Source organism: Opisthocomus hoazin, chromosome 1 (assembly GCF_030867145.1).
Source record: "Opisthocomus hoazin isolate bOpiHoa1 chromosome 1, bOpiHoa1.hap1, whole genome shotgun sequence".
In the NCBI taxonomy this organism is placed as follows: domain Eukaryota; kingdom Metazoa; phylum Chordata; class Aves; order Opisthocomiformes; family Opisthocomidae; genus Opisthocomus; species Opisthocomus hoazin.
This window is the reverse complement of record NC_134414.1, coordinates 95,638,450-96,725,569: the sequence shown is the minus strand read 5'-3', so window position 1 is coordinate 96,725,569 and position 1,087,120 is coordinate 95,638,450. Positions and strand designations below refer to the sequence as shown.

The following is a 1,087,120-nucleotide window of genomic DNA, read 5'->3' as shown; positions in this document are numbered from 1 at the left end:
TCTCCTCTCCTCTCCTCTCCTCTCCTCTCCTCTCCTCTCCTCTCCTCTCCTCTCCTCTCCTCTCCTCTCCTCTCCTCTCCTCTCCTCTCCTCTCCTCTCCTCTCCTCTCCTCTCCTCTCCTCTCCTCTCCTCTCCTCTCCTCTCCTCTCCTCTCCTCTCCTCTCCTCTCCTCTTAATGAGTATTTCAAAAACAAAAGCAAAGTGGTAAACATGTCAGTTTATTCTACTGTTGCTGTCTTTCCAGAGATTACTGGGATAGCTGACTATATTTCCCTGGTTGTGCAATGAAGGAGTATCCAAAAAACAATTAAGAACCTTTGATATTTGAATCCAGAGACTGTACGTGTGTTGTCATAGCAGCCTACACAAATAATATTATTCATTCAAGACAGATAATTCCTAGTGTATAATATTTCTAAAATGTGATCAAATGAAATTTGCAAATAGGAGAAAATGCTATTTTTAAGAGAAAATAACATTAGTGGTAATGTATAGGCACACATGTGTTCTGCATGCAAAATCCATTACCAATGGATCTCTCGAATCTTTTGAAACACTCCCAGAATAAAAAGATACACTAGAATCTATGAAAATGGCTTGAAGAGGACAGCAAAATTGTTCAAATATAGAAATTTTTATGTCCTACATAAACAGATTCAGGCTTTTCAAAACATGGGGGGTTTTGTGCATGCCTATTGACATTCACATCACTGAATTTTAGTAGCAAAAGATGTAGTAGAAAGTGACTTGCAGAGTTGAATGCATAAATCAATACTCTTGCTGAAAGTTCTGGCAGCTTCATCAGAGAACGTGATTGATCCTTACCCTCAACTCTACCCATTCCACAGACCGTGCACTGTGCGAACAAATCAGCATTTTATCATCTGTTGCTCAGAAACCCCGATCTTGATTTCCCCCCCAGCTGGCAGGCAGGGCTGTGGCCGAGAGCCGCAGGGAGCAGCCGCTTGCCACGGCCTCGCTTCTTGGAACTGGTGCAGGAAATGGCCTGGGCAGCTGGAGAACAGGGGCCCAGAGGTCTGCCCATGTAGGGACCCAGAGGATTGCCCATGCAGGGCACAGAGGTCTGCCCATGTGGGGGCCAAGAGGTCTACCCATGCCCATGGGGAAACCTCCTTTTCACGGGTCTCACACCATAGCTGCCGTGTTCGAGGGCTGCAGCCAGGGCTAGGGGTCAGCACTTGGAGGATGGTGCTGTTACAGCAACGCTCTGCAGAGCTGTGGAGAAGAAAGACCAGTCTCAAATGTACAAAAGCCTGGCTGGTGCATATAGAGGGCATATTTGATACCTATATCTGGTTAGTCAATCAACTACAAATCATTCCATTCTCATGCAGCTTTCTTACAAGCAAATTGCTTAATATAATCACACCTACTTTTGAGCAAAGGTCTTATTTTGTATTGTGAGACTGATATTTGTGAATTTTATTCATGGTAGGGTCATAATCATTGCAGAAGCTGATTTATTCTGCTGATTTATTGCAGAAAGACAGCATCAACTACTTCCTCCCCACATATGTGTTATTTTCTTCTCCCTGCCTAAATATAAATCCCCATTTCATTTAGAGCCCTGTAGTGTACCTGCTTCTCACATGAATTACATACCAGCCACATCCCATTATCTGAAGCAGTAGCAAGTAGCTCTTGGATTTAAGGCAGTTTCTACGTAAACAAACAACTATTTCTTACTTTCCACTGTGCTCAGCTGAAAGTTCATTTATATCTCTGTCCTTCCTCCATTTAAAACTAATTTCCCTCTGCACAGGCACCTCTCTGGGTGTGGCTGTTTCATGCTAAATGCACTTGGATAGCAATTACGCTGATATTACCATGAGTCAGGTTGTTATCTAAAGGGATTATCATATTTTCTCTCCTTCTCCCTCCCCTCCTCTTCTGCCTCAGGGTCAAACATTTAAAGAGAGAGATCCCAATTTTTTAGTAGCTCTGTTTAATAACTAACTCTTAGCCAGGAGTGCATCATTTCTTGACACAAGCTAATCAAAATGCTGACAGAGCCCCAGTGACTGGGGAGTGTGTGCTAGAAAGGAGGGTTTGAGTTCTGCCCTCACAATACTTCCTAATAATATGGCTATTTTAATATGAATAAGATCACTTCAGAAGGCAAAGGAAATTGCAATGAAGATTTCAGTAACTGTTTGATTGGTATTTTAATCAACTGTCACGAAACTAACCTCAGAAGGATAGTTTATAACCACCTTCAGCATACTCTAGCAGCTTCCTCTGGTGTTTTTTGCAGAACATCTTACTCATTGTCACTAACATGATTATAGCACCTAGAAGTTTTGTTGTTTATATGTAGCATGACTGTGCCCCCAGGAGTCTGAGCCCATTGCTGTGGCAGATGACCACTACCTGTGTGCCTCCAGGAAGGCTGGGTGTGCAACATGATGAGAAAAAGCCTTGGCAGGGAGGAGGAAAAAGAGGGCAAAGGAGGGTGTCAGATTTGTTGCAACCTGTAGCTCCTCCACTTGGGTTTAATCCCTTTGCTGACTCCGATTTCTTGTCCGTACCAAGAAGTGGTCGGGGGAAGAAAAAGGGATATAAAGTACAGGATGGGCTTTATGCTGAGTGTGAAAGTGAGCATTTCTTGCTCCGATTGCTGTGTTCAGGTGAAGGCAAAAAGCTAAGCACCTAAAACTGAAATAAATAAAGCTCTGCAGTGCTGACTTGAGCTGGGCATATTGCTGGGGTTTCACCTAGGGGAAGCTGCTACAGGGCAGGAGAAGGCTGGGGCCTCCTGGCACCAGTGGGTTTGATGGTGCACCCTGAGTTTCACCTCATTCCTCTTCTACTGTCCCTTCAAGGGATGAAACAATGGGGAGTTATTTAGGACGATCCCTTCCCTCAGCTTCTTTCTACCGTAGCTTTCTCTTGGGGACAGGACTGGCTGAACATGTAACTGGCTGCCAGTATAAATGGCTTGGGCAAGAGGATGGTAAAGGGACTACAGGTTTTATTACTATGTTCATCGATCAGCATTGCTGTAAAATACCTTTGTTACCAGTGTAGACAGGGGAGGCATCCCTTGTTCTCACAGATTCAGGAGGGGTAGTTACCGATTTAGGGAGATCACCAAGTTACAGTGATGACTTACTACAGATTTTAAACCAGTATCAATATATGAAAGGCCTGCTGCACTTTTGCTGATTGCTGCAGTTAGTAACTTCCCACGCACCTAGTTAAATGCAGCCCGCCGGACTCAGGCAGGCAGCTGTGTGCCTGCGACAGCTGGTGGGCGTCTGCTTGGTGTCTCTGTGTTCACAGAGGCAAACCGTGTCTGACAGACTGATGCGATGGCTGCAGACAGTGCTCAGAAAGGGCAGGAATTTCTCCAGTTGCTTTAATTGCACACAGCAAGGACGCGACAGGTGGTTTAAATCGGTGTATTGACATCCACCGGTCCAAATCGGCAGGGCTGACCTCTGGCTGGTGGAGCCATGGTGTTGTGAATGAGCGATTAGGTCACTTAAATGATCACTCAAAGGTCTCGTAAGAAAAGATTTTACTGAAAATTTAGAAAATGTGATTTTACAGAGCTCATTGTCAAGGTTCACTCTATTACTTACCAAATGAATAAGAAATCAAAGAGTCTTTTGAGTAGAAAATGATTTATACAGAGTGGAAAAAAAGTGTAAGTGGGTAGGGAGACCCTCCCATTGAGCCACCAGGTTCGGACTGGACCCCCTTGCTTTCTAAACTCCTTCTCAGAGAGGAGCCTAGGTGCGGCTGGACCCAGACCTGGCCTTAGACCACAACGGCTTATGGCTAAGGAATATGCTTAGTGTCAGTTCAGGGTGTGTTCACAGTTTAAAGAGAGAGAGAGAATCACAGGAATTTAGCAGCTATTAATCACTGTTTAACTTAGCATTTACTGAGTGATTTAAAAGAATTTGCTGTTACAATGACAGTAATAGAATATTGTGTTTTCAATTGATTCACACAGGCACGCACACACGCAATCATAAAAATTCCTCTCGAGTTCAGTGAAATGCTCACTTCTAATCGAATGATTTCTCAGTGGGTGAAGGTTGAGTCTGGAGGAAATCAGCTGAAATAGTTTACGAGCTACTCTGAGAGGTGTCCCACACAGACGCAGTTACTGGGTGCAGCCCACTGTGGACCAGAAGAGCTCAGAGGGCCTTCCTTGGTACCGCTGTTCATAGGGTCTCAAGATGATTGACTTTAGATACCAGTAATTTTCCATCCTGGTCACAATCCACGTGATGCAATCCTGATATTTAGACAGCAGCTATAAAATTCCAGTACTACCTGGACTGTACAGTTCTGACGTTTACCAGGCAGGCCCGACCCCAGGCAGCAGGGGTTCCTGGTGCAGTCAGGGGGTGTCTGATGGGCCCAGCTCACTTTCCTTGCACAAAGAGCAGGGAAAGTGCCAAGTTGTCCCGACTCAATGCACACCAGCTAACTGTTCTTGCAGTGTAAGCAAGAATGCAATGTTGGCTGATTCTGGGATTGCCAGGCGTGAGGGGGGGCTGCACCACCATGCATGGCAGCTAACACGGACTGAGACCCAGCTCCTGAGCTGTATTGTGCTGCGTAAAACCATCACTGTCTTAGAAGACCATTTACAGTTTAGAAATGTATAGCAAAAAATTATGAACAATGTAAAGGAACAGAATTTTATAGGTCAAAACAGAATTATTCTGTGCTTTGCAGCGTTACTTCTGCTTCTGTTGTGCTAGGAAGAGCTGGCTTGCCATCTCCCCTGCATTAATGCCAACAGGATTAGGGTGACTTTTCGGAATATTAAGCAGGCTTTCTAAGGGCTGAAGGGCACAATGTTCCTGAGGCTCATTCTCAGACCTTCTTACATCTCTGTCAAAGCAAATGTTGGATGAACTACCTTGCCTGAAGTGGAAATCCCCTCAAGAAATATTAGCATTGCCTCATTTTGAATTAACATCTGATTATCACTGAAGTCTGTGCCGTTGTTCCTCCCAGCATTACCCTCCTGCTTTATCTTTCCACGAGGCTAGACACTGCAGGCTCCTGTACTTCTGCCATGTCAAAGCCTCCAGGACTCCGCTGAGGTTTCCATCCCTGTTCGTGCCGTGCTACCTCCTGTTAATGGTTTTACACGCCGCCCTGGGCCAGCTGCCGTGCTCGCTAACCTCCTTTGCCTCTATAGCCCCCCTTGCAGAAGGTGACACCGGCTCCCCTGACAACCAGGAGGAGGACTGGTGAGATGGCACAGCTGGGTGCAGAGCATCTGGAGGGAAGCACCGACGAAGGGTGAGGGTGACGGGGAGACGTCGGGAAGGCTGGAGGTTGCTGCAGAGTCCCTTTGGCAGAGGCAAGGGACCCCTGTGGAGGCAGAGGAAGCCCTGGCAGAGCGAGGTTTGTGAGACGTGCTCAGAGATGGCGGGGGGCTAAGCGAAGAGGTTTCACAATGCTCCCGGTGAAGACAGGTCTGATGGTCGGCAGTGTTTCCAGCCAGCCCCTGCCTGGAAAGAGAACCTCTGTCCTTACAAGACAGCAGTATCTCACAAGTTCCACCCATGGCATTTTTCAAGCTTAAAGGGTTGTAGTGTGCGACATGGGGTTTCATTCACTCCCTCTGCAGCAATGGCCAAGCGGGAGAGATGAGGGACCTGCGGCCAGACCGGTGCCAGCACAGGCTCCCGCTCCCCGGGGGTGCAGCAGCACCAGGGCCGGGGGAGCTGCTGCCCCTGCAGCCCCAGCAGCAGCCGCCTCGTCCCTCCGCAGCCCCCCACCAGACCCCCGTGCCGGCCAGCTCAGTGCTGACCGCCAAATATTCCGCTCCTTTGCTGGACTTTGCTCACAAAGCATGAAGTGGAATAGGGAATAGGAGAGCTGTCTTAAGAGCAAACAGTGGGAATGGGAGAGGCGTGAGGCACAGAGCCAGGCTGCGCAGCAGCAGCTTTTTTGCAGATTAATTTTTGTGTGACGGGAGGTAGAACTATGAGAATAAAATTGTAGGAGACAGAGCTGACTTAGGTATTTTTATTGATGCAGTTCTCCAGTTTTCATCTCTGCATGTGAGCTCTCTTGCCTGAAAGTGGATCCTGCTTGGAGGGTAGGGGTAGAACAGAAAAAAAACAGTAATCATTTGAACATTCTAACACAGGTGACAAATTCCAATGTGTTTTTAAATGGAAAAGATTTATCAAAAGAAAGAAACATATTAAACATGTTAGAGATATGCTTAGCAACAGCAGGATCACCAGTTTTAAGAAAGAGAGGTTAGAGGTTGTCAGTTCTGGCACTTTAAACCAATTAATCTGAAGGTGTTATTGACCTATTTAGCAAAAGCTGGCTGAAGTGTCACTTCAGAAGCACAATGCTTCACTGGAGAGGCACAAATGAGAAGTTAAGAAAAGATGAAATCTATGGATCCATCAGTTTTTTCCATTAATAAGGTTGTATTAAAAATGCACAGCCATGTTCTTTAAAGTCTGAAGAATTCAAGCAGAAATTTGATTATTTGGTTATGTACACCTAGAATTTTTTTTTTTAAAAACCCAAATCTAACAAGTAAGGAAAGGTTAGTCTGTGAAAAGACATTTTCCAAAAATCAGCCCAGAAAGGACCAACAACTGATCCTGAGAGGGTCTAGGCAATCACAAATCATTGTGAATTAAGTGTTGAGCATCAGAAAGTGCATAGCATAGTTTCAGAAAGTGGCCCCTGCTTTTGCATCCAACTCTGAGGGAGAAAAATGAATCAGGAGTTGCTGCAGGGGGGTAACAGCTCTTACCGTGCCTCAGAGTTTGATTTTTGCTCCTTCACAGATGAGAAACATCTAAACTGTACATCTAGAAACATCCACCCCTAACTTCTCACTACTTTAAGAAATGAAAGATTCCTTACTCAGGCAGCGTGTGGCAGCAAACATTGCTTTGGTGTTCACAGACCTCAGCCAGGTTCTGGTACAAAGCCCCTGCACCGCTGGCTCCCTCAAGCATGCCTGGCAGAGAGGCCTCCTGGGGTGCTGTGTCCTGCCTTGTCTGTGTGCATCCCTGGAAGTCCTCACGGAGACCCTCCTGCTCCATTCATTCTCCCCTCATGTACCATCCTTTGTCCCGGCTACCGTGCCCCGTGCGCACGGCCCCTTTCCCTCACTGTGCTTTGCCGCCTTGGCAGTCCCAGGCATTGGGGAATATTGATGGCTGCGGTTTTCAGTTCCAGCAATCCTGACCCTTTCTAAAATAACCCATCGATCGCCACAAGACTGATGGTGTATTCCTAAGAAGCGGCATCACGCTTGTTGTCTCTGGCTCCCAACCTGAGGGGTGGGTTTAATGATAAATAGGGAAGGAACGGTTCACGAGAGATGGCTAGGAGACTAAGTCTGGATGGAATGGTAGAGGGTTATTTATTAGTAGAGAAAAGAACTGGGGGAGGTTATTTTTTAATTCACACAACTACTTTTGTTTTGCTTCAAACCATGTTCCAAAACCCACAGCGACACACTTGTAGTTTGAAATCCAGTAAGGCTACCAGCTCTTAGTAAACATTTGCTTGATCAACTTTTCTTAGCAGCTTTGATCTGTGAGCGCTTATTTAATTTCCTTTTATCCCCTCTTGCCATTTTCTTCTTTGTTTACTTTGCCCTTTGGATATACCCTTTTGGCCTTGGCAACTTTTAATGTGCTCGTCTTTGAAATAAGGATATCACAAGTATTTTAGACAATTGAATCAATGATGATATACGGAGAAGCCCTAAGGTAGCTTTCTTTTTCTTCTTCCTTCTTTTAATGCAGGCCTTGGCCAGCTAAACTTAGAAAAGAAGCTAGAGATTTAGTCAATGGAAAACCTATTAAAATGAATTGATTAGAACAACATGCAGTTCTTAGAAGACATAGAGTGAAGTAAAGTTTCTTTATTTCTGTTAGCCTATTGTATATTGCAAAAAAAAATTTCCAGACTGGACACATAGTCCAGAAGACCCTTATGGACAACAGAAATTCTGATTATAAATATGCTTCTGAAGACTGGAGCAAAGGATCACATTCATTAAAATAATGGCTTCATACTTTTGTAAAATAATACATTACCTTTCAGGCAGGAACATGATTATTTCCTAATGATTTCATCATATATCTAAGGTACTTGTAAAAAAGTCAATTAATCTAACGTCAGTTGTCCTTACATACACTGTAAGGGTTCTTGAACCATTTATATATACAAAATATTCTATTGTGTTTAAAGAACAAAGGCAATTGTAAGGAGATAAACCAGTTTGAGATTACATATAGTGTGCATGCCAGTTCTTGTGTACTGTGAAATGAAGTTCATTAGTGACCTGTTTCTTTATTCTGCTCACGACATGATCAGCAGCATATTGGAAAAATTTGTGACACACTTTCTTTTATCTAATGAAGTCATACAGCCTCTGATCCTTGTCTATTAGATGTGATCAGCATATTTTAAACACCAGTAAAGCAAACAAAGAGGGAAAAGAATGTGCGATCTTTCAAACATAAATTAAAATAAAAAAATCTAAAAGACAAGTTCTGTTATAGCCAAGTTGTATCATCCTTACTCCAATTAAACAGCACTTTTCTTTGCAAGTCATTACCTCAACGGACTGAGTCATGAAACAAAGCATTATCAGTTTAAGTAAGGGCATCAAATGCAAGCCTTTAGTAAACAAAGAAAGCAAATTTCTCCAAAATCCACACACAGTAATTTCAGTGATGTGATTGTAACTTGGAGAGAAGCTACGTGTTCAGGTGCTCCTACTTACATTGAAGTTCCCAACATGAGACATTCAAACCTGATCATTCTGGAGATAGCATGTTTCCATGCATCTGCTGTTGTTGTTGTTATAATTGTTTACTTATTTACTGATTTGTTTTGCTTTTGATAGATGGGATAGGGTTAGGCTGTGAGGAGATGTAACCCTGTGTATTTTTATTCATGTTTTATGACGTGGAGATGGGATAGCAATGGAGGAATGAAGACACAAGAATGTCGTGGTCAAACCGAGGAATATGTAAAACAGCCTTTGTAGAAGGGTGAGGAAGGCAGGACTCAATTCGTCAGCAATGTTGTAGTGCTTGAGAATGCAGAAGCTGAGAACTTGGACAAGAGCCATCTGTATCTGTTGATGGACAGCAATTGTAAATGACATGAGAATAAACATAAGGTAAAAGAAGAAGCAAAAGATGTAGCTGTTGGGAAAACAAATAGAATTGAAGGGTTTTTTTGTTGTTGTTTAGACAGAAAAGAATAAAATGTCTTTGTACTGTGAAGGTAAAGATGCAGAGGAGTTCAGGAGAAATGCAAAAGGAATTATATTGGGAATGTGAAGCCATGGAGACAAACAGAAGAGATCTAATCAAAAAGAGGAAAAATTGAAGGACAACAGTGAGAGCAAGAAAAGGTATAGTGTCCTGGAATTTAAAGGTTGGAATGTAATTTTAATTTGGGGTGCTCAGCAGTTTTTGTATAAAGAAAAAAATGGAGGGGTAAATAGGAAAAAGTGTGATGGCAAGTAAAAGATGTGAAGGGGTCTGAAGCTATATTCTGTTGAGTTGCAAAAGTAGAGTCATTGAGCTAGGCAGACTGAAGAGTCATGACTGAGGCACAGGGAAAATCAACAACTACGCTCATAGCAGAAAGGAAAGAGAGGGTAGGAAGGAGATATTTAAGATGAAAAAATGTCATTGAACTGGAAGAACTGGGTGGCCATGGAAAAGGTTGTGGTGCTGTTGGCTAGGGACAAGTGGGAAAGAAGCCCAGGCAAAGACTGGATTGGAAAAACACAAACAGTCAGAGGTTAGAGGAGGCTCCGTGTTTGGTATAAACAGCTCAGGAGAGCTGACCAGGGCTGCCAAATGGTGTGGTGAAACGTACAGCAGAGGGGTTGCATAAATAATTACCATGGCAGCTGTAGGCATAGATGAGACTGCAGAGAGGAAAAAATGAAACTAGAATGAAATTAGAGAAGACCAATCAGTTCAGGTCACAGGGGTCGGGAGGTATGAGGAGAGAAAAGCTTAAAAAGTTGCATTCAGATGAGGAGAAAGAGTGCAAAGAGAGAGACTCGAAGGGTTGAATAAAAGAGTAAAGCCCGAGAAGCCCAGGAAATGCTTTGATCTAGGATGCACAATGTAAATCTGCAGGAAAAGGCAGCTACACGAATAGTACCAATTGAAAAGACATAATTCCTTGAGACAGTAAAAAGCTGAAGGAAATGTGTAGAGGCTCCAGATGCATACTAACTTTTAAAAATGGAGTGATCATTCAACTGATGGTAAGAAAATGGGACGAAATAGATATGAAGAGATGTGATGGTTCTGATGTAACTTGTCATTCCTCACATACAGCTTCCTCTTTTTGGCTAAAATGCAGAGTACCACCTTTCAGTATTTCCTGTAGAGATTTCTCTAGAGATTTTCCTACTGTGAAAGTCCAAATACCAGGCACACTTATAGCAAATAGAGTAAAGAAGTCATGATACTGTGCCAAGATTCTCCTGAGCTACCTAGGACATAAAGTCATACTTTCGATTTCATATTAGTATTACAATTTTGTTTTACAGAGTGAAATAATAATAAAGAGAAAGGAATGCAGTTGGGAAGTATAATAATCTTATGTGGAAAAAACTTGATATTCTGGGATGGGGATTTTCTGCAAAGTTTAAATGGACTTTTGGATCTGAGCAATGGTTTGACGATGGAAATGTGCCTAGCCCTGATAGCTGACTCACAGCTCCTGGGTGGACAGAGAGAACCGGCAACTTTCCTGCCAACCTCCCTTTTCTCTTCCTCTTGAAAATGAAGATGGAGAAGAGAACAGAAATGGCTAGTCATTTCTCATTCCTTACTCGTACTTAAAAGAGAGCAGTCACGCTGATGGGAAAGCTTTTTCTAGGCAGAATGCCCTGGAGACTGTTTTTAACAACTTGGAATTAGTTAAATTTCTTTTAAGTGTACTACATACCATTCCTGACTTCTCTGCGTCTCAATTATCTCACTTTGGCCGGGGTGACCCAACTTGTCCCACATCAACACAGCTGCAACATTGCTTTCATCTGCTCTAGTGAGAGCCAGAAACATGAATGCTTTTGAAAACCAGGCCTCTAGATTTCAGCTGGCTGTGGCAGTGGGACACGGGGAAAAAAACAACCAAATAAAAACGCAAAGGCTCGCTACCGCAGGGGCCTTGGTATCCGATCTCATGGAACCTAATCCAGCACATGCACGGTCCTTACAGCCTGCTGTGACTGCATGCTGTTTTGCAGCCTTTGAAGGAACCGCTTTATTCAAAGCGTAGATTTTGTATTTCTCTTCATTTCTACTTTATAAACCACTGTAGCAATGCAGTCTGGACGCAACAAAATGAAAGACACTATGTCCAGATCTATTTGCAGAAGGAAGAATTGAATTTGCTTGTGGGGTAGAGAGAGCTGAAGACTGCTTGACACTATACTCTTTCATTGCTCAGACTGAGTGAAGAGTTAACCTAATTTTGAGATTTCACAGCACTTGATAAATAAAAATCAGTATCTTTCTCAGAAAAAAAAGGTCATAATTTTGGTGTTCCTATTATGGCAAGCATTGTAAGTGGAACAGATATTCTGCTGAGTACTTCTGAATTTTAATAAAACTAGAAGCCATGGTTGCCCCCCTAACTTGACAAATAGTTTACACAGATAGCTTATACTGAAGAAGGAAAACGAGACAGTTCAGTGCCTTTGAGCTGTGAGCTCTAAGGGCAAAGGATAGGTATGCAGCACTGTAGGCAGAAAGCATGCAGAAGTTACTGAATCTTGCCTTTTTTTTTTTTCTCCCTGATCTGAATCTGTAGCTGGATGCATTTTTATATAAGCTTCAGAGAAGCTGTGTAATATGAACAGTATTTTGAAGCCACATGTAGTACTGTTCCTTCTCCATGTCTTGACCTAAGGCTTAATTTTGAAGTCTTCCTGACACACATCGTTACAACTAATTTCAATCAATTTTATATCCTCATTCAATATGTCTGTAAATTAACAGAAGAAAGGCCTACTACATCTAGTACAACATATTTTGATGAATGTAAAATGTCACCTGGAAAGCTTCTCATTTATTCCAAGTGGAGTTAACTGTTCAAAAATACTCTCTAGAAACAGAAGACCTATTAAAGTGTCTACAGAAATGAGTAGGAACTCGGACTGATCCCAAACACCTTGGGTAATAAAAAGACTTTGGATCACTGAATTGTCATGTCTTAATTGCATATTCCTATTCCAGATATCCCTATGAAAATAAGAATAGATAACTCCTCATTAAAAAAATAATGATTTTAGCAGTATCAATTAATTTCTTCATGCAAGCGAGATACAAGATGGCATGGGAATGGAAGAGCACTTTGACAGCTTTCCATTCTGTTAAGCAATTCTTCAGAAGTGTGTTGCAGTAGGGAAAAGTAGATAATATAAAATGTCTAGCATCCATATTTTTTTCTGCCTCTCGTTAAATTTAGTCATGATGCAGTATTGTTTTACAAGAAATAAGGAGGGACAACAATCTAAAAAATATTATTATAAGGTGAAGACTGTAGGTGGGCAATAACCACTAAGTATTTTTTGTGCCTAATCACAGAAGTGAAAACAGGCTCAAATCCTCAAATGAAACTAAAAGCGGGTGATATTTAAGTCATGCAAAGGAAACACAGTTGGAAAAAACCCCTAGTAAGTTGCCATCAGAACCCCCTCACACGCAGATTAAGCAAAAAATTTCTTCTTGAACTTTTCAGTCTTACATGTTGAATCTTCCATTCCTAAGAGGGAAAATATAGACTTTACTGTTATTTACAAATAGCTGGACTAATTGTTGATGTGTAAGGGGTGCTTGAAAGCATGAGAAACATTTTATTTGATTATGATTATTTATTCACAGATGAGACTATACAATAAAGTGTGTGTATACCTTGCATAGCTTTTGATTCAAACCCAAGCGAATTTTGAAACAAATATTGCAACTGAAAAGAGAGACAGAAGCTGAATTTTATATCTACTGCAAATGTACAAGCAAGGAGTAAAATAACCTGTGAAGACTAGACCTTCAAATTGTATTATCTGAGTAAAGAGCTTTCAGAGAAGTATAGTCACATTTTCGTTGACAGTATTCAGTATCTGAACCAATAAAAATGTATCACATAATCACCATAAATGACTAACTTGAAGATTTCTGCTTCTGTTCATGGTTGCAGAAAATCCAGGGAGGATAATGTTACTTTCTTGCATTTATTCCTTTGAAAATATACCTTAATGAATTCCTCTTGGCCTTTTATTTCTTTGTGAATCAGATCCAAACATCTCGCTGTGAGTATTCATCTGAAATTCAAGCTGTTCATGCCAATTGGCCATATAAATGGAGTCAGATAGCATTAATTTCTTGCCCTGATTAGAGGCTTTCCATAATCAACCAGGACATCAAATCACTCAGAAAGAGATAGCAGCTAGATTGGATTAGGCAAATTTAGAAAATTTAAAACCTCTCCTGGCCACACAAGCCATGTGTGAAGCATCTTGCCTAGAAAGAAAACAGTTAGAGTCAAGATTTATTGGTTGTATGCGGAGTTTAGGTTTAAATTTCCTCTACCCCTTCCATCCAAAGGAAAGGAATTCCTGTAGCTGTGGCTGGGCTGCGCTGGGAGCAGATATTTCCCCCTCTGTGCTCTCAGCTTCAGCACCACCTTAAACTCAACGAGCCTACTCAACATCTTCAGTGATACAGGCATGGGAGGCTGGAATAAATGGAGTGTAATTTAACTGTCCAGGGCTTTGGGGGGTTTGAAACTGTCCTAAGCAATGTACCGTGTCATACCAGTTTTTTTTCTTTCTTATGGGAATGCTTGAACATAGGAACACACAGCTTGCTTTCTTCAAATATTTGTGTGAATAAAACAGTGATGTTTACAGAAAACTAAAATAAAAAAGATCAAGCACAGCCAGTTTAAGGTAATTTTAAAGCCGAGCAAATAGCTTTTCATTAGTTTCTCATCTTCTAATAGCTAGATATTAGCCCTGAAATAAACAAATTCTCAGTAAAAGCTTTATTTTCATGAAAATTTTCATTACTAGTGAGCAACTATATGTTCAGAAGTCAATGAATGGAAAATATGGTGCTAAGTATGAAGTCATGGTGCAGAAGCTAAACAGCATGAATGAACTTTGAAAGAGTGGTAGGTCCGATGGACACATATCATTTGCTCAACCTCTTCTGCTTCCTTTTCATTGCATTTGGTATCTATAATCTGTAGAGCGAGTCTTTGCCTGCTATACACCTGCTTCACCTGAAACTATAAAAAGCTCTAATTTGCATAAAAAAGCTAGTTTTGGGTCAAGTTTTAATTCAATATACATACTGTTGCAATGTTAGAGGTATCATTGCACACAAGACATGAAGTAACTAAGTTCTGTGTAAAAATCTAAATAACAATCATTAAAAGAAGTACAAAAAAAAAATAGCTGAAGTTATTTATCTTTTCCATTTTGTGAGTGACTGGAGAACTAACGAACATTTAGTCTGTGAAAGACTGAAGGTTGAGAAAAGGAAAATGAAAGTCTTTTCATCAGAGTATTTAAAACAGTTTGGTTTTATTCAGGTTTGAGGGATTTCTGTGTTTGATCTTTTAACTTTTGTGTCTAGTGAAGACGTTTATCAAAGGTCATTAACATTAATAAGAAGCAGAAGTATCTGGGTACTTCTCAGAAATGGAAAAAATGCATTTAAGGGATTTTAGCATTAATATATGCAACAGCCACAATTGAATTTGAGAGCCAAATGACTAATTCTGAGGAAATATGTAAATAAGCTTCCGAACATTAACAGTTTGATTTAATATTGTGGTTATATTTAGGGTAGTGAAAATTTATCTCATTGCATAGCTAAAAATGTATTAGTTTCATGGTTCAGGCAATGTAGTTTTAAATTCTTTTCATACGATTTAAGCCATAATGCATTTAGGAACATGTTAGGTAAATTGCCCTGTGCAGTGGTAATGTTAGTCCACAGCTTCTGTAATTGAAACACATTGCATAACATGGTTTTAAAGATGGAATATTTCTTGGTTTAGACGTGTCCTGATTGTAAGATCGGATTCAAAGCAATTTCCTTCAGAAGCGTTAGTCTCAGATGGATCACAGTTTTAAATCAAACCTCCCAAAGAGCCACGTGAATTTGACATATCTTCTCATTACGCTCGAGTTTGTAAAGTACAGGAATGGGCATGATGCTGTGATTTATTTATTGATTAATGTGCAAGTTTGAGGCTAAAATAAATATTTGAAAATAAGCAGTGAGTGGTTGAAGTGAACATAGAGCTAGAGACACAGGAAAACGTCTTAGCCTCTGATGTGATCATGCAAGGATTACAGCTAGCTAGCTGAAAAAGTGATTTTTTGTACAAAATGGTTGTGAAGGAAAGTTTGCACTGGATGTGATCATAACCAATATTTTCTTATCTGTGTCTGCAGAGAGTCAGAAACAGCTCCGAGCAAAGAAGCCAGCATTATACTTGCCAAATGTAAGCCATTTTCAAAACTTGTTTTTGATGTGTAGAACAGAAGAAGAGAAGGAGAAAGAGACTGGCAAAACCAAATCTCCTCTGTTGCCGTTTCAAACCTGGAGAAGCCAGCCCAGCTTCGGTGCTGCAGACGCTACGTGGGGGTTCAGGCAGTACCTCCACCAGCTGCACCAGTCCACATTTCCCATCTCTTCAGCAACGTACCCCTTTCGCTTCTTACTCATTTCACCTCAGCAAGGGCCGAGTGACTCACGATATTACTTGGTGCACCACCAGCAGAAGGGTGTTCAACCAGCACGTGCTCTGTGGTCGGCTTGGTGTGTCAGGCAAGGCGAGCGCGTGAACAGGAATGACTGTCTGAATGTAAGGGTGTGGAAATGGAGGAGAAAAAAAGTGCTTGTTACGTTTTGAACAATTTCTCTGTCCCACTTCAAGATGGGAAATCTGAGCCCATGCCATCTGGCTACCTGCCAGATGCTAATTCCACCCAGGATAATTTTCCAGAGCTTTTCCTGTGGCTGTATTTTGATGGGGGGACTTCTGAGCTCTAGCAGCAGTTAATTCTAGTTCAAATATTAGCACCAGGCAGCCCATGGAGAGGAATGATCTCATTATTTTTCTTTAGGATTCCACACTTGGCAGAAGCTGTAGCAAATGAATTCAAAAAGGCTGGTAAAAGGGCACATCACCGTCCTGACAAGCAGTTCACACGTTGCTTATGTTAAAATGCTATTACTTCTCAAAGAGGTTTTACTAGGCAGACAGATTTTGGAGGCTTTCTGAGCAGATGACGCACAGTCTCACTGATGCCTGAAGCTTTCAGCTTCCAGCTATTTCCAAAACCAGACCTCCCTGAACCCTGGTTTATGTGGTGGATTGCTACCCTCAGGACTGAAGTGCCTGCAGATCGAGAGATAGGTAACACAAGGAAGCAAAATGTCAGAAGAAACAGAGGGATTTGGGTACTTCTCTGAAATGGGAAAAAAAAAATATTGAAGTGATTTTAGAAGAGTCAAGATTTCTTTATCTACTCTTCTTTCTAAGGTGGTAAAACATTAAAAATACCACAGATGTAGTTCACAGTAGGGCCAAAAGGAGGCTAGATTAAGCTCTGGACTCACAACAGGGACAGCTAATTCTCGTTTGTGAGCTGTGGAAGTGCCATTTTATTCATTCCTAGGATGTTACAAGAAGAAGGTGAGAACAAAGGAACAAAGGAAGACTCATTTTTTTTTTTTTCTAATGTAGAAACCGATGTTCATAAGCTCACTTTCTCTAATTACTCATGGAGACAGCAAGAAAGTAAAAGCATCTCATTTGCTCTGCAGATCAGTACATAAATAGTCTGTCTCCATGCCACTGTAAGAAAGAGGCATTGCACATCTCTTTTTTGGAGTTGCCTGGCTGCTTTATTGTGCATAAGCATAATAACTGTTATTTTCTGTCATTTTCCAGCATTTTTGTGTTCTCTTAAACACAGGCGTTCAGGGAGTTGAGCTCCGTTGTTTCTACTCTAAGTGCAAACCCAGAAATCTTCACTGAAGTCAGTGACCTGGTGTAAACCAAGAGGAATACAGAACTTACACAACTTAAACACCCAAGATGTTTACAGTGCTACAAAATAGTGATAAAGCACATGTATGATGGAAAAACTCTCCTGCCTGTGGGCTTCATAGTACTGCTGGATTCAAGAAATATTCCAGCACCCGGGTGAGCTGGGATGCAGGTGGAGTGAGAGTGGGCATAAATAGGAGGGAGGTGAGAAGAACCTTGGCTGTGATGAGCTTGCTCTTGGCTCTTCTGCACCTACACAAGAGCTACCAAAACAGGGATATAACTGAGAGCTGGTTTAGTCTCTATCTGTGAGGCAATTGTACAGGGACTGAAAACAGGAGGTGTAAATTGTCACATCTTTGCCCCACTGACCAGCAGTACCGCTCCTATCAGACAAGGAATCTCCCGGCAACACTCTGCCTACTGGCTCCATGCTGAAGATTAGGTGTAGGATGCCTGGTGGCGGGCTATGAAGTTTGAAAGGTGGGAGACATGGCTGAGCACATGCCAAGGCCTGCACTGCGGTCCTGAGCACCGCACGAGGATGGTATTTTTGGGTTAATCTGTGTTAGACAAGCTCTGTGGTTTTTTGGATGTACACTGCCCACAGCAGCAATCACTTAATGCATCATTAGATTTTGCAATAATTGGCTAGTACGGGCTCCTTTACAAGAGGAGAAGTGATTTTCCTGGCATCCCATTTTATATAAGTGCACTATTAGTCATATGCCATTGGTGGTGTATTTGACTTGTTTGTTGTTTAATGTTTGAGGTGAATACTATTTAAGATTTATTTTGTAATTTTCACTATGCCAATGTAAAACATATAGTTTGTTGCCACCAGGTTGGAAAAAAATCACCTCTTTATGCAAAAAGAGTGTCAAGATATTAAACTTCCCAGTGATAAATGACAGAGACACCAAATATACCTTGTTCCTGTATATCACTTCTTTGACTATGATGTGCTCTTTATGTAATATTGTGGGTTTCATTCTTGTCCTCAGAATACCCTTAGAACTGAGGAGTGCTGTCCCAGAAATCTTATTTTGCTGACAAAAAGATTTTAATTTTTAGACAGTTATCAAATATATAGATGCAGGTATAATGTTTTAGTTGCATAATATAATAGGTCACTAGACATCTGAATCAGATCATCATTCACTCAAAATCCCAATAATTTGCAGTATATCTTGTCTAAATGGAGGTCAGAGAAGACACTGATAAGGTCAGCAATTAGTGCTGATACTGAAAGCTGGCACTCAGTAGAGAGGACAGTAATTATGAACTGTATAAAACTTGAACTAATTTACGTAAGAGGCTGCTACAGTCTTGGGGTCTTTTTTGGTTCCCGTGAATTATCATCCACATACACTTGTTAATGCTTTCTGATCTGAAGAGATCCCCAAATTAAAGGAAGAACGGTCTTCAAATCATTAGCTCTCTGGTGGTTTTCAGTTGATACAGTTAATATAAAGTCACTGTTTTCAAACCTTCCAAAATTTGATCAGAGCTCTAAAATGACGCTGCACTACATCTGTTCCTATCAGTTATGCCCACTAAAATAATTATAATAGAAAGTCCTCCTTGCTGGGAGAACTCTGGACAGCTGGAGTCTTCCCTTTAACCTGCATAAAACTAACAGACATCATATCTTTCTTGTTAGCAGTTCTGCATAACATTTTTCCTGCCAGTGCAATTTAAAGTAAGATCAGGAAGGCTGAAAAGATGAACAACTATGCTGTGTGCTTTTTTAATAATATGAATGTATCAGGTAAGTGAAAACATTTATTTTCTCACTGCAAGAATAATTACAGAACTATCTTGGAGATTTGTTATGTCCCTGAATAACAATTGCCTAAATTATTCCCGTAATTGGAAAGATGCTTACAGACATTGTAAACATCAAGAAAAATTTTAGGTTAAAGATCTAAGAAAAAAACTGGTAGCTGAAAACTTAGCTTATTAATAACTCAAAATAGTTCTGGGGAATGTAATCTATTTATTGGCAATGCTTTATCTAAAACTGTGGCTGTATGGATTTGATTGCTCTTCTGTGCCACAAGATGTCATTGTTCTACCGTTGTCAGCTTTTTTAATCCACACTGTAGGAAAATATGCAAAAATTCCTTTGCCTGGTGTTTTAAGAACTTGGAAGCATACACAGATAATTATCTAGGTTTTAGCTGCTTGAGGGATGTAGAAAATGGCAACCTGTCAAAGACTAAATCCGAAAGATCTCCTTGACACCTATTAATGCACTAGCAAGCTTTCAAGGTCTTTGGGCTGGTTTGCTTTTCCCTTCCTTGTGTAAAGGCATGCCGTGCAGCCATTCCATTCCCTTACTTTGATACGTGGCAAGGAATTTTATTTTAATTCTGTTTTGATGTCTTGGAGGATGACACATGGCATTTTGACAAACCCAGGTTGCTGTCCCCCCTCAGGCAAAGGGCAGGTTCAGGGCCTCTGGCTTCATCCCCGCCTGGCTGCTCGCCCTGGGAGGGCTGCCCCGCCGCTTGCTTCACGCCAGCCCTGTGTAGTTGCACTGGTATTATTAACGCAGCGCTTCGTACGACACTGAGCCTGTTACATAGGTGTCAGGTAGGATACCGTAAAGAAGAAATTCGACTATTAAGCACATATAGGAAACAAATGGGTGCAAGCACTAAATATTTTTTTCAATTGCATCAGCCAAATAAAACCCCAAGAATATTTATCCATTCAGGAGATTTTCCAGATAGATGCCTGATTGGCAAAACATGGCTGAATTTCTTAGAGAAAGCCTTGGGGGGGTGAAGAGGGGGGTACCATCACTTCTACAGGGCTTGTCTTGTGCAGGGCGGGGAGCTGGCTGCTGAGCCAGGGTTTCCCCTCTGTTCTGAATGGGAACCACAAAGGGAGCTGCCTGGCCATTGCGTTATTTGCTCTGTGCTAAAATGCAGCCAGAAACCCTATTTCAAAATGAGTTCATTGTGCAAAAAGCTTCAGGAAAGCTATGGGATGAAAGAGAGAGGGAAAAGGAGGGGGCAGATGGGTTTGTTCAGAGATGCAGCAAGAGAGACCTGGCATTTACCTGCAAGGCTGGAAGAAGCGCTGGGAAAGGGAGTGTAGCAAGGGAGTTGTAAGGGAATGTTGTGCAGCGGATGAGTAGGTATTACTTCAGGTTTTCTGCCCAGGTGCTAATGACCTTGGAGAGGACATAAGAGTTTCCTGACATGAGATGGCTGAATAGGAGACTTTGATGTGTTAATAGGAACCTGCTGGTATATTAGACAGGTATTCACTGTTGAGACCAGAGTCTCAACTCATTCTCTGTGACTAAAGAAAGCCAAATACAGCCATCCTGTGTGCATCTATAGATTATAAAGCTAACAACCTATTGCTGTAATAAAAAGAAGTAAAATAAAATAAAATAAAATAAAACAAAACAAAACAAAACAAAACAAAACAAAACAAAACAAAACAAAATAAAATAAAATAAAATAAAATAAAATAAAATAACAGATATCCTAGGCATTCAATCATATCACTGTCAGCAGAAAATGGGTATTGAAGATGTTGAGTAGATCCTTCTTTTTGTAATCTGTCTTGGAAGTCTCAGTGGACCTTCCAAAACTTCAAAACCAACGGAAGTGTTTCTTCATCCTGGGATGAAGCATACTGACAGAATGGCAGGTGAGAAGCTTGCTGGAAATTGCTGTCTAAATCACTACCTTCTCTGTGCATAAATAGTGACACTCTCTGAAGACCGTTCAAGTATAGAAAAGAGGGAGTTTACCCACAGGAGTTTGCTGGACTATAGAAAGTCATTAGACCATGTATTTGATATCAGTCAGATTGCTGTAGGGAGAGGAAAATGTGGCTCTGTTGCCTCAACTTTCCTTGTGAATTTTAGCACTGGTTAGTTAGAGATATGTTTTTTGAGCAGCCAGAAAATTCAGCTCTTGCTGAGGATCCTTTCTGCAATTCAGTACTGATATTAAAAAAGTCAGCAGTAACAAAACGCACAGATTCTTCTCTCTGGGACTCCTGCTTTGCTTTTCTTCAGTGAATGTACCAAGCATATTTTTTGTCTTTGATTTCATACACAAAGCAAAGCACACCTCTTTACGAGGTCTCTTACCAGGAGCTTCTGCAGGTGTCATCACACGGTGTTTGCTGGCAGCAGCGGCGAGCAGCGTGGCATCCATAGCACTGGTGCTGGTGTCTCACTGGGTCCTGCTGTCAGCTCACCCAGGTGCACATCTTCTCAGGCAGGTTTCTGTGTGTTTCGCTGTTTCACCCTGCTTTTATTTTGTTTCATTAGCCAACTTCTGTATATTTTTCAGTATTTAAATTGAAAATCACTCTTTGCAAAACTGGTGTTTACAGTAGCGACAGTTAAATCTCATACTGGCAGACAGAGCGTGACTCATGTCTCTGGGACGGAAGGTAACGTAGGGCCTTTATGAGCTGTGTAAAATCTTTTCCTCAGGCTGTCAAGGTACCTATCACCTTTGCTAATGATTCTCTAGATGTCACTGTGTTAATGATCTCTTTTCAGCTCAAACCATAACCCCTGGCTGTCTGTTTCCCATGAGATAGCTAGCTTGCTTTGTGTGTAAACTGCACCTCAAACCAAATGGAAAATAATAAATAGCAATAACATTTCTGATGGAAACTGCCTTCCACAGAAGGGCTCAAAATGCCATGTGAAAATTACAAAGATAATGTCTCATCCATTACTAAAAAACCACCAAACCAAGAGCTTTTACTGGGCGCTTTATTTGTTCAGCCTGGGGAGGGGTGACACGTCAGCCTCTCTTTTGCCTCCCCGTGTGCCAGTGCAGATGCAGCAGTGGTGGCTCTGGACACCATTTGCAGTTGTGGCTGTGATGGCGTGGTTGGGATTTGCGGAGTGCGACCTTAAAGAGAGCCACACAGTCACACCCTTCCCGGCGACACCGACACCGACACCATCTGCTGCTGCCCGCGGGTCACAGAACGGCCCTTCTTCCTCTGCAAGACCTGGGGACAACCACCCCAGGGCTTGGGTGCTGCTCCAGCCTCACTGGAAACATTTCTCTGGTGTTCAGAGCAGCAAGGCAAAGAAATGCTCGTATTCCTTTCCGGGCTTGACAAGCCTCATCTCATAAAGGCTTTTGGCGTTTTCCAGGTTTACAGTAGCTGATCAGGAGCTGTTTATGCAGGCACAGCTTGTTTCCTGAATACCTTCCAGGCAGTGTGCTATCATGTACTCGGTTTGCTTTTTGCACAGTGGGTATTCAGTAGATTCACTGAGTATACTCAAGCTGTCACGCATCAAAGAAAGGGACAAAAAATCAAAGTGTTATTTGTCTTTTCAGAGTCCTTCGAGGCTGAATGGTCTGCCCCCAGTAGCACCCAACGACAACACTCAATGCTCAGTCAGATCTTGCTCTTGAAATATGTGTCCATGCACAATTAGCACTCACCATGGCGAGGGATGGCATGAGTCACGGTGACACGACGCCAGAACTATTGGGGCAGTCAGTCTGCCTGGTTTTGGTACTCCCTTCATCACGTAGTGCAAAACATTAGAAGAGAGCTGTGTGGACACTGAATGCAGAAACAGATGGGACACAAGTTAACTTCAATATGAGGAAGAGAAAGTCAGTGAGATTAGAGGGCACTGCCCTAACAGTCAAGTTTTGCACTCTAGGTTTAACCTGCTTTTTCAGCTCCATCCAGACTGCATTGATTAACTGGACAGGTGAGTCAAGTGGATGATTTTAATCTGTGGAAAAGACAAAGAGAAAATGAGGTGACCCCTTAGAATAACTCATCTCGGTGTAAAGAGGCTGTTAAACGAAGACCACTTAAAAAACAGGTACCTAGTGACCAAATAGTTTTTCGTTCTTTCTCACTGTCATTATGTTAATCAAAAGAGATACAGATGCTCATCTACCAACTTCTCACTAATGTTCAAAGGCACTTAATTCCTATTTTTGCCTTTGAAAATCTCCCCCCTTGATACCTAATACATTTCCAGCAGTCCTTCATGCTCAGCATTTATCACATATCCAGTAATCCCTATCTTCTCCAGCTTCTGTGCTGACAAATGTTAGCCCTGTATTTCAAAAAATTAATAACCACAGGGACACATTTCAGCTTAACAGAAGCTCAGGGTTGTCTTGGTTTCCCACAGCAACCATCAGGAATCCTGGAAGAAAATGGGTCAAATGAAAGCATTGTATGTCAAAATATTAGGCAGAACTATCATAGTCTTATTTCTGGAAGATGGCTGCGTGGTTGTTAAAGTGGGATGTACTTTACACACCAACTCCTCTAAATTATTCTAATTTAAAAAATGCATACTGTAGGAATACTTGACCATTTTGTGTAGAGAGCAAAATTAATGGGCTGAAGGAAAGCAACATGTACTTTCACTTTTGCATGGCATTTTAGCAAAGCATTTTCTAGAAACTTATGCACAAAACTAATTCTGTTTTTCCTGATCGGGGCATTGTCATAAAGATTATAAATTCAACAGTTAAAACAATCTATGGTGTAGATAACAGCAAAAAGTTGATCTAGGAACAACATGAATTTTATTTTAGGCCAGCTTTCTTTAACACTACCCTTCGCCAGTAAAGTGTGAATACCTTACAGTCTTCTATTGTTTTTCTTGCTGCTATTTGTTATTTCATCACAGAAGCATTTAGGATAATCTGTGATGCTCTAGAGAACTACTGTATAGAACACAGAGAGCAGAGAAGATTTTTTAAGATACTTATGGTCTTTCCCCAAAGACAATCTGTTCTTTGCAAGAGATAAGGTAAATATGTTAGTGAATGATGCTAACTTTTGGGAAAGTGTGAAACAAAACAAGCAGGGTTTAAATAGATCAGATACTTGGACAAAAAATAAACTAGGACTAAATTTAGAAATACTTGGTTAATAAGACAAAAGAAAATCCCAAATTTTAAATCAAGTAGATCAAGCTTCAGAAAATATACAGGTTTAACCCTGCCACCTTCTTTTGAGTAGGAATTGATTGCAATCTATTGAATTCAATGAGGAGAGTAAGTGTTCCTTTTGATAAGATGACAAATTGAATTTCAGAACATAGGTGCTATCTTTATAAGCTCAAGAGAGCAAAACTCTTCTCTCCATATAGTATACTGCTTTGGTTTTCCTCAATACACTTCCCCAGGGGAGAACACAACCAAATGCTCTCTGTAGAGTCTCTGTAGAGTTTCTTATTTCTGATACATTAGCTGCCTCTGCAAGCACTGGACCGAATAATGTGAAGCATTACTGAAGAATGGTTTTCTTTTGTTTCTTTTTTTTTTTTTTTTCCTGGATGGTATCATAATACTCAAGTCTTTTATTTCCAGTTACCTGCATTATGAAACAAAGCCAAAGATGATCTGTTTCTTCTGCTGAATCTGTTCAATTTTGTTGCAGGAGAAACGTGGCAATGCAATTTTATATTTGTTTATTTTGTTTTTGCTAAATGCTTCCTTCAGCCTTTCTACACTTTTCTGTCCTCCGGTGACAAACGCTAGTTACTGTCTACAGAGTTCTTCCTCTTCTTCTTTGGCCAGGTCTTGGCTTAAAACTTGTTTCCCACCAGGGAGCAGTCTGGGCTGAACGGTCCTCTCTTACAGCACTGAGTAATTCATGCCAAAAGGCCACGTCCCTCTCCATCAGGGGGACCTGCTCAGCCACCATCTCAACTCCATGGAAATATTGCCATAGGTCTGGGTGGAGGCAGTGAAGCCTCTTGCTTCTCACAGACTTTCATCCAGACTCTCATATCCTGTATCACAAACAGGGATCTTAGCTCTGATCCGTGTCTTAAAGGCATATGAACTTGAGATTATTGTCTATGCCTAATTTAATACAAAGAACATGGTATACTGCTTTTACGAATAAACAGGAAAGAAATTAAGCATTAGATACCAGCTGTTGAGCTTACCATCACCTATTTTTGGAACGAACTGTGACTAAAACTATGTAACAAGGCGACTTGCATAATAGAATTTACTTTATTCTGCATTACAAAGTAAATCTCTATGTCCTATGACTCTGCCACAGTATTTTATATCAAAACAGCTGATGATGCAAACCAGATTTCACTGCTGCTGAGACCTTGCTCTCTGACCTTTCTTCCATTCATTTGGGGAAAAAAACCACAATTTCCGTCCAAATGTCTCCCCCAAAAGCTTTTAAGAGATAAACATTTCTCCCCTCCTTTATTCTAATGTAAACTTGAACCCATAAAGTTTCGTTAAAAGAGTGTAAATCTTTCCCCTCCAGAAGTTATCTGCCATGTTTCTTCTTATCCTTTGGATGACTGCAGTAATTTTTACACTGTGCTGTCGAGAGTGTAATGTTAAGTGCTTCATTAATGATGATTTGTGCCATTGAAAAGTTTAAAATGGGCAGATCCTGGCAAGGGCTTGACATTATTTATTTTCGTTCTCCATATTAAACTCTGCAAAGAACATTTTAAGAGCAGTTTTGCTTCTACTTGGGAATTCTATAAGCAATATTTCACATGTCATTGCCTCAGAGACAGCATTAGTCAGAAGAACAATAATAATGGCTGCACATATTGCTAATAAATATTTGCATTTATTTGTAATAAAAGGGATACATTTTGCTATGTGAAATGAAGGAGAGAAGTAGAGAGATGCTTGTCTGCATTTGGAAATAATGATGATTCCAGAGATTTGCTGCTTGAAGGGTTAAGAAATAATAATTGGACCTCAAGGACCCAGGCCCTCCAGAGCATGGTACAGCAGTGCATCTGAAAGAAAATATAAGTGGAAGCTGGGGATTATCCTCGAGGACAGGCTGGGGCTCCCTGGGGTACCTCACTTCAAAAGAAAACCAAGGGATTACACTTTACTTTGGAAGTGGGGAGGGACAGGGAGGAGCAGGACGTGGGAGGGGATGCCTCGATGCTCTGACGTGCTGATGGGTTTAGCTCCTGACCTGGCTCCTGGCTTGGGACCTAGTCCTGGATTTGGGGGTGTCCACGTTGTTACTTGCCTGGAGTGTGAACCAGGGGGCAGAACTCATGCTAAAATACAGACGGGATAAAATAGCCACAGGACAACTTCATGTAGCAAAAATCAAAGACATTTTTTAACATTTGACTGTCTATTCAAAATTTAACTTTTTCTTTTTTTATCCTCACAGTATATTATAAGAGGAAACAGAGGCTCATTTGCCAAGCAAAGTTCTTTGTACTAAGACCAATACAAAGTTGTATAAAATGCATATGGTTTTGTTCCTTAACTACATTTTTTGCAAGATGTTGTAAAAACATGAAACTTACTGCAAACAAATCGGAAGGAAATGTAATTTTTTGTCTATCTGATATATATATAGACATTTTACTACAGCTTAAATTTCACATGACCTCGTTTAAACACCAGGCATAGGGAATGCCAAATGGTAGGTAGTTTCATTTGTTTGCTTTACTTCACTCTGACTATATTTCTCTAGGCAGACTGGAGCTTAAGTATGTACATTAGTAAACTGGAGAGAATTACTTCTAAAGATTTGAGGTTCTTGTCTGTGAACTCTAAGATGGCTTCTGGAAACAAAGAATGAGAAATAGCTGCCTTTCACAGTCAGAAAAAAAAATTAAAAGTGCTGTGCCCAAAAATCAGTTTTAGGAGCAGTATTAAATAACTTTGCAGGAAAGGAAAGGTCAAATACAATACTAAAAGGCTCTGAATTAAATACCCTAGAGAAATTAAATTGTTAATAAAGTCTCTTACAGCCCTTGTATGATTAGTGTTTCTTGGAGCTTTGAAAAGATCAGATTGCCTGTGCAATGTAAAATGTCACTGGAAAAATATTTATTTAATCAGCATGCATTAAAATATATGAATCTCTGTGTGGCTCAACTCAGCTGCAATAATTTTCCAGCACACATCTGCAGCAGTCAGATACCAGCCTAGCTGGGTTTGTGGTTCATAGTTCAGTCATTCATTAGTTTCCCCTGTACTGGAAAAATCCAGCAATCTGTTTTAGAGAGTGAAATTCTGCAGAAATTACAGCTCCCACAATAGAAATAACACAAAGCTAGATGTAAGGGGCCCTCACTGATTTCAGTGGCCAGACTGCTATTTATTTCAGTATGACTGGGAAAAAAAACCCCACACAGCTGGGCTAAAGACAGAGGAATTATTTACTACAGATTGCATTTCATTTTACACTTAATCAACAAGCAGAATTTAATTTAGTGGGAGAGAAACGAAGCAGACAAGGAAATAGTTGCTGCAGGGGGAGGAATCGGCCCCGGGTGGAGAGGAATCTGCAGGAGGGAAGAGGAAGGAGGGAAGTTCAGCTAGAAGAGCTTACCAGCGCTGGTGCCCATGAAGGGGATAAAAGCCCAGATCCTTCACAGCTACCACACTTCTCCTGACAAGAAATAGATTAACTTCTCACTCTCTGCAGGACGCAGCAACCTTGACATGCTGCTAGTCCGTGGGATGATATGAAAGACAACAAAAGAAAGGAATGCATTCACTCTAATTGTCAGGGAAAAAATTAACAGAGAAGAAGCAAGGAGATTTTTGTGAACTAAAGTATGTCAGGAGACAGGCCCACCTTAAGAGTTGTCCTGGCAGTGCTCTTCCCAACAAATCCAATTAATATGAAGTGTTGACATTTATATCCAGGATTATGATGCCCAAACATCAGTGACAATTTGCTGGCAGCGTTAACAATGACAGAATCTGTACTCAGAAACTCCCAAAATGTTTAAAGTCACACGGATGTCATGTGTCTACTCCCAGTTAGCAGTACAAGACATTAACAAGCTCAATGATCAGTTTAAAAAAGTTTTATAAAACTTATGTAGGTCCATTTGCCTTTTGACTAATGAAAATGCCTTGCAGGTTCATTTTTCCTTCCTATTTTCTCCACCTAAAAGTAACAGTTTAGGAGTCTCATTTCCATTACAGCTTCTGTTGGTGCGTAAAAGCAGAGTACCTGTGGAGAAAGCTCTGGATTAGATGGGCTCCCTGTGGAGTGCTCAAAAACCATTTCTGATAAGAGATGCTGTTTGAGTTATTTTTCTTTCACAAAGAATCTTACGCAAAACTGTGCTGCAGTTTGGTCACAGTATACGAGGTCTGCAGTGCCCAGTGCTTGGTGTACGAAGAGAAGTTACAGTAGTGCTGGGTAGCGGCCTGAGTATGGGGTCTGCTCAGGAAACTGCACAATCACGAGCAGAACTATATGGAATTTTTCAAATTAATAAATTACTCTCTTGAAATGTATCTATAGTTAATCCAAATGATTTGTCAGTGTACTGAATTTCATAAGCAGTTTAGCCTTCCACACCTTCTCTCCTCCCTAAATAATATGATAAACTACAATTTTTTAAAACCTACTTTAACCTGGTTCTTCTCCCACCACACACCTGAAACTGTTTGCACATTTGAGATTGACCATGCCGTTGAAATCTCAGTCGCTACATTTTAACATGTTAGGGAGCTGGGCACATAAGGAAAATCCTGTACAGGCCACTTTGAAAAAAGGCTGAAGTAAATATTAAGTTCGTATAAGGTGTCTGAGACTCTATGCACAGAGAAAACAGAATGCGTGTCCCAAAGGCAGGAAACATTTCAGGGGGAGCTAATGCCTCATCACCTTAGTCATCAGAGACTCAACTATAAGAAACGAATCCTTTGGAAACCAAATTTCATTAGTTCCAGTCCTCACGGCACTGGAATCTAAATAAAACTTCTTGAATTTTGTGAGTCAAACGATTGTTTAGGATTAAACGGATCTCTTCCTCTCTCTCACTGCCCTGCCCCCCCCCCCCCCATATGCATCACAGGTAAATACCTTGAAAATTAAAGAAAATGTTTAACCTTAAATGCAGTCTTCCTAACTTTAAGAAGAACAGTGAAGAATATTTCTTTAGGGTCACCAAAATCTATTTTTTTCCATTCTTTATTTCTTTACCATGATTTAACATATTTTATTTTCACAGTTTCAGTAGAAACTGGAGTGCTGTGTGCTTTGCCATGGTTAGCACAGAACAGCATGAGTGGTAAAATTTGTCTTTTGTTTTGTGTAGTGTCTGTTAATACCTGCTTCCTCCCATGACACCAGACCAGAACTGCTCCTTCTTTCCAAATCCTGTTATCCAGAAGACATGGGGAGCACAGCATTCCTTCACATGCAGTCTCCAAACTGGGGGCAGGACTGGGACTGATTAAAGCTGTTCTGCCAGATCTTCCTCCTGTCGCCTGGCAGAGGAGGTGATACACTTCAAAACTGTGCTGTGTAACCAGGCAAATAGACAGGGGCTGAAGGGAGACAGAAAACTCTTGCCTTAAACTCTGATATGAAAAAGAGAAAGGAAAGAACAAATAGTATTCATGATGTGCTGTTTTAAATCCCTTCAAAGGCTCGTGACAGAGAAATAATGGGGCCTTTTGATTCTTATATTTTTTGCAGGTAGCACGTCGTGGCCTTCTACAGGTAGACATAAGGTTGCTCTGAAAATGTTCTCTGTTGTCTGGGAAATGTGTGGATACAGCACGTCCACCAGCGCCCTTAAACTACCAAGCATGCCGGCTGGAAGGGTCACTGCCACACTGACAGCTGTGTGAAGGTGACAGATGATACAGCTTTTGGCTTATGACAAAAAATGGGCAAAGTAACATCACACCTGTCTGCAAAAGCTGTGTCCTTTGTCACCTTCATGCAGGCATTGTTCATTGATCTTAATTCTTGGAAATAATGAGGTGGTTTTGTCCCTATCAACAATGGGAACGTTACTCCAGGGTCTCACCACTCTGGAAAAGTGGCAGGAAAGCGAGTAGCAAACAGGTAAAGCATTAAAAAAATGGAAGTAATCATGAAAACAAAGATGGGGGGGGGGCAACATCATGTTCATCTGAGAACTTGGAGAAACTGAGAAAGGGACTAAAGCATGAAACAGCGCTGAATGGTGGGCAAATGCAGATATAGGTGTTTATCCTGCACAAGGAGAAAATTGAGGAGGTGACCTTTATCTCACAAAGTTGTTTAGAAGGGACAAGGCGATAAAGAAATGAAAAGGACTGTGTGGTAGTTGGGTATCCTTTTTTTTTTTTAAGGTATTTATGAATTTTTATTTCCTCATCATGGAATGATGTGGTTCCCTGGCAAATCCATGAAATACGGGTTTGTCAAGATCAGTGATGATTTGGATAGATAGACTGAAAGCTTTTTAGTCATACATTAAAGAAGGGAATGACGTCTGTTAAAGGAATTTTTCTTCCAACTTTTTTACTTAGTCAACAGAAATTCACTGTTTTGTGGCAGTTTGAATAAAAAAGCCATATACTGTATGAATCAAACTCATTTTATCTTTCAAACACTGAGTGTTTTTCTTATGAAAAGTATCTATATCTCTGAAGCCTGAATGCTTTTCCATACTTTGACTAGAGAAAATGCAGAAAGACATGCAGATCCAGTATATCAACATGCCACACTCCTGAAATGACCATGTGTCTGCTTTAGTGTTTGTTTAAGCCAGGGTTACGTTTTTGTCTCCACTTACTGCGCCTCACATCGGAGAATTTTCTTGGAGGGCACGAACTAGATTCCTTGACGAAAGTCAACTGGCAGATACTGCCCTGGTGAGTACATAAGGCACTTCAGCTGCTAATGAGCAATTAGTCCATAAAGCCAGAGTAAAGCTAGTGTGCCATAACCCTCTCCGAAATGCTTACGGTACGTATGGCAGGTGCTCGGCATCAGCTGCCTCGGTCAGCAGATCTGCTCCCGTTGGTTTGCATTACTTGCTAATGTAGACACAGCTTACAAGTGCCAGCACCCACTGCTGGAGGGGACATCTAACGCACTGGGCTGAGGTGCGTTTACTGGTTCCCAGCTCTGTATGCCCGCCCTGGCCCTGTTTGGTCTCTGTGTCACAATGAGAACTCAGAGTGCAGCGTAGCGGGGAGATCGGGACCCACAGCCGGGGGCTGACGTGCCGTGTGCCTCGACAAGAACCTGGGCTGGAAAACTCAGGAGTCAAGACGGTTGGGTATGCTCTGCTAACAGAGACCACCTGGCCAGCATCGTAGCCCCGGCTGGTGAGAAGTAACTGCTCCTGCACCGAGCTGGAGGCACAGAGGATGAGTTTTTTGGGGCCAGGAGGTTTGCCTTTATGTGAGAATGTTTCTTCCGAGAGTCCCACATGTTGTTCTGCATGGTTTCTGTCTGGCAAATGCAAAGCTCTGCCTGCTGCTTTTCAGAAGTCACAGCTGCCTGAGGCAAATAGAATATCTGTTCTGAACCTACATTAACCATTCCTATAGACACTGCTTTAAATTCAAATTAGACGGAGAATGTATGAGAAGCCATAAGTTACTGGACATGTGTACAAGACCATTGTACTTTCATCAGCGTAACTGCAAAATTAAGGAAAAACACAACAGAGAATACAGGGAAGACCCCAATTTACTAAAATAATCTTTTCTTTTTTTCTCTTAAAAAAAATATCTGCCTACTCAGGTGTAAGGCCGCATTCCAAGGGCTGTAATTTTAATGAAAACAAAGCACCTCAAGGTTAGCCTTGAAAAAACACATAGTAGTATATAAACATACTAGACAGACAGCTTTGTTAAATGATTTTTTCCTTCATAGATTTCTCAGGCTTCTTAGACTGTGTGTGTGAGCAATATAGCACATACAGAAAACAATTTCATCTGGACACAGAAAAAGAGGTAGGAACACATTTCACCATACAGATATTTGTACTCGCTTGTAAACATACATGTATATTCACATATATTGCCACATAATCTTAAGCACCTGTCTTTTGCAATTCTGGTGTGCGTACAGCTACAGAAGTATCTGCACCTATATAATTTTGCCCACCTATACTTCTTTCTATGAATGATAAATAATTAGTGGTGTAGCTATAAAGCTTATGTATTTCTAGCCAATGACACCTTCAAGGTCCCTCTGCTGCCTACTGCTTGACCTTGGTTTAAAAGCACACGAAATGGAAACCTTGAAACCAAGATCAGCAGGATTCATTCTGACAGAAAACAGATGCAGCACAATAGAGAAAAATACACATTTAATTTTAATCTCTTTTTAAACAGCCTGACAATTACCAGTTCTAAAAAAAATCCCAAGGTACAGACTGTCCTTCACACAAGTAGCATACATTTTAATACTCCAGTTACGTTTGGACTGGATAGAGTTGTAACTACAATAACTACAGCACTGTCTATATTATTCCTCCCTTTAGACATGGTAGCAGGAGAACACATATGTACCTGCAGAAGTCAAATAACAAAGGGCTATGGCCTTAGGATGAGGCTTCTTAATGAAAGATTCCCACCTTCATAAAAGTACAATAAGAAGCATTTTATTTCATAATATTTGGACAGGGAGGTTACGAGGCTCCAGTACAGACAGATGATACACAATGATGTAACCTTAAAGATACTGCTTTTGTCTTACGTTGCTTTTCAATTTTATATTCTGTCTCAAGCCAGCTACTACTCTTAGTTAGGGCTTAATAGGCTTCTTACTCGTTTTCTGAAAGGGAATGAAAACACTATCTTTACGAAGTGGGGAACAGAATTTGAGATCATGTCACATAACACCAGCGCGGGTCCATACGAAGTGAACAAAACCATGCCTGGCTCTCCAGCTGTCTTTGTCCATGGGAAATGGTCACTGGATAGAAGTCTGTCTCAAGTCTTCCCACTAGGATGACTGCTTTGTTGGGAAGAAAATATAAACCTTTGCTGATATTGTTTGTCAATGTCACAAGGATAAAAGTGGTGCTTAAATAATATAAAGAGGCAGATCACCCATACAAAGCTGCCTGGATTGCTTACACTACTCGTGACCACAGAAGGAATGTCTTAATACTGCTAGAGCATAGGAACAAAGAATATAGGACAATGTTTATGAGGTTATCCTGGAAAGAAGCAACACTTAAAAGAATTAACTTAGAATAATGGTAAAAAGGACTAGCATTATATTTGGATGAAAAAGAGGGACATTCTAAAAGAGCAGAAAAATTTACTTACAATGGCATCTGTAGGAATGATACTGGAAGACAGTGTACATATAGAAAGTCTATTCTTAATAAGAGTATGTGGAGATGGTTTGTAAAGGCAGGAAGGTCCTGAAGACCTTTCTAATGATTTGGGTAGTTTAAAGAATCATCATTTGAGCATCTGGTTTTTGGAGGCACATGAGAAGTAACTACATTCCACAAACAGTTGAAGACTCATTACAATGACAATTATTGATCCTACTTAGACAAAGTAAAAGACTGCTAACAAATTTAAAAAGTAGGTGGAATGGAATGCTATGACCATTGAATCTTTCTTACTGTCATGCCAAAAGACCTTTCTGCAACAGAAAGGACTATTCCTTCCTTCTACATGGCTGAGCATTATAGAATCTGGTAATCCATGAATAAACCTTTCTCAATTGGTGGATATATAACCATTTTTCAGTACACATGCACAACCTTTTAGAAATTTCACGTATGCAGATGTTTACAGAATTTCTGAACTTATTCCTGTCTGTGAATTATGTAGAAGCATCACACAGGCTTCCAGAGGTTTCTTCGTCACACATTAAATATCACACCATTCTCTTTTCTGTAGTGGACATCTTTATGGTCCTCAAATCATCGATGTAGTCTCTTTCCAAACTCTCTGTTAATTTTTCATTTTATCCAATTCAATCCTATCCTGATGACAGTCTTAGCCCTATAATTCAGCCCAATACTTGCAAATGCAAGAATCACCTGATCTTTCATGCTTCCTTCTGGTGTTTTCAGGCATCACGGTGTCACGGTTTGTCTCCCAGTTTAGCACAGAACTAACTTCTCTTTTTGCCTTCAAGAGGAAAACAGAAAGTTTAATTCTCCGTTTTCTTAGGGATCAGTGTATTCAGGTGCAGCCAGTGAATCTTTGTCTCACCTATTTTAGTAAGCTGGTTTTCGTCTTTGTTTCTGTTCCTGCATACACAGATACTTGACATACATTCACATACATATCTGGATATTTCTGAAGCTCAAAAAAGTTTGATTGTAAAGCTAAGTAAAATTTAGGAAAGAAAGAGCTTAATTTATTCTAGGAATATGGCTATGCATAGCTGAGTAGGAGGCCTGTCTGCTACATTACTATACTCAGCCTTTTTTTCTTTCTATTTTCTTCTTTATAAATTGAATTTTTCTGTGGGAAAAAGTGCAGAAAATAATGAGAGCTTTAAGCACAAAATGTCTGATAATGACAAGAACAATGAGAAAAGAAGAAAGATGGATAAAAGGATAAAGACACTGGAAGAAAGGCGGAAAAAATCCTGGAGATCTGCACACAGGCCTGGGAGCGTATTATTGAATCTGAACCATAAACTGTATTTAATGTAATTTTATCCATTACCCCTAACTAGAAGGGTGAATGCAGGCAGAGGTAGGAAATGTTTCTATGAATTGTTATACTTACTGTTTCTCTCTTCTATTTCTTTTTAGTGTTAACCACTTTAAATTAATTTTTAGTTAAGAACATTTTGTCTATAAAACTATAAATGCCCTATAGCAAGTATTTGAAGGCAAATAAGCTCCTAACCTGAGAGATGAGTAAGAGGAGCCTGAGGTCTTTTTATCAAAGCAGCCTAAGAAATGGTGCATTGCGGACTTCAGCCAAGATAGTGCAGTTAAAGGGAAAGTCAGTTGCTCACAGCAAGAGAAGAATAAAGATCAACATTTTTTATAAATTAGATTTCCAAATTATTGTGTGAGATTCACAGTTTTGAGAAAAGGTTATGCAAGAACAAATATCTCTTGGGAAATTCGTTGCTGTTTAAAAGAACCTCTGACCTGTTTTCCACCGTTAGATTGCTGGAACAAAGCCTGGGGACCAGTCTCCCCACCAGTGGTTACTGTCGTGCTGGTTAGGATATGTCATTACTTCTGCCTGTAATAAAGCAACTTAGTCACAAATACAAATTTCCCCTTGGAAGCTGCTTATGCGGTTTTAGAAGAACTATTCATGAATGGGGCAGGTGTCAACTTCTTATCCTTTGAAGTGGTGCATCTCAGGGAGTCTGTTTCAGCTTTGCATTAACCTACAGCTCTTGTAGGCAAACTCAGAGCACTGACAACTCTATAAATAAAGACAACTCTATAAATAAAGAGACACCAACTTTTCATACACTCCAAAATATATAGTGGTCACTGAGAAATAAGAAATGGACCTTGGAATATTGAAATACAGAGGAGACACTGTCTTAATTGGATTCCTGTATCAATTTAGGACTTGGAAGAACATTCTCAAAAGACTTTATTTGAAAGGCAAAAAACAATACCTCTGATTTTCTAAGTAACAGCTGACTATTTCATTTTACTGACATCTTCTAGATTATAATCTAGTAACAGGTTGTTTTTTCTTTTTAAATAATACAATTTATGTAATACCTGAAAATATGGAGCAGAGCATGAGACCTCTGTTTGTCAGCTGAGTTAAGCTGTTCAGTGAGTTAGACTTGAAGCATTTAGAAATTTTTAAGAAATTCACAACTCGAATCTCTACTTCCCAGTCAACACGTATATATGGACTTTGCCACACCTCTTCACTGATAGTGCAACTGTGTTGAAACCATAACGGCAGCTGAGTTAGAAACTGCACAGAGGCTGGCTGAAAGGTACCGAGCGGGCTTGTTGCAGAGAATAGAGTTCCCTTCCTTCCCTCCTTCTCTCTGCCTGGCTTGTGGTGGCATCTCTGCTGGTCTTTGTCACCCAGATCCTGGGACTACAGCATGCGAGTCGTACTGTGGAGCCATTGCACTGCTGGAGAGCTTTATTGGTTGCGTCCCCAGTAAGGTTTATTACGGTGTAAGACATGCCTCTGGACATCCCTCGCCATGAAACACTGCCAATTCAGTTTCCAAAGCTGTTCTGTGTAATAATGGCCAGAGACAGAGCCAGCATTACAGACCTTCAGAGACCTCAGGCAGCTGCCTCCCTTGTCGCTGCTTACCTGCAACCAGGTAATGAAGTGACTTGATACCTGATAATCCATAATTAACCGTAGCATTACATTTGTTCTATGTTTATAAAATATAAGTCACTTTGGGCAGTCCGTTTTCAGGAGACGACTGCCTTTCTCCCCAAACTGAAATCTCTTTCTCTCAGCCTTGTGACTCATAATGCACCTTTAGTCATATTTTATCCTTCAGCACTGTACTCTCTGTTGCATTTATTGCTTAATACATGCTGTCGAGCACAGCAACACCACAGCACCAGATAAACCTCAGTGACTTCTGTATGGAAAGCAAGTTCACTTGCCTGGTTCTTAATAAGCGTTCCCTTTAACATGAATGCTTAATATGAATGTTCCCCTTTAATGTGAATGTTGTATGCATGCCATTGACATACTTGCTAAATAATAATAACAATAACGTCTATGTACACAAGGGTAAAACTGGGTATTTTTTGCAATATTATAACTATGTTGGTTTACTGGGTTTTATGTCATCAGAGTTAATAATTCTTTCAAAGTCAATTGAGCTATAAAACACAATATACTTGAGGATGTTTCAGGAATAACTTTAACCTGTTTACATTCGGAAAAACCTTCCCTACCTTCTATTTATTTTAAATGGAATCTAGTGAAATAACAGTAGCTGTGGAGAGGTAAAGAAGCCCTGAAATGCAGCTGGTATTTCAGATGTACCGTTTATTCTACGGCTTTACAGACCACATAGCTTTACAAAACCATATTCTATGGCAAACAAAAAGTTCCTACGCTATTGCAAAAAAAAAAAAAAGCTACTGAGGAATATGATAAGGGGTTGCTAATCCTCACCAGTCAAACATAACATTAATAAAAAGATAATGGGAATTTAACCTATATAATCATTAAAGGCAATTTTTTCCAATTTGCCTTTTGGTTGTTTTCACACTTCTCAAGGAACCTATTTGTTTTCAGAAGGTATAAAAGTCCTGGGATCACTATTCAGATTCTACATTGCACAGGAAATAGAGACTTCTCTGTTTATTACTCTGTGAGATCTCCCTTTTCTTTCTCTGTTCCCTGGTGTGTGAGGAGCTGTGATTTTCGTTACCTGCTGTCCCTCTGGCCAGGATGCAGAGACGACCTGTTCTCAGCTTTTCATATGAGATCTTGTTTTCCCACATACCTTGCTGCTACTTTTGCTTGTGACCATCCCAGTGCTGTCAGGGAGCTTCCAGCTCCCACCAGCTCCTTCATGCCAGTGGCTGCTGCTCACGGTCCCTGGCAAGACCTGCCCATCTCTGCTCATTCCCCATCTTGCACAGCCCTGCTATGGATGCCTCCAAATTCCTCTGACCCCCGCCCATTTCACTCTCATGTGGTCACCAAGAGGGTTTTCACACCAATCGACTTCAGGCATCTAATGTGGCATGCTCTCCCTAGGCTCCTCTGATTTCGGCTGCCGCCTCACCTACAGAAATTAGGGAGCTGTGCCTCCGGTGCAGCTGGGTGGAGCAGCTGCCTAAAACTAATTAGAAGGAACAGTTGTCTCTACTTGTTTCTGAGATCTTAGACAACATCATAAGATATGAACATTGCTCCTATTGCTATTATGGCTGCAATCATATTGGCCATAATAACTGTATAATTGTAATTATTGAAATAGTAAGATAGTCTATACAAATAACAACAATATTAGCTATTTTATCCATTTCAGTGAAAGACTTAATATTTTGAGTATGGCAACATTTACTTTTTTACCACAGATGAATGGATTGCTTTCAATATAGGCCAAGATTTTTTCCTAAAGCCCCTCTAGTTAAACCCCTCAATCCAATTTTAGGAAGCCAATTACAGATTCTTGCTACTCTTAACTTTTGACAATGGATTCACTTATGTACTTACAGGGAGAAAAAATTTCTAAATCTTGGTTTTCATTTTTAATTAAGGTGTAAATATCTCAGATTCATCATAGACATTTAAAACATAATTTTTTGTTTAGAAAATGTAAGCTGTGCGTTTTCCTCAAATGAACAATGAAGATATTGCAGTTTTTACTGAAATGTGACAGAATGCAACTCTACAGTAAACAGTAACAGTAACCAGTTAAAAGTTAATAGAGTCTGCCCTGCCCCTTTTTAAATACTTAGGTTTAGGCATTTCTAATGGAGAATAAAAATATCTGTTGTATTTGTTTTATCTATTTTATGCTGGAGAGGCTGTGGCAAGACTGGTAATTTGTGAGGGATATTCAGTGACAAACACAGCCCTAGCCGGCGGCCAGTGCAGTCCACCTTTCAGCTGTTTGGAATATAACGGTAGGGCCAAATTATCTACACTCTCCCATATTATCTCAGAGAAGACAATGCTTTGTTCAGTGTTCACCTCAAGTGTAATTCCATTCAGATTTCAGAGCCTGCTCAGAAGGATTTAGGGAAAGCCACTGGAAAACCTTCTCCTTGAGTGTTTATGGCAGTGATGACTTCACCGAGCTGATAAGCTTTACTCGTATCCTACTGAGAGACAATGAGAGGCTGAGTGGGATATTAGCAAGCACAGACTTATCTCTGCAACTGCAGCCAAGGAAAAGCATCTTTAAATTCTCTAGCTTTTGCTTCGTTAGTAGGTAGTACTTGTTATGGCCTCGTTTTCTCACCACAGTAACCAGGAATGGGAGTTGGGCCAAACCTCTGTAGAAGTGGGCTGCGGCGTGGGAGGCACGGATCACATTGCTGCTCCCTGGGTTACCAGGCAGCTGCTGCTCCCTCAGTGGCCTTTTGTTTCAGAGGTGTCTCCTGCAAGTCCAAGAGGAAAATGCTGATCGGGGCAAAGAACTGATTTCTTGCTACCTCACACAAGTTGTATCTTGGCTGGAACCACAGTCCCCAGCCATTAAAGGGAAAGCCAGGTGGCTGGCAGATACGGCTCCTTCCCTTTTAATATGGGCTACAGCACGATTACATAGGCCTAAACTGAGTTACTATAGCCTTTTTAGTAGCCCTTCGATTAAACAGAAGATTTGCAAATACCTTTCTTACCTTTAATCTGCTTGCTTTTATCCTTTTCCTGCTGCTTTGGTGGATTGCCCAGAGAAGATAAGCAAGTGACAACAGAAGCACTTTCAGAGGTGGGAAAGTAACAAGTTCACAGCGCAGAAAATGCACGTCCTCTAGTGCTGCAGTATAAAATTTAATTTAGGAACTCTTATTTGTGGGAAAGAGCAAAAGAATGTCACCTTTTATCTGGCCTACTGGGTGTGTTAAAATTAGCATTTTAATTTGGATCTTGAGCAAACTTTTGAAGCAACTATCTCAACCCTTCTCACTTGTGGTGCTCTGATGTGCACTATGGGGCAGTCTTAGAGTGTGGGGACTGGATTTCCTTCAGCTGAAACCAAACCCAGAGGAATGATCTCGGAGAACACCTACTGCGCTCCAAGCACTAATGGGCATTAATGGGCTCGACTACAGTTAGTCTGAAAAAAGCATGTTCTGCACTCAGAGGGTGAACACCAAGTCTCCAGCTGCAACGGTTTCATTCTGTGGATTGGCTCTTGTTGCGCTCTTTGACTTGCTATGTGGTTGTAAGCAGATGTAATGATTGTGAACTGTTCCAAGCTCAGAGTCAGCAGTTCTTATTTATGCTGCAATAGAGCTGTCATGCTGCTAAGGTGTACGTATACAGCATGAATACACAGAGGTACCCCAGGCTGGAGCTGCTTCTATCAACGACAAACTTCTATAAGACAAAAAAATTCTGAAACAGGAAAGTCAAGATTCCTGCAAAGGGAAGAGCAAATCTACTTCGCCTTTCATGTTTGAAAGCCAGCAGCACTATTATCAGTGAGACAGACAGACCTATGCTATTTTCTAGGTATGTCCAAAGACTCCATATAGTCACCAACAAAAAGATCATATTGTTATGTGAAATCTGCAGCAGCAGATGGGATCACTTTCTAGCAAACAGAAAGTCAGAGTGAAGATGTAGAGCTCAGAACCATATGAAGGCATATGAAGGCAAATGCAGAACCATTACAAAGGCAAATGCAGGGTCCTGCACCTGGGGAGGAACAACCCCATGCACCAGTACAGGGTTGGGGTGGACCTGCTGGAGAGCAGCTCTGTGGAGAGGGACCTGGGTGTCCTGGTGGACGACAGGTTAACCATGAGCCAGCAGTGTGCCCTGGCTGCCAAGAAAGCCAATGGAATCCTGGGGTGCATCAAGAAGAGTGTGGCCAGCAGGTCGAGGGAGGTTCTCCTTCCCCTCTACACTGCCCTGGTGAGGCCTCATCTGGAGTACTCTGTCCAGTTCTGGGCTCCCCAGTTCAAGAAAGATGAAGAGCTACTGGAGAGAGTCCAGCGGAGGGCTACGAGGATGGTGAGGGGACTGGAGCATCTCCCCTACAAGGAGAGGCTGAGGGAGCTGGGCTTGTTCAGCCTGAAGAAAAGAAGGCTGCGAGGGGACCTAATAAATGCTTATAAATATCTGAAGGGTGGGTGTCAGGAGGATGGGGCCAGACTCTTTTCAGTGGTGCCCAGTGACAGGACAAGGGGCAATGGGCACAAACTGAGGCACAGGAAGTTCCGTCTGAACATGAGGAAGAACTTCTTCCCTCTGAGGGTGACGGAGCCCTGGAACAGGCTGCCCAGGGAGGTGGTGGAATCTCCTTCTCTGGAGATATTCAAGACCCGCCTGGACAAGGTCCTGTGCAGTCTGCTGTAGGTGACCCTGCTTCGGCAGGAGGGTTGGACTAGATGACCCACAGAGGTCCCTTCCAACTCCTACTATTCTGTGATTCTGTGATTCTGTGATTCTGTGAAGTGTGGAGCAACTGAGGATGCAGTTGAAAGTGGAAGTTCAATGGCTTACGAGGGTAAGACTTCTACATGGAGAAACAGAACACTGTGAGGCTGAGGCACGCCAGAGCTACAGGGCCTTGAGAAGCAATCAGGGAGGCATAGAAAAATATTGACAGATGAAGAGATGATCAGGGTTCCTGCAATTGTCTCTGGTACCCGTAACGTTGCTCAGACTAGGAGAAGGAATAATGTCACAAGCGGACACTCGTTTCTCTGACTGGTAATGACAAGAGTAGCGTCTATCTGCTTACCAATCTTGGGAAACTCCTGGGTGAAATCTGAGATAATTCTGGGCTGCCTGTTTTTTTACCTTGAGCCAAAATGATGGAAAGAAACGTGGAGGAGAAACTACAAAGTATCACCTTCCTCTGAATATGATTAATGGAGCAAATGGCCACTGTATGCAAAAATTTTATTTACGTGCTTCCTGAGAAGGTGGTGACAAGATCAGCCTGCATGTCTTGAGCCATCAAAGAAGAAAATGTGCAAAGTATGTCCAGCTCCTCTTTAGATCCACAAGATGAGTGTTCAGCACCTTTGTGAAGTCTGGAGGGGATGACACAACCTGCAGTAGACGTCCGGTGATTAAACAAAAATACAAAAAGTAACTCTAAAATGCTTTTGAAAATCTACTTTTACAGCCCTAATAATTCTATTCAAAGCTGAAAATAATTTTTGTTCTTTCATCTGAAATTCATTAAGATGTTAATTAACAAATCAAGCGTAGCTCATTAAACAAGGACATAGTAAATGTTATTTTATTTGAAGTTTCACCTTGGAAAAAACGAAAAAACCAACAATATTTCATCAAATCACACAGGGCTTGAAAGATCAGAGAATACAGTAAGAAAGAACTTGTGAAAATCATGCAGGTATACTGTTTCACCACATGACTTCACTAATTGGGAAACAGAGGGTAGAAATGAAGAATCCTGTTTTCTCTGCTAGTATTAAACAAAGACTGATGACAAATATTATTGAACTGGATAATAAATAATACTCTCGGTAATCTTAAAAATATCTGCTACAGTGTTATAGTACATTGTAGCTCTGTTAAAGAATTACTTGAAAAAAGCACTTATTTTCTTTTAATTCTATAGGATTTTTCTAAAAGATGAAACTATTTTGTCCCTAGGTAATACACTTCAGTGAAAAATTATTCTTTCTCAATAGAAGTTTCAGGGGAGTAAAAGCTATCCAAACGTTAATCTTTCATATCATGCATGATTAGCAAAACTAAAGCCTCTCATATTCTACAAGGTTTTGGAGCACCATTGTAGAATACCCAGAGTACACCTTTCAGTGGCAGAAATTAAGCAAGTGGTTGCATGGTTTCAGACAGATCTCAGGTCTATTATTCAAAAGGTTGCTTACTGGAGCAGAAATTTCATCCTTTTTGTTCCAGGCATCAGCAAATCAGGTAAGCTGGTAACACTCACTTTAAATCCGTACTTACATTGTTTGCTGGATCAGGACCGTGCTTGCGGCTCTTGATCTTCAGGAGAGGACTGTTGCTCAGAGGCACATGGAGATTCAGACGGGAAGGCTGGTGCTGTGAAAGCCTGGCCCAGTCAGAAGAGGTTTCAGAGGAACTGGCTTCAGAAACACGGCGATGAGAGAATCAGTGGAGGACTGCACACCATCTCCAACTCAGCTAGTTGTGCTTTGGTAATGGTTGCAAGCCCAGGTTACTATGGATTGAGAAAAAACAAGAAAAAGCAAGGAGCAATGTACACAACATGCAAACTCTCTTCACTGAGCTTAAAAGTTTAACAAAATCCCACAAATGATAAAAAAGCAAGCCCACATTTTGCACTACTTATCAGAAGACAATATTATCCTTTCCTAATGAAGAGTTATTTCTAAATTTATCTCATTTGGAGAGATGATGAACTTCCCAAACAAAACCATATTTTAATAAATGATACAGTTCCTGGAATCAGCAAAGACATGAAAATAACAACTACTAATTTTAAATTGTAGTTTGACAAAGTATGATAGGATACAGCTCACTATTTTAAAGATAGAAGGTCTGTTTTCAGCACAATGTCGGGTTTTATTCATAGTAATCCTCTTTTCTGTAAGTAACTCTCTTTCTGAAAGTCGTGTGTATTTCTGCAGTCGGTAAGGAGAATAGCGCACCTAAAGCTTTACACACAGGGCATAGCACTGTCAGAACAGTGCTGTTGCTACGAAGATAGCTTGAAACAAGAGCATGATGCTATGCTTTTCAAATATAAAGCAGTAAACTGTTTATTTAGCTTCATAAAAGTTTTATAAAATTGTTTACTACAGCACAAGTAGCTCTGAGGGGTTCAGCCCTCGGGAAAGGTGTTGTTCCGAGATGCCTGCAGTGAAACACTGCAGGAGCAGTACGACTCTCCACAATCCCATTAAGCTACAGCGTATCACTTAGACAGTAAGTCTTGCTTTCGCATTTCTGTGGAAAACCACAGCAAATAGGAATTAGTGCTAATTCCTATTTCTGCTGTGCTGCCCTTAATATCTCACCCACTGCAGCACAACTGGATGCCTCTCAAGGCCACAACCATAGTGTTACACAGAAGAAAAGTAGTGTAAATTAAAATGGAAAACCTTTTGATGTCATAAATAACAACAAAACTATCTGCAGTTATAAGATGAGGTGGGTACCAGTGAAGTAGTATTGAATTTGCAGCAGCTGTATTTATTAAAAAAAAGCTGTTAAAGTCTTTTGCGATCTTTGAAAAAAACACCCCCCCCCCAAGAGCCTTTTTCTTGGTAGCTCCGAGGGCTGTGATTTGAAATATGGCTTCAGTAATGTACTCAGCATGGAAAATTCTGAGTATTCCACTGGGCATAAATAAAAAGCCTTAAAGGTTACTGCTAAACAAAGATATTTTTAAAGATAGGAAGAGCATTCAGGACTTGTTTATGAAGTTGAGGAAGAAATATGTGAAGCAAAATGCTTACTATGTAGCTGCTTTTTTATAGGTCAGAATAATCTCCTGAGCCTTAAACAATTGCTTGCACATCGGTGTATCCTACTTACAGTGGAGGAGAGGGGGAGAAGAGGGAACTAGCTAATTCCCTCTTTCTTTCTCCAGAACTGGCTCACTACACAGTCCTAAAATGAACTAAAGTGCAAGGGGCCTCTAGAGGCCACCTGGTCCAAACTGCTGCTTAAAGCAGACTAATTATTTGTGTTAGATCAGGTTTCTCAAGCCTTGTCCAGTCCAGTTGTGAGTACCTATATCACCGCGTCCCTGGCAGCTGCCTTCCAGCAGCACCAGAGAAAGGGCCACCACTCAGCCCCTCTTAACCGCAGCCCCACGCTGCCTTCCGAAGGAGTGTCTCAGGAAATGTTTATCCCCTTTGCTTAAAGAGTCAGAGATGTTTAAGTCCAGTTCTCCATCCTTTACAGCTCTGCACAGGATATTTCCTCTGCCTTCTCTGGCTATGTGAAACTGAGAGATTGGAGCTCGTCATCCTCTTCCCGTCTGATACAGCGGAGGACCCTGCCCGGCTGCTCGCACACAGATACTTTCTTGCTAGCACAGGTAGCACAGTTTGAACTGGTAAAAAATGTGATCTCCAATGCAGTCATGCCAGCAGGACTTTCTAAAGAGTTATTCTTATACTGCCAAAACTGCAGTTTAAAAATATAGCGTTACTCAAAATTCATGGCTTTACTGTGCTGGCTGCTCCAATAGAAAAAATCCACAGACCTACTAGTATAACTGCAACTGTTTTCTGCCAGGGAAAGCAGCTCATAAGACAGATTCCCTAAGATAAACAAGACAATTTATTCTAGGAAAAGAGCGCCTACACTGAAAATTACAGTGATGTAACCGTACAGATGGAGCAGTAAGTTTTCTCAAGATTGATTCTTCACTGTACTTTCAAGACTGGTTGCCTGAAGTCAGATCCCTAAATCTATTTTCTGGCACATAGACAAGTGACCTGATTTTCAGGAGAGCTCAGTGCTCGGCAGATTCCCTTAGAAACAGTTTACTTTTTAGTTGCTACTGCTACTTTCAGAAAGATTGCAAGACTGACAAATCTGGGTTGCAGGGTTTCTTCCAACTATTTACATATGGTAATTTTTTTTTCTGCTCATCTTGCCTAAAAACAGAATAAATGCTACCAATTTCATTATTTTTCATTCCCTTAATTAAAAAAAACAACCCACACTTTAATGAACAGCATCTCACATTGCGACTCTTCTCTAGCATTTGGGAAATGGTACAATCAAAATGACCTTCATATCCCAAGTGACATATTATTCCTCCAGGGAAAGAAATTCAAGACCACAGATAATACATTCTCCCTTTCTAGCTATTACGGACATTATTTAGTACTGCATACAACTTTTTGTTCAAGTATTTATAAATGTCTTCAATGAACTTTGACCCAGAAGGCTTTAAAATGAAAGATACAATCATTATGGCTAGGTAATGGAGAAAAGATTAATAGTCACAGATGAAGAAAAACATGATTTATGATTTGTTGGTTGTTAACTAACTGCTACACACGCTCTCTTGGGAAGCGTGGCCCAGGAGTGGCGGTGGTGTGGGAAGTGCTGCCTTCGGGTTTGCTTCCCGCTGCGGGGCACCAGTCAGATCAGGGAAATTGCTGTGGGAAGGGGGGTATTTGGGAAGCTCAGACTGTGTTCCCAGAGGAGCAGTGGGTGATGCTGGGGCTGCTTTGGCTTGGTTGGGGTGGCCGATTCGCTCTTCAATTCCTAACAGAACAGTGCTAATACAGGTTGCTCTTCATTTAGGATTTTTGGCACAGTCACAGCCTAGTCCTAATAAAACATGAAACAGTGCATTGTAGATTGTTATTGCCTTGAGATTTTTGGAATGGTACATTCATATCTTTTTATATAGTTTTACTTGCTGCTATTTGAACACAATGAAGTCTGTCTGCTTGCTCTAGTTAGCATTTGTTGTGGTGGCTTTTTTAAAGTCATGTCTGACCTTGTTCATGTTGTTTTGTTTTGTGTCCTTGAGCTTAGCTTTAATCTTAAATAAAAGCACAAGAAATGCTACATTTTCAAAGACAGAGCTGAAAAGCCATTGACAACAAATATTGTAATATTTTTATTCCACTTTACTAAACTCTTCTACTTGTTAGGAGCTCTGATTCAACCAAGCTAACAAGGTTATCAGATTATATGTCTATTGTCTTGTTATGACTTCCTTGGCTGAGTTTCTGCAGTAAACAATGCTGCTGTGATGCTTTGTTCAAGTAGCAGAACTGGAGGGAGCCGACAGGAGGGAACGGTGTGGGGACAAGGGTCAGGGAGCTGTCAAGGCCTCCACAACGCTGGTGCGGCGGGGAGCACTACCTGCGGTCAATATTAATCAGTCTCTTGCTACGCGTGCTCTGGGTAGTCTGTGGCAGCCCGGGAGCCAGGTCTGGAAACCTGCAAAACATCCTCGCAGGGTAACAGAGACGCAAGCAAGCAGGACATTGCAGACATTATTTACTCACCCTGACACATGCCAAAAATCTGTAAAGAGAGGTAATTAAAACCATTTAAAGGCATTAAACCTATGCATTAGCTTAAAAATGCATTTCCACTCACCTCATTGTATGTCAGAGTGCCCAGGTTACAAGAGTATGTTTAAATTACCAGTAAAAAGGAGACATGATTGCACACTACCTTTTCTGCTGTTCTGTGTAAATGCCATGTGCATTTGGGCTTCCCCTAAGCACTGTCATAAACTTGCAATCTCCCTGCTGAAGTAATTAATATATGCACCTATTTCTATCTAAATAACAGAGGATGCTAGGGCAGCAGCTGCACAGTTGGAGAACCCACATTAGCATCATGCCAGTTGGCTGGCAATTCTGGGCACTTTTTGGACTGTCACGATACTTTAAGAACCAAAAAAAATATTAACTCTTTGTACAGTATCCATTGGTAATGTGTAAGTAGCAGGAGTACCTCATGGGACTATGGCAGCATTTACAACATTCAATATTTAACTTTTTCTGGAATGGTGTACGTGGAAGCACATGAGATGTTATGGAAACTCTTGATCCTCTTTCCCCTTCTCCTTCCTGCTCCCAGCAACTTTCAAGCAGCTAATGTTGTTCTTCATATTCTCGCCAATAATTAGTAATTAGTTGAAGACTCCAGTGGGTCTCTTTGCGGATACCAAACAGAGATAGCAGACCTTGAAAAATTTTAGGGATCTTATTCAACACCGATAAATGCTAAAATCTGGGGTATTTCTTTGAACTTTTTATGACTGAATGATGAGAAAACTCACTGTGTTCAGCTCTATGATGACAATTAAGTTGTGGCCATCATCCTGCTTCTGGAGAGGATTGTTCAAAAATTGTATTCAAACATGATTACAGCTTTAACACACCCACATTACTGCTGCCTGTGGGAAAAATATATGCTGACTAGGACCAACGGCACTGTCACTTGAACTGTGTGTGAAGCTTTTGCCTTCAGTGCGATTTTAGCAGGTGAGAGGACACTGCCTGGCCCTGTGCCTTGTCCTGTAAAAACGTGTGCCTTGGGCCATGTCCCCAGCTCTGTCACCTCCACCCACCTTCCCCGTTCCCCATTTCTCCTCCTCGCCATGGCTGTCTGCCTGGCCCCCTTTGCTCCTCAGTGGGCACCAGCAACCCCTGCGGGCCTTGGAGATGTCTGGAACCAGCTGGAAGCAGCTGGGACCAGCACAGGGCGGCTCATGGCTGTGTCCTGCCCAGCCACCCCACAGTCCCCCGGCCCGCCCTGCTGCCCTGTGGGCACATGCAAACTGTGCCAGGTGCCTTATCGTTTTAGCTCTTCTTTCCACTTTCTTCTTAGGTATGTGCTGATTTCCTGTCTCTTCTCCCAGGTAACTAGTGATAGGACGAGAGGCAATGGCCTCAAGTTGTGTCAGAGGAGATTTAGATTGGATATTAGCAAAAATTTCTTTACTGAAAGAGTGGTCAGACATTGGAACAGGCTGCCCAGGGAGGTGGTGGAGTCCCCATCCCTGGAGGTTTTCAAAAAATGTGTAGATGTGGCACTTCGGGATACGGTTTAGCAGGCATGGTGGTGGGTTGGCGGTTGGACCTGATGATCTTAGAGGTCTTTTCCAACCTTAGTGATTCTATGATTCTAAGTTACCAGCATATTTCTTCACTGGCCTCATTTTCTAAACAATCTCTATCCCTTTTGTAAATGATTTTTCCAGGGGACACTGCCTCTGAGCTTGTGACTACTTAAGTTTTTATGTCTGCTGGGTACGCTGTTCCCCGCTCTTTTAATTAAATCGTGGCTCAGACCCCGCTCAGCCTCTCACATCACTGCAGCTCTTGGCTTCATTTAAAAAAACACAACTAACAAACAAAAACCTGCAGTTTTGTTTTGGTTGGGTGCCTTGAGGGGGAGCATTACCCGGGAGAGGCAGGGAGCATGGGACAGCCCCGCCGCGGGCTGCCCACAGGCCTCTGCCTGTGCCAACGCGCCTCACAGCTCCCGTTGGAGTGCCCAGAATCGAAAACCGAAATAAATCACTCGAGTGCCTCCAAAACCCGGGGCAGACCAGTGTATTCCACACCGTTTCCACTTCTCTGCTGCATGGTGATGTTGGAGGCCGAAGGCAGAGAGAAGCCAAGGGAAAAGACAGGTGATTCCTGCCGTCCTTCCACGTGCAGGTAGTCCTCCTGGGCTGGCACCCAGCCATCTCCTTGCCTCTCCCAGATGGGACCTGTCTCCTGCCCGTGACCTTCTCTCCCCGTGCCTGGGAAAGGGTCAGCCGTGCCGAAATGGTCCACGTCCGTGCCCAGGCATGCCCCTTGTTAGGACAAGAGTTTCTCCAGTTAGTATTTAAAGAAAGCCTGCTGTAAAATGCTAACGAGGGTGCTTCCAGATGGGTTTTTTGAGGAGCAAGGTTCTCACACTGTGTGCGTACTGTGCACAAGAATAACTTTCTAATTTAAAAGAAATCCTCTGGCTCTTGACAAAGCCTTGCTGGGTCACATTCAATTCAGGCCATTGCAGCAAGGTATTTAACTCTCAGGCTGTTTGATGTTCCTTGCTTCCTAACACTTCAAAATTTATTTTACTTTCAGGTCAAATACAAACAGGGCACTTACTATTCATTTCAACTGGGCATGTGGGCACTCATTCACAGTGAGTCAAATGTGACTCTTTCAAAGGGAAAGTCAGAGGATCCAGAAGGTTTTTTGTATGCTGGTTTTCATCTGACCTTCAGCTTTGATAATTCTCTTTGTGTCATTAAAGTTTCAGTGAATAGAGCTGAAAACAACTCACATGGGGACTTCACCAAAATGGCTTACCCCTATAAGAGCAGATAACTGAGTCCAATCTTTGTGATTCAGGAAATGGTGATCTCCACAAAGGGCACCAAACACTTCAGCAGAGCCTTTGAGTCTTCAGACCTTTTGAAAATTTTATTTTCAAAACACAGGAAAATTGTGGTGTGAGAGAGGCATTACAATTACAGAGAGCTGGGTGAGTAATTCATAACTGTCGAGTACAGAGGCCTCTTAGTAATATGGGTTCCACAGCCTGAATTCCCTCTTGAAGAACTGCATCTCTAACATTTCAAAACAAACATGGCATTCCCTGCAACCACCCGTGAGACACCTGCACCCTGTCCACCCAAGAATATCCCCCAAATGGAGAGACAGAGAGGGACAAAGAGAGAAAAGACCATGTCTCACACGGGGACACCTGGCTAGTAGCAGTCCTTCAAAAATCATCTGGGGACTACAGTAGGTGACAAATTGAATGTGAGTCAGCAATGTTCTGTTGTTATGAAAAAGGCATACTACAAATTAGGATGCATAAACAAGGCTATTGTTTTTATAGTATGTCAAAGACTTTTTCCTCTTTGCTCAGCATAGTGGAGACTTGGCTGTATCCAGCTCTGGACACTGTGCTAAAAGTTTAGAGTGTGTGCAGAAGAGTAACAGGACGATCAAAGTGGTTCTTACATTGCTGGTAAGGAAAACCAAAGCAAGTGCATGCATTATTCTCCATTCTGGAAATGACAGGAAGTCACAAGCTTAAATTGTCACAAAAAAGGTGAAAACACAAGATAGAGAACCGTGCAGCAGTAAAGCAAATTGCCTTGGGAAGCCAAGGGAATTCTGTCCATGCAGGTTTTTAAGAACAGGATAGACACACCTCTGGTCAGAGTGACATATACAGCTTTGGTTTCCTCAGACAGAAGAGGAAAACTAATCTATGTAACTTCCATTTTACATGAGACTTTTAATCACCAGTCTTCCTAGTGAAAGGAAATGAGCTGTGTTCTGTGAAGCCTACTTCACATACTCAGTTTGGTCTGGAAAGGGAGGCACTTGGGAAGTTATTTGTTTGTTGAAGTGAGTTTTTAGTTTTCTACTTGGCACTGTCCAAACTAGGTTTTTTTTCAACCTATCCTGAAGTGGCTTCTATGTTCCTGTGAATAAGTATTCATGAAAACTGGTAGTTTTAAATGCCCTCAGAGGTAAGTTGAAAGCAAGCAGGAATTTTGGAGATCTGAACTTTGGATGTGGATACTTAGCATCTTTTGGTCTCCCTACACCCTTTAGACCAAAGATTGTCTTGGAAAGATGGTGGGCAAGAAGGATGATCCAGGGAACTACAGGCTGCTCAGCCTGACCTCAGTCCTCAGAAAGCTTGGGGAACCAATCTTCCTGGAAGTAATTTCCAGCTATGTGAAGGACAAGAAGATGACTGCGAGCAGCCAGTACAGATTTACTCAGCGCGGATTGTGCCTGACCAACCTGATTGCCTTCTGTGAGGAGATAACTGACAGTGTGGATGAGGAGTGGATGTTGTTTAACTTCCCTTAAGCAAGGCCTTTGACATGGTCTTCTATAGTATCCTTATCGGTCAATTGGTGAGTTAGAGACTGGATGGTAAGGTGAGCTGAAAATTGTCTGGACTGTTGGATTTAAAAGATTGTGATCAGCAATATAAAGTCCAATTGATTGCAGGTTATTAGGTGCTGCTGTCAGGGTTTGTAATGGAGGCAATACTGTACAATGTCTTTATTAATGATCTGGACATCTGACTGTAGGAGCACTCAGTGTGAAGGAGCAGGGCAGGTTCATTCAGAGGAACCTGCTGGGGAACAGGCTGGGAAACTTCATGAAGTCCAGCAAAGGCAAAAACAATGTGCTGCACCTGGCGTGGAATAACCCTATGCAGCAGTACAGGCTGTGGGCTGACCGACTGAACAAAAGCTGGTCGGAGAGGACCTCGCAGACAAGTTGAACATGAACCAGCAGCAGGCCCCTGAAGCGAAGAAGAGCAACAGCATCCTGGGATGCAGCAAGCAGCTCTAGGGAGATGATCCCTCTCCTCTCTCTGGGCACTACTGAGACCACAGCTGGAGTGCTGTGGACAGTTTTGTGAAGTACAAGTGCAAGAAGGCCCCAGTACAAGATAGACGCTGGCACCAGTCCAGCTCAGAGCTACTGTGATAGAATGGAGTTGAAGGACACAGTGTATGAGGAGTGGCTGAGAGAGGTGTGTTTGTCCAGTCTGGAGAAGAGACGGCTCAGGGCAGATCTCACTGCTACCTACACCTACTTGATCAGAAAAGATGGAGCCAGTCGCTCCTCAGAAGGGCAGAGTGGGAGCATGAAATGGTGCAAAGGGAAATTCTGATGCGATGTGAGAACATTTCCATTATAAGGGCAGTCAGACAGTGGAACAGGGGCCCAGGCAGGTTCTGAAATCTCCATCTTCAGAGAGATTCCAAACACGGCAGGACACAGCCCTGATCTACCTGCTATAACCAGACCTCCTTCGAGCAGCAGGTTGGGCCAGATGGCCTCCAGCAGTCCCTTCCAGCCCACAGGGTCCTGTTGTTCTATGAAAAACACCGGACTGCGGTTTCCTTAGTTTACTTGACACAGGGTTTTGTTTTGTAGGTTAGGGTGAGTAGAGGACAGCAATATCCATGTAATCCTTCTGCCTGAAACTAATATTGAAATGAAAACTAAATAGTCAGGCAATTGGGGATTAAGATGCTTTTCCAGTATTGAGGCTGCTACTGTGCTATAAACGAGCAGAGACTCCACCAGCAAACCCTGACGGTGCGTCGATCTTAATGACGGTTCACGCTCCTGTCTGCTCCCTAGCTGTTCACCTGAGAGGTGTGAGGAAAGACAAAAGATCTCTTTGACATTAGATGTTTTCTTTTGATGTTTGATTAGGCATTCTTGAATTTCTGAGCCTTTTCTACGCTGGGAGCATATTGGTGTGCATCCTGTTTGGCAGGAGGGAACATATGCCTGCTAAACCTGTATCTGCTCCCCTGCCTCCCTTCCCTCCCTCACTTCTATTACAGAGTCAGGAATACACAGCATGAATCCTGTATTTTATTTAATATTATTGCATATGTTTCACAACAAAATCTGGCTGGGTTGTCATAGCTAAACTACCGATCTTCAGGTTTCAGCAACAATAAAGTCTGTCTTTTACTTGAAACAAGTTTTAATTTGAATCACAAATTCTTTCATCCCGATATATCAGCAGTGTGTTGTATGGTAAGGGTATCCAGGAGTGAATCACTTTCCAATTCAACCTCTACAATACTTCCAGCTTATTGAAATTATGTATATCATACCCTTTAGACATTTCAAGTGCACTGCTAAAATTTCAGTAGACAATTCCACAGCATGCAATATTATTAAGATGAGCTGGTGCTTTATTTGAAGTTCATGCCTATCAGCTATAAGGCTGTGCCTGGACATGGCTCTGAATGCAAACAGATTTTTAAAATAGTCTTTTTTAAAGTGTTTGAAGGATGACTACCAGACTGAGTCATTTGCAGCTGGACATGGATGACATGCCAGGACCTGATCAGTGGAGGTAACTTCATATATGCACTGTAAAGCCCAACAGAATCTCAGCTGGGATAAGCAAACCCTTAGGAGACGTCCCATGCAGGGCTTATAAACTGATTTGGAATATGCGAATAGACTCAGGTGAGATTTGAGCTCCTGTCACATCTTAATTCAAAACTCAAACCAAAGGAAAAATAACCATCTTTCATGACACTGGAGTCTGGTACATTTTTCAAATTCTCCAGCATAGTTTCTTAGCAAAATGAAGCTTTTGTGAGTCTGCCATCTGTCTGTTAGCCCCCCTTAAACATTTTTTAAATGTTGGACAGTTTCAGTAACAGTGACAGACATATAATGGCCTCAAAGATGTTGCATTTCTGTCTCTGGCCCACACATTTTATTGTTCCAAGCTACTGTTTCTGACTGGCCTCATGCAGGAGGTGCTTCCTGGGCCAAGAAATGAAAGCGCAGGGTTTTCGTAAGAAAATGGCATTCCTATAACATTTCTTTCTGGAATGAGACAGAAAAAAAAGTCCCTCACATATGGTATTCTGTAAGACTATCAGCATAATTTTTTAGATTGCAGACATTCATACACACAAAAACACACACAGACACATATTTTAGTTATTTTCAGTGTTCGGTGAAATGTAAAATATAAGTTTTAGTTATTACTGTTCCTGATTTTAGATCAGAGCTGTTGTTGGGATTAGATACCAATACAGCAATTAAACACTGTAAAAATTTTTGCAAAACTCTGGGCAAATAAGTCTTTATTGGCAGAACTCCCATTCCAATTCCTGTCTTGTTTACATAAATTTTGAGCTTTTCAAGAAAGGGGCTGTCTCAAAATACATTTTTGGACAACCCTTAGCATCTTGAGCTTGGTACTCTTGGCATTAAACAATAACGAAAAACCCTCAATTTTATTTTTTTTTTCAGACTGTTATGTGGAAAAAAAGACAAATCGCTTATACAGGTAGGATTAATGTTCTCTTAGGGTGGTAGACTCATAGTTCTATGTTGTGTGTGGCTAACTTGAATAATGTGTTTTCTCTACTGAACATAAATAGACCTTTGTAAAATGAACAAAATAGAAACCTTAATTTTTTTAAATCTTAAAAATTTTAAAATTTAAAGTCTTAATTTAAACGTCAGAAAAAAATAGGTTCTTATTTCACCCATTTATTCTACCATATTATTATAATTCAAGTCTTTAGGAAAGCCAAAATATTTCTAGGCAGTCCAGACCCACAAATCTATGGGCCCTGATAGGATGCACCCACGAGTGCTGAGGGAGCTGGCAGATGTCTTTGATGAGCCACTCTCCATCATCTTTGAAAGGTCCTGGAGGACAGGAGAGGTGCGCAAGGACTGGAGGAAAGCCAGTGTCACTCCAATCTTCAAAAAGGGCATGAAGGAACACCCAGGGAATTACAGGCCGGTCAGCCTCACCTCCATCGCTGAAGAGGTGATGGAACAGCTTATTCTGGAGGTCATCTCCAAGCAAATGGAGGAAAAGAAGGTTATCAGGAGTAGTCAGCATGGATTCACCAAGGGGAAATAATTCTTGACGAATCTGATTGCTAGCCTTCTATGATGGCGTGACTGACTGGGTAGATGAAGAGAGAGCAGTGGATGTTGTCTGCCTCGACTTCAGCAAGGCTTTCGACCCTGTCTCCCATAGCATCCTCCTAGAGAAGCTCAGGAAGTGTGGGCTGGATGAGTGGTCAGTGAAGTGGATAGTGAACTGGCTGAATGGCAGAACTCAGAGGGTTGTCATCAGTGGTGCTGAGTCTAGTTGGAGGCTGGTAACTAGTGGTGTCCCCCACGGGTCAGTACTGAGCCCAGTCTTGTTTAACTTCTTCATAAATGACCTGGATGAAGAGTTGGAGTGTACCCTCAGCAAGTTTGCTGATGATACAAAACTGGGAGGAGTGGCGGATACACTGGCAGGCTGTGCTGCCATTCAGCGAGACCTGGACAGGCTGGAGAGTTGCGTGGAGGGGAACCTGATGGAGTTCAACAAGGGCAAGTGCAGGGTCCTGCACCTGGGGAGGAACAACCCCATGCACCAGTACAGGCTTGGGGCAGACCTGCTGAACAGCAGCTCTGTGGAGAGGGACCTGGGTGTCCTGATGGATGACAGGTTAACCATGAGCCAGCAGTGTGCCCTTGTTGCCAAGAAGGCCAATGGCATCCTGGGGTGCCTTAAGAGGAGTGTGGCCAGCAGGATGAGGGAGGTTCTCCTTCCCCTCTACACTGCCCTGGTGAGGCCCCATCTGGAGTACTTTGTCCAGTTCTGGGCTCCCCAGTTCAAGAAAGTTGAGGAGCTACTGGAGAGAGTCCAGTGGAGGGCTACGAGAATGATGAGGGGACTGGAGCATCTCTCCTATGAGGAAAGGCTGAGGGAGCTGGGATTGTTTGGCCTGGAGAAGGCTGAGAGGAGACTTTATAAATGTTTATAAATGTCTCAAGGGTGTGTGTCAAGAGGATGGGGCCAGACTCTTTTCAGTGGTGCCCAGTGACAGGACAAGGGGCAATGGGCACAAACTGAAGCACAGGACGTTCCATCTGAACATGAGGAAGAACTTCTTCCCTCTGAGGGTGACGGAGCACTGGAACAGGTTGCCCAGGGGGGTTGTGGATTCTCCTTCTCTGGAGATATGCAAAACCTGCCTGGATGAGCTCCTGTGCAGCCTTCTCTAGGTGATCTGGCATCAGCAGGAGGGTTGGACTAGATGACCCACAGAGGTCCCTTCCAATCCCTACCATTCTGCGATTCTGTGATTATTTTGCTTAGTGCTATTACAAAAAAAAGGACATGTAGAAACAAGGAAAGTAAGAAGAAAATAATTTATTGAGGATTGTCTCTAAGAAATTGAAGTGCTTTAATGAACATATTTAAAACTTTTCAGTCATTACCTTTAAGAGAGGCATGCCTTTATTGAGAACTACTAATTTTAATTATAGGGACGTGACACATACAGGTTTGACCCAATCATCTTGTGTTTTTTTTTATAAATGACTGGCTCTTAGTCTGCAAATTCTTGAGGACGAGAAGTGTTTTGAAGTCCAGTGTTTGCAGAGCCTAGCAATAAGCTATATAAATAATCAGAATTTAGCCTATTCTGTGCAGTTATAAATAAAGGTTATAGTTGGCTCTTCCTGTCCCAGAAACATTTTTCTTACCGGTACTGATATGAAGTACTACTTATTTTTTTTCTGTTTTTGTTGGGAGTCATTAGCCAGGGAGAAATTTCTTGATGCTTGACTGCTGAGCATTGAGAATGACTTCTTTATCCTATCAGGTAGGTAAAGGAATGGGACAACATGATTTCACACCCTCTCTGTTCTGTGGAACCAGGGCTTGGAAGTGCAATAATTGGGTGTTGGCAAGTTAGGAAACAACAATATGCTTTTTCACCCTCTGTAGTTCCCAAGAAATTAAATAGGTTCCCTAACTTTGTGTAAATTATTAAGATATCTTTGGCAGCTGTGATGGATTAAAATGTAGTACCCATGTGTACATTCTGACTTTGGCTTTTTTTCTTTAGAATTTAACATGCTGGACCATGACTCAGACAGAGTCTGAGGCACAAATTAAGGTTGTTGTACTTCAGCCCCTTTGTCCTCACTGAGAAATGTTTAATTAACATGCTCCAGTGCAAAGACTAGTTTAGTTGCGGATCGGGAGGTGTCTCCTGCAGCCTTCTGGAAAATAAATCTCTGAAGTGCTTCTCTGACTTCAAGGTATATCCAACAACAACAACAACAAAAGTACCGAAGTACCCCAGGAAGTGGCACATTTTTACATTTGTCTGTCTGCTGAGTTAAATCTCCTTCATTGCAGCACACAAAGTCGAAGGTCAGAGGATCTGTGTACATTTCAAAAGGTGTTGAAAATGCCCCTGATGTCACTGCGCAAGTGGGATGCGTTCTTCTGAGATAACATGCTATGGGTCATGCTGCACTGTTAAGACTCTCGTAGACATGTGTTCTCGTAATGTCCTATCTTGTCCTTTGTCCCTCTGATTAACATGTAGGCCAGTAGAGGCAGGTGGGAGACTAGGTGTATAGTTAGATAAAAATGAAATGTTCTTTTTAATTTTTCAGCAAGTTCAGTATATTTCTGGTGATGGAAATATGGTGATGAATTAAGTTGTTTGTGGTTTCCTCTTTTCTCTTTTCTTTTCTTTTCTTTTCTTTTCTTTTCTTTTCTTTTCTTTTCTTTTCTTTTCTTTCCTTTTCTTTCCTTTTCTTTCCTTTTCTTTCCTTTTCTTTTCTTTTCTTTTCTTTTCTTTTCTTTTCTTTTCTTTTCTTTTCTTTTCTTTTCTTTTCTTTTCTTTTCTTTTCTTTTCTTTTCTTTTCTTTTCTTTTCTTTTCTTTTCTTTTCTTTTTTTTCTTTTCTTTTCTTTTCTTTTTTCTTTTCTTTCCTTTTCTATTTTCTTTTCTTTTCTTTTCTTTTCTTTTCTTTTCTTTTCTTTTCTTTTCTTTTCTTTTCTTTTCTTTTCTCTTTTCTTTTCTTTTCTTTTCTTTTCTTTTCTTTTCTTTTCTTTTCTTTTCTTTTCTTTTCTTTTCTTTTCTTTTCTTTTCTTTTCTTTTCTTTTCTTTTCTTTTCTTTTCTTTTCTTTTCTTTTCTTTTCTTTTCTTTTCTTTTCTTTTCTTTTCTTTTCTTTCCTTTCCTTTCCTTTTCTTTCCTTTTCTTTCCTTTTCTTTCCTTTTCTTTTTTCCTCTCCCCTTCCCTCCCCTCCCCTCCCCTCACCCCCAAAACAACATTATTAATCAGTATTCTTTTTTGTTTGTTCTGCTTCACAATTTTTACTCGTCTTAAGAAAGGATGAAAAATCATACAGATACAAATGTTTAAGGCACCAGGCTAGCCTCTGATTTGGAGACTCATTCAGTTGCTTGCTCTGGAAGACACTTCTTGTATGACCTTAGGCTCTTGTAAAATGAAGATAAAAGCACTCTATAGCTCACAGAATGTTGTGAGAGTGAATGCACTGAATATTTTGAGATGCTTCAAATGGATGGGGATTAAATGGGTAATGTAGGTAAACTGGCAGGTGAATTTATATCTTGTTTCCTAAGGAACAAAATAACTCTTTAAAAGCACTGAGGTGATTACCTAATAAATCAGCAAATCTCAGTTTCACATTTTCATGTTCATGTAAAGAAATTGGGATCAGCACAAATTCTGTAAAAAGACAGCAGGTTGAAGTTTTCAAATCTGTGGGAAAATACACTTTATTTTTCCCTTGTCCCTATAAAATGTGAAAGCTGGTTTTATTGCAATGTAAAAATAAGTATCAATATATAGAAGGAGCTTAATACAATTTCAGTTTTCTCAAGTAAGATTTTCTGTAACACCACAGGCAATTTAAAATGCATTTGAACTTGTTTCCTGATAAAATAGACTTGTGCATATTAGAATGTAAACCCTGGGTTGGATGTCTGTGCAGAATGGAATACAAAAATCAGTTTATTTGTTCCTTCAAGTACTAAATAGCAAAGTTTGAAATGTCAGAGGAGGCTAATGAACAACATATTACATAAAAATGGGACCTCAGTGCAGAAGAACAGAACAAATGACACAAGGTACTGAAGAATCACGATTTGTTTTAAAGACTGTTTCATTTGAAGGAGTTGTGTTAGTACTTGTAATTGATTAAGTATGGCCTTAGCATATTTTTCAGGAGGGAAAAATAATAAGCTTGCTTTTGTGGTATCTAGGTGAACAAGGTCAAATCAAAGCATGAAATAAGATAATACCAATCCTAGCATAAATATGAGAACACTTTAGATGCTAGTTCCTATGAGAAGTTTGAATTATATTTCTATGCTGTCTTTAAGGCTATGTGTTATCCAAAGTAAAACCATGAAATTGTCCATAATAAACCCACAATGTTGTAGTTCTAAGAATAATAAGTATTTCTTATTTAAGCAATCAAACCTAATTGCTCTTCCTTGGAAAGGAGAAGCGCTGTTTATTTCAAACACTTCAAATTCTTTATTAAGCAATGCTGTTGCTGATACTGTTGCAGAATGTGCCTACCGTTGTTAACAAACAAAGTAAGAAAGGAGATGGTGTTTCCTATGATTTACTATTGAGTACTGCTGTCGATTAGGATGGCAGCTGAAATTCGGGAATTGCAAATCGTGGCAATGTGCAGCTCTCCTCTTCATTACCAGTATGCTGGCTCTGATGATAGCTCACTCCAGAAGGGCTTCAGGTGAAGGTCCAGTGCTTTATTCTGCAATAGGGCTAATGTCAGCCTATAACGTATCATAGTGAGGAAACTGACTTTTTGGATCATGGCAATTAGTTTATTTTCCAAAGCATTAAGATGAATAGTTACGGTAATTGCTGTCTCAGCTATGGCAATCGCAAATGCTGTTGTTTGTATGCTGGAGCCTTTTAAAAATTTAAGTCATTTGCCTCAAGTATTTTCTATTTTCTGTTTCTTACCTTGTGTTTTCATAAAGTGCCCTCTTGTCCTTCAAAACAGGAAGACTCTGTCAGCCCTTTCTGTTCTCGTCATTCTGTTGTATAACTGGCTCATATCTTTTTTGTGCTTTCTTTTCCCAAACTGAATAATTAATCTTTTTTATCATGCTTTAAATGGGAAAACATGTCCCCTTCATTTCTCTTCATCATCCCACAGTCTCATTTTGCTTTTCTTTTTTTTTTTTTTTAAGCTTAGTTGCCTAAGGCTTACATGTGCATTCTCTTTCTCTGTAGATATCTGTATACCCTTATACGTCACTTTATAATGGCATTCAATTCACTGACCAATATTATCTAAATTTGTCAGGGGAGAGAGGTCTCAAAGACAATTAGTTTCCTATAAATAACTTTTAAACAAGTAGTTAAGAAAAGGTAGCAATGTGACCTCACTTTAGCAGACATCAGAGAATTCACACCTGACAGGGCTTGAGAGCGCTCCTGGGGAAAGTCTCGTCCAGAGGAGCTCAGATGCCTGCCTTCAGACAGTCACCAGGACTTCATGGAAGTACCTGTTTGCAATGAGGGGCCTCACTGAGAAAGAATGAGAAGCTGCCAGCATGTACTGGAAAAATACTTGTATTTTCCCCTCTTCTCATCCTTAAATAACTTTTGAAGTTTTGTCTTTCAGCTCTCTGCTGTGCAGTAAGGGGCCAAATCCACCCATCGTCCAGTTCCTCATGAATTCCTTTAATCTAGCAAGATGACCCAGCTGTAACAGCCCCACGCAGCCAACTTCCTTGCCTCTAGCAGAAGGTGAGAGCAGAGCGGCTCTCAGGGCCGTGGATACCTCTGTGGCCCAGCACAGTAATGGTGACAGTCGGGAGATATTCACAGGCATGCAGGCACCCTTCGTCACTGTGCCTGCCACTGAATTTGCTCCGTGTTAGTGCCAGAAGCAGAAACCTGCTGAGTCCTACGAAACCTCGCAGCTGCGATGGGGACAGCGTCAGTGCAGCAGAAGCACCGTGTTATGAGTGTTTGCGTAATGTGTAAGTGTTCGGAGGTTTTATATCATCTCTGGAAATGAGTGCTACCTCATAAGCATATGCTTATTTTAGATGAAACCAGATCACATTTTTCATTTTTACAGTCAATATATTCTACTCTGTTCATTCTGTAATAATAATATTAATTCTATTCTGTGTGTACAGGAGAGTAAAAAGGGTCCAAATGGAGACTTCTATATTGTTCAACAACAGCCAAACCAGAAATATTAAAGGAGGTCAAAGAGGATGATAATGGTCTCTGTGTTGCTTATATGCATCCTTAAAGAATATTTTGCACTTCTTTTATATTCTTTTCATCTTTTGCCTGTTATTCTTACTACCACGAAATTTCAGCTGAGGGAATATTCTTGATTATTCCTGGTACTGCTACATGCTTCTTTGTGTTAACCTTCTACAAGAGATGACTCTAGTAAAAAATAGTGCAAGGACAGGGCCTGTGAAACTGAATAATCCTTACTCATGAGAGCAGTCTCAGTAGAGAGAATTTTTCTAAGACCTGACTATTCAAGTACTTTTTGTTTTGTATTAAAATAAACTGTTTTGTTTGCTTACTCTTTTTTTCATACAAAACCTCTTCTAACTGCTCATGCTGTTTGACAGGTAACTTGATGCTTATTGAGAGAGGCTAACCACAATACAAGCTGATCGTCATAAAGAAGATTATATTTTCATTTACTTGGGAAAAATGTTGCCTATTTCCACTTGAAACACACAAACTACTTTCACCTTTCCAGTCACTAATATTCCTAAGGTGATATTATCAGTTACTAAGGTAACATGGATTAGGAAACCTATTTACTTATCTTTCAAGGTCCAAAGGTTTTGTCATAGTTACGAGACACTGTTACATTAACCTAAAACTTCTGCTGTGCAGAACAGGAAACAATCTGAACTATGTTTTGAATTTTCACTATTAATTATACAAATCAATACAACTTTTATTCTAATGACATCAGCTGTGATGAGGACTTGTGTGTTGGCTGTGCTTAAAACTATTCCACCCATTTGTACATATTTATGATTGATTTTTCTTAAACATTAAATGGCTTTTAATTACACATAATTCTGCTGTGCATTCTATTCATGCTGTGCAAAATTTGCCAAATGGGCCCCTCCTCAAATGCCGAGGGAGGTTTAAGACTGGTCTGGCAGGCCCTGAAAATGGGTAGGGCAGAGCTGTCAGCTGCGGCGCCAGTTTACTGATAATCTGCAATCTGCAGGGGCTCTGCTGAATACGCGAAGAAGTCAGTCTTATCAGCCTGTTTAAGTAGGTAAGACTAAACCCTGCTAGGAAAAAGATGACAGGTTTGAATCCTCTAGCAGTAGATTCGAAACAATTTTCAACATAATTTTTTTATTTTGACGACTGCAATAAATGTCTTACCTTGCTCACAGAGAAGCTTCTGGAGCAGCTTTCCTCTGAAGAACCATTAGAATGACTATATCGATCAGAGTACTGTGTAAATCTTCTCAAAAGAAAGTAACATTTATAGGAATAAATATAATTATCATGTCAACATCTTTACAGGGCTCAACAAAACAAAGGCATTTTCTTTGGAAAATAACATTAGGGTCATATATGCAACAGAAGCAATATTTTCACAACTGGAGAAATTTTGATGTGGGCTTTTTTCTGTAACTCCAACTATTTGAATGATTTTGCCTTATCTCTGCAGAATTTAGAAGAGAGTTGCATACAAAAACCATCATACAGCAACAGATTTCTCTGAGTCTGTTTCTTTAACTTGTCTTCATATAATGTAGTTTTGTAGAGACAAATGCCCTGTTGCTAAAATGTCATACTTCTCCTAAAGACAGTGCTTCTGCAGTTGACTCCAGTTGAAGAAATACTTCATAGCAGAAGATTCTGAGCATCTTCTACACACAGGTAGTAGCTGTCTATCTGTAGTCCAAGAGGCATGCAGTCCTGTAGCTTTCCCATGAAAACGAAAACCATTTGTCTGAAGCCAGTACTAAATGAATCAGACATTCAGAGTGAGTAGGAAGAGCTTCTATTTCAAAATGTGGCCATGTGCTTTTTTTAAAGTATGTGAATTCAGCATAATTTTCTAATGATTTAATTATTTGTATTCCATAAATTTTGCTTCAAAAATAATAACAGTTTAAAAGTTGCTGTAACAGAAAGACTGTCCCTTCCCAACAACTCAGTGGCAATGCTCATCTGGCCATTGAGTCAACTTTTCTCCCAGCAAGTTAGAAATTTCTGTATTAGTCAAAGGTCTAGGGAAGTAGAACAGGGAAGAACAGCGGAGTGGTGATCCTGTTCAGAATGTCAATAACCGAACAACCGAGTGAATGGGTCATCTGGAAGAAACTCCAGCAAGGACTGGGACTGCAAGCCTCCTGTTCCTAGAACAAGGTCTAGGCCCACCAGAAGCAACATGGCTCCAAGAATAACATTGCAAGACTCTTGTATCAGTAGGGGGAAGCCTGTCCAAGTCACCAGACAAGCTGCAGAAAGAAGGTGGTGAAATATCTAGAAAAGACAATTCTTGATCCAAAGGCTAGAAAGTCTCTGTCTTTAGGAATCTGTGATCATTATAAAATTTTGTTGGTTTATGAGACGAGGCAAAGTCTGGGATGCTCCATGGACCAACACTCTGAAGTTGTGCTTAGCAGTGCCTGAAAACCACTGTTGGTGTTGGATGCACTTGTTTAACTGGATATGTGATTTTTCCCTCTGAAGTTTGGAATGTGACACTTTGGGAGCATTATGGGACAACATGTTGTGAAGCACACCTGGACGAAGGTCTGTAAACGCAGAGGCTGAATACATATGTGTTGCTCAGAGTAAATGGATATTCTTTATTCAATGCACATAAGAACTGTATTTTTTAAAAAGGATAAAAAGTCACACAGGTGATTCACAGAGCCACACAAAGATTTCTTCCTCTCTTTCAGGGCTTCCTGTGAGCACAGCGACAGGAGCCTGCACTCTGGAGCACTTTTTGGGGATGAGTGACAGCCCTCAATTACCTGTGAAATGTGCATGGCAGTCAGCCTGCCATCCCACCTCGCGTGGTCTCAGGTCTGTCACGGTTGGTTCCTGAAGTAGAAGGGTAAATTGAGATTTGGTATTACCTCACCCATTCTGCTTCTGACACTTGAACTGGCTTAATATCGCCATGCACAGTGGGCTGCACAGTGCATGCCCACCCTCAGGTACAGAGTTCAGACTTTGGCTTACGGGACAGAAACATCTTTCTCCATGAAGAAGGCAGCAGCTAGAGTGTTCATGCTCATGATTCTGCTAGCCACGGCCTTCAGGAGTGTGTCATAGCATATTAAATACTCTCTGTCCTCCAGGAAAAGCTAGCGTAAAACAAATGGCTCTGGTGTCCTACGTGCCAGTGAATATGATCTCCTTCTTGCCTATCCTCAGGAAAATTTTGGGGGATGGATGTGCTACATGAAGTACTAAGCACAAAACCTGTGTCTCAAATTTGCTCTTCAAGCAATGTCCTCATAAACTAAAAAACTCCATGTTTTCTCTGGAGAACTTGAGCTCATCCATAAATGGCTTCCACTCTCACTGCTTTTTTGACTACAATTACATCTAAGTTTTGATTTCTAATTCCTTTATTATTATTTTAGTGTAGAATTTATTGAAATTCAGCTGTGATTACACCTGAAGGGATACCATTTTTTTTCTGACTACCTACATCCTGTTTCACACAAGTTGCCAACAGGAAATTGAGAGTGCTCAGTATGGGGAGCACAGAGAGAAAATCTACAGGACATGTTGTGTAAGAGCTTACTCTAGGAGACTACAGTGGTTCCTTTTAGCTTCTGTGAACATAGAGAGCTAATACTTACAGTTGTAGTACTTGGTAAAACAGCCTTATATTTTATCTCACTAGCTGTTTTTTAGTAAGTGTCAATGGTTTCATGATAGATGTTAACCACTTGAGGAAGTAACCACTAGATTTTTCAGTTTCAGTACAAAAGTCAGGGAAGAGAAAAAACATACTGTTGTGCTTATATTAAAATACTTTTACAGCTGTTTACTTGAGAAGATTTATTGTTTGGGTCTTAGAACAGTGACTTTAAATGGGGTTGGAGGGCAACTCTGCTGTCAAAGCTCTGCCTACCATGCATTCCCCAATATGGATAAGTTTAAACAAAAAAGAAATCACATGTGTATATGTTTCAAAGATGTGTTAGCCAAACTGAATTTGTTAGACATTGTAAGAGTCTGTAAATGAAATTTTTTTGAGGTTTCTTTGCACATGGGACACTCTGCTGCCCAGAGATCAGAGCACAAGCCTTCCTGATAGTGCTTGCCTCTGGCTTCAAGCATCCCTCTGCTCTGGATAACAAAACTGGAAAGAAGGTGCATATCTCCATTACGTGCTCATACTTCTCCTTGGCAGAACTCAAGCAATATGGAGGAAAAGAAAGAAGAAGCAATTCCTCATTTTGCATTGTTTGACTTTGACTTCTAAAAATAGTAAGTGCTAACATTTAAAGTAAGGACCACAGGAAAGGCTTAAAGTTACAAAAGGTAAGCTAGCACCATTCCTTCTTTTGTTTTTGTCTTTTACCAGAAAGCACTAGCAAAATGCTTCTTGGTTGATGATATTGCTCATCAATCGCTATTGAAAGTCTGATCAGATGGTGAAGACACCCTTCAGCCTGCAAGAAGGATTACAGTGACAATGACTGCTTTTGGGACACAAAGTAAAATTAACTTCTAGGTTATCCCCGTCAAGGACCATTAAGTCCTGAACTATGAGGGACATTGTGAACAAGTCATATTTTAACCTCCCATGAGCACAAAAGCAGACAGGTTCTTCTCCTCCCCCCAACAAATCTGACCTTCGCTGAAATTTATGTGAAAAAGAAAAAATAAAAGAAGGCTATAGCCCTGACAAACTCTGATGATGTGACTCATTTTAATTACTGGTATTTGGAAATTAAATGGCCTGAGTTTCATTCGGTAGTTTGTTTCAGGAAGAATGATTTAAACAAGCTCCAGGGTTGCAGCACCTTTTACAGCAGGTGTGAAGCAAGGCATTCATTTTTCTTTTAACAGTGTCCTTGCAAGCGTAATAACAATTAGGAAGCTAGGTCTCCACATCAGAATCTCCTGTGCACTCTGACATTACCTCCTTGGGCTACTTCATCACTTCTAATTTTCTCAACAGGTTTCTCAAAGACCAGTTTCCGTACAATGATATTGAACAACATTAGACGTACATGATTTCTCTAAAAGCAGAACATGTAAGAGACACAGACATCTACAACACATGCACTGTTAATGTGAGACCCTTAATTAACTGCTTTCCTTTTGAATGCTTTCCTCTTATCAGCTTCATTCAGCCAGAATATTCACTACACTGTAATAGTAATTCTTCATTCTATGTACACAAGAGCTGAGCAAACAAGAGCTGTCTTGTGAGAGCATTGGTGGGTTTCCTTGCTATTGCTTTTTTCATGTAGTTTTCTTCAAACAGATAGGAAAACAGAGAAAATAGGATCAGAAGAATATATAGTAGCAATAGTAACACTATCAACTAATTCTTATAGAAGCCACAATACATTTGCTCTTTTTACAGCTAATCTGGCTGTATTTCAGGAGTGTCTTTTCATACGTTTAGTCTTGTCTTTAAAAGAGCACAAATTGGCTTCAAAAGATATATGAGTTTGCAGTGCTATCTCAAAGAGAGACAATGCACTCTCTTGAAGAGAATTTTTCAGTAGTTTAGTGTTTCTGATAATTTTTTTTGCAGAAAGATAGATTCACATTCACATTTTTGTGGTGTACAGTATGAACTTTTGGGAAGATTAGCAGATAAGCACAGAGGAATACACCAATGAAATTAGGTGAGTCTATTCTATGGTAGATGTTATGTTGGGCTGATGGCTCTTGACTCTCAGTGAGCACCTGGTCTGCTCCCCATCACTATTGGGCTTTGGAAAAAACCCAGAGGAGGCTTTTACTTCATAATCCCTTGGGATGGAGATTAAGTAGGAGCTCCATTTCCTTTATACAAAAGGTAGCTTAGTTATTGTTCTAATGACTCTGCTTTGACAGCTACATGCTCCATTGATCCGTGTTTTACCTGTATTCTTTGGCAGAAAGAATTTGATACTCAGTTTTGATTGAAACTATCGTGTGGAAAAAGAGTACTGAGCGAAGTCTGATAATTTTGTTCAGCTAGAGATTCATTAGTGTCACGGGTCTTGTGATGCACACACCTGTCCTCTAAAGCTGTAACTCTGCTCTCAAACTGAATAACTGCATAATTCAAGAAAAGCCACTAATGCAAGTATCGATGTAGACGCTGACACAGAAATTAAGGTGACACAGGAATTTGGTGAAACAGAAATTAAGGTATCCTATTAAAAATCATGCCACCATGTATCCTAGCACTTGGAATGCCAAAAGGCTGACAAATTTAGCTTTTTCCACATTTTCTGTACTTTTGAAAAATACCTAATTCAGTTCTTGTAATGCAGATTGTATCAGGAAGAAAAAGTAGGGGACTGGCCTGTGTTTACTGACATAGTGCTATGATGAGATACAGCCTGTCAATGTTAGGTGCATACTTATGTGGCCATTCTTATGACATGCACATGAGAAGAATGATTTTTCACATGCGGTAATCGCCTTGAATTATTCAAAGTGCAGCTTCTTCCTTCCATATCTATCATATATTACTGCTGGGTCAGATAAGTCGGTGTTAGATGGTGGTGACATATTTCAGTCCAAAGTGGGCTTTTAAAGATGAATTATAAACCCCTAAAAATAAAATAAGAGTTTATCATGGGACCTTCAACTATGGAAGCACTAGTAAGCATAATTAATACTGAGCTCAAGAATGGGCAATCTGCTGCAGTCTGCCACTGGAGAAGGAACATTACATGAATTAGAATGCCTGAAGTAATGAAGAGAGAGATCTATTATTACCATAAACTCTTTCTCATTCCATTATCTTCACCTCCAAATCTGTATCAACTACCATAGTGGTATCTATGGAAGGAATACAGTAGTTGCCTCAGGAATTCTGAGAGAAATACAATCTGTGCTAAAGCTACCATATGTAGTGAGATACCAGCCTTTAGTTAATGGTAAAAAAGGATACAAGCATCAGAAATTAATGAAAGGTTAACATCAAGGATGAAATTGGGATAATTCTGCCTGTGCTATATCTTTATGGAGGGATAAAATTGGACTGGCCTTGCCACTAAAGCTACAAGGACCCTGATTAGACACACTGAGAGCAGGTAACAGGAGCAGTGCACTTAAGACCAGGCTGAATCATACCTCTTTGGAAAAAGCTTTTTTAACAATGAAGAACTCTGTAGAGGGGGATTTATAAGAGGGCCATCTTTTGTTTAGCAACAGCGAAACACTGGATGTCAAACCTACCTTGATCCTCATCCATGGATTCCTGAACAGTGGATTCCACTCATACTTGACCTATCAAAACACACATCTGAGTTTTTCACACAGCTTGTGTAATTCTTGTATTCATATCTGTAGTTCTGTGTGTGCTGTCACATACATTAGTTACAAAAGACAGTGGTAACATTTTGCTATGTTTCTAAATAAGCAGAAACAGAGGTAAATTTTACTGCCCATTGTATTTAAGCAAACTGTAGAATTTTATTACCATTCAGAAATATCAGCATGAAATATTGAAATATCTGCCTAAAATGTGGGTCATTTTTCTTTGAAAAATAGCAGATACAAAATATAAAATATTTATTTTTTAACATGCCTACAAATTTTTCCTCTTTTCTTCTAAATTGTCTTTAAAAATTAAGCATGAGAAGAGGGAATAGTAAATCTTACTGTTTGGGAAAAGTGATAATATAAAAAATGTTTTCAGATCGTCATCAGCCTCTTCTTGCTTATTCTGAAATCTCTACATTACAGAGAACAAGTGGTGCAACTATCCCTCACTTTCATGTATTTGTCTGTTTTAAGCATCCTTCATCCTCTTTCTTTTTAGTTCTCACTTATACTTTCCCTGGGCACAAAACACCAGGATTCTCTCCACTGCACCGTATAAAATGATACAGCTTTCTTTGTGTGTATTTTTTTTGCTGCAGTTGATAGCTGTGAGTCTTAACTTTTGAAGTACATCTTGTTTTGCTATACTCCCATAGCAGACAAGGGGCAAGGTTTACAGGGAGAGGGAATATTTTTACTAGATCAGCTGGAAAAAGTGCATGGATTTTCAAACATACAATTCTCATATGTAACATAATTGCAGAAAATTTCCTTGGATCATTACAGCCGCAGCAACATGACAACTGCAAAATTGCAAACATGGAAGTAGAAGAACATGCATAAAGAACAAAGAATCTGAATTAAGTATCTTATTTCTGAAGGACACTTTTTATATCTATGTTCTACTGGTTGACAGGACAGTGTACCTAAAAGCCTATTTATTTTTCCATACATCCCAGTTGGTTTTAGTAGAAAATTTTCCTTTAGTACTTATACTATGCCTTGCTTTTATCCATCGTGGCTGTAACAATGCTACTACTTTTTGAATATAGCCTTCACCTTGACTAAGCTTCATTTCATTGTTCCTCTTGTTTTCTGTATTCTGTATCTCTTACTATACCAGTAACTTTGTAATATGTTACTGCTATTTCATCTTGCTAAAGCAACTACCTTTTTTTTTTTCTCTCTTTGTTAAGCCACCCAGCACTTGAATGTATACAAGCTGAAGCTTGAATTTTGGTAGTTTGGTACAGTGTTCTTTCATCAGACAAGCATAACCTAGCTATAGGCATATGCAACAATATTATTGCTGTAATAATTCCTATTTATGCACAAATACACTGAAATCTCTGCAGATTAGTGCAAAAAGACTGAATGCCAAAGGATGACTTTGAACATGTAAACATTTTGATACATTTAAAAGCTCCATTCATTTCATTAAACATTTTGAAATGTTTAAAAGCTCCATTCAGCAGTCTTGCTCACCTTGCAACTTGGAGAGGAGGAACTGGAGACAGAATTTTCTTATTTTAGATCTATTTTACCTCCTAAAATGTCTTAAAAGTTTTATTAAAAAAAAAAATAAAAAGAAGTCTCAAGCCTATTATTCTTCTTGTGTTTTATCATGTCAGGTTGCCTTATTGCAGGCCTTAGAAACAAACAAGGAAGAAAAAACAGATACATGTTCATTCTATACGCCATATCATGTCAAACAACTCCAAGAAAAGCATTAGCATCTCTTCTCTGTAGATAACATGATCACTGAGATCTCAGCCACTGTGGAACTTCTATGCTGGCCAGAAATTTCATCTGCCTTGGGGAGTTTTAATAAGACGGTCACCAAGTCCCTAGAACTGCCACTCTGCAACACCTCTGTTAACATCAGCAGCAAACTGAGTTTGTGCAAAGCCTACTGGGGACACCACGCTGAGAGAGGTGCTGCTCCAGATGCTCCACTGTAAGACAGTTTAGCCAAAACCTATTCTGTTTCCAGAACAGGTTCTATAAATCTCCTCTACTGAAAAAATGTCTTTTTACCTGCTTTTAAAAACAGTTGAAGTCTGTCTGCTTTTTCAAAACAGTTTAAGTCAATTATTAAATTGCTGCACCAGAAACTTAAAAATATCTTCTCCTCGATGAGATACATGAAGCAGTTGGTCATGTCCTGTTACTGTCAGTCAGATGAGAACTCCATAAGTGAGGCTGGAAACTGCAGTAGCACCCATACCAGCTCAGTTGCCACTGTGAAACAAAAGACGTTACTCCTTTGGCCATCACATCCTTCTCAGAGGCAGTACAGAAATATAGGGAACAAAAATACTTATGGAATGAGGGAATAGTCAGCTCAACAGGAAAAGAGAACACACACTTGTAGTATGGCAAGGAGAGCTGAGTAAACATGGGACTAGGAAGTGCATCCAGTTTGACAGGGAAGAGGGAAGGGACTTGAATTCTTATAACAGAAGGGAGGTACGAGCTTTCTTTTAACCTGCACATCTCTGAGGTTATGAATCTCTGTGGTTGGAGACACAGCATGTTCTTTAAAGACGCAACTGTACAAAGCCCCAAAAAGCCTGGTCTGAACACAGTGTCGAACCTGATTTGAACAAGCGATTGGAGCAGATGCGTCTCAAGGCTCTTTCCCAAAAGAGTGTTGCTATGAGTTGATGACAGCTGTACGTGTGCGGATCTGTAGCGGGGGTGCTGCGGCACCAGTGGGCCCGGGCAGGCTGGACTGACTGGGCAGATTAATCTGTTAAAGCAGATGGCGTCCTATCCTTACCACAATCGTCAAGATGCTAGTGAGACTGCCTACACAGTTAGGAAGGAGATTGTTGTGGCACAGGAAACTGAGTATTCAACATGCACTGTATGTATACAAGGCATTTAACCTATAGAAGCAACAGAATACACCATTTTCCACTTAGAAACACACATATAATTTGTGATCTTGGAGAGATTCTGCCCTTTGCTTCCTATCTCCCTCTGCTGCCTGAGTTTGAGAGGCACTGGACTGACAGCCCACCCGCTGCATCTCTGACAGGCACCTACTTGTTGCCGACGAGCTTATGTATGTTACTGCTCCATGGACCCAGCTGTAGACCATTTTCCTATTATCTACTGCTTATCACAACATTTTTGTGCTGAAGCTACTTGTACCCTTTTCTTTGATACTGTGTTTATGTTTGTCCGCACATTTTTCTACTTCTATTCCATTCTCCCTACCCAACCCATTCTTTCCTCCGCCAACTGATGTGTTAGTTAGTATTCACTTTGCTTGTATGTTTCCCCTCGCCAACACATGATTGCTATTTTGGATCAGTTGAAGTTTGTTCAGCTTTCTTTCAAGGATTTGCTCTCTCTCTTCCACCTTTTCTCAGCACTTTTTCAATCACATCAGGGTGTCTCAAAGCCAGTTGCGTCTAAGGGTTACAAATGTAAGCAAGCTGTTTAACTTGTCACCCATCTGAAAGCACATTGCCACCTGTGAGAACATATTGTGTAGACCATATATGGCTGCATTATTGTTCAGATTTTATCATATTACAGGTAAGATACTGTAGGCCACAGCCTTGACTAGACCATTCATAATGAAATGTGAGGGAGAAGATGGAGAACCTTGTCATCCTTGTATCCTATATTACATACTTTCATCTTGTCAAGTCAAATCTAATATAAATGAATCACATTAATCTGAAAATGTGAATTTCTATTTGATAAGCTAAAGGACCATAACATCTTCAATTAGACTAGCTACCTAAAATTAGCTACTGACACAAACAAGTACACATGGTCAATTTGCCTGCCTGAAACTGAAAATCAAGTAAGACATATTAGATAACAGATAGACCCCAAGTGAATGCAAGCCTGTAACTCATCCAATGGGCCATGCTGACGTCACATGAAACCAAAATTGATTTGGCTATATATTTAGTTTGGGGTCATCTGTAGATGTATGATTTATAGTACATATTTTAACCTTAAATGCTTCAGGCTCTGTTCATCAATAATTCAGTTCTTTGGTTAGAAAAGATTGTAGAAGCTGAGCTCCATCTTGCACGTGTATTCGTAAATCCTGTGCTGCTCTGGGATCCCAACTATGGAGAAGTGACAACAGGCTGGATAGACCTTCTGTTTTTGTCGGTTCAGTGCACAGTTAAAACCTATTTTCCACAAGTTTATTAGGATTAAATAAAGGGAGGAAAGAAAAATAGGGAGAATATACTGCAGATACACATGAGCAAGGGCATAAGAGGCCTGAGTGTAGAGCAGAGAAGGAAGGATGGTTTCTAGATGTACTCACCCTGAATCTGAGGCTAGAAATTGCTGAGAACCTCATAAGGTAGGGTGCTAGCTCATAATCAGATGATTGCCCTGTGGTTGCCAAGTATTCTTCGGAGCCCTGTCCTTCGAGAGCTGTGGTTATGTGTTCCCTTTTCAAATGGGCAATAGAAGACCTGTTCTTGGCACCCCTGTGCTCCACGGCTATCAGCGTTTAGACTATCATTAGCCAATTACTGGCTTAATACAAAATATATGAGGCTAAAAGTCTTTAATGTTTCCAGGTTTGAAAAATAATCTATTTTCCTTCCATAAAGACCAGGACTATAATAATTGTAGAAATAATAATTGTAGAAACAATAACTTTCAATTGCAAACAAAATAATAGCCTAGCACTCACAGCGTCAGCTTCCTTTAGGCTTGTGCAGCCATGATTGTGTCTGATGGACACAGAAGGCTCTGTACCACAGCTAAATAAATACCTGCTCTCTCACTTTTCCAATATGTTTTCTTGTCAGACTTTTCCTTCTCCTTCACATATTCCTGGTGGCTCACTTTTTTTCACATATTTCTTCTGTTTCTTTCTGAGAGTAAATTCCCCAAAGCTGTCTCAATCACTTTGATCTAATATAGGCTACTTTCATTTCCATGAGCAGCTCAAACTCTTTGATTAACCTAAACCTCAATTAGTCTGGCAGCTTAATCACTTCTAGAGAAATCCACTTCCAATAGAGAAGAATAAGCAGAATAAAGACATGTAGATTTTGAGACCCGAAGGGACCACGATGATCATGTAGTTTGACCTTCCGCACAATGTAAAACATAATCTACTGATTGCTACATCAGGTTCTTCATCAAGCTTTAAATCTCACACTGTAGTCATGTGCTACAGAGTGAAGAGTTTTCTCTCTAGTTAGCTTTCCTAATATGTCAATGCCTCTTCTCACTGTGTGAATAGCTACTCATCTTCACTTTAAAAGGGAGGTTGATAAATATCAGAGCTTGTCCTGTGACTTTTCCACAATGGTCCTGCTAATACCTAAAAGAATGGTCACAGGCGAAGCTGAAATACTTTGGGTGTAAGGTGGGCTTGCAAAATATTGTTACCCTTAGTGTAACTGCACAAAGGGATCAGTCGAGAGATAGAAGTTGAATACATGATGAGACAGTACATGTGTATTGAGCAGATAAACATCCCCTTTCAAATGTCTGGCTTCATCTACTGTATGACAGAAGTGCAAGAATTTTGGTCACATAACAGGGTAGACGACACCAGGAAATAACCTCAGATGCCAGAAATAACACATTAAGCTGCCTCTGTCCACTTCAATAAAATGCGGAAGGGACACTTGAAGAACAGAGCATCAGACCAGTTATATGACAGAACAGTTGTTCTGCTGGGATTTCTCCATCCTGCAGGCTGAAGATCAGTTTGAAGAACTGTTTCAGGGTTCAGGCTCATGAATGACATACAGTAGCCCACCATGAAATTTTCCACATTGAGTTCATCGTGCTTATCCTAGGACTGCAGTCTAGGATGAGATGAATGACAGCAAGAATGCCTCTCTCTGCACTGACTCTCTCTGAAGGGAGCCTAAATTACTTTGATTAAGTCTGCCTTTTATTTGAGACTAATTTCACCTCATGCTCACATGAGGTGTGAGCTCATCCCTGTTGTACTGCTCAACTGAAGTATCAGAGGCTTGCCCTGAATAAAGGAAGGGTATCATGCAGTTACACTGACCCACATGATGAACAGTAATATAATAGGAGCTACTGTCTGACTGTCAGATCCTTACAAAATGAAGTTCTTACAACCCTTTGAGAAGAATTTGAACCTTTGTCTGTCATGTCATCTTTGCTTTGAGAACAGCAGTTTTTTGTAGATAGCACTTTCAGCCATAATTCATTTGAACAGCATACTAGCAAAACAAATAATGAGCTTCAAAACTATATTTGTTATCTAAAACCAGAAAAAGATGTCTAGTAACAACATCATCTATTCTTTTCTTGCCAGGGCTATGCAGTACCTTTGGTAAGCTCCAGAAAATCCCACAACTATGGGAAGAGTTTGACCTAGCTTGGATCTCATAGTTAAATCATTCAGTGGGATTCAGAGGAGACTGAAACTCTTACTGGAAAGTTTGCTTTAATCATGGGGAATATTTTTTTTCATGTACTTGACTGAGAAACAAAGATTAATTGTTTACATAAAAAGGAGCACTTACATTTTTTAATCAAATACCTCCAGCATCTTTGGTTCATTTTGTTAATGGTTTTTAACTAGATAACTGAAAACAGAAACATGCTTAAACAATTTTTTTACTCCTTTAGACTTTATCTTTTTTATTTTCTTCTCTCTATATTTCTCATAAAGATAGTACTATTATTATGAACTTCTTATTTCTAGTGCTTCCTTGGCAGATTGCTCCCCTCTTAGTTTCACTAGAGTTGTAAGAAACCCTATGTGGAAATGCAGAAGGAGATGCCAGAAAGCTAACACAACTTATTTGTGAGCGATGCCATTTACTTGTGTGTTATACAGCAGCTCACTTGAAAAGTAGGCTGTTCAGGAGTTCACTGTTGTATCCTATTCTACCACAAAAAATCAGTTCTGGCCAAAACTCTGGGACATTGTCCAGAATCTTAATTACCTACATTATTAGAAACTAAAAGGGATTTCTACTGGTTTTATATTAATTTCTGTAAGTAGCAGAAGAACTTTGTCATGCTTATTTTCTGACTGACAATGTAATAGTCAGTCATAAATATTTGCAACTGTATACTGTTTGCAGCTGTCAAATGATTGCACCTAATTGCATTTATGTGCTTCCCTGAAAATGGGATAATATATATGGTAATGTAAATAGGATGCTTTACAAGTTCTCTTGCACTCTTCACACACCCATTTTATAATTCATTAAAAGAAAACAGACATAACTGTTGTCATAATGTTGGTTCCTAATTTTATTTTTCATATTTCTTAGACTGACAGTGCAATTAAAATTATATGAAGAAAAGGAGCCATTAATATGAAACAAAGGCAAATGACATTTGGGGATCAGTTGTTTGATTGTTATTATACATAGAAAAGAGAGGATACTGTCTATGCAATAATTCATGTTATTATTAGCATTAGATCATTAAAATATACATTCATCACCCATTCCTCACAAACTTAACTTCCATCAACAACAAGAATTCCCCACAGCAAAGTCAAAATAACATCACCACAACACTGGCAAAGGTGGTGTTTGGTTTTTTTTTTGGCAAGTTGACTTCTCCATGACAGAAAAGACAAATATGTTTACAGAATCACAGAATGGTTTGCGTTGGAAGGGACTTTATAGATCATCTATCTCCAAACCCCCCTGCCATGGGCAGGGACACCTTCCACTAGACCAGGTTGCTCATAGCCCCATCCTACCTGGCCTTGAACACTGTCAGGGAGGGGGCAGCCACAGCTTCTCTGGGCAACCTGTTCCAGTGCCTCACCACCCTCATAGGAAAGAATTTATATATCTAATTTAAATCTGCCCTATTTTATCTTAAAGACATTGCCCCTTGTCCTATCACAACAGGCCTTGCTAAAAAGTCCCTCTCCAGCTTTCTTGTAGGCCACCTTCAGTTACTCCAAGGCTGCAATGAAGTCTCCCTGGAGCCTTATCTTCTCTGAGCTCAACAGTCCCAATTCTTTCAGCCTTTCCTCAAAGGAGAAGTGTTTTGTCCCTCTGATCATTTTTGTGGCCCTCCTCTGGACCCACTCGTCACTGGTCTCCACTTGGACATTGAGCCATTGACCACAACTGTTTGAGTGCACCCATCCAGCTAGTTCCTTATCCACAGACTGGTCCATCCATCAAATCCATATCTCTCCAATTTAGAGACAAGGACATCATGTGGGACAGTGTCAAATTGTTTCTGCAAGTCCAGGCAGATGACATCAGATTCTCTTCCCTTATCCACCAACGCAGTAACCCTGTCATAGAAGGTCACCAAATTTGTCAGGCACGATTTGCCCTTAGTGAAGCCATGTTGGCTGTCATCAGTCACCTTGTTTTCCATGTGCCTTAGCATAGCTTCCAAGAGGATCTGCTCCATGATCTTGCTGGGCACAGAGGTGAGACTAACTGGCCTGTGGTTCCCCAGGTCTTCCTTTTTACCCTTCTTAAAAATATGGCTTATGTCTCCTCTTTTCCAATCAGTGGGAACTTCACCAGACTGCCATGACTTCTCAAATATGATCGACAGTAGCTTAGCAACTTCATCTGCCAATTCCCTCAGGACCCACAGATGCACCTCATCAGGTCTCATGGACTTGTGCAGCTTCAGGTTCCTTAGGTGGTCTCGAAGCTGATCTTCTTCTATGGTGTGTGGTTCTTCATTCTCCCAGTCCCTGCTTTTGCTGTCTGTGACTTCAGCAGTGCAGCTGGAGCACTTGCTGGTGAAGACTGAGGCAAAAAAGTCATTGAGTCCCTCATCCTTCTCTATATTCTGGGTACCCAGGTCTCCCATTACCTTCCAGAGAGGCACCACATTTTCCCTAACCTTCCTTTTATCACCGATTTACCTATAGAAGCTTTTCTTGTTGCCCTTGACATCCCTGGCCAGATTTAATTCTGTCAGAGTTTTAGCTTTCCTAATGTGGGCCATGGATGCTTGGACAACTTCTCTGTATTCCTCCTGGGCTATCTATCCTTGCTTTCACCCTCTGTAGGCTTCCCTTTTGTGTTTGAGTTTGTCCGGGAGCGGCTTGTTCATCCATGCAGGCCACCTGGCGTATTCACCTGACTTATTCTTTGTTGGGGTGCATTGCTTTCTTGGACCCCTCTTCCCTCCAGGGCTTTATCCCATGGTACTCTACAGAGCAGGTTCCTGAAGAGGCCAAAGTCTGCTCTCCTGAAGTCCAAGATAGTGAGTTTGCTGTGCGCCCTCCTCTCTGCCCTAAGGATCTTGAACTCCACTATTTCATGGTCACTGCAGCCAAGGCTGCCCTGGAGCTTCACATTCCCCACCAGTCCCTCCTTGTTGGCAAGAAGAAGGTAAGCATAGCACCTCTTCTTGTGGGGTCCTCTGTCACTTGGAGAAGGAAGTTATCATCAACATAGTCAAGCAACTACCTGGATTGCTTATACCCTGCTGCACTGTCCCTCCAACAGATATCGGCTGATTGAAGTTGCCCATGAGGAGGAGGGCTTGTGAATGAGAGGCTGCTTCTATATGCCTATAGAGCACGTCATCCGCTTGGTCTTCCTGGTTGAGTGGCCTGTAGCAGACCCCCACTATAATGTCACCTATCCCTGCCCTCCCTTTAATCCTGACCCATAAACTCTCAGTCGGCTCCTCATCCATCTGTGGGCGGAGCTCCATGCACTCCAACTGGTCACTACATAGAGGGCGACACCGCCTCCTTGTCTCCCCTGCCTGCCCTTCCTAAAGAGCCTGCATCCTTCCATTCCAACACTCCAGTCATAAGAGTCATCCCACCACGTCTCTGTGGTGCCAATAAGATCACAGCCCTGAAGGCATGCGCACATCTCTAACTCCTCTTGTTTATTCCCCATGCTGTGTGTGTTTGCACAGAGGCGTTTAAGTTGGGCCTCCAATGAAGCTGACTTACTGGCTGGAGTTCCTTTGTGCTGCCCTTCCGGTGCTCTCCTGTTGACCTGTGCTCCTTCTCCAGGCTCTGGGCACCTACTGCTGGCACTGGCATCAAACTGCCAGCAGTGGGATGGACTGAGATTCCCCTCCCCTGGCATCTTTAGTTTAAAGACCTCTTCACCAGCTTGGCAAGCCTATGACCAAAGATACTTTTCCCCTCCTCTGACAGAAGCACCACATCAGCCCCCAGTAGACCAGGTTTCTCAAAGCGATTCACATGGTCTAAGTAATCAAACCCCTGGCTGTGACACCAGTCCTTTAACCATTTGTTGATTTGCCAGATTTGACCGGCCCTTTCAAACCACTTCCCTTTGACTGGGAGGACTGATGAAAAAAATACAGCTGTGCTCCAGAGTCCCTCGCTGCTGCTCTCAGGGCTCTGTAATCCTTCCTGATACACATAAGCAATATTCATAAGCTAGTAAATAATAAGAAAATCATAAATTCTCTTGCAATAGAGATCTTCAGATTTTCAGCATCATTGGATTTATCCATTTCTAATACTTCACAGAACTGCCAATAATGAGAAGGAAAGACGATGTAATATTAATTCCAAGTATCTAAAGTGAACATTGGAAAAAAAAATCACAAAATATTATTTTGAGGATATAACTTATCCATGGTATCATTTCACATAGTTGCTAGAGCTACAATGAAGACTGGGCAATGGGTCTGTAGAATATAACACTAAACAATAAAAATCTCCATAGAATTTCAGCCTCTTAAGTGATATAATAATATCTGCACACAGTGTGGAGGATCTACTACTTTTGCTGAAATCAACAGGAAGGCATGAGCACCTTGCCACATAAAGCCTCCAAGTCTATACCTTGTTTGCTCATGAGGAGAAATGGGCAGGCCTGCCCTATTCCAGTTCCCTACAATTTTAGCTCATGTTTTAGAAACCTCCCTCTCCTTGAGTCTGTTTGGAACGACTGCTCTTCTGTGCATAGCCTAGGTTTCAGAACACTAGGCTTATGTTGTAATAAAAATTGGATTTTCCACCGTATTATGACAGCTGTTAACATTCAGCTTTCTCTTCACAAGTTTGGGTTTTTATAGCCTTGAGAATAAACACAGACTGGAAACAATTAGAACTTAAACTTACATTCTTTTAAATTGGTAATGACCGTACTGCTCAGAAAGAAAAAAAAAAAAGCACTTTAACTGCCTTTATGCCAATTACGGTTTTGAGAAAGAAATAAATACATGAAAAAATATATTCACTTGACTGGTATTATCAGGCACTGAGGAAAAAGGAGATTTATAGGCTCATTCCAGGATAAGACCAGTTTGTTTGATTCCGAGTGCATGGTATTGTGCCAGCATCTGGTCTGAATGAGAGACAAAACACCCATAAAACACATTTATTGGAGAAGTCTGAGGGAGTCAAGAAAATCTCATGTCTATAGAGTGCTTTTATCATAATAAATGAAATATCTTTAAGTGTATTGAAACACTATGCTTTCGTTCTCCCTTTTTCTTCTGGAAATTCATCCCCTCTGGATCTCAAATTCCAGGGTTGAAGGAAAAAAAAAAAATGTTTGGAGAGGAGAACTCAATATATTCTTTCCCCAGAGTTTTCTGATAAGAGAGAAGAGGTAATTCTTAATCAGATACAGTCTCTGGTTTTAATCACAAAGTTCAAAAGATGAGCCTGAATATTTTCAATGGCCAAAAAAAAAAAGTAATTCCAGTAAGGCACTACAAAAAAAGATTTTAAGTCATTTTCTTTCTTCCACTTAGGTACCAAGTGTGCCCCAGACTTTCACAGCTGTTTTGGATACCCTCAGCTGAAGAAGGAAACACCTAAGGGAAGTGCTGGGCAGCCCTCCAGATCAGCCGTTTTTCCTGTGTCCTGGGTGTTGTCATTCCATTCATACTCTTTTTTACTCCCATCCAACTAAGAAACCTATGTTTCAATTGCTTCAATTCAAAGGGATTTCCATTACAGCTGTAGGCATCTGAGGATCTTCAGTTCTCACGAAAACTCTGGAATCCATTGTCAATGACCGCAAGGATTCAGCAAAGAAAAACACTGACTGACATACCAAAAAGCAAATCAGCAACAGCCACCCATATGCAAGTAAACTGTCACACGAAGGAATTGCAAGCCTCTGAGCTGGAGCCCACAAAAAGCTTCAGAGCTCATATTGAACTGAAAAAATTAAAAAACTCTGTGGATATTTCAAAAAGAACGATCCAGTTTTCACCTGTGTAAGACATCTGTGACTTTAATGATGTGACTATTGGTTTTATCTTCATTACTGATGGATCTCTGATTACATGTAGCCCATAAACCCAGGAAATATTCTGATGCCTAGTTCTGTTCCACAACTGTAAAAAGTTTCAGCCTCCTTGGCCTCAGTTCCTTGATTGTGTGGTTCCAGCTGTGACCCATTCACTGATGACTGCAGCTTTGCTCTCAGCCTTTACACTTTGGCAATAAATTCTGTTATGCAATTTTTGCCTTTTTTCAGGAACCTTTTGTACCTGTTTAACTAGGCTTATAACAGGGCAAGGGTTGGAGGGCCAAAGTTAAAAGCAGGCATAAAAACCTGTCCAAAGTCACAGGAAACCTGGAACACTGCATACTGATGAAAGATTACAAAGTGAGCTGCACAGACTGGATGCATCTCAGCCACTGATAATGCAGAAAAGATACTGTGCCTGTTTGCTGAATAAACATCACATGGAAGTCATAGGAAACCCTGATATGGCTTATGCAAACATATTTATTTAGTTCACCTTGCCCAGGGATTTTCCACAGTGGGTTTGACAGGAAATAGATTCATTTAATGAGCTTTCCATTCATCTACAATGTGATTATTAAGGGCAAATAAATGTTTCATTTTCTCAGTTTATGTACTTCAGGTAATTTTTCTCACAATAGCTGTCAGCTCCACTTAGAATATAATCTTTAATTTATAGGAGAACAAATAACGGAGGAAAGGTGTAGATAACAGGTAGAAACTTATTTTTGCAGCTGACAGTTTGTCTCTCAGGCACTGCAACTTCTCTCACCTCTTCACCCCCACAAAACCCACATATTCTTTGGTCTAGCCTCAGTTTTCTCTTGCTACCTTTCAGAACAGAGGGCTGCTCAGTAATGGTTCTCGATAGCATGTCAGTCCTTTCTGCAGCTGCACTGCTGCTTACTCAGACTGTGGTTTCACTCATCTTCAAAATTTCTAATAAAATCTCTCTTGTTCACAGGATCTACAAGAGGAGAAGCTAAACAATTCTGATTTTGATTTTCTTTGCTTTGGGGGAATTCTTGCAAAATGTAGAATTGCTGAAGCGCAACTTCTGATTTCACTCTGATTAAAGCACTAAGTCAGTGGTCTTTCCTAATGGAAAGGCTATTATTAAAAATCACAGGAGAACTTTTTACATGAAGGCATTTTATTTACCTGCAGATTAATGGGAATTTTTTTGGCAGCTGCTCTCTTCCTTCTCTCCAATGGCTATGAATGCCTATACAAATAGTTTTGATGTTGATAGAATTTATTCAGTCCTGCAAGAGTGAAGCAATAAAGTTAAACCAACCTGGTTAAAACATATCCTTTCTTCTAACCATGGCACATGGTTTATCTTAGAAAATAATAATCTACATGTAGTCTTATTTCTCCTTACTCAGCCTTCTCATCCTACTATCCTTAGCAAGCTATTCTCACCAGTTGCTGAGGAATCTGGCACAGAAGGTTGCTGACCTAAGAGAAGACCAAATGGGAGAGGAAATGACAAAAATTTAGTAGTCATATTAAGACTAGTATCGGTGTATGAAGAAAACATGTTCTCACAAGACTTGGATATTGTGGCTCTTTGCAGGTAGTTTTTATGTCAGTCATTTTGAAAACTTTAAAACACAGATTTTCATACATCAATTTTCACATGTTTTTAATGCTTTGTAAAGACTTCAGACCTACTGATGTGAATGGATAAAGCAGATGTTGTAAGTAGCTTGGAAAAAGCAATGGCTGTCTGGAGATATATGGACCAACAAGAGTTGCATATGAAGTCTCTGTGAAGTACTTAAAATACTGTTCTGCTATTTCTATCCAATGCCATAATTCTGTGTGAAAATTCACAATAAAGGTTTTTCAAGAAAAGAGCTGGATTTATGTCTCACAGAAAGCCTATTCTGAAGTGCAACCTTAGCTGTAGAATCATTCTCAGACCATATTGATACCTACATATCTTTGTCAGTCATCCTCCTCAGCATATTGAAGAATGCATGCTCAGTCCCTTTATTTTAAATAGAACTGTACAAGTGCTTACCTCTTGTCTCCTTCCTTTGCAGAAGTTTGGTTCAGAGAAGACAGCAGAGGCTCAGTTGTCTTCTCAGAGGAAGTTACACAAAGAAATTTAATACTTACATTTTACTTCTCTCCACCATCATTAGGTCTGGCTCTGACAATAAAATATGCACTCTATTGAGAATATAAGAACTTTAGTTTTCAGATACCGCAGTGTAAAGGAAAGATCCTTATTTGTTTGTAAACTGATGTACCTATACCAAAATTAATGAAGCTGTGTTAGCTTCCTGTTGACCCTAAAGAGTTTTTAACTGAAATTTAGAATGAAATGCGATTACAAATCGGAAAAAATAGCGTGGCGTTATTTCTTTCAAATAAATAGTATTACCTATCCTTAAAACGGAAGGTAATCTGCTTTTATATCTTACCACAGCAGAGAAAGAACTATTTTAAGGTCATTAACAACAGGCATTGCCTGATATAATACAAACTAATCAGGCTAGCTCTGTGAGAATGGTATGACCCTGGCAAAATGCATCCTATAATGTTTGCTGACATTATATATGTGAGTAACAGAAGTAGGGCCAGGTGACTTTTGAAGGACACTGCTGCTCGCAGGAATAGTTTATCATATATATCATATATATATCACATAAAACCTATTGAAAGATAAGAATATGCAGCCCCTCACAGGAATATATAGGAGCTATTTTGATTAAAGTCTGGGCAAAGTAAAATTACTTCATTATTTACTCATTGAAAGAAAATAAATTGCTGCAACATAATCCTATTGACAGAACCTGCGTAGACGCATGGCCTATCAACAACATAATTACGACACTAAAATAAACAAGCATTCAGACCTTGAAAAAGACAAACTAGCCATTTTGGTTTTAGCTTTTAAACTATCACACTCCCATGCCAAACAGTCACCAGGTTAACAAGCATTTATTTCAATTAATTCATGACTACGAAAAGAATTTTAATTCATCTCTGCTGTCCTTCAGGTATACTCCAACCTGTGACCAAAGGACTCTTAACACTGGTTTCTCCTAAAAGGAATACTATTGTTGTTATCACTAGTATGTAGCACAGAAAACAGACAAGGATATTTTTACTTGGTGCATGCTGAAATAATTAGCACTTTCAACATTAGGGCTGTCATGATCAGCTTCTAGAGTGGATGATCTAAACCAGCTTGGCAGTACACAAATTTTTTAAGCAGCATAGGATTGGACGTTGCAAGTCAGCTCCATGAGCTTATACAGTAACATGCTTTAAAGTAGAATAATTTGGGCTATTAACTAGAGACAGATATGTGAAATATTTGATATCCTTTATCAGCTGTCACTCCATCTGCATTTTAACCTGCTTCCATAAGGAAAAAAATAATAATTAGGCAATCACCCTAACTTTGCTCATCAGTCTGCTTGGCAGTACCCCATCTCAGTAACTTCTATCTGTTTGTCCAATTTCAATCAAAGTTGACACAAGTCACAAAACCACTACATTCCTGTAATAAGTGAAGTAAGTGGGAGCAGTGGGAAGGAACTCTGTTAATGGTCCTGCTTCAAAAAAGGCTAGTTTACATGTTTTTCTCTCTTTAAACATCAGAAAAATCTGTACTGGCACTCCTGAGACCCAAAGGCAGACCTTGTTTTATTTTTAGCTCACCCTGAGAACACTGTGTGAGAGACATGCTTGTGCCACAACAGGAAGTATTTAAACACTTATTCTTTGGGCTTTTGCCTCTCTGAACACTTCAGAAATGCTTCACTGATAATCCTGAAAATGCCTTTGCAGTATCTGGATGTCTTCCAAGAAACTCTTTGGGCAGTCTTTGAAGAAGTCATCCAGAATTTCATTTTGCAAGACAGATTCATTATGCTACTGAATACATTTTTTAATGCATTCATTTAGCAATTCCCAAGAACAGCAATTTCAGAACTAAACCCACAGTATTAGAGGAGCTAAGAGGCAACACTGTAACCCTCTCCTCAGAAGTATAAGATGACTGGAGCAGCACTTTTGGCACTCATCATCACAGGCCCCTGCAACACATTTGCACTGTACAGCACCTATACAATGATCAGTCGTGTACAGATTTCAAAACTGTCTTCACTTCAGAATTCTTGTTCGAATCCTTGATCACAGTTAAAATATTTCTTGCCTTCAATACAAAGATCACAATTCTTTGTAAGACTTTACTGTTCTCTTTAAAGGCTTTTGAAAGAGCTAGTTTTAGTCATGTAAAAATTAAGAAAAAAATCAGTAGAAGTCCATCAACATTTGGACAAATGTGAAGGAATCAGAAACTCAATCAGCTGTGACAGATTCTTCAAAAGCCTCCTGAGCCATTAAGTGCTATCACAAAGGCAAATTTCTTAAAAACAGTAGATTCTGAGCATAATTAGGACAAATTACAGAATTTACTGTAAGTCTAATACTCATTCTCTCATTTCCTTGTAGTACCTATTCAATAACTACATTTCCCAGAGAATTCAAGAAAGCTAAGTACCTCTATATTTTTCACACCATAAAGGGTTTTTGGAATATCATGCATATGTTCATCTTGCCATAAAATAACAGCTAAGAGAATTGTACTTAAATAGAAATTGGAAGTTGTTGTTGCATTCATCAGGGATCTCTACAGCATCAGTAAGAAATATAGGAAGATGAATGGGACAACTGAGAACGCATGAGCACATATGCAGTGTTGGATACCAGAAGTTTCAAAGAACTAGCGGTGTGGGCAGTGTGAGGGTGACTTCAAGAGTTAACTTTCTCATTAACTTTTAAAACTAAGCTCTGCTAAACTGATTAATGGAAAAGCTTTTAATGGCTCACAAGTTTAACTAAATTACTTTAACATGCTGTAATACCAATTTACTTTGTTGTGATCTATTTCACATAAGAAGCATCTATAGCAAAGACTGTCAGTGTCTGTCGATCGATCATTGGAAGAACAATATAATTTACAGGAAGAATCCATTTATAGCAAATACTAAGTGACATGAAAATCAATGCTTCAGACTTTTAAAGGTGTTCTGAGTTTTGAATGCAGTGAGTCGCAACTGCTCCTCCTCTCTCCAGAGCTGAACCTAAACTTGCATGCTACCCAAATAAAGAGAAAAGAATGATGTAGATGAAATTTAGGAAAAATAAAAAGAAATTATAAGCTGCACACTATGGTTGGAATTCTTTAAACCATCTAGCACTGAGCTATTTCTGTTCTCTTCATTATAAGGAATGCTGGGGATAATGACTGGAAGGGATTACTCAGGCAGTGGGCTCTGTCCACTGCTGTTGCAGACAACATTTTTATACAGCCCCATATGTATCTGCTAATGGATGCAGAGTTACAACAAAGCAAATGTCAAGAAAACCATTCCTAATGCAGATTTTGTATGAATCTTAAGGGAAAAAATTATGCATGTGATTGCTCTGGTTCTTCACAGATTTGCTAAAATTAGAATTTTGTTATGGCTTTTCACAGTGTCAATGTCTTTTCTTGAGTCCTTACATTACAGTTGTCACACAGCTATACAATTCAGTAAACTACTCAAGAAACAGTATAAGTCCGATATACGTGTTTGCCATTCTGTGCAGAACTCTTATGAATGAGCAGTAACTGTTCATCTTCTCTATATTTGTGTAAAATGTGGTTTCAGTAGATGGATTACAAATTATTAGATAAATATGTGGCAGCTGAAAAAGATTAGTTCTCAGGTCAGGAGCAGAAAGAATTTTACTTGCAGAAGATACTTTTATTTCCAGTAGTCCAAATTAGAAAAAAATTACTTCTTTCACTAGCATCAAGTAACAGTGCATTTACTAGCTACTGTGTTTAATTGAGTATGCCTAGAAGAAAAAAGCATTTCAAAGTTATTTTTATGTAACAGACATCCCCAGTATTACAGGACAAAGGAACTGAGACATGAGTTGACGACCTGAAGAAATCAGTTATCAGATTTAAATAAAGTGAAGTCTTTAGTTGTAAATTTGTCTTAAAAAGACCCTCTCAAGAAAGGGATACTGTAAAGACTCCACATCATGTCCTTTCAGGAAATAAAATCCGAAGACCAGGTCCCAAGTCTGAGGCTATGTGAACTCTCCTTTGTCAGGAGAATTTAAGAGCCTGCAAGATGAGTGGAACAAATACATCACCCTGAAGACAAACCAAACTGAAAGAGAACTGTATGATATGTTAATCCACTCTCTGTAACTTTATTTCTTCCCAGGCATAATGACTAATTTCTCAAGCTTGCATTTTGATAAAATAAATTCCCATTCACTTTACCTTTTTCTCGTCCTGGTTTTAATGACTTCAGAATAGCTAGCAAATCTCAGCCATCCCGTTCTGCAAGTTGCTTTCACGAAATACACTATATAAAGCTTAATGAGGGAGGATTTTATACATTTTCAGGATTTTCTACCATTAAACACCAGCCTCTTATTTCCCTCTGGTAAGATATAAGTGCATCACCCAAGCAGAAACAAGTCAATCCTCTTTCACCTGGCCCCCAAGAAAAATATTATTTAGCTCCTAAGTCAAGAAAAAGGCAATCCTTAAGCCAGGAGTTGAACAAGATGGAAACGGCAACACCTGGGATGATACGAAGTGGGTTCTGGGGAACATGCTGGATGTTTGAGTGAGAAGCAAGTTACCTGACACAGAAAATCCTAGGAAGGGACCTTTTCTGTGTCATTCAACAACACATATCTCTAGATTTTACCACAGTATTAAGCGAAACCTAATTCTCTACAGTGAAGCCAGCCAAATTCCTTTCCACTTTCCCTTCCCACTAAGGTATCAACAGCACGGCTCAGCTTGGTGTCTTGTAACTTGGTAAGGGTGCACTCAATCCCACTATGTCATTAAAAAAGTTGCTGAATAGTATTGGTCCCAGTATGGATCCTTGAGGGACATCACTCATTACTGGTTTCCACTTGGACAATGAGCTGCTGACTGTGTGTCTCTGGATCCATCCAGCCAACTCCTTATCTATTTAACAGTCCATCCGTCAAATCCATCTTTCTCCAAATTAGAGGCAAGAATGATGTGGTGGACCAAAGGCCATTTAAAAAGAAATGCTCCATTCACATAGTTCCAAAACATCATTAGCTTCATCTATGAACAGGAGCACTACCAAAAAGAGTAATCTTCATATTGATCATTCCGTATCTTCAAAATTTACTGCACTTACCACAGAAACATTCAAAGAGAAGTGTTAGGTTTCACACTGCAGTCAGTTGATGATACTGTGAAGGTCTTGGTGATGATGGCTTTGCTCTCCTGGAGAACTGTTCCGTGTTTGTTTTTGTCTTGAGGGTCCTCAAATCCATGGCCCCGATGGAATGGACCCATGAGTGCTGAGGGAGCTGGCGGATGTCATTGCTGAGCCACTCTCCATCATCTTTGAGAGGTCCTGGAGAAAAGGAGAGGTGCTCGAGGACTGGAGAAAGGCCAATGTCACTCCAGTCTTCAAAGAGGGCAAGAAGGAGGACCCAGGGAATTACAAGCCCGTCAGTCTCACCTCTATCCCGGGAAAGATGATGGAGCAGCTCATCCTGGAGGTCATCATCAAGCAAGTGGAGGAAAAGAAGGTTATCAGGAGTAGTCAGCATGGATTCACCAAGGGGTAATCATGCTTGACTAATTTGATAGCTTTCTACAATGGCATGACCAGATGGGTAGATGAGGGGAGAGCCGTGGATGATGTCTACCTAGACTTCAGCAAGGCTTTCGACACTGTGTCCCGTAACATCCCCCTAGGGAAGCTGAGGAAGTGTGGGCTGGGTGTGTGGTCGGTGACGTGGATTGAGAACCGGCTGAATGGCAGAACTCAGAGGGTTGTCATCAGCAGCACTGAGTCTAGTTGGAGGCCTGTAAATAGTGGTACCCCCCAGAGGTCAGTACTTGAATCAGTCTTGTTCCACTTATTCATCAATGACTTGGATGAAGAGACACAGTGTCCCCTCAGCAAGTTTGCTGATGATACAAAACTGGGAGGAGTGGTGGATACACCAGAAAGCTAATGGGATCCTGGGATGCATCAAGAAGAGTGTGGCCAGCAGGTTGAGGGAGGTTGTCCTGCCCCTCTACACTGCCCTACTGAGGCCCCATCTAGATTACTGCATCCAGTTCTGGGCTCCCCAGCTCAAGAAAGATGAGGAACTACTGGAGACAGTCCAGCAGAGGACTACAAAGATGATGAGGGGACTGGAGCATCTCTCCTACGAGGAAAGGCTGAGCGAGCTGGGCTTGTTCAGCCTGAAGAAGAGAAGGCTGAGAGGGGACCTAATAAATGCCTATAAATATCTGAAGGGCGGGTCTCAAGAGGATGGGACCAGAGTCTTTTCAGTGGTGCCCAGTCACAGGACAAGGGGCAACGGGCACAAACTGAAGCACAGGAAGTTCTGTCTGAACATGAGGAAGAACTTCTTCCCTCTGAGGGTGACGGAGCACTGGAACAGGCTGCCCAGGCAGGGTGTGGATTCTCCTTCTCTGGAGATATTCAAGACCTGCCTGGACAAGGTCCTGTGCAGCCTGCTGTAGGTGACCCTGCTTCGGCAGGGGGGTTGGACTAGATGACCCACAGAGGTCCCTTCCAACCTCAAACATTCTGTGATTCTGTGATTCTGTGTGATTCTGTGAAAAGTGCCCTGTGACTGGGCTACAAGCATTTCAGCATATGTCATACCTGTGTCCTGGCAGGTTATCACACTGACTGACTCTGTGTCTGTATCTACAAATGGCAATACTTATGTCCTAGCTTTCAATTAAAAATCTTGCTCAACACAAAGTGAGTTATTTTTAACACACTCTGAAGAAATACATAAGAAACTATGCATGATGATTGGTGCCACTGAAAAAAATTGCGTGCAGAGGAAGAAGCAGTGGCCTTCTATGACTGTCTTTTTCCTCTAAAAACTTCATTCTTTTCAAAATCAAAAAAAGAAAATATTGGAGAAAGGAAAGACGTGGTCAGCTTCTGCCTGCATCTACATTTTTTCTGCTCAACTAGTGTCTGAACCCTGGCCTGGCCACATAAAAATGCTCTTTTTCCAAAGAGTTGTCTCCTACTCCTGATTCATTTCTCTTCTAGGAATCCATTTTACTCTCTTTTTCTTCCTGGGTTCTCTATGTAACAGCGTTCCAAGTGCATCCTCTCCAGTGAACAATTTTAGTTGTTGAAATATAGCCTTAACCCTCCTTCCTCTGGAAGAATTTTTTTTCTCGTCTACCTCATACTGGGATTTGCTACAACAGCTCTCAGGCAGCAGCTGTGTGAGGGATCCACATTATATAAGGCAGGAATAGAATGATGCTGTACGTACACTAGCAAGTACTGCAGTGCAGCACAGTGGGAGCCAATGCGTGGAACAACACAGTGCTGAGGATTCAATACCATATGTATCTCAGGGGTTTACTTTGGGCTAGCTCCAGTTTGGTCTGTAGAACCAATCCCATTAGCAGCTGGAGAGCATCCGCTACATTTCTGGGGAGAAAGTTTGGCTTCACCCAGCAGAATCTTGTTTGCACAATCCAAACCCACTGTGCAATGCAAACTAAAACACACTCTGTGGGGATATTGAGGAGATGTATTTTGAAAATGTTCTTCAGAACTAAACTAAAATACTGACTAGACTGCTGTATTAAGTTCCTTCCCTGAACTTTTCTTCTTCCTTCCCCCCTGCTTTGTATTCTTCAAAACTGAGTGTCAAGCAAGCACTCCAAGATAAATCAGTACAGCGTCCTTTTTAATAATAGCATCTGTGATGGTGGAAGGAAGAGATGAGGTAATATTATTTTCAGCTCTATTATACTTTTCTTCTCTTGATTTTCTGCTTAATATTTGCAGAAGCCCATAGTACATTACAGTCTTGAAGAACATTTTCTTAAAAAGTATCACACAAAGACATCACGAAAGGTTAGAAGAAAACAGCTAAATGACTGTGAAAGCATGTGAAAGAAACAGGAAAGCAAGATATATTTCAATACTATTGTTAAATCTGACATTTATTGTGCCTTTCTGAGCTGTTAGGGATGGATTGTTCATTAGTATCAGAGAATTAGCTGTTTCTTAAGAAATCTGATAATAAATTCAAGTAAACTAGCACAGCTGTCTAAGTTAAAAACAAGGGAAAATAGCCAACCCATAACTGTCATCAAAATTAAGTTAGGAAGAAATGGAATAGCATCAGCTATTAAACAAAGTTAGATTTTTTAAGCAGGAAAGCAAGACAAAGATAGTAGATATGTATTCATACCTGTTTGCTACCCTGGGCAAGGCAAATGAGGCAAAAATTGCATTTTAGCTGACGTGTATGGTAAAAAGAAAGTAGAAAAGTGACTGTGACTTGAAACTTGTCACTCAGAAGTTCCAGAAACTAGGTATGCCAATTAATAAACAGACAAAGGTGATTTTTAAAGTAACAGTCTGTAGACATGTAGGAAAACAGTTTCCCTTTACAGAATCACAGAGTGTTAGGGGTTAGAAGGGACCTCTGGGTATCATCTAGCCCAACCACCCTGTTGAAGCCAGGTCACGTAGAGCAGGCTGCACAGGAGCTCATCCAGGCAGGTTTTGCATATCTCCACAATCCTCTGGGCAACTTGTTCCAGTGCTCTGTCACCCTCAAAGTAATGAAGTTCTTCTTCATGTTCAGCTGGAACTTCCTGTGCTTCAGTTTGTGCCCATTGCCCCTTGTCCTGTCGCTGAGCACCACTGAAAAGAGTCTGGTCCCATCCTCTCGACACACACCCTTGAGATATTTATAGGCATCCACCCTCAGCCTTCTCTTCTTCAGGCTGAACAAGCCCAGTTCCCTCAGCCTTTCCTCGTAGGACAGATGCTCCAGTCCCCTCATCGCCTTTGTAGCCCTCCACTGGACTCTCTCCAGTAGCTCCTCATCTTTCTTGAGCTGGTGAGCCCAGAACTGGACACAGTACTCCAGATGGGGCCTCAGTAGGGCAGAGTAGAGGGGGAGGAGAACCTCCCTCAACCTGCTGGCCACACTCATCCTAATGCACCCCAGAATGCCATTGGCCTTCTTGGAAGCAAGGGCACACTGCTGGCTCATGGTTAACCTGTCATCCATCAGGACACCCAGGTGCCTCTCCGCAGAGCTGCACTCCAGCAGGTCAGCCCCAAGCCTGTACTGGTGCATGGGGTTGTTTCTCCCCAGGTGCAGGACCCTGCACTTGCCCTTGTTGAACTCCATCAGGTTGTCTCCACCCAACTCTCCAGCCTGTCCAGGTCTCGCTGAATGGCAGCACAGCCTTCTGGTGTTATCAGCCACTCCTCCCAGTTTTGTGTCATCAGCAAACTTGCTGAGGGGACACTGTGTCTCTTCATCCAAGTCATTGATGAATAAGTGGAACAAGACTGGTTCAAGTGCTGACCCGTGGGGGACACCTCTAGTTACCGGCCTCCAACTAGACTCTGCTCTGCTGATGACAACCCTGTGAGTTCTGCCATTCAACCAGTTCTCAATCCACCCCACTGACCACTCATCCAGCCTACACTTCCCGAGCTTCCTTATGAGTATGTTATGGGAGACAGTGTCAAAAGCCTTGCTGAAGTCAAGGTAGACAACATCCACAGCTCTCCCCTCATCTACCCATCTGGTCATGCCATTGTAGAAAGCTATCAAATTGGTCAAGCATGATTTCCCCTTGGTGAATCCATGCTGACTACTCCTGATAACCTTCTTTTCCTCCACTTGCTTGATGATGATCTCCAGAATGAGGAGGTGCTCCATCATCTTTCCCGGGATAGAGGTGAGGCTGACCAGGATGTAGATCCCTGGGTCCTTCTTCTTGCCTTTTTTGAAGATTGGAGTGACACTGGCTTTCCTCCAGTCCTCAGACACTTCTCCTTTTCTCCAGAACCTTTCAAAGTTGATGAAGAGTGGCTCAGCAGTGACATCTGCCAGCTCCCTCAGTACTCGTGGATGCATTCCATTGGGGCCCATGGATTTGTGGGTGTCCAGATTGCTTAAATGGTCTCTCGCACAATCTTCCTCAACCAAGGTAAGCTCGTCCTTTCTGCGGCTTCCTCTCTTACCTCCAGGGCCTGGGATTCCTGAGGACTGGACTTAACCCTAAAGACTGAAGCAAAGAAGGCATTCAGTAACTCCACCTTCTCTGCATCCTCCATCAGCAGGGAACCCACCTCGTTCAGCAGCGGCCCCATACTTTCCCTAGTCTTCCATTTGCTTTTGATGTACTTGAAGAAGCCCTTCTTGTTGTCTTTGATATCCCTTGCCAGATTTAATTCCAGGTCTTTCTCTTCCATCTGAGTTCCACTAGAAGCTCCTTGCTCATCCATGTGAGTCTCTGGCCTCCTTTGTTAGATTTCTTGCTCAGGGGGATGCACCGATCCTGAGCATGGAGGAAATGATGCTTAAACAGCAACCAGCTCTCTTGGAATCCCCTAACTTCTAGAGCCCTGACCCACGGGATTCCTCCAAGCAGCTCCTTGAAGAGGGCAAAGTTAGCTCTCCTGAAGTGCAAGGTTTTGATCTTACTTATTGCGCTGCTTCCTCCATGCAGGATCCTGAACTTCACCATTTCAAGGCCACTGCAGCCGAGGCTGCCCTCAACCTTGACATCCTCAACCAGTCCCTCTTTGTTCGCCAGTACAAGGTGCAGCAGCACGACTCTTCTCTTTGGCTCCTCCACCACTTGCGTCAGAAATTTATCATCGATGCTCTGCAGGAACCTCCTGCACTGTGTGTACCTGGCTGTGCGATCTTCCCTGCTGATGTCAGGGTGGTTGAAGTCCCCCATGAGAACAAGGGCCTACGACTGTGAGGCTACTTTCAGCTGTCTGTAGAAGGTCTCATCAACTTCCTCTTCCTGGTCAGGTGGCCTGTATTACACACCCACCGTAACATCACCCATATGAGCCTGTCCTTTAATTCTTACCCATAAGCTCTCGACTCATTCTTCATCCACCCCAGGCAGAGCTCAGTACGTTCCAGTTGCTCCCTCACATACAGAGCAACTCCACCAACTCGCCTTGTTGTCCTGTCTTTCCTAAAGAGTGTGTAGCCATCCATCACAGCATTCCAGTCACGCGAGCTGCCCAACCACGTCTCTATAATTGCAATGAGATCGTGGCCCTGCGGCTGCACCCAGATCTCTAATTCTTCCTGCTTTTTGCTCATGCTGCGTGCATTGGTGTACAGACATTTTGGGGAGAAACTCAAGCATGCTGATTTCCCTTGAGGGGTGCAAGAGGATCTGCCGTGCCCATGCCCACCCTTAAGGTTGTTGGTCTTTTGCTTCTCAGCTTGAGGCACAGCTGAGGAACATTTGTCACTGCTCTGACTGGCCACAATTAATCCCCAGCCGGATGGGATGGCTTGAGCATTGTGACTTTGTCCCTCAACCCCCCGAGTCCTTCAGTTTAAAGCCCTCCACATCAGGTTGGCTAGCCTGTTGCCAGAGATCCCCTTGTCTTTTCTAGACAGGTGGGTCCCATCCCTCTCTAACAGGTTATAATCACTGAAGAAAGTCTCATTGTCATAAAAACCAAAACCCTCATAGCGGCACCAGGCACAGAGTGCGTCTGTTTCTAGCTGATGGTAAGACCATACAGCTAGGCAGGCGCAATCCAGGAGGTTCCTACAGAGCATCGATGATAACTTTCTGATGCAAGTGGTGGAGGAACCAACAAGGAAAGGCGCGCTGCTGGACCTCGTGTTAACAAACAAGGAGGGACTGGTGGAGGACGTGAAGGTTGGAGGTAGACTCGGCTGCAGTGACCATGAAATGGTCGAGTTCAGGATCCTGCGTGGAGGAAGCAGGGCGATAAGCAGGATCAAAACCCTGGACCTCAGGAGGGCTGACTTTGCCCTCTTCAAGGAGCTACTGGGAGGAATCCCGTGGGCCAGGGCTCTCGAAGGCAGGGGGGTCCATGAGTGCTGGTCGCTCTTTAAACAACACTTCTTCCATGCACAGGAGCAATGCATCCCCCTGAGAAAGAAATTTAGCAAAGGAGGCAGGAGACCTGCATGGTTAAACAAGGAGCTTCTAGCGGAGATCAGGCAGAAGAGAAAGGTGCATGGCATGTGGAAAGAGGGACAGGCCACTTGGGAAGAGTACAGAAACGTAGTGAGAGCATGCAGGGATGCGACGAGGAAGGCCAAGGCTCACCTGGCATTGAAGCTGGCAAGGGATGTCAAAAACAACAAGAAGGGCTTCTTCAACTACATCAGCAGCAAAAGGAAGGCTAGGGACAACGTGGGGCCGCAGCTGAATGAGGCGGGTGTCCTGGTGACGGAGGATGCGGAGAAGGCAGAGCTACTGAATGCCTTCTTTGCTTCAGTCTTCAGTGCTAAGACTGGCCCTCAGGAATCCCAGGCCCCGGAGGTAAGAGAAGAAGCCTACAGAGAGGACGACTTTCCCTTGGTCGAGGAGGACTGTGTGAGGGATCGCTTAAGCGATCTGGATGTCCACAAATCCATGGGCCCCGACGGAATGCACCCACGAGTGCTGAGGGAGCTGGCGGATGTCATTGCTGAGCCACTCTCCATCATCTTTGAGAGGTCCTGGAGGACTGGAGAGGTGCCCGAGGACTGGAGAAAGGCCAATGTCACTCCAATCTTCAAAAAGGGCAAGAAAGAGGACCCAGGGAACTACAGGCCGGTCAGCCTCACCTCCATCCCGGGAAAGGTGATGGAGCAGCTTATCCTGGAGGCCATCATCAAGCAAGTGGAAGAAAAGAAGGTTATCAGGAGTAGTCAGCATGGATTCACCAAGGGGAAATCATGCCTGACCAATCTGATAGCTTTCTATGATGACATGACTGGCTGGGTAGACGAAGGGAGAGCTGTGGATGTTATCTACCTCGACTTCAGTAAGGCTTTCGACACAGTCTCCCATGATATCCTCCTGGGGAAGCTGAGGAAGTGTGGGCTGGATGAGTGGTCGGTGAAGTGGATAGAGAACTGGCTGAATGGCAGAACTCAGAGGGTTGTCATCAGCGGCGCTGAGTCTAGTTGGAGGCTGGTGACAAGTGGTGTCCCTCAGGGGTCAGTACTGGGCCCAGTCTTGTTTAACTTCTTCATCAACGACCTGGATGAAGAGTTAGAATGTACCCTCAGCAAGTTTGCTGACGACACCAAACTGGGAGGTGTGGTAGATACACCGGAAGGCTGTGCTGCCATTCAGCGTGACCTGGATAGGCTGGAGAGCTGGGCAGAGAGGAACCTGATGAGGTTCAACAAGGGCAAGTGCAGGGTCCTGCACCTGGGGAGGAACAACCTCATGCACCAGTACAGGCTTGGGGTGGACCTGCTGGAGAGCAGCTCTGCGGAGAGGGACCTGGGTGTCCTGGTGGACGACAGGTTAACTATGAGCCAGCAGTGTGCCCTGGCTGCCAAGAAGGCCAATGGGATCCTGGGGTGCATCAAGAAGAGTGTGGCCAGCAGGACAAGGGAGGTTCTCCTTCCCCTCTACACTACCCTGGTGAGGCCTCATCTGGAGTACTGTGTCCAGTTCTGGGCTCCCCAGTTCAAGAAGGATGAAGAGCTACTGGAGAGAGTCCAGCGGAGGGCTACAAGGATGGTGAGGGGACTGGAGCATCTCCACTACGAGGAGAGGTTGAGGGAACTGGGCTTGTTCAGCCTGAAGAAGAGAAGGCTGCGAGGGGACCTTATAAATGCCTACAAATATCTGAAGGGTGGGTGTCAGGAGGATGGGGCCAAGCTCTTTTCAGTGGTGCCCAGTGACAGGACAAGGGGTAATGGGCACAAACTGAGGCACAGGAAGTTCCGTCTGAACATGAGGAGGAACTTCTTCTCTCTGAGGGTGACCGAGCACTGGAACAGGCTGCCCAGGGGGGTTGTGGAGTCTCCTTCTCTGGAGATATTCAAGACCCGCCTGGACAAGGTCCTGTGCAGCCTGCTGTAGGTGACCCTGCTTCGGCGGGGGGGTTGGACTAGATGACCCACAGAGGTCCCTTCCAACCCCTACTATTCTGTGATTCTGTGATTCTGTGATTCTGTGATCCCCTTCCTCCAACTGGTAAAATGGAGGAAAATAAACAGATTAAAAATGGACTGATATGTAGCCTCAAAAAGGGGCCTCAAAACTCACCCCTGGAAGGAGTTTGCTGTTCTTACTGGAACTTTTACTCCTTTTACTTTCATGTCACCTGCACTCAACCACTGATGAACCCAATAGGCAGAGTGCCATAAGAAAATCCCAGGACACACTACAACTAAAGTGGCCATTTTTCACCTCAAGTCACTGGAAGAAATTATGAACAAACCAACCAACTAAAAATGAAGTTGATGACTTTTTCTCCTCATAAATGTCACTGGCTTTTTACAATGTTACATTTTTTTTAATTGATAACACTATTTATTGCAGATAGCTTTGAGAAAAAAAAATCAAAACTAAACCAAAATGACCTGCACTCTGACCAACTCTACCAGCTAGGCATTAAAGAGATAGGTTTTATAATACCTATAATGAGTCTGCTGCAGGAGGAGAACAAAAAGGCAGAAGCATTTTCCATAGGGAAAAATAACCCTTTTCACAGATCTGTCTGCAACTATGTGAGCTGCCTGCTGTTGCTTGCTCCTTCTTTCAGAGGTTATTGCCCCCACTAGCCTGGGGGCTCAGCCACTTATCCAAGCCCTCCTTCCACGATTTTAGTCAAGCTGAGCTGAAGCAGTAAGGATCACACATCTGTATTTTATGGGGGAAATAACACATCACAAGGCTGTACTGCAGTAAACTGCCTTGTCCTGGTGATCCAGTTTGCAACCCCCTGCCTCTTCTCTCCAAAAAAACATGGACATTCAGTGCAAGACCTCCTTTGGATCATGTAGAAGGTGTGTCAGAAGAGATAAATTATCGAATGCATGCATGATATCTAAACCTGTATGAAGTCAGTAGAGCTTCACAGTTCAGAAGATTTGATAATTCCCTTACGATTTTTCTGCCTTCCATTACCTTTCCTTTTTAAAATCCATACAAAATCCACGATTTCCAAGTGAAAGTTTAGAATATAAAAATTACGTGGTATCATGGTTTAAACATATAAAAAGACAATTCAGATTTCAGAATTTCGAAAACCTCATTAAAGCTCTAAATGCGTGTTTACTGGTACACTTTTTTGCATGCATAAATACAGGCTGAGATCAGCATACCCATGACAGGCTGTGCTAAGGAAGTAAAGGAATTCAAAACACAGACACTGGAAAAAAGGCAAAATCAGATTCACAATGCATCAACACACATGCACTTCTCAAATGGATAAAAAGTATAAATCAGCAACAAGTTTTCATAAGAAAGATGAGGTCACCTTGCCCTCGGGTGCTATTGAAAGCTTTCAGTCATGTAAAGCTAAGAATACTCTAATAGGCTGAACTTGTTGCTTGAAAAACTTTTTCCCTTGGCGAATCCAAATTAAGATTTTCCTGGCCTTGACAGAAAGAAGCAATTAACTAAGAGTTTTTGCTCATCTACAGCCAAATTAAGATTGGTCAGCATGCTATTATAGTATCTCTGTGAAACAAACATAGCAACAGTAAAATGACTCTTGAAGAAAAGATTTATTGAATGCTGGGAGACTGGCTGTGTGATTCCAAGACCTAGGCCTCCCCACAGTGAATTTTTTTTGTCTGCGTAAAATTTCATAGTTAAAACCAAAAGATCCCACAACTGTATTTGGCCCAAATAAGGTCAAGTTCTTTTCATGTATATCAATTTGCTCTGCAAATTCCCTAAAGAAACTAAGATTTCATATTCCTAATCTTTCATAATTACTTTTGAAATGGAGAGAATTAAACTAACCACAACCAAGAAAAATTTTAGAAAACATAACTCCTTATCTACAAAAGACTTCAGCTATTTACTAATTTAATCAGCTAAAAAGTAATTTCCCTCAGCAGTTTTTAGACATTTTCACTAACACAGACCTTAATCTGTATGTCCATATATTTTGAGGAAAAGTGTGGGCAAACTCTTTAGAAATGCTGCTGCACAGGAGAAGGAAGTGCTATGCACAGATACACTCCAAACAGCTCTAAATGAACTACCTTATACAGTGAAATTGGTAACAGTTTTGGTACTGTGTCTTTTGCACTATTGGGGAGACTCTATCTGGATTTTCAGTAAAATCTTATTCACTCCATTGTCTTCATTGCCTTGTATTTTGCTCAAAGCCTGGTACCTCCTGCTAATCTTTTTTTTTAAATTATCATTTTTTACTTAGATCTATACCTTTTTTTATGAAACAATGATATTTTTGATGCTGCCACACAACAATTTGCTGTGCAAATACTGCTGTCTTTAAACAGGTTTCGCTGGGAGTCAAAAGGTGTGAATTATGAGACTGATAGCAAGAATTTAGGGAATGCCTAGGGCTATTAAAGTAGTAGTAGATCTCATTGTCTCTGACAGGTATGCAATTCTGAAAGCACTCTTAGGAGCGAAAGGGCGTGCTGGATTGAGGTTAGTACTCAGCTCTGCAGCTGTGACTAAATGCACATAGAATTGAGTGTTGAGTGCACTTATTTTTAATGTAGTCTTTCCTTATAGCAGACTTTCACCTTGAACTGTGCTTCCTCCAGAAAGTCTACTGAAGGGTTTTCTCATCATAAGCACACAGTGTAAAGGGAAAATACCGATATGTTCTATCTAGTCACAGTATGCAAATATTAAATGGTAGAAATTCTTAACGTAACCACTTAAAATATCTCAGTCCAACCTCTTTCTATGTCCTACTGGCAGCTCATGAGCAATACAAATCATGGATATCACAGTGACCCATGACATCTTTTGCCTAACTACTGATGAAAGAAAACTGTGGCTTACTGATGTAAGCAAAATTTACGATAATAAAAAAGCGATGAAGAAAGGGATCTGGTGAGGTTATCCGTTGTCAGCTACATTCAAGGGATCTGAGCACATTATCTTTTACCTTCGTCTATCACAAGATATGAACTATTCCCATATTTTCTTGTAATGCTTAAAAAGAAAAGTTAATGAAAAACAGAGATTTATAGATATCAGTAGCTGAATTTTCTGTAATTAATGAATCTTTTTCTTTAGAGATTACTAGCTCATAGTTTGGAATCATACTTCCAGTTAAGAATCCTCTATGAAACCTGTGAATTGCAGCCTTCAGACAAAGTCCCAGCTGCAAACAAACTTTCTATTTCTTAGTCTCAAACACTGGAGAGAAAAGACTGCAACTGTTTATATCTAACATCAATAAAGTGGAAAATACCTTGAAAAAGATGCATCTCCTTCCTTCCCTCTTTCTATTGGATGTCATTTCTGACCCATACTGACAGACCAGCATGTAGTCACTCTTAGTAGTAAGAGATGATTCTTCAGCACTGTTTGGAGGTACTCCTTAACCGAGCACAAAGTATAACACTTTGCAGTTCCTGTCTGGAGTGTACTCTACAAAGACATACTTTTATATTTTGAAGTCTGCACATGATCTGTTGTCACAAGAAGCTGTTAATAGTTGCCCTTTTATGTTCTTTTAAATATAATGCAAATCCTTATCCTATTTGGGATTATTTTGGTAATTAGGAGCTAGTAACACAGCCTGAAAATAGACTTTTGAAGTACCGTCTAATTCTGCAGTGTGGTAATATTTAGGATTAAATTAATTTCTGTAATTAGTCTTTGTATGGAACACCTGTTTTGGTTGGTGTGGTACCAGTTGAGGCCTATATTAGTATGACTATTTACTTTTTATACACCACTGCAACTTTCTTCGTGCCATCAACAGCATCTCTCATCCTCTTGCAGCTCTTGTCTACAAGATGCTGGTCACACAAAACATGAGCAAAAGCAAACAGAGCTGCCAGAAGATGGATTCTGCATAGCAGTTAAAAACTTTGGGATGCCTAGAGAACTGCTCTGAAAATGAAAGACAAATCCTGCTTGTTAAACAAGCCATCGTGTTCAGAGATGAAAACTGTTGACTGATGCCTTAAAAAGGCAGAGGAATACCTATTCCAAAGTTTATTTTTAGTCACTTGCCTTAGCCACCACTGTTTTTTACATATTACAGAAGCTGAATGTGAATTAGTGTCAAAGCCCAGTACTGTCTGACCTGGTTCTTTTTGGTATTCCACACATGGAGGGTGTAATGTTTTATATCAGACTTACTTATTTCAAAGTTATATTAGATTGGATTTCTGATTTAGCAGAGTGACACAAAATACATCGCATAACACAATACAAATGTAAGTTACACTTAGCAAAATGCATATGTAGCAATTGCCATGCACAATTCAATCACAATACCAACGTGATTCCCATTACTGGCCTCTGTAATATGCTCACCATCATGATGCTGGGTATCCCCACTTGCCAGGAAAGTATATGTCGGTTGAAGGCAGCTCAAGTCCACTGCTCCCTTGAAAATTCTTTTATTAGTTGTTCAGGTCTTATACTCTATGTTGGGCTGAGCCAGGTGTTCACTCTCCCCCATAGTGGTCTGGCTAACTCAGGGAGACATTCACACTCTTCTATAAATCTTGGGGAGGAACATTTATATCACCAATTGATCCACTCAACTGTTGATTGCAGTTTACCTAAAATCAAGGCCACCCTCTGCTCTCCTTGGTGTTGAGGTAAGTCATCTTCTTTGCAACAGCTGAGATTAGTCAAACACTACATTATTCCCTGAGCTTCATGGGCACATCTTCTTGCCCATCTCCTCTGACCCTTCTTCCATCGTAGGGCTCTATTGGTCAGTCACAATTAGTCTTAATTTGTAGACTTAAACAAAATCATCACGGAGAGAAATTCAAATACAACTGAAAAACACGAACCAGAAAGTGCTAGAGTCAGTGGATATGAAAAAAAAAAATAGTATGACTATGAAGTTGATAAAGCTGGAATTTAGCCATGCTCTGAGGTGCTGTACAGCAGCAACCTGTTCTAGTAGGTGGAATACCTCCTTCCTAGGCACGCTATTCACAACCTGTGTCACTGCCTGGCATTAGAGCTGGTGAAACTACCAAGTACCTCTATAAACCTCACTGAGTAACTGCCTTACTGTCACGAACAGACATTATTTTCAAAACATGCCTCTGTGGTAGGAAGATATTAGTCCGCTTTCACAGACGGGAAATTGAAGTCTGAGACAGACTGTTTTATCCAAGGTCGGTCACAGTATCTGCTGTCCAAGCTGGGAAATGAACAGAGATCTCCACTATCCTACACCAGTACTCTTCCAACATCCCATCTAATGCTATCATTATGTTTATATTGAATATGACCTTAATTTAGACTTGATGTTGGCTTAAAATAAGCTGCTGCTTGGAAGCCTCCTTGCAAGATTGTAAGGAGTTAACAGAGTTGAAGCTAAAATTTTCATTACGTGCGAGTTCTTTTAATTACAGCCCGCAACAGTACGATACCTTTTTCTCCAAATAACAAGGACATAAGTCTCTACACAATAACTTTTTCAAATAATTAAAGAGAAGAATAGGTTAATATCAAGGATTAAGTGGTACTGCAACACAAAGTTCATCAAAGTTAATATTTAATTCACCAGGAGAATAATCCTGTTTTGTTGTGTTCCAGACTATAATTTTAAATAAAGTGCTGAAATGGAAATAGAATAGTGTTTCCCTTTATTTCTTTTCAATTCTTGACAATTCTAACATAATCTATGTAACATCACATATTCTATTGCTGTTAAAGCATGTAATACACAGGGGTCCATGATTCCAATAGCACAGAAGAATGTGTTAAATATAAAATCTGAAATTTATAGTGTCAAATCCATTTCATTAAATCAACATCTATAATCAAGGACCTTTATAATCAAGGTAACAGTTATAATGCTTTCAGTTTGTACATCCCCAATTTTCATTTTCTTTGCATGAAGAGAAAACTTCAGAAATAGAGAAACCCTCAGAAATAGAGAAAACCTCCTGCTTTATGCTTTAAGATGGTGATTATCTAAAGAACCACTAACACATGGGAAAAAAATACAGCATGTAATGGCGAGCAGGAGGATGAAACAGGTGGTAAACATAAATAAACAAATATACTGTTAGGAAAGCACAATAGGTAAATTTAATTCACTATTATATCATTGTGAATTTCTTGAATTCCTTCAACGCACTGCCAGCATTTTTGTTAAGCTGTGCCTTTTTTTTTTTCCTCTCTGAGGAACACTATATTTCCACTGTCCTTGGTATCTCTTCAGATTTTGTTATTATGAAATTATTTCAGAAGAGTGTTTCTAGTGAAAAGAACACTCAGTTTGTGACTGTTCTTTGCTTTCTGAATAATGTACATGGTGTTTTTAAAGATCATAGATGGAAATTTTAATAAACAAACTTTTCTTCAGACAAAATCCCCTTACTTAGGTGTACAAAGTTGTAAACATTTTTGGGTTTAATTTTTGTTTACCAGACAGTCCAAACACAGACACTGATACAAAAGCAGAGCTATTCTGCTTATGTTTTTGAGCTCAGCATGACCATTTTAAACCTCAGAAAAATAAACTCAAAAAACTCTCAATACAGTCAATAAGTCAAGGAAATAAAGGAAACTGAACAATAAAAGAAGTGGATACAAGATACCTTTTTTCATTGCTGAGTTACAGCAGGAAAAACAGGAAAAAGGCAAATCACAATATTACCAACAAAGCCCTAGTCTCTGTTGTCACTATATGCTATGATGATGTAGCTAAAGTCGTAAGAACTGTTATGGATAATATCCAAGCAAAGCTCTGTTAATGCTAATGGAGCTCAGAGTAGCCTGAGACACGTGTAACAGACACTATAAACTCCTCTGGACAGTGGCCTACGCTTTTAAATTCTGTGAATTACCACAGAAATTCATAACATATTACAAATTATCGGTATCATCTTTTAAATATAAAACGCCTCTGCTTTGAGTGATTGCTTTTCCATAAAGAAAACATATGAGCCTATTGTGTACTTTAAATCTCTGGACCTTTGCTTTTTTACCTTCACAGCACATCACAGTATAACTACATATGACAGTATGTGTCTGTGTGGTATACTTGAAACAGACCGACAACTATGTACCATAAACTGCAGTCTAAAAGTATCACTGTTAATGTGCTGAAACATTATCTTTATGAGGTAATTCAGAGTTATGACACGTTTTGCTTCACCTTCCCCGTCTCTATGCTCTGTGGTGCAGTTCTCAAGCACTGTCCTTCCATTGCCCAACGGTCATCACAAAAGTGGGTATACAAAAAGGTGAACTGCAAGTAAACAGAAATGAAAAATTCACTCAAAAAAAGAACTGTGTCATAAATACAGTGGATGTGGTGCAATAGACGTGTATGTGATTCAACAAGGAGCTGTGCAAGCTAATCAGAAAAAAACAGTGATTTTATGCACAGTTCATGCAGTATGGACAGACATAAAATTGAAGAAGTGGCTCTGACATGTAATGAGAGTTTACTTGTCTATTCTATTGCTTAAATTCTGATTCCTGAGCTGGTGGGTAAATTTGATTTTAATGCCATTCTACAGCAGATATGGTTAAACTATCTGCCATTATTTTCCAAAGCCAAAAGAGACTATAGTCTTAGCAGTGTAGGGTTTGGCATACTTAAGACCTCAATGATCTACTCTGAAACAGTATTTGTGAGTGTCTGGAGGCTTTATGTACTGAGAAACATGAAACTACTGTATCCTTAACTCTGTTGATGACTTGCTTGGAATAGTAGATAAACCACACGTACCTATTTCTCTTTCTGTAATTTGTTATAAACAATAACGAAAAGGACAGGCTTTGTATGTCCCTAATTTACAACACGTAAATAGGAATCGCAAGCAATTAGCAAAATAAGGCTCTGATTTACAGTAAAAACAAACAAACAAACAAACAAAAACCCAATACAAAAACAGCGGAGTAGAATTCCAGGATATCTTGTTTTGAGTAAGGAGAGATTGATTTCTAAACAACCCCAGCTCCCTCAGCCTTTCACAGAATCACAGAATCACAGCATGGTAGGGGTTGGAAGGGACCTCTGTGGGTCATCTAGTCCAACCCCCCTGCCGAAGCAGGGTCACCTACAGCAGGCTGCACAGGACCTTGTCCAGGCGGGTCTTGAAAATCTCCAGAGAGTGAGACTTCACAACCTCCTTGGGCAGCCTGTTCCAGTGCTCCGTCACCCTCAGAGGGAAGAAGTTCTTCCTCATGTTCAGACGGAACTTCTTATGCTTCAGTTATGTGCCCGTTTCCCCCTGCCCTGTGACTGGGCACCACTGAAAAGAGTCTGGCCCCATCCTCTTGACACCCACGCTTGAGATATTTATAAGTATTTATTAGGTCCCTTCTCAGCCTTCTGTTCTTCAGGCTAAACAAGCCCAGCTCCCTCGGCCTTTCCTCATAGGAGAGATGCTCCAGTCCCCTCATCATCTTTGCAGCCCTCCTCTGGACTGTCTCCAGTAGTTCCTCATCTTTCTTGAACTGGGGAGCCCAGAATTGGACACAGCACTCCAGATGGGGCAGAGTAGAGGGGGAGGACAACCTCCCTCAACCTGCTGGCCACACTCTTCTTAATGCACCCCAGGATACCATTGGCCTTCTTGGCAACAAGGGCGCACCGGAATAGACGTCCCAGAAGGGTTATGGATTCTCCTTCTCTGGAGATATTCAAAATCTGCCTGGATGATGTCCTGTGCAGCCTGCTTTAGGTGACCCTGCTTTGGCAGGGGGGTTGGACTGTATGACCCACAGAGGTCCCTTCCAATCCCCGTGATTCTGTGATTTTATTTTGCCTTTACACAGATACTAAGCTATTTATCCTTTACTGGCTATGCTGGATATTTTTTCTAAATATTACTAGCCTCATCACTAAGACCACAAGTTGCTCATTGTATTTTTGGAGGCATATTATCCTCTAATGAATCAGCTGCAGCTTTCATTGGGAGTATGGACAAATTCTTCTCTACAAATGGAATTTCAACAGGCAACTTACAGACAATAGGTATAGAAGACTGGGTACTCAGAAAAGGTGTCAGCCACCTAGTTGCCTATATGCTAGCACCATGCAGTTTGGTAGTATTGTTCTTGCACTTACATGCATAGAATTTGCCTTTCCTTTGTTGATGTTGTGAGAAAAGCCTCATAGGCTTGTAGGAAAAGTAAGAGAAAGCCAGAACAGCTTCATAATGTGCTGCTGATAACAACGTCTGAACTATTACAGTCTGTTTGAAAATGTCCTTGGAGCTTTAACTTCAGCTTCTCTAGGGGGAAGATAAGTCCTAATAGATCATTCTTCTAATAGTAATGATAGCAAATAAAACCAGTATCAGTCAGCTGTTGTATATCAGGAAAAATAGCCTCCTGTTTGTTTTAAAACGACACAGTCAAACCACATCTGCACTGTTTCATGTCACACATTTTCTAGAGAAAGGGCTTCTCCTGCTCATTATTTAGTAATGGAATAATAAAAAATAAAAAGTCAGTGGAAAATGGGCACTAGAAGCCTTGCTGAAATAACGTGGAGATTCATAGTCTCTCTACCTATGACAACGCAAAGTTTTTTCAGACAGTAAGTGAAACACACACTGTAGTCCCGCTTCAACAGTGATGCATGATGCAGTCTGCATTTCTCTTTACCCCGTAATGACAGGAACATATTACTCTCTACTAACCGAAAAAAGGCCCAGGCATTTTTTGTTTACTGATGACATTTTTTTGAAGGAGTGAAGAAAATTCTCCGTATTGTGGTAATACAAATCATGTTGAGTTAGGCCTGGCTGGAACAAAGTAGGGAAATGCAAGCTTGAATAGTGAAAGTTACAGGGACCCCTGAACAAGGAATCATAAGGGAAGAGAAGTCTGAAGATAGGGTTACTGTCTTGCCTTGTTTTCTGATTATCACTAGATATTTCAGGTCAAAATCCAGGAAGCAAATGTGTCTGACACAAAAAAAAGTGTGGCTTTTTAACAATACTTTCTGCAAAGACTATAAAGAATATTTGTGACATGTGTCATTCTTGTTGATACAGTAAAAATTAAGAATCTTAATTCCACTACAGGTGTTCCAACAAAACAACTGCATTAACCGTAGGAAAGAGGAGTCAGACTTCTTTTTTATTTGTTTGAGCATGTAGAGAAGACTTGCCTTAAATACAAGCAAAAGATTTAACATATGAAGTATAGAAGAGCTTCAAAGGAAAAGAAATCCTCTAGGCTTCTATTAAATCCATGAGAAAAATTATCAACTACATCACTAACACAATAGTCCCTGCTCAGAACAGAATTTTGGGACAGGTTCAAATTCTTCGTTGTGTGGAGACATGGAGGAAAATAAATACTCTTTGTTATTAAAAAATCACATAGCTATGTCTATATTTTTGGCCAATGACATGCAACAATCTTGCCAAGAGATTTATATCCAGTGAGAACAAAGAGGAGTTATTTCATTTGCTCTTTGCATGCAGACTAACTAAACTATATGGCCTTTATCCTCCCCAAATCTGAATGCACGAACAATCTAGTTTTACTGTCTACACACTTCATGGCAAAGTCTTGTTCATTTCAGTAAACATTTTGTTTCAGAGGAAAGGCTAAAACAAGAAAAAAAAAACCCACAAGAGGACAAAAAAAACCACTAATTTTCCTCATGAATCCTCTTGGTACAATTTCACCATTGGGTGATCAAGACTAATTGTATGTGTAGACATAAAAGCACAACACTAATGATACAGTATGAAACTGCATAAACAGATTCTGGGATACCTTCTGCCTCCTTTATGTCCGTATCAGTACAAGTAGTATTACAGATTTGAGAGGAAAGACACAGAGCACGGGTTACAAGATGTGACAAAATTCGGCCTTAAAAAAGAGAGGAAAATAAAGTTTTTGAAATATGAGAATTCTGCAGGACAAAAAGTACACTCAAATGGAATGGATTTAATCTATACCCATTTACAAAAAATGTATATCTCTATATCTCTCTGTACATAATTATGTACAAAATATATGAACATATTTCAGAAAACTGAAAATAAAGTCCAGTCAACAAGTCATCTAAGAAGAGTGCTGTGAAGACAGAATGAGAGCAGGAGAAACAAGACTGAACCCTGAAGTGTACAAAATATGCAAATAAGACAAGTACATTGCCTTTAATAACCCTAAAATGTAACAGCAAAAAACATTGACAAGAAACTTGTAGGCTTTGTCATCTGAACTTGAGATGCCAAGAGTATTTTCAAGGTCCTCAGTGTGGATGCATACTCCAGCTGCAACCTGAATCCAAGACATGGTGTGGTTGTACCAAGACACCTTTCAATCCTAAATCATCCCCTCATCTCCAGTGGCTAGGCTCGGTGCTCTGTGGCACCAGGACTTGAGGATATAGAGAAGTTCATGCTTGCTGCTCAACATAGCTATGGAAGCTGTCATCATGTTCTTATTTCTAATCCATCCGACATGTGGCAGAACCAAGGCAATTTGTGTGCCAGTCTCTCTGTAACTGCAGGTCTGAACAGTACATTCTTTCAATTTACTAAATTACCCTTTCTTTAAAAATTAACTTAATACTCTGGTCAGGGTAAAGATGAACATGGATTATTTAGTATACACTAGACACAGCCTAGTGCCACATAAATATGGAGTGGGGGAGAAAGCAAAATTGATTAGATCTCCATCTTACCTATTAGTGATCTTGGATTTTTTTCATACACAACATATTTTGGTGTTTCTACATTTCTGAATTGTAAGTAACAGAACAGTCTAACGTTGTAAAGAATATGCAACCTATGCGGAATGCGCCTTCTGCATTCTTTTGCTCTAAGATCCTCTTTCTGTCACTCCCATCTGTTCCCAGTGAATGAAACCAGGGCAGAAAAAGCCCAATAAGAGAGGTAGATTTTCTCTACTTCACTAGTGAAAATGTCTGTTAGCAGAAGTGCAGCCAAGAAATTAGGAATAAAGCAAGCCAGATATACAAATCTGTTTCAGTCATTTGGTTTGAATTTAGGTATTACAGGACTAAATTCCAACGCTATGATAAAGAGGTAAACTGAGACAAAGAGGCTTAATTCAATTTAATGAAGTCACAAAGGCACGTTCTCTAACATTCTAAATTTATAAACATTATGCTAAAAACAGATTTATTGAATTATTGGAAAATAATCATATGTCTGAAGTTAAGCACTGACACAACTTTCCACGGGTTTGGGCCTTAAGTAATGCAGTTACCAATCGTGATAACATACAGAATGTGAAATGCAAAACTAGGGACTAACTTGACTTCATAAAGGTAGGATGCAATTTATTTGAACACTCGTCAAGTTTCTGCTGCCCCTGATTAATGGCTGAGCACCTTTTAGGACTTGGCTCACCTATAACCTTTTTGTACTGTACAGACTCTGAATAAATGAACAAAACACTCATCATAACTAGAGGATTAAGTAGAAACAAATTCAAAGACAACAAAAATATTAGCCATAAAATAAAATAATAGTTACTGAGGGAAAGGAATGGATGGATGGATGGATGCATGCATGCATGGATGGATGAATGGATTGCTCTCAGAGTCAAAATAAAATGAGATAGAGGGCAAATCAAGGTGTTCACAACCTCTCAGAACAACTTTCTGATACAACTATTTGTCATAATCCCACTGAAGGTCATAAATGTTTTTTTTAGTCACTCTTGTAATCCTGATGTTTTTTTCCATCACTTCTTAAAATAATCTATTTTCTGAGGCTTCAGGTTTGGTTTGGTTTGATTTTGGGGGTTTTATTTTGTTTTTCTTCCCCTCCCCCCATTAATTTCCAAATCAGTGGATTTGATTCAGTGTTCTTATTTTTTAACCAAAAGATTTATGGCATTCCCAGACTAGTAAATTGAACATTGAGCTACAGGTTCAAAGGATTTACCTATTCATTTTCAAAAATACTACTCCTGTAACCACTGGGAAATGGATTTGTATTCTTATTACACACTTCTATGGTCTAAATAAAAAAGAAAACCAAAGCTGGCACAGAAAGTTCTATCAAAATCTTAAAATCTGATAGTGAATCATATGAATCTGTGTTGCTCTGTGATCTTCACTCTAATTGATTAGACTGTTTTAAGTAAGCAATCAACTTTTCAGCAGGAATCAGATATTGAACTTTTCTATTCATTAACATAGTCATGATCTGCTTCAGAAACACCAGCATTGTTTCAGAATGGATAATGTACGTCCATATGGTGATACATATGAATAAATATTTCTGAAGCAAATTTAATATAATCCCTGGCACATAAATCTCAAATTTATGGAAATTGGTTCTTTTCTCTTAGCATAAGAAGAAAAAAAGGCTGGTTTGCTTCTTGAACTAGATTTTCTCCATTGTCCTGAGTTAAGTACTTCGTTCTCAGCACCAGAAAAAAGGACTAAGCGTGTAAATCCGTATGACCATAGAGGTAATAAAGCTACTTACAGTAGAGCATAACTGTACCAGTTTATGGAAAAAAGTCAAGAAAAGAATTCAGTCAGTAGCTCTCATTTAAGGGTGAATTTAACAGAAACAAAAAATCACACACATTTTTCTCCCTATTCAGTGTTTAATTAAAAAAATAATTCACATATCTCTTACATACAATTAAGTACCAAATAAATCTTTCAATTTTCAGCAAAACAGTCTTATCTACTGAGAAACTGTAGACAGGCTTTGACTATACAAATTTTTCTCTGCCTACTTAATCTGCCAATCTTCTGGAGTCCTGGGTCAAGCTCTGGAGCCCTCAGCACAGAAAAGACATGGACCTGTTGGAGCAGGTCCAGAGGAGAGCCACAAAAATGATCAGAGGGCTGGAACACCTCTTCTGTGAGGAAAGGCTGAGTGAGTTGGGGTTGTTCAGCCTGGAGAAGAGAAGGCTGCAGGGAGACCTTATTGAGGCCTTTCAGTACTTCAAGGTGGCTTATAAGACAGAGAGGGACTTTTTAGCAGGGCCTGTTGTGATAGAACGAGGGGTAATGGTCTTAATCTAAAAGAGGGCAGATTTAGACTGGATATAAGGAAGAAATTTTTTACCATGAGGGTGGTGAAACACTGGAACACTTTGCCCAGAGAGGTGGTAGATGCCCCAACCCTGGAAACATTCAAGGCCAGGTTGGATGGGGCTTTTAGCAACCTGGTCTGGTTGAAGATGTCCCTGCTCACTGCAGGGGGGTTGGACTAGATAACCTTCCAACCTGAACTATTCTATATCTTCTTTCTCTTCCTTTCTGCATGGCTCTCGGCCTGCAATGAAGAAGCTAAACAAATGCAAAGTTGCTAAAGCAAGCAGCAATGTGTTTCTCTACACATAGTTCATTATTTTTATACCTGTTTTCATCAGTTCACTATGGGACTGTTAAGCTTTACTGTTTCACTGACCAAAATCGCTGGGCTGAGCAGAGTTATGTGCTCTGATAGTAGATATGCAATATGCAACAAGGTTATCATGCAGGTACTGCTTTAAATTGGGAAAATTAAGCCATTTCTTCATTATCCCACTATTTATCACTGAATTAAAACACTGAAGTTCTCACTTGTTTTTAACAGTTAAATTAAGGCTAATAGCATGCAAATTGTGTGTATTAAGTCGGAGCATCACAATGTTGGCTTTTTTTTCCAGATAGTATCCTTGAGGATATTAAGCATATGCTTAATTTCAGCATAATGCTAGGTTTCTGCATTGGAAAATCTCTGTCGCTTCATCTTCTTCCTGTTTGTTTGTTTATGTTTTCATTTAACATAAGCAATTTAACACAAAGAACTAAAACACCACTCTGACAGCTTTAGATGATTATGAGAGAACAAGCCCTCCTGTCCAGATTTTCTAGCCATATTTTCTTTGTCCCAGGCCTCCTTCCCCAGAAACAGTGAATGTTTTCAAGAAACATGATACGGATGTGAGACACTATCTTCTATGTTTTGCAGAAAACTACTACAGATACGACTGGATCCTGAAATTAGGGGCCCTGTAATGGCTACACAAGCATTTTCAGAGAAAAACTCAGGCTTTAGAGAAAGAATTTCTGCATGAAACAACCATACAAGGAAACAAGGAAGATTAAAGAAAGTGGAAGGGGAAGATTTGCAGAATTTAATCTGCCCTGGAATATTTACTGGGTGGAAAGGGCTCTGGCACATCATCAGCAGAGGACAAATAGGCCAATGATCCCAATGGTGGTACTAGAAATGCAGATTAATCCATTGACGTTAACTTTCACTATTTCTCTGAAAGTGGCACTTTGTTCCAGAACATTTAATAGCCAGCATGATTCAGACCATTGTGAATAGTGCTCACATTTCTCACTGCTTCCGTGATGAGGAAATTGGCTGACCTCTGTTTCCTTTGATTAGAGAACCAAGTTTCCAATCTATTTTTGTATGTTCAGCCAAATGAACATACTGTATTGAATATGGCCTGCGATATTTTAAAATTAAGGTGCATGCTAGACCTGGTGTGGAATCAGGAATGAAGCAGGGAAGCCATAATATGTGGGATGAATCTTAGCCTCATTGAATCTAGGGGAAAAATTTGCTGCTGGTTTAAACAAAGCCATAATTCCACTGGTAATTAGCTTCCCAGTTCTGGTTTTGATTTGCTAAATAGCCTCAGGCAAATAATTTCACCTTTTTGTTTCTTGTCCTCTCTAGCTTTGATCCTATCCAATCAATTGTGATAGTCCCCATGCCGAACTGTTAACAGTGTCTTACTACTACCTGCAGAGCTCCTAAGCACAATGATACTCTTATGGCAGTCTTTAGTTATCATCATCCTACCTAAATGACAATATAAAGGCAGGCTGTATCAGGAAATCCATGAGCACTCTGTATTTTCACTGGGGCCCGTTGCAGAATTGCTGGGGATAATGATGAGAACTTACACATGAACCCCCACTGAAGAGAATCTTTTGATAGTTACAGACAACAACAAGCACCTAACACAGAAAACTGCAGTACTCTGAGACACATGGCATTGAAAACAGTGTATTGATACAGACTACCTATAAACCAGACAAGGTGAGAGAATTTAGAGTAGGCTCTCTCATTACGTTCTTTCCCTTGCACTTATAGCACAGATTACAGATGATATGTCTGGTTTTGTGTCACAAAGCCTACTGCATGTCAACACTTACACAGAGCAGGGCAATTTAGGGTGACAAGTGCTACTTGAAATATGTCCTTTAACCTTCCTTAATTGTCAAACTTTAAGAGTTATCTTAAATTTAATTTTGTTGCATTTAAGTTCCAGCTTTACAATGATATAATTTATTTTGAACATTACCAGTGACATTGTTCTGCCTGTCAATTGAAACATGAAAGAATATCATTGTAATGAATATCCATGAACTCACATAAATCACTGAAAATACTTCAGATATTCATGGAGATTTTCCATTGACCCTGCAATGACTTTAATAAAACTGTTTTAACATGAGCTGTGTCAGCAACAGAGACATGAAATTATGGTGTTTCACCAACATCACTGCAGCTTTTAAATATTTTTGAAAAATACTTGGTTTTTAGTAGTGTATCATCCTTCCCAAATTGTAGTCTCGCGGTACAGCATAGACACCATATGCCAGGAACACATGGGTTTTCCTTTTTTGGCTGCTTCATAACATCAGGGAGCTGTAGTTATTACTTGGATCAAATCAAAGATATTAGGAGTATGTCTACTCATCAAACTGAAGATGTGAAACCACTGTAGCTTTAATTTAGCCATAGGAATGAAGGTGGTATAACTGACAGCCTGAAGTACTTGGACGGTGACTGTCATTTCCATCATGTCATTGCTACTCCTTCTAGACTTACTAAAACTAGTCTTGTTTAATATTGTGGAGTGGAGAAAACCTTAGAGGACTTTCTTTGAACAGTTGGAGGCACCGCTATTTTACATCAACCCCAACACTGGTGTAATTCCAGTAATCAGAGGAGAATGCCATGAATCAGAATGGAGTTAAGCATCTGCCACGACAGGGAATCAAACTCTTCATACACTTTGGTAAGCAAGACCTTGGAAAAAAAACCCCAGTCACACAGTTTCAGTTGTAGTAAGGTAATTTTTGTCTCTCTTCTTTCAATATTTTTAATTATAGTCTGAGCTGCTTCAAAGTGAACTGCTCTTTGCTTACCAGAAAAGACTGGCAAAGATTCATGCTGGCTATGATACAGAAACTTTTAAGACCTGAACTGCTATGGGATTTGGAGGTGGAAGGGAAGAAGACTGTTAAGAGGAAAAGGAGGTTTCCAGGGAAATTCTGGGATTTGTGTGCGTAGAGGACTAACCCTTGTCAAGTCTGGTAAAGAAAAGCACACAAGTTTGCTTTAGGAGAAATAAAAAGCTACAAAATATCAGATTAAGTTTTCTGTGCTTTATGAGGGAACTATTATTGAAAGGAGAGAACACAGATAATCAAAAGTAAGAAGTCATACTTCAAATCAAAAGTAAACATGGCTGTTTTACTCCAAACTGTCCCTCATGTAATTGCTAAAAGTTTTAGATATTAACATCTACAATCAGCAACATCCTCATTTCTCATTTTCAGATCATGGACCTGAAATTCTGAGATTAAAAGTACAAGGTAATGATGTGATTTACTGCGTCACACGTGGATGGAGGAAAACTTGTCCTTGAAAAGAGTGAAAGATTTAAACTGAACATGTTTCTGGGTGCAAGGAAGAGACAATGAAGTGTCAACGATGACACCTTGTAACTAATTAAAAAGTATCATGAACAAGCCAAGACTTATTGACATATCTATCACTCTTCAAGAAGATACTGCAGTGTAATTAAAAATGGCAAAGTTTTTGAAAGACTAAAAAGATGACAAAATGAAAAGATTTTAAAGTATCAGTGCATTACTCCTAATGTTTAATTAATACAAAACAGTAGACAAAAGAGGGTGTATGTAGTCCAACATGTAAACAGGACATGAATAAACAAAGACTTCTAAGTCCTGTCATTTTCTCCTGCCTTTATTTTGCAGCTAGTGATAATGAGAAGCAAAATTATCTGTCCACGACTCTGATGACCTGGCTAATATTTTTCTCCTCAGAAATGCTGCTTATCATGTTCTCTAATAATGCAAGGTCACAGAGTAAGCATTGCAGGGTAGTGTCAGCGCAAAGCTTGGGATGCACACCTGAGATGGAAGTGCCGGGTGCAGTAGTATCTACAACCACACACACTAGAAGCTACACAGTAGAAGACCTGCAACATGTCTTAACAACTCTGGAGAGGCAAGCGAAATTATACTAAAATCTATGTACTACTGGAAAAGCGAAAGAGGGCATCTGAGAAAAAGCACATCTAGAAATATTGCCAAGAGGTGTTGTGAAGGGGGTGATAATAGCTAAAAAAAGAATAAAGTATGTCAGACAATTAAAGGATTTGAGATAATGAAAGGAAGTTACTGTAAAAGAAGGCTACATTTGACTACTGTAGCAAGTCACTGTGTGTAGCAACACTATAAAAGTATTTTTAAAAATCATTGGCAAGTGTGGAATCAATGTTAATAGTTTTTCCAATACTATCCACAGTATCTTAATACATATCACTTGTTTAACAGTTGCTGATTACCACTTTATGGTTGTGAAATAGCTTGAGTATCCACATCTTCATACCCAGCACAAAGCGGGAAGAAGTTTGCAGCTTTGCCTGCATTCTTTACCAACCAAGTCTGATTTACAATTCAAGTGCTTCACTATAGGCTTGAAATTCTGCTTATCATTACATTTCTTAGTTACACTCTACCTGCAAGTCTACCCAACTGCATCGTTGTTTAGCTAATTCTGAGAATGCCTCGATTGTCAGAGCCAAGAGTACTTCCGAGCTCTTTGCCCAGCAATGTCCAGCTCTTGATTTGGGTGAACCCCAAGCATGCAGCACTTCTTCCTCTTCCCTTCTTACTCCTGCACCTTGGTGTCCATGGGAAGTAGCCTTGAGTCGGGAAGAAGCAGGAGCAGCCTTCTCTGCCAGGGAAGCTGAGCCAGAGGCTGAAGATCACAACAAGGCAGACAGGGTTTGTTTCCTCATTGGTAACGTGTGCATTCTCACAGTACCTCAACAGGCAGAGCAGAGCAGGTCCAGTGATGATGCCCAGGGTCAGCCATAGTCCAGTGATCAGCAGGCAAACCTGTAGCAGGTCCAAGGTCAAGCCAGGAAGTCAAGGCAGAGGGGTCAAAGTCAGGATGAGCAAAGTACAGGGCCAGGCACACGCATATCTACAACATAGCTCAGACAAGGAGCAAGGGTCTGAGCATGAAAGCAATTCCTGAACAAAGTGAAAGAGACCTCCCACGAGGCTTCTCACAGCTCTGTCCCACATAGCTCCAACCTAAGGTTACACAACTGCATGTACCAGAGCTGGCTTTGAGCACAGACAGCTAAACCCTAAGGGTGGGGGAAAAGATGTTGCAGAACCTCTGCACACCACTTAGGGCCATGGCACCCTGGGTGCATGGATTAAAAAGAAAGTACAGGGTGTTGTGGCCAAGTCCCTGATCTGGACGATGTAAACAAGGGGATCATGGAGCATGCCATAACATACTGCTTTGTCTAGGTCCAGCCAAAAGTAACCCCTCGGAAACACCATTCTTTAGGTTTTCGTAAAGCATTTTCCTGAGTGACATTACATGCCATTTAAAACAGCACTGTGCGGTACCAACAAAGGACTTAACAAATTTATAAATTAAATGGACAAAACACACTTATTGAGAAGAATATTTCTATCTCTAACTCAAAGGATGTCTGGGCATTCTTGGATGATGACGGTCAGTGATGATGAAGAGAAGTAATCCTAGGCCACAAAAGCTCTCCTTTTGGATTGCTGGACCTCTTTATATGAAATGCATTATAATGCAAAACTGAACAAGAAAGGCATCCTACCTCTGTTAATAAACAGCTCTGTTGTGGAAAGAAGGAGATCAGAAAATTATACGGGGAGTCACAGCAGTCAAGCAATGAGTTCTCAGTGCAACAATGACTCAAAAAGGCTAATATGATCCTTTAAAGTATGAGGTTTAGAGTAATGAATGTGAGTTGGGGAATGACTATATCTCTATAGCACTGGTGAGAACAGTGTAATTGGAATACTCTGTGCAATTCTGATGTCCGCACTTCAAAGAGTGTTAGAAATTTGCAAAAGTGTTGCAATGGCCACAAAGAGTATCAATGGAATAGGTCTTAAGAGAAAACAGAATCTTCAAAGTGTTAGTTTGCAAGCTCTGTCCATAAGCTAAAATCTTTTTTGCTTATTAAAAAATGAATTACTATTGACAGGGATAATTTCCATGCTCTTAAATTAGTAGGGAAAGGTATACCAGCAGTCTAGAAGTTATAAACTGAATCTGGAAAGCAGTAGCACAGTGTTAATTTTGCAAGAGTGATAAAATCCTGTATAAACAACCAGCGGAGTGGTCTGCTTTTATGTCTTGGACTGAGTTTTCAAATCGAGATTGAATGGTTTCCTGCAGAGGCATAGAGATGAGCACTTCATCTATATGAACTATCAACTGAGAGCTGCACTTCAGTCAGCAAAAGCTTGGTGTTTTACCGTGCCTTCAGGAAGTCATAGAATCATAGAATGCTTTGGGTTGGAAGGGACCTTTAGAGGTCATCTAGCCCAACCCCCAACAAGGGGAGCTGATGGTTCCAGCCAGCCTTAAATTCTCTGAATCTCAGACCAGCCAAGGATGTCGTCTGGCTGCAGCTGAGCTAGATTAAGCTGTTAGCACGTCTCACTGTACTTTGGGATATCAATGACTGCAAGTACACCAGATGTACCAACAGAACTGCCGGGTCACACCCTAATCCAGTTTTGCTGAAAAGATGTAGGTTAGCAAAATCCTGTCTTTAAAAAGGGTAAGCTAACCTGATTATTTTGACAAAACTGAAGATGTAGACCATCCCATCTGCCAGCGGAACAGAATGCCAAATGATTTTCCTGTTAGCAATAAAATGTGTACAGATTTAGAAACCTGGTGGATTGTGATTGAAGCAAAGAATGTAGCCAAAGAACTGGAGAAGTTATTTGAAGATCATAAACATTTGAGATACAGATTTTAGATTTTGGAATGAACCTATAAATCATTTATGCATTTGTCAAATTCATGTATGAAGAATAGTAGAAACGAAATGAATTCATTTTCTAATACTGTAACATGAACCTGATTTAATGAGAAAATGTATCACTCATTTACCAGAAGGATGGTATTTTTAAATATCCATCTTGGGTGAAATACGTCTGAATTAAACCCGATGGAAAGATGTATGGATTTCAAAAGCCTTCACATTGATTTTCAGATAAAATGCATGCTAATTTATAAGCCTATTTAAATGTAAATTTTTTATTAGCAGAATATCCTATGATATTGCTTACAAATGAAAGTATGTCTGTGAACTTGTCAGTCTCAGACAATCAGCTGCAATAACATATGCATTTATACAGAAATTTCAACTGAAGAATTGGTATAATTGATACATAGTGTCCTATTGCCACAGTAGTGCTAGAATGTGTTCTATTCTTTGTGCCACAATCTTGAATAGCATATTAAAGAGCTCAATTTGCCAGCTTTTTGCCTGTTTTTCATCTGATGCTCTGTATCAGCAATGTATTCCTCGAGGCAAATATATGTAATAAGCTCAGTAATTGAAAGTTATTTCTACACAAATATTTTACACAATTCCCTTATTCAAGCACCATTAGCAAGAGTACAGATCAATTTCAGATGGTATTTAAAAGATTCATTTAAAAGCAAAGATTACAAGCCCTCTCTCTCCTACCCCTAATTTTTTTGCTCTCAAGTTTTAGGGTTTTACCCCCTTGAGGGAGAGGTTCCACACGGCGGTGGCTGAGTGGAATAACGGCTTGCAACAGTGGTCACGCTCTTTCCTTCTTCTCCTCCCACCCCTGGAAGGGAGGTCAGGCCACTCCTTTCCACCTGCTCTGGCACTCATCTGATCCCTAGCTGAATGAGTTTAGCTCAACAAACTGGCAGAAAACTACATATTTTTTCTTGATGTTTTTTTTTTTTTGCTGATGCAGCCAAGCAGAATTGTGCCACATCACAGGAGTGTTACAGCTTGTCAGGTTGGGCAGAAACTTCAAAAGCATCACTGGGGAAAACAATTTGAACATTTGAAGGTCTCTCAGTTCTCTGCTACCTTTCATGTAATGACAGTTACAAAAATGCTGCCAGCATTGTAAAAGGATTTGGCTCACCAAGGAGTCAGGCGAGTGCCACAGCTGGCACAAGGAAAGCAGTGGCAGCAAGCACGTACGTGGGAGCCCCCTCTTTCAGCTCCAGTGAGTTACCAGATTGGCTCAGCCGGTCTTACGGGACTGCACGCTTAAGCATGCCACGTTAGCAGATGTTTGGGAGCAGCATGAACTCACCATGGACAAAAAAATATATTATTACTTACATTTAAACATGGAAATGGCCAACCTCCAACAACATACCTAAATGTACAGTTTTCAGTTGCTGGGACCCACAGCCATTTACAGAGCCCAAAGATCAATTAATCTTTTTTAATGGGAATGAGCTGAGTGCCTTTAACTGGGAAAAGCTTACAGTGTTGCTTCTCTTCACCTAACTTTGCCTTCCCCAAAACCTAGTTGCATTAGCTACGGTGAATTAGCGTATGGGTGCAAGAAAAAAAGGTCTGGGATGTGTGAAGGCCTCCTTAAAATATCAGTGGAAATACGACAGTGAAGTGCATAGTCTAGTAGCAGTAAATTTAAATTCAGGATTTGTACCCCTGTATTCAAAATGCCATTGTCACATGATGCAAAGCACTGATACGACAAATAAAATAAAATACAAAACAGTCTCTTTTGCAGGTTCAGCTTGTTTAAGGTATGTTGAAAGGTTGATTTTGCATCATTGCTTGTACCAGATTATGTATCACCTACTTTCAAGCAGCTGGCATAAAGGTCTAAATCTGGTATAAACTCTTTTTTATGTATGCTGGCTAATTCCACAAAAATGTCACCATATGCTCATCTTGATCCAGAACAAACACATACTGCTAAGTGAGCTGGTGGTGGGATACAGTAACACAGTCAAATCACAGCCTTAGGGCAGCTGCAATAGCTCTGTAATGTCAGGTCAGCATCCCTTGACCCATCAGATCCCAGACACAGCACCTGTCTTTGGCTCAGGCAGCACCAATCAGTGTGCTCCGCCCAAGGAATCCATTGCCCATCAAGGAAGAAGGCAACAGTGCCATCAGGAATACATGGCACAGTGTATGGGTATTACATTGCTTGTGGCAATACTTATCCCTTAATGCTTGCTTATTTTCAAGTAAACACCCCAGTAAAATAGGGGAACTATGGTCAATCTAACGAATCACAGTCACAATGAGAAACACGTGAAATACAACAATATACTTAAATTCCAAAACCTTATTTTAATGGAGTATTTCTCTTATACAAAAGACATCTTGCTAATCATCTCCTCATAACAATGTTCCACACTCAACTCTTTTTTCCAGAGAAAAAGTTGACTTTTGTGCTAATCACCAAATTGAGCCTCAGTTTTACATCTGATCTTAAGAACAAATTTTACTTTTCAGCACTTACACTGGGAGGAATAGTAGGTATTTAGAGGGTATCAGGATCCAGTTCTCCACTGGAAAAAAGCTCTCCCTCAAGCTAATGGTACACTAAAGCACAAACAGCATAAAAACAAATGCTTGTTTGGTCTTGTTCTGAAACTGAAGTCTTGCCCTCTGGCCAAGAACCAAATGTGCTACCAGATGAGTGATACAGAGACACCGAAGAGCAACATGAGAGAGGAAGACTGCCAAGACTGCACTGTATCACCTTCATATCCAAGGCTTTTGTCTGACTTCTTAAAAAAAAAAAAAACAACCCCAAAAAACCCCCAAACAAAACAACCAAAAAAGCCACAAACAAGTAATCCTTTGTCTGGAAGCATGCAAATCTATTCACGACTGTACCACAAGGAGCTGGGTAACACTCATGTTACATTAGATCGTTCAACAAAAACCGGACCCAGCTACTTTTTGCTAAAAGTGTTTTCATGCATTTTCCATCAAAATACAGTTACCTGGCTGTGAGGATTTTTGTTTTCTTTTTGGTTTCAAATACAAAGTTCAGTTGTCTTTAGTTTGAATGCCATGGACAAGCAGAACTGAGACTTCAAAATAAGACTGTTTTCAAATTGTGAAGTATCAATGTGAAAAACAAACCCACTAATAAATATTTCTAGGGCATTCTTGATGTTTTAGCTGGGGAAGAGATGATCTACCCTGAATAAAGTGCCCTATACATTAGGATACATTAAGATACATTAAGAGTTAGAGAGAAATGAGTGCTTATGTGCACTTATGAGAGAAGAAGGTATACTTATAACTACAGTAATGCAATTTCTGGCACTGCATAGGAAATCAAGTTTCAGTTTCAGTATGGGATACCCATTTTGTCATAGTTATCAAAGACAAAGACTTTCTGTATAAATTGGTGTAGAAAATTAACTATGTCAGCAAAATCATTACACGACAGTACAACTACATCTACATTTGAGACTTGATTGAAAGAGAAATGCCTTGAAAAATTAAACAGCTGCAACCAAGATGGCTACATCAGGAAAAATTTCTGTTGTAGACCTGGTATAAAAGTGAAACAGTGCCTTTGTCTATGGCCCTGTGTAAGCAGCATTCTCCCATAAGAAGCAGAACATTCCCACAGCTGGACTCCAAGGTCAGAACTGTACCTCATGGGAGAAGTGCTACTGAAGCAAACCACAAGCTTAGGGATGGTCATTTTCTAAAACTTGGCAAGATTTATCTCTGAATCTGGTGGAACCCCACCCCCCCCCCCAAAAAAAACCCCAAAACACAAAAAAATAGTAAGGAAAAAGATTAAAAAGGCAAAAAAATGCACTTCTAAAATCCTAACATAACAGTATTGAGAAAACACTGATTTGTATAACAGGACCCAATCTGGAATGGCAAGGAGTGTTCTAGACAAATAAATGAGTGGTTTCCCGTTACCAGTGATACTATTCAAATGACAAATTTGGTAACATCAGATATTATTAAATTTGTTCTGGAATCCTAAGCAATTTTTTTTTGTTAAAGGCTGTTTAGTGAAACATCAATGTTTCCTACTCCAGGGATCCAAATCACCTGTCTGCAAACTGTAGACATCAGTTGACTGGTGCAAAGTAACATTTCTCCGCTACTGCAAAGCCAATAAAGGGCTTTATCACATCTGGGTCTGTGGAAAAAAATGCATTTCATAGGTAAAACCAAAGACACAGTAATCTAGATTTTGGTCAACCTGCATTTGGAAAACAAGGTTTATTTGAGGCAGATAACCCACCGGTGCTTTATACAAAAGTGCCTTTTGTGCCGTTTGTAAAGAATAGGCCTTCCGAGTCCAACTGCAAAAAAATACTTTGTGAGAAATGCCTGTATAACTCTATACCTATGTAAACTGATAGGGTAGGACTGACTTCACAGGGGAAAGAAACTGCTGAGATCCAGCCTAAAGTTATTTTGTTCCTAAGAAACCTGACGCACTCTATGGTGTTTGCTTATAAACCATGCCTACTTCTATTGAAACAAAAGGCAGCTTTCCAGGGGTGATACAGACACCCCTTGGCAGCAGATATTGATGGAGCAGGTACAGAAGGTTGCTTGCAACGGGCTACTTTCTCTAAATCTGTGTCAAGATTCTTCCAGAAAGTGTTTCTCATTTAGCCCCTATGCACCACACAGAAGTAACTCTTCACAGCGAGCAATTACTTCTCTCTGCTGCGCCCACTTTTACTTAGCCCAAGTCAGAAAGCAAATGAGTTTATTTTTCATGCAAGAGTAAAATCACTTTTGGACAATCCCTATTCCCCTATCCCCCCCGTATAAACACCAAGGCCTGGAAGGGCTATTTCCTTGCTTTGGAGTCCATAGCAGCAGCTGGGTCTCAGAAAAGCGGGTATCTAAGCCGAGGAGGAAAGATTCACTTCAGGACAATCGGAGCCCGAAAGGAAGGTGGAAATGCGTTAAACTGATGGGATGGAACTTCAACAACGGGAGATCAGAAAGAAGGGCCCCGCATGGCAAAGCGGCGGGAGGGACCGATTCACAGAGGGGTGGTTTCACAGGGGACCCGCTCGGATGCCGCAGGGCCCCAGCCCCAGGGCACCCCGATGGAGCCCCGCCCGCGCTCCAGCCTGGCAGAGCCGCCCTCCTTCGGGCAGGAACATGTCCGCCTCCCCCTCCCCGCACAGCCGCACCCAGGTGTTCACGGGGAGCGCCTCCTATTTTCCCTCCTGCGGGAATTTTATTCTCTGGACCAGTTCCGTCCCCCAGGGCACCCTGTCTCTCTCCTGCCGCACACGGTGACGGCAGCGGGGCCGCTCGCCATTTTGCGACGGGGCCCCGCGGGGGTCTCCGGGGGCGGCGGCGGGAGCTCCCCGCACGGCGCCGCCGCACGGCGCGGGCGAAACGAGGGGGCGGCCAGAGCTGCCTTCCTGCTCCGGCCCGGCCCTGCCCTGCCCGGCTCGGCTCGACGGGGCCCGGGACACACGAACCGGGCAGAGGGGCAGCGAAGGGGCGTCCCGCCGCCCCGCACCGGGCGAGGCGGACGGCGTCCGGCCGATCATCCCGCCGCAGCCGCCAGGCAGGGCCGGCCGGCTCACCAGCTCCCTCTAGGCATCGCTGTCTCGGGAAAGGAGGAGAAGGAGGAGGAGGAGGAGGCTTTTGATTTTTTTTCTACTTTTTTTCCCCTCCTCTCTCTCTCTTTTCCAGCCAGTAAAGAGTGCCTGCCCCTTTGAACTGCCTCACGCACAGCCGCCGGCTATAAATACGCCCGGAGCCGGGCAGAGGGCGAGCGGTGCGCGTCTCCCGGCGGGCCGAGGCGGCGGGGCCCGCCGCGCCTCCCGGGCGGCCCGGCCCTGCCCTGCCCCTGGGCGCCGTCCTGCCGCGCCGGTGCGATGGCGTGCTCGGGGCGCTGCCGCTGCTGCGCGGGCGGCCGGCGGCACGGCAGCATCCTCTACAGCATCCTGCGGAGCGAGGAGCGGGCGGCGGCGCCGGCGGGGCAGGGACGAGGGCCGCGGCGGGGCCCGGCGCCCGGCGGCGGCTGCCCGTGCGGGCCGCGGCGGCGGGTGTCCCTGAGGAGCCCGCAGGCGGCCGGCAAGGCGGCCTCGGCCGTGCTGGTGAAGACGCTGCGCTTCGTGCGGAACGTGCCCTGCTTCCAGGAGCTGCCCCTGGACGAGCAGCTCCTGCTGGTCCGCAGCTGCTGGGCGCCGCTGCTGGTGCTGGGGCTGGCGCAGGACCGGGTGCACCTGGAGACGGTGGAGAGCGCGGAGCCCAGCATGCTGCAGCGCATCCTCACCACCCGCCGGCAGGGCGAGCAGGCCCCGGCGCCGGGCCGGCCGCACCACGGCCCCGCCGGCGGCCCGCGCCTGCCCCCGGCCGGCGAGATTCAGGCCATCCAGGGCTTCCTGGCCAAGTGCTGGAGCCTGGACATCAGCACCAAAGAGTACGCCTACCTCAAGGGGACCGTGCTCTTCAACCCGGGTGAGCGCCCGGGCGCGGCGGGCTGCGGGCTGACGGGGGCATCCCGCCGGCGTCCCCAGCGAAGGGGGGCGGCCCGGGACGCTTCCTCAGGGGGGAACGGGTGGCGGAGGAGCGGGGTGTTACCACCTGGGGGGCAGGCGTGAGGTTCCGGCCGCGGCGAGGTCAGGGGTGCCGGGGGCTGGCGACTTCCCCGGCCCCTGGGCCGTCTCCTGGGGGGAAGCCGGGAGCCAGCAGCGGTTCCCTGCTCGTTTCGGAGCGGGGCGCCCGGCGGCGTCTCCTCAGGGGGGGACGGCCGGAGCCGGGGGGGCCCTCCCCGCCGCCGCGGGTCTGCGGCCGCCGGAGCCGCCGAAGGGCCGCCGGGCAAGGCCCGGGGCTCCCGGGAACCGAGCGCTGTCTCGGCCCGGCGTGCAGCATTCGCGGTGTGTTGGGTTTTTTTGCCATGTCTCTCTGGGGAGACTTCCGTAGATGCAGCTGTACCAAGTGATCGGTTGTCAGTCATGTCGGTGGCGGGCAGGTGGCTGGCAGGCTGGGCACGGCACTTCCCAAATACGCTCCCGCCGTGTGGCAGCGGGGCACGGCCAGGCTGTCCCTTAGAGTGAGAGGAGGAAATTCTGCGGTCTGGGTCCGGCCGCGTCCCGGCAGTGGTTCGCCGGGAGACCCCCTGCCCTGCGCGGGCGTCGGGGCTTCTGGCCGCCTGCAGTCTGGAGCTACGCGGAAACAGTTGTCAAAAGATGCCTTAAACGTGAATAATGCATTTCGTAGGAGTGAACAAGTTATTCTTATCTTCCCCGCCATTTACAGATTGCATTTGTCCCTCTGAAGGTGTTTTGGAGAGCGTTCTTCAATCAAAGTTTTGTTTTGTCAGCTAATTTATTTAACACTCAAATGAATGTTGGCAAACATTGTACTGCAGGTTTGTGTAGTGACGAAGAGTGTTGAATGTCCAGAACACTGACATGATAAGGATTTGAACTGCCCTGTGGAATCTGGCATGTTGATTCTGCATGCAAGAGGTCTTCTAGCAATTTCATTTGCTTCATTTCTTGAGTGACAAATACAATCTGTAAGCTGTTAGCAGTTGTTCTGTAAGAAGAATATTGTTTTATAGACAAAACCTATGCAAACAATGATTTGTTTTTCTTTTCAGATCTACCTGGACTGCAGTGTACACAGTACATTGAAGGACTGCAACGGGAAGCGCAACAAGCTTTAAACGAACATGTCAGACTCATTCACAGAGGTGATGAAGCCAGATTTGCCAAGCTGAATGTTGTTCTATCACTGTTAAGATCCATTAATGCTAATGTGATTGCCGAACTATTCTTTAGGCCCATCATTGGAGCAGTGAACATGGATGACATGCTTTTGGAAATGCTTTGTGCAAAATTATAAAGACGTGTAAAATAATGAAAATAAATCCAATGCAAAGGAATCCCTAGAGCAGAATAGTGTAAAGTACTGTAAATAAACTTAACTTATTGTTTTTACATAGATAGTATTTTTGTATTCCATAATAAAATATTCTTCAAGTTCTGAAATCAATTTTTATTAAACACAGTGGTTTTGGAATAAGATTACAGTCATCAAAACAAGCTTTAGGGTGGTGGAGAATGTTCATACCTAAAGTCGACTGGCTGTTCTTTTACCGTGTCTCTGAATAAAGATGATGCATACTATATTGTACTTTCAAGGTGAGTAATCCCTGCTTTTTCAAAATGAGCAGCAGTCTAGGTTTGCGTTTTTAAAGGCATACAGAATGGGGAATGAACAAGCCATTTTAGTTCATGTATTTTAGTAATATTAAAATAGCGTGTTGTAGTAAATTCTGCTCATAATTCAAATACTGGCTCAATCAAAGGCTTACTGCAGTTCGTGAACTACTTCTATTGACTTCAACAGATTGGAAGTCTGTAAAGGACATTAAAGAAAATATTCACCTAAGGTTTTCTTCCGTAGGGGAAAAATGTGTTAGGAATATTTTGAGACATAAAGTAGTTTGGCCAACTCTTAACACTTGCGGTAAAAAATTCCAAAGTAACTCTCTTCTCCAAAATAACAAGGAAACAAAAACACCTCTAAAAATATCCAAACAGCAAATATTGAGTAGGTTCAGGAGAACTACTGCTGTGCACTCCACACTTTGCTTTTCATCTAGGTAATTGCTAGCTAGGATTTAAAAAGCCAGATTCTTCAGACTACTTATTCCTATAGAAATACAAAATTATTGTGCTGAACCATAGTGTACTACTAGTACATCCATCAGAATTTGTCAGCATGAAGATGTCTTAATTAAGCATCAAACTTACACTTCTTTTTTTGTCTTGGACTTGATGCTTTCTCCCAAAGCAGTTGGGTTTTTTGCAAAAAAAAAAAAAAAATCCTCTTTAAAAGGGAAAATCAGTGATTAAAGGGGGTTTGTTTCTTGATTTTGCTTTCTCTGTGCAGTTTTTTAGTCTTTGCCCTGGGGAATATTGCTAGAAAATGGAGAGAGAAGTGCAATAGTGTTCCCAAAGTAAAAGATACCGGTAACTCTGTGTATCATTCAGAAATATATTAACCACTAGCAATAAGAGTTTTTTTTAAAACACGGTTAGGAAAGTTGAGGCAGTGACTGTCCTTACCAGGAGGTGTGCAGAACAGAGAGGAGCAAATTTGAAGAGCTTTCTTTTGCTGCGACCTCGCACAAAGGATATTCACAGCTCCTACACTCAGGTAAGGAGCAGGGGGGGACTTGTCGTCTTGTACCTACCTTACCTTTGGAGAGGCATCCAAACATTTCTAGGGGGACAACTTAATGCATAAGTAGTATCTCAGAGATCTGTATTGCCATGGCAGTAAGAATCTCATCATGGACTGGCATACTGTCACTGAGCAAACAAAACAAAGCAAGAAACACAACCTCATCCTGAAAAGCGATGGGGTAGCTTGAATGCACACTCTTGTGGTGCTCACGTAACTCTGGGTAAGGTTGTGTGCCCTGAGGAGCTCCTCAATAACTCCAAAGAACAAAAACTACACAAGTAAAATGCTCTTCACTACCAGTTCAGACTTCAGACCTGTTCAGACCATAATAGAGCAGGCTTAGTCTTTATGTTAGGTTGATGCTTTTATATGTACACACACATGCATGTAAACAAATATAGCAAGTATATACATATGGAGATTATTTACTGTGCATGTATGACTGTTCTGTGAGTTTACAATAGCTTCTGAGCTTATCTAACATCTCTGTAACATAAATATATGTATATGTTTCCATCTATCTTTGTAAACATCATATGAGCTTACAATAGTTAGCTTTCATGGGTGCCTGACGAAGAAATCTCTGCACAAAAACACAAAGCATGATGATAAAACACTTAAATAGTTGTTAGTGGTGGAAGATGAATCTTGGGTAAGGACTAAAAAGAATTCGACAGCCTCAGATTAAAACAATGTCATCGCCACTGAATTTGTTAATGTGCACGCTAGTGCTCAGACTTTTCTGCTGAGTGGCAGCAGAGGCTTGTAGGCAGTGCTGCTAACAATGAGTTGTAGTAGCTGAACCTTGGTCACAGGCAAGGATTTTCAGCTGAACAGTCACCTTGAGACAGTTTGGATCTATTGTGCCACTAAACACAAAAGCTTTCGTGACTCGGGTGGACATGCTTACACCTCCGGGTTTGATAAGCAGGAATATCCCCCTCCAAACAAATTCTGCATTCTGCTCAATTTTCTGAAGTTGTCATGAAAAATATTGCTTCTGTGCACAATGAATCCACCTTGAACTCACTGCACTCTGTCATATTTCTCTTGGACCAGCAATACTGTTAGTCATTTAGCTGTTGTCTATTCAAATGGAAGCATCTGGGAGCAGTAAGTAGGAAATCAAATTTATCAAGGCTTTCTGCAGAGAACTAGCAAAAAAACGTCTCTTCATAGGTCAGAGGAACAGGAATGACAAAGCAAGAAACCAGAAATAAGGCTTTTAGGAGGAACCAAGCTGAAAACTTGGAGATCCACGCAGGAATGGGAGAGAAGGAACTAGTATGGTTCTGGCACAGAGTGGGGAAGGGTCTGATACTAGTGTGGGGACAGTCGAGAGCTGACTGGAAGCAGGTGGAGAGAGACTGTAACTCAAAAGACAAGCCAGAGCCTTAGCAAAAGGGTGCCTGTGGGTGTGCCCTGTGTCAAGTCCAGAAAATACTGCAGAGCAGGGAAGAACCTACCCTGGAAGGTGACACAGAGGAGGACACGGGCATCGGCACCAACCTGGCAAGACTGGATGGCTTGTTCTCTCCTCCACTGGTCCCTCTGCTGAAGAAGGGGCCATAGTGGCAGCTGTGCAGGCATGAAGAGCAAGCTGCTCAGCCCCTGTGAGCATTCGGTGCTCGTGGAAGTAAGCAAAACTACTCTGTTGCCCCAGACCTTTGGCTCTGGGTGCTCTACAGCACAGTTTTTCACTGGGTAGGAGAAGTACTGGGCTAGATCCTTCTCTGCCCCAGCTCTGTGCTGTGCGGGGTGGGTGAACTCCGAACTGAATAGCCTACATGGCCATGGCCGCAGCTGTGAGACAAGAGGTGATCTCTCTGGATATCCCTGGCAGCAGGGTAGGACAGCCTGCTGGAGGCCTCGGGAGGGCAGGGGAGAAGGGAAGGCTGGGCGTAGGAGAGGGATGCTCCCATGATCATGTAGCCTCTACCAGAAGGAGCGGGCGTCAAGACCCTCCCACAGCTTTAGGTGCCCGAGGGGGTAGCAGATGAGACCTCTGTTTGTCAGCTGCCTGGGACTCCTGCGGGGGTGAGAGCCTGCCTCCAGCCCCGTTTTCTGCTGAGCAGTGCTGTGCTGCACTGTGAGCTCTGGCTGTTTCTCCTCATGCTCTTAAACGTACCCATAAAGACTACTTCCCTGTTCGGATATTAACATCACTTCTGAGGAATTGTAAGCACAGTAGACTCTCTTTGTACCTGGCATTTTGGACACGAATCTTCTCATGAGCACATTTTTTTTTTTCAGCCCTCCAGGACATTAGAGACTTTTTAACTAAGAGCAGCCTCCCAGGCAATTTAATCCCGCAGTCCCCGCTGTGACTGTCTCAGCTAGATACAAGCAGTGCTGTACGAAAAGCCATTTCTGCCCACCTCAGCATAGATGCCCACCGCTTGTGTTCAGGACTGCGACACCAGCAGTCCAGACTCCGGCTTCTAATCACAAAGCACCATTCGGCAGAGGCTACTGCTGCTCAGTATCCTTTTCTCTGAAGAGATCTGAGAAAGGATAATTTAGAAACCAACTTGCATTTTTAGTTAATACGGTTACAAGTGTTTCTTTTAGATAAGAAAGAGCATGGCATTTATTTATAAGCTTACTTTTCCAAGTTTAATATATAACCTTTATTTGGGTAGTCTTTCTAATAGCTTGTTTTAAACTTCGCAGCAATTTGCTGTTGTGGATAGACTATGAATGCTGTTAATGCCTATTAAACAGCAACTTTTCTCCCAAAGGCATGGTTCTGCAACTCAAATTTTCTTGTTTTGAAGCAGCCTCATGTACTGGCTTGAATTTATTACACTGTCAGTCATTTTCATTTCTGTTCAAAGACAGAACTCATTTCTCTGGTGGACCTTGTGGCCATTGCAATATATGGCAAAAATTAAAATAAAATGCATTAAAACAGATTAAAATAAAATGTCATAAAACCAGCTGATGATCTGGTTTTGCTTCACTGGTAAAAAGTCCCAAACAGTGTAAGCAAATATTGTATCAAGGCATTTTGAAAATTCGAGATGCAGCTTGAGATCTGCATGCCCATATTGCCTTAGCACTCTTAACATTTATTTTAAATTATGGTAGTCTAGTATTCTAAATCTGAAATGTACACAAGTAAGATTCAATAGGTGAAACCACTGAAGACAGGCAGAGGAACTTTGACAAAAATGTCCTTAAATCAACAAGCACTGTGAGGACACAGGGATATAACATGTTTGATGGCACTGTGTGCAAATCCACAAATCGTTCATGCTGTTGATATAAATCAGTAGTTGTTTCACTGCTGAAGTCAGCAATCAGATTGGCCCAGCTTCTTTTAGATATTCACACCATGTCTAGATGTGGGTAAATAACCACACAAGTGTTTATACAAGCACACATGCTATACAGACACCTTTTCTTCTGTATATACTTGTGTTATTTACTTCGTGTAAGGAAAATTACACTAGTTTCAGGTTCAGAAGAAAGAATCTGTCCTTTCATTTTATATTACCACTCAGTTTTTTGTCACATAGGATGAATTTCATGTTGCTTAAATTGGGCTGTCTGAAAATCCAGTCTAGTCGGGACATCTTGGCTCTGTCTGGAGCGAATGGAGAGGCACAAAGACCTCCAGATGGTGTTTGAGCCCAGCATACCTACTTCAGAGTGGAGTTACTGGTTCCTACGTGGCAAGAATATGGCTGGACTCAGGTTATACACTGAACTGTCAAGTCACTGCAGTTCGGCAAAGAGAGACTTGGAGCCTTTGGAGTCACCCTCCCTTCTGGAAAAGCATTAGCCATCTTCTTTCAGCTGAGACTGTAGTCCGGCTTCTCACATATACGTGTGTCCTTACCTGCAGACACATGCATAGCAAAATATAGCAGGACAAGTCATATCTGCTTTTCCTAGCGGGGCTGGGATAAGAGAAATAACAAAAGAGTCAGTAAAGCCTTCAAGAGTGGAAGAGAGAGGTATTTCGAAAGGAAATGTTCCTGCATTTAACCACGTTCATGCCGGGAGCTAGCAGGCCTACTGTTCTAGGTTTTAAGTACACAGCTAGGGTCTGCCAACTTTAAATAAGAATTAGCTAAAGAAAATTAATCAATTTTTCAAAGAAAGAGAGAATCCAGTTCATTTTGTCTCAGTTAACAGATCTTTTTCTTATTTCTGAAACAGACAAATCTAAGCAGTGAGGACTGAGTGACCAAATGACCAAGATGAACAGTACTGGAGTGAGGATGCTCCATTTTTCTTTTCCTTTTTTTTTCTTTTCCTATCTTACCTTTACCAGGCCAGGAAGCCATAGGAACAGATAGGAGTCTGTGTTCAAAAGGTCACTACTTAGGAGGCATCAGTCATTCAGTGTGCTACTCCTTTGTCAAGGACTCTAGTGTCCTAATGAAGCAGAGCTGGAGGTGATCTTTAGGGAGGACTTCCAGGAAGCTGAGGAGCAGTGTTGCATTTGTAACATCTGGAATGATTAGATTAGAACTCAATCAGTTGACTCTCAAATAAGGTTATGGAAGTACAATCCTGTTGCAGGTGGGATCTGAGCTGATCTGAGTTGGGAACACCAGCTGTTTGCAAACAAGGTGAAATGAGTGAGGAAGCATTTATGACCTGAACTGTGTAACTCATTTCTATCTAATTTCCAAACAAGCTAAACTGTGCAGAAATTGAAGTATGTGAGAGTGATGGCTGAGTGGGTCTGATGAAGTCCCAAAGCTCAAGAAGTTGCCACTTTTAAGCTGATCTGCAACAGCTTGTTTCTATCACTGCTGTGATATCTGAGTCGTGAATAAAAAGCTTTCCCTGTCATTTCCTATGGACAAATTATCATAGTTCAGTTAACATGCAGTATCTCTTTACATTAAGGCAAGCTGATTGTACAGCTGAACTTTAAGACCCTTAAAGGGAATCAGTTGGAACTAGTTATTCTGCTAGAAATTCTGCTCAGAAACAGCTCAGACATTAAGACTCCAGCTCAGTCAGAAGAGCTGGGAATATTTCTGGGCTACCGTGCTCGAGGGCACACCATGGCTACAGCCCAGCTCTGCTCTGGGGTGAAACCACAGCGTGTGTGCCAGCAGTTTCCTCTCTCAGTTCTCCCTGTCTTCCTCCCTACCTCACAGTGCTTTGGCTTTTGTAGGAGGGACATCAGATGGGTGGGCTGAAATTATGTTGTGACTCCTTCCAATTAGGTTGTTGAGCTGGACAACCAGGAAACCAGACCCTGGGAGCATGGTGCAGCCTGCGCCGCCTGTGCAAGACATGTCATGGAAGTGGCAGATGACTGCTCCTTTCAGCATCGAGCAATGCACGACTCTGTATCTTTTGCTTTCTGTCACTTCTTCACAGCTGGGACAAACCTTTGGAAGTATTTTCTGCCTTGTTTATGGGACGGACCTGGAGACTTTGTAAGTGTGAAGCACTTACCGACAGCATGAAGTAGGCACTTAAAGTTTTGCCTGGCTCCCGGAAAATTCAGTATGCTTGGACTTGGTATGCTCTCAATGTTTCCTTAATATAAACCATAGAAGGGTAATTCAACAAAGAAACCTTTTTCTACCCGTTATTTTATTATAGAACAGTAAAGGTGACAAGAAAAAAAATGAAGAGAAGCAGTAAAGCTGAAACAGGTTATAAATTATAGTGGGTATATATTCTGTGCTTCTAAATAGTCATATGGCTGGAAGGTATTTCAGGTCATCATCTAATCCATCCTCCTCTCCTGACAGGATGAATTATATACCATGTCATACCTCCCACAAGCTTGTCTAACCTGTCTTTAAAAGTTTCAGTGATAGGGTCTCTAAGACACCCCCATACAGTCTCTTTCTGTGCCACTACCGTTAAAATTCGAAAGTTGTCCAGGCATCTAAGATGATTCTTCTGTATTGTAACATAATCCTGTGTTTTCTTAACTTATTCACCAACCACATGGATAAACTTTATGGCGGACGATCTTTGTGTATTTGAAGGCTGTGAATCTTAAACATAATATTGTGGAAAGCTACTTGCCTGGATTCTTTCAACCACCCGTGTTTCCTAGACCTCTCACCTCCTCTGGACACCCATTTGACCAACGTCAATCCTGAACTGCAACTTCTAGATTTTCTATTGGAATGAAAAAAAAAACACAGCCCAACAATTTATGAATTATGTTCCAATCCATTTACACTATTCTGTTGTAATTTTTCAAAACACTACAGTGAATCCTTTATAGGTAACATTTTATACTCATTTCTTTTGCATCAGTCTAGCACTTTCTAATAGTCAGTAACCAGGGTTAAAATATATTTTCCAGCTGCAGTTCTAAACATTCTGCATAGGTATACATTACATTTTGGTAAATCAGAACACCTTTCTAACCTCATGGCTGTAATATTTGATGTTAAAGGCAGATATAATCTCTTGGATATTCTTTTTTTGAGGTGGTCTTGACAGTTGTGAAATTTAAAAACTAGACTTGTCAAAACAGTTGGAAATACCCTAGAGGGACTGTTCATACACTGTCAGTGTGGGTGGGTGCCTAATTGCCTTGAGTCTGTGAAATGCAGTGCGTTACATAAGTTCATTACAATATCAGCATGTGCCATTGTCTCAATGACCATTATTATGTTTTCCTGAGAGAAACAGGTTCCACTTAACAGTGGATTTTAATTTACTTTTTTAAACAGTCTTAAAGAATAGGAGCAAAAGAAAAGGAGAAAAGGAACCAAGTTCTTGTGTAACCTAGCCATTCTGCTGGAATTAGTATGCAGCGAATATGAAAGGAAAACAGCTAATCTCGCTTGCAGCATGCCCAAAGAAGAATGCTTGACATCACAAGTTAAACACTATCATTACTGCAGACCTTTTACTTCACAAATAACATGGGCTTTTATACATCAGAAATTTTGCTAGAGAAGAGGAAAAATGAAATAAAATAAAAAGAAAGTGGAAAGATTAAAGCAGCATATGACGGCTGCTATAAAGCCTGGCAAAATATGCAACACAGCAGGTCTCTCTGTGTCTGCTATGCCATACTCTGTCAAAATCAGCTCCCAAATGTGGTGAAGGAAACGTTAACATTTCTAATCTTGGAAACATTCAATGGTGCCATCCCAGTTTCATCAAAAGCCTGCAATAAAAAGCATCCAAAACGCTTTATCTCGTGAGAGCTCAGTGAAACACAGATGTTGCCGCTCCATATTTTCCCAGAGACCCTCACTGACTCCTTTCACAGAGAGCCTGGGCTTCCCATAACCCATCAGAGCCTCTAACAGCAGCCTGCCATTTCCATCAACATTGTACTCTGCAAAGTTGCTGACATTGTGCAACACCGTGCTTTTCTGCACATCAAACTGGTTAAAACTGAGGCAGTAGTAACATATCATTGCTGTTGCTGGGGAATAAAGCAGATACTGTTCGTATGCATCCTAAGAAATGAGAAGACAAAAACCCAGCTGAAGCCTGTTTCAGAACTTCCTCACAGAAATGTGAAAAAAGCACAGCCCAAAAGGCAAGGAAGTTACTCTAATCAATATTCACCTTAAGCCCATGAAAGAGCGATTGGGATCCATGCTGACATTATCAAAAGCTTTCTTTCTTCCTCATGTACTTTTCAAAAGCAGGCTTATTTTCCCTCTCTCTTGAGAATGGAATAGCCAATAAGGTTTTTAAACATCTATGGATTTTTCCAGTAATCGGCACAGTGAATATTAATCATCTTCTGTATCTTACAGTGCTGCTTCATGAAAGTCAGCGTTTTTAGCTATTTTGTTCTATGACATCCGTCAGTTTTTCTTGAAATCTGATTTTTTTTTTTAATCTCTATTGTAGTATTATGTTTTTCTTAGTTTAGTTTTCTCCCTCAAAATATTTTGCATAGGTTTGTTGGTATAAGGCAGTGATTTCTGTTGAACACTTCCCAATGCTATCATATCCACATGCAATCACACAGATCTTGTGTATCTGAGAAAGTCCCCATTAATGTGCCTTGTTACTCATTTAGAAGAGCAAGCACTGCTTACACACAGACTGTTGAAAGGTAGACATACAAGGCAGTCTTTGTACTTTGAAGAACCTTCTTCCATTTGTAACTCAGCTCTGTCTGACCTTTCATGATCGCACACTTCAGTGGCAGGAACTACTAAGATGTATTGTTGTATTTGCACAGTTTTAAGGGGAATGTAAAATCTGCACATTATGGTTGCCAGCACTGATTGAGGATCTCATGGCTATCATGGTGACCAGTGGACTCTTGGGGCAGACATTACTTCCGAAAAGTGAAATAAACCTGTCCTGTCAAAGCAAAGAACTGCATTTGGGAAGCTCAGCAGCAGACCTGCTCAGACTTGTTAAAAAACTGGTGTTTGTTCTGTTAGAGGAATTTGGAATTGGAAAATCCAGATATATCTATATAGCACGGGGACATACGAGCTCCCAAGCCTGCTGGCACCACAGATACCCCGACAGGCAGACACAAACACACATACACAGAGGGTGAAGAGTCGCTTACTGGAAAGCAGTTGAAGATGGACTTTAATAAGCAGATAGGCAGACTGTGATGATCAAGTGCAGGGCAGGGCCAGATAACTGCACTGAGGAGCCCTTGCTTACATGCAAACGGACCCTTTTACTCCCTTATCTCTCCATTTGTTCCTCTTCAAATTGCCTAAATCCCTTCCTTTTTCTTGCCTTTGAGTTCTCCCTTTAACACCCGGTAGTAAAACCTGTGCAGTCCTAAAAATGTTCTTGCCCTGCATCCCATAATGTGTCCCATCCCAAGACAGCAGCCATCCTTAGTCCAAAAGGTGACCCAGAGAGCTGCTCCCCATGACCAATGGTGGCAGGTTTCACACCTGGACACAGGGGCTGAGGCTTTGCTGGTGCAGCCCTGGTAGGAGCCCGGACAGGGTGCCCTTCCCTTTGAGCCTTCATTGTGGGTTCCCCCCTGCCTTCTGTTGTGCCCTTGTGCTTCTCTGGGCTTTGGTGGGCTAATGGTTCCTGGGCTGGGTATTATTTGGACTACCCACATCCGTTGTCTCTCTGAGCTCCTTTGTGGTTATGCAGACAAGCTTTTATCAGATAAACTAACACATTAAGTTTGTCTTGCAACTACAGTGACCAAAAATTCAGTAAGACTGAAAAAATAGCTCGAGAGAATGAAAGAGACAGCCCATCCTAACCACCTGCCTTCTGAGACAAGCTTGATATCCCATGTGCTTTTGTTTTAGTGACATGTGGTAGCTATGGCCATTCTATTACATATATAATTTGCATGTTAGACTGCTGTCTTTCAAAATGCACTCCCATCACTACAGAAAGTATTTTTTTGTGTTTATCTGAAAGATTGCGGGATGACAACATCTCTTGAATAAATTTTGGTAGATCATAGATAATTTCATCACCAAAATTACATCAGTTATCATCCTGTCTACATTTGTTAGTTTTGGGGGCGAGTTACTGGGGAGATGTGATGATGGTGTGTCAATGTGTGCAAAGGCAGCTTTCGATTCCTAAGCACTTCATAAAAGTAATGTTCCTCCGTGTAACTTCACAGTGTCATTCCTACCTCCTCCAACATACTTTGTCCAACCCATTTTACCTGCAAACAATGTGAAGCAGAAAAAATTCGATGAACCACTGTTCAAAGCAATGTTAGTAGGTCAGCAAATTCAGGCTAAGGTGAGACCCTTAGTTAGTGTATGTTCATGGAATTCCATTGGTTTTTCTGCAGGCAGGAGAAGTAACTTGAGCAGAACTTGGCCCACAGCATGACTGACATTTCAAACAGCCATGGTGCTACATCGCCCACCCCCCCATCCCCAGTGGAATTTCAACATAGCTTCTGAGCATCAGACTGGCTTTCCAGCTTCCATGCACAGTTGTCGTGTGAGAGAACTCAGTGAAAACCTCCTTCATATTTGAAGAGCTTAACAGAGTTTCCTAAGCGGCAAATGTGTTAGAAGTAGATCTGAGAGATACCTATCCTGGATTGCAAAGTAGTGTTAAGACCAATGGGTAAGACATGCTGTCAAGCACCTGAAAAATGGCCTTTTCTACTCTGCCTCAGAGCAGTCCATATTAGTTTTTGTTCAATATTGTGTCTAGTGGCTGTGCAAGTGCTTCATCGGGCAGTAAACTGTAAGTCACATTATATTTACCTACATAACATGCTGAAAGTATTCCCAACTACAGTGCATCTTGAACTTGTAGCTGAGGTCCTCTAGCATAACTGCAGTCATAGTTTGAAAAATAAAGCTTGACTTGAGATGTAACATTTCGGATAATTTGAAGAGATCAAGGAGATTATACTAACAAAGTAGCAGTCCTGAAGTTGAGTTTCTCAACAGATGTGTACAAAAGTGAGCTTTTGCAGTTTGTCATGACTAGCACCCAGAAAAAAAACCCCTTTCTTCTAATACAGATAGCCTCCACTAATTGTCTGCAAAACAGCAGTTCTAATTTGCTCCTTTTGAAAATGAAATGGGAAAAAGCAGACAGAATATAATGGAGTTGCTTGAGCTGGAAGCTATACATAATATCAAGGCTAGTACTGGAGAACATATAATAGGACTTTCAACTGATAAGGAACTTCATCTTATCTGTTATCTTCAAAGGAAATACCTCTAGCAAGCTGGCATTTGCTACCATGGTGAAAGGCACGGATGTAAGGAGCAGACCTGAGGGAAGCATACTGCCTAGTGAGTTACCAACACCTACACATTGCAGCATTTAGATTTTTTTGGAAGCTTCTCACCCAGATACTATCCAGCCCCATCTGTGCTCAGCTTGAGAGGTCTGCTCTAGCCAGAGCTCAAAGCTGCAGGCCAAATTGTAGATGCATGAACTGATCAAAATTTCCTCTTATCCTACTTCAAGAATAAGTGACTGAAATGAATGCCATCAGCTCTATACATTTGCAGCAGTACCCCTGGTGCATTCAAGCTGATTGGCTTACTGCTGTAACGGTTTCAGAAATATACTGCACTATAAATGCATGAGTTATCACAGTAGCGCATTACAATCAAAATTCCTACACATCTACACCTACTATAATTTAAATTGCTCACTGCAACACATTGAACATGGCACTTTATTACAATGGATGCTTAGCAAGAAAATCAAGTAGGAGAGGACGAAGGGATAAAATCGCAAGAAAGTGAGCACACATAATCGTGAAAAAAAATCTAAAATGCTTTGGGATCTCCACTTTTATCCTCACAATATTAAATCATTCTCTTCTAGTCTGTAGGGGAGAATCTGAATGACTAAACAGGCGAAATGCAAGTTTGCAATGCTGAAATAGACACTAACGGATGAAAGAAATCATGACTACTTAAAATCATGATGGAGCCTCCCAGCAAATTCAGCATGTCTATGATTTCATCCCAAGTGACTAAAAGCATCCAAAAAGAATTCCAAATAAGTTTAATACATTTTCTTACTCATAACTTGCAGCACTATGTAAGTCATACCCTGCCTCTAGAGAGGCAGAATAGATTCAAAAATATGATGTATATCTACTGTATTTTTCAGGGCTACACAGAGTAAAATGTCTCTAGGGGGACCATTCAGAAATCCAGCTGCATGAATTCTTCTGTATCTCTACATAGCACAAGCCTGTGACTCAAATGGTACTTTTATTTTTTCCTAATATATGCGCCCTCATGGCTACCTTTCTTAAGATGGAGCTTCTCAGTCAGAAGAGTTAAATCCTCTGAGAACGTGCAGTTCTATCAATATTAAAGTTTCAAGAATTGTGTGCATTTGACAGTAATCTTCTTTGAAAAGAAATCCACGAATTTTTTTGGTAGTAAAGCATCCTTCTCAATATCACTGAAACAAGAGAGATCCATTTCTGTTTTTAAATTGCTTGTCTAGTTTTCTCTTTAACTTTGTATTTTAGCTTTGATGAGCACCAATATGAAGTAGCAAGTAGGTATGATTGACAGACAGCATCCTTCCCCTCCCCCCTCAGTGAGCTCTTTTGCAGATTGTGTAAAAAAGCACTGTGTTTCATTTCAATTAAAAACAAAGAAAATTCTGAAATTCTCTATGAAACAGAATTTCTATATTCTGTGTAGCTTTGTCATTAGACTTCTCTTTCACTAAGGGCAGGTGAAATGTTTGGACACATTTGGAAAATATTTTCCATTAGATATTCTTTCCTGGCTAATGATTCTCCAGTTAGTCAATATAGTACCTTGCCTTGGCCTCACTCAGGCTTTCTGATCTTGGAAGAGACTCCTCAAAGTCCCTTAGCAAGAGGAATTATTTAGTTTACAACCCATGATGATAAGGTTTCCTATGGCACAGTCATACTTAAATAATAATAATAAGCATCTTCATATTATTTCTTCATAGTCCATCTGACTGTGCTATTTTCCATTTAATTATTGAGTTAATTTATTAAAAAAAAAAGTTAGTGAAATCTAAATTCTCTAAATATCTAATTTCAGTGCTTCCCTTACACCGACTAGTAGAGAACTGCATGGCTGTGTAATAACCTACAGTATGCCTCTTCCTTTGCTAGATTCATCCTCCTTTTTTAGGAATCCATCCATATTCTCCGATATATAACAGGAACTTATCCGTTTCTTGATATCTTTGTCACTATTACATTTCCATGCCATTTGCATTGCTGATTGTTCTTGAAGACTGAAGGCCCAAAATCGGTTTGTGCCTGTATTATAATTCTTAGGCTGAAAGGACTAAAGCTCAAGATTTTGTATGTTAAGAAAAATATTTTGTTCCTATCCGGATATCAAATCCAAATAGCAGAATAAGTCAGCCTCTTTCTCAATTACTAAATATAATCTCTTTCTATACCATATACAAACTGCTCTATATCTCAAGCCTTTCCAACTCTTTCTCTGTAGACAATCTGTATGATATTGTTTTTCACAGCTTGGATTGCAGGCATTTATGTCTCAATAATGTTCAAGTAATCAACTTCAAAACTGGAATACTTCTCAGCTGTAGTATAAGTCTCTCTCCAGGAGCTGAAGTTATGCTGAAGTTATATTGAAAAACAAAACAAAAAAAAAGTGAAAAGTTGCTCTGTTGTCTTTGTATTCAGTAAAATTTTTGCTATATTAATTTCCCCACAGACCTGCACCCCCATCTGTAAAGCACTCGTGGGTGGATGAAATACTTGATATCTGAATTGTTTAAACTTTACCATGAAAAAAAGTGATATTATTACTTGAACAAATATACTTTGTGACTTGGCAATAAAAAAGGGCTATAACTGAGATCCATGAATTACTAAGCATTATTTGAATTATGCATGCAAACTTTATGGAACAGCCTACCAACTGATCATCTCCTTTTTGTCATTTGATGCACATTAATTTTATGCTCTACTGCTTCAGCTGCTATTTCATTAGAATGTTTACTGCTGTTTAAGGTATATTACTTCATAACAGAAATAAAAGCTGTTGTTACATGCACATATTCTTCTCCCCTTTCAGCATTGTAACCTGTGTACAATTTATTTCCTTCAAAATTAAATACAAGAAGATAATGACAACAGTGTTGTAACTTTTGTGATTATGCAGGTATATTGTTTTCTTTTCTTCCAAGGGTTCTTAAATTAATTTAAAAATCAACAATGGAGAAAATCCAGGACCTCTTCCTTAGGTTATGCTCTGAATATTTTTTTTTTAAGATGGGAGTTAATGTGAAAGTTGGGAACCAACAGGATTGACTGAAGCCAAGCAACACATAGACAGATGTCATAGATATTTCACTCAGAGCTCCTGGATTTTTTAGCCCTAAAGGAGAGTTAAATTAGATATGTGGAATTCGTATATGTATAGATATACCCTACCCAAACCAAGTCTGTCCTCAATCCATCCTCAGACTAATTTAAAATAGCTGCAGTTTTCGAAGTGATATTGCGAGAAACAAGTAATCTTGCATTTCATCTAAAAATCTCTTATTCCTCTCAATATGGTGCTGGGTGTCAGTCCTATTTTCAAAAAAAGACTTTTTCTAAGTGTCCCTGTGCCTTCACACAGCAAAAGAGTGGTTAACATTAGCGGTTTCTTTTGGATTGGGAGTGTACTTTTGAAGTGAATTTTCCAATCACTCCCATTTACCACGCCTTGGCTCACACTGTGGGCAGGTCTTGAAGTGCAGGAGCTGTATTCCCAAGCCAGGAGGTGAGCTCCAGCTGCTTGCAGGCATCCAGTTTATGGGACTAGGCTAGAGCTGGTTCAAAGTAAAACACCTTTAAGGCCTATAGTGTGAATAATAGCTCTTCAGCACAGTGTTTCACTCTACAGGTTGTCCTGTGCTGCTCTACTTCTCGTGTAGGCTTGGTCTTTGACCCTGCTGTACCTTAGCCTCTACCACAAGCAGGCTTTGCTGCAGTCCTGAGGTTCTCACCTGACACACTCTTGTGTCATCACCAAGAATAGTTCTAGAGAGATGGTGGAGAAAACCAAACAAAACCAAACCTGATTATAATTGCTTAGGTTAATGCTTTACTAAATCTGTTATGGAAAAGCCAATGGTTCATGTACTCATTGGTTGTAGAGATTGGTTCCCTCCCTCAGCTCTGATTCTGATGCTATACCAAGGAAAAGGAGAATGAAAGATCCTTTGATTTTGTTATGCCCGTTTTCTAAAAAAGGGAAGACACTATTTGTCCCTCTCTTTTCCTATTGCAGTGTGCGTGCACTAAACAGTCCTCGCGGTTGATACCTTAAATAATCTTCATGATCTTACCCTCCATCTGGCTTTATAAACAGGCTGGGTCAAAGCACTTGCACATTTCCTCTGTTACTGTAAGTATGGTCTCCTCCATTTTTTTATCTCAGCCTGATGGATGGAAGCTGACGTTTCCATCTAACAAATCTACACGTCCACAGAAATGCAATTACAAAGCCTGCATAAAGAGGTGACATATACATTGGCACAATTGCCATAAGAAACTGAAAGACATAATTGTAGCCTACAGAAAATACATAAATAAGGTATGTAACCTGGAAAGCTGAGATGTCTTGGTGAAAGGAGAGAATGGAACACAGCTTTCAGTAGTTGAGCACCCCCCGTTCTGGCGGTTACAGGGCAGGGTGAATGTGGACCAGGTCAGTGGTCACCTGCAGGTCACCCCACATTGGCCAGGGTGGCTAGGTCACAGTGGTTGCCTCCCCAGGAGGTCCACTGAAGGTCACACAGGCTCCCAGACCAACAGAAGGTGACTTTTGTATAGCACGCTGGGGCTAAAGGTCCTAGCAGAAGTAAAAAAAAAAAAAAACCCTTTTGAAAACCATTTTGTTTTGATAGTTATGCATAAAACTAACAGTTCCCTATACTGCATATACTTCTCTTAGAATATTAGGCATATTCCTGCAAGTGAAAGGAGATATGCTGCTGCCATCAAAAGATACAGAAGCAACGAGGAGCATCTTGTTAAACACAATCACTACCCTCAGAGGAAATCTGTGGTATTTTGCTGTCAGGGTTTAAACCAGTAAGAACACGGCTTCTGCTCAAGCAGTGCAATTTGTCACAAGGGAGTTTAACTTTTTATTTTGTTTTCTTGCACAGTATTTCATCACTGCTGTTTCCCTTACTTCAGTGGATCACTAAATTTCATGGAAGTGTGCCTTTTCCAGCTGAAATATTAGGTAATGCGCATCAGTCTGTTTCAGAAAAATAAGCAAACCAAAAAGCCTGGAAAACACGTTTAAATATGATACTTTCCATTTTTGAAGAAAAAAAAATGTGTTTTTAATTTCTGAAGGAATAAGGTATCTGAATTTTCTGTTGTGATGAAAAGTCTTCTTGAAATGTTTTTATTCCAATAATGTTAATGCAAATGAGGACCACAAAAAGCATGAAAGACAGAGTGAATCAAGCTGCATACCTGAATTAGGAATAGTTCTGTTTTAACCCTCTGTCCTACTGTAAATTGCCCACATGATCAAGCCTGACATGAAATATTTCCATCAAGTCTGCTTCTAATACAGGGAAATACCTCAAATCCAATTCATTAGAGGAGCGTCCTATGGAGTTTTATAAAGTATATGGAAAACGTAGCTCTGAAATTTCAATCAGTTATTTCGAGATGAGCATCTATATTTGTATGCTTATATTTACTTTTTATAAATACTAATGTGTAGTGCATTTATGTAAATATAGCTGTATTAAATTTATATAAATTTTCATGGTCCCATATATTTACATTTATGTGATACTCTTGCAGTTACTTTTTATTGCAGACTCAATTTGGACTCTAATACTGTATAAATAGCAACTGACAGGGACAGTGAAATAGCTGAGCTTCTTGTTTTGGCCTTTGCAGCCCTGACCACATGCTGATGAGAAGGTATGGCCCCTCACAGAAGTACAGCTGCAGCACATCACATGCGCCTCTTTTAATTGCTAAGCGTATGCCAGGTCCTGTCTACTCACTTTTTAAGATCTGAGACCTCTGTTTTAGCTGCTGTGTAAACTTGGCTTTGATTTCTTACGGGAGCATCATATGTATTTTAGCTCTGTAAAACAGTGATGAAGGCTAAGGTCACTGAACACTTACTCTGCAAGTAAAACTAGAACAAAACTTTTCTCCTGCTTTGGGAAACTGAAGGCACACATTTTGTGCACCCACATCTGAAATTTTGATTCATGTCTTGCTCTGAATAAAGGAGTTACCTTACACAGCCAGCTGGGTCCCACAAAAATGTAGAAATGAGCTGACTGTATACAGGTGTTTGCTGTTTAAGTTTACCTGAAGGGCAGAATAACATGGCTTTTTAACACAATTTTACTACATAGTTTTGGTAAGGATCTGTCAGACGGCACCTCCCTGCAGACAAGCTGCTGAGGAGCAGGGTACTTTAGTGTGCGTGCATGGGAAGGGGTTAGAGGAGGTGGTTGGAGGATGCATTTGAAATCTGTGTCTAAACTGCCTGAGGACTCTTTCTTGTTTGGCATCCATTTATTATCATTATCAAAGCCTCCCTGCTTATGAGACACTGTGCTCTCAAGCCCTAGATTTAAATTCCATTGTCTTGCCCTCTTGCCACATTTCAGACACCAATATACCACTAAGTCACATTTAAGACACTAATTTTCTTGTAAGCTCTCTGTAGCCTACTGAGAAAGTGCAATGATCTTTGCTGCACTTCTAGTAAAGAAAATAAAAATGCATTAAGAAGGTGGCAGGGGAGAGAACAGATCACTGCTTTTGGGAAGCACAATTAAACAGATTTTCTTATTTTTTGGTTCAATGTGGCAGATGTGAAATGTGAAACGTGAAACTGGTAGAAAGCAGGTTTTGTACCTTAGGCAGTGCTTTGAAAACTAAGCAGCTGAAAGAGTCAACGGGATGCTGTTAAAATATTGGAATGCAGGGCAAGAAGCAGGAGGATTTGCGGTACCAACTTTGACCATACTTAATGGCCCTGCAAGTACAATTTTGATATAAACAAATAAACAAATATATCATTAAATGAGAAATTTACTGGGGACTGACAAGAAATAATCATTAGCATGTGGAAATCAGAATTTTGCAGACACATGGGAACAACAGCGGCAGTAAATGGTGTTAAATGGGTTGTTTATCCATCACCTCATCTCCTGTTCACCGTCCTCAACGTTTTCAGATGGCTCAATATAGTAATAAATAAGAGTTCTATATGCTCAGAAGGATACAAAACGTCTCTTTGACTTCCCAGTCTTAAGACTTAAGGATGTTATTTAGTATATGCAATAGTATTCAGGTGCTATTATTTGTCAAGCATCAGTAAAATATCGGACTCCTCACAGATAACTCTCCAGATTTTATGCTTAGTACTGGCTTTAATCTATTTTATAGGGCAAGCAGGACAATTTTTGCTTTGTTTTAGCTTCCTAAATCCTCAATATTTTTTTTTCCATTTGATTAATTATTCTTATAATCTTTTACAGACTTTCTAAGAAACAGTTACTGCAAATTATTACATGTTATTTTTTTGTCTTCCTTATCATTTTGTTAGGGTAGCTGAATACTTATATTGCTTTACCTCAAAGCCATCCTGTTTAGACTAGTAAGTTCTCCTCCCCCGGAGGTAATATTGTTTCCATATCTACTTTCTAAGTCTATAATTTTCATTATTTTCTAAAAACACAGACTTTGCACATACAGGGAACATTTTCAGAATGCAGTAAGCAAGTGTTTCAGAGCAGTGAGGGAAAATCTCAAAATGTAACAGAAATTTGAAAATAGCTTACTGTTTAGAAGCAAAGAGAAGCAACCCAACCTACAGCAACCACACAGGGCAATCACCTTGCTGACTCCTAGATTTAAAAGACAGCAATGATAAAGGCACGCTGGGAAAATTCCTATCAGAATACAAAACCATACTGAAACTTTCAGTGATAGCTGCAGGGAAAGCTAATAAAAGAGATATTACTGGGGCAGAGACAATCTAAGTTTGGCAAATTGAAAAATTTGAGATGATTATGTCACTTTGCTTCTAGGTGCTATTATGATTGTATGGTAATAAAATCTAGATTATTTTAAACAACTTTTTTGTACTTAAAATTGAGTAGCATAGTAAGTCTCTTGCTTTAATATATGAAATTTTCATTTAAATACAAAACATATCGAAGTCTTTATCTGCTCCAAAATCATAGAATCATAGAATCATAGAATCATAGAATCATAGAATCATAGAATGGTTTGGGTTGGAAGGGACCTTAAAGATCATCTGGTTCCAACTCCCACACCATCAGCAGGGACATCTTCCACTAGACCAGGTTGCTCAGAGCTCCAGGCAACCTGGCCTTGAACACTGCCAGGGAGGGGGCATCCACAGCTTCTCTGGGCAACCTGTTCCAATGTTTCACCACATTCATGGTGAAGAATTTCTTCCTAATATCTAATCTAAATCTGCTCACTTTGTCAAATTACTGTCAAATACCTAATCTTCTGGCAAAAAACATAAACAGCCTGCATTGTATATATGATTATCATAACAAGACTTCTATTTGCCAGTTGATCTGTTATGCAGGCTTACAAGATTCATGGAGAAGTCTTTTCATACAGTAAATTACAAAAAAAAGAAAAAAAAAGAAAGATAACAACAATGTAAATTTCTTGCAGGTTGAAAAAATATAAATTATAGCCCACTAAGCTATCCAGAAATAGTTCTGTGTAAGAATATGTAATTTAACAATAAAGATGTGCAAGAATAAGGATATTAATAGTGAGGGGAAGTGCTGTCTCTATGACCCGGTACCTTTTTAATTTTATGTTCAGTCAATTCCTTATGTATATCTCGTTAGTGCCTTCAAAACCTCTTTGTGACTGGCAAGAGTTCACACTGCTTTCTGTTCAGCGGCCCAGATTCTAGCCTCTGAACCACAATCAGCTTAAGAAACTGCACCCTTTAACTCCTATGTAGTTTCAGATCTCAAGGGATGTATAAACACACATCAGCAAATAATTATCCATCACTCAGGTGGCACCTAAAACCTACTTTTTGAACAACCTCCATTCCTGAGCTCTAGAAGTACAGGGTTTGGTTAAAGAAGGCACCACCATACCCGTACGAGAAACAAGGATGATCATCATGTGAGTCTGGATGCATTCCTAAAAATGTTCACAGTAGTTGTAGTTCCTAATAGTTCATACTAGGTGTACTTCCTAAAAATGGCACCTAGTTCCTACTAGGTGTAGGCAATTACTGAGAAATAACATCAGCTTGTATAACCCAGAATGCACAGTATGCCTTGTAAAATACAAATAGTTGTTTGTTCAGTCTTTCATATCTTTACGTTTCCAGCACAAGGAGGGCCAAATCCTGATGCTGTTGAAGCCAAATAGCTGGTTTGCTTTTGCTGCAGCAGGGCCAGCTGTTATGCTCCCTATTTCCACTAGGGATGCAGGTGCATTCCTGCCTAGAACCAAAGGGCAGATTTTCAGTTTAACTTTGAGCTAAAATTTTAGAAAGAACATGCATTCACCCACCCACCCGCGGCAGACACCCCCACAAAACTACTGTATATTAAACATTATAGTGGTGTCATTTATTTCTGGATAATGAACAATATTCTAAAGATGGAGATTTTCTGCTGTAAAAATGGGATTATAATAATGACAGGGGAATGGAAGGAAAAATTGATGACTAGTCAGCAGCATATTTGGGTGCGGTGAAAAGATATTCAAGGTTAAACTATCAAATGTTCAAATATGTCTGCAAATCAACAGCATTGTAGAAGAATGCTGTTGATTTGCAGACCCCCCAGGGGTCAGTACTGGGCCCAGCCTTGTTTAACATCTTCATCAACGACCTGGATGAAGAGTTAGAATGTACCCTCAGCAAGTTTGCTGATGACACCAAACTGGGAGGTGTGGTAGATACACCAGAAGGCTGTGCTGCCATTCAGCATGACCTAGACAGGCTGGAAAGCTGGGCAGAGAGGAAGCTGATGAGGTTCAACAAAGCCAAATGCAGGGTCCTGCACCTGGGGAGGAACAACCCCATGCATCAGTACAGGCTTGGGGTGGACCTGCTGGAGAGCAGCTCTGCGGAGAGGGACCTGGGTGTCCTGGTGGACGACAGTTTAACCATGAGCCAGCAGTGTGCCCTGGCTGCCAAGAAAGCCAATGGGATCCTGGGGTGCATCGAGAAGAGTGTGGCCAGCAGGACGAGGGAGGTTCTCCTTCCCCTCTACACTGCCCTAGTGAGGCCTCATCTAGAGTACTGTGTCCAGTTCTGGGCTCCCCAGTTCAAGAAAGATGAAGAGCTACTGGAGAGAGTCCAGCGGAGGGCTACAAGGATGATGAGGGGACTGGAGCATCTCTCCTACGAGGAGAGGTTGAGGGAACTGGGCCTGTTCAGCCTGAAGAAGAGAAGGCTGCGAGGGGACCTTATAAATGCCTACAAATATCTGAAGGGTGGGTGTCAGGAGGATCACAGAATCACAGAATCACAGAATAGTAGGGGTTGGAAGGGACCTCTGTGGGTCATCTAGTCCAACCCCCCTGCCGAAGCAGGGTCACCTACAGTAGGCTGCACAGGATCTTGTCCAGGCGGGTCTTGAATATCTCCAGAGAAGGAGACTCCACAACCTCCCTGGGCAGCCTGTTCCAGTGCTCCGTCACCCTCAGAGGGAAGAAGTTCTTCCTCATGTTCAGACGGAACTTCCTGTGCCTCAGTTTGTGCCCATTGCCCCTTGTCCTGTCGCTGGGCACCACTGAAAAGAGCTTGGCCCCATCCTCCTGACACCCACCCTTCAGATATTTGTAGGCATTTATTAGGTCCCCTCGCAGCCTTCTCTTCTTCAGGCTGAACAAGCCCAGCTCCCTCAGCCTCTCCTTGTAGGGGAGATGCTCCAGTCCCCTCACCATCCTCGTAGCCCTCCGCTGGACTCTCTCCAGTAGCTCCTCATCTTTCTTGAACTGGGGAGCCCAGAACTGGACACAGTACTCCAGATGAGGCCTCACCAGGGCAGTGTAGAGGGGAAGGAGAACCTCCCTCATCCTGCTGGCCACACTCTTCCTGATGCACCGCAGGATCCCATTGGCCTTCCTGGCAGCCAGGGCACACTGCTGGCTCATGGTTAACCTGTCGTCCACCAGGACACCCAGGTCCCTCTCCGCAGAGCTGCTCTCCAGCAGGTCCACCCCAAGCCTGTACTGGTGCATGAGGTTGTTCCTCCCCAGGTGCAGGACCCTGCACTTGCCCTTGTTGAACCTCATCAGGTTCCTCTCTACCCAGCTTTCCAGCCTATCCAGGTCACGCTGAATGGCAGCACAGCCTTCCGGTGTATCTACCACTCCTCCCAGTTTGGTGTCGTCAGCAAACTTGCTGAGGGTACATTCTAACTCTTCATCCAGGTCGTTGATGAAGAAATTAAACAAGGCTGGGCCCAGTACTGACCCCTGAGGGACACCACTTGTCACCAGCCTCCAACTAGACTCAGCGCCGCTGATGACAACCCTCTGAGTTCTGCCATTCAGCCAGTTCTCTATCCACTTCACCGACCACTCATCCAGCCCACACTTCCTCAGCTTCCCTAGGAGGATATCATGGGAGACTGTGTCGAAAGCCTTGCTGAAGTCAAGGTAGATAACATCCACGGCTCTCCCTTTGTCTACCCAGCCAGTCATGTCATCGTAGAAAGCTATTAGATTGGTCAGGCATGATTTCTGCTTGGTGAATCCATGCTGACTACTCCCGATAACCTTCTTTTCTTCCACTTGCTTGATGATGGCCTCCAGGATAAGCTGCTCCATCACCTTACCCGGGATGGAGGTGAGGCTGACCGGCCTGTAGTTCCCTGGGTCCTCCTTCTTGCCCTTTTTGAAGATTGGAGTGACATTGGCCTTTCTCCAGTCCTCGGGCACCTCTCCTGTCCTCCAGGACCTCTCAAAGATGATGGAGAGTGGCTCAGCAATGACATCCGCCAGCTCCCTCAGCACTCGTGGGTGCATTCCATCGGGGCCCATGGATTTGTGGACATCCAGATCACTTAAGCGATCCCTCACACTGTCCTCCTCGACCAAGGGAAAGTCGTCCTCTTTGTAGGCTTCTTCTCTTACCTCCGAGGCCTGGGATTCCTGAGGGCCAGTCTTAGCACTGAAGACTGAAGCAAAGAAGGCATTCAGTAGCTCTGCCTTCTCCGCATCCTCCGTCACCAGGACACCTGCCTCATTCAGCAGCGGCCCCACGTTGTCCCTAGCCTTCCTTTTGCTGCTGATGTAGTTGAAGAAGCCCTTCTTGTTGTTTTTGACATCCCTTGCCAGCTTCAATTCCAGGTGAGCCTTGGCCTTCCTCGTCGCATCCCTGCATGCTCTCACTACGTTTCTGTACTCTTCCCAAGTGGCCTGTCCCTCTTTCCACATTCCATGGACCTTTCTCTTCTGCCTGGTCTCCGCTAGAAGCTCCTTGTTTAACCATGCAGGTCTCCTTCCTCCTTTGCTAAATTTCTTTCTCAGGGGGATGCATTGCTCCTGTGCATGGAAGAAGTGTTGTTTAAAGAGCGACCAGCACTCATGGACCCCACTGCCTTCGAGAGCCCTGGCCCACGGGATTCCTCCCAGTAGCTCCTTGAAGAGGGCAAAGTCAGCCCTCCTGAGGTCCAGGGTTTTGATCCTGCTTATCGCCCTGCTTCCTCCACGCAGGATCCTGAACTCGACCATTTCATGGTCACTGCAGCCGAGTCTACCTCCAACCTTCACACCCTCCACCAGTCCCTCCTTGTTTGTTAGTACAAGGTCCAGCAGCGCGCCTTTCCTTGTTGGTTCCTCCACCACTTGCATCAGAAAGTTATCATCGATGCTCTGCAGGAACCTCCTGGATTGTGCCTGCCTAGCTGTATGGTCTTCCCAGCTGATGTCAGGGTAGTTGAAGTCCCCCATGAGAACCAGGACCTGTGACTGTGAGGCTGCTTGCAGCTGCCTGTAGAAGGCCTCATCAACCTCTTCCTCCTGGTCAGGTGGCCTGTAGTATACACCCACCGTAATGTCACCCGTGTGAGCCTGTCCCTTAATTCTAACCCACAAGCTTTCAACTCCTTCTTCACTTGCCCCCAGGCCAAGCTCAATGCATTCCAGTTGCTCCCTCACATATAGAGCAACTCCCCCACCTCTCCTTGTTGGCCTGTCTTTCCTAAAGAGTCTGTAGCCATCTATGACAGCATGCCAGTCATGCGAGTTGTCCCACCACGTTTCTGTGATGGCGACCAAGTCATAGCCGTCCTGCTGTATAATGGCTTCCAGCTCCTCCTGTTTATTGCCCATGCTACGTGCATTGGTGTAAACACACTTGAGCTGGGCTGTCAATCTCACCCCTGGCCTTGGCACTCCAAGCCTAGGCTCATCCCTAGTGAGCTGGGCAATATCCCCTTCCCTCTTTGAACGTAGTTTAAAGCCCTCTCAATGAGCCCCGCCAGCTCGTGGCCAAGAATTCTTTTTCCCCTTTGTGATAGCTGAGCTCCACTTGTTGCCAGCAGGCCCGGTGCTGTGTATACCTCCCCATGATCAAAGAAGCCAAAATTTGACCGATGGCACCAGTCCCTGAGCCACCTGTTAACCAGGTGAGTTTTCCTGCCCCTTTCAGTGCTGTCCCCTGCCACTGATGGGATGGAGGAAAACACCACCTGCGCCCCTGATCCCTCAACCAGTCGCCCCAGTGCCCTGAAGTCCCTTTTGATGGCCTTGGGACTTCTTTCTGCTACCTCGTCCCCGCCAACCTGCATTACCAAGAGGGGGTAGTAATCAGAAGGCCGCACCAGACCAGGGAGTTTCTTAGCAACATCCCTAACCCGGGCCCCAGGGAGGCAGCAGACTTCCCTGTGGGATGGGTCCGGTCGGCAGATCGGGCCCTCTGTTCCCCTCAGAAGGGAATCACCTATGACAATGACCCTCCTTTTTTTCTTAGTTGAGGCAGTTGTAATACGTGGGGCTGTCTGACTCGTTCTAGGCAACCCCCTGGATGGAGCTTCACCTTCACCCACATCCTCTGTGGCCAGTCCCTCACATTCCAGAGCCCCATTTCTGTTGCTTAAGGGCAACTGGGCAGGTGAGGGAGGCCGGGGGGAAATTCGCTTGCCACCCCGAGCAGGGACCCGTTTCCAGTCCCCCCCATCTCTTAGGCCCCCTCTTTCTGCTCGGTGGCAAGAGGGTTGGGGGTGCTCTGCTTTCTGTGGAGCCGCCTCCTGCTGCCGCTGCCTCAGGGAGGGCAGGGTGCGGCTCCACCAGTCGATCTCCCTCTCACACTCCCGGATGCTCCTCAGCCTCTCCACTTCCTCCTTCAGCTCTGCCACCAGGCTGAGCAGGTCATTCACCTGCTCGCACTGAACACAGCCGTTGTCTCTGCTGTCCTCCGGTACGAGCGCCAGGCTCAGGCACTCCCTGCAGCCAGAGACCTGGACACCCGCGTTCTTGCGTGGGGTCTCCGTCTGGGTCCCCACACTCCTTCGAGCAAGAGCTTTACCACGGGTGGTAACCATGGCTAGAATATCTCCTGGAAGAGCGATGCCCACTACTTGAGTTGCCAGAAGGGGCGGCTGTACCCTGCCTGTCGCCTTCCCCGCTCGCCCTGCCCACGCGAACTGCTGCGCAAACAGCTGCGCAAACTGCTGCGCCGCCTCCGTTTGCCGGCTCTGTTTGCCGGCTCTGTTTGTTTGCCGGCTCTGTTTGCCGGCTCTGTTTGCCGGCTCTGTTTGCCGGCTCTGTTCGCCCGCGCTCCTGGTCGCTCGCGCTCCCTGGGAGCTGCTCTTATCCCTGAGGGGGTTTGGCCGCTGTCACACTCGACTCCGCCCCCGCTGAGTCAGAGCTGCTGCTCGTTGGCACTTCCCGCTTTCCCGCTGAGGGGGGGGGCTGGGGTCTCCTCTCTCTCTCTCTCTCGGCGCTTTTTGCCGCCTCACCGCTGCGGTTTTGCCACCGGAGAAAGGGTCCCTCGGCGCGAGCCTCTGCTCCAGAACCCTTCACCTTCAGTAGCTTCGCCGAAAAAATGGATTGGGGCCAAGCTCTTTTCAGTGGTGCCCAGTGAGAGGACAAGGGGCAATGGGCACAAACGGAAGCATAGGAAGTTCCGTCTGAACATGAGGAAGAACTTCTTCACTCTGAGGGTGACGGAGCACTGGAACAGGCTGCCCAGGGAGGTGGTGGAGTCTTCTTCTCTGGAGATATTCAAGACCCGCCTGGACAAGGTCCTGTGCAGTTTGCTGTAGGTGACCCTGCTTCGGCAGGGGGGTTGGACTAGATGACCCACAGAGGTCCCTTTCAACCCCTACTATTCTGTGATTCTGTGATTCTGTAATAGACACTGTGTGATCAGAATACATATTATCCCTACAGAGACAGCCCAGGAGGAATGATGCTCTCAAGCATGCCCCAATTAAGAGAGTGCCAGAAAGACTTAAAATAAAGATTCACAACAATGTAAAAGTGCATTTTTCTAAATATTTTATTGAAAAGGCCATATTGTATTTGCAAGCATAAAAGATTATACAAAAGTCAAGGATTTCAGGTTCTGCTTCTTGTTCTCACAAAGCATCTGTCTAAATTACAGCACCAAGCTGGTATTTCAGGACAGAAAACAGGCCTCAAAACAACTTAAATAGTCCTGCAATGGAGTGATTATTCTCACTCTTCCCCCACTCTTCCACTCGTTCCAAGGGAGGTTCAGGAGGAGGCTTTGCAAGGCTTTTTCGGTTGACTGTATGCAGCTTCCATTCGCTTGGGTTTTCTTTCAGTCCAACCTTCCCTGAATCACACCTTATGCTGCAAAGGCTTAAAAGGGGCAGAATGAACTTCTAAATTTTCATGTTTTCTGAGGCAGATTCAATAATATTATCTCTAGCCTGACAGAGTATAAAATGAAAAATTTATGAGTAGGGTAATTTTGGCTAGTGTTAGCTTGTCTGAGAAGTGCAGCAGGAGGAATGTAAACTCTGTAAATTTTCTATGATTTTTTCCATTAATTTTCTCTCTGTTATAGTCCAGTGTCTCATAGTTCACTCATGCAAATTTTACATAAACCAGTACGACATTACAGTTAATTTGTTAGGAAAACAAAAAATTAAATGGACCAGTCAAAGGAAAGGTACTAGACAGATGAAAATGACCAGAGCAAAATCACCAGAGCATCAGTGGATTTATAAACTCATCTTCGGATTACATTTGTGTTCAGTGTCTGAGCTCTGGGCCTCACATATCAAATACCTTTGCCCCATTCCAGTTTGGATTCAGTTGTGAATGCAACTGTTTTAGTTTCAGTTCTAGTACAAACCCACCAGAACTTTGAAATAGGCTTTGATTTTTTGTTCTGGTTTCAGCCAATTTATTTTTTTTTTTTTTTTGTAAAGACTGCTGTTTGTTCAACTCCCTGTTACCCATTTCTCTGAAATGTGACTTTGCAAAATGTCTGTATTTTTAGGTGGACTAGGTGGTAGGGATCTCTACTTCTGACAAAGTTACTTTAAAATTTGAGTCTGTGTATTGTGTATTTCCAAAGAATACTTTGAGTGAGAATCAATGCGTCCCAGCATGGACGAGATGAGTAGATCAGTAAAAGCCTCTTCCTTAAAGGAGGTTTTATCATATTTGAAAGCAGCTGGCGTATTTGTCAACTTGAAGATAATGGAAGATTCATTCACAGCTCCCATTTATATCTCAGATTTTTATTCCTGCAGTACACTGAAACACATCCCTGATTCATCAACAAAAAGTTGAGTTTACACAAGTTATTTACTGGCAGTTCTAATATTAGGGATTTATGTTTGCATAATACTACTTTTAGTGGTACAAATATTACTGTGAGCATGGAAGGGTGTAAGTAATACTGAAGAAAAACACTGAGCTTTACTTTGATTAAGTCCAGTAGACTATCAATCATCTACTTCTGCCCCCACAAAAAAGTTCCTAGCATTTGTCTGATTTCTGAATAGTCGATTCTCTTGCATATCTCCATGTTTTAGCTGTCTTCACTTAGCATTCCCATCCATAACGGTTGCTATGCTTTCAATCATAGCAGCTAGAGAATATGTGAACAACATTAAGGGCAGCAGCAGGAAATGCAGAAGTGGTCCTAAATAGAATATAGGCAGAACACCTTCCTTGGAAAGCAGCATTATTTTTTGAGTAACCAGAAACATGCGTCAAGGATTGAAGAAGTCCATACACAGCAAACAATGTGGCACGGCATCTTTATTGATTACCACATTCAGACCAGATATGTGTAGTTCATGATAGCAAACATACTCTGCATTAAATTTCAATTTGTTCTTAAAGTCCCTAGCAGGGGCAAAATGGTTAGGGAAAAGGATATGTAATGTCTTTGCAATAAAAAAGGTCATTCAGTACTACTACTGTGCGATCTAATGATAATGTTGAGTCAAACATAAACATTATCAGTGATGATGATAATGAGGGTGGGAAATAGGGTAGCATCTTATCAACAGTGTAATGCTATAAAATATTTCTGTCCTGGAAGAACAAGCTTAGCATAACCCCTGTCCTTAGGTCGTAATCAGTCCTGCTGATGCCAAACCCAGACAGGGCAGTAAAATTTGCATTCTTTTGATTAAGAGAACTGAGATTAGCATTGGAAGCCTCCTCTGATTATATCTGAGAAGACGGGAAGTCATATGAGAATGCTAGAGGAAATGTGATAGCCTTTAAATGAACACATTTTAAATGGAAACTATCAGGTCTCTCATTCCTTTGAAGGCAAAAACAAAGAATAGCTTCAGACTGCTACCATGAGAATCTCGTGTAGCTTATCTGATGTTCACTACCCACTTCAGGGCTGCTGCCATTCTAAGAGCCAAAGGAAAACATGACAGTAAGAAGCAAAAGAAAGTGGAAAACACTGGTGGTGGGCAGCAAACCTGTGTCTGCTCAGAGTATGGAGGAATCTTGACCAGAATAAGAGAAAAATATAAAATTACTTTTATGATTAGTTGTGCTGATGTATTTCACGAGTAACAATGAGAATTTACTTTTAGGCATGAAATGAAATGAAGGAAAATACATAAATCCTATCCAAAAACTTTTGACGAGAGGGAGTATCTACATTTCTGTCTCTTATAAAGCCGTTTATAGACTCCTCACAACTTTAAAGGGTTGGGATAAATGTAGGAAGACATCTATGTGGGGTCCCAAAAAAAGACATAATAGACTTGCTCATGCCACCACTTTCAGAAGTTCCTTTTATCACCATGCAATATAAATTCAGAGTGACAAAATATCTTTCCTCATATTCTGGTATTTTCTGTTTCAGCAGTCTTCTCAACCTCCAAGCCTGCACGTCTATGTTTGGGGCTTTCTTTGGGAAACATCTAGCAAGAGAAACTGTTTCTTTCTGCACATGTTACAGTGGAGAATATTCCATGCATAGCCCATTATTTTGCTTAACAATAATTATGGTTTACTAGGCATTTATTGGATTTTTTTATTCCTTTGCATGCGAGATTTTAGTATTTTATTAGGGTTAGTTCCTGCAAGCACACTCGGCTTTTTCTACAACTAGAAGTGTAAGGGATGCACAGTCAGGAGAAAGTCTTGGTTATCATGGCCCCATTAGCAGCGAATACAGATGTCTAGAGAATAAGTACAAACAACAGTGCCACAAGAACTCACAAAGGAACTCAGAAATTTGGAGATTTTCTTGAAAATATTGCATCGAGACTACTCTTTAATAGCATTTAAGGAGCAGATGTGCCCATCTGTGGAGTGGTTTAACTCCTGTCTGAACCCATTCAACCCTGGCTCCACAGCAATCTTTGGCAGCAAGCTCCACAAATCAGTTGTGACGTTTGCTTGTTTAAATGTTCTTCAGAATCACTGAATATTTTTCATAATCATTGCTTTGGTGCCTACCAAGGACATTTTTTCTCCTGGTAGGAGATCATGCATACGTGTTACTGAGTTGACATCTCCTCACCGCTGAAGATTTTTTTTTTAATTTCTTTTATGGAAATAATTATTTTCCTTTCAACATTGAAAACTCTTGCTTTCAGGACACTGTGCAGCCCTTCAGAGGTTTCAATCCAAAAAAGCAAAATAAAATCCGCTTTCTTCTTCAGAGAAACTCTCTAATTGGTGGGCATGCTAGAAAGAGCCCATAGCCAGAAGAAATAATGGAAAATGCAAAATTTACTCTGCATAACCCCAACAGGTATTCAGATACATACTGCGGACTGCTGAGAGACATGGTTTTAGCTACACACGACTGTGCCTGGCGGAGACGGCCATGATCACCAGCCCTGTGCGGGGACACGGGGACGGAGCCTGCAGATGGCACTGCTCCCTCACTAGTTCTCTTCTCAAGCCATCGGTGACTCACAGTTTGTACAGAAGACATTATTTTTTCTCCTAGGGACATGTTTACTTTGTACATCCTGAGCCGCAAACAGAAAAATGAGCTCTCCTTCAATGTGATATTAGAAATGAAAATCCCGTTAAACCTTCACAGATCGGTATAGGCCATGTTTCACTTACCTTTTGCATCAGACTGCTCATACAGTTTTAATAAAATTGCTCTTCCTGGTTCAGTGGACTAAAGCCCTTGCTTTCTGTCCAATTTAGTGTGGAATTTCTTTGTTTCTAAAAAAAAAGAAGGCTTGCAGGAGCCCATTTAAAAAACTTACAGAACTTGCGGTAACATGAAGACTTGAGTCTTTAAGCAAAATAATCTTTCAACTGATGAATTAATGAAGGAATAAATTTACACACCCAAAACAAGAAAGAAAAGTAAACAAATGTGTCCTATTTCAAGCAGCAACCTATGTTTGATCAGGCTTTCACTGGAGATACAAATCTAGCAAGTAAATTGGACAAGGAAGAGTTTTCTTCTCTATCCTCTGCAGTAAAAAATGCTGGGTAAAATTTAGTACTAGACTGTGACAAGGCAAGCAGCATACTGTAGTAATTTGGTGGCTGCATGCTGTCCTTTTATTTGTCATAAGGAGAGATAGCAGCAATGCTTGCAGTTAACGTTTCATAATGTTTTCAAAACTAAAGTTAGATAAAGAGATGATTTGCCTAAATTACAGCATCTCCAGTTGTTCCTTCAAAGAGCCCTATTGCCTCTTTTTTTAGACAGTGGATTTTAATTTTTGCAGGGGACTAATCTTGAGGACATAAAGGTGGCCATTACTTCCACTTGATTATTTACACTGATTTGACCGGCTTATAAAGCCTTTCAAAAACCGTGTTCTTACATGCTTAGCAGAACCCTTTAGAGACTTGCTGTAAAAATCTTGCAGCATTCAATTTGTACTAGGCGTACACTCAACTCTACAACAGGCTCTGCAAGTCATCTGTCTTGAGCACATCTTAAAAAACAGGACTGAAGCTCGTCTCTGAAAGTACAGCTCCTAGTGCTGTGCAGACAGAGCTGCAAAGTCTGCCTGCCTGAAGTGACCGTGCGTGGGGCAGGATGCCAGCAAGGGATTTCCATGCCACATCCAGAACCCAAGGGGCTGATATGAACAGTCGCGTTTAAGGGCTCCTACTAAGGCAGTGATGGATAACCCGTTTTATAAGGAGACATAACTGGACAGATATGTGCTCTTTTTGGTCCCCATATGCGCAGTACTCAGTACTGAAGCTGTAGCCACTTTACCATGCTGCTGATCACAAGGAGCTTGCCACATCCAGACAAATCCATCAACTATTCCACTCCTTCAGGTACGCAGAAGAAGAAGGGGAACCCCAAATTCTTTAGTCGCCACATTTCTTTCACATCCAGTAAATTGTAAACTGCTGGCAAACTGGGTCATGTCTCCTGTTGAAGACAGAAGAAACTCTAATCATTAGTCTGCCCAGACCTTAGCTAGCTGCAGCTATCGCTGAAGTTAGCTGGCAGACTAAAGCCAAAAGCAGATTGAATCTAAGATATTCCTGAGGAGTTGCTGAATGTTTCCATCCTTTGCCTTTTCTCCTCACACTCTTACTACTCTTTTTCTGCTCGCTGCTTGATTTCCTTTTTCCCTGTGTTTGCTTGATGATGGCTGCCGTTTCGCCTCTCCCCGCTCCTCACCATGAACAAACAAGCTTACCATTTTCTTTAATGTTCCTATTTGAATTATCTCTGTGTAAATTCACCAGGATGACAGAAGTGTTATTTTGCTATCTACCCCAGCTGTGAGTCTTGCTGATTTAAACTCAAATACATTAAAATGTGTTTTAGAGGATGATTCTTTGTTCTATTGTCTCCACAGAATTACTGTTCTAAATGTGTTACTTTGGGAAGGAAAAAAAAGTAATATTCTGTGCTTGAGGCACTCTTGGAAAAAGGCAGTGCCCCATGCATGTAACAGGGAGATACTAATCTGAACAAAAATATGTCTGTTAGACATATGAAGATATTCTCTATGCATTCTCCTTTGAAAAGCTGTCCTGGTCTCCCCCACCGCACCTCGTTTCACTCTGGCTCATTCTAATCCGATTTCTCTGAAGTTTCCTTGACTGTCCCTTACTATGCTCTCTGGACTTTACTATTTCATGTCTTTATATATGATAGAAGAACAGTTTTCTTTGTACCTCTGACAGCTTTTTTTATAGCCACCCCTGTGGTTTTGAACAGCATTTATCTCTGGGAAAAATGGCTTTTAACTGGATTATTTAAAAACAGATAAACAACAAACCAATTTATATGATGTTCCAAACCAAGGTTTTAAGCAAGAAGGAAAAGGAAAATATTTAGCAGGGCTGAAAGGTAAGCAATTCAGATAATGAAAGCTGATTGACAATTACTGTTGTCTTTTAAAGGGAACAATTAGACTGAAGTATTAGAAAAAAACTATTGTATTGACTGATACAAGGAAGAGAAAAACTTAACTTACTGATGCACTAACTAAAGTAAGTGCTTATTGCCTTTTAAAATGAGTAGGTTTTAGTACTGGGCAAAGGAAAGCTGACAGAGGACAAACTATGACACATGCAGAACTATGTACATTGTTTTGTCAATGGTATATCTAGGGTTGGCTTCAAGCATACAGAAAAAAGACAATAGAGGGGGTTAGCAGAGTAGGAGTAGGGAAAAAAGAGAACTGCAAAGTAGCCACACCTGACTGACTACTCTGCCTTGGTCAAGGTCCTGCAAAGACAAACTGGCTTCTGCTGTGACTGAGAAAATTTGGGGGCTGTAGGGCAGTGAGTACGGCTGTGAAGATGTAAAACTCCTCTTGGAAGTATCAGTTGTTCTTTCCATCTCTCCTGCCCTACCTCTGGTTGCAGCAGGAGAAGAATACCTGGTTCTCCAGGATCCATTCAAATCTGATGCTTCCAGAAAGGAAAACATTTTTCTTTAAACCCTCCTCTGAGACTACCCTCATATCTGTGCCTGCTCTTCCAGCTTCTTCTGACCCTGTGGCAAAGCAGCCCTGGCTTGGCTCTGCCACCTTGCAGAAGCAAACTACCAATTCAGCTTGACTCTGGATTTATATCTTAGCAACTGCTGTGAATACATTACGCACTGTGTAGAAGCAGATTATCAAAACTAGCAAGTCAAAGGCTGTCAAATGACATAATGGAAAATATTAGCAATTTTTTGACATGAATCATTCTATGTTAAAGTCCAAAGCTTTCTGCAAAATGGAGTTTGATTCCTTCTCATCTCAGCCACCACTGTGATGATGTGAACATAACAACTATCAAGCGCTGAGATACTATAATGCAGATAGCTATAGAAAACCCTGTGAGGAAATTAATAATGCTTTATTTTCACAGCAGGGATTTAGTAACACACAGTAAACAAGACACAAGGCCACTGTTAAACAGAGAAGATAAGTACATAATATATAAATACATAGAAATGCACACACAGCACACGTAAATAAGTACATAAATGCATCTATAAAATAGTTGGTTCAGTTAAAGAATTATCTGTTGCTATTAGTGGAGTTGGGTTCCTGTGGAAAAAAAGAAATAGTGTGCAACATGTAAATAACTATAACCATATCTGCAACATCCACAACTAGCAGTAGGCAAATTAAAATCATATATGGTACCCAATTCTTACCCAACCATTAGCAATGATCTTTTGGATTTTTAGTTAGTTGAGTTGAAATAGTCATTTTATAAAAAGAAGCAAAAAAGAAAAATAATTGTCTGGCTATTGCAGTCTGTATCTGTGTTCCAGAGACCTAGGCTCTCTGAGCTGACAGAATTTCAGATAGAAGAGTTACCCTACCCCCTCCCCGGCAGAGCAACACTGGGCTAGGAGCAAGATGCTTTACAGCGGGTTTCACACTTATCAGCTGATAACAGAGAAACCTAAAACTGGAGTCCTGCTTTCTGTTCCAAGTTCTGGGCATATGTTCTGCTGGGTATGTATTTTTCCCTTAATATCATTGCCTCTCCCCTGCCTTCTTCAAAATTTCACAGAATCACAGAATCACAGAATCACAGAATGGTAGGGATTGCAAGGGACCTCTGTGGGTCATCTAGTCCAACCCTCCTGCCGAAGCAGGGTCACCTACAGCAGGCTGCACAGGACCTTGTCCAGGCGGGTCTTGAATATCTCCAGAGAAGGAGACTCCACCACCTCCCTGGGCAGCCTGTTCCAGTGCTCCGTCACCCTCAGAGGGAAGAAGTTCTTCCTCATGTTCAGACGGAACTTCCTGTGCCTCAGTTTGTGCCCATTGCCCCTTGTCCTGTCACTGGGCACCACTGAAAAGAGTCTGGCCCCATCCTCCTGACACCCACCCTTCAGATATTTATAAGCATTTATTAGGTCCCCTCGCAGCCTTTTCTTCTTCAGGCTAAACAAGTCCAGCTCCCTCAGCCTCTCCTCGTAGGACAGATGCTCCAGTCCCCTCACCATCCTCGTAGCCCTCCGCTGGACTCTCTCCAGTAGCTCTTTGTCTTTCTTGAACTGGGGAGCCCAGAACTGGACACAGTACTCCAGATGAGGCCTCACCAGGGCAGTGTAGAGGGGAAGGAGAACCTCCCTCGACCTGCTGGCACACTGGTCTTGATGCACCCCAGGATTCCATTGGCCTTCTTGGCAGCCAGGGCACACTGCTGGCTCATGGTTAACCTGTCGTCCACTAGGACACCCAGGTCCCTCTCCACAGAGCTGCTCTCCAGCAGGTCCACCCCAAGCCTGTACTGATGCATGAGGTTGTTCCTCCCCAGGTGCAGGACCCTGCATTTGGCTTTGTTGAACCTCATCAGGTTCCTCTGTGCCCAACTTTCCAGCCTATCCAGGCCACGCTGAATGGCAGCACAGCCTTCCGGTGTGTCTACCACACCTCCCAGTTTGGTGTCATCAGCAAACTTGCTGAGGGTACATTCTAACTCTTCATCCAGGTCGTTGATGAAGAAGTTAAACAAGACTGGGCCCAGTACTGACCCCTGAGGGACATCAATTGTCACCAGCCTCCAACTAGACTCAGCGCCGCTGATGACAACCCTCTGAGTTCTGCCATTCAGCCAGTTCTCTATCCACTTCACCGACCACTCATCCAGCCCACACTTCCTCAGCTTCCCTAGGAGGATATCATGGGAGACTGTGTCGAAAGCCTTGCTGAAGTCGAGGTAGACAACATCCACGGCTCTCCCTTTGTCTACCCAGCCAGTCATGTCATTGTAGAAAGCTATTAGATTGGTCAGGCATGATTTCTGCTTGGTGAATCCATGCTGACTACTCCCGATAACCTTCTTTTCTTCCACTTGCTTGATGATGGCCTCCAGGATAAGCTGCTCCATCACCTTTCCCGGGATGGAGGTGAGGCTGACCCACCTGTGGTTCCCTGGATCCTCCTTCTTGCCCTTTTTGAAGACTGGAGTGACACTGGCCTTTCTCCAGTCCTCGGGCACCTCTCCTGTCCTCCAGGACCTCTCAAAGATGATGGAGAGTGGCTCAGCAATGACATCCGCCAGCTCCCTCAGCACTCGTGGGTGCATTCCATCGGGGCCCATGGATTTGTGGACATCCAGATCACTTAAGCGATCCCTCACACTGTCCTCCTCGACCAAGGGAAAGTCGTCCTCTTTGTAGGCTTCTTCTCTTACCTCCGAGGCCTGGGATTCCTGAGGGCCAGTCTTAGCACTGAAGACTGAAGCAAAGAAGGCATTCAGTAGCTCTGCCTTCTCCGCATCCTCCGTCACCAGGACACCCGCCTCATTCAGCATCGGCCCCACATTGTCCCTAGCCTTCCTTTTGCTGCTGATGTAGTTGAAGAAGCCCTTCTTGTTGTTTTTGACATCCCTTGCCAGCTTCAGTTCCAGGTGGGCTTTGGCCTTCCTCATCGCATCTCTGCATGCTCTGACCACATTCCTGTACTCTTCCCAAGTGGCCTGCCCCTCTTTCCACATTCTATGAACCTTTCTCTTCTGCCTGGTGTCCGCTAGAAGCTCCTTGTTTAACCAAGCAGGTCTCCTGCCTCCTTTGCTCGATTTCTTTCTCAGGGGGATGCATTGATCCTGAGCATGGAGGAAGTGTCGTTTCAAGAGTGACCAGCACTCATGGACCCCACTGCCTTCGAGAGCCCTGGCCCACGGGATTCTTCCCAGTAGCTCCTTGAAGAGGGCAAAGTCAGTCCTCCTGAGGTCCAAGGTTTTGATCCTGCTTATCACCCTGCTTCCTCCACACAGGATCCTGAACTCGACCATTTCATGGTCACTGCAGCTGAGTCTACCTCCGACCTTCATATCCTCCACCAGTCCCTCCTGGTTTGTTAACACGAGGTCCAGCAGCGCGCCTTTCCTTGTTGGTTCCTCCACCACTTGCATCAGAAAGTTATCATCGATGCTCTGTAGGAACCTCCTGGATTGCGCCTGCCTAGCTGTATGGTCTTCCCAGCTGATGTCAGGGTGGTTGAAGTCCCCCATGAGAACCAGGACCTGTGACTGTGAGGGTGCTTGCAGCTGCCTGTAGAAGGCCTCATCAACCTCCTCCTCCTGGTCAGGTGGCCTGTAGTACACACCCACCGTAATGTCACCCGTGTGAGCCTGTCCCTTAATTCTAACCCACAAGCTTTCAACTTGTTCCTCATTTGCCCCCAGGCCAAGCTCAATGCATTCCAGTTGCTCCCTCACATATAGAGCAACTCCACCACCTCTCCTTGTTGGCCTGTCTTTCCTAAAGAGTGTGTAGCCATCATGACAGCATGCCAGTCATGCGAGTTGTCCCACCACGTTTCTGTGATGGTGACCAAGTCGTAGCCGTCCTGCTGTATAATGGCTTCCAGCTCCTCCTATTTATTGCCCATGCTACGTGCTATGTGCATTGCGTATTGCCCATGCTACGTGCGTTGGTATAGACACACTTGAGCTGGGCTGTCAATCTCACCCCTGGCCTTGGCACGCCAAGCCTAGGCTCATCCCTAGTGAGCTGGGCAATATCCCCTTCCCCCTTTGAACGTAGTTTAAAGCCCTCTCAATGAGCCCCGCCAGCTCATGGCCAAGAATTCTTTTTCCCCTTTGAGATAGCTGAGTTCCACCTGTCGCGAGCAGGCCCGGTGTTGTGTACACCTCCCCCAGTTCTGTCTCCTGATATACCCCAGCCTCCTCCTCCAAGCAGTGCTCACTTTCCCCCTGCCGCCCTGGGCTTCCTCCGTCCCCCATCCTTTGGGACCTTTCCTTGGTCCAGCCTTCGTCTGCTCCCTCCTTCCCACGTGAGACCTTTCTGCGTTTGGCTTTGCCACACTACTTGCCAGACAAGAGAAGGTTTAGGGCAAGAAAGTGTAGGTTTTTAAATCACTCTCACAAAGTCTCAGAGCTAGACGAGAGGGTACGTTTTCCACATTTAATTTCATTACTTGACTTTCCTGCAGCAGACGTGGGAACAGTCCCTGCAGGAAAGTTATCCTCAAATCCTCGTAGTCCTTTGCTGCAAGCTGCTTCCCTTCCTGCAGAGAGGGTGCACTCACTGTTTTGTTATCCATGTGGGTTGAGAGGGGACAAAGTTATTTCCAGCTGACCAACCTAAGTAATTCTTCAGATTTTCAAAAGGTTCTGTTAGTCCTGATGTCAGCATATTTTCAGGAGAAGGCTCATACATATCACAAAAGCCATTCCTGATATTGCCAAGTAGGAAATGGAAGCATAGCCACAGCATTTCAAATAAAATATTTCCATATTTTTTTAATATTTGCTAAATAGTGTGTTTGCCCTAGCTGGGAATAGACCAAATTTAGAAAGAATATCACAAGCACCTGCAAAAGGACATTTTTATAGGAAATACTGGACAAGTTTAACAGCACAAGTTTCCACCTCCTCTATGTATGTTAACTAAATGATGGAGTATCAATTATCTTAGCCTGCATATCCTTTAACTTTTTCTCTGGAGCTGGAAGACATAGTTCTAAGCACAGCTTGAAAGCTATGCACTAATGCTGTCTCATGGAAAAAAGAGGATAGCTTTGTAGGTAAAGAACTGGAAAGGAGCACAGGAGATTCAGTTTATGGAGCTCCCACAAATATAAACTTAAGGGTGTCCTTTAATATTTACAATCTTTGCTTGCCAAAATACAAACATTCTTCTATTTACAGCTTACACTATTCTAAAATAAATGCCCCACCGATAAAGTAAAGGCAAGTCATTAAAAACTGATCTTACTAGCCACAGTTAGATGTTAGGCACCTCGTTCCTTGTGAATTTATAAATCTAACTTGCAAGCTTTCAACAGGTGTTGTTTTTTGTATTTATTTGTATTTATTTATTTGGTTTTATTGTCTGATACTTTTCACATTCATTGTAGTAGAGGGATGCTAAGCTAAGCTTAGACTGACTTCTATTGCAAAATAAACAATAGACAACTTGTAAGTTCAAATGGGCATTTTGATGTATGCCCATGTAAAATCTGCCTAAAAATGAAAATATATACTTCCTGACAAGAATATGTATATCTTCAAAATGTTGTCACAGTTTTAGACATTCTGCTTGCAGTTAATGTCCTCAATATCTCAGGTCTTTCAGTCTTCCATATGTGTTTCCTATCTTAAATTACAGTATTGAAGCCAACTGTACAGCACACCAACTAAGAAGGCAATTTTGCAAAATTATTACAAATCAAATTACAATCTGACAAGACTGTAGGATTTAAACTACCTGATTTCTGTATTTATCCACCTGTCATTTTGTATGCCCCACTAGGTAATATCTGAGTTCCAAGAAAAGCAAAACATTTCTATCATCTATTCAGTCAATTACACAATGTCCAATACAGTGATGTTGTCCTCTGTAGTTGTATTTCTGTATTATCTGCAAATTACTTTCTTTGCTATGCCTTTAATAAACCCTGCACCAATAATGACACATACTGTTTCTCCGAGACAGGCTGAGGCTGAGAAATATGCAGAGCATGATTAATTAGCCAAGTGAAAGAAACTACCCAGCTGAAAAAAGTAATCATTGGCCCAAATGACCTTTGATGTCTCAGTGCTTTTGGCCAGAGGGTTTGGCAACAGCATGAGGGGGAATGCTAAAATAATCTACAGCTAATGCACATATTAACATTCTGATGATAGACTATTTTCACTGCGGAAACAATGTGTTTTAAGAGAAGCTAGTTCAGTTGTTATAAAGCCTGGTGGATTTAGTATTCTGGTGAAAGAAAGCAGAATCAGTACCTTAGTTTTTAATAGTCTCTTCTCCATTTCTACAGTAAAAAAGAAGCTCCTAGACTTTTTAGTACAGTTAATATATTTTCAGGGTCTGATGCAATGTTAAGACTGTGTAATGGTAAATCCCACTATATGGCCATCAGCTATGAGAGGGATAGTTTAAAACAATGATAAACCAGTTTTCATGGAACTGAAATACCATGCACTTCTAGAAACAAGACAACTGAAAGGCAGGAGCTTTGAAAACTTATTTAGTCAAGACAGGGATCATTAGCCTCCATGGTTAATGAAAGAAAAATGCATTTCTAAAGGATGTTTTGGTATACCTGTCTTAGACACACGTTTGAGAATGGACTGAACAGATTTCTGGTGGTGTATGTTTTCCTCTCCACTGCTATGGGGAGACTAGATGGCTCATCAAGACTAGCTACCTGACTTCGTAGGAGTTAATTTTGGTGATATGAATCCATCCACAAATACGCTGGTGCAGTGATCTGTAATGTATACACTTATGTGTGTACATACACATATTATATATAATTAGGATATTGAATCAGTATTGCACAAGGCCCTATACAATGGGGTCATGATTATTAGTTGGATCTCTTGTCACCAAATCACAAAGGAACAGAACAAAAATACCTAGTATGTAGAGGAGCTAATGTTTTGCCAGAATGTCTTAAAGGAGTTTGCAGGAATAGTGCTGGGAAACTGCTGGAGAATCATGATGGTTGCTATTACTTTTGCAGGCATCTCAAACCACTACTGGGTACTTCCCACTGGAGTTCAGTTTTGGTTTGGGAGTGTGCTTTTGACTTGAATCTTGTGACCATTCCCACCCAGTGTGCTTTGGTTTATATCACTGAGCTGTCTCATCACATGAACTGGGTTGCTTTGGAGTCAAATTAAACAGAAAGATGTGCTCCAGGAGCACACCTAGCATGCTCCAGCCATTACAGGGTGTTTATTCCACAGGGCTGGAGTACAGCTAGCCTAAAGTAAAACTGCAAAGCACATCCCGTGTGGACACCATCCAGCTGCTTTTGCTCTTTTGCTCAATAGATCTGCTCTTGTAGGGCTGAGTAAGCTGATAATGCAGGCACAGCCATTATTACATACTGTATAGATCATGCCTGTTCAGTCATGCTGATCCACACAGTTTTAGTCAGCACATCATGTGTCACTTAAGCTTCTTTTATTGGAGGAAGCATGGTGAGTAGGAAGGTTATTATTCCAGTGATCAAAATAGACCCAGTTTGTACAGCTGAACCAGTCACTTGGCTGCAAATATCCTGCTTGCCTATAGAAGCATACCTGATTATTTCAATTTAATCCTGACATGCATTCAGCACTTGGCTATCACCTCGTCTCAAGTATTGGTAATGTATTTCTTAATAATGTATTTACTCGGTGATTTTCTTAGCATGCAGTCTAACTAACATGATGTGACTGGTCACGCACGTGCCATGTTGCTCTGAACGACACACTTCAGTCATTCCCGGGGCTGCACATCCCCCTTTGAGCCCTACTCTTTTTGTGGCTGAAAAAAGACATTACAGGTATCCTGATGTGATTGGTACCGACTCAACAGTTTGCTGTGGTCAGTGCCTTTCCTACTCTGTCACTCAGCTGTAAGCAGTTAGCCGCATACATGACTTAAATCCTTTTCCACTCAGTGTGTAAATCTCATCTCCTTTCTGCCAGTTCTCTGTTAAATCACAGTTGTGAGAGTAAAGTGCCCTGGGCTGCTGTGAGTCTGGTTAGCTCACCCACTGTATTAAATGAGACTCTTGGCTTTTATGTTGCTACTGGCCTTTGCCTTCTAGCCTGTACGGTGTAATAGAGCGACATCCTAATCTGTAAGTACTGAAAGATGGGAAAATGGTATCGTTTGTGTCAAGTGAGATAAAGAGTGCATCTAGCTTAGATTCGGACTGTGAGAAACATGTGGCCACTGTTCACACTCCAGCAACTCCTCCTGTATAAAATTGGTCCAGGAATGCACATACCTGAGTGTATACATAGCAACATATGTAAAGTTCAACAGATGTAACCTCGTATTTCTTAGGAATGACTGACTTACAAAGTGCAGCTTGGCCTCATCCTTCTCTGTCACAGCTTAGAAATATTTCTGCTAAAATAAAATTTGTCCAAGCATCTAAATTGAGTCTCGATGAGGCAAATGGCAGACTTTCGGAGAAGACAGGCTGTATTTTTACCTTAAAGACTATAACAAGAATCATCTTTAATCTTTGCATAATGTACTGATGGACTGTATCACTGCAGTGTCTCCATTTGAGAGTCTACTGCTGCAGTTATGTACCCTTTGTATGTACCCTGTGTATATACCCTGTGCCATCTTTGTTTTACCTTCCCCAAGGATATCGATACAGTCTCAAGGCCAGCAGGTCCTGAAGATATGCAATGAAGGAAATGGTGCCCATTAGCATTCAGCATAGAGCAACAACTCTTTTACTTGAGTTGCTGCAAAAGTCATGAATCTTTAAGACTGCAAATGTAAATGTTGTGTTAGAGATTTGCTAATCAACACAACATATATTGTCACTAAAATCCTAAGTACACCTGCAGGTATAAGAAACGGATGGCATGAGTTGTAGATGTTTTGATAAATCATGACTTGAGAAATTTTGGCTTTTCTTAACATCTTTAAGTGACAATTTGTCTAAGGAGGATTTTTAATTAGGAAATTAAAAATGCAGTGCACAAACTATTGCTGTCTGACACAAACATCTCTGATTCTCTGGAAGCTGACCTTTTCGGATGACTTAACACCTCTCATTTTCTAGCAGAACGACATAGTGACATCCTTAGTATTTAGATAAAGACAAAGCATTTAAGTTTATATTTGGAGATAGTCTTCTCAAAACTATAACAGTTTCATAAATACTTTTGAAACTTCTGGCATAGCTGACAGATCAGCACTGTTAAGCTAATGAAGCTATCCTCCCAGCTTTTGCTGTCTTAGAACCGCAGCCATTTTATGCTGCCCAGTTGCCTTGCTCCTTTTTTCTTTTTTAGAAAATACCTGAAATTCTTTAAATATTGAGGGTCAGAGAAAGGTCATTATCTCACCATTATTATGTCTCTTAATATCTATTAATAATTGCTTCCCTAAACAAACTGACCCACCCCAAAATACTCCTCAGATTTTATTTATTTTTTTTAATTGTGAGAAGGTTCTGCAGAACATTTGAAGTTTTGCTAGTTAACCAGAGCAATACTTTGGACATTCTTCATAATATACCTACAAAGTATCTACCTTGTGAAGCAAGTGAAAGAGCAGAAGGATAATTAGGGTATAAAGAATTCCACTATGCTGGTATTATTCCAGACAGCAATGTCTAATGAATGAGAACACAAAGGCATGCAGCAGCTGTCAGTTGAATGCATGCCACAGTGCAGAGCAGCTCTATAAATGCTTCTGAAAGATTTATAGACTTCTATTTCTATTCCGGTATTCCGTGAGCGTATTTTATTTGGAGGATAATGTAGGGGGAGATGGGATAAGGGTGGAAGAAAATGAGATGCCAAATTAGATCACAGATTAAGATGAGGGGTAGAACTGCTCATGAATTATCATGGGTTCATAATAGAGCTACTGTACATTCCGCAACCCAGAAAAGCTCTTAATACCTTCTACTCAGTGCCAGGGTGATTTTGGCTAAAAAAATAAAAATCAGATGGAATTCTGCTCGCCTTAGCTAAGTACACATTCAGTAATTAATGCATATTTGGAAGTGTTGTTCAGGGGTTCATTACACTTATGAAGCTGTTGGGCTGTTGTTCTGGAGGCCCACATACCGGGGTGCACATACATGTTGCAGGATGCGCTCTCAAAGATCAGAACAGGTTTCTGTGCATGAAGCCATGTCTGCAGGATGATTCAGGCAGTGACTATGGTTGGAGCATATGGCTATAGCAGATATATTTGCTGCTTTTGAATTTTCTTTCTGCTCATTTCTGTCTGGTGTTCTCTGTCAAGTTTCCATGCTTAGCTTTGTCAGTCTTCATTTCCTTACTGAGCCTTGCTGGGAGGAATTCAGCTCTGGAAATCACTCACTAAAACTTGCTAAATTAGAGCTCAACTAAGCCATGTTGACCTGTACTTGTCTTTTTCATGACAATCACTGAAATAGTAGCTTAGGAAAGGTTACCAGGATTTATTTATTTTATCACCCTGCACTAGGGCAGGATTTGCACTCAGTATTAAACCTGTACGTGATTTATCTAGTCTACTCTGGAGTATTCCTAGTGGTGGTCCCACAATTACCCCTCTGAGCAAATCTTTCCATTGTCTAATTGTCCTTGCTTTTAGCATTTTTATTCCTTACGTCTCACCTAAATTAATTTTCTTTCTTCAAGTTCCAGCCCATCACTCCTTATTATTTTACCCTTAATCACATGAAGTAATTCCTCCGCATATTTTATGTTACTTCTCTTGAAGTAGTTACAGTTATCATATCTGCTCTTTGCCATTTTTTCTCTCAGTTGTACATGTTACGTTCCTTTCCTGTCTCTTCATAGATCTTGTCTGCTAAACTATTCATTGTTTTTTCCTACCCTTCTTGCCATTTTCTCTATTTTATTCTTTTGATAGCCAGGAAGCCCACCATACACTGCCAAAATAAAACCTGTTAAATAAAGGAAAAGTAGATATGGAATTTCATTTTGTAGCAGCCATTTTAAGAAAGTGTTTTGAAGGGTTATCAAGATATTACATTCCTAATTAGTCAGTTTTATGAGTACTGAGTCACTATGTTTTGTGTCAGCATAATTATTTTACATTGATGAATCTGATAGGTAGTCTGAATATTCAACCATCTAAAATTAAGCATATCATTTAGTACAAATTTTTTATTTGGTGTGCTTGCAGAATCATTTGTTAACTAATTTAATCTTATGAACTTTCCTGGATTTCTAATTATTCTGCGTTACACAAATAGTCTTGGAAAGAACAGAAATATCTGAATTAAGACTGTAGGTGATGTTTGTAGAATCATAGAATCATAGAATGGTTTGGTTTGGAAGGAACCTTATAGATCATCTCATTCCAACGCCCCTGCCATGGGCAGCAACACCTTCCACTAGACTGGGTTGATCAAAGCCCCATCCAACCTGGAAGAGACCAAATTCACAGGTGACAAAAGTCAGCAGATGCCAGTAGAGATAACTGCACATAAGGCAGTGAAGAAGCAACCCTCATTTATGTTGAGAGTGTCTTTGGTACAGCTTCAACCTGAGAAAGAGTCACGTCAGAGAAGTCTTTATTCAAAAAATAAATGTTATATAAAAGTAAAGGTTTGATAAGCTTTTTTTGTATGACCTTATTATGTCCTCAGACAGGCAATTTCAGAAACCCACTTTGTATTTCAGAATGGGTAGTTGTGTTTTAAAACCACATTAGAACTCTGGTCAACAAGGTATCTGATCAGCAGCAGCCTAGATGAGGCCCACAGCAGCACAGAAAGGCTCCAGAGATCAGGCATTTTTGTCTTATGCTTTTCGAGCAGTTTCATGTAATCCAGAGTGAACTTGGGAGAGCTTGATCAGGAAATCTGCAGCAATTAGGAGCCCTTTGATGTTATCACTGGACACTAACATCAGGACATTCTCTTCACTGAAGAGTTTATAACCTAAATATAAGACAAGGGACGATGCTCAGGAGGACATTTGAAGACAATGCTGGTTACATCTACCGTGTGTTCCCAGGTTCCCGTGTGTGCTGGATAATGCCTCCGTGATAGTGGAGGAAAGACAGGCGGGTGCACATCTCTTCCACTTATAATTCTGGTTTCTACTGTCAGAAAGGAGCTATGGTATACTCACAGCATCCTTGTGACAGAGCACAACAGAGCTCAGCCAGAGCAGGAGGTGTGGCCTGTCATCTAGGAGAGTTCAGAAATGCCGCTGAGCTACTGCAAACACATTTGCTAAATTATTCTTCACTTTGTGTAAATTGCAGTGAATTTTGTTAAGAGACTTCAGGGATTGCTTTTGCTTGCATTCAAAGAACAAGAATGATAAGAAGATTGAATCACAGCTTTACCCCAAACTGTTACTTCCAGTGACAGGCTCCAGGATGCTTCGTTACATGGTTTCGATCAGAAGAATGACTTTGTTTTATGTTTTTAAGAAATAAAACCAGCAAGACATACTAAAGTCTGATGGAGTTTTATGAATTTGCATTTTAACAAAAATAGATTGTGTTCTCATAAAAAATATTTACAATGGAAGTGGCTTTTGTTTTGGGTGTTTTGGTTTGGGGGATTTTGGGGTTTTTTTGAGAGCTAGTGCATATGAAGACTCCCACATCACTTTTCTTTCAGTGGAGTCATGCCCTAAACAACATCCCTTAAATAGGCACCTCTTACAGAGCGGTGTAATTACATGGTCAGTCTTGCAGCTCACAGAATTTGTACATCCTCATTAGAAAAGAAATTGTAGCTTTAATCTCAGGACCGTTTAATACTGCATTAGTTACATTGCCCAACCCTTGGAAGGTGCCAACTGTGTGTGACAATATGCAATTTCATAATTGAAATCTAGAGTACAGTATATGCAAATGCTATGCATGGCATTGTAGCACACTAACCATTTCACTCCCGCTGAAGCAATTCATTCAGGAGACACGTGCCTTTTTGGCGCTTGCTGGAGCTGGCCTGACCTGAAGCATATGCTATGTGGACGAGGGAAACAGGATGAGAATGCGTGGGTGGGAGACCAGACTGAAATTTTCCCAGATTCAGGTCCTTCAGAAAAGGAGGGAGACCATTTCATCTAATTTAATGGCAGCATACCATGCTGGCAGCTTGCAGTCATTTTAGAAAACACAGTTGCGAGAAATGAAAAATCAACAAATATTATTGTCCATTTGAAAGCAACTATAATTCAGACAGTGCTCAGCAAATGGATTGCTATTATTTAGGATCTGGGGAGAGGTGCTCATAATGCAGAGCTGAGCTATAAAGGTGGTTATTCTACAACAGCTGATGTGTTTCACACCTGTCCTTATCCAGATTTACTTTCCAGAACAGATAATTTTATCTAGAACCATAAGTCTGACTCTTCTTGCACATATGCCATTAAAAAAGTGTATTTTGTCTTGCCGCTTGGAAAACCTTCTGATTCAACTCAGAAGTTTAGGTCACAATAATGCCCTAAGAGCACGCCATTTGCCTGACAGTCAAAGTGAGCATTCCCAATTAGTGTGAAAGAGAAAAGCTTAAAAGAGGAGCAAGAACTCCAATATTCAGCAAACAGCATAAATCAAATTTTAATCCACACTAAAGTCAAGTTTCAGTAGGGCTGCTGAAATGGGACTTCTGGCTAGAAAAAAAATCACTATGCCATCACACTGTGTTGAAAAAAAATTCTCTACATTTTGCTTTACATGTGAGTCTGAGATAGCCTACATTATGGAAGAGTCTGAAGGAAAAACTGGAGTGGAGAGGATCTGAACATGATGCGTGTTTCACCAAGAAATACAGACAATATTTGGCCTCCTGCCTGTTAAAAACAACTCACTTGGATAACTGCTTCATAAACGCAATGCAGAAGAAAGTTTTTAATAAAACATTTTTGTAGATTCAGAATTGATGTAAATAATTTTACATGAAAGAACTGACAGTAATTTCTGGATTAAGAAAAAGAAAGGAAGCAGGTCTTGCTGGATAATGTTCTCAAAACTTCTCTAATTATTACTGTTAGTTCCTTTTGTCATTGTGATCTGGCAACCTGTTTACAGTGTTTTATTGTATAATTTCTATGGCATTAGCCAATGTGTATTTGAAACATATCAAGCATATATCCAAAATTTGTATTTGGTAATGCTTTTAAAATTAATTTACTGCCGATCGTGCTGCAATTTTTTGCAAAATTTGTCCTGTTTGGAGCTACAACCTCAAAGTAATTAGTGCTTGGATATTTGAAAGTTTAGAATGGTGCTGTCTTTTCAGTGGTATTAGTAAAGCCACACTGGAATTGGCTTCTTCCAAATTTTTGTGCATAGATTTGTTTACCTTGTAGTCAACTGCTATAGTTCTGATAAGTAACTAAATTTAAGTTTAAAATATCCTTGCTGAAGGCCTTGGTTTGGCAAATGCTTTTTATTTAAATAACAACAGCTTCAGTTTAGGTTTTCATTATTTCTGGTGGAAAAAAACTAGTAATACACAGGAACTATGATAATGCAAATTGAACAGATGGAATTGGATGAAAATGGTATAAAATTCTGTTTAATTATATTTATTCCTTTTTTTTGTTTTACATGGAAACAGCTTAGTGTTTGTTCTTTAACTGAAAACAATGAAGAGGATTTTGTAGGAGATAATAAAATTTAATCATATTTAATATGAAATAGTGCATTGCAAGATAACTCAATTATTATCGAGAATAACTTCATAGGGAAGTCCTCCAAAGTACTCTCCCTCAAGAATAGATAGGGTACAAAAGAAGCAGCTTGTATTCTTGCAAAGTGTTTTGATATTTCCACAATAAATATTAATGTTTTTGTCAGTCTCGGAATGAAGTATCTCCTGTTTTCTTTTTCATGTTCCACAAACTTGAAAACAGCAATAAACAAAATAATATTTAGATAGTAAACTCTTTCAGAATAATTAAGTCTTGATTGTGCTCACATTTATGCCTTTATAACAGGAAATTTATAAATCCAGATATTCCAGTGTGCATTATTCCCAGTTTACATTACAGAGGAAAAATTAAAAAGATCATTTACAGCTTTTCTTTTTCATACCGCACTAAGTAGAAGCCTTAATGATCTATTCCACGGTAACATCTGGAAGCCTTAGCTAGATAAAATGCTGTTGTGTTAGGTCCCCTACAAACATATGGTTGGAAGAAGTCCAACTCTGAAAGAGCTCTCACTCTCAGAAGTGCTTGAGGAAGGAAAAATAATGATCCACTTTTTGTAGCTGCAGACATGAATAACAGAAAGGTGATGTGACTTGCCCAGGGATATACATGCAACCTCTGGCAGAGCTGGGATTCACACTTTCATCTTGCTTCTCAGTGCCTTAATCAGCAAACTTTTATTCCTCTTACAGCCTGAAAGTGGCCCAGCTTTGCTGCAAAGTATTTCTGGTTTTGAGGAAATTATATTGTCGAGCCCTTCTGAGCCCTGGTGTTCCTTGCAATCTGCATGAGCTCCCAGTCTCAAAATGTCCTAAGATGAAATGGACAGAATTTAAATTTGAGGGTTGGTTTGCAGGATTCACAATACACATTATTAGAGACTGAAGGGCTTTAACACAACTGTGAGAATATATTTACAGCTACCACCACATACATTAGCTGTAGGCACTGTCTGAGATCTCTCAATCATTAAATTAGAAAAAGTGACCGAGTTTGTTTTTAAAACATTTCTTTGTTTATACACACTCACATAGCTCTTACACTGTGTTCTTGGCAAGCTGTCCTGTTCTTTTGTAATTAATAAATTTGTATTCTACAGAATATAACAGCTGGGTTTGGTTCTTGTTATTATAGCATTTCCTTTGATTACCAGCCATCACCATACAATGAGGTTTGATATTATGTTGTGGCGAGGTGGCTGAACTTCTCTATGGTTGACATGCAAAGCTTGAAAGGGCAGATTTTTAAAACAGTGAGCAAAATGATTAACATGAGACTGAAGGGCAAAGTAATAAAACTTTAAAAACACTAACGAAGCCTGGAGGCCATGTAAGAACATTGTAGTAGAGACACAGATGGTATGCATACCGATGAGCAGGAAAACATAAAAGAGAGAGCAAAACTCTATGGCTAAATGGAGAATTACATAACTTTTACTGGGGCAACAGATGCATTATTTTCTAAGGCAAAACCCCACTGCAGACAGCAAAGAGAAACTCAGATTGAAAGCTATAGTAGATTCACTATCAAAAGAAAATCAGAGAGTGTAGCTGTGGAAAGAACAAATAACAAAAGACGGAAAAAAATGAGGTGGCAAAGGGAGATTTTGAGACACAGAAAGGAGTTATGCACCCAGTTAGCACTTTTGGGAGCCTGCCTCTGAGATTTCGTAATCTGCATTGACGGTGTTGAACCTCAAAGAGTCTACATTCATCTTATTGGGTTGTCTTGGATGAATGCTGAAGTACTGCAGACATCAGCCCATGACCTCTTTTCTTCTCGTCTTCTGAAGCTAGTCAGCTTCTTGTCTGCTGTTTTTGGCTCTGAATTATATGTGTTGATCAAACTACATATAGGGAGACCCACATGGATGAGCAAGGAGCTTCTAGTGGAACTCAGACGGAAGAGAAAGGTCCATGGAATGTGGAAAGAGGGACAGGCCACTTGAGAAGAGTACAGGAATGTTGTCAGAGCATGCAGGCATGCAACAAGGAAGGTTAAGACCCACCTGGAACTGAAGCTGGCAAGGCATATCAAAGACAACAAGAAGGGCTTCTTCAGGTACATCAGAAGCAAATGGAAGACTAGGGAAAATGTGAGGCTGCTGCTGAACAAGATGGGTCTCCTGGTGACGGAGGACGCAGAGAAGGTGAAGTTACTGAATGCCTTCTTTGCTTCAGTCTTTAGGGCTAAGTCCGGCCCTCAGGAATCCCAGGCCGTGGAGGTAAGAGAGGAAGCCTTCAGATAGGATGACCTTCTCTTGGTCGAGGAGGACTGTGTGAGAGATCGTTTAAGCAATCTGGACGCCCACAAATCCATGGGTCTCAATGGAATGCACCCACGAGTGCTGAGGGAGCTGGCGGATGTCATTGCTGAGCCACTCTCCATCATCTCTGAGAGGTCCTGGAGGACAGGAGAGGTGCCCGAGGACTGGAGGAAAGCCATTGTCACTCCAATCTTCAAAAACGGCATGAAGGAACACCCAGGGAATTACAGGCCGGTCAGCCTCACCTCCATCCCGGGTAAGGTGATGGAGCAGCTTATCCTGGAGGCCATCATCAAGCAAGTGGAAGAAAAGAAGGTTATCAGGAGTAGTCAGCATGGATTCACCAAGCAGAAATCATGCTTGACCAATCTGATAGCTTTCTACGAAGGCATGACTGGCTGGGTAGATGAGGTGAGAGCAGTGGATGTTGTCTACCTCGACTTCAGCAAGGCTTTCGACACAGTCTCCCATGATATCCTCCTGGGGAAGCTGAGGAAGTGTGGGCTGGATGAGTGATCGGTGAAGTGGATTGAGAACTGGCTGAATGGCCAAACTCAGAGGGTTGTCATCAGTGGTGCTGAGTCTAGTTGGAGGCTGGTAACAAGTGGTGTCCCCCAGGGGTCAGTACTGGGCCCAGTCTTGTTTAACTTCTTCATCAACGACCTGGATGAAGAGTTAGAATGTACCCTCAGCAAGTTTGCTGATGACACCAAACTGGGAGGAGTGGCTGATAACACCAGAAGGCTGTGCTGCCATTCAGTGAGACCTGGACAGGCTGGAGAGTTGGGCACAGAGGAACCTGATGAAATTCAACAAGGGCAAGTGCAGGCTTCTGCATGTGGGGAGGAACAACCCCATGCACCAGTACAGGCTTGGGGTGGACAAGCTGGAGTGCAGCTCTATGGAGAGGCACCTGGGAGTGCTGGTAGATGACAGGTTGACTATGAGCCAGCAGTGTGCCCTGGTTGCCAAGAAGGCCAATGGGATTCTGGGGTGCATTAAGAGGAGTGTGACCAGCAGGTGGAGGGAGGTTCTTCTCCCCCTCTACTCTGCCCTAGTGAAGCCCCATCTGGAGTACAGTGTCCAGTTCTGGGCTCCCCAGTTCAAGGAAGATGAAGAGCTACTGGAGAGAGTCCAGCGGAGGGCTACGAGGATGGTGAGGGGACTGGAACATCTGTCCTATGAGGAAAGGCTGAGGGAGCTGGGCTTGTTTAGCCTGAAGAAGAGAAGGCTGAGAGGGGATGCCTACAAATATCTTAAGGTGGATGTGAAGAGGATGGGGCCAGACTCTTTTCGGTGGTGCCCAGCGACAGGACAAGTGGCAACGGGCACAAATTGAAGCATAGGAAGTTCCGTCTGAACATGAGGAAGAATTTCTTGCCTCTGAGCGTGACGGAGCACTGGAACAGGTTGCCCAGGGAGGTTGTGGATTCTCCTTCTCAGGAAGTATTCAAGACCCGCCTGGACAAAGTCCTGTGCAACCTGCTCTAGGTGACCCGGCTTCATCAGGGGGTTTGGACTAGATGATGCCCAGAGGTCCCTTCCAACCCCTACCATTCTGTGATTCTGTGATTTTGTATTGACACACACAGTAATCACTCTGGAGGTAAATTTCTAAATCATTGCTTTATTTTTAGACACACTAAAGAACGGATGACTACATCCATGTTTTAAGAGTAACAAAACATTCTGCCTTCCTGTTCTCCTAGTAGTGATATCTTTTCTATTTTAAGGTGATAGCTCTTGCCATCTACAGAGATGAAGCGAAGTACAGCAGGTAAAGATGTAATTTTTCTGTAATTGCCTTGGGATAACAACTGTTGAACCAGAATTTTCATTCTAAAGATCATGGATGCCTGCAACATTTGCCATCATAAATACTCCCAGGTGATTAATAAAATGGTATTTATTCTGAATCATTGCTGCTGGAAAGTCCAGAGACCCACATTATTATGTGGCATCCTTTTCTACTTGAAAGGCTTAGGTCTGGATGGGAATACACCCCTGGGAGTGTCAGCTGGACATATGGAGAGCAGAGCAAGGGGGAAGGTCAGACAATCACAGAGGTTGCTGATACAACATTTCCCTTGTTTTCAGCAGATCTTCTGAAGAATCTTAAAAGTCTCTACTCATTGGTTAAACTCTTAAATGGGTACTGTCTCCAGGGAGCACCATCAACAGATGCTAATTACAACTCTTGTGTTGTTATTACTTAATTTAGCCTATCAAAAGCGCTGCTTCACAGCAATAGAAAAAGATTCTCCACAGAAACTAAGAAAGTATTCCCACTCCTTCTGCACAACTTTTTAGATGCAGTGTGGCTTGCTTCATTGTCTTTCTTTGAGGCATCTCATTCTTGTTGCCAGCTGTGTTCAAAACCTCAAAGTCAGTTCCGAAGTTTCCTTTATTTTTAAGCTTATTGTTATTCTGCCAAAATTTAGTCAGTTCTTTTATCCCCCTCTATGCTGTTCAGTGCCTACACGTGTAGATCTCTTTTTGTGTCTCCAATTTAGAAAACAGTAAAAACATTAGCTGTATCACTCCTTCTGTTCTCCAGCTGATACAGTTAGTACTCCTTGACCCTTGGGTATTTTCTGATATTCTCAGCTCTGCATCTGAACTCAGCAAGAGGATGTTCCAAGCACAATGGGAGAAGCAAGGAAAGGTGAAATTAATTCCATTTCACGTTCTTCTAGTATTATACTGATAGTAATTGACCTGTCTCCTTGTGGATGATGCACTCGGGATCTGCAGCTGGATTGTTACTTTATAAAGAATACTCCCATTTTGTTATCCCTTAACTATCTATGTCTGCAAAATAAATTGTCTAAGTATCTGTATGCAATAAAGAGTACTGCTGAAATGATGCAAAAGCTTTAGAGATACTGCAGTCTGTGTTAATGGACATGTTTTCAGTAGATTTTTATTTTTATGTGTGGCTTCAAATTTCACAGCACTTTAAAACAGATTAACAATGTTAGAAACATGGGTGAAACCTACTTAACAAGGCTATTCTGTGCCAAAATTAAATCTCTGCCCATAATTCAGTGGCTGTAACTTCTACATCCTTTCCATATTTTAAGCAGTAGTGATGAGACTCAGTGCCACGACTTGGCCAGTGGCATTTATTGAACTTTCTACTATTGTGAAGATGGGTGCTAGTGTCTGAAGCCTGAACATGCTCTCTAATCCCTGTGTTGAGAAAGTCCAGTTATCTATAGTCCTCTACCTTCCACATATAGTGGAGATACAGCTCATCTGACCACGGCATCAGTACCTCCCTGGACATTGTGGAGGGCTTTCATCAAAACCAGGGCACGTTACCAGAAGCCCGCTATGAGATGTGGTAGACACCAGCACGAGTTTGGCTTTGAATAGCTGAGATACTTCTTAAAATGATGAACATAACTGCATAACTTGCTTGGCCCTTCCATGTAACATCTCTGAATTCACTAAACTATACTCCTTAGGTGCCTTTTAGTAGGTAAAAAATTTCTATTCATAAGCACTTAGTTCTAATAGGAAATACAGAAAGCTTTCTTAGGAGACAAAAGCAGTAACAGTATATCTGAATGATAGCTGGGTGAATCACTCCTCTACCATAATATTGACAGCAGTCTCTTCATGTGTTTCTCCACCTTGCAAACGGGCTCTTTATCACAGTCTTTCTCTGTTCCATTTGCAAATCATTACATGCAAGTCTATCTCCAGACATCTATCATCCCAGCACCTAGCAATGCATTTGGGCAATCCCGTTGTGTCAGAGCTCGCTTGGCTCTGCGGTTGCAGTGTACAGCTTCGCGTAAGAGCCTCCTCCCCGCCATCCTCTGACAGACTGTGCTCTCGCTGCTGCAGGGCCTTTAACGCAGGGAAAGGGCAGTGAGCAGGATACTTGGAGTTACTAGAGTAGCTTTCTTGCTGCCTCATTTTTTCCTTCTCAATGCATTTCTACTCTGACCAGTATTCGGTCATTTACATTGACTCCTGAAGTGGTTTTGAGAAATCCTGGCTAGGATTTCACTCCTGTATGCACTGATACATGGAAGTAGTTCTTCATGTGGCCTGTAACTATCTCTGTCCCAGCCCTGCTCCTCACAGAGGGACAAGGCTGCTGGAGAAAGTCCCTGCCCTGATCTGTCCCGTGGCACCCACTGCTACCCACCCCGGCCATGCTGCACCCTGACAGCAGACTCATGGGTTGCAGGCGGGAATCCAGAATGGATGCTGGTAGCTCTGTGCCACCCACGGACCATGAGGCTTCATTCATAGTGAATCAGAAGAATACCTTCTGACACAGTCACATAGATTTTCTTTGTCTTAGCCTTCCTTTCAGAGTTGCTTCTTATGGTGACAGGATGATCTAAACAGGATAGCGATCATAAATACCACACAGAAATAAGAGAAAATCATAGAGGATATGGATGCTAGTGATATTTATGGCAAAGGAATGGCTTAGTTCATCCAGCTCTTAGCCTTCTTTCCCTGCCTATCTTTCCCAAGAGCTCCTCAAAAACCATCTGCAGGCTTGACAAACTGCTCTGCTGGCACTGACATCTCGTTCCCTGCCTTTAACTTTTCCTGTGGGCCTTGTGATTGCTCTTGATCGTATGACATGCCCAGACAGGTAGTCATAAAGGAGAAAGGAATAAAGGGCCTTTAGAAAGATAAAGTCTAGGAAGGAGTTGACTCTGTCATTGCCAAAGCAATTATTCTGGGTCTTCCCTACATTGTGTCTCTCAGTACTTGTCAGGACAGAGGGGGCTTGATGCAGATCATGTGGATTGCTCTGCTGGCTGCAGCTAATTTTTGGTTGCTTTCAGCTCTGGTACACCTCAGGCATAGGCAGGGATGAATATCAAGATGAATGGAATTTGCATGGAAACTGTGGAGATGCTATGGGGTCCCTGTATGCAGGATTCTCCACAGAAAATAGTCCATAGCTCTTTCACATGAGAATTGAGCACCACTTGCCTCTAGCAGCCCCTAAGAGCTATCTTTTGTTTAGCTTCCCACAGTGTCAGGTCCCAAAGACACAGCCCCAGTTCAGCATTTCCTCAGTTTGTGAGGGGTCTGCTAAATACTTCATGTTGAATTCCCTAGCTGGAAAGAAACTCCACCCTGAAATGTTTTGCTTCCATAAGTTACTTCTGATTGTTTAACTATTTCTATGAAAACAACTACGTTCCCACCAGTTTGGGGTGTTTCACTTTTATTGTGCAGTGGTGATTACTTGGCTTTCATAGACTGGCTAAATATTGATCCTTACTTGTTAATACAGGTGTTATTTTCCATGCATAAAAATAAATTCAGTGTAACAACTACAGCAAAAGCTGTATCTTGCTGGAGTGTCTGTGTCTTATGTATGCCTCTTGTTATCTTACAGCAGGTTGTATGGTTTGACATGTTGATACTTTACAGAGGTATCATATTCATGGTTTTCATTTTAAAAAGAAATTAATGAGACATATAAAAATGATTCTAAACACATACTGTAATACAACTCAACAAAACAGGTTTTCATGACTAGAGGTGACGAAGATACAGGACTGTATTGCTTTGGGACAAAGAAAAAAAAAGAAAGACTCCGAGCGAAAAATATTCCTGGATCAGAAAAAAAGGCACAAGGAAACATGCTGATTGAAAAATGAAGTGTGCTTGCATTTTGATTGTTCCAAATTCTTCATAAGCAAAAAAAAATTTTAGATGCCTAAAAATTCTAAATATTCAGCATTAGATAATATTGTCTTCTGCAGAACACAGCTACTGTTTCCAACTGGGTTCATACCACGAAATCCTAGATGTTCAGCTGCCCACATCTTCATTTTGTCCCTTGATGAAGTCTAGTGAATAAATAGAGCTAATATTTCAGATATTTTAAGCTAAGAGAACTAATTACCTTTGCTTAGTTAGAGTCAGGATATCTATACCTAAAGCTATAACAGTTGGAGACAATATGAATAGTGGTGCCAGGTGGTATACCTTGGAAAGCACTTTGCTTAAACTTTATATGTGACATTAATGAATTGCTTACTGAATGTTACAATTACTTAAAATTTCTGCAGCTCTAGAATCGAGAGCCTGAGCCTCCTCAGTTCTTGTGTTCCTTTGACCAGTGTATCTTGTAAAATATTCTAAGATTTTGAAAAAGCAGAATAAAATATTCAGTAAGAAAAAATCTTGAGAAATATTGGTTTATGATAACAATAATAATAATTCCAATACTAAACCAGATATTTTCATCTCTTTATAAAGAATTTATAGATGAAAGCAACCTTTTTGATTATGCAGTAGTTCTTAGTCCTGCCAATGAAAATTCAGTTTGTACTTTCATGTTTTTACAAGATACATGCTGTGTATCCAAATATTTGAATACATCTCTTCATCTTTTATCTGCATCGATCTTATCTTTATATTTATTTTAAACTTTCACTTGGCACTCCTTTTTATATTTTAAACATTGGGGAACTAATGAAAAACAGTAGCTTCTCCTATATGTTTAAGGACTTTAATGCAATTCATAAAATCTTCAGCATTTTGCCAAGAAGTGGATTTTTTAATTAATTCAGAAGTATTCACAGAAGAGGAATTGCTTTTCTTTGAATGTTGTTGCAGAATTTCAAGCTCCATTTGCAAAAAGTTGATCATAGTTGTCTAAAATTTTTCATTATCCCTACCGTCAAATCTCGTAATTAGAAAAATCAAACTCTTCTCCCACTTCACAAGCCAAAATATAATTATCTTCTGTTTTTGTAATTATTGTGAAAAGTGTCTTCGATCCACTTCAAAATGATGAAATACAGCCACAGCAGGACTATTGAACACCTCAAAAGTCTTGGACACTTATCCTGCAAAGGGGAAAAATATAATTTACATCAACATCTTTATTCACTTTCAGTTGCAGAGATAGCAATCCATTTTTATATTCTTCAAGCTGCAGGGGGTCTGGTTTGTAGCGGTTAACGAAGCTGTGGGGATCGGGGAAGGAGTACTTACTGCCACAATTCCTCTCAGCTGATGGGAGCGACGCAGAAGACTGGCTCAAACCTGGCCCATCTATGTGTACCACTCAGCTACAGCTAGCAACCTCCCAGCAATGGTTTCAGTGGTGGGAGGTTGGAAACACTGCCCACAATGGACTTGTTTTCATTGAAGGTTTGACACAACAAAAGGATGGGCTTGGTGAGGTTACATCCTACTGGACCACACCATTTAGACTCTCTCTTGGTCGGTGTATCTTCCAACAGCTGAAAGACATGTTCCAGTGCTGACTGAAGATGGAAACTGATATTGTATCCTGGGTTACAGACTTAATAGACTATTATTATTTTTGCAGATGCTTCCACCTGGGGATGGGGACAGTACCAGGTGACAGAGCCCATACTGTTACTTGAAATGACCTATCGCATATGAAGTTTTGTCAGCACTCAACCTGCCAGCGGCTAAGGCAGGAGTTGAGTAGCGTGGCTGGCTGAGGGGGTGTAGCAGGAAAACGCATCAGCTGGGAGTCTTGACAGATACATCTGGGAGCATCCAGTCTTTCTCTCCTTTGGAAGTGTGGGCCTCCTGAGGTAGGATTGTCACCAGTCCATGCCTCACAAAATCGCAGAGTGCATACAGGTTGGAAGGTACGTCTGCAGGTCATCTAATCCAAATACCCTGCTCAAAGCATGCCTCAGGATAGACCTCGTATAGTCACATGACTACAGCTAAAATAGCTTGTATGCTGAGACCCCTAAGGAATACCTTCTCTTGTATTTTGTTATACACTATGAGTTTCAAAACAATTTTTACCCTACCTATGGGTGTCTTGGAGATGGTAACTGGCATGACACCATGCCAGGGAGTGGACTAAGAAATAGATCCCATGTCATAATTAAATTGGAAGCTATTTCTTCTTGACAGCAAAAGTCAAGCAATACATCCTTGTATACACACGGTGTCCCAAGCAATACATCCATGCTGATCACGGATTTTGCAAGAGGTTGGTGGCTGGATTCAACGAAAGATGTGAATGACAGAATTATGAGCCAGCATGTTAATTTACGGTCTAACAGCAGGCAGGGCAGGCAAACCAGCACTCCTATTACAGCAATTTTTCATTGGAAGAGTTAACCTTACCACCACCCCTGAGCTGAGAGTCTGAGTCTTCATGAAACAAGCCACACAACTCCATGCTGCTGGTTCAAAAGCTGCTAGATGCACAGCAACTCAGGCTGCAGGTGGTGGGCTGAGAAGGCGGCAGGCGACCCTGCCTATAGCATGCGCCAGCCAGGGTGGAACAGCTTCCGCCTGCAATGGACTGAGCAGGTCCAGAGCAGGGAGAGGGCTGTTGGACTAAAAGGAGAAGTTATCCTAGTTTTTCTGACAGTTCTGGTAAAATGATCTGTACCAAGATACTGGTTTTCAAGTTCTTGTTTAGTTTTGCCAGTATGCCCATTGTGTTCTTTTTTCATGACCTGTGGAAAACTAGGTTGAGATTTTCTTCTTAAAAGCCAGCACTAAAGTATGTCAAATAGCTTTCTTTCCAGATTTCTGTAGCATCTCTTCTGCATTCTCACAGTTTAAATCTGAAAAGTAAATAAATCAAACAAACATGCTTCTCTCGCAGAAGGATAGCACCTGGGTAGGTAAGCTGATGCAAAATATCTAAACATGAGTTGAAACAACATCTAGGAGTGGGGTGTGTTTCATCACCCAAACTGTCCCAAACTTCTTGCATAGCATACAGAATTAGTATGCTTATGTCTACACTTTCAACATTAGACTGAGGTCTTTCAACACTCTTCTGATGCAGGTAAAATCTTTTCTTTTTTGTATGTTAAGACCAAGTATGACAGAGTTTTGAGGTGAGTCCATGCAGATCTTTCCCATACAGGGAGCTATTTTATCTTCTAATAGAATATGGTATTTTCCTTTAGGCTTAAACTAGAATGACTATCTTTCTAAATAAAGGAAACTAAAATTAACTGGTGAGCAGTGAGAAATGTCTTAAACACAATTCTATCTGTATCCATTTCGTCTTTGCTTCTAGTCTTATTTTCACTCACCTCATTGTCTTGCTGACTTTTGAAGGGCTTGACATACACACGCTTCCTCTTGTGCCTAGAGAAATTTGACCTTAAGACCTGATTTGTTTACTCCTCGCCGAGATTTTTATTCTCCTGCCACACTCCGCAGCATCTAGAACAGTTTCTCTCCTGAGCAAGTTCATCTACCCTCCAGGGTATACCAGCTGCTGGTATACATTTTTTTTCTTTCCTGTAAGGAAACCAAGAGCAAACAATCCAGATCCTGTTCATCCCAGTCACACTTTTTTGGAACAAAATTAATTATATGGTGACTGCGGAGTTTATTTATGTTGCACTACATCCAAGTGACTTCTCTACAAAACCCCCAAATATTCCTTTTTCATTTAAGTCAAAAACTACCAAAACAAAGGTTCAGCAATTAAGATTCCAGTAAATTATCGCATTAGGGTTTATCTGTGTTGTACTGAAAAGGTAATAATAAACTGACAAACATACAACCAGGAGTCCAAGCAAGGCCCACTCCCTCAAAATCACTTACAAAGAGCTGCAGAAGAAAGAGCAAATGAAACAAAGCAAAACCCTCATTACAACACCCTCAGTCTGAATACAAGCATAAAACCCAATCATCCTGCTTTTTAAATCTGTAGATTTTGGTATCATGCCAAGATAATCAAGATAATTGCCAGCTCATTTTTTTCTAACATTAAAATAACATCGTTCAGCAAGCTTCTTCATGGTAATCAGGAACACCTCACATCTGTACTATGAAATGGACAATTTAAAACACTTAGCTTAAAGCCACAATGCAAGACAAATAGCATCCACTATTTCACTCATCAAAACAACAGGAAACCTGACTGAAGAAAAAAAAAGAGATCATCATATCAAATAGGACAGCTGACTATCTTACTCTCACATTTGAATTGCAGATACGCTTCTCAGCTTCAGTTTTTTCAGGTAAAGTCAGGAATGCCTTCTCTTCCTTGCTCTTGTTTTGGAAATCAGAAGGCTTTGTCTAAGTTTCTGAGGAGAAATACTTCTTGAGATCCCCTTTAGGGACTGCTTCAGGACAGCATGTTCTTGTGGCTGTGTGAAGGCAGAGGGTGTCTGAAAGTGTAAGCTCTCCAGATGCGGGCACTTCCTCCCACTTGGAAACCATCATCCCCAGCTGAGATGAAATATCTAACCTTCTCCTGGCCAGAGAGACATTCCTTGGTACTATCAGACAATGTTAGCTCTTGCTGAGACATTGCCCCAGTCCTGTTTCTGGAGTTGGAGAGGGATGTCTGGGATTTTGTGCTCATCCAGATCCCTTGTAACTAAAGCATGGAAGAAAGCTCCACCTGCACGCAGAAAGACTGTAGAGTGCTTTTGGCACTTTTCCGTGCTGCCTAAATGCCTAATTATTTCTTGGGTTTGAGAGGAGCTGTCGCCTACTCACTCCATACACTGATATAAAAAATAACCTCTGGGTGTGGATGATCTGTGTTCAAATCGGCATTCCAGACCAGAAAGAAGGGATCAGTCCCAGCCCCAGTCTTTTACATGAAAGAGTGGGGGCCACTTGTCAGCCACGCTGGAGCTGCCAGAAGGCTTTTGACAAACACAAACACAAGTTCATCACACTTGTAACTTTCTCATGGAAAGACTTAACTGCTAAATTTTTCAGTGTCCAAGGGACTGTCATGGTGCAGCATGGCTGGGGCAGGCAGTGGCGGGGTAGTGGAGCAGGGACCTCCTGCAGTGGCCCCTTCCCACTGGAGGTGGCAAGGGGAGCTGGGCCCGGCATGGTGACCAGGGCAGGTGAGGCAGAGGCAGGCAAGAGACCGGGCTGGGTATGGGGCTGCCAGTGACATTGCTCAGGCTGGGACCAGGTAAATGCCTGAGCTTAGAGGCAGCTCCTGCGCAAACAGGATGAGGGCGTGTGAGAAGAGGCCACCGGTGAGGCTGGTCAGGGTCATCAAGACCGATTAGTGCGCTCAGGACCCTGACAATAAACTTGGTTCAGAAATACTCATTAAAGTCAGCAACAGCCTAAATATCCTGTCTTCTACCGAAGGGTGATGGTCGTAGACAAAGCAAGAGTGCAGAAGAAAGACTGAAACCTTGTGAAAGACACAAATACAAATTAAAATATGTTCAAAGCAAAACATGTGCATTAATAAAACATATCCTACTGAGATAATACAGCATATGAGATTATCCATACAAGAATGCAGCTAACAATGTCTTCTTCATTTTCACGTAAAATGAAATAAACTAAAATCTTTTCAGACCAGTATGTAAATCAAAACCTACATAAAATCATGCAATTGTTCACCATCTGCTTGCAGAGAGCATTTTTGACTGTGATAAGCTGTGTAATGATGTTGCCCACACTAACAATGCCTATGAATTAGAAGAATCGTGTGCCTTGCAACGATTTGTTCTGGTGTGTTTTTTCCTAAATGCCTTTATTGTCGTTGCTAGACCCTGACACTGGAATTTATCCAAAGTAGAGTGTGATTAAAGCTGGCTGAGAGCTTGGTTCTCAGAGCAGAATATGGAGCTCGGTCAGATGAATGCTCTTTCAAGCTTGACCAAAGACCACTGACTGATATTTCAGCAAAAGGCAACATTTAAAGTAATATAATGTATCTGTCATGTTTTGCAGTCCTGTCCATAGCTTATAAATTCTTACTTGAACCCAATGTGATTTACTTTATCCTCTGTCACATAAAGTTTGATTATCCAGCTTATCATGCGCAACTGCAAACATTGCTCGTGAGATTACCCACTTGTATTTAAACTCAATTGTAGCACAGTTTGAAGGCTTGAGCTCCTCTAGCAGTGGACTGTGGAAAGCCTATCTTAAAATCATAAATTGTATTCACTTTAAATACACACACTTGTTATTAAATGTATAGCATGACTTACATAATTGCAAGAGAAACTGAATAAGAGATTTTGAGTTTTCATTTCAGGATGCAACATGAAAGAAGGTGATATTACTGCCAACACACGGTGGTAGCTGAAGCGAGCCCTAGGCTCAGGGACCTAACTCCCTGGGAAAAAGAGGAGTGTTGACTATGTCTAGGAGGATTTCTGAACTTGTGGATAGCGCGTAGGATGAAATACTCCAGACTTCTCTCGGATCTTCCTGGGATACTTGGTTTTATACCTGTAGAAGTCAGATTAGTGGGATTTGTGAAAGGGCTGGTTCAGTCACCACATTACTAACGAAGGGGAAATCAAACAAAAATGAAGGATCCAGCAAAACTCATCTGAGGCAAGGTTCTGGGGCTAACACCATCTCATGCGCACTAGAGTCAGGTCCTTCAGTTGTTAATTACCTGTTTGGCTTGCAGTAGAGCTGAAGAAGATGTTCCCAGCAATACTCCAAGTAGCGCGAAACGAATTGGTATTTAGAGCAAAAACATTGAAAAAATGCTAGTCTTGGCCATTCTGATGTAAAAGACAGTAAAACTCGCCCGAGTTTTATTTTGTATTCTCTGATCCTTATGATGAAGTTCAGGAGTTATAAACATAGGTGGAAAAATGAAACATGAGACTTTAAATGATAACTTATCACATATCACCTTGCTTTATTCCTACTACTTATAGCTAAATTAGTAAGTGAAGAGAATTAACTCATTAAAGGGGTGGAGATGACGTCTTGCAGAACTTGAAAAATCTCATTACTAGCATGCAAGATTAAGTGGGCCTAATTTGCATTTATGTAAATCCACTAGAAGAAATGCAATTGTACTAGCATAACTTAATGTGAAGATGAATCAAATTTATAGCTGTGGGGAAAAAAAGCTGGGTTTCATGAAGACCCTTTAAGGTGAAATTTAGGTTTTCTAGCTGATGGGTTATTTCAATGTTTCTGCCTCAAGAAAACAATTTAAAAATCCTATTTATTTTACTTTTTTTAAAGGTAAAGTGGGGGATTTACTGGGAGTTACTTTTAGGTTATGTGCATATTAATCATGTATGCTTTGTAACTGAGCTAGGTGGTCAGCAAGCCTCAGGTTTGGCTGGGCTACCCTGCAAATTCTGCCCTTTGCAGCTAGTGACATCAGGCTCTTTTAGCAGGGACTCAGAAATGCCTGGCCTGCCTGATATCCACCGCATGGTGTCACCTCAAAGTCCGGTCAGAGAATGGACAGTGCTGGGACTCATACCCCCAGCAAAGCAGTGTGCCATGCACACATAAAGCAGAGATCACCACCACAGTTTCCCTCATATATTACCTACAGCTTAACTGGACCAAACATCAGCTCTGAAGGGAAATAACCAGGATCCGAGTCTGCCCTTGGGCTGCAGCCTTTTGTGGGGACGACACTGCCTGGAAGACAGGGCAGCGCTGGGCCAGCACGGGGACCATGAACCAAGGCCCTCAGCTGCAGGCTGTGTGCTGCAGAGCCTTTCCCTCTGCTGCCTTGTTTCCCACAGCAGATCACATAAGAAAAGCAGTCAAGGTTTTGGGAGGCTGAGGGAGGGAGAAAGCGGTACTAGCTAGTATGCAATTAGTGGGTAGATACATGTGCTCACCCGATACTAGAGTCCCTGTTTGACAGACTCACTCACTAGGAGTAGGCAAAGATGGACAGATGCTGTGTGCTACCTCAAATGCCCTTGATCCCTCACCCAGCACTGCCTCGCTCTTTATGGTCCTATTTGTCCCCCTGCTCAGAGCACCTTGCCTGTTGGGCTCTCCGAGCACCCTTCCTGAAGCTGTTTGGATTCATTTCTGCCATTCTGCTTATCCGATCACTGCTTTTCTCACCCCTCTCCATGCACAAGGCTTTCTGGTGGTCTCCTGGCCCAACTCAGTGACTAACCCACATAACATTTCACAAGATAAGCCCTTCTATCCTGGAGGACATTATAAAAGTCAGAACACAGATACTTATGTGAGGTCTTCACAGATAAGGCAAGAAAAGAAGAGGTCCCATTCACCATCATCAGTGATTATATCAGCGCATGGGTGAACAACCATACATGCCATTTTTTTTTCACAAGTAAAAATCCATATTTTATATGCTTAAAATAATTTTTTTTCAGGAACAAGTGTTTGAAAACAGTTATCTATGGAGATGCCTCTCTCCCCTAAATTGTCATTGTCAGGGAACAAAACTCTCAAAACCTTCGTCCCTCCCTGTTCACTGGTCTGAATCTCATAGAGGACTATTTTTTTAAAAGAGGAGCTCTTCAGGACATTACTCCATATTTTATGCTTTCTGGAGTTATTATATCATGTTCTTTGTTACAGCCAGTTCTCTGGGGAATTTTTGAGATGGGGGCAGAATCGAAAGAGCTGTCACTCACTGAAATGACTCCTTAGAGCCAGCAAGGAAGTAGTTATCTGGAGCTATATTGTTTTCTGCATTTCAGACCAGATTTCTAAACCATCATTTTACAAAACAACTATGTATCACTCAATGTCAGAAGCAAACATTTCACTAAGAAAATTGGACATATTGTATTCTAGAAATAAGGGTCAGAAAAGGAATCTGTTGTTTCCAAAAGAGCTAACCTGAACAGACACTGATGTGGCTGCCTTTTTAATATATATAATATATATAATATATATAATATATATAATATATATAATATATATAATATATATAATATATATTTATATATGATATTTATATTAAAGTTATATATTCATATATAAGCATATATAAAAAGAAAGATCTATCAGCATTTATCAACAATTAAATATATCATCATTTATGTATATGTTCCCATATCAGTCTAGCAACAGAGTTACAATAGCGTAAGTGAGAACAGAATCAACTTCTTGGAGTTGGTTATTTTACCCAAATGGCAATTCTAATGTTTCGCTGATTTTAAGACCAGAAAGAAAGGCCATTAAACGACCTCCAGCATAACACAAGAACATTCAGACACCACCAGTGGGGCTCAGAAAGCATGATTACAACAAGCACCAAGAGGCTATGTCTGTATTTCAGTGTAGTCAGCTTTATATTAGCTTAGCTCAGGTATCAGGAACAACGTCATTGTAAGATACCGAGCACATTTTGAGGCTTCCTCAGGGTGTGTGTGGCTGAAGATACACTGCTTTTATGACTCATATTAGTGTGTTTATAACTAGCTCAGCTGTCTCTAGGTGAGGGTTAGGCATAGACACATTCCACCCTTCGATACGCTTGGTTTAATGCGTTAATCTAAGAAAAAGAAAACCTCATGGGCATTCCATCCCAATTGCCACGACACTGTAACAGCATCCTTGAAGGCACTGTAGAATCCAACAGGATTCAAATAGGAGGTTTTTTGTCTATGTTATTAATTCAGCCCCATTTTTTTGGCAGGAAAATTGTAACAGGTAACCCTGTACGTGATTTGTATTTAATGTCAGAGATTTAATAATGTATATAAACATAACTAGAAGAGTACTGTAGTTTGTTGCAGTCTGAGAACTAAACAGGAATTAAATTCAGTAACAGTACAAAGATCAACATTAGGAATGTACAGGTCGCCTGATCGTAAATTGATTTTCTTGCTACGTTATCTCTCAACATAATCCCATACACAAAATGCCAGATTTAGTAAAATTACACTAGTTTAAAGCATCTATCAATATTATATGTCCTCAACTCACGTACCACTCAAATATAGCAGACATGATTATGAACTTTTCATCGAGACATTCGTGTATTGCTGTGTACATTGTGTCATTGTTTTGACTTGTGAAGTAAGAAAATGCAATGCAGAAATCATGGTGGGAGAATAAATGTAGTATCCCGCAATGCCATTTTTACTGCCACTTTTCTATTACTTAGCTTTAAAGATACCCTGGTTTTGATCTGTGACGGAAGAACTGTTTTAAAACCCAAATTTCTTTCCCCAATGAAATTAGTGGGTTTAGGCAATTCTTCTTTGGCTACCATGCTGGCTGTCCATACGTAATAATATGTGATTAAGGTAACCTGGGAAAACTGTATTAGCAGATGTCTAAGTCTACTGTTTTTCTTCTTTTCCCATTTCTTGTTTTATCTCATCTCAGCTGTTGAAATGGTACAGAACACAATTCTTGCTATTGAACCAACAAATATGAAGATGTTATAATACTCAGGCTGCTGGGGTAGGAAGGTTCCTTGTCCAGGTGTGCAGAGAAGATATGAAATGCACTGGGTATTCAGAACACACACATCTATACAGCTGTCTCAGGAGCGAAGAGGGAAGTTGTTTTTAGGATAGCTGCAATCAATCATGGTTTCAGCTACAAATAAAATGCTGAAATCAGGGAACAGAAAATGATTTTATGTAGTTGTACTACAAAAGACTGAGTATAGGCTCATTAGTTTGATCATTACACCCTAAACTTGTGCATGGGTGAAAATACGTTCCTGTTGATACAAAGGCAAGACTCTGCAGTGTGCAAGATAAGAGCTGACCAGAACATTAGTTCATATACAACGGGTCTTTTCTAAATAGCTCTACCAAGTTGCTGTGGTCAAAGAACCAACTTGGAAGTTTGATTGGAAGACTTCTTGCTTTCAAGGGGAGGTGGAGGGAAGGGAAACTGACAAATCTACTGTTCCCTCACTCCTCGCAGAAGGCGTTGTTCAAGAGAGGTTATAAATAGCTTCCAATTTCTGACTTGTCCTCTCTTAGTAACAGCGTATGTGCAGAAGGAAAGTTGCATGTCCCATAATAAGATTTCTCTGGAAGCCACTGCATCTCCATAGATGACTAGTGTCTCTGTATTTCTACTTAGCACAATAATTACTGTACAACCAGGTGCTGAAAACTTACAGCTCAATCTCAAGAGCGCACTGAACAATCGCCTTTGCAAACAGATATTTTTAGTAAAGTTACTGTTTGAAACTGCCTGTTCAGTCTTCACTTTGAACCAGTGATAAGTATGGGATATTAGCTAACACATTAATAAGAAGTTGACCAATATTGGCTCCAAAACTTAACACAAAATTAAGTTAAATATAATAAAGAAAGAGAAACATGAAATTTTCTAGAAGTATATATAATTTTCAAAGTGTATCTGATATCTGTGGCATTGTGTTACTTTTTTTCCCAGTATAATTTGTTGCAAATTTGAGTATTTTTGAGTGGGTGTGCAAGAATTATATAGAATTTCATTGAATTATCCAGGCTTACTACAGTATAGTTCTTGCTACATGTAATTTCCTAGTGACAAAGAATACATACTACTTCTCAAGGCAATAGGAAAGATTCATATATTCTATTGTCATAGTTTAACCCAGCAGCCAACAGCTGAGCACCAGACAGCCACTCACTCACTTCCCCCCCACTCCAGTGGACAACAGGTAAAAATTGCGGGTCAAGATAAAGACGTTTAAATAAGACAACAAAGGAAGGAACAATAATAATTATAACCATCATCATCATCACCATCATCAAAGCAAGTGATACACAATAAAATTTTTCTCACCACCTGATGACTAATTGTGCAGTCTGTCCCTGAGCAGTGATCGCGGGACTCGTGGAACTCACAGAACTCACAGAGCTTGTTGAACTCATGGAACTTACAGATCCCTGTCCCCTGGCCAACCCCCATTTATGAACTGAACATGATGTCAATGGCATGGAATATTTCCGTTGGCCAGCTTGGGCTGGCTGCCTGGCTGTGCTCCCTCCCAGCTCCTGTACACCTACTCATTATCTGAACATGGGAAACTGAAAAAAGGTCCTTGATTTCTTAGGAACAACTGAAAACATGTATGGTCAACATGCTTCTCATACTAAATCCAAAACATTTCAGCTGCTGGGAAGAAAATTAACTCTCTCCTAGGTAAAACCAGGACACCTATCTATGGCCATGATCCTGTATGGATTTGACCTCTCAGAAATCCCTACAGTCTTGTCAACTTCTTAGAGTCAAGCACCACTGAGACTGAAATTTATAATTAAGCATGTGCATTCCAGTAGTATCTTTTGTCTGAGTTCTATCGTACCAAACACTGTACAAACAGAACTTGAAACAATTCATAGAATAGGTAAAATAAATATATAATGATGGAGTGTGAACTCAATGATAACATGGTGGGTTTGAGGGCTTCATCTTCTGTGTTGTCTGTCTTTCAAGTATCCCTTTCTACCAGGGATTCCCCGAGCTCTGCCACTAGCCCAAGTATGAACCTTTCCTGAGTTCAGTGTTAGTTGTGGATGTTTATTCCATTTTATATGCCTCCTTCCTTCACTCACCCATTGTCTGGATGATTTAAAGAGCTCATTCTCCCTTGCTAAAGTTTACATTTCTCCTGTTGCCACCTAATCTCCTAAGCTTGTCTTCCCTCCTACAACTTTAGTCTTAGAAGTATGAAGCACCCATAGCTGATGAACACAGAAAGTGAAAATGGAGACGGGAAACACTAATTTAGTATCACCTTTTGTCAACTTCATCCTGTTAGAAACTTGTCAGAGAAAATCAGAGAAAATTCCTTGGACAGAGTTTAACATAATTTTCAAAGTACCCTAGCACAACTGAACTGCATGATATATTCTAATACCTCCAGAGCCAGAAAGGATCTAGAAAAATTAAAGGCCCAGATGGAGATCATGACTTGGTCTTGAGCAGACTGTGAATTGAAACGTGGAACTTTACAAATTTTGGATCTTTTCTTCAGCCTGAAACTTGAAATGAAGGACACCCACCAGCATACTGTTCATATGCCAGAAAAGATTTGAACTTTCTTTGCATTCCACCAGGAAGCTGCTCTGGATTCCCAAGGTTTTCAGTTCACCTTAGGAGAATACACTAGTCAAATACAAGGGAGAAATTAAGTTCATATAACCGTGCAATACAAACCCCTGGTGCCTTCAAGTTAAGAGTATGACCACAAACATCTGTCACTCTATCCCTATAGAGTTTACCAGTGCGATTTGTTAGATGAATGAGAGATAGCACAGGCAGAAAGCTACAGCGCTCATGGAACTTCTTCACAGGAAGAACAAATGGCTCGCACTGGGGCTTGTTGCTGCAAAGGAGGATGAAATTGTCCTGTTTCTGTTCCTCTGGAAATCAAATACAGGAGACTCATGCTCAGCAGAGCACCAGAGGGTTTCTTTTTTGCAGTAAGCAAAGGAGCTGCACCAAACAATGAAGTACCATTGGTGTAGTTTATTTGACAAGGCAAAAATCCCCTATGGAACTTGGGGAACCTCGTGGTACAGTACGAGAAGACAAGCGGGAATGAGCTTCAGAATAACTTTCTCGGTCCCCCATCTCAAAAAACCCCACCCCACAACCCAGTAAGAGGAGACTGTGGGAGGAAAGAAAGGTCTGACTCACAGTAGAAATGAAAAAATAATGCAAGAAGAACAGCCTCCATACGCCATAATAAAGAGACCTCATATGTCTTTAATTAGCTCATTATAGAAGGGTGTAAAGCAGACAAAGCAACCCAGTATGGAATTATTAAATCAAAAGGTATTAAAAAAGAAAGCAGGGCGGAAAGAAATTGCTCATGAGACAAGTTGTTCTGTCAGTGTTTTGTTCTAGGCAGAAGGGAAAAAGCAGGGATCTGTAAAGGGTAAGAAAGAAGAAGGATGAAATGGAAAAAAAATGTTTGGACATAATTTGTTGTACTGTAAGTGTCCATAGGAAGTGAATGGGGAGATTATATTACTGCCACCATCATTCTGCATATGTGTCTGTATGCTTGAAGAGGACTTCTCTTTCTGTATCCATATTCACTTTCAGCTCTCCAAACACCATAATACTCCAGGTTAAAGAAATGTTAAAAAATGATATGGTGTAGCAAGATGTGTCAAAATGTAGACATCAAGTGTAACATTATACTGACATTTGTAGATGAATGGCACCAATTTCACTCTATATCTACCTAGCCTCTGCTGCTATAAGATCTGCAATTTTATAGCAAATGGAAGGAGATGAGCACTTTAGTTACTGTAAGTGTTCTGGCTGCAGCACGCCACCAGCAGAAGTTTTACTTTTCAGCTCTACTCTTACAGAAATGACCTGCTAAATACTTTGGCACATGCATGTTGCATGCTTCTTTATATTCCTTTGAGTTGCCAACACAAAGCAAAAAAGGCAAATAGGCTTTAGAGACCGTGGCATAATGCATTTAAACATTCAGCATCTTTTGGCAAAACAAACAATCACAGAACGGTATAAGAAACACAAAGAGCTGCCTTTTAACTTACTCATCTCAGTGCAAATGGAGTGGAAGGGTGTAACCTCCTCTGTGCTTCTTGATATGAGCTATGCTAGGTAGTATTTCTCATGACCTGGATCCTAGATGGTAGTTGTTTACTACTTTGGTCCTTTTGTGGCTACACAAGGGATTGCAAGAGTTGTACTCTTTTACTCCTTTGGCCTGCTGAGCTCTTGTGCAGGGGAGAAATGCAGTCGTTCCTTCTTCCATGCAGGAGGTGTCCCACTTGTGAGTAGATATAGGACTTCTTCCAATACCTCTACTATACAGTACTCTCTACTGTCTTCATTAGCAATGGGAGTAGCTGAAATTATGAATTATACCGAAAAAATGATATAAAAAGGAGAAGAAGTAAAGTCTCAGTCTACGGTGATGGAGAGCAGGGGAAAAATTACGGTTCTTCTCTGCTGACAACATAGCCCTGGGTGCACAAGATCAAGATGGATGATGCAATGCTAATCTATCTCTATTGTAGCCTTTAATAGTTAAACTATGAAGGTAGCATTTTCCTGGAAGGAAAGATGGAGCTTGTCATTCATTTTGGCTGTGCACTTTAAAATACATAAATACTGAGAATACTAATATCTCAGAGACTGACTTGTGAGGGCTATCTCCTACCTTTTAGCATCTTTCACTCTGTCCCTACGATGCATCTCATTTTGCAGAGGGGCAATTTCTCGTTAGCTATTGAAAGAGTAGACTATATGTGAGCCAAGTGGTTTCATATGAACATATGGTATCCACAAGAGCAGTGCAGGGACTTGGTATACAGTTTATGCGAAGCCACATAGATCTGCAAGTACGTGACAGCCTAGCACTTCACATGTATCTCCAAGTACCCTACAAGCTAACCCTTCACATTTGCTCTGCACTGACTGGTAGGAGCTGCGTACTGAATAGGCAGTTGTTGAGAAATGGTGAACTCTATGTTACCTGTACATGAATAAGTGAAGTGATGCAATGCAGATGAGAACAGGATTTCACAGTCCACAATCAGGACTTGTGAATCTTTTGCAATTCTCTTCACATTGCATAGCTAAACAATTGAGATAGGTGAAGCACCACTTACCTCTTAGCTTCAGTTCTATTTTGATGTTTCTCTTCCCATACTCCCTAGTCTCATTAGGCAATTTACCCAACTGTAAGAAGTCTCAAAAGAGGAAAATTCACTCTTAACATAAAAGATAAAAATTTCACACAGCACATAAAGCTGTTATTCAAATTGTATGTGCAGCAAAAGCATTTAAAAGCAACTCCAGTTGTGAATTCAAAGTGTTACAGTTAAAAATAACAGAGGTATTATATTCCAGAATTAGAATATCATCAATTTGACTTCTGCTAATTTGCTAAAATTTTAGATCACTGTATTTTGAATACTGAATTTGAAGGTTGTTATATATGAAAAATACCGTCTTTGTTTATTGGGATAATTTTTTCTGATATTGCCTGAATAAGCCTGGCATTTTTATTCATTCCTCTCATAAGCAATTTTATTTTGCTTTTAACTAAACCGGTTATGCATACTTTATGACACTCAAGAGAGAAGCAACTCTTCAAACAGGAAAACATAATCTGTGAAGCTGTGTATGAATATGACTCTTTGCTCCCTTCTTATGCTCCACTCTTAAAGCTGTTATAAAATGGAGACAAATGGGACTCTTCCAGTTTGTTCTGCCACTAGGAACTAGTGTTTAACAGGTGTCCAGCCACGGCTGAGAGTTTCTGGTGGTTTCACATCTAATTATTAGATTGGCCTATCACCCCGCAATTTCCCCCATTCATCTTAGTGCAGTCAAAACTACCAACCTTTCTTATATACATCATAAATAATTGCACCCAGTTCTTGCAGCTATAGGACTTGATAAACATAGATGTATTTATACAGTTCAGTGCCAACAGTGACGACCCAGCTTTGCTGCAGCCCGAAGCATGGGCAATGAGCCAGCCCCATTTTCAGACCCCACTGAATCAGTCAAGGCACAGCCCCATGCCTACACATCTGAATGGTGCTAAATTGCATCCTCTTCGTTTGGAGCCTGATTGAAACTCTCTGTACATGCCTTTTGGGAAGAAGCTTGTTACACTTCAGTGGCTCTTACCCATACTCATGGCTTATTCTCCCTCCTGTCAAACAGCATCACAAACCTCAAGGTCAGAGGAGCCTGCAGGAGGGTACCTTGCTCACTTCTCACCTGTCCCAGGCTCTAAGGCAATATCTCATTTACCTTAAAAAAAATAAAAAGGGAAAGAGGGAAAGAAGCATAGCTGCTGGTCTAGAAAAAAGAAAACACCGAGATGTTTTTAGACATTCAGAGAAAAAAAAGAAAAAACATGCTATGGTATGTCAACTTCTAAAAGAGCTCTTCTTTAAAAATGTGCATTTCCTGGGGAAATGCTAGGAATTTGTGGTGTCTTTTGAAACCACAGCACACAGCTATCCTATTTAACTATCTGTGACATTCAGTACAGCAATATGGAAAATGTGAGATAAATATCTAGGGCTCGATCTTGCCCTTTCGTACAGCAGTTGAACATCATTTCCAGTTGTTGAAAATCAGCTTCTGACTGCACATGCCCTCAAAATGTGGGAGGCAAAACAGGAAAATCTCCTTTGGCTGTGCATATCTCAGCACAAAAGGTGATCAGTTCTGTTTGGGAATTGCTGCAAGTGATTTTACCTTATTTTGTTATGTGAGAAATGTGGTGTTCAGTTTTAATTTACCCTGCCAACACAGAGCAATAATGCCACCACAGCAAAAATGTAAGAACAGGCCTTGTAAAGAAAACAAATCCAACCAGCCAAATGAACAGTGCCCACACAAAAAAGTACCTCTCAAAACCACTGGGGTTGTACTTATTTTGTCCCCAGCATTTTTCAGAGATGTTCGTTAGGCTTTTTTTTTTTCACACGATGTCCATTCCTTGCACCACTGAATTTCACAGAGATCCATACTTTCAGAAAAATAGTTTAAAAATAACTCATAAGTGTAGTTTGGAGGCAAAACAGATTTTTTTATATGCCTGAAGATTCTTTCTGCGTCTATTCACCAAAAAAACCCCGGAAAATTACACTTTTCCTGCATGTGGCCTAGAATCCATACTATCTGCTCTAATAGCAAAAATAAAGAGGGAGGGAGGGAGGAAAAAGGAATGAGTAAAAGCAGAAGTGAGCCAGGACAGATTCAGACAAGTAACATCAATAACTAAAGAATATTAAGGGGAGCAGGATGACCAGCATAGAGAGCAGAACAAACAATATACTGAAACAAGCTAAGCAAAGAAGTTAAAAATCTGATAAAGGAACAGAGATGGCAGAAATATGAAAGAAAAAGGAAAGAATTAAGTAAAAAAAAATCTCAGAGGAGAAGCAGAAATCCAAGTGCCTGTTCCTTCATTTGTGACACAAGCACAGTTTTTCCTCTTTGATAAGAAAGAGATAAGGCTGTTAATGAAAAGTAGAGAAATAGAAAGTTTTCTCGGAGATGAAGGAAAGGCAAGAAGAAAATTCTCCTAGAGAAAAATAATACCAATTAATTCATTACTTTGAAGATGAAAAGTACTCTAAACCTGAGATATGTTATTACTGGGAATTGTAAAACTCACAGAAATTGGGAAACAGAATTTATCACTCTATTTTAACACTTTACAGTGGTTTTTCATTCTGTCATAGAAAAAGGTCTCTGAAGAAGCACTGAAGTGAAAGAATTGCAGCTTACAGTTCTGCCTCCTGTAAAGTTTTTGCCTTTTGTCTCTTTCCTCCATCTCTCCTCAATAAGATCAACTGAAAATGGTGATCGCTTTATGGAGTTCACCTGGTACACTGATTAACAGGGTATGTGGCATTTTGATGCTCCGAAAGTATGCTCAGAAGGCACAGGAGAAATACCTGCCAGTTAAAGCTGCTTGTCTGTAACAAATCTGGAACAAAAATCATTCCTTGACATACCTCTGGGGCTGAAAATTTTATTTTTATGATTACTCTCCTATATAACAATGCAGCATGTAAACGTGAGGAGGGAAAGGTGTTTTGTTGCTGTCATTGTAAGGGCACCCCAAGTCTCAGTGGTCCAAACAGAAGGGACAGTGTAAGGATCGGAGAGGAAAGAAGTAAAGAGTTATATCCATTTCAGTGGTGAAGTTCAAAATGCACCCCAGCACAACCCTCCCACTGACTCTTGGATGTATTTGTATACGTAGATTCATTTATATTTTTATATTTAATACATTTATATATATATGTTCTTATACATATGTGTTCTTATACATATATGAAACTTCTGTCCTCTCCTTCCCACTGAATTTACCTCTCCATAATCCCCATTGCCTCTTTTTTCCTCTTTTGTAACTACTTTATTTCCTTCATAAAGGGTGACAGACCCCAAAAAGCAATGGGGGATATAGCTAGCTGACCACACTGGGGAAAACATAATAATCTGAGAATCCCTGCAGGATTGCCTTAGGAGGGGAGGAAAGCAATGGACATCAGCTGAAAAGGCAGAAGCATGGAAGGCAGCAGGATCTGAGTTGCAGAAGGAGGCAGATAAGACAAAAAGGAGTTTGGATCAAATCCCTTTGCTGAGAGGAATGAGTGTGAAGTGGGTTTAATGACAGCACTATTAAGTGAAGTGTTTCTGCCATAGTGAAGAAGCAAAATGTTGTGGGAACACACGTTTTGCTGGTGGGGACAGAGAAGAATGACTGGTTTTCTCAAATACAGAAGAAATAGCAGCAGAATGTAATGGCAATAGAGGGGAAAAGACATGAAGAGAGAAGCTGAAAAAAACCCACCAACTTTGTGTCACTGATGACTACAGGAGATGAGAGAGTTGCCAGTGGTGACAAACAAAGCAGAGGATTTAAGTGAAAAATGTGTAAGTTAACCTGCAGCAAAATGTGAAATATCAGCAACATCTGGGAAAGGAGGTCTTCATTGGATGATTTATCTTGCCGAAAATCATCTAGTTGTTTTGGCAATTTACTTCCAAAGTCCTCAGCTTCAAAACATTTTAGACACCTGCATTCCCGAGTTTTGCATTATTCCTGGATTAACCAACAAAACGGTAACTTGACTAATTTTGGTTTTGTCTGTGTGACTGCCTGGGAGCTGAGTGAATTGATGAAAGGAAAACAACATCACATAAGGTTGAACTTGAGAAAGTTCAATTTCTTAGTGAAAGCAACCACTTTAAAATAACTGATACAGTTTTCAGTACATTTTAATCTAACTGCTGGTTAAAAGTCAGCCTCTCCTCAGTGACTCAGTTTTGCTGCGTTTCAAGTGCTTCTTGTTGGCTTCCAGCTATCTTTATTTCTGTATGAACTGCGGTCTCATGATAGGAGAGAAAAGCAGTTACGAGGAAAGCAGTCTCAACATGGTGTTCACCTTTCTTCAAGATGCATTTGGGAGAGGGACTTTGTGTTAGGTTTGGGTAAATATGGTCTCATGTAACAAAAAGATCTCGGATGTGATTGGAGCTTGGGCCTCTAGTCCCTAGTTTGCAGTGCTGGAGAGGCGGGAAAGCAGTCTAAAATATTATATTCCTTCCTGGGGAAGATCCTTGTAGAGCAGAAAGTGTGGAAACAGTCAGCTACTCTGTGGAATTAGAAGTTTTAATGACTCCTTCTGCCTCAGTTTGCCATGTGAAAAAAATTAATACTAATTTACAGAGGTACTGGGGAAAAGTGACCTACTTAAAGTTTGCAAACCACTTTCTTTTATGGTTTTTATACAATGTTATTTAACTAGAATGAGAGCACTTGTGAACCACTGTAGCCATCAGTTTGAATTCATAACTGTGAGGCATCGTTTGTTTAATAAAGTCACACTGAGAAGGCTTCTATCACCTTCACTGGTTTCAAGCACCTTAGTGAAGGCCCCAAGCCAAATATATGCCCCCATCTCAGAGAAGGATAATCCTCTCATTGTTAGCTTACAGTCTACATGATGATAATAATAGTACTAGTAATAACAACAACAGTGGCAATAATAAACGTCATCATAATTATGAAGCACCCTGGTTTTTGTGACTAAGAATCTTCCCATTGATTTCAATGGGTACTAGATATAAGGTCAAGTTATACAAACTTAACTTCCTTGACTGGATCTTTGTATAAGACTTTGTGTAGAACTGTTGATGTCACTGTTGTAGCAGGAATTCATAAAATATAGCTGTCACCGTCTAATGACCTCCAAAGATACTAAAAGCCATAGACTCAATTGAGATATTGGTTTTGTGCAGTTTTCCCAAGCCGTTTCCCAATAGCTCAGTGTTGCATAGGTGATAATTACTAATTTCTCTTTTCATCCCGCAGGAGATGATGACCTTATCATCCTTTCCTTTTCTAACATCTCCTTTTTCCTGACTGGTGCCATCCACATTTTTCTCTCAGGTTGTCTAATTGAGTAGCATAATTAAATTAAACTCAGAGCAGTTATTTCCAGTCCAGCACTAATTTGAAATTGCTGCTTTTATTTCAGACCTAAAAAATATCTATTATTTTCTTCTGTGTTTTTCTACAAATTTCACATATGGTAGTTCAAAAACAGTTATTACCTTTCCTAAAAATTTTGACTCACCAAAATTATTATTACCCTAAGTGTATAAAAGAAAAAGAAAAAAAAAGAGGTCAAGATTCTATGTTTTAGACTGTATTCTGAATTTTTGGAATGTTTTCTATAGTCCCATTTGCAGTCTGAGCAATGTTATTCCAGAGAAGGATAGGTAGGCCCTGTTCTGTAAATGGTCGGACTTTATATAATGCTGACAAAACATGGAAAATAGAAATGCCTGCAGATGGGTAGTCAGGGCATCAAGTTTCTGCTAAAACCTTCAAAACTCTGTATCTGAATGTAGGTTTTTTTCCTCTATAGACAAGTACAGTTGTAGAAAGAAAAAAAAATAGAATATATATCTAACCCAAAAATGGAACTATGCCCAACTTAAATCCAGTGAGCACTTCTGATAGAAGTCTATGTGTATAATTGTAGGTATCATCTTATTATGCTCTATTATGTTACTCATTGTTACCTGAAATCAGCATTTGTGAAACTGTCTACTCTGACTCAAGGAGAAGATCAGAAACAACAGAGAGTGGGGAAATGTAAGTCTTGTAACAGATAACCATGTTTTGGGCTAGCAACTATTCAACTATTTGCTTCCTTGTCTGTTTGTTTTCTCTAAAACACACGGCTTGCTTTTTTTTTTTCCTTGCTACTATCATGTATCAAATACTGAGTTAGTAAATGATCTGGTTCCCAAACGATTACATTTATGTTATTGGTCATCTTGGTTTCCAGGAAGTATTCTGTTTCTACTGTTCCTCAGGGAAATCAAAGAACAGCAAAAAGAGAAGCTGCAGTTACACTCTCTTACACCAGAGCCCATCCCTCAAGCTGGTGGAAAGAGCCTGAGTTGAAGTCAATCTGTGGGAGCAGCACTGGGCCCCAGGGGAGGCCTGGGCTTGGTGGTGGTTCATGGCAGCTCGGCACTGTTGCCATCCTGGCAGTTTCTGCTGTCAAAAGATCTCTCAGGGCTGAAATCCAGCTCTGCAATTACTCTCATTATACCTATTATCCCAGATCAAACCAGCTCAACACATGAACAGAAGAAAAAAATTATGCTAATTACTCCCTAGTTTTGACTGTTGTGGGGTAACAAACTCTTTCATATAAGAAGCCATATAAGGAAAGTCGGTGAAAATTTAAGATAATATAAATAAAGTGGTGACTTCCTTAACAAAAAGATGTGTCTCATTCACCTTTTTAAGGAGCAAAATTAGCAAGAGCAGAGAATCCTTCCTGTGTGTTTGCATGCCAACTCCATTTGTTTACTTTTCTGGGGTGACTGAATATCCACTAGCCCTGCTTCTGAAAGTTGTTTTATTTTTGCATCCCAGATCACAGACATCGTAATAATTTTTGTGGTGTACTATGAATGACGAGTATGGGCTTGATGTGCTAACAGGTAATTCAGATACTGGTAATCCCATCTATATCAGCTAGGTAATGCTTCCCTTATCCTTTTTAATTTTATTATATTGACATAAGAAACTGTAATGTAGAGGCATGGGCATGTGCAAAACGTACTACAGTGTACGAGTTTACACACAAGCAATTCATCTGTAGTAACTGCTCTGGGCGGACTCCTCACCCACAACATATTTTGGGGTAGCAAACTCTTTTTTCACTCAAAGGCGAGTAATTTAACAAAAATTTGCATTTACCAATGAATAATTGTGCAAACAACCTGACTCTGTAAATTCACTCTCTAGCTCACTTTGTGGTAGGTTGTTTGTAATTTTATATATTAAAGCCTGATCACAAATGAACTTCCACATCTTCGTCTCTTAGCAACACGAAAAGCTGCTTATGTTGGGAAAGTTTGTATGAGAAAGTGGGTAGGTTATATCAGTAGGAAGCACTACTACACTTGTAGAACTACATTTACACTGGAATTGTAGAACTATATTACTAGCCCTTTTCATGCTGCAATCAACGCAGGCTAATGCAAAACTTGTGCATAGATTAGATCTAATATATATGCTAATGTACAGTAGAAAACTGTCCCTCCTCTGCTTGAAATGATGGAATAATATGCACACAGATCACCTTTCTAAGCAAAAAACCCAGCATTTGGCTTTTGAGTGGCCCCATGACTACTAGAACAAAGACAGATCAAAGTTAATTTGTACTTTGTCACCTTCATAGAATTGACTGCTTGTATTTTGCATATGTCAAATTTTTTTGTAGATTGAAATGCAGACTAATTTCTTAAAAATTGATCTACATTATACAACAGTAAATGAACAAACAACTAATGAGAAGGTCATTTTTCCTCACTGAAAGGCAAACAAATACAAAATAAATTATTTTCTTTATTATTTGAAGGATAGCTAACGAGCCGGCTCTTTTCAGATTATTTGAAAAGCAAACAAACAGTTTTACTTTACATGCTCCAAGTACCAGCAATTTAATGGTAGACATCACCCTAATTTCAGCCCTGCTGTTTCGCCCGTCTAGCACAATGTTCTCCAGTGGAGGATTATAACCTTTTTGGGCATTATGAAAAAATGCAGAGAGCTGCAAAATGTTAGAAAAAGCAGTACTTTTCTATTTGCCTAACGCCTACTTATACCAAGAAAAGGAGATGCTGCTATTGTCATTACTAGCTACAAATATTTATATAGATATATGTCAAGGGTAAAGCAAAGTGCCTTGGAGCACTGCCCTTAGTATAGCTCCCACAGGGCAGAGGAATGAGCACTTACATCCACACTAAATAACTGTAGAGATTTCTCACTTCCCTGCCCTGAAGAAGCTGGTCTCCAGCCATCCCAGAGATTAGCTGAGCAGGGGATGCTTTTTGTGAGAAGTTGGAGATGCTTTAGTACATCCAGCGTAGCCTGATACTCAAAAAAGCCCAGTGCACATAAGAGCAAAAAGTCAATGGCAGTGGCAGGTGCTTAGCACCCTGGGCAATGAGGCCAGAAGGCATCCTCTTCATCTTCCCACAGGTGGATCAAGTGGGACAGAGGCCATGAATAGTTCAAAGCTCTCAGAGAAATGGCTGTACTTTGTCACTTTTTCAGCTCTGAACTCTCTCTCATCTTGCATTTCTGAATTATTTTCTAACTAAAACAGGAAGAAAACCACCCTGCCCTGTATCTGGTCTCTAGTTTAATTAAAAGCTTTATTTCAGCTTTATACAGATTGTGTGTACTTACTGCCAGCAGCTTCAGCAAAAAAGTATACTGTCTTCAGTCCCACCGGTCATCTCCAGGTCAACAGCAGAGGTAGGGTCCAGCGGAGGAACAAGGACAATTGAGATTACTTTCCAGCTCCAGTCACTCACATTCCTCTGTTTCACCTTCATCTTTCTTTCGCTTCTTCCTTCTGCCTTTCTAGAGAGTAAAATCTTTTGCTCTGCATTTTTTTTTGACATGTGTAGGGCTTTCTAAATAAATAAGCACTCATTTCCCTTGTCACTGCCCAACGACATGCTCCTCTTAGGACGAAAATGATGCAGTGATTAAGCAGAATTACTTCTACAAATTCTCCCAAACGGCTTGGAGTGGCTACAGTCTTTGATGACTCTACAGCTGTTTCATACTCACCATAACTCTATCATGCAAAGGTGACTCTTGCTCTTCTGCATCTCTGAAGGTTTAAAAATAAATTTACCAGGAGCAAGTATATATATGTAAAAACTCGGTTTTCTTAGCATCCTAAATGCTGGTCAATCTTAATGGATTCTAACTGGCATGAGACAATGCCCCACGTGGACTGCATATGTCAAGAATACCTGAAATATGTGTAACAATAATATCACAAATGCCAATGGCAGTTCCACATTTCAGCCCCTCACCTTCAATCCATTGCTCCAGTACAGCTCCATTTGTTTCTGGGCCATGCCAAAGTGCTCATTTTGCCATTCCTAAAGCAGGATGCCTAGTATCATGGACTAGCATTCTGCTTGGATTTGATATTTTCTCTCTCATAAGAACTCAGTGTTCACTGCTAGGTTTTGAGTACTAAGCTCAGTATAAAATGATTCTTTTTTTTGTCCCAGGTCTGTTTACTTTCTTAGTTTTACATATGCAAATTTGGTCTCAATCCCACAGATTAGTTTGAGTAGCATTTCTCTTCAGCTGAAGCTTTCAATACGCAAAAACTTTAGTCTTTTGCTGTATGTAATAGAATTTATAACAGGTTCAAGTAGATTAAAATTTTTTTTTCTGCTGGACTAAAAATAAAATCAATAATATGCTAGTCATGCAAGTCTTTCTGTTTTGTAATCCATTCAAAAGCCATCTAGACATGGTCCTGGGTAACCAGCTCTAGGTGACCTTCCTTCAGCAGGGAGTTTGACCAGATGACCTCCAGAGGTCCCTTCCAACCTCAACCAGTCTGTGATTCTGTGATTCTTCAGGATTAAAAGGCAGCACAAGAAATGAAGGGAACATCTCCATATTCTGAGGATTTTTTAAAAGAAGTTGGCAAGACCACAAATATATTTCATTATTATAATGTAAAGACACTTTTTGTTGGTTGGACCCAGATACTGATTGGCTTTGGGAAGAAGAATGATGTCAAAAACTGGAGTATTAGGGTACTTTTTGTATTCAATGAGCATTTTTAACATCAAGGCTGTTCCTGTCCTTCTCTCAAAAAAAAATCTTTTAAAGATTTTCTTCCAGACAACCAGAGAGAGAAAGACAAAGTAAAGGTCCTACCGCTTAGGATTTTCAGCTGACATATGAGTGTGTGTAAATTCTATGCCTTATTAAGACTTCACAACTTTCTTATAACTTGATATACTGAGGCCTTCTTTTGGATTAGCCGTTTCTTTTGCACAAGGCTGCAGAGTACACCTAAGTGGCTGCTTTCCTGTGATGCAAGGTTAACTGCAGATAATGGTTCGTCCTGTTCTGTTGCCTGGATTCCTTTCTTTCCAGTGAAGACCTACGGCTGATGTACAATGAGATCCAGCCAAGAAAGTCTTTGATTTTTGTCTTCTGAAAAAATGAATGGGATTCCTCACTAGCAAAATTATGTCTTGCCCCTGAAGGCATTGCATACATGGGGCACTTTATTGTATAAACTCATGAGCTAAAGGCTGCTCCTGGATCAAGCTAGGTTAAACAGCATGGATGGAGGACACCAAGATTCAAGACCTTGGTCTGAATGACAGAATTAATTGGGAATGTCAGACTGTAGGTTTCCACTTTTACCACTAACCTACTGACTACTATGGAGGTGTTTACCCATGAGTGGTTGGGTGGACAGGAATTCCAGGAGTTCAAACACCAAATTGGAATATTTTCCAAGCACTTTGGAAACAGCTATGTTGTTTATGACACATCAGCCTTTTCCGATTAAACTTTTATTCAACATTTTCTAATTGCTTCTAAAACTAAACAGTTGAGATATATGGGTTAATCATATTAGGAGGTTTTTACAGTGATCACCAGTGTTAATTACTATTCTGAAAATTAAAAGTATGCAATTACAGTTAAAAACTCAAACAGGGTATTTTCTACCACTACATGGTATTTATTTAAGACACCAAACAGGTTAATTTTGAAAGATATTTGAAAGGATGTTCTTTCTAATGACAAATTCTGCAGTAATCAAGAACAAAGAAAAGAATTCTCTGTCAAAGAATAGATCTTAGGGCAGCTGCAAAATCACTAAGGACAGATGTAGACACACGTTACAAAATTAAAGAATTAACGGTAATTCTTTAGAATAATTTTGGAGTATCCATTAGTGATTTTGCCTGAAAAAAAAGCAGGTAATGGCTTGAATACTTGCTGCCAAAACAGGAGAGACACACAGATGCCATAAGGAGTTGCATCTTATTGGCGTCTTCTTTAATGCAACTGCTATGGCTGAAAGCCTGAAGTGCAACAGATCAGCAATCCTATCCATTTAGTCCTACTGGCAATAGCTGAAGAAAATTCATGGTGAATACCTCACACAAGGACATCTCCTGTGCTTTTGATGAGCTTGTTTATCCAAGTCTTACCTACACTGAATAACAATTTATGTTAACTACGTCAGGAGAATTCCTGCTGAACACCCAGACAGTGCTGGTACATGTAGTAGAATATGGCTGTGTCCGTATGTGAAGCTTCTTGCAGAGCACAGAGACCATAAAGGCAGACTCTGCCTTAACTAAGAAAAAAAGTAATGGCTGCAGACGCATATGAAAAGCAGACAGGTTTCTTAGGTACCAGAGTGAAGAGCAAAGCAATATAAAAATATATTGGTGACTGAGACTGTACCTAACCTCAACAAATTTAGTGACAAATGTATAGATGTGTTTCAGAGAAGTCAGGAAACTAAAAGCTGACATTACAGCTTGTTCTCTCTCCCAGTCACCGGTCTGTCCTCAGCCCTGGTTTCTGCTGAAGTCTTGTTGTCAGGCCCCGTTTTGCCACTTGAGCTGTGATAATCTGTTTCAGTTCTACAGCCACGACAGTGTTATTCCTTCAGTTTCAATATTTCCAGGTGAGCAAATTCCTGTTTCCTCTCCTACTTATTGTTCATCTGTCCATAACACTAATTGCAAGCTACCTTGATAGCAGTTTTCATCCAGGGCTTGGAAAGCATTTCTGCCAACATACAGGCCTCCGCAGGGTCACAAGCAGTGTAACTGTGAGAGTCTTTCACCTCCCATTGGCTTTTTCTCCCTAACGAAGTCCCAATAACATTTATATGTCATCCCAGAATGACGTACATTTCATGAGATGGGTGGAGGTGAGGAAACTATTGAAGTTGTCTTTTGTCTGTTCCTGCTCTGCATTCCTGGCATAATCAGATGGTCGTGGTCACAAGTTCACTCTCTGCCTCTCTACAGCACATTTGCTCCCAACATCCCTCTGTCTTCTGGGGGAAAGGTTTAGTAAATGGAGGATCTGCTCCTGGAAGAAGAGCAGCGTGGAGACGGTCCTCAGCCGAACCCGTGGAAGCCAGCCGGAGAACGGGGAAGGAAGGTGGCAAGACTGGTGGCCTCAATGCATCGTTCCCAGGGAAGTCCATGTGGGGACACTCTCATTCTGTGAACACACAGATGCTGATGTAATCGGTGACAAATGAAGGCTGGTAATATCTTTTGTAATTGCTTTCAGTACTATTTTGCTCAGGTGCAGTATCTCTTAATTTCCCAAAACTATTACAAATGACTGTATTTAATTAAATGATTAAAAAAGTCCCTGAAAGACCTGCACATAATATGAAGCTGTGTGCAGTGTGTGCTGTGTTCAGAGTCCTGCCTGCAACCACGGACAGGTTCAGTCCAAGACAAATCGTACTGAAAAATCATTCTGATGGCATCTGATACTTCTCACGGTGTTTGGGGAGGCAGAAATTATTTTTGACACTGAAATAAACATTTTTTTTCTCCCTTTGCAACCTGTTATTCTCAGCACATAATAAATCTAAAGCTTGTTTGAATACAGGGAGACGTGCCATTGCTCTGCATCAGGAAAGATTCCTTATTCTAAAACATTCCCACTTGCTACTGTCCTGCCTGAAGGAAAAAGTGGATAAAGCAGCCTTCTCTGTGCCTGCTTTCTCTCTCTCCAGCCAATTATGTCACATAAACCTGCAGACAAAAGTTCTGTCTCTTTTTTGTCCTCTCCTTTCCTCCATTTGTTTTCAGTCTGGACTGTGATTGGGACCTGAATTACACAGAGCCCTAGGATGGGAGAGGAAACACATCTGGCTGTGGGCTGCCTCAGACAATGTCCTGGTTCTCCTCTCATCATAGGTGTGAACTCTGTGCACCATGTGAGCTCCAAAAGGAAATTAGCTTCAGGAGTGGCAATGAACCAGTCAAGTCAAAATGGTACTGCACTGGAGCTGGTGAGCCCTACTGACTGGGACAGGGTTTTTTATCTCATGGTTATGCTGCTTCTCTGACACCAACTAGTATCTCTGCTGGAGTACCAACAAAGGCTGCCCTTAATCTGTGCTGATATGCAAATGTTCTTAGTGTTCATCATCGTGATTACTGCAAATATACGTGTGTAGTATATGCATGAATTCACACACATCTATATGTACTCTTGTATGTACACACATATGTGTATACCCACACACTCATACGCACATCCACACTCACATCCTCTCTGTCGGCTGTGATGACACAAACAAACCAACTTTCTGGTCAGCGAGACAGATTAACAATATATAGGATGAACAGGGGCATTTGCCTGATCAAGTGGAACAAGGAACAAAAGCAAATTTGCTGATTCAAGGAGATTGTCTTACTGCATTTAGTGTATTAAATAGGCATTTTGTTCCACCATGTCTTCTATACTGCAGCTATATTGATTTGTACTTGGAAGTGTCAGAGTTCGTTTAATTAATGGTATGGAAAGGGGGAAAAACTTTTCAGAGTTGGGATTTTATAGTATTTGCAGGATTGAATCGAGGAGGGATTGTTAGTGAACAGAATCTTCTACAAGGAACAGTAATTTCAGTTCACGCAACACCTCCCATAACTGTGGAAAGAGAACACTTTGCAGAGGGAAAGCTCTTCTACAGTCCACAAAATCGGTTTTTAAAATTGAATCTAAAAGTTAAGTGTTTTGGTCCGGGAAAGTTGCTTGGTAATGTTTGAGGTTTCCCTGACCTTTACTTGCCTAAGGGAAACTTTAACTGTAACAAGCACCAGCTGTGCATGTGTGCATCACCATATATCATGAAATAAAAGCCTCCTTTTATTCTTTTATTTCGTGTTTGTGAAGTAAACATTTATGAAAAAATATACTACTTGATCTGACATGTGATTTGTGTTTTGTTTCATGAAAGAGACTGCAGCTCAATTCATCGTCTATAAAGCTGCCAGATTTGTTAATAGAATCAGCAAATATAAGACCCTGGTACATGCCAGCAGATATTTTTTACAGTGACAGAGGAATTTGAAAGATAAATCCAGAAGAAATCCTCCTGTCCTTCAGATTGATATTACAAACAAGCTCCTTAAATATGAAGACCTGTTTCTCCCAGAACCAGTAGAGTCTCCAGTGCTCGACCCATGCCAGACATGGTCAGCAAAACACCGGAAAAGGTTGTAGGGTAGGGAACAAGGCTGCACAGGCCAAAGAACAGACTGGTGGACTGAATAGTCTTTACCAACTCTTCTTTGATTAGATACCATAAAAAAATCTACTGCAGAAATCATAATGAAGCTGGCACCAAAATACAATTTTAAAGAAGTTTTAGTGAAGAAAAATGTAACAATGGAGTCCTTAAATACTCTTTATATTCTTGGCCTATGGATGAAAATTCAGTGTGACAAATTAAAGTCTTCCATTGGACAAGAAGTATCTTTGAGAAGCATGATCTTGGGAAAAGAAAAACAAATTCCAATTCTGTCTTTGATTTGAGATGTATACCTAGAGTTGCATCTAATGACTATTGAAGCCTAAAGGAACAGTTTTATTCCATAATGTTTAGTCAGTCTGGAAGCTGTATGTTAAAGTTTCAATATTTTATAGTTCAGGCTGTATATTGTATCACTTAATTTCTATGAAGATAATGAGTTTTTTTCCACTTCTCATAACTTGGTGAAGGAAAGAGAGGGGTGAAGTTCATGTGCAAGTGCATGATGAAATTAAGAATATACACATGAAAAATAGTTACTGAGATGCAGAAATGTTCATGATGACTGCTGTTACTAGAATTTTATGAAAGTGTGACTAACGTTAACAGCTACCCAAACTCACAGGCAGAATCACAGTTGGAGGAACCACGTTTCCAAGAGGAAGGACAAAAGGTCTCAGGAACAGGTAGGGTATAGGAACATAAGTCTGATAGTGGAGGAAAGGGGAAGAGTGTCCTACGGTGTTTGCCCAGTTAACATACTCAGGCAGGAGTGGGAACGCTCCTTTTGCCCCAGAGGAACCTCTGTTCCTGCATCCAGCCTGCCACCTTCTATTGCCTCGAAAGCCCATAATCCTTTCCAAATCACCCTAGACTGGCACGCCTTTCCCTGGGGAGACTTTCTGCATGATCTGAGCTCGGTCATACCCTTACAGTGCCAGACCACCCCTCACACACCGCCCTGCCCTCTTCCCCAGATCCCTCATGCTTTCTGTGCCAGTGTCACCATCTGGGGTCTGTACTTGTGGTCTGCATCAGATCTCAGCGCAACACATATGGCATGGGCGGGTGTTGTTACGTATTTTATAATGACACACATAGATACAGGTACTTTATGGGGTGAACTGGAGGCTGGAAAAAAGAAGCAGTGTGGGTAATAGAGGATGTGTGCTAGCCGTGCTCTCACTGGTGCTACAAGGCTGCAGATGGAACTGTCTTTTACTGTGCCTAGTGTCAAGGCTTTTAATATTCCTTTATGGTTTTGAAAACTTTCAATCGTGAAGAATATTAGTCTGCATTTTCTAGGAATTTCCTAGAGTCCACTGCAGTTAGACCGATAGGAGGGAGAGGAGGGGAATGGTGAGGCATCAGACATAGTCAGTCATTGTGTAGTGCGTGACACAGTCCACTGGAGAGGGAACAAGTTACAGCTCTGTGAGCATCTCCGCACCTCATGGTAAGTTTGTGCCTGCTTCTTGAAGAACTGGCACAGAGACTTTGTACCAGGCTTGCAAAACGAATGTGACCTACTCACAGGGAATTTTTCTCCATAATCCAGAAGACTTTTCATATAAATTCTACTGTAAGGGCAGGCCTTATATCCTCATATAATGTGATCCTTTTCCTTTGGGGTTCCACACTGAAAGTATGTTAAATATTTTCTAGTAATACTTTTCAAAATAGAAGTAAAATTTTCTTAAAAGAAGTTTACTTTTCTAAAAAGCAGGGCAGAACATGCTGGAAGAAAACAGCCAAAAAGGCTTATTTTTTCTCTGTTTTAAATCTTTGTACTCCAACACTTCTAATTCTTCATCTTTTGAAATGACAGGAAAATAAGTAAAATAAAGGCACAGGAAAATAAATAAATAAATAAATAAATAAAAATCAGGAAATAATGAGTTGAAAAATCTTGAATTAAGCAGTGTTGAAGCATTATTTTTTGTTTGCTTCATTGCTGTTAGGAAATCAATGTAAAGTCTTTCTGCTTTAAAGGGAAAATCACTACAAATACTGACATTTGGAGCATGTTCGAAAAATTATTTTCTGGCAAAAAAATAATTGATGGAAAAACTTTGAACAACATGAATTTTGCAGATAAGCTATAAACTTTCTAAAATAAACATTTCCTTTCATCAGTTCAGAATCTGACGCTTCGCAGTTGTGTAAGCTGGAATAAAAAAGAGTTTCAGAATGATTTGTTTTATTCACTAACTACACACATTTTTATCTTGTTCAGTTCATTTCCACAATAAACACTCCTAATCTTTTAAATTAATCTCTGTGAGATTATTTTTATGCTTATAATAATTCTTACTCCTTATCACTGAACAGTCTGAATTTCTATAATGTTATATTTAGGTTGGAAAATCAGAGCCAAATACAGTATTCAATCTGTGGTTGTGCAAGTTTATCTGAAGACTTGATAGTTTCAGGATTATTTCTATACCACTATGTATACTTCTTGCAGATTTCCATGAGTATGCATGTGCTTTTACTGCCACAGCCACAACTGGACTGAGGTTTATTTTGAAAGTGAAATGGTCCTTTACATTTAGCTAAAAGTTAGTTATCTTAGACCCCACCAAATGTACTGGGGTATGTCCAATTATTGTCTTGCTTTCATCAGCATTGAACTACAGCTGTCTCCATCCTCTGTACGAGATCTAGCCAAGCAGCTTAGGGGTGTCCCTAGGCTTGAGGGGGGTGCTTGCTCTCTGGTCCCTTCTTTAACACACAAGCCTTGCCACACATCTGTCTATGATCACACCCCACTGTGACCCTTTTGCCCTACTGAAAATTGACCATTTTTTCTACTTTGTTTTCTGCCTTTAGCTTTTCCTAATTCCTGACTACTGCATCTTTCATATCATGACATTTTACGTTCCTTAATGGCTTCTTGTAATGTACGTTTTCAGAAGCTTATGAATAATATCTGATGAATCACATATTCAAACTGCTCTCTGAATGTGCAGGGACTAGGAAACAAAAACGGAATCAGTAGATGAAAGTAACTTTGAATTATGTCAGTAAATCCAAAACTGACTGACTTACAGAAATACACTGCCCGCTGTAGAAAAGACACAGGCTCTGAAACATGAGATGGAGTCTGAGGATTTTATTTTGACATGGGCACTAAGGCACCAAATTGTTGATCTCTTTAAGAGCCAGTTGAAAAATACTCCACCTAAATGTCTAAGCTGGGTCTCTGTTTTTAAGGTTACAGATCTAGGTCTGTGTGTCTGATGGGTAGTGCTGTGAATGGCACAAAAGCAGCAGGGGAAACTGAAGAAGGGATATTAAGCACAGTCCGCATTTTGTCTAAGGCTTAACTCCTTTGACAGGAGAAGATTTGTAGAAATACAATGGGAAACATGATTACTGCTAAGGGCAGGCTGTACCTGACTGCCATGGGATGAACTGTTAATATTTACGTTATTGTAGTGCTTGAGGGGTCCAGTTAGAAGCAAAGTCTGTATTTCACTGTGTGCCTGTACACAGAAAGCAGTTGTCTTGAGGAATGTTTCAGCCATCTGAAAGCTGGAGCCATACCTGCTGTTTCCTTCTCCTCCGGCACAGAGGTGGGAGCTATGCACACTGTCAGGTTCAGCAGGAAGCTGAGGGTCACCAGAAACCAGAGTGAAAAATTGGACTGATTAGGAAACAGTTCTCTCCTTCCCTCATCCTCTTCTCTCACATGTCAGAGAAACTTTGGCATTTTGCTAAAAAACCAAATGCTTAACAAATCCATGAGGAAGCAAAGTATATTTTACCATGAGATGATATCACCATGTCATCTGAAAGTTGTAGTTCATGGACATGAAAACTTAGGTGTCCCTCAGCTGAATATTAAGCTATCTTTTACCAAATCCTCTGTAGTTTCCTTACTGTGGTGGCTTCTGAGGCATTGTTAGCCCTGGGGTCCTACAACCAGCATGTGTGAAGGAGAGGGAAACCCAGCCCAGAACAATTTGTACTGGGAATATGCTTGACTGTCTTCTATTTATCGCTCAGGGCAATTTAAAATTTCTTTTAAGCTTTGAAAATGGTATTCATCTCTCTTCCACTGTTCCTTCTCTTTTTAATGCTAATTCTGTAATGAGATATTTTAATGCTCCAGCTCTCCTAGACTTTTTCCCCTGGTTTCCCTAGTATTTATCAATGCAAACTACTAAATGAGAAAAATACAGAGAAGTCTGCCAAAATAATGTCTGCAGCGGAGAACCTATAGTAGCTGCAGAGTACGTAGCTGTACCCAAAGTAGCTCTGAATTTTGCAAGTTTGGATGGTAATAACAGCTGCCTCAGCCACTGAGACTTACTGTGCAGTGATTATAACCCCTACAGAGTCCTTCGCTGCTGCAGACTCACCCTTGTCCGGTACTAAAACCATAACCAGTATTCAGTTGGCCACAGTGACTGCATTTCTAGGACGTGCAATGGTACCTTTGACTACAGTGTAGCCACAAGCAACAGAGAGGGTAAATCTCCACAAGTAGTATAATTGTCCATAAGTTAAGAATACAGAATGAAGTTGTTCTCACCTGCAAATTTCTATTACGAGGATGAGACCTTTTCAGAACAGAATATTCTTGAAGGATAAAAAGACAGTGGTTCCCATGGTGATGAGAAGAAGGATATTGGAATGAAAATGTGGAGGTCTCTTGGAATAACTAGCAAACAAATGATCAGTAATGTTGATGAAATGGTGAGAACTACGGAAATTTATATCTCAATCTAAAGAAAGGCACAAGATATGAGCTGGTCTGAGGGTCAGGAAACAATTGATTTTGTGGTGGTTAGATACATATGAATTTTATGTGGAAGAACTATGTTCACTTTAAAATGAAAAGCATAGAAGTTGTTTTTATGGCTAGATATGGTTATATATATTTTCACTTGAAGTATATTTCTCCTGAATTGTTTTTTTTTAAAGAAAAAAAATCATAATTTTACATGAAAATGGTTTATATTATGATATCAAAGTTCTATTTTAATAACCTTTCAGAAATTGACAGAATTATATTGCCTTTTTGAAGGTCAAGGTCATCAAATATATTAAGTCTGAATTTACACGTCTAGGATTTCTAGAGATTATAATAATGGTATAAAGTTTAAGATCAATCTTGAATTCTTGAATCTACTAAAATTTTCAATTTAGCACATCCAGACTAAATGTCTGTAAGCAGACAGGTTGTTAACAGAATATTTCTATAACATTTCTCTCTGCTGCTACCCCCCTCAAGGCTTTAGTGCACATTAGAGGCTGTATGTATTTGGACTTTTAAATCATGTGGCTGCAGCATGGTAAATCACCAGCTAATTTTCAACTTTGAAGACATGTTCAATCACCAGATTTCAGGCATAATGAAAGAATGAAAAATCATTCTGTGATTTTGCCAAAGAAATCTGGCAAATCAATTACAGATAAAAATTATTAGCTAGAAGAACAAAATGTCTTTTAAAGGAAATGTAAAATCCCTTCCAATGTAAGTGAGAATGTGACTGAGAAAAAACCCAAGGAGATGGAAAAGAAGAGCAACCAGAGATCAGATATCAAGATCCCTAACTGATCAAAAACTTCGTGGATTAAACTAGTTTTTGACAGCATGAAAGAGAATTGTTAAAAACTCACTTCCCTTCTTTGAGACTCCAACAACCTGGGGAGAGCACCGCAGGGATTTACGTTAGCATGGGTGCTGTATTATGCCTTTTAACCGAAGCTGCATCACACTGCAGCTTCTTTAAAATATTAGCAGCTTCCTTGCTTGCCTTATTGTTACCCTCATAAAAAATCCACCTGACGGTCTCGGACTCTTGTTAGCTGCTGATGGATTTAACCAAACCAGACTTACTCACATCTTCCTGCTTGTCTGTTCTCCAGCTTTTAGGATCTCATGCAATTCCTGAAAGAGAGCATTTAGAACTAAATCTATCAAATGACCTCACACAGGAAATAATCCATTTTATTCAATTTCTTTTGCCATGGATTTAGCTTGCAGACTTGATATACAGAATCCTCATTTTGGTGTACTAAACAAGATCAAAGGTGACTCTGACTATTTCAAATTCCTTTGAAAAGCTAATCTGAATCATTATGCTTTAGATAACATCTCTCCTAGGAGGCTTCTCTTTAATGAACCATTATTCTACATAGCACAGGATCTGCTCAACTAAAATAAACCCAAGCGTCTCAGAATTTTACAGCTGCTGCAGTTAAAGGGACCTTGTCAGGCCAAACTTGTCTAAAACCATGCAGCAGAATACTTTTTTGTTAGACTTTATGTATATATATATATATACACTAAATTTGGTGGATCTTCAAGACATTTTCAGAAACATTTTAAATCTAGACATCATTGTTCCTTGCCAATATGTAAAAAACTGAACAGGGAACCTAATACAGTGTTCATTATGACTAAAAGCACTTTTGAGTTCATTGCTTTGTTCAAGCAGAAGGCAAGAAACGATCTTATGAAATGATAGGGCCTGATCCAGCAGAACTGAATTAAGTAGAACTGAAAATTAAAGTGAATTGAAATCTTTAAGCTCTTTGTCTTTCAGCGTGTGATGTTGCAGCTAGTAGTAGCATTAAGAGCATCTGATTTCTTCTGAAAATATCTCTGGGCAAGAATATCTCTTCAGTACTCCAAACATGTTAGCTGTAGGTACTAAAGCATTCAAAGTATTGTCACGAAAATATTCATAAGACTAGTGCTTGAAAAGATAAGAATCCATTTTCTATAAGAGAGACTGATTCCATTATCTGATTTCCTTGAAGAAAATACGTGGGTAAGGTTTCATGTTTATTTATAGCTGCAGCTTTCATTATATCTTGCTTTCTTACATGCCATTTCATGCATTATGCAGGAGCAAAAATGAAAGCAGACCCAGTGAAAATCTGGCTACAGAACAGCCCTGAATTTCACCAACTCAAATCTCCCGAAGTCTTTGAAAAAGGGTATGCTTTCTGCTGCTGGTGAGAGAGGCATGGGCTGAGCCAGGGTGGTATCCAGGAGCAGTCTGGGCTCCGCATCGGCTGAGGAGGAGGAGGAGAGCAGTGCCCATCCTCTGGGGAGTGCTCTGAAGAGGCCCCACCTGCAGGTTTCACCCACAGCAAACCCACGGCTCTGCAGCAAGAAATGGAGAGCCATGTCTGAAATATTGCCATTTTTACATACACAAGGAAAGAAAGCACAGTGGCTTTCACTCTCGTTTTCCAGACAATCTTAAAATATTACCACATCTAATCTGACTTACAGAATTTCCAATTGCAGGTAAATGATGCCTCCTCGGGCATACCATTGATGCAGTGCTGTTGATAGGATGCCTTTGCAGATTAACAGCACTAGATATAATTGATCAACTCTTGCATCCCCTTTAAAAATCTAGGGACATCCTTTTTTTTACACATCTTTTAAAATACAAATTTTCTCTTTGTTCTTTGCCAGACTTCCAGGAATTTTTTAAAAAATAAAATAAAATTGCACACCCTAAATCACATGACTATTTCTAGTCCTTTTTAATTCAGTCAGACTTCTACCATGAGAAAGACAATTTTATTCTTTTGACATTTGATTTCACCAGTCTTCTGTAACTTTTCTCTTAGCTGAGAAAGCTGCATAAAGCATTTTACTACAGGTGTTAATATGACACCTGATTAATACAGTCACTATTATAATTAAAAACCCCTTGTTCCAAGAAGATAATTACATTTCATTTCCTTTTGATTCAATTATATTAGTATATTACACTTGCATTTAAATTTTCCATTTTTAAAGGGTCACATTATGATCGGAAAGTTTGATTTCTTTGCTATTTTGAATGTTTTTAAATATTATATTTGGTCTCAATAATTAGATAATCAGCAGAAAACATATAGCTGCATATATATAAACCTGCTGTTATCAATATTAATATATTTTTTTCTGTAATTTGTTACGTCTAGACTTTGGTCAAAATCCATGAAAGTAAATGAAGCGCTCAATAACATGTTAAAAACGAGTCACTGTCTACTATGTGGCAACCAGTGCTGGGCTGGCCATGAGAGACTGTCTGAGGACACAGCAACCTTCGGTGTAGATTACGTGAACAGAGTGGGTCTAAATATTCATTTGGGCCAGATTCTGGTAAATTAAAAAACATCATCATTAACATTTTAACTTAAGCAAAGTGATAAATTTACTAGGAATGATCTAATGTCTTATCTTCAGATGACATATTCCCATCATAGTTACCTGTCTTGACAATCTAACATGACAGTCTTGACATCTGACAATCTTGACATCTAACAATGATGCTAAGCCTTCGAAAGGCATATGCACACACAAGAAATTTGGGGACATTCCTTAACAGAAATAACCTCCCGTGAAAAACGTCACACATGCAGCCTGCACTTAAATCTCACTTTCAAGCCACTTCTGACTGTGGCAAAGCTTTAAAAGCCAGAAATCTCATGAGACCTGAATTTTTCTGGGCAGAATTAATGATGTCAAGATTTATCTAAAGTAGCACTATAGTTAGATGATTGATGAAATCAAGGTTGTAAGCATCATACACAAGTTAGATTTTTTTTTTAACTTGAAGATTTTTCCTTTTCCCTCCTGCCCACACAATAATTTTTGTTAAAACCCTTCCACAGGGTGTTCTGTAAAAACACCAGTCTGACATTTGTGAGACATTACGGTCTCTGCATGTGCACAGAATGAGGAACAGCCCAGAAACAAAAGTACAAATATCAATGTACTGCCCCAGAAATTAAGTGTCAGTCTGACTCTGAGCATTTATATATCAAAGGACTGCGAGATTACTATCCACTTGGAGTTTTCCCCTCTGGGGTACCCAAAAGCATGCCAATTAGTGCCAGTTGTGCTGACAGCTATTCATTATGTCTATCAGGAAACTGCTCTGAGATTTAGGGGTTTCATTAATTCCTGTAAAAGCATCAGAGCTGGTGCTTTATCCATAGTGAGAAAACCGAATGCTTCCTTTTAAGATCACTTGTGTATGCTTCAGTGTAGCCAACAATAGTTTTGCTCAGGGTCATAAATGGCAGAATGCACTGCTTGCTTTGCTCTTGCCTGCTAAAGTAAAGCAACTGGCACTTACCGGGAGTTTTGGCCCTGACAGTGAGTCCTCTCTTTTTCTGCACATCATAGGAGAACCTCACCATGCACACACTGCACTCAAGCACGTGACACAATCTGTAATTTTCAGGGTAAGCTCAGATCATACAGGCAAGCAAGAAGAATGTCAGGAAGGAAAATTCCATGCTCAAGGGTTTTCTTACACCTTGGGGAAAAGCAGCTGGGATTTTCCTCCCTCCCTCCTCCCCAAATGGGTGCCCTTAGCACCAGCTGGCTCACCCTACAGAGCCTCTTCTCTCATGAGGCAGTATCTATCAGTGCAGACCTCAACTATTTTGTGTTCTGGGATTCAGTTGGCTACATTATCCCTAGCAACAGAAATTAATATGGATGATTTTCCTCTTTAGTTTATGCCATAATGGATGAAAGTTAAACGCTTGATACATTTTCCTGACTAACACAGTATGGGTGCTATTATTATCCACGTAAAGTTCAAAGTTTCTTGTATGCCAAATTTTTGAGCTTGGAGTCCCAGTGATTGCATTTTCCTCTGGAAAGAAAGGAACTCTGAACTCTGCATCCAATGTTTGCTTAATATCTTTCCATTTTTTGTCACCACTTACTCTGTTTTGTGCAATGTGTAAATTTGCAATGGCATCTGCTATTTTATGTATCTCTATCATTATGTATGCCTTGTACATATCTCTATCATACAGTCTTTGTCTCATAAACACATTAAATGTGTGGCCATTGCAGTTCTTCACATACAAAGGTTTCCATTTTAAAAATAATTTTTATTTCTTTTCTCTTAATATTATTATTTCTTTTTAGTGTTATAACTTAAGGCAGGATGGCAGAACTGAAAATACTACTGGTACTAGGAAATCAGTGATTATTGATGTGATCTAAACATCCCCATCTAAGCTCATCTCTACTTTTCTTCTTTCTTTCTTCATGCTTGTAGAACATTGAGTTTAAGACTTGAGATACAGAGAATGAAATTTGCCTCAATGTAAACAATGTATGTATGTCAATATTTTTTCTTCAGATTTTTCTCCTTTTTAACAAAGGCATTTCAGTTTTCTTTTATTCATTCAAAACTCAAGAAGGGTTTATTAAACAAAGGAGTCCTCCTATTCTGGTTTTGAAATCTCATCTTTCAAATCTTTCTAAAAGAGACCTGCATATTTATTATTAATAACCCCAATGTCACAGCCCCCCCATTTCCACATTGCTATGATCCTACATAGTTTTAACCAAAATGTGTGTGTATACACAGAGACATACGGATTACATGAAACCAGGAACTACTTAATAAAGTTTTATTTTCGCCACTAAAGCATTAAATATAATTTTCAACCTTCATGTCATAGTTTCAAAAATCATCGTGTAACTTGTCAGGATATGCTGTGAAATTCCAATGAACACTAATGGGAGCAGAATTAGTTTCATAAACCAAATACTTCTGAAAACTTTGTGAAGGCTCCATGTGTACAAATGTTTGCAGGAACTCATGAAGGGACTTATGGCTTTTATTTTCTCTGATAACAATTTGCTAATGCATTAGGCTGTATCAGCTTTGAAATTTTTTTCTCATTCTTGATGTTTATAACTGATTTTTCTATCACTTTCCTCCAGCTGGAAAAATAGAAGACTTGAGAAAACATTTTACCATTCATATGAGTGTAATTGATATCTCTTTTTGTCTAGAATTTAATAAAGCTTTGAATTGAGATGCTCAGCTCCTTCCTCCTTTTCTTTGTTATTTTTCAATTGTTTATGCCTTTATTTCTTTTAAGTCATTCAGAAGGTGACCTTGAAAATTTAGACAATCAGGATTTTGAAAGAAATAATAGCCATGTATGAGCACTAAAGCTTTGTATTACTATTTTTGAGCTGTGTAACTTCCTTGCTGTCACAGACTTAGATAGGGCCCTGGGTAGCCTGGATGCCAGGGAGGGCTCAGCCAGCCTCATGGGTGTGTTCCCCCTCCAGGGACCACTGCTTTCGCTGTGTATTACTTCTGAATTATGTTGTCCACACAGGCTGCAAATAAGGTGGCTCACCATGTAACCCCAGGCCAACATCTTAGACTTTTGCTATGTCTAAAGCCAATTTGGTTCTGTCACTGGCATTTCATACCTTCTGGTCTCCCTCCCCAAATGTGTTATAGAAGTGTAAAGTTAGGGACAGTTACTCGCAAAATTTATCCATTGCTTCTTTGTTTTTTGAGCTCATTCTGGATTAACCTGCCCAGTAAGACCCAACTAGATGCAATCGAGGCCCCGCTTTCCTGACTGGTGCTTTTGGGTAGGCTTTTCCACATGGGGAATGCCTATAAGGTTTCAGCATGGGACTGCGGCCATTTCTATCCCACTAGAGGTAACTTTTTTCCATTTCTTGATGGTGTTTGTTCAATTGTATCTGTGTACTCAGGTGACAGGATGTATCCACAAAAGAATTTTTAATTCTTAGAGGAAAACTGCCTTCTTACTGAGAAATGTAAAAGCAAGAACTAGCCCTGAGACTGGTAATATTATGTTAAAAACCCATTGCTTTCCACTGTAGAAGAGTGAATTTCAGCTGATCAATTTATCTGTGAAATGCTTCCTTATGGCATAAGTACCATAGGGGAGGATAGAATTTTTTCAAAGTATGCATTGGAACTGCTGCCAAAATGTCTTTTACTTAAATAGAATTGGAGTTCACATTTAATGATAAAAATGCTTACATGTGACAAAAGGGCTTTGATAGTCGCACTGCCTTTCTGATTAACACTTCCCAGCCAGAAACCTAACTAACCAAAAGTGATGAATTTAATTTAACAGCTCCAAAATTATGACAGAGGATAAGATTTACAGTGCTGTAAATCTTCCTCCTTCTCCTAAAAGAATGAAATGCTTTGTCTAAAATACTAAATGCAATAATTTCTTAAGTTTGGTTGATAGTGGGCACTTGAACAAAATATAGCCAGGAAAAAAAAATAAAAAAAAGGGGGAGGGGAGTTCCCATGAGAGACATAGGTTTCCACTCTGTTAGGAACCACAGCCCTTGGTCAGCTCTGTGTCCTAAGGCTTCCTTGCCACAAAGGGCAAAGGAATGAGCAGACCTGTCCAAGGCAGCGGATAAGAGATTCTGAAAAGCAGGCACCTCATTCTGACCGAGTTCCCTCCTCTAGAATCCGTTTTGAGGTTATGAGCTTATGTTGGTCCTGTCTTACAGTACGTGGAGACGTGTGTATCTTTTGAGGTAGAGAGAGCAGAAGTGGAGGCAGGCAGAGCAATAGCGAGCTTAGGAACCCACAATACCTTGGTGCTGTTTGCTCAAGCAGGGACCCTCTGCCTGCCTATGTGTATGCCCTTGACCATCAAATAACAACAGCTGAAGTCATAGCCCCTTCATAGCCTATGGGAGTTTATGCACCTACTTTAATGGAAATGAGTCTTCAGTCAGAACTATGGAAATTTTTTCATGAGGACATTTATGAGAAGGGAATATAGACCCCCATAGGAAATGTCGAAGGTAATAACATTAATTCACTTCAAAAGGTTTTTTCCATTGAATTTCTGTTATCCTATAAATATTTTGGTTTCCATTTCAGTTACACTAATTTATTTCTAACTCCGGTTTTAAGACTAAGAAATTACAGATGTTGTATGTCTTATTTGGAGAGACTCTTCCTGACTAAATGTCACATATTTCACCAGATTAAATGAAACAACATTTTGTTTAATAGTCATGAGAATAATGAGAAACTGAGTAGTGTATATGTTTAAATATATAGCCAGAACATTAGACCCAACTGACCGGAGAAAGTGGTAAAAAGGCATTTACATGCTCAGTCTTCCAGGGAATCATTGTGACATTTCTGAATAGAACAACATTAAATGAAGGATTTCAATTTACAACACCCCCCCCCCCCCCCCCAATTTTCTGTAGAGGAAGTAATAGGTCCAATTTTCTGACTAACACTACTTCAGAAAACTTCAATTATGAAGACCATTAGTCTGACCTCATTTACCACCACAGAATTCACTTAAAACTGATTATAGTAGCAACTTATCTGTCATGCTCTTTTTAAATACAAAGAACAAGAAAAATCGGAACACTGTAGTAATTATACTAAAATATCTTCATTTTTCATATTTTTTTTATGTTAACAAGAAATAACAATGTAACCAAAGGAGTAATTTTGTCTGTCTGATGCTTATTTTTGTAAGAAAAAAAATTAAAACCCCAAACTAATTATTTTAACACTCTTCTTTTACCCTGCCTTACTTTTTATGTCCTAGAGACCAAAATCTGATGTGTTTAGTGAAGTCATTAACCTAACTACTTCTGTTTTCTGTGCATACTTATATAATGTGTGCCGAAGAGAGGAAACAACAAATAAGTCAACGAACTATGCACTATTGCATTTTCTTAATATGTAAGAGGTCTGTGATCAATCGCTTAGGCCTAAACACTCAAATAGATTTTAAAATGTTACCATTCAGCAGACCAGCCTGTAATTACTCTGGGGATATGGGTTTAAAAGTTCTCATTTAGTTAATAGTAACACATTATGATGTAATCAATACACAGAAGCAATTGTTTACTGTTTGTGATAGCTAAAGATGTTTAATTCTGAGAACTAATGACCTGGATAAAATGAAGAGAAAAAGCAGAAACTTGATTTGTGAGTAAGGCAAGTTTCAGTTTCATCAAACTGCAAAGTGTTCAGAGACTGAATGACAAGAAAATGCCACTTCAATCACTACAAATACATAATTTCAAATTAGAGGGCATTTTTTAAGTACTGCAATAAGCAACAAAGAACGGTTAAAGGAAAAATATTTAGCCAAAGCAGAAACCAGGTTTTTACCAAAGTGTGACAAAGTCTTACAGAAGCCACTGAAAGGTTGTCTAAAATGTGCAGTTTTGGTTAGTGAAATTTGAAGCTCTCAAGAAAATTTATTTTAAAGGATTTCATGTGACTTACAAGTCATCTAGCCAGACATTGTCCACCACGAAATTTGAAGTATTAGCATCTTTACCAGTTAATATTGGAGATAGAATCATGGCTTTTATCTTCAAGCCCCTGGGTTTTTGTGGTGTTTTTTTTGTTTTTTTCTGCATTGGGAAGACATGCTGAACAGACCATAACCTCAAATGAAGAAGCAAATAATGTTATTATTTTTATAGCTGCTAAATGATACTTGCTGCTCCTCCCATGTCAACTTCCATTTTCTCTTCCACAACTTACTGCTTTCACTTGTAATTTGCTATGACCTTGGTTAGCTATCAAGATAAATCAAATGTGATAACTTATTGGCACTAGATTGTCATTGTAAATATCAGTTGAAAGTGTGCTATTTTTAATTTTAAAGGGTAAGTCAATAAAAGCCAACTTCATATGCTACAGAGTGTCCAGAAAAATAGGCAAACCAACAGATTTTTTTCTCTAAGGCAGAAGAAAAATGTGAAGTGCCATTCTGGTTAGTGATCTTCTGATACACATTATGCCTGCGCTTTTCAGGAACTGATAGACCTGAATCGTTTTGCTATTTTAGATTTAAGCCTTGGAAGAATAAAATCTGAGGGAACATAATCAAACACTGAAGGTAACAGGATTCTGATTCACAGTCTCCTTAATAAAGACGTCAGCAACTCTTTGCAACAAATGCACCTTTTACCAGGGTATATTCTCAGTATCACTCATTGCATCTAGGTGCTGTCCATGTCCTTTGTAATGTGGATGGTCATAAATATCAAACTCCACTGGAAGTTGCCTCCCGGATGGGGTAGGTTGCAGAAGAGGATGGGTAGCTGCAGGCAGCCCCAGCCATGACTGCCAGTCTTGTTGAGATGCAAACAGGGATTTCTTTAGAGTCCTCAGATTTTACACAATACCCGAGGGCTGGAAATACGTATCTCTCAAATTCACTGTGTTCTAAGAAATTAAGGAAGGTTGCTGTCCATCTACACATATCTGCCCTACAGAACTAGCTATACAAAATCTGCCCTACAGAACTAGCTATACAAAATCTAGTAATGAGAACACTTTTTTCCAAAGCCTTACATGTAAATATAATGTGTTTACATGTAAAAGCTATATAACTATTCCCCATCACAGTTTTGTCTTTAAGAGGAAGAATGAAGTTGTAAAAATGAGTAAGCAATCACATAACCACACGATTTCTTTCATGATGACCAGGTTATTCATGTTTTTACACATTCATTGTACTACAGTTAATGCAAATCTAAGCTGAAGAGGACTGTGGAGAAGAGCAGAGGAGGGTAGGGGAGAGTCACGCTGTCCCCACTGCTCTTTCCGGCTGCTGCCCACATCAGGGAGTGACAGAAACAGACGGATACGCACTGCCTTGGCATACAGAAAGAGCATCCAGGCTGCAAGATCTTCTTCAGGGGTTGCAAGGCAATCCATGCAGTCTTCTGTGCTTTCAGATTTGGATGCTCCTGCTCTAGTTCATAAGGGTGAAGGCAAAGGGTTAAACACACCTTTCCTGTAACTGCTTTGAGGCAGAAGTAAATCCTTAGCCAAGGATTTGAAATGACAAAGATTTGTCCTTTATTCATAGTTGAAGTTCCTCCAAAAATTTGGTAAGGTATTTTTTACTAAAGATTAAAATGCAGCTAGTCCTGAAGACAAAAATCCAGAGGAGGCGGACAGAAAGGAGCAAAAGAAATGAAGACTGGCATGGAGCTGGGGCTTCCATCCTCAGCAAGCTGTATTTGTGCCTCAGCTATTTTTTTTTTTCCCATTACTAGTGTAGATGTTCCTGTTACTCCTTCAAAAACCAGAAATACTACCTTTGTCTCAGCTTTGTCCTTGTCGTTAAGAACTCTTTAAGGATAATTCTCTCTCTGAGTTCTCCGTAGTATATAAATGGTAGGCCTCTGCCACTGAAGTTGAATTATCTTTTATTTAAAAAGTCACTTATATTTAATCCAATTATATCCATGATATACTAGGATACATATATTAACCAGCTATATGTATAGACTGGTTTGCAAAGAGATTAAAAAAAGTACTGATGTATGCCCACTGTTGTTGGGAATGTTCCCCAAAAGACCTGTCGCATTAAATCATTTGTTCATGGCATGCAGTCCGAGTTCAGCTGAGCTCCAGCTGCTGACAGGCCCGATGTTGCTGCAGCCAATATCAGGGGATTTCTAGGAAATGCTACGACAGTCTTCTGTATCAGTGCCATCACTGCAAGGGCATTTCGAGGTTTCACAGAGTGCCAGGAAAATCCATTTGGTAAGCATGTGCTGGAAAACAATACACTGAAGGTTTTCCCAAGGAGGTACTAGCATGGGTCACTCCAGAATGTGACCCAAGAGTATTTTTGAAGTTATGTAGAAATACAGCAAACCTGGTGGATAGCCTGACTGCAAGGCAATTCACAACTTTTCCAAAGTAGGACAGTGAAAACAATAATAATCACCCCCCACCCCCCACATGAGAGTGCTCCATTTTAGAATCCATGTTATTCCATTTCACCTAATCCAGTAGTAATGCCTTATGTGGAAACCGTAGGCAAAACATGATAGAAAAATTAGTCCATGGAATTACGTATGCATTTCACCTGAACCATACTCTGTTAATTCACCTGCACATAAGGCTGGACTCTGAATGGCTGCATAAGCAGTAAGGTGGTTAAAAATCAGACCCACTCTATTTCATAGTTAGTATAATTTTTGTTGTCGTTACATGTAACACAGCAGGTGCATCTGGTGCTGACAAGCAGGGAAAGAGCTAGTCTGTTAAAATTGTTGGCAATTTCCATACAGCTCTTTTAAAAATTGTGTGGAATTAAGTCAATAAAAAGCAGAAGTTTCAGAAACTTGGTGGTGGGCAGAGCCTCATACAGAGGCTGACTTTCCATTCAGATCTTTGAGTGCTTCTGGGCATGGCCCATAACCAGGCTGCTCACAGCCCTTCCTGTATTTCTCCCAAACTCAGATTACAGTTTTTTAATCTAGATGCTGACATGGTTTATGGTAATAGTCTATCACAACATTCATTGCTTTTTTGGCTGTCATCAAAGTTGTGCCATTATGCTCTAGTGAATGTATGCCACATTTCCTAGTAAGGATTGAGTATTATAGTGACAATAAAGGATGGGAATGCCTACTCTGTTGCCTCTCTCTGGATGCAAACCAGACAACAGCCGCAAAGTATAGTTTAGTTTGTTGCTGTTTTTTAAAGGAATATATGCACATAAATAGATAACGTCTAATACCCCTGGCCACTTAAAGTAACAATTTTGAGAGATATGATATGTTAGTAATCTTTAAACACAGTCTGGCTTCAGTTACATTTTCTGCACTGCTCAGCTGAAGTTCCGACTCTTTATTGTTGAAAACAGATACAAACTCTGATAGAAAGAGATTAAGATGTATGTTTGGGGTAATTTAACATTTTGGAATTTTAGAAGGTTTGTGTTTTAAATAGCTATAACAACTTCAGTTCTTCTTAAAGTTAGTAAATACTTTTGCATTCAGACTTCCACTAACGTTTAAGTTTCAAATTATAAAAGTAATTAAGTTTTATTAATTTAATAAAAGTGATTAAATCTTACACTTTAAAAAATAATCTTCTAAGTAAACTCTAAAAACACAAAGTTTGCTGTTCAGTGAAGTGGGACTACCGAAAATTTCTTAGGTCACATATGCATTTTAATTTGTTAATTGCTGCAAAATCAGTTTGAGACATTGTATTAAAGACGGTCCAGAAACACAATTCACTGCTCATTCCTGTGAACACAGGAATGATCACAGAAAAAACATATAACTTTCTTACTTCTGCTCATGAGGATGCTGGGTTAGGTTATGCTTTAAGGTAGCCTGAGAATTAATCTCCCTCTGTTACCAAAACAGATTTTTTTCTTATGGGAAAGCAGATGACATTGACAGATATGGAATAGGGAGGGGGGAACGAAGGACAGACAGTATTATACAAAGAATCACCCATCTTAAAAAGGAATGAATGTGGTTCTCAACAATAGCCTCCTCTGAATTACCTTCAAAATACATAGTCTCTTGTGAGATTTCACTCTGACCATCCTAATTGGCAGACTCCAATGCCAAGCGTGCTCCCAGGAGGTGTGTTCATATTCATTACATCTGGAGCCAGAACCATCAGACAGCAGAGAGAAAGAGGATGCTGAGGATGAATGTGCACCTTGAAGACTAAGAAAGAAAATCATTTAAATATCTGTATGCATACATTTTTTGATTTAATTTTGTTGCTTATTTCATCTGACAAGAAATTATATGTCCCTATATAATGTTACTTAGAGCTATATTAGAGGTCCTTATATTATTTAGACACTTACCAAATGGTCAGTTCATGCTTATAATGCTTTAGGTTGCTGTTGCATTTGCGCAAATCAGGGTCTGTTCTTTTATTCCTTTGGACTTTGTCTTTCTTTTTGTGAATCTTTCATATATGTGCGACAATAAGCTACTTCTTTACAAGATATGGCATGTATTCTCCACCCAATAGATTCTAGAAAGCTCCAGGTGAAGGATACTATGCTTGGTGTAAGCAATTGCTGAAATCACTGTGCCTTAGTCATGCTAGATAGCTGCCAGATCTGAGCTTGCTCAAGACCATGGAGCTTGGGCAGAGTATGTTTACAAGGCTGTGTACAAAATATGTGCAAAACCTAGCATGAACAACTTCAGTCTGAATGTAGACTTTACTTGATTTTCAGTTCTTTGCTTGTGGGACCAGTACAGCAGTCATGATTGGCGTCAGTACAGTTCTATCTAAGAAAACAAGAAGCTAAGGATATTAAAAATTAGGGTTTTTCTGAAGACAAACATTAAGTCAGAAGCCTATGCTGTCTGTGTCATGGTAAGGATTAATAAGTTATGATTGCTGTGTTTTCTCCGTGTATCTGAACCTAATAACAATGAAAAGCCCATTATAATTCACATCTGACTCACAATCAATTACAAATTATTATGTAGTCATCTTCACACGCTTTAATGTATCAGTTCTTGTGTTTGTTTGCATTATTAATCCTGTCATATTGTTATAAATTCTTTGTTCTTTGTTCCTGTTAGGCATACTTTTTGCCCTTTAATATTTCAGGAAATTCAGGAAAGGAAAAACCCTATTAAAACCAACTTGCTTTTCTTCCATGCAAAGAAAAGAGGCAGCAAGAGATTCTGAGGCATTAAAGGCAAAAGGCAGGTATGTCAGGCAAAGAAAGAATGGAAGAAGATTTTTAATAATGTGTATGAAACATTCTTAAAGGTAATGTCTCAGTGTTTTCCTTTTAATGCATGAACATCTACAGATTTTCTCAACTGCAAGGCCAGTAAATTAATAAATAAGTACATTTGTTAGGCTTTTATGAAAACGCTCTATATTTTCATAGCAACAAATAAATTCAGTGGAGGAAAGCACAATCAAGTAGCATGAGCAAAGGAGAAGGACTCCTGGGAGATTCTAACCTTTAATCAAGGTTGTAAGAAATCCCTCCTGTTTGATACAGATTCTCAGACATGCTTCCTGGGAAGTAAAAAATCCCACCTATGGGATTTTCTGGGTCCTTGCCCCCTCATGAAATCTTTGGATGTTTAAGTATCTTTTCTCAGGTATTAATCTTGCAGTTTATACCATTCAGGCATATATTGCATGGATTTACAATGGAGCCATGAGGGACTTCTGGAAACTCAGAAATTATCTGGTGTCAAATCATTAAAGAAGCTGTGTCTAGGTTTCTTAATCTCCAAATAGAAACAAACTGAAAAAAATATCAGCAGTATGTATTATCTTGTTTTACAGAGCTAAAATTTACTGTTACTGTTTTACTTAATTGTTTTGGAAAAGTGCATCTTTCCCTGTGAAACAATAACCAATCGAAACAAAGAACATTGCAAAAAAATACAGCCACAAAACAAATGGAAGACTAAATTCTCTGATAAAAAATATGCTCTGGGATCCAATGCCTTTGGCTGTCCCACATTGCTGGGGGAAAAATAATAGTTAATTGGCTGGAGAACGTGAACCTGTAAACTTTAAGCGAAGTGCGAATGGAATGAAGGGAGAAGGGATGTGTATTTAGATATCCTCTTCATAAAGAATCTCCTGACCCATAGGCTACAAAGTAATTTTTCCTATGCTCTCTTTGGACTATCGAGTATTTAATTGCTGTACGTGAAGTGCAACAGCTTCAGTGGAAGGAGTTTAACTTCCTGCTTCAAAAAATCTTACCTGATAATGCTTAAATCAGTCCCACCACCCTGGGCAGGAACAGAGGAGGAACAATGAAGCCTTCACAACCATGTTACCAGTATGAGTCTGAGAGGGAGTTTTCATAGATGCTTAGCTCAGGGACTGAACTTCTGCTGGGGACAGACAACCTGTGTTGGCCTGAAGGGAAATGTCTAGCTCTGAGAGAAAGGTACACTTTATTATGTGTTTGTTCTCATCGTTTTGTATCCTCTGGCGTAGATGTTCATTACTCTATGTGCCATTTTCTGTGATTTGCCTTCTTAAACACAGTGTTTTCTTCCTGCATGGCACAAACAACATAAACCCTTAGGAAGACCTCTGAACATCTCTACGTAACCATGTACTATGAAGATGGGCAGTGCATTGTTAGTTTGCACTCTGAGACTAACTTCTCTTGAGCAGTATCAAATTCCTTCTTAAGGATGCAACATACATCTGTGTTTTGACAGGTGGCAGTGAACCTGGTGCTGAAAGATCCAGTGGTGGGCAGAACATGCTAACAGAATTATATTTTTTTTTCCTTCTCCATCCACCATGACTTATCAAAATCAGTCTCCTCCTACCTTCCTCTTCATTCTTTTAGTAAATATTCTCCAGGTCAAATCATACTCCAGTGTATATTTTTGCAACCCTGCTGAATTCCCCATTCCCTTGGTGACAGCTGTGTAGTCACATTACTTTCATTTTATGTCAGTGTGGCACCTGGGCGACCCGAGGACATCAGTAAATTGGATCATTGCCTCACATCACCTTAGACTGCAGTCAGAGTTACTTTGTTTTTTTCTGTGGAGAAACCTCCAGTTTTACTCAGCTGTAGTTGGCTCTGCAGTATTGATAACAGCAGAAGCAATAAAATCTTACATTTGTTACCAGATTTGCAGGTATTACTCTAAGTAAGTACCAGAAATGATGCTGCTTCATAGGAAAAAAGAAACTTTCAATTTAGGAAATTTGCAAAGCCACCTCCCTGTTGTCTGCCCCAGTACCTTTCAAGAATTTGATTTAAGTTGACAGAAGATAAGAAGATTTAAAATAATGCCTGACACTTCATCCATAATCCTCACTGTGGTGCCATCTTCTTGCCCTCTTTTTATTTAGTTTAATACGGTGGCAGGTGGCAAGGACATGTTAGGTGCCTTCACTTTAGATTTCGTAATTCTGTCAGACTGCTGAGGTAATTTGTATGTCATTGGTACATTTCATAACAAGAAACATACTTCCTCCTTTGTGGAAAGACAAGAAACATAACCACAAAGAACAAAGAAATTGATTATAAACTTTGAGTATGGGGTTAAGTAGAATATTAGATAATTGAAGGTGCTTCAGCCAGCTGAAGCTGACCAAGATAAAGTTTAATGATCTGTGCCCAGATTTTGTAAGGAAAGTACTGAAGAGTAAAAGTTCAGTTAAAAATACCTTAATGAAGTGTTTTTTGGGGTTTTTTGGCTGTGATTATTTGGTCAATATAAAACCTAGATAACTAGAGTAGGCACATTTTTTTATTTCTAGAGAACAGCAATCGTCTTTCAACACAATGTTGAAATATATAACTGCTGAACCTCTGTAAATTGGCATTATTTTCCTTGGTAATACACAAAATGATAATTTACAAAACAATCAGAAAAGCTTCCAAACAAATGATCAGACGGTCTCATTGCAGATCACACTAATGGAATGTACTGGGTTTAGGTGGCAAGGATTTGGAAGTGGCGGGGAATGCAGGGGTAGTTTCTGTGAGAAGATGCCACAAGCTTCCCCCATGTCTGACAGAGCCAGTACCAGCCAACTCCAAGATGGGCTCACCACTGGCCGGAGCTGAGCCCATCAGTGATGGAGGTAGCGCCTCTGTGATAGCATATTTAAGAAGGGGTTAAAAGCCATTGCACAACAGCAGCTGGGAGAGAGGAGTGAGACTATGTGAGAGAATCAACTCTGCAGACACCAAGGTCAGTGAAGAAGGAGGAGGAGGAGGTACTCCAGGTGCCGGAGCAGAGGTACCCCTGCAGCCCAGAGTGAAGACCATGGTGAGGCAGGCTGTCCCCCTGCAGCCCGTGGAGGTCCACAGTAGAGCAAATATCCACCCTGCAGCCCAAGGAGGACCCCACACTGGAGCAGGCTGATGTGCCCTGAAGGAGGCAGTGACCCCATGGAGACCCAGTGCTGGAGCAGGCTCCTGGTAGCACTGGTGGCCTCGTGAACAGGACCCCAAGCTGAAGCAGGTCTTCTGGCAGGACCTGTGACCCCACAGGGGCCCATGTTGGGGCAGTCCATTCCTGAAGGACCGCACCTTATGAAAAGAATCCATGCTGGAGCAGTTCATGAAGAACTGCAGCCCATAGGAAAGACCCACATTTGAGACATTTGTGAAGAACTGTATTCGGTGGGTGGGACCCCATGCTGGAGCAGATGAAGAGTGTAAGAAAGAAGGAGTGGTAGATATGAAGCCTTATAGACTGATCGCTACCCCCATTCCCTGTTTCCCTGGGCTGCTCAAGGAGCGGAGGTAGAGAAGTTGGGAATGAAGTTGAGCCCAAGAAGCAGGGAGAGGTCAGAGCAGGTGTTTTTAGTTTTTTTCTTATTTCTAATTATCTGTCCTACGCTTATTTTGGTTGGCAATAAATTCAGCTGATTTCCTGAGTGGAGTCTGTTTTGCCTGTGATGGTAATTGCTGAGTGATCTCCCTGTCCTTATCTTGACTCACAAGCCTTTCATCATATTTTCTACCTTTGTCCTGTTGAGGAGGGTGAGTGATAGAGTGGCTTGATGGCCAGCTAAAGTCAGCCCACCAGATGAAAATATAAAGAAAATCCAAAATTCTATAGGAACAGCTCCACAATAAATAAAAAAATGAATGAATGAATGAATAAATAAATAAAATCTCCATAGTAGCATGGATAAAGACATGTGAAATAAGAGAATTATTCAGCAATCCAGCAAATCCAGCTAAAATCAGAGGCAAATAACTACAGTAATCTGTCCTGAAAACTTGTCTCGAAAGCTATTGGTATTGGCAACAGTTGCATGAAATAGCGTCTCAGTAGCTCCACTGCAGAGGAATGCCTCAGGGAAAAAAAAACAAAAAAATATAACAAAACAAAGGGATAGCTTCATTTTTTGGAAATTCTTTATGTTTTAATCCAGATCAGGAACTTTCTTCAGATACTCAAAATTCTTTTCAACTGAATCAAACAGTGGTGACCAGAAAAACACTTTTTTTTTTTTATATATAATGGGAAGCAGGAAAGCCTAAATCATGTCTTGGAAAAGCTTGTTGGATAGAACAAAAAAAAAACAAAAACAAAAAACCCCAACCCATAAAAACACTGACTGATGTTTCAAATACAAAGTGCAAGATTTACTAACATGTACTAGCTTTTTAACTCTTTTTTCTCATGTTACACTACTCATATGTCTGCTTCAATCTGTGAATTAGCTGAGTCTCATTTTTAGATGGCACACAAGAAATCTCACGCTTTGCTTTTGACTTTTTTGCTTGTATTTGGCTGTTCTTTCAAACCCATGAAAAGCACGTTTCCAGATATTACTTACGTTATAGTTTTCTGCTTTCAGTTAATTCATAACCTATCACAGTCTGATATTTCACATCAGAAGACATTGCAGACTTTGAGAAGAATATGTGCTGATTCATGTCCCAGCTCAGTTTTATCTGGAAAAAGCTGAAGATTATAGTTAAATTAGGTCAGCGGTTGGACTAAAAATGCAGAAGAAATCACTGAAAAAGACTTTCTTATTTCTATGGTCTTGATTAAGTCTACAGGTATAGAAATGAGGAGAAAACAATGATCAGAGTTCAGAATACCATTCATGGAAATTCTGTGTGTATGTAGCAAGTAATCGTTTTTCTTTCTCCATTGGTAAATTAAAAAAAAACAGCCTATCAATGATATCATACTATTGAGCTGAAGGCAGCTACTTTCTACGTACTTTTGAATATAATAGAAAAATAATCCTTTCCATTATATCAAAATACATCAAAATTTTATTACGAGTTCAACTTCTGAGGACAAAGACAGTACCAAGAGTCTCTAGGCTATTCCAAATTCATTGTTACCTGTTTTACAATGGAAAATACTATGATATTCATACTTGTTCCTAAATGCAGAAGCAGGTTGACTGTCTAAGAACTCATTCGACATCCGTTTGGTTGAAAGCCACATGATGCTTAACAATGTCTTAACAATGAAGTCTGTAGTCTCAAATGGTCTGCAGTGTCAAGTATTCAAAACTGTAAATTAGGCCCCTCTCATCAAATTCACAAGACATTTAGTATTAAATAGGGAAGTATATCAGATCTCTCAACCTTTAGTATGTTCATACTTTGTGTTTTCCAGATGGTTTTTGAAATCATGAACACTGGGTATTTTTTTTCTAAAAAAGATGGTAAAATTAACCCAAAATATTACTTTCTGAGTGTTTAAGTTTTAAGATATACTCAAAAATGTGTGAAACTCATTATAAGATTGTGAGAATTAACAACTTTCTGACCTTGTTTTCAGTGAACATGAAGGAAGAGCTCGGAACACAGTGACTCATCTACATGAATTAATTAAACATTGCCTGTAGTGCTCTATTATCTCATTCTCACATTTTTAAAAGGGTCTCTCTCACGATTTCGCTCTGGGCCACCAAGAGCGCTCCTATTTAGTGCCTGAGCAAGTCTGCGTGACTGTTCCTAATAGACAATTTGGACAAGGTACCTCTTTTGGATGCCAAATAACTTAATAGTATCAATGCTCCAGTTGGCCTCAAGGCCGAAGAATGGACAGAGTCACTGTTCAATTTGCTAGTTGCAAGGTGACCAGCGTGATGAAGACTTGTGAAAACATATGTGGAAAAAGTAAAGGGAAGAGCAGTAGACTCATTAGGAAAATCCCTTCCTCAAAAAAAAGCAAAAACTTCTCTAAGAAATGGAAAAAAGAGATACACGCTTGCAAAGTAAACTTAGGGGTGTCTATGATCAGGTAAAATAAACACTGGCAAATGTCAAGCTGAGTTAGAACTCGTGAATGAACTTCTGCCATAAAAAAAATCATATAAATAAACAAGAACAAGAAAAGATATCCCACATCCACCCCCGACCCTGCTACACGATAAGGATGGAGCAAAGAATAAAGGTAGTGGTGACACAAATCTAAAGGTAAATCAAAGCTTAGCTTTTTTTCTGGTATGATTGATGAAGGTGAGTAGCCAGCTATCCCAAAAGATAATCGGAAAGATGGTAGAAAAAGGGAATTACTAAATCCAAGACTCATGTAAAACTCAGTTTGGAGGTATCCATCCCAGAAGTCTAAAAAACCAGCACATTAAATCTAGGCCAAATAGTAAGAATTGTTAGCACATTTATGAAGTTGATAATTGTACCTGTTGGCTAAAGATTTAGAATTACAGTACCTACATTTAAGAAATGGAGAAAAAGTTACAACTAAGTACAGACTCCTTTATCTGACTTCAGCAGTATGCAGGATTTTGGAATATTTTAGAAGAGACCACTGGAAGTTGTGGAGGCAAATAAAAAGGAAGTAGAATAGTGTGGATCTATCATTTATGTATCATGCAAAACCATCCATGTAAGGCCTCTGGTTTTCTAGAAAATGGAAATAAAATAAATCTAATCAACCCAGATTTCAGTAAAACATTTAACATGATGCTGCATGGGAAATTATTAGTCAATAAAGATAAATAATAAAGATGAATTTATAAAAGAATAGATAAAGGACATTATGTTGGATTGTGTTGAAAAAAACTCTTTAGGCAGGAGAGACAGATAATGGAGCTCTTCTTAGATCAGTCTTGTGGACAGTCTTATAATCAGTGCCTTTGCTCTTAGCTGTATGAAGGAAAAGTTCTGATTCACAACTTTGGAATGCACTGTCAGTAAATAAGTCTAAGAATCATATATGCAAACATCAGAAGACCTTAAAACTTAACTAAAGTCTCAAAATCAATGACGGATTACAACAACGGCCTCCAAAAAACAACAACCGAAAATAACCTCCAACCCCAAATCTTTATGTACAGAGTTCGTAGTTCATCTTGAGGCAATTCACAGAATCACAGAATCACAGAATCACAGAATAGTAGGGGTTGGAAGGGACCTCTGTGGGTCATCTAGTCCAACCCTACAATTCCAAGCAATTGTTCTAGACATCCATAAAAAAAGATAATTGTAATCAGGAAAAATATCTTCAAAATAGAGATAGATGTATCCATGACATTTTACAAAGCCTTGGTGAAAGATTTCTTGCAGATCATTAACAGATTACCTCAGGCTCAATCATATTCAAGAAAGAAGTTTTCAAACCAGAAACATCATGGAGAAACTTTAATTATACTAAGCATGAAGACTGTTATGGGAAGGCTAGACTCACTTGTCTTGTTTATCTTAATAAGAAAAAAGGCTTAGAAGATCATAGGTGGTACCTAATATTCTGCTATTTTTTGTGTAAACACAGAATGAGATAATTTTTTGAGCATAGGAAACATATTAGCACAGAAACACTGTATTTAGGATAAATGTTTAATGACTTCTGAACAGTAGAAAGTGATGGCCTGGAACAACATGTCTAAGAGAGAAATAAGAAAAAATTTTTTGGATTTTAGCTTAATAAAAGTACCTTATTGGGTACTAATAGTAAGAACTGGAATTGACAGCCAGTAGTGTTTGTCCTAGTGCAACACTTTTAGGACTGTCCTTTATTTCTACTCAGTGGCACCTTCTAAGAGCTGTCTTTTTTGGACTTGTCTGGACTTCTTTCTGCTGTGTCTTTTTCATAACTAAAAGAGGAGATTTACTCTTCTACCCCACAGCTTTGCAGCTTATTTTCTACAATGGCCACATTCTACAAGGTATTTTAATACAACAAGGACCTCAAGAGAGAAAATATTTTCCCAAAAATAATTTCCCAGTTGAAGGAAGGGTGGGAAAATTACTTCACACCCACTGTAAATTCATTCATTGTACTCGGAAGAGGATGAAGCTCACTCCCTACTACGGTTAAGTCACCTAAAAGTAGGAGTCAGGAGGAAAATCAAATGATTTTCTGCTGTTTCTGATTGGACATTTTTTTATCAAGACCAATATGCGGATGAATGGTTACATAAATTCCTGATCCGTGAGCCTAATCTCTCCAGGAACAGAACTGTCTATTTCTACTTTGAAATAAAAGCTCCATAACACTATCACTTGTTCTCCAGATTCTGCTGATGTATAAAGCATATGAGACAGTAAATCTTCAAAAGTAGCTACTTAAAGTTAATTCAGCTTCAGATCACAATAGTTTTTCTAAATTGGTCCATGTAAGTTTGAAGGCCAGACCTCATTTCTCAGCCCCACAGGACAAGCTCTGAAGGGAACCTGCAGCTACTAGCATTTTATTTTATGAAGAAAACAGAAATCAAGGATGGAATATTGTTCTGTATTTTAAGTCTGACAGCTTTTATCACTTGATAGTATTTAAATATTTGTTTAAAAGAATTTCCATTTCTCTGATTTTTAATGAAAAGTTATAAAATACATTATTTACCCAGGAGATTAGATCAGAGCCATTCCATCCTATTTAAAACAAAGAGAGCCTGTAGTAAGTCCTTGAAACCCCTTCTAATCTGCTATATAAATATTTATTTAATCAGCTTAAAAATGCTAATTATTTACCAGAGAGACTGAGGCAACTTCTGCAAAGTTACTATGGATGAAAACATAGTTTTTGAGAGTTTTTTGAAAGTATGGTGTACTGAATAGCTTGAAACAGTTCCTTTACAAGATGCTCAAATCTTTTTAGCAAATGCATATTTAGGTTGCCATCTTTTCATTGCATTTCAGTTAGCTATAATTTAATGAGACTTTTTTCCAAGGCACCTATTGATTCCATTAATTGCTAAGTAACTATTTACTTAGAAGTGTATGTTCTGTGATTTAAACTACTAGAAGAAATGCTGCTCTTCACTGTCACTTAATATTTCAAACTAGTGTCTGCTTTCACACCACCACTTCCTCCCTTTTGTATACCCAGACACACAGTCCTTAATTTTACAACCAATTTTCCATAATGAGAAAGTCCTTTTAGATGTATGAAAACAAGTAGGTTATCAAAAGCAAGAACTGTCTTCCCAGAAGACAGCAAAATAATGTAATGTATTGATAGTACATGAAATGCTATGGCCAAGTAGAGCAGATCATTAGTCGTTACATCTAGATGAGTTTTGGAAGTTAACTTGGAAGAAATCACCTCTTGCAGTAGCGAGTGTAGAGGTGGCTGAGCTAGCACTGCAAGGAGGTATTCAAACAGCATGGCTCAGCATTGTTTATCTATCTATCTATCTTATCTGTCTGGGGCCAGAAACTGGGACCAAGAAAGGCCTGGTGGAGGCAACAAAGAGTTTATCATGTGCATGAGATAGCAACCAGCACAGGGGAAATAGTTTTTTCCTGCATCCTCTTTCATCGCGTATTCCTCCTTTAGTGCTTTCGTACTCTTTCCATTCACTCCAGTGCATGTGGTGCTACTATGGAGTGCAGGATGACTCTCACTGAAGAGCCAAAAATCTTGTGGTTGTTGCTGGCAGCATATCCAGCGCTGCTGACAGGGAAGCCATGGTACGTTCCCACATCAAATATTTGGGCTATGTTGCTTCTGACAGCTGTCTTCACCATAGCCAGTACAAAATCTGATGATAGTCAACACCTAATTTCTCAAGGCAGAAATGAGAGTGCCATATAAAGTTATCGTAAAGGGCACAGGCTTTGTCCTAGCTTTACCTTGCTCAGTGCATATTCCTCTGCAATATAAATATGGAGAACACACTAAATTAGTTATGTTTCATCAGCGTTCATGGCTTAGAAGAATAGTTACCTGATTTTGAGGCATGCATATTGGTTTAGAAGAATGAACCCATTCTGAATGCTACTGGAAAGTAAAGCACTTTAAAGATCTCTGACTAATTTTCTGGAGCCTATTTTTTAATCTCTAGACAATGCATTTAAGCATCACTTCTATGTTACTGTTTTATCTCCTCTGTCTGGATGTTAGCACTATTCTCAGTACTGTAGTTCCTGTTCTGCTGAAAAATATGCTTACGGTTCATTTTACTTTTGACATTTGCTTGCACTGAGCGTTGAAACTAAACTGTGTGTAATCCGTGAGCCTATGTCAGATGAAGATGTGTTTCTCAGACCTTTTGGAGAGACTTTGAAAACTTAAACTGCAATTACAGGTCTATCTTGCATTGTAATGTCTCCTCTTCTTATTCTCATCATCATCTTTTGTAGTGTCTGACTGTCAGGGTGTCTTTCATGACTCTTAGCAGGTTGTTTAACAGAAGACCTTGTAAATAGTCCTCCAGTAGAAAGAAAATATCTCTTTGCTTACAAACAATATATCTTTGTTTGCACCTCAGTGGATACCGTAAATACCTGAGCATTTGATTTTTAGTAATATATATATCAGTCAAAATGACATTCTGAGCTCCCTGATGCAGTAATTAACATATAGGCTCACAAGCGAACGAATGGTTGCGTATCACAGCTCTGTTCAAGAACCTATTTTCAAATACAGATACCACAGTGACTTCCTAAGAAGGCAAACCTAGTACTTAAGAGATGGCATTTTTTTCATAAATTATCAATCATCTGTGCAAAATAAAGTAAATATGAATAAAAGAACAAATAAAAATAGCACGTTGGGAAAAACACAAAGGGGAAAGAAGTATTCATAAAGGAGAGAGAAAATCTATAATCTAATCAATGAATGAATTTTATTATAATACTAACATGCTGATCCAAAAGACCCTCAAAAGCAGAGGATTTCTGCACTCAGAAACTTTGTTGCCAGGCATGTAAATTACAACATGCTGAAGGGGTGGGCCATGTGGGGATAAGAGCTCACAGCAGAAGAAAACAAGAATGATTCTGTGGCTTTGTCAGGAAACAGGCATCATGAAGAGTTCCAGATAACCACTCTATGTGGTGCAGGTCAGGAGTCTCCAGCAAAGCTTTCCAGATGTACTCTTAAGTATTTTCATTAGTACTGGAGATTATTGGTGTTTTTTCTCCATCTTTCTGTTTGTCTGCCTCTGTCTCTGTCTTTCTCTTTGTTTATTTATTGTTTGGAAGCAGAACTTGAGTGCCCTTCCAACCAATCTTCTTGTTTACTTACTTTTCTTGTGGTTGTCTCACTTCAGTTATGCAGCCCTAAGTGGCTTCTCAGTCTGCTTACACATGCATAGTTTTGGGAAGGAATAACAACAATTAAAATTTCTACTTTTGTACTTGTCTCAGTCATGAGCCTAAGAAATGCAAGGAATTCAGAGTACTGCAGTAAAGAATAGAGCATTACGTTATGTTTTTAAATAATACCTGTTTAATAGCAATATTTAAAAATGTGACTAAATATACATAAATATTTTTTTAATTTGAAGTGGATACCATATTTCTGTGCACTTGACATGATGGTAGTCGAGTAATCATAACTCTTATGGTGTTATGTCTCTTCTGGAGTTATGCGTTGTGGGGAGTTGGGCTAGATGGTCCCTTCCAACCCAAAGCATTCTATGATTCTATGATTCTAACAGAATGCTAAATGAATTTCCTGCCACCATACCAGGCCAATGAATTGTATTAATATTGGTGAAATAATGATAATTTCATCAGATGATCTTAATGATATGTTGTACAGCAAAAATAAAAATCTCATGAGAAGTAGATGCAGCAGACAACCTCAAAGTTCAAAAAGGTGACTGACTGCAGAAACAGTATTTTGTCATGTAGGTCTTCTTGACTCCAGGCTTCAGACTGCAGGTGCAAAAGACAGTGGTTATATTGAAAAAAAGTATTTAAATATGAGGTGGTGCAGTTGAATTGATCCAACTGTAACGTCTTAAAAGTCTGGTGATACTAATGAGCTACAAAGACACAGATTCGTCTATGGCACGTGCCTCTGGAGCAAGAAGATCATTAGCTCTTTTGCCAAATTAAGCTGTAGCTCTAGCTACATCATATGATTAGCCTGTGTAAGAGCTGCTGTGCCCTGATGCCAGTCTTGTATTGCAAGACCCCAAATTCTTGTGTCACAGAAGTTCAAATCTGGAGCAATTCCCCTCGAATCTGAACGGAAACAGAACTTAAAAAAAACAATGAAAGAATTGAAAGAAGCTAAGTGTTTCTTGTGTCTTTCAAAGAGTTGAGGAGATAAGGGTCTTGATAGAAAAGCCAAAAATAAGGTGATTTCAGTTCATGCGACTGGTATAACACAGGTATAAAGCCACTGCCATAGATAATGACACTCCTGACTTCTGCCACTGCAGATGAGAAGAGAACCACAGAGCTCACAGCCTGTTCAGAAAACCAAGGCTGGAATTTGTCCTGACCCAGGCATGATATTATATTCAACAAACTTAAAAAAGAAAAGCATTCATCCAGGTTTTCATAATGCCTCTTTGGACATTTTCTTGTTAGCTTTCATTTGTACAATGATGACATTGCTGTGATTTGAGCTACTTCTGTTCCACTACAGCTCCCGTATCTGCCAGGGTCTTCCATTCTGCTGACACACGCCACACACATACACTGTTAAAGAAATTATTCACTACCATGTTACTCTATTCCCCTGTCACACTGTGGTTCCAGTGGAGCTAAACAGTCATAAAACTGGAGCAGTGCAGTAGTAAATCAAACACGTAGGCGTGCACCCACACATGCACACAAAAACATTCCCTCAGGGAGTTATGAGACTGCTCTACTTACTTTACTATGAGTAAATCCATAACCCTTCATGTTTTTAAGAAAAAATAAGATGCATAGAATATATATATATCCTAAAGAAATATCATTAAGAAATAAAACTGCAGAACAAGAGGAAATTACAAGAAAGAAAATAATAGCAGAGGGATGTTTACTGTTAAAAGTATCCTTAATCAAAAGGTCAAGTTCTCAGCTGGTGTAAGCTGGAGCAGCTCCATTGCCTCCAGTGGAGCTGTGCCAGTTTATCCCATGCGTATGCTCTGGCCCAGTATGTCCTGCAAATCAAATCACTGAACCGGAATCTTCAAAGCCTTCCGTATCATGCTGTTAAATTTGTATTACAATTAGCAACAACTTCTTTTAAAAAAAGTTTGCATACATAAATTATTCACATTGCTTTATTTTTTCTTTATCAGTTCACAAAAAAAGTATTTCAAGTTGTCATAACCTTGTATTTAGCCAGTGAAAGAGTAATCTTGAAAGGAGAACATTTTTTTACAAACTGGACACATATCCTGTTAAATTTTCTCTAAAATTTGCACTCCATAAAGCAAGTAGGGTTTTTTGTATTGTTTTAAAACCTTCTTCAGATACTATTTTACAAAAATATTCATATGCAAATAATAAAGATCTTTTTTAAACATCCAACTTTTTTAAACCTAAAGCAAAGTCACATCAAAAGGTTTTTTTGTTTGTTTTTTTTGTGGGTTTTTTTTTAGTCTAGACAAAGTACACCTTGTGCTTTAACAAACCTATGGCATCATGTGCTCTTTACAAGGATTCCAGTGAATATGCTCGTGTGTTGCTATTCATTAAATAATGCAAAACTTGCCTACTTTTGTGGATTTTATTTCCCTTAATCTATTTTTTCCCCTCTGTGTCTTATTTGTGTTTGTATATACCTGTGTAGAAGTTAAGGCAAGTGCAATCAAAGTTACAAAAATCAGTATTTCTATTGCTAACATGTGCAGCATTCATATTTAGTGAGTGATGTCTTTTCTCCTGCAAGAATAAAAATTGATGAAAATACAAAAATGTTTAATATGTTATAGCTGTTACAATAAGCTGTTCAGTTTTATATATCAGACTTGGTGAATTTTCCAAAGGTTAGGATAACATAAAACATGTTCTTTTTAAAACAACATACACAGAAACTATGTAACATGTTGTTCACAACTCTCTTGCTTCTCCGTATTGTGTATAGTATTACTACAAAAATGTAGTTGCTTTTAGCTATGACCCATCTATTTTTTTAAAAAAATAAATATAAGTTAATATCTTTAGGTAGAATATTTAATATACATTAGGCATAAATATAGGTTGATGCATCTCTACACAACTTTAGTGCTTCTATTTTAACTTCAGTGATTTTGAACAAAGTGTAGAAAGGAAGAAGCATATTTTCCAGTTTTCAGTCTAATCTGTAGCCTTAAAGAAAGCCTTGATAAGAATGCTTATGTTAATCTATGGTTTATATGGCAATAGTAATGAGAATTTGGAAAAGACAATGATGCTGAATCATAAATTAAATTGTAGAACGACCAGAAATCCATATTCACAAAGTCTGGGCCTGATTCTGTTCTTTTTTGCACCAGTTATACACAGCATTAATTCTACTGACTTGAGTAGATTTTTTTTTTTTAATTTCACCAACCTTTAAGCAAATTAAGAAGAATGATCTCAAAGCCTAGCGTGACACTTTCTTGTTTCATCCCATCAATGCAAAATGTTCGTAAGTACACATTAATATCTTCAATGTATGCGCATGTATTCAATAGGAGTTACAGAGCATTTCAGCTATGGCTCCCAGGATTACAGAAGGTCAGCTGAGAGCTTTTGTAACAAAGTGCTTTATTGAGATGCTTATCCAGCTATTAACTTTGAATAGTGCGCTCCCAAGAAGAGACTGAAACTGCTTGAGTTGTGTTGTGCACTCTGCTCATGGACAGCCAGTCCCTTCTAAGTTGAGTAAAGTAAGGGAATAAAAGTAAAGAAGTGAAATGCCCTAGACAAATTGTGGCTGGCAAAAAGATGCCGTAGTTGACATTAGAATCAAACAATTCTCTACAGACTTTTATTTCCTCCTTTGGGTTACGTTTGCAGCTTTTTTGTAGAAGCGAGGGTGGTGAAAGTTTTCTTTTACTACTGCAACTAGACACATGTTCTTTCTTCACTTTATTTTCTTATCTTGTAAAGAAAGTGCACTTCTGTACAATATGTTAATAAAAATATTTACCTATGAAATGGTGCATGTGCTTAAGTTTGTATATTATAGTCACATGACACTTAACTGCACAGACATAGTAGTGTGCTGTTCTTGCAAAATTCATACGTGACTCAGAACTGCTGTGAGTGACAGCAGTGGATATTCAGATCTAGCAATGGGGAGATAATTTAATTACATTTTATTGTAAGAGCCAAGATGAGTATTTTGTCTTTTAGCACCCTCAACTCACTAATTGTGTAGGCTGCTTCACCACTGCCCAGTACTGGGCAGCTGTCTACCTTATTCGTTGCTGAACAGATATTAAATAAAAAAGATTAACAAACCTGCAAACATTTATGATGAAACTAAGATGTTATATTAAACTATTTATGAGTTTGCTAACTCATATAACAATAAAAAACCCTAGATCATATTTTTAAAAGACATGTAAAATAAGTTAGAGCCAGTCACTAAAGGAGGAGAACAGGAAGAACTATGGGAAGAATGGACAGATATGACTGCATTCTAGTCAGCTGTTTGAAAAAAATCAATGATGGTATTATACATTTCTATTGATTCACTTGAAATATCTGATTTTATTTTATTTTTTGAGTCTTAGGAGAACCTTAGCAAGCCAACAGATGACAATCACAAGGCCCAAATGAAAGTCTCTTTTGTTTAGAAGAGTGAAAATGTAAGTGGCGAAAATAGGTGTTGAACCATAATGACACTAATTATTACTTACAATTGTAGGAACTCTGGCAGATATTCCTCTTATTCAGGTAAATCCTATCATCTAGAACAAACATTTCCTACCTCTAACGAGGTTATATAAATGGCTTCAGATAGCATCCAGGAGGAGAAGGAAGTACCTGGTGAATTTGGTTATCTAGAGTCCTACAGGCAAAGAACGTCTGTAATCTCCTGTGGCAGCAGGGCCAGAAGAGATGCTAGTCATGTACCACCTACCTGGTTATGACATGACCAGGAAACATCCTTACTATACTTGTCCCACCCCTTGTCACCCCTAGCTAAGCATCTGTGTCACAGTGCCATCTAGCAATGGCCTGGTGACAATTTTGTCATCTTGCAGCACATCATAGAAAATGTCATCGTGTGAACAAACCCAGTTTTTTGCGACTTTCTTGAATTTCTATGAGACCAGTCCTTATTGTATTTTGTTGTACTGTACTATGATTAAATGATGACAAGCTGAAATACGTATGTACAGACATAAAAATGTATAAAGTGTTTTTTGTGATGTAACTAAGATTTGAGAGTGCTTATTGCAACAATTTTTCCTCAGATATCTGCACATTTTATAGATTCAGGTGTTTTGCTGAGGTAGGCATAGGTTAGTGATCTCAAAGAAGGACCCTGATGTTGCTGAACTATTTTGCTAAGATAGATGGAGAGACAGTTGTGTTGCTGTTTTCCTCTCTGCTTTGTCTTTACGTAATTGTTCCATTTCAAGTTGCCTGGGTTTTAACAGGACAAATGTACAAGATTCTAATGTGATGCTGAAAGTACACGTACAATACTAATTGTTTAAATTTTCTGCTGAAATGTCGCTAAGAACTTAATTAGGGCTGCAGTGAGCTGTTCACCAGAGAATATAAACTATGGCAAACAATTTCTTCTAAGTCTGTAAGTTCATTGCCACCTGTGTTTTAAACTTACAATGAAGAATGAGACTTTCTAGAAAACAAATATTATCTCCCTGTGATTTTCCTGTCATGCAAAAAATGAAAATTTAAAACAGCCTTTTGCATAGCTTCCTAAAAAAACAGCAAGAGAAAATAACCTTCCCTGACAAAAACAAAGCCCTAAATCCCAGATTTAAATAGGGTTTGCTCAGTAATTGCATTGCTATTTTGCTTTTCTTTGTTTATTTTTGTTTTTCTAGTGTGTGTGCAGACCCAGTAGCTTAATGGTGGTTGCATGGGTGAAAATATTTTGAGCCCATGACCAATCTTTTCTTTCTACTTCATAGAAGGTTTATTAGAGTGTCAGGATGTTGCTTCACATGAGCACTCTACAGGGATGTGAAAAATGTTGTGGGAACAGAGAATAAAAACAAAAACCTTTTACAAATCAAAGCTTTACTCCTGTAAGTGTTTTCTCAGGAGAGGAGACAACTGCTCACCCTAAACATCTCTGCAAAGAGTTTTCACATGTATCCCAACCTGAGGGCTCATGGGAAGGTTTATATGCTTGTACTCTAATGCAGCCTGCAAGGTAAATGGAGAGGCGAGGATGGGACGGGATGGGACTGGGTGGGATGGGATGGGATGGGATGGGATGGGATGGGATGGGATGGGATGGGATGGGATGGGATGGGATGGGATGGGATGGGCGTTGCTGCAAAAGAGCTCAGGTGCAGTGCTAGCTGACTAAGATGGCAATTTCCTGTAATTGTCATTGAGGGGATTGCACACTAACCCTGTAAGCTAACCTCTTTCTGTGCTCAGTCTTTTACTTTGCACACTGAACAAATGAGAAACACTGTCAGCTTTTTCTACTCTTCTGGCTGCTCTGCAACAGCTGATGGCACTCACATTTGCTGTCACTAACATCAAGGCTTACCAACATCTCTGTGTGTTCCCTATAGCGGATAGAAGAGTGGTGATGCATTGAGCCTATAGTTCCTTCTGCACCCACCTGACATGGGAGTAACTAAATGTGACAGCCAAGGGGCCCTGTGCTCTCCCTCTCCCTGTGTGGGTGCAGTCTCCCTGCTGTAGAGCTTCTCTGTCTCAGCCATGTGGTGCAGCCCCTTACTCTGGCTTGCATTTCTTCATCCACCTCCAAATGTGTTTGAGAGTATGGGCTTGGTAGGTATTCAGTTTTCTTGGACGATTTTGTATTTTTGAGGGTGGCAAAGAGAGATCTGATATTTGATAAACGGAGAAAGAGAAGGTTAAAAAGCACATCCATCTTATTTTTAGAGTAAGTTTTTTGTGTTTGTTCTGTCGAGCCTTGATGGTTAAGAGAGATGTCTTTATAAAAAAATCAAGAATATCTCCATCAAATTCTTCGCTCTCAAATTTTGCTTCAAATTGTTTTCTTAATACTAGTGATCCAGAAAATAGATGTTTGTACTTTCTGTATGCCCAGTACTAGATAAAGGTTATCTATCTTATTTAATATTTAGATTCTATAAGGGTACGTTATTCTTAATCCATGAAAAGAAAAATATTTTAATTGACTTTGGAATGTTTCTGAAATTACATTATCTAGGATATTGGCTATTTAATGTAAGAATGCTGATCAGCTTTTGGAATGAGGCTGGCTGTATAACAGACAGAATACTTTCCTTCAGCAACCCTCAGTTTCAATGTATTCATTTTTTTGTAGTATCTGAGCTGCTTCAGAATTTATGCATTTTACAAATAAGGTATCAGGCCTGCCTTTGTAATTTCTGCTCTAATTCATGACTCTGTGAATTCTTGATCTCCCACCCGCAGAGCTTATTAATCCAGAGCAGAGTTCAAATTTTGTCTTAAACAGAATTTAAACAAATAAAAAACACAGGAAAACTCTTAATAGCTGAAACATTTATATTAGTTTCACTCCACAGGGCAACAACTCTGAGTTCTGGAACATCAACCCAAGGCCAGCTAGAGAACTGCAATGTTGCCAACTCGCATTCTTGGAGGATATAACCGGAGTTGACGAGAAATAGCCCAGCAAAATTACATCACAAATGACAGGTCAGTATCAATGATAAATTCCGTGAAACCCAAATGAAAGACACAATGGTGTTCTCCAGCCTCCACTCAGTGGGCTATCTAGGAGGTGAAGAATTGTGATTACACAGAACAAATGCAAGGGAACTTGCAGCATTGTTTGTAAAAGAAGACTCATTGTTATGAAATTGCTTGCGTTTTTTCTGGTGCCAGACACCGTATTCTGTTGCTCAGCCGAGAAATGGATTAAAAAAGTATTCTAATGACTGCAAATCAGATAAGGGGTGGGTGTGAAGGAATGCAGTTATTCTGGATAATAAACTAAGCCTGTTACAGAGATTTTTTTAGCACTGACATATTTCTACCATCCCCTGTATCATAACAATAGAAGACACACCAAAAACTCTGCGCTAGAGTACCAACAAGCACAAAATCATGCAGAACTGTATTAGACATACAGGGACATACTTGTGTTGCTGATCTGTCTGGATGGGCCCCAAAAAGCCAGTTGTTTTATGTAAGTCAGCCAGAGTACAGAATGTTGCATGACAAAAAAAGACACACTACAGTCAAAAAACAGGAGAGTATTTTGACCTTTCTTCTCTGTTGGTCTTTATCTTATTTTTGAACTTGCTTTACTGCTGTTAGTTTTTTTTTCTTCTTTGGATTTTTATTAAACTCTCCTTAGGCTTGCAAGCTTGGCATTTTCTTCTTTTTTCTTTTCAGTTTAAGAATGAAGAAAACCTGTTTACCAGGCCAGTTTTCCTGAAATCTCACTGGTTTATCTATAATTTAAATATGTCATTAATGCACAATATCCCAGTAAAACTTTGTGAATTTTAATCAGGTGGGTGTAACAAGCTTTCCAATTATTTTGGAGCTGATTATCACCCATTATGTAACATAGATACAGTTTTCACAGCTGTGCAGTAATAGAAAAATCAAAGTTTGCATCTAAGCCTAACAGCACTTAGCTCTGAACCAGATCATATTGAAAGTGTTTGATGTTGGCTGCCAGGTGAGAACTGGGTCCCTTATAAAATTCAGAAGACATTTTGCTGCTGCTTTTCTTGAAGCCAAGATTTCAGCTTGTCACAGACTGCAAATATGAATTCCTTTTCACTTTGCTTTTCCAATTTTCTCTCCCACACAAATCAATCTTACTCTCACTCAACTTTATTAGATTTACTCTGAAACCATACTGCTGCAACTGAGAACAGAATCAGACCCAACAATGCACTTTGCCTTCAAAATAATTAGCTGCATACTGTACAGTCCCCCATTTCTGTCCAGCTATATGTGCTGTCTGGAGAACCTGTATACTGAATTTCCACAGGTTGTGCAACAGAGTCCTTTTAGTTTATATTAAGGACTATCCTGGGTAGAGAACACCTTATAAAGACGAAACACCGCACTTGGATAATTCATGTGCATAGAATCCACATACAGACCCAAAGTTATTGACCAGGCAGAGTAAGTTTTTCTGATCATGACATTGTGCAGTTTTTAGAATAAAGTGCTATTTGTTTATGGCTAAACCTTATATGCGGCTATTGCATGCACACTTCTGGCTGCATTGTCAAAAACTGGAACACCTTCAACAAAGAAGGATGAAGCCTAAGCACTAGGGCAATGAAAGGTTTGGTTGTGGTTTTTTTTTTCGTTTTATTTTGCGTTCCAACAGAACTTTTGTCAAACATAAAGCACGTGAACACACAACAGTTTCCTTCACTCTTTCCCACACAGAGCTGTTCATAGAGGAGGAATACTAAGGAGGAATGTTCCTAAAGCCATAGACATCTTCTCCATTTATTTCAGGTTTTGTTCCGTGGTTTGCTTCTCTTTTTTTTGTTTGTTTTTCTTTTTCTTAACATTACGACAAAACATTATAAGAAAAAAAATTTGGAGTAGTGTCAATATAAAATAGTATCCATCAATCCCTGAATCATGCTATTCAAAGTGCTTAAATCTACACTAAAAATAGAACAACAGAAAAGTACTCCTCATGTGGCTAAGGAAATGCCTACTGATCGTCTAAACGTGACTGCGGTCAGATAGTTACATTCTACATTTATTCCACATCCCAGTCTTTACCCCAGGGCATATAAAGGGGAAGGAAAGGGCAAAAAATAATGCATTGCTTTCAGAGGATACTGGGGTATTTGGCATCCAGATAAATGAAGGAAAATGCCGTCAGTGCCTGACAGGTGTCTGTAAGGGCAGATAAATAATGGCTTTCTTACACTATAAAAATAACCAAACGTGCAAATTTCTCTTAAAATTGTGTCTTGCCTGGAAGCTTCATTTCCATTTTGTGGATGCTTGGCATATGTCCAGAGGGAGACACCATAGTAAAGAACATACTGTAGAAAGGGACTTGAGCAAACTGTCAGAGAAATAAACATTTTTAAGCAAATAAAAATCAGTGCACATCCCGAAGCTCTATTAGCTTATTATGCAGATCCCAAGATTTCTTGACTTTCACAACAGGAGCATAGTCATTTCTTCCCACACTGTCAGTTCTGGATTACTCCCACAAATGTCCCCAAACTGCAGTTTACCTGCTCTCTACCCATCTCTTCTCGTTAAGAAGACCAAATTATTATAAACTGTTCTTTTCTCATTGTGACAATCAGGATGAACAAATCCCACACATCCATTACATTGGTCAATATCATTCAGCTACCATAAAAATACCTAAAGCTAATTAATTATATAAATAGACTATCAATCAGGTCTGTTTGCAAAGATATTAGTTACATTTCTGCCAGGGTAAATCAAACCCGTGACTATATGACAGTATGCAGCAACCAGTAACTTTAGTCCAGCTCCTCTGCTGCTGCTAGCAGAGACTAGCAGAGAACTTGGCCTGAATATGCAGTAGAGCTAAGCTACCACTCCTCTTTCTTTCTAAAATCAGAAAGTACTTTTCCATTATTTAAAAAATGAGTAAGATGCTTATTTCATTTGTCTCAAAGTTGTCCAGATGTAAACGCAGTGGGTTTTTTTTTCTTCCTTGGCAGCCGTGGAACACGCATTGTTTGCAACTCCTCAAAGATAGAATCATACATAAAAAATAAAACTAATTTATTTATTCATTAAAGTGAATAAATTGTTTTTAATACTTGCAGGTCTGATTTAAATAATAATTTTGTATAAATAAAGTTTATTCTGAAAACAATGATATTTGTTGGTATTCATGTCATTTTTTTCTGCCTGAGTTCTTACTGAAATCATGTTGAAATTAATAGTTTTACTTATTGTTACAAGATAAAATCAAATGAAAGAAGATTTCTTAGTCCTGAATATATCATTTTAAAGCAAATACAGTTCTTGGAACATTAAAATACAAGGGGACTCTGTAATCCACAGCAAAATAATATTTTGCTCTTACTTTTTTAGAAAATAACACTTTCTATAATACAAAGTGACAAACCATCTACAATTCTGTCTTTTTATTCCCCTTTGGTTTGGAAGTCATCACTGTAAATATCAGCAGGACTCTCTGCACTTCAGTGCCTATTGCCTCACTTGTCTTACCTGCCTGACAATTGCAAATGATCTTATTTGCATGATTTTGAAAGAGGGAAAAGAAAAAGTTAAATGCTTAAAAATAAAATCCACAACCACATTAATACTTTTCCAGGAAATGTTAAAAATAGGGTTTGCTTTTATATTTATAAAAGGGATACAATCAATTCATTCTTAAAATAATAACTAAAAAAAACAAACCCAAGAAAGCAAAAAAACCACCATCTCTAGTTTCTACACACTCTGTAGTAACTAGTGTGAAGCAACCATACAGATTGGGTATATTCTGTTGTTTGACGGGTATCTACTGAGTTACATATCAGATGATCAGACCATAGTGTTACCCCGAATGGGGTCATTGTAAGGGCAGGGAAGGAGCGGTGCACATTACAGGAGTAGAAATGAAACTGGAGCTCTCAGTGAGGGATGGGGTCCTTCTAAGAACAAATATTCTTCAAAAGAGATTAACTGCAGCAGGCATGGCCTTCAGGAATCAGGCTAGGCAGGCCAACAAAATGGATGGTGCCTCTGATATCAACATAGCTTTGTCCAAACATTCCCAAGAGAGGTTAAAAACAAAAAAACAAAAGGTCTAAAACTATACTAATGAAGCAAAAAAAAAGTTTCCTATCTATACAGCAGTCTCTTCATTTAAAAAAATGTAAATATACAAATTCCAATGACATATAAAACAAGGTCGAAAATGTGAATGGGAAGAGACATGGGTAAAACAGGAAGACTGATGCTACAAAGAAATTGCAAAAAACATATGTACAAGACCCTGTTTTTCCTCGTATTTTATCGATTGTAATGCATGTTTGACAGCAGCAGTCGAGGATGTAGTTCCAGGCACCAGACTGCAGACTCAGCTGTTACTCAAGGGGATTGACAGCCCCTTGCATTTCGGTCACCAAATGACACTTGATATACTGGTCTCCCGTGGCAAGAGGGGCAGTATCGAACTGTTTGTGTGAGCCTCTTCTGGATTCTGCTCCCTGTTAGTTTTTGTCTGCGGCCGCTGCCCGTTTATAAGTGTCATAGGGATGTTGCAGTAGGTATGCTGGTTACCTATTGAGGTAAGCGGCAGGGTGCCTGTAGGAGGTACATCATATTCATAGCTTCGATAATAGTGTTTCTGGCGCATCTGTGAATGATATGTGTTATGAAAGGTGGAGCGCAGGTCTGGATGGGCAGTGGCAAGAGCAGTGGATGTGGCAGCAGCCATGGAAATTGCGGAGACTGTCTGCAGTTCCCCAAAGGGCCCCTGCTCACTGACATCTAAAACCTGCTCATGTGTGATGGGTTCAATCCTCTTAAAAGGCATTTCGTACTGTAAACGTTTCCAGAACTTGGAATTCAACTTGTTGCATTTTGGTCCGTGCCATTTAATGACAGTGAGGAGCTTGATAGTATGTTTCAGGGCCTCGACTTCCTGGTAGTTCATAACTCCTCGTAGTTCACTGCATTCAATCAGTATCACTTTGATTTCCCCTGTGACTAACATGTTTCGAAGTCTTGTTTCCAGTTCAAAGATGCTCCAGCCTCTTCTTACCACGTAATTTGGAGTCATGACGATGATCAGTCGCTTGCTTTGGTCTACACATCTTGCCACGTCTTCAATGTAGGCTACAAAATAAGACAATTGCTCAAAAAACGATCTTAGAAAACACTCTGCTCCCATAGACTTAGAAACATAGACAGAGAAACAACAGAGGCAAATCCTGCTTCCAGAAGTGCTCACTGAAATATGTAAAAACTTCATTTGCAAATGTGCCCTGTTTGCTTGTCAGGTCATGGTCCTGGGAAACCTGCTCTAGACGGCCCTTCTTGACCAGGGTGCTTGGACAAGATGACCTCCAGAGGTCCCTTCTAACCTCAACCATTCTGTGATCCTGTGAAACATCTATTCCTCCATGTGCTATGGATTGTGAGTATTTGTTCATGAGCCGTAGTTTTGTTTCAATATCTGCATCTTTATTGGAACAAGTGTGTCCATCACCATTTTTTCCTTTAAAAAGGCAAAGTCACCCAGGTAGGCAATAGAGCAGCAACTATGTGCTTCAGGGGCTCAGTCTCAAACCCAAATGATACTCTAAAGTGTAGTGTAGATTTAAATTCTTACATTCCTTTCATGCCCCACCACACACATTCACAAAAACAGTGTTGTCTCCTGCGAATTAATGATTTGTTTGATGCAGATTTCAAAAACAACCTTGTGATTATGTTTGATGTTGTGCTTTGTCTATACCAAGCATTCTTTCTCACCTTCTGTAAAAGATATTGAACTTAGCTGTCTATATCGTTACACTGAACTTAGGAAGAATACTACAGCAACTTACAAAAAAAAATACTGTATGTAGCTTGGAATATGTGAAAGAAACATTAAAAAATCTGCTTGTACCAGCTGGAATCAATTCTAATTTTCAGTCTCTGAGAATGATACAGTACCTCCACTACAGATTTATCTGTAGCAAACACTAACAGAATTCACTGTTTTCTCTACTGTAGATGTTATTAATCAACCCTTGCCTTAGTCCAACTTTTTCCTTACTGTCTGATTTTCTGTAATAAATACTTAGAATCATGGACATCTTTCCAGGCAACCTTTAAGGAATAGAAAACAATGACATCTGTATTTATTCCTAGATATGCAAGCTCTCAAAATTCTGTAAAAAAATGTTAGTCTCATTCATCCCCTTTACTTATGCACGCCCTTTCTGCACTGTCTCAACTTCAATCAATATAATACAAATGCTAAAAATAATCCTCTTATCTGGGAAATACTCATTAAGTGTGTTTGGTGGCTTATCTTCATCATTCCCTAAGACAAGGAAGGAAAGATGACATTCTGAAGGAATAGGCATAGAAGTGATATCAAAACAATCACTGCAACCACTGCATTTGCTGTTTAGGAAACACATAAGCAGAAAGACATGGCTTACTTCCTGTGGGAATCAAATCTCTGTCTGGTATGAACAACTTGTATCCATAATGCTTTTCAAGCATATCTGGTAGGATCTCAAGAGCAAATCTTTCTTCTTCTCCAGTTTCTTGATTCCACTGGTCAGGATCCACTTTGGTATAGGATAGATATGCATCATAGTCTTTGTTGTCTAAGGAAAGAGAAGAAGTAAGTCAGTTCATTCATTATTCTTGCAGGTTTCCTAGATAATTCCCCAGGAATTATTTCTGGAAGAATTCCCCAGGAATAAGAAATTGTTTAGATAAAACAGCAAGCTTTCACCCATTCTCCAGATATGAATCCATTCACCTTTCCTGTTTCACCTGGTAGAGGTAATCCTTATTTAAATAGATGCAAGGGGGAATGGATCCATATCCATAGACTGAATTCAGTTTGTGCATAAACGTTTGTGTAAGGCTCTGTATGAAGGAAATCCACTCAATTATGGGGTGACAGCTTGTGAACACAGAAGAAAAAAGTCTCTAAAAAGAAATTGAATTCTCCTCTAGCTTTAAAAAGGAAAAGCATGTAAATACCTAAGCTAATGTTCAATTGTCTCTGTTCTATAGTAAAACATTTCAGTCTTGCCAGATTAGTACTATAAATTTAGGGACTGGGGCTGAAATTTTCTAAGCGTATGTGTATCTTTACTTGTAAAACTCATTGGCTTTCCAGGTCTGAAATTATGGCCGAGTTTAAATCCTTGCAGCATCAGCTCCTAATAATGCAGCTTAAATGTCTCAAATTCTATGTGCTTAAATTTGCAAATTTAATGTTGCATTAATATACATTTCATTACTTAACAGTGTGTTATGTCATTTAGATATGAGAAATAAATGTGCCTGTTTCTTCAATGTGCTCAGTGTGCCCACTTGAAAGACTGAATCAAAAGAGTCATCATTAATTTTCATTAGGAGGTCAATAATGCCAAGTGCTCTGGAACTAACTCTGTGGAATAGGAGGTCACGTTTTGACGATTGTTGTGAAGAAAGCAGAAAAAAATCAATGGCATGAGTAATGAAATGTTAACATCCTTCTAACTCTCTCAACAACATTATGCACAGGCTATAGAGAATATCAATTGCTTGTAAAAGAGACCTGATTAAACACTTGACTGTGTGTCAGAAGTAACGTTATATTCAGTCAATGCTGACTTCAATTATTTACTGAACAACTGTTTCCCTCATTTTACACCTTTTTGTACTCTGGTAGCATTATTTAGAAAAGCCTGGCAAATGTAAGGTGGGTGCAAAGTGTATAAATGAAATTAATGAAATGTTGCTGATCTTGAACAGTCCACTTTTCCTTCTGAGGAACCATTCATACTATGCTCATTAACATTTACAGATGACAAAATTAAAATTACTTATACTGCAACTACTTTCAGACTTTGCAGACCTGTGAAATGACTGTGTGCTCGTTCTCTGCCTTGCACACTTTTTCTGTGATATTATCTATTGGACTGTTACATCCACAGAAAACAAAACAAGCAAACAAAACCAACAACAACAAAGAAAAATAAGAAAAAGAGAAGCACTGCCTTCTATGGTTCACTTTTTCCATTATTTTTCTTCAGAATATTTGCAAAACCATCATGCTTAACAACAGACAAGCACCTAATACCTTTGTCAATTCCTTGAAAATGCACTAAGTGGATCAAATATGAGGTAGAGAGAGATTATGTAACAGGTTTTTGTTTCTACAGTGGGACAGTGTTACCCCAGGAACAGAGTTAACACACAAAAAGGTCAAGAAATACAGTGAAATTACGACAACTGACAAAATGATGATGCGGTAAAGTCATTTTCTGTTGTCACGAGACAACAGAATGGTCTAATGGTCAGACAACAGAATAACAGAATGGTCTAATGGTCATAACTACGGTACATGCTCAAGAGCAGGGTTGCTCTGCTGAAAGTTTTTGAGTGAAAATGTGAATGTATCATTTCTAGAAGGGATAAGTAATAAGAAATAATGCAGTATTCAAACTGTTTTAAAGGCTTAGGGTATTGTCTGTTAATACAGTTTGCACGTTCTTACTTAGAGGAAAAATTATTCATGCTATGTCACTGTTTTCTTCCATATGTAACTATTGCACTTATGCATTTATTTGAAATACACATTTTTCATACCGTGGAGGCTCCAGCATTTCCACTGACTATGCTGCATTATGCTGTATTGCAGGGAACATTTCTTTCCACCCTAGATCTCTAGTTTTAACAGCATTTAAGGGGAACAGAATGGCCAGGATCTAGGGTATGTCTAGACAGATGCATTCAGGTGATCACAAGTTTGTTCAAACTCCAGTCCAGTGCGATGCGTAGTTCAGTTTGGGAAACCGTTGGATGCATTAGCACAGTAGTTTCCCTGAGCTATTATACTCCCCATCTGTCAGGGTTCTTTTTTTACTTTGTTTGATGAAAAGTAAAAAGTCCATTTTACAGCAGAATTACCTTATGTGGTAATTTTGTTATCTGATGGTCTGACATACTGGCATGAACAGACAATTCGCAAAATGTGAAATGCCTGGGATACACAGGGGATGATCACATATGCCTTTGTTTTACTTCTATGCTATTTATGTATTAGTCTGCTTTTAGTTAATTAAAATTATTTGTGTTACATTGCCAACTCTGTGAAACATATTAAGAACTACAGCAGGCAGATAGCTACGCAGCCATCAGACACTATCTTTCCTGTAATGTGATCAAAGAGCTATGGCATTATTTACAATTTTCTCTAATTGTTGTGGATTGTAAAAAATGTATAATTTCAGCAGTAATGAAAAATTGGAGAATGAAAATTATTGAAATGTCCCATCTCCTGGACAGTATTTAAACACACTAGATAGCATCTCTGCCTGTGGTTCTTCTCAGTTAAACGGTCCCACCTGCCCCTTCTTGTAATGGATGGGACTGATGCCTACATTTTAAAGAACATTTCTGATCTTAATTCATGTTTTTGAATGTGCTGTCCCAATGGACTAAGAGGGAGAGATGGGAGCCTGCAGACATCCACATCTAATGCCTGAGTCAAACTGTGGGAGCTGGGGTTTGCATCTTTCCAGTCTTTTGGCCATGTTACACAGAAGCAGGAGGCTCTCAGCTATGCTCTCAAGCCCTTTGCTCTTGGGCTGTTTTCCATGTAAGCCTTCCATTAAGCAGCACATACAGGAGTCTCCAGACTACCAGCAAGCATGCAGGAAGTCCATCGCAGTTTTGTGTTTCTTGACCATTCACTGGAACAGGTATTTTACCCATGAAAATATTTGGTGTCAGGACACCTGCCTTTTTGCGAGAAAAAAAACCACCAGAAAACTTCTAATCTGCTTCTATTCACAAATCAAGACATAAAGTACATATTGCTACTTATACTATTATGTGGTGTGATAATTACAGATTTTGCTATGCAATAAGTTCAAATACTGGCTGGATCTAATATCCAGTGTCAGAAAAAATGTGCAAAAATCCAAATTCAAAGCAAACAAATCTGATGGCAAACTAAGCTTTGCTTTAAAATAAGAATTTCCTCATTTCCCTTCATCAGCAAACAATTAAGTTTTCTATCCAAGCAGCCTCGGAATGAAAATGTAATTGATTGTTGCTTGCACTTTGTCTTTAGATATAGATTACACCATTTCAAAGATTTGTTTTTGTCAGGCTCCTGTGCATTAACAATAAACCAGAATACAGTTATTCATTACCTGTTTCCTCCCACACTTAGGAAGAAAAATACCTGCTAATAACCAAAGGCAGGGTTGTTGATCATTTGATCTGAAACTTTTTTTCTTTCCCATGGAGATTGAAAGCCATTATCTACACATACATTTCAACCTGAAAACAGTCATGTTCCTTTAACCATTTCAGGGTTCTTTTTCAGAAACATAAGTTCATCTTGCATTGCCTCCAGGTATGTTGCAAAGCTGTATTACGTAATGGCTGCCTTTTAATCTAGCAAACACAGCTGTGACATACAACATCATGCAATATCAGTACTTTGAAACATTTTGGTGCGAATAGAAAAGGATGTAAGTTTCATCTTCCCATTCTTTGTGAATGGACAAGTAATCCTCTACAATTCTGGGGTTTTAAGGTGCTTTCTGCTGCCTACAGGTAGTATAAAATTAGGATGGAGATCTTCAGGCCAACAGCCTCCATTTCTGTGAAGTTTTGTTGTATCACTTAACTGAAAATACTGAAACAAAGCCTAAAGCAGACCTTGCATAGCCAAATCCAACCAAGTTTGATGAAAAAAAATGGTTTTTATTGTGCTGTAGACAACCACAAGAGCATGTGGAAGCTCTGGATTAGTTCATCACAGTGGGGTCAAAACCAGCCCGTGCTCAAGGTATGAGGCATTCAGTCCACAAATGTTCCAGTCAGCCCAAAACACTGCTACTGCAAGACTCTGGTCAAAACAGATAGGGAAGTTCAAACTTTGCTGTATCTTTTCAACCATTCTATGGAGTTGAAATCAAGGACACTGAGTAAAGGTCATGGAGCCGTGCTCAGCCACAGGTCTGACACAAATGTTTGGTTTGGTTTGATTTTAGGAATAAACTTTGAGGGTGAAATCCCAGCTTCATCAACAACACACAAAAACATTACTTCATTTATTGGCCCAGGATTTTAGACAGAACACCTGTTGCATCATTGCAACATGCATTCTTTAATGCCATCCATTCCTTTTGATGCTCATCCAAATGCAGAATTTATTATCATATTCCCTGTAACTTTCTACAGTGTTAATTGAGCAGAAGTGATATAAAATTCTAGGGGATGAAGCTGCAAATGCTACTTGTTATTCCAAGGATGTGCTCAGCAGTAGTCACTTCAAGGCTCAATGTAAGCACAAAATGAAACCCAGACTCTGTATGCATCTACTTTGTCACATGCGAATAGGATCTTTGGGTAAGTAAGTTGCTATCAGACACCTAAGAACTCGTCTGTATGCATGTTCTTTTAACAGCTACACATGAAGAAATGGTAAGCTGGTGCCTACAGAAAGACAGATAAAACTTCCTCTTCTACAGGGACCGGTAAATGTATTCAACTTTAAATTTGTGTTATGGATGTGCATGTTTTCTAATGATTTCCATTTCCATGCACTCCAGGAAGTCAGCCGTTTGGGCCTTTGAGGGCTTATTAAAACTTAAACATTGCAGATATTTCTGCCAATGGGCAACAGAAGTATATCTATGGATGAAAAAACCTTTATAGAGTCATTTTTTTCTTATCAGTCATGTCCAAGCAGATGACAAACAGATTTTCAGCAGGGATGAAATGTTTTAGCACAAGACAGATTAGTAAATCAAAATACAGAGAAAATCCACAATGTCATATTTCATAGTGAATCTTATTCTAATTAAACTGTAAGGCCTAGGCACCAGGGTCAGACTGTGCCTCTGTGCATTGTGAAATCCTCCAGAATGATTAGCAGTGCCTTCAGAAACATCCAGTGCATTGAAGGCAGCTGACCACACACAGGCTGCTCCACAGCTAGGTGTAGCTGGCAACACGTCTGTCTTTGGCAGATTTACATTTCTATATCAGTAGGGAACTGGACAGCTGATTCCCCTCCTTCGCCAGCGCAGTGAAGACTCAGATATTCATTGCTGGAGTCTAGGAGCAACGTGCTCACTGTACTCGGAGTTTCAGCATGTCAAGTGGGGTTTTTAGGAATGACAGACTGGATCCTCCCAGTGCTGCAGGGAGCTGGAATCAAGCTGATGCAAGAGGCTTTCCTCTTTAAAAATGTGCTGTGTTCAGGAAGTGTTGCAAAGTATTGGGTTTTCAAAATTTTCTGGAGACTGTAGTTGCTTCAAAGTTATAATGAGTATGGCATTTCATAATCAACACTGTTCATCACCCTTAATGTAAATGAAAAATGTAGTTTAAAAGTTTAGTTGACTAAAATGCCCAAATCTTTGTAATTCTTTCAAAATGCTTATACTTTTTCTCGTAATATTTTCTGTTGCCTATGAATCTCTTCTTAACATTTTCTTTTATTCTTAAGGCTTAAGCCCTTTTAATGTTAATAAAGACTAAGAACTAGCACCACTAGCTTTTTCTATGGCAAACTATTTGTGAAGTGTAGCATTCTTAAAGATATCTCATGTCCTTGTGCAGGGTGCACAATGGTGAATTGGAGGGAGGTTTTCTAAATGCAACACGGTGGAAGAAGTTAAAGAAATATTATCAATTCTAAATAGGTTGTGGAGTATTCTCAGTACATCATAAACCAGGAAAAAACAGTCCTTTGTCCCTAGCAGACAAAGTTACAAAAATGTTAAAGCAACAGGCGTGAGGGTTTTTTTCAATTTTTTCCTCCCTTTTTATTTTTTTTATCCCCCTGTTAAGCCATATTGGATTTTGGAAGTCTAAAGAACATTAAAAATTAAAAGAAATACTATTTTTAAGTTGTTTTTAGAAGGGCATTTCTGAAAATTCCAAAATATCAATACCATAATTGAAATTTCTTGAAAATTAGTAGTGATTCCTGGCAGATAAAAATACAATGACAGGATTTCAAGTGTAAGGCACATTCTCTCTGTAAGCTATATTTTCCCTGGTGTTCTATAATTACAGCTAAAATTTGTGATTGATAGATACATAGGATAGCATATTACTTATTTAAACTGAATAACCTATTATTAAAATTAATTTTCTCTCTTATATTTAGTCTGATTCTGTATTTCTAACTAAATGAAGAGCGCATCTCAGATGTTTCTCAGTCATTCTCTTTAACATGGAATTTTATATTTATTACTACTACTGAGTAAATTCTACTTTCAATATGAAAAACTGATGAAGCATTAATCTTAGAAGTTGCTCTTGACAGATATGAAAACTCAGAAGTCCTTATGAGAGTTTCAGAATATCAAAAAATTGTGAAAGTTAAAAGTTGGTGATAGAAATTATTGTCTCAGTTGCTATTAATTATTTGCCAGTCAAACACCAAACTAAGAAAAAATGTATTATTAGAAGATATTGAAAGACTGAATTGTAATTGCCTGGCTGGAAACACAGCATAGCATAGTAGTTATCTGTGAAAGACTGGAGGAAACTAGCTACAATTATAAAAAGGAGAAAGTAGGAAAAGGCACTAATAAAGAGTGTCATGTAAACTCTGAAAATGGAAGAATAGAACCTTTTTCTATACCAGCGAAATTTCTTAAATAAAAAGCTTCAAGAAGTAACGCATTTATTATCGTCCTAATTCAACCAAGCAACCAGTTACCTGTACAAAATACATGCTCAATTTTATGTGTGTTGCTTAGTTTTGTTGATCTCAGCAACAGATTTGATTAAGCATTTTGAAAACTGGAGACAGCCTTGATCTAGCCAAAATCAGTGAAAAGTTAACTAAATCAATATAGATATAAACAAAAGTCAGGGGAGAAATGGCTTGGAAACAGGTTTTCAATCTAACTTTCTTGAAATCAGATACCAACACACTACATTCAGCTCATCCACGTCAGAAACCTGAAATGTGCTTGGGCTTTTAAAAAATCTTCAAAACTTAGAACATTTTGACAGAGCTGCTGGTTGAGGAACAGGAGATATCTCAGTCTCCATTGATTTATATATGGTAGTCTCTTTTTTTTTCTACTTTGTATCTGGACTTTCTAACCTATAGCAATCTTTTCGTCTGGAATCTAAAGATGTTCTTAGTAATAACACTGATTGTCATTTTAAAAAATATATATGTAATACACATGCACTTTAGTTACTACAAAATAAGAAGAAAGGAAAAAGCAAGATTTTTTCTTTGAATTGGTAGGTTTCAAGGACATAATCTAGAAAATCACATATTCAGTGGAGACATAAATTGAGATTTTATTGTTTGAATTTCATTTCAGATTTAAATACATAGAATAACCAAAAAGAGTTAGGAGAAGCAGTTCCCCAACAATAAAATTGTAACTAAAAAGCAAAAAATCCCTTTTTGTAAGCCATAATATTTAGAAAGATGAAAGCTGCATTGTTCTAGAGGTCATTTTAATAGAATTTGAAATTTGTATTCATAGAGTAAGATTTCTTATTGCCACTATTTGCCAATAGCCAATAAGAATACATACACAGTGGTGAGGCTGCTATTGCAAATTTATTCTTGGGTCCCCAGGGAAGATTTTGTAATTGCAAAGTCACTAACTTCATCAGTAATTTCAGTCTGCATAGCATAATTGTTAACACAACTGCTTCGGCAGTGCCTAAGCCATTGGTAAAAGTTATATTTGAAAGTTAGCAAATAAGTCACCCTGAAACAATAAGAATCTCAATGCATTGTCTTTCACTGCTGTGTAAGAGGTTTACTGGGATGAAACCCAGGAAACCACTAAGAAGTATATCTTACCTGCTTGTCTTGCACAGTTAAGAAGACATTATCTGGCAATCCTATGGGTCTGTCCATGAACCCTGCTAGTCTTTTGCGGCTACATAATAGTAAGGGCAAAAATCACGATTACCTAAGGACTCCTAGGTGCAACAGAGACTCCAAGGCAGAAACTGTTCCATCAAAGTTCTAATCTGAGCATTGATTTACTTTCCCTCAGCAAGCAGTAAAAATTCATCTCTGAAGTGCAAACCAGCACAGCCAAGAAACAGCCGTTATAGATGTCACGTGTCATGTACCAAATCCAGAGAAGATTTCCTGAATTTACAGAGCTCAGCAGTGACAAATTTTAAGCACTTCAGGAGCACTTTCTTTTATTCCAGCAATGTGGGAAAAAAAAAACACCAAACAATAATCAAAACCAAAGAAACCCCAGAAGTGGCAACCTGCAGAACTGAAATTGAAACCCAGAGGAACTCCATAGCCCTGGCTCCCAGGTGCCTACCCCAGCTGCACCCCAGCTGCACCGAGGCTGTGTCTTCCCTCAATTCACCCAGGTTTCCTTGGCAAGGAAAGCTGACAATAAGATGGAAGACTGCAAGGAACACCACAGAGAGCTCCTGTCCAACATTGTAGAAACATCTGATGGGACCTAAAGGCACCAAGGGTCATTGTGAACGTCACATCAAATCAGCTGCTCAGCCAAGCTTTCACTTTCTAGTTATCAGCTGCTTACAATTTTTTTTGTTCTTGAGCCTAAAGCTTGACTTCTCATCAGCCTAGCTGTGAGAAAGCATATTTCTGTAAATTTCATTAGACAGCTATTTACAGCACATTTGTTCAGACTTTCTTTTTAATTGCTACATTTTTATTCATATCAATTTTAATGCTAGCCTCTTAATGTAAAATGTGTTCTTTTTTATGATAGTGTTCACCCCTAGCTTAGGAATTCCTTCATACAAAAACTTCCATCAATTTAAGTAGTTACTAATGGACCCACGTAATTGTAGGGGCAGGTGCCTGCAGACTGTTTCTACTGCCAGCTGTACCGTATGTTCTTTTCTCTGAGTCCACAATGTAGACACATACATATGTTCATGATTTTGAGTAATTTTGCCTATCTGAAAATGTCCAATCGTTTTCAGCCTGTCATCCATGGACTTTTGGATTTATCCTTACTAAACCTTAAAGCTGGCATACAGACATCTGCACATCCTCTGGAAACTGTCAGGTCTTGAAATGCAAGAAAATGTTGAAAATAGCTGGTTTGGTGTCTTTGAGCCTCTTGACCACTTTAAAGCAGCATCATAAATGGTGCTGCTCAGAGAAGTGGTCCGACTCCCTGTCCCACCCTGTCTGTGTCTGCTGTGACTGTCGTGCCTGGGGACTGAGCCTTGCACGATTTGATGAGCAGGAGCAGTCTCATCAGGGAGAAAGTTTTCCTCCGTAAAATCCTGAGGAAAGTTCCATAGATATTAGGGGGGCTGGAAGTCAGCTCTTACCCAGGCAAAGAGCAGATTTCTCTACATGAGTAATATCTATTCTGATACAAACAGCTTCTGAAGGTCACAGAGTGTAAGGCAGAAAGAAGTCAGGGCATGTGTTGATTGTGGGCACTTGTAAATGTTTACTTGCATTTTTACTCTTCTCTGTTAGATGAAGTACGATATTTAGCTTGTTCATCACGTCATTTAAAAACACTGGGAAAGGCAGCAATACAATATCCTTGGAAAATAAAAATGCGTACACAGTAACTGTTAAAGCACTCCTGAGGGGATGAATGTGGCATAAAATCTCTTGTGTTGGAGCTCAATGTACAGCAAAACACAAGAAAATATCACTTCTAAAAGTGGTTTTCACTAATAATGTATTTGTCCTTAAAGTGCAAATTTTTTTTAAAAAAAGCTTTCAAGTTTGGAGCTGCAAACCTAAAAAGGTTGCCTGACATTTAACAATGATCATCCTGCAGTTCCCAGTGAAGTATCTATTTCTGAAAATTTTATTGTTTTCAGAACAGTGTTGGACATCGCTTTGCATACCACTTCAGTAGTATCTTATTCGTGTTTGTGGAAAGATCTTGACCTGAAATTCTCCACTGAAAAAGATTTGGGAGTTTTAGACCACCTAACTGGCAGGGGTGAGTTATATCTCCGAGACGCAAGGTCATGCCAAACGCCTGCTGGTGAGAAAGCTACTGCTTTGCCAAGTGCCAGAGTGTTTTTCTTGCCCCTGTGCCCCAGCTCCTGGGGGATCTGTCCGATGTTCACAGCGAGGTCCCCTGACGTTGCTCCACACTTAAGGACACAACAAGGCGTCTGTCACGCAGTCCCCTGGTGTAGAGTCAACTCCCAGGTGGCTGGAAAGCACAGGTACAGAGTGGAAGGAAAAATGGTAAGAGATGAGGTGGGTTTGATTACATTCCAATTTAGCAGGAAAGGCAGGGAATTAACCACGAAAACAAAATCAGTGTCTTTCAAGCCCGTTCCCAGGAGACAATAAAGGCGAGAATGAGCTAAAGTGTTTGCAGGAGAGAGAAAAAAAAAGCAGAGTCTAGGCCCCATGCTGAGAGAAAAGATGGGAATTTCAATGCTGCAAGGTAGAGACACGAGGAATTAGCGGCTGTGATGACTTGTGTAATCTTCAGTACCACTACAGAAAGTGATATATGAAGTTGCATTAGCTGTAAGGGTTAAATACTTCGTTTTCAAATATTTCTCACAGTTTACCTATGCCTCCCACATAAATGCGCACGTTAGCCTGACAAAAACTGATGTGTCTAAGGCTTGGAAAGGAAAGAGGAATTGTGATGAGATTTGGCATCCTGAAGGGCTTGCTCTCTGATCAGCAAAGAAATGAAGTGTTGCATTTTAAAAGAGATTTTCAACTGAAATTTTTAATTGGACCTCACTTTTAAAGTGTTTGAAATCCTCTCTGGGTATAACATAGTGCACACAAAAAAAGCCTGTGATATTTTGATGTTTGCTTATCTACTTGCTGTCCCGAAGTATGACAGAACATGGTGTAAATTTTGAATAGCACGTGGGTGCTCTGCTGTTGCACTGCAGGAGATGCAGTTAGAAGAAGTTTTGAGGGTTCAGCATTTGTGTCTGTCAGTAACAAACTAAGCCAAAGGAAAAGATCTAAATGTATGTCTACAATTTATTTCTGCACAAGCCGTGGCTTGGTCTTCTGTGGGGAATTTTCTCTCTGTCTTCTTGGTTTTGCAAGTGTGTAAGTGAAAGAGGCAGAAGTAAAAGTCCAGCTGCAGTACCTTCATTGGCACAATGGGTTTTGTCCATGTTGCTACTGTATTGAATATACTAGAAGCTACAGATTTCTTTTAGGAATCTGCAAGTGATATTTTTTTCTTACATTACTGTGGTTAAGCACCCAAGCTATCAGTGTTTGTACTGATCACCTAAGGAGAATCCATGATTTATCCTCTTTAAGAGTGACCTTGCTTAGAAAGATAAATTGAATGGATATTTCTGTTGTTTAAATTGTGTGATTAAAGTATTGTTGTTCCCAGATGACCAGCGTTTGGGGTGGGAGGAGGGAGAGGCAAGCGCATAACACCTGGTAGAGTAAGTATGCAAATGAATTGGAATGATTTGAGGTAACAACACAATAAATGGCAGCTGTAAAAGTAAGAATTACTGATACTGAAGGAGAAAACACTGAATTGCTTCTATTTAAACAATTATTACTTAACCTATTTCTGCATAATATAGGATGACTATTATTAAATTCACACAATTCATGCAAGTAAGCATGCACATTTAAACTGGGGGGTCCTTTGTGGACGAGAGAGGATCTTGGCTCCTGAAAAAAATAGGTGTCTGCCAAAATTCTCCATGAGTCACAGTCCCTCTGAGCCTCAGTTTCCTCCTCTGTAAAATAGAATAACCTGATTTTTTCCCTCACTGAGCAGCTATACTAATGCATCCTTTTCGTAAGTCCAGTATAAGGATACAAAATGTTCTAATGTTCTTGGGCTTGTTGTTCTGAGCATTTTTTATTTTGAATCCTTATGCATTTTTAGATGGGAGGCAGAAGTGGGTCATTCCCTAGTGGTCTTATTATGGAAGTCTTTCCCTTATGTAAGGACCTCTAATTCTGCTGCCTCTCTTCTCCCTTATTGGTGACAGATATGGACAGCACATGTTTATCAGTATGTATTTATTTTAATATGTCACAGTGGCTTCTGCCATAGGCTATTACCTTGAACTGTAAAACAGCTTTTATTAGTATTTCAGTAAAAAGGAAGGTCCTGTCACCAAAGATGTAATGGTAACACAAAACATCAGGAACTCTGACCCAAGAAACCAAACCTAATTAATCAGACCTTGCAGCTCAACAGTTTGCTGTTCAAGAGCAGTTTTGATTAGTAGGGTTACAGGCAAAGACAACCCTTTTCTTCAGTTCTTAAAAATAGAAAAAAAGACAAGGCGTGTATACATTTGACACAAGCCGGTGCATATATTGCGGATTACTGTTGCTTAGGCTGGGTGTCCTTGAATCACAGAACAACTTTAATGACCATTAGCCAGTCTTTCAGTGATTAAGTAAATGAACTTAAGAAAATTAACTGCTAGGTACATTCCCAAACACTTGGTACAGTTTATTGAAACTGATCAGTTTAAACAAGCAGTAAATTGAGATCCACTCCAACCTCTACCTATTTGGTGAATACAATTAGGGAAGACACTCCCTAGCTTAGGGAGAAGTGAAGCTGGCTTTCAGTACTGACAGAAAGTGAAAATCTTTAACGCATCAGTGATGGTAATTTATATTCAGTGTCGGGAATAAAAAGCTAAAAGACATAGGTATCTTCTGGAGCTCCAGAGAGCAGCACATACATCAGCTCAGCAATCACTGCTGCTAATGTGCTGTATGAGGAATGCATATTCAAGTCAGTGCCTAATGCAGTGAGAAAGAACAATTGCAGTTGTTGATGCATCTTGAACTGAAATGAAATTTGGGCCTTGGTGCAGACAAAAGAAAGACAGGCATACTTAGAAAGTAAGAAACGTACTGAGAAGCTGCCTTACCTCCATCTAGTTCTTCAGCTCCAAAATGATTCCTGTAGAAGAGCATAATCTCTATCTTGTAACACTTGTAGATAGTCACTAAACAAACAAGCAGCAGCAGAATAGCACCAAGCCCACCAGCAAGCTCAACTGTGTACATCAGCTCTGCAAAGAATTACAAAATGCAGTAACAACCACATTCCAAACCAGAGAAAGATTAGCAGCAGACCTCTCACTGATGTTAAACATTAAAATATAATAATGAATGATGGGTTATTAATGTATTTATTTTGTTATAGGGCTCTTGAAAAAATACCTAATTAATAGGGTTTTTTTTCCTCTAATAAAATAGTTTTCCTCTGGTACACCATATGAATTGCTCATTTAAAAAAGAAAAGTTGCTCTGTGTGTGTGTGTATATGAGTATGTGCACATATAGAAGAGAGATTTGATAACTCTCTTTCTTCTCACTCTCTGTAAATAGATCACAGTTTGCTTTACGCATATAAACATTGACATTCCACTTACAATGAAAGCAGAGGTGAATTGTTTCTTTTTTTGGGGCCTATAATGCACAGTTCCTGCCTTATTCCACACACAAATAAGATGAGTTTCAGTCTGCTGGATAAGATTACACCAAGGATTTGATTTTTTTTTTCCCAAAATACAAATAAAAATTTTCAAAAAACCCAGAAACTTGAGGGATGTGAAGACAAATCACCCAAGGAACACCACAGCCTCACGTCAGTTATGTGTTAATATCTTGAACACAGTTTCCCAATGATCTGCAGTTCATCTTTATTTTCCCTTTTTCCCCAGGGGATGGCTTGTGTGTAGTCACAGCAAACCACCCCGATGTGTCCTTTGTGACATTCCCATTCAAACAGTGACCCCCTGGCATCTTTGCTGCACTCTGGCACTGGAGACTCATGTGATGGATTGAGATCATTGCTACCTAGCTCTGTTCCTGAGGATGGGGACTTTGGTCAAATGCGGCCACGACTGTCCACCACCAGCAGTATCCTCAGTGGGGCTACTTATCAGTGTGTAAGTAGCATGCCATCATGGACTTTCACCTTCCCTCATCTTAACTGTTGCATGCTCAAGGAAGCTCACACAGCTATGTGACATCCATTTTGTTGTTACTTTTCATTCACCTATTGAGTGAAAACTGGCAATGTTAAAACAGGAGAGTGGGAAGAGGAAGAGCATTACTAACAATTTTGTAATTTGAAATGAGTAATAGATAACAAATCTTAAGACCACCCATACTTTTCCAATATCACTCAAGTTTGAGGAATGCCAAGAAATCCCATCTTGGATATCTAAGATATACAGTTTGCTTCATAAAAATCTGTACTGGACAAAGCTCAGTTCCATGTTATTTTCACCATATCCTCTTCGAGGGGGCAGCTTCTGTCTGAATGAAGCAAGGTAGCCCTAGAGTAACGTTTTTTTGTGCGTGTGTAGTTACGCAGATATGATACTACAGCACAATACCATTCAATTAGAAAATAAAAGGTTAGAGGAAAAAGTGACAATTCCATTTATTTTGACTGTGTCTACTGAGAATCACACACTTTTTTTATTATTTTGAGGCAACTGTAAGAAGATTTCATTGCTCTCTAGAAGACACTAAAAGTGTAATAAAATAAAATAAAAAGGCATTTATATTCCATATCATTCTCTCCAAAACTGTGCTGGAAACTCCTTTGTGTTAGATATTTTTCAGACCGATATGGTTATTTCAGACTTTCAATACTTTTCTGGTCCAAAGAGAGGAATGTTATTAAAAACACCCAACAAAAAATTCTTTGCATAGACAAGTAACACAGTATTTTAGAATGTAAATGGAAGTGGAAATTACTCTGCACTGGCTTACTATACCCTGTTTATCTTTTTGTACTACAGGTGATGCAGCTGTTCAAAGGTAACTAGAAGAAAGGCTTTAATATTTCAGGTTGCTAGGCAAAAATAGTCTATTTATGTGCCTGCTGTTATGACTCATTAAAGGCAAGGAAAAGATTTGCAACTGGAAAACAAAAGTTTTTCTTAAATTAATGGTTTTGAGATTAAATGGGAAAAATAACTGCAGGTAGTCATCTGTTTTCTGTCACTGTGCATGAAATCTGACTAATGCACTGCATCACTTGTGCCATCAAAGAGTCCCTTTTAGTTACCTTTTTCCCCATAAAATAATTCAAGCTTATGCCTATGTTTTTACTTCAGTAAAGTCTATCTAAACACACATGAGACTGTCCTAAGTTAGGCAAACAAAGCAAACAACAAAATCCTCTGATCGTCCTGAAACTTCTTAGAAATTACCTTTTCATGTGCTGCTGCTGAGCCCATTGCGTTTGCTTATGAGCACAAGGATAAGGTGGTTCTTTCTTAAACAGATCTGTTCACAGAGTAAGTTTCATGCTCTACCCATCTAGCATAGAAAGCTTGTATTTTCCCCCGTGCTGGACAACGTCTGTCAGCACATGTTCTCTCTCTGTCTTGGGTGCTGTTCGTCGGGGTCCAGAGGGAGAGAGGAGCAGCAACTAGCCCGGCAGACTGCCACATCCTTACATCCAGCCCTGCAAATGCCGGAGCGAACCCCGAAAGCTCTGCAGGTGGGACAGCCACATCCATGGAGCGCGGCAGCAGGCAGGACAGGTTGGCCCGGGCACTGCGCCATGCCAAGCTGATTGCTTTCCGGCCTTGAGTTGGTGTTTCTGTAGGGTGCTAAACCGTGCCCCACGGGGGGACTGGCTGGCTTTGAGATGCCGCAGGGATTCAGCGAACAGCGTTGCCCTGTGTTGCACTGAACTGAAGGTGTGAGGAGCAGCAGGCTTGGTCCTGCCTCTGCTGTTGGCCCTTCTGGTGACTGAAGGCATTTCACATTTCTGTGCCTCGGTTTTCTCAGTGCAAACGGGGGATGGTGCGTCTGGCTCCTTGGTAGGAGGGGTGACTCCTAAAGGTGCCCTGCACATGGCAAGGGTGTTGGTGATGCGTATGTCAACAGTGACGTAATGACTGTTAAAGCCAAGTTAAAGTGTAACAACAAGATTAGGGTGTAAGGTTGCCTTCACAATAAAAACTTTTCCTGCTGCTTTATTCTGCTTTTTGCATTGGGATTTGAGCACAGTTGCTGCAGCAGGCATTACACTCCCTTTGAAGTGTGATCTGCTTTTCCTGCTGAAACTCAAGTTTCCTGTAGCGGCTACGTGTTAAAAAGATTCAATTTCAGCACAGTTCCACATCAGAGGGGAGAGACGAAAAGTGCAAAACTTTTAAAGTCTACTTAGCCTCTATGTTACGTTGCTGAAATTACAGACCTGGCCCTCCTTAAGGAGCTGAGACTGAATGTAGAAAATAGTAGAGGAAAATTACTCGACTAACCCTGAGGGGGACAGGCATTCTGTGAAACGCAACAAATGAGCGAGTTCCAGGGAGTTACATTCAGAAGCACAGCAATCATTTAGTTACAGGCAATTAACAATAGTCCTCCAGTAGCACAGGAACAGTTCTACTTCAAAGGAAAACACATCAATTACTGCAGCAGTAGTAGATTGGTTTCTGAATAAATAGCGTCAACTTAAAACAAGATTTGTTACAAGCGTTTTGACCAATGGCTACAGTATTTTTCCTTATCAGGAGGCTTTGGCCAAGCAACCCCACGAAAGAGATGGCTAATTAAAACAAAGTACGTGTCTTCTCCAAGTATCTGGCACGATACGGCTGGTAATAAATGCACTCATTTTATACTGATTTTATCCTAATTATTAGACATATTTGTAGGATATATCTTTGATCTTCACCTGCCTTTAATACTTGATAAATTTCCTTTCACTATGTCACGCAGGTAATGGATTTATTGCAGCTGAAGTAGTAACAAGAAAGTAAATAAAGGGTGCCTTCAGAGACTCATATCTTTTGACTCATGCAACATGCCTCAGGAACTTTACATTTAATGATCTGTGATAATTTTAAATTAATCTTATTCTATTCATTAGTCCCATACAGCTGAGCTACTAAGAAAAATAGTTTTATTCCAAGTATTCTTTTTATGTGATTTATAACTCTTCAAGGACGTGATTTATAGTTGTGTATCCAATTTCTGAGCCTTTTTCAAAATCCAATTACAGTCTATCTAAGGTTTCAATTTTGCAATCACTTACGCAGATTGGTTATCTTCATGGACTATAAGTAATCCCTCTGAAGTCAACAGGACTATTCACAGAGCTTCAGGTTAGCACATACATAAATCTTTGCTACTTTGTGGTCTAAAGATATTTCCATTCTCTGCTTGTCTTGGACAATTTAACTCATAAAGCTAAAAGGTTTGGTTAGAGACAGTTCTTGGTTCTCAGTTTGTCTAGGTATACTTTCACAGACTTCAATTATTAAATAAAACAGTAAGGTAATTAATATAATTTGGAAATGGAGCAGCTGAAGACAATACTAAAGCTCTTGTGATGACACCTGAGAGAAGGTAGAAAAGGCAGCTACCAACAGCCGACACAAGACTGATGTGTCATGACGTGCAGCTTTGCTTGTAAAGTGATGAGTTTCTTCTGAAGGAAGAAGGAGGCTGGCTAACACAGGAGTGCTCATCTGAGTCTCATTTCAGACATCGGCAGTAAAGAGTAGGCAGAGTTTAGGTTAGAAAGAAAGAATCTCCCACTCACAGTTTAAAAGCGGAGAAGTATGTGAGCTTTTTTCTCTTTTCTTTTCCCCTGTTTAATACAATATACGTTATGGCATGGCTGTAAAACAATTTATCTTTCCAAAGTATAGCATACAGAACCACAGCTTTATACAGCATATGCATATCCAATATGCATATACATGTATAAAATCTATTCTCTAGTTTTAGGATTTTTTTTGTTTGTTTCAGTGTGCCAAACAAAATCTGATGGTATTTAAGGTACCCAGATGGCTTTGTGAATACTGTTGTGAATAATTACTGGTGGATGTTGTAGGACAATAATACTTCTGATACCAGTAGAAACTAATTTGGCATGTTCTTTAGCTTGATTATGAAATTATTTCTTAGCACAAAGCATATTCTTTCTGCCAGCATAGGTCACACATGCCTGTGGATGTCTGTAGAGTTGGCTTACAGTGGCTAAATTTAGTTACAGTTTTTAATATGATTTTCAATGCAATAGTTTCATTTTATTTACTAGGACTGTTGAAACCTCACTTGATTTTTTAGATTGATGTATAGCATATATTCCCGATTCATCTGTGTAAAAGAATTAGTCTGGTTCGGGAATTAGATGTAAGTATGTGTATAAGTGTGCAAATACAAGACAGAGACGTTGTTAACCTAGTTATCAGTATGGCAGGCAGCATTATCTGAGCCTTGGTACTGTTGGATTTCCAGTGTTATTAGAATAGAGATAATAAATTTTTATAATAGAAGTATATTCTTACCGATGACATTTTTATTTCTTCTGAGAAGTGCGGGATACCTGTTCCCAGCAGAAGAATAATTACGCTGACTATCTCCAACAGTATGTTAGCTCAAAAGAGGATAAGGTTGAAAAAATAGAGATGCTGCAACATTACTGACGTTTACTACATTTAAACAGAGAACACTGCATTTTACAGGCAGCTTATACTTCAGGTTGAAGGAAAAAAGTGTCATGGTGCAGAATTGCATTAATATCTGGTTAGCTTCCCCACATAAATGAATTGTGTATGACTTAAAACCTTACTGATTAGGAGAGCTGCTATTTGCTTATTGCACTACAGAAATCAGACAGCCCACACAATTACTTCTTTTAGATTTTCTGAAAGAAATGAATGTAAGAAGCACTGGGAGGTGCTAAAATGTGGGGAAAAATGGAGTACCAAGTTCCAACGATGTAAGATCTTAAAACATGCTGTTTACATTTTTTTCTGAGGATAACATTAATGAATAATTTAGCTCTGCATGGATTATGAGAACAATTTGTGACATTTTATTTTAAAATATTTTCATCCTTGCCAATCAAGGTTAGAATCGCACTTAGACATTATGTAAAGAGAAGAACGATGATAAAAATGGTACAAAAGCTGTTTTAAAAAAGAATCTGTTAAAACAAACCAACTTGCTTGACACTTTGTCAGACAAAAGTTAGATTTAGGCACATGCTAAGTAATCTGACTAACCTTTTTACTGGAGATGTCTTAATCCCATTTTCTAAAGGATGACAAAAACCTACTGTTGAAGAAAATTGTCTTACAAAGAGTTTATGTCAGGCAGTAGTCTTTAGTATTCTACTAATTTACTGATTATTTATGAGATTGAGTGTAAAAAGAATAGCCACTTTTAGTTAGGTCTGGGACAGGAAGGAAGGCGATATTTGACTTTTGGCCCTGTGCCATGAACCTCTTCAGTGACTGAACCTTTGCACTGCCCAGCACAGTGACAACCTGAAGGCTTCTTCAGTGGCCGTAGGGGGATGAAAAATCAATTCCCATCAAATCCAATTTCAATTCCAATCTAAAACCTGGTGCAGAATAAAAACTAAATGCTCTATAGACTGGAAGATATATATGTTCAAGGTCTTAACTGACCAAGTGTGCCAGAGTTTTACAACAGTCTTTCTTCTACTGAGGCTCAGAGATTTGCTGGAATTTTCAAGTAATTAGGACCAATTAACAGAAGCTGAAATAAAAAATTCATTGCTTTCGTATCTCACATGACGAGCTCCAATTCAGAAATTTCATAAGCATCGTGAAGCTTTATGGCAAAGGGAGCTAGAAGACCTGTGGTTTCTTTGCAGAGGTTAGAAAAGAACTAGTTTCTTTTCTCTTTAAAGTCTTTATTGTCACTAATCACTACCACTGTGTGAAATCATGTCCTAGAGAATGAAAATGCTCATGAGATCGAAACCTTAACATATTCAAGTCCTTAAGTAATAAAACAGATTTATGCTATTGTGTGAATGACACTGTAATTTAAGGTGCTCGTCAGCAATTCCGTTGTCTTTAATAACTGTATGAAGAAAAATCAGAATTACTTGCTATTCAGAATTCGCCGTTAAATTGTGCTGGAAATATTAATACGCTGCTTATGCATTAATAAACGATGAGTTTAAAGTATGCCTACCTATTTGCAGGTTTCCTCAAGAAGCATTTCCTTTAGGAAATATTAACTTGTTTATCTTTCAAACATATGTTCTTATGGGAAATTTCAAACAGGATAAATCTCTTCCTCTAAACAATTTATTTTAGTAGAAGTCATCTTTTGTCCCAATAGAAAAAAAAAATTATTTAAATCATCCCTCATTAGCTTATAGTCAAAAAGACCCATATATGCCCATTGAGAATGCCTATGACAGAGGAAAACAAACCCCAACCGTGAAAGAGGCACAGGGCAGGAAATTAGACAGCACTGAGAAAATGGGAAGAAAGGGAAAGATACTTTAAAAAAAATGCATCAAGTATGTTACCTGCTCTTAGTTTTGATGTCTGTCCCATGAAAAATACAGGTATATTATTAAGACTTTGAAAAATATCTGTAACATTAAAAAAATCATGCCAAGATAGAATTTGTGATTGTTTTTGGTTTAGAGTTGTAGTTGCACACAAGAACCTCTACAAAAGTCATCACATGAGATAATAATCTGTACTTCTAACATAGTCTGTGGTTGAATGAGACTATGAGGTTTTGATCCAGCACAAAATTCATACTTTTCAGTACATAACATTGTAGAAGAGCATTCTTTCTCCTCATGCATTGTATTTTTATCTACTACATTGACAGACTATGGGCTTGTCTTCTTGAATTAAAAACCTGTGAAAAAAATAGAATTAAAGTGTGTGAACCACCCCTTATATCATCTGCAATATACGATCTGTCGTTAATAAATTTGTGCTTAGCTGCTGTCATTAACACTCTCAAAATTAATTTCTAGAAGTTTCTTCTATCTAGCTGAAGATTAACCTGTAACTGCTGCAGATGATCAGTGATAGCAATCACCAATAAGTAACAAAATCAGCCTTAGATTATAACCAGTAGATTTTTTTTTCTCACACAAAAAAGAACATAACTATTATTTTAAAGGTGATAGAGATATGGCCAAAAGCTGGAGGAAGGGAATGGAAGTTAAATTTCCTTAGTTCTGATTCCCTCTCTTTTTCTGATTATTTTTGGATAAATTTTGTAGGAAAGGACCAGAAAAGAAAATAGCATTGGCATTGTCATGATTAAAATGCTCTACTGCCTTTAGCTCTGAATTAAATACTCCCTGTGTACAGCATCTGAGGAAAGCTGGGAGTCTAAAAATGGTTAGCCAGCTGCACAAAACCACAGTTCATAGGTTTTCTTCACTGGCAGTCAGAAACTAAAAGCAGCTCAGGAGATAACTGAGGCTCAGCTCCCTGAGATGTAGAGTGCTGGGCTAGAGGAAGGTGCCAGAGGCCCCATCTTTCTCCCGGTGCTGGATGTCTGAACTGAGTTCGCTTTTCCTGCACAAGTGGTTCTGGAATCTGGGGGAGCTGTGTTCTGCTCCCCTCTGGAAATTCCTCTCAGGGAAGGGGAGGCTCTGGGTTTCTGTTCCAGTGCCACACCAGGGAAGAGCAGAAGCCCCCTCTCCCCAGCTGAGTGTGCTAGGCTCTGGTTTGTGGCGGACACCGCCATAGGATGGACCCTGCTTGTGTTTTCTGTGAGGTGCGTGTGTGTTCCTGCTGGGATGACAGGTGGGAAGAGTGAGAAAGATGCATCCAGGTTTTTGCTGGTAATTTGGTCTCTGAATTTGTTGCCCTTTCAGGGCATTTGTAATTGCAGGCATAGCCGAAAGCTCCCCCTGGAACCTTAAGTTTACAGAGAATATATCGACCAGGGCAAAACAGCAGCTGCAAGGGTATTTGAAAGGCTTAAATTTTGTACGTGAATCCCCACTGCAGCGTTTAGCCCTAAATACCTCTTTTCCCAGGAATGCTCTATTCAGTAACAGCTTTCTGCTTTCCTGTCCCTTCTGATCCTGGTGATAATGTACCACAAATGAAGTTCGAGAAGGATTATAATTTCTTTTTCAGGTATTCAGTGAACATTCCAGATTCAGCATTTTTGTTGGCTTATACTGCTGGAAAAAAAGAACACTAACTAGAAAACAAGCCAAAACTAATACCCCTGCAAATGCCTCAGTGTTCAGGAAATAAATTTACCTAATTGTTAGGTCCCAATTGTTCTAAGTGAGCCAATAATCAGAAATTAATAATCAGCTAACTCATTCCTAGCAGAGACTAAACGTGGATCTACACAAGGAAACCTAAAATGAAATGTTGTCATGGTGATATACAGGAGACTAAGCAAGCAGTGCAAAGCTCCTCTTCCTAGGAGACCTGAGAGACTAGCTCAAATTTTTATCTGTCATGGTTAATTTATCATTTCACTGAAACAGTTGTCAACATGCAAACTATGCAGAAGGCTTGTAGCAAGTACCTTTTGTTTTTCGAGGGCACAACAGGTTTTGTTTCCAAATCACAATGTCAGATTCAGCCTTACTTAAGGAGGAAAAAAATATTTGGGCAAGTTTTTGCTATTTTTAGCTTTTCACTACTTATAAGGGCAATTAAATATTGAGATTACTTCCTCTTAAGGATGTTGTCATGAGGCCACATACCATGGAGTGTTTGACATACTGATTTCTCCAAGAAATGAAGCAAGTAAAGTAGACTCTTGCAAAATTTATGCATGCGTGCTCTTAGATTAAAAAGCTGGTGGTCACAGAATAGAAAAGACTTAGGTGTTATCAGTCTTGGAGCTACTGCTTCTATGGAAGAAAAAATGAGGGCTCACCATTAGCAAGTGACTTGAGAAATGTTAGTCAGTGAAGTATTAGTTTTAAAGTAATTTAACCCTTAAAGGTTCTTTGTTTTCAGTATTCCATGCACTGATTTCATTATTAAAGACAAGCCATTAGATTTCAGTGTTAGTTGAGTTAAGCTCTTGCTCTGCGTTCAGATGTCTCGAAATTAAGAGTATGTGACTGTTAGCTGGTAAATTGCTGAGGTTCAATTACTTAATAAGCTAATTTCCCCTCTCAATAAATTCAAGAAAATATGGCAAATGCCAGGCTAAGCAGAACATCTGATTAGTTACATCTGCATTTGTAAAGAAGCAATGACAAAAATTCAGAGAAATGGCTACAAATTAGTTCTACGCAGTTAATTGGAGGTACACAAAAACACGTTTAAATAAATGAGTCACACTATATCAATTTATGGCTTTCTTTTAAACTTGGACTTCTCATGTTACAAGACTAAAACTAGGGAAGACATCACTGCTTTGACAAAAGTTGAGATGCCACCAGTAGTTCAGCACCACAGTAAGAACCTGGTTTGCTCACCTTTACTGACAGTCTAAAAAAAAGCACAGTAATGGCAGTGAAGTACAAACACTGCTCTTCTTTGCTCTTTTAAACCAGCGGGATGCTGCATGAGGGTGGGGAGCGTCAAGCCCAGGCATGTGGAACACCCTCTGGGAGGTAATGTGAACAAAGCAGATCTGGAAACCCTGCTTTGCAAGAGGTTCTGCAGCTCTCTGTAATTATCTTCGTGGGAGATGGCTGTGGCCATTAGACAGGCTGGAATCATGAGCTGTGAGTGGTGAGTAGAAACAGGCAGGTCCTCAGAACTTTCTGTCATGATACTTCACTTCAGAAATGTTAGTGTTAAACAAACGTGTTAGAAGAGAAATGCCCACAGCCAGGCTATGCAGAAAATGCTCTGCGTGAGTTTAGGTGGCATTTCTGATAGAAGTGGAATGATTTTTTGTTTTGTACTTTTTCTAGTATTTGATTTTATATCTTACATAAAGTTATTACAGTTGTATTACCTGTGGCTTCCTATTACTTTTTTCTCTATTGTGCCTTGTTTAGTTTTAAAGTTCAGAAATTATTAAATGCATCTTTTAGATAAATTTAATTATAAGGTGTTACTGTATTTTTCCGAGTGACAACCATAGTTAACAACCTTTCTGTTTTATTTTGACAGTTGTACAAATTCCTTGGGAAAAATAAGAATTGTCTATTAATATCTCAGGAAGCCAAAATTCATGCTTGTGTCAGAAGGAAGCTGTACAAACTGACCACCCCTATAATGTACCTTTTCATGGAGAAAAGCTGCATATTTACCCCTTTTATGTAGAAGAATACTGGCATGCCGGCGTCCATTTCCATTCTCGACGTAGCATGAGTAATTCCCCAGGTCTGCCTCTTCCACAGAGTCAAGAATCAACGAGATGGAAACCTCCTGTTCCCCGAGATGTTCCTTAAGAACCCTGAGAAAAAGCAACACTCACTGCTGTTCTGCTTGTATCATGGCGGAGCATTAGATAATCATGACATAATAATGCTACTTACAATTTACTATTGTCTGGCTTCACATTTGGCTATGGTTTGATGAAATCTTAATTAAATTACATCATGCCCTTTTCTTCCTCACTTGTAATTAGAAGGTTTGGCTTTGTAAATTTTAATGACAGCTTCAGTTAATTGTCTTCTTTAAGCAGGATGATGTGCACACTGATAAGATATCATTGCACACTTTGATGGAGACCCTGATCAGTAGTATGTGAAGTCTTCAAATGTTAGAAGAGAGAAAAGTGAAAACAGTTATTTTGGGGTTTAGGGTCATGGTAGGCATCTAGGTCAAATGTGCTACTTGTGCATTTTCTGAGGGTCTTCAGCATGTCACTCAGAAACAGTGTGTTCATGCCAGGGTCTGAAAAAATATTTCTTGAAAGTATTATAAATCAGCAGAAAGAACTGGCGTACCGGATGCTGCTCCTTCATACTGGTGATGAATGAAAGGAAAGACCTCTTCATAAGACTCCACCTGTCTTCACATTGCTTTCTTTACCTCTTAGCATGCCTATCAGTCATTTTAGAAACCCAGAAAAGCAAATGACAAACTCCTCTAGGCTACTCCCTCACGTCATACCTGGCAAAAGAAGTGGAAACCAGCCCTCCTGCTCCTCCCTCCGCAAAACAAGACAGTTGTAATGAGGTTCTTGTCACCTTTTTATCTGTCTTCAGAATGCCAAGTCTCTGGCTGAAGGGTTTAGCAAAAGCTTTAGATGCGAAATACAGCTGATCTGGTTGTCATGTGCCATTTAGTGTATTGGTCTTGAATTTTTTTAGAATAAACTGGAAGTACACTAGGGTGAAATATGCTTCCATTTTGCTTATACGTGGGGACATGGAAATGACCTTGAATGTCTACATGGCCTTGATTTTGGTAAAGCAATTGTCTCTGTTACTTTGGTTACACGGAAGAAGTCTAAGGTTAAGCTGAAAATGGGTGTGGCTTCATGTCTCCTGATGAGATAGTAAACTCCTATGTAAGAGGCGGAGGGTAAGTAAGCTCTTTTTGTTTTATTACAATCACTGTAGTTACCACACCTGTGGTTATTTAACTTGCTTTGTAATGTGCATTTAGATTTGCCTTCATTTCTGGGTTCATCCATGATATATAGGCACAGTGATATAGACATATGAAGAATTATAAATTAAAAAGGAATCTCTTCATATCTGGGTAGATACTTCTTATTGGATAAGAGTTGGTATGCTCTATAAAGTGTGTAATTTTCAATACAAAACCACTTTTCTCCTAATTTCCAAACAAGGCACCTCTTCTAGGAGCAGTAAAAGCACATGACGTGAATTGCCAGATCCTCTCTAAAACAAATATGTCAGCAGATATAAGCAGCCCATGTAACAGGATGCTTGGCTCTCACAGGCCAGATAACATCCCAGGAAGCTCATTTTTTTCCTTGGAGAAAAGAAATCAAAACATTCCAAAAGAGAAACTAGACTTCAGTATTTATTTAAGGCTCCATGTTTTAAAAGACTTCTTTTGAGCTGTTTTCCTTGATGTGTTTATTTTTCTTTATTTCACCTTAGTAATTGTCTTAATGGTTCTTATAGTAGATTAACACAGTTTGAAAAAGTCACTATGCAAATTCTAGCTGGTTACACCACAGTACTTGTCAGGCAGCTGTTCTGCTTTTGCAGCTCTCTAACACCGTACCTGGCCAAGGCGTGTATTTTTCTGTTCTCTACTGTTAGAGTTGAAAAGATAAAGAATGTATATGTTCCAATAACAGGGATCAGACCCAAAGCATTCCTGAGTTAGTCTGTGATAACAGCTATTGCACTAACTACCAAAAAAAGATATTAACTGAAAAAAACCCCGCTTTTTCTTTTACCTGATGTCACTTTCCCAGACTCGACTATCATCCAAATCTTCAATAAACTTCTCCCCTTTCATCCAGTAGATTAAAGGACTGACATCTCCGCTATACCCAAAGAATGCTCGGCAGGTTAGATTAGCAGAACCACCTGTTACAAAGAATATGAGAAAATACGTTATTTCAAAATTTGTAAAAAAAGTTTCATTTTTGAATCAGTTGCTCTTGTTGAAAAAAAAAAAAGTATCTGTAGCGACCCTCAGTTTCCAGCTGCTGTTGCGTATGTCCAAAAGTATCTACTTGTTTTGCAAGTGTTGTTCCATTTATTTTTGAAAATAATTACAATAAAAATTAAAATAAATGTTACATGAGAACAGGATTCAATTTTGTATTATTTCACTGAGTTTTTTATGATTAGTAAGGAAATAAAAACCTTTTATTTTTTCCAAAAGTACTAGCTTAGCCAAAGATTTCCATGTTTTCTCTGAAAACAGAAAAAAGCTACATTAAATAGACATGCAGTCCCATGTGTGCTAGTTCAGCTTTGCAATGGTTTCTGCAAAAAGGTCGGTAGATTCCTGTAGGGTATCACTTCCAAGGGACGGACAGTAGAAAGGTGGATGACAGGTTAACCATGAGCCAGCAGCGTGCCCTGGCTGCCAAGATGGTCAATGGTCTCCTGGGATGCATTAAGAAGATTATGGCCAGCAGGTCGAGGCAGGTTCTCCTCCCCCTCTACTCTACCCTAGTGAGGCCTCATTTGGAGTACTGTGTCCAGTTCTGGGCTCCCCACTTCAAGAAAGATGAGGAGCTACTGGAGAGAGTCCAGCGGAGGGCTACGAGGATGATGAGGGGACTGGAGCATCTCTCGTACGAGGAAAGACTGAGGGAGCTGTGCTTGTTTAGCCTGAAGAAGAGAAGGCTGAGAGGGGACCTTATAAATGCCTATAAATATCTAAATGGGCGTCAGGAGGACAGGGCCAGACACTTTTCAGTGGTGCCCAGTGAGAGGACAAGGGGCAATGGGCACAAACTGAAGCACAGGAAGTTCCGTCTGAACATGAGGAAGAATTTCTTCCCTCTGAGGGTGACGGAGCACTGGAACAGGCTGCCCAGGGAGGTTGTGGAGTCTTGTTCTCTGGAGATATTCAAGACCCGCCTGGAGAAGGTCCTCTGCAGCCTGCTGTGGGTGACCCTGCTTTGGCAGGGGTTTTGGACTAGATGACCCACAGAGGTCCCTTCCAACCCCTACTATTCTGTGATTCTGTGATTCTGTGATTCTGTGATTCTGTGAAACAGGGATCAAAATAGTACTTTGCATGCATTTTATGTGTTGATTAGAATGGTAAAAACTAGCTGTACTGTGGACAGCCACGTATTTACAGATGTCCTGTTCACTGCTGTAAAGATATTTGTCTCAATATGCACCAACCCTTCTAAACTGCTGTGTGCATTTCTTTAGTGGGTAATTAGACAGTGATTTAAAGTAGTGTTGTGATTTAAGGAATGATTTTTTTTCCCCCTGAGGAGAGTATTTTCATGGAGTTTCTATTACTCCTGAGACTAAACCCATATTTTATTTACACTTCAATTTTTTGATCTTAGGAATTTAAGCTGACTGACTACACCTCCTGGAAAAAAGAAAAAAAAAAAAGATGCTTTGTTAACTCTATTTCATTCTGTACTGAGATGCAATCAGCAGTCCATCTGGGTTCAATGAAATTCCTTAAAAATACACTGCCATGGGTTAGGACCTGGTGCTTCTCAAACTTATGACAATATTTGAACACTTCATTTACTTTTTAGTATGGCAACAAATGCAGGGTGCTGTATAACAAGAAGATTAATTATTAAATATGTCTTATTTATCTGAAATGATTTGTGGTTTTCTGTAAAAGCATCTGGCTCCTCTGCCTGGCTTGAACTCTCACATCCATGCCATAAAAGGTGCAGAATCAAATGTTTGTACTCAAAGTACGCAACATGAAAGCAAGTGCCAGCTACGTTGCTCTCACAAGCTGTTGAGGAACTGAGTTGCCTTTAGTCATTACATGAGCTTTTGGTTGGTGCCACACCCTTTGTTAGCAATGCCTGCTAAGGAGACAGGAGCATCCCACAGCGTGAAACTAGGATGGAGAGGAGGGTCTCATTTGTAATGAAAAGGTATGCTATCAAATCTCTGACTAATGAGACATTTTGATAATCTTCTCTTGTTTAGAGCAAAGTTACCAAATATAAGCTGCAAATCTTCAGCGAGAGGGCAAAAATTCTCCTTCTGAAGACAACCACATCTTCTGTTTCTACACCTCAGGGAGCAATGGTCAGGACACCTCCCTGGAAACCCACCTCCTCAATTTCTGCGCAGCTCGAGAAGTGCCTTTTAGAAGCACTGGAGGGAAAGATTTTTGCAATTTTGAAGCCATTTGCGGGGAATGAGATGAGCTTTGGGATACCACTTAATGTGGGTCAAGTGCATGAAAACCTGTAATGGAACATGATACATTTCCTGATTGTGCCCAGGGCATTTTAACAGATGCAAACCCAGTTTCTTATAGCAGTTACATAGCAGATATAAAGTAACTTTTTTTTTTTTTTCGGTTTTGCATTGTAATTACAATACATGAACATGTAAAAATGAAAATAGAAAACCATAAAGGATTATAAATATCTTGGCCACAGTCATCCTGTCTAGCACATGTTCAGGGCTGTGAAATGTTTAGCAACCACAGCATTGGTGGACTCTGATCACTCTTGAAAACAGCAGAAGGTACCTGTACATCTAAAGAAAAAGCAGGCTCCTGTGACAACTGGGTAACCCCTGTGGCATTATCTACCAGTCTTGGAGGGAAGAATGCTACCTAATGCATCACTGCCACTTCTTGGGCTTTTTCTGGAGCTTTCTTACCAAGTCAATGCCTGGTTGAAACTTTTTAGCTTTTAAGATCTGGCAAGATCACAGCTGGAGGGACTGTAGCTTCTGTACAACTTACCCATGATTCACAGCTATTAGGTACCACAGGTGCTGAACCATCGAAGTGCCCCAGGCTCCTGCAGCTACCAGGCACCCACTGAGAGCTGTTTTTTGCACTGTGCATGCCTCTAAGCCTTTTACAGGTGAATATTAATACACATGGGTTTATTTTTTAAAAATAAACTTAATTTGTTATGGGCAAAAAATGTTAGAAAATAAGAGTTTGTAAGATTAAGGCTTTTATCCTCACTAAATTCTTAAAGAAATTACCTCCTTAAATAAAACTAGTAATTGTGCTTTTAAACACAAAATCCAAAGTTCAAATTCAGCATGAAATATTTGCAGCTGAGAAATAAATAAGGAAGTATGCAATGCCTCTTAGTAGTACTATGTTGACTACAGTCACTGAGCAAAGGCCATTAGCATGCTGGATGTTCAGCTATAAACTACCTATACTGTCTACCTTGACCAACCTTCACAATAAGCCAGTGGGAAGTTCATTAGCAGGTCATCAGGAAAGATCCAGTGACCAGCTAATGACCAACCGTGACCATTAATGAGGAGGTCTGTTACTCCAGAGCTCACAACTCTTTGCAGAGGGCAGTGGAGCTTTGTTGGTGGAGCAGAGATACAGCTGCAGGCGCATGTAAGCAATGGGCAACGGCTGACTGAAGGTCAATATTATGAGTGGACAGAGTATTTTGCGAGCACATCTTGATCTCTGCTCCAGAGCTGCCCTAACGTGAGTGAGTGTATGCTGTGGGATGGGCTTCATTTTTCCCTAGAAGTGCAGCTTTGAAGCAAGCAGTCAGAGGATACTGAGTTTGGTACAGAGTGGCTGCTCTGTGTCAGCAGTCTGTTTTTAAGCAGGCTGCAGATTTTTAGAAAGCATGCAAAATTTAAGTAAATAAATAGAAGAGATGCTTTGCTTCATGTTTAAGTGAATGTATAAAATAACGTCAGCCAATTAGTAGAAATCACTCACAGATAACATTACACAACTCTTTCTTCTCTTATATTTTCTGTGCTGTGGAATATTAGAGAAATGATTTAAAAACAATAAAAGTTCGATGAATGGATATGTAATGTTTTCTACACAGTTAATTGAATTTTTCCTGCAAATGTTGAATTAATACAGTTTTATAGTCTATCTTTGAAGGAATTTAAATACAAATTTTTCCCTAACTGCTAAGGAAATTCATATCTCTCTCTCTCTGTTCTCTTTGCTGTGAGGTGCTGTAAGTTCTTGAGAACGTTCTGTCTGAAATTGGGTCCTAAGTAAACTGCTTTTTTTATGGATGCTGGAAAAGTCCAGCATTAGATTAGAATTAATTAGTAAAACTGAAAGTGTTAAGGTTTTTATTAACACCCCTCCCCCCAAAAAAATCCACAATATAACATAACACCCTCAGGAAAGGATAAAGATAAAAATGACAATTTTACTTCTCAGTGTAATTATAATTTTTTATTGTGAAATAATGTAATAAAGACGTGTAAGAGAATGCCTAAAAAGTAAGGTTTAGCTGTGTATTTCACCATGACCCTTATTTCTGAAGATGAATATGCTTTTACTGTATTGAGCTCATTTTTGTAAAAACTAGAATATGTAGCACTGTGTTCTTGATGCTCGCTGTGATAAAGTTGTGCTGTCAACCCTAGCCAACTGGGTTCAAGCTAAATTAATCAAAAGGTCTGCCATATAAATTGAGAACAGTTTTTGTTTCATAGTATGCTTTAAAGTAAAACAGAATGCAAGGAGGGACCACAACAAAGTGTACTTCCTTGAAACCAGCAATCCTTTCAGCAGAGCAAAACAGGGGTTTTGAGTTCATTTGCTAATTGGCAACGTTTGGGGCACCTTTCAAACTACTGCTATGGGAGCCTAAGTCCAGGAGAGGGCACTGTATAACTTCTAAAAATGAAAAAAAAAAAAAATCAAAGTCAATTCCTACTGTATAAGCTCTAATTAAAAAACATCAGCCTGCTAGGAACCTATTAGTTGTAATTAGAAAATAGTGAATACTTTGTGGTTGGTGAAATGTCATCTTGTATGGGCAACTTAAATTACAGTTGCACCATGAGTCATACAAGTTAGCACACACTATGATGGCATTCATTCTAGCCTTTGATTTGACAGAATCATCAAAGACAACCATTTTTGTTAGAAGCAATGATAAATATCAGACATCTTCTGCACCCTCTTTTTAGAAGAATCCTCAAAATTATATTATGGAGGGGAAATGTTTGAGAGCCATGATCACCATCTAGTAATACAGAGGGCCAAAAGAGTGAAACTGTTAATTGCACTCAAAAATAAGGGACTTTCTTTTACTGTACAATGTAAGCCTTTTACAAAACTTAAACACAGGCATTACCTACACACTTATAAGTATGCCATTTATTTGTAATGTTAACACTTCAAAATGAAATTATAAAAGGGCAGAACAGACACAAACAAAATCTCTCACACACAAATTAAATACTGTTCTTTCCATTTGTGTTAGAGAAAAAGTACTGAAAAAATATCAGCTTTCCAAGTGGAAAAATGTAAAAGCTCTTAAATTACTAGGTGTGATGGATAGGTGACAGTTCCTCACATTCACTCACAAAGTCAATGACCCACTTGTTTTGCTAATGTCATCTGCCAAGCCCAGTAGGCAGGTGGGTAGAAGCTGCTCGTGTTTTCAGAGGAGTATCATATCCTACTAGAGTTCTTGAAAGCCTTCTTGTAAATATGATTAAGGAAGGCAAAAAAAAAAAAAAAAAAGAAAAATAAGGTACCATATAGTTTTCTGTTGTGAGCTTTGACCATATGATTGTATTCCAGGGATCTGTGGGTCTTCCCTTAGGGTAGCATGAACTGCAGAGGTTCCTCTTGATTCCTTCCTTGCCTGCACAAAACATCACCTATTGCCACACTGCCCTCCAGTTTACACACATATTTTCACTTCTTGATATCTTGCACTCCCTTACCAGATAGCAACTGTCTTGCTGTACAGTTCAGATAGCAGGTTAGGCTAAATTAAACAAAAACTTAATTAATGCCGTTTTCTGAAATATAACTGCATGCTGGGAACTGCTAAATTCTAGTCTCATCACTGAGTGGTATGTTGTGAAGTTGTTGGCAAGGCATCAGGTATTACATCCATATGTTTTGGTTTGGCCTGGACAAATGCCAGGTGCCCACCAAAACCTCTCTGTCACTCCCCTCCTCAGCTGGACAGGGGAGAGGAAATATGATGAAAGGCTCGAGGGTCGAGACAAGGACAGGGGGAGATCACTCGCCAGTTACTGTCACGGACAAAAGAGACTGAACTTGGGGAGAAAAGGGAGTTTAATTCATCACCAATCAAGTCAGAGCAGGATAGTGAGAAATAAATCCAGATATTAATACACCTTCCCCCCACCCCTCCCTTCTTCCCGGGTTCAGCTTCACTCCCATTTCTCTCCCCCCTCCCCCCGAGCGGCACAGGGGGACGGGAAATGGGGGTTGTGGTCAGTTCATCACACGCCGTCTCTGCCGCTCCTTCCTCCTCAGGGGGAGGACTCCTCACACTCCGCCCCTTCTCCAGCGTGAAAGATCCTCTCACGAGAGACATTTCTCCACAAACTTCTCCAACGTGAATCCTTCCCATGGGCTGCAGCTCTTCACAAACGGCCCCAGCGTGGGTCCTTCCCACGGGGTGCAGTCCTTCAGGAACAGGCTGCTCCAGCGTGGGTCCCCCATGGGGTCACAAGCCCTGCCAGCAAACCTGCTCCAAGGTGGGCTCCTCTCTCCATAGGTCCGCAGGTCCTGGCAGGCGCCTGCTCCAGCGCGGGCTCCCCATGGGGTCACAGCCTCCTTCAGGCATCCAGCTGCTCCAGTGTGGGGTCCCTTCCAGGGGCTGCAGATGGATATCTGCTCCACCGTGGACCTCCATGAACTGCAGGGGAACAACCTGCCTCACCATGGTCTTTCATCACGAACTGCAGAGGAAGGCTCTCTGCTCTGGTGTCTAGAGCACTTCCTCCCCCTCCTTTCTCCACTGACCTTTGTGTCTGCAGAGTTGTTTCTCTCACGTCGTCTCACTCCTGTCTCTCAACTGCTGTCTCACTGCAGTTTTTTCTTTCCCTTCTTAAATATGTTATCACCTATCTACTACCGTCGCTGATTGGCTTGGCCTTGGGCAGTGGTGGGTCTGTCTTAGCGCTAGCTGGCACTGGCTTTATCAGACATGGGGGAAGCTTCTCACAACTTCTCACAGAAGCCACCCCTATAGCCCCCTTGCTGCCAAAACTTTGCCATGCAAACCCATAACACCGTAAATTTGTGAAGATACAATGTGCAAATTTCTTCTACTTTGAATTCAGTGGATGTACGTTTGAAAGGGCTGGGTATTGTCACTCCACTAAATATTACCATGCAAGCATCATACAAAGTGGCTGAATGCGATTACACAGCTATATCTCTTCATTAATAGACCTGCCCATATTTTGCTAAGCTGCAGAGCAGAATGTTGATTGGACGGGCTCTAAATTACATATTGAATGAGTTCTTCAGGCCGTAAATTGTAAATTTAGAGTACACACAACCATTACTCCTCAAAAAAAACCCATCAGCTGAAGGTTTGATCTGAAGATCAGACAGTGACTTTAGCTTTTGAATTTTCACTGAATTTGTAGATATCACTATTTATTGGAGAGGTTACAAAATTGCTTCCTTGAATTCCTGATTTTTTTAATAGGAAAAAAAAGCCTAATTAAAAAGCCTAATTCCTGTTCTTTAGGGTTGTTTTGCTTGTTTTGTTTGTTTGTTTGTTTTGTTGTTGTTTGTTTGTTTTGGGTTTTTTTACTTAGAAACTAGCCCTCATTCATTATAGAGCTAAACTCATTTGCCTACTCATAGTCATTCACCACTGTACAAAAAGCCCTTTACCCTGCAAGGCTTCCAGCTGCTGAATTACAGTTCAACAGCAAGACACTTAGTGGAGATGTCTGTATGTTATTTCTTACATGTTAGCTGCCATCAGCCCTGAGATATTTGAGTCTTCTACACTTAATAAGGTGCTATACTGAAACATATATGGTAAGATCTAAGATTAACCTAAAGGTAATAAAAATTTTTGGTGGACCGCTTCGTAGCTTGTGAAGAAAAAGAAAACCAAACCCTTTCTGCTTTGAATGGGTTCTTTAGCAGCAGGACTGCCAGAGACAGAAGGCAGCAACCACCACAGCAGACTGAAGAAAAAGACGTGATGTATGGGACTCTGGGCTCAAAACGCCCAGAACATCTCTCAGGTACACATATTGTTTAACTAACCTTCATTTCACAAGAGGTAACAAAACCCCTGAACGAATAATCTTGATTTTCCTAACAGCAGGCTTCTCGTCTTGATAGATGGTAATGTCAGGCTGATAAATTTGTTGTTTGGCAAGAATTTTTCTTTCCTTCCTCTTCAGAAGTAGAGGCTGGAGCGGGAAACAACTGTCACAAGCAACAATTGCTAAAGAAATGAAAAGTCCCTGCAACAGTTTCACAAGTTGCACTTAACTTTTATTCCAGAAGATCCTTTTTTCTCATGCTCTTTTTTTAGAGAAATGCACTTCTCAAACCCTTTTTTTCCTGTGTCCTCTCTGTCAAAAAATAAACATTTCAAATTTTCAGATCAAAAAATCATTTCTGTTTTAAAAGCCTGGATGTTTTTAGACGTAAGTCACAAGAAAATATCCTAGGTAACAAAATATCTCCAATGAAAAAACAAAAAGAAGTGGTAGCTTTAAATGTCAAACACCATGTGGCTTTTTGCTCTTATAGACTTATAACTTGCGAGCTTTAAATCTGTCCACACCATGCATAGCTTAATAATTTTGAGTGTTTTGTTTCTGGATTCTTTTTCAACCATACTGCTTTTGACTATGGTGCTGTGGCTTTGCATTTTAATGATGCTACATGGTAAGAAAACAAGCTTAGCTAGCAGCCTGAAGTTTCCTTTGCATAAGAGTCTCATAAGGGCTCCCATTAGAACTCCCATATGGGAGACCATACTCCTTATGGTCTCTCTCTGTGCCTCAAAAGTGAGGCAGATAGCTCAGGCACCCAGGGATGCCACCGCACCTCAGCAGTCTGACCACCGGAAAGGCCTCTTGCGGCTTTAGCTTTGCAAAGTCCTCCTCTGTTTTTGGGAAACTCCTGGAAAAGCAGGAGCAGTTTCCTCTTTATCTTGCTATATTTCAGAGAGGTTAGATTAGGGAAAAAAAAAATATAGTTTAATGTGTGCCTCTGGTAAAGAATATTTCTTAATAAGAAATATATAAAGAACTGTAACCTCCTGGAGTTCAGTAGATGACTCTGGGCCACAAGAAACTACAAAGCTGGAATGATCTATTAATTAAGGAAGACAGTTTCAAGCCATTATAGCTCTCACAACATTTTCCTCATTCTCATAAAAAATCCAGAGGCAAAGCAGCAGCAGAGTGAAAATGGGACTTAGACAGCTTCTCTGAATCAGAATGCAGCTATCACTAGACTTTTTTTGCTAAGGAGCTACTTAAACGTAATGATAATTCCAGTCCCCCCATGCCTGCGATGACAACAATTTTCTAATACAGCACACTTACAATAACACAGCTCCCTTTTCACTTTATTTTCTTTTACTTGTGAAAACTGGAGAGATAGCTGATTTTTTTTTTTTTTTTTTTAACCTAAATAGTGTTGGCCCAGCAGACGAAAACATTCAAATCTTTTGCCATGGAGGTTTTGTTATAAAATCCTGTATTCCTGTTCTTTATGAACATAATATAGCGATTTTGCTTTGATCTCTTGGGGGTGCAGGTCCATGTCAAAAAACCCTGCGCATAAATCATGGCAGCCAGCTGTAGACCCAGTACCTTCTCCCAGCTTTCCTCTCAGGTGCACCGCACAACGCTTTCTGTACAAGGGAAATGCAGAATACGTCTTGGATTCTAGTTAATGACAAGTAACGCACATTTTTCCAAAGAGGTTAACTCCAGGGAGCTGCAGCAAACATCTTATGTGTCAGATCACACTTAAATGAAAATATCAATAATCATAAGGAACAGATTTGGCAATTCAATTTATATACAAATTATAGGCTATTCAACCTCTTGCAGCTATTTCAGCCCCTAACTGTTCAGCTAGTTGCTTTCTTCAGACATAGCACTCAGTGAACAGCATCAGAAACTGTTTTACTGTAATGTCTTGTAACACCTGCTCTTTAACTGTTTGGAAAGAGGGATTGTAGTGTCTGTGCAATCATTATGTAATTTCAGTACATATAGCAAACTCTCAGCTTTCGAGTCACACATATTTTAAATAATAAGTTGTGGTTTTATTTTCTGTTGATCAGCCTGACTACTCTTTTCCTCCCTTTGCTCTTTCTTCATAAGCAGGCCTACTGCAGAATGAGTAGGTTGCAGGGAATTATTTGGGCAAGGAAGTATTCTGAAAAATACTGTAGAGATGGGCTGCATATTAAAGATCTTTCATAAAAGTAGAGCTTTTGTAAAGTAAGGCACAGTGTCACCTATATCTGCTAGGTGGGTATTAATGAAATTGAGACTCCAGATAACAAATAAATTAAACACTGTATCTTCCTCTGGTGATCTTTACTCTTTGGCACACCCTGGAAACATTAGCAGTTCTAAGATTTTCATGAACTAACCAGTTCTGTCAGATCACACGTTATGATGGAAAACATCATTTGGAAGCAACTCAGGACAGTTTGGCAAGCATGTGGGTGTGGAAAACTACCATTCCCATGAAGAAATGTGGGACAACAGGATAAATACAATTGAAATAAACCACATCTATTACAAGAATCAAAATATTTCAATTTAGTTCAATATGCTGTGAAACCACTTCTCTGCTTAATTTTTCGCCAGGAAAGCCATTAAGAACACTCTGAGGGTAGGAAGGTATTTCATGCTTACTGACACCAGGCTTTTCTAAGTAAACAAAAGAATTAAAAAGGATGATATATGTATAGTTTAGACATCTTTCTGCTTTAAATCATGCTGTCCCCTTCTTGTGTTATGAAGATATTGCAATGGACAGAGAAAATACTAATTCTTGGCATATCCTCAGAAATAGCTGATGTCTGCCGTTGAAGTATCACATGGACTAATATTTATTTATATAATTTAAAAGTCCTAACACATCAAATATTTCTATTGCATAAAAACATGGATTCCTGCTGTTTCTAACAACACTAGATTTTCTGGCTTTATACTGCAGTTGTTACACCATGTAGTCTTTCTCATTCTTTTGCATGTGTGATTTAGTCCTCTGCTTTCCAAAGAAACCCCTGAAACAAAATCCACGAAAACAAAACCCTCTAATTCACAAAGACACAACTGGAGATACTCAATTGCTTCTCTGTGACAAATTTGCTGTACTCCTGGACCATACGCATGCTGGAATCTACGGCTATTGATCAGCTTCCTTTCCACACAAAAGGCAGACAGGCTTTTTCAGTATATACTTCGATGGAATTGCATATTCATAAACAACGCTGAGCGAGGGCAGCAGCACAAATGCCAGCAATGGAATAAGAAGAATCTAGCCAGCACTGCATATGTGCTAATTGACTTTAAAGGAAAAAGGTACAGAAGTGAGGGCAAGCTTGATTTCTTGATGCTGTACCCAGCTTTCTGACCTGAAGGCATGCAAGTGGAGTAGAGGACCTGTGTCATAACTAGAATTCGCACAGGAAAAATGATGGGTCTGGTTGAAGGTAGGATTCCTGTTGCGCACTCCTGGGCCACACAGCACCTTCACTGCCGGGGTCCTTACTCTGCATGAGAGCTTCTGCTCCACGGCAGGGTCTGCCCACTGCTCCCAGCCCCAGAAACCTGCCTTCTCTCATTGATTTTGGGATGGGTGAAGTCCCTTGATCTCCATCCCCTCAGCAAATCGTAGCTGTTCTTGCACTGCATGGCCAAGAGTGGGAAGGTTGTTCTTATACTCCTAAATAACACCTGCTTGAGGGCTGGATTTATGTTGGCTATCACTCTTTAACAGGAGAATGGCCTGGCTGGGCTGCAGGTACAAGAGGAAGAAGCAGAGCCTGACGCCCCCATCTGTGTTTGAAGTAGTTGCAGTACTGGGCATCGTAAAATGTGACTCTTCTAAAACAACTTCCTTCTCAAGCACAATTAATTGTCAGATTATTTTGGTTTCTTGCACATATTTGTCAAGAGGAGATGCTCTTGAGTACTGGAAATTCTGGACAACAGCAAGGCTTAAATGATTTATCTTCTTGCAGCAGCCACGTGAGCCTTGTTTCTCTAGTCCACCTTCAGCCTTCTTTAGTTGTACTTGCCATAGTTGCACTGTACAGGGTTCTGCCAGCAAAACTGAGATATTTAGGGCTCCTATATTTGAAGCCAAATACCTGAGGTCAGCAAGCAAGATATCACTCCTCGTTAGTAGCATAATCATGAATTTCCTGATCAATTTATACAACCTACCCTCCTCCTGCTGCACACCCACCAATACTGTAATATTTGGTTTAATTTTCTAAGTGTTCTGAGAGGCACAGGAGTTGTGACATATCTTAAAAACAAAATTAAGTGAAGGAAATTTTTACCTTGCTGCATTCAAGGTGCAGCAACGCAGAATGTTGTCTACAATGTTGTTTGTGCTTTAGAACAGTTTTCGCAGGTCTCAAAGCAAGGACGAAAAGCAGAGTTTAAGTGACAATAGAAATAAGAGGTACGACAGCTGCTGGTTTCAGGAACAGAAACACATATTCATTTTGCAATATTTATGATACAAACTGTGCAAGGAGGGAGGTGGCAGACTGGTGTCTCTGAATTATAATCCAGGTCTGGGGAAGAAGAAGAGGCTGTGTTAACCCTTGCAATACCTAGCCCATCATCAGGTCTAAAGAATACCATTGTAGCTCTAGGCTTTGATTTTTATTGAAGCAATAATTTGTAAGTGCTGTTACAAACTACAGAGTAATAAAACAACGATGGATTTTTAGAAAGTTCTTAGTATAGTGTTTAGTTTCAGTCCTTTGGCATATAAATGGTATCCCTTTAAAAATGTGTTACAATTGCAGACATATGAAAATGAGTATTATTTATAAAACAATCCAGAATGAATGGCCTTAGGTGTTCAGTATTACATGACTACATTCCACTGAGTTTCCTAAACGTATAGTGTACACTTACAATGGAGTTTAAATCCATACTTATCTAAATTAAGTCATATGGATTATCTGAAGTGAGAATAGTGGTGGGAAAAAAACTACTTTAAAGTCCTCTCTCTTTCACAGTAAAAAAAAATAAATTAAATGTTTATTTGGGATCATTAATCTTCAAACACAGAAAGTGGGAAAGAGTTAACAGGCACCCATACTGAATCAGAGCAAAGATCCTCTATCCCAGCATCCTGTACCTGACAGTATTCAACAGCAGGAGGGCAAACATCTAGATACGAGAGTCAAAGTCACTGAAAACAGCCCTAATTTTGTGATGAAAATGTTGACAGACTGTAAACTACAGCAATTCCAATAGTAAAATGCAAGATCATATGGCGGTCCTCTGTAGGCAATTAATCTGTGTGTTCTAACAGGATGCACATATGAAACAATACCAGAGATCAGCTTCATTAGCACTAGCAGACAAGAAAAAATAGCTTTCTGATAGAACTTAAGCAATGTGCTTTTTAACAAATGCATGTGCATTTATCTGAGCAGTTAAAAGATGGAAATTCATTGTTGTGATAAAATGCAGCTAAGTGAGCATATCCAGTTGAATGCTTTGCCCCCACCCACCTCGCTTGCTATCTTATTTTCTCCAGGTTTCAGGATAATCAGAGATAGTCATGACTAAAGTTTGGCAAGAGTAGTTTGCGGGGGTTTTTTAATGCATTAGATTTCAGATAACAAGTATATTAAACTTTATTTTAGATAAATTATTCTCCTATAACACTTTGTAGTGTGAGATTATAAAGTACAAGTGTTAAATAATGAGAGAATTTAAGAGGCATGATAAAGCAGCAGAAACTAATAAAAGGTGAAGGGGAAAAGGCAAAATTGTTTCTACTCTAGGTGGCCATTTTAAGATGAAGTGAGGATTTTTTTCAAGGCTATGATGGCTGGCAGTGTTTCCTTGGCGTTCAAGGCAGGTAACAGGATGACATGGGGTGCCTGATCCTGTAACTTTTCTATTTCCTCTGAGTCAGTCTCTGAAACTAATACCTGTCCTGATGAGTGCGAGAGAAAAGCTAACTCAATGGGAACAGTAGTAACTTTTAATTTCCTGCTGAATGGTATCCCCTTACACTACAATAAGGGATTCTTGTAAAAGCTATTTCCGTTCTTAATGTTTAAGTCATTATTCTGTGGAAGGAGTGGCTGGGAAGCAGGAAAAGATTGTTGCTGTTAGGACCTGACCTCTTCAAGGGTGTGTATATGGGAAGCTGGATGATGGTAATGAGAAGATATCCTCTTAGACATGGGCTGCTTGCACCTAGTCAGTGATGCTGCAGTAGTCAAAAAGCAGGTTGCAGTAAAAGGCTGAGCTAAAAGAGAAGGATATTGCTCTTCCTCCTCATAACACAAGCCCGTAACTCTCCTGTTATCCCATGTTTCCATGGTGACTCTTTCTCACCCTAACCCCTCCTCCTTATCCTGAGAGGTCTCCTGCAATTACCAGCAACTCCTTGCCTGGAGACAACTCCAGGATTGGACATCCAGCACACAGATCAGGCAGCCTGAACCCTGTTAACATCGAGATACATCTTGCACCTCTGTCTTCACACATAAAGTTATGAAGGCTGGAATCTTCCAGGCCCCTAAAGTAAGAGACCATCAAACATCATAAAATTACTTTGTCTGAGGAGTGATCAGGAAGGGAAAAAAAACCCAACAAACCACTGCAAAAGAGATGTGGGAGAAATGGCTGACAGCAGCTACTTTCCTTCATCCATGAGAAAGATTCTTCTCCTGTAGGTTTAAGAGCAGCATTACAAATAAGAACTAGCTAAGAGAAGCAGTTTGCCATCCTGAATAAAATGAATCATTCCTAATATGACTAGCATGTTGCATATTAGAATGAAACTGAAATGTAAGTTTGAAAAGAGCATTTATTGAAAAGGCAGAAGAAAAAGGTTGACATGACATTTTCTGCGTAAATGAAGATTTTGAAGGAAAAAAATCTGCTTTTAATATTAATTTCTGAGATGTGTATATTAAAAAGCTATTAGTTACTCAAATGTCAGTTTTATGAATAAAAACTTATCTTGGTGACATGGGAGATATTGCAGATGAGCTGTTGTTAGTGTAAAGAGCTGCAAACCCCCAGATTTTCACCAAGAAAGACAAAAAGTGCAGAGCTACGAGCTCACCCTTTCACTAAGTGGGAACATGAAAAGTTCCAATAGCTTATTTAAAATTAACAAGGCAAATTGTTAGATTGGTGAGACAGGAACAAAAATGTACCTTCCATAGAATTTTTTACAGTTTTATTTATGAACTGACCATAAATAAATGATTCATAGACTGCGTACACTGGGTTCAACAGAATGAAGTTTCCATAGTTTAGACAGTAGAATGGAAAAGCAGAGGTTTCAAGGAGACAGATTTTCTGATAAAAAAGATTTGCCATTCTGTATTCTTGGATTTTTTTCTGTCTGTTATTTTATTTAATTTGAATAGACTAGCACCTCAGAGCTGTTAGTCCAGGACAGTCCCAAGAGAAAAGCTGGCCTATTAAGCCAAGATGCTGGGATCTCTCCCAGTTCTTGCAGGTTCTAAATTCGAGTGCTGCAGGAGGAGGGTTGGACACCCTGCTGGACCTTGGCCCACCTATGTTCTGAGAGTTTTATTAAGGAGTTTTATTAATCTCTTTGTTAAGGAGATTAACTTTTTTGGAGTTGAGGATCCCAAGGCTTTACTGGTAGCAACCTTCACATCACCGATCTTGGAAACTCTTACAGGATTTTCTGCCTGGAAACGTGGACCTTGGAAGTCCAGCTCAAGTTTCTTGAAGCTGTAGCTTCTAGGCTGCCTCCCTGTTGACTGTCTCAAGACCAGGGATGCAGCAAGATCACTGGAATACCAGTCATGCTGCACAGTAAGGCTGCTTCTGACATGACAATAGTAGCCCAGAAGAAATCCAGACTCCTAGCTTTGCTGATCGGGTGTGAAAGGCCCCAGATTACGGTTGATATTCAGGGCATTGTAAGCTTGGGGATCTCTACTGACTTGCCATAAATCTAAGATGTTTGTTTTGTCAAAATGTTGTGGAACTCATTTGTTCTGGGTGAGACTTTTACCAAAAATTTCTGACCTTGACAATTACATGCAGTTCCAGCTTTGCTACATGTGTTCTCTATGACTTTGGGACACTTACTGACACTTCCTATTCTAATTTACCTGCCATCAGGGCTCAGAAAAATTTGTCCTCCAATCTTCTGTTTTGTTTATTTAAACTGCACAGGCAGCAAGTCAATGAGATTCCACAATCAAGACTCCCTGAGTGAATGCGTAGGCCTGGGTACCTCACACAGTATAACAATATGCAGATACAGTAGCTAAAGTTCTGAAACCAATATAACTGTACAGTGCTGTATGAGACTGTCCTTACTGCTTCTCTAGCAGAGCTTACTCTTTCCGAACCACATCAGTGATAGAACTGTAGGATGCGTCGCATACTGTAGATCTATCATTACTGTACAAACCAGATTAAAATTGCAATGGATCCTCCATCTGGTGGAGGCCAGTAAATGTTACTGTGATAACAAGTATTGCTAGTTTCATTTGTGATTGTTCATTTCTGCATTCACTATTTCTTTGTCTGTTCTTCGAAGAGGTTACTTGTTTTGGCAGGCTACATAAAGAAGTGTGAAGAAAGGGGAAGATTCATTAATGCTTTTATATAAAGGGTGTCAAGTTTAAATCCTTATAATCTGTAGGGCAATATTATTTTCAGCTTATTAGGAAAAGAATAAATAAAGCTTGAACATCTAGACACTGGAAAGGGCTCTAAACAAATTTCTAGTTAAACTTAAGCAAAAAGCACCCTTGTTATCACTCTGGTCTAGGCTACATTTCTGCAATGAGGAAACTGCTTAACACTCTGTAAGCTAAGAGATGACTCATATGCTTCAAATTAAGCATTTACATAACTTTATAGGCTGGGGGTGTTTGATATAAGCTTCACGGGGGAAGAGAATAATTTCTCTCCTGTTCATCACACACCTAAAATTTCGTTCTTTTTCCAGAAACCTTCCTTCATCTAGTAGGAATATCTTAACTGTCCGTTATAGCATCCCAGATATCTTTTTACTTCCCATTCTTTTCCCTATTGACTTGTAGCAAACATAGTGCTTTCTGGATGATTTTGTTCTAGAAAGAAAGGCACAGGTAAAACGAAAAAAAGGCAAAGTAGTAAAGACAAAAATCAACGAAAAGAAATGTAATATAATTCATTGTGTTAGAGAAGGAATTACAAGTGGAAGAAAGATGTCTGCTGGTAACTACTTTGGTAATCATATAAAGATACGCCATGTCACTAACCCACAATCAAGATGAAATCTTTCTGCGTATGATCTAGAAAAGGATGCATGTTCTTGGATGGGTACCCATGTGCTATTTAATGGTCCAGGTACTATTATTTCAACATATCCCACGTTTCATCAGCCAATAGGCATGTGAGTCTTAAAATAAACCCTTAAAGCATAACTACAGCTGTGAATGGTATTATAATAGCGATGAATTTGGATCCTAACGATATAGTCTGAAGATTTCTTACTGCTTAGGTATAATATTGCTAGAAGATGGGGATGTGAAGAAATTGAAACAGTCATCACAAAGTTAGAACTTTTTGTGTCCACCCCTAACTGAAATAATTTTCATCTCTGTGCTATCTAGTCAGTGTGTGCCTCATATATTGATTCACTTTTTTCCTATTTCTGCAATCCATTGGGAAAACCTGGGAGTCCAAGTTAGATAAACTTTGACCTGTTTTCTTTCAAAAAATGATTCATTTCACCTCTACTTTTATGGATAACATTTTGTATTTCTACGCTACCTTCATATTGGCCATCTAAGGTATTCTACAGTGCTGTTAAATAGCACAACAATTTTTCTGACACAAATGGCTGGCTTTACTTTTTCTGCCCAGTAAAACATAATTAATACACTTTTATGATAACTAGCATGATGAGAAACCAATTGCTGAAGTATTGCCCAGGCTAATAGCAAAACTCCCATCCTAGTCTGGGATTTCAACCACTGTCTTCACAGCACTGCAGCATTTTGCACAGCAATAAGCCATCTGTTGAAGGCTGGCAAAATCACCTTCATCATTACCACTGCCCAGCTCAACAGCTGTAATAGTGTAATGAAATATAAAACCATTTAAGGCTCTTATTGCTGTGAGACAAATGTACGAGGGCAGACCATATTACTACTGCTATGCAAAAGTGTATCATCTTGGAGTCTTTTATTATGAGTGAACAGTAGGTAAATGGAATTTGGGCATTTATGTGGACTAAAAAGAAGGGGTTTAGTCAGTCTTTCATGCATGGGTCATTGAACAATTTTCACTGATCACAACAGTTACCGATGTGCTTCTTGTATTTCTGGCTCACTTTATCAAGGAGAGTCCTGTCAAATGTTGCCTGCCTTCCACCTCTAAATGCATTTGTGATGACCACACAAGAAAAGTCTGGTGAACTGGGAAGAGGAATATCAGAGTAGCTCCTTTGAGAGTTGAGATGAAAGGTTAGATCTTAGTCAGCTGGAAAAAGTGACTAATTGTGAGGAAAAAAAAGCAAAATCAACCCATACCTTTCAAAAAGGATTTTATTTCTGTTGTTAGGGGATAAACACTTACTGTTAGTATAAAAGGTAGTCATGGAAACATGGTGGCTGCAGCAGAGACCTTTGAGACCACTGAGTCCACATCCTTAGTGCAGGATATAGTTTTTATACTTCTAACCTACTTAGTAGATATTAAACTGGTGTTCTACTGGATCTTAGCCAAAAGACCAGCAAGAAAGTTGCGTAATTATGTGAGAGACTTGGACAGAATCCAAGACAAATGCTTTTGGATTAAATACGATATAATTAGTTTTTATTCACTATAATGCTGCAAAATTCTCTGGAATGTATCCCCTTTATTGGTATATTGAAATATATTCCCTTTGGGAGAATATTGGAGGGAATATTTGCCCTCATGAAGTAAATACTTATTCTCATCCTCTTCTCAGATGCCTGATAACATAGTTGTGGTAATGATTCCTTTGCCAGCTTTGCAGTAATCTCTGTGGCTTTCTTGGATTCAAGCTAGATCTTCTTGGAGGCATAGGGGTAATAATTCAGTTTAAATATTAATTCTTTCTTTCTGTTCTTCAGAATTTGCAGAGAACACAAGCTTTCTCCATGTTGAAGATGCAGTAAGAAAATCCTCTATTTTTTTATAAACACACAAAAAAAGGACTATCCAGGACTATCATGGGAAATTATATATTTAGTAATGATTCCTAACTAATTCTTATCTTTCTAACAAAAGCATCCTAAGTGAATTAGAGGGTTCATGTATATAAATTGCTTGGAACTATTCAAGGATGATGATAAAAATATGATGAAATTTGTAATTCTGTTGGTAGAGAGTGGAACTTTTTACAGATGGGATAGACTGGAGCTGGTAGAAGGAGGAAATATCTACTAGTCATATAAGGTATGTCTACAGGCTTCTTTGCAAACAGAGACAGGCAAAGACTGTCCAGATGCTGATCAGGGTGCATTAGCTCTCATTCAGAAGTATAACAGTTCCAGTTACACAGAAGATCACAAAGAACAAAATTCCCAGTAAAAGACCATATAGACTGTCACTATGCCTCCTTCCTCAGATGTACACAAAGCTTTTAAACAAGTCACTTTGCCTGGACCAAGACAATGTTTGTTTCAGTGAACATCTAATTTTAGAAAACAAAGGAAGAAAGATGCGAAGCTATTTGTGAATTCAGATGGGGTTTGGCTGACAGACTAGAGAAAGGTAGAAAATAGAGTTCTTTTGACATTTTCAAATAAACTTTGTCAATATTTCTTATTCTGATTTGTTTTATTTTGAGAAATGGCCTACCCTGACAAAGGAAAGATTTTTCAAAGGGGATTAAAAAAATGGAAAGGAACGGCAACTTATTATTTTGTGCTGGATGAAAAAGTTGGCTACTCCAGAATGAATTACTGCATGGCATCATTGTTGTACCAAATAATCCTGCAAAGATTATTTAATTTCAAATCTAAAAATTTCACTTTTATTTCTTATCCTAGTATTGAGCCTTGGCAGATTCAAATCACAAGGTCATGAGTGTTGTACTGTGCTTGTTAATTTGAGAACAGACTTCTTGAAGGTGTTAAACTCCGATATTTAAACTGTCCTTTCACCATGCCGCTATGCTATTTGGTGGAGCAGGAGGGAAGGGAGAGGTATTGCATCTCTATAGATAGTTGAGTTCTGTCAAGGAGTGAGATATGTAAATGCAGCATAATGTAACAGTCTACACACCTTCAAATGCCCTAGACATGCAGAAAACATGCAGAACTTCACTAAAAAACTGAACAGAATTTTTTATGCCAGCGTTTATATCTCCAGATGTGACAGAATGGAAGTGGTATATAACTTAATCTTGCTCAGAATACACTTACTGGAAAGACCCCACTTTGAGAGTCACTAAGAAACCATAGAAGCATAGAATAATTAAGGTTGGAAAAGACCATTAAGGATTGTCTTGCCTAAACTGTCTTCTGTGAGTTCAAATTTCTTTGAGTGATTCATAACAGATTAAATGTTTGCAAGGTCATTGTCATCCTGCTGGGATGGAGTAGCATGTGGACATTAAATTATGCAGAGCGTAAAAATCATGGAGGAGCCTGCACGGATTTTACTTGACTGCTCAATATTCTGAAAACAACAGACTAAACCAAAGGACTTGGAAAGACCATATGGAAAGAGATTTTCTGTAGGTCTTGATCTTGTCTGGGCAACATCACTCCAGAACAACAACAAATTTTACAGTATTTTAGCCAGAAGAAGTTTATCTGTTGCTAACTATAACTCAAAAACATGAGAAAAGGGATTTTTGGTGGTGTATCAGAATTGAAATGGACTATGAATCCTTAGGTCTGGAACTAAGTATGCCATTACAGAACATTTTCTATAAAGGTTAAAATGCTTTCAAATTCTCATGTTGACATAATTTTGACCTTTGTTTTAGCACTTCTATTCTAAAATAAAGCCAGAAGAATTATTTGTGAATGGCATAAGAATAGAAAAAAGGTGTAAAAATTTCTTGAATCATTGTGATAATGGTTTGTAGTTGGAGTTTGACTTGCATTTCAAATAAAAAACTATTTTCTGCTCTATTCTTTGTACCTCTGTTATTCAGATTTAGCCATCTCAAGCAGGGTATTAACTGGTGTGAATGACTAACATGCACCATGTGGATCATTCTGCCTGTTTACGCCCTATGTACCTACACTATATGATCTAGATAGAATGATATTTTTAATAAACTTTTGTTCAGAGATTTTTTTTTTAGTGGTCTGGTTACTTTGGCTTCATATTACAGAAGCTGAGTTGACAAATTGTCCCAGGCACTTGGAGGGCAATGCTGGGATTTCTGCCCTGTGATTCATCAGAAAAGTCTCTACCGCAAAATAAGGTTACAAAAAAGTTATCAGTGTAACTGTAGAACTAACCAAGGACATATCAAAACTCTCACATAATTCCATAAACAAAGAGGTAATTTACTAAACCAAATGTGCAGCTGATTTTTCCTGATTGCGAAGTGCTACGAGTATAACCCAGTGATGTGGTGAAACTGGCAAACAGACATAATTAATCACAGATATAGAACACAGCCTTTCAAACTGAGCAAGCCTAAATACTCTGGAGATGATTATTTGCTTTATATCTGATCAAGGTTTTCATTCAGCAGCATGGTAAAGAACTTGCATTACTTCAAACATCATCCTGTCTCTGCTGCACTCCCACAAGTGAAATCAATTACACAAAACTCACAGTTTATAAAGGAAAGCACATAGTTAAGAGCTAAATTGAGCTGGCTTCAAACTATTTTTATCTAAGGAAAAAGATCATTTCCATTCACATGTCTCAGTTTTGGTGTAATAAAGATTGTAACAAGACTACAGAATTACTAAAAACACTTTTCACATTTTTGTCCTTGCTTGTAACAGTTCTTATTGCAGATGTTTAACTCATTCATCTAAAGGTAAATTATAGAAATAGATTAAAGGTGTACACCGATGTATGTGTTTGCTTAAATTTAAGTACCCATCTACCTTCCTGAATTATTCAGATTCTTTAGCTTGAACATAGTTTTGGTTTGTTGGATAAGTATCTCGCAGTATTCAGTTTTCCCAGTAGACATTCTCTGTAACTGAAACTACACCAGGGTTTTTAATCTTAACTTCTGGAAAAATCCTTTCATCCATTTCTAAAACCTTCCAAGAGTGGTCTTGGTCTCACTCATGACCATTACCACTGCCTAATTAAGAATAGATGAACTGTATACATTAAGACAAGAAAAGTTAATCCAACAGAAAATTATATTTGACAAAAATAATTATGGGCTATTTCCAGCACCATGAGAAGAAAATACTACTTTTAAGTCAAACTGAAAATTTTTATTTTTAAGCATTTCAACATTTTTCACTGAATTCATGTAGAAAGAACATAGCCATGGAAAATAAATTTCAGGCATAATTCACTGTGTTAGACATACCATCTATTTGAATATAGCAGAGTAGCACAATCATTCCAAAAGGGTGAATGTTATATATTTGTTAAAAGTTACATTTTTAATGATGCTTAGATTAACTAAAAGTGTTTCAAATAATCAAAATACACAGGATTAAATACATACTGTAAGGTAGACTACACGGTTCTTTCTTTAAGGATATTTAAGTAGTGCACTCCAAAAAATACAGAGAAATACAGAGTTTTATGTTCTAAGCATTGGTTTATTTCATACAGATTTTCATAATAATAGGAGACTATTCTTGCTAATCACAAAGTCCCTCTGAATCTGTAGTCTAATAATGTTCTTTTTCCTTAAATGGAGAAGAGTTCTTAGCAAAAACATACATCAAGTAACACCATAAGACATCCATTTTAAAGATCCCCAAACAGGAACTAAAAATATTAGGCTCAGCTGTGCTTACATATTACCTCTTGGTTTCAAATGGAAACTGTAGGTGAAGAGCGAAAGACACAGTCTCCTCACATGCAAGTTACTCTGAAATTTTTAATTTGTACTGTTCTGGCTCTCAGTGACTAAAGGCTAAATCTTGAGGTTATTAACTATGTCCGTATTTAACATGTCCTTTATTAAAGTGTGAATAATTTCAAACAACTGACAAAAATATTATTAAAAGTCATTTAACCCTCCTTTATCTTTCCATCACATGCTGAAAGGTAGAATTCTATTCAAATACAATTCACATATTACATCGCTCCTGAAAACAGACAACATTAGGTTTGAGGGCTACTGTCATTAATAAAATTCAGAGCAGAAGGTGACATGTGCCCTATAAAAAGGGGATTTCAGACAAATAGATCTGAAAATTTTCCATCGCTTGGAAGCTATTGCCTTTGTTGTTGCTCTGTTAAAAAAAAATAAACAGTTGATTTCTTCATGAACACACTGCTCATAAAAATGGAAAAAAAGAAGACTACACAGAGGGTAAATGAGGGGGAGAGTGAAAGGGGAAACTAAAGAAGACAAAAGGAAATTGCTCAACACCTTGAAAGATTTGTATGTTTTGACATTTCTAAAAATGGGGAAGTCAAAGGGTAAGAATTGAGTGAAAATACCACTTGGTTTCTGCACCCACCCAAGGGAAAAGAAAGCATGATATATCCTTTGACTGATGGCACTTGCTTGTGTGTGACAGAAGGAAAGCAACTGCGAACAGATCCAGCTCTTGCTCTTTCTCATGGCATGAATGTAGAATGTGACTAAATCTTGTTTTCTTCCACAGCATTTATATCTGCCCTTTCTTAACATCCCTAACCTCTGAAGACCCACAACATCTATCTAATTTCTACAACAGCCTTCCTTCTAGGAGTCCTGTAAAATTTTCTCACCCATTGCCATAAAAACCTGACTACTAAGATCAGCTTGTTTGAAAGCAGGTTTGACTGTCGAACTCCTTCATGTCCCCACCTGCAAGGCCATTTGAAACCACTTTTAGTCTCTCCTTATTCAATCTTACTTTTTTTGTTATCTAAACAGTTTGTCACTCCTAAATTATTCCTTATAATAAACTCTAGCACAATCTTTTATGAAGGTAAAGAAATAGATATTTTATTTAAAAATGGACACCAAATTTTTAAAAAATCAAATCAAAAACTTTCTTGAAAAGTTTTGACTGATTTGATCTTTCTTGAAGCTTTAGTTCGTAAAAGCTTTTCTGATTTTGATTTTTTTATTCCAATTGAATAATTTTGGAGAAGAAGATCATTGAGGACATGAAAACTGCCTCTTAGCTGGTTTTGGCTCCTTGTATTGACACTTGAGTTTAAATGGAGATATACACTGCCACTTGACAGAAGTGCTTTTACTACTTGCTTTACATTGTTACTCTTTTTTATTAACCAAGTTAGAAGGGCTTACACTGGCAGAACAGAAATGATTGATGTATTACCATGGTTTCAATAGATTCAGGATAAAAGTATAAATATATTGTTCATAGCTTTAATGCCCTCACTCCTGCCTCATGTTGTTGGTCTATGGATTTGTAGTACCAAGTAACTTGTATTTCTGGTTATAAACTTTCTCAAAGAGAGTGATAAAAAAAAGTTTAAAGAGGTTCAAGTTTTTGGTAAGGGAAGGACCCCACTAGAGATTTAAAAAAATATATTAGAAGAAGCATTGATTCTTCATTGCCTGCTACTGGGCTTTAATCTTCGTTAACAAATGGATGAATGGATAAGATTTTCATCTACTCATTTATCTATCCAGAAGAAGTATTTCAGGACATTTTTATTACCTTTGGAATTTGAGATGTTTACAACAGCTATTTGATAACTAAAATAATCCTTTCTGCAGAGGTGCACACAATGAGACCTGTGGTGGGCAGAGCTGGAACTGTGGAGGTACAAGAGCAGAAACATGGGAGAGGTGGAATATTTAGGGCAGCGCACAGAAAGCAAATCAAAACAAACAGTTCTGCTCCATCTTGGATTATCAGTAAACTATTGCTCAGCTACTGAAACCACAGGAGAAACCAGATATTTGATCTTTGCTACTTAGGGGACGATTTGGTGTCATTAGATCACCACCTGGCTGCTTGTAGAACTCACGTGCCATCAACACATTTTTCAGAGAGGAGGCAGTAACACAGGAATTAAGCTAACATGACCATGTTGGAAATAACCCATGGATAAGTGGCAAAGCCTGATTAGCTTTGCTGAGTGGAAGCCCCATTTTTGTCAGACTGTGGTGTTGTCTCTAGGTCATGCAGGGCACTGAAAATAAAAAGATGTTTTTTACCTAAATTCGCAGTCCTACAAATTCACAGCGGGATCCACTAGACCATTTTTACATGTTTATTGATCAAAGTGGAACAATGTTTTAAAGACTGTCTTGTGAACTGAAAATTTGATATGTCAGGAAAACTTCAGCATAAGCCCCCGGCTGGATGGGGTTAATCTATGTCACATCAGATATTTGATGTTTCAGTATTCAGCTTCATGCCAGCATCCTTTCACCCACCACGGCCCCTTAAATTAAAATTCATGTGTGAACTACTTAGCTGTATTGGTACTTGGGTAGAAATCGATGACATTTTTATTTTTTCCTTCAAAAGGGTAGCTGTAATGGCTCACTGTGGAGTTAATCTTACACAAGTTTATCTGATGCAAGATAACATATGAATCATTTAGACCAGTAGTTTTAAAACTGTACAGTTTTAATTATCCGGACATAATTTTTTCTCCTTCATACCAAAACTCACTTAAGGGATATTAATATTGCAAATTTTTTGAACAACACAGTTTGAATAAGATGCAAATAGCTACATCCTGAGAAATGAAGAAAACTAGGTTGCGTCTATATTTTACAGCACAAGGTTCAAATTAAACGTGTCATTTTTCACCAAAATATTGTTTCACATAACTGAATAGAAGTGATGGGCCTGAGGGCCTCATGCATTACAAATCTCATGTGCTTTAAATTGCCAGTAAATCACTTGTGGTTTTGCCTTTAGTAGTTTCTGCCGAGGTCAGCATTTATTGCTTACAGCTGAATACAGCCACTGAAATCATCCGTCACATTTTTATAACCTACTGTAGCTTTCCATTTGGTACACCAAGGATCTGGCACATCTTCAGAATGGGAATGGGTGAACACAGTCTATATACACTGAATAGTACTATACATGCAGTTCGATGCAGTGTTTTTAATGGCACCAAGGAAAAGTCGCTGGAGTTTCAGCCATCAGCAGCCGTGGGCTTTTGCGCTCAGCTGCAGGGCTGGAGATCCAGCACCTGACTGCAGTGGAGACCCGTCCCCACAGGCTGCAGTTCACACCTCTACTGCTCGCTGGCATCATGTTGCTTACATGAACATGTCTCTCCCTTAGTGGCCTCACACAAGAAATATGGCAAAACTTCACCCAGCCGTGCCGGAGACACGGACAACCATGGAATACCGAGCAAACACGTTTGGACCTGGTTTACATGATAGGCCAAGATTTTGCCTTGTTTAAACTTCAGATTCCCTTGGCAGGACTCAAATATGAGCCGAAGTCTCTCACTGGTTATAAAGTTTCTTATAGTTGGAGGTGGCAAAATGTCCGTTGTTAGTGTCTAAATCCCTGAGGAGGTCATACCTTTGAGATCACTGACCGTATAGAGAGGGACAAAATTCAGTTCTGTGCAAGAAGCTAGCACCTCTTCAGCAGCTAAGCATTTCTGGAACCTGATGGAGTGGTAAGTAGCAAAAATTCCAAAGTTTCAATGGAACCTATGTTTTAGTACGTCCAAATTTGATGCTGCTATGTAGTGCTTGTAGATCTAAGTTAACTTCATTGCTTGCTGTTGAAGGTTCTCTTGCCATATAAGAATTTTCCTGGGATCCAGTTATATTAACCACATCTGAATTATGGGCTTATTCCAAAAGGGTCTGATATAAATTTCTAAAATGAATTTTTCCTCCTCAAATTTCACTTTATCCTTGCATAACAGCAGTTGAGTTCAAAACACTGAGATTACACCTTATTACTCCAACTCTGAGTTATTCAATGAACAAATCAGGATGCAGAATTTTTGCTACAAACTTCTTTTTTAAGTCTTATCTATCACACTCTTGAAGAGCTGTCTTTTCATACTGTGTTGAACTGCCTTTTTTTCCTTGAACGGAAAACTAAATGCATAACTTAATGGAACTTTCCACAGTTCAATTTTAAAATAGTAATATTTTAAATTACTACAAGCACATTGCGTGAACAGCACAATCATGTCCTGTTTTCCTGGAGTTATTAAAAAATTCCAACAGGAGTTAGAGACACTTTATATCCAAATGAACATTGCAGTCAAACCAAAGTTTCCATCCATTTACTCAACAATTGTAAAGTCACTTAGATACATTCTTAAAGACAACAAGGGGCTTATTTCCCTGTAATTTGATTGATCTGTCCTTTAGATGCTACAGGGACAGATACTTACTGGAAAGGGAAAAATAGTTTACTGCAAATACACTATAAGTGGAATTTATAATTTTAATCAATAATAACTAATTACCTCTATTACTCATTACTCAGTTACTAATCAGCATCAACTAATCGTTACTTAGCAATTAATCACACTAACCTAAGTATTAATTATTCATTAATTGATCAGTATTAACCAAACAGTTGTTTATAATAAATTATTATTAACTACCCAAAAGCAATAAACTCTGCCTTCACAAGGGACATGTTTCACATTTTTCAGAAGTTCTTTCATATTTATTTTCTTACTCATAATTTTAAAAGGGTAATCCCTGCTCCCAGCGATATATCCTCCGATCGTCTGGGTGCACAATCTGTGTTTGGGTCAGTATCAACCTGTCACAAAAAGTCCTTGTTCTGGTTTGGCTGCAGCCGGCAACAAAAGCGCCATGTGGCCACCCCTCCCCCCGCCGGGGTGCGGAGGAGAATGGAAAGAAACAGGCAGAAAATGGTGGGTCGGGATAAGGGCAGTTTAACAGAACAGCAAACAAAGGGAACAGTAATAATAACAATACAGATAAGGAGAAAACACAACACAAACCGCACAACCCACAGAGCCGTTCTCCCAGACCACAGCGCTGCTGCGCGCTCCCGAGCCGTGAGTGAATTCCCGCCCCCCAACTCCCCCCCCACCAGAACCCAGCATGACGGCACATGGTATGGAATACCCTGCTCTGTTTGGCCAGGTGGGGTCAGCCCGCCTGGCTGTGTCCCTTCCTGGATTGCAGTGAAAATCAACCCTGTCCTGGCCAAACCCAGGACAGTCCTATATCCTTAGTTTGTCCTGGTGAATTAACTCACTCCAATAGACAGTGATGCATTGAAAAAAAAGTCTAAAAGAAAATAATAAAAAAAAAAGCCTGTCACTGAGTCGGTACTTCAGCATTTGAATATAGCTTTTGGCATACTCTAAATAGGTGAGTGTCACTTCAGGAAATTCCAGCACATCTTCAATACAAGCCCTTCAGAATTCTTTCTTTTTCAGTGTTCTGACATACACCTTTATCTTTCTTAATTCTCAAAGAAATATCTACAGTGGTGCTAATGGGATATGCCACACAGGTCTTAGAAACCCCTTTCAATGTGCTGAGTGCTATCCAGACAGAGGCAATTTGATACTTAACAGACCTTGCAGATTAGTTTGTGGGGAAGTCAAGACTAAAGATACCTGTTTCTTCTAAATATTTCTATAGCTTTGCAGATACATCTGACTCTGCAGAGGTTCTATCAGGAAATAATATCTCGATTACTTTGGGCATGACAGAAAAATCTTTGGGAGTCTTGCCAAGCGTTCAGGCTGTACAATGCCTATGGAAATCCAGAAGTCTTCGTCATGAAGACTTTGATATTGAGCTTTTGTTGAAGAAAAAAAATATTGACATTCATTAGCATTTTTTAGTTCAACTTGCTTCTACTCACTAAATAGAACAGGACACAAACAAAAAGAAAATGAATGTAATAAAACTAGGAATTCTGTGATTTCACAAGCCAGAACGCATGACCCAAGGTTAGATCCTGTTCATAAACACATGCGATTCACATTCTAAGATGACTAATACAATTTATTGCTACTGAAAAAAAATTAAATTCCAAAACCCAACACAGAAATGCAGACTGGTATATGATGACCTATTGATCTAGAAACATACCCTCCCCCCCAACAAAACACAAAGAACTAAATTTGCTCAGAACAAATTCTCATTTTTAATTAATTTTCTACAAACGATATGAAGGTTTAAATGATCCTGAGCTGAATGTACCTGCTCATATGGTAGATGGTTAGTGACACATAACGTGAGGAAGATCTCTGAATTTCCAGTTAACTGATTTTTAGTTGTAGTTTGGATCTTTTCTTTTTCTTCCAGTAATAGAAATGCTATATCCATGCTTGATCTCTTTCATACTATGTTTATTCATCTGCTCTTCAGACCATAGTAACTTTTCTGGCTATACCTTTATTCAAATATTGGAAGAAAGAAGAAGGAATAAACAAGCCTGGTCCACAGCTGGTATAAATCAGTGCAGCTTCTCTGTCTTCTGTGGAATGACACCAATTTACAGCAGCTGAGGATTTGGCTTTTGGAGCCAAATTATGAGCCAGATGAGCACAATGGGATGCAAAAAGAATACTTAATGTGGCCATAAATTTGCTTAAAGGCTCTTCACATTTCATTGATAGTCTCTTTGTAGAATTCAATTAGCATTGCTGTTTCTACTCATAAAATATATGCCTTTCCTCAATCATTTTTTCTTGTTCTTTTACACTGTCCAGAGGCCAAATCTTACAGCTGCTGCTGAGGCTAACTTCTATTGATTTCACAAGATACCTTCAGTATATATGCTGGACAATTTGAATATCTAAGTTAAATAATACATACTTGGAAAACAGTCTGGAAAGATTCTTTGGAGTGCGGAATCTTGCATTTGTCAGATGTCTCAGTCCCTCACAGGTTCAACCCACAGTGATGCCTTATTGCAGTAATAATATTTTGCAATTTATCACTTATGTTTTATGTTGTGTTAGATTTTATGGGCTGTTGTATTAAAAATTGTATTTGTGTGTGTGAAGCGCCTGCTACAAATCAATACATAATGTAAAAAAGAGTCAGAACCAAGTTTCTTATTTACTGTGTAGTAATACTGTAAAAAAGTGAGAAAAAATTACAGGAATAGCTTTTTAATCTTGTTTGTTGCATAGCAAGTGAGAAAGTTATTAAAAAGAATCAGTTTCTGTTAGTGTACTCTTTGCAGACATCACTGCCTTTAAAGGTTTATTAGAATTTTCAGTATATGTACTGACCAAAACTAAGAAAAACAGAGACAAAACCCAATAATGCATTATTACTGTTTTCATGTATTTTCCTGCCTATTTAATTTTAATAGCTAGTTTGAGCCTTTTGACTGAGTCAACAGCCTAGGAGGAGCAATAGTCGTGACCAAATTACAGCCACTTTCCCGTTCCTCCTGGACTGAAAAGTCATGGCAACTGCAAAGGTCAGATTGTTATGCTCCTTCCATGCTGCCATTAGGTGCATCAGTTAGGTACTAAATCATGACTCTCTTTCCTGTCTAACGGAGAGTGATATCTACATCCCAAGAGTGGCTGACTTTCTCCAGCCTCTTTGATGTATCATCCAGAAAGTTTTGCAAAAGCAACTGCAGGAAGCAGACAAAGCCACCATTCCTTGCATCACTCTAATATTCTATTTAGGGTACATTATATATTTGGCCTTTTTCTAACCATATTTCAAATTTAATCTTTTCACTTTGCGTATCCAACTTTCAGTTAATTTTTTCCCACATTTGTTAATGCAACATGTGCCTGGTCTCTCCTCTCGCCTTTCAAATTCCTTCTCAGAAATCCTTCTTAGAGATCATCCACAAATTCTAGCCAGATATTTTAATGTTGTTACTAAGGAACCAATATGAACAATAAAATTATTAGACTAGCGTAATGCTCTGGATATGAACCTTTCTAAGAGAGTTAGAAAAGAAGATGTATCAGCGTTTTTGTGTGCAATGCATATGTCCAGTCTTTGCCCCTCTACTTGGTCTGTAAATTTTTAGGGCAAGATCTATGTCTTCTTTTATGTTCTATGAAATGTGGCTCTGGTTGTGAGTGCTTCCTGAAGAAGGATATTCACTATAAATGGCAAACAGTGCCCAGAATCCTAGGCAGTCTTTCTCCTGGAAACAAGTAAGACTTAAGAACATAAAAAAAAAAAAACTACAAGAGCTGGAGGGTGTGGCTATGCCACTACAACACAGTCCATTCCACTGTTCAGAGAACAGGTGACAGGGTGCAACATTTAAGAAAAATACATCCTTTAAAGTAAAGATTTATAGTATATCGGAAAATACTTGCCCAACAGAAAGCTTCAGAAAACTAACTTTAAAACCAAAACTAAAAGCATGAAAAAAGTATTGGGAACAAAATCAAATATTAAACCATGATAAAATTAACAATATTCTAACAGTAAAAATAACGAAAAAAGAATAGTACAAGAACACTTCATCAAAGTTGTAGCCTGTTTTTTATTTTTCATATCCAATTTTGTAATTCTGCAAACACAGAAAAAGCTTGCAAATTTTTCAAGTTAATTTATGCTAAACCAGTATTCAAAGTGAATCACTGTTTTTGTTTGGTGCTATTGACTTTGGAAGTCGCCAGGCAGCTCAAAATGAGTTGCAGGAAGCTTTGGATCATTTTATCTAGTGAGATAAATTTCATTCTGCTTCTTTAGCCATATATCTCAGAAATCGTATTTTTGTTCTCTTCTCTGACAATGGCTGTTACATGCATAGCAAAGAGCTACTTCAGCAAACAAACGGAACTATGTACATGTGACTCTGTCTTTCATTCTTCATTGCATGTGGCCATTAAAGTCTGTACAAAACAAGTGTAATGAAACTGTTTCATTTTGGCAGTATTTTATTCCCATACCTCTTGGTGAGCGGTCTTTAAGCAACAGAGATATGAGCACATTTTTTCCTTTCACCCCCTTTGTGCAGTGAGGGTGCTAGTCTCAGGATGTTTCATCTTCAAGAAACACAAAGACAATCTTTTTTTAAAAAATATGAGAATGGGGCTAAATTTCAGTTTTCATTTCTTTTTGTTTTCAATGTTACCAGCTAGGCTCAGAAAATCCAAACAAAAAAGGCTTTACTTCACTATCCTATACTTAAAACTTTAATTCTGTGTCAGATCCTAAGCAAATTTATTCTACTGGCACTGCCTAGATGCCTGAAAAGACGCCACAGGAGAACCCATGTATTTTCTTTTCATCAGGCAGGAAAAGAAAGATTATCTCTTTTCTTCTCATCTTGACTTGAACTCCCTGAACTGCAATGATTGCCAAAGAATGTCCTCCAATCTATCTGATTTTTTAATCTGATATTACCAATTAACTAAACTAAGTTAATTAAATAGTGTAAAAAGTCTGAAAGTGGAAAATAAATTATTCGCCAAAACCATCAAATTCAGGTGAAGATCTGTCTTTTATATTTCACTGGAGGCTAACAAAGGCAATAAATAACATGGGTAAAAAAAGATTCAGATAAGCATAGTAAATAATTTGGTTTCAACAATAATTTGTACTTATTATGACAGTTTTCTATGGGTCTGGACTTTGATCATATGGCAACTTTAAAACAGGAATTTCCGTTATTTTATGAATTTACTTCCCATTACAAAGTTACAAATGAGATGAAGTTCAGATTGTAAGCTGTCAATTTTCAAGTCTGAATTACTGTTTTAGTAAGAGGAAATATTGATACATAGTTATGACCATCTTTTATTAGGCTGGTGATGGCTATATCCCGGGTCCCACAACTGACTATAAAAATTATAGTGATGATATTTGAAGGAATGTCTTATAGAAATGTTGAAATAAAAATGTCTTTTTCTTTTTTTAGAAAAGCCATTAGAGATTTGTCTTTTCTAACGAATCAGATTACGAAGGTTTTTAAAAATCCTTTTTGACTTAGGAGTATATATAACAAAAGCATTGATAAAGTCAGAATCCATCATAGCTACATAAGATTTTTTTAAAGAATTCAAGTATTCACCGCTATACAATTTTTACCATCTCCCAGACATTAGAAAGAAATAAATGGAAAGCAAAAATTGAAAGCTTTTGAGAAACAGTTGGCACTTAATCATTATTTTCTTCTCATTATCATCTCAGTTTCTCAACCTCTGACTTGAAGTTAATGCTTTATATCCTTTCTTCAGTTTTTCTCAAGAGACCAGCATTTGGAATGGAACACAGATTCTGAAACCACGTTCTGAAGCTTTCCCAAGTGCTTTGATTCCTCTTCAAGGCTCAGACACAGAAGGAAATCACTCCCTGGATGTTAGAGCTCCTTTCTGGCACCACTGAAATTGGGGTGCCATGATGAACCCCCAGGTCTATGAAAAGTCACACTGTGAAATCTGCAGAGAATTAGTGTCCCCCTTCCCTGGTGCTAAGAACAAGATTTGGACCTGTGTGTTTGCAGAACAGCTTGTGAATTCAAAGATACCTGTTTCCAAGTTGTTTTAATAAGTCAATAATTAATATAATTAATATTATCAGTTAATTTTCTGTTATTTGGGTGGTATTATTCCATAATGTTTCAAAATAAATATATGCCTAATGGTGTTAATTTCGTCACACAGAAACTTTTTTTTGTGAAGGGCAGTTTCCTTGAACAAGAAGACCCTTGTTCTTGAGGTATACATCATTTTGTACTGTGTGTGATGTGAAAGGAGAACACTGGAGGTCATGAGTATTCTTAAGCGCATGCTGTTTAACAAATATTGCTGTGTTCTGCTAGATGGCATCTGAGATTCCTACGGCTATAGTAATGTGGTATTAGCACATATAAAAAGATAACTAGAGAATATAGGCAAATATTTTCCTTTTAAACAGTTTCTAACTTTCAAAAATGACGAAAGAATGAAACATGAAATTTGCACAGTGATATTTGAGTTCCTCACAAGAATATTTCATGTAATAATTTAATGTAAATATAGATATTAATTAGGCAATAACTGGCTAAACTACAAGTTCGATGAGCTTGCTAGATTAATAACTGCTTTAGGGGATTTTCTTCATTTTTACTTTACTTTCTTATGGTCTTGAAATTTTTGTATCCAGTTCCACAAAACCACGTTACTGCCGATGCCAGTGAAATCACTAACATGTTTAAGGTTAGGTATATACTTCAGTGCTTTGCTTCACCAAAGCACTTCAGATACCGCTACAGTCACACATCCCTGTACTTTGTGTGCTTCTTTTGTGCCTTTTTTCTGTTTTTACTCATAGATCTGTGACAGATTGTGATATCTGCAATTGGAAAGAGACAGCTCAGTAACCAAGTTCCCTGCATCTCCTTGTTGTCTTGTTTTACACGCTAAGCTTTCCTGGCGAATGGCAATATCTCTGTAATGTACTTGCCTGTAGTCTAATAGGATTGCCCCAGGGCACTAACAATGCAAAGAAAAGTGTAAATAAATAAACAAGTACAATATTGCAAGTCTGTTCAGACTTTTTTGATATGCTTCATTCTTTGAAATCTTGTAGATAATTAAGATTAATAATCTGTTGCTAAAGTTTTGCTTTAGAAATTCGGATAAATACTATTGTGCTTTTAATTAATTATATCTATATCATTTGTTATTCTTGGTTTTGGCTCTTGTTGCTTATGTCATCCTGTCTTTGCTTTTCAGACATCTCACCAGGATGAGAACACTTCTTTTCTAACTCCGTGCGTTGCTATGATTATTTCCAGTCACTAAGTACCACATAAACTGTGTCATCTTGGTGCATTGGACTCACCAAATCTTTAGGACCCCTATGTTGAAAATCTGTCTCAGAACAGCTGGATTCTGTCCACAGGCCACCGATTTCAAATAGGTTTCAGATAAATTCCATGTTTTTTCATCTTTGTCGTTATATGACATTTCTCTGCAGGAAACACTAAACACTAGGGACTCTTCCTTACAAGCTATTTCGTAAATACTTTGGATACTTTAAGTGTGAATTATGTTCTAGCACTATTTTTTAACTATAAAAGTGGCCTAATTAAAAGGCATATGAAAGTTCTTTCCTCTGATTGATTGAACTTCTAGGAGGTAACTTAAGGTAAAAGGATATGCCTCAGGTGCTTAGGAAGAGCCTTGAAATCACCTTGATTTCTTTCATTATGCTGCTAAAATTTTTAGTTTCAGGGACCTGAAAATTTGAAACCTTGCTATTGTTGACGTTGGAGTGCTGGATAAACTTTTGTGTGCAATAAGTCAAGATGTTTTTTACAAAGGTATATACTGGCAACACAGATTTCTCTTTGATAAATATTTATTACTCTCCTACATAAAGCTACTGATGTATCCTCAAGAGATGCAAGCTGTCTGATCTTTACAGGAGGAATCACATGATGAAGATATGACAAGACTGAGCAATTGGAGTGATGTTCTCCTGACATATGCTCATTTACAATACCTCCAACGGCAAGGGTAGAAAAAAATTATGTTACTAAAGTAGAAAATTGTGATGTTGAGCAAATAATCTCTAGGACTCTCTAAATTTTACCATGGTTTTTTTGTGTAGCTGCTAGTTCAGACAATCTAGTAAGAGATACTGCTTCTTACCTCCAGCCTTGTTTAACACTCGAACAGAGCACTATGAACACTGTCACATGGGGTCCTGTGTTCTGAATGATTCTGCATGCTGGCAATGCTTGAATGAAAATAGCAAAAATGCCACTTTGGGGCTGGAGTGGTGGGCTTGTGAAGAAGGATGATACTGTACTCATCTTGCCTAAGCAGCAGACTTCTGGCTGGCCCTTCCTGGACACCTGGGGAGCGGTGGTACCCTGCTTGACGTAGGTAGGTAAAGCCACCCACTGCCACAAGTAAGAAGCGCCCATACCCCAGAACAAATTCATCCAAATTATTGTGGAGCTTTGTCCGTGATAAAAATCTGTAAGTCTCAGCACAGCTACTTCTGGTGCCTGTCCTGGGAGATGCAGTGGCAGCATGCTTGTTTATCTTCCACATTCTCTGTGAAACATCTCTTGCCTGCTTTTCAGTTGTCATGTCAAGAAAAGCTTCACCTTGAGTTCATCTTTTAAGATTGTTATAATAAAAGGCAACCAATCTGAGATAGTCTGATGCAGTTTTACACCCTTTCTGCAGGTGGGAGGAAACAGATTGGTATTTTACTCCAACAATTTTGGAAATGTTAGTTCTCTTTTGGAAGATATGTTTACCTTGCTCCATGAAATCTCTGGTTTTGGTAAGAGAGGTTTTAAATTCAGCTTTCACTGTGGATGATTGATGTTATGGTTCGGCTTTGGCCGGTAATAAAAGCGCCATGCGGCCGCCCCTCCCCCTGCCGGGGTGCGGAGGAGAATGGAAAGAAACAGGCAGAAACCAGTGGGTCGGGATAAGGGAAGTTTAACAGAACAGCAAACAAAGGGAACAGTAACAACACCGATACAGATAAGGAGAAAACACAACACAAACCGCACAACCCAGAGAACCGCTCTCCCAAACCGGACTGGCGCTGTGCGCTCCCGAGCCGTGAGTGAGTTCCCGCCGCCCCGCTCCCCCCCACCGGAACCCAGCATGACGGCACATGGTATGGAATACCCTGCTGTGTTTGGCCAGGTGGGGTCAGCCCGCCTGGCTGTGTCCCTTCCTGGATTCCGGTGAAAATAAAGCCTGGCCTGACCAAACCCAGGACAATTGATAACTAGAATGAGTATGAAGAACAGAAGGATAATGGAGAAAAATACTGAAACGTGTAAGAGGTCTGAAGGGATTGACTTACAAGAATAGATTAAAATTTTAATATGTGTAGAGTAGTCATGCAGGGAGTAAACACAATAATTTGAGCCAACTGAAGGAAATTAATCAAGAGAAAAATTAGTCAGTAAAAAAACAGGAAAAGTAGAATCAATTAATTTCACAGAACAAAAGGGGAATTCCCAACCCTTAAAGTCTTAGATCCAATACAGAGGAAAAACGTAACAGCATGTTCTCTTGGGAGAATTCCTGCATTGCAAAGAGGTATTACTTTCTGACCTACGAGGTCTTTTTTATCACTAATCTGTCTGTATATGTAATTAACTTTGGGAAGAATGCCAGAGAAAATACTGTGGCAAATCCTATAGAATACTGTCTCCTGATTTTCATGTGGGTAAAGGTGACAGATATAAACCATGATATACTACGGGAAACATATACTGATTCTGTGATTTCTGAGTAAATGACGGTAGATTTTAAGCCAGGCTGGAGAAGTCATGAATATTCATATTAAATTATCTTTTTTTTTTTTTTATCCTCTCTACTTTGCCACCTGCACATTGCAATGTCGGTTGCTCAAGAGGTTACGCAGAAACAAGCTTTGGGAATATATTGTCCCTAGAGAAATGTAATTAATTACTATTGTTTCCCCCAAAGGATTTCACTTACAGATCATTTATTTTTTAAAGTCACTGATGAGCTGACTGGGAAAATGAAACACTTGAGTTTAATTACCAGCTAAAATTACAGCTTTCTAAGCAGGTACTTCATCTCATACCCTTTTTATAATTGTCTCTTCTTATGATATAATATGCAGTTATATCTGCTGCCTTTCACACTCTTAACAATGTCTTACTACCGCTTTCAAAGCAAAATGAATATGATTGTAAGATGACTTAAGTGTGGCTTTAGAGTGCACTAAGCATAGCACAGTTTAATCTCTCATAGATGCTTACATAGTTTTTCAAGACCGGTGCACAAATGAGGGAAGCAAATGAACAAGTATATTACCTGTAATGACATACTGACTTTAAAACTTTAATGTTTTTCCAAATTTCAGTTTAAAAAATCTAATGCAAATGAGACAATGGGTATAAACTGAGTTATTAATTTCAGTGATGCTCTTCAGTGACTACTGAATGTAGAACTTGAATCCAGATTTGCAGTGGAGAGATCATACCCTCAGGATCTGAGATTTGTTCTGCAGCATGAGTTTCTTCAAGGAAGGGTCATTTATAACAAAACTCATCTCAACACTGTTAGCCACAGAAAGACTAAAAATATCAAGAAGTAGCATTTTATTCACCATTGGTTTAACAAGATCTGATTTTGTTCCTCAAAAAGAATGTCTTTCTTCTTCCTTGCAGGCTTGCTCAGGTATTTACAGACATGCTAATCTTCATGTTGCTTATGCTGGATGATTAAATGGAGTTGCAGATGATTAATTAGCTGAACTAATAGTTCTGCAGTCTTTTAATCTCCATCTTCTTATATTGCCACTCTGATATTCTCTGGTATGGTCTTTGCAGAATTATTCCTTCTTCTAGGAGACTGGAGAGAGGAATTCAGCATAGATGAAACCGTGAAAATCAAATTTAGGAATGGACCACACCAGAAGCCCAGCTCACGCAATGTTTGGTCTACTCCAAGTACGAAAATATTTATTACTTTGACCTATACCTTATAAACCATCAATAATTCTGGTATTTAGCTAAATGTACTTCAGAAGTCTTAGCCAGCAATTTTATTCTATTTTACATTTGTAATTATGAATTAGAATTACTGGAGCTAAGTGAGCTGCTAATGGGATGGAGTTATCATAAAGCTAATAACTACGTATCTTAAAAGATGATAAAGATTTTCTTTTTCAGGCATGGATAAAATTTGTTTTCATTAATTGCAAATATGAATTAGTGAGACAAATATTATGTTATGAAACCATGCTGTGCTTTCATTTGTGCTATGTGCTGCCTATGGAGACTGACATCTAAGAGAAAGATGTAAGACTACACAAGCATAAGGTCATTTCTTGCAATTTTGACAAACCATTTGATAATGTGCAGTTTACTGATCTCTGACACATGCACACTTGAATTAGAACTAAGGATCTCCAATACCATTACTGTTCATCTAACTGGCTTCAGACAACACTCATTTCAAACTATTGTAATCCTTCCACAAATAAGAAATATCTGTAATGCTCAGTTGTTTGCTTACGTACAACTGACTACATACCATTTTACTTCTGTCTCCAACAATAAAATTGTATGTGCTTTGATTCCTCCAGAATTCTCTGTCTTCTCCACTGAGAAAAACCAAACCCAAATCCACCAGACACAAATGTCTCTCCAACATATTGTCTACACATTGCTACACATTTCTTATTATCCACTCCTTCTGGCAAATATACATGGTCATAGGCCTGTCTGTTACCTTTTGAATTTTACTGCTGGTTTGGGGCTAATAGGAAAAAACCCAAACCAACAACTTAAAAAAAGATGAAAAAGTGCTGAAATCAGCTGTAGAGACCACCCAGAGGGAAAAAGTAACACACACACACAATTCCTCTACCAGCTCTCTCCTTGATTCTGAGCTATTTATTCCTTTTATTTTGATGGTGTAAAGTTTCCAGGGGTTTTTTTGGTTGTGCTTTTCTGGGTTTTGTTTGGGTTCTATTGGATTTATGTTTTTTTTTCTATTGTTGTATCTCACACACAAGGTAATTCGTAAAGTTTTTCACATATATTCTCTTTGTTTCTTATAGTTGTTTAATTGATTTGCTAGATTTGAGACAGGGTACAGGTATTTCAAGTGACCACATGTTCAGGACAGAGAATTTCTCACCATGAGTAAGGAATCTTCTGGGTAGTTTTGTTTGTCATCCCCTCCTGCCTCCCTGGTTTCCCCTTTGGTCTTTATTATATTATGCTTTCAAATTACTGAACTTTTTATATGACTTGACTACTAAATGTTTTTGAAGGCAAAAAAACCTTTTTTCATTAACATTTATATCGTTTTACTTTCAGAAGACAGGAGAGATAACATTATCCTAGCCATCAGGAAGGATAATAAAATCTTAAAAAAACAAGGATCCAAATAAAGATGACAAGAAGCAGCACGCTATATGTGAATGTATTAAATTAAATAAAAACTTCTGAAACATAAGGTCACAGCATACGGTCTATCTTATAGAATATTATGCACATACAATGGATTACATATCTGTTATTAAAGTTCTTTACAGACTCCAGCTAGATCAGCAAGATCTTAAGTAGGAGTGAAAGTGCTCGAGAGAAAACTCTGCTTAGGATTTTGATCAGGAGTTATTTGTGAACAGAACTGAAGAAATGTCTTAAGTCACCAAATTTAATTCTGTCACCTTGTCAACAAATAAAGCCAACAGCTAAAATGCAGCACAGTTTCCTTAGGATGTGCAGCACCTGCACCTATACCTTCAGGTTTAGATCAAAAGCTTCACTAGACAATGGAGACTCAAGAATTCACAGTAAGATTTAACTAAGACACAGAAGTGAAAGACCTGGAAATGTGCTTGCTGTCTGTTTCCAGTTATAACAAAAGAAAATTTTTGTCTCAGTAGGTCATTACTGACTGTTTCAAAATGGAATACCCCTCCTTCAGAAAGCAAGATTTCTATAAGACCTTTAGAAATCCTAATTTCCAAAGCAGCTTCTCCCCTTTTCCCAGTTCCATTACACCTGCAGTGGGTGAGTACTAATCTTAAGAAGAGTTCAAAAAATTTTAAAACCCAGTTCCAGTCATTGCAGACACAGCAAGATGGGAAATCTTGCCATCCATTTCTATACGAAGATGCAACAATGTCACTTGTTAGGCCAAGCTAGAATTGAATAGTTCACTTTAACCAAATGAGGAATACCTAACTATGAGGATTTTAATCTGCCTCAGGTATTTTCCAGTGTTTTCTCAAAACCCTAGATCTGTTTGCTTCTTTTTTCTTAGTCACAAAATGTGGCAGACAGGAATGCAACTGATTATGTAAAAAAAATAAATATGTTTTTTCTTGTTTTCCTGCCATAACAATAGAAAACAGGATAACATCAATTTTACCATTATTATTTATTTTTACCTTTGTAGCTAGGCAGGATGACTGCCACATTTCTGTTGGCAGTGCATAAGCACAGGGACAGATGTATTCCTCACTCTACAACGTCTGAAGTCATAAGCCATTAAATGGAAATCAGATTCAGCAGCGTCCCATTTTGAAATCATGGGTATTTCAAATCTTGAGTAGGGATTTTTTGGTAAAGCTTACACCTAACAAAGCTTTCCTTTGTCTCCTGTTTTCAAGAAGGCAAACTCCTACCTGCTGCCACGTATTTCTGCCCTAACTTGGTTCCTGCACAGCTCACAGAGGGCTGCATTTTCCTTATCCCAGCCTACTTCATTTGACTGTGCTGTTGGCGCAATAATATACCATTGTCATTAATTATTAATTGAGGTGGAGTGAGTCAGTGACTCTTCTGTATTATTTTTTCAGCTCAGATCTTGCCCTACAAAGGCAGCTACAGAGCCATCAAAGGCAGCAAGATGTTATGAGACTTGTAATGGCCCATAACTTTGATATGTAGCTCTCCCTGATACCTCATTCAGGCGATAAATATTTTAGAAGGGAAGCAGACAGATAAGTGAATAAGTGAATTACTGCACAGATTCTTATTTATGAAATCCTTGCTCCAGATTCCATTAAAAATTTACTTCTTAGAGAAATGGAAATTTGTTTTCATGAAATGACCACCAGCCTCTCCCCACTACAGAACTGGTGCTGCGAATGGCACACAGACTAGGGCACAATACCCTTCTGAAGAGACAATGCTTGCCTTGTGTCAGAGATTGAAAGCTTTGACAAACATTGTTCCAGTCTCATCACACCATTTGTGTGAGCAGATATGCCTATTAATTAAGAATTAAATAAAGTATTTTATTTACTGATCTTTCTCCTTGGACTTTAATTAACTTATAGAGAGTCAGAAATTCCGTTTACACTTCAAAGAAAGTTACTTTACCCCTTTGAGATAGTTGGTCTCTTTCAACTTGTTCTCTGATAAACATATGGTTGTGTTGAGGCCATCCTTATATGAAATACTCTTTCTTCTTTCTCTGTCTGTCTCAGACTTCCCTCACTTGGAAGATATATTTTTTTCCGCAAAATGTTTATGTGTCATTTCATTACTGGTTTTGATCTGTCATGCAAAATGAATACATTTCCATTTCTCTAAATATTTACCAGTGAGACCTAGTAAAAGATCCTTATTAGAAGCCAAGATTAACATATTTTAGACCACTCTGTTACACGAACTGAGTAGGGCAAGCCGTCTGAGGTCAGTATTCCCCTGTCCTCAAAGCAACAGTTATGCCTGCACCATGCAATGCATGAATTTATTGTTACTTCCAAACCAGGGGATTCATCTGTATGACACAGCAGTGCAGGGATAGCAGCTCTTGTCCTAAATGTGTTATAGGCATGCTAGCAGTTCGTGTATGGTCTTCCACCCTGAATGCAGTCACCGATGCTGCCTCCGTATCTTGGGTTAGTCTGGGTCTGTTCATGCAGATGTTGTAACACATGGTGCAGATTTGCTCAGAGAAATGTCCTTCCTTCCAGTCAAGGCTGTTTGCCTGAGTGGTAACTGGTAGTAGCCCAAGCAATATGTCTGAACTGTTTGACTGATATTTTTTTCCTTTTTTCCCTGTCCTCCTTTGACTTTGGATGTTTTGAAATTCTTTCTAATGGATATTTGCCACTATTACTTCCCTTTTCTAAACTATGACTCACTGAGTCAGCTTTAGTTTGTGCCCCATAACTTTCTTCTGTTACTAGCTGCCCCACAGTCCCTCTGTTCCACTGATGATTCTTCTCACTTTCTGTTGTCTTTGGGAATCAAACATCTCCCCCTGTCTCTCACCACCTTCCCACAACTTGCAATAAATGGACAGTACGTGAAATATGTTCAGTAGTCTTGGGAGCCACAGCTACTAATCAGGATTTCTCCCCTTAAGTCAGTGCCCTCAATGAAGGCCAGAGAATCACTGTCTTGCATTTGTCCTCTTTCTGGTGCCATAAACATTGCATTGTTTCTTGAAAGCGGCACATGGTTCCTACAAGCCTGCAGCTAACATCCAGCAGTCTTTTGAAGACAAAAGGCAGATTTGTGTCCTCCCAGTCTAAGGATCCTGCACTCCAGCCCTACTCCTTCCAGCATGTAATGACAGAGGTAACAGCAGAAATGGTCCCACCAGTACGGTTCAAAAGGAAGGACTGATCCTCCACCCCATTTTTTTAAGAGACCAGTTTCAAACTCTGTGACAGGTTTAGATGCATGAATCTCAATCTGACAGGAATGCTTCTCTGCAGACTAGTGTTTAGTACCAAAGCCTCTGGGAAGAGTGACATTTAAGTTAAATCCTGCTGTTCAGCATTCATATGAGGTACTTGAGGTGGCTCTCTGCTGCTGTGAAGCTTATTGGGAGTGTCTCCTTTTCCTCAAATAGTCAGTTTGTGGAAGTATGTTTTCCACTTTGGATTCCAGTAACTAAAAAATAAGATGTGATAATGTTTATCTCCGCAGTGCTCAAGACACTTTTTGGAATTGTTTTTGAATATTTTTTACACTCTTTAATCTTCATATTATAATCTTAATGTCTTCACTGATTGATGCCACAATGGACTGAAAAATCTCTTCATTCAGTCAATCTCCACCTTATTTTTCAAATCAAAATATATACTACTGTAATCTGATTAATAAAAATAATTAGCAAAATGAAATGTCTATAGAGCTCTCACTGACCTAATAATTAGAACAATATACTCTAAAAAGACGAATGGAAGATGGAGGGCTAACAGACAGATAATAAAAAAATTTTACCTGAACTACAGTTTATTTATTTTTTTCTCTGTATATAGCTGAAGACAATATAATAATTTTGCATTGATTTTCAACATTTTGAAGAAAATCGTGTTAAAGTAGATATACTGGCATTATTTCTGTGAGCATAAGCCTCTAATTAAAAAACTTGCATTATTTTATTTATGATCACATGCACAGTGAATAACTTTGCAGGATGTCTGGCCTGACAATGTACAGGATACATAATATTTCCCCATGAGCATGTGTCCCATGCCAAATCTTCTATCCCTACAGATCCATGACACTTCTTTCATAGCAAAGCTTCAAGACAGAAACAACTGTGAACAGAGATCCTGGAGCTGAAAAACCCTAAATTCTGAGAAAATCAGGATTTGGGGCTGGGACTTTGGAAAGTATGACTTACATTCTCCATGTGGGTATTTTAACTGTGCTTTGCTTTCAGTGAAGGAATTGAAGAACTTCCTAACAGTTGTTCTTCATTTTCAATCCTTATTATTTCCTTTTTAGCAAGCCAGTAACACTGAAATATGCTGGTTCATTGTAGCCTCACTCCTTGATCAGTCGAGAACTTTTCATACCTTGTCTGTAACCTTTTTTCATCTTAGGATCCTTTCAGTTTGCAGCATGGGTGACAGACACACATCTTTTCATGTGAATTCTCCAGCTGAGACTTTCTTTTTCTGAACTCATTCATGTACCAGGAGCAATTATAATAATACAGTGAAGGTTTCTGAGATTTCCTTCATCATACTCAAGGTCTTTCATATCCCTTGGGGTACACACCGACATTATAATTTAAGAAAAAAAATAACAGCTGGGGTTAAAATCTGGCAGCAGGAAGAAGCAGAAAGCAATGCATGTTTGTAAAGTTTAGGTGGGACAGGTATCTTTGTTTCAATCATATGAAAAGCCCTCAGCTGGACTGGTATTTTAAGAGAGAATAAATGAGAGAGTTCTTAGCCAGCTGAAATTATTTTATATTATTTGAAAGACAGGACCATGGACTCGTAGCTGCTATGAACAAAGAAGAACATAATCCATGTTTTCAGGATAAATTCTCATTCATTTTAGCAATATATTGTTATTTAAATGCATGTCAGTCAAATTGGACAGGTAGTACCCTGAGGTGACTGAATCTGTGGAGGAAGACTGTTCTGCTATGTGGAGAGCAGAGCTATAGCCCATTTATCTCTCCTTTGCCTCCATCTTTATAAACTTGAAACAGTAATGGTATTATCACACATTTTTCATAAAATTAAAAAAAAAAATTCTACATATTCCAAATGTACGATGCATAGGTTCTCCAAAAAAACCTGCATGTCAGCTGAATTTTTAGTTCAAACTCCCTGTAGTTCTTTAATAAATCTTTGGAAAAAGCTCTGCTTCCTTTTTGCTATAATACTACAAAGCAGAATAAGCAAGACACAGTACAATGACAAAAAGGAAGATGCCACCTAAAAACATGTTAAAGGCAAAAAATATGTCACTGTGAATTCACAGCAATATTTCATTTCAAACAATCTCCCATTCTTGAGTGCTAGAAAGGACCCATCATTGAAAGCTATGTGATTTGTGACAGTGGTGGTGTGAGAGTTCAATGTAGGAATCTATAAATACACTTCAATTCTGTTTCAATAATTGCTGTAACAAGTATAAAAGACCATTTTCAAAGACCTAGGTTTTAAAAATTTTTTTCTGTTTCTTAAATCCACATTTAAGCAGGCCATGAAAGTCCTTACTTCTCATCCTTATCAGCACTCCTCACAAATGACACCACTCTTCAGGAGAGCATTAAATTCACGAGTTGCAACTAAAGGTCCCAAAAAATAAACACATTGCAATTTATTCAGGGATACAAACATGTCTCACCTTGTCAGATTTCAGACTCCTGAGCTGGGAAAAATAGGTGTAACTTTCCATTAAGTGTCTGCTTTAAGCCAGGTACTTAAGAACATAAAAATGGTACCTTAAAGATGGTTCCTAAATCCTAACTATTAGTGCTGAGAACATTGATTTTCTAAAGTGCTGAGCACTCTGCTGTTCTCTTTGAAGACAAAGCTCAGTCAGGGCAAGATAAATGCCTACTTACTTCTGTGTGTCCAGGTTTAGATGCCCATAAATACTGGTGTTTTTGGTATTTATTTATTGTCACTCCAATCTTCAAAAAGGGCAAGAAGGAGGACCCAGGGAACTACAGGCCGGTCAGCCTCACCTCCATCCCGGGAAAGGTGATGGAGCAGCTTATCCTGGAGGCCATCATCAAGCAAGTGGAAGAAAAGAAGGTTATCAGGAGTAGTCAGCATGGATTCACCAAGGGGAAATCATGCCTGATCAATCTGATAGCTTTCTACGATGACATGACTGGCTGGGTAGACGAAGGGAGAGCCGTGGATGTTATCTACCTTGACTTCAGCAAGGCTTTCGACACAGTCTCCCATGATATCCTCCTGGGGAAGCTGAGGAAGTGTGGGCTGGATGAGTGGTCGGTGAAGTGGATAGAGAACTGGCTGAATGGCAGAACTCAGAGGGTTGTCATCAGCGGCGCTGAGTCTAGTTGGAGGCTGGAGACAAGTGGTGTCCCTCAGGGGTCAGTACTGGGCCCAGTCTTGTTTAACTTCTTCATCAACGACCTGGATGAAGAGTTAGAATGTACCCTCAGCAAGTTTGCTGATGACACCAAACTGGGAGGTGTGGTAGATACACCAGAAGGCTGTGCTGCCATTCAGCGTGACCTGGATAGGCTGGAAAGCTGGGCAGAGAGGAACCTGATGAGGTTCAACAAGGGCAAGTGCAGGGTCCTGCACCTGGGGAGGAACAACCTCATGCACCAGTACAGGCTTGGGGTGGACCTGCTGGAGAGCAGCTCTGCGGAGAGGGACCTGGGTGTCCTGGTGGATGACAGGTTGACCATGAGCCAGCAGTGCGCCCTGGCTGCCAAGAAAGCCAATGGGATCCTGGGGTGCATCAAGAAGAGTGTGGCCAGCAGGACAAGGGAGGTTCTCCTTCCCCTGTACACTGCCCTGGTGAGGCCTCATCTAGAGTACTGTGTCCAGTTCTGGGCTCCCCAGTTCAAGAAGGATGAAGAGCTACTGGAGAGAGTCCAGCGGAGGGCTACAAGGATGGTGAGGGGACTGGAGCATCTCCACTACGAGGAGAGGTTGAGGGAACTGGGCTTGTTCAGCCTGAAGAAAAGAAGGCTGCGAGGGGACCTTATAAATGCCTACAAATATCTGAAGGGTGGGTGTCAGGAGGATGGGGCCAAGCTCTTTTCAGTGGTGCCCAGTGACAGGACAAGGGGCAATGGGCACAAACTGAGGCACAGGAAGTTCCGTCTGAACATGAGGAGGAACTTCTTCCCTCTGAGGGTGACGGAGCACTGGAACAGGCTGCCCAGGGAGGTTGTGGAGTCTCCTTCTCTGGAGATATTCAAGACCCGCCTGGACAAGATCCTGTGCAGCCTACTGTAGGTGACCCTGCTTCGGCAGGGGGGTTGGACTAGATGACCCACAGAGGTCCCTTCCAACCCCTACTATTCTGTGATTCTGTGATTCTGTGATTCTGTGATTCTGTGAATACTGGGAAAGAACAGCTGGAAGAGGACTGAGTTAGCCAGGGGATGAGAGGATGACAGGAAGTTAAGAGAATTAGAAGAAACCAAGGGATAAGAAAGAGTAGGGAATGTGCAGATAAAAAGAAACTAGAAACAGAGATATCAGTGAGGTTGTGAAGGGTTTTGTCATCAAGAATTAATAGGTTCACCATCATACACAAGAGAAGAGCAGTCAATAAACGGATTCTGAAAGGACAGTGACATGATCAGAGCAAGAGATAGGAAAGGAAGATTCCTTTGGCAATGGCACTCAAAGCATGTTAAAGCAGGAGAGAATGGCAGGCAGTGGGGGTGGGTAATTTTGGGGAATCAAATCCAGCCATGCTCAGCTCATAAATATACATGGATTTCAGCAATGCGGCATTGTGCAACCAGTGGCTCTCAGAGATGTTAGAGGGGAAGAAATCACATATTCTAAGTGTCTGAGCACATTCGTGTTTTAAAAACACATTAAAAATATGCCACCAGTGGATCTGTACTTCACTGGAAGACACATTTACATTGCAATATGAAATTTCTTCCAAGAATCAAGGACATACTGCAGTCTGTCATCTTGAACTCTAGCCCTCATTACCTTAATGGGTTTAAGTTAGACCCTTAATTGCATCTAATATTGTCCATTGCTGTAATGATATTGTTCAGTCATAGAAGGAAGATACATGATTGGCAGCCTGCTAATAGTACTGTTGGCCACAGCAGGCTGTTTTTGTTGGTGCTGAGTTCCTTTGCCATGGGGTCAGGGGGACACAGCCACCCTCCTCACAAGTCCTGCTCTTCAGCAAAGATGATGACAAGGAAGCTACACTCTGTTTGGTGGCCTGGTACCCCATTTTTGTATTTGCTTATTCTGTAAGATTGGACTAGGGAAGCTCTGGGAGAGTTTTAGCTCTTATCTGCAAGAGGTGATGATGCTGCTGCTTTGTGCTCCTGTTTTCTAAGAGATTGAGTCCTAGGTAACTGCCATCAGTCTTTACACCCCAAATACCTGCAGCTTTGTATTGCTGCTAGAGTGGGATTTTCCACAAAGGGAAAATTGGTTAATTAGGCAGAGAAGACTTCTGTCCCTAAAGAGTGAAGCAAGTGCCATGATGAAAGTCAATGTATTGAGGCAAGTAGGATGGACTTCGACACTGTGATGATGTCATGCAGGTAAAATTACTCTGCTTTCCTTGATAAAAAATAAAATATAATTTTAATTAACAAAAACCTTAACTCAATGTAAATCTTCATAAATATAGATAAAAAGTTGCTCCTTTCCCTTTTTATTAATTTTTAAAACGTTCTGCCCTGTGCTCTGAGGATATGGTCCACAGGTGAAAGGAAGATTGCCATTTATTCACATGGCCTGGTAAAAGACTTGGCTGTTAATATTGGTATACAGTCCTTCCTGTTGGTGATGTGGATAGTTATATTCCAGCCAACAGTTTATGGGAGAGCTTAGCTAACTGAAACCAGTTCCTTCAGGTTAGTTGGCTCTTTTAGCTCTCCTGATGTCTATAGAAGACTCTTCTGTGAAATTGTTACATGTAACTTAGCAATATGGTTTAAATTCAGTGAATCTTTTCTACCTCAGAAATTTCTCAGTTACCCACACAGTGAATATTATTGATTATTCCAGTATACAAAAAAAAGTCAGTGAACCATGTAAGTATATTATTACTTATTTTGTTAAAACAGATCTCTAATTTTTGAGAGCAAAATTAGCAAAGGACAACAACAAGGTAATAAAGAAAGCAAATTCCATCCCTTTTTAAAAACAAATGTGAGGAGTCATTTTAGTGTAAAAAGAAATAGGGGAGGAAAAAACTGCAACTTCTGAGGTAACTAACAGTAAGATAAACTACAGCAAAAGCATAAACCCAAAATCTCAGAAGAATCTTGCCTTCAGGTATCATCTCAGTCAATTCAAGAAATCACAGAACTTGCTGTGACAAGGCACTGGTATAACATAACAGCTTCTGCTACATCTGAACCCCAGTCAGGTTTCAAGGTTAAAGTCATATTTGTATTTCCAGAGTTTTTCTTCATAATTGGTAAGGTTATATCTATGAATATTATAGTATCTAATCTGAAAATTTGTAATAGGTTAAAAGGAAATCTATCATCATCTTTAAAATGTGATGTGAACAGCTTTATAGTTAAACCAGGCCATGAAAAATGGCTAAAGGTTGTCTATGAAAAAGCTCTTTTTTATGACAAAGATAATTGAACCCACAGAGGGGAAAGTATAAGCTGAAAATGGTTTAGAAAATTTATCATGAAAGTGTGTCATTATATCAATTTAGAGAGAAAATAACTTTTTTTTTATTTACCTATTTCTAATGAATTCATCTTTCTCCGTACAGACAGGCTAAGAGAATGTCAAAATGTTAATGATGAACATGTCGAAACTTAGATTTTAACCTTGTCACGTTCTGCGTAAAGCTGAGCAGTTAAAAACGGTATTTCTGACGTGCTTGTAATGCAACATGAGACAAATCTTTGTAAGAGAAAGATGTACGGGAAAAATTGAATTCAATTAATCTGTTAGATTTTTTTTCTCATATAAATGTATTATACAATGAAAGAGTGTTCTAGGAGCACTGAAACTTTCACATCAGCCTGCATACAAAATGACTTAAATTATTCTCAAAATGTGATTCTTTATCACCACAAGACAATGAAGATAACAGAACAGAATATGAAGGGCATTTCAAGTCTCATTACTGTTTTTTAGCTCTGAATATTAGTTGCAGCACACGCTGACTCAAATTTTTTCCATTTTATCAGTGTTCGTTGAGTAATTTATAGTCATTATTATTAATTGCCCCAGTAATGAAACCATACCTCTAGAGCGAACAATAATAAGGCAGGACATCCAAACTACTAGATGATAACTAAGCTGTGTCAGACACTGGAACACGTGACTTCTTTTTAAAACGAGTGTTCTAATATCATTTAACTGTTGCTTAGACATTTTTCATAATGAACCTTCACTTTAATTCTTCATTCTCTTAGTGTTCAAAGATGAAAAACATTTTGAGCATCTCTATCTAGAGTTAGGACTCCACAGAATTTTGTGAATTCTCATAAGAAACAAGTGTTTTCATTTCATGACAAATGAGGTATTTTAAAAAAAGACTATAGGCAATATCTCATTAGTTTAAAAAATAAAAAGAAAGAAAAGAAAATAAAAATGTAGTTGAATCTACTGGATATTTGAGTGTTGTTCCCCACTCACAAAAGAAAAATTTTGCTATTATTTCTATTTGACTGAAGTACTGACTCATCCAGGAGAGAAATTCTCCTTCTGAAAATACAGAGAGGTTTTGTAAAAGGAGAAAGGCATGTATCTGGGAGTATTTAAATTTGGACTTGTCTATCTCAAAAACTCCATAAACTTTGCGATGTATTAAGGTGAAGAGCTGACACTTAACGGTAGAAAATTGGGGCTGTTTCTGCTCTCATTTACATTGGCTTCATATCAGTATATGCTGTTTATTTCTGTTAAATCCATTTTAATTTAAATAAGTGTATGTGAATGTAAAGAAGGGGTCCATTTGGGTTAGTTTTTTCCCATTATGTGCATATTTCTATACATTTCATTATAAGCAAATCACAGCTGAGGAGCTGTTATAATGCACTTGGTCAAAGTTCAGGGCTGTTATGCCTCTGCCCTCTTCTCCTCCAGTTTGATAAATAGAACAGACCAAAAAATAAGCGTTCAGAAAAGGAGAGGAAAATAAAATATATTGTTCTGCCTATGATTCTGTGGCAGTAGCTGGACGCAGTGTACATATTGTGATGAGCCTGTAACATCTTAGTGTGCCTCCACAGAGAGAAGACCAATAGTTTTGTCAAACCAGCTATTAAGGTAGCAGAGAACAAGTTCCCAAGATATAAGGAAGAAATTTTTTACAGTGAGGGTGGTGAAACTTTGGAACAGGTTGCTCAGAGGAGTGGTAGATGCCCCATCCCCGGAAACATTCAAGCTCAGGCTGGACAGGGCTCTGAGCAACCTGATCTAGTTGGAGGTGTCCCTGTTTATTGCAGGAGCGCTGGACAAGATGACCTTTAAAGGTCCCGTCAAACTCAAAGTATTCTATGAAAACAAATTGGTCTGCAAATATGTCTACACTCATGCATTGCATCATTTTTTGTGTGGGTGGAGTTGTGTATAGAGGGACACAAAAATAAATGTATATGTCTTCCATTCACAGTAGATTTAAGCCCAGTGGTTGTCACTGGTGTACCTTATTAAGAAAAAAAAAATAATTAACCATGTTAAAGCTTATACAGAAGGTAGCGTATAGAACAGCACAAAAAACTCTGTAAATTCCCTTTACATGACAATATAAAATATGTGAACTTGCTTACTTCAAAGAAGAAATTGTTCAATAAAAGATTTTAATTTGTTACCTTTTTCCATAGATGATAAAATTTTACCATAAATGGAGCACCAGATAAGCAAAAGATGTTATCACAAGTATAATCTGGGAACACCTTTGATTTACTTCCATAACAAACACTATGTATTAGAAATAAATGAGATGTTGCACTTAATAGTTTCAGATGACACTACCTGTAAAGGAGAGCTAGCTGCAGATACTGAATCAATAGCCTACTGTTCTATGAAGGTGAATTGTAGGTTAATACACACACTCGCACATATATTTTGAGATCTCTATGTAAACATGAGAAAACACATTTCAAAATAATAACTAAGGTGTTTATCAGATAAAGAACAAAAATATCACTGTTGAAAACAAATTACATGTGAAGTACTAGTGACAAAAAAAGGACCCATCCCCCTAAACTCAAATCCCTGAAGAATGGTATCATGGAAGAAAGAGGAGAATCTAGTAGTTTACAATAATTCTCTTGAATAAGTTGTTCCAGAAACAGAATGTTAAACCTAGTTTTAATGATTTTCCTTTTGAATTAAGAAGTAAATAACCTTATTAGAATAATGTTCTTCAACCACTCAATCTAGTTCTCTCCTAGGAACACAATGACTGAAGTCTCTGCATGAGTTACAGAGACAATTCCATCTATCAAGAAGCAAGGAAAGATCGTCTTTTAGCTTTCATGATAGGCATGCTCTGTCAGTGCTGTTAAATTACTTTTCCACAGATTAAATTCCTGTAACTCGTTGATTTTTGCATTTCATTAACTCAGATCATTATTAATGTTGTGATATGTGCTAATGAAATACAGCTTCTTTCACTAATAGACTGTCATAATGATGTTCAGATACATCTTCTTCTTGGTAATCTTTCTCTCAAGTAAGCCTGAGATGACAAATAGCCAAATCAAGACATGAACACGCTAAAATAATTGGAATGTACCCCTTACATCTACACCTGCTTTCTTAAAGATCAATATATAGAAGAGCAGGAAAGCTGTAACTTCATCTGTCTTTGAGAAAGAGGAGTTTGTACACAACTTCTCCTTCATAGGTATAATTTTGCTGCCAACAGGGAATGACTTCATGTACCTCAATCTTTAAGTTCCTATGTTTTTTCCAAAGATGTTTTTAGGTGGATAAACTGCATGCTTTGGAACACAAAGAAACCATACAGAGTGGTCATCATCCCTCAGACAGTCAGTGCAGAAAGCACTTCTGTATATTTTGAGTATCATGGGCCTCTCTGAAAGGCATCATTGAAGAATGTATACATCTATGGTCATGTGAATTTTTGACTTACTAGAATATCTACAAGAAATGACCCCATATTTAAGTAGTTTTTAAAGATTTTTTCAAATGTTTCAGCCATGAAGTATGATTATTTAGTCTTCTTTACATCTGGCCATAAGTATGAAAGGTCTCACTGGATGACAGAGAATGTTGCATTGAAAGAAAAATGGCTACAAATGCTTAGCTTGAAATGTGTCAGTGCGAGTAAGCGTCTAGTGAGCCCCCAAAATGGCAGTGCAGAGTAAGTATCCTCTTACGGCACATTCACCTTTCACAGACAAAGGAACTGATCACCTAAAACTGTTTTTCTAAGTCAGGAAAAAGGCAAAAGACATAATTAGTTCATACTGGTGTCCAATTCAGAATTAGATTAATAATTCTCTGGAGTCCACTGTGTTGACTACACCTGTATTGACTACAACAGGAATGTAGGAGCCGGCTTACATCTAGACATGCACAGGTAGGTATCTTAATCTGTAAATTCAATATCAATAACAAAATTGCAATATCTGAAGAATTATTATGAGGAATTTTACAATTTATGAGGAGATGCTGAGCAAAAGTTACCAAGCTGTGTAAGTAGTCAGAAAATGAGGCAGCAGGCACAGCTTCAGAACTTGAGCAGAATATTAATTTCTGAACCTGTTATATCTCAGGTATTTTGTCACAAAAAGCAGGGAAATAAAATACCCTTGCGTCCTCCTGGTCTCCCGGCTTTTAACTAAACAAAATGAATGTGGAATAAATTGTTTAATTTTCCCAGGAGAACGAAATGAGTTCATGGCCAGGATAGTCCCAAGAAACTTATGGAAGAAATAAGTCTGTAGCATTTCAAACAATGTATTTAAAAGCACTGCGTGTTTATCACAACTAAATTAGTAACAGAAAAAATAATAGTAATAGCTAATTCATTTTCAATCCAATAAATGCACATCCTGTGCCCTTGTAAAACTAACCCCAAACCTGCTTTTCAGAGGAAGCATTTGGACATTTTACTTATGAAGATACCTAGAAACTCCCACATTGTTAAAGGGGTAGTTTCAAGATATGTTTTCAAAAGCAAGGTGACATCAAAAAAAGCAAGGTGTTTGTTTTTTAGCTTTCTTTCATTTTTTTCTTTTCCCTCCTTCTTTCTCCCCCTCCTCCTTCCTCCCCCTACTCCCATTACCCAGACAAAATGCAGGAAAGTTGGATATTATGTTAACTACAATTACCAATTTTTCTTAAAGCATTTGTTATTTGAACTCTTTCAATTAAACCTGAAATCACTGTAATCACAGGCACTTGTTCTCTTCTCTTCTCTTCTCTTCTCTTCTCTTCTCTTCTCTTCTCTTCTCTTCTCTTCTCTTCTCTTCTCTTCTCTTCTCTTCTCTTCTCTTCTCTTCTCTTCTCTTCTCTTCTCTTCTCTTCTCTTCTCTTCTCTTCTCTTCTCTTCTCTTCTCTTCCTCAGATCTCATTGTGACTCTCTATATAGAGGGTGCATTTTGTAACATTCATTTGAGCTGCTGCTTCTGCTCTTATCTTCTGTGGCTCTAAGGGCATCTTTAACAGTGTGCCTCAGAAACACAAGTGAGAATGTTTCTTATGGATTCAGATTAGTCTTTCTATTTGCTTCAGACTCCTTTCCTGTTCCCCAATCTTACTAACTCTTCAGATGATCCATTTTATTTTCTGCATTTTAGATTTCAGACCCTTGTATTTGTTGTTCCAATCCAAGATCAGTCACAAATGTTTTTATGCAAACAAATCCTAAAATTCAAATCCTGTTTCTAATTGGGATAAATTAAGAGGAATTAGGGTGAAGTACTGTGGATCTAGGCCAAAGTGGCTTTTGTTTTCACTTGAGATTTTAACAACCCAGTTCTCCATATCAGCGCTCTATGGCTGTATCGGCAAGGACCAGAGTGATGTTGTCCAGAGATAAAAACCTGTTCTGCAGAACAGGGTTCTGAGCACAAGATTTCCTGTAAATCCTGTGTTTTCTACATCCTGCTTACAGCAGTGTGGGCATTGGGGTGGTTTAATTCTTTCTGCAAGTGACTACGTTTAACCATGCATGACACAACAGACTCTAATTCTCATTCTGTCGTTCCCCTTTTTATGCACATGTATCACCCCAAAGCTTTTAAAATGGTGCCATTCTTATGGAGCTTGTCTGACAAAAAAAGACACTTTTTTGACAGTTGCATGCTCAAATTAAAGAAGTTTAAGCAGGATATAGTTTACTGAACAGCACCATGCTACCACTGAACAACCCTAGCCGAGTGACTTTTTTGCCTCAGTCTTCACTGGCAACCTCTCTCCTCACCCCTCCCGAGTTGATGAATGGCATGAAGGAGACCAGGAGGGTAAAATCCCTCCAGCTGTAAGTGAAGACCAGGTTCAGGACCTCCTGCAGAACCTAAATGTACAGAAGTCCATGGGACCTGATGAGATGCATCCCATAGTCCTGAGGGAACTGGCTGACGTAGTTGCCGAGCCACTCTCCATGATATTTGAAAAGTCATGGCAGTCAGGGGAAGTTCCCAGTGACTGGAAAAAGGGAAACATTGTGCCCCTTTTCAAAAAGGGTAGAAAGGAAGACCCTGGGAACTACCGACCTGTCAGCCTCACCTCTGTGCCTGGGAAGATCATGGAACAGATCCTCCTAGAAGATATGCTAAGACACATGGAGGCCAGGGAGCTGATTCGAGACAGCCAGCATGGCTTCACCAAGGGCAAGTCCTGCCTGACCAACCTAGTGGCTTTCTATGATGGTGTAACAACAAGGGTGGACAAGGGAAAACCAATGGACATCATCTATCTGGATTTTTGTAAAGGCTTTGACACGGTCCCCCACAACATCCTTCTCTCCAAATTGGAGAGCCATGGATTTGATGGGTGGACCGTTCGGTGGATAAGGAATTGGTTGGATGGTCGCAGCCAAAGGGTATTTGTCAACGGCTCAATGTCCAGATGGAGACCAGTGACGAGTGGAGTCCCTCAGGGGTCCGTACTGGGACCGGTACTGTTCAATATATTCATCAATGACATGGACAGCGACATCGAGTGTACCCTCAGCAAGTTTGCAGATGACACCAAGCTGAGTGGTAAGGTCAAGACACCAGAAGGACAGGATGCCATCCAGAGGGACCTGGACAAGCTGGAGAGGTGGGCCTGTGTGAACCTCACGAGGTTCAACAAGGCCAACTGCAAGGTCCTACACCTGGGTCGGGGTAATCTCTGCTATCAATACAGGCTGGGGGATGAAAGGATCGAGAGCAGCTCTGCTGAGAGGGACTTGGGGGTACTGATAGACAAAAGGCTGGACATGAGCCGGCAATGTGCGCTGGCAGCCCAGAGGGCCAACCGTGTCCTGGGCTGCATCTGGAGAAGAGTGGCCAGCAGGTCGAGAGAGGTGATTCTGCCCCTCTACTCTGCTCTGGTGAGACCTCACCTGGAGTACTGCGTTCAGCCCTGGAGCCCTCAGCACAAGAAGGACATGGAAATGTTGGAGCAGGTCCAAAGGAGGACTACAAAAATGATCCGAGGGCTGGAGCACCTCTGCTATTAGGACACGCTGAGAGAGTTGGGCTTGTTCAGCCTGGAGAAGAGAAGGCTGCAGGGAGACCTGATTGCAGCCTTTCAGTACTTAAAGGGAGCCTATAGGAAAGATGGGGACAATCTTTTTAGTAGAGACAGCAGTGACAGGACGAGGGGTAATGGCTTTAAACTAAAACAGGGTAGGTTTAGGCTAGATATAAGGAAGAAATTCTTTACAATGAGGGTTGTGAAACACTGGAACGGGTTGCCCAGAGAGGCAGTGGAGGCCCCATCCCTGGAAACATTCAAGACCAGGTTGGACAGGGCTCTGAGCAACCTGATGTAGTTAGTGGTGTCCCTGCTCGCTGCGAGGGGGTTGGACTAGATGACCTCTAGGGGTCCCTTCCAACCCAAAACTTTCTATGATTCTGTGATTCTATGATGATGACTGTGAATACAAATGAAGTTTCCTGAACAGAAATATTTAGTGCTTTTCTGGTGCTTTTGATTTACTTTAACTATTATGAGTAGAATATTTAAGACAAAAATATTTAGGCTGACATAGATCCTAACATAAATGATTATTGAAACAGTCTTCTGACTGTTGTGTTCACATGGTTCAGGCTTACAAAGCACTGAGAGCCCTAAGCATAACCTTGTGCATGCTTAAATGAAGTAACCCTTCTTGAATCACTAGCTAAGCAACTTCTGTGACCTAAGTGACAGTTTGCTTTTTTTTCACATTCATGTTTTACTCATATTTCTACTTCATGGTCAGCACTTGACCTTAGTGCATCTGCTGTCTGACTGCAGAGCAGTGTTAAATTAAATAGAGAAGGATCTGGGTACCACATATTGATGAAAAGTGTCTGTACACAACAATTAGTACTTTGCTCTTTTCAGAGTTTGATCACTCCGTCATGACAGGAGACACTGCCTACAGTTCATTTCAGATGGTAATGCACATGCATTGAGCGCCATTTCAGTCGCACTTATACAAGACACTTTGTGGGACAAGTGGGTATGATGCAAGAGGTTTGGGACACCTGTGTCCTGGTAGTTGCAGAACGGATGGGATACTCTAGGCTGTCTCAACTTGCGTAAAGGTGATTGAATCCTTCCCTATCTACCTTATAGGTCCATTCACCACCCACAATTTCCCCTTAGTCAAAAGTTAGATTTTTAAGCTGGTTCTTCTGCTTACATTGCAATAACACTTCACTAATTTTAAAAATAGACTGTCGTGCAAACCTTCTTTTAGTGGAAACTTTATAACTCGTTACCACCCATCTCTTCAAGAAAAATGTTCTCCACAATAAGCTAGAATGATGTTTTTGTTGTTTTTTTTTTTTTAATTTTGTTTCTTAGACACAGGAATTAGAATATGTGGGAGAACACAGGAGTAATTTCTGGAACTTTAGTCACAATGTAAGCACTATGAAACAATACCACTGTCTAAATTGTAAAGAACTACATAGTCAGCACAGAGTACAGAACACAGATTATATACAGCCCATAATCTGGCAAACTTTGGCACTTCTGATGGAGTTCCAAGTTTACAAAAAAACAGTACTAGTGAGTCTTTCAGTGGTAGCTGGCACTCTCCATGTACAATCATTTTTAAAACATCTATTTTAAAGGTTGCTATGATTGACTAGGGCTGAGCCTGCTCATACTTTTTCAGTCCAAAGTTCCCTCTACCCCAGTACCAAGACTCCACGGGGGGTAAATAAGAGGTACAGAGGTCAAATCTGCAGCAGAATCTATGCTTGTTCTGTGATTAAGAAGATATCATAGTGCATGTCAGGGCGTGTAGGTTCTTCCTTGACCCTGCTCTCTATTTAAGTTGTGAAAGCCTTCACTTCCCTTAGCATTTAAATCTGAGATGCTCTGCTTTAGCTCTTCCTCTGCTATTTTCTATAGGGTGAATTAATACAAGGAAGACCATATTATTAAACCCTGAATCTATAGCCCATTAAAAAGATTTTTATTACAGATTTCATCAAGATTTTCAGAGCTGCAGTACAGTTCTTCAGGTAATGCTCTGCTCTGTTATATTTACCATCTATAGACAAAGTTTTCAGAGGAGTCTTGGCGTGGACTAAACTCCTTTTAAAAAGAACCCCATGCGTGCAGCAAATCTTCTGCCTTTGGGCAGCTTTGAGTGACACACATGGAGGGGGCATGCAGTCACAGGGACTGGTCTAAATCTGTTCTGAAGTAAAACTCTAAAATGTAAACACTGTCAAAATCCAGGCCTCAACACAAACCAGGTCAGTCTGTTGGACTGCTGACATTGCACCAAATTGTTTGTCAAGGTAGAGACAGTCTACTGCCTCCAAGATTCTGATCTCAGTATATAACTTCCAGTATGAAAGTGATTTTCAACTTCTTAGATCTCAGAATTCCCCACACTGGAAGGAAAACATTAGGCTTGCATATGTTGTATCTATATTTCAGCTGTCAGTATTATTAAACCATTCAGGGGAAGAAATATAGATTTATATTTGAGACAAAAACCCAAAGCAGATAAATGGGACTCCTGATGGCAAGTTGTATTCTTATAAGAAACCAAAAGATGATTTATGAGTTGAAGCCCTTCCCAATCATCTTTCAGACTACTGAATTCATTCTCCATTTTTCAGATTTGATTTGAGCACAAAACACAGTATAATTGCATGGAGGCTATCAAACTTCTACTGGAACAGAATACTATCTACAGATATAATACCTCAGAAACTGGATGAAGGTAAAATTGATACACAGGAGACACAAGTGCACTTGAGAAAAGCAAGAAAGTGAGCAATTTAAATGCCTACATGTGAACTGGTCTATGAAGTTTTGAGAGAAAAAAGAAATTTGCATTTCTTTTGGAATGTGTAATAGTCTTCCATCGGGAAAGGATGGAAAATGTAGTCATTTAAAAGCATATCAGCTGTCAGATCATTAGAGAAGAAAACTTGCCTCTGCAGAAAAAAAAGCATTGGCAAAAATAGTGGATTTCAGGAGCTAATTATTTGTTTTTAATTCTCTAATTTCTATAATTATATTATGATCAGGAAGTTATGGAAATATTGGTTATGAGCTTACTGTGTGGCATGGTGTATTCCAGTAATAGCTTTAGTGCATTCTCCTTTATAAAATTAATCAGGCTTTCTTAAACCTAAAGTAATTTATTTCAGGAGAAGGCATGTAGTATCTTGTGAAAGAAATCTATATAGATGCTGGAGGAATGGCGGTTGTGAACAATTATATTCAGTTTAAAACAGAATATCAATATCCCATGAACACTCTCTGGTAGCATGAAGCGGCTTGCATTCGCATCATTTTGGCTGGTGCTACTCCACAGGCCAATAGAGCAAGAGACATTGCAAGAGGACCTTCACACGCCAGGAAGAAAAAATAAATCGGTATAAAATTGACAGAGCAAAATATCACCAAGTAGTGGCCGTTATATAATGGCTTTTGAATCTTATATAGCAGCATGAAGGAGAAAAAAACAGGCTATTGCAGTCCTCAGTCTCAGATTCCATCAGTAATGGAGAAAAAAAGGAGGTTAGTGAGACTGAAAAAATGAACAGCAGTTTTCTTGGGACCATTCAAACTGACTTAAATGGAAGCAATGCAAAGCTGTTTGCTTGTTTATTTTGTTTGTGCTTTGGAAAAAAGGTTCAGAAGCAATCCATCGTCATGCTAAGATCTTGCAATTTAAGATCTAGTGTGTAATATAGCCAGTGACAAAGTGGTTTATCCATAGCCTGAACGCGTTGAAGTTGGAAACATTTTTCAAACATTATTTTCTCAGAACTCTTTCTATATTTCTCTTCCTGTGCTTTTACTTTCTGTTTTAGACCAGTTCTTATTCTGTACTGGGAAAAAAGAGTGTGTTATAAGGTCCCTTAAAGAGAAAAGCTGGAGTCAGTTATCATAAACATGGCCGTCACTGCAGAGACACTAATCTGCAGTCACATCTGGTCTCAGTTAAGAGCCTGTAACGAAATGAAGTATTAATCTTCATTTGTATAAATGAAGTTTGCAAAAATCGTAGCTGTTGTTTTATAGCTTACTATAAAATATAAAGCTCTACAAGTGGAAATAATCTCAAGATGAAATATATGTATTGCTGTACTAGGTAAGGAAGAACATTCTACTCATAGGTTAAGGATTTGCTAATTGTTTAAGGAAGAGAAAGAAGACATCTGCACCAATCCTGTTTAAAAGACATTGGCAATTAGAGAGAAATGAGAGCAACTGGCAGTCCAGGAAGGAAACAACTTTTTAGTAATTTGATTGCTAATATTTTCAAGGACAAGAAGAGATTTTGAAATTAAATAAAAACATAAGTAATGGCATAAGTATGAAAGTTAGTATTCTCTTCTGTCCAAAAGATCTTTCTTGTGAAGATGTATGGCTGGTAGGAGCAACAAGTTCCTGACCATGCAGTGTAAGTATGTGTCTACAATTTGGTACTAGTCCTAGCGAGAACTCCATGTAGCTTTACAGAGATTTGATTCTGAAATAATCCAAACACTTCATTTTCTGACACTCTTGTCTTTACAACATTAGCTGCTCTTTTTTTCTTTTGTTTCATAACTTAATTTGTTTTCCTAATGGCATTCATAACTTAATTTGTTTTCCTAATGGCATGGCTTTTACTTAGGATGATTTCGAGATGTATGGGTAACACATACCTGTGGGATATTGTATACTTCCAAGATATTCCTATGGCACACAAAATTTCTGCAGAGAATCCACAGCATACTCCTTCACCGATGAGTTTACAAGTCAGTAGCGTAATGTCTGAATGGATCAAAGATGAACTGGCAGCTATCATCAGCTAAAAAACAGATTATTCTCCCACAGATCACTGAGAGTTAACTGCTTTGTGCATCTTTGCTATCACTACAGTTATCTCACTTTATTTTATAATTAGTATGGATAAATATGGGCAAAGAAGAGTTTGGCATTCAGAAGATTTAAATTAGGCTCTATGGCTGATTTATTTATGACTGTCTAACGCATGGGATGAGAGCCGGTTTGTAACAACTGCTCTCAGAAAATGACTAAGGATTAAATCACTTTTAGTTAGGAAACCCTGTGCATTGTCTTCCTAGATATTTTTAGACTTCTGCTGTTTGACACAAAGGGAAGTACTGAATGTATATGGGATGAGGAAGATCTATTATCCTAAAAATTAATGTTTAAAAGCACCAGATAGTTTGAGTGCCTACATGTTTGCATATCTAACTTGCTATCGGTTTTTCTAGAGGGCATCTTGTCAAGATTTTGTGTAAGCAGCTCTACTCTTCCCTTAAGACCTAGCTTAGCAGCACCTCAGAAAAAGAGCACATAAGTAGTTGCTTTTGAACATTCAGGCTATAATCTGTCTGAACTCTGAAGCATGAGAATGAGTAGAGCCGGTGATTCTAAACTCACTGATTTAATTCTACGAAACTAAATGTGCTTTTTTTTCTTTTTGTTTTTCCCCAAGAACTCACAGTCTCCTAAGAGGGAAGATAACAGAAAAATAACAGGTCACTATTATTCCCAGTAAACAGGGAAGAACATATTCAAAATTACAGGTTATAAAAAACAAGAAATATGTTTTTTAAAAAAAAGAAAAAAATAAATTAATAATGGAATTTCATTGATTCAGATAATTTTCAGTGTCAATAAATCTACCACTGGGTGGAAACACCACAAAACAACAAGAAAATACAAATACAAGGACAGGAAGAAAGAATGGTACAAGTCCTAGAGCAAAAAACACTGTATGTAAGAATCAACGTCTGGGACAACAGAAATAATCATTATTATGAGCAGCAGGTTTCCCAGTAGCATCAGGCTCTAAACCAGATGAATCTGGAAAAGTGACAGTAGCAAATGGCCTGCAAAAATGCTAGTGACAGGAGGTGTTCCAGGCTAGTATCCAAATGTTGGATGATGCTACATCAAAATAAACCTCTTTTATCAAGAAGTTCTATTTCAGAGATCTCTAGCTTTTAAAGAGTAACATCAACTTTCTGTATATAAATAAATCTTGCCTAATCTCTTGTACCAGTACTGAGCTCACAATTTCTTGAACCTCCCTAATTTCTTGCCCTTTCATTGCCTAATAGAGATGTGGGCAAATCTCCCCTTCACATCCCCATAGCTCAGATCTGAGCCAAGCCCTGCAGTGGAGCTCAGTCACCATTGCTTCTTGACCCAAGAGACTCAAAGGATGTTTAAAAAAACAGTCCAAACCCACATTGCGTATGAGCACTACTGCTCTGGATCAGACCCAATCTTGAATAAGAATAAAAAATGTGTAGAGCATAACTTCCCACCTATAATTCCAGTTTCTCAGTCTCACCAGTTCAGAAACTTCCTGAAACAGCTCTTACATCTGTTGAGGAGCTCTTCCATGAATTTACTTCTCCTTTCTTGAAATCATTTGTATTTTTGCTCTCAGTCACATCCCAACACACTCATTTTACAGCTGTTAAGAGCTGGCCAATAGGAAATACTGGGGAGAGAAGTACATTATAGCATCCAGCAGCATTCAGATATTGTCTATGTACTGTGATTTTTTCTCTCCTAGTACCCAAAAAATCAGTTATGTTTGCTTTTATTTTTTTAAAAAAAGAAACTTAAACACAACAACTCCCACCCCAATTTCTCTTGTGTTTAAAACAAGGACACTAAAATATTTAGAAGTTAAATGAGACCATGGCTCAGTTGACTCAATTCTGAATCACTTCTTTTGTATCTCTTTTTGTCTCCTCGATATGCAGGCTAAACCACTAGTGGTTTACTGTCTTGAAAAGAACTCCAGGTATAGGAAAAAAACAAAATTAATTGGACATTCGCTTGAAAATTTTGCAAGTAAGAGAGAGGAGAAAGGGACTCCAAAGTTTATCACGCTTGTGACATCTTCACGAAAAAAACCATCAGGAGCTAGGGAATTTCAATTCTGTCCATAGCAAAGGCATAATTAAGACACAATCTTACTTTTTTAACATTTGCAAAGTCTACATTTACACAGCCTACCTTGAAGCTAGCTTTCCCTTCGTAAAAGGAATTAAATAAGCACTTCCAAAATGCAATTCATCTGACCTGTTTTGGACACCACATATGTTTAGTCCAAAGGGCACCCAGATCAATAGACCAGAAGAAAATATCTACACTGCAGATTCCTTTGTTTGTTCTGATGACTTTTACTCCTTCTTTGGATCCTGAAGGACTTGACTTCATTGTACAGCAGAGACAGTTCTGCACACATATGGAGTCACAGATGTGTCTGGTAACTGAAACAGATAACTGATCTGTCCACAAAACTGAGGCATTCCTGCTTGAGGTAGCAATGAATTGCCATTTCAAAGATTACGATTGTCTGTATAGAAGGCTTAATGATCCTCTACACCTATCGGTGTCTAAATTCTTGCACTTGACTCTGTTGTAGGACGCAGATCTAGGTTTTAGGAGGGCTTTTTTGGTTATTACACCTTACTTCCTATCTCAGTGTCGGAAATGGCCACTACTGGCAAGAATCACGTTTGGCACTGTGTCAATACATTTCAGGTCAAACTCTCAGAGGCTAATGATTTGACACATTCTCCATCCCAAAATATATTCTGAGACTGTTTTACAAGCGTGTTTTTTGTTACTTCGTCTACTTCTAAAAACCACATTGCTCAGCTTTAAGAGCCAAGCTGAAGAAGAGCTGTAAAAATTCTTCAGCAGCCTGTGTATTTCCTGCTATTGGACAAAAATCCATTTTTTATTATTTTAATTTTAGTACGCAATAAAGATTAGAAAACCATATTCCCACAGAGATGAGCACACTCTAAAATTGGCACAGCTAGGGTTTGCTGTAGATTCTAAAGACAGAGCTGCCTCATTTGGTTTTAAAATGGATACATTGAATATAGCACATGTAGGGAAGAATTAACTAACTGTAGCAAAATGTTTTTCTCAACTGCTTCTCTCTGCTGGAAATCCTACTATCATACTTAAAATCTAAGATAATGAGACCGCCTCTAAGCTGAAAAAGCACTACCTTTAATCATTTCAATCCCGGTTTAATACACAATTTTATAAGACATAACAGCCTTCTTTATCCCAAATTCAGATTGAAATACGTTATTCTCAAAGTTTAATATATTATTTTGTTGCAGATTCTTACAATGCACAGCTACCTGCACTAGTATCTGAGCAACAGCAAATAGACTCTTGCTGTACTTGGGAGACAAAAGTGAACATGAATGTACAACAGCCCAGGGAAAAAAGCTGGAGGTAAGACATGAAGTACATGCTGAGGTGTGACAGCAAGCAATACAGTGTGCCAGCAACAGACAATGAAAAGATCACATGGATATACACGTTAGCAGGATCTAATCTGCAATAGCTGGGGTAAGTGAGAAATACTGCCAGCTCCAATAAGAGTTCTACTTATTTGGGAGGAATTTCATTCAGCCACAGGCATGTGATACTCCAGTATTGCAGAGGTGGTGACCTTCCTCTTCTGCTTATGGCACCATGGGGTACTAGGGACAGGTATAAAGAGTACAGGATTTTCCAGGTGTGCTGTTTGTAGTGCCTGACATTAGCCATTTAAAGATTGGATGCCAGGTTCAAAAAATCTATGTTCCTTCCATTATCGTAAATAAACATCTGTTCCTTTGGGGGAACTTAGGCTTTCAAGGTTCGTGTCTAAGATGGGATAATCCTCCTTTGGAAGATGTCTCTCTTTAGTCCTTGAATATATAGCAATTCTAGACACTTAACTTCCAGATAGTCAAAACTAGGAAACTGAATCCTGTCAAGTTTGGGGAGGGGGAACAGGGAATCAGAAGAAGGGATGGAAGAGAGAAGGAGGATTCTCATTAACTTTTATGTTCTTTTTCTCTAGTATCTAATACTCAACTAGTAAAGAAAAACACTCATTCCTGGTAATAGCACATATGGCACATGAAATAAATAGTATCTTATTTGTAAAAAACTCTTCAAACATATTGAGAAACTTTAATATTTCAAAGTGGTGAAGATAGGAAGAAGTTCTGCATGCTTGAAAAACATGTAAGCCGATTCCCTTGTAAGTCTATTGGCTGAAAGTAAAAATAACTTTCAAAATCTGTTTCTGTTCCACATGTTTTGACCTCTGAACTGGAAAAATGGAAAGGGAAGTGTATTTCAATAATGCAGATGAGGTGAATCCAAGGGTTTTTGCATTTTTTGCACACTGTGCCTCCCTGATGCCCCCTCCCACTGAATTAACATGCCAGGAGTTTTGTTGCCATACTGGTATATGGACAGGAAATTTATTTATGCATAAAGTAGATCAACCTGTGTTTCTGAAAGATACGAAATTATATCTAAACTGCTTTCAAATTAGGTGAAAAGGGAATGGAATGCCAGAAGCTTTGGTCTTCATTGATGGGCTTGAAGGATATAGCTTTCATTGCTTGATGGCGCAATAACTTTTGGTTTTGTAAATTTTTTTTGTCATGAAAAGGCCAGTGTTTATAAAAGTTTGATTTCACACTGTATTTGCAGAAATTCAGTTACTGGACTGAGTTATTTCATTATTGTAGAGTTAGGTAAAACTATGTTTTCTCATTTTTTTGGATGGGATAGTTAATTTTCTTCTTAGCAGCCCATATGTTGCTGTGTTTTGGATCAATGACCAAAACAGTGTTGATAACACAGACATGTTTTAGCTACTGCTGAGCAGTGCTTACACAGCATCAAGGCCATCAGTTTCTTGCACTGCCCCAGCAGTGACTGGGCTGGGGGTGCACAAGAAGTTGGGAGGGGACACAGGTGGGACAGCTGGCACAATTGACCAAAGAGATATTCCATACCATATGATGTCATGTTCAGCAACATAAACCTGAGGAAAGAAGGAAGAAGGAGGGACATTCAGAGTGAAGGCGTTTGTCTTCTCAAGGAACCATTATGTGTGATGGAGCCCTGCTTTCCTGGAGATGGCTGAACACCAGCCTGCCGGTGCGAAGTGGTGATTGAATTCCTTGTTTTGCTTTGCTTGTGACTTTTGCTTTACCCATTAAACTGTCTTTATCCCACGAGTTTTCTCACTTTTATCCTCCTGTCTCACTGTAGGGGGAGTGAGTGAGCAGCTGTGTGGTGCTTATCTGCCTGCTGTTAAACCTAACCTAACCACGACACGGTAGGCTATCTCATTACCACATTTATAGAGGCAGAAGTTTTACATCCAAACATATTTTATGGAGTGCAATTTCTAGTGTGAATGTAGCCAAGCTTTTGATGGATAGATTCGTGTAGTCTCTTGTTTGCAGAACATTCAAACACTAGTTCGTATAATTTTATGTAATTAAGTAATAGTATCCTGATTTGGTGGTATTATTGTTGAATTGCACAACAAATGTTTAATAGGATCAGATCTTAATGTAATAATTCAACTCTTCACATTTAGAAAATAAAATAAGGAAGATATAAGAGATATCTGAACATATGAATATATTGTATACATACGACTTGGGTTTTATGCTGGTTTTAACATTACATGCTTTAGACAGAGCAACATTATAATGCAAGCGTAAAACATAGAGGCAAGTTAATAACATTTATGCAGTATATTCTTTTAGAAAAAAGTATATGAGCTATTTCAAAATCATGTTGGCAGTTTGCTAGTTATTGCTTCTGGAAATGGTCCCATAAAATGAGTGCAAGCTGCCCTCTAAATTATAATGTAATTTTCTTATTTTAGTGGAAGGTAAGCGTTTAGAATACCATCTTGTTTATCACAAACAGAGAGCACCACATTTGTTCAGTGCAAAATTTTAATCAGTTCAGTTAAGTTTGTGGATTCAATGTAACCTTTGTTAGGAGTCTGTTTTAAATATTATACTACAGAATATGCTTCTCTTCAGTCGATGACAGTGACCCGTCTGCAGAATTATTGTTATTGCACGTGTGAAGTTATGTGCTGCATGAGAATTTTTGTACACTGTAGTATCAACCCTGCCTACTGGACTTTTTTTAACCAGTTAAAAGAAGAACATTTTAGACTATAATAAGACATATATAAGACCCATAAAGGATAAAGAGTATCCTCAGACCCAACACATAGTCTTGTCTTTCATTTAGTTTCCCTTGTTTTTTCAGGGGAGAAGGGAAGCAGGGATCTGGCCATTTCTCCTGTGGCCACAGATTCAAGTATGCACTTGTCTGAGATGTGTCTAAGATATGTTGGACATACGGTACTTATACAACACTAATTATTATGAATAATTATTCATATGCAATTAATCCAATACATTTGTCAAGGGAAATTTAGTGAGCAATGTAAGATCACTTTGAACACGAACCACAGCTACAAATCTCCCCAGATATATCAGTGACCTCTTCACTATGGAGCCCTTTTTATTTTATGCATGTTTTGCACATGAGAACTAGGTCTTTTATGCCCCGGCATAACAAGCTCATTATATATGTGCTTTTCTATTCATGTGTACGTGCTCATGGTGGATATATGGCAATGCTATCTGGAGAAGGTGAATCACTACTCTGGGCAGTCACATTTAGGTCCACTGTAAGTGGGCCACAACAGATGCCACTATCCAGCTTTTGTAACACTAAAGCCCAGAGCAAATGAAAGGTTTTCCTGTAAAAGGGACATTCCAGTGGCTTCACTGAGTGGTAGTCAGGGTGGTTCAGTGGCTTCAGTAATGCTGGGTAATCAGGGTTGAAAAGTCTCCAAGGACTTTTTTCGCAGTGAGCAGTGGTCAAACATTGCCCTGTACAAAGGCATGCCAGAGTGTAATGTATGTGAGCAAATAATGAGCTAACACTAAGGACAGAACAATGATTTCAGCCACAATCATAATACGTGAGGACTATCTATGTTACAAACTTTAATGTTATTTTTCTTAGTAGTGCTGAAACAGAATGAGATTGCAAAGCAGTGCTCTTGAGAGCCAGAATCTGTTACCCATATCGGACATGCAATTCCAATGACTTCGAAAGAGATTAATTGCAAAGGAAGGTAGTGTTCAGTATGAGAAAGGACAACAGAAAATAAACCTCAGAAGTTTCACAGGTTTTTATCCAGAGGGAACCATTATGATCATCCAAATCTGAATTCCAGCAAAAAAGTACCAAAATCTTCAACCACTAATTCCTTCATTGAGCCCACAATTCTGGTGGAGTTTGAGCATATCTTTTTAAAAGGCAGTTAATCCTAATTTAGAGACTTTAAATGATTGGAAGTGCACCACAACCCTCAGCAAATTGTTATACATTTTAATTACATTTTACTGCTGAAGAAGTCTACCTCATTTTGACTCTGAATTTATTAAGCTTCTAATTCCAGCCACTGGGTCTCATTCTTCCTTCATCTATAAGATTAAAGAGCCTCCTACTACCAGAAAACTTTCCTCCTGTGGGCAGCTGCAGACTACAAACAATTCTCCTCTTCACCTTCTTTTCATTTTGTTGAACAGAGTAAGTTTTTTTAGTCTTTTACAGTTGAGACAGGTTTTCCACCCTTACATTATTCTTTGAGTTCTTATCTAAATCATTTCCAAACTGCTGACACCCCTTTTACACTCAGGAAGTGAGAACTGTGCAAAGAGTTTCAATAAGTTGTCATAAATATTGTGGATAGTGCTAACCACCTTGTAACTACTTGTTACTCTCACCCTTATACAAACAAAGTCTGTGCTTGGCTTCAGAGCCACAAAATTGCTTTCTGACCTCAGGTTCAGATGCTTGCATCCTGTGGCCTCCAACTGTTCCATTGAAATTCTTTCATTTTAGATAGAGATGTTATTAAGCTGTACTTCTAAATAGTTTTCAGACAGAACCATATTAAGAGATGCTTATGTACATATATATATATAAAACTGTCACATGTGGAAAAAGTCATCTGCTTTTATGCTATCCGAGGTATAAAACCACTCATTAGCTGAATAAGCAATAATATAATGCTGATATAATTAACATTTTTATTTATTATAAATATTTGCTTCATTAATTAGAAAAAAAAATCAATTGGTTATAAATTATTCTTACTAGAAACAGTTTCCACTTGGGTGATGTTAACGCTAAAATCCAGAGGCTTAGTTGAAGCTCTTATCCATTAAACGCGTAAAGCACTCTATGCTTAGTCAGATAGACATTGAAGTATATCCTGAATAGTTCTGATGAACAGAGGTTTTAAACTACAAATGCCAGTCCAAGAAACCAGTTTATGGTTTTAAATATCTGTTTTGTATCTAGAAATTTTCCACTTACACTCGAACCAAAAGGAAAGCATTACTTCTCCTCCAAGCAAGTTAAAAGGAAAGCAGATATTTTCAGATTTTCTCTTACAACATTTTTATCACCCACGCTTTGGTCCCCAAGCAGCGCAGGAATACTAGTTATAGTGGTTACTCACAGCAGGGTTGTTTAGACCAGAGTTTCTGTCTTCACAGAATTTTGATGATTTATGCTACAAGACAACTTCTTTAAGAAGAATTAAGTTTGATTCATTGGCTAAATTGGTTTTGTTCCAATACAAACAATTTTAAACATGATTTTACAGTTCTTAGTTCTAGGCATAAAGAAACATTGTTCTTGGCTTCTTCTGCAACGATTGTCCACTTTCCTGATAGCTAGACTGATCCTCTCCTCAGCATCATTTTGAGGTTTCCCTCTTGTGAACGAGAATCTGGGGAAAATACTTTCCTCTGTGTCATACTTCTCCCTAATTTCTTTCCACTCTGTTGCACTATGCCTTTGAGGGATGGACAAAGGGCAATAGTTAGTCCCCGCTACTGATTTGTAGCCTTCAAATTCTCCCTCTGTGGGACTTCAACTGAGTTTGTCAAGAACTTGGATGGAAAGGAAGCAATCTCCCTTATCTTTCTTCAGATTCCTTACGGACACACACCTACACAAACTTCAGCACAAGAGCCATCAGGAATGAACATTATTACTTTCCTGTTCCTGCTTTCTCTCTTACTGTAGACTTCCAAGGAGAACCCACACATTAGAAAAGCCAGGATTGTGCTGCTCTGTCCTCCACGTGTCCAGGTTGGTCTTTAGAAAGAAATACTATGGTTCCTCAGCAGCTCATATTGCTTCAGACTAATTGCTGACATTTGGATATTCTGAGATAACCTCTCGTTTTCACACAGCTGAGAGAAACTGCTGCTTGTCTAGGGACTAGCGATATTTGGTAGATGAGCTGCATTTTTCCTATTCTGCTTCTAAATAAATTACTGGAAATTCTTTTAATGCCACAAAATTTGGGACATTTTGCCTTCCTTCCCCAAGACTTTTGGCAAATATTTAGAAAAATTATTAATTATTTCTCAACAGTTTGTAGAGCTGTGTGAAACTGAATTCCTTACTTACTAGAAGCAGTGTATTCAGTTTTTGTTTGTTTGATTTTTTTTACTGGTGTTCTGTTTGCCCATGTTGAGATCTTCTGTGAAAGCTAGATTATAACAGATCCTAAACCTCAAACAGGATTGACAAATTTCAGTTGCCTTTGTGTATAAAACTGCGTAAAGCCCTGAACTCTTCCCATAATTGCAAACAGCATCTTAATACATGGCTCACAGGCTTTGCAGAGCAGAGCCAAATCTGGATGAATTCCCAGGGTCTGTGCAGCCCTCCAGCTCCCCTGTAACATTGTAAAATTACACTTATTGGCTTAAAGTTCTGCATGGTGCTAACAGGTAACCCTTTTCACAGAGAAATATGAGATTTGCTTCCCTGTAGAGTTTTAAGGTACTCCTGTGGGGCCTATTTTGCAAATATCAATTTCAGTCAATGAAATAATTGTGATTATAAACAATGCTGTAGTTAGAAAGTTATCTTGACCTTAGATTCTATTTTTAGCAATAGACAACAAACTATTTCTGTTAAGAAACATTCAAAACTACTCAATGAATTCCAAGTACAAATATTTGCTGCTATTTCTATGGATTACTTATCAAATCACCACAGGATGCTCATTTCTTTTGTTGTCCTAGAGCAGTATCCTAGACTGAATACAAATTCTGCAGTGCTCCATGCTGAGGTATATATATTGCCTGTCAGGCTCAGAATAAAGTTTTGTTAGCCTTCTGAGTGCCTGTGTTAGATGGTAGATTGACTTCACCTGCTGTCCATCGTTAAGGTCTCTGGAATAAATTTTAGAATGTTGCTAGACTTTACTTCATGTCTCTAACTGATAATGTGTTAGTCTGGTGCAAGTGTATTTGCTCAGATTTTTTTTGAGTTGATTTTTTAGGCTATATTTCTAATCTGCATATAAATACTGAATCTCAATATAAATTTTATTACTTCTTTGTAGTAATGTTACCAATTATAATGACTCTCCTGTTTTATATATCACCAGTAAAAACCATTCATGTGAGAATCATTCCAACTTCCACAGCAAAAATTAAGACATTAATCAAGGTAGATAATAAAATCTATTCCCGTGGAAAGCCCCTAGACACCTCCAGTCAACAACAAGCTATTTATCGTAACGATTAGCTTAGCTGTCTTCTGAACAATGTAAAGCAATTTGTTGACATTTCCTGCACAGAATCCTGCCCTCCATAAAACAACCAGCATCTGCTGTCAGGAAAGAAAAAGGCAAAATCATTTGTGAGAGTACCACAATTAGCTATTTATAGTTACTATGGAAACAAAGCGGAATCCAATAAGCGCTAGAGCTTGTGTGATTATACTTTTGTTTATTTGGCAGTGTATTGAACCATAGGCCTGGTTTTTACAGCATTTTCTTACAAATAATAATATAATGTAGTGTAATGGATTTCACGTTCAGGAGTACCCTATCTGATGATACTAAGTGGGGAGATATGAAGGCTTAAATTCAGCTAGCCTATAAACACGAGCAATGTGCAATGTCGGAAGTTTTACATGGCTAAAAGAACAAATCCCAAAGTAGGTTCTAGAACAGATAATGTTGCTGCTCTTTGCCAGATGTTCTTTTCTACAAAAAAAGAAAAAGATCTTGCTTTTTCGATTCATGAAAATGAACTCACTGTCATGAAAAAGAAGTATTTAAGTAGATCTTCTTGGGCTGCATGGATTAATTATGTCACAGATAAGAAGTTGGAAGCTTCTCAAGATGTGCTGAGTCTGAAGAACATTTTTATGAATGGAAGAACTTAATCAAAATGCTTTATCCGATTTAGCTTCTTTTTGCTAATAATACAAACATCATAAAGACAGTGATATATGGGGGAAAGATTCCAGACAAAGCTTTTATTCCAGAATACATTTTTACTTGATAATGAATACTAATCTGATCATTACCAAGTCTTATTGCAGATGCTCAAGAAATTAACTCCTTAGTTGTTTAACAAATTAACTGAGAAAATTAATGCCTTAGCTGTGCAAGAAATTTATAGCAACACCAACATAAAAAATTGCTTTCTCCTGCAAACCTACCTATCTACCCACTTTTAAACTAAAAAAGGGTGGTTTTTAGCTTTTCACATGGTTTTCAGACAAAAGACAATATACAACATTCATATACACATACAAATAAAAAATGGATATGTAATATAAAACTTACTTTGTAGTCCAGTTTTCAAATAATTCTTTCTCAGTTTACATTCTTAGCTTGTAATATATTTTTATATTATATTAATAATTATCTTGTATTATGTTGTATTATACTACACAGCACTATACTACATTACATTATCTGCATATATAACTTGTATGCAGAGATAATGTGATGGACGTAATCAAAGAAAAATTTATCCAATAGCTCCATGACTCTCACTAATACCATTATTTGTCTCTGATCCCTCTGTCCTCTGTTGATTATTTGACAGGGAGAGCTATTTAATGATATATTTTTGAACAACAGTACCTCTAAAACTGTGAAGGATACTAGTGAGATTTATACACAAGAGTCTTCACTGAAAACTGCAGAAATTGTTACCTAGTAAAAAAATTAATGATTATTGGTTTGGGTTTTTTTGCATGCAGTAAGTTCACTGTCAAAATTTTAGGACTATTCTTGCACATGATGCAGAATCTTTATTCATGAAGGAGTTCGATTGCATCATTTCTAGTTTGATTCTTGAAAGATTTCTAACACCAGCTTACTGAAATAAGCTCATAAACAATACTTAAATTGTTTTGTTGAATGGAAATATTTTGTGATATAATGTTTGCACCAATTCTTTAGGAAGTAATTTTGCCATCTAATAACTTAATATAAATTTTTTTTAATATTTTGGTAACAGCTATGTTCTTAATTTCATCCAGCTATGTAAAATGCTGTCATGAATATGATAATAATATGTTTGGTTTAACTTTTTTATCTAATTGAACATTTTTTGAATGATGCTTGGATATTTTATTTAAATATAACAAAAGGTTGTGGATTCATTTCCACAGTTATCAGTGGTCTGGGTTTTAATTCAAAACCCTCATATGCCTCTTGGAGAAGGTAACCCCACAAAGTACTAGGAAGACTGGAACTATTCCAAAAAATTAACATCAACCATAAGCAACTGCTACTTATAGCAAATGTGAGCTCAAGACCTGAATATGGCATTAACTTGAAAGGGAACTTGAAGTTCCATGTAAAAAGAACATCTTAACAACAGTGTAGAAAAACTTTTAAATGTGGGAGGAGGGCTCAAAATATCATACTTTCTGACACCTCAAACACATTTGCTTTCTTGCCCTCAACAATTTAGCTAAAAAAGATTATAAATAATTTATAATTTAGATTATACATTTTAAAAATTTCTAAAATTTTACATTGTGCCTTAGTTCATATTTTTCTAAACTCAAGATAGGCAAAGGATGTGGCATGGATTTTTATTTTGAAAGAGGGACAGATGTAGCCAGATATGAAATGGAGAGATAATGATGTGTAAGGTAACCTAGAACATGTAGTGCTAACGTTGTATAAATGGATTACCAGTTGTTGAGGAATCTAGTGATGTACTACTCCCTGTCACTGATATGGTCCACGCACTTAGTGCATCTCCTCCTTGGGCCTGAACAAGAGTGTCCAGTTCATGGAAAATGAAGAGAATGCCATTCTGTTTCTTTGTGTTGCAGGATACTTACATTCTATTCACTTTGTATACTATGCTTTTGCAAAACACAGAACCAAGGATTTATGCTTAGGGGGAAAAAAAATACGTGCTTTAGCTTTTTCTGTTATGGTACAGGTGAAAATATGGTTTTACACAGAGGATTGATGCACCTAGTCATAACAAATCAGTAAAGATGAACCAAGCAGTAGATTAAGGGGAAGAGGTACTTAGTGACATCTATGAAATACTAGAATAATGTTGAGAGCACAATTTAACTGTATGAAAGTAATTGCGGTATTTTACACAGTCCTTAGAAGCAATTAGTATTAAATACATGAATTACTTTTGAAATTATCTCATTTTAATGGTATTTAAGTATAAAAAACACATTACTGTTGACTTACTGCAATTCATGTGCCCAGGCAGGTCCAGGAGTGTCCCTGACATTCAGCACAGATTCGGATGTATTACATGCATTTACTGCTCTCGCTGTTGTTACTGCTCATGGGCACTACAGTGGCAGAAACCCCTGGGGGTCTCTATCATGAGGAAGGACAGCCAGCAACAGTTTGCTGTCTCATGCATGCAGTATCCATCAGCCTGCTTTTCTGAGACTCATTCTAGGGTCTTAAGTAGGTTCTGATCTTTCTCAGTTTTATTTTTACTCGCTTTCTTGGAGGAGAGTTCATCTCCCTACCACAGACAGAGAAGCACCAGGCTGCTGCTGCTGTGCTCCTTCACCGCATCTTCCACAGAAGTTCACAGTAATAAAACGCTCTAAAGGAAAGACCAAGGTATGGATGAAAAACAGTGCCCACAAACACAGAGGCCATGAGTTGTAGTTGTAATCGTACCTTCACGGCAAAAACACCCAGAAAGTTTCTGAGTACAACCTATTCTGTATTTCAGCTGATCACCAGTTCAAAGATCCATTTCAGTCATGTAAAGAGAATTCGTGATGGCAGCACCTCACTCTTCTAATTACAAGGGACTTGTAGGTATTATGATTGTAACCAAAGATTTTAAAAATATTTTGACAGCACACACAGTGCACACATTACTGTGGTGCGATATAATGCTTTTATTGCTACAACTTTGGAAAGTGTCCTGTCTCTCTTCCCTCCCTTCATGGTGATAAAAGCATCATAACTCATATTTCTTTTTCCTTACCACAGCTCTTGATTCTAGTTCCTCAGCTGGGTTTGTGACAAGTTCTGTATGTAAATCAGCTTTTGTGCTAAGAAGGAAATTACTTTATGGATGACATTCTGGTTCATTTTGCATCAACAGCAATATTCCTCTCCCTTCATTGGAGCCAGAATTTCATAATACTAGCTCAAATGAATTTAAAAATTATTACTGTAAGAAATGCAGCTTCAGAGGCAGAATTTGTCTTGATTCTAAATGCTTTTAATAACAAAATCATGCACAGTTTTTCACACTTTCTGAATGTCCAAAAAAAATGGACAATGAAAGAGAAAAAAAATCTCAATTTTCTACGGTGTAACCAAAGTGGAAAAAGAATAATTTAAAGAATAAATCTAGTATAATTGTGTACCACAAACACTGTAACACACTATTCAATCTGATTTTTTTTGTAATGCTATTTCAGAAGAATTCTATTATTTTATCTATGACTTATTTGTACAGGTCCAGCTTTTCTGTATTTTAATACCTTGGTTTAATTTTCAGTATGATTAAAACCCTTGAATTTTCTCCCTTTAGAAGTATCATAAAATCTTTGTGATGTACTTAGATAAGTTTCCAAAGAACATCTTCTTGAATCTCTACTTAAATTTTTTTTTTTTACTAATAATACACTTCTATATCTTATTATGCTACTAATTGTTGACATCAGTCAAATCTATACTTGAAAAATGTTTCTATCATTTTGGTGATGAACTTGCTTTGGAAGTGTTGCTAATACACTAATAAATAAATCATTAAATATCAGACTATTTTAATTTTTTTTCTAACTGTGACTGACATGCACATAAAGGTCTTTGAAGGCCTGAAGTTCAATAAAAGTAACTGCATTTCTTAGATCCTTTTTCAGGTCTTTTTCAGATTTGGTTCTTCTTTTTCTGCCATCTTTCTCCTCTAGATTCTGACAACATTATGTTTGATGAAACTGAGTGAGTCAGTAAGAAAGAATGTGCTGCAGACTTCTGTTTATAGTCCAACATCTGACTGATTAATAATATTAGAACATCTTGTCAGCTATTGAAGGAAGTATAATGTGTTTGTTAGCTGGATTCTTCATTTAGAGTGTTTCTTGTTTTGTTGATAAAAATTAGTATTGTTCCAAATACTGTATCATCAAGAAAAGGAAAGATAAATGTTTCCTCATCCTATTACAATTAAAGAAGACCTTCTGCTGCAGTGAATGTACATGTGTTTGCTTCTAAAGGCACAGTCCTTATGAAAGAATTACAATAAATACATTTTCGTTGGTTTAAACAACAGATGGCTGACATCTTTTACACTTCCATTCTTCCAGTGGTATTTTACCACCATCTGAAAAGCTTGAATTGCAGCACTTCTAGCATTTTTGTTGATTTTGTGATAGGAACCAATCTGAGAAGGAGTAATGACATCTCTGTGAAGGGTGAATGTTTTGCATCAGTTTTCTGCATGGAAAATCTGAGACAGTGAAAAAGAATAGGTCATTTGAAGGGTTTAGCTTTAGTTATGAAGCTCAGTTGGCAAGAGATTGGAGCAAACTACAACTATGTTGGCAAGAAATTTTTAGAAATGGGAGTGTTTCCTTTCTCCTTATTGAAAAGTGTAAGAAATAGTTGTAAATATCCGGTACTTCTTGCTATGCCAAGATCATTGACTTTGGAAATAACTGACATTGTAAATACTCCTTTTTTCCTCTCTAAGCAATTTAGAAAGCGGAAGAAGTGATTGAAAATGGAATAGCGATGGAAAAAACCAAAAGGATTTCAGATGACACTAAGCTGAATGGTGAAGCTGACACACCAGAAGGACGGGATGCCATCCAGAGGGACCTGAATAAGCTTGAGAAGTGGGCCTGTGTGAACCTCATGAGGTTCAACAAGGCCAACTGCAAGGTCTTGCATCTGGGTCAGGGCAACCCCCACTATCAACACAGGCTGGGTGATGAAGGAATTGAGAGCAGCCCTGCTAGTAGGACTTGGCGGTACTGGTGGATGAAAAGATGGACGTGAGCCACCAATGTGCGCTCATAGCCCAGAAGGTCAACCGTGTCCTGGCCTGCATCAAGGGAAGCGTGGCCAACAAGGTGAGGGAGGTGATTCTGCCCCTCTGCTCTGCTCCACTCTGGTGAGACCCCACCTGGAGTACTGCATCCAGCTCTGGAACCCCCAGCACAAGAAGGACATGGAGCTGTTGGAGGGGGTCCAGAGGAGGCCACAAAAATGATCTGAGGCCTGGAGCACCTCTCCTGTGAGGAAAGGCTGAGAGAGTTGGGGCAATTCACCCTGGAGAAGAGAAAGCTCTGGGGAAACCTGAGAGCAGCCTTCCAGTACCTGAAGGGGGTCTACGGGAAAGACAGTGAAAATCTTTTCAACAAGGTCTGTTGTGATAGAACGAGGAATAATGGCTTTAAAGTAAGGGAGGGTAGATTTAGACTAGGTATAAGGAAGACATTTTTTGCCATGAAGGTGGTGAAACACTGGCACAGGTTGCCCAGAGAGGTAGTGGAGGCCCCATCCCTGGAAACATTCAAGGCCAGGTTGGACAGGGCAACGTGGTCTAGTTGAAGATGTCCCTGCTCACTGCAGGGGAGTTGACCTCTGAAGGTCCCTTTCAAGCCAAAGTATTCTCTGATTTTATGATTCTGTGATTCTATGAAACAGAAGAGTTTGATGTGAACTCAGAAACTACTTAGGTGTGTATTCTCCAGTGAAAGCATTCAGATCAGTCAGTAGAAGTAAAAAAATCTAAAACTTTCTCCTTGTAAATAAATATTAGTATGACCGACCTTCCTGCAAAAGGAAGAAAATCATGCTACACATGTCTACTTTGATCTCATGCTTTGAGTCAGGCAGTTCTCGTCTCAAGTGTAGCTCCACAGCAAGCAGAGCTCATATGTCACCATGAAACACAAGCAGCAGAGACATGCTGGGCCAGGCTGCCTTTGCAGGCAGGAGAAGGCATCCCACCGTCTCCACGCCCTTCTACCCCTCACCTGCTCCTTCCCTTCCACCACACCCAAAATACCTTTCACACTTCTGTAGGCTTTAATCTGTCATGGGATCAAATGGATCCTGGGAAGGCTTACACAGATCACTAGCAAAAGCAGAATATGTTGCTTTAAATCAGAGTCTGCCAAATATTTTTGGCAAGTGAAATTTCATCAAAATGTTGTTTTTTACAAAGCTGAAAAGCTGCCCAGAGATGTGTCAGTTTAGGCAAAGATGAACGTTTTTGATAAGAAGTGTGTGAAGAGAGACAATTCTAGGTACAGATACAAATGTATCCACATTCTCACCCAAAATGCTCAGCCAGTATAATTCTCTTCTTTAAAAATGTTCAGGGGTTTTGTTCACATTACAACAATCAATTTGAAAAGAAAGAAATAAACAAAGCCATAAAACCCCAACACTTTAAAATTTGACACAAAGCAGAATTGGGACTTCTCAGTTTTGGACAATTCTAACATAACATGAGACAACAGAAAAAGAAAAAATAAGATTTTTGGGGGCAGGTTTCAAAAAAATCCTGTAGTAGTTTACCTCTAGTGGTACTGAAGTAGAATTTTTTGAGCTTAATTACTGTAGCCTTTAAAACTGCAGTTTGAGAGAAATCTTAATTATGTTATATTCTTGCAATAAGCAATGCATGGAAAAATATCCAAGTATTACATCTCTGTAAGTGAAAATTAATTGAAGATTGTGTTAATTTGAAAGATCACGTAAAGTGGTAGGGTGAAAAATTACTGCATTTGAACACAGTGACAAGTATCTGCTTTCTTTTCCTTTTTTTTTTTTCTCGTTTCTTGAGCGTTGTTCCTTATCAAAAGTGTATAATGTTATCTGAGCAGATTATATATCATACTCGGTATAAGTTGTCAGCTTTGGGGGAAGGAAAACAAGAAGATCAAAGCACTGCAAAGTGCTTCAGTATCCAAAACATCCATGTTGATTCAATGTAAAGATGTGCTAGGAACTATGGTAAAGTGATCTGTATATACAACTCGGTCAGCAAAGGAAGAAGTATCTCAGAGCGGAACATTTCCACTGCTCTAAGATGTACAGTGACATTTTTTAGAGAACACCATTGGTTTTAAGGACATTGGATAAAGGAGTGCAAATCTCCGAGATATACAACATTTTGCAGAAACTTTTGGAAACAGTAGTCAGCCATATTGATTTGGAAGGCAAAGAAAGGAACTTCCTAATAGGGGAAAATGATAAAGAACTTGTACATGGCTCTTAGAGACCAGGGTATAATCTGGGCTGCCATGTACATACTCATAGTCATGCATATATATTGTTTTTCCACTGAGATTTCAAGGTAGCTCCTAATGTTTGGTTAAAACAGAGATAAATGCTCTTTCAGCACTTGGTTGGAGTTTATGCTATTTTGTGTAAAGCTGGCTTGCCTCCCTTCTTGACAGAAATTAAAAGAATGAAGTAGCAATGTTTGTAGAAGCCCTCTAGAGGTACATCCTGAGTGAGACTCAGTGGAGTGGGAACTGACAGCTACAGGGAGGTCACGAAAAAAGTCTGTCTTCATACCCGATGAGCTGTACCAAGGTGAATTGTCCATCACAGTGACAGAGAAATGAAACGGAGTGGGGCACAGCATCTCTCCATGGCACACAGAACACATGCCACTTTGGAAGGCCCTGTCTGGAAGCCCAGAGCACTCCCCTACTACCATTGTCCTTTAGCAGAGAGATGCTACTCCAGATGCACTCTCACAGATGCCCAGTGAAGGGGAAGGAACACATCCACAGATATGCTGGCTCCACCACTACCCATGCAGCCTAGAGTGCTGAGGCTGCCTTTGCCACAGGGCTCGCCCCTGGCTCACATTAAACTTAATGAACGCCTGGGCTCCCTGGGCATTTCTTGCAGAGCAGTTTCTGAGCAGTTACCCCCACCTTGTGCTGCTCCTTGCCATTATTCCACTCCAGCTGCAAGGTTTTGTTTCTCACTTTATTGAACTTCCTGAGATTTTCTCCTGCTCATTTCTCCAGCCTGTCAAGTGCGCCTCCCATTCCCACCCTCCAGCAGATCAACTGCTCCTCAGAAGAGAGATGGAGTTAACAAGTCTTCAAACCTGACAGTGATGTGTTTTCCCAACCAGGGCCTGAGTTTGATGGTTATGTGCTTGTGCTGTGGTAGACACTGCAGGTAAAAGTTGTCTCTTTATTAGCTGATAAATTTAAAATTAATTCTGCCTTTCCAAAGCAAACTATAAAAAGAGTCACGCTTTGCCCACACAGAGCATCTTTCAGTGCAGCACCTTCAGCTTTTCCTGCTCACCTTAAGAAGGGTCCATAGGTCACATGAAAGGAGAATACAAGAAGAAGCATGAGGCAGCGTTATGCCAACCACATTGTGAAGACAGCATCTGCTTTATGTTTTATAAACTGCTAAATTAAATGTTTGTTATGCATACAGCCTCATTAATACACAGAGCACAGAATGGATTGTGCACACAGATGAAAGGCTGGCTGCTGGTACCTTTCACCTGATATTTTTCTACACAACTCTGGGCAAATGCACTTTGTCCTTCAAAACATAGCCTTACAGGTACAGCACTGGGGTGTACTTGGCTCCCTTCATAGCCAGAGACCCAAACTTATATCTCTGGGATCAGCGCACAGTAAATAACAGTTTAAATTCATTGCATTGCTACCTCTGCAGGAAACTGAGTATGTGAGAGAACAGGCATGTACCAAACATTTTAATTTCTTCTTGTTTAAGCTCAGAACTGTCTCTATTTCTGTCACTCTTAAAAAGACACCGGATAGAAATCCAAAATTTAAATTATGTCCACATCTAGAATAAATGAATCATAAAGATATACTTGTTCTTTAGCCACTTTTTCATACTAAGGTATTACTCTCATGAATGTTCATTTTAAAGTGTGGGAGCACTTTTTCAATTAAGTGGCTAGAGTTCTTCAGCAAAAATACACAAATTGAAAAGGAAAAACAAGAAAAAATATGAAGACTTGATGAATGTAATGCAAAGGAGTATTTTGATTTAGGACTTCAAAAATGAGCTAAACAGTGTACAGAAGTTATTAAAGTGATTAATAATGACATGAAACTACTATTGTAATTGCTTTACCAATCTTAAGGGCATTATGCAAAGTTGTTTAACATGGACAACCTCATTTGCATGCATGTTATTGCTGATTAGTTTGATGCTTTGTGCTAGCAAAATGATCTCACACTAGCAGTGTATATTTAGAGTATTTGTAAAAAGGGACTTATTAAAGTATAGTCTTCTATGTTTGATGGATCACTTGGTAACTTTGTTGAACACTGAATCCTGTCATTGTCCTATTTTTGACTGTGATAAAGGAGGGCAATGCATTCTCTGTAGTGACTGACGCAAGGTGGTGAGAAGAGCCATTTACATATTTAGGAGAAAATAACCCATAGCACTTTGTGAAAATTTTAAAAACATTAAAAAACATCAAGAAACCAAATATTAAAACCAATTACAGCTATAGGCTGTTGAAATTCGTATGAACAATATATTTGTTTTTCTGCAGCAACTAAGAAAAAAAAGAGGAAACGCAGTAGGATGGATTACACAAAACGTCCTTTTAAACCTTTGGCTCTAGAGAAGGATGCCATCACCAGGAGGGTGAAGTCACGTTGGTATATTCAAGACACTCCTCCAGATGTAGACTACATCCTGAAAACTATTGGAAAATTTTAAGAAGATCTACAAAAATATCGTGCTGCCACTAAAGAGTTTTCAATCTACTTTCAGTTTTGCAGAGAGCAGGTTAACATTAAAATAAATATACATTATTACTTTTACATTGAATAAGGAATTTATTGTTGTAGCATTAAATATATTAATCTTTCATTCAGTAAACACTGCAAAGAACATTATAGCAAACCCATTCATTTTAATTAGTCATGTTATAAATTATGTGAGTGACTCTGCTCAGCTGCCTAGCACAAAGTAAAATACCATTTCTGTATTCACTTGGAAATAACTGTGGGTGACAATTAAGAAAATGTTGACAAAGGAGTATATAATTGCTGCTATTAACATTTTACCTTAGAAACAATTGAGGACTGAATTATACCTGTTAAAATAGAAAGCTCCTTTGAAGACAAAACCTGAATGATTCTTTTCATATGCTTGTTTTAACCCAGTAGATTATTATATGTTTAATGAATGCGCAATATAAACTACTATGGAAGATAAAGCAACAAGGAACTAAGAAAAATATTTTCATTTTCCTGACAATTGCATGGAATGAAGTCTAATTTACTGTATTATGGATTTTAATTAGTCTGTGTTTGTTACAAGATGAGGATGAGTAACTGCTTTTTACTTCAGGTTTTCTTTTCTGTTGATGTATTTGATTCGGTAATTGTAGAAGCTTGTGAATTAATATGGATGAAACTTCTGTAACCCTGAAATATTTTGTTAATTTATTTTGCAGTGAAAAACTGCTTAGATTAAAAATAGTATGTAGTAATAAAGACAAAATATTAAAACATATTTTAAGAGAGTTTAATTTGTGTTGTTGTTTTGTATCTTCTTCAAATCTTTTTTTAAGAAATGTAAACAGAATCTGTCAAAATGGTCTAATTTTCATGCAACTATCTTGTTATGTGCTCCATGTGATCCAAAAATAGTAGGTTTTAATTGTCAGCAAACTGAATGATTTTTTACATCCTTATTTACATATTAACAGCCGCAAGCTTTTACTAATGCTTAGGTAAAGAAATGGGGTTGCTTGCATCAGTGTCACATCTGTGAGATTTATTAAAAAGAGGCATCATATGTGTTGGCGAGATACTGAAAAATGTTATGAAATGATAAATAATTGTTTTCCTCATTCATTGGCCAGGAAAACATTACCAGTAATAACGTCAACCAATTTTGTTTTTTTTTTAAATTGTAATGTAAGTTGTTCAATTTCATTTGATCACATAATTCACATCATAATTAATTCTAGGTCATGGGATAAATTAAAGCTATGAGCTCAGAAGAGTAAAAAAAAAAAATCAATACAGAAGTGACATGTCCAATCTACAGTGGCCTTTTCTTGTTCTTTCTGTAGTGTGTCCACATAAGAGACACATGTTATCTACTAATTCTCGCCTCAGCACCCTCCCCTAAAAAATCAAAATAGGATGAAACCACAGTTCTTTCCAAAGCATGATAAGCCCATCTGCAACCTGGGATGCCCTAATTGCTGCTCACCACACCAACAATGCCACCATGACTCATATGTTATTTATACTCCAACACTTCTGCCTCTAACTTCTGCCAAATTTTCTCTATCACATCAAGTCACAAAAAACACTGAGATATTTCTCTTGATGTGTAGTAAGAATAGATTTAGCTCTGTTGTACATGGAACACTCTGTACAACTACTGCGTTTCAATCACCTCTTAACATATAGTATGCTGAACTAGTCTTGTTAGTATCGGTCCTCTCTGAGGTATGGGTCATAAAGCTATGCCCCGTCACTACATTACATCTGTAACTATTCCTGAATAGGTTTCAGTCCAAAACATTTTTAGAAATACAGTAATTCAGTCATTTTCAAATTGCCGTATACTTAATTAGTTGTCCTTAAAAATCTGACATGAAATTGGCATTAATGATAGAAGCGCAGAGCAAGAAAATGTGTGCATTGCAGTTCCAAATGGAAGCACTTCAAGTGGAAAGATATGAGAGCTGCTGGGAGTACTTGCAGCAGTGACTGATCTGGTTATAGACTGATCTCCTTTGTGCAAGCCAAGCCTACTGTCAGCAATAGCTTGTCTCTTTTTTGTCTGATTTCAAAAGCATCACAAGGAAAATTGGTAAAAAGAAAGGTGATGCTTCTCCTTTCTAAATCCCACACCATGCATGATACAGCACTTTGCGTGGTCTAGCAAATGAACACAAAGCAATGAACTTGCAGGTAAAATTCAAGAGTGCACAATGACTTCTAACTGGGGAGCAGTGTTAGGATTTACAGTATCGGTAGAGACAAAGCACAGTTGCCTGTGGCCCCTGGAAATGAGGGAGGGAGTAGTTCAGGCAGGGCTACAGTAGTCCCTGGAGAAGTGAATGATGACCAAGCAAAAAGAAATGCAGAAAATATAGTCTAGTATCTGCTTTAGAGGACAGAGTGGTAATGACAATGTCCTGGTGGAGCGTTAAGCTCCCAATCCAAATATCAATAGCAGCGCTAGAAGACTTTTATTAGCCTTTTCTTAATATTAGCCTTAACTTACTATTTGACATATAAAATCCAAGTTTGTTGACATTTGACAAATGACATATATTGCAGCAGTATACTGTCAGACTTCACTGTGGATTCAAATGAAAGGGGAAAGAAAATCAGAATAGATTCTACTTGTAAACTTTCTGTAATAAATAGATGAGATGTCATCCTAAAAAGTATTAGTTCCATGTTCATTCTTTTCTGCAGAGGTGGAAAGGGATCGTTAGGAATATATATAACCCAGCAAACAAGGGACTGTTAGACACCTCTGCAAATAGCACATAATAAATCAGTGAACAAAACCCACGAAGACTCTGCTGTTCAAAATATTTAAAAATAAAAATAAAAATCCCTGCTATGACAGATGTAACTGGGTGGTCTAGCTTAAAAAAATATGCCAAACAAATGAAAAAGGGTCTTCCCAGCAGCAGAGTTCTCTCATTATTTCAGAACTCAGGTTTGAGGCTTGAAGAAGCAGCAGTAGGGTTATTATCCTCTGTAAGATTCAGTCTCCTATGACAATTTTTTGACAAACTCTAACAGGATAACAAGGTATGCAGGGCTAACACAGGAGGATGATAATGCACTTGAGATCGCCTTTTGAGTAATTATGTGATCCCAATTAAATTATTCTAGTTTAGAATGTCTTAAAAGCCAGGTCAAAATTTGGTATTCATTGTCCATCTTTCTCTGGGAGCTGAAGTCCTGCTCAGTACACTGCAGAATTGCCATGAAAGTAATGATTAGAGCCTCATTGTCAGGCTTCATTACTGAGCTTCCTTTGCAGCACTCACAGCTTAGGTTTCCCCCCAGTTTTTCTTGTGCTCGAATGCATGAGGTTCTGGTAATAAATGTCATTTGGGATATATATAAAGGTACTGTCATCCCAGAGATAACTTCAATATTAATTAAGCATTTGCAAAATTTCTAGAAAAAAAGGTTACTCTTTACGCTTATTCTTTTAATAACTTATGAGTCTGGACTCTATACAGTCAAATACACCTTCTGATCATAATCAGAACGTGGATTAACTTTGTGAAAATATATACTTTGGTTAAAAAGAAATTGCTTTGTCAATTTTGTCTCAGAAGAGTTTTTGCACTAGTATTCTAGAAATAATCTTTCAAAGAAGCACATTTCAACATGCAGGCATTTTTGATTACTTTTCTGCATGAAGTACATAGATTATTTGTCCTAAAGGACTGCAACTGACAGTAAAGAGACTGTTTCATTTACTTTAAAGAAAAGGATTAGCATTCAAAATATCATGGGATCTTGGATGCTGTCTCTTTTTAGTGAGACAGCAAATGACTTGTGTTTGAATACATGCATAACTGCTATGTAATTATTTTGATCAGGGAAAAATAACTAATTCAGGTCTACAAGAAATGTAGGCCAGAAATGGTAAGTTAATTTGCTTTTGTAATTAACTCTACCTTCCTGTGGTCCTCTTTTCTTGCTCCTACTGCTCAAAACCATCCTTGTATTTTACATCAGTTATATAGTTTGTCATTCAAGTAGAAGAAATAGGTCTGTCTAACAGGAGTGCATTTTCAGCTCAGAAGCCAGAGAATGAGATGGCATCCAGCTATTCAACAGCAGATTGGATGCAACTCCCACTAGGCTAGCTGTGTCAAACTGGTCAAGACCCACAATTGCTACTTCACTTAAATGGTAGTTTTCTACAATTTGAATTCAAAACATCAAAAGCTTCATCAGCCTGCCTGTATACATGATGGCGAACAATGTTTATCTCTTAGAAAACCCCCAAACCATGCCCAAACTAATAAGAGAGAAATGTGAAAAGGTCACTAACAAACACCTATCGGGGCAACCAAAAAGTATTTATTAAAATTTGCATGAAATAACAATTTCATGAGCTTTCATATTGTTTCTTTCTCAAATATAAATTTTTGCAAAAATATTTGTTCACTGTAGGAAGCTACTGGGAAACAACACTTGCCTTATAGGCTGAGATGACTAATGCCTTCTGTGACCCATTTTGTGAATAACATCATAAAACAGATTATTTTAAAATATTAGCTTCTCAAAAAATAGATTTCAGCAATTTCTTTTGTGTATATATGTGTACATATAAGCTTACATTACAAATATAATTTGGCCTTATGCTATATTCTTTAAGGAATACCTACCTTCAATAGTTAACATTTCTTAAAAAGCTTTCATAATCCTAAATATCCCATTAGACCAAACAAAATAATCACTACAATGTTTAACCGAAAGCTTTTCCGAGCACACATATTTGGGCTGCACAACTGGAAGCTTACGTCAAACTTAGAGACAGTGAGGGGAAAGGTCTCCAGCCACTCAGGATATGGCTTGCTACAACCCTTGATAATTAATTGCTGCCGTTAACTTCATAACTCACTTGTGAGTTGAAATCCAGAAGTAAAGCCAAGGGCATCTTCTAACTTCAAAAATGTTAAGAGTTGGAAAGCCAAGTTTGGTAACTTATTGTTGTTTCCTTAAATAAATTTTCAATTCTATTAAAAATAAATAAAATCCATCTTTTTAGGAGCACGTCTAGTGTGGGCAGCTGGGATTTTGTGGTGGAAAGAGTATGGTGTAACATTTGAGTTGATACAAGATTGGCCATTCCCCAACAGAAAATTACAGATTTTTCCACCAATCACGATGTAACACAGTTTGCCAGGCTTAAAGTGCTTAGCAATATTCTTGGCAAAGGCTGATATATAATCATCTGTCAATTACACTACTGCTGTGTGTGGGAAAAAGAATTCATTTTGACTACATTGAAATCTGAGCTGCTTAATCCAGGCCTTGATATCTTGGTTCTAGAGGAATACATTTTTCTATGAAACATAAGATAGAGATCTCAGGCTTTTCAGATTATTCTCATCATGCATTACCTAGGGTAAAATGAAAAGTGAGGGGAATACTTTGGCATTCAAGTTACAATGAAGTATAATGTGAATTTTCTTTCAACAGAAAAATGCATCTATTTTAGTCCTAGCCTAGCCCAAAGAAGGAAATCCAAGATCATATAAAGCTTAGGGAAAAAAAAGCTGTTGTTCACAGCATCACTTCACAGGCAATGGAAAGTTTTCTACTACAACAACGAAACACATTTGTGCTGGAAACAGAACTTTGGTCCTCTTAGAATTAAATAATGTTTCCTCCATGCAATTTATGTCACTTTGTAGCTGTGTAAAGCTTTGCATTTTTCTGATTTTATGCCTACATATGTGAGCATCCGTCTGTACTCATCTCTAATAAACTAAACTGGTTTGTTTCTACCTTATACTTGAGCTTCATGCAGTTGAAGACCTTGTGATTCAGCCATGGTGGTTGCTTGTTAAACTTCTGATCAAACTTTCTGCACTGAAAAATATTAATGTGTCCTCAAAATGATGTCACTAAGAAATTCTGAACTCTACCAAGCCTCCTTTTTTTCAAGATTTAGATTTGCCTCTTGTAATCCAACACACCAGTCCTTGGAGATTTATATTTGCTGTCTTTAAGCTTGTTGTCTCTGTTGTGATTTTCTTTCTTTTTTACTTGAGAATCATGAGGCTGCATGAGTCCGTGGTCAGAGCTAACCAATTCATTTCAGTGATCAGAGTCAAGTTGAAAAGGTCTTTGTTTCCCCCCTTCTGCAATAAAATCCCCACAACTTCAAGGACTGTTAGACACTTTGTGCTTTTCTGCATTCTTCATCTGGTAGCTGCCCGAGTATGTCAAGTCCCCTTTTACGGTCAAATCATGTATTTTTTTAATTGCTGGGAAATATCTTCATCTGTAAGACTCCTCCCTCTGTATGACTCCCCATTTTAGCATAAACACACATCGTACTAATAAAATGAGAATTCAGTGTTATTTCAGGGTTTTGTTTTGGCACACATAGAAAAATAAATCAATAGATAATTAGGATTCCAAAATATTTTCTAAAAATATTTAAAGTAAACTTTAAGAGGAAACCTCTAATCTTCATTTTAGAGCTGGAAAGAAAAAAGCATAAATTGGGCAGAAAATTTCTTGCTTACTCAGTATACTGAAATAGAATGTTTAATAGCATATTTCATTTTAATCTTGCAGACTATTAATACTCTTTGCATAAATACCACTTTAAATCCTAGAATTGTATTTGCTTGAACACTCTTCCATATGGTGCTGAGTTCCACAGACTATTTACCTGTTGTATGAAGTGGAACCTCTTATTTCAAATGTGTTGCTTTTAATTTTGGATGGCCTCCTTCATGTACTGAAGGGGGTTAATAGAATTTAATCTGTATCATTCATGATTTTATGTATCACATCAAGTTTTGTTTTTCTTCCCACAGTAAATAGTGTTATTATTCTACATAATCTCATAAAATAAATATTTTTACAGTACTTTCCTGAACTTCTCAACTCTATTTACTTGTGACATTAATTAAAATCAAACATGTTTTGTAATCAAGATTTGCTGTGTTTTGGAAGAGGCCATCCTACTAGTTGCACGATGTTTCTGAGTGGTTTTAGTTCAAGTTGGGTTATTTTGGAAAACTGTGCTAGTAAGAAATTTAAACTAGATCTTCATAACAACAAGTCATTTTTTAGGTGGCAGTTATTTGATGGACTGACTTGTAAGTCTAAATCCCATTGCAAATCACTGAGACTAGGTATTAATGAAACTGCTGTTTCAGCCATTCCTCTCTTTGCAAAGTGAATATAATTTAGCATCTTTTGTCACAGACTAATGAACTCATTTTCACCACTAGCATGTTAATTTCACCTGCCTTCTTAGTGTTAGCCCATCTCTTTGATAGGAAAGAAAATTTAAGATTTTTAGAAAAATGGGAGATAGGGTACTGGACTTCAGATCAGGAGATGGAGGTCCAAATCACAGATGTGAATCGAAGAAGGAAAATGTATTTCAAACTCAATTTCTTCGATTTGCCACTTTCTCTAAAAAGCTTAAAAGGTCCCTGCTTATCTTCCGTGTCTATTCTTTCCAAGATGGGTTGTGGTTGGTCTCTTCTCCTGAATTTTATTTCTCCCTCCCTAACTGTGAAGAAGGATCTGTCCCCTCCTTTTGCTTAAGCTTTCTTTTCTGTTCTTCTTGAAGAGAGGACCTTTGAACTCTCACCTGCATGTTCAGGTCTCTCTGTGCTGTGTCGTACAGGACTACTTACCACTGAGGACCTGCAGGACATCCATGCATATCCAAACAGTCACACATACATGCCGTTTCCTGACTCCATGGCATATCATGGTGTTTACAGTTGCAATCCATGATCTTAAGGGTCTTTTCCAACCTAACTGATTGTTTGATTCTGTGACTCTGTCTCTGCACAAAGGATGCACCTGTGAGGCTGGCACTAGCTTAAGGATCATTGCATCTTGTTTTACAGTTATGTGAGTCATTAACATTTTGGTAGACTTCGCATAACTCCAGGAAATTGTCTGATTCTTACTCTTCACAACTTCTTGTAATTTGTATTCATTGTGTACAACTGCATTAGTCTGTTTTCTTTCCCCAAAAATGTTAAGCTTGAGGATGGAAGTCCCTGATGCGCAAGTTAAGGAAGTTTAGGAAAATGGACTGGGGGATTAATACCACATGTTTGTTCTTCTCCTAGCATTTGTTACAGTCTGTCTTGAAATAAGAGTAAAGGACTAAAAAGATCTTTGATTTTGTCCAGTCCACTGCTGACATCCTTTTGTTTATGATGTAGTTAAATTCCTTCTTGAAGTTTTCTTCAGATGTGCATGTTAGCTAGCTCCCAACAATAAGTTAACTGTATCATAATAGGATAAAACCACACAGCATTCAAGAACCAACAAAAAGAATAGGAATAAAATACTAAGCAGTCCCTCCCTTGACACACATGAGCACAAACACACACAATTTGCATTGAGCATCCTCCTAGGGAAGCTCAGGAAGCGTGGGCTGGATGAGTGGTCAGTGAGGTGGATTGAGAATTGGCTGAATGGCCAAGCTCAGATGGTTGTCATCTGCGGTGCTGAGTCTAGTTGGAGGCTGGTAACTAGTGGTGTCCCCTAGGGGTCAGTACTGGGCCCAGCCTTGTTTAACTTCTTCATCAATGACCTGGATGAAGAGTTAGAATGTACCTTCAGCAAGTTTGCTGATGACACCAAACTGGGAGGAGTGGTAGATACACCAGAAGGCTGTGCTGTCATTCAGCGTGACCTGGACAGGCTGGAAAGTTGGGCAGAGAGGAACCTGATGAGGTTCAACAAGGGCAAATGCAGGGTCCTGCACCTGGGGAGGAACAACCTCATGCACCAGTACAGGCTCAGGGCGGACCTGCTGGAGAGCAGCTCTGTGGAGAGGGACCTGGGTGTCCTGGTGGACGACAGGTTGACCATGAGCCAGCAGTGTGCCCTGGCTGCCAAGAAAGCCAATGGGATCCTGGGATGCATTAGGAGTGTGGCCAGTAGGTCGAGAGAGGTTCTCCTTCCCCTCTACTCTGCCCTAGTGAGGCCTCATCTAGAGTACTGTGTCCAGTTCTGGGCTCCCCAGTTCAAGAAAGACAAAGAGCTACTGGAGAGAGTCCAGCGGAGGGCTACGAGGATGATGAGGGGACTGGAGCATCTCTCCTACGAGGAAAGGCTTAGGGACCTGGGCTTGTTTAGCCTGAAGAAGAGAAGACTGAGAGAGGACCTAAGAAATGCTTATAAATATCTCAAGGGTGGGTTTCAAGAGGAGGGGCCCAGACTCTTTTCAGTGGTGCCCAGCGACAGGACAAGGGGCAATGGGCACAAACTGAAGCACAGGAAGTTCCGTCTGAACATGAGGAAGAACTTCTTCCCTCTGAGGGTGACGGAGCACTGGAACAGGCTGCCCAGGGAGGTTGTGGAGTCTCCTTCTCTGGAGATATTGAAGACCTGCCTGGACTAGGTCCTGTGCAGCCTGCTGTAAGTGACCCTGCTTCGGCAGGAGGGTTGGACTAGATGATCCACAGAGGTCCCTTCCAACCCCTACCATTCTGTGATTCTGTTTCCCCTTACAAGTAAACCCCTCAGGAACTCTCCAGGACTATTTCCTGGATGAATGTTTGTATATATTTTCCCTAGGCAATTTTAAAAATATAATAAAAACAATCATTATTTGGATTTAAGTAACTCACGAAAGCTGTTTAGTGTTTAACATTCTGTCATCGCTAGTTTTATCCTTCAGTTAATTTTATGCCATATGGTTTTATAAGAAAAATATTTGTGTGAAGTCATCTTTTTAAATTTAATTTCATTTTCCTTGCTGAAACTGACCATCCTCCTAAACATGCTGAGAAAATGGAAGGAAAATATCATATATTTAATTTTATAAATCAGAATTATTCATACAATTAAGCTTTGTTGAGCTTAAATAACAAGCTGACTTGACATGCCCCTAATAAATTTGCATAACTGTTATCTCAGGAAACTAACTGGCATAGATACAATCTGCCTGACTGTACATGGAATTAAGCATATGAAGCCTTGCCAGAGGGAAGGAGGTAGAAGGCCCTCCATTCTTTTGCATCGCCCAGGATTTTATTTTTCCAAGGTGGGTGGTTGCCAGGAGACAGTAAATACAACCGAAAAAAAGAATTCATTTGATGTGAAACCCATGAGCAGGGAGAGGGAGCAGAACACCATGCAATGACTAAGCTGAGGGTCAGTTTGAGAAATCCACATTTGTTCAGGTGATTACTCAGCAAGCTGCACACAATAATTTATTTTTGCATCCTTTCCTACCCTGTAGCGCTGGCAGCCTCATGGACTTTGAGGGCAACTTTTCTTGGGTGATTCCTGGAACCCAAGAAACACCTCTATTACTCTCACATGCTGATGGGGGACTCTGGGGGAGAAGAGGTGCCTGACAGTGTCGGTCGGGCACCAAGGTGCTCTCCACAGCGTTGGTTCCACTCCCACCTCCCTGACTCCTCTGCTTCCTATGCTTCCTTCTCTTACCTCCTCCCTCTGCTCTTCCTCCTTCCCTCCTGCTTAAAACCATGGAATTAACATCACATTTGCTTCCAGCTCTGCTTACACAGCCTTCATTTCCCATGCATGTATTTCATCCAGCCTGAAATCTGCTGGCTGCAAAGCCCATCATATCCTTCCTGGTATTTGGGGCTTTTTGTCTGATACAATCAGGTTCTATTCTTGTTTGTTTCCATGCATCATCACTGCATAAATGTAAATAATAACAATATGTGCAAATTATCCATGATTGATTGTTTCTGGAGTGAGATTATCAGTTCTTTGGAATACAGCCCTCCCATAAGAAGTCTGTAATCTTACAGTAATGTTAAAACATTGAAATGATTCAGAAATGTTAAAGCAAGAAGATTTCAGCAAGGGAAGCTGAAATCTGAGACTCTATTGTACCTGGTCTGACATTTTTATGTAAAGATATTTTTCAAAATACATTTTAATAGACAAATTTTGTTACAAAACTTGCAGATACCCTACCCTGGTAATTATATGTACAATTAATTTGGACGTATGCTGAAGAACAGAATCCATGCAATTAATTTCACTGTAAAAACAGGTGTCTGTGGAAAGACATAATTTAAGACCACTTTCAAAAATATCCCACTTTCATTTTTATCTATTAATTTTTGAAGATGATAAGTAGTGAGGAATTCTTGTGTTATTGCTCAGATTTGTGATTTGTCTTTGTTGTCATGTTGTAGACACACAATATTCTAGGAGAGAAGTTCTGAGCTGGGTAAAAGGATATGCCTGTCTAAGCAGCTAAAGTTACAACTAGAGTTGCACCCAGAGTTACCATACTTTATTCAAAGACTCTCAAAAGTTTAGTTAGTAACTTTGATCTAAGTAGGCGTAATAGCCTTTATCTATTCAACACATACACGTAATTTATACAGTTTTGAGGATAGTAGGATCTTCTTGACTTTGTATTTTTTTAATCTCTGAAATATCAGGTTTAAGGACTGCTAAAAGAGAAGATTTTTCTCCAGTTAACAAGAAAAGTTGTATTACACCTATAAGAAATAATGTTTTTCAGAGAAATTGGAAATTCAAAAGTGTAAATATATTTTGCACTGTGTAAACAACATCTACTTAATTTTTAACCTTAATGCATGTCCTCTTTTACTGCACACATTTTACAGAGTTTAAGAGTTGGAAAGAAAGATCAAAGCATAAAATCTAGCCAGTACTTATACAACCCAGGCCCCTGAGCAAAGGGGAAAATGGCGTAACTTCTCATGAAGTCTGGATACAAACTGGCTGAATGTCCCTGGTGGCATACTGAACTGAAAATGACATGATTTCCTGGAAGTGGTAGCTGCCTTGCTGCCACAGGTGTGTGTGCTGTGTAAATCTGGCATACGCTTACCCTGAGTGATGTGGAAATCCACAAAAATAAAGAGATGTCATAGATGTATGACTTACCCTAAGTGACTTTCCTCATGTCAGTGCATATACTATCAGGAGTGCAATGACCAGAAATTGAAATTTCCTGAATTGCAACTCTGTATTACTTCTTTCAAATCCCATTGTTATAAGTGTTTACAGTTTTTATAGTAAGATTTGCCATAGGGAACTACTATCAAGGTAAGTCACACTTCAAACTTAACAATTTTGACAGCATCCTTTCAGTATGTTTCTTTTTTCAAAGGATCAGTGTGAGTGACTGCCACTTCTTATCATGTAAAAGTACTTGCTGATCTTACTACAACCAACTTCTTCATTGCATTACTTACTGAAAATGTGATGCCAAGGTAGAACTGTCAGGAAACCATGTCCTCTACAAATATCTGACTTTAGTAAAATACTAATTCATACTATATCCATACTATATTTGTCTTCTAAAAATGTGTATGTTCCAATGCATACTCCGTAGACAAAACTGTTATTGCTGCTAATCCCAAGGATACAAATTTCAATAGCATTCTTACTCTGTTCAAGTCAGAAATCTATTAGCTGCTGTCCTGCCAGATCTGCTTAGATCCAGGACAATCTGTTCCTATAGTTATTCCTATTTGTAATTAAAGTAGGAGCTGTATCTATATAAGCAGCCAGATACCACAGAATACTTGATGGTCATAGTCTCATTTACTAGGGGTATAACCTAAGGCTTATTTTGCAAAATAGTATTTGCATTTGTGTTATTAAAAAATACATATTATTTCAAAATACGCTTTGAGAAAAAGCCACTTCTGCTTGAGAAGAAATTGAACACAGCCACATGCTGAGTTAACAAAGGGATCAATGTTTTTTCCATTTCCCCTTTACAAATTTCCAAATTTCTTTGTATTTTGGAAAACGTATGTCAAATCAAGAGTGTCTCCAGGTCAAGACTGACAACTTGTTGCAGTTCAGTGTGCAGCTATTGGAAAAACTTGAATAAAAATCATGCTGATGTAAATCTGGGAAGTGATATTGGTATGATTGTTATCAATATGGTGTGAAATAAGGAATACAATGACAATTTGGGGGTTTTGGCATCAGTTGAGTTTAAGGGATTGACTTGTGTGGTGAGTTGATCCCAGGCAGCAGCTAATCACTCACACAACTGTTCACACACTCCTCACCCATGGTGTGATGGAGGAGAGAATAGGAAGACAAAAAGTGAGAGAAAGACAGTTCAATGAGTAAAGGAAAGAGAAAAACACAGAAGGAATGCAAATTGCAAAAGCTGAAGACAGCCACCAGCAATCCTTGGAACTGAATGTACAGTAAGAAAGGGAGTGAGCAACCAATCGGGTAAGGAGCAAAGAAGTCAGTATCGGGACCAGCAACAGAAAGTAACTGCCTGTCAAATCACAGCTAAATAGATACAACAGCTGTAAATTCAGTCTAGCACACTTTGATCAGATCTGTCTTTATCTTGAACCCCTTAAGCCTCATTTAGGGCTCCAAAAAGAACTGTGGTGGGTTTAACCTAACCAATAGACAAACACCCACACAACTGCTCACTCACTCCTCACGCCAGCAGGACAGGGAAGACAACAGGAAGAAAAAACACTGCGAGAAGTTGCAGGTCAAGACAAGACAGTTTAACAAGTGAAGGCAAGACAAAAAAAGCATAAGCAAAGCAAAGGAAATCACTGACTACCTGCTATAAGCAGACTGATGCGCAACCAGTTCTGAGCAAAGGCCTCCTTGGAAGTCAAAATAAAAATCCCTTCTATTTCCTCTACCTCAATTTTTGCTGCTGACCGTAATGTTATATGGCATTGGAAATCCCTTTAACCAGTCTGGATCAGCTGTTCAGGCTGTGTCCCTTCTCAGCTTCCTACTCACCCCCAGCCTGCCTGCTCACTTGGGGGGAAGGGGACAGAGTAGAAAAAAAAGAAAGCATTGACGATGTGGAAGCACAGTTCACTGAGAGCCATTTTTTACCAATTCTGTTTTAGTCGCAAATCCAAAACACAGCACCATATGGGTTGCTATGAAGAAAGTCAACTCCATCCCAGTCAAAGCAAGTACAACTTGCTACAGGTGATACTCAATAAATTATATTGCAAAATCAGGAAAAAAGATTAACAATTAGCGAAAGGGCGCTGTTATACAAATCCATCAGTGCAACAGGGTTTGTAAGCAAAGAGGGCCAAAGCAAGAACTTGCTAGTCTCTGGACAAGTCCCTGAAGGTTCTTGGACTAGCCCTGAAGGCCCTATCACCTACAAAGGAGGAGGTTGTTTGAAGGAAGTACTTCCCCACATGGGAGCTTCTTGGATGACTACAACATTAGTTGACCAGATCTCACTCACATCCTGCTACGTGAATATCTGACTTGATACAGAAGCTAGATTCTGGGCTCTCTTGAATTTGAGAGAATTACACTAATCTGTTTAAGTGGGAAATGCAGAGCTAATGTCACCTAACTTTAAGTGCCATCTTAGAGCTAGCCTATCAAGGACCTCTTTGTAGTCACTGAAGGGTATAATGTATTTCCTTAGGGAATTCAGCCAACTACTTTACAAAGGTGTCAGGATGTGATGAATCATCCACTTTAGGTACTTATTGCTCTCCAGGTATTGATGCAGTTGTCTAAGTGCCAAAATGCAGCATAAGAAAGAGAAATTGTCTGTGAATATCGCTAGCTGAAGAAATATCTTGAAACAAGGATACAGCTCCAAAATATAACATGTAACCAATCTTCCCAATGTAGTCAAAGTTCATAACTGATTAGAGTTGATTTGCTGTTACTGACTTTAATGCTTGTTCTCCAAAGGAGAAATAAAATCCAAATAGTTACAACAACAGCAAAACCCCAAAAATATGATCAATGCAAAACCAGAAGACAGTCAGAATTTTCCAACTGTAAATTTTGGCTGCAATTTTCTGTCACTTGAAAGTGGTTTTGCAACACTAGCAGAATGTCAATCAGATTTTCGTATAAAGTGAATTTACTTCGAACAAGATGAATTGAGAAATTTTACAAAATTAACTGTTATTAAAATCAGGTGAAAAAGAATAATTTTAGACTTATTACCCAAGACACAAAATTTCTAAATATTGAGTTAACATTTCTAAAAATTAGTTAATTCGTTTTGCTCAAGTTGCTGAAAGAAACAGATGACAAAAAGATACTTCAATTGTTCGTATGAGATTTCTTTTCTCCAAACTCTCCAGTGCATTTATAGCTGCTAATTAGTATGCTGCAATACTGTCAGAATAGTCTCCAGTCCCCTTCCTTAATTTGAGACAGTATGGAAATGCTCACAGGAGTATACACTGAGAGGAATCTGGCCCTTGCACCAAGGCCAAATGGATGCGTAAACTTCTGCAGTCAGCCTTTACAACAGGGGAGAGCACCTATCTGTAAGCTGTGAGGCAGTGTCCTCAAGAACCCAGAAGGCATGACCCAAACTAGCCAATCAAACGGGATATTTAACACCATGTGACATCATGCTCGGTATTTAGGTAGGGGACCTGGCCAGCAAAGGATAATTTGCTAATCGGGAACAAGCTAAGCATCAGATGATGAGAAAATTTCACTCTGTATATTCTTTTTATCATTATTATTGCTGTTGCTTCCTTGTCCCTTTGCTGTTCTGTTAAATTGTCTTTATCCCAACCCACAAGTTTTTGTCTTTTTCTTCTGATTCTCCTCCCTGTTGCACCAGGAAGAGAGGAGTGAGAGCGACCATGTGCTGCTTTGTTGCCGGCTGAGGCTAAACCACAGCAGTCCTTTCTGGAGCCTAATGTCAGGCTTGATAGCAATGCCACATAAAAATGCCAGCTCAACTTTACGGCCAGTAATGTTATATCTTAAATTGATATTACACAGTACAGCAAAATGATAATCCTGATCACTTTGCCAGAGGTGATAAACAGCACTATAGGGAGGACATACAGCAAGTGAGAATTCACATAAAACAATCATGTGACCAAACAAAACAGTGTTGTGACCAGCTACTATTTACCTAATCTAATAAATATTGTGTAACAAATTATAACAAAGTAGTTTTAACAGCCTCTGGTCAGATTTGCCATTATTCCACCCCTAGCTATCACAAATTATGCAGTTGGATTTCACACATTTGGGGAAATCGCAGGGGTCAGCAAACCCGGAGTGCACAGGCTGAGCGTCACCCTAGGAAAACCACCTGTCTAATAACGGTGTCTCCCCTGCCAGGAGAGTAAGGATGAAGGACTGTCATGGTTTAGCCTCAGCCGGCAACAAAGAACTACACGGTTGCTCTCTCACTCCTCCCCTCCTGGTACAATGGAGAGGAGAAGCAGAAGAAAAAGGCAAAAAGTTGTGGGTTGGGATAAAGACAGTTTAACAGAACAGCAAAGGGACAAGAAGATAACAGCAATAATACTGATAAAAAGAATACACAGAGTGCAATTTTCTCATCGTCTCATGCCCAGCTTGCTCCCAAGCAGAAAACTAGCCTTACGTGGCCAGCTCCCCTACTTAAATACCGAGCGTCATGTCACATGATATCAAGTATCCTGCTTGGTTGGCTAGTTTGGGTCTGCCCTCTCAGCTTCTTGTGAAAACTAATCCTACTGCAGCCAAACCCAGGACAGACAAGAACCATACAGGAACCATACAAGAACCATACAAGAACCCTTCTAGCCTGTCCTGCTCTTCCTTTTAGTCTGTATCTTGCTAACCTGACCAGGGAGTGCCAATAGAAATTGCAGGTATGAGTAGGGTTTCTTCTACAAGTTCAGGTTTTTATATCAACAATAGTAAAACACATCTTGATAATTAACCTGGAATGTTTTTCTGGTAATTTCTTGTTTTTGAAGAAAATGAATAATTCACCTCTGCAATTATAGCTAATAAAATAGCATTGAAGAGAGGTTAACAACATTTTTACAAATTAGAGCTGAAAATTTTTCAGATAGTGACAACACAGGGATGATTTGCTGCTTGTAAAACATAGAAATAAATCACAACATAGATCTAAGAGATTTTTTTCCGAAGTAAGGGATTGTCCATGGTATTACATTTTCATTTAAAACCTTGTAAGTTTTACTTTTATTTTCATTTTTTGGCATTATTTTTTTGGGAAAAATATTCAGTAAAAGGTACAATGATGAAATGAACAAGTTATGATTTCCTTAATATGTACTGCTCTAAATACTTAACTCTGGAAAAATAGTCTGTAGTCACTGAAGTAAGAGATAATGAAGAAAATAGACAAAATATAATCTCTACAGTTTCTGTAATATTATCCACAGTTGTTCCAGTAGTGTTACATGGTCTGTGAGAACCTGCAAAAGTTGCAGTGTAAATGGTCTAGTAAATCTCAAACCTTTCATTTCACAGACTATCAGTTGTCAGATGTGTGGACTGAAATATAAGCTTTACAAGGCAATAATTCCATTGCAGTGTGTTTCTGGAAATGTGACATAATCACCTGTCTCCTTTTCTTGCTTTGGGTAACTTGTGTAACAACCGAAAGCCTTTTCCATGATGCAGCCTTTATGAAAACAATTTTCCATAAAGTTGTTAGTATTACATCTAGAATTAATGTTCTCTTCCATGCAAGAACGCAAGTGATGTTTTTATAATTAGCGTAGAATATAACAAAACACTTAAAAATGATGTGACTGTGAAACTACAGAATGCTCATCGTACTCCCAGAGCAACCAGGAGTTTAGAAATTACTAAACTGAAAATCAGTCCTGTCCATCTTCAAATTCAGGGCTTGCTGCTTCTGCTGTCTTTGAAGATACCACTGCCAAGGGTCAATATATTTCCGTGCAATGTCGGCACTTGTCTAAGAATAGTCTATATACTGCAACTCTTAAAACAGGCATCCATCCCATCATCCCATTTTCATTATGTTTGTAGAAAAAATAAGTCTACGGCTAAACTAAGATCATCTTTAAATGGGTGGGCTCTCTCCTCAACTCTTGAGATTTAATGGACAAGATTTGATTTAGACTCCTAAAAAGAGCAGCAATGAGTATTTCAGTGACTATTTGTTCTCTTCCAGTGAAAGACACAGCTCAACCACAGTCACTGTAGACAAAAAATATGAAGTGGATGTCACATGAATAAGCATATTTATTCCTACTCAGCCAGAATTAAATCAACAAGATTCTATGGGAAATTAACAGTCCACTACCAGTTAACCAAAGAGTGGTATCCTCTGCATAGAATTCCTGAATCATCCCATAGAGAGCATACATATCTGAAAAAGGGATTAATTTTTAAGGGAATGCTACAGGATTATAGAAATTTTTTAAACTATGTTTGAAAAACTTTTGGATACCTGTTGGGCGTCTACATGGAATAACACAGCTCCTTCCTGGATACAAAGTGATTTTGGATCCAATTGTTTCAGCAGAATTAACAAACATCACCTTGGCTTACACCCTATTAGTAATTAAGATATCAATATACTTGATAAAGTGCTGTCCACAAGACACACGCAGGACATCCTGGTGGGTGCAGAGCCCCACACTATGTTCTCTTAATCTCTCTCATTAAAGCAAAACAAGACAAAGGAAACTAATTGATGCAGATGTCACAAGATCATTACACTGGTTTTATGTATTTTCTAGGTATTAAAAGAGAGAACTAGTGGAAAAATTGCAGCCATTTTTAAAATGATTAGAAAGGAGAACCCTGGGAACAACCAACCTGTCAGCCTCACCTCTGTGACTGGGAAGATCATGGAACAGATCCTCCTAGAAGCTATGCTAAGGCACATGGAGGACAGGGAGGTGATTTGAGACAGCCAGCATGGCTTCACAAAGTCCAAGTCCTGCCTGAACAACCTAATGGCCTTTTATGCTGGAGTGACCAACTCACTGGACAACGCAAGAGCTACGGATGTCATCTATCTGGACTTCTGTAAGGCCTTTGACATGGTCTCTCACAACAAGGTCCCTCCCCTTCTTTCTAAGTTGAAGAGATATGGATGGACAGTTTGATGGAAGAAAAATTGGTTGGATGGTGGCATCCAGAGGGTAGTGGTCAACGGTTCAATGTCCAGATGGAGATCGGTGACAATTGTTGTCCCTCAGGGGACGGTATTGGGACCAGCACTGTTTAATATCTTCATCAATGACATAGCGGGATTGAGTGCACCCTCAGCAAGATTGCTAAATGGTGCGATTGGTACGCCTGAGGGATGGGATGCCATGCAGAGGGACCTGAATAAGCTTGAGAAGTGGGCCTGTGTGAACCTCATGAGGTTCAACAAAGCCAAGTGCGAGGTTCTGCATCTGGGTCGGGGCAACCCCCACTATCAACACAGGCTGGGTGATGAAGGGATTGAGAGCAGCCCTGCCGAGAAGGACCTGGGGGTATTGGTGGATGAAAAGATGGACATGAGTCACCAATGTGCGCTCACAGCCCAGAAGGTCAACCGTATGCTGGGCCGCATCAAGGGAAGTGTGGTCAGCAGGGTGAGGGAGGTGATTGTGCCCCTCTGCTCCACTCTGGTGAGACCCCACCTGGAGTCCTGCATCCAACTCTGGAATCCCCAGCACAAGAAGGACACGGAGCTGTTGGAGGGGGTCCAGAGGAGGCCACAAAAATGATCCGAGGGCTGGAGCACCTCTCCTGTGAGGAAAGGCTGAGAGAGTTGGGGCAGTTCAGCCTGGAGAAGAGAAGGCTGCGGGGAGACCTTGGAGCAGCCTTCCAGTACCTTCAGGGGGCCTACAGAAAAGATGGGAACAATCTTTTCAGCAGGGTTTCTTGTGATAGGATGAGGAGTAATGGCTTTAAACTGAAAGAAGGCAGATTTAGACTAGATATAAGGAAGAAATTCTTTACAATGTGGGTGGTGAAACACTGGCACAGGCTGCCCAGAGAGATGGTAAGTGCCGCATTCAAGGTCAGGTTGGACTGGGCTCTGTGCAACGTGGTCTAGTTGAAGATGCCCCTGCTCATTGCAGGGGGGTTGGGCTAGATGACCTTTAAACGTCCCTTGTAACTGAAACTATTCTAGGATTCTATGATTAAGATACTGCTTTTGATAAAACTAGTAAAGAGTTTGATAAACTACTGTTTTTATCTAGAAGACCTTTTTTATTTCAATAAAAGCATTAGATATCTTCCAAAATGAAGTGGTTATTCTTATCTTTAAACTCAAAAAAATTCCCAAAACTGCAGGAACAAATTTCTTAGTAAGATTCATCTTAAATTTATACATGATGTAAATACCACTGAGACAATAATTTTACAAAACTGAAAATTTCATTCACATCTCGCATCCACCTCTGAGTTTATCGTTTCAGACTCCTGCAGCTTTTGCAGATCCTGTCATGCCAGATTCCCAAGACTCAGAAGCTGAAGTATTTCTGGGAACATGATTTTAAACTTTCATTCCTTACAAACAGGATTTCCAAACCTCAACATGTTTCTGAATGTATCAAAATGTAGAGAACTTTGTAAAGCAAAGGGAGTCAGAGCTGTAAGCAGAAATATTGGCACCATTCTGGCTGACAGGACAGGGAACCACTTATGAGCTAAGAAAAGTAAAATAGTACATTTTGAAACCAAATTCAGGATTCCACAGCAAGGAATGGGTCATGGAGTCCTGCATCTGAAAAATGTCAGTGGCATGGGCTCCTGCAAGAGCTCCAGGTAATCTCCGCATTATGAAACATGGAGAAAGAAGAAAGGGCCCAGGGACCGAGTAGAGTGTCTAGGAGAAAGCCATGTCTGGGACATGCAGACAGCCACCAGTCTTTGCCACTATCCACTTACCAAGTAGGGCAGTTCTGCTGAGGGAAAAAGTCTGGGGTTAATGTTATCTAACATTAGCTGGTCACACTGTGGACATTTACACCTGAGCTAATAATCCTGTTTTCTCTCCACAGTGGATTGAAATGATCATGTTTAGGCTATCAGTCATCTGACTTCTGTTAGTCATCAATATTAGGATGAAACATGTATTTCTTCTGTTGACTGTACAGAGTTTCTACAAGCCAAAATTCTGCTTTGCAGTGGTCCGTATTTGGCCAGATTTATGGTATCCTTTACTTCTAAGGTCACTTTCTGTTCGGTGCAGTTACAGGAAACAAACGGATGCAAAGTTCAAAAACTGCCATGAACAAAGTTATTTCCTTATAGAAGACGATCAAAGAAGAGCATTTGTAGAGTGACTCTGGCGGGTCTCAAATTCAACAGAAATATAGAGAGTTAGGAAATACAGTAATTTTCTCACATTTTGAGCTCTGAACAACATACTGAACATGTTGAAATTCTTGTTCAGCTACAAGCTATTATTTTACAAATTATATTGTTTCTAGAGTCATTTTGAAAACTTTAGAATTAATCACTAATATTTATATGCTTTTAAACATTTACTTTTCTTATAAACTTTTCATTATATATGTATTTTAACATGCATTTATAAAAATAGTTTTTATCACATGATTTTTTGGGTTTCACATATGTGTCAGTGGTATTTACTGGTTTGTCAAATACACTGATTGATATAAAATCTCAATATTTACCAACAATTAAGTATGTTCATACAGTTTGTGATAAAGTGATACTACATAGCTCATACACAGAAGTCCTAGATTAGGATACAGAAGTATATTAAGAAGATAACTTAGACAAATAAAGATTAGTTGAAGCATTTCTGAGAAAGGTCATTTCAGCTGTTAAAAGTGAGACTCCACTTTGAAAGTTGATCAAAAGGATGTTAATGCCTTTGTTCTACAAATTACATACCTGTGGAATATTGTTATGGGTTTGCTTGGCAAGGTTTTGGTAACAGGGGGTGCTATAGGAGGTGGCTTCTGTGAGAAGCTGTGAGAAACTTCCCCCATGTCTGATACAGCCAGTGCCAGCCGGCTCTAAGACAGACCCGCCACTGGCCAAGGCCAAGCCAATCAGTGACAGTGGTAGCGCCTCTGTGATAATATATTTAAGAAAGGGAAGGAAAAAACTCATTGGGGAAATGGCAGTGTAGAGAGATGAGTGAGACTATATGAGAGAAACAGCTCTGCAGACACCAAGGTCAGTGAAGAAGGAGGGGGGAGGAGCTGCTTGAAATGTCAGAGCACAGAGTCTTCCCTTGCAGCTCGTGAAGAAGACCATGGTGAGGCAGGCTGTCCCCCTACAGCCCATGGATGTCCGTGGTGGAGCAGATATCTACCTGCAGCCTGTGCAAGGGACCACACGCTGGAGCAGGTGGATGCCTGAAGGAAGCTGTGACCCCATGGGGAGCCCGCGCTGGAGCAGGCTCCTGCCAGGACCTGCGGACCTGTGGAGAGAGAAGCCCACACCGGAGCAGGATTGCTGGCAGGGCTTGCGACCCCGTGGGGGACTGTTTTGGTTTCGGCTGCCGCCGGCAACAAAAGCGCCACGCGGCCGCCCCTCCCCCCGCCGGCGTGCGGAGGAGAATGGAAAGAAAGAGGCAGAAACTGGTGGGTCGGGATAAGGGCAGTTTAACAGAACAGCAAACAGAGGGAAAACAGGAACAACAACGATACAAATAAGGAGAAAACACAACCACGAACCGTACAACAGCCGCTCTCCCGAAACCGGACCGGCGCTGCGCCCGCCCCAAGCCGCGAGTACCTTCCCGCCGCACCGCCCCCCCCCCCCCCCCCCCGGAACCCAGCGTGACGTCACATGGTATGGAATACCGGGCTCTGTTTGGCCAGGTGGGGTCAGCCCCCACCCCCCGGCTGTGCCCCTTCCTGGATTCCGGTGAAAATTAACCCTGTCCTGGCCAAACCCAGGACAGGGACCCAAGCTGGAGCAGCCTGTTCCTGAAGGACTGCACCCTGTGGGAAGGGACCCACACTGGGGCAGTTTGTGAAGAGCTGCAGCCCGTGGGAAGGACTCACATTGGAGAAGTTTGTGGAGAACTGTCTCCCATGAGAAGGACCTCACATTGGAGCAGGGGCAGAGTGTGAGGAGTCCTCCCCCTGAGGAGGAAGGAGCGGCAGAGACAGCGTGTGATGAACTGGCTGTAAACCTCATTCCCCGTCCCCCTGCACCGCTCGGGGGGAGGAGGGAGACACACGGGACTGAAGCTGAGCCCGGGAAGAAGGGAGGGGTGGGGGGAAGGTGTTTTAAGATCCGAATTTATTTTCTCATAATCCTACTCTGATTTGATTGATGATGGATTAAACTCCCTTTTCTCCCCAAGTTCAGTCTCTTTTGTCCATGACAGTAATTGGTGAGTGATCTCTCCCTGTCCTTATCTCGACCCTCGAGCCTTTCTTCACATTTCCTCTCCCCTTTCCAGCTGAGGAGGTGAGTGACAGAGCGGTTTTGGTGGGCACCTGGCAGTTATCCAGGCCAAATCTAAACAACTTTGTATATTAACCCTTCTTTACTTCATGTGACTCCTAGGGTCTTAAGTGCTTAGAAAACATTGAGTTTCTTGGGTAAGCGGTAAGACAGCAGTGTAAAGCATTTTTCCTAACCAGAATAATGTGACAAATGAGCTACTCTTGAGAGTATTTTAGCAGTTTCAGTGAACTGCAACAGGACATGAAGAGACACCCCATTGTCCAACCTGTATATCTCAGGAATAGGCATCAGCATGATTTATTACAAGGGCTTGAACTGAGCCTGCAGCAAAGGAGCATCAGTTTCTGATCACTAGGGAGGGCTGGTCTGGGATGACTAACAGCTCCGCTGAAGTCGATCACTCTTACACAAAGCATCTGTCAGGACTCTGCTGCGAGACATTTACAAATCGTGTATCATGACAAGTACAGAATGTTCTGTGTTTCCACTTCTGTTTTTTGCCTGGTTGAAGTTATCAGTAAGATGATTTGTATTCTGTAGTCTTGTTTTTCACCATATTACACCCTGTTTTGCTTTAAGTACAGTTCAAAATATCTCACCATGGCTTAAACAAATTCAGTCCAGTTCTTCCCTGATTTTGCTTATGTAAAGATACTATAGGAGGGACCACTGGGAACAGACACACTGCACTTGTTTAATGGTGCATGTACAAAAGTTTTTTCCTCTGCCATCTCTGCTCCATAAACTGATTGCAGCTTATCTCCTGAAGCCATACTCTGCCAAGGAGCTGACTTCATAGGCCATAGTTAGGGGGAAAACATGCTATATAGTACCAGTTACTTAGCTTCTTGCTAAAAAATATCACCATGTTTAATCGACACTTGCCAAATCCTCTGTGTTCCTTCATGCTTTTATCTCGTCCTCCTTTTCTTTTAGCAACTTCTGAATATCATAAAATATAATTACACATAATGAGATACAAAGTATAGCACTATTACTTTACTATGATTGTCAAAATTGCATTTAGAAAAATGTATGAGTTGCACTTCCATTGCTGCCCAGTGAATTTGGCACTAAATATTGCTAGTTATGCTTTAATGGAAAATCACGAGATTAGGTATCAACATATAAGAGCTTGTACAACCCCCAAGTGTTTTTAAATGAAAGATGGTGATCAGGCCAGAGATTTTCAGGCCTAAAGTTAAAAAAAAAATCATAATTAATCTGTTTAAACCATGCTGTATTTGTAGTAATTTACCCATAAATTTTTTTCTGTTTATTTGAATGAAAAGCAGCAGGAAGTGGATTTGCAGGCCACTTCCATTATCAATCAAAATGTGGTACCTATTTTATAATGTAATGTACCTTATATTTGGTATACTAAATGAGAGATAAATGCCTATAATAATGTAGAATAATTCTTGATGAATATCATACTCTTGACGCAAGAAATCAGAATGCTTTAAAAAATATTAAAGCAACAAAAACAGATTACATTATCTAAAAGCATATCTTAACCCCAGAATGAGTATGAAAAGGACTCTTAATTTCTACTACTCTTCTACTGGGAGGTAAAGACCCAGAAAACTGTGTACAAAAGAGTTTTATATTATTGATGGATTCATTAATAGGTGTACACAAGTCTGAACCTGGCTGAATCAGAGAATACAGACCACTGCTCATTCAGGATGGATGACAGCACCTTTACTCATTCTGACTTTGTAAAGGATGGGGAAAAGTGGCAATTTTCGGTTCTTATGCAACACTTTATCAAACATGAAATGTGTTCCCTGGCGGGAAGTGTCTTTTCAGTTTAGCCTCAAAATGTCAAAATCTCTCTGTTTCCCAAGCTTCCTGATCACCCCTTTTTCCAGTGAAGTCTGTTTGTAGCAGAAGAAAAGAAGGAAGAGCTTTATTCTGCAACAGAATATGTCTAAAAGTAAATAATCTGACACTGATTTCAAAAGTTTAGTTATTGGCTTCCTTGCACTGATTTTGTAGTCCCGTGTTACATTCAGCAGTGATCTTTGGACCATTAAGCATAAGAACACTGAAACTTCAAATACATATAGTTGCTAAAAAGTAAGCTTATGGATAAAATACAGTATATTTCTTGCCCATGAGCTGACAAAGAAGAGCTGAAGGTTTGGAGTTTTTGTGCTCTAATTGGCTAAAGTACAAAGTGTGCACTCCAATTTCAAGAACTTGAAATCAGGATGTAGCAAGACATTAGTCCAAGACAATTACCTAATCAGCCTTCTTCCAGTGCAGCCAACAGATGAAGTATTCATATCAAACTTTGACACAGGGAAAAACAAGGCTGACTGACAGAAAATAATGCTGTTTAAGGGGTTTCTTTTGTATTATTTTTGACCTTAGCAATGAGACTAGCTTTCCTGCTGTTCTATCATTTGTACACAGGTTACATTGCAGTTAATCTTCTGCACTGACAGATTGAAAGAGTATGAACTACAAGAACTTTGTTCTCAGGGGTGATCCCAGAAGTCATTCAGCATAAGATCTTAATTAGAAATAAATAAAAATGATGGACAATTCAGCAGCTGAAACAGCTTTTCTAAGTAATTTGGCTTTACCTACACTAAACAAAGACACAGTATCTAAGTCCTTGTAAAAAAGGAACACATTGAAAGAATTTGCCTTTGTTCATTTCTCATGTACAAGCTTTGCAATGAACAAAGTAGAAAGAGAGGTAATTTTAGAAAGAAGGTATGGATTTTTTCTACTGCAAACCTAATGCCAACAGGGACACAGTAAAATCTAACCAGGATATCAATAATCAGTTTTGTACAACAGAGCCAAACTTTTTCGCTCTACACTAGACAACAGGCTGCAGCCGAAAAACCACTGAAGCCACTGCAGTTGCACAGATTTATACCATCTGGGAATATCTACCAGCTTTTATTAGGCTGGAAATATTAGAGTTTTCAGTATGTCCTTTTTAGGTTTGAATATGGATATTCTTGCACAGAAAAATCTTTCCTAAATCTGCTCCTGAACTGATCTTTTTTAATAGGATTTATTAAAGATATTTGAATGCAGGAAACATAATGTATATTTTTCCTGATGGGACATTTGTAGAATGAACTTTATTGGCTGATACTCCATATAGCTTTATTATTATTATCAATGTATTATTATTGAGAATACTTGTATGACCACTAATGTATATTTGTAAATATTTGTATTTAGTTACATACACACAAACATATATGTAAATATACATATATACACACACATATATGTATATATACATATGCATGTGTGTGTGTGTACACATATATGCACTTATATTTATGTATCTAGAAAAGCAACTATATGTGTAACTGTATATATGCTGACAGATCCCAGGAGCTTCAAAGTCATTAATCTGAGAAAGTGTGTAAAAGCAGACACATAATTCCTGTGGCAGCCTAAATTATACACTATTCATGATAAGAAAGTCAGTATTACATGCATCTCTGACACAACAGATCACAGCTTCCTGGGACTCTGAAAGAAAAACCCAATCCTTTCTGTTTTTTGTGTGTTCACAGTATTGAAGTGTAAGTGTATAGTATTTTCCAGAAGTGTGTCAACATTAGAAACAAAAAGAACCTGCTGGCTTTCATGGAAGAAAGTTATTTTTAACCATAAAACATTTTCTTTTCTTCCATTTTCTTTTCTAAATGAATACTACCATAAAATAGTACTAGATTTTAACTCAGTCGTAACACTGACATGCATTGTAAACCCTGATGGAAAAAATACATATTATACATATATTTTTCCATCAGAGAGACTTTAAATCTTACATAAATGAGTACTTTTACATTTTGCCTTTTAATGTGATTTATGACAACCATTTTTCTTACAGAAATAAAAAAATATTAACTGAAAATGAATTTATGTTAATAAATACTAGCTTGAGTAAATGTTCTGCCTCTATTATTTGCATGTGTTTAACTGAGAATTTAATTTAAAAATTACTTTCTTCACTAATAATTAAAATAATACATGAACAAGATAATAAGCCATAATAATAAAAAAGCTGAATTAAAATATGACATAATTCTTTGTTTAAAATATTCCTTGAAGAATAAGAATATACTAGATACCTCATGTTTCCTTATAAATTGTCTCTTATGTCCAAGGAGACGGAAACTATACCACAGTGAAAAAAAGATTAAAGGGGACACATCTTCAAACATAATTCCCTTAAATTTAATTCCAAAAGGTGTCTACTTTTCCACAACTTCATAAACTTTAGTAAGAACATAAAACTGCCATTTAACACTGATACTGAAAAGGTTAATTAGCCTTACGAATTTTTCATGTTGTGTCAGTACTTCCGTGACTTCAAACAGACCATCAATGACACTGGCTCTTGTTCCATAGATGACAAAGGTCCTGGAGTAAATCCTTAACCTCAAAACTTTACAGAATAAGGACATCTCTGTGATCATCAGGGGATGCAAAGAAAGCTCATTTCTGGTCTGGTTATTCCACATTTTGTTCTACATAAAGCGTTCTTAAGTTTTCCTCAGAGATAAGACTCAGAAGAACCTCTGATTTGCTCTAGCATGGCAGTTCCCAAAATGCTACACACTGAAAGTCTCCATAGCCAAGAAGCTCTCTAATCAAAACACACAGAGAGGAATATGTATTTTTGCTAGCGTCCTGCTCAATGGACAGCCTGAAAGATGGTACAGCATCTCCTGGAAGAATATAGTAAAGATGTAGGATCACTAATGCAGGCCAGCCCACACTCCATGTATGGCTTTTCTGTGATGACGCCAAGTGAGCTGTTTCTTCCAGCTCCCACCCTAATGCATGTGGTTACTTGACATGTAGGTACTGCTACAGACATAGTTTCTGTGACAGCAAGCAGAACTGATTATCTCCAAGAGCTACATGGTTTCACTCATCTATCCCCTCAGCTGCTTGCTCCTAAACTTCACGGATATTAATGCCTAGTTGTAGTTTCTTCCCCACCATCTACAGATGTTCATGGGACTTGACTTTGCTTAGTCGCCATGCTACACAGTGAGCACAAGGACTCATGGAACTTACTGTGCTGATTTACCGGGTCCACCGGTCTGTCACACTGGTCTTGCCCTGCACAAATTTTGCAGGAGTGATTTATCTCCATAAGATCATCTTCTGAAGTCCTTAATCTGCCTTTGACACCAGGAAAGACTTTTCACTCTATTGAGAAGTGCTCCTGGACATTCTTCCTATTAAAAATAACATTACTTTTAAAAATACCTCTCTTCCATGTGCGATAGGGCTTCAACTTTCACCACCTAATGCAATCGAATTTTTTGCCTTGTTCTTTGATTCTGCTGTGGAAAAGCAGGTATTTCCTCGGAATGCTTAGCTGGGCCTGATAGTCGTCTGTCTAAGCACCTGAGGAGACAGTTTCACCTCAAAGCAACTAAATATGACTCAATTTAAAACTGTTAACAGTCTTCCTGTACTGGTCGATCTATAGGCTACTGCAATAGTCAAGGCAAGTCTACACAAGGTCTAGCCAAATACATGCAAACTCAAAATGTTTAATTTCTTTTAGCTTAAAGACACAAGAAATATGATTAAGTATTAACTACCTGGAGCATGGAACTTCCTTGGCCTCTGCCTGCAGGCTGGATTTGTTTTTCACCCTTAATCAGAAGCACAGACTTTGCAGCAAGGAGAAATATCTATCCTGAGGCTGCATTAATTTTCCAGTAGTTTCTCTTCTTCCTAACGATTTGAATCTCCTTTGTGGGCAACTGCTGCAGAAGGAGTTCCACTTGCTGCCTTGAAAAACAAGACACCTGGGTAAAGAGCTAATCCTGGCTTCCACCTCATCTTGGGGGGACACTGAGGACCAGCCCTGTCAGTAGTGAGGAAGACGGAAGTGATGGCAGAAGGCGGTCATACGCTCACAAGAAAATCCTTCACATCACTATGAAAACACTATGTTACAATATATAGGGCTACAATCTGTAACGTCACAGCAGCAATTGCATGCTGAGGGCGAAGGGGAAGGACGATTTTGGTTTCCGCAAAGAAAGTTGCCTCAGAGGTGCTTTTGGGTCTGGCAAATCTCTTGGGCTTATATTAGTGATAAGCTTGTTTTGTCCATTCTGACAAACTTTAAGTTATGGCTATTAGTTTTAAAGGAGCATTTTTGTTCTCTGCAGAAGTACAGGGCTTATAAATTGAGGGAGAAAGTGTTGTAACAAGTAGTTCTCTACTGCTGTTCAGAGTTGTTTATTTTCATTTGACAAGAGTACTGAACAGAAGTAAACAAAATTTTCCTTCACATACAATAACAATCAGTTCTGGAGAGATTAGGTGCCTGAGGTTAAAACTACATACAAATATTCCTTATTGTACCCTAGAAAGAATCTTAAATCCACATAATAGAGCTGAAAACTTGTCCTGGGGATGCTGAGGTCGAGGTTTTACAGGCTTCAGGCTTAACTTGCTTAAGGTTATGATTTGTGCTTAGGGAACAATCATGAAGACTAATAAACGTTTCCTGAATCATGAAGAGTCAAGAGCATCTCAGAGGATGCTCCATGACAAAGATGAAAAGAAACTTATTCATTTCTCTGGAAGACAAGAGTGGGAAAATTAGAGGAATTTATGACTCAGAGAAGATACAGCTAGTTTTCTTGCCTGATACTGAGACTAACCGTCTTTCTTCAGAGCACATAACAGTGTTGTTATGTACCCCTAATACTTTTGCTTATGCAGGAGCAATGCAAGTACGCCTCTTGTTCTGGATGATGGTTGTAATAGGAATGCAAACATGGATACTATGGTTATTATGAGACCGATCTATCTTTCAGAAGGAAAACAAGGTTGAAGGTGTTTTATTTAAACTTTTTGATATTTCGGAAATGCACGGTTGTTTTTTCTGAAACAAAATTACAGAAATTTCCTTAATGACTATTGAACACTAGCCTGCTCCAAATACTTCTGGAAAAGACTATCAAATATGTTAGTTATGTGGGAGATCATCTGCCATATAATACATATACTTTGCATCTTTTTTGAATAAGTGGTTTGATATGTGAAGATGAAGTTTAATATCTTATTTTCCAAAATTTAACTTCTCTAAAATTCAAATTGTCATTTAACTAGAGCAACTCTGGATATTTTATTTCATAAACATTTCCCATTGCTTTTCAGTTACACTGCATTGATTTTTACAGATATGTCCATTGTTTTAACCCACACATTTTGATTAAACAGGACTACAGTTTGTGAGTTGTCTCAAATGTTTGATTCTGCTCTTACTGCCTATTTCATTGGCTTTGGATCTTGCTGATTACCTGAATCAGTATGTTCATAATCATCTTCCTGATCAAATCTGCTAATTGACATGCCATTTTTCAACTATTAACTTCGCAAAAGTCAAGTGTTTAAGCAATAAATAAAACTGGTCATCATATTTATCTGAAAGTGGAGGCTTCTTCTCTGTGGGAAATGTGGCAAGCATCCTGAGAATGAGTGTGAATGTGAGAGGTATCTTGAGGTTGGAGAAGGCACATTGCCTGGTGCCATTCAGGACACTTGAAGGTCCCAGACTTTGCTCCTTGTAGGGGCAAGCACCTCCCAAGTGCAGGGAAAGCAGTCACTAGCAGTGTTAGGACTTACTTTCTCAACTATCTTTTCACTTTGTAGATACTCCCTTTTAGGAGCTTCTTACATCTAGTTCAATTAATAACTTACAGTTAAAAGCCAAATTTCCTGACTTTACAGACTTTTTCTAAACATCAGCTGAGGGTAAAATATAGGAAATGAAACAGATTTTGCAAATATTTTAACCTGAACATTCACATTAGTTACCTGTGCATAATCTTCAGAGTATCTATTCTGCAATAATTATTTGAGAGAAAACCAACGAGTTGTACAAAGGAAAGTTTGCAAATAAAAAGAAAAATTTGAACTGTATATGTGTTCATGCCTTTTTTTTCCTCACTATTCATTGAACTCTGCTGGCAATCTTTAGAAACCCTTCCAGAAATACAAATAGAAATAAAACTAATTCCTCTGTGTAATTCACTCGTCTCAACACTTTGTATACATCTCTTAGATTTCTGTACACTCTGTAAAAGCATGTTGCTAGAGGGTTTTCTGTAGCTCTTTTAAAATTGAGAACCTTTCAAAACACACTGAAACATTTCCTGACTGCTGGGTTGCAATATTTGTTGATTTTGGAACATATTACAAATCCTTATACTTAATTTCTGTAGCCATGAAAACCATAATAAATATTTTGCAGTTATTAAAATAATTTAATATTAAGTATAGGTATTTTAATAAAGTTGAGTACATTTGATTTTGGCACATTCTGCCTGAGGGTCTTTAAGTGCATTTCATGCATTAATGCTTTCTCACAACACTGCAACAGAGATAGTAAATTATTTTCCTCATTTTGTCACAGAGTAAACACGTTAAGAAAAACAGATACCTTTTATTAAATGACAGAACCATTGTAAAACTTTGTGATGAAAGATTTCTTCATCAGAACAGAAACCTTTTATTTAAATTATCTCTTTTATAAAAATACTTTTTCTTTTTATCATCTTTTTTTTTTCTTTACCTGGAAGGATGGAATTCTGACCATATAAACTTCTGGTACTCTATAGATCTGCATGTAGAAATAACATAGATATAACTTAATACTTCTGCTTGATTCAGTCTCCCTCATCATGTCTCCTTTAAAGACATTTTACTGTGTGTGAATAAAAATATCTTCTTTTTCTCTTTTTTCAAGCAGAAACAAGAACCCACTCCCCATATCACACAAGCCTTTTTAAAATGAGGCAACCATGATGAGGCATGATCTTTCCTTATTGCTATCTTTTCCACAGTGCTATAAACAGCGTTCCTCTCCAACTGATGAAACCTTAAAACATTTTTTGAAACAGAATTCTTATGCTATATTTTCCAGATTTTAGCCACAAGTGCAGGGAAAAAAAATCCTTATCTCTGGGCTCTGACAAATGGTGATAATTGACATTACCATAATGCCTAAGAATTCCTGCCATGTAGGAAAGCATTATCATGGCAGACACTCTACAACACTCATAAATGGTCTTAAGCTTGATGATCTTACATCTACACATTTGAGATGATAGGCAACACATTGATATAAGCAGATGGAAAAATGCAAAGGAAAATGACGTGATGGCATTAAAGCCAGCAGTTTTCGCATACTAGTAATCTCTTTTCCAGATTTCATCATAGCATCATAGTAAGGGAGTGTTTTAAGGAGGAATTTGAAGGAGAATAATAACATAGCTCTGTGGAAACTCTTCTCAGCAGCAGGGACACCACAAAAGAACACAGATACTTTCTTGGTAATTTGCACCAAGTAAGCAAAGTGTTCAGCTGAGGGAAGAAGAAAAGGTCTGAAGTCAGGGCAAATATGGACTAGCCTACAAGTTTAGATGGGGATAGCTAGCCAGAGATGAAAATGACGAATGAGATTTGGAAAAGAAATCAAAGGGAAAGAGGCTATAATGAAGATTTAAAGGGTGGCACAAAAGGGTCAGCTTGCAACTGAGGAGATAAAGCATCTTGTACCCATCAGATCCTATCCTACTCCAGAACCTAAAAATGACAGCTCCACCTCGTATCAGTCTCACCTTTTGCCATACTTGTTTTACAGTATTTCCAGGCAAATGCAGACTTACTTTGCCCGTAGTCTTCACTAGCCAGATGAAAACCTACTCTACATTGAAAGGCAAGATATATTAGTCACTCACTGTGCCAAGTGCAGCTGCATTTCTAGCTAAGCTGACATTCAAGTAGGTAACGCTGGCATCCATTTACAGGGTGGAGAAGGTGGCGTTATGCTTCTTGTGACAAGACCTTATAGATATGTCATAGGAGTCCTGATTATCTAATGTCCAGACTATATTGTTTGTGTTTGGTATGTAATTTGCTTTGAAAAATAGTTGAATAGTACCTAATACCAGCATCCAAAAAAAACATATACTCCTCCCCGCCCCCCCCCCCCCCAATGGCATGCAATAACAATGTAACTGTCACCACTTTGCAGATAAGTGCAGGGTTTGACTTGACCTAGAGATGGGAAGGTGGATCTCTGCAGGTGAATCCTTACTACTTCTCCTTAGTAGTTGGCAAAGTGTTTCTTTGACTCCCTATAGGCTTATCAGTTTGATCTGAAAGTAGGAGAAAAGCCATCTGCCAAAAGCCAGCTAGGGGTTTCCATAGAAAATGCTATATGTCTTACCTGCTGGCTGAAACAGCATTTCTTTTTCATAGCTTTAATAAATGCACTTTCTACCTGTTACTCTCTATCACCCTTTTTCACTTATTTCTTCAAGCTGTTTAGTTTGACAATCTGAAAAATATTATTTTAGTTCTCAAAGGTCACTGGAAGAAATGGAAGAACATCTGGGCAACCGAGAAGGATTATCCAGTGAGAGACTGACTGTGTGTTGGAAGCAGAGCAGAAGATGCTTTGACTCCGAAGAATTGTACTGTAACAGCAGGTGTTGCCATGAAGCCATTAACAAGCAAAGAGTATGTTAGGTGAAGCTGCAGAGGCTTACGGAGAGAGGGGGAGGCAAATATGTGCCGAGTTGTAAAGGAAACAATTATATTAACCCATAAAGATAACTCACAAGTAATTAGCCTGCTTAGAATGTTCTGCTCTACAGAGCAACACACCTTTCTGATTTAAACACATATATGTACACAGAAACACGCAATAAAAGACAGCATATGAGTGTGCAGAGTTTTCACAATATTGGTCTGCAGACTATTTGGTTTCTCAGTATGTGTGAGAATAAGGATGCCCTGTCAGCAGCACAAAGTTTATGCATAAATGTTTTCAAATACTGTGTATATAATTTAATTGTAATTACAAAGTACATATTTGGTAGAAATATTAATAGAACTGACTTAGAGCAGAAAATGTGAAGCAAAATTTAAAGAAATGTATAATTTATGATTATCACTGCCACCAAGATCCTTATTTACATTGGCATTTATATTTATCATTTGACTTAAGTGAATTCTAACATAAGGCAAAGAAAAGGATATATATGGTTAATACTAAGCATTTGTGACACTGTTAAAATCTAAAAGACCTCACCCAGCCAAATGTTTGACTAGCTTCCAGTTTTACTTGCTTTTCCTGGAAATTCTATTAGATGTTAGAGCAAACAGAAGCATAATCTATTAATTCACACTATGGTACTCTGACTAATTCAAAGCACATAAAAAATGTTGGTGCTTTTTGCTTCTAGTTCCACTTGTTAAAAAGACGGTATTATTATTGCACTCCAGAGGGCCATGGATGTTAAGGAATGCTGTCTTGTTCTTTCTTTATTGAAAGCTTGAGTCAGAAAGCTTTTACAGAATTGAAGATTTTACAATTTTAGTTATGAAAATTTAGGTTCTGAAAGAAAAAAGGAATACTTCGTTACTGTGTTGGTTCCTTTGAATCATAAACCTGGAATCCCTGAATTCTTCTTTAAAATTCAAAATGTGATTATTTAGAGCCCAAAGGAGTCTATTACTGCCGTGCTGTGAAGTGAAGGTCCTGTAAACATGAACTTATGTTGTGCATGCATCATGGTGAGAACAGATTCTCTGTACATTTGGAATGGTTAAGCAATTACATACACTGTCTTGCATCAATACTAATAGGAGAAATGTATGAAATGTATAACTCGAAGCTTGCAGGTGAAGCTGCAGAAATCATACGAGTTCAAAGGTGCAATTTATGTGAACAGCTTGTTCTTCATACTAAAATAAGAGTTTGTCATCCACTCCCACGGACTCCTACTAAGAAAGGTGGCTCGATTTAAGCTTATCTCCTATCAATCAGCATTATTCTATATTCCTACACACTGGACTTCTTCCATCTCCTTTTCTAGCATTTCAAAGCTGACATCAACCCTTCTTGATAAAAGACGCTCTACTGGATTCTCACATGTGCCTCATTTTCCACCCTTTTCCACCCTGTACTCCTTATCTCCTTTTCACAGTATGAGACTGGTGTGAGCTCTTTTAAGAGAAGGGAATTTTACCTTGAGTTAGTCCCTGCTAGTATAAAGGGATGCTAACCTTGCTGTAAGGCTTATCTATGGGCAGCTATGCTCCACTGTGAGGATGTGTTAATCTTTTTACACTGACTGCAACATTGCTTTGTTCATACGCACGCTTCCAGACTCTGATATCCAGTGCCAAATTTTAGTCCACGGTTTCTTAGTACAAGCTTTACTTTCCTACTGGCACCTTGCTCAATCTTTACTTCGCAAGGCCAGTTGAAGAAGGAGGCATGGTGTCTGCACAGCCTCCTTTGTGAATCTAGCCCCTATCTGTGAGTCCCATGCAGAGAGCGATAAACACCCTCCAAGGGGTTACACTCCTTCATCCCACAGGTCACCATGTGGTTTATACAGCATGGACAGGTAATGGACAAGGAGTAGGTCTTCAGATTTATTAACATGAGGTAGATAAATAGCTGTGCAATTCATGGGCCCAATCTCCCAGGTTACCTACGTAACAAGTGGAGAGAAACAGTATTTCCAGAGAGTGATGAAGAGTAAGAACCTACTCAAAATGCTCTGTGCTGCCTTTTGAAAGTTTTTGGCCCTCAAGGGAGATGAGGCGCCTCAAGAGCTGCACAGAGGAGGGAAGAACAGATAACCAAAATCTTTCTGAAATTTGAAGAAACAGCCCATAGTGTATTCATGGGTGAGAGGGATGGGTGAAAAGTTCATACACAAAGTACTGGGCAAAAGAGCTTTGGGCTTTCCACGTAATAACACTGTTCACCACTGACTGAGAATAAACCATTCTCTGTTCATCTTCCCTAAGGACAACACAATAACATATGACATGAATCTGTAGATTACAAAAAGAAGGCAGACAGGCAACCAGGGCTTTTGGACTGCTTTGTCTGCTGTGCTGATGTTTCTGGCTTTTTTTCTGAACTGGGAAGAGATAATCCCCCTTGCAGTGTCAGCATGTCCCATAAAACTCATTACAGAAAGCTTATGTTCTTGAGCCTTAAGCATCAAAAATTATTTAAATGCTAAACAAGAGAGTTTGACCTCAAAGTTAAAAAATCACTTTAAAGTTCAGTATTTATCAGATGTCAAAATGCTGCATGTTTTCTGTGGTAAAACTATCTTATTCTCTAGTCGATGTAAGGTAAGAATAAATATTTTTATTAGTGATCGAAATTTACGAAGCAAAATCCCATGAAAGCAAATTTCAGGCCCTAATTAACAGATAAAGTGAAATCTGAAACCTGTTTGGTTATATTATCATGGCAACAAGCAGGGATTTTTCTTCCATCATTCTCTATTGTGTCACAGGGCAACACGTCATCTAGCCTAGAGCTGAGGAGAGAACAACAATGCAAGAAATTGTGTTTTGTTGTAAACTCTAGTTGTCTGTATGCCTCTTCTAGTTTCACTGTTGGTTTCCAGAGTGCAAGGAATTCTTGTTCTTCGTCTCTGAGAGGTAACAATGTTATTTCTTCGAATATGTTCCATAAAACCTATTTTAATTTTGCTGGCCGTCTTGCCAGACTTGAAGGCTGCAGGTTTGTCAACTCTTTCCAGTCTTGCTGCAGGAAAGAAAGAAAGGCTGATCGAAACATTTTTACTGACCTTTTTGATCTGTCAAGGGGATAAAATCTTCAGCATTCCCAGATGTTCAGGTAGACCTATTCACTGATCTCATGTTCTCTGATATGCAGCAACAATGCAGAACAAAGACTCAAGCAGACATTGATCTTGTTTGATTAGTAGCCAGTTCTGATAAGTCTGGGTCAAAATAAATTCCAGAGTGATCTGAACATGTGCTTTCATTTATATCTTCCCATTCTGTAACTTCTGCAATAGTATATTCACTTAAGGACAGAATCTATGCATTGAAAACAACATCAGTATGTGAAAGGACAGTGGACTTGGCATATAAACCTTCCTCATTTAAGCTTTTCTAGTTAAGAAGATTGTCCTCCGCTGTGTGATTGCTATAGCCTACAGTGCTAATACTGAGGTGGAATACGTCAAGCTCCTGGAACATTTGTTTGGGTGCATGGTCAAGGGCTTGCTTTTATCACTGAAGTTACAGTCACTAATAATGTTGAGACTATAGCTGCAGTGTGAACACATGTACAAAGTACTTCTGTCATTCAAAGAATACTCTGTCTCTTACCAACTGCTCTGGATGACTTAAGTGCATTTAATAGATCATAATCTGCTCAGGTTTTTGCATTCCTGTCTACACTAGAATACCTCATTTTCTACAAGATTTATACATAAATGTACTATATTAATACTAAATTGTGTAACAGTTTCCCAACAAGTGCATGCTGGAACTTTGAAAATCCCATTCCTATTAGCCATTATAATGTATTTCAGTCTCAAAATAAGGGTAAAAAGACTGTGAAGGCTATTGGCCACAAAAAGTGGTTACAAAAAAGTAACCTAGGTTACAAAGTGGTAAACATAGGACAACTGAAACTTTTCCTTAATCTGTTAATGCTAGTCAGATAATATAACTATGCCTATCTCATGGTTGCATGTCTAAGAAAATAACAATAAATCAAGGAAATATGATCTTTCAAGGAATGCAAAGAAATCACTTTCAATTACTCTGCAGAAAGAATTAGGTCTTAGCAGGGAAATATTCATTAATATTTCATTATAATCTCATAGATTTTGAATTAATTTTTCAATTATCTTCATACCTTCAGAGCACGGGGAAAAAAGATGACCGCTCAGGAAAATAAACCTTACATGCTTAGAGAATGTATCTGAGAGCTACATTTAATTTTTTCAGTTCATGCTTGTGATATGTGTTATTACATCTGCTTCGGCAGCCATTACAGCCTAATTAATCTATCATGGCTATTATACAGACAAATTAGAAAGTTTAACCCATTTGGCCAATGGTTTCTTTCTGTCTTTTTTAGGTTTGAGTCTGTTTTTAATAGGTTTGTTCTTGTTTATTTAATCTGTTGTTCTATCCCTTCCCTTGAAAAATTGTCTCACCAACCTGTGAATAATTCTCCCGTCGCTCTTTTCTTCCCTCTGACTTTTGGTTACTTTGGTGCTAGCAAAGATATATGGACTATATGCAGGTAGGAGCCTTCTCTGCTGTTGTTAAAGACTCATCAGCACACAGAACATAGGAAACAAGCAATTACGCAGAATAATCTCCTTTTTCTTGTTATCCACTGAGACAATGCGTTTAATTTCCGTTTCATCTCTGATCTGATGTAAAACCTGTTATACTCTCATCCATTCATCATTGGTTTTCCACAGATTTAAAATCAAATGGATTTTGGAAATGGCATAGTACTTGATATTGGCTAAATATATTTTTGTTGTTACTTAAAGAAAAAAATATTTCATTTTTTATGGAACGTAATGAAATGTGGAATAACTCTTGTTTCATATAATGTTATGTAGCTACAATGTATTCAATATCCATTTAATTAATCTTCAAACCCTGATCTGGTGCTATAGTGAATTCCGAAAAATGTAAATACAATGGAAGAAAGTGGAGCATAGTTGTCAGTACTTTAAAGTCAATATTTCAATAGGTCTTTTAAAAGTTTTATGGAATTTTCTTCTAGCCTTCTTCTTCTTCTTTGTTTCTTACTTAAAAATGCAATAATTTTATCTCTACGATAACAACTTACTAGCAGCTGTGGCAACATCAGCCAGTACTGCAACTGCAAGTGCAGTAAGTTGTAAATTAACACCTATGCACAAGGGCCATGCTAGTACTGCTGCTCTGAAGACAAGCTATTATATCACAGGCAACAGACACACAACAAAGTTATGTAAACGGGAACTCAGAGAACAAATTTTGAAATAAGTACTTCTTTGTTTCGTCTGGTCTGAATAAGTGCAAAAATAGGATACATCCGCCAAACACCATGCACCTCAATAAGAAGCAATACAAAAAAATAAAATAAAAAAAAAGGATGAGGTATCTCCTAGCCTAAAAAATGCTGAAAATTTAATGCCTCATCATATCTCACTAGACAGACAAGCCAAGAAAGGGAAATAAGAAGGGAACAGTTAACCATGCTTTCACAAATGGAACTGCTTTTACAATACAACTCAGTACTGTTTTCAAGGATGCGACAGCGCTTCTTAGAATAAAAATCCCGAGTTCAGTCTGAAGCCACTGGAAGTTAGTCTGGAAGCAGAAGATGAAGAGCTTTATAATTTTGCTAGTAAACCCAAGTTTCTTTATCTTGTTTAATGGGGCTGGGATGGTATTTTACCTCATCATAACAGAATGCATAGGAAAAAGAGTCCAAATGATCAATAGCCCAGTGAGAAACCTGATCGTCCCCTTATGGGAATGAACTTTCAAGAGTGTATTTATTTTTTTTAAATTTGTGCATTAGTATGTACAAAAATACACTTTTCTCTGCCTTGCCAACCTGCTAATAGTTTTGGTTTAGTTTTTATTTTTCTTTAAGTTATCCAGAACAGCGAAAGCCTGTCACAGCCACCATTGGCAGGTAGATGGAGACGTTCCTGCCTGTGCTTAGTGATGACCCTCAGCACATTTGGCCTTTAATAGCATCGCAGTGATATTGCCTGCATCTCCTATTCCCCGCTTACCCCATGATTGCACAGGGCAGTAATCACAGGTTCTTCACAGTGACCAAAGATTACAGATTAGTGAAGATACAGTTCTCAGTTTCCTAACAGCATTTTTAAAAGCAACTTTTACTGTCTGAGGACACTCTACAATAGGAAACCACACTGAAATAACTGAGGCTTCACATCGTGCTTCTCCACTGTACTTGTCTGATGTTAGCCTTTTATCCCTGTAAAGGTGCTTTCCTGGCAACACAGCGACTAATGGAAAAGAGGCAAGTTGTTAAATATTTAGCTTTCAAGTCTTACATTCTCTTGACAGAGATCTGTAAGAGCCACACAGACTAGAAAGCCCTTTGAAATGTTGCATTTATAACATCATCTTCTAAACATTTTTTCATTTAAAAATGGAAAAAACCCCTGGAGTTTTATATACTGTGAAAATGTCAGTAAAGGCTAGGAACTTATTATTTATTCTTTTATGTTTAAATCAGGAGGATAGAGTGCTACCAGTAGATATAATGTGCCCAACACTATCTCCTGTAGCTTCTAATGGACAAAAATTTCCCAGCTATCAAACCCTGCAGGCATAAGAGGAAATGACTACTTCACCATGATTTTCTAGTATTTTATTTTTTCATCCTGTTTTAAAATACATATTTTTTATTTAAAAAGTAATGTTTTGTAGTGCTTGTCCATTAACACCCTATTCTATTTAACCACTTAGACACAAGCAGGATCAGTGTTTCTCTTTCTAACATGTCTCTGCCATTGTGTCTCATAGGTGTATCGCTGCAACCGAACCTAGTGCTACAGGGCACTTTTTCATCAGTATTTTTCAAAATAGATTATTGCAGGGTGACTGAGGAAACTCTCTGTTGATGACTCAACTAACCTGAACGAGACAGCTCTGTGCAAGGAATTGATTAGTCATTAGTAGCTCTACAATGGCTCTTTCTGCTCTATACTCTTTTCCAACACAGGCATAGCCTTGAATTTGTACAATGAGAGTGGAAGTGTGGCAAGGAAGGAAAGTCAGTTGCTTACCGGGCTTGCTGTGGAAGTGGCCACAGCTCCTGACCGTGGCCCATCTTGATAGGTGACAGTAATTCATTTTCTCTAACTAATCTAAGCTTTTGCCTTTCTGTGAGGACTGCAGTAATGAATGCTGATAACTTACAGTCAGCCTCTGTGTAAAAAGCCTTCAGCTATTGCCTGTTGACTTACTGAGTTCGATTCACACAAGTGACTCCCAGGAGAAAAGGTCATATATTTCTCCGCTGTTCGAGTCAGTTGAACCAAACCTTTAATGAAGAATTAGCTCCTGGAAATTCCGGGAGTCCGGTTATCAAAGCTTTGCTTAAGTGAGGATTAACATGACAAATTGCCTGACAAAAATCCTTTTTATTTAAGAACTGTTTGTGTGCATCAGTGGGTGAACACATATATAAAGGGGCAAGGGTGGATACTATAATATCAGGAATAGACTTTCTATGTGATGATAAATTTGGAATTACTTCTGTTCTTTAAAGTCATTCCTGGCCTGAATGGATTTGATGATTGCACACATTTTGCTAGCAAAGAAAAGTGTGAGTAACATAGATAATCCAGGACAGACTACCACAGATCAACACAATACCAAATGCGAATTCCTGTGGTCAGCATTGTCCAGAGAGGTACACAGTCACTAGAAGGCAAGCATGCCCTTGTTAAAGCTAGTGTAGCGTTCTCCTGGACAGGGTCTATCTCATCCTCCATAGATGATTTTAGTCACGAGCAGTCATTCTCACAAATCCTACATGACAGTAATAAGCTCAATGTGAAAATGAACAGTTAACATAAAAGGACATGGAAATGCTAGAGCTTCAAAGGCCAAATGCACAGTGCCATAGCAATCATTCTCAAAAGACAGAACACTTGCTAACCATCTTTTCCATCTTTTTTTCCTGTTTTTCTTCTCTGTCTTTTTTTTTCCTTTTCCTTTTCCTTTTCTTTTTTCCTTTTTTTTTTTTTTTCCCTAGCCTGGAAATAGAAGCATCATACTTTCTGATACACACATCATATTTTCTGATACTTACTGAAATTTGTTTTTATGCAGAAATGTTCAATAGAAACACAACTGGATAATTATAACCCAGCTTGGTCCAACATAATTAGAAAATTAATTTATTTCCTGCAACAGAATTTGTTTACATTTCTTTCAGTTTTCATTTAACAAACAGAAGGAATCAGCATTAGCCTTGCAGGCTGACATTAACCCAATTAGAAGATTATTAAGGAATCTCTCACTTGATATCTATTGTAATCCTAGCATCATGAAAAGAAAAACTCTTTCTGCTATGCCCTTATGTACTTCCATTACAGTCATAATGCTGTTGCCCAATATACATCCTCCTTCCCTTCTGCATTTAGCTACTTCTTGTAGCACACTACACTACCCCTGTGAAGGATTCTGTGGATTTCCCTTCCCTCTGTCACACAATGGAGACCATGTGTTTCCCTAACAATATTCTCCATAAAAGGCTGCGGCGATGTTGTACCCCATGATTACCTTCTCTTGTTCTGCTGTTTCCCAGTCTTTGCTTGTTTTTCCTCAACTCCTGCAAGGACATTTTTCCTTGTTTGCAGAGGCTTTGTGTGTTACCTGAGTTCTCACCACTTCAGGCCTGAACTTCTGGTTTTGAATAGTCTTGATTTTTTATTCTGCTGGAGGATCTCTCTTTACACCCATCATATCTAGTCTCCCATCCTATTTCTTACGCTAATTACCATACACGTCTTTTCTGCTTTCTCAGAGCCAGCTGTTTGGTTAGAGGTCTTTGAAGGATACCTTGAATACCTTTAAAGTTATTTCTGAAGTTTATGCTGTTTATTGAAATTTGAACAGAACACCAGGCACGGCATACTGGAAGATTTCAATTCTAAATGTCATACCTATAGTTAAAAATCAACATCTGATATCAAAGATAAGGAATACAAGAACAACTCCAGGGAAAATTTTGCCATGAACATGGAACACAGCAAAAGGTGCTGGGAGTATGTAGAAAGTTCTTGCCTATTTCATTAAGCATTTCTACACAATGGTTCTTTCCATAATTATGTAAACTGCTAATGAGGAAGTTTGTGTGTTATGTCTCATAAGCTTATGTACGCATAGCTCATTAAGTCACAGAAACTGTATTGCTGATACAAAGTGGTCTAACAAAAGGCAAGCAGGTGCGCTGAATTCAATAGTACGCATTTTAGCATTTCTCATCAGTTCAGTCTGTTCCAGAAGTAAGGTAGTGAATGAGATTGGGAACATGTTCTCTGTATTGTTGAAATGTGAATAAGCTTTTGCATGCAAATGATCATTTGGGATCAGTGTGGAGAAAAGTACTAATAAATGCTACCTAGAAATCTGTAAGCACTACATATAGTTCTTACTACACATATGCATGGAAAAAATTTTCTTTGCATTTTATTTCCCATGAAAAATTGTAGTGTGGATAGACAGTGGATGCACCCAAACACATGGTCTGATTCCTTGCAAAGCTGTTGAAATAGCAAATGAAAGCTATGCTAAGCAGCATATTTTTGGATCTTAGTGTAAGGACTGCTTCTGAGATTACACTATGACCTGACAGAGTTTTCAGTAGCCAGAAATGTCAAATGAACACTACAAAAGATCACTGGTGGCTTCTGCCTTCATAGAGTAGTGTGGGGTGCCTGGCAGCTGCAAAATGTCTTCTAATAAGAAGGTTATTGAATAGATTGTGTAGAATTTGTTATTTATCCAATATCATTTTCAGAGATATTTGTACTGTATGGAATAAGTTTTGCCCTTCTTTTGTTCTTTGCTGTTCTTTCTGTTCTTGACTGGGAAGATAGAGGTGAAGGAAGAGAGCGAAGAAAGTGTCCATTACAGGACTGAGACCTTTATAAGTTTCATGGAGAGGTCAGCACTCTGGAGAAGAAGAAACTGAGGAGCAATAACTATAATCTAAGTCTCTTTGCCAGGAAAGAGAAAAATAATTATTCCTGTTGTGACAGCAGATATCATGACTAGGTATCACTAGCTGGACATTGCCCTAGACAGTCTATACATAGTAGAATAGAAGTCTTTCCTCCAAAAGCTCACAGGTTTGGGGTTTTTTTTGTGACAAAACAAGCATATGGAAAAACATGTGGAGACTGTGAACCAAGCAAGTTTTAGCAATTACTGTCACAGTTTGTTCTGCCTGACCATCACTGGTAAATGTGTTTCAGCAATAAGTAGTCTGAAAGAGGACGATACCTGCATTAGCTTCTTTTTGCCATATATGAAACACACATGTAATCTGAGTGAGTGTTATTTATGATGTTGCTCTGGTGAGTTCAGGTAAGGATGTGGGAAGATGAAAAGGCTTCTGAGATAACGACTTCCTCTTGTTCTATGACTTCTCTGTAAACTTTATGGAGGATCCTGGGGAAGGAAAAAGTCTCTTCTGCTCTCAGGGTATTTGAGTAAAATATCAGCAGGAGAGGAAGCCCCTTTTGTTACAGGAGCTGCCACATATGAAGCTTTTGCTGTTCCAAAAAAATGTTTTTTCATTCAAATATTTCTTGCTTTACTGCTACACAAAGTGTCTGTCGCATCTTTGCTAGCAGTATAGCCAAAGACTAATTTGAAACTGAATACTTGTTATTTAAATATCTCTCACACGTGGAGAGCAGTCCATCACTGGTAGGTATTCTAGCACTGCAAAAGGCAGTGTTTGAATCCCAGATAGTCCTTTGCAGTTACACTAGAATAACTCTCCAGAAATATAAATAGTAAGAGCCAAGACCAGAAAATCACCAATATTGGTCACAAGAGAAAAATATTTACAACGAGGGTGGGTAGGCTCTGTCTAAATATAGAAAGCCAACTATTTGCAAAGAGAAATGTAAGAAACAGAACTGGAACTGACAGAAAGTTTGGTGGCTTTGGCCTTCATGTGAAGGATACGTATGTCATCAGTATTGCATGTAAAAGTCTCTATCTCCAGAACACAGGGAAGATTACTAAAAAAAAAGGTGTTCAACCCTCTAGAGATTGAAACCTGGCAAGGAGAGAAAGCATATTTTACATGTAGATAGAATAAAATGTTGGGAGTGCTTTTTAAGTCTTTTTAAAGAAACAATTATACTGTTTTTCCAATACAGAATTGATTCAATTGTCCTCAGGCTTCTGAATCATTTACACCCACAGAGAGATGCAAAATCTCGAATATCTATCTATCTTACTTAACTGGAAAGGCTTTAAATTGCAAAGACACCTGAAATAGATTGGCTAAAGAGAAACAGAAAAAGTTTGGGACTGCAGAAACTCTTAGAATCCCTTTCAATACAATACTTCTGAAACTAGTTTTATAAAGAGTTATGTATGTCAGACTCCCATCTCACTGTTGTTTTATTTTAACTTACTTACTATTTCAAGCAGCATGTTTTTAAAAAATGAAATTTTATGAGAAATATATAAAATTTAAACAACCTTAATAATATTCTCTACTTTAATCAAAATTCATGTAACGTTTCTGCCAGAGACATTTAGTGATTATTAGGAAAAAACCCTGATATTAATGCAATACAAATAATTTCTTTTAGCTGTATGTTAGAGATTGTCCCTCAAGCTACCTACATTCCATTTATTTCTATTATCTTCTTATGTTTTTAAAGAGGCAACACAGAACTTTACAAGTCTTGACCTTTACTAATTATTAACTGCTTCTTTTTCTTTCTGTTTTCTCCTCTTCTCCAATCTTTGCTTAGAGCAAAATAAGTGTTCTTTGAATCAATAGTTTAAGTAGGCAGAACTCAGTAACACAGGTGCATAAGGAAGAATGAAACCTATTGAAAAAATCTTCCTTTTCTTGTCTTTCCCCAGTTTAATTTCCCACATTAAACTCCAGATTAAACAATAATGTAATTATCTTTTCTTTTCCTTATTTATTAGAAAACAGTCAATAGATAAAATCCAACTACTCTTGGTCTCTTAAAACACTTCTAAGGCTCATTACCATAAGGACAATGATGCAGCATGTGGTTTTTCATCTGTGTGTAAGATAACATGTTTTTTATGGATTTGTTGTTATTCCACACAGCCTGCAAAATCTAGAATTACTGTAATCTGGTCCTACTTGTGACTCTAATCTACACAGGCAGCATGTGGATGCCAGAATTCCATATTTTCCCTTTGAAAAGTTACATTTAAAGGTAGACTGCTGGCTTTGAAATAATATATCCATCTATATATTTCATAAAAAGAATAAGAAGTATTCTTTTTATGTATAGAATTTACTGGGGAATAAAATGGATGATACTCACATATCATGTTGGCTTTTCATTATTTAGACTGTATAGTTTTACATTTCCTCTAGTTTTCACTGTAAAATTGTAACAAAAAAAATCAGTTTAACTTTTGTTACTTTTGTATTCCAACCTAGATGAGCATACTTCAGTGCTACAAAAACGGGTGGTAATAATTTTTAGACTATTGTATTAGGTCAGTGTTTTTCTAATTAATTTGAAAATAAACCCAAAAATTTAGTTGAAAAACAATATCATGCTGTATTTTAATAAACAAAGTAAATTTATGTACACATATTTACCTGTATGATATATAATGCATTTGGGGGTGAGTAAATTGCAAATGTTTACTGTATGGAAATACACCCTTCAAATCTGACATACAAGTTATCATTCTGTATGCAAAGGTCATAAAAAATAAGTGTAAACAGCCTCTTCAATTGAACGTGTACGTAAGATAGAGTGAATTATATATCTCTGCTTTAAGAAGAGCTAAGAAAATGATGGGACTTCCTAGAAATGGCATTCATGTATGATAGATTTCTGTATTTCTATCAGATTACAGAGTCAATATGAAAAAGATTTTGAGGTTTTGAAGTAGAATGTAGCTTTTGAGGTACTTTTGATGTACACAGGATTGTGTGTGCACTTCAAATCCAGTGCTTTCCAATAGAAGTTAAAATGGTCCACACAGTCATTTCAACTAATTTGTCGTTGCTAATTGTTAAGGAGTTGTATTTTGTTACATTCTGAAGAGACAAAATAGAAATTAGAAAGATAATTTATTGAGGATTCAGTATTGTTCTTTAACTCACAAATATGTTATCACAGTTTAAGGAATTGTATAACATGCAATAACTGTGCCACAGTAAGTGATAACGCTTGCTGTTACCCATTTAAAAGTCATAGAAAATCCTGCTGCCTCAAACTTCAGCAATGCTTTACCTTGAATTTGTACTGCACTAAATATATATTCAAGGAAATTTTGCTAGGGCTCAGTTACCAAGGCTCAGCTGATCTTCAACAACTCAGTCACTCTTGAAACCTCAATTAAGTGACTTGGAAATAACCAGTAATTATACACTCATCAGAGTTTCCATCTGCAGTCATCCTTAACTAGTGGAGTCCTACTTTTCGCCTGTGGATTGCTTGTAAACTGTTACTGGCAGTTCAACATTTTTCTCTGTGTGTGGGGGTTGAGGAGTTGTAGAAGTAGCACCTATCATACCAGGCACTTGTACTGAAGTGGAATCAGCTCCATTGTCAAATCTCTTTGGCCATATACCTTACCTACATCTACCTGGGATCAAGATTATCAAGGAATCTTACACTCGCTAGCCACCACTGTTAGCAGTCTGGTAGTTAAGCAGTCTCTCTCCGGTTCGTCTTTTTCTTCTCCATCTGCCTGAAACCTTTACTGTCCCAAGGATTTAGACAACTCCTTGAAAAGCTCAAACATGCTCAATACAGACCTAGAAATAGGCTGCTTTAAATTCTCTTCTTTCCAAGAGGAGGGTAATCCAGTCCCCAGATTAAAATGACCTTTATAGAAACCGTGCTTAGATCCAGTGGAGCCTCCTCCCCTGTGGTTGTCCAGAGCCGCCTCCAGGCACAGCCTCAGCAGTGAAATATGTGCCCCCTGGAGCGACTGCCAAATGCTCACGTGGATCCCCTCATCCAGTAGGCTAATTATGACGAAGCGTAGTGAATTTAGGACACAAAACCTCATGAATTACATTTCATGCCTTGGGATGCTATGACAGCTCAGAGGAGTTGGTCCACACCCACACTTGATAACAGATTGCCACAAAGCAAAATAGGAGATAGAGGCAGGGACAGTGAAGATTGGTAGGCGATATATCGATCAGTGACACCATCTTGCCATAATAAGCATAACACTTCTAAATAACAAGCAAAGTTCAAAGGAGGAGATGCTCAAGCTCTGAGAAATACTGACTTCTCTTGCTGCAGACTTCTCTTTTGCTGTATTTCAGGCTGGAACTCTACTTCCAATTACATAAAAAGCTTAAGCAAAATGGAGTTGGGAAAAAGGATGTGTGTAGACACTCACTGAATAAAGTGGGGGTTTGGCAGTTTGACACATATGATGAGGACCACAGAAGCTTACTATTATTACAGAAAACTCTGGTTTCCAGTGCAAAGAAAAAAAGGAAAGAATTTCAAAAGAAAGTTATTTGCTTTTTAAATGATTAATTTGGAACCATTTTCACTGATGATTGCATATAACACAAAGTCACGGACAAGTAAAATTAAGGCATCCCACAATCCTAAGATTAGTCTTAGAATACCTTTTCAGTGTATTGTAAAGCTAAAGTAGAGTCAATAACCTCACTTGTACAGTTGTATTGAAGTCAGTACGTTTTTTCCATAACAAAGCAACATTTTAAAGGCACGAACAATCTTGAGATTATGTTTTTCATGCCTCTAAGAGGAGCAACCAAAGTCTGAAAAATAAATTTTCTAACACGACAATATTAAAAGACTGAAACTTTACCAGTGAAAATATAATCTGTTAAAATTAAAATTGTCTTTGAAGTTTCACAAGCTGTATAAGTATGATTAAAATCAACTCTTAAAAATATTCATGTTGCTCAGTATCACAAATTTATCATGTATACTTCTCCTGAAAAACAAGAATCATCCGCCAGTATGCTCTTTACTGGTATAAATGAGTACAAAGGAGATGAAAGAAGAATAACTGGTAAACAAAATTAACTGAATGTCTAATTAAAGAGTTGATATGACTAATACACTTTTTTCTTTTATCACAGTAAAAAGTATTCCTTGCTCTCAAGTTTCTTTAACTGGATACCAGATAGCCAATTAAGCAACAGTGTGATTCATGTACAGCTTTAAATAACACCAGAATAATGTTAGAATTGTCTCTTATGTTAGGTCATGGTAAATCACTAACACATCTCAGTTTATTGAGTAATATTTCAATAAATTTAACAGTCAAAAATACAAACAAGTTAGAAGACCTGGGCTATTAATTTCTATGATATACCATACCTAAGACATTTCCCATTATAAAATTCATGGTGTTAAATGGTTGAATGTAAAATGTTCCTGGAAGCTCTATTTTAAATATTTCTGAAAGCCTAGCTGTGTATAGGTGTCATGAAGGAAGATATTCACACACACCAACTTAGGGTGATGTTTCATAATCAGTAGGAGCCAAAACACCTTTAAGTTATCTTCTCCCCACTTTTCTCCCTGGCTATGCACTCCCACTCTTACTATGCCTTGACACTAGGGTTTGTTGCACCCATGTCACTGTCAGCCTGAAAGACAGGTGAAACTGAAAAGATTCAGAATTTACCAGTACAGAAAAACAGAACATGATTTTTATATAAACACACACATCATGGATATGATATGTTTATATCATAAATATATAAGTCTACAATAATGTAGAACTAAAAATACAGTTATCTGAAATTTTAGGATGTTTCATAAGCAGGAAAAAACATTAATTATTTCCTTTTTGAACTGGTCTGAACTGAAAATGTATTTTTATTATCATTACAAGGGGGTTTTGTGTTAGCAGGGATTTGTTCAATTGATTTTGTTAATGTGTGGAGGGTAAGAAGAAGAATATTGTGGGATGCAGTTCCTTGGATCATTATGTTGTTGTTCATCACCTGTGACTTGCCTCCCCTTGTCTCCCATTCATTGCCTGCTTTTCTCCCCTCCCTGGCATGTGCTGTTCCCAGCCCACAGAGTGGCTCAGAGCTGAATGGGAAACACCCATGTCCTTGCAGCTCCAAACTTCTTGCAGCCTGCACACTTTTGAAGACAGTATTTGTCATAATACTTTATCCAGAATCATTGCTTCCAGAGAAGTGGTTGATACCGAGGTCACCACAGCTACCTAAGAATCCTTTTCACAGGAGAAAAGCTTAAAAAGAAAACAGTATTTTTACCGTTGCAACAGGATTGAGGTATTGATTATGAAATCGGAAATGAAGTGACAAACAAAAAATATTAAATGCAGAACAGCATAAGTTGGGAACTAATCTTTCTTTCCTCATCTAGGATTTCTCTGCTCCATGCTTTGGCTATCCCATGCTGTCTTTTAAGAAGAGCCTTTGAGAACTGAATTTATCCTTCAATTTCTATCCTATACTTCTGTCTTGTGCTTTTCTCTTTACTACTGAGTGTGATAAAAAGGTATTTCAGATGAGGTCTCAAGATTCCTGTGACTCTCTAAGGTTACTCATTGCAGTGCAGCCATGTTTTAACACTCAAACAGCAGGTGAATAGCAGGACACCTTTCCCACAAGCGACTGCAGATAGCTTGAGCATGATGGGAGCCTGGTCATTTATAGGACTGAGCAGTGCAGATTCTCCAGCTCTGGTTTCTTTCCTTTTGTCTCAGCAAGTCAAACTGCAGTTGCTAACTCACACCATAGCACTCGATCAGTCACCCCTTAGAGAAAATCCTTCCTTAATGTGCAGTCACCTTTTGGTATGATGCTGTATTATGCAAGTTGTACAGCACAATAATGCAACAGATATTTGGTCCCATGAAATTAATTTTAATTGCTAATATACAGAAGAGACCAATATATCTCAGCAATAAATATCAGATATCTCTGTCACTCTGCAGTGCTGGAGCCAAGTAAATGAGATATGCCTGGAGTCTTCCCACCTTGATTTAGACACTGCAAGAAGGTGACCTTTTTAAGAACTGAACTCAAGTAGCTCCTTCAGTAGCAAACACACTGGGGTTACTGAGGGCTTCCTCAAAAGTCTGTCCAGCATGACTTCACAGAGGTCTGCCAGCAGAGGAAGATTTTGAGATGAACCATCACTACTGATGTTTCAGACCACCATGTGAACCTGCAGAGGCACTCACATTCATGTAAATCATGTATGCATCCCCCAGGGCATGCCCTGACACTTGCATCCTGCTGCATTTCCAACTCAAGCTGAAGGACTTCGAGGTGAGAAGCACAGAAATGTGTGGGGAGAGTGGGGATTGCACCAGCTCCCCACCACACTGACTAATGAAATCCTGGACTGCCTCAGGTTCCTAGTTCCTTGTTCTCTCTTTTCTATGTCACCCATTCCACTTCTTCCCCTTCCACCAACAATTTTATTTTCCAAACAAGGCACAACACACCATCCCAAACACATTCTGGAGGACTATGATGTTTTCTGGCAGCGTCTAGAACAGTCTGTAACATGTGATCACCCCAAGCCTCAGGTGAGTAGGAGGTTACTGGCCTAGGTAACTGTCTTAGGTTTGCCTAAGTGAATCTTGACATTATTAAAATTGTTAAAATATCTTGCATTTTTTGCAGGGTGTGAACTGACCTGTTGAAATGAACTCTAGCTTTCCTCAGTGAAAGTGAAACATAGACCTTTCTGATGTTATCCAGCAGGACCAAGACATTAAATCTGAGAGTGGAACATCATGATTTTCTTATCAGGGAACTATCACTTATTTGTACTTGCTCCAGTTCTCACAGGCTTTTAAACAACAAATTAATATATTCTTGTAGCTTTTTGATATGAGGCGAAGTATTATAGCTTCACATTCATTGACAGTCAGACTTTCCCGTCTGTATCTGAAAGTGACATTTTCAAATTAACTCTTTCAATAGCTATTTACTTTTCTGAAAATGTCTGAAAACCTAGCACTTCTGAAATTGTTTAATCTGTTTTTTATAACTATGAGAAACCAAAGATATCATTAATTTGAAAAATCATAAATGAAAAGCCTCTAGCTAGCCATTAACAATTACACTCTTATTGAAATGCTTCCACTCATACAGTACATTTAGCAAGACAATGTCAAAGCCCAAAAAGGTTCTGCCTTTTGGTTTTTTCATAAAAAATATCTCAGTAAGCAACATTAGTTAAGAAAAAAATGTGCGGAGTCACTTTTCTTTCTGTTGCCTAGGCTTGTGTTCAAATGAAAAAGTTCTAGAATTATCATACAGGAAAAGTTTTCTGAGTTGGTATATCAGAAACAATACTTGCAGAACAACAGATAGTATCTCTAGAAGGAAATATGTTACATCTCCCCTTTTCCATGTAATTGTTTCAGAAAACATGTATATCAGCATCTCAGAATATTACCTGAATACCATGAATCATTTTAAGTAATATTTCATGAATATTTAAACAAAGATGAATTATTCTCTGGCCACTATTAGCCATAGGCTGGCAAGCACCAGAAACTGTTATGCCAATGACTGTCAGAATTAATTTACAAGCCTTCTGCTTTTTCTGGTATTGTGCTGCAGAATGTGCTGAGTTTTGCTTGCTTTATTTCTTTTTTTTTTTTCTGTGAGATTTAGACAACCACCAGATTTGTTTCCGTTTGTTTCTGTAGCTAACACGCCGGAAGATCTGTCAATAGGTTACTGTTCTGACACCAAAGCATAATTCCAGTGTAACCTACTGAGGACTGTTTGTTTCTTACAAGCAGCCCTCTGTGTCAATCCACAAAGGAGATGGATTGTTATGTCCTGCAAACAGTAGTAACTCATGCACTTAGCTTTGGAGCCTTAATTACCTCACGACTGTAGGAGACGACAGTGACAAAACATACCCACCATCCACTAGGTTACAAAAAGTGGAACAAAATGGTTTCTTCATGCATCAGTTTCTCTCCATTTGTCTTTACATACATATTTGTACATTCTGAATAATCAGAGGCTATTATGTAACTTCTCACTGCTGGATAGTTTTAGACCAGCACAACATTTATATTTACAGAACAGTTTTGCAATTCCGTAGAGTAATCGCCCAAGTAAAGGAGTCTTGCAAGCAGAATTTAAACCAAAAAATCCCACTGAATCCCAAAGTAAATATATGTAAATCTACTGAAAAAGGGAATTTTAGAAAGAAAAGCTCAGGTACACTTATAACTATACACTTTCAGCAAAGGTAAAAAACAGTACCAGTAATATTCAACACCTTAGTATTCAATATCAATTACTACCTCTTTTTTTGTCAACAGCAGTCTTCTAGGTGGTATATGATACATCTCTGCACAGAAACACAGGACGTTTAAGGCCTTTTCAATGAAATTATTAATGCCAAAATACCATCAAATTCCCCGTCATATATTAATACATCAAATACCTTCACACAATCTGAATAGAAATTTTGTGTTTGTTACTTACCTAACTGGGTCTCCTGAACTGTTATCTTACTCTCCAAGGGGTGTAAAAGCTTTGGTGGTTTATCTGTTAGTGGTGCTAGAAAAGAAAGAAATTCACATATATAGTTTTCTGATTATTATTGGGTAGAATAAGACTTCATTTTATACCTATTGTTTCAGGAATGCTTTGTTTTTTCTTTTGTTTAAATAATGCTCATGTCTTCAGTAGCTGTAAATGTTTTTGCTTAGAGAGTAAATGTAGCGCCAAAATTTAGAATCTTTCACACACTAAAGTACTGAAGGCACTTGTGTTAAGAAAAGTCATCTCTTTAAATCCTCACAAAACCAATGCACTGACATGTTAAAACTTTGGATTTTCATAAATATTATCCAGCATTTCATAGTTTGTTCTAAAATTAAATTACCTATCAAATACAGTAATTAACAGAGAAATAATATAAACTAAGTTACTGTAAAACAATTTTGAATATTTGATGAAAATTTTGTTTCAAAAAGTATTACCAACTCTGAAACTTTTGAAAGTGGAGTACTAGAAAAAGGGTCAGGTTTCAAAATTTAAGGGATGGATACAGTGCAATAACATTAAGCTACCTAATGAGATGACTTCCCTCCTCCCTGAAATAGTACTACTAGATTTATGCAAATTGTGGAATAGGAAGAGCTTTGCAGGGGTCAAAAACATTCTGAAAGTTGTTGAAGCATGTTCAAACCATGCAGCTGGACAGTGCAGCTATTCTGCTAGATTGATCATCTGCATACTTAATTCATAGAAGTGACATCGATTATTACTACTTTTGTTGTTGTTAGGAAGTGTACTCTTTACTGACCTCAGACAGATGGGAGCATAGTATATATAAAAAAGAACATTCATCTGTTTTTTCTTTAAATTTGTAGTAAATGTTCATGGGAAAGCTCCTACTTTTGTAGTCACCTGGAACATTTTGATATTTTGCTTTTGAACATTAATTCATACTTCAGTCTTTAACACAGATTATGGGCTGTCAGAGATTTAAAGTACATTTGACATTTTGATGTAACTCTATAATATTTGTTCCCTCCAACTTGTCAAAATCACTGTTCTCTTTCTTACTGACATACATACATCCATATGTGTATGGGTTTAATCTACTAAACACATTCATCTCCTGTCAGTTGAACTGCAGGAGAGGTTTAGCTGCATTCTTTTTACTATGCTTCCTCTGCTCTTTGATTAAATTATCAATATGTCCTTTAAAATCTACAGTATTAATTTCAACTTTGCAGCAATTACCGAATGGATCGGTATCAACTCATACGTTTGTGCTTTGCAGAGGTTTTCCTTTATCTGATCAGATCATAAACCCACCCAGTTGGTGTCTGGAATGTTGACCCATCAGATCTAGGATTGAATCAAAATATCTCTGCAAGGATGGGAAAAGAAATGGGTTTGGTCCACAGGCCCTCTTTCAGCTCATTCTTCCAACGACAGTTTCTACTCCCTACAGGAAATCATTCTGCACTGCAGACTTTGGAGAAAGCCACAGCTGTAAATTACTCTTCAGCAACATCACTGGATCACTTTTCTTTACAGTGGTTTGAATGCTTTTTAGCCCTCTCTGTCTTTTTTTTTTTTTTTCTTCCCTTGTGGGCTAGGGGCTGAAGTAGGTGGAAGGGAAAACGATTCAAAATATATTTTTTCTTAAACTGCAAAATTAGTCATTTCCATTTCTTAACTTCTCTGTAAAGGCTCGTAATTTATCACCACATTGCCATTTTTAAAAACTTCATCCACTATGAATTTAAATTTAGTTTTGCAGTCCTGTCATTGCATCTCAGTTACCATTCATCAGATAATGTCTTCTGAGTCACTGTTGTTCTAAATCTGTTTTGAAACTCTTCGAGCAAACAAAGTTCTCTCATTATAAGTAAAGACATAGTAACTGGTGGAGTTAATCTAAACGTAACAAATAAGTAGATTAGAAAACAGTATTTTTCTCAGTTTAAGCAAAGATTGACCTTACTTTTGTGGTCCTGTACTTCAGGTCTGCAAGAAGCTTCCTACTTTCAAGTGAATAGGCACAGGATGTTAATATATGCAGATAAATCATCCTTCAACAACAGTATGAAGTTATAAAATTTGTGCCCAATTTAATTTGCCCATAACTGCAAGATTCAGTAGATAATTTGACTGAGAAAACATTACTGAAAGTAATAAATTAGGCACATAACTGATGTATCAGAATCACAGGAGCATATAGGCTGGAAAGACCCTCTGGAGGCCAAGTGGTCCAGCCTCCTGTTCAAAGCAGGTCCAATAGAGCAGGTTGTCAGGACCTCATCCAGTCATGTTTTGAACATCACTGTGGACAGAGATTTCACCACTTTAGGTGTTCCAGCCCCCAACCACCTTGTGGCTCTGCACTAGATTCAGTTCTGTACCTCCATGTCTTTTTGTACACCAGGGAGCCCAAAATTTGACACAGCATGCCAGATATGCCCTCACAGATGTTAAACCAATGTGAAGCATCACCGTCCTGAATCTGCTATCTAAATTCTTACCAAGAGCTGTGCAGTTTGTCTTTGCCAACTCATGCCCAACTTACTGTCCACCTGGACCTTTCCTGCAAAGCTTTTTCCTACTCAGTCAGTGCCCGGTTCTGCACTGCTGCATGGGGTTATTCCACTCCTAGGGCAAGATGTTTCATTTCTCTTTGTTGGACTCCATGACTTTCTCCAATTTGTCAAGGTCTGCCTAAACAGCAGACCTGCTCTCTGCTGTGTCAGCCATTCCTCCCATTTTGCTGAGAGAGCACTCTGTCCCATCATCCAGGAGCACATAAAAACTCTAATCAACATTAAAACAAGATACACCAGAGGTTAACTGCGTGGTATACTTATTTTAAAGTGATAGTTACCAATATTTGTGGCTAGGAAGAATTAGTGCTTAATAAGATACTGTAACTCTAAGCTCTCTAAATTGGGTCAAATATCAGTATTTCAGTTTTGCATTCCCTGTTGGTGCCTACCAACCTAATACTGTTGTGGATACTTCTATAATACAAACAGTTGCATCTCCCAGGGCCAACTCCATCACTAATCTGGAAAAGTAAAAGCATCCCTGGATGTTCTGCATTCCAGAGTTTTACGTTGTAGGGAAATACTGTGAATGGGAGTAAGATACACAAAGAAAAGAATTTGAATAACTTGGTATTCTTAAAATATCAAATTTTCAAGGTGATTTGAAATGTGCCCTCAGTCAATCAAATTTTAGTGTCTGTTATTTTATCTAATTATTAACTTGCAAATGTATGAATGTTTTTCTGACCATTAATCCATGTGGACTGAGACAGAGGTGGGAATTTCTCCAGCTGCCTCTAGCCCTTTCAAGTTTACATTTTCCACAGATAGCAACATTAATGGACAGGACAATTTCTGCAACCCTCATCTGGTTCTGAAACTCTGAAGTAGACCTATGTGTCTCCTATAAGCTGTTTCACGTCCCTCCAACCAAGGGGTGTGGCTTCTTAACTGGGTCATCCCACCATGCAACAGACTATTCTAAATTAATACGATTTTCAGATTGATATAATGAGGCACAGTTATCTACTAAATTGAACAGCCAAGCCAGAATTTAATCCTTTTGTCCTAAACATTTAATAAATAGCAAGAATCAAACAAAAATCACAAAACCCACAACTACAGCTTGTCTCTTAAACAAGTTAAATACCTTTTTTCTTTTTTATGAATAGATGTAAGAAGGCAATAATTTTCACGGCATACAAAAATATCCATGATTTCAAAGTACTTCCTGTTCTGTACTGTATGCAAAGAACCAGAATTCTTTTGAATGTGTTCAAAAAAACACAGAAAGTGTTCTTTTCCCACCAGGTAGCATTTCTCAACATGGCTGTCATACAGGAGGAACAGAGTGTTCAGATCCCTATTTGTTATGGGTTTGCATGGCAAGGTTTTGGCAGCAGAGCGGCTATAGGGGTGGCTTCTGTGAGAAGCTGTGAGAAACTTCCCCCATCTCTGAAAAAGCCAGTGCCAGACGGCTCTAAGATGGACCTGCCGCTGGCCAAACTCAAGGCCATCAGTGACAGTGGTAGCTCCTCTGGGATAGCATATTTAAGAAAGGGAAGAAAAACCTCAAGGTGAGACAGCAGTTAGAGAGAGGAGTGAGACTATGTGAGAGAAACAACTCTGCAGACACCAAAGGTCAGTGAAGAAGGAGTGGGGAGGAGCTGCTCGAGATGCCGGAGCAGAGACTCTTCCCTTGCAGTTCGTGATGAAGACCATGTTGAGGCAGATTGTTTCCCTGCAGCCCATGGAGGTCCATGGTGGAGCAGATATCCACCTGCAGCCTGTGGAAGGCCCCACACCAGAACAGGTGGATGCCTGAAGGAAGCTGTGACCCCATGGGGAGCTGCGCTGGAGCAGGCTCCTGCCAGGACCTGCAGACCTGTGGAGAGAAGATCCCACCCTGAAGCAGGTTTGCTGGTAGGGCTTGTGACCCCATGGGGGACCCACGCTGGAGCAGCCTGTTCCTGAAGGAGTGCACCCCGTGGGAAGGGACCCACACTGGGGCAGTTTGTGAAGAGCTGCAGCCCGTGGGAAGGACTCGGGTTGGAGAAGTTTGTGGAGAACTGTCTCCCATGAGAGGGACCTCACGGTGGAGCAGAGGCGGAAGGAGCGGCAGAGACCATGTGTGATGAACTGACCACAACCCCCATTCCCTGTCCCCCTGCACCGCTCGGGGGGAGGGGGGAGAGAAACGGGAGTCAAGCTGAGCCCGGAAAGAAGGAAGGGGTGGATGGAAGGTGTATTAATATCTGGTTTTATTTCTCACTATCCTACTCTGATTTGATTGGTGATGAATTAAACTTTCTTTTCTCCCCAAGTTCAGTCTGTTTTGTCCGTGACAGTAACTAGTGAGTGACCTCTCCCTGTCCTTGTCTCGACCCTCAAGCCTTTCATCACATTTCCTCTGCCCTGTCCACCTGAGGAGGGGAGTGATAGAGTGGTTTTGGTGGGCACCTGGAGTTTATTCAGGCGAAACGAAAACACTATTCTTGCATGAGGGAATTCTCAAAATCTATTGGCAAGAATCTTAGTTCCTGGGTATTATCTACTGATGCATGGGTGCACTTCTCCCTGCCTCTCCCCCCCCCCCCCCCCCCCTCCTATTTCTTTCTCTTTCTCTCTTTCCCTAGCACTGGAGATTATGGGGGTTTTTTCTCCTTCTCACTTAAAAATCAAGAACCTTATCCCAGAAAAATTTAACTAAAGCTGGCATATTATTCTCAAAAAAATGGGGTTTGACAGGTCAAATTCTTTCAAAGTAAAGATGTTAGATCATAAATCAAATTTACAGCCCAACTTATGTTTGATTTTTGAATCATCACTGATGAACGATTTGAAAACAAATATGTGTCAAACTTGTTTTTCATTAGAAACAAACTAAAATTAAAAAAAGAATTAACCAGTTCTGAAGCTGTATTAAAAATTAACATTAACTTCAGAGATACAATTCTGCTGCAGACATATTGATCCTGCTCAAAGAGAAAGTGCCTAAATTCACATTCCATGTCTATCACATTGGAGGTACTTTTAAAATATATCAAACAATTTGCCTTGTGGTGATGAAACCGAGTCATCACAATCAGTCACCCAGCTGGAAATTAGCCAAAATACAGTATTTTTACATCAGCCACCTAGTTCCATACTTCTCTTTCTAAGCTGCCACTTTAGTGTTGGATGTTTATGGTCACATGATACATATATTTGCTCTGTGCAAAATTCTGTTAATTGAAGTGAACAGGCAGCTGTTAGAATTTAACACAGCTAATGAAGAAAAGATTAATCCAAACTGTACATCAAAATGTCACTAATCTGGACATCAAAAAATGGAATTACCTCAAAACTCACAAACTTTGTAATAGAAAAATAATAATTTTGAAACTCTATGTTTATGTCTGTTTTACAAGATGTTCTCAGATTTTTCCTTGCAAATTGTAATGACTACAAACAGTCTTAGTTTCTTAGAGGCAGACAGGGCCATATGGAGTTGTCTGCAACTCAGAAAGGCGGTTTATTGGCTGGACCCTTCCCGCAAGGACAAAAATTTACAGGAATGGCTGCCTTATCTGGCCACTCTGAGTTAATTATATTTTAGAATATTTCTTGTTCAAATTTTTTATTGAAGTAAAACTTGCTTTCTGAGGATGAAACTTTTCTGATCTGTCTGAGATTTGAGAAAACACAATGAAATTAAACCTCTTATTTTTATGAACTTAGACCATTTTTCCAGAAAAGGACTGATGTCCCTGCAAGATGTTGCAATTATAGTACAGGATTAAATAGGGGAGAGAATTCATTACTATGCTAAGGTAAAATACGCCTACTCTTTGAAATCAGAGGAAACTAGACAGATGGACGTCTTTTCTTGAAGTCTGCAATGTTTATTTGAATTCACCCCGCAGTTCAGAAAGATCTCCCATCTCTTAGCTTGCCTCTAGAAACTAAGAAAATTCCTCATTACAATTTGCTTTCCCGTTGGTTTTCTGACCCTGGGTTTTCTTTTGTCCTCTCTTCATTCTGCTGTTTCTGGCCCAGGCAAATGACCTCGGGGACAAGGCAAGGGATATTAGGCCTGATTGATTGACTATAAAGCTAAACCTTAAGGCACTTCTGAGCATAGTGCCTGGCACTGCTGCCTGCTCCTCGTGCCCTAAGAGTTGGCCAGTGCCTGGCTATGAAGCATGTGTGGTGTGCTTACCCTTCTAACTACTACAACCCAGCATTTAACCAAGCATTGTCAAGCATGATAATAATATACCAGTGGCAGTGGAGAAGATTTGAAATGAGATTAAAACAATAGATTTGGTTTTAGATTGCTATGCTAAAGTGTCCACTTCATGAGAGGGCTCTTGAAATGAAGTGCTGTCATTGGAAAGCCATTATTTATGAAAAGCTGCCATAGAAGGCAGTATTTATGAATTGCAGGTAATTATAAGAACAGGAGGAAAAAATATAGCATTTCAGTTGATAACGGTAGTACCTTGGAAAAAAACTGATGTATGTTTTTGGGTTTGTTTTGTTTATTTTTCAGTAGTGATATCTGTAAAGGAAATAATGCAGTAGCAGTAGTCTATAGTAGGTTGCAACAAAATTAATTATGTGCAGCCTGAACCTTCAGTCTTGAAACTCTTATATACACAGTCACTCTCTAGATTAATATTATATTGAGAACTCCGAGGTTCCGCAGAGCAGTTGTGAGCAGAGTAGAACTTAAATAATGCAGTGCAAAGATGCTGGGTTTTTCTTTAATTCTTCTAACATAGGTATAGCCCTACGTGTCCTGGCTGGATGGTCACGCTCAAAGAGTTGCAGTAAATGGCTCAATGTCCAAGTGGAGACCAGTGATGAGTGGCATTCCTCAGGGGTCGGTACTCGACAAACAGCATTGTTTAACATCTTTGTTGACCACATGGACAGTGGGACTGAGCGCACCCTCAGCAAGTTTACTGATGACACCAAGCTATGTGGTGTCATCAGTAAACTGATCATCAGTCCCACGCTGGAGGGAAGGAATGACATCCAGAGGAACGCCGAAAGTCTAGAGAGGTGGGCCTGTGTGAACCTCATGAAGTTCAACAAGGCCAAGTGCAAGGTCCCACATGTGGGTTGCTGTCGGAGACCACATCTTAAGACAATTGACTGAAATCTTGCCTGCAACCCAGCTCGCTGCAGGACCCCCTGGTGGGCCAGCCAAATGCCAATCATTCAATGAACAAACAACCACCCAAAACCAGCCTAAAAGGGAGTTAGAGAACAGGTACACTGTTGTGGAAAATGTGTCTAGACACTGATGCCCTCCCTGACCTGCTGGAGCCAGGACTGAGAAAAAACACATGCACGGGACTGGGGGAATGTGGGGTATGTGCTGTTGCCTGAGGAACAATTTCTCCGAACACCTTACAAAAAGCGATGCAACCAAACAACGATGGGGCCCCCACCACCAACACATACAGGACCTATGGACCAACGGGACGCCTCTGGATCCATGGTGGTGACTATCTCTTGTGACTCTATCTCAACTGCTTGCTAGGTTTCTTTCTTTCCAGTCTTTTCCTCTCTTTCCTGTCGCCATTTCCTTGTGCCTTCCTTTGAATAAGTGATCAATAAATCTGTTTGACTGGTGGCATTTGATCTCATCTGTGTCTTAATCTCGCTCTGGGAATAACAATGAATCTCTATGGCTCAGGTCTTCCTGGACTGTAACAGTTGGGACAATCCAAAGCACATATAAAGGCTGGGCGGAGAATCAATTGAGAGCATCCTTGAGGAGAAGGACTTACGGGTGTTGGTTGATGAGAATCTCAACATGACCTGGCAGTGTGCGCTTGTAGCCCAGAAGGCCAACTGCATCCTGGACTGCATCAAGAGAAGCATGGACAGCAGGTCAAGGGATGTGATTCTGCCCCTCTACTTTGCTCTGGTGAGAGCCCACCTGGAGTCCTGCATCCAGCTCTGGAGTCCCCAGCACAAGAAAGACACAAAGCTGTTGGAGCGGGTCCAGAGGAGGGCCACAGAAATGATCAGGGGGATGAAGCACATCTCCTGTGAGGAAGGGCTGAGAGAGTTGGGGTTGTTCAGCCTGGAAACAAGAAGGCTCCAGAGGGATGTTATTGCAGTCTTCCAGTACGTGAAGGGGGCCTACAAGAAAGCAGGAGAAGGACTTTTTGCAAGGGCATGTAGTGGTAGGACAAGGGGTAATGGTTTTAAACTGAAAGAAGGTAGATTTAGACTAGATATAAGAAAGATATTCTTTCTGATGAGGGTGGTGAGGCACTGGAACAGGTTGTCCAGAGAAAGCTGTGGATGCTCCCTCCCTGGAGGTGTTCAAGGCCAGGCTGGACAGGGCTTTACGCAACCTGATCTAGTGGAAGTTTTCCCTGCCCCTGGCAGGGGGGTTGGAACTAAATGATCTTTAAGATAGCTTGCAACTCAAACCATTCTATGATTCTGTGATTCAGATATACCACTAGAGAAATCAATACCTTTTAAAAAAATAAATATATGGCAAGGTCTTTCGTAGAAAGGGATATTTTATACCTGCTTGAGACTTCTAACAACCTTAAATATCATTTCTCAGTTAAAATAAGATTAGTTTTCATTCACAAAGACTTCATTTAAAATCATGTATGCCATGAATTCCACAGCTGCCCTGTGAGAATATTCTGACTGACTGTGTGAACAAGCCTGGTTATACCCGGAATCAAGCAGTTCAAACTGAGGGCAGGTACATATAATGATACAAAAGATATGTGTGTGAAGCTATAAGCATATGACCGTAAATGAGCTGACCAACGTGACTTAGTTACCACTATGACTGACTGAAGATGAGCTTTTATCTTCTGAAATGTTCCCATAAATCTTGCACTGAGAGACAAAAATTCTGCTGCTTCTTTCAATTTACATCTTTCTCGTCGTCTTCTACTTACCACGTATTAAAAAAAAACAACCAACCTTATTGTTTTGGGTATACAAATGAAAATGGTCTTTGTTTCTCATACCTAATCCTTTCTTCTGATGTTTTTTCCCAAACTGAAGTTACAATCCTCAACTTTTTGATACAAGAAAATTTTCCTAAAAGAACTATCTAATGCATTAAATAGAATATTAGCACTTCCTGCAAGAAAGTGGAGAAGCGGATAAAATGGTTAATAAAGAGGCCACTATTCTGCAAAATTTTCCGTAATAGATATTGAGAAAAGAAGATGCACTGCTAAAACAAAATCTTAAAAGGTGGGGAGAATACTTCCAAGAAGCCTTGTTGGATGTTTTAAGCTTGTGAGTACCCTGTGATTAAAGACAGGTTGAATACTGGAGAAGAGCAAATGCAGCCAGATGTTGGGGTTTTCATTATCTGCTCATTTCTAGTTGAATCTGATGTGACATTTGTACTACCCCTATGACTTCAAAGATGTATATATTACTTTTTTTTTCTCTTAGCCTTGTTCAACACACAGTGACATTTCCCAGTGGTCTCCAAGCAAAAAGCAGAAATAATCAAAATGCTGTCATCACAGATGCTAATGCAGTCTTGAAATACAAAAATGCAAAAAGTATATGTGGTTAAAACTGTTGACTAAAAAATCAGCCTAACATCTTGACAGTATCAGTCTCTTCATGTGGCAGATTTAGAGTTTATATTTTGATCTTACGAAGAGGAAAGAATACTTTTTATCATAGGGATCCACAAAAAAAGAAGACACCCAATACAAAAAGACAAATAAAAATATTAAAGAATCTAAAATATCTAAAATATTTTTGTTTCTCTCTGGCACAAAGTTCCTCTGCGTTACACTGTTGTTTCTGTACAAAACTAATCCCTAAAGCAAGATAATGAAAATGAGATTTTCTGTGTAGGTCTACAAAAAGGATGACATGCTAAAACCTGGTCTATCTGCATCATCTGTTAAAATTCCATCTACGAGACATCACATCATCTGAAAAAAAACCCTGAGAAATGGTGAACAAGGTGGTCGCTGCTGTTGTTATTATAAACAAACATGTGATATATTATTTATGTATTTAATTAAAATAAAAGCTCTTGTTAGCAAAAGAATGAAACCACGCATCCAGAACCCCTTCCACCAGGAGCTTCTCTGAACTTTCAGCTTAATGGTGAAGTTCACCAGCATTTGATTCAGCAGGAAATCTGTCTGTTTGCCATGTTTATATCAATGGCTCATGAGTGCTCTAGGCCAAAATAACCATGTCTCCTCCTGCCAGAGTGCCATAAGTAGACACTTTGCATAAAGATTTTTATACTGCTTGAAGAGGGCACCCACACCAGTTGCTTGTCACATGTAACAGGGCTCTCTTATAACACGTGTCAGTAGGATCTGGCATTTTGTATGGTCTCTAACTCCTCCTTCTGCCCTTACAATGACAACTGACATGTTTTACTACTCATGCACTATGCTCCTGGATTGCGTTCAGCTTATTCTACAATTTTATCTACACAGCGCTGTCCCCAAAACATTCATGTCTCTATCAGTGTATGAGAACAGGATTCAGCAAACCCGGTTCACCTCAGTTAAACTGTGTATGCTGCAGTTTCTGTTATTTCTTCTATTCCAAGACAAATGAAAAGTTTTTGGAGGTTGTTTCCTAGCACTTTTAAAATCTGGAAGCCCTGTACTAATGATTTTTAAAGAGACCTATATGGACCATGACCCTTACTGTAACTACTCATAGGGATATCTGTTTGCAGTTAGAACCCAGAAGAGTAATTTTTGCTCCTATATCTATGTGTTAGGTTATGCCTTTGTTTAGAAGAATCTTCAATGAAGTGGTATGTTGTATAAGGCTTGTGAAACAAATAGAAAGATATGCAGTATTCTTAACAAATGGGCTACCTAAATATATTACATATTCATGAAGTAAACCAGAGAGTTATTTAAAACGTGACGTTTAGGTAAACAAGTCAGAAAAGCCAGACTCACACTTTTCTCATCAAGCGAGTATCCTGCAACATGCACTACTAACATTTCTCTGCATATCATCACAGATTCCCTTTTCACATGCTTCTATTAATCTATTCTCTTTCCTTTTATCTCTAGTTTAAAATATAGAAAATGGGGGGAGGGGGGGAAGTATCATAAGATTGTGTTTTCTGTAACTAGACCAGACATATATTTTCTAAACAATTACTCCATTATTCTTACTGGATGCTCCCCAGAAAATCTCATTTATATTGTCCAGTTTATTAGGGATACCTATATTTTCTTGTTCAAGAACTTTCACAAATGCCACTTGAATTTTAGTATTCACTATTATTTCTTTTCCTTGATCTTTTCACAATCATTAATTTGTTCCCCTGAAATTTATCATTAGTTTCCATTTTTGTCTACTATTTTTTATGCCCTGTCTCAGATGTAGATTTCAAACTCTAGTAACTGGAGTGTATTTTCCCTCATTTAAAGTCATTTACTATAGGCCACTGATTTTAGGAACTGAGTAATAATATGTGTGAATCTGTTCCTGCCTTGCTTTTATTATTGTCTCCTTTTTTGAGAGAGAGGGCAGATAGTTCCTGGAAATACTATAGCTCATGACCTTTGAACACAAATTCTAGATACTCAATGATTTTTTTTTCATAATTAAATCTTTGTGCTGATAATGCTGACATTTCAGAATAAGATTTCTCACCCTCTGAGGAGGCCTTGTAAAGGAGATAGGACCATATGCACACTGACCACTTCAACTCTTCCAAAGACCTGACATTTTCAGACTTTGCAATTAAAGTTATTACATATTGCACAGAGTTTCCTCTTTAAGGATTTGTAGTCAACCTTTTAATTCTGTCGCTCTATTTCAAAATAATCTGATTTAACAGGTAACCTGCTCTCATTCTCTGTTCCGGTTCTGTCGTAGACCTGTACCTCTTTATGTGTTCCCCAGTAACTTCTTCTGAACATGTCTTTGATCTGCTAGAAATTTGGACCTACTATCATTTCTTGTGGTCCAAAAATTAAGTGAGAAGATTCCATAACTTCTACTTTTGTCAACAGTGTGAAGGATTTTTCTGCTTTTCGTACTTCTCTTTGAGTGCATATTAACATTTCTGTCCTCTCAGGCAGTTATTTTTGATCTGCTCCATGCAAGTGGGCTTTTTTGCTTTTAAGCTGAGAGATTTTGGACTGTAAGAAGGAAAATGCCAATGCCATCTTCAAGTAAGGCAAGAAGAAGGATCTTGGGAACATAGACTGTCCAGCCTCACATTGACCCCTAGGAAGGTGAAGGAACAAATAGACCTGGAAATCAGTTCCAAACACATGAAGGAGAAGATGGTGACTGCGAGTAATCAGCATGGATTTACAAAGGAGAAAACCCATCTGATAGCCTCCATTGATGAGATGACTTGCGCAGTGGACCCGAGGACAGCAGCTTTAGCAAAGCTTTTTACACTCTCGTATAGCTTCCTCACTGACAAACTGATGAATTATGGACTAATTAGGTGATCACTGAGATGGGTTGAAAACTGAGTGAACTGCTGGACTCAGAGGGCTGCAACCAGCAACACAAAGTCCAGCTGGAGGCCTGTCACTAGCATTGTTTAACTTCTTCATTAGTGACCTTGATGATGGAACACAAAACTAAGGATAATGGTTGATGAGCCAGATGGCTGTGCTGCCACTTAGGGAGACCTTGACAGGCTGTAGAATTGGTCTGAAAGGAGCCTCATGAAGCTTAGCAAGGGGAGATGCCAAGTCCTGTCCCTGAGCACAAATAACCCCAGGCTGCAATACAGGCTGGCACATGACCAGCTGAAAATCAGATTGCCAGAGAAGGACCTTGGGATTGTAGAGAACAAGCTGGACATGAGCCAGCAATGTGCTTTTGCAGCAAGGAAGACCAAGAGCACCTTGGGCTGCATTACACAGGGCATGGCCAGCAAGTGGCAGGAGGTGATCCTTCCTTTTTACTCAGCTGTGAAGAGACACATTCGGAGTGCTGGGTACAGTGCTGGGCCCTCCAATACAAGAGAGATGTAGACATACTGGGATAAAGACAGTGAAGGGCCACAATGATAATTAAGGGGTTGGAGCATTTCATACAAGGTGAGGCTGAGAGAGATTGGGACTGCTCAGCCTGGAGAGGAGAAGGCTTAGAGGGATCTTGTCCATGTGTAAAAAAACTTGATGGGGGAAGTAAAGACAACAAAGCCAGACTCTTCACAGCAGTGCTAAGGGACAGGACAAGAGGCCATGGCACAAACTGGAACACCAGAAATTCCACTTAAACATAACAAAACCATTCTTCACTATGAGGGTGGTCAGACAGGAACAGGTTGCCCAGAGACATTGTAAAGTCTCCATCCTTGGAGATATTCAGAATCCAATTGGATATAACCCTCAGCAACCTGCCCTCACTGACCCTGCTCTGGGCAGGGGAATGGACAAAAAAATCTGGGTCTTCAAAAGCAAGTCTCCACTTGCTCATTTGTTTTTGGAAAATATTTGCACTTACAATCAGGTTTAGTAAGTCTGGAGAATTCACAGGGTGTCTCAAGTAGCTAATGTCTGTGCAGCAGATGGGATGAGGGTGGAGTTGGGCGACATGCCATCCAAATTGCACTGTACAACTCTACAGTTTATCATACAGATGTTCTGCCTGGTTCTATACTGCGTGTGCAGACCTCCCATTGCAACAGCAGACATCCTGCCACAGAGGACTTCAGGTTTGCATTATCTCTATACATACCTTGTCTGAAATCTAAGCCCTAAAGCTTTAGTTTTCACAGCCTTTCTGTTTTTTGACACCATGGGAAATAAATGTTTACCATAGGACATTAAAACCAAAAAAGTTACACAGTGTCTATGAGTGGAGAAAGGGGAACTTTTCTGAGAACAGTAATATCTGGCACTTATTGTCCATTTGATGTACCAAGCTTTAAATAAAGCTTGCTATACAAAGCCAGTATTGCAGATGTTATCTTAGCATCTATCATATGGTTACTTGGAAACAGAGTTTAGACATCACAAACATTTGTTCTGCAGAAATGTTAGCAGAGCTGGTGGTTATACAACCCTAATTTAATGCTTGGTGTATTAAAAAACCACCCTAGTTATAAAAAATATGTATATACTGATAGAACAAAATGTCTGTAAAGCAAGCTCCAAAACTAGAAAATCTTGTAAATAACACTCCTGTTACATTTTTTTTTTTTAAAAACCCAGCACAACCACCCCTCTTTTAATTACAAACAAGTTGAAAAAAAAGCGCCATTGCTGGAAAACAATGTAGATCACATTGCATTATTTCTTTTTCAGATATTGTAACTGGGAAATAATGAGAGACTGCTATCTCTTTAGTTGACTTTTTTTAACGCAATCTTACTTTCCTTTGGAAACAGAAAACAGTAGTTAGACAAACTTCTTTTTTATGAATTAAGGACATTAATGCCTATTAAAGTGTCTGCACATCAGTTTTCTTTGGCCAGAATTCTATCCCATCCTATTTCTTTTCATCGCAAATTCACAGTAAGTCTCTTGATTGCCATTACTCAGCCCTCCTCATAATCAAATATCTTAGGCCAGAGGAATTGGAATTGGAAGGCTTTCCCTCAGTTTTGCCTAAACCTATTACTTCTACTGAACATCAGATGGGCTTTTTAAAGGAATGTACAGATTGTTTACACAGACAAGTAAGGGTTATTCGGGGATTTTCTAATTCTGAATTTTTCAGTGGAAATGTCTACTTTTCTTGAGATAAATATCTAAAAAAAAATCCCACAACACATTGTTCTGGGGTTTCTGGGGTTAAAATAGAAGTGTACATTTTGGATACAACATTTAGAGTAAGGTCTTAACATTGTTGTCTACCTATGTTTCTGCTCCTTAGTTCTCATGGTGCAAGCACTTGATAATTCACAACATTTTGATTTGAATCAAGGCCAAAGTTAAAAGATCAGAAATACTACAAACTAAAATTTCAACGGAGGGACTAGCTGTCTATGTTAGAATTTTCTAATCTGTCTTGGAGTTTGTCTGCAACGCGCTGCTCAGTGTTGTACAGAGCTGTATAAACTCCATTAAAAAGAAGATATTAGGACACCATTGTGTCTGGACTGAAATACTGTATTTCAGAAGTTAACAATAATCTGTGCTGCTGAGCAAGGGAAGAGTACCCGGCTACCTAAACTGTGCTGCTGCTAGCTTGTGAGCTAGCCAAGTGCAACTGCACAGCACTTCATAATAACATACCACTAGTGATTTAGGAGCCTTAATACAGTTTTCAGAAATGGTACAGGAACTTAGGAGCCCAAGTGTAATGCTAGTTCTCAAAAACTCATGGATTGATACAGATCCCATTTATATAATTCCTATGCTTCTGTAAATCCCACTTGGTACCATAATCCTTGCATAAATCTAGAAGCAGGAATCTAAACCCCTGGCAAGCAAGTAACCTGCTTGAAAAGCTTTCTTTGGCTGAAAATCCAGTTTTCCAGCAAGTTGGATTCTTTCCCAATGGATAAGAAAACTGTAATGCAGAGTGTGTGTAAAAATTATCAGCATGACTCCTTTGGCATATAAATACTCCTTGCTCCTGGTTTACGAGGCTAACTTCCATTGCATGTTCAAAGAAGTGCATAACCTGCTATGCTGGAGAAATGAGAAAAATAGTTGTCACTTTACTCACAAGATAAATTAAGAATCTAAAAATGCAGAGCTGTAGCAACCTCATAACAAATGACATTTTTACTGGGAAATAGGGAAAGAAAAAGAATAAACAAAAAAATATTGTAGTTTTTACAGATGCCAAATAAAAATATAGAGAGAATAGGAAAAATTTGTTATGGGAAAATCCTCATTCTTATATTGATTGGAAGATTGTTCCTTGGAAATACTATATCCCTGTGGCTTCTTTCTTTTGTTTTGATAGCAATAAGCAAATTTTCATCCCACAAACAGCTGCGGGAAGTAGTTATTATATACATGGCTCTGGCTCCTTTAAGCAGAGAAAGAAGGTAAATAAAAGTTATTATCCAGCAGTAGTAGCTATATCTTTGCTATGTAGCGCACTGGCTAGAAGCTCTCTGCCCAAAAGACTGGCATTTCTGTTTCATAATCTTAAATTCTCAGTAATCAAACAGGCTCTGTTACTATTAATATTCTGTAGAATCATAGAATCATAGAATCATTTAGATTGTAAAAGTCCTTGAAGATCATCAGGTCCAACCATTAACCTAACACTGTCAGTTCCACCACTAAACCATATCCCTAAGCTCTGCATCTACACGTCTTTTGAACACCTCCAGAGATGGTGCCTCAACCACTTCCCTGGGCAGCCTGTTCCAATGCTTTACAATTCTTTCAGTGAAGAATTTTTCCTAATATCCAATCTACACCTCCCCTGATGTAACTTGAGGCCGTTTCCTCTTGTCCTATTGCCTGTTACCTGGGAGAAGAGACCAACACTCATGTTGCTACAACTGCCTTTCAAGTAGTTGTGGAGAGTGGTAAGGTCTTTCCTCACCCTCCTTTACTCCAGACTGAACAGCCCCAGCTCCCTCAGCTGCTCCTCATAAGACTTGTTCTCTAGACCCTTCACCAGCCTTGTTGCTCCTCTCTGGACACGCTCCAACAACTTAATGTCTTTCTTGTAGTGAGGGGCCCAAAACTGAACACACTGCTCGAGCTGTGGCCTCACCAGTGCCAAGTACAGGGGCACAATCACCTCCCTACTCCTGCTGGCCCCACTATTCCTGACACAAGCCGGGATGCCATTGGCCTTTTTGGCCATCTGGGCACACTGCCGGCTCAGGTTCAGCCGGCTGTCGACCAACACCCCAAGGTCCTTTTCTGCTGGGCAGCTTTCCAGCCACTCCTCCCAAAGCCTGTAGCATTGCATGGGGTTGTTGTGACCGAAGTGCAGGACTCAGCACTTAGACATCTTGAACATCATACAGGTGGCCTCGGCCCATCGATCCAGCCTCTGCAGAGCCTTTCTACCTGTTACAGTTTGGCTGTGGCCAGCAACAACGGGCCCTGCGGTCGCTCTGTCACCCCTCCCTCTGTTGGGGTGGGGAGGAGAATGAAAGAAACAGGCAAAAACTTGTGGGTCGGGATAAGGGCAGTTTAACAGAACAGCAAACAAAGGGAACAGTAACAACAACAATACGGGCAAGGAGAACATGAAAAACAAACAGCAGGAATGGACAGAGACACTCTCATCACTCGGTGCCGCACGCAAGCTCCAGAGCCATGATTGACCTCCTGCTGCCCGACTCCCCCCCAGCCGGAACCCAGCATGACAGCACTTAGTATTGAATACCCTGTTCTGTTTGGCCAGGTTGGGTCAGCCCGCCTGGTTGTGTCCCCTCCTGGCTTCTGGTGAAAATTAACCCTGTCCTGGCCAAACCCAGGACAACTACCCTCAAGAAGAGCAACATCCCCACCCAACCTGGTGTCATCTGCAAACTTAATGAGGGAACACTTGAGCCTCTCATCCAGGTTGTTGATAAACATGTTAAAAAAGACTGGACCCAAAACTGAGCCCTGAGGAACACCACTCGTGACCGGCTGCCAGCTGGATTTAACTCCATTCACCAACACTCTCTGGGCTCGGCCATCCAGCCAGTTTTTTACCCAGCAAAGTGTACATCCATCCAAGCCATGAGCAGCCAGCTTGTCCAGAAGGATGCTGTGGGAAACAGTGTTAAAGGCTTTGCTAAAGTCCAGGCAGACAACATCCACAGCCTTTCCCTCATCCACTAAGTGGGTGACCTGGTCATAGAAGGAGATCAGGTTAGTCAAGCAGGACCTGCCTTTCATAAACCCATGCTGACTAGGCCTAATCACCTGGTTGTCCTGTGTATACTGCGTGATGGCACTCAAGATGATCTACTCTATAACCTTCCCTGGCACTGAGGTCAGACTGACAAGCCTGTAGTTCAAGGAATCCTCCTTCCAGTCGTTCTTGTAGATGGGCATCACATTAGCTGACGTCCAGTCAACTGGGACCTCCCCAGTTAGCCAGGACTGCTGGTAGATGATGGAAAGTGGCTTGACAAGCACATCCACCAGCTTCTTCAGCACTCTTGGGTGGATTCCATCCAGCCCCATAGACTTGTGTTTGTGTGCATAACAGGTCATTGACCATTTTCCCTTGGATTTCGGGGATTTCCTTCTGCTCCTCATCCCTCTCTTCCTGTGCAGGTGGCTGGGTGCCTGGAGAACAACTTCCCTTACTGTCAAAGACTGAGGCAAAGAAGGCATTAAGTACCTCAGCCTTTAGCTCATCATTTGTCCTTTGTCCTATTTAGGCAGTAAATATTAGAACACAATGCCTCCCCAGACAGGACATCAAGCTACTATATAGGAGGAAGAGAAGAAGATCTTCTGAGTCAAATGAACAATAGATGATATCTTCTACTTTACATTCCAAGACAAAGTGAAGTAAACTGAGAAAGAAGCAATGCAGTCAACAATCCCCAAAAGACTAAGCTCCCCACTTATTCTTTAAATAAAAACAAGTATAAACTAATTTGAGCAAGATTTTATGGATGTTTATATTAATAGCAATCTTATTAATAACTTCCACATATTAACGAGGGTGAGGAATGAGAAATAAGTATTTTAAAGGTGTATATTTAACTACTAAAATACACAAAGAGACGCCTAGATGGACTTTCAAAGTCTCTGGATATCACTTTCCCACTGTAGCCCACAGGTACTTGGTATTTAGGAAAACTAGGCACTCTGTATCATGTATGAAGGGTCAGAATATGTGTCAAAGATTAAAGAGTGTTCATTTCTGACTCAGTTATATGTCAGTTATGTATAATCACAATATTTGTTGATTTTTCCATGTAAATTCTCCCACCGAGGATCCACAAATTCTTGCCTCCTTCAGAAGTTTAATTTATCTGTAATGGTGGCACATATGGAAATTTTCTCCTGTATTTTGTCATACTATCATCCAGCTAAGATGGCACAGTTTTTACTATTACAAGTGGGTTTCACTTGGACTTCAAAAGCTACCACAGGACCACTGATTCATAATATAAAACCCTGGGAAGAAACGCTGAAAGTATCAGAGCAGTGCCAAAAGTAAACAATGACACAATTTTTCAAAACGACTAAAAAGTAAAAAGGTAATTACTATTACTTTTTTTTATCAGTTTGAGAAATGCCATGCTGATGGTGTTCTGCTCTGCTTCCTTCCCTCTGTTCGGCTTCCCTATTTGTCTAATACAAACCCACTTAAGCCTCATTATCGTTGTTCAGAGCAGATCACTGGGGAACACACAATAAAAGGCAAGGTAACAAGGAATGGTACCTCAGCTAGGGTGGTGGTAAGCTTAATAAGCTGTAGTACACTAACAAATTATCGAGTGGACTAATCACAAATTGCAAATGTGGAGACTTCTACAATAGAGGCTCAAAAGAAGTAAAAATCACTCCAGGAAAACGAAACTTGAGAGTACTTTCTGTGTTCTGAATATGTGTCATTTTCAAGCATACTCAGTGACAGAGAGGAAGAGAATGAGAACGGAAAGCAAATCACTTCCGAATTCACTTTGTGTAAAGAAGAGCGGAGGAAAGCATGACATCACACATTTCTACTGAAATTAGCTGCTTCGTGTATAAAAGCAAAGCTTCAAATTCTTGCAGCACTTGAAGCTTTCTCCTCTATCATTACTTTGCTACTTATTTTGATAGAACTGAATTTATCAAGTGTTTGTGGGATCCCAAACCAATTCCATGTGTATATATTTATCTTTCATATGTATTTCAAAAACATTCATCAATATGCTACAAGTTAAGCATTGTTCAGCCAGACTCACTTCTGATAAATTTGAAATTAACGTCTTTCATTTATGTCAGCAACAGAAAAGCAAGTAAAGAAACAGAAGATAAAAATGGTAGGAACCCAGATACAATATTCTGTGTTTCATTTCTGGGAGTACAACTAGGTTTAAAGTACAAGGTGGATTCAAGCTATCAGAAGTCATTAAGCAAGAAATTGGAAAAATTTGTGGTGTGGAAGGACCCTGGAGACATGCCATAGTCATTTTCCTCTTGCTAGGATGGAATACAGAAGGCAAAAGAAGTCACAGATAATGTGTGTCCCTTGATGTATGCACATTTTTTCTGCTCCTCCCCCTTGTTTTTTAAAGGTAAAGGTGAGAAAGAAGAATTAGTTTAGAACAAAAAATGAAGAAATATATCATGTGCGATGTTGGTGCCTTATTTGTATATTAATCTGAATCCTTCGTTAATATGTAGATATTTCAAAGAGGTTTTCTAAGAGTGTACTCATTATATGAAATATCAGAATCACAGAACTTCTGAGGCTAGAAATGACCTTAACTGGGAGGTTACCTAGTCTAATACCCCTGCTCAAATCAGGGTAAAATAACCAACTCATGCTCAAGGGACGTTAAAGAAATAATCTTTGTTGTATTAATACATTTTTATCTTCCTAATCATCTTGCTGTATTTTCTACAATAAAGATGTTTTGGATGAAGAAGGGAGGCAGTTTCGTTCCCAACCACCCCTGTTTTGCACATCATAGAACACCCTCGCACTGGAATTCTGACACAAGAACTCACATGAGAGTGAGAGTCTTCCAAACTTTTCTATAAAAGGATTTGACTGTTTAACTTTTTACAACGAAAATAAGGGCCAATTTCGCTGCTAAGTGTTGTCATTTTCTGAAAAAACAGACTTACCAAAAGCTGCTTGTAAGTGACAGCCAAGTTATTAATAGCTGAGCATTGGCAGTGGACTTAGAAACATGTAAAATATGTTTTTAATCTCAAGAATTACTTCATAAAATAGACTTTCTTAATTTTATGAAACAAAATCAGAAAAAGGTACTTTAAAGTTAAGAACAATCAGATGTTCTGAGATCATTTGCACGTGTGATAGCATTTTTATTATTGTAAATGCTCTTTAAGATGTACTTACTAAAATAGATTTACCTATTAATAGGCATTTCCACTTTTGTACTCTTCTATATAAACTGTTGTCTTCACAGTCTGCAGATATGTTTAGCTTCTCGATTCTCCTTCCTCTCTACATATTTAAGTAGCTATAATGTGCATTTTTCTAGTGTTTTAGAAATAACACAAATGGAAAAAGACAGGAGTTGAACACAGAAAAGACAGACAGATTGTCTATGTGCTAATTGTAAAATGAGTAATAAACTTCTAAAATAAATAAAGGATGGTCAGATAGGGTTAACAACTATAATGCTACATTTCTGTAATCCTAGGATGGTTAAAAATTGGAAGAAGTAGTAGACAAATCGTACTGACCTCTAACGAAAGTAGGAGATTCAAGGAAATAAAATAGACTGTCTATTAGCAGAAAGAACAGTTATTTTTGAGAGATGAAAATTAAAATGTGCAAATTCTCCATCGTCCTTCTATCTGCTAAGAACTATTTGCTTATAGAAGTACTAAATTACTCTGTGATAAGGTAACTAAACTACTAAATATATTCATTTTTATTGAAGATTTTCATAGAATCATAGAATCATTTTCCTGCTGCTCAGCACTTTGGTCTGTATTTTATATTCAACCTTATAAATTTTCATGGCAGTCCACACTGGGCTCCTCAGCAGAAATAATTTCCACAGATTTTTAAAGCGGATCTGTATGCAGGACCCACAGCCCCACCTGTGGCTCTTTAGACAGACCTAGAGGACTTTGTAGTAAAATCATGAGCAGTGCTTACAACTTCCCTATTGATGTATGAGAGCAAGTTCTGCCTCTGGGTTAGTCGGTCCAGTCTGAGACCATTCTCACAAAGTGTTAGCTGGTGCAAACCAAGTGGTCTGGTCTTCCTCTGTATCATCTGTAGGTAGCAGGTCCACTGAGTAAACTAAGTCTTCAGCATGGAGCTCATCTTAAGTAAGCTGGATGCTTCACTAGGAATGTAAATCCAAGGTTCCAGAACAAAACAAAAAGCAAACTAAAATGTTAAGAGATACAGATGCACACTCAAAACTTATTTTCCTAGCTATACTGCAGGGATGACTGTTGAGGGGATGGATGGCAGAGGAGAAAAGTCTTGAAACCATCTCAGTGACATAAGAATTTGATAGAAGGGATTATAAGAAATGTGAAACTATAACAAAGTGTCTTTAGTGATATTTTCTATTTGTTGATTACTTGAAGTTAGCCTCATTTTTCTTTTTTCTACTAGGCATCATTGGCTTAGGCATTTTGAAGAAAACCCTATGTAATAAATGAAAAGCAAATGTTTAACTGAAATTTGGAGTGAAGAAGAATCTTCAAGAGATACATATTTCCAAAAACTGCAAACAATATTGGGTACAAAACTTGAAAAGAAAAAAACAAAAAAGAAGTTCCCAGTTTGGACTCACCGTGAAAATATGAGAAATACTTTATTGGTCTTATCTACAAATTTCTGGATCTTTTTATTCAAGCAATTAAGATGATTAAGTACAGTTTTCCCATCTGATTTAATTAGCTGTAATCATACCGAACTATTGTAAGTTGGGCGTCAAAGATGTATGACACATCTTTTCAAACACACATAAGATTATTGTGAAAATGAGTGTAATAGTAGCATTCACTAACCCAAGGCAATTACAATTATGAGAAGTGCTTGTCTGGTAAAAGGTCACAATGTGATGTCTTCCATTTGCCTGAAATCGTCTTGTCAGTGCACAAGCTCTAACAATGCAAGAATATTTTTAACAACCGTGATTTAGTAATTTAGCTTTAGAACTAATTCCATATGCTTCTGAATATTTTAACAGTGAAAATTTAAAATATATTATCTTGACTGAAATGACGGATTAGACTTCTAAACCGGTTTTTATTTTTGTACTCAAGCATTTTATACCTTTACCTATAGGCATAGTATTGCATAAAGTATGCCAGTTTTATGAAACCGCAATGCTATAGCCATGATAATTCCTTAATGCTATGTGTATTGCTAAGAACTTTTTTAATGATCCTTTCAAAATTACATTAATCTTCAGATTTCTCCCCATTGTCTCCTGATTAATTCACTTGCATTTTGCTGGAGGCTACTCACATGTAGACTTTGCTTTCATCTGAAAGGCTGGGGAGGCTGCTTTCAGTACAGTTCATATCACATCAATCAAGCACCAGTGCTCTTTCTCCATCCAGCCACTGTATATTAGTGACCTGGTTCCTGAAGCCAGGACTCTTTGCCAGAAACCAGTTTCCTAGCCCGCATTGTAACACACTACAGCTGTAGAGGATGTAACATAATTAGTCACTTTAACATTTGCTGCCAGCAAGTCGTCAAACAGCATTCGGGGAGAGAGGAAGAGGAATAGCATAGAAATTGAGAGAAAGATTAAAGTAGATTATTAAGAAGATATTTTTTAAGCGTCATGTGCCTTAAGAAGGAAATGGAATGAAATTTGAAACCACGCTGGCTCCTGTTTGAAAAGCATGCAGAAAATGACAATGTATAAAGTTCTTGTTTCACATCATGAATTTACCACAATAAACTTACAAAAACCCATGCAAAATCTATTTGTGGAGGGGAAAAAAAAAAAGATACCATGATAATATGATACCTAAGCAATGAAGCATCCCTACTAGTGTAAATAATGGTTATTTGTAATAGGTTTTGCCATCTCTGTAGTAAACTAAAAACATAGGAGATGGTTTCATTACTTGGGCTTTTTTCCTTTTGATTTATGAATTAAAATCCAAATAATATTCATAATTTAAAGATGTTGTTACAAACTGCTAGCAAAAAGTGCTGCAATATAGGTGCGTACTGAAAAAGAATGGTTTCTGTCTTGTTGACTACACATATAGGTGAAACGTAACACAGAGTGCTGTGTTTAAACAAGGCAAGTATACCAAGGCACAGCATGGTTTTTTGGAATGACAAAGTGTCTCAACTGTACAAACAAGCAGAAGAGATGAAAGAGAATACAATCAGAGAATTTACAAATTAAATAAAAGAAAGGAATCTACAACATACTAAATTAAAAGTCTACCATTTTCCTTTGGAAACCCAGTTTGTCACTACCTGAAACACCTCTGTAGTATTAAAACCTAAATATAGCCAACATTTCATATACAAAATGCTTTATGGTGTATACCAAAACAAACAGCAAAATATTTTAAAAACACGTCTGTTCAAGTTTCCCACATATGTACCCTGGCAATTTTCACACAAAAGAAGAGGCTTTTTCAGCAACAAAAAAACTAGAGATTTTGTTTACATCTATGTTTTCTGAAATAGAACCAAACTGTAGACTATTTGACATTTAACTAATAGAAGTGTCTAGCTAATTTTCTCTATGATCAAACTATTTATTGATTCACAGACAGACACATTGTACCCAATAATAGCCTTCTACTTCCCTCTGTACTTTCCTGTAAGTATAAATAAAATCAGGAAAAGTATTCAATCTTCTTATAAAAATAATTGGCAATGACATCTTTATGCTTTATTACCTCCACAAAAAGCCTCATCTTTTTCCACAGGATATATTCTTCTTCATGCGAATCTATAATCTCGGTTTTCTCTAAAAAATAAACTCGGTTCATGCATGACTTTTAAAACTGGTTTTGTATTTTGAAATTATTTATCTTGCCTAGACACCCAGGACAAACAGTGATTAGTGTCATTGCACTTCTTATTCATAAATATGTATGACAAGTATTACTGGTTCACATAAGTGAGAGCAAGTTGCTGAGAAATATGGGAACATCAGAACAAAGCTGAAGCAAATTAGTTGTTTATTCAACTTCTTTATGTGATATCCAAATATCTGGTCTCATCTGGAATTGCTGGAAGTGGAGCTGTTCAAAACTTAATTTAAAGTAAAAGCACTTACAGTTTGTCTATATTTGCAACTTTACCTTTAGTCATAATTACTTCACTGAGCTTGATATTCACAAGAATACACCTCAGGCTAGCATGTTTGTTTACTAATTCAAGTTAAGCAATAGTTCAAGATGAGATTCTCCCATCTTCATCAGGTAATTAATCTGAGCACAAATGAATCCTCTCCAAACACATTTTAGATACAACAAATATTGTCAGATTGACCTCTCCTTCTAAGTAGCCAGGTTACAATCTTGAATGTGAGGTTGCCTTTCTTCTGTTGCTTGGAGAATAAAGGCAAAAGTGCCTCTCAAGAGTTTTGCATTTTCTTCTTGGGGGAAAAAAAGCACAAAAATATCCTAATTAACAATGTTGTTTCTAACACTGAAATGTTAAAGCTTATCAGAGTGCTGCTTATCTGTATTAAATCTTTGACCTTGTTTTCATAGGTATAAAGGGTAGAAATGTCGAATGTGAATGTAAACACAAGTCAAAGCAAGTAAGCAACAGAATAGCAAACAAAGGAGGAAAAAATCCTAATACACTTCCTGTTTTGCACAGTATCCAAGTTCCATATTAGTACTGAAATTTATAGCAATAACAGTGCTGGAAAATATCATCAGCATGTGCATAAATGTGTTCTTGGGGTACATGACAATGTTGGTACAATAGCCACAAATTCATTGGCTTGGTAATAACCATGGGATTATATAATGGACAGGACTCGTGAATCCTTAACATAGACAACGACCCTTACCTGACGTGCAGTGAGAGTTTTGGAGAGCTGTATTTTCAGTACTTTTAATTTACTGTTAGACAATTAAAAAACAGAAAAACATATATTTGAGAATCAAAAGACACTATCTAGATTTCAGGTGCTCTGTTGCCTGTATGTAATCTGTTTTCTTTAAAGAGACACTAACTGAGGGATGAGCATGGACAAAACTGTAAAAAAAAAACCCCAAAACCAATACTTTTAGTACCAATGCTGGGAGCACACTTTCCCTGGAGTGGTGGGGAAGCAAAGACCAGAAAACATAGTAATGAAATATGTAGGCACACACACCAGCTACTAAATCAGACTTTTTAAGGGAGGGATGTCACAAATGGATCGTTTACAGATTCTGAAGGATGGTTAAATACAAGTTCTAAAATTAATGTGGCTTTCTATCATCAGCCGTGATTTTGAAATGCAGTCACTACAGATGTTCATAGGAACTGTCCATCACAAGGGTGAGCAGGAATATATACAAACACGCATATATAGAGATATATGTATATACACATGTTCAAAAACACATTTGCAAAGGAAGTTCACTGCGACTTAGACAACCCATTCTCTGAACAACCGAGGATCAGAGAGATTTCTGAGCACCCGAACTGCTCTGGATTAAGTCCCAAACAAGGCATACACCAAACTTCTGACCTTGTGAAAGACACAAAGCTCATTTTTAAAATAAGACTTTTCTTTCCAAAGATTATAGAATTAAGGTTGGGATACCTGGCAGAAGGCTCCTTCAGCACATATCTTTACAAATTTTCCTCTATGAGTCACCATATCTTGAAATAAACATGCTCCTAAAGGATAAGACTTATTTAGAAGAAGAGAAAGAACATTCTCTCTCTTGCAATTCTGAAATAACATATGATATGAATCAGAAGTAAACAGAGCAACAAAAGCAGTCATGCTTCTAACAGCCTGCAATCACAAATGCTGAAAGTATTATGTGCCCTGATTCATCACAACAAATTTCTCCAGGAAACTGAAAAAGGTCATTCAAATATTAAAAAATCTACAATTTCATTGAAGACAGCCTCAACTAAAAGCATGTTGTATAATCCTAAAATGGCATCTCAGCTGCCAAATGCCCCTGCTGATTGAAACCTAGTTTTCTTCTCTACTGCCTGAACTACAGCTAAATGTTGTGAGACTGTCAGTGGTTAATAAACCACTGACATTTAAGTCTGAAGAGTTATTTGTAACTGAGAACTAGAAACTCATAGGCTGAGGTGAACCTTGCTTCCCCCAGGGCCAGAAGGGAAACTTCTAGAGCAGCAACCTCTTGAATGGTTCACTCTCCACAAACTGACCGCCAGTCGCCCTGTATAAACAGGAATTAGATATGCTCTGGGCTAAGGAAGCTTGTTCCAAGTTTTACAGTAATGTAATATTCAAAATGTGGTGCAATAGGTGTCTGGTGTCAGGAGCTCCTCTTGTGGCATCTGGCCTGAGTCCCACAGCCCTCTCTACCCAGGGACTGCAGGCTGTACACGTGCATGTGAAAAGGTCAGCTGCCTTTCCAGCTCTGAGCCAGGTCTGTCTGAAGACACTGGCCACACAAACCTGAAGTGTCCTGTTGATCAGGCTGAATTGTCAGTTCATGTCTTAGACAGAAGATTGATTTCTAGTCACAGTCACTTTGTATTAAACTTCTAAAAGGTTAAACAGATGAGCTTGAGTAGTTTTAACTTGATGAGACGTTCTTCAGATCATTATGTCCTCATCAAAAAGCCAAGGAGCATTATACTGTCATTAATTCATCAACAGGTTGGGATGGAGACAATAATAAATGTCTTGAATACAACTTACCTGATTGCTTTCAAATTTGCTGCCATATACTGTACAAAGATCACATTCATGCAATCAGCCAATTAGATGCCAGTAACCTTTGATCTCTGCTACACATTATAAATTATAAAAAATATATTTGTTAGTGAAGTTAGTCTTTAATACAGCTCTTTGGAATGATTCAGAATATCTAAAAGAAGAACATGATATTTTTATCAAGTTTACCATTGAAATTGTATTTCTACAGTTGTAGCACCACTATGTCCTATATTAAAGCCCAACTGATAACTATTGCCATGGTAACCAAAAAGCTTCAGAGAGCTTACAAGAGTTCTCACATGAGAATTTAATGATAACAACTTTATATTTTCCTTTTTTCTCCAAAAAGTCAATCAGCTCTAAGCAAACAATAGTTTTAGATATGTGTATGTATTTATAAATATATTTAAATATGGAAGTGTCTTCCAAAATTAGTTATATCCATGTATTTATTGCTAAAGTAGGTAGTGAGGTAAATTCTTCTTTACAAAAAATCTAGATTTTGCAACAATGTTAGAAAATTTATTCTCTCATTTAGTCCTGTAGGAAGGTACTTACAATTAGCTTAAAGCCATCTTCCACCATTGGTCAGATGCAGTTAATAATAAATACGTTATATAGTGATATTTGACTTAAATGGTTCTATTGTTTATCAGCAATTATATCAGCAGATTGAGGTTTTCTTAGGTTATCAAAAATTATTTAGGCGTGCAGTACCAAACCAAATGGGATGAAGGTGTATGTCTGCTGCAAACACCTAGATTCCCATCAGTCTGCTTCTTAATATGACTCTAACTGGGAATAAGAAAATTTCAATAATTTGATGCAACTTTGGCTAGCTCTACAAATCATGAAATTCATTATTTAACATTTCCTCTTGGAGCAATATCTTACTCTCAGTTATGATCAATGAAGGAATAGACTGGTTCCAGACTCTAACTTTGGAAAATATGTAAGCCATAGATGTATTTTCATAACCTTTTTCCTCCTTCATGAGTTGTTCTAACATATATTCTAGACTTCACAAAGTTAATCTTCTTTTTAAAGAATCATCAGAATAACTTACATATATATAAAACCAAGTATTTTAGCTAAAACCAAACTTGCATTTGTTATCTATCAATCACTCTTATTGCTGTGAAAATACACCTGTAAAGCACGTGGAATACATTCTGTGCGTTATATTTATGTCTCATACAACATTCGCTCTACTTGCAACTATACATTTCTAAATGTGAAATACTCAGTTTCAAAATTGTAAGCATCAAGGCATAACAATTTATATTAAAGCTCAAATGGATACAACAAAAATTTCAGAATCATGCAGTGATTATAGATTATCTTATCAAATACTCATAAGATGTATTGTTATTATACATAGGTAAACAAACTGAATGGAACAAAATACGGAATTCCCCTTGAATGACTGACCAATGTTCAAAATGCTTGAAGAGAATTTAAAAAAAAATAATTCTACTCATATATACAGTTCTTCCTTGTTCTACTTCTGCTTATGCCAGACCAATGAGAAGTGAAGGGAAAATTGTTCTTCAAGGATTTCCACAGCCATGATGAAAAGTGATGGTTTAGAATAACATCCAATAAACATTCAGTATTTTAGATGTGTAACAAATCAGAAAGATATCTGAACTCTGTGATAAGCACCCTAGCAATAATTTCTAGATATGCTTATAGCATGCAGATGGATATAGACACTTTACTTTCTTTTTTCTGAAGTCAACACTGTCAGCAACAGTGTTAAAAGATTTGATACAGTGAAAAATCACTGAACTGCTCTGTTCCCATACTTCAACTTCATCACACAGGTTAAAAAGAAGAGCTATTTCAATGACGTGGATTTGATGACTTTTTAGATAAACATCTGAGCACTCATGCTCAAAAATGATATGGTAAAAAGCATAATGAAATGCTGAAGTATTACAAAATAGTGACTCATTTAAAGAGTAGTAAGCTCAAATCACACCATTATGCATGGCAACCATATCTAGAGGTTTCCTGCATTTTTCTTACAAAGATCTATCACTGAGTAACATTAGGAGTGTAATATAAATAGGATCCTTGCATATTCATTAACTATCATATATACAAGTGGAAATGAGAAATATTTAAAAACATGACCATCTATCATTTTCTATTGGAAACTCACAGAGATTTCCCTCCAAAGTAGACATTGAGGATTAACTGCTTCTTGGCCTCATGACTCTCCAGTAAATAACTCCTAGCTACCAAATCATGATTGCCAGTGAAACGTTGGCTGAATTCAGAATGCATTTTTTCAGGGGTTGTCTTCACATTGGACAAGACATACACAACTTTTTTTTCCTAAACTTGCCCTCTCCATTCATCTTGTGTGCAGCTGGCTGTGCAAGAAGGCTCAGCGCTTAAAATGGACACTCAGTTATGATGCCAGTGCTTAGGGCCATTTTTAGGTGTAGGAACACCTGAATTAAGTGCTCAAATCAACTATAGCCTGACAGCACTTTCAGTGCAAAGACAAAGTCAGTAATGTGACTTTTTTTTAAACTCCTCTGCTAAACAGAAATGAAAACTAGCCTTTAAGAGTCATTCTTTCTCAGGTCATTCAAATGATAGGTCCACAAACAGGCTAACTCAAAAAGGCAGACAAAAGAAAGATGAGAGAAAATAAAAGCAAATAGAAACCCAGCTTTCTTTAATTTGAGGAGATGTTACAAATACACAAATAAGCAAAAGATAACTTTCTTTCAGTAATGCCTGGACGCCAATAAAGTTTTTATATTTTAAAAGCAATAGGATTTTCCAGAGAATATGTTCTGAAGTCAATATATGTTTATATTGTGTGAAAAGCTAAACATCCCTAAGTGGCTCAACACACTCTCTCTATTTTTGTGCAGTGTTGCTCTTTGTAAGTACTCTGCTAATTAGCTAATGATTCTGAAGTATTTTTAAGTGTTATGAAAGAGTCATTTACCTGTATTATATTATTATATTATGGATCACTTAAAATACACATGTATACATTTTTTTCTTTTTTTGAAATTATCTAGTGGTTTAATTTTCAAGTTCTTATTTGCGATAGGAGAATGACAGAAAGTTGAAGTCTTTCTGAAAACCAGTGAACCCAGCTCTGTTCTGACAACAAACCTAATGATGCTTGTCCCAATATATTTGTTTAACCAGTTTGTGGTAATAGACATATTTGAAGGGGAATTATATCCTTCTCTACTATGTCCTGTACAATGCTGAAATCACTACTATATTTGAAATTATGTATAATAATAATGCTTATGCTAAGAGCAAAGATACATAGTTAGATCTATTTGAAGAGTAACATATTTAATAACTAATACCATTTCTAACACAGAATTATAGACATCAGTTAAAAAGAGGGCATTCTAGTCCTAAATGCTGTTCTGCTAGAAGCAGATTTCTCACTTATACCTCCAATCATCATGGAAACATGAGTTATTAATTACTTTTCACTATAATTTGTAAAATAATCGACTCATGTTACACACTGGTATCTTTGCTTTTAGCAAAATATCACTGCTATTAGACTTTTGAAAGCATGAAACCATGTTTGACCATAGAATTTAATATGTCTGAAACTAGAGACATTACTTGTACTGAAATAATTGAAAAATCAGATGTTTTACACTTATTGGAATGCCACTGTCAGAGCTGCCAAACCTAGATCAGGGTACAGGACTGTATGTGGCCAGGCACAATGCCCAAAGTATATCATTATGCAATCTGGTGTCCAACCCAAAGAAAATGGGAACTTTTGTGACTGTCATCACATACACCAAACAGTTGTAGTCAATAAAATCCCTCCCACCATGGTACTAACCTTCTGTGTAGAGACCAGGATACATAAGTATCCCATATTCCCCCCCCAGACAAATTACCTCAAAAGCTATTATCAGTATAAAATCAGATAGCAGATTTTTTTTTTTTTATTTATTCTATTTTTAGTTCTAGACAAAGTAAATGACAAAAGTTCTTTTTGCTCTATGGGTTTTCAGTTTTGCCTGTCAGAGTTCAAATTAACGTCATTAATGGTAGAATCATCAATTATATATCTAGAGTTTCATAAAGTTTATCAATCCACATTTCCTCCTGCTTGGAAGAAGCATCCTGCATTTGGAAAGAATAAAAAATAGAAAACATGGTGATAGTAATAATTATGGCAATCTACGCTTTTTATTTTACAACTAATTATTTAAGGAATAGTTTGGTCACAGTAATTTGTGATCACACAGTGTTGCGAGCATACTGCCCCCCTTGATTTGAATACCCTGTAGCAGTTTTTCTGTGTATCATCTACTGAGGTGATCAAGATGGGATTTGTCCCTCTTTCTACAAGACTTTCTAGCACATGTGTAAAATCAAATGGGCTCAAACAGTAGGAAAAGCATAGGATTTTCCTAAAGTTTGAGCCTGTTTGATCCTAATGTCTTCACTTATTTAACAAATCTACAGAGAAAAAAGTACAAAGAAGGCATTTCTGTGCTGAAGGACCCACTGGTACCTTCAGCAACCATCGATCTCTTAAGATGAGCACTTGCAGCAACGTTGCTTCCACTTCCTTCCTGGTCCTTTCATAATTTCTGGTCTTCCCATCCTGATGCCCAGGAAGTGCTGCTTTCCCAGTGTTGAAGAACTTACTCTAAAAGACTCTAAATGAAATTTAATTTGAAACAAAACTGATTCCTCAGCTATCCTCTCTGAGTTTGGAAAGCCAGATTTAAAATCTTCTTTATAGACGGTCACTCATTATGTTCTACTATTCTCCTCTCAGACAACGGTAAAACTGTAAATACCACACTGTCCTGGGTTTGGCCAGGACAGGGTTAATTTTCACCAGAAATCCAGGAAGGGGCACAGCCGGGTGGGCAGACCCAACCCCAACCTGGCCAAACAGAGCCGGGTATTCCATACCATGTGCCGTCATGCTGGGTTCGGGGCGGGGGGGGGGAAGCGCGGGGGGAACTCACTCGGGGCTCAGGAGCGCGTGGCGCTGGTCCTGTCCGGGAGAGAGGGTCTGTTGTGCGAGTTTGTGTCGCATTTTCTCCTTATGTGTATTGTTTTTGTTCCTGTTCCCTTTGTTTGCTGTTCTGTTAAACTGCCCTTATCCCGACCCACCAGTTTCTGCCTCTTTCTTTTCATTCTCCTCCGCACGCCGGTGGGGGGAGGGGCGGCCGCGTGGCGCTTTTGTTGCCGGCAGCAGCCGAAACCAAAACATTAAATTGGCGCCCAGGCGTGGGGTGGGGATAACGGCAGGGCTGAGCAGAGGGTGTTAAAACTGCTTTCTTACATTTTGTTAAATTTTGTTATACGCATTTTTCTGTGTTAAACACTCTCCGGTAAAAATGTTTCTGTCTTTGATCAGATGGTTGTGGTTTTTGAATCCGTACTTACTGTACTTGTTCCCTGTGGTGCTGTTCATCGTCATGGGGAAAAGGATCAGGATTATGATTTTACTGTACAGTACGATATCGACTTATGACATGATAACGTCAACGTGCATGAAATTAGGCTTGTATTTGCATGCGGCACTGCGGTCAATTCCGTACCTCGGATCCTATGTCTTAGAATTTGTGAATAATCAAACCCAGTCTGTGGGGAAAACCGAAGGGGATACCTTCCCCCACTCTTTCGCCCCCCCTCTTTCTCTCAGGCTGGTCCTAACAGCTTTTGATAATTTCGAGTACCCGTGGGATGCTCAGGCCAGCACTCTCCTATTGTCCTGCCCCCTGAATGGGTTTTGGGTCTTGTTTAGGGTTAAACAAGTCGTTAAGAACATTGTGCAGAGACCTGCCCCGGGGCTGGATAGCTGTGAGTGGCTGGGTGTGTGGGACAGCATGGGCAAGTACCTAGGGCAGTGGGCACCTCCGGTGTTTTTTAAACTCACTCCTGAGGAAGTACAGGATCCGGATAAACCAGTAAAGTATCTGCAAAAAGTGTGCTGCCACCCTGGGAACTCCAGAGAGACACAGATCACCGCAATGTGCTGGGGTCTGGCCCACGCCTACCGAGCCCTGTTCAACACTGCTCAATGCCTTAAAGGGGAAAGGGGGGGAAACGAAGCAGCAGGCACTGTGACTGGCGCTGCCCCCGCAGCTGGCCCTGCAACCCCTCCAGCCCAGCAGGCAGTCAGAGCCCCCCCGACTGGTACTGCCGCTGTCACAACTGCAGGGTCTGCCTCGATTTCCCCGTTGGGCACAGCAGCTGCTCCAGCCCCAGCTCCAGCAGCAGGCACCGCGGCTGAGCCCAATGACCAACCTGTGCCGGTAGCAGTCGCCCCCATAAAACTAAAGAAAGACGCAAAGAGAGCAGATCGCTCTGGGAGGGATGACGATGAGCCAGGGTCATTGCGGGAGATAGAGACAGAGATCATCATCCGGTCCCTGTTCCTGGGCAAGCTGCGAGACATGCGGAAAGATTTCAGCCGCCACCCAGGCAAACGCATTGCCACCTGGCTGCTGCGGTGCTGGGATAATGGGGCCAGCAGCTTGGAATTAGACGGCAAGGAAACCAAGGAGCTGGGATGCCTGGCCAGGGATGAGGGCATTGACAAGGCCATTGGGAAAAAGGAACAAGTCCTCAGCCTCTGGAGGAGGCTTCTGTCAGGTGTGAGGGAGTGGTACCCCTTCAGTGATGATTTTGTATGCTGTCCTGGCAAGTGGACCAATATGGAGACGGCTATTCAGTACTTGAGGGAATTAGCTGTGCGGGAGCTGGTTTACTGTGACACAGACGATGAGCAGGTACCCACAGACCCAGATGAACTCCAGTGCTCACAATCCATGTGGAGGAAATTTGTGCGGAGCGCACCCTCCTCATATGCCAACTCACTGGCAGTTGTAGACTGGAAAGGTAAGGAGGCACCAGCAGTGGATGAGGTGGCTGTCAGACTCCGCCAATATGAGGAAAGTCTCTCTTCCTCCCTTGTCTCAGCTACGGAGAAACTGGTCAAGCGACTAGACAGGAATATGTCCTACTCCCCACCTGTACGGGCCAGTGTCTCAGCTATTAGGGGCAAGCGTTTCTCTGCCCAGGAGAGGGAATACAGAGGCTATACACCATGGGGCACCCTGTGGTTCTACCTGCATGACCACGGAGAGGACATGAGGAAGTGGGATGGAAAACCCACCTCAAGTCTAGAGGCACGAGTGCGGGAGTTGCGAGGTAAAGCAATCACCAAAGGGGATTCTGTTAGGGAAAATGCCGCTCCAGTTTCCAGCAGCCAGCTCTCCAGACCACGTAGACAGTTTGATTTTGATTGCGATCCTCTGGAGGGGACCTCCAAGTCTTTTTTACAGCAGGTGAGCAGCAAATTCTCTGACGAGGATTAGAGGGGCCCTGCCTCCAGCCAGGTGGAGGAAAGGGACAACCGTGTTTATTGGACGGTGTGGATTCGGTGGCCTGGCACGTCAGATCGACAAGAGTATAAAGCTCTAGTGGACACTGGTGCACAGTGTACTTGAATGCCATCAGACTTCAAAGGGTCAGAGTCCATTTGCATTTTGGGAGTGACAGGGGGGTCCCAAGAGCTGAGTGTATTGGAGGCTGAAGTGAGCCTCACTGGGCAGAAGCACGCCATTGTAACTGGGCCGAGGCTCTGTGCATCCTTGGGATAGACTATCTTAGGAGAGGCTATTTCAAGGACCCAAGGGGGTATCGGAGGGCTTTTGGCATTGCTGCTTTGGAGACGGAAGAAATTAAATAGCTGTCCATTTTGCCTGGTCTCTCGGAGGATCCTTCCGTTGTGGGGTTGCTGAGGGTGGAAGAACAACAGGTGCCAGTCGCGACCACAACGGTGCACCGGCGACAGTATCTTACCAACCGAGACTCCCTTCTCCCCATTCATCAGCTGGTCCGCCAGCTGGAGAGTCAAGGAGTGATCAGCAAAACTCGCTCACCCTTTAATAGTCCCATATGGCCAATGAGAAAATCTACTGGAGAGTGGAGACTGACAATAGACTACCGTGGCCTGAATGAAGTCACACCACCGCTGAGTGCTGCCATGCCAGACATGCTAGAACTTCAATATCAGCTGGAGTCAAAGGCAGCCAAGTGGTATGCGACAATTGACATCGCTAATGCATTCTTCTCCATCCCTTTGGCAGAAGAGTGCAGGCCACAGTTTGCTTTCACCTGGAGCGGCATCCAGTACACCTGGAATCGACTGCCCCAGGGGTGGAAACACAGTCCCACCATTTGCCATGGACTAATCCAGACTGCACTGGAAAAGGGTGAAGCTCCAGAACATCTGCAGTACATCGACGACATCATTGTATGGGGTGACACAGCGGAGGAAGTTTTTGAGAAAGGGGAGAAAATAGTTCAGATCCTTCTGAAAGCCGGTTTCACCATTAAGCGAAGTAAAGTCAAGCGACCTGCGCAAGAGATCCAGTTTTTAGGAATAAAATGGCAGGACGGGCGCCGTCAAATCCCAATGGATGTCATCAACAAAATAGCAGCTATGTCTCCACCAACCAGCAAAAAGGAAGCACAGGCCTTCCTGGGTGTTGTGGGTTTTTAGAGGATGCACATCCCAAATTACAGCCAGATTGCAAGTCCTCTGTACCACGTGACCCGGAAGAAGAATGATTTTGAATGGGGCCCTGAGCAATGACAGGCATATGAACAAATTAAACGAGAGATAGTTCATGCTGTAGCCCTTGGTCCAGTCCGGTCAGGGCAAGATGTTAAAAACGTGCTCTACACCGCAGCCGGGGAGAATGGCCCAACCTCGAGTCTCTGGCAGAAAGCACCAGGGGAGGCTCGAGGTCGACCTCTGGGGTTTTGGAGCCGGGGATACAAAGGATCCGAGGCCCGCTGTACTCCCACTGAGAAAGAGATTCTGGCAGCATATGAAGGCGTTCGAGCTGCTTCAGAAGTGGTCGGCACTGAAGCACAGCTCCTCCTAGCACCACGATTGCCGGTCCTGGGCTGGATGTTCAAAGAGAGGGTCCCCTCTACGCATCATGCCACCGATGCTACGTGGAGTAAGTGCGTCACGCTGATCACCCAGCGCGCCCGAATGGGAAACCCCAGTCGCCCAGGAATTCTGGAGGTCATCATGGACTGGCCAGAAGGCAAAGATTTTGGAGCATCGCGAGAGGAGAAGGTGACACGTGCTGAAGAGGCCCCACTGTATAACCAGCTGCCAGAAGAGAAGAAACAGTATGCCCTGTTCACGGATGGGTCCTGTCGCATTGTGGGGAAGCAGCGGAGGTGGAAGGCTGCTGTATGGAGCCCTACACGACAAGTCGCGGAAACTGCCGAGGGAGAAGGTGAGTCCAGCCAGTTTGCAGAGTTGAAAGCCATCCAGCTGGCTTTAGACATTGCCAGTCAAGAGAAGTGGCCAGTGCTCTACCTTTACACTGACTCTTGGATGGTGGCCAATGCCTTGTGGGGGTGGCTGCAGCAATGGAACAACTGGCAGCGCAGAGGCAAAACTATTTAGGCTGCCCCATTGTGGCAAGATATTGCTGCCCGGCTAGAGCAGTTGGTTGTAAAAGTCCATCACGTGGATGCCCACGTCCCTAAGAGTCGGGCCACTGAAGAACATCAAAACAATCACCAGGTGGATCAGGCTGCTAAGATTGAAGTGGCTCAGGTGGATCTGGACTGGCAACATAAGGGTGAACTCTTTATAGCTCGGTGGGCCCATGACACCTTGGGCCACCAAGGAAGAGACGCGACATACAGATGGGCTCGTGACCGAGGGGTGGACTTGACCATGGACACCATCGCACAGGTTATCCATGAATGTGAAACATGCGCTGCAATCAAGCAAGCCAAGCGGGTAAAGCCTCAGTGGTATGGAGGACGATGGCTAAAATATAAATACGGGGAGGCTTGGCAGATTGGCTACATCACACTGCCACAAACCCGCCAAGGCAAGCGCTATGTGCTCACAATGGTGGAGGCCATCACCGGATGGCTGGAAACCTACCCTGTGCCCCATGCCACCCCCCGGAATACCATCCTGGGCCTGGAAAAATAAGTCCTGTGGCGACATGGCACTCCCAAAAGAATCGAGTCGGACAACGGGACTCATTTTCGCAACAGCCTCATAGACACCTGGGCCAAAGAACACGGTACTGAGTGGGTGTATCACATCCCCTACCATGCACCAGCCTCTGGAAAGATCGAGTGGTAAAACGGGCTGCTAAAAACCCCTTTGAGGGCAATGGGGGGTGGGAATTTCAAAAATTGGGATACTCATTTAGCAAAGGCCACCTGGTTGGTTAACACCAGAGGGTCCACCAACCGGGCTGGTCCTGCCCAGTCAAAACCTCCGCGCCCCGTAGAAGAGGGTAAAGTCCCCGTAGTGCACATGAGGAACATGTTAGGGAAGACAGTTTGGGTTTAGTCCTGCCTCGGGCAAAGGCAAGCCCGTCCGCGGGATTGCTTTTGCTCAGGGACCTGGGTGTACCTGATGGGTAATGCAGAAGGATGGGGAAGTCCGATGTGTACCTCATGGGGATTTGATTTTGGGGGAGAACAGTCCATAAATAAATTGTATACAGTTAATTGTTAAATAACCCTGTCACTGTCTGTTATCACTGTTATAATTGTTATATTTTGTAGCAGTAGTAGCATAGTAAGAATCGTCCAGATTAAAGAAGGATGGACCTTTTTTGATGAACCCTAGCAGAGCACAGCGATGATGGTACTGGACCTGGTTTTCAACAACTGGCACCCAGCAACTTCATCGAGATCGACATCTGCAACCTGCAGACTGTGGACACGGGCTGCACGAGATACATCAGCCGTGAGCTCCGGATGCAGCAAGTGACCGCCCATCACCACACTTCACCTCTCCTGCCACGGAAGACCATTATGACAGATGGAGCCCGAAGTCATGGATTAAATGAACTCAACGGACACTTTAGAGTGATGATCCATAGACTAAGGGAATGATATCTGGAGACAGGAGAAGTGGTGGTGATCAACTGGACAATGGGGGACCTGGGCACGATGTAGATGGTATGGAATAAGGGGTGGATAATGTCCTGGGTTTGGCCAGGACAGGGTTAATTTTCACCAGAAATCCAGGAAGGGGCACAGCCGGGTGGGCAGACCCAACCCCAACCTGGCCAAACAGAGCCGGGTATTCCATACCATGTGCCGTCATGCTGGGTTCCGCTGGGGGGGGAACTCACTCTCAGCTCGGGAGTGCGCGGCGCTGGTCCTGTCCGGGAGAGAGGGTCTGTTGTGCGAGTTTTTGTCGCGTTTTCTCCTTATCTGTATCGTTGTTGTTCCTGTTCCCTTTGTTTGCTGTTCTGTTAAACTGCCCTTATCCCGACCCACCAGTTTCTGCCTCTTTCTTTTCATTCTCCTCCGCACCCCGGTGGGGGGACGGGCGGCTGCGTGGCGCTTTTGTTGCCGGTGGCAGCCGAAACCAAAACACACACAAACAGTTTCTCTGGATTATTTTACAGTTTGAAGGCATACCTAAGTTCCATCCAGAAGCAAGAAACGTGGACATTTACAAAAATTGTGAAAATAAATGTTTAAATGCTGGTTTTCAACATCTAAATGAAGTATTGTATTGATATAAATTTTAATGCAGGATTGCAATTCATATTGAAGAAGGAGATCTAACAATAATATTCTGTACTCAGACAAGTGTCACAGGTTCCTGTTTCCTACTCACGTGGCCAAATCACTCTCACCTAACAAAAGTATTTTCTGAAAGCTTGGGAGAACTGCTAAAATAACATTTTCCCATGTAATTTCTCCCTTATTTATTAGAAGTGATGCTCTGTGGAACAGCTATTTTAAAGCATAGTGTGTTCTTACATGAAATAACCAAATAACCCACTTCTGTGCGTTTTTTTACTTTGCTAGTGGCCAGCAAAAATTGTGTAATATCACTGCAATCATTGTACGGCTGTGGTTTACATTGAAATGTGCATTGGAAATAAATCTAATTAAATATTTTTGCCTATTGAAATTATTGTTTTGGAATAGTAGAATATTATTTGCTTAACTGCTCAAAAATTATTTTAAATTTCATTTAGATATCATTGTGAATGATTTGGCACAATGGGATATGAGCTGAAACTAATAATTTGGAGGTCAAAGGCAAAGACTTCTATACAACAGCATTCCTGGATTTCCTTTGCACAAAACCAATACTGAAAATAGGATAGATAGCTAGGAAACAACTCAAACCACCTATGACAAATTAGTATTTTGTTTCTTACCACTTGCAGTGACAGGAGCTTGTGTCATGAACCATGTATTCCTTTTGGTAAAAGTCTGTATAACTTGTCACTTGATGTCTCCTAGATGCAACTGTCTCCCATGTCAAATACTCAATAAATCAGACTACGTATTTCCAGATTGCAGTATCCATCCTGTGGAAGTTTTGTAGAAAGTAAATAGTAATTTCTGAATCATATTTCTAGCTCTCTGATGCAAAGGACCTCTAAATAGATGTCATACAACTTGTCCTATTTACTTGAAGAGATTTATACCAACTGTGAATTAATAGAGCCAGGAGACATAGGATAGCTTCTTGTAAAGTTCATCACAAGGGATGTATTTCAACTGTACCAGTGTCCCGTTAGCTGTTCATCACTAGTAACTATTCTTAAGTAAATGTCACTCTTCAAGACCTGTAGAAAAGTAGCAGAAGAAATTCTACACAGCAGTTTTACTGAAAAAATGAGTAATGTCTGCCTGCATGACAGATATAATGGCAATATTACTTTTATCTGCTCTTTGTGTCTGAATTCTTGATTTTTTATTCAGGAACTTACTGAACTCAGTCTGTTGTTTTGATTACATAACTTAAGCAAATATAGTGAAATTCCAGCCTTTGAGTATCTGAAGACAAACATTAAAAAAAATCTCGACTTTACAATGGACAAATTTATGAATAAAAGTCTCACCAGTACTGTGCTGGACAACATTATGTTGGCAGTCTTACCATTTTTACTCACTGTGAATCAGTGGAAAGAAAGGAAGCTATAAATTGGAAACATAAGGATTGTCTCCATCATCTCAAAACCTAATGCTACATAAGCTGCACCACTCTAAAATGGGTGGTGGGAAGATTAAAGATAAACAATATGCAAACAGTCAAACACAGTGAGATGGCAGAAAAAAAGTGTACAGTGGCAAATTTCTTCAAAAAGGCTAGCTGGAAATAGAAGAACAAAATCTGAGCATTGCCTATTGTTTCTCTTTTCAGTGGTGCCCAGCGACAGGACAAGGGGCAACGGGCACAAACTGAGGCACAGGAAGTTCCGTCTGAACATGAGGAAGAACTTCTTCCCTCTGAGGGTGACGGAGCACTGGAACAAGTTGCCCAGAGAGGCTGTGGATTCTCCTTCTCTGGAGATATTCAAGACCCGCCTGGACAAGGTCCTGTGCAGCCTGCTGTAGGTTACCCTGCACCGGCAGGTGGGTTGGACTAGGTGATCCACAGAGGTCCCTTCCAACCCCTAACATTCTGTGATTCTGTGTGATTCTGTGTTTCTACTTACATTCCTAACTGAGCTTCTGAATGATTTCAGACTTTTCTTTCTGACCTACACGGTTCACTGAGTAGTATGTAATATATGTAAACCAGGTCTGAGAGTTCATTCTTTCATGGAACACTAAAAAAAATTATGACGTTTTCAAAGAATGAACAATCATTGTAAAAATAAGTACCTCACATTCCAGATCAGAAATGTTTCTGTGCTCTTCTCAGCTTTCTTCAAGGAGATTGGCTTTCACAGGATGATCAGCAGAGAGAAGACACATTTTAAAAGCTTTCTGAGAGCTAAATCCTTCCTTTTTGACCACAACTGATGTACAGGAGATGAATCAGGGAAGGTGCAAGTCACAGTTTTACTCATTTAATGTGACACATTTGTCAGAACTTTGTCCATGCTGATCCCACGGAATTTTGTACCTTACTACTATTTTTTTTCCTCATCTCTCTGTCAACAACTAAAAAAATGAGCTTGCCTAGAACAATTGTTATAATAGCAACAGAAAAATCCCTCAAGTATTATGGTACTTTGGAACTACAGTGGAAAGTAATCACTCTGCATGCACACATCTGTATACATTTATGCATACTTTACCTCATGGACTTAAGACTTATTTTGCTTTTTTTTATAAAAAAATCCCGTAATTCTACTTTAACTTTCATTTGTGCATTCACTTCAGTATAATAAGTTATTACAGAAACTATGCAATAAAATTTTATAAAAGCTATCAGTTCTCTCTAGCTTTTTTTCCATCTGTAGCCTGTTCCTACAGTACTCTCCAGATGAAGTCTTGCTACGTAGGGCACTGAGGGGAATAGAGTGACTAATCTTCAAAGTGTAAGTGATATACAAAGGATGTCACACTCACAGCTCTCTGCTTCTGTTATGGCTAAACAATAAAATTTTATGCTAGCAATAGATGGTGCTAGTATGACAAAAGTTTACCACATAATAATCTTATTTTGATAGTAAATTTTTTTTTGTTATAGTTTATCTAGCTAAAACTATGCTGTAAGGCCTCCCAGCTCCTGTACCGTAAAACAACCTTCAGCAAGTGTTGCAGGACAGAATCTTTGGATAATCTGTTCTAACAAATGAGTATAAAATACATCCTTTTCAAGTTGCATTACCACGTCATTAATAAAATCCTTCAGCCATGTTGCACTGTAATCAACTTTGCTATGATGTGCTGTTATTAAACAGAGTTCTTATGGCTGCTTTCTTTGTTTTGTCAAAGTCACTTACACCATCAGGATACTTAAGTGGAGCTCACAGTCCATCACAGTTTCCCATTCAGATTAAAGTAGTTGCAAGACCTGAATGTGACCAGAAAGGAATTCTGTGGAAAAAAACATATGTAACTTCTATAGCGTTTCTCTGTCACAGCTAATGAAGTTTTTACCAAGAAGTGTCATACTACACACACAGCTATTTTTTTGTTTATCAGTTTCTGGGATGTTTCAAAATTATTTTACTCAGAATTTAAAGCACCTACTGCAGCACAAAGAGGTGCAGTAGAGCCTGAACAGAAGTGTGGAGAGATCATATCAAAGACTGAGAGGTCTTCTCCTGAGTCTGTGAAAACTGCTAAGCCCCATTGAAGTACAGTTGGGGACATAAAAGGAAAATTGTCAGGTGGGGAAAGACAGAGAAGCTGTCCTACACATCAAAGAGGATGTACTTCATTTCTAACCTGTGTAATATTTGAGTCAGTATTGACTCTTGTAGCGCAATAATAAGTGTGAAGTTGTGGGAGCACAGGGAGTAAGTAAAAATGTAAAAAACAAATCTTTGTTTTCAAACAAAATTGTTATACAAGGTAAAATCCACCTGCTGCTGCCAGATTCTGCCATTCATCTTGTGGATCTGCACCTCACCACACTTTTTAAAGGAGAAAGAAAACTTAGTGGAAACTTTCTGTCGCAATGGCCTGAATGAACTCACAAGAACTGAATTTCTCTATTTTCCTAGATGCTAGAAGTTGAAGAAAATCTCTATCTGTACATTTACAAAAGAGTCAGGCTTAAACTACAGATATTTTCACAATATAGGCATAAACCATGAGCTAGTCAGCACCAGAGGGTGGTTCTGCACTATGAATTACCTCCTAAAAGTAAGCAAAATAGAAAAGTGAGTTGAGTTATCCGACATCATGCATTGACACCTAGGGCCAAAGTGGAACTTCTGTTACTCTCTATTTTGTAGTCTGAAAGTAGAAAAAACAGAGAATGTATGCTGAAAACAGCAGTCTGATGTGTCCAGTAAGGGTGCTTCATTAAGGTATTGATGGAAACATATGAGACAAAGTGTATGCAACCTCCATAGCAGGATCAATGACTGTTCACATGCTAGCTCATGTGCTAATCATCAGTGAAGATAGATGAGTCCAGATACAGTGCAGTAGCTTCTCTTTGTAATGACAATAAGCTATTCATTCAGTTTTAGAAGAGAAAATAAATTATACTGGTACAAACTATCTGAGAAAATTAAAATAATCAGGCATGAAGATTTATACAATCTTTAGTGAAATGAAAAATCAAACAAAGTACTATGACATTTCTTCCTCACAGAGCAATCAGAGAACACAAAATGTGGGTTTAAATTATTCTTTTTTTTTGTTTTTTGAAAGAACCTGAGGTATCCTGAACTTTGCGTATTGCAAGCACTTCCATAAACAAATAAATTCTCTGTTCAACAGAATTACTCAACATATGAGTTGGATAACACATGAACCTATGGAAAAAGGTAATGACTCTGTTTCCACTTGCACAACAACTCATAATATGTATGTCTGCAACTCTCTGAAGACATAAATAAACATATATGCTATACAAGCATACAGCATATCGTAAGATATAGGATATGAGGTTGACAGCTGTATTACTTCCTCTTTGTAATGGCAACATGAAATAAGTACACAATTGCATCCAGCTCTGGACCCTTCAGCACAGCAAAGACATGGACCTGATGGAGCCGGTCCAGAGGAGAGCCACAAAAATGGTCAGAGGGATGGAGCACCTCTCCCATGAGGAAAGGCTGAGACAACTGGTGTTGTTCAGCCTGGAGAAGAGAAGGGTTCAGGGAGACATTACTGCGGCCTTTCAGTACTTAAAGGGGGCCTATAAGAAAGATGGAGACAGACATTTTAGCAGGGCCTGTTGCGACAGGATGAGGGAAAAGAGGGTAGATTCAGGCTAGATATAAGGAAGAAATTTTATATAATGAGGGTGGTGAAACACTGGAACAGGTTGCCCAGAGAAGTTGTGGATGCTCCCTCCCTAGAAGTGTTCAAGTCCAGGTTGGATGGAGATTTAAACAACTTGGTCTAATGGAAGGTGTGCCTGCAATTGGCAGGGGGGGTTGGAATTAGACAATCCTTCAGGTCCCTTCCAACCCAAACAATTCTATGTTTCTAGAATTCTATGATAATTATGATTAGCAAATAAGCAAATGTCCCAGGTCAATTAAATTGATTTTTAATGGTAAATTTCTTCATTTTCCTCACTGATGTATTACTGCAGGGAAGAATTTAAATACATCTCCATTCCTTCACACACTTTACATTGTTTTTCACTTACTCAAAGCAATGGATTTTCTCAGTTTACAAGAAGAGTTCTACTAATAACCACTTTATGGGTTTCCCTTTTAATTCGCAAGAAGCTCCACCCATAAAACAAAGGAGATGATGGAGATGCTGTGCAGCCTAACATTCATAGCAGTCATAAAGAAAGTGGGAAGAAAAGGATTGCAGGCACAGTGACTGGAACACCTGGAGTGCCTGGAGCGCATCAGGATCCCAAACCTGGTTGTATTAATAACTGGACACTAACTGTAACAGTGACTTTGCACCTGACAGTGAGACTAATTCTAGTTTAAGTTGAAGTAGGTTTTGCTTCTCAATGCTAGAGAAAATGCTATTGACAGCTACTTTAATGTGTACTGTAGATCTACATTGATAACCAGAAAATATTTTTAATGTTTTAGGAACTCTTAAATGGCAGTTAATAGCTTAAAAAAAATGGGAGTACAGTCATTGTTATTATACTGAACAATATAAGTTTTTTCAGTAACTTGTATTTATACATAAATAATTAAGCAAAGGTTCTACCAGGCAGTATTTTTTAAGAATTGTTTGTTTACACAGATGTGGCTTTTAGATGCTTGATTTGCACAGAACTGAAACTACTGATACGTGATTTTAAATCAAACTCTCTCTTAGTATCATTTTTTTCTTTAAATATAATGTTAAACTATCAGATACATTTGCAAACCATATCAAGTGGAAACAAATGCTAAATCTTCCCTTAGAAGATATTTTGCACTCAAGTGAATAAATAGATTTTTATTAACTGTCTGGACATTAGTCAATTATTTTAAAATTACTTAAATGTATGTTCAAAATTTCCTAATCACTTTATTTTAAAGACCGAGTTCTACCTGTCAGAACTGATGAATTTATATCTTTCTTCTAAATGTCAAGTTACACTTCATTATTCTGTAACATAACAAATTTCCTGCTGAATGGGAAATAAACTGCCATATACAAGAATAATGTACTATTGCAATATGACAGTGACGAGAGACACCAATCGTTTTACTCTGCTTATAATCAGCTTCAAGGCTTCACATTGTCCTTACTAGTACTTTACCATTCTTACCTGTTTCCGCTTAAAATATTTGCTTGAAAATTATATCATTGAAGCAGACATATCAGAGCATGCATCTCAGGATGAACAGAAGTGTGAAAATTGAAATAAAAGCTTCATGTTGGTGTTCTAAAAAACAGCAAATGCTTTTAGGATATTAAGTCAATATGAAGAACAATGTAGAAATCATAATACCTTGACTGAGAGGATTGGGTTGATGGCTACAGTAGGATAAAAAGGAAATCTCTCTTTCAGTTTGAGCTGCAGGTATGGAATACAACCAGGTGCAGCAAATAAGAACATTGATTTACATTTGCTTGGATGCACTAATGGAAATTCTGGTCAAGGCACTGATATTCTCATCTTCTATTTGACAGTACAACTTTACATGTTCTGAGAAGGCCTGGAAAAAGGCAAATAAAAATGATTGCACGTTCAGAGCTGGAGGTAAACGGTAAAATCTTTGTAGCTATGTAATTAAATGAGAAAGTTCCCCTTTGTTAGAATAATTGCTGAAAAACTCCACTGTTTTTACCATCTTCCAAAGGCTGAGATTACCATGTATGTTATAATCTCTAGAGGATAGCTGTCCAACTTTCACAAGAAACTTACAAGCTCTCCTATTCCTATAGAATTCATAGCAAATCAATCCTTATAGCCATTGGGAAGAATGCTTGCCATTCATTTTCTCCGAGGCAAGGAAATAAGATATCAAGTAAAGGCTTAAGGAACAAAAATTAAAATAAAAACAATAAGTTTATGAAGGTGTTCATGTTAAGCAAAGATAATTCATACTTTGGTACAGTCATATTATAACATATTGCCTTCATTTCACCAAAACGCTGTAGTACATTTAACAGGATGTAGAAAAATTGAATGCTAAGACTGGCAAGCCAATGTAACAAGAAAGCTGGTGAATGAAGCTGGCATATTACATGTCTTCAGTTATTAGGTCCTTTCAACTTTTTAATTTGTTTTTGAACAAATGTCTTGCTGCAGACTAGAAAGAACTAAACTAGAGAGAACAGAAAACACTTAACTCTTTATGAAAATTCTGTCCAAATCAATTAAACCAAATCGAGATTTTCTGCTTTAATCATGGAGTCCTTTATCTAGATCTGACAAAATTAGAACAGACCAAAAGAGAAAGTGACACAAAATCAAGCTGAAAGTCAAAAAAAAAAAAAAAAAGATGTACAGGATGATTGGTTTTTGCATTTAATGATATAAGATTTTAATCCTAATACAGGTTTTACTGCCAAAACCTTGACTGATTCATTAGGCATTCATACTGCAAGTGTGTCTCTGTTTCATTTCTAGTCATGATGGAGGTGCTTGGAAGCATCTGCACTCAACAATTTTCTTAAATGCAAAGGTGTAATCTCACATGACAGATTGCACTGCACCTTTAAATAAAGATTATACTGCTATAGATATAAAAGGTACTCATCACGCATATTGCATTCTTGCACTGCTGCAATAAGTAAGAGAAATATATTTGCATATATTTCAGATTTGTTAGCAATAATCATGTATTTCTCTGTTGTATTTTTCTACACTGCAACACACCAAAATAACACGAAAATAACTAGGAACAAGAAAGCATCACCACTTAGATGATTTCCAACCTATAGTTTCCAGGATGTTTCTCTGAATGTTTATCAGACACTAGCATTCACCGGACAGTATTGTTCTTTATCCTATCCTGTATACAATACGTGGATTTTCTATCACAATTTCATAACCTGGAAAAACACAATTTACATAAAAGGAAGTGTTTATGCTGAAACAGAGTAACCTCCTTCAGTCTGCCTTCATTGCTACCAGAATCCAGTATTACTAAAGATTCCTATATTTTAATGGCATACTTTCTGTTTAGAAGATGCCCAGCATGAAAAACCTAAGCGCTACCAGAAAAGGTGGAAATTACATTTACACATGGATACCGTGCTAGCCTGCAAGAAACTGAAAAAGCGATGGCAATACACATCCTACATGAAAAAGACATTAAGGCAGCCTAAAGAGTCAAAGAATAATTGAGACACCCAGTCATGTGAAACTATAATAAAAGTAAAACCCTGAAAATAATCCTTCCTCTACCTTCCTAGATTGAAAGTTAATTTCAAGAAAAACAGCTAGGATCAAACATAACAATTTTGTCTAGAGCTCAAATTGTGTAAGAAAGTTTTCTAAAAACTAACAGGAAGATCAAGATTAAGATCAAGATCAACAGTATTTTCTTTACTCTTAGAGCCAGATTTAAGTAGGCAGTAGTGTCATAGCATCAAATACCATTTATATGTAATTTGGTACCAAAATACTTTTTGACAGGCAGTATATCATCGTTTCTAAAAGAAACATGCAAAATCAAAATTCTGAGATTTAAGAAATTAGTTTTTTACCAAAATAAAATAGGTTTTGTGCATTGTCTTTGGATGCCGTATTTTTATTCCATTTTCCTAATCAAGTATTCTTCCTTGAGGTATAGGAATAACAGTGCAGTGCAGTTTTTTTAGATTTCTGATGTTAAAATGTTTTTAACACATATATTTTGACTATTTATTAGAAACATGATTCATGATTTCCTTAGTGTAGTACTTGGATTAGAATTATATGGATACCATCAGATACAACTATAAAGCCTGTACATAACACCAGATCATTCTGTGATACCCTCATGAGCATAGTTACAACACACAAAAAAAAATCTCACATGAATAGTGTGAAGTGCCCACACTAACTCAGAGTGTCCTGCAAGACAAAATTTCTGCAATGGCAGGGTGATGAGATTAGTATATGCTACAGTGCTCAACAATTTAATCTCTCCTGCTGATTCATGTAGAGGAAGAAATTTTGCAGTTATTTAGAACTTTTAATCTTTTTTGCCTTTGCAGTTGTGCCGTTTGGGAAGTTGTATTACAAAAGAAATCTAGCAGCAAAATACAAATTAAGAATATACATTCGAAGCAAAGAACAAAACAATATATTTTAAATGGAATAACCAAAGCCCTCATAAATTCTGTCTAAATAACTGCCCTTCAAGAAAAGTTTTAGTTGTTTGTTGGCTAGTTTGATTTTTTTCCCTGTTTTAATTTGATAACTATTGACAGACTGTCTCACACTTTATTTATAATTAAATTGACTTCTCCAGTTCAATAGCTGCATTTTTGACTCCTCTCCTGGAGTTAACTTTATATATTTATACTTTTAAAATCTATCTCATTTTTTGCAGCTAGAGTAATACAGTTCAAATAAGACATGGCCTGGACATAAGCATTCTGAGAATTCTTTCAGTCCAGTTTCTCACAGGCAGAGCCCTAACTCACCACATTGAAGCATGTTTCACTACCATATGTTATCAAACATCTTGTCTCAGGAAAGACAAGTCTAAAGTGACATGAAAATTGCATTGTCATTCAATAGTATCTGGAACAAGTCTGTTTCTCTTCCTCAGGACTGTGATCCCAGGACACAAAATTTAAAGGTGCTCACCCCTAACTAATCAGAACAAAATAAATAACATCAGAATATTTTTTTCCAATTTCATACTTTAGACTTTGAAAATAAAATTGTTTGTACATAATACGAAGATGATGGAAAATCAAACTGAAGTATTTGTCTTCTCAGAACTGTAAAGGAAAGGCATAAATGTAAGACAGGACTTCATACAAGAAGAACAGCATGTAGTAACTCAGATGGATTTAATTTCTCCACTTCAAGACTTATATTTATTGAACATCTGCTGTCCACAAATACTAAAATGAATCTTTTTCAATGCACGTACAGGAACACTCTCTCTTAAATAATGATTTGTTTGGAAACACATGAAAGGGAAGTAGGATTTAAGGGAGTATGCACAAAATGTTCCACACCAAGATTTCTGGATAATTAAAGAGAATAGAAATGTCACTGAAGGATTTTTGCAGTAAGAATAAGTGGAATTTTTCCAAGACATAAATCTCACATTTTTTTGACATGAACTGTAATTTTTCAAGTTCTAGCCTAATTTATTTTGTGATAATTATACATTTCTCTCGTAAATAACAACCATTAAAATCTCCTACAAGATAGCAACATTGTTATGTCCTCCGTGGAAACTCACAATGCCTTCAAATGCTTAGATTTGATGGATCTTGCTGAATAGTTAGTTACGTGCTCATATATAACCATGGTAACAATGAACATGTTTATCTAGATAACAGGTTCAAAATTAGAACACTGTTTCTGGGGGGGGAAATTTTACCCCTAACCCACTAGCTTGATGTTTTATAGGGATAAGTTACTTAGGAAAATGTTAATATTCGAATTAGAACATCATTTGCATGTGCATGCCATAGATAAAGATATAAAAAAAAAGTAACTTTATAAGGTATAAACAGATAATTGCAAACTATCTGATGTTGTTCTTCTGGGAAGTAAAGATAAAATACAATACAGAAGAAAAGATACAATCTTACATTTATAATTTGGAACTTTCACAAATCAACTGTAAGAGATTAACAGTGTTTCCCCACATCAGTCCCCTACTTGCTTTATAGTAAACATAGTGGAATGAATGGCTCATCTATCTTCACATCTCTTATTGATTCATTAGAATTAAACACGAATGGTTGTGACACACCAGCAGTTAAACACTACTTTATGAGGACAAAATCAACTAGATTCTAGATGCTAACAGAATAGATGCTGGTTTGTTCAAGTCATTTCACTGTTACTGTATTTACAGTAAAACATGAAAATACCATACTTGCATAATTTCTACAATGGTTTTATTAGTTCAGCAAGTACTTTTCCAGGTCATTTGTCTGCACAATGTAAATTTTAAGATATTTTTTTGGCTTGCCCTGAGGAAATTTACTCTCTTTTAAGAAAAAAGCAAAACAAAACAAACCCCAAAGAAATCTTGGACTGTAGAAGATGTACGAGATGTACAAAAATACTTTCCACATTGTAAACTTAACCACACGGGTATTTAAAGATAGTCACACTTACAGGGATAATTTCAGCTACTTATATGTCACCAGAATTCATTTAAAGACAGGAGTATTTATGCAAACATCAAAGTAATTTTCTATGGAGCAAGTCGTAGGTCTGAGCTTAATAATTGTAAATGGACAAAAAATAAAAAAAAATTTGAAATCCAAAAGTTTTTCTTTTCATAGGAAAACATCTAGTTTGTCTGTTCCATAAGAAAAAACATTTTATGGTCAGAGTAAAATAAATTCAAGAAAGGTTAAAAATCTGTATTCATGTCTATAAATCAGTACAATTAAAATCGCCCTTTAATTTTTTTTTCATTAAAAGTATTTTAGAGCCTAATAATATTTTAGAGTGTAACAGTACTTTAAATTATAAAAATAGTTTTAAAATTATTTTCATTTAATAAATGAAATAGTAGCCATAAAACTAATACTGAAGTACTGAAAAAACACTATTCAAGGTGGCAAGATCTTACCCTTACATTATTAAGCTCAAGAAGGCTTTTCAGTGCTCTGAACTTCAAACTCACTTTTACTGTTGAGGTATGTAGAAAGTTGTGGTGAAATAACTTTGTGTTATGTTTAGTCCTCTGCTGGATTTGGCTGGGATAGAGTTAATTTTCTTCACAGTAGCTAGTATGGGGCTATGTTTTGGATTTGTGCCAAAGAGTGTTGATAATACAGGGATGTTTTTGTTACTGTTGAGCAGTTCTTACACAGCATCAAGGCCTCTTCTGCTTCTCCCACCACTCCACCAGCGAGTAGGCTGGGGGTACACAAGGAACTGGGAGGGGACACAACTGAGACAGCTGACTCCAAATGACCAAAGGGATATTCCATACCATATGGTGTTATGCTCAGCATATAAAGCTGGGGTAAGAAGGAGGAAGTGAGGGATGTTCAGAGTGATGCTGTTTTGTCCTCCTAAGTGACGGTTATGCATGATGGACCCTACTTTCCTGGAGATGGCTGAATATCTGCCTGCTGGTGGGAAGCAGTGAATGAATTCCCTATTTTGCTTTTCTTGCATGCGCAGCTTTTACTCTACCTATTAAACTGTCTTTATCTCAACCCACGAGTTTTCTCACTTTTACTCTTCCAGTTCTCTCCCCTGTCTCGCTGGGGGAGAGGGAGTGAGCAGTTTTGTGATGCTTAGTTGCTGGCTGGGGTTAAACTACGACATCCTTAGATTTTCCTCTGGCATATTCAATGGTAATTTTTGAATGGAAACTGGTGTCAGTAGTATATAACCCTTCTGTGATGAATAAAATGTTAGACAGCTGTGATGTTTAAACTTCTGTCAATCCACCTCAAAAGTAGTGTCAGACTTTGGGATGCACTTTTTGGCATCTGTGGACATCTTTTTCTTTTATTAGTTTTTCTAAATAAATTTATTTGAAAAATTTGATCACTTTGAGGGCTTTTTACCAAAGCCTGCTAATACAAACATGACAAATCAGACATGATGATACCACTCCGTGTCATGGTTGTGTCTACCGATAACTGGGGAATATTGGATTTCTGTGCAGAGCTACCACTACAATGCTTTTAGCCCACTAGACTCAGAAAATGGATGAAGAGCTCACACTTAGAATCAGATACTAATCTTACTCTGTGACCAGGGAAGTTCACAACATAATACTCCCTCATCCCATGCATGAGGAATGAAATTCCCATTTTGTAGGTAGACACTGAGGTGCAGAGACTTTCATTCATGAACCTGAGGTGCTACAGGAAGTCTTCAGTAATACTGGAAAGCAAGATATGTCACACTGCTAGGATAGTGCCCTAACTACTCACCAAGCGTTCAGAACATACATGGCACAAATTCAGTTAAGCACTGACTAATCCACTTTGGTTTTTCCTCCATGCTGTGGAGATTGATACTCTACTTTCTTAATTTAATGTAATGTAAAGCATGTGTAAATACAAATCTTCAATGGAAATTTGTCAAGTAAATTTTGAGGTAAGAAAAGAAAAAAAAAAAGAAAAAAATATATACACTCCAATGCAATTGGCTTGCTAAGCTGACCTTATTGTTCACGTCAGAAAAAATTCAATAACTAGGAATTTTCTGACAACACATTTTGTGATAAAGCCCTTGTTGGAAAACACTTCCTATCAAATGCCTAGTAGGAAATTCCTCACTCAGAAACAAGCACAAATTTGACACAAAGATAGCAGAAATGCTGTTTGAACTGACAGTAAATTTTATCAGAAGAGCAATACTTAAAAAAACCCACAACATTAAACACTTATTATAAAATTCAGTGAGGATGGTCTCCAGAATTCATTCTTGTGTTCTTCTGTCACAGACATGGGCAGAAAAGACCTGTGCCACAAAAGGTTATGCATATTCCTCCAGATGCTAGGTCGTATGCATACAGTGCTACCTATATATGCAGCTCATGGAACTGCTGCAAAGGAAAGGTGGACTGGGGATACGAAGTGGCATCAGTAAGCAGAATAAAATGACAGAAGGAGAAAGGTCTTACTGTCACATTGAATCAGGATTAAACTGGGGCATATGGTAACTGCACATGAGATGTTATACCCACTTGGCATGGACCCTGGATACACAAGTGGAAAGGGAGAGTCTGTGTTTAGTTATTGGGCCCTGCTCTGTATCAAGAAAAGAGCAACTGGATTGGAAAATAATAACCAACAGAAGTAGTAGTATTGAAATACACTTTTGAAATCACGTCAGCAAAAAATAAAGAACTGTGTTAAGAAATTTTAAAAAATCCCTCTATTTTTTTTTTTTTTTGTTACTTCAACTAAGGAAGATTTTAACTATTGGATTCTCCCAGCCATCCCACCTCATTAGATCTTGAAAAGGAGCAGGAAGAAGAAAAGTCACCTTTTGCTCTGCTTTGCCCAGAGGAGGGTCCGTACCAGCGTAGCTTTTGCAGGCAGGGTATCAGTGCACCTGAGACTCCTGAAATTAGGAACAGCTGGGAGACTAAAGCCAGCTTTCAAGAAGCAGCTGGCAGAGTGTGTCTCTTTAGGCTAAGGAGTGAAGGAGCAAGTGAGATGAGAAGTGAATTAAGCCATAGTTTCACTGGAAAGCCTGGCTTCTCCATCTGTCTTTCGCTTAGCTACAGTTATACTTTCATGTTCACTTCAGTAGTTATGGACACAATTATACATTTCTCTAAGAAATAAATGCAGTCTCTCTATTGGTATGGAGTTTCTAGCAAGTTTACTTTATTTCCAATGACCTGTGCGTTACTCTGTTTCAGCATGTGTTTAATATAGGATGTTCAAGATTTACATTAACAAAGTCATCCATTTAAAAACAAAACAAAACAAAACAAAAAAAAAAACAAAACAAAACTGGAAAATGAGTAAAAACATCTTAGCAATGTAAATGGTCAGAACATAAAAGGAATAAAAAAATTTGAACAATAAGAATATAATTAGTACTATGAGACGTGGTGAGATTTCTGTGTTTGATTGTTAGTATTCCTACAGCTTTGTGAGCCTAGGAATAATGAGGATAATGGGCTGCTTTTCTCTAACTGCAGTCACAAGGTGTGGAAATTAATGAAATCTCTACAGAGTCTGAAATCTGAAACTATAAATAATCATGAAAGTCCTTCTGGGCCCTGGAATTGACTAATGACACATGCACTTTTTCTGAGAGGGGAAAAAAGCAACATCCAGTACCACGCCAAGTGTCTTGTTACTGGTGTGTGACACACTATCCACCTCCCAATCTCACTCTGACTATGGAACTTTCTCCTTAATCCTCTGAGGTGGGATGACTTCTTACAGAATCATTTCAAGATTAGGCTGAGTCAGGGAAGAGGCACCTGGGCTAAGCAGCAGGAAGAATGGAGAAATTCTGATAGGACCTTGCGTTGGAGACCTTGAAAAGAAAAATATTTCTGATGAACGATGTAATTTTTCTATTTCTTTTCTAGGAATTCCAACAGCCGTCTTCCCAGAACTGTTCTATACCATTTATTTCAAAACACCTTTCCATTTCTGAAGTGAATTATTGGCTCTAAAACACTTTGTAATGATATTTTTGGATCCCTCTGTAAGAAATAAGGCAAACATATTACTGGATTCATGACACATAAAATGTAATTCTCATTGGACTTCCAGAGTGACTTCATCTGCATATTAATAATATTTTCCTATGAACAACAGCAGAAATTTAACATTTTCTCACTGAGACTCTTCACAGAATCACAGAATCATAGAATTTTTGGGGTTGGAAGGGACCTCTGTGGGTCATTGAGTCCAACTCCCCTGGCGAAGCAGGGTCACCTACAGCAGGCTGCACAGGACCTTTTAAAAATACTATCTTAGCAAATAAATTGCAGATTAACAGTGAAGTTTGGGGAAAAAAATGGAAAAATAAACTTTAAAGCACATTGACGTGAAACAGTAATTTTCTCTTTTCAGAAAAAAAAAAAGGAAAATAGGGGATTCTGAAACAATGACATAAACGGCTTTCCTTTTCTATTTTTTTCTTTAACAAAGAGGTAGAATCAAAGAGTTTCGTTCAGTCAACACCAAGATTCCAATGGTGTTTTTTGTCGAGAGATTTTTGGGAAAACCCGTAGTTGCAGGAATGGAGAAAGTATAACGATGGAAAACAGGCACCACACTGAATGCACTTATTACTCTTTTGCTTTCTGATGTCTAGGAAATGCTTATAAATTCAAATGAACACCGTACTTGGTCATCTAATATTATTCCTTATTATTAGAACTTTGAAAACAGCCTAAATTCACATACACTTCACAAGACCCAACTCACTCTAACCAGTTTAAGCCATCCTCTGAAAAACTTCTAGACAGTAGTTGAAACAATATTTTTAAAAGCAAAATTAGATTAAATAAACAACTCCCAAAGAGTATTTGAGAAAATACCCATTGTGCTGAAAACTGTTGCACAGTTTTGTGTTTGGACAGCAACAGAAGAGATTCCCATACTGTTCTCAGAGGTCTCAGAGTTTTTGTTGAAGAACTGTCTTTAAGTGTAAGAATATATATATGCTGAGAAAAAATACCTTAGTGCAACAGGACAGAATATGAGGTAAAAACTGCACCTGAGAGTAGTACTCCATACAGCTGCTTGCCCACTGGGAACCCTGGGGAAACCGTTCACCTCATTCTACATGTGACCAATGCATCTCTGCAAAGGTTCACACTAACTGGGGGGCGGACATTTTGGTTGCAAATATAGCTGTTAGCAACCCTGCAGTTTTGCACAGTGTCTGTTTAAATAGTTCTCAAAATAGGGCACTTATTTTGTCCATTTTTTGTAACCTTGGTTGAAAAAGATCATATCAGCAATGAAGGGAGTGCAAAGAGCAGGTGAAAATATGAGATAATCCAGAAAAACCTTGTAAGGATTACAGGACAGGAAAATTTCTAAAATATCTCTAATGAATGACCGTGACTCTAAAGGACAAATTACATCTCAAAGCAATACATGATTTCAGCTGACAGCTGCAAAATATAAAACAAAGCTGGAGCAAATATATATGTGTATATTTATGTGTAACTGATACATAACTAATACGTAACTATATATGTACGTAACTACAAAGATACATAACTGTGAGCTAAATTTTGACATCCAGAGTCACCTTTATCTTTTTTTTCTGATTTGACTCTCACCATAAATTGACTTATATTTGTGGGATCAGACGTACTAAGTATATACCTCTAATTAAATTAAATTAATATATTTCAGTTTAGGTATATATTGCTTTAGTTTATGTTTGTATGCTTACATCCTTAAAAGAGTTAAACATGCCTCAATATTAAGATTTTTGAAAAATACTGGAAATAATGGGATTGTAGTTAAAAAAAATAGAGAATGACAAAGTTGTTTTAACTGGACATCTTTTATGTAGATATTGCAAAAGGTGTAGATGAAATGGAATAGTATTCATTATTATTTTTTATTTAGCACTTATTATTTATTCCTTCCCCTATGGATGCTAATAATATGTTTCGGAAGTCTGGACACTGTGGTAAGATTTAGGTTCATCTTCTAATTATATTGGCTAAAAAAACCCCCAGGATATTCTGAAAATACATACTTCATCTGAAAATATTTTTATATAGTAGTTGAAAATTCATAAACTAGTATAAATCATTAGAAAATACTGTTTGATACTCATGAACAGATAACGAAGAGCAGGGTTGGCTAAGCACTTATAACAGTGGTAATGGAAAGAAGGCTTTTCACTTAATTTCTGGTTTGATAAGGAATGAAAACAAAGATGGTGGCTTTGAATACACGATAGATGAAGCAAATTCAGCAGATACTAAAAGAATTTGAGGTTTTGTCTTAGTGTGGCTTTTGTCTGTCGTCATGGTTTTATCTTTGTGAATAAAATAATGCACAGAAGTTTGGGAAGATTACTTTTGTGCAACAAGGATTTAATCATGTAATTTCACTGAATTGGAACTGAGTTGGTTAAAAAAGATATATAGCATAGAGAAACAGAATGAAGGCAGAATGAAAGAGAAAATTAATCTTTTCTGTGGAGGCCTTGTACAACATTATAATAAATACAGAAAGTAATGTTTTGCTGCAATAATAATTCCTATTACTGGCCTGCTAAGCATTTAGAAAGGTCAGAATATTTCTATATACCATCCAAGTTGTCCTCTACTGATACAAAGCCGGAAAATATCTTTTGACATGTTGTTTTCTCAAGAGCTAACATTTACATCCATTTTGAACCATTTAAAACAACATATCTTGTCTGAGGCATCCCAAGATATCTTTGCTGAGCTTAGTACTTTCAAAGTGGAGTGCAAAAGTGGCCAAAAAAGGACACTGCACAATAGATATATAATTATTACTGAAGTTTGATTAGCAACAAAAAAGACTTAGTAAATAGACAAACTAATGACACCTAGTGGATTGAGTTAAAAGAAAAACCTTGTCACCCAGAGGAGCTACCTGATTCAATACCATTCAAAGTAGTCCCATGACATTATTATGTAGATACACCATCCGTAAAAAGCTGGTTGATAAGGTTGTTCTATGTGCCATAGCAATTTAAACCTGAAATCCATAACAAAGTCGTTGGACTCATTCAGGAACAGCGGTTACCTTGAGAGATAGTTTGGATTAAATGGACATAACCTGTAACTACAAAGCAAATTAACAGCTGCTCAACAGACAAGACAAAGATCTTTTCTCAGGAGAGCTGGGTGGCTCTGCCATAGGTTCTTTGCTGCATGTCCTGAAACTTGCATTGGAGTAATTTAAACATTAAAAAAAAGTTTTAAAATTATATAAAATGTCATTTTCAGTAATTCTGTTCAACTGTTTATCCCCTGTGTGGGTTATTGGCTTTTAAAAATACATTTCAGCCAGAGTCTTTTATTATGTCTAGGGTGTTGATATGGCTTTGTCTTTTTTTTCTTTCACAGTTTTTAGCATGACAAAGCATGCCCCTACTGTGTGTGGGTTTTCCTATGGTGTGGAAGGGACTGAAGTGTGTTTCAGAAAGTGGTGGAACTAGCATGAGGTAGGTGGCTTCAGTGCTAAATCAGTCTAAAAACTGCTGCACAGAACTCACTTCAGGCAGCAAAATTTGCCTTCTGAAGTTAGTATAGCAATATAAAGAGGTTTGACTGAGCTGGGAAGAGTTTGCCTTTGCCTGAACACACACATGGAAATTCCTAAGGGTACGTAGCTTTGTCTTTAGATGCCAAAATGTGTCAAAAACACAATTCTAGAAGACTATTCCAGGACATCTGACAGAAAGCTAATGGCAGTCCATGGCGTTGTGCCCAAACCCCTCATAAACTTTGTCTCGCCTCTCCAGCAGACTGAAATTCTGCTTGAAGTTATGGGGTTTACACATTTTATCAACACTATTTCTTAAAGTAGCACTTAGTGATCTAGACATGTGTGTCTTCACAGACATGTAAATATAGTTGTCTATGAGCAAATATAGAATATTCTTCATATTTAGACTCTTGATCGACCACATGAATCGGTGCTAAAAATAGTTAATCACTTTCTATTCTTCTGCAACTGACAGACCAAATGTGACAAAGATTAGCCATCATAATGTATTAAACATGCTCTAAAGTTCTACTGAAATGTATGATTCAGCTGCTTTGATATGCACATTTTGCTGAAACAGCACAATTAGTTATCTTCAGAAAAGTGTACAATTGAAAGAGCAAAGTCTGCTTTTGATCACCACTTTGAAAGCTTCATTAGCACAATTTTATTCAGAGCTGCAGCTGCTTCTCTTTGGTGGTGGTAACTAATCAATCAAACTGCAAACTTACACTTCTGAAAGACTACAAAGCAGCATCCAAGTATCAGTATATTTTTGGTGTGGCTTTAAAGCACCCTAATAAGGAACAGAATATGTAATTCTCTTTATACTAAACATACTGTTCACAGCAATGCTAGTTAATTAGCAAGTAAGACACAAAAGTAAATATTTGGCAAGATTAGAACTTTTAAGTAAAGGAATATAAATGAACTACCAGGGCTAGTAACAGATGTTTCCGTATTGTGTACCTGACAGGAGAGTTTTTTAAATGAGGTCAGAGACAAATTCTTTCAGTGGTGTTTTTTGTTTTCATTCAGGTCAGAAAGGATTACTAACTTGTCCCCTGTGATAGTCTGTAATTTATTAACTGGAAGCTGCTCTGTGGTTGTTGATTTTTATCTCTTGACTGCCTCAGGCTATAGGCGTAATTGAGACTGCCAAAAACAGAATCAAATGGAAGGAAGTTGTGAAGAAATTTGTCTGTTTTTCGATCAGCCTGTGTACTAGCATGACCAAAAATTGTAGTGTGATCTTTGGCTGGACAAAGTTGCCTTCCATCACTTACAAGGAAGATGACAACCCTTTATACAACTTTGATGAGGATTTACGAACATATAGCAAGCAGCAAATTCTATTTTGGGTAGTCCCTTCATGAAAATGTTAGATAAGCGCAATTAGTTCAATGGAACAGTGCAGGTGTCAACTCTAGCTATATATTAATTAGTTATAACATAGATAGGAGACAGGTACAGGTGTCTCTGTATGGCCACGTGGTACACAAGGGAAACACACTCCTTGCTAGACAGAGTAGGACTGGAAGTGGGGACACATTTTTCAGGACCCAGCATTCTCAGAAAGCAGAATTCTAAATTTTACAGGGGGGAAATTATTGTTAATTTGGAATAATTAAGAGGAGCAGAATGAGCTTGATCAAGCAGCATTCATCTAACTCTTCTGCAGCACTCAATAAACACTATTTTACCACTACAAAGGCAAACATGACCACAAAGGCAATTTAGTTTGATACAGATTGCAAGCTGCACCTGGCTGTGCATAAAACAAGCTTGGGTGGGCCTGCTGGGAGTCTCGCAATGCAGGGCATACCATCACCCAGGGTCCTGCAGTGAAAACAGGCCCTTGGCATCTGGGCTGATTCCATGATGACTTGCTTGGAATGCCACTGCATTACACCTACCCATTTCATCTGGACATCTGAGCCCCTCTGACTTTATACAGCCAAATCTGATGAAATGAAAAACAGCAATAGGAAGGAAATTTTGTAATGCTAATAAAGTATCATAGTAGATAATCAGTGCAAAACTACTGTTGCATGGAAATTTAAGATAATGTAGATATCTCCTTGTTTTCATTACATGCATTCAAAATAGGTATGGTAAGACTGAAGACAGCTGAGACTGCAGACATCATATTCATTGTTCTTAAGCATCTTTAAAGATACACAAAAAGCAGGTATGCGAATTCATAATTTTTAGGCTGGTGACTGAGAAGTTACAGTGATTTTAGCAAAATCCTTAACATTCTCCAGTCATCGAGATAGTTGATAGTGTCAATGCACTGTGAAATAACGTATCATGACAATAAAGCCCTTTGTAGAACTGCAGGTCAAAATCACTGTGTATCCTTGCCTCTTTTCTCTGAAAGCAAACTGCCTACTGATGAGATTTCCTTTATGATAATCTGTTTTACGGTACTAAAGCCACAAACTGGTAGTGATTTGTGGTATTCTTCTCTCAGCTTCAGCAAAGAGGCCATAATAAACCACCTGAACCTAAAAACTGTGGCCTGCACATACTAGGAAATTACAAGCTACCAAAAAAAGCCTTTCAAAACAGAAACATACAATGTGAAATCCAATAATGCTTCCTTGGAAGAACTTATGCAAGTGAATGATCCTTGTTCAGATATGTAGTTCAGCTAGCCCCTGTGATAAGTAAATGCTCTGTGAATGATGAAAAATTTGTAGCTTCTCAAAAAATGATTTTTGTTAATATAATGCATATACGAATAATGAGGCAAAGTCCTCCCTTTTATTTCCCTCTCCAAGACAGTTTTCAAACAGTTATTTGGTTCTGTCATAGACAATCTAATAAAAGAAGATATATTTCTCTTCAGATACTACTAAAGCAGACTGCATAATTTTTTAAAAGCAATTTGCAACAGACATTTTATTGTTCCAGAATTTTCATAGATGTCAGCTACTATAACATAATGGGTATATTACTCACAAAAGCAGGCTGCAGACAAAACAGTTTTCCCAGAAATCCTGATCTCATTTTGTCATTCAGAAAGATGTCCTATTATTCTAACATGTAAAAATCTTCACTCTTAGCACAACATGTACACCTATGATCAGAAGATGTGTTAATTTAAATGAACAGCAAGAGGTCCAGCAGACTTTGACCCTTTTCACTGCTATTCCTTTGAGGATAATATAAGTAATGAATGGAGTACAATTTAATTAAAAAAATGAACTCTTCCTCGTTATGTGTGATTAAGTTCACAGACCAATAAAGATTAACACTTAACATTTGCTTGTTTTAACAATGCTCCACAGGCTTGTAGAATGGCACAAGGACAGCATTTCCTGCTGTAAGAGCTTAGAGTATTACTGTGGTGGATCCAGCCTGACTCTGAAAATGGCTGGTATGTAGAGATTTTTAGGTGAAAAGTTATCACAGGCATTACAAATCATGCTAACACTTTAGAAAATACCTTTTTAGATTTCAAAAGAGAAAAGCAAAAGCAAAACCAAAACTAGTCAGCACACACATAGATTGTTGTATACCTAAGTTCACCAGATTTGCTTTCATAGATACACACGTGCTCATTGATGAAATGGAGGGGCGAAAGAATAAACTAAGCTTTGATAAAGACATTTGAGTTCTTTTAAAGTTTTCATCAGAGTTCCTGCTTTGTCATAAGAAGAGACTCCATAGCAACAGCAGACTAAAGTTTTGCTGATTTGGCAATTATAACAATAATTGTGACACGAAAGTTGACAAGCCCAGTTACACTGACAGCCTTCTTCTACCTTGTGTGTTCAGAGAATGAGAGGAACTATTACCTTCCAAATAAACCAGTAAATATTAAAGTTACAACTTTAAAAAAGAAGCTTTCCTTCTGCAGCTTCTACTTATTTATGAAGAGAAAAATGTATAAATGGGTACTAAGTTGCTTATAAAGATTAAAATGTGTACAAGAATACCAAAACTAGATATAGTGCTAGGGCTATTTTCTTTTCCCTCTGGTTTAGGAGCTACAATTTTGATTTACTCCCACATTATCTTTGATGATCTAAAAATATGATTCAGAAGCCCTTTTAATATCTTGCTATGGTGCCTTTACAAATAAAGTTAAAACTGCAAGTTTAAAATTGAGGGAAAATTTAAACAATAGATATTAATTAAAACTTAGGGGTTTTTTGGGATTATCTTTTGAAGTCAGACTGCTGTTACCAAAATGTGGTGTTCAAGAGGATACGTCACTTTTTTGATTGAGACAAAACAAAATTGCTTCTGAAAGCACAGAGTATTCATTACTCATCTGAAATCAATAAAACAAAAGCAAAACTCCTCTCCATAAATAGCTAAAACAGTTGATGGATGTATATCTCCAGAGGATATCTTTCTGTGGATTGATCTGTGAACTATTCTTTCATTCCTTTCAGTAAGTATCTACTGACTGAGAAAAAAAATTTGCTGGCTCAAGCTAGGAACTTAAGCGAGATGTGGTTCTGTTAAAAGGATTATGAAACACCTTCCATGACTATGGTGATTACCTAACTTTCTAAGATGGTTATGGCTACACCTGCCCTGTATCCCTTCAGGATAAATTGAGGGTTTTGCTTCTCGATTCTGCCCTGGTAAACGCTATTCAAGCATCAGAGAACAAAGGACAGCCCAGGACCGGCCAAGAGTTCACACCTTCTTGTATCAAAGTCCGGAGTAGACCATGTGTTTTGTGCCACTAGGCTTGATTACTCCGTCTCAGCACACCCAGGTATAAAAGCACCCATCTAGAAGAAAGGCCATAATTAGCACAAAATGGAAAAGGCCATCTGCTTAGCAACCATGAGAACACACTGTCCATCCTTCTGTACACTTTCTCCCAGAAGAACTGAAAGATCAGCTCAATCTATGTGTTCTGGTATCTAAAGCCATCTGCAGTAGTTGCCTTCCCATAGCAGCTATCGTCTCTCCCATTGTAACATTCTGTTGTGTTCTCCTGTGATAATCAAACTGCTGACCCACACGAAGCCCCATGAGTGCAGGTGGCAACTTTGTATTCCTGATAGAGCAGAGTATGACATTTCTGTTGCTAAGATATAAGGAGGACACCACATAGCACAACATCCAGAACTAAAAAGTCAGTATTTCCAAAATGTAACTGTCCTGTCAAAATGTTTACATACAAAGAAACTCAGCCTCATCCTCCTTGACATTAAGGATCAATGACCTAATAAAGCTAATTTTATAGGCTAGAGATATTTCTATTATAAATCCAGACAGCAGTACTTTGCATAATATAATCTGACCTCTTGCATAATGCAGACCAGGAGACTTCATTGTATTTGTTTCACTTGAAATAAAATTTATATTCTGCACATATTAAAAAAAAAAATCCTCATTTAAATGATATTTTTTTTAAAAAGTGCTCTAATTGCTATTCTTTCCAGTGAAAAATTCATACATCTTAAAGGAATTCAATTTTTTGATAGAGCGTAGATTCACTTTATTCTCCATGCCATTGCTCTTACTTAAAATATTCTCTGTCAATTAAGAGAAACAATAAAAAATTATTACTTGGTAAAATCCATTTTGTATATGCTAGACTTCTAATCTATATTCCTTCTTAACTGGAGGTTCAGAAAACATGTGGAAACAATACTAAGCCAGTTGCAAAAGAACTTTACTTATTTACCAGAAAACATTTTTTTTTATTACATGTTCCAGTAAAAATGTAATGACACAGCCATTTATAATGAGGCATAACCTGCAAATCTGAAAATATTTTAGTTTATAAACATAAAGGCAACAACTATGTCTGTCCTAACTTTAACTTTTAAATAACAAATTAAAAGTTTGTAGTAAATGACTGGGCGCAAATACATTAAACTGTCCAAAAACCCCTGACACTTCCCCCCCCACAAATTCCCCCTCTAAATCCCTCACTTGTAGACTCAAAAGTGTTCTGTTTTATTAGACTAAAACTAGAAGTTTTAGCTTTTTCAAATAGAAATTTAAAGTCGTTAGAGAAGACAGAGCTGCAGCGAGCAGTTTCATCCTCCTGTGTCTTCCTGCATGGCAGAGAGTGCTGTATTTCCCTGCACTGGTCCAAGGAAAGCTCTCCTGACACCTGGGTGGGTGTCCTGCTCCCCGCAGCCCCGGGCTGTTTTGGTGGCTGCCCCGGCTCACCAGACTTCTTAGACACAAGTGAAAATACACACCCATGTGCTGTCATTTACCTGAAAAATAAAAAACTCTAAGCTTATATTCCATACTGGTCTTTTAGCCTGTCTTTTTTTAAAATACTGTGCTACAGAGAATTAAAGCCAATCTTTCATCCTATCTATTTTCTGTGGATTTTTTTCAGAATACAAGTATAGTATATGGTGTAGCTCTATATAAGTATATTGGGGCACATATATAAATACATGACAAAATAAAATTTTCTAGATCTTAACTGTGACGATTTAAAGCTATGGAAAAATTTATTCATGAAAAGGAGTCTTATAAGCTTAGTATCTTTATTTATACTGATACTGTTTCCTCGTCCTACCAAGATATTAACAATAAACACAAATGGGCCATGCTTTAACGATTTACTGAAGATTTTTTTTATTATATTATCCCTGTTTTCATTTTGAAGAGTTTCATGAGTCATTAAATCAGCCAACAGCATGCACACAATAGAATGTCAAGTAAGAGGAAATTATTTAAAAGAGATACAGGTTTGTTAATAACAGCATCAACAACAGAAAACTCACTATAAATGTTAACTTCTCATTAAAAGTTGATTTTATCTCTATGTTGGCTATTAAATATTTTTCTATGCATTGCACAGTCACTTCTCCCTGTCAACATAGGATGGCGTACTTCTGATTGTTGGCCTATTTACAATCCATGCTGTACTAAAATATACTCACATTTTAACTTATGGGGATACAATTTTAACACAACTACAGAAATATTGTGCAAACCTGAGAACATTTTTATTTAATTACTTAGACAATTACTCTGCACAATGTGTTTCAATTTAAGCATTAGCAATTTGATGTAATAAAGAATATAAACACAAACTGATTAGGTTAATGTGAAGCCTGGATGCTGGTAGTGCAATTATCTTTTGCAATCAACTGTCATTCCTCTTTCATTTGAGATAAGTAGTAAAACTTACAATAATTTTAATTTCCATACAGAATTTTGGAAGAAAAAAGGAGAAAGAAAAGATATATAATCAACCACACGAACAAAACTCTGTGGTATTAATAGTAGTGATTATTTATTTTCTCACAAATTTTAGAAATATTTGGCATTGCAAAAATTGGTACTAGTATATAAATTTCAGAAACCAGTAGTTTCTTTCCTAAATTGCATACACATTTCAAGTGCAAAAGAGAAAATAAAATAGCTACTAAGTATTCAGAGGAACACATTCCTAAAAGAGTCATAGAATCATAGAAACATAGAGCCATAGAATGGTATTGGTTGGAAGGGACCTTAAAGATCAGCTAGTTCCAACCTTCTTGCCACAGGCAGGGACACCTTCCACTAGACCAGGTTGCTCAACGCTGCATCCAGCCTGGCCTTGAACACTGCCAGGAAGAGGGCAGCCACAGCTTCTCTGGGCAACCTGTTCCAGTGCCTCACCACCCTCATAGTAAAGAATTTCTTTCTTATATCTAGTCTAAATCTAGCCTCTTCCAGCTTAAAGCCATTACCATAGTAAAGAATTTCTTTCTTATATCTAGTCTAAATCTAGCCTCTTCCAGCTTAAAGCCATTACCCCTTGTCCTGTCAGTACATGACCTTGTAAAAAGTCCCTCTCCAGCTCTCTTGTAGGCCCCTTCAGGCACTAGAAGGCTGCTATAAGGTCTCCCCAGAACCTTCTCTTCTCCAGGCTGAGCAGCCCCAAATCTCTCAGCCTTTCCTCATAGCAGAGGTATTCCTTCTCTCTGATCATCTTTGTGACCCTCCGCTGGACCATTCCCAACAGGTCCATGCCTTTTCTGTGCTGAGGGCTTCAGAGCTGGATGCAGCTCTCCAGGTGGGGTCTCACCAGAGCAAAGCAGAGGGGCAGAATCACCTCACTTGCCCTGCTGGTCACACTTCTCTTGATGCAGTCCAGGATACAACTGGCCTTCTGGGCTGCAAGCGCATGCTGCCAGGTCATGTTGAGATTCTCATCAACCAAGTCCTTCTCCTCAGGGCTGCTCCCAATCCATTCTCTGCCCAGCCTTTATTTGTTCTTGGGATCACCATGACCCATGTGTAGGATCTTGCACTTGGCCTTGTTCAGCTCCATAAGGTTCACACAGAGCCACCTCTCCAGCCTGTCAAGGTCCCTCTGAATGGCATCCCTTCCCTCCACTGTGTCAACAGCACCATACAGCTTGGTGTTGCCACCAAACTTGCTGAGGGTGCACTCAGTCCCACTGCCCATGTCACCAACAAAGACGTCAAACAGCACCGGTCCCAGTACTGACCCTTGAGGAACACCTCTAGTGCTAAATATCTAACTCTCCAGTGAGTGTTGTATACAATTATTTGAGGGTCACTTCAACATTTCCTTATTATTTTATAAGTAATTCTTCATCTAATTCATATAAGTCATTATTTTCTACAGAAACAAGAATTTGGTAAGCATATTGTGATGTAGAAATAAAAGACAGATCATTCCTAGTAGGAGTTTATGCAGAGGTATAAGTGTAATGTGGGCTTAGGGAAAACTTTGCAGTGTAATAAATAAGACCACAGAGATATTCAGCAAAGACTAAAACATTGTGATATGTGAGGATGCGTTTATTGTCATTAATGCAGCCTTGAGGAAGTGGGTGTTAAATAGAAGCACACTCATGTAAAAGAGCCTAGGAAAAACATTCTGTATGCAGGGGATGACATGGAAGAGAGTGTTTTGTATTTGCAGACTGATGATGTGCTTGGAATTCAGAAAGGGCGATAAATGATACTGTAAGACATAAACTAAGTGCATTTTGAAGTGTTTCCAATGAAAACATCTTTAACAAAAAATGATGTAATGAAGTGTTAGATGTAACTATGATGTGTGGCAGACAATTGGTGTTGGAGTAGCTTGGTTTATAATAGATTAATTTCTGTTTAAATGGTAAATGGAGGGGTTTATGTAGGTCACGGCCTTGTTTAAGCCTTTTTTTTTTTTAAATAGAAACATCTGGATTTATCTGGATGTGAATTCTCAATTTTCTGGTACATATCTGACATAGAACCAAATACTCCATACCCATTTTCAGGCTGTGTAGTTTGGTCTAAGTTTTGAGAGATTAAGAACATCAACCAAAATCTTAGAGATTCTAGATATTTTTCCCAATATATTTACATTATCATGAAAAAAATAGTGTGTTGTGTATATATGTTGAACAAAAATAACAGAAGCAGTTATTACATCTGTACTATGCCAAGTAGTACAGATGTACAGGAGAGCTGTCAAATAACAGAGCTGGTACTGAAGACCTGACATCCATACACACACTTCAGGGTTTTGTTTTGTGTACATGGATAACCATCCTTTCTAAAACACAAAAAACCCCCTTCAGATTAGTCTTATTCTGATCCCACAGATTGAATGATTATTTACGGCTTTTACAGCTGCCGTACATTAATATGTGCAATTTAATGTGAGAATTGATGTTTATTGGTTGAAAGACTACATAAGCTCAAAGTTCCTCATATATTTTTTTTAATTCTTCTCTCATCGATGTACCATTTAAACTAGGTAGATAAGATCAGAATTGGTTTTTGGCTTGCTCGGACTAAGAGGTTTCAGACAAAACCTTGGGGTTTATGTCATAATTCTGTATGATGTCCCAGACTTCAAGGTTACTGCTTGATCAGTCACTGCTTAACAACCTTAGCATAAAAACAGTAATGGCAATATACTGTGACTAGGGGCAGATTACATTGTCTCTGCTTCTTCAGACTTATACAGACCACAAAGAGTCATAAAAAGTTTTAGGGCACTGTAGTCTACGTATGGAAATCCATTAAGGCATCTGTATTTACATGACATTTCTAGTTCAGTGCATACTTAGTGAATTAGCAACAGGTGAATTTCTATTTTCTATTTGAAAAACAAGCAAACGAGTTTACAATGACATGCTTTTGGCTAGTTTTACATTTCACCAGAATAAAATAAATAATTTTAGTTTACTACGTTTATTCTGTAATAATTGCAGTGATATAGTTTCTTTTTCAAACAAATTACCAAACTTCAGAGACAGATTTAAAAAAATGCTGAAAATAACATACGCAAATTGTTACAGAATAAAAGAACAGAATAAATGGAAACAGAACCAGTTGTTTATTAATAACTAACAGCTATTTAAATATGAATTGCAGATGATAAGTAAAAAATTTATATCAAATACCACTCTATAACATATGTGAAACACAGTTATGGAGAAAATTACCCCTAAACACACTCTTTTAATTGTAATGTATTTAACTGTAGTGCATATCAATTAGTTTCCACGGTACATTGTAAAACTAACATTTTTCAAAAATAAACAAATAAATGGATATAGCTTTAATATTATTTCAAAAATTTGGGGCTATATCCGTTCATTATAACTTCCCTGTGCACACTGGATGATATAGGTACACATTCAAATAATAATATAATATAATAATATAACTATATATATGTATATCTATAACTATAATAATAATATATAATATAATAATATAATTGATAATAAGTTATACTCTGCCAGAACATAATACTTTAAACCACTACCCCTCCTTTCTTTCCAAAGAGAATATTTTAATGCAGCGTCTAAATCTTCCCTTCATCTCATCTAAAACCCTTAGTTTAATCCAGCAGATAGTTACTTTGAAGCTGATAGCATATTCTAGCCAGGGTTTGCAGGTCTGTGATAGTCTGTTGTGTTGAAAAAGAAGAAAAAGGGAGATTTATCAAATTTCATATTTTGAAATGGCACTGACTGCTTGCCCAGTGAGCGCTGCACTACAGGCATGAACATTGTAACTCATACATAACATCAGCTCCCTGAAAACAAACAGTTTTCTGAACACATAAATGAACTTACTGGATTGACACAGACAAATATAAGACAAGTCACGTATGAGGAGAAAGGGGTAAAATCTCTGCCAGCTGAAAGATCACAGCATACAATACTCTGCTGACAAACAGAATTTCCCCCTTTCCCAGGGGTGAAAGTTACCACAGCAGCCATGTCTTTGGCTTTCATTGTGTTTCTACTCAGAGTGGCAGCAACTGCCCACAGCTTCTGTGAGACCTGTATTGCACAGTCAGAAGAAAAGACAGCAGTTTTACTATTTTAAATGGTTTTGCTCTAAACTCATTGTAATACTTGTGTTGAACAACGCACGGACAGGATCTATGCATTCTGTCATTCAATTCAAAATCTTAACAGAAATGAACACATTAACAGGAAAAATATATTTGAAAGCAGTATTTCAGAACAATGAAACTCCTCCAAAAGCTACTGAAAGAAGGTATTTGAGACACGGTTTCATCTTTCAATGTATTTTTAAAATTAAAGTTCTAAAATCTAATTATTTGCATTGGCTTAATCACTCAGTATCCTTGTTGTCTCTAGCTGTGACTATCATTATCACTAAATATGACTAAAATATCATTATTTCAGATAACTAAATTAAAATAAATCACATTCATTTGTCATTTGGGGAACACTGTGAACTGGATTTTATTTTTTAATCTTGACTACATATAAAAATAATTTATGCCAAAATGCAAATGTGAGTTGATCTTCTCTCATTGCAAGTGGTATTGTCACAGAAGTGACTGCTTGTAACTTGTTCCAACTTGTATCTATTCAGTAAGTGATCAATTCTGACATCTCAAGAATCACAACATATTAGCAGCATACTCCTAAATTATTCTTGCTGCAACTTCAGAAGTTATTGCAGCCAGCTATAACTTTTAGCCTGAATTGCTTGACATGCACTGCATATTGGTACCTTGCGAAATCACAAAAGCAATGATAATTGTATTTTACAAATCCAAAAATATTTCTGAAAATTATTCAGTGTTTATACTTAATGTTAACTTCAACTACTTAACTATAAATGTGCTCCTTATAAATTATAATAAACTATATACTTAGTTTTGCAAAAATGGAATGAATGTTCAAGTGTACATTTTAAGACTTCAAGTACAGTAGAAATTAATACTCAAATTTTATGAACTTTGATAAGTTTTTTTGCAGTTTCCTCACTGAATTAAATAAAGCACTCAGCCAACAGCAGATGTGTAATGCTGCAATGGCAGTGGGGGCACGGGAGCTGAGAAGTAGCATTATTTAGTGTGTTTTCTCGTTCATAGTCTAAAGAATAAAGTCTTTCATTGACTGCAGTACTCATGACTCCCTCAGAATTTTCAAGGCTAATTATTTAACAAATGACTTAATAAGTTATTCAGACATTAGGCTGTACAATACATTCAAAACTCTAGGATGGAAGAAACTAAATGTTCTATAAGACAGAAGAATTCCTGAATAACAACATTACAGTTTCAATGCGATTCCAAGAAAACGTGATTTTATGTGTACATCAAGGAATCCATATCCAGAGAAATACAACAGTCCTCATTAAAAAAAATCACAAAAAATCTGCAAATATTGCAAATTTTATTCTTGAGACAGCAGCTTATCAAAGCATTGTACAGAAATTATTTTGGAAAAAAAAATAATAGCATCCTTGCCTTAAGTATGAACATTTGAAAAATTAAAGGTAACAGAGCCTCAATTCAGGGTTATAACAGTTCATCCAGCAGGTGTTATCTGTTTGGCAGGATACTCATACTCCAAATAGGACTGCTGGAGAGCGTGGGAGAATGCAAAGTGCTTTAGCGCATCTGTAGGCTGCAAACCAAATGAAATTCATATGGGTTCATGCTCTATTTCGGAGATGTTTTTTTCTTCTAGGGGACTTGCAAATAACTAATAGGATCTTGAAAGACAACAAACATTCACTGTATGCCACCACTGAATAATTAATTATTTGATAACATCATACTCTAAAAGACTGCAGGTTACGTAGCCTAGATGAAGCTTGAGCTGGCAGGGCATTTGGGTGCTGCCCTGTGTGGGTGTGGATGTGTGTGCATGAGAGAAGTGAGGAGATTCCAGAAAATGCTCACGCTGAAAGCCTGTGCCATAGTGTGTCAAATTCTAGTAGGATTTCCAGAAAGAATTCCTCTTTCCTTTTCCGTATTTCTGGTCATAGCCAGAAAGAGAGAGAATGACAATCTTGGAAAATAGAAGATGTGGTTTGGGGTTTGTTTTTAATTTTCTTGGGGGAGAAAAAACCTCCAAGAAACAATCACAGATAAAACATGGAAGACAGGTTTTATCTGCCTAGCACACCTTACATGACTCAAGCCGATTCTGACGAAGTTCATGCTGTTCCCCACACAGTTCATTGTTGGATTTTGAGGGAGTAATTTGCTGGTTAAGATACTTCACCAAAGAAGATACAATACCAGGTAATTACCTAATTCTTTAATATATATATTTTTTACCATTTAAGAAGGAATGAGATGTACTCATTCCACAAAAGACAACCCCTTGTGTTTACTATAAGAAGCTTAGGTTCTAGTCCCTGATTTGAATTTCTAACGTGTCATTTAGGGCTCCTCTAGCACGCTCACTTTCCAGGGAGTACTAAACAGAAATTAAACATTTTCAGCCTTCCCTGGGTTGAAATTTCTAAACCATTCCTGATATCATAGAATAGAATGGTTTGGGTTGGAAGGGACCTGAAAGATCAGCTAGCTCCAACCCTCTTGGCATGGGCAGAGACACCTTCCACTAGACCAGGTTGCTCAAAGCCACATCCAGCCTGACCTTGAATGCTGCCATGGAGGCGGCATCCACAGCTTGTCTGGGCAACCTGTGCCTCACCACCCTCATAGGAAAGAATTCCTTTTTTGTATTTAGTCTAAATCTACCCTCTTTCAGCTTGAAGTCATTGGCCCTCATCCTATCACTACCTGCCCTTGTAAAAAGTCCTTCTTCTGCTTTCTTGTAGGCCCCCTTCAGGTACTGGAAGGCTGTTCTAAGGTCTCCCTGCAGCCTTCTCTTCTCCAGGCTGAACAATCCCAAATCTCTCAGCCTTTCCTTTTAGCAGAGATGTTCCTTCTCTCTGATCATTTCTGTGGCCCTCCTCTGGACCTGCTCCAACAGGTCCCTGTCTTTCTTGCTTGTTCCTTTGTTCCTAAGTTCCTATGTTTCCAATTTGTCTTGAAGCCTAGACCCACTCCTAGACCCACTCCTAGACCTTGTCCATTCTTTTTTGTTCCCTGGCTACTTATAAAAGGATGCAAAGGCAACTGCCACTAATACTTTCATTACCTGTCCATATTCTTGTGCTCCTGAGAAAGCTTTTCTGGCTCCCATTAACCTTTCATCTCCCAGTGTGGGGAATAAGCACTCGATCCCTTTCACTCTAACACGTATTGCTTCTGCTCTGACAAAAGAAAATGTTGCAACCTTATTATTATTTTCTTTTAGCAGTTGCTAACAAAAAAATCAATAAAAAATGGCCATGGAAAAAGTTCTAAAATAGCTGGGTTTAAACAAATTTGTACATACCGTCTTTATCTTTTGGAGGTGTAAAGCCTATAATAAAACATAACTGCAGGGTTGGTAAAATGCTGAGATTACAAACTGCTTATGATGATAACTTGTAATACAAAATGCATTTTGCCATTGCCCATTGTAAACAGCTACCATGCTGATTCACTGGTCTTTTTGTCTAACTTTCATATCAAGAAAAAAACATTTCAGTAATCATATTTTCACTAAGGTGCTTTGCAGAATAAATGTGCTTTCCTGAATTAAGAATCTGCTAGAAGATCAGTGAACTACTGTGGAGGAACAGGAAATAAAGCAAGCTTGACTAAATGTGTCTGCTTAGTCAGAATCTCATGCCTTTTCCAGAAAGATGCCTGGAAAATAAGGTGAATACATACTGTAATATCAACATATCTGTACTATGAAGGTAGTTACATATTTTTTACATTTAAATGTACATGCTCTGACATGCATCCCAGAGCCCTGAGGGAGCTGGCTGATGTTGTTGCCAAGCCACCCTCCATCATATTTGGAAGGTCATGGCAGTCAGGCGAAGTTCCTGGTGACTGGAGGAAGGGAAACAGTGTGCCCATTTTTAAAAAGGGTAGGAAGGAGGACCCTGGGAACTACCAACCTGTCTGCCTCACCTCTGTGCCTGGGAAGATGATGGAACGGATCCTCCTAGAAGCTATGCTAAGGCACATGGAAGACGGGGAGGTGATTCGAAATAGCCAGCGTGGCTTCACCAAGGGCAAGTCCTGCCTGACCAACCTCGTGGCTTTCTGTGATGGTGTGACTAGATCAGTGGACAAAGGAAGAGCTATGGATGTGATCTATCCGGACTTCTACAAAGCCTTCGACACAGTCCCTCACAACATCCTTCTCTCTAAATTGGAGAAATATGGATCTGATGGGTGGACTGTTCGGTGGCTAAGGAATTGCTTGGAAGATCGCAGCCAGAGGGTAGTGGTCAACGAGTTGATGTGCAAATGGATGTCGGTGACAAGTGGTACCCCTCAGGTGTCCGTACTGGGACCAGTGCTGTTGAACATTTTCATCAATGACTTGGCAAGATCAAGTGCACCCTCAGCAAGTTTGCAGATAACACCAAGCTGAGTAGTGCAGCTGACACACCAGAAGGACGGGATGCCATCCAGAGGGACTTGGACAAGCTTGAGAAGTGGGCCTGTGTGAACCTCATGAGGTTCAACAAGGCCAACTGCAAGGTCTTGCATGTGGGTCGTGGCAACCCCCGCTATCAACACAGGCTGGGAGATGCAGAGATTGAGAGCAGCCCTGACGAGAAGGACTTGGGGGTACTGGTGGATGAAAGCTGGACATGAGCCACCAACGTGCGCTCACAGCCCAGAAGGCCAACTGTGTCCTGGGCTGCTTCAAGAGAAGCGTGGCGGTGGTGATTCTGCTCCTCTACTCCACTCTGGTGAGACCCCACCTGGAATCAGGCATCCAGCTCTGGAACCCCAGGCACAAGAAGGACATGGAGCTACTGGAGGGGGTCCAGAGGAGCCCACAAAAATGATCCGAGGGCTGGAGCACCTCTCCTGTGAGGAAAGGCTGAGAGAGTTGGTACAGTTCACCCCGGAGAAGAGAAGGCTGTGGGGAGACCTTATAGCAGCCTTCCAGTAGCTGCAGGGGGCCTATAGGAAAGATGGGGATAATCTCTTCAGGAGGGCTTCTTGTGATAGGACAGAGTAACGGCTTTAAACTAAGGGAGGGTAGATTTACACTAGATATAAAGAAGAAACTTTTTACCATGAGGGTGGTGAAACACTGGAATAGATTGCCCAGAGAGGCAGCAGAGGCCCCATCGCTGGAAACATTCAAGGCCAGGTTGGATGGGGTTCTGAGCAATGTGGTCTAGTTGAAGATGTCCCTGTTCACTGTAGGGGGGTTGGGCTAGATGACCTCTAAAGGTCCCTTCCAATCCAAAGCATTCTATGATTACAGAATCACAGAATAGTAGGGGTTGGAAGGGACCTCTGTGGGTCATCTAGTCCAACCCTCCTGCTGAAGCAGGGTCACCTACAGCAGGCTGCACAGGAACTTGTCCAGGCGGGTCTTGAATATCTCCAGAGAAGGAGACTCCACAACCTCCCCGGGCAGCCTGTTCCAGTGCTCCGTCACCCTCAGAGGGAAGAAGTTCTTCCTCATGTTCATATGGAACTTCCTGTGCTTCAGTTTGTGCCCATTGCCCCTTGTCCTGTCACTGGGCACCACTGAAAAGAGCTTGGCCCCATCCTCCTGACACCCACCCTGAAGATACTTATAAGCATTTATTAGGTCCCCTCGCAGCCTTCTCTTCTTCAGGCTGAACAAGCCCAGCTCCCTCAGCCTCTCCTCGTAGGGGAGATGTTCCTGTCCCCTCACCATCCTTGTAGCCCTCTGCTGGACTCTTTCCAGTAGCTCTTCATCTTTCTTGAACTGGGGAGCCCAGAACTGGACACAGTACTCCAGATGGGGCCTCACTAGGGCAGTGTAGAGGGGAAGGAGAACCTCCCTCATCCTGCTGGCCACACTCTTCTCGATGCACCCCAGGATTCCATTGGCTTTCTTGGCAGCCAGGGCACACTGCTGGCTCATGGTTAACCTGTCGTCCACCAGGACACCCAGGTCCCTCTCCGCAGAGCTGCTCTCCAGCAGGTCCACCCCAAGCCTGTACTGGTGCATGAGGTTGTTCCTCCCCAGGTGCAGGACCCTACATTTACATTTGTTGAACCTCATCAGGTTCCTCTCTGCCCAACTTTCCAGCCTGTCCAGGTCACGCTGAATGGCAGCACAGCCTTCCGGTGTGTCTACCACACCTCCCAGTTTGGTGTCATCAGCAAACTTGCTGAGGGTACATTCCAACTCTTCATCCAGGTCGTTGATGAAGAAGTTAAACAAGACTGGGCCCAGTACTGACCCCTGGGGGACACCACTTATTACCAGCCTCCAACTAGACTCAGTGCCGCTGATGACAGCCCTCTGAGTTCTGCCTATGTTCTATGAAATCTGCCTCCTGCAAATTATTCAAATATGTTCTTTCCACTTGAACTTTTAAAAAATACTTCTATCTAGAAACTCAGTATTGTAGACTAGATTGCACTACAGCCAGACCAAGTCAGCCAGAATTTCTGAGCCCATCAACTCTAGAAAACTGCATTTCAGAAAGATGATGCTCACAAGTAAGCTACTAATGCTCATCCTTCCAATTTTAATGATACATTAAATAAGGATATTTCTTATGTGAATCATTATTATAATATTTTTTTAATTATTTTTTTAAAATGAAGACAGAACGCAGTTGAGACAAGCTAATAGCTTGGTGCTTACCATGTTCCTCACAGATCCATGAGACCAAGGAATTCTACTCAGTTCAAGGAGCCATTAAACTATTGCAATACCACCACGGGCATACTGTTACATACTGCATATATGTTTACATCAACTGTCATTAAGATTGCCATTCATGTCAATCAGAATCTCTCCTTTCCTATCTTTCTGGTAACTACCATTCACCAAACACGTTTCTTTTCTGTTTGCCACTTTCACTGTAATCTCTGATTGATGTTTAGTGCATGTTTCTTTGTCCTCAGAATGTGTTTCAGTTATTCTACCTGCCCTAAGCACCTTAATGAAACTTGATCTCACCCCTAATCTTTCTATAGCTTCTATGACCTCAGCCTTTGAAAAAAATCTTCTTTATTGTCATAACTGTTCCATGGCAAGGTATACTTTCCCAAGTGTCAGCTTTGTCTCTCCTTTCTCCTACTCTCACACTATATTGCCTTTAAAGAGCATGACTCCTTTACGCCCCATTCACTGATGGTTTATTCCTAGAAAAGCATTTTAATTTTCAAGTTTACATCTATTCTGTTATATCCTTTAACACCTGTAACATCCAGTTTCTGTTCACAAGCTGCTTTCGTTTATATAGTATTCCTTTTTTTTTTTCAACATACAGGGTGGTTAAAAAAAAAGACATGATGCTTGACATTATCATTCCCCTTATTCTGAGTTCTTCCCCTCTATTTCTCATCAAGAGACACAGAATGTTCTCTCTTTGTATCACAGTTGTCTCATTCACTCCATTTTTATTCTGTCATCTCTTAATGTTGACAGCAGGGAAGAAAAGTTTACAGGTGTATAAGGAACAAAACGTCTCTATATATTAAGCATACGAGTAGTTAATTTTGATGGTTTCTAAAGACTGCAACATGCAAACACGGCAATAGCAGATACATCAACTATTTTCCTTTAAATTTTACAGTCTTTGACTGTGATATAAATATGATATGACAACTGGCAGTGGTAGTGATAACTGAGTGGCAATAAACTCAGTGGCATAGAGTCACAGTGAGTATCAACAACACAGTGTTGTGGTTACTGCAAGCAATCCCATATCCCTTTGGAGGAGCACTTCCAGTTTCCTGAGTTTGTCCTGGCCTGTGAAGGTCTGCAGGACTTCTCAGTTGGCCCTGCAAGCCTATGCACAGGGCACACGGGTGTCCTGCTGGTGTGCAAAGGATGCCAGAAGAAGGTATTCACCCACCCCCATATCACTTGATGCTCAAAAATTGGGGTCTGTAAGGATCACTCTACCCTGCTCTTCTTCACTCTACTCTAGACTATGCATTACCTTTCTAGCTCATCCTCCTTCTCAGACCTACAGCTTTATGTCCTTCCCCAGTTCTCCAAACACATGGTTCACTGTCACTAGTGAGTTAGCTCTGAATCTCATCCAAAGCAAAGTGATCACTCAGTCCTCGGTTGCAGCTCTCCATCCTGGGGTTGCAGCTCCAAGAATGACCCATAGATAGGCAGTTCTGCAGCTGTCTTAGTCATGATGGTGCCACGTTATTCACCTATGGCCCAATAAATTGGTAGCTATGTTCATGCACTAATTCAGCAAGCAATGGTTAGCTTTTTTCTTGCCATGAGCAATTCTGTTTGTGCTGGATTGACCATTTGTTTGCAGACCCTCCTTACCTCAGCAGCTGCCATCCCCCCTAACTATGGGTCAGGAGCCTTCCCTGACATCAAAATAGACTGAAATTTCCTATTGCAGCTTATCATCCAAATCTAAATTCCTTCCTACATTTCTCCTTTAAATTTCACTCTCCTCAATCGCATCTCACTGTAAGAGCATAAGAAGTGTCCAACTGTGTCAGAACAATGTTGCATCTAGCGCAGCAGCCTGGTTTCACCTAGCTCAGCAGTGGCAACAGGAGATGTTATTTAGAGCCTTGCCACATTCTGCAAACCATTCTCTGACTGACTTTATCTCCCTTTAACCTCTTTCACATCATGGTATAAACACGCTCAAGTCCCCTCCATTTTCTAATGAAAAAAGCATTCAACCTTCCTCTCCAGCAACTCGTTTTTTGTCCTTTCTCTGCAATTTTTACAGGCACAGAATATTACAATGTCTATCCCTAACTGGGTTTCCACACATTTTCCAGAAACTATTAAAACAAAGTCCTTAGTTTCTTCTGTATGTTCTAATATTAAGGCAAGCGGCCTGTTTTCTTTCTTTCATATACATAGCTTCCTTAAGCCAGCTTTCTTCTCCTGTCTTTGTTTTTCTTCTGCTGTTCTACCCTTTTTTATCTTTCATTTTCCCTCACCTGAATCACTATTTCAGTCTATCCCAAACATAAAAATATGATCTCAAAGCCTGTGACAATTTTCTCCATGGTTACCAAAGTCCTCTTGCCTTGTACATTTTCTGTTTAAATTATTTCTTTCATGAAACCTCTCCACAGAGAACAAATTCACCTTCTATTGTTACATGGCAACACATCCCACCCCTGTATTCTTGCCAAAAATTTCCGACATGTAACATCAGATGTTTGCATTTTACATATCCTAAACTTGTACTCGTAAACCATATATCTTCTTACAGTCATTTTAGGAAAAATCAAGCCCAAACCACAATGTTTTTAGACACTGATCTATTTCAGGTTACTATTTTAGAAAAAAATGGTTTCCTACTTATATCTTATTTCTCTCAGCTATAAAAGAGTTTGGGTGATTAGCTCAAAAGTTAGTGTCAGATAATCCCACTCAGACTGTCAAAGTTAAGACCTCTGTTTGACTTTTTGGAACACATTTTACTGGATGCCCAAATGTAAGTTTAAGTTCAGTTCCCTAAACCAAAATTTTTCCCACTTTTCCTCCTTGCTACCTTGTTCTCATCACCAAAAATCTCTATCCAGCTCCATGATTCAGACTTTTAACTTGGATATCATCTTCAAATCACATTTCTTACTTGAGTCATCACACCTAAGCTATCCATGTCTTGACAAGTTTAATTTTTACAACTAAGACAATTTTGATTGTTGATTATTTTAATCTTTCTTAGCATAAACCTGGTTTTTCCGACTCAAAAGTAAAGATATTCAAGATGTTTGTGCCAAATTCATAATTCACTCTTATAACTTTGACAACACAAAATCTTTCTTTTCATTTCTCTGTTACATTCCCCTCTCTATCAAATCATAAAAGAAAGTGCAGACAAAAGGTGACCCTGCTTCGGCAGGGGGGTTGGACTAGATGATCCACAGAGGTCCCAACCCTGAACATTCTGTGATTCTGTGAAGACTTCACAGTATATCGGCAGTCTTATGAAGTATCAAGGATTCACCTTGCACTTCCCACTTACTTATAAAGCACTTCTTTTTCTGTATCCCCAAGGGCAGTTAACTATTTATAGTTAACAATGTCTTATTGTTTCCTTCTGATCTAATATGTATTAATCATAATGTTATTATGGATTCTTTCTCACCCTTACATGGCAAGCTATTAGGGGAAAGTAGAGCTTTTCTTCATTACACAAGCACCCATTAAGTGCGGTCTGGACAAGACCTCCTTGTACTGTGAGAATAGAAATAGAAAATTATGTAAGTATATAATTAAATATTTTTTTATGCATCATTTTTGGGTGGATATTTTGTATAAGTAATCATGTGAAGGTTTGAAACTATTGCACAAGGAAATTGTCTGAAACATTTGTAGGAAAATAACTCTACCATGGCATGATACAATACATGAGATTTGCATGAAAAACACGGAAGGGGCAATTCACTGTACAGTTAGATCCCCTCTCACAATTCAACACCTTGGGGCTTGACGTCAAAGAGCTGTCATATGCAGGTCAATTATTGACATTCTGAGAGGAACTTTATTTATGGTAACTAGCTTTAAATTCACAACTGGACTTCGTGTTAAGGCACTTAATACAGCCTCTGAGGAAACACCCACAAGATTACCAGCCTGGCTATCTGGTGATGGAGGAACCATTCATACATGGCCAGTGTCATATAGTTGCACGAGGTGCATGAGGCACACATGAATGAGGCACAGCGATATTTCATGGCAGCAGAAAAAGAAAAGAAATTTTAACTAAGAGCTCAGGTGCCATTCCTGAAGGGCATCTTGATGGATGGTTCTGTTTTCTGAATCCTGGTGCAAACAATTATCTGCTAAGAGTTGAGGAAGAGGGCACCTACGCAAATTAAATCAATATATCTACATTTTGTGGGAGATGTCATTAATGAACCAATTGATATTGCCCCCCTACAATTTTCTGAGTAGTTTGAATAATGTACAAAATCTGGGTCTGGGGATAGAGGGTAGAGGCAGGAGGTATATCAGATTTAGCATACAAGTCTCTGAGTTTTCAGAAAAACTGAAAAACAAAACTGATGATTGATTAGAGATGTTTCCTCTCAACTTGCAGTTTGAAACACATTAGTATGTTAGAACTTTGAGGACACTCCTTAAAACTTATGTCTGTTAACAACTTAAGGTTGAAATTAAGAAAATTATTACTTTCTTTAGAATGTTTTTCACTATACATATAAATTAACTTTTATCCCCATCACAGTTTGTTTTCACAGCTGGTCTTTTGACTTCTAATCCTCTGTCTGGCTCCTGAACAGAATACACACTTCAGGTTTTTTATTTAATATTCAATGCCCTTCCCTAACCCATGTCAGAAACCAACTTTTGAAAACTAGATTTGGAAAGTATATGAAAAGATATTCTAATAGTTCATTAAAAGCCTTTTGTGCAGTTATTAAATAATAGGAGATCAGCGAGAATAACCTTGACAGTCATACCCCCTTCCATGAACCTGTGCATTGTCACATGAAAGTAATTTGCAATCTTTTCTACTTCAGTTTTCAGAAACATTTGCTGACGTAATAGTCTATAGTTAGGACAATATACAAATGGAACAGATTTCTTCCTAAGTATATCATTTGTATAAACTGCTTCTTTCTCTCTCAAGCTGGATTGATGTGGGTAGACTAGTAAGATTATAAAATACTCTCAAAAATATTTATAAACAAAGTTCAGAAAACAAAGAAAGATGTGCAACAGATTTTAATATTTTTTTCTCTTTATCAGAGTCTAGTTATCAAGAGCTAGAAACAATAAAACTCTAATAACAGTTATTTTTTAAAAGCCTGTCATGATATTGAAAGAGAAAGGACTTTGAAATTTCAGATTGCAAAATAAAAAATAGGCTTAATTATAACCATTCTTTGTTAGTGGCAAATAGAGGATCATGAGAAATAAAATAAAAATAATGTGTGGGAGATTATTTGATTCACACTTCTCAAATATCACTTTTACTTAAATAGAATAAACCAATAAATACATTCATACAAGATATTGCATTGTTACATCAATGAGTTATTTTAATAATCTCTTCTGATAAGACACATGAACTTCAGTTCTGTTCCTTGCTTCAGTTTGTTAGTTCTTCCTTTCCATCAGCAGTTACCAAACTAGAGCAATGATACAAACACATCATTACTTTACCCTATAAGAAATATATTATCTATGTCTATTATCTATTTAATAGAATTTTTTCTCTTTTAGCAGCTCAAAAAAAGATTCTTTAATTTGTGTGATGCAGGTCTTAATCTGCCTTTTGTTTGAACCTAAAATCAGGAATTCAAGAAAAATTGCTCATTCTTTCAGATTTGATATCTGATCAAGCTCAGAAATTATATCATGTTGAGAAAACATTATTTGATTTTTAAGTATATGTTTTTATCATTATTTTCCAGTTGTTTTGTTTAGGTTTGGTTTGGGATTTTTTTAACTGTAGCTACTGAATACCCTTAATGCCTACAGCATTTCTGCTTTGCTCCTCCAAAGGAAGGATGGGAGCTGAAATTCATTGATCGTGAAGGGACTGTGCTTTACATCATGACATTGGACATGCTAGCCTCTAATCGACCAAAAGCACTGTAGGGGCACTTAACAGTTCGAGGTCTAGGAAGGACAATCATACATTATTCAGAGATGTCTGGAAGTCAAGGATCAGGAAGGCAGCTTGCACGAAGAAGTGCAAAATCAAGTCTTAGGTTCTGACATGGATGCGGTAACTTCAGAGACGATGAAATATGTGGAATAACAGTAACAGAAACATTATTTATGGACCAAAAACACTGTAGTACAAGTTTCTTACTGAGCTCTCAGATAATAATGATCTTCAGACACAACTGACCTGGGTGAATTTAAACTCATGACCTGAAAGTGACAGACCATGCATCCCACTGAATTCTCTAAGACAGAAATTTGCCTTTGGGAATTCCTTTTCTGAAATACATAAAAGCATAATAATCTTTTCATGGCATAAACAGGGATCACACAAAAAATACTAAAAGCTTTATAGAAGAAATGTTGGTTTTCAGCGACTTTTTTTGATACAGAGAAAAGATTAACAAATTGCTAAATGGCTATCATTTAACAGACTTTTAGATATTTGGTGTTGTAAGTTATGATGAGGACAAAATTTGAGAAGTGTTCATAAACCCACCAGCTAAATTCCAATTATTTCTATTATACAGCTACTCAGAAATACTCTAAAAATTCAAAGCATAGTATTTTTTTAAAAGTAGAAAAATTAAAACAGTCTGAATAAAAGGTATGTTGATGAACCATCATTTCAGACTGACTATATTTTACACTTTTATAAGTCCTATAAAAGATTAATGGAAGACGACTAGCTTCCCTTTCTTTCATTTTTTACCGCTCTTTTTACATTTTCATTGCCATTATTTTCTGCATTTCCCAGGCTGCCAATCTGTGCAGGCCTCTGCTTCACCCAGATTACAGCTGCATCATTCTCATACTAATTGTACTCAAAATAACTGTACAGATTATAAGAAAATAAGCAAATTGGGATTTCTGTTTGAATTGAATTATAGGAGTGGCATTTGTTACCTTACTGGACAAAGAAATATGTTTCTCCTGAGTGTCATTCACATCACAGAATCACAGAATCACAGAATGGTAAGGGTTGGAAGGGACCTCTGTGGGTCATCTAGTCCAACCCTCCTGCCGAAGCAGGGTCACCTACAGCAGGCTGCACAGGAACTTGTCCAGGCGGGTCTTGAATATGTCCAGAGAAGGAGACTCCACAACCTCCCTGGGCAGCCTGTTCCAGTGCTCCGTCACCCTCAGAGGGAAGAAATTCTTCCTCATGTTCAGACGGAACTTCCTATGCTTCAGTTTGTGCCCATTGCCCCTTGTCCTGTTGCTGGGCACTACTGAAAAGAGTTTGGCCCCATCCTCCTGACACCCACCCTGCAGATATTTGTAAGTATATATTAGGTTCCCTCGGACCCTTCTCTTCTTCAGGCTGAACAAGCCCAGCTCCCTCAGCCTCTCCTCGCAGGGGAGATGCTCCAGTCCCCTCACCATCCTTGTAGCCCTCCGCTGGACTCTTTCCAGTAGCTCCTCATCTTGCTTGAACTGGGGAGCCCAGACCTCGACAGAGTACTCCAGATGAGGCCTCACTAGGGCAGTGTAGAGGGGAAGGAGAACCTCCCTTGACCTGCTGGCCACACTGCTCCTAATGCACCCCAGGATGCCATTGGCCTTCTTGGCAGCCAGGGCACACTGCTGGCTCATGGTTAACCTGTCGTCCACCAGGACACCCAGGTCCCTCTCCACAGAGCTGCTCTCCAGCAGGTCCGCCCCAAGCCTGTACTGATGCATGGGGTTGTTCCTCCCCACGTGCAGGACCCTGCATTTGCCTTTGTTGAACCTCATCAGGTTCCTCTCTGCCCAACTTTCCAGCCTGTCCAGGTCATGCTGAATGGCAGCACAGCCTTCCGGTGTGTCTACCACACCTCCCAGTTTGGTGTCATCAGCAAACTTGCTGAGGGTACATTCTAACTCTTCATCCAGGTCGTTGATGAAGAAGTTAAACAAGGCTGGGCCCAGTACTGACCCCTGAGGGACACCACTAGTTACCAGCCTCCAACCAGACTCAGTGCCGCTGATGACAACCCTCTGAGTTCTGCCTTTCAGCCAGTTCTCAATCCACCTCACCGACCACTCATCCAGCCCACACTTCCTGAGCTTCCCTAGGAGGATATTATAGAAGACTGTGTTGAAAGCCTTGCTGAAGTCAAGGTAGACAACATCCATGGCTCTCCCCTCATCTACCCAGCCAGTCATGTCATCGTAGAAAGCTATCAGATTGGTCAGGCATGATTTCCCCTTGGTGAATCCATGATGACTACTCCTGATAACCTTCTTTTCCTTCACTTGCTTGTTGATGAGCTCCAGGATAAGCTGCTCCATCACCTTTCCCAGGATGGACGTGAGGCTGACCGGCCTGTAGTTCCCTGGGTGCTCCTTCTTGCCCTTTTTGAAGACTGGAGTGACATTGGCCTTTCTCCAGTCCTCGGGAACCTCTCCTGTCCTCCAGGACCTCTCAAAGATGTTGGAGAGTGGCTCAGCAATGACATCCGCCAGCTCCATCAGCTCTCGTGGGTGCATTCCATCGAGGCCCATGGATTTGTGGGCATGCAAATTGCTTAAGCGATCCCTCACACAGTCCTCCTCGACCAAGGGAAAGTCATCCTCTCTGTAGGCTTCCTCTCTTACCTCGGAGGCCTGGAATTCCTGAGGGCCTGCCTCGGCACTGAAGATTGAAGCAAAGAAGGCATTCAGTAGCTCTGCCTTCTCTGCATCCTCCGTCACCAGGACACCCGCCTCATTCAGCAGCGGCCCCACATTATCCCTAGCCTTCCTTTTGCTGCTGATGTAGTTGAAGAAGCCCTTCTTGTTGTTTTTGACATCCCTTGCCAGATTCAATTCCAGGTGGGCTTTGGCCTTTCTCGTCGCATCCCTGCATGCTCTGACCACATTCCTCTACTCTTCCCATGTGGCCTGCCCCTCTTTCCACATTCCATGGACCTTTCTCTTCTGCCTGGTCTCCGCTAGAAGCTCCTTGTTTAACCAAGCAGGTCTCCTGCCTCCTTTGCTCGATTTCTTTCTCAGGGGGATGCATTGCTCCTGAGCATGGAGGAAGTGACTTTTAAACAGCGACCAGCTCTCTTGGACCCCCCTGACTTCAAGGGCCCTGGCCCATGGGATTCCTCCCAGTAGCTCCTTGAAGAGGGCAAAGTTAGCCCTCCTGAAGTCCAAGGTTTTGATCCTACTTATCGCCCTGCTTCCTCCACGCAGGATCCTGAACTCGACCATTTCATGGTCACTGCAGCCGAGTCTACCTCCAACCTTCACGTCCTCCACCAGTGCCTCCTTGTTTGTTAACACGAGGTCCAGCAGCGCGCCTTCCCTTGTTGGTTCCTCCACCACTTGCATCAGAAAGTTATCATCGATGCTCTGTAGGAACCTCCTGGATTGTGCCTGCCTAGCTGTGTAGTCTTCCCAGCTGATGTCAGGGTGGTTGAAGTTCCCCATGAGAACCAGGGCCTGTGATTGTGAGGCTGCTTGCAGCTGCCTGTAGAAGGCCTCATCAACTTCCTCCTCCTGCTCAGGAGGCCTGTAGTACACACCCACCGTAATGTCACCCATGTGAGCCTGTCCCTTAATTCTAACCCACAAGCTCTCAACTCGTTCCTCATTTGCTCCCAGGCCAAGCTCAATGCATTCCAGTTGCTCCTTCACATATAGAGCAACTCCCCCACCTCTCCTTGTTGGCCTGTCTTTCCTAAAGAGTCTGTAGCCATCCATGACAGCATGCCAGTCATGCGAGTTGTCCCACCACGTTTCTGTGATGGTGACCAAGTCGTAGCCGTCCTGCTGTATAATGGCTTCCAGCTCCTCCTGTTTATTGCCCATGCTACGTGCTATGTGCATTGCGTATTGCCCATGCTACGTGCGTTGGTATAGACACACTTGAGCTGGGCTGTCAGTCTCACCCCTGACCCTGGCACACCAAGCCTGGGCTCGTGCCTAGTGACCTGGGCGATGTCCCCTTCCCCCTTCGAACCTAGTTTAAAGTCTCTACATCTACATGACGTAGAAAAAACGACAAATGCAAAAAGAAAACCAAATAACAAAACTTCCATCTACTATCCATTCACTTCTATCTGCTTCTAATCATATGTATGTAGAAATACTAACAATTATGTTGTATATCTATTTTAATAAGTAAAAGTAATTAACAGAGTGATTGCAGAAAAAGCTCCAAACTTAAGGACCTCTTGAGGAGGAAACTTCTTTGGCTGTGCTTTTAACACAAAGGCACTTCCAGCACAACCACTTTCAGGACTTTAAAGAGCATAATGAATTGATTTTGGAGGTGGGCATGTATCAGGGTTCAGAAGGACTTTTTCTAACTCATGGGTTAGCTCTATATTTTGATCTGGCAATATCCAGTCTTTTACCAGGAAAGTCTAGGGAGTGTCACACAGGGAAAGTCAAGGTCTTCAGGTCATGGTTCCTCCCCTGTAAAGTATGGCAGTACCTTGACCATAGCTGCCAAAATCATAGAATCATAGAATTGCAGAATCGTAGAATCATAGAATCATGGAATCATACAACGGTTTTGGTTGGAAGGGACCTGAATGATCATCTAGTTGCAAGCCCCCTGCCATGGACAGGGCCATCGTCCACTAGAACAGGTTGCTCAAAGCCGCGTCCAACCTGGCCTTGAACACTTCCAGGGAGGGGGCATCCACTACTTCTTTGGGCAACCTGCTCTAGTCAGTGCCTCACCGCCCTCATAGTAAAGAATTTCTTCCTTTTACCTAGTCTAAAACTACCTTCTTTCAGCTTAAAAAATTTACCCCTTATCCTATCACTACACTCCCTGATAAAAAGTCCCTCCCCATCTTTCTTGTAGGCCCCCTGTAAGTATTGGAAGGCCACTGTAATGTCTCCCCGTAGCCTTCTCTTCTCCAGGCTGAACAGCCCCAGCTATCTCACTTTGTCCTCATAAGGGATGTGCTCCAACCCCCCATCATCTTCATTACAAATCCTTTGGTGACATGTAGTTATGAGAATGCTTCTTCTGGGATTGATTTGTGCTTGTTGTCTGCCCCACTACAAATGGGAGGCCCTGCAAAAACTGGGCACAGAGCAGAGAGTTAGAGGGTGGTTGCTTGCCAGGATTCACATCCGAGGGGCCCTTGGGAGGGTGGGTGGCCAGGTGGGCACTGCCAATGTGATGAAACACTCTGATAGGCCTTTCAGGGCCAAGCCATTGCTATGGTGATCAGAACACAGTCGATGCAGGCCATGCCAGTGTAATAATCCTCTTACAAGGCAGGCTTCAAAACCAAGGTTCATTTAAAGTGCAGCTCTATAATGGCATTAAATAATTTGTCCAACTTGAAAGCACAAAAAAGATTGATACATTACAAAATAATTTTGGATTCTCACAGTTTTAATGGGTGAATAAAACAAAGTAACTCATTTTATGTAATTTTGCCTAATGAATGTTCTCTAGATGTGTGCGAAAAAAACACACTAAAATATAACTGGTAAATTTGTATATATAAACAAAAATCTAGGTCTTTCCTCATCTTTCTCATCACCCATTTTCATTTACCAGGCCTCTTCTTATGACTACACCTCCAATGCCTCTCCATGTTACTCATCCAAATGAGATTTATAGGACCAATTTTACAAAAGTAACTAACTCTATACTCCAGACTCCTCAGGTGTCGTATAGCGTAGAAATTTCAGCCAGTGCTAGCAAGTATTTCAGAAAGCCAGGATTAAAGCTGATTATTTTTATTCTTGTGGAATCCTCTTTCTCTACCAAATTTCAGTGCTTGACATCTCATATCATGGCTGACATGCTTGTCAAAAGTTTTTCGATATGTTTTATTGAAGGGTAACCTGATTTGATCATTATCTTGGTCTGATTATACTGAATTAGTCTACTTCAGCATGAACAACCATTCTGCAATGCCAGTTCTTATATTCCTACTTCCAATTTCTTTAATTGGCTAAAATGGACAGAAAATTACCTTTTTCAGCCTCCAGAGAATATTCAGCACTCTAAATAATTTAGTCTGCTTTCTTACTGAAAAATTTATGGTACCAGCTGACCAGTCATCTCCTATCAGGTAGCTCGTATTTAAACAAAACAACAAACAAACAAAAAAACAAGCAAGCTGTCTTCAGGAAGATTTGCATGTACCACAAATAGGAATACCAGATAAATCTGAAATGAAAACGTACACATAGTAAACATTAAAGGCATAACAAGTTAGATCTATCAATTTTTCTTTAGAAAAATATTACTAATTCCTTCACATATGTTGGAAAATGATTACTTAGCCTCCAGATTTTCTCAGCTAGTAGTCTGCTTGTTCTTATTTATTTATTTGTGTCTGTATCACTATTGTTCATTGATAAGCAAGTAAAACATCCTTTTCTACACATTTCAAGTTCACAAGCAGCACTTAGAAAGTAGGGATACCAAATAGTGTTTTTCTATCCTTCAAATATGCAGGTTGTCCTACCATAAATTTTTAATAGAAACTTCAGCTGAAAAACATCAGGTCTTCATTTTCATCTCATTTTATTTCTAATTGCTTGGTTTATTGTTTCGGTTTATTTGACAGACAATGACTGACATTATTGCCTGTTTAAAACCTTGATCAAATCCTATCCAAGGTGGCTGAACCCCCTTCCCTCTCTGTGATGCACATCTATGCATAATAAGACAAAACTTGATGCCTTCCAGCATTTTCCTATATCCCACTCTTTTAATTAGCTGTCATAAACTGTCTTGGTAATGAATTGCCAGTCTTTCAATGTACAAAATAGTAACATAGCAAGTGGTTTTTTTGTTGGTCACTATGGGTGAAACGCCACCCTTGGATGATCTAGAGGTTTCATTGACCATCTGTGATAGAATGCCATTGAGAAGTAGATACTTGGGTAGGCCTTTGCTTTCAGCAAGCATTTCATTTGACAAACCAGTAAACTCTCTCCCATGAAATCACCATTCCCTATAAACTCCTCATATAAAAACCAGTGGGCTTTTAAGCCAGCTGTCAAGGCACATTATAATTCACTATGTGCTGTGGATTTACCAAAGCTCTGAAACTCTCCCAAGGTACCTCTACGTATCCTCTGCTCTGCCTATGCTTTACAAGCACCAAGCACTTGCTCAGTGGGCAGCAAAAAACTGTAAAAGAAAAAAGTTACAAACTTGCCACATGGCTGGCATTTATTTTTCTAATCTGCATTTCATTACTTCCTCCAGTATTAGGAAAGTTTCACAAAAGTTTAACGATCCCTCCATTAAAACAGGCCCTCTATAGTAACACAATATTTGTCCTCCAGAATTTCTTGCAGCTTGGAAGGTGTCTCCAATATTCTTTTAATTAAATTTCCATTTAAGTTGATGTTACTTACATCATCAGGATATAGAGATAAAGATGTAAATACCGAGCAAATCTCCTTCTCAAATAAAATATCTTTACATGACAAATTGATGAACATTTAGAGAGTTCTGCCAAAGCTCAACAATATAAACATTCATTAACTAAGCTATGATAAAAATTAGTAACTCCTTCACCTTCCCAAGACTTCGGAAACTTTTCATGAAGGAAAGTCTCATACACATATACAGAATACATCCATGAATATATCCCTCATATATATGGAGTATGTCCCTGAATTAATTTCAAAGTTAAAATCTTTTAGCAACTGCTCACATAAAGACAAATATTTACTTAATGATTGCTGTCACATTAATGCATTTTACAAACCACCAACAAAGGGACCACAGTGGCATACAAAGAGAGAAAACAAGTTCCTTTAGTCATTACTAACAAAAGGTCAAATGAAGTGCATGTCCAAGTTCCTGTTTGTGTGGGACTGAAGAATATGGGATATGATTCTCCATTTATTACAGTGGGTGCCCTACAATGCATTTCTTTAAAAGGTGTATTCCTTCTTTGTTTTTAAAAAAAAGTGTTTCTTAAAAAAAGACATTATATTATATTTCGTTATTTAAAGGGTTCTAGTTCACAGAACTTGAATGGTACTAAATTCATCAGTGCCTCTCCACCATCTTTAAGCAGAAGCATTGTAACAAAGAAATATTTTTTTCCTGTGCCTTATCTGCAGTCTCACAGGGAGAGAACTATGGCAGACCTAATTATATTCACAATGAACTCAGAGGAAAGTGGTTCAGGGGTGAACTTTTCATTAAAACAATTACTTATATCTCCATAGGCTCATTCGTATACAGACACTAAACTGTAGAATGAGGAGTTCCTAAAATATGTATCAACAATATTTGAGTGTTAATGAGCTTTCTGAATATTCACCATGAGAAGTCATATATTCAGAAACTTGATAAATCCCAGTGGCAGAGAGGAATAGACCCATTCAGACAATGAACCTTCAAATTATATTCAAGGCATGACATTTTCCTCCATGATGTACCAGAATTACCCATTAACCAAGGTAAATGGAAACAATCTGACACCAAATGTCCTCAGCAACATGCATAAAGGTCATTAGCTTGTTAATGCTGTACTCAGAACTTGTGCAACATAGGATGATATTACTTGCATTACATGTCACAAGAACTTGGTTTTTTTAATGTTTTGTATGAAATGATACATAATAATAAAACACTGTTTGAGGAGAGTTGCAAGTGAGTGTTTAGTAGTAGAAAAGAGAAGGACAATAATCACCCTTCATGTTCAGCGGTTAAAATTTAAGACACATTTTTTGACATAAAAACCCCCTGTAACTTGAAGGCAAAAATTTGTTAGCATTTTCTTCATGGTTATCTTGAACAGTATTTAGTGATATCTAATATTACATGGCAGCATATACATTTTTTATCACATTTGAAGTTCAGGTCTAATCGTTCTTTTTCGTTGACATGACTAGGACATTACAAACTTTAGCATCTCTCTTCAAATCAAGTAATCCCTTCAGCATGGTTGATACTGCAAAATCTGCTCCAGGCATTTTCTTTTTAGCACCATAAATGAGATGGATAGGTAGACAGTGTTTGGCTCTCTTCTATACTTACGCTGCATATGAAAGTGAGGAACATTTATAATTATTGCTGAAATAAAGTGATGATAAAAAGTTTAAATTTAACCTTAAGAAAAGTGAAAAGAGATGCATCTATTTCTATATTTTCATTCAGATTAAAAATGCTTACAAAACACAGAGGATCTGCAAAGGTCTGGGTGAGTTCAAAGAAATATTAAAGAGTATTACCTGCATGTCTATGACTGAAATAATGAATGACATTAGGTTACCAAGAGGCAGGGAAATAATTTGTTCATACATTTTAAAAGTTTTTAGTTATTGTCAAATGCATATAAAATTATTGAAAAATATGTCATTTCTTTGAAAACAAAATAATAGTTTACAAATTTTATTTCTTATATAACCATTGAGGCTTAGATCCTTAAAGGCAACAGGCATCTAATATTAAGCTCTGTTTAAGAAACTGACTCACAGTAAATATAGACTCAAGTGGAAGTTAGGCATCTCAGCATATTTGGGGATCTGAGTAAAGGTAAACAATAACAGAGCAAACTAAATGAGGTTCACAATGTCTTTCAGAGAGAGCTGTTTCAGAGGAATTGGGAGAAGAAAGAAAACCACTGTGGATTGTGCTAAATACTGTTATTTTTTCCACTGAAATCAGTATTCCTACTTCAGGGACTATTGTGAGCACTTATGCACAAGTCGAAACCTGTGGTTTCCACGAGTGATTTATATCTTTAGGAGAAAATACACAGGCAAATTTCAGAACAGACCTGCAGGCTCAAGCTACGTAGTAAATTTTCTCTATACTCATCTGTGTTGGAAGTATATAGTTTTGATCTTGTTTAAAAAGATGAATTACTTTTTCCCACCAACCTCCCCTACATTTACTCCTGCAAATCAGTGGTTGATATGTATGTCCTCTCTGCTATTTTGATGTAATTTTCTCCTGTATGAAAAATGTACTTTGTCTGAAAGTGTTCTGTAGTGGTACACAGGTATCCTAGATTTCTGCTGTATTGCTAAGGTTGTGCCCTTTAAATATCAGTTTCCTCAGCAAAGACTTAAAAGACTTTGAAGTGACTAATTAGATACACAGATGATGTAACACATTATTTGTATTTTTCGACAAAACTGCTATAACTGATACAGCTAAGGTATACCTCTCGTATCACTGAACGTAACTGAAACATGCCTTGTTTCCACTGCTGGAGAGAGGAAATACTATCTGTTCTACTTGCCACTCTCTAATGCTCTTTGAAATACTTGGGAGGGCAGTGAATCTGAAAATGATTAAACTATGTATCATAAATAACTGATAAGCTATATTACAGTTTTTATTTCACAATAGATTGTAATAAGAGTAGGCAATTGAACTAATAAATATGCACACATGTACATAATTTAATTTTCTACTAAAATGCAGCATTCTCTGGAATGAAATGAAGCAATTAACAACAGTTCACAGAACTGCACAAGACCAGAAGTGAATACCCCAGCAAATTAAAAGTACAGGGGATAATTACATTCGGCAGAGTGTAATCACCCCTACTGGAATCTGTCTGGAACGCAGGGTCCAATCCAGCAGCTCAGCCAGTCTGGAAGCTGGGTCCAAAGAGCAAGTGCCCAGGCTGACCGTGCTGAACACTGGTTTTCATGCAGGCACCTACTTACTCGTAAGCTCAGAGTTGGCCCCCTGAAAGCCTGGGCAATAAGGCTTGTCACAAGAATGGTGCAGCAAAAAGAGACCATCAGCTTCTATCAGGCAATAATAAAACCTCGTCTCTTTAGCTTTCCAGGCAAGTACTTCCTCTCTGTGCATCAGCTAGCTAAACAGCTGTCATAACTAAAGTTGCTTCAGTTAATGGACATTCCAGCTGATCGATAATTTCAATGAAACTACAAAAAGCCACCACCAACATAACTTTCTCTTTTTCTGACTGGTATCACCAAAATTCAGGAAGCTATTATATTGACAACCAAGTTTAATCTGACATTTTTTAATGCAACTGTCAGCCATATATTTTTTGTTATGACATTTACATCTTATTTGCCCTGTGTATGGCTACCTAATGCCTGTAAAGAACTCCTCAAGTAAAAAAGGAACATAAAAATTTGACATAACCTAAAGTCAGAACTCTTGTGCTTTTCTACCTCCTTTTGTATTTGCTTGCACCTGACCTCAGCAGCTTCTAACTGAATAAATGAAAAGGATGAGGCAAGAAGCATGGCATAGTGCTATGCTGAACAAAGGCAGGATTCTTGGACTGACACTTCTTCAAAATCTATTGATTTTGCCATTTTTTCGCTCATTAATATATTTTCAAAGATTCAAAGGCTTGCTGAGCCTGGGATGCACCTCTGGAGATCACCTGGTCCAAGCCTCTGCTCAGAGCAGTGTCCATGACAGCAAATTGCCATGTCCAGTTGAGATTTGAATATATCCAAAGATGGAGACTCCATGATATCTCTGCCCAGCCTGTACCTGTGTGTGATCACTTGTGTAGCGAAGAAGTTTCTTCTCACATTTAAGTGGAATTTCCCGTGTTTCAATTTGTGCCCATTGCATCTTGTCCTGTCACTGGGCACCACTGAGAGGAGTCTGGCTCTGTTGTCTTTGCTCCTCAGTCAGGTATTTATGTGCATGGATAAACCTCCCTGAGCCTTCACTTCTCCAGGCTGAGTGGTCCCATTGCTCTCAGCCTTTTCTCATATGTCAGATGCTCCAGATGCTTAATCTTTGTGGCCCTTCAGTGGGCTTGCTCCAGAAAGTCCATGTCTCCCTTGTATTGGTGATCTCAGAACTGGCTTTATTTTCTAAGAAAAGAAGGAAGGCACCTTTGCAACAGCCATCTGAGAAGCAGCTGCAAATTAATGTTATGGTCCGAAAATGGCAATGCCCCTAAAATACTGGTGCTGAAATTCATTCTAAATGTCAGTAAAAACACCATAATATTTTACTAAGGAATTTTCTGAAAAAATGTATGAACATATTTTGTATGTAACAAAGTTCTTGAACTAAGTTTCTATTTTTTTGTCCACAATTACTCATTTTACTGTGAATGTCCCTTAATTTTGTAACTTTATTTTGGTTTGCTCCTTAATGGAAAAGGCACTTTTAATATAGTACTTTTTATATAGTTTTATATAGTACTTTTTATATAGTTTTATATAGATTTTGTAGATGCCACTATATATGTAATAAATTATACAAACTTCTCGGATTCATTTTTTTTCGTGTAAAAAAAATCTCTATAAAAGAAAAGGCTTAAAGGGTATTCAGTCTCAAGATATATCAAACTGTGACAGTTTTATGAGTTTTCCTCTAGTTTGTTGCTGAGGTAAAAGAATATTTGTAATGAACAATGAATGGGTTTGTCACTGTAAAAATATATTGATTATACGGTACCTGAGGGTTTATTAATGTGTTTAGAACTTGTAATTAGTAATTAATACATAAAATCATAAAAGTACCTACATCATTTTCTCATCTAAGCCTCAGTGTTTGGTTTGCCTTTAATCTTAGAAGTTTTAGCATTTCCAGAAAAAGAGCTGAATTTGAGGAGGACTGTAGAAAGGTAAAGGGATAGAAATACTTGTTCTAAAGTAACAATACTGATGTACTCTAAAGTATGTAAGAACACTTTAATTATAGTAAGGTCTCTTTTTCACCATGTTTATTTAAAAAAAAGTGGCAGAACTAATTACTGTGAGAGCTATAACTGCCTATAAGAATTACCATCAGTGTCTATAAGGAATTATACATTATATATATATATATATATGTATAATTGAATCAACTATGTGAAGGTTTTATTTCTATTCCAGAGCAGATCTAGCAGAGAGTAATTTGATAAACACAGTAGGTATAAGGGTATGTGCTGCCCTGTGTGAACCCCTTTGACCTACTTATGGGAAGATATTTATGAGAAGATGAGGTGCTGCAGAACTGCAGCAACAGTGTCCACTTCATGCCCATCCAGATGTCATCATTGGTACAGCAAAGCATAAGGAAAGACAGTTCCACTACAGGATTTCAGACACTTTCAGTCAGGAGTACCCAGGGAACTACAGGCCGGTCAGCCTCACTTCCATCCTGCGAAACGTGATAGAGCAGCCTATCCTGGAGGCCATCATCAAGCAAATGGAGGAAAAGAAGGTTATCAGGAGTAGTCAGCATGGATTCACCAAGGGGAAATCATGCATGACCAATCTGATAGCTTTCTAGGATGACATGACTAGCTGGGTAGACGAAGGGAGAGCCATGGATGTTGTCTACCTTGACTTCAGCAAGGCTTTCGACACAATCTCCCATTACATCCTCCTAGGGAAGCTCAGGAAGTGTGGGCTGGATGAGTGGTCGGTGAAGTGGATTGAGAACTGGCTGAATGGCAGAACTCAGAGGGTTGTCATCAGCGGCACTGAGTCTAGTTGGGAGGCTGGTAACTAGTGTTGTCCCTCAGGGGTCAGTACTGGGCCCAGCCTTGTTTAACTTCTTCATCAACGACCTGGATGAAGAGTTGGAATGTACCCTCAGCAAGTTTGCTGATGACACCAAACTGGGAGGTGTGGTAGACACACCGGAAGGCTGTGCTGCCATTCAGCGTGACCTGGATAGGCTGGAAAGTTGGGCAGAGAGGAACCTGATGAGGTTCAACAAAGGCAAATGCAGGGTCCTGCACCTGGGGAGGAATAACCCCATGCATCAGTACAGGCTTGGGGCGGACCTGCTGGAGAGCAGCTCTGTGGAGAGGGACCTGGGTGTCCTGGTGGACGACAGGTTAACCATGAGCCAGCAGTGTGCCCTGGTTGTCAAGAAAGCTAACGGGATCCTGGGTTGCATCAAGAAGAGTGTGGCCAGCAGGACGAGGGAGGTTCTCCTTCCCCTCTACACTGCCCTGGTGAGGCCTCATCTGGAGTACTCTGTCGAGTTCTGGGCTCCCCAGTTCAAGCAAGATGAGGAGCTACTGGAGAGAGTCCAGAGGAGGGCTACAAGGATGGTGAGGGGACTGGAGCATCTCTCCTACGAGGAGAAGCTCAGGGAGCTGGGCTTGTTTAGCCTGAAGAAGAGAAGGCTGCGAGGCGAATCACAGAATCACAGAATCACAGAATGGTAGGGGTTGGAAGGAACCTCTGTGGGTCATCTAGTCACAGAATCACAGAATCACAGAATAGTAGGGCTTGGAAGGGACCTCTGTGGGTCATCTAGTCCAACCCTCCTGCCGAAGCAGGGTCACCTACAGCAAGCTGCACAGGAACTTGTCCAGGCGGGTCTTGAATATCTCCAGAGAAGGAGACTCCACAACATCCCTGGGCAGCCTGTTCCAGTGCTCCGTCATCCTCAGAGAGAAGAAATTCTTCCTCATGTTCAGAGGGAACTTCCTGTGCTTCAGTTTGTGCCCATTGCCCCTTGTCCTGTCACTGGGCACCACTGAAAAGAGCTTGGCCCCATCCTCCTGACACCCACCCTTCAGATATTTATAAGCATTTATTAGGTCCCCTCGCAGCCTTTTCGTCTTCAGGCTGAACAAGCCCAGCTCCCTCAGCCTCTCCTCATAGGAGAGATGCTCCCTCGTCCACTCTTCTTGATGCAGCCCAGGATCCCATTGGCCTTCTTGGCAGCCAGGGCACACTGCTGGCTCACGGTTAACCTGTCGTCCACCAGGACACCCAGGTCCCTCTCCACAGAGCTGCTCTCCAGCAGGTCCACCCAAAGCCTGTACTGATGCATGAGGTTGTTCCTCCCCAGGTGCAGGACCCTGCACCTGCCTTTGTTGAACCTCATCAGGTTCCTCTCTGCCCAACTTTCCAGCCTATCCAGGTCACGCTGAATGGCAGCACAGCCTTCCGGTGTGTCTACCACACCTCCCAGTTTGGTGTCATCAGCAAACTTGCTGAGGGTACATTCTAACTCTTCATCCAGGTCGTTGATGAAGAAGTTAAACAAGGCTGGGCCCAGTACTGACCCCTGAGGGACAACACTAGTTACCAGCCTCCAACTAGACTCAGTGCCGCTGATGACAACCCTCTGAGTTCGGCCATTCAGCCAGTTCTCTATCCACTTCACCAATCACTCATCCAGCCCACACTTCCTGAGCTTCCCTAGGAGGATATCATGGGAGACTGTGTCGAAAGCCTTGCTGACCTAATATATACTTACCGAATATATACAATACTTACAATATATACTTACCTAATATATACAATACTTACAATATATACTTACCTAATATATACTTGGGACCTAATATATACTTACAAACATCTGCAGGGTGCGTGTCAGGAGGATGGGGCCAAGCTCTTTTCAGTAGTGCCCAGCGACAGGACAAGGGGCAATGGGCACAAACTGAGGCACAGGAAGTTCCGTCTGAACATGAGGAAGAATTTCTTACCTCTGAGAGTGACAGAGCACTGGAACAGGCTGCCCAGGGAGGCTGTGGAATCTCCTTCTCTGGAGATATTCAAGACCTGCCTGGACAAGGTCCTCTACAGCCTACTGTAGGTGACCCTGCTTCGGCAGGAGGGTTGGACTAGATGACCCACAGAGGTCCCTTCCAACCCCTACTATTCTGTGATTCTGTGATTCTGTGATCAGCCTTAGGGAGAGGTGCTGCAGAGTGGGCTTCCTCAGTGAGAGGGAGTTAAGTGAGAAAGATGACAGAAAAACAAAGGGGGGTAGGGAGGGAAAAACCACACAAGTGAAAACAAAGGAAGACTTTGAAAACCAGTATTGGGATTTTTGCTGCTAAACACATCGTAATATTTATGGAAAATTTCTTTTCTGTAGTAAGAATTATTTCCTATGGCAAATTCAAGCAGGACTGCTGAAGATTTTATGTAATGTTTCAGGATGTCATGGAAACAGTTTAAAAATATGCCAGAGAGCTCTGAGTGGGTTTCACCCCTACTGATTTTTACGACTACCTGGGAGTTGTTGCTAGTATTTATCAAGTCATCACAACAATTACAGACCCTTACTGGAGACTACACTTTCTCTGTGAGAACAGGAACAGAGTTATGTTGCTCTGTATAAATAAGAACTGCTTTTCTGTAGGTGGTTCTAGAGTATCATCAAAAAAGTGTCACAACTTCTATCCAAAAATCCCAATATAACTCACATTCTTAAGCATGCATTATACTATCTTTAAAATAGCATTAGTATAATGGAAATGTTTTGTATTTCATTGTACTTCTATGTAAAGTATCTTCATAATTTCATTTGAGTAACTAATGAGAGTAGGGAAGTTGTAGCATAGGAGCTTAACAATATGAAATTTATTGTGCGCTGAATAGAACAATAGCATCCCTCACATCCCATTTTCTTGTGTTCAGACCAGAGAATGCCTTTCAACCCCAGACTACTTCTGTACTTCTGTAATATTATGTGAGAAAGAGGACCATCTTGACAGCATTCAAACCTTTCATAGGCTCTTACATTCCGAAAATGTACTCAATTTGCAGTATTTTGCAGTTCAGTCAGAAGATGCTCCTCCTACTGACTCAAACAATAAAAAGCACTGCGAAGATATTCTCTGTCTTTTCTATTTCCTTTAACATGGAGCTAGATCTTTAAGAAATCTTACTAATCTCACTTCAGGAACTATACATGCAGAGACAACAGTTTTGAAATCTGGACTACTTATGTTGGTTTGCAAACACCTGTAGGCTGCTGCATGTCAATGGAGTCAGTGAGTTTTAAAAAATGCAGCATAGAAACGTACCCGAGATCTTGTGTGGGAAGCCAATGAGGAGTTATGTGGGATTCTGCCATTGATGTTTTGTTGTATTAAAAGTTAGAAGCATCTTGACTCAGGTAGTCCAACTGATAATACCACTTTGTTTTCAAATATTATTACGTGGAGAAACCAAATAAGAGGCCTCTGAACCATTTTTTCCTGACAGTGTTTTGTACTTTATTGGGAAAAAGGAAAATGTATATACCGCTTAACTGATTTTAACACATAAGAGTGCAAAAGAATCCAACAAATGACTAACTGTTGCTATAAACCTGTAAGACTGTCTTTTTCTTACAAGCAAGACACCCTTAAACAGTCATGCCAGTACCTGAACTCAGTTTTTGCAATTTAGTTGATCCCAGTAAGAGATATACACTGTTCAGTCTTCCAGGAAGTAGATATACAGGAGGCAGCAGTTGAAAACATGAAATAGGAGTTCAGTGGTTAACCACAGAAACTAATGGTAACTAGATAAAATTAAAACTTATGCGCTCATACGATTGCCACCAGATGACTGTTAAGGAGTGATGACTAAAATTCACCTTGTTTGTCAACTATCTTTATTCTACTGAATTATATTATTTTATTCTACTGAAAAAAAATCAAAGTTCTTATATATAATCCAGTCATTCTAAAAGATGATTTGAATGAAAAATAGCGCATAGTGGCAAACTCCATCTCCGTCTAAACACCTTTAAAACTGACAAAGGTAGACTGCAGGGTTCACAACAAAGATACTTTGAATTCTTCATAGATATTTGATTTTCTGCTCCTAGCAAAGCTTCAGAACCATTTCTCCATCACCTTCTTTACGGATGAAAAATTCCATCCCATGCAACTAATCACAGCAAAGCAAAACGCTGAAGAGAGAGATGAATTCAAGCACTGTTTTTAACACCACCTTTAATTTTTGAAAGCTATTAAGCTTCCAGCAAGTCTGCATGTTTCAGCACAGATTACAGTTTTGTATCTGGAAAACACTGAGAGATACAGTATTATAGTCTGAAAGGATGATCAGTGAGAGCTGGTAAGAAAATATTCACTCTCTGGTCTCAAATGCAATTTTTATTCTTCTTGTCATATGAACTAGTCAGCAAAACTAATATGAGAAATTTATTAGGAGTGTCAAGAATTAAAATACATCACAGTTTTATTCCTTGAAATTAATTTTACTGTCTCTACTTTTATTTGGAACAGGTTTAAGGTTTCCATCACAGAAATTCTCCAATATTAGTTGCACCAAGTAACATCTTTCATAGGCATCAGTGTTTAATTTTCAGACATAAGCCTCAGGTCCATTCATCAAGTGTTTAACGAGGTTAAGCTACGTATTATCAGATGCGAGTATTTCTTACTAGTATTCTCCTCATTATCACTTTGTGGTACAACAGCAACACTGTGAATTGTTGATCAGTTTCAAATCCTGGGCTAATATATTATTAGTCAAAGCTTTAATTGCTATATGCCCTGAGAAGTGCATGGCCTACTTCTTTCCAGGGTGCTACTTTAATTATTTTACACTGGTATGGACATATGAATAAGAGTAAGGGTAGAGTGGAAAATGGAGGAAACTGGTAAAATAGAAAAACTTGTTCTGATTATACTGCTTACTAGACCTCTTTTGTCTTGCTTAGTAATAACTATACATTGGTCATTTTTACTGAATCAAAGAAAAACGTGCTTCATTTTTCTTCATTTGATGCTGACTACTGTGAAATCCTTTCACAAGAGTAGCATTGAAAACTTAGATTATCCTGTGGATTTGGACATTCAGATATTGGAATAATTCACTGTGAGCAACTTGGTACTTAGTCTGCAGTCCTGCCTATTTCTGGGTTAGGAGCAACAAGGAAGGAGGATTAGATGAAATACTGATGATTTCTGGGAAAGATGATGTACCTTAAATCTTGCGTATCTGATTGGGAACACTGTCATTTAGGTTGCAGAACTTGCAAGAGACCTCAACATACAGTAAAAAAATAAAGGACAATATAAGGAGATATTCTGTCTGACAAGCAGGAGAAGGAACATGTAATTGTGTCCTTTTTTCACAAGGAAACAGAGGTGCAAGGAAGGCAAATGTCACAATGAAAAACAGTAGCAGAAAGCTGAGAGCACCTGAGTACTTCAGCCATGAGTCTGTTCTTTATCTTATAAACAAGAATTGAGTTGCTATCAGTTCTACATGACTGATGATTTCTGCTTACCCTAAATGGATATGGTTTCACTAACTACAGCCACGTAAAGCGTATACAGTCTCCCCTAGCCAAGATAAGAGAGAGATGGACATCTCTAAGAATGAATCAGTCAATCACAAGATATTCTCCATGATTCTTTGCTACTCTCCTTTGATTATGGCAAGAGCCTAGATGACAAGCTCAGACTAAATAGCTAGTGTTTTTCTAGCTTAGTGGCTAGAAAAAGGTGAGACAAAACTACACGCTGACCACCACCATACACATTATATATGTTTGTCCATACTTTTGTGGATTTATTTCTCCTGAAAGTCTTCAAGATAACTTCAGCCTTTGGGAGCATATCTAGGTGACTGCCCTATACTACCAGTATTTTAAATTGATCTCTATTTTATCATTATGATTTAACTTCTGTGGCTCTAACAATAATTAAAATTTTAAGTAAAGCTGAGCATAAATGTTGTCAGAATGAAGAAATCCTAACCAGCCAAATAAATACTGCCTTCATCTCCTTGAGCACATTTAAAAACCCAGGGTGTAGACTTACAATCATAGAATCATAGAATGGTAGGGGTTGGAAGGGACCATAAAGATCACCTAGTTCCAACCCCCCTGCCATGAGCGAGCTAGTTTATAACTCAGAGAATTCTGAAGTATTTTCATTGTTTTCAGCACACTTTGCACTAACATTTAGTTGAAGACATTTGAAATCACCCACTTTAAGATTTGAGAACCAGAATGCTCTATAGCATGACAACTGCATCTCATTGAAGCTTCTATGTTACAACAGTAAAATCAACTTTGTTAGTTTTTTTCAGCAATGTAAATTAGAATAGAATCTGTCACTGTCAGTATCTATCCACTAATACTACATTTCCTCTGAACGGCCTGTACTGATCATAAATACCAATTTTACAACTAGAATGCCTTCAACAAGTGTCTTAACCTTTGAGCACTAAAATTGACCTGTCAAGATATTCAGACAGACAGAATAGGCACTTATGATTACATGTATATACTATATTCTTATCCTATCCTGAAGATAATAATGGAATCTGTCATGATGAGAAGAAAAAAGTTCTAGATTTTTTCAGATGAATTATTTTCACCACCAAAGAATCCTAGACCACACAAAACGTGCGAAGAAATAAATTAAGAAACTGATCAGAAAAGTATTTATGTGATCACTAAAAGATTAAACAATACAGAAAATTAGAAAGAAAAAGAAGACACAGACAATGGAAGAAAATACAAATCACAGGTAACATGTTTGATCTTATAAAATGTCTTTCTCAAATACCTGTTTTCAAATTTTTGTACCTGAATATTGTTTTACAAACACATATTCTTGTCATTCTCTTCAACATAAGAAGCAATGTTCTGAGATTTTTCATTCAGAAAAGAGATGGCTGAAAGAAGATATTGAGAGGGCTTAATAATTCACGAGTGGCCAAAAGAGCTGGGAAAGACCATTCACTAGCTTTTCTTATAAAAGAACTAAAAAGCATCAAACAAAACTAACAGAATCAGGTTTCGAAACAAACAAAAATATTTTTCACACAATGCTTCATTAAAATAGTGGAATTCCTTCTTGCAAGATATAGTGGAGGCTTAAAGGGTACATAGAACTGGACAAATACATGAAACGGAGATTGAAAAAAGTCTATTAGTTACAGTCAGCAGCGGAAAAATTCCCTGAAGTTCAAGTAAGAGGAAACTGGAAGATATTCTCAGGAAATATTATGGTCATGCTTGTCCTGCTCTTTTATTTCTCCTCATGCAACTACTATAGTCCACATGTGGAGATACAGTTTAATTCAAAGCAGAATTAGTATCTTTCAGAAAAGCTTCTGAAAAATTCTATAACTAAATCCCAGAATCCTCTAATTGAAAAATCTTTTCCCAAGACTAAAAATGAGAAGAAATCTTATTTCCATGAGCTATGGTACATGACAAAAGGAGTTTTCAATATTAAATAATATATGCAACTAAGCATAAACATATTCTTTTTACGTGTGTGTCCTATTTAATTTTCTCAACATTTGCCTTCGATGCAGAATTCAGTAGTTACTCCATTTGTCTAAGAGAAAACTTGAACACACACTGTAACTCCTTTCTTATTACTTAAATGAAAAATTAATGTCTTAGACTATGTATCTATGTTTTGTTCACTGTTTGCTATCTATTGGGAACTTAGAGTGTTGCAACTCTGCATTTTGAAATTATTTGGGTGTTCAGGGGGAAAGTTAAGAAAGAATATGAAGGAAAGCTGATTAGTCATCTTGGTTTACATACATTTAATCCAACAGAACTAGTATATACTATTTATGTATAGCTCTACGAGCAGTACCTCTGGTCAATATTGCCAGTTTTAATATGAAATCACACATTATTTGGTTACCACTGCAACATAAAAAATCATTACATTTTTTTCTTACTCTTCGAACAACTTTGAACACTTGTGTTCAAAGTTATTCAAAGAGTATGCTACACCATGCTAAAACCATACTAAAAATATAGCAATCAGGATTTCTGTCTGATTAGACAGTGATAGAGGCGCATATGAAAAGTGAAGAAAATAGTTACATTCCTTGAGACACTATTATGCTAGAGTGATAAATAAACCAGAAAAACTTAGTAAAAATAAAAACAACTCTTCAACAAAGAAATTTTTGGTATTACTATGAATTAGTATCTTAGCATTAAATATATCTGTATATATGGGTTTGTAATAGAATATATTGATTCTAGAAGTCTTGTCATACCTACTGGTCTAGATTTACAGATGTTCAGTATTAAAAAATATCAATTTTTATCCTACTTATTTAAAAGTCAGGTTAGCTTCCTTGTTCTCCTTTTTCACTACTCTGCACTCTAACCATTTCACAAGCAGAACACGTATCCATATGGTCATTTTAATAAATCTAAATTTACACTTTGGTTCTGGTTTAATTAAAATAATAGAGTGGATGGTAACAAGAAAAATAAGGAATATAAAAACCATGAATATACAACGCACATAGTAAATATAAATATTGTGCACCATTAAAAGTTATACTGAACACCTATCCACAGAAGTGGTTGTGGGTTTAGAAATGAATGCTCCTTCTTCCTTAATAAAATTATCTACGAGCCCTTTCAGACTTTATGTTCTGTACTAAAAATACTAATATATCTCTATGTGTTACACATCTAGTTGAACTCAAAGACTAAAAATCAGTAATTACTCAAATTAATGCCAGCTATTAGCAGCAGACTTTTGGACAACAGGGACTTCTACTCAGCTGGATGATAGATTTATTTCCCCAAAGAGGATCAAGCTATGCTGAAAGTAACTGATAGATGCATATATCAGTCAGTTCCATCACCAACTAACAAATAGAACAGTCTCACATCAACACAAACCTTTAAAGATTCTTTTGCACAAACAAATTTTTTTCCCAATGCAAGTTTGTACAGGGTATGCAGTTTCTGATGGACATAAATGCCTCATGAAGGAAGCTGGTAAACGAAGTGTAGATGTCAGCTTAAACAGGCAATTTCTGAGATTTTTTTTCCTGCTTCTTATAGCTAAGCCCTAACTAAAATCATAAAAATGATCTTATGCTTTGAAACATAATTCTGATACATACAAGGTAGTAATTTCAGTGCTTATAACAAGGCAGCCACCAATCAGTCATGCCAGTGAGGTTTTGCTTGCCAAACCATGGCTCTGCTATCTAAAATTGACTTCTCTTCCACAAGGTATGCTACTAATACTAACATATACTCATCTAAAAGGCAGTATCTTTCAATGCTTTTCAGAGAGGAAACGCCCTACTTACTTCCATCTCTCACTATGAGCAAAGAACCATCATTTCTCAGATACTGTGAAATAGTAATGGAGAGGAAGCTGCTGTCAAAGGGACCTGTAATGACATCCTAAATTTGTCAGCAGTTCTCTTCTTTGAGAATACAGGTAAGATTACACACATTTTCATGTTCCTTTTTTCCCCCTCTAGTAGCCACTATCATTACTGCTTCTGCATCTATACCTCAAAAAAGCAACCAGAAAAGAGACTGCTTTGAAAACTTACTCTACAGTGTTTTAATAAAAAATGTTAGTCCAAATTCAATATGATTTATTAAAAAAAAAAAAAAAGACCAAAAATCCCTGAACAAAAAAACACAAAAAACTGTCTTGGAATTCCAGTGGTAATGGTTATTTTTAGAAATAACAATTTCAAGAATATTTTAATATCTCTTAATAGCTGCAGCCTATCACATTAGAAAAGTGTTTTGCTAATCTGAGACCTATTTTAAATACCAGATACAGAGGAAATAACCCTTCTACCTTCAAGTAGTCTCTTCTGCTTCATATTTTCACGGTTAATTACATTTTGTTACCATTTTTGTGTGGGGAACATGTCCTGGGTTTGGCCAGAACAGGGTTAATTTTCACCGGAATCCAGGAAGGGGCACAGCCAGGGGGTGGGGGCTGACCCCACCTGGCCAAACAGAGCCTGGTATTCCATACCATGTGACGTCATGCTGGGTTCCGGTGGGGGGGGCGGCGCGGCGGGAACGCCCTCGCGGCTTGGGCGGGCGCAGCGCCGGTCCGGTTGCGGGAGAGCGGCTGTTGTACAGTTCGTGGTTGTGTTTTCTCCTTATCTGTATTGTTGTTGTTCCTGTTTTCCCTCTGTTTGCTGTTCTGTTAAATTGCCCTTATCCCGACCCACCGGTTTCTGCCTCTTCGTTTTTCATTCTCCTCCGCACGCCGGCGGGGGGAGGGGCGGCCGCGTGGCGCTTTTGTTTGCCGGCGGCAGCCGAAACCGAAACATAAAATTGGCGCCCAGACGTGGAGCGGGGATAACGGCAGGGCTGAGCAGCTGGTGTTAAAACTGCTTTCATAGATTTTGTTAAAATTTATCATACGCATTTTCTGTGTTAAATAGTCGCCGGTAAAAATGTTTCTGTCTTTGATCAGATGGCTGTGGTTTCTGAATCCTTATTTGCAGTATGTATTCAATGCCGTGCTGTTCATCATCGCTGGGAAAAAGATCAGGATGATAATTTTGCTCTACCTTACGATATCGACTTATGATATGATAACATCACTGTGCATGAAATTAGGCTTGTATTTGCATGCGGCTCTGCGGTCATTCCTGTACCTCGGATCCTATGTCTTAGAATTTGTGAATAATCAAACCCAGTCTGTGGGGAAAACCGAAGGGGATACCTTCCCCCACTCTTTCGCCCCCCCTCTCTCCTTCAGGCCAATTCTAACGGCTTTTGATAATTTCGAGTACCCCTGGGATGCTCAGGGCAGCACTCTCCTTTTGTTATGCCTCCTGAACGGGTTTTGGTTTTTGTTTAGGGCTAAGCAAGTCGTTAAGAACATCGTGCAGAGACCTGCCCCGGGGCTGGATAGCTGTGAGTGGCTGGGTGTGTGGGACAGCATGGGCAAGTACCTAGGGCAGTGGGCACCTCCGGTGTTTTTTAAACTCACACCTGAGGAAGTACAGGATCCGGACAAACTAGTAAAGTATCTGCAAAAAGTGTGCTGCCACCCTGGGAACTCCAGAGAGACACAGATCACCGCAACGTGCTGGGGTCTGGCCCACGCCTACCGAGCCCTGTTCAACACTGTTCAGTGCCTTAAGAGGGAAAGGGGGGGAAATGAAGCGGCAGGCACTGCAGCTGGCGCTGCCTCCCCAGCCGGCCCTGCAGCCCCTCCAGCCCAGCAGGCAGTCCCAGCCCCCCCGACTGGCACCACGGCTGCTGCAGCCACAGCTGCAGGGTCTGCCTCGATTTCCCCAGCGGGCACAGCAGCTGCTCCAGCCCCAGCTCCAGCCACAGGCACAGTGACTGAGCCCAATGACCAACCTGTGCAGGTAGCAGTCGCCCCCGTAAAACTAAAGAAAGACGCAAAGAGAGCAGATCGCTCCGGGAGGGATGACGATGAGCCAGGGTCATCACGGGAGATAGAGACAGAGATCATCACCCGGTCCCTGTCCCTGGGCGAGCTGCGAGACATGCGGAAAGATTTCAGCCGCCATCCAGGAGAGCACATTGCCACCTGGCTGCTGCGGTGCTGGGATAACGGGGCCAGCAGCTTGGAGTTAGAGGGCAAGGAAGCCAAGCAGCTGGGATCCCTGGCCAGGGATGGGGGCATTGACAAGGCCATTGGGAAAAAGGAACAAGTCCTCAGCCTCTGGAGGAGACTTCTGTCAGGCGTGAGGGAGAGATACCCCTTCAGTGACGATTTTGTATGCTATCCTGGCAAGTGGACCAATATGGAAAGGGGTATTCAGTACTTGAGGGAATTAGCTGTGCGGGAGCTGGTTTACTGTGACACAGACGATGAGCAGGTACCCACAGACCCAGATGAACTCCAGTGCTCACAATCCATGTGGAGGAAGTTTTGTGCGGAGCGCACCCTCCTCGCATGCCAACTCACTGGCAGTTGTAAACTGGAAAGGTAAAGACGCACCAACAGTGGATGAGGTGGCTGTCAGACTCCGCCAATATGAGGAAAGTCTCTCTTCCTCCCTTGTCTCAGCCGTGGAGAAACTGGTCAAGCGACTAGACAGGAATATGTCCTACTCCCCACCTGTACGGGCCAGTGTCTCAGCTATTAGGGGCAAGCGTTTCTCTGCTCAGGAGAGGGAATACAGAGGCTATACACCCCGGGGCACCCTGTGGTTCTACCTGCGTGACCACGGAGAGGACATGAGGAAGTGGGATGGAAAACCCACCTCAAGTCTAGAGGCCCGAGTACGTGAGTTGCGAGGTAAAACAATCACCAAAGGGGATTCTGTTAGGAAAAGTGCCGCTCCAGTTTCCAGCAGCCAGCTCTCCAGACCAGGTAGACAGTTTGACCTTGATTCCGATCCTCTGGAGGGGACCTCCAAGTCTTTTTTACAGCAGGTGAGCAGCAAATTCTCTGATGAGGATTAGAGGGGCCCTGCCTCCAGCCAGGTGGAGGAAAGAGACAACCGTGTCTATTGGACGGTGTGGATTCGGTGGCCTGGCACGTCAGATCCACAAGAGTATAAAGCTCTAGTGGACACTGGTGCACAGTGTACTTTAATGCCATCAGAGTTCAAAGGGTCAGAGTCCATTTGCATTTCGGGAGTGACAGGGGGGTCCCAAGAGCTGAGTGTACTGGAGGCTGAAGTGAGCCTCACTGGGCAGGACTGGCAGAAGCACCCCATTGTAACTGGCCCCGAGGCTCCGTGCATCCTTGGGATAGACTATCTTAGGAGAGGCTATTTCAAGGACCCAAAGGGGTATCGGTGGGCATTTGGCATAGCTGCTGTGGAGACGGAAGAAATTAAACAGCTGTCCATTTTGCCTGGTCTCTCGGAGGATCCTTCCATTGTGGGGTTGCTGAGGGTTGAAGAACAACAGGTGCCAATCGCGACCACAACGGTGCACCGGCGACAGTATCGTACCAACCAAGACTCCCTTCTCCCCATTCATCAGCTGATCCGCCAGCTGGAGAGTCAAGGAGTGATCACCAAAACTCGCTCACCCTTTAATAGTCCCATATGGCCAGTAAGAAAATCTACTGGAGAGTGGAGACTGACAATAGACTACCGTGGCCTGAATGAAGTCACACCACCGCTGAGTGCTGCCGTGCCAGACATGCTAGAACTCTAATATCAGCTGGAGTCAAAGGCAGCCAAGTGGTACGCTACAATTGACATCGCTAATGCATTCTTCTCCATCCCTTTGGCAGCAGAGTGCAGGCCACAGTTTGCTTTCACCTGGAGCGGCATCCAGTACACCTGGAATCGACTGCCCCAGGGGTGGAAACACAGTCCCACCATTTGCCATGGACTAATCCAGACTGCACTGGAAAAGGGTGAAGCCCCAGAACATCTGCAGTACATCGACGACATCATTATATGGGGCGACACAGCGGAGGAGGTTTTCGAGAAAGGGCAGAAAATAGTTCAGATCCTTCTGAAAGCCGGTTTCGCCATTAAGCGAAGTAAAGTCAAGGGACCTGCGCAAGAGATCCAGTTTTTGGGAATAAAATGGCAGGATGGGCGCTGTCAAATCCCAATGGATGTCATCAACAAAATAGCAGCTATGTCTCCACCAACCAGCAAAAAGGAAGCACAGGCCTTCCTGGGTGTTGTGGGTTTTTGGAGGATGCACATCCCAAATTACAGCCAAATTGTGAGTCCTCTGTACCACGTGACCCGGAAGAAGAATGATTTCGAATGGGGCCCTGAGCAACGACAGGCATTTGAACAAATTAAACGGGAGATAGTTCATGCCGTAGCCCTTGGTCCAGTCCGGTCAGGGCAAGATGTTAAAAACGTGCTCTACACCGCAGCCGGGGAGAATGGCCCAACCTGGAGTCTCTGGCAGAAAGCACCAGGGAAGACTCGAGGTCGACCCCTGGGGTTCTGGAGCCGGGGATACAAAGGATCCGAGGCCCACTATACTCCCACTGAGAAAGAGATTCTGGCAGCATATGAAGGCGTTCGAGCTGCTTCAGAAGTGGTCGGCACTGAAGCACAGCTTCTCCTGGCTCCACGATTGCCGGTCCTGGGCTGGATGTTCAAAGAGAGGGTCCCCTCTACGCACCATGCCACCGATGCTACGTGGAGTAAGTGGGTCGCTCTGATCACCCAGCGTGCCCGAATGGGAAACCCCAGTCGCCCAGGAATTCTGGAGGTAATCATGGACTGGCCAGAAGGCAAAGATTTTGGAGCATCACCAGAGGAGGAGGTGACACGTGCTGAAGAGGCCCCACTGTATAACCAGCTGCCAGAAGAGAAGAAACAGTATGCCCTGTTCACAGACGGGTCCTGTCGCATTGTGGGGAAGCAGCGGAGGTGGAAGGCTGCTGTATGGAGCCCTACACGACAAGTCGCGGAAACTGCCGAGGGAGAAGGTGAGTCCAGCCAGTTTGCAGAGGTGAAAGCCATCCAGCTGGCTTTAGACATTGCCAGTCGAGAGAAGTGGCCAGTGCTCTATCTTTACACTGACTCTTGGATGGTGGCCAATGCCTTGTGGGGGTGGCTGCAGCAATGGAAGAAGAACAACTGGCAGCGCAGAGGCAAACCTATCTGGGCTGCCCCATTGTGGCAAGATATTGCTGCCCGTCTGGAGCAGTTGGCTGTAAAAGTCCGTCACGTGGACGCCCACGTCCCTAAGAGTCGGGCCACTGAAGAACATCAAAACAACCACCAGGTAGATCAGGCTGCTAAGATTGAAGTGGCTCAGGTGGATCTGGACTGGCAACATAAGGGTGAACTCTTTATAGCTCGGTGGGCCCATGACACCTCGGGCCACCAAGGAAGAGAAGCGACATACAGATGGGCTCGTGACCGAGGGGTGGACTTGACCATGGATACCATCGCACAGGTTATCCATGAATGTGAGACATGCGCTGCAATCAAGCAAGCCAAGCGGGTAAAGCCTCAGTGGTATGGAGGACGATGGCTAAAATATAAATACGGGGAGGCTTGGCAGATTGGCTACATCACACTGCCACAAACCCGCCAAGGCAAGCGCTATGTGCTCACAATGGTGGAGTCCACCACCGGATGGCTGGAAACCTACCCTGTGCCCCATGCCACCGCCCGGAATACCATCCTGGGCCTGGAAAAACAAGTCCTGTGGCGACATGGCACTCCCGAAAGAATCGAGTCGGACAACGGGACTCACTTTCGCAACAGCCTCATAGACACCTGGGCCAAAGAACACGGTATTGAGTGGGTGTATCACATCCCCTACCATGCACCAGCCTCTGGAAAGATTGAACGTTACAATGGGCTGCTAAAAACCACTTTGAGGGCAATGGGGGGGTGGGACTTTCAAAAACTGGGATACCCATTTAGCAAAGGCCACCTGGTTGGTTAACACCAGAGGGTCCACCAACCGGGCTGGTCCTGCCCAGTCAAAACCTCAGCACGCCGTAGAAGGGGATAAAGTCCCTGTAGTGCACATGCGGAACATGTTAGGGAAGATGGTTTGGGTTAGTCCTGCCTCGGGCAAAGGCAAGCCCGTCCGTGGGATTGCCTTTGCTCAAGGACCTGGGTGTACCTGGTGGGTAATGCGGAAGGATGGGGAAGTCCGATGTGTACCTCATGGGGATTTAATTTTGGGCGAGAATAGTCCATAAATAAATTGTATAAAGTTAGTTGTTAAATAACCCTGTCACTGTCTGTTATCACTGTTATAATTGTTATATTTTGTACCAGTAGTAGCATAGTAAGAATCGTCCAGATTAAATAAGGATGGACTTTTTCGATGAAAACCTAGCAGAGCACAGTGATGATGGAACTGGACCTGGTTTTCAACAACTGGCATCCAGCAACTTCATCAAGATCAACATCTCCTGCAGACTGTGGGCACGGGCCGCACCAGATACATCAGCCGTGAGCTCCGGATGCAGCAAGTGACCGCCCATCACCACACATCACCTCCCCTGCCAAGGAAGACCGTAACGACAGATGGAGCCCGAAGTCATGGATTAAATGAACTCAACGGACACTTTAGAGTGATGATCCATAGACTAAGGGAATGATATCTGGAGACAGGAGAAGTGGCGGTGATCAGCTGGACAATGGGGGACCTGGGCATGACGTAGATGGTATGGAATAAGGGGTGGATAATGTCCTGGGTTTGGCCAGAACAGGGTTAATTTTCACCGGAATCCAGGAAGGGGCACAGCCGGGGGGTGGGGGCTGACCCCACCTGGCCAAACAGAGCCTGGTATTCCATACCATGTGACGTCATGCTGGGTTCCGGTGGGGGGGGCGGCGCGGCGGGAACGCACTCGCGGCTTGGGCGGGCGCAGCGCCGGTCCGGTTGCGGGAGAGCGGCTGTTGTACTGTTCGTGGTTGTGTTTTCTCCTTATTTGTATCGTTGTTGTTCCTGTTTTCCCTCTGTTTGCTGTTCTGTTAAATTGCCCTTATCCCGACCCACCGGTTTCTGCCTCTTTGTTTTTCATTCTCCTCCGCACGCCGGCAGGGGGAGGGGCGGCCGCGTGGCGCTTTTGTTTGCCGGCGGCAGCCGAAACCGAAACAGGACCAGAAACAAAAATTTTCTTCCTTTAAAGAACAGAAGAAAATGTATTTAGACTAACGTTATGCCTTTTTTTCTTCTGTCATTCAATTTTTGCCTTTTCTTTTTTTTTTCGCAAGGAACTGGAAACCATTTCAAATGGATAAAAGACGCGTGGTTTTGAGAGAATAGGACTGTCTAACACTGTTTTGCTGCACAGCCTCTTTCCAAACGGATTCATTTTTAATCACTTCCTTTCATGTTCATAAAGCTTCCTTATTTACCTATTTGTTGCAAAACAAATTTTAAAACTTCACTTCCTTTTTCAATGTGCTACGATTTCAATGTGCATTTCGATTATGTTCTCCTCTTTTGAGTGAACACCTTTCTAAACTGATTCCATGAAAATTTATTTCAGTGAAATCACAAGAGAATACAGAGAACCAATTTTACTTTTTTTAATTTTTATTTTGCTGGTAGGTGATTCTGAACAAGCCAGCAATGCTGTAGTGAAGCAAATGACTAGAATCAACTGGGTGTTTATGGTTAATATGTTAAATGCAAGAATGGTTGACAATTAAAAATTATTGCTAAGAGCCCAAAGTACCATGAATAGCACCAGAGATGACCAGGAAAAAATGTAGTTATTTCAATTTGAGTCAAAACTAGGGGAAAAATTTGGTTCATAGCAAGTACGTTTCAGGTCCAAACAACCGTGTTGTTTATTCTTGCTTCCTTGTGTATGTGTGCGTACCTATGCACGTATACATGGATCTATGAATCTTCTGCCTATTTTCACTTCATCAAGTATTTAGTTCATTGATAAGAAAGACTGAGAGAGGAAAGCATTATCTGAAGTCATAGTTTCAGACAGCTTGGTCCTGATCCAAGGGTCATCTTTTGCTTGCCCCAAAGCAGCACTAATGGCAGAGAGAGGGTATTTTTTTAATGCTAAGCCTTGACCCCCTGGAGAAGCAGAATCAGAGTCCCTTTTGATGAACCTTATTCAATACAGAGTGAGAGGAAGAGAATGTAGTTCTAGAAATGGTCTAAGGGTCAGTGAGGGGCTAATGGAATATTTCCATGAAGGATGATGGTCCAGGAAGGAATTGTAGCCTGCTCTAATATCCAGGCAATACCTACTGAGTAAATACAGTTGTAACTAACTATCCTGTAGCTCTTCATGTTTCGTCTGTTTCCTTTTCTATGCCTGCAGTTCTGAAAATAAGAGCAGTAATAATTCAAAATGCTTTATTTCTTGAACTAGTTGGTTTAACTTTAAAAAAAGGTCTTTCTATAAATCATTCAGGGTTAATGTTACATTACTTTGATGTCCACTTGCTCTTTAGAACATAATAAAGTTATGAACCTAGCTGGACTTACAGAATCTCAAGTCAATATCTGTAGACTTTTAATTCCCTCTGAATTTGATCAGAAGAATTTGTGACTGGAAAGACAAGCACACAAAGAAGTGTTGCATTTCTCCATTTGTAACAAAGCAATTGAAAGATGCTTTGGAGAAATTTTTCTGCATTTTACTGAGTACAAAGCTAATGGTTAGTCTTAGCACTGTCACATCCACCCTGTCTTCATAAAAGCCTGCAGTTGACTGGAAAAATCTAGACTAGCTAGAAATAAGTGGCTCTTACCTGCCAACACCACTGCTTGAAGTTTACCTGTTGCATCAAGACCATAATCTTTGACAGGCATAGGCTACTGTGTATTGTGCAGTTTTCGCTGTCAGTTTGACATGTTGCCTAGTCTAGAAGCACTGGCATCTCTAGACAGAGAGGCAATTATCAAGTGGATGTTGCTGGGAAGCATTTTGCACAGCTCACCTCCAAGAAGCAGGGCTGTGGGCAGCCTCAGATCCAGTAGAGAGACAGACAGGGGACAACATGGGAATATTTCAGCTGACCTTTCTGGAAAATTTCTGTCTGTCTCAGCTCTTATAGCAAAGTTCAGGGTTTCATTCTGCAGTAGCATTGATGAGATCGGAGCAGCAGAAGTGCAATGCAGCTGTGAACTTAAAGGCAAAAGCTTTAAATTTGGGCAGAACACTGACAGCAGAGCACAAATATTCTGCCTTCCCTTCACATTTTGGGATAGGTAGGACAGGCTACCACTAACAGTTATCCTGTTAGTTGATGGGGTTTTGTTTGTTTGTTTGTTTGTTTTGAAGTAATACTGCCTTTCCAGATGCTAATACTGATTTTTACTCTATAAATTGCTATTTGAAAACAATTATCTAAAAATTGAGTAAAAAATCTAACAATTTAACTAGTTTATTACCATTAAAAATGTATATGTACCCACACTAGTGTCATAATAACTGTCTCTAACTGCATTTTAAATCTGCAAAATTATTTAGTGAAGTAACACCTTTCAGAGCTTCCAGAGAATACCAAGTGAACTCTAGGATCCTGCTTACAGAAATTATGAGTTTCAAATGCATGTGGCAAAGACTGATCAACTTTTCAAGTTGTTGTCAGGAGTTAGTGCACAAACTAATACCTACCATTGGCTTCTGATCTATGTGGTTGCAAATTACAGCTAGGCTGAAGAGATCTTTAGTGACCTAAGGGAATACCACAACTATTTTCTTCCTTTCTGCATGAAAAATAGAATTCGAACCCAGATAACACTTTAATAAGCATCTTGATTTGACATTCAAGAATTAACTTCATTATCAATGAAGGCGGCAATTATTGCTGACTGTAATGGCATTTTCTGTGATGTACACATTTGTCAGACAGGAATCACAATGAGACAAGCCTGTCAATTTATAAACAGGAATTTAGTGTCTTTTTCTCCCTCCCTCCCGTATGAATCTGCTACAGGTGACAGAGATTAAGAGAGATTTTGAGTTCTGAGTCTTTGAATTCATCAACCGTGAAACTAAATAAGATTTTTAAAAATATCTCCAAACCTGGAACCATCTAGACACATCCAGAAAGCTCCTGCCTATCAATCACTGCTCTTGTAATGTAGCAATACAGCAGCTGCTTAGAACAATTTAGAACACTTGGAAACAGTCCTCAAGGACAGGGGGGCAGAACAGAGCTGGCAGATCTTTAAGGACACTTTCCATAGAGCGCTGGAGCTATCAGTCCCCGGGTGTAAGCAGTCAGGCAAGGAAGGGAAGAGACCGGCATGGCTGGAGTCAAGACCTGCTGGTCAAACTAAAGGTCAAGAGGGAACTGCACAGGCAGGGTAAGCAGGGACAGGTATCTTGGGCAGAGTATGGGGATGCTGCCTGGTTGTGTAGGGAAGGGGTCAGGAGGGCCAAGGCACAGCTGGAGCTGAACATGGCAAGGAATGCTAAGAATAAAAAGAAGGGCTTCAACAGGTATGTCAGCCAGAAAAGGAAGGTTCAAGAAAGCGTAATCCCCCTGTGATGAGCAAGAATGGCAACCTCAATCAACAGATGAGGAGAAGGCTGAGGTACTCAACAATATTTTTGCCTCAGTCTTCACTGGGAACCTCTCTCCTCGTCCCTCCCCAGTCAATGGACTGCATGATGGGGACCAGAGGGGCAAAGCCCCTCCCACTGTGAGAGATAACCAAGTTCGTGACCACCTGAGGAACCTGAACATACATAAGTATATGGGACCTGAAAAGATGCATGCCAAAGCCCTGAGGGAGCTGGCTGATGTTGTTGCCAAGGCACCCTCCATCATATTTGGAAGGTCATGGCAGTCAGGCGAAGTTCCTGGTGACTGGAGGAAGGGAAACAGTGTGCCCATTTTTAAAACGGTTAGGAAGGAGGACCCTGGGAACAACCGATCTGTCAGCCTCAGCACTGTGCCTGGGAAGGTCATAGAACAGATCCTCCTAGAAGTTATGCTAAGGCACATGGAAGACAGGGAGGTGATTCGAAACAGCCAGCGTGGCTTCACCAAGGGCAAGTCCTGCCTGACCAACCTAGTGGCTTTCTGTGATGGTGTGACTAGATCAGTGAACGAAGGAAGAGCTATGGATGTGATCTATCCGGACCTGTACAAAGCCTTCGACACAGTCCCTCACAACATCCTTCTCTCTAAATTGGAGAAATATGGATCTGATGGGTGGACTTTTTGGTGGCTAAGGAAAAGGTTGGAAGATTGCAGGCAGAGGATAGTGGTCAACGAGTTGATGTGCAAATGGATGTCGGTGACAAGTGGTACCCCTCAGGTGTCCGTACTGGGACCAGTGCTGTTGAACATTTTCATCAATGACTTGGCAAGATCAAGTGCACCCTCAGCAAGTTTGCAGATGACACCAAGCTGAGTGGTGCAGCTGACACACCAGAAGAATGGGATGCCATCCAGAGGGACTTGGACAAGCTTGAGAAGTGGGCCTGTGTGAACCTTATGAGGTTCAACAAGGCCAACTGCAAGGTCTTGCATGTGGGTCGGCGCAACTCCCGCTATCAACACAGGCTGGGAGATGCAGAGATTGAAAGCAGCCCTGCCGAGAAGGACCTGGGGGTACTGGTGGATGAAAAGCTGGATATGAGCCACCTATGTGTGCTCACAGCCCAGAAGGCCAACTGTGTCCTGGGCTGCATCAAGGGAAGCATGGCCAGCAGGGCGAGGGAGGTGATTCTGTCCCTCTACTCTGCTCTCGTGAGACATCACCTGGAGTGCTGCATCCAGCTCTGGAACCCCAGGCACAAGAAGGACATGGAGCTACTGGAGGGTGTCCAGGAGAGGCCACAAAAATGATCCGAGGGCTGGAGCACCTCTCCTGTGAGGAAAGGCTGAGAGAGTTGGGGCAATTCACCCTGGAGAAGAGAAGGCTGTGGGGAGACCTTATAGCAGCCTTCCAGTAGCTGCAGGGGGCCTATAGGAAAGATGGGGACAATCTCTTCAGGAGGGCTTCTTGTGATAGGACAAGGCCTAATGGCTTTAAACTAAGGGAGGGTAGATTTAGATTAGGTCTAAGGAAGAAATTTTTTATGATAAGGGTTGTGAAACATTGGCACAGGTTGCCCAGAGAGGCAACAGAGGCCCAATCTCTGGAAATAGACAAGGCCAGGTTGGACGGGGCTCTGAGCGACCTGGTCTAGTTGAAGATACTCCTGCTCACTGCGGGGGGATTGGACTAGTTGACCTCTCAAGGTCCCTTCCAACCCAAAATCTTCTATGATTCTATGATGCTATGATTCTACGATTTATTTGTTTTGTTGTTAACAAAAACTTGTTTTTCAAGAATGACTGCCAGACAGGAGTGAAACTTGGTTGACTCCAGCAGTGTCACAAAAGTCATCATTTGATGGAACCACTGTGCAAGTAACAGAATTATGTCACTCAGAAAAAAGATTTTGTGAATAGTATGATCTTTCAAGCAGCACGTCCTAATAATTAGTCACCAGTACTATTACTAAGATTTTTGAGCCTCATTTGCTGCAGTATCTGCCTTCTCTAACATATGACCTCCTCACAAATCTCACTTCCACACCGTTTAAGTTCTCAATTTTATATTTTTTCATTTACTTCTGCATTCATACTTCAATGACCATTAAGATTTGACTCATGATTCTGAAAAAAAAGAATCTAAATAATTTTAGCTAATTTTTTCCACTGTGTTAGGTAGAAATAAATCTCCTGGTAGGGAAACAAGGCATTAGTAAGAAATGTTTAAAAGCCTGATTTATAATGTGAGCATTCACTTTCTTACAGATGACGTATGAAAAAAGATTGAAAGAATTCAAAGTGCTTGTCTAGATTTTGAGCTGCATCAGAGTCACATTTACAATTTCTTCAGCCTGTGATCTAACCTCTGTAACAATGACTGAGTGGAGTACCAGACACATGGAGTCAAGCTCCAAAGACCAGTCAAGGTTATATTAAAACAATTATGTGATATGTGGATTCAATAATCCCACCTTACTTTTACCAGCTAAAAAATGTTTTTCATTTTGCCTAGCTACAGTGTTGGGCTTTTTTTTCAGAGCAGCAGGGGGAGGATGGATGGAGGAGGGCTTGCAGGCTATGACAGGTTATTTGTCTAATAAAGCCACATTAAACATTAATTTTACCTTATAAAAACCTATTTTGATATTCTTTCTGCATTAACATTTCAACATTATTTATGTGTAAGATGTACAGGTATTTTACTAATGTCTGTATAGGTAGCCAACAAAACCTTAGGGAGGGAGAAAAATAGGTTCATATATTTGACAGTGTTGTTTGTTTTGCCGTAATGTCGTTTCTACATTAAAAGCAACTAAGCAAGTAAACCAAAATCATGTAGTACATTCTATAGTAATAGTTTCAAAGGCAATTTGAAGCCTCTCACTAGTTTTGTTACTTAGAATGAGGACAACGATTATAAAGCTTTTTAAACAGGAAAAGGCTGTGTAATGCTGTTGACATATTTCATGATGACAGGTAAAGGCAAAGCTGACAGGTAAAGGCAAAACTCTTCAATGGATTTCATATAAATTCTAGAATGATTGTGAAAACTACCCTTTGGGAGGGGAAAATCATTATTTATTAAATAAGTAAAAGGTGCCTAGCTCTGCTTTTAGCTTATGTTTTCATTGGCTCAATCTATACAAACCTTGGGCAGTAAACTTGCATGAAAGCATCATTTCAGTGAGATTCAGGTAGGGTACATTCTTCACCAGCTGAATGCAGAAATATATAATGAAAAAAAAATTAACTAAATATCCATCACCTTTGAACTTCTCCCAGAATCTAAATAAGCATAATTTCAACTGAGCAAATCTTGTAAAATACTTGTTATAGAGCCTGGTGGTACATAAACAATAAATTAAAAGTCTTACATAACCTTTTTTTTAAAATAGAAATTAGAATCGAAATTCAGTGTGATATCTCTGATAATCATAACAACATCTCAGCATACAACCTTAAAAACCAAAATCCATTTAATAGTTTAAAGAGTGGCAAATAGTCTTCACTGTAGCTGTAGTAGTATTTTACCCTTCTCAAATATTCATATCTTTAATTACTTTTCACAGCGGTTTGCCCTCTTGTTTTTCTCTTTTTCTGCTATTTCTTTTATAAAATCAGTTGTACAGAGTAAAAAGAAATCTAAGCATATTCATTCCACTTATATTGTTTTCTTTAATAGAACGTTGACAACTATTGTACTTCTGAAGAGCTCTACCATGGTCTGTTGAAACTTACAATGGGTTTTAGAATCTGTGATTACAGCAGCCATTCACGATGGCAGATACAACTGTACTCACTTAAAAATACTCCCTCCTTCTGACTAGCTCACCATGGTCTTCAGTGTCAATACTATCTTGTGAAACACTGTACAGATTCCTACAGCAGGGAAAATCATGAACACATTTACAGCAGACCTTGTTCAGAAAAAGATTACTGTTTTCTCTATGTGTGTTTTTCTCATCCTTACTAGTGGAATCTTTTTACTCTTTCCATCTTCACATATTCATTTTCTCCTATATCTTTTTCTCTTTTTTTCTCTTCAGGGGGTATTGTTAAAGTCTTTCTGAGCTCCCGTTCCACAGTAGAAGGAAAGATACATTTGTCTCAAACAAATACTCTGTTTATCCCCGCTTATAATACTGTCTTGTTTTGAATTCACAGCAACCCTTTCCTCTGCCCCCAGCAAAACTGTCATCTTATTTAGGAAAAAGAGCTGGTGCATCACTATAGGCATGAAAATCTGCCTCTTATCTTATAGAAGAGCTTTCTAATAATATATTGTAAGCATGATTTTTAAATTATCTTTCTCCTATTAAAAGCATCTTTTCCTTCTAGGGCAGAAAGTCCCATATACGTCTTCAAAGATGTTACTCAAAATTTGGTAAAGGTTAAATACAGCTGAACACTGCTAAAAATATGGTAGATTTTTTTTTCTCCCAGCAAAACCAAACAAACACAGAAGAAAGTAATTCTCTCCTCTCCTCTCCTCTCCTCTCCTCTCCTCTCCTCTCCTCTCCTCTCCTCTCCTCTCCTCTCCTCTCCTCTCCTCTCCTCTCCTCTCCTCTCCTCTCCTCTCCTCTCCTCTCCTCTCCTCTCCTCTCCTCTCCTCTCCTCGCCTCTCCTCGCCTCGCCTCTCCTCGCCTCTCCTCTCCTCGCCTCTCCTCGCCTCGCCTCTGGGACGAAAAAGTTGGTAAAGATTTTGGAGCAGGAAAAGAGGATTTGTTTGAACTGGGAATGTTTTCCATTGACTGGTATGCATTGAGCTCCATTCAGATTTAGTGAATGGGTGTATGTATGTGTTTAATTATAAACAAATATACTTAATTAAAAGTAGAGCAGGTAAAACTGATTTTAAAACAGTCATGTGACTGTGTTTTATAAGTAAAAAAAATCAGTAAATTTCTCTTAGTTGTAGAACACACTTTTCAGCCTCTTTCAAATCTTTTAACATAACAGCCCACCACTGCAGTGTGAATGATTTTTTTTTTTTAAATCCTTTACAGACCACAATGAAGCAGGAAAATGCAAACAGTGTCACTGCAAGCCCACTTCAGTATTTTGATTCTATGACAGACCTGTTCCAGCACTGGCCTAACTTCTTTTTTAATGGCTGAAATTGCAGAAAACAACTTTTTATAGTCTAACATGCCAACAATGCTGAAAGGCCTCTAACAAAGTAAATAACCTTGTGCTATACACAGTGAAGAAACAATCCATATACTGAAAATTTAACAGTATTTCATCTAATTTAACTAGATCTTATCAGCTGCCACAAACAAACAAGAATTAAGACCCTCTCCAATTCAGTTCTTGAGTCAGAATTGCATTTTGTAATTATTTCATTTACTCTTCCATAATACACGAGTAGGTTCTATAAGGACCTTCTACACATGTAGCTATTCATTCTGTAACAATTTACTTATTAAAAAAGTCTCCCATCTGCTCACAAAACCCTTTTAAAATCCCAAGAGTAGATTCATCATGTTTCTATTGACTCAATATCACATTTTTAATCAAGTCAATGCAAGTTTTCTGTCCTTCGATACTATGAAGTAGTCAGTTTAATAAGGAAACTAGATCAGCTGGCATGTTTTTTTAGAAGAGTTACTTTGCCATACCTTTAAAAAATGAAAGAAAATTTTCAAGTCGTGGATGTCTTTTAATTTGGCCTGTAAGGCCTAAAAGCATTATTAATATTGTTTGAGTTTACTTTGTCTTTGCTGAATTAAGTGACATTTTTCAGAATTGCTGTTTTGAAAAGATTGGTCAGAGAAAAACAAGTAACACTGACAACTAAGACATTAACATGTCTCTTACAGAACTATAAAGTAATAACAGGACCCTGAACTTGCATTTACAGATAATATTTTCTTCCAATTTACATAAACTACAGCATCAACTAAGACTTTTTCAGTGCTTTATGTTTTCTGTCCACCCCATAGTAGTTATATACACCTGTATACGTTTTTGAGTGGAGCTTATAAATCATTGTTCCCTCAGCTTACGTGCATATCTAATCTACTATGACAGATCACAAGGGTGTTCATGAACCACATAGACAAGAAGACACCTAGAGCAGAACAGTATAGATTTTAGCCTTTGAAAATACGAGATGTAATCTGCCAACTCGCATTTATAATATATCAGAATAAGGCACTACAGAGCACATGAAAAAGTATTTTGAAATGTCCTTGATTTTTCAGAAGCTGGATCGGTTCTTTCAAATATTTTTGTCCTTCAATCATTTGAGCCCGTATTTGTCAGAACTGTAGCTGCATAGGACTATTTCCTATTAAGTATACAGCTTCTTCTTTGCTCACAAGAACAGGGAAAAATAAATACTTTTCCTCTTATGATCACGTAGTTTCGAGTAAATATCACATTATCCACATTTTGCAAGTGTCTTTTCTTCCTTAATGTCTGTTCTTGCCCTCCCATTCATCCTAAGAAACTGTCATTCCCCAAATGTGATCAAAAAGTCTAAATATTGCTAGCTGCACAAAAATGACGAACAGTTCACCTAGCCTTATTTTTCTTTTTTCCTGAAGGTGTCGGAATAGCTCCTCAGAAAACTGAATTTGCTCATAAAAATCTAGATTAAAAAAGAAAAAGCATATGCAACCCACACAAAGGAATGAGCTTATTTCTATTTAAATTAGCTTATCACAATGCATTTTTTGCCCTTTGCCAAGTTATTCATGAGTGACTTTTTGAATTCTGAATGCTAGCTCAAAAATTCCGGAAAACTAATGGAATTGTTTTGAAGGAAAAAAACACCTGAAAAATCAAAACAGCATGTCAGCAATGCTCTGCCACTGCATGGAGGGGTGACTGCTCAGCCAGGGGCCATTTCTCAGAGAGGGGCAGGTAGGTGCTCCCTTCAGCCCTGCAGAAGACGTGGTCCCTGCGGTTTCCGTCTGCAGGGGGTTGTTTTCACGCTGCCTTCCTACCAAGCCGTAGCTTGTCCGCTGCCACTGCCCGAGTTTCGCACAGGGGAGGATGCGCAGGTGGGCGGTTTGCGGGAGCGCAGGAACAACCGCAGCAGCGTTTGTGGGGAGGCAGGGTGGCCCCTTCGGAGATCCCCACTGCCACTGCCACCAGACCACATCTTGGAAGCCACGCCAAGACCATTGCCAGTCTGTGCTTTCAAAGGGCAGGTTTGGCAAAGCGAGAGAGTCCTGTCTTGGTCATTGAAATCACAAACTGTGTCTGATTCAGGGGGAGTGGTGTGTTAGGACAGGTCCAGTGTGAGATGCTATAAGGCAGCCTGTGCCTGGGCTCTAGCACTGGGCACAAAGCTGCGGAGGAAGCAGGAGATGTTCGCAGAGAGTAACACTTGCCTCCCACGCTGTGCATGGAAGAGACAAGGTTTCCTGGCAGAGCTGTATGAGAACAAAATAAAAATCATGTCTTGCCTGAGGTTCTTTACCCACCTGGGCATTAATGCAGGTTGATATTGACATTAAAAATGCCCTGCCAGAATACACAGTTAAGAAGTGAACAGAGGTAGCAGTTTAAAATAAATTTACTGTCTCTATACTGAAACATTGTAACCCACCTACTTCCTAATGAAACGTTTATTCTGTTTACTGCAGCTCTCAAATCAAAACGTTTGTTTTCGGAGGACTCAATTTTCTTTACGTTTAGTTTGACTTGTATTCAGAATAGTGAAATATAAAAAGAAAGCTTTCAGTTGTCTGGTAACCACAATCATCACTTTCAAAGAAAGCACAGAATGGAAAAGGGTATACTCTGTGTTACACGTGAAGCACAGTTTATTCTAGCTGCCAAAATGAATCAAAATAGTAATATTTTAATAAAAAACCCTATATTTATTTTGCACAATGCAGCTAGCTTCAGGAAATGCGTGCTGGGATTCCATCCGAAGAAAACCTAAATACCATGCAAAAAAATAACAGTAATGTTGTTGTAGACATGATGGCTTAGACAAAACAAGGTAGAAGCAATATATTTTATTAGACCAGCTGGTATATTAAGCTGCTGAGATCTGAAGACAGTCTGGTACACCCAAAAGCTTGCTTGTTTTTTTCAGCTGTACATCTCAGTCTAAAAAACAGTAACATTTCTACTACAGATTTGTTCTTGTCTGCCTCAAAAAGCTGTCATTAATATTTGGACTTTTTTTATAACATCAAAATATTATGTAGAGCCAGCTTACCACTTCCAAAGATTACAAACATAACAACTGTGAAAACTTAAAGTAGGTTTAGACGTCTTATATTATAAATCTGCATTTGTGTTTGTCACCTAAGATCCTTTCACAGTCAAGAGATGGAAGTGGGACTTTGTATAACACATCTCATCTGATCTTTCACGCATTGGCATTAGGAGGAGAAACGTCATACCATGGAATTGCTATAAAGAGTAACTAGCTCATATGCAGATGGCTACAAGTTTTAAAGTTAGGTGAACTGAATCTTACCTCTGGAGAAAAAAAACACAATAGATCATATACTTATCGTAAACAAACCTCCCACAACTCAAGCAGAATTATGTTGTTGGACTGTTGACTCCATAAAGGGTTTGTTAAGGACTGAGAATGTTTCTTGACATATCCTGTGTCTGGAGAAATATCATAATTTTGTTTAACATGTGAAGGGTGCAGTGAGGAGAGACAAAATGATTTAGAAATGGAGAAAATTCACCGGCATCTCTCTATTCTGTTTCCTCTCTCTCCACTTTGTTTAAAGAATATGGAGGAAATCCACCAATATATATCACTCCTCTATCTTGTTTCTATGAAGTTATAGCTCATATTTTTAAATCAATGCAGTTCTGGATGTGAATATATTACTCCAAAGTGAAAAAAAAAAACATCTGTATTAAAGAAATGAAAACTGTCATTGCTGGTTCCAACTTCTTTTTCATATTCAAAGAATTACTGTGTGTTATCAACTTCCCACAGAAAAAAATAAGTTGGTGAAATTGTTTTCCTATATTAAGCTCTCACACAGATAAGTAAAACATCAGAAGTTAAATTGTGATATAATTTTGATTTATTCATTCCCGTTTCTTTTCATATATTTTTCGTTTTTAAACTTTCCAGATAAAGTACCCTAGAATAGAAAATTTGTTGTATTGACTGCTTTATTTTAGCCCTGTATTTTTTCCAGTAAGCCAGTAGGTGTTTTAACCATACTGATTCAATTAAGAATACTATCAAACTATTTACCAAAAGAATAAATGAAGAACTACAGTTTCAGCTAGATTCAAAATTAAAACATATTTTAGAGTCATGTAGAAATAGATGGGCAGGTTTTCCCCTTTTATTATGGTAAAAAAGATTTAATCTAGTGTTCATTCTGTTTTGGATGGTCACTATGCATCTATCATGTCTTTTTTCCTGTTACTAAACCAAGATGAAGGTATTCTAAAATTTCTTTTTAAAAAAGAAGATTATTTAATTGAAAAAGTTATAGGAGAGAATAACCAATAAAATACCAAGGTGACTTGCAGCGTTGAGTTATTAAAAAAATATCATTTCAATTTTTTAAAAAGAATTTGAGTTCTGATCTTTCTTAACAAAAATGTCAAAAGATGAAATATTGGCTCTGTTAAGTCAATGGGCAAACTGCCACTGATCTCAAAGAAACCAAGATTTCACTCTTGATTCTCACTTGTAAAAGAATTCCAACTAAAACTTGTTTCTTAGATTTGATATGCACTGTTTCTCCATTGTTTCTACACTATGATATTTTAGATGGTTAATAATATTGTGAGGCAACAACCTGAAAAAAGCCTCATCAGTTCTATTTTGGGGGGTGACAAAGGGCAGAGGACAATATTTCTGAGGTCATCTCAAGTCATAAAGGTAAGTGTATTTTTGGTATAGTGGAATACATCTCAGATACTTTCTACATGATTTTGATGCTACTACATTCTTAACGCTGTACACAAGCAAGTAATGCTGCAGTAAAACTGAGATGTCTTTCTTCTTCTTCTTTAACCAAAGTTTTTCTGCCTGTAAGAACAACTACCATGTTTTATATACATGTATTACCTGGAATTTCTTGCTGAATGTATCTACTACCAATATCGTTCCACTCAGTACCTCTGAGTTAAGAATTTGACTAAGTCAACTGAAAGATATTGAAAACAATGGAAAATTGCCCTCCATCTTAAAGCTAAATATTCATTTACTATAATTGTGTACAGACTGTTTTAAAGTATGTGTATAGATTGGTTTTAAGGATGGAAGCAACACAAGGTTAATATGTTATCATACTTGTACATTTTGTACTCTAGTTTACTAAAATACTACCCTGGAAGACTCCACTGTACATGTAAATTATCTAAAGCTTTCATAGAAAAGCTGGGGAAATGATAAATGAGTGGTTAGGACAATATTGTTGGATTTAACATACTCTAGGGGAACATAAAAGTAAAATGAAGTCTTCTGATTCCATAGCAATAATGCAAAACACTAACATTGAATGACATTTAACTACATTTTAAAAGGTTGCCTAACAAGCGTCTTGGGTGCCTAAGAACAGATTTATTTAATTTTTATAACATCTTATTGAACTAAGGCTTTATAAGTCTTTTATATCTTTAGTAGTCACCAACACAGTTTTGTGATAAACGCTTTTGTCTACAGTTTCCTTCTCACTGTAGAATGCAGCTCATCTTAACTTCACCTCACGAAACTGAAACAATGGGAAGCAGCACCATGGTAACAACATCTATTCAAACTGTGTATATTTCAATATTCTGATATGGCTCATAAAGAAATGAAAACTGACTCACACAAACAAATTTTCATCACATCAACAAATGTCATTTTCTTAATTACTTCTCAATCGATGTAAAACCCAAATTTGTTTTATTATTTTTTACATTAGTTTTTAACCTTACACACAAAACCACACTTGAAAAAAAATCCACAGCAAAAAAAAGTCTGATACAAGTTTAAAAAGTAATCAGGTTCCTAATAACAATACTATGATAAAAATAAAGAAAAATGTTGTAACATTTTCATAACAGTATACACAGCAACACACTGCACTTGCTACACAATATTGAATTTAAGTGGAATTTTTCATTTTCATCAGGAAATAAGATTTCTTCGACTGATAATGACATGTTAAAATGTCCCCTTAGCTTTCACTGACACCATATTGTCAACAGGGAGTACAGAACTCCAAAAGAAGTCATATCTGCAGCATCAATTACATTGTTTCGTAGCACCTGCTGAAGTAACTGTGACAAGTTGTACATATTTTTTCCATTCATTAACACTGCATGAGACAAGCAGAGGAATCAATGGGTATGACACACAGTGAAAAAGATGATTAAAAAATGCTTGTAAATACTGAAACTTTAATCTACTAAACACAACACTTTCTAGTATGTCTTTGGGTTTTATAACTAATGTTCTATTTGACATTATCTACACAAAAAGCCTCAAGAGACTGATCACTTCTCCTCTTTTGAAGATACACTATCAGGTAGAGAGGAAGACCTAGGTCATAGCAAGGAAAGTGCAAAATAAGGTGTACTTGTATAAAAAACATTAACAAAATAAGAAGTCAACATTAGTGGTCATGTCCTGTAGGAATTTTTGATAAATAACAGAAAAAGATAGCAACTAAGAAGGAAAGTATGTTATAGAAAGTATATTATGCATGAATTAGGACTTTGTCCAGAATGACAGACACATAAACACATCCTCCAATAGGAAGAAGTTATTCACCAGATCTAGTTTTAGGCAAAGGAAACTGTAGCCTTTCTGCAGCCCATAAAGACTATCTTATTAGTTCTGACCACCCAACTCTGTCTACATTTCTGAATTACTGTCTAGAGGAGCTTCTGTCTCTCCAGCAACCACGGATGGGAATAATCTCCAATTATTAAAGCTGGCCTTTGTGAACACACCATTTTGGCATATCACAAAGACAGAAATGTCAGAAGGCCACCAGCAGCAAGGTTCAAATTAGAGCTGGGAGTCTGTCTCCCTCTAACTTATGCATCCATTCTTTCGCTAAAATGCTAAAATTGCATTTCTAACTCATAATTTCAACATATAATGTACAGTGCATGTCATCATTTGTACTTACTGTGAAGTAAAATACATACAGCTTTGCTCGCTACTGTCTTCGTATAGGGCTGGTTTTTAATAACTCACTAAACCCATTTACAATGAGTACGTTAAATGAACATTTATAGACAATGATTTAATCAAATCTCTACACAGCATTCTGATTATTATTACTCCAATGCACACAGGAGATTAATTTAGACTCTTGTTTTTAGCCATACAAAAATGATAGCACTATAAAAGAAGATCGCTCATTTCTAATTAAGAAAACCATCCAACCTACTCTTCAGCTATGGATTTGTTAAACCTACAGGATTTTCTGTATTATAAAAATGCTAGGTTGATATTTTGAATATGCTGCTTTTATAATGATTCTATTGTTTGCTTTGTATTTTATTAATCTTTGCACAGAATAATGGTAAATAGAATTTCTATCTGAATATATTCTGGAGTTGAATTAAATTCATGAAGAACAAAAGGAATGAGCATCAGATCTGATAATTATTAGGATCAGCTGAAGTGAGGAGGGGCTGGGTGCATTCGAAATGGTTCATCCCTGTCATTAACTGCAGAAACCAAGCGGAGTCTGTTCTCAAGCTCTAAATTCTTGGAAAAAAACCCTCTCTGTTCTTTAACATTTTTCTCACTTAGCACCTGCTAAAAATAGAGGTACATGCTGATTGCAGCACCTTTCTGCATTGCAATGTATTGAAGCAGAAAGAGCAACAAAACTGGAGAGAATTAATGCCGACATACTGGGGTAACAAGGGTGCAACTTTTCTCTTACACAGTTAAAATACAGACCACTTAAAGCAGGTTAAACCTTCAAAATCCCCCTCTTTATTTTTTCCCCACAAAATATGTGACTGCCTGTGCCAAAGGTAGTGAGCTGTGAGGGCAGAAATATAATTTAATTATAATTATTTCTTCATAGTGTCGATTTAAGAGTGGACTTTTCGTCACTATAACTACATATGTACATACAGTCATTTAAGATTTTCTGCTGTGCTAATAAAGAATAATTCTGTCAGAAAGCAAAAGACACAAATCTTATTCAACAAATCCCAACCTTTAAGCAACACTAACAGAGTCAACTACTGCATAACTGTGAAACAGACAAATTAAATTCATTTTTTTGCCTAAACAAATATAAAGACAAAAATAATCATGGGCATCAGGTGGAAAAGACTAAACTGGCACTTTGAAGATTATTGCAGAAAAATTTTAAACCAAGCAGAATAAAATTAAATTGAAAAAAGACTTGTAGAAATTTATATTAAATTTAGTATTGTTAAAGCTCGATTTGGAACATGCTAAAATTTCTAGATCTAAAATTGTGCTCATTCCAGCAGGAGTTGTTTTCAAGGGGACTTTAAGGGGATTAATCAATGAATAAAGACAATAAAGGGTATCTCTGCAGAAAGTCTTCAGTAGTAAGGACATACTGATTAGCCCTGATTCCATCTGCGAGGTGTAAGGGCTTCTCATTTTTAGCAGAGTGGAAAAAATACTTTAGCATTTAAAACTAAAAAGTCATGGATGAATTGAATAAGTAATGCTCCAGCTGCAAGGCTGATTTGGTCCATTTGCTTTATGATGTTCATCATGGAGAACTATTTCATATTGCAGTGGGGACACATATACTCTCTCTTTGATCCAAGCTGGACTTCATTTAACCTGAATGAAATTCTGCAGAAGCAGAAAGAATTTGTGCTTGTGAATGTCTTGGTAATATAAGTAACAAAAAAGAATATTATTAAACCAAATGCTTAATCAAAAGAAATCACTGTTGGAAAATAACTTTGACCTATGTAATGCACCATGACTAAATTAATACTATGCTGTTAAAATATGATTCTTTCCCAAATCTGAACATACACTTAATTATGTCACAGAGAGCAGGTATGTCTTAATTAAAATTCCACATATAAAAGAAAAAATTGCTAATCTGACCATACTGAAGGTATAAATGTCTGCAAATATTTTTGTACATTGCAGGACTTTTTAGAACGTGTAATTACATAACCAGAAACCAAGAACCACCATTTACACTGTTTATGTGAATATTTTCATTAGTTACAAGCTAGAATAATTGGGACATAGTTCGTATTTTGCAAAGCAGATAATTACTAAGTTAGATCTGAAAACAATAGGGAAATTGATTCAAATCACTTAGATGATAATATATTTTCAGTGCGAGATACAGCGCTTCCAAAGAACATTAAAATCAAAGCAAAAAGAATTATCCTAATAAAAACCTGAGACATCCATATTATAAGAAGAAATCATGTTCTGGAAGAGAAGTAAAGTATATACTTGTTCTTAGTAAGTCATAGGTACATAACATTTGAAGATTTTTACAAATATATGTAAAATACACATATTTACATATAAATTTGAAGATATTTACAAATGTTAGTGCAATGTTGCTGCCATTAACAAGACTTTTTTCATAAAAACAAAAATGTGAGCACTAAATATGCATTTAAGTTAAGAAAGGACAATCCTTTTTTCATGCTTTTAAAGGAGGGAAAACCATCTTTTTCCATGGCTTAGGGATTTTCAGCTGTTCCAGTTAGGTGAGATGGATACCACTTATAAAGTGAGCTTGGATTTTTTTAAAATGTGTGAATTTCCTTCTTTTTTTTTCTCTTTTTTTTTATACTCCAACTCTAAATCAGAATACAAGCTATTTCATATTCCACTGTGAAGTGCATAGGTATGTGAGGTGTGAAGCACAGAGGTTATCACAACTAGCATACACAACATCAATATTCAAAACAATGTGCTATTGTGGTTTAATCCAGAAGCCAGCAACTAGGACCTCACAGCCACTCGCTCACCCTGCTTCTTTCCCCTGCCCAGCAGGATGGGGAGAAGAAATGGATAAAACGTAAAACTTCTGAGCTGAGATAAAGACAGATTAATAAGGCAACAAAATAAGTACTAATGGTAATAATGCTAATGATAATAATAATGACAATAATGAATATGCAAAATGAACTATACACAATACAATTTTCTCACCACTTGATGACCAGTTTGCAGCAGTCCCCAGGCAGCAATCATGGAACGCAGAACTCACAAATCTTGCGAGTTTTGCAATACTCCCGAACAAGACCGAACTCCCAGATAAGTTCAGCTCCCGGACAAGAGAGGATTCAAACTTACGGCAAATGAGAAGCAAAGATTCCTGCCCCCTGGAAAATCCCTATTTGTATAGTGATCATGAGGTCTTATGGTATGGAATATTTCCACTGGACAGCTTGGGCTGGCTGCCTGGCTCTGCTCCCTCCCAGCTCCTGCCCATCTGCTTATCAGATGAGTATGGGAAACTGAAAAGTCTTTGGTTTCTTAGCAACAACTACAAACATCAGTGTCATCAACATTCTTCTTGTACTAAATCCAAAACATAGCACCTACTGGGAGCAAATTTACTCTATAGCAGCCAAAACGAGGACATGTGCCTACATAATTACATCCCTGTTTTAATAGGCTGCAATAGCAACAGTGGTTTCCCTATAGAAGACAGCAAGAATGCCAAGGTGCATTGTGTGGAAAAAAAAAGGAGATCCTGAAGTTAATCTTCCACAGTTGCCCAGAGAGGAGAGGTGAGGAAGGCAGGCTGCTGCCTTGTCCCACCAATGTCATAGCTGGCTCACCCTGCCTGCCTTAAGAAATCCAGGAGCTGCTACTTAATTTACGGTATTGCAGTTGCTTATACATGAGGCCCTATTCTTCCAACAAACTCGTGAAGATGCTCTACCTTCTACTCTAATTCCAATGTGCAATACTAGAAAGAGAGGTTTTTTAAGGTCAAGAAAACTGTTTCTATCCTTTTTCATATTGTCTGAGGAAATCCTACCTTTTCTTCTCCAATAAGTTTCATGTTCTTCTTCCTTTTTTATTCAGAAAGCAACTCACTCCCATCTTCAAAATCACCAGGAACTTCAGGTTACTCTGAATGTCAGCGTAGTTTCAACTTGCTTACATAATACATTCGATCATGCAGTTGTGTCCATATGCCACCTCATTATTAGGTCTGCCGTTCTAATTTAGATAGATCTATGCTGTCTGTGACTTTAGAAATGGAGATTTAAACTCGTGTGTGTTTGAAGCAAAGAACAGATATATTATCTGCATAAAGCAGCACAAGAAGTCTGAAAGAGAAAGGTTTAGCATCTCTTCTACTTCACAAATTCAGCAAAGGATCATTCTCAGGAGATCTGATATCTTTATTTTTTTATTTCATTTACATAACACCTAAATTATCATTTGGAAAAAACACTGCTTACAATAAATAATTTCGAGGTGTTTGTACAAACGACTGGGCACAAACTTAGTCTCCAATCTGAAGAAAAAAATTTCAGTAAAAATTATTCAGAGATAGGTTATCCACTGAAATAATGATACTTTCCAAAAATAATAATTTTTATCTTGTTCATTCCAATCTCAGTTTTGGAGAGCCAAGGGAAGAAGAAAATTTTAGGTAACTGGACAGTATCCATATGATTGCTCAACTCTGCTCTCTGGATATTTTGCCTGTTTCTCCTTGACTCTGCTAAGTATAAGGTAGGTCAAGAATGTTGATTTAATCCAGTTCTACTCTCTTCTTAACACACTGAATCCTGTTCTGTCAACAACCAGACACCTATAATTTCTTAGCAAAATAACTACCGCACAATGGTGGATCTTCAGATTCTATAGAATACTACAAATGTTTACATATATAACATCTGGCTCATGGATTTCTTGCAGCAGAGGTGGGATTTTTTTTCTGTTTCTAGAGGAAAGATAGTATATTCCAGGAAAGAAATGCAGAAAGTCCAAGTTCCAATCTTACTTAAATACGTACATGGAGATATAGCACCCAGAAAAATGAAAAAAATAAGTGACTGTGTTTTCTAATGATGGGTTTGTGATAGTGGAACACTCACTGTTACCATATAAGGTAGTGCTGATGAATACAGAGAGTTATTTTTCATAAATACTATTTTGATAAACACATTACAAGTTGATAAACACACTACAACTTCCCATATGTTCTAGAAAGTCTGAGGCAAACTGGTAAATCTTACTCATATTTTAAAAAATCTTCTAACTAAAAATTATGTTTGGTAGAAAAATTTCTAATGTCTCAGAAATAATTTTTTGACTCCTTGTGGGGCTGGGATATATTGATAGAATTTGTTCTTAGCAATGGTTCACACAAATGTCATCGTTTATTGATACTGCCTGGAGACATGTCAGAGACTATATATCAGAAACATATGTTATCCCTGTGTTTCAATTGATGAAGTTTTCATTAATACAGTAAAAAAAAAATCAACTATCAATTTAATCTTCTGCTTTCAATTTGATATTTGCAACATTTATTTCTCAGTTCCTGAAATAAAGTTTAATTCCTTTTTCAAAACAAGCAAACAGTCCCTTCCACCCCCTATTTATTCTACCTATTCCTCAATGTATGTCCAAGCTGACTCAAACTGTTTTTCAGCTCACAGAGAGAGCATAAGACAGACACCTAACATGTGAACCTCTTCCTATAAAGCACTGAGAAGTCGTATCAAGACATCAACACAGATGTAGTACAAAATTAGTAGTACTATGAGTAAATCTGCTTGTTCTGTTTAGTCACATAATATTATAAGGATGGTATGAAGACCCACTGTACTACCCAAGCAGTTTACTAATTTGGAGGTTGTCCTTACATCTGCCAGGGTTTGCAGAGGTGGAAACTGAATAATTTGCTCTATATGAATTCATTCATTTTTAGCACACCGAAATCAGCCAAGTCTCTTTCCGTCTCTATCTAGTTAAACATTAAATACTGAGCACCTACCTACACCACAAGTGATGAATTGCATTTTTTAAACTGTTACTACAAATAATAACATGCATCTGGTTCTAATGCTTTTTTTGTCTCGTTTCTGTCAATCTGAGCCTGTTTAAAACACTGCTGGACGGTGGAGCACCAGCCATAGGAACACAAGTGATCACCTGAGGACTGAGGGAATACATCGTCTTCGAATCCATACAACGCATATTGCAAAAGATAATTGACCACCTCCTTCTGGTATATATTAAATTCTTGAAGACTCTGTCTCTACTTTCTTCATATGAGAGTCAATCACACAGAGTATATGGATGTTTACTGTGGGGTTAATCACTAGACAGTAATTGCCTGTCTGTACTGACTGAATAAATCAATTCCATACAAAAGAAAAATTGTTAGGAGATCCTGGATATTGAGCTTAAATAAATATGATTGATTACTTGAATTTTCTCAAAACAACACAAAGACAATGATTTCCAGACTAACCTAGTAGAAGAAAATTACAAACCATAATCCACTGTAATTTCTGATAATGTAGAGGGCAAATCGGTACATCAAAACAGAAAGCAAACTTTTCACCATAAAAGGAAACTGTTGCAATTCATCCTAATGCACAACATAAGTGCTGTTACTAATTGTCGGTGTGTGGTGTATTTATATATCAGATACTAAAAAGGAACAAGAAAAGTCCATGAAACTCCTTCTCTAAGAAGTGTCTCTTGGTTTATTAGGTAATTTTGAAAGTACAAAAGCTTATATATGCAAGCTTCTTTGTCAACCATATGGATCTAGTTCTCCTCCAGTTTGCCAGGAAAATCCTGTTTCTGCCTTCTTTTAGGGAATATACCGTGGAACTACACTGCATTACACAGATCATGATGTACTCCTGTCTTCCAATGTTATCCTAAAATTCTAGAGGCTAATTTTCTATCTTAGGTATATGTTCAGATATGTGTTTCACATGTTTCTAAAACAGAGGTTAGAGGTCTGGTGAGGAATTGAAAATTTAATGGACCATTCTTCATACTGTTCTGCCACTGTGGTACTACTATTACTGTACATATTTTGTTTTCATCTGTGATGAATTTTTCCCACTGATACGGTATTTTTGAATGCAGATTATATTAAGTGCATCATCTTCTTCAATTGCTGTTTGCTAAATTACAGAGTTTATTTGTGTTACATAATTACTGTGTGGAACTTGATACTCCAAAATGATTTTGAAGTCAAGAAGAAATGGATTAAAAAAATAATAAAACCAATGGAAAATAGGTTAATTGGTAACCACAGCACATGGCAACTGAAATCAGGAAGTTCTTGAACTATGAACTACTGAAACCTGGGAGAGGAAGAATGATACTGTCCTTCAGTCATGCACTACTCAGACACTACCCCTTGCATGCCTGGCTCCCAGTTACAATGGTCTCAGTGGGTTAGAGCTACTGCTATTGGGTTGTAGCTACAGCTATTCTCATGTCCCATTGCATTTAACCACATGAAGAAGTACGAAGAAGACTTAACAATCTGATTTTCTGTTAGAGGTAGTTCTTGCTGAAGTTACCCATTCCTTGACCACATTTTCCATACAAAAACAAGACCTACCTGTAAGCTTTTGCAATAGACCAAAACTCAGACTAGTTCAAATTGCTATACATACAACTGTGAAGTATTCAGGACAGCTTTAATGCATCAGCCATTCATATCTAGGCACACAACAAAGTATTGTGCAAAAGTGGTTTGTGTAGATATAATGACTCAAAACTGCACGACTCAATTCACAATATTCAATGTTTTTTTCAAAATATAAGAGATAGCAAAAGACTGTAATTACCTGTAACTGTTAATTCCGTAGTTCTTCTGACAACAAAGAATCCATATTTTAACTCACAAGTGTAATTTCCAATGTCATCCTCTCTAACTTCCCGAATGACAAGAGTGTCCTTTTTAAACACAATACTTGATCTCCACGTCTTTGACTTGCATTCCTGTTTAAAGATAATATAACACTTCAGTGACTTAAACTGGACCACTATTGACAATGCTGCTCAAAGACAAGGCCACAAGGCAAAAGCCCAAGCTGGTGATGAACTTTGTATACACTAAATATCTAAAAATCCAGTTCAATTAAGAGTTGATTAAAAAGAAAAAAACTATAGAATTTATCAGCTGACTTAATATTTGCCCTCTGACAACAGAAAGAAGAGGAACTGATTCCTTTGGTGGTTTTCTTCTGACATTAGTTTGCTGAGAGGCTCCTATTTCATTTACTTGTTTGCCATTACACTTATGTCCATGATCCATCACTGTTATATTACCAGCAGCTACAGGTTGCAGGGGAGAATTTATTATTAAAATCTATTTTTTAAAACCATTATAATAAAAAATGTGGAGAAACAGAAGATGAGAATCAGGAGAAAAGAGGAAAAGTTATATAAGTCTTTCTAAAAACATCTTTGAATCAAAGATGTCTTAACTCTCAGCAAAAGGTGAGTTTTGTATGATATTTGCAAGTAAAAGCTAACATGTAAAGACAAAAGTTTTGGAAATCATTGCTGAATTTTATGTTGCAAAATTAAGCCGTTCATTCAGATAATAGCATACATAGTTATTTGTATTTTTGCAAATAGACTTTACATCTGAGCTTTTAGAAACACGCTCTTAAGCTTGGTGTGCACAAGCAGTTCCTGAATAAGTAGCTCACATGGCTTTACCTTAGCATATCAAACCAGCCCAGACTGCGAACACTTTTTTTTTTCAGCTCTCTTGTTAGCAGAAAGCTGCCAATTCTTTGTGACATCCATAAATGGATATTAAGAAAATATCAGCTCTAAAGTTTACCAAAGGAAGCATTTGAATTTCTCTCTCACTTATTTCATTCTTTTCTATCCTTGATTCTGTTGTCTGTTTTTAACGAATTTTAAGACAATCCAAGCTTCATATCATACTTAGATCATGAAAATCATAAGAACATTGCATCATATTTTATGGAAGCTGAAAATGTTTTGCAATCCTTACCTTATACCACAGAATTTCAGGCTCCCTAAATGGAAATAAAAAATCCTCAATTTCAGGGCATGAGATTTCCTTGCTTTTGCTAAGTTCAGCTTTTTCAAAATATTTCATCTTTGAATTGTAGCAGAGTCCAGTGTCATTTTCACCCACCGTCAGCGAAATGGACACTTTCATACAATAAGTTGAGTTTCTGTAAAGCAATAAAAATAGAAATAGAAGTCTAATATGAAAAAAATAATAAATGTCAATGTACATGACATTGGTTTTAAGCCATTATTTTCAACCCAAGCAAAAGATAAAAAATCAGACACTGTATTTTGTGTGTATTTTATAGGTGTTCATGGTAATTTTACTTCTTTCTCAGCCACTGACTACAATAGTTAGAAGGCATTGTTTAGCCTTATTCTATGACTAAAGGTTTATCTTTCCCTTTCATCAAACTTCTTCTAACATTACTGTCCTTACTGTGTACTTCAGAACAGTTTCCCCAAAAGTAAATATGCAATAAAAGCTCTATGTATTTACCAGTGAAACTATACAATCAACTTGCTGGTAGACACCATTGCAACAGCTCTCAGGGGTGAACAGATCGTGTTGTAATATCACAGGCAAACGCCAAACTGGAACTTGAGCACCACGGCATTATGTTTTGTCCATGTAACTGAAACTTCTGATCTAAAAATTTCTAGAAGGAGCTAGGAGGGAAAAAAAAACCCACAAAAAACTCTTAACTGTCATCCCATTTTCTGAAGAAGCAAGCTAAGTAAAATTGTCATATATATTTTGTTTCTTCCTTCTGTATTCAGAGTGAATTGGTGAAAAATTTTGATTTATGTTTTGGTCTACTAAGAGCTCTTTTCTGCAACAGTGGCAATGCCAATTGCCAGAGCTAGAATTCCTTCTGAGGCACATCCAAGTTTCCATCGCAACAGCAGATCCTTTACCGGATGCAGCTCAGCCTTATTTTGGAAATACTTCAGAATATTTAAACCCATTGTTTGAAGATGATGTTGATATTTGATAACTCAAAGTAGCATGTGTCTGTAATTTGAGTCATAAGCCTATAAGCCTCCTGACGATATAAGCATGAATTGACAGAGCTTTAAGGTAATCATGTTCTAAGCTGTCAGATATAATGTACTGAAACATTTTTGGTGGATACTTCATTAGCTGAGTTCCCTAAGAATTTTCTCCCAAAAGCCCAAAGTATCATCAAAAGAACCTAAAGCTCCAGATGCCCCCTAGTGACACAGACTTTCTTACTGAGACACTGAATACTGACTGCACTGTCAATCTGACTCATCTAGATAAAAAAGGCAGAGCAATTAGAACAGTAGAAGCAAAGAAAACCAAGCTAATGATCTCACAGAACAGAAAACGAGAGAAAAAAATTAAACAGTCCCCAGGTGGGAACAAAGAAGAAGAAAGAGGAGGTAAGCCTGCTGATTACAGCTGGAGCATGATGGGTATAGTAGATGTGAAGCCCCTCAGCTAGCAGAAAAAGTAGCAGCCAGCAGAGCCCTCCAGCAAGCATGCATATACTGCAGAGGGTAAAAAGTGTTCATGTGTTAGAACTAAGAAAATTTTCAATACATCTCTTACTGGAGGAGTCAAATCAAGCAAACAAACAAGCGAAAATCCTATGTTGTGACTTTAAGGATATTTTAATACCCAATGGAAACCAAATGTCGTGTTCATTATTAAGAGTAAATGATGCCAACAGTTTTTCTTCTTTTGTTCTCCAGTGTGGTCCAAACTGTGGACCTTTATTCACCAGGCATCTGCACTTCAAAACAGTACCCGTCTAAAAACTCAAATCTGCAGCAGTTACTTATTACAATTCAGGCAATGAAAATCAAACTGGTTATGAATACATTGTAGAGGGCTTACTAGAACTCTGTGTATTTCCTCTTTCTTGTTGACAAGACTAAGTTGCTCATTAGGACTAGGAAAATATTCATCCACCTGCTACCACTGATGAACAAAAATCATTTCATGTGGTATGACAGAGGCCGCCCCAGTGTTTGACATGGACCCATGTGGTCATCTCCACCCTAACATGTCATTTATATACCACTGATCTGAAAGCATTAAAGTGAAAACAATATAGCAATCATATCTACTAAATATATTGATTTCATTATAGGACTTATACATTTGTGGCCATTTATCTTTCTTAAAAGTTTAGGGGCCTATAGGGTTGTGTGACTGAATCTTGTGATAAAGATAGGACAGAAAAGTGTATAAATGGCTTAAATTTTCTATGACTTCTACATCCCAGGAGTAGTTGCTCTAATGCTCAGCTTCCCATAGTTCCCTTGAATCAGTGGTTCACCTTTTGTTATCTGATATTTTTTAAACTCTTGGTTGTACAGTAGCCATGTGAAAGCTTATAGAGCACTGACTAACAAGAGTCTGTTTAAATAAGAACAGAAACTTCTGCTTTTTACAGTTTTTCAGTTTGAAATCACATCCACCTCACCAGGTCATCAGTACTTATTTCACCTTAATGTTAGTCGATCTGCAGCTGTCATAGATCCATATAAGACATCTGACATACAAAATACCTCAATATTCGGACTCTGTGGTAGAGAAGACTGTGACAGAGTGAAGAGCAGAAAAGCTCATGGTGAAGTTTGAGGAACAGCACGAAGTACGGAAAAGTATTGTAAAACAAACAAAAGTACAGTCGAGTAAAGAGGAGATCTTGATGAAAAGCAGGAAAATGTAGGTTAAACAACCACAAGTACAGCCACATTACAAAATCTCTTCCTTCTCCAGACAGTGACCCAGAAGTCCTAGCAACACCCTGAAGATTCTGATTAATTCATGACCCAAGTTAGTAGTTTCTAAAATAAGATCAATGTTTATTTACAGTCTTCTGAGAGTCTCAATTACTATATACAGCTATATGTTCCTTGAGTTAAATGGAATTATAACAATTTGTAATAGGCAGACCTCTGCAATACTTTACTTTTACAACCAAATTCTTTAGGTAGATGGCTTTTGAAAAAATTTAAGGTTGCAACTATTCCTACAAGACAAACTTCAGTCTTGAAACAATTATTAGCAACTGAAACTGGTTTATGACTATCACACATTCATCAGCTCAAGGAATTGCAAAACTTGTTGCTATTTAAAATCATCATTCTTGATATTATGCAGTAAGAAATTAAAATGAGTCAGTGGAGTAAAGCTTGTCATCTACCTACATAATCCATGCTTTAACATTAGTCTAATTACGAGCAATAACATAATTACGAGCAATAACATTATTAAAAGTTTTTCTTCAGCTGAGCTTTTGAACTGAAGAACCTCCTGTCATTTTGAAGAAAAACATTTCTTTTCCTATCTCTTTTCCTTTTCTCAGCTTTAATTGACATCCAATTCAGGATGTTGTTTCTTTGAGATATAGGTTGGAAAATATTCACCGAATCACAGAAGGGTAGAGGTTGGAAGGGACCTCTGTGGATCATGTAATCCATCCACCCTGCCAAAGCACGTTCACCTAGAGCAGGCTGCACAGGACCACATCAAGGCAGGCTTTGAATATCTCCAGAGAAGGAGAATCCACAGTCCCTCTGGGCACCCTGTTTCTGTACTCCATCATCCTCAAAGTAAAGAAGTTCTTCCTCAAGTGCAAATGGAACTTCCTATGCTTCAATTTGTGCCTGTTGCCCCTTGCCCTGTCCCTGGGCACCACTGAAAAGAGTCTGGCCCCATCCTCTTGACATACACCCTTAAGATATTTGTAGGCATTTATAAGGTCCCCTCTCAGCCTTCTCCAGGCTAAACAAGCCCGGCTCCCTCAGTCTTTCCTCATAGGACAGATGCTCCAGTCCCCTCATCATCCTCGTAGCCCTCCGCTGGACTCTCTCCAGTAGCTCCTCATCTTCCTTGAACTGGGGAGCCCAGAACTGGGTGCAGTACTCCAGATATGGCCTCACTAGGACAGAGTAGAGATTGAAGATAAGCTCTCTCAACATGCTGGCCACACTCTCCTTATGCACCCAGGACACCATTACCCTTCTTGGGAACAAGGGCACACTGCTGGCTTTCATGGGTTTTTTTCTTCATTGAGGTGGTCAAAGTTGAAAAAAAGAAAGGAATGCAGCTTGTCGTTTAGGTATCTAGTTTACAAGCATCGCCCACCTTATTCATGTCGAGCTCTACACAAGGGAAAAAAAGAAAACTAAAAGCACCTTGGAAAGACTCTGTGGAAACGTGCGGACTGTGCAGTTAAAGTATCTTTTTCCACTGTTCTTCATATTTAGCAAAATAAAGACTCTTGTGAAGTTTTCCACAAAATACCTACAAAATCAACAGTGCCCAAAGATCTACAGACTAGTGGTATGCACAGGTAAAATTCTCTAAAAATTTTCAAGGTCCTACATTTGGGGTATTTTTTCATATCTGGAAAGGCAATCTTATTTCCAATGGATTAATTTTTCTTTTTTTTAAAGAAAACAGGCAGCAATCTGTCCTGTAATCCAAAATATCGATGAACAGACATAGATCCACTTGTCAAACTTCAAATGAAACTCTATACAAAGAATAGCTTTGAGAAGCTTAAAGGTGGTAGAACTTTAGGAGTAGAATGCTTGAGAATGAGTTTGTTTTAGTAACATTAAATTATATTATATTTATTGATTGTTTTAATTTCATTGGTGTTTTCCAAAAAATTTGCACGTACAAAGACACGACAAAAACATCTTTCTCCTTCATAAAATCAGGTTATTAATCTTCTCCACTAATACTAAACAACATAACAGATAGCATTACTTCACTCTTAGAAACAAGAACTGATAAATAATTTGATGAATAAATAAGACAGAACATTGGAAATCTTCACAGCAGCTTCTGAAAGTAAATTTCACACACGGATGAAAATTAACGTTGCCTCATTCTGCCCCATGTGAAAGAATACAAGGAATACAGATTAACTATATTTTTCTAGAAACAGAGGAAACTTCTCTTCATGTTTATAGCATTAATATATACCTCACTTCTCTTTTGAAGAGTAAGTATATGAAAATCTCTTGTAGTTAATTTATACTTTTTTTTTTCTCTTTTTTGTAGTTCTCTGGAGGTTTCATGTGTTTTTTCCCCTGCATTTTTCATCCAATCCTGTATTTCACCCGTGAACAAGAACTTATTACATGGAAAGCATCTCCTTTAAACTTGGTGAAAAAACAAGCAGAAGAGAGAAGAAAAATAGATGGATTTATCACTTTGTGGATAAAAAAATATTTATCTTTGAAAAAAAGCATTTGAACAAGCAAGTTATCACTTAACAGTAGTAGAGAGAAAAAGCACACACACACAAAACCCCACAACTCAACTTCTGAGCTTTCAAAAAACATTACCAACTATTTTAGTTCAAATAAAAAATTAATAGGCAGATAACCAACAAAATAGTAGAAATAAATCTCTTAAAGATTACATATTAAGTCACAGCATGAAATGCTTTTTCAGGTAGGCAATAGACAATAGTAAACATTATACATCCAGGCTAAGATAAAATTTAAAGAGAGTGGTATATAAACCTATGTACGTTTTTTCATTTGGCTTTGCCTTGCATTTTTGTGTTGCATGTGAGCCTACTGAACGTATATGATCAGAAACATTCTGTATATCACCTTCATACTTTACCTTTTGCCAGGCTGCTGAGTTTTCCATGTCACTGGAAGATACAGTATTCCACAAGACTGAATGTGGGACATATATATGTGTTTTTTGCCCTCTTACAGAAACCATCTGAGGGAAGCAATTTATGCATCATCACAAGAAAAATCCAGGAAGGAAATTATTCCAGTATTCCTAAATTCTACCATGTCAAATATCTCCCAGACTTTTTTGATCTTCATATAAGACGTTGCATTTACATTTTCGTACACTTACATATGCTTAAGTAAGGTCTAAAACAACTCTTGAAAATAAACACTGGTCAGAACTGACAGTAGCAGTAGTGCCAACACCATTTTGAAATTAGTATCTTCTTAGGCCTGCCACCATTCAAAAAACTTGTTTCTACTTTCCCTGTCATTACAGTGAGCAAATGATCAAAAACAAACTGAAAATGCACACAGGCACAGATGAGAAATTCATAGGCAATAACATAACAAAGCTTAGTGGTTTTGATACAATATGTTGAGTATGTTACTCCAGACTTTTCTTTTAATACTATTGTACACAGCCCAATGTGATATCAGTTAATCCAACACAGAAGTGCCAATACATCTGCACAACATGAAAATACAACAAATCATTATATTAGGAAAGAAAAAAAAAGACAAATGTATTTTAACTCCTGTGATTACATTTAATTTTGTGTACAATAGTGTTGTAACATGTAGCACATAAAAAAATTAAAACCATTGTAAATTCTATATAAAAGCAAACTAAACAAAATGGTGAGGTGACAAAATTACTAGAAGTCTCACAGTCAGCATAATGTTCAGTTTTTAATACTTGTTAATACACTAGAGACTCAACCAAGTTGCTAACTTCTGTGTCTAGGAACAGAAGAAAGAACAATCAGTCTGAATGAAATTTATTTTATTTATGATACAGACAGATAATGAAGACAGTCATCACAAAATACTAATAATTGCTAATGACACATTATTAATAGGTTTTTTCATTAATACCACTCACATGCACCATGTTACCAAATGTAATTATATTTAATGTAGTAACAGAACCATTTGATCTGAAATCAGTTACATTCAAATGCTACAATATTATTAATAACTTTTCCATATTCAAACAACTGTATCCTAGTTCTAATCCTGTCTGACTTGGTAGGACCATTAAATTTAAAAGAGCCTAAAGCAGCAATGCTATCCTTCTAGTCATTTACAGATACCTATTGTAGCATTCAAGAGCCTGTGTAGCAGGCAGAGTCAGAAACCAAGAATCTTGATATTTAAAAAGCTATTTTTTTCCCTCCATGCTGTCTAATCTCAGATTTTGTCTATTCTTAATCAGTGTATCTGCCATGTAATGGATGCTTTGGAAAAAAGACACAGGGTAACCTGTATTGGCTAAACTAACTGTGCTTTAACTCACTTATTACATGATAGTTTTGGGGGTGTTCTTTTGTTTGTTTGTTTACCCCCTTTTTTTTCTCTGAATAGGATAATAATAAGAGTTCACTAGATAGTCAGTTAATTGCTCCCTAATCCATCCAGTCACAGATGGTCAGAAGTGTAAGATTAGCTAGAACCTCTACCTACATATAAGTGGAGATTTTAGTTTATCTATTATATTCAACAGATTTTTAAGCACTAAAAAAATGAGATCTAAAGCACACAAAATACAAATACAGGAAGCAAGAAACTGTTTGGAGATTTTTATTTAAGACAACAAATCTATTTAAATCAGATTTATCTGAAAAAGAAATTAAATTAGCAGGTAACTTGTCAGAGATAAAAGAACAGGAGAAGGAGGAGAAGAAGACACAAGGGGGAAAACAGACAAGAGAACACACACAGAGCAAAAATAGATTCTTTAAACTTTAGCACTTACAATATTGGCATCTACATTTAAATGAATTGCTTAGAGAACTAGGCACTTAAAGCATAATTTTTTTATAAAATAGATCTTTAAAATGGGCCAAATGGGTTACTCTTATGAAACTCTGCTTTTTCCTGCATTAAATAAAATCCAGTACTTGTCAGTCTTCAGTCTCACTAGAGGGAACTGGGTTGTGGATTAATACAGCTCGGTCCTCCCTCGGCATCTTCCTTCATCATCCCGGTTCATGACAACAGAAGGGAAAGTGGGACTCTGTCCTTTACGTATCCACTCTGGTGCCTTGCCATGCATACCCTTTACGAGCAGCATAATTCAGGAGAGTAAAGCATACAGCTTATATGGAAGACACACAGTCTTTGGAACTAGAAAGACGTACCCTTTGGAAAGTTCTCACCACTCTTCTGAACAGGGAATTTTAACCCAGCCCCTGTTTTGTTTCATTGTAAAGTGAATCCAACTTGCTTCGTCTGCGACGAAGCAGTTTCTCTCATCATCTAGTACACAAAGGCAGCATCCGAAGGAGGGATGAACAGGGAAAACAGACCTCTGTTGATCCTGGCATTGATCATCACGCACAACAACAACATCTTTCTGCAGTCCTAAACAAGGTATAATGAAACTGCAGTACAGTAATGATACCTGCAAATGCAGCCAGGCCCTCTGTCAATGTTTTTTATTTAAGACAGCATTCCTCTGCATTCCCTTTACTTCTCCTTCATTTTCAAGGGATCCAATACTTGTAGTACACGGCCTGTCATAGAATGATAGAATCATAGAATGGTAAGTGTTGGAAAGGACCTTAAAGATCATCTGGTTCCAACCCCCACGCCATGAGCAGGGACATCTTCCACTAGACCAGGTTGCTCAGAGATCCATCCAGCCTGGCCTTGAACACTTCTAGGGAGGGGGCATCCACACCTCCTCTGGGCAATCTGTTCCAGTGTTTCATCACACTCATGCGGAAGAATTTCTTCCTAGTATTTAATCTAAATCTGCCCTCTTGTAGTTTACAGCCATTCCCCCTTGTCCTATCACTACACACCCTTCTGAAAAGTCCCTCTCCATCCTTCCTGTAGGCCCCCTTCAGGTCCTGGAAGGCTGCTATAAGGAGCCTTCTCTTCTCCAGGCTGAACAGCCCCAACTCCCTCAGCCTGTCCTCATAGGAGAGGTGTTCCAGCCCTCTGATCATCTTTGTGACCCTCCTCTGGACCAGCTCCAACACATCCATGTCCTTCTTATGCTGGGGATTCCAGAGCTGGACGCAGGACTCCAGGTGGGGTCTCACGAGAGCAGAGTCAAGGGGAAGAATCACCTCCCTCGACCTGCTGGCCACGCTTCTCTTGATGCAGCCCAGGATACGGTTGGCTTTCTGGGCTGCAAGCGCACTTCGGTGGCTCATGTTGAGTTTCTCATCCACCAGTACCCCCAAGTCCTTCCCCTTAGTGCTGCTCTCAAGCCACTTTCTGCCCTGCCTGTACTTGTGTTTAGGATTGCCCTGACCCAGATTCAGGACCTTGCACTTGACCTTGTTGATGGATTTTTTTCAGGGTATATTAAACACGATGACTAATCAGGACGGTAACTGGCAGCAGAGCAGACATGTTCTTTCAGGGTACATCATGACATAAAATTAACTTTTTACCCTTCCAGTACCATTACTAGAAAAATTGCAAGCTTTGCATTAATAAAGATCAGTTGTTTGTACTGAATTATGTTATAGTATTATGCTGTTTACCAGGGCAAAAACACTGGAGAGCAAACAAGAAGCAAAAAAAATCTCTTTTATGTTTCTCCTTATCATACAAGCTGAGTTTGGAACATAACTTTATTTCCAACTCCTCCCAAAGCGGACATTAAAAAAGAAAGCCTGAGAAATGTCTTTTCTTCACAGTATTTAAAATTTTAGTAAGTAAATTTGGCCACTGGTGTCAATATCTACTTTCTGTAAATGGTCCATTGCATTTCAGGGGAAAACTTTTGTTGACTTCATTAATTATTTCTTTCATGTTTTTGTAGACACAGTTCGGTCCTTTTTCAGTCCAAATAACTTCTGTGAGAGTTCTTCAGATGCCTGAAAGCTGCAGAGAAAAGCATTCATTCAAGAGAAAAACAAAACCACTTTATTAATAAGCTACTTGCGCTCTTGGCCAGTGGCTCCAAAGGCTCTTTGTAAGCTTTAAAATTTGCACAAAAAATTTTAAAGCCTTTAGATAGAAGTTGGGGTGGTTTGAGGACATGACTGAGGCCTTGGACTGCACGGCAAGGAAGGAAGGTCACTGTATCCTGCTGCAGCCAGAATTGCTGCCATGCAGTGAGGTTCCCTGGATGGTGGGGTCCAAGGCCCTGAACAGTTTGTGGCTTCTGGACCATTTGTCCTGAACAACAGTTTTAAAACTTTTTATACAAGGTTCCCTTTTGCTGTTGTGTTGGGCTTTTTTCACCAAGCTCTGGGTTGGCTGGCATCCACAGTCCCTAGATCTGATAGCTGAAATCACGGATTGCCTTTTCCACAAGTCCTCCAGAACCAACAGAGCTGCAAGTGCTGGGGCAGTGCTGCAGGAGTGGGGGAAGAGAGACGAAAATTGGAGGGAGACGGACAGAAGACAGCTGAAATTTTACTCTGCACCTTAAAAATTATCTCCTGCTTCCATACCCCTGGGGGCCAACCCAGTTTGAAAACTGCTTTTGACCTCAATTGAATTACATAAGCACTGATTTCTTCCCTCAAGGGTCATCTAATTATGTGCATGATACTATGAAATAACCCACTGCACATAAGCCTCCAGGACTATTTGAATATCAATGCTCTGCAAAATGTTGGTTTTAATATGTTTGAGTTAGTCACACTAGAAAATATTATTCGGTTTTCGTGCCTGCTTCCATCCTTGGAAGACAAAACTTTCACATTTTCTATTCTTCTGATACAAGTGGTACATGCTGCCATCCCAAGGTCCCCCTTCTCTCCATCCCTGCCAAAAGAGAATGTCAAAGTACAAAGTCTAAATGCATTAGAATAACGCTTTCCTTGTGTTAGAGAGCGCTACTGACTGACGTGAAAGGCCTCGTACTGATGTTCTGGACAGTAAAAATGAAATACAAATTAGCCTTTAGAAAGTGAGTTGAATTTTCTCATCCTTATAATACCTTAAAATTTCTTTTGTGAGTAAGCTAGAAAAAAATATATATGTGTACACTGCTATGTTATTGACTTCTCTGTATGATCTCTGTCTTTTTTAAAGTCTCAGTAAAACTTATCCCTTTGCGAGCGCTGGAATCAATCTGACATTGATTTCCACATTTTAATGAAACCTCACTCTCTTAGTACAAAATACTTGAACAAAATTATGACACTAATCTTAATTAAGAAATTCTACTGGCAATTACATGGAAAGTACAATTGCATAAAATTAACTAATTTCCCCATAAAACATTTTCTTTAAAATTAAATCTTCCTTTCAGATAAATTAAAAAAAAAAATTCCACACTTTTATGGTACAGGAATATCTAAACATTCCTATAGTGTAACTCTGTACTCCTACAGTATAGGAATATATATCTAAGTACGTTTTATTTGAAGTTGAAGCTTTCTTTCAGATACGTTTAAAAGAAAACTCCCATATTCTTACAACAGATATTATTATCATATTCTATGATTCTGTGTTTCTATGATATTCCTATATGCTACATGTCTATATATATAAATGTGTATAAATCAGTCATATGGAGATTCCAGTAATTGTAAAACTAATCAGAGTATATTATTTAAGAAAGTTATTATATAAAGGTTTTTAAAGCATATGAATACTATATCTATATGTTATTCACTGTGAGTAAAGCCAAATTTTTACAAATACTTTCCATTAAAATATTTAGTATATGAACTCCTTCAGAGAATAGCACTTACATATGGATTGTAGGTAAAAGTGTTAGAGGTGGTTAAAAAGAATGGGAATCAGTAAAAAAAAATTGTACTGCACAGAATATATAGGGCAAATACAAAATGGATTACCACTAGTCTGAATTTAACAGCAAATTTGATATTTTAGTGCTACTTACTTAGTGCTAAATTAGCTGCTCATTTCAGTGAGGCTTCCCAGGATCACTAGTGAAGAAATTTTGGGCCAGTGACTCATAAAGTGCTAAAATGGAGAAGTGTCAGGATACTAAATGTTTTCTCTGCAGCAGATCAATATGTATTCCCAAAGGAGACAGAAGTATGAAGAGCTGTGCAAGTATATCCTTAGAGACGAAAATCCCTTTAGCTTCATACAAACTGTTGTAGGAAGATAATACCTTAGCGTGAAATGCCTCTAGGTAGACTGTCTCCTCATAATTCAGGAGATGATGGTACTTGCTTTTTCTTGGGCACCAATGATTGTGAAGGAGAGTAAATTTTAAACCTTACTTAGCACCATACACCACAACAGCAGAAATGCAGTGTGATGGCTTCTTTGGAAAACGACAGGTTAACAGAGTTTTATTATTCCTTTCATTTCTCCCATTTACAGAATCACAGAATCACAAAATGGTTAAGGTTGGAATGGACCTCTGGAGGTCATCTGGTCCAAACCACCTGCTCAGGCAGGGTCACCTAGAGCTGCTTCCCCAGGAACGTGTCCAGACGGCTTTAGAATATCTCCAGGGATGGAGACTCCACAAACTCCCTGGCAACCTTCGCCATGGCTCAGTCACCTTCACAGTGAAAAGTGTTTCTTGATGTTCAGAAGGAACCTTCTGAGTTTCATTTTGGGCCCACTGCCTCTGGTCCTGTCACCGGGCTACACTGAAAAAAGCCTGGCTCCATTTCCTTTGTACCCTCCCTTCAGATATGCATGCACATTGATGAGATCCCCCCTGCACCTCCTCTTCTCTAGGCTAAACAGTCCCAGCTCTCAGCCAGTGAGAATAGGAGGAATGATCCTGTCCCTTAATCATCTTCGTGTGTCTTCATTGGACTCTCTCCAGTCTGTCGATGCCTCTTTTGCACTGGGGAATCTGGAGCTCAACTAGAGCTAGAGGAGGACAGTTGCTATCGTTCAGTCTCAAATGCTAAGTTAGATTCTTCAGTTCAGCTGTTAAGCAGCTGCATAAAGAATATCCCTTGAAAGTTTCTCTCTTGTTTCTGAATGATTAGATATCTACCTCTTGCTAACTCTGGATGAGTGTGTTCTTTTCTGAATAGAGATGTCTCATGTTCCATTATCAGAGTTACTCTTAAAAGGTAGATACGGAGAGAAATATCCAACAATTATAATATTTATTATAGATATTAGAAGAATGACATTTGCAAATGAATTAGATTACTCTGAAATTCTCTCCATAACTCTTTCCTATATCTACCCAGTAAAAATGGGAATAAGTATGATACGTTTTGAAAGCAGACACTAAACAAGAGAAAAATCATCACATTTATTAGGTTACTGCTTTGAGGCTAACTGTTTCCTAGCATACTAATGCCACTTCTCCAGAGTCCTGGAAATTCTAAAATGAAATTGCATTACAACTCTCAATTTAAAAAGTAAATTATTCCAATACTTACAACTGCTACATTTGTTAAGAAACACTTTTAGTTATTCTTGTTTTACCATTACTTTCCTATCAAGAAACAACAATTCAGAAATCAGTCAGTCTATTCTACCAGAAGCAGAATTAGAGAGAATAAGGTCCCTCAAGTAGTATGACATCCCACAGAAGAATATAAGAGCATTGCTGTGAAAAATGAACTAGAACTCAAAGGAAAGCACCAAGTTTCTGCAGAAAAGTCAGTCTTTGGCAGTGCTTAACATGCTACCAAAGCAGAACTTTAGAAAGGTGCAAGAACTTGATGAAATTTATGCAACTGAATACCTCAGGCAACTCCTGAATTCCCAAATACGAAATTTACATGCTGAAAAGACAGCAGGATTTTAAGAAACAGATCAATAACAAAGGAATATAATACAATTTGGGTATGTTTTTCATCCAAGGATCATGAAGTACATGAGAAATTTATCTATTAACTATTTTCAGCTGTGTTCATATGGACAGGTTTACTACAAAATAGTTTCCAAAATTGCCTCAGCGTTACCTGTATTGACACAATAAATATTTTAGTTCAGTCTAATTTTGAGCTCTAAAACGTGATCCTGATCCACTTCAGGATGTTGCTAACGATTGGAGTCATGGAAGCTTAGGAAACAGAAACCAGAAGTCAAAGTGTATTCATATTATGTTCATATCAACGGCATTCCTGAAGTCAAATAAAGGCAAGCAAGCACTTCCACCCACCTCAGCTACCTACTCTGCCCAGTGCTGAAAATGTTCATTCTGAGTCCAGCCTCCAGAACTTCTTTCCAGTCTGCCTGTCTGCTCTTAAATGTACTAAAAGCTTTCCTTACGTCCACATGTTCAAAGGAAAGTGTAGAAATGCCAGCTTTATCCAGCATCAATGCATTCTCTCAGCAGTCAAAGCCATAAAATCTCTTTTGCCAAAAAAGACAGTGTGTCACTATTTCTTCTCACACTGACACCAAAAGAACGGTTGCCCTATGGAGCGCCTCCTGAAAATGCGACACATGTATCTGCACATTGTCCATGGTCTCCAAGACCATAAGCATAAAACCAACCTTCACAGAGAGGAAAATGGAGCTCAGTGAGCCATTTTAAGAGCTAGGACAGCCAGAGGGACATGCTTTTTGTTGCAAGGCTCTCAAAGCACAAGTGAGTTGAGATTCCATGTTAAAGAATGAGTAATTCCCTTCTTCTTCAGCATCCCCAGATAAATTAATTCCTGTTTTCTTGATCTTCTTGACATAATGTAAAAAAAACCACAGCTGTGCACTTTCTCTCCTCTCAGAGCCAGGTTTCCATCTCCAGTGGCCGGCCCCAAGCAGAAAACGACATATTTGAGAATTCAGCAGAGCCTCAATTTTCAAATATATGAAACCATACTATTCTTTGTGTCATATTTTTGTCAGCCACCAAGGTAAATAACTCTGAGGTGAAAAATGACAAGTTTACAGAGGCTTCAGCTGCCCCAAAGAAGAGAGAGGTATGAGGATAAGGCACAGACAGGTGCCAGATACCATAACTATATATTTTCATTTCTTGTTTCAGTTTTCAAGCATGCTGCTGTCTCTCATCCTCAGAAACATGAATCATCCAGAACATCCAGACATGAAAATCCAAAGTCATGTGAAGAGTGGCAATATGAATGTATTAAAGCATTTCTGCACAGACAGCTTTGAATAATTTTACCTAATTCAAGCGTGGCTGTGTAAACTATTCTAGTTTGACAAAAATGACTTGTGGTTTGCACTTTTTAATTCACATCACAAACGTAAAAGGTAAACTGAACAAGTCTAAATACATTTCAGAGAATTGAAAGTCACTGGCTCTTTTTTTTCACTTGGACCCTGGTCCAAGCTTTATGTGTCAGCGTCTTTGTGCAGTGCCTTTCAGCACAGATATGTGAGGGACCGTAGCAGAGACCTCTCACACATTGGTTCTTGGTGGTGGTCTCACAGAAAAGTCCAATTCATTTGTCAGAAATGCAGACTCTCTACTTTGGCTTGCCTGGTTGCTTCCTCCTGTAGCAGGACAGAGCTTCCAGCTGGGCTGGTGCTGCCAACTTAACCATCTGCTGTTCCTTGTGACCTAGCTTCACCCCCATATTCTCCACTAGCTAAATATGGGAATAGCTCTATTACACAGTTTAGTTCAGTTTATAAATACACTATGGTTCAAACCCCTGCCACCAGTTTGCATACTCAGCAAAGAATTGAATGAATATATAAACCCTTTCTGAATAGAAAATTTAACCTATACTGTCATTTATATGCCACATTTTCTGCTTTATATTTTTATTTCTGCAGTCTATTTCAGTCACAATATTTTTCTTCAGATTGGCAAAGAACAAAGAAATTCCTGTATATTCCTGTACTGATTAAACATTTTGTTCTGTTTTTCATCAATTAATTCATATCTATTTGCAAGTATTTTAATATTTAGAACAGTGTGGTTTAGATAGCTATTCTCATGCCATTTGTTCAGAAACACAACTTCTGCTTGCACTCTTGATGGCTTTGTCAGAGGCAGCTAAATCCTGTAACCAGATAGAAGAGATGGTGCTGCAGCTCTGTGCACCAGGTTCAGCCATCAGGCAGGCTAAGGACGCGTGCCCGATAGGTGATCGTGCACACAAACACGTATATACATGCACACATACGGCCAGTCACACAGACGGACACCTACACAGATGTACAGTGCTCGTAGAAACATGAACTGCAGAGCTGGCCCAATCCTGTTCTTCCCCTGCAGCTGATCAAGTTGAAGTTGACTAATGGAATACATATGCATACATGCACACGACATGGGTGCCTCCAGCAGCTGGCCTTAGACACCCAGCCCAGGAGCTGGCCCCAGGCCCACCGCTCTCTCCACCTGCTGGCACTGGCACATGAGGTTTGCAGACCCCACCAGCTGCTGGAACTCAAACATCTTATCCTACTCACCTGCCAGGCCAGCTTGAAGTTCACTAGCATGCAGCAACACCTGCTTAGCATAGACAACACAGACACATGGAAAATAAAAATGCCCTTTAATGAGAAGGTGGGATAGACTACAGAGTGCAGACAAGACTACTCACCATTAATCTATTTAAACTGGACAGGCTTTTATCTCCTTTTCCCCCATCCCTTTGCCTTTTATCCTGTCATCTATTTCCCATTTGTTCTTAATACACCTTACTCTTCTACGCACCTACGGTCCTTCTCCTAAACATCCTAAAATAAGTTCCATGCATCCCTAGAATCCCTTCAAAATATCATTCAGCAATATTTTTTACATAAACAAAATATGCTTTTCCTCCCTCCACCTCGTAGTAAGTCCTGTATGCCCTTTGGCCTGAAGGGGTTTCCAGGAGGATGCCTGTCCAAGTGATTTCTCTGAGTGGTTTACCACTCACAGATGGTGGGGGTTTCTTACCCCTCACTGCTCCTCTGGCCCTCATTGAGCTTTTGTGTTTTCTGCAATCAACCTTGGGCACTAAACAGTCTGAGTAACTTGACATTACACATATGACAGCAGACAAGGTATCAGTATATTTATGTTAAAACTGAAGACGGTCAACCAGTTCTCAGAGATGAGACAGGGTGACATTCTTGACAGGCCACAGATATCTTCCAGGTCTCCTTTACTTTCCCAGCTGGGCCTTTCCCTGTCTCTCTTTCTAACTGGTCTCTTCTGCTTGCTAGGTCACTCTCCTGGACAAAACTCCCATGAGTTTTCTCTCCAAGATTATTCTTCTATAAAGTGTTCACTGTTCCTTCTGTGCTATTTATTCCAAAGACTTTCAAATCATGGCATCTCCTGGTAAAAGTAGCTACAGTTTTTCAGTGTCATAACTACTTTTAAATGCATCATGTTCTGGTAATCCTGTTGTCTGACGATTTTCTGAAACTTTCCAAAATATAAAGCAAATGCACACAAAATGTCTAATCAGTTGCTGCATTTTCCTAGAAATCTTGAAACACATCTGTTTTCTTAATGTTCAGTTTCACAGGTATTTCTTCTACCTTTCCTCTGAAAGTTATGATTTTCTTTTTACCTATCATTTTTACCCCCATTCTAATCTATTTAAAAAATTTATTTATTTACACTATGAATCTCATTATAACATATAGATAATGTATCACTATAACCATTTTAAGACCTAAATATTCTCAAAACACTTATTTTTTAGTGGCCAAGAAAATAACAGAAATATTTATCTTCTAAGCTAACCAGTTTTGGAGTTACTACAAGCAAAATAAATATAAAAGAGTAGCAAATATGCCAGATAACATTTCAGGATAACACAATTATAAATGTCACCCAAAAAAATTGTACTGTGAGGAGAGACAGAGAACATATAAAAAAATTAGTAAAATCTGTTTCTTTCTGAGCAACTTAGGGGTTGTTTGTTTTCTAATAGGGCTTGTTATGGGAAATCTTCCACTGTAATTATGGATCAGCAACTGCTACTCCATAATATTGAAGCTTTCCGTATAATTTCTCTCTCTTTCCTCTTTTTTTGGAAAAGAAAAATAACTCATAAATATTTCAGTTTCCAATTACTGAAAGATAAAGATCAACATTGAAATGGTGAGATCTTGAATAACAGCACAAATTGTAGTACACGAAAGAAAAAAAAAAGCAAGGAAAGGGTTTTGTTGAATTGTGCAAAGCACTGACGCTACACAGACGTTTTGAGGAACATGATTTTGAAGCCCTCATATTATATTCTGCTTCCTTCTGCTGGCTGAAATTTACGAGAGACTCATACTGCTATTGAGATCAATAGCAGAAGCCCTACAGTCTTGACTCTACAGAGGCATATTTTTTCTTTTTAAACATATGCAGTAGTGTTAGTGATAAGAATATCATATGTTATTGTAAAATGTGTTGACAACAGAATATTTGGTCCTTAAGAATTTGCACCTTCTTTAATGATCCACATAAAATTACAGACTTTTTCTATTATTATATTAAATCATTTTTGAAATAGCTGATTTTTGAATTTCAGTCATTACAAAATACTATTGGCTATAGTACAGCTATAAATCAAAAGCATAAATCGAAATTTACATTGCCTCAGAAATGAAGGATAGCTTATCAAAAGTGGAACAACAAATGGAATTTTTCTACATTTTATGTATGTTTCAATCAAGGAATGAATAAGCTCATTCATCACGACACAGTCAAAACATCTGAAACATGGCAGCATTATGCAAGAAGGCCTGAACTCAAAAATAAGTTGAAATATATTGCAGCATTAAAGGAAGCATCAATTTTAACATACAATAGCTCTGATAAACGTCAGTGTTACCCCAAGACCCCATTAGCATGACAGTAACCCAGTCTATTATTACGAAAAAAATATAGTTATAAACCCAAAGTTTTCGCACAATAAAAAATGGTCATAGGAAAACAGTATGAGAGCAGCTTTCCTGGTTTCATATGTGTTCTTCAGTTTCTACAGATATTTTGAAAGAGGTCTTAATGATACTAATCTTTCACAGTAAACACGGGAAACTGCAAAAAACATAATAAACCAAAACTGAACTGTACATATAAGCACTATTATCAAGTGAGCATTATTTGTTACAGCAAGATGGAGGTCAGTAGAAATAGAATATTTGATTATTCCTTATTCCTGCAGCTTCTCATTGCAGACTACCCAGCTAAATCAAACTACTAGGAGGACTTAATTGCACAAAATATGGTTTTTGGAAAGTGTTCATTCAGAGCATCATTATACTCACTATTTGAACAAGATGTATGTTTGAAGAAAAAGTCATATCCCACTGTTACACTTCACTTAGAAATAGTTGGACCTATCTCAGCTGCCAGTAGTTATAACCTTGTCCCAGGAAGCTCTTGAATTTCAAGGGACTGTCCCTCCCTTTTAAACTAATTGCTATCATTTCCAGAGAAGCAAGACTGAACACAAAAAAGTAAGCGTTGTTTGGGTAGATTTTACTTATTTGAGCAGATTATCTCAATTTTGGTGCAAGCTAATGCAGCTTCATATCAGGAATTACAAATCTTCCTACAGAGAGCAGAATTGAATTTTTTTTTTTTTGTGGGAAAAGCTGTGTAATGGAGTTCTGTTTCCCGTATCAGTTCCGTGACAGCTCGTCATTACTTTGTGACTGAAGGCTGCGCTGAAAACTCAGCAGAACTGGTCTTATTCTGCTGACAAAGCAGAATTTCGCTGCAATCTGCTGAAATGCCTAACCAGAGGAGGGATAGGCCACTTCTTCCAGCATACAGGTTCCTCTAAGAGAGCTTCCTGCTGTAGTTTCCCTGCACAGCTAGACTTGTGGCTTAAATAAAAATATCATCTATGGTGGTTTCTGACAGCAAGATGGTGTGTGATATTCAGAAGCAGAGGGAAATCCTTACAGTGGCATGCAGCCTATGCACATTCATATATAGGGATATTTAATGTTTCAAAACTAGGAGAAATTTTACGGAATTATTTATAAAAGCCTTGCCTTGATTACGATGTTATTAATGTAAAAAATAGGAAGGCTTTGAGTTAAATGTGTTTAGCTCTACCTTTCTGTATACTTCCACTATGAATCAGTTATTAGTTACATGATTATACACTATTTTTCACTGTGAACTTAGCTTATTTACATGCCCAATATAGACCAGTGTTTCCTAACTTTCTAACACTTAGCATTTCAAACTATGAAACATTCCTTTCAACATTTTCTCTAAAAAAAAATTATTCTTAATTACTAAATCTCATTGGCTGTGTTGGAATTCGGATATGTGGCTATAAGGCATACCATGGTGAGGCTCAGGAGCCCCTACAGATAGCTTGGTTTATTCTGAGGAGAGAAAGCATAAGGAAAAAGGAAAATAGAAAAAAGGAGGAAGGAAAAAGGAAAAAGAAAGAAAAAAGGAAAAAGTAAGCTACTTCAGGGGAGAGAAAAAGTCACATTATTCTCCAGAAAGTCCCCTGGGCTACTAAGGACCCCAAGTTAAAATACAGAGAGACCCTGTATATCAAGTGTAGCTCAAAAGAAAAGAGAGTGTTTATATAAACCCTACATCCTCTCACCCCACCAAAAAATCCAAGAATAACATTGTTTTTGTGGGGAGAGTGACAGATCTGACTGCAGCACCACTAAAATATCATTCTTTTATTACTTGCCCTCATTTCAGTTTTAATAAGCTCTCTTGGCTCTCTTATCTTTTTATGTTCACTCCACAGCAATTAAACAGAAATGCAAATGTCATACCCATTTTTATAACAGTGCCTCTTATAAAACTGCAATAAAGTCAGCAAATTATATATTTGTTACATGATCTATCATCTTTTTGTCAACAAAATCTAGCTAATGTGAGCATAATGCCTGTATATGTACCATATGTGTGTTTGCATGTGTATAAACATGAGAAGATTATTAGTTACAATTGTAGCACAACTTCCGAGGAAGTATTAGACTTCGAAAGCTCAAATCAGTTAAATAAGGCAGGAAGAGAGTTTATGAATATTCAGTTTGGATTTCAAAACAGCTGTTCTATTTGACCATTAAAAAAATTACCCCTTTTTTATTCACTATATGCAAACATCAAAGTAATGTGAGATTGCGTTCACCCAAATATCTGGTAACTACTTCAATTCAAACGTGTTTTCATACAATGTTCTTCCTCCGTTAAAGGGAAGCCTCACCGTAGAACTAATAAGAGACTTCAGATTTATTTTCCTCTGTTTTTCTCTGAAACCAATTGAGCAATCCAATCAAGAAACAGAGAGTATAGCGCACAAAATAATTCAATAATCATCCAGCTTGAATAATGAACTACCTGCTGTCACAGCGATGACAGCTGCTCACTACCACCAGTAGAAAAGACCTCACCCAAAGTATGAGGTCTGCGCTTTGCCACTAGACATATTCTGGCATAAAACCCCATCCATCTCCAGCTCAGATATTTGCCTGTGACCTCAACCAAAGGCAGCCAAGTGTTTCCCACTCTGTAGTACAATTGCCTCATCACCTGTGAAGCGCAGAAGTGTTATTTTGCAGAGGAGGAAGTGGCATGGAAAGACTATGTCCCCACTCCTCTTAAACGGTAATATGACTGAATACCACAAATTTAATTTAAATTCAATTCTGAACATTTACCCTCCGTAATTAACTCCATTTCTGAATTAGCATGCTACAGGATGAAAGAGCAGGAGCCAGAAAGACAATACAAAAGAAAAAGCTACATTCCTATTTTATCTGTGGCATATAAACATGACCCTTCCTTGTGACTCTACAATATTTTCCTCCACTTGTTTAGCCTTTACACAAGCTATTCATAGCCATGTGTAACAGCAGGGTGGTAACATTAGGAAAATGGCAGAAGTGGAATCAAGACGCAGGTAGCCTAAATAGCAGTGACTGAGCCTGTATGAAACAGCAACACGTCAGGGTAGTTTAGAAGAACCAAGCAAAATAAAGGGCTGTACTGGGTTTACATGACAAGGTGTTGGCAGCGAAGGGCTGCAGAGGTGGCCTGTGTGAGAAGAGGCCAGAGGCTGCCCTGTGCCAGACAGACCCTGTTCCAGCCAGCTCCAGTAGATCTACTTCAGGATGTAGCTGAGCCCACCAGTCAAGCTGGCCGTGCACCTGGGAAAGCACATGTCACAACGCATTTAAGAAAAAAACACTGTGCAGCAGCTGCGAGAGAGAGGACTGAGAAAAAACTGTGAGAAACAGCCCAGAGGACACTAAGATTGGTGAAGAAGGAGGGGGAAAAGGTGCTCCAGATGCTGGAGCAGAGGTTCCCCTGCAGTCTATGGTGCAGCCCATGGTGATGCAGGCTGTCCTCTGCAGCCTATGGAAGACCATGGTGGAGCAGATATCCACCTGCAGCCCAGGGTGGACCCCATGCTGCAGCAGGCGGACACGCCAGGAAGGAAGCTGCAACCTGTGGAGATCCTGTGCATAACGATGTTTTCTGGCAGGAGCTGTATCCCATGGGGAACCCATGCTAGAGCAGTCTGTTCCTGAAGGACTGTACCCTGTGGAAAGCATGGGCACAGTCTGAAGAACTGCAGCCTGCGAAAAGGATCCAAACTAGAGCAGCTCATGAAGGATTGTATCCTGTGGGAGGCACCCCACACTGGAGCAGAGTAAAAATGTGAGGAGGAAGGTGTGGTAGAGATGAACTGTTATGAATTAACTGCAACCCTCATTCCCCATCCCCCTGTTCCCTGCCGGGCTGGTGATGAGGAGGTAGAGAGAATGAAGGAGTGAAGTTGAGCCTGGGGAGAAATTGGAGACTGAGGCAAGTTGTTCTTAGTTTTATCTTTGCTCTCACAATCCTGTTCTATTTATTTTTATTGGCAATAAATTAAATTAGTTTTCCCCAAGTCAAGTCTGTTTTGATTATGAAGGTAATTGGTAAGTGATCTCCATGTCTTTATCTTGACTCACAAGCTTTTTCATGTTGTTTTTCCCCTCTAACCTGTTGAGAAGGGGGAGTGGAAGAGCAGCTGGGTGGGCATCTGGCAGCCAGCCAAGGTTAAATGTACCACAAGGACAAATCATTGAGTTTCTACTGGCACTCAAAGTAATTTTGAATCCAAAATGTATGAGAAAATATTTGGTTTCAATTTTTACTGCCACTTACTCTCTAATGATATTTCATGACTCTTACTATCCTCCTCAGCTATATCCTCATACATTAAAAAAAGGCTTTGTTTTAGACAGGTTATTATATACTGTAATCTTCAAAAAGTATGTTTATTAGAAATCAGTTGCATGATTTTCTGCAGTTACAGAAAAAGGAAATAGAACCAACACAATGCTGACATGGTAGGCAGGAGCATCACTTGTTTAAGCATCAGTTTTGGAGACTAGACATGAACATCACTTTGATGTACTATACCAAGTAATCTATTATAATTTTGAATATTAAAAGGCAGAAAAACACCGTAAAATGTAGCATGACTGAACAGCTGTCTTTAAAAAGACCAGAACAACACTCCATTGCAAACGAAATGGTTTGAATAAAATGTGGGGGCCACTACGCACTTAGAAAAGATTACAAAATACAACATGACCCACAGCCGGTGCAAGTCAGAGTTAATATTTTCTAAATTTGAAATAATTTATTTTGCCTATTAAGTTTTAAAGGTGTATTTTCCACTTTCTCTTCATCTTGAGTATGACTCGATATTTTCACTTTGTCTTCCCAAAAAGCTAGTCTTTTCTGCTTTGCTCTCACTTTTTTTTTTTAAATCGAAGCTGCATCAACAGCAAAAACATTTTGAATGTAATCCTAATCTGTCATATAATGTTATGAACAGAAAAATAAATGCAGAGTCACACAAGTTTTCAACAGTACTTCATATACTTTCCAAAACACTGCTAGCACAAGCTCAAAGACTGTCTTGAGATAGGGGAGTAGCTGTGGGTACAAAGCTGGTACGCAACAAACAATAATAGCTCATGAACAGATGTAGTTCAAAAATGTGGGGTTTTGATAGGACACTTTGGGTTTCTCATAATAGACTTTCAACCTTCACTTCTGTAATAAGTAAATATAATAATGATAATAAACAACAAAAAAGGCACAAAAATAACTATAAACTATATCTCATCCAAAATAAATCACTTCTAGAAAGTGGAGCAATCCTTCTTAGCCATACTTTGGTGTAGTTACTCAAACACATTTCATCTGTCTCTGAAACTTCTACTTCATTTAAACTTGTATTCTAAGTAACACACAAGAGTAACTGAAAAGGAGGCCAAGTGGCATTACTGCACAGCAGAACTTGCACAGAACAGTTACTGCTTCAGGTCCTGCGAGGTAGCAGTGTAACACTGCATGCAAACAATCTGGCCCACTCCCTGCAGAAGAAGACTGAATGGGACATATTCAGTATTTCTAAAAGGTTGAACCAAGGGTTTGGATGCTTTCGTTGTCTAGCCAATTGAAGCGACTTGAATGCAGCCGCTATTTGTTAAGCAGGCTGGCCTTTATGAACTCTTTAATAGGTCACAGTTAGATACTCAATGGTAGAGGCATATAAATGTTTACAACAGAACACAGATTTTACAAATCTCTCTCTCTATACATCAGTTTTAAGCCCACTCTTACAAATGCCTTTATACTGAAAATAAACTGAAATCCCATCTATTTTTCCTGTAGTTCAGGTCTTTTAGGATGGTAACATATTATTTGTATTCTAGTAGTGTCCTCCAGGCAAAATGAATGCCTCCCTGTTTTATGTGTTGTGTATAAACACTCAAGAAGAAAGCCCGTGACTGAAAATCTTACATTAGAAAAGAACTGACCTTTCAAAAAGAGGAGGAAGAGTGTTTAAGATACAAAGCTCCATGGTTTCTTACTTCTTGGCTCTGAAATTATACTTCTTTTTTTTTCTAAAACTGCAAAATAAGTTACAATGACTATGCTTAGACTACACCTGGAGACAGGTAGATTACTGAGAAAAACCTGAACTTTTAAAGAAGTGTTTGAAATTTCATATCTTGAGGAGAAGCAGAATGTAGGCAGGGCAGGCAAAACGACTGGCAAGAAGGGAAGCCCGGAGGAAGCCTGGCATTGGAATGAGTGATCTCTTAAGTGATCTCACAGAAAAGGATTAGGGTCACTTTGTTCCTCATCTAAAGTTGGTTGCAGTGAACAGAAACTTTTCCACTTAGTTCAATGGACTTGGAACAGGGCTGGTTTTTGGCTGGTTTTTTGATTCTTTCCTGTCTGAGGAGGAAGAAAAGGTGGAATAAATCCTTTGAGCAGTCAGTCAGCTCACAACCTAGTGCCTTCTCGAGGGCTTAATTAGACTTCAGATGTCCTCAGCTCACCCTGCAAGAGTTGACGTCAAAAACAGGAGTACAAAGTCTCACCAGTCATCTGCGTGTCACTCGCCCCGCAGATGCCGCAATGTGGGTGCATCGGCTCGGAGACTAGGCACTTACAGGCACACACCCAGGTCTAGTCTGAGGCTATTTCACAGGCTGTCTTTCCAAGGCTTTCAATATTCAAAATTTTCAATATTCCCAAGTGAAATAAATCTTGCTACAATTGATACAGTGGTAAGGAATCAGATTCTTAAGGAAACTATTTCGCTAACCCAAGAAGTCAGGGGAAACTGCTGCACAATATCATTGTTTCCAACAACATTTTCATCTGAAGAGCTGAGGATACAAAAATGAAAACACTTAAAACAATATTACATTGGTTTATAAAATAAATCCATGAAAAGTTGCTGCAGACTATGAAGACCCATATGCCACTTACATATTTTAAGTAGATAGGAACGTGATCAGTTGCAACATGAAGCAGACAATATGTTCAAGAAACAAGTAGAAAAATACATGTTTGTCTGGGTGTTTAAGTTATAATTAAGTCAGCCTCTCATCAGACACAGGTTAAAGAAAGATTTACACTTCCAGATAGTATATTTTAAAAATGGTAAAGAGAATACAAAGAAGATATGGCAAAGACATCCTAAGATAGCCCACTTCTATGGAATATATTTTTAAATACCTTTCTGTATCACATTAGTAAAAATGCTGTGACTTTCTTGTTTTCAGAGAAATGAAACAAAACAGCTTTGAAAGCAGAGAGAAAAAAACTGAATTCGAGAATTATTGCCTGTCAGCAGCTGTTACTCAAATTTCTTACATATGGTGCCAAGAGAAAATATGCTTCTTCAGACATATTATAGTACATTGCATCATTGTGTAATTTTGACAGTCTGAGAGATATTTCTTTCTTGAATTATGTTTAGAAGAGTACATATACCAAAGCTGAGCAGAATTCAAAGTTATTTAAAACAGTCAAAGCTACTAGAGTAGACCCATATGCCAATATACAACCCTGCCCCTCAAAAATAGTAGTTGTGTACACAGACACAAAATCATACAGGACATACTATAAACAAAAAGTCTTGAATGACTGCAGGCAGATACTTTTCCAAGGAAAATCAAGGAGTAAAAAAATCTTCAATGACTCTGAGGAAAACTAAATACTTCCAATAATTAAAGAAAACTCTAGACTGCTTTGCCAGTAGTCCAGTCGAGTATGTTTTAGAGTTACATGTGTGAAGACCATGCCTACAATTTGCAGCAGAAGGTACCCTTTATAGGGAAGGTGGGTAATTTCAGTAACCTGGGATTAGAGCACTACCAGGACCATGAAGCTCAGCTATGGAACTACTTAGAAATCAATACAGGCTATGGAATAAAAATCCAAAGAACGCTCAAGCAGGCAAATGGTGCAGGAAACACTATGGCTTTAGGTCAAAAGGTACAGACCCATGAGATCTGTTTTTTTATACTTTTTTTTCTCCACTGTTTTTACTGGTCAGTCCTATGGTAAAGCGCCTTTCAGTTCTCCCATGAATAAATGGATAATATTAATGCTTACATATTTAAGACAAGAAAAAGATGTATACAACAGTTGTGTCTGCACAGTCTTAATCTTCCAAGGACATTACAGGATGGTTTACACTAAAAGAAAACCAACTTACAACCTTGCCAAATGCAGAAGGAAAAGGAAACTTTTTTTAGCTTTAGCGATTACTTGATCAGCTAAGACACAGTGGCAATTTAAAAAATACACTAAAGCATTCCATTTATATAACCATGTACCTGAACAGTAAAGGAGATCAAATTATCTTGTTATTAAATCATACCCACATGTGTGATTAAAGAATTATACTTCTGGAATTCTTTTAAATATTACCGAAGTGTAAGACAACTGTATTAACATCTAAATATCCTTCAACCCCCTCCCATCCTACAAATAAATATGTTTTAATGACATTTTGAATCTTGAAGAACTTTTCAGAAATTGTTTAAATGGCAGCTGGTAAATGACACTCAGAGTATTTCAACACTTAAGGATCATCATGCCCTTTGGGATGTGGCACTTCAAGATTCTTTCACTTATTCTGAAATCATGCTTCTGTCAAGCCAGATTAAGCTAAAAACAATATTTCTCTACAAGATATAATATAGAAATATATTCAAAGCATACTATTAATAGAGAGGTTTATAGAACTGCAAAGACAATTAGACATAGATCTCTCTTGTACTTATGTAAGTTCCAAAAAATCCTTTCACTTTTTACCTGTTCAGCTGCCAATCTAGGAAGAAATGCTTCATAGTACCTTGGCTGAGGACAGTGTTGTTCTGCAGTCCACAATCTTCATGTTACTCTCACCAACAATTTCTATTTTGCAGATAAATACAGCATTTAAAGACCTTGATTAATCTTTAAGGTTGTTCAGATACTAGATCTGTACATTTTCTATATTAATTTTCCTGCTCTTTAACTTTATAACCAGAAATTTCTGCCTATAGATAGAATGTTATCTGCTCATTTCAGCCTTAGAAGTTATCATGCTTTTACCCTACAATGTGAAATTATCAACTGGTCAGAGAACAGAAAGGATAAATGCCACAACTTAGGAACTACTAAAAAATCATTAAAGAGGTAAGATTCACATTCTCATCAAGGCAGTATTAAAAACTCACACTGAAATCTTTCAAAATTTAATGCGATATTTTGCATAAAGAAGGAAACGGATATTTTATAAGCATAAAAATGAAATTAATGTCCATGGTTAATTCAGTAAAATGATGAGTGAGCATTTGAGAGGTGAGGGACTTGGAAAAATTTGCCCAAGATGAGTTAATAATAAGTAAGTGTTTTTCAATGTTAAAATTTCAGCAGCTGAACTATGAATTAAATACTCTTTTGAATCATGAAATCCTTATTCCTCTCCCAAAAATAAATCAAAGGAAAAGAGTGTCTATAAAGCAAAATGCTTAGTCTTTTAAAGTCTGTATTGGGGAACTGAAACTCCCTTTAGCAGCTTTTTGAGTGGTATTAAACAGAGAAATTTCGGACACAGTTTCTTACTACAAAGTTTTTTTTTCTTTGTCCATTTCAGAGGAAATTTTTGAAAAACATTCCTCCATTTTACTCCAGAACAAAAAAATTTAAATATTGACAGTTTGTTCAAACCAGAAATCACAGCTTTAGAATTTTTTGAATTTGAATTTTAGTATTGTTTAATTCAAATTACTTAGTCTTATGGTTGAAGAGTTTAAGAAAAGCTGTTTGAATAAAGTAACTCAGCTTTTCAGAAGGAATTGTTTACCAGGAATCCTCAAAGGCGGTTGAAACACATTGTTTTCCTAGCTATGAATATTCCTCACTGGCATCTGAATCCTTTCCAGGAGAAATTAGGTATATGGATAATATTTCACTAGCAGTCTGAATCTGATGTTTTGTTTGGAGCTCTTTGTCGTTCTCAGACCAGGGATTCAACTGTCTAATCCACAGCAAAATGTGTGCAGTGTAGCTTTGAGCCGTTGGCTTAGTTCTACTGAAAGAATTGTTTTAAGATGTGAGAGTACATGTAATCTAAAGCTGTACAAGACTGGAAAAATAACTCTAATTGTTGAGAAAATTATAGCTCAAGATTTCCAAAGGAAACACACTACCATGAAAGTTGTGGTATCTTGCAAAAAAAACACAGAAAAACCAGGAACAGAGAAACTCTACATGCCTGAGGATCAGCCCACTGTAAGGAGCAGCAGAGGACAACTTTTTTCTAACCGATTGCTGTCTTGCCATCAGCATCTCACATCTGGGGTCTCATTCACGGTGAGGATATATTGAAGCTTAGCACTTAGCACATTACTGTCAGTTGTCTACTGTACGTGTTGGTCAATAAATAACTGCTGAACTGCTCTGTACTCTTCACTTGTGCATATACTGTATGCAGAGTCATCACATGGCAGAAGATGTCTTACCAAATGTGACCCACTCACAAGTAATTCATATCTCCTCAGTGAAAGCTTCTCTGGAAAACTGAGAGCTATCTTTGCAAAATATAATTAACCAGACTATTAGATATGTAAAGATCTTTTGAAGATCTGGACTTTAGTCTGAAAAACTATACTTGTGTATGTTTTTATAGTCTTGTCTTAAAAGTTAAGCTTCTCAGTAAATGTTTTTGAGAGCGAGGAAAACCACACCATCAATCAAGGTCCTGATCTAGGGATACAGCAGAGGCAGTTTCAACTTCCTCTGCCACCATCTATTTTCTGTACAATTTTGAGCTAGTTCAGTCAGATACCTCTAAATATTTAAGCACTCGAGGTTCATACAAAGCTACGGGATTTAGAATCCTAATTATCTGAATGCAGCCTGCCTTCTCTGCGGGTCAGGTCCCTCTTCACTTCCTCTGCCTCAAAGGAGTCTTGCAAATGTGAAAGATCAAAAGCTGTTCAAATAATTTATAATACTATATACTACATTAAAAGAACCTAAAAACAGCAGTCTTGTGCCATGATCTATTTTGAATGGTATTTCAGAAAATAACAAGGTTTTTAAAATTATTGAAGGAAAAAAGTAAATATCTAAACACTGTGTTGCAGAGAAAGTTGCCACAGGATCTCACATGCACTTTTTCCAATATTTATGAGCATAAAGAATATGGTCAATCAAAATACAGTAAAGTGATTGAGGAAAGTCACTTCCCATGTGAATTTTGGACTTGTTTATTCATCTTCTCATTCTAGTCACTTCCAAAATTTTTCACGGACGAAAGTTTGTCAAGTGTCCTAGGCCTGGCACCTGTGGAACAATAAGTACTTTTGATTTACTTCCAGTAGGTATCTGGTCTTTATTGAAAGTTATGATCCACTTTATGGAATCATAGTTACCAACTCTATACAGCCATTAAAAAATTATTCTGGTGTTTTACTTGACCACAGAAAATGTAGAATCGTGGAATCATGGAACCACTTCAGTTGGAAAAATCTCTTAAGATTATCAAGTCCAACCTCTAACCTAACACTACCAAGTTCAGCACTAAACTATGTCTCTAAGCGCCACACCTGTGCGTCTTTTAAATACCTTGAGGGATGGTGACTCAATTACGTCCCTGAGAAGCCTGTTCCAATGCCCAACAACCCTTTTGGTGAGGAAATTTTCCTCATATCCAATCTAAACCTTCCCTGGCGCAACTTGAGGCCATTTCCTCTCACCCTATCACTTGTTACTTGGGAGAAGAGACCAAAACTCACCTCACTACAACCTCCTTTCAGGTAGTTGTAGAGAGTGGTAAGGTCTCCCCTCAGCCTCCTTTTCTCCAGGCTAAACAACCCCAGTTCCCTCAGCTGCTCCTCACAGGACTTGTTCTCTAGACCCTTCATCAGCTTCATTGGTCTCCTTTGGACGTGCTCCAGCACCTCAATGTCTTTCTTGTACTGAGGGGCCCAAAATTGAATACAATATTCGAAGTGCAGTCTCACCAGTGCTGAGTACAAAGAAGACAATCACATACAGTGAAAGAAACTCTTTAAATGTTATAGATAAAAACTGTAAATGGACTAAAAAGAAAGAAGACCTGATAGGAGAGAAGCCATGAAATTCAGCAGGCTGGACACCAGAATAAATGAACTTTCATCAAGTGACACTCATTCACAAAATGTAGAACTCAAATGAGAATATAGTGAATGAGAGTACTATTTCTTTGCAATTTAAAGCAGACAATAATGTTGCAGTCATCAGAACAGAATTTGAATATTATTTTAAAGGTAAATCATACATCTGACTTTTTTTTTTAATATTATCACTTGCAATTTCCATCATTGGTAAATGTAAAGACTTCATCTTCAAAATTATTGGAGAATACAATTCTAATAATCTTTGTTCATGAGGATGTGTCAAGTTTATAGGAAAAAAATTCATTTCATAGGGTTTTTTTGTCTGTCTTTTTAAACTATCAGAAAGAATCATAAAAAGCTCAGCAAAAATCTTAAATGTTAAAAAATTTCTGCTACTTCTCCAGCTCAGATAACATCAGACCACTTTGTACACTGTGTTTTGTAGTTTCTTGGTATTTAAAAACAGAGACTTGGCATCTAGTCTCACTTTTCAGTATGTTTTCTCCAGGAAAATAAATAGACATTATCATATGACTCTGTTTAACCCAGCTTATCTACTTCATGCACTAGTGAAGTTTATCTGTGAAAGACTTGCAGATCCTTATCTGCAAGGTACTGTATAGCACAAATGACAATAATTGGTACTGACAATACGCGCTGCACTACCAAACAAAATTGTTGAGAAAGTTTTGCTATAGTCTTTTAACCATTAGCAAAGCAGGATTCTTTAACTGCTAAACACAAAACGTTGGCACTTCTGAGCACTCTTTTCACATTGAGTTTTTGAACTAAAAGCCTTTAAAGATGGATTAAGTGGATAGAAGATGTTCCTTATTATTATTGGGTTTTTTTTTAAATAAAACTTTGGTAATATATTGTATCACACTGCCTAGAACACTAAGCAACAAAATGACTAGCATCTGAATAACTGTTGTCTGCTACATACTTCTGTCTGTTTGTTTTTCTTTGTTTCTTTTTCTTAAATAATAATAATTACAAAATCTTGAGGTGTACATGCTGGTTTTTTCCATTAGGACATGAGAAAGTAACAGTTAGAATCAACTAAAACTCTGAAAGATATCCTGCAAAGCAATAGTATGTCATCGGCACTAGAAAAAGCTTTGCTGATTGGACTGCTGTCTACTTTTGCAGAAGTCTGTGCTCACTACATACATCAAACTGTGTGCTTGTGTATTGTGTTCCATGAAAACTGTTTCTACTGACATTATTCTTCCCTGAGCATACACTTGTGACTGCAGTTCCTATTGATTTTCCCAGTTAGGGACGGGAATCACACCGCACACAGAAATATTGTGTCAACTCCCCTCGTTCCTCAAACAGGGAAACGGAAATCAGCTTGGGGAAATCAAATCATTGTGGGAGGTAAAATATGAAAAAAGGAAGAGAGGTAAGGGTGAAAAATTGAATATTAGGGATGCCCAAGGATGTGGCATGAGAAGAGAACAGAAGTGAGCCTGTGGGATCTCTCCAGTCCTGCCCCACTCCACAGGCTTCTTTCCTTTTATCCTATGGTAAGCCAGCTTTTTAAGGCAAGGAGAAGATGCAAGAGATGACAAGCTTTTAAGGGGAAATGAAAAATAAATAAAAAAAGAGGAGGAGAAAAGCATAGCCAGCAATTTAACAAAAGGTCCCAGAGAAAACAAACAGCAAGGAAACACAAAGCAGGGTACTTAATACATGTGTGCACCAGGGTTGTCTTCTACCTGCAGGACTGACATGAGTCACGAGATCCTGTAAGTGATGTCACGAGTTTGTACCTACTGCTCCAAAAGGATTTTCTATTTAATACTCCTGAGCTAATTAGGCCATTACCTGAGCAACGGTATCCACAGGCAGCAGAAGCTTGTGCGCCAAAGTGCTCCTCTTTGATGAGGGGGGCAGGATCCAAGAGCAAGAAAATAGAACCTATCGCACACAGGCATGCAGAAGGGTTTCCAAAGGGCCATTTTGGATATGACCTTGTGGGTGTCACATTACTAGCTAAGGTAGTTTGGAGGCTTTGAGGGCCCCAAACAGATGACCCACGGGTAGGCGTGGGGGCTGCTCACCCCAGAAAACCACAGGCACAGGGGAGGCAAATTCAAGGACGTCCCCACATCCCAGAGCAAAGAGTGGGGGACTTGTCAGGGTCTTCAGTACCCACAACCTTCCTCTGTGGTGGGAAAACCTAGAAAAATGATGCTCTGTGGCTGCTTCCGGCCAGGATTGTTTCCAACAAAAGAAAGAGAAACACACTTCGAAACTCATAAGGGAAATGAAGTAACTCTTTATGCTTTTCTTCTCATTCATTCTTAGTTGTCTGACCTCATTTATGGATAGGAAGGAAAAGAAAGTATGGATGGATGGATAGATAGATAGATCATAGATATATCATTACCTACTAAGTCATTTTAAGACACCATCATCTCAACTGCAAGTCATCCAGTCAGTCTTTAAACTGGTGGGTAATGAACTAAGTTTCCTATTCCATCTCTGATATAACTATCCACTGAAACATTCATCCTCGTCCACCCTTGCACACACTTCTCAGTGCAGAAAAGCAGCTTCTGGATAACTCTGTAGCTCCTGACAATAATTTCCATCACACTGGAGGAAAAACAATCAAATGCAAAGGTTACAAGGATTCCCCATACAGAGCATGGATTCACAGCTGTACTGATTTTCTATATTGTGTGTCCCTTTAAAACTCCTGTATGATTTTGGCTCTACATAAGTAGCTTCATATAAGAAATTAATTCAGACCAAATTAAGCCTCATTTTTTTTTACTATTTTGTAACCAGATATTCCTATTTCATCAGATTACCTAAAGTATTAAATCTATATTGCCCGACAAACAGTATATTCTTGAACTTTTGGTTGCCAAAGGGTCATATTGGTCTTCTGTCCTATTGACAATATTGGTAATTGATTTGAAATTTAGTAATGATTATGTTTGGTTTACATTAATAAAAGTTATTTTTTAAGATTCCTGTACTGAGATTCCAGTAAACTTTTTTCTACTTACCCATTATATCAAGGATACTGATATTCATTTTTTTTTAAATCACAGTGGGTTTTTTTTTCATGAGAAAAGACCAAATGCCAAATATCTAAATTTTTAAAGTTAACATAAAGGCTGCTTGTAAGTCCTCTCGGGGATATATTTTTAATTTTGTTAATATCATACAGCTATTACTACCTTAGTGATTAGTAAATATTGTAGAACAGAATCTAATGTTAAATAATTGAACTTGTACACATACAGGTTTACACTGTACCTTTGATTTTCATAATTAGAAATTTTATTTAACTTCTAGAATTTTAAAAGGTATTTGATCTCTCTGCTGCTATATAGATAAGCAGATCAGTGATAGTAAAAAAAGACAAAATTTTTTTCACACACAGGCAGTTCTACACCACTAAGCTCGTTCCATGCTGAAACAAACATCAGATTTTCCTCATGTGATTGTTTTTATGAAATACATTGAATGATAATAATTGACTGATAAGCTCAGAAGCTCTGCGCACCATCGTGAAAAGACAAAGTATGTATTTTTCATTGTATAAAATAAAATTTTCTGTAGGTTATCAAGTGACTCACACAATCATCCCATTCACTAGAGGCCTGGTAATAACCCATAGACAATATGTAGATTGGGAAATACCCAAATATGGTATTAAACGTGTATCGCCTATACAGCTGCTATTGTACTGATTGGCACTTGAGCATGTGCATTGCATATGGATAAAAAATGATGAGTGTATTCATTATAATGTTTGAGTCACAATAAAAGATAATTAGGAAGTAAAAATCATCATGCAACGCCTAAGGAAGAGTATACAAATAATCGAAGAAAGGAGGATTCCAGGCTTGGATCCAGGCTGTTGAATAGTTTGACTTCCCTGAGCACTAACAATTTCATCATGACAAAAAAAGATAGTATGTATGTTTGCTATTAGCCATTGTGTCTGAATAAGGTGCCCTATGTGACAAATCCAGATTTAAACCTGTCTTTAAGGTTTATTGAGTAAGCTAAGTATCTTTGTTTGGTGGCAGAGCAGAATACCGGAGTGACTGGTATTAACAGTAATTATTTTCCAAGTTGCTGATCCTGAAAGATCGCAGAGTAGCACAGGATCTTCAGTATGCTGAGGGAAGTAGCAGCCAAAAATCTAAATTACAGTTCTATAAAAGGACAAAATGAGAAAGATAAGCCTGAATATATGTTAAAAAAATAAATATTTCAGAATTTAAAATTCAATATTATGAAAAAAATTTCATTAAGATGTTAATTCAAGTCCTGTCAAAACATTATTACTACTTGTACCAGGAGAGACAACAGCCAGGCCATCCGTGACTTCAGAATTGTGGGCTCCACCATTACTGGAAAAAAGCTACACTCATACTACAGCCTTTTATTGTAGGCTTCATGGCACAGGTCAAGTGAAAGACATCTCATCTTGCCTAAACAAATACTTGAAGGAGCAAATATTGCAAACTGGAAAAGAAATACGTTCAAAAAAACAATAACTGTCACGGAATATTTCCCAAGATTGAGCAATTAATTTTTCAAAAACTCATAAAACTTCTTTCAGTCTTCATGTTTTCTAGGTTGCCCTTATGATCAATCAATTTCTTAAGGTTATATGATGAATTAAAGATGAAATTGCTGCTATCTGACCCAAAATTATAAAAACACATATCCCTTGCAAGTAAATATGCATGTAAATGTTCATAACAAAATTCGAAAAATGTAAGAAGAATTTATCATAGTCACTTTATAGATTGACTTTAAATGCCTCTGTTGACTATACAGACAATAACATTGCAAAACTATGGAGACATCATTATTTTCATGCTTTTTAGAGCCATTTTGATGTAGCATTATGACTGAAAAACAATTAAAATTCAGAGCTTCAGAGACCCAATGGCAATGCTGTCACAATGCAATTTTAGACAATTCAATTTAGATGCAGCAGCTGCTTTTCAATGAGATTTTGATGTTTACCCAATTTTGCTGCTGGGTTAATTGAGTCATATTGAGGTCAAGTGGTTTGTCTGCAATCACCCAGATGTAGGCTCTGTGAGAATTACAGCTCAGGACTACCACAGCTATAAACCTCTGTTTCCTCCAGTGGGGCAATAATACAAACAGAAATAAAATAATCAATGAAACACTGTCAGTAGAAAACTGTGTCAGCTGCCACAGTAGATTACTTCAGTTACTTGTATTACTAAAGAATAATCATTAAGTAAAATGGAAGAATATATATTAACTTGAAAATGAGAATAAAAGAAGAGCTAAATACTTCAGAATTTATCTCATCTTAACAAACTTTAGCTCATTTTAAAACACGCCAACAAGTTAAACTTGAATAATAACCCAAGCAGTAGAGCTTAAATAAAATCTCTTCCTTTTGCCACAGGACAAAATAATTTCTTGCTGAACTCATTACACAAACTGACTGCTCCTCTGTCTGAAAGCTATATCCAATATTGTAGGCAATGTGATAAAACACAAGCTCAAAGAATAACCTGAACTTCTGAAACCAATTGCTGAAATCCGTTCAGCTGAAACTGTTCTGGGAAAAGGTGTTACAGAAAATGGTCCTATGTGCAGCTGCATTCTCAGCTGCAGCAATGAATAATTAAAAATCGTAAGTTATACAGTGGCACACACAAATAATTAAAATTAGCATATTTTCACTCTGAATATCCTATTATTCTCACAAATATTTAAACTGTTAAGCCATCTTAGTTTGGAATTTATCTATCCATGATTAAGCTGCAAGTTACGGTATGCATTACTAGAGAAATGAGTTTTAATAGGGTTTTGGAGTGAGGGAGAAGATTTTGAATGAGCGTGTTCCCATGCACAAGTACAGGTAAACAGCTACTCCAGGAAAGAACTAATGGCTCAATTCATAGCAAATGTGAAGGACAGAACACGAATAAAAAGTGCAAGGTCAGAGAAGCAGAAGTTGTTCATTATTTAGAGCAAGAAAAGAGAAGTAGGTGGTGGTGGGCCCCGATGGAATGCACCCACGAGCGCTGAGGGAGCTGGCAGATGTCATTGCTATACCACTGTCCATCATCTTTGAAAGGCCCTGGAGGACAGGAGAGGTGCCAGAGGACTGGAGAAAAGCCACTGTCACTCCAGTCTTCAAAAAGGGCAAGAAGGAGGACCCAGGGAACTACAGGCCGGTCAGCCTCAGCTCCATCCCTGGGCAGGTGATGGAATAGCTCATTCTGGATGTCATCCCTAAGTAGGTGGAGGAAAAGAAGGTTATCAGGAGTAGTCAGCATGGATTCACCAAGGGGAAATCATGCTTGACCAATCTGATAGCTTTCTAGGATGACATGACTGGCTGGGTAGATGAAGGGAGAGCGGTGGATGTTGTCTACCTCGACTTCAGCAAGGCTTTTGACACAGTCTCCCATAACATCCTCCTAGGGAAGCTCAGGAAGTGTGGGCTGGATGAGCGGTCAGTGAGGTGGATTTGGAACTGGATGAATGGCAGAACTCAGAGGGTTGTCAACAGCGGCACTGAGTCTGGTTGGAGGCCTGTGGCTAGTGGGATTCTCAAGGGGCCAGTACTGGGCCCAGTCTTGTTCAACTTCTTCATCAATGACCTGGATGAAGAGACAGAGTGTACCCTCAGCAAGTTTGCTGATGACACAAAACTGGGAGGAGTGGTGGATACACCGGAAGGCTGTGCTGCCATTCAGTGAGACCTGAACAGGCTGGAGAATTGGGCATAGAGCAACCTGATGAAGTTCAACAAGGGCAAGTGCAGAGTCCTGCAGCTGGGGAGGAATAACCCAATGCACCAGTACAAGCTCGGGGCGGACCTGCTGGAAAGCAGCTCTGTGGAGAGGGACCTGGGTGTGCTGGTGGATGACAGGTTAACCATGAGCCAGCAGTGTGCCCTGGTTGTCAAGAAGGTCAATGGTCTCCTGGGGTGCACTGAGAAGAGTGTGGCCAGTAGGTCGAGGGAGGTTCTCCTTCCCCTCTACTCTGCCCGAGAGAGGCCCCATCTGGAGTACTGTGTCCAGTTCTGCTCTCCCCAGTTCAAGAAAGATGAAGAGCTACTGGAGAGAGTCCAGCGGAGGGCTAAAAAGGGGATGAGGGGACTGGAGCATGTGTCTTACAAGGACAGGCTGAGGGAGCTGGGCTTGTTTAGCCTGAAGAAAAGACTGAGAGGGGATCTTCTAAATCTCTTAAGGGTGGGTGTCAAGAGGATGAAGCCAGGCTCTTTTCAGTGGTGCTCTGAGACAAGGGGCAATGGGCAAAAGGCACAAACTGCAGAATAGGAAGTTCCAACATGAGAAAGAACTTCTTCACTTTGAGGATGACAGAGCACAGGAACAGGCTGCCTGGAGGGGTTGTGGAGTCCCCTTCTCTGAAGAGCACAGGAACAGGCTGCCTGGAGGGGTTGTGGAGTCCCCTTCTCTGAAGATATTCAAAACCTGCCTGGACACAGTCCTGTGCAGCCTTCTCTAGGTGACTCTGTGTTGGTGGGTTCAACTAGATGATGCCCAGAGGCCCCTCCAACCCCTACCATTCTGTGATTCTGTGATTCTGTGATTCTGTGATTCTGTGTGTTATCGAGACAGCAAACTAGCAGCACTAGTATTTCAAGAGGCATTAAGATAGGTGACATATTTACCATCAAAATGAGGAAAAGGAATCACAGAGATGAAGGAAGGAGAAGTGAGAACACCTACATTAGCATTTTAATTTGTATCAGGAGTGCATTTTCAAAGATGACTTCATGCCTATTGGAGCCTCAGAGTTTACAAACCAAGCTCCTTCAGCAAAAGCTGAACTGAAAGATTGCTCCAAGATCACACTTAATGTGCTCTGACCACCACCAACCGAAGTTCAATCCAAGGTGCCAGACTATATCTAGGCTAAAATAAAATACCAGAAATACATGTAATGTATGTGTCAGATCCACAGCACCAGTTTCTTTGCTCTACGTCAAATCCTACAGACCTGCATTATTTGTAGTCAGACAGTAAAATTTAAGAGCATTTAGGAGAAGGTAGAGCCTGAAATAATTTCATTTCGGGGAAACTAGAGAAAAGTAAGGGAAAACTCTCCGTAACTCGAAGGGAGCATCATCTTTTTAAAAAAAAGAAAAGGAGGGAGATGCAATACAAGCGTCTATGGATAAATGTAATCATAATTTAAGTTGACCTTCAGAGGTCGTAAAATCCAAACCCCTACTCAAAGTGAAATTTAACAATGGATAAATTTGCAAGGATTCGACCATCTCATTTATTTCTGAGTACAATAGAAGCCTATTAGCCCATTGTAATTTACTCCAACAGTCTTATTTTTCATGAGTAATGTTCATGCTATGTATATTATCAGTCTGTCATACACCTAGCTGTACATTTCTCAACACTTAATGAAAGCTATGGCTTTTATTTCTTTTTCAAGAAAAAGAAAAATCCAGTGTTGTTTGAACAATTATCTAATCACCCCAAAGTCACTTCAACCTGCATACTTTCGTCAATATTGACTGAAAATATACAAGAAAATTTTCTTTCAAAAATCAATTAACAGCCTTCCATAATAAAGCAAATACAAATTTATATTCTTTTGGAATTTCCTGCTTTTGTTGAACCAGTTCTTGGAAATAGTGCTGCTTAGACATCTAATTGTAACGCTGAAATATTAGAAAGTTATAATAGCAATTATATTTTGACATAATAACACCTAGTTTTTACTTGTTGCAAATCAGTAGTTAATGCACTGATGAATACAAAGCTATGGTCAAGAGGAAAAGAACAAACTAATAAAGAAGCAGAAATCAAAATCTGCCACTACCCAGTTTATGTTTTAACGCACACATATGTATATAGATATTATCACACATATATAAAAACACGTGCACAGAAGTATACATGCATACATATAGAAAAGATGTTGTTGGTATTTCATTTCAGTAAAATGTTTTTTCCTGTTGAAAAAAATTTCTTGAAAATAAAATTATAGAGTATGCTGATATGTTTCCTTTTGGGCTAAGAAACTGAAAAACATATTGATTTCAGGTGAAGTATTCTTCATCTACTCTCTCATCTTGAATCTCATCACTTGAAACTCATATTTGTGGATATGAACTCATATTTTCATGAAAAATCCGAACAGACCAGTATTCAGTTTCCCTCTGTTTTTAATTATCAGTTGTTGACAATTATTGCAGGTTGGCCCACTCAAAGTATAGAGCATAGCTCTGCTTTTATAATCCTTTGACAACACTAACTCAAAGGTGATGTATGCCATTAATACTTAACGCCATACAGAACCAGGTGAGGACCAAAATAGTTCTTGTATGTGACTAAAAAAAAAAAAACAGCCTTTTTTATATTGACACTGGAATTTTGCAGACTCCAAATGTACAAACGTTTTTTGTTTTATTTGAGGTCTAGTACTGAAGGTGTTAGAACCATTAGTTTAGATTTTGGTCATATTGTCATGAGGAGAACATATTTTAGGAGTTGTTCTCTCTCATTTTAAAAATGGTCTCTCTACAGTATTTTGACTGGTTCACCAACTTATTTCTCTGGAGTTATTTTGAATCACAGACATGGAAAAACCTAAATATTCTCTGATTCCCAAATAAAGTTTCAAAAGTGACATTTTATGTTTGTATTTAATAATTATGTGGCAATTTGATAAATACCATCTTGTAGTTCTGGTGCAAATCTCTATTTAAAACAACCCACTGTTTGCCATTTAGATATTTGGCAAGAAAAAAGGATAGGAAGATGACAAACAGATGACAGGCAGAAAAGAAAGTGATTTATTCTGGTCACATCAAAGTCAAAGAGGGAACATAAGGCTTAAAATTCATTAATCAGATTAAAAGTGTAATTTATGAAATAAATGTGGTTTCTGTTTCATTTCCTGGTTTAGAATGTTTCAGCAGTTGAAATATTCTTAATCACAGTTTTTAACATTTAATTGTAAGCATGTATAATAAAGACAAACAAATAAGAAATCATTATATTTTCCTGTCTTTTTTACTTTAGGAGTTACTATAATGATTTTTGGGGTGTAATTGGTGCACGTGAGAACTGGCAACTGACAGAAGAAAGTTCAACTATTTCAAATTGTCAGAAAAACCCATGTGTAAAGAATCTTTAGCAATTTGTTACTGAAATATGTTTTCAAACAACTTAAACTATTAAACAGTTTGTAGAATTTTAGGAATTGTAACCTTCTGAACTATTAAAACTCTAAAATGCTTCTATCACAGAAATACATGCTGTAATACCACACAATTAGGAAATATCACTTAGACTGATAGTATCATGACTGCATATATTGAGGAGAAAAAGTTTCAAGACTTCTTTCTCCTCTGCATTCACGCCCACGTTCGTTAGTGTTAGTTTTATTAGTTTAGTGATTTATTTTCTTGAACCACTCAAGTGTTGTCTAAACTAATACCGAAATTTCTTGGTGCTCCTCTGAACACTAAATTTGTCTATTTCATGTTTTCTACTTTTGAAACACCTTCCAATAATTTTTATGGTAAGGTAATGAAGGTCCTTATTGGGACCAAAGATTAGAGAGGCAAGAAGATCAGAGATGTTACAGACTTGAGATCAGAGACTGATGTTGCACAAGCAGATTTATTAGTGCATGATCATTATTTCACCAGAACTTTATGATGGCAAAACAGATAATCAAGCTTTTAAAAATGATATGGCCCTGTTTCTTTTTTCAAAATCTTCTGTTTCTCTAGTGATTTTAGTTACTGGCAGATAAGAGTTTGAAACTTTGTTCTTAAAGAAACAAAAAGAATAAAACTACTTGCACAGGAAGGCCTTGTTGATTGATAGGGTGCTGTTTACTTCATTCTTTGGCACAGAGTTAAGCTTTCATGGCAGAGGGAAAGAAGAGGAATAGGAAGAATGGAATCCTTTTGTTTAAAAACTGAGTGAAGCAGAGTCCCTTAAGAAAATATTGGTAAACTCCAGACTAAAATAAAAGACAGGTATTAGCAGAAGGATGATAAGCTTTTAGTTATTTTGTTTAACTAATGGGCAATCTGCAGGAATACCTTAATTCCATTAAAACTTCTAACCAAATCAAACAAACAATGACAGGTTTATTCTAGGCAAACTTGTGCTGCTTTGAGTGGAGATTCCAGCAAGCCATTCCCATGGACTTAACTCTGTGACACCTCTTCCTCTTCTTTTAAAGTGGGAACCCTGCCCTTAACTATGATATAGCTCTAGACTGTGACAGAAAAAATGCCTAATTTTCTCTTTAAATCTATACTTTCCATTTCAACTCTTCATTTGGTAGAAGAGGAAAGGCAGGCAACTACAATTTTTTTTTTATTTAGAGAACACTTAGCCACAGCAATTTAACAACATATTCTTTTAAATAAAACCCAATAGATGAAAAAAAACAAAACAAAAAATGACACAACAAACAAAAACAACCCATATCCCCACAATAAACCTATTCATATCAGGTCTATATTATCTAGTTCAACAAGAAGAAGTGCAAAGTCCTGCACCTGGGGGACATCCATCCAGAAAGCAGCTTGGTATTAAGGGACCTGAGGATCCTGGGGAACACCAAGCTGACTATGAACTAGCAATGTGCCCTTGCAGCAAAAAAGGCCAATGGTATCCTCAGCTGTATTAGACGAAGTATTGCCGGCAGGTGGAGGGAGGTGGTCCTTCCCCTCTACTCAGCACTGGTGAGGCCACGCCTGGAGTACAGTGCCCAGTTCTGGTCTCCTCAATACAAGACAGACATGAACACGGTGGGGACTGTCCAGTGAAGGTCCACTAAGGCGGTTAAAGACTGAAGCACCTAACATGTGAGCAAAGGCTGAGTGAGCTGTGACTGTTTAGCCTAGAGAAGATGTCTTGGGGGGATGTCACAGGAAAAGACAGCGGAAACAAACTAAAACACAGGAGGTTCTGTCTGAACATCAGGAAACACTTACTGACTGTGAGGGTGACTCAGCCCTGGCACAGGTTGTTCACGGAGGTTGTGGAGCCTCCATCCTCGGAGATATTCATAAGCTATGTGTACGTGATCCCAGGCAACCAGCTCTATGTGGCCCTGCTTGAGCAGGAGCGTTGGACCACTTGGCCTCCAGAGCTTCCTCCAATCTCAGACAATCTGTGATTCTGTAATTCTGTTATTCTGTGATCTACTCTGAACTGATGTCTAATCAGATACAGGAAAAGCACACTCACATTAAAGCCTGCATTCCTAGACATGCCCTTAGGAGTCTCCAGAACATCTATCCCATGTTAATAGAACAAGAACTTCACTCTCTGTTTTCTTCTCTGGTGGAATTGCAGCATTATATGTAGGATATCAAGCTGCAGCAGGATTCAGGAAACATGGCTTCTGTTAAACCTTCTCCACCTGCTCTCTAATAATGCAAAAATCAATGAACTTTTGCTCTTAATGCTAACCTTTATCTCATGTTTTATGTCCTATGCTCTTGAGATCAAGGCTGTCTTTATGAGTCATGTCGCCATTTGGTATAATGTCAGTTGTCACAGGGTTTAATTACAGTGGATTACGATCTTTTGCTTGCAAACAGCTTATTGTCAGCATTTTATAAGCACAACCGCAAGAGAAATAAAGCCTAACAGTAACTGCTTGTTCTTAGAACATCACATAGACTAATTTCCATGATACATCCTTTGAATCTTTTTTAGGGTAGTCTGGTATGGTTGAAGGAGTTCAGTTATTCTGGATGAGAAAGGATAAGCTATTGTATATAATTTTTGCCCTTCTAACTCATGTTGCTTATGTCTCAAGACTTGGATGGGTGCCCGTTCTTTTGTCATCAAAATTCATTCATTAATTCCTGTCAGAAGAACTAGTTTCAACCAGAAGATGCAATTGATCACAATTTTTAAAACTGTAATAGGAAACAGGGTGGAAAGCTTATCATTGTGACCTTATAAGTGAATCATGAAAAAAGTGGTGAAAGGGATCTTCAAATTCAGTGTTACATAGTGCATGATGTGATTTTTTTAAAGTTGTATTAATAATATTTAAATGTAACTTTACAACTGCAAACTTTGAGCTTTGTTAAATGAAATATGATAACAGTAGTAGAGAATTGCTTTTAAAGAAGTGATTTTCTTTATTAATGCATCATGATAGCACGACCTTATCTTGACTTTTGGTACTCTGACAAATGTATGTGCACACAGACAATGAATGTATATACTAAAACACTTGACTTTTTTAGCTTGCTGACTCCAGAAACTTTAGCATTTGTTTTGTCTGCACTAGTGAGATGAAAGGATAATATTCATGTTGCTTGGGTATGCTGGGCAATAGATTGTTCTGGCAGTTGATTAAATACTAGACCAAAGTCAAGACATTTAATCAATGCATAAAGCCCTTTGTTGTCTGCGCATTCCATCGTCACGAATTTTACTGCTACTCTGACAAAAATAAAATACTTATGGGCAATATGATCTTATAAGCTCCATCTCTTCATAAGCTCCCTTATTTTCAAAGCTTTAAATGTGATGTGATAGTGACACAATTCATAATCTGCAATGTTCTCCACAAATCAATCTCAAAAGATGAATCTATCTGCATAAATAATATTCATTCATTGATTTTACATTATTTTTGTCCCTCGACATACTCTCACATGTGGAAGGAAAAAAGAAAGCACATTTTTAGATAAAATCACAGTGGTTCAACCTCATGCATTCTGCTTGTTTCATTTAAAAAATCCATAGGCTACTTTGGCTGCCTGTCCATTAATTTCAGTGAAGCATTTTGTTAAAATCATCTATGCAGTTTTGTCTTTTCATGTGTAATATGAACTAGGTACAGATCACAAATAACACACGAGACAAATGCGTATAAGTTTGAGATCTGGTAAATGTTTGCAAGAATCTGACTAGAACTCCTGAAGTTTTTCAGATGTTGTATGGAAATATATTCTATGTCCTGGAATTCTTTGGAACCTTTTCTTTCTGCTGTCTATAATTTATTTTTCATTGTTTCATCTTGCATGACTGGATATTTACATGTTATATACCTCTTGTCTTCCCTCACTACACTACTAAAAAAAAGGATTGAATGAAAGAGCAATGAAGAATGAATGAGAAAGAATGAATAATAAGGCTACTAGTTACACATGAACACATTTATCACAAGGATACAAAAGAAGAACTATTTCACAGCATTACGCTCATCATTTTCTTTAGGCCTATCAAAGCTCCTTATATTTAAGGTAACAGATGCACAAATTAAAGAGGAGCTCATGTCTGAGCATTATTTACAATGGCTCCATAGGCCTTTTCAGCCACTGCACTCACAGGCAGTTTTTTATCCTGTACATGTGATGCATACTCTGTTCTAGAAATTTTAATGCATATATGATGGGATTAAATATTCACATTTTGGAAGAGATTCTGCATTATGAGATTTAAAATCAGTGTGAACAATTATCTAATTTATCATCTGCCAAATTTCTCACTTGTGTAAATCTGCCAGGAATAATTATATATTTCCTCTACAAAACAGAAATCTGTAATGGCCGGAGAAGAGATTGAAATGTTTAAACAACCTGTTACAAATATACAGTGCTAACACAGTAAGGTTATCTCTGACTGTCATCTGTCTATCAAGCTTCTCAACCTTATCCCCATACTTCCCTGGAGGTAATTTAGTTTATTAATTACGTCTGCTAGATCACAGAATCACAGAATCACAGAATAGTAGGGGTTGGAAGGGACCTCTGTGGGTCATCTAGTCCAACCCCCCTGCCGAAGCAGGGTCACCTACAGTAGGCTGCACAGGATCTTGTCCAGGCGGGTCTTGAATATCTCCAGAGAAGGAGACTCTACAACCTCCCTGGGCAGCCTGTTCCAGTGCTCCGTCACCCTCAGAGAGAAGAAGTTCCTCCTCATGTTCAGACGGAACTTCCTGTGCCTCAGTTTGTGCCCATTGCCCCTTGTCCTGTCACTGGGCACCACTGAAAAGAGCTTGGCCCCATCCTCATGACACCCACCCTTCAGATATTTGTAGGCATTTATAAGGTCCCCTCGCAGCCTTCTCTTCTTCAGGCTGAACAAGCCCAGTTCCCTCAACCTCTCCTCGTAGTGGAGATGCTCCAGTCCCCTCACCATCCTTGTAGCCCTCCGCTGGACTCTCTCCAGTAGCTCTTCATCTTTCTTGAACTGGGGAGCCCAGAACTGGACACAGTACTCCAGATGAGGCCTCACCAGGGCAGTGTAGAGGAGAAGGAGAACCTCCCTTGTCCTGCTGGCCACACTCTTCTTGATGCACCCCAGGATCCCATTGGCTTTCTTGGCAGCCAGGGCACACTGCTGGCTCATGGTTAACCTGTCGTCCACCAGGACACCCAGGTCCCTCTCCGCAGAGCTGCTCTCCAGCAGGTCCACCCCAAGCCTGTACTGGTGCATGAGGTTGTTCCTCCCCAGGTGCAGGACCCTGCACTTGCCCTTGTTGAACCTCATCAGGTTCCTCTCTGCCCAACTTTCCAGCCTATCCAGGTCATGCTGAAAAACATATGACATAATTGGTGCACTTCAATACATACTTTATTTTAACTGAACTCCTAACATTTCTTCAATAAAAAAAATGCAAATATAGTAATAATCAAGTACCTATGTATTTGCAGACTTGACTAAAACTTTCTGGAAAACAAAATTGTCAAGCTAATTGCAAGATCTCTGTCTGCTTGTCAAGTTTGTAATAGTGGTAGCTATAGCAGTGTTGACACAATAAAGGAAAGCAGAAAAACATGGGTCATGTCATGGCTTTGTAAAACAGATGTTTTCATATTACACTACTTTAAACTTAATATATTACATTCTTAACTACATTTGGACTCAAAACAGCAGTGTATAAATGACCAGACTTGTTTTCCACAATACATCACTAGATTTCTAGCCAGATATTTTTGTTCTGTTTTCTTTACTGAAATTATTTTGGAGGCATGATTAAGATGCAGTTACGATATGTTTTTATGTTCCCTATAGCTCATTCAAAATCATTACAATTAAATAAGACAACGATCTCAAAACTTCTTAAATCACTTAAATCCCTGCTTAAACCACCTTTCTTCTATGAGAATTCTACATACTAGGAGAACTAATGGCCTATGAACTAGAAGAGAATACCTGCAACTGTCCCTATTTCTGTGTGTGTTAAGAACTTCTGTAGTCTAGAGAGAGTTCGAAACATGTATATCCTCATCTCCCTCCTTCCCTGTACATACCCCAGAGAACTGGAAACATTTTATGTTATTATTTGAAAAGGTCAGTCAGTTCTCCAGCTGAAGCCATTTATTGCTAGCAAGAATCTAACCTGTCAAATTTATAAAAGATAATCATGCTTGTGCTTACTGCTTGTTCTCTGAGTTATAAAAGATTAAAAAGAGGGGGCATAATTTTCCTTGTCTCTGAGGATAAAATTCCACAGACATCATAGGATCATAGAATAACTCAAGTTGGAAGGGACCCATAAGGATTGAGTTCAATTCCCTGCTCCTCACATGGTTACCTAAAACTAAATCATACAAAGTAAACACAGGAATTCTTAGTAAATATAAATAACATGAATTACGATATCTTTATTTTTTGTCATCTTTGGAATTCTGGCTTATTTTGAACAAGATCTAGAATATTTTTTGCGTAATTTCCAGTTCCATCACTTGTCGAAATGCATTAATTCATATGAAGTTCACAACCTAGTCAAGTTCAAAAATACCATAAATATGGAAAGACCTTTTTGACATACTCTGCATGTTAAAGCCCTTAAATTTCTTTTAACTGAGAAGGTAATTTTCTAATTAATGAAGTTGAAGTAAATTAAAAAATAGACCCTTTAAGCACTTAAAAAGAGAACAGAAAAATAAACTGCAATAATTCTGAGAGTGTAGTACAGGATGAGTAAATCACCCACATTTGGTTGTGACTGCTAATTATAATGCGACATCAAAATCACTCTAAACACATAAAATTACTTTCTTACAATTTCCATCAATTGCTGTACAACAGTTATTCAATATCAGATGATGGTCCCATTACACTAAATATTTTATCCTTTTTTTGGTGACACAAAATCAAAACCATCATTCTACTCACAGTGATTATTTATACTTTTCAAAGAAACAGCATCTACAACGCAATTCAGAATTGCACAAATAGAAAGATATATTGTTTCTGTATTTTAATTTGAAAAATCTGTAAATTTGATATAGAGTGGTTCATCAAACATAAATTTGGCTCTTGCACCTCTTCCGGATAGAATTAATGAAGAATCAGAAATAGTTAGATATTAGGGCATATAAAATGCTTCCAACTTGATTAGTCATGTAGCTGTTCACTCACAAACATTACTGCTCCTTTAGCAGTCTTCACAATGCTAAAACAAGACAGTCTGTAATAGGTCTTCTGTCTTTTAAATTGAATTTTTGATGCATTTTCTAAATGCCAAAGAGTAAAATCTGATGGTCAAAGTAAGTACCACATGTTAATGATCTTCTCAGTGGTAGCAAAGGGCTGAAACACAAGCAGATTGCTCTTTTACAGCCACCATTTAAATGAGACTTTGAGAAGAGAAACTGACAGCAGGATTCGCTGTAGTTTCCCAAAGTTAAGTTTTCCACGCAATATTTGCTGTTCTGTTTCATGCAAGAATGTTACGCCGTAGTCTGCTATAGAGCCTCATCCACATTTTTACTAGCCCTTCCCATTGTTTTAGAGGGAAGACATACATGCTTGGACATCCCTCATATCCCACATATGACACCTGCTGTCCTGTGTAAATCACTTTATGTCAAGTCTTATGAGTGAGACAGAGCAGGAACACGCTATCCAGCACAGCTCAACTGATAGAGCAACCAGCCGTGCCTGCTCTGCCGTGGGGGGATAGGGGGACTCTGATCTACAGTGCTTGAGGAATGCCTCAGAAAAATCTGGATCATAGCATACTTTCCTCATATTATTTTGCCCACGCAATTGTATCTTTCTGTTTTCAGTGACAGAACATAACTGTCATGCAAGCTGGTGCAAGTCACATCTTCAGATCATATCAAGTCCACACGAGTGGCTTTTTCTGATTAATCTTGCTGGTCTTATTATTTTGAATATAAGCACATGTTAGAAAAAGGGAGAAAAAAAATCATCCAAACTCTTCTCTTTTAGATGGTTTCATTTCATTTGGCCTTTGCCAATTTTCCTTATGCACTGAACACCCACAAGTTTTGAAGATGTATGGGAGGATTCTTCTCATAAAGAATGGCAAAGCAGAGGTTAAAAGTACCACTCTAAACAAATTGTACATTATTACTTACACTGCTGGTTTATCACTCTAACTAACAACTAGGTGTTTTGTCTCTGGTAAACAATACGAGAAGTTAACAGAGTCCCTGTTTTCATTTATTCCCTGCTGCAGACTCCCCGTGACCAGGAAGTCTGATGTTGGTTTTATAATGATTCCTTAAATAAATAAACTTTCCCACAAAAACTACACAAACAAAAATCTGCTTTAATCAGGGAAACAATTCATAGTGGAAAACCTGAACATTTTTTCAGCAGCAAGGGGCAATATTTCAGGCCAGACAACTGTTCTAATATAATGCCCCTTGAATAGTGAACAGACGAGCTTGAGAGGGTGTTCCTGAGGCCCATGAAGGAGTCTGCGTGCTGTTCTGGCTTCAGCACTTGAGAGCCAAATGGAAAAATTAGCAATTTCAAGAGGCACAAATAGAGAATTTACTGTCAGTGTATCATAACAGTCAAGCAGATCTCGCACTTACCGGAGGCCATTCTTCTTCTCATTTCAAGTTATGAATGGATCAATGCAACATTGCTGTCAGCAGGGAAAGGGACTGTTACTTTCCAAACCTGAAAGTAATACTACTGTGAAGGAAATCTTGGGGAGAGGGTATTTCGCCATGTAGCAATCAGGGCTTTGCAGTGGGGAGATCAGATGGACCCTCAGTGTCACTGTTGGTCTCGACTGTGCCTGCCTGGGGACACTCGCCCTGCTCATTCCTACGTGGTGACCGAAGAGAATGATACAACCTAGAAATGGGAAAGCTGCATGTGTCACTATTAAATCTCATCACTATCTTAGAGAAGTTTTAAAGAAGGACAAGGACTCCGTATAATTTTGTAGAACATTAAATTTATGCGATTTATGAATAACTTTTGTACCTATCGTGCTAAAACAGTAAAATTCATAGAACAGAAGTCAGAGATGAAATATGAATTTTAACAAGGTATATACACCGTATTAAAACTGAAATGAGACAACTCTACTGCCATGCAATATGTAGATTTAAAAAGCCAAAAGGTGAAGTAAAAAAATTAGATGTAAAGGAATGTAGTAATTAAAGTTTCCTTAATTCTGCCATCCTGTGTGCCTATATTACAATGTTATCTTTAAATAGTATGAGCGCATTTTTTTTTCCTCCATCTTTCCTCCATTCAGCCACTTCCTCTTCTTATTAGGTACTCTGGATTTACAATGGATGTACAATCCCCAGGAAATGTGCTCTGATATCATCTTTCTTTCTATCTTACCACTCAGTATGCAGGTCCCAATTTTACTCACTGAGTGTCCTGAACTGAACACAAAGAATTTAATTTCCTTATAAGCTCGTATATAGCTTTATCACTGGGCGATCCAAGTTTTTCATTAACCTTTTACCTTTCAAACTAGAATATTTGACAGCAGTCTTGCAAGGAAACTATTTTTCCTTTATCCGCCCTGTCCTGAAAACTTGAGCCAAACAATTCATAAAAAGCTAGTTGTTTTCACTGAAGAGTTAACTGGAATTTTCTATTATTAAATTAACTCATCTCCAATAAACCGTGACTGAGTGAAAGTGACCATTAAATGACATGTACTTGGAATGACTGCATGAGCAGGGAAAGGTCTTAACTTACTCCATGTCTAACTTACGTACCCTCGATTCCTGAGTTGTAGATGCTTAACTGAGTACCCCTACATTCAACTTAACCTCTATATGGTTAAGGACATTACCAGCAACTTTTGAATTATGCTTCAAATGGAAACTCATCAGTGATGATAGAAGGTGTCCTGGTTTCGACTGAGATAATTTTCTTCCCAGTAGCTGCTGTGTTTTGGATTTTATATGAGAAGAATATTGACAAAACACTGATGTTTTTAGTTGTTGCTAAGAAATCAAGGACCTTTTTTCAGTTTCGTGTGTTCAGTTAATGAGTAGGTGTACAAGAGCTGGGAGGGAGTACAGCCAGGCAGATAGCCCAAGCCAGCCAAAGGAAATATTCCATACCATTGACATCATGTTCAGTTTATAAACGGGGGCGGGGGGCAGGGATGTGTGAGATCTGGGAATTCTGGGAGTTCCTTGTGTTCCTCAGTCACTACTTGGGGACAGGCGGTACAATTAGTTGTTGTACAGTGAAAAAAATTGTATTGTCTATCACTTGTTTTGCATATTCATTTTTATTATTATTTCTTCCTCTGTTGTTTTATTAAACTGTCTTTGTCTCATCCCACGAGTTTTATTTTTTGTCCATTCTTCTCCCTGTCCCACTGAGGAGGGAGAGGGAGAGTGAGCAAGTAGCTGTCAGGTCCTACTTGCTGGCTGTCAGTTTAAAACACAACAGAAGGGAAGAATGCGTTCATATTTTTTAACAACTCTGCAGATTTTAATCTGAGCTGATAAGTGCAAATCCAGGTCCCACTGGAGTTATCAGCTAATTTCCAGCCACTAAGAAGTCAGAATCTCAGTCAAAACTCGGAGACTTGGGGAGGGAACAGTTTTTTATTGAAAAGACCTGGTGTTTTCTGCCCTTGGGAATAGCATGACCCCTTGCTCACTGGGGAAAGAATTGTTCCTAAAGTAAATGAGATTCAGGTGCCTTGAAGTCAGAACAGCAGCTACAGTTAAAGCCTTTTTTTGCCTCAGCATTAGTTTAAGTGTACATTCTCAAAATACTCTTTTCCAGCTCAGCTGGAAGTAATGCCGAAAAGTAATGCCAGTCAGCCCTGGAATATTGCATATCCAGTCATCCTCTAGGGAATTGAGTAAAGATGTTTGTTTAGAAGCCTCATCTTTTGACTTTTACACTCTATGAGTAGTGTTATGCAGCAACATACTGCAGGACTCTGCATCCCACATGTCCTTTGTCTGCATTTCAGTAGAAAGACCTGGGGTTTGCTGATACGAAGGATCTCCTCCGTTCAGGTGGTGAAGAGATACAAAGTCAGGAGGTCTAGGCACCTTACCCTTCTTTCCCCTAGCACTGAGTGAAAACGGATTCTGGAAGCAAATTTCCACTAAAAGGCAAGGTTTTGGGTTTTATTTTTCTTTTGCCTTAATTGTAAATTTAATGCTGAAATAAATTTAATTTTTATAAGACCTTGCCTTTTTTCCAAGAATCCACAAACAGAAGAATAATACAAGAAATTTGTAGCCAAAAGCAAAGATGTTACTAGAAATGCTACTTTTAGAATGTAACACTAATAGCGAACACAATTTTGAATATATTTTATTCTACCTTTGGCAGTAAAGTACCATATTAATAGTCATACTTTAAACAATACTGAAGACACAATGAACCATAGTTATTTTAGTACATATAATGTCACACACAGAGAAACTGCCTGTGACTGTCATTTACCTGTTACCTGTAAAGAGACAACTTTGAAGGCATATTTGACTATGTGCTCTTCATTTAACTACATAACACAGCTGGAGGTTACTGACTGCTACTTGTATCATGTAAGAATAATGTTCAGGGCATCTACCTTAAGAGTAGCTATGAACTTGCGCCTCAAAGTTATTAATTCTATTATTACCTGCATATACATAGGCACACAAGTTTATGACATATATATGCATATTTATCTCAAAATAATATACACACATGTATGTTCAAATCTGTGCATGAAGGAGAAGAGTTCCAGTTATGAAGGCAGTAAAAATGCAGAAGCACCTTTCCTAGAAATGGTGGGGGAGAGAAATGATTCTGGCTGGATCAAGAAAAGCAACAGTAACTGAAGCCCACTTTCTGAATGAGGAAGCACAACTTTAAATATGAGAATGCAGAATAACAGATGAAGTAAGAAGAACTGGAAATGGGGTCAATAGTGGCTGCTGTGAACAGGTGAAAACCTGTAGTTTCTTAGATTTTGCTCTTAAGCTTTTAAAAGATCTCACTTGAAGTGATTAAGAAATCTTCACACCCCTCTTCTTTCAAACTCTTGATACCAGTGGCACACCTTCCTGCCCTGGATCATCCCTCTGTCTTCTCCCTCAGGTCCTGGATGAGGTTGACCTGCCTACAGAAGAGTCAGTGATAGCTTTCCTGATATCTTATGGCTGTCAACACTTCTCCCTGCAGTTCTCCAGAAGCCTTTATTGAAATATTTTCACATTGGTTATTCAGGAAATGCTTTGGGAGCTACAACACACAGCGAGAACGAGAGAAACACTGCTGATGCCCTGTATGTTGCATTTCTCTCCCCCCTGCCCCACTTCATGGTGTTGTTATGAGCATCTTATTTGGACACTGAATGCATAATCTGATGCCTGACTAGTACCATACAAAAAATCCACAATGTGCCTGGCCTTGGCCTGAGGCTAGGTGCCACACATTGGAAAGAAGAATTCGATTCATTTGTCATAAAACTTTACAAAAACACAGTAGAGTTAGAATGAATGTTGAAGCAGAACTACTTCTGGGACCAAACACTGAACTTAGCTGTTTATACTGAATGGGGTTAATTGTAATGTCCAGAAGAGCTAGACAGACACTTCTAGGAAAAAAAAAACCGACCACAAAAACATGTCATGAAAATGTCACTGAAGAGGCATTAGTACTTGTGCTTATTTGAGCAATCTCTCTGTCACTTTAACAACCCAAAGCTGAAGGTGATGAACTTTACTCTGTACACTCTGCCCTTAGAAGCCAGACAGCTTGATCTTAAAAACTCAAGAACATCACAGAAATGAAGCCGATTGTGTAGTTGATTATATTGCTCGCTCCTACATCTATCCAGTTCACCTTGTGCTTGAAAGTGGAAAGACTTGTTTGAAAGGGAAAAATAAATCATAACTCTGTTATTTTTTCTTTTCATTACATATTATAAGTAACTGCAAACAGAGTATAAAAAAAGCATTTTCTGTTCTTCTAGGCTATCATACAGCAACTTAAGATATCAGTCAAAAAACAATCATTTTAAATTTCCTTTTTAGCCTACTTTTTAAGATGTTTATTTATTTTTACACAAAAGCCTCTAATTAAAATTCATTACATAATTGTGTTAAATATAAAGGTTTGGGATTTTTTTCACTCTCAGATAACAGTTATATTTATGAACATGAATTCAGGCAAAACAGCTAAACCAAAAAAGCCACCTTATCTCCTTATATGTTGCCATGTTTTAAAAATAGTTTCTGTCAAGATTTAGCATTCAAGGCTGAAAAAATACATGCCAAAATCATGGAAAGGCCATATTACAGAGATTTCCTGCTGATAAACTTAATTTGCATAGTTGTCATTATTTTCATTATATCAAAGAAAAACTTGGAGTAATACCTTAGAGGGGTTCTTTTCCGTGCATCTTGGAAAAGAGTGGCCAAAATCCACAGTGCAAACATAAAAAGAGAAAGGCCAGACTCGTTCCAATGACGGTCATATTCACACAACAAGTCTGTGACAGGCAAAATTTAAATCCAATTTTCAAGCAATGTCCTTATCAACTGTATTCAGACCATCCCTTCTTGCCTTTAATTCTTTTTCTTCATAGAATCCTAGAATCCTAGAATAGTTTTGGTTGGAAGGCACCTTTAAAAGTCACCTAGTGGAACCTCAATGCAGTGAGCAGGGACATCTTCCACTAGATCAGGTTACTCAGAGCCCCATCCAACCTGACCTTGAACGTTTCCAGGGGTGGGGCATCTACCACCCCCCCGGGAAATCTGTTTCAGTGTTTCACCACCCTTATAGTAAAAAATTTCTTCCTTCTATCCGGTCTGAATCTACCCTCTTTTAGTTTGAAAAGATTACCCCTTTTCTATCGCAACATGCCCTGCTAAAATGTTTGTCCCCATCTTTCTGATAAGCCCTTTACAAGTACTGAAAGACCACAATACGGTCTCCTCGGAGCCCTCTCTTCTCCAGGCTGAAGAACTCCAACTCCCAGCCTTTCCTCATAGGAGTGGTGTTCCATCCCTCTGATCATTTTTGTGGCCCTCCTCTGTACCCACTTGAGCAGGTCCATGTCTTTTCTGTGCTGAAAGTGCGTTCTTGGTTCTCTATGCACATACATCTATGTATGTATATGCTGGTGTGCAGCTATGGATATAAGTGTGTGTGTGTATTAGTGCATGTATTTACATGCACACACTAAATCTTGCAATAAGTGAAAACAGGAGCCTGCCTCACTGTCCAGTCTTGATTAATTTTCTAAGCAAAGTCCAAAAAAAGGCTATAGCATGCTTCCTGCATTAAAAGGCTGAATTAAGATTATAGAGAGAATCTCGACCTTTGATCATCTCAGCCTCTGCAATTAAATAACTCAACATCTGTTGGGTCAATCTCATCACCTTTGAAATCAGGAGTACCAGGGTATGTTACTTTGACAGATGGTAGCACTAAGCAAGCACCAAATACGCAAATGTATTTTGGTTTTTTCTATAGTGGGAATATCTGCACAATATTATTTTCAGTGTTACAAATCATTTTTACTTGTTAAGTCTGCTCGTAAGCTTTATGTCTGAAAGACATTAAAAAAAATAATCTTGTAAATTCACTGATTTCAGACTACCATCAAGTCTGGGTATATTTACTACAGGAGAGTTACGCTTAGTCATTATACAGTCACCACTGGAACTGATGAATCAATTCATTATGAAATATGGTCATAGCAAACATGGACCCTTATGTATCTTATGCTTACATGCAAACTCTCACTTTATCATAATAGAACAAGAAAGAGAAATACTCTTTGAACCAAACAATTTAGGTGTTATAAGCACTCATTTTATTTCTTCTAGCACATTACTCCTGAAGTCCCTTTGAGGTCTTGCATGACTCGTCCAAGTACTCTGCCCTCTTCACACTACACTATTCATTCACGTGCATCAGCACTTCTGCAGAAAACCTGTTATTTGACATTGCCAGACTCAGTAAGTAACTTGCTTCTCCTCATGCCTCACGTTTCCAAGGCAATATTTCATTAACATGCAGGCTGCGTAAATGAGTATCTGTTGTGTTTTAACTCCAGTTTCCTTCATGGTCACCAGCTATCAGCTATTTCATAATGAAATCATGAACTGTTTGGGTCAAATGTCTTATCCATATGTACTTTAATGAATGTGAATACTTGAGAATAGATGCTACTAAAATAAATGATTATTGATCAATATATTAAAAAAAAATTTAATCCAAATCCCCTTCTTTCTTAGTCCCACAAAATATACAAATGTAATAACATCCATTAACTGTTTTTGAAGGTATTTACTATCTTGAGGGTCTGGATCTTAATTTTACTTCAGAAAGAGTGTTAATTCACCATATCATCTCAGTGAGATGGGCAGCATCTAATTTATGTTTTGAATAAGAAACAAAAAACCCTACATAAATGCTAAATGTCTTTTTTAGCAGAACAATGATGCAGTCTTTCCAGTAGCAGTAGTTTATAATTATATATAATATATTATTATAATATATAATATATATTTGTATACATATTGTTAATAAAAAAATATGTATGTAACATAGACATGCCTTATCATCTGTTCTTAAGTTTCTGTTTTTATTAGCTGACTTTCAGATTAGTAAATTTTGATGAACTCATCTGTGATCATTGGAAGATACCCTTAAAAACAGGGATAATGCATCTTAATAGCCATTCTGTTTAAAACAATTCTATGTAAGAAAACTTTGCCACAGTGAAAAGAGAGAAAATTCACAGGCTTCACCAAAATAATCCACTCAAAAATTGTTTAGAGGTGTGACTAGAGAAACAGAGGGATTTCTTTATTTCTTTAAGACTTTAGAGACTGAAAAAAACCAAACAAAACAAGAGAATATTGACAGCTTGCCTTCAAGATTCTATAGGCTAACACATTTATACTTCAGTTTCTTCTTCATTCATTTATCCCCTGCCCCTCCCTCCAACTCATACTGTTCCATCTTTTCGATGAGAGATACTATTCTTCTTCCATAAGGATAGGCACAAAATTTTTGATGTTCAAAACCAGTGAGGTAAGTCCTCAAAATAATCAAGACAGTTTTTAAACCTCCCAAATATTCCCTTTATTATTATTATTATTTTGTTGTTGTTGTTCTTACATTTAAAACTTTGCATTTTGGTCATGTAGCATAGCTGATTAATTTTCCTTCATATGTCTTGCTAATTAGAACCAGGTGCTTTTCCCTCCCAAAAAAACCCAAAATAAAACCACACAGAGAAATCTGGAGTATGTGTACGAGCTGAGAGATATCTTGCAAGCTTTCTCCGATTCTTGAGGGTTTTTTTATGATTCACTGCTTTCAGGATTTTCTCTGGACATATAACGTTACCATTAAAAGTTGTTTTATAAAAACAAACAAACGAAAAAAACCCAAAACACACCACATCTGAAGGTCTTTTACCAGTGCTTTTGTCTAGGAGCCAGAATTCAATAAAGTTATTTACTGGACTGCCAAAAAAAGAATCTGTTAGACATACTAGAGAACTTCAATGAAAGATAAATTCTGTTTCACTACAATCTAACTATTTTTCATTGACACTTTTACCACTCTTTTCCCCCTCAATGATTTTTTTTTACTACAAGTTTCCAAATTTCCACCTGATTTGCATCTAAATTTTCTTGAAATATTTTTTCTCATTGATAAGAAAAGCAACAAAAAAATTCTCATTCTTTTATTTTTATCATCATGTCTTCCTTTTGCATTTACTGACTTTTCTGTAGCACACATGAACACCTCCTTGATAAATCACAAAGCTCCAGCCTGAATTCTTGCAATAAAGATCTTTCTCCTTTCTTCCTATATCACATAAAGAGGAAATCAGAGCATTGTTTTGTGATTTCATCAAAATAGAGGAGAAGCTTAAAGAGAAAGAGGGCCAGAGGCTTCCACCTTTCCAATCTTCTGTACACTGCGAACTACACTACCTCCTCTTAATTTTTGGTAATATTAGGTGCCTTCCTCTGATTTATGAAGGGACCGGTGAGAGAAGCAAGGATCAGAACAAGGACCATGCAAGAACTTCTGAATGCTCCTAGGACTGCTTTAGGTCAGTCTTGGTTTGGGGGAAATAGTCTGATTGCTGTGGGAAGCAAGGGTTGACTGAATAGCTCCAAAGACATCCTGAAAACACAGTACCCTCTTCCCATCTTTACTTATTCCTACCATAGTGGCACCGGGAAGCAGTCAGCAGGCAGGTTCTCTTCAGTGTCTCTACTGTATTTGTAGCCTTTCTGGGTTACAGCACACACACCCTTTTCAGATTCAGCCCTCCGAAAAAAGTCGGGTAAGACTTCACCACAGGTCGTCTAATATTTGATGTTTCTTGGAGTCTGACTAAAGAAACTCAGTTGCTGCTTTTCTTTGCCTTTTTCTAAAGGAGCATTTATAATATTTATTTTTGCAGAAACCTTGGAAATGTTAATCTAACTACTAAGAAAGGGTCTTGTTCATTGAACTGATGGCTTTTAAGTCAGTTTGATGAATTTTGGGAGCCTCAGCTACTATTTTACATTTGCATTTCAGAAGAATTTAGATTATAAATTAATTCTATCACATTACATTCTTACGTTATTGACTCTTCAAATAAGTTTAACATTTTAAAATGTCAGTCTCCTGACAGAGGATTGAGTACAGAGATATGTCCCTTAACTTTCATGTCAGCCAGTGCATATCAATGTATGTGATATGAATACACAAATGAACTTAATTTAGTTTGGGATTCAGTTTAAGACATTGCAATTCTGTGATCCACTTACATTCATATACCTGTGTGCGATATCTAAACTCCTACTGTAGCTGTCAGTCTGGCTGATGGAGCTTAGCAAATCATTTAGATGAAAAGGCACAAAAAGCTCATTTTACTTACCTAAGAGTGGGTGAGTAGTGGCACGTGGCTTGCCCAAATGTATCCCACATTCAGCCTCCTCCAGATCCAGTGCTGCATATGTCATTTCCTTGTGAATATCTTGGAAATGCTCCTAGTGCCTCTAAAATGGCATTAGACACCTATTCCCGTGTAACTGAATCAAGTCCTAGCTATATTTTAGCATCAGATAAATTGCTGTCTGGCCTGAAAACAATGGTTGTTAAAGAAGCAAACAATTCACATGCAGCTATTTAGCATCTAGATGTTTAAACTGAATTTGATACTTCCAGGCTGTTTATACAAACAGAGGTAAGCACTTGCAGGACAGAGATTCAAAATACATTTTGAAATAAGATGTTAAGAGCAAAATTAAACTATCATATAAAAGGTAGGAAGCTCATATTATTACTAGATATACAACTTGATTGTTTTGAATTCTATCAGAGGAAAGAAGAAAAAAAATCTTTAAAGAAAGTTTGTAGACAAAGAAAAAAATTAAGCCATTATTTTGAAAATATGTGCAAGTTATTTTAGTTCTTTGACTCTGTCTTCCACTTCTCCAGTGTGTGGAAGAAAATTATCTACCCTTATGTATCTATTATGTGGAATTAACTTTATCTTTCCCCTTCTCCCACATTTGCTAAAAGGCCACTTCTTCCACACTGTTACATGGCTTTTGGTCCTTTTCTAAGATGGATGAAGTTAGCAAGAGAGTGTAAAATGGGCAAAACCCTGCCTACTCTTTAACAAAAGAGTAACTGTGTTTCTTGTTACAAACAATGCATATTAAAGCAACCTAACTAAATGTTAGGACTATTTCCTCTTAAATTATAGCTTCAAAACCAAACATCCCAGTCATATTTTACTATTTACTGAAATGAGATCTGAAGTGTTACTTTTTTGTTCAGAAATATACATCTGGTTGTAACAAGAAGAATCTTGACAATCAAAGGACAAGTGAAACTGATTTGCTAAAAGTACTCTTCTGGAAAAAACAAACCTCTAATAAAATAGTGGAAGCAGCAGTCAGGCTAAGTTATTTGTTACGTTGCTGTATTTCAACAAATATCTCAACAACAAAAGAATTACTAGTAAATAAAAATTGCTATCACATAGAAGACTTTTCTTCAAATAATTCTGTCCTGGTTTGGTTCTGGATAGAGTTGATTTTCTTTCTGGCAGTTGGTGTAGCACTGTGTTTTGGATTTGGGATGAAAATAATGTTGGTAGCATACCAATGTTATTAGTTGTTGCTAGGCAGTCAAGGACTTTTCAGCTTCTCATGCTGGCCTGGGCTGCCAGGTGCACAGGAAACGGGGAGGGGACACAGCTGACCTAAACTGGCCAAAGGGATATTCCATACCATTTGATGTCATTCTCAGCTGGGGGAGTCGGCTGGGGGGCAGTGATTGCTGCTTGGGGACAGGCTGGGTATCATTCACTGGTGGTGATGAATTGCATTCATGTAACACTTATTTTGTATATATTATTATTATTACCTCTTCTGTTCCTATTAAACTGTCTTTATTTCAACCCACAAGTTTTTACGTTTTCCCATTCTCCTCCCCATCCCACGGTGGGGGAGAGGGAGGTGAGCGAGCCTTTCTCTGGTGCTTAGTTCCTGGCTGCCAGGTTAAACCACAGTAAATTGTCTCCTCGAGCATTGTCTATGCCATTCCTGTAAGTCCAGAGCTGTTAAAGTGGGATATTAACAATGGCTTTTGCTCAGTCAAATACACCTGTTTCTTCTTTTCCAATACCAACCTCCTTCCCCTATGCATTGTAAGTACATGCATTACTTGTTTTTCTATCAATATAAATTAACATATCCTTTAATGAAGCCTTACGTAAAACAGTTCTCAGGACTCTCTTATAGTTCTCAGACTTGCTTACATCCAGACCACCAAGAGTCTTCATTTAAAATCATAGTTCTACCCACTGTAAAGATGATATTGCTCCTTTATCTGCTCAGCACCATACTTGATCATTTGGTTTTAAGTGTCAAGTTCTCACTGAGCCAAGCAAATAGCAAACAAAAGCTGGAATTTAGCATTATGCATAGCTTATATGAAGTTAACAAGGAGAAGAGATACCCTGCGCTTACCCGTTTAACTCTTCAGTAAATAGCCATTTGTTTTGTCCTAGTGCATGTGAAAGGTGTTTATTGTGTACAATAAAGATGCTAATGTCAGACAGCTGACCTCCCGCAGTGTTAAAGGAACAGGGGGAACTGAGAATGAGTAGATTTCAATCACCTGATTTCCAACAAGTATCAACTTCAAGAAAATCCCAGATCTCATTTATTTCTAGGAACTAACAACTGTTTTTTCCATCTGTACAGGAAACTAACATAAGCTCCAGCAACCCAACCTGTATAAATTCCTAATGCTAGCCTGAAGGCTTTTTCTGCTCACCAAGGCATCCCTAAGCCGCAGTGAAAAATTTCATGAATATCTGGCTAGTCTACCAATCTTACATTTGAAAAGGAGACGGATCAAATCTTGATCACCATAAGAGACAGATTCCTTGTCATGGTTATCAAAGACTTTCGCAGAAGAACTTGGAAAAAGCTCAGACAAGCTTACAGAGTGGAGGAATAATGAAGGCACAGTCAATTGCCTCCCCTACTCTCTACACACTGAATTAGCACAAAGGAGGGGACCAAGGAAAGTCCATCTCCTGTGTCTGATAAATGTTCTCCTGAACTTGCACTCCACTTGAACATGCTGTCAGAGTTGTTGGCTTCTGTACAAAGACCTGTAACGGTGGTTAAAACATTTAAATAGCTCAAATGGTGCAGACACCTCCACCCTTATTTTTTTTCTGTTTTCCTTTTCCATCTCCTCAGTTTTCTTGCCTTATGGCTCTGAATGCCTATTCACTAAAAACCTACAAAGCTGCTGTCTCTGTGTGGGCCAATGCTCTAAATCAGGACCTCTAGCTTTCACTCAAAAGCATCCCAACAAATGCAAATTATGAAAGCCTGCAAATCTGCATTCCAAAATAGTTTGGAGTAATTCTATATCTGTTTCTAGTGCTCTTTTTCTGTTAATTACCACTGTGATGATACTTACTTAAAGGAACTAACAGAATAGCAGGTTCTTCTGAGAGATATTTCTGTGTATTGTTAGTGCATTTGGTCTTCCTTTAAGAAAGCTTATTTTTGTCATCTATTGTCAGATTTCTTTGTTACTAACATAACTAAATGTAACCAGGGATCCCACGCAGATCTAGCGAACACCATGTTTTTGAACTTGTAAGATAAACTGTTGTAAGGCTTACTTTTAATGTATTTTTTCTTTTTTATTGTTTTTGATTTTCACAGATTTCACAGCTCGTTGTTATCTGAATGCTTACTCTTTTCATAAGATAATAATTGGTAAAAACTGTATGAAGAAATAAAAATATTTATAAGTGTGTATATATAGGGTGTGTGTATATATATATAGGGTAAAAGCCCTTCCTACAGTAAGACAGATTTTTTAAATGGTTGGTACCATGAAATGGTAATTCCTATTTGTAAACATGTTTTATGTTATTCAAGATGATGAAGAAATGGTGCTTGCACAAGGTTTATGAAACACTAATTGTATTTCTTTTTTCCTCACCATTTCCTTCACTAAAGCAAAGATTTCCTTATGGACTCTGTATTCAGGATCTTCAATAATGCATTAAACAACTGTGTGCATATGTACTACGTCTAAGTTCAACGTATGGTTTTGGGGAACCAACAGAATGATATATATAGAAATGAATATGCTTCTTAAAATGAATAGAACAAGACTTTATAATATCTGAAAGAACATTGGTAATTCAACATGTTACTGCAGGAGATGAATAGCCTCTTGAAAAACAAACAAATAAACAAAAAATTAAGGGAATTTTCCGTAAAAAGACTTTGCATATGTTGTTATCTTGAACTTCATATTTACCAGCTCATGTTTATTTCACAAAATAACTGTGCTGATAATAACGCATCATGCATATAATTGCTATTATTTTAACTAGCTGTACATAAACAAGCAGTTAAATAGTTACATTGGTTAAGCTATAATTGACATGAGCTGTCAAAACTAGATCTGTTAAACTACTGAAAACTAATATTTTTTTATTTGAAGATGATCAGCACAGGAACACATTCTACCTAACAGAAGAAATTTATGCTATCTAAAATTAAAATGAATTTTCACATGATGAAGATAAAGGACTGTTTTTCACAAATTCACAGCAATCTCAGGTTTCCAATCATGCCTAGGAAAAAACAAATATATTCTCCTACAGTGTGATACTTTTCAGAGATTATTCAAAGCAGTTTTAGTTGAAAAGTTTTTACAGGAAATTGATGTTCTTTTATTTAAATAACCTCTAAAAGTATTCTATTTTATTTCTGTCTTAAATAAAAAATGATATACTAACAGAAATATATGGTAGGGAAGTTATGCGATTCAGCAACATAATGCCTGTACGTGTGGATGCATGTGTATACGTATGTGTAAATATAAAAACAAAAAATACAACTGCTGTGGAGTAGAGATATTTAAAACACAGCTAAATAGCAAAGATTAAAGCTCACCTAAAAAAATTAGTTTAAAACACTATTATATTTGAAGCCTCTACCTTCAGAAGGTAAGGCCATAGCAAAGATAATGAAGCTAAATACAGTACTCGACAATAAACTCTCTCCCTCCCTCCTTCCCTCCCTCCCTTCGTTCCTTCCTTCCTAAGTAAAACCAGAAAATTCTATATGCTTCACTGCATTTCATTCTTTACCTCTTTGTCTAAAACGCTAGATTGTGCGTGACTAAGAGAAACAGTTAAAGATTCACAAGCAGATGCTCAAGTTTCTTACTGACTATGGCTGCAAATAGATTTGAACCATCTCCACAGCTGCTGTTATTCCCTGTTTGAACCTGGCAGTCACCTGAATTTGAAACTTCAAAGCTGAATATCACTGAATGGACTATAGGCAGTATTTTTAAGGCTGATAAGTACCTAATGAATTTATTTTATGTGTTAAAGTTGGAGGTTTTTTATCTGTGATGTAATTTATAACGCATTATTTAAACTTCTGTTGTTTGTTCTATTTTTGTCTGGATCTTATGCTTATTTTATAGCCACTCTCCTGTTTCTGAACAAGGCTTGGTTGCTTGTATGCATTTTTTTCCATTAAATATTACAGCTTACCAAAGCAATTAATGCTTTTAAATGTCCAAACACATAAGTATGCACAAAGACTCAACTACAGAAAAGCAAATGGGCTGCTACTGCCTTCATTATTAACGACAAATAGAGGACAAAGGAAGACATTACATGTTTTACGTCCAGATTGATTTCTACAAGGAAGATACATTAGCTCCAAAGTGAGAAATTCTAGTTACAGATGTAAAAGCAACCTCACTTTAAAACATGGGTTTAAAAACAACAAAGTCATTTAGTTAGGAAGAACATATTCAGATTCAGCAAGATGTCCAAATTGCTACATATACTGTAAACGGTAATAAAGGTGATTTCTAAACACTATTTAACTGACATACCAATGCAAAACTCTGGCTGAACGCATCATAAAAACCTATTTTGTCTTACGCAATACAACCCGTTATAGCAGTTTAGCATAAATGCCAGTCCAGCCTTACTCTCGCGCGCCACTGACCTGATGTTAGGTCAGCTGGTGTTAGGTTGGGCCATCACTGGAGATATTGTAATAGAAGTTTCCAGCCAGGGAAGAAAAAGATGAAAACATGGAGGAAATGTAAGTTTGCGGGAACAATATTTCAGCTTTTTTGCAACATTAAAGGAGGCAGAAAGTTTGACAGAAAGTGTTTAGTACTTACTGTTATACCAGGTATACATATGCACTTTATTTCTGGGAGCTTGAGTTGAATACATACACTAACTCTCTGAGCATCCTACCTAGTTATATTTACTGCCCATATATGATAAACAATAAACAACCGTGTGATGTGACATCCACTGAATGACTTAATATTTTATATCTTCTGCTTCCTTAAAATTGCAGCACACACAAGTTGCAGCAGAATGGTACAGTGTTGTACCTGAAACAAACTACATTATTTTCCTCTTTGAAAGCAGGGTATAAGCCCACACATTTTCCACCAATCCACTCATAGTCCTTGTATTGACTGTAGTAAGCTGATAGCTATTTCTGTGTATCTCCTCTTCTCCAGCTATGTGTGTGCAGCAGTGCATTGATAATAAGGCTTAGTTTTGATTTTCTCAATTATTTTATGGTAGCCAGCTTCCCGTAGGAAGAAAAGCAGGGAGAAGAAATTAAAGGTCAGAGTATTGTGAACAGTAGTGAATAAGGATGATGGGCGTTTCTTTGTTTCTGAAGGAAAACAAGCCAGCCTTCACTACTATCCCTAGGTTAATTTCACTAAAGATGTGAACGTTTCTACTCAATGAAACCCTATGTTTCTGTTGTAATGCAGTCACTGTAGAAATTAGTTTGGTCCACTAACTACCCTTTTAAAATTATTTGTTTAGTGCCATACAGTCTGTTCCAGCATGTTGTTCTCTCTACTTCCCATGCAATAGATGTATTTTTCTTCCTCATTGTCGGCACAGGTAGCCAAGGCACAGAACCGTGAAGAAGGGAGCTTCTGAGCAAAGAAAATCGTAAGTACTGGACTGTTTCACCCCTTCAAGTAAGTCTGAAATAAAAATTAGGCAGAGCCATTTATTTGAAGTGCAGTTCTGCTTTTGCCCATTTGCCCTTTACAGCCTGCCCTCATTACCTCACAGGTACATCTCTTCTCCCTGCTCTCCTACTCCAGTTATTGCAAGCACTACACTGAACATGTTTGCTACTAGGCAATTATAAGCCTCCTAACTGAACTTCTCCATTGGGTCTTCAAAACTAAAATAGCTTATAACATCATTCTGAAGGCATTTAAAGCCTTCACCATTAAAATAAACAAAAACTTCAAATCTGTAAGAAAAAATTCCTAAATCCTATCCCTGAAACCTTCATTGTGTTCCCTGAAAAAAATTACAGCTCTTGTTCACTAATTCTTCTCCAGATTCTTTGGTATATTCTACCAGTATCGAAGCATAAAGTGACAGCGAGACTGAATATTCTGATTTCAGTGATGAGATTAAACAGCAGTAGACAGCTATTTGATCTGAGAGAGTTTTCTGGACATTTCCGTAGCAATAACTATGGAAGTACAGATAGAGCACATAATTTTGCCAGATGGCATCAGTTCAGCCTCTTAGATTTTTTTTTTTTTTGTCAGATAATCACTTTGTAGTGTAAGAATCTGAAGGAATGGGAAAATGAAAGAATCTGAAGGAACGAGAATCATTAATTTCAGATTAAAATGTTAAATACATGTTTATCTCAGGATACATAAGGTATTAAGCTTTAAAATTGATTCTAAATGGGCATTCAAAACTGTTTGAAAGTAACCTTTGACAGTATGCACAAAACATACATAAAAGAATATATTCCTCTGATACTGAAATGAGGACTGTGTCTTCTACCAATAACCATCTTCATCATACATTTTTAAAGATTCTATCCAACAAATCTAAAACTGAAACACTGATTTAACAACAAGCACAGACTTCTTATTACCAGCCCTTTAACCAATGCTTGCTTATTCTAGTGGGTCTCCTCAAGCTGAAAGGCTTAACAGTTCATAAGAATATTCAGGATCACAAACTAATTACTTTTTTTTTTAAGTCTATCATCAGTCTACAACATATAAGGACTCACAGCTGGAAATTAAGCATGTAGTAAGAAAGCAGTATGTAGCTTAAAGCAGATTAGAACATGCCCTCACCCACCTCTAGATTAAAAAGAAATCTGTTTAGAAAAAGCATGAATACAAGTTGACATGATAAACACATTTTAAAGTGTGACTGATCATCTAAATTCAGCATTTATGTATACTTGATGGAAAGTGCAACAGCAGATGTTTAAGGTTTACTTTATCTAAACACAGGGGATTAATTATGATATTTTAAATAACACTTTGGAATAATTGACAAAAGTGTTTCAATTTTCATGGCTATTGTTACACACTTATCTGAAAAAATATTGATCTAAACACAACTATTCTCTTTAAGTAGCATAACATATAGTATTTTTGTTCTTCCATTTTTAAGAAAACCATCATGAGAATCATGTTGGAAATGCTATTGAACAAATGATGTGATACATAAAAGTCTCACAGGCTATGCGAAGAGGTCAAAGAACAAATATTTTTTAAAATATCATCTGGTAAAACTCTCCTTCACCACACACAACCCAGAAAGCACTCCCCCCTCATTCCGTTAAAAAAAAAAAAAAGAAAAAAAGAAAAGATGATAGACATTAAACATCTTCAGGTGCTTGTAAAACAATTTTCTTATTTTCCTTATTTTCCTCTTCCATCAGAATAACTTCATTTTGTGTTCCTTGTCTAGCCACTCAGTTGCCTTACTTTTTCTTTTCGACTCTTTCTGTTGTGTAGAAGTAGCAACACCATTTTTATAGATATGCAGACAGAGAGAACCACTGCTTCATCTGTTCAACTAATTGCAATAATAAATTGTTTCAAACCTTTGAAAAATTAGTAGCAACTCTTCTCTGTACTTTTTATGTACAAATTCTAATTTGCATAATTTCAAATCTAGTGAAAATCTAGTACAAGACTGTGAGACAATATGAAAGTGCCTAGATGATCTTTTTGACTGCAAAGGGTTGGAAAAAATATCTCACTGCAAACTGTTTTAAAGATGCACAAAGAAGCCGAATACCTGTTTCAGAAACCAGGAAACAGAATCTAGTTCAAGTTATGGTCACAAAGCTTGATGTATCACAAGGTTAAATACCTTTGTAAAATATCTGTTATCCAGTCTCTATTATCAGATTAAGCCATATGTGAGTCTAGAGGATATATCCCTCTAAAAATGCTGAAATTCCACCTTCTGTTTTCCTTGATGCAACTACATAACATCAGATAACATTTTTTTACCAAAAAAAAAGGCAAATTAAATGAAACCATTACATAAAATCCATATAAAATTATATCTGAATGTGAAAAAGAAAATTCTTACTTTAGGATAATGATTGTAAGAGTTAAACCAGAATCAGAAGCAGGAACAAGACTCATGTATCCAGTCACATCCATCACGCAGATTTTGGATTTTGTTATAAATGACCTTGATTTATACAAAACACAATTTTAAATGTTCAAGACATTCAACAGTAATTTCTACTTAAACATGAAATCCTTCAAGGAAGGGAGTACCAAAAGGAGAAGAAAAAGGAACACGCTCAGAAAACATGTTTTTTTGGCACAAAAGTCTCACTGTTAAGAGCCATGTTTCATATCTGGTTAATTAAAATGCAGTATATTAAAATACTGTACCTTATAACGCATGCATAAAGCCCGCTGTCTTGTGCCACTGTTGGTCGGAACCAAATTGAGTCTTCTTCTTTGCTCATTCTAGTTCCATCAAAAGCTATAGGTTCCTCAAAATCTCCAGGTCCAGAGCTTTTGTACCACATCAAACTAAGTCCAGCACTTTGGGCCAGAGAGTAATTAGCTCTAATATACCCATAAAAGAGAGCACATTTTATACGAACAGGTTCTCCCACTAGGACTTGATATTTCTTGTAATCCACAGACCAGTCAGTGCATCCATCAGCTAAAAGAGAACAGAAAATGGCAAGAGATTATCAAAGGCTTCAGAAAGCACTATTCATACACCAACCTTTGTTGTGGGAAAGCATTGCATTTGAGAAAAGGCTCATTATGACTAGCAGTACTCTTTTGATCCCTGAAAGATTAACTGCATTTTCACACCACTAACGTCATGTACTTGTCTATGCAGAATAGAGTTATCATGAGATTTTGTGTTCATTGTTGATAATTTCTGAGATAACTGAACAATTGCTTTTTTTTCTTTTGTGGAACTCCAGCAAGACCAGTTATAAAATACTGGAGTGAAATTAGTGCAACACAGAGGCCACGTGGTACGCAAGGTGTCACAGTCCGTGAACTGCATTAATCAAATACCTTCAGGGTAACCATACAAATGAAAGAACGTATTAGTCTCAGAAGACATTAGGACAAGGAGCTGTGGCCTGAATCAAAAATTGAAGAAGTTCAAGTTAGATTTGAAGGAAGAGAAGACACTGTCTTAACAATAAGAGCAATAAGAGCAAATGTGCAAAAAGACAGTTCCAAGTAAATTACTATCAGTATTTTTAATGGATTATTCAAGAACAAACTAAGCATATCTTACTTGGAATTCCTAACTTTCTAGAAGTACATTAAAAATGAATTTAAATTATTAACATTTTTATTTTTTCCTGTCCTCACTAGCAATAATTCTAGAATAATTAGTCTTCACCTTTTGAATAATGTCAGCCAGTACCAATACTGTCCCATAACAACTGTTCATGAGAAGGAAATACGAGATTTGTCTGACCTTCAAAGAAACTGAAACCCCAACAACAAAAGAAATCCATCCTCCCCCGCCAAAATTTTCAGTTAAGAATACCAAAACAACAGAAAGTTTACAGATACAATGGCTTCCTTAAAAGCTTATGGTTTTATTGTTAAAGAGTTTCAACCATGGAAATTCACCATTAGGTTCATGCACTTAAAAATTCGATGTCCAACCTCAACCAGTTAATCAGATCCCTACTCCAGTCAGTAAAAAGCAATCAGTAGATCTAAAGAACAACTTATTTAATCTTACAATTAATATCTGCAACTCTATAAATATTTAGTCTTTGAATTTGCCACTTCTCTTTGTTAAAAATGAAAGAGCTTGGACAGCTAGCTAGCTTAGAAAATCAACTTTTGCACAGCTAATGTTGAATGCATCTCACCCTGGAGTTGGTTGAATACTGACTTTAACGGAGAATTCAAGCTATTGTGCAAGATAAAGCAGTATTAGCACTTTAAAGATAGACAGTATTTTTATCTCTTATTTGGGAAAACAGCATGCCAGTTAGCAATATTTGAGATTTACATTTGGATAATACCACAGTACTTACTATACATAGAAAAATAAGAAAGACACAAACATCTCCGCACATCACTGAAAGATGGAGGAAAAAACTTAGAAGCTTTAGAATCCATTTGCATTGTGAACAGAATTCACACAGAGAAATATTTCATCTGTCTCTGGATTGTCTCCTGCTCTGTTTACTTCAAAGACCAGGAAGGGACAATTACATGTCCCTGTTCCAATTTTCCTACCCAACAGTCTCTAAAAATTAGTAACCTTTACAAGACCTTAAGAAGACATAGATGTACTCTTGCAGAAATTGAAGTGAACAGAGACAAGGCTACACTATCCGCTTCCCCACAGGACTTAAGAAACTAACTTCCATTTATTTCAGAATTCATTTACATCTTTGATCATTTCATTGTTTACTTTTCTGGAAGAGCGCTCTTTCTCTGATCTGATTCTATTTCTCTCTGCTTCTAAATGCCCATGCCAAAAATGAATTAACATGCAACTCTAAGCAGCATTAATTCTATTATATAAGTTACCAGGTAACAGCCTCTTCATCATACTTTATTATCCAACTGTAATCTTGCCTTTTACTGCCTAATTAAGTTAGTACACTTCAGTTTATAATATTAGTCTGCTAGTCATGTTTTCTCTCTCAGGATATTCAGTTCTAATGGTTTCCAGTTCCTTGATCTTGGTGAATCAATGAAAACATATTGCAGAATAACACCAGCTCTGTTTCAACCCTTCATACTGAATGAAGGATTAACTATGCAGAGCAGATATCCTTGACTTTATTTCAGCATGCTATTCCTCATAAAAAAGTGCTACGAATCAGCTGCAGTCCAGTTTAGTAGTCTCAGGCAAACATGCTAGCAGGTACTGTATTCTCAGCTACTAAAACAGAGAGAATATTACCAAACTTTTAAAAATTAACATTACCAAAATTCAGTTCCTGAGTTTTAAGGAGAACGTTAACAATAGTCTGAATATGTAGACATTGTATTTACATTAATGCTCTGTGAAACAGTTATTTCAAATATATAAATTGGATGACATTTCTACGGAAAGAGAATACAAATCAAAAACTTTTGAATGCATGGAATTGTCTACAGTTTCACAGCAAGACTTCATGTCACAAAGTACAACCAACATTATATTTTAAGGTAACTATCTACCGAGCTATTTCATAGTTGGCACTAGCAACATCAGTATGTCTCACCAGATATCTTAAGACAACATCAGCTCAAGTATATGCGGATACTGGTATGTTCACAATATTTTTGAAGGTTTGGAATTTATGTTTTAACTAGTGGTGTACCCCAGGGGTCCAGTCCTGTTTAACATCTTCAGTAATGATCTGCTTGATGGGGCAGAGTGTACCTGCAGCAACTTTGACGATGACACAAAACTGAAAGGAGCTGCTGATACACCAGAGGGCAGTGCTGCCATCCAATGGATCCTCAATAGGCTGGATAAATGGGCTGACAGGAACCTCATGAAGTTCAACGAGGGGAAGTGCGAAGTCCTGCATCTGAGGAGGAACAACCCAATGCACCAAGATATGTTGGGGGACACCGAGCCGGAAAGCAGCTTGATAGAAAAGGACCAGGGGTCCTGATGGACACCAGGTTGAACATAAAACAGCAACATGCCTTTGTGGCAAAAAAGACCAGTGGTACACTGAGCTCTATTAGTCAAAGTATTAGCAACACATTGAGGGAAGTGATCCTTCTCCTCTGTTCAGCACTGGTGAGGCCACGCCTGGAGTATGGTGTCCAGTTCTTGGCTCCTCAATACAAGAGCGATATGGACAGACTGGGGACAGTCCAACAAAGGGTCATGAAGATTGTTAAGCGACTGGAGCATTGCTCCTATGAGCACAGGCTGAGAGCTGGGACAGTTCAGCCTGGAGAAGTGAAGGTTCATTGGGGATCTTCCCAATGTATATAAATACTTGAAGGAAGGCTGCAAAGAGGACAGAGCCAGGCTATTTTCAGTGGTGCATGGAGACAGGACAAGAGGCAATGAGCACAAACTGAAATTCAGGAGGTTCTGTCTGAACACCAGGAAACACTTTTTGACTGTGAGGCTAAGCCCTGGCACAGGTTGCTCAGGGAGACTGAGCAGTCTCCATCTTTGGACATATTCAAAAGCCAGCTAGACATGTTCCTGGGCAAGCAGCTCTAGGTGGCCTTGCTTGAGCAGGTATTTGGACAAAACGACATCCAGAGGTCCCTTCCAACCTCAACCATTCTGTAATTCTGTGATTTATTACACTTTAGATTCAGTGACAATCTTAAGAAAACATTTGTTCTCTACTCAATGTGATCTTTCAATGAAGTGATCATGACAGTGTTTCTCTTCCTGCTTACAGAAATATTACCAGTTAAACTCCGCCAACTCTGACATTTAAGTCACTTAGAACTGTACTAACCTCATTGCAGCTGGAGGCTTTAATACCTTAAAAATCTTCCAGGAAATACCTCACACTACTGCTTAGCCAATGTGCCTTCATCTACGAGAAGGTGCTAAAGCAATTTTGACAGATTTAATAGAAGTTCATCATTCTTATCATGACACAGACACCCTTCTGTGATATTTTCTGCTAACAGTGATATTTCAGGAGATAACTGTCTATCTGTGCTTGAAATGCTCCTGTTCCACTGTAACTGAGGAGTATAAACAGAGGCTTAAAACCAAAAAATGGAAAGAAAAATATACTGTCATGTTTTTAATAATGAGATTACTGTGAACACTCCGGCAGATGATAGCATGCATGCACTGTAACTGACACTTCCTGCATACACTCTGCCTGTGGTGTATAAAGTACACATGCATTCTTCAGCCTAGGAAAACTTGGACGTAACAGAAACCTAATTAAAGTCCTGATTTCCAAATTCCCTAAAGCATGTAAAGATATGTTTTCAAAGACCCAAAGACTAATTATATTCACGATGCCTTTTACATTCATAGAAATCTTTAGATTTTTCTGTTGCCATTGGCACATTAAAAATGTTACATATTTGCATGTTTAACACTTGTGTGACTGCCTTCATAAATTGGCTCAGAGAAGAGCAGAGACTTCACGTTCATCCAGACTTGTTAACACTAAATAAATTGAGGGATTTCTACTTAGTTTTACATTCTGACTGTGGTCATTTCTATTTTGACTGGATTTTCTTTATTTTCTTTCTGTATAGGTAGGGCTTTGACTAAGAAAATATCTAGTGTTTCTCTTCCTGGTAATGGCAACTACAGACACACAATCAACACCTACATTTGTGCTGGCACAAAACAACCGTGGAAAAAAAATACACTCAAGACTTATCAAAAGTTTTATTTCTATCATCATATCATGAAGTAGTCAATCATATTTTATTTTGTTTTATAGATTGGAAAATATTTGAATAATTCAACAGCTTTGAAATTTCAGAAATGCCTTCAAAGGAATGGTTGTAGTCCCTGATCTCTATTTTAATATGCTGCAAGCTATTGCTACACATAATAGCACAGTACAGGGTCCAGGATGAATATCATTCACTCAGTTATTTCCTTGAGTGATTTCAGGGTATGAAGTAAACCACACTATATCAATGTCCTTATAATGAGATCGTTTCACCGGATAAACAAGCTTCTTGCAGGCTGTACCTACTGGTAGAACCCAGAACACAAAACATTTAACGTTACTGAGAAGGTCTTCCCCTTCCTTTTTCAGGTTCATGTGTATCATTTCAAGGCAAAATTCAATGCTGAAAAGGAGAAAAAAACAAAGATAATAAATTCTGGGTTCACCGCTACAGCCTGGCTTCATTCAAAGGCTTGAATTCAATGTATAGGTTTCAGAGTTAGAGGTTTTTAAGTTTCCAAGACATCAGTGGAAATCTGAATTCTAGAGTTCTAAACAATTTAAACAGTAAAAAACTGTTCTCGTAAAGTATTTATAACAACAACAGCAAATTATCCTAAATGTATCGCATTTAATAACATTTGATAAAATAAAAATTAACAGATCCATTTTTTTCCTGCTTATCAGTGTATGCAGTTTTCTTCTTAAGGTCATTTCCTACAGAGAAGTTTATGCAATGTCACTGTGCTTTCTATTTATGTGTCAGACTCTTCAGGGTTTTTGAAAACGTTAGCCATTTGCAACCAAATCTGACAAAGAAACAATATCATAAATTTTTAAAAATGGGTAGGTAAATCAAAAAGCACCAGATTTTGTTCCTAGAGCCAGGAACTTGTTGCAGGCATTAGTGGATGCAGAAATAAGACGGTAGTACATAGGGAGAGTAAATATGATGGGTAGAGAAAGTGAACAAAGAATATCATAGCAGTGCAGGTAAGATTTGTGGGCAGGGTATAGAAGTATGGAGCATAATCTGTAAAAAAACCAGTCTTCCCTTAACTAGCTTTTCATAAAACAGCTTTTCAGAACTGTATCAAGTGATGCATAAGACTAATGATTACTTTAATTAAAACAATTTTCACAATAAGATTTTACTATCAAAATCACAAAGTTAAAACTATCAGTCTGTTTGGGATTATCTCTTTTTACACTCACAGTTTCTTTTTGCTTTTCGCTTAGACTAGCTAGCATTTAAAAAAGAAAAAAAATCAAGATTTTATACATTATAGCACACCCATTACAGTGCCTAAGCCAGTTAGCTCTATGCAACATAACACATGGCATTCTAGTGTGTGTTCTCATTCTGAAGAAATGAAAAGATTATCTATTTTTGGTTTGTGTATCCCTTTATTTGCTATAAATATGAACTCCAACTGGAAAGAAGAAGCAGAGCTTAGAAATGCAATGTGCTATAGAGATGAGAAAGAGAATGCGTTCAGTTCTATTCTTAGACCACTTAGAGTTTGTACTTTCAAAAAAGTACCAGTATAAAATTAGAAACATGAAAAAAATATGGATTTATCATTAGTACTAATATTTTCAAATGACCATGTCAAGTATGTTTTATACATGGTTAAATTTCCTATTGCACTGACTGCTATTACAGCTTCACACATTACTATGCTGCACTTCTGTTCGAGATAGCACTTTCATTTGGAAATCTCATTTTTCATTCTCTTGAAAACTCTTGCAAAAATTATGTTATAAGCTAAAAACTTACATATTTCATTCTTAGTCTAGAAGTGCGTAGTGGCTGGTATGGAGGGGTGCCAGTGAGGGAAAAAGATGTTGAAGGACATTTGAGGGAGACAGAAAAATTATTTTGGATACCATCATCTATTAAAGAAGTTAGCTCCTAAAAACTGCAATTGTCCCAGCCCCACCTGAGCGAAGTTTCCAAAGGGGCAGATTTAGTAGTTGAGGAACCTTTGCAAATGCACTAACACACAGGAGGCGGAGTAATGGAAAAAGAAAGCTATGGTTTGCCATAAATTAATTAAAAATGCTATATTTCTTGGCTTCAGAATACTGCACTAACACAAAACAGAGTACCTATGCCTAGGTATTGGACTACTTAGAGGCAGAATAAGCATGAAAATAACTTTATGTCTATCTGATGGGAAGCTTTTATGTCATTCTCTTTTACCTAAAACTAAATAGTATTTTTGTCTGAATTAATACTAATCCTTTAATTATCACTATTGTGTTCTAGAAAAAGTTAAAACATGAAAGATATTTTTTAGAAAAAAATAGCATAGACAGAGTAGAGAGAACCAAGGGAAGGGCAAATGCATGCAGAACTTCGTAAGTTCTTACTGCAAACCAAAAATTCTTCCTTGATGTCTATTCAGTCCTTCTTGCTTCTTTGAAACCCTTCTTTTGTCGTTCACTGTATTATGTAAGACAGGAGTCTTAGTAGACACACATTTAAAGGTAGCCTAGCCCATACTGACCTATCAGGTTCTGGTGGCTTGACCCCAGCCAGCAGCCAAGCACCCACACAGCTTCTCGATCTCTAAGCCCCACATGCAACAGGACAGGGAAGAGAATAGGAAGAGCAAAAGTGAGAAAACTCTTTGGTCAAAATAAAGATAGTTTAAGAGTCAAGAGGAAAAAAACCATGAAGTGATGCAAAGGCACTCACTTATCACCTCCCACAAGCAGTTCAATGCCCAGCTAGTCTCTGAGCAATGACTACCTTAAAAACCAAAACTTCCCCATTTTTATTGCTGAGCACAACATTATTCGGTGTGGAATATCCCTTTGGCCAACTCAGGTAGGCTGTCCCAGCTGTGTACCCTCCCAATCTCTTGCCCCCCATCCCCAAGCCTACTTACTTTGGGGAGTAGAATGAGAAGAAGAGAAGTCCTGATGTGGTGCAAGCACTGATCAGCAACAGTTAAAGCACTGGTGTGTTATCAACACTGGTCTAGTCACAAATCCGTAACACAGCACCATAGAGGCTGCTATGAACAAAAGTAACTCCATCCCAGCCAGACCGGGTAGACAGGTCCCTAACATTTCGTGTGCTTCTCTGTGCTACCTTCTTTCAATTATTCATTTTCAACTCAGAGACCATCTGTACATTTACAGTTACACCATAGAGATGGCAGCATAATGTAATCAACAACCACAAAACACATGATTTTATTTATCAGATTAATTTCCAAAGTCTGATATTAAACTGCATTAATGACCAGTGCCCATCTGACATGAACTGCTTCTTATTCGTTCTACTTACTACACATTTCTGCTTAAGGACGGTTCTACATCCTCTGTTTCTTATGTGGCTATGCTATAGTATCTGTGGTTCTTTTTGGACCTTAATACAAGTCTCTTTCCTCCCTGCTCCCCAAGCATGCTATGATTTATTTTGAAAGATAACTTCTACTCAGTGCCACTGTCATACAATTTCTATTGTTCACTATATGATTTAGATATGGAATCTCAACACTACTATGTGAAGAAAGGAAGTCTGGTATATATTTGTCTTAGATTTCCTTCTGGAACTGCAAATGACTCAAGCAAAATAGTAACCCAGCCAGAAGAGAAACTACCATGGGAAGCAGTTATACTAATTTCTAAAAATTGAACAAGCACACGTAAGGATGGATTTTAGAAAGAGGATTTCCAAGAAAAGAGAACCTCTGGATCATACTGGTGTATCATGTTGTACAACAGATGGCAAATTATTTAATCTCTCCCATAATCTCTCATTATTGAATCAGCTTCTGAAAATATATTCTGTTCTCCAATAGCCTAATTTTGGAGATTATGAGGGAGATCAAGGATTTCTTCATGTTGGAATTTCAGCAGCACTTGAATAGCAAATGCTGAATATCACAAGCAAGTTGCTGAATACTAACTGAACTATGATAACTAAATATGTGAAGACTCTCAACTTTGAATAAATATGAGAAAAATTAGTAGATTGATTCATCATACAAAAGGATTAAAATTAATCAAATTACAACACATGCATAGGAGAGTGCAAACACCTTGTTGCTGTCACTTAGCAGCTAGAAATTTCTTAAGATGCATTATCATGACTATGTGACTAGGACCATGAAGAAATTGGAAGAATTGCCACATGTACATCAGAAGAGCTGAGACCCAAAGAAACAATATTTATTTCAAACAGACTTTCAATCAAAGTATCATTTTTTACTTTAAAGTTTCAAAGATTAAAAGTTCTAACCATATAATTATTAAGTAGACATAGGCCATGATGTTGCCAGCAATAGTACATATTACAAAACATTTACGTATTTCTGTTTTTTAATCTGTCCTACATTACTTTAGCTCTTAAAATACTGAGAGAGAGCTAATATATTGAAACTGTGATCTTGGATTGACAATATCAATATTCTTTGTCAAAGTATATGTTAACTTCATACAACTCCAAGTGATTTTGATGACTACTTATTGCCTACAGGTAGTCCTACTAGACTAAGACTGTAAACAGATTTTTTTAAAGCCATATGTACGTGTCAGACAGATATTTGTGTCTACATCTGCAATTAAATAGACATTAAAATACAGTATAAGATTTAAGATCATAAAGCAGTTCTGGGAAGATTTTTCTTTTTCTTTACTCAGTATGACAAAGTTATTTATTTCTCCCAAAGCTGACAAGAATTTTTAAATAATCTTCAGTGCACGTCACTGCTTCCCTTTGATTAACTGTGTGTGCACTTGCACACAAAAGAACTGACAAAGTAATTACAGTTTTCTTGGACAGGGATATAATGTCAATATTTATATCAATAAGAGAATAAAAATATATAGTGCCATCAGAAATCCATTAAGTAAGGATTTGGTAATGATCAGTGGTTTTGAGACACTCCAGAGACATTATAAACACCTGTGGAGAGAATAATGTCTTCTCCCTGCAGACGTTCCAGGGCAGGTAAGTGGAGCAGAGGTGGCCTTGAGCCTGGGAGGAGTGAGGGAGGCACAGGGGCAGAGAGGTCTGGAAGGCCAGCTGCTCTATGGCCTGGTTACGGCTGTCATGGCACCAATATGTCGCCTGGCAATGCCCACCGTTGCACTGGGAGATATGAGGGTTTTTCCACAGGATAGCTCAGACCAGGATCTGCATTGCCCTACCATCAGACAGGAATATATAATGATTAAAGACAGAAGAAAAAAAAAACAAACTGCACCCTCCATGTAGCTCATATTTTCAGCAGGTCATACATTTACTTTAAAGTGTAGTTGCCCATTTTAACAGAGATATGTATTCTGTGTTGTGCAACTACATACCTTAACAAATTGCAAAAAAACCTCACTGCTAACAGATACTGCTAATTTTTTTGTGTATTTGTGTACTTGTATACAAGTACCCAAGGTTCAGAAAGGGATATATTTCCATTCCCTTTTGCATTTCTTTTTAATCCCCACAGCCCTTCAAAATTTTCTATGTGAATGGCTCAATGAAAGAATAAATTCTTGTTATTGCTCTGAAGGTTACTACCAGAACACAATACGTCATCCAGTACCATATCAGAAAATATATACTAGCCAAAAGAAGAAACTTAGCCATTGTCAATTTGGAATTTGTTAATTAAGTTGATCCCATTTTATATAAAAGATACTCTTATTTAACGGCTACCAAAAGTGCAGTATAACAGACTGGGGGGGGGCGGGGGGTGGAAGGGGTAGAGAGAAGACAAAAGTATGCTTGTTCCACAAAATTACAAGAAAATCTTCTATATATGTGCAACACTGGGATAATTCATCATCAAACTGCTAAAGAAAGAACACATTTGCTTATGAAATAGAAATTAATTTTTAATTGACAATGTTTTAATGATATATAGTCTTCTCCTGCACATGCTACCAAGTAGAAAAAATGGTAGTTTAAAACCAATAGGAACCTGATGAAAGACTTAGCAAGGAACAACAATATTAACTGAACTTTAAAGAGAAAATATTAACTACAGTAAATCTGCACTCCATGGATTACAAAAAGTCATTATAAATCTGTTTGTACACTTTTTTCCATTTTAGAAGAACCCATATTATTATAGCATCTGGCATTTTCCTTCCTTTTTGTGGTCCGTATTAAGTCTAGAAGCAAAAGCTTATGGAAGATATTAAATTTTGTAAATCTTTGCTCCCCAGTTTGACATTTCCTCTGTTCCCATATGCCATATTTGCCACACTTGAGACAGCTTACCAAAGAGAAAGAGGTCACCAGAGTAATACAGTAGTTCAGTACTTTAATCTCATTAGGCAAAGGAAATGAAAATCATTACTATTTGAGTTTGAGAAGAAAACTTTGCTCCTTTCACCAAAGCTTACTTTAAAGCTTAGCATACATGGTTTGGTTGAAGCAAATCTAAAGAAACAGAATGGATTTGATTGAGTTAGGAATCCAAATCCCACATGACTCAGATAAAAAGCTTCCTCAGGTACCTTTATGGACGTGACCAGCTGCATTGAATTTCAAAGGTGAAATCGAAACATCAGGGCATTTCCCTCTCCCTCCTTATGCTATATCCCGAATATGTCCAAAACAAAATTAAGAGTTATTAGATAACACAAACAAAATAGATTCTTATATTCAGCTACATTTTTGCACCCTGACTTAATGAATAGAGCAGAAATATTTTTGGAACGAAACACTGAGAACATTTTCATTAAGAAAAATTTGTCATCTTCAACTGAAAGAGAAATTTTTGATACATTATAAAAAAAAATTTTTCATTCCAGTTTAATGAGTAGACACAGAATATTTATTTCATCATGGAACTACTTTTTCCTCCAGTGCCACTTGGACTCACGATCAGGTCAAATGGTTCAGATTTGCCCTAGCAGCTATGCTTCTTAGTGGTTATCTCACACAAAATCCTTGCAGCCATAAAACCATTTGATGAATGATGAAAACTGAATTACACCACTCGACATACAAAGACATAGCACGAAAGTTGCACAGGAGAAAGGATTTGGACTTTGGACATCCTAAGCACAACTTCCAAGGTAAACAAATAATGCAATTTTATGCTGATTTACTTCAAGAGTTCTTTCAATTCACATCAAAATTAAATTTTACAGTTTGGTTCAAACCAACTTCACAAGATGTGTTTCAACTTCTCTTCACTCTAAAGCTATGTAATGCAGCAGACACCCACTGAAAACTTAAACCTTATAAATTCTGCTGAACATAAAAGAAATCTGTAATAAAGGAAAAAAAAAAAAGAATCTTGCACTGTCTCTATAGCTACAAGTTTGCATGCCAGACAGGCAAAGTGCATACTGAATGCTTATTGACATTTCTCAAGACAAGAAGTAAAAAATTCAGTCCAGTGGTGTTCTCCAGCTTCAGACTTTTTCATGAGTGTTTAACTTATGCGGTCCACATTTGTACGACATTTATGTGATACTAATTACATTCCTATATTTGTTGCTAATCATAAAGAAGTCAAAGAGAAGGTTTTTCTTTCTTAGCGTAACAATTTGCCTGGGAGAAAGGATACCATTTGCTAGGGAAGGAGTGGTAACTAACTACAGACAGAAGAAACATAGGGCAAGAAGCACAGATAACTCTAGACAGAGTAATGTTCCACGGGTATTAATTCATGTGCCATACTGAGATTAAATAAATAGATAAAGTTGGCACCTAGGTATGCATTTCAGAGTAAGGCTGGGGGACCTTTTTGTTATTGCTGTCATCTTTGTCAATGTTATGCAGCATAGCTAACTTCATCAACAGGCAGTAACAACAAAATCCCTGTGTTTTAGTTGTTTTTAACCGTTCTAAATCTTAAATTTTACCTAAAAATGCTTTCCAGAGCAAAAATTACAACTATGACTTTCGGGATGCTATCCCTTTACATAAATTGAATTTCATGGTTCATTCTTTTGCACAGGTTAAACAGATTGCTTAGCTAACCTGTAACTATTTTCCATGAGACATTAGTCTGTGCTTTCTTAGCCAGTAGATGGATGCATACAGGATATATCATCCAAAGAAACCTGGCACACAAGATCAACAGGACTAGGGGTTACAGCATCATACAGGATGGTAGTGATATTCCCTACTCCCCTATTCTGTTTTTTTTCCTTTAAAGGAAGAATTATTTTTCCTATGAAACACAAAACACCAAAATAAACAAAAGTAAGCGTAAAAAACTATGCTTTCAGTTAAGCCAAGTGCTCACATGCCCAACTGAAGATGAAGATGTTTCTTTAGTCCAGAGTAGGCACTAGGCGTGACTGCACTGGATAAACATCGTAAGAAATTTCTTACTGTCTATGCTTTAAGTTAATTGCATAGCTCATACTAAAGTTACATAAAAAAAACTGAGCTACTTTTAATAAGCGAAAAATTTTTCCGAATATGTTAAAAAATCCACTAGTGTGAAACGTTAAATAGAAATGTCTGTGCTTTAAATTAAAGAAACTGGCCTACAAACTCATACTATGTCTTTCCAGTCACTGAAGGAATGAACATTTTTATAAAGGAATTCAATGAAATTAGAAATGGTTGTAAGAGCACCTTATAACCAAAATATTCCACTAGAGTAACTTTTATTGAGTGATGTTTCACTTTGTTTGATCTCTGTGCAGCCTTTTTGCTACCTCAAATGCACTGAGGTAAAGAAAGCATGAGTATATTTTTCAAGATAAGGTCACAGAGCTGGAATAGATTTTGATCTCTGATTATTTAAAATTTCTTCAGGGATTGTTCAGTTTAGTAACTAATTCACCTTCTATCTATCCTCGCTGTCCTCTGCACATATAGGCACACTTAAATACACAATTTAATTATTAATGATGAATTTTCTGCACAGTGTAAGGAATACTGATGACACTGAAATCTGAGAGCAAACCTGAGCTGTGCAATTTGAGGTTCACCGGTGTCATAGCCTTCTGCTAATACCATAGGAATGCAACATGTGGAATGTACAAATATAGGCTCAGATTTTTGCCAGAAGAGAGGAGACGTGACTGAAGTAGACAAATAGACATAGTATCCCACCATCTGTACAGTCGAAGATCAATACATGTTTGTATGCCTGGAGAGGAAAAAAGGACTAGGGACTTATTCTGCTAGGAAACAGCTTCCTTCTTTTTGTCTTCCAAACGTAACGGAATAAAACTAAGGGGAATTAAGTAAAAAAAAGAGAATATTAAAAGTATCAGAGAGAACCAAGACTGGATAATCCTGAAAGGCAGAGAAGCAGACATATGAAAAAACAACATAGTTAATAAAGTTTTACCTGTTTGTTTATGAACACCAGTGCTTATACTGGTCCTTGTTGTTTTGTTTTGTTTTGTTTCTCCTCAGCATTCCATTCTTTTTCATATAAATTCAACAAAACACAAGTGAAGTTCCAGGAAGAGTTCATATTACCTCTCCAGATTTCCTCTTCTGGGGTAAATAATATATTAATTTAGAAAATGTTTCAGCACTAAGTTTATGCATGAATGTGTTTGACTGCTTTATGACGTGTTAAGCTTAAGGTCTCTCTTATTTTCTTTCTGGAGAGGACTGCAATTTCTGGTAGAAAGACATAAGAAGATACGGAAGAGCCTAAAACTGCAAAATTCACTTCTGAGTTTCTAGCAATTCAAATATGGGGAGGAAATTTCACTTGAATACAAGATTTGTTTTTTTTTTATAATCGAAGTATTAATTTTGCCTGGACTTCGTGCAGTTTCTGTGCCTTTGGATGAAAATAACTGGGGTGTTCCAATTGCTTCAACGGGTGTTTAGACACCAGGGTAAGTGCATGAAATGGAAGATACAGCAGGAGAGCGATAGTCTACCAGGACTCTCTAAGGAGCCATGATAACCAACCCTGAACATAAGAAAATATACACATACGCATATTTTTTTTTACTTCTTTTTCTGTAGAGATATTCACACCTATTCTGAGTGAAAAAAAAAAAAAAAAAAAACCAAAAAACCAGCAAGGTCAATTTACAAGGCAGGTTTATGTTAGGTCATTTTAGCCTGGCCTGAGCTGACTGGACATAAAAAAGCCCAATATTAGCACAGTAGAGTGCACAGGCTGTTAAGTGTTGTGCTTTGGGTTGGGAACAACTCTGTGCTGATGAAACTGCATAGCTTCCAGTCTTAAGAGCTGCAAAGTTCACAACTGTCAGTGCAGGCATCTCCAATTAATGCATAATTTCTACTCCCCTTTTGAAGATCAACTCAGTCTCTGAAAGCAGTCAGAGAAGTTACATCGACCCCTCATTCATTTTTTCACACACCTCCTCCAGCATTTTGTGACTAGTGCCATTCATTATTCCATTTTATAGTAATAAATTGGTGCTGCTCCAGTAGCAGCTCAGGATGGCTGTTCACATGGTATTTAGGCACATTAGCCAAACAGTAGGAGACATTACATGTGTCTCCTATTTCACAACAGACTAAGAAATTATATTTATCAAGCTTCTTCTCGATACAGTCTTCTTAATATCAAGGGAAACCTGTCTTTGAGAGCAGTATTGTCTCCAGCTGAGCAAAGTTCGCTACACTGCTGTGTTGCAGTCTGTAAGTAAACTTAGCTCTTATACAGGTCATCAGCAGTTTAATTACCACCTTTCTCTAAGGGTTGATCTTTAATGGCAATAAACGTACCTGAGGAAAAGGTTTAATTTTATTTGTGGCTTAGCAATAGGAAAAAAAGTTTTTCACCAGCATGAATATAAAGATAGTATCTTTACAGAAAAGACCTGATTAATATGAATGACCCTGTTGTGACAGATTTTGATATGAATCTTTTTCTTTCAGCTAACCTTTGAAATTCAAGCAAGTATTTTTCTAAAGGATTGTTTTTATTTAGAAAAATTCTCATTATGTTAACCAGAACTACAAACAGCAAGACAGAATAAAGAAAATCTAAGGTAAGATTATATGCCTCCTAAAACAGCAGTTGCAAATCAGTTCTTTAATGTGTCACTCACCAAGAAGGGTAGGAAAGGAAATTAAACGAAAACTAAAACACGTCCCCTGTGTAGTACATGTGAAATTTGATGAGATTAAACCTCACTGTATGGCATATGGTGTATTATTTCACACAAGTATTAGAGCAAATGAATGGGATGAGGCACAGAAGTATTAATCCCAAGATTCTCACAACTTTCATCCTCAGGAGTCTTGTTTTCTGTTTCCTCAGAAGTGTTTTTGAAAATGGTGACAGAAGAATGAAGGAAAGGTTATTTTTAATTGTAGGAATTGAATGATAAAAATTAAAATCCAGGTCTCATAATTAATTTGGAACACTTTACATGATTATATATGAACTCTAGACGATATGGCTTTTTATTATTATAAAAATGTTATTAGTAACTCCATAGCTAAGGCCACATTGAGATTAGTGATGAAAGCAGTATTAAAATCCTTCCATTTCACACTTCACTGATTGAATCTCTTTTCCAGAGTTAACACAATATCTGCAGAGCAGAACTGACTTTTTTTTTTTTCTGAAAAATATTATCTCTGAGAGGAAAAAATAAATATCAGACCAATCTGTTCTAGATTTCACTTTCACCTTCTGAATGCCTGCTATTTTTCTTCTCAAAATCATAATAATCACACAGTTCAAACTTACATTATGTATGTGTATAGCCATATTTTAGACAGGTCACATTTAAAAGCACATTATATTCCATGTATGCATTGTAACCCCCACATAAAAGTGGAATTAGCAACCTAAGAACTTCTTTTCTACTACTCATCATCTCACCCTATCTCTATGATTTGCTCGTATCTTCAGCTTTTTGAAGAAGAGGTAACTGCAGAATCTTCGGCAGAATTATCTGTTCAATTCATTGATACCATGAAGACTGAAAAATTGGGTCAATCTTCATCAAATTTTTTTAAAAGTTGGAAAAGAAAACAAGAAGAAAATATTAAACTTCATACTCAAAAATATTTTCACTTTTCCTTTTGAAATCATTATATTTTGTATTCATAATACCACACAAAAACATAGAATTTAATGTAAAATATCAGCGCTTGAATAAAACATTTCCTAGACTTGAATTTTTTCTCTCCTTTTTTGACAAAATGGTCAAACACTGTTATTCATAACAAATTCAGGTTTTAAAATGAACCCTCATTCACAAAACTGTATTATTAGTCTCTGGACTCACCTTATCCAGTAAAGATCACTGCTTTCCTTTCACTGGAAAACTCTTCCTCTATAAATAAGGTCCCTGGCTTGACACTCAGTCAGGAGTCACTCAAGTACCTGTATATGGACTGCACAAGAAACCAGTTGGCCTCTAAAGAAATTTCTTTTCTGCTTCCCTCTCAGCACACTGCTTTTGACAGGACCGTCCTGTCTGTATTGGAGTGCAGTTTCTGATTAGTGGGAAGAAGGACATTCAGATTTTGCACCCATTACATTACAGAGATACCAGGACATCTGTCTTCTGCTGTCTTACATTTTGCCTGTTCTGATGTTGCTGGACGGGATCAGCACAACAGATGAATTACAGCCCAGCAAGCTGACAAATCCATTAAAAAATGTATTTGTCTAAAAAAGAGAGGACCCCACTGCAGCCAAGTAGAGTAAAACTGTCAGAAAAGGGCAAATTCATGTGCCAGACACACTCATGAGAGACTGGGGTTTCACTTTGGCAAAAAGGTTTTAGAAACACAATGTTTTTCTGTTGTTCCTTGTTTTCCAAGCATATTGGAAATTTTCAGCTTGACAAGAAAATTAGTTCATGTGCAAGGTTTTCACTTTATCTTTGACTTCTCCACTTTTGTAAGAATACTTGTTTTTTTTCTTTCCCCTAGATATCCAACATAGCATTATAAAGTTACTAAATATTGTCTGCAATGAAAAATTTTCATAAGAATATCAAGTAATACATGTTGCGATACAAATAAATAACTTGGCAAGGAAATAGTTAAAGGTTTTTAGAAATAACTAACACTGCTATGTGTCAGGTATTTTGTTTCCAGCCTGAAATAACCTGAAGATCTACTGTGAAAAGCATGTTTCAAAGACCCATTTGAATACCTGGTCACATCAAGGCATTTGTACATGTAGAACTACTGATTCCTTTGTGAACTAATCACAGAGTTACAGAATCACAGAATCACAGAATGGTAGGGGTTGGAAGGGACCTCTGTGGGTCATCTAGTCCAACCCTCCTGCCGAAGCAGGGCCACCTACAGCAGGCTGCACAGGGCTGCGTCCAGGCGGGTCTTGAATATCTCCAGAGAAGGAGACTCCACAGCCTCCCTGGGCAGCCTGTTCCAGTGCTCCGTCACCCTCAGAGGGAAGAAGTTCTTCCTCATCTTCAGATGGAACTTCCTGTGCTTTAGTTTGTGCCCATTGCCCCTTGTCCTGTCGCTGGGCACTATTGAAAAGAGATTGGCCCCATCCTCATGACACCCGCCCTTCAGATATTTGTAAGCATATATTAGGTCCCCTCACAGCCTTCTCTTCTTCAGGCTGAACAAGCCCAGTTCCCTCAACCTTTCCTCACAGGCGAGATGCTCCAGTCCCCTCATCATCCTTGTAGCCCTCCGCTGGACTCTCTCCAGTAGCTCTTCATCTTTCTTGAACTGGGGAGCCCAGAACTGGACACAGTACTCCAGATGAGGCCTCACTAGGGCAGCGTAGAGGGGAAGGAGAACCTCTCTCGACCTGCTGGCCACACTCCTAATGCACCTCAGGATGCCATTGGCCTTCTTGGCAGCCAGGGCACACTGCTGGCTCATGGTTAACCTGTCGTCCACCAGGACACCCAGGTCCCTCTCCGCAGAGCTGCTTTCCAGCAGGTCCGCCCCAAGCCTGTACTGATGCATGGGGTTGTTCCTCCCCAGGTGCAGCACTCTGCACTTGCCCTTGCTGAACCTCATCAGGTTCCTCTCTGCCCAATTTTTCAGCCTGTCCAGGTCACACTGAATGGCAGCACAGCCTTCTGGTGTATCTACCACTCCTCCCAGTTTGGTGTCATCTGCAACCTTGCTGAGGGTACATTCTAACTCTTCATTGAGGTCGTTGATGAAGAAGTTGAACAAGGCTGGGCCCAGTACTGACCCCTGGGGGACACCACTAGTTACCAGCCTCCAACTAGACTCAGTGCCGCTGATGACAGCCCTCTGAGTTCTGCCATTCAGCCAGTTCTCAATCCACCTCACTGACCACTCGTCCAGCCCACACTTCCTGAGCTTCCCTAGGAGGATGTTATGGGAGACAGTGTCGAAAGCCTTGCTGAAGTCAAGGTAGACAACATCCACTGGTCTCCCTTCGTCTACCCAGCCAGTCATGCCATGATAGAAAGCTATCAGATTGGTCAGGCGTCATTTCCCCTTGGTGAATCCATGCTGACTACTCCTGATAACCTTCTTTTCTTCCACTTGCTTGATGATGACCTCCAGGATAAGCTGCTCCATCACCTTTCCCGGGATGGAGGTGAGGCTGACCAGCCTGTGGTTCCCTGGGTCCTCCTTCTTGCCCTTTTTGAAGATTGGAGTGGCATTGGCCTTTCTCCAGTCCTTGGGCACCTCTCCTGTCCTCCAGGACCTCTCAAAGATGATGGAGAGTGGCTCAGCCACGACATCTGCCAGCTCCATCAGCACTTGTGGGTACATTCCATCAGTGCCCATGGATTTGTGGGCATCCAGATTGCTTAAGCGATCCCTCACACAGTACTCCTCGACCAAGGGAACGACATCCTCTCTGTGGGCTTCCTCTCTTACCTCCGGGGCCTGGGATTCCTGAGGGCCTGCCTTGGCACGGAAGACTGAAGCAAAGAAGGCATTCAGTAGCTCTGCCTTCTCGGCATCCTCCATCACCGGGACACCCGCCTCATTCAGCAGCGGCCCCACAATGCCTCTAGCCTTCCTTTTACTACTGATGTAGTTGAAGAAGCCCTTCTTGTTGTTTTTGACATTCCTTGCCAGATTCAATTCCAGGTGGGCCTTGGCCTTCCTCGTCGCATCCCTGCATGCTCTGACCACATTCCTGTACTCTTCCCAAGTGGCCTGCCCCTCTTTCCACATTCCATGGACCTTTCTCTTCCACCAGAGCTCCGCTAGAAGCTCCTTATGTAAACATGCAGGTCTCCTGCTTCCTTTGCTAAATTTCTTTCTCAGGGGGATGCACCGCTCCTGAGCATGGAGGAAGTGACTTTTAAACAGCGACCACCTCTCTTGGACCCCCCTGCCTTCGAGGGCCCTGGCCCATGGGATTCCTCCCAGTAGCTCCTTGAAGAGGCCAAAGTCAGCCCTCCTGAGGTCCAAGGTTTTGATCCTGCTTATCACCCTGCTTCCTCCACGCAGGATCCTGAACTCCACCATTTCATGGTCACTGCAGCCGAGTCTACCTCCAACCTTCACATCTTCAACCAGTCCCTCGTTGTTTGTTAGTACAAGGTCCAGCAGCGCGCCTTTCCTTGTTGGTTCCTCCACCACTTGCATCAGAAAGTTATCATCGATGCTCTGTAGGAACCTCCTGGATTGTGCCTGCCTAGCTGTATGGTCTTCCCAGCTGATGTCAGGGTAGTTGAAGTCCCCCATGAGAACCAGGGCCTGTGATTGTGAGGCTGCTTGCAGCTGCCTGTAGAAGGCCTCATCAACTTCTTCCTCCTGGTCAGGAGGCCTGTAGTACACACCCACCGTAATGTCACCCATGTGAGCCTGTCCCTTAATTCTAACCCACAAGCTCTCAACTCGTTCCTCATTTGCCCCCAGGCCAAGCTCAATGCATTCCAGTTGCTCCTTCACATATAGAGCAACTCCACCACCTCTCCTTGTTGGCCTGTCTTTCCTAAGGAGTCTGTAGCCATCCATGACAGCATGCCAGTCATGCGAGTTGTCCCACCACGTTTCTGTGATTGTGACCAAGTTGTAGCCGTCCTGCTGTATAATGGCTTCCAGCTCCTCCTGTTTATTGCCCATGCTACATGCTATGTGCATTGCGTATTGCCTATGCTACGTGCGTTGGTATAGACACACTTGAGCTGGGCTGTCAGTCTCACCCCTGACCCTGGCACACCAAGCCTGGGCTCATCCCTAGTGACCTGGGCGATGTCCCCTTCCCCCTTCGAACCTAGTTTAACATCTCTACATCTACATGATGTCACCCTTATGAGCCTGTCCCTTAATTCTAATCCATAAGCTCTGAACTCGTTCTTCATCTGCCCCCAGGCCAAGGTCAATGCATTCCTGTTGCTCCTTCACATATAGAGCAACTCCACCAGCTCTACTTGTTGGCCTGTCTAACTAGGCCCTATTGAAAGACTGACTACATAATGCAACAGCAAAGGAATTAACTGCTGCAGATAAAAGACATCAAAATTAAACTCTAACATGTTGGAATTTTAAAAGTTACACAGTAAACATATGGTAAAGAAAAATCATCCAAAAATGAACAAGAAACTGAAGATTTCATAAATTAATATTTTGCTCCATTTCTTGAGTTGCTAACAGTTGCTAAGTTTTTAATTTAATCTGCATATAAATGCATTCTTCTGTCTTTTATTAGACAATTCTTAACATCTTCTTTCCTTCAGTCTTCAGTGCTAAGACTGGCCCTCAGGAATCCCAGGCCTCGGAGGTAAGAGAGGAAGCCTACAAAGAGGACGACTTTCCCTTGGTCAAGGAGGACTGTGTGAGGGATCGCTTAAGTGATCTGGATGTCCACAAATCCATGGGCCCCGATGGAATGCACCCACGAGTGCTGAGGGAGCTGGCGGATGTCATTGCTGAGCCACTCTCCATCATCTTTGAGAGGTCCTGGAGGACAGGAGAGGTGCCCGAGGACTGGAGAAAGGCCAATGCCACTCCAATCTTCAAAAAGGGCAAGAAGGAGGACCCAGGGAACTACAGGCCGGTCAGCCTCACCTCCATCCCGGGTAAGGTGATGGAGCAGCTTATCCTGGAGGCCATCATGAAGCAAGTGGAAGAAAAGAAGGTTATCGGGAGTAGTCAGCATGGATTCACCAAGGGGAAATCATGCCTGACCAATCTGATAGCTTTCTACGATGACATGACTGGCTGGGTAGACGAAGGGAGAGCCGTGGATGTTATCTACCTTGACTTCAGCAAGGCTTTCGACACAGTCTTCCATGATATCCTCCTAGGGAAGCTGAGGAAGTGTGGGCTGGATGAGTGGTCGGTGAAGTGGACAGAGAACTGGCTGAATGGCCGAACTCAGAGGGTTGTCATCAGCGGCGCTGAGTCTAGTTGGAGGCTGGTGACAAGTGGTGTCCCCCAGGGGTCAGTACTGGGCCCAGTCTTGTTTAACTTCTTCATCAACGACCTTGATGAAGAGTTAGAATGTACCCTCAGCAAGTTTGCTGACGACACCAAACTGGGAGGTGTGGTAGATACACCGGAAGGCTGTGCTGCCATTCAGCGTGACCTGGATAGGCTGGAAAGCTGGGCAGAGAGGAACCTGATGAGGTTCAACAAGGGCAAGTGCAGGGTCCTGCACCTGGGGAGGAACAACCTCATGCACCAGTACAGGCTTGGGGTGGACCTGCTGGAGAGCAGCTCTGCGGAGAGGGACCTGGGTGTCCTGGTGGACGACAGGTTAACCATGAGCCAGCAGTGTGCCCTGGCTGCCAAGAAAGCCAATGGGATCCTGGGGTGCATCAAGAAGAGTGTGGCCAGCAGGACGAGGGAGGTTCTCCTTCCCCTGTACACTGCCCTGGTGAGGCCTCATCTGGAGTACTCTGTCCAGTTCTGGGCTCCCCAGTTCAAGAAAGATGAAGAGCTACTGGAGAGAGTCCAGCGGAGGGCTACAAGGATGGTGAGGGGACTGGAGCATCTCCCCTACGAGGAGAGGTTGAGGGAACTGGGCTTGTTCAGCCTGAAGAAGAGAAGGCTGTGAGGGGACCTTATAAATGCCTACAAATATCTGAAGGGCGGGTGTCATGAGGATGGGGCCAAGCTCTTTTCAATGGTGCCCAGTGAGAGGACAAGGGGCAATGGGCACAAACTGAGGCACAGGAAGTTCCAGCTGAACATGAGGAAGAACTTCTTCCCTCTGAGGGTGACGGAGCACTGGAACAGGCTGCCCAGGGAGGTTGTGGAGTCTCCTTCTCTGGAGATATTCAAGACCCGCCTGGACAAGATCCTGTGCAGCCTACTGTAGGTGACCCTGCTTCGGCAGGGGGGTTGGACTAGATGACCCACAGAGGTCCCTTCCAACCCCTACTATTCTGTGATTCTGTGATTCTGTGATTCTGTGATCGTAAGATCCATTTCACCAAAATGAACATGCAGACTTACTGGGGGTTAATGAAAAAAGCCTTTCACATGACAATATGCAATATCTACTTGAATACTAAATAAATGAAGTACACACAAATAAAAATGAAACCCACTGAGTTGTATCAGAGAGTAAAAATAGTCCTAGGCACTATCGTAAAGTGTGCCTACTAGGTACAGGCTTTGAAAGAAGAAAAAACTGCCCACTTTATCTCTTCCTTAATGAAATAACCCACTGTTCTTCACGGCAGAACTGGGCCAGGTCGTCTGGGTCAATGGTTCTAGTTGCCTATCAGAGTGATCAATGGAGGAAATAGATATTCTTATATCAATCCTTATCTCAAGACCACTTAAATACTTTTTTTCTGAAACTCCTGCTGGAAATTCTTCATAATCTCCTTCCGCTAGTGTTTAGAAGATAGCTTGTCATTCATAGTACAAATTTAATTTATACCTTACACATTTATCTGTGGTCAGTTTATATTTGCATTTCTTTGTGCAAGTGCACCTCATTTATTTTCTTTTGTTTGTGACTAGCAATTTGAAAAAGCCCTACAACCACTTTATGGTCATCTCTTATGCTTATCTGAAATGCAGAAGGGAGAAGAAACAATTTGACTCACCAACATACATCTTGACCACTGCAGTACAAGGAAAACTCCTCTGAACAGGTGGGATATTACTAATAGTACCAAGAAGCGTATTTGTAGCATAAAATTATATTAACAAACCAATGTTTTATTTTTTCAAGATACATTAGAAATCTTTAAAGTGTGCTTTAAAGAAGAAATTACAAAACAGCAGCACTGAAAAGAATTGCTTCAGCTACTGATGCTTGAAGTTGGCATCTGTCAGATGGGTCTAGCTTTGACAGAAGAAAAACACAAGCTTATTAATTTAGTAAATCTATAAAGAAATATTTATCAATATAACAATCCTCAGTATGGTCACATCAGACTATATTAATTAATTTCCTTTCAGGGTTTCTCCAGTTTGTTTGAAACAATTGAAGTTTATACTACAGTCTATATAGTCCACAGAAGAATGTTGCTATGTCTCCTTCGCTAAATTTTTCCCTTGTGTTCCTAACTAAACAGACTAAACACAACTACAGATTCATAACTGAAAACCTGATATGCTGCCTGATAGAACTTGACATCACTCCAAGAGAACAATTACGTACAGATTTCATTCTCTTTGGTCATTACGATATACTATTGACATTTTAAACCTATTGTAAAAGTACACCCACAGCAATTTGAAAGAACGGAGAGATGCACTTGGAAAAGAGAGAAAACCATGTCATAAGAAGTGTATTTCCTTCATTTTACCAAGAGATGATTCTTAAGAATGATCCAATTCATATATTGTAAAACATATGGAAAATTAACACTTTGTGGATTACTCAGACTGTCTACTTCATGTATTTAATTTGAGTGCCTAACTGAAGCTTGGTTTCCTGTACACTCAGTAGAGAAAGATCTGTGAGGGGGCAATCTGGAAAGTGAAAATTAAACACTTAAAATTATGTGGTGACTAAACTGCCTCTGTACGCAGGTGGAGACCCTGAGCACTGAATCTTGGGAGAACAGTGCTACCTTGGGGTAGCAACAGTAGCACCTCCCTCTGCTGCCCTGTGCATCTCTGCTGTAGGGACAGATCATCTGCCTGTGTAGAAGCTAATGAACAATGACAAATTACAGTACAACGGATGAATTAAAACCAAGCTCGTTGCCAGTTTAGCCAATGATACTAGATTATAAACTGGGATGAGTCCTGCAACAAGGGTAGGAAAATGCAAAGTAAGGTTGTGATCTGTAGCCACAGATAACAACCACTACAATTTCTAAGACAGAGGATCAGCACGTGTATAGCAATGCACATACTCATGTTTGCAAACAGACTTTTCCTTTTTGCTAAAAGAACAGTAATCCCCAGTTTCACAGTGAAAGAAAATCATACCTCAGCTTTTTAGTTTTGTGGTCCATACACACTCACTAACAATATACTTCCTCATTGCTTTCCCCACACCCCTGCCAAGAGGAGGGTTGGAGGAAAAGAGACAAAACTAAGGTGGCATTCCTTCCAAGAGCCACTGGTTGAGCATGTTTCCTCTCCTTTCAGGAAAACACAAAATGGCTCCCCTCTGTGAGCATGAATCTCTAAAAATCAGCTCTCAGCAGCTGCCAAGCAGGAGTCAAGCTAACTAGCCTGTGTGAAGAAATCAGGCAACTGAACTAACCCAGGGGCTGAAGTCAACGCTCAGTGCTTCACAGATATTCTGCTCAAAAACATTTCAAAATCCACACACAAATACATTTCAGCAGATCGGTTTCACCCAGTGAGAAACAAATTAACATCTGTCTAGAAAATGATGCTTTGTTGTACACTTTGTCCTTCTCTGCAAGTCCCACTTCAGTTTTCATTCAATTTTAATTCCTGCTCAGTTCTGTTTTTCTGAAGAGTGAACAACTCAGGGACTGCAGCTCTGAATTGTATATTTTCTAGCTAGTGAAAAATGTATGTGTTCTAGCAGGTGTTTTTGCCAAGACAATACAGTGTAAAAAGATAGTGATTTTCATTATTACGCCTGCTTTGTCAGATATGCGACTGTCAAAGTCCCTGAATTCAGTAATAATATTATCTGCTATAAGAGATTAAGTAAGCAAGTGTTAATTAAACTGCTGGACAACAACCAAGCCATCACTGCTAAACAAGAGTTACCTTAATAGATGCACCTCAAAGAAAGGCAAGAGATGCTACTTTAAAAATATCTGGGTTTTGAGTTCACAAAACCTTTCAGTTGATACAGTCACAAAGCTTGCAAAAATAATGGCTTTTGTCTTTTGGTTTTGGAAACAATTAATGAAAGAGTTAAACTTCAAAAAACCCTCACAAAACAAAACTCTTGATGGTATAAAAACTGCAACACAACGGACGTGTGATTTCTCTGAATTCCCTAAGTTTCTGAAGAGAATCCCAGTACCTCACCCCTTTCAGCTGCAGGGAAAGATTATCTTTCAACCCACTCGTAGGCCAATGTAATATAATTAGGTAGAGACTCAGGATGACAGAATCTGCTAATTCTAGTACCCAATAATAATAATAACAATAATAAATAGATAAATAATAATAATAATAAAGTAATACAATGAGTTAGAAGACAAACTATAGGATGGTGCAATCAAAAAATCACACTTTCACAGACATACAAGGTACCTCACTGTATCTCACTGACGATTTTACAAGGGTCATTAGCTCACATGAATTCAAAATCTAAAGATATCTGTGAATAAAGTGTTACAGACAGTTTCCTGTTACCCACTGTGAAAAACAGAAATGGGATTTCAGCACTAGGATCATTTAAAGTCTTTCAAGGGTCTTTACAACATTCAAGTGGATCTTCACTTTGGTAGCTAGATCATTTCAGCACTTTTTACATGCTTTTTGTAAATGTGATGCAGTGCTTGTATTGATGAAAAGGAGTACTCTAAATGTGTGATACTCTCTCAAAGAGTAAAGCTGCTACATATATTTTTTAAGCTGGAGGTCTTCTTTACCATTCCATCCATCCCATTTGTACCTAAAGTATAAAATAATCTTTCATGAAAATTAGTAAGACATATTAATTAGGTAGGTTTGACTACCTTCTCCAGGTAAATCAAAACATTGTAAAACCAAAGAGCAGAAAAAACCTGCACAGTAACCAGAGTTGATCTGAATTGCACTGCCTAACAATTGCCTATGCTAGTGAAATACAAACCACTGCAAAAAATGAAAGCAATCCGAAACCAGGCCAGAAATGAACAGAGAAGTAAAAGATGTGTGCCAAAATGGACATTTCTCAATGTTCTAACTGACAACCATCAGCGGAGAAGAAGCACAGGGTTGGCAAAAAAAAGAAAATCTCAAAATTTTTGTAATAACCAACAGTATTTTAAAGTGCTAACTTTAATTCTGTACTGGCTATATGAAGTCGTACTTTTAAAATATATATATATTGTAGCTAGTATTTTTCTTTTTATACTTGGAGAGCAAGACAAAGGATAGTTTAAAAATAAGTTTCAGGTACTACTAAAGTGTTTTCTTAATGCTTACCTATGCTTTTTGATCTTCATCGGAATGACATAATAACAGCAGAGTAAGAACTAGCACATGGTTTTCAGATCCTTGGTATCTTAACACTTCTCTGTGACAACTTAAAGTTTTCAGAAAGTAAGTATTTTGATTATCTTAATTTTCTGCTGAATATAGATCTGCTTCATGACAGTCCCAGCCATTAGGAATTGATGATACAACAAGTCCTTTATAAGGGAATTTAAAAGGAAAAAATAAGACCTTGCATGGAGTTATTAGTATTCACAGGCTACAAATGGAATAAATTATTCTGACATTGCTGGACAGTAATTCCACCTCTCCATTCATTATAGAATAAAACACCTTAAGGTAACAACAGAGACAATCTTGATCTTCAGACAAGAAATCTTTAAAAGGAAATATTTTTCTTAAAACAAAACCCCTTAAGTTAACAGTGTAACCTTAAAGCTCAGTAAATCACAAAATCACAGATTAACTGGGGCTGGAGGGCAACTCTGGAGATCATTTAGTCCAACCTCCTGCTCAGAGCAGGATCAGCAAGAAAGAGTCATGTGCAGTTGAGATTTGAATATCTCCAAGGATGGAAACTCCACTACTTTGATGAGCAACCTGTTCCAGTGAGTGACCACCCTCATAGTAAAGGAGTTTTTTCATATGCTGAAGTGGAATTACCTGTGTTTTTCTGTTTGTGTCACTGGGCGCTACTGAGAAGAGTTTGGCTCTGTTGTCTTTACTTCCACCATCAGGTATTTATACATATGGACAAGATTCTCATGAGCCTTCTCTCTAGGCTGAGCAGTCCCAGCTCTCTCAGCCTTTTCTCAGATAACAATGTTCCAGTCCCCAAATTTTTGTGGCCCTTCACTAGACTCATTCCAGTATGTCCAGGTCTCTTTCATACTGAGGAGCCCAGCACTGGACCCAGCACTTCAGTTGTGTCTCACTAGGGCTGAGTAGAGAGGCAGGATCACATACCTCAACTTGCTCTGGCTCATACAATCCAGGACACTATTGGCCTTCTCTGCTGCACTGGTATCTCTTGTCCAACTTGGTGTCCACCAGGATCCCACAGTCTTTCTCTGCAGAGATGCTTTTATAGTCCTTGTTTGGACAGCTTGCCTACAAAGATGTTATGGCAGTGTTGAAAGCCTTACTGAAGGCAAGGTAAAAAAAATCCACTGCTCTCCCCTCATCGTGGGTTGACCCTGGATGGATGCCAGGCTGGCCAAGCTGTGCTATCCATCCCCCTCCTCAGCTGGACAGGGGGAGAAAAAAATATGACAAAAGTTTGTGGATCGAGATAAGGACAGAGAGAAACACTCCGCAACTACCATCATGGGCAAAACAGACTCAGCTTGGCAAAATTAGTTTAATTTATTGCCAATCAAATCAAATTATGGTATGAGAAATAAAAACTAAATCTTAAAACACTTTCCCCCCCACCCCTCACTTCATCCCAGGCTTAACTTTACTCCCAATTTTTGCTAACTCCTCCCCCTGAGCGGCACAAGTGGATGGGGAATGGGGTTTGCGGTCAGTTCATCACACGTTGTCCCTACTGCTCCTTCTGCCTCAGGGGGAGGACTCCTCAGACTCTTCCCTGACTCCAGAGAGGGTTCTCCCCCATGGAAGGCAGTCCTCCACGAAATTCTCCAACATGGGTCCTTCACTTCTTCCTGAACTGCTCCAGAATGGGTCCTTTCCATGGGGTGCAGTCCTTAGGGAACAGACTGTTCCAGCATGGGTCCCCATGGGATCACAAGTCCTGCCAGCAAACCTGATCCAGTGTGGGTCCCTCTCTCCACAGGTCCTAGCAGACACTTGCTCCAGCACGGGCTTCCCACAGGGTCACAGCCTCCTTCGGTCATCCACTTGCTCCGGCATGGGGTCCTCCACGGGCTGGAGGTGAATATCTGCTCCACTGTGGACCTCCATGGGCTGCAGGGGGACAGCCTGTGTCACCACGGTCTTCACCAGGGGCTGCAGGGGAAATCTCTGCTCCGGCACTTGGAGCAATTCGTCTCCCTACTTCTTCACTGACCTTGGTGTCTACAGGGTTGTTTCTCTCACATACTCTCCCTCCTGCTGCTGTTGTTGTGCAGCATTTTTTTTACCCCCTTCTTAAATATGTTATCATAGAGCTGCTACCACCACTGCTGATGTGTGTGGGAAACCATATAACTTGAGACAGAACAGCACTGTCTCATGACCCTGAAAGATCAGTGCGTCCTGTGTCTCCCTTTTCTGTTCTCAGGAGATAAGCTGTTTTCACACATCCAGCTGCAAAAGATCCTGGAAAACAGCAACTGTGAACTGGCATTCGCAAAGCCATGAATCCAAAGCTGATTGGCTCTAGTAACTATTCTATTAGTATATAAGGTATTCACTTGAGCAATAAAATGATTCTGATCAAGCACAAGATTGGGGTCCGTGAAGTCATTCACCACAGATGGGCTCGGACTTCGACAGCGGCAGGTCTGTCTTGGAGCTGGCTAGCACTGGCTTTATCAGACATGGGGGAATCTTCTGGCAGCTTCTCACAGAAGCTACCCTTGTAGTCCCTCCATTACCAAAACCTTGCCACACAAACCCAATACACCCCGTCGTCTGCCAAGCCAGTCATCCCACTGAAGACTAGCAGCAGGCTACGAGGCTGGTAAATAGAACAGTATTGCCATTGTCAGTAAAATGTCACAAGCTTTCTGCTACTTCTGCAAGGTCTTGGGACTTTCCAGCTTTTGTCTTGGCTTCTTATGGCCTGCCTGGAGCATTGTTTTCATCTGTTTAGCAATAACAACCATATTTCTAAGGACAAGGTGGCTATTGTTTAATCTATTTTACTTTTGTTTAATGCCATGCAATCATATGAAGTACTATTAAGCATAGTTTTTATATAGATCAACAAAGAGTCATGATCAATGAGGAGAGGCTCATCTGATGCTGCAGCATCAGAAGCCATGTAAGATCGCCGTCCCCTTTCGTACTACTTCTATTTTTTATACAATAAATCAGTTTAACTAGTTTGAGTGTCGGTGCCTTTCCTACTGTGATCTCAAAAGAATGGGCATCTCCTCAGTACCAAACAGACTGAACAAAACTTCCCTGCCTCTCCACTTGCACTAAAGTCAATGGCCTCATGTATATATGTAACAATTTTAACTACAGTATTTAAATTCTGTTATAATCTTTTTTCCTGTACCAGTATTATTTTTTTTCCTCTTTTCCATAGCAATCAGACATGGACTAAAAATAATTCCTTTATTTTAAGATCTTATGGTTAAAATATTAACTGTTCTTGGCTTTGTTCTTGGCTTACATGACGAGTAGTCCCCTTTTTGCCCATAACAAGACTGAGTGTAACAGATCAGTGGAGGAGGCAGAAAGACTTAGAACATGAAAACAGTTGGTTTCAAAACTAAAAATTGGTTGTTAAAGCATGAACCATGCACTGTTGCAATGACTTTGGCATCTATATGACTTTAAAAGAGAAATGATTAGGTTACTTGTGAGCTACTGTGCTCCGCTGCTCTTTTGTCTTGAGAAGTCATTGCACCATTACTAGTTTATAAGTTGCTATGAGAGATGTTACTGGGAATGAACAAAATTTGTATGTGCATTGATATTTACTGCTTTGTGCTGCAGAAACTGCCATATGCATACATATTTCAGTTTTGGTGTAAAATCAGTTCTTCCTGTTGGTCACCTCCAGGCATCCAGTCCAGTGACAATACAATATACAGTTAAGTAAGAAAGAAAAAAAGTATAGTAGATAGCCTTTACAAAACAACATTGCTCCAATCTATGTGAATATTGCAATATTAATTAAAAATATTAAAAAATAAAAATTAGTAACTGCAATATATTAATTGTATGACAGATGAAGTATTACAAAGGAGTGGTAATACCAAAACATAGTTTCGCTCCTTTGACAGACAGGTTGAACTTCACAGGTATGGTAGTTTAGGGGGACTAATAAATGGATGCAAAACCTCATAACTTTTCCTTATTACCTATTCTTTTGTTATAATTCCATTTGTCTTTTGTAGGTTCAGAAATCCCTTAACTTGAGCATTTCTAACCCTTCAGTTTCAATATTTTATTACTTAAAGATAAGTGACCACTTTCACCTTGGGCTACTTACCTGGGTTTTAAACAAAAAAGAAATTAACAATACATGTAAACAAGCTTTTATCTGTATTCAGTTCCCCTTTTACACAGGAATGATTAGTTCAATTTTCATAGTGTCAGATGACAAGCTGTCAAAAGCATGCTTTTCCCACTCCTGATTTATCTTGAAAAAGCACCACGTCTCTTCTATTATATTATTCAAATTCACCAACCAGAATATTTAGTGTGCTTTAAAAAAACCAAACAAACACAACCTCAAAAAACACTAACATGCAGTACTGCAAGACAAAGCTGTGTATGATGTATATGAGTTTACACAAAAGTACCATTTTTCTTCTCAGGCATTTGATAAAGTCCTGATCAAGTACTGCATATATATGTCAGAATTATCAGAGGGTGTTAAAAGAGTATCCATAGAGAACAAGTGAACTAATGTTTAAAAACCTGAAGTAATGTTTTATAAATCCAGTAAAACAAATCAGTGAAACATCTTTTTCTTGAAATAATTCTGATCTTGCTTCTTTCTCACAGACCCTAAACCCACTTTTTTTTATTAGGCGAGGCACTGTGCAATGCTGATGTTCATGTAGGGCAAAAAGCCACCTATTCCCACTTCAGCTGGTATTCAATGCTGGTAGTTCAGGAGGCATATAAAATACTTGGTTTTCATTTCTATTATCCCTTCCAAATTTCTTTCAGTTCACTAAAATGTGTATTTCTCCTTATTGAGTTCTGGCCTTTGTTATCCAAAGTTTCATTAATGTTTGTAGTCTGGCTTTGCCACTTTAAGGGTTTGCTGAGGCCTCTCCCAGTGGGATCTGACCTGACAAGGAAGAGAGGAAAAGATGAATGCATAGCTGTCAGCAAGTGTCGCTTTATGCTAACTGCCATAGTCCTGACAGGTCTTCTCTAGATATTAAAACTTTGATCCTGAAATACTTACAGAAAAGCTTATTTTAACAAATTTGAATGGCTAAAGTTAATAGGACTTCCCACATGCTGAAGGTTATTCATATGTCAAACAGACCCAACAGACTTTCCTCAGCTTTTTCTTTCCTGCTTTTCCACCCTCCCTTCTACCATTTCAAGCAGGTAAGAAGCTGGGAAGCAGATTTGATGCAGTAAAGCACACAAACACCGAAAGCATGTTTTTGAATGGTAAATTTGATAGGCAGATGGTGGTCTTCATATGCCGTATGCTTGGTTTACTGAAACCCACACTGTAATTCAGTATGCCTTCCCATATATTATTGAGGAGTCCCATTTTCTGAAGCTTTTCCCAGAGTAGGCACAAATGATCCAGCATCACGCAGCACAGAGGCTCTCAAAATCTTTCAATGCCTTAGACATCAGTAATTATTTAGCCAGGAAGCACACAGCCGAATTAATCCCTACCTGAGAACCATTCATTGCTGTGGCAATAAAACCCCTTATATCAGCATGAGATGTCCATACATACATAATAGAGCTCTTTTTTCTCCCTCTATGCTTCATGTAATTACATATTCAGAAAAATTCAGGGCAGCAGACTTTCGTTTACCTATCTTATGTCTTACAGGCCTCACTAGGAAAAAAAGGAATTGTGTTTAAAAACTAGTTCATTTTAAGGTTTCAAAAACATTAAATTTGCAGGTGGGTATTAGAATTTTGTATAATTTTTCACTGGCATATATATTCATTGTGTCTATGTGAGTGTAAGTATAAGTGCAAGTATAGGTATGTCTATGAAGACGATGAGGGGACTGGAGTATCTCTTCTACAAGGAAAGGCTGAGGGAGCTGGGCTTGTTTAGCCTGAAGAAGAGAAGGCTGCGAGGGGACCTAATAAATGCTTATAAATATCTTAAGGGTGGGTGTAAAGAAGATGGGACCAGACTTCTCAGTGGTCCCCAGCGACAGGACAAGGGGCAACAGGCACAAACTGAAGCATAAGCAGTTCCATCTGAACACGAGGAGGAAATTCTTTACTTTGAGGGTGACGGAGCACTGGGGCAGGCTGCCCAGAAGGGTTGTGGAGTCTTCTCTGAAGATATTCGAAAGCTGCCTGGACAAGGTCCTGTGCAACCTGCTCTAGGTGACCCTGCTTTGGCAGGGTGTGAAGTCCTGGCTGGATGAGAGGGGACATAGCTTGGTGCGTTGAGCAACCCAGGTTCCGAACCGGAAGTGAGCCTTGGGAGCGGTGGACACGGAACCCTGCTGGGAAGGTAGAGCGACGAGCTCGGGACACTGGAGCAGGGGGAACGTCGCCGTTTCCTGCCACACTGTCACTTCCTTCCTGCCACGCTGTTGTTTCCTGCCACAGTACTGTTTTCACATCGAGATGCAGCTCTGCACCAATCACAACGAGTTGCAGTAGTTTTGCCTATATATGGATTGGGGGTCTAACCATTCAGATGCTGTAATAGTTTCGCTATATAAACCTTGTTTTTGCTGACTAATAAAGGTGAACAATCATACTCATATTGGGGTCACATCGTTACAACGTTTCCGTAACCCACGCCAACAGCAGGGGTGTTGGAGTAGATGATCCACAGACATCCCTTCCAACCCCTATGATTTTGTGATTCTGTGTCTCTGTGTGTGACATAGCTTAAAGAGTGTTAAGGATGCACTTAATCTGGTAGTGATGAACATTAAAGCTAGCAGAGTTTTTCTATTTTGTTCTATTTAACTCCTGTTTTCAAAGAAGGCCTCCTCTCCCCCTTATTCAAAAAGGAACAAGGAAAACTTCTCAGGAAAACAAAGAAACAAACACATCCAGACAAAAAGCAATCACCAGCTCTGAGATTCAGAAATTAACCACACATACCCTCATCCCCCTTGACCATGAAATGGAAAACATCTACTCATATATAAGCTTTTGCTTTTTTGGTGCTGTTTCACACTTATATATTAGGTTTATGACTTGGATTATGATTATGTAAGTACACACATAACACTTAACTACAACTTTGCCTTTCTTCATTTTTCTTCTTCCTATTATAATTAAGCTGTGCCTCACATGAAAAATCCACAGGATTCTCATAGTCTAAGCAAACATGGTCAAAAAAAAAAAAAGCTCACTGAGTTTGACATGCTTGATTCTTCCAACTTGTCCAGCACCTTTTTTCAGATATATTGCAGAGGTATCAGTAGCAACACAAGAGTTAATGCTGTATTGAGATGCACACTTAAAGCAGGATTAAAATTTTCCCATTTCATCCTTCGGTGATTAAAATTAGACTCCAAATGATGTAGCAACTCTTCAAAAGATAAGGCAATTTACAGACGAACATTTGAAAATAATTCCGTATTAAACATTTTCCTCAAGAGCCTTAATGCGCTGGCATCATCTTAATATGACAAATGTAATGATTTTTCACAAATATACCGTAGTCTTAGAAACTTTCAAATTCAAAATGCTTTTTAGATAAACGTTTAAACATTGTTATTGACCTTGTTTCTCTTTCTTCTTGTAGAAGTCAAACAAGACCATGTGCTGAAACTTTCAGCTGTGCCCAGGCCATGTAAATACCTCTGTGCTTTATTTGCACCAGTGCCTGGCTACCTCCATAGCTCTGACTGTAGTTTTTACTATAGTCTTGCTCTAGATTGATTATGAAAAGAAGAAATTCATGTCAGCACTGAGAAGTCCTTAGACGTTCCCAAACATCTTTTACTGGATATCCCAGGAAATTAATTCAATTCCTTAAGAAAAAAAAGTATCAGGATAGGTAGCCTTCAACTAGAAATAATAATATTCGTGCATTTTATATTGTCTTCCTCAAGTACCTCTTCCTCTCTCAGATGAGGGATGTTCTGAAGTAGCTACATGTGTGCACAGACAGGCTGCAGTAGCCCAGTGGGATCTGCAGGCAGCCAGAACAAACCAGACCAATTACAATTCTCTTCAGCCACCAGGTCACATATTTCCCTCGAACCAGATATCACCATACCTTCAAAACCAGTTCTGACATATTTAAAAAAAAAAACAAACAAGTGCAGTGTTTCATAATAATATTCAAATCTTTTAACTAGTTACAGGGTTTTTCTGTTCCACAGTGATGGTATCTTTTGTATTGTGTCCAAGTAAAGAAGCAAGGAGTATTGGACAAAAGCAAAATTCTTCCATTGACAATATTAGAATGAACTGGAGGTATTGAATAGATCATTGTTAATAACTTAAGCAAATCTACTGTGTTGACAGAATAACTACAAATAACTCAAGGTAGAGAAAGACCTTATTAGTTTTACAAAATTACTCTGAAGCACATTTTAATGTGATCATAGCTTCCATCCGTGGATACCAACATAATTCAAATAATACAAGTCTGGTATTGAATTTGTACTGTCCTTTATGTTGAAGCCTCACAGTTTTTGCCAAAATGATTAAAAAGTAATACCAATTTAATATATTCCTGCAAAACTGATAGGATCTTTTCTAGTAGAGGTATCTGTGGTTCCTTGAACATAAATCATAGGTGGAGTTATGCTGTGTAAACTGTCATTGTAATCTCCTTAGTTTCTTTTAAAAACTCACCATGCCTATATTCTCTATTGAAATGTCAACAAGTTTCTCCCTGGGTGGTGTGCAAGATCACATAATCAAGTCTTCATAATAGCATCTTAGTCTTTGACAGATGGATTGTTAGCATAGAGTGCAATAATTTTTTTTTTCCAACATACAATGCCTTGTATTTAAACTTTAAAGCCAACTAAAAAATTGTGAATTTTATATTCTCATTTTGCCCGAAAATAAATTTTATTCAGTTTAGACACTCTTACAGATTATCAGGGTGAAAATTACTAGAAGAACGCACAAAAGGCCAACATAAATATTTGCAAGATGACAGGTATGCAGAATTTTCAAGAGAAAGACAGAGGTGCCTCCTCAATAGTTGGAAAGAATCATTGCAGGTTGTGAATCTTCGGTGTTGTATAGGCAATGCCCTCAAATTGCATCAGGGGAGGTTCAGATTGGATATTAGGAAAAATTTCTTTACTGAAAGAGTGGTCAGGTATTGGAATAGGCTGTCCAGGGAGTGGACATGATGGTTGAGTCACCATCCTTGGAGGTGTTAAAATGTGTAAATGTGACACTTCAGGATATGGTTTAGTAGGCATGGTGGTATTGGGTGGATGGTTGGACTTGATGATCTTAGAGGTCTTTCCCAACCTATGATTCTATGATTCTATGAATATTTGACTTCACTCTGAGGCAAACCCATCAACAAGACTGCAAATACTAACTGGTAAACACCTGTCTGTTGTCAGATCCAGCTTCGTGTTTTGCATGAAGAGTCGCTAATTAAGCTTTGGACTTCTCATGGTGATTTCATACACGGCTTCCTCTAGACATATGGTTCTGGTTCAAGACCTTCTGAAGGAAAATTACATAAGCTGAAAGACATTTCATTTTATTCTGTTTATTTAACTTGTAATTTATTTGTGACCTGTAGACTTAGTTGAATCATCTCTCTCTGAGATAAAGTTCTCTGAGTATAAATGAATTGAAAATCCTTCCATGCCATTCTTTGACAGAGTTTTAAATTTTGCACCCTGATCTAGGAACCTATAACATCTAGTTTTAAGAAACCTGACATCAAGGCAAATAAGGATGTACTTGAGTTGACCAGTACCCTAAAGGACCCCAAAACGTATTTCCCATAGCTGTTCTCCAACAGTGATGCCAGTCAATTTGCTGAAGAATATTTCGTGAAACTTCTCAGTATCTGCCTCTCAACCTAATCAAATACCACCAATTTTGAACACAGTGAGAAAACACAATTACTAAAGTATGTAACCATCACAAAAATGTTTTTTTTTTGTTTTATTTTGCTGCACTCAGGCATTCATGCTGCCAAAAAACAAATGGCTCTGCTGGAAATCATGTAACATTCCATAGAGATGGCAGGCTTTTTTAAATTTTATTTAGAGAGAAGCAATTGCAGAGGCTGTTTTGCTTTCCAAAAATAGATATCTGCAAAACAAGTTAATTTTACATTTGCATTTTATTGCCTCTTCACTGAAGTATTCTCCCTCAAAATATGTAAGCTCAAGAAAAGTGACACCTTATTTGTCACTTTTTTAAAAAAAACAAACATACAATATATATTATCTAAAAGCCTCTGATTTATTTCATAGCATAAATTTCTTCTTTGTAATGTTTTACATGAAATACCTGACAGAATTGGCACCTTATTTTGGAGTTTATGACATAAACAAGGTCACTGTATAAATCAGAGCATAAATCTTTTTTTCTGATGGGGAAAAAACCTGAGTCTTAGTGCCACACTATAAAGTTAATTGGACCACTGGGAAAAGGTATTTCAGGTAAGTAGCTATAGTAGATATTTCTTTGGCACCATGTATAGATATTTTTCCCTGAATCCATCAGTTTGGTTACATTTTCTCTAAGAGAGCAATTTAAATTATGCATAAAGCTTCTCTCTAACCTATTTTACACTAATAACAATACAACACGCAAATCTTCAGCAAGATGCTTTTGCTGGGAAATGAAGTACATTACTTTGCAAGAGACTAATTATACAAGCTGCTTTTTACTTTCTGGATCTGTTCTTCTCAGCACTGATTGCTTGTTTCTTTTCTGTATGCTGGACAGGATAACTGCTATAGCATGCTGACATGGAGTGCTTTACACTTATTCTAAGCACATGCACACAGGTTACAACCAGATCAGTCAAGCCCGGAGCAATTGCTCCTCATTTTTTACTTTCAGTAATAACAAAGTTCCACTTTAAGCAGTACTATTGATTATTGGTCATGTCTTTTGGTAAAGCTGAAAACAGGGAAAGAAATAACTCAAGAAGATAGGTGACTGAACCCTTACCGAGTATGTTTTATCCATGTGTGACTCTTGTGACTAGGAATAAAACTTACAGTAGTGACATCATCAGATGACTCTGATGCTTCTTGTGATACATACTTAAAATCAGAAATGGTAGCTTAGGCTGGGGGCATGTAGCCAAGTTTTACAGTTCTTTTAGCTCTACCTGTTGATCTGAACTTAGTCTTAGCTGACTTGCTTAACTTGTCAGCCTGCAGACATAAATAACGTCTTGAAGAATGCAGAACACAGGCTTTATGTTTTCAGCACAGTAAAGCAGAAGATGGAAATAAGGATAAGAGATTTTACAAATCCTGTAAGAGAATAGGAAGGATAGATTACTCAAAAATATTTTTTCCATAGCACTAACATAGCCCTTAGAGCTTTTGCCAGAATATAGCTTTGAATAGGGTTAAAAAATATTTATAACTATCCTTTAAGAAAGTATGCAACTATCTGTAAAAATACATGTTCTGTATGCAGCATTTCTGGTGTTGTTTCAACTAGATTTTTCAATTATGATATTAGTACAATATTCTGAGGTACAATGTGGAATAAAAAGAGTGACTGTAAGAGTGAACAGTAAGTGGCGTTAAAAACTACTTCCAGCTGGCAATGCTTTGCCTTAAGTGACTCCTTGAAAATGCAATGTAAATCAAAGGCCATCTTGTGTAACAGAACTTGATACTAGTTCACTGATAGATTTTTAATAGAAAAACTCCTGTCTTTGAAAGATTGAATGTAAATATTTATTTTTAGGCAAACATGCACTTCACTGCCGTACAAATTAAAGAGTAAAACAAAACACTGTAATAATGGATAAAAATTTAATTTACATTCCATTGTCTACACATATATGGGAAAACCACGAACCATTTTCTGCACGACAGTCCTTTTTATACGTGTGTACCTATAAGAACAGTCTCTTAACATCTTTCCAGTTGTTTTCCCTCTCTTCACTCAAATGGCACCTTTCAATGTTAAGACTCAAATATCAGGCAGTGAAGGTCTAGCTGCATTGATAGAATTGTCACACGTGAAACCCACAGATGGTCTGCAAACATCTTCTGTATAAATAATATTTATCACGCACCTTTGAACTTCTCAGCTGCATTATAATTATTAATATATCTTTCCACTTCCTGGTTATTTTAACAATGCCAACCTCTCTGGATAGGTTAGAAAGCATCCTAATATGAAACTAGTTTGCTTTTTCTTTTCCGAATGTTGATTATTTCTTTCCCACTAGTTCACATTATCATGAGGACTAGGACAGCCATCACTCAGTCCTGAGCCTGAAAAAAACCAGAGAATCTCTTGATCTTGCAGAGTCAGAAACGGTTTCTTTATGCCACAGGAAGGGAGTAACTGACAGCTTTACAATAGGATTCACTACAGGAGGTAAACACAAAGCAGAGGAGTTACTTCACGCTAGGTAAATTAGTTTCCTGATTTCAGTTATATAATGTTACTGACACATAAAGAAAGAAACTTAAAGGTGAAACAAATTCTTTCAAGATTATTGGAGAATATATTTGAGGAATGAATTATCTAATTACTAAATCTACATTTAGATATGGAAAATTCACCGTTAGTACCTTGCTGTGAGGCAACATCAAATAAAACCATGTAACATCAAGCACCTCAAGGCTGGGGCAGAGAAAAAAATTCTCCTATATTATGTTTGATTGTGAGTAAAATGAGTATCAAAGGTACTTTTAGTTTTATTACCTTCAGAAGGATGCCACTAGTGGCATTCAGTAGAGTTCAACTGCTACAAGCTTGCCTTGCAACCTTTAGAAAATTCTGCCCTTCATTAGTTCTTCATATTGAAAATCCTTCTTTCATATCTTTGTTGCATTTTGTCCCATGTGATTTACAAGGTATTTGGGTTTGGGACCGTGTCTTTATGAGTATGTGTACAGTGCTGACCGCTGCCAGATTCTGAGCTGTACCAGACACTCGTAATACTATTATTATAACTTATCATACTTGTTCAACCATGAACAGTGTCACAAAATGACTTCAAGTTCTCACTGCTTTTGATATCCTATTTTTTTATCATGACAAATATGGGAAGACACTTGTAACTTGGTAACAGCCTTTTGAGTCTTAAAAAAAGAGCTAAAACCCCAAAAGACATAATGAAATGCTGTTTTATGATAAGAACACAAGTAGAGAATTATGAGGAACAGCACACTCCTTTTAAATCCCCCTCTGTAAAGCTGGAGAATTATTATTTTTTTATTTAGGGTATACAGATGAGAACTATTACTCCAATAAGAATGGAATGCCTATAAAATGTTATTTATGTGGAAAAAAAAGGCCCAGCTAAACAGAATGGTACTGAAAGAAATGTTGTGTTACATGGATATTTTTAAAATAAATTTTATTGTCTCACTCCACAATTTCCAGTAGTGTACAAAATCAGTCTACAGGCTTCAGCACTCAACAGCGTTGGTAAATTTGTCCTAGAACTGATTTCCAGCTGAAAAACAATGTTGGATAAAAGCCTTCTTATTGCTTTCTTGTTACCCACAGAGGTGATCTATTTCTGCAAGTCAATCTGTGCTGTGTTAGAAAATGCACTCATGCACTCACACTGTGCCACATAAGTAAACAAGAGTTGTTATAATAACTATAATGCAAGACACCTCCACTCACTAATATTTCAGCTTCTTCCTCAATTTTTCTTCGAGGAAGGGGAAAAACCCACATCAGTTATTGGCTCTTGCTGTGATCATTCGACATAAGACATTTACTCAGGTTCAGCAACGTCTTACTTCACAAGTAGATTTTAATGTTATATATCCCTTCCCAAGAACATCAGTGTTGTAAAAAATTCTGCTTATCGCAGCATATATTTCTGTAATCTCTGACCTCTCTGTGCTCTGAGCCCACATCCTTCAGCAGCAATTCTGTACTTTCTTTCATCAGGTATGACTGTGATATACCTTCCTGTCAGCTCCTGGCAGGCTGCTTGGTTGCAATTTCCATTTGAACAATAAATCTTTTTTTAAGTAGGTATTTGTTTAGCTTACGTACTCAACAAGTTGTTTTTGTTTTTTCTTTTCTTTTTCCTTTCCCTTAAAAAAAGAGGAAGTCCAAAATAGATATTCTGGAATGTGTAAGAATTTTCTTCTTTTTTTTTTTTTTTCAAACTGTGAGGTCTGCAAACCTTGTTGACTTATACAAGACTATTAATTTATCTTAATAGTATTTTGTCATACCAACCAGGCTTGTTTAACTTTTTCTTGGCTCTTCTCCTATCTCAGCTCTCCTCCTATCTCTTTTTTTTGTTAACATGCTGCTCTCATATTTTTTATATTAAATTCTGTGGCCATGACCATCTCCTTGTGTACATGTTCATGCCACAGCTACCTGTAACTGTGGATGTACTAACATAATATAAATATCAAAGTATAACAGTCATGTTTAAACACCTCTCACAACTTTGTCTCCTAATTTTGATCCTGTTTGTGTATCCACATTCAGTAAAGCTGATGGTTTATAAAGCATTTAGATTATGAGCTTCCTGTTCGCAAGTATAATCAAAAGCACTGTAAAATAATCATAATTTAGTAGGCATGGTGGTGTCGGGTGGATGGTTGGACTTGATGATCTTAGAGGTCTTTTCCAGTCTATAATTCTATGACTCTACGATAATATAGCATCAGCAACCTTCTAGGAAACTAATCTTAATTTCCTGAAAAAAGTTAATCTTCCCTCTCCCCTCCCTTGTATTTCTTCAAGAACTCTATCAGCTTCAAGATAACATCAGAAAAGCTACTAAGTCTTTCTTCGATAGTTTAAAAGAGACATTGACTTGAACTGAAGTTTGACTGGATATTTTCAGAAAGGTTTGGAGATGTCTCAGTATTGCACTTCTAACAGGGTTGCTGTCCTGGGTTCGGACAGGAGAGGGTTAATTTTCACCGGACTGCAGGAAGGGGCACAGCTGGGCGGGCTGACCCCACCTGGCCAAACAGAGCAGGGTATTCCATACCATGTGCTGTCATGCTGGGTTCTGGTGGGGGGGACCAGGGTGGCGGGAACTCACTCGCGGCTGGGGAGCGCACAGCGGCGGGAGCAGCTCTCTGGGTTGTGCAGTTTGTGTTGTGTATTCCCCTTTTCTGTATCGTTGTTGTTCCTGTTCCCTTTGTTTGCTGTTCTGTTAAACTGCCCTTATCCCAACTTATTCCAACCCACCAGTTTCTGCCTGTTTCTTTCCATTCTCCTCTGCACCCCGGCGGGGGGAGGGGCGGTCGCATGGCGCTTTTGTTGCCGGCCACATCCAAACCAAAACAGTTGCTGATGCAAATCTGAGTAAACAAATCTCATTTGAAAGGCAAAGCATTTTTCTGACCAAAGTTAGTTTTATGAGCATAAAAATTAAGGTCAAAAGGAAACTGCCTTGTCTCCTTAAGTCTCAGACTGCCAGAGAACATAGTTTATAGTGCATTCTCCACTTCAGCTGACTACAAAGCCTTCCATTACAAATCCCGTATTTTTACCAGAATGTTAACCCTGCAAACCATAAATTCACACAGCTCAGTAAATATCTGTATTACAGTACAGTGATGTACTACAATTCCCCAGATTCCCAATTCTTCTTGTTACCCAAGGCTAAGAGATAATGTTACAATAAATTTTCTATGTAACTTCTAAGAGGCCCACTGGACTCAATGATAATTTCTCTTTTCATGTAAGAATAACGTGTACTGGGGGGGAAAAAAAAAAGGCAGGTTTAGGATTTTAAGGTATAGCCTAATTATAACTTCTTACATACTTGTAAAGTGTCCTTCCCAAATAAATAAAGTTGTCGGGTTTATTCAGTTCATGTATTTTGCTTTCTTTTCCTTATCATTTGTACGTTCTTATCTAGTTTACTTTGTAATTTATCTATTGCATTTATTTTTGCCTGTATACAATTCCTCCCTTCCGTAGACTCCCTTCACAAGGCACCAACAATTTTCTGATACGACATACCATACTACATCTTATCTCAGCATTCTGGCTATGACTTTCAAAATTAACACCCAGGAGAAAAAGAGATTGGTGATGCAAAACATGTATTTGCAGTAAGAGATACGCACATACAGGAATACCTGTATAGTCCACTCAAGGCCTATCTATTGCTCCATCAAAATTCTATAAAAAATTCAGAGATACAAAATTCTTGCCTGTCATGCTCTTACATAAATCTTCTTTGCTTAAAGTTACCAACATTTTGCACACAGGCTAAATCTAAATAATTGCATTTTCCATACTATATCCATAAAATAAATAACTCAACGCTCTTTTAAAATCAATATAATCCCACATTTATATTTCTTGTATAATCTTCTTGTGGGCACACTTTAAAAAAAAGTCCTTAGTCTCAAACTTAACCTGCAACTGGAAGGACAACTTGTTATCTTCAAAACCAAATTATCTCATACACAGATCTAAAATGCTGACAACCAGCTGTTAGAGACATCAGTTGTAGGAACAAGAGGTTTCTTCATTGTAAACAGCAGAAGTCTATTATGTTCCATAAAGAAAGACTAGGACAATGAAATGTTCTTACCAGAAAACTGAGAAAACTTTTACTGTAGATTCAGGGCACTCATTTTTTCCTTTTCCCCAGGGGGAAATAAAAAAAAAAAGAGGTCTAGGAAATGATGTGCCATTCCACATGCATAGAGATCTCCAACAGGATGCTCATAAAAGAACTGTTAAAGAACAACTTGTCCTACGCAGCTAAATAAAAGAGCATAAATAGGCTCTCACAATGAATCACAGCCATCTGCGTGGGCCAGTGTATGTAGAATTAAAAGATGGTTCTGGAACTACTAGAATATCCCATCTTCAAACTATGGAAAAAAAAAAGAAGTGACCTACTTCAGTCTCCCCCTAGGTGGATTAGAAGGTCTTTTCCTTGAAAAAAAATTAAAAGATTAAAATTACTCTTGGACAAATGCTTTTCTGATTTTTATGATGATGTACAAAAGAGCATAACTGTCTCCCTCCATGTGTATAAGCCTGGCTACCTGTAAATTTAACCTGGTCTTTTTAACATACTTGCAGAAAACCTTCTAGCTTGCATGTTGCTGTATAACCATAACCCAAGACTGCTGCTTTGGACAGCGGAAAGTACTAAGGCTTTGAAGTAAATATTTTTATATTTATATTTACATTTACATTTATTTAACTGTGTCTGGGCATAAAAATTAGCTTTCATCCATTGTTTTTCTTCAGCTATGTTAGGCTAAGACAGAATTAAATTATTTCCCATCTGAGAAAAAACTCATAGGCATTTCTTTTTAAGTAAAATATTTAAATCCTGGTGGATTGTTTGACTGTCATGAGAAGTTACCTAAGGAGAGCAAGCAGATCAGAAGTTTGGCAACTCAGAAATGAGCTATAATTCCTTAAGTTCAAGCAGCTGTTCATAGTTCAAGCTTACCAGCACTAGTTTGAGGGTCAACTTTCCTTTTCTTCTGATCAAGCTCTTCTAATTCAAACTCTTCAGTGCTCAGAGGTCTCCACATGATGGCACCATAAATATCTGAAACTGCTTTTCTTGATTGTCAAATAAGGCAGAAAGCCTGGTGCCAGTGAACTGAAGTGTTGAGATCATTGTTACACCATACCTACACTCCACAACATTATATTTGGCTACTGGTTAGTACCTAATATTCTTAGACAGTTTTGAGTGTTTCTCTCTAGTCAAGAGTCAAGAAGCAGAGTATGATCTCGTTCGTGCTTTTTTGTTCTTTGACCAAAATATTTGACAAGTAAAGATTTTTCCTTTTCAGACACAAATAATCTGACTTCAGTAGTTAACCTGAAGATGTTTTTTTATAACTGCTATTAGCCACAACATGTTTAATAAAATGAACCAGGTGGAATAGCTTACAGGTAAGTTGCTATTTAAATTATGCAAGAGAAGTGTTCTGGTTTTTAAGATAGAGAAGTTGCCAAAAAATTAAATTCCTCCAAACCACTAAAGTCAACTGTAAGCTGACAAATAGCTTTGTAACTATTTCAGGCAAAAAGGAAGAACTGATTCACCTTCTACCTGACAATCAGGAAAACTTGGTAATTTTTGTTTGTTTGTTATGTTGCTTCTGATAGTAAATTTTGCCTTACCTAAACTATGTTTAGAAGTTCCATGAATCAGACCTTATGTGAAGAAAAATTTTCTTGCAAACTGTGAGGATTTCAATTTAGGAAAACCTAGAGACAAGATTTTTAAAATAAAGCATGGAAGATCCATATATTTACAGCAGGGTCCAGCCATCTTCAGAGAACTTTCATGAGAATGACGGAAGAGAGTAACTGTCATTGAAGTTACTCAGTCACTTTCATTTTCTTCATTCTCCCTAACACAGCTCACCTTCCACGCTTCGAGAAGTAGAAGGTGATTAAGTAAAACAATCCTTAAGATGGCACCAGAAAAATGTCATCAATGGCTTAAAGAATTTATGTTACGCTACTGTAACAAGGGCTAGCTACATCAGAAATCTAAAGCATGCAATTTACTTTAATGAAATTAATAAGTGGTTTGAAAGAAGTCCAACAGTCTATTTTAACCCAGTGACAGAGGGTGGATCTTCTGATGCTCTGTCATCTTAGGATCCAGAATGAACATTTAGTCTGCTCTTTTCCTTCTGCCTTTTTTTTTTTTGATACCTTTACTGGGCTGTGTGAAGTTTCCTGTTGGGAAGACTAAGTTAATTCAGCATCAGTAGATCTTTCAAGAAGTGACTTATGAAGGAATAACACACAAGCTTACTCACTTGTGTGATCTCCAAAATCAAACTACTCTTCCCCCCTCTACCAAGGTTCAGAGCATAACTCTACTACTGACCTTTATATCTCAAATCTTTTAGCCCTATTTTTTTGTTAAATTATATAGGTACTGTAGAAGCACCTCACAGAACAAAGCACATTATAGTATTTATCACCATTAAGGACCACATTGGCACTGAAAGGAGGGTTTTACGTATACCTAGCTTGTTTCTGAAAAATAACCATAGTTGTTTCCATCAGAGGAGCAGAGCTGTTGGATAATGTTCACATCATGACATACAGCGCCATTTTTCGCCTCATTTATGACATAACTCAGGGCCTTTTAGCATAGCCCATAAACATGATCCACTCAAATTTCCACACTGAAAATATTTATACAGACATGTAATAGCCACACCTAAACCGAGATCTGACATTTACAGTTTCATAGAACTGCAGTCAGCTCCCTGGTCCTGACTGCAACAAGCACTAGATCTGTCTTTTTGCTAACGAGCTATACATCTTCTCCTACTGAGAGCCATGTGTGAAAGCAGGAAAGACTTTTGCACTGTTCCAAGAAGTTATTCAATTGTTTTAACCACCTTTAGGGTGTCTGCAAGGCAGTAAGTACTTTGTTTTAAATGGTTGCAATGACTGGAATAAAAGAGGAAAAACCAAAATGGAAATAGGATATTCATTAACTTGTTGAATGTATTTACATTAACATCAATTTGAAGGCATGTAAAGTGTAGTAGTCTAACTCAATATAAAAGGAATTATCACAATATATCAGTACAGAAAGCATAGTGACAAAAAGTTAATGTCAGTAAAACCCAGTACAGATTATTATAAACTCACAGGTAATTTGGAACAAGAGTTTAAAATAATCTTCCAAATACAGTTGCTCTTTAGTGACTTATTTTATTTTTTGCTAATGAAACAAGGTTAAAATGACATTACGATACGGAGTCTCAACTTTTTAATGATGTATTTCCTCTCATTTTAAGCCTCTGTTCTAGTATAGTTTCTCTTCACTGACATACAGGTTCTGGCTAGACTGATGAAAGCAGACTCCTTCTTCTGGTATTCATCAGCTGCAAATTCACTGCCTGTATCCGGGCACGGGAAGGCTGGTGCCATGGGGATTAGAGAGTATGGTTCAGTACTGGAAATACAGCCAGGTTCCAGTCATGCCAGGTCTTCTCTAGGGACATCATGGTCACAGAATCACAGAATCACAGAATCACAGAATGGCAGGGGTTGGAAAGGACCTCTGTGGGTCATCTAGTCCAACCCTTCTGTCGAAGCAGGGTCACCTACAGCAGGCTGCACAGAGCTGCGTCCAGGCGGGTCTTCAGTATCTCCAGAGAAGGAGAATCCACAACCTCCCTGGGCAGCCTGTTCCAGTGCTCTGTCACCCTCAGAGGGAAGAAGTTCTTCCTCATCTTCAGACGGAACTTCCTGTGCTTCATTTTGTGCCCATTGCCCCTTGTCCTGTCGCTGGGCACTACTGAAAAGAGTTTGGCCCCATCCTCCTGACACCCACCCTTCAGATATTTATAAGCATATATTAGGTATCCTCTCAGCCTTCTCTTCTTCAGGCTAAACAAGCCCAGCTCCCTCAGCTTCTCCTCATAGGAGAGATGTTCCAGTCCCCTCATCATCCTCGTAGCCCTCCGCTGGACTCTCTCCAGTAGCTCTTCATCTTGCTTGAAGTGGGGAGACCAGAACTGGACACAGTACTCCAGATGAGGCCTCACTAGGGCAGTGTAGAGGGGGAGGAGAACCTCCCTCGACCTACTGGCCACACTCCTCCTAATGCACCCCAGGATGCCATTGGACTTCTTGGCAGCCAGGGCACACTGCTGGCTCATGGTTAACCTGTCGTCCACCAGGACACCCAGGTCCCTCTCCACAGAGCTGCTCTCCAGCAGGTCCGCCCCAAGCCTGTACTGATGCATGGGGTTGTTCCTCCCCAGCTGCAGGACCCTGCATTTGCCCTTGTTGAACCTCACCTCTCTGCCCAACTGGTCCTCTTCTTCCTCCTCATTGGACCTGTACTAGTACCTAATCTACTCCCTTAAGTTGAAACCTCACTCAGTCCTCCTTGCTAGAGGGTATATAAGAGATCATCAGCCATTAAAAATAGGAAGGGTTAAAGCAGTGCTACTTTTATGTAAAATGCAAGCATTTAATCATTATACGTAGTGTCAGGACAACCCTGATTTCGTATTTAAGTAAATTAGCATATTTCCTAGCCATTTTTATTAAAGAAATATTTTTGAATTTTTGTGATTTATTGTCCTGGGTTCATCTGGGACAGGGTTAATTTTCACCAGAAGCCAGAGGGGGACATAGCTGGACTGGCTGACCCAAACTGGCCAAACAAACGAGGTATTCGATACCCTGTGCCGCCATGCTCAGTGCCAAGTGGGGAAAGTTAATCATAGCTCGGGAGTGCACTGGGCATGGGGCGGTGACAGAGAGTTGCTCTGTGTATTCCCTTGTTTTTCGTGTATTCTTCTTATCAGTACTGTTGTTGTTACTATTCACTTCGTCTGCTGTTCTGTTAAACTGCCCTTATCCCAACCCACAAGTTTTGCCTTTTTCTTTCCTTTCTCCTCCCCAGCCCAGTGGGAGGAGGGGCGATAGAGCGACCATGGGGCCCTTTGTTGCCATCCGGGGCCAAACCACGACATTTATGCATGGACTTCCACATTTTACTACTGAAATATTTTTCTTGAAAAGTGGCAAAAGGTGTATTTAAGTTGAAAAAAGGGTAATTCACACACTTTTTGTCCTTCTCCTCCTGAAGTTGAAGGAGGGAGGGAGAACAAGAGTGTCTACTTTCCACATTTTCTCTGTCACATTTTGGGTCCCTTGGTCCCCCTGCAGTGACAAAATGGTTTCTTAAGTCATTCTTAGGGAAGTTCCTAAGTCTGCGAATGTAGAATTTCTGATAAGCGGTAGTGGGAATCAGGTGCTGTACTTTGCAGAGGCCTGTGTTAACCAAGGATAGTTAATTCTAACACAGGACATGAAAAAGCTCTGAGCAGCCGAGTGAAGGCGTGTGGAAATCCTCGGCTTCCCCCCTTCATGCCCTACAGGACTGTGTTGATTTTGACCAGGCCATGCCACAGAGCACCTTGGCAAGTCAATCTGTCAAAGTGTCTCCTAGGATGCTCTTTTAACTTACATAAATGGGAACAATCTGTGACCTAGAATAGCAAAAAAGACTGCAGTCATTCCACCCAAGACAACTGCAAGCTTACAATATGCTACTGACATATTAGCTGCTAGAGTATGTTTCAATAGTGTATTCCTTCAAGTAATATCTGTGGACTCATGTTTCATTTTCTCCGTTGCAAATACATTCAGCATTCAGCATTCTTCTCTAGAGATCAGTTCATATCTGAGAAAGTCAGAGGAGCTAAACACAATGCCACCTTCACGACTGGAAGCCCTATTTCCTTTCTTTACAACATGATGAAAACAGTCAGTTATTCGTGCTGTCAAAGGACGGTTCCACTTCCCTTTCATTTGCTCCACAGAAAATGTTTTCCTAACTGTGAATAAAGGCAAAAGCAGAAACATTGGGTTTGTGATGTTATTGCTACGGCTTGTGGGAGTTTCAGTTCAGAAAACAGCCATGAGGCTGTTGAAAGTTTTTTCCCAGATGGACAAACATCTCTTGATTTACAATGAGTTACAGGAGATGCACTGGATTCCAATGCTGGAATAAAACTGAAGTAGTTGTGTAAATTAACATAAAGACCAGCACAAATAAATACATTACATTTGCTTACATACATATAAACATTGTTTTCCCCAATCAGAAAAATTTGTATTTAATATTGTGAAAATATGAGGATTTGTTGTGATGATTTGGGTTTCCTTTTTATTTATGCTCCTGTTTTCCTTTAAAGAAAAAGTTTATCTCTGAATCTAATTCTTTGTCAAATACCACTGCAACATTAGAAAAAATTAAATATCAGATCTAGTTTAAACATTTCACATTTTATTAGGACTTTTTATTCTTCCATGCACTTCTAAACGTCATAATGAATTAATGATTTAATTATGATGCATATGAGAATTAAGTGACTTTGGTGTAAAAAACCCAACAATGTGGTACCACTTTTGGTTCATGAAAAATAAACTCCATTTGTTCCTTCTTCATTCAATATATTTACAGCTTTTAATAAACGTTATAATATTTTAAAAGTTTTCTCCTTTGAAACAGTAATGTTAATTCCGACAGGGAAAAATACACACCTAACAATAGCAGTAATAGCAGTAATAGCAGCTCCACTGATGTCAACAGTTACTTTTCATTATTAGCTGGATCTATAATTTCAGTTATTTAAACCCAGATGTTCTTGACCTAGTTTCCTTTTATTTTCAACCTAAATAACAGAATATCTAGGAAAAGGTTGAAATGTTTCTGTATAGATATACATCATTGAGTGTATAATGTTACGAATGTTACAAGCATATATTTACTTACATGTTTACCACTCTGCTTGAATATAGAAAGCTGAATCAAGTGAGGAAGGTAAGAAAAAGGCAAAGCAATGTCAAAGATGACATTGCCCAGACTGTTTCATGAGCGACATGAAATAAATAAACCTCAGCCTGCCTGATACCTGCTCAGGTGGTAAATTTTTCTCATATCAAAAAAACCCACTACAATCATAAAGATGCTGGTCTGGAAAGCAATGGAAGAAAAGAGGTACACCAGGGCTGAGTTACAAACAGCCCAAGAAGAGATGAGGTTAATTGGGCTAAAATGAACTGCCAAAAGCAGGCAAGGCAGGATCTTATTTCAGATAAGACTTGTAAGTATTCTCTGCTTTTTGGTTTTAATCTCCTTGTTCCTTAGGTTATCTAACTTGGGATGAATGAATAAATCATATTTTATGTGGGAAAATCTTGTTGTTCGTTGTTTCTTGAAAAACTGTTTCATCACACATTTATTTTTTGAAGACTCATGGGACAAAACTGATTTGGCCTCGGGCTAACGAGTTTTAAAGCCAGCAAGATATCAGCCTAATGATGCATTTAAAAGCGGCTAAGTGGTACGGCTTCTACTCAGAATGAGGAGCAGGAAACAAGATTTGTCATTAGAAGGTGCACTCAAGAGTGATTAAAATGAATTCAAAGCATAGCCCTATCTGGTACTACATCTGTTTTGTACTACCACATATTTAGAGTAATAGTTGGTCTTTGCTCTTTATGGCTTTCATAATTAAGTGAACCTTAAGAACTAATTGCTAAACTTCACAGGTTTGGATTCCTAAGCATGCTCAATTATAATCCTTCTTAGAAAGGACTACTATTTTCTTATTACACATAAAAAATACGTATGGAGTGTACTACCACTTTGTCAGGAAAGAATGTTTTATGAAGAGGTTCATGCACAACTTGTACTGCATGCTACAGCTGCAACCATAAAGCAGCAATAAACACTTAAATCTTAAACCTCCTGTCTTTTGCTAAGAGAAGGCGGGAATAAGGTGTCATTTAATGACGTGAGTTAGAGTGGAGTGTATTCTGGTAAAGCCTAATATCAATTGTTGAATGGGTCTAAACTGATATACATTTTTAAGCCAGTTCCAAGCAGCATGTGAGTTGCATCTTTTGTCTAATTTGAAAATGACTGACGGGTTTTCTTAAACTATGAAAACCTGCTGAATGCATGGTTCTTTGTAGAAAGATTTATGTTTTTAGAATATGCTGGCCATTCATCCATATAATTTAAATACAACATTTTTGAAAACTGACCAAATGCAGATGACCTCTTGACATATGGGGGACATAATGAGGCTTCTGCTTAAGGACTAATAGTTCAGATTTCAAGACACAAAGTGTTTAAAGAAGAGAAAGGCAGGAAAAGGAAAATGAAGTAATCATTTTGAACTGATTTAGCTATAACTTTATTTTATATTCATCGAACTTTACAGCAAACTCCCACTGGCATCAGTTTTGCTGGATTAGATATTAAATGACACCTCTACACTCTGCAGTTAAGACTGCCAAAGCCAGTGTGGTTTCCTACACTGCTTTTAATCTTTATTTTATTATTTCTGACCACTTCTTATTAATATTCCTTAACCACCAATAATAGCTTCCCAGTATTTAAATTTCTGAGGTCACAGGGGCTTAGTTTTAAATAGTATTGCTTGCATCTGTTACCAATTCATCTGTTCCTCTTGTTCTATTACATTCAGTACACCTAGCGCATGCCATCATCATACATTTTAAGGCCCTTCAGACAAATATTTACCTCTTGCATTACTCTGTTTTTTTTTTAATTTAGATTTAAAACTTGTGTTTGGATGTAATTTCACAATGATAAATTGAACTGAAGTTTTCTTGTTTTTGTTTTTCTGAATTTTGCTGAAACGAAGAATTATATCCAGAGTGGAAAAGAGTGTTCCTCTCAGAGACTGCTTTGGTGAGACTTGCTATAATCTTAAAAAATGAAAAAGACAAAACAAGCTACTGAAGAAAATTAGCTTCAGTGAGGTCTCTTCGTAATTTCAATACTTTTACCGATACATTTTGACAAAGTAAATATTCTCATTAGTAAAATCAACAAAAAGATCTGATTCAACCTAGCTTTTGTTACTTGTGTGCATTCATCTGTAGGAGAAGATCAGGTTCAATACCACCTAAGGAACCCGAACATGCACTAGTCCATGGGACCTAATGAGGTTCATCTGAGGGCAGATGAAGTTGCTAAGCCAGTATCCATCATATCTGAAAAGTCGTGGTAGAGTGGTGAAGTTCCTAGTGACTGCAAAACGGGAAACATAACCCCCATTCTTACGCAACCTAAAGAGGAATACCCAGGAAACTACAGGACTTTCAGTCTCACTTCTGTGCCTGGCAAGATCATGGAGCAGATCCTCCTGGAAACTATGCTAAGGCACATAGAAAACAGAGAGGTGATTGGTGACAGCTAACAAGGCTTCACTAAGGGCAAATAGTGCCTGACAAATTTGGCAGCATGCTATGACAGGGTTACAGCACTGGTGGATAAGGGAAGAGGAACTGACGTCTCATACCTGGACTTGTGCAAAGCATTTGATACTGTCCCACACAACATCCTTGTCTCTAAGTTGGAGAGACATGGGTTTAATGGACAGACTTCTCAGTGGATAAGAATGTGGCTGGATGGTCACACTCAAAGAGTTGTGGTCAATGTCTTAATGTCCAAGTGGAGACCAGTGATGAGTGGTGTCCCTCACGGGTCCGTACTGGGATCAGCATTATTTAACATCTTTGTTGGCAACACAGACAGTGGGACTGAGTGCACCCTCAGCAAGTTTGCCGATGACACCAAGCTAAGTGGTGTGTTAGATACTCTAAAGGGAGGGGATGCCATCCAGAGGGATCTTGACAGGCTTGAGAGGTGGGCCCATGCGAAACTCATGGAGTTCAACAAGGCCAAGTGTAAGGTCCTGCACATGGGTCGGGGGAATGAGCTGACTGAAAGCAGCCCTGAGGAGAAGGACATGGAGGTACTGGTGGATGAATAACAGACTATGAGAAGGTAATGTGTAATACCAACCCAGAAAGCAAATTGCATTCTGAGCTGCATCAAAAGAAGTGTGGCTAGAAGGCTGAGGGAGGTGATTTTGCCCTCTACTCCGCTCTGGTGGGATCCCACCTGGAGTACTGCATCCAGCTCTGGAGTCTCCAGCAAAAGAAAGACATAGACCTGCTTGAGCGGGTCCAGAGGAGAGCCACAAAGATGATCAGAGGGATGAAGCACCTCCTTCTATGAGGACAGGCTGAGAGAGCTGGGGTTGTTCAGCCTAGAGAAGAGAAGGCTCTGGGGAGACCTTATAGCAGCCTTCCAGTGCCTGAATGGGGCCTACAGAAAAGATGCGGAAGAATTCGTTATTACGGACTGTAGTGATAGGAAAAGGGGTAACAGGTTCAAATCGAAAGACGGTGGATCTAAACTATATTTCAGGAAGAAATTCTTCACTACGAGGCTGGTGAGACACTGGAACAGGTTGCCCAGAGAAGTTGTGGATGCACTCTCCCTGGCAGTGTTCAAGGCCAGGTTGGATGGGGCTTTGAGCAACCTGATCTACTGGAAGGTGTCCCTGCCTGTGGCGGGGGGGGTTGGAACTAGGTGATCTTTATGGTCCTTTCCAACCCAAACCATTCTAAAATTCTGTGATTCTGTGATCCTCCTTTCTCTTGCTCCGTCAGAAACACACTACAAGTGGGCAACCGAAAAAAAGAACACAAGGGGATTTAAGTTATATCTGAAACCAATCTAGAAATCACTCCAGAATCTCACCTGGACCTAGATGTTATCATCTTTTTAGACAGATAAAACTGGCTAAAAATCTAATTTCTCTGGCATAAATAACATTAAGGGGATGCATACCAGCACTGTTTCAAAAGAGCATACTGATTTCATCAATAAATACATGGACTTAGGTAAGTGACCAATTTCTTCTCCGAGTTACACCTAATATGTGGGATAACTTTCAAATAAGATGAGTACTTTTTTTGGATATTGCCTATATAGTATAGTATATGGATATCTAATTTAGTTAGGAAACAACTGTAGTTAATGTTAATTAAAAAATAGTCTGAAGGAACAATGATTGGTACAGCATATGGAATGAGAAAAATGTTGTAAAGGGTTTTAGATAATTTTAGATAATTTATCATCCTTGCCTTTTTAGTCAATAATAGAGCTGAGCAAGTAGGGAAAACAGCAGTTGATTCTTATAAAGCACATTGGTGTGAAAAGCTACAAAAACAATCATTAAGCACCTAGACTTCATCCTTCTGTGACAACAGAAAGAAAAAGAAAGCAAATATATATGCACACATGCACAAATACACATGAACTAAAGTACAGAAAGCACACAAAATTTCTACAGTGAAGTCGGGTACTATTAATATCTGATCATAAATCATGAAGCCTACATATACATAATTACTTGCTGCTATTACAGCACATTCTCTGGAATTCTAATACCCAACAACTACTACTGAATTAGTCTTGTTAAAATGAGACATCTAATAGATATAGAAAGTAGATTGTAGAAAATATTATGATAATTATTTTGTTAAATAAACCCATTAATTCATATTACTCTGTCTAGTATAGAACTCCCAAACTGAAGACATCACAAAAGTATTCGAGTGATCTCTTAGCATTTCACTTAGTAGGTGAGCTATGATTTACTACACTGATCCTTATCATAAAAATTCAAAATTCTTGAAACTCTTGCAAGTGAAGCCTCCTTGCACAGTTAAATCTCACGATATCTTTTATTAGTTTTCATTGCCATACTTAGCAGTAAAGACTGTAATACAAAATGCTTCATTCCCCCACAATACATTCACCAGCTTAGAAAGTGCTTTTATGACAAAATGATAAACCAAACTTTTTCCACTGTCAAATAATGGGTGCTTCAAAACGTTGACTGCATAAGATATCTACAGTGCAAGGAAACTGAATTCCTAACCTTTTCTAAATAAATTTAAAAACCAGCTCTTTAAGAGCTAGAAAGTTTGCAGCATGTACTATGTGTACATACACATTTCAATTAATTGCCAAATATATGGCTTTACATTCTTAGAGGTTTTTTTTGCTTTTTGTTTCTAAAATGTTCTACAAAAATCTCCCTACTGGGAACACTGCAAGTGAACAGTCACATGAAGTCATGAGTAAATACACTGTATTTTAGAAAATAAAATTTGTGTATTAAAGTGAGGAAAAAAAAGTCTTTCAGAAAGATTTGCAGATGAGTTTTGTAGGACTGTGTCAAAACCCACTTTTGGTGGAGGTCACAGAGTTGGTACATGGTTTTAGGCAAATTTTTAAAATGAAATATGAATATCAGCCTTCTACTGTTGTAGAGAGCCAGAAATTATTTAACGGAGTTGCATGTGGTTCTATGTTCTAACTCAGCAGAACAAAATCCTCTGAATTCAGGATGCACATCAGAAGTACTGTTTCCTCAGCAATGTGAGGCACCCCTTTTCTGTCTCTATGTCGTCTTCCACTACCACATGACAAACATAGGGAGCTTACTTGCTTATACATTTTTTATCCACCATACATTTATTTGCATGATAACATCACTGGCACTCAAAATCTCATTTTTTTTCCCCTCTGATTTAGTTTGTACTCTTTCCTCCTTGTATTCCTTCAAAGTTCATTCCAGTCTAAACCACTGCAGTTAGAAAGATTTCCTCCACCATGTTTTCTTGTTGTGAAAATGTCTTTTCCTAATTATAGTTTTTTTCACCTCAAGTTTCTTTGCAACCCAAAGTTTTATTTTAAAATCATTAAAGCATACTAACAGAGAATTGAAAATTAACAGAGTCAAAGAAAAAACATCCCACAGAATGCCATGATGCCCAGGACACTTGCATGATTATACTGAAACCTCAGTTTCTGTCTGTTCTGCTGAACTCTGTGGATGGGTTTCAAAATGAGAAACTTCTGTCATGCATGTCATTGTAAGAAGCAACAGTAATAATAATACTCTCCCTAATTCAGCAACTGTTTATAGATGCAGGTCTGTCCCACACTTCCTTTGAGTTCCCTTGACTCCCAGAATTGCTCAGCATGGATACCACAAATTATACATGCTCAGTTAACTACAAGTCCAGAGCCTTTGCCAGTACAAATCTTCAAAAATGTCAAGAAAAAAAAATCTTTGCCTTACTTAAAGTACTGGCAGATATCCCACCAATTTCGCTTGAAACAGGATTTCACCCAGAATGTGGCAGTTAGCAGGTTCAAGAGCAACGGCTTAAGTTTCACTCACATCATTCTGTGTTGGTAACATACTATTCCAAAACAGTTGCATGACCTGAAGTTAAATGCTTTTACTTTCTGATACAAAACCACAGTATTAGCACAATGTCCTTTGAGGTCTTAACTCTCTTCTGATGGTCTGAGATCACTCTCTTTTGAAAAGTATGAGAGGAAAGACATCAAATAGGCATACTAAAATTACTGCGCCACAGTATTTTATTCACCATAATATCTTTATGCCTAACCACCCTGTAATGCCAGTGTCGAAAAATGGAAACATCTTTGCAGTTACTTTCTCTGAAGAACTAAGTTTCAAACTTGACATACTTTTTCAGTCTTCCCTGTGATCATTAATGATGGCATAAGAGTGCTTGGGATGAACTCAATTACATTTTGGTCTTTTCCCGGGGGAAATGATAATACCGTGTTTTGTTGTGTCAGGAATGGTCATAGTGGTAGTGTTCAGTGTAGAAAGAAAAGCATTTATTAAAATTCGAAAGTAAAACCACGACAGATCAACCACCATATTTGAAGAAAACAGGCATTGGGGAATATGACCAATGACAAAAACAGGTTAGGAAACGTTTAAAAATGTCTTTTGTGAAAGAAGAATTGATTGCTGTTTTGATGACTAAGTTCTCAACCATAGCCTTCTTGACATTCCTAAACATTTAGCTTTTTATTAGAAAAAATCATAGTGAGATCAAATTTGGCTTTTAAATCAGTGTATTATTTTTTAACCCTAATTTGATTTAATTTTCAGAAAAAGGAGAATACTTCTGGGTTTTAAGGTTACATTTATTTTTATTTTGTTTTGAACATAGAAGAAAATGGGACATACCTCTAGTATTAAAAAGGATTATGAAACACTTTCTTAAAGCAAAATGACCAATCTCCAAACCTTGTTGTTACATGAAAAGGAACAAAAATGAAAGTGGCAGTAAAGATCTTTCTGCTTTAATTGTTTCACTTAAAGGTATAGGCAAAGAAGAAAATTTATTACTCAGCATAAGTGGATGCGAATAACTTCTCAGACTGCTGTAGATATAAGAGTTCCTTTCAAGATAATTCTGGAGAGGAAAGCGAGGAGGACACAAAACTTCAGTGATATCCAGATGGATATTCAATATATCTGTGTCTGACTTGTATTTAATAAATGAGCAACTCAGGCAATGTTACAAAAATGATAGCCAAAGACATGCGAGCTTTTAAATACGGTCATACTATAATGAATGATGATAGGTAGGATTGTCCCTTGCAATGCAGAACATCTGAATTCGGTATGGTGATAGCTACTATTTTGAGAAAAGCACCAACACTTTTCTTCAAACAAAACAGATCATTATTTCTGAGGACATGAAAAATAGCTTATCAACATTTTATAGTCAAAAACTATTATGGATCCAAAAATCGCCACAGCAAAACGCACCAATAGCACTGCTGCCTCAAAAACTTTATGTTGAATAGTTCTATGTTTAAGACCTCGCAGAAGATTGCTATTAGAAAAGCTTTTGCTACATTTTAGTAAACACTAAAAACATTTTTCTTAGGCATTATCAGTTGAATTTCCTTTTGCATTTTCTCTCGGATGAGTACAGATTGATCACACATTCAAAATCAAACTCTAAGGAAGTAAGAATGAAGATAAACCCTCGTTTTAAAGAAAGTCAGTTTAACTGTTCTTAAATTATAATGAAATGAGCAAAGAAATCCTGAAAAGAATTTCTTGGAGAATGGTTTTATAAATAGGAATGAATCTTCTTAATAGGCAGAAATGAAGTTTTTTGGTGAAAGAAGCCACTTTACTGAACACATTTTTTTTAGCAGCTTTTACTGGAAAAACGTGGGTAAAATCTAAATATAAGTTTACATATTATTTTCACACCAAAAAACCCCAGATAATACATATTTCACTGCCTGTTCCCAAAGTAAGTAGCTCAGAGAACTTGGCAAGCCCTACAGATGTGTAGTACGATGGAGATGGCCAACTTTGGGGTCAGCTGGCTGAAGACACAGCCCTTCAGGGAGCTCAACAACCCAGGTACCCGAGTTGGTCTCAGGTTTGGTGAGAGGGCAGCTCTGTGCGCCTGGGGACCCTTAGTCTCTGCGATGCTGGGAACAGACACAGGCAAGCTCTCTGCTTCCTGGGTGGGACTCAATATTTTTTGTGGAAACGAGTTGTGGGGAGGCGTTTGGCTCAGGGTGCACATTTCCCTGCCTGAGAGCAAGTGGACAAGGCTGGAATCAGACTTCACGGCTGCTGCAGAAACCCTGGATGGAGACAACATGGGGCGGGAGGACTTCCTGACTGTAGTGATTGTTTTTTGTGGGGGATGATCTTTTTTTTTTCCTCCAGATATTCTGATTAGTTCTTCGTAGAGTAAATCCAGATACTTTGCATCATACATGATCAAGCATTCTGCTTGAACTCCAGCCCCTGACACAGGCGCCCTGGCTTTGTACTGCTCTTAATACTCAAAGATCTTCTCTAGGTATGACTGTATAGCCCCCATTAAGTAATATATGAGTACATAGTTATACACACTTATTTTATATATGAATTTCATTCCCTATCACTTTGTGAAAAGATGACAACGTATTATGAAACTCGAATTAAAGTGCTAGAGAAAAGCTAAGCTGGCAATATGCATTTCACAAACTTGTACAGATAGGCAGATCGAATGCGCTAGGAAGAGTTCTGACATATATAGGTATCTGGTTATCAAATCATTGAAGCTAACATTTTCAACAGACAGCTGGGCAAAACTTACAATCTAAGTATCAGAAGGACACCTTGAATAAGATCCTTTGAACTGGGAAAATAAAAAATAAAATCTGCAGGCTAAACGGACTCAACTGAAAACTAAGAATGCTCAGTTTACTGAAAAAAAAAAAAAAGTTGCAGTGACTAAGACTGGAGGTGTGCCATGACCATATCACCATACCCTATTTTTGGTATGAATGAAGTGGCTCAATCTTAAATTCAGAAAATAATAGCAGTCACTATAAATGGGGGAAAGTGTACTTCAATTCCTCAAAAAAAAGTTTTTAATTTTGTGGGGGTTTTTTAACATAAATTTTCAATACTTTGCAATGCTATATTCTGAAGCAGTAGTATTTGCCCAGATAAAGAAGTTTGTTAGCAAAAAAAGAAAAGATAAATTTCCCTTAGAGTCACTTACAAATTCTGTGGCAGAGAAAAATCCAAATGCAAAATGAAAGAACATATTGCATTTCATCTCTAGAAGTAATTTCAAACAAGTGGAAGTAAAAGATTATGTTGCTATAGTTCTAATTTTAAAGCTAGAACTACACCTTGAACACAGCTACTGTTACAGACATTACAGAATGCTGCCTTAGAATATATCATAAAAAAAGAAGAGTATCAAATGTGATAATGTTAAATTAAGAGAATTTTTAACCCTTTAAAACAGATAAAAACTATCCTTGAAGGCTAACTTCAGTGAATAAAAAAATTGTTGCCCCTGTTTTATTTTTTAATAAAAGTCAAATAATAAAGCAATTGCTTATGACTGTTTTTTCAACTTTCTCACTTCTGAGCCTCCCTCTCAAATGTGCTATTAGGCCTTATGTGAGCACCAAGAGCAATGAACTCTACAATGCTTGTTTTAGTAACAAAGCTAGAGGTTTCTTATGCTCATAATTTCCAACATAATATTAGGAGTCTATGACACGAAAAAAATCACAAAACTAGAACATAGTTGTTCACTTCTAGCCATTGCTGCCTAAATGAAGTCTGTCTGCTTATCAGCAACTCATTAGTTGCAACTTTATGACTTTGCAAGGGGTCAGAACTTTTCTCCACAGGATACCAGAAAGAATATATACAGACCAACAGTACTGACATAAAAGAAAAAAATATCCCTTCACTGAGGAAAAGGAGATTCAAACAAGTTGTCCATTTCACCATTGCCAATATAGCAAAATATTAACTTCCCTGGTTTTGAATTTTCTTGCAATTTTCCTCTAAAAAGGATATGCAGCTGATCAACACAAAAGATATGGAAGAAAATAAAGAATACTAGAAGACTTTACTGCCCCAATAACTTTTTAAGAAAACTGGAGACAACAGTACAGGCATAGCCTCTGCCTGCACCCATATGCAAGTTCATCTCATAAGGATGGGAAGTTCAAAAGACAATTGGATTCCATTTCTTAGTTCTTGATAGCCAAGGCCTCAGTTTAATAATAAATCATTTTACCAATTGAAAGTATTATGTTTATCATATAGAAAGTATGGCTCATATTCTTTAGTAAATATTTTCCTGCATGCTAAAAATCCTTTAGAAACAGACAGAAATGTCAGTTTTCAAATAATGTTTGAAACATAGGAAGTGAATCCAGATTTTAGACATGTAAAATGTAAACCCACAGCAATTTAGGAGTTAAGCGTTCCCAAAAACAAGAATGAAAAACACAGCCCAAAATCTAAATTAATATTTTTAATAACAAAAACTTTATGGAAACATTATCTATAATAGAATCTAACTATAGTCCTTGTCAGCAGATTAAAATATTTTAATGCAAATCGAACTGGCAATAAATCTGCTTCATAAAAATTAAAATTGTAAACTTAGCAATAGTCACGTGTAATTTGCATATGCATTATTCATTTCCCAAACACATTTCACTGACTAAATGTAGTTTTTTTAATGCAAATGTGTGCATATATGTACACATGGGTGTGTACACATAAAATTCCCTTAGTAGAAATATGTTAGTAAAGAATATATAAAAATTGATAATTAAAATAGTTTAGTATTAGGAATATAATTATATAACAAGTCCTTAAAACTAACATTACAATTATTATTTAACAGGAATTCCTAGCTGTCTAATCGAGAAAGGTTAGCTATATCTGTGAGTTTAAAAATGACTATTTTCTGGTAATGCTGTATTATTCTCATAGGGAAGAAAAAATTATATGCATTTTTTGCAGAAGAAAAATGGAACGAAGTTATTAAATTGGCTAGGTTATATTCTTTCCTTTACTGCACTAGATCTTGCTTCTTGTAATATTCTATGCAAATGCTCTAAGATACAGACCTCTATGCAATTACAGTGTCAGCTGGCAGTTATCTGACAGAAGCAGATAATCCTGATTCACTTCTATTACAGCTTAAAATCTATTTTTTCTTTCTCTTTTTTTTCAATCAGGTGCTCTGTGTCATCCAAAGAAAACAATCTGATCACATAAGAATGAAAATCGCTATGAAACATAAGGCATGGCAAATGAAACAGACAAGTTTGTCATTTACGAATATTTTAAAACAGCATGACTATCCAAGCAATGTCTTTCACGATTTCTGTGACTTATCATATTTCTCAGTTTTTCTTTTTTCTCTTTACATTTTCTCCTCTATCTTGTCTTTATTACTAAAACAAAAACCACTCAACCCCCCCCCCCCCCCCCAAAAAAAAAAATCCCCGACACAGAACCAAAACTATTTTTGTAAGAAGAGCTGCTGTTTAATGCCAGTCTTACATTCTACTTAATAGTACTGGGTGTCTCTTCATGAGTTATTTTCATGAGGCAACATTTGCATGTGTCAAATACAGATAAGAGAACTCCCACAATTAATCATCCTCTGAAATGCCGCTTTTGTAAGCCAAATATTAATTATTTAGACATTGTCCAAATCCGTGCATTTTATGGGAGATACCCAAAGCAAAAACTTGGAGGTCATGATACTAGTCACTTATGTCCTCCTAATCCTAGGATAGACACATTGTAGTCTGCTGCTATTGAAGAGGTTGAAGATGCTCATTAAAATCTTAATCCTGTTGAAGTCACAATAGGATTTCCAATATTAAATACTCAATAACTTAACCATTCTACTTTCATCTGCTGTCCTTGAAATGGAGAACAATTGAGACCCTCACACACCTCACCACTAAAGATGTAAGAGTAGTTGTGGTTTTGGAAGATCAGCGTACCCCTACACAACAGAAGAGCAGCACATTCTGTTTCTTCTGTAAAGTTATCTTAGCATGACACCTCATTACTTGGAGCCAAGTTTTCTTTGTTAATGTATATTAATATTCTGAAGTGCTTTTCTAGAAAATGGAAAGATATTTAATACAGTAAGTAACCTAATAACACAAGTACATTGCAAATCACAACACAATACCATGTGGTGTTAGTCATGAGATAAAAACCATGCAGTTCTCCAGACTAAAACAACGAGCTATAAACTTTCCAGAAGTAACTGGGACGATGTAACACCCAGCTGGAAATGCACTCAATCTTGACTTCAAATTTCCCAACAATGAAGAAAAAGAAAATTCTGTAAATTATTTTAATCTTAAAAGCAGATGCTGTTAATAGACTTCAACCCTTTTGTCAATTGTGTCTAGCTGTACAATGTGCAAAGGTTTCAGGTAAGGAAGCAACCAGAAATAGCAATGTGGAGTTAATTACATTAGAATTTGCCATATTTCTCAGGGTGAGTTTTCAGGTAAATTGGGAAGCCTAATAGGCTGGCACGCACAGAAATCAGTGCAATCATGGTGTCATTTACTGTTACATAAGCTAATACACATGTGATCGATCTAAGGACCACACATTGAGAAAATTTTACCAAGTGTGGACAAATTTTAAAAAACTAAAGAATTGTCATAGTGCATTGAACACCACTGAAACTGGGATATGTCTAATATAGATAGAATTCTGGAATTAATAAATTGACTAGGTTTCTTAAATGTTTAAGAGACAGGTATGATACAGAGGATTTTCTTACTTAATTCAAGACTGTTTAAGGGATTCTACTGCCATCAAGCCTTCCACAACAGAGAATACAGATTTCTTCCCCTCCCCACTATCATAACCAAAGAAATGTTAAGGCCTAGGAGTATAAATTTAATGTTACATTCTAACTGCTTTTCAATTACTTTCTGCCACTGCCAAAATATACTGAGATGACATTTATCTAGAGGACAGATATAAATGTATGTTGAACACAATGTGTTTCAGAAGTAAACCTGAAGAGCAGTGTGGGACAAAACAATAAAAAAGTATGTCAGAAGCAGTAAGAATAAACCAAAATATTTCTTGTGGTTGACCAACAGGAAAACACAAAATTCTTCCGATGGTAACATCAGCCTATTTTTAGAGCATACTTTGTGTTTTATATCTGAAAACCCTTGTTCTGAGCTAGCTGTGTGACAGCTGTGATTCCTACTGATGAAAGAAAGCATGAAAGATTCAGTAGAAACTTTTTTCCTATATAGAGGAATTCTATAAATTCTCCAAGTTTGATTTTAAATTCAGCATGTTTGCCCTACAATTCTTCTCAGAAAACTATTCTAAAACTTTCAATGCTTCGAAAATTTGTCAGTTCTAACACATTTGTAGTCAATTTATAGCCACTTGAGCCTGTACCAGCATTGCCTTTTAAAATTACTTCCTTCTTCCTTGATGTTTACCTTTAGAACAGCAAATCTTATAAACACTTAATGTTTAAAAAGACTAACGACTTGACTGTTTCTTCTCACATGAAGAGCTCTGATCAGTCACCTTAACCTATTAAGTTAATATTTTATAATTCTATTTATTATTCTATCTAGACTTCCATAGTATCCCTCTTTCCATCATGGCAAAATATAGTAAGATCTCCACAGAGAAGGTATTCATGGTCTAACTTACAAACTTCACAATTTAATATCTTGTCTTCAAAGAAACTCTCAATGAAATCTAAAAGATCAGTGTAAGGAAGTGCAGGTTTCTCAGTGGATGACATCTTCCTTGAACATGCAATGCTGTGTCTTGTAATTTTGATTTCATCTTAACTCAGAAGCTGTGGGAGATGTTATCAAAATAAATTATTTCTTTTTGTTTTGAACTGATAAAAGTATTTGGCTGCAATTTAAAATCTTAACATCGTATGTTCCATGTTCTAATTATGCATCATTCATGTTCAAAACCAGTACTCAGTTTCTTGACACTTAGAAGCCACAGTTCTTAAATTTTTCTATCATCACAAGAATATGAAATTAAGACATCTAACCTAGCACTGCAGACTAGCCACTTATCTCCAGACATAAAAAATAGATCTAATAATGTTTGGTTACTTAGTTATGACACGGTAGATAGTTACAAATTTCAGATACGGAGAAGGATTTTCTAAGTTATCAATTTATTTTATTTTGAAACAAAGTACATTTTCATAGGCAGACAATAGCAGAACATACAACGCAAATTAGATAATCTATTAGTAGTACCTAATATCATGTACACTCATGAAACAAGTGTAGAAATATTTTAATTCCCTTGTATTTCTTTAACATTGTTATGATTAAAATGAGATCTCTTTCCAAGTGGATACCTAAGGCTTATAATGTGTTTTTACTAACCCAGTCTTTTTTAGCTTGATGTAAAAACCCATAAACTTAACAGGAAAGACTAGAGAAAGTGAGAGAAAATAAAAATTATTTTTAATGTAATAGGTTAGAGAAATGCAATGTATAGGCACTTTTTAACTTACTGCTCACAGAAATACATCTCTCTTAGAATCTTAAAAATTTAATGGTGTCATGAAAATAAATACAAAACTGTAACCTACAAAATTAAAAAATATTTCTGTAGGTTAACTATTGTATCTCCAACTGACAAATCTAAAACTTTTTAGAATTTTTAAACATATTTTTTCAATTTCATAAATTTTTCTTCAATTTTGTGTTGCTGATAAAGGCTCAGCTAGAAACAAGTTTATATATTATTTCCATTACCTGAGGCTTTCACCTATCTTTTACTGATACCTTTTTAAAAATATTTCTAATTGCTTTTAAACACATATCTAAAAAAGTATAAATTGCATGGAGATGTCAATGTCAGTTTCCATACTAAAATTTAAAACTGAGTTACAAAATTGTTTCAAGTATCCATACAAGTAAAATTATGTAAATTAAATAACCATTATTCTACCTTACATTTCCAGATCTCTACTAGGACATACTCACGGCATAGATCAAACACTCTCTGCTCACTCCCTTATACTTTAACTTTCCAGTTGTAACCTTATTATGAGAAACATTTCCTAGAGAAAAAAATTTTTAGGGCTACTTTTATAAGGCACAACTACCTCTGTAGCAGGGAAAAAAAAACAAAACTCATAACAAATAAGTATCACCTTTTCAAGTATTTGAATAAAAAAAAATTTTATAAGTGTGACCTTTCCCCTCCTGAGTTGATGGACCACAAGATGGGGACTAGGGGAGTAAAGCCCCTCCCATTTTAGGAGAAGACCAGGTTTGTGACCTCCTGAGGAACTGGAATATACATAAATCTATGGGACCTGACAAGATGCATCCGAGAGCCCTGAGGGAATTCATTGATGTCATTGCCAAGCCACTCTCCATAATATTTGAAAAGTCATGGTAGTCAGGTGAAGTCCCTGGTGACTGGAGGAAGGGAAACAGTGTGCCCAGTTCTAAAAAAGGCAGAAAGGAAGACCCCGGAAGCTACCCTGACCTGTCAGCCTCACCTCTGTGCCTGGGAAGCTCATGGAACAGGTCCTCCCAGAAGCTGTGTGAAGGCACATGGAGGACAGGGAGGTGATTCGAGACAGCCAGGCTTCATGAAGGGCAAGTCCTGCCTGACCAACCTGGCAGCTTGCTATGATGGTGTGACTGCATCAGTGCACAAAGGACGAGCTATGGATGTGATCTATCTGGACTTCTGCAAAGCCTTCAACACAGTCCCTTGCAACATCCTCTCTAAATTGGAGAAATGTGGATCTGATGGGTGGACTGTTTGGTGGCTAAGGAATTGCTTGGAAGGTCACAGCCAGAGGATAGTGGTCAACGGCTTAATGTCCAAATGGATGCCAGTGACAAGTGGTGTCCCTCAGGGATCTGTACTGGGACCGGTGCTGTTGAACATTTTCATCAATGACTTAGCGAGATCAAGTGCACCCCCAGCAAGCTTGCAGATGACACCAAGCTGAGTGGTGCAGCTGACACACCAGAAGGACGGGATGCTATCCAGAGGGACCTGAATAAGCTTGAGAAGTGGGCCTGTGTGAACCTCATGAGGTTCAACAAGGCCAAGTGCAAGGTCCTGCATCTGGGTCGGGCCAACCTCCGCTATCAACACAGGCTGGGGGATGCAGGGATTGAGAGCAGCCCCACCGAGAAGGACCTGGGGGTACTGGTGGATGAAAAGGTGGACATGAGCCACCAATGTGTGCTCACAGCCTAGAAAGCCAACTGTGTCGTGGGCTACCTCTAGAGAAGCGTGGCCAGCAGGGTGAGGGAGGTGATTCTGCCCCTCTGCTCCGCTCTGGTGAGACCCCACCTGGAGTGATGCATGCAGCTCTGGAGCCCCCAGCACAGGAAAGACATGGACCTGTTGGAGGCCGTCCAGAGGAGGGCCACAAAAATGATTCGAGGGCTGGAACGCCTCTCCTACATGCCAGACAACACTCTGAGAGAGTTGGGGCAATTCACCCTGGAGAAGAGAAGGCTGCAGGGAGACCTTATAGCAGCCTTTCAGTACCTGAACGGGGCCTATGTGAAAGGTGGGGACAGGCTTGTTAGCAAGGCCTATTGTTACAGGAGAAGAAGTAATGGTTTTAAACTAAGTGAGGTCAGATTTAGACTGGATATAAGGAAGAAATTTTTCACCATGAGGGTGGTGAAACACTGGAACACTTTGCCCAGAGCGCTGGTAGATGCCCCATCCCTAGAAACATTCAAGCCAGGTTGGACAAAGCTCTGAGCAACCTGGTGTATTTAAAGATGTCCCTGCTCACTGCAGGGGGATTGGGCTAGATGACCTCTAAAGGTCCCTTCCAAACCAAAGCATTCTACGATTCCATGATTTCTCATATTTTTTCTGATACAAGAAAAAAAATCAATGAAACAGAGCTTGTGAAACAAATACTTTCATTAAGTAAAGTAGAATCAGTATAACTCCATTAAATTTACAAATTAGTAATAACACATAATTATGATATTTAACTATAACAAAAATTTCTTCATCATGTCCGAGTGAGAGGAATTTAACTGATTTTTTTGAAGAACCACAAGAATTTGTTACAAAATTACCAAAGCTTTGGTTAAGTTGTTCTATAGCTTAATCTTATTGTAATGCAGTACAATGCAAATGAGCGAATAAGATCAGATTAAAAGATAAACATGTCCAAGCACTTTTTGGTTTTTTTGGGGGTTTTTTGTTTGTTTGGGAGTTATAAAGCACCAGAGATACTAATTGTCTATTTGGTGACTAGGTATGCTAAAGACAATAATAAGGAAGCTAAGGAATGTAAAAAGGGAAGATGAAAATAAAATGAAAAAATAAATGGAGTAAAAAAAATATTGCAAATCTTGTTTATATTTTCAAAGCAGTAAGAAAGTTCTGATGATTGAATAAAAACAATTAAAAATGCTAACAAATTACTGAAACAATTCAAGATTTATATAATCTTTAAGCATAAAGATGGTTTAAAATTTTCAACATTCTTCCAAAAAATATATTAAATTAGGTCTGTTTATCTCATGAGATACACATTTATTGATGTGTGAACTGGTAGTAAAATTAAGTCTAATCTTTCCAAAACTTTACAGTCTTAGGAGACCTTTTCATTTTTTATTTTATAAATATCTCTAAGTATGAAATCGCAGCTGGCACTACTTCCCTAGTGTGTCACAGACACCATCAGTTTTCCAAAGTAAGAGACCCTGAAACAAGACAGCATCTGAATTCATAAAGACTCTAGAATAGAACAGAAACTGTATTCTCAATGCCATCCAAAAGCCATTATTCAGAAACATGTTCTTACAATCAGCTCCAAAAGAAGGCAGACAGAATGTTTCAAAAATCTGAATTTGTCATCCATTGTGCAGTATTTTTATTATGTTATACTCAAAAGCATTTTGGATTCCTTTCAAAATTGTTCGGTTAAATTTGTGCTGTCACAGCTTTCTCATTAATTTAATACAGATACTTTCTTCAAGATATCATTCACCAAATATCAGAACAAGATGTCTGATAAATCCATATGATCACTAACATTTTACTTAACATGTTGCACCACTGAGTCTTGTTAAAGCTTGAGTAACTACTGACATAGTATCTCAAAGCACTAGTTAAAAGCTATGCCTTTCTGACAGTTGGGAAAATACTGTGAATAATTTCTGATGTAAAGGAACAGTCAGTTACTTTCACCACCCCTGCAAGATTACTAGTTCCAAAATATTACATTATTATTAAAAAAAAAGAAAACACAAATATTTATTTTGCAACAGAAACTTGACCAGGTCAGCATGTTGCTTACAATTATCACCTAACATATCTCTGGTTTTTAGGATTTCTGATTTCTAGGGTCAGGCTTTTTAAATCATCCAAGTAAGCATTTTATTTTTTTAACAATAGGCATGACACATTGTGCGCATGCAGAGCTTTCCCTTTTCTTGTGCGAATAAGTGGTTTATAATAATATTTTAAGATAAAAATAAGAAACCATTTGAACAAAAAAAAAGAAATACAAAACAGTCCTTCACCTCTGTTAGAACATTAGGCACTGTGAATTAAAATATTTTTGTTGATATTTCCTAGCTTAAAACTAACTGTTTACAATTCTGCTTTCTAAATGTCTCCCACAGAACACAGATTAATCTGTGGACACCTGAGGTTTGTGACAAATATCTAATGAGAATAAACGCACCAGGATCACGCTGTTTTTACTTCAGCTTCTGTCACAATCTGAAATGCAGATGTGGACACAGTTCATATATTTTATGACAAAAAAGTGTTATAATAAAATATTGTTACTGTGAAATTAATTAAAAAACATTTTTGGCAAAGTTATAAACAATACCTTCCAAAAAAAACGTTTAGCAAAGTTTATATGCCATAAGCAATGATCGTGCACTCTCTTTGTAGTTCTCCAGAGAGCTTCACTTACTTATTTTTAATTGGGTGAAACAACATTAAACATCTTTTTGAGGTGTTGTATGTGAAAAGAAACTAACATTTCTGTTTTGTTTTGAGTGAGCTGATCTACCGTCACCATAAGATCTCATAGAATCATAGAATAATTTGGGTTGGAAGCGATCTTAAAGACCATCTAGTTCCCACCCCCCTGCCATGGGTAGGGACACCTTCCACTAGACCAGGTTGCTCAAAGCCCCATCCAACCTGGCATTGAACACTGCCAAGGAGTGGGTGGCAACAACTTTTGTAGGCAGCCACCCTCACCACCCTCATAGGAAATAATTTCTTCCTTATATCTAAACTCTTTGAACTATTATCTTTCAGTTTAAAGCCATTACCACTTGCCTTATCACTACCTGCTCTTGTAAAAAATCCCTCTCCGGCTTTCTGGTGGGCCCCCTTCAGGTACTGGAACAAGGTCTCCCCAGAGCCTCCTCTTCTCCAGTATGAACAACCCCAACTCTTTCAGCCTTTCTTCATATGAGAGATGTTCCAGCCCTCAAATAGGAACATATTAGTAGTGATTATCCAGATGTGAAGGGACTAAACTGAACAATTAAAAAAACCTACCTCAGTTGTAACAAAAGGCATTTATTACTGAAATTTAAAACCTTCTTGTGTTTCTTCTGTGTTGGGTTTTGGATTTGGTTTGCGGTTTTGGTTTTTTTCCTTGTCTTTCTTAATTAGAGCTTTAACAACAGAACATCACTCACCTGTATAAAGAAAGTGCTATCTCACCTTTACACCTCAGGGCACTTTAATTGTGTTATGCATTCAGCACCTTTAGTAACAAGGCTACACAAACAGAAATAGTCCACATAAACAATGAGTTGAATAAATCTTTGTGTTTGTACCTGTGCTTCTGAAAAATCTGGAATAAAGCTCTGCCTTGGCAGGAGGCTTGCAATGAAGCTCCATATAACACACAGCTTCACCTGTTTTCATAGTCTTAATTATTTCAGACACTGAAAGCATATATTTTTTAAGCTAGTGTCTTACAGACCTTATGGACTGTAACTTCATAAATCTAAAAGTGAGACAAGAAACATTCCTCTAATTTGATAGCAAGCTTTGAAATACACAATTCTGAATCCTATTTTTGTGAGAATCAGTTTCTTCAAGACAAGCATGAACAGCACTTATCTAAATGAGCCATAATATGACCAATATGCTTTATTAGGTATCAATTAAAAAAAGCTGAAACTCCTGCTGAATTCAGTTAAAAGATGTAAAAAGTTCCTTTTATCCACTTTTAGGAAAAAAGCTGTCCTCTATCACTTCAGTTGTCTGTTAGAAAATCAGTATTGTCTTAACTCTAGCCTGGTATATGCACCCCAAGATCAACTCTTCTCTTAAAGATTATTCAATTACATGTTTCTAAAAAAGATTAAAAATAAAACTTTGTCATAACACAGTCCTCTTCAGAACCAGCAAAAGAAATAATTAAAATATGCAAAGAAATGGCATATTTACTCTTACATGCAAGAGAAAGCCTACTGGTATTTTTGACAAAAAGTGCAAACGGGAGGTGAGCTGAACAAGAACAGGAGCCTTCTCCTGCACATTTTCACATGCATGTGATTACTGCACAGGTGTGTTTGGTAAAAAATTATTATGCAGCTTGAATTTCAAATCCAGCTGTTCAAATGTCTCTAGAATCTTTTTTACAGATTCAGTTTCCATTTCTGAGGGTAGAGGCCATAACACTATTTCTTTTTTTTTTTTTTCCCATTGCTTTTATTATCTAAAATAACTATTTTAAGCCCAGATGGTGGTACTCCTGGCACCCCCACCTTTCACTGCCCAAATGGACTGACCTGCAAAGAATAACAGTGAGCTGTGGGAGCTGCCGGTAATTACAAAGAATTGCAAAACGGAGATGAAGAGAGTCATAGCAAATTTCTGTAGAGGCAGACAATAGATTAACTTTCTTACATTATAAAGGTGGTACATTTATTTTTAATGTGGTGAACATAATTATGGGTATGCTTGTTAATTTACTTTTATTTCAATTCATTGACATGAATTAAAAAAAGGCTTGACAATGTACAAAAGTTACACTTATTAAGTATGCTTCTATTGACCTACTACATTCTCACTGGGTGAGATTCATCCTGCCCATAAACTGGAACATGTGAGTAAGACCTACCATACATTTTAGCGACTCAGCACAGTTAGACTGTGAAAAGTAGATGTAAAAATCATACTACAGGTGTAAAACGGAGATGTATAAGAAAGATGATTGTACATTCATTACAAAGTAATAACCCAGCAACTGTTAAAGACCAGTTCACATCCAAGTGAATTCAGCGGGAATTTCCTAATTGATATCAGTTTGGAGTGGGTTTTAAAACCAGGTATTTAAAGATTGGTCGTGCTTTCAGTTTGGGGATATCAACAACAAAGGAAATATTTGATTTTATTTTAAATTGTAAAATGATTTCTATTAAAAATTGGCATCTGCCAGCATTCCAGAAAATGAGACTGCTAATTTATGTGCCAAAATAGGAGCGTTTAGTTGCTGAGAGACTTGATAAATATATCTCTAAATGACTATTTGCTAAATCAAGTACATATTTAAAATTGTGTAAGACTATATTATTTTTCCCAGCATGAAACTAGGAATGAGAATTTTTTCTGTGTAGAAACAGATCCACTGGATTTAATCTGGTCCCTTGCTTAATGCTATACTGCTCAAAATGTTCTAATGATAAGATCCAGCCCGAAGCTACCTAGATTTTGTTTTCCTATCAAAATAGCAAAGAAACACTTTGTTGTAGCAATCAATGATAATATTTAATGAGGCAAGATTTAATTTAGACTTAAGGAATAATGCTAAAAATATCAGTTTACTGTCTCTAATGATAACCAACATTAATAACCAAGAAGACGTCAAAAGACATTTGAATGTATTTGCCATACAAGTCACAGTAAAATTTATCTGGAGGTTTCAAAGCTAAGATTTCATTAGCTACAAAATACAAATAAAGGCACTTAAGTTACTTTGGAAATATAAACAGTGACAGAAAACATGTCATGTATTGGATTAGAGTCCTTAAGCTTAAAACAGTTTTTTTTTTCTTATTACCTCTTCTAGTGATTAGCATCTGCAGAATAACTTGAAGTTAACAGTATAAACATACAAAACCCAACTTAATTTTCATGCGTGTAATAATTTCATATTAAATTACAGTGATAATCATGAATGTTAAAATTCTACTGAAATTAAGTTAGTTTTTATAAATTAAATATGTTTAAGTTGTCAAACAATAAGACTCTGGTATTTAATATCTTACAGCTGGAGATAATATTCTGCTACATTTCTCCAATCACATTTTTAAGTGGCGTCTGGTTTAAATGCTAGTTGTTATATGAACCTTAATATTATCTTTTCAACAAGTTGATACTGAATGATTTTCTTTTGCAGTTAAGTTAGGATACTTTTTAATTATTATTATGTTCCTGATTTAATTGTGGTCCTTGAAAGCTACTTACACCTAAGACCTGAGTTGCTTCAAATTCCTTTCACCTCAGGTCATTCTATACCTATAAAAACAGGATTAATATCAAACATGAAAAGGTGGGTTTATGGTAAAGCCGAAGTTATTATGGAATTATTTCAAAGATGTCAGGGATAATAGCTTTACAGTCATTTTCCCTGAAAATTATTTTTTGTCACCAAGCTTGACTACAGTAAAAGTTTCCATAACTGCCAGAAAACAGATATAGTGTAGTAGAGTGTCTTGATATAAATAAGTTACCTCGCCTTTTTGCATTGAACTTGTTGAGTTCCCAGAATTTCATTTCCTTTGTGACAGCTATAAATAAATGGTCTCTGGTGATCCTATGATTTCACCTGTTTGCATAACAAATGGTGCAGTCCAATTTGATAATCATGACTGGGAGTTGGTCAATTGATATCTTTTCTTGCAATAACTATTATCACAGAGATCAAAAAAAGCCCTGCACTTTGTTCCCTCTCTCTCTTTCCAAATGGATCTCTCATTGGCTCTTTAATTTTACTCAGGACTGTAAGATCACAACTCATATTGTAGAAAGCAGAACCAGCAGTTCATAATTCCAGTATCAAACATGTAGCACCTTCAATGAACATATACACAAACACACATTCAAGCAGAAGAAATACACAACTTACTAAAGGAAAGAATGCAAGAGAATGCTGCATGTGTATACAAACACATTTCACCCTTTGACTGGTGATTTATGGAGCCTTTCTTCTATAAACCAGATGGCATAAACCAGCTTGATCATAATCTGTTGAACATCTAGGTTAAGACAAGGCTTTAAAATAAATGTATAGACGGTATTATCTCTGTTTTGACTATTTTGGTGAATTTATGTGAACGGTTTAAGTAAGAAGAGTATGGCAGGATTTCATTTAATTAATAATTATAGACTGATGAAGATCTACTTTTCATAAATACTTCAGAATTCATAGTAGATGTTTGGATTTCACTACAGTATCAGCTCTTCACATTGCAGCAAATATGATGGCAGCCGCTATAGTCAGCGCATGACATGAGGCAATTGTTTTCAGTTGTTTCAGGGACAGCCTAAAACTGACTATTGCTGCTTAGAATGGAAATTCAGTAGGACTTTTTTTAAAAGTGTTTAAACTTAAGGTCATTACAAAGTTTCTCAGGAAATTTCATTTTATTCATCTAAAATTTCAGAAAAATTTTAGGTTATTTTTTGTTTTGACTTCTTTTCTCTACAACTTAATGTAGTGTATTTTTACCAGTTCTACGTCTTTTTTTCCTCTATTCCTGTTTTTCCTTCTCTTTTCCTTATCTATACTAACTTTGCAGGATTTTGTATGCTCTGATTAGAAATTCTTTGCAGTGCCAAGTTTTTGCTTAAAAATCTTTATCTTCCAGTCTCCATAACTCTAGAAAGCCACTGAAAAGTATCTTACAAATATTGTCTTGAGTATTTGACTTTCTCATCTTAAACAGACCAGTCTCCTCAAAAATCTTATCTAGCAGAGTCTCTGTTTCTTGTCCTTACTTAACTACATTTCCTGCATTTTATGCCTTCCAAGTTTTTCTTAAACCGACATTTCAAAAGATACAACTTTCAACTTGACAGCCTATGAAAATCTCTCAAATTTCTAATTTCTCAGAACACTCAATGTTCTCTTAATTGAGTTGACCTAATTAGGACTAAAATCAAAGAGAAAATACTTCACTTTTTGAAGTGTCTTTAAGGCACTTTAGCACTGAGTTGGTATTTAACTAAGGCATTACTAATGAATTCAGGTATTTAAGCCCACCCTAACAGTTCAGGATGTTTTAGGAGCTTAACACCTAGGCACAAGCTAGGTAATTCTCATGGAATTAATCCTTTCATGAAAGCCCTTTAGGTAACATTGTTTCAGTTTAAGGCCTTAAGGAATCTGTTTTGATTTAAAGGAGTTCTTGAGTATTTAAAGTAGTTTAACTGTTATTTTTCAGCTTTTGGGAATTCCAAACTTGAGTCTTTTTTAATAGCAGTTATTATAAATTGCAGAAAAGGCTCATTATATAGATCAAATGATTTACATCTCAAGTTTTATCAATCGTGAAATTAAATAAAAGAAAAATAAATTTGCCCTGCCTCCCCCCATCATTATCCTGATCTTCACCTACAAATGCAAAGGCTGTTGATGTCAGACATTGCCCTCTACACCTGTGGAACCACAGAAAAACCTTTCAGTAGCACTGCACAGGGACAACCTGCAAATACAGAACATTGTTAACAAAGCTAACAGGAATTTGACGGTTCATGAGCTAAGAGAAAAATCTTCTTACCATCTCTGAGCTGAGCTAGAGCTATAGAGTTGATTAAGTGATAACTAGTAGTAACATTTTATTTCATTTTCAAAGAAATGAGATGTGATAGGTAACATACAAGAAGCAGATTTGATACTGCTTATATAAGACTTTCTTAATTAGGACTCAGACTGAATATCAGCTTAATTTAACATGGCAAAACTCAATTCAGCTGTGTTAACTCAGAGAAGAACTTGAACCTGTTTAAGTCCTTAAAATAGTGTTCAATTTGCTTTAAAAGTTTAATGAGTTGTAAGGTAGTGATTCAACTCCTGAAATGTGTCTATTGATATTTGTCATTTTGCTCTTAAATAGGTGTTACAAATAAAGAATTATCATTCATTTACTCATTGAACCGACTAAGTTAGTTTTAGTTTTTTTTCCTGTTTATGTCTGATGGCCCTGCATAGCTAATTTGTTGATGGGAAAGCCAGCTGGAACCTTTTATGTTTTAAGAATGTTAAGGCAAACTCTGACCTCAGGTTAAACTGTGCAGGATCACCAATACCAAAAAGAAAAGTGGGAACAGGATTTAAAGACAAGTGTTCTGCTGTTGAAACAGTACAGATGCTTTGTCGTGATTATCTATTTCTGTCACAACATTTCATAGTTTTTCATGCAAAAGAAGCAAATCCGCAATTTATTTTAAATTATACCCCCCTCAAAAAAAACAAATTCAGAAAAAAGTGAAGCTCTTAGAGGAGAACACAAGAAATGGTTGTCTGCATCTATCGATAGTCAGTAAATATAATATGAGCAGTTTTACATTTGTACAATGAAATGTGTTGCAAAAACAAGTCAGAACACAGCAGGAATTTTTCTTGGTTTCTCTGCAGGGAAAATAGTTAAAAAAACTTCATAATATCAAGTGCAAATTCAAGCAGCTTTGAGCTGAAAGTCAATGACATGCAGCAAATATACAATCCCAAAAATGCAGAATTAGGAAACACTTTTAGATGAGAGCCACTTGTGAGCAGGAAATGCTGTCTTAGTAGCTAAAAAAAGTACAGCTTGTATTCAAAATTATTAGCTTCTTCTGAGGACCTAATAAAAGTTGGGACCATAGGACTGAAAGACATAATTCAAAATACCCATGCATATGTAGACTGAACAGAATTTCTTCAGTCTTCATTTTTTCCACTTAGAAACTCAGAATTTTCTGATTTATTTTTTTCTGTCTAATTTTTCCACTTACAAACCTCAGGTGTACCTTGTATATTGTTCTCATGTCAATACCTGGGGAAGACTATGAAGCCTATGCTCATTAAAGAATAATTTGTGCTGTCTCTCTCTGTCCTCCTCTCCTGCTTTCTTCTTATCTTACTGAGAACCCTCCACTCAACAGTGGAAGGAAAGGATGGAGGAGCTAAGTGCAGGGATGCACACAATTCTTCTAGACCCGTTAAGAAATTTGAGTGAAAGCTACCACTTGCATCAACTCCACTCATAGCTGAAGAAATACAGCAGTCAAGCCTCTGACAATACTGTTTCATTGAATATGTAGCATTGAGAAGGACCAGTCATGTCTACCACCTGACACATTTGTCGGTCTCATGAAGAGCCATAAGGTCTTCCCACAGCCTTCATGCTCAGCACAGCTCTGTAGGAAACAGTAGAAAGGATTCTCCACCATTCGTTGTCATGCTTTAGGCAATGGCTAGCAGGCTTTACTCATTTTGTGAGCTGAGACTAAGAAAAATCAGACATGGGCTGAGGGTTCGCAGTAAGAACCAGTAAAGTATCAGCATGTTTTAACAAAGATTTACAGTGGTGAGGGTTTTAAGTCATGGAATTCAGACAAGTTCTTGAGCTTTAAACAAATTCTTCATGTGATTTAGAATTAGAACACTGAGAGTACCCAAAGGCTTACAAAACTTAACCACCTACGGCAAATTCCAGATTTACAAGGTTTCCTCAATTGTGACCAAATTCTTACTGACTATGTATGGCTGAATACAATGTTCTCTGAGGGAAATTAACAATTTATAAGGGGTATTCTTCCAGGAGTAGAAACAGAAGGGAAGATAAAAGATTGCATTAGAAGACTCCAATTCAATATAAATCTGGCTTATTATTTGGGTAACCCCCTTATTTTGAAGGATGATCATGGGAGAGAAGAAAATATCCTCAGATATTTGCTAACACTCAGAATGCTTCTTCAGTTTACATTAGTAATTAACAGTCCTGTTGACAAATCCCTTGTATGCAAAAAGCCCCATGTCTTATTAACTCAGTAAGAAGTTCCAGCCAGAGATACTATTTTATCCCATGAAAACTATGTTCCTTGAAAAATGAGAGTTGGGAAAGTAAATGATGCTATTTGTAAAGTCTACAAGAAATGAGTAGCACTCTTAGGAATTGTACAGACTTGTAACTAGTACCTAGCATTTTAACTACCAACTTTACATGACAAAAGTGTCAAGCAAGAAGATCTATGTCCTAAATGCTTTTTCAGTTACTGTGTTGTTGCAATAACTGTTGTAGTGTTATGCATAAGGAACTTATTAAAGTGACAAAGAAAACCTATGATGAGAAAAATCGGTTTTAGGTGTCTGAAAGGCAAACACTAAGATAGGTACAGCACGTGGTATTCCATTTTTTTCTGAAGTTTGGCAACCAGAAGAGTTCCTGTGAGACAAAAATGAGCTTGAAAGCTTCCATTCAGACCATGCCCAGTACCTATATTCCTTTACTTTTTTCCCTAAGTGCCTTTTGGTATATGCATGCCTCTTTTCATTGCTGAAAACCTTGAATAGCTTTCCCCTTCCCACCTTTCACGAGTTTTATCAAACATTGTGTATGTTTCCAGTTTTCATTTAAACATATTTCAGAAACATATTGACAGAATTTTCTGGTCTGTCTTCCATGTCATATAAGCAAGTACTGGAAAAACCCATGCTGGCATATTAAAAGGAATGCAAGATGCTTCCTGTAAATATAATTATGTTATTAATTCTGAACACCTTTTATTAATGGAATTTGCATTCCCTTTCCAAGTAATCACTCATGTTTAAGAGGAACTGAGATAGCATGGATACAATTTTAGGCCAGACTAACAAAATAAAAAGGAGCAGAGATGGTAACAAAAATTTGGTGCATTATTAACCACAAGAACAATAAAATAGTCTTTTTCTAAAACTCAGGTCTTTCACGCTATTCTCCTTCACCTTCTTGCTCACCTCTTCCTCTTCCAGTCATTTGTGAGCTGTCACCAAGAACAGAAAAGTTTTATTTGGCACTTTAAACTGTGTTTATGCTAAGTTGAAGCAGAGAGAGAAGACAAACTGCAAATGACGGACATATTTTTTTAAAGTCTCTAAAACTCTTGCAGCAACCACTTTTAAAAGGGTTGAATGCTTTTGGGGTTTTTTTTAAGTAAACTAGCAAGTGCAATGCCAGGAGTTACAGTATTCTTTGAACACACAGGTGTGCAATAAGGGACTGGAGAGGGTGGAGAAGGTTTGGGGATGACCACCAGAAGGCTGATGAAGGAGGAGGGAACCGCAGCCACCACCCACCTCTTGGTGCTCCAGCCCACCACCTGCTCCAGTGGCAACTGAAAACGTTTCTTTTCTCACCAGCCTCTTTGCCTACTAATAAGATCCCATCAGATCCAGCCAGTACAGAGCATCCTCTTACTGTTATTACTCACATTCACCTACCTAAGCTTCTGCTGGATCTCACCGGCCTGAGTCTCTAGAAACCATGTTCAATTTCTGTTTGGAACAGGCTGTTTGTGTATTTCCTTTCCCCCGCCATATTTGAAGGCAGCTGTTACAGCCAACATGCACTACATTCTCATGGATTCCCAAATCACCACAAACACTAGAGAAAAAAAATGGCTTTTTAAAACAGAGCAGTCCCGTATAGTGTGTTATTTCTGGTCTGACAAATCACCGGAGACTGCAGAAAAGCAATGGGGCAAATATTTTTCTTCAAGTTGCATTTCAAAAATCCTACTTCTTGAATGAATTAACGCTTAAATATGTTCTCTATTCCTCCTCTGTTTCTGTGGCAATGAGGCATACAAAAAAAATGGTGAAATGGACCAGTGCTGGCCTACTAAAGAAAATATAATTGTGTTATCTGAAGGTCAGGTTTAGAAAAGTTCTTAAATTGTAGATTAAAACTAAATTGTATAAAGGAGAATTTGAAAAGGGCATCCACGTTTTTGTACATTTTTATGTTTTATAGACAAAACAGTTACTAAACATCTGCAGTTAAGCTGATTTCAAATATTTTTCACCTAGTTCAGGCCTGAGCTTTAAGCTATGTCTACTCTGACCAAATTTCAAAGCTATATGGTCTTCCTCTTCATACAAAAGACATGCAAAAAAGCCCCCACAGGTTAGGCATTACTTGATATTAGCATTGTTATTTTCCATTTCCAGGTTAACAATGCCTTCAGAAAACTAGCTAATAAAGAAACATCCAGAGTTTTTTTCCAGTCCATTAAATGATCACCTTATGATTTTATGGGTGATAAATATGAAGTTTTATGTTAGACACGCTGTCAGGAAGATGCTTATTTATAAATTCATATTTATGTATGCATTCATTGAATAGTAAATGCTAAAATGATGGTAGATGCTGCCTGTAATTTAATGAGGTGACCTTGTATTTATGCTCCATGAAGGGACAAAAGGTGGAAGCTTGTATTTCAAGCTGGCAAACACATGATCACCCATTTATAAACCATAGTTCCAATACAGTTCCCACTGAACTCACTGTAAAAGTTCTTCACACTTTGAAAAATACAGAATTTTATACACTTGTATTACCTCTTCACACCTTCTTTGTGGACTGTATGCTTTGGAAGAAAGATAATTTCTTCTTTGTTATGTCCTCACCAGCATTACGAGGCATGAGGAAAGACCACTTTTGCTTTTGTCCTTTTATAGGGACATCACAGTATCTGTTTTGGAGAGTTTTCAACAACGACAAAAAGATTTTATCACTACTGCAGGCAGGACAAGTAAGCAGTTTAAGTTCCATTCGGTGCCACTACAGGCATCTTTGATCCTCATGCTCTTCCTCCAGAAAGCTTCAACCAGCTCATATTTTTCCAGTACTACTTTGGTTACATCTTCTAAACTCAGCACAGACATAAATGCTTAAGGGTACTGTTTATTTATTTAGGAGTTTTATTTATCTTTGGCAAGGGGAGTGCATACATTCAATTCAACCACAGCAATCCGCATTCAACATTGTTAAACAAAGAAAAGAAATCAATTTCTGTCTGATGAGAAGATCAAATCCTTTCCCTGGGTTATGTGATAAAATGAAGGAAGACAGAGGCACATGGGCAAGGGGAGGACCCTGTCCTGGCCTCCACCCAGGATGACACAGGAGCTGACTGGCCCCATGGCTGGGGAGGACACCCGCTGCTCTCAGGTCAGGGAAATACTCTCAGGTACCTTTGGGACTGAGGGTGGTTTGAGGAGGAACAGGTGTGGGAAAATAGAGGGATAAGGGGGTAAAAGGAGCTGGTAACATGTAAGCAGAGGCTGGTCACCGTGCTTGTCTGGTCATACCCTGTGCCTGATCTGTCCTGTCTTCTTATGCAACTCAATTTCTGGCTCTTAGCCTGTGTGAGGGGCTCTCTATCTGTGTGCATATGGGTGTGGGGGCGTCTGAGTGGCAGTAACTGGAGTGGGATCAGGTCTTACAGGGGCCACGTGCCTGTGGTCCACCAGCGGAACGTGTGAGGTGGATGTGTCAGCGCACATCACCAGTGACATCAGGCCGGACTGGCTGGTGAGTTGGGTAAGCAGCCTGGGATCCAGGGATCAAAGAGGCCATGATTATGGGTAAAGAGGTGGAAAGACCAGAGTCTGAGAGGTGGCTGCTGGAGGGGGAAGGGGCTCTGAGCCAACTGCTGGAGAGATCTGAGAGAGAAGTACCTGTGTGTATGTGTGTGTGCACGCACACGCACCCACACACGTGAGGCAACTTGGGTTGAGAAGACCCAGGGACCACTGCTGGGTAGGCTGAGCCTGACACTACATCTAAAGCCCAGTTACTGGGTGTAGACGTGTTCATGTATATGCTTATCCTCAGTAGTGGCTGACTGGGGATATGGAGCTGCTGTATCTTCACCTCTACCAGATTCAGCTTTCACACAATTTATGCACATCTTCTCTGAGTTTAAGAAGTATTTGCTATTACAGCCTTGGAAGATTGTTTTTAAAACAGAAAGGTTCTATCTGGCACACAAATAATTGAAATAATTCATTAACTCTTGACCTACTGTTATGGTTTGTCTGCAGCCGGCAACAAAAGCGCCAAGCAACCACCCCTCCCCCCGCCGGGATGCAGAGGAGAATGGAAAGAAACAGGAAGAAACTGGTGGGTTGGGATAAGGGCAGTTTAACAGAACAGCAAACAAAGGGAACAGGAACAACAACGATACAGATAAGGAGAAAACACAACACAAACCGCACAACCCACAGAGCCGCTCCCGCCGCTGCGCGCTCCCCAGCTGCGAGTGAGTTCCCACAGCCAAGCTCCCCCCCCTCGGAACCCAGCATGACAGCACATGGTATGGAATACCCTGCTCTGTATGGCCAGGTGGGGTCAGCCCGCCTGGCTGTGCCCCTTCCTGCAGTCCAGTGAAAATTAACCCTGTCCTGGCCGAACCCAGGACACCTCCATCAACACAAAATTATTCTTACTTCCTCCTCAATACAGCTTTTCTAATCTTCAGACATTTCACTAAATCATGTGTTAGAAAGAGGGATGAAGATGAATAAACTCAGTAAGATACACGACCAGTCTTAACTAATACTTCTTAAAATAAAGGACAGATGGCCTTCCAGAACATAGGACACACAATTTTCTCTCACAGTTTCTATTTGTGAAAAGACTCTCAAGGCTCATGAACAAGCATAGAAGATTATCTTTTCAAAGCATCCAGGTACCAATTAAAAATTCATTTTTCCTTCAAAATCACACTGTCTCTGGTAAGAGGCAGCTATCTTTACAGGGTAAATTTTATTTTACTGCCGTTCCACTACTTCTCACTTGCAACATGGTCATCCAAAACAAACAAAAATTCATCCTTTGCTTTTAAAAAGCCATAACATAAATAAAAAGCTCACTCTCCAAGCAATTAAAGTATTTTATCTGTTCTGGCAACTTTTCTGTGGTTCCTGAGCTGTTCTTTACCTGGAAAATGATCCAGAATGGAGGACAGAAATGTTGTAAAATTCAAGCCTTTTATGAGAAAGGGTTGTGCTTGTTACAATCACTGCTAGGTCATAGAATCATAGAATCACAGAACTGCAGTCAATCTAGAGTAACTTTGAAGAACACTGGGATCATTAGACTGCTTCATGTAGTTATAAAAGGCTAAGTATAGATAGATAAATTTTATTTATACATACATATACATATATATACACACACACATGCATACACTCAGTAAGACTGCAGGTAATCTATGGAGAAAATTACTAGCAAGCTCATTAAGGGCTAAACATATATTTTTAGATTTATAACATCAATGTTTACATTTCTACCTCTGGTTAGCAAGTAGGCAGCATGTATTGTCTTTTAGTAAATATCCCTTTTCAACTTTTATTTTTTATTTGTTCACATCAGTTTGTTAGATCCATCTAATGACAAGCCAATGCATTGAATCTAAGATAGATCACAAAACCACAAAAATATGAAATCGGCACCAGCAGGAATAAAACATTTCAACTGCCTTACAGATGGTCAGTCAGACCCATATTAAAAGTTTCTGTGCTAAAGAGGAGGGCAATGATCTGAGGAGAGTGAGAAACTCCCAGACCTGAACTAAGATTTCAATTAATAAGCAATTAGTACTGTCTTAATCTCCTGTCTTTCTACTGTTGACAAATAAAAATGTGACGATTCATTGCAACTTGAAGAAAGGAGAATACGTGGTCTCCTTCCCTTTGTCAGAGACTGTCCAACATCTCAAAGTCTCCAGAGTTCTTCTTAGACCAAATCAGATAGGAACGGGAGTCTCGTTCTGTTCTGGACAGCTCTCTTATTTATTGCTAGTAAATGCACAAATAAATTTTCCTTTTCCCCCTTATTCATCTCCACAAATGGCTTTCACATGCTGTTTAGATGTTTTTCAGCATTTATACTTTCCTTCATCGTGGGAAGAATAATGGCATATGGGATATTCGTAATGGGATAACCTGACAATGGAACATCAAAATATTCATAAAAGATAAATAGAACTTGGGTCTGACAAAATATAAGTGCCTGCATATGCAACACAAAGAGTTAAAAAGTTCTGACTATGAATTCATTCAAAATGAAAAAAAGGAGATAATAAAACCAGCTGAATATTGAGTACATTTTAGATTTCTCCTATTATTAAAACAATTACATATAATATAATGGTAGCACTGAAATCATGAATCCCTTTTAAATAAAATTGTATACTACCACAGCAATTTAAAGCAGACAATTCTTTTGTATATCTCCTGAGATTGCTAATGTTTTAGCTGTGTTCGTCTTGAGCAGGTACTATGAACTGCCTGTTTTGAAGCTTTTCTGTTTTACAGTATGTCATGCTGCAACAACACTACTCTAGTAATCTTTTTTTATGTTAAAAACAAGATCATCAGACTGTATTTAAGACCAATAAAATTCCACATCCTTACAAAAATTTTTTAAAAATCACCTTGCCTATAAAACATCTGAGGAGTATTTTTGCAGACCTTTCCATATATGTAAGTTCTTGGTGCTCACAAAGGGATTATCTAGTAACCACAAAGCAAGAGACACTGTTTTTCTTTACACTAATTTCAGAAGGACCTGTTTAATGAAAGCCAAGAAGAGATTCAGACTGTTGTAAAGTGAAAAAACATAGGAAAGCACTGAGCAGAGAATGTGTGGGTTTTTTGTTTTATCATACCAGAGCCAATTCTCAGTGTGAAGCCTGCAACAGCAATGGTTGTTGAACAGCTGCCTAGATGTAGTGGTTTAGACCAAGTTAACTCCAGGAAAGTAGAAACAATTACTTGTCTGTCATGAGAGTTTCAATCACCCGAATTATGTTTTTAAAATCAAGAAATAAAACATATAAGATGTAGCAGTAAGAGCAATCATAATTATCTGTTCTAGGAGGTACAATTTCCAATGCATCTTGCTTAAGGCATTCTTATAGAGAAGAGTTTTTACCTTTTCCCCCGTGAAATAATACATACTTTCATTTCTAGCATTTTTCGCCAGCAATACTTACTCAGAAATGCTCAAGTGGATGTGTGTTTATAGCCAGGAAATGTCATTCTTACAATATCTTTGCAAGAGAGATACGTTGCAAGTGTGTGTGTATATATGTATTAATGAATGCTCTGAACATGGTCTCACTTCGTCTCACTTCTGAACCACCACTATGTGTGGTGTCACCTTCAAGATGTGCCATAGTTTGGAAGGTCCCACCAGAGCCTTTCTAACTGAAGAGTGCGCACAGCTATGGCAGAGAAAGACAGCAAATTCCTGTCATTCTTCAGTTGGTCATGACCTCACAAATGGATGAGTAGAGGGAGAAATTTTCCAAAGATGAGTTAAAACTTCTGTTGCTATTCATAATCTTATTTAGGATCTCACATTACCTCCATCTGTATGAGGGAACAGAATGAATCCTCTGCCTCCACCATTGTTAGTGTAGGTCTCTAATCTACAGAGATATTGTCAAGGGTCAAGGTCTTTAATATGGCCAAAATCAATGCCAGTACACTGTGGGATTAAAAAATGAATTTGCAAGTGGACAGGCGCTGCAGATGGCACATTGTGCACACTGTAACAGAGATTGTTTTAGAAATTCTGTTCTGCTTTAGGGTACAGATAAAGTACCAATTAACTGGTATCCCAGATGCCCTGTTAGAATTTCCTATATGCATTTTTTTTATATAAAAAAAAGACAAAATTATTGTATGGTAATTTTCAAAAGCAGCCTACAAATTGAGTTGTATGAATGCAAAATTTGTTCTCACAAATATCTATGTATGTTTATTTGCAATTGTTGCTTGTTAACGTCATACACATATTTACTGACTTGATTTACATGCATCAATAGCCATCCTGAAATGACCTGACCATAAATCTGGAGGGAGGTTATGAAATTTGAAATTTGTTTTCTCAAAATATAGCTCAGTTTTATTCTGTTCAATCTTTTTAACTGTTTGAAAGCAAAGTGTCCTTAAAAATGTAGTGCTTTTATTCTCTACAGGCTCTATTATATTACCCCTTCACAAAGTACTTTCACTCAGACTTCATACAAATCAGAAAAAAATTTACTCTGTCCTATCAGAGTTAACAACATTCCTCCCTTTCAGTGAAACTTTGCATAACAAAATAATTAATGAAAGCAGCTATATTATCTTAACTCACTTTTCTTTGTTTGTCTTTATTTTGGAACTATTTGGAAGCATTTTGGTATCAATATCTACTTGTGCAGTCTTTACATTTGTAAAGAATAATTACCTGATCATATCTCTATATATGTGTATGCATGGAAATGGAGAAATAATGATTAAAGAAAACTGACAAATTAAGATGGAGAAATGGTATTCTAGGTGCAAAAGTCTATGTGTCTTCTAACTTGCCAGCCTTGTTATACATATACACAGCAGCTGAACTGTAAAAGGTGTACGGTCACACTGTTGACAAACCAGACCTGTCAACAGCTACAAAAACAGGAAAATGGAGGGAATTTCACTACACAAGAAAACAGCATATTTTCTTCTTTGAACTGATACTACACAGAAACATGGTGTGTGGTTTAAAATAAACATATGTAAATAGAGTTCTTTACAGAAAACAGTCCTCAGATAGAAACCCTTAATAACAATAGCCTAGTGAATGGAAAATTGAATTGACCTGAGTACAAAAAGCCTGCTACCAGTCTCTTTCTTTTCCTCCTGATCCAGTAAAGCAGAATAATACCTCACCGCCTGCACAGCCTTTCCATTCTAGGCTAAGAAAGACATATACTACCTGACAGAGCACCAGATTCCCTGGTGCCAACCTTCAATTTAATTATACAGACAGAAAGGATTCTGTAAAGACTGATGTGTCAGTAGCCATCAAGATCATTAAATACAATCCCTATGAACGAAATGTTGAGTCATTTTCAGGAGGCTGAAATGGAATGGCTCCTGGACTTTATCAAGCTCATTTTGAATCAGCGCCCAGTCTAACTCTGCTTACTGCATACACAATCTGCTTTTACAAAAAATCGAGCTGAAGAAAATTGCTCTTTGAGCGCCTTGTGAAGAAAAGGCTTTGGGGCTGCAGCCTGCACGCTGACAAATCATTCACCAGGTTTGCTCTATTTGCGTCCCACGCTTAGATGAGCCCATTTGGTAGCAGAGCTCCCAGGTGTACATTACTTTGATTTCTGGACCCTGTGACTAACTCACATGCATCTTCTAAAATAAATTAAAGTCTGATTCCATTTCCTGACTTCAACATTTCCAAAACTAATGCAAATTCATTATTGATTAAGTTAAGGTCATTAAAAAGTTTTAACTGCTGATTCTAGTTTCATTCTGGTGTTTCTCCAGTATATGGCCATTAAGACTATTGGAGTCACTCCTGATTTATACAGACACGTATAAGAAGATTTCTGGCACTACATTAAGAGCAGATGTAACTATTGGCCAGAAAATAACTATTTTTTTGTGCACAAAACTTAATTGAAGGCATCCAAGAACCTATTGGCATTTCAACATTGATTCAATTATATGCATCGACAAGTCTGAGAGTATGTAGGGTTTTATTTAAGTGAAAAACTGAGTACCTCAGAATATCACAGAATTCAGTAGACCATGTCTTTACTACAAAGCTTTAAAATACTTTACACAGCAATAGAGAAAGACAGTATAAGGAAGAACACAGGCATATTTTCTGAAGTGTAAGAAAGAAGGGAAGGCACTAATAATCAAATTTTAAAGTTCACATTTTCTTACAGCTTTTCAAACTGTTTTGCTGCAGTTTCCTGTCACACATTTTTAAAGAGAATGGCCCTGAATATATTTGAATGCATGGCTTCCTGTCACAACTATCCTAAACAAGATTTCACAGTTCTCAGTTTGAAACCTATAGATTTAAATGAAGTGTGTGCCTAACTTGAATGAAAATCTCTTCAGAATGTGTGCAGAAGATTGACAGCTGAGTCAGTATAATATAAGCAATATGGACGCATATTACTTGAGGCCGTAAATGGTCTGCCCACTTCAGCCCTCTCCTCTAACATGTGAAGACAAGAGAAGAAGGAAAGAGAATGATCAGATCATGTCCTCTTTCTCCTTCTCTTGTGAAATACCTCACTCCAGTAACAAATCATGAACATGAACTAAAACAGAGGTTAGACAGTCTTTCTTCACTATGGTATCCTTACACTTAGTATGGGAAACTGAGATCATGATTCTGATAGAACAAGTTGACTTACTTGAATGTTAATCTACCAATAAAAAAGAATTATAAAAAAATTGATAATTACAAGGGACAGTTTAGTGAATGCATCTCATCTCTACTATTTTTGCAAGACATTTGTGCCCACAAACTTTATTCTATTTATCCTTTCAACGAAAGTGAAGGACAATTTTCCTATCTTACAAAGACTGTAAGAGGTACAGAGATTACACATGAGATACAGGATTTGGGAGTTTTCAGCAACATTCTGTTTTCTTATCAGAGCAAGCCCATACGTGTATAAGTTCCTCTAACTCTCAGCTGAACCGTGGTTTCTGTGGAAAGGAAGTGCAAGTGTGTGTCTTGGACAGAAATCCCAGAGGGTACATGCACATGTAGCTGAAGATGTGAAACAGTGCACCGTAAGTGTCTGCAAGTACTGGAAAAGGAAGTTGGTCACATATAACCCAAGTTCAAAGTGCATTTTTTGGTAAGGATGAAGAGTAACTTGAAGCAAGTGAGTGGAATTTCTCCAGAATTAAAAATGTGTGAGAGCACAATTAGACTCTCTTTGTTTTCTGTAACAAGCAACCAAAATAAAAACTGTAAATATAGCTTTCATTTTAACTGCAGCCATTTGAGATTACAAAGTGTGTCAACCTTTTTTCGCCTATAGAGCAGCATCACACATCAATGGAAATTAGATCAAGAAAGAACTTTGCATATCTGGTCAAGTCTTATATATTACAGGACATTACATTCCAGCAATTTATTTACCTATTAAATTTAATAACTGGTAAGTAGTTTTCTCGAGTAGGCAAATACACTCAGTATTAAAAAAAAAAAAAGCCTTACTTATTGCTTGAATTTGACACCAGTTTGTAGGTGCTGACTCTTTCTATATCTTTCTCCCTTATATTTTCTCTATATTACTCTTCTCCATAAAAGGCTAATTATATGATGAAATAAAGTTACTACTTCATTTGTTTCTTTTTTTTAAAAAAAAAAAAAGCTGAATAGACAATGCCCTTTCGCAATGGCATTTTCACCAGGTTTGCTGACCTCTTATGTGGGTTTGTTTATCCTCTAGTTTTCTAAATCCTTCAAGCAACCTGATGGTCATAAATATAGAAACACCGGCCACACTTGTTCTCTGCAGAGATAGAAAACAAAGTGTGGACTGGAAAGTTTTCCTTTGGTTCAAAGTTTATTTTCAGCCTGAGGTAAAAAATGTTATTTTCAAACTTTGTTCACCAATATATTTAGAAATGTTACTGATTATTGTTGGTTTTATATTATTCTGCGATGTAATCCTGTAAACTGCAAAAGGATTTCATGTCAGGTTTGCATAATATGACACAATAAAATAGTCAAAATACAATTTTATTTAAAAATAAAGTAACTTCCAGCTGCTACGATTCTCCCCTGATTTTCTACTTCAAATTATATATAATTTTTAGGTAATTAAATATTATGTCACTTTTATCTTTCACTAAAATAAAAATGTGCTGAGGGGACTAGGAAATGAAGAAGTATTTTTCAATGGTCAAGAAAATAATCCAGGTTAACACAGGTATATTGACAACATCTGTTCTCCTAATTAGTATAATTAGCGATTCTTCTGCTTCACTGTGGAAAGTGTCAAGATGTCACAATAATTTCCCATTCAGCTCCAGCAGCTAAATGCCTGGCATTTCGTGTCTGTCAGTCCACTCTTCCATTAACTTCCTCCAGCTGCTTCTTGGTCTTCACCTCTCCCTATAAGAAGCTGCAAACAATGAGCCCTCTGCATTTCTTAGCAGACTGGTGGAAATAAAGCGGATACACTTGAATTCACCATGCAAACAACTTTGTCATTGCATGGATTTATTTCGTTATACCCAGACTATTGTAAAAATAACAGATAAAGTACATTTTGCGGTATGGCCCCTTGTACTGACCCCTCAAGTGGTCTACTCTCATCCAGTTTTCAAGAATTCATAAATTGCTTTACCCTCACTATTGCAAAATAAACATTTTCTTCTTGTTTTACCTTCTTTAGAATTATCTTTCGAGTGTATCAAATTTTTATTTTATTAAATTTGAATCTTAGAATACAAACATTTCAAGAAATAGTGTTTTCTTAATGGCACCAAGATCTATAGGAAAACTAATTAACTGGGAAGTTCTAAAAATAAAAGGCAAAACCTAGGCCATATCCATAGTTTTAAGTGTTGTGGAATGATTCTGTTATAAAGAGAAAAAGCATACAGCAATCTTTTGAAGAATGTGATTAAAACCATGTGTGATTTCTTCCTCTGACACAGGGAAGAACTTGTGATATTAATTTTGTAATCCGTGTATTAGTGATCCAATGTCTAAAACAAAATTCCAAATGAATGTAATGAGCACTACAGACCTAGTCTGCATTCTGAATTATGTTCTATTTCTTCACACTTAAATAATTGTACATAGTGCCACATGTTGATTAAAGACCTTTGGACAATCTCGGAAAACTTGACTACAATATTACAGCTTCCCATGCAGCTTAAAGCATGTAATGACTTTTTATCCACTTCATCTTTCAGCTTAAGTATAGTTCTATCTGAACTCCCACATACCTCCCTTTTCCAAATACGGATAACATATAATATGCCTATTTTTATGTCTTTTATGTTTCAGGCAAAAGTGTCTATCTCTTCCTTGATATTTTTTGGAGGGTGCGGGGGTTGGAGGGTGACAGGCTGAAGAAATCTTTACTTTAACTATTCTACTCTTGTGTTGGATTGGAGCAAGTAGGTACAAGTAGCAACAGCACTGTTTCATTTCTCCTGAACAATATACCTAACTTTCTGTTATCTGTGGCTATAACAGATCATTTTCTTACTGACCTTTTTGATAAAGATAGCAAAGAAAAATGAAAGCTATTTATCGTCTGCATCGATATAAACTAGTTTGCACTGACCCCGCACATCGATAAGTAAGTAGACACCAGAGATTAATATAAAAAAAGGAGGGAAGAAAATTGTTTAGGCTACATCTTTATAACTGTGAAAACAGTACATCCACAGCATATTTCTTGGAAATTACATCTCTGGTTTGGAGATCACTACGTTATTTTAAAATGTACTAATCTTACACTTGTATTTCATATGAGATACTTAGCAGCTGCGGTAAACTTGTATAACATTGCTGCTTGATGAATAGAAAAGAACTTATGCTCAAAAAACACTCAAAAAACCAGGTTGCTAAACAAATATGAACCAACTACACTGCAACTAGCTATATGTAATATGTTAAACTATCCTCGAAAACTCTTCATTTTAAGATGTTTTGACAGTACTGCACCTTCCCACCTGAAGTTTTCAGCTGAACTATTCTACAGATAAATGCAGGTTTTAACCGGTTCATGTACTGTTTCATTTTTATGTTTCCCAATAAATTAATTTCTTGCTCTATTTATGTTTGCTCTTTTTCATAAATGAAAACATATTTTTTAGACTCATTTTAATCTTTTTCCGGAGATTTTAATACACATAACATTAAGATCAACTTACTTTCAGATAAAATTCAGAGCAGAAACATAAACTTTTTTAAAAAGAATAGTCCACTTTCATAATGACAGATGACTTTAAATACTATGAAGTTATTAAAAATTACTAAATTATCCAATATATACTATCCAATTATCCAATATACTATTAAAATAGTATTTAGCAATCATCATTAAATTATTAATAACTTAATAATTGTTCTGCTTTCAGCTGGGATAGATTTAATTTTCCTCACAGTAGCTGCTGTGTTTTGGATCTAGTATGAGAAGAATGGTGATAACATGGATTTTTTTAGTTGTTGCTAAGATATCAAGGACTTTTTTCTGGTCTCCCATATTCAGCTGATGAGCAGGTGTGCAGGGGCTGGGAGGGAGGACAGCCAGGCAGCCAGCCCAAGCTGGCCAATGGAAATATTCCATACCATAGACATCATGCTCAGTTTATGAATGGGGGTTGGCCGGGGGGCAGGAATCTCTGCTCCTATTGTTTCTGTGAGTTTGAATCCCCTCTTGTTCGGGAGTTCGAACTTTTCTGGGAGTTCAGTCTTTTTTGGGAATTTCTCAAAATTCATGATTTCCGGGATTCCATGATCACTGCTCAGTGACTGTGACTTGGGTTTCACACCATCAGGTGGGAAGAAAAATTGTATTGCGTACAGTTTGTTTTGCATAGTCATTATTATGATTATTATTATTGTTATTATTAGTAGTATTTATAATAGTATTAGTATTTCTTTTGTTGCCTTTTTAAACTGTCTTTATCTCAACCCAGGAGTTTTGCCTTTTGGCCATTTCTCCTCCCCATCCCACTGGGAGGGACGGGGAGGGGTGAGCAACTGGTTGCTTAGTGCTTAGTTGCTAGCTACCTGGTTAAACTACGGCAATAATAAAATATTAAAATTAGTAAATTCTTAAAAATTAATAAAACAAGGACATCCAGCATGATCTCAAGCCTATACACATACAGGTAACACTATGCAAGCTCCTCCGCACTTCACAGAATAAGAATATTTTAAAGAAGCAATTATTTCAAAAATTTATAAAATATAAGTTCCCCCTCTTTGTTCCAGGATCCCAAGGAATAATTTTATTGTTTAATAGGTAACTTTACTCCAGCACACTCCCAAAACAAAAGATTTTAGCTAATTTAGCCTGTCATTCAAGTTTCTCATAAGCTCTGATATATTTTACCCAGGTGGCAAATTACTCTGTGGTTCTGACTATGACAAACTCGTGCATCCAACAAAATAATTTTCTACCTACAAATTGTCTGCTTACAACAAAAGTACTCCTTTGAATAATGTCAGTGAATGAGGAATGATCTTTTTTCTTCTACAGGATGAAGTGCATATCTGTATTAACAGGAAACCCCTTCATGACTTCTGACATTTATCTTGATCATGTTTTCTTGATCCACCCCCTCCAAGAAGCTGAGGGAGTGGGTCATGAACTTCCCTGTGCTATCAAAATATGCTATGCATATTACAAAACTATCTTCGGCAATACTCCTTTCTGCTTACAGTCCTTTATCTAATTTTCTCAATAAGCTTGATGAAGATATTTGGCATAATCTGCTCCTGTCTCCACAAAGCCCATCTCAGAGGTGAAGAAAAGAATAAACTTGACTTATTCTGAGAAACACCTGCTTCTGGGTTTTTTGCTCATGTTCTTTTTCTGTCTTGTCAGGTTTCTTTCCATCAAAGCTTTTAATCCTTCTCTATAGGGGACATTTTTTTACCATCTTCGCTTAAAAGTCCTTTATCAGACATAAGGGGTCAAACTCCAACGACAAATGGACTAACGCGCAACTCTGAGACCAGAAGTTTTTCAGATATAAATGCTTCACTTTCCTTCACTTTCATTCTCCTCTATCTGCCCCTTAATGTCAAAAGGAGGATTTTCTCTTATCTCTCTCATTAATCATCTCTGACTAGAAGCCTTATCCACAGCAATCTTTCTGTACCATGCTATAAGCTGGGTTCACCTCACCACAGAAGAGGACACGGAGTCTTTGACACTGTGATCTACAGACATTGTCTAGGTGCACTCTTTTGCTCTTTAAATGGTTTTTATGTGGAGTCTTCATCATACAGTGTCCTATCAACCTACATTGCCTAAGCGTGACAAGATTAAAGAACGTCAGCCTTCAGTGTGATGGACAGGAAAAACTTTCACGCTGTTGTGTGATGACACTGACTGATACAACTGCTAAAATGAAAATTACCAAGCTTTCCTCGAAGCAATTTCAAAAAAAATCTTATGGGATCTTTAAGTGCTCTTGTATACTTACATACTTAAGTATATGTACCACATATCTTACAGACAGGTGATTAAGGTCTAATAAGAATGTTATTATACATCACATACACAGCTGCTTATGTATATTTATATATATAAATATACTTACATATGTATGTAAATGTATGTATATTTGCGTATATAAGTATAGAAGTACACATATACTATATGTATACAGTTGTATTTATGAACATATAAATTTGTATAAATGTCACCTATCAAACTTCTAATATGCAAACAGCTTTATATACTTGACATATATTTTTGTTGTACGTGGGATGAAACCTTACACAATCTCTGTCCATGAAAATGTCACAACTAATATAAGTCTGATATAAAATCTGGTCTGGACTGTCAAAAGAACATAGACATTCTTTATGCATACCAACAAAAGAAAAATGTGACCAACCTATGAAACTCAGGGACATAATCTTACCTGTAGCAAAGGATAAAACACATGGTCTTAATACCTTTTGTTACACTAAAGAAAATACTGCATATTTAACGTGTTGACTAGGTTTTCTTTACCAATTTACTTTCTTTGTTTATGTTGCAGGAGAATACTACTGAGTTGGCTAATTAGCCTGAACATTTGCAACAACAAAAGCATTAATGGCCCTGAGACACACAGAATACTCACTGGAAAGCTGTTACAGTGCTTATCACTTTGCAGTGTATCAGAGTTACTTTTATTAGACTGAAAAAGAAATACATCATATCAGCTAGATATCATTTATATTTAAAGTTTTCTGATATTTGTCTAATATAACTATTTGACTATTAAATATTTATTTTAAAAGCCAATAAAATGTGTTTTCAAAGAATGTTGAAAAAGTAAATTTTTCAAAATAATGATACATTCACAATTATTTTGCACAGAAAGACATGCAAAAGAACTTACGATCCGTAATGAGAACTTTCCCTAGTACATGTTTAGCAACTGTTGGAAAGATTAATCTGCAAAGACATAGGAAATATCTAAAGTATAGATTAGTATTTAAACAAAATAAGTTCTGTAATAGTTGTATCTAATATTTCAACATTAAGAGATAATATCACGAACACACTCAGAAATTGTGTATAATTTTTATCATGGCTGTTACTGCAATGTATTTTTTATTCTTGACACAGGTGAGCCGTAGACCACGGTCTGTGAAATGCAAAACTCAAAAAAAATCCTGTAAACCAGTGTCTTCTGAGAAAAGTCTGAGCTCTGGAAGGGATGTCTTCTGTAAATCAGTGACATTTTACATCTCAGTGAATGAAGGTAACCTGCACCAAGCATGTAAGGACCCAAGCTATCTCTGTGTGAGCTAATGCTGAAAACTGGAAATGAGATTCAGATGCCTTCAGCTAGCTCTCCCTGAACTGCCCTGAGCCTGGAAGCAGGCCAGGTGTGTCCATGCAACACTGAACAGAACCCACCAAAACTAGACTGCTTCCAGAGAGATACTGTCATCTCCACAAGATGATGGGCTAGGGGGATTTACGAGCTCAGATTGCTGCTAGCTAAAGATTGGCAGCTGTTTAAACCAATCTCTTGCATATGCACTGGACGAAAGCAGCTATGCTTACCCAGCCCATTAACCACACTCCCCTGTGGGACTGGTACTGGGCTACAATGAAAATAACATTTAGAGACACAGCATTGTGCTTTTGCATGTTTGGTGGACAACTGGGAATGCATTGTTAGCCTCAAGAGGCAGAGGAAGTATAGGTTCACCTGACTTCGGCAATCTTGAGTTAATACATCTCCTGGACATCATGAAAACTACTAATGTTCATATCCATGCAACTACTTTCTAATGGAAAATAGCAATTTCTGCATGAACCAATCTATTAGTAGGTGCTGAAATAGAAAACATACTATTTTTGTACAAATCTAAATGTAATGGCATCTTACTGACAATATTCTTAAAAGTATAAACCAGGAAAGTTTATAGAGATTTTTTCATAAGTATATTTTTCAGGAAATATCCTTAGATTGATTACTTACTGATTTTTTTCAATGTATCTCATGTTAATCCTTCAGGATACACAAGGCAGGTGAAAATTCATATCAAATGGCTATTAATAGTGGCATTTACACTGACAGAAAGATGGAACACCTTTCTGGCGCATCTTGAAAAAGACATAATTTTCTTTCGTGCAGAAAAATAAATCTTATATTACACTTTTCTTTCTGTGTGCTTCATGACCCTGTCATAGTCCATGCAGAGTTTTGAAAAATATAGTCCTTAGCAAAAAAAAAAAAAAAGGCAGAAAAAAGAGCACCAGTCATGAGTCTTTTAATGACAGCACAAGTCATAAACTCTCTGAAAACACTAGTCCAAAAGTCACCTAAAAATCTTTTACTCTCTGGCCCTGAAACATTAAATTTATATGACCAGTAGCCCATACTGAAAACAACCAACCAACGAACCACAATAGCAAAAAAAACAACTCATGATATTCCGTATTGGTAAAGGGATGGATGGGAAAGGACTGTAACTCACAACAATATTATGACTGCTGATTTCTAAAATATATCACATCAGAACAGCCAGACAACTGCATTTATCCCTTTGAAAGAAGAAAAGACATAATGCATAACAAAAATTTCTGACTCATTATGGACCTATCAAAATGTCATTAAGAATTGCAATATAAATAAAAAATATGGCCCATGAGTGTTGCAGAAGAACTCCTTGTGGATCATATTAAATGTACAAATAATGCTAAACAGTGATAGAGAATCTGAAAATCCAGTTTCCCACCAAGGACATAGCAAAAGAAATATATACAGCCTAAACCCCATAACTCATGATTCAAAGTATTTCTGAAGGCTTTGTGTTTTCCCAAACTAGCTGAAGTGCTGTCAGTTCCTAAAATATATTTCAGAACTAGGCATCATTTAGGAAATATGCAGTCATTTCAAAATGTAGTGACCTATGGCATATTGAATCATGAACATTTTGACCTTTGGTCTATTAAATAATACATCCTTTGCGTAATGCTTTGGACAGTGTCTCCAAAAACTATGTATACAAGGGCATAAGTTTAAGACTAGAAAACAGAGAGGCTTTTAAATTACAAGCTGTTATTATGGACTCTATCAAGTAATTAAAAAAAGGATGAGGACAAGTGTAATGTAACAGAAAAACTCCTCAAGATTTTATTGACTGTAACATAGGCATATTCTAATACATTATAATCTGTTTACCAAATTGAAGAATATAGAAATGAATACAATGCATTCATATCAAGAATATATTGCATTCATACCAGGAATATGGGATTCAGTCTTTGCTTTTGAACTACTGTAACATGTGCCTGAGCTACAGAAACAGAGTTCAATGGTCTTCAGTTTCAGTAGGTCAGACAAAAGTTTCTGTCCAATTAATATTTTGACAAAGCACCTTTTCTCTGAATGACTCTTATTGACAACAAAATTGTGTTTTAGCAGTCTTAGATTACTTCAAACTTTCCAGTCTTTCTCAAATGTTATGCACATTAGTCTGTTGACATGAATGGACCAAGTAACATTGTCCAGCTGGAAGCAGATGTCCTAAGAAATGTTTTTCCTCTGTTGGCCTGGTTCTGTTCTAAGTCTGACCAACAGGGCCATTCCCAAATGCCACGGTCTCCCAGAAAATGCTCCAGATTCTGACAGAATCTTTAAATAAGAAGTCACCAAAAACAGATGACTTAGATACTGCCCAGCAAAATTATTTCTATCGGACATATCTCATGTGATCCCCTACTGCAGACTGCAAGTATCGTGGCTCGCACACAGCCACACTCCCAATGACTGCTGCTCTCAGAAATTCTCTTAAAAAAAGGGTTCTCACACAACTACTCTCAGTCTGGCCCCAGGCTTTGTCCATTTCAGTTTCCTTAGTTTCTCATGTGAAGCAGTTCTATGGGAAAATCAGTATGAAGTCCAAAGATAGGACACAGTAGCATCAAGGAATTTTGCCTTCTTTACTTGAAAAATCACGTATACAAGATTTTCTCTACATAGCTGTGTAAATGGAATTGCAGTCTGTTCTAACACGTGTGGGGGAGTCATAAATAACTCAGTAGAAATAAATTTTTAAGCAGTTTTTTCCAATATTAAACTGATTTTCTTCCTTTAAAGAGGTCAATGTGAAGTGTTTACATTACTGTATCTTAATATTTCCCATGTGCTTCTGGTAACAGTGATGAAAGAAGTAACAAAGTGTGAATTGTGTTGCAGACATCGGTAAGATGTCATTTCCGTATCAGAATATTTTTAATTGGAGACTTTCATTTCCCAAGAACTGGAGGCAGGAGAAAAATTCAATGAAGTTAGGTTTAATGCATGAGTCATCTAAGCAAATTAACTGTTTCTCCAGTATATAAACCATTACTCACCTAAAGCCATAAATATATCATTATAAATATAACAGGCTACAAAAAGAAATGCAAGCACATACTTAAAGATTTCTCAGACAGCTCTGATACCTCACCTTAAATCTTTCAGCAAGCCACTTCTGTAATTTCAAAGTCTGTTTTGTGTGAGTATTAAAATTACTGTATGGAAATCTACTCAGGGTATTACATGGCCAGTAGCTAACCATTAACGTGAACAAGTCTATCCATTTGGCAGAAACCAAAGAAACCCCAGAAAGCACCTGTATTTCAGTATGAAAATGTAATACTATAGCAATAAAAGTAAGCCTATATTACATTCACTGAGTTGTGAAACTAAAAAAAAAATCTAGAAAACTCGACTCTTTCTAGTGCAGAGGCCACGCGATGACACAGCATTGGGGCCTCTCTGTCAATGCTGAGTTTTCAGTATTAAATTCCTCTCTAATAGCACGCCGTGCAGTCACAGGGCATGACAGCTCTCCGGGCAAAGAGAACCAAACTCAGATTGCAGTAGGTAACACAGGAGAAAGTGGAACGGCACTGGCTATATAGACAATTATGCTTGTTCATCCTGAAGTCTCCGTGCTGATCCCTGTTTTCAAGCAGGGAATGGGGAGAAGGAAAGTCAGAGTCTCGCTCTGCTGTCCCTCCTCTCCCTTGGATAGCAGAGGTGCCAGACATGCCAGCAAGGCACTCTGCACCTTGAGAAAAGATAAAGGATGCTCTTTGTGTACCCTGAGCGGCTCAGGGAGACGTTCTGTGCTTCCAGAAAGCAGTAACTCCCGGTGGCCCCACAATCCAAATGGAGATCTGCATCACCCCGACTTGATCCATCGCCTAACAGGCACAGTCAGGCACCCCAGCAAGGGACTTCCAGAACATGACATAAGCACTCCCTTTCAGGTAAAGTAAGAGGTTTACCTAATTCAAAAAGAGAAAATGAGGTGAAAAAATCCCACAGAAGAGGGTTTCACTCCAAAAGGCACTACTACCCTGTGCTCTCTGTAAGCCAATCCACACCAGGGAAATGACGTCCAAGTCTTGGTACAGAAACTTTTATTTGAACAGCTTGATTGCTATTATTGCAGTGGGAGTTTGGCTTTTAGCATTACCACATACATGATGGTAAGCATGGCATGCTCTGCTTTATGCACACAAACAATTTCCCTATAGTAGCGTAGCAAACATTGCAGAAACTAGATATCGCCATGAAGCCCAAGCACCTCCTTTCAGGGCCCAGTGCTTTTGAATGACTCTCCTTGTTGATCGAGCTTAGAAACAAAAAAAACTATCAATGAACTTCTATTGAAGTAATTGTGGGTATAGAAAGAGTGGATGCCTTTGGGGTATAACAGGGGAAGGCAAGAAAACATAAGACAGATCTCTGCCTTGTTGTGGCTTAAGCAAAAGACAAACTGTTGATGACGGGAGTAAACAGATCACACTGTAGGATCCAGTACATTTAAATAGTCTTGCTATGTAAGGGCACTTGTACAGAAAGACTTTTACGCTGGGAAAGAGCCAAAAATGTGTGCATGGAGCACTGCTCATGCTACAACAAAAGCTTGAAAGTGAGTACTGTACTGGGCGCTGAAGGAAGCTGCACGTCTTTTAAAAAGTATGTAGCATCTCAAACTTATTTAGTAATGCAGGACATCCTGACGCACAGAAGGCATTTTCATAGAAGAAAAATCAAGGGAGATATTTTCAAGCACTTTTTGGGCCTGCCACCCTACCTGTTTTAGCAGTATTATAACATTGTGACAAGTGTCAAGAGCTCCTGTTCTGTGTTACTGGAGTGCCCTCAGAAGAGGGCAAGGAAAGTGACCTCCACTCTCACTGTCAAAAGAATGTAGGGATGGGTCACAGTTCAAGGCTCTGAGGCTAAGAATTCACATCCACGATTGCACATGATTTTGAAGTGAGTTAGGAACACAAAGATTTTTTGAATAACATAGTAGGCATCTATTCAACCTTTGGATGACTAAACATCTTGTCAAATCTGTTCCACCCTACCAGACAAACAAACAAAACCAGATAGCTTTTAGGTATTTCATTGCTAGCTATGATATTACTCTGAGACAATGGAAACCTTTAGACCCCCGACACAGAGGATGGGCTTTGCCAGCTGCCTATAAAGGATTCTTCAAAAAGGCTCACAAAAGATTAAGAGACTCAAACAACCTGAAAACAAGACACCTTTATTCTTCTAGTTGTAGGATCAATCATTCACTGTTACATATTGTGCCCCCTGTATCACCTGTCTCTTTTCCATGATTTTTATTTACTACACAAGCTACTTTTCTTTGTCCTCCACCTTCTTCTTCTTTCATGGGATTGAGTGGCTGAAAAGGATCTAAATGGGTCACCTAGTCCATCGTGTTGGGTCAGTGTCAACTAGCCAGTCCCTGTGGGTCACTTTTTCTCCCTTAATTCATTTTCCTGAAAACTGCTTCTTCTGTCTCTAGATTAACTGGTTAATTTTACAGCTTTCCAAAACATAATAAAGCTTTTCAATCACTTGTCCACATGCTATGAAAAAAACACTAAAAATCAGATCATCAAAAATTCAGCATCCAAAGGCATGGCATGTACTTTATTAAACTGAACAAAACCAAAAAACCCCTCTGCAATAGGTGTCAATGTACTTAGGGTATTTTGCACACATTCTTCCAGTAACAAAGAAATGTTCATTAATACATGCATCTCTGTGTTTTCTAAGGAAATATCCTACAGGCATTGCACAAAAAGATTTTGAATGTGCTCTGTTGCCCCAGTATCTTCAAGCAGTAGAATAACCAATGATTTATGGACTGAGAGAGCCTCAAGAACTTCCACAGAAAACAGAGAAGAATAAACAATGGCAGAAAAGGTTGACAATGATGTATCAGTCGAGGCATTTTTTTTTCTCAGTAGACAAAGTACAACCATTCTTCTTGTAAATAGGAATTTCATCATATCTCTGGTCAATCTGGTGATATCACCCTAGCCTTGATAAAAAGTCTATAATATGCCTGAAGAATAAGTATCAGACACTAAATCATGACCCCTTTGTGGGTGCACTGTAAGGCAATGAAATATCACCAGAGCAGTATTTCCCAGTTTCCTTTCCTATTTGTAGTTCTTTGAAACGGAGTAATTTAGATTTTTTAAAAAAAACAACAAAAAAACTTTATAACACCTGGAAGTTTCCAACAACTAAAAATCAGAATAAAATCAAATAGTTCTATATTTTGTACAAGTTTTAGTTTTCATTGTCTTATATTTTGTACAAGTTTTAACTTTGTATATGTTTATACAAGTACAGGGAAATTCTAAAAACTCACCTTAAACTTTACTTCAATAGTTTTCTTTTCTAAAGAAACACTGATGTGAATTCGCTTTCACATGCTTAAAGTCTTGATGTATGCATAAACATTATGATAGGTTAAGGCTGTGATTAGTTAATGTTCTGAATAAGAAGAAAATGGAATTTGGTTTTATACAGTCTTACAGACATAAAGCATCCCAAAGCACTCATCAAAGTAGGGCATTAGCTACTGTACTGTCTCTGATGGGTAAGCAAACAGAGGAACAGTTTTCCTTCATACACATGGGGACTTAAAAAAAATCTTTTTAAGAATACTAATGCTAGATAATGCACAAGGACATTCCTTGGGCTCAACCCCCTTCCCCCCAACCAAATACTTTGTTGTTTTTATTCTGGACAGTAATTTTGAAGCAATTCAATGCATTCTTGTGTTACACCCTAGATTACACAGTCTTCTAATTTCTAGTTAGCATGAGCTGACCTTTTCATAGCAGGTGGCATGAGTGTCCCTCTACTAGCTGCAGATAGGAGAAAAATACAGAAGTGAAGGCCTGGAATGTGGTTTCTATAAATCACTAAAAAATAATAATTAGTTTAAAATTACATTTTACTAAGAATGAATAAACGCCTGTGTTCATAAAGAAAAAAGAAGTTAAAACCCAGTAAGTCCCACACAAGCTACAGACAGACAAACACCTTCCCATCCTTCTTTACATGTGAAAGTATGACTACCAAAGAAAGTAAGCAAAAGGCCCTCTAGGAATGAGACTTCATATCTTTGCTCAGTGATGGGGCTTCTTCTTTTCACCATAGCATATGCTGTTGTTAACTTCTATTTCCCCTTTAGGAGTCATGCTGCAATCTCAGTCACAAATTTGCATAATGTGTTATGGTACCTGTTCTCACAGACTAAAAGGAAAACCACCCTGAAAACTACCTAAAAAGCCAGTTATAATCACATACGTCCATGAACTCCACAATCTACATCTGTAAGCTCCCAGTTTTAGGGGAAACACTCAAAGACCTGAGGTCAGCATAACGTCCAATAAAGGATTCAAGAGTCCCATTGCCCCTGTGATAAGGAGGAAGATGCTGGAGGCTTCTGAAGCCATCAACTTCCTGAAAAAGCAAATCCCTTCTCTAGGCAATGTGACCTTTTCTAGACACTGCTGTTCAACATATAGAATTCGGATGATGATCAAAACCCCCAGAGTGGACTTCAGTCATCCCTCTGTCCAGGCTTTTAGTCTCTCCTAGTTTGGAACCAAATATCTTGCTAGAAAACGTGCTTTGGTCCAAGTATCTGTACTTTGTTAGGTTAGGCTCCAAGATCTGTGCATAAAATCCTGTGATTTCAGTCACACCTCAAGTGAGACAAGGCATCCTTTTTCCTGGCTTTAAAAATACATTGCTTTTGGGTCTGTAGATATAAAATGAGCTGCTTATGTTTTGGCAGTTTTTTTGAGAACAAGAATGTGTAATGTCTGCAAAGAAAATTCTTGGTTTCCTTCTCTTAGATTTTTACTGTTGCTTACCACCCACAAAAAGCGTGCAAGCCCAGTACCAATCTAGCTCTGGCAATTTAAAAATGAGGAATATGAAACTTCATGCTAATTACTTAGTATAAAGATTAAAAATTCCTGATGCATATAGAAAAAAAATAATTATTCCTTCAATCTGAAAATAGGACACAAAAATGGTGAAGCTAAGTTTATAAAATCACCTGTTGCATGTTAAGAAACCCAAGAACAAGCGTCCTTGGAGCTATGTTACAAGCCACTTCTCCATTACCTAGCAGAAACCCTTTTTTTTTTTCCCTTTCTTTCTTCTTTTTTTTTCCATTCTTGTTCTTCTTGTAAATCTGAATTTCAGCTCAGTTCCTCTCTGATTACCTGAAGTACATATTAAGGGTTAAGAAGATCCTCCAAAAAGCTGCATAAAATAATTGCTTTTGATTAGGAAATATCTGGTGAATTAGCTAGTTATATTACTTCCATTCTAAACATTAGCTAAAATATGCAACTAGCTGGTTAATTCTAATCTACTATTTCATATACTTAATGAATTATTCATAGGTTCATGCAGCTGCTGAAGTACTGTACAAGTTTAAATTTAGCACTCGGATGGTACATGTGGCAACTTGGCAATTATTTTTTGGAATATGGCTTTTAGTTTAAATTCATATGTGATTGATGTGATATGACATGCTGTGAGTACAACAGATAGTTTAATCAACAAATGGTCCTTATGAATAATGTTGATGGCAAAAGTTCTATTCAATTTCATGTCACTTTCCTCATCCTAAAAATTAATTTCAGTTCTTTTTCAGCTCTTGACCTTCACTGTGTTGTTTACTTTCATTTCAAAACATCTCAAACTACTGAGGGAGGATGGACAGAAATGGATGGACCAATGTGAAACATAGCTCTGGGCAGGCCTGAAAAGTCCTGAGGCTTTGCAGAGCTACTATGAAGCCTGAAACCTGTTATTAGAAAGGTCAATACTGTACTTACTGGGCTACAGGCTTCTTTTTTGGATTGTGTCATATACATTCAGAATAGCAAGACTTGCCTAGAAAACATGACTGATTTTTGTAGATTAATATAAATACCTATTAATTGACTTGGAAATGCAATGGAATAATGCACAACAAATAAATACTGAAGATCTACAATTTATGATATGCTACTGAAGAAAGAAAGATAACTGAATGGCTCATCTACGGTATAAAGTGAATAATCATAATTGGCAATTTTTGCACTAGAAAATGATTTTGATTAAAGGCCAAGCCTTGCCCTTAGTTACATGTGCACAGCTGCTACTGATGTCAATTGTAGTTATGGATGTGTGTATCTGAGGGAACGATCTGTTCCTGAATAGGGATGGAAATTGTACTGTTATTTGCTTTCAAGAAATAATAGCATTCTGGAGCCTCACCTATTTCATATGTAACAAAAGGAATTGCTTGGTAGGGCTAAAAATCAATCTGAAGAGATTCTGTCACCTTTGTGGAGCAGTACCTATCTACCTATCTGATAAATAATCTTTCTGATTCAGTAGAATTACATCCTATATAAGAAGTATTCAACATGAATAACAGAAAGAAAAAAAAAATTGATCTTGGTAGCTATAAATGTTTCCCAAACTTTAAAATGTATTATTATACAGAAAAAACAGAACCCTTAAAAATAACTCATTTCTCAAACTCTTTTTATAAATGATGTAAATACAGATTCAATCATTTTAGATTCAGGTAGAGCTCCCATGAATTGAAAAGCATTCCAAATTTGAAACAAAGCCACTGTGCCACTCACATTACATAAAATTGCAAGTACATATCTGAGTTTTATATTTACAAATTAGGCATTAGAAAATCAGACACCAGCACAAATAATTCGTAAGAACTTTTAGTTAAAAACACATGATCATCTTCTTACTTCATTCTGTGATAGAAATTATAGACTAAAATATTCGTTTTTATACAAACATTTTTTCTTTTCTGTGTAAAAATAAACAAGCAGCTATGGAAAGTACATCTAATTTGCATTACAGTAATTTCAAGTCATATTTGGTTGTTAAAAAATAAACTATAAATTTAACAGTCCTCCTATTGATCATGCATTAACCTATACAAAAAATAATTATTAACATTTTTCCTCTCCTGTGAAGTTTTCTTCTACCTACTAGGAAGAGAAAACCACAACTTCTCTACCTTTGTTTTAAGATCTGCTATGTTCCTCCTCAATGTTTGCCAAAAATCTGAATCTTTCAAATATCACCTGAAAACTTCCTCCACTCACACAATTTGATAAAAACATCGACATTCTAACGTGCAGCCTACATCTCTGTTTTCTCAGAACTCAACTTACAATGCCAGCAATATAAGAATGCATATTTGCAATACATTGTAATAAAAGCAGTTTAATACAAACAAATCAGATACTCTTTTCTTTTTTAAATATAGACAAGATCTTAAACTTCACGGATCACCACAAAAATAGTTTAAATTCAAGCATTTTGGAAAATGCAATTGCTACTTTCCTGAGTATACCACCTTTATGCAAAGCAATCATTTATTTTGATCACCGAGTGGGAAATTGCCCACAGATGTAGTTTATAATTCAAAGGTCATCAGGTGTACTTGGTGTTTTGTCATCTTTCTAAACTGTATCTATTCTTCTTTTCCATGTACTTTTGCAATGGAACTGTTGGACCCTGAATTTACTGGAAGTCTTTATATAGAATTGAGAAGATAAATGTTGGAAAAGTAGAGTGCAAGGTTCAGCAATGCTCTACCCATTTGCACAGATGCACTTATTCTCCTTATGCTTCTCCTGTGTATACTGTAACAAATATATAGGTGTAATAGTTTTCTGTACTCCTAGCAAAAAAAAATAGAGATTTGTTTTCAGTTTGTTTTTTGGTGGGTCATGAGAACGAGAAAGACCTTTCTATATTCTCACCATAGACAGCCATAGCATTGTCTCAGGGAAAGGGGCAGGCTCCTGCCCCCTCCCTTCAGTTTCCTAGGGCTGTGACTGAAGCGAGCGTAGAACAGTTTCCTGGTCTTTGCTGGGCCCTTCGTTGCAATACCAAGGTATTTTTACCTCCTGTTTTTATGAGTGGGAATTTATTTTAATGGCAGTGTCAAACTAGTAGAAATGAAGCAGCACTTTGGGGCTGATACCAGTAAAGACAGGAGAAGCAATAAGAATGCAGTCAGCGGCAGTGAGCCGTTGCAACACCTCAGTTTTTTGTGGTGTCAGCAATGCACCTCAGTTGACATGAAATTTGATGGAAATAATAAAAACAAAGAGTACTTGTCAAGCTGACTGACACAGCTCATTCCAGAGCTACAGTTTTCTGTCCCATTGGGCCTCCAATATTTAAGGCATTGAGACAGTTGAGTGTCACGGGCGTGCAGAGTCACTCATGCTAGCATCCACTCTTGTCTGCGTTCTTGAATCTTGAATCAACTAACAAAGGGAAGGAGACGTGACTTTAGGTCAAATGCTTCATTTTTCTGTAGTTACAGTAAAAATCTGTCCTTTGATCTTCAGCATGCGCTGACCTTGGAGGAGTAATAGGCTTGACGTGCATGCTAGTATTAGATATGCAAAGATCCAGACTGACAACTACTTAAAGAAAAAAAAAGCATTTGAAGAAATGTCACAGGGGGAGGGAGGGCAAAAAAGAACACACAAAACAAGTTTGGCATGTTATTACAGAAATATCGTTTCTACAGTAATACCTTGCTGAACTGATCCACAGCGCTGGACTTCAGAGGCAGTGCATAGCCAAGGATGGGCAGTTCATTGCATACCCAGTAAAGGTCTGTTTTATCTCTGTTTCCTCTGTACTTTCAGACACGCTTCCACATAGGCACAACCTAAATATTTTGCAACCTGTCCAATCATAATCCCCAAAATAAAAATTCGTATTTTACTGAGTCCCTCAATGGAGTTTGTATCAGCCAAAGCTGGTATAGCCTTTCAAGGTATTACATTCACGAAGTAACAGACACTGAGTTTCTGAGTTTGGGTATTTCATTGTTAGATTTTGACTTTCCGTTTTAGCCACCTGGATTTAAGTATGATATGTCCTATTTTGCAGAACAAAACAAAGAAAAGAAAAAAAAAGTGAATCTGTGGCCAGCTGTACCCAGTTACCCAGAGGGGAAAAAAAAAAGCAGACCTTAGACACTCTTTAACTTTCTAGCACCAGTATTTAAAGCACGTAAATGTGTATGTAACCTCAGAATTTAGGAGCCTCACAGAGGATAAGACTACCCAAAAAAGTTAGTTATTTCTCCAAGAGAAAGACTACCCGAAAAAGCAAAAACAGACAATAGAAAATCTTCATAGTAGCTGATTACAGTTTTGTTGTGTACTATTAAGAGTTAAGGATGCAAACAGAAAATTTTTAGGAAAGCTTATGCTCTGGAGAGAACTGATGTCATTCTGTTAAACGGTAGAGGATAATCAGGCTAACATCCCACTTGGTAGTAAGCCACTTAGACATGTCAACAAATATACTTATCTTGTTAGGGAAATTGTCTTGAACAACCGCAGTCCTGAGATACAGAGAACAATTTCTCTGGACTACGCTGCTTTTAGAGATCCAGGAGTCATCTACACACCAGCACATCTAAGTGAAGAGTGAGTAAAGACATATAGGACAAGCTTCTTGAATATTTAGTAGTATAGCTTTAAAAGACAGATACTGAAGAATAAGGATAAACAACAGCTGCTGGTTTTAGAGATGGATGATAAAATGCTCTAAGCAGAAGAAACAGAAAAACTCTAAGCAGAAGAAATAGAAATACACGGTACCATTCTGTCTGTGCCTTCGAGCTGGGGAAAACCTGCACTTTCAGAAGTTCATGCTTCTCGAAAAGCAACAGAAAAATACCTACAGCCCAGCACAGCTCAAATCAATCAATGGTTGCAACAGTAAACACAATTGGTAAAGCATTTTGAGAATGTTTACCTGAGGCATTCTAATAAAAATCATAAATTAGGGTAGCTTTTTAAATGTATATATTCTCCTGATGGAAAAAAAGGAATATCTGTTTCATGTTGGAAAACAATGACAAAATAAAAGTAGTAGAAAGGGACAGAAAGAAAAAGGGAGCAAAAAAGAGCACTATTATAGGTTTGCTTTAGTAACAGCCTGAAGTTTATCTCTCTTCATCCTCTGTGTTCAGTCCATACATTTTTGCAACAGCCAGATGATAAACTGCATTTTGTTTTGTTTTGTTCTGTTCCAGTAGTCTGGCCAATTAGTAGTCACAGTGAGAAAACACCAATACTCCATAGAATGACAGGAGTCATGCAAATGATTCTATCTGGGAATTTATAGGAAGCTAATCTACTGGAATATCTTTTCAGGTTTTATTATGCTAGAGTTTAGAATGTCAAGATTTTCAGGGTTTCCTAGACTACTAGTAAAATAAGAAAAATCTTTTGTAAAATTCTGCAAATCAAATTCAAAACTCTGGAATTTTTTGTTATTTTATTGTATTTTTTTAATTTTGTTTTATTTTTATTAAAAGAAAAGTCAATTCTAAATGCAATGCTTTATAGTCTTTCCATAATTCAGGATTCCAAGACAAACCAAAAATTGGTAGTTGCTAGTGAAAGCAGTTATTATCTTCTTTCAGACTTTAACAGTAGCTTACCATTCCTAAATCCAAGAAACTTAAAAAAAACTATTTCTGTTGGATAATTTTTTCTCTAGGTAGTTTACACAAGTTCTTTACACCTTTCTACCCTTTAAATAAACCAGTATGGAATAAAATTTCAAATGAGATAAGTAGAATCTATTTTCAAGGTACGAAATTAAAGTTAAGCATTCAATGTTTATTATGCTTTTGCTTTCTTTAACCTCACTAAGCAAATCCCATATGATCTTTTTGCACCCAGAAAATGGTATACGTGTCTTTACCCTTTGATGATTTGTATCAACAGGCAGATAAGCAGGAACCATTTCTGTATGTATGAAGGTTTTATGGACCAATCTCAATCAAAACAAAAAAAATCAGAAAAACAGCACTGAAAAGTTAAGTGTGTATGGAGTCTGTTAATGTTGCTATTTTTTTCTGTCCTTAAAAGCATCTTTTAGAAAAAAAAACCAACAAAAAAATCATTTATCTAAAAAGGGCTATATACTAAGTTCTTTTCCGTGTACAGAAAGGTATGGCAACGGGGAAAAATTTAGCCAAAAAGAAGGTTCTTGCTCTGACAAATAACAAGGAAAAAATAGAAACAATGTTTCAGAACCAAGGTATTATATGGGTCAAAAAAAAGTAAAACTTTCTTTAGAAAGTTTGGGACATAAAAAATGAGGAATATGCAATTCTGTGAATTTTTGTAAGTTTCTCATGTTTAAAGGCTGACAAAGCTCCTTTGACACAGTGATGAATAAGCATCAGAAAATTACACTGAACTACTTAATTTTTCTAATATTCTAGCCAGCTAATCGTTACAATACTGCCAATATTAATAAACAGGCAGGCTGATTTTGTCCCTTGGTAAAAACAGACTGAGTGCTAAAATGGATCTAAACCACCTTAACAATACATAAACCTAATCCAGGTCTTTACAGTATCTAGGCACAATGGTCTCAGAGGACCTACAGGGCAAAAAAAGCTTATCATTGTTTAACAGTACAATGCTGAATATAGGATTACAGACAAACAGGAGGACCACACTTCACGAGATCCTTAGGGTTTCTGGCCACCAGCAGCAAAATTTGTCTGTGATTGGTGCATATGGAAAGAAACAGAAACACAAACCATGTTTATTCTCCTCTTTTTCCCTTTTTTCTTCAACCAGAAAGAAAATTTTATTTACAAACTATTTCATTCTTCATTAATTTTTCATACATTTCAGCAATATGGGTGTCAGGCAAGAGTTGACAACGGCAGAACAGTCGATCAGGTCTTGCTTTAGGAAAAAAAAACGTAGTTTTATGATTTGTCATTGTTCAGGCTTGATTTCAAAGTCACATTTATTAAAGCCTCTCTTTAACAAAGTTTTTTTCAGTATAGCTGTATAGCACAACGCCAAAGATGATGCCTTTAACAGCTACGAACATATTTTTAAAATATATAGGACTCGTGAAAATACTAATAAAGCTGAATGAAGCTATGTGCTCAGAGATGTAAAAAAAGCTTGTAAAGTTGTTTTTGGTTTATCTGCAGCACAATTTAAATGCTCTATGCTATGTCGTCCTGCCCCTAACTGTACCAAGATTTTATTTTCGCATTTGAAATCAAAAAGCAAAATTGTGTGTTTCATTAATTAAATATATCCAGTGTATGTAGATTTTTCTAAATGCAGATTTACATGCTCGGTATTTGAAACTCACAAAAATTTGAAACTCAGAAAGCAGAAAGAGTTAAAGAAGTAAAAAGGTTGAAATTACAGCAGAATTATTTCAAATTAAATGATATCTGGAGGGCAATATGATAATAATGTAATATAAATTTCTTAACACAAGAGGTATCGATGTTCCAGGAAATTTGCTTAATTCTCCTAATATACATATTTTTTCTGTGCAGGCTTCATACACTTTCACTTTTGGCAGGAGGAAAATGTTCTGCCGTTGCTGTAAAAAGCATTTCTACAGCATTTCAAGCTTGACCCTAAGGAGCGAATACTATTGATCACATGAATTAATCCTCCTAACTTTTTAGGCTAGTTTTGAAAATTTCATCGACTTGCAACATTTGGGTATAATTAGTTGAATCTCAAAGCTTTGGATCAACAGTCTGAATTGCCATGCCTTTGAGATTTGTTAAATCATTGTCTTAATTTGCCGTAAAAACTCTGAAGTTCTTGGTGAATAATTTATCCAAAGAAACTTCAGGAAGTCACTGTATAGTAAGTCTTACTGATCTTGACAGTGTTGTCTGAGACATATTTTGACTTGGCTCAACTGTTCTAAAAGACATCTCAGAAGCATGAAGACTTCTTCCCACTGTTTTTCCCTGTTTGAGAAAGAAATGATGCTTGCCATGATCTGTGTTACCTTCATTTTTTGGTAGTAATCTTTTCTCATATTCCATTTTGCTTATTTTAAGACAGAAATTCTGTGTTAAATGCAAGGCTAAACATTTATTGTACTAATGTCATTAAATATCTCAGAGAGAAGAAACTTCGGATGTATGTCATCAGTGCTTATCCTTTTATCTCTTCAGAGTTATTGTCAGGGATTACAATAACTAAACTGAAAACTTGTTTAGAAAAAAAAATCTTTTCACAAAATGACGATTTAAGATTTCACTTCACATCCTCCTTTTTCAGCCTTTTCTTGGCTGATTCCTTTCCACTGGTTGCTTGTTCAAAACTCAGCTCTGTTGGATATAATTTAATTTTAATTTGAGAAGTCTCTCAAATGGGCTTCTACTTATTTTAGGTAGGCCTGGGAAGACTGAGCATTATGGTTGGTTGCAGGCCAGAGGAACAGGCAAGAATATTCTCTGTTGACAAACACGCAGAATTTTCAGACTAGCTTAATCCCTTATGGGTTTTGAATTTTTTGAAGTCTGTGTGTTCATCATTAAGCACTTAAATAATCTTACTTATGATATCGGGCAGAAAGGCTTAGGTGGTAGTGGCATTATTTAATTTAGGCCTGACTACTTCGTGCAGACAGTGCATGCCTTACTAACAATCACGCCCTTGAAGAGGAGCTGACAGACTGATCAAAGGGGAACAACCTGCCCAGAAAGCACCAAAAGCTGGATGATTGCCAAGGAAGCATGGAGTTAACAAAAATCTAGGGTAACTAGGAAAGAGGTAAAGGCAGCAGGGGGAGATTGCAACCACCGACTCGATTCAGAACCAAAAAGACTGCACACATCCCCCCACCCCCCCCCCCCGGTTGCAAGCAAATGTAGTTCAATAAAGAAGGAATATACCTTTAAGATAAGCGTGTAACATGATGAACCAATAAGAATGCAATGAGTAATTTCTTTGTTCTTGTAAGAGCATATAGCCCTTGTGAGTCTCCTAAGCAGTGTGCTAGCTTTGTGAAATTATCACCTAGCACCCATATCTGTGCAAATATGCAACAAAGACACTACCTCTGCTCTGTGTGTACACTGGCGTATCACACACCAGGTAAACAATCCCACTTCTGCGAAAACACTAACCTAATTCTTAAGAGTCTAAATTCCAGTTAGAGAATGCCAGCCAAATACTAAAATGCTGTTTATAACAGACGGAAATCTAAAAAATCACATATGTGCAATTGAAAATAATGCCCTGCTGAATAGGTTTAAGAGAAATTCTGTCCTATGTGCACATTATGCAGAATTATCCACTACAAGATTTTCTCTTTCTTCAAAAGAATCACCTCTGACTCCTGCTCCAGATTTTCACTCAAGTCTTCTTTTCCTTATACCTCCTTAGCAGCAAAGGTATTAGAGATCATTTTGATACATAGAATAATTTATGTGAGAAGATCAATAAGATGTCAGAAGATCATCTGGTACAACCTTCCCTCAAGGTAGGGCTAATTTCAAGGTAGAACAGGTTGCTTCTGGCTTGTCCAGTTGAGACCTGAGTAAGTCCACGAACAGAGATTTCACAAGCATTCTGGGACAATGGAGGGACAACTGAATACGTCACTCCATTAGCAATGCCCTACATTAGCCAAATAGTTCTCTTATGTCGTGACTAGTGGAAGTGCTTCTGCTTGCTAAGCGCTTAGATAATAGTCTGAACCCAGACAATGATTACTAAACTTTCACAGATTTCAAATTTTGAGCTGTGTTCCAAGAACTGCACTTTAACCCTTCTGCATACTCCTCAGTCCCTTCTATTCCTGTCTTTTCATTCCAGAGTTTTCCCATTGAAACAACAGTATCATCTTTACACACAAAAGCTCCTGCCCTGCCCTTTCTGAAGCCGAGATTTATGGGTGCGTTTCTTAATCTACATACATGGAGGTATAAAGAGAACTTGGCCAACAAAAGCTTTAACATATAAGGGCACCTAGTTCCCTTAAGCAATGAATATATGTTCTAATTTATTACTAACCATGCTCCTATTCGGACTGAAAAGGTCCCATGCTGAGATAGATATATATATATATGTTTATATTCAGGTAGAGAATGATCAAGTCAAACTTCTGCTATTTTTTAGACAAACGTATTTTCTTCCTTCCATCTGTAATGCCAATATGATGTTGGTGCCCTTAGTATCTATGGATCAGATACAGTAAGAGACTATGGCTTTGTTATTTTTTCTGAAATGGTTTACTGATGGCTTAATTAAGAATGACTGCTGTCCTCAGGAGATGTATTTAAAAAAAATTAAAATTGACATTTTTATTTCACCTTTTATTTCTATTTTGCTTTAAATAGCATTAGTTACAGAACCACTTAATGCAAGATAAATATTGCTAGTCCCACAGACATGATGTAAGGCACTGGGTCTGGTAAAAGCCTGTAGCTTTATTCCAAATTAATTTGCTGCTCATGAAATGTGCTGGATGGATAGAATCCGGAAGCAAGTTTTTATATTTATCAACAGAAGACATTTCACAACAGTAACAGGCCTATAGTCTTACACAGTTACTCTGCAAGTAGAATCATAGAATCATAGGTTGGAAAAGACTTCTAAGATCAGCAAGTCCAACCATCCACCCCAACACTACCATGCCTACTAAACCGTATCTCGAAGTGCCACTTCTACACGTTTTTTAAACACCTCCAGGGATGGTGACTCAACCACATCCCTGGGCAGCCTGTTCCAATGTCTGACCACTCTTTCAAGAAAGAAGTTTTTCCTAATATCTAATCTAAACCTCCCCTGATGCAACTTGAGGCCATTGCCTCTCGTCCTATCACTAGTCACTTGCTTAACTACAACCTCCTTTCAGGTAGTTGCAGAGAGCAATAAGGTCCCCCCTCAGCCTCCTCTTCTCCAAACTAAACAGCCGCAGCTCCCTCAGCCACTCCTCGTAAGCCTTGTTCTCTAGACCCCTCACCGGATTAAATTCTATCTCCATCATCTGCACAAAGGTACAAAAGTTGGTTCATCTAAATGCCTTGTGGTCTACTACTGACAATACCACTAGGATCACTGAATAGAAACATCTGTGATGATGATTTTTATAGCATGGATCAGGAACATGATGGATTTCAAATGATGATAGGACTGCAATCAAATACTAGCAACTTTCAATTATAATTTATATTTATATTAAATTATAATTATAATTTATAATGCATCTGAACATGATTTAATGTGTGAAGTCTCCTAACCTTTCCTAACTCTATGTATTCAATCAATTTTAGAGATTTAAAGAATTTAATTTTAAAAATAAACCACAGAAGTCTCAATATAATTCTTCACATAAATCTATTGCACCAACACTGCAATGTACAGAGGATGGATACATATTACACATAAAAGTATAAAAGGATATGGGCTCCCCAGTTCAAGAAACACAAAGAGCTACTGGAGAGAGTCTAGCGGAGGGCTACAAGGATGGTGAGGGGACTGGAGCATCTCTCCTACGAGGAGAGGCTGAGGGAGCTGGGCTTGTTCAGCCTGAAGAAGAGAAGGCTGCAAGGGGACCTAATAAATGCTTACAAATATCTCAAGGGTGGGAGTCAGGAGGATGGGGCCAAACTCTCTTCAGTAGTGCCCAGCAACAGGACAAGGGGCAATGGGCACAAACTGAAGCACAGGAAGTTCCGTCTGAACATGAGGAAGAACTTCTTCCCTCTGAGGGTGACAGAACACTGGAACAGGCTGCCCAGGGAGGCTGTGGAGTCTCCTTCTCTGGAGATATTCAAGACCCGCCTGGACAAGGTCCTCTGCAGCCTGCGGTAGGTGACACTGCTTCAGCAGGAGGGTTGGACTAGATGATCCACAGAGGTCCCTTCCAACCCCTACCATTCTGTGATTCTGTGATTCTGTGATAGATTAATAATTAAAAGTGAATGTTATCATTATTGTGTGGCCTTTTCCCCTAAGAATTTGAATAAATTTTCTTGTTAAAATTTTAATGCATAGAGGAATATATCCAAGTCATAAAACTACAGTAGAGTGAAGAAAAAGTCCAAGAGATGGCACTTTAGTCATTTGAGTTAACGGGTGGAGTGAAAGTAAGAAGGAAGGTAGAATACTTTTTAATGTCTTATGGGCTTAATGGAGTCTCACAAACTTCTACTTCTGAGATCTCTATTTCTCAAAATTTATGATACAAACAGAAAAACAAAACAAATATATTATAAAAATGAAAGACACTTACACAGGCTCCATTCTCAAAGTTGGAAAAAATAGCTTTGTGGGTAAAGTTTATCAATTATTTGAGACCCATAGATGAGGAGATATCATTGGTCATAAGGGTTGTCAATGTGTTTTAAACCTGGCCTGAAAACATGTTTTTTAGGAATGCAGGAATATCTTTGGTTCTAAATTTTTAAAAGGAAAAAGGAAGAATGAGCACAGTGCCTGGAAATGCTTTCTCTCACATCTATCACCATTCAGGAGAATCGGTTCTCTTAAACCCATTTTTGACCTGGTGAAAAGAAGTGATGAGGACTCAGACAAGCTGTATGAAATCCTCAGCATCGCTGTTGCTGGTGGCATGCACAGTTCTCAAGTTTCCTAATTACAGCACTCGCACGCTGTGATAGAGATGGAAAGAATAATTAGGAAAATCTAGTTGATTTTCACTCTTTTCAAATTTGAGGAATACTTAGTCTAAATATAGAAACATAGACATACATAGACATATAGTACATGCGTGCAGATGTACACACGTGCGAACACACACACACAAACATCCACCCATAATATGAAATAATGCCACAAAAAGTTTTAATTACTGCTGTACTGAATATAGGCTACAATTTCAGTGTTCCTGTATTTCTTCCATATCACTTTGCTTTGTTTATCCATCTTTATAAATACAAATTATGTTTTGTTGAACTCCTTCTGAAAGCTTATGAACCACCATTCATCCAGAAATCACAACCCGATAAACATTGCTCTACACAGTTTGATGAAAGTAGCTCAATGTTTTTCCTCTATGAAGCCAGTACACAGCACTATTTATATACAAACTTCATAATAGATGTTTCAGTTGTCATTGCTGAATGGTATTCCTGAAGTTTAATCCAAAACGTAATCTTACCAAACTATTTGGAAACCTAATTATTACGCAAGCCATGCAGGTCTTTCTCATTGCACAGACTATGACAGAGACTCATCTCCCATTACAATTTGTAGGCAGAAGGGTAGGAAAGGAAGCTGAACTAGGGATTAGATGCAAGCAGGGATAAAGTTGAGATTTACATGGAAATGGAGGCATATATCTCCCTTGGAATCTTGGAAAATATTCACAGTGGGCTGTGCTGGGTTTAATTGGTACTTTAGTTGATTGTAAGTTTTTAATCATTGTAGACACTCTGAGCAAAGACATTAATGAAGTATACAAACGTAACTCTCTTCCTCTCCCTTTTTTTCTCTGTGTTGTTCAGCTCCTTAGATTAGGAACCTAACTGTTAACCTACTGGTCTTTTAAGAACTTCAGAATATAAAAATTTATATTAGTAACAATATTGCAGTGTCTGTACTTCTCTGTCTGCACTCTACCCGTGTCCAAAGCCACTGGCACAGCGCAGAGGACGACTTGTAGGGTGATTACAGAAACAGAAAACGCTGTTAAATGAAAGAAGGCTAATAATGTGGCTAGAAGGCTAATGCGTGGCTATCTTAGGCAACAAAACCATTGGGGAAAGATGGCTTGCGGCATTTCCTTCTGTCTGGCAGTGGGAAGCAGAAAGGGTGAGAGAGAAGGAAGAGCAAAGAGCAGGAAGTGAAAGCTGCTTTTTAAACTAAGGGACCAAATTGGTACAAAATGGGTGCAAATAGCCAGGAAGACAGGAGAGTGATTTTGGATGAACCTTGTAATAGGGTAAGTAGATGATAAAACCAAGGTGGAGCTTTACCAACAGGAAAAGGTGTGATATCCCAGAGTTCAAAAGAATTGGACTACATTGCCCTGAATGTCCTCTTGTCCTGAAGAAACAAAATTATCAGAGTATAATTATTTCTTTTAGATGCCAATAGAAAGCCTAAATACTGACTGTCTATATGCTGATTTAAGTACATTTGCAGATCGATAATTAGCAAATATATGTGAAGGATTACAGTGGCAATTTCCTAATGTAATTTTCTACTTTAGGCAGCTGGATCCTGCCTGGTCATAAGTCATAAATACAGTAAAATAGCAATACATTGCATACTCGGATGCTACGTGCAGCAGGAACAAAATTCTTTGTAAAAAAAGGCTCATGTGGGCATTACAAGGAGCAGGGCTTATTTGAAGCCTGGTACTAAAACCTTTTCTGATGCTGAATTAGCAGTATTTACAGATATACATAACACTTCCTTTTATTTTCATCGCCCTTCTCCTCATTATTACCTTATTGTCTAGCAAATTGTTGTCTTTAACATATGGAGAAATCTTTGCTAATGTTTGATTTCCAAGTGCACAGTATGAACAAGAGTAAGAAAAGTCATTCGAGAAGACAGCAGCTAAATTTTAGTCTAGTGCAAGAGTTCTAGCAGGTAGTATAAAGAAGTTTCAGTACTGAAAAATCATTGAGCTTTGACCTCTGAATATGCATATTTGCTTCCTATATGATAGCACAACTGATGGTAAAATAAGAAAGAGAATAGTTTGAAAAAGCATTTTAGTGCAAAGAAACCTCACAAATATATAATTACCCAACACAACAATACAAGAAAAGTCAAAATGACTCACTGCACTTGGAAGGGTACAGGAGAATAGTACTAATGCACATTTACAAATGTTGGAAAAAGACAGCTGATCCAATAAATGCTAAATGTTCCCTCCTGCTGGGTCCTCAGGGAACCCATTGCTTCATCAGAATGCCTACAACACTTTGCAGAACTGAGCAAAGTAAATATAAAAGCTTTCTGAACTAAAAATAGGGTGACCACTGAGCTCTGAAAAGGAAGACTAACATAAACTATAATAACCCATCTCTTTATCATTTGACAAAAATGTCCCTTTACAGATGACACAAAACTGGGAAGAGTGGCTGATGCACCTGATCAGTGTGCTGCTATTCAGGGGGACCTCAACAGGCTGGAGAAATGGGCCAGCAAGAGCTTCATGAAGCTCAAAAAAGGGAAATGCCAAGTCCTGACCATGGGGAGGAATAACCCCAGGTCCCAGTATGCCCCTTTTGGAAAGCAGCTTGGTGGGGAAGGCCTTGGATGTCCTGGTGGACACCATGTTGGACACGAGCCAGCAGTGTGCCCTTGCAGCGAAGAAGGCTAACGGTATCCTGGGATGCATTAGGCAAAGCATTAACAGCAGGTTGAGGGAGGTAACCCTTCTCTACTCAGCACTGGTAAGAAACACCTGGAGTGCTGCCTCCCCAGTATAAGAGAGACCTGGACATACTGAAGTGAGCCCAGAGAAGGAATACATGGACCGAAGCATCTTGCTTACATGAAGAGGCTGAGAGCTGGGACTGCTCAGCCTGGAGAATAGGCTCAGGGGAATTATAAATACCTGATGGAAAGAGTAAAGAGGATGGAGCCAGACTCCTCTCCATGGTGCCCAGTGATAGGACAAAAGGCAACGACCACAAACTAAAACACAAGAAATTCCATTTAAATATACAGAAACACTTTTTTACTGCCAGAGTGGTCCAACACTGGAGCAGGTTGCCCAAAGAGGCAGTGGAGTTTCCATCTTTGGAGATATTCAGAATTCCACTGGCCATGAGCAACCTGCTCTCACTGACCCTGCTCTGAGCAGGGAAGCGGACCAGATTTTCTCCAGAGGTGCCTTCCTGCCTCAGCCAATCTGTGAGTCTGTGATTCTGTGTCTTAATGACCAAGCTATACAACTCTTAAACTTCTTTTCCAGCAGACTAATTGTATCTCTAAATTGCAATCACTTCTTCCATGCTTCCCTCTTATAAAACTTGTCAGTATGACAGATGTTTTTATATCGCTGACAACAAATTTCTACCTACCTAACGCAGTCTGTTCTCCGTAAGTCTGAATAACCAATTTTGGTAAACAGTGGCAGCTCCACAGCCGCTATATTCTTACTTTAATTCTGATGACTTATTATCTAGAAGAACATGAAATGAATTTTTTCAACCTTCTTTTCTTTATGCCTTGTTTATCAATATTTTGATGCTACACTGGCAATGTATGTGCGCATAGTAGAGGGAATGTTCAGGTAGGTACTAAAGGAGACTTATATGGGCATGACTCCGATCTTTCTCAACAGATTTAGTTGCTGGTGTAATCAGAGCACTCAATGAGTTATTGTCTCTACAATGAGTTGTAAGATAAAAAAAGACTTTGGAAGAAGAAAACTTTAATATTTTTAGAAAATGTTTTCACTACCTAAACAATTAAAAATAGTTTTCAATCAATTCAGAGCTAGAGATTATATATATATATATATATATAAATATATTTGTGTAAAATACGTCAAAGTTACAGCAACTCCTGGAAGTGAAACTGGGAATTTGAGCACCGCAGCAGGTGGAAGAGTTGAAAGAGATTTTTAATGTGACATCACACTCTGGGGTTTTTTCATATGAAGACAGTGTGATTAAGAAGCACTTTATTCAAGATTTAAGCCAGGTTGTTTTGTGTCCATCTGACTGATATGGATAGCCAGGACACTAGCCTTGCGAGCAGGGCTGTTATTCCCAGAGGAGGAGAACTTGACTTGATCTGACTAGAGACCTCATGCTGACTTGGACAAAGGCAAGGCAGGTTGTTCACGTGGACGTGGTCCAAGTCTCAGATCAATGCGAATTATCTATGTATGTACCAGTTAAAATAAAATCAGCTTGCCTAACATTTGGAAACTGCTGTTGCAAGTGAACAAGTGAGGTCTGGATCTCTGTCTTCTGCAACAAGCTCTAAAAACTGAGAAAGGAAAAGGACAACCTAGCCGCTGTGTATGAGGCAAACACAGAGACAAGTTGTGAGAAATCCAGGTTAGTCAGGACACGATGATTCCAACTAGTAGGAAGCTGTTCATAAGTTTACCTGATTGAAGAACTTCTCACAGCTTGTCAGAACTTCAGAGCTCTGTAACAGAATTGAAATGAATATGTAGCAGCTTTCATTACACAGAAGCAAAAAATAATTGACATCGACCACCTGCTGAGAGAACATCAGCAGTAATGTTATGAGCTTCAATTTGCAGAAGACAAAAAATGCTTTGTCACAGTGATGAACAGATACTAGTATATACTTGACTTTAGAAAGTGTCATGAAGAGCTGGAGTCCTTGAAAAAAGCATAGAAAGAAAATTACGCTCCTTGATAGTTTTACAGACCTAGTCACACTCGCAGCTAGGGTCTACGTGTGTCTTTATATTTCTTACTATGCTATTATGAATATTCATAAATGCATATTCTAAATCTGTCACGCATATACACGAGTGTGTATACATATCCATACATATGCATACACTCATATACATGTGTATATACCCACATATATTTGTATATTGACACACAAACATATGCAGTCTCAGTATACATTCATCCAAGAGGGCAAGCTGGAAAGCAAAAAGAATGGTCATGAAGAATCACCAAAAAGAGTGCACAGTTCCCAGAAAATACTTGAAAAAGAACGAAAATATATAAGAAAATGTGAGAGTTTTCAAAATCACAGAATCACAGAATGTTAGGGGTTGGAAAGGACCTCTGTGGGTCATCTAGTCCAACCCCCTGCCGAAGCAGGGTCACCTACAGCAGGCTGCACAGGACCTTGTTCAGACGGAACTTCCTGTGCTTCAGTTTGTGCCCATTGCCCCTTGTCCTGTCGCTGGCCACCACTGAAAAGAGTCTGGCCAATGAATAGATGAATACTGTTACGTGGAGCTTTGCAGAGTCTCCAAGTGCATCAGAAGTTCCAGTAATAAACATAAAAAGAGAGAAATAACATCAATGTCTGAAAACCTTGGTATGCCTTGATAAAGGAGGAACAATCGTGAGGAAGAGTGTGTTCTGTCTAGCTCCCCAGAATCACGAAGCAAATGCAAAACCAACAAACCTATAATCATTCTGTAGAGGATATTGAGAAAAATTACTCCAGAGCATAAAAGGTCACTAAACTATTTAAAAGTCAGTCATTCCTTAAACCAATGGCCATTAGAAGAGAGAAACTATTTCAATATTTGTCTACACGGGTCTACGGGCTGAATTCTTTAGAACTGTAGACGATGCTGATAAATAAACCTACAACATAGGAGCACTGCCTTTAAGCCAAATAGGGATTTAACCCACTAATGCTGAAAATGTCTCATTGGGAATGAATCTGGAGAATTATACTTCCTAGAAAGTCAGAGATATTAGAAAAAAATTGGATTACAGTCTGTGTCCTTAACAGTGTATTGTAAAAAAAAGCTTCCCTGCAGATCTGACTGTGGGCTGTAATGCATGGGTTGCTAAGAGCTACCACCATTCTGGTAAGCACTTCTAAAAACGATTAGGACTGAAGCAGAATGAAAAAAAAAAAAAAAAATTATATACCAGTGCTTTTTTTCCTTCATCTGACATGTTTCTTACTCAAGCTGTGCAGCTCATTCTGCTCTGTGCCTTGAAGAACATCACAGCAGAGTCCCATTCTTTGCAGAAATTTCAGGCAGACAGACATGTTCTGTCCTTGCACACATGCAGGTGAGAGCAGAATTTGGATGTATTTCTTCACCGACAAGGGACTTCACACAGCTTTTGCTATTCTGTGCACACTATGTTGGTTAACAAGACTTTAGTCAGTCTTTGATAGTTAGGCTACATTTTGGTGTAAAATTGTGAATATTTACTCAAGTTGGATATACTTTTTTTCTCTGCACTCTATACAGCAGAACAAAGTCCAGAGATCTGTGTCTTTGGTGGAATCACGGGAAACTGAAAACTAGAGAACACAGATATAAAGCTAGTGAAAGTATGTTACATAAGAATGCACTCTTAATAATAAAAACAGTGTGTAATCAAAACGAAGACAGTAATCTCAATAATAAAAATAGTGTCAAAACCAAAGACAGTAATTTCTAAGCATAAAGGGGTTTCTAACAGAAAAAAATCACAGTTTAGAACTATATGAACTCTAATATGCTACGTGATAACATACAGATGATCAAGAAAGACATAGCTTATTTATGAGAGAGTAGTATTGTCCTTCACAAGCACACCTAATTCTACATGGCAACGATATCTGGAAATGGCATTTTTTTCAAATTTGTATATTAGCTAATATACAAAATACTTTGCAGAATATGTAGAAATAAGCTGACCTTTTCCATGAATCCACACAGCTTTAAGAAAGGGGTCAATAATCTCAGAAGTTCAAGCCAGAACTGGACTGCTCCACCCTGTCCTAAACTCTCTCCTAATTTATTTTACACTTTCATTATTATTAGGACACCAAATTTAATTAACTGCAGATTAATCTACAAGAGTTATGAAGATACTTTGCAGAGCTCTAGAACAACATGCTTTGTAATAAATATATGAGAAAAAAAACAGTTGAACAGACAAATGCAATAGGAAAAAAATACCTCATTCAGGTACATGTTACCTGAATTTTCCAATGCAGACAGAAGGAAGGTATTCAGGTTTGGAAGTTTTGTAAGTATTATATATGTATCTCTAGAGTAAGAGAAACTGAGTTGATGGACATAATTAATTTAGAAAAATAAAAACCTATATTCCTTACAGATATAACCCCAAGTATCTCATGTTATTCTGAGTGTAGGCATGTTGCCTTTTAAAGCTGGGACTATATCTTGGCATGGTACTCCCTCCTATTCATTGATCACACTGGACATTTTAAAGTAATAGTATTTATGTCAACACCCTTTTCCTCCCACAAAAATTGCAGTGTGCCTGCTTGGAGTGTTGTCATACTGCGCAGGAAAAAACCCTGTATTAAAATATCCTCCCTCGAGCATTTGTAATTCAAAACCTTTCCACGGAAAACAGTAAATTCTTTCCTGGTGGCTTAAAATTTAAACTGATCTTTTTAGAAAATGTGTGCTAGACAAGCCTCCTGTAGTCAGACAAAATTTAAAGGATTTCCCGACTGAGTGTCTTGACGTATGGTTTATAGGCAGTTAGATTAAGTGACCTAAAGGTCTTGTCTGAACTCAACTCTATAAGACTATGAATACTACAAAACACTTTAAAAAGTCAACAGAGGAGTCAAGATCATTTCAAATACTTTGAATTTGATTCACAGGACAGCCCCAAATACATGCACGCTAGCAATATATATTTGACTTTTCTGGTGGCTCAGTATCTCTTCTGAAGCAGTTTAAATAAAGGACAGTTGAGGATTTTGACTGAGAAAACCATGTTGGATTAGGGTGATCACTGGTCTCATATCTTTAATCAGATGATCAGTAGTGTGGTTAGTGGATTTAGTGTATCTATCACACCACCCCTGTGAGTTAGAAAGATATCATTGTACCCATTTTTACTTGGCAAGCAGGTGCTAAATGATTTAGTAAATACAGAACAGAGATTTAGTCAAGATGGAGGAGGAAACTGAACTGTCCTAGTTTTTCTTTGTTGAAAATATTTGTAGATAAAGAACAATTTTTATGTTCAGTTATTAGATTGGCACTTTTATATTAAAAAAAAGGTGCTTGTCTGCAGTTGTTTTCTACATTCCACACAGACAAGGAAAATATTTATAATAATAATTGAAAAGCTTTTTCTCATAACAAAGTTCTGTGAAAAAAGCAGAAACAACAAACTTGACTTTCAGCAAAAAAAAGTATTAATGACTACTTGCAAAGCTTGCATTAAGGGTATGAAATCCAGTATTATATAACTGTGTAACTTGTAAGTAAGTACAGTCAGTTGGCTTTTTGATACACATTACCATATATTTTCAGCTGGAATTAAGTTCTGATGTACTATAGACAGGAAATGCTGTGCATACGCTGGATCATCTGCCATCTTATATGGTAGGTCTGCTGGAGCAGACCTGTGATTAGTTCAGCATTCTGTCTTTAACACTGGCCAGGGTCACATACATCAGAAAAAGATGCAACACACCCATGGTGGAAAATGACGGCGTAATCTGCCTCCTTGAAACATATCTTTGTGCCTTGTCAGTTAAGGATTACCTTATGCCGTGAAGAGTGATGGTAATGACTTGAAGGATGAAGGATTGAAGCTTCTTGTTTCAAGCCGTAAAGTGTGACAGATATAAAAAGGAATATACTCTCCAAATGGGTTGTTGCAAATATGCCTGCTACAGGACTCTGAAACATATTAACTTCCACAGTACTAGAGAGAAAATACTAGACAAGATGACTACTAGTCTGGTCTTGTCTTCTTTCTAGTCCTTTAAAATATGAAGAATTCCTTACTATCCTTCAGTTATTTTACTATGCGATTTTATACTTCCAAGGGTAACCAACTGTAGTGAAGATTAATATTTTGTAGATGATTCTTCTAGGAACTGGGATAAAGCAACTGTGTTGCTTTACTGATCACACTAAAAATTTACCACTGGCAGAGTTAAAACACTGAACGGAAATGCATGTGTTTATTTTTATTTTTAAATTCTGAAGCATTTATTCAAACCTTAAATGAATAAGCATAATTTTTTATTAAATGAGTAGTCAGAATGTTGAAAAAAGTGTCAAAAGTTGCAGAAGACTAATGCGATAATACTTCATAGTATGATAGATAAACCAATACTGAGAATAATAAAATAATGCACACTGCAGAAAACCTGGCTTTTTTCATGTAAACACTGAAGAGGAGTAAGTACCAACTGTTATCCTTACTACTTAGAAAAAAATCTTGCAATTAAAATGAAGAGTTATATGAAAATATTAGCTAAAGGGAAAATACAACCCTAAAGAGTAAAAAATAAAACCAAAATGTTTAAGAATGATAAGAAAAGGAAGAGAGTATAAAATAGCTCTGGCCCTCATATCCCCAGAAGGATAATAGTACTTGAAAAGAAGCAAAGAAAGGTAGCAAGGATTCTCAAAGACATACAAACACTTCCGTACAAGAACTGACCTTTAAACCATGTAAGTGAAGTCTGTAAAATCACGGATGTCAAGAAGCAGATGAATAAGGAATGAGTGCTTACTGTTTGTCATAAACCAGAAATGGTATTAAAGGACTGAAATCATATGACTGGAAGTTTAAAACAGAAGATACGCTATCACTTTGCTCATAGTTAAACTCTGTGCATGGAGGAAAATGATTGCCTCAGTTTGCATAGGCTCTAAACATTTCTCTAAATTCAGGGGAAAAAAAACCATAAAGAATGATTCAAGAAAATAATAGTTGGCTAATGGAGAGTAGGAGTATACCTGAGCGAATAATAATATGGTTGCCTCTTGCCCCTTCCTTGCCTGCCACAGACTGGTGTCAAAGTTCAGGTACTGAATGAGAAGTAATTGTTTTCTAATCTGGTATGGCTAATCTCATACAATGTTATAGTAAGTTTAAGCTATTGCAACACCAGTTCCCAGTCTGTTTCCAAGATTGCTTCTTATATCTCGACCTCTACTAATGTATCACCATCCTTGCTTTATTTCCTTATTTTCTTAAGACACTATATTTAACTCAATCTTTAGGGCTGTCTCATTTTCAAATGTTACCACACTTACTAATACATATATGTTTTATACATACATATGAACGCACGTATACATACAACAATCATATATGTATATAACATACACACACATTATGTATACACTACAGTGTGATTCAACTTTCTACAAATATAATTATTCTTACAAACTTTCCACTTTGTTTGAGAGACATTTTCCTATCATTAGGAACCGGCAGGTAGTTTAACCATAACAGGTGGTATGGTTATAGGATTCAGTTCTCAGCTGTAATGAGGAATTCATATCCTTTCAGCTACCGGAATTCCAAGTGTCAGGAAAATAACTGAGAGAACCAAAATCTTCGGCCGTAAGATGGTTATGGATTCAGTTGCAAATCTTCACACTGATTTGAAGCAAAGCATTTTCCCTTCTGGCAAACTACTACTGCTCCAAAATAACAACCATGAATGTCAAGGAGATTCTTCCAGCTTCCTGTAACAGAATTTGTCCTAAATTACGACAAGACATGCAGCAGAATTGGTTTATGACCTTCCTGCTTTATGATTTAGTCACGTCTACAATTGATAATCTAGGCCAATATTTTAAAAGATACACATGCATGCTTTTTTTATATAATCTGTAGATAGAATGAAAGAAAATATACTGAATCGATTGACTCCAGACTTCAAAACAAGTCAAAAAGTTTGCCACGAAATCTTCTCTCTCCAGGTAGGAGTTCCCAGCTTTGTCTATTGTTCTCTTGGAATAAGAGCCCATTTTTTAATTATAAACAACATACAGCTTTAATCAGATAATAAACATCTCATTTTCCTTGCTGTTTGTCTGGTTTATGTTTTAAAATGAATGTGGCACTTAAAAAAGTTGCCTGATGGACTGTACTGGAGATTGTTTGAAGGCATGACTTCAGTGTGCTCTTCGTCCTATTTGTGGTAATCCAAGACATACCGTTCCTTACTGTTGTAACAATCTGAAGAAGCAGCAATACACACTCATTTAAAAAGCCATCAATGCAATCTTGTCATTATAGGCAGTGAAATTACGATCTTTATAGAACCTTATGTTTTCTGAAAGTCTTCTGTATTCAGGTGTTTATTATACATGTACAGGGTAATCCTGCTTGTTTCATTTACATGAACACACAAGTATATGTGTCTTAGGCACTGTTAAATGATACCTGACAATCTGAATTCACTTAAAGTGTTATGGAAACAAACCACCTGGCATTCTCAAGAAGATACCATTCTCAAACATACTAAAGCGCAACCTAGATTAAGTGAGCAAAACACATACAGATTCATAAGTGATAAGCTATACGTAAAAAGAATTTTACAGTTGAGACTCTAATTATGAACCAAACCTAAATGTGAAAAACTATGGTGAGCAAAATGAATACAAAGTAAGACTGTTACTTGAATTCCATTTTGTTGATACTGGAACATAATGAGACACAGGTAACATAAGCACATTTTACAGAATTTATATTTTAAACTTAAGCCTAGAGTTTCTACAAGGAACAAAGCAAAATTTCAGTCCAATAATTAAATCATGTAAGAGGCTTATTATATGCTTAGGCAGCTACCCTGAGCTCAGCATCATCCTACCACCCTTATCAGTACCACTAGGAACATCCTACACCAGGAATAGAACCAGCCAGCTGATAAAAACCTAGCCAAGCTGGGTCGACACTGCAGTGTAAGAATTCTTCCTTTATCCTCCCCTTTCCATCTCTTCCACTTCCATCCTCAAAGTACAGCAATTAGTTCCAATCAAAAGCCTTTCAGAAATTCTTAAACTTCATTCAGCACGGCAGCACGGCCTGGCCCGGGAGGGGACCGATGGTGGCCGCGCTCCCTCCGAGCAGCCTCGCCAGCCCCATCCCAGCCCCACGCCTTGGGTCGCCGCTACCTGCGCACGGGTGAGTGCACCCAACAGAAGGGCTCCTGTGAAACTTTGCATGCACTCTGCTTGCCACCCCTTCCCTTGCCTTCACCTTTGAGTGCACTGTTTCCTTGCAATTGCTTTTCAGTGGCACAGCACAGATGTTTTCTTGTTGTTGTCTTCTTTTTTCTTGTAAAGAAATTGAAAGCGTAAAATTGGGTAAGATTATCAAAAGTAACTTCCCCTGCTACTTTTGAGAATATGCAAGAACATCTGAAGAGTCTAGAGCAGGACTGTTTTTCCCTGTAGATATGTACATGAAGTATTGCAAAAAAACCGAAAAAAAACAAAACTCACAAAACAAATAGCAAGGAAAAAAGACACATTAGAACCCTCCTAAAGAGGTTAGTATTTTCAAAATATTTGTATCTATAGAATGGCTTCTACATTGCTGGGTTTTTTTGTTTGTTTTGTTTACTTTCAAAAAGAAATTTAATAAGTCCATCTGTCCAGTTACCTGCATGGTCACTTCCTGGCTTTGATTCAGCTAAATATCATTTTCCAAGGAAATTCATATTTCATTTTATCCTCAGTAAAGGTTTATTGATGTTCTTTCCTCAACCCTGACAACCCAATATGACATCTAAGTGCCTGCTGCAGCAGAAGAAATGAACATTGTTTATTTGCCAAGTGGCCTGGAGCTTTCCAATTCTCTTTACCAGCTCCAGCTTAGCACTGAGCTGTGCTCAAGCTGCATGTCCTAAATGACTCTGTAAAAATTCCTTTCAAGTCCATTAAACTCTTTTTCTTTGACGAATATCAGTCATAGCTTGGTGGACATGGTCTCACAAAGGCCATCCTAGAGTAGATGTTATGGTCAGCCACCTCAGTTTCTGAGTTAGCTTATGCTGTCTGGGTGACAGTCCTTAAAGCAGCATAGTAGGGCAATGAGACATTGCCAATGCATATTTTCCAGCTCTGAAGATTTATTTTTATATTCTTGTTTGTCATTTTGCCAATTCACTGGGTTTACATTTCAATGCAATCTAGAAGAAAAGGTAGTCATGTCAGCAGTGGTCAGTTTGATAATGCCAAAACTCAGCTTCCCTACCAGAATTTTGCAACTTATTCTCCAGCTGAAAGCCTGACTTTCCATTAGAGGTAAATAGCTTATATTTGATGCTGCTAATAAAGCACTTGTTTTATTCTGAAGTAATTTATACCAACAGTATTTCCAACACCATAGCGTTTCTGTCTCATGAGATAACCCCAAAATACAACTGAAAATACACTAACAAAATGAGTGATTATTTTTTTTTAAATTAAAAAAATCTGTATAGAATTCTAATCTAATGGATTTACTGATGTTAAAGGAAGAAGGTAGAGGGTTAAGAAATTACAGAATCATAGAATCATAGAACGCTTTGGGTTGGAAGGGACCTTTAGAGATCATCTAGCCCAACCCCCTGCAGTGAGCAGGGACATCTCCAACTGGATCAGGTTGCTCAGAGCCCAGTCCAACCTGTCCTTGCCTGTTTCCAGGGATGGGGCCTTCGCTGCCTCTCTGGGCAACCTGTGCCAGTGTTTCACCACCCTTATGGTAAAAAATTTCTTCCTTAGATCTAGCCTAAATCTACCCTCCCTTAGTTTAAAGCAAATGCTCCTTGTCTTACTGCAGCAAGCCCTGCTGAAAAGATTTTCGGCATCTTTCCTATAGGCCCCTTTCAGGGGGACTATAATCCCTTCCTATTCTGTTACCCATGCTATATGTAGCATATATATACTTTCATATTAACTGTTACATTCTCTACCCTTCATGATTTGCAGTCTAACAAATGTCATCACGTAACAAACTTTACCTTACATTTAGCTTTAATCACCTTGATCTTTTGTTGAGCAGTTGAGGGTATCGGCATTCCCAGGGCAAAACAAGCTTTCATTCTAGAAGCTTCGGTCAACACAAAATCAGCTGCCATGATGGCTGTTGACTATTGCTTGGCAGACTGAAATTTTTGTCTGATTGCTTGCACGGCACTAAGGTAGAGTGGCAAAACATTTTATGATTGCAAGTCTTATTTCTAGGACTCACACAAAGACAAAATACGTTTTTCATCACCACAAAGCAACAGTAAGAGAAAAAGGACTATTAAGCAGAGAAAGGTACTGATGAAAAATGAATTTGAAGGTTAGGTTTGAACCTTCTCAATTCTGTCAGTGCAGAAGTTTCAAGCACAAGAATCTTTGATATTTAGTATTTGTAAATATCTGCTTCTAAGTGTCTAATAAAAGTCACTGATTAGCGTATCATGAAGGAAAAGATTAAGCACCATTTCTTTGATTCCTCACTTCCAACATAATTTCAGCATTTAGATTACAATTTTCCTGTCTAAAGTTCAACCTATGGCTCAGAATGAGAGATGTCGTGAATGTATTTATATCTACTGTCTATTTGAAAATAATTCATAGCCTGCCATGCTATAATTCGGCATTTTAAACCTCAATAGGCAGTAAAACATGTTTCTATTGTTATTATTAGTGGTAGCTGAAGGAACATATGCACAGAGGTAGATAGCTTGGCACTAACAAGGAAGAAACTGCAGGTGATGGCATATTTTTGAAACAGCTGCGAAGCTTCTGTACTCAAAAACTCTCAAAAATATAACAAATAAGAGATAATCACTTTACTGTGCACTTACGGTAAATGACTTCTGGGGAATGATAAGCAACTTACATCAAGGATTTATAATACTTATTTTCATAATTCAATCTGCAATTTTTTCCATTTGAAACAAATGCACTCAAGGAGCAGGACAGGATTTCCTCGCTGGAAGGCGGCCACTATTCTTCGCATTCTGGTCCTTGGGGTATTACTTATTTTAATAACCCACTTTCAAGAAGCACAAATACACACATAAAAAATACAGACCCCTCTTTCTTTACTGCAGGTATGCCCACTCCAAAAAAATAATTGAGACCTGACAGCTATGGTTTGTCCTTCAGTTCACGCACCTCCGTCTCTGTCGACCTGTTCGGAACGGGCATTGCTGCTGCTGGGCTACAGGAAACAGAGTGGGCTCCACTCTCCTCTCCAGTCACAGGACAGATCATATACATGACAGTGACAGTTCATTACAAGCTAATGATAATCAGCTGATAACTAATTAGAAAGTGGATTACTCGACCTTCTGGAAGCCTCTGTGGGATTTTGCATAACGTTATTAAAAGAATTCTGTGGAATCAGAAGCAAGTTCTAGGCTGCTGACTTATTACAAGAAAGGATGATTTATTTATATACATTAAGAAATCATTAGAATTCTATAAACTATCTTAAGAGGAAGATAAGCAACTTTTTTACAACCGTTCAGAAAAATTAGACAAATTATCCCCAAAATAACACAGCTGTATCTGAAAATAGTGTTCTTCCTGTACTGATCTTTTCATCTTAACCAAGATAGATAAGCATTGCCACATCTACTTTTGTTGATTAACTTGAACTGTATTAAAGTGAACACAAATAAGGAAATCTTTGAAGGAGAGATAGGTGAAAAATCTAATGATGAAAAAATATTAATGTTTTTATGTTAATACAGAAATTATCTGTAGTAACTTACAAATATTTTAGCACAAAAAACTCTCATTGCTGAAGATGGCATTTTTTTCAGCGTCTAACATTTTAAGGGACATATCACTAGACCACAGAATATTTCAGAGTTACTTAATAAAAAATTCTGTAATTCTTTCTTAGGTTTAAGGATTTTATTTTTGGGGAATGTTATTTGTTAAAATTAACAAGTGCATCACCCTGCTTCAGTGACTTGTGATAGTCAAGCAGTTATAGGTAAATTTGATAGACTTAAGACCATGACATTTTGATGTAAAATACCCAGGCATTTTCCCCCCAAAGTCACGATTGTAAAAGAAAGTCAGGCATTTTTTTCAACTACGTTTTCCTGTGTGTCCTTTTGCTAGAAAGTTGAAAAAGACTTTTTTACTTCATTAGCTCCTCATTTTTTATCACTCTAGCAAAGACAGGAAATGAATTGACCTCAGACTATCCTAAGTCTTCTTTCCAGAACTCCTGAGCTACATATTACTGCTTCACTTTGCATATGATTCAGATAAGTTCAGGACTTTATTCAATATACCAAACAATAGAAAAACAGAAGCTATGTTTATAAGAAAGCATCTCATCTTGTAATGCTAATTGTGAGGATTTTAAGTCCATGCACAAATAGACCACAACAGAAATTCTGCCTAAATACTAAAATATGTAAAGCTAATTTGTAGAATAAAGCACAACAACTAGAAATACACCAAAAATTCTGCAAGTTGCACAGTTGGTCTGCAATGATGCTGGAGTTGCCAGTTGAACTCTGCACGAAACACATACCAAACAAAATATCCACCACAAGCACCCACTAATGCATTACCTATTTCGCGAAAGAGCTTTCAGAGACAAGGACAGTACCAGGAGTTTCTTCTTCCCTCACCTTCACTGCTTACTGCCAATATGGTCACACTGTCGAGGCAAAATTGCCACAGCCTCTGGGGGTCTTCAACCCACAGCTGGGGCCATACTCCGAGGAAGCAAGAGAGGAGAAAAGATTCCACTTTTACTATCTTGCTTTTCAGCATTTTGGACCAACTGCACAAGAATTATTTCCTTCTTTGTATAGGATTCTCCTGAGGACTCCCTGACTCCCAAGACACAGCATCTCTGCCCAGCACAATCCTCCAAGATTAGCACAGTGTATATAGCAGTCATGTTTGTACTTCAGAGTCCTGGCATTATGTATAATATCATATACACCTAAAATGCATTATATTTTATCTCAGAATCCCATTTTTAAAAGTTTTACACAATATCCCAGCATAACTTGCTGTCTTTTAACCAACATACTGCCAAAGTGGTCAAAAAACATCATTTTTGGAAGGAATATTATTATTACCACCAATACTGACGTGAGAGCTCAGCAGTTTTAGAGGTGGATGAGGATAAAGAAAAAAGACCGATCAGCAAAATAAAAGAAAAAATAGGTGCTTCTTTCATCTGCCATCTCTGCTACCTTTCAACACATATTTACATTTTCTTTCCCTCTCTCCATGTATTCTCTGTGCTCCTTGAATTTTCACTTCCTGATTTTTGTATTCCTCCCTCATTTTCTGTCCCTGTATTTATCTCTTTATCTTCTTTTTCCATGTCTTTTCTTCCTTGGTTTGCAGTTAACCTTAAAGCCTTGTTTTAAGACCAGCTCCTTCCCAGTTGTCAGCTCCCCTGTTCTTGCTGAGTTATCAGGCAACAGAGACAGAAGGAGCAATGAATGTTACCCAGTCTAGCAGTGGCAAGGATGAGTGAGGCATTTTTGCTATCAAATGAACAGGAACAACTTCTAACAACCAGAAAGATGCAAAGAAATAATTTTCCTTAACCATAGATAAATATTAAGTTAATATTAAGAGCTATTTGTAGCAAAATAATTTTGTTCAGCTCCAAATACGATTGCAACATGATGGTGCTCTTTTCAGCTTAATGTCACGCGACATGCTCTAGGCCCCACTGGTTTATTTATGTTCAGTGTTTCCAAATCTGATTATCATTATTATTTAAAGGTTAAATTTGAGTTTGCTGTTTATCTCCTTATGAGTTTAGCTAAGTCAAAAATATCACTCTGAACTATGTATTGCTCTTTTTCTTGCATTATTGCACTCAGAAAGTGCTAGTTCTAAAAATGTGAGTGATGAAACCTTTGCCCTTAATTTTTGGCCTCCAGTTACAAGCATCAGACAAAAATGCTCATCTTCCTCCTAACATGAGCTATTCATTATTCCACTCTGTGCCGTCAAGTGTTAAAATGATTTTTGCAACCTGGTCTGTGCTAGTGCATGCAGAATGGTTGACTGATTGAGAAAATAATTTTATTGCTCTTTTGAATCAAATTATACTGCTAGTACAGGGCATTTGACTATTTCCAGACCCATTCCACGTAAAACATTCTCCATTCTTTTTTTGTTCAAGTATGATGACGTGATTATTTAAAGTATGACTTTTCTACGTTAGCCTTTTTATTAGATGTAGGTTTTATACATACAAGTATATATATACATATTTATAGGTATATATAAAACGTAAAAAAACCAAACTGACTTTTCTCATAAGAGTCTGAAAAAGCAGAGATCGTAATGAAATGTGTAGTCATGCCCCAATTTTACCTTCCCCATGCTGAAGTCAGCACATAATAGCTTATACAGTGAAGTATGCTGAGATGCCAACTTGTCAAAGACCAAATCAGGGATTATCTCGGTGATGCTTCTGTTTCTTTGAACACAACTTTCTTGGCACTTAGCCAAGTAGTTGTTTAGTTACATATTTCCATGTCTATCTGTCAGTCTCTCTTAGAACAGAATGCAATATGGAATGTTGTGAGATTTTTGAGCACTGTGGTTTTGCATCTTTATCTGCATATTAGGGAAATCATAACTGTATCCTTATACAAGGTATGCAGCCTAGGTTTTTTTTTTTTTAATTATTATTTTAGTAGCTGTCATAAATACTACAGAGTAAAATGTGAACTCATTATTTCTCTGCTTTGCACATTGGGAATTGCAATTCTGCAATGCTTAACAACTCTATCACAGCGTTTCATCTACACTACAGTTCAAATCAATACATATTGTCAGGATCAAGCTTAATAATATACGTAGCATCTCCTCCTGAGATGGGAAGAAATAGATCTGCAAATGAAATGACATTATCCTCCACTCACTCTGCACCCAGGAAAATCTACTTCTAATCCTGAGTCGTGCCTTCATACAAACCACACCTTCACCTGTCATCCTACCTTGTTATATTACATATGATTTCTAAACTAACTTCCTGGTTTATTTGTTTTTGCAGAGGAAAGAAAACCATTGTACTTCACAAAAGTACACAGAAGTATACAGAAGTTCACGGAAGTACAATCCAACGATGCTCCTAAGCGAGACAGGATCAATGCTATTTTTCTTACTTATGCACTATATATATTTTTCAAATACATACCAATCTAGATAACATTCCTCTATCAAAATTGTAATCATGTGGGTTTCAGGGTCTTTTTGCTTGAATTATAATGGCCTTGCCAGTGAATCCTGTGCTTTAGTAGACAAAATGTCATCCAAGTACATTGGAGAATAAATCATACCAGCCTATCCTTCTGAAGAGTAGATGGAAAGTCAGTGGATTTAACAATACATTGATTAAAATGTCCTTCTGATGGAAAAGGTGTAATATAATACATCACAGAAACACACCAATTTTTCACATACCCTGATATCTCACGGAAAGTTCAGTTTCTATCACAGTTTTGTGTTGGGTTTTTTTGCAGGATGAAGGTGTTGAGAAAGCCCAGTGCTGAAAACAATCAATAAACTACATTCATTCCGGTTAACCCTCATTTTATAGTCATTCTAAGGTGGGAGAACATATGCATTGTCCTTAACGGATAATGCAGAGGGAGTGAAAAAAAGAAAATCCTATTTTTTCAAACACTACATTTTAAAAGCAACCAAGGAAATGAAGTCTTATTTTTTTTACATCATGCCTAAATGTGACAAAGTGAAACAGGGGAGATTTCAAGTGGATTTAAGTTAAAAAATTTCCCTGTGAGGATAATGTAGCACTGGATCAGGCTGTCCAGAGAGGTTGTGGAATACCCATCCTTGGAGGTTTCCAGGACTTGACATGTGACAAAGCCCTGAGTGACCTGGTCTGAATTCAGTATTGTCACTGCCCTGAGCTCCTGGCTGAGCAAAGGTTGGACTACAGACTTCTGTGGTCTCTTCTCTCCTGAGTGATCCTGTGATATGTCAATAAAGTGTTCAGATCATTATTCATATCATTAGACAACAAGAAGTCAGTAGTTCAGCATGAAATCAGGGATGAGCTGCCGTAAGTTTGGACTGCAAGAAAGCAAGCTTCTACCAATAGCAACACTTTCACATTTCCACCATTCTTAAATTCTTGTTCCATTTTCCTAGTGCTTTAGGTCCAGCCCCACCTCCACCAGTAAATTCAGTATGATTTTAAGGACAGATACTCTCTGGAGCAGACGATTATTTGTCTACGTGTACGTGACTTTCTAACTCATACAATGTTTTTAAAGCTTTTTGAAAAAACCACATCAAAATAAAAAGAAAATAGAAATATATTAGGTTCTTATCCAGCATGATGCTTTTTGTGATGATTTAAAATAAGTTGGGAAGATTCCTGAGCTATGAAGCTCATGTTTTTGCAGAGACTTACATGACTACAACACAGTTAGACACTGGAGAGTTTTCCAAAGTGCCTAATTACTAAGATTTAATGGGAATTATTTGCTCACCCTATTTCAGTTCTTCAGAAAATACAGCTATTTACTTTCCTTCATTTTAATGAATGTATACACATTTCTAATTAGCCTTAAAGTAACTAGTGTTTAAATTAAAGGCTTTTTCATTTTTCATTACTCAGTCTAAAATCCTTTTTAACATATATGGTTTTTAAAAATCTACTGCTGTGAAATTTAGCTTTTCCTCTGTCTTGCATTCACTGTTTAATACGAGAGATATAAACTACTGCTTACATTTGGGAAAAAAAAAAAATCCTGACCTTATAATGTTAGGTCTCTGAAACACAAGAGACCAAATGCTAGTATTTAGCCGCATTTTATTGCCCTACTCTAGTCAGCGCGCAGATTTTTCTAAAGCAGCAAAATTTGTTACATAATCATCATGTACATCTTGTTATCACAAGGCACATGGACGAACCTGAAGGGTGGGGCTCAGCTGGTTGTGCACAGATTAGGCATGACTGACCTTGTTTAGATTTGCTGAGGTATCTGGCAGACATGGCACTGTAGCAGCAGTACCTCACCTTCTGGGCAGGCAGCTGGAGTCCAGAAAAGGCACTATGGAGTGTCTAATATAATGATAATGCTTACTTTAAGGCAAATTAATTGCTCCCTAATAGCCCTTATGCAATATTAACTCATTAAATATAATGGAAAACAATGCAAAAGTGAATTGACAGACTTTGTCTGTGACTTCACAACTATTTTCTGTAAATTACGGAAAAAAAGATCTGACTTTTGATACCAACTATGTATGTTCACTACAAAACAAGTAATACACCTTAAAATATTTCCCTATGGTTTATATACTCTCCTTGAAAATTTAACATATTAAACAGAAAATGATGAGACTCTAGAAAGAAGTTTTTCAGTGACCCTCCATTCGATACTAGATATTGCACCTATTGGTCTGCCTTACGGCCACCTTTTATAACTCCAGCGGTTTTGTAAGTCACGGATATGAGATGGTCTCTTAAAGATCACATTTATTTCAAAATTCCTGCAGTTACACAGAATTACGTAGCACTCCAGAATTGCTCCAAGGAACTTTTACATTTAACTGTGTCAGTTCTACCACAGATTTTGTTTTTTAGACAACATTTTGCACACAAAACCTTAAACAGCTAATGCAACCACTGTGGGTTCATCCGATGGATAATGCATCAAGCTCCATCTTTTCCGAGGTGGAAGATACAGCTAAGTGCTCTTTCGTTAAGAGTTCCTTCCATGCTTCAAGGGCTTGTAGCATACGAACAGCAAAGGAGGATTTGTTCTGTAGCAGCATTTAGAGACACACCACACATTTTTTCAACATGTATTACAAAGTATTGTAACTACTTTGCATCCCTGTTATGAGTTTTATACATCACATATTTACATGGGTCCATCCTACAAGACAGAATATCAGATAAAATGAAATGTTATATCCTCCTTCTAAAGCACACAGAGGCACTGGGTGAGGCTCATCTCCCATTCAAGTAAGCCATCCATGTATGAGCCTTCTTTTGTAATTATCGAGGTGGAGAAAAACAGTCAGCGGCTCTGCTGACTTTTCTGTCTGTGGGTGGCATGAGCCTTCTTCTAGAGGTGCCTTCTTTTCCATTGACTACACAGCTAGCATTATGTGGCTACATCATAGTTATAGATCATTAAATTTGGCCAAACGAATCCTATCCACACCTTCCACACCACAAGGAAAACATAAAAAAACTGGCTTCTTACGTTAAATGTTATATTGAAATAGAAATAAAATATCAAACACAGTAAAACCTGGTGGTAAAAAAAAATCCACATTTGAATATACCTTTTGTTTTGTTTTCATTTGGGTTTTGTTTTTGGGTTTTTTTTGTTGTTGTTGTCCCCACCTTGAGCTGTTTGCTGTGCTTGACATCACTAGAATATACTGCAGACTTATTATTTTCCATTCTTTTAACTAATCACGAGCATTGATGATGAACAAAGAGAAATCCCAGCCACTTGCACGCAGGGTGTACACTCCTCATAAACTCATCATTGACATATGTGTGTGAATGTTTCTCTGATATTCAGGAATTTAGACAATGATGAATTTATTTCAGAAAATGAAGTCAACAATGTCTGGTAAAATTATTATTTGTGCCTTTAAACTAAGAGTTATCTTCCCAAATCAATTAATCTTGAGACTCGTATTTCCAACAAATCTATCACATCTTAATTTATTATTCCACATGCTACCGTTCTCTACAAAACAATAATGCAAATTTATAAAGCCGCTTTTGTGTTTATTGTTCCATGAACCACCAACAAATGATAGATAAAGTTTTCTCAGGGAAAGCAGATCTCTGCTGTCTGGAAGGAAGATACAGCTGAATAAAAATATATGGGCTTAATAAATAAAAATGTAACTATGTCCTTCCAAATATAAAATGATAAAACCCCAACAAACTGAAGAAGGCATTGCTTAAGCAAATGCTTAAGCATTTCTATCCAGATTCAGAAATATTTTAACTATTCTTTAAGGAAATATAATTTATTTTAATTATATGATCTTCTGCTTTTGGCGATGGTGGTGGTTGTAGTGATGGTGATTTTTTTTCCTACCAAAGTAAGATGCATTTTCCTCTAAATGGTAATTTTTACAGTAGATTCTGTAAATAGGAGAAATATTGATTTTTTTTTAGTGCTGTCCTATTGTATTGTATTATAACTGATTTCACTTTCCTTTAAATAAATAAACTGCATTCATTTTACGTGTAATCTGTATGCAAATCTATCTTCTCCTTTGCTTAGATGTCAGAAGCTTTATTTATGTTAACATTGAGGTCTGGCTTTAGTTCTTTGTGCTGTAAAAGTTGCATTTCCTTGTAACTTTTTACAAGCTCCCAAGTACTCCTAACAAGTAACTGGCCTTGAAAAATATAAACCCGTAAATATTAATGTTCACTGCTGAAAAGAATGAGGTAAAATTCTTTTGCTGATCAGCTTATCTGGAAAAAAGCAATAATCATTGCTTGCTTAAATGCCAACTCATGCCTTGTATCTGAATATATATTACTTAAGCTTTAGAGAATATCCTAAAATAAAATAAGAGCAAAAAAATGTGTTAATAAACAACTTCTATCAAAACCCAATTGCATTATCATACGGTGGAGCAAATTTTCTGTATTTAATAGAGAACTAATATTTTCATGACCACGTCTACATAAAAGAACAGATATTATGCATTTATTGGATAAGGTTAGGTAAGATGCTACACCTTGAAATATATATGACATAGTTAGGCACAAATCCATGGTTTTAGAAAGGAACTATAAGTGAACCTATAGCTTATTAAAATAAATAATTAATAAGTTGTCATATTTTCCCAATTTTCACAATTTCTTTTTCATTGACCTGCTTGTTGCTGTAAGTTACAGAGACGCAGAATATACCATATCACATACCACATTTTCTAGGTGAACAAGGACAAATTCAATTCCCAGTTCACCTTTGGCACAAACGCTAACTATTCTACAAGTTACCTAACCCATTAGTGTGTGGATTGAAAGAAAACCATCAAACTCGGGGGCTATCTCTGGGAGATACTGGAAGAACTTTACAGAGGTGATGAGATCTACATCCTCCTACCATATTCTTAACTGCAGTAAATCCTCCTTTCTACAGATGTTTCAATAACCAGGCAAATATTTCTGTGGTGGGTTTTGTGGTTTACTTGACTGCTCAAATAGATCTTAACACTAGTAAAATGTTTTTTTGTCCCAGGTGAAATATCATTTGGAACTTGTATTTTCAAATTTCTGAATCAGGAGAGGAATGTACAATTTTGGAACTGATCAGAAAATGACATGAAAAATAAATATTTCAAATCAAGTCAATGATTCTGATAAATTTAGCAATTTAAAATATTTAATTGTATTGCCTTAAGATTTTCTTATACTGTACAAAAGTATGACTGGTAATGTGTATGTTTCCACTGGAGCACTGGATTTTACATATACTTGCAAACCCCCATAACTGAAAAAAGCCACAAATTTTTTCCAAAATCCATAATAAATTATTTGCTTTGGTTGTACCATGAAAATAGAATTTAAAGTAGGACTCTAAACTCACAATTTCAATTGCCACCATTGACTTCTGGAAGTACCCAGACCCTTTTGCCTCACTGGGAAAATGATAGCCCGAAGGTTACTAAGGGATTTTTATTTTTTTCCGTAAAGGTAAAAATGGCTCATGTACCAGAGAGTCTGCAAGCTGTATTGGTGACAATGCCAAGTGCAAGAGTCCAGAGAAACCCTTTTAGTAGAAGAAGACTGATTCCTGAAGTTGCTTCAATGCAGACAGAGCTACATCTGCACACCTAAGTTCAAATGCGTCCACTGCAAAAGCTGGGTAGAACCTCTCACTAGTTACATTGTGCTCCATCTTAACTGTTTCTTCTGCAAAATGCACCTTGCTAAAGCTAATTTAAAAGGAGTTCTGGCCCTTTTACATAAGACGTGCTCTACACCTATGATCACTCTGCACAGTGATACTTTTCCAGCTGGATAGCTGCTACAGAGTACCAATTAATCAATTAACTTTAATTAACTCACAGAGAAAAGGAAAGACAACAGAGTAATGAAAACACAGTTCCTGCAAAATCAAACAGAAGCTGCAAAACCAGGGATTAGCAGAGGATTTTTACATTCTTTATATGTGCCTGTTTAGGGTATATAAAGTGTACAGGAAGTGAGGGAGGCTGTGGGCACAGGCAGATGACGCCATGAACCACACCAGCCTTGGAATAACAAGATTTGTTGATACATGTGATAGTTGGAATGGAGGAGTTCCTTACAGGGCATACATTTTCTGCCACCGTGATGCAGCAGTTGGAAAAGGAGACAGAGGGAAATAAAATGGAGACAGATGAAGTGATGTAAGCCAGTGGGACAGAGCTAGGTACAGGGGAGTGCAATGAAAGCAGACGATCAAAAGAGCATTTGGAAACTCCTATGACAGGAGCTGCTCCTACTGCTTCTTTCTGTTCCACCATCTGCAGTGGTCTGGCCCTTGAGAAGTGTCAACATTTTCATGGGTTAAAGCATGTCCTGCTCTTTTATTGGTGTGGATACAAAAAGCACCACACAACTGATTGGGAATAAATACTGTATGCCCACAGAGAACCTACTGTGCCTCACTCATAGTTATTAAAAAAAGAAGAAAAAGGAAATAAAAAATCATAAGGTGTTGGGTCTTTTCCATGAGACAGAGAAGAGAGGTCAACTCAACTGCTTAAAATATAGCACAGAAAATAAATGCAACCATCAATAATAAGCTGAAACATAGGAGGGAAAATGACCATTGAACTACAACACGGCAAAGAATAGCAATGAGATTCACATACGTTCTAGAAGATGTAGTGATGAGTGAGTCCTCCACAGTACCCTTCAGTTGACACCATCATGTGTGTTCATAACGTGCAGGGCTTACACACTAGCCAGAAGGTCTTGGGAATACAAGTAAGAACAATCCTAACAAGTTCTCAATTTAAAGGCAATACATATCAGATGCTGCAACATTTTATTAACTTTGTGAAGGCTATGGTACAAGTAGCATTTTATGAAGTATGAAATAATCTCGATCAGTTTTTTCTGTTTTAGCACCAACAAATAATCAGATAAGTTGGTATTTAACAGAATGAAATGAAGCTTATCAGAAGTAAATGTCCCTCATTTAAAAGCAAAGAAAGTTTTTTCCATCACTTGCATTAATAGCAAAATTATTAAATTAAGAATATATCTACTGCAATGCATGTCTCCACTTTTGCTTATGTGTCATTCTCTTCAGATATTTGGTTTATCTTACGTTGTACCAAATTTGCTCTAAGGCAGTGTCTTTCATCATTTAAAGAAACTCCCAGAACCTCCGGTGATATCAGATAAAGACAGTGCCTTACCACACTGAATGTCCTCCTCCCCACCAGCAAACATTGTAAGAACTATTTGCACCAGAATTTCAGCCCCGGTACGGATATCAGCCATAGAGAGTGAAAAAGTGAGAGCTTGCCATTCACTGGGGTGACTCAGGTGCAATTTACGCATGCCAGATTTCAAAGTAGATAAATGTCTATAAACAAAAGAAAACCATCAACTGCAGCGAATTTTGAAGGGCTTTCTTAAATGTGCAAGAACATTGACCAATAAAGGGCAAAAGAATGCTTGTCTGTATTTTACTATGCGTTGCTATATAACATTACTATATCTGAAATTAGTTGCAATTATTTGTATAAATTTTGTTACTACGCCGAAATCAAGTTTATACCATGCAAACCTTTCTGTAAAGTTTATGGGATAATGAATATCTAGGATTCTCTCTTTGATGTCAGAATTCTATGTATTTCTATTCATAAACTTTGTATTTCCTATGAAGTAGATGGAACAATGGTGCTAGAAGTGTCATGTGCCTAGACATTTCCACTTTTAAAAAAGAAATTTAAAAAAAAATCCCTGTTTGGAGAATTCCTTAGCTGACAGCAGACTTTATCACTCTGCAAGGCTGGGATCAAACATCTAAGAAACATTATTTCTTGGTTTCATGTAAACCCACTGAGATTTGATGAAGTTGTAGTATTTTTCACTTTCATGGGTAGGGAAAGTATGTGATAAAGCAATTAAAGACTACAGAATAATGCAGCTGTTAAAGAAATGAAGATTTAAAAAAAAATGCTTTCCTTTTAAAGATTTATCTTCATAACCATATTATATTTTTTTTCTTTTCCCCATCATAAAGTAATTCTTTATGCCTGTACTTGCTCTTCTTGACCAGATCTAGAGATGCTTTCGTGACAGAAAAATAGCTTGTCATTTCTTAGCTCGGATAAAAGATTGTTCCAGTGTGCTGCTCACCAAAACAAAACATGAAAGGGAAAGCCTGCAAATGTTATACAGAAGAAATTCAAAGTCTGTTAGCACAGGAGCAAAGACTATGACCCTAGCAAGATGGAGAGCTGTTTTGGCAAACTGTTCATTTGAAAAAGAGAGCACAATAATAAGACTACAGGTAGTAACCTAAATTCTCCTCTTTAAAAGCATGATATTCAGACTGTTTTCTTGTTTCTTGTCTCCAGATAACATTGTGGACAAATTTTTACACACACACATACACACATACACGACCCTGTAAAAATGATTACTGCCCACTGGTAATTTTAATTTTAGATCCCTCAGATAAAAGATCCTTGGTCTCTTCTTCTGTCTTAGTTCACTTATGGTTGGAGTACTGCTGTGTTTTTTTGTATAAAATTACAGTGCTCTGTGTAACAGCTGGGAATTTCTTTCAGATTTTCTAAGAATAGTGCTGAAAAAGTGCCAGTGTCCCTGATTTTAGTCACAAAGATGAGGGAGAATTTTGTAAACTGTGTTTATAAAAATCAGTATCATTCTAAAAGACCTCACTCTACTTTGTGTTGTGACAAGCAGAAAACTGTCTATACCAAAATAGTTCTTGTATGTTACTCACAAGAAAGACAGAGAGGGAAAATCCACAGGACTGTAGAGAGGAACTCAAATATAAGTTTACAGCTGCAAGCTGTTAGATAGAGAGCAACCGAGAGAAGAGGTATTTTGATAAATGAGAAATTTTCTACCGCAAGATGCTCTTGGATAAAGATGATTTTGCAGCCATGTTGCCAAAATTGGCAGATAAGTGACGAAGTTCTGTGGCAGCACATACATGCTAGTGATGAGCAAATATAATTTAATGCTGGAGAAATGTAAGTATCTATATTTGGCTTGCAGTTTAAAAAATACATTGAGTAATTATTTTAAAATTTAGCATGCACTGGCAATGATCTGATCCTTTCAATTTTTTTTGCTTTCCACACCATATATGTTGCTAATCCATTTACATTTGGTGAAGATCTTCAAAGAGTTAATATAAAAATACTAGAGATTGAAACATATCAATAATGACCAAATTTCACTTTATCTCCTTTTAAAACAGTGCATAATGATGTAATAATAATACCAATATAACAACAATATTTTTATTACAACCTAACTCAATTGCAGAAAAACTGTCATAAAGTTAAGGTTGTCCACTGATTCCTTATGTACAATCTATTTCTGAAACGAAAAGTTATAGCAAGGAAAGCTCAAATTTCTCAGTTTAATTTGTATAATGTCCATTCTTTCATAGTCTATGGGCAAGACCTCAACTTTTCTAAATCTGAGCCTGACCGATACTGCTGAATAAGTCCAGTACAGAATGCATGAACTTTTCAGGACAAAGTCCTAAAATTCAGGTTTATTCCTGGCTACATTTGGCCTACACAACCTCCACATAAACCACTCAAACGCTTATACCCTTTCACTACTGAACTCGGAGTTGCTGCATTTTAGTCTTTCATTTATATATATATATATATACACACATATATATGTTCTATTCAGTGGTCACTAAATCCTGGACAATGTCAATCTTCACAGTAAGATCCTTATAACAGTCAGCACTGAAGCAGGCCATATATACTTCCTTAATATATGTTTGTGCCAACTGCAATAAAAGCTCTTCTATTCTGTCTCTGGTGCGTCCATCATTCAGTATGGTTTCACCTCGGAGTAACACATCTATAATACATGTTACTATCCATTTAAAGACGACTGCCTTTTCTTTCTATTTTCTTTTTTCACACTGCTTCGCAAGTTTTTCTAGCTGGAAAGCACGACTAGTTCATGCTGTCCCTTGGCAGAGGCTGTTGAATTATTACTGCTTGTATGTGTTAAACTTACCACTTTCTGACAGCCTGTCTTCCCGACATGGAGGCTGCAAGAGATGAAGAGGCTGTCATCAACTGGCAGCTTGTTAGCCTTTGAACCTCTTCTTGTTCCCAGTACCAGTTCCAGAGGATACAGGGGAAGGAGCAGGGTTTTCGCTAGCTTTGTATTCTTGGAGTTCTACATCTGTGTTGCCTGAACCGAGACACAAAGAGTGCCCAGGGAAGAAGAGAATAGTGAAGCTGTGTGGCCGTGAAGGTATTCCCACAGTGCGTAAGAAAAAGCGTAAGTAATTGAACAATATTAATGGTGGGGAAATATGTCTAGGCCAGGCATAAAGACTTACAGCATGAATCTGTGCTCACCTTAATATTTTGGTTTCTGTTTTTTAGAAATTTAAATTTAATAATTTCTTGCCCTCTGTACACGCGAGACATGACTGAGCGAATTCTATTGTGTTGATAGCATTTTAAAGTAATGATCAAAATGACAGGCTTTCATTTAGATTTGAATCCACAATACACTGTAGAAGTGATTAAAGGGGAACATCATGAAGTTAGTATTATAATTTCTTTGTATGGCAAGAGATAGCTATTTTTGGAGAGTGCTGCAGAGCACTTGATTGCATGATCAGCATTAAATGCTTATAACACCTTCCCTTGTAACCAAGTAAGTCACTAAACAGAGTCCCTAGATGGATCTGAGAAAATCTGCAATTCTGCAATTGTGATTTGCAGAATGAGAATAAATGGAAAAAAGAAATAACAGTAGCTCAAAACACCTACTACCCAGGAAAAGGACAAACAAGACTACCAGTTCCTTGCTAACATGACATTAGGAAGCAGGCACTGCTTTTCTCCCGGAGGTAAAAAGCAATCTTGTCATATATATGGGGATGGACATGATTCCAGACACTGGCAAACACCTGCAGAGCTGGATGGAGAACCAGCCACCCTGCAGAATCACAGCTAGAAGGGAATTAATAAGGAGTAGAGAAGGGAATTAATTTATCAGGTATAGTAGTTACGCACTTCTGTTTCTAGGATAGTCTTGAACATTAGTATTTTCCTTTCTTGGTATGCTTTTGAACAGTCCAGCCCAAGATTTCTGAAAGTGTGATTCCCCTTTTTGACTTCCCATCTTTTTGTAACTTCCTAATGGTTCAAATTTATAGAATGTCACTGCCAAATGATTAATGGAGAAAAAAACTGGGTTACTTCAGAGATTGATATATATTTTAATTCTATAGACGATATATAGATAAAAGTTCCATATTTCTCTTCTTCTTAAAAAAAAATTTTTCCAAATACTTGCAAGTACTTTTGAACCCTTTTCTGGCCTTGTCAAAAAAAACATTGAAATGGAGTCATCTCTCTGAGACCACTGCTTTGCAGTCCAGCAGGTGGGTCAGCACGTATTTCAGATTTGGTAGGCAAAGTAGAAATATTGCCAAAAGCAAATATACCTGTTAAGGAACATATTTTGCTCAAATGCAAGTTGACTCTATGTGTCTTCTATAGTTTTCCAGCAATCTTTTTTTCTAATAAATGTATTGTGACCATTCAATGAGAGGCCAACAGCTGCTTGGTGAAGTAAAACCTTGCATTTTTTTATCTTGCCAGGGCACAGTATGCCAGGAACAACATTCTCAGAAAACATGAACCCTATTTTAACATGTTTCATTGTGACAAACTTGCTTAAACATGACATTTTTCTTACACTAACATCAGAAAAAACCTTAACATACAGAGTTTAATCTGAAGTTTTCTGACAAGCATAGTTTTTCAAATATTTGCTTGTAAACTTTAATCAAGCTTCATAAACATTTTACAGAGAACAAATACTTCATGACATTACTTATTTTATAATGTTCTGAACACAGAGATTGCTCATCAGAAACTGACTTTTAATTTTATCTTAGCTTTTCTTTTATTTCTCAGACATTTATAATACCCTAACCAAAAAGGCTGGGAAGGTTGCCTATCCTAAAAGAGTTTGAGATCAGCTATCTCAAACTGTAAAAAAATCCTGAACAAACAAAATTAATTTGGTAATTTATAATTTTCTTTTACTAAAATTTAGAAATATTTCACATAGATATTTGCTCTTTTAATTCTTTTTTTAAGCATCCAGTAACTCTACTTCCAAGGTAAATGTGACCTGGAATATAATAAACCTTTAATTTTGAAAAAGAAAAGTTCTCTTTTTCATTACCTTAAGACTTAACATTGGTGGTCTGAGTTACAAGTTAAATAAAAAATGGCTTTCTGAATGGATGGTATGTCTTTTCCAATGAGAAACATACTATTAAAATTTCTATCTATCCCTCTCACCCCTGTTCTCTTTTTTTCCTTGACTTGTTAATTTCTAACAATGTTTTCCCCACTAAAATTAAATTGTCATATGATTTCCAAATTAATGAGCAATAAAAATGTCAGGACAGAACTCAGAATGCTGAAAGAAGAATGCATGGTTCAAAGAGGAAACTTCCAATTTTTCACAGTGAATTCCTAGACCTTGACTCCAGATCTGACATTACTTCCAGGCTCTATATCTATGTTTCACTTAAAGATTACATTAAATATCACATTTTAATTTTACATAAATTGAAAACAGAACTATAAAGCCACTAATTTCAACAGGAAATAAAGAGAAGGCTCCAGAAATTAATATAAGAGTAACGTACAAATGAATGGTATATTTTCCAGCAGTTGTTTACATAAGTGTAGCAGGGCAGGGAAGAGCTTCTAGGAAGATGAGTGTCTGCTCTGCAATGTTAGGTTAGCAGACAGGTAGAAATAGCAAGATTAACAGCAGGAGGATGGGAATAGTGCCACACTGGCACAGAAATGTCGAGAATTATAGTAATAAACACAAAGAGGATTTTTTTTTTTTCTAAAAAGGAACAGTCCTCTTTTTTGAAAACCGGTAACTGACAAGAAGGAGAATTTCCCTAAAAGAAGTTTGCTCCTGATGGGCTGCGAAAAAGTCTGTACTGGGAAAATGTGATTCTCACTCTGATGAGGCCAATAGGGGATAGTGAGGACACTGGGCTAAAGACGCCATTGGTCAGGTGGCAGGTCTGTGTTTGTATGCTCTACAGTGAGGCTGAGAATGGAATGAGAAAGGGATTATTTTTAATTATCCCAAGGGTGAACTCCCTTTGGACCATGTGAGCAGCAGCAGAATAAGCTCTCTCCTTGACTGCTACGGATGTACATGTTTTGGGAATAGAGAGGAGATGCTAGTCTCCTGGACTGCCACTTGCCTGGAAACTTCCAGTAGCTTTTTATTAATTGGTATTTGAAACTGTAATAAGTAAAAAAAAAAAAAAAGACAAAGTTCATACCACTAGATTTTTTGTTTAGTCTCCGTTATTTTTTTTCTTTTTCTTTGCAGATTCATTTTACATATGACCTAAACAAGATCAGTCTCAGCAAGAGGTACTTTCTGAGAGGTATTTCAAAAACACTATAGGTCTTGTGAAAGAATAATGTATTCACCATTTAAAATTTACTGGATTTTATTTAAAAGGACTAAAAAAAATTAGTAGTTTCACTATTCATGAGAATTCTGCTCTAAACATACGCTTCCAGCTTATTTTCAGTACATGAACTCCTACTAATGCAATACATTTTTTTATAGCGTTCATATTAAAAGCCTCATATCTTCACTGTTAGTCCTCCAAAATCTCCTTAGTGAAGCTGAGCTATTTTTCAAAAACCAGCCAAAGCTCTAGAGACCCCTTTTGAACTCCAAAACACCTAGTTTCTTATCATTTTTTTTCTTCTTGGTACAGGTCTGTACAATTTTTACTCTCAGCTTGTTCCTTAGACAGCCTACTGTTTGAGAAGATTTTGGCATAAAATACAGCTCAGGAGAAAATCATGTACATTAAATATAGCAGGTATTTAGCAGACATGAAAGGCCTGCACTCACTTGTATTTACTTGGATTTCCTTTTAAAATCTTCATTCGAAGTTGCAGATGTTTTTATGAAACACAGAATAACAAAATCATAATATACAAACTCACCAACTACCTTTAACTGCACGTTCTCCCACTACGTTCCACATGAAGCTATTTCTTACAGACACTAACTGGGTTTCTTCTTTTTGTATTCTCCTTAATATCTCATTCCAACCCACCATGGGAAAAATGAACAATGTTTTATTATTCCCTCAAAGTTATCAGATCTGAGTTGTCTCACAGCAGAACAGTGAATGCCTAAATCTAGGGTACCTGACAAAAAAAAAAATAAGTCATCGTGAAAGGTATATCTTACTTGTATCTCATTTTGAATGCAGTATTGAAATAATCATGAACTTACACAGTGAATAACACAGTTTGCATTGAAGGGAATTTCAGCACGTGAGAGTTTTAATATTGTAATTTCTTTTTTATTTGACATTTTGTCTTTTTCATCTCTGAGTCAAGTTCATCAAAAGGGTTCTTGCTTTGTTGTGCTTTAACAACTTCTTTGTTATAACGCATCTTTGAATGCATGATTTTGTTCAGTTCTGATGGGTAGTAGTCATTGGCTTTGTGTTTATCAGCAGTCATAAGAGATGTGGGATGGTCATGAAGTGAATCCCATGGTTACTTGTAGGCCTGGACCTAATGCTGAAGAAACATAGCAGTTTTACATTTTGTAATTAATGTCTTTCTGAAAATTTTTCTAAAAATTTATAGGGAAAGACTACTGCTGACCTATCTTTTAAAAAAAAAATGACAAATAAAAAAGTTGTTTAAATCTTATCAAGACATTTCCAAAAGAGAAACAAAAAGAAAAGGTTGAATTGCAACATAATGAGTAAAAGGAAAAAATAAAAAAAGAGTGTTAACAGAAAAATGCTGGTCTCAGTTTAATGTTGAAACAAGATACAATGAAACATTTTGACTTGTCCAACATATTTTAAATGTGGCATTTTATAATGTATGTGGTTAAAACAGTTAATTTCTTATATCTCTGACACACTTCAAAACATTTTTTATAAAAACCAAATTGTATGTGTTTTCATTGGGTTTTTCTATTGTAGCTATAGGCACAAGATTTTAGAAAGACATTTTTATTATAAAGGCTTGTGATTCTAGAGGTCAGTGTAGAGTGAAGCAGTCCCAGCATCCTTGTTCTCTTTTCTTCGCAGTGGGGGGGAGGAAAAAGGGCAAAACTGTACAGTTTAATATAATGGTTACAGAAATCCTGTAGCTAGACACTGCTGACAGATGTTTCAGGAGTGTGACCCCACTGAAAAGGCCCAGCTGTGCTATCAGAGCATGGCTTTGGGCAGTTGGTGTCCTCAGCAGACAGTGAGATGGCGCAAAGCAGATTCCCTAAGCTCAGATCTCGCCCTTCTTTTATTTTTCAGTCACTTTGATTAAAATAAGCTCTTGATCATTGCCGCCCTGTGGCTAGCAGAGCGCACATGGTGCCCCAGCTCGTACAGCGTGAGATGTCCGCAGTGGTGTAGCGCCAGCAACAACATCCGAGAAACGTATCTGTCACCTGGCCACCTGCTGAGTCTTCTTCAGCATTCCTCTCTTGCTCACCACGCCATCTCCCCCAGTGTCTTTCTGTAACCAGTGACTGAATTACCTTAGTACCTAGTCTAATTAGCAAAGATTGATCAGTGTTAAAATCTGGAAGTTACTTTATTATTAATACAAATCATTTGGTTCCCTCGAATTTGATCAAATAAACAGAACCGGATTCACCAGTAATCAAATTCGGCAAACAGCAAAATGCACAGGGGAAATTCACACTTCATAACCAGTTTTTTACACTGAGAAAAAAAAATATTGTGTAATTGCACAGCTGCTTTGTTTTCAGTAGTTCTTACTAGCACTGAAAGGAATATGATTACATTTCAAGAGAGATGAAGAGTTTTCACTAGTGATAAAACATATGTATTCACATCAGTGCAACAAAGCCGTAAGCCTGGACTTAAATTTCTCCCTGCTTGGTAAAGTACATAAAAATGCATTTAACTTCTACAGTATGTAGAAGAGCTATTTCCTTTGTTGCTGGCTCATTTGCTGCTCACAGAAATAGCAATTAAATGACAGCTAAATCTCACAGTTCCCACTCATTTAGTTCCTGGTAAAGTATGTCCGAGATGCATAAAATGTGAGTGATCAGCAGTGATTTACATGTGAGTGTGTGTATGCTGGGAAAACCTTAACCTGGTTTGAGTCTAGTCATTGCTGCACTTCAAAAAAACACAAAAATCCCTGACAAATAGCAAAGTGACACATCCTGTTTGTATTTCAAGAACTTACTACACCCAGGGAACTGGGGGTGGGGGTGGTGCAGTCAGCAACTTATCCTTTGCCAGGTAACCTCTACTACTGAGATAGAGGGATTATCAAGTTTTAATTCTGAAAAGAATTCCATTCTTCTAATTTGGACAATAGAGGTTATCCATCTTCTGCTGCTTGAGACCTGGAGTGCCAAAAGTTCTCATCATCAGATTACTGTGTTTATGCCTCTTTGCCCTGTTTTAACCTGGTCACACAGCCATACTGTCTCGTACTGTGCATCCCACATTCCTTCTGAACACCCCCTTCACCCTTTCTTGCTCTGCAAGTTTGCCCAGCATCTTAGGAAATGTTGCACCTGACCTTTTAAAAAGGGCAAGGCTATAGCTTTGTTTATACCACAGACACTACGGATCTCAGACAACATGTCCACCTCTGTTTCAACACAGCTAGAAATACATATCTTACAAACTTTTTCAGCATTTTCCTCCCAGCTAGAAACCAAACTGTTAAGGTGTTGAGGCAAAGCCAGACTTCTTTCTCCTCACACAGAACATGCTTTGCACAAATGACGTTCTTCCACAAGAACCTCTTCAACTTTGTCAACTAAATTCTACCCTGCAGTTCTTCCTGCCATTTCTGCTATTTTTACCACTTTAAGTATTTGTTTGTATTGCATCTGCAAGAATTCTGTATTTGCAGTTTGAAGGCTTATGAATTTTACAGCCTATGCTTATATCAAAATACAAACTTTAGTGGGAAGAAAAAAAAACAAAAAAATAAACACCTTCCCTTCAGGCTTCCTTCCCATAAAATGTTCACAGATCCAAAAGATTTTTGTCAGGTGGATTTTCTTTTCTGTCCTTCACGTGTTGAAGGTGGCAATCCATAATTTGAAAGTCCGTTTCATCCAACTGGAGTTGAAATATGTGTGTGTGTGTGTGCACGCAAATGCGTGCATGTGTACAGATCTGCATGTCAGCTGAGGAAATAAAACCCAATAGTTATTGTCACAGAAGACTGCAGCTAATTACATACTAACAATACCAATAATGCTGAGGAGGAAGTCAGATCAGAAATGCATGAACTGCAGGTTAGGCCAAATATATAATATTAAAGTAGAGTAAAAGGCACATCTAATTTTACTGATTAAGAAATAAATAGGTGATCACCCTCTCTATTTTTTTTATTTTTTCTTACTTGATACATAATCATAAATACAAAAAGGAAAAAGTCCTCCCCCAGCCCTTCCAAATGATATTCATGGATATCAACCTTCATATTTGGGCTTGCTTATCTAATTTATTACATATTTCTTCTTCCCAGCATTAAATATATTATGACACAGTAGGGAAAACAAAAGCCTTCAACAAATTTAACAAGAACTATTAGTGCTGATTCTCTTCTGGAATGGTAAAAGAACAAAACACACTTACAAGAAAGGCATATATAGTGATCCTACCTCGAAGACCATTGTACCTTGTGGACTTAGTGATCCACATAGCTGTTGACCAGAGCAGGCGTTGGACACAGGATAAACTTATGAAGAACACACCTGTACGTGCTCCCACTTGGCACCTGGCAATGACGCCTGTATCATACCCTTGTCTCTATCTCAGATTTGTGTACATCTTAAGAAAATACTATAAAAAGTCTGAAGACCACAACATTTTGCACCCCTTCGTGGACAGGATTCGCGCAGTGTGCCATGCCCTGACTGTAGAGCCCAAAAGCTGCACAGTTCGGGGTTCCCAGCATCTGAAGGGACACAAGTTACTATCCTCTTTCTGTTTCTCATGATAGCTCCAATAAATCATATTTTAATCAATACCTTACGGAGTACCTTTTTTTACTGGGATCCATAAGGAACACTAGCATTGGTGCAGTACAGCATCAGGCTTCTTATTGCAAGCCTTACCTCACAGAAAGAATAATTTTCAAATATCCAGTAAGTGATGTGTGCATGTTTGCTCATGCATTATCAGCTCATTTTGTACGCTAAATAATATCCAATCCTAGATATATTTATAAATTATATAAAGGCAAATAAGTAAAAGATAGATACTAACAAGTACGTATTGTGAAGTAACTGAAGTACTGTCAGTTCAGCTCAGCAAATCAGGTTTCCTGGAAGAGATTTGCTTCTGTTTTAAAACTTATCAGATCACCTTTCAGTGAAAAGGTACAGGACTTTGTAAGTCACGCTGGGTACATGCCATAAACTAAGGAAATGGGGCAAGCAATATGTCTGATCTAGATAAAGTAAAAGACAACCAAAACAGAACTGAAAAAACTATGAATAAGGCTAATGTTGGCTGTTGGCTGTGAGATACATCTGCAGGATGAGCAGGTATTAACTGAAATGAGGAAATTCCAAGGAAAAAGGATACTGCCTCACACAGTTTCCCAAAGTGATAGTTTTTATACATTTAAGTATATATATAAAGTGTGTATATATATATATATTGCTACCTTCATATTGAGACATAGTATATCTTTCAGCAAAGATTAGAAAATAGTGATTTACAAGATGATTAAATTTTTTAAAATAATTTCTATGTTTATATATAATGACATAAACTTTGAGCTGCAAAGAACTTTCTCACCTATCGAAAAATCTGACCGCTTGAAAAAAAAAGGTAAATGTGATACCAAATAAGCTGTTCTATTTCTCAAAAGAACATAAATGGTTGAAAAAAAGTGTCTTCATTTGCATGAATAAATGGAGTTACAGTCCAATTACCATGCTAATCTAATTACTACTGGACAGACCTCTGAGTACATCTGCAGAATTTTTGGTCAGAACTGAAGGAGAAAATAGAGAAAAACATGACTACTTTTGTATTGTCTAGATCCCTTGGGCAGCTACAGTCTAATTTGTTTTGTTAGACAGAGCAACCACAAAACTGCTCCAAATTGTTTTGCCTACTAATTGTCTCACAGGGGCTGTTACATTGCCCTCACCTACCAAAGCACATGGGACATTAGCTGCAATGCCTTCATTTTAGCCTAGCACTCTGTGATCTCTAAGGAATTCTTAGTTTTTCTATTTAGGAAAATTTCTGGCTTCATGTGCCATCAAGGTTTGATATAATTTTAGCCTATTTGACATAATCTCTCTTTTAAACTTTCATTTCATTTCTGCTTGTGAAAATAGAAATATGGCAAAGGAGAAAATTAATTCTTCTGTGTCACACTGAACAACATAGTTTTAAGTGCTTAACATATCCTAATGTGCTTAAAGCATCAAAAAATAAATAGCTGCTGTCCTTGTTTTAACTGTTCTTTAATTAGCTAGCACACAGTACACAAAACCAGATTTTATATGAGATTACATGAGATTAAATGACACCGAAGTCTACTGAAGATTTTAAAACTGTAGATTTTTACTTAAAAGGAAGCATTTTTCAAAAAGTTCAACACATACTTAGCAAAAGCATTCATTGTACATATTTATTTGAAGTCTGGATTGTGTGTATCAATCCTGTTGCATAACATACACTTGCAGTCTCCAAAACTCACTTCTAATGAGATAACTCTAAAACTTGGCCTAGGATATCACATGTTCCTTTGTGCCTCTTCGTGTTGGGACACGCTACTTTGCAGTCTTGCCTTAAAAAAAAAATCATCCATCATGGGTGAATGAGGACTCCCACCTTGGAGCAGAGAGGGGGCAGGTACGGGCTTCAGCTCGCGTACTGCAGAGGGCAAAGCCCAGGTCTCCCACCAGGTAGGTTAGTGTGAGGCACTAGGAAGCTTTCAGATGATAGCAAAGGGACAGAGTACTAAAGAAAAACAGTACTAAATTCCCATTGTGGTTTAGAAGGGACCTGTAATCTCTGTTACGTTTTTTTAAAAAAGGAACTTCGGTGCTTAAATGGAGACAATTACCCAATAGCACAGGGTATTTCTATACTCACAAGTTCTATACCGAAGACCCTCAAAGACCAAAAAGTATTCATGTACCTCTGTATCTGATATTTACTATTGATTGAAAATTCAGCATAGAAGCTGTTATGACTTTCTCCTTGAAATAACACTCTCCAGACCTGCTACAAGAAAAAGCCTAACTAGCCTAACCAAGTTCATAGATGTGGATCCCAGTCTCTGAGTGCTCTGGAAACAGTCAGACCAAATACTCTCAAAAGTCACCTTCTGAAGGAAGGAAGCATTTATTGAATCTGTACAGCAAATGAAGGTCTGTTGTCCCACAATTTTGAACTCTCCATGAGCTGTGGACCACTTTGGGCTGACACATCTCTGTGTCATTTCCATAGAAATCAGGGCAAAGAGAACAGATTGCACGCCACCCAGTCTTGCCTGCAGAAGTGCAGGATGCAACCTAGACACTATTTGAAGAGAGAAGCTGGAAACTGTTCCAATATACACAGTTGAAACACAATCTGAGAATCAGATTTTTAAAAAATATTACAGAAAAATGGCTTTACAAACAGGCTAATGTGGCTAAAATTTCAGTAATGATAATTACCAGGTGAAAGTTCAGAATTTCAGTTTAGCTCAACATTTCTCTTATTCAGTTTGTATAATTCTAAAGCAAATGTACTGCACAGACTAAAAGCTAGAAATTGATTTATATGCTAAAAGGTTCTGCTGTAAATGAATTAATACATTACTCACTTTTAACTAACTGACATTTTAGCCCCAAACAGTGAGATTACAATTTTCTTAAGAAATTTAAGGATGATCTAATACGCAATGAGGAACCTGGCAAATACAGAAAGAAAAACTGGGGCCAGGCACAAAATCAGTACGAAAACAGACTTCACCAGTATCGTTCCTACAAATTCTTCTAGCAATGACAAGATCTGTAATTAGATATCTGACCTTTCCCATTGTTCACACTATTGAGTATTAAACTTCCCACATTAGACATTACTGTTATCTTTAATGATTAGGTCATACAGATGTACAGCATATTAACATTCTGCCCAGGAAGCAAAATGTCCTTTCTTTCACCCACTCTATATTTGGTAATTAATATATTTGCATATGACAATATTCCCTTTTTACATGAAATGCCCCCGAGTTTTGGTTCAAATTTGCAGTCATTCAGAATAAATTTCTTATTTGCATTATTTCATTGCTGTAAGTTGTTGCACCAGAGAAGAATAATGAATTTGACATTAGTAGGAAATATCATAAAATGATAAATCATTCATTTCACTCTAAGCTCCTCATGTTATGACTAATTTAGCCATGCAGCATATAAATTTTGCTTCCTCAGGTAAATTTTTTCAGCTGAGGAAAGTTTTGCACTAAAAGGAAATTATTATTATGAATAATAATTAATAGTATTCAGAAAGTAGAAACTGCAATAACAAATTTTGTGTAAGCCACTATATAAGTATGAAGGATCATTTTTAGCGAGGCAATACAAGTGTAGTACACTTCCAATTGTGCTGAAAATGTAACCAAGGAAGGGAAGCTTTCAGCAGTAAAAGCTGGAAAGCGAATATATGTTGCAAATAAAACAGGAAATTAAAAGTAAACAGGAGGCTATAAACATTCTTGCAATCTGTTTTGTCCTTCTACCTCAACTCCTTATTCCCTCTGATTTTCCCCAGCTCTTTTTCTCTATTTGAAGACATAGCTGCAGCACTGAGGGCAGATTTTGCTGTATGTAAGGAATAGTATGTGTGTGACATATTGTTCAAGTTTTATTTTATTTATATATTTATTTACTTATTGTGTATAGCGCTACTTTGCTTAAAGTTTTCTGCATAGATCATTACTCATGTTGCCTCTGTAGACTAACACACCTATTAAAAGGAGCAGGAAGCTTAATGAGATTGATCCACACACAAAAGTGAATAATGTTTTGCTAGATACACTTTGACCTCAAAAGTTCATTATTCTTAGAGACCTAATATCTCTGGAAGCATGGAACTCTTTTATCTTGACCACTTCTCTGATTTTGAACATCTAATCAGTATAGTCTGTGAAACGGAAAATGTAAATGAACAAAGTTATATTTTATTAATTATGTGGCATTTGAGATTCTGTATGCATTCACCCACATGCACAGACATACACCTTTGCATGTCTTGCTTTCATGGACACCAATCAGGATCAATCAAGATTAACTTTTAAAATTGATTAGTTAAACTATATTAAACTCCTGTCTGGACACTCTCTTTCAGAATTAAAAAGGCTTGCATTTGGTTTAATTTAATTTATTCAGGATGTGTATCCACTAATCCACTTTAATTATGGTGCTCTGAATTCACGACTTCAGTCAACTTGGGTTAACTTTCCTGATTGCCTTTATGTAGACAAGTCCTAATGCAATTTCATCCCTAAAGCAGGATTACCTTAGAAAGACTTTACATATTCTTACTGTACATCTGTTTCGGTTTGGCCTGGATAAATGCCAGGTGCCCACCAAAACCGCTCTATCACTGCCCCTCCTCAGCTGGACAGGGGAGAGGAAAGGTGATGAAAGGCTCGAGGGTCGAGACAAGGACAGGGAGAGGTCACTCACCAATTACTGTCACAGACAAAACAGACTGAACTTGGGGAGAAAAAGGAGTTTAATTCGCAATCAAATCAGACTAGGATAGTGAGAAATAAATCCAGATCTTAAAACACCTTCCCCCCACCCCTCCCTTCTTCCCGGGCTCAGCTTCACTCCCGTTTCTCTCCCTCCTCCCACAGAGCAGCGCAGGGGGATGGGGAATGGGGACTGTGGTCAGTTCTTCACACGCTGTCTGTGCTGCTTCGTCCTCCTCACACTCTTCCCCTGCCCCAGCGTGGGTCCCTTCCCACGGGGTGCAGTCTTTCAGGAACAGGCTGCTCCAGCGTGGGTCCCCCATGGGGTCACAAGCTCTGCCAGCAAACCTGCTCCGGTGTAGGCTCCTCTCTCCACGGGTTTGCAGGTCCTGCCAGAAGCCTGCCCCAGCGCGGGCTCCCCACGGGGTCACAGCTTCCTTTGGGCATCCACCTGCTCCGGCATGGTGTCCCTTCCACGGGCTACAGGTGGATATCTGCTCCACTGCAGACCTCCAAGGACTGCAGGGAAACAACTGCCTCACCACAGTCTTCATCACAAGTTGCAAGGGAAGGCTCTCTGCTCCGGCATCTCAAGCACCTCCTCCCCCCTACTTCTTCACTGACCTTGATGTCTGCAAAGCTGTTTCTCTCACATCGTCTCACTCCTCTCTCCTCACTGCCGTTTCACCGCAGTTTTTTTTCTTCCCCTTCTTCACTATGTTATCACAGAGGTGCTACCACCATCGCTGACGGGTTTGGCCTTGGACAGCAGTGCGTCCATCTTAGAGCCGGCTGGCACTGGCTTTATCAGAGATGGGGGAAGTTTCTAGCAACTTCTCACAGAAGCCACCCCTATAACCCCCCTGCTATCAAAACCTTGCCACACAAAGCCATAACATTCCACCCCTCGCCTCTGTGAATCACATATTTACGAATTATCCATAAAATCCACATTCATCACACAATCTTCACAAAGTTCAGACACATTAACAAAAGAAGCAATCCCCACACCAGAACCAAAATAACATCATCACTGCACCAAACAGAAGTGGATAGTTCACACACAATCCACCCATCGTCCCTTCACCACAATTACAACAAAATAATTCTCCACAATTATTCCGCTCTCTTCACATTATTCAGTCCATGTTTTGCCCATTACCTCTCCATTACTATCTTTCGAATTCCTCAAGTCTCCTGCCTGGCTCACCAAAATTGTTGGATAAATTTCATGGGTTCCTGGATAGATTTCATGGGTTTGTGCAGTTAAAAAGGCCAAGATGGAAACTAAACTCACAGAAGGCACAGTGTTTCTCCAGTCCACCAAAAAAACTGTCCAAACAGACCACATTGAGGTAAATGCTTCTAGCTGGAATATAGGTGTGAAGGACACTTTAACCATGTGGGTCACTAAGTATCCCATAACACTTTTCACAGGATTAAAAGTGTTATTCCCAAGATACCCTGAGTAATTACCTTCTGTCTTCCTAACTCTCCTTGCAATCTCAGCTGGATGCAGCATTTTCTGCTCAGCAGTGTAAGAAGGGAAATACAGGTATGTGCTCCTGAGCAGCTGCCACTTTGTGTTTCAGTGATGGATGGACTGACCTGTATAACGCGCTGAAATATGGTTAGCAACCTCAGAATCTTCAGAAAGGAAAAAATGTATAATTCTTCATACACTTTTTTTTTTTGCATTTGCATTTGCTATATTCCCTGAAGAGAACTATAGATTGGCATTTCAGTAACAGGGAGATTTGACAGGGATTCTGTGCTTTACAGTATAACAAATACTTACATAGATACAAAAAGAAGCCTAAATAGGCATTAAGGAAGTCACTATTAAAATGAGATTAATTAATTGGAAATTTCATTAAGATTTTCATTACATAAATTTCAATGCTTAAACTTGTTAAATGCAAACTTTAAGAAACTTCAAAAGTTTAAACTGTGTTTTTAAATTCCACCAGCCTAAAAATATCTGCGTTCTTTTCCAGCTCTGAAAATAAACATTGTTCTTTCCTGCCTGCATTTTTCTTTCTGTCTGTCACTTCACTGACAGATTTTGATGTTTTGGTAGGTCAAAGCCTTAGCTAACACTATACCTGCTATATCTAAGCAGCAGGTGTAACTGTTTCAATGTCAAAAGGTATTTTTATTCTTGCATCTAATCACTTCAATTGATAGAATAAATATAAGGTTATATAGCTAAGCATAATGGCTAAACAACTGGACAAAAATACTAAAAAACTAACTGTATTTACCTATAAAGTTATTTGAAAAGTGATTCACTGTTTACACCCTGTGAGCCCCAGGATGACACCCCCCAAACATACAAACAGAGTTTGGCATTGTTTTCTAAAAAACATTCAAAACAGTAGATTATCTGCTTTTTCCTTTTAAATAAAGTGTGAACTTCTGCAGTGTACTGTGCCACAGCATGTTGTAGAATTTGTAAAGTCTGTGACACTCTCCAAGTAGACAGAAAACATATTACACAACAAATTTCAGATATATTTCTGTTTTAATCAAGAAGCAAGCAAATATATATATATATTTTAATTTAAAAGAAAGGTGTATTGGAGCTTACACTTTAAAAAACTCCTGTGTGTTGCTTATGCAAATAGGTTATTGTTGTCTTCACACGGAAACAGCTAAAAGAAGCAAGGATGCTAAAGTCAAAGTCCTGAAGATAAAAAATCACCTGTTTGGTTATTTTTCTTTTTTCTCTCCACCTAAATATTTAACTTACTGCCACTAGAGTAGTTTTTCTGATTTTCATTTAAGGAACAGTCAGACATTTTTCAAATCATAGCTAACATTATTAATAATGTATAGTATAGCATTTTTTATTTAAAAAAAAGTATTATGTGATGACACGGACATCACAGTATGCTAATGTTTAGAAAATTGCTTAGGTAGTACTCAAATGGAAACCTTGATCTCCTAAAAGCCTAATAAAGGCACTACCTACCTTTGAAATTGCTACTGTGAATGTCTTTTCATTATATATGCAGTGATGATGAATGCAATGCTTCCACTCACACAGTGCATTTTAGTCCGGAGATCTGAATATACCATGCAACAATGGGTAAGTAATCTGTATTTTCTTTTTAAATACAGAGTAACTACTGCATTGAAAGAGATTAAACATTTAATCCAACGTCACGCTAAATGGCTTACTCTCCGTCACAGAATGGCTCAGTGGAGGTCGTAGAACAGGACACCGTATTTCGCATACCAAGAATGTTCATTTTCCTACACAAGTTGTTATCATCTACCTGTCATATAGAGATGCTACTGGGAAAATTATTCCAGTTTAAAAGCTTCAAATGCAAGCGTCCCTGAGTTAAAAACTTGTTGTGTGGAAACTGCTCTATCAGCAAAAGCTTAAAAAGATTATTAATGGTAGCGCCTGAGCAGGTCAGCTCTGCTACGGACTTGACAAATCCTGTGCAGACCAACTAAACCGGAACAACTAAATGGGTCCCTTGTGAGAGATCAGGAGCGGTGCATGAACATGGTGCAGAGATAAGTGAGGATTTGTAACTGGACCACTGTAAAGAATTATGAATTTACAAAAGTATTGCTTCAGATCTAGGGTCTATATGCTGGTCTCGCTGAAGAAGCCAATGAGATGTAACAACATGTAAGAGCTGACATTTTGAGTCTAAATTCCCCAGATGGATAATATTGGTCTTTCTAAGAATAAGAGGGGGACCTTTTGGCTACTCTTGTCACTCTACCACTTATTTATCATTTCCTGTAGAGTTTGAAGGATTTACAAGGAGGCTTTTTTTAAGCGCTTTTGTGTTTTTTTTAAGTCAGTCTGAAGTTTCTGAGCTTTGCCATACCTCCAGGCACTGTCTGGTGCTTGGTTAGTCATCTGATCCACACGTTTGGATGAAGATAAGCTATCATTAAGTACAGCTGTAGCTACCAGGCTGTGAATAGGACTTCTTAGGAGTAGCAGGTGGGATTTTTCTGGTATAAACTCTGAGTATATAGCCCCCGAGGACACATTTTATAGATATTTTTGGATTTATATGAAATGCCACTTATTTTAATTGCAACTGCATAGGACCTTGATCATAACATGTAGTGCTAACATAACTTTTGGTCTGTAAGACCCTAGGAACAAGGACTATTTTTTCCTCTTGGTGTAATAAACAACAGTAATGAGATTTCAACACTTAACAGAAACTTTGAGTGCTTCTGTATTAATTATCTACCTAAGAAACCGTAATTCCTACAAGCAGTCAAAGTAAAAGCTTAGGAAGTAAACGTATTGACATTGAATTATTTTTTTAATTTAAAAATTTTTTTTTTTAGTCTTCCAAATTTTAATGGTATAAATCTGCTTTAGCAAACTACATATTTACATATTTTATAAAAAGTATTGTATTTCTGGGATGTACATGCCTATGCAGAAGGCAAGGAGTTTACAGACCTCAAAAAAAACTTAACAAGAATGTCACTGTCACTATAACTTTTTTTTTTTATTTTAATTTTCACAAATAGTGATTAATCTTTCCTACTGAGCTATTCATGATAAGATAACCAATTCTATTTAAAGCACAAACACAAAGAGAAGGAGAGAAAGCAAAAGAATAGTTGTTTGGTGTGACACCCTGATTTCTGTTGTCGGGAAAGCTTATATTTGTTCTTTTGTCCACTTATTTTAGCATCTGTTATTCAATATAGAAGAGATCTCAAAAACAGTCATATATAAAAGCATTTCTAAATAAGGAAAAATGGGAAATTCTAAGTTCTGACTTCCAGGAAGTGAAAATAACTGGAAATAATCTGTAAGTTTATTTATGATTGGCTCGGTCCTTTTCAGAGCAGGTCCTTGAACAGCTGGAACTGTTCATAAAGTGAAAAAGCCTTAAAGTGCAAGGGGAATAGGGAAATACCTTTCTGTAACAATCATATCTTTGTAGTGACTCTCTAGTGAATACATTGAGATTGTATTGCAGACTCACATCTATCTATATACAGTAAAGTCAATCAACCCTTTTACAATCTCAGAACAGCATAGATGCCTCTGACAATAAAACTTAAAGCCACTCAAGATTATTTTTCCATTCATTAAAATTACCCAGAGGCAGATGAGGTGAGCTTGTTGAACCACTGTTTGGGATACCTCAACAACGTTGTTAAAGTGTTAATTCTAACACTGTGCCACCAATTATTCTTAAGAAGCCTGTGACTGAAGCCCTCCTAGACTGACCACAACGACTTCTCAGGAGAATCACAGAATCACAGAATCACAGAATAGCAGGGGTTGGAAGGGACCTCTGTGGGTCATCTAGTCCAACCCCCCTGCCGAAGCAGGGTCGCCTACAGTAGGCTGCACAGGATCTTGTCCAGGCGGGTCTTGAATATCTCCAGAGAAGGAGACTCCACAACCTCCCTGGGCAGCCTGTTCCAGTGCTCCGTCACCCTCAGAGGGAAGAAGTTCTTCCTCATGTTCAGACAGAACATCCTGTGCCTCAGTTTGTGCCCATTGCCCCTTGTCCTGTCACTGGGCACCACTGAAAAGAGCTTGGCCCCATCCTCCTGACACCCACCCTTGAGATACTTATAAGCATTTATTAGGTCCCCTCTCAGTCTTCTCTTGTTCAGGCTGAACAAGCCCAGTTCCCTCAGCCTCTCCTTGTAGGGGAGATGCTCCTGTCCCCTCACCATCCTTGTAGCCCTCCGCTGGACTCTCTCCAGTAGCTCTTCATCTTTCTTGAACTGGGGAGCCCAGAACTGGACACAGTACTCCAGATGAGGCCTCACCAGGGCAGTGTAGAGGGGAAGGAGAACCTCCCTCGTCCTGCTGGCCACACTCTTCTTGATGCACCCCAGGATCCCATTGGCTTTCTTGGCAGCCAGGGCACACTGCTGGCTCATGGTTAACCTGTCGTCCACCAGGACACCCAGGTCCCTCTCCGCAGAGCTGCTCTCCAGCAGGTCCACCCCAAGCCTGTACTGGTGCATGAGGTTGTTCCTCCCCAGGTGCAGGACCCTGCACTTGCCCTTGTTGAACCTCATCAGGTTCCTCTCTGCCCAGCTTTCCAGCCTATCCAGGTCACGCTGAATGGCAGCACAGCCTTCTGGTGTATCTACCACTCCTCCCCGTTTGGTGTCGTCAGCAAACTTGCTGAGGGTACATTCTAACTCTTCATCCAGGTCGTTGATGAAGAAGTTAAACAAGACTGGGCCCAGTACGGACCCCTGGGGGACACCACTTGTCACCAGCCTCCAACTAGACTCAGCGCTGCTGATGACAACCCTCTGAGTTCTGCCATTCAGCCAGTTCTCTATCCACTTCACCGACCACTCATCCAGCCCACACTTCCTCAGCTTCCCTAGGAGGACATCATGGGAGACTGTGTCGAAAGCCTTGCTGAAGTCAAGGTAGACAACATCCACGGCTCTCCCTTCGTCTACCCAGCCAGTCATGTCATCGTAGAAAGCTATCAGATTGGTCAGGCATGATTTCCCCTTGGTGAATCCATGCTGACTACTCCTGATAACCTTCTTTTCTTCCACTTGCTTCATGATGGCCTCCAGGATAAGCTGCTCCATTACCTTTCCCGGGATGGAGGTGAGGCTGACCGGCCTGTAGTTCCCTGGGTCCTCCTTCTTGCCCTTTTTGAACATTGGAGTGACAATGGCCTTTCTCCAGTCCTCGGGAACCTCTCCTGTCCTCCAGGACCTCTCAAAGATGATGGAGAGTGGCTCAGCAATGACAACTGCCAGCTCCCTCAGCACTCGTGGGTGCATTCCATCAGGGCCCATGGATTTGTGGACATCCAGATCACTTAAGCGATCCCTCACACAGTCCTCCTCGACCAAGGGAAAGTCGTCCTCTTTGTAGGCTTCTTCTCTTACCTCCGGGGCCTGGGATTCCTGAGGGCCAGTCTTAGCACTGAAGACTGAAGCAAAGAAGGCATTCATTAGCTCTGCCTTCTCCGCATCCTCCGTCACCAGGACACCCGCCTCATTCAGCAGCGGCCCCACGTTGTCCCTAGCCTTCCTTTTGCTGCTGATGTAGTTGAAGAAGCCCTTCTTTTTGTTTTTGACATCCCTTGCCAGCTTCAATTCCAGGTGAGCCTTGGCCTTCCTCGTCGCATCCCTGCATGCTCTCACCACGTTTCTGTACTCTTCCCAAGTGGCCTGTCCCTCTTTCCACATTCCATGGAAGAAATATGACTACATGCAGCTCTTAATAAATACTCTTTTCATTAGAGCAGCATGCAGGAGGAAACGGTTGCTTAGCAATAGTAACATGGAAGGAAAAACGTCTGGTCCTTTGAATGTATATAGATATGTGTGCATTTGTGTGGGTGCACCTACAGATATATATATATATATATCTCCTGTTGAAATGTGTATGTTATTCATACTAATTTTTAAAGAGATATGTTTAATGGGGAAAGAAAAAGAGAAAACAAAAAGGAAAGACTACTAGTTTGGATATGATTTAAGGAAATTTTCCCAACTAAAGACTTATTATGTACAATAATATAAAAAGGGACCTTTTTTCCCTAAAATGCTTGTGTAATTTAAGATTGTTGAAAGGTGGGATTTTTTTTTATTTTTGCAATACAAACATGAGGGCATGGATTTTACTGAATCATTTTTAGTTTTACCTCCAAAACGGGAAGCTTTGTTACAGCAGCATGCATTCACTTCAGCACTCACAAGCTCAAAATAGGAGGTACAAACTATAACCAAACACCACTCACTGGTTTTGATATACATATACACAAGAGGTTAGGGCTGGGTTCTTTTTTGCTGTTGTTGCTGATGCAGCAAAGACCCTTAAATCACCACTGAAGCAACGCTAACCAAATTAATTTAGGAGGATGATCACCTACAGCAATGTTGCAGTCTACGACAGGAAGCACAGCAGCTTTAAGACACAAGAAAAGTAACAGAATATGTGCCAAACTGAAATACTTGGAAACAGGTTTTCTCATTCACAGCAACCTCAGGCAAGACACTCACTCGTATGGCACAAAGAGTTTGATCAATAGTGAATGTAGCAAAGTTATAGATAGCATGGCTGGCCTTTCCAATCCGTGATTGTAGAAATCCATGTTTGTCAGTGATTGGCTGCAAAAACTGTGGCAGTTTATCTGATCTTCTTTGTCAGGCAGTTTATTGCTCCGTACTAGCAGGAGTTTAAGGTGAACTCTTCCTTAACATTTTGAGAGTGCAAAATATCATTCTTCACTAAATTTTAAAATTTCAGAACAGAAGTGATCTCAAAGATTAGCAGTCTGAGATTAAATTATTTTGATAACTGTTTTGCAAAATGGCTCTGCTTAGTCAGCATCAGGATTCAGTTTTGTGTTGGCTTATTTCTTGTAGACAGTCACTCATTAGCAGTCGATACAGAAGGCTAGACATAATGATGCTGCTTAATCTCACAGGTTTTATAGCAAACTGTTAAATGTTTACCAGCTTGCTATAGTTAGGTCTGAAGATTGCTGACTTTACAGCATCGTTACTTAAATCCAGAGCCAATTTTCAGGCATAATTTTGAGATGAAGTCTGCAGAGAAGTTCCAGACTCTTCTTTTTCACCTGCCTTGTAACGGGTATTTTTTCTTTCTGAACCATGAGTAAATGACCTTAAGACGGCTACTGAAGAAGACCCTTTAAAAAAACCCAAACAACAAACTACCATCCATCTTAATGCCTCATGACTCACTTATTAGGCTCATAAATTTGAGACTGAACTAGATAAAACGATCCATTCTTCCAGTTTGTCCAAACATTGGTCAGTGCCCTGTTCTTTAACAAAAAGGGCTTTCAGGTGATACAGGAAGCCGTACATTTAGAGAACGGTCTAGCAGTAGAGCAATTTCTCCTGTCATTTCTTGTGGGTTTCATCTCAACTTGAAAGTACTTGATTTAAGAGAAGGCAATTGGCATCGTATGTGGAAAGCAGCATATAGTCTAATAGATATACCTATACAGTTCCCAGTATAAAATAGAATTTGAAACTGAAATGGACACATTACTGAAGTCATTATGTGAAATCATTACTGTGTATCATTATGTGAAATCATTATTCCCCTTCATTACATTAATTAATATAACCATATGGAAAATCTTGGCTTTTGCAAATAGTAAGAAAAATATTAATGAGTATTACCTGAACCACAGAATGGCCCAGGTTGGAAAGGGCCTTGAAAGATCATCTGGTCCAAAGTTTCATAGGAAAGGGAAACTAGATGAGATTGTCTAGCATCCTATCCAATCGCACCTTCAAAACCTCCAGCAATGGGGTCTCTACCATGCCCCTTGGGCAGTTGTTCTAGTGAGTGATTGTTCCTACTGTAAAAATTTCATCCTTATGTTGAGATAAAACCTGTCCTCATGCAACTTGTACCCACTCCCCCTTGCCCATGTGGCTCCTTGTGAGCTTTAATTTATTTTCCCAAAATTTTGTACAAATGCATCTACACAGATGTCATGGCTTAACACCAGCTGGCAACTGAACACCACACAGCTGCTCACTCACACCCCCTGCAGTGGGATGGGGAAGAGAATCAGAAGAGTGAAAGTGAGAAAACTTGTGGGCTGAGATAAAAACAGTTTAATAGGTAAAGTAAAAGCCGCGCATGCAAGCAAAGCAAAACAAGGAATTCATTCAATGCTTCCCATCAGCAGGCCAGTGTTTTGCCATCTCCAGGAAAGCAGAGTCCATCAGCATAACTGTGACTTGGGAAGCTAAACGCCGTAACTCTGAATGTCCCCCCCTTCCCTCTTCTTCCCTCAGCTTTTATTGCTGAGCATGACATCATATGGTACAGAATAGTCCAACTAGGGCAAGTGCAGGGTCCTGCACCTGGGGATGAACAACCCCATGCACCGGTACAGTCTAGGGGAGGACCTGCTGGAGAGCAGCTCTGTGGAGAGGGACCTGGGTGTGTGCTGGTGGATGACAGGTTAACCATGAGCCAGCAGTGTGCCCTGGCTGCCAAGAAGGCCAGTGGTCTCCTGGGGTGCATTAGGAGGAGTGTGGCCAGTAGGTCGAGGGAGGTTGTCCTCCCCTTCTGCTCTGCCCTGGTGAGGCCCCATCTGGAGTACTGTGTCCAGTTCTGGGCTCCCCAGTTCAAGAAAGACGAAGAACTACTGGAGAGTCCAGCGGAGGGCTACGAGGATGATGAGGGGACTGGAGCATCTGTCCGATGAGGAAAGGCTGAGGGAGCTGGGCTTGTTTAGCCTGAAGAAGAGAAGGCTGAGAGGGGACCTAATAAACGCTTATAAATATCTGAAGGGTGAGTGCCAGGAGGATGGGGCCAGACTCTTTTCAGTGGTGCCCAGCCACAGGACAACAGGCTCAAACTGAAGATCAAGAAGTTCCAGCTCAACAAGAGGGAGGGTGACAGAGCACTGGAAGAGATTGCCCAGAGGGGTTGTGGAGTCTCCTTCTCAGGAGATATTCAAAACCTGCCTGGATGAGGTCCTGTGCAGCCTGCTGTAGGTGACTCTGCTTCAGCAGGGGGAGTTAGACTAGATGATGTCCAAAGGTCCCTTCCAGCCCTCACCATTCTCTGATTCTGTGGTATTTTATCACACTTCCTATTTGTTTCCTTGTGCTCATCTGCTCTCCTTTAGAATATGTTAAAAGATGCTTGAAAATTGGGCACCTAAATCGATGTATTTTTTCAGATTCCTGATTAAATGACCAATTTCTTCATATGATAATCGAGTTCATTTAAAATTAACACTCTATTCTGAATTTTCAAATGAAGACTGTGTGCTCTAATCTGAGTATCACAGTTATTTTGATGAATAAAGTCTTATTCTTAAAAATATTTTAATAATAAATGTTTCAATCAGTTAAATGAAATATATTTGCAATTATTTTATTTGCATTTTCTACCATCTAATTTGTTTCTAATCACTGTTCTACAGTAAACTGGTTGGGAGAACAGTGAAAAATTGTAACCTTTTTTTTGCTGTCTTTACTATTGTAACATTCTGTTACATTTGCCAATAGTTCTTTGCAAGCCTCTTCTAAACAGCAGTCACTAGCGACTATTAAAAAAGTATTGTTCCCATGATACATCAAATACTAGTCCAAGTTAAAGAAGGAGCAGGAAATGAACTAATATTTTTATAAGGACTTTATCCTGAAAAATTTGAAATATTTAAAAAATTCCAGTCGGACAATTCTTTTCATTCTCTTCATCATGTTTTAAATTATTAATATGAGGGGGGAAAAATGAAAAGAATATATTCCAGTTTATCATCAATTGCAAAATTGATGGTATTTTTAAAATATACTTAAAGTAGACTTGTTTCAGTAATACTCTTTTTGAAAAATGGCCAGTATGAGTCTTTATTGTCTTTTAAAAATTACATAAAATCACAATAATAATTATAATTTTGAAAACAACTTCATCATTTTTTTTTGGGGGGAAGCACAAAATAGGGGATACAAAAGCTCCATTTGGAGGTCTTTACTCAGCTCATAAATGATATGACCAACTGACCATGAGATGATATGACCAATTCAGACAAGAATTGAAACTTATTTTCAAGTTCTTCAGCTGACTGTAATTATTGCAGCAATATGTCATTTGCAAGTTAAATTCATCCAAAGTTACAGAGGCTGAGCTGAAGGGTTGCACAAAGGCTTGCAGAAGAAAAATATTTCTGTATATTGTTGCCTTTGTGTGAGATCTTACACTCAAATACTGATCAAAGTAAATTGAATGTTAAGTAATAAAGCATAATTACATACCCAGAGAGCTAATAATAAAGAGTAAACCAAACTGTAATCCAATCACAAAGGCAAAGCATGCAAATGAAACAATCAGGTTAAAGATGCTGAATTGGCAGTGTTAACAAAGATTTATAGAGAAAGAACATCATTTAGCATAGCAGAAAAAAAAATCTATTAGCATATATAATCTCCCTGATGCACTTCCTTTTTGGTACATGTTAATTCTTCTATTAACAAATCTCCAATGATTTTGCATTGAATATTCAAGGGAACTGAATCAATATTAGGGAATCATATTATTCCTTGCCAGAAAGGAAAGGATTCATTACAGCTATTAAAAATTTATTTAAATATATGAAATAAAAAATTGCCAACACATTGTATCAAGTGATACAGGATCCAAGTGCTCAAGACCTATGGAGTTTTCATGGTAACCACTACACCTAAATCTAGGACGTATTATGTCTAATCTGGAAGCAGTCTGCCTGATTGCTCCTGTCTGTCTTAATTTAGATTTTTGCCAATTTTATTCAAATACCATGTTACAAAGTACAGCCAAGCTTTACATGTACAATAAATCCAAGAGATAAATATATTATATATTGGAACCTAATAAAGAACCATCTTAGTCAACTGTACTGTGTGGGGGACTACCGTGCTCTGGTCCAGAAAGCTTTAAAAGACCCTTAACTACTATAAAATGACATCCCTAACACTTAAAATTAGTACAACTAAAGTGCTTTGTTGGGTAAAGTATGAGTGATTGTCTTCATGAACTGATAAGATGGGCATAAGTTTACTTTTAAATTAAGTTCACTTTTCTATTTAAGAAAAAACAAATATAAGAATTCAATACACATCCATAGACTATTCATATTTTAGAAAATCTGGCAGAAAATCTTTTCTCTTTTTGCGCATCTCAATGACTAGATTTTGACTCACTGCAGTTAAAACATACCTAACTAACAGCACCTTGAGTAGAATACAGATAATTTGACTTTCTAATTGGCAAAAATGACTGGACAACATTTAGATTCTACGGTAATATCTAGAATTATTCATACACACTGCAATATATTTCTCACCACTGATGACTTCTAGCCAAAATAAGCATTAACTATATTCTGAGAACATTTATCATACAGCTACTGGGATTCTCCACTAACAAGCAATACACAGTGTCTACTGATTCAAAAATGCTCTTCTGTCTGAGATGGGGAAGGGGTCTGATCCATAAGGTGTTAGCATTTGAGGCCTAAGCTAATAACCACAACTGACTTACAAAATATGATTTCCTAATATAATTTATGTTACAGTTACAGAGGGAATATAATTTCAGGTAGAATTCAAATGCTTCAATCTGGAACACAAACTGGGTTACAGCTGGCACAAATCTGTAAGCATTTAATCTTCCTGAGGGACCAGAAACTATATTAGCTCTTCACATCGTGTTCAGCACTGCCAGACCGCAGTTACTACTGAAAGACTCGGCATGGGATCGGAGCCCCTTGACACCCAAGGGATTGCTGGGCACTAGTGCTTTGCTGTTCCCCAGACAGGCTTTCGCCCACTCCTTGCTGCTTCCTACAGGTTTTCACTCCTCCCATTTCCTATTCCACACCTAAGCAATGAGAGCCCTCACTTCAGCACTGAACGTCTAGGGAAAGGAGCCAGTGAGAAGTAGAGAGCACAACTGATATTTTTTATAGCTCTAATAAAGCTAAATATGTCTATCTGCTAATTTAGTCATTAAAAAATGTTCCCTCTATAACCTTGTTCAGAAAAGCACTTAAACATTCAAGATGTGTCTCTGAAATCTGTGGAGTTACACTTTAAAGTTAAGTGCTTTGTTGGATAAGGGTCTTTTCACAGATAATCAATTTACTTTTCCTATTCCCATCCAGCAGCTCAGGAACCTTCCTTTTGGAATAACTAAAAGGCTAAGCATTTCTTTTGAAAATTGAAAATCAAAACTCTAATACTGTTGTCTTTTGCTTTTAGGTGCCTGTCTTCTGTACATTAAACCAAAGAGAAATATTTTAAGATCTTTATTTTTATTACATTCAGCAAAAATTTACATTTCATGGGAAGGAGAGAACAAAACTATATCTGACAAAGACCTGCTTCAATCAATCAGACATTGTAGATAGTGATTTTGTACTTTGAGAAAGCAAGCTGTCGTGGTTTTTGAAGGATTTTTCATTGAGCTAGTTTTATTATGACAACAGTCTTTGCTCCTGTAAGAGTCATTGTAGTGTTACCTTGGTGCATGTCTGGAGAGTCTGAACGTGTCTTCTGCTTTTCTTTCTTGGTAGGAGAGAGGAAGCTTCTGTGTTGTGTGCAGCTCAACAACTACTTACAGTCATCCTGAAGTCGTACACAGAGAAACAGTGTGCACGGCAGCATCATGAACAACTTGCCTCTCCAGCAACTGGACTGCTAAAGCCAAGTAGTAATGTGGAATCACAGAGGCAGAAGATCAGCGAACAACAAGATATTCTGACACTGAAGTCATTTTTCACACCTCTAATATAGTGAATACATTATATTCATTAATCTGTGGCAGACCTTAATTGTCAGTCTGCATTTGTGGGCTGATCACACAGCTTTTAAAAATACTTGTCACCTGAACATGTGCATTATTACATGTTTCATTAAAAGCATATTTAAGATATGTCAAATTGTGTTCTTGGTCACCAAAATGTAATGATCCATTGCATATTTATCTGGGCAGTCAGCTAATCAAATGCAATGAAAGGTGACACAGCAATATCTAGTTCGTGAACAAATGCATGTGTTTTTAGGATTAATAAAGGTCTTAAAATACTGACTACTGTCAGACTTAGCTAGTGATCAGAAGTATAAATGTCTCCTTACTGGTGTGGAGTTTTATTCACATACACACGTGTTTTAATAACTTCAGTTCTCTGTATTTCTTAGATACAAGAAAACTATAGTGAGCTGGTGATCTTCAAGGTGTCCTTCATGGAAATATTTAGTATTTCTGCAAACAGAGGTGAATCTCCTAGCTGGTACATTCTTTGCACTGCTTTCAGTGTACTGTAATAGTTGTACTAATGTATGTAGTGCTACATATTGCCTTCGTGCAAGATAACAAAATATTAATCAACAAAACAGAAATATATTCCCAAGACAGAAACTATAAAATTATAAATAAAACTCAGCATATTTCATGTTCATAGTTATTAAGAAAGTAGTCTGCAACTAATAGTAGTCTTTTATCATTCGGTCCATGTTAAAAATCTCCCTGGAGTAACCCTTCCAGCAATAAAACTCCTTTGACCTGGTATTCAAACAGTCCTGTGGGAACAAATCTTGGTAGTGTGCGGTTTCCAGAGTCACAGTTACAAAAAATACAATGCAGATGCAATTTCCTGTATGTTTTTGCAGGCCACTATAGCGAAACTGTAGGACAGATTTCAAGCCACTTCATTTCAAGGCAAATCAGAGCAGAGAGGAATAGTTTCCTGCTTCTTTGACGGGGACACAAACTCTGAACAGAGCACAGTCACGTTCTGTCTGGAAACTATAACAGCTGCAGCAAACATATGGAGCTGCCATGGAAGAAAAGCTGTTCGGTTTGTGGAATGAGACCCTAATCAAAGTGATTGATGCTGGATATGATGGAGAAATGCAGCAGATATCCCTTCTGAAGGAAGATACTTGAAAGAAAAATACAAAATTATCTAATAAATGGGACAGGCTGAAACACCTGTAATACCTCTACAATAGATGTTAAAATCACTTAGAGTTATATTAGCAATGAATCATTTTCCCTGACACAAAATATAGAAGATATAAAGTAAAAATGAATCACTGGTCCAATACCAACCACAACATCTGGATTACAGCCATTCTGTCTGCCTGCTCTGCATATCTGACTTTTTTAAACTATATTTTTATCCTTTTGTGGTAGTTGGAATGTTTATGTTACTTACATACTGGAAAAAGTTGTGATATAGTAATCTATTTTTAAGACGATGCAAAAGTAGGGTCATCAGTGAATCTCATATTAAAGGCCAGATTCTGGTAAACTTGCACTGAATGATACCATCAAAGAGTAACTATATTAAAGCCATTGGACCTATACCTTTGCTGTTGAGGGAACCGTCCTTTCCTTTTTGAGTCATTTGAGAAGGATTCTGAAGAGACAAGGCAAGATTTCCTCCTAATGAATCAACTATACGTAGGTATGATCAGTCACAACACTTATTGCCTTTACTAAATAGACAGTAGGTTAAGCGATAGTGGTTGCAGTTTCAGAAGTTCATTAGAGACTAAGAGAAAATCTGAGAAAGATGTTACTGACATATCTTTACATGAAGAGTTGGTGAACTCAGGGCCTCACTGTTCCAAACATACATAAACTGAAAATACTATTTTTGGGTGAAAATGGCATGTGTTTTTGTTCTAAAACACTTCGGACTGCCTTTCATGCTGCTTTTTTTCCCTCCTCCATCTTTTATTTATTAGTATATGCAAGGAAAATGATAATTAATTCTTATTAGATGTTCCTTTGACTAGATAGGATGTGTTTTAAAACAGTATTTGTGAAAGTCATATTCAGGCAACAGTATTTGTTGGCTACAAATATTATTTAACATACTTATAAACTGCTAGATCTTAATCTAACTATAAAGAAAACTATATTAGTTCAAGCAAATGATTAAATACAATCTCAAATGCAACAGAAGTATTTTACTGTGTCTTTGGCTCTGAGGCCAACAGGTGGGTCTGAATCCAAGCAGACAATGCTTGGTGCATCCTCAGACCCTCAGAAAGTGCCACCTTGATGACATACCTGTTGCTCTGCTAGCAATAGTAGGCAATAGCTGAAGAAAAGACATTTAGAAACTACTTTGAAACTGGATAAGCATTGCAAGGAATGTGTCTGTATGAATGCTAGAATGAAAAAAAAATCTGAAAATTAAAAGTATTCTATTTAATTAAGGTGAAAACTATCTGTTAAATTCCAGGAAGGAAAAAAATAACATGGCTACCAGTAAAAGTTAATCAAGATTTATAAGAACTTCATTACGAGACTCCCTACTGTGAAACTCCAAAAATGTTCTGTTTCTCTGTTGCCTTTATCTAACTTCTGATCCTTGTTTTTGAAATATGATATGGAAACGAGATCCTCCCCCTCCCCTCACAAAAATTAATCCCCAAATTTTATTCATAAGCATTAGATCATGCATATGCACTGACCCATAAAATACAACAAGCTCGCTTGTAACTACAAATACATACTGATAATTGTGAAATTTTCAAAGAATGTCTTCTTAATAAAAATGCAGAGTAATGGTTGTTTCAGTGTAAATAACTAAACTGAATTCCCAACGTAAATGCAATCTATAAAGTCAGAAAAGCGTGTGTGCAGATTTCAGTAAACTTACAAGAAATCTCCCACTTAAATAAGTCTCACCTCCTTTTAGATCGTTCTAGGTTACTGTACATCAAGTTTCAAATTAAAATAGCCAACAACTTCAGCTACCATAGATATGAATAGACTTATAGTAAACACTTCTTTTAATGCTGCTATTTGTTTCAGTTGGATTAATTTTCTTAAATTACCATCCTATTTAGCCATATTGTCTAGACTGTGCTTTTGCCAAGAAAGGTTGGACCAGATGATGCTTGAGTTCCTTTCCAACCTGGTATTCTATGATTCTATCTGGATTACTAGTGGAGGGAAAAATCATTTTTACAAATCTGATGTTAGCCTGTATTGCTGTGGAAGAGGCTAAGAAAAAAATAAGGATGCATGTGTAGCTTAGGAAGATATATTTGGACAGATAGATACATTCAGAATTAACCAACTTTCAGGCTGTTAGCTTAGTTCACTTCATCTAACTAACTATTTTGATAAGCATTCCATCTAAATTGTTTTTTGAAGTATTCCAACTTTTTAATGAGGACCAAAAAGGCAAGGAAAACTGAGCTAAGATATCTAGATTGACCGAAAAAAATTACCATTTGGAAGTTTTAGTCTCTCTTCTTGACTACATAGCTAATTCCAAATAGACTAACTTCTAAATATCTCAATTCAGGGGAGATATTTCCCAGTCACTACATCAGAGTTCTCAGCTGTCTTTGGGGAGTTTCCTATATGCATGAACATATTTTCTGTTAAAATAGTCCAGCTGGTAAAGCAATTGGCAATAAAAACTAGTGCTTCCAGATACAGTATATCTCTTTTATATATTCATGATATTTGGCAAATGTACTGCTCTTAAACTCCTGAGTGCATTTACCTCCCAGTGAAGTAACTGAAAGCCAACAGTTCTCAGGATGAGTAGAATCAGGATCAGTAACTATAGAACTCCATAAAATTATTCCAGTTAGGTCCCTTCTTGTGTAAGCAGGCTTTACTATATACAAAATGAATTTTCTTTCATAAATATTTTAATCACATAGCAATCTGACTGATATCAAGATGTCCTTGCAATCAAAAGTGGCTAAGGCTTTTTGGGCAACCAGCAAAGGCTTCCGTTTTTCCTTGCAATACTTCTACTGTGTGCTCCAAGCAATTATGTATAATTTAACACATACTACATTCTGAAAGGAAAGTTAATAGCTTGCCTATCTTCTGAACCTTTAAAATCTGATGAAAAATATCCATGGCAGTTGCAGTGACCCTGTATTTGGCCAACCATATATTTAGGGATAAGACTACAAAAAGGTTTATATTATAATTTGCCTCCACCCATTTTTCTAAAGAGAATGATTTATTTAGTTGGGGATAAGCAATCGCTAGTTGAGCCGTCACTGCACACAGACTCACACACTATCCTCACCTGAGCAGAGAGCAGAGAGAATAGCTTACACCCAGCTCCTCCCCTCATACCCTAACAGCAAAGGGAGCCTGCTCTGGTTTTGGTTAAAACAGAACCGATTCTTTTCACGCGTATTCCTTACAGCTAAGTTCTTCTAAGTAACTTCATTTTTCTGAAGATGGCTGCGTATTTTACAGACACTGTCTGCTCCAAAGCTGGTAACACCTAATGTTTATAGTTACAAGGAGCTAATGGTAGGACAGGAATGCAGAAAAAGGCCCCTGTTTATGATTATCACTATAGAAGCCAAGGTCGCTGATAGACCTCTTAGGTCCCACAAGTGAGGAGTCGTAAAGCGTCACACTTGCAGGGAGGGGCGGATAGGACAGGTTACCTGATATTGACCAACAAGGTGTTCCATGCCATGCACGTCATACTCAGTTTAAAGCTGGGGACCACAAGGGTCTTGCTCTCTTCATCCATGGCCGCCTTCTGAAGAGTACCCTGCTCGTTGTCCTGCCTGCGATCCTGATCAAGATACTGATCCGTGCATTCCTGAGTCCAGTTCCTGCCCACTGCCGAGTCCAGTCTGGGACTGCCTGGTGCTGCCCGGCAGCTGCTGGCACCCCGGCACCCAACTCCGGGAAACTCAGTATATTTTGTATATTTTGTATGATTTCTCTTATTATTAATGTTATTTGTATTATTAGTGTTATTAGTAAAGCTGTTTTTATATTCAATTTGAAAGCCTCTCTCCCTTTGCTTCCTTTTTCCCTTCCTCCACTGGGAGGGTGGGGGTTAATAGGGAGCATCTGCCACTCTGCTTATTGCTGCCCCGCTCCAAATGGTGACAGAGCCCAGTTTCATAATTGCTGGAACTGACTCATAACAATGGGACTCTTGTGGTGTCCTTTCACTAACAGGAATGTAAATGTCAACAATTAGATTGTACCTAATTTTTGAAGTAATATTAAACAAACAAACAAAAAAAGCCACACTGCACTCAAGGGTAGTTCTCCAAAGATGTCTTCTCTCCCACCTGTAGTTTCTCATTTTCAAAAACTGTGATGAGAGTCTTACTGATGAATGCTGTGTTAAAAGCTTGTCTTCCACCCACTTCTAAATACGCTTTAGACTTTAGATATACTAGAGGCTCTTGAAGTACTGGCTGCAGTACAGCCCCATGCCATAGGTGGGGAGTTGCCTCTTGGATCACTAGATTCCAAGTCTTTCAATAATATGAAGGAAACTCATCATTCAAAACTTCCTTTGTGTATGAGCAAAAAAAACCTTCATGTTTTTCAGTCCCTGAACCTCTTGAGAACAAAGAATGCAGCAGAAATCACAGTAACCTGAGGAAACAAATACTAGATTCTCTGCATGAATACAATATCTGCTGGGATCAATAAAAGTGTAGCATGATGTATGCTGCAGATCATTGAAGACTTTTATAAACACAGCTAAAAATGCAATATCTTCAGAACAAACAGACAGAATAAAAGAAGTGACGTGGGTCACAGGAGGTAGACTGTGAGGAATTAAAATATTTGGTTTCATTTCACTTTAAAATGGCCATTTCCTCCAACAACAAACAGTACATAAATACTCTCCTCAATGTTTGTCCTTAAACTATATTTGTTCCTTGAGAACATTAATTAACTTTAGAGTAAAAATATAAGCGTACAGAGACATATCTTTTAAAACAGGACATGTACTTTTAAAAGATGTAAGTTGCAAAATACATCACTATTTTCCGACTGCGTACTTACAGACATAACTAGCAACAAGTGAATTTGTAAAGTGATGACTAAGCAGGTGGTGGATATGACTTTTAAATGAAAGATTCATCCTTGCTTACCAAAGAAAAAGAGATCGTGTTACCACAAGAGATAATGTTTCATCAACATGCTACTTGAAAAGGCAGCTTTTCATTTACACAGTTCAGATTTTAGAGAGCGCATGTGCAAGAACTAAGCACCAACTAAGTATTGGTAGGAGTACTGGTATTAGCAGCAAGCATAGTAGGTGACTGGTATTCTTTCAATTAAGATAAATATTCATAATACTTACAATGGTATCAAGTCTTGTTAAATCTTTCTTTCCAAATGAAGTAATTATCTGTCTTTTTCATACAGGCAACGGTTGCTACTAATCACCATTTCTCAGTGCTGTCTTCTTTTCAGTATCTGAACATCTTACTATTCAATTCTTGCAAGTCCCCTAACTCAAGTTGCATTTGTTGCTCTCTAATTATGTTGAAAATTTAACAGAAAGTGGTTTGCTTGTTCTTTAAGGATTTGGGTTTTTTTAATATATTTTGTTTCATTCTAGCAAATACAAGAAAACTACTGTATTACAGATATAGCTAAAGGTCTGTAGGAGTCAACCAAGGGAGTTCTGCAAGAGGAAGGAAAATTAGTCTAACTCTCAGATATCTAGCTTTATATTTAAAAGTCCTTATTGCTTTTAGAGTAATATGTCTGTAATAGGTTGTCAGACAAATGAGTTTTTAGGGAGCAGAATCAAAGTCATTGACAGGTAGAAATTACATTTGTGACCCTATCAAAAGCCTAATCCCTTCCTAAGACAGTTCCTTCTCTTCCTTCTCTTCCTTCTCTTTTCTTTCAGCTTCTTATACAAGCTCCTGGAGCTGAACTGATTTCCTATGTCCAAGGTTTCCCAGCTTTGCAGTACAGCTTTTTTTCCCGAATTCCTGTAGGTTTGCCATCTGACCTGTCCTCATTGCCCTCTAAATGTTATTCATTATGTTCCGTAGCAAGTTTCGTATCTTCAATGAGACTTCTGGTTCCTTCAGATTTTATTCACCCCTGTCTCTCACCCATCGTTTACTCTCCCAAATCAACACAGCCAAAACATCAGATCTTGTCAGCTCTTCCTCTTGCCATCGTGACTAGTCTTTGGATCATTCTCCTACAAGGTTTTGTGAAGTTTAAAGACAGACAGACCTGGACTTACAGAAGTTCAGAATACTGCTTTAAACTAAATTCTATTCCTTTTTAAGTACTGATATAGGATAAATATCATTCTCAGATATGAATCAATATCTCAAAGCTGGAGAATATTTCGGTGCCAGTGGATATATTCCAGTGGATATATTTAAAATGTGCTAGGATATTGACTGCTTCAAGGACAGTTGAATATGACTGACATTTCTGAATCTTTGATTCTCCTTCATTCTTTGCTCATAAAAGATGTAAACTCCTAGGAAAGACTAAACTTGAGACAGAGTCTCTTTTTCTTCTCTATTTCAACAGCATCCTATTCAACTCCTTCGCCTAAATCCTTGTATTTTCCTGTTAAGTAAAATTTTTGTTTGTGAATAGTTGAATGTCAGATATTTGATTTCACCTTCAAGTTAATATATGCTTGTCTCTCATGACTCACTTGGGTTTCAGAAAATTAGAAAGCTGATGAATTATACCAAGAACTGAACTGCATTATCTCTGTCTAAGGAAAGAGAATGTACTATTATCATACAGAGTTTAATGTATACACTTTATATATGATTATTATGTGCATTTAGAAACATGTTTCAATTCACTGTTAAAAAAAAAACCACACATAATCCTGTCTTGCCTATACTCGCGTAGAAAACAAAAGTTATTTGTTAATCTTCAAGGGAGTTCTCATTAACAGAGGAAAGGAATGTGAAACTCCTAACCAGCAAAGTAAATGAGGAAATTGATATTAATTTCAGCAGAAGTAGAGCTGGAGCTAAGTTTGATAAACCAGTAAATACAAGATAAGATCATATGGAGGGTTCTCAAAGAATATTGAAGTTGAATGTCCAACTGTTTCCATCTGTTTTATTTACTTGGCTTCATTAGTAATTCATCCTCTTTTGAAAGAGAAAGCAAAGATCTAAGAACAAAATCTTCTAAATGCAGTCAAGAAACTCATATGAAAACAGCCACACTTTAATTTGGAACTAGGTTTCTGCACACATAAAGAGAGGATAATCACTTATTTGAAAATTACAGCTGTATTTATTTGTCCTTACAGATTTTGTACAAATAAGACTTTACATTTATAACAGATTTTGACAATGTGCTATCTGTATTGTAACACTACACAGATCATTAGCATTCATTTTTAGCCAGAAACACAAGTCATACTGCTGAATGTATCAAAACCTGTAAAGCCTATTAATTAGTAACGCTGGCAGTTGTGTGGTATCTTATTGTCATTCATCAAACAGCTTTATTTTGGTTTAAAATGACTTAACTAAAGGGCTTTTATCCTCTGTCATTCTTCATTTACAGTCTCATGCAAGGACAAACCCACACAGACACAAACCCACACATAATATGGCCTTATTAATTGAAACTGAGTGCATCACAAACAAACAATCTCTGCTCATAAAAGAATATTTTAGCCATTTCTGACAACACTATAGACAAATTGCTAGTCCAGCAACTCAAGATGATGCACATCCTAGAAACATGTGACTTTAGCTGATGACATTGTAAATCCTAAATTTCTTTTGAAGTAACATTTACAGGAGTTCTTATTATCTCTACATAAACCCCCTGTAATATAGCCTGACTGAATGCTGACTGTAATAAAATCAGACATTTCTTTCTACATCCATTAGAAAAGTTTCCATCTGTTTTATTTACTTGGCTTCACTGGTAATTTACCATCTTACCTTTTGAAACAGAAAGCAAAATCAAAGTACAAAATATTCTAAACATAGTCAAGTAACTCAGCGGTTGTACTGAAAGAAAACTAAGATATAGGTTGTAAAGTGAGTCCCTCTGTTTTAAGATGAAGTAGGGAATATTAACCCATGTAAACAGAAGAAACCAACATTTACAGATACTGCAGTACATGCTTCTTGTAAGAACGTTCAACTCATGCTGAAGTCACAAACTTCTTTCACTTGGAGAGGAATAATCTTGTTTAACTAGAAGGACAGAAGATTCTACCACAAAACAGTCATATACCTTTAAACACATGCTATCAGGCAGCAATATGAACCAGTGGATCACGGCATCAGTAGTCAGGAAACCCTAAACAACAATCTGATTCAAATGCCTAAGCAATATGCATCTATTGCCAGACAAGAGGTACCCCTCCTTGACAGCATCTGTTGCTCCCAGAGAGGTGCAAGTCTCTACAGGCTGTCACACACACTGACACCAGGGTGTCTCAGATATCCCAGTACAACTCAAATGGCCACAGAAGGCTGTATGAAAACCCTACCCCTAGTCAATACAGGCAGTGACCGAGACAGAGATTACTACTCAGAGTGACCCCTTTAAAAGGAGAGTAACTGCTCTTTAAATACAATGATTTTATTTAGCAGGTCTCTGTTTATGATAATGAAATTCTGAATACATGGCAGAGCTGTAGGTACTCGTTTAGACACATGAAGACGGGTATATTACTCTTCAGTGGTATGCCTGCCTCACACATCCAGTGTCTCAGTAGCCTACCTAGAGTCCCCCAAAAAACGCCAGTACCAGACAATGACTCTTAAATGCAATAAAAATTAAGAAAATGTTTACAAGGAGGTATCAAAAAAAGAGTGAAATTATATAAATTAGAATCTCAATTAATACCGAGTATGAAAGCCTAAGTGAAATGAACAGAAAATAAAAGCTGCAAGAATTAATGATTTCCAGACTATGGAAGAAAAATCTGCTGAAAATTATGAATGTAATAGTTGAATTGTGAAGGAGCTGGGAAAAATAACTCTTTCGAGAGGCAGAAAAAGAAGTGTTATTTTCTTCTCCTTATCTTCAGAAATCTTACAAAATGTAAGCACTTAGAGCTTGAAAGGTCAAAAGTAGATTCCCCAATGCCTTTTTCTTCCTCATGAAGGAGAAGACAGAAGTTGCATTTACCATTTTAAGTCTAAAGAAGAACCTGATTTTGAAATATCACATCAAAGTTCGTTAGAGAAGCTCGATTTCAGAAAAGTCTTCTTGCTGCAACATGTCACTAATAATTCTCAAAATAGCTGTCTTCAAAAGAAGGAAAAATTCTTTCTTCTAATGAACAGAAGCACATAAACTATGCATAGTTAATTTGATACAAATCCAAATCACGGATTCCTAGCTAAACTTCTTCAGGTTTTTGACACAAAACTTAGGAAATCTTTTGGTGAGAACATACTAGCACCTAAAATAAGGATCTCCATATTGAGATAGAACTTGTAAGAGCTTTCTCTCTGTAGTGCTAAGAAAAAGAAAAAAATGTTCTAAAACATTTTCTGCTGGAAATTAAACATTTGTGCTTACCTAGTAGTTGAAATATCCCAGCAGGAAGAGCCTTATATTGTTCAGAAATGTGTACTTGAACACAGCCAGAAAAAAATCTGCCCCAATTTACTTGGCCTCTATGATTTGTATAATAGTTCAGTCAGTAACTACCAGGCTAATATTTGAGGTTTCATCTCATAAAACCTCTGTTTTCTCTCAGGTAGCTGTTGTATTTTATAGAATGTAAGAAATTACCTAAATAATGCCTTGTGAATCTCCGTTCTACCACATTGCGCATAATCTCTAATTTCCTTACGACCTGTTAAGTGTCACTCAGTGCGTAAGAAGTGGGAATACACTTGTTATGAAAAGTATTGCCTGTGGGCTATGGAGTATCCCACTTTCTGCATAAGTTTTGTCACTGTGCATAACTTCTAATATTTGACTGTGTGTTGCCATAGAAAAAGATAGAATGTGTGATCTTGCACAGTGACTTTATATTGGCTTATTTTCAAAGATTAATATCTTGAATTCTATTTAAAATGAGATGATGTTCCATGGCAATATATAACAGCCAGTCAACTGGACAGGTGGAGGAAAACAAAGGCATTCATCACAAAGAGATCTGACTGCTTAAAGAGAAAAAGGAAAAGCAGTATTGATACATGGATTTATGTCCACTGGTCCAGAAGCAGCAGCATTTCTGCTCAAGTCTCAGATTTTGAATTTGAGTTATTCCTAAAATGAAATGACGAAGTAGAATCATGATCCAGTGCTCTCTAAGCCTGAAATACTTCACTGTCCCAAAATGCCTGCATTTTCTCAGGAATTGCTCTAGTCTATCTGTCTCTTTTTTTGAGACAGTGGAGAGGAGACGAGAGAGAAGCAGAGAAGAGAAGATATTATTCTTTAATAAGTTCATCTTTGTCTTTCTATTTGAAATCATTTTAGTCTACTGAAATTATGAATGTTAAAAAAGGGCAGACTGAGACTACATTCTGCTGCAATTTTAGAGGTAAAACCCAGTGAAGAGGAATAGAGGCACTGTCATGATACACCATAGCATGAATTCAGAATTGATTACTTGCTGGACAAGAGCACATTTTTATACAAAGCTCTGTTCATGTCCCATAGCTATCCAGGGCCTGTAGGAGGAAATGCTGACAGTCTCTTTCTTAAGCCTGCTTGTAGCTAGTACTGCAGCCGCTGCCAACTTGGCATTGCTAGGCTTCTATTGGACTCTGTGTAGTATTTGTAAAGCCGAGAAAAATATTTGCCTCACAGCAACTACAGGATTTGCTCTTAGGAGATAAGTATTATGGAATGTACGATGCTTTAATGATTTTTTTCTGCTACCTTTCTGTGGGTGTTTTTACCAGGGCGCTGTGTTTAGAAATGCATATACACGGCACCGGGCACCGGCCTGTGCGGTTTGCAACCGAGCGGTGCCCGCTTGCCGTGGAACAGTAGGGTGGCTGGAGACAGGGAGCAGGTAGAAACGCAAAGAAAACTTTGGAAAAGCTGGAACAGGCTGCCCAGAGAGGTGATGGGAGTCACCATCCCTGGAGGTGTTCAAAATAACGTGCAGACGTGGCACTCTGGGACATAGTTTAGAAGGCATGGAGGTGTTGGGTTGACAGTTGGACTTGATGATCTTAGAGGACTTTTCCAACCTTAATGATTCTATGATTCTATGATTAAATTTTTCTAGCATTTAGATGGGCCACAAATCTATGGATTTACAGCCATTAAAATCTATACTTAAAAATACATCTTTGTGTCGGAAAAATCAATTTTGTATCTTTTAATACCTCTGCAGTGAAAATTCATGAAGACGTGCAATGACTCTCAAACAAAGCAACAAGTACCATTTCAAGATGCTAAACTATTTATTGTTTTAATTAAATTTACAATTAACATTATAGTACAGTTTATAGAGGTTTAGCAGTTTCCTCTTTTCAGTAATACTAGTCAAATGGCCCTTTTAATACAGAGCAGATTAACTCCAGATCATTTTAGATGTTTTAATCTATAGTGGAAATACAATTTACAAATATTGCCACTAACAGCCAGTGCGCTGCATGCATTGTTGAGCTCCAGAATGGTTAAGTATTTTGCATTTTGAATAGGCATAAGGCTCATGAAAAAGAAGAAAATGGGAAGAAATTACTGATATTTTTGCTGCAGAACTTTATTACGTGTTTCTGGATTCTCTTTTGTCTCATGAAAGATGCTTATGAAAGATCTGTTCATACCGTACTTAACACGTTTTCTGAAGGTATAGAAGAACACAGAGATGGCTGTGCTGAGTCAGATCAAAAGCCCATCACCCCAGGTTCCTTCCTGCAGTGGCCAATAGCAGATGCCTAAATAAGATAAAAGGCATCACAGCACAATATGTGCCAGCATTCTTCCAGCCTCCAGCTCTGCTCTTCTGCAAGGAAACCTTTGGTTCAGGTTTCATGAGAAAAGAAGAAATGTCTAGGCTGAATACACGAAGCCATTTAAGTGTTCGTTGTCACAAAGCAATTGTTGGCCTCCTCTAACTAACACCAAGCTGGAATTGTACACCAACAGGTGGTAAGAACAATGTTGTCTATTGCAACGGGGAAGGACAACAGTCAGGATAAAAGCTGTTTCTTGACTTTGTATGTTGGAGCAGTGTTATGTCCACAGGTTTTCATTTACTTCCCCATCCTGGGGAAGAAGCTGCAGCATCAAAGGGAGGAGAACACTAGTGGTGGTGGCATTGCTAACTGTGAAGACCCTTGTGGCTTTCCAGGCAATGCGTATTCATTGAAGTGAACTTTTAATGTAATACAGTACTCCTGCTGACATAGTTTAGAAATGACTTAAATCAAATCACTGAAAACTGTGGCATATGGCTAGGCCGTTGATTTCCCTCCTTGTATTCCAGTGAATACTAGGATGCAAATCTAATCCTACACTCTATTTTCATCTATGAAACTGTTATTTTAAAGTACTGCTCTATTGCAATTCAGAGAGCAAAGCCATTTTCTGAAATGCTTACCACTTCACAAAAATGTTTTCTGCTACATTATATTCAAAGTTTTGTCAGATCATAAAGTCCTGTGCTATTGATTCTCCTCATCGTCCTACCATTTTTTTCTCTTTTTTTGTTAAAGTTGCTGCTGTTATGAAAATGAGATCAAGCCTTTAGGGACATGGAGACCTGTATTTTGCATAGAAAAAACAGCTACTGCTTTTACACGCCTTTGTCTCTTTGTTCACAGTGAAAAGCATAAGTGGCAAGAATTTACCTTGATAAGCACCTCTATTTTCTCAGCAACACAGTGGCTTAAAATTTTAAAAAGTCAATGATTTTGAATAGCAACAGTAAGTGGAATTGCTAATGAAAATATCTGCTTTCTTAGCTCTCTAACTGCTCTTGTCTCTCTATGTATCTTCTGTAAGCTCGATACTCTTTCTTCCAGGTCCTGTGTGAATGCTTCACATTTGTAGCATTTGGGGGGGGGGGGGAAGGGGGGAAGACAAGACAGACTGTCGTCACACTAAACTAGGTGCCTGAATTAAGAACTAAACTGAAACATCCACTTCCACCACTTCCATCATAGAAGTGATTCTATTTTCCCATTGTCTATAGAAAGACTGAAACGACATTACACTCATAATTCCGTCACCAAGAGCTAGGCAGTGTGAATCTGTAACACACTGCTTAAACATCCATGATGATGCTGAATAGGCCCTGTAAAGTTCCATGCACCTTACATTCCATTACTGTTTCTAGGTGCCAAATAATCTTGCTAAACTGTACATACACATGTTTACAGAAGACAATAGCCATAAAAAAACAGGAAGGAAAGATACAGTTTTCTACAGTATTCTGAAATGGAAGGTATGACTCTGAACTGTAAATTTACTTTTATATAGATAGGGCATATATATACATATATATATATATACACACATATAAAGAAGATGAGACTACAGAAATATAAAAATCTATGTGATACTTGTGTTCTGGCATACACCCAAAAGTTATCCGATGAACCAGTTATTTCAGTGTTTCCAGTCTAAGCTTTCATGTGGAACCTACTCTCCAAAGACTACACATACATTATGGAATGTTTGCTTCATCACCTCGTCTAATAACTGAAACTAATTTAAGAATTCATGAGTTCCAAAGACCTTGCAGACTGTCAATAATACGGCAGAAAATTCCCTTAATAATACCTACCTAATGCAGTAATTGCATTTACTCCTTTACTGTTTGTGTAGGCAGGGACAGATTTAACTGCAAAAGCAAAAATATACAGCTTTCAGCAAATTTGCTAGTTTCATTCATTGGAGAAAAAATTAAATAAAATGTAGGCCAAACGCTCCTGAAACAACAAAACCCTGGTTTCTTCATGCTACAACAAATAAACACAGTATTTAGTATACATCTACAAGTCCAACAGAAATTGATGAGGACAGTAAAAGTTCGTGTTGCGCACCTGACATCTATGAGGTATGCTTTTTTGTGGGTTTTAGTTTAGACTGGTTCTAGTGTAACTCCACAGGCTCAACACACAATTGTGACTGGAGATCTTGGTTTAGTTTAATGCAAAAAGAAGCCCTACTGTTCTTTCCAAGGCTATCCCAAGACATGAATCAAAGTACAGTCAGTAGGCAAAATAAGGACATTCACTTAAAAGGATCCCTTCTAAATTGGACTAAAACATTAAGGTAGATTCAGACTAATTAATGTAACAGCTCCTATATTTATTGCTGCTTTAGTACTACTGTATAATGAAATGTCCTCACTAAGTTATTTCATTTAGTTTTGGTATGCATTTAACAAAATGGGAATTATTCTAATCAATTACAGTTTACAGCATGTGGTTAAACAGCTCTTGGCTGTTTATGCCCCTTTGAATGTGACTCTTGAACTATCAGAGCAAAGGCTCAAAGCCACAATACCTGAGTAAACATTGTCTACTTCAAGAATAAATAAGACCCGTACCGTATAAATCTGGAGTGTCTGAAGACTTGCAAATTTGGACAGAAGAAATTGCAGCCATTTTGAAAAAAAAAATGTTTAATCATATTTGTAATTCACAATTCTGCCTTTAAGCACCAATCAGCTAAACAGGAGACCAAATGAAGACAGTATATGCAAAGGCTACTTTTGCATTCACAATCTATGAAAAGAAAGTTCTAAGTTTCTTAGAACAATCACTGAAACCAATTACGTATTTTCATATCTATGTATGAAAAAACAGAATGCTCATCTTCTCCCGAAAATATCACTAAATTTTCTGGCATCATCTCTTCTAGTCAAGAGCATCCCCAAGTCCTAGAGCATATTCCCAACAGAATTTTAGTATTTGACATCTTATTTCAACACACTGCCATAGTGGACTTTCAAACTCCATGCTATGAGCTGGGAAGATCTTACCCCTGCCTTGAGAATCTGACTCCGAAGCAAAAATATTGAAAGCCTTGAATGCATTTCTCTGTTCCCAAGATCCCCAGATCTTGAGAAGCCTTGTCATGCATGTTCTATTTGCATTTTAGACTTACAGTACAGCTGATTCCCTGCTCTATCCTTTCTCTCTTCACTTTGGCTCTGGCAAAATGTACAACCAGTTATTTTCATAATCAATTTCCCTTTCCAGAAGGATGGTCACCCAGAATACTCAAGTAAAGTAGAAAAGGTAGCATGAAACTACTTCTACATAATTAACTAAAATATCCCATATTTTTTTCTTTCTTATAGAACAGTATAGTTTGTGTAAATTTTGCGATCTGCAACTTTGGCGTAAAATATATCAAGACTGTGCTATGAAGAATTTGGTTTGTTGTTTTCTGTTTTCCTAGTGGAAGTACTAAGAGTATTATTCAACCCAAATAAAGTGTTAATAAACAGACATAAACAGTACAAAAGGTAGTGCACACAGTAAAACATCCATAAAGAACTAGTAGCTACATTTTCCTTGAAAGTTACATGTTCCAGTTCCTAGCAATATAAATCTGCAACCACAATTCCTTCCTGTATATAAATACGCAACTCATACACAGACATATATCTTTTGATAACACTAGATTCTACTTATTCAACTAACCTTCCTGGCAGAAGGCTTATATATGTGACTCATTGGTAATGGGAAAAAAGTACTAAATATAACTTTTTTGATAATCAGATTATAACTAGGGGGAAATTACCATATATTAGCATCACAATAAAATGTAACAAACTACCAAACTGAAATTTTACTTTCATAGAGTGCTGAATCACTATTTTTTCTGGTTATTATCTACATTCTATAAAAGATATTCTACTCCTATACTAGACTGTGATTTAAAGAGAGAGAAAAGACACATGAAATTTTACCACAAAGAGCCATGCTTAGATTTGAAAGATTTTATGAAGATACCATTATAACAACCTTTTCTGATTTTCTGTTGAAATTTTCTATTTAAAATGCTACATACCATTCAGAAAGTTTCTGAGAAATAAATAAATCAATCAGTCAATCTAGTGCCATCTCAAGTTTAGCTGTCCAAGTATTTAATTGCTATTACTAGGGAAAAAAAAAAGTTATCTGGCCTGACAATGCTTTAATTGCAGTTCTGATAATTACGTATTCTTTTATTGCTATTTGAAGTGTCATTACTCTCAGACATCTCTTTATCATTTGAGTGCTTACCTTCCTCGTGCAAGGCAACTATCTTGCACGTCTTTTGGATGCATTAAATACCTTCTTTAGTCTCCTGCTGTTTCATTATTTTCACTTTTATCTGAGACCTATATAGACATGCAAATGACCACATACTACATTTTGTATTATCGTGTTAAAAACCCCAAAAACTACTTCATAAGTAGGAACTGTGTGGGAAGACAATTTGTTCTCTTTTTGTGAGATGGTATTTGTCTTTAAATTACCTGCCTATCTGGGATAGTTCTGAAACAGGCAATTGCTAGAAAGCCTGTTCCTGCCTTTGAACTCAGTCACTTTATGTGCTAACAGCAATCGATAAGTGATTGAATAGTGATCGTGTTCCATTTCAGTCAGCAGAATTATTATTAGTGACTTGAACGGATTGAATCCTGAATAAAGTTGCTGTAGAAACAGATTTTACATGCACCACTGAAACATACATAATGTTCTACCCCCACACAGTCACTGATAAAGAAGTTCACAGAATATTACAATCCAGTGATTTGTGCCACAATGTTCAGAAAAATGTCATGGAGAGTTAAAAAAAGAGTTATTTTTTACTGAAGGTGCATAATACAAAAATCTTACATTATCTCCCGCTTTTTAGTGCATTGTACTCTGTTCTAGTACCTAATAAAAATAATACTGCTTTGAAGACGTTAAATGAAGACATTCAGTACTTCAGCTTTTATTTGTGCAGAAAAAATTAAGAGCTTGATGCTCTATTTCTTTCCATTTGCAGATGCATAAAGCAGTCACTTTAGAAAATGAACCCTGTTAAATTTATAGTTAGTGTGTTCTCATTTAGTGTAATCTTTGCTGGCTCAGCGTAACATGCTACCTTTACAGAGTGCCTACTAGTAAATGCACCCTAACAAATTTTGTAACGGCTAAGGAAGAAAAAGAAAATCCTCCCTTTAAATGTTAGTATACTTTGTGGAAATATAATGGTGTAATATTTGCCTGACAAAAATACCATAAGAAATAAAATAAATAAAATTATAATGCGTCTTTTCATTAAGTAGCTGAGCACCTGGACACAGAATTGTTCATTTCATAGCAGATTGATGACATTGTTTACCTTTTTATATTAACACAGACATACTTAATTTTGACAAAGTCATTAAAGATCCTGATAGTATACTGTCAATGTTGTCTTCTTCTCAGATAAAGTAAACTGAAAGCTTACATCAGTTACAATCCTTGGAAATTCCTTTCATAGTTCTACATTGCAACTCTGGAAAATTGTCTTCATAAATTGATTAAGCTATCTAGATGCTGGATGCCACTAGTTAATCTGCAAAACAAAGTTTTTCTTCTAGCCTCAAAACTTGAAGAACATTTACAGTCTAAATGGTTTTAACTGGTAAGCATTAAACATCTCTGAAAAACTTTCATATTTTAGATAATTTTTGCACACTGGAATGTTCACCTTGCCAGAATGCATTTCTAAATAAGCTCATCAGACTGTAATGACATTTCAAAATAATGTTACAGGTTGGATCAAAAGCAGATATTAGTACAAATGTCCTTAAATCACTGTTGCATGGAGATAAAAAGCTCAGCAAACGTTAAGTACAGAATTGGCTTGAACTTCAAAGTATTCTGACTCCTGCCTGTGTGTTTCAGACTATGCAATTAAGAACTCACATTCCTACAAATTCCCTTTTCATATAACAAGTTGCTACAAGCATCCTGGACTCAAGCCCTACCTAAAATTACGTTTCCTTCTCTATGCCCCAAGCACCCTAAACAGTCTTGGAATCTTCCTCCTTCATAGAAACACATTCTAAGATCTGGTGGGGACAGCACGTTTATTAAACTGCAGATCTCTTTAACGAAAATGCAGATCAGAGGAAAATTTGGCCCTCAGTATGAGAACAGTCTCTGTTTATTCACTTGGATATTAATGACGTATTCACTGTTCTGATGATTCACTTATATGAATCAGAAAATACAGTTCAAATTCTTCATGTAGCTTGTAATAAAAATGTTGAAAGATTATATTATAGATTCCACACATATGGGTAGAGGAAAAGGTTAACTCTCTTTACCTGAACAGATCACATCTATAAAAACAATACCAAAAGAAAGTAAGAAAAAAAATTAACTACTTCAGGTAGAACAGAAAATGCTGGGTTATTTCCTAGCAAACAACTACGAAATGCATCCTTTCATTTACCCTTGTATTATGTATCCTTGCGAGTTTAGAAGGTAACCATGGCATTCTAGGTACATGACTAAGTTAAGCAAGACCTCTTCTTCATCAAGAGATTCACCTATGGGGTATTTCTCTTCGTTTAAAAAAAGCTACAACAACAAGAACAAAATCCACCTTTCTGCATTAGAGAATTTCGACCTTACAAAATAAAATGTTCTCAGGCATGCTTTCCTGTTTTCTTCCACATTTCTGTATTTAAACTACATACTAAAAACATGATCAGTTTTTGTAAATCTAGGGAAGGGGTCCTTGACTGGGAACAGGAATAGTTGGTATCACTTTTTCATTCCTTTCAGTAGACCTTGTTTCTGTAATAATTAAGTTGAATTATCACCTCTGTTAAATATTAAAATAATTCTCTAATTTTTGAGACTATCCATACTAACCAATCTATGAACACCACGACCAATTAATTTTTTGTCCTCTTAGCATAATATGTTTGAAATCTGTAACAATCAGACAATGCTTGATTAAAAATACAATATTTAATAGATGTATTATCACTAGATTTTTGCTCTTACATAATCACAATTATTTAAGCCCAGGAAAAATGCATGACAAATGGTAATTTTACTATGCATACTCTAAGTAGTGTCAACTAATTTGGTTTTCTGTTCTGCACAACAGCCATGCAACTGTAGGGAAAGCAGAGGTAGCACCTTAAGGTTAAAGGAGGAAAGAGCAACTCTACACACACTTGCACACCTCACTGTCCCCCAACCTCCCAGGCCCCCATAGATGAAGAAAGATTAATGTTTAGTCACCCCTCTCATTCCTTTTCCTAATTTGCTTGTCTGTTGCAGGGAACATACTGTATAAGTTTCTATTAACTTATCTCTGAAACACCCTCCCCATGCCTTCAGTACACAAAATCGATTATGTCTGGATTCTCTTGTAGTTAATTTTAGCTTAAACACAGAGATTGAGTTTTAAATGGTCTCCTGACATATTTTTTAAGAGAAGCACTATAGATGCGTGCTTTTAGGGTGAGGTAAGTTCTTCTGCTTTTAAGCAGATAAATTTCAAACATAAGTGATGTCGGAAGACTATCACACCCTTCCCATGGTTAGGAAGGCTGAATTTTGGCAATGTTTTTGGATTACATAATGAATAACTTCTAGAATGAAAATGTGTCAAAGAACAAGTACAGAAAACTACCATGTCATGAGAGTGGATGAACACTATTGTGGGATTGTACCAAGACAGAAGACAGAACTGAATAATACGAAAACTTACTTTTAAAAACAAACAGAAGTCCATGTATAGTGCTTCTACACCACATTCTAGGTCCTCAGACTTGAAAATAAAGAAAACTTGGACAGGCTAGAGAGTTGGGTGGAGAGAAACCTGATGCACAAGTGCAGGGTCCTGCAGCTGGGGAGGAATAACCCAATGCACCAGTACAAGCTTGGGGTGGACCTGCTGGAGAGCAGCTCTGTGGAAAGAGACCTGGGTGTCCTGGTGGACGACAGGTTAACCATGAGCCAGCACTGTGTCCTGGTTGCCAAGAAGGCCAGTGATCTCCTGGGCTGCATGAAGAAGAGTGTGGTCAGCAGGTCGAGGGAGGTTCTCCTCCCCTTCTACACTGCCCTGGTGAGGCCCCATCTGGAATGCTGCATCCAGTTCTGGGCTCCCCAGTTCAAGAAAGATGAGGAACTACTGGAGAAAGTCCATCGGAGGGCTACGAGGATGATGAGGGGACTGGAGCATCTCTCCTACAAGGACAGGCTGAGGGAGCTGGGCTTGTTTAGCCTGGAGAAGGCTGAGAAGGGAACTTATAGATGCTTATAAATACCTTAAGGGCGAGTGTCAGGAGGATGGGGCCAGACTCTTTTCAGTGGTGCCCAGTGACAGGACAAGGGGCAATGGGCACAAACTGAAGCATAAGAAGTTCCAGCTCAACACAAGGGAGGGTGATAGAGCACTGGAACAGGTTGCCCAGAGGGGTTGTGGAGTCTCCTTCTCTGGAGATATTCAAAACCCACCTGGACGCGGTCCTGTGCAGCCTGCTGTAGGTGACCGTGCTTTCGCAGGGGGGTTGGGCTGGATGATCCCCAGAGGTCCCTTCCAACCCCTACCATTCTGTGATTCTGTCAAAAACTGAAGTGATAGTGACATTGATAGTGACAGTGAAAGCGATAATACAGCAGTCTTATTTGGTTCTTCTTCTAGATAGGAATTAGGACGATGGAAGGGAAGATGTAAAGGCAAGAAGAATGGAAGAAAGAAAGCTTAACATACGGAAAATGTCTCCTTACCTCAGTAATCCATCTCTCAAAATAACTTGACCTCTATTTAATATTTTGAATAGGTACTGCCTACCAATGCATTATGTCTTCATTTTTCTCTTGTCATGGACGCTAATATAACAATCCGTATTGGGCATTGGGGATTGTTTCCATGCTGTATGTGCACTATTTCTATTTAATCTTGGATTATTTAATCCATAACTGAAACAGAACACTTAAAAAATACTGCCTATATCTGTGATAGCAGACAAAGAACAAAAAGCTACGACTGTTATTCAGGAGAGATGTCACCCTCATCTTATTTACCTGAATTAGATTAAATAAGCCCTTTGAATCTGAAAAACTGAGTTACAAATCTAAGTTTCCATAGTGATTATAATCTCAGCTCAAATACTGATGCTCGTGACTTTATAAAAAGTTTAACAGTAGAGAAAAGACAATCTCATGTTTTCGGGGCAGTACACTTCGGAATGTAAGAAATTTAGGAATATTTATTCCAACATCAGCAGCCAACCCATCATGATTTGGGGATCTATCAGGTCTATCATACTTGCTCTGTGAAATAAATTTCTTGATTCATAAATCTAGAAGAAATACTGAAGCAACTACATTATATTTTACAAGTAGATTTCTCAATCATATTAAAACTCTAAATCATTTAGGGAGAAAGCTTTCCATTCCATAACAGCTTGTCTCCTAGCTACCTGAGTACAGCTGATGATGACCAACGGTTGATCTACAAACAATCAAATTAATCATTAATAGATGACAACCACAACTTCCTGTGATGTTGGTTTAGGTCATGCACAATTTATTCAATCTCCTAACAGTCCAGTAATCACAAAGCTATTAGCAAAATTATGCTTTTAAATTTAAATACATGGGTCAGAATCTGCTGATTTGTGCCTCAATACTCTTGTGAAACATGGCTGTAGCTCTGGTCCCGTTCAAAATATGTAAGTATTCAAGCCATAATTCTTAGATTGGCAAATACTGTGATGACCAAAATAAAGTTTGCACTTGTACAAAAGAGAGCTCTGTTACTTCACTATTAATTAGTCCACTTTCATAACTTACAGATGGCATTAAATACTTATGCTCTTCTAGAAGCTAGTGCTAGGAAAAAAAATAGGCTAATAAAATGTTTATTATTGTTGTAGCAGAGTTAATTAAATAAAATTTCTTTTATATGAAAACCTATTTTTCTAAAGCACACAGCAGTATATTTACCAAAAGACAATGTGTAACTCTCTAAAAATATTGATCAAAGCCTCTTGCCCATCAAGACATAAATAATATGCACAGCTTCATGTACAGCTTTATTCTTTTTTGTTTCTCCTGCAAGACAAACAGGTGTTGACCTCAAACAGTTCAAACAGTGACATATGGAAATACCTATTTAGTTTCACATCTGAATTTGTAGAAGTAATTTATTTAGGAATTCAATGATAAGTGCACCAGAGATGATGTGGCACTCGTAGCAGCAACATGGAAAGTGTATTTCTGCAAGATACTAAGAAAAAAGGCCACTGGCTTTTGTTGTTAGTTTTGACTTATTCATAGCCTTGGGCAAGTAACTTCATGGCTTTACATTATGTTTACAGTAAATTAAATAATAAAAACTTGCTGAATTAAGAGAATATAGAATTCTGAGAGAGCTGAATTGTTCAAGCTTCATTCCCAAACTATCACAGTGGGGAGAGAAATCAACTGAATACAGAAATAACGCATTAGCTTCTAAGTAAATTGTAAAAAAGGTATTCTGTTAACTAGCATTAGGTATGAATTCTGTGGAAAGTCTGTGGTATTGATGGGTTCTGAGGCCTTTTAAAGGATTAATTCGATAGAAGGTGGTGTTGAGTGCTGTTTTCAGTGTCCTAGGATTTACGAGTCATCTGGTAGATATGAATCTGTGAGAGACCTACATTGCTCTGGAAAAGAAACCAGAATCCTGGTGGGATGACCTAGGGCATCTAAACCACTAGACACTGTCTGAGGGCAGAGCTCATTATCTCCTTCTTTTACACTCATATTTACTATACTACTTTTAAAAGTTTCACTTAACACACCAGGACCATTTGTTTTAGCAAACATGAAGGGTAAACTTACCTAGAAAAAATTTATTTGCTATGAATTTTTTTTTCTTTTTCTCTGACAGTTTGCATGGCCATCAGAGTCCATGCTGCAGCTTATGATAACACTCTCTGTATACTCATGAGTGAAATACACAACAAATAACTTCATGGATCAAAACTCCTGTTCTCAAGCCTAACGAACACACACACACACACACACACACACACACACACACACTAAAACAAAACAAAACAAAACAAACAAAAAAATAAGAACCAGATAAACAAACAAATAAACAAAACTCTATGTGGCTATGACTTCTGCACAATGTGTGTTCACCAGAAATAATAAAAACTGAACATGACCTGGGAACTTGAAGTTTCATTATTATCCCATCTTTATGGTATGAATTTCTCCCCCTGATAGCACTGGACTGAGACAGGTTTTGAAAAAGGAAAACTGAAAACAAAATTTAAATACTATGAGGCCTTTAAAAATGCAGCAAGATGTGTTAAAAAAAATGTTAAAAATAGACACGTATTTCTAGTCCAAAATTTCAACACCATTGAACTGTGAGGCAAGGCTTGGATCTGACTTAAATGATAGGATGATGTTTTTAATTTGATTGCAAAACTTATTCTTGGGATCCAAATTTTGGAGGAGTAAGATATTCTAGGTTGCCAAAAGTGGTCTCATTATTAATATTTAACTCCAGTTCTACCTGCTCATGATAGTTTTAGTTTGAAGGAAATTATGTAGCATCCAGGAACTAGCTGTACTATCAAATCTGTAGCTATCCTAGTGGAACCTTTCACTATTTAAGTTGTGTTCTTTAATGTCTTTTAAAAGTCATTATTTAAACTGAAGTCTCTGAAGTCAATACAACACATACCATTAAATTTCATATTTTCCTTCAAAAATTTTAGAAAAATCAGGTCTTTTCATTATGCTAGCAGTACAAAAATGTGTCTTTTCACTTACATCATCTTATTTTCACACCTGTAGGCTTGCAGATATCCTTACAAGGTGGAGCAGATACAAGAAGATGGAGCAGTGGGATGAATTTAGGGCATTCACACCTGAACCTTCTACAGTTCTGCTTTGTGGCAGCTTCTTTCCTTAGGGGCTGGAATAAAAGAAACAGCTAGAAAGAAAACCAGACAGTTTATGAATCCAGGATGTTATGGCTTTTAATGGCCTTAACAGGATTTTCTGCAGCATGGGCATTGCTGCAGGGATCACAAGTGATTTACTTGTATCAACACTCATCTTGGAAGGACATGTTCTAAGTTTGGCTGCAGGAACTGGAGAAATGTATTGACACTGAAATCCTTGGAATATGTTGGAAGAACACAGTTTCCACAAATAAATGTCGAAATGTTATACTTTTTGGGACTCCTGCATTCAGTTTGAGCTATATGGACAGTAGATCTAACAAAATCAGAGAGTATTTCAACAGAGAATGAATTTAGCAATAAAACAGACAAATAATTACAGACAAACACACAAACAAACAAAACCCCAAACAGTTTCTAGGAAGTGACTTTGTTCTCATGGAAATACCATGCCAACACGATCTCTGAAAAGCAGGAGGTAGAATATATGTCAAAGAATGCAGAGGAAAATGAAGTCTTTATGTCAGCAGAAGCAACAGAGAGGGATAACTGAATCTTTAAACACTCCATTTTCTTCGAGATATAAGGAAAATATGTTCTCTAGCTACAGCAAAATAATAAATACAATGGGAAGAGCCACCTAGCCAAACGGACACTGGGAAATAAATGTAGTGTAAAGCAGCTGGAGCTGGGTGAAAGAAGGCTCTGTGTATGGCACCTGGCTAACCTGCCTCAGATCTTACCATCTGTCATCAGTTTTAATATGAATGTACCATTGTTAGAGCCTTTTTTCCACAAAGTTTTATTAAACTTAATTTTTTTTTGAGAAATTTAAAACTTAAGCATGGATTGATTGATGGGAACTTCATCTTAATTCCTAAAATATTTATTAAGTTAACCACTGTTTTGTACCTTGATAAAAGAAGTTAAATGATATTCAGTTCTAATATGAACAGGATGAATGCATATGAGTTCTGGAACAGAAAAACTTCTTAAAAAGTATTCCACAAATACTCCTTCATATGACATTTAAATCTGTCTCCTGAGAAGAAAAAAAAATACCACTACAGATATTAATTTTGTTTCTCAGTTTAGCTGAAGAACTTTAGCAAGGGCCTGTTGTGACAGGACAAGGGGTAGTGGTTTTAAACTAAGGGAGGACAGATTTAGACTAGATAGAAGGAAGAAATTTTTTATGACATGGGTGGTGAAACACTGGTACAGGTTGCCCAGAGAGGTGGCAGATGGCCCATCCCTGGAAACATTCAAGGCCAGGTTGGACAGGGCTCTGAGCAACCTGCTCTAGTTGGAGAAGGGACCCACAGAGGTCCCTTCCAAGCCCTAACATTCTGTGATTCTGTGAGATGACCCTGCTCACTGCATTGAGGTTGGACTAGATGTGCTAAAGGTCCCTTGCAACTCTAACCATTGTGTGATTCTGTGATTCTATGAACACAGTATTAATTGCATAGCATATAGTTAGAATCTTTTTTAAAAAAACTCTGGTCTGCAGAAGGGAAAGTGAGACACAAGAAGTGTAAAGTTTTCCTAAAACTGGAGATCAGACAAGACAGGATCTTAGACTTGCAGATACAACCAACGCTGCCAGTTGCTTCCCACACTGTCCTTCTCATTTCAGCACTGCATATGAGAAAAAAATTAATATATTTAATAAATAAGTAAGTAAAATCAGTGGTTAATTGATCAAAGAAGAAGCAGCCCTGTATTTAACACATTTATGTTTAGTGCATATATATGTATTTATAGCAACGTTAGCTATTACAGCTATTTTTCAAAAATATATTGCATGTAAAATGGAAAGTATTACCAGAATGATCCCCAAATGTTTCTCTTTTTTTAGTGCTGTATTAAGCCTGGCAGACTACAAAACACTGCAGATGGAACATTGTCAATGTATTTAACACTTTATTATAAAGAAAAGAAGGATGTTCTCAACTGAAAAGTTTGCAAAGCCTGTGAAGGTTATCTAAAGCAATAAAATGAGAAGAAAAACAGGCGACGAATGATGTCTTCCCTAAGGACTGAGTAAACTTCATTACTAAGCAGAAAGTTACCCTTATCATTTACTAGAAAGACTATTTTAGTATATAGAAATAGAATATATTTGTCTCTGATTGATTTAGTACTAAAAACAGAAAAAAAAAAAAAGAAAAAGGAAATTATAAAATATTCTTCCCTGGAACTATACCCCATCACAAAAACACTCAATCCAAAGCTCTGAAAGGATAATGATTGCTTGCATTTTGAAAAGTACAGTATATGACAAGAATTTTGGTAACCTAGCTAAAACAGGCAGGATATTCCAGGTTTAAAACAAAACTAAAACTGGCATCTTTCAGAAAAGAAAATGAATCATAATTGAAACATTTAATCAAGAAATGTCGAGTTTTGTACTCAAGCCGTTTAGTGTAGATTACAGAGCGATAAATAAAGTATAATCGACTAAATAATCTGAATTTATTAAGCGTTATTGCCTTAGCTGTGAAACAGAAAGTTGCTCGGTTCAATGTACAAATTCTTACAAGTATCAATAGCAATCCAGTGGCATCATTCCTTTCACTTCCCAGAACAAACTGTTACATTTTGAAATCTGAAAATCTATCAAATTATTTCCTGAGATATTATGACGGTTCCAACTCTCTCCCGTGCCCACAAAGCGAAAGAACTGTAATGCTAACATGGCTGAAAGTTCATGGGCAGATTCTCTCCTGCAGGTAACAAAGGTAGTCCAGTTTATGGCACCTAATTATCTGGCAAAAAGAAAGCCATGCTCTGAAAACCTTACCATGAGAATAATCTGGAGTGCCTTTTAACACACATCTTAACAGAAAGGGTATGATTTTGAGATATTCAGAATTATCTTCTGTCTAACCCTGAAATACTACACTTAGTTATTAGGATCATCACTATTACCTGAGAAGCTTTATGGGAGCTTCTTGTTCTGATGCTCCTTTCACACTGGAACTTGTTCAGAAATACCGTGGTCCTAGATCAGGAATAAAATTAGAACATGATCCAGGAACCTAAATTTTTAATCCTAAGGGAATAATGTGGTAAGGCATTATGACAACATGTAGTATCAGATACAGCTGTATTGTAAAGCTAAACAGTAAGAAAAGGCTGAGGGAGTTGGGCTTGTTCAGCCTAAAGAAGAGAAGGCTGAGAGGGGACCTAATAAATGCTTATAAATATCTCAAGGGTGGGTGTCAGGAGGATGGGACCAGACTCTTTTCAGTGGTGCCCAGCGACAGGACAAGGGGCAACGGGCACAAACTGAAGCATAGGAAGTTCCATCTGAACATGGGGAAGAACTTCTTCCCTCTGAGGGTGACGGAGCACTGGAACAGGCTGCCCGGGGAGGTTGTGGAGTCTCCTTCTCTGGAGATATTCAAGACCCGCCTGGACAAGGTCCTCTACAGCCTACTGTAGGTGACCCTGCCTCAGCAGGAGGGTTGGACTAGATGACCCACAGAGTTCCCTTCCAACCCCTACCATTCTGTGATTCTGTGAAGAAATGTTTATAACTACCAATTAGGATTGTTCTATAGAAGAAACCGTATCACTCCTCTGTCTGAAATTAAAGGTGGGTCACCTTGCTGAAAGGAACTCATGTATTAGGGTTACAAATAGTGGAAAAACAGGAATTTTACTTTGTTGCTTAGTGGTGAATCTCTGTCTGGGAGAAGGGAGAAACAGCATCTGATTCCTAGCCTCTTGGACTAGTTTCAAATTAAATGGCTAAATTTGTAAAAATTTATCAATGTCCCTGGAAGCAAGGAGTAGAACTGATAACTCTTCTAATCATCTGCATGATCCAACAATTATACTACTGGGAAAATTACTGTCTTTCATTGTCTTTTCCTGGCCTAATGAAATCTCCCTTTTTTCTCCAGCACAGAGGAGCTGTGCAGAGAAGGTGCAGAGCACCCCTTTTTGCATAGGTGTGGGATGAAATCCCTCCCAAATGTGTCAGACATATAATCTGAGCCACCTGGATGAGAGCTCAAGCCATACAGAGGAGCTATCTAGAGTCCAGAAAAAAGGAATTACAGAAACACTTATTGCATTTGTGTCTTACTTGATAGTTCTAATAAACACATTCATTTCAGACGGTTCTCAGTTAGCTTTCTGGTGCTTTATGATCCTACAGTAACATGCTCAACCACTCCTGTGCAATATATAGCACAGTTCTCTAAAACACAGCTCTGAATTTTGCTCTATTAGACTCTATATGCACTATCACTGGCTTGCAGGAATAGAGAACACAGACATAATCCTAATTATTCCTGTACCGAATGGCATCGCACTCTGTCCTGCCAGAACTGTAGTGGTCCTGCAGCAGTCCAGTTAACCGTCATTGGGATACTCTGGCTCAGTGGGATAGGATGTCGCCCATTCTGTTACCTTTTGGCTACAGGACAGGAAGGATGGGAAACCCAAGAGCTGAATATCTCCCTCATGCCTCTTCTTTATCACTGTATTCATGTAGCCATAATCTGGGATCCGGCCCTTCTTGCTTAACAGATTGGACTTCCCAATAGTATGTTAAAGGATGATGATATCCTTTCCGCAGGTACCGAATCTTTCTCAAAAAAAATGAACATTATTTTTGTATGACCCTGTTTCTGATTCCTGCTATATTACAGATGGAAATACAATAAATATTGAAAATGTCCCTCTTATGTATACTCTTTACTTGTTTAGGACATCCAGAAAATTTATAAGACCTTCCCAAGCACATAAGCTTAAAAGTATGAATTCATGAGAAGAAATAATTTTCTTTTCCAGTCTTAATGTTGTTTTAACATATTTAGGCGTTTTGAAGTTAATTCCCAAGTTTACAGTCTGCTGTTAAGTGAGTGCTTGAAATAATACACACTTTTGTTTCCATGCTTTAAATCTTCACAGTGCAGAGCACTCCATGTTTCCCACACAACGTAAAAGATACATCACAGCTATTAACCTTCCCCTTAGTTGCTGATAAAGTAAAATAGGCCCATTCTTTACAGTAACAGTAATGTATCTGTTCAGATAAATATTCCTCTTGCTGCAATAAAATGTAGTATTTTACAGCTCCAAATCATCTTTGTAAACTATAAAGTGGCAATTAAAATTTAATGTGAACAGAATACTAAGTGAAGATTGGAAGGCAAAAGGAGACAGAAGAGCTTTTCCTAAAACTTCCCTCAGCAAAAACTGAAGTTCTACATATAAACCAACTAATGTTTGCTCATATGTTTTTTGAATCTACATAAAAGATATAATATGAAATGAATTCCTGGTAATCACTGTCTGAATGCTGTTAATTTGAAATAGTTAAGCATCCAGCATTTCTATGCCTGGTACTTTTTTTATTGCACGCAAGCTAGTTATGTTACATCAGGAGGCCGTAACTGAAGGACTGGTATAACTTAAAATTTAAGAAACTGTTTTTTAAATATACAAACAGAATTATACTTAACAATATTAATAATTTAATAAAATGCATTATGATTTCATAATTGTTCATAATCTCAAGTCTATCAAGAGACTGAGATTCAGGAGCTCTACCTTTGTCTTGTTTACCATGTAGCCTTGTACAAATCACTGACAGTCAGTTTCTCTAGGTTTCCCACACCAACAAGATGTACTTTAACATCTCACAACCCAGAAGTGTATTTAGGATCAGATCAAAACCCACTGTGAGGATCAGCTCATCACATTAGCGCGCAAGAGTTATCTGGTGGCTTAAGACAGTGAGATCCACTAGGTTACAGATCGCCTCTTTCTTCACATTTATGCATACAAAGCACATTCCTACATGACTGATCATAGATAAAGACTGGTGATTCTATATTGCCTGAGGAGATATGCAGGATTTGCACTGTATAGTAATATTAATACTCCTGATAAAAATCCAGTCATGGATCTCATCATATAATCTTCTAGCCATATAGATTTTTTTACTGGGTGTGGCATGAAAACAGCCACATTACTTGCCTCCTTCTTGCATATTTTCCTCATGACTGTAACACTGAAAGACACTTTAAACTTACTTAATTTAACTAAAATTTAAAAGAGATTACGGAAAATAAAATAATAACTTCAGAAACAAAGTAGCATAAGGAGAAGTGCCAGCTCACCAGTTTGTGAAACTAGTGGGGAATAAATGCTTAAATACCGTTTTCAGATACTTTTCTATTCAGATATCACTGTCAGTATAATTTTAATCTCACATATCAAAATCCACTTCAATCAGCAAGATTTTTCAAAACAATAATTTATCCTAAATTATGTAATCATGAAAGAAGACAAATTCCTTTTTTATGGCTCTCTAGCTGCTTATCACGTAAGGCCACAGACCTAATGCCTCACAGAACCTCATAGCAACACATATTACCTAAATACATGAACCAAGAGAAATTTATAGGATTAGAGCTACTGGAGAGAGTCCAGCGGAGGGCTACAAGGATGGTGAGGGGACTGGAGCATCTCTCCTATGAGGAGAGGCTGAGAGAGCTGGGCTTGTTCAGCCTGAAGAAGAGAAGGCTGAGAGGGGACCTAATAAATGCTTACAAATATCTCAAGGGTGGGTGTCAGGCGGATGGGGCCAGACTCTTTTCAGTAGTGCCCAGCGACAAGGGGTAATAGGCACAAACTGAGGCACAGGAAGTTCTGTCTGAACATGAGGAAGAACTTCTTCCCTCTGAGGGTGACGGGGCACTGGAACAGGCTGCCCAGGGAGGCTGTGGAGTCCCCTTCTCTGGAGATATTCAAGACCGCCTGGACAAGGTCCTGTGCAGCCTACTGTAGGTAACCCTGCTTCGGCAGGAGGGTTGGACTAGATGACTCACAGAGGTCCCTTCCAACCCCTACCATTCTGTGATTCTGTGATTCTAACAGTCTGGCCATTTGTCTTCAGGTGTAAAAACATGAGATGCTAAGACTAAACAGAACGCACAAGACGAATGAATGTAGTTACTTTGACATTTTCTTGGTTTCAAGGGTTATGAAATAACTTGTTTCTGCACATGTCCACGTGTTTCACCAAAGCTGTGAAGATTAAAGCCATACTTAATTAATTGTGAAACAATTCTGTTTTTTCTTGTTCTCTGAAAAATGTAATTCCCAAAAGTACAGAAAAAAATAACACAAAGAAGTGAAATGAGCTATACACAGGTCACTGCCAAACATATAAGGTTTAAAAGAAAAAAGAAGAAAACGCGTATTTTTGCCCATTAAGACTATTTGTACCACAGTGCTGTTATGCTTCTTGCCACAGTACCAGATGAAAAATAAGCAAGCAATATAACAACTTTTCTCTGCCCAATCCCCTTAACTCTTAAATATTAAGATTATTGGAACTGGAATGAAAATCATCAATATTAATCATGGCATTATTAAGTGATTCAAGCAATACATATTGGATTACATTAAGCTAACAGGTTCCACCAAACGAAACACTGATTTTTAGGCTCACAGCTATTGAACATTTAAATATACACTGAAATACATATTAGTCAAATTCCACCATGCAGCTGAACAAAATTACTAATTTAATAAGCACTAAGAAATTGTTGTGCATCAAGAAATCAGAAATTGTCATTCATCTGAAGGTAGGGTAAAGCCTCACGTGCACAGCTGAAGACACATGCAGCATGATGCACATATATATTAAACATGCATGGTAAATATGCACATGCATGATAGATACTCATATGTATGATACATATGCACATATATGAGATACGTGCACAACACATGTATGATAAACATACACGTAGGTTTAGCTCAGGCAGCCTGCACAGTTGTAAATTGCTCCTAAGTACTGCTGAACTGATTCACACATATGAATATAGCATAGCATCAGAGCTGTATGAAAACGAATACAGAGGGTTGCAGGGTTTTTTTGTTTCACCTTGGGATTTGTTGCAACTATGGAGTACTGCATATACAGCAGAATGTTAAGAGGGGATGTAGATTCTACTGAAGTCCATAAAAATAATCTCAAGCACCAGTGCTTATACTGTAGATCTCGAAATACTCAAAGTGCTTGAAGTACTTATGCACTCCTTCACTCATGATCTTTATCTGATATTTCTTCCATTGCTGTGTTTTCAGGTGCCATGCATTCTTTTGTTTTAACTATACCTAAATGCAGATTTTTTTTGTCTAAAAAAATAAACCCAAACCCCAAACCACCCACAACCACCCACATATTTTATTTTGAAAAAGATTTAATAAAAATAATAAAAATAATAATAATCTTATAAACAATAGGCATCCATGGCCCTGACTGCCAGAGTTTTTCACCACACATCTCTCTTTCTGACTTTCCTATATCATGTGTGAGTGCTGTGGGAACAATTTCTATCATCTCTTTTGTCCAGTTCTGAGTTCAGTTCATTATTGTTCTTGTAATTTCAGAAATAAGAGAAAATATAAATTGCAGTTTTAACAGCGAATGCTAGTGGAACAACTTTCAGCTTCTGCACATCAGCTGTCACTTTTTCTTTAAACCTTAAACTATTATTAACTATTATTAAACTACTGTACTAACAGTTTTCTGTTAATCATCTCCCAGGACCGTGATGGAGCTTGGAATGTTTAGCTATTAGTTGTGAATTATACTGGACATTAAAGGCACCAAGAATTATAATAACTGTCATTCAAATTCTCATGTTTTGGCTATCTTATACTGGTGATTTATACTAATTCCAGCTGTGGGTCACTATTTGCTTGCAGTCAGTCAGCTCTGAGAACTTACTGACGGTAGCTGCCCTGTTGTTTTAAGGTGATCCACATCTACAGCATCGACCGAACGGCAAAATCTGGCTTCTTCCCTTGTGCTGGCACAGGTACCTGGCACACCAGCCCACTGAGTCAGATTAGAGACTTGACGTGGTACCAAATAATCTTCATTTCTTCTCCATTTCTTCTTTAGTTTCCAATTTAGATTTACCAATCAGGTCTCTTCAGACAAAGTTAAAATAATACCTAAGAATAAAACAAAATTCAGCCATAAAACCTATGCTGGTTTTTCTTTATAATCTGCAAGAAGTTATACATGTTAATCCCAGACAAAAATGTACCCCAAAGAGTTAGAAACCATCACTAGTTATGAAATTTTTCTAATGTTTTTATGAAAGCAGACAAAGAGAATGAAAAAACTTTACAAACTGGTAAAATGCTTGCAGAGATACTGTTTTATGTAATTACTGTGGAAACCCTGGACATCTGATTGGTAAAAAACAACCTTTTAAAGATGACAGCTGCTGCAATCATAAAAAGAAAAAGAACAAAGCAATTGTGAGCACTGAAATGGAAAACAAAATAGTAATTTCTGTGGCTAGTACAGCATTTTTGATAAATGCTACCTGCACATCAAAAGCTTTATTTGCTGCTTTTTTTTTTCCTTTTTTTTTTAGGATATGCAGTTACCTAATGTTCAAGGAAAGAAAATGTATATATGGTATAGTCATTTATTAGTTCTACTCTTAATTTAATTTTATTCTTTGGAACATCTTATTCTTACGCTCATTCTGCATCAGCAGCCCCAAGTTGCAACAGATCCTTTAGACGTGAGTTGTTAATCATGGACTCAGCACCTATTGTACTGCAATTATTCATAATACCACATTAGAAAGGCTCAAGTTGAAAGGATAATTACAAAAGCGAGGCATCAGAACAGCTCAGTAGTGAGACCCCACAGCATTCAGCCCCTTAACAGAGGCACAACTAAACAATGTGTGGTTTCTTATGTTAGATTTTGTTCTTTGTAGCATTTTGTGCCTCTCACTTTTTCACATTCATACTTACATGTAACAATTCTACAAAACTATGTGGCTGCAAGTAAAGATCTAAATACTTGTCTCTGCTTGAATCACAGTAACAACTTGACGTTACTATCTCAAAAGTATGCACATCAGTCTATAAAATAGTATCACTAAGATGGCTGAAATACAAGATTCAAGAAAGACTGCAAATCTTTAAGAAACAGAACTTCATGCATATTGATAAAAAGTAGTAGGATTCTTCTTTTTATTTTTTTTTTTTTCAGTAGAGATATGGAAAGAGAAGAGTTGTGAAGGAAGAAATAGGAAAAAAGGAGAAAAAAAAAAAAAAAAAAAGAAAAAAATGTTCTGGTTTCTGAGTTGTGTGTCTGGGATTTCCAAGAGGCCTCCCACCCAAATGCCAGCAGGCGAGGGACTGATTAAGTTCAAATATCAGATACATTTTGTTTGGTATAGCAAGGCAATCCTCCATTGTTTACAATTAAATGCAAATATACAGTAATGACGTTTAACTTCAGATAAATTGTAGCTCAAATAGAAGGGAAAGGCTCAATATGGAAAGACCTTCAAGAAACTCCATCAGTGGCATTGCTCTTTGTATGCTGCAACATTCTTGTGTAAGCAAAGTCTGACTAAATGCAATTGTCTCACTTTAAATGTTACATACACGTACATACCTGGCTGGTTTACTGTATCTGTATTAAAGACTAGATCTAACTCCATTCTTCAATTCCCCTAACGTCTCCTTGTTGGCTTGTAAAAGGCAGGGTCCTGATGCTGTAATTACTTAAGAAAAATCCTCTTTCAAGATAGACTCAAGAATTTCATGCTTAGAAAGACAGTTGCTAGTACGAATTAGGAATTTTTAGCCTGGAACATGACATTCCATACTACTGAGGCATGCTAAAGCCACTAAGCTATTTGAACAATTCTTCTCAAGTTCTTTGAACTGCATTCTTTTAAAATTTGATCATAATGTATTTAATGTATGTTTATAGAAAGTGGTTCTGTTACTGAGCAAGCAGAGCATCCAACCTAAGGATATTTCAGTGCTCAGGGAAAAAGGAAATTACAGCTTATTTTAGACCTATGTTAATTCTGAAACAAACATGTAAAAACAGCTATAAGAATCTGTGAAAATATTCTAATTTATGATAGCAAATTTTTAATATTTAATGTTAGTCATAGTTTATTTAATGTTTTTCTCAAAGCATAAAGTGAACTGAGATATGACTTATTTTTAAAAATCTGACTTTTTTAGTGTTCACTTTTATGAAGAAAAATCTTGCAATAAAGTAATCCTTTTACTGACAGTGATTAATTCAACTTGTTATCAGAAGGCAATTTAGGAAAAATAGAATCTTAATTTCTAAAGATTTACATGACTTTGCACCCTTAGTCATGACTTGTGGAAGAAATACTGAATGATAAAGTATAGTTTTTAATTTGCATTAAATGTTTAGTTTTTTTCATTAAACATTTAATTTGCATTAAATGTTTAGGTTTTTTGCATTAAACATTTAATTTGCATTAAATGTTTAGTCACAATTTGTAAACAGTACTCATAATCTCTTAGCAGCTTGGATGCTTAGTCATTTTTCTCATTTAACAAGATCCTTTCTTACACTTCAAAACAAAATAATAAAAAAAAAAATCCAACACAAGCTCACAATCCCATTTTATTCCTCTTGCCATTAACTGGAAATGTCCTAAATGTCCACTGCAAGCTGTTTTCAGAAGTATTCCTAAGACTGTACAACAGTCAGGCCGAATGGGGAAGGCAGAAATGGCCAGTGACTGATAGTTGAACAGTTATTTAGTGAAAGATCTGTGCTCTGCAAATTCATTTAAGAAAAGCAAAGGCTTTCATTTAACAAAGTCCAGATTAGATTTGCAGAAAATACAAATGAAAAAATGGCAGATAGGTCATCCTCTGCCATGGAAATGCGAAGAAGCTTCATGCTTACTTGTTCTGCTGTGTTAAGGTTTACAGAGTTCATGTAAATAAGGACTCCACTTTATTCTCTATTTGTGAAAGCGGTATTATTGGGAGCATGCTAAGTTATTTTAATGAACTGCTTTTTTAATCTCAGTCAAAGAATTTAAATTTATATGAGAATTTTTAATCTTCCCATGTAAAATTATTTTTAAACTGTTCTTATTGTTTACTAAACATGAAAGTGAACAGTATGTCGTAAACTAGGAATATATCTTTCCCCTGTGTGATATTTCTATCACTTTGTATCTCTAAATCACCATTTTTCTTTCTAAATTATCGCAAGGTTTATTTCTTATCACAAAAATTTGATCCTAGAAATATCGGTCAATAGTGACGGCTATTTTCTTCAGTTTTTTCTTTTTTCTCCTCTTTTGCTTTCTTTTGTTTTTGAAAAGTGGCTTTATTTTTCAAAGTTTGCTCTCTCAATGGTATTATAAAAATCTGTTACTATAATCTGTTACTATAGTTGTCAGTTTACTTTGATGCAGAAAATAAAGAATGGCTTAACTGTTCCAAAAGTTCTCTTTTTGAAGTAAAAGAATATAAATATTTAGCCAAGATTCACTGTCAGTGTAGTGTTTGCTAAGAAAGCAAACATAATATTAAAATATCAGTAACACATACCATGTTACCAAGCTAATGGGACAAGGATAATGGGACTATCATGAAGTACAAGACATCGGAGTATTCTGTAAATTATTTCTGATACAGAGCCCTGGCTATTCAAAGTGACCATAACAAATTATTCTTCAAAAAGAAATTCTAATTCTGAAGAAATAATATGATCTAAGTAGCATTTTTCATGAGGGGTGATGAATAAGATTCAAAATACATATAAGATATGTGGGGAACAGTAGGCATTTTGCAACAAAAGAAAACAAGTATTTCTAAAGACATACAATTCTAGTTTGCAAGTCAAAACTGAAGTACCTGCAGGGAAAGCTCCATTTCATATCTAATGTTGAGGAACTTTAATTTACATAATGCTAGGAGAAACCTAAGCCTGAGGTCATACAGTCAAGAACAGTAGATAAAGGAAGATACCTGAAGGAGCAACTGGTAGAGCTGAGGTATTACCTACAAAGGGTCTGACAGCATTGTCACTCCAATGCAAAAGTCCCATTTTGCAACTTTTAATCCATGAACAATAAACAAAACCGTATGCAATTCAGTAAAAACAGTATTGTTCTTCAGTGTTAGAATTCTTTCATTTCAACTCATTAGAACCTTAAAATGGCATGTTGATAGGAATAACAAATGCAGAGATCGAAAATGGAAAATCCACAGATTTTAATTTTATCACCACAGAAAGCAGAAAATACTTAAAGGAGCAACTTCCTACCCGACTTGTGAATAATGGGAACATTTGCATTATATTTATTGTTATTGTGTGCTTTTATTGCTTTTATTGTTGTGCTGCAGTACAGCCCTTTGAAGGTCTGCCAAACCACTGCGGCTTGCTCAAACGCAGGGCTGAATTTTAATTAAGCTTAGCAAAATACTCATTGAATTTGCTGAACCTGATTAGGTCAGTCATCCTGATAGATGTGCAGAGGGCATCTTGCTTACTTGCTTTAATAGCTGACAGAGGCAATTAATAGATTTTTGTAAAATAGCTGAACGTGAAAAATACAGGCTGTCATCACCTCTTTTCACTGAGAATCTTAGCTTTTTTGTATTTAACATGACTACGAAAGATTTCTTGGAATTATGAATTATGAAGTACTGAAGAGTAATTCATTATTCATATTTGTGAAGAGCAACTCTAAAAGGTATGCATTTTGTTTCACTAAAGCATTCCCTGTAATATCACAGTCCAGTGAAGAGAAGTTTCCACGGTCTCTGCAGAGTAACGTTAAATATGCATGCAAGTGTATGACTTCTTACAGACAACATTTGACTTTTTCATGGAAGTGATCCTAGGACCTCCCTCCAGTTTAGGCAGTTAGAGCATCCCCTATATATATCTTCAGTCTTTCCTGTGAAGCATGACTACCAATTGCAAACCAAATATTCTTCTCTATCTCCTTTTTCTGTGACAGTGACAACTTCACTTCCTTAGAAGCTGAACAGTCAGTTGGGTTTTGACACAGTAGCAATATCCTCGGGACACTGCTTAGGAATGTTTGCTTTGCTGTTTTCTCCTACCTATTGCCACAGTAAGTTTAGTGGGAAAAAAGCTTGTGATATATTAAAAACAAATATATGCTAGCTGTCCAGCCAACCAATCAGTTATCTCTAAAACAGTGTAAGAAAGAAATAATACTAGACAAAAAAGGCAACAAATATGTAGAAAGATGACATGTGACAGCATTCACTGTAGCATGTTCTAGGTCCTAATTCAGGTGTGAAACCTTAGTAGGGTAATGAAGCACCCTAACCTTTTGTATGGCAAGCAAGACCATTGATACTCTTTGAATTTAACTTCAGTGTTGTTGCCATGAAAGGATATGAAAAGTATGCCAAAATTGATAGACAAAATTTGCATTCATTTTGAAGGACTTGGTATCAGGCTATAAGTAAAAAAAAAATTAAAAAATAACTATAAAACCTAGGATTCCTTATCCATTCACTGAACTTCAGTGATCAAAAAATTCCAGAGAAAACAAGAGTGATTTACAGCAGAAGCAAGAGTAGTAAATAAATTGCCACAAACCACAATGCTCAAAGACTGAATTACAGAGATCTAAGAGCTGTCTTCCGTCTAACTGAAAAGGTAAGAAAAACAGAAATGGGGGAGATGTACAGTTGAAAGGGGGAATATGTACCATTGAAAGAAGGACAGTAAATTCATGTTTTAATGTCCTTCAGTACAACCAAAAGTTTGCCTGTGCACACAGAAGTAAAGGGTGGAACAGACAGTGCTAGTGCTGGGTTTCACTGCTCAGTAGAAATTTTCATAAGTCTTGGTGTGCAAATTCTAGGGTCAGGGTACCAAAAATACAGAAATACTTGGAAAAGAGATTCCATTACAGGACTTTCTCTCAATCTACAGACAAATGCTTGGAAAACAGAGTAATATGTTTTTGCAAAATATCGTGCATTACATGCCTTTCCCCAACCTCTTGTAATTAATCTTCTGTTATTAATGAAGTTAAGAAGACACAAACCCACGTTATCTTTACTATTATCTTCTTAATTGGAATGTTTGTTGGTCTAAGCAAAGGATTTGATTTTAATGAGCACACGGGAATTGGACAAAAACAACATCAGAAAATAAACAAATAAAAACCTGAACCCAACAACACAAAGCCCTTTTACTGATTACTTAATCTACTGATAGAGAGAAGCTATATAGCAAAGGATCCTGTGAATTACAGAAAAAATTTCCAGAAACTTTAGGTGACAGAAAATTTTGCAAGAGTAGAAGTATTTAAACTTTCTTTCTGCAATTCTATTGTCACATGAAAGAGAAAAAGAACACTTACACGTATTGTCATGACTGTGTTCACTGCTGCTCTCCATGGCATCTTCACATTGTCACACTTACAAGGGTCAGTCATACCTCCAGGGTGGTGTCTTAAGTGGGGTGAAGTGTTTATTGTTAAAAGGACTGATGAAGCATAGAAAATTATCAGCATATTCCAAACTCTGATGTTACTATTTTGTTTATAGGAATTTCCCTTTGAGAGCTACATCAATGATATGCAAATTCACTCCTGTGTCACTGCATAGTTTCAATGGTATCAATCCAAATTTATAAAGCAAAACCCACCATTATTGTTTTCTTTATGAAGATATATAGGCTTTATTCATTTCTCATTATTTTTCATCTTATATCTCTTTGCCACAGAGATATTATGTATTTTTTTATTAAAAAATCTACCCATTTAAGATAAACATTACATTATATTGTTCAATAGACAGATCAAGGTCATGCAATAAGTAAGGAAAGTAGAAGTAACATTTACCTTCTCAAGATGCTTCAAATAGATAACTTTTTAACCTTAGGGTTTTTTTCCAAAAATTAACTGAAAATTGCTAGCACTTCTGGTCTATGTCTAGAAGAATGATGGAATTATCCAACAAACTAAGGAATCATTCATGTAAAAATTAGATTGATACAGTTTTAGATGCCTTTGCCAACAGTAATGCTTTATCTGTTGTTTTTCCACAAGTACTAATAAACATTTTTTTGAAGGGCTGTGTGAATTAATTTAGTAGGTTGTCTTTGAACATCAAAATACTGAATCCTTTTTCTTCCCAAAGCATCATTGTTTATTGCAAATTTTGTGAAATCTAGGCAGCTATCAAGCTATTTGTTCACAGTAGGTGCCTGCCCATCACCATCATCACAATTCTGGCAGGCTTCCAGGACAGGTAATTTCCATCTGTTACTGTTTCACAGTAATGGTGCCTTGAGGTCCACTTGACCTATGACCCCTCAGACTCTAGCAATTTATTAACAATTTTTTATCAGTCAATTAAGTTGACAAAAAGTGCTGCATGGAAACATCTCAGGTTATACACTCTATCCACGCACTATTCCCTGCTCCTGGGTTTTTCAGGACTTTTCTGTCCAGCTAAAACTTTCAGACTCTCCCTTGTGGCAAGAGTACTGGAAAGCCCCAATAACAGAAGGTGCCAAAATTTTCCCTGAATCCTAAAAAAAAAAGTTAATTCAAGTGTTTTAAAGCCTGGGGCTCTCATGATCTGGGGCTGTTGTCTCTAATGAGAGAACGCGGAAGTGCTGAGGTTGACAGACTCAGCTAGAGGCTTTGGGCTTCTGAGGTCGCTCCTTTACAGCCACAGGCTTGGAGATTGCCTTTGACAAGGGAAATAAATGCTGTAGTTTCACAACTCATGCATTTGTTAGGACTACTTGAGAATTACAAAGTTAGGGAAACTAACGTAAAAAATTCTATCACCACAGGCATAATTCACAAGTGTGATGGGATGTTCTGCTTTCCAATGTTTAACAGAGCATCAAAATTAACTTTTATTCAGAAATACTAATCATACTGATACATGATGGCTGGACTTGATGATCTTAGAGGTCTTCATAAACCTTAATAGTTTTATGATTCTGTAATGAGATTTAAGACGTGACACCACAGAAAATGTGCCTTTATTGCTCTGGTAATAAAATGCATGAGGCTTCTGCATGCATGACACATTTTCTGGTCACCATTTCTTTTGCATTTATATCAGAGAATCTGTTGATGAAAACGTATCGCAGAACTCTTCTTATTTTCAGAGGAATCATCATGTCACAGGTTCAACTAAGAAACTCTAAAAGCTGACACTTTGACTTGGGACATCGCTATGTTAGATTTCTGATTTTTTGGCAAAGGCTAATTGTTTGATTGTGGCATCAATGGTCAAAGATTTCATCCTGAGTTGTCTGGTTATCTAATGAACCTTAACTTCCAGTTACCATAGAGCAAAATATTAGGAAGAGAAAGAGAACAGTAAGAATGAAGGTTGATTATTTCATTCTTTGCTCATCTCTGAAGGCCTGGGCAGGCATGTTAGATATGGAAGTGAATAAAAAGTGAAGGGAAGCAAAAAACTATATGAGAAAGAGAGAGGGGGAATAAGCTAAGTGTTTCATCCTATAATTAGGAAATACTATACATTCTCACCATTAGAGACAAGTTCTGAAAATAGAATGTGTATTTTTTAGCATGTGTGCTTTGTGTCTTGACAGTATCTGTTGTAGCCTAGTTCCAATTACATCAACGAGAAGAGAAGCAGTCAATGACATCCTGATATAGCTCGATACCATCAGACTTCTTGGTAAACAAGGAAAGAGAACTTGCATTATTTCAGGATAACGAGAAACCTCAAGGAAGGAGAGGCTCACACACACTTGCAAACACATGCACACACAGATGCACATGCTAACTACATGCATCAGTCAGAAACTACATTAACAGAATATTTCTTTCACAAATATTAAATGCTTATCCTCATAGAGAGTACATTATCGACTGACAATTGTTGCAAAAAGGCATGCTTTAAAGCTATGAAATCAACTTTTTCTTAAGTTCACTCTTATAAAGTCACATGGAAAGTTTAAATAATTTTCACAAACATTTCTAAGTTCTTTTTCCTATTACAGATTATTTTTTTTACTTATAATATGCATAAGTCAAGCTGAAGTACATATAACAAACACTAGTCAAGCTGAAGTATATTTTGGGTTATCTATTTTTATACATGTACCTGCATGGGTGTGTACATCTTTGTGCACAGAGAATGAAAAAAAGAAAGAGAAAGAATACGCTGCATCAGAAGCTTGTTTTGAGGAGAATCATCACTTACATTGCAACAGCCATATAAGAACTGCATCTGGATCTACAACTGAAGTCCTCAAGTCTGATACAAACAGAAGCTACTGTACCTTTCTGAGAACCATTAGCGTTTTTTTGGAAATACCATGGAAGAGCACTGACCTCTGAAAAGTTTACACAACAAAGCAACAGAACTTACAGCTTTATTTTCAAATATACACAGGAATTTTATTCAAAAGAATTTGTTTTCTGTTATTTAAATCAATGTCCTTTTACTTTAACTCTTCTATCTAAATGTCTTGTTCATCTGGCAAAAACGTAAGTATTATAGCAAGACACTGAGGAATCCAATTTTATATAATGCAGCTGGCAGTTTTTGGACTTTATAAGAAGTACGTGTTCCTGAAATATAATCCTGTACTCACTCAAGTCAACTGCAAAATGTTATGTGACAACCTTGTCATCCTGGGTGTCCTGGTGGACGACAAGCTGACCATGAGTCAGCAGTGTGCCCTGGCTGCCAAGAAGGCCAACGGCATCCTGCGGTGCATTAGGAAGAGTGTGGCCAGCAGGTTAAGGGAGGTTCTCCTTCCCCTCTACTCTGACCTAGTGAGGCCCCATCTGGAGTACTTTGTCCAGTTCTGGGCTCCCCAGTTCAAGAAAGATGAAGAGCTACTGGAGAGAGTCCAGCAGAGGGCTACAAGGATGATGAGGGGACTGGAACATCTCTCCTATTAGGAAAGGCTGAGGGAGATGGCCTTGCTTAGCCTGAGGAAGAGAAGGCTGAGAGGGGACCTAATAAAAGCTTATAAATATCTCAAGGGTGGGTGTCATGAGGATGGGGCCAGACTGTTTTCAGTGGTGCCCAGCGACAGGACAAGGGGCAATGGGCACAAACTGAGGCACAGGAAGTTCGCTCTGCACATGAGGAAGAACTTCTTCCCTCTGAGGGTGACGGAGCACTGGAACAGGCTGCCCAGGGAGGTTGTGGAGTCTCTCCTTCTCTGGAGATATTCAAGACCCGCCTGGACAAGGTCCTGTGCAGCCTGCTGTAGGGGACCCTGTTTCAGCAGGGGGGTTGGACTAGATGACCCACAGAGGTCCCTTCCAACCCGAACATTCTGTGATTCTGTGATAATAAGATCTTTTAGTAAAAACATTGTGACTGACAAATACCCTCCTATGATGGAAGAAGGCTCAGATGAGAAGGGCAAGGCGATCTGCCCATGAATCTCAGAAAATCATGCTGGTTTTGGCTGACCATAGTGTTGCAAAGAAGCTGACTTAACACCAAGGGGACCAGAAGGTGAACTTTGTTATTGATAAAGAGCAATCAACAGTTGAGTGGATCAACTGGTGGTGTAAATGTTTCTCCCTGAGTTCATTAGAAGAGTGTGAATGTCTCCCTGAGTTTGCTAGACCAGCATGGGGGGGAGTGAACATCTGGCTGAGCCCAACATACAGCATGAACCTGAAAAACTAACAAAAGAATTTCAAAGATAGCGGCAGGCTAAAGCTGGCTTTATGGCTTCAACCCACACGTACGCTTTCTTGCTGAGTGGGGGTGCCCAGCATGGTGATGGTAAGCATGTTATAGAGACAGGCAACGGGACTCACATTGCTATTTATGATTGAAGTGTGTATATTGCTATATTTTCCTAAGTGTAACTTGCATTTGTATTGTGTTATACAATATATTCTGTATTGTTACACTAAATCAGAAAACCTGTTTAACATCAATTGTCTTCATATAAGTAAATTTGATATCCCTCCACACATGGAACATCAAAAGGAACCTGGTCAGAGAGCACTGGACTCTGACAAACATATGTAAAGATGGTAATGCTCAAAGAAGTAAGATAATTACTTTCAAAACATGCATGCCTCATTTTGCCACGCAGAATTACAGCACATCCAGTTTTCTTAAGAAAGTGTAATGGACAAGACAAAGTCATTGCCTGAAGAACATAAATTAATTTCGAGGAGAGAAACCATTTCTATACTAAATGACAGAAACCTATGTCAGTTTCTGGACAAGGCTTAAACAATATACAGCAAAGGTTTGTTCATGTTCTCTTTGCAGAACTAAACATACCTATGGGGGTGGACATGAAACAATTCTATTATATTGGAAAGCCTGTAGTGAACACTCTGATGCTTGTTACTAGCTTGAAAAACAAGCAAACAAAACCTACTATAATACTGAAGTGCGAATATAGGAACGCCTGTTTTTTTCCTTTGAGCTATTGTAATTGCTACCTAGTTATATAGAGTGATAAAAAAATGTGTTTGAGGCCTTTCAAAATGAGGGGTCCATTCTATTTCCACTGAAATCAGATTACAATATTTCATCTGACATTAATACGAACAGCACTAGCTCCTCAGAGCAAAAGGATCTTGGGGTGTCTTAGGATATTAGTCTATCACAATAGACTTACTGATTTTTATTCCTACAGTTTTGCTCAGATTTGCTTCACTTTTATGTAATAGCTTAAATTAAACATAAAACAATCAAATCACAAAGAAATCACGGTCATGAGTAAATTGTAGGATTAACGCAGGTTGACTTCAAACAGACATGGATATTTTTTTATCCCTTATGTCTACCTTTTACCTCATTGGGATGAATGTTAAGTTTCAAGAAAATATTGCTAAAGACTTCTTTTTAACAACTTCAAAAATACTAATTTTCACGAAAATATTGATGCTTACACTTAACATTAGAAAATAACCTTACAAAACTGGCACTGTCCCATAATTCAGAATCTTAGGCAACACAGCATAAAAGAAAGACTAAATCTCTTGACACCTGATAATTTTTCCATAATCCAAACTATTTCTTCTGATTTTTCTTTTATGATTACTGATCCTTAACCTCCTGTTATTTCCAGGAATTCTGTAGGTATCAACTATGGTAGACTTTTTCTAACAATTTCAGCACTACATTACCTGAAATACTACTGCTATTTCTTATTTTAGCTATTGAGAAATACTGCAAATACGATGCTGGGGTAATTGATAGCAAATGTTGACATTTTAATAGCAGCTACAAAGACAGGTGAGATTAATGACAGAACAGATGAGCTATTACTTCTTCATTCTAGATATAACTGGCATTCCTATGATTTATGAGTAAATTTAATGCCTTTCCTCTTTACTTTGCTCTACAAGTCAGGAAAAGAGGTGAAAATAGAAAAAAAAAAAAAAAAATATCAAACTTCACACAATCCAATACTTTCCAAAAAGCTAGAGCTAGAATATTCTCATATCCTTCTAAGAAGAACACAAAGCAAGATTAAACATTAATTTTTATTGCAGGTTAGAATAATGATTCCTTAACAACTTGTTCATGACAGACAATGGGGCAAAACTTTCACTGAAGTTGTTTTTCTAGAAATAAGACTAAATGAATGCATTCTATCAGCTGCTCATTACCTATTGACTGTTCCATCTCTAAATACAAAACACCCTTAGAAAACGTCTCCGGAAAACTGCTTAAAAATAAAGAAGTAATATGCAGTGTCATACTTGCCTGTAGCATACTCAGTTTCTGTAATAATGCTTGCATAAATGCACACTACATGCATGATGGTGAATACACAGAGTAAGAATTGCTTTTCTTCCTCCCTCCAGCATGTTTTCTGTGCCTGGAGCTTCTGACATGATAATAAAAGTAACGAAAATTGATAGCATACCTTACTCCCCTTTCCAAGAAAGCTTTACTTACATACTGCATATATCAACTCAAAAGCAAATAAAAACCAAATCCATTGTCTTCACCAGATAGAGGGCAACTTAGCAATGAACTAACTCATAATGATGTAACATATGGTCTCCAAACATGACCATTTGATTAGGTCTTCTATGATCATTTGAAAATCTGTGACCATTTTTTCTCTGATTGCATGTAGCAACAAGAACATAACAAGAAAAACAAGCAAATAAAATGCACACAGGTGTAATCTTCAAGATATTTAGGACAGGACCAATGTATGGAAAAGGAAGCGGTGTGGATGAGAAAAAAGTTTTTAACAGGGACAAGAATCTGCCCCAATTCTGATCAATTTTTCAGAGAGACGTACCACAAGCCTTATCTGAAGTCCATGTCACAGACTGACAGACAGGATGAGTCCGGAAGGCACCTCCGGAGATTGCCTAGTCCAAACCCCTCCCCAGAGCAGCATCAGTGAGAGCAGGGTGCTCAGGGCTGTGTCCAGTCGGGTTCTGAGTATCTCCAGGGACGGAGACTCCACAGTCTCTCTGGGAAACCTGTGCCAGTGATTGCTCTCCCACTATAAAAGCACCTTTCTTGTTCAAAAGGAATCCGATGAGTTTTATTTTGTTTCCCATTGGCACCTGCCCTGTCAGTGGGCATCACCGAGAAGATTTGGGTTCCCTCTGTATTCCTTCCCATCAAGTATTTACACACACTGATAAGATCCCCTTGAGCCTTCTCTTCTCCCGGCTGCCTCAACTCTCTCTGCCTCTCTTTGCATGTCAGGTGTTCCACTCCCTTAATCATCCTTGTGGCCCTTCACTGGACCCACTCCAGTATGCCCATGTCTCTCTCATGCTGGGGAGCCCAGTACTGGATGCAGGTATGGTGTCACTAGGGCTGAGTAAACAGGAAGGATCACCTGTTGGTAACACTCAGGTTCATGCAACCCAGGACGCTGTTGGCCTTGTTTGCTGCAAGGGCACACTGCAACCTCATGTCCGACTTGGTGTCTACCAGGACCCCACAGTCCTTCTCTGAAGACCTATTTTCTAGCCACCCCAGGTCTGTACTGGTGGCTGGGGTTATTCCTCCCATCCCCAGCAGGACCTGGCACTTCCTTTTATTGAACTGCATACTACTTTTCACAACCCTCTGGGCCCATATGTTCAGCTAATTTCCAGTCTCCCTTACTGTCCACGCATTCAAGCCATAGTTCATCAGCCTGTCTACGATGATGCTGAGAGACAGTCTTCAAACACCTACTAAAATTGAGGTACATAATATCCATTGCTCTCCCCTCATCCACCAAGCCCATCATCTCATTGCTGAAGGCTGTCAGACCATGTCAATGGAAGTAAGGGTTTAGTTCAGGCCTTTGGTTTCTTGACGAAAGCAAACGAATGGAAGAGGTGAGGACGAGAAAAAGAAGATTCAGATCAATTACATATTTTGCAAATAGAATTTTGTATTGTTAGATTAGTGACTAATATTTTGAACTGAAAAGGGTGAAGAAATTAGCACTCCTCTCCTCTCCCTCTCCTCTCCCTCTCCTCCCTTCTCCTCCTTTCCCCCTCTTTTCTCTCTTAAGTAATTAATCATTGAAATGTTGAATAAGTATAATTCCAAAATTCAGTACTGTTTCTGAACTGCTCTGCTCAATTTCATGTGTTATGAACAACGGAAAAAATGTCTCCCTATACGTTAACATCATTATATAGGTAGATGTTTTGTCCCAATTCAATAAACTCAAAGCATTTCAGTAAAAAAAAAAAAAAAGCACTGTCTGTACTTTTTTAAAAAGAAAAAAATAGTGAACTATCACTGTCAAAGGTTTTTTAAACAGTAAAAGAAAAATATATACCTTCAGTAATCACAGAAGTACTTCTTAATCAGTTAGTAGTTAAATCAGTTAATAATAAAATGCTAGTTTTGCCAGACATTGCCGGTACTTTAAAGAAAAAAGTGGACTTTCCTGTAGCAAGAAGGTAAATTCAGCTTGACTATTCTATGTAACTAACAGCCTCCTCTGAAAGAGTAAGTATGTTGAAGTGGGATGAGAAATTTGTTGGGTAGCACATAGCTAGACTCAAATTTGGAAAAGGATTTGTCCAGTTACTTCAGTTTGTGACCTCTCTGCTGAAGGACTTGGACCATGTGTTTAAGTGCTCTGCTGAACAACAGAACGGCAAACTTGTGTTTTGCTTGCGTGCTTGACTGGTTGATAGGCTTTGTTCCTTCACACACATCAGTTGCAAAATCTGCCTAGTTCTGATGTGATACTGTGACCACCATCATTATATCTGAATGCTAGCTACTTTCCATGTTGAAGCAGATCACGGCTTAATGTTGTACCCTTACGAATTCCTCTGATTTTCATCTGCTACATAAGGATTAAAATAAGTGAACTGATTAGTATACTATCTTTCATTAAATAAGAATCATTCATTAAATAAATTAAAAAAAAAGCAAAATAATGCAGTTAGATTTCTCTTTCTTGGCTTGAGATGTCTATCCTGCATACTTTGTTCTCAGGATCACGTCTTACTAGAATGGGAAAAAGTCTTTAACCTTTGGAGACATGGTGGGGATAGATTTCATTAGGTGTCCAGGTCTCTAGGGAGAGAGAAATGGATTGCCTTTGGTTTAGACAAAATAAGATTGCAAATGTGCAAAATAGTGAATTAAGTAAGAGAATACATTTGCTGGAATATTTTACTCTGCAAAAAGCAGAGATGAGAATCCCACACATGCAAAAAAAGTCCTTTAAGGTAGGAAAAAATATTTTTAATAGTAAATCTGTAAGCTTCTATTTATTTACTGCCAATATGCTAGGATGAAAATATTAAATTTTTACTCATAGTACGAATTACAAAGGTACTTTAAGGAGGTGTTCCTTTATGAGGCAAATCTTCTCTCCCACACCCATAATGTGGGTTTTTTTTTTCTTTACTATCTTTATATTTGAGATACATTTAATATACTTGGTGTACATATATTTAAAATATTTACTAAAACTTGGCTGAAGCACAACTGTGTTAAAAATATGACGACATACTGGAGGAGTAATTAAGGAAGGGGAAAAACATGAGGAGAACAAAAGCACAGAAATGGTGAAAGAACAAGATTCAAGGCAAGTGAGTTTGATTGTGCTGAAGGCACAGGAATGACGAAACTGAAGAAATGGTTCTGTTACCTGGTGAGGAAGAGGTCACCTGAGAGCACTGCCAGGGACAAAAGGTAGATGGGAGAGGGACTGGGTGGGGGTGAAAGGAGCAGAGCTCCAGACATCCCTTAAAAACAATGTTCCATGAAATTAAGAGATTAAAGCAATAAAAGGGATGGTGCAGTCATTGGAGAGATAAGTCAGGTCAAGTATGTTTCCCTTTCAGCCAGGGAAACTAGGATATGTTTACCTTGCAAGAGAAGAGTACTAACAGAAATTGAAATACTGAGGAGAAAAGTAAGGCAGAGGTAAAAAAAGGCAAAAGACAGACCAGCATGAAGTTCAAAAAGAACCAGCAACCATGTCCATGGAAGAAGGGAAAGAGAGGGCAAAAGTCCACAAAATAAGATGTCACCAATAATCTCATATTAAAAATTACAAAAAGGTCAAGGTACTGATTCAAACAGTTTCAATTTTACCTAGTCTTTGCATTAGCTTTGTAGCTTTAAGCCTTCAAAGGTAGCTCAGTTGACAAACTGAGGCACAGGAAGTTCCGTCTGAACATGAGGAAGAACTTCTTCCCTCTGAGGGTGATGGAGCCCTGGAACAGGCTGCCCAGGGAGGTTGTGGAGTCTCCTTCTCTGAAGATATTCAAGACCCGCCTGGACAAGGTCCTCTGCAGCCTGCTGTAGGTGACCCTGCTTCGGCAGGAGGGTTGGACTAGATGACCCACAGAGGTCCCTTCCAACCCCTACTATTCTGTGATTCTGTGATTCTGTGATAGTGAGGAACAGTGAAGTCAGGTGAAACATGGAATTCAGAGGCTGCGAGCCAGCTGCTGACCAGGCTGACAGTAACAAAAAGACCAAAAGTGGTATCAGGTGAGACTAGTGGAAATGAGGGACATAAGGAGCATGTAGTTAATGCAGGTCTATCTGAAGCTGAAAGTCAAATGACTGTTGTTAAAAAAAAAAAAAAAAAAAAAAGAGGAATATACTAGAACTTCCAGAATCAGTCCTGCAATGGATATTATGTAAATTTTTTTAAAAATACACATACAGAACAAATTGCTGAATATTCACAATATGTCCCAGTGATTTTAACTTCCTGTATGTTTTACAATGTAGGTTATCCAGGAAAAAATAACTCTCTATCTGTATTCTAAAGATATAGAACTTTATATAAAGATAGCTATGTTTCTTACTGGAACTAGAAATTATTAACAATAGAAACTCTAACAATACAAAAAAGACAGGATTCCTTACCTGAATAGCACCCAAGATACAGTCTCGATAATTTCGAATATATAATATGTAATTCCTGTCTATGTGTTTTCACATTCTAAAAGCAGTAAGAAAAAGAATCTCTTGGAGAGAAATCCTGTAACTAGTAACTTGTTTCAAGTTTCACATGGATGTCAAAGGAACCAGAATTTGTAAGTGAGGTATTAGCAATTCTGTCTGTTATATATACATCTATCTAGATCTGCCTTCAGCAGTGCCTGTGTAAAGGAGAAAATAATTTTTCCTCCTCTGAACACAAACTATGAATAAAGATAGATTTATTACATATAAACCAACAATTCTAAACGAACACTTACACTACTGCAAAACTAACTCACAACTGAATATTCAAACCCCTCTGCATATGCATGTTTTATTGACATGGTAATATAGTATTTTTTTTCCAGAGAATCCCTGCTGCATTCAATCATATCATGGGCAGTGCTTGTTTAATAACAAATTACTCAACACCCTCTTTCTTCCTCATTGTTAGACCCTTCAAACCATTTTCTGAAAACAAATTGCAACATCTCATCACCTTTTTTGACTCTTCATAGCTATCAATAAATTAGTTTCTGCACCACTATCAGACAAGAGTGCATTACTATCCCATTCTGCAGAAGATAAATGGAAGCACAGAAAGAAAATTAGAAGCATGTTCTAGTTTCAGGTGTCTAAATTCACAACAAGCATTTGATATTTTCAGTGATATGTTCCCACTGGTTACTAATCAGACTTCAAGAACTGAAGTTCAAAACTTGAAAATAAGGAATCACTCATTAATAAACAGCAAAAAGGTGGTTCTAAGACACTACTCACACAGGTACTCTCTGGCACAGATGGACAAAATCTAGTTCTCCAGGGGAATATTTGATTTCTTTAACCATCTCCTCTACTTCTTTTCTTTTCCTTGTAGTACTTCTTCAGTAATAATTACCAATACTAAACCATAGACCAGTGACTATCTCCACATTTATCTTAGATGGAGGTGGGCTTTTTATTTTAGGCATTGCTTACTGACAGGCTCCTACTTCAACAGTCATTTAAGTCATGCGCTTAAAAAATGCCTCCTCCAAATGTCTTTCTTCTTGCTCCTGCACGCATTTTTAGCCCAAATTAGACCATACTGACCACTCAGATCTGTACAGAGTTAGTGTTTTTATCAAAGATTCATAATAAATATGCAAATGTGGCAGAACTGGAGCTGTGAACTTCTTAATGACTTCCGATATTTCCACAATATTAATTAAAACAGCATTAAATCTATTGTTTTATTACATTTTATACACTTAATTGCTATGATTTTAATAACAGTAAGTTGGACAAAATACATGAAATTAATAATAGCTAAAAAATATGCATTATTCACAGATTTCTAAAACAGAGTAACTGACAACAGTAGCAATTTACAGTTTACAAACTACTTAGTGAGACACTGTGCTTGAAAAATATGTCCGTCTTCTAACATCAGAGAATGGTGAAACATGGACTAAGAAGTGTCTTCAAATAAATATAGACTCTTCTACCCCATTCTTGTTGACCTTTCACTCAAATCTCAATTCCTTGCATTTTTCCTCAGGCATTTTCCCTTACATGCTTCATCCAAACACCACTTTTCTAGATATCTTACTCTCTTTCCTAATTTCTCCTGTTTTCTTATAGTCATTTCTCCATTTTTGTCCTGAATTCCTTGATCCATGTTCACTTGCCCAGATGCCCCATTCCTGCATCTGGATTCCCACAGCTGGCTCCAATACTTGTGCTCCTGCTCACACCTCCCGTTCCAGGCACCACCCGTGCCCATCTGCTAACATCAGTCTCAGTCCCTTCGGTCCCTTTGTCTGCCTGGATCTCGCCATCAGACCCACCCTCCTGAATGCCTTCTTCCCTTCTCTTCCTCCTCTTGCTCAAGTTTCTCTCTCAGCTTTCCAGTGGGATTTTAAGGACATCTCCCATTTCTCCCTGCTCCAACTCACCTTCCATGAAAAGGGACGAGATTTCTCACTCAATTTTTCAGTCCCTTTAAGCATTGTTCATCTCATCACACCACTCCAGCGTGCCTCAGGGTGGGCTTCTCCCCACGGCCTCTCCTCTGGGACCCACAGTCCTCCACTACCAGTCACACTTCAGAGAGAAGTATTAGTGGCTGTGGGAGAGAGGGAGGGAGATAGGACCCTCCTACAGCCTTTCCCTGTGTGCTCTGGTTGCCAAGAAGGCCAATGGCATCCTGGGGTGCATTAAGAAGAGTGTGGCCAGAAGGTCAAGGGAGGTTCTCCTTCCCCTCTACTGTGCCCTGGTGAGGCCCCATCTGGAATTCTGGGCTCCCCACTTCAAGAAAGATGAGACACTACTGGACAGAGTCCAGTGGAGGGCTAAAGATGATGAGGGGACTGGAGCATCTCTCCTATGAGGAAAGGCTGAGGGACCTGGGCTTCTTTAGCCTGAAGAAGAGCGGACTGAGAGGGGACCTAATAAACGCTTATAAGTATCTCAAGGGTGGGTGTCAGGAGGATGGGGCCAGGCTCTTTTCAGTGGTGTCCAGTGACAGGACAAGGGGCAATGGGCACAAACTAAAGCACAGGAAGTTCCGTCTGAACATGAGGAAGAACTTCTTCCCTCTGAGGGTGACGGAGCACTGGAACAGGCTGCCCAGGGAGGTTGTGGAGTCTCCTTCTCTGGAGATATTCAAGACCCGCCTGGACAAGGTCCTCTGCAGCCTGCTGTAGGTGACCCTGCTTCGGCAGGGGGGTTGGACTAGATGACTCACAGAGGTCCCTTCCAACCCCGAACATTCTGTGATTCTGTGAAAAGAAGGAGTTCATGTAGCTCCACAGTAACACTACAGAGATGGGGTGGGTTGCTTTCGAAAACAGGGAGGCCATGCAGCAAAAATACAGAATTGCTCAGATCGGACCTGGGCAGGTACAGCAATTAAGCAAGAGGACTGCAATCAATACTATTTCATTATCAATAGTGTCAATATATAATACACCGGATTGTCATCGGTATTGCGTACATTGAGAGTAAGGATATGAATGTGTTATTTATTTAGTGCTGCCTGTTACTTAGAGTAGGAGGCTCTTACTGGCAGCACAGAATGGTTTGTGTCCTTCCTTCCTTGCTTTTGGTTCCAGTGCCCGAATCTAGGACAGCTGCTCCGGGCAGCCCAGGGCTCCCACCACACCGGCGCCGGCTGTGCCCTGTGCAAAGCTCACGCCTCTGTCAGCTGGGCTGCGAAATCCTGGGCAAGGACAAGTGTGCCACCCTGCACAAAATCTCCGGCAAGGTTCAAGTCTTTCCTCTGTTGCCTCTGCTAGACCTTTCCAACGAAAAGCTGCCAGAACTATTGCTTTTAAGTGAGTAAAGCTGTATCATTTTCCCTGCATTTTGTCTAGAAATCTGCTCACCAATTTGGACCAAAATGGGTCAAAACCGCCTTGAGGCGGATTAGCAGTTGAGCCCTAATCCCCGTGCCACAGAGTCTGGAAAGTAACTAAGAGGGTGAGGAGGGAACTTCCTCCATTTCAATGCAAAGCCAATTTCATTTTCCTTAGGGATTTACTTCATGCATAACACTCGTACACCTATAAAACCTTTGCATTCATTTCGACAATAATGGCTCCACACTGGATCAATAACTGGTAATCTAAAGACTCTCAAGAGCTTTGCTTCACAGAGGGACCTGGGTGTCCTGGTAGTCACCTGCTGGAGAGCAGCTCTGTGGAGAGGGACCTGGGTGTCCTGGTGGACGACAGGTTAACCATGAGCCAGCAGTGTGCCCTGGCTGCCAAGAAGGCCAATGGCAACCTGAGATGCATCAAGAGGAGTGTGGCCAGTAGGTCGAGGGAGGTTCTCCTTCCCCTCTACACTGCCCTGGTAAGGCCTGTTCTGGAGTACTCTGTCCAGTTCTGGGCTCTCCAGTTCAAGAATGATGAGGAGCTACTGGAGAGAGTCCAGCAGAGGGCTTCAAGGATGGTGAGGGGACTGGAGCATCTGTCCTATGAGGAAAGGCTGAGGGACCTGGGCTTCTTTAGCCTGAAGAAGAGAAGACTGAGAGGGGACCTAATAAATGCTTATAAGTATCTCCAGGGTGGGTGTCAGGAGGATGGGGCCAGGCTCTTTTCAGTGGTGTCCAGCGACAGGACAAGGGGCAATGGGCACAAACCGAAGCATAGGAAGTTCCATCTGAACATGAGGAAGAACTTCTTCCCTCTGAGGGTGACGGAGCACTGGAACAGGCTGCCCAGGGAGGTTGTGGATTCTCCTTCTCTGGAGATACTGAAGACCCGCCTGGACGCAGCTCTGTGCAGCCTGCTGTAGGTGACCCTGCTTCGGCAGGGGGGTTGGACTAGATGACCCACAGAGGTCCCTTCCAACCCCTACCGTTCTGTGATTCTGTGATTCACATCAGCTTTATGTAAAGACCCAATGTTAAGTTTTAATTCTTTGTTTTCACTTAAATCACTCAGTTTCAGGATTAGGGGCTGCACGGGCTTGAAACGAAGGGGGTTTTTCTTCTTTACAGACCTCCCATAAACACCCTGCTATAGGTATTTTGCTTTGCCTATATGCTCATGAAAAACTAACTTAGAAATTTCCAGATATTTCCATTATTGTCAGTAAATTCTAAGTTGTCTTAGAAAAAGAATCATGTTTCTCTCTAGTCTCACTATTATTTTAAGATAATATTCTAATTTTTGTACTTTAGTATTTGCAAGTTGAATAATTAAAGTAGACATGTCCTATGACTCACTAATGGTTAACGATTCAAAAAGCAGTAATTAACATTCTGAATACTCCACTGAGAATTCATTTTAAATAGCACTGTATTCTCCTTTGCCTACATCTCAGACTGTGAAGTGGAAGGAAAGGCTGTATTCCTTATTCTCACTTTGGTTTGGGCTCAGGAGGAATAAAAGGGTGGCTATATATTTATATCACTGCGATTCCATGACTTCTAACTCCCCGGCTGTAATGCAAATGATCAAAATTCTCATTTCAGACTTTCTAAATTTTTGCTTATCTTCCCCATCATTCAGAATCAGAAAGGCACTTGTGGATCTCCACAGAACTCAGCATTGGCAGTCTGTTTTCTCAATTCACAGGTCTTTAATGTTATTTCCGTTATCAGTTTTAATATGTATGATCTAAATCTGTTGAGATTGATTAAAAATGGGAATTATGAAACTTTGTAATGGAAACTCAAAATTCAAAACACAAAATGTATTCAGACAACCAAATAATATTGTTAAGAAAATATATTTCAAGTATGTGTTTTCTGTGAGTCAAATATCAAAATATCAATATGAATCCAAAAATCTTTTTTTAATGATAAATAGTTATATTTCTATACATACAGTGAGCAAAAAGAAGGGATTTCACTGTGTATCTGTGTGCGTGTGTGTCTTTCAGCTTATTGGATGAAGTCTTGTTGACTTTGTGAATTTATTCTTCTGCATTACAGTGGTTTTTACTCTGCTGTTTGCCTGGCTCAGGTATTTGCTGTTTTGTTAAGCAGAATAAAGAAAAAAAAACATTTTCTTTCAGTATTTGAGTATTATTTCAGGAGAGTTGGTACAATTTAGAATCTGAGAACAAAGCTGCAAAACTATCAAACCGGAAAAGTTTTTCACCTTAGTTTATCAAATACTTATGATCGAATTATTTACAATGAAAATTTACATCTCTTAACATATTTTCAGCTATAAATACTAAGAAGAAAAGTTGTCAATAAAAACTGGTAGTTTAAAAACTGCAGTCACTTTTTAGTCTCACACAAACTTTAAGATTTGCAGTGAAGTCAGCAGAGTACTTTCAACTTATATCAGTCAGTGCCCTGCCTATAAAAAGTAATAATACATTATGCCGGTTCTCAAAATGTTTTCATAAAGATCTTATTTTTCAGTTAAATCCTAAGACAAAAAAAAAAAAAAAGATAATGAAACCCCCACATAAGTATGTAGTCAAAAGTCAACTAATAGAATTTTGAGTACCTATAAACTTTCCTGAATATTCATTAACTGCTCCTAACGTCCTATTGTAATAAATACCTGTGAGAAGTCATGACGTTTTATATGGAGACACTCATTTTGAAATGCTGAGGAGGTAAGCAATCACCTTAGATAAATGCCTTTTATTCTCTTTTTCATAGAAACGTTCATGGCCTTTTCAACAAACAGAAGAAAACAGAATTATTTCACTGTGTTACGAAGAGGACATCAAAATAGTATGTCCTCTTGGAATTTACATCAAACCAATTGTTAAAAATCAGACCTGATGTAAACATAACATTTTGATTACGAAGAGAGAGTTGCATTGTCATGTTTAAACAGTCATTGATTTTCTTCATAGAAAAGAGGTTTTTTTATATATTTATGATGGTTTATGGCCTAATAGCAACAATATTTATTTATTCTGTATTTCACAGTGTGGACAAAAAACTAATTTAAATAACTGACTGCATTTTTTTCCTATATAAGAATAAATATCCCAGCTTAAACAAAACCATTAAGGATTTTAAATAATATAATTATTTGGTTGTAAATACATCTTACTGAACACTAACTAAATATATTGATATAAGAGAAATGTTTAGCTGGTATTTGCATACTCTGAAAATATTCACAATTATTTTGCTTTTTTTATTGGCATGTGATTTAACAGCTCTATGTTTAAATTCGGGAAAAAAATAAAATAAAAAAAAGACCAAAGTGTGTTCCCCTATCTTATCACAATAGTTTACATGCAGATCCAGTGGTGATGAACATAACTTCTCCTCGGGAAAGTAACTCCCAGGTATCACCTTATAGCACAGATGTCAGTGCTGCTCTACTCTTCTCATAAATTTTTGGTTACACTGTTATCTCAGAGTAGCACAGGCTCTTGAAAAAGCATTGCACTTCTTTGCTTCAGAAGTGTTTCTTTTCGTTTTGATTGTTTGCCTAAAAGTCAGAGGTTGAAAATACCATAGTTACACACCAATTCGTACTGAGGACTGGTATTCCCAGTGAGGTTGAGTATCCTTAAGCTTCACTTTAGAGATTTGGGGTTTGGAGCTTTTATTCCCTTGGATTTTATGAAGTTTAACAACACTTTGTGTTGCCTGGTTGCATGGTTTAGAACAACTACAGAAGAGTTAGATAAAATACAAAGAATAGCAACCAAAAACGATAAAGGGGATAAAATGTGTGAGGAAAACCAAGAGATGAAGGAACCGAGTGTAGTCTAAAAAACCTGAAAACTCTAGGGGACGGACCGTAACTTCAGGGTAACAATAAAAATGAAGGAAATAAACTATCCCATTTCTGAGACAGTGAAACAAAGAACAATCACATACAGAAGAAAAAGTGTGGACTGGGATAAATTTAAAAAAAGAAAAAACATCATAAATGAAAGTGGATGAGAAGCATCATACAAAAATATTTACACACAGTATGGATTTCATCACTTAACTGACAATGTTAATCATCCTGCAGTGTCCAGGACCACAGACGTGAGGCCTTCTCTGGTACGTTCTAGACTCAATAGGTTAACCCTCTATGGGCACAATAACCTTCAAATCCTGACAGCTCCCACTGGAAACAACTGCATCTCTGGGGAATGGGGCACTACAGCGGAGTCAGCAATACTTGCTTGTTACTTGAATCAAATCAGACAGAAAAAAGAAACAAAAATCAAAATAAAATATGCATTACAAAAATGTAATGGCAGTTCATGACCCTTTCCAGAAAATCATCTGAAAGCACTTTGATGTAATTAATTAAATTGTGGCATCTTTTGGAGACTAGAGCAAAACTGACCTCAATTTTATAGTTTAAATATTTCAGAAGAATAAGTTTTCTAAGGACTCTTTAAAGGCTAAATACTTGAATACGCCCTTGAATCCCTCTCTTATTTCATCATCAGATATTTATAATACTGACATTTCAACAAAACTGATACGCATAATGTGCTATTATGGACTGCATGCTCATTTATCATGATGTCAGTATTTATATTACGAGGGCTATGGGAATCAAAACAACCAACCAACCCAATTTTTTGCATGCTGGTCTTTTCTGGGGCTACTTTCTCAAAGTGATACCTCAAAGCTAGTTCAGTTCTAAAAAAAACATGATTCTATAAACCCCTGAAAGTGCAGATTTATCTGCTTATATTTTCTTGTCAACATTATATTGAATTTTCTCATTTTCCCATGGAAAAGATACTGAGCTTTTCAGACCTTTAAATAATATGGCAAAGTGCAAAGAACCACAACACGTGTTCTTACAAGAAATAAAGTTTTAACTTAAGTCATACCTCTTACAGTATTTGTGCAATCTTATTCTATCAAGACATCTCACCCAGACAACCTTTCGGAACATCTTAAAGGGGTATTTATGACTAAGACACCAAAAATAAGAACTAAAGAAGACTCTCGTGAATGTTAAAAAAATTATCCTCAGGTTAATTTGCTGCTGGTTGATAGTTATCTGTCAGGAAGCAGAAAAGACTCGGTTACAGCCTCGCTGCAATCGGCCTTAGGGAACGGGAGCACGCAGCTAAACTGCGCAGGTGGGGCGTTGGAGAACGAAGCGGGAAGCAGACCGAGAGCTCTGCTGCGCTTCGTTCAGCCGCCTATGCATCTGCCCCAGCACCACTGCCTCTACTGATAAATATGAGGTATTTATTACGTAAAGTAATAACTCAGCTGCTGTTCAGTCTGTTAAATAATAAAGTAGAGCCTTCTAACGTCACTTTAATTCTGAATGAGATAGTCCACATCTGTTTAATTATACTTAAATTTATGCGTGTTCACTTCACATCTTGAGTGCTTAAAATAATTTAAAACAGGCTTCTTGACTTTACTCGTGAAGGTGATTCATCTGATTTCTCTGAATCTTGGTCTTAGTAAGACCAAGCAGTAAGTTGTATTTACATTTATTCTCCTCACAGGAGAATAGGTGCTAAGATAGTTAATCCTATAATTAGCCTCGTAGGTGATGAATGAGATATAGCAAACTTGGAAGACTGGATCTGAAGAACTATCATGAACTATCATGATACAGAGTTTAAACCAGTATCAACAGACATACATTTATAGAAAGAGAAGAGCATAATTTTAAAAGACAATCAAGCATGCATGCACTTTATCTGAGGGGAAAATTTTATGCCTCAAAAATCTTGTTCTTCAGGAAAGATATGTCCTTCCCAGTTTTTGGAATAAATTGTTTCTTACTACTTTTTCAAGTTGCAATTACTATATGTGCCAACTATATCGAGAAAAACAGAAAATTTATTTATTTGAGATTAAACTAATATGATTTTGTAGTATTTTATATTCACAGTTTGTTCTGAAAATAACACAAAACATAAAAACTCCCCCCTGTGTCAACTATTTTGATAAAATAAGGCATTTGCTAGACTAGAAATGGGAGAGAGAGTTCTGTTTTGGGTTATAAGTTCCTCTGACAATACAAACAATGTTCAGCTGGCTATTTCAAGAGATGGATCAGTGTAGATGTTCTCACCATATTTTCTATTGAAAGTATAAGGTTTGTCCCCAAAGTCAGTAAAATCTCAGCGAAGCCTTGATATTTTACTTGCTACTAGCAACCGATTGGCTAGTGGAATACCACTCAATTTTATGAATACGATGAGGTTTTGAAATATGTTAGCATTCTAATGACAGCAATAGGGGGAAAAAAAGTGACCAGTGATCCACCTCCTGAGTACATCTTGTTAATCACCACACCGAAGGATTATGGAGTATTGCGAATCTCAATCAATTCCTTAGTCTCACTCCACGTTCTTTTTTACATTTAAGTTACAAAATTCCACCTTGGACCCAAGGAATGATCCAAGCATACAAAAACACATATTTATATAAACAAATATTTTTATAAAAATGAAGTTTGGAATTCCTTGATTAATTCCTTGCTTAACTCTTAACTTCAAAATCCTGCTTCCAACCTCAAATAACATATCATAACCACTTAGTAGGGTTTGAATAAATGCATAATAAATGGATAGTTCCTCTCTCAGTTTACAGTTTAATGATTTGTATATAATTTATTATTTTTATGTGTTTTTTTATGATAACAACTATAGAGGATTGCATGACTTTTCACCAACTCTACAGAAAGAATAGGATGTGAGAAACAAAGATTAGGAACTGTGGGAAAAAAAAAAAAAATAAAGGAAAAACTTATCAGTGATTCTGCCCTTTTACTTCACAGAGGAAAATGCATACCAATTTAAAAACTAGCCCATAGTTGGATCATAGCTCTCCACAATTTTCAGTACCGGCCTTTCAATTATAAAAGTCAAAACAGTGTCAGGACAAAGTCTTTGAAGTATACATCTGAATGAAAGAAGGGAGAGATAGTGTTTGGTAGTATTTTAATTATATTGATATTATGGATCATTCCCTTTCAGATTTTATTTTGGACGAGGAATCATAAAAAAACTCTAATGCTGGCTCCAGTGTGAGTAGCTGAAATGTGTAAAATTTGTATATTGAGACCTGCGTGGTCCACTGGAATAAATTATTTTTTAAAAGATTTGTAAACAAGATTGGACTGAAAGATAGGATTGGAATAAAATATTTTCTTTAAAGCATTTGCAAACAAGATTGGATTCAAAGACAGGAACATTCTATTTATTTTGTGAGAAGCACAGTATGCTAGCAATAAATATGGCATAAAAAGTATGCCAACTGACCTTTTGTTTAACATTAATTTTAACATAAAATATGTTTTTGTATACTCTTTGCTGAAATTTTGATGCATTTATGAAATGCCAATATTTTAATGTGTAAGGGTTTTTCATATAGCAGGACATATTGCATCAACTCTAGATATACTAATTCTGGAACGCTTACATTGCAGCTCATTTAGCTGTGTAAAACACCTCCTTTCATATATTGCTCCTTCTTTATAATTTGCCCAGTAGCCAGCCATCAGCAGAAAGAAGAAAGAGGAACTCATTTCACAATTAAACACTAGGTAACAAAACAGTGCTAGAGATTTCCCCTAAGGTTTGTATTCCTTGTAAATCTTGCCCTTGATCTTACTGTTAAGAATAATACCGTAATTACAGCAATTTCTATACTCTGTGTACCACAATTTCATTATTTCAACTGTTTGAGTTTTCTGAGTTCAGTCCCTACAGTGAAATTATTTTCTGTGCAGCATCTTCTGAAATGCCCATCACCAGAGTATTTGAACACTTTTAATAAACCAGCGTCTTTACCCAAAAGGATGCACAGCTAAAGAAAAAAAGTCTTTCAAAGTGTACATGTTATGGGTTTGCGTGGCAAGGCTTTGGTAGCAGGGGGGCTATAAGGGTGGCTTCTGTGAGAAGCTGCAAGAAGCTTCCCCCATCTCTGATAAAGCCAGTGCCAGCCGGCGCTAAGACGGACCCATCGCTGGCCAAGGCCAAGCCAATCAGCAATGGTGGTAGCACCTCTGTGATAACATAGTTAAGAAGGGGGACAAAAAATTCAGCAGGATAAAGGAGTGAGATGATGTGAGAGAAACAGCCCTGCAGACACCAAGGTCAGTGAACAAAGGAGGGGGAGGAGGTGCTCAAGATGCCGCAGCAGAGAGCTTTCCCTTGCAGCTCATGGTGAAGACCATGGTGAGGCAGGTTGCCCTCCTGCAGTCCATGGGAGGTACACAGTGGAGCAGATATCCACCTGCACGCCGTGGAAGGGACCACACGCCGGAGCAGGTGGATGCCTGAAGGAAGCTGTGACCCTGTGGGGAGCCTGCGCTGGAGCAGGCTCCTGCTAGGACCTGCGGACCTGTGGAAAGAGGAGCCCACCTTGGAGCAGGTTTGCTGGCAGGGCTTGTGACCCCGTGGGGGACCCAAGCTGGAGCAGCCTGTTCCTGAAGGACTGCACCATGGGAGGGACCCACGCTGGGGCAGTTTGTGAAGAGCTGCAGCCCATGAGAAGGACTCACGTTGGAGAATTTTGTGGAGAACTGTGTCCCGTGAGAGGGACTTCACGCTGGAGCAGGGGCAGAGTGTGAGGAGTCCTCCCCCTGAGGAGGAAGGAGCGGCAGAGACAGCGTGTGATGAACTGACCACAACCCCCATTCCCCTTCTCCCTGTGCCGCTCGGGGGAAGGAGGGAGAGAAACAGGACTGAAGTTGAGCCCGGGAAGAAGGGAGGGGTGGGGGGAAGGTGTTTTAAGATCTGGATTTATTTCTCACTATCCTACTCTGACTTGATTGGTGATGAATTAAACTCCCTTTTCTCCTCAAGTTCAGTCTGTTTTGTCCGTGACAGTAATTGGTGAGTGACCTCTCCCTGTCCTTGTCTTGACCCTCGAGACAACATCACATTTCCTCTCCCCTGTCCAGCTGAGGAGGGGCAGTGATAGAGTTGTTTTTGTGGGCACCTAGCATTTATCCAGGCGAAACCAAAACAAGTATATTTGATCATAATCTCATTATGGAAACTCTTCTTCTGAGAAGCAAAGAGATATCATTTTGTATTTACATGCTGATTCGTTTTAAACTCGGCTTTGGCTTATTCCGTTTCAATTCCCAGACATATTTTAAAAGCTCTTTTAAGTTGTATATTGTTGTAAAAATACATTATTCTATGTCCCAGAGGAGAAAGAGTCCAAATGAATTAGTTTTTGGGGAACTTTCAATAGCTATTCTCAGTTGTGCCATTGATCTACTCTTTGGCCTTGGCAAGTAAAACCTGTCTGTCTTGGAAATCCTCATGTATAAACTGGATTACAAGCAACCATGGGAACGTAGTTTTGATTTTTCTTTAGAATTTTCTGCTATTTTAATCAAGAGGTCCATTTCTGTAACTAGTTTCTATAGCTCTCTTATTTTACAGTGCACAAGACGCTCTAACACGTTTTAGTAAATTTATGTCTTTCTAGACCTTTCCAAAATATGTTGGGGTTTTTTCTTCTTCTTTTTAACTAAGCCACAGATGATACAAATTTAACTCTATGGTATGTGATTTCAGAAACAAAGGATATTCATTACAAAGTTATGTTTACTGGTACATTAATTTTTCAAGCTACATCAACATGGAAACAAACATCTCACTGTCACTCATAAGTGTTCCAGGAACACATCTATGGCTCTCCCTGAAAGAGAGTATCTGCAGCCAGGTACATTGCAATCACTGTCAAAAATTCAACAGAAACAGGGCAGAATCAGTGGGAGATCCCATTGGTAGCCTTTCTACATTGGGCTTTGCTTTCTCAATATCATCCATGGAAAAAGAACGTAATTCTAACCAAATTAAAAAAAAATCTTCTTTTAAATTCATACTCTGTTTTCAGTCTTGGATTGCAAATAGCTGCAGTTACTGTATGTTCTACTACTGATGTTCACAGGGAGGTTTTAATTATATTTATGCATTTGATTATTACTTACTAACAACAAGACATCTGCATGCTATAAAAAAAAAAAAAAACTTACAAAATATAGCTCAGCAGTATATAAGCAGAGGTTACCAAAAACATGTTCTACCAGTGTACTTGACAGACAAGGTCTTAAACATTGCTGTTTCACTAGAGCAGAGGCAATCTATACGAAACTAGCAGAAAACACCAAGCTGAGTGGTGCAGCTGACACACCAGAAGGACGAGATGCCATGCAGAGGGACCTGGACAAGCTTGAGAAGTGGGTCTGCATGAAGCTCATGAGGTTCAACAAGGCCAAGTGCAAGGCCCTGCATCTGGGTCGGGGCAACCCCGCTATCAGCACAGGCTGGGGGATCCAGGAATTGAGAGCAGCCCTGCCGAGAAGGACTTGGGGGTACTGGTGGATGAAAAGATGGACTTGAGCAACCAATGTGCGCTCACAGCCCAGAAGGTCAACCATGTCCTGGTCTACATCAAAAGCAGCATGGCCAGCAGGGTGAGGGAGGTGATTCTGCCCCTCTGCTCTGCTCTGGTGAGACCCCACCTGGAGTCCTGCGTCCAGCTGTGGAGACCCCAGCACAAGAAGGACATGGAGCTGTTGGAGGGGGTCCAGAGGAGGCCACAAAAATGATCCGAGGGCTGGAGCACCTCTCCTAAGAGGAAAGGCTGAGAGAGTTGGGGCAGTTCAGCCTGGAGCAGAGAAGGCTGCAGTGAGACCTTAGAGCAGCCTTTCAGTACCTGAAGGGGGACTGTAGGAAAGACGGGGACAATCTTTTCAGCAGGGCTTCTTGCAGGAGGGTAGATTTAGGCTAGATCTAAGAAAGACAATTTTTACCATGAGGGTTGTGAAACACTGACACAGGTTGCCCAGAGAGATAACGGAGGCCCCATCCCTGGAAGCATTCAAGTCAGGTTGGACGGGGCTCTGAGCAACCTGGTCTAGATGTAGGGGGGTTGGGCTAGATGACCTCTAAAGGTCCCTTTCAACCCAAAGCCTTCGATCATTCTATGATAAACTACAGGCACATCCCTAGCGGAAAGAGGAATATGCATGCTTCACAGCTGCACAGGAAATTAGTATCCTAAATATTTTCCAATCTGTATTTTGTTTCAAAATGTACAATGGTTCAAGTATTGGGAACATAAACTGAATCACAGATTATAAAGTAACTCAGATGTTACCAGTTTCTAAATTTTGACCAGTTTCTTAGTTCAATGTGTATGTAATACCAGTGTGCTCTTATATGTAAGTCTACTCCTTAATTTCTTATTTAAAGTCTATTTTGTTGTTGTTTGGATGGTGAGGGGTTTTTTTTGTTTTGTTTTGGTTGGTTGATTGGTTGGTTGATTGGTTTTTTATTCTTTTGTTTCTTTTTTTAAATGAGCCATACTCAAATATCCTTCTTAAAATTCAGTTTCCAGAAGTTTATACTTCATGACAAACTTTACAACACTGGAAAAACCTCATGTATCTAGATTAAACATCATTTGTTATTTAAAGCCATTATGTACTGACTAGAGGTAAGAAAACTGAGTGCTTTTTAATGTCGTTTTAACATCTACTGCATAGATAATCGGTACTGAACTTATTTATAAAGGAAGAGAAAAATGTTTTCTTAGAGGCTTTGAAACTGAAACAAAGGCTTGCAGGGTAGATTTGTTTACTAACAGCTTTTTTTTTAATACTTCTTTCTGCCTAGTGATGAACAAATACACTAACAACTTAGGAAAGGCACAACATACTCTAATATGTTTTCCTCCTTAGTTCCCTCTCTTTCATTTAATTTTAACATTGCTGGCTCAAGGTTGATTTCTTTTTACTATTTTTGTTGCTATGTAATATATGGGAGTACCCATGCATGCTTATATTTGTTGCTCTAGGATGGTTCTGAAGTGCCTATAGGCTGTACATTTACTTTGTTTGACCTCATGCCTAACTTGTTAATTTTCTTTCCTTCAGGGGCTTTCCTCTGCTTTTGTTTCTAGTTTACTCTAAACTAATTGAAATGTAAATTACATCAAGGATATGAATTCTGGAAAAAAATTCTGCCTTATAAATAATAATAATATATTCAGGTGCCATGGATAATCTGTGCATACAGAGCATCAAAATTTATGGAAAGAAGTATTTTTCCCATCTGCCCACTCCTGTAAAAAAAAGTTCACTTTACAGAGATCCTAGAAAGAACAATCCAGAAAGGGAAGAACAATAAAGATATTAATAAAATATATGTTTCTGCCAATAACTATCTGAATAACTTGATACTGAAATTATACTGCACAATTTAACAACTATTTCACTGCACATCAAAATGAAACAAGCGATTCTGAAAGGTAATTTACAAAAAGACGCAGCACATGGATTAGTCTGCAACACATACAAGGTAGAGAGACAAATTTTCAGTTTTCAGCACTCTTTTCAAAGAAGAGTCAGGATCATAGATGAATCTGGAAAAGTATCTCAGAAAAAAATCAATAGATGAACTGTAAAAAATCATATACAGTTTGTATAAACTATATTGGAAAATTGCTAATTGTAAACATACATAACAAGAACTTATTACTGGGAGAAAATTACAGAATCACAGAATGGTAGGGGTTGGAAGGCACCTGTGTGGGTCATCTAGTCCAACCCTCCTGCCGAAGCAGGGTCACCTACAGCAGGCTGCACAGGACCTTGTCCAAGTGGGTTTTGAATATCTCCAGAGAAGGAGACTCCACAACCTCCCTGGGCAGCCTGTTCCAGTGCTCCGTCACCCTCAGAGGGAAGAAGTTCTTCCTCATGTTCAGACGGAACTTCCTATGCTTCAGTTTGTGCCCATTGCCCCTTGTACTGTCGCTGGACACCACTGAAAACAGTCTGGCCCCATCCTCATGACACCCACCCTTGAGATACTTATAAGCATTTATTAGGTCCCCTCTCAGTCTTCTCTTCTTCAGGCTAAAGAAGCCCAGGTCCCTCAGCCTTTCCTCATAGGAGAGATGCTCCAGTCCCCTCATCATCCTCGTAGCCCTCTGCTGGACTCTCTCCAGTAGCTCCTCATCTTGCTTGAACTGGGCTGCCCAGAACTGGACGCAGTACTCCAAATGGGGCCTCACCAGGGCACAGTAGAGGGGAAGGAGAACCTCCCTCGTCCTGCTGGCCACACTCCTCTTGATGCACCCCAGGATCCCACTGGTCTTCTTGGCAGCCAGGGCACACTGCTGGCTCATGGTTAACCTGTCGTCCACCAGGACACCCAGGTCCCTCTTTGCAGAGCTGCTCTCCAGCTAATTCTGCTCTACGTCTAATTCTTTGTTCTACTGAAAGTATGGTTTCTCTTTGAAACTTGTTTACAAAATGGATGAGACAGGAGGAGGGACTTCCAGCTATCGCTTGGTAAATCAAGAAATTTCAGCACAGTATCACGCAGAACTGGAAAGGTCTGCCTACCTCAAGTAAAACGTTTTCAGTCAAACAACATTAAGACTGTCTGTTTCTATTACACTAATTAACTGTTATGCTTAAGTGACTATGAACCACTTAGCACTATTACTAGAGTAGGAGACTAACAAGCCTCCTTTAAGGCTACAGACAAGTATTTATTTAGAACTACAGATGTACAGCTGAATTCCGGAGTGATATGGCAGGGGACTTTAAGCAACCTGGTCTAGTGGAAGGTGTTCCTGCCCCTGGCAGGGGGTTGGAACAAGATGGTCCCTTCCAACCCAAACCATTCTATAATTCTATGAATAAGCAATCTGACAAAGAGTGTTTGACAGAAGAGCAGAAGAGCAAATTTCAGAGCTAGGCTTTGGACACTTCCAAGACAAAGGAAAAAATAAAATCTCTTTGCTGTGACTGTTATTGTCTGTAATACCAGTTAGGATAGAACTGTGAGAAAATAATTAGGATAGCAATAAAGAATGCCTGGCACACTGCTTTTCAACCCTTTTATCAATTTGACAGAGAGAGAGTAAAAGATAAGATTTAATTATAATTTTATTTAAAGGCACCATGTTATTGATTCTTAAAGTGCTACAGAAAAAAAATGATTAAAATTTATGAAATTCACTTGAATACTGAGAAATATAGGAGATAATATGTCATACTGGCCTCAGAAAAAGTATTGCTTTTTAAGAAAATCACTGGTGCTTGTTTTGAGTAAGCAGAATTCAATCCACTTTAAGCAAAGGAATCCATGCTCCTGGCACACAGCAGTTGAGGTTTTATAACACCATTCCTGCCCAGTAAGCTCTCCTAAATGACATAAGGAAGGTGTGGAAAATTAGTGTCCTTTCTTTCTTTTGGTCATTAACTTTTATTATAAAGCTTTCTCCCAGTTAACAGAGAAATGAAAGAATACATTGTACAGTCAATTCTCAAGGATTAGTAGAGTTTTCAGAGTTTCCTATTTTTAAATACTGTTAAATATAAGTTGAGGCTTTGAAAAAGACAAACAGTAGTTAAGCTGAAACCTTCAATGAAAGTCAGACATCTGCATTTTATGATTCAGAAACATCCCCCAGATCCAGTTTTGGATGGGTCTGATTACTTAAAATGTGTGCTACAGCAGTACTTAATTTCCCATGTAAGAAACTGCTCCCTATAAAGTAGCTAGTATAAAAATGCTAAAATGACAGTCGTTATCCCAAACAGATTCAGATCTACTAATGAACACTGCAGGACTCAAAATTGATGATTTGCAATAAACAAATATAGTTAAGAACTGGTATGGTGAGGGAAAAAGGCAGAAGGGGTCTGAGATTACAGTTTGATATGCGTGATGATTTACTATCTGCCAGAAAAATGTTATGAAAAACAAATGCATTGCAGGTCTTAATCAAATTGACAACAAAATACCTAAACTGTATGGTCTTCACCAAAAACAGTGTGAATTTTGTTGGGTTTTTTTTTTTTTTTTTTTATTAGTACTGCCATGTTAACCTATAACTTATACAGTATTAAATTAATTTCTGATAAACTCTAGTAAATACTAAATTTACCGCCCAAGGTGGTGGAGACACCTGGCTATACATGAACTTTTGGGGCTGTGATTCTCAGAAGCATGATGAAGAAAAGTAGAATAAATATTCACATAAAAAGACAAGTCTCCTTCTCCATCTGAATCTGGCATGCTACCTCTTTGAGAGACTGCTTTGGCTAGACAGTACAACTATTTTCTTATGCCTGCCTGCCTGCCTGCCTGCCTGTGATTTACAGTTCTGACTAATCTCTGTTGAAACTTCCAGAAGGGGCGAATGAGCACAAGGAAAAGATGTATTTTGTTCAGATAATCTCGGCTTAGACAGAATTGAAGATTATTTTGCTGAAATGACAAGAATCAAGCTAGTATAACTTGAATCATTCCAATTTCAAAGGAAGGATGTTTACCAGGAGTTACCAGTTGCTAGGGTTGGAAATTATAGCCTTCTTACCACCATGTCAAGTGATATGCCTCATCTGATAAGCAGCTGGGACTTTTTAATATCTGCAACCAAAATATCTGTTAGAATTAGTTTAAAGCATTTATTTTAAACATTTGGCCACCATTTAACTTTTAGGATTCATCCAAAATTATTTGGTAAAGCAGTGAAATCCCATGCCCAGCTGGGTTGGAGCACTTGCACAGTAGCTTTAATTGGGCACCTAAAAATCAACAAACCACAGACATTTCTGAAGTATGTGGAAAACTGAACTGCAGAGAACAGACTGCTGAGTCTGGATGTCCTGGAAACTTCTAGCTTAACTTTCACTGAATACCCAACAAATTGGGTACACACATTGCTCTCCAGAAAATCTCAACAGTATTACGACGTTGATAAATATCCCTTTAGTCTTTGACTTCTCAGACAGCTGTGTCTACTGTCCTACCACACTTTCTACAGTGTATTCTCACACCTTTTATCTCATGTTCTTCTTTCTGCTGGATACCCAACACCTCACACCAAAAACCTCTAGACCCACTCCCTCCTCCGCCTTGGAAAAATCCAGCCCTATGCCTCAGGTCCCATCCTCTATCTCCCATAATGAATTAGAAGTTCAGGCACCAGAAAGGGATATGAAAAGTAAAAAATATATCCACTCAAATAAACTGTGAAATGAAAGGACCAAAGTTTTGCACCCAGCATCACCTTATCCCTTTTCTCCACACACATATAATTATGAAGGTATATCTTCCTTTTACACTTCATCAGAAATTCATTATTTCTCATTTTAGTTTCTGAAAATGCTAATAAAGAGCTTTTTAAAATCAGTGTTCCTAGTTTAATGAAAAATATTTATCTGAACATAATTAAATTCGTAATGATGGTGTCTATCTTTTCCTCCTTTTTCATTTTTGGAAGGTGAAAAATACATTCTGGATCAGAGAAATGCTTCGTTTCATAGTTTTTCTCAAATATTCTATAGTACAGAAGGTAGTTCTACCCTAATCAATGCATACAATTGGACCTTTCAAATGCCTTGAGAGGAAAAAAGTCTGGCCTCTTGTTGCAAATCCAGAAAAAGTCCATGATGAGAGTAAATGGTTATCATCATACTCTCTACTGATTGATTGCTGATTACACCCATGTTTTGAGTACAGAGGCTTTGTCCCCGAGTTCACAGTTAATACAGAAATATAGAATGAAGATTATCAGATGTTACAAATCAAGAGATCCCAACAGACCAGGGCAGTATCAGCAGGTGGCTCAGAGCTGGGCTTCTCTCCTCATGGGTAAGACCATGACATTATGGACTCAGCTCGTGGAGCACCCTGTCTCCACCGCTGGCCAGTGGCCTGTACCCAGCAAACACTGTGAGAACAGCCATATCCCAGAGTATCTCCAGTTAACTCTGTCAGCTTCCAGCTGTTGGTGGTTCAAGGACTTCCCAAGCCATTGGATATATCCTTTGGGTTTAATATCCCTTAATGGACTACTCTTTTATGTGCTAATCTTTTTGCACTCAGGCAAACTTTAACAATGGTCTGTAATGGAATGCTTCCTGCACCTTTGCTCTGTGATAAAAGATCTCAGAGGATGGTGATGAGGGTCTCACAGAAATCAAAGAATATCACATTTTGTGATCAAGGACCTAAGCACAACCTTTATTAAAGCATAAAACCTTAATTTGTTAGTGTAGGAAAGCAGCGCGAAATGAATGGAAACCCAAAGAAGACTCTGACATCCAATCAATTTTTATGAAGTGGTGAAATTTTAGTAGTATTATTTCAGTTTTATATAGGTACACGATCTATGATGTGGGAGTTACACAGAAAATATTTATGACATGGGAAAGTATTACATGAATATAAAGATACTTCACTTTCAATGCCACAATGAAGAAATACCATACTTTATTCTGATAGAGGAAAAAAAAGTAATTTGATTATTCTTTTCTGCCTAAACTTCATGCAGTACCACTCTGTATGTAGAGGCAATCTTAAGGATTTTTTAATTGAAAAATAATTCTGAATTATTTAAAATGTGACAATGATTTTTATCCGACATTTATATTGACAGCAAATCATTGCACTCCTTTAAGACTGACTTGACGATTTTGATTACTAAGACTTCCTAAGCAAGGATTGACATGAGTGATATGATATAACAATACATATTTTTAAAACTGTCTAACATGTCTGGATCAATGAATAAATTTTACTTCTTTAAATCTTATATTTATTAAGTATGTAATGCCACATCTAACTTTAAAACATAGTAAAGCATGTGCAAAGGAAAGATTAAATTTCAATCTCTATCTCCAAAGACAGATAAATCAATGTATAAAAGAAGGTAGAGGTGAGAAGAAAAATGACTTATCACTGCAAACTCTGCTCTGAATTTCAATGTGCTTATTAAATGACTCTTAAATACTCAGGTATTTATACACATCTATAAGATCCCCCCTGAGCCTTCTCTTCTCCAGGCTGAACAGTCCTGGCTTTCTCTGACTTTCCTCATACGTGAGATGCTGCATTCCCTTAATCATCTTAGTGCCCCTTTGTTGGACTCTCTCCAGTCTGTCCACGTCTCTCTTTTACTGGGGAGCCCAGAATTGGTCACTGTACTCCAGGTGTGGCCTCACCAGTGCTGAGCAGAGGGGAAGGATCACTTCCCTCGACCTGCTGGCAATGCTTTGCCTAATGCAGCCCAGGATACCATTGACTGCCTTCACAGCAAGGTCACATTCCTGGCTCATTTTCAACCTGGTCTTCTCCAGGACCCTCAGATCCTTTTCTGCCAAGATGATTTCCAGCTGGGTACCCCCAGCCTGGGGTTGGTCCTCTCCAGGTACAGGACTTTGCACTTCTCTTTGCTGAATCTATTGCACCTGTATGTTCCCAAATCACTACGTAGTCCCCGCCATCTTGTATGAGCACAAGATACAGGCACAGGCTTTCAACCTGCGAACATAAGATCATATCAGAGGCCCCAGGGCTATAAAAATAAATCATGAATGGTCAATTACTGGTTAATAAAGGACCTTGAAAGACTTGGTAAAGATAGTTTTAGGGATCACTGTTAAAAAAAGATCAAGCAACCAGGCTGTGTTATCAGAAGTGTAAACACAACTCCAAGCAAATCTGCGAAGCCCCACAGCCACATCATGCTTCTACTGGTGAAGGACAGGGAATACAGACCACTTGCTGAAACCCTGCCTTTTTGCAATTATGCTTGTCCATGGAGACGGCTGTTACCATTGAATTTGGGACCCACAGGATCAGAAGAAGGGTAAGCATAACAACAGAGAAAGGGTAAATATGAGAAAGTTTACCAGTTTTCACTGTACCGCTACTTAGAATAAACATTATTATTTAAGACAACTTGGAATTTGGTAGTTTCATTGTAATTAGTTGCTCTAGATCAGTTTGACCTCCACCTGCCTTCTCCTCAGGCCTGTGAACAGGAACATTGACCTAAAACAGAGCTGCACACAACAAGCACATTTCCTTTCTGCAACGATTCAAATCTGTTTTCCCATTTCGTGTTAACCACCAGCAGCAGAACACAAGAAATGAGATTATGTATGGAAAAGCAATGAGAAGGTGATGACCACTTATGAACAAAGTAAAGGAGCAAATAAAGGAGTAAGAAACCTCAGCCAGGTCAAGTCTGGATTGATATAAAAGCTTGTCTATACAACAGCTTGCAGAGGTCACACTGTGCTGAGGCTCTGCTTGCCTATAAAGCTAAAAAGGATGTATAAATACACATTTAAATTAGGAAAAAAATCTATATTTTCACTGAAATTCAAACTTGGCTTCAATAAGTGACAGGTTTTACTAAAAATATTCTGTATAATAAAATACTTTGCAAGACGTTTCAAACTCAGGTGTGTACACAGCTCTGAACTCCACTGCATACTTCAGTAATTAATTCACATATCAAACAACAAGACACAGAACAGAAAATTTTATATTTTCCACTTCTTCTCTGAGTTAGAAATATCACAAAGTCCATTAACCTAAAACAAGAACATGAAGATGCAAATTAAAAACTACTTTCCAGTAACATTCATTTTTTCCAGCAATACTTTTTTTTCCAAAGGCAACTAGTAAAGAAGTGTGTGGATTTTGTTTTTCAGGCTTCATATGTCTTTGTTTTCTTAAATGACTGGAAAGACTGAGAATAAGTATGACAGGACTCCAGCAGACTTGCTGTGAAAATTCTTAATATAAAGAACAAAAAAAGAAAACTAAAGCTGACATTTCCAGAAAAGTCTACTGAGTAGACTGAAGGAGTGACCCTCAACATACACTGTTTCCTCACCTACCACCAATTATAATTACGCAAAGGCAAAGAAATACAAAGCAATTTATATAATTTAAACAGAAACTACAAAATAAAAGCATACTTAAAGGTAGAGAGGGCTTTGGACAGGCCAACTCAAATTTAGTCTTGTATATTTTACCAGAGCTTTAATCATCTTCCCTCATGGACAATGAAATATGGCACATATGACATCTCCTTAATTACTTCTTGGGCTTAGATTAGTTATTTTACTATGTAAAGTATTATATTGTTAAGTTGCGTTTCATACAGATTTATAGATCATTAGCTAATTATAACTAACATGAAACATGGTAATTAAATTCTCATTAATGACAGTTAATTTGATGTTATTAGAAAAGTGATAATTTTATTCTATTTAATTTTAATGCAGGAATGAAGTGCACTATAGCTTAATTACAGCTATGCAAATAATTAAAATAAACTAAGAAGTCAGAGGTGTTCTAATAATAGCATCTTTTCCACTTTTGAAGGCACACTTATTTATTTTGTTAGCTATTGTTCAGGCTACTTTCTTAGCCTGAAGTTCAATAACTTGTATTGTACTTCCTTAATTAATGAATAATTCGAGAAATCACAGAGCAAGTAGTACTGAAAGCCTAGAGACAAAGTGTTCTGATGTAACATATTACTTTAACTGTTTCTATATACTAGGGAACACAACTGCTTTCTCTCTGATACATCAACTCTATAATCTGTTATTTGGAAAGTATTATTTCAAGCAACTCTCCACCTCTTAGATGGAAAAATATATACTGAATATAGAAAACATACTGCAATCTACCTAGCACTTAAGACAATCTACGTTGTCACAGTCATTGATTATTACTGGAAACTTGCTGACATGCCCTAAAAATTTGTCTTTGTTTAGGATCTGATTCTATACTCTTCTGAGCAGCAATGCATTGCTCCTCCACTTATCTTCCTAATTTCTAAATTAAAACTCTCTCTTAATCTGGATGTATAAATCAACTTCACAACAATCAACAAATGAAATGAACCTAACAACTTCTTCCCCTGTATTTACTACCTAATTTTTTGCTATTTGTAAGGCCATGACATTACAGAGCTGCAGAGCACTTTAGGTCTGTAAAAAACCTTATGGGATCAAGGAGTCTGGCTGTGTGCACACCTACTACAAAAGCTAATTCTCAAAATTCCCATTTGCAATTCACTAATTCACTTATGTGCAAAAATGGTGACTGAAATATCACCCCAGATGATCAAATGAAGGAGAAATCAATGTCCCTACTTTGGCTAATTATATTTATGTTAATATGTAACATTAACCGTTAAATCTAATTACTGGGAATTCACTCATAAGGAATCTATAGAAAAAGAGTTCCTACACAAAAAGTGACATTTCATATTTATATTCTATATACACAATTAATGAGATCTCTCAAGGTGACCTCTGTAATATGAGCATTTCATAACGAAAGAGGCATATGTATAATGAAATCTTACTATGTCCCATAAATTCAGTAAAACACACATGCTTAATAAAACAATGCGTATAAACAATAAGCAGGACTCAACAGTATAATTAATTATTGTTTAGTAATCATGAATGAATGTTCAATAATCATATTAAAACAACCTCTTTTTACCATGATGCATAATCAAGCAGCCAGGGGTGATTTTTCCCTTCTGTCAAATTCATCACACTGATCTTTCTTGTTTACAGTTTCAGTTCACCCATCCAAATAGTTTTAGTGCTTTCAGAACCACTCTTTCTACAAGGATTCATTTTTGTGACAGTCTTTCAGATGATATTATAAAAAATTACAACTTACTACACTTATGGAAAATTGAAAAAAATCAAACATATGACAGCTGCAGTTCAAAATCTCTCATTAATCAAACTCTATCTGCACTAAAAAAAAAAGGAATTTCATAAGAAAAGTTTTACTTCAGGACTTTGGCTAAGGACTTTAGTTCTGCTACCGATGCTGAAGAGGATAAATTTCTGATATAAACTAAAGCAAATGGATTTAAAACCAAAACAAAGACATTTTTTTCAATGTTAAATAGGCACAAGGAATCCCTATGATAAAGACAATACTGACTGCAATTCAAACCTTCTTACCTAAGTTTTCAGCCATAATGGGGAAACTATTTTTCAGGAGAATATGTTTTAAGCATTAATCTTTCACAATGAAACCTTTCGTAAAATTATGCTTGTAACTTTTAAAAAACCGAAAGCATCTATGTTTAGTGACTGCATGCAACTAAGGATGTAATGTTTCCCTTTTCATAAAAGAACTTCTACAAGCTGCTTAACAATAACAAACATTTCAGTACTTAATATTCAAGAAAATATTTGATTTTGTAACAATGGTATTTTCACGCTTCTTCAATTACCACTGAATATTTTCAGATAACACAATTACACAGCAAAGACAAAGGAAGCCTTGCAATAGTGTAATTCTCATCCCAAACCAAAATGGTCTGGTTGGGGGCTGGCAGAGAGGGTACTTTTCTCTCTAAATCAGTGAGAGAAGTTCTTTTCACATTTTCAGTGTTCAGGACCTGTGGCTGCAGTTTTTCTTTCCTAATGCAACTCGAACACCCAATTATTTTCTACTTAACATCTTGAAGCCATGAAGTGTACTTCAGTCAGTAAAGAATGGTGAACAGTAGTATTGCAAACTTATCAACAAATCAAGCGTGAAGAGGTCCTCCATGTATAGAACTTGGTCATCATAAAAGCTGAAATTGGAGAATAAACTTTACACTGTCGCAACTCTATTATTTTGAAATGGTTTATAAAGTAGAACCAAATCAAATTTCTCGAAACCTAACTGGTAAAGCAGTTGCAGCTTAGTTAATTTTGCAACTCCATCAAAAGCTCCCATCTATTGTGAAAGCAAAAACATTTTCAAACAAACACAAAAAAAACCACTGTTTAAGCAAGAAATGTGTATGTTGGGTATACAGGAAGCCTTAATAACCTATGAACTTCAAAGATTCTCTGGGATCAAGAAGGCTCTGGCTCAGAATATAAATGAAGTTAGATCACTTCAGATTATAGCATATAATACAAACTACTCACAGGGTAACCAGGGAAGCAATAATGCTGTTCCTAGTATTTTCAAAAGCATGAGTTGTATTTTGGTAAATCCATTCTACTGATCAGATTTATGGGCACATTTTGCAGCTAGTTCTTAGAAGAAAAAAGATTTAAAAAAATGAAGGTGTATTAATAATGTGCCAAGCAAAGGAGAAAAATAAACTGAAGGCACTTTTATTTTCTTTAATTTTACCTACTTCTTTCCCAATATAATTTGAATCAAAGATAGCTTGGCCAGATCCTCATGCGCTTCAAATGAGCATAAAATCTATTAACATCAACAGGGCTATGTTACAGAAAGATCCTTCTTCCTTACTATGGCCATACAAGAAAAAGAAGACACAAATGGTACCTTGACTTCCATATTCACATCGAGAAGCTGGTGAGACACCACTATGCAACACTGGGAAGATACGAATTGTAAGCACAGAAAGAATGCAATAGGAAAGGAATGGTTCATAATTCACAGGGCTCAATAGGGCTGAGCTACATGATCTGTACTTAAATACTGTATAAATCTATAGATAACTCGTTGGGAAAACAAAGTTACCTACAGAAGGAATTTGGACTTCATCTTTCTTTCCCGGACTGAATTCAGTCTACTGTCTGACTACCAACAGACAAGAACACAAAACATTATGTCATCAATAAACGTCTGTGTTCTCATTCCCCTTTTCTGTGCAGAAACAAAGAAGTCAGTAACAAATATTTGTATACAAAACTTGGAGACACAGTTTAGGACTATGTTTATAGAGTACATACAGGCCCAGAAACATAAGAACATACAATACTCTTCCAAAATGCTTTGTTCGTCTTGCTGTGATATTTACTTTTACAGCTATTCTCATTTTTCAGTCAAAAGATTATAGAACACATTTAAATAATTAAAAATAAATTAACATTTTTATCATGCCACTGTAATTTTTTGTTCAGTATTCATGTTAATTTAGTAAGTTAAAAGAGAAACTCATTAACTTATCATAATATGAAAACCAGATTTGTCACAGTGTAGTATTTTCTAAAGTTAGTTATGTACTCCTGAAATGCACTATTGAAAGTCATCTGAGAGATGAGCTCATGAGCTCACTGCTTAAGTGGCTTTGGAAACTTCCACTTACACGCCATAATGTCTTTGTCCTTAAACTGACAGAAGAATCATGAGTGTATGCACCTTTATATAATTTTTGTACACATTAACTTCTTACTTCCTTCTAGAGTCATTTCACTGCACCTGTTTCTTACATTAGATAGATTCTTTAGGAACAAGGGCAAGACTGTCAAAGACATTTAGGCACTTAATGATGCAGTCCAGCCACCGCTAGGGTTTTGAAAGTAAGAAAGTCAGTTTCCTACATGTAGACATCTGCAGGAAATTGTTTCCTAATAGGCTATAGTATCTTTACCATTTTCATGTGAAGCTTCAGGTGTCTAAATCCTCCTGCAAACTTGGTAATTTTTAAGTGCCTAAGATTTTGATTCTGTTATTCTTGCTGTTTTCACAGCATACCAGACAGCAGCACTGTATTAGAAGTGCACAGTGTCAAGTACAGACTTTGACACACAGTGCTTATCTCTCTTTTCTTGTTTCTGTTTGAAGTAAGGGGAAATCTTACATCTTGTAGTGGCAACATAAACTTCAGCCTTGACAAGGTACTACCTGAGTGTTAGGTTCTAAACTAAATATAAACCTTCTACAGGAAAGTTGAAGTGGTTTATACAAATGAAAAGAAACATTCATGTAAAGGAAAAGAAACAGTCCATAACTACTTGTAAGTAGAAAATGTTGCTCTGAGATGTAAATAGATAACTGGCATTAAAATTAATGGTCTTGACACCATTTTGTTGTAAATAATCCAACAAATGAAACACATACTGTGGTGAAAAAATACCAGGTATCAAAGTTTTTATTTGAATGAAGTGTCCTGGAGTCTATTGGTATTCATCGATTCATAAAACTTCACAACGTCTCACTCAGATTTGGCCAAATGAACACTTGTCATCATGGAAAATAAATATTTTCCACTTCTTCCAATCTTAAAACTAAAAGTAAAGCTGAAGTACTTTGCAGATCCTCAGTGTATTGAGTTTATACTGATATTCTTCAAATACTTCCTCAGCCAGAGATTCATGAGCAAAAATTCACTAATAATCAAAAAGCATAAAAAGTGAGGGTAGGATGAAAGTGGGAAGAACGTAAAGAGGAAACTAGGAAGCATTGCATTTTGCTAAAGACTAGCTCATCTGTTTTTGTTTCTGGATGTGTACGTTTGATTGTCTGTTCAAGACACATCCCCAAACAAATCCAGATATCTCTACTGAAGCCAGTTACACTTTACAGAAATCGTAAGATAATCAGAGCCTCATAAATCCTATGGAAATTTCCTGTTGGTGCTTTTATAAGTGGAAATTGAAAGAAATAATGATTACTCATATTTTTAATGCCATATTTATGAGGAGAGGAAGACTGGGGATGTATGAACCAGTCAGTTTTCACTATACCAAAGTGTCCTGCTGGAGATTTATGCCACTTATCAGCTGTGAAAAGACAGATAAGCAAACATCCGAAGCAGAGCTTTTATTGGACTGACCACGAATCATAAAACAACCTACTTCAAGGGTTTTACAGATCAGTAGAACAAGGGCTTATAACCCTATTTAAACCGATTAATAGTAAGAAGCACAGAAGATGCAGAGGAAGGAGTTGAACTGTTTTCAGTATGAAGCCCAAATCAAAGTTAATTTGCAGAAAAATTGTTGTTTTCTGATTCAGGAGTAAATGATGGAACCTTTAGGGGAAAAATTAAGAAGCAACAAATATAATGATAGAAAAGATAATATAAAAGAATACTCTGAAATGGTACTTTACATATAAAACATACCTTGGGCATTACAATTTTTCTCAGGATGGCTGACCAACTTCATAACATTGCACATAACTTCAAAATAATTAGAAATTATAAAATTAGTCAGCCAGTGAGATTATGAAATTATACGTTTGTTTAAAATTTACTCCCAGCATGTAATGAGCTAAGAGTTATTTAGCGCTATATGCAGTATAAACAAGTTCTGACTGAAAGGTACACTTTAAAAAAGTTCTAATAACAGTGCTCATCAGTGGGACTGGATTACTTTTAATCACCTTTTACAGTTCTAACAGTGCTGGCTTTCTGTGTCAATGTTCACTTTATTTCTCCAACTATAGTCTGGAATGCACATATCTTTAGCAAATATTCATATTGTTTGTCATGTATTTTTTTTATTTACTTATTTGAATATAACTATACCTAGGAAGTCTGCTTTACCAAAAAAAAAAAAAAAAAAAAAAAAGGTTACACTTCTGTACCTATCTAGATTTCATTCACTGGTGATGGAGATGATATTGAAGGAACTACACTTGGTTTCAGGAGTAGAATTGTTTCAGTTTTTTGTCCCCCCACCCCCAAGTTGTTTATGGTCCAATTGCCCTTTACGTATTTGTCACTGGAGCATGACATTTTAGAAGATAGATTTATTCTTTATAGCAATGAACCACAGCAAGTCTCTTGATAATTAAAAAAGCCAGTGTTTTTTTTACCTATATTACATAAATCTATTATTTTTTTATTTCCTCTTCTTATTCTTTATTTTTTTTAAATTTTAATATTAATTGTTGGTAAAAAGCTAATAAGACAATGTGTAAGCTGCACATTGGTTGTATGAACGCACAAGAAAATGCAGTCAATATACCAGTCTAACTGATGTTCTAAACAATAATCTACAAATTCTGTTCTACCATAAGATTGGGACCATACTGTGGTCTGAAAAACATTAAAGATTTTTTTTTTTTCATGAAAATATACATGTTATGCATTTCATAGCTTCCTTACACTTTTCAACCTGTATACCATTGCAATGTGGACATCATCTTTTGTGGTCAGTTGTAATGAAAAAAAATTTTATTCCTCATCTATTTCTCTTATTGATTTATCATCTGAATGACCACTGTTACTGAGAGACAAAATGGATTGTATCATATCATGCTAGAACCTGTAGCATAATTCTCGACATGATTCATAAGAGTTCTAGTGGTTTAGCATATTCCAGGATTAGTCCTGTGTAGAAAGAGCCCAGGTCTTCCCTTAGGCACTGGCACTCTTCTCTTCAGAATTAATTGCACCTTATGGAAATTCTAAACAGGAAAATGAAGTCTTTTTTATGCTAAATATCTTCAAGGGGCTGCACTGAACACAGATGACTTCTCATTCAGTGAACAGGAATTCATGTGTCAATAATTCTACTGTTTTCACCTACATTATTTCATTCTGATCAGGTGAAATTTTGGCTATATGGACAAAATGTAATCATGTTCATCTGTCAAGAAACTTCTAATTTATGCAGCTGTCAGAAATAAATTACATTCTTCCTGAATTTGTTCATCTTTCGCAGGTGCGTGCTGGTCTGTATTACTGACGGGACTTCGTCATTTCCTTAATAGGTTGAAATTTTATTCTTTGAAATAGGCCGACCTTTTCAAGGCCTTAAAAATGGAAAGGATATACAGAGACTTTTAAAAAGTTATTGTTCTTTCAGATATTAATAAATGAAACATCAGCAAAGCTACATAAACTGACAGTCCTGGGCCCTGACAGCAGAATTTAATTAATCAATCTAATTTATTGATCAATTTAGAGGTAAAAACTCTTCAGAGCTAAAATGAGCCTTTCAGTCACTCTGAGTTATGAAATACAATTTATTACATAAAATCCACAAGAAGAAAATTAAAAAAAAAAAAGATATTCGTCATCTAAAGGTCCTACCCAGGCCGGCAAATTTGTTTCTAAAAGCTGTATTGGACTCTTAAATTTACAGCCGTTTCTATTTCATGTCCATTTGTAATGGAAACAAATCTGAGAGATTTATTACTTTCTATACCTTCTAAATGGTATGAATAATAGGTAATTGCAGTGTTACTCATGTTATCCAGTTAGTAGGTTACACAGCCACTCATAGACTTACAAAAGAAAAATTGCTGAGTTATCTAAAGGTTTAAATTGTATAATGACAGAAATGGTTTACAGTACTTTCTCTGATACGCAAAAATGCTCAATAGAAACAATGAAACCACATCTTCCAATACACCTTGACACTTAAAATAGAACAGAGTTTGTAATTTAAGAGAACTTGAGTCCCAGCAGTTTCATGTACAGATGAGTCAAATAAATTGCTGTGCCATGGCTCTTTAGCAAAAATAAGACATTTTCAAAACATGCCTTTTATTGTGAACGCTTATCTGTGATTCAGCTCCAAAGTCCGTTCAACCAGAACAAGATAGCTTTAAGTATCATAAGCAATCCTAATAATACATATAAAGATACAATATAAATGTTTACCACACACATACTCTTACTTATTAGATTAACAGAAAGATAGCCAGATAGCATTTTTTAAAAAATATATATAACTTTCAGCACTTCAATTTAATTCATGGAATTATTTCAGCCCACACTACCATCTTAGTTCCCTACCTTCCTCATACTCTCTTAGCAACACCTACATCTCTGCAAGTCCACTAGCAGAAACTAGCATTGCACTTTGTCTTGGGTTTTTATGCCTTTCTGTTCTGAAACAGCAAAAGAGGAGTCATGTTATTTACTTCTCTCACACGTGTCCTCTAAAAGATACTTGTTCAAGTGTGAAATTACCCTAAGTCAAGACATTGAGTCTAACAGCAGTAATGACTCATTCCTTTAAAAAAAAATCATATTTCTCCCACACCTACAGAAAACATAACTTTTTTAAAGCACCGTGATATTTCAGTGAGGTTGGTATAGAAATGCAGAGTTGTAGATAAATTATTCTCCATTTGATGCGAAACATTATTGGGATTTCTTTTATCCTCACAGACTATTCATCTTGAAGAAAATGTGTCAGAAAAACAGCATAGTATAGAAAAATCATCTCTCTCTGTATGTTCTCTTAACTACTTCATTATTCTTTTCAAGATATGCGAACAAAAAGGAAATTGATATGTTGCATATTTAAAATTTGATGACAGTAACTGTTGTTACACAAAGTGAAAGACTGGTAGCATGGCACTGTGTAACAACGAAAAGCATCTAAGTCAGCCAAATGTCTGAAGCAGAAAACAGAGGATAGAAGTACGAATGCATACAAGCACAACTCTGCGTCTCGAAAGAACTGATCAATCAGAACTGTCTTCAGCTTCATGCTCTATTAACATTATTACATGAAACAATGCAGAATTATGGTAGGATTAACTGAAATAACATATGGAATTATTGTATGTATACACTTATTTTCCCAATGGTTGGCTTTAAAGCAGCCGAGTTAGATACTGCTTAGCACAATTCCACCTTACAATCCTACAGGTGAATCAGATCAACCGACAATCAGGAAAGGATCTCACTTCTAGTGTCCACATATGAGCACGGCAATCTCTTTCATTTCACAGCCCTTTTTTTATTCCTTTGGAAGCCATTTTATATAAGTTTCATTAAGATGACTGGAGGAAGGAGAAATGCTGTTCACTTGATAGAATAACAAATTGGAGACAATTTTGCATGCAAACTGAGTTTAAGCTTGATTTTTTTTTAAAGTGAAATTTACAGCAACTTTAATTGTTTAGAAAAACAGATTTCCCTGACTTGCAATCACTTGCATTTGGAGTGTGGGGAAGTGGGAAGAGCATAGCTAAGTAATAATTTAATTAAATGTACCTTTTACTTAATTGAACATAGAGTCCTGAATCATAAGCTATTCTGTCTGTCCCTACTTTTTCCAGGGATCATCTAAAATAATAATCAGGATTTATTTAACATTTAAAATCAGAAAGAAAAACATTTTGGTTGTTTGGTTTTTTTCTTAATAACTGTGCTCTGACACACAATTTCAGTTAAAGCAAGATAAGCACCATATTTGATACACTAGTCAGCACTCTCTACATAACAGGTAGAGACCTGTGCAGGTTGATGAAGAAATTTCCTCTGCTCTTGGAAAGATGCAATTATAAGGCAGAAAGTAAAGGCCAGAGGTAGTTTTCAGAGGCATCCGCAAAATCATAGAATCACAGAATCACAGGCTGGAAAAGACCTCTAAGATCATCAAGTCCAACCATCACCCCAACACCACCATGCCTGCTAAACTGTATCCCGAAGTGCCACATCTACACATTTTTTAAAAACCTCCAGGGATAGGGACTCCACCACTTCCCTGGGCAGCCTGTTCCAATGTCTGACCACTCTTTCAGGAAAGAAATTTTTCTTAATATCCAATCTATCTAACCTTGCCCTGATGCTACTTGAGGCCATTGCCTCTCATCCTATCGCTAGTTACCTGGGAGAAGAGACCTATACCTGCCTCACTAAAACCTCCTTTCAGGTAGTTGTAGAGAGCAGTAAGGTCCCCCCTCAGCCTCCTCTTCTCCAGAGTGAACAGCCCCAGCTCCCTCAGCTGCTCCTTGTAAGACTTGTTCTCTAGACCATTCACCAGCCTCATTAAATTAAATTATAAAAGAACCAGATGACTGTGTACTTTTAGTCATATAATAGATTTACTTAGCAGCCTTGAGTATGTCAGACTGGATGCAATTCTGCTTTCTGTGAGGCATTTTCCTTCACTGAATTGCTTCCACAGAAGGTAGGAAGAAACTGTGGGATGCACCCTTTTAAAACGGAGCCTACAAAGTGAAAAGGAAACTCATTACAACAGAAAAAGTAGCCAGGAAGAAGGAAAGAATTCTACCTTCTGAAGGAAGGTCCTGCTCAGAGCAAAGCCCGAGGAATGCCTGCGTGGTTCTGTGCAGCCAGGTGCCAACTGTACCTGGTGTGTTCCAAGGTTGCCTGGACTCCTACCAGCATCCAGTGGCAGACTGCCATTGGCATAACACTGCACTTAAATCACAAGTCCCTCATATGTCAATATGTGTCTAATCTACTACATGCTAATAACATAAATGCTGAAGTCAGCAAAAACCAATGGGGCTGTGGGGAGAGAAAAACCCAGAACAGAATGTCAGAGGCTGGGGTTCATCTGTTTGTAAAGGAAGGCAAAGGTGGATTCACATCAGGTGAATCTTCTGTTTACTTATATTTTTAATGAACTGTGTCTTTCTCTTTTTTTCCTTTATGTTGTGCTTTCCTTTCTCTAGCTCTCAGCTTCCAACCATTGTCAAACATTTGTTCAAAATGTATGCTCTTCTATATGAAGTGTCAGGAAAAGCAGAACTTGCCTATAGAAGCTAGTCAATAACAAGACTTTCTAGATCAGTTAATGAAACAAAATAACAAAAGCAATCAGGTATAGTTGCACTACTCCATAAAACATCGTTTAGCTCTTACAGTTGTTTGGATATCCTCTGAAGTCAGAGCAAACAACTACACCTGTGTCCTTTTATACAATATGTAGAGATTACCACAGCCCTTTAAGAAGTGATTCTGGATTCTGTGGTTAGAGATGTAAGGAAGAAAATGCTTGATCTTATCACACTTTATACATATAAGAAATTAATATCATACCCCCCAAATAGATTTGTTCTGTTGTTTACTAGTCACTATGTTAATAAAAGCAATAAATAGTAGACTAGTAAATGAAAATTTAGAATGAAAATACTTTATCTTAAATAGTTGGTGTGTCTTTCAGAGGGCAATTATTCAAGTCTTCAATTAATTTTGCTCTTTTCCTTGGAATAACAATAATGAAAGGGGGAGGAGAAGAAGCAGAAAAGAGAGCCAAAGACAGGGTAGAAAGTGAGATTGTATTTTGCTTTCAGAACTCCTAAGGGATTGTGTCCTCTCTAAAACACAAGACTAATCATAACAACTACTGCGTAACTACCATATACTATTATTATTCACACACTACAAAGCTAAGTTAAAAAATACTGGTTTTCTTTTTATTGTAACAGATCAGCTTAGTAATATTTTAAGGCAGAGAAGGAACCCTAATAGCCTATTCATGCTTACCAAAATTGCAAGATTAGATAATAAATATTGCAAGATATTAAATTATTATACTGATATGGTCCAACACAAATTCTTCTTAATATGGAGAAGAAAGCCATTTAAGAGCTAAAGGAAAAAGTCATAGGAAAAATGGAAACTGATTTTTCATTTTAAAATAAACTATCAGTACCACTCTAATAACATTTTTAAAGTGACAAAAAAGAAAGAAAATTCTAAAATTCTGTGTTATACAACGTAAAATACTGGTACTAGTTCATTAGTATATAGCAGATTGCACAAAGATACTATTTTACTCTTTTGCTATTTTAAAGATTAGCGCTAGGACAAAGGTGCTCAAGTTAATATTTAACCCAAACACTTCTGTTTCACATGAAAAACTCCAAAACACAATTTTTCCACCAATTATATTCAGTCTTTTTCAAATTAATTCTATTGTTGATATTCTCATTTTGCCAGCAAAGTTATGAGCTAGTGGAATAGTTTGTATGCAACAGAAAATCAAATTTTGCTTTTATGAATAGCATATTTATTTAATTAGTGAATTAGGTCTTGTTTAACATTTACTTCCTGTTTAATTTTTTATTTCTGGTCCACACACGTATAAAGAGATTTTATGTGTCCCCTCACAATGTACTGCCTCTTGCTACCAGCTCTCAGTTGTAAGCTTTGGTAATACGGTTCTGGCTGTGTCCTGGTTTAACCTGGCAGCCAGCAACCAGGACCACGCAGCCGCTCACTCGCTCCTCCCCTCCCCAGTGGGACGCAGAGGCAAACAGACAAAAAGAAAAACTTGTGGATTGAGATAAGACAGTTTAATAAAACAATAAAGGAAGGAACAATAATAATAACAACAACAATAATAACAAAGAAATGCAAAACAAGTGACACACAATACAATTTTTCTCACAGTCCGATGACTGATTGCACAGCCAGTCCCCAAGCAGCAATTGCGGAACTCGCGGATTTTGCAGATCTCACTGAACTCGCAGAACTCACCAAACTCACAGAAGAAAGTTCCTGCCCCCTGGCCAAACCCATTCATAAACTGAGTGTGACGTCTATGGTATGGAATATTTCCACTGGCCAGCTTGGACTGGCTGCCTGGCTCTGTTCCCTCCCAGCTCCTGCACACCTGCTCCTCAGCTGAGTACGGGACGCTGGAAAAAAAGTCCTTGATTCCTTAGCAACAGCTAAGAACACCAGTGTTATTAACATTCTCATACTAAATCAAAAACATGGCAGCTACTGGGAAGAAAATCAACTATCCCAGCTGAAACCAGGACAGGCTGGTAGCAACATTCTGCCTCTTTTGCTTGTTGTTATTTAGAAGCCTTTTATAGAAAATACCAAAATCAAAACAAAAAAACGACCAACCAACCAATCAACCCCAAAAAAACAAACAGACCCTCCACAATAATATTAACAGTGTCTGTAAAAGGCACTGAAAAAAAAAATATTTCTGAAAAGAATGAGATGAGAATGGGATAATCAACGATGTAGATCATAAAGAGTTTTATACATGTTCTTAATTTTAAGTAAGTAAAAAAAGAAAAAAATATTAAAGAAAAAAAGAAAGGGAGCACAACTTAATACGCAATCCAATACTTTACCTCCATATAACCATCATTCTGTCACAAATATCTAGACATGGGAGAATACAGAAGTTACATTATTTTGTCTGTGTGTTAGAACTGCAGCTTTAAGAAGAATTCTTGAGTAAGGAGTAGCACAGTAAGTATTAAGCAGAGCTACTCCCCAGTTTAAGGAAAATACAGCCAAGAATTGTAAAGATATGATGGCAGATGTCCGCACTAACCTACACATCAGGATTAAAACAGTCAAAGTCCTTGGAGAAGATGAGCTGACAGTTATCAAGAACAGTGTAGAAAGTAATAAGCCTTATGTTGCTTACACAGAAATTTAAGAGGAAGGAAAAATGACCTGGTGAAAAAAGCTGGTGTTTTCTTCTTAATTTCTGATGTTTTAGTTACCTTGATGGGATCCTCTTTCATAGGGTATTACACAAGATACACATATACATATATATACAAACACACGCGTGTGTATAATACAGACAAATGCAATACCTATGCATTTACATAAAAATGCATATTATGTATTACTTATAATACATACATATAGATTTTATATACTTTTTTTTTCTCAATATTGCTTTACCTCCTATGTCATCTTCTCAATTCCAAGGTCTCTTATCGAAAAAAAAAGAAGTGATACTGTTAGGAAGTGAGAAAATGTAAGGTTCTTTATCAGTCTATGTAGATTAAAAGGAATCAATCAACATAACACACACGACTTCTTGTTTAGATAGAAACTATAATTTCCACCCTTCTGTGTGTGATAGAAAGAAAAAAAATGTACACATTAATGTATACACAAAATGCCTTTGAGAGGTCAAGAAACGTTCCATCAAACAACCTCTACAAAAAGTTGTTCCACAGAAAAGAAAAATTTTATGATGTCTGTTTTCCTTTATCATGTCAAAAGTCCTTTTGAAGAGAGAAGCTACTTCATGAATGTTAAGATATAAACTGAGTGAAAGATGTAGTTCCACTAGTACCACCAGAAGGAATTCATTGAAATGACATTTTTGGGCCTTTCCCGTTGCTTCTTTACCTCAAGGCTCAGTCTTCATGACTTCGGTGTAACATCTAAACAACAGGGCCCTTCTAATTGTTAAACCTGGTTAAAGTTTAGATAAGTATGTACTAGGAGTAATTATTTCTTCTTCAGTAATGTCTAATTGGGATTTGAACTATTTTTCATTAAAATCAATTTGGCAATTCATCTTCTATACTACAGCACTAGAAACATATATATAGAAACCTTCACATACAGTATAACACTTCTCTACTCCTTCTCCATATATGATTGCTTTACCAAATTTAATATTGTCATTTTTCATAATAAAATGCCTTTAGTTACATACATTCCCATGTTTTTTCATTGTTTCAGAGACCAGCTTACCCTAAGTGTGATTTATAATTAAATTACAAATTAATATGTAAGAAGCTTTAACACGATAACACACAAACTCCTCACATTTACTGTGTAAAGCTAAAAGCAAACACTTTATTTTAAGTTTATCCAATTCTCATTGGAGCAATTATAAAATTCAGTAGTAATTTTTGTATTGCACACAGGACATTTAATATATTCAAAATATGGGCCAACGCGTAATCAGAATTCCTATAAAGAAGAATTTCTTCACAACAAGGTGATTCTTTGAAAAGTACCGTATTAGAGAAATGAGATTGCAGAAGTATTACTTTAAGGGAAAACATGGAACAATAACACACAAAGAAAAATACTGATAGTCTGGTTTTCATAGATTCAGAAAGCATACATGCCTCTGCTATTTGAGATTGAAATGGAAGAGGTAGGGCCACATGAGGGAAAATGCATCATATTTACTTTAAAAAAAATATTTTGTTTTATTTTATTTTATCTTATTTTATCTTATTTTATTTTATTTCCAATAACCCATTTCATTTTGTTTTGATTTCCTTTAAAATATTACAAAGAACATATTATGGCATGAGTTTGACCTATGAATGCATCAAAGTTCTGAGCTTCTCCTTTTTATCTCTAGCACTAATTGTAAAGAATAACACATATTAAAAATCTAGTGTTAGTAAAGATCTGAAAGTCAATCTTAGCTCCAGAAGTATTCAAGCAGATATTTTTTTCATTGCCCTAAGCTATCTGGAATATAACAACATTCTAATCGTAAGCAACAAAGTTATGCAGCAACTTTGGCACAGGCATCTCACCAAATATGTTTCTGAAGTATTGCTGTCATTGCAGGAGATGATTGCCATAGATCATCATCACTAACAATTCTGGAAAGTGTGCATGAGGCAAAATGAATAGCAGAACTAGAAGTGGCAACTTAAGCTAAATCTTCACTGAAGAGAGTTCCATTTTGTTTGCATATTTTACCATATTTTATATACATAGAGCCTACCACAAAGAAGTTGTTACAATTGATTATGACAGCATGACAATAACACTAAGGAAATATTTTTCCAATTTCTTATGTCATGAGAGACCAGCAAAATCAAAGCAAATTTGTAAAATCCATTAACAATTCAAGGTTTTATTTGTTCCTAAAAATCCTTTCATATCTGTTTGAATATCACATTATTTTCTCCTACATTTCTTCCTTTAAGTCAGAATATATTTACAGTAATATTTAATAACTGAAGGAACATACTTCTAACATTTTCCTCTGTTATTATTCTAGGGTGATTATTAGCGACTGCAGATGCTTGGATACGGGTATAAGAATGGTTCCATTCTGTAGATATGTAGTCCAAAATTTCACGAAACAAAATATCTTAAAACCAAGTGAATTTTCTGGTTGTACTTTTGACACTCAACATGATAAAACTGAAAAAGATAATGACAAAATACGAGTAAGAAATAAAATTAAATATGCTTTTGTTTGGCCATGATAAAGCTATGCTGGGACAGTGACAGATTAGGCTTACAATAAGCACATCTAAGAAAGCAAAGACTATCAGAATTACTCATCTGTTGCATTACCAATTTTCAAGATTTCAATGCTATGCCAAGCAAAATCTAGACTGTCCTTTTCAAAACCTCTTGGATAATCCCTCATCCTCACAGCTGAATCTGTCACATTGTTTCTCTCAGCTACATCATAAGGACAACCCTGGCATTTCATTTACAAGAAAAGAAATATATCACATGTTAAATACATGAATTAAAAGTAACTGAAGTAAACTGAATCAAATCATAAGTAGAGAATAAAATAATATTCAAGAACATCAGAAGAACACAGAGAACCTTTCATGAACAGTGATGACCCTTCTCTTCATGGTGGGGTACTTTGTCATACAGCAGAATACTACACTGTGCTATTCCAACTTTGGAATTTTCATATTTTGTTTTCCAGATTAAGATGATTTGTTTGTCCTGGTGGTGACAGGTGGTGACAGCCTACCAGGCTGGAGTTCTGCACTCAATTAATTTCAGCAGCTATTGAGCCCAGTCCTATGTCTGTAATTTTCTTTTTGGTATTTTCCCATCTACAAAATGAGTAAGAGCTTAATTTCAGGAAAGAATGCTAGCCAGAGAAATAAAAAATGACTGTCATTAGAGAAGAGATAAAAACAAAAAGGTCTATTGGTGAGGAAGAAAGTAAAGGCAGAATAAAGACACACAGAACTGCAGGACCTAAGGATGTATCAGGTGGCTCAGGAAAACTAAACAAGTGGAAGAGAGGCTTCGAAATTTTCACATTTAGTGTTTGCACTATTCAAATGAATATAGACCCCCACTGTAATGTGGAGGAGGAGGATAAGGAAAAGGTATTCCCTGCCCCAAAGACTTTGCAGAATATATGGAATTAAACATTTCAATTAACAAACAAGCCTAAACAACCCATAAAATTTTGAATTTAGAGGACTAACAATAGTTCTGCAAAAAGGCTTTCAAATACAAACAAAAAAGAGTTTGTACAAAACACAGAATCTCCCAACACTGAAAGAACATGAGGATGAACAGAGCTTTTTTAGTTCATTAGCTTATTTTTTGTTTAGGACATCTGTGTCTAGTATAATAAGCTGTATTGAAGAGACTCCGTACCGTGACAGAAATTTTATAGATATTAATGAAATCCCAGGCTTGTGAGTTATGTATATACTTATACAAGGTACTAATCTGCTACCAGCCCACACAGATACATCACACACAAGCTTGTCACCAAGATGGTGATTAATAGAGTGCTTCTTATTAGCATTGGACCACTAACTTTTTCTGACGCATGTTGGCAGGTGTGCCTCTGTTGCTGGCGGCAACTGTGATAAAGACAGGGAGATCCAGAAGGAGTCATTGAAACAGCCAAGCTTGGGAATGAAATCAGAGATTTGCAATCTGTTATTATGGTTTCACTGATGAAGGAAATAAATTCAAGGATGTGAGTTTGAACTTTTGCATCATTCGTATCTCTTCTCCGTATGAGAACGCAAGCAGCGCAGAGTTTGGTGTTTTCACACACGGGCATTGTGAAGCTTTATTGTTGCTTTCGATAGCGCAGGGACTGTGAGACTCCATGTGGCTCTGCCCAAGAGTCAGGTCTCAAAAGCCCTACTGTCTCCGCTATGAGTCACTCAGACTGCCTCTGGCACTCAGAAAGGCTCAGCAGTGCTGATGATACCATGACTCTTTGCTATCCAGATGAGATCAGTCCTTCAGACTGATGCAAAATGGAAAGAATGAGATGTGTTTTCGCTAGCATCCTCCTTACGTCTCACTGTAAAATGCCAGAAACTAGCCTGAAGGAGCAAATGAAAAGCAGAAAAACAACCACTTTTAACTTGAGGAACGAAATCATGATAAGCAAGATATGATCTACTGACAAATCACGATGTATAAGCTATTGATACTATTCTACTCTTACAAATACATAGGAAACAGACTTCTGATGCACACGGAGAGAGGATATCTCTGAATGATTCAAACTGGACTTTTAAATGCCAAGAGGACACACCGTTGCCCTCGCTCAGCACAGGAAGCACTCATTTGGCTACCAGAAAGACTAATCACATGAGCAACAGCTGGAATTTACATGGGGTGTTAATCTTACAAATAGTAACAGATATCACAAGTCTGGTGGTTTTTCCTGCGAGATGCAGCAGACTGTTGGCACAGTAGACAAAGATGGTCACACTTCTCTCGCACGTTCAAGCTGTGCTTCACAAGCCATATTGCCATTTCACAATGAAAAATAAACTGACATTACATAGAATGCTGTGCAGCCAAAGATACTACTTATTGTTATCTTTTATCTGAATTCTAAATTTTCTGTGGGAACACATGCTGATACAGGCCTGTATTTGCTTGGATATCTGAGGAAGTGCCACTGCATCTTCAGGAATGTTAACCCAATTGGTAAACTCTAAATGTTAGAGGACTAAAAGAAAATTGTGAAAGCCTAGTATGTATAAACAACAAACAGTTTGAGCTCATAAAAAAAAAAGTCCATGAAGTTCATGTGCAAAAAAACTGAGCTAGAAAGACTCCCAATTAACACATATTGCCGGTATACCATTATAGTCTTGTAATAAAGGAATTTTTTACTGTTCAAAGTGATTTTAGGACTTCATGTGCAAAATATGTTCAACAGAAACAGTTTACACACCCATACAAAAAATATAAATCTATATTTAAAATCTGTGTTAATTATAATGTAAGAAAAAGTTTGAGTAGAAACTAATTTTTTAATTCATTTATTCATTCACTTTTCTCATCATAAACAAAGGATGTGAGAGCAAACTTTTTCCTTTTTTTTCTTTTGTCCTTGCCAAAAGACAAAGAAATAATCAGGAGCACTGGATGGATAGACTTCCATTTACAACCATCGGACAAAAGCCACTAACAGTTGCTTGCAGGCATGAAAGACACCTTTGGGATTAGCACTTTATAAAATTCTTCTGGCTTAATAGACAGATGGCTGTTTATATACAATATATATAAGTTTCTATTCCTCAGACGCTTAAATCCTCTTACTGAGAAAAAGGGTACATGCTTTATGATTACATATCCATTGGCACACTTACCAAGCAAATACTCATAAGCAAAAGTAGAATAGAAGGAAGGCTGTACTTCAGGCTTGCAGATGCTACCCAAATTTGGGGCTAGATTTCAGCCACAGTTACTCTTATTTTTCCCCTCAAACATGTATTTGTTTTACATAAATTGATTGTGAGTCCTACATGAATCTTCTTTCCACTGTTCTTCATAGAATCATAGAATCATTTAGGTTGGAGGAGAGCTTAAAGATCATCAAGTCCATTAACCTAACACTGTCAGTTCCACCACTAAACCGTGTTCCTAAGCTCTGCATCTACACATCTTTTCAACACCTCCAGGGATGGTGCCTCAACTACTTTCCTGGGCAGCCTGTTCCAATGCTTCACAACTCTTTCAGTGAAGAAATTTTTCCTAATATCCAATCTAAACCTCCTATGGTACAACTTGAGGCCATTTCCCCTTGTCCTATTGCTTGTTACAGAATCACAAAATAGTAGGGGTTGGAAGGGACCTCTGTGGGTCATCTACTCCAACCGTCCTGCCGAAGCAGAGTCACCTACAGCAAGCTGCACAGGACCTTGTCCAGGCGGGTCCTGAATATCTCCAGAGAAGGAGACTCCACAACCTCCCTGGGCAGCCTGTTCCAGGGCTCCGTCACCCTCAGAGGGAAGAAGTTCTTCCTCATGTTCAGACGGAACTTCCTGTGCCTCAGTTTGTGCCCATTGCCCCTTGTCCTGTCACTGGGCACCACTGAAAAGAGCTTGGCCCCATCCTCCTGACACCCACCCTTCAGATATTTGTAAGCATTTATAAGGTCCCCTTGTAGCCTTCTCTTCTTCAGGCTGAACAAGCCCAGTTCCCTCAACCTCTCCTCATAGGGGAGATGTTCCTGTCCCCTCATCATCCTCGTAGCCCTCTGCTGGACTCTCTCCAGTAGCTCTTCATCTTTCTTGAACTGGGGAGACCAGAACCGGACACAGTACTCTAGATGAGGCCTCACTAGGGCAGTGTAGAGGGGAAGGAGAACCTCCCTCGTCCTGCTGGCCACACTCTTCTTGATGCACCCCAGGATCCCATTGGCCTTCTTGGCAGCCAGGGCACACTGCTGGCTCATGGTTAACCTGTCGTCCACCAGGACACCCAGGTCCCTCTCCGCAGAGCTGCTCTCCAGCAGGTCCGACCCAAGCCTGTACTGGTGCATGAGGTTGTTCCTCCCCAGGTGCAGGACCCTGCATTTGCCTTTGTTGAACCTCATCAGGTTCCTCTCTGCCCAACTTTCCAGCCTATCCAGGTCATGCTGAATGGCAGCACAGCCTTCCGGTGTATCTACCACACCTCCCAGTTTGCTGTCATCAGCAAACTTGCTGAGGGTACATTCTAACTCTTCATCCAGGTCGTTGATGAAGAAGTTAAACAAGACTGGGCCCAGTACTGACCCCTGGGGACACCACTTGTTACCAGCCTCCAACTAGACTCAGCGCCGCTGATGACAACCCTCTGAGTTCTGCCATTCAGCCAGTTCTCTATCCACTTCACCGACCACTCATCCAGCCCACACCTCCTGAGCTTCCCTAGGAGGGTATCATGGGAGACTGTGTCAAAAGCCTTGCTGAAGTCAAGGTAGACAACATCCACGGCTCTCCCTTCGTCTACCCAGCCAGTCATTGTTACCTATTGCTTGTTACTTAGGAGAAGAGACCAACACCCACCTCACTACAACCATCGTTCAGGTAGTGAACTAGTAACTTCACAACGCTATAGCACAGTAAGAATGGGAAATAGCAAAAACTTCAGTCATTACAGTTTTATCTGAATCTCAGACCTTGAGTTCCTGAGGTCAATCTACCTGAAAAGAAAAGGAAGAAAAAAGATGACAGATGTCTGATCTGGCTGAGAAGGAGAGAGAGAATCGGGTGGCAGGGAAGACGATGAGCCCCTAGTCCGAGTGCGGCAATTTGGAAATCTGGGGGAATGTAGGGATGAAGATGAAAAAAGGAGAGACAGATTAAATGAAACCAGCCACAATCCAATAGGATAAATAGAAAAAGGCGGATTTATTTTAAGCCTGATATTTCTAATAAAATCTTAAATTTCTTTCATCTTACAGAGGTCTGTAAGATAATAACAGAGCTCTGAAAAAACACTGATATTCTATCAGTGTTCTATTTATTATGCATGTTAAATACAAGTATACTTTTTCAAAAGATTAACATACAGAAACAGGAAAGAAAAATGTGCTTTGACAATTAGAAATATTCCCATGGAAAATACAGAAACTAGTGTGTCAGATCTATTGACACTCTTCTATGCACCTTGGGCAGAGTAGACAAAGCAATGCTGTATTAATTCTATCCTTTTAAAAACTAACATATTATGAAAAACCTGTATTTGGTATTAAATTATACTGGAAGAAATGTGTAAATGTAGTTTTACAATACTGTGGAGTACCATCTTCAGCTTTGCGAACAGCCTAAAACTGTCAAAGTGTGCTGTGGTGCTGTGTTTATCACTAATTCATATACCCTGAAAGAGAAAAGGGATGTTAATGTGGCAACATATATATAAAACTAACTACAGGACAGTTTTGAAATAATTCCTATTTGAACTGGAAAACATTTCTAGGAGGAAAAAATTCCCTGTGGTGGGTTGACCTTGGCTGCCAAACACCCACACAGCCATCTTTATTAAGAAAGAAAATCCACCACAATCATTCTTCCAAAGGTTAAGCACTCATAGTGTAAAAATGTCTGCATGATATCTAATCTGGTTTTCCAGCTTCAACCTTCAGCCATGTTGGAACTTTCAGTATTCGTGATTTTTACTGCTACATAATGGATATTTGTACCACTAAATGTCAGGGCTTATTAGAAAGAATTATGCTTTTAAGCATGCATTTTCATAAATTTATTTGGTATTCACTGCAGTAACCGTAGTTGGAAGACATTTGTTTTGTAGTAATGTGGATATCATACCTATTTTCAGAAAATCTTTTTTCCAATCTAGCATTATTATACTATTAAAATTAGGTGTCACTAGACACTTCAATAAAGATTTATGAGGTAGATGTGTAATGTAAGCAAATCATTGTCTGATTATTAGTAAAAATGATACCACAGAGGCTGTGGAGGCCATCTCAGAATTTACCATCAGGAAGGTTTAACTGATTCAATTCTGGAAGAATTTCCTGTAAGAAATAAACAGCCTGCAGCACTCAAAAATCCATCACTAACTGTTCAGCTTCTGCCTGACAAACCTGTAACTCTGTGAAACATGCATACAGAATTATCAGCCTGTCAGCTTTGAAATACTAAAACGCAATACATCTGCCCTTTCCTCTGACGCCATAATGAACTCCAAAGATCCCTTCTCACACTGATCAAATCCACTTTCATGAAGAAACTACTGTTTCGTAACACGAATACTTTTTTTTTTAAACACAGCAAAACAAGCAGAGAAGCAAAATTGTAATTGAAGAAAAAAAGTTAATGAGAATGAAGGAAGAGAGATCATTAAAACTACTGTTTTAAACACCGTAGAAAAGTGATGACAGATCTCTGAGATGCATTTTTGGAGACTTTTCAGTCTCGAAACTTGTCCCAGAATTTCAACATATTTTTTCAAACTTTGTCACTTAAAAAAAAAAAAAAAGAATGATTAAATGCTAGCAGAATAGATGACTTTGTTGTGATTTTTTTTTTAATAGACAATTACCAGCTCTTCAGAATTATTTAAATGTCAATGTCATGCTTGCTTTAACTAAATCTTTCACCATCAAACAGTCACTGATGGAGAAATCAGGTTGTAAAATGAATGAGGAAAAAACTGCCCTCTACCAGCTGTTTCAGTGATCCACTGATAAAATTTTTTTAAAAAAGAACAAACCAGAATCTCACGCCAGATTGCTCAGGTTAACTAGTTTCCCCGAAGAGTCAGAGTACAACCTGAGTGACAATATTTGGAAGGATGAGTTAATCTCTTTACCACAGTAATCATTAGGATACAAAAATATACAAACCTTATGCATGATTACGACTGACAAGAAGTGACAATAATTCCACAAAAGGATCAATCAGTTCTGCATGTCCATGGAAGAAGCAGTACAGCAGAAAAACCACAACATACTTCAGTGATCCAAGTGATTACTGAGATGAGATATTGGAGGTAGAGGAAGGAACAGAACAGTAACAACAAATTCCTCACACTCAAAACAGTAAAGAAGTAAATTTTTAAAACAGTGAGATTCTGGATGTGCTGAGCAGGAAAGCTACTACAACAGGCTGGAAGCAGAGCCTTATCCAACAGCCTCCAGGAACCCTTCTTTTCTACAACCTGCTGTGGATGTTGAATTGACTGGACATCTACATCTTTTAATGGAATTTTTTTTTTCTGCGTTGAATTACAGGTATTTATGGACGTATGTGGGGTTAACTGAAGATTTTCCTAACCAAGCAACTTGACTGTGTCTCAGGAGAATCCATCTGGTTCTTCCAGTACTTAGGAACATCATGTACAACTACAGAATTTAGGTTTAATGCAGCCTGTGTGCCTGAAGTTGTTAATAACCAATGAACTTCATAAATGTCTAAAATCTGAGTTGCATAACTTTAACATTAAATTTCCACTATTTTAGTACCTTAGCTATTGTGCATTGCCATTCAGAAGCTTCATAAATGATCTATTAGATGTTGAAAGGATGAACTATAGAATTGAATGGTCACATTAAATAATTTTGGTTGTCTTAGAAATATTGATGATTTAAGGTTTCTGCTAATGGCAAAAGCATCAGGCTTCCCACACTTGGCACTCTATTCTCTGACAAAGCATGACAAATGATATAATAAGATGCTCTGAATACTAAGACACCCCACGTCCCAGACCACAGCAGACTATTGTCAATCCAACAGGAACATCTGTTTAAAAGATTCCTTATACGCTTATTGCAAGAGCTCAGGATTTTCAGTCACAGTTGACTACCTTTCTTAAGAGGTGCATCAGATTAAAAGTTAGGGGTTTGGGGGCTTGGGTTTTTTTACTTTGTTTGTGGTTTTAAATTTTTTTACAAGCACACAGCGGTACATAGCGAAAGCTCCTCCACTGTGGTACACAGATTAAAAGCCAAGCTGCTAAGATGTGGGAACTTAAAGGATTTGGACAGGACAGATGCCAAAAAAAAATCTAGCTGATTTCTGCATAAAGAAAAATACTACCAAATTAAAATATTGTTGGGTTAGTGAAAAATGTTGAAACTAGACCACATTAATTGTACTAATAGGAAATACATTAAACAATAAAAAATTATAAGCAAATTGAAGGTATTCCTATTTTAGATCTATTAGGACCCTGTATGTCGTTAGAAAGGTAAATACAGCAAACAAATTATATTACCTTTAGTGACGATAAGTGATGATATGTTACAATGTATTTTTGTGAGAAGGAGATCTATTTCAGATTTCCAGTGGATCTCTATAGCATAATTCCTGTTGAATGTATTGAACAATGACAGACAAGGAACAAAGAAGCCAGAATATATTGTAACAACTGTTTACTTGGATCACTGTCTCTTGTCACTTCTGCAAAAAAGGAATCTACAAAATTCCATATATCATTCTCCTCCATGGAAAATTAAGCCAAAAAAAAAAAAAAAGCAGATTTCACTCTCTTTGCTTGAAGGTAATTCTAATGTTAAACTAAAATGTAGGTATTGGATAAAATTATGTTTGCCTACTTCTCTTTAAGAATGAAGTGCTGTTTGAGGAAAGAGAGACATGAGACAACTGATAAAGCAAGAACTAATCACAGATATAATGACAAACAATTATGTGAATACAGGACCATTAACAACAAACCTATGTGGATCTTATTTTTCTTTCTCCTTTTATTTTGTTTCCCGTCTGATAAAAATAATTGCCATGACACATTCAATTCACATAAGCCAGAGGATCTTTCAAGGATTTTGTTGCAGGTGACACAAATCTTATTTAAATTCACAAATGAGTGGTTGCAATATAAACGCCTTCTGCTTAAAAATCACTAATCAATAGTGATGCCTTCAGTTTGTCTGAAAAAGTGAAGAAATTTCAGCACACACCAATGAAACCTGATCAGATGAGGTGTCAGGCCTTGATGCATTTGTCAGAGAGAGTGCATGATTTGGCTTCATAATTGACAGACCTTGTAGTGATCCGGAAAACATGAAGGAAAAGATGAAGAGCTGGAATCTGAGAACATTTTCTCTTTGCATTCTGCTTTTCCACCAATAGAAATTAACATTTTATAAACAATCTGCTGTCTGAGTGGTTACTGATGAAGAAATGTGTGATAATAAAGGTATCTGTTGCAAGGTGAGATGCCTGAGATTTTATTTTTTGGTGTTTTTTTCACTATTTTTGGTGCTGCTGAAGGTGCTCTATCTCTGATCAGGTGTTTTTTTGTAAAATGCCCCTGCAGCACCTCAGGGATGGGAAAAAAAAACAAGTTAGGAGTGTGTTGGAGGGAGAAAGCTGTGGTTCCATTTAGGATTTCCTCCTTAACTTTGGGGAAGAAATCTGGGAAAAGAGAGAGGCATGACCTAAACCACTGGGCCAGTTGGCATTACTCAGAGAACCAGGGAAGCTGTGGGATTTTGACTCTCCCTCACAAGAAAGAATAAACAAGAGAAATTTGGGACATGGGAATAATTCCTAGGTTGCCTTAAGGAAATCCATTTTGAAGAATGACAAGAATGAATGAAACATTCTCAGTTTATCAGACTGTACTGGATTATGTTTTTTTAAGGTCTGAATAGTGATGTAATCAAATATGACCTACCAAATAGATAAAGGGAAGGCTTAATTAAGTTAAAATATGAATGGACTTCACGAAAGTGAACGGCAATCCAAATCCAGAGGGAAAAATATGTGATTATAAGCAATCTGATAATGTCTCAATAACTAGTCCTACTTGCTCATAATTGATTTGTCCCATGGTGTTTAGCATGAGTTATACTGATAAATACTCATGGATTATCAAGTTAGCAATGACGCTAAAAAGTTGCCGTGAGCGATTTTAAAATGTTCCCGTAATTTTTTTTTATTTACTCCAAAGAGCTATACTGCTATCACATTTATAGAATCAGTTTAGTACTTAATAGGTTTTAATACATTTCAGAGGAAAGAAAGCTTGTCTATGATTTGTCCTGTTTTTCAGGATAACTACTTCACTGTAAACTGTCATTGCATAGACAAATTTCAAGCAGCTACTGATTGGATCTAGGTTACCCAAAAGCCTGACTAACATCCATTTAACTTTGTCTTCGGTTCAGATGTTTCTGAAAAGAAAGCTTTAGGGAAGATGCTGAAATATTTTTTTATTTTGCATGTCTGCATGAAAAACAGATAATAATGTTCAGTGGCTCACTGTTACGGGACTAGGTGGAGCGGATGGGGGGTTGGAGGGGAACTCAGTTCTGCCACTGTTTATATTGAGGTAACCAGCCCTGTGGCATGATCCAGTAAATATACCCAGAGGATCTGTCAGTCCTGTCATAACTACGATTTGGAAGTCAACTTTGTCCGAAAACAGAAAGTCAGAAGCTAAAATTTTAGCCTAGAAAGGACACTTCTCTCTTCCTCAACCCTTCATCTTAAAGAGAAGGGAATGTGTACATGAATATGCAGGGACTTAGTGTCTCATATTTTCTTTTGGTGTGTTCAATTATTTTGTCTATTATTTCTGAGAGCATCTAGGCACCCGCTGTGTAACATCAAGTCTGAAATTCAAACACTATGCAGGTAGAAAAAAAGTGATGATGTATCTCTAGTAGTATGTGAATTATTGTCAAACGGGCCCTAGGTGAAAGAAATTAATACTGTTCTGACTCAGTTAAACTACAGACTGCAAATCCTAACTTTCTTCTCCATTTTCAAGTCCAAAGAGTTCCTGTCCCAAAGAATCTACACTCTAGTGATTTTTATTGCACTATTTTACATTTCCCTGTAATGGCATTAGTTGCAAGTTGACAATAATTCTGTTCAAAGCCCAAAGATTTCTGGTAGGACATGCTCTCTCAGCAATACAGATGCCCTTAAAATTGCCATCTTCACAGCAGCAATTCCATGGAGAGGTAACGGTATCAATATTCGTAGGAGAAAATCATTGATACAAAACCAGCACTCTGTACAGACACACGTTATGTTGCAAAACATAATGAGATAGTAGGCAAGACAGTGAATGCCAGAAAAAAAGGCTAAAGATGCAGGTTTCCATTTGACTGGAGTTCTAGAGAAAGTAGAAATAAGAAACAAGGGTTATGTCACTGTTTAGCAAAAGCAATTTTTTGGCCCATTGGCTCTGTATATTTTATTGTAGAGTTCACAACTAAAGAACATAAATTTTTCTTCCTTCTCAGGCTGCCTTAATTTAATTTTTTGTCTTGCTTTTTATGTCTAAGTAAAATGGCCTTGTAATTATTAGTAACGGAAGAAATAATTATACGCTCACAATTACTTCAGTGAATAAACTGTAATCATTGAGCCTTCTATGCCAACACATTGGACATTAAGTTCAAGTGTAAGTTATATCATGTACTCTTAAACATATTATTATATTTCTTTCTGAACAAGTAAAGGGAAGTTTTGATTGGATTTACAGTCTGTATCTTGTATATTATGTTCTACTTCTTATATTTACAGCTGAAGGAAAGCTTGCATATAAATTGTCAACATTTCTTGTGTCCAGTAGGGACAGTGGATTTATACCAACTGAAGATCCACATTCCCTTTTTTAAAGATTGATTTATAACATAACGCATAAAGGAACTAAGATAATCTAGCTATAAACTTTGTTTTAATGCTTTGAAAATACACCAGATTCCACTGTGAGAAAAAGAGCAACGAAAATTAACAGGAAAAACAAAATAGAAATAGTGATGGATATTTATACACTTTTTCAGTTGAACCATAACGTAGCAAAAGACAGGTACCATTTTAGGAATTTAACTTCTTAGTAAAAAGTTTTCTTTTAAATACCTATATTCAAAGGAACATATTTTTCACCAGTTTCTTTTGTTTCCTACACTGTCCTTACTTCAAAAATGCATTGTAAATGAGCTAGTATATTAGGTGTGCTCTGCAAGCCTAATCTTTCCCATTCTGCAAAGTGAAGAAAAATAATCCACTTGAATGCATTCATCTCTTAAAGGCACCTTCTATTACCACCTAGGAAATGGTACTTGTTGAGTAAGTTTCTGTAAAGCATGTGCTTTGATAAATTTCTTTACAAAGGAGAAAATATGATGCATATGAGAAGCGGACAGTGTAAGACTTTGGTTTAATAAATAGAAAAACTTCAGTTAAATGTTTAAATGATGGGAAACATTTTGCTGCATTAAGAATAACCTTTTTTGTCTAGGTTGCAACGAGATAACATCAGTACATTGTAAGTATTATTAACTTCATAAACTGTATTTTCTTTGATCTTTACCATTGAGAAGCCGTAAAACCCAAATGTCCTGATCCTGTTCATACTTAACCCACCAGTTTTACCTTAGAAGCTCTTTTTTCTTGTCTGACCTTTTCCCATTCTTCAGAGAGAGAAAAAAGTCGGGAAATAGAAAATCTGACCTCTAGAAAAACTCTGCTTCACTATATAGAAAGCATTGTTTCTTTTGGTGACAGCTTTATTCATACAGCAGGCTGGAAAGGGGGCAACATGTATCCCAGGCTGGGTGAGGGCTGTCTCTGAAGGTTATTCTTTCTGTATATATGTATTGGGTGTAGCCGGCAAGGTTTTGGTAGCAGGGGGGGCTACAGGAGTGGATTCTGTGAGAAGATGCCAGAAGCTTCCCCCATGTCCAACAGAGCCAGTTCCAGGATGCACCCACCACTGACCACGGCTGAGCCCATCAGTGACATTGGTTGCACCTCTGTGGTAACATATTTAAGAAGGGGCAAAACTGCAGGAGCTAGGAGAGGAGTCAGCAGATGTGAGAGAAACAACCCTGCAGACACCCAGGTCAGTGAAGAAGGAGGGGGAGGAGGTGCTCCAGAGCAGGCTCCTGGCAGGAGCTGTGGCCCCATGGGGGACGCACGCTGGACTAGTCTGCTCCTGAAGGACTGCAGCCCATGGAAAGGACCCACACTGGAATAGCATGTGAAGAACTGCAGTCTGTGGGAAGGATTCACATTGGGGCAGTTCATGGACTGTCTCCCATGGGTGAGACCCCATGCTGGAGCATCGTGTGAAGAGTAAGGAGAAGCAGAGATAACATGTTATGAACTGACAGCACCTCTGTTCCCCATCCCACTGTGTGGCTTGTAGGGAGGAGGTAGAGAAGCCTGGAGTAAAGCTCAGCCTGGGAAGAAGGGAGGGGTGGGGGAAAGGTGGTTTTTTTTAGATTTGTACTTATTTCTTATTATCCTACTCTTTCATTAATTAGCAATAAATTAAATTAATTTTCCCAAGTCAAGTCTGTTTTGCCCATGACGGTAACTGCTGAGTGATCTCCCTGTCCTCATCTTAACCCATGAACCTTTTGTCGTATTTTCTTCCCCTGTCCAGTTCAGGCAAGGGAGTGCTTAGAGCAGCTTGGTGGGCACCTGCCATCCAGCCAAGGTTAACTCACCACAGTAACATGTTGTTAAGCTTCTACATTTTCCTGATCTCTCTTCAATTATTTCATCTGTTGTCATGAGACACTTTCCACATTAAATACACATTCTTTTGTCTCCGCTTTTCACCATACAAACTATCATATATGAGAAAGTATTGAAAAGTCAGGTTCTGTGTCCAATATTCTGAATTTGTAACTTGACTGCTACATTTTGAGATCAAATCCTTTGTGGATTTTTTCCTGTGGTACAGAGGTTTCCCAAAAAGCTCAAAGTGCACATTTTATATACCGCACACACACACACCTCACAAAAAAAACACCCTTCAAGCCCTACAACCAGAAGACAGGAAGAGAGCCAATTAGCGTATTCATACTAAATATCAGTCAAGAAACAGTGACAAAAGGACATAAACTAGTCATATTTACAATGAATTACCCATTCTGCTATTTCAACTCATGCTGCACTGGGCCCTAGTTAATAAGTAATGCCACCAAGATTAACTCACTAAACACTTAGAAAGACTATTATTAAAACAGTGAATTTTCTTGGCAGTAGAAAAGATGTGGCTCTTCTTTTCCTTTGCTTGTCCAGAACCAAACGAAATGGAAAGTATTGCTTTTTCCCCCCCATGCTTTTCTAATACCATTCTTACATACTGTTATCTCTACTAATTCAAATAAAATTCTTTAGATTTCTTATGCTTTGTTGATTTACTAACTTTCCCAAAGAACAGACACCAGGACTATTATTTCTGTTCCTTACTGTGCATGATGCACTCTCTTACTACAAAGAAAAGACTGCTCAACATAGTAGGCATATTTGTTGGCTTTCTCATGCTTATCCTAGTTCTACATCACTGACTACACAACAAAATTCCTTCTGTGTTTTTTAGAACCTGTTTCATTCATTTTTTTCACAAAATTACACAGATAGTAAATAGCTTTTAAAGAAAATTATATGTTCTCTTAAATATAAAATGGATTTTGCCTGTTTGTATGGAATGTATGGATGTTGCACCAGGAACTAATTACTTAGTGGCATTTTAGAGAACACATCAAGAAGACACTGACACATTTAAAATGATTGTGTGATGGTGGTCACCTTTTTTTACCCAAACGTCTTTCACCAACTAACTCATTAGGGGACTGTCATTTTTGTTTCTTTCTTACTGTTAATATTGAAGAATTCTTTGAAAAAAATAATCTCCACAAGTATAGATAGTAGATCAAAACAATGTAAAATTCATACAGGAGTCAGTGATTTTAAGGTCTAAATCTGAAATCAGTCAAAGGTTAAAGGCCCAGTTTTGCCCTCTGATTTTACCATGCAATGTATTTTATAATCTATTTGCATATATTGATTAAGATAGGAAAAGCACAACACTCAAGGAATCACCCTCTCTTTCCTAGGCAGTACTTACGCTGAAATTCTAGAGGTGCTTTGTGCCTTCAGAACTACAGTGACAAAGAAATCTTCACAGCATTTTTGCAAAAATAGTGAGAATAAAAAAATGTGTAAAAGTCATCTTGCCCCTTTGATCAACAGCGAAGGAAAGGAATGAAGGATAAAGAAGCCACAGTGAGATTTCTTCAGTTCATCAAATTAAATAAAGCCAAACCTGAAGCAGGGCTTGATGTTTTTGATTTTTGAAAAAGTCCACAAAGTTACACACATCAAACTCTAAAACACAAAATGCAAAATCCCTGTGTTATGGATGAACTTCCCTACACATTTGGTACCTGTGAAACAACACTTGAGTGGAAGTTAATCTCACTGACATTTCACGGAGTTGGAACATAGATCTGCTTTATTTGTTTGTTCAACATTCATTGTGTAAGTACTGATTTTGTTTTAGTTTTTATGGGGGTGGCTGTACACCAGAAAGGCAAGCTGCATTATCCTGACTGCTGCCCTGTGGCTCAAATGGGACACCTCTGCGGGAAAAGGGCATAGTTCTCCTCTTGAGAGTAAGTGAGTGTGCTTGGAAATAATTTCTGTGTGCAGATGCACAGTACAGAATAAGAAAGACCATGAACAGGAGATCAGTAGAGTCAGTGGAGGTGAGAAGTGTCCTGAAAAGGCCAACAGTCTCAGGTGTCTTAAAAGTAATGAAGATCATACGATTTTCCTAGGGATCCAGAGAAGACTACAAAGATTTAATAAACCAACAAGACACTGAAAACTACTGGAATGAGAAGGACCCCTCCTGAAAGGACACAGCGGATTGAGAAGTTTTATTTTCAAACATCTTGTATTAAACTGCCATATCCAGAAGATCTAGGATTTGTCTCCTAACAAAATTGCTTCTTGAAGTTGTATTCTAACAAAGATGTACTTCTGGCAAATAGTCCCTTTCACAGTGTTATCGATCTCCACACTTAAGGGAAAGAATGGTGCTTTTCCACCTCAAAATTCGACGATTCATGATCCCATCACACATCGATATTAGTAGGGTAAGAACTTTCTTAATGGACTGGAGGACCTGGCAACAGTTAACAGGTGCTCACACTGGTATAAGAAGCCTTTCCAGAAATTGGCTATGAGAAATTAAGTGGAAGAATGTATTCTTCTGAAAACGTAAATATATTATCCTTACTTTTTTAAACAAAAGTAAGCCTTAATTTTATTTCCAAGATAAATAATATCAGTTTATGCCTTTAAATTTTACCCATTACACAAGAAGATTACTGCTTTGTAATGAAGGAGTTGTAATGATGCTTGATGTCAATCTGAGGACAATAAGGACAATGTGACAAAATCATCGGCTGCAAAGTCAAGGGATAACCAATGAAAGCTGGGAATTCACAAAAGAAAAGCAGAAAACTGGTTGAGAAAAAAGTTCGGGAAAGCAATAATCCTTATGAATACTGCAGCTGGTAAAGGGTCTGCTTTGCGATCTCCTTCATCCTTAGGTAACAATGCTTACATAGCCTTTTATGCTAAACACCTCTGTAACTTTTTTAAAAGAAGTCCTACTCTGTCTCAGCATGGAAGCAAACAACCTGACACACTGCTGAATAAAAGACTTTCCTCATAGGTAAGTATGGAATGTTGACTTCATCCTAAACTAAAGCCAAAAGTAATTATTTTCATAGGAGTTCTATCATATCAAATTTGTATTGAGAAGTCAAGTCCGCGGAAGGAAATCAAACTCATGAGGTAGATGCATTGTTATTGCACCTGATCTGTGTGTCCATGGCAGTCATAAGATGGCCAGACACTATTTGTCATCCAGCAGTGAGGAACAGCAAGTCAATATGACCCCTTTGTACTGGGAAATCTACCACGCTTACCTTCTATGCAAGTACAGTAATAGATTGATCTATGGAACAGATTTCTTCAAATGGGCTACAAATGCGTCACAAGAAAATATCATAGAACAACTGCACAATGTTTTTCATACAAGTGGTTTATATAATCAAAATTTTCAAGTCTATGATGCAGAAATATGATGCAATGTGCTGCAACAAAAGCCAAACATGGATAAGCTCAAGGCCTTCTTGGATATCGATGTTGTAGTTGATACATAATATATTAACAAACACTGTGGTTTAGACTGGAAGATCATGAAATGAACAACATGAGCAGAAAAACAGTTTGCAGGCACCACTATCACCACCAGTTATACTCTTCAACCTGGCATCCAAGCAAAGACTGATAAGCCTCAGGCTGAATCTTCCTGGCAGTTTGATGTATGGGCACAACAACATGTATGCAAGTCTTACAAGGAATGAACTTCTACTAGGATGTGTTAACAGGATCTGCCTCTCTACTTTTGATAGCACTCCTTTTTTCCTAGCCAAACCTGTACCAAAGGCCTACAAGCAGCCTACGGAAAGAAACAGGCACCAAGGAACGATTTGCCTTGTCCTAAGAGCAGGGAAGACTCCACTTCTGTATATGATTTTCTCTCTCCATACTTCAAACAGGAAGCTGGAGTGACTTGCTTAAATCAAAACTGGGGGAGATCAGTATCACCACTCAAAAACGTCTGTTTCCATAGGCTGATCAAGCCAGTCATGACACATCCTGATTTAGGTATAGTTTCAAATACATGTACACAATTTCAAATACATGTTTCTAGAGAGATGATTCTTCCGTAATTTGAATACTTCCTTTACATTTTTATTTTGGCTTCAGGTTTTTCCAGAATATGTGCAAAACAAGCTTCCTAACCAAACTCTCAGCTCACTAAACCTCCCCCGAAAAGGAAAAAAAATTAAATAATCACTTCTTCGCGTTGCTGATGCACCTTAGAGTTCATTCATATCAGCCGTGTCTGGGAGGAATGTTGTGCATCAGTGCATTTGATACAAGATTGCTGGCTCCTTTTAGAGGCTCCTTTCAGGATGTCTGTTTGCTGGGAAGTGGGCTCTACTCATTTTATACATGCAGTAAACAACTGTCAGTTCTGAAGCATCAATAACCCAGTAACATCTGAGGTTGAACTTCTCTGTGAAATATGTAATCTATGATTATAAGATCTAAGTTAACCAACAATACTTTTAAATATTATTTTTCAGACAACCTGAAAGGAAAAAAAAAAATCTTTTGAGTATGCACTTCACTGATACAGTCAAACCTATTAGGAAGTAAATATTCATGGCTAACTCCCACATCCTCTTTGTGCCAAGACATTGAGAAAAAAATATATGTACATTACTGCCACGGTAGGCTTGTCTGAGAAGTGAGTCATGGATGAATGAAGAAGAAAATATAAAATACACAAAAAATGCAGCATGTAACGGGGGCTAAGACAAAACCGCAATTACTGTTATCTCATTATTTTTCCAGTATCCATACAATGTCCTTGCATATCTTCTAGTACCACATGAGTAAAAATTCCCTTAAAGACTCAGGGTCACATACATAAGCAAACTTAATAGTAGTGTGTATTACTGAAAAACTGAATAGTTTGCTTTATTTTCTTTCTTTTGCCACGTACACATTTGATCTCAGCATGTTGTGCATTTGCTTCATGTCCAGCGTATAAAAAATCAGTACAACGTATATCATTTACATGTGTCCTCTCGGCTATTTCTCGATGATAAAACACATCTCAAGCCACGCTTAAAGCTGTTCTTCATGTTAAATGAATAGTCTGTCCGAGGTGAAATGAAAGAAATTTCATTTTGGAGTTCAAGCAGGAGAACTAGCACAAGAAGGTATTTATTCACTAATGTTGCCAAGGCAGTTCCCTTTAGTAAACGGGAGTATTGCTATTTTTCTTCCTCCTACTTTCTCACACACCTCACTGCTCTTCCGCACAATCTGCCTGAGATGGTAAAATAATATTAAGCACAACAGACATTTCCTCTTAAAAATAATTTTGGCACAAGCAAACATATTTGCCAAATTCAGGGTGCAAAGTTGCATTATATCTTAATAAAGGGGTGCAATAATGTTGCATTTACTCATCAACACAACAAAGTAAGGAGCTCCACATACCAGGGATATCTTTAAGTATGCAAATGGATACTACCTGGTGGTGAAATTCTGGGCAATCTCAGGTTCTTTAGTTAAATACTGTATTTTCACACATGTTGGTAAAGACAGTAGTAAACATTTTGACAGTCATCCTTAAATACAGCCCTCAGAAGTATTACGAAACCTTGGAGGCTATTTAAACACCAGAAATCTTCCAAAAGGCCTCTGTTGTTTTTTGGATCCATATTGGTAAAGTTTTTTTCGCACAGTGACTGCCAACTGCCAATATCCAGCTGACAAAAACAAAGAAAAAATAGCTTATTTGTTTTTTTCAAAAAAACAAAGCAAATCTGACTATAAGAAATCTCTACTTGCATATTGAATACTCCGTAGGACTTCATTTATCAGGTAATCCTGAACCTTGAATTATCATTAAGTAGTCATGTTAAATATATTAATTTTGTACAAGGCAATGTCAATATTAGTATCAATTTCAGTGCATATCGACATCAAAGCAGGATGCAGAAAAAAACTTGCAAAACAAAACCAGAGACACAAAGTCTGGCTACTTTAACTGCTGGCACACCCATCAGCGCCTTCGATTTTTTTTTCCCCTCATTGATCTTTAATACCTCTTTTCTAGTATGGGTCAGATGGTGATATTTTCAATGACTGAAATCAATAAAAAACGTTATTTCTTTCACAGATATCTATAAACAAGGAAAAAGATAGAAAATTTATTTTAGTTGAGATCTTTTCACTGGGAAAATTGCATCTCATATTTACCTTACAATGCCACATTTGACTTCAAAGGGTCTGAAGCGTACTACCTTAATTTTCAACAGACTTGAGTTTATCCCCTAGAAAATTGGCAACTTTTACTCAGAAAATGAGTGCATTGTTTTAATGACATTTACACTTACAATGGTTTATTTGTTTTTTTTTTAAATTCGCAAACTGTTTGTTCATTACTTTTCCTTTCTCAGCTTAAGGCTTTTCAACCTACTTTATAACTATTCAATCCCTTCACAGAAGTATATGTTCAATATCAGAAGATAACAGTTTGAGAACAAATTTGGCAAACTGAACTCTTTTTTCAGGGTTAGAACAAATTTCCCTCAAAACGTTTAAAAGTAGTAAGCAACAAACCAGATGATAAGAATTTATTGGAATCTGTGAAATATCTCAGCTTGTTTGCACCTTATTTAGAGATCGAATACCTGACATATTCTTTTGTATAAATAAATGCTTAAAGACTTATAATTAATTAATTTAGCACCAAAGATGGAGATAAAAATGATAGGTATTACAGTTCAACAATAAATTTCAAACAGCTGTGATTATCTTAAAAGCCAATTCACCTGCTTTTGTCTTAGAATAGAAAATTTAAGGTCTGAGGAACTTTGTATTTCTCTTTTAATAAGTTACTTTAGAGGCTCTGTGCTGCACTTTTCAACGTACAGGTTAACACTAACATTACTGCATTGATCAAATGCAATAAGGAGACAATTGCCCTGTGATGTCTGCTGCCAATGCTGAAAAGCAGCAAGTGCTAACTGTACAGTTTCATGTAATACCATACACCTTAACTCTACAAAGTAAATGATGTAATAGAGAGGTAGCTTACCCTTAAGTATTTTAATTTAAAAGAGAAATTGTATAAACAGCACTTGAAAATAGAAACAATGTAATGACCTACAGATACAGACATAAAAATATATAAAAGTACATAAACCTTTGTGTTCATTCCCATCCCCTCTTTTTTTTTTTTTTTTTTCCTCCAGAAGCAAGCATCTGAAAGTTAGCTATTAGCCTCTACTTAGGAACCTTAGTAAAGTACATGGTTTCAGAAATGTGCAAAGATTACTTCTAGGGTGACATAAGCTTTCAATTTGAAGACTTATTTTAGTATCAAATTTGATTTACTAAAAACTTCAACTGAATTCTTTCCAAAATTAAGATCTTCATCACTATTTTAAAAAATGGAATTTTGTCAAGGAATTATGTTTAGTAGGTAACTCAGCAAAGTCCATGAACATCTTTTTATTGACCTCAGAGAATACTAAAACAAATATTTATAGTGGACTGATTTTAACATTTGACTTAAAAAATTCAAAATGCGTAAATATCAGGAAATGCTGTAATCATCATACACAGATTTTGCACTTTTTAGACCCTTATTTTCCAAATAATATGTTTCCTCTCATCTTTAGTCTTGTGAAACTGTATCAATATTTCTTCAAAACATAAATGTGACACTGTCATGTTGACTTTCACAAGAAAAAGATCAGACACATGGCATATAGATGATATGTTTTGCTTCAGAAATTAAAGTACACAGGCACAGGTGTACTTACTAAGGAATTACACAACTAGAAAGTCTTAATGATTAGGCTTGCACAGGAAATGTATTACACTTATATTTCAGTGAAAATAGGTCTATTAAATTATTAAATACTATTTATTTTTAAATATTCTATTAGACTATTGAGATATTCTATTATGTTCTAAAACATAACAGTACTACGCATCTGAGATTAGATAGCTCATTATATGTATGTAATATGCTCTTAAGACATAATTAATTTAGAATTTTATTTCTCCCCCCCAACATTTCTTTAGCAGTTCTTTCGTTAGAGGGTAGAAAGAACAGCACTCTCCTTACTGATCAATGTAAAAGAAATGCCTAACTTCTTGCTTCACGACAACCTCCGCTGTGAGCACATTTACTCTAGAGAGTGCCAGACCCAGCAACTCTGAATGTCTTCCTATGATGTGTTAACTTCTTGTGATCACTCTATCATGACTAATGTATAAAGCATGTATAAACACAGGGTACAAGCAATTAAAAAAACCCCAACAAATTGAAAGTTGTAAATAAATTTGTAAACATTAAAAAACCTTGCAGGGGGGCGGGGCGGGGTGAAGAAGCTCACAATCTCAGATTGGATGAAACTGCACAGTAGTCACTAACTAACTACCATGAATGACAGCGATCTTTGGATTATACTTCTTAACATCTAATGCTGTAGTCACCTCAGGTTTTCCTCTCCAATGCTTTTGTTGGTGAAACAGAATTAACAAGATTTATTTCCCTACCATTTTTTTTCCCTTCAGTTTTCACATAAATGACATCCTTGTTTTCATTACTCAATCTCTTTCTCAAAACGTACTCAGAGCTAGTAAAATGGCATCATGTGCAAGAAAAATCCAATCATCTGACTAGTTTGATGTACTTTGTGCCATAGATCCTACATAACAGTAGCACTTAATTATAACTTACTCTTAAAAAAATGCATTGCTCCACTTGCTTCCAACAAGTAGCATCCTAAAAAAGTTAATTAAGTCATCTGTAAGGATACTGCCACAGCAAAATGCACCACCAGTATTCAGGTACTTGTTTCAGTAAACAAATCTTGTGTTTACTTGTTGTTTTTTTTATTGTGTTTTTTTTCCTTCTTCTTCCATTTACAGATATTGGTAGCATAATCTATAGTAAGGTGAAGTACGACATCCATCAGAAAGAAAATGTCAGCAGTCACCAAAATGTTAACATTCTGGTGTGTCTTCCTTGTTATATTAACTTATTTGTATTCAGGTGCCAGAATTTCAGGTCAAAGGGGAGAACTTGTGGATTCTGGACTTCAGTGTGTTATTTCTGAGTTGACCACAGGGCTGAGTACTGCTGTTCCCCATCTCAGAAAGGGAAGAGAAGGGAGGTAAGGAGGCAGTAATGCACCAAACGTAATCACGCTTTGTGGCGCAGCACTTTGTTGAACTTGTTGGGTACTACAAGAGAAAGAACATATGGAAGTGATCATAAGGGAGTGATCATTCTATGACAGAGAGATATTGCAAATATTTTAATCAACACATGATTCTACTTAAAACAGAAAGTACCTGTACTTCAGGGATAAAGGTAAAACACCAAGGGAAACACCTTCTGCTAGCCACCAGCTCTGAGGAAAACACTCATGCAGTGACTTAAATTAATGTAAGATAGCAGCTATTTTCAGCTGTGAAGAACACTATTGGTCTGTTAAATGTAATTGTCAGCATTTAACTAATCTGGGCCAAAATGAAGACTCCTAAAACTCTACTTTTGCCAATTAGAGCAGGGATTACCAGATTACATGTATTCACTCATCCACACAAATGTGTCAGAATCTTGGAGATAACTTTCTTGAGCTTTAATAGGATTTTTATTGAAGTAATTTGTCCTCAGCACATGAAGTTGGAAGAGCTCAACTCTGCCTGCAAAAAGATTATCTAGAAAAACAGAATGCAGCAGAGTCATTCTGCTGGCAATGAGTGATTTTGTAACTGCTTTGACTGGGAGCTTAGGACAGTGTCACACAGAGATTGTCCTTTCCCACGTTCCCCAATTCTTCCCTAGTTACTCAAAACAAACCTATAGTACATTCTCACTTACCAAGCAAGTATTCATTCTACATCTAACTATTCATTGCCTTCTTTGAGGAAATATAATATTGACAGCCGAGTTGCATTTTTTTTTCCACGTTCCTCAGCCATTTCTTCATAATGTGACATGTTAATTTCATTTGTGCTAAGAATACACAGTGAAATTCCAGTACATGAGCTTTTCATATTGACTGCATAGTAATTACTTAATCTCCTTCCATCAAGGATCACCATAATACAGCATTTTACCCTATCTGGACGGTCTTTTTATTGGTTGGTTGGGTTTTGCTTATTTTTTTTTTAAGGAACAATCACATGTTCCCGAACTCCTCCTCCACAGTAGTTCAAGGTCTCAGTTTTAATCGAAAGGAAGAAAAAATAAACAAAAATCTTCAGAAAATAATTTTCTATTTAAAACCAAAACTGATATTAAATACTTGGGACCAATACCTACAACAGCAGTTGATGGACAATACAGAACTAATGGACCAACAAAGCTAGTATCCAAGTGGTCCATCTCTGATAAAGAATTTAAAGGAAAAAACATTAAATTGGTTGTAAATTTCATCTTAACAGGATGGGAAAAATTGCCCAACACTTGCAACATTATGGCTTTACCAGATGTGCTAAACTAACAGTATCATTCACAGTACATTGCCTGAATCTTTAGTTCGGTATTTGATTAGAGGTTAGTGTTAAGATAGATAGGTTTCTTGTCTTCTTAAATGTAATTAGATGCTCACACTAAATTTAACAATCTTCTACACTCGCAGAACAAACTACATTAATTTTCAGACCTTCTTAAATATCAAAGTTGGCAAAACACTTTATCAGGTATACTGTCTGAACTTCTGAGTGACTTTAGCAGAAGACATCTGCTTTTGGAAGATTTCAACAACAGCCTCAAACTTACTCAAGTTTACTTGCTTTGTGAATAATCAGTGAAGTTAATTCCACTAAAGTTTTCAGGAGTGGAAATCTTAACTCTTACCTACTGGCTATGTTCCAAACAATTATATTATCCTCCTTATCTTCTTTCTTGGAGAACTTCTTTGCATATTAGAGAGTTCTTCAGGGAAACTATCCTGAGCACTTACAGAATGCTCTGGCAATTCTGTCATTAACATGAAAACCACTCTGTTGCCAATTTATCATATGTCCTATTATCAAAGGATTTTTTTAAATACAAAGGTGCTATTAATTGAAACTGAATATGTACAAACTTATTTTCAATGAATGATAGGTAAATTGGAAAGTTTTTATTTCAATTGCTTAAGGGATAGTAAACCTCACGTTAAATGTTTTTTAGGCGCTTCTCTGAGTTAAAATTCTTAATACTTATCTCTGGGAAGGATTCTACATCTATTTTCTTTCCTAAACTAAAATCAAGAAAACCCATATACCAATAACTACAGAACAGGCTTTTAAAGGAAATTGCCTGTCTTTTGAAAAGGTTTTTATTAATACATGAAAATGAATTTCTTTCAGAGAATTATTTTAAAATGTTAAGAGTAGATAATTCAGTCCACCACTAGAGCTAGAAACATGATAATACTGCTTCACCCTCAACCTAGACCTTCAAAAACTTCAGAACTTTCTCATGTTTGGAAAGAAAGACACTGTTTTGAATGAGCTTAATAATGTTCTGTTTTTACCTTACTATTCTTCTCATCTCCTCTTTACAACTTTGAACCAACCCTATCTGTCCTATTTATGAAGGGGGGGGGAAAGGGCAACCAAAAAAGTTAATAATTTTACTGAATGTTGATAAAGAAAACCCTATGCCAGCAATGGTTAACATTTTACTTTCAATCATTTTATACAACCATCCTGAAATGAAAGGATAAACATCTGAGGATACGCTTACTTAAGATCTTGGCTAGAAGAAATTTTTTTTTTATTTCCTAGCTTCAAAGCTCTGACTCATGTCAGAAATTTGACAACACTTTCAAAATTTTTATACAGAACAGTCTGCATTTTCTTGTCTCTTTCAACACTGTGAACATGGCCTTGGATTCTTTATTCTCAGCGTGATGACAGCAAAGGTAAAATGAGTAACCAAGAATGATGTAAAGATAACTGTAAAATTGAAAGTAAAACCGCAGCTGCTCTGAGGAAACAAATGGCACATTATGGCCATTATTTTAGCATACTCTACTCTCAAGGGAAATTGCTTTTGCTACCTTTTTTGCCATAAGAAAAGACTTCTGTTAGAAATGTAACAAAAACTTCAGATTCAAATTGTAGTTTATATAATGTACTTTATAGTCAAAATGAAAGTTTTACTCATATATTCACTGGAAGATTAAACAACTTTATAACGACTTCAAGCAATTAGTAGAAGGGTTTAACTGAAGCGAGAATTATTTTTGCACACTGTTTTTAGGATCTTAACCTCTTGGGCCAATGCCTACTGAAATATCCTAGAGAAAATCATAGCTATAAAATGTCAGAGGAAAATAGTAATAACAACAACAATAATAATAAAAATAATAACATCTTTCCAAAACATAGAACTGTCAGCAGGATATTCCCCTACTTGTCACTGACACAGCTTTGAAACAAGTGCTCAAGTTAATTCAGAAGATACAGTGTCAGAAAGTATATACCAAAGGGTGGAAGCTCTTCACAATTTCTTTGTAGGGCTTGCCAGCCATGTTTACTAGGTAGAGTAGTAGTGTAGCTGAACAGGAAGAAAATGCATGCACTTTATTCAGATTCCTAGTTGGAACTTAGCAGTGCATGCAAGAAAGTCTTCCGCAGCTAAAATTTATTTCCTTCAAGGAAAGACATCCCAGCTGAAGTTAAACAGGTGTCCTTTTGACCCAACTATCTGAAAAAGATAGCCCAAGCCTAATAGCAAAGGTTTGAGGAATATTCTAGAGACCTGTGATCTAAAGGGATGGAAAAAAGTTCAAAGCAAACCTAATAGTTTTAAATTATTCCTTCTGCCATGCTCAAAAGAATCACAGAGTCTTTATGAGCACAGATATTATTCCACTGCAAAAAATTAAACTCAACATATTCTCAGTTTATATAATATCAGCATCTTTCCTTTTCCTGTTTTTCCTTGGAAGTTTTAATCTAGAAAGCCCATCCACAATGACAAACCCCAAAGAATTTGTAATTCACAGATGCCACCGAAGTTAGCAAAGACTGCATTCTTGTGTCATGCAGCTAAATATTAGAATTTCTCCAGTCATCATTAGCTCTTTATTTCATCTCTTTCTTTCTCTGAAACCTCATAGTGCTTCTTTTCCTCTTGGAATCAAAGTGAGACACATAAATCATTACCTAGTTTCCATAGTAATAGGAAAACCACATGCAAACACTCAGAGTGCAGTAATTCCTGTCTTGCTCTTATTTTCAACAGTTTCAAAATTCTTGTCTATTTGAATAGTATGCCTAAGATTTAAATATTTTATACAAATTAGAAGCTAGCAAAAAAGTGAAAACAATCTAGTTCACAAATTAGCCAGTCCCAAGATCTCTCTCATTAGTCACTTCAGAAGAAAATTGATTTTTTTTACTGCTCCCTTTTACTCCTGCCTTCCCCTAATTCAAGAATGGGTAATAGGAAAAAAATAAATCAATGGGGCTACAACCCTGCACATATGTATCTTTTCACTATCCTTACAGTTATTTGTAAATGAAACCAGTCTGCGATGTGGAAATTTGTAGGATCAAAGTCCATAATCTTTGATGAAAGTTATCTAGATCAGTAAGAGCTATCTAAGATTAAGGAGGGAAGCTTAAATATTTTCTTTTAAATGAATCAGCTCTAATTTCCACAGTCCTAAGATTCAGAGCATCCTGTCTGTCTCAGAAATTATATATTAGAAAAAAAAGAAAAAAATTTTCTTAAAACTATTTGCATACTAGCTGATAAAAAACCCAGGCAAACTTAGGTTATTTTTCTCACAGAAAACTGATTATAAAATTTAGACTCTCAGTCTTTCAATCATCATCTCAAACACATCCCCCACTAATATCACTGAATCTTAATTTAGTTGTTTGTTTCATTACTGATTAATAAATTGATCGAAATTAAACAACTTATTCAGTTACAAGAATTTTGTAATCTAGGAAGTTTTCTTATTGCATTTGTTTCAATAATTGCTGGCTTTTCTAAAATCAAAAATTCACATAAATATCACCGGTCACTTAATATAATCTTAATCACTTGGTAGTCAACATATGACTGTCCATTGTTTAATTTATATTCATTCTTGCTCACTGTCATGGTTTAACCTGGCAGCTGGCAACTCAGTACTAGACAGCCCTTTGCTCACCCCTCCCCTCTTCCCCCAGCTGGATGGGGACGAGAAAATGGACAAAAAGGGAAACTCATGGGTTGGGATAAAGACAATTTAATAAGGCAACAAAGGATTTACTACTACTACTGCTACTGATAATAATGATGATAATTAATATGAAAAACAAACTATAAACAATACAATTTTTGTCACTACTCAACAACCGATCCACAGCTAGTCCCCAAGCAGAGGTCACAGATCCCCCTGATCTTCACAAATTTCAGGAAATTACTGAAAAAGTCCGAACTCCCATAAAAGTTAGAAATCCCAGAAAACCAAAATATGGATACATTCCTGCCCCTCCACCAACCCCATTCATAAACTAAGCATGACGTCTATGGTATGGAATATCTCCACTGGCCAGCTTGGGCTGGCTGCCTGGCTCTGCTCCCTCTCAGCTCCTGCACAGCTGCTCATTAGTTGAACATGGGAGAATGGAAAAAGTCCTTGATTCCTCAGCAACAACTAAAAACATGAGTGTTACCAACATCCTTCTCATACTAAATCCAAAACACAGCAGCTGCCAGGAGGACAATTAACTCTATCTATCTCAGCCGAAACCACAACACTCACCCAAACCAACACAGAGGTACCACAGGGGATAGTGCAATGGTTTGGCAGGATGGAATTTTTCTTTAAAAAGCAGTTTGCTTTTAGGCATAAAGTGAATTAAGTCATGCAGAGGTTGCATTATTAATATATCATACAAAATACCTAGAGACGATAAATGTCATAACATTTTCAATGTGTATCACTAATATATTAGATAATGATTATATTCCAAATTAAGTCCAGTTAAATCATCAAAAGCCAACTACTGAGTAAAAATGACAGAAGTTGAAAGCGTATTTTATTTTTTAATTTTTTTTTAGGTGTTAAATCCAGAAAAATTAATAGTTTTGAGCAGCATAAGTAGTGAATCACCAAGGAAAACCGATTCAAACTGTTCCTGACTCCGAGGAAGATATTCAAAACCTCGTAATTGTACTCCTTGCATTTCTCATGTCAGTATCCACTGGTACTGCAGCTTATCTATAAGTACAGCAGTGACAATTTACCTGAACTTAGAATTTCAATAATTGTAAATTATCTTAGTTGGTGGATTTATAAAAGAATTTCTACACTAAAATAATATTTAGTCAACATTAAGGATGTCTGAGTAAGAATAAATCACAATCCCCATATCAAGTCAGCAGTTCTATTACCCTGAGGTAAACTGCAAGTAAATATTGTATAATACAGCCATCAGTAATCTATGACTGTGAAATGCCATTTCAAAGTGCATAATATTTTTCCCTAATTTTACTGTCTGCACAGTGCCTTTTGGTGAAATCTCTAGGTTTTGACAATAAAATTACTGATTGTAGATTGGTATTCTCCAGGGTGATTCATGCTTGTATTACATTTTTCATTGTTTCCTCAAGCTCCCATTTAACATGGTGGTTACAGGCTGACTGTGACTTTTTCGGTTTACCTTCTAAAAAAGTTAACTGGGTTTTACAGAGTTTTATCTGTGAAAGATATATATATTTAATGAACACCTGTACTTCCTTAGACCTTTACTGAAGAGAACTGACATAAAAAAACCCTATTTGTCAGCACAAGAAATAGCAGATAGATCCTCAGATGATTGCACTCACCTAAGGGAAGCGTTACGTGCCACACCACTGCAGGTTCACATCCAGAAATACAGCTAGATCCTGATTTTAACTATACACATCCTTCAGAGGTAAGTCCAAAGTGTGGATGTAGGCTCCACTTTACACCTAACAGCCATACTAATTCATCCATGGAGGAAAGCAGTTGCTGTACTTCATTTACTCCATCCTTGTTCATTCTCCTCTCAAACTCCCAGTTTGGAGCATGAAGATTTGGCAGAACCTCCTTTCCCCATTCGTCAATGGTCTGGGCAGCTCAGACCTGCCTTTGAGGTAGGGAGAAGCAAAGGTCAGAATTTCGTTTGGAAAACTATTATTCTCTTCATAGTGAAATAAAATGGAATATTGCAGGGACAAAGATGGGCTTTGAAGGATGAAAATTCCACCTCTGTGGGCCTTATGACCTTGAGCATCCTCAGGGCATCCTTGCCTCTGACACATTCACTGCAAATTTTGGATAAGTAAATTTATAATCCAAGAGAAAGGAATTTTTCTCTGATAACACTGACTGGCTTTTTTCTTCCTAGAAGTAACATGAACATCCAATGTGCAACAAGAAAAACATTTCTTGTAGGATGAAAGCTAATAGCCAGGTCTATGACAATTTGCTATCGAAATCAGTATTTCATTCCAGATGGATTTCGATATCAGTTTCCATCATCCATAGTCAAACACATTTGTTAGAATGTTAGTTCTTACCAGTGTAAAGACACTTCTCCAAACCAGACATTAATTTCAGCAGGACTGAAATACTTTAGCCTGCTTCAAGACAAAGACACAAATCCATGTCACGCAGCTACTACATTACAAAGTCATCAAGATTCCTGATGCTGGTGAATCCCATTGCTCAGAATGGCCTCCCGGAAGGAGGGAGGCGGAATGTCCGTATGCCCCAAGTGAAACACACAAGAAAAACCCCGTCCTAGGCCAGAGGGGCCAGCTATGAGCTGGAACACATCTTAGCAAGGATGCTGCTGTTATCCTGCAGTCAGATGGAAATTCTGTCATGGAGGAAAGACAACTAAGCGCCCAGTGGATTTCTACCACTAAGTAAGTAAGAGTTAAGTCATAAGATGAGAAAGTCAGCATTTTCTTAACAGCTGAGACAACAAATTCATGTCTTTCCAAAACAATCGTCCTTTTTTTCTTTTTTGAGAAGATACTATAGCATAGGCTTATACAGATGAGGCTGTATTATGAGGTGCATATAGAAAACATTATAAGGTCACCTGCAAAACAGTGTTCTTTTAGCTTAGATCGCAGATACTTGTAATTAAAAAGCGAGATCAAAATATCAGCTGCTCCTCTATCAATTATTTTTCCAAAAATTTTGGTGTAATAATTATATCAAACTAGAAAAAATTCAGATCACCACACTAGTAAAGCAAGCCTCACTACTGCAGTAGTAGAGTATGACAACAGCATTTTTATCTCATCAGGAATTGCAACGAGCATTTGTTCTCAAGGTAAAATACGCTTAGTGTTTAAATCTTACAGTACAATACAGTAGTTATAAAGCCTTCACAGTCTCCAACTTCATAAAATGCTCAAGGGTGAATTGAATAACTGTAAATGTGTCTGCTCTGCAGTCTACTGGAATATTAAGCATCATAGTAGACTTTGATACAATAGATACATTTGGGGAGGAAAAAAAAAAGGAAAAACTAGAGGTCCTTCTCCTTAGAAGCCTGAAGCATCAAAAATATTAAAATAGACACATTTTGACTAGAACTCCTAACGTTCTTTTCCATCTTATTGAAAAGTTGTCCATCTTCTAAATATCTCTGATAATTTCCTGGCATGTCACTTGCAACATAACAAACACAATGGAAACAGAAAATAATTTAATACAAGAATATGACAGCATATGCAATAAGACAACACACTTGAAATACACAAGCCTCTGACACAAATTGCATTAATAACATGTATAATTCAAAAAAGGGAAAGATTCACATTTGTTTGCGTATGTATTCAGAGTTTTATCTAACTCATCAATATTCCTTTTAATAATGGTAGTATCTCTGCCGGATAAGTGGTGGCTATGAATACATCATTTATGAAGGGCTTCTTTGCCATAGTGGAATGAATGTCATTTTTTTTAATTGGAATGAAGAACAACAAATTCTACTTAAGCCTTCTATTTTTAAATGCCTTTGTGCTCATTTTCTATTACAACTGCAATTTCATCCATTTGTTATAGAGAAGGTTTCTTTCATAGTGAAAGAACTATGGTGCAGTTACTTTGGATAATAAGTATCCTACCCAGCCAGAGTCCTCTGGCTACTTCTTTTTTTGACCTTGGGAAGTCACAAAATCTTTGAATAGGGATTTCCAAACAGATATGATTCATGAATAAAAAATTGGCTAATCTCCTCCCCAACAGTTTTCTAATTATTTGTCTAAATGGCAAGTATCTAGTTTATACAGAAACGTCCAAACTATTTTTTTTTCCTTTAGTATTTCTATTTTAATATATTGCTGTACAGTTTCAGACAACCAAATATTTGCTGTTCTGTTTTATATAATAAGCTTCCTAGGTAATCTACATTTTATCCCTTCATGAATCCTAGAGATGTACAATTTTCCATTTTGAGGAAAGATGATTGGGTTCAGAGTAAAAGACAGGGACTATGTACATGACAAATACAGAAGCACACATCCTATAAACTGACAAACACCTACAAGGAATTCTTTTCAAGCTTTGTCTGGCATATTCTAGCATAGCAACATTTAAACACAAATGTGTATATATACACAGATGTACAGATACACAGTTCAGCGGAAACTTAGATCTCACCAGCTTTACTTAGAAACATGAGAATTAAAAAAAAAAAAAAGCCTAGATGTAGAACTGACCAGAAAACCAATATTCTATTATGTAAGAAATATCAACATTTTAGACTTTGTTATAAATTGCTAGCAAGAGGAAATAAGAGACAGATTTGTGGGTTTTGCTTTGATTTGAATTTATCCTTCTGTAAAACGGCTACTGCCTACTGTCTCAACCATTTACACAAAATATAGGAGACTCAGATTCACATACATGTTCTAAATTTACCAATTAAAAATTTCCTGCATCTTGAACAAGTGCCATAAGCAGTACTAAGGTGTTGGCTATTCTGTGCCATATTTCTTTCTTTTGAATTAAAATTCTTTTTCAGCTCTGAAAATACTTCCAAAGTTTTAAATGTACATATCAGTATTTCCTGCCAAAAGAAAAAAAAAAAAAAAATCAGAATAACCTTCCCAACCAAATAAAAGTATTCCTAATTTGCCTTTTTTTTATTTTTAATTCTACACTTTCTATTTCAGGACCTTAATCTGTAATCATAAACTATATGAATATAGAACATAGAGTGCTGCAGGATTTGCGATATTTTAACACTTGAAATTTTTCTTTTGCTTGCCTCTTTCTAACATAACAGATGCCCAGTGAGGATTAGTTTTGTATTGCAATTAAACAGTAGGGTGGTTTTTAAAGCTTTTATTTTTTCCGTATAAAATTTTGTTTCCTAAGAAAGATATTTTTCTTATTCCTGCTAAATTGTATGAGACTACATCACCTATTTGCCAATTTTTAAACAGGGAGACCTAAAGTTTGGGTAACAATTGTGTCTTAAATTTGTAGTTAATACGTATAAAACTGATGATTTCTTTTTGCAACAGAATTTGCAAGAAAGGGAACAGAGACTACAGAATCTCATGTACCTAATATCATTTTTCTTTCCACTGTGTTAAATGGATCTAGCCTTGTGGACAAAATTACTTTTATACTTCTAATCCATTTCTAAGGATCTAAGTTCAAGCTTTAATAAACTAGAGGAAATGATACTAGTAGGAGTAGGCAATGGATTATTCTTTCACCTCTTCCTGCTCTCCACCACAATAGTACACTTATGCAGCACTTTTAAAATTTTCAAAGACCTTTACGTCTTTAATCCTTCCTACCACATTTCTTTTAAAAATGTTTGTATGTTGTATATTTCTGTTTTAAATTTAAGGTGCTGAATCTGAACTTTAAATCCAGAGAGAAAAGTAATACGGAATACTTCCCTCAATACTTTACTTCAAAGACCATAGCTCTTAAATGGTAAGATTGCCTTCCTTCTTGTATTTCATATAGAACAGAAATTAGCTAAAGGAATCAAAAGTACACACAGACTAGATTAGAATAATGTTATCTGGATAGTGTCTTTATGATAGGGGTATATCTAAGGTTGAAAAGGCTAAACCTGAATACTAGAGTGAATGACAAGACTGTAGACTTTATCTGAAAATTAAGTTAGAGAAACACACTTTAATTATTACTATGTTAGTAAACTGGCAAATCTGTACTGATTTAAGCATATTGTGCAACCAAAAGAACCACAAAATGTCTTAGTCCTAGGCTCTAAACTAGAGGTTGCTTAAATGAATAGCATGAAATTCTATCCTGGATATAAAGATGAACAGGAAAAATTTTTTTTTCGTTTTTATTAGTTGCCTCAACATTTTTTAGTAAACGGAAAATGTCAAAATTCTTACACCTTCAAGTATTAGCTTTTCCACTACGAAACTACTGGATAATCCTACTGGAAATACACTCTGAGTTCCAAATATACTACCTGCGCTTAGATCCATTTCTGTTTAACTCCGAAAGAAACAGAAACCATTACAGCAAAGTATATATTCTCCATTCTGATCTGTAGAGATGCATTTTTGACATGTGCCTTACTCCAGTCTTCTATATCCCATCATTTAACCAAAGACACTAGTATTCAGGTAATGGAAAATTGCAGCAATATTGATCTACGAAGTAACATCTAAAAATACTATCTTTCTAAACTATAACAGGTTCCGGGAAGATACTTCTTTGTTTCCATGCATACTGAGAGAAAGTTTTACAACTGGTTTGATATTATCCACATGTGAGCTTTCTTCTCCCTGTTCCCAGTCTTTGGCCACGTATTCCTATCTGTTCCTCATGTTATATTTTTTGTTCTTCCCTCCTGGCAGATTAGTCATCCTATGTGACCCTCTGCATGAACATGTAATTGCCAGTGCTGATATTAGAGGTGGCAGGTGAGGTAGAACCTCCTCTTCCAGTAGTCGCCGAAGATCAACAATAAAACTCCAACCTTAGCTGTGGCTTCAGGGATAAAGAAATAAGGCAGAAGAAACACTGAATTCTGTAATGGATTTGTAGAATCTAACCTAAGGCACTATGACCAATGACAATTATAACGTCTTGGCTATATAACAATATAATTAATCAGTCTGCAAGCTATATTTTCTGCAGAAAAAAAAGAGGTATATTCCAGAAAGAACAATTTTTATACGCTATTCTCTTACATACAAATTATAAACATAAACCTGAACTCCAAAAAGTTTATATACAGATGCGTATATATAAAATTACATAACAAAGTTACACATACACACGTATGTGTATATATATATATATATATATATGCAAGGTCTTCATATAAAAACAATGGTAACTTTCCCACCTGCTGTATTTGCTACTTTGAAGCTAATTAAAATGTTAACACAATATAATACAGAAAATGTCAGGCTTATCTATATCAACTTTCTCCCAAGAATTTTTTTTCTCCAGTATGTCATGTCAAATGGACAGGTGGAGGCTCACACTTCTACAGTCACTCAAAATTTCCCACCTGTGTGCGGCTGGCAGATATGATACAGGAGCAAAGGGAGGTTCTGCTTCTCTGCATGGGCAGCTGGAGGCCAGGCTGGATTCCTCAGGGTATCTCAAACAGTGCTACACGCTCATATTCAGGCACTTGAGTAGAGCCCTAAAAGACTGTTACATCAGTAACAACAACCAAAAAAAAGTTCTTAAATCTGTTTAAATAAGAGAGTTCAAATCTATAAAGTGCAAGCTTTGGGGTTAAATCCTGATCATCAGTGTTCCTAAGGACAGGAGATAAAAGCGTTGCTTCCAAGGAGACTGGGAAAAGGCTACACCTGTGTGTGAATATATGAATTGTATAGCGCTGGAGGAAGGATGGTCTGACCTGGATCCAATCAGCAACGTTTTCTCAGGGAAATCAATCCATTAGTATGTAAAACAAAAAAATTTGCTGCCCAGGGAGGTGGTTGAGTCACCATCCCTGGAGGTGTTCAAAAAACGTGTAGATGTGGCACTTCGGTATATGGTGTAGTAGGCATAGTGGTGTTGGGCTGATGGTTGGACTTGATCTTAGAAGTCTTTTCCAGCCTATGATTCTATGATTCTATTTAAACAAGAAAGCTCCCAGAGACCTCTTGTTTCTTCACAAGCTGAAATACTCAAACTTCATTTTCGTAGTGGAGAACCATTATCCCTAATGTCAATAACACCCATGAGAAAGAGGGAAATTAACAACACATTCCTCTAAAAGGTATTTTACCACCACTAATTACTATTAGTTTGAAGTGCCTAAAAAGCTTTGAAGAACTGTCTTTAGATCACCAGGTATGCCACAATTCATACAAGCAGCCTAGGAAGAGGAGGCAATCAGCTCCAAGTCTACCCATATCCCAGGATGGTTCCCAGGTATGGGTCCCCTCATTCCATTCCAACATATAGTGTCGATAAATTGGTACTCTTAACTCACCAGTGCTCATTCTCAGTGGATGTGCCAATGATGTAGCAACGAGCAAAGGGTGATGCCACCAATGTCAGGAAATGGAAACCTATCCCCAACAACTTCTGTTTTGGTAGGTTCCTGACCACGAAGTTGTTTGTTTCATTTAAGCAGAGAATTTTCTAAAGAGAATATTCTTTTCACTTTTAACATGTGGAGGTAAAATAATGTCTTAGAGCCATGACTCACTTCTATAACTCACTAAGTGCATTTCAGTTTATCTTTCTCCCTACTTTCGTATTTCTTTGGTTACACATACAGTTTCAGAAGTTTGTCAAATATTTTTTTCCAAATTGTAACTTTTAATTCTTCATTTTCCCTATTAGTAAATGCAAATACGCATCTGTATACACAGTGCTTACAGCAGTGCATTATTCAGCCTGTGTGCTTAAATGCCAACTAATACTAATAATTATGAATGTACACACATATTAATAGTAATATTGAATAAGAGAAAACATTAACACTACAAGAGAAGAGGCTATAAACTAGGAAAGCAGAAGAAAGTTTTACAACTTTCCACCCCTTCTGGCATACTTCCCTGCAGTCTCCAGCAACGACTATACTTCTTCTGTATTGCCTTCATCACGCTCACGAGAGTTACATTCAGCTTCCTGGATTCTCTCTAATCAATCTGAAAGCAGCTACCTATTTATCCTAAAGTACTCTGCTTACAAGAGTATCATCCCAACTTTTATCTTTTTATATCATCATATAATGTTCCAAATTAGTTTGCGAAAGGTCAAGAAAGTGCCTAACATTTAATTAAGAGTTAGTAAACTGGATGGCATGAAACATTTTACCTAGAAGCTTTTCATAGTCAGAGCATCATTGGTCATTGTTCTCCTGAACTGGCTCCAATCCCACAGGATTATTTTATGACACTAAAGAGCTCAACAGATGATACCAGGAATGGGCTGTTAAGGAACAATATACTGAAAAGCGTAAAAGTCTATACAGGATAGAAACTACACAGAGATAATAAAGCCTTTGTATTAAATTATCAAAGTATTATATTTGATGTAACTATTGATGGGAAAGAGAAGACAATGTTTCTAAAACATCTGCTTCAGTGACCTGAGCGTTCTTTTTGTCTAACTGCAATGCAAACATCAGAGTTATAAATACATTTTCAATAAATCTTTGCTGAATGAAGCTAATATTTATTATAAAATACCTGCCTATAATTTGTTTGATTTTTTTTCTAAATAGAAATTTTTTGTTTAAAATTATGATTGTTCCTGTTCCCTGTGTTACTGAAAATAATCCCTAAGTGCATATGTTGTCTACTTTGACTGACTAAAAAACTGAGCCCGAAATTCTTTCAAGGGACTTAATATGCATGGGATTTTTTTGTTATTTCTCCAGAATGCTCAAAAGTGTATTTTAATTATAGATTTTTTTTTAATTATAGAATTTTAAATATGTCAACTTACAGCAAGAAATTTCATCTTCATGAATCAAGATCAAATAGTCACATGTTGGGGCGGGGGGAGGGGAAGAGTCATATGTAGAAAAGCGGATGGTACAATGTACAGGATTCTTGGTGGAAATTCCCAGTACTAGCCAGTCTGCTTCAGTCAGCCAAGTTTCTACACAATTACTTCCTTTATTAGACAGTGATTGTCAATTTGGTTTTCTTTTGTTTGTTGCAGAAGAAGCACTTGTCTGTCACTCTCTCTGAGATGACAGGCTGCCTGTTCTCTTATTTGGCTCTCCAGCTCCGGTCTCAACACTGCTGGCTCCTGCCTTGGGGACTGCATAGCTATCATCTCAGCGCCTCCTCCTGCGAGAGAAGTGCAGCCAGCTTTAGCACTGCCATTTAACAGTGTGAATTAGAGAGCAAAGAAGAGACTGGAAATCAGTCAGCATGGCATTTTGGCAAAGCATTTAATTCACCCCATCAGCACGAGGAGAAGGAAGAAAGAAAAAAAGTTGTGTGTCTATCTCCCCTATGGCTTTGTGCACTAAAATATAGCATTGCTTTGTCTTTGCCACTACAGTTACACTTCCTAAGGAGGACTCAATTTCTATTAAATGATGCTTTATGGAAGCATAAGTATTTTCATACAGGAACAGGAATTATGCTTGTATGCAACACATTTTTACTTATTAAAATCCTTCCATATTAAGGCTCTTTCAGCATGAAGGAAAATTAAATTGCACCACTGTTTAAATTAAATAGCAGTACTTCAAATACAGACACTTCATTTAACACAAGAAAAGGAAAGGGAAGCAAGAAGTTAATACGCGAACTAAGCATAGAGTTTATTACTAGGACTTACACAAGAGCAAGAAATTTTTACCAAGTCATTTGATTATGTTAATCATACTGTCTTCATAAACGTGTAATTTTATTAACTGAGATACACCATAAATAAAAATGCAGCAATAAATCTTTGCTTTATGTTTTCAAGAAAGCTGGTAAAACACCCTTCCTTGGCCAAAAAGAGTATTCTTGGCTTAGAAAAGAAACCTTGTATGACATATGATAAACAACTCTGTCTCTGGAAAATCTGTTGGAGGCACAGATTGCTACAGCTCTACAGCTTTACACAGATTACTTAAAACATACTCAAACTGATTGTGAATACTTTTAACCCTTCTAGGCCTTGAGTTGAGTCCAAAGAAAGCTCTCTTGTTGTTCTAACCAGCATAACTTCCAAGGCAGAAAAAGTAATAAATCAAGTTTAGTTTCAAGGACCCTAGGCATCAGAAAAAAAATGGACCAAAAAAAGACTTATAACAGTATGTACACAAATAACATAATTTTTTTACGCATTTGGTACTGAGTTAGACTCTAAAGTTCCCACTCTTTCTGCAAAGACTTGGATTTTATTCTTCCTTATAGGATTGGCAACCTTCTAGATAGAAATTATCACAAAACATGCTGCAAAACATTCACAAGAAACCAGAAGCTTCTGAAGAATAAGACCCTGATTTATTCCAGGCAACCCTGAAACACCTTTGTGAGTACAATAAAAGTAGCAGTGGAATCTTTTAGGCACAATATGCATAACATGAATTAAAGCATCTTTAGTATAATTTCTTGACGCATAAACTTTCATCTTGTAAAACTTTTGAGGAAGACCACTTTTGCCGAACATAAAGTTTATAATATTGCCTTCTTTTGTTTAAAATAAAGAACATATCCATCAGGCAGCATATTTCATGCTTTCTGGGTTGATTAAAACACTGTCATAATCTGGGATATTTTGTTTTACAATAAAAATTAATTAGTATCTAAGACCACTATCACAGCATGTAATGACGACAGAACAAACACTAGTTCTCAATGAAAACAGTTACTGGTAGAAGTTAGGTCTGAACAAAATTTAATCTGCATTCTTTCACAAAACGCTCTGTTGATTTACTTTGCCCTTTCATGGTCACCTCAGCAGTACTCATAGCTCGTTACTTCAAGAATCTATAATAAAAATAATTCATTACAATCTTCATGAGTGAAGTAATGCATGTTTCACGAAAAAGAGTACATAAATTAAACAAGCTCAGTTACATTATCTAGTTTAACTCAAATCAAAATATCACTATATGTCAGATGTAAAAAGTTTTGAGAGCCTCAGAAATGGAGTGTGGAGGACACCCCACAGCTCCCAAGCACTGCCAAAAAGTGTAATCACACTGTAGAAAAGGCCAAGTTAAAGGATACTCAATCTATTCTCAGCAGTTCTTTCAAACTATGTTTAGTATGAGTCTGGAAGAAAACAAAAATCCAGAATTAAACATGAAACATACTAAAACTGAGGGGGGACCTTATCACTCCCTACAACTACCTGAAAGGAGGTTGTAGTGAGGCAGGTGTTAGTCTCTTCCCCCAGGTAACTAGCGATAGGACGAGAGAAAATGGCCTGAAGTTGCATCAGGGGAGGTGCAGATTAGATACTAGGAAAAATTTCTTTACTAAAAGAGTGGTCAGGGATGGGAACATGCTGTCCAGGGAAGTGGTGGAGTCGCAAACCCTGGAAGTGTTTAAAAAATGTGTAGATATGGCACTTCGGGACATTGTTTAGTAAGCATGGTATTGTTGGATTGACGGTTGGACTTCATAATCCTAGCGGTCTTTTCTAACCTTAATGATTCTATGATTGCTCTCTATTAGTGTGAAAGATAATCACTGAGTCTTGCTGAAGAGCATGAGAACTGATGCAAATGTAACTGCCACACAATGCTCAGTATCTTTTGGGAATGCTGCAAGTGACATTTTCTGTAAATCCTTTTACTCTAGTGGTACACATGTGTATATGATTTTGCCCCAGAAGTCATAACCTGACATACAGTCATACTCTGACAGTACATTCAAAACTGGTGTATTACAGTATTTCCAAAATTGCCTCAAGTAATTGGAAAGAAAGAAAATGAAAATCTTCTCTTTGTGACATCCTTTGTGACAGCCTACGGTAAAGGTTTGTGAACCACCAGTGAATTTGGGGGATTTGAAAACAAGGAGTTACAGCTCCTCAGCTAGATCAAGTCAGTTTAAATTTATTGATTTTAGTATTTCAGAGTATGTTAGCATCACACACTATTCCCTAAAGCCATATTCATACCAAGAGGAAATACTAAGAAAGGCACAACTTGAGAGTGTTAATTAAGTACACCTCTCACCAATAAAGCAGTGTCTTGGTCCTAGCTACATGCTTTGGAGATTTTATAAGTTAAAATGCCTAGACTAAACTGCAACCCTACACGTATTTTAGAACATATTTTGATTCACTTACGCATTTCTATCTTGGAAAAAAAATTAACTGATATTGCTAAAGAATCTGGGTTTGAGAACCTGACAAGTTTATAGTTTTATTTGCTTTCACAGTGAAAGGAGTTGTTTTGGAGTTGGGAATGTAGCAGGTTGAACAGCATATCATTTAAAATATGTTCTTAAAACAATCAGAATTACAATTGGCGGAGATTTTTAAATTTCTTAAGTGGCAAATATGAATTCCCTATTGCACTTCTACGAAAAATCTTTATTTCTTTTAAGAAAAAAGAAAAAAAAAGGCAAAGAGAAAGACAGAAGTGCCTACAAAGTCTCATTCACAACTCTACAATAGAACTCAAATCCTCATACCTTGATCTATGTATACGTATTCTAATTTGAAATACAATGCATTTGGTTTTCTACTGAGAAAAAACAGCAGCTTATTAGTGGAAAAGATTTCTGACTAGATACTAATGTATTCAGAAAGCAGTAATATCATGTACTTTAACTTTCTGCTACTATTTGTACAAGACATAACTGCACCAAAAGCTGCAGATGTGTCCTCTCATCAAAAAAAACAGAACTTCCATACTCTTTTGTTTTGATGTTTTGTAATTTTTTTTTTTGTTATTCTTTTGTAACTTGCTAGTGGGGCATTAAAAAATCAAGCAAAAGAGCACACTATTCTTGTCTCTCGATTCATCAGTTCATTGTTTTTCTTTTCCTCAAAGCTCAGCAATTTTAAGAAATAATGCTTCTGTCTTATTTTTTCTAGGTTTTTGTTCAAAAAAAACAAATAATTAATTTGAGTGATTACAGAGAAGAGGTTAAAAACTGAAATCTGAAAATTCAGAACCAGAGGGAGACAAAACAGTAGCTATAATTCTGGAAAATACATTCTCTTACACAAGTATGCAACTGAGTGCAGAAGTGACTACATGGAATTTTATAGTTTGCATCATAAAAGATCAGAGAATGTAATATTCCCCTTCAGGCTTTAATTTCATAGATTTTATTAAGAAAATCTTTTAACTAAAAAATATTGTCTGGTCTCCTAGCAATCACTGGGATGTCACACAGTTATCTAGAGAAGGTTATTTTTCCATTATTCTATATAGAGTTTTATTATAAAAAGCAAAATATCAGTTGAGATGTCTGTATTCAGAAAACAAGCTTGTCTGAATTCATTTCCTCTGCAGTACTAAACAAAAAAAAAGAAACAATAAATGTTTTTTGATCATCATGCAAGATGACAGCAGTCTAATTAGGAGGATCAGGCAGGAAAAGATGACACCATATGAGTATTTCTTCCGCATGTGAAAAGAAAAACAAAAAACACGGTCATCACTGAGTATATTACTACCTAATGATTTTTTTAGTTACCAAATCTGACAAACATTGTTTAAGTGAGTTACTTTTAATTAAGCTAGGAAAAAAAGAGAGAGAAGATATGCTAAAATGTTGACATTATTTAATATTTGTAGTAAGCGATTACTGAGTCTGCACTGTAATTAGTTCCCTAACTTTATCCCAGTTGCACTTAGCAATAAATAAGTCTTTTTAATACTGCTGACCGGAAGATTTGATTAAATGTATGTATACCTAGAGCATAATATAAATGTTTCCAAAGTCCTTGCCAGTAAATGTGAAGTTATGCGATTTTTTTTTTCACCTAGATTTCAGGGAAATGATGAAAAAAGATGAAGACACCTTCATATCCTTTGCTTTTAACAAATGATTGAATAAGCTAATTAGGTCATGCAAGCTCTCTGCATGCTATATTGAATCTATTCTTGCTGCGCATTAAATTCTGAAGCAGAGCTCTTAAAATCTAAGTAAACTATCTTTAATTATTAATCGCATGTTGTCCTGGTTTAACCCAGCAGCCAGCAATTAAGACCATGTAGCCGCTCACTCGCTCCTCCTCACCCTCTGCAGTGCGATGGGGAGGAGAACAGACAAAAAGTAAAACTCGTGGGGTGAGATAAAGGCAGTTTAATAAGACAACAAAGATAGGAATAATGACAATAACAATAACAACAACAACAACAACAACAATAATAATAATAATAATAAATGCAAAACAAGATATACACAATAAAGCTTTTCTCAGTGCTTGATGACTGATTGCTCAGCCAGTTCCCGAGCAGCAATCGCGGAACTCACAGATTTCCTGGAGCTCACGGATTTCACAGATTTCCCCAAATTCGCAAATTTCACAGAACTCGCGGAACTCATGCAATAAGACCAAATTCATGAAACAAAACCCCTGAACTCACGGGAAAGGATCAAACTCACAGAAAGTGATCAAACTAATGGAAAAAAAAAAAAAGAGTTTCTGCCCCCCGGCCAACCGTATTCATTCACTGAGCATGACGTTTATGGTATGGAGTATTTCCACTGGCCAGCGTGGGCTGGCTGCCTGGCTCTGCTCCCTCCCAGCTCCTGCCCACCTGCTCATCAGCTGAACATGAGAAACTGAAAAAAGCCCTTGATTTCACAGCAACAACTGAAAACATCAGTGTATTATCAACATTCTTCTGTGCTAAATCCAAAACACAGAAGCTACTGGGAAGAAAATGAACTCTATCCCAGCCAAAATCAGGTAACACGTGTAGTTAGTGTTGTATTGTGGCAAAGTCTAAAAGGACAGGAAAAGCTAATTTACTGCTTTAATAAGCTGCAGAGATCTCACAAAAACTAACATACTTACAGACTGCTAAATTCTGAAAAGTCCTTCTTACCAACTGAACTCTGTCAGAATAGTAATACATAAAACAATTCTTATACTGATATTTGCAAAGGGACAGTCCAAAGTAAGTGTTAAAAATTGTATTGCGTTATCGTGTGTGTAAGATTCATTCTGTATTAGGACATATTTTTATGCAAAGCTACTGTGATTCAATCCTTAAGTATTTCTGGACAAACTCATTTATCTCCTGAACTGAATGCATTTCAAAATCTGTATTTCAACAAGTATTGACTGCAACTTAGTTTATTTACAGACTAGCTCAGGGCATAAGGCCTTATATAGGAATAATTCTCAGACCATGCAAAAATGTATTGGTAGAACAAGAGGTGCAATCTTAGACAATGATTGACCTTCTTAGAGCAAATCTTGCTGAGCTATTCATTTTCGAACAGAGCTAAAATCCATTGTCTGTTTTCTGGCAGAACAAAGAGCTTTTTACAGTAGCAAGAGTTTGCAGTACAATACTCCTGAAACATATTCTTTAAATCTCAGGAGAGGTTATGAGAACCTTGTAGCAGCACCAAACTGGCTACATATCAGTTGAGATGCTACTGAAGAAGATGTGAATTTTAATTTTGCCAAGAATTATTTTTTCTTTAAATTCCCTCTACCTTCAAGTCACCTAACATTTTTAATTACTCATATACCATTCATTAAGCATAAAAGTATAAAATATTTAAAAACATAGCCAAAGATCAACTCTCTATTTTTATTTCAACTGACTACAACTAGAAATATCTGAAGTATTTCTATTATCACAAAAGTGTATATCACCTAATTTGAAACAGCAATAGTACGAATAACATCCATATAGCAAATACTGTAAGTTAAATGAATCTATTTCTTGAGTATCATCTAAAGAATATTATACTATCCTGCGTCAGTGAAAATATTCCGTATGATTTGGGAGTGGCCCAGAGTCCTAATGAAAAGAAACCCCTCATCATCCCCCAATAACTACAAAACAGAAGTGCCACAGGTAGTTTACATTTTACTTTTTCACTCTCATAATAGGTGCTAGGACACATAAATACTCTCTGGTAGCAGGAATTCACACTGTTGTCCTGGTTCTCCTAAAGGTGAAAAAAGGCCCATGTCTCACTTCTTTCCATGAAATAGTTTCCCAGTTCCTGAGGGAATTGGCTGATGTCATTGCCAAGCCACTCTCCATCACATTTGAAAGGTCATGGCAGTCAGGCAAAGACCCTGGCAACTGGAGGAAGGGAAACAGTGCGCCCATTTTTAAAAAGGGTAGGAAGGAGGACCCTGGGAACTACCAACCTGTCTGCCTCACCTCTGTGCCTGGGAAGATCCTGGAGCAGGTCTCCTAGAAGCTATGCTAAGGCACATGGAAGACAGGGGGGTGATTTGAGACAGCCTTGGCTGCACCAAGGGCAAGTCCTGCCTGACCAACTCAGTGGGTTTCTGTGATGGTGTGACTAGATCAGTGGATGAGGGAAGAGCTGTAGATGTGACCTATGTGGACTTCTGTAAAGCCTTCGACACAGTCCCTTACAACATCCTTCTCTCTGATTTGGAGAAATATGGATTTGATGGGTGGACTGTTTGGTGGCTAAGGAATTGGTTGGAAGGTTGCAGCCAGAGGGTAGTGGTCGACGGGTCGATGTGCAAATGGACACCGGTGACAGGTGGTTGAAGTCTTGGTATCTAAATGCACAGCTTGTCATTTCAAAAAGTGGTTAACGACTAACAGCTTCTTTTTACTTCCAATTCAGTTACTGACCACAAACAAAATGATGACAAGTAAGTGATATACATACTTCCCTAAATTCAGTCCTAGTCTACCCTTGCACACAACTTTGGGATGAGGAAAATAGCCAGAATATTTTAGCCTATTTTTCTATGTGGTTCTTCAATACCATGACTAGTATTCAGAAAAACAAAAATATGTGTATTTATACATTTATAGAATACTTTGTATCAGTTTATGAAATGCTAATGGATGTTTTTGTGAAAGAACAGCAAACCTTCCAGAGTCCTTAGGCATCTAATTTCCTGGCCAGTTTCCTGACATTCAATGCCATCTAGAAAGGCAATTAAGCTCTTCCTGGGTGTTATTCAATAACTCTAATCATTCACACTGGGTTCCTGCTTTTTGGGGAAATCTCTAACAATTCTAAGACAGCAGATTAGCAGATAGATGATTCAAAGTTCTGGCACTTCACCAACTTTTGCCACTCAATTTCCCACTGTGTTAGAAGTAAACTTGACAAGTTTCTTGTCTTCTATCTCTCTTAGGAACAATTGGAAAAAGCAAAACTCAAATCACGCTGAGAAAAGTTTTGAAAGTGTTTTCAAAGAGTTTGGGGAAGGCTTTTAGTGACATTCAGTAAATAATCACTGTAGTTCGAACAAATAGCAAAAATATTTTATTCATTATAATTTTTATGATCCATCAACAAAAAAAGTCCGTAGTTGCATATTGCAATGCTAGCAAAAAATGCAGATACTTTTTTGAGCAGAGATCTTATTAATAACAGATAAACATGTATCTTGAAAATGTACTGGGTAACAAAGGATCATTCTCATTAAAAAGATAAAGCTGAAACTACAAGTCTGACTAGTTTCGTACTCCACAAATGACACCTTCAGGTCAGGTATAAGGCTCACATTTAACTGCATTTACTATAATTTTCAGTTTCTGTCCATTTCTCAAATGCTTTAATTTTCACCGAGACAAAGAACTGAATTCTGCCTTGAAATATGAACATTAATTACTGACAAAAGCAAAGATCATGCTTCCATCAAAACCTATTCAGCCAAGTCCTGAATTGTCCTACCACTATTGAAAAGTTTTACATTTGCAGGCAAGGAAGAAAGAAATTCTGATTCTTGAAAAGGGGTAATTCATTCTATTATTTTGACACACAAATTATTAATATGCCTTTTTTCAAATACATCACTATTTGATTTATTTTAAGGAATTAACTGTGAACACAATTAAGCTGAAAAAAAAACAAGAACAGCTTTACTCTTCTCTTCTCCTTAACCCCTTTTTTAATTTAATCCTTGAATGGAAACATTGCTATGACACAATTTGTCGTTTACACAAATAGAAGAGTGACAAGCTCAACAGTAATGATCTCTTTAAAAGCACTAAAAAAACCAGTTGACAGAGACTGTATTTGTCCTCAGATTCTTTCAAATTCTGCAAACACTTCTGCTTCACTCAGATGGACAAGACTACAACACTTCTCATTGCAGTCCTCAATTAATGAAATCTCCGAGACTGTTATCGAGTAAAAAGCAACCTGGATTTACTTCAATACTATTTTTACAATTATGAAGACTAAACTATTTCTATTGTCAAAACTAAAAACAGAATTGGCTATCACAGAAAAAAAACCACTAAATCTGATGCACACATTAGTGGATGGCTGAAATAGTACTGGTTGTGTGACTTATCAAATTTCTAGAAGAGGAACTTTGAAATAAAACAAACAATCTACAATATAATAAGCATAGGAAAAAAAATTAAATTAAGAAATTATTAGAGCAAAACATGTGATTTATCCCTCCTGTAAATGTGAATTAGTCTTTGCCTTGAATAAATAACATGTAAAGGTGCCGCAGTGTTTCTTTTTCCAATTTCTATAGCTTTGAAAGACTTTTCAAAAAAAGTCATTCTATTGTAAAAAAAGTAATGATGCATGTTTACTGCAGCATCTCTTATTTCATTAAAACATGAACAACTAAACAGTTGAGAATTGTTTAATTTCCAGAGTTATACATTGAGTTTGCATTACCTAAATCTGTTGGAAACAACAAATGTCATACTACCAAAGAGTTCTTCACTTGTATAGTAAGAAAGTATTTATATTAAAGTATTCTTTACAGACCTTCTTTTTTTTTCCTAACCCTAATGTTGCTTTCAAAATCAATTCCACAGAATGATTTGTTGTTTGCTATGTATCTTAAATTTATGCTTGTTAAAATGTACATGCACAATTGTGAATGTAGACGTTCAGAGTTTGATTTAGCAAGAACCCATAGATCCTAGAGACTTTAGACAGACACACAGCTTAATTTTATCATGAACATGTGGACAGAAATTACACTGGAATACAGCTTTTGTAAATATTTCTGAACACAGAGAAGCTAATGTCAAAAGCCATTTTAAAAAAAATAGTTATATGAATTTGACAAAAAAATGTAATCCACTTCTATTCAGAAAACTACTCTATAAAACTCATTCATATTGTTCAGCACAGGAATTGCTGATGTTTTATGTGTACAGAGAATATACATGAGAAACAGAAGCTCTGGAAAAACAAGGTAAAGACCCATATAGAGAGTGGATCAAGCAGGACTGAATCTATGCATCACAAGTCAAAGTTGTTCCAGGGATCATGCTGTAAATAATAATGCTGATGATACTAAAATAGCAGTTACACCAAGAAAAGAGAGAAGGCAGTAAAACACAGAAAGATTTACATACTACAGGAAAATAAGCAACTTATACAAATCATCATAAAGAAATTAATGGAAACTGGGGAGAAAAGAGGAAGGAAGTGAATGCATTCTTAATGCTACAGACAGAAAAAAGGATCTGGAAATAGAAGCAAAATTCACACTGTTTTGCACAGTACATAACAGCAGTAAATAAAATAACAACAAAATTCTAGCCTGAGTCAATAACAATATTGAACATATCCCTGCCCATTCTATTCTAAGACTCTAAGAAAGAGTAGCCAAGTAAAACAGGAAATACTATGTTCCAGTTTTGGCATGTGTGTTTATGCACATGAAAATGAAAACCATAGAAATAAATAGTAAAGAAGACAGAAACTAGAGGCTTTTAACTAACTCAATTTCAAGAAAGGAAACAGGATATTTCAAAGAGATTTTCCATTTTTTCTAGAAATCTTGGAAACTAAATAGAAGATGCTTACAAGAAATTCCAGGGATTACCACTGATAAACAGAAAAATTAGAAGACTGAAAGTAAACTGGTAGCCTAGCAGTGTTATATCTGCTGGTTAATACAGACTTTAAAATGCTTTACATGCATTGTGGGAAAAAAAAAAAGCCTAATATTTCAAGATCTTCTTGCCAAGACACAGCCTAGAACTATGTAATGCAAACTTCAAAAGATACAGAGAAAGGCGCTGCAACCTATGCCACCTTGTAACCATAACTAAACCTGTCTGTAGCAGAAAAGTTCCTACAGCTACTGTGCTTAAAGGACTTTAATGGTTGCCCACAGTTATGAAGAACTACCTGCAGACTAGCCCTTCTAGAGCAAACTACAGCACACAAACAAAGGATGAGTCTTCATGTACCTTTGAAAGCTTGATAATATGTAATAGAACTGTGCTTATTTGATTACCTTTAATGCCTTCTACTATGTTTCTTCAGAGAACAGGATCAGTCTTCAGTGTTGGGGTAAGTTTTTGGATGTGCAGCAGACAAATGCCTGGAATCAAGCACTGGGATATCAAAACAATGGAATAATGGTAACATGTTCCCAAAGGATTTACAGAACCATCCAAAATGAAAAAAACCAAACTTGAGTTAGACTACAAAGTAGAACAGTTTAGTAATCCTCAGACTGTCACAGTAATTTCCACTGACTTGTCTCTAGCACTGATTAAAATACATAATATAACAATTTAGTTTCCTATTAGCATTGCCATCTCAGACCTTTGTCTGAGGGTCTGACTCATGAGTAATCAGCAGATAATAACTCCATGACAGTCAGGAAAACCCTGTTAAACTGGTGCAAATGAGGACAAACAGCCTACACTAGACTGGTCTTTTAAAACAAGTCTCAATTATTTTTCTTTCCAAGTCTCTAAAGCTCTAGGGAAAGAAGAAATCAGAAGACTAAATCTGGCTTCTATTATAGCATAATAGTGTTGAAGGAAAAGAAAACATAGGAAATCAAAAATTGCAGAAATAAAAGCAGAAATGATTGAAAATTACTTGAGAATATTTAGATATATAAGAATTCCGCATAAATGAAGAACAGTATTCCATTATTTTCAGTGAATGTACTTAAGTGAAAGAGTATGCTAATACTGATTCCAGAATATAGAATCAAACACAGCAGCATGTAGAATCAGACATCATATAAAGTAAAATTTGATTTCCATAATGTCAACATAGTCATGGAAGAAAAATGAAACCTAAATAAATCATAATTCTGTTAATTTTCTTACACTGATTTTGACATCAGTGCGAGAAATTTGTGCAATGTCTTCTTCAGCATATGGTTTATAGCATACATATTTTTCCCAAAAGATTGAAAGGATCTTTCCATTAATTTTTCAGTGTCTAAAAAACGAACAAGGAACAACAGGATTAATCTACTGATTAACAGTTAAACCAGTAAACTTTCTGCTTTCTACTGTCTAGTAGCTAATGAATGTCTTCTTAACTGTAAGAAAATCATCCCCACAGGAATGATTCAGATCAATGTTGGCCCTGTGATGAAGCTAAACCAGCTAAAGATAAATTTAAAGAATTAAATAAGATTCACAGTAAGTTAGTGGAAATTAGAACGTGTGATGTCCGCCATTCAACAACTGAATGGGAGGTTTCTGACGAGAATGCAACAGAGTATGTTGTAACTGAATCAGTCATAATTTTTTACTTCTGGCTAAAATAATGTGCCAATTGATTCTCTGAAGAATCCATATGTAGTTTCAAGTATTTATCTCTTTTATTTACAGCAGTGCTCATATGTTGTTTTTTGCCTTTGATCTAGCTTCTACCAAATTCTTTGGAAAGATTCTTGCACAAAATACCTGTGAGTGTTCAAATGTATTGTCTGTGTTCTCAGGTTAAATATGCACCATCCTTACTGAAAAAAATCTTGTTGTTTTCATTCATAGACATGGGGAAGTACACAGTCACAGATAGGTATATTCTTCTGAAAACTTCGAGGTAAATGTCTAAATTAATACAGTTAAATAAAAATCTAAAAAAAAATAAAAATTATTTTGTTTCCAGAATTTGGTATTTTACTGCCTTGAGATATCACTCAAGCTTGTGTTGTGAAAAAGTTAAACACGTGCTTCCTTTTCGAAGGGACAGGACTGAATTAAAGTCATCCTATTTCTTCCAAAAGCAGTGAGAGAGGACTGGACAAATACTTCCAGAATACACCAAAATAGACATGATTAGTCAATGCAAAGCTAAGGACGCGCAAGTAACAGAAACCTGGATGGACTGTAAACTTACTGGAATTTCATATACAGTATCACCCTATGAAGCTACTTACAGTGCTTGGAAGTAAAGAGATAACAATAAGCACCAACCTTTCCAAAAAACAAAATACACTTTTTGTGGAGTGGTTTGTTTTCTATTTCTCAGATGCACAATTTAAAAACTGATGTTGATAGAAAAATGTAAGCTTTAAAGACAGTTTTGTAGGTATGCTTACTTCAAAGACAGATGAATTAAATAATGAAAGAAATTAAAATATTTATTTAATTTCTCAACCTTTTAAAGCAAGTCTGATTTTAAAAATTTAAAGTCAACTTCTGAGGGTTTGAATAACTGATAGTTAAAATCAAAATTAAATATTTTCAGTGATTTTGATCTTCTCTTCACTCTGTGAGTACTTCATTTAAGCAAGTAGGAATGGATGTAGTTATTATATAATTATAATCCCAGAAAATATTTTAAAAGAATATCATATATTCATAGTAAGAAAACTCTGAAAAGTGTAGCTGAACAAAGGCAGAAAAATGTATTTAACAGTCAGTTTCTACTTGGGAAAAAGAAACATGAAGCAATGCACAATGCAATCAGGAGGTCAAAGGAAAAAAATAAAGTCTTCTCTCTTCTAACATTGAGATGAAGTATTACATCATACTAGTCGGCAAAATATCACCTTCATTAGACCACTCAAGGTTCTTATGGTTCAACAAGGTAGATGTAACATGCTTTAGAAAATGCTAGTAGGGCTCACGTTTCTGATGAAAGATGAAAAATTATTTTGAAGAAACAGCATTGGATTCTGCTCTGTACATACATCATGGAAAAAATGTGTCTTCTTTCCAGACAAATCAGATGGTTATATCAACTAAGTATCAGAGGAAGGGAGGGAGGGAAGTGCCTCAAACCATTCACAGAAGTGTATGATGCTGTCATTAGTGAATGATTTGTTATGAGATGTTGGGAAGCCTCTAACAGTAGAGATCCATAGAGGTATTCCGTCACGTTCCCTTCTGAACGAGTTGTCTCTTGCATGGCTTCTCTTAGTTTTTGCACAATTGAATGTTAGTGTCTAAACTGGTCCTATGCTCTTGATGGTAAAAATCAAGTGCTTCCACAAAACCACCATCACTTAGACCTCAGTAACTTTTCGCTGCATTTCTGAACTTTTTCTGTTGAAATGAGTATAAAATTTTGAAAGGTCCCCAAACAGTTTCGTATATATGATAGCAACATGCATTATAAAGTAATACATCACATCCAAACCTAAAAATGATATCATTGCCTTTAAGCCGAGTAATTTTTAGCTCTTCTCTCAAAAAGTGAGAAATGCTTCTTCGTGTATGAAGCCTCCCTTACTTAACTATGTTATGCTGGTTTTAGTACATTACAAGTGACAGTCTGCTGCAACACTACCTGCTTAACTTTTTAAAATTAGAATTCTCTAGAACAAAAATACTCCATATCCTCGAATTCTACCAATAACACACAGAGAAGTAAGAGAATTCTAAAACATATATAAAAAATGGTGGAGTTGAACAAGATTTTTTCCCTCATGCATTAATTAACTCAATACAGTAACAGCCTCTTGGTTTTAGGAGAGCTTTTAACATTTCAGTTTCATATTTGCTTTATGTGGACTGTGTTACTCCCAGCAATTTTTATAAAACTGCAAGTTTATGCCCAAATCCATGTGCCAGTCTTTCCTTCCCTGCTCTGTTGAATGCGAAGTCTTAATCGACTGCCACCTTTATTGTTAGAAATTACTAAAAGTCAATTCTTTAGCTGATGTTAACTGACAGGATCTCTACCGTATAAGCTTCCACATCAAAAAAGGATAAAAAATAGTTGAGAGGCATGTTCTATCTGAGATATTTAAACTGAGAAGAACCTAACTCCAAAATATTATATAACATGTAACTTTTAATATTTAAATTTCGTCTCAAAATATTTTGTAGAACCTGCCTTCAGCTGAAGGGTGTTTGCTTAGCTTCCCTCCTTAGTAATATAACACTGCATGGCCATGGCTTTGAATTATGGTACATTTATAAAAGTCAAACATCAGAAAAGAAAATTATTCCTCCCTGTGATTATAACATAAATTTAAAAGTGGAGCCAAATTTTATGGGATTGAAAATGATGTGGCTATTAATTTAATACAATGATTTTGTAGAAATGCCAAACATACCATGCAGTCTGCCTGACTGTAGCCCTGTCAGTCCTCTCCACTACCAGTAGAAAAGGTTATCCCATTGCATTATTTCTGAACTACTAACATACTTCAGACTAGAAGGTACAAATATACACTACACTGAACAGTCAGAAGAAATAAAGTGATGCCATATAACAGAAACTCTCCTAGAACCATAACACTACAGTAAATGTTTTATTACTTCAGAAAAAGTTCTCAGTCGTCATATCAGGGACGTGCAGCGCAGCACAGTAAAATAAATTAAAAGGTATATACACATGCATAGAGAAATAAACAAATAAAGAAATAGAAAAATCCTCTTTGATGGTCAAAAGGAGAATTTCAGAAGTCAAATACTGACTTCTGACATTTGACATCTAAAAGACTTTGTTTTTAAAGCAGTGATTTGTACTCAGTCCATAGCTTCACTGATTTAAATCTGGATATGTTATTTTGCAAACACTGAAGGAAAACTAGCCCCTCCTTAAAGATTAGAAACTGTCTTTAAAACATTAAGTAAACATATGAAAAGTTGAACATTCTTCCACAATCTAGCTGAACTGCAAGCAAAACTAATTGAACTCTAACATCATAACTTTATTATTTGTCTTTTTTTGATATGCAATTATAGATGTCAAAACACAATAGAGCTCCTAGTGGAAAGAGAAGAAAATTGAAGGGATCAACTGTTACTGAACAAAGCCCTTTCTCAAGACTAGTGCAACGCAACGTGTGCCCTCATTCTTTGTTCGGTCTGTTGAAAATTTGGATCAGGGAGCATTTCCTGGCCAGAGAATTGAAGCTAAAGAGATAGGAAGAAACGGCAGAGAAGAAACAGGAAACTGTGCTAGTAAAATTAGGCCAGCAGCAAATTACTAACCTCCATGCCCAGAGCAAAAGTGACACAGGAGTTGTGACTCAGATATGTGCCCACATTTTGACGCCTCTAGGGCATCTCATGAAATAAGAGTTAAACTATTGCACTTTCTGTGCTTGATAAAGGCAATACAATGCTAGAATCAATTGTTGAGAGAAAGTATATAAATGTTCAGGCTATTTTAAAACATATCTATGATCCCTAAGGGTTACAATCGATGAGAAATTTGCCATTTTGTTTTTTCTGAAGAACAACATAGCATACAATTCACTGGAAATCTACTGAGATCCTTGAAACTGAAAAGATTTACATCTGTTGTGAACCTATTCTAAAGGTTTTTGAGGAATTTGATTGGCAAGAGCAGTGATCTTGAGAAGCAACTAAAGGAAGTACTTCTTATTCACAGAGATTGTCAAGTTGAGAAGCTCAGTAACAACTTGAAAGTGAAGAGGGAAATTTGCCAAAAGAGCTGGATTGTTGGATAGAGTTATTGTTGGCTAGAAACAAGTAAGTATCCAGAAAGGAGGGAAAAGTACATTTGAAAATATAAAGAATATTAACACACATTTAATTAAAGTCTAAAAAATTATCTTTGTAGTGTAAAGATTGAGATTTTTATGTTCTCTGCTTTTATTTTTTAATTTTTATTCTTTTTTTTAAATATATGCTCCTCATGGAAGTACCTAATTTATTTACTGGAATATATTTGTCATGTTTAACTATACTAAAGTCAATATCTAAGTTACATCTTTTACTTGTTGAGGGTAGATAATGTTTCCCAGATCTTCCAACATATGAAATAAACTAAAGTAGATGGCTTTAAATAAGAATGGCTTGGCTGTTATACACAACTCAATGGAAGATTGCAAATCACTGTATTCAGAGATCTCTTGAAACTGATGCTCCACCACTGTGTGTGTGTCTCTCTCTAAAGCTGCAGCTGGTTCATTACACAGATCCTTCTCACGGGAAGCAGATTCATGCCACTGATGCTCTATGTGAGACTCGTAACTCAGTACAAACCAAGTTTAAAGCTGCGCATCCAGATTTTGTTTTAAAAAATCAGTTCTCCCTTCATCTCAGAATGTTTCACCTCTGCATAATCCCATGGCAGCTGCATTCAGCCAAGACTGAGAGAAAGTTAGTAACTGAACACATCTAAAGACCAGCTTGAAGTCTGAGCTTTAGATGTGAACCACTCTGCTTTAGGACTGTTTTGTTCATCAGATTTGTATTTTATTTTAAAGCGTCATTTCAGTTACAGTTCTGTAACTTTCTTGGGAAGTGAAGAAAATTGATGTTATACAAAACAAAATAAATTCAGAATTCACTTTTTCATTGTGGTTTGTCTTTATGTTTTTAAATCCCCTCCTCTCCTACCTCTGGCCAGAGCTTTATCTCTATTTTTTCAGTGGAGACAATTAAACCCTTCTTTAAGACTCTGAGTTTAGCTATATATGGATCAATTTAATTGCCTGTGATTACCTTCTAAGCTGACACACCAATCCCTTTGGATGTCAACCTCAGAAGGAAAGCAAAACTAGCAAAGCAAACCCCACAGAATCTGACCAGTCTCAATGGTCCATCCTGAGCATGATATCCTACAGACACCCAGCAGAGTCCTGCAGAAGGTATTAGAAGCTGGAACATCCCATTCAGAAGACTCAAAAAGTGCGCTTTTTACCCTTTAAAGCAAAGTTTAAACTATAGATTAAGAATGCTGTTGAAAAGTTAATTGTGTCCAAGGAGATTGATCTACAAATGGTTTAGCACTTGCCTTAAAAAATTATCCATTGATTCCATCTGAAACAGACAACTTCCCTAACCATGCTGGATCTTCTCTGTCCTTCCACCCTGCCACGATTTCCATTAGTCTGCATAATTCTATAGTTTTAAGTCATATATTGGAAAACAGGAGCCAAGGCATGTAGTTAGAGATATTATGCTACTAGAAAAACTAGCATATTCAAAAATACACTGTGCAGAAAAATAGCATTCAGAAATACTTACTCTTTAGATACAGAAGATGCAGGCAACTATACCATAAATTACACAGTATTCAAGGTAAGTAAGCTTTTGCATGTTGAAGAATGAGAAAATTCCATTTCTTAGGGACAGGCAAGTGCTCCTTACAGTAATAACATTGTCTTAAGGAATTGTAAACTTGACCATGGTTACTTTTGAATTATAAAGCCAAACAGAAATGGAATAGTTTACTGACAGTCCAGCTTAATTGTCGTCTCCAGTGAATTTGGGATAACTCCTTAACAATTTCTTTTATTTTTCAGTAGATCCCTGAGTTACATGCACTCTCCCCTAGGTGATCTGCCTCCTCAAATGACGGACAGTGACAAAAAAGGCCTTCATCAAAGCACGCATTCATCTACTACAAGATACTGTCCTTCCTAACAAACCTTTCCTACATCATTAAACAACTAGTGCTATAACAGTATCACTACAAGTTACTAAAATTTACATATTTAATTAAGAGCTATAATGGATTTCTCAAAACAGTAACTGGTATTGTCGTCCTATTAAATATTATGAACAGAAGCTTTACTGAAACAATAATAAACAATGCTGTTAATACAGTTGTATGCTCTTACTATGACCGGATACTTTATTGACAACATTCTTGCTAGATTCCTACAATGATAAGGATGGGTCCTTCTGAATGAATCAAAATGTGTGATTTAGGATTTTTGTGCCTATTTCCTAACTGAAAGAGGTAATATGAGTTAAGAATTCTATCCCCTGCCAAATATGTTTTGGATTTCATAGTTATTTAGGTTTGAATTTTTTCAAAGACAAAGTGTAACGATGTTTCTTATTGCCATCTTTCACAAAGTCACATAACCTAGCCTGCAGTGACAGGACAAAGGTCAATGGTTTTAAACTAAAAGAGGGTAGGTTTAGATCGGACATAAAGAAGAACCTTTTTACGATGAGGATGATGAGGTACTGGAACAGGTTGTCTAGATAAGTTGTGGCTGCTCCCTCCCTGGAAGTGTTCAAGACAAGGTTGGACGGGGCTTTGAGCAACCTGGTCTAGTGGAAGGTGTCCCTGCCCATGGCAGAGGGTTGGAACTAGATGATGTTTAAAGGTCTCTTCCAACCCAAACCGTTCTATGATTCTGTGATTTATATTTTTATTTTACATTTTTTCTATTTTTTCTTACGTAAAAGTCGGTATAATCACAGTTGCTGTCTTTCAAAATATTGAAAGATGTTTTCATCATCGTTAGGTTGAAAATTGGAATGCGCTAAATAGGGAACAACATGTCAATGTAAAATTCCTAACATGAAACTATAGAAAAAAAATCCTCAGGGTCAGAGTGTGGACCTGCTCAGGTTAAGTAACGATCTAAACAACAGTAAGCTCAATAACGAGATCAGACTTCTTGCACTAAGACAAGACCTAAGGAAAAAGGTTAATGACAATTAAATGAGTCTGCATCTACGAAAATATAAAGCTAAATAACCAAAGATGTACCAAAAAAATGGTAACGCATAATATGCTGTTCTGTCTGCCAAAAAAAACATTGAAAAGTCAGCAATGACTGAAAAAAAAATGTTTATTTTTGTGAACTCTGTTTCTCAAAATATTTGCTGTTTGTGTATCTTATCTTTCTGTCGTAAATCTCCCTGTGTAAATTTTTGCTACTGATGACTTCAGGTTCAGGACTGAAAGCTACACAGTGTGCATAATTTATCAATAAGCATAAGGCAACTGTTTTCCTATGTATTTTGAAGGGAAGATGCATCTCAAAGTGAAACTAACCACCACAAGCACAAAATACACAACTTCAAAAAAGTAACATTACACAAGAACCTATCATACCACTATCTCAGTAAAGTTATAAAATTATAAACTTGACTTCAGATTTAACAATAGCTAAAATTAAATAATTTGTGGTAGATTAAATATTTTCTCCATTTTTACCTCACTCAAATGCAAATTATCTTATCAGTTCCATGTTTGTTTATGTTTCATATACACAGATAACTGTAATCATTCATATTTAGATTAGGTTATTATGCTCCTGTAAGTCAAACAGAGACTTGTTCGGCAGGTATTATGACTTCACCCCAAAATGAACAAAACAGCACTGTATTACTTATGCCAAACCTAACTACAATACAAAAGAAATCCAAAACCAAAAATAATGCACAAACACACATTAAATGCCAGCAAGAAAGAAACAGGTCAACAGGAAGGAGGGTAAAAATCAAGAAGTTCATCATTGCTTTGACTGCAGTAAATGTAAACAAAAATTACTCTCACATGTGACTTATCATTGAGAATTTATCACAGCAGCGAAGGACTATGAACAAAGCATACATAACACATTATTCTGCCCTCTAGAGTGTGATGGAACTTGATGCCTGACCTTTCCCGTAAAAGGGAGACAAGATTTAAAGTCTTCATACTAAATTTGGCCTAGAAATTAAGATCAGGCAAATGGGAGAGAAAATATAGAGCTACTTTTAATGAATATATTAATGAAATGAACCTACTAAAACATAAATTAAATTAAATTCTATTTAACAATTTCAGGCAGAAAAAGAAAGGAACCACGAAGCTTTCAGAGTGTAACAAAGCAGCTTTGATGCAAGCAAACAATTAGAGAGAGAATCAGATATTTTTAAAATTGCATGGCACAGAGTGTCACCGTAATTCACTTCCAAGAGTTCCTATATATTGCTAAGAGTTGCAACTGGCTATCAGAAAACTAGATTCCCATGATTTTCAGCTTAAATAAAACAAAAGTTCTGCTTGACAAAATTCAGAACTTGGACCTGAAATCCTCAACAGCAATGTTTTTGAGAATGGTTGTTGCACTGTCTATAGCTATGCAGGAAATTATGTGCAGGAGACAGAGGCGTTAATGACAATTGTCAATACCTTGAATTTGATGAATACATCTTGGCACAGAAAAACATCTTTTAAGCCCTTTCTCGAGTTTCTCAGCCCAGGAACGTCTAACAATTTGCTATTCCATAATTGGCAACTATCCTAACTTGTCACATCTTTCACCTTGCGTATCTATACTCAAGGAAGGAAATGGGAAAAAGTCTTAAAGCACCATGGAACATGCATTACTCCCTCCATCTAGCTTTTAGCGAAAGACGGAGTCATAGAGAACAACTAAAACCAACCAGCCAAAAAAACCAACCAAACAAAAAATCAAGCCTCTTCTCTCCCCTGAGTTATTAATTCTGGGGACTTAGCACAGGACTTCAGTATATTCTTTGGATCTCATGGCTAGACTTACCAGCAAGGAAAATTTTAGATGTTTCAAACACACAATACGTTGATACGGAGAAAGTAACCCTGCTGAATGGTCTTGTTCAAGCACGGTTTGAAATGAATGATTGATTCTCCCCACTGAAAACAGTAACTTTTGTAGGTATGAGCTATGGTGAATCCTAAGTGCAGCACCCACTCTAGATTTGGTATCAAGAGCAGCAATTTAACATAACTGTCTTCAGTACCAAACACACAAAAACATGCTGGCTTTGTACATGTATGAGAATTGCGTGACCTACTTTGAAATGCAGGTTTATTACACATGCATTACTTAACAGTGACAAACTGAAACAAAGTCATGAATGAATAAAGAAGTCCACCTGGTTAAATACGAATAAAATTTCAATTCTCTTAAGTTTGCCCTGAATTACAGATGATCCGGACTAGTCAGATGACAGCTGCCTTTTAGTGGAATCTTATTGTGAAGGACAGCTAACAGCTGCTCTAGGCACTGTAGAAGTGTAATCACACTAGAATTCAATTACTGAATTACCTCCTAAAAATTATCTTCCGCTTTTTATAGTAGCTTAAGTCTTTCTTCTTTTTTTTTTCTGTGGGGGCAATGACCTCTTGCATTTTGATGTACTGCTGTAGTAAATTCTTACACTGATAAATGTTTAGGTTTAAATGACAGCCTGTCCAAACCATTTTTTGTTATATCATCTCATTACTTTTATGCTATTGCACAAACCTCTGGATAATTTAACTAGGAATTGTAAAAAAAAAAGTACATATCATAGTAACGGCAGTTATTTCAAGGGAATCAATGAAATTTATTAATAGACTGAACTATGTTTGTCATGGATCTGTGATTCTGTGATTCTGTGATTTGTTTCCTTTGAAAATTTGAGAAAAAGAAATAATAGGTGTTTTCCTTATCTCAAATCTTATACATGAATTATTTTCAAGTAGTTTTTATGGAATACTTTTCAAAATATATATAGAAAAATTGTCACAATTAAAAAATACAAGCCATCCTGTTCTATCATTCCCAATAACCAGAACAAAAGAAATCTCTATTTTCGTTAAAATTACCCTTTTTTTTAGCTCTAATGCTGAATTTCCTGGGTTTGTAAATAATTAATTTTTTCACCCTCTGACAACTGTTCTATGTGATGTTGCATTCTAAGGCCTAATACAGCAACTTAGCAATGGACTACAAGTGTTCTTATTCTCAAGACATCTGTTTAGAACATACCAAGTACTATTTCTTCTAATTAATCTACCACACACCCACAAAAGTCTAAGTCAAATACTTCTAAGAAATGAATGGATTTAATTGCTGTGAACTCATCAAAACTTGAGTTTAGACAGAAAAAACGTATTTTTTTTATTTCCTTTAAAGGTCCTCAAAAGTTTTGTGACGCCCACATTTTGATCCATGAATACGTGGATTTTGCATGTAGGTCCTATACAAGGGCTGGAGAAGTGTATTCACATCAATTTGAAGTACTCAGAAGGAAAGACAGTAGATAAAGGTGTTGAATGATAGTAGGAAAAAAAAATCTCAGTGCAAAACCATCAAGGAACTAAATTTAAAGAAGTTAAACATTCTGTGTTTGAAGGCATTAAGTTATGGGCAACATTTTGGCTAAGTGTTTCACAATTTGTTCCTCCTCTCTTTCACATGACAGCTACTTTTCCCAATAAAGATGCATTTTCTAACAACCACAATTTGCTACAATTTCTACCCAGAGTTTCTGTCAGTTTTAAGCTTCCCACTTCATTAGTTGTGCATTTTGCTAAAACTTCACAGCAAGCAGTATACTATGAAATGAATGCATGCATGTTTGTAAAATCTTGCTAGCACAAAATTCTGCTGAAAAATTGTTTCAAAAAATGTTTATTACCCAACTAGAATGTTCTTTTACTGACCTTTATTCAATTTCCTAGAAAAATACAAAGCAAAATTCGATTTTGTCTCTAAAATTATAAAAATACAAATTATATTGAAAACGTTGCCAATGGCAAAAATATACCTACAATAGAAAAAAGTGTTTTTGTTGCAAAGTGCTTAACATGGCCTGATACAGTCAGCAGAATGACAGCAGGGCATTGACTGGCCTCCAGGAGGCCCCTTGTGAAATCACGACACATGCTTTAGTCAATCCTCAAAAAGGCAGGCGGAATCCTTGTCATACTTGGCTCAGCTTGTTTGATTAGAAAGGGCTCCAAGTTTGACAACATTCCCCCATGTTTTCCATCCTCCTTTGCTGTGCTGAACCCAGGCAATCACCTGTGCAACAGCCTACCAGCATCTCTACAGGCTCCATGATCCCTGTGAAGGAACTGAGCCATCCCTCCACAGCACAGATATCTACGCAAACCTGGAGAGAGAGATTTTGCATTATTCCTTGCTCATCTTCCTGTTTTGCCTCCAGGATTCACTCTGGGTTATATTGCAAATGATATTTAGTATAAAATTTGGAGTTTCAGAAAACACAACACTGACAACCCACATATATTGCTGCTTTGCAGGAAAGTTGTTGACTTTATGGCCTGCTCTTAAATTTTTAATATCCCAAGTCACTGTCTTTGTTCTACCAACATGACAAACCTCATTAAAAAAAAAGATCAAAGTGAATTATATAAAAGTGCATGAAGGTAGCATGCCTAGTATTAGCCAATTATTTTTCCCATAAGAAAATACTATGTTTCTTGTATTATCAAGGTTGTTAACTAAGGCTAAAAGTGAGGTGGCAAGGGAATGGTACAACACACAGTACGTACACTCATTTTTCCATTTAGTTCAACCCATGCCTCATTTATTAGCTTATATTTCAATAGAGGTTGAATAAATTTGTAATTTCCAAAAAAAAAATAATCTTACTGAAGGGAAACTGAACATCCTGAATAGGTACCAAGCAATTTTAATTAACACTGCTTCCAGGTAGGTCACATTATAGAACCTGACATGACAATAGCTCCAGGTGTTTCCCTGGTGTGTTGCAACTCCACATTAGACCAATTTAGAGCTACCATCCTAAACACACCACAGTTTCCACTGGGAGATGAGGCAACCCACAATAAGAGAGATGCTTAGGGAAGTCCTAATCTTGAAAAATCGAGGGTCAGGGACTACAGCATGTACATACAGCATCTGAAAGGTTTGCCTAAATTCCTCAAAAACAATTGTTTAAAGAACAGTCCTGAAGCCACTTAATTCAATTACACAGTCCTGAGCAACCTGCTGTAAGCTGACATTGCTTGAACCAGGGGCAGTTGTACTAGATGATCCTAAGAGGTCCCCTCCAACCTAAACAACTCTGTAATTAAAACTGGAGTTATCAATAGGAACTATTTTAATTGGAATTAAAACTGATTTAAAACAGAATAAAAATTGCTCCTTTTTGCCAAGGATGAAAAAGAGTCATTTGTGGAAGTGGGCTACTCCAAATGAACTCACAGATCGCTTCAACACAATTGCATGCTTTGCATCTGTACACTCGACAGTTTCCTGAAATCAGTTAAGCGTTCAGAGCAAGGCAATAAAATTACAGAAGCACTCATCTTTCAACTAGTATAACTGTCATAATTTACCATTATAGCAGTCTGATAATTCTCATTATAATTGCAAAAAACTGTTTTGAAAAACAGATAAAAAGATAAATCTTAATGACGGACGTTGTGCATTTTGCATTTGAAATAAAGACCATAACAGCAAAAACAAGTCTGAGCAAGAATGGCTGAAGATTTCAGTACTGCAATCTAAAGGATGACCTTCTCTTTTCATGCTAAGTTGCTTCCCATATATCTGTGTATGCAGCACTGATAGCACTTTCTCCCTCCATCTTTCAGAAAGAACAAGTCAGTAAGTGTTTTAATCTAGGACAGATTTCATCAATTTTTATTCGCTTTAAGTGTAGCAACAAAACATACTCTGATGGGCAAAACTTATTATCACAGCTCTTGTTTCTGTATTTTAATAATATTCCACAACTGAGTATGCTTAAATAAAAAAGACATCTATCAGATGGCAATTACTTGTCCTTGAGGTTTTTGTGTCTCCTTGTTCTCTGCATCAAATTGACAGCGTAATATTCAAATAAATAAATCTTTTGTGATCACAGGTCACTTGTTCTTTTACATCTTCTAGGCCATTTGCCCACAGATGCCAATCACTGAAACAACTGCTAACCCTTCCCCAGGGAAAGTAGGGACTGCAGAAGCCGAGAGTCATTCTGAACAGCTACTAAAACTCAGTGACTGAACTATGTAAGAATATCGATTACTGTCCTTTTGGCTTTAGATTTTGTTTTGTCTCCTTTGCTGTCATTTGTCATTTCTTAATATGTATTGCACACTATAAAGCATTGACCCTTTGCTACTGCACAGGCAGTCTTTTCACATACTGTGGTGTTATTCACCATCTCCCAGGACTCTGAAAAGTATCAGTATGGATCCTAGCAACAACAAAAGGTCATATAACTATTTTTAAAATGCCAGCCATCCTGTTCATAAATGCTTACAGGACATGTAACAGTTACTGCTTTCATAGTGTCTTCAAAATAAGTAATGTGTCACAAAAGATTTATGATTGCGATGCAATTGTTCGTCATTGCCCAAATCCTCTAGCAGCACAGAATTGTGTTTTTTTCTTTCTTTACAATGTAGTCCCCAACACCCCTATAGTAAACAATCTGCATCACTGCTGTTCATTTTGACATACTGATCTGTGTCCTTAGCTTAAAAATATAGAGTAGATAGCACTGGAGATGAGCTATCCCTGTGGTCAAGCATCTGTTTAAGCTCACTAATAAAATTGGTGTTCTTTCCAACAAGATTATTCTCCAGGGTTCTTCAAATGAAAATTATACACTGAAAATTACTCCACAGCAATGCAACACATACAACATTCTGTAGCTAAAGAAACATGCAAAATTGTAAAACGATTATTCTTTTAAAGAAAAATACATTTCCCATATACAGTTGGCAAAAACAAAAAAACAGGTTCAAAACCACATATTAAAGGAACACTCTAATTTCCTAAACATGCAAAATGTTACTAAATAAGTCATGCCTTTTCTCCTAATAATAATCAGGTGGGTTTTTCCTTTCATAAATTAAGAAAGAAGGTGAGGATCTCATCAAAACTGGCACAAATGGCTTTGCCCAAATTGGCTGCAGGATGGGGATATGGATACTTTTGTTGTCTAAATCAAATTCTCAAGGTCATTAATCGCTCTTTTCACATCCTGGTGCCACGTAGAAACAGCAAGCTGTAAAACTTTTCTGAGAGCTACATTAATTCTGGGAAGCCTCCTGGTTCTGTCAGATAGATACCAAAAGTTCAGGACAGAGAGTGAAAGGGTTGAAAGAGGCAGAGAGCATTTACACAGTCTTCACATCTCTAGATCATCTAGACCTCTCTCCCAACAGGCATAAGCAATCATTCATCTCAGTTACCCCACTGCTATACATTCAAGGGTATTGTTGTTGAAGATTTTCTATCTTTAAATATACAAGTAAGAAAGCAAATAACACCCTCCCTCACTGATACACACTACACAAGGTGTATAACTTGTGAAGTAATTAGGCAAAATCCAAGAAAGTGGATACACCCAGTTAATTCATTCTTCAACTATGACAAGAAAGTTTTAACATTAAAAATAAAACACCTTAATTTCTATTACACATTAAAATGTGGAAGAACAATCACCTTTAAATCAGAACAAAAAAAGGTGCAAAAAGTAAACTAAAACATCTTTTATTCTTAGGATAAAAAGCAGAAGAATATTATGCTTAAAAAAATCCATATGGAATGAATGAATATATCAGGACATAAGAAAGTTGCCTGAGAATGAACAATACGCATTTCTGTTTATCTCCATTGTGGTTTTAACTGTGAAGTTATCCCCTCGTCTTTCTCTCTCTTCTCCCTCAAAAAGAAAAATGTTTCACAGAGTTTTCCCCATTCAGTCCCACAGCTGCAACCACAAAAAAAGGCTGCATATCTAAATGCAAATTCAAAATAAGCTTTTTGAAAAAATCCCCACATGAAATAAAGCTCACTTCTTAATCAGCTCGTGATGCAAAATTATTCCCATCCCCCCACTGCAATAAGAAAGGTACATACAACTTTGCTTAGGACTGACTTTCACTATACTTTTGCTTCTTGTCACCAAACTGATAAGCAGAAAAAGGTTTAATAACAGTAGTCCTAATTGTTCCAACTTAAAAAATCCTTGCTTATGGAAGTTAATCTTGTACATCAGATAGACAGACATAGATAGACTCTGAATACAATTTCAGGTTTTGCATTACCACCCAACAAGCCACAAGACTCATCAATTAATAAGGGAAAACTAACATTCTGTAACAGAGTGAAAACAACAGCTAGGGGTCATTAATACCAATTGACACAAGCTCTTGTGGCTTACAAGAACCACATCCTTTAACTGCTGTAAATGCTCTGCTCTAAGCTCAGTGTACTTGGAGTACTGTATATCTGAGTGTTCTGTCTATAAATTGTATACAAAAAAGAGCAACAGATATATGTCTATTCACTTATTTTTTGAACCTTCTGATTACTGTTCAGTGCATATCAGATTCAGTATAACATTCATTAACTAATTACCTTTTGACAAGAATCCAAAAAGAAAACACTTAGGCAATCAAAACACAGGCAGAATGAAAAAGAGAATGGCACCACTTGAGAAGACACTAGGAAGAGCAGGATGATCTATGTAGTACTACGCACTTAGGACACCAAGTCTCACCCAGAATGGCTATAAAAAATAAATAAATAAAAACTACAAATACTCAAATACTGGGTACCACATCTCTGCTAATCCTCAACACTTAATTGTGGATTCTAGATATTACTTATTAAATTATTTCCTGTAAAATAGTGACAATTCAATTATTAGACAAGTAAACTACATTAAAAAATTATTCCTACCTGAAAAGGGTTCTCAGACTGTCTTGACTTCTGCTATATTCCTTACATGTAGTGCCAATGAAGAATTTTCATTCATGGATTTTTTTGTTTTCGTTTGGTTTTTTTTGAGAAGTATTTTTTTTTTTAGTAAGTTATTGAGTTCTCATTATGACATTTGTCATGAGGTGTAAAAATCTTGGCTTTGTTGATGTTAAGGTCCAGCTCACAAGTTCCTTTTCCTTAAAAGAAATGTTTTTGAAAAACTATCTTGTTTGTGCAGAGATACACTTTATACATCAGGTATTATTCTCTAAAATATACTTATTCTTACATTAGAAATAATTCATAAAAAATCAGAGGGTCATAATTTAGAAAAATGTCTGCTTACAGTTCTTAAAGAGTACAGAATTTGTCAGAGTAACTACTTGAGATTTTTAGTATATATTTTCAATCCATTCCTCAGAATTCCAATGGTTTTAGAACCAAGAAAAAATCTTAAATTGTTTTTACCTAGTAAAAATTTGTATTTTGCTTCTACAAAACAAACTAAAATTCAGAAATACCAATGTTGCAATGCTCTTTATTTCATTTTTCATAATGTTGATCTTCTATACAACAACTAGAACTACCCATATTCACTCATAACAGCTAAGGTACAGAAATACAAGACATTAAAAAGAGAAGTAATCTTGTGCTGCATGACAAAATACTTCTATAGACTTTAATCTCATCACAGTGATGTGAAGGATCTTACGCATATCTTAATAACCCATCATTGGAAAGATCGTACTTCCAGTTAAATTACTCTGTCATAGAATAATTTGACCTAGAAAGGAAAATTTGCATTCACAGTAGCAGAACTGCAGAAAAAGTATTTATTAAATAACTCATAATGCATAATAATCTGTAGAAAAACAGAGAACTACAGACAGTGATAAGAACTCTTTACGTTTTGATACAAGGCAACACCTGATTGCTGTTAGGCAATGTGAGCGTACGAAACGCCACTACACTACTACTGTCTAATTATACTGATCAAGTCATAATTCTTTATGTAATAAAATCTTTCTACATACGTTTCCCCCCATTCTCCCTTTTAACAGATTTGGTTTTTTAACAAAAAAACCCCTTTATTTCTTTGTCCATTCAGCATCCTTGGAAAAAAACACCAGATGGCAATGCAGTGTTCAAGTATGTTATTTAACATACATGCTACAGGGAAAAAAATGTGTACAGATCAGCACGAGGCTCTCTTTCCTAACCTACTTCCTCTTTGATGAATATTAAATAATTCATAAGCAAAAACTCTACTTGCCACAAGTGAGTGATCAAGTAGCACTGCACCTGAAAAGAAAAGACTTCAAGAAACGTAAGCTTCTAAGGATGTAAAACCACGTGGCTAAAAAAAAATCTACCGTTCAAACTATGTAACAGGATAAGTTCAGGAAAAATCACTGAAAGGAAAACATTTAGAAACGCAGTACCATAAAGTTCTCAAAATACTGTTGGGGACTGCATTTAGCAATAGATACTCAGTGGACTGCACAAAAAATAAATACACACACTTTTTTTGGTATATTGTAAATTTATATGAAGATCATGCTAAAAACCAGGCATTATTTCCTATGCTTTTGAGGTTTACGGCGATTCCAATAAAACCATGTGCTGAATGAATTAAAATATGTAGGCTTTAAGTATTTATTCTTCCTTTGCATCAAACAGGACATGGTGATCAAACAGAGGAATTGTTTCATGAAGCGAGATTCTTTGAGGTATTTCAAAAAGATGACAAGTAGTGCAAGAATCAGCTTTCCATTTAGCAGATCACATCTAACATCCATTATGGGCCAAACGTAAGTTCATCTTTGCAGTTATTGTTGCAGGCTCTGAAGCCTTTCCAGAAGTTCATGGGGACTTCACTGAATACCTAAAATACCCAGTTAACAAAACATTGCATCTGCTCTGAAGTCAGTGGTTGGAACAGCAAAGCTTAAGGCAAAGGATCCTTTCTTTCTTACTTGAGAAGGTATTACCACTTGTAAGTGTTGTGCATTCAACTACAATTGATGGGAAAAGTTAAGGTGTACTTAAGTCTAACTTCATTTTTGCATACGTGGATATAGGAAGAAGTTCCTTGCATCATTTTTATTTATTAACAGAACTGTTACTGGAACTGCTCATCCAGCCATTCTTATGTTACAAATACAGTTATTACTTGCTCTAAATGTAAAATAAATCCATTCTATGTTAAAGAGTAATTTGAAACTGTTCATTGTATTACAGAAATTCTTTAAAATCTTCACTGGGGAAAAAAAAAAGATGTCTCTTCTGTCAGACAGAAATAGAATCATACATGGAAGATAAAGTGTTAAACAGGTATGTCACACATCTGTGAGCAGGCTAATTTAAAGCATATTTTCCTGCTAATGTAATAAATATTTGATTAATACTTTTCCCATTATATCCTATATTATTATATTTAACTGAAGAATAGCACACAGTGGTAGAAAGATTCAAGGACTGCCTTTAAGCAATGTCATTTAAGTGCTTTGCATAACGACAGCTCTCATGATTAGAGATTTAATCCAACGCAGAACATTTCTCTTGCAACATTTTTTAACATATTTTTCAATCAACGCAAAGACAAGAATACCATATTGAACAAAATTGTTTACACATATATTTGATTATTTGATATAACTTCAGTCCTGAAAGCCAACAGACAGTCAAAATTGTTATCTATTTTTAGAAATAAAACCAGAATTTGAGCCTACAAATTATTGCACATTTTTGGCATTCTGTGAATCCTCACTAACTTCCTGAAAGTAGGTTTTCATATTCTTGACGGATCACAGAAGTGCTTGGAAATGTACTTCTATCAGATGGAGAAACCCATACTTTTATTAATCACTGTATTTTTAGCACAGCTGATAAAAAAACTTGCAAAAGAAGAGAGCTGAAGTACTCCAGCAGGAAAAATCCAACTGACAGTATAGAAAAGGCATGTTTCCAAGAATAGATCTCTTTTTAACATAAAATACTGAAGTTAAATATATAAAAACCACAACTTTTGTGTTTTCAGGTACTTAGGTTGTGTTTTTAGGTACTTAGACATAAGCTCATCAAAAGTGAATGAGAAGGAATAAGTTACGATAAGGACAACTATATAGCATATTAATGCAACAACTTTAAATCTAATACATTCATTTAATTCATAACAGAGACGGAAGTACATAAAAGCCTAACATCTCTAAAAGGTGGATACTACTCCATATTTGTAACTGTAACATCATATAAGTATAAAAATATGTCAACATCTTTATTTTGCTATTCATTTTACTTTAATGATGGTATTTCAAGGACAAAGTGAACTAAAACTTCTGTTAAAGTAAATAAGGTTTTCTTCGTAGGAATACTTATTGCAAAACAGGCCTCCCAAGCACCCAAAGGAGGAAATAAAAGAACCAAACCAAACCAAACAACAGCAAGAACAAACCAAAGCAGCACCACACGTTATTACATTCCACCTACTTCTGTGGTAGTTCTTCCATACTAAAGTCACTAAACAACATGACCAAAGCCAGTAGGATCTGAGATTTCAATAAATCAGAGATTTTTCCTTTGCATTTATAGTATGACAAACAGCACTTTTGGTGATACAGCTAATTAAAACTACATAAAAAATAAGCAGATCTCATGCAAGAACATCAAGAACCTGATTTTACAGTAAGGTTTGATCCAAAGATTTCCATTGCAGCTTTTCATTTTATTACAGCATCAGGATGAGAACATATTCTGGACATCCTAAAAAGTATTGTATGTTTTTCTCTTTTGCCAGATAGCAGTTATATTACTTTCCCAAACAGACACTAAAATGTATATTTAACACTTTTCCTTGCATTGGTTAATCAGAGGATACAGGCAAAAATGATGAAATAAAAAGCAAAGACATGATATTACAAACACATCAGCCCATCACCAACTCCTTTGCTCTGCAGTGTCCGCATATTCCAGTTTTCTTCAGCTTAAATAAAGCCAAATACATTTTAATCTCAAATCTCCTTGAGGGATAGCTTACTTTATAGTGGTACTCCGTATATGCCTTCCCTCTATCTACATTTCCAGTCACTAAAATATTGGAGACCTAATCAATTTCATAATGTTGTTACAAATATAATCTACTGAAAATAAAAGATATGATTTAAGCTGTTGCCCAAAATGTGTAACAACCTATGTCCTCCCTAAGCACCAGTTTACAACAACTGCCAACCAACTCCAGATGAAAACAGATTTAAAAAAAATACAAAAAGAAATCAGAGCCAGAATCCAGCAACAGTGCAATAAAAGCTACCTAAACCACTCCAATGCCAAAAGGAAAATGACTAGTAACAACAAATCTAATTAACTAATTCCTTTCACATAGGATTAAGACTTCCATTAAGGATTTAGTATCCTTTAGTGCCATAGTGCAAGACAGTTTAAAAAAGAAGTATCCTGTAATTTTTTTCATTATCCAATGAAAAGTGAAAGAGGGGAATATTAGAATTTCAGGGTGACAGACAAAAAAACGAACCCAAAACCACCCAGCTGTCTCAGTATTGTTGTGCCCTCTGTTCATGTATGAAGATAATTTATCTATAGTAACAGTATGAAAGATGTTTGGTAAACATGTCACCCTCTGCTTGTTTTCTGAAAAACTGCCTGTATTTTCTTTGCTGAATTAAAATCTTCAACCATGTATCAGGTAGTCCCTTCAAAAACACATTTTACTGTTCACTTTTCATAGTTATTAAATTTAAAGTGCTTGGTCTATTTGTTGTATCACAAAAATCAGTAGCCTAAACAAAAACTCCATGATCTTCATATCCAGGAGATTTTTCACCACAACGTGTACAGTCAGATAAATCTAGTAGCTCATCAAATATACATCTACCAGGTCACATTAACAACACTGACTGCAACTAAGTCTTTTAAGTAAGTTAAATACTTCTGGCAATAACCTTCTTTCAGCAAACAACTTGTTACCTTGATTTCACATTATGTATCTGATTTTAACATTTCTGTTTTTTTCATCAAGTTCACATGACACCATATAGTCTAAAAATACATAGAAGCTACTAAATTTTTTTTTGCTGCAGAATTTGAAATCCTCTTAACTATGTTTCAAACCACCATAACAACATCGTAGTATATATTCGCAAATATTAAGTGCTTCTTTTCAAACCACATTATAACCACGGAGATAAAGATTTACTTACCTGATCCCCTTTTGGTCACAACCTTCAAGCTCTGAGTTACAGTAGCATACAAGAGAATCAAGTTGGGAATAGGAGCTTTCATCTTCTGTCTTTCTGTGGCTGCTTCCTGGAGTACCAAAAAGAAGAAAGAAACACTGTTTTTATATTAGTGCTGAAACAACCTTGAAGTAACTAATCATAATATTGACATTATGGAAAAGCCGAATACAGTTTTTGTGAGCAATTTGATGCACAAAAAATGATCTATTGTTCCTGAAAAAAATATATAAACTAAAATAACCATAAAACAAACACATGCACACACTACATTTAAAGCTGGAGCTCAAGTTTCAATTTTGTCTATGCATTGAAAACTCACTGGGTCCCTGTTAAAACTCTCTAACAGATCTCCTGAATGAAACAACTTTGATCAATTTATTCTATGAAAAATGTGTGAACTTTTCACTAAACCTGCAAAATAACATCTAGTTCTGGAGACCTTATTGCGGCCTTTCAGTACTTAAAGGGGGCTTATAAGAAAAAAGGGGATAACATTTTTAGTAGGGCCTGCTGCGACAGGAAAAAGTGTAGTGGTAAAGAGGGTAGATTTAGACTAGATATAGGGAAGAAATCTTTTATGATGAGGGTGGTGAAACACTGGAATGGGTTGCCCAGAGAAGCTGTGGATGCCCCCTCCCTGGAAACAGTCAAGGCCAGGTTGGATGGGGCTCTGAGCAGCCTGATCAAGTTGAAGATGTCCCTGCTCACTGCATGGGGGTTAGACTAGATGACGTTCAAAGGTCCCTTCCAACTCAAACTATCCTGTGATTCTATGATTCTACGATCCCTTCTTTTTATCGTATAAGCTGTTCCACCCCCAACAGAAAAAAATAAAATACTGCCCTTCTTCATTAATTTTGCTTCCATTTATTAACACCACGGAGTGAGAACAAGATTCACAATGAAATGAACAAATAATTTTGACACAAATGTGGTCATCTTCTTAGGAACAGCAGACAGGGACACATAAGAGCGCACCAGAGGAACCAGCAGGACTCCTGTAACTTCCTTTCAGATGAGCTGAAAGCCCCCAAGCAAGTTTGAACTAACATATTCACTGCACTAAACCAGAAGTGAATGTTATTAGGACAGAAGAGAGCTGGATCATAGATTGTGGCTCTGCCTTCACCTCCAAGATGTGAATAAAGGTTTTGCATTTCTATTACTCGTGTCTTCTGGCAATTAAGTGGTACCAGCACCTGGTGAACGCAGTGACTAAACATTTTGTTAATTTCCCATGTAACTAAGAGGGTGTCACCTATTCATTATGACTATCAGCTTTGTTCTGGAATGCCTGACAGGACTAACATCCCACCTTTCAATGTCTTGAAAGGGGAAAGGGAGTCCAAATCTTCTTCTGTCTAGTCAAGCTAGACAGTAGAGTCTATCCATGCTATCTACATTCCTTACAGTATTTTATGCAAAAATATTGTTATTTAATTGGGGTAGAAAAACAGATGTCATCAATGATTCTTTAATACTATAAATAAAGACCCAGATGAAACCAATGTGGTTTTGATACTGACCTCTGTTAATCAAAGCACTGTACAGCAACTGAAAAAATTCTCAAAAGGAACCACACGGTACAAGTTTGATTTTAAAAGACACAATGAATCTTTTGCAATTCCATTGACAGTCAGGTTACTGAGTACCCACGACATTTTTTTAAAGGAATACCTTAAAATATCTGCATCTTAGAAGACAATAGGTTAGAAACAAGAAGGAATGGGAGTGTAAAAGAGCACATTAGGGGAAGAAATACTGAAACAATGATGACTTCATAAAGAATCCATCTTGTAGCTTTACTTTCAAGAAATCTGACAACTCAGCACAAACCTACCGCATTCATGATTATGATTTTATTAAAGATGAGGGAGTGAGAGAATACAGTTTGACAACAGCAGTTTGTGATATCTTATTTTTTGTAACAATAATTATACTCACAGAGAAACACAAAAGCATTAATATGTTTGCTCATTCATTGGCTCTGAACAAACTTTAGCATTTCAGCACCACAGGTAAACAACTGTCATTTACTTACATTCACGTGCAACTTCAGAAAATTAGGCAATAAATTGCTTATCAATGTAGAAATTAAAACATAAAATATGGGATTTCTGTGAGTTAAATTTAGCGCAATGCTAACATTTTTAGTAAAGTTTAAAATTTAACTACATAGCATGACCACTGGCAGTTATAACTAATATAAATCCTTCGAATTTTAGAAGCTAGAAATGAAAGTTAATTTTCCAGGGGCACAGTGAGTAGATATCACAAAGTGCTATGCCACATTTCACTGCAGATCTGAGTCAAGCATTTTGAAATCAAAATCTCATTTCTCAGTCACTGAACTAACTGATGCCACAGGAAATCCTGAAGCTGATATCTTCAGCCTCCAGGGTACTAGAAAGAGTCAGCTCCTTGCTCTGTGTGAGCCTAATAAATACTGTCCAAAGAACTGCAGGGTCCTACTATGCAATTACAAATTCATTAAATAGATTCCGACTGTGAAAGCAGATACAAACACAACTTTTTTGACCATATATGAACAGAAGATATTGCTGATTATTGTGAAAGAAATGCAAATATATACATACATACATAGATTTGCATGTATGTATATATGTATGCATGTATTCATATATATTTATACATATTTTCATAGGGAAACCATGCAGTTGCTATAAAGCTTGATGATATCAAAGAAAGCCTCAGTAAATACAAGAATATCAATAAGAAACAGTTCAGTCAACTAAATCCTTCTTTTGGTCCATGCATATATCACTCCTTTAAGTTGCCAAGTCAACAAGGAGAACCACATTTATTACAATGATGTAGCAAGGATTGCATTTTAAACATGTGATGCCACCTTGGAAGCCATTCTCATATACTTTTACTCTCAGAGATTCAGGTGTAGCTTAAAGGCATAAGCAAAACTGGCTGTCGCCTACATTGGTTGTGGTAAATCCCTAGAAAGGAAAGTCTGTTACTGTCTCTGAGATACCAGAAAGCACTTACTGCTAGAGAGGAAAAAAAAGGGAGGGGTGGCTCCCAGCAGCAGCCATTGCCTCCTTGCAGCAATATGAGCAACCAGTCAGATCTTACACAGGCTCTTCCCAGAGTTTTCCAACCCTTCTCTTCTGTTTCCACTCCCATTCCTGAAGGAGAAGTTTTTGTGGTCTTCTCTTCAGTTTAGAAATCAAAAGTTCAAACAAAGAATAAAGATCAGTATAGAGGAGTTTGTGCCTTGTGGCTTTGGAAGTTGTCTGGGAGGTTGGGAAATCTGCCTCACCTCATTGGTATGACTGATCAAAACCAGATACTTAGTATCTCATGTCCCCTGTTCCAGTTGAATGCCTCAGCAATTGACTATTGTAGAAAATGTCATCCTAGTAAAATTGTAGAAAAAAAAAAAATGCAAATCAGAAGAAAAAAAAAAGGAACATCCCAAGGGGGATCCCACAACAAGTCCACAGAAAATGCTTTCACTGCTGCAATGAGCATGCCTGAGGCCTATACGCTATAACATATTCAGGTAGTTTTTAAACTGAAAAACAAAATAAAAGGCACAATTCTAAGAAGCCAAATTCTTAACACTAACTGGAGTGTGATAACTCATGAATTGGAAACAGCCTTCTTTTAGCAATGAATATTTTAAAGGAGAGATTGTTTCACTACTCACCTAGACGTAATTTCACTTTTTGAAAAAACATTAAGAAATTCTGACTTTAACAAGCAGAACAAGTCTGCTGTTTCTTTAAGCCATAGGCAGATAAACAGCTGACATACACATCTTCGAAAGTCCTTTTTTTTTTCTCCTGTTTTTCAGTTACCTGCACCAGAAAGCTAAGGCATTGTACAGTAGTTACAAACTTATTTGCTGCTTTTTAAGTTGCATCAATGTTAGCATGTTTTACATATTCTTTGGCTATTAGACGCTAGACTCCATGGGTGAACAGTAGAGTAACAAAATCTATTACAATCGGAGATTCTGGTTGCTTCTTCTTATACGATAGCTAGAATTGAAACTTTTTTCATTTTAAACAGTATTGAGAACTTCAGATTTTCAGTAGTGGATTATTTGTTTTCATAAACCACAGCACTGAAAACACATTGAATATTCCTGGATAAATATATTCCACACAAATTTTAACTGAATATATTACTAAATTTAAAAAGCTCTTTTCTGTAGAAGGTGTCATTGCTTGACAGAAAAATGACATAGAAAGACTCCGGTATCTGTATGGTCAAGTATCTCATTTTCCAGCTGAGACAGAAATAGAAATACAGCTGTGTCTCAACACTAACATTCTTTGGGGAGATGCCAAGACTGCTTTTTTTCTTAAAATGTCATAAATACTTACTGTGAGGAAAACACATACGCATACACACATGCTTCCCAAAAAAGCTCAGCAGAGATTAAATTAACAATAGTAAGGTAATTCCTGATAAGGGAGGAAAATTGAAAAGGAAATTGTCATTTCCTAATTTTACTTATGTTCATTTTGGGCCTTTCCCAAAACTTGAATTAAACTTAATTGAAGTAAGATATTTTCCATTGGCTCAGTCCCTTACAATAACTTTAAGGGGTTGATTCTCAGTTAGCCTATAAATGCTAGCTAGCTTCCATTACCTAATTATCTGAAAACAATTCTTCTTCCTGTGCTGCATTTCTAACTTTGAAGAATGTTCTTTTATACATGTTCAAAACTATTTCATTATCTTACTCCATCATATCACCTTCAATTAAAAATTTTTTAAAAATTGCAGGATCCTGTGAATGCTGCAAAATACTTCATGACTGTTCTGTGGTGATGCCATGAAAGTTCTGCTAGCTAGCAAGATTAATCTGCTTTAAAAAAACAAACAAACAAACAAACAAAAAATACAACCAAGGAAAACAAAACTAACTCTTCACTTCAGCCAGTGTATTTTCATGTGGTAGAAAAGCCTTTAAGCAGTAGTAAAGTTCTCACAGTTTTCAGTTTCCCTTCTTGACAAGTGACAACTGGGGTAAGCACTGGAAGTTTCTTTCTTGGTGCCAGTATTGTGGAATAAGGCACAAACCTGTCCCTCATAAATTATGAATGAGTAACAAAATTACAAAGAAACATCACCTGAATACATAAGAAACAAAAATACAAACAAAAATGCCTGTTCAGTCTCAGTCTCTTTTTATGCAGCAGTTCTTTACAAATCCCTCAATAGCGTGTCATTAGATCTCACAAAGTATAAAGGACAATACAAAATATTAGTATAGTATTAGTAAGCATCTTTAGTACTAGTAGGTATCCCTGGTACATCCAGAACACAACTCCAACAGCTTGAAAACAATTGCTTTAAATTCTTAAATTGCAAGGAAAAAGTAAAATTAGAATCAGTGTGATTTCATAAATAAGTGTCAATTCATTGTCATGATCTGCGACATTACCATTGTGGAAATAAAAGAGAGCCCTAACAAAACTTAAAATATCAGCCAGAGGAAAACACACTTGTTATAAAAGTCCATAAAAACAGTCCTTTTCAGATTCCCCAAAAATAAAAAGATTCAGCAATCAAATTTTGAAGAACTCATGAGAAACCAGACATAAGCAGCAGGAAGGCAATAAGGTACTGGGTTGCCTTCACAAATCACTCCTGCTCCTTCATGCTAAGCAGCATTCCTAAGTTCAAGAGAGTTGTGACTGTCATGACAAAAAACCAAAAGGAGATGATTAAAAAAGCAGTAAGGGTTGAAGGAATGGTGACAGTGTTTTAAGCAGCAATCACCAAAAGCCAATATGCCATCTGTCTAGCAGAGCAGGCTGTGAATAGGAACGCAGCAGAGTCCTTTGGAGAGGTTTCCAACCAACTGCTTCATCACATTTCCCATTAAATCTGGCACTCATTACTGTGTTCTTTTAAATAAACTTTTTATTACTAACATGTTCATCTCCTTAAGACTCCATCCATCATGCAAGGCACAGTATACATGGCAATTTGACTGGAGAAATTCAAGATCATTCCACGTATATATATCCCTACACAAAAATATAATCCGCCATTTCCAAAAGTTTCCGTTAAGAAACATGCATCACTTAAATATACAAAGTAGTTAAAAGTGATCCTACAAGCAAGAAACCTTCTGTCAGAACTAGAAGAATCCTGGTGTCTGGCTCAATATTTATCATCCCGGTCTTGTGTAAAACAGTAATGTCAACAAGACCATTTGCACTTACTGTAATGGACTAGCAAACATTCACATTTTGCACACAATTTACATTGCTTAATGTATTCCTGATTATTTCATTAAGTGACTTTTTTTGTGTGGTAGGTAACGGATAAGATTTCTGGATAGTGCTTTTTCTATTAAGAGACAAATAAGTTGCCACAGATTGCAGATAGCTGAAATGTAATACATTGTATGCTTGAGAATCCTCTACTGAAGAAACAGCTGAACATATCCTCCCTCTGAACCACAGATCAAAATAGTTATGTAGCTGAAATACCTGACACATACTTTAGGAAACTGCTGGGGCTAAGAAGAGAAAGTACAACTTCACGAGAGACATAAAAAAGGGAGACGACAGTGACTTTCCAATGGTCTCATAGCACCTTGTGGGATCCAGGTCAGCAGGATGTCCTTCCCAGTTCCAGATAATTCAGCAGGGTTGGTCAATCAGTCAGAAGGGGTCGTGCAAAAGCAGCAGGAGAGGAAAGTCTTGGACAGCCTTCCAGCAAGTTATTTAGTCTCAGGGTACAGGAACAATGGATGGACAGGAGTCTCTGCTCCTTCCTAGGAGCCTTCACATGAGATGAAGGAATACATCAGCCCAGGTTTAAAACAGTCTAGTATTGTTAGTACAAGTAAATGCCTCCCTCAATACTTCACAACTCATGATCACAAAGAAAAAAGCATCTGAAACAAAGGAAGGCTTTTTGCAACAAAACATGTGGAACCAAACTGGACTGAAAGATTTGATGGAAAAACGTATCTAGTAAAAAACATAAGAAATGTATGCTTGTGATGCTAATTAGGCCAATGGTTTAATGGAAAATTTTAAACAATAATTTCTTTTTTTGTAAACAAAACAAAAAAAAATCATAGCAACCTGGCAGCAAAGCACTCAAAAAGTTAGCTCAACAGTTATGTTTAAAGAATGCTAACCAGAAAATGGTTGTACTGTTACTTAGTTTCTAAAAGGGGACAGACTAGCAGGGTAGAAGAGAATAAATAAAACAGTTCCCCCTTTTCATAGTCTTAAGTATGTAAAGTTAGATGAAGAGGAAAAATTAAGAAAATATGATCTTCGGTTTGGCTTTGAAATGTTGTCCTTCCAAAAAAAAAAAAAATCTTCCTTCAAAAGCCGTGTGCATATGCAACTAGTATCCAACTCATTATGGCATGGTTTGGGGATGTGAGACATATAACCTTAATTATCTCCTCCTCATTGATTCCTCGACCACTCTGTATCTTTGCTTTTTGGGGATGGGTAGCCTTGTTCTTGCATCAAGCTGAGACTCCATCTCTGCCAAAACTGACAAAGTTTTAACACTGCAAATATAATTTTATTGGATAATTCTAACTGGCTGTATTTTCAGGCAACTAAATGAGCTCCTGAAATATTTGCAATAGCAGTAGAATAATAACCTTGCTCTGCTAAGTATATTCACTATATGTGTAGCAGAAAAGCTGGAATACTGTAGTTTCCTATATGAGTAGTTTTCTCCCATTTTCTACTTAACCAAGAGTAGCAGTTACATATAAACATGATATATTTGAAAAATAACTTTGCAAGATGTAACTTAAAGTAAGATAAGAACTCTAATTTTTATATTAAGTTAGGATAAAAGCACTTTTTTAAAAGTTCAGACTTCCTGAAGTTTTCTGAATAGGTACTTGACAAAATCAGCGTGATGTTGCTCAGATACTGACAGAAGATTCTAGATATTTTGACTAGCAATACGCATTACAATAACGATTCAATTCAAAAATTCTTTAAATAATATCACCCATTTGATTCACTAACGAGAGAGATATTTTCCCTCAAAATGAAGAAGGATAGAAAGATCTGGAAGATGGAGCTCCACTGTGGATTTTCTGACAGAATGTTTACCCGCAGGATAATAAAGCCCCTCACCATCACTAAGATTATCAGTTTACATAACACTAATATCACTGGTTTTCTTTTATGTTATATACAGTAGGCTGTACATTCTCTTTTTTCCACAGCTGGTACTTGTAGCATAATCTTACTAATGCAATACAATCTCAGACCCTTATAGCATGACCTGTTTCTAATTTAATACTTACTCTACCCTGCCATATTAGATGTTAGGAAAGTGGTCCATAATTTACACTACACTGCACACTATGTGAGCTAACTTTGTACTTTTAGAGTTGTGAAAACAGAGAAATAAGTGTTTCATTTATCCCTTCTCTTTCACAGGCTAACTAGCAAGCCCTTTACCCTTGTCCAAACCAGATTTTGATCACCTGCTGTCAGACCCTTAGGGCACAACTGGGCCTGATGGTCCCTGCTCAGCCTCTCCTGGGGCCTCCCTTCACGGGCCCAGGACTCCCTTTCAGCTTGGTCCAGGGCTGCCTCAGTGACACTGTAAGAGTGCTGGTCTCCAGCCCCATCTCTGGCCCTGCCTCCTGGGTGGTATCTACACTAGAGGTAGCCCATCTCAGCATGGACCTCTTGTTAGGGCTCTAGAACATAGGGAGGTCCAAGAGAGCTAGTCACTATTCAAGCATCGCTTTCTCCATGCTCAGGATCGGTGCATCCCTATGAGTAAAAAATCAAGCAAAAGAGGCAGGAGATTTGCATGGATGAGCAAGGGGCTTCTAGCAGTGCTCAAATGGAAGAGAAAGGTCTACGGAATGTGGAAAGAGGCACAGGCCACTTGGGAGGAATACAGGAACATTATCAGAGCGTGCAGGGAAGCAATGAGGAAAGCTAAGGCCCATCTGGACTTAAATCTGTCGAGGGATGCCAAAGACAACAAGAAGGGCTTCTTCAAGTGCATCAGTAGCAAATGGAAGACTAGCGAAAATGTGGGGCTGCTACTGAATGAGGTGGGTGCCCTGGTAACGGAGGATGCAGAGGAGGTGAACTTACTGCATGCCTTCTTTGCTTCAGTCCTTACTGCTAAGGCCGGCCTTCAGGCATCCCAGTCCCTGGAGGTAAGAGAGGAAGCCTAGAGAAAGGAAGACCTTCCCTTGGTTGAGCAGGATCGGGCTAGACATCATTTCAGAAAACCGAACACCCACAAATCCATGGGCCCCGAAGGGATGCACCCAAAAGTGCTGAGGGAGCCGGCAGATGTCATTGCTGAGCCACTCTCCACCATCTTTGAGAGGTCCTGGAGGACAGCAGAAGTGCCCGAGGACTGGAGGAAAGCCAGTGTCACTCCGGTCTTCAAAAAGGGCAAGAAGGAGGACCCAGGGAGTTACAGGACAGCCAGCCTCACCTCCATCCTGGGAAAGGTGATGGAACAGCTCATTCTGGATGTCATCTCCAAGCAAGTGCAGGAAAAGAGGGTTATCAGTAGTCGTCAGCATGGATTCACCAAGGGGAAATCATGCCTGACCAATCTGATAGCTATCTACGATGGCATGACTGGCTGGGTAGACGAGGGGAGAGCCGTGGATGCTGTCTACCTCGACTTCAGCAAGGCTTTCAACACTGTCTCCCATAACATCATCACAGGGAAGCTCAGGAAGTGTGCGCTAGATGAGCGGACAGTGAGATGGATTGAGAACTGGCTGAATGGCAGAACTCAGAGGGTTGTCATCAGCAGCGCAGAGTCTAGTTGGAGGTCCGCAGCTAGTGGTGTTCCCCAGGGGTCAGTACTCGGCCCAGTCTTGTTTAACTTCTTCATCAACGACCTGGATAAAGGCACAGAGTGTACCCTCAGCAAGTTTGCTGATGACACAAAACTGGGAGGAATGGTGGATACATCAGAAGGCTGTGCTGCCATTCAGTGAGACCTGGACAGGCTGGAGAGTTGGGCTGATGGAGTTCAACAAGGGCAAGTGCATGGTCCAGCACCTGGGGAGGAATAACCCCATGCACCAGTACAGGCTTGGGGTGGACCTGCTGCAGAGCAGCTCTGTGAGAGGGATCTGGGAGTGCTGGTGGATGACAAGTTGACCATGAGTCAGCAGTGTGCCCTGGTTGCCAAGAAGGCCAATGGTCTCCCGGGGTGTATTAGGAAGAGTGTGGCCAGCAGGTCGAGGGAGGTTCTCCTTCCCCTCTACTCTGCCCTAGTGAGGCCCCATCTGGATTACTGCATCCAGTTCTGGACTCCCCACTTCAAGCAAGATGAGGAGCTACTGGAAAGAGTCCATCGGAGGGCTACAAAGATGATGAGGGGACTGGAGCATCTCTGCTACAAGGAAAGGCTGAGGGAGCTGGACTTGTTTAGCACTGAGAGGGGACCTAATAAATGCTTATAAATATCTTAAGGGTAGATTTCAGGAGGATGGGGCCAGACTCTTTTCAGTGGTGCCCAGCGACAGGACAAGAGGCAACGGGCACAAACTGAAGCATAGGAAGTTCCGTCTCAACATGAGGAAGAACTTCTTACTTTGAGGGTGACAGGCTGCCCAGACGGGTTGTGGAGTCTCCTTTCCTGGAGGTATTCAAAACCTGCCTGGTCCTGTGCAGCCTGCTGTAGGTGACCCTGCTTTGGCAGGGGGGTGGACTGGGTGACCCACAGAGGTCCCTTCCAACACCTACCATTCTGTGATTCTGTACGTACGCTCTTTCCAGCCCTGCCTCTAGCGTACTCTCTTTGTGCTCCTGGCTAGAGTCCCTGGATGGACCCTGGCCCCAGTTCACCACTCACCATGCCAGGGGCTGTCAACAGGCCCCACAACCAGTCCCCACGCCCAGACCTTGTGGAACTGCACCCCTGGGGTGAGGGCACCGGCTGTGCCCGCATTGCCCTGGGGATCCAGCTTTCCACTGCAGAGGGGCAGTCAGCCCTCACTGTAGCCTCACACCTTGCTCCTCAGTAGGGTCTGCAATCCAGAATGAATATTCACCAATGTCTGTCTCAAACCTGTTTGTTTCCAATGGGAGAAGATCTCTCATATTCTAATGCTATAAATAACCTGCGAAGCATCACTACTTGCCTTTGAAGATGCAGGGATGATTGCAAATAGTTTTGTGTTTACAGAAATGATAATAAAAAGTTTTAGAAGTTCATAACTTTACCACTTTATCTATGATAAAATTATTTTAAGATGTCACCCCATGTTAAGAAAGAGGATCACATATAAAAGCATTCAGGTAGCAGCAATTCAGCATCTCTATGGGATTTCACAGGCAAGCTACGACCTGACAAAGACAAAGGAATCCATATGATGAATTTACCATTTATACAAGAACAACAAGGAACTGAAGAGAAATATGCATGCAAAGGATAAGTCAGCTTTACCATTCAGATACAGCATCTTGTGTGTAGTAATTAAAATCAAAACAATTTCTATGAGGATTATCATCATTAAATTGGTTTGTAAAGGATTTGAGCATTGATATATAATTCTAAAATATACCTTTGCAGTTTATTAAAGTTGTAGGGAGAAAACTTCAGGACTGGATATGACTAAAATTTTTTATGTCTGACAACTTTTTAGGCCACATAAGACCACCCAACACAGTGGCTGAAAGATAGTAATTATTTCAAAGGAGAGGAAGTCCTTAAATTTGTTTTATTCTTCTACAACAATGGTGGGTATAGCTGTCTATCACAGCAGCTCTTTCTGCTCTGTTCTGCACCCCACCACTGTGAACCAGCTTGCGTACAACACTGACAATCATATAACAATTTTGTTAAGTCCTGATCTTTCACTATAAAAATGAGCAGAAGGGTAAAAGGAAGAAAGGATTGCAAATGGTGCTAAAGCTTCTCCCATTAAAACTGGAAAGTGTTTAGCTGCACTGAACAAGGTAACTTTGAAACTCCCCAGGCCCACCATTCAGTTTGGAATGGCATTCCTTAATCCTACTTCATTTTTATTATTGACGTTGTTGCCTTGTTTGGCTAGTTTTTGAAAGGCATGTCTTGATGTCTTTAACTTCTTAGCCAAACTCTGCTCACCACTTCACTGCCCTAGCATCAGCCAGCTACCTAATAATCCCAATGCTAAAGAAATTGTTGTTGCTTGAGTAGAAAGTAGCAGTGGCCTAACCAACTACAACTTTTAAGTGCTGCTGAATAGTACTTCTAATTAATAGCTGTAATTTATAATTTGACACCAAGAGGACATTTTCAGAAGAGGCAGAGCTTCCTGTTTACCAATGATGTGTTACCAATGTGTAGCCATGAAATATACGACTTCCAAACTTAAAGCTGCAACAGCCTGATGCACAACAATGGCTGTTTCAAAGCCTTCCAAAATTAATCTCAGATTATAAAAATGGAAAATATAAGTCAAGTAAAGATTTACATATATCCAGGTCACAGGCTGAGTATAGCACTGCAATTGCAGTACATTCAGTATGTTTCTGTCAATTTTCATAGCTGGGAGCCATTGTAATGACATTCTTCAAGGTCTTGATTTGAGAATAATGGTTAAAAGTAAAAAAAACCTCTCAGAAATAACTTTCCTCTGGAAATTAGGAACATTGCCTTCCATGATGACAGGTTCTCCTCTGCCCCTTCAAAACTGGGATTTGAAATACTCATGGATCAGGAGGAAACTGAGAACCACTCTGGTCTCAGCTGTGGTAGATCAGACTTGGGATTCCAACCCTCTAATTCAAAGCTTTTTGTCTTAAAATGGATGAGATGCACAACAGAAATACCAGAAGAAGAGACTGAGAAGACCTTTCCTACAGAAGTGTTATAACTATTAAGCTAGCATTTGTCTTCTTTTGCTTTTTTTTCCAGGCCCCTGAATCTAGTATGCACAGCTGCACAGTGCCTTGTTTTCCCCAGAAATTATAGATATCGCTGTCGTCAAAATAATTGGATGAGGCTTTTGGGAAATGTGGGTTCAAATCCTTTAAATCAAGAAGAGTTACAAAATAATGCTCCCATTTCCCGAGCATGTGCTGTAACTCCATAACACATATACACATTGTGTACTTTCAAAGGAGTAGTTTGCGCCAAGTTAAATGTTATCATGTAAAATAAATTCAGCAAACATTTATGGGCAGCTTATTCAAAACTATTCAGTTAATTTCTACCCTGTTGTACAGGGTAGAATGATTCTCGTCATATTCACTAAACATAAAAGTGGAGCATTCCATAAAACTTTATCAGCTCCTATTGTAAAAGCCCCCAGGAAGTTTTAAAAGCTCACTAGAAATGCATCTAGTTGTCACAGAATTCAAAATTGAGCATACATGTATTTGTCCATGAATCCATGCTATTGACTCACTACTATAATAGCAATAAATTACATCTACAAAATCTATATTCAGGATAACACTGCAGAGGTTTTACCTCTTTGAAAAATGGATGTCTAAATTGTAAGATTTTAGGTACATTCTAAAAACAAATACATTAATAGCTGATGTGGAATATTGTTTCCACAGGATTTTGAATTCAAACATATACCTCGCCATGCCCACTAAGAAAGAACACGATCTCTCACTCTCTAAAAGCAGCCATCCTGGTATCAGGCAGGAATATTTAGGTCACAGTAATGCTTAGGTAGTAGTAATATAGGGCAGCAATGCTTAGGTCGTAGTGACATTTAGGCCTGACTACTTTGTAAAAATAATGCATGCCTTACTAACAATCACGCCCTTGAAGAGGAGCTGACAGACTGATCAAAGAGGAGCATCCAGCCCAGAAGGCACCGAAAGCTGGATGACTGCCAACAAAGCACGAAGTTAATAAAAATCTAGGGTAACTAGGAAAAAGGTAAAGGCAGCAGGAGGAGATCACGACCACCGACTCAATTCAGAATCAAAAGACTGCACCCCCCTCCAGCTTTCGACCATGCGTAGTTCAGTACAGAAGGAATATACCTTTACGACGAGTGTATAACGCGATGAACCAATAAGAATGCAGTGAGTAATTTCTTTGTTTTTGTAAGAGCATATAGCCCTTATGACTCTGCTAAGCAGTGTGCTAGCTTTGTGGACTTATCACCTAGCACCCATATCTGCGCAAATTCGCAACAAAGACACTGCCTCTGCTCTGCGTGTACATTGGCGTATCACACACCAGGTAAACGATCCCACTTCTGGGACAATAATCCCAGCCTCAGACAAGGAACTGGAAAGGCGGTGGTTTTCGGGTTGCTGCAGAAGTAGCAAAAGACGCACAAGAAGTGAGTCATCTGTCCCCGTCTCTCGATTGTTCGAGACTGTTGTGCTCACACATTAATTGGGGGATTAGAAGTGGATGCACATGCAAGGCAAATTTATTTCACAGGCAGTACATTTGATATCATACATGCAAATCTTATCAACACTTCATTGGTTATAACATTTGGCTGTTAATAAGAGCTCTTACATGTATTAAGTAAGCTAGAAGTAGAACAGTTTATGGCATTCCAGTCCCTTTTTTTTTCTTTCTTTTTTTTTTTTCTTTTCTCTTTAATTTTTTTTAAAGGAGGTTATTCTGAGGACGGAGTTTCAGCTAGGGCTCCCATTGTTTCATCAGGATGACCAAAGCACAGTAGTTTCGAAGGCCAGATACCAAGTGGACTTCTGTTGTTAGCTTAGAATTATTCATAAATCATTTACATGATGGGAAAAATATTTTGTTTATTACATTTCCAAACTAAACAAGGTGGGATGAAATGCATAACTGTTTGAGGTCAGGGACAGTATTGAAAAATATCTTGACAGGCAACAGAAATAATATGAGAAAATAGATAAAACTCTAGAGAAACACAAGCATAAATTATCAAATTAAGCAGATGTAATCAACCAAATACAGAAAAGACGAAGAACAGCTGGCTAGGTGTCGGTTCTGTACAAAAGGACCTACCAATTATAGCAGATTAGAAGCTGGATACCAGTCATATCACATTTCCTAAAAAAATCAAGTGCCATCCTGGGATGTGCAAAAAGCATAATAATTGTGGAATTTTTACCTTTAAAGATCTAAGGATCTTTCAAAAAGCACGTTTAACGTTTACCCACACTGCCTCAGTACAGCTCACCTTGACACTGGGCAGTGGGATAGTTTTATTCCATACTTCTGATTCTATGAAACTTCCTCTGAAAATAACGGTGGGATGTCTATGAAGTGAACACACTCTGGAACATAATTCTTCAAAACAAACTAGCAGGGAATAAAAGAGTTGTTAAGAGAAAGCAAGAGTATAGAGCATAGATAACCATCAGTTCACCAGCCCTGGCAGCAGCCACTGCACAGCATGTATTATTTAGAAACAAATGATGGTCCTATAAGGACTCATTGAACAGCTAGTGCAGCCAATGCAAGTTGAAATACTGGTTTTGTCTAACCTGTTATGCTCAACATTATTTGAAGACAATAAGCATTCCTAGAATAGATACTGGCATTGCTAATGTTTGCCCACAGTTTTAGGATAAGAAATTCTGAGGTGGATCTAAAAGCTACATCTGTGTTTTATTTGTTACAGCATCCTGCCTCATGACAGTGTCAAGATTCCACACCTCGAGTGCTGTCTTCAGTTTCGGGCCCCTCACTACAAGAAGGGTATTGAGTTGCTGGAGCATGTCCAGAGAAGGGCAACAAGGCTGGTGAAGGGTCTAGAGAACAAGTCTTACGAGGAGCGGCTGAGGAAGCTGGGGCTGTTCAGTCTGGAGAAGAGGAGGCTGAGGGGGGACCTTATTGTTCTCTACAACTTTCTGAAAGGAGGCTGTAGTGAGGCAGGTGTTGGTCTCATCCCCCAAGTAACTAGCAATAAGACAAGAGGCAATGGCCTCAAGTTGTGTCAGGGGAGGTTTAGATTCGATATTAGGAAAAATTTCTTTCCTGAAAGAGTGTTCAGACATTAGAATAGGCTGCCCAGGGAGATGGTTGCGTCACCATCCCTGTAGGTGTTTAAAAAACATGCAGATATGGCACTTCAGGATATGGTTTAGCAGGCATGGTATTGTTGGGCGGATCATTGGACTTGATGATCTTCGAGGTCTTTTCCAACCTAAGATTCTATGATTCTAAGATTAAAAAAAAAACAAAACAAACAAACCAGGGAATCCTGGTAATTCTTTGTTTAGGAAACTATCTCTCTTGAAATCAAAGAATGTGGAATTTAAGGAAGTCTTCAATGCCTGGCCTATCTGTGAAATTGAAGGCTGTGAAATGTCAGCTTGGGTAGTGCACCACACCTCAGCAACATCCACACTATTAGCTCATCTTTTATTTCATGGTAGGAAGATGACCTTCACAGGGTTTCTTACTACAAAAAAAAAAAAAGAAAAAAAAAAAAAGAAAAGAATCAAAAGAAGAATGGCTTAGAGGCAATGAAAAGATGCTCAAGGAAGCCCACTGCATCAGTGTCATTGGTTTATGGCAAAGCACAAGGAACGTGGCACTGTGACTCCAGGAATCATAGAGTGTAATGGGTGTAACTGGTGGGTGAAGTAGGCATTTAGCTCTGGAACTATGAATCGGGTAAACAGCCGCAAGAAAGAAATGTGAATTGGGAGAGTGAAAAGATCAAAAGTAAAAGAGGTTTCTACTTGTGGGTAGTGTGTCTAGAAGAGATCATGTTTGAAACACTCCCACAGTAACTTACATCCTTAGCCATGCTGGAAAGAATATAGGGAGAATGGAAGAATTCAGGGTGAGATGCCCTGCAGGTCTCCATCAGATCCACTTTAAAAAAAGGTGTAAGTATAACATCCTTGCTCCTTGTTAAATTTCACATTGTCTCTTGATATTCACATCTAGCCATTGCCTTGTATGTCCTGCTCACAGCTGTACACACTTTACTGTGTAACGCCTAATAACTGCAATCATTACATACAATGGGGCCCAGCTAGAGAAGTCAGGAGAGTACATTCCTTACTGACTTCTGTTCATTCAGGACAGAAACATATTTTCTGTTTAATGTGCATGCATTGTCAGAAATTACCTGCAAATGAACTGTCAATGGAGACAAGTGTACTAAGAAAATCCTGAAGTAAGCAGAGGTTTTAGCAAGTGCAGAACATTAGCAGAGGTTTAATGGAACAAGTATTAGATAGTCACTGAGAAGCTTTTAGCTCTATTATCTACAAGCTATTAGATATTGTCAAAGTTTTCGCTATTGTCTCATATCAATCAACTAACTTGAACTTCAATTTTTAATACAAATATTTAATAAAATGTGTTTCGGTCACTTGTGAATCAATTCATCTCCTGCTTTGAAAGCAGCGGACATGATACAGGTTAAGCATTCTCTGATGTACTCTGGTTTTCTGTATCTGCTGTTAGATAGTCACTGAAACTTTGTATTTTATATGGAACCTTCTCAGCACATGCAGTATCTCAAAATATTTCATACAGTCTACAATATTTAAAAGACTAATCTGCCATAAGGGTAATTTTGTCTTTGAAGTATACATACAGGCAAGGTAATTCTCTTTGTTTTATACTATGTACAAGTTTTAGGCTTTCTTGCGGACTTGTTCAATAAACAGAATGTCAAAAAACTTTGCTGAAACACATACCAGTGCAGGTAGATGACAATTCCTAAAGAAATGGAGAACCTGTCTACACTGACAACAAAATCCTTATTGTAAGGCTATTTTTAAGCGAGCACTAGTTCTAAGCATGTTCAATATTACCTAGGCAGAATACGTCCCTTGCAATGCTACTGATTTTAGGGCTTTGTCCTGAGAGCGCAGGGGCAGATAAGCCTCCTACTTACCAAGAGAGCTGATGGTTTATGCTGGGTACTGCTACTGACTCGGATGCCCATACAGACGCACGACAGTATTTTAATCACCTATGAATTACCAAGGGTTCTCAATTGTTCACTTATAGCACCTCGGGCAACTAATAAAAAGGCTGCCTCTTGCATAAAAATCCCTTGCCATTTTGAAGAAAGGACCCTTTTTCACTTCTTTTTTTCAGGAGAACCTGTTTTAAGGTATAGCTAACAGAGGGCAAAGATATGGTTTCAGTGACCGAGACAGCATCCTAGCAAGACAGAAATCCTCATATTCTCCTTCTCAGCTTTATGATGTGGTGACGCAAAGACTAGAGGAACATATATGACAGTACAGGGGTAAGGAACATCGAAATAATCTTTAAATCATTTACTAAACTCCATTTCTTTACTTCTCTAAAAATATTAAGGAAGCTGTGCAAAACGGTGTCTTCTGCTTTGACTGAGCAGACTTACCCACATCTCAGGGCACCGTGAGGGCTGGGATAACGGGGGCTCCCCACGCAGGGAGCGTCAAGGGCAGGGCCTGGCAGCCCGGGCCTGTCCCACCACCCCAGCCAGGAGCAGGGCCGCTGGGGGGCATGGGGGCAGCCCCAGCCCCGGGCATGGGGCACCTCCCTGGGTCGGGGCCAGGCCAGAGCATGGGCCTGCGGGTGGGCCCGGCTCAGCAGGGTGCATGGTCAGGCAGGCCTGAGGCCCAGCAGGGGCTGCAGCTCAGGCTCCACCCCGCCCCACGATGGAGCCTCATCCGGAAGCAGCTCCCACTGGGCCAGGGATCGGCCCTGGCCTCCCCTCGGCGTGTCCGGGAGCCTGGCCCCACAATAACCAACAGGACGGGGCCATCCCTGGCTGTGTCCTGGGCCCAGCAGTCTGGAGAACCGCCAGGAGCACAGGGCCGTTCTCAGGGCTGGTGCCTGGGAATAGGAGCCTGAGCCCATCGCTCAGTCCCTCCACCAATCTGGACACATGGCACTGTGCAGGCCAGTGCACAGGGTAGCTGCACCCGAGTCAAGCCTCTTATTTAAGGCTTTTCAGAACAACCCAAATCATTCTATGACTCTGTAACACAAAAATATTATGGAAGTTTACAATCCACTACAGTATTCCGCGGGAGTTAATATTTTCAAACCACATGAAAACATCAGTTTATGGATACTTCGGGATAAAAATCCAGTATAAAAGGTAGATGGGTGTACGCACTGAGGAAAATCCATTCCCCAAATTTGGTCTGATTTAATGAATTCATAGGGTCCTTATTTCTAAGACTGTTTTTACTCTACCTTCCATCATGCTCCGTAAGATGAGACAGGAGTTGCATTAAGGGTCCTGTCAAGGACTAGCCTGACAGCAGCATAAGTATATTCTTTTATTCTGAAGGGTATAAGCACTACTCTGGAGCTAGGAGAGCAAAAGTAGTAACCACATTTCAGAGAAAACAAATTTTCTCCAGCCTATGTCTGCTAGTATGCTCCAAAGGACAGCATTCCCCCAGAGCAAAACTAAAAACTGTTCTTTTGAAGAGAAAGATATCCCCTCCTCCCAAAAAACCATCGGACTTGTAAAGGCTGGGAGAAAGTACTCCAGCAACGTAGGGACGAATATGGTAGAATCAGAGAAGGCGCAACGCTGCAGACATTGCACAGTTAAGCAGGAGTCTTAAAAAGGTGTCTTGCTCAAACACCCCCTGCCTCTGTTCCCCCGTTGTGTATATGCATTTTGTGCTAGTTAAGAAGTTCAAAACCCCTGAAAATGTTTTCTTCACCACCATTCTAGTGCATCCCAAAAGACATGGTAAGTCTCTACCAGATGCAAGAGGGATAAACGTGGTGGTGTGGCAGGTAATCAAGCAGCTCTGCAGAGAGGTCTAAAGAGAGGGGGGAAGGCAGGAAAGTCAGGTTGCAGGATCACACTTCAAATGAAGTGGCTAATTAGCATTGCATGTGACAGACGGCATGGCAGAAGCCAGCGCAAGATGCCACTCAGGCTCATAAAGTCTGAAGCACAGAGACATAATACAATGAAACTCCACAGCATTTTGACAGGTGTCCACCAAAGAAATTTCACTTAAATTGTCACAGGCAGATTAAAAGATTGATTTGTTAGAGTAAAACAAGTCAGATCCAACATCAAGATTACAGTGTAGATACATCCTTATGCTTACTTCATTAGACATTTGTCTTTCAAGCATGTTGTTGAAGGGACCTAAAGCTTCTGTTGATTTCACTTCTTAATTTTTTCCTCATTTAATTCTACAGTTGAAAAATATCTACTTAGCAGTTCTACTTCCATTTTTTCCCCCACCCTCCTTTGTGCCTGCATTTAGCATACATTTCAGTGAGTTGTGTAAGCATGCTATTCGCTTTTGCTGTGAACAAGGAATCTTCAAGGAAGGGTCAGATGATGTGGGAGGGAAAGAGGAGATGGAAGCAGGTAGCATAGCTGCAGCCGTCAGCACTTAGGTCTGCTTAGACTGTCACTGAACCTCTGGCTTAACTCACCTACAAAGTTTCATGACGCCATCCTTTTATCTTGCTGATTAACCTAACTTACTGCAATGTTTAAGTATAGTAAGGTTAGTGTGCAATGCATTTGTTCATTCTGGATGAATATCCTGTGGTATCAGGCAGCAATGAACATGAGGAAGAACTTCTTTACTCTGAGGGTGACGGAGCACTGGAACAGGCTGCCCAGGGAGGTTGTGGATTCTCCTTCTGTGGAGATATTCAAGACCCGCCTGGACGCAGTCCTGTGCAGCCTGCTGTAGGTGACCCTGCTTCGGCAGGGGGGTTGGACTAGATGACCCACAGAGGTCCCTTCCAACCCCTAACATTCTGTGATTCTGTGATTCTGTGAACTCTCTACGTAGTTCACAAACATGGAGTTAGCTTCAGACAAAACAGTCACCCTGGAACAGAACTACAGATTCAGCTTGTTGAGAGGTCCAAACCACCTACATAAAAAAGACCTCCCCCCAAACATCCAGTAAGTATTTGTGAGGTGCAGTTATTGAAAAGAAAAGATTGCATTTGGATTGACTGAGTAAAGCCCTTTAGCATGGATTTAAGGGCATCCTAAATTAGACCACTATTAAACAAACTAAATAATCTTAGTTCGATCAGTCTGCCGTTTTTCCACTTTGCAAATAGATGAGACAAAGTATTTTTCAATAGATGTAGCTTAAAAAGATTTTTGTATTGGTATGAATCAGAATCAAATCAGAATGCTTCTCAAAGTCAGAATTCTTTATTGAATTTTTAGTTTTCAATAAGATACACAATTTGAGTGAGACATTTAACAATCACTTATCACTGTAAACATATATTTAGATGGGGAAAAAACTGTGACATATATCTAAAGTTGTTACTATTGTAAGAAGCATTGCAAGAGTATTGCACTCACAACAGACTACAAAAACTTTACTGGAATAACTCCTTTATTGGAAGTATTAAATATATGTATTAGAATTAAAATATGCAAGATTTTTGTTATGTTAGGTTTACCTTAGCTGGAATGTTTCATGCATCTCTTCCTCTAATCTCCGCATATTAAATGGAAGTTTGCATATGTCAAGTACACTAAGCATATGCAGCTTTTATGCTAAGAACATTCAGTTAAATACGCCAGTTCAAGATTAGCTAATATTTGGATTGAATTGTTTATCCTGAGAGTTCTCTGGCACTGTAAATCTGTCATCAATAAAGGTTAATTCTGACTTTTGCCAACAAGAGTTAAAAATCACATCCATATATTAACTTCTCTGGTTTATCATTCACACCAATTCACTAATAATTTTGTCACCCTCCAGTGAAAATATCAGTATCACAGCCAAGAAAGTCCTTCCTCTGACTGTTGCTAGTTTAAAATTATTTGTTCTACAATGTTCTCAGCAAGGCTTATTCTCCTTTCTTTGTGAATATGTCTAATTGTCAATGGGAGTTTTGCAGATAAAAGGGATAACTTGCCTCAAATCGTGGTCTCTGTTCATCCCAGTTCGTTGAAAGTTTGGACTGAAGAAGAGCAGATTGCAGCTCTCATTTAAATTCATTAATACTATCATGAAATCATTTAGCTGTTTTATGTATTACAGCAGCTGCTAGTGTCGCTTAAAATAAAATCCGAAGGGACCATTCTGCTTTCAACAGAACAGTCTTTACAGGCTCAAATTTGGTAAAGACATCATGCTATCTTTTGACAACTGTTCCCTGGATCACTATCTCCCTAACAACAGATGATGCTTGTGTAATGTTGTCTGAAACAAAAGGGCTTCAGTTTGTAATCCTACTCTCAGCACAGTTTGGTTACCAAAACAGGCAAGAAAGCAAACAGATTACTAAAAAGTATCACCCCCTCACCACCACCTCCCCAAAAATCTGAGGTTCTTACTTAGAAGATGGTATCTCAGCTTAACCACGTCACTTAGAATACAAGAGACCAGTTTTAGGGTTAAAAGATCTCTCTTCTTGATTTTCCTTACCCTATTTTAAAAGGAAATTATTTCCAAGAAGATGAGAACTCCTGTTTTATGCCTATAATCTCCATGCTCACCAAAGTCTCTGAAGGCAATCTGTACAAACTCCACCAGAAAATATTCACCCACTTTGCTTGGGTGAATAGATATAAGATCTCAAGGACTTCTACACAACTGATTGTTTTGTCATGATAACATTTTTGTGCTCTCCTCAATGCATCTGTTTTCCAGGTTTCTTACCCTTCATTTAAATCAGGAATCTGATAAGGCAAGAAAGCTTTTAAAATACCAGTGGTACACATTAATGTTTTTCTGAAAATCTAGACATTTCCTTCACTTATTATGGTTCATATACATCCAAACATGTACCCTCAAGCCACTAGCTCATAGCTCTGCTGCTGAGCAATGCTCCCAAGAAATATAACTATACCCATAATGTTTATTATTCAATATTAAAAAAATCAATTTTTTATTTCTATAAGGGTTGCACACCCTCTTCTTTATTATAAATAGTAGCCTCTACGCAGAACACAAAAGGAAGACTTGTAAAGAGCATGAAACTACTCTCTGACAGCTCAAACCAAAATGGTAAATTTAAAAGAAAAAGAAGGGGAAAAAAAACCTAACAAAAAAAAACTGGATAACAATATTTGCCAGCTTCATGCTTATTCAACAGCTGGAAAATATAAGCAAAGCTTATTTGAATATATTCCGAATGACAGGCCTTGTGACAGACTGAAAGGAGTTAATTAGGTTTAATAATTAACCTTAACAGAAGATGTGCATCATGACAGAATATTTTTACTCTTTCCATGCTCTGTCTTGTGCCTTCAGATTTTTATACTTTAGGAAAAAAGTCAATGAGCTACAGACTTCTCTGAGAACTCAGAGACCCCATTTTCACAGAAAAATGCATTTGCCAAAAAGCATCACTTATACTTAAGGAAAAAAAGTGGTGTGACATTTGGGAATCTAAATTAGAAAAGATCAGAGTCATAAAACCTTTACAAGCTGTCACATGGCTCAGTGTTTGGGCATATGACTTCTATGAGGGTAAACTTGTAAAATCTTGAATAATTCTGCTATAATGATGTTTGGAACAATCCTTAACCTTTCAACCAAATCAATTATTTATGAAAGACTGAATGCATTGTTTACAGTTGCATCTATATTTTTAGTAAGTGCTGGAGTAAACACGATTTTGGTGTTTAATACCAGCCTAATAAATTCTGAGTGCTACAACAGAGTGGACAAGAGAGAGAATAAATTCTCTGAAGTTTTAATTAAACACTAACATGTCTTAAGATTGTAAAAGTTTTTTGATAAATTAATGATTAAAAACCAAAGAATTCAATTACCCATTCTTGCTTAGATTTTAGAAACCCAGCAAGTGTGTGTGGAAGGAAAAGATATTAAGTAACAAAAGGATGTAATTTGTCAGATCTGCTAGGGACCTAAGGGAAGGGATGTGCTGAGCCTTGCAGGGTATCTCCATTGTAGTGCATCATTCCCTGCAGGCTGTGCTATGGCACCTGCAAGGATGCACTCTGAACTTGTGTTTTATACCTAGCACAGTTCTGAGTATACGCTCTCTTCTGCAAATGGAAGATGATTTTTAGATTCATGTCAAAATGGCTTTAAGATTTATTGAACATCTCTCCAATTACAAAGTACATATATTTTTGCTGGTTTTAGATAGAAAATATTTACCATATAGGTGTAAAAAGGAAAGTACATGAGCTAAGTGCTAGTCTCTCTACTTTGTTGATACTCAGCGATAAAAGACGTAGTCAATAGTAGAAACTGGAGTGAACACAAAAACTCTGTAGTCAGGGTTGGCTTGATGCAACAGAGAAGCTGTGTCATTTTAATCTGCCTCTTAACCATTACAAAGGTCAGAACAGTAGGCTGGCAAAGTATGTATTTGCAAACTCAGAGCAACTGTCCTTATGGGAATTATGAATGGCCTCCATAGCATGCCTTATTCCTAGATAGCACCTAATAAATTTGAAGAATTTTATGCCATTTTAACAATCCAAATCACAATTTGTATTTCTTCTTGTACATAGCAATAAAAAGAATACAAAAATTACCAGGGTAGGCTTTCAGAAAATCACCAATGACCCACTTTATAAAAGAATGCTACCACATTGTCTTGAAATGATTGCTGGGCTTAGAGGTTTGAATAACTGGGGTGATTTTTGTAAGGAAGTGTTAGTTTAAATTGCTAAGCCCACAGAGTAGCCAGCAATCGTTAAAAGGTTTTATAGTTTAACGGCATTATTATCTTCACGCTGTGAACCATACTTGGCAGCAGATTTCTAATGTTTAAAAGATACACAACTTCTCATAAAAGCAGAGAATAATCTTCTAACATAGGAAATGTCTAACTCTTTTATACTACCAGCTGCATACTATTTCAAGGTCTACAGCAGAAGGAGGAGACTGGAGAAATCTAACCCAGTAACAGGAACAAGGGAGATTGAGTTGGAATCATGACATTCCATAGACTTTTTCAAAATGCTTCTTTCCATAGGATTGTATGAAAAAAAAACCACAGTGCACAGAGGAAATGCTAGTCTTTTTAAGGTATAATCTCTATGGCAGCACTAGCAATAGCTGTTCATTTCAAAGAACAAATAGTTTCTAGACCAATCTGGTTTTGTTAATTTCTTCTTCCAAAGACGACCATTATGTCCTTAACTCCTGTAGGAGAATAGAAATAGTCCACAGCAACCCCTGCACAAATCGAAGTAGGTGAGAGGGAGCAGACTCAGATAATGGTCTGATAGAGCAGTTGAGATGTTCCACTGACAACACCTCTTTGGTGACCTCTGGATATGTTCTTCTGGGATAGGTACCAATCTCAATACACTCCTTTACAGAAAGCCATATAGCAAATGGCTGGAGCGTATTCCCTTTTCTTTCATTTACATAGGAATTTGACCAGAAATATTTGCTTTCCTCTCTCTTTATGTATCATCCCAAGCAGACGAGAACAGGAAAATAATGTTGAAATAGTCAAACCTCTCTGCCCTCCTTTAAAAAAATGGAACTTCTCAAATGGGGGTTGGGTATTTTTGAAGGTCAATACAGTATGAGATTCTCCAGTAATTTAGTTGGTTCCTAACACAGAGCAATAAACTGTAGACATTTCTATTATATTTTTGCAAATGAAGAGCTGCTTCCCAGCTCCTGGACTAGCAGTTGTCTTCCTGATTTCTGGCTATCTTACTGAGAAGTTGCCTATATAAAACACAATTGTTACTGCCCTCCCCAACCTTTTCAATTCCCAGACTGATATCCCTGGTAGTGTGTCCCCCCCCATGCTAGTGCAGAATAATTACACTGCGTCATGAACTAGTGATGAAATGGAAATGGACCAAAAGACTTGGATCCTGTCAAAAGGGATACACTTGTCACAGATGCAGGTGGTTTGGAAGCTGTATCTGGTGTAAAGGTAAGAAAAGCTACACGAGGAAACACAGAATCAAGTATTTAAGCTACTTCAATCCTTGCCCAGTGCCACACATCTCTGTACTATACATGTTTACATGTTTTTTAGCATCCTGTGCATATGGGAGTCCAGTCTGCATAATATAACATTGTCACTCATTGACTCCTCAACGAAAAAAAGTGTGGTGAGGGGATTGGAGACCAGGAAATGGGGAAATGTCTGCAGTGAAGCTAAGGTGTTTTTCTCAAAATGCTTAGTTATTTATCTATTTATTAATACCAGAATCAGTAATTAAAGCTTTATGCTAACTGGCAATAAGTTAAATTAAGTGAAATTCCCCAATCTGAGATTGACTTTGGCCCATGACAGGCACTGCAAAGAAAACAGTTGAGGACTATTAATGTACTTTATTTCCCAACCTTTTTTCACTGAAAGAAAAGATAGTTAGCTTCGGAAAACTTGTTTAGCTCATTTGTACAAAAAAAAAACAACAACTGTTCTTAAGTATCTGAAAAACAAAATCATCCTTTCTTAAGCACTCCTAAAAATTTTTCTCTCTTGCATTTCAAACGTTATACGGTCCACCTCACAAATGCTCAGATTTGAAACAATGACCTTTCATCCTCTGTCTTAACTTCTATGCAGTTTCATACTCCTATTTAGTAGCCACACCTATCTTCTTTAAAAAAGAAGAGAAAGAAGAATGGGGTTAGGGTAAACAATCTTTCTCAAATTATTCTTGCAGGCCTATGATATTTACTGAAGTTTTAAAGGCAAATAGAGCTCAGTTTCACAACCATTAAAAAGATAAGAATATTCTTTAGGTGAAGCTAGGCGGCTGGCATTCAATAAAAAAAAAAATATGCTAAGACTGCGTAAGCAATTCTGCTGGTCACAGAGCTCTGCAAATTACATTTTACAAGCTGCCTAGTGCAGATGAGCCAGAAAAAGCTATACCAAATGATTTTTAATACACATAAAGGACTCATATTGAGCAAACAATAAATGAATCCAAGTGAATGACACCTGATGTGTGTAAACAAAGTACTTCAAATGTCCTTATAACAGTATTTCTTTCCTATGTTATAGTTGATTTTCTACTATAATAAATTCTTCACGAAGTCAATAAATGACTAGAAGCTTTTCATTTATACGTCAATTTTTTTAAAAAAGTGTTTACATCAATAAAATTACAGAGCACAGTGCATTGCAACCTCATTCAGATGGACTATATCACACCAAGAAAACTAACTTACTCACCTGGGTGGGAGAACAGGAAAAGAGAGGAAGAGAAGGGTAATAGCGTTGCATGTGAAATGGAGCGGGGGGGTGCATTTTTTCACCATTGCCATTGTTTTTAAAATGGCAATTTCACCTTAAGAAGGTTGTTCTTGATATGTATCGGCATGAGATAAGCATTAACACCAAGCTTCAATGCTTAGCATTTATGCGCGCACACACACATAGACAACGAAAAGGTAATTTAACAAAATTCAATAGAACAGCAGCCACACTTAAAATAGACCAGCAAGGATAGTTCATGGTAAATGAAAAAGAAAAAATGATGCTGTGTCAAAAGTTTTGGAATAACACAAATCAAGGATCACTATGATCTCTGACATGAAAACTTTTATTTTTTTTTGTAGGGAGAAATGGAGTAAGGGAACGAGATATTATCACCTTAGGACAGTCTTGACACATACAGCAGTAATTATACAGCCTTCTAAACAGATACATAGGTTAAATAGCAGAAAACATGATGCAGCCAGCTGATATTACAAGACCACAGAGTGGTAGGGGCTGGAAGGGACCTCCGTGGATCATCTAAGTCCAACCCCCCTGCCAAAGCAGGGTCACCCAGAGCAGGCTGCACAGGACTGACTGCATCCAGGCAGGTTTTGAATATCTCCAGAGAAGGAGACTCCACAACACGTCTGGGCAGCCTTTTCTAGTGCTGTCACCCTCAAAGTAAAGAAGGAGGGTGAGAAGACCTGAGAAGAGGTCCACAGTAGAAAGTGCACATCTAACGAGGTCACATGTGCTAGCTTAACAAATATTTGAGTCACAATATTACGGGTATACATTTGTGCTATATTGCTGACTTGCATGGAGCTGCAGAAATCTCTGCAAGCTAGAGTGTGAGCTCAGGTACACGCTCATTTTACAGTGAAGTAATATACATCTGACTCAAACAGTCATGCAAAGACAACAGATACTCTATATGCTGACTTTAGAGAATGTAAATAGATAGCAAAACACTTCATTAAATTCATTTCCATAACATTTCATCTGATGTACTTTCATATAATTCCTTTGGAATGGACCAAATTGGGAATGGTGTTTAGATATCTCAAGATAACGCCCACACATCATAAGACATCCTCGCAAGGTAAGGGCACAGTACTTTCTTCCATCAGCAGTACATCTCTGTCTAATACTGAGACTCCATATGCTCCTTGCTAGCTCCTGCCAAAAATCCCACTGTACTGTGGAGAGAAATTCAGCATGGAGAATTGGAGTTCCCAAAAGACAACACTTATTACAATAATACTCTGAGGAGAAATGCTTCGTAGGTTTGGAGTGTAGAGTTGGATATATGCAGGAAACCACTCGTTAACTCAATTTACTCAAATAACAATAAAGACACCCCCACTCCCAGCATCACTCCCTCTCTGCCTCACACACACATACGCCAACTCACTCACAAGCCTAACTGTGTTCCAAAGACTTCTTGACTTGTAATTTTCTAAGACTCATTTAACTACATCCAGTAGAAGAAGAGGATATGGGTATGTAGTTAAGTAACTGAAAGGTGAGGGAAAAAAAGGAAACTTCCTTTCTTCTTGAGTTGGCAGCTTTGTATAAAAGCAAGGCTGCATGTGAAGCACATCAAAAAGGCAGATTATAAAATCAGCTAATAGCCACTACTGACATGTAAAATCAATTTTTTTAGGACAGTTATCCTAGCAAAGGCAAGCCGGTTCAATGCAATAGATGCTGCACTACTCACTTTTAAAGCTTAATCATCGTCACCATCATAAGGAAGATACATTATGCATATACACCCAGTCTGCATACGTACAGTAGGTACCCAGAAGTCACGCCACAGTGTAACCTAGAATGCTGCCTCCCTAAGTATTGCCCTTGAGAGATGAGAAAATTCAGCTTTGGCACTAGTGTTTTACCAATAGTTGCCTTCAGTTTTGAGAGCAGAACTCTTTGCTAATGTCTATGCTGGGACAGAGCACTGTTGCAGAACAGTCTGGGGCTGAGTGCCAAATATGACCTCAGTTCTTGCCCCAACAACGAAGGCCATTGTTAAGTCTAGTATTGACAATGTGCACATTTCCCTTCTTCTTTCTCCTACCATCACCAAGAAATCTACAATCAGCCAAGCTTTTCTTGAGGACAAAATCTGTAAAGCGAGGTAAACAGCAATCTTCTAAAACATTGAAAAGAGAGTTCTAATACTAAAAGCAAGCCAGATTTGCTTTTTCGTAAAAATTATTTGTCGTTTTATAATTGGCTTTTTGCTTCTCAATACATCTCAGCTTTCAAAACATATATTCACAGCAGGCAAGCATTCAGCTGGAAGGTTTTATCAGATGAAACTGAAGCAAGCCTTTAGCTGGGGGGCAGAATACAATTGTCAAGATCCATGCAACCTTAAAGCATGTGAGTAATTGCATTGTATCTGGGAACTTGAGAGCTTGTGCAAGTAAAGATTATACAAGTGAATAAGCATTGGTAAGTCAGTCCCAGTACGTAAATTCATTGAAGTGTATACATTTCTAGAATAGAACTGGCAACACATCTCTTGCATGCACAAGTATACTACAGGTTTTAAGTCTGCAACATTGAAGATGTGCTAAAGCCAAAAGTTTTACATGAAATGATCATGTTATCAGAAATTATATTAGATTTTTTTTTTCAAATGTGCTAAAAATATTCTCGAATACTTTACTGTTACAAAAGTTATTGGGACAAATTTAGTAGTGGAATGTGATCTCCAGAGTTCCACCTATTTCAGTGACATAGCAGAGGATACAAACCAGCACAAAATATGCTCTTTCTTCATTCAGCAGGCATGAAATGATAGTATCAAGGAAACAGGAATAAAGTTTTTGAAAATTAGTAGAGGGAAACAGACACATATCTGCTTTGTATGATATGAATCTTTATGAGACTGATATCATTGAATGAACACTGAGTAAATCATTTAATTTTCTGTGTACATGGATTTTAGTCAGCTTTCAGATCAGTGTTGATAACAAAGCAAAAGATTTCAATGAAAATTAAACTAAATATACGGTGTGCCTCTAGCATGGAATAAATCAGTGCCTTCACTGGGAAAAGCTACATAGAATTCAAGAGAAAGTAAATTCCTCACCATGAAACAACACTACAAGGTGAGCACACAGAAAGGTGAACAATAAGAATCTACACAGTCAGACAGAAGAATTAGAACTAAAAGTTAATATGCATTGGGGTAGAACGCTCATCTTTTCCGGGGTTTTCCACAAACTCTTATTTTCCCTTGTCTGCTGAGAAAGAAAGTTTATCTGTGGGTTTTTTGAGACTCATGATACAATAATTTACATTCTCTCCTCTGAGGTTAAATATTTTCCATGAAGCATTTCTACAAAGGCAAGCAAAACACATACTTGTCTATCAATGACAGCTGTTCTTCCTGTGACCAGGAACATCTCAAAGGACAAAAGTACTTCAGTTCTCCCTGATATACACAAAAGGCAAATAAAACAGTATTTCCTAAGTGAATTCTTACAAATCCTGGAGAAATTTTATCTCCAGACAAATATGAAAGTTCTGAATTCATGTTCTATTTCTCATTTTACGTCTGCATGATCAGTCATTTTCCCAGACCTCTCCCACTCTCATATCCCCTTGTGACACATGCCTTGTTACCTCCATGGCACCTCCTGTTCCAGCTTGGTGCAGCTGAGAAGCAGAAAGGCCCACAGTGACGCCAAGGCCTTTAATCTTGTAGGTGAGTGTGTGTGATGGGGTGGGATGCAATTCAAACTTAGTATTCCCTAAACTTGTCTAAGCTGAGCTGAGCTGAGCTATGGTTGTCTGAGAAATTCAGTAAAGCCTAATTACATTTTCTGTATCCTAAGGAGTGGAATACCCTAGAGGTTATCAGGTCATTCACAGATGGCTTTATCACAGAATGTTCGGGGTTGGAAGGGACCTCTGTGGGTCATCTAGTCCAACCCCCCTGCCGAAGCAGGGTCACCTACAGCAGGCTGCACAGGACTGCGTCCAGGCGGGTCTTGAATATCTCCACAGAAGGAGACTCCACAACCTCACTGGGCTGCCTGTTCCAGTGCTCTGTCACCCTCAGAGGGAAGAAGTTCTTCCCCATGTTCAGATGGAACTTCCTATGCTTCAGTTTGTGCCCGTTGCCCCTTGTCCTGTCGCTGGGCACCACCGAAAAGAGTCTGGCCCCATCCTCCTGACACCCACCCTTAAGGTATTTGTAAGCATTTATTAGGTCCCCTCTCAGTCTTCTCTTCTTCAGGCTGAACAAGCCCAGCTCCCTCAGCCTTTCCTCATAGGAGAGATGTTCCAGTCCCCTCACCATCCTCGTAGCCCTCCGCTGGACTCTCTCCAGTAGCTCCTCATCTTTCTTGAAGTGGGGAGCCCAGAACTGCACACAGTACTCCAGATAGGGCCTCACTAGGGCATTGTAGAGGGGAAGGAGAACCTCCCTCGACCTACTGGCCACACTATCAACATGCATCAAAGATGACTGTTACTTATCATCATGAACACAAGCTCTGAAAAGAATACTGAAAACAAAAGTAGGAGACAAGAGAACATACTTCTAGACTACATTTAGTCTTTATCTGACTGTGCTGCTTCAGCATCACCCCTTTCAGCTACCTGGCCTCCTTTCAGTACCCCTCAGGCTCCCACTGGAGCACCCCTGCAAGTACTCCCTCCAATGCTCTCAAGCACTAAGGCAGACTGGAGGCATTGCACAAAATGTGGCCTTCTTACTTCAACAGCTAGGCTCTCCAAAACTGTGTAAACGGAGCTTGTAAAACTCTAGATCCTATCCAAAAATTGTTTGGAAACATGTAATGGAATTTTTTTTTTCATGATGGCTAGAGATGCTAGATACAAATGAAGATTGCACAACTGGCCATATTCTAGAATAGTTTAAGAAGTTAGTTATTCATGCTAAAAGAAAACCTTAAGGTTGTTTAAAAAGACTTTTGGGACATAAAATTTATATTCTTTCTTCTCTGTTTTAGGCAGAATGAAGCAATGACTTTGTTAACATAAAAACATCCTAACGTTGAGTAATAAGGTCAGTGGACTTTATGTCAAAAAGGCAGCAAAAGGCAGCAGTACAAAGTTGCTAACTTCTTTCATGGTGATTTACTGCAGTGGCAACATGAGTTTTACCAGTACATAAGACAGGTCTTCAACGGAGCTATTCACAACTCCACATTTCCATGACTTGCAAGTATCAGTGCTTTATTATTTATAGAATAGTTCCCTTGTCCCCTAACGTTTTCTGACATCCATAGCTCCTGCTTAGTCTGTGTCACCTGTACTTCTTAGACTTCTGTACTTCTGTCCATATTCCCAGAAGCACTTGTTACTGATCTCGTTTCTGTCTCCATCTCCCATGCTGTTCGTATTTCTTCCCTTCCTTCTGCCACTACGCAATTACAGTTTTTCTGTGTGAACATGAACATCCTTGCCTAGATCTTCAAGCAATGCAGAACCTCCTGGAGGAAACAACTGCAAGGAATTGCTGTTCAAATCTTGCAATCATAAGCCATGTGAGGTCAGCATTAAAATGCTCTATAAACATGAGGCATCAGTTGATTTTTCAGATACTTCGAATGCTAGAAGCCTGTGTAGCTCTGTAGCATATGCAGACTGATTAAACATAATTTGCACTTTTTCATAGGACATGCTATATGAAGAAACCACACTTATCAAATTTCAGATTCCTCTTCCAAAGCATGGAGATATTAGAAACATACCCAGTTTTTAACTTTAACTTATAGTGTTGCAGAGCCTTACTAAAGGTGATTTTCTTTACCAAGACAGTCTAAGTAATTTTATAACTACTTGTATCCAGGCTCTCTGATATGACTCTGTAGCATAAACTGGCGATAAAAGTCACACTAACGAAGCAGCCATATTCAGAGGTGACATGCAAGCAACATCAATAATCCATTAATGTTTTCCACTGTCTCCATATGGAGACAGGAGAAATTGAAATCACATGTACACAAAATACCTTTTAAATCTATATAAAACCTGTTTTCTGTGTAAGAAATCATCCACATATAGATTGGTATTGCTTTAAGGATAAGTTTATTGAAAGGCAAATGAATGTAATTAGTTCTCTTTCCTCATAGCCAAAGAGCTATTACCAGATTTTCATAAACATAGCTTGGCCTCCATTTAGGCTCTACAAATGTTTTCCTTTTCAGGATGTCTGTCCTCACCTTACTGTTTTCCCTCTTTCAGAGCCTCACAACATTTCAAGAGTCAGAGGTCTAACTGAAGCTAATTCAGTGAGCTCCAATAACACCTTTAGCCCACCCTTCCATTTTCCTCCAGTTCCTTATTCTTGGTTGTGGGAGCGGGAGCTGGGTGGGAGGAAGAAGGAGGAGGAAGGCAGAGAATTTAAACGTAATGCCTGTTTTCCAGGTCAGTCACCATCCATGGTCTTTCTCAGTCATCAGCTCATGATTCACTGATGACTTTCTAGCCAGCTTTTTACCCTGAATGGAAGCACACTGTCTCCTTATTTTTGCCATTACTTCCATGCTTTCTTTACACTAAAAAATTGGGAGTTTTTTGAAACTAAGCATGAAGGTTATTACACTCTGCCATGCCCATCATCGACAACAAAAGGGGAAGAGGCCAGCCATAAGGCTTCCAGTAAGGCTTTTTGCACTCTTTAACACTTGCATAGGAGTTTGCACACACCTGGATGGATTTGCAAGCTTACTTCTTACAGATAAGGCTTGTTTAAAACAATTGCTTTTTTTTGCATTTTCCTGCTGTAGTGTCAGTCTCATTTCAGTTACTCAGAATAACAGAGCTTTATCTTAAACTGCAGCAGTTCAGCACACATTGCACAGGACAGCAAGGATCAGTAGACACTAATAGGAGCAGTGCAGCTTTCATTCATTACAAAAGCCATTTTTGTGATTCAATACTAAATGGTTATGAGCGGGAGAGCTTAAACACACACCAGAGAATCAAGTTCTTGAGAACACACAACACATCACCCCAACTACACAACTAAAGGCAGGCAAGGGGAGGGCTTGTTATTATCTGTCAGATTTTTTTCACCCACAAAGATGAGAAAATTCATTTCGTTCCTTCCTCTGACTCTGAAATGCCTGAGTCATTCCACTTCCTAAACATTTTACTTTCTTTCCTGGTGACTTCCACCTGTCTGAAAAGCTCTGTCTTTGTTTCTGAGGTTCAGCAAGGAGAGAAGAGCAGGAACCCAGAAAGTCTTTAAACATACTATTTAACAGACAACAGAGCACACAAATACCTCCCCAACTCCCACTGAACCCCTACTTTTTGAAATACCTTCGCACAATTTAAGATACCCACCCTGGTAGGAATATAACAAATTGTTACACACATTCTCCGAGTCGTTCATCAGGAAAACACGGTCAGTTCACAGTGGAGCCTGGTAAATGAGCAGCACTGGCAGCCTCCGGACCTGCTCACTCTTAGAAAGGCTTAGCCATACTGTGCAGTGGCACAGGCATTTTCAGTGTTAGGTCTTGTAAGATGTCAGTGGGAAGGTTTAATTTAGAGGTGATATATCAGTCAGTGTTATAAACACCAATCCACTGTGAACTGAACCGGGCATGTAGTCTAGATCAGGTGGTACGACAATTGGTGTAACAACCTGCTTGCTTGCAGTTCATTGTACCTCTGCTTTATGTTTCATTCTACAGGAGAAGAAGCAAACAGCAGCACAGCCAAGGCTGGCTAGTGGTTTGCTCCTTTTACTCTGCTCCAGTGCTAAAGAGGAGAGTTTGCCTCCCTGAGAGCAACTTTGCATATCTGTGTATCATTCCTTTGAAGAAACCTGCTTGGGGGGTGCAACAAGCAGATGGCCGATACTACAGGTATGGACAGTACCGCAGTGCTACAGCAGCTAAAGTAAATCCATGTGTGTACCGCTATTTTCCTACCTTTACTGCTGCTTGTCTGAACTGGGGGATTTTTGAAGGAAATAGGGAGCAGATCCACAGCAAATTTTCCAAGGCAGTGGAAAGAAGGTGTGATCCTTAAGGAGCTGGAGGTATGGCACAGCATTTGCTAAACCTAGAAATTCACTACAAGTCGTCAGGCTCAGACCAAGACTGAACAAACGGATTTTCCTTGCCAAGACAAAGCTGACATGGGACAGGCTGGTTTTCAAACTTGTTATTACACACAACAAAAGCAGAAATTGATCCTTCAATAATTTTCCTACTCAACATAAATGTTAAAGCTAAAGCAAATGGAATGTATGCATTGCTGTGGTACTATCCACCACACTGATATTTAGGTAATAACAGTGCCAGAAGAAAATATTTACTGATTCATCTTCAACTTCAGACATTGCAAAGAATTGAAGAAATAAAAACAATACTGTATTTTCCTTCCCAGAGAGTGAAAAATCAATTATTTAACTATGGAAGTGGCAGAAATACTCATAGTGACCAAAAAAAAATCACACTTTTTTTTTGTTAATAATAGCTAAACGTTGTTTACTGTGGTCCTGGTTATAAACAGACAAGATATGCTAAACTATTATTTTTCTCCTAATTAAATTACAACTACTTCAGCTTTCTCCAGTTTTGGATAAAAAGTGTAATCAGAAGTCTACTGCACTCCTTTCTATCATTCCAAATCATAGTTCTGTAACAGCACATCTACTGTTTTAGTTGACTTAGGAAAAGCCAAAGGAAGACAAATTAATTCATAATTAATTCTCAGTGATCAGGTAGTTAATATAGCATAAAATGTTTCCCAGGAAAGCATGACATCTGTGAAACATGGTAAAAGCGTGTGGTTCTTTCACACTATTTTATACATTAGCATTTTGTACCATTACTTGAATTAATTGTAAACTCATTAATCATTTTTGCAGCTGGAGCGTTAAACTCAAATTATGCCAAAAGTGAAAATGAAATAATTAAACAGTTACAGTCCTTCTGTGAAGAAAACAAGTTGAAAATGGTGCTACCCATGTATTCAGTAAATTGGGTATTTTGTTAATTCATTGACACGTTCCACTCTGTGGACTACGTTTTATAGTTCTGTGAACTATGTTTCACAGTTACATCCAATGGATCGCTACAGTTCACTTTTGACTCTCTACAGTACCCCTGCGAGAGAGGTGAATGCTATTCTATCTTATTAACAGAGTTGCTGCAAATGATTTTTTAAATTATTTTTTATTTTAACTCTGAGTGATGTAAGCAGCCCAAGTGACCCTTATGCAGCAACGCCACTGGAAAAGATGAGAATTTATGACTCCGCGTTCCAGGATCAAACCCATCAGATTATGTTGTCATAGGCAGACTTCACAGGTCTGGTCTGTTCAAGGCTATTTAAAACTGGCCGTATAGTGTTGGTCACGTAATTTAACAGAGCTCAGCTCAGGTATACATGAGAGCTGGAAAGCTACTGGGAAAGAACATTGGGTTTTGTTCGTTTATTTGCTTTCATTTTTCCATGTATGAACTATTTCACATCAAAAGGCTGAGAAAAAAAAAAACAAGCCTTTACATAATAGTGGTTTCAAAGTTACTATTTTAAACACTTCAATTAAAAATTATGAAGTCATAAAAATTAAAGCCAAATATATTGTTCAGCCAAAGTCAGAGGTAAGCCTGAGAAGTTATGGGTTTCTGCATTTCATTAACTTCTATGACATACCCAATAACTTTATATATACCTCATATAACAATGCATACATTATTCTCTTTTTGAATTGGTTTAATATTCTTTATTTACCAGGAAAAAAAAATCATTATAAACTTCTCCTACAGGCACAATAAATTAAAAAATCATCTAAAAGATCAAAACACTATATGTATTTGAAACTGAATTAAAATTTACCACCTACTTAGTAGAAGGACATCTGTTATAAATTGGTGATGGAATCTTTCTCTGATTATGCGAATATTTTCAGAATATTTTCAAGGAGGCAGAGGGAGGAGATAAATATGTCGGCAAAGAAAGACACATACAAAAGTAAAAACAACCTTGCCTCAGAGAAAACAGATTTGAATACTTCCTCCTATGTGATAAAGGTCTGGGTCCCCTATTATGTTTTTTTTAATATTAGCCAAAGATTTATACACCTGATTAGCACTTTGATAAATTCAGATGCATTCTGTTTACAAAATTAATAGATTAAAATATTCTGCCCTCAATGATCCCACATCTGAATAGGTAAATATCTCTAGAGAACATATGATGGTCATTAACCAATAATGCTATTCAGGAGAGGTCTTCTTTTATGCATGGAATGTCTTCTTTTTGTTTATCTTGATTTTTAATCCCAAATATTTCTCCTGTTCCCCTAGTTCTCTTCCTGGGTAACTATAACACCTGAATCTTGCCAGCTCTTTTATCCAGAATGCAATATGCCTTCCTTATTAAAAGATACCAAATGTTTGAAAACACTTGCTCAGAGATAATGATAATGACTTGACTAATGTTATCAGTACATGACACAGTTAGAGAAAGTATTCACAGAGGCAGAACAGATTAATTCATATTTCTTACAGACACTTTCAAAAGCGCTACACTGTTATTCCCTATTGCTATAAAAAAAGATAAGAAAAAAAAAGACACCTTTGCCCACCCTTAAATTATGAAACACAAACCAGGTCAAGTCCTGATAGGTACTGAGCTTGTCTGTCTCTTGACTGGAGCTACTGTTGGTATTGAATGCTCAGAACCTCTTGAAAGCTCCAGAAGGATTGGGGAAATTTGGGCTGAGAAGCAAGTTTTCTCCAAGTAGCATACTGCAAATCCAAATCCTTTATAATTCTGTTTCTGAATTAAGTAGCACATTTGTAAGTGTTGTTTTATGATTGTATATGAATGTCAAAATCTTTTAATAAAGATGTTGTATCTGATTTCATGAACACAGAACGGCCAGCGTGCTGAGTGCTATGAGCTGAAGCCAAAATATAAGGGAATCAGTCGCAGGAAGTCAATTGCAGCAGCAGACATTTGGTTTTGTTTTATAACAACTTTTGAGCTACATGCAACTATTAACAGGCTTTTTATTCCTGTCATTTTCTTGCCTAAATTTTCCAACAACGGGAGATTTCTGAGCTTCAGGCTTATTTTTCTTCTTTTCTACAGCTATATCTTCCTATAAATCTTGATTACACTTCTTTAATGTTTGATTTACATGTCAAAAAAAAAAACAAAAACATAAGCCAAACTAACAACTTTTGCTTTCATGTGAAACTAACTCCTATGCTTGGAGATGCTACAGTTCATCTTCATGTAGAAATGTGTCTTGTTCAGAACAGTTCTCTCTCTCCCCATGAAGACTTGTTTGTTGTATTACTTATTCTTGAACATCTAAAATTCATACATCTCCGCTATCACTTTGCTGCCTGGTAATATACTGTCTGAGACCATATCTTAAGACAACTGCCCCAAAGCTTATTGCAAAGCTTGCTGCAGGACCTCCTGGCAGGCCAGCTAAATACAAACCAGACAAGGAATAAACAACTGCCCGAAGCCAGCTTTGAAAGGAGTTGGAGGATGGGTACCTCACTGTGCAAAATGTGTCTAGACACAGACCCCCTCCCTGACCTGCTGGAGCCAGGACTGAGAAAAAACCACATGCACAGGACTGCGGGAACATGGGGTACGTGCCATTGCCTAGGGAATAGTCTCCCCAAACACCCTGTAAGAGGCCGTGTGACCAAACGACAAAGAGACCCCCACCACCAACACACACAGGAACTACGGAGACACCCACCACCGACACACACAAGAACTATGGACTGACGGGACGATGGTGGATCCATGGTGGCGACTATCTCTTGAGACTCTATCCCGACTCCTTCCTAGGTTTCTTTCTTTCCTGTCTTTTCCTCTCTTTCCTGTCGCTGTTTCCTTGTGCCTTCGATTGAACAAGTGATCAATAAACCTGTTTGATCGGTGGCATTTGACCTCATTTGTGTCTTAATCTGACTCTGGGAATAACAACAAATCTCTACAGCTCGGGTCTTCCTGGACCATAACATCTACCTAGCTTTTTCCCTCCCACTCCTCCCTCTCCATACGTTACTTTTTTGAATCATCTATGACAAAACTGTTCCAGGGATGACTTCACTCATACCCATTGTTGTGTGAGGAGAACAGCAATCTACAGTAAATAGCTTATAATGGTACTCGAAATTTAGTTTAGTTTTCATAACCTACTGAAGACATGTGCATAGGTAAGACACTTCAATTATACTCCAATCCTGAAACATACAAATCCTTTGCAAGAACAGCACCAAGACTGTACTCCTTTCTTTTTGTCAGTTGCCATCCCACTGGGGACAAGCCTGAAACCCAGAAGTGAGCACTTCAAATCTGAGTTAAAATTTGAATCTAACCAAGCCTAACCCATATTTCAGTTGCCAACCATGTTTGTTTAGCTGCTCTGAAGTATAAAGCTTTTCTTGCTGAATGATGCAGCTTTTCTTGTCTTTCTTCTGAAAGGTAAATGATGACCGTAATAGTCATTCTTTTGACATTTCACCAGTTACCTTGTATTTCTCTGCACTTGCAATCCAATAAAGTTTTTATTCAGAACTATGAATGAAATATGTCTCCATTAAGTTATCCTAGACATGTAACAGTTCATCCTTGATATGACACTTACTGGCCTGGCACACAGGCCTTTTGTGTAGCACTGTATCAGCACTTTTTAAAGTCCACATACATTCTGTCCATGCTCTCCTTTGCCTTTGCTCCCTTTTCATATATACACACAGAGGCACAAGCTTTGTTAAACATGAGCCTCTCTATTCATTTTGTACTTTTTCACATTCAGGAGGGGGGGTGGAATACTGTGGTCCCTGAATATTTCCTTATTTCTTCCACTGTACTGCTGGTAAGGGTCTTTGTATCCCTGCAAACTGTTTAGTTCCAGTGCAATGTTATAGATACTGGTAACTCCCAAAGGTTGCTGCAACCTTTTTAGCATTCTGAATATACCTCATTTGTCTTTGTCAGTCATTAGACACTTTCTTGATCACCATTTTTCTTCCATGAACCTGATCACTGTAATTATTTCCCCATACTTTTCTTCACTCAGGTATTACCTCTTATAGTATATGTCACTCATCACCAAAATTTCCAAATACCACAGCAAGTAACTTGCTATTTCTATTCCAACAAGTAGATGTTACATTTACATGAGAAGAATCCCAACACACCTAATCTTTAAAACAAACCACAAGCTTGCAAATAGCCAAGACTTCTTTTCCCAGCGGACAAAACATCCAGAGAAAGTTATTCATCTGCTGTCCATTCTCTTTTTTCTCAAAGACTCAAGTTTCACTGCAAAAATTAACTATTTTAACATAAGATCACTGTGTCAGTAATGACCTTTCTGCTATGACACGATTCCTACATGGTAATATTTTTACTATTATCTGCCTCATGCACTTGCTTTGTCTCCTTCTCCTTTCTACCCTGCATCCAAAACTGCTATGCTAGCTTCATGTGCTTAATTTCAAGCCCCTTCCTGAATCAAGATCCACACAGGAAGCATTTAATTCAGAAGTATACAACTGAAGTAAAATCTCAGAATTCTTAATTATCAGAGGAAAATTGAAAATGGAAAATCAGAATTCAAATTTTGTAGTGGTTTTACAATGTACAATATCAGAAATTAACCAGAATGTTGCAGATCACTGATTTCAGGCTCATTGCTCATTTTTTGTGATTTAGTGGAATTTAGCTGAATCAGTAGTACTTAGATGATATGTGTTACAAGCAACATAGGAAAGACACTAACTTCATCAAGTCAGAAAAATGCACTAAATGACAGAAACTAGGAGACAGTTTAGCAAGGCTGCATGTAATCAACAGTGCGACCAAGGCCGCCTTTGAAAACTGCCTGGAGATATCTAGTAGTTTGGATCAAGTAGCCTTTTCCTCCTCATGCTGTATTAACTCTTGATATTATTTCTGTCAGGAATCCCACTAACTTATCACAATATGGTAAGCTGTAGAATTTGAATAGTTCTAAATTATTGTAGCTGAACATCTTTTTCTTAACATGCTTGCTTAAATGTATGTTGAACACCAACTACTTTCAACTGCAGTTTTAAATAATATTTGCCCTTCCATCTTTTGCATGACAGCCATGGAGATTCAAGTAATGGTCTACCTGGTTTGGACATGCAAAAGGAAAGTTTAATACACTGTAGTAAGGTATTTATACTTCACGGTGACTGATGATGAAAGGTGAGTTACTCGAAATATCTAACAGAAGGTGTCCAAACCCCCTACGTTAGCCTACCTCCTGTGAAGTTACTCTTCTCTGATGTGGTGGCTTGACCTTCGCTAACTGCCAGGTGCCCACCAAACCACAACATGATGCCCCCTCCTCAACAGAACAGGGGAAGAAAATATGACAAAAAGCTCATGGGTTGACAAAAGGACAGGCAGATTTCTTATCAATCACCTTCACGGGCAAAACAGACTCAACTTGGAGAAATTAACTGAATTTATTGCCACCTAATAAGAGAGTAGGATAATGAGAAACAGGAACAAAACTAAAAACACCCTCCTCTTCCTGGGTTCAGCTTCACTCCTGACTTCTCTACCTCCTTCCCCGAAACAGCACAGCAGGACAGGGAATGGGGGTTGCAGTCAGCCCATTATGCATTGTCTCTGCTGCTCCTTCCTCCTCACACTTTTCCCCTGCTCCAGCGTGGGGTCCCACCCATGGGAGACAGCCCTTCACGAACTGTCCCAATATGGTTCCTTCCCATGGGTTCTTCACGAACTGGTCGAGCATGGGGGTCAGTCCTTCAGCAACAGACTGCTCCAGCGTGGGTCCCCCACAGGGTCACAAATCCTGCCAGAAATCCTTCTCCAGTGTGGGCTCCTCTCTCCACGGGTCCACGGCTCCTGCCAGGAGCATGCTCCAGTATGGGCTCTCCATGGGGTCACAGCTTCCTTCAGAGCACATCCACCTGCTCTGGCGTGGGGTCCTCCATGGGCTGCAGCTGGACATCTGCTCCATTGTGGACCTCCAAGGGCTGCAAGGGCTGCAAAGGAACAACCTGTGTCACCATGGTCTTCATCACGTGCTGCAGGGGAATCCCTTCTTCAACGCCTGGAGCGCCTTCTCCCCCTCCTTCTTCACTGACCTCGGCGTCTGCAGGGTTGTTTCTCTCACATATTCCCTGTCATCAATACGGGCTGCTGTTGTGCAGTGGTTTTTCCTCATTCTTAAACATGTTATCACAGAGGTGCTACCACCATTGCTGATCGGCTTGGCCAGCTGTGGGTCCATCTTGGAGCCAACTGGCACTGGATCTATTGGACATGGTGGAAGCTTCCGGCATCTTCTCATAGAAGCCACCCTTGTAGCCCCACCACTACCAAAACCTTGCCAGGTACACCAAATATGTCCAGTTTAACAGTTGTAAAAGTCTTGGCCTTCTAGGCATTACAGCCTTCATAAATTACAGGTTTCAGGTTGGAAAGTCTTGTCAGTTGTCAATACTAGTTAATCTGTCATGAAAACACCAGAACTCACTGGTTTTTGCATTATCTGTATATCTGGCTAAACAGTAATCTATTTCTGTCTTTAGATAAAAGGATGTTTTCTTCACATCTCCAGGAACAAAGTTTTATCTTGAAAGAACTGTATATTCATGAAAATGCCACATTAGTCTATCCCTGATAATCTTTCGGAATTGTTTATTAGAATCTTTCAGATTATCTTTAAGTCTATCCCTGATCATCTTTCACAATTTGGCAGATGAAGTTCTCCATTTTCAGTAACAAAGGTAGGAGTCATTTTGTTACTTTTCTGTTTGTTATCATGTAAAGTAAGACAGCTTATTGTTATCTTGTAGAGACTTCTGTCAGTTCCATCCTACTCTAAAAGGAGGATGAATCAGAGATGGGCATCTTCCCTGAACCTCTCCAGACCTCACAGAGAGATAAAAATAAGACATTTTTCCTGTACACTAACTCAGGAAAAATAGTTCTGCATTGCACCTCAAATGTAGAATTCTAAATTATTTTGTGATTTGTATCTTATGATTAAATTTCATCCCTAGAACCCACACACAGAAGTTAGAAGGTTTCTTGTGCATCAGGTTTCAAAGCAGTTCAAATTCAGCCAATGCAAAGTTGCATATATAAGCAAGCAAACAAATACATAAATATCCAGTATTCGAAAAATTTCAGCCCACTGTTCCAAAGAACCGATGTCAGCAGTCAGAGACTGAGTAATTTACAACTGACCAAAGCATCAGAAATCTTTGTATGACTTCTAGCAAGCAACATGGATCAAACTGTCTCATCTGTTTTCTTGACTCATAAAAAACCATCTATCCTGCATGTTGTAGCTCTGATGCTTTCAGCTATGGACTGAGCTATGCTTTGAGCTATGGACTTTAATTACTTAATCATTTACTTCTCTCAAACACTCTACTGAGGCAGGTTTGCTTTCAAATACTCTTACTTATTCCTGAGGTGAGTAACACATTAAAGCATTTTCTCTAAATGTTTCTATGCAGGGAGCTTTTCTGTTTTCTACAAGCATAAAAAGCATACATTATAAAGATTTCGTATTCCTAATTCCATAAACACACTCTTTGATAATTAAACTACAGCCATGGGGTGGTACAATACATACTAAGCATTTATTAAAATCTTCATATGTAGAGATGGAGAAGATACACCCAACCGTTTATATAATCATTTGGAAATGATTCATTTGGTGACATTACAAATCTTCCTTGCTTTATCAGTACCTAAAACAGGCAGGTTGACATGTTGATTAACCCTCAACTGTTATTAGTTTTGAAATGTAATAAAAATGAGAAAAAAATATAGATAGCACATTTATATTCTTTTGGAAAAAAAACCTGACTTCACTTCTGTGCTGTTTATGGTAATATCCAACCACTAAATATTCCCATAGATGATTTACTCATATAGGAACAAGTGTTGAATTCAGAAACAGTCTAGTGAAAAATGAGTATCCATATGAAGTTTTGCACCAGAGGACATTTCGCTTTCTTTTCTCATAAATACTCCTCTTGTTGGCATTCCCAACCTTCTATTCCATAAGCAGAAAAAAATATGAGACGTTACATAAGGCTATGCAGATTACAAGTAACAGTAGTCTAGAATTATAACTGAGATAGCATCACACTTCCCAAGATGAAATACATTCACAGAAAATGTTTAGATACCAATTTTCAATGCATTAAAAATCTGATCATGTTTACTTAACCCCACAATTTTCTAGTATTCAACAAAATACTTCTTCTCTCCAGGACTTTGATAAATATGACTTGACCAAGATCAGGCATCATGAGTATTCTTTCTGTCTGTCACGGTTTAACCCCAGCCAGCAACTAAGCACAGCCTCTCACTCACTTCCCTCCCGCCCCAGTGGGATGAGGGAGAGAATCAGAAGGGTAAAAGTGAGAAAACTTGTGGGTTGAGATAAAGACAGTTTAATAGGTAAACCAAAAGCCACACACTCAAACAAAGCAAAACAAGGAATTCATTCACTGCTTCTCACCAGCAGGCCAGTGTTCAGCCATCTCCAGGACAGCAGGGTTCCATCACATGTAATGGTGACTTGGAAAGACAAACATCATCACTCCAAATGCCCCTCCCCTCCTTCTTCTGCTCCCCACTTCATATGCTGAGCATGATGTCATATGGTATGGAATATCACTTTGCCCAATTTGGGTCAGCTGTGTCCCCTCCCCGTTTCCCATGCACCTGGCAGCCCAGGCCAGCGTGAGAAGCTGAAAAGTCCTTGACTGCCTAGCAACAACTAATAACATCACTGTTACCAACATTAGTCTCATCCCGAATCCAAAACACAGCACTATAACCAGCCACCAGAAAGAAAATTAACTGTATCCCAGACAAAACCAGAACAGTGTTTGCTCTTCACGGAGATTTCAATACATTGCCTTCACAACCTTGTCCTTTGGGTTTGTCAGGAGGAATAGCTGATTTATTATTAACTCCTCCTGTTTGTCACAATAAAAAAGCTGTACTTACCTTTATTTTTCTACAGATCTTTCAAAGGTTTCAAACTGTAAAACACTTGGAACTAAATTCCAAGGGAATGAAGTAGTCTGTGAAGCATTTCATACTTCTTGAAACCACCCTCAATGATATGAAGAAGCCCGATCATAGTTAAGTTCCCTCCTTGCATTCACTATGCATTCCTTTTATATCTCGTATGTTACAATTTACCTGTGTAGCACCACAAGTGCCAAGAATGTTAAACAGTGATGTCAAATCTGATAGAAGCTTAACATTAACTTCTGATACTATTCCTGAAGCCCAAAGTGCGTGCCTAGTTGAACCTGTTTGATCTGAACAGGCACTCGAGGGTGCCCAGATTTGAACTTTGAGAAAACAGAGAAATGATTATGAGATGAAGACATGTGTGAATCAAACATCTGACAGGTCATGCCAGCAGCTGGAAAAAGATCTTGGTCTGTCTCTAAGGTACATTGCTTCACATCAGTCACAGAGATACCTAAGGAAGGAACCATTTTATTTGTAATGGGTGAAATTCAGTGTCATCACCAAGATTTCCAGGCTCACCAAGGAGCTGGTCAGCACTGCAGCGAAGTCACTAAGAAGCCCTCTCAAACAGCTGGCACTAGACCAGAGGGGGGAGACAGTTTGAGGAGTTACGAGTTGTTGGATTTTTTCAAACTAAAGAAAAAAAAAAACAACTTAATTTACTGTTGTCTTCAGGACAGAGAGATACAATCCTTTCGTTCTAAAAAAGGTAAGAGAAAATAATAATAACATTGACATAACACTGATGGTATTACAAAATATACTGCCAGACTGAATCTGAAAATCTGAATCCATACTACTGCTAACACTGTACTATCCAGATTACTATTCATGCTTCAAGTCATCCAGAGATAACGAACCCACATGAGAGCTATCTAAGGTTTCTGTTTCTGGAGCTGCTTACTCCAAGACCTAAATACTATTTAAAACATAAGAATCTCACCTACTTTAAATTCAGAATTTGCAACATATCTACATGAAAGCATGAATGATTCTGGCTTTTATGAATTGAGATATTGTGCAAGAAATGCCAAACTATTCCAGATGTGATACTTGATAGGAAAGGGTGTTTAGCATTCTTTTTAATCAGTCTTTGTAATCTTTGAGTATCCTCAGTCAGTTGGTTTGGAAGTTAAATGTAGAAATTAGTGCACAGTGGTTTCACTTCAGAAAACACAAATTCAGCTTTTAATTTAGGTCATTTTATCTCTGCTTCCTTCCCGTGTGCTCACTTTCAGAAGACTGGAACATAATGTGACTCAGCATGACTCTTCTGGCAGTATCTCCTCAACAGAGGTTCAATGTTAAGACATTTGCAGGTCAGGGCTGATGTATACTGGTGGAGCATTGCAAGCATTAGTGTGCCTATCTGCCTGCAGTCAGAGCTATTAGTGCTTTGCTTTTTATCACGAAAAAGTTCAGTCCTTTTCCTATTTATATATTGTTCCAATAATTAACTTCATAGTGACTTTTCTGTTTGCTTAACAGCCCTTTTTTCAACCCTATTCCAAATATTCCTGCAATCATTAACCCTTAGCCTATGTTCCAGATTAGCGTGTTCTGCAGCTTACTGCTTTAACACTTAACCAATCAAATGTATTCTTTCTGCTGTTAACTGCTTTTTTAGCCTAGAAGAGGGTCAACTGCATCTACCCACCTAAATTGGTTATACACAAACATGCATGCACACATGCAGATGCATTTGCGTGTCTCTGACTTATTTGTGCAGCAAAGAGTTTTGGATAGTTAAACTGTGATTCAGGTCACTTTGAGAACATGCTCTTCCGTGGCAGCAATATAAGCAAATATCCAGCTCATCACTTTTCACAGCCTTCTAACTTTTTCTGACATATGCCTAAAGGAGTGATCAAGATACAAGTGTCTCTTTGAGGAGAAAAGTATTAAAATGACATAAGTGAGAGAGGGAAAAGAGACATCAGATAACACATCAAACAGAGCTGTAAAGCCACACAGACTCCAGCAGCATGAAGCAACGTAAGTACATGGTCACCCTACACTGAAAAGAAAGCTTCAATAGAACAGTGACAGCATGAAGTAAAAAAACAGAGTTTGCACAGTAATGACTTTATGATTTCCTTTCAACTTCACTCAGGGACAGGAGAGAGCGCTCTCCAGCTTTTCAAAACTGAGCACTCTGCATCACCAAGAACTTGGTATTTTTTTCTAACGGATTCATTTGGTTTCTCATTCTGAAAGATAATCTCGGCAAGATTTGTATTTTTTTTTCAATTCTCTTCCTACAATATTTTTTATCTAATTGTAAAGTTGAAACTCATCTTCTTGCCTAAAACATCACCATCAAAAGCATGTTTATGCCAGCAGATGTACAAAACTCTAATTCAAACTTTTCCAAGTAAAGAATATTATTTATTTTTTCTTAATTTTGAGACAATCAAGTTACAGTAGTTTGATACTTTTTCCCCAGGATTCATCTCCTAGCTGAATTTGTATATGTCCATATTATCACCAGTTACGGCAGCCTATAAAGGCCTTTGGTTACATATTACATGACTTAGCTGCATGTTCCTTTACAATGGGGCAGCAGGGACACAATGTAAAGAACAACACAGGGCCTAAAATCATGTACCGCTGCTGAAAAAACCCATCTCATTTCTGTACAGTGCCTCAGGACTTCTAGCTGCTGAAAGCCAGCATAGTGACCCTACACATTAAAAGCTGTTGCACCGGGCTTTTATAGTGCTGCCTCTCCTCCCTGACAATTTGTTTTTCTAGATATCACTAGGTTCACACTCTTACTCATCATTCTCACTAATATGTCACTCTTCAAGATATACTTCCTACATTTCTAAAGCAAATTCTACATTCTACGGGTCTTATTCTTGATGTAGTTATTGACCTTATGAATTCTACAGAATTAATACTTCTGTGTTTGTAGCATGCTATGTGAACTACTTTCATAAAAACTCTGGTTTTGAAACCAAAATATGTTACAGTTGTCTCAAAATATAGCAGTGTGCTAATTATAACAACAGTTGTAATGTAGTGCCCTGAGATGAGAAGACAGACCTTACCGAAGGACCCCTGTGTGATAATTTACTTACTAAAGGCAATTAAGCTGAAGGTGTATTTTGACAAAATAAACTGCAGATTGTGGATATGTCCATATAACCAGTGCTGCTAAAGCACACTTCTGTAATTGCAGTATAAAATCAACATCACACAGAGCAATTAGTTTCAATGAAAATAAAATGCTAGTGAAATTCTAAAACATATACTCAGATTCTTAAAAAAAACCCCAATCAACCATAAAAATAAAATCCTAACCATAAAGAACCACAAAACACAGCACAGCCTGTTAGTGAGCACTGTCACATCACTTAGGTACTTGTCCTCTGAAATACTAGTCCAGTGGAATTCATGTCTCTTCTGCTCATTGGGCAGGTATAGCCTTACTTCATTAATTTAAGATTTATTGCATGCTTTCTTCTACGTTCAATCAATTTTCTTCCAGCGTAGAGACCAAGAGGTGAGAAAAGCATAAGGAGAAGCTTCTTCATAATCACTCTTATAGCAACAGTAGCCCTAAATCAGGCTGGCATTCAGCCACGTGGGAAAAGATATGATAACCCCAGTCCCTCAGCTATGAACATAAATTAAAGAGGAGCTGGGAGGAAAAGATTTTTTCTTACATCTTTTCTTTCTTTCTTTCATACTTCAGAGATCCATTTTAGAAACAGGCCCCCAAAGACTATGTTTGTAAGAGCATTTACTGTAGTTTTTAAGCATACTCTAACTTGTCAAACAGGCAAGGTAAAGCTCATTTCCTCTGAGCTCAAAGTCCTGCTTGCAGAGATCTTTGCAAAAAATTAGAGCCTCAATTTCTACATGAACAGTTTGCAGCTGGTAGTTTTCTGACAGACATAATTTGGAGCAGGTACTTCCCTGTCACTTTCTGTTTGCATGTGCTTAAGCCTTGTTGGTTTTAGGATGTTTAAAATGCTGGCGAAGTTTGCACAGTCTGGAACAGATGAAATTTTAAGTGTTTCACTGAAACTCGCTCCACACCCCTTATTGCCTGAAGGAGATCATTCAAGTTCAAATTTATTATACTAAAATGTTAAACTAGTTCCTGCTCCCACTCTACTCTCCTCCAAACTGACCGTTGCAGTTTAACCTGGCAGCTGGCAACTCAGCACCAGACAGCCGCTCACCCACCCCTCCCTTCCCTACAGCAGGATGGGGAGAAGAAAATGGACAAAAAAGGCAACTCATGGGTTGAGATAAAGACAGTTTAACACGACTGCAAAGGAAATACTAATACTAATACTACTAATGATAATAATAATTGTAATAATGAAGATGCAAAACAAAATACATACAATAACATTTTCTCACCACCCAATGACCAGTTTGCAGCCAGTCCCCAAGCAGCAATCACGGAACCCAGAAAATTGTGAATTTCGAGAAACTCACGAAAAAGATCTAACTCCAGAAAAGTTTGAAAAGGCTGGCCCTTTGCCATTCAGCTGAAATGCAGTGTATACTGCATAGAAAGACCTCTTTATTGATACTATGCTTGAGCAACCTTAAATTATTGTCCTGGGTTCGGCCAGGACAGGGTTAATTTTCACTGGAATCCAGGAAGGGACACAGCTGGGCAGGCTGACCCCACTTGGCCAAACAGAACAGGGTATTCCATACCATGTGCCGTCATGCTGGGTTCCGGTGGGGGGAGCGGTGCAGCGGGAACTCACTCGTGGCTCAGGAGTGCGTGGCGGTGGTCCGGTCTGGGAAAGCGGCTCTCTGGGTTGTGCGGTTTGTGTTGTGTTTTCTCCTTATCTGTATCGTTGTTGTTCCTGTTCCCTTTGTTTGCTGTTCTGTTAAACTGCCCTTATCCCGACCCACCAGTTTCTGCCTCTTTCTTTCCATTCTCCTCCGTACCCCGGCGGGGGGAGGGGCGGCCGCGTGGCGCTTTTGTTACCGGCCGCAGCCAAACCATAACAATTATTTTTTCCTTAATTTTAGTAAGTTCAATTGGTCAATACACAAATTAAAGAGATTTTTTTTTTTTTGCTTAAGGTTTAGCTGACAGGTGAAGTCATTATTACTAAATTTATTTAGTCAATCACAGTGTATTTCCTTGCACACAATTCTTGTACTCTCGGACATGTTCACAATCTAGTATTCAGTGTTTGTCACACTCTCATAACGAATCCTTGTCATGCATCATAGCACCTGCCTCTCTCAGCTGTACCACTGACTAGATCAGATACTACAGCACTAACGTAACCCACCCAAAACAACGCAGGAAATTTCTTTCCTTTACCACTTAATTCCATACCAGTGAGCTTTCTGAAGTTTCATTCCATTGAAAATCTTTCAGTTACAGGACTCCATGACAGTAAATACTGTCGGCCCTGTCACCCCATGAGGGAGATATAGCTGTGATTTCACCAGCCCCATGTAGCCATATAGCCACATCACTATTTTATGTTTATGGAAAAAAAGGGCAAATCTTTTCAGTCAACTTCTTCCTACCAAGGTATCCCTGCTATCAAACGGAGAGAAACCTCTCTAACTCACCTGCTTACTGATGGCTTTTTATGCGCATGCTATTCTTCTTTAGAAGTTCAGAGGCCAGCATGACTTGAAACTCCATGTCCTCACTGAAATCTTACCTTACTTTTCTTACACAAAGTACTCATATTATAATGGTTATTGTTACTGTTATATTGACTCAGGAGGAAACCCATGCTTCCTTCTCATCCTTCATAGCTCTGGTCACACCGAGATGACAGCGCATCCCTGTGGAACAGCTGTAGTCAGTAATTTGCACAGACCACCTCGATGAGGTGACACTACCAGGCAAACGCCCCAGCAGTACTGCAGCTGGCAGTTTCCTAGCTGCTTTCCACCTTGAAATTTTGTTGTTTAATTTGCATCGTGAAGGAGGCAGGATTTCTCCAGTGTTCACTCCAACCCTGTTCCTGCATATCTGCTTCTGCACTGACTCCTCAAAGTCATCTTCTTCTTCCCTGTTTTTCTTCCTCTTCCCCCTGAAGTGCTCTGACCACAGTGAGCCCAGCCCTTCCCCCAGGATGCTAACTGCAAATCTGGCATCCAAACAGATTGTAAGACAGAACCTTGATTAACTGTTCTGTAGGAAGCAGAACAGAGACTTAGCGCTGCACTTCACCAGGACCCCAATTCCTGATTGTAACTGCAGGCAAGTCAGTGAATGATGAGTAATACACTTTAGCAGTTGTGAAATCAGTTCTGTCATCTACTGTGGAACTGCAGAGGTACAAAACGGACATGAGCTCCCCTGGCAGTGCCATTCTGGAAACCAGAGCCTTGTAACTTTAAAACCTGGACCAATTTCCTTCCCTACAGATACCTCTCCCCATACTCTCTCAGTGTCCTATCATCTTTAGCCCTTGCATTGACTGCAAATCTCTAGCCATAATGTGACGTCTGACCTCTTCATATTACACTATATAAGACTGTCTCGAAGCCTGCCAATATACAGAAGATTTGTGTATCTGTTTTTGATGGCAAATTTTAAAGACATTTTTGTTAACACTCCTTCCAGCACATTGTTGTTTTTGTCTTATATTCTTCTGGCTGTTATCCCTTCCAAACCCTAGGCAACTGCCATTCATCCCAACTCTCCCACATACTCAGCTGTTCACTTTTTTTCTTCCTGGTGGTTGTCATCCTGCCAGCCCCCAGGGAGAGCTCTGAAACTTAGCCCGACGTGCATTTGCTCATTGCCTTATTCTCCACCCAGTGTTCTAACTTCCTGTTTAATTGTCCATACTAGTTGTTGGGGCAGAAAAGAGAACCTTCTCACCCTGAGGAGGAGTGGTTTGACTGCCTGACAAATAGCCATCCCTGTAAAGGTCTGGGAACACGGGGGAGGCACATTCGGTTGGTTATACACCATGCAACTTTACTGTGTTAAAGTCTATGGTAACTGTTAAGCGAAGTTGCAACAACCACATCTAAAATGCCATTGGAAGAACATCCCTCTAGTATCCTGGTCAGCTGAATCTCATTTGCTGTGCTGACCAAGTCAGAAAAATTTGCAAGTCTTGCTCCCAAGGTCTTATAGTGTCAAATGAGACTGGTAATACTGATGGTCTTGATCTCCATATTCCTCAAGGCACCTTATGTCAGCTACTTTGACAGGACTGACCCTGTCATTAACCTCAGTGAAATACTGCCACATACCAGCAGTTTGCTTATCCTCATACAAGCACCACTACAGAGGGTTACATCAGTAAAGTCTCCTGAAGCACTAAGTTGTAGCATTAGTAGCCATGCAGCAAACATATGGTGCCTCAAAGCAGCTGGGAAAACACTGTGCTCCAGCTTTCTTGACGGAAAGCACTTTCCTCTGCCAACTGCATTTTGTAAAACAGTTCAAAGCCTTTTACCAGCTTTCAGGGAGCTGCTTGCCACAGGGAAATGCTTGTGAAAGGAGTGGGCAGGCAGGCACCCAAACAGCAGAAGTCATAAGATACCTAACTACATCTCCCCATCTTCCAGCTTCTTCCCAGAGTGCTGGGAGTAACTGCTGAGAGTGAAAAATACTTAACATATTTGGACACAAGTAAGCCCCCTACAACCTCAAGATGGCTAGTTCGTATCAACAGATAAACTGAGCACCAGCCTTATAAACATGCATTCTCTAGGAATGGTATTGCTAAGTCAATCTCTTCCTGCCATCTGCTTCTTTTGATTATGCCCCACCGAAATCCTGCTTCTTCACAGCCCACCTTTCTTCTCTGTGGTCAAACACCTCCTGATTCAGTATCTTGCCCAGTCTGTATTCATACTGTTAACTTCAGGTCTAACGTTCAAGCAAATGAAACCCCTTGGGAGGTCCAAAAGGTCAGCTGCTTAGCATTTAGGAGTCCCCTTTCACCTTCTCTTCCAAGGGCAAGCCACCTTATCTTCATTCCTCTACTAGGTCCTATCAAACACTGCAGCTGAACTTCTTGTAATAGCACTGTCTGTCCAATTTCTTGTCCTAGTTATCACAGTTTGCCTTCAGACTTAGATCAAGAGAACCATAGAACAGCCCAGGTTAGAAGGGACCTCAAAAGATCACCTCGTCCAACCTTTTGCAGGAAAGAGAGCCTAGAAAGAAAAGACTTTAAGAAAGGAAGAAGAATGTTATAAATAACAAGTCTATGAGTAGAAGCCATCATACAGAGGATAAGGAAGATCCGAATCACAGTCAAAATATGTTCTTAGGTCCACTCAATACAAAAATTCCTCTCACGGGGCAGCCAGATACCATTCCACTCTCTCAGCTCAGAACAATAACATCATATGACAGCTGCTCCCTCAAAAAGTAGAATAACCAGAAGAAATATAGGATTACCCACAGGAATCATATGTTATTTATGTGTCTTTAGTTAATATTTTCCCATTCTGGATGGGGAACAATATTACATATTCTGAATCTTTGCTGAACACAAAGGAATACTGTAAATCACAGTTTTCTCTCAAATTAAATGAATACTTCCCATGATAATAAAGCATCACTCCAAAATACTGCAGTGAGCCCAGCATCTTTATTGAGCAATGTATTAAAATTCCTCTTCTCTCTTAAAATGTTAAAGCAAAGGAGAAGAAAAGGAAAAGATACTGACGAGTCCTACACATCAACAAATACAGGCTCCAAGAGATTCAGGGAGCAAATTCCTTAGAAAGCAAGCCTTTCCTCCTTACACTTAAATGATAACGATTAGAAAACGGATAGCTTGCCACTAACTTCTCCTTTCTTAAGCAGGGAAACTAATTTCAGCTGTGACTACACCATATGGGTAGCCCTGAAACCAGGCCCTAAATCATACCGGATTCTGTAGGTCAAGATTGGCATCTTAACCTCTACTCAAAATCTAATCGGCAGTGAGTGAAAGCTACCCAGCATTATATAAAGTAGACCTTAGAAAGTGGCCTTCTGTACTCTCTACTAGTTCTATTTCTCAGACAGTGCCAAGATGTTATCTAACCACTTTGTACAAAGAAGAGAGCAAGATGCTACAAGTATATTCAACTGAATTCTTACAGTGTGAAAGGAGCCATTTTCCCTCAATACCCCACAGGTCATATAGTGTACATTAAGACATTTATTTTGAAAAAAATCTCGTTCTTACACTCAAAAATTGTGATCAGGAAATCAAGTGGCACCCTTTCCTGCTAGCACAACTTCTAGGAGTAAAAATGGACTCATCCAGCTCCTACATTTATTCAATTCAATGTAACCTTTCTCTTCTCCTAAATGTTCACATGAAGGGAAAAGAATTAGATCTTCATAAGGAAACTTAGTTAATATAACACTAATGGTGTAAGAGATGGAATAATATCTCACTTCAAACCATATTTTCTCTGGAAAATTAGCATGAACAAAAATGTGGATTTCTTCTTGAAATGAAATTATAGGACTGAAAATCAAAGTAACAGGGAGCCACCTTTACAACATGAATTTTAGAGAAAAAGTGCTCTTCAACAGAGAAATTATGTCAGTGCCTACAGGAATAAAAGAGAAGTGAGTGTATAATGAACCTCATTCTCCCTTTAGCACTATTAGCACAGGAGTCGTAATTCAGGTACGCTACAATATGAACACCGTAAGGGAATGGTATGGCAAATCTGCAAAAACTTTTGTCGCAGATGAACATACCCAACAGCCACATTTAGTCTTTGAGTGCTTCTAACTACCAGGAGAGCTAGACTGTGAGGTACGCAAGAGCCATGCTGGAAACACGATTATGCTGTATACTGACATTTCATGTATCTCCTGGTTTGCTTCTGTGCTCCTCCTGGAGCACTCCATTGGGTCACACCTTATCCCAGCGTGCATTGTTGCAGGAAAACTGTATGCTTCTTATTTATTTTACCACTAGTAAATATATGAAAATTAGAGCCATGAAGATGAACAGACAAAAGATAATAAAACCTAATGGATGATATTTCAAAGCTCTATGTGTGCAAATGTGTATTCACTTCTAAGAATACATGTATCAGCTAGTACTGATGGCACCAAAGACTTGTGTGTCTGATGTGGCCAGTCCTAAATATCTTGTATTTATACTGATACTGTCTTTTATATTGTGTTTAGTTAAATAAGAATACAAATTGTCTACAAAGTGTTTGGGTCTGTGAAATAGGACTGAATTTCTATTAGTTACAAGAAGAAGTGTTTCTCAACTCTTAAAATGTCAGATCACTTTGATTACTTTGAGGCAAATACCCTTTTTTCACTAAACAAAAGGTAAATCAAGGTTGTGCAACTCCTATTCAGAAAAAATAACTTGCTTTTGTAATCCTCTCATTGTTCTGTCATCCTAAAAACATCCAATACAAAGTCTTATAACTACAGTGTTGAAAGGACCTGAATTTGCTTAAATTCATTGCAATAACCGCATTGAGAGATAATGCCATTGTTTCAGAGAACAAAAATTCTCTAGATTTTGGAAAAGGGATGATACTCAACTGACATAACTGAGGTAATGAAAGCAAATAGAATATAATTTTCTGACGTAATAATTGGTTAGGGTGAGTACTATTCTTCTAAAGCATCCCATACAATCTATAACAACCACTTGAGGGCACCTCTTTATTTTAAGGTGCCTTTAAGAGACAACAGCTTTCAGAAGCAACTTAAGAAGAGATTTTGGTGCTGAAAATATTCAGAGGAAAGACTGCCACCTACTGAAGCCTTCTGTCCTTATTCGTCTCCGTCCTGAGAACGTTTCCCATCCTTTAAGCACTGGAAAGTCCAATCTTTTCTTTGCTAAACTTATTCATCAGGCAGGATAACACCACCACCAAAACAAAAAATATAAAAGAATTAATTTATTTTTCTCCTATTTAAACTTCTCTAAATAGTTCAAAATTAAATATTGGACATGTGACCTTATTTTTTAACCAGTTTCTCTTTCATGATTAAAAAATACTGCTTCAGGATGTAAATACATTATGTGCTAAATACACATATTCTCAGCGACATGAAGCTAAAAAAGCCTTCCAAAACCATTGCACTTCTACAGTAACTTCAAAGACTACCTTACAAAATAACCCATTTAGCAGTCGTATTTGTTTTCCTTGATTTAGTTTTCAAAATTAGCCAAAGGCCATTTTTAAAATAGTGGCTTTGCATATCCTTCGTCTTGCATTCTTAATAAAAACCCAGAGTTCCAACAGAAATTACTACATCATGGCTCCTTAGCACTAAAGACAACAGCAAGGTTATCAAAAGAAAAACACACCAGATTGGCTTTTGCCATTACATAAACAGTGTTTATCAAAGGAGATTAAAATTGAAAGTACAAAATGCATTATATGTTTGCAAGGTGTTAGATAATACTCTCAATCTAGAGATTACTGCTCATTTCTCAGTATTATAGATTCAGTTATGGATAGTATCCAGGGCTGTTACTGGGTTGAATGAATATACCTTGACCTGCCAAATTGGGGAAGCTTTTTCTTTCAGTCTGTTAGCCCTCAGGTGGATATACTGAAATATTCAGATCTCCATGAATTACAATCATTTATTCATTATCTAACATATAACCAAAAAGCTATGAAATTGCTTTAAACTGTTTCATATTAAACTCTATAATAGCATTTTCAAGGAAAAGACAGGATTTATCCCATCGAATTCGTTATGCAGGTTCTTTGCTTCCACCCTCTATTTTGTATCTCTGATATGTCCGTATTTAAATGAAGCAGAAAATGTTCCTTTTACTGTCTAATCTGAACTGAAACATTATGAAGCTTTCCTTAGCATCTTTCATTTGTTTCTACTAGTTCCTGGACAACTTAGATCAAATCAAATAATTTAAAGCACTGTTTTCAGTCAAAACAAATTAAATAGCTCTTTTGTTACTCCCCCCTTCTCTAGTTTGCACTATAGACATTAATGAGAAGACCATCGCATTAGGTAGGTTTCATAGCTGAGGAATAACTAACACTACTTTTTTCCTACTTTTTTTTTTCACTTTGCACTTATGCTTGTCATCAATGCATACCTCCTTTACTTAAATACAGGCTATATGAGACAATGTTTATACAGAACAAAAGCTATCATTTTTTTCTATGGAGATTGCACCTCATGAATAGACCTGGTAAAACAATTTTCACATTTGTGATTCTGACATCTTTCTCTTCAAAACATTAAATGGTGGCAAGGAAAGGGTAGACAGTATGCCCAAAGAAAGTTGTGAGCGTGAGAAAGGATGGAAGACCAGAGAGACCAACCCTCCACATAATTTCTAGAGTCAGTGATGGTCTAGCAGCATTTCTAGTACATACATTTACTGAAGAAGAGCTTTAAATTGTAATTGCCCCTTCAGCGATTACTGTGGAGAACCTAGTCAAGGTCAGTAGAACAATACATGTATTACTTGAGAGATGTGATCTGATAGCTAGGAACAGTTTCTGGTAATCCAAAAAATCCCTCCTAGTAATTTGTTCCTAGAAACTACGCCCTCAAAGTCAGTGAAAGCCAGAGGTTTATTATGAGGCAATCGAATCAACATGTAGAAACCATGATGTGCTCCGTCCATGTGTTTCCACAAGATTCATCGAGAGCAACACCTTGCAACTTACTAGCTCTGAAAGTATTATCATGTAAAGGGATGATGTACATGGAATGAAGAAATCCATCTGTACCAAAATTATGATTTAATAATCTAATAATATTTCACAGATACCGTTTTGCCTCACAGACCAACATATCCTAAATATATCTTATTATAAATACTTCTCTTTTTTTTAGGGGCTGGGGTAGCTTTCCCTTAGTTTCAGAGACCTTCCCCTCAGAGAAGTCCAGTCCATCAAAGAGTTTTGAAAACATGAAAAAAAAAAGCAATTTCTGAGTGTTCTGATAGAAATAGATTTGCAAAACTGCAAGTTTTGCAGTTTGAGTTATTTTTCTACGTAACAAGACATCCTTTGAGTTTCTACTTTATCACAGACCCACATATTGTAGAATACAATGATTTTGAACAGACCTATATTACTGTAGCTTTGTTACCACAAAACTCTATTCCTGATCAGTCCACTTTCTCCAGATTCCTGTCAGGTAGCATGTATTACGTTATAAAGAATCATTTTTTGATTCCTGCATCAGAAATATTCTGTGAAATACTCTGCAAATCATTTCCGTACTTGGCTAGCTTTCTCTTCTTATCAGCCATTTTCTTCCATCGCTCCCTTTGGAGGAAAATTCTTGAAGTTCAGACCAGCTGCAGATCTATATTCACCTCAGTCAGATGCAGACAATTCCACCTAAGCACTGGAACTGACTGCTCACTAGATCTCTTCTGACTATACTGGAAGCATAGATTTTAAACCCATCTAAACGAGGAGCTGAATCCCATACCTATTGTCTTTTCTTTAGCTGGCTTGTAACAGGCTTTACAGGGGGGAGGGGTTGGGAGGGGGAGAGGGAAAGGGAAGGGGACTGAGTGGCAACCTCTTAGTCACCATGAAGATCACTGGACTTACTTCAAACTTCTCAAAAAGCTAGCATATTGGTATATATTCCCTGTCATTACAACATATGTTGCTTAATCTGAAAAGTCTAAAATATCGTAAATATCAGGTGTCCCCCAAATTTGGCATTGCAACACTATAAATGACTTCTAGATACAAGAATGTGGTTCCATTAATTGATATATCCTATATACTTCTTCATAAGTATACAAACATACCATCAACAACTCCAACAACTCTGATAAAAGCCCATCATAATTTTTTTTTTACATAAAATGGAAAAAAAAACCATAGTAAACTGCATACACATATACATGATCAGCTCACAAATATTGCTGCAGTTTTACCACACTCTAATGTGGACTAAGCAAGGTACACACTTTATATTGCACCTAGCAAATGCTTTGCTCTTGAGGTCAGAGCTGGTATCAGGACACTGGCTGATAAAAGCTGGAAGGTGTTAAAAGCTGGAAAGGGCTTTAGCACTGTATACTCAGAGAGAAGGTAATCATCTTTAGACAGCGATATACTGAAAGGCAGAACCAAATCAGATTAGAAAGCCTAGTCAGCAAAGACATTCAGTCACTGCAAATCAAGTCACATAGTGTTTCCCATTTGGCAGCCTCCTGCCTAGCAGAGATTGCATGCCCGACATAAATGAACAGGTTCTTCATGGACTGTAGGAAAATGCTTTCAGAATCTTACGCCTTGCATGTAGAAAAAGGTAAAAAGAAGGTAGTATTTTTGGTTTGCTCTTAGATTTAGGGGCCAGAGACGAGGTAAGATACTAAAGTTGAAATATGGAAGTTGCAGTTAAAATCTGGGAGGAACCACATTTAGATCCCATCTCTGCTTACACTAGAAAACAGACTTTGAGTTTACATCACTCTCCTGCCACATAAATGGTTTAACCACCAAACGGTTAGTGCATTCTGTCCATTTTACCCTAAAATATTCTTATATTGTTCAAAATGTTCCATATTTGACCCACTGGGCCTGAAGATAATAAGTAGTTTTTAGTCATGGTACACATCTGGAAGCCCTGAATTCCAGTTCTTGCTACAAGCAATACTTCAGTGTTTTGTCCAATGGAGATTAAATTTAGCAGATAACACTAAGGCATTATTACTCAGAATACCCAGCTATGCAGGCAACCATTTAGGATTATCAGTGGTCAAGTTCAGCCGCTTGCTCCACAGTACTTCCTCCTTTGCTTGTGCAGAAGGGATATGAAATGTTCATTCCATATGAGTGCCTGAAGCACAGCACGAAGGAATTCATCATCTGCCGCTCCTGAATGTTTGTGTCTGGGTGAGTCATGCTATCCTTAAGGGCCATGCAACAGGAACAAACTGAAACAGAGGAGGTTCTGTTTGAACATCAGGAAGCACCTTTTCACTGTGAGGGTGACTGAGCCCTGAGACAGGTTGCCCAGGGAGGTTGTGAAGTCTCCCTCCTCGGAGCTACTGAAAAGCCATCTGGACATGGCTCCAGGTCACCCTGAGCAGCGAGGCTGCATCCAATGACCTTCAGAAGTCCCTTCCAGACTCAGCGTTCCGTGATTCTGTGATTCATTACTATTGAATTTGCCTTCTCTAAAGTTTAGGTGTAGTGAAACATCTGTTTTGGGAATTATGACACTAGGCTTCAATGGCAGGAACATAAGCTTCAAGATCTTTTGTTACTTCCAAACTGTCATGTTATTTTAAAACTATCACCACTAGATTAACATTTTGAAAAATCTTAGAAATATATAATGTTGCACTAAGGAGTTTCATGGGACTCTTATCGCATTATATAGAGTTTGTAGTGGATTTACCCCAAACTGAATCACAAAAAAATCAGAAATATTTACTAGCCCTCAGTCTACACAATCAAATACATATGAGGAAATATAAAAGTGCTGCATAGAGAGAAGAGAAATGGAAATGGAAATTTTACCTTCAAATATTCTTTTTGAGATGTAACACAAAACACAACGACAATTAAACAAATTGCAATGCTCACAGTAACAACGCCCCCATTATATTTCTATATACTCTGCTCTGCTCTGTTCAGTCCAAGAGAGATTTGCGTTTGATGACAGCAGCCAGTGCTAGTGATGTCATACCAGCGTACTTTCTCCATTAGAAAATAACTTAAAGTTACAATGAGGATTTTAAACGAATTTTCAAGCTAGGCTATTGTAAGGAATGGAGACACTATTTCTTTGGTCATTCCCCAGGCAGTGAAAGGGCCACGAAAGGCTGCTGCAGAGCTGACTGTGATCCTTCCCCCATTTAGCTTCTCACTGTCTTAGAAAACCTGTCCCATACAAGTTCACTGGAAGAAGCTGGAATTACCAAAGATTGAGTGTAATTGTATGCTGTTGTTTTCCTCCTCCTTTACCTTCCAAGACACATAAATTATGTCTGAAACTTGAGGATACATGATATGAGGGCAACAGAGTGACAATGTCACTGCTGCTCAATGTTCCAACAGTTCCTTGACTTGCTGAAGCTTCCTTTTCTTGCTTGCTTGCTTGCTTGCTTTCCCTTCTTTCTTTGTCTCCTTTTATTTTTTCTTTTTTCCTTTCTTTCTGTACACCTTGATCACTTACAGGATATGCAAAATCACTGCATCAAGCACTAAATGATGCATGAAAAAGAAATGGAAATACACTTGCCCTCTGTGTGGTGCTACGCAATCACTGCTCTGCTGCTAGGCACTGCTTCATATACATGCCTGCAATATTAAGCAGGAAAAAGCCAGAGCCCTCAAGACTCATGTAGAGAGAAAATAACTGTAACCATTTTCTCATCGCACAAGCAGCCAGTCTAAGCTCACTCTGCAGTGATCCAAGTATCACAGGAGTATAAGACAAAAATGTCCTTCATATTTGTGGTAAGAAAGTACATAAACGCAAAAGATCCTTCTTACCGGTAGAGAAGGCAGAGCTACTTTCTAGTTCCTGCTTAAACATCTTGAAAAGTATTTTTCATGCTTGTATTTTAAATTTGGTTCCCTTTCTAACAAATGCTAGAAACATCACACTCGCTTGCTTACAAGCTAAACAGTGACATGGACAAATTGTTTGGCTAGTCTGCAGAAAGGGAGCTTTTACGCATTCCTCTGTTGCTTCACCCATCCACAGCTGGCTGGCCTGTTTGATGAGCATAGACTAAAAAAAGACTAGGACTTTTTTTTCTTTTCTTTTTCTTTTTTTTTTTTCCCCCCAGAAATGCTATTAGTGTACCAACATTTACTAGCCTTGATTCTGATTGCAGTCAGTACTATATAATTATACATTATTCCAGCTCTAATGACTTCTATGTATTCTCTAACAGATGTGGAAATCTAGCTTTCTCCCTGACTTCTTTAGTTTAATGTGACGGAATCTCTTATATTTCTACTGAGAAAACTTAATTTAATGCAGGATAGTAAGAATCATGAGTAAATATTTAAAAATTCATGTGTGATACAGCAAAAAATGTCCTATTGAATGGAAAAACGAAAATTTTACCTCTTTATTCAAACAATACCTTTTCAATCCACGTTTGTTTGCTTTTTAGCATTGACCAGGACACAGCGTACTTTTTAGAACATGCTCATTCTGTGCTTCTTGCTTTAGCTTCAACCTGAAGTACAAACTACCAGAGGTGTACACTTCTCGTTTGCTAACTAAACCCACAGAAGCAGAAAGCATTAGTAGCCTGGTGATATTCCCATACCAACTGGCAGGTCTGAAAGGCTTCTGATAAACTTTGGCAAGGGGCTTCCCAAAGACAGAAATGAAGAACCACAACCATTAGAAGTTCACTATATGTCAAATATGCAACCTCCATTACATGTACATGATAAATTAACAGTCAATTTGTAACAAGCACTTGGAGAAAAAAAATAACGTATGTGTGGGGCAAAACCAACACACTTTGTTTATAAATGTAGAGAAAGCACAGAAATAACCTCACTGATGTTCAGATAGCTGTTGTGATTTGTGTCTATATAGTGAGACATGAAAGACAGTGAGGGTTTTTGTCATCTCTTTCAGGAAAAAAAACCCAACAATAATCAGGTAACCTATTTTTATCATAAGGGAATAAGGGGGCAGGGGCTGGTTGGTTGTTATTGTTGGTTGCTGTTATTGCTGTTCTTTCTCCCCAGAATTACCTCTTACAACAAATGCTGAAAGTTCAGTACATTCATAAAGAATGTGTCTGTGTAGGATAGCCTATATTTCTTAAGGTCTTGCCAAGAATTTCTTTGAACATGTAATAAAGCATCCATTTCTGGAATTACAAGTACACTGGAAAATCCTTCTGGGAGCAAAAGAAAACAATGGTCCATAAAGCTCCTCTTGCTATGTGAAAATAAAAGCATCTGGTAGTATAATGAGTGTCTTGTTGACTCAGTGCAGTTGATCATCTCTGTTCTCACAAGCACATGCACTCCAATCAATGGAAATTACTGCAGGAAGTACCTAGGGATACAATGATAATTCTTCCACTCAAAATGTGTATTTTATTCAATAAAAGGTAAATGTTACAAGAAAAGATCAGAACCCTGGCCAGCAAGTGTATAAAAAAGTAAATTAGATTTTAAATAACTTTGAAAGTAGGAATAATTGGTATCTTCAAAACTATTTCTATTCATAGAAAACTGAGAAGCTGAGTTCTAAATGTTTCTAAAATCACAAAATCACAGAGTGTTCAGGGTTGGAAGGGACCTCTGTGGGTCATCTAGTCCAATCCCCCTGCCGAAGCAAGGTTACCTACAGCAAGCTACACAGGACCGCATCCAGGCAGGTCTTGAATATCTCCAGAGAAGGAGAATCCACAACCTCCATGGGCAACCTGTTCCAGGGCTCCGTCACCCTCAGAGGGAAGAAGTTCTTCCTCATCTTCAGATGGAGCTTCCTATGCTTCAGTTTGTGCCCGTTGCCCCTTGTCCTGTCACTGGGCACCACTGAAAAGAGTCTGGCCCCGTCCTCCTGACACCCACCCTTCAGATATTTATAAGTATATATTAGGTCCTGTCGCAGCCTTCTCTTCTTCAGGCTGAACAAGCCCAGCTCCCTCAGCCTTTCCTCACAGGACAGATGCTCCAGTCCCCTCACCATCCTTGTAGCCCTCTGCTGGACTCTTTCCAGTAGCTCCTCATCTTGCTTGAACTGAGGAGCCCAGAACTGGACACAGTACTCCAGATGGGGCCTCACTAGAGCACTGTAGAGGGGAAGGAGAACCTCCCTCGACCTACTGGCCACACTCCTCCTAATGCACCCCAGGATCCCATTGGCTTTCTTGGCAGCCAGGGCACACTGCTGGCTCATGGTCAACCTGTCGTCCACCAGGACACTCAGGTCCTTCTCCACAGAGCTGCACTCCAGCAGGTCTGCCCCAAGCCTGCACTGATGCACGGGGTTGGTCCTCCTCAGGTGCAGCACCCTGCACTTGCCTTGTTGAACCTCATCAGGTTCCTCTCTGCCCAACTTTCCAGCCTGTCCAGGTCACGCTGAATGGCAGCACAGCCTTCTGGTGTATCTACCACTCCTCTCAGTTTTGTGTCATCAGCAAACTTGCTGAGGGTACACTCCAACTCTTCATCCAGGTCACTGATGAAGAAGTTGAACAACACTGGGCCCACTACTGACCCCTGAGGGACACCACTAGTTACCGGCCTCCAACTAGACTCAGTGCCGCTGATGACAACCCTCTGAGTTCGGCCATTCAGCCAGTTCTCAATCCACCTCACCGACCACTCATCCAGCCCACACTTCCTCAGCTTCCCTAAGAGGTTGTTATGAGAGACCTTGTCGAAAGCCTTGCTGAAGTCTAGGTAGACAACATCCACGGCTCTCCCCTCGTCTACCCAGCCAGTCATGCCTTCGTAGAAAGCTATCAGATTGGTCAGGCATGATTTCCCCTTGGTGAATTCATGCTGACTACTCCTGATAACCTTCTTTTCCTCCACTTGCTTGATGATCACCTCCAGGATAAGCTGCTCCATCACCTTTCCCAGGATGGAGGTGAGGCTGACTGGCCTGTAGTTCCCTGGGTCCTCCTTCTTGCCCTTTTTGAACATTGGAGTGTCACTGGCCTTTCTCCAGTCCTCTGTCACCTCTCCTGTCCTCCAGGACCTCTCAAAGACGATGGAGAGTGGCTCAGCAATGACAACTGCCAGCTCCCTCAGCACTCGTGGGTGCATTCCATCAGGGCCCATGGATTTGTGGGCGTTCAGATTGCTTAAGCGAAATAAGCAAAGAAACAAATGGAAAAGTAAGTGAATGAAGGACATCAATCAGATGAGTCACCTTTACGTCAAACCTTGGAACTCTGTACAGAAAGTTGTATCTTTGGGGTTAGACGAACATCCTTATCAGTTCAGATGTAGTGTACCTTTTTCTTGTTCTAATTCAGTGTACTTACGTAGTAGCTGCTTGTATTTGCAATTTAAATATATCTCTAATCTGAAAAGCTATTAAAAAGCTTTAATATAATTGTCTTACCAATTACTTCCAGGTCAAAAAATCTCAGATTTGAACTAGAAATATGGCTTTTTCAGCTGCTAGCCCTGCATATACATTCCTGAATCAGAGTCAAACTGTTCCTCTCCTCCACATCCCCCAACCTATTTTTTTCCTTTCCTCACTTACCACCTTCTGCAGGTTTTATAATAGTGTCTTACCCAGAAATTAAATTCAGCGGCCTAGAATAGAACCTCGCAGTTTTGTCTGAACAATATTGAATCCATAGCGCCAGCAGAAGTGAAAAGTAGTTAAAACCTACCTCAGCAAAGTAAGCAGAGGTGACATGCATAAATGCAAAGGACAGGCCTGTCATAGAAGATTCACTTTTTCTACAGCAACTATTTAAGGAAGATTAAAATACTTCTCTAGAAAAACATCTCCTGTTCAAAGACAAGCAAAACATGGTTGCTCATATGTTCTCAGAAAAAGAAAAAAGAGAGCTTATTAGAAAAAGTTACTATTGCCACTGTCTTCATCCACATAAAAGTGATATGTGTAGTACCAGATTGTGGAATTATTAGTAAAATTAAGGTTTTACATCTGAAAATTGAAGTTTATATAAAAAACGTAGCATTGTTCACCCATTGAGGAAAAGCATAAAATTAAAAGTTGCTCTGAGGATGGGACACAGCTGCAGCAGGCACGCGAGGAATCCACTAACACAGCAACTCTCTGCAACATACCATAGAGGATGGAGCGGAGTGGAGACTCCGTGCCCATGCTCCGTGATGATAAAGCGGGAATAAATGGTTCTCTAGAACTGATAAGCAGCTCATCTGGCCCCCTGAGCCAACGGGTTTTTGAGACCTTGCCAAAGTGCTATCCTCTCGTGAACTTTGCTCATTTTAATATCATTTTAATACCAAAACACACCTCCACCCCGAAGGCTACCCGCCTCCGAGGTGCAACCACTCCTCTTCGAGTCTGCACCCTCGATTTTTTGTAAACTATACCTTTAAACATGAAGCGAGAGAATTTTACACCAATCATGATAAAAGGTATGTATGATTACAGTTACTCAAACTCCACCTTTAAGGTAGAAAGGATAGAAAGACAGCCAGGGAAATAGGGGATTTTCGGAGGAGAAGATAACACCGTAAGCAAGCCAAGGGAAACTTCATCTCAGACTGCCTCTGACTACCGGGATCGGCTGACGGGCTGAGCCTTGCTTCTCCCCCACCTTGGGACGCCTTGGGTGAGACTTAGACTAAGTGCTTTTCTCGGGAATCTTAGAAATCTCTCTAGAGGGTTACTCCCTAATGTTTATAGCCAGGCTGTATTATTTATAACCTTTTCACGCTTTCTATGCTTAATAACATCATATTTGCACGTGCTTTCTTGCAAACAGTCACTATCACTGGCAATTCAAAAATCCTATATACCTCTTGCACAAATAAAACTGCACTGTTTAAGTAGCCAGTTGTCACAGTTTCTCACTGAACGCAACCAAACGCAGCCGTGCTAGTTCATGAGCACGACTGGACTGAAGGTGCTATTAGTGTATCCAGAATCATGGTAGTTTAATATACATATTAAACGTGACTGGACTGGTAGTGGCAAATTGGGTATCACTCAGAATTTAAACCTAGCCGCACCTAGCCTCTCACTCCCGTGAGAAGAGTTAGAAAGCAAGGTGGTTTATTTTCTGCCAAATTAACACAACGCAGATGACTGACAGATCTAGAAAGTAAATGCATGTAGATAGGAAATTTTAAGCTTGCACAGCAAACACAGTTTGATCTAACTTATAAGAGTAAGACCAAACTGATTTGGCATAAAGATTTTTGGAAAAGCTACACACTACTGAAATTCCTCTACTATCTCAGCAGCCCTTCCTTACAGCAGGAGATCTGAGCCAGAGCAGTCAATAAGCAACAAGGATTGGTTTGATACATTCCTAAGCATGAGCTGAGCTTATTCAGAAAAAAACACCTCCATTTATTTTCTGATCGTCTAAAATCACTGTACAAGGACAGGAAATGCTGCTACTTCAAACAAAAGACACAAAGGGGCAACAGTTTTACACTAACAGAGGGTAGATTTAGATTAGATATTAGGAAGAAATTCTTTATTATGAGGGTGGTGAGGCACTGGCACAGGTTGCCCAGAGAAGCTGTGGATGTCCCCTCCTTGGAAGTGTTCAAGGTCAGTTTGGATGGCGCTTTGAGCAACGTGCTCTGGTGGAAGGTGTCCCTGCCCATGACAGGGGGGTTGGAACCAGATGGGCTTTAAGGTCCCTTCCAACCCAAACCATTCTATGATTCTATGATTAACAAATGCTGAAATAGAAATTTTATCTGATGCAAGATAGTACAATATTTGCAAATTATGTGTTCAGGTATGGAAAAGTACATATTTTTCATAAAGGAAATCATTAGAAAGCTCAAACTAAATACCAAGCTGATTAAAAAAGTGGGGAGAGAAGGAAATAAACAGCAAAAAAAAAACAAGCAATACATGTGCAACATGTATGCAAATAATAAAAGCTGCATTATCTCCTGGAAAATCAGTCTATAAATGTTTGTGCTTGGGGGAGGCTAACTCCCACCTTATCTAAGCATCTCCTGAAAATCATGTGGGAACTGTCGGTACTTAGCACTGGGAAAAGGACCTCAATGTTTTTGTTTTCTCCTGGTTTTCATGTCATCTGTGGCACCCAGAGTAGCTTGGAGAATCCACTTTCATTTCTAAAATTCCTGAATGCTGGAGGAAAGTATTATCTTACTAGCGTGGTGAACAAGTCCCTGCTATTGTCTGCACTATTTCTACAAAATTAATACCTATCAGTACCTAGGACTGCTAACTACATTCTTTTGGCATTTTCTAAGAAGACGTGAGAGATCCTCTTTGCCCCCAGAGATCTATTCAAAATACACATAGTGGTCAAAGAACAGAAGATTACTTAAGTCCTGATAAACTCTATGTTCTTGTTAAAGCACTGCTCTAGAGCATAGGCCATTAACAAAAGACATGTCTCCCTCTTTCCAGACCTTTGCATCATCAATTTCATGACACTTCGGCTTGGTAGGTACGATTGCTTTGCTTTATATGCTTACAGCAAAACATAGGAAAGTCTCTAGCTTGCCATATTTCACATCGGATGCTTTGAAACCTTTAGCATAAATATCCAAGAATGGGAATAACAGAGAGATTCCTCTTAAAATTAATAAACATTTAGAAAAATGAGATAGAATACTTTAACACCATCTATAAAGTACCTTTTAAACATGACGATTGCCTGCCTTTCTAAAAAGGGTAAGGCTAAAGCCCCATGTTGTCTGCGAAAAACTACAGGTGTTTTAAATCAGTTGCTAAATACTGATCATACTTTATATGAAGTTGTATTTAACATAGGATAAATATGCATACTTCTGTACAGGAACACTAAGCAGCAGTATAATACAGTTGGAACCAATAAATCATCATGATTCATTATTATTTTAGTGTTTGTTACTATAATTTCTCTGCTACAGCACAGATATTGTGACCTGTTCTGCTATTTTGCTACATATTTTTGTTGATAACTCAGCTGTAAACATATGCTGTAGAATAACACTACTATGAAGATCATTGTTAAAAGACCTTGCCTTTTCCTTGTTAGAAATTTTAAATGAGCATATTTGAATGTTTGAGCATCTCAATTAAAGGTGTTTAATTTCTGAAATTATAACTTCTCCTACTTTCAAAAAATATGGATAACAAACCAATAGTATAAAAACACACATAAAAACACCCTTTTTCTTCAAATATTATTTGCATTATTAGCGCATAAGGTTCTTCTCCACCATGATAGGCTCTACACAAAGAGTTTGTCCTTGTCCTAAGATATCTTTCACTCTGAGCACTACCAATTTAGGCCTAAATGAAAGAAACTTAACTTCCAGTGAAATTCAATTAAGCTGTTTTGGGAACCCAGCCTACAGTTAAAAAAAAAAAAAAAAAAAAAAAAAACCTGTGGAACTCTCTGCCATACTGTTGCACTGTTCGCAGCCCAGTTAAATTATTGGGAGGAAGGAACAGCTATCTTTTTGTTTCTGCTTTTTATTTTTTTCTTCTACCCTTGATACAAGCTAAACGGAAGCTCACTGACTACAAAACCTGAATATTGTACTCTTGCTGATTTGTATCGCATGAAAATAAAAGGCAATTTCTCATTTATCAAATGTCATCAATTACCAAGTTTCTTCAGCTACAGTACACAGGTAACTGCTAAAGCACTTAGACTGGAGGTACTGCCTCTGTGAGTCATGCCATTAAATCTTTTTAGGAAGGCCTTAGGTGTTCGTAAAAACACCAGGCCTTGGCCCCATAACCACGTGCCCGCATGAATAACCTCAGTTACATGAGACAACCTTATGAACTTGGCATCATCATTAAAAACTCATCAAACTGGCTCTGAGCCAACACACGAAAGCAAAGCTGATATTCATGTTAATACTAATGATCCTCACAGTTTTTGAAAGACATCAAACAAAAAGATGTACATATTTACCTAAGCTATAAATAGACAACATGTAACAGACACTGTCTTTTGTTTTAATTAAAAAACCTCCATCTTTTTCCAAAACCATCTGCCACCATACTAAGAGCGAGCTCCAAGGAGTTCCTGGGGATGCTCCTGCTGGGGTGGGAGGAGTGAGCCTGGTCCTCTCCCAGCTCAGACCACGGCACTGTTTGCCCTTAGCCTTTCCCCTGTCCCACTGTCAAGCCAGGTGAAGGAGGCGCACACAGCACGGTCCTCACTTCTTCACCTCCCATTTTGCCTTCCATTACCTCATTCCACTGCCTCACTATGTCTCTGGAAAGAGATGTGTCTATAGAGAAAATGCAATAGCAAATACAGATACATCTGTAAGACCTAGATGTATGGCAAATTGTGTTGCGGCGTAGAGATGCTAAGACCAGCATGAAGAACTATTGCAGGTGTCCTTAAAGATTTTAATACTGACCATACAACAGGATATGCAAGTGAAAAGAAACTTTCTACCACTGGAAGTAAATAAAAATAGAAGTTTCAGTGCTATGTAAATAAAGGTATCCTCCTCATATCTTAAAGGTCACAGATCAAAGCAGACTTTCTTAAGGGGCCCGAGGCAAAAAAAAGTCATTTGCCCTATCTGTAAAGGTAACATGGGCTATACATAATTGTGAAACTTTCAAATGAAGTTAGGTTTGTTAATTCCTAACCAGTATTAGCCTTCACTACTGTGCAAAAGAGTGTGATACACTCAGACACCATAAATGAGCACAAGAAGCAAGCCCAGGCCCTCTTTCCCATCTAAAACACTTCAGCTGAAGTTTAAGTGAAGGGAGACTGTGCCATAAAGGGTATAATCTCACATTACCATTTTGTGTAGAATTGACTAATTACAACACTGTGTATCGTGCTTTAGTATTACGTTCTGTTTCTTTATCACCTGAGGCATCTCAGTGTCCAATGAAATTAAACAGAAGCTAAAGTAAAAAAAATTGAGTCTTAATAATTGATCATAATGAAATACTACAGGAAAAAAAGTATCAAGACATACAATATGTGAACCTGTGGCCTGTGGACCCATCAGCCACAAAAGCATTCATCTACTCCATTTTCAAACAGTAAATCTTGAAATTCATACTCTTCCCATTGCAAAAGAAAAAATCCTTTTTTGGTCTACTATGCAAAACACTTTCAATCTTTACTCATTTTAATTATATTTTATTTCTCAATGATGTTACTTTATAACAGGTATTTCAATTCACTGAAAAAAGTTAGAGCAAGTAAAATCAGAAAAATTGTCACCTTTTGAGGTCTGGAAACAAAATTTAAAATAAATCTACAGTTCTGCAGAGCATAAGTCACCACTAATTTTTGCGTATTTCCTCAAAGGTGATGTATTTTCATTGTCCATTATTTATACAAGGAAGCCACAAAACTTTCAAAATAATACACTGAAACATTTTCAGCAAGAGACTAGTTTTCTGAGAGCATAAAAAGAAAACCAGCAAACGGACCCATCCATCTTCAACGTAAAATCCATCTTCAATATAAAATGCAAGAACTACTTGCAAAAGAGCCTTTTATGAGGTACTTCCAATTTGAATACAGAAAAAAAAAGAAAAAAAAGTGCTCCTGAAGTGCTCAGATATTGCAAGTCACTTGCTGTGCTTTGTGACAGTGGGAACCATCAAGCATCTCTCTATCCTTGACTAATTTAAGTCAAAGACGTTAAAGCGATTCTGTCAAATGGCGTATCCTAAGGCAGTAAATAAAACAAGTTTATTCTAGTGTACTAACTATACAAAGAAATATGTTAAGATTATGATATTTTGAGAACTTTATTCATATGTCCATCCAGCAAAATTCTTTTTCATCTACTTAACACTAACCACAAAGAATGCCTGAAGGCTTGAGTGAAGATGTTTAATGACTTGAGCCAGTACTTGAAGGGGCCTACAGGAAGGATGGAGAGGGACTCCTCACAGGACGTGTAGTGATAGGACAAGGGGGAACAGCTCTAAACTAAAAGAGGGCAGATTTAGATTAGATATTAGGAAATAATTCTTCACCATGAGGGTGGTGAAACACTGCAACAGGTTGCCCAGACAAGCTGTGGACGCCCCCTCCCTGGAAATGTTCAAGGCCAAGCTGGACGGAGCTCTGAGCAACTTGGTCTAGTGAAAGATATTCCTGCTCATGGCAGGGGGGTTGGAAATAGATGATCTTTCAGGTTCCTGTGTTTTGTTGCATGAAAGCTGGAGCACTCCGCAACCTGCAGAATCACTCTTCCACATTTAAGAAAAACAACAAAATCTCCTGTTCTACTCAATAGTCACAATCAACCTCAGTCATAGTTAAAAATCAAAAGGAGTGAACTAGGAATTACTAAGCAAGATGCACTGGCTAAGTTCAGACTGCTACAGTATTATGTTTCATTTCAGGACTGCGACCTATTCATCACCTCTTTCTAGATTGGTCATTTTCAAGCATAACAAATACTCATCAACCTTCTTCAAGAATACTGATCAAGCACTGCATAGCTTTCTCTGAATGGCTATAAAATACACACGCACAGATTCTCTATTTTTCATTTGTAAACAAGAGCAAAAACACTATTCATGGGAACTATTTTGAATATTTTGTGTAATCCTCAAATACATTTTCACTTTTTTACTAAGCAAATTTCACATATTGTAATTTTTTTCTTACTTCTGTCTAAAATAAACTTAAAAAATACTCTTTTTTTTTGTTACCATGGATTAGCAGTCTTTAACTCATTAAAACGGTTGTCATGGTTAAGTCTCCTAGTTGGAAATGTAAATACAGTTTAGCTAACACAAAATCTTCTTCAGAAACCAAACAAGAAGAAATACACAGAGCATGAGTCTTGCAGATTTGTTAGCAACCACAGCCATCCCACACGCATGCAAATCTGATTTCCATCAAGAGGCAGGAGGGTGTGCAGCGGTAAAGCCAGGCCTGCTCAGAGCAGCTCCTGCCTCCTCCCGCGACGTGCTAGGCACACCCCTTTCCCATTGGGCTGCTCGGGAATTCAGGCTGCTCAGTACCAGGCAGGACTGGGTCCCAGTTCCTGAATTCTAGAAATTCTTCTTTTTTTGGAAGTGTTTTATAGTGGTTGCTTAGGAATTTGTTCTGTGAGACTACAGTGTGGTTGGAAAGTAATGAAAAATGGGCCAGAGAAATCAAGTGTAACTGAACAGACCACTTAACGGGAGAATCGGATGTTCCACGCGCAGAGGCTGCGAGGTGCCAAGAAACTACTGTGTACTCCGGGCTCAATAGCTTTTATTAAGGCAATAATAAAGTAAGCCTTGTTTGTCTATGCAGCTGGCGCAGTCTCCTCAATTCGCTGTCTTCCAGTTTCTGCTCTAACATCTCTTCCCCTAGCTTCCCTTCAGTAAAGCAATGACCGTCAACTAACCTTATTGAGGCAAATGGCATTTTAGAGTTAAGTAGCGAGCAGAATTTACATCAATAAATTCTTACATATAAAATACCACTAAATTAACATAACTGCATCTGGACCCTGCTTATGATGTTTAATAAGGCAATTACTTCAATTAAAATAACAGGGACAACTGTCATGTGAAATAAGCATATAAGTAATATGTGTTTACTGGAGAAAAGTTAAAAATTAATACATGCTTTGTGTTTTTACTATTAAGACACCATTTGGTATTAAGACAGCATCGACTAACGGCTAGTTCTTAAATTCACATGGACGTAATCTACAGACCAATTTAAGGTTCCAAATTTAAATTTGGACATGAAACGCATAAAGCAAAGAAATGCCAACTTATTATATAACTGCATACACATCTCCAAAATTTCTTACCTTTGTAGATTCTAGTAAGTGGTGCTACTTGAAAAACAGTCAAACATTAAAATAAGCAGATGCAATTTTGCAAGTAACATATTAATTGCACATATCATAGTTCAGTTGTACACAGTTTACAGCTGCCAAAATCTGTTGTCTTTGTAGTGCTGTTATTCTAATGTTGCAGGTCAAAACCAGCAAACAGCTGTTCAATATCTAAGAATTTTACTAAATAATGCAAGACTACACAAACAATGGGATATATACTGAACCAGCCTCAGAGGAAAGCAGAAAATGGGAAAATAATTATTTTTAATCCTGTTATGGATTAAAGGGCCATACTAAATAATGAATTTCTTATGAAACCCGACAAAATAGTGCTATGAAATGTGCAAATCTCCTCTTTCTTTTTTTTTTTACTTTTTTCTTTTTTTTCTTTTCTTCTTGTGCCAAAGTGTGATATCAGCTGTTTTAAAACTATTTGCAAAACTGGGTCAAATTCAATAACCAGTTTCTGCTTAAAAAAATGTGGTTATCAGATTTAAGAACCAGCTGAAGAAGTGCAAACCTGCTTTAACCTAGGAGGGCAGGAAGGGGAGGCTGGTACACACATGCACAGAGTGATGCTCCAGTTATAACAGAAGCAATGGGAGCTCTAGAAAGAAACTTCAGGCTGAGCGTTGTAAAAAGACTGCCCCACATGGCACTAGTTTGCTGAAGTTTTATTTAATTTGCTGACAGATGATTTTACAGGATTATGTGAATGGTAAAAGCACTTCCTAATTATTACACATTTTCATTTTTTACTAGGAAGCTCATTTCTTCCATAAAGGTAAAGGTGGCTCTTCATTCGACTCACTACCAGCTCATAGACGATACCCTTTCTGTATTTACCACTATTCCTATAAATTACCTTCTTTTCGCTTACTCTGGTTTCACATCATTGGGCTTTTCCCCCTTTTTGTAGAAAAAAAAAAAAAAGACTCCCGTATTGCCAGCTAATCCATGGCAATAAGAGTGAAACAGCAATTAGAACAAATCGCGTGGCATGGAAGCCCCTGTGAGGTAGACTCTGTTTCAGACTAGGTTTGATCTGGTCCTTGAAACAGCTCGAGGCTGTTCAGCAGCACAGAGCGGGGTTCCGACCCGCGCGCGCCCGAGGTGCAGCGGCGGCGGTGGTGGGAGCCGGCAGTGGTGCCCCGTCCCCCGAGGCACCCTGCCCCGTCAGCTCCAAAAGCTGCCCCCGAAACTGAACCAACGCCACAGGATTTGCTGCAAGATTGTGCTGCTGCTCCCAACCAAAGCGCTCAGGTAGACAGAGCCCAGTGCAACAGATGTAACTGAGAAATTTTTTGTGACATTCAGCTTAACGACCACTCAGCCCATAGCAACACTCGCTCTGATTCAGCACAAGGACAGGCAGGTTTGTTGTTGCTTAGTTGTTCTTCAGAGTGCTCTGTTCTTTGGTTTTATGAATTTTGAAGAAACTATTTCTGAGAGAGAAGTGCATTAATTCTCTTTAGAATCTCATGTAGCGAAAACATTGTACTTCATCTACAATGTAAGAATTACCTTTCTCTTGTGTACAAGAGTGGTTTCAACGTTACTTCATTGAACAAAATAAATCCTCTCTCATCTTTGCAAACTGGAAAAGAAATATTGTGAAATTACTGCTTGGGGAAACGTACTAATTTCCTGTACTCTCCATGTAGTTTGTTCCCTCTAGCGATATGGAAATGTGGATGTTGTTTACCTTGAAAATACTCCAAATGATGTGTAAATTCCATGAACACGATAACCTCGCATTTATTAACATGACTAAATGCACAATATTAATTTCTACTGTTGAAAGTAAAATCAAATGGAAATAAAATTTAACAAACCTCTCTCTTTTTCTCCTGTCATTTTAATTCAGGTGTCTGGGGAGATTAATTTGGCGTGGCTGTATTACTACCAGCAAGAGACAAAATAGTTTTACCTAAGGGGAGGGGGAGAAGACATAAGCCTGAAAAATTACTGGCCTTCCCCTTCTGGAAATAACTATTTCACCCCTGGCTAGCTCCTCCGCACTTCTGCAGCAGCAGCCTTGAAGCAATCCTTCCTCCTCCCACTGCTTCCTTGGGCAATTATTACATCTTGTGCCAGGATGCATACACTTTTGCCTAGCTGATTAAATATATTTGAGATTAGTCAGAAAAGCAATTTTTGCTGTGTGCCCAGTAGTGAGACAGAAGTGCCTGTGAAGGTGCTTCCAGTCTAGATGTGTCTTATTTGGCTCTCCTCTGTCTGACACAGGTAAGAACATACTGTTTCTGGATTGCTTTTTCCCATCCGTCCTTTCCCATCTTACACATTAACGAAGAAAAATGATACCATTTTTATGCAACATGGGACTCGTTTCTATATTGTATCTTTAGTAATAGCCTCTTTAAAATTTCCTCATTTACTTTAATAAAGAATATTACATCAGTATTCTCATCGCTGCACCATATATATATATATATCAGGACATCCCTAACGCCCTTGATTTCTCCTGCTCTCTTTCTGTGGCACACTGCAATTTCTGTGGCTTTTTTATTCTAATTAATTACAGCATCTTGGCAGTTAATAGCTTGGAGCTTGTGACATGGAAGTGGCGTGGGGTTGGTGCTCTGTAGTCCTTCTTACACTAACTGTGTATATTTTTGCAGTCAGCTAGACCCTTTGGCTGCACCAGTGTTAAATTAAATAGAGCCAAGAAGAAAGCTCAAGCGTTGGATCTGCAGCCCTCCTCACTGCTTCCCTTGCAGGGCTTTGGGTTGGAGGAACTGAGGCTCCCCGCTGCAACGTGCAAGCAGGGCACAGGGGGTAGCACCAAGTGGGTGGCAATCGGGACAAGAGCCCCTCTGCCCTGCGGACTCTCCGACCAACACCCCGCAAGGCTTCGCACACAAACATCCCTGCACATCATCCCGTCAGACAACACAAGACTTCCATTTATGCCATGGAAACACCAGTCTGGCAGGCTGCAACAACATCCTCACATCACGCCCAACATCTTCAACCGGGGGTAAAAAAAAAAAACAAAACCTCGCAAAACCCAGTAATGATGTCTGAGGCAGCAGAAGCCTTCCTCACAGGATTACTCCTTTGGGCCATAAATTACAGAGCATAAATATGGCCTGGCCCAGCCACTTGGCCTCAGGGCCAGGGAACAGTCCATGGCTCTGTTTTATTCAGCAGTACAGGCACGGCCACTTCTCCAGCGGGCATCTTAATCCTACAATGTAAAATTACCTGATACCCCTCCCAGTCTAACTGCTATACTTAAAAGCCATTCCGAAACACTAAGTGCCTAACGTAATTAGATTTTTTAACACTGGTTATGCAAATTTGAGATGATACAATCAAGACTGGGTGTTCCTAAAGTAGTTTTATCCTTGTGTCTGGCAGATGTCACTGTCATTGATGATCCTAACTTACATTTGCTATACTGCAATTTTACATCCTCAGCAAAGCTTAATTGTATGTAAGATAGAATTTTTTAATGAAAATTTAGTACGTGATAAGGCCATGAGGCTGAGGAACCACAAATGAAATACTTAGGCTACCAAACACTGTGTTTGCCACAAATACTCTATAAAAGCTAATTTACAATACTTCTATCTAAAATTAGCAAAAACCTGGGTTTTATAGTTAAAATCATGCTGATACTACACTTTACCATCTCACGACTTTCCTAGAAATCCTTCTTTTGGAAACTAATACTCTTCCTACACTAGTTGCATTATTCTTCCATTTGTTTTTAATAATGAGCTGTCTTGAGTATTGCCCTGTCCTAAGCATATGCCATGCAAAGTTTCTGTACGTCTGAAAGCAAAAAATCAAAATTTTTCTTAGCTTCATTTGTGACTTGCGTTGGAATGCCAGATTTGCTGGCAAGGTTTTACAGTTGAGGGATTTTTAAATAGTACCTGATAACTATAGGAACCAATGAGAAATACAGTGTCTTGTTATGGTTAGATAAGATATGATCTATGAGGTTTCTGCCGCACGCATATCACTATTTCTGGTGATTGAGTGAATGGGCTCATACTTGGCGAGTGCAACTGACCTGTTCATCCGACACTTATGTATTAGTAGCTACCGTGATATCCTGTATAATATATCTACAAAATAGCACTGAAATAGGGCAATCCTTCTGGTACCAGGATGAATTTTTAAGCAGGCTTAAACTGTGAACAATTAATGCCATTTCCCATATTGCTAGAAGAAAGACCACTGTTAAGAACACTCACAGGAGCAGAGAGTGAAATACTTTTGGCTACTGTTCAGATTCTAGGCAGATTCTCCGCGTTAAATACATACTTAAGTTAGAGTGGTAAAGCATTACAGATTGGCTGGGGCAGACACAGACTCCCAGTAAAGCAGAATGCAGCTATACACCGGATGTCAGAAAATCCATATGGGATAAGCACAACATTCTAAATGACAAATCAGAATGACATATCACTGAATAGCTGCAAATTTAGCATCTGTATTTTAAGACAGGTACGTGGGAGAGCTACTGCATACGGCGCTAACGAGACTTATGCTGGCATAATGCGGATGCTTCTGGCCAGTGTTCTCCAAAAGATGAACTCAGATCACTACAAGTGCAAAGAAGGCTGCTGAAGGACATAAGGGGAAAAGGAAGTCTAACTAGAATAGAAAATTTTAGCTTGTTTATTGTGATAAATATCGGAGAAGTCATGACTGCTTTCTGCATATGATCGGGGAATAGACGTGAACCAGAAGAAAAGCCATGTCAATCAAAGGGCACTAAATCTGAGCTGTCCAGCAATTATTTTGGCCTTGAAAGCAGAAACCAGAGAAGGACAAAGCCAAAAGTATACCGTTTTAAAAGGGAGTAGGGACTGCGCAACAACAAGGGTCTGTCCTCTGCTCATAAGGATGGGTACATATATTCAGAACTGGAGTATGTCCTGAGTAGCAAATGATAGGATTTACAAAACAATTTAAAATTGACATTAATGAATCCTTATAAAATAGATCTTAAAAAATAAACACAAAGATAACTTGTTCCAGGAATCATTCATCTGCTGAACAATTTTACTGTATTTTGGGTAAAAAGTAATGTGGAACCGGGAAGATGTATCTATAAATTCATGTGGTGGCTAGTACACGTTCCACTAGTGTCCTGTCTTACACGGAAACAACTGGACAGAAAAAAGAAATGAAATACATCTCATATGTGACATGCTAACTCACACTATAAATAGAAGACTGTTTGTTCATTTTTTAAGCTCTAACAAAAAAATTCTAAAAAGGGGCTTTGAATAGCCGCCTTCTTATTCAGCATCACTGTGCAAACACCCATCATTCAGAAGACATCTTTCTACAAATTTCTTTTAGTAACTCCTGTCTAGTCTGGGGATGGCTATTGGATGACAATTCATAGGTCGATGCATTTTTCAGAAGCAGACATCATGATCTATGAGCAACATTCAATTCAACTAATTCTTTCTGTCTGATAAAAGTAATAATGATGATACACTCAATTTAGATTGTCATAAGGTGTTTCATCTGATACCATGTGACCTTCTGATTATTAAGAAACTAAAATGACACTAAGTCCACATTAAAAATTAATGTCCTTCAATTCAAATAGATTAAAACTTATTTATTAATAAGAGGTCAAAAGTTCAAATTCAAACTAAGAGCCTAAATATTTTATTTAAATACTCTGAATGCCGTGTAATGTGAAATTACGCTTATGTCCCCTCAGTGACAGTTTAGTTTTCTGTTTTCTAAACTTAAAAAGCTGGGATTTCACTGATGGGGTAAAGATTTCTGCCACAGAGTTCTGAAAGGCTCACAGGAATTTGTGCAGAAATTTCTTCCTTTGTAGGTAAAATCACCTTACAGAATCAACAGGATTTTGAGCAAGTTAATTGTTTTGATAGCCCAATGAAAACTGGGCTGTTGACTGTTTTTTCTTAGGTGACTTCTGCAGGTGCTCTGACATCGCAGAAGCTTTGTGCTCTTCCTACAGACAGATCTCATCCTTTGTGAGAATTGGCCACTACGAAATTAAGCCTGAGGTGGCTTTTTATAGCCTTCCTCAATCATTCAAGCAGACTAAAAAGACGGTGAACTCTAACCTCTGTTCCTTCAAATCCCTTCTCTACTGCAATGCCTATGAAAAATTGAGAAGGAAGTGGTAGCTGACAGCTACTGTCAATAGTGTTGCCAATATGGTTTTGTTATTACCTTGTGCTCCCCAGCTGCCCCTATCCAATTCCTGCCTTTCGTAAGCTGTATGGAACGGGTTCTGAGCATGCACAACACGGAGGGAGACGGAAACTGCGAGATTATGGGAAATCTTGTCATAGAAAGAAATAATAATAATTCCTCCACCAACATTAAAATCCCTACTCCCATCCAAACCCTAACCACAATGCCTGCCTCCTCCCACAGTAAACACTATTGAAAATTCAGACAGGGCAAGCTGAAAGAAATTTTTCCACAACTCCATCATAAAAGTGTTCTGAGGATACAGGCAGATGCACATTTCATCTGCATGAAGTCATTGTATGGAGTTATGTATGGAGGGGAAAGAAAAAAGTCTGCTGTGGAAAAGGTCCAGCTTGGCCTTTAAAAGCATTAACACCCTTAATTGAAATCTGCTGAACAAACACGATCCACTGGAGTGCCGAGTTCTCCCACAAATGGGAAATACGGCTGTGTCAAATTCTGGTCTTCAGTGGAATTGTTTCACCAAACCTCTGTTTCACTGGCCCTTTTCTGGCAGGACAATCTGTGGAGAGCAGCGCACAAGACCAAGCAGGTTTGCAGCTTACTTCTGAAGAGCAGCTGTGTTACAGACTGACAGCCCAAACTGGACCTGCACGGGAGATCTGCCGGCCTTCCTGGCTTTCCCAGCTCAGAGAGCCACAGGCACACACCGGTCCGGCCCAGCAGGCGTGAAACTGGCAGGGGCGGAGGTGCACGGCTCTGCACCAACCTGGCTCCACAGCGCGCTACTGATGGGGGTCAGGTTTCTGGGGCTTTTCACAGGGCAATAAAAAAAGAGGCACAGGTTTCTTACAAACAAGTATAGCCAGACAGAGCTCCAAAGCGTAAGGCTTTATTCTCAGGAAAAAATATTGGTTTATAAATATGCTTTTCATATTTAGTTAGATTATCCCTCTCCATTTCACTCTTCCCTTTCACGTGTGCATGAATTTTACAATGTAATAATTAGAAAGTACCATCTGCATAACTAAGTCCCCAGAAACAACTGCAGAGCCTGTGATTATCAGCTCACATTTCAGACGAAGAATGCAGCATGCATTAATACTTTACTGAAGGAAACCCATCCATCTTCTCCAACACCAGTCTGTCTTTTCTGCTCTCCTCACACCGCAAAACACTGTATGTTACCACATCTTAACATCTCACCATCTCTAACGTATCTATTCCCTCGGTGAGCCAGTGAGGTGAGAAGTGCTATCGCCCCGTTCTGCTCGTGGGAGTCGCAGTCAGGCAACACGCCTGCACTGCCGAGTAACGCAGTCCCTGAGTAAACTCCCTCACGTGGTTCCCAGACCATCGACACTGCATAACGCGAGTTCATTGCTGGTGTCTGTCTGGAGTCGGCAGACGAGGAAGACAGCTCACTGCAAGGACCACCCCTAATACCACAGTGACAGGTTTAGTTCAGCCTGTGTTGAGCCGTTCTCTGATACCACCTCATCCCCAAGCTCATCCCTGCCTGTAGTCCAGGACACACAACATCTCCTACCAGTTCTGTGCATGAAAAAAGTCTCATGCTGGGGCGGCTGCACCTCACACAATCGAAACCAAAAATACCCCCAAAACCTACAAAAAAACAACAACAGTAACAATAATAACTAAGTGTTGGGACCACCAAAGATGGCTGAGAAGACAGCCGAGGGCAAATGATAAATACTGTCGTCCTGGCCAACCTGCCTGAGAGAGGGTGGGCGCGGGGCCGAGGGGCTGCTAACTGCTCTCCACCACTTGGCTACCAGGAGCGTGCTGGCCCCCTTCTCAGCGCGTGGCCAGCTGGCCGCAGAGAGCTGCCGTGGAGGGAAAGCCCCCCCAGCCAAGCCCCCTCCTTCACCTGGGAGCTGACATTAAGCCAAGGCTTGACATTCAGCCTAGGAGGCAGGCGTACTCCCTAGGGATGATGTCTGCAACAGAAAAGATTATGTGATCGATCCAAAATCATGCCAGAGGCCACTGACCAACAACTAGGATTTCTCAGTTTCTTAATCATTAATAGCCTTTGCTTAACAGCCATCCCAGCAGCTGTGGTAACCACTGGGCTGAACAAGACGGGGAGGCAGTGCCCTGCTGACCATCACCTCCGGCCTTCCAAGCACCCACACGCGCTGCCTGCAAGCCCTGTGCCCACCCATCCGGGCACCCGCGCGCTCCCCAGCAGCCAGGCACTGCCGCTCACACTTCGCCTCTAGAAACAGGCCAAACTTTGTCAAAGCCAGCCACACGATCTAATTGCAGAGCCCCCATTATTACACCTGGCAGGTATACAGCTAATTGTCTAGCCTAGGTTATGAAATCTCAGGAACAACATACTACATAAATACAGTATTATTGTATAATTTAAGCGATGTGTGCAGAAGGGAGTCACAATCCCCGACAGTGACTGGTGACAGACAGAATGTCTCAACTGGTAAAGTTAAATAAATTCCACACTGCTGAAGATAGTTCATATATTTGTGTATCACAGCACATAAAATAAAGGATCATTTAAGGATATTTTCTCCCCTATGGCTTTGTCTTCAAATAAAATTTAGTGTTCACTTAAACACAGGTGTAGACAGCCAGAAAAAGAGAAGTCCCTAGTTGCTCATGGAAACTGACAAAATAGTTCTTGTTTCATCCACACATTATAGACTGTGGTCACCTTAAAAGCTAAGCACTGTGCACATCATGTAACAGTAAAACCGGGCTAGATTTGCAGACATCAACAAACAATTCCTGCTGAAATCAGTGATTCCGTATGTCAACCACCAACAACTCTGTGTTATAAAAATTATAATTGAGTTCCATAAACTAGATTTTATGACATTCCCTAGAAGTATATACTGTTTTCATACTGAAATCAGTGATGATGCTCCCTTCTGTATTTTAACTATTTCTGAACATCTAAAGAAAGTGAGTGATGTTGGACAGCATGTTTTCTTCAATTTTATTCTTTGATTAGGACTGAGCAAAAACTGAGTCCCTCCCTATTGAAGCTATTTTTAAAATAAGCTTTAAATAGGAAGAGGGACTGTCTGCCCTCTAAGATAACCAGAAAGACAATTAGCACTTTAAAACAAACTATGGACTTAAAGAATCATGTATCTAAATTTAATTTCAAATCCACTTACAAATATGCGTTTCTATTCTGGAATGCCCCCTTCCTGTGTCGTCAGGGATTTTTTTGTGGGTTGATTTTTTTAAGCCTTAGTAGATAATCTTTAAAATTAAATCAAAAACCAGTGGGTATAAAAAAATGGTGTTATGTTGTGGTGCTGCACGACATCCTTGTCTCTAAACTGGAGAGACATGGATTTGATGGATGGACCACTTGGTGGATGAGGAATTGGCTGGATGGTTGCACTCAAAGAGTTGCAGTCAAAGGCTCGATGTCCAAGTGGAGACCAGTGATGAGTGGTGTTCCTCAGGGGTCGGTATTGTGACCGGCGCTGTTTAACATCGGCGACATGGACAGCGGGATTGAGTGCACCCTCAGCAAGTTTGCTGATGGCACCAAGCTGTGTGGTGCAGTGGACACGCCTGAGGGAAGGGATGCCATTCAGAGGGACCTTGACAGGCTTGCGGCAGGCCTGTGCAAACCTCATGAAGTTCAACAAGGTGAAGTGCAAGGTCCTGCATGTGGGTCGGGGCAATCCCAAGCACATATCCAGGCTGGGTGGAGAATGGATAGGGAGCAGCCCTGAGGAGAAGGCCCTGGGGGCACTGGTGGATGAAAAGCTCAACATGACCCAGTAGTGTGCGCTCACAGCCCAGAAGGTCAACCATGTCCTGTGCTGCATGAAAAGCAGTGTGGTCAGCAGGTCGAGGGAGGGGATTCTGCCTCTCTACTCTGCTCTGGTCAGACCCCACTTGAAACCCCCAGCACAGGAAAGACACAGACTTGTTGGAGCAGGTCCAGAGGAGAGCCACAAAAATGATCGGAGGGCTGGAGCACCTCTCCTACGAGGACAGGATGAGAGAGTTTGGGCTGTTCAGCCTCAAGAAGAGAAGGCTCTGGGGACATCTTACAGCAGCCTTCCAGTACTTGAAGGGGGCCTACAAGAAATCTGGAGGGGGACTTTTTACAAGGGCAAGTAGTGATAGGACAAGGGGTAATGACTTTAAACTAAACGAGGATAGATTTATATTAGATCTAAGAAAGAAATTCTTTACTGTGAGGGTTGTGAGGCACTGGAACAGGTTGCCCAGCGAAGCTGTGGATGCCTCCTCCCCAGCAGTGTTCAAGGCCAGGCTGGATGGGGCTTTGAGCACCCAGGTCTAGTGGAAGGTGCCCCTGCCCATGGCAGTGGGGGCTGGAATTGATGATCTTTAAGGTCCCTTCCAACCCAAACCATTCTGTGATTCTATAATTTGAACGTAGTCTTACTCTACTATTTTTTCTCTATCCTTCAATAAACTTTAGACTATAAACTTTCAGTAAAAGAAAAAAACTTCATTTTTAAACTGAAAATATTGTGGCAATTTTGGTAGGAAGAAAATACAAGTTAGTGCTACAGGAAACTGTCCGTAGTTGAAAATTCAATCACCCTCATTCATCACAATAAAGTATAAGCTTTATTTTAGAGCAGTCTGTGGGGTTAAAATCACAGCACCAAACATAATAGCAAAAGCAAGGATTATAGAACAACAGTTCCTGCCAAACAAACAATAAATTTACTTATTTCCGTGTTTCAGGTGGCACTGACACATCCTGACACAGTTTGGACTACATTATATTTACATTTCCATTTTCATGTTTAGGTTTCATTATTAGATAAACCGCAGTCTGACTACATATACTGCTTTCAAGCAATGGTTTTCATAGTCTGTGTCAGTGTGGGATTAAGCACACCAAAACGTGTTAAAATCTTGGCTCCTACTGTAATCTAAAGTGATCTACACAGCAAGCAGGTCCTGCCAATCTATGAGATATTCTGCCCACAGCTTCCCCTGTTTTATGAAACACAGACGCCCTCTGAGTTACGAATTCAGGACTAACACAGAGCCAGTAGCCTATCTTGCACATGTCGAGATACTGTCACTCAGCCGACTGGTGGCCTCTTGACTCCTTGACTTTCAGAAACTTGGAACCAGCTCATGGTAATGCATGAAGGAAAAACATGTGTAGGTCTAAACTAGACATGCAGGCAACACTTTGTGCAGGAAGTCTTGGTCAAGTATTGCAATGCCCAATTCAGTGCTCTTGAAATCCATGACTGTGAAATAAAGGAGTATTTTCTGATTAACAGTGAGCTGAACCAGGCAGGAAAGCACAAGAAAAGTTAAATTCTTGCAGTTAAATAGCCCCTAACTGTGTATATACAAAAATTAATGGAATAGTAAAGCTAACATATGAAAAATGACATTATGTATTGTATTTTTCAATATTAACAACTATGACTTTATAACAAAAACCACGTATATACATGTATACCTCTGCTTATATTTATATATATGCATGTATATACATATCAGCATTATCTGAAAGATGCCAAAATAAACACTGAATAAAGCTAAAAGATTCATTTTGATATGAGGTATTTGAGATGGCTGGCAAGCCTTATTTACACATTTCCTGTGTTTTTATATATTGAAGAAACATCAAAGGTTTTTAACAAGAAAATTATATTCTCACAGCCATAAAGTATATTCTTGTGATTGCATTAGAGTGGCTGTACAGTATAACTTCTTTGCCTGCTGACAATGACTTTTGCTATGTTAATTAAATAAGTAATGTGTCTGTGATCTTTATTCATTAAAATTAATGCAATAATATCTATGTTGAAGGTTCATATTGGACTCAATCTGGCAAGTCAAATGAAATGGCTTCACCGGAGTTACTCTAAGCTTATTCTTGATGTAACACAGAGCTCTGATAGGAGTTTCTGTGTGAAATCAGTTCACCCTTGCTTCACTTAATACTATTCCCAATCAGCAAGCACAAGTATGTTGGGAGCACACAAAAATGTCTTGTATGAAACACAGCTATGGAGACCACGAGTATCCAGGCGACAGGTCGTGCTGGGCACAGAGTCCACTGGCCGGGTGTATTCCTCCAGCCAGCTGTGACAGGGGAACGCTGCTGGCGTCACCGCTGAGCCCTGTGGTCCAGCCACCGGCGAAAGCCGTCAGCTGGAGTCAGCCCAAAGGATGACACTGAGCATGGCTTGTCATTTCTAGTAACGGCACTTAAAACAAAGGGCAGAGGTTTCGTGTGTGAAACCTGAATTCCCCCCACCCCCGGGATTATCGCCCAGTGAAACAGGAATTGTCCTGCTTCGGCGTCCCCTTTGGGAACACCGCCCTGCACAAAGGCAGGACCCACGAGCACACAGCTGGCAATGGTCCTGCATCAACAGGCAAATGCACCTCAGGACATGAGGGAAATTTGCTGCCAAGATTTTAAGATTCCCTCATCTAATTCACTACGCACTGAGACCAACAGCAGTCTTTTCAGCAACTCCCCGGGCACCGGATTAAGATTTGATGAACAGAAGCAAACCCAGGGTCAAAGTTCAGCATCTAAACCAGAAAGACCCATTACTATTAATATTTTTGTTCTGTTAATGAGGCAGGTTACACCTGAACCCTGGCAAAAAGCAAAAACGCAAGCTACCTTTAATTTATGCCCATCCACACTTCATATACAACTCTTTCAGGCAACATGGAAAAAGAAGATGAATAGTGAGGTAACCTTACATTAAAAAGACTGATCACTGATCAGAATTTAGGAAACAGGCAGCTGACCCAGCCATCCCCAGCAGTATGACTCACTGCACTATTTTCATATTTGTATTATTTAGCATCTAAAGACCTTAATTGAGAGTCCTGTTCTGCTAAGAACTTGCATTAACTACTCTGAAATTATCTTCCCTGATCAATTTTCTACAGAAAATGTTTCCACTAAAATTTTACATGTATGTCATCTTTTGATATTATCCAAAATCTAAGTACTAAATACAAAAAAAAAAAAAAAAAATTAAAAAAACCACCCACTAACCAACACAGAAATTATTTTTTTTCTGGAAGAAAGCCGACACTCTCCATGATTTTCAAGGCCTGGCAGAAAATTGAATTTCCACTGAGGCAGGAAGAAGGAATTGACATTAAGTTCCTCTAACCCTACTTCATATATAATAAAATAGAAATCTTAAACAAGGAGTTTGTATTATAAATAGATAAAACACTTAAAAGACAAGGAGGCAGGATGTGTTTTTGTCTTCCAGTGTTTAGAGACAGGAAACTGGAGCACGGATAAATGTAGTAAAGTTTTACAGAGAAGAAATATTTGGAACTAGTGAAAGGGACTGATTTCACGTCTTGGAGGTCCAATATCTTAAGATCAAATTATTAAATATCAACAGTTCTAGGAAAGTAGTATGGTAAAGCAGTAACTGGAATCAAACATCACCCATTTATTTTTATTTGTCTTGCGCTGAAGTATTCAAAATTCATTGCTAAGGACTTGTTTCTTTGTTCCTATCAGGAGCATTCAGAAAGGGGAAAAGTGTATAGTGACAGCACAGATTCTAAAGTTGGTACCTGGCTCTCAACCGCCCCTGGAAGTATATGTCCCTTCACTAACCACAGAGAGGGCCTCAAGTTTTGTAAGCCTTTGTGGAAACCCATCTTCCTTTGCTAGCTACCCTAACTATTTGTGTCTTTGTTCCAAACCTGCAAAACTGATTATAGGACACCAAAGAAACAAAAGACATACATTACACTAGCTAATATGGAAGTCTTAAGCATTAAGTACTACTACAAATGGACACAACCCAGAGAAAACACTAATTAAGGAAGGTCCCTTGTACATGAACAGCCATAAATAGATGTACAGTGTCTCTCCATTGAGCCATGTGATTGCCCTTTAAAAGAATACACATTATAAAGCACTAAACAGGCAATAGCAAGGAGGATATGTTAATCTAACTAAAGATTAAAACATATCTATAATTTGATTAATCTACCGAATTTTTAGAAAGAACTAGTGCAGGCTGTACACCAATGCTGCATGTATATTTAGTGACTATTTTTAAAGGGCTTTATGATTTTCCCATCACAGCAACTGAAAGCACCGGAGACCAGCAGTGGTCTAACAACCTTTCAAGAATCCAGACATTCCTTTCTATGAAGAAATAAAATAAGAGCGTTGTGTATCTTTCAATGACGGAAATTGATGGGACTGACTATGCTGTCAATAATATAGTGAAGCTTTATTGAATTCTGTTAAAGTTTACAAGATTTTATTTTTCTAATCAGTGTTAGCCTGTTAAAAGACAGAAGCAACATGAGTTTTTTTCACAGAAACTAACACAAATGAGAAAATTAGATAATAAAGCTGGAGGTTGATCAAAAACCTACTGAGTGTAGTGGGCATCTTTCCATTTCCTTTAGTGGGTTTTGGATCAGGACTTCAGTAATGAGGACTTCAACTGCCAAATTAGGTTGCCTAGTCAGCACTAATAAAGTCTTCATTAAGCAGTACCACAATTGCTGGATTTGTAAACTGAATAGGTTGTGAAGAACTACAGTCACAGGAACACGCTTACAGTCCATCTAGTCAGACGGCAGACCTCCAAGGGAAGCCAGTAGCAAAACCTTTGGAAGAAGCATCCTTTGACACTTCAGAATTCACAAACGCACTCATCCATTGATTACACTACAGCTGGAAATTAGCAAGTGGTCCTTGGGGTATATAAGTTGATAGACTTCTTATCTATCTATTACACAGGCTGATAATCTTCTCATGTAATTATCTACTACAATACAAAATTTTTTAAATTTTGTTTTTATTCACAGACTTACTCAAGCCATTCTACTCTACTAGACCTTTTTATTCACTGTACCCTTGCCAATAAGAGACGAAGCATTTGAATGAACCATGTACAGGAGTGCTTTCCTTTACTCATTTTAGACTTGTCACAATTTAATTGTATTTGTCATCAGGAAAACAATACGTAAGAGCCCAGAAAGTATCTTTCAGTAGCCTTCAGTATTCCCCACTGCATCCTCTGTTCTCCCATATAATATCTTCCTCTTTTTTTCTGAGTAATACAAAATCTTCACCTCTTTCTTCAGGTGAGAATCTTTTAACGTAGAAGTCTTTAGTTTTTGATGTCATTATCCTGTCCTTTCTTCTTTCCTTAATAGCTTTCTGGATAAGAAGTGACCAAAGGCATATACATTATTCATACTGAATATAAGAGTCAACAGTTGGTAAACTAAGTGTTACACAAGAAATACTAACCACAGTTTTGCATTCCTTTTACAACATATATAGCTTTATTCTGCTATGAACTGAACAAATACTTTGACCAAGCTTTTCCATCATAATTGATAAAGAGCTTTTTGATGGTATCTGTTGTTCTGTTGGAGAGATATACAGGAAACATTCAGATTGTACCTTCCCAAATGCTATCATCTGTTCAGAATTATAGGTGATACCATATAGCCCTGACTGGTGATCTCTGACAGTCCTTTCAACGTAGGTTTAAGTTTTGGCATTCCGAAACAAATTTGTGTTGTCTTCAAATAAGCTGCAATTATAGATCATTAAAAAATAAATTAATACTAAATCAACCCTCGAAAACAGCTACCGTCTCATGGTATGTTTGAATCATGTTACGTTTCCTACGTTTAGCATCAGAAATAACTTTATGGCTTGCTCTCAGTCTTCCTCTGTGTATGTATATGAGTAAATGCATATGTATGCACAGGTATAAGTCAGCATATGTATTTCTGCATGTGTGTACATAACTAAATATATATATGTACAGAGAGACACTGCCAGTCAGTGAATCTGATTTAACATTGGTGTAAGCACACCAACTTCAGCTACCGGAAGCTCCAAAGAATTGTCTAGCAGAAAGCTGACAGGCCTTGTCTATTTCGTGAGAGAAGATGTTGAATCAAATAAACTCTATGTGTAATAAACACGCAGATCTTCTTGATAGATTGATACACAGACCTACACACACACATTTCCATCATGTACACAACTTGCTGAACGGGAAATTCGTTTTCAGTTATGTTATTCTAAAATAAGCAAAGGTAAGATTTCCTGCAAAAAGAAGTTTTAATCTGGGAGGAGACAGCCAGAAAGCATTGAAGAGAAGTCGAGGATGCAGGAATGCCAAGGTGCAGTAACAGCTGTGCTCTGCTGCCATCCTGAAATTCTGTGCACTGAACAGCAACCTGACAGACATGGGGCTAAAACTGTTGCCAGGGTTCAGTGCCACACAAAAGCACCTCGGCCAAACACATCCCTCTACAGGCGTAGTGGCTCCATCCCAAGGTTTCCATCATACCAACAGATCTTCTTGGTGTAGGAATTATCCCTGAGGCATATGATCCACTGAGTTCAGAGTCAAACCCAGCAGAGATGCGCTGCCAAACGGATGTAGGCAGGGATGAATGTACACGCGGGTCCCTTACACCGTTCAGGCACAGCAATTCTCAGCCTGAGACAACTGCTCTGGGAACCCAGGCGGGTCATGGCCACTTAAACTCACTCATAACCTCACCAGCAGAAGCCTTTCCCTATGCATTATAATGACGCACATTGCTATGACTTCATTTTCCTTGAAATGGTCTAAACTTTTGGCTGGAATTGAGTTACTGAAATTGCTACTGACAGTCCAAGCACACATTTTTAAGTGGAACTTAATAGGTGAAACTGAGATATTGAGGTTTTATGCGGCAGTTGCACTAGCTTTGTAAGAGGCAGTCTTGTAAGAGCTTTGTGAGATTTTTGCTGGAAATTCCAATGGTTTGTGCTGTGTCAGAAGAAAAATTGATTTGTGTAAAGTATCTGTCTTTTCTAAAATAGCCAACAGGACACATTCTTCCTCTCACGCTCCTGCTACTAATTTATTACTCTATGGAGAAGCACCTCAAGTTACCTCAACTGAGAGATCACGGTCTCATTGTGCGACTGGAAACATGCATGAAAACGAAAAGGTGATGGCTCTCACACTGAAGAGTTTAAGAATTCCCAAAAAACTAGAGCAGTCTGAGTTGGGAACTGAAATAACTTTCAGGATCTGAGTCTCACTAATGAAGAACAGACAAAAGGAATACAGAAATGTACCCCATCTCTGACGAGACAGGATCTACATCACCAAAGTCTGTACATTTATGAGCGTTTCTGCACCCTTTTTTAACCCGTTCTGCTAGTTTCCATCTTTATTCCTCTTTTCAAATGCACTGTTCATCGAGGACAGCTGTGAAGGACCAGAGAACAGAAAACTTTCTGACACCACTAGCCATCCAATCACCAAGTAGTACTACCCCTTGTCTGCCTGCTGATCGTATAGATTTGCATAGATTGTATTGGTCTTCTCAGTGCATTCATTAGGTTTCTGTGTTTCTTCTCAGAAGCAACACCAAACATTCCTAAATTATGCCCAAAACTAAGACTAAAATGGAAATAAAATCTATTGAATTGGCAAAAACATAAATATTTTCATTTTCTCCCTTTCTCCTTTTTCATCCCCAATCAAAAAATCTTTGTGGGTAATTGCTGCAGTTGATGTTACGACCACTGAAGGACTATTGTATGTCTGTGTGCTGTTCTTATAAACGTGAAATATCTAAGCACAGAAGGCAGTAAGACTGATGTCCTTGGTTCGTTTGTACAGACCTAGTTATTGAGGCATAAATAGTGTGCTGCGTAACACCATGAAATGACCTAGGAGTGCCCATAATACACAGGTACAGTGAGACCTGAAAAACAGAGTACCCAACATTAAAACAAGAGAACCAGCACTACCTGATTTCCTTGCCCTGGTCTAACATAGCTTTGGCAAATAACACAGGATTTTCCCCTGTTGCAATAGAACGAAGTTTCCTATATGACTACCTTAGAAGAACATGCAAAGCTTGAATATTAACTTCAAAAACCTACAACTTTTCATCTTCATTCCTCCCCCATCTCCCCCCCAAAAAGAGCTTTCTTCCAAATGTGCATTAATTTTAAGCCTTCGCAAGTAAAATTCATTGCTGCATTTGATCTGTTTTTGCTTTAAGCAGATGAAAACAGTACAGAAGTGCACGAAAAATGATAGGTTAAGTGATCCCTCCTGAGTCACTGTGGTCCATCACCTCATAATTAATTACATTTTAAAATAAAACAAGCATACACTTGAGCTGATAGAGCATAATGGCTGCTTTGGTGCTGCTGTAGATGTGCATGTAAAGACTCAAGGAAACACATGGATTACGGATCTGACAGACCATGACAGTAATCCAAAACAGCCGTCATGGTCCCTACTGTAAATTCTTCTTATTTCGTGGACCCCTGAAACAACGGATGGCAACAAGATAGAGGTTTATAATAGAAATGCTGACACAACCTTATCTGTAGCTGTGCAAATGGTGCCGCTATAATTAAACTTTACAACTTAAGCACCACTAGATAAGTTGCCAGTTTTTAATCATATTAATCAGAGCTTGGATGTTTCAATTGCCATATATTTTCATGCAGTGTGCACTACAAAAATAAGAAGATTCCTCACCGCTAAAGATCATAGCTGTTATGAAACACAGAAGTATATCCAAACACTTCTCTGTTAGTGCAAATACACTGAATGAAAACCTCAGCCGGTTATCTATTTTTTGCTTTGTTTCTCAATACATGGGTTCAACATAATAGTCACAAAAAGTACTCTGAATACATTACAAGAATATCATTGAATAGTAAAAAAGTTTCATTAAAATCTGCTCAGTATGTTCCAAATTTTCCTATCAGCAGTAAAACAAGTCTACTGTCTTCAGTGATAACGACATTCAGAAGCCTGCTCTTTCAGAGGGAGGCACTGAGATTATTCTTCATGCATTGCTGTTTTCTTTAAAAGCCGGCTTCCCAGCGTTAGCAAGGAGTGGGTGGCAAAACTCTCACTGCTTTCAGTGGTCTGAGATTTGGAGCCTGGGAATGTTTTATGTAAATATTTCTCTTCACATTTTCTCTTCTTTTGTCCGAGTGATTTACAGTTTTACTTCAGCAAGGAAAGTTTCCTCTCGAAGAAGCTGTATTTGGTGCAAATCGAATGGATATTGCATTGGAGCAGAAATCCTCTATTGTTACCAAGCAGCTATCATTAACTACAACAACAAAATCAATCTATAAATAAAATTTGGTTGCTTACCTACTTTCTGTTACCCTAAATTTGCAAATCCTTGCATGCTGCAAGCCAGTTTACAATGCATCATGTGATATATTCCCACACCGTCAAAGCCTGCTCTGTTACAGCACCAGTTCTGTAACACTTTCTGTAGACAGCTGCGCTTTCCTTTAAGATGGGTGGTACAGGTATGTAGCCTGTATGTCACAAGAAGTCCTGTAAGGAATTAAAGGGAAAGAGCCTGCCTGTAATCACATGTGGCAGAACAGAACATGCTATGGACATTTCTGAAAATTCTAAGAGCTGTAGCAACGCACAGGAGTTGCCATAGTGTTATTCTGACCCCTGAAGGATGGAAACAGAGTTAACTTCATATCCTTTTTTCCAATTTGCTTAGTATACTCTATGAACGTCAAGCTCTAAACTACATTAGCAGGATTTATTCGTGCTTGCCCAGACTTATCCTCAAGAAATATGAAAACAGTCATGAACTAATGGTGAATCAACTTTAAAATACTGATGTTCTCAGGGAAGCAGAGGAAAAAACAATTTTTCAGGCTGGTTCCATGGTAAAATTACTGTGAGTTTGATAGTCCATCAAATCTAGTAGCTATGTGAAGACCGTGTTTATCAAGAGATGTAAAACCCACTCTGCCCTCACGTCTTCCTAACTGAAAAGTATTTTAGTGACATTTTGCTAGAATGAATTCAGAGTGAAGTGGGGAAGGACATAGGCCAGTGATGATACGATCACTCATTTCAACTGAGTTAAGATTTCATCAGGCTTACATTTTTCAGAAAAAGCATCCATTAGAGGTATGGGGCCTCAGCAGTGCCTCTGCAAGCTTATCTGTCTTCAAGGAGTACTCTTCAGCCACCTCCCCCCCCCCCCCCCCGAACAGATAGGCATAGTGATTTATGATTCTAAAGTGGATATTAAAGTATATCCTGATACTACTATCGTTGTGGACAACTGGCTCAAAAAGTCCATCTGATTTAAAGCAATGGGACTCCTGTCACACCTTTGCTCTTCACCTGTTCGCCCTGGAGATGCTTGAAATGTCTTAATGGACCACCTTTTAGGTTCCCTGTAAATGTAACAGGTAGATTAGGCTGTTATATTTGACAGTAAGTGCCTCTGAAGTCAGTCACGCTGTACTCTAACATAGAAGCAGCACACTGCTAAAGCTGCGAGGCAGCCCCTGCACACGCCGAGACGACGCCATCCGCGTTAAGCACCGCACACGCTTGGGGCGGAACAGCATCAGCTCTGCCTTGGACAAGGGGTCAGCAGAATGACGCCTTTGGAGGCAGGTGACGGCGAGAGGGAAGGAGGATCAATTTTAATTTCGGTGGTTCCTCCTCCGCTCAGCTGCTGCCACGCGCTGGAGCCCCAGGTTGCCGTGTGTGACCTTGCCGAGGAGCAGCCAGCCGGATCTGCTCAGCGGGGCCATTGTGCAGCCCTTCCAGGGGCTCTTCCGGAGCCCTCTCCACCGGTGTGGCTGAGGAAACCCCCAGGCAGCCTCCTCCTTCCAGAACTCCCCGTCCGGGGGGAAACTCCAGCAGGAGCACACCGATGCAAAAGGCAGCCTGCGAGAGGCAAACCCCTTCCCAGGAGCGGAGCGGGGATCTCCCCACCTCTGCCCAGGTCTCCATCCCCTGCTGCCGGAAGGGCTACAAAGTTAACCCAAGTGATCGACACGCTACAGGAGGACATTATTCCACTATCGGCGACTGATGCCACTGATGTAATCGTTACATAATCGCCGTCTTTGCACAAATACATCCATCTTCCTACAGACAGATCTGCATATCTTCTCCCATCCATTATGCATGAGCCCACCAGCAGCACATAAGGGTATATATTTTCACACACGCTGTATAACTTCAGCGTTGCAGTGCGCTGCACTGCACAACGTCATCACCATCAATTCCTTCAACCTGCCCCCAACCCCTCTATCAGAACTGATTTTGCAGAGAAATATTACCAATGTGTATTGACTGGATCCGTTTAAATCTTTAAAGGCTGAAGCATTCCCCTTGCTCGCTTCTGTTCTTAAGAAGCCCATCTTTTCTCTCCTTTTTCTCCCTGTCTCGCTTCACACCACAAGTAACAGAGGAATTAATTCACACACGGACCCTCAGCCAGATGCATGTATGTATGAAATACCGAAGATAGCATCTCTGTTTGCAAATCTTCAACTCCCATACACGTGGTCTGAGGTTTCAATAGGTAAGTTATTGGGTGAAAAAAACATCTTGTAAGAGCAGGTGGATGAGAGATTCTCAAGCTAGTGACATTTACAGTATTCCTCTACTGTCACGATGAGACTTTTGTTCCTCACCACCCCTCAGTTTATAATTTCCCTGCAGGATTTACAGGAACAGTTGTAATCCCAAATTACCAGCGGCATTTAACCCCCTTAGTACCAGAGCACTGCACCACGATTAACAAGGATCGCCACCTGAAAGTTTAACAACTTGAAAAGCAGGGTTTCCCTACCTCCACTGCAGCTATGAAATGCAGCAGAATGCTGCACGGAGTTGGAAACATGTGTTTCAGCCAGCGGATGGGATCTGCTCTCATCTGAAACAGATTCCATCACGGAGGGCTTCTTTGCTACCACATACCCTTCGCAGTCAAAAAATACTACAACCGGGAAAAAAGAAAAAAAGAGGGAAAAAGGCTCCTTGCTTTCACAGTACTCTCCCAAACCCAGAGGGTGCAAGAATAGGGAGGGAGGGCGAGATTTTTCATCTTTCTTTTTTTATTTTACGGCTAAAAGCATCCACCAGCAGACCCACTGCAGCTATTCCACTCCACTGCCAACAACGGCTGGAGCCCCTCGCATCAGGGTAATGCAGCAATCCCCAGAGGACCCATTCCAACCGCACGCCACCAAGTTCTGCAACGCCGCGCTCCTGCCTGGATAAAGCGACCTTACCCCCAGGAGCCTCCCGCAGTCTCCCTCCGGTGCGGTCAGTCAGCGGGGCAAGCGCCGGTCACCGGGCTGCGCGCTCGGCCGGAGAAGCCCCGCGTTGTTCACTCCCGGGGCTGAGCTGGCCGCCAGTGCCGCGGCGCCCATCCGTCCACCGGTGCCAGCCCCGCCGCGGGCGCAGGTAATTCCATACGGGCTCCGGCGCCCCCCCCGCCCCCCCCCCCCCCCCTCGAGTCGCCCCTTCCTTCCGAGTTCAGAAAGCGCCCGCGTCGCCGCCGGGAGGGACCATCCAGGTGCGGCGGGGGGGGTGTTGAGGGGGCGGCCGGCTTGGGGGCCTCCGCGCCTGCCGATGGCCGGGTCCGGGCTGCCGGGCGCAAGTATCCTGGCGCTGGGCGGCTGTGGGGAAAGCGCTGCGGGCGGGGGGGAGAGTGCTTCCCGGGTCCTAGCACCCTCACCGCCGCGCCAAAAAAAAAAAAAAGGGGGGGGGGGGGGGGATCTCCAAAGGGAAAAGAAGCAGAAATCGGCTGTCCGCGTGCCCCGAGCGCCACTGATCCCCGGCGAAGATGACAAGCGGCCAGCAGAGAGGAGGAGGAGGTCTTGGCTAACAACCACGATCCGCCCAAAATATCCTCGGGAGCGGCGGGGGGGGAGGGGGGGAGAGCCCGGAGGAACCGCGGCTCCTCCGTTTCCGCGAGACGGGCTCGCGCGGCTGAAACGCGCCCTCCGCCGGGCCGCGCGGAGGTGACGCTACCGCCACCCGATGGACGCGGCGGCACGCGCCGGCCGCGCACCCCACCCGCGCCGCTGGCGCCGGTTGGGGCCGGGAGAGAGCCGGGGCGGGGGGCGAGGGCCCGCAGGGGGCACCCGGGAGGAGCTCCCCGGGCACCGCGGCTCGACCCGTCGCCGCCCGCCTCCCCGCGCCGCCTCGGCCCGCGGCCCTGGGGCCGTGCCGCGCCCGCCCCGCGGCTGGGGCCGGGGCGGGAAGCTGGACGCGGCGTGCGCGGGGGCCAGGCTGCTTCTCGTGTGGGCTGGTGCGTGTCCCCCCCCCGCACCCCCTTCCCCAGTGGTTCCCGAAGCGAAGCGTTGTTTTAGGAGAGATGATGCATTCTCTATTCCTGGATTTTTATAAGGCAAACTGTGGGCCTCGCTGTTGCCATGGGATCTTCTTTGTGCGAACTCTCTGAACTGTGTGGGAACAGTTTTATTTCCTTCCCTTCAGATTTTTTTCCCCCTTCTTTTTTTCCCCCTCCCCTTCTCCTCTGTAACTCTTGTGTAGATCTGTATCAAAATGTAACTGCGTTATTGCCAATTAAGATTAACAGCAGCTGCAAGGTGCGTCTAATTAGGAATGTTAATTACTTCACGAAATAAATAGTCACTTGCAGATGTTTATAACGCCAGAGAAATGTTCTGCAGAGCGTTACCTCCCGAATTCCGCCGCTCCCCCGGACAAAGCTGGCGCCGCCCCGGGCCCGGGGCCGGGCAGCCCCCCTCCCGCAGCCCCGGCCCTGCGTGGGGTGCGAGCGCGGCGGAGCGGGAAGCGCCCGAGCGCCGTGGGGCGGGCGCGGGGCTGCGCGTGCAGGCGGCCCTGCCCGAAACCGGGGCAGAGGGACCCGGCAACAGCCGGTTACCCGTCGGTTACCACCGCATCCCTCCCGGCTTCCTCGCAGGGCCGTTGGGGAGAAGCCGGACCGCTACACGTGTTAAACCGCCAACATCTTGCGAGAGGAGAGCAGAGGACTGAGAGAAGAAGAGCAGCACGTGGGGAAGTGTGATTTCGCTAGGGATCCTGCCGAAGGGTTATCGATGGGCAGATAACGTGCCCTGCAGAGCCAGTGGGTTGCAGGAGAGGTGGGAGCTGCTGCAGAATTTGTGGCGCCCACTCGCACCCCACCCCACCTCTCCTGATGATAACAGGTCGGCGTTCTTCATGTCGGATAAAAAATAGAGGAAACTAGAAACGAATGCAGCAACCAGTAGTCGAAATTAATTTTTAAAACACAGAAATTAACATGACGGGTTAAACCCGGCGTGCAGATACTGCTTTGGTGAGTGATCCGTGTGCGTGGGCCGGTAAAAGAGACATGGAAAAACTTTACGGGATTCTCTTTGTGGATCGGTACAGGGCATTTTAAGTTAGCTAAATGACTCATGCTATCGACTTTAGAAAGCGGGTTTGGGTGCCCGATTTAGAAGCCCAGGCGTTCTAGCAGTTTGAGAGAGGGAAAGGGAGAGGGGCTCCCAACTTTGATTCTCAGCATTGTCCTTTGGGAGAGCTGCCTTGTCGCCATTGCGGAGTGATCCCGGACTGCCAGCACGGGCTCACCCGTTATGACACACCAAGAGTCTTGCGCGTGCCCGGGCAGAACGGCGCGTGCTCTGCGGTGTTCGTGCTCTGCAGTGGGCAGAGGGTGGGGAGGAGGGACTTGGGGTTAACACATCGGTCATGCTTTCAGCGCGTCTGCCTTCAGTTCCTGATGTTTTACAGATTTCTCTTCCACTGATAGGCAAGTCATTTAATCTCCATGTGCTGTTGTTCCTCCGCTGTGTAATGTGAGTTAACACTGTTCTTACTCACAAGGGTGCGGTGAATATAAAAAGGCATTAAAGTTTCTGAGGTGTTCGTATACACTGGTCATGGGAGCTATGCAAGTTCCCAAAGAGGCTGATTAAGGGTCTGGCAAGAGAAAGGGAAAATGAAAAAATACAATGCAATTGCTAAAATGGCCGAAACCAGACTAATAACACAGAAAAGCTGTAGGCCGTTCACACGTGCAGAATACAAACCACCCGCACTCTTGAGTTAAATTCATCCCTGGGTTAAGGAAACGGGATTCAGTTCATTTCTCAGTTACTGAATTGCTGTGAATAGCAATGCATGGATGCAAGTAAAAGAGATTTTAGATTTTTTTCTTCTCAGCCACATACTGAATCTCTGTTTGGCTTTGTCCTCCCATTAGTAAGTACAGCATGTATAATACAGAAGGGGATCTCCTTTGCCCTCATCATGACCCTCATCATGAGTGTTTTCAGGATATTTCATCAAAGAGAGAAGCAAAATATTATGTTTTCTAAACATTGTTATTCCTTGGCATTCAATGCATGCCGAATGAGTGGTGTAGCTTGTACCTGCACCACATGTATGACCGTGAGGCATCCCTTCAAGTGAGGAAGAGACACAAGCCGCATCCCCATCTATACTTCATAAGTGACTTTGAAAGGATTATCCCATCTAATGTGTGTTATGGAAACTGAAAGAGTGCAGTCAAAGTAAACATCCTTTTAGAAAAGTAATACATATTTAAAATGAAAGGGCTGACAGAGTGTATGGCTCTGAAGCGTGCTAACATCATGCAGAATGCATTTGGTTATTAAATTCAATCTCCTCGAATGGGTAGTACCGAAGAGCTAATGCCGTCCCTTAACTGCATGGCGTCCTCAAAACTTCCTGGCCTCGTGCTCACCTTGCTGGCAAGTCTGTCCAGAGGGTCCAAACACTGGCGGGGCATGGTTTCTCACTACCTGCCTGTGGACTTCAGGTGTTAAATAATGTTTCCATCTGTGTACTTATTTCCCACTTTTTAATAAATGCAATGGGAGAAACAGGCTAAGTGACAGAAAACACCAGCACGTGCACATTCTCTTGCTTAGTGTGCATATATAATAGAACTATGACACGACATAAATCTAACAGCATGGAAAACAAGTACAGTTTTTTAGATGAAAAGAAATAATGAAATAAAAATTTCCAATATATACCTTCACTCCCCCACTGAAAACACCAGAGGCCCTCCTCATATAAAAATCTGCTTCTGAACCCTGTAAACTGCAGCCTCAATCTAATTACTGAACAGCTTCAGTAAAGCAAAAAGGTCAGCATTTTATCTATCGTTTCTTTCTTTTCCCCTTTTCAAAACATAATTGCATTGATCTTATTACAAAACAGCTTCTCTTTCGTCCGTTTTTGGCAGGATAAAGTAGTCCAGAATACTTCAGAAAGTACAAGGTAAAACCTGAAAACGGCTATCTGGTTAACTTCTCTGATTCTGATTGATTTTTTGTGTATTTTTTATATTTTTAAGTTATATATAATTACACTTTATGTTGTAAGCTTTATATATTGTACATTACTTATTACATTATTAATAAGTCCAGGCAAAAGTGTTCAAGAGAGCAGATATTTTTGAAAGAATAATCCATAATTCCATGTCACATGAAAATTTCTGAAGCAATTTCCTTTAGAGAGGAGCCTGACTCCAAAGAGTACATACCTAGTCAGGGAATAATACTCCTCTCATAACTAAGAGATTTAATCACAATAATTCTTCTTTATAGACTTAACTGCAAATTATATTTTTCTCTTCTGAGCTACACAACCCTTTCCATAAGCATCCTGTAGTCACTGCTGAGCTACGTTGTCCCAGATGCTCTGGTTTTACCATGCTTTTCTTGTTGGTACCATTTTTGTGTGACTAATCCAGCATCTTTGTGCAGAGCATGTCAGACAGCTCAGGCTACTCGCTATGCAGCTCTGCCAGGGCCCTGCTGTGATGTGTGATCTATGCAGCTGAGAGAAGCTTTCCTGGGTCAGGTAGGCGTCAGCTGTAGGTGGCCTGAACAGAGCACTACGACACCTATAGATGAGAAGTGACATTACATAAAAGCTAAGTATCTTGTTACTACTTGAGTGGGAGGATACTTTCATTCAGAAAGCCCTTCCTTCAAAACATATGTTTCATCGATTCTTCCTGTTTAAAGAAGATGGAATTCAAGATATGTATGTGTGAAATTAGCTCGGTTGTCCTGCAACTTACTGCCTTAACCTAGTTTAGCAAAGGATAATGTCAAGATAATTAAATGCTCATCTCTTGCACATTTTTAATTTTGTAGAATAAATGGTTACTTGCTGTTTCTCTAGTCTCTCATTAGGATATCTCAAATGAAGATATTATCCATCCATAAGCTACTTAGAACACATACCTCATCTATTTAATTAAATACTACTCTATCACAAGACAAGAAAACTAAAAAGATGGTGTGCATTCATGCTTTAAGAAGGATTTGTATGTGTCATGTCAGAGTTACTGCCTTTTTTTTTTTCCCCCAAAGACCTAACAGAAGGCAGTAATAAGGGATGATTTTCCTTTGAGGATCTGTTTACTTTTAGAATATTCAGCAATATAAATCTCATCCAGTTCCTGTAAAGTCAATAGACAGGCTCCTACTGCTTTAACAGCAGTTACAGCAGGTCTTGCGCTACCGTTATCCAATCAAAGATCATAAACTGAAGATTTTAAATATAAGCATTATTTGGAAAAATGTTGCATAAGAGCGATTGACCCAAGTTGGGAGAGTAATTGACCTCGGCCAGCCACATTGCACCCAGCAGCAGCCAGAACTGAAAGATGGCAGGTGAGAAAGGCAGGGCTGATGAAAAGCGAAAGTGATACACGCATAGTATACCTCCTGACTAGTGACAGCCGTCAGTTCAGGGATTTTCACTTTTTTCTGTGAGAAAACGCTAGTCACAGAAATGGGGAGTGCTAGAAATCAAGAGACAAATGTGAACTGAATTGCAAAATAGAAGAAAAAAAGGAAAAAGCAAGAAAGCAAGCAAATCCTTGTTGAGTCATCCAGCTGCTTTGTGAAAAATTGACTTTTAGTCTTTCTATTAAATTCTTTATTTTTTTTTCATTCTAAAAATTGCCAGAAGGTGGAAGCTGTGACAGGAGAGCAGATCCCGCGGGCTGCAGCTCCTTTCCTGCCCGGGGCACTGCCTAGCACCTCCTCCGGCTCCCACGCCAGCCGGCTGAATCTCTCTGTCCCTGAAAGATTTTCTCAGGAGGAAAGGAATTTTTGTCCTGGCCTCCTGCCCACCTGCGGTCAGGCCACGTCCAGCAGCAGTGGGGCGAGCCGGGGCTGGTTGGGGCGGGCGGCAGCAGCGCGGCCGGGGCAGGCCAGGGCAGAGCTGCAGGCCAGGGATGTCCCCCAGCTGCCCCGTCACAGTGCCTGGAGGCAGCCAGCGGAGCCGGGACCGGGAAGGTGACTGGGGCCCATAACCACGGAGCAAAGGCAAGGGCTGGAGCCAGGCCCCGAGTGAGTCTGGGACCCACGCACGAGGCTGGGCAGGGACAATAGGGCCTGCTGGTGCCCGCAGGGCCCAGCGGCATAGACGCCTGGGTATAGAATCACAGAATCATAGAATCATAGAATAGTAGAGTCATAGAATGGTTTGGGTTGGAAGGGATCTTAACGATCATCTGGTTCCAACCCCCCTGCAGTAAGCAGGGACACCTTCCACTAGACCAGGTTGCTCAGAGTTCCATCCAACCTGGCCTTGAACACTTCCAGCGAGGGGGCAGCTACAGCTTCTCTGGGCAACCTGTGCCAGTGCTTCACCACACTCATTGTAAAGAATTTCTTCTTAATATCTAATCTAAATCTATCCTCTTTTAGTTTACAGCCATTCCCCCTTGTCCTATCACTACACAGCCTTGTGATATACTTTGTGTATACATAGTGGGTATTATATATAGTTTAATACATATTCATTATGCAGTCCTGGACATCTATGAAAACCTGCCCATTGTCACTCTGAGATGCTATTGGTACTGTTAGCATAAATGAGGCTCAGGAGGTCATCATGTAGTTAATGGGTGCATAATGCATGTTTTCTTCCTGTGGCTGCAAGGTCTTTTGTTGAAGCGCTCCCTCAGCGCTAAAATGACTTCTGAAGCCTCAGTGCAGGTAGAGCAACCAAAGCGTGAAGCTGTGTAGGTCAATGTAGCGGTGGGGCTGCCAGGAGCAGGCAGTAAGGTGTTCACTTGGGTGCAGCTCCGTATGAGCGAATTTCCACTGAAGTACAGTTGCTTCCATCTTGAAGTACATTAAGTACTAAACTTTCATATATCAAACAGTGTGACTGGCAAAAACAAAATCAAATCCAGAAACTGCCCGTGTAGATGTAAACAACTTTGACAGGAACACACTAAAATTTAACTGGTTGAGTGTTCCTGAGTAAAAATATGCTTTGGAAAGTTGTGAAGCAGAATAAGAGATCACTAAAATCAAAGCTGTGTGAATTACCTACCTCACAGAGCTCCTGAATCAATTACAATAAAGGTATGCATGTCAAAATTAATTAACCTAAGAAACGCTTATTATTCGGTGTTGCTGATTTTCTGTCTCCCTCCTATGCATGCACACGTGTGCATACAGAGGCACTTGATTTTGTGCTTACCAATGCACCCAATTTAGCAGCTGCAAAGGTTTATCCCAATTTTTAATACAAGTTATTAGGATTTATCTGCAGTCAATATGTTCTGTAGCTTCATTTTGCCATTCACATGCCATGGGGAAGTCTAGACTTCTACATACAGGTATGGCCTGCACATGTGGGAATAACTTACCTAAGGACAAGATAGGGACAACACACACAATTGGAAAAATGGAGGGGAAATTCAAGTACTTCATTAGATGTATGACAGTTCTTGATTAAAATACATGGATAGGAAAAATACAGCTATACTATGGACCACCTATCTAAGATGGTGACAGTGACTGTAAAGGTTGTTAGAAAGACTATGAAGGTAAACAAACAGAAAAAAAAGATAGTGATACCAAACCTCAGTTACTGCATGTACACTAGGTAGGCGTTATGGTGGAACATGACATGGTGATTAAACTTTAAGCCATAATGAACAGTTGCGCTTTGGAACAACTAAGCAGAAACCTCACAAGAAGGGAAGCAGCTCTTTAGTTTTGAACAGTGCACAGGACCCAATGCAAGAGCCAATTATTTAAGTGCCACTGTACAATAATCACTGTGAAGTACTCAAATTCCTGGAGCAAATCTGCCCAGATCCCTCCAAAAATATATCAAAACAACCTCACCTTCTCTTACTGAAGTATTGCTTTACTGTAAAGAGGAGCAATGCTTAAAACCATGGAAGTTAGTTAAAATGAAGCTGAAAAAAAAAAATACCCCAAAAGGTAGAAATGTTGGTGCACAGGAGACTGTTCAAAGACATGTTACACGCTTAGTGAATGAACCTATCAGATCCTTAAGAAATGGCTAGCTTGATTCAGCAAAAGAGTAAAGGATCCTTTAGAAATGAAAAAAAAAATCTTTGCAATATGAAAATCACAGCCCAATAATTGTAAATTATATGTAGTAAATTAAATGTAAAGCTATAGCAACTCAGTCCCGACAAAAAAAATGTTGATAATCAGCCCACTAACAGCATACAACACAGAGAAAAAATATTTTCAAACTCATTAGAAGATTAAGCTTGTCATCATTGGTAACAGCAGATGATCCAGTAGGATGAGAATTAGTAGATGAAATCAGTAGACAAAGCAGTAACAAGTTTGAAAATATTAAATTTATAGATAATATTTTTATTGTTCTAGTACGTTTCAGATAAATAACCCTAAGGATGTTAAAACAATTATTGCTGTCAGAGTTTGAACTATGTTTGATTCCTCAAAAATCTGGTAGTACTCACAAAGGAAACTATCGATATCGCTGTCAAAGTTTCTCAAAAATGTCAGCTAAATGTTTAACAGTCTTTAACAAACAAAACATCAAGAATGGTTGGGACAGGAATTGAAAACAAAACTGGAAAGAAACATTATGCCACTGTCTTAATCCATAGTGCACTTTGATCTTGAATATGAGAAGTGATTAGGTCACCCTGTCTCAAAAAAGTTCTAATTAGTAATTAGTATTAATCAAAGTAATTAGCAAGGGAATATACAAACAGAACACATTTACTCAGGGAGGTGGAGGAACACTGAACAGAGTAGATCTGCTTGATTTGCAAATGACAATGCGGAGGGAAATAAATACAAGTGAGATCTGTAAAGTTACAAGTAGTCAAGGGACCAATGTTTTCATTATACAAGAATGAGGAGTCAGCCAGTGAAATTACGATGTGGTGTGTTGAAAACAGATGCATAACAAATAAGTAAATTCTGTAATTCATTCATTGCCACAGGATGTTTTGGAGGCCAAAGTACAAATCTGTTCCAAAAGATTAAGTGCATGCTTGTTAGAGGCCCCTCTTTGTATTAAATAATAATTTGACTACAATTTCCAAGTCAGAAAATGCCTAAACTACGTACGGCCAAGGTGGAAGGACACACAAGAGAAAGATCTCAGTCTACTTCACTTGTTTCTTTCACCCTTTGCCTAGGCATCTTCTACTAGTCATTCGTAGAGACAAGACAGTGGGCTAGCTGGGTCTTGGTGCTGACTCGCTGTGGACTTTTTTTTTTTGCTTTGATGGTGTATGGACTGTGACGGTTTTGCATTATAGAAAGAGTTAATGCACGTTATGCAGGGTTAATGCAACACAGAATCTGGAAACAAATGACAAGGAACATAGCCTGCCTGGGTTATGTGTACAGGAGTTTCGTTTTCCATTGGTGTTTACTTCTAGCTTTTAGAGTACAGGGAGTAAAAAACTGCTACTAGGTAAGAATTCCTGCACTGGTTCAATGCTCATTTTCACAGGTGTAGGCAAGCAGCTGTTATGAATGCAAGAGGAAGAAGGCCAAGAGATCCTGAAAAAGCAGGAAATTCAGGCTGAATTTCAGTTCTACCTGTCAGGCACTGTTAATAAAGATATTGAGCCATATTAGGTGTGCTACTCATTTCAAAACAGTACATGTTACACTTTTACATCTTTTTTTAATCGGTTTATTCCTGCCCTACAACCTGTAACCTTACTAGCAGAGCTGCTGGTATTTCAGGAAGGTATAAAATGCTGTTTGTAGGACAGAAAACTTCCTGACATTCCTGCAGGTTTGGAGTGATTGAAAAATGCATTTGTTGGTGATGGAAGCATGGCGGGCCTCTGTGGTGTCAGCAGCAAAGAGGTTAAAGATAAGTGGTTTTAACATGGCTGGCTGGCGGGGGGGGGGTGCTGTTGCTGTCTGAATCTTCCAGTCTATAGAGAAGCGTGAGGGCCTTGGTGGGAAAGTATCATACGCTACTGAAATGCTATGTGACTACAGGACAACTGTACAGCATAAACAAATTTGAGGCTTCATACAGCTTAATAAGGGGCCCACCTTTTCCTGATGTGAATCTATAAACAAGTTTGTCAAACTTTAGTTATCCGTATTCTGAAATTCAGGTTTCCCAGGTCCAACATTTTCTTTCTTCTGTCTTTATTTCTTATGTTAAATATTCTCTTGAAATAAGAAGGAGCATAAAGAAATGCTACAATTTTAGCATGATTGTTACAGAAGATCTGTGTGACAGCACAGAAAAGAAGCTGCAGACAATGAAAATTGGAGGATCAGCAATTACTAAGATTTACAAGAATGCTTGTATAGCTTTATTCTGTGGACCTGGAGGAACCACAGCTTTGATTTCAATGCGTAGTTTTGCCTTGCATTATCTTAAAAATGCCAGTTTGTTTCAAAGGCCAGCATTCTTTCTTCTTACAGGGGGCAACAAGCTGTTCCTTACGAGAGCAACAGTGACAGTGTAGCATTTCCTGAAAGAAGAAAGATGACTATCAATGCAAATAAGAAAGTTTTGTTTTCAGCAGTGGAAATAGATGAATCAGAAAAAGAACGAAGAATAAAGACAAAGGAGAGTGGCAGGATCTGAAATGAAGGCAATGTGATCCGAATGTTGATGAAGCGGCATTGACAAGATGAAAGATCTCTCTCTGTCTTGCTCTCGCCCTCTCATCTCCAGTGCGTAAAAACTGTCCTGTTGACACACTCTTGTGCTCTTTTCATTTCGCCAAACTGGAACAAATGGGATCCACAGTCAGTGGTGGTGGCACAGCCCCTGTGACAGATACATGCCAAGGGAAAGGGCTCAGCAGCTGCCTCCCATTCTCCCACACTTTTTGATACTCTTCAGTCCATGGAACTGAACTTGATCAAGATTTGAGAATTCTTCTCTGAGTAATTCAGGCTGATGGCAAATAAGCGAGGTCTGTGAGGCTATGTGCTGACAATTCACATCCACTCTCCAGGGAAACATACAGTATAGTTAAATACATTAGGTATTTTATTTACACGTAATTTAAGTTTGTTCATGACGTAACATAGTTCTCCATTGGATGTCAGCACTCAGAGGAAACCCTGTTTTGGGAAAGAACCCAGACAAGCAGACATGTCATATTTGAAAATGAAAAGTTGTCAGACTTTAAAAACCATAAAACACCTTTATGCTACCTACACTGAGAACTGCTGAAGTTCTTTCTACAGCACATGCTGCTGCACTGGGGAAAATGTCACCTTCCAGCCATTGAGCCATTGGCTTTGATGGCAGGTCCTTTCAAAGAATCAGGATCTTTTCAGATAAGCATGACTGTTGCTCAGTACAGTGTGTATTTTCCCAGTAAATATTTTTTTCACAGTGTAGGTCCAAACGTAGTGGCATACATCAGTATGTGTATAACATGGACCTAAATAGGCTCCTGTATTCTGAAGTACGCACTATACAGGCCGCAAAATTGCACAGTGAGATAAAAAAAAAAAATTCTAAAGCTTACCTGCTAAGGTAGTGCCGTCTTAATTGTCCTACTGTATAATGGCTTCTTGTAGTATATGTGAAGCTTTTTAGTTTTTCCCCCTCTGTAGTACAGCTACAGGGAAACTGATTTCACTAGTATCTATCATGAAAATCAAGGAAACCAAGGTGCTATTTCAAATCCTGCACTCTTTCGTAAAAGGCATGTTCACTTTTGTAGCTGATTTGCCTGACTAAAAAGTAAAGAGTAAAAGTTAAATAATGTATTTATCTGTGTGATACATAGGAATCATGAGGATTAGTTAGAAGGTAAAGTACATTTGATAATAGTTGCATATTCAACACCAAGGAGTAGCCAGAACAGCTTAGTTAGAATTTTTCAAAGGCACTTATGGTAGGTTTTCCTGAAATTCAGTAAGTCTTTGATGCAGTAAAGTCTGATGTACTGAGATGCCTGAATCAAAGCAATTAAATTGGTTTTAATTAGCAGATTTGTTACCTTGATATATGTCCATGTGTAGACTGTTATTTCAGCATTAAAAAAAAAAAAAAAGTCATTTAAATTTGCCTACGTGCAGTTTTAAAAAATAAATATGACTGCAGTGGCTGTAAAATTGCTAGCACAGCCCAGACAAAATTTTTAGCCGGTAGGCAGTTGCCTGGAGCATAAGACTTATGGGTACTGTAAGCCTTGCTTCCCCCTCTGCCACATTAGAGCCGTGGAAAGCCAGGCTTGCTGCTGATAGTGACCGTGGGGTGATGTGGATATGTGGAAATGCTTTGAGTCTGGGCCCCTTATCTTTTGGGGAATAAAATTTAAGATCAAGTATTCCACTGAGAAGCATAAATTTGCTTTAGCAGAAACTATAACTGCCTAACTTCTTCTTTCACACTTAAGGTCAGTGTGTTACAGTACAATTAGTGCAGCCTCTTATCTAGGTCGCACCTTAATCTGATCACACCTGTGTTCAGCAAAAGGCATGAATTACAAAAGAAGCTGTTAATTTTAATGCATCCCCTAACCTATTAGGACAGTTAGGAAATTGTAATCTTTGTTATTAATCATGTTTTGAAGACATGGAAAATACAGCAAAAAAACCCCCCACAAACGGAACCCAGTTTCTTTGAATTAATGCCCATTCACATTTTCAATACTGAACTGAATTGTCAGGTGGAAGGACGAATTCAAATATCAGTGTTAAAAGGTGGAATGTCATCAGATTGGATGTCATTGTGTCTTCTATGTCAAGTTATGATAAGGATAATTAAAATTCTTGCCAGGCTGAGACCACTTAATAGCGATATCCCATTTATAAAAAAAAAAAAAAAAAGCATAAATCACAGGAAGCTAAAATACATATCTTTTTTACTACTGCTCCTAGTATTAGGTTTTGGTACAAAAAGAAGTGAACTAGCAATGTATTTTCTGAGGACACGGGGGTTTGGAATTCATGTGTCATTGAACATTTTGTATATTTGCAATAATTTTACTGTCTCTGGTCTGTACATTCACACTATATCACATGAACTCTTCTTGCTGATACACAGAGATACAACAGTGAAGGAGTGAACGTTAATGATAAATTGGAGGATTACAGATGGAGAGTTGTTTTCAGGTTTCTTGCATTTGTTTCCTCATTGCTGTTCCATTTCCATGCAGTGCTTCCCCACAACGAGTTATCTCTCACATATTAACTTTCCGTGGTTTGACATTACATTAAAAATAAAACTACTGAAATAAATTACCAAGATATTACTGCCAGGTTGTTCTGAATCTATGACTTTTGTTTGACTGCATTTCTATGAATTTTTGAAAGAGAAATACTTGTATTAAAATCATCAAACAAAATTAAAAATAGACCAAACCAAACCAAACCCCAACTCCTCCACAAATCAAAATCTGGTTTAGTGCTATATCAACAGTGCTACAGTGTTGGAAACAGTTTCAGGTGTTTCCACAAGGGTTTATAGTATAGTCCAAATGTATATATATATATTTTAAAAAAATTTATAAGGCAGTTTCTTAAGAGAAGTGAAACATTCTTAAGCTAGTCTTCAATTTTAAGTAGAGACATGACTATCATTAATGACAGTGCAAATATTAAGCTTCTTCGTTAGAGGTTCACAAACTGAATAGTTACTTAAAGTAGTTTTAAAAGACTTGTCAAAATTAATATGAAGACAGCTTTGCAACTTATTGTAACAAATTAAAAGTTTTTTTTGCCACCACAATTTGCGATGCTAACTTTGGTAGTTAAGGCAGAACTAATCTTCTATAACTTTATGCACCCGGAGTATTGTCATCATCCTGAGACCACCATCCAGACTGCCTTCGTAGGCAGTGGGGAGAAATAGGAGCTGTTTTAAAATGATTCAGCTCATTCTAGTGTAGGCATCGTAAGTGAATCTCACCTTCGAAGGTCCTATTTCATTCTCTCAACTAGACAGGAAAATGGATGAAAAGCTTGGAAATAGAACATATATGACAGATGCCTAAGTCTGTGTGAGGTTATTCCCATCATTAACATGTAAAGAGGATGTAAAATAATAAGTAGAGGTGAACTTGTAAATTTGGTAAGTAAGGCACTACGCAAAAAAAAAGGTATTTTCCAACAGTTTTTGGCACCACGTAGTGTTTGAAGAGGTGTTTTACAGGACATTAAAGATATAGACTATTATGAGTCAGAAATTGAAGCCAGTGTATCCCTGAGCCGGTGCTTCCACACACAATCAGATCAAAATAGAACTGCTGCTGTGTATGGCCAATTGACACCTATGTATGTAGTTATAGCTCAGCTTCTGTTAGGGCATGACCCAAAACTGTTTTGTTGTGACTATGTTTAGGCAATGGCCAAATTCCACCGCTTTTTCTCATTTAATCTGTTTGTCTCATGTGCAATGTATCTGACAAACCTCAGGACAAAACCCAAAGTGATAGCAAGAAATACAAGTAAAATTTATGATTATATAAAAAATATGTATATGTCCTGTATTTATGCTCTTGCACACAATATATTGTTATACTGGATTCCGAAGGGTTGCTAAAAAAGCTAGTCATTTGCAGAAATCCCTTTTTTTGTATGCCTACAAACACAGAAAAAGATAAATATATTTTTTAATTGATTTTTATGATGCTTTATGACAGCATACTTCCACAATCCTTCAACAGCTTTTGCAAAACAGCAACTCAATACTGTTCTGCTGAAACCTCTAAACACCTGAGGAGTGAATAGGGAATTGTGACTAATGACCATCAGGTCCAAAAATAAACCTAATAGCACTTTTTTTTTCAATCCATAAATAGATCTCTTCCTATACCCTCTCATTACACCTGAAATGATGCTCAAAGTCTGACTGCAGAAACGTATGTGTTAATTAAAATAAGGATGAGAGAGTAAAGATTATAAACTCGTCGTAAGGAGTCTCGCAGTTGAAGTGTGCTCCAGCATCTACTGTGCTCTGTCAGAGAGCATCACTGAAACTCAGGGAAGCGTTTTCACTTATTTCAGTACTTAGTGCATCTACAAATGGGAAACAATCAAAGTCACTCTTTTTTTCAGGAACAAGCTGTTTGATGCATTTTCCCTTGTTTCTTTTGTTTTAATCAGCTGCGGTCAGGGAATGTTATTAATTCTGCCCTCAGCTCCTGTACTGTGATTCCATTCACAGGAACTCCCTTAAAAGCTTGTTAACACATAGCGTGCAAGAAAGTTAAGACAAACCAGCTTAAGATATCTATTATAAATTATATTTATGCTAAAGCACATTGTATGGATGGTTTCCATCAGAAGTAGGTATTAATTATGACATACTTCTAGTTTTGTATGGAATTATTCCTCAGGGGTTTTAACTCATTTCCTTCAAATTTATAACTTAAGTTGCTTTAACTTCTACCAGTGGTTCCAAAGACTTATCTAAACTATGTCAGAAATGATAGAAAATAGACCCCGAACTGGAGGAAGACTCATATATCTCTTATTTATGCCTTCTTCTCAGGGTGTAGTCAAATAATATACAACCATTACTTTTTATCAGGGTTGTCTCACTTTGGCCAGTATATTGTAATTACTTTTAACAAATTTTGATTTCTCTCTTTTAAGTGGCAAAGTGCTGCAGTCTTCAATGGGACAAGAGAACTAAACTGGAAACTTTCAACAATTAGGAATATTTATTGAATCACTTTTCGTTTTCCCTCTTTTCCAGACTGAACCTGCATTTGCACTCAGAACATTTATCTAGCTTCAGAGATGATCACTGCTTGATTTTGTCATGAAAAATTAAGAGTATGGTGGGCTGATAGGAAGCTGCACATATAAACTAGGTATGATGCTGGAGATTACACTTCCATATGATATAAAACTGGCATATAATGGCATTTATGGCTATTGTTTCATTCAGAAGAAATTAGCAATCTTTAAAACTGTTTTATTACTTGAGATTATTAATTTTGACACTTGTCACTGTAATTTTTCCCTGCAGCCATATTTGCAGATGTTCCTAAAGGTAATTATAAGAGAAAAGGATCTCACTTTTTAGGGGGGATGTCACCTTTGTCTGTTAGAGGCAAGAAAAGAAAGTAATCTAATCAAAAATCTTTCCCCAAATTGTCCTCCTTACCAAAAGGACAACACGACATAGCATGAATAAATTCTTAACTATGTTATAGTCTGTCAATAAATTTCCAATTTAATGGATACTGAAGAAAAAAGACATCAAAGCTAAGGTTGTAACTCATTTGTTTTGTCAGGAAGTGGTTGAAAGAGCTTAAAATATCTTTGAATTGTAATCAATCTCCTTTTCTCTTACTACACTTTTTTTTTTCCTTGTGGTTACAACTATTTGGTCATTAATTGATTTTTTTAAAGTTTGGTTAAATATGATTTGCCTGTAGAAATAGCAAATTTAGACTAAGGTAGAGAGAGGCTCTTCTATTAAACAGCAGAAGGCAGAGAGAAAAGGATATTTTTTGAAAATGAATGTATGCTTATCATCAAAAGCAGAGGTCTAGAAAGACAAAAAGAAATGAAGGAAATTCCCAGTTCACATTTTAAACTTTTATAAGTCAGGCCTTCTTCCTTCCTTTTTGAACTCTGAACACACGCACACACACACACGCACACACACGCATGCACGCACGCATGCAAACACACACTCTTCCTATGTTACACTAATCTGATTTTTCACCCAATTAATGGTGGAAAGTGGTGGAAAGGACAGTCTTAGGAAGAAATTCCACATTTCTTTTTGGGAGAAGCTGATAGAAAATAAGAGGTGAAACGTGACTATGAGGTAGAGTTATTGTGCAGGTACAGGTCATCTGCTGGCAATGTCTATCAAAGTATTTGAGTCTTGTATCACCTGGCCAAAAAGAAAGCTAAACTGGAGACATGGAGAATAAAGTAAGTACAAGGCCATGTTTCAGAAAATGATTTGTAAGATGTTGTTCCGAGTTATTCAAAGCTGAAGTGACATGATAACTGAGACAAAGCAACAACAATTTTCCAGTTTGATGTTCCTCATTAGTTATATTTTTAGCAGACATATATGCATCCATTCCCTCCTCAGTTGCTGAACCTTCCGATTTCTCTGGTGTCTAAATTTCCAGCACAGATTTTGTGGGAGTCCTGAGAGGGCTGACACTGACCATTCATATCCTTAAGGATACATAGTACAATTTGCACATATTCTGCCTTAGTATTTTTTCATAAGCACTGTGTGCTGTTCAGAAACTCCAAGTGCAGGCAGGATGTGCAGCACTCAAACACCACCACAGTGAGTATTGAATCTGCTCCTGACAGTACTGAATCCTTTACAAAGTGCTAAATAGTTTTTCAGTCTCATCTCCATATTGAAGGAGAATTTAGGACTTCCGTTTTGGAAACAGCACCCTCAACAGGTGCGTGAGAGTTTACTGGCTATCTGGCTGTGGGCTAAATGAGGTCTGCGAAAATGGGAAGTCACACTTAAGCCAATGCCTGAGAAAAGAGAAAAAGTGTAAGACTGCTTCAACTGTGAGCATGAGATGTCTCAGAAGGACCTCATCAGGCAGTTCAGCATACAGCCTGCGGTCATGCATCAGTCCACCCTAGTGGGTGAGCAGGATGCACATTTCTTAGCAGAGAGGGGAGACAAACAGTGGCTGCTAGCCACACGGCCCATCCGAAGTTTAAAGAGCGGCTGCTCTGCAGCTGGTGTTCAAGCTGTGTCCCCGACCGCCTCTCTCACCTTGGAGAAAAGGAAGCAGAAGATATTGTGGTAATGCTGCTTCTTCACCCATGACACGAATTACAGGCTCTGCCTGGCCGAAGCCGTAGGGATTCTTGCAGCCTCTTGTCACTGTTTGTCCTTTTGCAGTTTCCCAGATGACAGTTTGTCACAGAAAGGGTGTACAGCAAGTTCTGTGAAGACACTGACATGCAGATGCTTTCTATATAGGGGAAGACATGGGATTAAGTATGGACCTAAAGTGGAGTAGAGTGTAAATGCTCACGGGATTTCCTGCTGGAGCCACGGAGGCTTATGCAGTGTATATTGCACCAAGAGGGGCTGTGCCTTCGCTGTTCGAGAACTACTCTGTGATCCTGTGATGCTGATGCGAGTAGAAAAGTCCAGACTGAGGCAACTGTTACTGTCTTTGGGAATGTCTTCACTCCCCTGTTCAGCTCTCTATATTTAAAACAGAGCTGAAATTTGTTCAGAGACCTCTTATGGTTCACTACATTTGCTTACGACTCCTTTGAGAGCTACTGAATGGGAGAGGGGCTAGGGGCGATACCAGTATCCTTGTTTGTACACCCAAGAGGATGAAAGAATTTGATGGCAGCAATGTAGAACCAAGTATTTCTCATGTCAGCTAAACCCTGAGTAAGGCAATCTCTGTTTACAAGAAAAAGATTCGGCCAAATCATTATCAGTCTCCAGCAAGCACAATGTAACTTAGGATGTTCTTGGCTCAGTTAAGCAGTCAAGCCTGCCCTAGATCAGTGGGAAGGCTGAAGCCAGAATGGGTCTTCTCATTGTTATAATATTTAAAATGAGCTACATTTTGAAAAGAGGGATTGTATCATATGTTAAAAGGCTGCATTTGAACTGCTGAGAAGCGGAGGACTTTTAATCCTTTTTCTTCTCATCTTTCCCTTAGAGTTGTTAGCTAAGAACACACAACAAAGAGAAGGTATAAAACATTCTTCAACATTTCTGTGAAGCAGCGGCGTTGCCAAAAATTCATGCTCAATCCATCTCCAAATAATCGTCAGTAGAGCAGTTGTATTATCACCCATCCCTGAGGAGAAGGTAGCAGAGAGTAAGGTAACTACATAGTAACTCTCCCTCCCTCAAGGTGCCTTTAGAAATTTCTCACTCAAGAGAACTAAGCCTGTGTGACCAGAGGATCAAGACAAAACGCATGGCTTCATTTCGGTCCGTGCTATGGATCTTCCTAGCCCCAGGATTTGTTCCACAGCCATTTAAATTAACATAGCATTAAAATATGACCGGATTATGTTCTACAGACTCATTAACACATTCCTCTGTTGCAATGGGAGACAAGGAGTGCTTGAACATTCAACCACCCGAGGCATGTATTAATGTGACTGACACCCCCTGCAATGTCTCAATACATTAAAATATGACTCCTATTGAATACAACTTCGCAATTTACATGCAATTTTTCAAATGTACTGTGAAAGTATTTACCTTTTCACTCCACCAAGTAGTTCTCAGTTTTGTGATAGGGAAGAAGCACTTTTCTCTATGAAGCCACTATTAGATTGTAATATTTTCCTCATTCATGCGCCCTGCCCATCTGTCATAATTTTCTTGCCTAACTCCCATGAATTTAGCAAAGCAAACTATGATACTTGAGGATTTCATTTTTTTTCCCTTGATGCCTTTGCCTGGCTGCTGCACTTAACAGCCCTTCAAAGGCAGGCTGAGATTCTTTCAAGCTTGTTTGTAGTTAGAAAGCTCAATGGAAAGCTGGTCACTGTTCCCCATTCAGCTTTGAAATACAAACAGCTCTGTATTTGTGTTTGTAAATACAAACAACTGTGAAATCCACTAGCCACCTCTGAATCTCTGTTAAGCCTACCAGCAGTGGAGGATGCAAAAACTTGAAACCAAAAGTTACTGGCTATAACCTGTACATGCCTACTGATCATTAGGTGGCACTCTCCATCTGGCTTAGCACCGAATCCAGAAGGGCAGAAAATGCAGCCTGGTGTTGGAGCAGCCGTTGTTTTAAAAACCCTAAGATACAAAACTGAGATTATTAAGGCATGTAGTCATTAAAGATGTCCAACCAATTTGAAAAGAATAAGGTTGTTTGGGACAGTATCTTGACCGCATTCAGTTAGAAAGTTTCTCTATGCCTGGACATTTTGGCCTCAACTCTTGTGGGTGCTACCACAGGTGATCATGTAACAAACAAATGAACACATAATACGTGAAATGCGAAAATGCATGGCTGTAACTTAAAACCTAAGTACCAATTGTTATACATGCCTGCTATCAATTGAACATGAATCTCATATTGTTATAAACAGGCAAGAGTCCCCCTAACAAAAAAGAGCTGCTTTCTAAAAGTCCAAAGACATTTGGAAACAAAAAAAGTTTAATATATTTCACAGAACAGATGAACAAAATTGTGCATGCTTTTTTCTCTATACACATATGTACACAAAGAGCAAAGTAGTTACTATAAGTCATAATTTTCCCTCAGTATGTCATATTTTAAAGCCTAAGGAATGCATGAACCTATCTTCTCCTAGTCCTTGGGAGATGAGATGGATTATCTCCATTTTGTAGAATGTTTAAGCATTTTGCCAGTGGTCAGTCAGATAGTTTGTAGCAAGGTCAGGAGTTGAAGCAGGCCCAGATGTTCAGGCCTTGCCTTGCCTTGCCTTGCCTTGCCTTGCCTTGCCTTCCCCTTCTCCTTTCCCCCTGTTATGTGCAATGACAAGAAAGCCTGCAGTTCCCTCTCTAAGATGTTACCCAAGTAGAACTTGATACTGCTTGGACTTTAGGTTTATGTTTGAGCCCCTGGGTATCTACTGAGCTGTTTCATCCAAGACTGAGAAGGAGAGGTCTCTTGCTGTCTTTTGCTGTAAATGCTGCCGTTTACAACTACATCTTAAGTCTAAAATTTATCAATGGAAGCTGGGAGGTGTAGATTTTGTCAGACTAAATCTTCTCCTGCACCATTACCTGTGACTGCAAAAGGCAGGAGACCTTGAGCCTTCTGGTAAATTCTAGTCCTACATTTCTGTGAAAAAAAGGCTTTCGTGCACAATCACTTTTTATCCTGCTCTGCAGCACAATCTGTTTGCACCTAGAAGAGTGCATGGCGGACAGCATTGTACTTTGGTCTTCCTTTGGGTTCACTTTGACCTTTCTAACCGTGTGGGGCTATAAATGACACTGGAGGGTTCACAGGTTGAGAATTGCCATCTGATAGAAACAAGGTACGTGGAACCTCTCTTTACAATGCAGACAGAAAGCAATCGATCAGTTAAGCTTTACAGAGGGAAATCGGATAGGACAGCAAAAATGGATTGGTCACTGTTGTGGTTCAACCCTGGCAAGCAGCAAAGGACAACATGGTCGCTCTATAGCCCCTTCCCCCACTGGGGTGGGGACGAGAATCAGCAGAAAAAGGCAGAAAAAGGGATAAGGGCGGTTTAACAGAACAGCAAACAAACACAACAGTAACAACAATACTGGTAAGAAGAATATACAAAACCAAGGGAATACACAAAACAACTCTCTCTCACCACCCGATGCCCCACACGCTTCTGAGCCACGACTAACCTCTCCCCGGCCAGCTCCCCACCTCCGCACCCAGCATGGCGGCACAGGTTATTGAATACCTCATTTGTCTGACCAGTTTCGGTCAGCCAGCCAGGCTATGTCCCCTCACGGCTTCTAGTGAAAATTAACCCTATCTGTTCCGGCTGTGTCCCCTCTTGGCTTCTTGTGAAAATTAACCCTATCCCAGCCAAACCCAGGACAGGCACTGTAGTATGAGTGAATGAAAGCTGAAGGACATCTTGAGTTAGTGATATTTTTACACTTGGTTTCCCTCATCCTACTTTATTACCTGTAATACATAAAGAAGCATAGAGTCTGTGATAAAATTAATGTCTCTGTCTGCTTTTGAATTTTTTGATTCCATCATGAGTATCTTCTAATTTAAAATCACACCCATTGACTTCAGCCTGTTCATGAAGTCAAAAAGCTATGGGATTGTTTGCAAGTTTGAGCCAAATGTACAGCTTAAAGATTTCTAGTTTTTATCATATGCTGAAAATTTTCAGCCACTTCTCGCTACATTTCACAATAATGAAGGTGAGAACCTACCCTTTTGCCATCAACAGGTGCTAATTTTGCAAACAGCTGCTTCAGTTAAAGTCTTTAACACCATCCATATGCCTGTCACCTTCAGCTGTGATGGTAGGATCACATGAGCAGTCTGTAACCTTATTTACATGAAGTCAGGCAGCTAAGTTTATATAACAAAAAGCTAATTTGACTAATTTACTTGACTTTGAACTACTCACAAAAGATTTTATGTGACCAATATAATAAATTATATATACTGTATATTATAATGCTTGCCTGTCCTTTTGTCTTTTCTCCTAAGTGATATAGTATAATCCTTCCTGCATTTGCCATAAATTATTTCTGAACATGGTAAAAAACACTCTGAAGCTTGCAATAAGAAAAAAAAATGGATATTATTTTGTGAATATAAGAGAAATAGCCTGTAGCACTAAGGTAATTAAACCTTGCCCTGACTAAGCTGACTTTTTAATTAGTACATTTAACTATATCTAGTAGAAGTACTGTAGCACAAAGTGTTCTGACTAGTAGTATATCATTTAGACATTCCAGTGCTTTCATTGAGTTTAAAACAATGCTGGTTTAATTCTGAAAGAAGTACTTCTCTGGTTCTTTATTCATCAGATTGTTTCTCCAAAAGTGGCTTGACCCCCATTCTCCCAAAATTTCCATTAAACATTTATATCTCTAACGTTCAAAATAGCCTTTCAAATATTCATGCTAAAAGCAAACCACAACAGGCAAGATTTGTCTACCTTCAGGTGACTGAATAGTTATCTTACAAAATATTCCTATAAATTTGGTGAAATTATACATTGACCAACATTATTTGCTGGGAGTAGAGGTTGTAGAAATTTAGAGTGTAAAAGAGGTGTTTGCAACTTTAGGTATGAAATACCACAATGTTCACAAATGGCAGTTTTCATCATTCTTATTGAACTTGAGAGAGAGAAAATATAAAATATTGTTATAGAAATAGAAATAAAGAAAGAAAATTTTGATTACTTAATTATACATTTAAGCAGCAAAAATTCAAAGAAAATTTTAATGTATTTTCATTTATTAGAAATGCAATATTGCTTTCCACCTGGCCCTCCACCCCCTTGCCTTATACAATAGTGTTTGGCTTCCAGCTCAGAGTTAATTTTGTTCCTGTGCTTTTCCTTTGTGTCCAGGCATGAAAGAGCAAAAGAAGAGGAATATTATTAATTCATTGTATGCTGCTCAACAGAGGAATATGATTATTCTGTTTTTCTTAAAATTTTCTTGGAGCAATTTTCAGACCTGTTATCATATACTACTTCTCATTAATCATGAGTAGTCCTCAATACTTCCTATTCCATGCATGTTTAAAGAATAAAATGTCAGAATGTCTTATTACACAGCATCATTTTTAAAGCAATCATGGTAAATTATGGACCTCTTCAATCTTCCGCCAAAGAAAAAAAAATGGAAAGGAAATATTACAGTTCCTGCCAGAGATCTGAGTAAGTCTCCAGCTGTTAGGACAGATGGAAAATTTTGTAAGTCTTTGCATAGTAGCCCTAAGAATGTGAATTTATAGTCAACTTTTCATATGTCCTTATTCAGCCATCCTTGACTGAAAAGATGAGTAAGAGGAATAGAGGCAAGAAGAATATTTAGTATTGTCATTCTATGCCATTGTGACAGATGAAGAAGAAAACTAAGATAAATCCTTTGCTTTAAGATGTCTACTGTTAATTTAGAATTTTTTTTTAAAAAAAGGCAAGCAGAAATTGGCCAGTTTCATCAGCTTTAATTGGGCTCTATGGATTTTTATCAGGTGAAAATATATCCCATTGATTCAATTGATTTCTGGTCTAATGCATCAACAATGTGTTTCTGGTAACTATTTCTCATGAAAAACAGGAGAAATAATAGAATCATAACAGAAGATATAGCAGGAAAATGAAACAGCTTCTACAGTCTACCTCACTGTAAAACATTAGTTGTGTATTGATCTGCAAGTCATATTGTATAAACATCCAACAATGCTTGGCATCTAATATCAGCTTCTGTTTATAGTTCTCATCCCATGTTAGTTCATGTAAAAATACTCTTATTGACGTAGTAAAACTGAAAATAAAAGAAGGAGAATGTATATTGCTATCAGATAAAATGCAGAAACTCTTGCAGTTAGTGGATTGTGACATGCTAGCAGGGAAACTGCTCTGTTGCTTTTCTGAATGCATATTTATTTGAGCAGTGTGATTTATGGGTTTTTTTGTGGAAAAGAGGGAAAAATGTAATGACTAAAAGTTGTTAAATAAACAAACAACTTAAAATGTTATATCCAGTTATTATATAGACATGTTTCTGTTATATGGGTATGAATGTGTGAGTGCTTTTTCTGACCCTTTCGCTTCCAAATACCTTCCTGATTAGCCAAATTCATGGGAAGTCTGCTTTGGACAAAGAAGGTTTGCTTTCAGACCATGGTTTTAGTCTAACTGGTATGTTTATTTAATTTTAGACTGTCAATGCACAGACTGGGCACTTAAATTTTATTTTTGAATTCAGAAACTCATGTATGCTACTTTATTGGCTGATTTACTGGACATGCATTTTACAGGTATCTTTAAAGGCAGTCTAAGGGTATTAGTTCAGACTTTGGTATCTGGAAGTTAGAGTAGATAACTCGGGTTAGCTATTTTGCCCCACTCTGGTAAATGAAATAACCACACCTTCTAGTATCTTGTTTTTGTTGCAGAATCTCAGTGTGGCTCCTGTGTTCCTAAGAACCTTTAACCAAGGTTCATTTCTGCCTTTCTTGTGTGGTGTTTTACTTCTTTGTTTCATGGGAAATTGTTACCATACAATCGCTAAACAGAAGATTTAGTAATACTATTTTAGAATAGCTTTAAAAATGGTCAGCCTAGTCTGAGGAGTTCCAGATCTATTAAAAAATATTACTGTGGATACACAATGTCTGTCTGTGCTGCTTTATGATAGTGAACGCTCTTGCTGTAAATCACTTTACTTTCATCATTTTTCTTCTGTTTTATAATATGTCTTATATCTATCCTGCTCATTTTCTCCCATTTTTCTCCAAAGACTGGCAGATAGATTTCACAACACAGAATTTTTGAATGTAGAGGAGCAAAAAGTGCACTAGTACAGAAATCCATCCACTAGCTTAGATTTGTGTCACTGTGCACTATCCGTTCCTAATTTCCACAGGTCAAATATGCAAATTTCAAATTCTTTAACTGTTAAGAAAAAGCAAATTGGTTAAATACTTCAAATGATAACTCCTGAGCAACCCTAGGTACAGAACGGTCTCCTGGAGGTCACCTTGTCCAGCCCTCCCTGCTCAAGCAGGGCCACCTAGAGCCGATTACCCAAGACTTTGTCCAGAAAACTTTTGAATGTCCCCAATCATGGAGACTCCACAACCTCTCTGAACAACCTGTTTCAGTGCTCAGTTATCTTCACAGGATGACAGGCTGAATACCAGTTGTCTATTAATCTGGTTTTTTAAACATTAACATCTTCTCTATTGATTTACAGTAACATTTCTGTATTTAAATTGGTTATTAACGGCAAGGAAAAAAAAACAGTGCTATGGAAATGCACTGCAGCCTCATCTTAAGCAGCACATTGAAGTCCCAGCAATGCTCTGAATCAGGAAGTTGCTTTCCATTGATGTTGAAATGTACCTTTTTTTATTCTCTCTTCTTTTACCTCCCTAGCCATTGCTTGCTGACCAGTGAATACTATGAGCTTTGATAAATGTAGAGGAAAGGAAATGTTGTAGGAGCAGAGGGAAGACTTCCTGTTGAATTCAGACTTTTCATAGCCTTTTCCCAACCTGTCTGTCTTTTCCAGAGGAGAAAGGCACACCTGTGTCACGACTGACTGCAGAATTAGTTTTTTTCACTCTCTTGTTAGCACACCTTCTTAGGGGTTAACATTTTTTCAGTAGCACATGCATATTTTCAGGAAAATGTGTAACTGTGATACAAGAGTGTGAGAAGAAGGGGAAAAAGTAATTCTCTTTCATTCTAGTATGTTCCCCAGCACACAAATGAATGTATAGTTTTGCTTAAGAGTGCTCTGGCTGATTTTTAGTAGGCATTATTCTTGCAGAAAGTTTTCAGGGTATTCTCAAAAGTGAAAGGAATGAAAGAAAATAAACTCTTTCTTAGCCATTTCTTACTCTCAAGACTTCAATAGGAACTGAAAATCTATTTCCAGTGAGTCCAAACAATCTTACTTTTATATAGAATCTTTTATCTTTGGGGAAAAAAAATCCTTGAGAGTGGAGGAGAATACAATACTTAAAACATTTCTTTAAAGTATCCTGCTTCATGTTATGTGGAGGTGAGTAAAATTTTTCTAAAGGAAGTAAGAGGCTTAAGCATTGTAATATTTTTTATCATTAGGAATTAATAATGCAGTTTTCTGTGTAAATGTCTCCATAAAACCACCTGTTGTGACCTGTGTATGTACAGAAAGCAATTAATTTTTATAGCAGATTATGAGAAAACTAAAATTTGATTGTTGATGTGATGGAATACAATTATTTATACATTTTAAAGTGAGAGTGCTTTCTCACAAGCAGAAGGAAGTGCTAAGAACTGCATTGTGGCCCAGAGATATCAAGCAGGTAGAATAATCAACACCTGTGAAAGATTTCTCACCACAGATTTTCTGTTTGCAAATTAAAGATGCTTAGGTGCTTTGCTACTAACTAGAACATATATATTTATATGGGAAATGTCCTACATAGTTTATTAACTTGATTATACATTATTCTGCTAAAAGACAATATCTTAGAAGTTTGTTCTTTAAAGATGATTAGGTTGGTTATTTGCATATTCATGTTATTTAGATATTACTATGAGTTTTTATTTCACATTCTAGATATGTGGCATAAGTCTTAGTCAGTGTGTTTGTACATTTTTTCCTAAACTAAAAGTAGAAAACAATAGCAAAGAAAAAAATAATTAAGATAGAACTTACGCTGATTTCACTACTTGTAGAAATACATTTGGGTGTTTTATGGCACTTGAGACTGTGTTTGGGTAACAAAGCAGAACTATCCTAGAATGTGTTTAATTAGCTATAACATTTGCCAGTACATTTTGTAAATATTTTATGTATAAGAATAGTGTTTGCATCTTCACTGAACATGAATGGCAGTTTGTGCTTATTTTAACGTGTGTACAGTTGTGTATATCTTTTAAAAAGCAACACTTTTATAAAAACGTTGAACTCTTTATCCTAACACTTAATCAAGAACTTTCAGATCCCTCAAGAGTACTGGAAAAATAAAATGATTAATTGTACTTATTCTACTTGAATATGTTTAATAAAATTAATCCCTTTACTGCTAGATATAGTTTTTGGAGGGATCTATTATGATAGTCTAATACAGAAATGGTACAGTATTAATATTTGAAAAAAATATTAAGAGCACACCTATTCCATTTACCTTTGCAATAGTATATTGAAAAATTGTGAAAGTGACAGGAAGGACGGTGAAACAATATTTTAAAAAAGGCAGAAAAAGCACTGGAAACATGAATGAAGAACAAATCGAGATATTTCTCTTCTCAGTATACCAAACAACCCTAAATACCTTTCTAATAGGAGAGGCAAATAAGACTGAAGATAGCATTGAAGTCAGTAAGGGACTTGAGTACTGTATACAGAAAAAGCTGGTCTATTGAAAGAAGAGTGAGAATTGACCAAATGTCAAGTAATTCTAATGCTGAAGCAGACCTTAAAAAAGGGCTTTCTGCACAAGAGGTTTTTTTTTTCTCTCCTATTATCTCGACTGAACTTATGAAATACATTACTTCTTTACTAATGTTTCAATATTTAGCTTAATGTGTTCCCTTGGCACTAGGTACAGTTAATCAGGGTGAGGACACTGTTAAATATTTCCTAGATTACAACCTAATATATGAGCAAGGGTCAGCATAAAAAATAGTTTCAAATGCATTTCAAAGAGCCATTTCAAATTATCTGCAGCAGAACTGCAGAAACTAATACAAAGAAGGAAACTGTTAACATAAAAAATGAAAGTTATTGAATCCTTTAAAGAAATCACTGTTTCCTCAGATCTGTGATCATTAAAGTAATTAGAAAATTTCATTGGTTTTTAAGAGTTCAGATTTGTGCAATACTTCTCCATTGCCCAGGGAGATCTTTTTCACTCCATTGTGTAAACCAATTGTGGATGAGGGATGTAAGACTGCACTGGGAAAAAATTTTACATGGTTCTCTGTAGCTGTATTCTGCATCTCTAGTTCATACTGGTATACAATAATGCAGCCTATTGTCTGACTTAGAAAGCACATTCACTGGAAATGGATTAGAGAGTGATGTGAAACCAAGTGGAAATGAGCTGTATAAAGAAATATTCACATGTGAGGTTAGAAAGCACTGACTGCTCGACAATTTTGGGAAAATCCTTTCAAAATTGTTTTATGCTTCTAATTGAAAATGTGTTGATAAATATTGATCATGATTGGAAAAGGTGATAAATGCTTTTTTAATCCACGTTATAATGGCTGTAACAGGATGTTATTAGAATCATAGAATCATAGAATCATAGAAAGTTTTGAGTTGGAAGGGACCCCTAGAGGTCATCTAGTCCAACCCCTCCGCAGCGAGCAGGGACACCACTAACTGGATCAGGTTGCTCAGAGCCCTGTCCAACCTGGTCTTGAATGTTTCCAGGGATGGGGCCTCCACTACCTCTCTGGGCAACCCGTTCCAGTGTTTCACCACCCTCATTGTAAAGAATTTCTTCCTTATATCTAGCCTAAACCTTCCCTGTTTTAGTTTAAAACCATTACCCCTCGTCCTGTCACTGTTGTCTCTACTAAACAGATTGTCCCCATCTTTCCTATAGGTTCCCTTTAAGTACTGAAAGGCTGCAATCAGGTCTCCCCGCAGCCTTCTCTTCTCCAGACTGAACAAGCCCAACTCTCTCAGCCTGTCCTCATAGGAGAGGTGCTCCAGCCCTCGGATCATTTTTGTAGTCCTCCTTTGAACCCGCTCCAACAGTTCCATGTCCTTCTTGTGCTGAGGGCTCCAGAGCTGAACGCAGTACTCCAGGTGAGATCTCACCAGAGCAGAGTAGAAGGGCAGAATCACCTCTCTCAACCTGCTAGCCACGCTTCTCTTGATGCAGCCCAGGACACGGTTGGCCCTCTGGGCTGCCAGCGCACATTGCCGGCTCATGTCCAGCCTTTTGTCCATCAGTACCCCCAAGTCCCTCTCAGCAGAGCTGCTCTCAATCCTTTCATCCCCCAGCCTGTATTGATACCGGGGATTACGCCGACCCACATGTAGGACCTTGCAGTTGGCCTTGTTGAACCTCATGAGGTTCACACAGGCCCACCTCTCCAGTTTGTCCAGGTCCCTCTGGATGGCATCCCGTCCTCCTGCTGTCTCAACCGTACCACTCAGCTTGGTGTCATCTGCAAACTTGCTGAGGGTACACTCAATGTCGCTGTCCACGTCATTGATAAATATATTGAACAGCACCGGTCCCAGTACGGACCCCTGAGGGACTCCACTCGTCACTGGTCTCCATCCGGACTTTGAGCCGTTGACCACTACCCTTTGGCTACGAACATCCAACCTATTCCTTATCCACTGAACAGTCCACCCATCAAATCCATGGCTCTCCAATTTAGAGAGAAGGATGTTGTGGGGGACCGTGTCAAAGGCTTTACAAAAATCCAGATAGATGACATCCATTGGTTTTCCCTTGTCCACTCTTGTTGTTACAGCATCATAGAAAGCCACTAGGTTGGTGAGGCAGGACTTGCCCTTGGTGAAGCCATGCTGGCTGTCTCAAATCACCTTCCTGGCCTCCATGTGCCTTAGCATATCTTCTAGGAGGATCTGTTCCATAATCTTCCCAGGCACAGAGGTGAGGCTGACAGGTCGGTAGTTCCCAGGGTCCTCCTTCCTACCCTTTTTGAAAAGGGGCACAATGTTTCCCTTTTTCCAGTCACTGGGGACTTCCCCTGACTGCCATGACTTTTCAAATATCATACTGCTATTACTAATAGCAGTGTGTCTGTTTGAATGCATTATTACCACAACGTATCAATGCTATGAAAGCCACACACCAAAATTGCAGATAGTGTGATTGAAACAAATATTTTAAGTATAAAACATTTAAGCATAAAACATTGATCTAATTGAAACATGATATCCTCTCAAACTATGTCAGGATACGTTCATAAAGTCAGAGACTGCCGTGTCTCTGCTGAACTATATGCACAAGCATGTAACAATGACAACCAAATGTGTTACACACTCACTAGAAGCAGAGGTATGTAGACATTTACCATTGCCATTGGCTAACTTCCAGGTTAAATGCCATTTAAAAATAACATTTAATCCATTTTGTGTGATCAGTTATTTAGAGCTTAAATTAAGCTTATTTAATAAGGACAAACTCTGTTATTTAATAGGGACAATGTCCAAATTCAGAGGTTTTATCCTCTCACAGGCAAGTCTGCATTTATTTCACAGCTTCTCTCATTCACGTTTGTGTGACTTAATCAGCAAAAGACACTTGTGGAAAGATGCAGACATCCAAAGTGAATAACTTGAGACAAGGGACCTGAATTTATAATTCTAAGCATTAATTGTCTTACTGATATTGAATCTTCAGACTTCTGATGAAACCTAAGTTGTCATCTAGAAACAAATACAACAACTAAAACCACAGAGATTTCTTCCTGCAAGTTAAAAAAAAAAGGGGGTTAATTTTGTTTAATGTTTTATTGGGCCAAAAGTCTTTGGTAAACAATTTTTAATGTAATTTATATGCAAACAAGGAAGCCATCTGTGCCTCGATTTCCTAAACTAAGAAATAGTTTTAACTATATTAATTCTAAGTGTCATTAACCCAAGCACCTCTGCAATACTGAAATATGGTTTTTAATGTTTAGCTTCTACAGCCATACTAAAAGCAGCAGATAAATGTATTGTTCTGTATTGCAAGAATGCACAGGCTCATATTTCAAAGACCAGACAATTCTTAGTTGTCTAATGTTATTTACAGTTACTAAAAACTGCAGATGAAGACAAGTTTTGCCAACAGAGCACCATCACCTTTGCCTTCAGATCAGCTATCCTGCTACAAAACATTCATTCTGTTCCATGAAAAAAAAAAAATCCTTGTTCTGGATGAATTCTGGTTGGTTTGGTTTGGTTTGGTTTGGTTTGGTTTTTCGCAGAGGAGTTCATTTAACAAACTTGGATTTATTGATTGTATAGGGGCTTTCACTTGGTGGGAACATGAGACACAGCTCATGTGTCTACACATGTGTGTAGTGAGGACTACAGTGTTGTAGTCCTCACTAGGAACTCCATTTTACCCACTATAGTCCTATTTACTTGGGTCTTGGAGAAGGTCTGAATCTTAGGACTATTCCTTTTCCCAGAGGTGTCCCCTGAATCTTGAGGCTGCAGTTATACTCATAGGTTGTCTCTCCTCCTTTTATCATTTGCTTAACAAATCCATGACTAGTAGCAGCTTTGACAGATGGCAGGCATAAGAGCACATCCCTTTCCTTATTGCTGTGCTATGACTTCTTGTTATCCAGACGTTTTCAAAGAAATGTGTAAATCTCTTCCTGATGTGTTCTTCCTGTAGCAGATAAACTGGATCATTCTGCATTGACTACATATGTACCTCCTGATCCCTTTATTGCTGCGTTTGCATTTACATTTCTGGGCAAGAAATGAAGAGAAACAGCCATCCTGAGTATTGTTTGGATGGTATTTAAAAAGAAAAGAAAAATAAAGAGCTGTGTTTTAAGAGGATGTTTGAGATTCTGAACCTGACAACTGCATTTCAGTCAACGTGGTTTACAGTGGTTGGCTGCAACAGAGCGTTCACTGGCAAATGAAAGACACTACAACATGATATTCTGGGTTTGGAGTAGTTTGAATGATCACTGAAGTCTTTGGATGCATTTCTAGACTGTAGTTGAATAAGTCAGTGAAACTAGCCCAATTTTATTTTAAGAACAACTCCTTGCTCATCCCAAGAAAGGCACCATGTGGTCTCTAGTCCTTCTAAGAAGGCAGACATTTTCACCATATGATTTGCATTTTGCTGTTAACGTTTCTGAAACATTAGTTTTGCAACTTTTTTCTGTCCCAAGATTTTAAGGCAGAAAAAAGTTTTCATTGGAATGTTAAAAATAATTGTCCTGTTTATGATTAAAATCTCATTTTATTTACTATATCAGAAAACTAAATTTGGAAGCCCTTACAATACCTATTTTTCAAACAAGTAGTTACTGAAAAGAATTTGTCTGTGTTCCTGTTTGTTGAAATGTTGAACTCCTAAACCAAGAAACAGTTAGTTGGACTACAAATTGAGTAAGACATTTTTGTCCATTATTGTAGGTAATTCTTGCATGCCAGCTCGACAGGAATGAAATGGACTGGTAGTGTGCCTGTTACAGACAGTGATAAACTATCTTTCAGTCTTTTGCCTAACACAGTTAAGATTTAAGCAACTGAGTCGCCCAAGCCTGTTTAAACCAATAACATCTTTTATGCAGGTAAAATAGTGTTTCATTCCACATCAGTAATGAACTGTTTCACTGACTGTGAAGAGGAGAATACCAATAAGTATTAAAAACAAATTAAAAATATTTTGCTAGTCCTTAAAATATAACATTGAACCCAAGATTTACAATCTGCCACTTTTACAGTGTTCATTCAGATAGACGTTAAGAGACTATTTTTGTATGTAAAATGCTAATTAACGTGAATAGAGGTGATAAACACAGGGTCTTTGTACAATACGTCCCCTCCCAAATGTTAATAACTTAAACAACATTTGGCAAGAATGGGAGCCTGTTCCTTCTGTAAAGTCTTAAAATTACAGTGTTTTTGTAACTAGATAACAAAATCCATGAATAAATACAGCTATTGAGTGGGCTGTTGCTTGTAGTTACAGGCTAAAATATTAACTTGTAAATCTGAAATCATTCCCTCTAATCCCCAGCCTCCCTGGTATTTTATCTCAAACCACATTATTCATTTTGTATGATACAGTTTATAAGATGCCATGGTTTAATTGTTTACTGTGCATCTTTCCTCTTTGTAAAATACACTTCTCTAATATTTGACAGACATAAATGCAAAGAAGATTCAGAATATTAATATATGAATTACTTTAAGCTTTAATTTATACTTGGGGCCCATGAAGTTCGATGGAGAGGCAAGGGTAGAAAAACATTTCTCATGGTGGCTTTTGCAGTCGCGTCTCTTGTAAATTAAAAGCCTAGGTGTGAAGTGGATTTGTACCAAAAGGGCAATACTGAGCATGGTTGGTGTACTGGCTATCATAAATATCAAGCCTAATCTAGCTCTTATAAAAGTGAATGGAAAGCTTCCACTTCATTTCAGAAGGAGATGTATCAGGCTGATGCTTCTAACTTCATTTCAGCCTTGAGTAATATTGGCCTTAAAGTTGGCCCTGGGCACTGCAGAGCTCCATTGCATAGCTGTAGGAGTTCAGGGACTTGGATGCACACATTGTTATCCATTTTGACACAGATAAATTTATGATTAGTCTCATACAGAAAATAGTTTATCTGTAGGCCTTAGAGACCTGAATTCTTTGCTGTTGAGGGTTATATCCCTTGGCAGGGAAATCTTCTCCCCTTGTCTTTGTCATTTGTCATCTCTTGGTCACAGTTTTAACTCAATTTTTATCTCTGATCTAGTGATTTTTAACTCCTTTCCTACTATGCTTCTGACTTTGTCCAGATGTCATTTTTTGTGGTGAGGTACTGAAAGTTCATCTGCCAGCTTTTATGACAAGAACAGTGCTCTCTCTCATATGTATTCTAGTATCTTGCATCAAAGCCGACTTTCATTTCAGCACCACAGTAAGATGCACTTATTTTTCTCCATCTTCACAAGTTAAGGAAGTATCCCACACACCTTTCTGACAAGAAAAGCCTATTAGACGAAGCCAAATATACATGCCTGTAAGAAGTGCATGCTGCTTTAAGAAAATCTAAGCTAATACTCAGTGAGGGTAAATCGTGAAAAGTCTTTGTTATTGAGCAGGTATTAATGATATAGAAATTCAAATGAAGAGGAAAAAAATCTCAAATTACTCATGATTTTAAAAGCTTAATGTTAAAGCTATAGGAAAAAATCTGAAGAAACCTAAAAAGGGAAAAGAAGAGGGAAGGTAACCCCCCACAGGTGCTACATCAAAGGAAATACCTCTTCAAAATTATGTGATGAAGTCTTCTTTTACTGTAATCTGTACTCTTGTCACTCTGTGTATAATAACTTTTGTCACCTGATTTAACCTGCAG

At 38.6% G+C, this 1,087,120-nt stretch overlaps 2 protein-coding genes and 1 non-coding gene across 5 annotated transcripts; 1 reads left to right on the top strand and 2 right to left on the bottom strand.

Moving 5' to 3' along the window:
* Positions 1-122,888: 122,888 nt before the first annotated feature.
* Positions 122,889-125,050, top strand: NR0B1 (nuclear receptor subfamily 0 group B member 1). The gene is made up of 2 exons (XM_075429975.1): positions 122,889-123,512; positions 124,660-125,050. Exons 1-2 carry the CDS (start codon positions 122,927-122,929, stop codon positions 124,902-124,904), a joined length of 831 nt encoding a protein of 276 aa, XP_075286090.1. The 5' UTR covers positions 122,889-122,926; the 3' UTR covers positions 124,905-125,050.
* A 119,802-nt stretch (positions 125,051-244,852) lies between these two features.
* On the bottom strand, positions 244,853-1,053,152 carry IL1RAPL1 (interleukin 1 receptor accessory protein like 1). 3 transcript variants are annotated; one of them, XM_075429945.1, is made up of 11 exons: positions 1,052,936-1,053,152; positions 957,142-957,247; positions 623,425-623,704; positions 555,426-555,612; positions 554,242-554,395; positions 418,685-418,759; positions 282,779-282,911; positions 280,704-280,849; positions 269,605-269,748; positions 256,200-256,370; positions 244,853-254,883 (listed from the first exon to the last, which is right to left on the bottom strand). In XM_075429945.1, exons 2-11 carry the CDS (start codon positions 957,221-957,223, stop codon positions 254,165-254,167), a joined length of 2,091 nt encoding a protein of 696 aa, XP_075286060.1. In that variant the 5' UTR covers positions 957,224-957,247; positions 1,052,936-1,053,152; the 3' UTR covers positions 244,853-254,164. The 3 variants fall into 3 exon arrangements, with proteins under 3 accessions (XP_075286060.1, XP_075286069.1, XP_075286077.1); XM_075429954.1 differs by lacking the exons at positions 957,142-957,247; positions 1,052,936-1,053,152 and adding an exon at positions 835,208-835,248; XM_075429962.1 differs by lacking the exons at positions 623,425-623,704; positions 957,142-957,247; positions 1,052,936-1,053,152 and adding an exon at positions 555,948-555,985.
* Positions 381,379-381,542, bottom strand: LOC142364367 (U1 spliceosomal RNA). The gene has a single exon (XR_012766260.1). It is a non-coding gene; the product is annotated as a U1 spliceosomal RNA (small nuclear RNA).
* Positions 1,053,153-1,087,120: the final 33,968 nt, after the last annotated feature.

Bases quoted from the DNA above. Each gene is read 5' to 3' on its own strand.
- NR0B1 (XM_075429975.1), top strand. From the start codon at position 122,927: ATGGCGTGCTCGGGGCGCTGCCGCTGCTGCGCGGGCGGCCGGCGGCAC. The intron at 123,513-124,659 runs GTGAGCGCCCGG...TTTTCTTTTCAG, and splicing joins GACCGTGCTCTTCAACCCGG to ATCTACCTGGACTGCAGTGT.
- IL1RAPL1 (XM_075429945.1), bottom strand. From the start codon at position 957,223: ATGAAAGCTCCTATTCCCAACTTGATTCTCTTGTATGCTACTGTAACT. The intron at 555,613-623,424 runs GTACAGTATTTT...ATTGCTTTACAG, and splicing joins CTTTATGCATGCGTTATAAG to AAACTCAACTTATTGTATGA. The intron at 280,850-282,778 runs GTAAAAGAAAAA...GCTTTTTCTCAG, and splicing joins GTCTGGGAAAGTGACATCAG to GGTTCTTAAGGAACATCTCG.